This window comes from Zootermopsis nevadensis, unplaced genomic scaffold (genome assembly GCF_977971745.1).
Source record: "Zootermopsis nevadensis isolate Lab colony 2312 unplaced genomic scaffold, Znev_1.0 Znev_ptg000022l, whole genome shotgun sequence".
Taxonomy (NCBI): domain Eukaryota; kingdom Metazoa; phylum Arthropoda; class Insecta; order Blattodea; family Termopsidae; genus Zootermopsis; species Zootermopsis nevadensis.
The window spans coordinates 12,297,474-13,121,408 of record NW_028259154.1 but is presented as its reverse complement, the minus strand read 5'-3'; the positions used below and the strand labels follow the sequence as shown (position 1 = coordinate 13,121,408).

The following is an 823,935-nucleotide window of genomic DNA, read 5'->3' as shown; positions in this document are numbered from 1 at the left end:
CTGCGTGCATTGTTATGTTACCTAAGAAAATAATTGTTACGTCATCTGCTTACTCGGCATTGTTGTGTTTCATTATTGCCGTCAACAATCCGCTTTCGTTATTGCGGAAAGAGCTGAACTGTGAATCGCTTGTAGAAGAAGTGCGTCGTAGAGTAGATAATTTTGTGCTGGTAAAAACGTTTTAGAATATCTTATATAAGAATTATTAAATAAATAAATAAATTAAATCCGTAGCGTAACAGCTCCAGAGAGCCAAAGCCGACTAGCTGGCTGCTGGCCTCACGTCCACATGCCTAAGCAGAGGTGAACGATCATCCAACCAGATATAGGGTGACGTGTGGTCAGCACAAGGAACCCCCAGCCATTGCTAGTTTTCATGACCGGATTACGCTACTCATTGTAGCTCCCCAATTTCCTCACGATGCAGGGTTGACACCGGCCCCATACACTGGTCGAAAATCTCATGAGAAAATTTCTTCTCCCCCGAGACTCGAACCGGCGCGCATTCTGCATCACCAGTCCAAAGCATGATGCCTCAGACCGCGCGGTTACATTACATTACATTTCATTACATTCAGCTACCTTCCTTTCATTGTATTTATTATTTAAATATAATTTAAATACAGAAACGTATTTACGTCAAATTCTCCGGAACCGTGGTTCCATTGTCAATTTTTAATAAAGTCATTAAAATCTTTGTATTTCTTGATGAATTTAACTTCAGTTTGAACTTATTTTTGTATAGCGTCAAATGAAGATAAAATTATGAATGACGTATTGAAGAGAACTTCGAAAGAAGACGACTTTGCCTATTTAAGGCAGAACCGTAGTAACCGAAAAAGTGCTCGGCATAACCGAGGAAAATTACAGAAATCCTCAGTGTGAATAGTCTGTTGTTGAGTTTAGGATCTAACCTGGAACCTCCTGAACACGAAGCTTGAGTGCTGTCTATTATGCCTCGACATCATTGGTTTATTTGGAGCGATAGGTTCAGAGCATTGTGTGCGCTGGTCTCAATGCACGTGATTGTGTCTCGAACACAATTCTGCTGTTGGCACCACTGTCTACAACAGTAGGTGCTTGATACGCTTCACCCTTTGTGGATAAAATATTCCCTTTTCTCTAAAGTGACCAGTCTGCTCACACGGGTCGCACGTAAAACCCTCGCCGAAGGGAGAGGTCACGTCCTTGGAAATGCCAATATCGAAGTTGGAGAGACCAAGGCTTGATGGGAATTTTGGGGGTTAGTGGAATTGGGGCCGTTGAAGATTTTCTCATTTGCTTGCTTTATGTATGTATGTGTGTGTGTGTGTGTGTCTCTCTCTCTCTCTCCCCGTCCATGTGCATTTGTACGTGTACCTGTGTACGTATGAATGCTTACATGTAATTGTTGCTTTCTCTTATTGAAAGATTTCCTCGATAAACAACACAAGGTAAAAAACACATCCCTCTAAGTATTAGTGTAAGCAGGTCCTGAATTTTCACTTAATTTTCCTATGCATTTGTGTGCTTACGTAAAGGCATTTTAGTTCTTATGTTAATTAATCTTTTGTGGGGAATTTAATCATATTTCAGTTCTGTCACAAGACTTACGTAGCTTGAGATATACTTCGTCAACTCAGTGTAGCACCAGCGTCAGTGATTTCCTACGTCACTGTCAATTGAATTCTTCCTTCACTTCACCTGAAATGGGGTTTCATTGTTATATTAGTTCGGATGTTCCTAATATTGAAGTTGCTGGCACTCGCCGATAATGATTTCGCTTCAGAATATTGCGTCTAAGTTCAGCGTTCAAAGCTCTAAAGATATATGTCTTCAAATAATTTTCTCTCAACTACATGATTTCCAATGGGACCATTGAGCGAGAGAGTGGGGGGGTTAAGTATCTGTTTGGAGGGGTACAAGAAGGGTTAGTTATCAGCGTTGACAGCCCCTGGATTTAAAGGGTTGAGTAAGCTTCAGTGCTGGAGTGTGGAAAATCGCTGCGAATAGTCAGGGATCACCTAACCTATTACTTCTTTGTACTGAGTAGCTAAGCTATGAAGCACATATAAAGTATTTATGTGGATCCCTAATTTTTAAATTATAGATCAGTGAGGTGTGAAAGCAGGTTCTGGGACGGCTACAATTTTATGATGGAGTCAATCTGCAGAAACTGAATGTTATTTGGATCTTTGGTAAGGAGCGATCACGAATGCAGTATGAATACCATCAGTCAGAAACAGAAATTTTATCTGCTCCTTGAAAATATGTCTTCGTTGGAGAGGTCACAAGGTTGCTCAAACAATAAACGTAATGTGCATTACCACAATCACAAAATCCGCCATTGGATCCTGTCTTGGTCCATTTTAATCGTTGCACAAATTCTCTTTCTTTCCCTGTATAATTCATTTTAATATTATTACCCCTACCTACGCATCTATTATAGGTTAAATTTCAGGTTTTTGCTGCTGAGAGTATGAATATGTCTTTCGGGTTGATGTGTCGTGTATTCTGGTTTTAAATTTGCCCAAGTTTCAAAGGCTTTTATTGCCTCCGTCATCAGGGCTGTCAGTAGCTCGTTGAATGATACAATGATAAATGAAATTTTATTGGAATTAATATGCCAGAAAACTCTAATGGCCTAATTTAGTTACTATCACGATATTTACCAGAAGGTACTGAATAAAACCATGAGACCCTCAGTCAAAATAGCCGAATACGACATCCTGTTCCGAATTCTGATGACGAGTCACCAGAACATATTTTCACCTCAGATAAACTCCTTGCTAATGTCCAAAAATGTTTAATTAATTTTTTATTATTATACTTATCATCGTCATCAATTTCCCTAATGACCATTTCATTTCATCTTTGTGTGCGTTCGATACTCCTATTAAAGTTAGGGCCTATGCAAGACCCTAACACTCCCAAACCGTCAATATTAAGAGCTATTTAAAATCATCCTTCCATACACAGACTGGTCTTACCAGTTGCATTTCTCCTTCCAGATTTCCGTATAATTTGTTGTAGTCTTGTAGTACGAACATCACTCAACAAGTTTATTGCTGGAGAGTCATAAGACGTTTATCTCCAACAAGTAGTGCATTACTTGAAATTCTAGGAGAAATCCTTGATCCTTGTTTGAGTAATTTTATTCCTTCATCTGTAGAGCTATAAAGTGACCGTGTCGTACATTCTGGAAGATTAGCTTCATTCGAACAGAATAAAGAAGGAAACGGAATAACGATAAGGAGAGAAAGGTAAAGTAAAGTCGTATTAAAAATTTTGAGGGAGATAAAGAAATAAAATTAAGAATAATATAACAAAATTGCAAGCACAAATAGAAAGAAATAAAGAAGAAATATGAAGAAAGAAAAGGTTAGAATGAAAGTTGGGGAAATGGAAGAAGTGCAATGTCGAAAAAAATAGGGACGTTTGTGAACATCAGGACGTAGAATACAATCCTTGAACCGCGATATATACGCGAGTCACAAGTTAGAGCTATCTTAATTACGCGCCACATTTTAAAACTCAGGCGACGTGTTTGTAAACCGCAGCGTTTAAATTTGCAAGTTTATCTGACATACCTACTCTAATTTACGCGCCCTGCGTTACGTGGTCCAGTTACTCGTCCTACCCCAATAAACTGCGTGTTTTATTTACTTTCTGACAGATAAAATAAGCAAAGCAGCGAGTTACTGATAAATACGAAATGACGCACTAAACACAATTTTTAGGTCTACTACCAGCAAGAACCTCATTACGTGCATCGAATAACAAGAGATTTCAATCTCATGATTTCATTACGGTAAAGCAAAATATATTTGAGTTGTGTTCATTTATACATAAGAATGCGTGTTCTTAACATAGGGTTTTTGTTTTCAGCGGGATTTCTACATAATTCTATATCGCTTAGATCTATACTCATACTGTCTAATTTAGTTTTAAATTTGTAATTCTTTTCGTTCTTGCTACTTTCTAATTATGTCTTCCTAACTTTATTCCCCCACATACATCTTGCACCTGGCTTATATTCTAAATCACATTAATCCAACCTACAAACTCACACACTACTTATTTAAGATAAATTTTAATATGATCCTCCCACGTGGTGTAATTACTTCAAACATGGTGTCAAATTTCAGGGCAAAGTAAAGTCAATACTAAAAATGTTATTTCAAAATGACATCTTCAGTAAAATTTTAAAATTAATATAACCAAACCACCATGATATCCTGGAATTTTCCTGTCTTATTTTTGTCGTTCTGGAACATGCATGCTATTGTTATTGTAATTAGTTTAATGATAATTATTGTCCATTTACTCACAGGGGATTTGCTGTTTTAAGCAGTTGTATTGTTCGGAGTTCATTAATGTCTGTGTTCTGCTGTAATTTACATCGAGGGAAGATTAAAAGAATGTTTGTTGACCATTTAAAGCCCAGTGTTAACTATATGATCTACTTCCTTCAAAAATCAATAACTCTTTATTTTGATTTCGTATGATTCTGACTGTCAACACCGAATATTTCCCTAAACGCCATTAACCAGATGGTCTTTGTAATGTTGAATTGTTTTCTATGCGGTACGGATTGCGTACTTATATCTATATATTTTAGACGAACTTCGGCTTTAAAGGGTTTCTAGTTTACTAAACGAAAAATGGTTTGGTAGTGTTTAGAAAAAAACAGATGTAGGAAAGCATAAAGAAGTGAAGATGAAAAGGTAGAGAAGAAAATTAAGAAGAAAGGGGAAAACATAAGAAGAAAAGAAAAACAAATTAAACAGACAAAAATAAAAATGTAAAAGAAAGGAAAACAGAAAATTATTCATTGTCAGGATTTTTTCCATCTTCTATTCCTTAAAACTCCCGACGTTTCGGAGGCCGGTTCTGTCTCCGTCTTCAGGTGAGAGGTACCTACTCTGTTGGGTCCCTTAGATAGAGTTAGTCTCTGTCACTGGGCTTATCTTTAGCTTTAACTAGATGACCCAACAGAGTAGGTACCTCTTACCTGAAGACGGAGACAGAACCAGCTTCCGAAACGTCGCGGGTTTTAAAAAATAGACGATGGAAAAAGTCCTGACAGTGAATAATTTTAAGTGTAATCTACTGTCGCCAAAACCCTTTAGAACTGGGAACAGAAAATGTTGAAAAATGTAACGAATACGACAATGCGAAAGGATGAAGTGAAGAAGGAAGAAAGAAAGAGGGAAAATAAAGGAAAAGAAGATCCCTGACCTGTGGAGAACTCAAGTTTCCACATTGTTGTTTGTACAAGGACTGGTTAAACTGCAGCATTGGCAAGGGAGAGCGAGAAGTCAATTAGGTGTGAGTTATGATTCTCCCTTGCTGGCGGCCATGTTGTGCTTCAAGAAATAGTGTTTACTGTTTGTTGGTTTACGGCAGTAGTGTTGAGAATATTGTATTACCGCACCTCGTAAACTTAGTAATATCGGATCAATTCTTGTTTTCCAAGAGAATGATGTTAACCTTCTAATTCTGTTTCGAAACACATATTTAACACGGGGTTTGGGAAGGTGTAATTTGCATGCTACAATCAGACAGCCTACCTGGGAATTAAGACAACTATACCGCTGAGTATTTCTTCTTCCAGACAGGATGATGGATCGTGTTACGGGAATTTTGCTTCTGTAGTGCGTTTAATAGATGGAGGATGAGCGCAAGGAGGTAATACACGCTTTCTTGATTTAGCTGTAACTCAGTTTGTGTTTGATATAGCGAAACGCGTTTCAGTGTAATATAGGATTAGATAGAGAGTAAATAAAATGCTGATAAACTATTCATATTCACCGAGTACGTTTTAAGGAATTATTCTTTAAAGTTAAATATTAACTCCCGAACTATGGAAGGGAGTATAATATAGGCATATATTTTTATAATGAACAGTTGTGCTTTCAGGATCTGGTATGTAATTTTGTTAAACTTTAAATTTCCATACACTTGATCTACATAAGTTTAAATGATGAAGTTTGTCACAGTCGTGATGTTTCAGTGTAGTACAAATTACACCGTGCAACAAACCACGGACGGTTTGAGTGGTCGAAACAGAAATTTTTTGCATTATTTACGAGGTCATCACGCGCAATTTCACAGTCACTTGTTTGGGAAGTGCTCGGTCGACGTGACATCTTTCAGTCAATCGGAGATACTACATTATGCACCGAAATTTTCAGAGCAATCTAATCAATGATTGACATCGGCCTTCCCGAAACCAAAGGAAAAAAAGAGATCCATTATGGAAGTGATGTAAAAATTGGGTAAGTATCACTTCCTTCGATTTTCGAAAACTATGTACCTTTCAAACGAGATAATGGAAAGCATCTCTAAACGTCATGTGTCCTTACAGTCTAATAGAACTACCTCCTAGCTAACTCCACGGTTGTATGCTTTCTAGAAACATTAATAGTTGCTTAGGTTGTACAGAAGTTCCTCCTTCTTATGAAACCCGAAAGCACGTTAATGTTTAAAAGAGCCCAGCATCATATCCTTTCCTGAGCTAGCTAAATCCAATCCACATCCTCAAACCTCATTTCACTAAGTTATAGCTTTACGTTATCCTCCCATCTATTATTCCTTGATCTCTTTGGAAATCTCATCGCTTTATTTTTTCCGATTAAAAATTCGTACATTATGCATTCTACATATTCTGCTTATCCAGCCCTCGATATAATGACAATATTCGTTATCTAATTATCTCATTACTGTTGTCACATCAAATTTATTAGGTTTAAATATTTTAATTGGAATTTTAATGTCCTCTATACATTAAACTCAGAACAACGTATATAGATTTATCAAAACATGTTTCATAATACAAAAAAATATTACTTTATATAAATATAGAACTCACTGTAGTCTATACTTTGTATTTTAAACAGTTTAGACAATGTTGTTCTGGCATTTGATTCCGACGTTTCGGGGAAACATTTCCTCTATCTTTATGGCTCCATGCCCACAGTAGAACAAGTTGATTCTCTGAAACGTCGGTATCAACTTACAAATCTTCACAGTACCAGAACCCACCAGATCATCATTATCCCTACCGCCGTGGAAACCACAATCTCACATCTCTCAGTATATCGAATATTTAGTTAAACGTTTGTACAAGGAAATATATGTTATATTTGCAATGAGATACATAATAAATGAACGTCAGAACCTATGGGGTATGCATAGGAATTATTTGTAATGTTGCACGTATTGTTTTCAGAGTATCTTCCTGCTCTTTGAAAGGTCACTGCAGGTTAGATCACCGCGCTGTTGGTGATGCTACGGCTAGCGTGTTACCGCTTGCAAGTGTCAAGATATGGTTCGGGAATGAGTCAAATGGTTAAACCAATCACGACGGGGATTCATGGTACCTGGAAGGGTTAAATGTACAGGGATACTTTATATGTAGTCACATTAAAGTGGATAACATTGAACTGGCCTTTAAGTGGACATTCAGCATTTAGGTGTATGCAGTATATTTTTCACCATACCGGTGCTATGTACGAGATATCTCACTTAGTATCAGTTTATATGGAGTATTATTTATTTGTTCTTGGCAAAATTCGTCCTGAAGATGAATGTGTTCTGGGATATTACACTGTGTAGTTTTGTATAAGTCTACCTACGTTAAAGAGACGTTTATTTCTTCAGCAATCAGAGCCTGATTGTTTCAAAATACAATCATCTTTATATTTAACGCCATGAAAAAATTAAATAACGTATCCTGTTATCTCTCAGCACTTAAACGTAATTATCAGTGGCATTTGATATATTATATGATAAAAAACAAGGCTACATATATGATAAGAATTTAGTGGAAATATTAAATATAACAATGTGGTGAAAGGAATACTCAGACTTTTGTTATGAAGTTTCAGAGCTATGGCGAGAATTTCATACTGACGAGTATTAATAGTGAGCCATTTCATGGCTTGTCCTCAGGTTTCGGTTGGAGTAAACAGCCTCCAGATATGAAAGGTAGCTAACTGAGTCTTGGACAGTCATAGGTGGTCCTAGCTTCGGGGTTGTTGGCGGTCCACGTAGTTAGGTGATATCGTAATTTGTACTCTACGCTCGATACGTTTATGTTTCTTAGTATGTTTTCCTCATACGCCTTCAATATGGTTTGTTCTCTTAGGTCAGGGGCTCAAGTTCCATATCCGTGTAACAAGCAGGCAAAATTATAACGAGGTTCTATCGACCGAGTCATGTGAAAATGATTGTGATCTCGTGTGGTAGACATGGTTATTTTTATTGTTTTTTTAATGTTCGTAAAATGTTATAACTTGATATCTGCGGTCTCTAAAAACAAAAAATCAAAAACAAAAAACAATGAGTTTGTAGCAATTTAGAATTTATTAACTTTTCTGTTAATTTCAGCATTTCACTTACACTGTATTGTTCGGGCACACCTGCATTAAAGCTACCTTACTACGTAAACAGTTGGAGAAACACAGACGTTGCACATACAAAACGTTACGAACATGTGTTCAGTGAAAGTGCTCAATTCGAATATTTATACTTGTGTTTTTTTAATTGCATGCTTTAATTGAGTTTCAATTCACAAAACTGGTAAATGGTCACTTATGAGAACAGCTGGTCTGTTTATGTCACATGTCCACTACAATGAAACTCTGCTTTAAACCCAAAATGAACGTTTTGCTTTTCTCTCTACAGCTGAATTTTTTATGACTGATTAGCAACATTTGTTATCAACTAACGTTGGACACAGTTGTAATAATGATGATAATAATTTTCTCAAGGTCTGAACTTGACCCATGGACAGACAACCTGTGACATGGCGCCAAGTACAACAGCAGCAACAACAACAACAACAACAACAACAACAACAACAACAACAATAATAATGAGCACTGTGTACGAACAACTTCATTCGAATGCACGCACTCACAGTTTGCTCAAATAAAAATTATGTTAATATTCTTTTAGTCTCATTCTTTGGCCCTGCAAAAGGTTTCCACATCAAAATTACATATGCATTTCGTACTTTCCCATACTATCTACAAGCTCACATTTCACATAATCACAACTTCCGTGAGCTGTTTAGCCTAACAGTACTACGTCTGCTTTGAACTACTGTATCTCCATTACCACCCCATATTTTAGAAGCTCAGTTGACAGTAATCTAATGCCAGTAATTCAAATCAATCCAATTCAATCTAGTTGAAACCGATTATTTATTTATTAATTTACGTGCTGACTTAACAACCTAAGAGGCCAGTTGCAAAGTACGAGTTAAAAGAAAAATACAAGAGGCAGGCAAAACAAATAATCACAAGAAAACAAAATACTAAATAAGGGCTATTTATATAATTTCCATGTTGATAACTGAGTAGTTGTTTGAAAAGAAAAAAGTCACTTTAATTTACTAATAACCTGGAGAAGAAAACAAATACATTTTCAGTTTGTTACTCTCTGGCACTATATGCATAAAATTTGTCTCTATTCCTCCATATATTCTGTTATAAAACACCTGCTATTTCCTAAATGAATGTTCACTAAATGTCGGAATTTAATTATCTTTAATCACAAATGTGCATTGAATTTTATGCATTTTATTTCAAAACAATATTACACTTTCCGATATGTTTGGCAATGGTCAGAACAGCAGTGGCGATTGAGGATTTCTAACAGCGCTAGCAACCTTACTGCTATCTGGTGGTTAAGTTTATATTTAAAACTAAGAACTGGCGTGTCAGACTTCCCCCACCCCCTCCAGTTCACCTGATAGTAAACATTCTCCCTGCACCTCACCAGAACCGACTTCCCTACTCAGGGATTATCTCACGGCCGGTGGACAGTAATAACAAAGCGGACGATTTCAGGAAAGAGTGTAACTTGAAATGATGGCGAGAATTGAAAGTCATTTCTGGTGTTTATGTTTGTGTTTTGTGGTGTAGGTATACTTAATGCTGGTGAAGAAACTGTAATGCAATTTCTGTGCGACATTTTAATGACTTCAGTATTATTTGTTAATAATATGTTATCGATGAATGTGAAGACATAGCAAATGAGATTTTAGCTTCTGAACCCGTTGAAGATGTCGGTGTTGGTACACATGACCCGTGTAGGTATTTATACTTCTACGACGTCAGTTAGCAGCAACTGCTCCTTGTGTCATGGGCGTATCATCCCTGCAGTCTTCTTAAGGTAAGGCATTCTGACAATTTGTAGATAAACCGAAAATTCTTATTGTGTTCCATTCAATTATAAACCTTGTTTTGTCACCGTCATGTTAATAAAGTGAATGAAATGAACAGAGGACGATTAAAGGTATACAATTGTTGACGTTGGATTTAATCGTATAACAAAATAAAAATAACGGAAACATTTAAAATAAGGAAATTTTTAAGGAAGTCATAGTTGGAAGGTTTAGAAGCCCATAAAGGTGTGCATTAAAATATAATATCAGATGATAAAATAACTGCGTAATCGTCACACAGAATTTTTAATCCTTTCTGTGTGTTCTGATTTAGGTCGATTAATAATGTCAAATAAGTAATTCTGCCCCCTTGCCATTTCACTGTATACAGATATCATGACAGTGGAGGTTCCCATTTCTGTGGTTCCAGGTTCTAATGGCCCATAATGTAATGTCTGACATTTTGTATAACGCTGTAGAAAATCTTAAAAAAATATTTATTTTGTCGAGATGATATTCTGCAGAACGTGTGTTTGTAACTCTGCGGTCATGAGAAAGTAGCTTGTCGTGTGACGGCATTAATCAACATTTACAAGATATATAATTTCCTGCCAAAATCCTAAAGTTTCTTACATGTTTTATGAAATATAATTTTGTGTTTAAAGTTACAAACGTTACGATGGACAGATAAAAGAGATTACCGGTATTTCTAATTAGAATTATTTGTTGAACATTTGCTAATGAACATTGTGTACACAAAGACCAATTAATTACCGAGTTGTCTAAAGCAAGCATCGTAAATTATATACAATGAATGAAATAACTGTTTCATCTACCCATATTCACACGTATGGTAAATTGCCTCAGTGAATGCGTCTCATGTTTTTCAACGATTCTGAGTCAAAGAATGAGATGGCTTCACTTATTTTTATTTACTTTATTTTCTTTGTTCTATTTCTCTGTTCTTTAATTTGTTTATTTTTTGCATTTATTCTTTTTTGTGTCTTTCTTACTAACGTACTTTTATCTTACTTTCTTTGTTCCTTTTTTCTATTTATTTTGCATTTTCCACCATTCCTTCTTACTTTAATTTTTTATTTCTGAATACGCTGTGTTTGATTAATAAACTATGGATTTGACTACGAAACGTAAGACTGCTTAAAATGGCAGACTTCCAAACTACCTGTATTGCAGCCAATAACCGTGATGTAAATATTGGCATTCGCACCATTTGGTGTTCATATAATTACTTTTATAAAAAGAATGACTGGAAGGCTGGACGATTGAATGCTGGCATAATTAAAAGCCTGTCAAAATTTCCCCTTTGTTACCGCGTTGTATGTAACACAATTATGCCTGTATAAAGGTTAAAATTAAAAATAAAAGTCAAATTCAGTGGGTTCGTAACACGGCAAAAGGAATATGTAATGCTTATATATCCAGTTAACTACCTGAAATTGGTGTGTTCCATATGTTAATTGAAATAATACGGAGTCAAGTTTTATCCATCAAACACAACGATTCGTATGCTATTGACAGTTGTTTATGGAACAGGTTTTTAATGTTCTCTTTTTTTCGTTTTGAAGTGAGGGAGTGAGGGAGGCGAAATTTTACTCTGCTTAAATGTTGTGATATTTGCTTTTTGGCTGCTAGGGGTGACATGTTGAGTGGTACTGCGGGGTTCGCCTAGTGACTGTAATATAATGCAGAAACATTTTTAAACTGGCTCGCCTGTTTTTGTCAAAGTAAAACAAGTGACGGACGTCGTCGTTTTTGATACAGGCGTCAATCAACTTAGTTCGTTTTGGGACAGAGTGAGATTCAAAGTTTAACTAACAGTGACCTGTTCTACTGGTGACACCGTCGTTGTAGAATTCTGTTTGCACTCTTGAGCCAGGCATCTAACAAGAGTCCATCGGAACAGGAAGTAATTTTTGTAACAACATTTCTATGCTGCTTGTGTTTTATTTTATGACGCTGCCAGTAGCTCAGATGCATTGTCGCGTGATAGCATGAGGAGTGAATGACGAGTTAAAAAATATGTAGAATGAAACGGTCGAGAACTTATTTAACGTACTGTCACACCATTTGTATGGAGAGACTGAAGAAAACCGCGAAATATCTTAATCAGGGTTGTAGGTTTCCGGGCCGTGATTTTTCATTCTTCTTTCCTTTTTTATAATTTTTGATATTAGCTCGCTCCTTCGAGGTTTCTCTTAAAACAAATTGTATAGAAATAATGAAATTGTTTATTTTATATATCAAACATCTTTAATGAAACCTTGTTTAACAATTTGAAGCCAAATATTTTCTGATTATTTAATACTTCAGTCCATCATATAGCAAAGAATACACCACAATTAACCATTGGAAAAGAATTATGCTGTTTCAAAAATTACAGCTGTTTACAATGAGAGTTATGAATGAAACTTAAAACACAGAATGAAATATTACTGATTAATGACGTAAGAGGGACATAATGTTACCGCTCCACTTTTAAGGGCTAATCCTTACAGGTACCTTAATAACAATTATTATATTGGTTTTCTAAGTAAATTTTAATGTGCTTTATATGTAATGTAAACAATTACGGTGTGCTTAACCTCTTGACAATGACAAAGATAAAATTTTGTCCAGTTACTTCTTTTTCAAAAGGTGGTACTTTTCCTCTGTTATTTACAGGTTCTCTTACCACTGCTTTACGAAAAATACCGTGCATGGTAACTCAGAGAGATAGAAAACTAGGATAAGAGTTGACGGAATAATTTTCCAAGAAGTTCTCACACCAGAAGGTACATCACGGTGTTTAAAATATCCTGTTATTTGTCCTGTCGTTAGAAAGTTCAATCTGTCTATGATAAAGTCTTGCATGTAGTGCTTTCTAGGTATAAAGTAAAAACAATGGAAGTGCTCACTTTGACATTTTGTATTCTTCATTGTCATCGATTTAATTTATTTTAAATTAAAATCTGTTGTTGACAGACCTAATAGGCATAAAGATGTCACAATGAAAATAAATTCTGTTGATGACAAAAAACAGACAAGACATATAGTTCGCGACTGTAATCTTGAGACTTGCGGGGTGAGGAAGGGGGAAAGATAGCGTCTGCCTTTAACCCTTCGGATTTCCTGCATTCTTTGCAAGTCTCAAGATTACAGTTGCGAACAGTAAATTACATTGCATTGTGTAATAATATATTTTTCTTGTAAATTGATAAAAATAAACCACGCGGAAACAAAATATTTTTAACGGAAGTTACTCGTAATGTGCTTATTTTGTTACGGTGAAATAATTATTTAAGAAATCTGAAATTTTTAAGCCATGTGTATGGTATGTACTCCAAAGTGAATTTAATAGAGTTCAGTATATACCCGAAAAACAGAATTTCAACCTAATCAAATATTTTTCGAGTTGTAAAACGTTGAGACAAATGAGCGGACATGATCTCAGTATTGCTAGCCCCACTGCATAAAATTCCTGATGATGGGAGGGGGAGTGAGTTACAGTTGAATGTCTCCCAACAAACGGAAGACCGAAATTTTTTACAGACTCAGCGACTCATTCGAATTTCAGTGGCACGGAGAATACTCTTTCCGTTCGTTTGTTTTTATTGCACGGCTCACGACGTTTTCTTGTTTTATATCTGTTCCGTGATGAGAGTTCATTGGCTGGTTTGATGGCCAGTCTTCATGAAGCTACCTCCCTGTTCTCATTTGGTTTGATACAACATCTTGGCTATCTCCACCTGAAATCAATACTTTGTCAGCCGAGTTCTGATGTATGACATATTCCTGAAACAGTGCGCTGCAAATAATACGTGATACGGGACTGTACAACTTGAGAAAGAGAAATTATTGAAAATTTCGATAGTTTTGTGATGATTTTGTATGATAGTGAGGAGGCTATCCATGCTATTCAGTTATTTCGTCTTCAGCTTTAAATTTTAAGTACAATAAAGTTAGGTCACGTTTGCTACTGAGAGTATGTTTGTTGTTCCATCATGCAGCCTTACCACATATTATACAAACCTTAAATGGAAAGAAAGATTGTAAAGAAACACAGCATAAAATAAATTCAAATCTATGCCATAGTCGATTTTTTCAGACTCTTTTTGCGAATAAGATTCCATTTTGGAACTCGTAATTGCGAGACTATTTTATCCCAGAAGCTTTAACCTCTATTTATTATCAGTGACTCTATGATCCCATCATGACACTATTCGTGAAGGCTTGCCAACATACTAATTAGGGACTTTTACGTTGATATTCTAAACAATATTTTAATTATCCAGTTCAGCACCTACATATTTTATTACAAAATGTGTTTGTGTCTTAACAGTAACGCTGTTGCCCTAAATTATATATTTTCTTTGCCCTAACAAATTTTGTATTTGATTATGGTAGTTACATGGCTTGAGATTTTGTTTTATTTTAGTGTTCCATGCATGAGATTTTGGTGTCGGCAGGAACTTTAATAAAAGACTTGATTTATATTATTGTGGGCTTATTTTACCTCGGTAATGAACGTGCTCATAAGCTTATCCAAAAGGTCTCTGTCCTAAGGAATTATTAACCGAAGCTAAGAGAGTGTTAGTGTGATCTCGAAGTCAGTTGTTCTGAATCGATACTGCTACTCAGTTGAGAGTACAAATTCGATAAAGTGATTGATCTCCTTAGAACTTATCTCCTTCAAAACATGACGTGAGAGAGAGATATGCAAAGTTTCTAAAATATTTTTTAACTTGCATAAAACTAAGGTACAAGAATTTTCGAATGAAAAAAAGAAGCAAAAAAATCTTTGCTCCCAAGAGCCCATCATTTTATATTTTTTTTACTTATTTTTATTTAAACTTCAAGTCTCGTGTGACAATACAGAAATATTTATTATTTTTCTTTTACTTTAGTCTAAAGAAAAACTTTAACTTCTTTTCCTCCGTTACTTTTCCTCGCACATTTCTCGAGAGAACACAATATTTCCCTCTTATTCCTACCTTTTTTTTACCCTTACTGTCCACTCTTGAGGTTATTACTCTGTGAGGTCTTCCGCTGGTTTCTAATTGGATTGCCCTGTAACTTTACAATAAAGTAGGTGCGTGTATATCTTCTCCTCTGCCTTATGAAAAAGCATTGTATAAAAACAGAGCCGAAAGACAAAAAAGTTCACATGAAACTGGGGTTTGAAGGGTGATATTCAGAGACGATAAGTAGACAAAAGTCAGGAGATTTGGTTTCAGAAATGAGTATGTCGTAGAAACTAATGCAGCTACGTGATGTATGATAGGCAAATAACAAAAAATATAAATACTTTATTTGCTTTATAAATAATTATTATTTTCCAAGAACAACTGTTTAGCATAAGTTACCGTCAGACGCTGGGGTCAAAATTGTAATGACACTCATATTCTTTTGCAAGTTTATTAAATAATTTGCCCATTCTTCGTGCAGAATATCCTTAAAATACTATCAAAGTACCTAAAGAAACTATTCATTATGACTGTTATAAAATAGTAGTTTTATTATTTGTCCCTTATAATAATCGTATTAATATTTGTTTGTAAAAATTATTATAATTTCTCACATCTTGTATGTATATATCAGAATTTTATGCACACGTCTTTAATAAACCTTACGTCAATTGTAATAGGACACTAGTCTCATCTACTTCAACAATTTATTTACATTAAAAAGTTCGCTAGTATGAGTGATTTTTAACATAGATTTTATATTTTTAGAGTAGTTGAATAATTGCCGATAAAATGTATGTTGTGATTATTTAGCCTATGTTCCCTTATGACTAGGAAAAGCGGAAACCGACTTCTTCGTCCGAACTAAAACTAAGATCGTTTAGCGCTGTAAAATAAATAACAAGAATTTCCATAATTTGTATTTTCCAGGAGGTATTTATTGGATAATAAAATAAAGAAAGATGATTTCTGCAGGCATGTAGTACGCATGGGAGGGATGAAATATGATAAAATTAACCTATCTATATACATAAATAACATTTACTTTTATCAAAATTAAAGTGTTGAAATGATGCCAGTAACATTGGACAACGATGACATAAAGATAATAAGCTCTCTTACTAAATCTGATGCACTGTTCACGTAAATGACACGTTAATTAGTCGGTAATATAAACGTTATTTGATTGCGATTAAACTTATAATCGCATACGCGTTTCAAATATTATTGAAGCGCTATGAAAAATACGCAGTTGTAGAAATATGCACTTAAAAATATTCAGAAAATACATAAGTAAACAGACTTACTATTCTGACTCCAAATTCTTTACCCAGAAAGTTCTCCCCTCATATAAACAATGTTACATTTCGTTTCTCATTATATTTTTTTTTCCTAAAATGTGACGTGATATAAAATAAGTCCAGATCCTTAATGAGTGTGTCGGAATTAATGCAAAAAGGTTAGTTTTAAATTATGTTACCAAGATCTTGTTGATTAGTGTAATAGTTCCATTTGACACGTTTCATACGTATTGAAAGTTTTCGGATTGTTTAAATTCAGTCTTGTAAATATGACCTGAACATGACATATTTAATGTAGATACATGTCGCCAGGAATACCATGAACTAATTACGCTTAGTATTTGAAAATAAATAATATGGATGGTAGAAATGGATAATAGAACTCCATAAAAGAGTTCATTTTGAAGACCTAGTTGCAATTGGGATAATATAGCTGTAGAGTGAGAAATTTTGTGGTTTCTTTTCGCTGAGGTAGGGATCAGTGGCGGACTCTTGTGAACACATTTGTTAACCTTCATGTTCCATACAATATGGGCTCCTTCTTGACCACATGCATGACTTAGTTTCACAAGAAAGACTTTGTTGCTTAGAATTTAAATTTATTGTGTTTCTTCTGTTAAGGATGATGTGGTGGGTAATTTAAATGACTTAGTTAAATTTATGTAGTATTCCTTGTAGTTATAGTTTCAGTGTGATAATTGTGGTGGTTATGATATCATTGTTATTTCATGGAGTGTGTCTATATTTTACTTTGTCTTAACGAAACTGTACATTACATACCATTACGTTTTTGCGTATTTAGCTAAAAGAACGTTCTCCAAATCTTCATAACAACGTTGTATATACCAAGTCTAACTTAAAACATAAACAAAAGCTATAAAAGTTATGCTAGTGTCTATTCGAATTTAAAACGTTATTTCTTCTTTTAGTTCTAAATCTCTCTATAATTAACTGTTATAACTGGGAAGTTTTTTAAATTAAAATGAAATATGACTAGCACTCATATTACACCGTACAAGGACACGCTACTTTCTAAATCTGAATATGTTTCATTTTTTTAGACACGAATTCCTAGTTTTATTTTACCCCACACACATTGCGTAACTACTCAGTACTGTTCTAGACTAATTACACATTTATTTTCCCTAGTGATAGATATTAGCATGTAAATGCAGAATGTGCAACATTTTTGCTGACGTATACAAAGATAAAAACCTAATCCTTTTGCAAAATTAGGTTGAAAGAAGATTTACTATATGCTATTATTAACTTACACTCTAATTTTAAAATAAGCTTTCACATCATACCGTAACCCACCCACCCAAAATATCTTAACTAGATGTCGCATATATATGACCGTAATTAACATTTTACTCATTCACTCTCACTCTGTGGTGTAAATTATTCTTTGAAAAGTCGATTGATACTCGGCTTGTCACAGAACAGCCCACTTTCTTTATAGAACCCGAATGTTCAGCACCGTGCTCACAAAAGTCCCCCGCCAATATTCAGTAATCAATTATAATTCCCATAGTGTATTTACAGTGAGATACAGAGTTAATATATTTGAGAATTACAATATTATATCAAAATTAATTGATAAGAATTACTTAATTAATAGTAGACTATATTTGCAGAATTCTCGCTGTCATTTAGTATACGGAATTCTGTCTTTCGCTCACCTCTCCGATAATGTTACTTTAAGATTAAAATATGCAAAACTATTACTTGGTCCTTTGGTGTCTGTTATGAAACTGAGGTTAGAACAAAATCCCGGATGTTTTGATGAAATATTGCTGAGGAGAATATTTTGGCCCAAGAGAGTGAGAAGTGGATAATGAAGAGGTTCTTAATTTGTAATATTCAGTTGGCTTTATAATGTTATTCGGGCGATAAAACTTAGTGTGAGAGCACACGCAGAAAAGGTGAGAAAAGCGTGCAAGATTTTTGCTTGGAATTCTTAAAGTATAAACCACTTATAGGATCTAGGATTAAATGAAAATATAATATTAAAATAGAACCTACAGAACTACAAATTATTCTTGGTTCAACTCCCTCAGGTTGATTAACATTTCCTGGCTTTTGTGAAGGTGTAATTCATGATTTTACCAGATGACATGTTATAAACTGCCAGCGTGTGGTTTGCTTTTTACCCTCTGAAAGTTGCCAGACAAGAGCCCTACTGATTTGAACAGTCGACATTAATGTATTGTTTAACTTTCAAGAATATATTTTATAGAAAATGTATATATATATATTTAATACTCTGAAGACTGTCGCATTATAACAAGCCTTTGTCGGTGTTCGAGAAGTATACTATCCATCCCGAAATATAAGCCACAGAATATTATATGCAAAGCATCATATATAAAACTGTACCATTTTTTACGAAGAAATATATGAGCACTTTATTCGTGGAGATAGTGACGTGGCGTTTCTCTGCCGTGTGACTGTATTTCGGGAATTGCTATGAAAAATTGATGATACACGACAATACGCTCCGAGGGCTGGATGCATGTCTTCTATTTTCCCCTCTGTTTTAGCACAGAGCCTCATTTTTGGAGATGCGAGTTCTGCAACCCCTCGTTAATTTTGCATCGAGCTAGTGAGGTGGGGGGGCGGGGGGTTACTGAACACTTACACGGCATACGTCTCTTTTCTTCCGCAACACTTTCACTCCCACCTCAGTACTTCCGTCATTTCTACTGCAGTCACTGTCTCCGCATTTTATTTTATAAGTCCTCTTTACCCTGGATACAGTTCGGTTAATATAAAGAGATGCTATTTTGTTCTGTCTGTCGTAGGTAGTAGCCTGTTTAGTTACGTATTTAATTTCGTTTTTAATCATGTAAGTAAGTGTATTTTAAAAGATAATTAAATTAAACGTGATTCAGTACAAGTTCAATATTTGTCTAATAATTAAATATTCTGTGTGCATGGTAAAAAGTTTTAATTTCTTTATATATTTGATAATATAAAAGAGATACATATGTTAAATATTTCGATATAAGTTCTTTTAATAACATTAATACACATTTATATAAAATTACAAAGAATACATTTGGGATAATAGATTACATCTTTCGACTTCTTTACATCGAACCACATAACATGTTTGATTACACAGTTATAAGAACAAATGATAAATGTATTACATTTGGAGACGAAAGAACGTAAACCATAGAACATTTTGTGTGCCTTCCCACATAGACCTGTGTTTATAACTGATTATTAAACATTTCTCTGTGGATGAAAGAAGCGGGTAGTCGTTGAAAACGTATATTTTTACGCATAGGCCTATGTTTTATAGCACAGAATACTGTTTAGGTCTAAATCTGCTCTCGTCAGTGACACCGAAATATGTGGTCTTTCGCCCTGATGTTTGAGCCCGACACTAGCAGTGCAATAATTCGGAGCCTTGTGCTCCAGCAGTTCGCTGCTATGCCGACAGAGCTGTCTCTAAACACCGACAAAAGTCCACGACCGAGTAGTCTTAATGCATCTATACCCACAGTCACCTGCTATTTTTCGATATAATTTTGGATATGTTGGCATTTAAAATGAAAAGATAAAATATGGCCAAATCAACTTCATACTAAATTTAAAGTTAACTGAATTTGTCATAATTACATACGTTGATAAAAAATTTGATATTATCGAAAAAAATTCATGTAACTAAACTTGATAAACTGGCGGCCGTTTAGCTCTTTAAAAATTCTTCACCTTGAGAGCCAGCCTGTTAGTCAGCAGTGGAGTGATTCATATATTTGTATTTGTTTAGAGTATTTCAGTTTTCAGCCGTACATATGCTCATATTATTTAAGGTTACGAAATATGTTTACCATGACAAAAAACCCGTCACTAAATTTCATGCTTCAAGGCCACGAAATCACTCTTAATTCGCCAGTACAGCTTTCCTACCCTGCGAGGTCTGGGCTCCACTGTTCGCGTTACAACACTACTATTTTTATCTGACCTCGAAGTTTACAATTTAAAGGGGTAGCAGATAAAGTCATATACTGTCCATTTTATAAATAATATTTCTAAGCGGCGGTATTCTGTATCTTGCTGTCTCAGCTCCTCTGTTTTCTTATTGTTTTTCTGTTTACATGCTATATGCGTTTGTTTTCATTTATCCACAAGCCGGTGACGTATACCAAGCACATGGTTTTGCCCCGGCTACAGTTGATTATGTTATTATCAGCTCTTTATATTTATTTTTACATGATGCTGCACTGGAAAGTCTCTGATCCAAGGCAGTTTCTGGTGAAGGTAATAATTTATGGAGCAATCTTGGCGTTGTTGGTATGTTACACAAAATGTACGTAGCTCAGAGTTTTTATTGATTTGCCGACGTTTCAGTAGTAGTGTAACAGTGTAAGGTTGATTTTTTTATTGTATTTTCTCATTTCGAGACAACTGACGTGGCTGTGCCATTCATTGAATAGACACATGGGGTAGTTGGTCTCTGTGGCTGTCTGTTCGTAACAGTCGAGGAATGAATATTTAAATTTTGTCACCTGGAGGGCTGGCATGACCTGACCTCTACTCCCTCACCAAAACCAACCCTATTGTGACACTGAACACCGCTACCCCCCCCCCACTTGTAAAGACCGTGATCTCTCTATATATTTGGCATAATATTTACTTTAGGGACAATAGAAAATTGGTTTCGCCTACCACACAAAACATAGTACATAAATGAAAAGCACAAATAAGGGAAAATGAACATTATAAAACCAAATTTTAGATAAGATTTGCATGTAATTTATTCATAGGCGTCTATTCATATTAAATTTATAGACGCAATTTAAGTTGGTCTTCAACAAACTACTTTCAGTAACAAAAATTGTACAGAGAAAATGCCAGAGGAAATGTTACTAAATTAAAAGGAAATGTTCTTAAACATCGCTGAATTCTTTAAGGTTTCGTTTGATTACAACATGACGTCAGTACAGATTAATTCATTACATATAGGAATAACGTAGATCCATTAATATTATTGTTGTATTTATAAAAAACCTGTAAGAACGCTCGTCTTGCTTATGTCTTCTTAAAGAACTCTTATTGTTTTACATTCCTAGACCAGGGAAGTTAAGTACATAAAATGACACAAAACAAGTTTCGTTGACGAAAAGAAAATTCTATCTTTAAAGAAGAAAATTTAATATAATTTACATTCTTATTTCGTTTTAGCGCTGTGTTACTTGGTGGGCCAGGTAAGAGTTAGAAGTAGTTGAAAAGTGACGTGGAAAATACACCGTCACCACCTAAATAACAACATATCTGATTTCCCTAGAACGACATGAGTTTAAAAATTTCGCATACAAATATCGTTCTTATTCATGTCATTCATAAGGGCTATATTTGTATGAAAAGTAATCTGTACTCATACCTGTTATTTTACAACTTTATCCATTATAGTTATTATAGGCTTATTCTATTCTGCCTCTCTCTTTCTGAAGTTCTTTGCATATTTATCAGGTTATGAATGAGGTCTTCAGTGCTGCATATATAATATATTACTTTGGAATGCATTACGAGGTTAGAACTACAATTTAAATGCAATTTATTTTTTCATCTAATATGACGTTTTGCGCTGTTTATTAAATGCAAATTGAAAGAAAGCTATTTCGAAGTGTAGCTCGTCTGAATTCCATTTGCGATACCTGAACTGAAGACACCAATGGATAGTTATTTTGTCTAGATATATTTACACTTTTCTTAGTTCGTATCTCCAAACAATGCGGCTAATTTATTAGTAGTCCTAAAACTTCTTTTTGTTTGAAAGGCTCTGAGTTCGATTCCGAGAGCCGAATTTTTCTTTTCTTAAAAATTTGTCTTCGTCTTGTAATTCCAGCCAAGTGTTGGAATAATATCTTAAGTAGTTTAAATATTTAAACGTTTGTGTTTATATCCTTTCTAAAATTGCGTAGAGATTTAAGCACACTAACTTCTTATAAACAAAAGAAGTTAACAGGAAATAATTTTTGTCTTTTGGGCAGTGATCTCTCTCAATTGGTATTGCCGTTTAAATGAGAAAGCATGATCAATATTACATGAAGCCATCCGTCTGCTGTATGTGCCAGTCATAAACCTGTATGTGCCTTCTGCCTAGTCCTGGGGGGGGGGGGGGGGTTGAGATATTGGTATTCCAACATTATGCAGTGCAGAAACACGCAAACATGGTACGTGTTATGATGTTAGTTTCGTTGTTTGTAACACCATGTTGTCTGGTAGGCAAGTATAAACATATCTGAGGATTATACTGCCTCCATCTTCAGCCGTTACTACCTAGAAGACGAGAATTGATATATTTATGACCCTGAGAATCTCTTATCCCTTACCATCGTAACTTAGATTTGCATTGTTATATGGGGTTCTTTCTCTTTTCCTAAATTTGTCTAAAATTCTGTGATTGCATAAAGTAGCTCCATATACGAGACTGTACGACAAACATTAAGGTAGTAACTTTAAAACTTATTAGATTATATTTTTGAAGTACTGCGGTATTAAAGTAAAAAATAAATATTATCTTAACTGCTAACTCCACTTCCTGCCGTCAGACCAAGAGTAAACGCGAGATGGCTTTATTGCACTGCAGACAGAACGACGTTTACCAATTTCGTATTCTCATTTTCTTTTCCTTTCATAAAACGTACAATTTTTTGAACAATACCTGGCATAAAATATGACCGAGTTCATCTAGATATGGCTGGACGGCTAGGTAATTAAATCTTCCGGGGGGAAATTTATAACTGGATGTAACTCGAAAGTCCGAAAAATTAAAAATAGCATACACAAAAGGACTATGGACGTAGAGATTTTCAAGCCGCGAAGCGTAACATGCAAAGGTCTGTTGCCCAGTTTTATGTTTTTCCAGTTGGATTTGTAATTTAATTTTGCAATATGCTATTATTAACTGGATCTTCCTTATTTGCATCACAATTTTTAAAACAACTTACACGGTGACAGTTAGTACCACATAAATTTATTGTGGAATTTCTTCCGAGTTTTTATGGAAGGGAATTCCTGACTTCTAATATAGTTTTTGATATTACCTTTTCACCGTTTCATAAACGTGGCCTCCTCCACCCATTTGGCACATTCATCGCCCTGAGGCAGTATGACCTCAGAAACGTTGGTTAACATCGATCAGACTACACAGCGCAACAACCCAGAAGACAGGAATCTTCATACTTATCGCCCTGATGATGGAGGCAGTATGACCTCTGAAACGTTGGTAAACATCGACCAGACTACACAGCGCAACAACCCAGAAGACAGGAATCTTCAGACTCATCGCCCTGATGACGGAGGCAGTATGACCTCTGAAACGTTGGTTAACATCGACCAGACTACACAGCGCAACAACCCAGAAGACAGAAATCTTCATACTCAGCTCTGTGAAAACCTCAAATCTTACGAATATTCTGTTGTCTTAATTTGCTGGATTTAAATTGTTTGTCAATTTTAAATTCGACACATTTTTATAAAGTGAAGTAAGTAACAGAATATAATATAGATACGGGCTCTGTGATGAGGTTGGTGCCAGATGAACAGCACAGCTGGGCGTGGCCTTGCACTACTGGAGTTTTACTTGTAATGAAGATACCACGAGGAGATTCTTGATTCTGCTAGAACCAAGATTGGGAATGAAGAGTGAGGGTGGGGGATGCTGAACCTATTCGAGGAGAACACGATTTGCTCCAAGGTATATAAGCGTGATGGAGGGCAAGTCGAATCCCTAAATATTACACACTTTGAGTGTAAGTGCTATATAATAGCATAGGGCAGAAAGGATCTTCTTGGGTGACGGGAGAATTTTACTTTAAGGGGGGAAAAACGGACGAGAATTCTACTCACGTATAAGAATAAAAGTAGGTAGAGTGAATAGGATATTTTTTTTATATCCATGGCGCGTGGTTGGTATACGGGGAATTTCGTGCTAGAACAGAGGCCGAACCGCTAAGAGTAAACACAGATTAAACGCGTCTGGGTAAAAAATTTCAGATGGGGCTAATTTGCTTTGTCTCAGACTACAGTTATACGTATAGCTTCGTATTTGGAGGGCCTCAGATCGAATCTGCGTCTGAAGACCGGTCGACTAAGGTTTATCGAGGTTTTCTTCAGTTCTTTCAGACTGTGCCTTAAAAGAAGCCATGACTACTTCCTCCCATATCTATTCCAATTCGTCACTCGCATTCATCCTACAATTTGTTGTTGTACGTGGGCATTTTTGATAACTGATGATACGCAAGAAGTTTAATTTAATTGAATATTTACATACTTATTTTTGAATGGGGCGAGGTGTTAAAATTATAATTGAAAAAACTGTAGCTTAGGACTATTCATTTTTAAACGTTGTTTTAAACGAAACACTGCTTAAGTATTATCTGTTAATTGATTTCTAGAAACATACTTTTACTTCCAGAGTAATAACCACTCATTCTCTGTGATTGTGGTTCTTAAACTACGTAGTAGTTTTGTACTATCTAATATTACATGTTTAGATATTAAGCAGGAACTTAAAGTATCCTGCACTTTTAATTTGATTGTGAAGATAATGTCTGATCCTGACATGGGGCGTAAAAGAATTCTTACATTATTTTTTCTCTCGAATATATCATCTTCAAGGTGAATTGATATGAAAAATAGCAATGGGTGAATATGGAAAACGTATAAAATCTGTACTCATTTGAGTAGGCATAGGATATATACATTTCCACTGTTGTTAGACCCATATTTCTTTATAAGCGGCCTTCGTTAGAAACTGGCGCTGAAACCTGAATCCCTTTGTAATTTGGCTTCTCCAATGCTGGAACTGGAAGAATCTGGTCAGACAGATGGTCTCAGTCTGCTTGTGGTTTAGAAATGCCCTGGCGGTAGAGCTGAAAGTTTCGTATAAATCAAGTAGTTACAGAGTTGTTGGTTTTAGTCCAGACTACCACGAGCTACGTTATAGCTGTTCATTTCGCTGCGAACAAGATGTTTAAGTGTTTATACAGTTCACACTTCCAGAGGGATGTGTATTGTTCCAATTAACCGAATCATTTGAGCTAAGTCATTTTAAGGTGAAATTCATTTTGTTGATCAAGAAATACGCTAACTTTTATGAAACAAGAATCTTCATTTCCATGTATACAATCTTCCGTTCTGGAGATTATTTTGACATGTTTACATCCAGTTTACACTCTTATGCCATTTTCTCTTAAGAGAATCTTTTTTAAAGATCTCCCAATAGGTGATTTCCATTCAGGTTCTCCGAACAAAGTTTTTTATTTATGCTTTTCTCATTTGTTCCATACCCCCATTTAATCGCCATCAGATTTGGTAAAGATTACAAATTATGGAAATCATCACTGTTTTTTTCATCCTTCTGTTACTTCATGTCCCTTATGTTTTCATGTTTTACTCCTCTCTCTTGTCTCTGAAGAGTAAGAAAGAATAGTTTCGTACGTTATACTGGATATGACTTTCATTCTCCATCCATTCTAATATTCTTTTATGAATAAATATAAATTTAGTGCATGATGCTGTGTTATGTGACATTTATATTTACTGTACTTTAGTGCGCTGTCGGATAGAAAGGAGGAATACTCTCTTACATCCAAAAAGTACAAAATCCATATTCATTTTTCTATTTGATAAATGTGTTTCACTCTCGGCATGTAGGAATATATAATATCTGCAATTGCATAGAATAAAGAGAAATATGATTTGTAAGTTACAATTGTTATAACAATTATTTTACTGTCTAGAATTTCTATTTCTACACGTTCTTGTACTGTTCCCTCTTTATAATGGTTATATCTCAAAGATATATTGCAACCTATCGCTCGTGCGTATTTGTAAACCAGGAAGACATCAAACATATGTAAATACCACAGAGCAGGAATACTGAAAATAGCATAGGCGAAGTTCAAAACTCATACAACATCGCTTCACTATCTCAGTAATTCAGAGATCAGTTATGATACTTTAAAACCTGGATCCTCGTGACAGAAGTTATTTTATACTGACGATAAACAAATCAGAAAATCTTAAAAAATATTAAGATTCAAAGATAATTCTTTGTCAATGGGTAAGGTCATTAAAGAGGCAAAATTTCGGACTTCTACTTTGTTGGAATGTCAGTCATGTCTGAAGGCTTTCGTGGTTTTATTAAGATTTTTTAGAAAAATAACGTTCTACCATATTTAATCAGGCCACAGCCGCCTTATTCCTTATCATTTCAATCCACCAAATGAGGCCTTAATCACATATCATCAGTCACCGCCACAGTTGAAGTAGTTTGTTAAATAATGATTTTTTATAATTCATGTTTCCTTATTTATCTGATTCTCTCTCTTTCTTTCTTCCTTCCTTCCTTCCTTCCTGTTCTGTTTCTTTTCAGTTGAGTGCGGCATATTGATCTGACCAATGAGGTTTGTCCACATTTGTAGTCATCTAAGTGTACGATGTTTCCAATCTCCAAACACTCATTTGAGGATAAAATATTTATTATCTCAAAACCGTTCTTAAAATGATGGTGTCAAAAAATCCCAAGCATCCTTCCAGAAATCGAAACTTGGCCAGTATTCCTTCGGTGATAATCAAGTTCCCTTGAACGTCAGATACATTATACGCCTACGCATTCATGTACTTTTAAGAATTCACCAAGCAGAATGAGTCATAATTACGCCGCGAGAAAGAGAAATAACTGAAATAAATAACACTTCTGATATGTTAGGAAGCACATCACAATGATAGAAACCTCAACCTTGTTTGAAGTTTGTTTTCAAGTTTTGTTCTTATCATATTGGCAGGTTTATTTATTTCGGAGATATAATATATTTAATTCTGGACCTAATTTTGCCCCCCACACCAACCTTTATATTAAGTCGGAATCAAAATACAAGAAATTGAAGTTGCATAACAAATTCATGTGCTAGAGGAGACCACGAAATTTTAATAAATTCGTGATGACAGTTCGGTTGTTCCGAAGCTATAACTATGTATCACTGTGGACTAACGTTCAATCAGTTCGTTGGATATGACATCTAAATACCCATGAGCTCGCGGTAATTTTTATTATATGAATGACTGATTGGCTCATATTAGTCGGTGCCTTCAAACACCTGCTGTAGGCTTTATGTATGTTTTATCACATCGCACTGCGTATGCTTCCAGAATACTAATGTAATGATGTAGGCTCTTCTTTCAACATATGACAATTAATCAGAAGATTAAAATATCCCCCATCTTACTCAAGGTTTCGTCACTTCATTCACAGAAATCCGTCAGTGAAAATCTACTCGGTGTTTCTTCAGTTTGTGCGTAGTTTGTACTGTCAGATGTGCTATCATTTATTCATATATTTTCTTTTTTGAGTCAGGATATTTCAGTGATGTTATTAGTGGTGGGCTGGATGGCCAGAGTTTGATTCCAAAAAGTGATGTTTCTTTATTCTTTACACAATTTTCTCACTAGTTTTAAGTACACTCAGCTTTATATTATGTGACACATTTTCTACATTTGTGTACATCAAATTGCTGCATTCCATGTTTTATAATCGGCATTTCACGTGCTAAATTTTTTCCTCTTTGTCCTAAATATTCAGTCTATTTTATCCGTCTTTATTTACTCAAACCAAACGAAATTAGGCTAAGAATAAATATGTCAAGGCTATTCGTTATATAATATCCTTATTTCGAACCCAAGATACAGAATAATTGAGCCGTGTTACCATTATCTGTAATTATTATTAATTACTGGACTGAACATGCTTATGTTAATTGTTAAGCTATGGAAGTTCAAAAGCATTGCGTTCTCTTTATGCTGTGGAAGCACTAGAATCAAATAATTATTTTCATTAGTTTCGAGGGAGATCAGACTGCTCTGAAACATGCTAACGATCCTGTCTGCTATTACGTGGGGGTGTGAGTGGGGGTCACAAAACCACATTCCCTCTTTTTAATTCAGAATACAGGATATTTGCAATCTAATCAAAGAGAAGCCGATGCTACCAGAGGTACGTGCATTACTTTACCAATTTAATCAGTTCCAATTATATTTTTATCTCTGGCAGGAAGTTTAAGCTCTACTGATTATAATGTTCAACGGTAAATTGGTATTAGATTTTTACGTTTACTTCAACTGATGATTTATGAACCTCTGTTCTTTTGTACTCTAACAAAGTCAAAGGCTTTTACTTTATATTTAAAATATCTGAATTCAAAGAATAGGGCTTAAAAAGTGCAATATATTTTCCACAGTATCCAGATAATAACAATATATACCGAGTGTTCTATAAATTATTTTCCTACAAATGTAAAGGTTTTCGGTAATCAGAAGCCAGTCATTACGGTACAGATGATGTGACATTTACTTACGAACTTTTAGTAGATTCATTCAGCATGTTCCATATAAAAATCAAACCTAATTACGAAAGTATACGTAATCTTTGGTGACATCAAATTTACAAGACAAACTAGTTGATTTTTACTTTTTATTTGTTAGGAAGAACTTGATAGTCCAGCGTTACACCAGACACTAAAAATGTCTACTTACACAAAGACAAGCATCCACCGTAAATTTTACTATTCAAGGTAATATCTTATTTGTCATTTCTTGTCGATATGCTAAATGAATCACGAACAGCAGCAAACGATTCCGGTGTAATGTTTACGAACCTTCTGCTCACGAATACACAATGTTAGCTAATGCAAACTTGCGCGGAATTGGCGAGAATCGGCCTAGCAAAAAGTGTGACCTTGAATGGTCACGAGGGAGGTTGGGAGATTCTTAGACGAGGTTGAAACTGCTTCTGATTTCATTTTTGTACTGCAGTATTGGCAGTTGTTGGGTTGCGTTTTAAATAGTACGCCGTTTATAAAAGCTGAAAATCACAACTCGTTGTTATATAGAAATCTACGAATATTTGTGTGTTTAACAAATTTTAAACTGTTATAAAACACGGAATTTGACTTTAAAACGTAATAATATTTTGGCGATATTGTTTGTAGGTTCATTTTTCTATATTCAGCGACAGTCGCATAACACATTTACAACAAAATTCGAACCAAACTATCAACTATATTTATGATAATGTTTCCTCCATATCAGATACATATTCATGTCTCCTGGGGTTATGTTGTTATTTATGTAGTGATTTTTACCGTCATTTCTCGGTACTGTGCAATTTCATACCGGGAATTCTTCCTCTGGTTCTGACCCTCGCGCTTCGAAAGTACATCATTAGACTTATTTCACATGCACCTAATATCCATCACGCTTGACTGTATAAAATCCCCGTTTCTGCGATGCTGAAATAATTGAAATTACGTTCTGACGGTGGTGATTGTGTCAATAAAAAATGCAAATGAGGCTGTGACCGAGTCTGTGATAGGATCTGGTGAAATCTGCGTATCGCGAGAGTCTGCAATCAGATGGCCAGTTTTATTTTGGTGCGTTTGGCCGTGATGATGTTTTCACATTTAATTTATCTTATAAAGATACTACATAAATTTGGTACTTTCAATTCGATTTAAAAATATATCAATATATTGAAAGTCATTCAACATAAGGAGATTCATTTCCATCAACTTTCACGGGTCATTCTACGCTATTTAGAAATACGAGGTGCGATCGGAAAGTTTAAAGACTGTGTCAATAGAGGGCGAACCGGATGTAGCACGAGCTTCCGCCGCTAGGGGGTGCGGAATACATTCATAGTGAATCAGTGTGCCAGCCGACATCATCGAATTAGCATTTGTTTCTTAGTTACGGGCGTTTTGGTAGTGCATTACACCGACCCTCCTGCGATTTCGGAAAGGCGTGTGCATCAAATTTTGCCAAAGACTCGCCAAAACGGCTACGGAAACCTATTAAATGCTAAAGCAAGCATTTGGGGAGTCCGCAATGGGTCGTGCACAAACGTTTGTGTGGAATTCACGTTTTAAAAATGGCCGAACCTCTGTCGATGATGACGAGCGTTCTGGACGACCATCTTCAAGCACAACGCCCGAAAATGTTACGAAGATTCGGCAGGCCATTCACGAAGATCGACGTCGTACCATCAACGACTTGTGCGACATTGTTGGAATAGGCTATGGGACCTGTCAGCTGATTCTAAAGGAAGAACTCCACATGCGACGCATCCTGTCTGAGGACCAGAAGCAGAATCGACTTCTCGTTTGTCAGGAGCTCAAAGATCTTGCAAGAACCGACCCCAACTTCCTTTCTAAGCTCCGTGTGACTTCTTCCTCTTTCCAAAGATGAAAATTCAGCTAAAGGGAATGAGATTTGAGACGATAGAAGAGATTCAGGCAGAATCGCAGATGGTGCTTGACAGGCTGACAAAGAAAGATTTCCAGGGATGCTTCCAGGCTTGGCAGCGGCGCTGGGATCGTTGTGTTCACTCCCAGGGGAACTACTTCGAGGGTGATGGATGAATTTAATACCTGAGATAAGTGTACGGGTTTTTATACGCGCAGTCTAGAAACCTTTCGATCGCACCTCGTATAATGGCTTTGTCGTCAAAACCTCGTTCACGCGATTGTACGATTCACATATAAGTTAGATTGCCATGAAGATAGCAAGAGGATATTGATACATCCTATTCCTTACAACACACATTTACACAAAATTAATACTAATGTATATTTATAGTTAATTTAACGACGCTGCGATTTGTTCAGACTACATAGGTTTGAATGATACAAAGATTAATATAAGTAGTTGTAAAAGATATGGAATGAGTAGGTCGTAACTTAATTTAAGATATTGCCCCGAAATTTATTTACCTGAAGGGAGGGATAATGAGAAATGCCACAAAAGTTTTCACTCAGGATAGTCGATCTACGTGTCAAGGTTTTAACCCGGGACATTCCAAATACGAAGGAGTACTGACCACTCAGCTATGTTAGGTAACAGCAAAAATAATAATTTAATTGCAATGACAAGGGGATTTTTTCGTTGCCGATTCTTAAACGCAAAGAAAATTTAGAAAGTTTTGCTGAGGATGTATTTGTTGATATATGTACTGCTCAATTCGATGAGATCAACAAAATTTTCCTGTTTTAGGCTCAATCACATGGCTACCGGCATTAACAGAATTACACACGTCTCATAAATTAATTGTGTGTGAATTTAAAGAATCTTAGTGTTCTAAGTAGAATTTATGTTGGAATAACACCATGAAAAGGTTTAAGCGTATTATTGTTAGTTTGTTTTTGACAGCAATAACCGAAATTGTGAGGTTTTGAACGTCAGTACAGAAGGATATTAGGTCTAAAAAGTCTAACGTAAAATATATGTCGTAATTATTAATGATAAGCGCGGAAATTCATACGTACCTTGTCGCAAAAACGAACACAATTCTGTCACTTATTACAAGGACACAGAAGTTTAGCCCTAACTTATATCCGGATGTGAGATTCGAATGTCATTTGTAATTCTGGCTTGGAATTATTTAGCTGCTATTTGACGACAGAAATCCCCGCACTAAAAATTCATGTCTAAAACCCTAGTCTGAATACAGATAACGAGTGACAAATATTACTTTTATTAATTCCGGAAGAGACACTTTACATTCGTAGTAAAAGATATTTAAATGTTTCACAATAAACCATTTTTTATGTAATACAAATTATTTTACTACTCTGTATCTATATTTAACAGCGGTTTTGCGTCTAATTTTAAACAAAACCAGCACCTACATTTTTCGAGCGTATGTATCCTGTTTGCGTCAATGAAAAACGCCACTGAAAAAAAATCCGTATTATACGATCCGAACACTTTATGGCCGGAACAGCGTGCAGTATTTAAGTCCTGTCCAACCGAGTGCTTAATTTTGTATTCAAGGGAAAATACAAGCTACAATGGAGAACACATTTTATTGAAACAAATCGATCGCTCGATCTCAATAATTTAGTTTTATCTCTGAGACTTTTCTGCTATCACATACCAAATCACATTCCATTAAATTATCATTTCACAGGTTTGTGACTGTGATGTACTCATGTTTCAACTTAAATTGAAACAGATGTCGTGTACTGCTAGTTTTTATCCCGTGTTTCGATAAGTTATGTGTCTATGTTGGGTGCATGCACTTAATATTTCAATGCGCAAGCTTAACCAGATTTTTCATACAGAGTTCATACCATAAATATATAATCCTATGTACAGAAAAATTATTTGACGATGTGGACTGGGTTCTTTTTACTAATGGTAGGGTCCATCGGCGACCTCTTGTGAACACAGTAATGACAATTGTTCCATAAGATTTTGTAAATTTCTTGGCTAGCTGAGAAACTAATGGATTTTAATAAGGACTATGCTTCGAGGAGTTTGGCATTTTTTTCTATACAATATTATCTAATACCTATATAACATATAATAAACTTAAAAATATCTTACACTTCCAAAAAAATACGTTTAGGTCTGGTTATTTTATCTTTTGCTCTAATATTTTGGTTACTGTTCAACAATGTTTCACAGCCATGAAAGCAAAGGTAAAGTTACTTGACTGGGCACACGTTTCAAGTTGTCAATATATGTCAATAGGTAAATTACTGTATTATCAAGAAGTGTAATGCATGTATATTTAATGACATGTTTCCAAATATATAAGTTACATTACGTTAAATGTATAATCTGGTTACGATTAAGAGTAGAGTAGCTTGTTACAGCAATTTTGTTTTATGAAAAATCTATTTATCTCTCACTTTTTACCCAGGTGTTTTCGACAGTTATATCGTAACCACTCGTAAAAGGTTAACGTTTCACTGGAATTAATTTATGTGTAGAAACTGAGTAAATCCACGATAAACGTCCGTACAAAAATAATTATCTTTCCGATATTTGAACCTGGTTTCTCTCGAAGACGAATTTTGAGTGTTAGCTTTATATGAACTTGCTAACTTATTGGTGTTTTATTTAACAACACTTATTCAACTGTAGAGATTTTATACATCTAATGAAATTGGAAGAGTAACATGAATAATGAACAAGTAAGGGTTTGGATTAAGTTCGTTATGCCTTTTTTTAACGAAAGTTTTTAGATTTAAATGAGAGACTGAGGAAAACTGTGAAAATTGCCAGTCATTACAGCCGGTGACACCAGAGTACCTCTGTCATAAAATGAACAGGGTTATAACTATACTTACATGCAATGTGTATACGAAATAAATTGTGCTGTGCTTAAATATGGAGGCGCTAGGTGGAAAAATGTTGTTCCGGCTTACTATTGTGTGAGCCGTTTCTGAAGTTCACCATTACCTTGTGTTTTAAAAACACTGAATTTCACACTAACCCATGAGATGACTGCCTGTTCGCGTTTCCCTCGACTGGATTGACGTCCCAGCTCTTCTGTTACACTGTTCTCATTGTAATGTTGCCAGACACACAGAAGTCCATATCTTTCTGCTTTACAGCGTTGAGGAAACCGGAGTGACAAGTTGGTAATTAGCTGACAAAAAGTGTTAAACAAGTCGAAACAAAAGTTACCCGTTCTCTTTCATCTTTAATCCAAATTCTGCTTTTTCTAATTTGGTTCAGATTTTTTAGTCTTGTTATAGAGTCTGTTCTCTGTTCGTTTTAAATATAAATCTCACGTTAAATTCACTCTACTAGTTTTTTTGCATTTGAATTCACAGAAAATGTATGTACACAATCGTATGGAAATGTGTGTAAAACTGTTTTGTTACATAGCACAGAAAATTATTTCGCACTGAAAATTATTTTAAAGGAAATTCTTTTTTTTAAATAAAATGCTCAAAGAGTTTTAATTTTTAGGGGGGTTAGCAATTATGCGAGTGTCTATTAAATTTTATCGCCATTTTCCAAGTTAGATTGTAATGTGACGACAACAACAACAACAAACGCTCACTTCAGATGCAGAATTATGAGCGTTCCAAGGCACGCAAATGACGAAGTTAGTGTGGAATCTTCAGCCGGGAAGATCTGATGTAGGGAATCCCTTTCCGTGAATATCCTTCGTGATAAATTCGCAGCCAGCTGCGCAGTTACAAGGGGTATTTCTCCATGATGACACCATCACAAAGTCAAGCAGTCGCCAAACCCCCAGCCCACACATTTACCTGAGAAATACCTGACGTCACTGGTGTTATTAACGAACGCCAAAGCTAAATTATGGCGAACGCGGTAGAACTGAAAAGCTATGCTTACATTTTGTAACTTATATTTTCTGCACGACGCTCATATATAGATGTTAACTCTGTTATAAATAAAACGTAATAGGGTATATATTACAATTAAAGTATGCTTGTTGAAATTTCGGTTACAGATGTACGAATTGTTAAAGTGTACTCATATTCTTGTATTAAATTCACCTTGAATTTGCCCAATGTACATTATCGCCGCAGAAATGCTTTATGATTCTTGTAGGCCAGTTTCTGGTGTACAGTTTACAACTTTATTGCTTTCCCTTTATCCTATATTGAATATAGCCTATAAGACGGGATATGAGATCTTGGTTAGACGATGAACGTTATATTAAATTCAGCGCCAGGGTTTGGACTGGATCGTTATAACTAAGATAGGTTCTAATGGACCGGGTTTTATGGCGGGAATGTTGAACTTCAGATTTGACCAATAAACTTGTATGAAAGTTGAACGTATATGATCTATTGCATAGAAAAAGTAGGAGGAAATTTCTTGAATTTTATACATTTTTTTCTATATGACATTGTAACGATGAGTATTTACTTTGTCCATTAGCCATTCCTATCCAGACTCTGAGATATTTCTCTATCCACTAGGTATCGTATGAAAGTGTTATTTGCTGTCTTAGTTTGTCTTATTTGTTCCGCTCTTTCCCTTTCTCTCTTTGAAATCCAAAATACGAGAGTAAAATGTACTTTACTAAGTTCTTTATTATGTAATTTATCCTTTAATTTTGCTTTCATAATTTTTTTATTTTTTCGTCTTGTCTCTATTTTATTTTTCTTCGTTATTTTGTTTATATTTCTGTCACCCCCTTTCTTTCTTTTCTCTGCTTTTATTTCATTTTCTGTTTATTCTTTCTATATCTTTAAACGTGTGTTTCTTGCCTTCCTTTTTGTATGTATTTATTTACATTTTTCATAAAATTAGATGTTATAAATTTCAACTTGTTTCAACACGTAAGACCATTTTCTTTAGAAACCCCGGGAGTTCGCTTCTCACTGTTTACTGACGGAACATGAGGCTTTCCTAGCGGTAAGCATTTCAATCGTAAACGAGGACCAGTTCCGTGTTATTACTTCAAGTAACAGTGTTTTGTGATTAGCAAACGAAGCTATTAGCAGGTCATGAATATTTCAGTATACGATTAAGACTGATTACATTCGTACATGCTGTTGAATATTTTAATGAACACAGATGTACTTAGGGAAGTCTGCAGAGATTTTACACGGTATTTTGAAACCCAAACCCCACTTTTAATGCTGAATTCATGCAAATACGTTACATTTTGGATGTCTTATATAAATCAGTAGAAAGATATATTTATATATATTGGAAACAAACAAACAAACAAACACACACACACACACACACACACACACACACACACATATATATATATATATATATATTCGTTTGCTCGTTTCATAGGTTTGTTTGTTGTATGTTCATGTTGCTGGTGAATGTTTTTGTTGTAAAGAAATTCATCTAAACTAAAATCAGGGCAATATAAATATACATAATACTAAAAGTATAACTAAAATATTGTTTTACTCAAGGTAAATGGAAAAAAATTAATATTATATAATAACAGCAAAATATAAAATTTGAATTCACGAATATATTAAGAGAAGACAAAGTACTTTGAATGTTTCGTACCGTTTATTTCAAAATCATTGGTCTTCCCAACTTTCATAATTGCTATGTAGGTAAATTTGTAGAAAAGGATGTACTGTGCTACCATTAGGCTGATGGGAACAAAGACTATCACTAAAAACGTAGAAAGAATAGTTGGTATCTGAACTGTGTACCGCGATATAGCTGCAAACTTCTCCAGTTATGGTGGATTGGATGGGTGCTGTTTATCAGCATCATGTATATACACAATACCGTTAATATGTAGGCGTTTAACTTGAGAAAATTGTTACGCCAAAATTCTGTCAGGATAACCGGTTTAAGGGCAGAGATTTAACCATGATATCACGCGAATATGAAGATATAACTTCATGCGAATCTCAACGTACGGTGATGTGACATTTTTATATAGAAATACATACGTCGTATGTCGATATTATATACTAGATATAATGATACGATGACACTTTGTAGAGTTAATTACTGAGTCATTATAGCAATTGCCTACGGCCTGGACGACAGGCTTTCGATTCAAAACAGGGATTTTTCTTTACGCCATCTAGTCCACACCGATTCTGGGTCACATGCTACTTTTATACCAAAGTTCTTTATCTTGGAGTGAAATTAATAGCAGGATTGGCTTGAACATTTACCAACTTCTATTGCCAAATTTAATGTGTGGAACTTTACCCCATCGGTTTCATCCTTCTTCATGTTGTGATTTTTAAGCCCATAAACAATTTTGTATTTTAGGTCCGTTTGAAACCATACGGAGTGCTCATTAAAATGGTCACATTCATCTGCCATATGATTATAACAACTCTAGGTCGGCTAGAATGATTTCCATTAAATTTGATGTAGAGTGCCACTAGATTATGGTTGCTATCCAATGAAAGTTATAGGGGACATTCCACACAAAAAAACTACTTGCGTTTTCTCCCTTTGAAGTGACTGGGTGGGGAATCGAAACCCGGATAGTTATCGAGGAAGAAAACCTCTTTCTTTCACAAGTATCATAAGTATAATTCTGAAGAACGCGCTAAAATTGTTACGCTATAACTATATTTTTAATCTTTTTACTTCTGATTTACGTTTAGTATATTTAATTCATATTTAGTGTTTTTATAAATGTTAGTATCAAGAATTTTATAAAGTGTAAAAGTTGATGCCTTTGACTTGATTCTCTTTCACATGAAAAATTGTCAGTTAAATTTCAATTTTTTTTTTCCTACTCACATCTTGATTTCCTTTTAATACTCCTCAGTTATTTATTTAATCCTAGTCATGTTCCATCCGCTCATGATGTTATAAAGCATCGTCTGGTTCGGATTAATTTTCAAACTCTCATTTTAGTTCTCCCTCGTACTCTTCAGAAAATCCTCGGCGTTGAAGAATCAAATATAATCAAGCCTGCCGTTGTTTGAAGGGGTCGTATCTTATGCCTACGAAGAGCTGATTCCATTTCTATACCAGCCACGTCCCTGCGATACCTCCACTTTTCCCTCTCACTTCACCCTTTTTTATCGGGCTTCAGCCAACTGCGTAAACCATTCCTTCGATTCCGTATATTTAAAGTTAGTAGTGGGTCCAACAGCAAAGATATTCGCGCCTACTTGCATAAATTACTTTCCTATAGCTAAGCGTTTGAGATTTGTCACCGAATTTGTTGATTTCTTTATTTGCGGTTCCTTTACAGAAGCTCTCAGTAACTCAGTATAGTATGGAATAATAGCATGATTAATGATATTAATAGTATGGCAAACGTTTAAAGCCAAAGCGTGTTTAAACCGTATCTAAGAATTAGTCCATTCCTCGAAGGAAACACAGAACTTTACCTTTAGAAAGATCAGCTGGTTAATGCTGTTCAAGGAAATAATCGCTGTTTATTATAAGAATCATACGAAATCCATAAATTAAAAATTCAACTTTATTGATTTTAAACAGATGGCACATATAGTTATCACTCAGCTTTAAAGGGTTATACTTTCTTTGCGTCTTTTCAATTTTGTTTTGCCAATTCCCACGGGATGTCAGTATTATTTAGTTCGTAAGTTATGCATTAAGTTTTCTGAACAGAGATTAATTTTACCTGGTAGCCTTTCGTGAGATCCCTAATAGAATATTTAATGAGGACACGTTTCAGTAATTTTGAAGATTAACATGCTGAAGGACAGACTATCTCGAAATTGTGCGTTCAGTATAAGCACTTCGCACATAAAACATATGAACTCTGTATCGTACTAAATTTCACATTCTTAGCTAGGAAAGTGATAAACATCAAATGCGTACAGAGTTTTGGTTAATCTCTATAATATTATTTGTTAAAATAAATGGAAAACGGAAGGTAATATTAAAAACATTATTTTTCTTCCACTTTAAAAGTATCTTTTCACAACTAACCTTCCTCAGCTGTCCTTTGTCTTCACACACCTCCTTGTCAGTTATTTTTCCATGGAATTTCTTCCCTCTGAGTGACAATTTACTAACATGAAGTTCCCAACTTGATCTCGGTTTTCCTTTGTACATTTTTTTAGGTTCACTTTTAAAGCTTTCTCTTTGTTCATTCTTAAAACGTGTCCATATGTTCGATTATGCTATTTGTTCGTTTGTTTTCAAAATCGTTTATATTCTCTCTAATTGTAATGTTTTCATTCTATCTCCTCTAGTTTTTCCTTGTGCACATTTTAAAAATAGCATCAGTATTCCTCTTAGTATGTTAATATCTGCCTTTATCCATGCCCAAGTTTCTACATTCAGGAACTTAAAAATAAGGTTAAAATGACTGATGGTTTAGAAGAGAAATGCTGTTTGGCAATGAATTGTAGTGTATTGTTACGTAAACTTCTCATCTAATATTGTTTGTGTGTTGACGTAAAAAACCAGTGCATATAGCATTTACTTAGTAAATGAATATAAATTAATTGGACTTGGACAACTATTTACATCTGTGAGGATAACAGTAAAGTTGAACCAAATTACAGAGACATGCCGTGAAGGAGTTAAATATTTTCACCTGTTGTTTTAAAACGGCGATGAATCTTAGGATTTTATAAAATCACTAATTTTTTACGATATGTGTAACCCTAAACTGTTCCATAAATTTTGTATCATAGGATTATTATCTATATAGACAACATGGAATTTAATTTTCCCCACTACAGTCAATAACTGCACCTTTCTATTTGAAACTGTCTTAATATATAGTCGCGACATAATTTCTTATAGGACGGACAAAATAAATTAATATCAGAAGAAATGAAGTAAGGAAATATTATTGTAACCAGAGAAGTTTTAGTTTAAATCATCAAAATTCTTGTTAAGTCAGTGAACAAGTTTGCTCGTAAACATTTTGCATAGAAATAAATAAAAATAACCAATTTAACATCTCCTTCTTCCTTTTCTATGCCTTTCTTCCTTTTAACACACGACGTAATATAAGGACGAAGTAAAAGCACGGAAATCCAGATGAATTTCATTGGGATGCTTCATTATTCTTCGTTCAAACTCATTAACGTACTTTCCTTCGTCTCCTTTCGCTCATTCTAACACATTCAGTTATTTAAATATCGAATTAAAGCTAACTTGGTGGTGGTACAATGGAGTAAGGGGAGTGGGGAGTTGAAACCCGGGCGGTGGACCATAGAAACAGCGAAGTCGGTGTGTGAGAGAGAGAAATTTTGTGGATTAACAAAGTTATTTAAGATTCTTTGTTGCTTTGAGTAGTGTTGGTCTGTCTCTGTAGTTGTCATTTTGCATTCAGATTCGTCAGTTATAGCTAGAGGATGTTCAGCAATAATTAACTTGAAGGAAACTGTTTTATGGATGTTAACCATCGTCCAAGTCTAAATAAAATCAATAAAAAAACCTCGACGTTTCGGAGATGGGACTCTATCTCCGGTCCGGAGATAGGGATTAGCTCTGTATTAACCGGTAGTAAAGCCAGTGAAATCTTCTCGGACGATAGTTTATGGTGAATTCTAATTACGTGTCTAGATAAAGAGAGATGAGCAGAGATAGAAAATAAGACAGTTTAGAATATGTCAGTAACTGCAAGTAACTATATCATAAAGTGAGTTCTATTGAATACCAGACACCCTTTTGTTTGTCAACGGTTACTGATTCATCAGCTAGACAACTTTTAATCAGACAAATTACTAGTAACTAAGTGATTTTCTACCGTTCACTAAGTTTTACTTCCACAGAACAGGATTAAAGACCGTAATCACTTGATACTCTCCATTTGGCCCAAAACTGCACCAGGCCTGTCCATTTCAGTCCATGTCACATCCTCTAAATCTACTGCATTTGTCTGTAATCAACGTTAATCTTATTCCCCGGTCTCCAAAGTGGTATATTTGAATGAGGATTTTCTTGTTTTCTCATGCCTACCATCCATCCAACCTATCACACCGTCTGCTGTTTAATCTTTGGGTAACTATCTTTTCCTTTAATGCCCAAGGGCATTTAGCTTCTGTTTACCCAGTTCCATCCTCGGAGTTCCTAGTAGAAAAATACTAATTTTTGTAAAGGAACGAACCTAATAACACCTTGTGCATATGATTTATGATTCATCGCGGATCTTCAATGCAGGGAAGGCATAAAGTTCTGGGTTTAATATTTTAATCATTGTAGTAAAAATTATGTTTGATTATAAATTGGCTTGATAAAATGTATATATTTTATTATACCTTTATCTATTTATGTCTTAGTGGTAAAATGTTTTGATGTTCAAAAATATTATTCTTCTAAAGCCTTCGTGTGGTATGCCCCTCAATATTGTTGTAATGCTGTTTTGACACTCGAATCTCTCAGCGATTCGAGTGATGGTACATATTGCAAATTTGTGATTGTTGAGATCGGTCCTCGAAGGTTGAAGTGTCATGTAAATATTATTATGAGTTTTGTGTTTAAATGTATTTTAAAATGGAAAAATTTGCTAAGTTTACATAACACTGTTTAGATATACTTCATGTCACTGTTTCTGAATCAAACCGGATATGTCACTAAAATATTTTAAGGCAGTAAACACTGTCATATTTTGATTTATATATTTACCATTTAAAACTACGAAAATATGACGAAATAATAATCCTATAGTGGACCATAGAAGCACTACCACCGTCTATGTTATTAAAAATAAAATAAAATATGCCGAGCTTTATATTTGTTTCTGAGTTATGAGAAAGGGGAACCTAATGGCCCTTCCGAGCATGTGTTTTAAGTATAATGTAAATAATTAACAGATCCATTATACGTTTCGGAACAAATTGGTAATAATAAAATGCATTTGTGTATGTGCTTTCAAAATTAAGAAAATTTATCTTTCGAACATATTTTTTAGGAATCCTGTCGTTAATATTGCGTGATGCATGCATGATTGCGTGATGAACTTTGTACGCTTAACTTGATAAATGGGATTTCGTCTATGATTGTCGTGATCTCGCTTAAATATTGTATGGTACGGTATCTAGCATTTATAACTCTTTATCCAGTACATTCATAGCTTCTGGAGGATGTTTTATTTGTGGACGTACGGTGCCTTGGTGACGAGGGACAGTGAACTCTGAAGTCACTCTACTAAAAACTAAACAAATGTAAAAACAAACTTCCTTGACGGTACCTGAATTTTCTTCCACGCTGTGATTATGTTGAATGTAAGAGTGAATCGGATTTTGTAACATTACACCTTAGTTTTCTTATATTTTCTTATAGAAAGTAAAAGTTGAATGGTTTAAGTTGGAAGGAATAACAAATATAAATTTCCATATTTCTGTTTAACCCAGAAAGATTAAAGTCACAAAGCTGAGAAGTTATAACGAAAAGTAAACTAATGAAAATAAAACAGCTTATCATAGAAGTTCTTTCATGTAAATGAACTGGCTATCCGAGTTGGGACTTGGGATTTCAGGGGCTTATTAACTCATTTAAAGTTAATTAAAGAACCGTAATGCGGTTTAACGAGGCATTATGATTCATAATAGGCTACTCTTAGCTAATAAACCGTAATTTACTCATTGCGTTACAGAACAATTATTTTTATTGTTAGCCTATGAAGGCTGATAATAAATACTGTAACCATTCCTACTGATCGAAAAATTATGTAATAATTTTTTTGTTATCGAATTTTTCCGTGAAACAGTTGTTTCATTATGTACTCATCAAGGTATAAAATTAATTCTTATTTATGTAATGCATTTAAGGTTTATTTGTACACATTACTTGCCTGTTTATTTATTAATGTACTATTTATTTTACTTATCAATCTTATTGCTTCCTTAATTATTTTATTGCATCGATACACACAACTTGTACACAAACTTACGCACATTCCTGACTTTTATACTCCTAAATTTGTCCTTTACTTTGGTTAAAATACGTCTGATTGGATTACATTTTAATGTATTGCTTGTTACAAAACAAAATGTACGATAGGATTAATGCAGTTTTACTGCACGAGGTGATTTTATAATACCTGTTATTAATCGTTGGAATTTGGAGATGAATGAAAAGTCCCTCTGCTTCAGACGCCCTTGGGGGATCACTTTTATGTGTGACACAAATCACATGAGCCACTTTGCGCGTATGCGTTTTGTAATTTTGAATATCCATAAGAAGTTTTCATTTGAAATTCCTTCTCTTTCTCTTTCTTGTCTTCTGTTTCAAACAATAAATTATTACATTTTACTGCCTCGCCAATATTAAATTGAACTATGGCCACACTTTAAAGACATGTTAGGCTGTAATTCTCATGTTAAAAGTTGGTTCATAAACATGGAAAGAATATGGATCTTGACAATAAAACTCACATCTACAGGAGGTTATCAGCCAACGGATTAACGTCAACATTGAACAGCAGTTAAATCCTTAAATTTTATATTGAACTTGGAGATCCAAAGTATCGCCAGGGTTTTCTTCATTCTTCAGCATTCTTCAGAGGAATTCCAGTAGCAGAATAGACACGTTAAGAAAGCTACCTCCAGGATTTCATGGTATTTATTTGATTTACTATCCTTGATGTAGTGCCATAACTACAGGTACCGAGTTAAATTCACGCGTTAGAAGTGTCGATGGTTGTACACTAAAGGATCCAATTAGAAATACAGGGATCAGGAAATAATTAAATGTATTCAATTTAAAGTAAAGAATTTGGAGTAATGAATTTAATTGTATGTCATGTTGAAGGAATTGAATCAAAACGTGTTTCTGAACAGTTAATAGATGATGGACCAAGAGGGATAAGATCGTTTGGACTACCGAAATTTCGTAGGATAAAGCAACTTACTAAATATAGGAACGGAATGAATTCTAAAGTCAGATCCTAATATTAATGTCCTCTTACTTGGCATATTCTAATCATATTCAGTTGTGAACACTTTAGCGTTACATATTTTGCTAGCACTGAAAATTGTTCTTACCCAGATGTTTTTAATTATAGATATTGACATGAATATATGAGATAAAATAACACTAAATCTACCTTCATTCAGAAATACCAATTAAAAAAAACTCTTGACTTTGCAACTGAAGATTCTTAAATGTGGACTAGATTTGAAACGTTCAGACATAATTTTGTTCTTTTGGTTAGTCATATGAATATACTAACAGCTAGTGTAATTTTTTTAAATTAAGAAATTGAAAATGTTTCTCATTTGCTCATCATACAGGATATAAACGTAACTAATATAACCGTGCTTCGTAGTTAAACGGTTAAATTCTAGGTTATGCTTTCTGTGGATTAGGGGCGGCAGTGCATATTATCACTAACTTTAAGCAAAACAAGCTGATTATTCCTGCATACGATTACAACTTGTTGCAGCTCTTCGTGAAGCATCATAAACTTTCTACTGAAGTTTCTACTTCTGTCGGTAATTAATCTTCTCACATCTACCGCATTCTCATTACCCAAAGTAGAACTACGTCCCACCAACAGATGTTAAATGTTGATCATTATTAACAGACAACATCCTCCTCGGATATGAAAGAAAGCTAAGATAACAAAACGTTATCAAAATCACACATTCAATATTGACAGCGAAAATTTAATTTACTCTTCATTAAATAATAGATATGAACGATACTCCGTAGCCATTCGCTTTACCGACTAAGTTGTTTGTCAGCAAGTCTATATATCCACGTGAAATTATGTCATGAAGTTACGGTAGATGAAACCTATTACGTGTGAGAATGTTACAATTACACATTTGTCCCATAAATATGCTAAATATGCCATGCAATTAATTTGCTTTGCTTATTGGTGTAATTACAAAATGTCATTTGTGGTTTAATTTTAATCAACTGTGTATTAAATATGAAATGGTTGCGGTGACTACACGTACGTCACTCTGGCTACTAGGTTTACTTTTGGTATCCCATATGGATTAATATCGCTCAATGTATTAACCCTTCAACTGGGTGAATAAGCCGATTTGAGTTTGTCGCTATGCCATCGAAATAACTGACGTAGACCCCGTACAGATCTGAAAAGCTACATCGGGTTGAGAAAGGCTGCCTTCTGGTTTGCTGTGCTGTAGAGCCCGATAGAAGTTTACAGACGTTTCAGAGGTGATTACTACGTCCATCATTAAAACAATGGCTATACCGCGTGCGAGGAAGGGGTTTGAAATATATTTCAATTTATTTGCAGTTATAGACTGTTTCATAAATTAATATGTATTTGACCGAGCCGAAAGTCAGATGTACAGCCACAATCTGACAGTAAATGAATCATTGCTGTAAGGTTAAATTATGTTAGTCCCTGATTTAACACTTTTGTGTTATATTATTTTAAACGAGCCGTGCCAATTTCTGACAATGACTTCGTTGGAATAAGGAAAGATTTTGATAGTTTGGAGTTGTTAGTTTTTGAATAATAATATAAATTATTTTTAGCAATGAGCTTTATAAAATAAGATTTTATTTAAAAATGTATTTGAGAATGTAAATCGAAGTAACATAATTGTGTACAATAAACTGTATTGTGTTTATAAATTACGATAACTGGTAGTTCGTCTTTCCTGTCACTTTCGTAAATTAATATATAAATATAATATATAATCCCATATACTACATATTCCTCTTCCACAGTCAATAAATCGTCATTTTATTTTTATGGGTATCATATGATTCTCGTAAACTGTTATTATTTCCTCAAACAAATTTAACAAGTTGATTTTTCCAACAGTGAAAAGTTGTGCGTTCTTTTCTTTAAGGACTGGAAAATTAAGCATTATTTAAACGATCTTCGGCACATCTGCAGGTTTCTTTATGATATATCTATTTCGTTTATTATACACATTCTACTTAGAGACAATCAAAATGCTTAACACTTTGAAACCGAAGATCATCTAAATAATGTTTAAGAATAAAGGTAAACTGTTTAATGTATTTTATTAAATAACCACTCCTTACCCTGAGAATCAAACAGATAGCATAAATACAACATGCAGAGTTATTGATTGTAAACTGAGGTGACAACTGTAACTGTCTGTTCGTCAATTGACATAATACGTTGTTCTCCAGTGGATAGAAGATAGTATATTGAAGGCCTTTATATCTGCAATTAATGAACGTCATGGCAAATGGATGATTCCGAACAGAAAAAAATTCATTCTAGGACAAAACATATATTTTTAATTTGATTTCTATAATGTTTCCATTTCTTGAATTAGTAAATTAAAATTTCTGTTCATGCGAACCGTTAATTCCGTTGTATCTATTCAGAGGTAGTCCTTTCCTCTTGATGGCATGTTCTTCCAGTCTCAGTGGAACGTTTGAAAGACGCCCCCATGTACACGGGACCCCTGGAATTCTCCCTCGTTACTTATGCAAATGTCATTCACAGTGGGTGCAAATTATTTCGCGGAATTGCTCCAGATTAAGTCACGCTGCCTGTCTCTGTGGATGGATGGAAACTGCTCGAAGAGCGAGACTTGCCTGGAGGCAACCAAGAAAGTATAGTCGAAGCGTAGTCACATATGCAATTGCTGTTGTGACTTCTCCTGAGAGACAGTGAATCTTAGGGCAGTTCTCTTAGCATAACACTGATCGATTTAACCTTAAACTGAACTAATTTTCTGAGACAGAATCCGAATATTGAACACCACTAATAGGATAGCATGTAATTCTGCACGATTAGTACCAGTTCCATTTAACTTGTATCCTTACCATAACTTATCAACTTATCACAATAATAGCCAGATTGTTATATTAATTGTATAAAAATTGACTAAGGAATACCTTGGTATTCAAGTGGTTGTTGTCTAAGAGGTTTCTCCAACAAAATTCTGTGTCTTCGCCAGTCTAGCTATATTTCCAGCCTGTCTTGGCCTGATAGGATTCACTACCCTAGCAGCTGGTAATGCTGAACTGTAAAAATCACAAAAATACTTGTTATATTATATCTTAAATTATTCATTTCACTCTTTATAGGACAAACATGTTTTCATACTTAAAATACGGTGTTTTTGCTGATAAGCTGCAACACAACAGCCACTTCTCGGCAGCCATAAGTCTCAGTGCTTTGTGCAGCAAATTTTTCCGATACCCTTGTCTGTCTATAAAAGCAATAAAGTGAAATGACATTTGTTTCTGAAGAGCCGAAAATGATGTCCCTGTGAAAGGGTTAAATTTCAATTTTTACGAAAAACTTTGGTTTGTATAAACTTCATGAGCAACCGATAGTCTCTTAGCTGTTCAAGAAATATTTATAAACCCCGAAGTTTCATATCAGGTTGACAAGAGCCTGTCACTATTTTAATTCCACATCCTGACACACACATTTCCATAATATAATTTTAATACTATACCTACTTCTGTGCAAAGCTTTTATATGCGGTCTTCAGGATATTCATTTGAAGTTTTGAGAATAATTTATCACTTCCCGTATTTGTACCACGTGCCCAGACCATCTAGTCTTATTCGATTTGACCACCTTCATAATAATTGTGAAGAACAGGCTTACAAAATTTGAAGCTCCTCAAAATTCACTCAAATAATTATTTTCTAACTTCTGCCAATTCAGATGATGAGATGACTTAGTATCGTTCACTTCATAACATTTTGCACCCAAACAAAACAGACGTACTAAGGAAGGCCCATACGAGGTCAAACGACCTCAGGTTGATGTTTCGCTGACTTAGTTTTCGGGAAGGATTGTGTACGAAACTTCTCCGTAGACGTGCCTTGTTTTCAGGAGGTGTCAGATTCAATTCTCGGCCCAGATACAGGATATCCTGACTGAAAAATATCGTGATTTTCCTCATTATCTCCAGGCGAGTGTCGGGGTAATAGGCCATCCTTAGAGTAGTCAATAATCGCTTGATTCCGTAGCTTTGAACATTGATTATCCTATTATTCGTCACTCTATAGTCTGAGCTACTTACAGTCGTTAAATGAACAATAAATTAAATAAATAAATGCAGAAATCATAATGATATTGCTATATTTTTTGAGGATGTCTAATCAGCAGCGAAGAAATAATGTTTAACTTAAAATTATCATCAGAAACCATCCTTTTTAAGTCTTTTCCCATATGGATCATTTGTTATAGACCCAAAAATTGTTTTAACTGGCTGACTAATTATACCATATTTATTTATAAATTTCCTAGTTTCTAATAATTTTAATAAAACCAGATTATCCATCACAAGGCATTGGGTAAAGGTCATAGTTACGTAATTATCTCCAGTCTCCTGTAACTTGATCTGTTTTAGACATAAATATTATAGTTAACATTTTGTTCTCACAAATTCTCTGCTTATTTAATTTTAATTATGATGCTTGTCAGCATGTTCATTAGCCCTTTAGCTGCGCAGAAATCTTGGCGAGGACATAAATGTATTGAAGTTATGAATATTTACATTTTATTGGATTTTCAACAAGCTTCTGAATACATTCCCCATCCCATTAGTAAGCTAATTCTTCTGTGTGTGTTGGAAGCGCGACAAGTGAAATATGAATGAAGCTATGAATATTTAGAATGGCCTGACCACAGGTTATAGTTCACTGGGCTATAGAGATCTGAGAGCAAGTAGATGCAAATGGAACTCGGTTCGGAGGGGGGGGGGGGGGCGACCAGAGCTGCAGTCATTCCAGCCCGTGTGTCTCTAACCAAGAAAGGTCAGACTCTTATTTCTGTCCCTGCCCTTTCAGTTCTGGTGGTAAGTTTGTCCAACCAACCCTGTCTACATAACATACTAATCCAGTGTTTGCCATCTAAAACACAGTGCAAGATATAAATATTTTTCAAATGCGTCCGGTGTACAATTTTCGAAATTCTTATATTCATATTAGCCAGGCTGAGAGATGCCAGGATTGTTGTCAAAACCCTACCTGGAATTTTATCCGAAATCTCACAGACAGTATTAGGATTTTATTTTTGTAAAGCTGAGTCTTCCTGTATATACCCCTCAGAAATTAGACTTTTATTCTCGTATGAAGTTTGAAGGAAATATTTTTTTGTAAAAGGCTTAAACAGCACACCACTTTTTCATTAAACTGTAGACGATGAAACATTGCTGGCACGTGCGTTTGTATGTATGATACCTGCTGTAGTGTATATATTCATACGCAACTGACTATCGCCCGGTTTGTCATGTAAGTGAATTTAGTTTCGTGCTCACCTGAGGTAATCCATCACATGGCCGGAGAAGTAATCTTAATTTTTTTTTTCTAACAATCAACATAGTTATTACCTCCTTGCTCACGGAGAGTCTGAAGCGGAGCTAAGCATAGTTCATTTTCCCTCTTCTTCTTTCGTTGTTATTCTTTACTTGATTTGTTTCCTTTTACTTTCTACCAAACGTCGCGATCGAGTGGTTAGAACTCTTGTCGTTTATTCAGGGATACCGAGCTCGAATCTCGGTCCAAAGACCGGCTATTCTGACAAATGATTTCTGTGCATTCTTTGAGTCCCTGCTGGTAAATGGTGAGATAGTACTTTAAATTACAATACGCCCACTTTTAATTCAAATTCTTTCTAGAGCACAATTCATAAACCACCTTCCATTCAGCGCCACATAGTACAGTTTAGATAAGCGTCGTTAGAAAAAAGGAAAACTCACTTTCCATTTCTTCCTTCTTTCGTTTATTTCTTTGCTTTTTTGGGTTTCTTATTCTTTATATCTTCAATTACTTTTATGTCTTACTTTTAGTTTTGTTCTTTTAAATTAACCATAAATAATATTTGGAATTTTAGGGTTACATGGTACCACCACACAGTGTTTCAGAACTCACCTTGATTACATATAGTGCTATTTATAAATCCAGTATTCTTACTATCACCATGTTGGTAATATTTGAGGTAAGGACGTAAAAGCTTACGTTGGGTTTGCTCCAAAGGCATTATTACTTTCCAAAAATATTTCATGGAAAGAGTATGACTGGTTCAAAACTTGTATCTGGCTAATTGAAGCAGATTAAGGATTTCTTCTGTAAAACTATTTTGACCGTAAGGAACATTTTACAGTTTCTGTTTTGGTTTAAAACACAATAACTATACTTTCACACCCGTTAGTTGAAAAAGTATTGCGATTTCTGATGGGCGGAGCTGAAATGAGATTTATTTCGAAATCTATGGTCTGAATGAGAATAGAATGGAGAGCAGTATCTTTGTTGGAGTACTGAAGGGTTAGTGTGAGGATCAATCAAGCCATGCGCCAGAGATGGCAAGGACAACTGTAGATGACTCAGCCATTGAGCCGTTTCCACTGTAATGGGAACAGTTACCAGGAAGTGACCGCGAATCTGCTAATATTCAATTTACATAACGTGTGCTAAAGCGGTCTATGTCACAGCGCATAGAACTTTTACAGTGTAGTATGGTTGTCGGATTACAGTTTCCGAATTCTATAAATTCTTAGGTTACAGCTGAACTAATCTTGACTGATACAGACTTTTCTTGTCTGCTTGGTTACCTATGAAATGAAAACCTTTTATAAATCATAAGTTACGAAATAACTTCGGAGATTTATGCGTAGAACGTAGGATGATATTAAAATATTTTACGAAGAAATAACTTGTGGTGGGCAATGGATTCTTCTGGATTATAATAGGGGCAGTCGTTAGTCTCTTTTGAACACAGTAATAAACATTCTGTTAAGGACGCTATTTTGTAGACCAGATAAGAGATTATTGCTGCGTTATAAGCATTTTCCTCCATTACAAACACAGAGTAAATGTCAGGGCTTGATGTCATCGAATACGAATATTATTCAAATACGTATTACTTTACGATTTGGCACACTAAAGTGGTTTCTTCACAGTTTATTTATTAATGATCCAAATGTTTCCCTTCCGAGGTGGCAATTACAGAAATTTCCTGGTGAACAGTGCACTCAAAATCTGCAGAGACTATTAACAAAATTAAACGTATAATTTATTTTCAGAGTTTGATAACTCGGTGTTATGTGCTTGCAGTCTGTTCACACTATATTTGTACTGCGATTTATAATATGTTATTGAAAAGGATGTGTTATTAAAGGTATAAATCTGTTTTCCACTTAGATGGCCTCTTTGATATCAGTTGTGAATAATGCAGAAAAGTATGATAGAAATTACACGTGGAATTCAGTTTAGATTTTGCCAGTGATGTGATGTGTTGTAAATCCGTTCACACTATGTGGCCATAAATTATTTCTGTTGCAATTCTGTACACATCATTCGCCTTGATGTTCATTTATTGCTGCCAAAGTCCATTATTGAAGTTACAGTTTGAATTTCATAGCCAAATATTAACCGTGTGTGCCATTGTTTGGGTCGGAATTTAATTCTTTAACTACTGTGAATGTAACTAAGATCACCCCTCTCAGAATGGTTCTCATCTGGCAAAAATAAGTTTTGACTTTTGCCTTCCATCTTTTGTTATACAGCATTTTTCCAGGGTAGAAAACTTATGAGTGGCAGCTACATAACGATATTGTAACCAGACAGAAAATCTGAAATGTATCCTAAAACAATGTTATACAGAAATATATCCAGTTCAAAATTCGGGAAGAATTTTTTTACAGAAAATTTGCATGAAGTCATAAGGCATTATTTGAGGGAGGCTTAAATCTGTAACATAACTCAAATTACATTTTTTGTAATAAATAACAATATGGTGCCCACCTTAGTCTACGCCTTATATAACTAAAACAGATTTTTATGTGCTAAAAATATTTTAATTAAATGTTATAATATTTTAGATTTTAATTATACCTCAACTTGTTTGTGTTAAATTTTTTACGATCAACTTTTTAGATTAACGCATGCGACCTAAATATCGATTCAAGGTTTATGATAAATTCGAAATATTTACATTGTGTTAATTTGGGAGGGATTTTTTATCGTATAAGTGTTAATGGAACCACAACTTTTAGAATGTTGGTTCTACTTCCGTCTTCAGGTGAAAGGAGGAAAAGAGCCGAATATGTTGGCCAGATTTGTGACTAACTCAACGGGGATCCAGACTAAGATTTTATCTTCCTTTTAGATGGAGATAGAACTAACTTCCAAAAACATTACCTCAGTGTTTCGCACCGTTGACAGAAACCTTCGACTATGAATTATTTAGTTATTACAAACCCAAATTAAATTCACCCGGCCAATTTTAGTGAAGGCTTTGCAATATTAAATTTATCCGAAATCTATTCACTGCTTTCGTAAAGAAAATGTAGAGACGGATAAGTGGATCCACGCAACCTTAACGTTATGAATTCATTTAATTTATTTTGAGAAAAAACATTTTGCAGAAACAATTCCTTAACAATGTTTCGTATTTTACACTACTCTTTAAATTAAACCACAAATGTAGTCTTTAGAAGTAACGAGTGTGAACCTATTGACTTTTCAATAATGAAGCATAAGTTACGACAAAGACATTTTATTCTTCTTAAATAATTTCTGTTAACTAACGATATATCTGGAATATATTTGTGTCACAATATTTATTACGTAACAGTTACAATCACAAAGCAACTTTGATTCAGCCAGTGCGTTTATAATACACATTACATTTTCCGCCAGTTTCATTACTGTGAGGTTATGTCGGATTATTGAATGTCGCTTGCGGGACATGACGTAACTGTCACACGCCAGAAGCCACATGACTCTACCGCCTAGTGTGATTGTTTAGAGCAACCTCATGATAAATCGTTATTGTAATATTTGTATGGCGTTTGAAACTTCTGAAATATACTACTACTAAATCCTGTGTAGCAGTAATGTTCAAACAGGTAATATAAAAAGGGGGTTGTAACTAAAAAGAAAACTGGATCAATATGCATTCGCGACATCTACGAACAGCGAAGTGAAGTTATATGAACACAGTTTACACTTATCCCTAAAGATATCGCTAGTCGCGAAGACCCTCACTCGTCGGAACCAATCAAGACGAAGATGCGTATTTGTTTCTCAGCGTCGGCTGTTAAACTATGTTAGAAACACGCCTATGGTGGTATATAACCTTCTGTGGGTATAGCACTCGCCCACAAGTCAGAGAAATTATATTTTTTTCGGGCGGAATTACGTAGATCGACGAGTCCTCTTGGTCGAACGATACACAGAGTAGTGAAGCAGGTAAAATTTCTGCCTGGCTTTGTGCAGAGCATATCATTCGTTAGTGGTTAAACTATATAGACGAAGATTATTTCTGCTGGCCCTCATGTCTTTGAGCAGACATGTGCCATGCTTCGTGGCTATGAGTTTAATTATAAATAGTTAGTCTGAGATTTTGGCACTAATTAAACATGATATGGGAATTGAGACATTTGCAAGCCAACTGGAAAGGTTATTTTTCTGTGTATTTTCTTTTAATTTATTGTTTCAAAATGTTGAACCAAATTATCTAGTATTATTGATATTAAAATATGTAGTATAAAGGTACCGTTTCCTACATTTACCTGTCTTTAATTATGTGTGAAAACATTTTCTTGATAATTTTCCTCGTAGACCTCCTGAACATTATTAATTTATAGGATCTCCACGTCAGTCAGGTACTACGCTCTTTTTATTTGTTTATTTGTTCTGCCATCACAGACGACATTAACAAAGGTTAGAGGTAAAATGCCGGAGAATGTGCCAGAATTAATACGCTATTTTGGCCGCATTTGCGTCATTCCTTCCCGTAGAAGTAAAAAGCTTTTCTTAATATCTATTTCTTGGTATGTTTGTGGCATATTGTTTTTTCGTGCAAACATTTCAAACAGCTTTTATTACTTTGTCTTGAGTGTTATGTCTTTTCTTGTTATGATTTATCCTATAAGGAATTATTTCACTATTCCAGTAAAGTAGTTCTGTTATTGTTGTTCTTATTATAATGATGACGTAGTTTCTCTGTCTGTGGGTACAAATGCACCCAGTATTTACTCCTGGACGTGATGACAGGCTTTCCTCTCTCGCAATACAGACGTGACAGAACTCAGAGTACGGTTGAAATTAACACGAGAACATTCCCAGTGGGGGATCACAGGCATTTACATACTACTCAGGCTTGTTTCGTAAACAGCAAAGCTTATCACAACTAGCAGTATCGTTTTCTCAAGCCTTGCCTTTGGAGTTTCGCTGGCCACGGGAATTACACAGCCCTCGTGATATTTGAGACGTGATAACAAAGAGAGAGGAAATAACGATGTATAATTTCCTGGGAAACCGAAATGCCCGAAGACGGCAACAGAAATGGAGGTTTTATCCTCATGTAAAATGTATGCGTTACCAACACCGCGAATGAGTTTTGGAATTGGACGGAATGCAGAAGATGTATGAGGATTATATACCGTGTCAATAAATTGATGCATTATTTGGGTTCAGCTAATGGTGAGGACAGCGATTTGTTTTGTTTATCCGTGATTACGTCCAGAAAGGTTTTGGGGTCTACCGAGTCCAGTATCAATCAGTGGCGAATCCTGATCGAGAAGTCATATCATGTGAATGAATGAATATATTTGTTTGAGTGCTCAATACAGCCATCTTTCTTTTTGTTTCTTATTCCCAGCTTATGACAACATGTGCTGTGACTACATCCGACCTCTGAGCTAATATCTGAAGTTCCTAGGTAGGATACTTAATCAAATGCACTCTGTACCGCTCCCACCAGGGCCCTCCAGGGACCACTTTAACTATTTGTCAATAGGGACGATACGTACCTTTGACTCTTGTTACGTCATCAGTAGCTTTGAGTGTCAGGAGGTCAACAGTAGTAGCGACTATTAGCAATGTGAATTAAGCGGAGGTAGTGGACATTTGATACATCACATCATGTTGTCCCAACGGGGCACAAAAGATTGCTTAACATCCTCCATAATCAAGTACATTATAAACCACTCAGCACTTGCGCTGGGATCCGATTACGACGTTTCACGACAGTGATGAATATTTGAGATACACGACAGGACATTTCCTGAAGATCCAAGTGCATTTCTCAAGGACGACATTTCTTCCTTTTTTCTGTCGTTATTCCTCCATCTTCTCTTCTTTTTGTTCCCTTTCTTTCCGTCCTTCCTGTATTTCTTTCTTCCACCTTTGATTCATATTTTAATTTTATTTTCTCTCTCGTTTATTCTATTTTACGCTTCGGATGTTATGCAATAAATCTAAAGATTACTGTTGATGCTGCACAATGTAAGACACATCGGGAACTGACCCTCGGAAAAGAAACAATTGTTTTATCCGCACAGTAAATCAGAAGAGTTTAATAATATCTGCTGTAAGCGAATGAATTTAAATCTCTGCCATGCCAAGATGTCCGGCGTGGTTTTCTGAATCAAATGTTAATGATAAAAATATTTGAAGATCTTGGTGGAATTAATTTAATTTCCTTTTGCATCAGTCATCAACAAAATTGTTGACTGAAATTTTTAACCCTACCAACATATGTTACAGATTGATTGACTATAGAATGCATGTAGGAACTAATTATTTGTTGCCAGGCAAGATAACCTATCACCCATCTCTCTTAGGAGTCCAATAGCCGATAAAATACAAACACCAGTATCCTCAAGAAAAGTGCACTCTAAACTCGTAGAGGTAATATTACCTGTTGATATTTTAGTGTTTGATGACGCCATGTTCACACGAATGGAAGTATGTTTTAACAGCCAACAGAAAAAGCTTTTTTCATATGACCAATCTGCCTCGCGTGTTTCCATAGTGAAAGTGTCTCTACTTTTGTCCCTACGCATTTTTTCCCCGGTGCTGCTACTGGATTTAAGATTTCTGCGTATGCGCAATATTGGTGACAATGTCAGTTCAAGGACGCCTACACTAACGTCGACCCCGCAGCCTTGAGCCTTGATGAGGAAGATCGCCCTGATGATGGGGGTAGCAAGGACATCTGAAACGTTGGTAAACATCTAACACACTACACGGCGTTACAAACAAGAAGACTGCCATCTCCGGACTCACCGCCGTGAAAACCTCATATCCTATTTAGTACGAATACTTTTTTGAAGAGCAGTTTTATCGTGCTAGGTCTCCTCCTACGCACATGACTTCCATAGCAGTGAGACTCCAGATTTAAATACATTTAGAGTTGAGAATTGTTACTCGATACCTGTATGCAAAGGGTAACACACCAATGCAGATACATAACGTGTCCATAGCCGTGTGTGCGTAACACGTTACGAGCAAGGCACAAGTTTCTGTGTGGCGTAGTGCATTCAAATCTGAACTCGACATTGGTTCTAGCGGTATGTGTGGGACGTGTTGAAGCAACACGCACAAAGTTCCAACTTGGCACCCTCAGCGTTTGATCTCATGCACCATAAATAGCATTCATCGGTCAGAACTTTGTAATTGGCGATATTTCTGCCGTGTCGGCCTAGTTACAGGCGCATGCCAAAGATTTCTTTACGAAAAACCTTAGTTGATATGGTTTCCTGCAGGAATAACCACCTCAACAGTTGTAGAAAGATAATGTTACGATGTTTTCATGTGTGCAAACATTTGAGTTTCCGTGGTGATGAATATTGTATCGCGTTGTCGTCTTGGAAAATGACTCGTATGTGCTATGAAGCAATACTAAAGCTTGTGAAATGTTAACAGGCCTGCATCTTACATAGCTAAGAGTCTGACGTATAAAAGAGAATTGCCTTTTTGAACTCTGACATAAAAAGCTAGATTCGATAAATCGATACAGTACAAGCTATTTGCCTCTACCCTCTTGAAAACTTATGTAGCACCGCCTACACTTTGTGTTTGTATCGACTACTACACTTTTCGATAATCGATAGCTGATATTATCTACATCGTTTCTATGCACGGTAGTAATATAAGAAGGAACTTCGAATGCAATGTAAAATACTAAAACAAATGTTTGTGAAATTCTATAGAACCAGGGTTGTGGAAAGAAGAAAAGAAAACACTAAATTTCAAGAGACGAGAATTGAATATCGAATCGATAAATGAAAGTACGGAATCCGCCATGTGGTTTACTGCTTAGAAACACCCACCTTATCTCAACCACGTTTCCTTGTTTCATTAAATTTTCTTAGCATCTCGTACACTACGAACAAGATAATTTATGAAGTTGAGAAAATTTGCTACATGCTCCAATCAATTTTTATTTTTAACAAGGTCTCGAAATTAGTATATACTTTCCTTGCAGAATATTTGTCTTAAAATTACAACCATAGTTTATGAGAAGCTTGTATATGTTTGTTTGGTGTGCAGAAGAAACCAGTGTTTGGGTATGTGACAAAATTCTTTGCCCTGTGACACCACTTAATTTATTAATAGCTCTCGATAATAAACGACAGTTCAAGAAAGAGTTTATAGAATGAGCTATTAATATTAAGACAGGTGTAAACCGAGCCTTTCCTAATGTTGAACATGGCTCTCCTTTCTATTTTAAGTTACCTCGACAAACTGTTCACCATTAAGAAGAGAAATACGACAAAAAGTCATTCATAATACTCGATTCTTAGTGTGGTCTGTATATGTGGACATACGTAGAAAAACTTGTAAGATATGAGGTTTTCACAGCGCTAAGCATGAAGATTTCATCGCCCTGTTGACGGAGGCAGTATGACCTCTGAAACGTTGGTAAACATCGACCAGACTACACAGCGCAACAACCAAGAAGACAGGATTCTTCATACTCATCGCCCTGATGATGGAGGCAGTATTACCTCTGAAACGTTGGTAAACATCGACCAGACTACACAGCGCAACAACCCAGAAGACAGGAATCTTCATACTCATCGCCCTGATGATGGAGGCAGTATGACCTCTGAAACGTTGGTTAACATCGACCAGACTACACAGCGCAACAACCCAGAAGACAGAAATCTTCTTAGAGAAACTTTACAGTAAAATTGTTTATTTTTTGGTTATCTTTATGCATATAAAGTATTGCCAAGCAGATTTCACCATTTTACACCTTAACGCTGGGAAAAGCTGCGATCTTTTAGCTGTTCTTGGATGGCAGAAGAGTTTAAAGTCGATGGGAGAAGTCAAAATGACAGTGGTTAAGGTAGGGATGCAATGTAGGCAGCCAGCACATCAATTAAGTTTTTGTTAAGAAAATGGCGTCGTCTTCCTCTTCCCATTTTCGTGCACCGTACATTTGTCAGTCTTTAACAGTAATGTGACGGAAATTAATGCAATTCAGCCTTCCAAGATTATACACAGTCCAACTATTATCAATTATCTTGATCTCAGTAAAGCGGAACACAACCTAGTCCTCCTGTCCCCCCCCCCTCCCTCAGGAACCCATGCTCAACACCAACAAATATCTTACTGAGTGTATCCACAGACATGCCTGCCCTCTACAAGTTGCAACTTCCACAAAGTAGTGAAGATTAAATACAAACCTTGTATATGGATTGAACTTTAAGGACTGAGCTACATGTTCTGCAGATTAATTGCCTGTAGCCGTGTGTTATTTGTACAAACCGCTTTCACGTTTAATAACTCTGAATTTTTCCCATGAATACATATATGGGTTCTGTTTGGTTCACATATTAAACAAATACTATGAGAGCGAAAGAAATTAATGAAACTTAAAACATACCAACACTGGTTATTCAAATAAAGAGAAAGTGACACGTTAACTCTAAAGGTACGAATACAACTTACAGAGTGAAATCATAGTCTATAGAATTTTTTAACGGTGTGAACGACCCTCACTTTGTCAGAATTACTCTGTTCCATGGATTTGGTTAGTTACTGAATAATAACATCAACGTGTGCCTCTGTACAGCTATTATTTTACATTTTACTTTGATTTATCTTCTCAAAGTCCGAATAACGGTATACAAAGGCCAATAAAACAAAATATATCTTACCTAGCACGAAAAGGCTTAATTAAAGATAAAACTTTGGGTTTGTAATTTTTATTGAACGTTACTTTCCGGACAGCATTCTTAATTAAATCCGTCATTAGGAAATTTAACCGCGGAAGCCATTTCTTTGTTTCTGTCTTCATCTGTTTCTTTCGCTTCTTATTCCCTACTCTTTATCTCTGTTTCAGTCTGTCTGTCACTCGTTATTTCTTTATTCTCTCTCCCTCTCCATCTCTCTTGGAGTGTCAGGAAATATTTTGCGATCCGCTGTTTTATTGCATCAATCAGTGCCATGAACAGCGAAGTTCGTTCAGCTACAAACAGGAGACGTGGAACTGAAGACACACAGATATGTAATGGTCGATCCACAACAGTGCCCACAATTCAGTCTCTAATGAGCAACATGGCGAAAATAATTTCGTTTCTCTAAGCTCAGCATAACTGACAACAAGAAATAATGATGTCATTCGCCCGAGCACACCGAACACCTGATTATCATGCTCTCATTAATTACCGGCCAAAGTATCAAGGGAATTCTGCATTCATTGAACGGGTTATAGACAGTAAACTCGACAAAAATCGATTATCACAGTGACTCGAACACTTGTGCTTATATCTGTTAATAAAAAATCTATATTAAACACAAAAGCGAATTTAGCGATGTTTCCGATCGGCTCTGCTTCAAAGACCTGTCGTTTGCGAAGCCATGAATCAAAACTTTTGACTGCCTACGTGACTAATTTATCGTTTTGTTTCCATTTCGTAGTCTGCTTCACACTTGCAATATTTACTGAGATTTTATATGGTTTTACTCAGTCTCCACAGAATAATTCCGTCATAGTACCTTCAAACATACCACAATCGTTTCTTTCTGACGACACTTTTGTAAGAAGTAAGGACGACCGAAGCGTTAAGGCCACTTACACAAAAATGTATTCTTCACTGACCCAAAGGATTGATGCTAATTTTGGCTTTTCGTGAACCTGTGTTCTACTTTGATTCCTTGCAGTAATGCTATAAACAAAAAAAATGCTAGCATTGTTTTTGACTAATTATCATTATGTTTCCTTAAATAATTTCGTAGGGAAGGCAATTAAACGCACTTTCTTACCAATGCGAATTTTTTAATTCGTGCATAAATTTGACCAGGTATATTTTGAAAATATATGAAAAGTTTATTTATATGAAACTGTTATTAAATTAAATTATTATTATAATATTAAATACTTATTCATAGCTTCCATCTAATTTTCTGTACTTAAACAAAAAGCTGAACAATTAAAAGTGAACGAACGAATCCCATGTGGTTATAAACTTCACTAGAAATATACGAATGGAAATGTAAAAGTTTTAGTAAGTCTTAAAACCCCCTATTTACATTGAAGCACAACTTATTGAAATTTCCGCCGTTTCAATTGCACGTTCTACATACTATTGAGGCATTCTGTATTTTTTATCCATCTTAAGAAATCAGATTCGTATTAAACGCAAAATAACGCAAGTGTATTTTCATATATTTTAATTCTGGAAAAACCTCGTTTCACGTAATATGTCCAACACGGCCTTCTTTTGAATAACATGGATGTTCATTGTTATTACCTACACCTTAGTGAGTTTAATGTTCATGTACTACGTACTCAATCGTTGAAAGCTTGTCACTGTGCATAATAGGAACTCACTTCTTTGTTTATTAAGTTAATGTACGCCGTGTCCTGGGATGTTCCAAATAAAATTAACAAATGTAATCTGTATATTATTTTGTTTTCTGTACCAATTAATATAAATGAGTAACTTATAAAGCGTTAAAATGAATTTAGAACTAAACATCATGTCATTTAGAATATACACGATAACTTCATTGCCTTTATTGCATCTCTTGCTTTTTAATGACGCATTTTATCCGCATAATATGTAGTAAAATGGTAGGTGATTAATTGGAAAGAAAGTGGTTGTGGCCTTTTTTAACATGAAATCCATTTGCTTTCCTGGAATTTTCGAATCAAGTTCTTCCCGTACACAAAGCAGGAATGCTAACCATTTATCTATATTTGACACCACTTAACGTTATATAAACTCTGCTGTTCAAACAGCGTAGTAAAACGACTGAATAATTTATCAATGTATATTGAAAATTTTAACTATTAATGGTCATTAGAATCTTATTAATGTGTCACATTATATCGGCACATATTCCACTCTCGCACTAGTGTAACGGTTGTCCGTGACGTAATCTTCTCTCGGGGACTCCACGACACATCAAAGTTAGGGGCTCATCAGGCTTTGTTCCCTCTCCGGTCGGTGCATGTACAAGAACGACTTAGCATATGATGAATAAATGGTGGTACAATTCCTCAGAAATCAGTCACTGTGCCGTGACTTGGTCGTCGCCCGCTTTCCGACAATAAACCGAACAACTCCACTGCCCTTCCTATAAGACAGGAGGATCCAACTCCAACAGGAAATATTTGTAGTTGCTCTCAACTTGATGGCTTGCTGGGTCGAACGTGTGTCGTAGTCAAGTGGAAAGGAAGAAAAGAAAGAAATAGTTAACCAGAGTAGTAAAGAAAGAGTTCAAAAGCGAACGGAAAGATTAGGAAGATATGTAGGCCCACGCTCTTAATACGTCTCTTACAGATCCATACGAATGTATTTTTTATATAAAACAATGCGTTTTAAAATATAGAACTTACATCTTAATTGTTTTTTTAGGACTGCATGTCGCAAAGTGTTGGTACATATCTCAAGGTAGTGTTCATGACAACGCTTGGGCACAAAATCAAAAAGTATATGAACAATTTAAATTGTTATAGGCTTACGTATAACAAGAAATACGTAATGGAAAAAGTCGTCTTGTATTGTCATTACAGGAATATAAGGAGTTCTTATATCGGCTAGAATTTTTTGTCGAATGGGAGAATAAAATAAATTAATACCAGACAGAATTTTATTATTTGAAACCATTTGGGTTTCCTTCGTAGCTGATTAGACCAAGAAGGAGGTGGTTGCATAATATTCATATATAATTATAGAGAATCGTTTGCAAGGTGGTAGGAACGGTTTCAGCACCGTATCCGATTCATGGCTTTTGTTTCAGCTATACTGAACATCTAATGGTGAGTTAATTGGTTGCTGATATTATATAGAATTTCACGTTTATGTATAATTAATTTCTGTCGTACGTAATCGGTTGAAACCGATTTCGTAGCGTCTCTTGTACTCTGCATGGAATTTGGATTTTCGTTATGAATCAACTTGGCATTAGCTTACTAATTCAGCGGAGAAGAGTCCTGGGAAAACAGGAGGTGGCCAAGTAATTAATGTATTCTGAGTAACTCGAATTTACATTACATTGTTTACAATTATCATTTATCTGTGTACTAAGCTCACAAGTTTACTTTTAATATTATACTTCTGTATACGGCAAGGTGTTGGAAGTGGTATATACCTTCGGGTTATCTGATTTCAATTTTGTAGCTGTTAACAAAAATTCAGCTCCTTAAATTTAGATTAAATATAACTGAAACTAAACTGTCTACCCAGACCCTGAAGTTTGAGGATCTCTGATACCAGTGTCAGCAACTGAACAACGTCCTAAAGATATTCCATACGCATCTAAGTTTTGTTATCCCTTCTCCCTTCTTCACCTTTTTTACTGGCTCTCTAAAAGGGGGGTTCTCACCAAAATTATACTTTTCTTGTCCTCATACGTGTCCAATCCATCCTAGTGTCTTAAACTTTATTCACTAGATACAGTCTCGTTAAATAACCTATGAACACCTAATCCAACTGAACTGTGTCCCTAGTACACGTTCTTTCTGCCCTAAACTATCTAAAGATCCTGATATTTATAATTAAAATGTAGTATTTCTTACAAATCCATAGGTCAATCACTGTTTATATAATGAGTATAACATAAGGTTCATTGGCCTCCCTTTGTTGAGAGGAGTGAGGACAGGGAATATTCAGCGCCACTCTCGTCACGGGAAGGTCAAGAGGTCAGTAGTTAATGTTACGTTTAAACAACTACACCCATCCCTCCATTTACGAACATAATTTGTTTCACGAAAACTGTTCGTAAAGTAAAAATTAATGGGGCGAATATAAAATTCCCGTTAATTTCGATGCAAAAGAAAAACTTTTGATTGGTTAATGACTCCAACAAAAGTCGCGAAATATTTTTCCACATATGTTACAATAGTATATAGTTATGAAAATAAGAACATGTTAATTTTATGATATTTATTACTTATTTAATCATGTGAAAGACTACTTAAATGTCAAATTAAACGTTTATATTGTACAACAGTTATTGTAGTTGCATTATAAACACTAGAACTTACGTGTAAATAAAAGAAAGCATCAGTATTTATTAAAACCTTAATTTCTGCACGTACGATAATTATAAGGAATCACTTGTAATAAATTAATACAATCATTAACCGAACACAACAAAACACGCAAAACAAACTAAAATGGCGTAAGTTGAAAACGTAGTACTGACGGGTAATTAGTAACTTAGCAGTTATTTGTGAATAAAAACACGAAAAACCGGAGTCAGAATAGACGGTATCATATTTGAGATTTGAGATTTAAACCTAAATTGCAAACCCTGAAATAAGGTATCTTCTTGGGTAATATTGTAGATTATTTCAGTTTAACTTAGATTTTGATATACTACACTCAGAAGTACGAATGACGAAAATGTGGGAATCGATATCTTTGCTTTAAATTTATTGATCATGGTTATTTATGGTCTCTAAATTCAGTTTAAAAATGATGCATTACTTCTAATTTGGAGCATTATATCAACGTCTGCTTTATAAACGAAGAGCTATGCGTAAATTCAAAGGGTTTAACCATAACGGTCGATTCCCGATGAACACATGTACGTGCATAGGTATACGTACTGGATTTGAAGGGGCAAGAAGGTTAAGCCTGAAAGCATTAGGACCCTGAAGGCAAGACACGAGTTTCCACTTCTAGGCGAAACATGTCTGAGGGCAAGCAGACCACAAGCTTGATCAGTGGCGGCTCTTCAGTAACAGAGAATAGTGCCAACTTAAGTCCATAGCAGTCTTCGTAAGAAGTTGTTTGTTACTCAGCTAGAGACGAAAATTCCGTGCCTTTAATGGAACAAAACTTTATTACTGTGTTCACAGTAGCCTGCTGAGATCGTGCAATCCATTTCACACCTTCACAACCTACAAATGTATATTCGCTTATTTCAGTATTACCCTCAAAACCACTCTTAAAACGGCATTTAGTAGCCTTCTTTCAGGCGTTCAAACTGAAGTATTCTTATTTCTCTTTACTGCATACGTTCTTAATTTCTCGCCAATTTCTTTCCTTTTATTTAATCACTCAAATATTTAGTGAACAGTACAAATTATAAAGTTACTCATACTTTCACAGACTGTAGACATAAATCAGTACCATTTGGTCACAAACATCAACAATTTTGTGTTTAGCATGGCAGTCTCCAACTGCGCGGCGCTGGGTGTTGTCAGGCGTCATTTACGTGTCAGGAGACCACAAGAGGCATCGTGCATCTAACTTTCAGAAGACAAATAATGTGTCATTAATCTTAATAAACAGTAAATATATTAATTTTCTTGGAACTGAATCGAAAGGGAAATGACGGTACTTTTGTACAGAGTAGGCTAATTGGATATTATGTCATTTCGTTGTCAGATCACATTTTGGCAGAGATAAGAAAATATACCATGTGCAGTTTATATGACCAGTGTTATTGGTTTCAGCAGTTGCACAAATCATAAGAGCATGAATCCTAAAAGTAAAACCGATTCATTGTGAAGTATTACTTTGATAAACTCAGAAAATTATTATGCAGTTAGATATAATGGGCAAACCTTAACGGATTTTAAATGCTGACTTAAAGTATTGCAAACTTTTTCGTTGTTTTTAAGTTAGAAACCTAAAATAAGTCTTCATAATATTTTAAAACTCTATATGTCTTGACTCTATACATTTATGTTTTAATTTACGTATTATCTTAGAAGGAAAACTTTGGTTGGCCATATTATATGCATAAAGCAGAAAATGATGCAGTTACTCTAATTATTGAAATTACAAAGTTCTCAAGCAATCCACAGCGTGGACAAACGTGGTCTGTCATTCTATTTCAAGGTCGGGAATCGCAACATCTGTACTGGCCCCATAATCCTCTTTCTAGTGTCTTTTTCATAGTCCTGTAGATTTATAATCCTATTTTATTCTCTGCCACCTGTCTTCATCTATGCTATTAACATTGACCATTCAGCTATCTAAACAGAATTTGCGAATATAAAAAGATGGCTGTTGTAGCGCCGTGTAGTCTGGTAGATTATGTTATCGCCCTGATGATGGACGCAGCAAGGACCTCCGAAACGCTGGCAAACTTCTACCTTACTACATGGTGCTACAACCTAGAAGATAGCCATCTTCCTACTCCACGCCTTGATAATCGCAAATTATATTTACGATCATACGTTCCTTATATATATATATATATATATCAGATCGAGGATGTTAGATAACTGGCTCCGAGGACACAGTTAAAGTCTAAGAAAGGGAAATAAATAAGGCATGGAAGAATTTGCATAATGAAGTTTATAATTTATATCTTTCAATTTTTATTACTTTTACATTAAGCAAGATGAAATGGTCGAAATAAGAATAACATACTGAACTAACTCAACGAAGCACATTCCTCCTTAAATAGCTGATAGTCGCTCAGCTCTTTAGTAATTCCCGTCTTTTATGAAGTTCGAAGTTCAAAAGTCAGTCACGTGTCTTACCACATACATAAACCCATTTAATTGAGATCCTTTTTAATACTCTTTCTCCATTTATGCCTCGGTGTTCTATGTGTTGCCTAACCTTCAGGTTTTCCGAATAAACTTTTGTTGTATATTTCTCATCTTTCCCATGCGTGCTGTATGTTCTGTCCATTTCATACTCTGCAGGGAAACAAGACTAATATTGATATTCCGTTTTGAATGTCTTAATGCGAGGGACTGCTTAGGAGACCCAGGCCTAGAGAGGGAAATAATATTCTATTGGTTTGTAGAGAACTAGCCTGTGTGTGGACAACTAAACTGGCTTACGCTGGGGTTCAATACCTGGCCGTTATAAATTCGATTGTACAATTTCTGGATTTCTTGCCAAGCTGAATAACAATCAGTATTTAATTGAAGTCCCTGAATCAAATGTATTTGTTAATTAATTATTATTCTTCAATCGCGTATGTGCAGAGAATAATATTTAAATTTTACCTTCTACACCTCTGCCTTTTTCGCCCATGTCTTCGACTACTAAAGTTTTTAAGACTGTTTAAAAATGAATTAACTTAAACTGCTTTAACTTCCCGATTGATTAAATTTTTATGAAATACCGTGTTCAGTGTGTAGGAAACAAAGACTTCCCTTAAACTTCAGTGGACCGTGGAGTTCCGTGTTGCAGCTACCGCTGTAACTAGACATTTCTTGTTAATCTTTTCTTTGCCTGCGGGCACCTAAACTCATATGCAATTTTACATATAACAAGAGAAGTTTTCCAACCGAATACATAAATGAAAACTATATCGCATTTTCGAAATCATTAAAAACCCAACTCTGGTTTCCTTTTCTGTTCTTTTCTCTTGGTGTACGTTCTCTAAGAACGGGCCGTCTTATGATCATTCGCCTGCAAGATGCGTTGGTATAGTCCGTGCAAATTCATAATAGTTCCTTTGAGAGAATATTCTCGGTCGAGATCAATTTTAATTCTCTTTCCACATGTTCCAAGTTCTTCTACAGTACAACAAAAGAAACGCCCAAATCATGACGTTGTAGTTGGTAAATCCCCCCCCCCCCCCCCCCCGCCAATCCCGGTCAGCGACTTTTGTTTCAAATTCCGACCGTGTAAATTTGGAGTTTACGGCCCACGTTTCTCGTTAGCTCAAAAAAGTGGTTAGCAATTAAATTAAAATCAACTACAACCCTCTCCTGCCACATGTTCAAATAGAGATACTTTTAAATATCTAATAATTTCTAATTCATCGTTGAAAACTGGAATGGAATGGATTAGCACAGCAATAACCTAACCTACATTGAGACACCAAATAATGAATGTCAGCTAGGTATTATACTGGAATACTGGGAACGACCCGTTCTTCAAGTGCCTGAGCACTCCGGGTCCCAACTTTTCGTTGGCTTGAGCTATAGACATTTTGGTGGGACTCCTTGGACAAGGGATCGGCCCGTCGCAAGGCCTCTACCTGTACACATGACAGCACGACACAGAAAAACGAGGACAAACATCCATGGCTTGAATGGGATTCGAACCCACGGTCCTAGTGACCAAGCGGCACAAGGCCCACGCCTCAGACCGCGCGGACCCAGGTATCACACTGTATGGGAATTTGAATGGTTTAGTCACTCTCTCTAGGAAAACTCCAAAGAAACATTTTAAAACATAGGATCTCTCTCGTTTCACCATTCAGTGTAATCCAAACATATTTTTATTTGACACTCATGATGCCTACAGTTGATAAAGAATCGGAAAATAAAAGAAGCAGTAACTATAAATAATCGTATTTAATAAAATAAACAGTATTTTATATCAGCGTAACTTATTTTTGTCTTATACGGTGTTAAGTCTCACAATAAAAAGTAATTTAAAGTGAACCAACTCAACTCGAACAAATTAAATTTGAAATTCATGCCCCAGCTGGTAACACACGGAACTTTTTAGTGCTTAGTTGTTAGACCAGTCACAGTTGTTCTGCTACATGTGGTTCTGTTACTACTGCAATTTCTAAATGTGTAGACGTCTATGAAAAGCTGCTGTAATAGTCGTTACCAAATTGTACAATTTGAGGCCACAGCAACATCGTACAACGTTGGAATACGAACAGCTGAGTCCATTTGAGTAAAGACAACACAGAACTCGCAGTGTAAAAAAGGCTAGCAACGCTGTGCCGGACCGTAATAAAAGTGGGCGTAGGTTTTCCGTGACCTTAAAGGATGCAAATTTGTGACAGCTCCTGTAGGCATGATTCTGTTCATACTAACTTTGTAAATGGCCACATGACGAATGAATCCGAACGTAGATAAACGAGATATAGCATTATAAATATTTTTGTCCCCTGATTCGTTCACGATTACTCAAATGATAGCGAAATTTGTTATTAAGCTTGTTATGGAAAACAAAATTACATCAAAGTCATACGAAAGTTAGCCTTCAGTGCTTGTGTTGTTTATTATTATTCTTATTACCGGGCCTAGTGTAGTTTTAGGAACATTTTGACAGATCTCGTTAATGAATTGAAATGTTAATATAGTATTACCAGAATTATTTCAAATCTCCGTAATCAAGAAACTAAAGTCTCTAGAAACTCTAAATATTCAACGCCATTAATAACATTGACCATCAATCAACACAACCCTGAGCTACTTTCATCCACCTCACATCCTCACAACACATCTCCCTAACATACATCTTAACATTATTGTCTTTCATGCCGGAAAATATGTAACAAAGATTTGAACTAAGGACCCGCTTGGCTGAATTTCATTCCTACAGCAACCTGAGCATGATTAAACATTTTCTTTGAACTAACCTCAATAAGGACGCTTATTTCTGAGAGATTGTTTCCAGTTGAGGTGCATCACAAAGTGGATGAGATTCAACGGGAACCCCAAGTCTCTTCCATATCACAGCCCCCCCACCCCCAAATACCCCCTAACCATCATGTTTCCTTTCTGTGCACGCACGCACACACACGCACAAACACACAAGCAGCAAGGTACGTGTTTTATAATACAAGCTGTGTTTAGAAGAATAGCTACATTGCTGTCAAAGTTATGAAAGCAGCCAACATTTGTTTATCATGTTTCAAAATACGAAGATATTGCAGGACCGCAATATACTTTACAAAGTGCTCCGAATCCATATAGCGGCACCAGAGTCAAAAATGCAATATTTTATCTTTCTTAATGAGAGTTTGCAATATACACACACAGACACACATACTGCTTCATCAGAAATATTTTTATTCAACCTTTGTTATATAGGTAAGATTTCTTCCATAGAAGTATACTGATTTTGATTTCCCTTATGATGGAGGCAGTAAGGACCTCTTAAACGCTGATAAACGTCTACCAGACTACATGAACAGAAGACAGTAATATTCGTAACGTGTGTTATGTTTATTTTATCTGCCTGCAGACATATAGGACAAAGATTGCTTGTCTAAGTACGTACCAATGGACATGTAAGATATAAATTCGTATAATTTATTCGTGAGGTGAAATGTTGTGGTATGACGTCATGTGTCTTTGACAAATTAGACTGCACCGCGGGTGAAGAAATTTTGCAGAACACTGTTTAATACGTATCTTATTATTCTTCGTAATCTCTCTGCTCTTTTAATCCATGTCGGTTAGGCCTTGCATTATTCTCACGCTGCATTTATCCATGACTGATGATCAGGTTAGATATATTTTCATAAATGTTGAATCCTCAGTTGTCATGACCATGTTGATCGGTCTACTACTTAACTGTGGCTAGAATGTGTATTTTAGTACGATGTTAGATCATAGACATTGAAAATCTATATGTTTCTGTTAAGTAAAGCAGAATTTACTTAAGATCGGTATAATACACAATGGTATACACGCGGAAACTTCTGTTGCTGATCGTAACTTATTCAGAAGATCAGACATGAGATGAGTTCACAAATAAATAAATTGATCTCAATAAACGAGTTTATTTAATCAACACTTGATGTAACGAAATAATTACTTTTCCCAAAGCAAAGGATTATTTTTGTTCCCCTGCAATAATTAGTAGAATTCTTCTGAACGTTAACTACAGACAAATAAATTTAACTAATGCTACACACCGCTTAAGGCAACTCGGCTGCTTGGCTCAAGAAAACATTGAGTCTTTGTAATACCATCATGAGCATTGATATGGACGTATCTAGGTTACAGCGGTCCATTTTAACGATAGCAATAAAACACGAATGAAAAGGCTATGTTACGAGAATTGCTTTTATTCTGCTGCGTTTTCTTCATTTTATTACCCTCTGTTCATTTAAACTACATCAGAACGTGAAGGTTTAACACCAGTGATACAAACTCCAGCATTTGGCCCTCTGTTACGTCAGTTAACTGTAATCCATACCACTACAATGCATTCATTTCCTTAAGATTCTTAGAGCAACTAATCTAATGTATCCTTAACGCTCAAGACGAGCTCAGTTTCAGAGGTTCAAATGTCGAAGGACCTACTCTCAATCCTAAAGAATGTTTGATTTCTCAATCTCCAAGTGTCTGTAACGGTCTAACGCTTGTGTATCTTGAAGTCACATCTTGTGCATTTGAAATAGTAATTTTAAATAACTTACGAATTTATCAATACTGTAGTTCTCGATATGAGAATATGATACGAAAATATTTAATTATGTATCAAAATGACCATTCTTTCCGGTAATATCTTATAATTGAGCAATTTGGAGCAAACAAATATAAATATTTAGACAAGTTTAATAATACATATAGCCAAAGTATAGAATTGAATTCTATGAAAATAATATTTTTACTGAAGAAACTTTAAATAATCTACTTCTTGAAAAAATAATTCACAGTTGGTTGGATTCTAACCTCCATTTCAGTGACAAATTCCTTGTAGCAGCGAATATTAGCTTTCGCATTTATATCTATTTTAAATTTAGTTTTAAAAGTCGCGATGGAATAGTCGAACGCCGAAAGAATATTAGAACCCGAAACATTCAGTATAAAAAGGATCGCTGTTTATCCACTGATCGCCTTGTTAGGAGTCCATATTCACCTTCATTGAATGGTCTTCCTCATGATTTTGACCGACATTGTTTTACACCAGAGGTGAAATTTTTTATATTAATTTTCTTCTTCTCTAACATCTGCGATTTCTTCAAGTGATCTTGCCCTGTACTCTTCTCCCCTTTTTCAACATTTGTTCTCTTCTGTTCATCATCCAATTCCCAATTTTCAAAAGCGATCCACCCCTGCTCGTTCAGTCAACAAATTCTGATGTCTTCCATCCCACAGCAGTTCGCTTTTCGACCAACCACTTTGATTTGTCCTCCCTCTCTTCTGCTTCATCTCTCCTGATTCTAATTTAAAATTCTGTTTATCCATCAATCATCTTCCGAATTTCAATACGCTTTGAACTCACTAAACCTGTCTCTTTCTTTTGAATTTTCCACATCCATTTTAGGCCTGTTGGCAACTAAAACTGAAAATCTCGCCTATTAACTTCAACATGTCTGCCTGTACTGATTTCTATAAAATTTATTTTTGGGATATATTTAAACAGATCGGTCCAATTTTGGTTAATTTCAGATAATAACATGAATTTCAACAGGGGTTTTGTACGCGGAACTACCTGGATGAGGAATCCTTACGTGGGAAATCTTCCCTAGTCGTTCAACCACATGTAATCCCGCGAGATAAAAATTATCACCAAACAGATTATTGGCCGCTGGTAATTCTCACGTCACTGGCGTTATTCACATAAATTTAACTCAAAGTATATCGAAAGTGTTAGAATTATCAAGCTACGCGTATAATCTTAACTCCTCCTGAGCGTTGTATTTTTAAGCCAATGTAAATATGTGAATACGAAAAATCACAAAACGACACTTCACATGACGATGGCTGTATTGTTGGTTGCTGCACTGTGTAGTCTGGTAGAAGTTTACGGATTCTTCACACCTCGACCATTGCTCTGATGAAGGAGGTAGCTACACACCTCTGAAACGTCAGTAAACATCTTCATACTCGCCGCCGTGAGACCCTGAAATCCTACGACACATTAAACATTTTTTAATTGTTTAATATTTTTTAAGTATTTGTCTGCATAGACCTAATCACATTTCAACCCGCTGGGATATTTTATTAGCTGTTGAAGGATCGCCCGTTTAGGTGACATTTAACTACTTTATCGAGAGTGAAAACTGACTGAACGGAAGTAGAAACGCTTTAGTGGACAGTAGATGTAATCTCTCTCTACAAATGTTTGTCATAATTTTTGGGCATTTATTCCAAAATATTAAAATCGATTTTTGGTGAATTATTTCTTGTAAATGTATGTCAAAGAAACACGGGATAATATTTGATCCCATTGGGACGCTTAGCGACTAATATTTCCGCACAGACTGCTCTCCAAGGGACACAGGTTTTCTTTCTGCGGTGTAAATAAACCCTGAGTGCGAGGCTAAAAATACACTTATTTCTGCTGTTAAGAACGTGTGTCTCATCTCTTGTTTATTCATGTGTCTAATGAAGTGGTATTCCTGTCTTTAACTGATGTTAGTAGGCTACTTTCTGTTCACCTGTTGACAATACGAAGAAATTAGTTTGAATTAAACAGGATGGCTGCCTGCATCATATTCTTCATCCATATCACTCCTTCGCGTCCAATTGCATCTCCAACTTTGGTCTCAACTTTTTTTAAGCTTTAATTACATCTGGGTATTGTGCTAATTGGCTAGCGCTGTAGTAAAATACAAACTTCAGAAAAGTTTACATCAGTATCAATTTGTAAGTTTTACTTGTATCTCTCCCTTTCCTCCTCCTGTACTTTCTCCGATTGTAACTCATGAACCGGAGAGAAACCCATCAAGTGTCATTTGGGAATTACGCTCCTCGAAACAGAAATCTTTCTTCAGTCAGTCGGAATCCGGTGTCATCACAACATTTGTGTTGAAATATTCCAGCCCCTCCACGTTGAAACTTTAGAGTTTTGTGTCCTCTTGTGTTTAACGTCCTACTTTATCTCAGTCGAACGAATGGATTTCAATTGAGTTTCATCAGTTTACATTTTATCTCATTACCTCAGCAGTTGCTAATAATTAGCCAGATGATACCTTTCCACTTGAGAAACTCTCCATAGTATGTGCCTAAGTATAAATGCCAATTCTAACACAGCCTATACTTTTGGTAGTTTCTTCTTAGCTTAGAGTCAACTTGGGTAAGAAACATGATGTGCTAAATACGGTATGCACATGATACGGAATGGTCAAATAAAATAGACCGTTAAGGTTTACGTGAAAGACATTATTTAAGAAAGAATTGTAACTTACAAAATTATAAGACTGGGAAAGATGTATACCAAAATTTGTCACCAGACTCAGCAATGTGCCCCCCAAAAAGTACCTATGTTTACATTGTTGCTGAAAACGTTTGACAGACAGACAGACATGGACGAGCCCGTAGAATGTTCCTCGCACACTGGAGCGTGAACAAGACTTGAAAACGACACTCTGTGGGCGGATTGATACATTCGAATCTTGCACTAAACTTTCACCACAAACTTCACTGTATGAATGTGTATGCAGTCGTGTATTAAATTAAAAATTACTTCAGAAACCAATTTGAACTTCTGTTCTACAGATACGTAGACTTTTCTTGTTATAACACGCAATACATAAATTAACATTCCACAGACTCATACTTCATTATTTACTATAATATATTACCATTTTCCAATAGGAGTCGGGTTAAAAATTTCATAAATTAAACCTGTGCCTACTTAGTACTGTCTCTATTGAACTTTAATAAAATGTAAAAAGGTAAAACCCAGATGACATGATTAATAACAGGATGTCGTCTTCTGGGTTGTTACTTCATGCAGCACGCATAGTGTAAACATAACTAACATTTTAGAGGGATCTTCTGACTCCATAAAGTTGGTAAGAATCTACAAGAATTCTTGGATTCAAGTTATATACCACGAGCTAAATACAATGTAAATAAAAGAAGTTTCCTTGGCGTTATGTCACTCATGCAATGTAAAATATTATTAGGCCCAGATGTTAAGATCACTGTCTTCTGAGATGTTCTCCCTGATGATAGAAGCAGCGAGTACCTCTGAAATGTCGCTAAACGTCTGCCGATGTAGCATCTAAGATGAGTAATCAAAATGCTCTCGCCGTGAGAATCTAACACCATCAAAGTTCAAAGAAACATTATATGGTTTAAATTGTCTCTCAGTTCCAGTGGTTGAAGGCGAGAGTTCAGAAGACTGCAGGTTTTTTGTAAGGGACTGTTCTGGTGCCGCGTTTAGCAGAATAGGATATCTAGGTTCCACCAGGGCCCAGCAATTTCTGCCTGCTTTAGATTCAGAGAACGTCTACAGGGTTAGAGTGCGTGAAAGCGCTGTAACAGAAACGCTGTGTCGAGTCTCGCCAACAAATCTTGTGGTTTTATTACAAGATGTCCGGCTTGATGGTGACCGACTGGAAATGAGTTTTAGGATGCAGTCTGGGAAGTCAGAGGATCTTCACATTCAAACGTATACGATTAATAATAACAACTAATTAAAGTATTTGGAACTTAGATAAATTAAGTAAAAAAAACTTCAGAAACTTCGAAATGGGGAAGGAGGATTATCTCGCCTCATAATACTCGTATGATTAATCAGGATGAATGATGCGATCTTTAGATTATGGTGGAAATGAGAAATACATATAACATTTTGATATGGAAACCTTAACGCGAGAGATCACGTGGGGATCTTCCCAGCGAAATGGAGCTTAATTTCACGACTCTTGGTGAGAAGTTGGATGTGATGTATAAATAGGATTCAGCTGGCTTAAAATAAGAGACAATAGCATTCGTTTGTGTACAAGTAACATGATTGACTGGAAGGAAATAAAGTGAGATGGACAAAGGGGAGAAACGGATTGCGTGTCAGACGTAAGCTAAGAAAATTTAATAAAATGAGAGAGAAAGAAATAACTGAAGAAAGAAAATAGTAAGAACGAGAAATAAAACTATGTTAATGAATAGGGTAAAATGTTGGAAGCTAGATATAAGAGAGTAAAAGAAAGGAAGAAACAAAGGGAACAAATTAAGAAAGGAAAGTAAAGAGGAAGAAAAATTGAAGAAAATAATAAAGGAAGGAAGCCTGTGGATGGATAGGAAGGAAGGTATTGATGGATTCGAGAGTGGAAAAGGAAATTCCATAATAAGGCCTATTTGAATTTCAGTACCGCGCTAGAAATCCGTCATGGCATTGATTGCTTCACTGACACTAGCTTCACGGGCCTTTTTTATGAAACATATCTAACCACGAGATAACACAGCTCTGCCATGCTTTCATTCCCAGTCAAAGCAAATGATCGGGATGTTTTTGTGAAACGCGCTCGTATATAGTCTGCACTCGCTCCAGAATTGTCGCTGCGATAGCTGCAACGGGTCTGTCAAATGAGAATGACTGTGTCCAGCCGAGCTTTGCGAAGATACGTGGAAAGTTGAAAGGTTGTAGCGGGGAGAACGGAATGTTTGGCCTTCGTAACAGATGACTGAGTCTTCCACTTGTGACTATTTGACTGCTTAAGCGCAACAAAAGTTTTCCAAGCCAAAAATTAATTAGAGAATTTTACATTTTTGTAGATAGAAAATTCGTCATTCTTTCATACATCCATTTGCATGTACCTCTTTTATTTATTCATCCGTCTCCTTCTTCCAATCTTTCCATCTCCTGTCCTCCAGCCATCCGATAATTTCACAAGATGACAATAGTACTCACTTTTAGACAATAAATTCGTGAATGCTTTGCACAAACTCTCACGACGTCTTATTTACTTTTAATTTCTTTACCAGTCAAAGGGAATGATAAGCAAGTGAGTTTTAAATTATGTGATAAATGATCTAAAAATGTTAACAGGAGTGAGTCTGTTTACGGTCTGTGTTTATTAAGAGTCGCTGAACTGGAGTCATTAGACACAAATGTTGCAAGGAAAATATTTATGTTGGCTCAGTGACTTTTATACAAAAAAGTACCCTCGTTTGTAGCAACGCTTTGTTTGTCGTGAAGGGCCTCGGTGTTTTCATTTGCGAGCTACAGCCTTGCTTTTACACAAGTCCTCTTTAAAAGAAGCATCTGTACAAGAAGCTGGGTTTCGCAAAGCAACTGACTTAAATCTATAAGAATTTTGGACAATCCTATTAAGATTTTTCTTTAGAAATTTTTAATATATGTAAATTAGAAGTTTAGGGATTTTTATGTTCCTTCTTAATGTATATTATATGTATATTTTATTTATTATTTGAATATTACAAGACGGTTAAGTTAATTGAATAAATTATGTGAATCACTATCCGGTAAATTCTATGCTCTTATCCGCAATATACAATGGAAATAACGGGCAAAGAACCTTATTATAACCAGCACGTCTAAATTTGTTTCGAGTCGCCACCTACTGCCTGTTTTATATGCTTCCAAAATCGTACAATAACCATACATTCTCCCTGAAGATGACAACTACATTTATTTTCGAAACTTTAGACAATTTTCAACGTTCGATGCAGCTTATCCTGAAAAGCAGAATACACGTATAATTATAAAAAAATATTTCTCTTTTATAAGTTTAAAGTAATTCTTCATAGTTCCAAAAATACATTCATGACAATATTCACGGAACGTAGCTGTGCGTCTCGCAAGTAATAATCCCTTTTGAATTCAATTTCTGCTTCTGCTGCATAACCCCACTTCTCCGGTACAATTTATGTCTTACTTAATACATTTCTCCTCCCATCTTCCTCCTTAATATCTCCTTCTCCTGTCTCCCTCCCACACTCTGAAATCTCTCTCTCTCTCACACGCATTATACTTCCTCTCTCGTTTGCTCCCTTCAGGAATAATTCTGTCTCCTTCTCCCGAGCCTCTCATGAGAGGATAATTCAAATGCAGGTCATGTATCCACTGTGGCATGCATGATAGCAACGAGAACAACTTTACCGTGAAAAGACAGGCAAGCCTTCTTGTGGGCCGTGTGAAGATGGAAATTCTGTAGGCTTACGTTCCGTCAGGTAAGACGCAGCAATGGAAATTCTTAGCAAAAACACTGTGTTCCGTGTCGACCTATGAACTAACATGCTCGATGTATTAACCTGCTCGGGCACAGTTAAGAGTAACAGAAGTTTAGGAAAGTGATGATGTCCCAAACAACAAATGTCCGGAATTCACACGTAAAATATTATATTCTGTTTTTAGCCCTTCTCACCCGTCGTCTTAGTGATATCCTTTATTTCATCTTAGTTTTCCTTTCTTCTCTTTCGAAGGAACATAATGCCTCCTTCTTCGGCCCTGTTATACTGAAACGTTTGTATCTGCCTACAAGTCCACTCGCATATACTTCGGACAGGAAAATTAAATCGATTCAACTTGTCAGATTATTCACTCAAAAACAAAGTGAACTCTTTACTCCGTGTTCCGTTTTAATCGTGGTACCGGCAAGAAAGTTATTTAACAATGTTGTATAAAGTGATGGACTTTGTAGTTCAATGGCGATTAAGACATCGTAGCTGTCGGATGTAAGAGGAAATGTTGTATTACATATTCACGCTGCAGGCCACAGTCTGAGCTTCGGACAACTCCGTTGAATAAGCGTTAAAGCTATACACAGTTAATGACATATTTTATGGTCTTGCTTAATTATTTATGGAAAGAGAGGAAGAAGCATGAATGATTTTTAAGATAAAGTGTTTTCCCGAATTTTAAAATAAGTCTTTCCGAAAGATTGGTAAAAACTGTTTCATGAAGTTGTCTTTTTAATTCATCTTTCCGTACAGTCTTTATTTATTTATTTATTTATTTATTTATTCTTTCTTTATCATTCCTTCCTTTCCTATTTCCCTTTTTGATTATTTGCTTATTTCTGTATTCATTCCTTTTTTCGTATTCCTATTTTTCTTTCTCGCTTTCTTCCTTTGTTTAATTTTACTTTGTGTCTTTGTTTCTTTCATACATGCTTCCTTGTCTGTTTCTTTGTCCCTTCTTTTCAGTCGCCTTACCTTTTTTGTTCTCTCTCTTTAATGAAACTTAAAATACAAAGGTCACACACACACACACACTATTTTTAGACTTGAAGCACGGTTGACAATATTTCACCACCACCCGTGCGTTTATCCAGACTTTACGTAAAAGACTGAAAGTTAATTTGTGTCACAGTGGCTCTAGCCCCCAGGGACATGCTAAATTATTTACCTTAAAAGTTCTCATTGTGTGAATAGAAAGCCGCTGTAAATAAATGAAAATGTTCAAGCCTTGAGGAGATTGTTTTTAACTCAATTGATAAAACATCCTCATGTTCTTTAAGACTACGCCATCATGTACTAAAATTAAGTGATGTTTTGCTATTCGATAGACTTGAGGTCTTCACAGTGCTGTGAAAATCGATTATCTCCTGGGTTATTGCGTTGTGTGCTAACTATTTTCAAAGGACCGTATTGCCTCCATCATCAGAACTGAAGCGAAGAGAGTTGCGAAGTGGATAGTTTACATGGATTAGGAGATTGATCTAACCACGGATATCGAACAAGATATAAGATCAGGGGTGAAATATTATAGTGATTTGCTTGCTTCTCAGGCTACAAACATGGTTTTCGTATATATACGACAGGATTCTATCAGAATATAGATCATATTAATTTAATTTAATTCGATAAATTCTATCACAGAACCTGAGTAGTTAATTCAGCCTGTATTAACGTAATGTTTGGGTGGATAAATCAATGTCGGTCTTTAAGTATAAGCAGTGATTTAAGTTTTCCATAACTTTTGTCAGTCAATGCAAACATAGGAAATATTGTCACTTAATAAGCCAATGCATCACTTACTTTAGCGGCTATGGTTTGTGAAGGCATGACGAATTATTTTGTTTAATCCTGGGACGGAATTGACAACAGACTAAAGAGATTATTGAAGACATTTATGTAGTTAAAATAATTTTAAGTAAAATAACATATCAGTTGTTTTTACTGCATGTTTTGTATATAAAATATTAAAATAACATTATTAGTAAAAGAAGTGCAACACAATAACCTAAATTTTTAATATTATCATAGGCATTAAATCGTAATCTGTAATGTCTGTAACTCGAATATCTCATACCCACTTGTAGATAAAGTAAGTGTACTGGGGACCAGAAAAAGACTATTTACGTAAGCGTTTAAGTGTGTGGGGAGTATGTTACGTTGAAGAAAAAGATATAAGCAGGTTCTTGTTGTCAACAACACAGAACGTACCGTTTAGAACGCATCTGGAAAAAAGTTACTCACTACGTTGCAAAATTGAAAACATAATCAGGTTAATCCCTCCGCCATGACACTCGAGTAAAAGTAATTCTGGTTATTAGGCCACTTCCCTCTCCAGTAGCGCAGAATCTGTACAGATGCGAACACCATGTATTCACGAGCATTCTAGAACATTACTTATAATAGAAATCGTTTGTTGTTGTTGACAGTTGAGACGCTCCGCAACGTTGAATAAACATTGAAAAACAGCTTATTTGTCTTGTCATCGGAGATTACAGTTGCTTTTACAGTTAAAGTTGCGTTTTAAGTGTATAAATTAATGCTTGTTGTATTTTCTTTCCCCTGAGACTGAAACAATATTTAATTTACTCAAGTCATGCTGGAGCGGCCACATACGAGGTGCGATCGGAAAGTTTCTAGACTGCGCCTATAAAAACCCGTACACTTATCTCAGGTATTAAATTCATCCATCACCCTCGAAGTAGTTCCCCTGGGAGTGAACACAACGATCCCAGCGCCGCTGCCAAGCCTGGAAGCGTCTCTGGAAATCTTTTTTTGTCAGCCTGTCAAGCACCATCTGCGATTCTGCCTGAATCTCTTCTATCGTCTCAAATCTCCTTCCCTTTAGCTGAATTTTCATCTTTGGGAAGAGAAAGAAGTCACACGGAGCTAAATCCGGCGAATAAGGAGGGTGCGGGATGACGGCCATGGTGTTTGAGGCCAACAACTGCCGAACTTTGAGGGCGGTGTGCGCTGGCGCGTTGTCATGATGCGTCGCATGTGGAGTTCTTCCTTTAGAATCAGCTGACAGGTCCCATAGCCTATCCCAACAATGTTGCACAAGTCGTTGATGGTACGACGTCGATCTTCGTGAATGGCCTGCCGAATCTTCGTAACATTTTCGGACGTTGTGCTCGAAGATGGTCGTCCAGAACGCTCGTCATCAACGACAGAGGTTCGGCCATTTTTAAAACGTGAATGCCACACAAAAGTTTGTGCACGATCCATTGCGGACTCCCCAAATGCTTGCTTTAAGATTTCATACGTTTCCGTAGCCGTTTTGGCGAGTCTTTGGAAAAATTTGACTTGTTCATGAAAATCCGCTATTCCGAAATCGCAGGAGGGTCGGTGTAATGCACTACCAAAACGCCCGTAACTAAGAAACAAATGCTAATTCGATGATGCCGGCTGGCACACTGATTCACTATAAATGTAGGCCGCACCCCCTAAAGGCAGAAGCTCGTACTACATCCGGTTCGCACGCTATTGACACAGTCTTGAAACTTTCCGATCGCACCTCGTACATCTACTGTAAAAGTATTTTTTTTCAGTATTGAAACACCCTTATCCAGATTGGTTTGGTTTTCTAGCTAACTCATGTGGGCTACCACCATTACAAAGAGAACTATAAATTAAATATTGTAGGTATAAGCATTTGTAAGAAGAAAAACTGAACAAAATCATTGTGGAAATGCAATAAGATTATAATATGCTTGTGTACACTCTGTTGCTAGTGGCTTGAATTAATACTTAACCAGTCGTGGTAGTCTAGTCGGTAAAGAAGTCACATGCAGTGCCAACTTCTGAGTTGGAGTTTTCGTTGACAATTACGTTAACAGTTTATTCATCTGATAAGAGATACCCAGTTACCGATTAACAGGAAGGTTTCTTATCTTTCAGTGTCGGAAAACGAACGATATTCAGAACGAGTTCAATTTAGTTTATATCTTCAAAACACGTGTCTCTGTACACGTGTAATTCTAATCTCATACAAGATCTAAGGTTCTCACGGCAGTGAGCAAGTCGACATTCGTCTTCTCGGTTGTAAACCCGTGTGGATTTGTAGGTAGGCACCAGCGTTAAGGATAAACACACTGCCTCCATCTTCAGCTCTGAATACTGTAGACTTCTTAGATGATCAGACGCAGATGCAATATATCCTTCCAAAGCTTTGGTATCCGCCGACAAATCCACAAGGCGTTACCACCCTGAAGACCAACATCGATGTCTTTACCGCCTCTTAGCTGTATCGTAGGACCATAAAGAAAACTAATGCAGTACGAAGACGACCGACAGTCGATAGTAATAGTTTGTCGCCCAGCATGCTTTATGATTTTCATACAGACGTGATCTGAAGTAATTTTAAACCTGAATGTTTCCGAACGTATGACATGTTCCTTTTTCTAACGTCATTGGCTTCAAGTAGAACTCCTTAACACGACTTTTCTGAAATCACGTGTGTGGACAGATCTAAGTGTTTTTTAAGTGTTCAAAGTCTTCAAAATAACAAGAACTAACTTCTCATATTCAGATTCAGTTGAATTATAAACGTCAGTAGAAATAAAATAACATGTTTAAATAAAATACATTTCGCTCTTTCGTTTCGGTAAGACATCGACTGGCCTTTCTAGCAATTTTTCTAGTTATAACATGCATTGAAATAGGCAATTATTATTATTGTTGTTGTTGATCTTGCTGCCATCTTAATTAAATCCATCCTTATAAATATTTCCTTGAGAAATGAAAACCTGACAGACAGAAAACGAGGTAGGTCGACAGCATTAACATGAATTTTAGGAATGCAGGTTTTAAGATTTAGAGGTGGATGAAGGTAGTTCAGAACTAAGTCCCGTGGCTGTGTATGGTATTAGTGGTAATATTAAATGTCAGTTATTTATTCAAATTGTGGGATTACAGATTGGTCTAATGTGATGAAGTGAGAGAAGGCAAGGCGAAATACATACATTATAGCATGATACGTGTCAGATAAATAAGCTGAACGGTTACATACAAACTCAATTTTCAGAACTCTATGAACTGCATCAGACAGTCAAAAACCTAATTTATAACGTATAACATTTAGACGTCAATCTCTTTCCCCTTTTAGTAACAAGTGTAAAGCATTTTATTATGTTGTGCTACGTTTCCGCAAAGTAAGATGGCGTGCTATTGTGCAACTTTTCATGGTACAAGAGAAAACAAGCGCCCACCTTCCCCTGCCCTTTCTCTCCCTCTCTCTGCATTTACCGTATTTTTAATGCACGTATGATTTACACAAGCAATTCATTATGGCTGGATACCTCCCTCCCCCATTCTTAATGTTCAACACGTAAAGTGTGCAGCGGTCACTGAAATAAAGGTCATGTCAGTTGAGTGCCGTAATTTCAGAACAATAAACACATAACAGACACGTCCTTCCATAAAGCTCTTTGTTACTAAAATACTGAACTCTTTAAAATTAAATATTACACTGACCTTAAAATTTGAAAGGTTATGTGACCTAAATTGTATAAGGAGAGACGTAATTCTTATTCTTTTGTCCTTTTTATTTATTTTAGTTGTTGCTTGTTATTTATCACTCTTTATCTTTATTTTGATTCTTTCAATTTTTCAATTTCCACTTGTTGTTTGTCCTTGCTTACGTCTAATCCTCTTACATTTCACATGTTTCGGTGTCATGTATTTGTTTCCTACTTTGTTCTTACTTTCAGTTCCATCTCCACTCCGCAGTGCGTTGCTTCCTAAAATCGAAATATCCTTCACTTTTTTCCCAGAACGTGTCTTTGTTTTGCAAGCATTATACTGTATAACCCTTGAAGCTATGGACCTATTTCCTTATTATGTCATATTTTGTCTTCCTCACTTTAAGTCTGTTCCAATTTTATCTTGCTCTATATTAATTTCCTATTTCCTGTTGCTTTTCATATTATCTCACACTCTCTCCTCTTCAAATTCTATTTACTTCCTCATATTTTCCTTCCGGTATACACCGTTGAACAATATTACCCAAGACCATCTCGTAAACCCGATCTGCACTTGTTTGATTGTTCTTATTTACAAATTGTGTTGGACAATTTTTTTATTCTTTAACTACTGCAAATCCTCGTTATTTTCATTTGCTACATATCTACGCTTACCTAATCACTTTTCACAATATTTAATTGTAACATTTACTCAAAATATGGAAACCTGTCATACTTGAGATAACAATTATTAAACGTTCTTTTTACATTTTTGACATTTATAGGCTTATTTTAAAAAAAATACGATTATAGTTGAATAGATCTCCATGTTGAAAACCATATTACACTTCTTGGATACGTGTGTCTATCATTTGTCAACATGCCTCGTCACAAAGGACATGCGTGATATTTGCTACAAACAGCATGCCAGCATCTTTAACTTTTTCCATGCTACTCACGAGAAATATCGCTTAGAAACGTTGGCAATTTTGATAAGATCATAAAAGAAACTTGTACCGTTAGCTTTCAGCAATTTAAATTATCTATTATCATTGAATACAGTAAGACAAAATGGTTTCTTTAATAGAAAGCTCAAGTAGATTGTCAATAGAACATGAGAAAATACGTAGTTCTACACAGTACGTATTCTCAGAAACTGAGAACATTTAGTGAAGTTTCGAATAATAAAGCAAATTTTCAATCTTATGAATAAGAGTAAAAATTTGCACTCTGTACATTTGAGCATCTTAATGACTTAATTTCTTACGTCAGGATGCTGAAATGTAATAAAATGTTCGAGCTTGATGCAGATATTTGAAATAATTACTTCATTACAACTGCTACCTTTCTGTTTCAGGATGGGCCGTTCGAATGCGCGAGGTTGCTCCGAGTCTCAACTGCCACAAAACAGCATTAGTCACTGCCATATATTCAAGGTAAGGCAATCTGTCTCTCTTAGATGGATTATCGTATTTAGTGCAGTAGCTGGTTGTGACGTCTCGTGTCGGCCCTAGAGGTCATTGCGATCTTAAACAAGTTCATACCTCGGCGTAAAAATGGATTATCTGCTAAGTTTGCAATCAGTATAGGAACTTAATTTTCTTCAGACCACAGTGAAGCAAATTTTGAAAATGAGGTTTTTTCGTAGTTTTAGTTAGTTCGTAGAGGCAAATTCTGGGATAGCGCCTTAAATAGCCACAAATATCTCCTTCCTTATCCTTTTCCAATTTATCATCGTATAATTTGATTCTATGTAGTCTGAGCTACTGACTACTTCTTTAAATAAACCACAAATAAACACGAAATGTTCATTAGTTTATAGGGACCTGTATATAATGTCTATTTAATTGTTCAGTATTAACTGCTCAGATTGTAGGATTTGAGGTCTTCAAGGCAGTGAGTCTGAAGATAGCTGTCTTCTGGGTTGTTGCGCCGTGTAGTCTGGTAGATGTTAACCAACGTTTCAGAGGTCCATACTGCTTCCATCCTCTGAAACGTTGGTGGACATCTACCAGACTACACGGCGCAACAACCCAGAAGACAGCAATCTTTAACTGCTAAGATTATTTAACGTCGAATCATATGTGGCATATAAATTATTTAATGTGAATTAATAATTGTAAGGCCAGTTTCAGCCTTGTGTTCCTGTAGTATTCACGAAACTTGTTTAAATCTGTGTACTTATCGCTATTTTAACCGGGTATCTGCCAAATAAAAATAAAATAGCTATTTATTTACTTTTGGAACTTAGTGCAGTATAGTCAAACTGATGAAATAATAATAATTCAAAATAATAAATAATAATTTAATAATTAAAATAATAATTCAGTTCTTTAACATTTATTATTAGTGTGCTGTATGAACAACCAGAAGAACAATAATAATTCAATTAAATTCAATTATCTTCTTGATATTTTAATTCTTTTTAATTGTGTTAATTTCGTGTTTCAAGGGTAAAGAACCTTACGTACTTGCCGTCTCTCCATGGGCATTGTTATTTCTACAAGGGCTCTTTATTGAACCATTACCCTGGGAAACTATTTTTTTAAGATCCATTCTAATGTGGAAGTAACTATCTAACTGAATTACGGATTCTGATATAACATTTATATGCTACTACCATAATTGAAGTCACTTTAAGTATGTTTACGTTTTGGTTTAATTTATTTCTCATGTTAACAGACGCAGTTTAAAATAACGTTAAGAAATTGGACTTTGAATTTTAAGTGTTTCGATAGATCAGGTTTATTGGTCTTTCTAGCGAGAGAATAAGCGAATTCTAAGTCAGACTTCATGAGAGTACATGAAGAGATGAAATGGGTGTACACTGGTTTCGTCTTTCAGAGGTTGGGGAACAGAGACATGCTTATGAATTCTTCTCGGGCTACCAACTGTGTAAGGTGACTTAATTGATAAAACACCAACGTTTCAAGAACCATATTCGTCCTCGTCCTCAAGGTAAAGACGGGCTTCTGCGAAACATGTTCTTTTCTTGTTCTATAAAGGATAGGGGAATCTCTTGACCTACTCGCATCGCATTACCGTTAAACCATAACGAAACTGTCACTTCCCGGCTCCTTGCTAGAACTACATTACTAAGCTAAGCGCTACAAGGATTTTTCTCGACACGAGTCGAGAATCGATTCATGAAAACAATGCAATCAACTGGGAAAAAAGGGATCTGGTAGTGACAGTTGCGTTCTGGTTTGTCATTGAACGCACTGCTTTAATGTATGTTTTGATGCGGAAGAGGGAGCTTTGAAATTTAAATCCGCGAATAACGCAAGAAGACCGGAGAAAGGTTAATTCCAGGATTGTAGCAGGGTTGCCTGAGAAGCAGGGAAATTTCGGCTTCGGTAGGTAGCATCAACATTACTGTATGTGTTGCAGAGCTAAATGAGGACCGTGTAAATTAAGGACCTTGTACTCTGAGAGCAGGGTCGTGTGAAAGTTGGTTGGGGGGGGGGGGCATTCTCATGCTTGCCCCAAATCCCGTGCCTTAAAGCTGTCCTGTCTTTTTGCATCTCTAATTAAATGTACAGCGTAATGCTACACCAGTGGCAGGGCGAACATATTTTCAAAAACATGTTATAACTTGCGGGGAAAGTATTTTATAGACGCTGTGTCCTGAATTTATGGACCTATGTGCCGCTCTGGATTGAAGTTAACTAGCATCATGTAACAGAGTTATTATTGAGAATCTTTTAGTCTCTGATCTGGTACAGACATTATTACACTTTTTATAGAAAACTAGTAAACCATTGAATCTTATTATGAGAATAGAATAAACAAGTCTACATCCTTTTACCCTGTTTCTTAAATATCTACCTTACCATCTATATCTAGGTCTACCGAGTGGCCTATTTTCTTCATATTTTTCGATCTAAATTTTATATATATTTCTCATCCTTTCTATACTACATACTGCGTCCATTACACTCTTCTTAAAGAAATCCGTTTGATAGTATATTGTGAAGGATATAAAATACAAACCTCTTTATTTTTATCAATTATAATATATCTCCTCTCTCTCTCTCTTAGGTTCAAACATATTCCTCAGCACCGTGTTTTCGGACACCCACTACGTTTTTCCCACAAAGTGAGAGTAAGATTCATACTGAATCAGAATAGCAGTTAAAATTAGTCTTGTATATCTTAATCTTCATATTTTGTAGACCCAAAGATCCTGTGCTCACTAGTAGCAAGAAATACTCAAATTTAAATTTCTCTTAATTTCATCGTACACACACACATGTAGGCCATGAACATTTCTTAGGCCTATGCGGTTTCTTCATAATCGTACCGATTAAGAATTACTACGTTCAGAATTTTGTTATGCGGTCAGATTGTATGTCTTTAAATAAGTTTTACAGTGAAAGTTATAAAGTGCTTTCATGATGATTTCCTCTGTACTGGGTGCACCTCCATAAGTTATAAGAGAACTTTATTACAAGATATTAAGTAACAGTAGCAATTTCCAAACGATTTGATACGGACCGTGTTCGTTCTCTTTTCTTTAAGCTTTGACTGGAATGGAATTGTCTGTGGAATTGTATTTGAACATTCTTGTGTGAAAGTTCTTATATACCTTACTTCTGCTTCTGTTCACACAATAAGATAAAATGCTTTATTGTGTTGGACACTTCAGAAAACTGCTGTCTTCAACGTTCGAAATTTTCTAAAATTGCAGCAAGGCTGGTTATATCATTCCTGTGAGTAAAAGTAGATTACATTTTATCGTAAATCTGTATGAGAAGGTAAAACATACAAAAAGAAAGAAATAATAGCAGAAATAAAAAATAAATTAATAGTATATTCAAAACGTTATCAAAATGTGGTAAATGACTTAAATGAGAAAATGAAATATATTTTTAAGCTGTAACAGGTTAAAAGTTGTACCCAAGTCAGGTAGGTCTAATTTAAAATACTTTAAGCGGGACTAATCATAAAATTTTATTTCCTTATTTTATAAAGAAAAATACTAGTCGGTCTTCCCACGGCGGAGAGAAGGAATAACCACTTTGAGACGCCCTGTGAAAGCAGAAACAGTCGCTGTGCCCTGATATTTGTGTCAGTACAAACTAAAACTTTGACGTGCCGTAATAAAAGCTTTGTGCTTTAGATTCAGTTGTTTGTTTCGTTCATGTCCGCCGCACGTCTGGAGTTGAATTTATTTGCCAGCAGACATGTTACAAATTTAAGTGAGTAAACAAGTTTGAGATAAAACTCAGTTTTCGGAGGCGAGCGTCGATACAAGCATAGAAGACAAGCCAGGACGCTAAAATCAAAACAGCCTTCAGACTTCAATTCACAACAAACAGTATGAGAACTTTGAACATACAATTATGAAGTTTTCTATAAACAAGGGTCTTCCATATACTGTCCACCCGCCCCGAGAAAAACCCCGCCACGGCAGTCGGTTCTGGTGAGGTGCAGGGGGAATATTTACTATCAGGTGGACTAGAGCATTGGTATTCAACCTCGGGTACGCGTACCCCCGGGGGGGAGAAATGAAAAAAATATTATTTTATGATAAACACTGAATAATCAGTAATGTAATTTATTTAATTTATTTTAGATGTAGATTATATACTATGTATAACTTGAATTATACACCAACAACTTTGGGGGTACAAAGTTGAAGAGAAATTATATCTGGGGAGTACGCGAACAGAAAAGTTTGAATACCACTGGACTAGGGGCTACTATTGGTGGAAAGTATGACACGCCAGAGAGTTACACTACTACACACAGATTGAAAACATCAAGCAGTTACGAGTAGCGTGTAGTGAGCGCACCTCTAATGTGTTCTGTGGGTGTTGTGATAATATTCTAGATTAAATCACTGTGCCACTGTGAGGTAATCTTAAAGCTATACCGATTTGAAAGCCGGTGTGCGATATCCCCTGAAGCGCGAAGCCCTGCCCACGACCCTCTGTTTTCAGATTTCTTCCTTTTGTGTATGCACTACTAACTGAAGTGACAAGTGAAATGAAACACGGTTCATAGGCTGAATATTATTAACAAAGAAAACATTAACGCATTGTGATTTATAGGCATAATGCGTAACATAGTTAAGACAAGGGTAGAATTTAATATTATTTATTCTCTCTGTATTTTACAGTCTCTTTCGTTCACTTTCTCTCACTTCTTGCTTTTGTACCACAAACCAAGCCCATAAATCTCTCGAACTTTCTTACACGAAGTCTTAGGTATAATTTTACGTCAGTTCTTCCATTTTACAGTGGATCATAATGCCAACTGTCATATAACAGAATAAAATTTATATATCAAGAATATAAATTATTAGAGGCGTCAAATTCATAACTTCAATCAATAAATTCAAAATTTCTGTAGCCACCGCATTCTACGAACTCAATTCCGGCTTATATTTCCAGTTAGAATCATAAATTTGAATTTGAATTCCCTCTTTCTTGTAGCCGCGAGGTGTGTGTGTGTGTAAGGAGATGCATCTGAGCATCTCTTTCTGTTCCAGTCAATCATATATTTTTGAGAAGGCATCTTTTAAAGTGAGGGGTAAGAAATTGGAGTAAAGGAAATAAGAAAGGGTGTGTTAGTATGAGAACGGGGTGGAAATCGAACTTAATCATTGCGATTTAAAGTAGGTTGAACAAAAGAGACCATTCTCTAACCTCCTGCCTACCATTCGATTATTGGCGGGATGCGAAACGTAAAATTGGAAATTGAAAGCCACGTGAAGTCATGTAAGAAAAAGCCCAAACGTCTCTGTTAAAAAAAAAAGGAGATGTAAGGGCGGGGGGGTATTAAAGTTGGGCTAATGGACTTTGGATTGGTGGAAGCACAAGAGGGTAGAATTCTTTACCTGTAAGGGTTGGGGTGGTAAAGAGTGATGAGTGTGGAGGAGGGGTTGGTGTGGCAGTCTCCTTTTGCGGATGCACCAAAGTACAGTCTCACTGAATGAAATAGAGTTTCTTTTACTCTCTTCTATGGCTCAGAAACTATTCACACTCTACTCACTACCGCCATTTTCCTGTCTTATTTATGGCATGAATTTATATCGTAGCCCATGCTTCGAAAACCATTTTGTTTCTAGATTAAATTAAATGTACATTAACTGGTGTTGCTAACAATGAAACTAAATTTGCGCCTGATACTTACGAACCTCGCCATATAGGGCTGTAGGAGACGTGAATGTGTAGGCTGCACCCTTATGGAAACTAATTTTGGCTCCAAAAGCTGGGTAGTCTGTACACGCTCTAGTCTAAATACCCTTCGTGCATTTATCAGGTGCCTATTGAGCTGAAGACTAAGTTAGCTCTAAGTATGGGCGTGATGCAGAATTGTAAACATCTGTTCTTGATGAGAATTGAACCCTGGTAGTCCAAGGTCTCTATTCAATCAGTCTTATAGGCCAACTCGTTTCTTAACGAATTATGGTAAGAACTATCAGGTTTATCACTGCCTGTCACGTGTTCGAATTACAAATATGTATATAAAGAATTGGATTTTCATATATCTTTCAAGCGTTTCTCATTTTAAGATGGCGTATTTTTAAGCGATAAAGTCACCAGAATTCTGTACGTTTCTTTAATAGCCCCATCCGAGATACGTGAGAATTTGGGCGTGGCTTAATTTTTAATACTAGTTAATTGCTCATCAAGAATGATGGGAATCAAATACGTAAAATGAACCTATTTAAAACTGAAAGTGAAGAATTTGAACAGAAATGTGTGATAACGCAGGAAATTAAATATGACAACGACTTTGTTTAAACGTTCTTATGAAAAGCACCATCTGGTGATCAGTTTCAATATCAAGGAAGAGTGGCGAAACAAATGTTTTATTGCATATTTACGTTGGAACCAATTCTTGTGTGAAAAGTGCATATTTTAATTTTCTTATTGTTACCAGTAAACAATATTTTTGCTGTCTTCTTTATTACAATTAAACGTCTGAAATTAACTTCCTTCGGATCTTAATACAAGTAACGTAAATTTTAAAATCCGCTTTCATTAAATTCTCAGATCGAATGCACACCCATATTTCGATGGAAACGAGTCACATATATCTTTTTCGAAGAAAGTATGGTTCTGGATATGATACGGGGTGGACGACCGGGGTTCGATCCCGAGCAGGGTCGGAGTGTCTATCTTTTAGCCTCCGCATCCAAATCGGCATGGTGGCTCACCTAGCGGGAACCACGTGAGTAAGGCGATGCCCGGGTATGAACCTGATCACTCTCCCCATCTAGTGCCGAGGTTAAGAACTAGTAGGAGCTACACCATCGTTCTCACATGCGCCGTTATGACGCCATCTTAATTAAGATTCTGTCCTGAAATTTTGTTTGGAGGGACTGATGGCAACTACAGAAAGTGATACCGTATCTTTAAAGAAGTGTCGGAGGGCAAAAAAATATTGAAGCTTTGTAATTGGAACATTAGAAGGGCGCCGGGATTGGAAGGCTGTTCGTAGTCGCATTTCTAATGGTGTTTATACTTCCTGAGTGTTCTATTGTATTGTTCTGCTCGTTGCATCTGTCCGTGTGTTACAACGCAAGAACGGTCGAAGGACTCCGAAAATTTGAGGTTCTCACGATGGCTAATACGAAAATGGCCGTCCTTTAGCTTCTGCCGACGTTTCAGACGAACTTTATGCCTTCATCATCAAGGCATTTCTCTTCGCCCTTGAACTTAGTTTTCCTAACTCCATTGTCCCATATTCTTTTATTATTTCTTTCTTTTATCCGTGCTACATACTACGTTATTTCACAGACTGCAACGGCTTGAAGTTCTGAGTGCGTGTTGTATTTTCTGCTCTTGTAAGCTGTCTCTGTACGTCGTCTTCTGTATTTTTAGTGTACACTAGGAGTGAGTGTGAACAACCATCAAACTATCAAACTGGCTCTCATAAAATACAGATGTAATATGTTTTTTGAGACAGTTAGTAATCTCATGTAAATAGGACATTATATTATAAATATAGAGCACCGCTTGGCAGCTCATACCGTACATCTCTGCCACCAAATTTAATAGAAATCGTTTCACAGAAGATGTAACTTACCATCATCTCCATTATGTATTAATTTAAGCACTTTATGGTGTTTATATTAAATTTCATCAGTTAAACACGTGTCCTTTCAAACGCTGATTGTCTGCATTCGAAACAAAGAAACAGATGAACAGAGACAGCCGTGTCTGTGCAGTTTCTGTGACACGAAGGGGTCATCAATAGATTTACAAATTTCAGTACGGATTGTCCCATGTTTGTGGTCTGCATGACCGGTATAATGCCTCTGCCTACACCAAATATTTTTACAGTTTGTGTCATGCAGCTAATTTGTTTTACAGACAAAATATACGTCGCTGGTGGATGCAGTCGTGGTAATATCCTAAACTCTGTGGAAGTTTATGACCCGGACACCAACCAATGGACGTTCGTTGCACCAATGATTTCTGGACGTAGTCATTTTGGTTGCGTCGCGTTCCACGGCTGCCTGTACGCCCTAGGTGAGAACTCTGGGCATTCTGAGTGATGCAACTCTATCTTTCTTACAGAACTTGCTATTGTGAAATGTTTTCCTGGTTTTCTTTGAGTCTCTGAGATTTTATCAACAACAATTTTCTCCTATTATTACAGAGTTAATTTGTCAGTATTTTTAAACCCCGATTCGTAGTTTTGATTACATTCTCCACAAAGAACACTAACTAACTAACTAACAACGCATAATCTCTTGTGGTATCTCAAGTAACGTATGATCCATTTTTCACACAGTCCTAGTGTTGAAGGTAAATATTTTTTTCATGTAACAAGGAAATTTCAGTTTGCCGTGCTGTTATCCCCAAACGCCGGTGGTTTAAAGCAGTCCCCTCGCAGTCTTTGCTTTCCGTCACTTGTTTGTGTAACGCCGTTTTGTACAGTGCGCCTTGTGCTGTTGTTGAACGTTGGTTTTGCACGCAGTTTCATGAAGCAGAAAACAGAAGTCAGGCGTAATTTCCTGATGCTAAAATTACGAAAATAATATTTTAGCCATTTCATCCTTAATTTCCTTCCTGGAACTAATATTAACACTGCAAAAGGGATTGAATTTTCTTCGTTGTATTTCATTCTTTCGTTCCTTTTAGGAATTACAAATTTTAAGATCGTAACGTCCGTTGGGTAAGACGGACGGTGCGTGAGGTATCGAAGTTACGAGAAATACAAACATCTAGAAAGTTATAACTGGTAATGTTGAAGATAAGATACCAGTTGTGATACATAGGCGTGAAAAGAAGGATGATATTAAAATGTTTTATGGAACTAAAGAATGTGGGAAGGGTTCAACTACAGGCGTTTGTGAATGAGGTAACGAATCTTGTGCATCCATAAAGGCCAAATATTTCGTGTCCAGGTGACACAGTAATAAATATCAAGACGGGCCCCACTTATGGGGGTAGAATAAGTTCCCTTTGGAAGATTTTTATATACTGTGACCTGTTACGGAATGTGTGTGTGTGTGCGAGCAGGAGGACACAATGAGACATCTCACGAGCTCAGTACGGAAAAGTACGACCCTACAGAAGACACGTGGACCGAGATCCCTGACATGAACATCTATTCATATGAACTCAAAGCAGAAGTGATCGACGACACGATCTTTGCCATCGGTGGATGTCTTAACAAGTGCGCCGCATATTTCGATGCCAAGGAATATCGATGGTTTGTTTCTTTGTTTGTTTGTTTCTTACCTTCATTGTATAATCACAAACTGTTACTTCCGAAAAGCACTAGGAAGTGAATCATTTCCGGTCAAAATAACCGCGATATTGTGGATGCAGCGCCGTGTAAAGTCGTAGGAACTGACCGACGTTTCAGAGGTTCTTACTGCTTACTCAGGGCCTTGAATACAACGCGCGAAAAGCGGTTGAGAGGAAGGGGGTTGAATGAACGCAGGCAGGGCGATGTTGCGGTCAAGCTGAATCGTTAAAGCAGAGGACAAATGACTATGTAATGCTAATCAGACGTAAGCTGTAACTACATTAATGAGAAGCTCTTAGAGTAAGTTTCTTTGATCAGTGGCACTCTCTTGGGCTGGAAGTTTCTGGCGATCAGCATCGCCATAATCTTCGGCTTTCATGAAAGTGTTAGGCCAGTTTCAGGTTTAACGACGCCTCTCTGTCTCATGTTCCCATTTCTGAAGGAAGTTTGTTTTAAAATGGCTGTCTCCTGCCATCTGTTAATGGAGTGAGTAAGCAGGTCCAAAAACATCCCAGAGGACAGATTTCTTCATACTTGTTTTTGCAAGTGCCAGATATCCAACAAATATTCATTCGATTTTGGTTTGTGTCTGTTTTACGTCCATCAGAACCTCTCCAGAACTGCTTTTGGTGGGACAAATTTTTTCTTTGAAAATATATTGCTAAAAGAGGGAAATATTGTCATGGGCGCATGTCTCAAACAAGACACGCTTATCTCTCCAAAGAAAGTGCGGGATTAAATTTATTATTCTGACCGAAGGTAATGGCTTAGTGAAGTGTACCAAACGTAGCTTTGCGCAGAACCTAGTCATTTGACAGCGCCCTAAAATAGATGTAATCTCTCCCTCCACTTTTATGTAATAAAATGTATAACGTTGTAATAGAACGTTTGCCGGGGATGTGTGTGCATGAGTGAGAGAAAGATCACGTGGGAACTGTTGAGTGTAGATAATACTGATGGATGATGAAAGAGGGTTTGTTTTCACTTTTAACATTTGAAATTGCAGGCACCAGGTGACAGACATGAATGTTTGGAAACCCACTCAGTCGATTTGTGTCATCAAGAACTTACCGAATGCAAGCGATTACGAGTACAAACACAGAGAAAATCAGTAGTTTGCAGTTGATTACAACCACGACGAACACATTAATTTTAATTACGTTACCTACGAAAATTATGTAGAAAACTAGGAATTGTTGTAGGAGCTACAAAAAAAACAAACTTGTAAAGGATGCGGAGGGGAGTGGTAGTGGCCTAACTTTAATAACAGTCCCCTGATTATCTTAAGTAACTGAGGGAAACGAGGAAAATGTCATCATAATTGCTGCTCTCTGAGCCACGTTTCTTGCCCATAACCTCCGGAATGAAAAGAAATGAATGCTAATCAACTGATCACGATATTTGGTATAATCAGGCTCTGGCTTGTTTTGGACACATTGCCCGTTTCATTAAATTGTGAAGCAAGTATTTTAATCTTTGTTTCGTGCATATATATAATAGCTTTAACATAAGAAATTTGAATAGTAGCCTTCTCGTGACAAATGAGAAGATATTTCGCTTTTATAAATAACAATAACTTATTAAAGAAAGAGTTTACACATTTATTTTGAACTTAAGTAAATAATGCTGTGGGATAAAGTCACATGTGAGAACTTCTAGTGGCTGAATTGGTCGAGAGCATTCTGCATGCCGTGAAACATTAAGACCCATTTTGTTTTTATAAGAGGAAATAAAGTGTTGCAAATTTTCTCTCTTTATCAGCCTTCCGACTGGTTTGGTGCGGTCATCCATTTTCGCCTATCTTGCGCCAATCTCTTCATTTCCACATATTTTTTACAGCCCACATCCTCAAAAATCTGCGTCACATATTCCAATCTTTGTCTCCCGCTACTATTCTTCTCTTCAACTGTTCCTTCCAATACCAAATTAAGCAATCCTGGGTGCCTCACAATATGTCCCACCATCCTATCTCTTCTTCTGGTAAGATTTTTCCATAGACTTCTTCCTTTGCCTATCCTGGCTTCCTTGGACACCTGTAAGAATAAGACGACTTAGCTCTCCTGCCTCCTTTCACTGTTATCAGATACAGAAAGTCTTACCAGGAAAACTAGGATAGAACTTGTGCAAAGAAGAAGGCTTAAATGATATGCTGACGCTGTTTGCCAGCCTCAGTTTGACTCCAGATCACGTAAAAATTTCGTAAAATACGTGGCGGACTCAGTCCGACATCGGGCCGCAAAGGGTTAAAGATAATGGCCATGCAAAATTAGTGACAGGAGGGCTTTCATGGCCCTTGGGTTCAACTGGAAAACCATTCTTTCCCAAGCGAGGGAAAAAATTGGACCGCCCTGATTTAGTTAATTACCTAGAAGTGCTTATTGTGCCTGTAACAAAAATCACGCAAACTTTTACTTCTGCCTGTAGAATTGTAAGCGAAATTATAATCTGAAAGTACGAAAATCGTATAACGACTCTACCTTTCATGCCCTAAGAAGTGACTTCAGCAAAATCCTCAAACTCTTTTTTTAAAAAAAGTATCAGTAAATAGTTCTAGGTCCTGGAGGATAATCTTGACATTACCAAAACAATTGATTCGGTGTGCTCTGATACTTCACTTTCTTACTTGTGTTTTCTGGTAATTTAGTATTGTGTCTGGTCCAATACGAAAGGCGAAAGCCATAAGTGGTCACTATCAGCATTTCGTTTACTGTTTTGTGCCCGGTTCAAAATTCCATGGTATCTAAAACGCAATGTTATTTTAAAGTTGTGTGTTCCTGTATGCAGAACAATGTCCGTTTCTTTCATACGTCATTAATTTTTTTTATTTTTTGTAGCCTTCTGTATAAATATTTGCGAAAACCATGGGGATTAAACAGTATGATAATTTTTTAGTTCACATGAAATAACTTTATGTGGAAATAATAATTATTTAATAAATATGGACAACAATTAAAATACGAAAGCATTTGCAATTAACACAGTTTTACCTGACCATCTTAACTCATGAAACAAAACGTAAGATAAGACGTTACGTATAGATCCATATCAACAATGTGTAAATATAGACCGTCAACAATGGTCAGCTGTTATATGAACTGCGTGCATTGTTATGTTACCTAAGAAAATAATTGTTACGTCATCTGTTTACTCGACATTGTTGTGTTACATTACTGCCGTCAACAACAATGGTCAGCTTTTATATGGACTCCTGCGTGCATTGTTATGTTACCTAAGAAAATAATTGTTACGTCATCTGTTTACTCGACATTGTTGTGTTACATTACTGCCGTCAACAGTCCACTTTCTTTATTGCGGAAAGAGCTGAGCTGTGAATCGGTTGTAGAAGAAGTGCGTCGTAGAGTAGATAATTTTGTGCTGGTAAAACGTTTTAGAATATCACAAGTACTTATATAAGAATTATTAAGAAATCTATTACTGCGTTTGTGTGTTGCGTTGTGCTACGTAGAGATAACAAGATGGATGACTATGAAGCTAGAAGAGTCCATAAAGTAAAATTTATAAGAGAGTACAGAAACAGCAAAAATATAGAAGCATTAAATGAAAAACCTGAAGTTCCCAAAAAAATACCGAAAACCAATGTTGAACGTATAAGGGAATATAGAAATCGCGAGTACCAATTATTGCAAGTTAATGCTTCAACATCATTGACAAGTACACGCGTTCCTACAAGAATCGCACAACCAAGGTATGACAATGCAACAGAGTATTTTCATAAGCATTTTAAGAAAAATAGATTTGGATACGCTTGCAATGTATGTGATCGGTTATGGTTTGAAAAATATTTGAAACAAGTTACTGATAGCCATTTAGATATATTGGGTACGGTGTTTGTAAGTGAAAATGTATCCCAATTTAAGGTATGCACAACATGCTGGCTATCTTTAAATAAACAGCAAATACCTGTATTGTCTAGGAGTAAAGGATTTGTAAATCCACCATACCCCACTGTTTTGCCTCCTCTAGATTGCATAATCGAAAGATTAATATCTCCTAGAATTCCATTAATGCAAATTAGGAGGTTTGGACATCAATTGGGTGCAATTGCAATATTCCAGTAGATGTTAATAATATGGTAACGCTACTACCTAGAGAATTGGAAGATTATTACAGTTTCAAAGTCCATATAAAGAGGAATTTGATTCACGAATCTATCTGGTAGGAATTGTGAAGAAAGAAACGATAGAACTTTGGCTTACTTATATGTTTAATACTCCATTGTACAAACACTACAAGATTACAGTTAACCATGCATTTTGACGTAAATACATTTATACGGAAGGGTCATTGGGCAAAATAGTGAAAGGAAAACGTGTAAGATCCATATCAACAATGTGTAAATATGGACCGACAACAATGGTCAACTTGCGTGCATTGTTGTTATCTAGGAAACTTGACCAATTGGTTGACCAAGTGCTTTAACCACCCCGAAGGAGGGGTTAGTTTAGTTTCTTCCTCAAGATTGTAAAAAGCAACCAACCCCTTCCTTTAATTGTGTTTATTGCCTAAATATAATTTAAATACGAAATCCTATATTCTCCCGAACTTTCATGAGGAATTTCTGTGGGTGTAGCAATTCTTTGTGTATACCGAATCTAAGAATTTACTTTACTATTTTTATATGTTTTAAGAGATGACCTTTGGTTCAAATAAGTGAGAAAACGATCAATTTTATATTCAACCCGCGTTAGCCTTGCATGCCTAGTGTGATAATCGAAAATGACGACCTAGTGTATGTTTTGATGTTACAGCCCAGGTCCCAGTCAGTTGCAGGACGTTACCTGGGATCCAGATGCGAATACAAAAGCAACCACTCAAGGTAAGTACATCATTTTGAGGTAAATACATCTATACGGAAGGGTGGTTAAAACACTTGACAAACCCTCCCTTCGTGGGAGTTGGTTGTGTTTTAATATATTGAGAAAGAAACTAAACTAACCCCCCCCAAGAGGGGTTATTTTATTGTCTTACACAAGTGTTTTAACCGACCATTCCTTGGGGGGGGGGGCGGTTAAAACACATAACCAACCACTTGATCTATATTCCAGTAGATGTTAGTATTATGGTAACGCTACTACCTAGAGAATTGGACAATGATTACAGTTTCAACGTCCATATAAAGAGGAATTTGATTCACAAATTTACCTATCTGGTAGAAATTGTGAATATAGATACAATAAAACATTGGTTTAATTATTTGATTAATACTCTATTGTACAAACATTACAAGATTACAGTTAACGATGCATTTTGACGTAAATACGTCTATACGGAAGGGTCATTGGGCAAAAAAGTGAAATGAAAACGTGTAAGATTCCCGAAGGGGTTAGTTTAGTTTCTTACTCAAGATTTTAAAATCTTGACCAACCCCCCGAAGTCAAGTTCAGCTACCACAAACCCAACTCAAGCGTAACTAATTCAAGTTAAATAAGCAAAGTCTTAATCAAACTTTACTCAATTGTAAAGCATGTATAAAGGAAATATTGAGAATAAAGCCAATATATAAACTTCCTTTCCGTATAGACGTATTTACGTCAGATTCTCCGGAACCGTGGTTCCACTGTCAATTGGTTTGTCTTCCTGTCTCTCCTATATTTCGTGTCATATTGGAATGGATTCACTCTTGGTTGACAGGCAGGAAGTCCCCTTTAACTGTACAGCCACATTTAATTTTAGTAAAAATAACTCAAGGCAGTGGTGTCCAAATTGTTTGGCTCATTTGGCCAGAAGGGCTATTTTGTTTCCAATTTTATATAAAAGCTGTCCCGCTACACGCCATGTTGTCACTTGGGGGAGAAGCTGTAGCTCCTACTCATTCTTAACCTCGGCAGTTGTTCGGAGTGCGACTGGTCTTTCTTACATTGGTCCATGGTTGGGACCTGCTTTCACGTACTTATCACACAGATGCTGTAACGAACAACTATTTCATGAGCAACCCATTGTTTGCAGTTTTAGTCGTTAATGTTGTTTCGCTCGGCATGAAAAAGACGGTTGTATTAACAGTAGACGCGGAAAAGTTATTGGAAATTGAAATTCCTGAGCTTGTGCATGGTATCCAACGCAGAAAATGATCAAACCTTGCATCCCTATCGGGTTCAGTTGTTCTACAAGTGCATGTGTGTAACCATTCCGTGTAAACTTCCTTCAAACACTCTTGTTTAATGCAGTTTTATCTTCACTGCCGAAACAACCTTCTGGTTTGAGACATTTCGATTGCTCCCATGATAAACGTTTTAAATGGGCTGTATAACTAGTCTGCTCGCCATTTGGGTTTCATATTGCGTGTTACTTTTTTTTCTATGTTAACACGGAATCCTATATTCTCTCGAACTTTCATGAAGAAATCCTGTGGGTGTAGCAGTTCTCTGTATATACCGAATCTAAGGATGACCTTTGGTTCAAATAAGCGAGAAAACGATCAGTTTTATATTTAACCCGCGATAGCCTTGCATGCCTAGTGTGATAATAGGTAATGACAACTTTTGATGGTGCCTCTACGTTAATTGCTATTAGCATAAGTTAAATGTGTATTTACCTAATGTATGTTTTGTTGTTACAGCCCAGGTCCCTTTCAGGTTTTTGGAGCGGCAACCGCCGAAGGTAAGAACATCATTTTTACATTCAGATCTTTTTGAAATTCTTTTGTTTCGCCTTTAGAGTCCAGCGGCTGGCGGCTGTTAATGCTATAATGCCCTTCAATTTCCGTAAAAGATGTGGAATTTCTTGTCTAGTTGAGGTGCTGTTGGTTTTGGAGTTTAAATATTGTGGATTTTAATCATCCCAATTACTTTGATAAAGCACTTTACCGGGTGATATTTTTTTAGTCTACTGCCCGGACATGGATACAGAAACAACGAAGAATAAGAAGAAGAAGAAGAAGAAGAAGAAGAAAAGACAACCGTTAACCTGTTTCCTAAATAATTTCCCAGTATCAGACAATGCGTCTTGTTTACTCAGCCACTGTTCTGCAGTGTTTGTCGCTACGAGCAAATGTTCAGCTTAATGAAAACTAATCCATCTTATCGGTTCACTTTTGGAAGGGAACGTGCGTTTCTGAGCAGCAGAAGTTAAATCGTGTGTTGGAAGATCACTCGAGCAGAAACCAGCATCTCATGTCTCACCAAATGACTGATTTTGTAAAAGATAGTTGTTGAGTGATGTGTTTATGAACCTATTGATAATAGTAAGTTAGTAATATTACTAATAAATTGCCATGGAGATTCAGTAAACTATCCTCCCAACTTGCGGGCCTCGAGTCGTGTTTCAGTTCGGGTTGCCTTTGGAGGGATTCCCCTCCTAAGACAGCTGTTTCAGGAGCGAAGTGGGCTCGAATGTTAAGCCCCCTTCACATTTAAATGCCATTGTTGAAACACGTGTTGCTAGGGATATTGTTAACAAAAGTCCCAAGATTGTATTAACAAACATGTTTTAGAAATTTCAACATTGGTGAAAGAATGTTATTAAGATTATCAGTTGACATGCCATCATTAAACAAGTTACGACATAGAAACAAGCGTAGCTATAGTACATGAAAGAGCTCCAGTTTGTTTGCCACCGTTTTAGAAACCTGCGCACTAGTTTTAATAGTTGCAAAGGTCTTGCAGTATCAGCAGAGAGATGTGAAGCCACAGTACCGTCTTAATAATATTTGTTTCGTAGCCCAGAATCTTAATAAAAATATATGGATGCTAAGAAGTGGGGTATATATTCTGAATAATAATTCTAACACTTTAATTCTCTTGAAACATCGACATTATTAAAGCATTTCAGGGAACTATGAAGAATTTTTATTTCGGTTTTAGAAGCCTAATTATCGACGAATCTCCCTCTTATTATCTCCCTTAAATAGCAGATTAAACCCGGCGAATGCTTGCTATTATTGAGTGCAAAATATTTTATCCTCCCGTCTCATACCAAAAGAAAATTAAGATTAAAATGAACCAAAGCGTAATTTTGCCAGTTGTGCCATATGAGTGCCAAACGTGGTCTTACACTTTGAGGGAGGAACATAGACTGGGGCCTCTGACAACAGAGTGTTGAGGAAGATCCATTTTAATATTATCCCAGGAACACATAGGACTCTCAATTGACCTTTTCATTTCAGGTCTTCCGATTAAAATGTCGTATTTCTTGTCACTGCCATGTGTACTACATGCCCTGCCCATCTCATCAACCTTGATCTGACAACCTACAATTTAATAATTAGTGAAGAGACATATAAAGCTTCGTATTATGCAGTTTTCGCCATTCCCTTTGCAGTAACTCTCTCTCAGGACCAGATATTACCTCTCAGTCACTCTCAGTTTATGTGCACACGCGTCAGTATAAAGGAAAACCTGTAACAGCGATGGACTGTTTTTCAGGAGATGGAGTCAAACCAAAGTGGCAGCCGTTCTCAAGATGGCGACAGGTGCACGTGCACCAAACCATTGATCCTTCTGAATGAGCTGAGAGAGAAGAACGTCTTGTGTGACGCGGTGTTGAGGTTGGACGACGGTGGCTTCTTTCGAGTCCACAGAGTGATTCTGTCGATGCGCAGCGAATATTTCAGGTTTGTTCATTTACTGACGTGGTTGAATAAAACGTGAAATAAGGACACAAGAGACGTCAATTCGTATGTGAAATGTTTTATCCTCTTTGCTGCAGAAACCTGTGTTTTTATATGGCTATTTGTCTTTTGTTATTTGTTCACTGTCATGAAATCTCACGGCGGTGAGGAAGAAGAAGAATGTCTTCTGGACGTTGCGCCGTAGAAACTGAGTGGCGTTTCAGATCTATTTACTGCCTTCTTTCCTTGATGATGGAGGCAGTAAGCACCTCTGAAACGTCCGATAATTTATACGAGACAACACGACTCAATATCCTAGAAGACATACGTGGTTTGTGTACTAATTTTTAAGTCCCGTTGTACCAAGGTGACGGTCAATAGATCTGGAGGGAGAAATAGAATCCATTTAAAAAAAGTCTTGGTTTTAATACATAAAGACGACCGACAAAGTCAAGAAGCAAGTTGGTAATGCATCACGCGTCACGCCATTGTCCAGAACATTTAAGGCTGCTGTGTGCTGCTCTGTCTGAAATATAATAAATTGTAACAAAGAACCTCGCGAGAAATATTTCATTGGTAGGAGAAAATCCTTCGAGAATTTGTGCATACGTTAATTTGCTTGTGTTTTAAATAAAGATGCGGTGCCTTCCTGAAATAAGAAATGAATTATAAACGTGAACCATTGCTTTCGTTTTCCAACAGACGTTTCTCACGTCATGTTACAAACTGTGTTCCTCTTCCAGTTTTCCGTCAATCAATCCTTTCTATTTGTCTTGCAATGAAAGCCCTTAATTTGTAATATAAAATTGTTTGCTGACTGGTGATCACATCTTAAAGGCCGCGTAGAAACATCGGCTTTTCTTTTAAATTTATTGTCGGGAAAATGTTTTCACAGAACAAATAGATTTCATAATACGAAACTGATCAATCAGTGGAATGTACAGCCTGCGATGCGTATTGAAATATTTGTGTTAATTTGCTGGTTTTCTTTAAAATTTCTGTAGTAGTTGTTATATCCTCAGATATCTCTTGAAGGAGTCAAGGGTATGTAGGAAACGAGGTGACCATTCTTTATTGTAATATGTTCGCTGCTTGCTATCCGGTTTGTAAGTTACATTCTGTTAAGCCTACGCGCACTTTTCACCCTCTCGCAGTTAATCTGGTCCCATTAGTACACATTCTGGGAGTTTTTGAAGTCTTCGTATAACAAAAATTCATCCACCACATTGACGAAAGGATATTTCATTTGGCTACGTGAGTTATAAAAACTTAAAGTTTAGAGCATGACTTGTAATTTTCTGCTCGTCGTTTCTCCAAATCGACGCCTGCTTCGTGACGTTTCAGGACCCTGTTCACGACAACACTGCACACTGGAGAGAAGACTGATATTCTCCTCCACGGAATTAGTTCGGACGTGATGACTCGGATACTGGATTATGTTTATTTTTGCGAGGTGGACATCCGCTCCGACAATGCGTGTCAGCTGCTCGTGGCGGCTGACTTCTTCTGTATTCCGGACGTTGCTGAACTCTGCCGCGACTTCCTCAAGGTCAAGATGGACGCCGACAACTGTATCGGAATCATGCAGTTGGCAAGGTAGTTGATGTTCATATGTAATTTGCTGTGACGCCAGCGAATCACCTTTACTCAAGAGAGCAGCCGAGTGCCGGGTCGGAGATTAAAACCTCTAACTAAAGACTGGGCAAATTATAATGCGTGGGCAGGTTGTTATTAATGTCTCTGTAATTTAAACGTTTCTGCACAAAGTAAAACCTCTGTTAATCGACCCTCGATTATCCGATTGCCGAATTAAGAGACCGAATTTCTACCAGATCGGTTGCGATAGGTTTCCACCGGCGAGAGTGTTTAAAGCGATGTCCACGCGGTACAGTTCATTGATCTGAACTCACACCCATATTTTCCTAATTGTTATGATCACTTCTGGACATTTAGAGAATTGGTTAGTATCGGGCTGGTTCCCATATAAGATGAACCACTACCCCTTCTTGTTCAGGACAACATAGCAAGGAAATCAACTGACGTCGGCAGAATCACACCAGAACCTCGACTTCATGCGATGGACAGAATGATTGATAAATTCACTATTTTAGTACAGGGACTCCCTCGAACAGCGCCCACGAGTAATTTTTGCCGTCCGCTTGTGCGTACGAAACGAACGCATCATCCGCCGTCGAGGAAAATCTGTATTGGGAATCTACTTATTTGTTCATATCCATGACCACGTTCCCCTTTCCCTCGCTAATTCGACCCGTGGTCCCCCCCCCCCCCCAATAGTCCGGTTAAAAGAAGTTTCATTGGATTAACACACACAGTTAACACAACGTCGTTTCGCCAAGGTTAATGCCAGAATTCAAAATTCTACACTTCTGATTTCACTGTCTTCTTCACTTGCGTAAGCCATATCCTTGTTTCAACCTATAACCTTATCACGAGGACGAGCGGGCATTGCCTGTGATTCTTCATAGCCGAAAACTTTCTATTTTGCCACGGTTAAACGGAGTGTCTCTCATCGTTGCCTCTCCACGTGTCTGCTCCCAGTCTCACTCATTCAGACTTCGAAGGGCTAAGGTGAAAGCTGAAGGCGAAATACTGTGGTGTGCAAATAGTTGAGAATCTTGTTCTTCCTGCAGTGTTTCTATATGTCAGAGTCCGAAGGAGATCGATTCTGAGTGGCTCTTACCCTCGCTGTCGCAGGTTAAACTTATGCGCCGAACTTGAGACTCCCGCTCGTCGCTTCGTTTTGCGCCACTTCGTGGAAGTGTCTCAGCAGAGCAAAGAACTGCTGGAACTGCCTGTAGAGGAGCTGCAAGCGATAATCGAGTCCGAGGAACTGGTCGTGGAGGACGAGAAAGTTGTGTGGGAGTGCATTCTCCGGTGGATCAACCACGACTCGGACAACAGGAAAGGTCACATCGCGGACCTTTTGAAGGGCGTCAGACTGGGACTACTTGACGCAAAGTTTTTCGAGGAGAAGGTCAGTATTCCCCTGGATGTTTATGGGAAGTGAAGCCCGCATTTTCAGTTCCATTTTCACACGTGTTCATTACCAATTAATGCACGTGTCAGCCCGTCTGTCTGTCCGCAGTTAAAGTTCGAGAACGTCTAAACGGATGTTGGTTGGATTTAATTCTTGTGGGCTTTATCAGAATCTGTTGATACATATCGATTCTGGCTAAAATCTTAAAATATCAACGTGAAAAATACACAGTTATTTGAATGCCGTTTTCCACGCAAAATTTGCTGCATAAGATATCTCCAGATTGCCTTAATTTCCATGACTGAAATAACTACCTGTGAAATGCCGCTGGTAACACGCTCGCATATGTGTGTGTGTATGTGTAAAACAATTATTCCATTCGTCCTTTTAGTCAGATATGTGGGTTGAGTTAATAATCGAACTTTCTTCATCGTCTGTAAGTTTGACAGTCCGTCTGTGCTACAAACTTTTATTCGAGTCTCAGCGTTTATTAAGATCCGTTGCGTGTTTCAGTTCAACTACATCATTCCACATACAAACGCCATTCAGCTTGAATAGGAAAATCCTCAACAGATAAATCACGTCTTCTGGAGCAGCGTTCTGCTTAACCAAAGATCCTACTGCCATAAGAAGCGTATCTTAGCTGCTATAACAATTTCACGCATCTCAGACAATCTATAGAGTCAACCCGAGAACACTTAGCATGATAATCTTCATCTGATTGACCACATAGGGACAACAGATATTGGAAAAGTGCAGCAAGAAAGCTTCGTTCTATCTCCGAGAACAAATTACTCCAGGGGCTTCAAACTCATAGACTGCTTTAACATTCTGATATTTTAACCGTCATCTCACATAGCAGGAATACAACTTATGATATTCTATCTTCCATTTCAGCACGTGTTTTTACCCGAGAGAAATGTTTCTGTTCTAGATCAAATGCCCTGAGATTTCAGCCACTCACCTCTTACGAATACGTGTGAAACAATCGCACGGATTCATGAAAATGTTAACTGCGTCAAATGTCTTTACAATTTAGCATTCCTATCTACTAGTTTCGAACACTTAAAAAGGACCAATTGAGGTCGAACATGCAATGGCTCTTAATAGACACTCTGTTGTGTTGACTGGCCTTCAAACCAACCATCAACATGCAGCAGGTTGCCTCCTTGGAACTCGAAGCAACTAATTGTCATAATTTTCTTTCGATGCTACTTAATTTTGACGATTAATTAAAGTTATCGATTCAAAAAGAATGTGGTGATCGCAGAGTGCATCTCGCACGGGAGAGACGAGATAGAAATTACATTTTTGAATGTGACTGAAAATGCAACCCCATACTGAAGTATTTAACTTTCGGTTGAAACGCATTTCAATAGATTTCTCTAAGATCGATTTAATCTTGATTTCGCATCTCTCCACAACCTGTGCATTTGTTAAGGGCGTCGTTACATAAACCAAAATACATATTATCCTGTATTCGTCATTGTCTATTTCGGTGATTTCCCTACCAAATTATGTGTAAATTTCTTGTCTCCTCTGCAATGAAATATGCCATCTCTTCCTTAAAAGTTTATAAGGTCCACTTTGAACTGTTCAACAGGTATCAGTACATCCGTACGTGACGGAAAATTCGGCGTGCAGACCCGTGATCAAGGAGACGCTCACATTCCTGGACGACGAGAAAAGTTTGACGAGGAAAGAGAAGGATTTCGTGACACCAAGGATTGCCCGCCCTCGATATCGACCGGACATTCTGTTTGCTATTGGTAGGGGTTGGAAAGTAAGATATAGAGATGTGATCGAAGCGTACGACGCACGAGCTGACCGGTGGACTGTGGTGAGTTCCACGCATTTCTACTCTTACCGTGTCTTGTTATATGACGCTTCAGAGAAAAACTACTTTTCCTGTTTTTTGCTTATTTTTTCTAAGTAATTGCTTATTTAAGCTTAATCACAAGCACCTCGTTGCCTCTTTATTTCGTGATCGTTTATTTCCATTACAGTGAACCCTTTTTTAAGTTAAGCTTTAAAGACATGAATTAAAAAGAATAAATAAATAAATTACACAGGTGCTGAGTCTCGTGTATACAATGTAAGTTTCAATAGGAATCGACGAAGGATATAAAGTTTGCCTTAAATACCATTTGCAATAAGCGTCGTACATCAACTGACATATCAACGTGTCTGCAGATTTTAGACATGAAACGAAGTCATCGTTGATCGTCAGTGGCTTTCAACATAATAAATGAAGCACTGATCAATGTCGATGCTGGTCATCTGCGTGGTAATGCCTCTTGAATTAGAAGGCTTTGGGGTGAGGTGGGGGACGTACTGCCTCCAGCTTTGCGTCGATGAAACCCAAAACACCAACATCTGTCTAAAGAACCTGAAATGTCAGCTGTTGTTCAGAAATTAATTCTACATTTGTCTGTCGTACTTGACGAGAGGTTCTCTTTGTGTCTTCCTGTTTCCTCCGTGTCTCATAATTCCACCATTGCTCCAAGTTAATTTCTCACGGTCTTTGTCGAGTGCGGTATGCGCGGCCACCCACCACGGTGTAAAAATTTCGGTCTTCTTTTGGAGGTTGCATCTGTGCTCCGGTGGTTGGTCGCTTGGACTCTAAAGTAAGGACTTCACATCAGCAGGCTAAGTGACCCAAAGAAACATAAAGCCATAACCTGTCGTTCCTGCAGGTGGAGGAAGTCGACTCGGTCGGTCCGTATTTGTTCCAATGCGCGGCAGTAGTCGGTTTCGACATTTACGTCATCGGTGGTACTGGTAGGTGCCTTGCAGATTTGAACACATGCCGCTGCTTAAACGCTGTTACGAAGACGTGGCGCGAGGTGGCGCCTATGCATGAACACAGGTAAGATGCAGCTTGGTAACTAAGGAACTCGTTTGAACAGAGTCCATTAATATAAGCTAGTGGTCGCTATGTTAGTCAAGATAGAAACGTGGGCAGAGGCTGTAAAATTGTACCATTCACAAACAGGAGTATCGTACAAAGTGTGAATAGGTAGGAGGACTTTTGAGACAATGTTGGTTTTAAGAATACGATTTGCTTGTTAATTCATTTGAATTATGATTTAACAATGACGAGGGAACAATTGCGTTCTGCGAGAGGAAATGCATCTGAATCAGCAATAAATGAGCATAGCAGAGCGTGTACTTTTTATCGTTTCAGATCCAATTTAATGGTGGCAGTTCTGCGAGGTGCAGTGTACGCCATGGGCGGTTTCTATGATTGTCTGCGTCTCAGTACGGCGGAAAGATACGACTGCGAGACAAATCAGTGGTCTTTGATCGCTCCCATGAAGACAGCGCGAAGTGATGCAAGTGCGGCTGTGCTGAATGGTACGTAAAAGCTGTGAAACAGTAGTGTATGGATTAGTACAGAAGGCGAGGCGTTTGTCTGTACGTGTGTAACAACGCAAGAACGGTCGAAGGAATCGCAGGATTTGAGGTTCTCACGATGGCTAATACGAAAATGGCCGTCCTTTAGCTTCTGCCGACGTTTCAGACGAACTTTATGCCTTCATCATCAAGGCATTTCTCTTCGCCCTTGAACTTAGTTTTCCTAACTCCATTGTCCCATATTCTTTTATTATTTCTTTCTTTTATCCGTGCTACATACTACGTTATTTCACAGACTGCAACGGCTTGAAGTTCTGAGTGCGTGTTGTATTTTCTGCTCTTGTAAGCTGTCTCTGTACGTCGTCTTCTGTATTTTTAGTGTACACTAGGAGTGAGTGTGAACAACCATCAAACTATCAAACTGGCTCTCATAAAATACAGATGTAATATTTGTAGTTTAAATGCGTCATGTTTGTGCTTAATTCAGTAATATATTTTTATTTATTTCCGTCAGTACACAAACTTAGTTGTTAAAATTGGTGTTATTAAAGCTAAAACTTTAAAATTTGGCGCTTATCATCGCTATTACGATGTTACAATTTTAGCGCTCATTATTTTATTTCACAACATGTTTCAATGCAACTGCATCATCTTCAGCGATGATAAGCCCCAAATTTTAAAGTTTTAGCTTTAATAACACCAATTTTAACAACTAAGTTTGTGTACTGACGGAAATAAATAAAAATATATTACTAGATGTAATATGTTTTTGAGATAGTTAGTAATCTCATGTAAATAGCACATTATATTATAAATGTAGAGCACCGCTTGGCAGCTCATACCGTACATCTCTGGAACCAAATTTAACAAAATTCGTTTCACAAAGGTTGTAACTTACCATCATCTCCATTATGTATTAATTTAAGCACTTTATGGTGTTTATATTAAATTTCATCAGTTAAACTCGTGTCCTTTGAAACGCTGATTGCATTCGAAACAAAGAAACAGATGAACAGAGACAGCCGTGTCTGTGCAGTTTCTGTGACACGAAGGGGGACATTAATAGATTTACAAATTTATGTGGGGAGTGTCCCATGTTTGTGCTCTGCATGACCCGGTAGAATGCCTCTGGATACACCAAATATTTTTACAGTTTGTGTCATGCAGCTAATTTGTTTTACAGACAAAATATACGTCGCTGGTGGATGCAGTCGTGGTAATATCCTAAACTCTGTGGAAGTTTATGACCCGGACACCAACCGATGGACGTTCGTTACACCAATGATTTCTGGACGTAGTCATTTTGGTTGCGTCGCGTTCCACGGCTGCCTGTACGCCCTAGGTGAGAACTCTGGGCATTCTGAGTGATGCAGCTCTATCTTTCTTACAGAACTTGCTATTGTGAAATGTTTACCTGGTTTTCTTTGAGTCACTGCGATTTTATCAACAACAATTTTCTCCTATCATTACAGAGTTAATTTGTCAGTATTTTTAAACCCCGATTCGTAGTTTTGATTACATTCTCCACAAAGAACACTAACTAACTAACTAACAACGCATAATCTCTTGTAGTATCTCAAGTAACGAATGCCCCATTTTTCACACAGTCCCAGTTTTAAAGGTAAATATTTTGTTCTAGTAACAAGGAAATTTCAGTTTGCCGTGCTGTTATCCCCAAAAGCAGTCCCTTCGCAGTCTTTGCTTTCTGTCACTTGTTTGTGTAACGCCGTTTTGAACATTGCGCCTTGTGCTGTTGTTGAACGTTAGTTTTGCACGCAGTTTCATGAAGCAGAAAACAGAAGTCAGGCGCAATTTCCTGATGCTAAAATTACGAAAATAATATTTTAGCCATTTCATCCTTAATTTCCTTCCTGGAACTAATATTAACACTGCAAAAGGGAGTGAATTTTCATCGTTGTATTTCATTCTTTCGTTCCTTTTAGGAATTACAAATTTTAAGATCTTAACGTCCGTTGGGTAAGACGGACGGAGCGTGAGGTATCGAAGTTACGAGAAATACAAACATCTAGAAAGTTATAACTGGTAATGTTGAAGATAAGTTACCAGTTGTGATACATAGGCGTGAAAAGAAGGATGATATTAAAATGTTTTATGGAACTAGAGAATGTAGGAAGGGTTCAACTACAGGCGTTTGTGAATGAGGTAACGAATCTTGTGCATCCATAAAGGCCAAATATTTCGTGTCCAGGTGACACAGTAATAAATATCAAGACGGGCCCCACTTATGGGGGTAGAATAAGTTCCCTTTGGCAGATTTTTATATACTGTGACCTGTTACGGAATGTGTGTGTGTGTGTGTGCGAGCAGGAGGATACAAAGGGATATCATCCGAGCTCAGTACCGAAAAGTACGACCCTACAGAAGACACGTGGACCGAGATCCCTGACATGAACATCTATTCATATGAACTCAAAGCAGAAGTGATCGACGACAAGATTTTTGCCATCGGTGGACCTTTGAACAAGTGCTCCGCATATTTCGATGCCAAGGAATTTCGATGGTTTGTTTCTTTGTTTGTTTGTTTCCTTGATTTTATAATCACAAACTGTTACTACCGAAAAGCACTAGGAAGTGAATCATTTCCGGTCAAAATAACCGCGATATTGTGGATGCTGCGCCGTGTAAAGTCGTAGGAACTGACCGACGTTTCAGAGGTTCTTACTGCTTACTCAGGGCCTTGAATACAACGCGCGAAAAGCGGTTGAGAGAAAGGGGGTAGAATGAAAGAAGGCAGGGCGATGTTGCGGTCAAGCTGAATCGTTAAAGCAGAGGACAAATGACTATGTAATGCTAATCAGACGTAAGCTGTAACTACATTAATGAGAAGCTCTTAGAGTAAGTTTCTTTGATCAGTGGTACTTTCTTAGGCAGGAAGTTTCTGGCGTTCAGCGCTTAGATTGTCCGGAAACAATTTATAAGCAACGACATTTCGGTGGAAGCTGTGCTCATAGCTTCTAGCAGTTTTCAAATCTACCCAAAGACAGAGACCCAAAAGTAAATATATATATATTTTTAAGAAAATGGATAGTTTTTTTACATAAATGCACCGACATTCAAATTAAGTTTCTGTTAAACTTATATTAAAAAAATTATTTATGGTAGAATACACATTCCTTCGAGAGTTATATCATCTCCTGTTGAGCTACATATTTTCTATAACTGTGTCAGTGAAATGTGATAAAATTGTCTTGAGTGTAGATAATACTGATGAACGATGAAGGAGGGTTTGTTTTCACTTTTAATATTTCAAATTGCAGGCACCAGGTGACAGACTTGAATGATTATAGATACTCTCTGTCGACTTGTGTCATCAAGAACCTACCGAATGCAAGCGATTACGAGTACAAACACAGAGAAAATCAGTAGTTTGCAGTTGTTTACAACCACGACGAACACATTAATTTTAATTACGTTAATTTCGAAAATTATGTAGAAAACTAGGAATTGTTGTAGGAGCTACAAAAAAAATAAAAGAGAAATATTGTTTGCAACAAACAAGGGAAATTATTTTTTCTCGTTATTTTCTGCACAAGAAGTCTTGTTGAAATTAGTTACTTTACAGACGTTTAATTTTAACATCCATCAACACATAGCAGTTTCACCTTGCGTCTTGTATTAAATAAATCCACTTATGGCGACATCTTTCGAGTTACGAAACCGTATTCATGGGATTAGGGGAAGAGTAAATATACTTGCTACATTAACATCGTTAAAAAAACGTCATTACGAAGGCAGCACACTGAGAATTTTGTATCGATTTCTGATCTACGTGTGATATTTTAAAGAAATTGCACTTGCAAATTTGGCCGAGTTTCCAGCCTCCTCTACAATGGCTACCGGGGTCCTTTCCCGGAGGTAAAGACGGCCGGGGAGTGATGCTGACCACTCACCCCCATCTAGTGCCGAGGTCAATGAAGAGATGAGCTATACCCCCACTCACCCCAAACGCCTACATGGCGTGTAGTGGGACAAACTTTACTTTACTTTACTTTACTTCCCCAATATACCGGGTAATTGTGCCATGTGCCTGGGGAAGTACCAACCTTTTCAAATTCCATGAAGAAACAGACTAAGCTTTCAATTAACAGATGTATTTATTTATTCACGGTATTTTCTACGGTACTTTTAAGTATTTTAATGAATAGGCACAAAATATTACTACAAAATACACAAAAATAGGACTTAAATTTAGTTAAGGTACCTACGGGTTAATAGAAAAATGTGACAATTCTAATCAAAGGGTGAACTGGAAGCATGTTTCCGAGATAAAATCAAATACAGAATCAGCTTAACAGATCATAAGGCGGGGCTGAAAGAAGACTTTGCGCCGTCTAACTGCCTGGTACCTGGGCAATACCGCACCAGAAAGTGCCATTAATCGAGACGTGGTTAACATAAAACATTATTTATTCCCGCGCGAGCCCATTGTGTTACAAGACTGCAGACTCAGAAGAACAGAGTTTCAAATTAAGGAACAAGAACACAAGGTACACTTTCCGTGCAATCTATTAACTTTAAAACATAGAAGAGAGAAATGAGATATTTCTTTGCCACAAGTAAACGACGACAACTCCAACAGCCATAACAGCTCGAGACTTTTTCAACGATGGCACCAGAGATGTCAGTGCGAACATAGAGCGCTCATTTCATTCGTTTGAAAGGTAATTTGAGTGGCGGCATCCCCTTAAATGCCGTGACCCCCCCCCCCCCAACTTTCTGTGTTGTTAGACATTGAGATTCTGATCGTTTACAACGGATATTAGAAGTAGTTTTAAGCATTTGTCTCACCGTTTCCCTTTGGTTGAATGTAAAAGTACACACTATATTCATAATACTTGAAAAAGAACAAAACAATGCGAAGCAGTTTTACATATACTTAAAGCGACTTAATATCGATTTTGGATTATCTGAACCCCAGTGTTCTTGGACAGAGACTTCAGAAGAAATTAAGGCCCTTAGAATGTTTGATAGAAGAATGATTAGAAAAATCTGTGGTCCCATAAATGAAGGAGAAAGCTGTGAAACGAAACTAATAAGGAGACAGAGGATGTATTATATTGTAACATTTATAAAATCTCTGAAAGATGGCGTTGACATAAAGGAAGAAGGAAGAGCGATAGACCAAGAAAGAGACGGAGAGATGAGACTGAAGAAGATATGAAAATCATGGGAATACGAAATTGGTATAAAGGGTCTATGGGCCATGGGGAATGCAGGGAAAAATCACCAAGTTAAGAAATCCCGGGTGCTTCAAAATGTGTCCCGCCATCCTATCTCTTCTTCCGGTAAGATTTTTCCATTGACTTCTTCCTTTGCCTATCCTGGCTTCCTTCTGGCCGCGGTAAGCGGGTCGAAATGATATTTAGCTGAAGATGATTGTCTTCTTGCGCCATGTAGTGTGGTAGAAGTTTGCAGAAGTTTTGGAAGTCCTTGCTGTCTCCAACATCAGAGACCAGAATTACATTTGACTAGCAAACATCGACTTTGGCGTAGTTATTTATTTTCCTTTGGATTTTCAGTATTATGCGTACTTTTATCTGTTTATCTGTTAATTCATCATAATTAGCAGCACCAACTTACGTCTTTATTCATTATATTTAATAATGTAGTTTACGATAATTTCACTGATATTTTAAGAATATTGTTTTATTGTTTACCTGCAATTAATAATTTATGCCTAGTAAGATGCCATTGATGATTTCTCATTCTGTGCTGCATTCTTGTTACTTTTCATTGCATCTCGAAGGGAAAAATGTCTTCGAATAAGCCCGGCTCCTTGCTAGAACTACATTACTAAGCTAAGCGCTACAAGGATTTTTCTCGACACGAGTCGAGAATCGATTCATGAAAACAATGCAATCAACTGGGAAAAAAGGGATCTGGTAGTGACAGTTGCGATCTGGTTTGTCAGTGAACACAGTGCTTTAATGTATGTTTTGATGCGGAAGAGGGAGCTTTGAAATTTAAATCCGCGAATAACGCAAGAAGACCGGAGAAAGGTTAATTCCAGGATTGTAGCAGGGTTGCCTGAGAAGCAGGGAAATTTCGGCTTCGGTAGGTAGCATCAACATTACTGTATGTGTTGCAGAGCTAAATGAGGACCGTGTAAATTAAGGACCTTGTACTCTGAGAGCAGGGTCGTGTGAAAGTTGGTTGGGGGGGGGGGGCATTATCATGCTTGCCCCAAATCCCGTGCCTTAAAGCTGTCCTGTCTTTTCGCATCTGTAATTAAATGTACAGCGTAATGCTACACCAGTGGCAGGGCGAACATATTTTCAAAAACATGTTATAACTTGCGGGGAAAGTATTTTATAGACGCTGTATCCTGAATTTATGGACCTATGTGCCGCTCTGGATTGAAGTTAACTAACATCATGTAACCGGGTTATTATTGAGAATCTTTTAGTCGCTGATCTGGTACAGACATTATTACACTTTTTATAGAAAACTAGTAAACCATTGAATCTTATTATGAGAATAGAATAAACAAGTCTACATCCTTTTACCCTGTTTCTTAAATATCTACCTTACCATCTATATCTAGGTCTACCGAGTGGCCTATTTTCTTCATATTTTTCGATCTAAATTTTATATATATTTCTCATCCTTTCCATGCTACATACTGCGTCCATTACACTCTTCTTAAAGAAATCCATTTGATAGTATACTGTGAAGGATATAAAATACAAACCTCTTTATTTTTATCAATTATCGTATATCTCCTCTCTCTCTCTTAGGTTCAAACATGTTCCTCAGCACCGTGTTTTCGGACACCACTACGTTCTTCCTACAAAGTGAGAGTAAAATTCATACTGAAACAGAACAGCAGTTAAAATTATATTCTTGTGTATCTTAATCTTCATATTTTGTAGACCCAAAGATCCTGTGCTCACTAGTAGCAAGAAATACTCAAATTTAAATTTCTCTTAATTTCATCGTACACACACACATGTAGGCCATGAACATTTCTTAGGCCTATGCGGTTTCTTCAGAATCGTACCGATTAAGAATTACTACGTTCAGAATTTTGTTATGCGGTCAGATTGTATGTCTTTAAATAAGTTTTGCAGTGAAAGATATAAAGTGCTATTATGATCTTAAAGCTTTGCATACCGTGTAGTGTATTAGAATATAGAGTAAGTAAACCAACAACTATTAACACTATAATAAGACTCTATTGACATACGCGTTTCGAACTCAAGAGGTCATCTTCAGTGGCATCAGGGAAATTAATACATATAGTCAAATGGTTCGAACTAGATTCAGAATTAAAATTAAAAGGTATTTGACAAGATTTTTGAAGTGACACCGCACTAGATCTTGTTATTCACATGAGTAGAACATGCACTTAGCTATTGATCCCGTGTTCGTTGGCCGTAGCTGAGCTGTAGTTGCGCCGTCTGTACCTGTGAACTCCAGAACCGTGGGTGAGAGACTTTCAGTTGGAAATGCATGGGCATACCTATATAAGCTTGAAATCAGGGTGGCCAACTACTGAATTTCTTTTACATTCTCCTGTTTAATGCTAGGTCAAATAATACGTTAGAATCTTTGGTGTTTTGTTCGTTGATGATGGCTTTTTGTTGACTATTTTTGTATATATGGAATTTTTCTAAGATATCTAGCATTTTACCCTTTGGAGCTACTCATAATATGTCCATGATATCATCTATGGGGCCGTATTCATGTCCGTGTTCGAGGATGTGTTCTGCATATTTCGATTTTGTTAAATTGAATCTGATGTCGTGGACGTGTTCTTTAAATCTAATTTTAAATTCCCGACCGGTTTGGCCAATATAGACCTGCTCGCAGCTTCGGCATTTTAATTGGTACACACCACTATTATTGTATTTGTTATCTTGTTTTCTTGAACTGCATTTGAATTTTATGGTGTTGTTAACTTTGTATGCTACTTTTACGTTTGTGTTTTTGAATATCTTAGTGAGAGTTCTAATGCTATTATTAAAGAATGTAAAGCTCGATCATAATTTTTTAGTGCGTTGGGGTAATTTGACATTGGGATTGGGTGCTTTTATTAGGTTATACGATCTTGTGATTTCATTTAAGTTGTAACCGTTGTTGTATTTCTTGTATGAGTTTGGTTTCTTTATCAAATTCTTCTTTGGAGACTGGTATTTTGTGGAATATGTTTAAAAGGAAATTGAATGCAGCTTGTTTGTGAGAATTGGGATGGTTAGATGTTTTGTGGATTACTATGTCTGAGAACGTGGGTTACCTGTACATGCCCAATTGGAATTCTTTCAGGTGTCTGTGAATGGTGAGATCTAAAAAATTAATTTTATTATTATTTTCTGTTTCTAGATTGTATTTTAACTTTTAGTGCATGTTGTTATGGTCATCTATAATGTTTTCGGCTGTGTAGAAGGATTCGTCAAAAATAATTATAATATCATCAACGTATCTAGCGATATATTTTATATGTCGTTGTTTTATTATGTTTGGGTAAAACTTCTTTTCAATTTCTTGCAAAAAGATCTCAGACAAAATACTAGAAATAGCATTAGAACTCTCACTAAGATATTCAAAAACACAAACGTAAAAGTAGCATACAAAGTTAACAACACCATAAAATTCAAATGCAGTTCAAGAAAACAAGATAACAAATACAATAATAGTGGTGTGTACCAATTAAAATGCCGAAGCTGCGAGCAGGTCTATATTGGCCAAACCGGTAGGGATTTTAAAACTAGATTTAAAGAACATGTCCACGACATCAGATTCAATTTAAAAAAATCGAAATATGCAGAACACATCCTCGAACACGGACATGAATACGGCCCCATAGATGATATCATGGACATATTAAGAATAGCTCCAAAGGGTAAAATGCTAGATAGCTTAGAAAAATTCCATATATACAAAAATAGTCAACAAAAAGCCATCATCAACGAACAAAACACCAAAGATTCTAACGTATTATTTGACCTAGCATTAAACAGGAGAATGTAAAAGAAATTCAGTAGTTGGCCACCCTGATTTCAAGCTTATATAGGTATGCCCATGCATTTCCAACTGACAGTCTCTCACCCACGGTTCTGGAGTTCACAGGTACAGACGGCGCAACTACAGCTCAGCTACGGCCAACGAACACGGGATCAATAGCTAAGTACATGTTCTACTCATGTGAATAACAAGATCTAGTGCGGTGTCACTTCAAAAATGTTGTCAAATACCTTTTCATTTTTAATTCTGAATCTAGTTCGAACCATTTGACTATATGTATTAATTTCCCTGATGCCACTGAAGATGACCTCTTGAGGTCGAAACGCGTATGTCAATAGTGTCTTTTTATAGTGTTAATAGTTGTTGGTTTACTTACTCTATAGTCTGAAATTAACTTCCTTCGGATCTTGATACAAGTAACGTAAATTTTAAAATCCGTTTTCATTAAATTCTCAGATCGAATGCACACCGATATTTCGATGGAAACGAGTCACATATATATTTTTCGAAAAAAAGTATGTTTCCGGATATGATACGGGGTGGACGACCGGGGTTCGATCCCGAGCAGGGCCAGAGTATCTATCATTTAGCCTCCGCATCCAAATCGGCATGGTGGCTCACCTAGCGGGAACCACGTGAGTAAGGCGATGCCCTTGTATGAACCTGATCACTCACCCCATCTAGTGCCGAGGTTAAGAACTAGTAGGAGCTACACTATCGTTCTCACATGCGCCGTTATGACGCCATTTTAATTATGATTCTGTCCTGAAATTTTGTTTGGAGGGACTGATGGCAACTACAGAAAGTGATACCGTATCTTTAAAGAAGTGTCGGAGGGCAAAAAAATATTGAAGCTTTGTAATTGGAACATTAGAAGGGCGCCGGGATTGGAAGGCTGTTCGTAATCGCATTTCTAGTGGTGTTTATACTTCCTGATTGTTCTATTGTATTGTTCTGCTCGTAGCATCTCGGCTGCTCCTGACATCTGACGCTGAAAGTTTAAACCTCTACCATTAGTAGTACCATTTAGTTCGGATTATTGATGTAAAGAGTGCACGGACATGTCAATACCGGAATCTGTGCTGAAAACGTAAATTGTGTTAAAGCTTCCAAGTTTTACCGCAGACACATGTCCAATCGACAAGATAATAACGCATGTAATTTATTCGGAAAATCGTAACTAATAAACTGAATGTTTAGCAAATATGAATTTTCGTTGTAGCTAAGTATTGTCTAGCAGCGAAACAATCAATGGCATAAAGAGATTATATGTGATTTATTATGTGTTTATGAAAACAATTCCGCTCTTATAGTGACGGTAGTGTAAGGTGCCAGATCGCATCTGTGATAATGCTGCATGGTTGTGATAAATGATTTATAAATCAGATTAGACACCACCAAAGGCGGTTTGGGGCCCCAGGACAAATTATCGAGGCTTCATAAAAACATGTATGCCTTCGATTTAACGTGCTGCCACGCACTGCGATGGTTAGCTGTTACCCTGACAGGTTTATAATGTTCTCTCTACGATAAAATGTATAGATAGTATATTAATATTAGGCCATCACTTCCTTCATGCAATAACCTGACTTTTTCAATACAATCGCTTTCCTACATTAGTAGATCCAATATAATTTTTGCAGTCAAATGGCGTCGTTAAACAATATCAGAATCAGTTTTCGCTTTGCAGATATAAGTTGTAGTTAAAACTCAAAGAACAATAATTTGTTTAGCCTTGAGATGTTTCATGCGTGGGTTTGGCATGTTAAGGAACGTAACGTCAAATTTTGTATTTTGTGTTAAAAGACTCCAAAGAAAACTTTGGCTACGTTATGTAATAACGTTTCTGTGTCATGTCTTGGGTTGAAACGTGTAGTTCAACAAAAAGAAACTATCAACATCGAGTGTGTGTAAAAGTGACAACAATCATCAAGAATGTTCTTCTTCTAGATAATTTATCACACATCAGCCCTGGTCATCTCATTATTCGGTTGCAAAAAGTATTTACGTAACCAAGGAATTCATCATTTTGTGTTTAACATGTTTGGTTTCCTATGTACAAGAATTTCAAACCCATGTCATACGTCCTTCGATATTAATTGCCAGCTTATGAAACAAGATAGGGTAGACTTGACAATGGAGAGGTTATCAATGACCAACAGTGCAAAATTATTGTTGTGGAGAAGACAAACAATGGGCCGGAACCGACATAATCAGTGTTAGGGAATCCAATTAGCTGCAGTGAATGCACTACACATCATTGTGTTCGCGTCTTTATATCTGGCGTTACTACAATACTTCGATTCACTCTTCTTGTTTGTGTTTCGTCATTGTTAAAGGCAAATGTTTTATTAGTCAACATTTGTTTTATTAATTTCAAATTGACGTTTAAGCGAAGACTATCACAAAAAAATTCTGTTAGAACATTCGTACATTCTGTTATGTGCTCGTGGCTTATCGTGTTACAATCTGTACGCAATCAAATACAAAAACAATTAAAATCTGCATTTTTGTTTGAAATATTTTTATATTATTTGTTTATGTATCGATCTGTAAAACGTGAATAACATATAATAGTGTTTGTCAGTATTAAATCCTAAATTGAGTTCCGTAAATAATTTTCTTTGTTGTGTCTTAACATTTAAAGTAAATAATTATCTAATTAAAGATGATTATTATTTTGGTCTTGATACATCGTTTTAGGTTTCGTTTGTGACCGAAGAAACCCAAGACAATATATAATATAAGTAACATGAATCGATTTCGATATGCAGTGTTACACACGTTTATTATAAAAATAAAATATGAAAATTATTCTGTTTTGCATAAATTCGAAAAAACTTTCGACATACTTTATCAAAGCGCAATAAATAACACTAAATTTTGAACACTACTATTCTTCATAATATATTGTTCCGCTCAATGGAATAACCGGTAATTCTTTGCAAGACGGTTGTAAATTTTCCTAAATCAGAAGGTCATTGCTCGTAAATTCTTTCAGCAACGTAGATCCGTCGTACGTGTAATTAATCTTTATACTGTTTTTTATAGGTTCAGATGTTACTGAAATTTACATAGTTTTGATAGTTTTATCTTTAAATTTATTTACTTTAGGTCGGTGGTGGTATTTACACAACATTTTGAAAGATGTAAGCTTTCCACGCTAATCTGAGTAAAAGTGGAAAGGAAAGCTGTCCCGCTATAGGCCATGTAGACGCTTGAGGGGAGAGCTCTTATAGCTTTCACTCATTCTTAACCTCGACAGTAGATAGGAGTAAGCAAAAATATTTAAGGCACTACAACATTTTAGAATCTCAGTTATTACTCTATATATTATGACATTCTTGTTTATTTTGTAGCTTAAGTGCGTCATGTTTGTGTTGAAACCAAATATATATTTATTATCACAGTCTATACACAAACGTATTTAAAATGTTGTTGTTAAAATTTATATAACAACGTTAATTTCACAGAAAATGAACGTCTAACTACAGACATACAGAGCATTATGAAGACAGAAATATCTACAAATATACCTATAAATCAATAAATGTATTGCATCGAAATATATAATAGTTTTAAAATGATACAAAATGACGATATAAAGCCTGAAGATGATGTCATAAAACATCGAAACATGTCGTACAATTAATAATAAGCGCCATAATAAATGTAACATCATACTACGATAAAAGCGCCATAATATAACATAATATAACTTATTGTGATATTTTATACTACAGATGTTATAGTGTTATATAAATTTTAACAACAACATTTTAAATACGTTTGTGTATAGACTGTGATAATAAATATATATTCTTGTTTATGTTCAGCGATTTGAAAGATGTTATAAAAGTCGTGGTTATAAAAGTGCAAAGAATAACAGAGGTTGAACCTTGTACCAAGGATATTGTTTGCTAATTGGCCTAATTTTGCTGCACAATGACTACCAATCTGCCTTGCGATTTCCTAAGAATAGCAACGGTTGGGACCCAGCACACGAAGTGCCACATTATAACTCGAGAATGTGATGCAAGTCATCAGACTAGTCCCGACGTATCCCGGTCACATCCTTAACTAGTTTATGTATGTCGCTCACTGTTATACCATGTCCTCTGCAGAAATGTGTTCGCGTGAGTGGGAACAAGTACTTAGCAGTTCTGCAGGAAATTGATTTAAGCCACTGACCGTTCAGCTGACTGGCAGATTGTATGACTGTTCAAGTTTCTTACTGCCCAGCTGACTGAGTACCAGACTGTGTCAGTTATCGATTGACTGCCTGACTCATCGATAATCGACTGATCGATTTTACTTGAGTCATTCATCGACCAACCATTAATTGACTCTGACTTTCACATATAAAATAATGTCCAGAAAGCTAATCCCTAAAAAAACAGTGCATCCAAGACACATATTTGATTACGATGTATTCGTATTTGTATATGGGTTATAACCAATGTATCAGTGAGGCACTTGACAACATATCAAACACCAAACACCAAATATCATATTTTTAGAAGTTTATAAGACCTGAATAATGTTCCGTATTTCTGTTGACTTGGTTGAGGAACTTTGTAGTTTTCTGTCAGACTAGGCGAACCCCAATTAAATACTTTAAATTAGGGTATCGTGGCCACTTCTTTCCACGTCCTCTGTAATGAATAATTTATTAATAATCCAATCACTCAACATTGTATAAGCCTGATATGAATTATTGTCAGCGTCATAGAAAAATCTATAAATTCATATTGATTCTGTAGTCTTAACAGCGGGAGTAATGAATATTTTATGCTATATAATCCGTAAAACTGAAACAAACTCTTAAACGTGTTACACCAAGAAACATGATTTGGTGATGATCTATTAAGCCTATTTGATGATCAACTATGGTAGTAGCTGTCATGTTATACTGGGATACTAGGACAACCCGTTCTTCAAGTGCCTGAGCACTGCGAGTCCCAACTTTTCATTGTCTTGATCTATAGACATTCGATAGGACTCCTTGGACAAGGGGTCGGCTCGTCGCAAGGCCTCTACCTGTACACAGGACAGCACAACAAACATCCATGGCTTGAGTGGGATTCGAACCCACGGTCTCAGCGACCGCGCGGCCCCTGCGGACCTCTAGCTGTTATGTTTTCCGTCATCAAACTTCATAGCTCAGGGTCACAGAAAAATCATACAGTGATGCAACGCGAAAATTGGAGCCCGGTACAGTGAAGGTAGTTCTCGACTCTCAGCATAGCAAAGATGGCAACGATGTACTGTCGATTTAGAGCCTTGCGGTACGGAAGCGGCTACTATAGTACTATAATACTGCAGAACTATAGTATTATGGTACTATAGTACGAGGCGCACCCAGGGGCCAAGTTATACCGCCACACCTGTTCCCTTTCCCACACACACGCATACAGACACTCGCTGCTACGATATTGCAAAGAATTGTGGGAATAGGAGGGGTGGTTAAAGGGGTAGATTCCTTATTGCTCCTCCAGATGTTGCAAAATTTAATATGGCTGCTTGCCGCACTTAATAACCTGGGGTTCTCGTTTTTAAAAGGATCAGTACAGAGCTGTGCATTGTGCAAGCGATGTGAGCAAACTGCTCATTAGTAACTACGCGTAAATATACAGACATTTCGCGAAAGAACGGTATCTGCCCATCAGATCTCTAAATTAATGCGTCATGCCAGCAGACAAACGTCGGTAAATTGTCGAAATAATGAGACAGTAAATTGTGACGTAATTTGCCGTCTTTTTATCATAAATTCCTCGATAAATATTTTTCTGCTGTGTACTTTGGTGTAGTGTCATTGCTATTGATTTATATTCCAAGGTAATCAATTCGAATATTGACTTGTTTCCTCTCTATGAATGACGTTTTCATCGTATTCCTCAGTCCTTCCAGATAAACGTTGGGGAAGAGTCTTAAAATAGGTCACTGAATTTTATTCCACATGCAACTGAATTAATCGTTTACTATAACCCTCCAATTCAGTTTTTAAACTCTCGTTAATTCAAGAAATAAATTAAGATGACTTGAATCCACAGTATTCAACTATAGATGAGTGGAAATTTGTTAGATAAAACCAGAGAATACTTTTTCTTCAGTTAACACTTTCAAATAATGCGGTTGAGCGATTAGAATTCTTGTTTCGTGTTCAGGAGAGATCTTTTTTCCGGCCTAAGTACTGGCATTCCTCAAGATGTTCGACATTCCCAACAGTTAATTCTGAAACATTATATCTTTCTAAAATAGACCACAACATTTTCCTTCAAAGCCCTTCTGAATTCATCATTCATCGTCATGTATAAATGGATTCATTTTACTTTCTTTTTAATTCTGTTGAGAAACCTAGAAACAAGTTTGGTTTCAATTGTTATGACTGCATTACTCTGTAAGCGTATGTGGTTCTAAAAACCATACTCATATTTGGTATATAAATTCCTCCGACCTGTGAAGCATCTAGAGAATGTTGTTTGCTTATCTCTGTGGGGGTTTGCATTTATAGCACCACCAGTAAAATTACAGAAATACAGACCTGGGATTTACATTTATCCCGTGCACACGTAACAATCCCTCTACGACCAAACAAAAAGGCCTGTTTTAAGTTGTTTTTGGTGTTTGTAGGTGTGATTGGTGGCTTTCTGCGTTACATTTACGGTTTATGTTTGTTTGTTTGTTAAGGAGCTGTGGAACGTTTGGAGACGCTAGAGTAAGAAGTGAGGTTCTAGTTACTTAAAGGTGTGTTGCCTGTATGCGCTAGTGTGGTGAAAACCTGAAATAGGAATTAATGCTATCAGCAGTATAATTTGCATGTTGGTAAAGTCTCTTGGAAGCTCCTTTTCCCCACAAACCCCAGTGATAAACTATGCACCTTATCTGTCTCACTGCATTTTCGTCCATCTTCCTTCTTTATCTAATTCATCTTTGTACTTTATGCGGTTTACATTCACTGGCTGAATTTTTTATTTTGATAGAAATGATAATTCTGTTCTTTGTGGTTAATAGTGTTTGCATGTAATGAAAACGTTGATTTATAAACCCTGGATGTAAGAAGAACCAAATGAACTAACAAGTATTCTTCTTTTTACTTACTTATTTGACGTTGAATAATTTAGATTACATCTGGAGATCACGAAAGTGGCCGGATGTTTTATGGGCCAAATGCACTTCACAAACTCTGAACACAGTTTTTTCCAATATGACGTATTTGGATGTTAAAAGCTGTAACAAGAAGTCTCAGCACTTTGAATTTAAAAGCTTTCCAAGGGTCATATCCTCACCATATTAAATCCAGTTAAAGCCTTAACATTCTGCTTCTTCAAGACTAAGCGTAGATGGGAGGATAATATTAAAATGAATTTTAGGAATACAGGATTTCGGGGTGTGGATTATGTTTGTTTTGGGGGTGGTGGCAGGCTCACGTAATCACGACAATAAACGTAATATTTGAGGTTTTTACGACTCTGAAACGAAGATGGATGTCAAAAGAACCATCTATTGGACTGCCTGAGAGTATTATTAGATCCTCGAGGAGGACTCTGCTATCCTCTCACTTATGACTGGACCTCCCTTAAGTGATCGCCTTCTTTCAGGTTTTTCGAACCAGAAATTACATTAATTCATAATTTTAAAAATAGGTTTTTTGCTACATGTGCTCATCTTATCTTCATGAATGTGATAATTATAATAATATTGACAAAGACTGCAGATTGTAAAGTGTTTTATTATGCATTTATCTTAAGCCCTTTTGTATTTATCTCTTTGTACTTTTAAAGATCTTCCTCGGCGTTGTATTACGTACCTTAAGTTCTTTGTGGAGCCGGGATAGCTCAGTCAGTATAGTGACTAGCTACGGGCTGGACGACCGGGGTTTGATCCCCGACGGGAGCAGAGGATTTTTTCTCTAGCCTTTGCGTCCAGACCGGATCTGGGGCCCACCCAGCCTCCTCTACAATGGGTACCGGGGTCCTTTCCCGGAGGTAAAGCCGGCCGGGGCGTGATGCTGACCACTCACCCCCATCTAGTGCCGAGGTCAAGGAAGAGAGGAGCTGTACCTCCACTCAGCCCAAGCGCCTACATGGCGTATAGTGGGACAAACTTTACTTTTACTTTACTTTAAGTTCTTTGTGGTAACGGGTAAAATTACAGGTGACTGCAGCCGAAATGGTTTAACAAATATATAATTCTTATCAAATATCTATCCAAATCTACATCTTTAGGAGAGCTTTAATACAAATTGGGGTCCGCAGTGGCCGCGCGATCTGAGGCGTGGGCCTTCTGCCGCTTGGTCGCTGGGACCTTGGGTTCGAATCCCACTGAAGCCATGGATGTTTGTCCGCGTTGTTCTGTGTTGTGCTGTCCTGTGTACAGGGAAAGGCCTTGCGACTGGCCGATCCCTCGTCCAAGGAGTCCTATCAAAATGTCTATAGATCAAGCCAATGAAAAAAGTTGGGACCCGCAGTGCTCAGGCACTTGAAGAACGGGTCATTCCCAGTATACTAGTTATTACAAATTGCCTTCTTGTTCATTATCGATATCACAATAGCTTGTTGTTGGACCCTACATTTTACTCATCCATTCTGTAATACATATGCTCAGAGTCGAAATTATTTTCATTATCTTCCCATATTATCCTGCCTCCTTACGAGACATTCAAATCAGATTTGTTCAGCCATTACAAGTTCTCCTCATGGGTTCTGTATGGGCTTCCCACTTTATTCTCCTCGACTTAATCACACTAAATATTATGAAGCAGCTTTTTTAAACATTATCATTTACGGTTAACTCAATTTTAAAAAATATTAGAATTTATGTATAAGAAATTTTAGGAAATTTGGTAAGGAATATATTTGTAGGATTTAGAATATTGTCTAGCCATATGGGAAACCCGAATACAAAAGTACATAGGTTACATGCCATTAACACCACTGGGAAGATTCGAGTGCTTACCGAGGAGCAAAGCTCCTATCACTGAGCGGCTATAGGTTTAGGTGTGATATGTTATTACACTGTTTGTTGGCAATACAGACAGTAAATTAATTGTCTCAACTGAGTCGTTTTCAGTCGCGGCTGTTTGCAAAAACCTTCAGAAATTCCTTGATCATGTCAGCTGCTTACGTAGACTGCTCTGTGGAGTTAGTTGTTGTACAATGTATATTTTAATACCGACAGAGCAGACCTTTGGTACACTCCATTAAAATTGCTAATGATAATCAGCCACGGAGTTAAATACATTTTCTGTTTATGTGAAGTAACCAGACTGTGGGTTTCAGACAAAACATTTGTTTCTGCTGCATCCCGGGTTGAGTGGCTTCATGTTACGAGTTACAAAGCAAAGCAAATCCATTTTGTACTTCAGAAGCGCTAGGTAGTGCTTGCTTATATTATCCTTAGTGCTGTGCTTAGCTTTAATATTTGCTAATGTAAAGGCACTGTACGTTGGTATGGAAAAATGTGTTGCTACAATGCTCAATGGGCCCGCCAAAATACTAAATAAATTAACAAACAGCCTCTCCGCCTACCGGAAATTACTAATCGTATAATAATAATAATAATAATAGCGGAAACAAAGATAACAAAAAAAATATTTTCATTTAGTTCTACCTTCAAAGGTAATAATCACCTAACAAATCAAGTATTACCAGCATTTTATGGAATCGAAAAGTTTATTACTGAATTCACAAGGAATCTCTACGGGAACCTGTACGGAAAGAGATTAATCCAGTCAATATCCTCATAATATATTTAATATCATTTTAATATTATCCTCCCACCTATAACCATTTATGCAAAATAATCCCTTCCTTCTGATAAAGTTTTTTATGCGTTCTTCATGTCCCACGTGCGATGCATGTTTAACAAAGTTCATTCTACTTATCTTCTTATTCTTCCTGACAAACAGCAAGTTTATTGGAAAAATATGAAATTCCTGCATTGAATTAGCTACATGTGTACATGCATAAAATAATCAGCAATTTACTCAGAACAATTAACTTGTAAACGCGCTGCTCGTGTGGCAGGCTGCCTACACGTCACGGCGCGTGCATTCCATCTATACTCGCTCGCATATTTGATGTACTTAAAGCATAACGTGCGCGTTTTCTTTAACCATAGCAGCAATACTAATTTCCATCAACTTACTCCGTGTTCTAGGCTATTTATATATCGTCAGATAATAATTTAGTTGAATTCGTAACATGTTATAGTTTATGAGGAGACGAGAAACGCATATGGAATTGAACAGAGGTTGGAAGAACGTGAGGTGGATGGAACAGGCTCAGGAATGTGTTCAGCGGCTGCAGTGGTATTAACGGTGTTGAACCATCTGGTTTTGCCACCACGGAGATGATTTTATGTGTACGTGCGCGCGCATCGTCGTAACCATAAAGGGTTCTTAAAGATGAAGTTCCACGCATCCATTAATATTAGTTAAGAGAGAAAGCAGGTGTTGGCATCTCTATTATTGTAACTTTACCCGAGATATATTCTCGCACTTGAAACGAGACTGGGTGGGCCTCAGAATTTTATTGGCTAGGTGTGTGTAACGAAAAGAACTTACCATTTTCACGAGATAATATATTTCTATATAGTTTATTTGACCGGGAGATTGTTTTGGATTTCCCCCCAAAAATGATGAGCAAACTTCAATGTGAAATGTCATCAATCTGATTGTACTGTACGTTAATTATTCTGTGGCCTTTATATTTTGTGTATATTTTGGGCAGATGGCAAATAAGTAGAGCATATATAACTTCTTTTAGTTCATCTCGTTGGTAAGCGTTAGTCGACTCTCCGAAATAATGGTTTATAAAGAAATTCTGTAACTTCATTCTATTCTACTCAATTCCAGTGTGATATATTTTCAGGTTTACTTTTCTGCCCTGATCCAAATTTTGCCTATTTTATTTCATTGTATTACGTTGTGTTATGTGCTTTCCATTGGTGGCTGATTAAATAATCGTCTTTATCGGCAGGAGTTTGCTCAGTAAATTCAGTTATGTTCCTATTCGATTATCGTTTCTTCTATTCCAGCTCATTTAAATCAGTCTTTGTGTTCTGACCTTTCCTGATCATTTTCGGTCCTATTGTTATTTATTACATTCCGCTCCCTTCTATTTTGCCATCTTTTATTTTACCAGTTTCATGTATATTCTAATGTTATTTATTCCATTCTCTTCTGTTCTTTCCTAGCCACTGTGTTTAGTTTTGCTTTATTTTATTCCTGTTCCATTCTCTTCTATTCTATCCCTGTTGTAATCTATTCTGTTCTATTCTATTCAATTCTATTTCATTTCATTCTGTTGTATTCTACCCTATTCTATACTCTTCTAGACTCTATTATGCTCCATTCTGTTATGTTCTATTCTCTTCTCTCCTTTCCTCTCTTTCATGGTTCTTTTCCGCTTCTGTTCGATTACGTCCTGTTCTAATCTATTCTGTTTTATTTTATTTTTGTATTAACACAAATTCGTGTTCTTTTGCATATGCTGTAGTTCAGAATGCGAACATTTTTCTTCGCTGTTTTACGAGTCACGTGAGGGCTGTACGTTTAGCGTGTGTTTTGTTTCGTTTTTCTCTAAAGAGATACGACGTTGTTGCAAACGGTACTTTGTTTATCAGTGGTATTCGAACACTGTCCTTTACTTTGTAGGCTATCCATATCTGAGCCTTAAATGTTCCTCCTAGGTGTGCTTACTCTGCCTGTGTTCCACTGTTTTGTCTGCACTGACGTGGGTTAATGAGTTCTCCCAGTCTGAACTTCCCTAATTGAGTTTAGGGACCAAGTTCCGTTCTTTGACCTGCTGTTTTCATTTAATCGCAGCAGTTGGACCGCGGTGGCCCTGCTACAAGACAAGGGGGTAGTACGGAGCTACGGGCAAGAAGGGCATAACGGATAAACTCTGAGGAGATACTACGCTGGAAACTGGGGATCCTGGAAACTGCCTGAGCACTGCGGGTCCCAACTTTTCGTTGGCTTGATCTATAGACATTCGGTAGGACTCCTTGGACGAGGGATCGGCCCGTCGCACGGACTCTGCCTATAGACAGGACAGCACAACACAGAAAAACGCGGACAAACATCCATGGCTTAAGTGGGATTCGAACCCACGGTCCCAGCGGCACAAGGCCCAGGCCTCAGACCGCGCGGCCACTGCGGACCCCACTATGCTGGAAACTGAACATTCAATTAGAGAATAAATTCCCAACCTTTTATAAAACTTTAAGGTTTATTACCGTGTTCATAAGCCCCAGTCCCTGGACAGTATCGTGTGCCAGTTGAACTAAATCCACACGTTCTGTTTATATATGTCTCATTTAAATATTATGATCGCATCTACGAAGCGATCTCCTAGTTCGAGGGTTTCGACGGGAAGTTTTTTTTCCTCCCGATGTTCGTCATGTTTATTCCATTTGACCCCACTTGATTTGTGTTATTGTGTAGGTATTATGAAGTTCGAAACTGTTTCGTGTTTTTCTTTCCTGTTGCTTTGTCTTTGATAAAACCAAAACTTCTCCCCAGAACTTTGACTTCAAACACATAAACCTATGTTTATTCTATAGAGTGAGAGACCACATATATCAACAGTTAAGTCATAAATTTGTGTATTTAAATATTTAGGTTTTGTGCAGGAGACAGAAGATAATAAACTTTAAACTTAATAGTAGACAGTATTTAACGAATTGAATATGTTATTAATTGTATCGTGGTTAAAACTTTTATAACCTGTAGTCGCTCCCTAGATCTAATTAAACTTTGCCTCATCGTCTGATTATTAAATGCGGACTGTGTCGTAACAGTAAGTCAACTCTAAAAGGTGTTGAAAGTTCAGACGTGTTAAATACGTTGTGGATTTTTGTTTCAAAAAATGGAATACAAAATTCGTTTTTCTTTCTTTTATTGAGTATGACTTATTTCCTGTTAAAATTTGTAAATATTTTTGAAATTGTTAATACGTTTAGGCATTTGGTACTTCTTGGACTAATCAACCGATCGCAAAACTTCTGCCTGCACGGGGAACAATAGCACAAAAAGACAGGGACTTATTTACATATAGATGCTTCGAGTCAACACACGCCATACACCGCGCTTCGAAGCACAAGTTTATTTGCATACAAATATTTAGAATTATACAACAAGAAATCTATAACTGTTTTATATAAAATGATCTGAAAAACTGTGAAGATAAGAAAATCTCCGTACAGATACTATTTAATGGTTCATAATAATAGTATCATATAACTGACTGCTTTCCAGGATAAACGATTTTTATAAAGGTCTAAAAAGAATTTGACCTACGATTGAACAACACGTTTCAGTGTTTAGCTTAAGGAAAATCCGAATTAAAATCTTGGTCCGTTCCGTGGCTGAAATTCTAATCAGTACCTTCATGCATGTATTTTGATATTAACTCAAAATAAGTCACTATTATTTTATTTCATATTTCTTTACAATTTTCCTTAATCGCCCTTACATTCGATGTTAATAATCTGTGAAGTTGAGAAATCGTCTTTAAGTACTCACCAAAACAATAAAGTTGACCTAGGGCCGAAAGGAAGAAGAATTGTGTTCGTGCTTTCAATAATTAACCACAGAGACGCCTTCGAGCTGAATAACCTTTCGTGTGACTTACATGCCCGAAATTAGTTCACGCTTAATTTTGTACGCCATGGGCCTGTCTTGCAGTTCCATGCGACTGTTCAAAATCTGTGGCACAATGCCTGGAATACCAAGTTCACTACTCGTGTGTCCTAATGGTACATTCCCTGGTCTGCTCTGTTTTATTAGTCTCTGAATCTCTATGTTTTACAACAGGGATTTGTATCTAATCTCAATACGAATTACGCCGACGTGAATTATATTGGAAATGTGGCCGTAAGTGTAACCATGAAAGAAGCATAGTTGGTTTATATCTTCACTTTATTTTCAGTTAATTGATTCATGCTATTTTTAATGTAATTACTCATTCTTGTCCTGGTTTATCTTCAATTTTCTTTGTGAATCCATCCTTACTTGTTATTTACTTCCTTTTATCTTCTACGTCCAGTATCACATAAACAGTGTTATGCTTCCTGCATGCTTCTCCATTGTTTCTTTTCATTTTCGATTTCTAGTAATTTTATTTTATAATATTTTATGCTTGCTGTTTATTTACCTGGGTAGACTGGGGTTAGGTACCCTAACTTCGTACGATACCCAGTAATCCGACTGATGTTTGGTACAAAGTGAAAACAAAATTTGTACACCTGTACAGAAAGCAAAATATTCGGTCGTTAAAATATGTCCTTAACTCTGAATATTTAGCTTACTGACAGGTTTACCTGTTAATGGTGAAACGTATTTATCAAAATGTTTGTTGGTTACTCTAAGGAGTGCCCCGACATTAAGAAACCAACGTCTTGTTTACCATTTCATGTTATTATTTTAAGTACTATATTTATAAGAACGTGATATATCGTTTTATATTTCTGTTATCGTGTAGCATGCGTGCTTTGTGCAAACCTTTCGTAATTGGAAAACTTCTCTTTCTTGGATCCAGGTATATAAACGAAATGAAGATGCATTGCTGTTATATATTGTGTTAACAATCTAGTCCATCCAGGTATTTTTTTCACTGTCTCAACTACAACTACGTCTCCAAAGCGGTCTCATCCTTTGAGGTTTCCCAACCAAAATTTTATATTACCTTTTGATTTACCCTGATCTACCTCTCATCCCATTTTGTTGATTAAATTACACTATCAATATTATGTGAATAGTACAAATTACGACATTCTTCGCTGTGTAATTGTTTCCACCCACCTCCCCCCCTTACGTCTGCTATCTCAGTTCCAAACTACACCTCTCGCATTTCTATTGATTTCTTGCTGGAGCAGACCGTGTGACAAACCCTCGGCTTTGAAGTAGTCAGAACTTTGTAGATGTGGGGGAATACCTAGCCTTCTATTTTGGTTGGCTGCCTGTTTTAAAATTCATGTCCTTCCTAGCAGCCATCAAACTGATTAGTCGCTTTATTACTAATCGAGTGAAATCGGGGTAACCCGTGAGTGGATTTTTTGCTACTCAATCCTAGTACACGGTCTTCGTGTTCACGTAAACAAGAAATTTCTTACTGTTGTGGATTCCGGATAGAATTTTATCGTTATCACAGAAACTCACCTTTGGACCTTATTTTCAGTCAGTTCTATAAAATACACATCCTCACATATTTCTCTGATATCCAGTTGTAGCTATATAATTTTACTATCTGTCCTTGGGTCTTCGAATTGATCTCTTGTTATGCAGGTTTTTGAAATTATGCTATTTTATTTTTATTTAGTGTTCTGTCTGACGACAGGTCCATATGAACAGGATCCTTCCATCCTTTTCTCGGACTGGGATCTGTTCATGTATGTTTTTAGGCTGGTGATACAGAAGTGGTTTGCCATTGCCTTCTTCTGTGTGTGAATGGAGTAATTGTTGGGATGCCACGGAGAAACCGGGGAAGCCCCCGGAGGAAAACTCCGTGTTGCCTAGACCACGGCCTTGCCCAACACAAGTTATAAATTCGGCACTACAGTGTACTAAATAGTAAGTGCGTTTATTTTCGCTGTAAATACATCACATCATTTCTTTAAATTATGGAAATTGTATGACAAAAACGAAGTAATGGACGAGAGAAAGGGAGTGGAAATTGAAATGAAAGGAAAGTTGAAGATTTCTGTCTTCTGGGTTGTTGCGCTGTGTAGTCTGGTCGCCCTGATGACGGAGGCAGTATGACCTCTGAAAAGTTGGTTAACATCGGCCAGACTACACAGCGCAATAACCCAGAAGACAGAAATCTTCATACTCACCGCTGTGAAAACCTCAAATCTTAGAAAGGAAAGTTGTCTTCGAAATTTGCTATTCTTGTTTGTAACTAACTAACCGTTGTATATGATAATGGTTTACCTGAATATATACAAACGAACCAACTCCTCCTCGAATTGAGTTAGCAACACGATGCTTAATTTTCTCCTGCTGCCATACGAGACATTGATGTGCTTCCTGGTTGGCTGACGTGACATGAAGAAGTGACTTAGTCAGTAACCAGAGTCTGTAAGCTGATCAGCTGCAGGAAAAGCTCAGAAGAATCGCCCCCTCTTAATTTTGTGCCTATTCTGGCATTTCTTAAAAGGATTATGCGAGGTGTTTAATACCTGCTGTCAAGGAGCCGGGCAGAAATACTCTTATTCTGATAAAGAATATATGATTTGAAGCTTTCGCTGCGACATAATGTAATAAAATTTTCTCGGGTGATCATCCGCGTCAGATGGTTAAACAATGAAACCGACGTTTCGGGGACCATCTCTGTCCCCATCATCAGGGTTATGATGTGAGAATATTTCATTTTCCAATAAATTAAAGCAACATTTACGAAAAAATTAAATCCAGAATAAATTCGTCGAAAGAACGCAATTTTTCAGCCTAGAATCTTGTATCTTACGTCTCATATCTATCGCTTCAAGATTAAAATGAACCATTCTATATATTTTTTGTCTTGTTTCTGTAAGCACGGTTATGTTTCTATGAATGAAGGGTGCAGATTACGAGAGTGTGAGAATGTGTTAAAGGGGTATTTGAACATATGAGACAGGACAATTTACAAATTTATTAAATATTTTCAACTTTTATGACAGGCCTAAGCTTTCAAATGTAATTACATTTAACATACATTTAGGATTAATTTATCTACTATATTTACATTTAAATGTTTATTTTGGTCACATTACATTAATTTACTTTTAGATTTGCAACCGGATACATTTATGCGACAATTAACCTAGTTAGCTTATCCGCATACGATTTTAAACAAAATATTAGAACGAAATTCTTTATATGTAGTTACTTCAATATACATGAACCTGATAAAATAAGATCTTTGTTATTTGGTTATCACACTTGACTTTGTGACAATCTTTATTAGAGAATTCTATCTCTGATATGTGTTGTTTAGTGGCAACTGCTAAATGGTGTTTAGCCTACTAGTAAGTCTGGCTGTGATTTGCATGTTGCATATTCATGGGCTGTTTTATAAGAGATCGGTACCGAGTTGTAAATGGAAGTGAAGTTGTGGGCTTTACAGTCAGAACGCTGGTCAGTACTTGACAAACTTTGTACACGTAGACTCATAGGTTGTAAGTGAAATGTCGTGTATCCCCATAAAAGCATTCATATTCGTATTTGAATTAGTAATTTCTATATACTGTCTCTCGCGTTTTGTTACTTAGTTATTTAGTGCAGATATCGTACTTCACTTTTCTATCTAATTTTATTTTCTGCTTAAAAAATAAAAATATATAATGGAATTAATTTCTTAGAAAAAGTGTGAGGGGAATTGATTTTATAACATGTTAAATATTAAATTATTTTTGAGAAAATATATCAGCAGAAATACGAGTAGAAGTATCTGTCGGAACCACTTTATAAGTTCTTGATTTCAAGTATAATGTTTTTTGTATTATTGAACATTCATCTTACAAATTCCCCAAAACAAAGCAAGAGACAAATTTTTATTTGCGCACAAGAACTAGAGTTCTATGTATTAGAAATTTTAAGTTTGAGCAGAGACGACAAGAAGATAATGAGTTCTGAAGTGACTAAAGCTAATCATTTACTAAGTGTTTAATTTCAGCTTCAATTTAAAATACTAAACGCAATGCAGGGTATTTTAGAGTCCTGAGCTTACAAGCTGTTTTACATATATTACAGCATCATGCCATTACTATTGTTTTCCTTTCCCAGCCATAAATTCCATTAATTTAGCAGATGCAATAATTCGTCTCTCTGCGTGGGGCAAATCACTTATTGTAATCTGACCTCTCACATAGTGACCTGACATGCTTTATAGGATGCATAACCATAACAATGCAGCAGTGCTCTTGATGGCTTGACAATCATTACTACATATAAATTGGGTTAAATAACATTAAAGTAGTTTATTCTGATCTGGTTTAATGAAGTTATCAGGGACCAATGTTCCTGATTACAAAATAGCCCTCATAAAATTTAGGTCAGGTGTTCGTAAAGATGGCCTCCAGAAACTTTTAGTTGTGCAACGTAAATTTCTAATATTGACTCCACTCTAAAATCAGTTTTGTGTTAACATTAAAATAATTTATTAAGTTTGATGACAAAACTATGGGTCCATTCGATGCGACTAATCTCAGTTCGTAACCAACAAATTGTGTTTATATTTTCTTCTTATGACAGAAATGAATGAGATTAAGAAGTTTTGTGTGTTTGACTAACGAAGGAACATACGAAGATTTGCATCAGTTTAACGAGACATGTCTGTCCAGAAACTTCAGGCTAATTTTAAGTGAGAGTTTATTAAATATGTGTAATGTAGATTGTTAATAGAGTTTATAAGCTCGTCTGAACATTCAGCTAACATTTACGAGTCTACACGATGCATTACCCCAGAAACAATGGTTTTCATACTCGCCGCCTTGAGGACCTGAATATAACCATGTATTTATTCCACATTTTAATTTTAAGTATGGTACTTTGTCTGATAAACCTCATAACTTAACAGCTATAAAGCCATGATAATGAGAAACAGTTCGCTAATACTTGTATAAACCTCTTTATCTTTGGTTTCAGTAACTGGATTTTTTTTAACTGAAGCGACTGTACACGCAACTACTTGTGTAACGTTAAACGATCGCTTCTGAGTGAGTGGGACTGATATATTACAAGTGTGCATTTACGGAGGAAAGACGTTTTTCTGTATGAAACATTAAAAATAGATGAATCGATTCCGCTCCATAGATGAGACACGGCATACCGTTTGGCCATGTATAAATGTAGACCTATCGGGTTCTTATTTCTTAGAAACACGTAACATCTTCGAAAAGAGAACTTCAGCCAGAGGCGAACTTAATTTTAAATATACAGAGCAGACCTATCACACGGGTTACATTTTCTCTGCCATTTTATCTCTTATTTCAGTTCTTTCTTCCTTTTCGTTTATATTAACTTATTCACGTATTCTCTTCTTCTTTTTCTCGTTTTCCTCATCCTCCTTGTTTCTTGTCTATTCTTTATTTCTCTCTACACAGACGGATCAGGCACCACAGTGTAGTGGTAAGCACTAGGCTTTTGGAGTCACCTGTTCGAATCTCAGCTCGGAAATTTTCTCTCCTGCTTTGTTGTTTTCTTTGGTGTCTAAGATAAATACCAACACAGATCCTTCTGGTAGGCCACGTTAATTTTCTCCCATATACGCTTTACGCGAAATTCTCAGTTAATATTTCATTATAAAATCAAAGAACAATCTACACTAAATTTATTAAATAATATGTGATTAATATGTAATGTGAAACAGCTTCCTGGTGATTTACATTGCAGTGTTTCTTAGTCGGGGGTCCGTAAGTTGCATCCAATAATCCAAGATTAATTTAATCTTTTATTTTGAATCTACATTCCTATATATTTTGAGTTTTTCTCATCACATTGTTATTTCAACATTGGGGTTACGTTGTGTAGTCTAGTAAAAGATTACCAACGTTTCAAAGATACTTGGTGTTCCGTTGATGGAGGCAGCAAGTAACTATGAAATGTCTGCAGACTTATGTCAGACTACACGGCTCAACAACCCAGAATATAGCCATCTCGATAATTGTTGTAGCGAGAACCTCAAACATCAGTTACAGTTAGTCGAAACTGCAGGTAACAAGGAGAGGAATTTTGACCTCTATGTTTTCACGACTCTTAGATGCCACATTCACGACATATAGTGTTTATTTTAATTTACACTGGTGGTATTGAATGGGAAGTTCGATAACTATGGGTTGCTAGTGACACCTGCTGGGAGTTTCATAAACACATGAAAAGTAAGTTCTGCTACTGTGGAAACATCCCTTTTAATAATAATAAAAAATTAGGTGCATGTCGTATATGGTATGATCATGGGCTCTGTATCCTTAGCACATGCCTGACTTTGGATAATTCACAGTCAGAATCTGAGATTATTATCAGGCACGAAGTGTTATGTCAAAAACTGTTATTGAATTTAAAACGTTTCTTTCGTGTTTACCAGCAATGGCTGTAACATTATCACGCTACCATTGCCCCTAGGTTCGACAACCCTGGCTTCGCGAGGTATTAACATAAGAGGACAGAGAAAGCAGATGAGGAAAGGTTTCATAGTATAAGTATATTCATTGTGTGTATTTAAGCTGGCGCCACATTCTGCCTAATCTTATAAACGCCCCTCAGATTGAAAACACGCAGTTAAAGGTAATTGTTTTGCAATTAAGACAATTTATCCTTTTTTCAGATAACCAGAATCTGTATGTGAGGTTAACAGAGGAGGAGATTCCGTCAACAGAATGTGGTTACTTATTTTTCGTTGTTTCTTTATTCTTTCTATAATTCATTGCCTTAATTTATCTCCTTTACTGTATATCTTTTCATTTCCTGATTTATCTGAACTTATTTAATTCGCTTTATACCTTCCTCTCGTTTTTATTAGTTTATTTAATATTTTTGCCTGCTTTCTTGCCTCTATACTATCTCGTTAGCATTCATAGTACAGTTACGTTAATTAAAATTCTAAAACATTTATGTTGAGCTTGCATTTGAAGATACTTCACGGTTATGGACTGAGTCGTTAAGTTTGTTTAATTCCACGCTATTTTTACCTCTTTATCATCATTCTTAGCCTATTCGCTTGGGGTTTGGTAACGTGAATACAAGACATTAAATCACTCATTCATATTTTAAAACGCCAATGAAACTTGCATAAAATTCATTGTACACTGGTTATTTAATCGGAAAAATTTCCAAATGCTATGTAATTGAATGTTTAATTTGAACCCTCTTCCGCTCCAGTTACGTTCTGTATTGTCTGGTATCAGCAGACCACGTAATTCAAATGCGGTACCATTTAAATATTGGTACGTTAACCGCGGTAGAGGGCGTTTAGTTTTATTACGTTCTGGTGCTTTACGCACATTTTTAAAGCTCATTGTATGTTATACAAACGTTAATATTCACTAAATCTGTACTTCGCCCTAGAATTTCTAATGGTTATTAAAATAGACAACAATAATTAGATTGTTTTAATGGAAACGTGTTGTGTTTTCTGTAGGCTAGGAACCGGCTTTGTAAATATTACGCGCATCTAGACGATTCTAGGGCTTCAACCAGATAAAACAATAGTTAATATGTGCAATTTAACATTCCGAAAAAGTGTCTTTAACGCCTTCCATGTTTCTTTCTGGTAATTTTTTTTATGTAAACAAAATATCAAGTAACTACAGTATTTAAGAGACTATGAATTATAAACGAGATAAGTGTTGGTAGCTCAGAAAGAATTAACCCACACAAAGAAGTACAGGCATACCTCGGAGATATTGCGTGTTCTGTTCCAGACCACGGCAATAAAGCGAGTCACACAAATGTTTTGGTTTCCCAGTAAATGTAAAAGTTATGTTTACGCTATACTGTAGTCTATTAGTGTGCAATAGCATTATGTCTAAAATACAATGCTAGAATATTGCGAGAATTATCAAAATGTGACACAGAAACACGAAGTGAACACATGCTGTTGGAAAAATGTCTCCCACAGACTTGCTCGACGCAGGGTTACCACAAACCGTCAAGTTGTAAAAAAACGCAATATCTGCGAAGCGCAATAAAACGAGGTATGCCTGTACTATGGACAAAGACTTCCAATACTAATGCCTAAGAAAATCTTCTTCTAAGAAGAAAAAGAGTAAAAAAACAATGTAAATATTCAAAAGATGGGTGTCAGGAAGCTGCAATGAAACATCTTCAGTAACTTATAATCTTTGATCTTAATCACGTAATTTTCAGTGCATAATAACAGGGTATTATATCCGATAGAACTTTCTTGTCCAATTCGTGTTGAAATATGCAAACAGCTTATAATTCAGTTGTATTGTGTAATAGGCTGTTTGCAATTAAAACAGCTCTATTAATGGAATCCTCCTTCAGCATGCCTGGAAATTATGTTTTCCTATTACAGTTCCATCTCGTTTTCAAAATTGTAATTTTTTGCAGTGTTCCGACCGGAATGGAACAGTGTTTGAGCATGTCTGAGTGTAGAAGCGGGTGATTACTTTTCACGAAACCATTAATCTTCATACCGACTTCTTCTCTCTCACTCTAACGGGATAGGGGGTGGGGTGGGGTGGGTATGGGAAATGGCAGTAACAACGATAAAGACACGTGTATTTTGAGTGTGGTATAATTTCCAGGTACAGCCAGGTAAAGTATCTTTGTAAGAAATGTAATCTGATTTGTGTTATGTACATAGATATTTTCATGGGAAATGCATACAAAATTTTGGTCGAAAAATCTTAAGGAAAGAGCCACTTATGAAACTAAAATGTAGGTGAGAGTATAACAATAAAATTAATATTAAAAGAATAGAATATGAGATTGTGAAATTAATTTACCAGACTCAGGATAGGATGTAGTGATGTGGGGTATAAGCACGAGTGTAGACCTTCAGGTTCCATAAAATACCAGAATTTTGTTGATTAGATGAGATTTAAGATTTACACGACGGAGAGTATGAAGATGGCGGTCTTCTGCGAAGTTGCGCCGTGTAGCCTGGCAAATAAATCAGACATCATCAGAGCAGTCATAATCGCCCTGATGATGGTGGCAGCAATAACCTCTAAGACGTCTGTAAACATCTACCAGACTACGTAGAACAACAATTCAGAAGACAGCCATCTTTATTTGTTGATTATTTGACCTCCAACATCGTGTCAGCTAGCATCAATAAAGTTATTTAGACCATGGATCCACATGTTTCAACTACGAAACTGTCAAACAAATTTTATTACATTATAATTTTTAAATTTGCAACGTAAACTTGTCTACAAAGTTAAAATTTAATTTGTGTCTGTTGTATATAACTTTCTCGTTACGTGAATCCCGAATAGAGACTTATATATTTTTTTATAAAATTCTCCATCTTGCAACAGAAATCTTGTTAAGAATTAAAACTTTTTGGCGCAAAGCGAATATAAGAAAAAAAATTTTTCGGACTCTGTACAATTTTACAGATGTCTGTAGTCTTGATGTAGTTAGGTTTGGGACACTAGCTTTTTATCCACGCGGTAGATTCATTTTTAAAGCATCTTTACTTCATTGTAGTACATGTTTCCACTGTACATGCATTATTGTTACCTAAGAGACTGAAGCACAGCATTCTGTCAGCGAGTGTACGTTCTTGAGTACAAAACTGGATAACGTCAGAACGCGAAGTAACAAATCCAGACTGTATGCAGTGTCAGTGTATAAAGACGTTCATATTCTCGTCGCCGGTTTACTTTCAGAATATCTGGTAATACACGGCAACTCCTCACGCAAAGAATGTAACAGAGACATATTAGAGCTTCAGAGCGTCCTAGTACACACGCTTTAATAGGAAGGGGAGTATAATTATCATTGATCTATTAATACAGTCGCAGTAATGGCCCAACTTCAACGAATATGTAACGCCTCCAGATAAATAAAGGCAGACTAATTAACAACTTGTGGAAGCTAACATCAGAATCATACAATAAGTAACTCGTGTTCAGTGTCATAAATGCGGTTCGAGTCCTTGCATAGGAAGAAGTTCCAGTTATTATTAACGGGAACTTCTTACAGGGCGACTGGAGATAAAGTTTTCTACATACAGAACCGTCGTGTTTGACGGAAGTTCAGGTTGTCATCTTCAACGTTTAAGAAGTCCTTGCTGTCTCCATCATAATGATAGCCCTGATAATGGATGAAGCAAGGGTCTCTGAAACGCAGGTAAACTTCTACCAGATCGCGCAACGCTAAAACCGACAAGACGGCTATCAAAAGAAAATTGGATGGGGAAGTATCAAGTAACATGATGTTTGAAAAGCGTTTCACAAAATTCAGTCCATGAATGAATTTTTGGCATTGATGTTTGTATTTGAATCTGTGGACAGATGGACTGACGGAAACACGCAGATTTAATGGCGTACTGAAAACAGTATCTGAATTAGCCTTTATCATATTGAGGTCTATTTATTAATGTCTTTTCTTCGGTTTCTGCAAGGAGATGCCCATGGAACTTTGTCTTGGCGTATGGATGAAACGTCACACACACACACACACACACTCACACACACACACACACACACACACAAAAGGGAAATCCTTCAGGTTAGAAATGGTTAATGTTGTTCTGTGATAATTATAACTGGTAGGATAAATTTCATTAAATTATTATTTAATCTACTGGCGATTCTTCACAGTTAAGTAATCATATTTAATTATTAATATCACAAAATGAAATATCACTGCATTTTATTTCATAAATTAAGCAAATTAATTAAAATTAGTGTTTTGATGCAATTCTGTCCATGGCTGTTTCTAAGTTAAAGACATTTTAATTTATTCCCTAACAAATTAACTAACTTCCTGGTAACAGAACAAGCAGTTTCAACTCCAACGAAACAAAATTCCCTACCTACAATAATTTTTTCCCTTTCCATTCGATTCTGGAACATATGAATGTTGTGTTTTTTATTTGTGCCCTTTTATTTCATTAATTAACTTTACATAATATCGCTTTTTATTTAAATTTCATTTCTCAGAATTCTTTGTATGTCATACAAAGCCAAACTGTCTCTGTAGCATTACATCACTTTTTCGCAAGGAAATATTGCAAACTAAATTTACGTCGGGGATTAGATCTAATTTATTAATGTACACCAGCTTAAACAAACAACAATTTTTTTCCAGCAAAATCTGCCTGTGTTGTTGATCTGTATATATAACACTGCGACTAACTAAGCACATTTAAAATTAAGAGTTAAGGTGCATTTCGTTGTGTATAAACTAAATCTCTGGTACAGAATCATAAATAATCTCATTCTCTTTCAGCTGGTGGAAAAATTGTATCCTTCCTCCCCTATTATGGAACTTGAATGTTCATTACGGTGTTAACAAGAGCCCATCACTGGAACCGTTTCTGAGCCACTTGAATGCATTCCACACCCTCATGTTTTTATTCCTTTGAGATACTGCCCGCTCACTTACGCTTTGGTATCTAAAACAGACCCTTTTGTCATGTTCTTCTAATGTTCTCCATTAGTACATATTTTCCACCTCCATAAGTGTTATGAAGATGAAAAGAATGCAAAAAGCAATACTCTGACACTGATTTTACGAGAAAGGACGTAGTTTTGCATAGGAGCAGGGGAAAATGGGCGTGGATTAGTTGAAGAGAACTTTCTCTTTCTGGGACCATGTTATTTCATATTTAAATTGTGATAATTTCGTATTTTTATTTTCTTTTTAATAGAGTATGATCGTGCTTATGCTGTGGTATATCATTAGTACACATTATTAATCATTTAATTAAATTCAGTTCCTTAATTAGGGATTATGCCAATAGAAAATTGCATATAACAGCCAAACACTAATAAAAATTGTAACTAGACTATAATAAAAATATTAATAATTTTCGGTGTTAATAAAAAGCAAGTACGCATGTTTTAAGTCAACAAAATTTAACTATTTTCATGTCGATTTTATAAGAAGCATTTTTGAATAATAGCCTTGTATACTGTGTCATAATAACAGAAAAGATTATCGTAAGATTATCTGCCTGAGGTTTCTTTCTGTTGGAAGAAAAGTGGGTGGGAAGTTGGCTTTTAATTTGTTCCGGGCACATAGAAAATTTCTAGTTTCGCTTTTAATTTCATGAAACACAAATCCAGAAAATATGGACCTTTGATAAAATGCCTCAAAAACTACGTAAATAATTTTATTGACAGGGAAATAAATATAATAATCTTCAATTTAGTTGAACCAATTAAACAGGGAATGATGTTTCTTAAGTGACCTTTTACATGTAACTTCTACACTGAGTTCTCTGATAAAGATGGGAGCAACTGTCCACTTAATGACTCCAGTCTGGAACTGCATTACTCACCGCCAAGCGCAACAGCATTTCTCGATACGAGTCAAGAATCTCTCCACAAAACAATAAAATCAACTTAACTTCGTGCCGGGATCCGTAAAGTGAATTTATCAGGGAACGCTCTGTATTTTCACATTTAAAATTAAAATTTACAGAGATGCAGTCTTCATATTTACAACTGCAACAGTGCTGCTAATTATGACATAACCTGCGCTGATGTGACTGGGCTTATACCTTCCTACCAAACCTCCAACTTGATCCTAACCTTCCTAAAGGAAAATCCACCCCCTCCTATCTCTCTCTCTCTCTCTCGCCAGTAGCAAAAGTAGAAAAGAAAGGCAGGTAGCAGTGTTTGTGGTTTTCGAGTCGGGGGGCACGGGGGTAGGAGGTTATAATGGTGCGAAACCTGGTCTAGCATGAGGCGTGAAGAACGCCACCTTAACATGCGAACCTTCCTTCCTCTAGTTACACCCTCTTCCCACCAGGGGGCGGCGCTATAAATCACCTTTAACACGGGGCCCGTCCCCCCTTCCATTTCACTCGGATCGTGATACCACCATAACACGTCAATATGGTGGAATCATGCATTGTTGGTAAGTTTTCGCACGTACGTTTAGTTGGAAGGAGGTGCACTTGAACTTCTCAATCCAGCACTTTGCAAACCCTGGGAACACGAATATCAAGGTCTGTCTGTCTTAGTAATGCCAGTTTTCACAAATTTATGATCATATCGCTACCAGTGATTTTCTGGGCTAGAGAACACGTTCTGGAATAATGGAAATATTAAAAATGTTATTTCACGTTATGTTTTGTATGGATATGAAGATTAGCCTCAACCTATAGGAAGAAAATTAATTGAGGATGGTTGATATCAACATGATAAAGCAATACTTGTTACTAAGAAGAAGGATGTTAAACGTCGATAGGAAAAATAGGTAATTTCAAGGTTCATGATTTTTAATCGCTCTCAGACATTGTGTTAAACTAATCAAGGAGGAAGAAACAGAATGTTTCGACTTAATTGCATTTACATATTAATAAAAAATCTCTTACGGTAAAGCACGTTAAGTCTTTGAAGCAGAAGCTTGTCCAAATAATATTTAAGAATTCAATTCGTACCACAAAGAATACAATTCGCCATTAAAAACATTAACTTGTTAACTCTGTTTAATGAAGTAATCGTTTATACTAAGTCTAATAATACACCTGTAGATTCAGAATGATGAGTTATTGATTGTTAAAGCATGTCGTACATATGGTTTTTTCTGGACTTTATAGGGATAAGCTGAGAAGCGAGGTATCAATTTTTTAATATGAAATACTTTGCTTAGCGGGGCATCTGTAAATATAAGCGAATAAGAATGATGAATTAATGTTCGAAGTGACTTAAGTATAAGTTTCTTTATCAGTGGGACAAACCTGAAATAATGTTAGCTCATATGTAACATCGAGAGCATAATATCAAAATGACGTTTCAATATATTTGCATAATCGGAAATATTTGTTCAAGCAGCAGAGAACATCAGAATCTTTTGTCACGCCAGAATGTAGTAATGCAGATGCTGAAGGCAGAAAGTACTCCTGAAACGTCGGCAAGCTTCCACCAGATTACACAGAGCTAGAACCCAGAATGCATTCATTATGATAATTTCTGTCTTTCTGCATTTTATCAAACGTGAGAACAGATTTATGTATAACATAGAAGAGCATGTTCTTGTATTGAAAGTAACCTATGCTATAATAGGACTAATAGATTAAATCTTTTGCGGAGTATAAGGATAAAATAAAGTTTCCGTTTTGACAATTTGTTGTGGGAAATAAGAAATAAAAAGTATAGATTGAATTATATGAACAAGTTATACTATAAAGTCACCAGACGGGAAGAGAAGATAAAAGCCCTGGGGAATTTTGAAGAATTAGAAATGGATGTTGACATTATTCCCGACGACTTTCAGTTGACGACTCAAGCTTCTTTCTTTTTTAAACAAATTTCTGTTTTCTACTCATTAAATTGTTCTTCTGAATCTATGCCTTCATCTAAAACTTTTAAACTTGTAGTTATTAACTTATCAAGTAATTTTCTTTCGCTTTGTGTACGGTGTCACCATGTTTCTGGTTCATTGTCAGCACGAAAAGGTAACAAAACGTCGCCAGGTTAATTAAAGGATTATTTCTTATTATAACCATCATCCAGCCTTAAGAAAGGATGTATATGATTGAAAAACATAATTCATCATAACGAGATCTTTCATTATTACAGTTACCGTAATTGTTTCCAGAAATTTATCATATTCAAGGTAAATCTTACAGTGGTTTTGTTTTAACGTGAGCTTTTAATTGACATATATAAGTTCCAAAAATATGTCCGTAAACAAAGTTGGACGGATATATTTGGGTCAAATATAGATTTAATGAATATGAAATTGTACCTAATACGTGCAGAAGAAATAAGTGATTTATACAGACCGTCTAGTTTTGTTAAGATAATGACCTAAAATAGTACGATAGGCCGGGCATGTAGCTCGGATGGAGAATAAAATAAATATGTACAGAATTCTGAAACTCTGCCTCTATGGAATTTGAAGAGTGGTTACAATGTTCAAAAAATACTTCACTGCATGTGTAACTAGATTTGTTTCGCCACTTATTCCTCTAAGATACATTATAATTTTTTCTTCTAAGTAGCTTTTTCAAACAATACTTTCCATATAATTATCATTCTCCATGTGTGCTACATGTTCTGTCCGTTTTCCCTTTTCTTTCCATCACACAGTCGTTAATACGATGTGTTTACGTGTATAACTGACAGATTAAGGCGAGACAAACAAGCCTGTGGTCCTTAAACGAAGTACAGAGGTATAACCTTAGCTTCACGTCCCGGCCGCCTTATCCTCGGCGAACGAATCCTTGGTCCGAATTGCCACGCAGAACCGATTTAGACGCGTTGGTAAAGAGAAAAACATTTACTCTGCCAGGAATCGAACCCAGTCGTCAGCTTAGTAACGAATGTGAACGAGGTATCAATAAATCGTTTATTTAAATACTAATATAGTATACTAGGCTTTTGATTTTAAAAGCTTAACGTCTTCTGGTCTCGAATATGTCGCGAAGCATTTAACAGACCCCGTAGAATTTAGGTCTAACCAAGAAAATACGTAGTCTAAGATGCAGCATTGGTTGTGCAATCGTCAACAGAAGGATTCTTCTTGAATTTACTGAGACAGCGGAACCTTTTCTTTTCTTTTCTTTTAGAGCCTGCTTGAATATTCTCCTTTTGGTACTTCGTATATTCGTAAGTCCCCCCCCTCCCCTTTCATCCCCAAAGCGTCGGAAGTTTTATTGTCTCTTCCTTCATCTCTCATTCAAAGTGACAAGAATGTACTTTCACTTCCTTGTGCATATTGGATACCAGAAAGTCGAAACTTAACCACACAAAAGCTTTGCTTTCTGAAGTATCTGGTTCAAATTCTCAACACGTGTAGCCAAACCTACGTCCTTCTTGCGTTAGGTGTCACGTGCCTTTAACGTAATATCTTATGTAGATAATTTGAGGAACATAATTGCAATAAATTACAAAGATAATGATTCTGTTATTCTTGTGCTTACACACAGAGCATTGCGCGTCTCATTAATGATTATCCCACGCCCAAAAGGAATTCCTGGCGTGATATCAATTAGCTAGTATCCGTCTTGTACCCTCTGCTACAGTTCTGCTACAATATTTGACTGTCTCAGTATATACAACATTTTTCGAGATGGCCATATACATAAATAAAATAATACAGGTTTATTCAGTTACTTGCGGGCCATAACTCAATTACAGAGCTTTCAGTGACGTGTAAAATACGAGGGTCGCTCATTAAGTAATGCCCCACATTTTTTTCCTCAGAACATATTTATTCAAGATGGCTCAAATTTAGTGACAATATAAATCAATGTTTCCTTTACACATACTATTTTTCCACATAGTCCCCATCAACTTGTACGGTTTTACGCCAGCGTGGAACAAGTGCATGCATGCCTTGCCGGTACCAGCTCTTGTCCTGTGCACGTAGCCATGTCCTCACTGCTTGAATCACGCTCTCGTCATCTTCAAATCTTGTTCCGCGGATAGCATCTTTAAGTGGCCCAAAGAGATGGAAGTCGGAGGGTGCCAGATCTGGACTGTAGGGTGGATGGGGTAGCACCGTCCAACCCAATTTGGTGATTTCTTCCCGGGTTCTCAGACTTGTGTGAGGGCGTGCATTGTCGTGCAGGAGCAAAATTTCTGCTGGATGCTTGTGAGGCCGAACTCGTCGAAAACGCTTCTTGAGGGTTTCAGGGTCCTGATGTACGCGTCTGAATTGATGGTCGCACCTCTTGGCATCACATCCACAAGAATGACCCCATCACTGTCCCAAAAGACAGTCATCATGACTTTTCCGGCGGAGGGAGTTGTCTTGAATTTCTTCTTTCTCGGTGATTGAGGATGATGCCACTCCATTGACTGCCTTTTTGTCTCTGGCTCAAAGTGGTGTATCCAGGTTTCGTCACCTGTAATGATCCGGGACAGAAAGACCTCTCCCTCAGCATCAAAACGCTCCAACAATTCAGAAGAAATCGTTTTCCTTTGAATCCTGTGGTCTGCTGTGAGACTTCGTGGAACCCATCTTGCGCACACCTTCGAATATGCGAGAGCCTGGATAATTGCAATCACACTTCCATTGCTGACTGAAAGCTGTTGGGCCAATTGTCGAGTTGTGATGCGCCGATCCTCACGAATAATGGCATCCGCGCGGTTCAACATGTCTGGAGTGGTGGCTGTGGCAGGACGCCCAGAGCGCGGCAGATCACGGAGCTCGGTTTCTTCACTTCCTGAAGCTTTAACTCTCTTAGCCCAGCGACCAACGGTGCTCCTATCGACTGCACAGCTTCCATACACAGCACACAAACGTTTATGAATGTTCACCACCGTTTCTTTTTCAGCAACAAGGAATTCAATTACAGCTCGTTGCTTGTAACGAGAGTCGTTCACAGACGCCATTTTTACAGTTCACTACAGCTCCGCTATTGGTTGGAAACATTTGAAACTCCGTACACGAACGCGGGAAACATCAAATCTCAAGCATGTAAAAGTACACTTTTCTATCTTCATTATTGGCTGAGAAAAAAAATGTGGGGCATTACTTAATGAGCGACCCTCGTAGTAATTTTACATTGATTTTGTGCACAGAAAATTCTCCTAAATTATTTAAAAACACTCTGTGTATGTATATGTAGTCTACATGTAAGTTTAAAACATAATACATTTGTCTAAGTATAAAGAATGTATCGTACGCCACAATAAAGGAAAGCCTGAAAGATTATTGGCAGACTGCGTGGAAAATTTCCAGAATTAATTTCGATGGCATAATTACGGGTACCTTCCACAGTGAAAACAACTTATATTTATGTTTATGGAACTCGTGTTCCTTTTCAAGAGCTTAGTTTGTTGTAGGTTGTTAAATAGGAATTATCACAAAATGTTCCGCCCGTTGGCTGCGGACCCATAATCGATAGTCCCAAACGCACGCAAACTCGTGGACATGACGACAAGTTCTTTGTGACGACGTGCAACATCAGGGTGGAATATGTTGTAGTCCGTTCCAGGAATAGTAGAAATGTCATATTTGAAACGAGGTGTTTTACAAACAAAAATGCTTTAGGATATGAAGTGAATATATCTGTGATAATTCTAAGGGGTAATTGCAGATGGAGATAAAACTTTTCGTAAACAAGTTTGAGCATAAGCATTTTATATGGTCAATAAAATGGGGCTTTCAAAACGGAGAAAAACGGTAAACAGTTCCATTTTGGATCACTGGTCATCATTTCTGTTTTATTCTACAAGATATATATTCCAACCTATTTTATGGCTCCAATGGGCTTTAATATGAATATTTTTATTTGGTAATCATTTGTCATCTTTCTACGTCTTCTTTTCCTAGAAGTAAACAAGCGGTTCTTGCTCCATCAATCCTTAAAGAGATATTTTCAAATGCTGTTGTAATAGGACTGAAGAAAAGTATAGCTTATAATAAAGATCTTAATCCACCCAAAAGCTAGAAGAGTTAGAGTGATTATATTAAGGTGTAGCTGGGACAAGAGGCACGAATACAAAATATGTTAATAACTAAAGCAATTTGGTCGGGAGTCTAGAAAAATCGAAATGGAGATCGAAAGCAGATGGAAGGATAATATTAAAAATGACCCTTACAAAATATTTTGAGGGTGAAGGTAAGACTGAATTAACTTAGGCGTTACTAAATATTGAAGAATATCGTTGTTAATTGTATTGACAATAATTTGGCAATGAGTTCAAATCCACAATAGCATTGAGTAATTTATTTACTTAGAAAACATTTTATGTTTGTGACTCTGATAGATTTTTGTCTACACAATAATGAGCTTGCTAGCCCATAAAGAATATTATCTGATGATCAGCTTAGTAACTATTAAATTTTCAAGGAAGACACTTTACCACGGAGACGAATTTAAAATCGGCAATATTTAACTATGACATCCAGTCCAATCCGTATGATGGAGCAGAAATCCGTTCTGGGCAGCGTCTACCAACTCCGAGCCGCCTAGGAATTTATAAACGGGTAAATGAATCTAAGATACTTTTCGACTGCGTTCTCTCTGCCGGTCTTATTATGAGCTTAATCAGCTTATCTTTTTAATGAACAAATTTAGATAAAAATAATATATTTTGTATTAAAACGAGAAAGAAATAATTCTGAACTGAAGAATATAATTGTTACGTTTATTTTATTCTTTACAGTAATTTAAAATTGAATATAACACTTTTGGTCGAATGATAAAGGAGCTGCTAGTTATAAACTGGGGCGAATAAAATCCGAAGCTGTCGTGGCCAATTTAATGTTATAACCCAATATTTCTTTAAGTGTTTGTCTTTCGTGCCATTACAACACCGCAGTATGCAACACAGAGTGATAAGTCAATCTTTAGTTTAAAAAGATGTCCGGTAATTTTGTTACGGAAACTGAGCTTTGGAAAGTAAGTGTTTTCCACTAGGGGTAACTTTCTCTGACGTCGTTAAAACCAATTGACTACATCTTTACTCTGTCCCTACTTTAATACTCATCTTTTATTCTATTATCCTTCCCTGTTTCATTTATCAAATCTTCCCTTTTCTTTTTCCACCCCTTAATTTCTCGCTTCTCTTACGTCCACATTTATGTTTGCGTCTGCCTTTCATATTATTTCCCATGACGTCAAATTTTTCTACGAAATCTGCCAGGCCGCGTTTTATAGGTAGAACAACACTAAGCATGCAGTTTCTATCTGGTGGGTAATTTGTTTCACAGCGCCAGACATTTCTATGTGGAACAATCAAGAAGCTGCTTTTACATTCCCGTAGAGATTAATATCCTGCATCTGTGGATGTGAATAACCCAGAATTCCATTCATCTGGGAGCCGAACGTCGCGATGTAGGTATTACCAAACCTGATTAATAATCATGATGTCCCGGGTTTGAATTTTGGTCTCTACGTCGGATAATCTGACTAATGTCTTTGTTATTGTGTTCTCAGTCTCACGAGGTAAATATTGGAATAGTGCTTGAATTTAAAATTTACCATTACATATTATAAGTTATTTATTTGGTGCTCTGTAATTTATACTGTTACATATCACACAGTAGAACAACTTCAGTACAGGTTCTACACATGGCAACTGTAAGTACGATGCGCCACAGATTTGGGCGAGTCCAATAATAGGGGTAAGGAATTACAGTACAGCTACAATTTAACTAGTCCACTGAACCTAGAATTTCTGCTACCAATACATTTGTCCTCATGCGCTGTTCGACGGCCACGTCTAAAAAATTCAACTGTACGTTAAGTGATCGTTAGCTTTCATGTACGAAGTCTGCAAGTTTGTTTGAACTCTGATACTACTGAAGATAAACAGTTAAAGTTGTCTGGTGCTTAAGTAAGCACTATACCATGAATACGTATGAGGGAATGGAGATTTTGCTGCAGTCTTTATTGAGGTTAATTAGATGGAGGTAAGTAGTGAGCTTTAAGCTCTGGCCGCTTTACCCCAAGAAATAACACCTCGTACCCACTCGATAGGAGGCAAAAACGTGCCATAGAATCGGTCTGAAGGCGGTAACTAAGAGAAAAGTAGCCTGCTCCTACTGGGAATCGATCCAGGGCTGTAGAGAATGTAGCCTAGTCACTTTACAGACTGAGCTAATAAATAGTTTGTTAACTTTAATACGGATATGCCTTAATATTCTTTAATTTTATACAATTTTTACTATTTTGGCTAAAACGGTAATTTTCATATTGTACTGTTAAATGACGTGGTTTGAACATTATAATAATGCACCTTTAGCAGTTAATTGATTTTAATTATTTAATATTTCAGGCCTACGTATAAAACATATTATATTTGTCATTAGTCATTTTTATTATTGTTTTCAATTGCTCCTAGATTATAATATTTGTGCGTGCGAGTGTGTGATCCACACTAGCAGAAAATTGTTTCTCTTCTCGCACTGGCTAATTCACAAGTCACGTGAGGCCGCATGCGGGCCGTAGATTGCAAACCCGTGGTCTGTCAAACTTCTTGTAATTTATTGTGGATCGTGGTTGTATTCTTATCAATTAAAGTGTGAATTTTGATGAACAAGGGGTAACCGCTGCGAGATATCGGACCTAAGACATTTTCGTTCTCAGTACGAAACAGACAAAGGAGAAACAGAAACGTCTCAGCTACTGTTTGAATGTCCCTCTCTGGCCTAATGCCAAAATCAGAAACTATTATTATCACAATCGTAATGTTAGTTCATGCGGGCTGTACATTGCTTTTGAAATTACCCTCGTATTTCTGTCAACGTCATTAAATATTACATTTCAGTTAGATGTTTTTCTCTTGGTATAATTTATACGAGCATAAAGAAACAAAACAAATAAAGGATCTGAACTGCCACTAGTTGGCAGAATAAATTCTCTGTGCAACGGCCAAGTGGCTGATTTTCTCTGAGATAGGGAAAGTGTGTATCGAGGTATCTTGTTGGTAGCACTGTTTTTCGTTCTTAAAAAACTTTGTGTTTGTGAATTAGAAATTTTGTTTGTGCATGGAAACTGTTACTGGATTTCTGTTATTCTTTCTAGAATCAACCGGAGTATCTTATCGAGATATTTCGTTCGTAGTATGCCAAGTTACACCGAGTTTATTTTGTTCGTTTTTAAATATCAAAACATACAAGAATGCACCAACAAGTTACGTAAAATTTTCTCTGTATTTTGGCAATGTAGGACATTATGTAACAGTCATATATTTGGAGGAATCAAGTTTGCTGTTATGGCTTGTGTTTTGTTTCACCTTCTTCTTCTTCTTCTTCTTCTTCTTCTTCTTCTTCTTCTTCTGCTTCATGTATTCGCATGGTTTTGAAAAGAGCTGGAGGGCGAAGGGGCGAAGTTGGGGATGTGAAATTGTATAGGACGGTGGCGAGGATTATTGTACAGGATGAAATTCTCAGCTGCCGTTTACCCTCAAAGACACAATAAGGGTGAAAAAGAATTCATCCCCTGATAAAAACGTTCGCCTCTTACGTCATTTTTTGTATACTCGCACATTTTTATTTTAGTTTTTATTGAGATCGCATGTGGCCATATCTGGACTTCAGGATACTTCAAGGTTCCGTTCTTATGTAGAACAGGACGCATTTGCTATTTATGTCTTTGTCAAGGACCGCAGAAAATCTCAATAATAAAATTGATACGTCATAGTAATTGCTTGTATTTAAAGTAGAATAGTCTCCACACAAGAGGTTAAACAACGCCGAAAAATTTGTAAACTGTAGAATAAAGGGCCTTATGGAATAAAACTTAAAATGTTAAAACCTTGAGATATTCTCGTCAGTGTGAGAGACAATAAAATATCTGACAGTCAAGCTGAGCCCCAGATACTTAGATACAAGAGAACATGATATAATTATTAATCTTTCTGTAATTCGTAATTTAAATAAATACCAAGGACCCTGATGATGCAGGCGGAAATATCCCCTGAAACGTTAATAAACTTCTACCAGTTTACACGATGCTACAAATCAGAAGACAGCAATCTTTATACTCACAGCTGTGCAACCTAATATCTTATTTAAATAAATACAGCGCGTGTTATGAGTAACATATATAATTTTACTTTTACTTGTGTTGATGTTTATGTCATGTTTCAATCACAAATTTGACGCAGAATCAAAATCAGACTGCAGAATTTAGAGTTATAAACGTCGCTACTACGATAAATCTCAGCTCCCAGGTAAACAAGAGGTAATTGAATAAAATTTGTTAATTTGTCCCTGGTAGATATTAAACAGTCAGTCATAAAGACATGTGGGCTGTGAAGGTATAGGCTATCATTGAATTGTATTAATAAACCTGGGCCCTGAATTGAATCTTAGTAAAATTCAAGCCTTCGAAATGTTCGATAATGAAATATTCTACTAATATTAGTATTTCCAAAAAATTAGAGTAGCAAAATTGGCCTTTTTTCTTATTGTAATAAATGAAGACGTTTTGGGAGGAGATGGCCTGTTTTCAGTCAACTTACACCCATCTGTTTAAGGAAAGTGAAAGTTAAAAAATATCCGTCGCGCAAAGATTCAGACTTAGCGTTTCATTCATTTCGGAGCAGGAATTCTAATACGTGCGATAAGATGTATTATGATATATTCTATATTATTGTGCTTATTCTGTAATTGGCCCTTATGGCGGCAAAGTCAGAAAGTTAAAATAAAGAATTGAAACTAATTATTAGAGTAAAGAATAATTAGGTTGCCTTGTAACATTTACGTCGGAGATGAGAAGTGTTTATAAAATTTGTGTATGGAACCCTCCTGGAATACAAAGTTAAAGGCCTAGGCAAACATGGGTCGTTCATAAAATAGTTTATTTTATCTAATGTTGTGGATATGATTCAACTGGCTCAGAAAAGAATCCAGTATCTTGCTAATATAAATACGGTAATAAATCCTCGACTTCAGTAAGTTCTAATTTAAAACCCACTGAATAAGATCACAATAAAGTTATTATTCTTAATGTTTTGAAGCTCAAAATCAGTTTTTATATTTATGGTTTGTATGATTCTTACTGTATGCAGGGATAATTCTCTTAAACAACATTAACCAGTTGTTTTTTGTAATGGTGAAAACGCGTTTTCGGACTGAATTCTTAAATATTATACAGATAAGCTTCTGCTTCAAAGGGTTAATAATATTAATATATTCTGTTGACATTGTAATGATGATGCATCATTATTATTATACGTGGCATCACGTATATGACCCATGCTACATCACTGTGCTCTAAACCCATATGATGTAGTCCTAACAGTTACCAGCTCGGGCACTGTAATGTGATTTCGTAGCCTGACGTACAGCCAAGAATCCATGCAGGTATAATTGACTGTGTGACAAGACGGGAATGCTAATTATATCAATTATTTGCTGAGAACATCCTCCAGCTGGCATAACGCTTGTTATTCTTATTGTAAGCACACATAAGCCATTCAATTTATCACTAATCTCACTTTGTGCTTTGTAGGATTTCGAAAACACAAATCCGGAAATGTGGTAACCGAAGTAACATTTATGTCAGACAATATTTCAATTAATTTGATTACTGTGAGAAATGACCGTATGTGGCCTCTAATTGGCTTTATGTGTGCGGTGGAAACAATAAATTGACAAATTACTCCTATCATGTACAATATAACTTAAGGTATAGCTGTGTCTTTTATAGAAAAAAAAATACTTATTCCAAATATTGTTTTTTCAACTCTTCCTAAACACCTTCTGCTCAAACTTTGACTATTTAATTAACAATATTCATAATCACAACTATTTATGTAGTTATTAGCTACGGGCTGAAAAATCGGAGTTCGATTCGTGGCAGGGGCAAGGATTTGTCTCTTCACCACCAATTTCAAGATGGGATCTAGGGTAGACCCAGCTTCCTCTTTAATAGTTAGGCCGGCTGTTTTGAAGGATATAAGTGGCCGGAGCGTGATACTAAGCACTTCGCTTCTACAAGTGTGTTTATCTGTGTAGGATTTGAGGTTTTGACGGCGGTGAGTCTGAAGATGGCTGTCTTCTGGGTTGTTACGCCTTGTAGCCTGGTAGAACTTTACCGACGTTTCAGAGGTCCTTGCTGCCTCATCATCAGAGCGATCGCCTGATAAAATGTTGCAGATCATGCATTTGGAAAATATGTACACAATATTGAAATATACATTTCCCCATGGTTTTAATTTGACCCCTGTCAGCTACATCCATTTATCTCAACCTCAACTAATTCAGAACCACCACTTCTGATGTAGTGTGTAGCAGTCACTGTATAAACTTGCTTTGTTTACACCTCAACCCTTGTCCTCTGTTTGGAGTGCGTCAAAGTTTGGCTTAAGATGTTGATAACCTTGTTCATTCTTGTCTTGTCCTACTATTACAGTTACCTGAGATATTAATCTATCCTCCAAGAAATTATTTACTAACTTACCTGCTCTCCTTGCTTCATACAACGCTAAATATAAACATCGACTTATAGATTTGAAGTAACAATCTTTAAAAATATAAAATTATAAAGGTTAAATACGAATTACATGTTTAGGTCCAACATTACTCGTGCTGAATGTAAAAAAAAAAATAAAAATACGGCTCTGAATGTTGTTTATTTGTCGTGTTTTAATAAACAATTTAGAAATTTCACTGAATTTTTGGCGTGCAGGCATAAAACAATTAATATACACGAGAGGTATTCTTGAATATTTTCAAAAAAATCTTAATAATATCTAATATCTATCAATGTTTCACAAGTGTTCGAAATATTTACATACGTTCTTTACATCATATCATCATCTAGTTAAAATATTCAGTTGCTGAATGCTAGATTTACTTTCATAATATAAATTTAGAACGAAATACAGGAAAATGTAACCTTATGTGAAAAAAGATAAATTAATAGAAAATTTGTAATTGAAATCCTGAAGGGAATAGAGAACGTTTGAGACCCGGACGTAGATGAACGGCAAATATTAATCTATTTTATAAGATGAAAAGTCTAAAGTTGCGGACTGATTAAACTGGGTACAATGATTGAAAGAGTAATCTGTTGATAATCTGCACGTATAAGTCTTCTCAGGTAGGACTCTGTAACGCTATTTATTATTTCGGCAAGGGAATAATGTTTTCTGAACAGAGTATAAAGTTCAAGCCTCTTAAAGGTGCGAACAACGTACAGAGGAGTAGGTATGCCCGTCTGTATATTCTCACTTAGACGACGTTGCATATAAATTGGAATTAGCGTCCACTCCAACATCTTAATGACTACAAGGGTCTCAGAAATGGTTAGGAAGGAAACAGAGAGAGGGTAGGTCAACACAGACGAGTGTCTTGTAGCGTGGAGGGGATTTGACACTATTGTTACTCCTCTTCGTCCTTCGTACACAACGGACATTTGATCCGGTTCCTTAAGTTTCGTTGAACCGACTACTGTTTCACCTAATGTTCTTATGGTAAAATAAACAGTTTCTGTACGCATTGCGCCCTGATGATGGGCCAAGACTAAAGACGACCATTGGAAATACGAAGTGTTGATGCTGATGCTCATTCGTATTCATCCTAATAATTGTGGAGAAATTCGTAAGGGATTCAGAGATGTCCTCGACTATGACTATGCAGATTGTCCTTATAGGAAGTTTTATAAACCGAAGGAAATAACAAATGAAATTAGTTTAAATAAAAAATACATTGACATTTGTCATATTCGGAATTGCTACAATGTCCTGCGACGTTAGAGAGGTGGAGATATATTTTGCCACGATTGTCATAAATGTTATATAACTAAAACTTCGTACGTGCTACCAAAATGATGGAGATAGGTTGATACTTTACTTTCGTTTACATCTAACACCGTTGTGTACTTACAAGTTATATTACATATTCATCTCCCTGATGACGGAGGCAGTATGACCTCTGAAACGTTGGTTAACATCGACCAGACTACACGGCGCAACAACCCAGAAGACAGAAATCTTCATACTCATCGCCCTGATGACGGAGGCAGTATGACCTCTGAAACGTTGGTTAACATCGACCAGACTACACGGCGCAACAACCCAGGAGACAGAAATCTTTATATTACACTAACTGTACAGCCCCTAACTAGATAGTCTTAAGCATCTAGTTTTGTATAAGTCTATCTAAAACATTAGAGCAAACGTTTTTGTTAATTGAGTAGTGTTTATATAAAAATTCGTGGTTTTATTGAGATTCATGTTTCGGTTCCGAGGCTGTTTATCGCAAGGAATATACTGGGGCATTGCTTTACAGCTGATTGCGACCACTTCCAGCTATGTTCAAATCTGACGTTCAAAATCGTAATTCGACTGGAATTTGTGTTATAAACTCTGCGGTTGAGGAAGTTTTGTTACATAAATAAAGAATCAACAATGCATTTTCGTACAGTGGCCCAAACCAGTGTACTGTAAAATATTAAACCCAGATTTTCTTAATGCCCTGCTTAATTAAACATGAACAGAATTACTCAAAAATGTATAACTCTATCTGTTTAAGTAATTTGCGTATAGATAAATTATAAAAATATTTTTGTTCACATAAACGCTGTCCCACAAGAATTATTATATGGGCATGCACTACCAGTCTTTTTATTATTTGTAATTACGAGCGCCCTGTTGGCATCGGCTCTGATATTTATTTACTATCAATTTCTGTATTTTAATTTGGCTGCTATATGAGTGTCAACAACAAAAGACGGAATAAATTTGTAAAGAGGAAGAGAATTTATCCAATGTTTTAAAGTATATGCACTCATCTGTATAAACGTACTCGTTATTTGTTGCTTCATTTAAATAAAATTTCTTTGTGAAATTCGTATATCAGATATATGACCTACAAATTTATATAGAACAAATTTTTAAATATATTTTAATTGTGCCTCCAGCTTTTGTTACATCATGGTTCCTTCCTAACAGACATGCAGGAGTTTCAAATAGGCTGCCTCTATTTTGATCCGGACTGATTTAACTCACAAACAGGACTCGCTTAATTGTGTGTACACGTGTGTAATCTTGCAACCGATATCTGTATGTAGCCTATTAATTTAATAAGCGCTCAAAATTTAATCAGAATTATTTCACTGATGTGGAATAATATCTGCTGCTGCAATCTGTTATAAAACATGTCTGAAACAAATTTCTCGGAAACCGTAGATTTCATTTACCTTCGTTATTACAGCAAATAATTCGGCCTCTTCAACACGGCCGTTAAGTGAGAGTGAGCATAAATATTGCTCCCATATCCTCTTTGCCTTGGCATCTACCTGTTCAACATCCCAAAGGAACTCGAATGTCTTAGTAGTGAGGAAGAAAATTGCAGTCCTGTAATGCGTGCTGCCATCTGTGAATGGGGTCATGTAATGGTCCTCTTGTTCCAACCCGTCGGTCGATGCCAATTATTTCTGAGGGTATAAGAATGTGGAAGTTTTACAAAAAAATATCCCTCTTGTAGGAAAGAACATTCAGAGGTATAAAAGACATGTTTCTACAGGCCGTCCGGAAAAAAATTATAACCGAAAAAATTTCCCTGCTTTGTATATGCTGCGTTATTTTTTCTCTCATTACTTAACGAATCTAAGTTGGCAGCTTTGGTTAGCTTCGGAATGACTGGTTGAATGTTAGTTTTCGTTTGGAAATGACGTTGAAGCGACCTTGTCTTGTTTTAAGGACCTGTCCCGTCCTTTGTGTCGAGAGATTGAAAAGGATTTAGGAAAGGCTTACAGGAAATGACTTGCGTCACTGTTGAAACTGTAAGTATGTTGTAGAAAGAGTTCACGTTTTTATTTTGATATTTCAGTATTTGATTCTTTGATATGTTTGGAATCTGCGAAAATAAAAATAAAGGAAAAATAAAATCTTCCGTTTAAACTGTAAAGGCTGAAATAATTGAACAGTTTAGGGTACTACGTCGCGTGTAACTTTGAGATCATCTAGTACTTTTAGAACAGAAATAAGGGTGGATGCACTTCGGCAACTTATATTTTATAAATATAATAGCGTTGTTTCTTGGGAGATTTGATTGATGTTGTTACGGCTTTGTTAATAATAATATTCTAATGGCTTTTGACATATTTACACGCTTAGGAAGATGTTGATATTTCGAAGAAACTTATTGTCTATCAGGGCTGAAAAGTTTCGGAGTAACATTCTGTATCCATCTTCAGAGCTAGAAAAGTTTTGGGGAAACATATTATCTCTATTTTGAGGATTGAAGATGCCGTATATATCAACGTTTTGGAGAAAAGTAATGGCTTCCATTTCCAGCCCTGTAGATGGTGACATTATGTTTCTCCGAAATGTTGGTATCTACCTAAGAGCCTGTTCGAAGTCAAACCCCAAAAGAATATCATCATCGTGCTGTTTATTGTTTTGTAAAGTACGAGAGATTTAAATATGATATTTATTATACTTAACGAGCAGTTCCTAAATTCTGTTTACCAGGCCTTACTGCATACCTCATTTTTTCGTCTAGTTTTTTCCAGATATGGAATTTAACATTGTTTTCGTGACATACCAATTTGTTTAGTTAAGAAGTATAGTTGAACTTTTATATGTTTTATTACGCACTGTCTTGCAGCGACATACATAATTTCGATCCCTTCCTGGCTTCTGTCTTCCAATAACCTGATATGGCATTGTCTTGTGTGTGCCCCATTTGATGGACAGGGGAGCTTGTTATACGGTGTCCCAGGGCTGTAGCCTTCGGAGGTTTAAAAATGAGACACTTAATGAACCCTTTTCTGAACTCCCGCTTTTCTTTTCGTAAAACTGAAGAAATTTAACTGGCAACGATATGAAGGGACCACAGTGTAAGTTCTGAGACTTTGTCCTTGTTCACAAATTTTATGTGGTAGCAGGATCCGTGTAATTTGGCTACAACGAAGTCTTCATCTTGCAAAAAGGAAAATAAACTTTAACATTCGTTGTTAAGATAATTTTATACTTTAAAAGCTTTAGCCTAATTCTGTCTCTTACGAAAAGAAAGTTTATTGCATCGGTATGGCCGTGTGTACGTGACCTTATGTTCATTGTAATATGTTTTAAATAAAGTGGATGATTTTCGTGAACCATATGTGGATGCCATTGGATTGGAGGCTACCCGTTCTTTTTTCTATAATTTATTAATAACAACGTGACAATAGATATTTCTTCATTTCGAAGCGGAAACTGAACTAATGCACAAAATATAAAGTTCTAAATGTTTGTGCTGTAAAATATATTACTAACTGCTCAGATATTTTTCCTGCTGTAGTTTGTACAATGTTCTTAAACCGGAAAAAATCAAATGTATTTGTATGTTTCCATTGGTAGTGATGGCTAATCAGTTATTATTTTTTTTAAAAAAACATTGTTTAGTGATACTTCATGAAAGTTTCTACATAAATTTTATACACATTTTCTTTTTGTGTTACAAATTACAACGATTAACGTCGAGCATATTTCAGAACTTGTGTTTGAAATAAATGTATAGGGACCTATGTTGGCGGAATTTGTCTAGAAATAAATATCTGGCGTATTTGTTCCATAAATGGGAAAAATATTTAGAACGTATGAGTGACAAATTAGCTCCAGAAATTAGTGTTAATCGTATCTTATTGTGCGTTTGTATACAACACGTAACTAAATCTAGCAAAATATAAACAGAATAGTAACTAACACATTCTTCTCCACAGCACGAGTGAAGTCAAAAGAAATGAAAGGTTTATTTACACGTAAGCAGTATTATAAAATGTTAACACCATTGTCTTTATTATAACGATAATTTAAAATACACTGTTAATGGTTACAATTTGTTGCGTTTCTCCCAATAGTTCTACATATTGTAGTCTGCTGATATTTTTATCGTTTTATCTGCTCCTTTTTGTAATAATAAATCTAATTTAATGGATATAACAGAATAGGCACTTTTGTATTTAATATGATAGGGATATAGAACCATCCTCCAATAAGCCTAATGTATTTTTATCCAGACAATAAACAGTTCTGATAAAAATAGTTCCGTTTCTGTATTGTTTGTCTAAGACAAATCAGCCCTACAAAGTTTTTTTAAAAGAATGTGGGTGTTCTGCTGGCTTCAGTCTTTGGTATTCAAACTACCATTCAGTCATTTTATAAAGCCGAAACATTTCTGATTACTCTGGTTTGTTTAACTTAATAAAATATAATTACATGTAAGTAAACTAATTAAAATCAAATTTTCACGAAACTGTGAACTGATATAATGGTAAATATTTGTGGTAGTATGTTTAGCAACGAAGTCAAAATTCTTTTTACTACGTTCATGTTTGAAATTTTTGTGAAGTTATACTTCATCTCTGTCCCAACGAATTCACATTGAGCATTCCCTCTACAGAAATTTCATCAGACTTAACTAAGAAGATAAACATTTGCAACATTGAAGAAAAAAAATATATGTTGGTGACCCAATATGTTATACCATTCCAATGCAATGATATGTGGTAGCTTTTATTGACAGTCCTAGTATGAAGACAGTAATCGTACTGAAGGTACGTGCCACCATATTGGATCACGTGTTTAATAGCACATTTCCTTCCTCTGTCAAATGTACCCCTAGAGCGTTCTGTCCAATGGCCAGTTTTCTAGCCTCGTTCCAGTCTTCCGTTTATCTCTTCGTATTCTACCATAAAGAACGGAGAGGGATCAAGTGGATATGGAAACAAGTCGGAGGAAGGGAAGTCTGTCTTGGATAGCTTCTCTTTGGAATTGACTTTTGAGCTGAATTTCGTAACGACATAAAAGTAACCGAACTGTCAAAGTCTAAATAAATACACGTACACGGAATTAGCTCGTATATTAATACTGTTTACAATAATGTGTACACAACTGACTGCTTTATTTGTTGTATTTGGGGTAGTGAAATCAATGAAATAGCGATAGGTTGAGATTTTTATATGTGAAGAAAATATTGAGATAAATCAAATTATTCGTTTAGAAACTAAATGAATTGGTTCAGTGGAAATTAGGGGACAGTGATATTAAAAAAAATTGTGCTTTACTATCACTAATTTGTTATTTTTAGTATTTTTGGTTTTGTTTACTGTTATCCAAGTCGGCCTTGATTATTCAATTATATTTCAATTTACGTTGCATTTTTAAGTTGTTCCAAAGACATTATATCAATTTTGCATCAATTTATTTATATATTTAATCATATTTCGTCATTTTATTTTAACATCTTACTTGCCTAATGTTAGTTTCTATTTTTTGTTCAAACTTCAGAAAAAGTAATGATTTTATGGGATCCGAAAGTTTATCTGTGTTCAAAACCAATCAAATACACACTATGATATTATGATGGCTGTTGTGCTGTGTAGTCTGGCAGAAAAATCTCTGAAACGTAGGTCATCTACCAAATTACATCGTATAACAACCCAGAAGACAACCATCTCCATAATCGCCACCACGAGAAACTGAAATATCTCTTATAATTACATGTTTAGCATAGGTTCTTTTATTAAGACTGTAACGAATATTCTGGTTTTAGATTTTCAATGTCAAGCACCAGCTATTTTCGTTGGAATCACATAACGTTATCCGCTTAGGAGCAATAACATAGCATACGCTCTACTTGAAACTAACGTTTGAGAACTTGCACTCGTGAGCTATTTTGTTAGCATCTGGGTGAGGGCTGGTCTGGGGGAGTAAGCAGATTGAGAATCAATGTCGGCAGCAACCCTCCGCCTGTCCTCTTTACAAGAAGTGAACAAGATACGCAGTTATACTTTGTAATGCGAGAAGTTTGCTTGCATGTCTCCTGGACGTTTGTTTTATAAGGAACAGCTCATAACATAACCTCTAGGGGTATAGTTATCCGATACAGTTGCTTTCTCTCCGACGTGTTGAAGGATATCAAGTAGATGTCTGTTCATTCAGTTATCCACTACAGTGTGGCTAGCATCAAGGCTTTTGTTCGGTACCTGAGATTTACAATCGTTCTGTATAATACCACGAGGATCAGAAGTTCATATTATCATCTTCATTGGAGATTATGAAATGTGTGCACCAGAAGACCAGCTAACAACTGAATTGGCTGTGTCATTACTCTGGCTACTCGCTGAGAAAGCCCGGGTTGGCACCCAGGTCAGTTCATGTGGGATTGTGGTGGACAGAGTACAGGGGCAGTTATTCCTTTGGCCCAGTTTCACAGAGACATAGTCTCACCCCATAACAGAACAATAAGAAAACAGGGCCGAATCGATATCTCTAGCTACCAACAGTATCGACCGCCAACTGTCACTCTGGTAAGACAACCGAGTTGACACAATTATTATTAAGAGATGCCTTTCATTTGGACATGATCCAGAGCCAGTTTTATCCACATCTCAGCCTCACACATCAGTTTATAAAAGATTCCGAACACTATTTTCTCAACATTAACCGTTCATTATATCTTCCTTCGTTCTACGTCTTTGTCCACACACTCCGTTAGTGTTTTTCAAAGGCTGTACGCTATCAAACCAGCAAGAAGTATATTAAGAAGCTAAAGTAACGAAATGATTAATAAAGAATATTTCCTAAATTAACACTGATAAAATCACTGTGAGGCAATTTTATTTTTTGTTAAGAAGTAAAGATAAAGTTGATCCTATGCACAAGCACCCAGAAATTAAGGCATATAACAGACGTGGAGGTAGAACTATATGCAATCCTACGGTTGGTATTAGATATGGAGAGGAGTTAGGCCTGACGCTCCGGGCGCTTAACCCTCTGGGAAAAGAGTTCCCGCGAAGTAAGAGACTAGGTTTGCTTCAGAGCCGGTCTGGATGTGGCTATGAAAAGGGAAATTTCTTTCACCAACCGGGAAACGAAACCTGCCAGCAGCCAGTCAGTATTTATACAATTTACACATTTTTCAATCAACATAAAATTAGTTTTCTTCCTTCACTTATTAATACAAAAGCGAATTACGTTGTAATAAAATAAGTTGCTCGCTACAAATCAAGTTAGGATAGAATCCAACACAGTATGGAAGTTGCACGATCACCTGCTACTAGCGTCGTCTCGTCGGATGACCGGAAATTCAATTTAATCCAAAGATTCCCACTGAGACCTACAAAGCGCCTTTTGCTTTATTTTCTTCTCGTTACAAACCGCACGGCAAACATGTCCGCGCCGCGATACACACTGTAAATCACCTGTTTTAACGTGGCGTGGGGACACAACATTCACAATGTAAATCGTTTGATGCTAGGATTAATAATTATAATGACGATTATTGTAAAGGTGGGGGATATAGAAATATATATATAGGAATTTGATATAGAAGTATAATTATATAGACAAATGGGCATAATTATATAGAATTAGGAGCTGAATTGCGTAGAAATAGCAGCATAATGATACAGGAATTAAATAATAATTCTATAGAAACAATTATGATTATATAGAAATATAATCATAAAGATATAGAAACAGAGAATTATAATTTAGCGTATCTTAATTTTTACGTTATTTCATGTACGCCATTATATATTTTTGTCCCATTACAGCAGGCAAATTTCCTTCATATACTCAGATAAATATATGAGAGAGATTATGAAAACAAACATTTTATTCATGAAACCTGAAGGAGAAAGAACAACATCTGGGGAAATTGGCGTGATTGGAGCGTAAGAAGGCCTGTACTCCATGGATTTACTTATCTCTTTTTGTGTTTGTGTATGAATTACATTTTGCTTTCATTGAAAACAGTCGTAGGCTATGTACTCACAACATGTGCGTGAAAACAGGCATTTGTTTTGCGGTGTTTGCATTTAGCTTGGATACGCACTGCGTCTTCTATTAATTTTCATACGTCCACACGACCTGTGCTCTGTTCTGTGTAATTTAATGCATAATAATTCTGAGTTCGCTTTCAACACAAAGGTAATTCCGATGTTAAATTGTACACTCCCTACATTATCTAAATGGACTTCTATTTACTTCAACAATTAAACTAACGTGGTTTACATATGTTTGAAATTAAATTCTGCTCATTGTTAAAATGGTTTATGTTTCATGCTGTCCACATTTCTGCTTATTGTTCCAATGGTTTGTCAACAGTGTCAACGGAACTACTATTTCTGTACTCAGGATCGTTTGCAATTAATTTAATAACAAAATGACAAATTATGATTGTTAGGATATTATTAACATTTATACGGGTAACTAGGAAAGTGATAGGTGAAGTAAATAAAGCTGCTAGTGGTATATTTATGCAAATGATGAAATGAAGGTAGCTGAATTAATGATATATATATATATATATATATATATATATATATATATACTGACACGCATAGTAAAGAAACATGTTAACATAAGAAACAATTTATAATTATTAGGTTGACTGAAGGAATCTTATCCGATACCTAACTAACAAGTTAACATATTCGGTAATTAAACACGCAAAAAAAGACGGAACTTTCCCTCATTGCGTTCGGGCAAATTATCATATATTTCTCTGTAGAAACTGAAATCCCCAGGATTGGAAACCAAGATGTATCTATGTCTGCAGCTGCAGGCATTTTCTTCTGATTCAGCACTTTGCATGAGAAATTGCCCCTTCAGTAATTTGTAATTGTGAGGGTCGAAATCTTCTGCTAATAAGAGAAGAATACGGGTGGAAAAGTTGTAGATGATGGAACAGAACAAGGGAATTGTGAAGTTCTGTAATCTCTTGCTAGTAGGGAAAAGAGTCCTTAGGCCGTGACTTCGAAACATTTTAATTCCAAATTTGTGAATTTTCAGAAAATAATGTAAGAGAATACAACGTGCTATGACTAATCTAATTTATTCTGTTATTAGACAAATATTAGACTATTATTGTACTATTATTATAATCACTATATCTGTTGTTATCACACTGTTCTCAGTCCAGAGTCCTACTACCCTCATATTAATTCAACACAAAATTAGTGAGTGGGTAACACTTAATTTTGGAAAATTACTATTGCAATCTTTACTCGTTTCACGATCACCATTAAGTATGAAGATGGCTGTCTTATGTGTTGTAGTAACATATGATCTTATAGAAGTATACCAACGTTTCAGGTGTCCTCTGATCGCCCTGACGATGGAGGCAGCAAGGATCTATAAAACGTTGGTAAAGTTCTACCAGAGAACACGGCGCTAAAACCCAGAAGACAGCCATCATCGGACTCACGGTAATAAGAACCTCAAATCCTGTCATTAATTTTTATTACGAAATATATTTTACGTTCCCTGCACAGTAAACATCTAGGAATTCCTTTTCGCTGTGTTCTGTTTTCATTACGACATAGACTACATATTTTCTTAAGGTTTAAGTTTTGTTGGGGTTTTATTGCATACAATACATCGCTGTTGGAATTCTCGAACATACCGAAACCTGATATACACAAAAATGTTGAGATCTTTCAATCAATAACAAGTGCATCCAATGTATTGCCCATGTAATCGGTTATATACAGAGTGATTCAAAAGGTTAGGGCCAAACTGAAGGAGCGTATAGGGGGACTCAGAGAGAACAACTTTCGAATAGGAATCCATGGCCTCCGAAGTTATCCTGAGTCAGTCGAGGCCATTGAAGGTAGGGAAGTCTGATAACATACCGCCGAAATAATCGTACTTTGCTATTCTCCTACTAGCTTAAATTTTTTTATTAATGTACAAGGATTACGTTAGCAATCTTACAAACTAAATTTACAACAGGTGTTCAAAGTGGCGTCCTCCACATTCAATGCAGGCATTGCATCGGCGAACGAAACTCTGGCGCACCCTTCCAAATACCCCAGGAGTCTCACGGACCACGTCAGATGCAACAAATATTCTGGCCAAAAGTTGTTCTGGGTCGTCCACCGGTGTCTCGTAAACGAGGCTCTTGAAATGCTCCAAAAGTAGTAATCGAGAGGTGTCAAGTCTGGGGAGTGTTATGGCCATTCAACCGACCCTCCTCTCCCTATCCAACGCCCGGGATACGTGTGATTCAAAATTAAGCTAGTAGGAGAATAGCAAAGTACGATTATTTCAGCGGTATGTCATCAGACTTCCCTACCTTCAATGACCTCGACTGACTCAGGATAACTTCGGAGGACATGGATTCCTATTCGAAAGTTGTTCTCTCTGAGCCCCTCTATACGATCCTTCAGTTTGGTCCTAACCTTTTGAATCATCCTGTATATATATATATATATATATATATATATATATATATATATATATATATATACACACATACACATGCTCTCACACACAATGAGGTTTCTGAACCACTGTGTTGTTACTTGTGGAACAGCTGTACAGGAAGTGGTATGGAACGTTCTTAAATTAGATCTTGTATTTTTCTGCAGGAGAAATGATTTTGCGACTTATTCTTATTTGATGTACTGTAATCCAAACAAGGCTTTAAAGAATTCGATATAATCCCACTGTTAACCAGTTTGAGTGTTGATGAAAACCCCTAGTCTAATAAGAAAATGGAGTAGGTAGCAAACAAGATGGCGCAGGGACTTATCACGTGTATTCAGGCGCGGGGGCCGGGGGGGAGCTTCTAGCGTTGGATCCTCCTGGCGAAGAATTATTTGAGGGAGAAGACCCAAAGGAGATGCAAGCACGTCCTGGTCCTCTTTCCTTTACATATAAAGGGGCGGGGGGGTAGGAGGTAAAAAGAAGGCATGAAGAAGACTTGGACAAAGCTGTGGGTAGAGGCTGGTCGCACCCAGAATGAAGTCTTTAGTGCTACTGTTGTTGGTGTCTATTTGGCACAACGATGAGCGGATTACTCGATATTTTCATTTCTATATGTGTCTCCTTTTGATACTGTTTCGTAATCGAGAGGTTCAGGCTTGGAATTTCAACTCAGAGCCCGGATAATTTGACTACTGTCTTTCTCGAAATTTTTCAGTCAATTTTTACAAACATTTTGACAAAAACACTAAAATATATCACGATACTTCCATTAAAACTTATAGTTTTTAGCCATATTCCTATTCCACGTTATAAACATATGGTATTCAGAACAGTCGTTAAATCTATTTATTTACCCCTAATACAATAGCCGATGTCCGTCACACTTGTGCTTATAAAATTATAACCGTTGCCATGGTATTGCTGTTGAGGTGTTCTCGGTCCTATAGTTTAAATTACCGACTAAGAATAGTAAGATAACTCCAGGGTCGAGTATCAATGAAGAATGTTTCTGCAGTTCGAACAATAAACACATTAGAAGACCGGCGCTAAACATTTGTAATCATGTTTGTATTTCTGATTAGCTATACAGAATATGACATGAGTTTAATCCAATTTGATGAAAGTATCTGTTTGTCTGTTCGATTATTACTGACGATTTTTCTACCGATGATATAATTAAGCGAAGAGTAATAAGTTGAGAGAAGGTTTAGAATGTCAACATGCACAAATAAAGTTGAGGTGATATCCATGTCTATAGGAAATAATTCAATTCTTTATTATTTGTGTGCTGTATCAACAGCCTGGTGGCCAATTACAGATACAGCACAGAGATAAACTCACAAACGCAGTAAAACATAAAAGGTAAAACAAGCAATATATAAAATACATTGATACGGAAAGTACACAAAAAATTACTACTAACTACATTAGGATATTTGTAAAAATAACATGAATCAATTAAGTAAATTATACTATTATAAAATGTGAAGAAGTGTGACAATTTTCGTCTCGAATATGTCCAAATCCCTGCAGACAACATTAGCAGCTGATGCGCATCTAGCAGCTGCTAATGTTGTCTGCCGGGATTTGGACATATTCGAGACGAAAATTGTCACACTTAATCATATTCTATAATAGCATAATTTACTTAATTGATTCATGTTATTTTTACAAATATCCTAATGTAGTTAGTAGTAATTTTTTGTGTACTTTCCGTATCAATGTATTTTATATATTGCTTGTTTTACCTTTTATGTTTTACTGCGTTTGTGAGTTTATCTCTGTGCTGTATCTGTAATTGGCCACCAGGCTGTACCACAGAAAGTAATCTTATAGAAGATTCCCCCAAATATTAAACAGAAATATTAAACACAATATCTTGTCTTAGGGTTAGGAATTTTTTTAGCAGGTATTGAGAATTCTAGGATAAGCGTAAACTTTGTTAGTTCGTATGGATTTTTCTTAAAGCAAAACGTAATTTTAATAAAACTATTTACACATTATGACAATTATCACATTGTGAATTAGACAGCTGTCAAGTAACGAATCAGCAGTGGACTCTGACAACTTTTGCGCTGTTGAGACCAATTACTACCACTTTTCAACCAGACAAAGTCCTAGTGGAATTAAGGGGAGAAACGGAGAATACTGTAAGCCTTCTAAAGGACTTTTATATAAGATAATAGGCTTACAGTATATTTACCTTGCTGTATATACAAATGTGCCCCAGTGAAATTCTTGCAGTGCGAGTGTCCAAGGAGCAGTTTCGACCTTCCTCCCTATCTGTTCTTCCAAGTAGTCTTAATATAATTGCCCCCTCTCTTGTAATTTACATGTAAATTGTGGTGGATGGATATACAGTGGTACGGGGGGGGGGGGGGGTCCACAATCGGGCCGTAGACCCAGCTTGAAAATGAGTGAATTTGAAGCCTGCCTTACTGACGTTACCAGCAGAATATTGACCCAATGTTGGTAAGACGAGACTTCAGCAAAGGAATTTATATGAGAAGATTCATAAGTGATGAAAGTGGAAAGATATGTTTTCATAATTTTATATTCCAAAATATTTGTCTTTTCGAAGTTTAGGTTTAAAATTTACTCGTACCAGAATCTAGGTGTATATGATTATACCCAAGAACTTAAGGCAGTAATTACCGTTCCAGCTTCATAATAGAAAAATAATCATTTCGAACCTCTACCTAGATATTTTTATATTTTCTTTTTATTTCTGTTTTTGTGCCTGAACGTGTTTCTTATAATTTTTATCGATCTCTTTAATTTCTGTGTGAGATTTGAAGCTCTCGCGGCTGTGAAAATGTGGTTGTTGGTATTTGGGTAATAACAGAGTGTATTTGGGTACCACCGGGGTTTAGAAAAAAGACTGTCAGTATCTTGAAGGGTCTCATTCCGGAAGGTGGAGACAGTATGTTCCTAGAAAATGCTGATATTCGCCTGTACGTCTAGACGACGTCACTGCTAAAAGAACAACAAAACAGTCGCTTTTAATTACTGCTTTCTTTTACAAATATGAATATGCTCTTAGGCAGGTATATCATTGCGATATGAGGATGTGAATTTGATTGAGGAGGCACATGATAAGGTTCATGGCATGCCTTTTTTTTAGCAGGGATTCTATGAGAGGCGTGAAATGTATTGATCAGGTCTCCTGATTTAAGGTTTTGAGCTTCACGCCATTCACCATTCACTTATCGAGGTTGTACTTGAAATGTCATTATCGACTTCTCTTTCAAATCTTATGTACATACCATTTGCTTTTATCTTCCCATCTTAGATGATGTTAAATAAAATCTACAGTTAAAACAGTGTCGTATAATAAGATGAAACTAATTTAACCAATATGGATAATGTTTTATGATAGTGGTTTTAAATTTTTGGTGCTCCCGGCTTACTTGGGGTATATATTTGGTACACTCGACTCGAATCATAATAGGGAACTAATGTTTATAATAAGGGTACATATATTTTTAAGTAATGCCATTTATTATGTAAACTTATAAATTATCGTAAAATGGAAAGATGAAGTTTTTATGCAAATATCAATTTAAAGAGCTGAAGAAAATGCAGTAGTCTCCAAAATTCATATGATCGTTTTTAACAAAGAGCACTGCACTCAACACAACTTGTGTAAGAACAGAGCGACAAAGAACAGGTATTTACTATTTTTAGCAGATTTCGTCAACAAACACAGTTCGTACGATTTAATTGGTGAGAAGGAGCGGAATAAGTTACCTTCAAAGTCATTTATTGTCAGCACGAACAGTAACTGTTACTACCGTTGCCACTAAATCCAGCTTTAAACTTTCAAATACAAGTTTAATGTTATGCTTTAACTAATTACCAAATATACTCAAGATGTTAATGTGATATTAACAATTAATTGATATTTTAATTTACATTCTTAATTTTATGTAATCATTCTTCTATTCGAAGCCTCGCGGCGCAGTTGCCAAAGGCTCGCGTCATACCGTTTGAGAACTACTGTTTTGAAACCACCACTGTCAAAATGTATGCAGTAGGCTGTATTTACAATGCCTGTGCCTGAGATGGATGAAGGTTTACATTCGTTCTATTAGTTAATTGGATGACGTAGATTGAACGCTAATATAAATACGTCTTAAAATGAATTTAATAACGTGGGCTCTAGTCCCAGGAAGTTACACACTAGTACTGTTATAGCAGAAACCAAGTTTCTGCACCAGTAACGTCACAACCAATCACAGTCGGTCATTGAACGCGACCGTAAATCAGTTTCATCTACACACAATCGTCACAGTTTCATTATACAGTGAAGATCCATCTTAATGTTATCCTTCCATTTCTTCTCGGTCTTGCAGGTTTTCCAAGCTTTAAAATCACTCTAAAGAAGAACATATTTGATGAAAAGACGAAAATAAAATACGTAAATAGTGCAAGATATTCATTAAAGGAAAGCAAATGAAAATAAGTAACTTATGACTAAAACGTTTATTATTATTATTATTATTGTTGTTGTTTTTGTTGTTATGGCTGAAGAAATATATGGAATAAAGACGATTACACTGGATATGCTGTTAACTATATGTATCAATGACTTAAACAGTCAATAACTGCATTTTAAATTTGTGGGTTTCTAATGATTCTCAGATTTAACTTTGATTATTTCCGTGAACAGTATCAACAAGTTGATCTTTATAATGGTAAAGAGCTATCCTTTCTTTGTGATACGTACTGAATTCTTAAATATTATGTAGACGAGCTTCGGCTCCCAAGGGTTATCTTTGTTGTTCGGGCTTTACTTCAGGGTTACCTTATGCCACAACATTGTCATTAATACAGTGAATTGCGCTTAACCAAAGCCTTGAATTGATCTCTTGCTATGTAGACCATGCAACGACATGATTTGTGTTTGATTCCCCGATGGGATATTTACAATTTGTACTGGACAGGTGTTACTTGTGTTTCCCCTGCTAATTAGGTGACAAACCTGTCCATCAGTCGCTCATTATTACCGCAGTAAATATCTTTGATGATGGACAGACTGTCACAATATTACCTATCAATCAGTTTATGTTAGACTGCTAAACAGTTTAATTACAGTATTTGCATTTAACGCGGGTTGCTGTGATCACGGTTTTGACTTCCTGATTCTATAAAAGGCTGCGAGTTTCTTGAACAGGTGAGCTACTATCAACGTTTGAAGGAACTTTATACTCCATGGAGTTAATTAATTTATATTTAATATACTAATATTGATACCAACAGGAACATTTAGAAAGTAGCGTTCGTAAATTTCTAGCCTATTTTTCCAGTTCTGTGCTAGTAACCGTCATCTCTATAAGACACGGCCGTAATTTATAAGTTATATGTTAGTCCTTAGCTACAATGTGGAACGTATTCAATAACTGTACGTCCTCAGCGATAATCACATAAAATTTTCATCCCCAGAATCTGTTTAAATTTTTGTACTGGTAATATCCTGACAGATTTATACGCGACTATTATGTGTAATTTCTTCCGTAATAGGAACATGTCTGCTGTTTGACATAACGTTATCCCTTCCATAGCAGCCGTCACAAAAACGTATGCTTTAAGATTACAACCAAATCGTACAACGCAGAAACAAATAGCGAAGCCCGAGCGATAAAGACAGTTCAGAACTCGTAGGGTAGCAAAGCCAGCGACTCTTAATTCGTCGTTTAGAGTGACGTATTTTGTTCATAAAATCCTTCCGGGCCTTTGAAACTTGAAATTTAATGTGAGCTAATGTTTCTTCCAGATTATTTTTGGTACATTTAACATAACTCTTCTGACGATATAAAAATAATTAAGCTTTTATGTAAGACCTTTAATGTTAACTCCTTGGAGCAGAGTTTTTTTATAAGTTTTAGTAAATCATCTAATCAAGAAATTACCCACATTCTATGACACCAGAGATTTCATTAATCTGTTCAGATCGAGTGCCGTTGGACATGTCCTGAGTCCAATAAACCTGATGCATACCCAATCAGCATATTTATATTTTTTGAAGATGCATTTGAATATTATACTTCTACCTACTCCTACTTTAATGACTAAGCACTGCAAAATGTAACATTTTTTGATGTTGCAGAGTGGTGTATAATTTGTGAATTTGTTTTCAAAATATTTTATCGTCCCAAATCTTTTTGGATTTTAAATCCAGGTACTACTTACTAAGGGCGCAATCGTGGCTTAAGAGGGCATCGTGTACTAAATTCAATGTAGCAGGAAGAAATAGACTTTGGGGATTTTTGTGGTCACTTCTGGTACATATATAACATCAAGGTTTCCCATTCAATTTCATTGAAAGCCCTTTGTATGTAAATATGCAGTGGGGTCTTGCATCGTCTCAGCACAATTCAGTTCTATATAAACTCCATTTCTCACCCCTAAAGACAGAGAAAGTTAGCAAATTAATTGCGTAGTGGATGTTCTGTTATATCATCTTTTACCCATCTTCAACTTAAGTGTGTTTATTTATTTGTTCCACATAATCAAAGTAAGGAGGGAGAATAGAAAGAATTGTTAACAAACGAAGCAACGCCTATTAAGAAGCCAGTCAGTTCAGTTCTTTAAGGAGCACAATTACGAAAAGAAACTCAATCGTTTCGAGGATTTTTTCTGTATTCAGCGACTGATATGAAAAGTGGCATAAATGTTCCGATATGAGTTAGATACAAATATGAAAATACAATAGAGTGAGAAACAAATCGGAGATGGAGCAGTGGACTAAGTCAAGTGATCACTTGTTTCACAAACGACCAATCTCTGTGTTTCTTAATTGGTATAATACTGTCAACTTTGTTGTATATGACGTAGTTAAACGTTGCTTAAATTGAAATGCAGAAGGAATGCACAATATTTTGGTTGGTAAGCCTGGAGGGAAGAGACCACAAACAAGACACAGATATAAATGGGACGTTAATAGCTCTTAGGAAAGTAAAACTGGAGATTTTGGATTGGATTAATTTGGCTCAGGATGGGATCTCTTGGTGGGAACTTTTAAGCACGATAATGAACCTTCTGTCCCGATAAACGACGAAGAAGTTCATGACTTTCTTGACTTTCTGAGCCTTTCAAGGACGCTGTTCCATGCAGATCTACACGCACAGACACACATACACAGACACTGCAGTGTTTGTAAGTATTCACAATGCCAAAGTGCACAGGGCGCCTTTCGAAACTATGTGTACTCAGGTATGTACTACACCTATTCAGATTAGATTTGAGTTTCTCATACAGGCGAGTGTGAAAATTGTCTTATGAGATTTTGCGCCGCGTAGTCTGATAGAAGTTTACCGATGTTTCAGAGGTAATTACTGTCCACTCTTGCCAGGACGTTCGACGCAATATCCCAGAAGATAGTCACCTATTTACACCATTTCTTCTCAAGTATCATGCAAGTCCACGTGAGAAGGGTCAGTGCTTCTAATGAAAATATTTCTACACCAACCTTATTTAGTGGCTTTTCCATACAAGGACATATAAATTCTGTCTCGTTATTGGCTTTATTGACTTGATAAGTTTCAGCCAATAAGAAACACACTGCTTTAGCAATAATGGTAGCATACAAACGAATCTTCATGGAGAAGCAATTGACTCGTATTTCCTGTGCACTATATTTCCCGCTCCTTTATTATTTCCCTGGAGTGATGCAACAGGATACATTTCTTCTTTCATGAAGCTTCTGTCTGCTGCCTAACTCCCAACTCTTCAAAACAAAGTCAACCTCCAGACCCTACTTTAATAACTTAATTCAGCTTGGGGCAAGTTGAGATGTGTACCCTGTAACGCATTTCTTAACGACTTTGCTTACTGTAGAGTCGAGTTCAGACGACGTTGCAGGATATTTCGGAAGCTAACATCATACACATCTACGCCCACGAGTTAATTCCTCCGAAATCAAGCTGTCTTATTTGAGACCTATCAGAATACCAAACACATATTTCTTTCTGGGTCTTTCTTCCACATTGTACTATCTTCCTCTCTTTCTTTACTTCATTCTTTTTGTGTCTTTCTGATTCCAGCGTCTTTTCCCATAATTAAATCTGTTCCAAACTTTCTGAATATATTATACCGGTCTTCGGCACAGCTTTATCGTAGCCTATCATATATGAGACTTTGAACTATCATCATACTATGGATTAATTAATTTCTATGCAGTTTAAAGACGCAATTTCAAAACAGGAACTTACACAGCGTCAATTAAACAGGAAAAATGACAAAGATATGAGTAGTAAACAAATGAATATGAGAGAGGAGCTATACCTCCACTCACCCCAAGCGCCTGTATGGCACGTAGCGGGGCAAACTTTACTTTAGGCAAATGAATGTATTCGCACTAAGCATATTGAAAGGTTGCATTTTGTCATTTGTTTGAAGGCAATAAAATCTGCAGTGAGCAGCTAATAGCATGGCTGAAATGTGAACTTGTCTCTCTCGTATGTGACGTGAGCGTCAGGCCATACCATTACGTTAACCTGCTCGACTTCGCTGATGCATTCCTGTAAAATGTACAAAATTGTTATAATTTCAGAAGTATTTCCAAAACGGATGAGTTGAGAGGGCCCAGACCACAAAAACACTAATCATATTGAATACCGCTTGAATAAACTTACTGACTGATTAAATCTGTGCCGCAGGATATTTGTTAAAAAGGGAATAATTATTGTCAAGGAAATTACAGCTTATATGTGACCAGAAGTTTAATTATAAAGATCACAAATGTCTTACAGTGTAATTTACACCGGGGCAGTTAAACCAGTCAGATAGCCAATTAACTTAATACCCTATCTATTCTGATTATGAAGATTTCTGTCTTCTGTCCGCTGTGTAGTCTGGTCGATATTAACTAACGTTTCAGAACATCGCCCTGATGACGGAGGCAGTATGACCTCTGAAACGTTGGTAAACATCGACCAGTCTACACAGCGCAACAACCCAAAAGACAGAAATCTTCATACTCACCGCTGTGAAAACCTCAAATCTTACATATTCTGATTATCTTCACATCTACGTATCAGAATACCGAGTGATATATTCTCTTAAAATTTACCGAATAAAAGAGCATATGCATTTCACATCTCCACGCATGCTACATGTTTAATCCATTATATCATTCTTGTTCAAATGTCTCAAAATATTTGAAAGATAAGTTGCTAAGTGTATCATTATGCAATTCTCTCGACCTACCTCTTACATTTTGTTTATTAGGCCCAAATCTTGTACTCAGAACTTTTATTCTGAATGTATGTTCTTCCGTTAGAAGGCGATTTTAAGTTTTATACCAATGCAAAACATATTAAAATAGTATTTTATACTTATAAATCATTCTGATTGTAGGAGGTAGTTACTTAACTGAAGAGTAGGAATTTTTTCCGAATAGTTTCCTGTCATTGTCAGTTTATGATTTAACTTACGTAATTTAATCTCGTATTAGGCCAAGTTATCATCTGAAGTTTCTAAATTATTTGTAACATTTTCCGAAACCCAATTCATGTCCACACTTTTTCCTTCTTTGTGTTAAGTAAAACAACAGTTTTCTTGCCTGTTTAGTCAATCTATCCACTAAATTGACTATTACAGGTGCTTGAACATTCCATTTTTCTCTGAGAGATGCTCTTTTATCTTAAATCCAGTTACTGATGACATGTAACGAAGAATTGACATGGGGAGAAAGAAATCATTAAACGTCTTATTTGTTAGACTTCTTTCGTGCAATTGTTCCATTTAAGATCTATTTGTTTGTTAATTTTCCCACGGCTTCTGCGGGCGGAGTGAGTATATTAAGCATATGAATATTCGGGTTCCAATCTCATCATCTGCCGTGCAAACAGATGATGCAGATCAAGAGAGCCAGACCCAGGCGGAATCAATTACCTGGGCAGTAATTAGCGCCGGCTGCAACATTGTCACAGACCTTGTTATTATCAGCTAAATATTCGCACATTCTTGTTAAACTTTGTGCCCTGGAAACTGAGCGGTAAACATGATCTCTAATCTTGTAATCTATTGGGGACTTTTCCTGGCAGAGGACTTGTCTACATCACCTTTAACGTTGTAATTATTTCTGAGACATTATACCATACGCACAAGCTTTTTGATATTAGCTCTAATCTTCTGGTAATATATGAGAAATTGTTATCTATGGATATGGGTACTGGTGGTCCTTACGAAGGGAGTAAAACGCCCCCGTGCAAGACGCTAATCACTCACCGCTATCTAGTGCTGAGGTTGGGAATGAGTAGAAGCTATATCCTCTCTCCTCATGAGCGCCTACATGGCGCGTAGTGGAATAGCATTTCAACATCACATCTAATGTAGTCGACTGTCGATGTGACTTATCCCCGAAAACAAGCGTTACACATTGAAATACAGCCGAGAACACCGAAGGAGAACAAAATTTAAGTCTTGCTGAAATGTCACATTAACTTTACCGTCAAGATTGGACGAGTTGTTACCCCTAGTTATCTAAAACTCATTGGCATCCTACGAAACATTTATATTTTTACTGTTTCTTAAAGTAGAAGAAAGAAACTGTGCATATTGCTCTACAAATGACGTGAGAGTTTTAATTTGCTTTGTCCTTCCTAAACGATAGCCAATGAAGTGTAATACGGGTTAAAAGAATAAAAGGACTTGATGTCCCATTAAACAGCATGTGAAGAAATGGGGTCATTGTTCGAGAAGAAAGGAGATAAAAGGCAAAAATAGAGGTCGTTCTTGAATTTCGAAAGTTCTTTCAAGTAATTGAATATTTTTCTTATACCAATTTATTACAGCGCTATCAATTATAGCGGTGCAGTTAATACAGGGAACACGGTCTCTTTTCTTTCATTCACCCCATCCCATTTATCCATTACTTTTACCCTGTCTTCTTTTCTTCCTATTTCCCTTCAGTACTGTTCATTTATCACCGCCTCTACTCTCTTCCTGCTATTTCTCCTTTTACAATTCATCTTCTTCCTCACACATTATCCATTTCTGTTCCTTTTTGTTACGTACTTTGTATTTCAAGTTGTTTCTTTGCATTTATTTATGAGAAGCTTAAATAACGATATTTGAAAGAGTTATGATATTGGTATTCTTATGAAACTAATAGAGGTTGACTATCTTGTTACATAAGTAACATAACGTGGCCACAATACAAGACACGTTCATAGTCTTAGCACGTAAATACTACGCTCTAAATAGACATAGACACAAAGCTGTTTGGTACATTTCCTTGGTAGTAAAGCAATATATAAACGTAGGCCTACTTGTATGTCGTGTAGAGTAAACAGCAATTGGCGTAGTAACACAAGAAATCAGGTTATCTATGAGAAGGTGATAATTACTTATTTAAAGGGTCAGTTAGTTCCTTGCTAGTCAATTGTTCCCATGAAAGTCGAGGGTTTATCGCCATATACGTTACTGCCACTGATTTTGGCTTATCAACATCCAATTAAACTCAGTCTACTACTTCACACATTATGATTCCAACAGACATTTTAGTATTATCCCCAACGCCTAGATTTAGCAGGTAGGTTTACTCGAGATTTACTGAATAAAACTGTGTGTGAATTTCTAATTTTCATAATGCATGCTACATGTTCCGCTCATTCCGCTCTTTTGTTTTAAGCCATCATAACTGTATTAGATAAGGGGTCTCACTTACATGGTACTTGAGGGGTACTTCTGTCATTAACTTAATCGCCCATAAATTCTTGATTATTTAAAATTATTCTCCAATTTACACCTGTGTCACCTATGTGAAATCTTCTCTCGAGACTTTCGGACGATTAATATTTATTCTTCATTAACTATACTAAAAATAACTGGGGTAAATATCACAAAGTGTAACAGGTAAAACATTCAAATTATAAACCTCGCCATTGTGCACGGTTGTCTGTTCTTATTTGGTCTCCTAGATAGGAAGGTGTTGTCATATAATAAAGAAATATATTCGTAAATAAATTCGTATTAAAGTATTAACGAAACTAAGGACATATTACAGAGTCCTTCAGTAAGCAGTGATCGAAGAAATTACCTGTTATTATGAAACCACCATCATTATAAAATTCCGAAATTAAAATCAGTCCTGAAGCAACTCAGTTCTCGTCGGCACGACGTAAGATTATCGGGAAGATCCTTATATAGCCAATGCGTTTCTGTCGGATAGGCGTAGATGTGTGAGGTGAGTCCAGCTAAGTCGGCCTGGCGTCTTGCGGGAAAGGATACCAGCCTCTGTACTTTAATATTCCAGCCAGCCTAATGTCATAAATTGAATCGCCGTGTTCTTAAAAGCAGCCGTATCCTCCCTCCCCCTGTAAAAGTTACTTGAAGTTCTGGTCCGTCGAATAGGAATGATCGGTGGTCGAGTTCGTAAACGCCAGACGTAAGCTCACTGACTCAAGAAAAATATCACCCAGTTCTCAATAGTTCGTACCGAAAAATTAGGGCTAAAATAAATGTGAACTTTTAGCCTAAGGGCTTCAAAATTTTAGAATAATTTAATTACATCTGAGCTTTGAAATACTAATCTTGTTGGTGTCAGCTGTTTATTTGTTTTTTCATATTAGAAAAGCTAAATACTATTCAGACCAGCTTCGGCTTAAAAAGGCCAATTTTATAGAAAATGTCTTTCATCAAAGAAGTTGACGATATTACAAAGCATTAGGCCTGCGATTGGGAGGTTCCTGGTTTAAAGCTTTGGTTGTCTATTGACTTTGTACACGTTTGCCACATTTCAAACCCTCATTTTTCTTTGCGTTCATAACTATATTCCAATTTCTTATCTGAACAATTAATATTATTGTTAAACTTGGATTTTAAAAATGATTTATTTGCCGCCCTCTGTTAAATACTACTAATAATGACACTAGTGCTAGTAACAATATTGGATAGGTGTAATCAGTGCCGAAATAAATAAATATCTATAAATATATATATATATATATATATAATGTTTCTTTTCTGAAAATTCCGGATTATTTGTAAAATATTGCGTCAGTTACCTCAATTAACCATCTTAGTGTACAACTATATAAATTCTGCTATCTTAATATATTTTATTAAGGGCTGTAAATCAATACCGGTAAGTCATAAGGATTGTCTGTGGTAGTGTATTGAACTTTTACGCTTGGGGTCTTGAGATCCTGGTCAAATCGAAACACTTTTTTTCTTTCTACCCCATCATAATATCCCTCATTAACGTGACAGCAATTATCTCTGAAATGTTGTTAAAAATCTTTCAGAATATACGGCCCTATAACCCAGAAGACAGCCATCTTCGACCTCACCGGCGTAAGAACTTAAAATCCTACTTAATTGTATTTGAAAATGTGAAGAAAGAATTACTTAGACATAGAAAGAAGAATTTAGGTCTAACTTAATACGTATTACGTAAATTAAACAGAATGAATATGCAAGCGAGATGAAATTTACTGTGAACGAGGACAAATACTGTCGTTTGGCAGGTGACGAAATTTGGGGTCACCACCCTGAACTAATACCCAAGGATTCCAGAATACGTTTAAAGTTCTCCATATTCAGCACAGGAACAATGAAGAATCAAAAATTTGCCTACAAAAGAATGATAAGTAATGATGTATTCTGAAGGAAGTGGTCTTATTCTTAAAGATGTTGTTCCAACTACTGTCTGGAGAAAAAACAACAACAAAAAAAAACTCCGTTAGTGTAACCGGTATCTTAGTCGAAATTTGAACCCGGTTTATACTTATTGCACAGTAAGAATTATTGGTACTAAATTCGTATTCTCGCGTTTGGTAATGAGGTGGAAGCTGTGTGTGTGAGAGTGTTTATATTCATAAATCGCTTTTGCATCGAATCTTTGTTAGCAGGTGGAGAGGGTGAGTTATTATGACAGTGGAAGAGATAACTAGTATGTGTTTAAATGCTAGCCTAATTATGGTAATCATTGATTGGCAATTAAATTATAACGTAAATTACGTTCATAAAGAGACGCTATCAAAATATTGTCCCACAAGTAAAGCGAGATAGATAGAAAATAGGTAACAGTTAAGCAGAAACAAGCGTTTCCACTCTGCTATTATATTATGGGCACTAGGTTTACTAAATCCTAGTTAAATATAACATATATCAGATTTTGCTTTCGTTGGTGATATAATAGGCATAAGCATATTTGGGAAAAATGTATTTTTAAAGCAAATATTGGTATCGACAGGTTGATGAGTGATCTGGTCGCTAACAAAGAATTGGGAAAGTGTCAATTAAAGTCAATAAATCAAATTATCATAAAGATATGATATACTCTGCTGATAGGCCTAATGTGATTACAAATTTTTCCGCCAGTTGATATACGGTTACAATGTGAGGCTGAAGACCGATTACTGACACTGAGAACTTTCATGGTTTTCCTCAGTACGACCAGGCAAGTTCTTGGATAGCAATAAATTCACTTTAAAGTAGTCCATGAGCACTTCTACATATTTTCCACTTCATTAATAAAAATATTGAAACTGTTTAGCCTGAGTTGCTGGAAGTGCTGCCAAATAACTCTTAAATATTAAAAACAAAAAAATTATATATTTTCAGTTACATATGTTATGTAACTTTGGTCTTCATCCGTAGGTATAGATCTTTCAATCTTACTCCCAGTATCTTCTGAGAATAGAACTACATTCCAACGTTTACGTAAACAGGCTCCCACCTCTAGCTCAACCTAGAACACGGATGGCCAAGGCTTCTCTACTAGGATTCTTATCCCTTAAGAAGTTTGACATCACTACGACTATGGAGTCTTGTCTCCCCCTGATTTTCATTTTTCCTAGATTAATTGTGACCTAGACGTAGATGGGAGGATAATCTCAGACGGGATCTATGGGAGAGAGGAGTTTAAGGAGACTGGATTTTGTTGGCCCAGGACAGGGTCCGGTGTAGGGATTTGGTTAATTCGATGATAAAACTTCGATTTGCCTAAGCCATCTAGTTAGTTGTTAGTTAGTTAGTTTAGATTAATAATATTTCGTAATTGAGCGCCTCAATCTACTATCTCATGAGCCCAGTTTTTATTCAGATGCTGACACCTCTAGATCAGTACCAATAACATTATCAAAAGATCCCAATCATCCGAAATGAATTGCGAACTACGAGTAATTTTGTCCCATTTTGTTTCTATTTTGAAAATTATATGTAATCTAGTTAGTTGACTGAATACGTAACTGGAATTGAGGAAACCAGAAATACGTACAATATTTCGACAAGGAAACATTCGAGGTCGGTCATATTTAAAAATAAGAGACAAATAACATTGACCTAAATTATATTATGCATTTAGTACCACATTTTATTCACATTTGATTATAATAATTCTTTATTTTACCGTACTGATTCAATAGCTACGAGAACAAATAATAACAACAATAACTATAACAAGAAGAACAACGACAAAAACAACGTAAAAAAGTTAAAGACTCTTGTCTGGACTTACAGACGTTGCTGTACAGTCTGTGTTGCTTTCCACCACATATTTGTTTTGACTGTACACGCGATAATGTATTGATGAAGACAAACTAACCATACCCATAATTTTAAAGAAATGTAATAACGCGAATCTCTGTAAGTTGTAAGGAAGATGTTAGCTTCTTTATGGGAGGATAAAATTATATTACCTAAAATATGGTTTGTGGGATCTAAGAAACCTCAAACAAATTTAGGTAGCAGCCACGCATATCCACCTGTCTCGATCATGTGCTTAATTCATCTGACAGAGACGAATTGGAAATCAATACTCTGCACTAAAGCAGCGGAAATCCAACCCAAGACGTGCACCGAGGAAGATGAGAAGCAGATGGATAGTAGCCGGGGCATGTGCTGGGAGCCATTGAGAGCAGCCCCTTCCCTTGCCGTCGGGACCATTCTGCGGAATATCACCTGATCCTGCCTGATCCCTCCCCATTGTTGCTCAACTTTTCCACTGTTATTCTGCAGCCTACTTTTTCACTGACACATCCAGATAATGTGTGCGATAGTCAAGCATTTATTCAGTCAACCGGTTAATCAATCATTCAATTAGTCCATCAGTTTATCAGTTTGACATTATATTATTCAGTCAAGTTCTCAATACACAGATAAGTTCATTTGTCATTCACTTAATTAGTTAGTCAAGACTTAATCAGTTAGACTGTATTTTGAATAAACATTTTCTTGGATATTATCCATCGTCTAGTAAATAAAACATAAAACGTAAAACGACGTTTCGGAGGTGTGGCTCTATCTCCGTCTTCAGGTTCCTACTCAGTTGGGCCCATTAGATAGAGCTAATCCCTATCTCCGGAGATAGAGACGGAGATAGAGCCCCATCTCCGAAACGTCGTTTTACGTTTTATATTTTATTTACTAGACGATTGATAATATCCAAGAAAACTTTTATTGAAATGACTCATCACCAACGTCAAGAACTTTTAGATTTGCGTTAGAGTGCCATTTAATAAACATCCAGTTACTGGATTACGCAATTAATCGTTTCTTCTATTACTCCGCCTGTCAGTTAACGGAAAATTTATATGTAATATTTATGTCTAGAATATAATGACCAGCATATAATGATTTAAGCCTTTAGTTGTCACTTAATAAGACTGTCGAAAATTTAGTTAGTTAGCAACTTAGTCAAACAGCGAAATAATTATCTATTCGTGGCGCAATCAGTCAGCTAGACCGCTGATCGATCAATTTCATCAGTAAGCCAATAAGACACAGTCGATTACTTAGTAAATCGATTGTTGATTCATTATTTACTTAGTGACGACTGGTCTGGGTAAGTCATTGATGATTTTGTTACAGGTAGACGGAGATTTACGGACCGCGAACTTCATTTGCATTCGCGTATCTATGTTATTGTTACGATGGGGTGAGACCACGTGTCCTTAGAACTTGGTCTCTAACGAGTTGTTTGTCTACCCTGAATGATATGAAAGAATATGAGGCAGCGGTGGAATTTTATTGAAAAAGAAAAATCGATGGACTCGGAGAAAAACATTTCCCAGTTCCACTTTCTCTAACACAAACCGTACATAAAAATGGCTGTCTTCTGGGTTGTAGCACCGTGTAATCTGACAGAATTTTACCAGCGTTGCAGAGGTCCTAGATGCCTCCATTATCAGGACTCATCGCCCTGATTTAGACTATACGGCACTATAACACACCGTCGTGAAAACCTGAAATCCTACTACGTCCTGCATGGACTGACCTGGGTTCGCATCGGGGCCTCTGTGATGAGAAGCCGGCCAAACCGCCTGAGCTATGGCACTCTTCTTATTCGTGTTAGCTTGTACTACGTACTAAGAGGGTTGCGAAAGTTCAAAGGAAGGATTTAAGGAACCTTACGTTTTGAAATATTTATCAGGTTATGAGTGCATTATCTCACGGGATGGCCGTTATGTTAGGCTGAATCGCGTAGAGTGGTCCAGTACATTATTTAATGGCTAATTTATATAGGGCTTTGTTATAATCAGTTAAGAAAATAAATGAAGGCAATTTTGGGAATTATTTCTTACATTTAGTTTGCGAGAATGAAGCTTCTTAAGGATAGTTTGAAGAAGGTTGTGCATACATCGATATTAATAGTCTGTGTATTCACCCGCCAGTGTATTAAAACAGCCATAGATCCATAAAAGAAGACGATAGTAACTTACGGACGGAAGTTATATTTCCATTATGTGTTAACACTTTGTACTTCGAAGAAACTATGTTGGTCAAACTTTTTTCTTCACTCGGGTCTTCAACAGATTTCCCGCTGTACCCAAGGACCAAGAAATCCTTACTGTCACAATTTTTGAAAACTTATAGTTAATTTTTGTTATGTTTAACAAAAATAACAAATGAAAATATTACGTTACAGTCTCAAATACACATTTTATTTAAATGTGCACCAATTATTGTAGATTTAAATTTGCTCCTGGATCAGCTTGTGTCTAACACAGTTTTTACCTGGATAATTTACATTTTACTGCAAGATAACATGTGTGGCACTTGTACGTAAAGAAACAAACGAGATGAACACATTTTTTATTAAAAGTTTTATTAGTAAAGAAAATAAAGGGCGTAGTAGTAACAAGTAACTAATCAACAAATAGTTTCGCGGGCCTGGTTACAAGTGTTATAGGGCCGGATGTGGTCTGCGGTCCGCCAATTTTACCATACTGGTATAAACAGTGCATAATAATTTCTGCGGTCAGCCAGTTTTACCATACTGGTATAAATAATGCATAATAATTTCTGCGGTCCTCCAATTTTACCATACTGGTATAAACAGTGCATAATAATTTTGCAAGGAACTCTAAAGAGCTTCGTTGGCTGGGCTGGAGTATCAGTGACTACAGAAGAACAAAAAACTGTGAAGAAGAACCCAACGATTCAACGCCGTTAATATCAAAACTCGCTGTTGAACATGATTCTGACCCAGATTATCTGTTCCCTATATTTAAGAATTATTCCGTTAAGAGGCATCATAATATGTTCCTATTTTTTTCGTTTCTTCCAAATTTACGTTTTCAATTACGTTACATCACCAAAATTCTTTCAGTATTTCTGGTCTCGCCCCTCCTAGCAGCTTGCACGTTCGATAACTTAGAATCAATAGGTTCTTTACCATATCCACAAAAACCCGCCAAGTACGTTTAATCAGAGGCAAATTAATTTGGTTCACACTTTGTTTATTTTAAAGCTATTTTGTTGTAGACTTCCTGTCTATGCCAAGAACTAACAAGACCTATCTTTCTTCAGAAATGTTGACTAAAATTGCTTATGCATTCCTTTCTTTTTTATTCTAATTAGAATAATTAATTTTTCTCTTCAGTTACAGAAAAAATATTTTAGAGTGTTATATCGTCGACTGATACGGCATGTGATGTTGGCTCTAAATGTAATTACTGTAAAACAAGTACAATAAAACGAACACGATAGTTTCATAAGCGCAAGATTTTGAAACAAGCTAAGTAAAATGGAAAACTTTAAAATATTTTCCATAAAAGTGGGTTTTGATGAAGTAGAGTGAGTTTTACAGGGGTTTAAATCCGAGTGGGTATAAAACTGATGGAGCAGTGTAGTAGCGATCTGGGAGTACTTATGTAAACACCGATCCACTTTTCGTTAATATTACCCCCTCGTATTCTGAAAGCTCCTCGTTCTCTAGCAGCGATGTGGAGACCTACTGTAAACAAACCCACACAGCCACTTGGCGGTCTCTTTAAATATCTCATGGACTAACTTGAAGAGGTCAACATTTCCACTACGTTACTGAAATCTGTTAGAAGGCGGTGGAAGTTTCTAAAGCCTAAATTGACGGAAGAGGCGTTTAATTCTGTTTCATTAGTCCAGGATGTACCCATGAAATTTTACAAACACATAATATATCCTAATCGCTTATTCATTTGAACTAACTTCATGTAAAATAATAATCCTTTGTCTTGTTATGGACCTAAATTATTGATTCATTTTTTACAAGACTCAGCCACCGGGTCGTATCTTGAGTCACTTGAATCCAGAGTTGACATTTACGTCGCATAAATAAATCTTGAATTACCACCAAGCTCCTATTGTCACGTAAAGAAAAAATAATTAGATTCCTTTGAATTAGAACGAATAAGAACACTGTGTTCATTCTCGTTAAATTTTTTTCAAACCACACAAATATCTAATTACGGATTCATGTAATAGCCACTGTACGAAGAGGGGAAGCGGACGAGATTTGATTATTTTAAATTTTACTGCAGTAGGTGATTATTAAGTTATTAAAACTCATTTACTATAAATATTGCAACCAGATGAAATGAAAGGACTAAGAAGTTAAAGAACAGAAGAAATTACAAATGCATTAAAACTGGTGGAAAAAGCCTTGGAAAGCCACTGCTTATAAGATCGAGAAACAGATAGAATGACAACATTAATATGAGAATGGGTTGAAAATTTCAACTGAATTGAAGTGACTCTGAATATAGATTAATAGGGCTACTATTTTAGATGTATTTCACACCGCGATTATATTATGTGAAAAGCAAATTAATAAGTACATGGCATCTCACTGTGAAACCCTTCAGATTTCAGTTATGGGTTGCTCCAGTGTTTCTAATAAATTGTGGAATGGCTGTATTAACTATTACTGGTTTACAAACCGTATCCCATTTCATGTAATATCTCCAAATACATTCCTTGTTAATTTTCATGTATCTTAATAGTGAATGTATATATATATATATGGTCTATAGATCTGAAGTTTAACTTTGCACAGTCGTATGATTTGCCCTTGTTTTTCCTGAAATATACATTGCGTACGTCATGATCCAAATATGAAATATAATCTAACCTACTTTTATAAGCGTTTCTCGCTAATTGAACTTTTGAGTGAAGTATACGAACTCGTAGAACCTATAAGATGTAACCTATCTACGATTACGACCATTCATTTAAAAGCTAACGTCGCCCTGATTCTAAAACATAAAAATAAATAAAAGTTATGGGTTCAGACTTACTAACTTTACGAAATTACGCAATAATTTAAACCTTGCAATCACAACTAAAGAGCTTGACCATGATTCAGCGTAATTTTAGTGCGTCCATGAACATTTAACGTTGGTTACGATCCCGTCGTTGAAAACATCATTAAAAAAGTTCGTTACAATTTACACCACAGAGGTTCACGTGGACTGTCTTCATATGCTACCTTTCAACTACTGGTGAGATATATAGGCTTATTTTATATTTTATACTGATACTTGAGATTAAACATCAAACATCGAAGTTGGGTGGTTGCTATACGTGATCCGTATTCGAGAGGCCTCGAGTTCAAATCTCGGCCCGAGATTAGCTTTCCTGAGACTTTTCGTGGAAAATCGCAGTTTTTCTAGGAAAATAAAGGGTAGAGAGTGCAATAAATAGGCCACGGCCTTTCTCTTCCATATTACTTCCAACTCATCGTTTATTAGTCAACATTATTATTCAGTATCAGACATTATGATCTGCTGAAAGCAATAAAAATAAATAAATAAATTCATATAAAATAGCGTTTCGCATTTTGGACAGACAGGTCAGACCAACAACTTCTAGTATAAAAATGGCTATCTTCTGCGATGTAGTCTCATAAAAGTTTGCCACACTTTCAGAGTTTCTTGATTTCTCCATATTTAAGACAGTGTCATCGAAGCAAGAACCTGTAAAACGTTGGTAAACTTATACCAGACGACAGAAGACAGCCATCTTCAGACTCGCTGCCGTGAAAACCTCAAACCCATCGTTATACAAAAGAACCTTTAGTAGCAAATTAAACCTATGCAAAGTGAAACTGCCTCATAATTACGCGTTCTGTTTAATAATTTTGGCTAATGAATATTAACTCTAAGGTGTGTAAAGACGGGTACAGAAGTCGACAAACGAAACACATTCTGTAATGATTCAGGAATGTTGGAGCTTTACCTCCAGTGGATGTAAGTGCTTCTGCGAGTAGAGTTGCAGAATGTCTTATTCATAACAGCCACGTGTAATATGATGTCTTCTTGTGAACATCTTGGGAACTCATAAATATTGAAATACAGTCTTCTTATCTGTCTGGCTTACCAAGACTCAATATTCTGGCCCTTATATCACTGCCTTTCAGTGTTATGACAGGTTGCTCTACCCCAAATTTAAAGAAAACTTGGGAACGGATTTTAATTTGATCACGTTATTCATCTTATGTGTTTCAAATACAATCTCGTAACATGTATTGGCGAATAATTTGGTCGTAAATCTTCATTCAAGAATAAAATATGTTGAACGGTAGACCAAAAAAAGGGGATTGGATCCGACAAGCTTAAAAAAATATTGACCAAACCGCGAGTCTTTTCTGGAAAGGACGATGGAAATAAATTCTAACATAAACAAATCTGTGATTTCAATTGAAGCAAAGTCGTTCTTTAGATGCTAATAGTTAATTCGGCTAGTCAAAAAATTCTTCATCTTAAGGAACCTAAAGGTCCTTTGCCATGTTTCTAAGAACATTTTCTGAGTCTGAGGAATTCAGTCTAAGAGAATTTAATATTAATATCCCATCTGTTGCTAGATAATTCAAGTTCTCTCTTTCTTCAGGTTATTTTACTAAAGCGTTGTAAGCATTTCTAATCTCTGTCGCAATATTTGTTTCGGTTTCACATATGTGAGCAAATATGGTTTAAACAGTGGGTTAGTACTGATATGAATATATTTTTTTTCTCTTTCATTATTAGGAAAGCGGAAATGTTTGTCTTTTATACAGATATGAATGCAGTAAGAACATTTCATGCCTGCGCTGTTAATGTCCGGAAAAATACACAACGAACTACAACGAGCAGTCCTTACCACTACAATTAAATGCAAGGATTTCTTTTATCTAATGGCCGCACATTGTTGGTAGTATTCAGTGTAGATTATATTGGATTGTAACGTTTTTTATTAAAGTAGAATATATTATTATAAGCAGTCTTCACATAACACAGTATTATATGTAAACATTATGCGCTTATTTTCATATCTAGGGATTTTTTTCATACTAAGCGACATATGTCGGACATATGTAACCCAGGCATCAGGCAATTGTCTAATTTAACAGTGATATAAGGAAATAAAATATGCATTGAAATCTTGTGTGGACATAAAACTTTAATCATCTTTGCTGTTCGGCACCGAATGCAAATTGTGTTTGATTTGTTGACTAAGATTGGAAATTAAAATTACAAATAGCTAGGTGTAAAATGAGTGTACAATAAATAATTTAATTTACAAATCTGAACACTTAAAATATGATATCCTTGAGTATATTCTAGTTATTTTGTATTCAATTTGTCATTCTTGAATTACATTGTTATTTTATTTTATTTATTAATTATGTTTCTTCACATATATACATATTTTATTTCCTTTATACTTTATTCAGCACCAGCTTTTTTATATGTTGTATGTGCATTCAATTATTCAATTGTACTTTTATGTTTTTTCTTCCTTCAATTTTGTATTTTCTTCTTTTTATTTCAGTTTTCATTCTTTGTATTTTTTTCCGCTTTTTGATTTTCTTTCTCATTTCTTTCTTTTATTCTTTCCCCCTGGTATCTCTGTCTTTGCTTCCTGTACACCATTGTTTGTGTGCTAATAAAAGTACGGTTTTCGAAACTTAAAATATAACTGAATCCTCTTAAAGAAGCAGCATCTGACGTAGTCGGTGTTGGGTACGAGCATCACAGACTGAGACACACTGCCGTGACAAGGAATGATTGCTAGTCACAGGGGCGCATCATCAACTGGAAAAAAGAACCCACTTAACTCGTGCTATTACGATAATCAAATTTTATGTGTGTCCACTCTATCTGTGTCTTGCCAATGAGGTTACTGCCAATCACATTATTTCCTCGCACCGCTACTACTATTTCTACAAACATCCGTCACACCTCTGAAATCCAATAAAAATTAATGGAATTAGTACTGCTCGTAATGTTTACAATACAAATTTTATGTACATGAAAAGAAGTGTACAATATAAGAATATATCAAGAGTCAAGCATATAAAAGTTCTGGGGTTTGTAACTTTTAGAAACCAATAACTGCTTAATGAAGTTTTCAAGTAAGTAAGTAAGTAAGTAACTAGTCAGGTAAATACCTTCGTAAATGTAAAATTAGCTAATCAACCTATAACGTAATTGTGATTGTTTCTAAATAACGACCTGCCTAGAATATGAACTTACTAAAAGGCTAATCTCCCACATAAAGAAACACGTTGAATGTCTACATAAAAACCTCTCAGATAATAGAATTCGAAGATTCATTACCACCAACGTAACATTTTGCCATAGGATCCTATCCTGAGGCACTTCGGTATAGTTCACAATTCAAAAATTGCTACGTTTAAAACGCGTATAGTTCACGTGCTGTAAAGTCATTTGTAAATATCAATCTCACTAAGGAGATTCGATCCGAGGACCCTCATGTTATAAACCGAGAATATGAACGAGTGAAGATATAGAATTGGGGATAGATAAAAGGATACGCATACACGCACAACGCTTCGTGCTTGAGTTGATTTGTGGCAGAAAGAAAAATGTAGCTTTATGAAATGACGGGGCTACAGACAGATGGCACTCGAGGGAATTTACTGTCGACCACCTCACAAGCACTCATGACTCCATAAGGTGCCTATGAAGTAGCTATACTGTTATGAATAAGTTCACAGAAACATTGTGTTTGCATTTTCAACAAGTAACGTAAATTCCTCCTTTCCCATTCACGATGCATAATAATTTCCCATCTCGTTGTTCTTGGTTAGAAAACTTCGTAATGGCGTAATTACATAACTAGAAAATTAATAAATTAATCAATCAATAATTCGAGACATTTTGGTAGTGCTTTCTACCAATAACGCAGGATAACAATTTTGATATCTTTGTACTTATAAATTTGAAAATAGATCTGCAAGTAATAATTACTAGAATAAATTCTTAGTTTCATAATTTCGTCTTTTATTGATATCAAACATATTCGGATTTACACTCTCGAATTTCATAATTCAGCCATTAATTTAAAAACATTTATATTAATGAATTATGTATAATTTATATTGAATTACATGTAGATGTTTATTGAGAGACTTGTTTTTATGTAGAACTCATGAAAGAATATTTATATAGGCGTGAATTATATTTGAATATTTGGGAATTACATATATATATATATATATATATATATATATATGACTTCCATTAATCACTAGTCACATGTGATTCTAAAATATACAATACGGATAAGAATTTTTTAACTTATTAAACTCTAAAACTATTTGTTCTAAACAAATCGAGTTCTTGAACTGCCTACTTTCTAAGCGAGAAATATCGTTCATATAACAGAAAAGGATATGAAATATTGGTTATAATTGGGCACAAACCTAGAGATATTTATACAGAAGATGAAATACTTCCATTCAGTAGGAATAACACGAATTAAAAGACCATGTCTTGCTATACATGGACTGAAATTTCGTGGACATATTACAGTTAAGTGCAATGCTTAATTGTCCCGGCACACATTCTCGCCCTGCCTTTTGGCGTCAAAGTGTCGCAGAATCGATATTAGTCGCCACTGTGTGCATATGTACGTCATAAGCCTTTTGGAAGAATATTATATTTCAGGAAACAAAATTTTAAAACACTTTTCGTACATTTATAGAGACAGAGGCTGTTCTGACATCATTATTTCGATCTCATGATCGATTATGGAGGATCGGGGGTAATATAAAACTGATCACATATTTCCATTAAATTTCGGGGTTGAGTACATGGAGCCTTATCTCCAAACTATCCCTTCTACTACGTCATGACGTGGTATTTAAGCACATGAGAAGCTTCACAGTTACAAACGTGTGTATGGTTTGAACATAAACACATACGCGCAAGCTTACTGCCTTTTGTCAAAAGTTATGTTTCTGCTGGTCTAGAGGCAATTACAAGTGAATATGCTGTCTACCCTTCACTTCCTTTTACATTTCTCTACTTTGTTTCGAACGAAATTCGAGAACATTTCACCCACAATTTTTTTTACACTCACTGAATTTTTCATCCTAATACATGTTAGTAATCCTTTGCACTCATAGTGTTATGCCCACAGGCAATTTGAAGTAGCGTAACGTTTTTGAAAAACTGACTTTTTCCTCAAAACTGTTCTTTGTAATCTCCATTGTGGTTTCTGCCATCAAAAGACACACCCGAGTCATAATGCTAATCCTGTTTCATATGACGTTGACGTGAAATGTAGGCTAGTTCTTCTAAGTTCTGGAGACCTCTCGTCTCTCCACATCAAAGAAAATAATAAGTTAGGAAATGTAAACACAGCATAATACGTAGTGTAGATTTTCAGTTTTAAATTGTATCATATAAATAGCAATAGTAGAGGGATTTCAGCTAATATATGGTCTTTGACCCTTGTTAATTGCCCCTGTTGTGTCATAGTTGACTTCGCGTGGGCGGTGTATCTGGTAGCATGACGGTATAGTAATGATGATTTCGCACTTGGTTGCGTCACGAGGGGTGGGGGTACTTGACACCTAGCTGGCTGTGGATTACCAAGCGATTTCAGTGTTACTTTTTCGGTCAGATTGATATATAGATTTTCATTCAATTTGCTAGTTATCCGAATTAAAATAATTGAACGGAATCTTATTAAAGATCTCATTACCATATTTTATGAAAATACGTTCGTCGGTTTTCGACAGAGAGACGTTGTGAAGAAGATTGGTTATTGTTTATAACTTGTTCTTAACGTGACTTAAAATATTTAAACAGAATGGTGTAACGGTGAGATTGTACAGATAGGGAGAAATTGGATTCGAATCTTGATGGTCATCAACTATAAAGGCTAAAGGTCTTTGTGGTATTCATTAATTTCATAATTCACCTAAGCCGTATCTTCTTCTTCTTCCAGATCCTTGTCCAATCATAATTAATGATTATCTTTTCTATTATAGAGTTTTGCTTAGATCATATTAGTATAAACAGTATAATTATATAATTATGTAACCTAAGAATTAATCTACTGAAATTTGCATTTATAAATTTGAACACAATGAATTATCATTATGTTCCAAACATTGATGCATACGTTGTTGCAAAGGATTTAATTTTCGGATCTTCCCGGTCAAAAACAGGAAACTTACCTTTTAATTGACTATCACATTTCTCTGATAGTTGACCTACCACATAATGACTAAAAGTTGCTCCACTATTTTTCCTGCTCTTAATGCTTCGGGGAATTAAGTTGTCATCACATACACGGTAAATGCATCGGATTATAGCGTATGCAGACACTATTTTTGTATCGTGTCTCATCATATTTGTTTCCTGTCACCACCCCTCACACGCTGATTCTCTGGGCTTCCATTTCATCTGTGCTCTAACACACCGCCATTACAAAACATAGTCGGTGCTTTCAGTAACGCGCTTGGAAGTCTGAACTCCCATCAGGGAACAGCTTATACCCATTTCGATCAGAATATCGTATTGATGCGATTACAGGACTCCTAATTAACAAATGCATCAGCAGACTCATAGCCCGGAGGTACGGATGTACAGTTCAGGTGAAATACGAATACAAGCTATGGGACTCGTGATTTCATAATTTAATTAACACTAATTAAAGCCAGCTGTAAAGATGAAGCGCTCCTTGTCTCTAGCGTGTTAAGGATATATTGATGTTATTCTGGATTGTGATACTATGTGGAATCACAGATAATTACTATCGTGTCCAAGGAATGTGCTGTCTCCATCTTCAGACCTGAAGATAGAAAGGGTATGTTTATCCGAAACATTGTTATTGTTTAGGTCCTGAAAATGGAGACTGGTTCTCTTAAATGCTGATATCATTTCAGCCCTAAAGGTGGAAACAGTAGGTTTCACCGAAACATTATCTTCTTACGAGTCCACACGAGGCAATAACCCAAAAGAACAAATTTGCATCTTCACCACTGTGTGAACTACAAATCTCACATTGAAGATATAGTTTAGTTTGAGAGTGCCTGAAAATATGATGTTTAATATTGTTATTGTTATTTGAGAAATATAAAATTATATATTGCTTTACTGTTGTGTTATGTAACGAAATTTCTTCGAGTGCACAAGTTACATAACGTAGAAATTATTAGGACAAATATATGAATGGGTAATAGCGAAAGTAATAAAATTAAGCAATCTGTGCATATTTTAAGCTACTTCCACAAAAATGTTCTGTCTGTAATGAGAAAAACTTCGAAAACCCTCCGAGGTTTATAGTTTTCCGAGATCAGTATCCGCTTTTACCGAATACGAAGCAGAATTATCAGTTACCCTCTACTCCTGGCTGGTGCATTATCAGCTCATTTACTTTCCGTCGGTGATGTGACTAGGGAAAACCATTTCGTCAGTTTTTGACATTGAATCCTGTGCTTACCAGTAAGACGGCTATCCGCTTGCTTCTTTTAGGAAGGTGACGAAATGCTTCAGCGAAAGCTTTAAAAACCAATGGTTTGACCGTCGAGGTCTTATGGATTGGCCGGAAAGATCACCGGGCTTTACACTGGTGGACTTTTTCTTCTACTTTCTGTTGGTGGTTTAGAAATAGAGATCTATGGTCGGAAACTTACCACTGTTTAACAACTAAAAGGTTATAAAAAAAGAATTTGCATAAATCCCATTAATGAATTGTCGAAAAGCACGCAGGAATTCCCGTCAGAGGTGTAAGCTGTGTGTCCACTGTTGTCACCAGTTTGAGGAAGTTTTTAAACAGTACAGGAAACCAGGAACAGAACATCGCTTACCCATGCACTCGGCCTCTCCCACCCCCGTATCCAGAGAATTAACTAGTCCCTATGGTAAATTACCATGTTTATTAAAAGATTAATTTACTCTTGCATAAACCTGAATATACTTAATTTATTAATTAATACTCTGCACTGTGGAGTTTATTTGTTATAGAAGCGACGGATTTGTTCATGAATGTGACTATACTTGTGTGGGTTTTGCTGGGGTTTGTGTGGTCTGTCCGCCCCGTTGTAATCTGATGCCTGCAGGCACCAGTGGAGCAAGCCTCCAGTTAAATGAACGGTTTTATACATGAGTTCATGTTATCTGGACAGAAATGATTGCATTTATATTACCGATTGACGCTTTTGAACATCGTTAATTGTCTTGCTTGTAGCCTACTATTGTAAGGGTGATATGTAAAACATGGACATATGAGTATGGTAACGCTTAGAGCAGATGCAAAAAGAGTGGAAAGATGTGTTAAATATCAGAATACACAGTCCTGAAACGCTAATATATTCCTACGAGTCTCTACAGCGTCAAAACTCAAAATAAGAAGATTGTCGTCCTCAGCACCGTGAAATCTTAAGTCTCTTCAACATGAGATTTGTTACTTAACTCTTACATACTCATCTTTTTAATCACAAAATTAACGAACATTTGCTATCAACTATACACACTTTCAATTGAAATCACTGAAATGCACAAATATGTAAAACATGGTTTTATTTAATCTCTTTTAGTTTATTTACTGATCGCATGTGATTGCTGAGAGTACAGAATAGTGTCAGTGCTTTGTTTAGCGTGCTGGACTCATACGCAGTTTATTATGGGATCAAATCTAGGTCGAGTCAAAATATTTAATATTGTTTTATGCAGTCACCATGTTGTTGTTTTACGCTGTGCAAAGAATTGCTTTACCAGTATTGTGTATTTAACGAAAATCTATTCCAGTACATTACAGTGTAAAACTTTAATAATTGTCGCTAGTTTTGGTCCCACTTTACAACCCTCATCGTCTGCCATGTTGGTATTACCGAATGTAGGAAATCAGAAAGTACGAGTTAAATGTGGCAACAGATGGGATAAAGACCAAACCCAAATTTCATCCAAATTAATCCAGCGGTTTTCGATTTGAATGATGTGGGCAGACAAGACTGACAAAAATGGTCAGCCCTATTTGAGTTCATTCCCTGTACGTAATGCAAATGAACGCGTAATGATAGGATGGATAAGTCGTTATATAAAGATGATAATTTTTTTTTTGCATTGTCGCGATGCAATAGAATTCACCGTTTATTATAGGCATGATTATAAATTATAAAATGTTATGAGCTTAAATGCTAAAATTATCTTTCTAAGGTTATTTTTGTTTACACAGAAATATGTGTATTTTGTTATCGATTTGATGAATACTAGCTATTTTTAACTGTCGCATAAAATCCATTAGATTTTAAAATGTAACCTCAAACCAATTTCACGAATGAAAGCTAAAAAATTAATATTCACAAAACCATGTTTCATACATATAGTTAAGTGAAAGTCTAACAACTTTCGTTATTTAAAAACGTAATATATATATTGATTTAATATAATAATAAATGTACATTTATAGTTACAAATGGTTCTCAGTCCTTGTTCATTCTACCTTCTAATATTCGAACAGGTAAGAAATCAATGAAGACGGAACAAGAAATATCGAAGTAATTACCTGTTGTCGGCAGTCAGTCAAATGATAGTTACGTCTACATACTTACCTATTCGTCACTCACAGTACTTTTCATGTTAAACGTAACAAAACGTCTGCAGTTAATACCGCGTCGCTAAATTATCTGACATTAAATACGAAACACGATTTGTAATAAATTAGCTACAATATTTATACTGTATTGCATTTTCAGTGTGTGAATACAGATGTATGTTTGATGTAATTTGATTTAATTTTACTTATTTCACATATACGAGGTGCGATCAGAAAGTTTCAGGACTGCGCCTATAAAACCCCGTACACTTATCTCAGGTATTAAATTCATTCATCACCCTCGAAGTAGTTCCCCTGGGAGTGAACACAACGATCCCAGCGCCGCTACCAAGCCTGGAAGCATCCCTGGAAATCTTTCTTTGTCAGCCTGTCAAGCACCATCTGCGATTCTGCCTGAATCTCTTCTATCGTCTCAAATCTCCTTCCCTTTAGCTGAATTTTCATCTTTGGGAAGAGGAAGAAGTCACACGGAGCTAAATCCGGCGAATAAGGAGGGTGCGGGAAGACGGCCATGGTGTTTGAGGCCAAAAACTGCCGAACTTTGAGGGCGGTGTGCGCTGGCGCGTTGTCATGATGCGTCTCATGTGGAGTTCTTCCTTTAGAATCAGCTGACAGGTCCCATAGCCTATCCCAACAATGTCGCACAAGTCGTTGATGGTACGACGTTGATCTTCGTGAATGGCCTGCCGAATCTTCGTAACATTTTCGGGCGTTGTGCTCGAAGATGGTCGTCCAGAACGCTCGTCATCATCGACAGAGGTTCGGCTATTTTTAAAACGTGAATGCCACACAAAAGTTTGTGCACGACCCATTGCGGACTCCCCAAATGCTTTCTTTAGCATTTCATAGGTTTCCGTAGCCGTTTTGGTGAGTCTTTGGCAAAATTTGATTTGTTCATGAAAATCCGCCATTCCGAAATCGCAGGAGGGTCGGTGTAATGCACTACCAAAACGCCCGTAACTAAAACAAATGCTAATTCGATGATGCCGGCTGGCACACTGATTCACTATGAATGTAGGTCGCACCCCTTATCGGCAGAAGCTCGTACTACATCCGGTTCGCCCTCTATTGACACAGTCTTGAAACTTTCTGATCGCACCTCGTATAATATCATTACTGAAAACTACTTAACATGAAAAAGAGTTTAGATAATTTTAAATAAGCAGAAAGGTATTTTGAAACCAACTACATGCAATATATCTTTGGATATGAACATATTAACAATTTAAATTAAAATCTGAAAATTGAAACAGTACCCAAATTCATTATGTTCTTATATAAAGGGAGTTCATATTTTAGTTTGAAACCTTAATTATTAAACGAATAGATTTACAATATGTGTTATGAAGGAAATAATTATAGTTCACATCATATTGTTAATGGCATGCATTTGGGGTACTTTTTCTACTAATTGCACGCCAAAACAACATTCACATCTAATAAATTCCCAGTAAACGAAAAGGTATTCTGACTAAAAGCCATATATATTAATTAAAAATATATTTTACGTCCCAAAATAGCAGTTTGACATGAAAATTACATTACATTATACCTTTGGACTATTTCCTTTTATTATTTATTTTTTTACAGAAGGCATACGCAAATATATCTGCAGGACATCAAAACGGTAATATGTGTTATTTACGTTGGTGCGTAAAGGTATAAATGTTAATATTTTTTTCTGGTCATTTTGGATATAATATTGATGAATAATGTTACAAAAAGATATATGCCCGCATTAAATAAATTAAATAAAGCCATTTTAATAAACTAAATCATTACATACTTAGTGGATTAGCTGATATTACTTTAGATGTTTGAAATGACCGCTGTTAACTTCGCGGCGAAGTTAATAGCTGTGAACAAATGACTGACTAGCGGACACCAAATTTACTGCGGTGTATACAGCATTTTGGGACACTTTTATTTAACTAAATTAAATCTATTAAGACAGCGGTGAGCCATTAGACTTTGTCCTGATCCAAATAATCCAATGCTTTCCCGCATCTTGTCTTCCTAAAATATTATTTTACCAGAGACCGGCCTCGTTTGTGGGTTTACTTATCGCAGTTTTGCTTATTGAAGGATCATTTTGTAATATTTGTGCTTGCACAGGCTCACGGAGCAGGACATACGAGGTGCGATCGGAAAGTTTCTAGACTGCGCCTATAAAAACCCGTACACTTATCTCAGGTATTAAATTCATCCATCACCCTCGAAGTAGTTTCCCTGGGAGTGAACACAACGATCCCAGCGCCGCTGCCAAGCCTGGAAGCATCCCTGGAAATCTTTCTTTGTCAGCCTGTCAAGCACCATCTGCGATTCTGCCTGAATCTCTTCTATCGTCTCAAATCTCCTTCCCTTTAGCTGAATTTTCATCTTTGGGAAGAGGAAGAAGTCACACGGAGCTAAATCCGGCGAATAAGGAGGGTGCGGGATGACGACCATGGTGTTTGAGGCCAAAAACTGCCGAACTTTGAGGGCGGTGTGCGCTGGCGCGTTGTCATGATGCGTCTCATGTGGAGTTCTTCCTTTAGAATCAGCTGACAGGTCCCATAGCCTATCCCAACAATGTCGCACAAGTCGTTGATGGTACGACGTCGATCTTCGTGAATGGCCTGTCGAATCTTCGTAACATTTTCGGGCGTTGTGCTCGAAGATGGTCGTCCAGAACGCTCGTCATCATCGACAGAGGTTCGGCTATTTTTAAAACGTGAATGCCACACAAAAGTTTGTGCACGACCCATTGCGGACTCCCAAATGCTTCCTTTAGCATTTCGTAGGTTTCCGTAGCCGTTTTGGCGAGTCTTTGGCAAAATTTGATGCACACGCCATTCCGAAATCGCAGGAGGGTCGGTGTAATGCACTACCAAAACGCCCGTAACTAAGAAACAAATGCTAATTCGATGATGCCGGCTGGCACACTGATTCACTATGAATGTAGGCCGCACCCCCTAGCGGCAGAAGCTCGTACTACATGCGGTTCGCCCTCTATTGACACAGTCTTAACTTTCCGATCGCACCTCGTAGCTATCAGTGCTCTAAAGAAATGTCTCCACAGGGCGGATAAATTAGTCCATAATTTATTTGAGGTTGGTGCCTCATATTTAAACGCGAGGAGACTGATGTGGTTCTATATACGAGGGTCGCTCATTAAGTAATGCCCCACATTTTTTTCCTCAGAATATATTTATTCAAGATGGCTGAAATTTAGTGACAATATAAATCAATGTTTCCTTTACACATACTATTTTTCCACATAGTCCCCATCAACTTGTACGGTTTTACGCCAGCGTGGAACAAGTGTATGCATGCCTTGCCGGTACCAGCTCTTGTCCTGTGCACGTAGCCATGTCCTCACTGCTTGAATTACGCTCTCGTCATCTTCAAACCTTGTTCCGCGGATAGCATCTTTGAGTGGCCCAAAGAGATGGAAGTCGGAGGGTGGATGGGGCAGCACCGTCCAACCCAATTTGGTGATTTCTTCCCGGGTGCATTGTCGTGCAGGAGCAAAATTTCTGCTGGATGCTTGTGAGGCTGAACTCTTCAGAAACGCTTCTTGAGGGTTTTCAGGATCCTGATGTACGCGTCTGAATTGATGGTCGCACACATCCACAAGAATGACCCCATCACTGTCCCAAAAGACAGTCATCATGACTTTCCCGGCGGAGGGAGTTGTCTTGAATTTCTTCTTTCTCGGTGATTGAGGATGATGCCACTCCATTGACTGCCTTTTTGTCTCCGGCTCAAAGTGGTGTATCCAGGTTTCGTCACCTGTAATGATCCGGGACAGAAAGACCTCTCCCTCAGCATCAAAACGCTCCAACAATTCAGAAGAAATCGTTTTCCTTTGAATCCTGTGGTCTGCTGTGAGACTTCGTTGAACCCATCTTGCGCACACCTTCGAATATGCGAGAGCCTGGATAATTGCAATTACACTTCCATTACTGACTGAAAGCTGTTGGGCCAATTGTCGAGTTGTGATGCGCCGATCCTCACGAATAATGGCATCCGCGCGGTTCAACATGTCTGGAGTGGTGGCTGTGGCAGGACGCCCAGAGCGCGGCAGATCACGGAGCTCGGTTTCTTCACTTCCTGAAGCTTTAACTCTCTTAGCCCAGCGACCAACGGTGCTCCTATCGACTGCACAGCTTTCATACACAGCACACAAACGTTTATGAATGTTCACCACCGTTTCTTTTTCAGCAAAAAAGAATTCAATTACAGCTCGTTGCTTGTAACGAGAGTCGTTCACAGACGCCATTTTAACAGTTCACTACAGCTCCGCCATCGGTTGGAATCATTTGAAACTCCGTACACGAACGCGAGAAACATCAAATCTCAAGCATGTAAAAGTACACTTTTCTATCTTCATTATTGGCTGAGAAAAAAAATGTGGGGCATTATTTAATGAGCGACCCTCGTAAGTTGGTGTATGATTACCTGCAGAAGAAAGAAAAGCGACCGAAGATCAACCCCTTCTTTAATAAGTCTTCTCTCGCGTCCTCGGCCATGAATTAAGTGTCGCTCGATCACTGAAACGTTTAAGTGACGAACACCGACGCCATGGCAATAAACACTAACAATAATGATTTAATGTTTAATGATCATTAATTATACAAACTGAGCACCATGTTTCGTATGTCTTAAGTTGACCTAACCTCATTTTTTCCACTGGATTTTTGTTCATCGTAGTTTTACCCTTCGCGGGTTTTGCCAACGTGATCCCACCGGAAGGCAATGTTATTCTGTACTTCATACACAGTCTTTGTTTCCTATATTTTTCTTCAGGTATTCAGAATAAAATTTTACTTGCATTCTTACTCCCATGTGTGCTATATATCTCACTCATTCTTTATGCCTTGATCTAGCAATTCTAATAATAATTGGCAATGAGTTCAAGGTATTAAGTTCCTCTCCATGTAATTTTCTACATTCTCTTGTTACTTCATCTCGCCTGCGACCTGTTCTCAGAGACACTCAATGCGTGTAAGACGGTTTTTGTATCTTAAATTCAGTTACATCGCAAATGTTTTAGTTTTCAGCAGAACGTAAACCTAACATGAAACCACAATCTCTTTACTGTTGTAAGCTGATTAACGAAACCAACGCAGATCACGTACAATATAGCTAATTATTCCTCTCGTAGCTTCAGGTCAGTTTCCCACGCCTTCCATCAACGTAAAAGCATTGCATTTGCGACATTACCTCATGCTGACACAATGTTTCACTTTGTTTGGTTGTTTGTTTGTTTCTCTGTTTCAAGTTTATAAAATATCGTGGCATTAAATTCATATTTAAAAAGTCCTCTCGGGCAATTAACCGCGTCAGTGTTAAGTCTAAAAGCAACGTTTTGAAGACTAACTATGTCTTCTTCATCAGGGTTAAACCGAGAGGTTAGTCCGTGGGTATTTTGTAGCATTTATACACCATTAAATTCTTAAAGTTGACGTAGTTAATTTCCAAAATATTTGTGTTTGGTATTACATTTCAATGCCAAAAATATCTGAGGATATATCTCGGAATAGGTTTTAACATTTATAGTACGTTTTCTGGAGGCCCTTGGTTCAGATATCAGTCAGGATACCGACAGCCATATTCATCCTGGCTATGGTTTGTCTTAGTTCGTCTAGTCGAAAGTAGGAATATCTTGAATTAGGCAATGAGCGTTTCTTTCGTACCCCTTCCAATTCAATATTAATTATTCATTCTATCATTCGACATTATGTAACTAAAGTTGAATTACTTGCAGCGTCGTTGATTAAATATTAATTAAATAAATAAAACAGGCCTACTTTTAAAATTTTCAATATTGTAGGCTGTAATATTTTGTAGTGCCTTCTTTTCACTGCAGTGAACGTGATTTGATCCCAAATCTTCACTTATAGTGAACAGCTAATAACGAAGAATCTGTTGTTGGAAATTTTGTGTCCTGCATTTCTTTATCTTTCTCTCCTCTTTCACAAAGTGCAACACTTTAATGCCTGCAGCGGCTGGGTACATTTGTCTGTCCGCTTGTCCACACGCATATTTAACCTCTAAAACAACTGCAAAGATTTTGATGAAGTATATTACTGTGAACCTATACAAAAACTTGTCGGACCTACTTAATTTTCGCCCTGTTGATCTCTTGCTTCAGGGTCTGCATGGAATTAAAAATACATTTCGGAATGTTCTTACAATTTAATTACTCTACCAAATAATAACGGTATATTTTAAATTCGTTTGTGTTAAAATGTTGAATCCATAAAAAATCTTGCTATGTGTTGTGTATTCAACTAAATTTCCCTCTCAAAGAAAAATATATTTGATTTTGTGCAGTGTGATTGGCTTCCAAACAACAAATTAATTAATTAATTAATTGATTAATTAGCACGAGGACTAATGAGGTACGGGAAATATACCTGACAAAATGTGCGTTTGAAAAATGTGTATTCAACTCCGGCCCACTTTCCTTTATTTTTATGCTCTCGTATATTTAGTGTGGAGGAAATAACATGTATAATCGCGAAACATGACGGTTATTGAACTTATTTATTATGAGGACCATCAGATTTATTTCTTGCATTAACTTGAAATAATATCAAGGTAAAAAATATAAAAATCACAAACGTATTTGATATCAAAGAATATTATTTTTAATCTGTTCTTTTGTTTTTTCTTATGTCAAGACATCCATAAGTAATTCTGAAGAAAATTTCTTAAAATAACCTTTTTCCGCTAGATATGTTACCAAATGAACAGTGACTTTTAGGTTGAATCATGTTTTCTACTATCAGCTTCTGAACTTTGTTTCCAGTACTTTGATTACCTGCTTCAACAAACTGGTTTCAACTCGTATCGATTTCAATCTCTCCCATTCTTCTGCTTTCCCAGATGAAGTTCTGTTGTTACTACTTCGGATCTTCGCTGACACTTGATGACTAGAATCTCTGAAAATTTCATTCCACTCTTTTATGGGTAAATGTCACACGCCATGTAACGAAATTGTTCAATACCTTTGTTCATCTCCGCTGTTATGTTCTCCTTCATTTTAATACAGTACACATTAAAATATTTCCAGGATAAATTCGTTAGATATGTCTAAAGTAATGGTTTTACAATAATATTCATGGTTGTAACTCGTTGTATTTTATGAGAAAACAGACATCGTTTAGACGACGGTATCTGTCTTCGTTTTCGAGTGCAAAGGGGGGGGGGAAGTGTGGCACATATTCTATTGAAATGGTTGATATTTGCTCTTTCTAACGAACCCCAGATTATAGGTGTTATCACCCCCTTTTCTTAAACGAGAAGGAAGGCAGATTCGGTCTTCGTAACTGTGTGTTTTAGAATACTAGACGATGGACCAAGTCCAAAAACTCAGTAACAAGGTGTTTAGAAATGTTAGCAAAGATAAGATTCCTACAGCCGTTTCTGGATATTAGAATACTAGATTTCTAACAAAGTACAGAATAGGAAATTATTAAATATTTAAAATATTATTATATCCTGTGAAATATAAGTTTGGAGATTGTGAGAAACAAATATTATATGAGGGGTTTATTAGCCTTCTGCACAAATCTCAATGTCCACTTGTTTTGGAATCCAAACCTCATTGGGCACACTGCATTTGCATTTAAAGTAATTGCATGTTATGAAAAATTGCCTACTGATTTAAATTCTGTTCTTTACTTAAATATAATTGTTATTATATTATTCGAAGTGTTAAAACTGATCTGTGTACGTATAACGTAACAAATTTATTTATTTATAATATTTCTGAAGATGATTAAATACTCAAATCAACATGCTTGTTTTGTATTTATGAACTTCATATATTCGATGTAAAGTTGTACTGAATAAAAATTTCCTTGGATATTATCCATCGTCTAGTAAATATAAAACGTAAAACGACGTTTCGGAGATGGGACTCTATCTCCGTCTTCAGGTTTCTACACAGTTGGGCCCACTAGATAGAGCTAATCCCTATCTCCGGACAAGGTAAAAAAGTGAAAGTCCCGGAATAAAAAGACATCACCACACCATCCATCCGTGGGACGTAAAAGAATAGATAGTAGAAATCAAAATTCATTAAACACGATAAAGCCAAAAAAACAAAAACTCACAAAAGGTGGGAATAAATACACATGAATATTAATTCGAATCTCGATGCACAACTTGGACTTCTTCATGTGTATTTATTCCCACCTTTTGTGAGTTTTTTTTTTTTTTTTGGCTTTATCGTGTTTAATGAATTTTGATTTCTACTATCTATTCCTTTACGTCCCACGGATGGATGGTGTGGTGATGTCTTTTTATTCCGGGACTTTCACTATTTTACTTTTTTACTTTGTCTGGAGATAGGGATTAGCTCTATCCAGTGGGCCCAACTGTGTAGGAACCTGAAGACGGAGATAGAGTCCCATCTCCAAAACGTCGTTTTACGTTTTATATTTACTAGAAGATGGATAATATCCAAGGAAATTTTTATTCAATTGACTCTTCACCATCGTCAAGAAGTTTTAGATTTGATATAAAGTTGTACTATCTGAATGTACTAAGTCTACTTACAATTTGTACTTTTAAAACCATAGAATTTTTAAGTGCAGTTTCAGTATAACAATAATTTAAATACGATTCTGTAGTACAGTATCCCAGTGTGCACACAGGCACTAGATATTCTTTCTCTTGTCACTTTTACATGAATGTTTTATATGTTAAATATAAATTAGATTTAATAAAATACTGCGTGTACTTATGCCCTTTATGCATGCTAGGCCTTTTCTCACCCAACACAAGATTATGACTACATTTATGCACGAAGTAGCATACCGTGAGTTGTTTATTTCCATAAATAAGCTTTGAGATATTATTGACTGCACACATTACACGAATAAGCATTCTCATTAGCGCAGTGTGTGAGCCACGGGATAAATTAAACTAAAAATAAAATATATATTTGTCTCTTGCTTTATTATGCTGTTAGTATGAGTGCTCAGATAGAAAATGAGTGTAATAGAATTACCGTGGAAGCATGTAACTGGAACGGAGATTCAAAACTGAGCCTCTTGTGCGCTAAATAATATTTTTTCGGACTTTGCAAAACAGAAACAAGTTATTGGCAGTCCTGTCTGCATTTTTCCCGGTCCACACAACAATGCATTAATGCAAATTAAATGAATAATCTTATTTTATTTATGACTAACGGTTAAAAAAAAGAATTTTTCGCACAAATTTTCCGCCAGCCTGTGGTAGACCTTTAGAAAGTCAACCGAAAACGTGCGTTTTTTCCCTCTCAGTTGTTCCCTTAAATATGCGGTTTGGAATTTAAAAGTATGAAAACATTTGATAATCATTGACATTTGAGACAGAACTGCCTAATATTTAGTCAACCTTAATCAGTTTTTATTTAGAGATTGATTGTTTTTCAAAAGACTGAAATTTTTCATAAACAGTTCGGAAGGTAAAAGATAAAAGAAAAGACTGGCTATCACATCGCATGACAAAGACACATACAGAATTTACCGTTGTTTCACGAACCACTGATTACAATGTGATACCATAGTAATGTAACTTTTATGTGTCTATGGGGAGAAAGGTAGATTATTTGTGTACATAGAATTATTACTCCCAGATATCTGTACTATAGGGCTTGATTAAATTTAATTTCTGTAGAGGGAGCCATATTAATTGATAAATACTGACAACTCTCTTTCATTCCTTTGAAGCCTTTCTAGTTCCACCTCCTCTGCTTCAACCCTTCTCGCTGACAGTGTAAATATCCTATCGATTTTTGCCATGTGCCATACACTTTAGACTTTGCGTTGCTTCGCACTGAGTCACCAAGAATTCTCTCTCTTTGGTAGTGAAGAAGCATCATCCTTTAAATTCAAAGTTTGTATTTAACTTGATAAAGTTGAGCATGCACAAAGGTACGACTCTGTATAACCTAGGTAGTTATAGTCTTTTCTGAAACGTCAGTTCGGTTTTTTTAACTTCTGAAAACTACATTTTCTTTATTCTTCTAAGGTAATGTTATAAGCAAACTGAACTCTAGTTTGCCAGTAGCAAAGTTTGTGAAAGAGACGATTCTGTGATCTGTTAAGAGGATATCCAGGCGGTTTTATATTGGGATGTGCCAGAAATACTGCTGTAAATCTTTAAAGCTCATTGTTTGCTTTATAAGCGACGTAATTTAACATTGAATATATCTCAGGTTCGCTTACAAAGTGTATTTGTGTGTTTCGTATTATTTTCAGAATAAAAACAGTGACTAACCGAATTTTGAAATATATATATATAATTAAATTTTTGCTTAAAAGAAATGTGTTTGAAACTTTGAATTGCTGTTGTCAATCTAACTTTCTTGTCAATATATTTTAACAATTCTGTAAAGAACGTTATCAATCTAACAATTTTATTATCTGTTGTGATTTTTTTACAATAGTGGTATTAGAATACTTATGAATTAAAATTCAAAATTATAATATTTTGTTTTCTTTGCTAAAATACTAACAATCTTAACTCCATGGGTTTTAGACACTCATGGGAAGCTGAAAGTTGCCTAGTTAGCCATCTTTTCATGGAAACGTATGATTGTTATAATGTTTACAAAAGCCCATCACTGGACCATGTCCTGAGACTGATTTAGTCCAACGTTCTCTAATCTCTATCTTTCAATATCCATTTTAATATTATCATCCCCTCTACAAGGAAGGAAACAAGGAATAAATGTGGAATCGAAGGAATGAATGAATGAATGAACATAGGGAATAAAGAAATACGAAGTAAGTGAGACAGACAAAATGGAAGTAAAATGGGTACGAACAATAAAGGACAGTTCGAACACTGTCTGCTTTAGTTAGTCTGCACAGTGATGCTGTGCTCCCTGTCAAAGGCCTACAGCATTGCATTGCAGATGAGATGTATCTGTCGGTGTTCCGTTTGACGTTTCCGGAACCGAAGGAGTACGTAATCTATACGCGTGTCTGTGATGAATGTACCTGCAGCTGGGACGCCACAAGGCGCCTCTAGTCACTTGGCATTCTACCAAACTCGCAAAACATAACCGCTCATGTACAAGCACTATTTATCATAAACATAACGCACGTTATTGTCTTTAAAAATATTGTTATAATACGATTTGCTTTCAGTTATAAGACTGGTGATGATACACTTTGACTCCAAACTTAGTGGCCCTGTGGTTAGAACCGCTGCTTCGTTTTCGGGAGGTCGCGTTTAAATATGGGCCCAGAAACCGGCTCGTTTTCCGTGACGGGATAAAACCTTAAATTATGCCGCGATCAAGTCTATGTACTTAACGATTTATTTACCAATAATCCCGTCATTTACGGTTGTATGGTCTGAGTTACTAGCAGTGTCGTTAAATGAATCATAATAAACAGAACCAACTTTTACCCAAGGATTGCCCATTCTGGTCCTCTGCCTGGCACAGTCCGACATTTTCAGAAAATAAAATTGCTCCAAAAATCTGAATCAGTCTAACAATAGCACCAACCGTAAAATTAAAGGCAGTAATGAAACGTTTTCCTGGTGATATGTAATTATGTGCATATACAGACTCAAAGAGGGCCGATTCAACATGATATTCGGAAAATAACTTTCTAGTCTAACGTGTAGGCTGAGCCTAGCACTTTTCAATTAAAAAAAGCAATTGTACGTATTGGAGTGAAATAAAGAGAGAGCAATAACAATGTATTAATTTACCAGTAAAATAAACTTAACTTTATATATGAAGCCTTATACGTCACTCAAATAATACGTTTAAGTTTGAATGACAGTTCTACATACATGTTACTATTTTATTTGTAGGTTCAGATCAAGGTAATATGAGGCCCAACCAGAGAGTCCTTCAAGATGTATAGGATTCATAATCCGAGTCAGAATAGACCTCGTGGTAACTAAAGAAGGAAAATAAGGCAAATTATCTGCATATATAAGGAACAAATGCTATTTGGTTGGCGATAATTCTCGGAATAATTATTTGAACTCTATAAATTCATATTATATTGCTTTATTAGCCAAATATAAGTAATAAATTTAATTGTTATATGCTAACTTTGTTTCATTTTTAATATACATTTGTTTTAAACAATGCTTCATCATATTTTCCTGTCATTTTTGACAGGGAATTTATCGGCAATGTAAAAAATAAAGTTTGAGTGCTTTGTATAGAAGAGTGTGTTATAGTTTGTCATTCAGTAAGTAGTTCTGACCTAAAACCTATTTTTAGTTGTTTTATTGACGTATAGTCGGCAGAGATAGCACAACGGTCATTAGTTCACAAAGTATCCTTTTGGAATTTCGTGACTTATGACTTGCGTTTTCTTTCAGTGCAGTGGTAGTGGTGTATTAAAAATGTATTTGAATAATAATAATAATAATAATGTGCCGGTGTTGTGTTAAAGGTTTTTTTGTGTTCTGTAATTTTAGTTGTCTGGCGCAGACTTTCGACCAGACTGGAACATTTACCACTGGCATAAGATCACTCACCGTTTCTATTGTGGGTCATAAAATTATTTAAACTGAATTATACACTTCGTGGTAAAGTTCATTAAGAGTGCTCTATGTCACGATTCGTCAGAATATGTTAAATAAACTCGAATTATTATATAAAAGTTAATTTTTCCCTCAGTTAAAATTGTTCTTAAATTATTCGAATGAAAAAAAATACAGATAGCTTTCTACATTCGAGACAGGTCGGATGTAATTTTCTTTATGTCGAATCTCACTTAAATTTTTACGCTGTGTTTATAATTTAATTGCAGGTGTACAGGTATTTCCATACGTAATATTTAATGCAGAACCCTCATTGTAGTCACATTTTCCTTATTAACATTAATCATCACACACTCGTTCATGATTCGATACACTTCATCAATCCATTTTCGTGCCGTAAAGTCACATGATTAATTGAGAAGAATTTACCATGACAAGAAGCGAGGATGTTCGTAAGTGCTTCGAACCGAAAACATTGCTCGCTCAGCAGCTATTCTTGGACACAAAATTAAATATTCCGTTGAGAAACGTACGAAATTTTGAACGGATTTTCAGTTTATCCATTTTAAACATCCATTCTAGCTACACATAGACAAACGCTGTGAGGCAAATCGCCAAATATTTCACCAGAGTCGTAGTCCATAAGAAATAAATTGCGTATATGTCAACGTATCAGACAGGTTTGTGTGGATTTCCTTATCTTATATATCCACGATTTCTCAGGTGCATACGTCATATAGGGTAAAATTATAGGATTATTTTGTTTGGTTGATTGGGAACGGTAGGATAGAGGGCAACGGGTCAGAACCGAAAATTGGAAATCAATATCTTGACGTAGAAATACACAGAATAAATGGAAATCATACAATCACGGCGGACTGCCTTTTGTCCATGGGACTACATGTATTAACTGTAAATTAACTAATATCACATACGTTCAAAGGTACTTGCTGTTTCTATCATCAGAGTAAGTACCACTAAAAAACAGGTAAATTACTACCAAACGGCGCTACAAATCAAAAGACAGTAACCTTCATAGTCGCTGTCGTGAGAAATTATATCTTACTTGAACTGAGTTTTATAATCTCTGTATTATTACGGACAATCACAGTTAGTGCGTTATGCACTGGTACTTTACCGTGGTAAGATAACATTGACATCTGGTTAGAAAGTAAGAAAGAGGACTATAAATAAAAAGTAACAAGGGATAAAGAAGGAGAAAATTATAGATGGAGATGAGGAAGGATAAATGAATGGTACAATTTTAGGCAGAAAGAGATAAAGATAAAATAAAACGAATGAGGGAAAGAAGACGAAACCGACGAAGAAGGTGGAAATAAAGAAACAAATATATATAAGAATGAAAGGAATTATTTTATTTCAGTTGTTCTTGGATTATATGTAATATTATAGTGTGGAATGTGAGGAATACTAGTGTATAATGAATTAAAAAGAAATTTAGGTACTTAAGGTACTGTCACGGAATTTGCCTTCAAGAACCAAGAGTAGAAGTAGGATGAATAATTGAGATGTTGATTAATGTGGATGGATTTTATGTGTAAAGAAAGAAAGGGAGGGAAGAAACAGATGAAAACTAACTAGAAGGATGGTTGTGAAGATTCACTAATCGGCGAAAGTGGAATGAGTTTTCCATGGACTGGTACCCCAGTAATTCTGCACTGTAGAAGACTGTATTAGCTATACAGTACATGTAATCATTTCAGAGTGGGTCCGCTGTCCGAGGGGCAAAAATTGATATCATGGTTTCGAGTCTCACTCTAGATATAGGTGCATATCTGTGTTGTGCTGTGCTGTTTAATTAAATGTCTTTACGATTAAAATATTCCCGTCATAGGGAGTCATGCAACACATCTGAAGAGATTTGTAATTACACTCTTAATTTTAATAGACCGGAGTGCTTAATTAGTGAACGATAAATCTAATTACAACTCTTACGTTTGAAATTGTTTATCTACAATATCAAAATTAGTGGCTTTATTTGTTAATTATAATAAAAATGCGTCATAATCACCTTGATTCAACATTATGAATTACATATTATAGAGTAAGGCATAGTAAAAAATTAATGTTAGAATATATCTGTCGTTATCCAGTAGAAAAATATAGTTATAACTGACTTAAGGATATTCTTTGCAAAGAATTATGAAAACAATTGCCTGAGGTTTTAAAAATAAAAACAAAGAGTAATGCTCCTTGATGTAAAATAGCATTAGTTCTCGAAATATAGTCAAATATAATATTGTTTAATATAATTAACTAATTAGAAGTTCGAGTCAGGTATAAAGTAATATGGAAGTTTGAACAACCCGCTGATTACAATGAGTGATACTAAATTTACGTGCGTACGTATGTGTGTACATCCTGGGCTAGGTATCCGATGTCATGTCGAATAAGATTCAGAATTTCAGACGTATTTTCTGAATTTGAACAGGTTAGAAGCGTACAGTGAGGAGAACAAGCCATGTGTCTGTCATGGTAGACACAAAAAGTATTGAACTCAGACCCCTGCAGCACGAGGCAAAACGCTGTGTTTGTGGAACGTGACCTGAAATGTGCCTCAAAAAGCAATGACGTGTCGCCAGCCGCTTTCAGTGGCGTGCAGACTCTTTGACAGATAAATGTTATATTGAATAATATTTTTAAAGTGAAAATTAAACCTTATATTGATGTTTTTATAATTTTCTTTGTTTTTATTCTTGTGTTAAAGTCGAAGAAAATATAAATATGGCTGGAATGCGCCACTCTCAGATACATATTCAGGCTTGTCGTATGTTGATATATATCAGCGTGCATTTTGCACTGTGCTGATAAATATTACCTCTTATATCGAATATAGGCTTTCTGAGCATTGACAAATAAGGCTGAAATCAAAATAGCTCCAGTTACTTTTCTATTGTTTTATTTTTGTCCACAAAATTAATATAGCATTACAAGTACATAGTAATCATAACAGTATTGTAATTATATGTGCCTAAATATTTCTTAATTTTTCGATTAGAATTACGTGTGTATTTCTTTTGTCTTCATGCGTGCTATATGTCACGCGCAACTAGTCCTCTATGATCTGATCACGGTAATGTGAAGAATAAAAATTATTAATCCCCTTGTTGCGCACACTGATATTCTGAAACGTTTCTACCAGCACAAAGTTACCTAGTCCACGACACACTTCTTCTACAAGCGATTCACAGCTGAGCTCTTTCCTCAATAACGAAAGCGAATTGTTGACGGCGATAATGATACAACAATGTCTACGAACGCAACAATGTCAATAAACAGACACAACAATGCCACACACAATACGTCCAAATAGCTCGAGAAGGGAAGATACTCAATTCCCAACACACCTTATTATATAATTTTATCTCTCCCCCTGTTAACTTATCTTTTAGCATCAAATAATATTCTCGGCACACTATTCTCAAACACCATAAACTCTGTAAGAAAAATTACATTCCCTGACTAATTAAAATATGTTACAATATATCTATTACGACAAGTAAAAAAACCTGTCAGAAGTATCCCTTAAAGTGTACCAGATATGCCTAAGAAATTTTCCTATTAAGTTAATGTTTCTGTATTGTCTTATTACGATGGCCAGTATTAAATTAAACGTAGAAGTTCTGTTTATTTAACATTATTAAGAAAGAAGCAAATATTTTCAATAATCTGTTGTTACTTAGTATGTATGGACTTGTACAGTTGTTTTTCTGTTAATTTACTCTGAAATTAAATAAAGAAGGTTTGTACTTCAAATATTACGTACTGTCCTAATCCCCGCCTCCCATTCCCATCATTGTCATTAGACCCCCGCCACACGATCCACCACCACTGCCACCCCCACAACCGAACTTCAATCCGCCGTTCTCTTTCAGCTTTGAGAGGAACATCATCTTCATCATAACCATGGACATCATGCCCATAAAAAGGCCTTTCATTCCCATAAATTTCGCCATGCCCATCATCATAGGAATCATCATGCCTTTTCCGATCATTATCATCTTCATAACTGTAGTTGCCATCTGCATACCCCCCTTCTTTCCACGCCCTGAAAAAATAGAAGACAGGCTGTTTTCATCACATCGAAATATTTTCACTAACTTCAGTGCAAAATTTTTATCGATTTTAGAATTATATGTTTATATTATTGCTTTATGTATCTGGCTTCAGAATTATAACAGTTTGAAATAATTTCAAAATGCGACGCATTTAATATTTTAAGGGATTACATAACTCTGTTATTCTATGATGTATAACCGAATACAGTATGTGGTCACGAGAGATAAATTAATCACAATAGAAAGTCTCCCGAAGTTGTCTCAAAATTCATGACGCAAAATCTTCACCCATCTCGTCGTCCGTCCTTTAGACCATCCATTAAATCGTAAATCTATTGATCTACACAAATATTTATCCATCCAATCTAAGGTAAATTCATATAAGCATCAACCAAACAATCAATAATACATTTAGCATTCTAAACGTCTCTCCATATCTCCGTTACCTGTGTAACCACCCATTTTGAGTTAAAACAAATTTTTCGGCGATAATATGTTGCAATTAATACGAATATTTTATGAATACTACCCATCGTGTTGGTTTTCTCAATCATAGTGTTTTGTAAAACGAATGTTTTCATCATAAGGGAAAAAGGAGGGAGTACATTTTTATACTCAGTTGGGTCCCTTAGGACGAGCTAATCTCCGTCATTGGACCTTACTGTGATGAAGTAAATACATCCAGTTTCGGAACTATGTGTTTGAGGAAAAGCAACACCTTAAGTAATGTTCACAAAATAGTAGTTTATGACCCATCTATTTATCCATTCAACCATTCGTTAATTGGTTAATTTATCAGTCATTTATTTATTCATTAATAAGTAGCTCATTTGGTCATCCAAGACATCCAATTCTCCACTCACCTGTCCAAACCTGTCCTCATTTATAATGTTTTTTTATTAAATGTTAATCAAAATGTGGTAAGTCAATTTACCAACCTTAAAGCTCAAGTATCATAAATTATCGTATTTAAATGATGCAAGAATATGAATAATAACATTACAAAACTCAACGTTGTGTTATATTGTGCTTATAAATAGAAATATTTAATGTTTTATCACGCAATGTTTCCTTCATTTCGGCATTTGTATGTCAACACTTTTGTGTGTGTGTGTGTGTACGTACTTTCGGTTCGAACCCGGATTACATGAACTATGTATTGACTGATATTAAGTCAGCAGCAGAGCGTAGTTGCTAATTATTAAACCTCTTTTTAAATTTACATAGACCTACAACGGGAGTGCTAACTTCTGTTTTACGTCGAAAGCTATATTCGCCACAACGGAAAACGAGTTGTTCAGTGACCAGGATCGTTCGTAATTCATTTGATTGTACTTCTTTTACGAATTCGTGATTATAGACGTGTTTTAACAGTTCTAGCATAGTACATTCGTTCTGTCGTGTGGTAATCGTATATCACGAATTGCTTGTTAAGCTACTGCTATGTATATATATATGTATATATATATATATATATATATATATGTACACATACTGACTAATATACTCGGAGACTCTGTTCGTGATGCTATTTTGATCAAATATTTAATATTATTTTTAAAAATTTCACTGCTCTCATAGTAGATTGTATCACATTAAATTTGTAAAAAAGATTGATTTAAAAATTCCATACTACACAAGTACATCGTGAGTCACTTTTTGATAAATACTACACCACAGTATGTTTTATTATTAATTACATCTACAGAACTTTACTGCAATCATTTCGTGTTATAGAAAATTTCAAAGCACAATCATGATGTTTCAATATAAAACTCCACAACGCACATAATAGGTTAAACAGTGCTCAGTAAGGTCAACTCCTAAAGCTACATACATTGTGTGTGGAAATAATGCATGTGAAGATATGCGACGTAGACCCTTCTTACGTGTCGGTATGGACTGAACGTGGTGAATAACGCAGTGTGTCAACAACCGACTACCATTCTCTTTCTGTAATTAATTCACAGCCAATCAATAAATTTGTTCCTCCCTACAATACGAAGCGTTGGGTGAAACCGAGAAAAAAAATGAAATGTCTGTCACGCACGACATCTTTGGAAAAAGAAAATTTATTTCAGTACTTACACGAATAAGACACGTGCTCCTTAAGAACAACTAACTATTCAGCTGTGACTCTTTCAAATAATATTCATGAAGTTTCTTGTGCTTAGCCTATCGCTTTTAAGCCTTGTGATTTATGTCGATTCAGAATTAACTGGCGATTTGTAGATATCTGATACCCCCTTTGTACCATTTGCCAGTCTATCGTAAAACATCCGTTTGTATAGAACAACGTAAACATACATCCAAGCTCAACATGTAGGAAGAAGGATATAAAATAAAATTTATATAAATATATATATATATATATATATATATATATATATATATACTTAAAGAAGCCAATTTCTACCTACATGTATTGCGTGCCTCAACTTCAATAACTTGACTTTTTGATAAAATAATATATTTGTGGATTTAGTTTGATCCCCAGAACAGATAATAGAATTGTAGTCAAAGTATTCAAGCTGAAAATCAGAGTTCGAACTCAAGGCATCCTAAATCGAAGCGGAATGCTACCCGCCACAGCGCGGTAATCAGTGATAATACTCTGTATCAACTGAGAATGCTTATTGTTGATTAAGGATTGCGTACTGTGTGAACTTAATAAAGTCCATTTATGAATTCTTACACCGTTATGAAAATACCTATATACAATAACCGTCACTTGATTCAAGGCCACGGAAGAAATTTATACTCCCTTATCACGGGACTCTTAAGTCATGAGTACAGCATTAATATATTTGCTGTGCTGCTTGTTCTGAGCTGTCTTCAGTCGACTGGATTCCGCTGTGCGTGTCGCAAAGTAAAAAGATTTTTCTGTGACTTAGAAGCATGAAATTTGTTTACGGCTACTATTATACACAAAAGCCTCTATATTTACATGGAAATTCTCTTACCTTCCTCTATGTCTGTCGGTGATAGCCTAAACTTGATTACTCTGCCTTGCGGTGATGTCTGTTGATTTACTACCGCACTTACTGTAAACCAAGATGGTATCTTCAAACTGACGGCATGGTCGTAAAGTAAACGTTTAATTGAATAATCCAGAAGAGAATCTAACATCTTTATTGAATCACCAGTATTCATTTTTGGTGCATTAAGATTTTCCTCAGTCATAAGAGGTCTTCTTGAGGTTTCTGTAATACGCAACACCGACAAATAATCACCAAATATACCGAAATATTTCATTCTATTAAGCCTGTCTACATAAACTAACATCTTTCTTTGAATACACGGAAAAGATAAATGTAGCAAACACTGGGTATAAAATCCTGATAATGCTGATTCAGGATGTGAATTGTCTTCTTTAATACTCGATGAAGGCTCCGTTTCATTTCTTTCTATTGATGAAGCTTCTAGATTCCTCGCTTCTCCTTTTCCAGTGATGTGTGCATCGTTATTTGTCAAATACATAGAAATTTCTGAATAATCTTCTCCATTGTAATTTCTTCCGCTATTTTCTAGGAATGTTTGCGTTTCCAATTCCCGATTTGTTTGACTTTGTTTAAATTTTTCATTTGCTTCTTCCAACATCGTATCTTTCGACATATCTTTTTTATTTGGAATATTATCTCCTTTCTTGCTTGATCTTTCATTATTCGAAAATAAATGGCGTACAACTGATATGTCTGATAAAACTGGGTTTGATATGTTAACTGTGCTATGATTTGTGTAATTGTTAAACGTGTCTGATTGCGTTACGTTGGAAAATAAAATTATTCTTGTTCCTGGTTTGCTAAGGCTATATGAAATTAAAAATATCAATATAATTATAAAACACTTTAAATTTGGTGTCTGCATCAGAAAATACATTTCTTTTCAGTTTAATCACACTCGTTTATAAATCAGAATATATATATAATTTGTAATTGGAATCAATTTAAAAATACAATATGTTAACTTGTAAAACAAGATTTTGAGACTAAGGTAAAATGCAAACATTTATCTGTATTTATAAGGCAGAAACAGGATATAGTCCTATGAACTGATGGTTTATTTTCAGGTTAATTAACTTGTCATGAACGTAAACATTTTTAACCTAAGCCCTAAACAGAAAAAGAAATTTTTCTCATGCGAGACTAATGCTATATTAACTTCTTCAAACGTGACTCATGTTAATATGCAATAATACTGTAAAATTATTGCGTTAGTCTAAGGACAAACCGAGCAAACAAAAGAACGGGTTCTCTTCCAAAGTTCAAGGTCGAGAGGCTAGCACACTTGTTATGTATAAAAATGTTTTCTGTACGGTCTCAGGCCGGAAAACAGTCACACTGATTTTTCTCGTAATTTTGCTCGGTACATCTAAGAAATTTCTGAAATAATATCTTGACATAGGATACAATCTATTTCTTGTACGTCCTGTCGAATTATTTATTCACAATCATCCTTCTATCTAACGCTGAACACGATACGCAACCTTGCGCAGTTCTGCTAATAATTTTACATTCTTCGTACACATGACACGGCTGGAGAAAGGTTGAACAAATTTAAATTAAATTGATCTGACTAAAATGGTTTTGTGAGAAATGTAATGAATTCTTGTCGTATGGTTGCTATAACGGTCACGTAGATGATCAAGAAAGAAATTGGAGGATGTTAGTAAAATGGATTTTAAGAAACGTAGTTGTGATGATCGAAATTTGGTGGAATTTACTGATAATATTTTCAGATAATCTGCTTTAATAATAGCAATGTTGAACCATCTGTTTCTGCTGAGAGACAATTAGTCAATCAAGCTCTGAGTCCAAACCATCGCTCTGAAAATGTACGTAGTTGACTGACTTTGTGCTTGGCTGATATTGATATTAATATCAGCTTGAGTTTTAACCGTTTAATTTGTATGCTACTTTTGAAAAACGTACCGGAATTCCTTGCAGAATTAATGCCATGTCTGTCATATTCGCAGCGTGTCTGAGGTTTCAAACAAATTGTGATTATACAACGGAATGACAATCATAACATTGAATGTCTTTGCTTGATCGTGAGGCCATGTTTCTTAGTCACGAATCAATTCATACCGATCCTCTGTGGGAGCTAAGTGTGTTAGCGATTTAAGAGCTAGAATAAGTATGTTTACTTTGTTTTTCTTGGGTAAATTGCTTTGCAGCTATTTAGAAATGTTGAATAATTAAGGTGTTATAACTTACGATCAGAATAATAAGGAAATGATAATTTCTGTGACTGCGTTTGATCGATTTCAAACTTGGAAAACTTAATGCTTAATACATTTAATGGTGAAATGGGACTCATATTTTTCCAGCCCTTTCTGTGTCTTCAAAAGCAAAACTTTTTACATCGGAAAGATGTAGAAGGTGCCAAATTCCAGTGACATCGAACCGGTAAGAGAAAGATAGAACAAGAAGTTCGTGCTTCCTTTCTTTTGGCAAACAACAAAATTGACTATCGAAATCTTTTTTCTTCCTCTTTCTTTGGTTCGTATTTATTTTCTTCCAAAAATTCTGTCTTTGTGGGTGAGAGGAAGACCTTTGTGGATCTCGGTCTTAGTTTATTCATTCTTCTCCCTTTTCTCTATAGCATATATTATTTTCAGTAGCCATGGCTCTGTCTAAACGTACATGCTGAACAGAGAAACTCCGAACGGACAGAAAACGATGTACGGTTTTACGCAACTGATTCAATTAACACAATAAAAGGGGAAAATAAATTAAATGCCTACATTTTAAAATACCACTTATAAAATGTTTTTTTCAGATCTAAGTGACACTGTATTTTATTAACGTTAAAGCATAAATTGATTGAATTTCATAAATTCTGTGTGCAATTTATGCCCGTATATAAGAAATCTATTTTATGTTTGTTTCTTGGAGACCCAATTCGTGAACGTATTTCTAAGAGATTTTGGAGTCTTGAATTTGCATATCCCCATTGAGCTCACACATACACACTGGCTTTCATTCTTGCAATATTATTATAAATTCGAAATTTTTCTTAGGACAGCACCTAGAGAGACAGGATGTTGTTACAGCTTAACTTTTGTATGCGTGTTTCATAGATTTCGGATCTGAATTCCTTCCCAGAAAATTGCTATTCTGAATGAAGGGTTAATATATTTCTTCATTTCTACTAGGCAAATAAAAACTTGAAGTTATTGTTCTTGGAATGTTAAACTGTGTGTTGTTTTTATTCTTTTCATTTTTGCCTAGAAGGACCTTGAGACCGTTTCAAGTTTTAGAACTTAAACTTGCTATTTTAATTACTTCGAGGTCGTCCTATACCACTTTTTCTTATTGGAAGATATGTGTATATGTTATTAGAGATTATATATTCTTTAACATGTAAAAGACTATATTTAAACTTGACAATCTGTCATATAGCTTGGTATTTTCAATTATTCTGCATTTAAATTAATATAATTGGATTAATTATAAATTTTAGATGAAGACTGAAGCAAAGGATAATGAATTAGAATTATCTTATCTGGATTTTTAGTTTGAAGAAATATATGTGTGCGTGGTCTTAACTTCTGGAAATAAAAATAATTAATGCTGCCATCTGCATGCACAAATAATGAAAGAGAGTCAACTTTACAAATCCTTTCACAATAAAACCCAATGTTGTTAACTAATTCTAGGCAGCTGATACAGTGTGCACATTCTGAAAACCATTTGAGAATGTACAGTGTCATAGTAATTTTTCAGTTTAGTAGATTTGAAGTGAGCTGTTTCGCCGTTTGAAAATCAATAGGAACCAACATAATTGTGTTATTTACGCTGTACATTTTCCAAAACATGGATTTAAAAGGAAGAGCTGTTGATTTTTACATTTCGATGGAAACAAAGGTTTTGGTCAAGCTAATATTGAACGACTGAATTATACAACGACGGCAGATGTAAAATAGACGTACATAGTTGATGCTGGACATTCATGTCTGTGCGTCACGTGGTCTAAATATAACTTAAGGTCATAGAGTGTATAACCAAGCGACGCTATAATTTTATTATATAAAATAATTTTTCATAGCTTAAGGAATAATTAGCCTGCTAAGCTTATTTATGATGTATTTCGCTACGATGTCAATAACTCACACTACATAATATCCAGTAATAGACTTAGTAATAAATTTGAGTTATGGACTTAAGCAATAGTGGCCTAATTTAAGTTACTGTGCTGGTATTTGACTTTAAGTCCTGAAGAAAATCACGAAATCCCGATTAGGATAGTCGGTTTATATTCACCTCCATTGATCGAGGAGAAACATATATAAGCATGATGCCCTGTAAACACGCACAGATTTGAAATTTATAACTGCAAGTAATGTCTGTAATGCACCTCTTCGTGAGGCACATAAACAAACATTAAAGTACGTAAATTAACAGGACGGTTTACTGACTTAACTCTACAGTAACATTCATATGGCGCAGAATTATAATCTCGTTGTTGCAACGTAGTTAAATTCTCCTATAATTTTCTTCGAAATCTTTATTTACTTGCCACTCTTAATTATCTCGTACGATGCGACGCTGTAGGCATACGATCAATGCCGTGTCATTAAGTACCTTCTGAATCAATAAATAATATTTAATAAGCCTAGAACTGAAGTGGAATAAATTTCGCTTCTTAATCCTTTCTGTACAGCAATTTAACAGCACGTGTTCCTAAACTGTGTATCGTAGTTGGTAGGTCAGTAATGGGTTTAGAGGCGTTTCAACAGCGTAGCTAATTTTGCCTATTGTGGCTGTATAATTTTATTATTGTATCTTAGTATAAAATTTACACGTTTTCACTGACTTCCACAAAGTCCGTACTCGCTCAAGTTGCCAAGACATTCCCCGTCTTTTATGGACCTCGGCGGTCTGTTAGTATTTACAATATTTTACCATCTAAGTCAGATTGAGCAAATTTATTTTCATTAATGCTTAGGTCTTCCCCTTCAGGTTTTCCGACTAAATTTGTTACGCATTTATTTTATCCCCATGCGTGCTTTATGCACAACATCTCATATATATTTAATTTAATTGTCTCAATAATATCTGACGAGAAATGCAAAATTTTAGCCATTGTTAAGTGTTCTTCAGATTACTGTAACCTTATCCCAGTTGTCAGGTATAAATATTCTCCCCAGCACTTTGTTTTTAAACACCCTCAATCATTTATATTTCCTCAGATATGCGAGATATCATGTTTCATACCCATACAAATAAGAAATGGTATAATTATAGTTTTGTATACTTTGATATTTGAAAAATTTAAATAGGAGATGGGAAAATAAAACATCCTGAACTGAATGGTAGCAAGAGTTCCAGAAATCCACTTTATTTATTTTTTGGTTAATTAAGAATGTTATTAGTTATTAAATTCAACATCTGAATTATTTCTCTACAAAATCTTATCCTCACGTTTCTTTATGTTTTTACATACGACGTAGGCTTAATATGTCTTTGTAAATCCGTGTGTATATGTGTCTCTGTCTTTCTTAACAAATCGCGAAATATTTGAAGGTCTTTACAGATTATTGACAGAAGAATCAATGTCTTTGATAAAATTGTTCCTTACTTTTGCTCAGCATTTGATTACAAATAGTGAGATGGTACCTTAAATTAAACCACTCTCACTTACTTTAACATCCCTTTTATTTAACTATTTATGAACATCCTAACATTCGATGTTATGTAATATATATTTAGAAAAGCGCTATTAAATACATCAGGAATCAATTAATGAATTCAAGTGGTACACTGAAACATCGCCTCCTCCAGCTGAGAAATGTGACTTATTAAGTTTTATCATGTTAACAGTATATTCGTAATGAGTTTTAATTAAATTAAGTGCCTGTGGCAGCCATCTGTGGAATTCGATTGACTGCATTCCGTATGAACAGAACGCGTCTCTCTCCCAAACTCCTTTTCAATTATCAGCAATCTTTGTAATGGAGAGGAGGTTAGTATTTTTTGCCTTCATACACTGTACCTTATTAATTCAAAGTCTGATTGGTTATGAATGCACTTCGTACGAATTTCCACTAGGGTAACTAAATATTATAAAACAAACAGTGGTGAATCATTCTAATTCAGATATCCCTCGTTTACTTTTACGCATGTCCCTATCTTTGACAGATAAAAAATCATATGTATATTTCCAGCCCCTTCCCTGCTATTAACAACCCCCTGTTTACCTCACTTACCCTCTTCATATCAACTACACCCTACCCCAAATTCGTACTCTTCACTTCATTTTCATGTAATAAAAAGTCGTCTCATTTTACGCAATGAATCAGACTAACGCCTCTCTAAAAATTTAAACAACAAATAATAATTACCGTACGCAATTAAAAGTTACATTTCACTCCTACTATAACTTTTCATCTAAATTTACTTTAATTATATTGAATAACCTGAGCCAGTATTAAATGAAACAAAATAAGGAATAGACCTTCTGTAAGTTAATTAATGTAGACGTACGCAGTTCTTGCTGTGGCAAAACGAATTATTCTTCATTCCTGACAAGATTTAACATCGTGGCTTATGGTTGTTAGGGTCTTGTAATGGAATCCATTTTTTTTTCATTGCACTCCAATAGGGGGGTTGAATTTTGATCCCTTATTAATAATACGTATTATAGAAGTTCATTCCCAAGGGTTCTAACTTTAATATATTTAATTTTTACCCCTCTTCAGGAGATAATGTGAAAGTTATTTAGATACAGCTTCACGTCTTCTCGTTCTGCTCAATCAAGCAACATTGGAATTTGCAGAGAGAAGTTTAGAAATTTAATTGAATATTTCTATATCACTTTAAAGAATCAAATAGCGAATATTGTGGCCGACTGGATATAATTCCTACGTCGTATTCGGGAGATCTATGGTTCAGGCCATCAAACTGCCTGTACTGTCTGGGGTGTCTCATAGTCCTCCGCTGTCTCTACATACAAACACAGGAATAATAACTTTAATTAGAGCACAATTATTTCTAGCTCACCGTTTATTATTCTATAATTGAACGCTATATGATCTGAGACACGGTCAGCATCACTAAGTAAAAGGTGAAACAAATAAAGGGGTTATACGGTAATGGCATCTTTTAATAAGTTTCTGCAAGAAATCTGCCTCAGTGAAAATGAATAAACGCATGATGTACTGTGTGTAGTAGCAAAAGAATGACTGGATGACTAATTAATGTAATTGACTGACCAATGAACTCACTTCTTGGCTAAGTAAATGGCTTTCTGATTGACGTATTGTTTGATTTGCCGCCTGAATGTTTGACTGATTGGGTGCTTGGTAATCTGATTGTGTAGTTATGTACTGTTGACAGATTTTAAAGTGACTAATTGATTAATTTTCTTATTTACTAATTGACTTAATAATTGGTGGGGTGACTGGCTACTACTCAAGAAGAAGTCTATTCTATTGCACTGCGATGTTCACAAGTGTTCAAAAGATTCCGGTGTTAGATTCTAAGCCGAAAGTGACTCCCGTTTCGGAATATTTTGTGCTAATTTATAGTCACCTCATTCAGTGGATAATATTCGACATGCATTGCAGTAGTAATAAATCAATAATTGTCATAGGAGTTCAGAGACACATTGAAAGAAAACAGACCTTAGCATTGCTCGTACATTTTGTACAAGTCTTCTGCTAATTTTTGGGAGAAAACCAAATATCCTCCCCCATTGTCGTCAGTTGTTTTATATATAACGACCAGTGAATGATGAAGGCAATGTGACGTATTGGTGACGTTGGCTGAACCTGTACTACCTTTGAACATACAACAGGCGGAACCTAGTGGAAACCAGCCAGCTCAGTAAAAGCAAAACTTGGAGGCCCAGTGATTATTTACCCTCTCTCCACATGAGGTGCACTTTCAGGATTCTCTCGTACAATTATAATAAAAATAACTCAATGGAGCAGATTTCTTGAGAAGCAAGTAATCGCTCGGCTAGTCAAAATATTCACTGCCTTTCATGAGCCTAAAATTTAATTACGGTGATAATAAACGCCACCACTAATCTTCCTGTTCAAATGGGTTAAATTCACAACATATCATCCTGTTTCTTGAATTTCAATTTTTATGTTTTTCTTATAATTTAAGCCCAGGTTCAGCAAGATGCTTCGTTCCTTCACATTTTTGGATATATGCATTTTTGAACACCCCCCCCCCCCCCGCTTCTTATATGCCCCGCCAATATCACCCTTCTTAATTTGATTACCCTAATCATATTTTATGATAATACAAATGAATAAGCTTTCCATCTTAAAGTTTTATCTAGCGTACTGACACTTAATCTTCTTAGGTGTAAATATTCTCATCAGCAATCTGTTATGAAACACTAAATTTGGTTTCTTTCCCTTTTATGTAAAAGATCTAATTTAACACTCACAAAATACAAAAGGCAAAATCATAGTTCGCAAAGAATTTCAATTGACTGTTCGTAAACTTTAAACGAATCAGATTTGCTTTCATCTTCTTTCAAAACCACTTGATTTTTTATGCGGGTCTTGTCTTCTGAACATACTTAACTAGGCAAAAAATAAGAAGCTGATTTCCATGTAAATAGATATATTGGACGTACATTAAAATAACGAAAATAGACTAAAATGCCATATTTCCTTTCGGTTATTGAAAGATCTCTTTCGGTATAATAAGGTACAGACTTCAGAATCCACACAATAGATAGGGAAATTTTTGTTTGTAATCAGCAAAACGTAAAGGAATAAAGAAAACATAGAAGAATTATTTTATGTCATAATACAAGAGTTTCTTTATAATTGGAAGGCAAGGTGTTTGTAAGGGGGGAAGTAGACAAAGATTCATTTACTTACTTGAAATTGAATGTGTTGTACTTATGAAACTGAAGACACTTCAGTAAACTCTTTCTAAAGTAATGATGTGGAGGCTGCAGTGAAACACCAGTGAAGTGGAGGACGTACTATAGACGTGAATCATGTACAGTGTTCACTCACTACTGCTTTGTACTCGGGGAGAGGAGGTACCATTTTCGAATCTCGGAACACTGATCAAATATTCTAAAACTGCTCAAATTTTTCCTCTCCCTCGATGTAAATGCTGGTACAGTGCTCTGAAATATGCTACAGCCACTCATTCCACATAATGTTTAGTGTACCATCGAGTATAATGTACCTACTTATTTACTATGATAGATTGTGGTCGAATATATAAATATTAATTAAGTCTACATTAGTATAACCGCTTTGATTCTAGGTGGGGGTCTACAAGTTGCTCTTTGCCAAGACATCCAAACCGGCTCTGGAATCGACTGAACTTTCTACCAAATAAATATTCTACAAAAATGAAAACGACCGAACAATAAAGTTGACTCTTCCCCTACTTTTTATGCTGAGGTTAATATTTGGAAATTTACAACTCCCCCACACTCCATCATTTTTTGATGTTTAGGCTAAAGGAAAAATACGTAATTTATTCTATTAGACTACTTTAATAATGGCGTAAATTTACGAAAGTTTCTTAAATGACTTTAGCCAGTAAACAAGGTTTAAAATGTAGTTTCTTTATTTTACAATGGAAATTAAATTCATTGATATAAGAATTTCATACAGACATTAATTGAACACCTTCGATTTGAAGAGCATTCTGACATATTAATTTGAAAATCCCTGTATTTATTTTTACTTGCTAGAAAAATTTTGTCTTTGGCTGTACACACATATTTTAAAGTCATCTTGTTTTTCTGTACAAGAGGCATGATACATATTGTTAAATTTAAAGTTTCCGTATTACGTACAGAAGCTTACCCTTGCTTCCATCTCATTTTGAACCCCTTCGTCCGTTTCTGTACCATAGAAATTTATTTAACAACATCCAACACATAGATTATGCACGCGTAGCTACCACCGACCAAATGCTGCAGCAACGAAGGAGGCAGGATGTCTTAATCAAGGGTTACAAACTCTTGCACACCTCCCCAGCGACTCGAGAGAAAATCCTTTGTAATTGACTCTCCGCTTTCTTCATCACAGAGATGAGAATTATCAGAAACATTTTGTGTTCATGGATGCGGGGTGAATCCTCTAACATTAGGCTTGTTGTCCTACCTGCAGTTATAGGGGGCGTTTTGTAGCGGAACGGTAACAATAATGATGAGCAACAAGAGTAAAATGTTAAAAAATTTACAGATGTATTTGTTGTTATAGTCCTGTGTCCTTAAATATTTAAGCCAATGAGTAACAATAACTGAGGAAATTTACAATATATAATATAATATATTTGGTTTAGACTATATACAGAGATCTGTGGCCGCCTAACACGAGGTTTTCACGGCCACAGTCCTTACATACGTAGCACTATTCGCACTACTGCTTACTACAACTATTCACTAATGCTACTCTACATGACTATTCCTTAATCCCTAATACTATTTACATAACTCTTCCGTATTGTTCTCGTGCCATCTACCCCAGTGGCAGTTCTAAATTCCTAATTTTGACCTGTCTTTTACATCTTACTTTGTACAGAAATTTCCCTACATCCCTGACCTCCGTACAAATCACTAAAATGATACTACTATAAATCATAATAATTATAATTAAAATCAAATAATTTATTGTTAGATTATCTGTCCACAGCAAAGAGCTTGCGAACATGAAAACACTAAGAGAAATGTACAGCGAAATTAAAATTACACAAAAACAAACAAAATAAAAAACTGATACTGAAAAAAATATTAAACTGTTCCAAACAGAACATCTCGACACTTTTCCCAAAGTAAGAATTGTCCTTAAGAGTCAAGATTTTTGATAATTGTGTTTACAAATTTGCATATGGTGTGACATTTGCAGCAATGACGCACATTACTAAATGACTATGTTTCAATGTACTCGTTATGCTGAGTGTAGAATATTTTCTTGTTTATCTTGTGGAAACACGTTATATCAGCAGTGCCCATGACGTAATGGCGGTTTATTTTGACCTTGAAAGTATTTTTGAATACTAAAGCGTTCTGAAATTATACAATTTAAGATCAAGTCATAATTACGTAAAAGACATCGTACTGAGAAAATCGAGAATTGCAATAATACTAAGTAAAAATAATTTGTTACAATAAAATTACTACAATTGCGGATGCCGTCTTAGTTTCACTCATACATTTGTTTCGGAAACAGAATATTTCTTTCAACCATCTGGGTGGGGAGGAAAGTTTATGCCCCTTAGAACGAGCTTATTTCGATCACCAGTCCAGTTTAAAGTTGACCCATTTTGTGCAGCCCCACCTTAAAGATGAACAGGCCGATTCCTTCACGATCTATAAGTGCATGACGAAGGATGATATTTAACTGAATCTATGATAAAAGATTGAGTGAACATGTAGATTGCTTCAGTTAGCTTAGTAAAGGGTTCGGTGGCGTATTTTATGTCGCTTTTGCGGTCTCGCTTGAGCATTGATCAGTCTGATCATGTATGTCTATCTGTCATGGTTTTCTTCGGAATGAGGTAAACCGAACGGCCCGGGGATCTTGTTGTAATACAAAGAACCCGGGCCATTTTTGGTTTACGCAATGACCTCAGGTCACATTATCTTTACAACGACCTTGGACTCCATTGCTGCCTTTTTCATCCCTTTCGAGTAAAAGTGATCTATATCAACGATTCCTTTGACTCGTGTTTGTTAATGAAGCAATCTGCAAACATTATAGCCCATATCGTGCTATAAGGATACTTTCAGAACTCACGTACTCCAAAGAGTACATTTTTACAATCTTTTTGTGTAGAAGGAGATTAAATTTTGTATTACATAAATGTAGGGCATTTCTTGACAAGCCTTCAGTTCCTTCAGGTAAGATGCCATATCATGGAATTGGTCAAATTGTAAATTTGATTTGTTATAACGAAAGTTTTCTTGCTATATTTTTATGCAGATTACTGGTTTTCCCAAAATATAGTACTTAAGTTTTAGTAGAGTATTCCTTTGAGCTTCAGATGTGGTTTTAAGTACATCTCTAGTCAATGCATAAGGGTTATATCGTACTTATCATGCAAATTTATGCCGACTAATATATTATACAGTAGCTACCATTGCTGAAGATGCCTCGAATTTACAACGTCACGAGGACACTTGAAAATGTGTATTCCAGTAATTTGAATTCCGTGAGACGAGGGGAACGAAGAAATTATGGGAGGTTTAGATTGAAAGTTGACACGAGGAATTCCCATATAACAAGAGGATTAAAGAATTTCAGAATTGAGGGAAAACTTATAAATATAATAAATGAGAAATACTATAGAAGGAAAAACATATTTTAGGGGTGTCATCATATTATGAAACAGTGATATTAATTTATATTTTTTTCAGGCATAGACTTAATTGCTACGTTGAAACCGGGCTTACGAAACGCTACCAAGACATCTAAGAGAACAAAGGCTCCATATATTCTTATTCTCGTCTCTCAAAATCAAACCCTTACCTAGGAAAGGACGTGTTGTGTTCTTTGGACAGAAGGCTAAGTTGACCGCAAAGTCGACATCTAGAGGCAAAGAGAATAAACGTTTTCCTCTTTGGAACCGTGCCTAATTCATTAAGCCCGCAGCTCAGTTGTAATCATGTCTTGTATTCTTTTGTAAAGATTATCCACGTTTTATTTTGTACGTTTGAACATTATTTACGTGTTGTCTGTTTATTTCTGTTGTCACGCTCTCAATATATGTATTTAATTTAATTATTAGAGTTATAAGGTGAGATATTTTGGATCTGAAAAACACACTACTCTATGCCAGAATGCCTTTGATGTTAATAGATTAAATTTTTCCCACAGCTTTTGTAACTATCCTTTTCGCGGTAAAACTGTAATAATAGTATAATATTAATTTACTTTTAAATCTTGATACGGGCTGACGAAGAACTGACTGATTTACTTCTTATACAAATAATTAATAATATTTAAGAAAGTTTTTTTAATTAGCCTAAGTGAATCTTCATTTTAACATTTCATATGCCATGTTAAATCATTCTTAGTTACACACAGCAAATTATGCTGTTAAATGTGTTTTAGTGCAACATACGTAGTTTGTCGTGTTTACAGAAACATCACATTATGTTTTAATTAAAGAATAGTTAATATTCTTCAGCGCATGCGTCTGCTGAAATATCAACTGTTAACATAAAACTTCTCTCTTACTTTTGTTTTCAATCTGAGTACAGTGGGAATTCTACATTTACTGGAGTCTTAAATGTGATTCTAATGAACATTTTATTTTAAAGTTTAATCCTCTATTGAAGTGAAACTTATAAAATTAGTGCAAAAATATACTCAGAGAGGTGGCTGCACAGATAAATTCACAAAAGCGTTTATACACTAAAACGCACGTTGCTACAGAGAAAAAGAAACACGACATTTTACATGAATCGAAGTTCAATCACAATCAACAATTTTTTATATAAGAGGCAGAGACAAGCATTTCGGTTTAATGACAAAAAGAGCCAGACTAGAACATGAAACGAAGGGTGATAGAATAAGAGACAGCTGGACAAGTGATGTCGCTATTGTCCAACAAATCACTGCTTTTTTACGGTCTAATGATGATTATAATGACACTTAATTTCACATATTTTCCTCTTATTTTTGAGTCCACATCCTTCTTACACAAGAACCTCAAATTACGCAATTGTATAATACGAGTGTATGAATGAAACATTTACAGTTAAAACTTGTTATCTTTTTTATTCTATAAACGCCGCTTAGTTATTGCAAATAGCACAAGAAAGGAATTCTACAAGATTAGTTGGTATACCCCTGATTTTAATAATATGGAAATGTCTTTTTCCTCCAAAGGAAGGAGAAATACATTCCACTCCTTCTCCTCGCCTTTCCTTGCTTCCTTCAGCCCCTCTCACCGGTTTCATTCTTTTGCATTTTCTTTGTCCATCAAAGTATAATTAACGTAATTTGTGTAGCTGATTCACAATATGCATTCCATCTCACTTCTTGTTTGTGTATATTTTACTCTCGATTCGTCACTAGTTTTAAAGAGGATATTCTGTAGTAACATTTTCGGATTTTTTCTGATATGGTTATAAAGGTGGTAAAACACAATTATTAAAGTACTACTTATTAATAATTTAATCCTTAAAAGAAACTAACTCCATAAAACAGATTCCTTTTCAAAAGCTAACAGTCGCTCATCTGGTAAACAAATTACCCTCTTTTAATGAACCTGAAGGTTCATTATCGTCCTAAAGGGTTCTGACGACGATAGTTTACACTTAAAATTATTCATTATCAAGAATTTTTCCATCGTCTTTTCTTTAAATCCCACGACGTTTCGGAGGCTGGTTCTGTCTACTTCTATATCGGACACATTGTTTTATTATGCAATATTACTGTGTTAATTCCTTTATTCGGTATTTTCATCTCATACTTTTTATACTAAAGATATCGCATGGAGTTATAGAAATACTTACATGGAATTGCATATTCTTACGGCTGCAAGCATGAAAATTATTCTGTTCTAGGATTTTGCTCCGTGTAGTCTAGTACAACCAGCTACAAGACGCAACAACATTCCAAAAGACAGTCATCATCAGATTAATATATACAATCATTCACATATCTCTCAATGGGAAAATTAATTGATGTGATATCATATGTTTCATAGCTGACGTAATGAAATTCTGACACATAATTCTTCATACCCTCAACTTGCATTAAGAAGCCAAAGTATGCTACAAATTTCCTAGCACATAATATTTTCTGTAATTTTTCATCCTCTTCGTGAAGTCTTGGAACATTATATCCCCCCTTATGCATTTACCTCCATGAGTTTAAATTGTACAGCGCCAGTCAACTGTTAGAATACCTTCAGTTTAATTTATCACATAGAATTTATTTCTCTCGTCTCACCGTTCTCTTGCTTCTATTTTGAGCTGTAAATTCTCACTCGATGCAATTGGGTTCTAAGAGAGGGGGCAGAAGGGCAAGGAAGTGATGTGAGTGGTATGTAACTATAGCAAGCGTATATAAAGCTGGGACGGGTTTTGGGCGTGGGGTAAGGAGGTTTCGAAAATTAACGGAATGTTAAACTAAATTGTTGCAATGGATAGGGGACACAGACTGGGGAATAGAGGTTAGTGCGAAAGCATAAATGAGGAAGTCAATGAATTTTAAATGATGAAAAGTTAAAGAGAGTGTCTGTCAAAACGTAACTAACAAGGGCTCAACAACCCTCTCGGAAACAGTCTAGACTCTTGACTCTTGACTCTTGACTCTTGACTCTTGACTTCCTCTGAGGTGGCAGAGGTCTGTAGCACCCAAGAGGTTTTTACAGTGTAAGGTACAGGATGTTCAAACAGTTTCTGTTGAGACGGATAAAACTTCATTTTAAAGGCTTCTTGTTATATCATAGTGTCGAAGCAGTAACAAGATTTCAAAGGCGCATGCGATAGTTGTGGAAGGAAATGTAATAGGGCTGTTAAATGTGAAATAACTGTAATTTTTAAAAGTTATACCTTTAAAAACTAAAGGCTACGCATACATTTAAAATTCAACAATTAATTGTTAAGAAAAGTCAGTCACATCAACGAAATATACTTTAGTTTTAGGAGAACGAAAAAGCATTTTATTCTGATTAGAAAGAAAGTGAAGATGTTGGGGTAATCAGTGGTAAGATCTTGAGATAAAAGCAGCGGAATTTTTATTTTTGTATTAATGAATTGATAATGATGATTATTTGAAAGTTACGATCTTTAATGACCTCCAGTGTACAGGGGCAGTTTTAAAGAATTTTATACAGTCAATATGCAAAAATGAGTCATCAATGACATAATTAAATAAATATTGTTAATTTTACATACGAAATAAATAATTTCAGTTGTCTGGATGTTAAGTTCCATATCATTTTCACTACACCACTGGTGTACCGAATCAGTATCAGCCTGCAGAAATGAAGTCTCCGTCAGGAATTAAAATGTCATATAGACCTAACCCTTTGAATCCAAAGCTCGTCTAAATAGTATTTAATAATTTAAACGTACCGCAAAGAAAACACCACACATGACCAATACAGAGATCAGTTAATTAATGCTGTGTAAGAAAATAATCCTATTTGTAGTGACAATCGTGTAAAACCCATGAATACAAAATGAAGATTTATTGACCGTAAAAGCTAGGGGTGCTGATGATTACTTACGAGATTTAAAGGGTAAATACATCAATAGCAAAAAGCGGTATCCGAAATTGTTACAACAGAGATGCCGTTACACATTTGAAGTCTAATCTCGCCAAAATAATATTTAATAATTCAATCCCTGTTTACACTTACAATCACAGGGATCCCATAAACACAAAATACAGTCATACTGAGTTTGAAAACAAGTGTTACACTGAGTTTTAATTCGGTTTTAAAGGGTTAATAGACTGTTTAATAACAGAAGCCACAGTGAAGAGCCCTGTGGTACTCACGACAATGCACAAAATGGATAGGAATATTTCCTAAAATGGGAACGAAAGAAAGATTTAGGTAATACGTATCGTCCAAACCATTCAAAGACCTGGCCAAAATCAAAATGAACTATCTCTGTGAACACACAGATGGTAAAACATAATTTAAGTAAGTAACAACATTAGTTACCATAATTTTTTTTAACCAAATCGGGTGTAGCTTTGATTTATAAATTAAAGTAAAGGGATGGTCATGTGCAATATCTTAATAAACTTCCGACAAAAAATGTAAAAACAACCACAGCTATTGCCTTCTGTAAAAATAGGTACAAGATCCACCTGCTTTCATGAGGAGGGAAAATTTATAATTAATAAACAAAGATTTAAGATGTGATATTGAAGGAGTAAATTTATCAAATGTGCCGCTTGGTCACTTGGACCGTGGGTTCGAATCCCACTCAAGGTCTAGTCCTCGACTGTAATCTTGAGACTTGCAAGTCCGTAGCGTTAGACGCTATCTTACCTCTTTCCTTCTTCACTCCACTTCGTCATCTGGCAAGTCTCAAGATTACAGTCGTGGGCTCTATGGATGTCTGTCCGCGTTTTTCCTGTGTTGTGCTGTCCTGTGTACAGGTAGAGACCTTGAGACGGGCCGATCCCTCGTCCAAGGAGTCCCACCAAAATGTCTATAGATCAAGCCAACGAAAAAGTTGGGACCCGCAGTGCTCGGACACTTGAAGAACGGGTCGTCCAAGTATCAAAGTATCAAATTTATCAGAACAACGTTTTATAATAAAATTTGAAATTCAATTGTTTTCAAAGCAACTATGGGATATTGAAATATAAGTGATAATCAGAATTATTTGGACAATTAACAGAAGTGAAATAATTTAATATAAATGGAGGTGGTTGCGAAAGCTTCTACCATAAATTGCTTCTCCGGAACAATGATTTCTCTAACGTCAATGTTGTAACAGATTGACAATACCTTATAATATTAGAGATATGTTCTAAAAAGTGATTTTGATGGATCCTCAGATAATAATCAGTAGTTATTTAATATATTTAGCCCATCAGTTTTATGAAAGATATAATAGTTTTCAAAAAACAATAATTTAAAATTAATCATATGTAGAATTTCTTAAATTTATTGAAAACTGGTTTTATTTGCACAAGATATTTAGAAATTTTGTACGGAAGCAGAACTTTTATGTCTACCAGATGGAACGGCTTCGTCAGTAGCGCCCAGCAAAGTAGTAGCGAGATTATGAACTACAGATTCAATAGAATGTTTTTTAAGCACAAATAACCAATTGTTTGTTCTTCCCCACGCAAAACTATTAACTTTGATTAACATTTAGGTTAGACATGAGGTTGGGTTCTCAATTTCTACTGCCGTAGACGGGTAGGTTATTTATTAGACGACCAGATTTCTCCCTCGGGTCTTACACCTGACATTGTATTATTCTTCTCTTTACCTTTGTAAGCTTTACCTACTATATTCAAACCCAAGGGACTAAGATGCACTGATGTAAAGCCAATGTACGTTCCATTAACAAACCTGCAATAGGGTTTAAAATTCCCCCAACCATCACATTTGAGTGTAATATATCCCTTACATATACAAAATACGTCATTCCACTAGTATCTGAGAGATTAATTTTGATTTGCGGTGAAGATATCCTGCAGAGTCAACCAACCTAATTACCGGTATTATAATATAATGAGACATTGTCCTGATGATAAGGACAACAGGTAACTGTGAAACTTTGGTAAATATCCCAGAAGAATAATTTATATACTTGTCATAGGTGAGAACCTCAAATATCACCAAGCGAAAATGTTTTTTTTTTTTGCCAATTGATTTAGAAGTTTCATGAGTCTTTTGGTATAAATATAATGTGAAACAAGTACTTCGATTCAACATTTTTTATCGCAGTTCTTTATCAGTTTTTCCAGATTCTTTATTCGGTTATAAAGAAGGGTGGATCTGTTTCCTCATCATCTCCTCCTTCGTTCTTCATCATCATCATCATCTTCATCGTCCCTGGATTAGGACACAGTCCGTTCCGGCCTCTCGTTTATGTACTCTAAACTCTAATTTGGAGTAAACATGTTTATCAGATAAGTTCTTTCCTACGTTACACACATCACTGCGTTTTGTTTTAATTTCTTTCAAGTATATTATTACGAAGCTATTCGCTTTACGGATATCAAATTGCACACTCTTCTTCATTAAACATTCACAAAATCGAAAAATTCTTCAAGTAAATTTTATTATCTTAAACCAAGAGCTGTATTTTTTGTCATGTAGATATTTTGTCCCTGTTGAGATTTTTGTTGTTGAAAAAATTGATTTGTGCTACCTGTAAGCCTGTAATATATCGGTATATAAAAAAATATTTTCATCGACAAGTTTTATTGTAGACCACCGATACGACATTATATCGAAATCAATCAAATTATTTCACAGCTGAAACCTGTAGGCGGACGGACGGACGGTTTTTGATGTCTTGCACTCTGAGCAAAAAATCGCACAAGAACGTACTTGAGTAAGCTTTGAATTAAAAATGGAAATCATTAGATTTCTATAAAGAAACCAATTTAATTATTTTTATCGCTGAGAAAAAATCAGGCATTCGAAGATACAGTTCATGAACTTTGCAAATAGCAATGATATCTTGTTCATCCCTGATTTATCTCATCTGTCTGTACTGCTACTTATTTCTTATTTCGGTTTTTGATACTTTTGTACATAGAACTTACATATTACCATCTCTTCAGAATTTCCATTTTTAATCTTGATACATTTTCTTTGAATTACGTAATTTATTATATCTGCTTGTCCGTAAGGCGTTGCGTCTTGAAATTATAAACGAAGTGAAATAAACATTGTAAACATAAATCATGCAAATGAAAAGCATGTCGACATATGAAGGTAATATACATAAACACATTCAGGACATACACGCCGCACAAGTAGTTAGGAATCGTTTATTTCCGGGAGATTTGTGTTTGATTCTGAAGTAAATATCCGGTATCCTAGTTCACGTTTCTGTACGCTGCCGTGGGTTATAAATCTCTGTTTCAGTTTGATGTTACGTGGAAGTGTTTAAGTAACAACGATTTGAGCAATTACCTCTTATTAATTTACAGCGTGTCCTTTTGGGAGACATCCGCAGTTCGTAATAATTTTATTCACATATTTGTTACGACAAATCGCTATAATTATCCTGTGTTTCATAATGAGAGTTCAGGAAAGGTATTCATATTCCATGTCTGAAATTAAACTACACTCCCTCCAGAGGAAGTGCTGAGGTCAGTTCCAGATGTCGGGTCCGTTAAACCCTTGCAAGAGAGGAACAGAAGTAGAGCCAGCGAGAGAGACGGAGAGGAAGGGCGGTCGGTTAACTTAACGAGCTAAACTATCTCTATTTTTACACAAAAACTCGACGGCAATTTGTCTTCATGAGTGGGCTACTATGTAGCCATGTTAGTTCCAAATCCTCGTGGAATAGAGAATATAGCATACCCACACCTCACTGCCTTCCACCCCAAACATTTGCTGTCTCTTGTATCACGATTCAAGCGCAGGCATTGACCATACATCAATATCACCTCGTACTGTAACTGAGGATGGAGGGTTCCAGACCTTTAGGGGTGGGATGACGTCCTCAACAAGTACAAGTGCTGGTATATGCTAGTAGGTGTACAGCACTGTTTACAAGTAATGTACAATACCCTGCGAAACTTCGGTAGGGAAATCTTGTAGAAAGAGTCAAATTAGTCAATTACGAATGAGATTTTTTTATGAAAATAGTAGTAAACGAAATTATATTTATAATGAAATGAAGAAATATTATTCTTTCCATTCAGCTTAGAATTCATTTGTTTTCATGACACCTATTTAAAAACATAAGCAATTCTTAGGATAGCATTCCTTCGTGAAAAGCTAATAGTTGTTCAACTATTCAACACATTTCTCGCCATATATTGAAATTTAAGGTTTAATGTCGTGTTTACATTAGTGTCCTTGAATCTCATTCGATCCAGACTAATCTAGTCCACAAAACCTCATCCTGTTTATTTAATATTAATTTTAATAGTATCTTCCCATGTATGCAAAGGTCTCTCTAATTCAGCTTTCTCCTTCATTTTTCTAGCCAAAATTTCTTACGAATTATCTAAAACATACACAATTCTACATTTAAAACTACGTTTTTCTGTTTATTTTGCATGATACGAAACTTTAAACCCGGTCGTCGGAACAATGTGTTTAAGAAAACATTTTTAACAGACAGATAGGAAGACGTAAATAAACGATAAACGTTGACACGTGTCTTAGATATAGATGTTGTGTTGGAACAAACAGCTTCAGAATATTACCCAATGGCAAGATTTCTTGAACACAATTATACAGCTGAGATATGAGGTTATCACGGTAAAGAACGTGAACATCGCTGTCTTCTAGGATATTTCAGAGGTGCTTATTGCAATCATTATAAATACTCATGATCCTGATAATGAAATCATTTAGAACATCTGAAGCTTCTATCAGTATCTTACTAACTACACCGCGCAGCATCTCAGGAGACAAACATTTTCACTCGGCTTCGAGTTCCTGTAAAACAGAAGACAATCTTAACAAAGACAAATATAAACTTTTAAAGGAAGATTGTGTCACTGATTTTGTTATGCAAGGCGGTTCAATCTGTGCCAAGATGTTATTTGTTCTGCATATTTTATTGACGTATTTAAATTTTAACTTTAACCAAACTTCATCCCTTGAGAACAGATTTCTTACATTACTGTGGATATACAGATACTGAAAAAAGGAATGGCGTATAGCCGTTGTTTTTAAATACGCTTAAAACTGTTTACTATTCCAATCCCTGTTTACTGCTTTAATACCTCAGCAGCTTTGTATCCGTCTCCTTTCCTAGCCCCCTTCATTTCCATCTCAATCCCGTATTATGACTCAATAATGCCTCGTTGGTTGCTGAGGGAAGCATTCTACTTGGCCAATTAAAATTATTCATTTCGCTCTATAAGGAGTGCATAACAAAATTACTGTTTAAAAGCTTAAATACATTAAAAACTGAATAGATTGCTAAATACTTTGTTAATTAAAACAAAATTCTATTAACGTTACTTTTTTCGTATCAAAGCAGCAAGTTTGTGGGCGTTTTGATTTAGATTATAAAGTGATGACATTTTTGTATTTATGGTTTGGGAAAATTTTTTTCATTGCATATTTTATACGAAAACCTGCAAGTGCATCAGTGTTATTTTATAAGTGTAAAATCTGCCACGTACATACCGAAAGGAAAATGGGACATTATTAAAATTTGTCTCGTTTAAATAGCTGTACATCGGAGTGGCGTTTTAGCCTTCATTCAATAGTTAAATCTCATTCATTTATCCTTACCTGATGAAATGCATCCTGTTAATATACCTTAGATAAAGAACAACATTCGACCTATTGATCAATGACAGTGACCTGATTCAATCAACTGCAAATTTATTGAGAGGTCGGCAATGAAGAGCGCCGCATTATCTGAGGTGGTTGGTCTCGATTTATCGAAACTAGAGAATTAGACTTTTGTGTAGTATAACACCAATCTAGCTGTCGTGCGAAATCTTACTCAGCCTTTTGTTTGTTGGTGATACCGAATGGACCACTGCAACTACGCACACGAAATTTAGCGTGGATGTCGGTAATATACGTATCTGCATGATCTGTCTACAACGGAAAGTTACAAACAAGCGCGCCTTATATTTGTCATGTCTGTTTGTCCCTCGGTTCCCATGAAGCGTATCGAAAAGCAGAACAATCTCTTATGGAATGTTATAGTTGAGAGATTTGAATGAAATAGGTTGATAATTTACAATTTTAAGAAGAATCGGACAAAAATGACGGACACTTTATGTTATGATCTACTTGTTTTTCTGTGCTAGTCATGAGCGCAACTCGCAAAATATTTATCCAAGTGAAAAATGTTTCATAGGAATATGTTCAATATTACTTGGTTAGGAATTTTTATTTTTCTGATGATATTAAAGGTAATTATAACTCGAGAACCTTTGGATTCATTTTAATTATGTTTACTATATGGGAAAGCTGTACTCCGCGCCTATTCGACGCTATTTATGCGAGAACATCTAAAGTTAGAATTCGCAAACTGAAACTCTAAAGACAGAAACAGTGTGCAGGCGCCGATATAATTACGTTATGCATACATTTCTTCAATATTTTATGTTAACAAACATTAATATGATGATGGTATTAAACTTGCAGATTGTAAGTGGGAAATTTAATTAAACGGATATTGTGTTAGTGGAAATTGGACAGTAAATATAAATTGGTAATTAAATAAAATATTGAATAAATAATTATTTTTGTTACACCAGTTGAAGTAAAGATAGACATTGTAAGTTCTTGGCAAAACTGCATCTTAAATAAGGGAGTATTTTTTAAATATCAATGTAATGGACTTCGTGTGATAATTAAACTTTTACTTGAAATTTCAACAGAAAATTTGTGTTCATCCCTCTTTTTAGACAATCCCTAATTCGTAACATACTTTCTCCATCTGATTGACAGGCTTTTGATGCTTTTGACTCGATGTTCGAGTAGAGTGTAAAGTGCATTGAAACACAGAGATGACGTGGACCGACAGGCTGTTTCAGGGGAAGAATCGCAGAAAATTAATCATGACTTAAAAGTGTACTTTGGCGAAAAATATGCATATACCCAGAGTAAAAACAGTATTTTATAATATTGAAAAAACTGTTAAAATAGATCCAAATAGATGCAAAAAGAGCATATCGTTTAGAAAACTTTATCTTTATTGCTTATTAAGTTTTTATTTACTCAACTTAAGAATAAATTTTTGTTTTCGGATTTTAAAATTATTATTTGGGTTTTTAACAACGTAAACTTTTCTTTGTATACAGACACGCAAACAAAATATTTGTTTTAAGAACTTGTCACTAGGACTGTTACAACATTTTAAAATTACACTTAAAAACGTTTCCTGTACAAGATAAACACTTTCTTACTAATATATTGTTAAGTGTTTATACTGCTGCCAAATTTGGTACGATTCCGATTACTTTTTGTTTATTATTTGCTTAAGATTGGGACAAAACAAGGAAGCACACGTCACAGACTAAGTAGTGTTTTGTTGAAAGTCACATGATTGTGTGGAGAAACAAATTACGGAAATACAGAGATAGGTAAATAAATATAAGGGATGGGAAAATGAAAGATAAGGAGATATAAATGGAGGCATAAATAAATAATCAAATAAATAAATAATTGAAAAGAAGCAAATAATTAAACAAAGGGGAAGAGAACATCAGTAAGAGAGACGGGAAAATGTAGAAGAAAGGTAAATTAAAATCTATATGAATAAAGATAAATAAATTGATAAAGAGAAAGGAGGGCAACAATGAAGAATTAAAGAACAGAGGAAGAGTGAAGTAGGGGTGAATAAAGGATGGCATAAAACAGGGATGGAAGAAAACAAAGAGAAGTCGACAGAAAGAAAGAGGGAGGAGGAAGCAGAAGAAGAGAATACAAGGGAAAAAGAGAGACATATATAAACGGGAGAAAGGAAGAATGTTAGTTGGTGACAGATGTTCACTTCGGGCGCTATCCCAGCCTTACGATTTGCCTCACATCCCTATCTTGACCTGTGAAAAGTCAAATAATTATTTCCAAATTAGTGAAGATAGAAAATCGCTTTTCCTGTATGATGCAAAATAATGCAGTAATTTGTTTGGGTTACGAATGTCGGTGAAAAAGCTTTTCTGGCCATCTGTGAACAATTACGATATCAAATAATGTCAGAATTGTTTTACCATGTCAATATAACAGATTTATTTAACGTGGAAAAATATAATTTTCCCTAAATGAGCTGTCAGGTTTTAAATAAGCTGTTTGTTTCAGCGGTTATTCGTAGCTAATCATCGGTAATGGGGAGATTCGCAATTTACCAGAGTTCCAGAATAAAATCAAAAGTCGGATGATTTATGACGTTACAGATATTTTAGTTGAGGGCTCAGTTTCTGAAGCGGTTAGTCTGGAACGCAATACCATGGTTTAACGATGGAATATATGGGGGGGGATGTGTTGTGTCAGAGGCGGGCATGACCATTTTTGTTACCAGTGGTAAATAATCTCAGACAGGTTCTTTAGCAATAACGTCAGAGTGACTCTGGTAATAGAAGCAGAAAGTTAAACACCGCTAATAATAAAGCTCAAGGATAATGTTACATTGAATGGGTCTCCCAGCACGCTCTGGTACGTGAACAAACTATTTCCGAATATCCCAGAAAGATGTTTTAGAACTTTTTAAACTGTATTGTACAAAGTTTCTAATAATTACGTCGGATGCTACTAGTATGCATATTACCTTCGACGTTAGGAGCATAATCAATTAGTCGTAGATATAGTTATTCATTTTATCTCTTACTATCCTTTTAGATTTTTTAAATGAATATCAATTTTCACTGGTGCAAAATTGTAAGGTGTTTTCTTTATAAAATTAAAGGGAGACCACAATTTGCCCAGGGATGGCCAACGCCTTGAAACAGCTCTGACTGCAAAATGGATAATACAGCCGTATTGTGGTACCATATCCTGGCTCGGACCTTACGAACGGACTGTATTAAAACTTCGGGCAAGGAAGGAGAAGAAGAAAAGAATGTGAGAAAGAAATATTGAGCAAAAGAGTTACCTGTAAGTGTTATGTGTCTTTTCTTTTATTTTCTTATCTCATTTCTCTTTATCCTAATAGAACTACCGCCAACCTTCATTTCTTTCTGCTCTTACAAAACTCCCTCTTATTATATTCTCCACTCTTCTCTTTGCTGCTAACACAGAATCTTCAACTTCTTCAGTTAATGAACTCATCAAGGGAAGCCATTGCCTTATCAGTCAAGAACGCCGTGTCTTGAAATGCTGTCTGTTTTTCAATATGTTCTGTTCTTACAGTACCAACGTGTTACCGTAATCTACGTTTACTTCCAAGGTCTTTTCATATTACACTTAATGGTATACTGTAAATATGCTCCCTCAGTACACAACACTCCCACATTTATACAATGTCACAAGCAAATTAGATTTAGCTTTCTATTCAATAAATACCAGAAACTCTTTTTCTGGATTAAAGGCGATTTGAATGTGGGATCACTCACCATCTAATATTGAGTTAAAGAATTAGAGGTACTTTACTTAGGGTCCCCCATATATCTTCATTGCATTTTACTTGGGTACGAGAAAAGCCTGAACCTATTTATTTACGACGCTGGAATTAACTTGTGTGACGTATCTTCAAACAAGATTTGTTTTGCGTAATCTTATCAGGAAACATGAAGGCGCTCGGAAGGGTGAACCTACAGCTGAAAATCTGAACCACTTTATCGTACTGTCATAATTTATTTAAACGATTCTCAAATAAAGGAACTTAACGCACAAGGAGCAGCAGGCATTTTAACTAGTCTCAAACCCTTTACAGTCCTTACTAAAAGATGATAAGAATAAGGATTTGAGGTTTTCACTGCGGTGTTCGAAGATAGCTGCCTTCTGGGTTGATGTGCCTTGTAGTCTGTTAAAACTACACGGTGCATCAACCCAGAAGACAGCCATCTTATAATGAGGATTATTCATGGATACCCCTGATTTTGAATGTTCGAGACTACTTGAGAACTACTTTGCCTCATTCAAGAACTTGAGACGTCAAATTAAGTACAGTTCTAGATTCTAATGAGTCCGCAAGAGCAAGCTTCTTCTGACTGTGTCTGTAATTGGAAAACTTGGCGTCTTTTAAAGACACTGTTGTTACTTCTCTTTGGGTTTTAACTAGTGTCTGATTTCTTCTGTGGAAATCTTTCTCACCGCTTCACCAAATTAGATTTTAAGTGAGACTCGATTTTCATGTTGAATCGAGAGATAAGAATTATAAATGTTGGAAATGTATGATTAGGTTAAACAACAAACGGAATGATCACGTATTCACATTAAGTACTACTCCAGACAGACGATTTAGGTGGAAACTATCGGCTAAACAGGATATACTAAGAAATAAGATAGTTCTTTCATGAAAGATGGTAGGAAATCCACTAAAAGGAGATAAAATAAAGCGAAAATATTCCACAACAAACTGCTCATGAAATACTCAGACCCAAAAGAAGATGTAATTTATGCTTCTCACTAGATATGGCAAATATGTCAGTGAGGGTGAGATGGACAGGATATGTAGGAAGCACAGGGAAGATGAAAAACTTCATTGAAATGTGAGTCTGCAAAGCTTAAGCGGAGGATAATATTAAAATAATAATAGGAGAATAATATTAAAAAGGGTGTTTGAGTTAGAAACGGTATGAAAGTACGGAAGAATTCAGATAACTCTGGTTTTATTACTTTACAGAATTTTCTCAAACACGATACTGAATTTTAGGGTTCCACAAGATGCAGGAACTTTATGTGAGCTGAGAAATTATTACATTTTCAGGAATTGATATGCACCATAGAAATAGCCTTTCAGAGGTCCTTGCTGTTTCCATCATCAGGGAGAGTCATCGGCCTTATGATGGAAACAGTAAACTACTACCAGATTACGTGACATTAGAATCCAGAAGACGATAATCTTTGGTGAATCTAACTCAAATCCTAAACAATTTTTGATTTTTAAATCCCTTTCTGATGTTATCCTCCTAATGACAGCTGGGCTTAAAAGTTTTTTATCCCAGATCTTTCGACTGAAACGCTTATGCACTTCTCATGTACTCTGTGCGTGCTACATATCCCAGCCATGTCATACACTTTGGTTTAATCTACATATTTATACTAGGTGACGAGTACAAGTTACTAAACATCTCACTGTAATTCTTTTCTATATCCTGCTGAACTACTTCCTGGTACCCAAATATTCACTTTCTGTTGTTATTAAACAGACAAAATAAACATAACGTACAATAAGTTTTATATAAGATTCAGAATCCGCCATCTTTTTGCGTTGAAACCTATCGACAGAGAGAGAAACACAATTTCCCTATAAGGTGTTTCCTGCTTTATTAGATTTGAATATCTTATATATCCTACGGAATAACACTATATTCACGCAAGCAATTCCTCGGTACGTATATATTTTTGCTCTTAATTTATTTCGCTTTGTTTAATATATATATATGATTGTATATAAGGTGCAAGTCTGCGTCAGATTTCAAATACAGATGTTGTCAAGCTTAGGCAAAATTATGTCTGCTTGTCGAAACGTGGCTATACTCTATTGTAGATAAGGTCTCGGGTGGTCAGAATATGTATATGAACATGAGATGCGTCTGTCAGAAACAGCTGAAGGATGTAAACAAGGGGGCCGAGATTCAGGAAATATGATTTAGAACGAAGTTGTTCGGGCCTCGTCTCGCCAGAAGCTCATCTTAAAGTGGAACTGTGTATTAAACTGTTTATTGTTTGTGATTCTTAATTAAGTTTGCGTTGTGAAGAAAAGAAACGTGGTTGGTTAATTAATTCTTTCTGTTTTATGAATACAATTTCTCCCCATAAAATACTAACCATTTCTGTTCCAAGTATCATAACTTTTTACATCAATGAAGAAATAATTGTTACGTATTAAATTTATGAGTTTATAATATTTCTGGTGGTTATGTTCGAGTTACTACCGAAATTATATGAAAACCAGAATCGTGTAAAATATTTTCGGTATTAAACTTTCGGGCTGTACAGAGATTTAGTATAAATATCACTGCAATCAAAGGAGGATTCCTTTGAAGGATTTAGATTTTCAGCGCCTCGCATCACCTTAGAAGTTATAATATCCGCCATGTTTTTGGTATTGTGTGTTCGCATTGAAGACTACGAATATGCAATGTCTTTCAATGGAATCGTTCTTTTAAACTTGCAATAAAAATCCATTCACAAGTTTTATTTTCGCAGGTTTTATTCCAAAACGTTCAATTTATTCTAAAAGATTAGGATATTACGTTGTAATGAAAGTAAATTGATTAATGCCGGACGGAATCAGCAACATGTTATCTATTAAATACTTGTTATTTAAAATGTGACAAAACGTCGGGGACAAGTTTATTACTTTATAAATTTCAGAGATTATAACTTACCCAGACGTTGAACCGAAACATATTTTCTGCGAGTGATAAATTGGACACGACAGCGGGCCTGAAAGGGGACAAGGCACACGGATGGACAGAAACACGTTTATGTCATCTTAAAAATTTCCTGTTTATCTTTTGAAAGGACTTTCACACATTTACTAAACTTTTATGGGAAAATATAACATTCATATTAAGCTGAAATATATTAATGATAATAATATCTTCTTTTACGTTAACCTGAATTTTCATAATTTGTGACCTATTCCTTTAGGTGTTATTTTCTACACTTCTGAGTGTCTTCTTATAATTCTCGAACTGTTAAGTTCCCTCAGGATACTTCTTATTTCTCTACATTTGCTCTTTGTCTATAGCAAATCGTATCTGTGTTTCCCTTGTTCTTCCTTTTTGTGTTTTATTATATCCGTAGTCCCCGGTTTCTTCTAATACTATTAAAACTGCTGATACTTTGTAAGGTCTGGTGGTTACATTTCAAAAGTTCTTACTGTACCACAAGTATTATGACGTTTCCTTACTTTTCTTTCCACGTTTCCGCCTTCCGGGCATGAGACATTGCATAGCTGAAAATTACGTTTTTCTCTTCAAAAGTTGTAACATATTTTGCAGTGTATTTCTAAGTGTGGACGTTTCTTAGAGGTTTCAGTTTATATATATATATTGTATTTATGTGATTAATAATACATATAAAGTTGATCCATATACACACTATCAGAATTCTCTGCTTTCAACTTGACTTAATCTGATTTGTCTCAAACGGAGGTCTATCAAAGAACATAAAGGGCTCAAATACCCTTGTAAGTTGATTTATCTCTGAACCCACATACATAATACACACTCACACATGAAAAGAATATTACATAATATAGGAAGTGGTTAATAATATTCATTAACATATCAACTTGCTTTGAAATTTAATAGAAGCACGTGCTTCTGGTCTGTGGTCATTGGGTTAATTTATTCAATGAAAATATAAATACCATAAAGAAAAGCACGTAAGCTGTATTAATATCACGTAAAATGTTTGATCTGGAATTAGTTAAATGAAAACGAAATTTCGTGTAACTTAAAGTCCTAAGTAGCAAAATACATTTTTTATAAACACAACAATGCTCATACATTTGGAAATACGAATATGTAAACAATATTACGTATATTCACCATTAAACTTATTTTCAGAAATTTTATCTTTCCATGTGATATCTAAAACATGAAGGTTACAATACACAAAACTACTGTTTACACTTTATTTTATATGAGTGAAAAATATTCTGTCGCTGAGCGAAGAATGAAAATTTTATTGCTTTCAAGAACAAAGTACTAAAAATAATACACGAAACAAAGAAGGGAGAAGTGAGAAGATATTTGAGAGATACACTAATATTAATTTTATAATATATCCTGTTCGACTAATACTTTTAAGGTAAATATATAAAAGAGAAATAGATGCCCAGGTCATATAAGCACGGATAGAAAATACATAAAATTTTATGGGTATGAAATTATGGTCTGGAAAGTGTATGAGGTCGCTTAGAAGGCCTATGCTTACATGAAAATATGTTACGGCGTTGAATGTAATTAACTGATTCAGGGCAGTTTCAGTAATGGTCTTATGTCCTATCGGGATTAATAAAATTAGTAATAACTTGATTACTTGAGAAACTGCTAACATTTTCCAAAAGATTTTGCCTTAAACGATGAATCATTGGCGTTAAATAAACCAAGAAGTATCCGTCGGAATTCATAACAAATAGTTTCATTGTGCTGCATCATTGAAGCATAAAATTCATAGCCCACGGTAACTCAATTTTAACACAGCTGAGATTGAGCACTCGTTTTGAATCCAATCATGCAGGGTCTAAACCAGATTGAGCCTTGTTCAAGAGACTGTAAAACTAACGCGAAGTCTGTGATCAAAGCTTTTATCCAACAACTTCTTTTCTTCTGGACACTTAAAGTCTACTTCCACTTTAACCTCGGGCAGTGTAGACTATACACAATCTATTCCCTTGCCTCCTATATAAATTGAAATTCTAAATGCAATCCCTAAAGTTAGATTAGGACAAAAGGGGAATATGTATCTTGCTCTTTGTTTCTCTGTGAAAATCTAACGGAGCGAATATGTAAAAAGCATGTGAAAATTAAAAATCTGACTATTATTATACAGTTCAATAAATATTTTCTGCTACTGAAAATGTGAGTGAACTCATATTCAACGTGATTCGGAAACTGTAATATTATATATGTTATGTTTAAAGGCAAAATTATTTTCTCATCTGTTTTTGATAGAGTTAGTCTCTTCATACCCACTAGGTCTATCAGAGACTACTCTACATTTACTGTACAACGTAATTTCAAGGCCAGTCCCTCTGCCAGATGTGTTTCTGCTGCCAATTCAGTCTGTAGGAGCATCGACATCTTTAACAAGGATCTAGTTTTGCTTACTGAAGTCAGTCAGCTTTTTAAACAATAATCATCGTTTTTTGTTTATTTACTTCCTGTGCTGACTGTATTTTATTTTGTGGTATTAATTTTATAATTTTTTTGTTTTGTTTCATTTAGTATTATTAATTGAATTATATTACTTAGGTATATTTAGTTCATTTACTTATTAATTATTTTGTAATAAATTAACATTGTAGTTTATTGTTTGTTTGTTTTTGTATTGTAATGTTTGTATTGTTAGTGCTTGGCTGTTATTGGCCTTTTTGGCTGTTGTTAAGCACTTTAATAAATGAATTGAATTGAATTGAATTATGAAACGTATGAAATCTACTTTATGTAAGTTAAACAGTAAGCAAACTCAGCCTTATCTGAACGTCATCTTAGCATGTCGTCGCAAGTGAATTAAATATAAGGCAAAAAGTAAAATAACAATAACAATTTTGACAAGTTTCTTAATATGAAACTGCTTTATAATCTTATGAAATCAACACTTATTACAGTATCGACCTAGTGCGTTCAGGTTTTTTGTTAAATAGTAAAATAAACAAATTATACGTGTGGATTTTACCTTCTGAGATATTATGCTCTGTAGTCTTGTGCGTGGTTGATAATATTTCAAAGGAACCTGTCTCATACATTATAGACCTGAAGATAGAAGCAATGAGTTTCTCCGAAACGTGTGTAACTATTCCCGACTGGACCACGTGGTAACCCATAAGACTAGTATTTGAGTTTGTTAGGGCTCTGAGTACGAAGGTGACTGCCTTCTGGGTTGTAGAGCCATGTAATCTAATAGTTTACCATCGCCCTAATGATGGAGGCAGCAAGGACCTCTGAAACTTTGATACAATCCAGAAGACAACAATGTTCAGAGGACTGTAATTCAAATTTCACCTTCGTGAAATCCAAACAAGTTGTACAGTATAACGCGTTCAGCTACTTTTGAATTAACTTCCTTTATGCATACCGTGTTTATATTATACCCATATAATTGCGTATTATTTGTTATGCCTGTTAATAATAGCTTCAAGGCATATGCCAGTTATCATCTGTTGGTTTAATCTCTCTTTTGCTCTCTGGATGTTTACACATATTTCGTCATGAAATTCATGTACCTACCTTGTAAGACATTCTCGTATTGCAAAGGATGAATTGCGTAATCGACTTAGCGATTAATGTTAATTGGACAAGAATGTTTACTCTTGCTTTGTGACCTTGTATACAGAAAGGTTGCCTTTGGCAACTCATCAGCGTTTCGACGAGGCTTTGCAGAAATTTGTTTGGATTAAACAAATTACGCTCCTCAAAGGATGTGAAGAACATATAAGGCGTTGTAAAACCTTTTTCGGACAGGTGAACATGTTAATACGTTTCTAGGATCCTTTAGATTACTCGTGTCAAGCTAAAAATAGTGACATAGAGTAAGCAAACCAACAACTATTAACACTATAAAAAGACACTATTGCCATACGCGTTTCTACCTCAAGAGGTCATCATCAGTGGCATCAGGGAAATTAATACATTTAGTCAAATGGTTCTATTTGGATTCAGAATTAAAAATGAAAAGGGTATTTGACAAAATATTCGAAGTGACACTGCACTAGATGCTGTTATTCACAGGAGTAGAACTTGCACTCAGCTATTGATCCCTGATGCCACTGATGATGAGCTCTTGAGGTCGAAACGCGTATGGCAAAACTGTCTTTTTATAGTGTTAATAGTTGTTGGTTTGCTTACTGTATATTCTAATACACTACACGATATGCAAAGTTTTAAGATTAAAAATACTGACGTTTAGTGTCTTTATTTAACATAGACAAATGTGCTTAATTTTCATTTTTCTACATTTCGGCTCATAAGCGATATTGCAGTAATAACATTTTATGTGCAATGCCTTTGTTTTGTAAGATGGTGGCACCTGAACAAAATAAGTCACAGGGAAAGAATAAAGATGCCGTGGCCGAGTTAAACTAGTATGGCAAGATTTGTGTGGTGAGACTGAGGATGTGAATTTGTAATGTCGTTTGTTGCTTCGACTTTCATACGCACAAATGTTTCCGCTCAGCAGTTTTTTAATTTTTAGAGATGTTATATAACTTTCATCTAAATGAGAGGACACTTTTCATGCCTATATACGTAAAACATTACTAACATATGTTTTAAAACAAACTGCACCATTAATGTTTATCTATATGCCTTATATTATTTCCTTAAGTATGCTATGTTAATTGCAGTCAAATTTAACAGTATGAGTCGCTCTTAAGTGATGTGGTACTGCACTGATGGTCTCTGTAAGAAGGTTTATCGCCCTACTGTAACACTCTAGTTTCAGAGTCGCACTCGGGAAGGCAGACAGCAGAAATTGAGTTTCAGCTCCTGTAAGGTGCGAAATAAGACTGCAGGCAAGGAAAGGCTGGGAGAAGAGGCGACAGAAAATTTGTCTTTCCCAGTTACCTAATGAACAAAATGATTAAAATACAAGAGATGCCTTAAGCGTCGCTAGCAAAGTAATTTGGGTAACAGGAAACGGGGTGTTCTTTGCCTCTTCGTCCTGTTTTCTTTTTGACAATAAATAGTTCTTTCTTTAAAAATTATTTTCAGCATGGTTAGTAGAATGTATACGTCACTTTCATGTCTTTTGTCTGTCTGTCTGTTCCTACGTTAGCAATTTTATAACAGGACTTTGTATCATCTGACTTTCTACCATATTTAATAACATAGTTCTGTAGTGCACTGTCTCCATTTACTTTTTCCAAATGGAACAAGAATGCATAAACAATAATTTTATATATTTAAGACTATTTATTTCATAGCGTATCCATTACGTGATATTTATTTGTAAATGGAATATATGTTTATTATTTTCTGTGTCGTGTTCTTAATCTACATGAGTGATGTTTAAGCAAGGATTTGAACAGAGGAGAAACTGAGCAAAATCATAACGAGATGTAGTATTTTGATAGTTGTGGTCAATACGCTTGTTTCGATAGGTCACGTGTTAAAATAATATCCCAGAAACCGAATATTCTGAGTTTTCTTGTGATTTTCCTTAATCTTTCCAGGAAAATTCCGGGGTAGAACCTTAAAATAGGTCACGACACTTTTCTTCTACGTCATTTTCAATACACAATTCGCAGAACGCTTTATCATTGTCGTTATATAACCACTGCAGTTGATGAATCACTGTTAGATAAAAGAATAGGTAATCAGTTAGTCTCACCTTTGCCACTTAACTTCATCAACAGCCTGATAGTCCTCCTATCGAAAACTAAGTAGTCAATGTAGTTGGTATAGCGTTATTAAGTAGTCAAAGGATTAGTTCAACCAACAGTGATATTCTTCGTAAAGTGTATGAAAGTTCAGGTTTTCATTGCGACGATTATAAAGATGATTAACTCGTCTTTATGATAGAGGCAATAAGCGAGTCTGAAACACCGATAAGCGTCTACCAGACAACACAGCACAATATCCCAGGAGAAAGTCACTTAATTTTATTTTCTTTCATGCAGGCGTTAACCTTACGAATCTAAGGTTCGTTATAAATACCTATTTAATCTAAGCAGTTGCTGTGGTGTCTTAAAATAAAATAAATACAAACATACTAACCAACCATCTAGGTTTCACTGAAAATTTAGTGGTTGCGGTACTATATTTTGTAGACAGAGGACAAACTGTGTGTACTGTACACATGTGTACTAATCGCATGTTTCTGTGTTAATAAACAGCTAAGTTGTATATCCATTTACAGCAACTGCTCGAGGATAATATTAGGGTAATGTGAGTTAACTGACTGTGATGAAGGCTAAAGGTAAACAGCAGGTTAGAAATCCATGTAGTCTGTCTCTGACTAAACTGAATTTCCATAGAACTTCCAGCAGAATTTTACTTTGGACAGAAGCAAATGAAATTTCAATCTCACTGACAGCCATAAAATAACGCCATGGATGAGTCCTACTTGAGAAGCTAATAGTTGCCTATCTGGTAATGTATCTCTACAAACTACTTGAAATAATATTTATAAAAATGAATTTTTTTATTTTCTCCGTGTTTTTAAATTGATTTATTTGTGATTTATGATAATAAAAATTCTATAAAAATTAATTTTACACAAACATAAATTAACTTAACCTTTTTTAAGGTTCTAGAAATCTGTTTGGTTATTATTTGTATTATTTGTTTAAGTTATTTTCATTTTGTTGACGTATATCAATTTATTTTCATTATCATTATTATAACTTTTCCATGGTACAGATACAAAATTTGGCTTAGAATTATTAGCCATTCTATTTTCGATGATTACGGTGATTTTGTAGATCATATGACGTTTGTCTCGCTGTTTCTCAATAACTGAAGCTAATCATTCATTGCATTCAACAAGACGTCTTTCCTTCCCACAGAAACACCTGGGAAGAATTTTTATTTTCACAGATACCAGTACGGAAATTATTAAATATGTGATACCTTCCGTTAATACTAACTTTATTGTTTTCCATCTCACTGTATTGGCATCCCTTTGTAAATTATTTTTCTAACCTACTGTTCCAGTCAGCTTAGTGACTACTCTATTTACTGGACAATCTAGATTGTATTCCTATCTGGTGCAAGATACGGTAGCATATGTAGTTTCGTACCATTTTTTTTGGAAGGCGAAATTTTGTGGTGTGTTGTCTTATGTTTTTCACAAAGTAGGGTATGCCGCGGATTGAAATAATTTGCTGAGCAATGGACTAGTTCAAGGGACCACCTTGGCAGGCGAAGTTGAGATCCCTTATTTCTTTATATATATGTATATATATATATATATATATATATATATAAAAATAATTTTTAAAATTTTCACTCCTATGTGGAGCATAGTGATGTTCTGGAGGATATTTGTTATTAGCGTTACGTAATTGTTTTGACCGTACAAGTTCTGTATTCATCCGATTTCTAAAGCTTTCCAGTAAAATAAATATTCTGTGGGAATTGATTGACCCCATAAAGCTAAAGATAGAGAGAGAGATAAGAAGGATAGCAGAGGAGTAGAAGCAAAGAGAAAATTGGTGGGGTAGAAGTAAGAGACAGTTCGATTTCTGGAGGGGGGGGAGGGGGGGAACAGCATCTTGTAGTTAGAAGTTTCCCATTCAATGCCCGCTCGCCCTTGTGGTAAGGATAGTGTAAGGGTGAAGACGTTAGGGCGATAATTAGTGACAGTATGCTAGCAGAAACGACGGGAATTTTGAATTGCTTATTAGAAAACGCTGAAGCTAAAATTTGCAAAGTTAAGTAAATAATTTAGCTGCATCAGTTTGAAGTGGGGGGGGGGGATTTGACGAGTTTAAATAGGGAGGGCTGCATAAGAAGCCTGCAGTGTCAACTTGGAACTTGAGAACCATCTCAGAACTTGCTTAAAGACAGAGGAAAACCTGTGTAGAGATGGCCGGTCGCATAGCCTTCCGGACTGAGTACTAGCCAGCTCTCCAGCAGACAAAAGAGAATACAGTTTCCCTAGCTTGTCTAAATAATTTTAATTCAGTCTGTACCGCAAAGAGAACAACTTTTCACCATTGTAAAATCATTTAGTCAACGACGTTTAATGAAATAATCGCTGTTTACACTCAGATTCATACGGAAGCATAAATAAAAAATGCAGTGTTTCAGTTTTTTAAGCGGATTGTACATCTAATTACCAGTGGACTTAGAAGATTGATATTCTAATTATGAAATAGGGTAACGTGTAATTGCTTTCTAATACAGAACTTAGACCACGTACAAACTATATCCTGATATATTAAAAGAACAGTGGTTCTGTCTTCTGCGTTATAGGAAAGATACAAGTGAATGTGATTTTATTCATAATGCTCGTACGTACGCACATATTGCATTCAGCTGCCTAAAATCAGGAACCAATGACAGGTTGTGAACAGCATGAGAAGTCCAGGGCTCTACAGACCCACTCGCGACTGAGAAATCAAGGCCGTTGAGCGAGGACTTCGATTGTCCGTCAATTTTATTTTCACTTTTTCTCTCCAGATAGCGAACAATGTTACTGTCGTGGATATGTGAGTTTTGTTAACGCGGCAATGCCGTATTTTAAAGTAAGAAAAGTATAAATTGTTACCAATTGTTTGCTAAAAACAATACTGTTGATAACGCCTTTTCTCGTGGCGGAAATTTCTGGCTAAGATAATCTTTTCTGACTGATTGAACTGAATCAGCACTTGTTTCGTCCTGTCTCAGGCTACGAATTCCTACTTTTTAAGGAACTCTTATATTCCCAGAGGCACAGTTATCGCGTGATTATTCTTAAATGAATTCTGAGTGTAGTAACTTGAGTATTTAAATAACGGTTTCCAGCGCTGGAAGTGGGAAATCCCTTGTCGTGTACAAGCGCGAGCTTGACACGGTCGCCCGGGGCGTACATTCGCCTCTCCGCCTCCTTCCATCCCACCAGCCCCAGCCAGACACATTAGTGCCCATACATCTCATAGCCTTCAGCTTCACTCCCTGACTCCAGCCGTACGATTCCTTGCTTCGTGCGCAAGCGCAGCTCTTCGATTGTTTTGTATCATTCTAACGCACTTATTTCTATTACTTTATCTGTTAATGTATTTATTATTGACATCTTTGCTTCGATATCGCTTAGGAGAAGATGAAAATTTGTATATAGGGCTCGTATCAAAACGGGCCAAAAGAGAAATGTTTATAAGATGGAAGATTTGATAGACTGGCTCTAATGACGTGATTGTGATTCAATTTCTATAAAAGGGATAAGTTAACGAACTGAATATACATACAAAGGACACTGCAGGACGTCTTATCTCTGTGCCATGACTATGTAATATTTAGGCACTCAAAGAATTTCTAGTATGCCTATAAACAAGAAGAAGTATAAATGGTGATAAAATATAATGTTCTGGAAATTGACACTGAAGTGAATAAAAATAAATGAGGTATCATACTGAAATAAATACTTAATGAAGGTGTTGGAGACAAGCTTATGAAACTTTATGATAATAGGAAATTTAAACTCCACACATATATATCAAATAAAAAAGTACAGCGAGTAGTACAATAATAATGTAACTTATATAAAAAACAGTAGCTTAAAAATAAATAAGTATGTGGGCTGAGAACTCTGATGATGGGGACAGAGTTGGTTCCCGAAACGTCGGTAACCAGCTGACGCGGTTGATAGCCCGAGAAGATTTTATTGATTGTACTAGCCGCGAAAGTCTCAAATCCTATAAACTAATTGTTCTTTAAACACCAACAATCCTATATTAAGGTTTGTTGTTATGTAGGTAACGCCTTTATTAACGCATTTAATACAGATATATTACAGACGAAAGATACGGCCTAAAATTAAGCTTTGAAGCTTCTATTTTAGTTGCAGTAAAAGCTCCAGACATGACTAGCAGTTTCCTATCGCTTAAAGGCTATCACGACACGCATCCAAACTTTACATGCCAAGAAGTAAAGACGGAAATCATTATAACACGTAGAAGCCTTGTAAGTGACACGGCGAAGGCCGTGATTTATGAGCGTGTCTCCTAACAATATACCGAAATTATTTCTAATCTTTCAACGTGATGTCAGTCAACTGGCTGACACTTGGCGACAGAGGGAAGGCGATTGAACGCTGTTTCGCGTGCTCTGTACACTTTCTTTGTACACTTCTTGCTTACCCCACTTCACCACGTATTTTTCTGTCATTATTCGTCCACACATTTATATTTTAATGTAATTTATGTTGAAGATTTCTGTCTTCATACTCATAGCTGTGAAAACTTCAAATCATACGTAATTTATGTTTTCTTCAGTTTTAGTTTCTCTCTTAAATTTTACTCTTCCTTTCTTTCTTCAATTGTTGACCACTTATTTCCATGTCATTTTATCGCTCTCCTGTTTTGCTTTATACCTTATGTTCTCTTTTTTACCATTCGCTTACTGTGGAATTTTTATTTTTCCAAATGTTTGTGCTTCCCTTTTATAAGTATTCTCTTCAGTTTTCCTGCCATTGTCATTCATATATTAACACATCTTTTATATCTTGCATATGATTATTCCTAGTTCTTGTATTATAATTTTCTCTCTTTTATTATTTTATGTAAGTTCTTTCTTCTTCTTTGCTTATGTAATATTCCATTCTTTAACTTTGAACTTTCCTGATTACTCTTACACTTAAATTGAATACTTATTTGCTCTGGCGTTATTGTTATTTACTGCTATTTTATTTTCCTATAGTATTTATTTCACATAATATTTTATATTAATTTCTTTTGTCTTCAGATTTATGATGCTTTAATTAAGTTATTTGCTTTCTTAGGCGTCACTAACTCTTTCATGTCACTTTAATGAAGGCTAGAATTTCACTGAAAATGTATTTAATGAAAATGAACAAACTGTAATAGTTATCTTATATTGAAGCGGTGGTATACTTGTACCTAACTATTAGAAATGCATTGCTGTTTATATGCAAGTTACACTTGTTAAATTCTCTTATCGATGCGATTAAATTCTTGTATTATTTAAGAAATTTCACATAGCACAGTATATTTTATGTAAAAAGAAAACCGCAGACGAAATTATTATTATTCTCAGAAATATTATAATCACATCCGCTGTCAGTAGTCAAAGTGAATGTTCTGTCCATGTTTCGCTGCCTGCAATTTTTTCTGTTACCAACCTAGTCATTTTATTTAGTAAGAATTCTGATACCAAATACAAACATTTCCTGATGGCATGATATTTCCAGTATTTTTAGTTTATAATTCTTTAAATTAACCAACCGGCAACAATGTGACGTTCGATGGATCATAAAGCTCTCATCAGTAGTCCACTTGATTCACTTCAGCTTTCATACGACAATAAATGTCTTGGTCTTCGTGAAAGAAAAGGTTGGTATACAGAAAATTTGAATATTAAATGACAGCGAACATATTGTAGCATTACACTCATCAATTACTAAGCATGAAACAAGAAATCTGTGACCGTTATGAACACTCGCTACAGACATAAATCATAGTAAAATTTGTCATCTCAACTTTTCAGAGATAGATTATAATTTCCTAGGGGAAGGAAATTTCATAGCATCATCTCATATATTGGTCATCATTAGCAACATCGAATGTAATTATAATGATTAAATTCTGTGGTGTACCAAAGGCAGTTTGATAAATTACGTTTAAACAGCAAACTTTGTGGGAAACTGGGTTAGAGAGAAAGGTGGTAGGAATAGGACGGAAATACAGATGGAGAACGTCATGTGACGTCCGCCACCATAAATGGGTTAGAGTGATATCTGCTTGCAGAAAACTACCCTCAGCCACGCCTCCTTCCTCACCTGCTTCTGAATATACTGAAAAAGTTAGTCAGCACAAGTGGTAACCTCGATCCCAGGTACTTGTGCAAACTAGCAACATTGCGGCATGGTGTTGTATCGGTTTAAAAGTCTCTTAGTCAGTTAAAGACGGAGAAATCTATGACTCTTGTACAAGATATAGAGAAAATTGATTTCAGTGGAAGTGCGAGTAGGTTAACATTGTTTATTTCCCTAAACAGAAAAAATAAATTGGCATAAATCTAAAATAAAAGCTATTTTCACACATAGTATGAGAATTTTAACAACGCTCAACACATAAATTAAATTCACATATATTTTTATTTTACATTTATAATAATTTACAAGTAAATTATTTCTACCAGTTTTTTAACTTACATATCTGTCAATTTCTTGCATTACAGGTTAATGTACAATAGGCAGGTCTTTGGATTACATAAATTACCATCATGAGAACAAGTTATGTAAGAAGTCAATGGGCAATAAGTACACAGTACTTAAGAAAGAGACCATAGATGGCATCAGAACACAATAATATCCATACAATTGAAGTAAAAGTAGAAGACGATTCGAGGTTCAATACACTTCGTTCGTGTCATGGTTATAACCGATCCTGCCCCATTTTCTGACTGACTTCAACCACAAGAAACTTCATAAAAATATCTTCTGGGCTGAGACTGAAACCCCCAAGTGTGTTAGTCATTGGACCATTAGTATAAGTAACACTGTTACTAGTATTACACAGTGTCACTAAATAATCGAAATAAATTAATGTCAGTAAAAGCAAATAAATATGAAACAAGTGAATTTTACAGTCAAGTGTATATAATACCCTGCATTTTAATTCAATTCTTGTATGGGAAAACTTTATAAAACAGCTGTAGGTACTAGTTGTTCAACATGTCGATAAAGCGGAATTATGGTTGGATTCCCCTACCTTAGTACTATTTACATGTGTTATAACATACGTACGTTTACGTACATACGTCCATTCTGTCATACACCCATACATGCCCGTCTAGAGGCTTGCACCAAGGACAAGCAACATGCAACTATGCTTGTAATGGTGTCTGAAACAATTAAAATTGCAGAGATCCGCCTACAGATGGATGTCAATGTGTCACAATGAAATGTCTACGAGTGGAATAAAATGTTTAACAACAGCCAAACCAGTGTTGTTCATGGAGATAGGCAAAGACAACCATCCACATCTACAGACGAACAAAACGTGGCAAGCCAGGGTATTTATATCGCTATTAAGCGTCTAGTATAGCAACATTCTTTAAATCATAGTCACTCGACACAAGTAGACTACAAATGAACCACACTCGCAGCGTGTCACTAGCTGACATCGAGCTACAGCATCACCAGGCCTCAGCAGTGTTAGAATTTTATTATTTATTATTTATTTAGTGTTTTGTCTGACGACAGGTCCATATGAACAGGATCCTTCCATTCTTTTCTCGGACTGGGACCTGTTCATATACGTTCTTGGCAGATGATCTAAAAGTGGTTTGCCATTGCCTTCTTCTGTGTGTGAATGGAGTAATTGTTGGGATGCCATGGAGAAACCGGGGAAGCCCCCGGAGGAAAACTCCGTGTTGCCTAGACCACGGCCTTGCCCAATACAAGTTATAAATTCGGGCATCGCCGGGAATCGAACCCGAGACCTCCAGGATTACAAGGCCAGCGTTCTAACCGTGGCGGGCTGTTAGCAGTTACACAACAACAAAAATATTCCAATACTGCCTTTACTTTTTGAATTACACTCGTAACATAAAAGCTTACATATGTACAAACAGTATAGATAAATAGTTCATAAATGCATGTATATGTACGTTCATACACCAATGCTTGCATATTGCTGTCAGCTGCGTCCTGCTTGATAGAACACAAATGTGATAGAACTTACTTGGCAAATTCCCCACTCTCTCTTCTGAACTTTACCTCAACTGGCAATGAAACAAGGACGAGCGTGCGCTGGGAAATTTTGACACGACAGAAATCAATTTAGGGAGCACCAACCCTTGCTTTTTTAAACATGCAGGATAAATTAGTGTTTTAGGAGGGGATAACAGACGTCAGGTAAGGATGGAAAAAATGGAAGAAATATGGTGAAGGAGAAAGACAGTCCACAATCAGCTATCGGCTCAGTTACTAAACCGGATACTATACATACACGCCATAGCATTCTGTCATGTATACCCTGTTAAGAAATTCTATTCGTATTTTTGAACCTAAAATTACGTTCTTATCCGAAGTTGTGCCGGATAAGAATTATCTTTTAGTATAGCCTATTATTTGCAAAGTATAACATTAAAACGTGCCAAATATTATATTAGTTTGCATGGTTATTAAATGTAGTGTCTCACTATTAGAGAAAGGACGCTATTAAGAATGCCTGAGAAAAAAGCGATGCGAAGAATTTTGAACTAAGGGAGAGAAAATAACAGGAGGCTGGAGAAAAATACATAATGAGGGGCTTCATAATTTGTAATAATCACCTAATATTTTGATGGCAATTAAATTAACTGTGGTAAATGTTTTCACACTTTTCGGAGATGATAAATGTGCCTGTAAATTTTTGTTTGGAAAATATGAAAAAAATGGTGATCGCTTGATAATTCTAAGCGTAGGATGGGGAGATGTACGTTCCAGAGGTGAGAAAATCACTCAAAGCGGAAGATAAAATTTGGAAGACCAAGGCGAAGATGGTAAAATAATGTAATAAGTTACCAAAGTCACACATATCGTGACAATTCTGGTTCATTCGCCACATTTTGTCCTTTGAGAATGGTCGGAGAATTTCGTGGTTTGAGATACATCACACAATTAGTTCAGAGCACAGAAAGCATGTAGGTTTTTATGTAAAGTGTTCATTATTATCTCTCACTTTTGTGTAAAATTGGAATGTGTCGACATGTTTTTAGTAATAATTTTAATATAACATTTTATGAAAATCCTTTCAGTCGTTCTGGAGATGTTTCGTGCTTAAAACAAAATGTGCGGAAACACAGACAAATTCTAATATAGGATCCTCAGGTACTCGAAAAAGCCTAAAATTGGGATATGAGGGTGTGTACTGGGTTCATTTTGTTCAAAATAAGGATGTGTTTCGAAATATTGTGAATACGGTGATGAGCCTATGGTTTTCATAAGGAATTGGGATCTTTGTAACTACTGAGTAGATTGGTTAGAAAATATGCTTTCCCGGATAATCTCAACCTTGAAAATGTAAGAAATACTTAAATTTATTTACAGATATATACACTAAATATTAATATTACTACTAACAGAACGGATTTTATGTAGCATTTAATACGGTATAAACAAACTTATTTCATAAAACGGATTCCAATTATAATAACGTGTCATTGTCGTTAACTTTAGATTTTAGCAACAATTAATTTATGTTAATACGTTAAATAACATGTCACTTTTGTATTTCTTCCATTCTTTTAAACGTTTTAACTTTACAAAAAATTTTCCACATTATTTTTTTACTTTCGTTTAAACTAAATAGATCATGGTTAATCCACCCCGGATAAATGGGAATCTACTGCATTAACGTCACAAGAAGGACTCCACTCCACAATTTGGCTTTTGTGAATGACAAAATACCAAATTTTGCTGGAGCCATCAAGTCTCAATAATTTTTGAGAAGCTGTCAGCTGTCTCCCGTCCAAAAATCAATATGGAGGACCACCCCTTGTCGACTATACACGACTGCTCAATATAGTCACAGCTAACCTCCTTATTTGAAGTCGTTGTTCTCAATCCGTAATTTGAAGATGGACCATGCCATGATAAAAATTGAACCAATTAACACGAGTCCCTAATCATTTGTAAATACAAATTTTTCCTTTCATTTTCTGGCACTAGATCGTGGCCCACGAGTTGCTAACCATTGTGATAAACTATTGTCGAAAGTTATCAATCACGACACAACGTATCTCATAAAAGACACCCCCTTCGTTATTATAGGCGGGTATTTATCTTTCTCTTCCGCATTGTACTTGCTGACGTACTGAGAAAAGAAACTGTTGACGCCGAAATATAAGACAAAGAACAGTGTTTATTGTTTCAGTGTTCCTTTGTCAGATAAATATTCAGAACAGGAGGTAAAATTCTGATCTTCTGCCCACCAGAAAAAAAGAAATATCATGTTTTCTTCCCAACCGTATTTTCCACAGCCTGCTCCTCCCCTACCAATGGATTTTCCAATCCAAGGCATATCCATCACATGACCTGCCTTTCGTGTGTTCTGCCAAGTCCGTCCAACGTCAAGCCAATTGCCCGCTAGTGGTTAGTTTAGTGTCTCTTTCCAGTGATCCAGACGAACAGAAAAATTAAAAAAAATGAATGTGAAATTTTTCAAAAAAACTAGGTTTTGCGCGCTTTTTGGATAACTTCCAGCACTTTTTGTTTATTTGAAATTTTTCGAATTTTACAAAATTCTCCCCACCTGATACCTTGTAGAACCCGTCTCTGTCGGACTGTCTCTTTGTATTGTGTCTGTAAAGAACACGGACGTTGCCTCACACGGCCTCTGACGTGCAGTCTCTGAAAAGCCCAGGTGCAGCAGCCACCACGTAAGGCAACGAACGAGACGGGAAGAGACACCATCGGCGAAAAACCGCGGCCTGCAGAGACCGGTTGATGCAGACAGCGTGGCAGGTTGCAACCGGGTGAGACAGAGCCCGAGTTTGGCAGAGACAGGGTGAGGCATTCACCGAGGCTGTAAGCATCTCATGGGGAGAGTTTTGAAAAAGTTGAAAATTTTTGAAATAACAAAAAATGCTAGAAATTGTCTGAAAAGCGCACTAAACCAAAATTGTTTTCAAAATTTGAAAAAAAAAATCAAAGTGAATTTTTTCAAAAATATTGTTTTGTGCGATTTATATATTTTCCTGCATTTTTTGATTTTTCGAAAATTTTCGAATTTTTCAAAATTTGTTTCAAAATTATCCCTAAATGATACCTTGCAGAACCGATCTCTGTCGGACTGTCTCCTTGAACTATGTCCCTGACGAACGAGGTCGTTGCATCACACGGCTTCTGACGTGCAGTCTCCGAAGAGAACCAGGTGCGGCAGCCACCACGTAGGGCAGAGACACACCGCGCAGAGATACGTTCGGCCACACACCGAGTCCTGCAGAGGCCGGTTGTGCAGACTTCGAGGCTGTAAGCATCTCATAGGGAAAGTTTTGAAATAGTTGAAACTTTTCAAAATTTTCGTAAAATCTAAAAATGCTGGAAATTGTATGAAAGGCGAACAAAACCAACATTTTTTTAAAAATTCGAAAAAGATTTGAATGTAAAAATTTTCAAAATTTTTATGCTTTGTGCGCTTTTTGCATAATTTCCAGCATTTTTTAATTTTTCTGAAATTTTCGATTTTTTCAAAATTTTTATCGAATTCTCCCCACCTGATATCTTGCAGAGCCGGTCTCTGTCGGACTGTCTCCTTGTACTGTGTCTCTGACGAACGCCGTCGTTGCATCAAACGAACTATTGACGTGCAGTCTCTGAAAACCCCAGGAGCGGCAGACACCACGTAAGGTAGAGTCCAAGACGTGCAACCAACCAACCAAAAAAGCTAACTGAGGGCGGAGTCCTGCGCAAGCGCAAGCAACGTCCCTACCTAGGTGACACCATACCTGCGCAAAAGGCGTATTGCTGGAAATGGTACACGGTCTTAACTAGCTAACGGGGTTTCGTCGTGGCGAGAACCTCGACCATTACAACTGGGATCCGTTGCTGCTGATGGGAGGTTATCCCGTCAGGCAAGTTGTCCAAAGGAATTTGGTTGGTTGGATCTCTGAGGTTTGAACCCAGAGAGGGAGGGGTCTTTTCGGCTGAAGGCCTCCGCGGCATGGGGGAAAGATCACTTCAGCTGATGGCCTCTATGATCGGGGGGGGGGGAGGGTGGCGGGCCGTGCCCCTATTAAGTTATACCCTGGCATTCGTTTTACAACTGAGGAAAAGCACGGAAAACCTCAGTCAGGGTAGCCGAGTAGTTTAACCACTCGTTGTGCCGACTTGGCCGTCTTTTGGGGACGGCCTTGGCTGGCCTGCTGATCATCGGCCCCCGTCGGTTGCCCTCGGGTGACCTCTGACAGCCCTCGTTCGGCACGAGTGCCTCCCGAGTTGCCGAACTAAGGGGTTCCCCACACCAGCTAGCCTCGAGTCAAATCGCTTGGTCAGTGCTCTGGTGTGGTCGGCAAAGAACGGGATCCCCAAATCGTCGTGTATTTGCCTGTTACTAACGTACCAGGGCGCGTTAGTAACAATGCGAAGACACTTGGATTGCAGAACTTGCAGCTTCCGGACGTGGCTGCGGGCAGCTGACCTCCAGATCGGGCATGCGTAATCCATCATGGGACGGATGAGCTGCTTATGGAGCAGCACACCGTTCCTGATGAACAGGCCACTTCTCCTATTGATGAGCGAGCCTAGCACACCTAATCGTTGCGCCGCCTTCTTTCCCACCTGGTTGACGTACGCCGACCAGGTAAGCCCGGCGTCAAGGGTGACCCCCAGATACCGCGCTGTTTTGACCCATTCGATCGGCTGTCCGAGAAACTGCACTGCTCTGGGCTGTTGGATGCGTCTTCTCGCCGAAACGAAGAGAACCGCGGTGCTCTTCGAGACGTTGATAGCAATCCTCCAGGCCCTGAGCCAGAGCTCAAGTGTACTGAGGTAGGTCTCCAGATACGTGACGAGAAGCGTTGGGCTACGGGACGTGGCTACTAGAGCCGTGTCGTCCGCGTACTGTGCTAACTCGACGTGGCGGGACGGTGTGTGTATGTCGTTGACATACAGACTGAAGAGCACAGGGGAGAGAAGTTCGCCCTGCACAACTCCAGCCCGCATGGCACGACGTGTGGACGTGGCCGACTGGAAGGACGTCTGGAATGTCCGGTCAGCGAGGTAGGAAGAGATGGTTTTCACCAAGTACGACGGGAAGTTGAGGACGGTCAGTTTGTATAGGAGGCCTTGGACCCAGACTGTGTCGAAGGCTTTGGCCACGTCCAGGAAAACCGCGCCGGTTAGCCGCTTCTCATCAAGGTTTCTGTTGACCCTTTCGACGAGGCGAGCCAGCTGCAACGACGTGCTGTCGAAACCCAAACTGCTCGTCGCGCAGCAGCCCGCGTTCGCTGACCTCGTGTAGGACCATCGTTAGGAGGATCTTCTCGCAGAGCTTGCCGACCGTGTCGAGAAGACTGATGGGTCTATAGGAAGAAGGTAGCGTGGGGTCCTTCCCCGGTTTCAGTATGGACACCACGCGAGCATGTTTCCATGCCGAGGGGAAGTGCTGCCTGCGGAGGAGCGCGTTGAACACTTTCGTGAGAAAGGTTACCGCGCGTCGTGGGAGACGTCTCAGGACGCTGTTCGGTATACTGTTGGGGCCCGGAGCCTTGCAAATCTTGAGTTCCTTGATGGCCTGGGCGACCTCCGAGGGACTGGTTAATTTCGGTTCATTTGCGGGGGCATACTCGTATGCTCGTATCGCCTCGTTAACCATGTCAATTGCAGCCAGGTCCGACGGGTTGTCTACCGGCTGGAACTGGGCCTCAAGGCTGTCGGCCAGGGCTTCTGCCTTCTCGGGGTTCGAAAGAGCCAGTCCTCCCGGCACTATCAAGGGGGGCGACGGAGTGGGGACTCGCATCACCCGCTTGGTCATCTTCCAAAGCGACTGGTCCTCGCAGTCCAAGGATTCGAGCGTGTCGCTCCACTGTTCGTTCCGCCACTCGTTGAGACGATAGGTCACCGACCTCTGGAGTCGATTGACCTGGGTCTTAAGAGCGGGGTACCTCGTGACCTGCCAACGCCTCCTTAGCCGGTTCTTCATGTGTATTTCATCCCGAATACTAGCAGACAGAAGCGGTCGCCTGTCAACGCGGGGTCGAAGCTTGTGAGCGGACGCTGCTGTGGCTTCCACGATAGCATAAGCCTGGTCTCGCCTTGCCTGTCCTTGCCTGGCCTTGCCTCCCTTGCCACGCCTTGCCTCGCCTTTTCAAGCCTTGCATATCCTTGCCTCAACTTGCCTCGGCTTGCCTCTCAACGCATAGTTTTGCATGGCCTTCCCTCGACTTGAATCGCCTTGCATGGCCTTACCTCGCTTTGCCTGACCTCGGCTTTCCTCGCTTGCCACGCCTTGCCTCGCCTTGAATCGCCTTGCCTCGCTTTGCCTGGCCTCGCCTTACATCGCTTTGCCTCGCCTTGTATAGCCTTGCATATCCTTGCCTCGCCTCGATTCACCTTGCCTCGCCTCGCATCAACTTGCCTCGCCTTGCCTAGCCTTCCATAGCCTGGCCTCGCTCTGCCTGGCCTAGCCTTGCCTCGCTCTGCCTGGCCTCGCCTTGCCTGGCTTGCCACGCCTTGCATCGCCTTGTCTCGCATTACCTCGCCTTGCCTCGATTTGCAACGCCTTGCCTCGCCTTGTCTAAACTTACATATCCTTGCCTCGCCTCGTCTAGCCTGGCTTGCCTCGATTTGACACGCATTGCATCGCCTTGTCTCGCATTGCCTCGCTTCGAATCGCGTCTCGCCTTGCATCGACTTGCATCGCCTCGCCTAGCTTTGCATGGCCTTGCCTCTCCTTCCCTCGCCTTGCCTGCCTTCGCCTTTCCTCGACTTGCCTAGCCTTGCCTCGCCTTGTCCTTGCATATCCTTGCCTCGCCTTACCTCACCTTGCCTCGCCTGGCTCCGTTTTCTCTCGCATTGCATCAACTTGCCTCGCATTGCATCGCCTTTCCTCGCCTTTCCTCGCCTTGTCTAACCTTGCATATCCTTCCCTTGCCTCGCCTTGCCTCGCCTTTACTCGCATTGGTTCGCTTTGGTTCGCCTTGCCTACCATCGCCTGGTTTCGCCTGGCACCTCGTGGAGTCGCCTGGCCTTGCCTTGTCTCGCGTTGCTTGTCCTCGCCTTAAATCGCCTTGAATATTCTTGCATAGCCTTGGCTCGCCTTCCCTTGTCTTGCCTGGCCGCGTTTGGCATCTCGTGACGTCGCTTGGCCTTGCCTATCCTGGCTTTGCCTTTCTTAACTTGGCCTTGCCTTGCCTCGCCTTGCCTAGACTTGCATAACACTGCCTCGCCTTGCATCGATTGCCTCGCCTTACCGGGCTTAGACTGCACTTGCTCGCTGTGCCAGGAATTGCCATCCCTCGCCTTGCCTAGAATTGCATCGCCTTGCCTCGTCTTACCTTGCCTTCCTCGCCTTATATCGCCAAGCATCGCTTTGTCTAGACTTGCATAACATTGCCTAGCCTCGCATCGAGTATATTCGACATCCATCGACTTGACTCGCCTCGCCACGCCTAGCCTTACATGGCCTTGCCTCGCCTTGAATCGCCTTGCCTTGAGAAGTCACTCGTCCCAAGTGTTGAGAAGTCACACATAAAACTCTTGAGAATTCACTCGTCCCAAGCCTTGAGAAGTCAACTTCTCCCAAATTTTGAGAAGTCACTTGTCACAAGTCTTGAGAAGTCGCTTGTCCCAAGTCTTGAGAAGCCACTTGTTACAAGTCTTGAGAAGTCACTTGTCCCAAGTCTTGAGAAGACACTTGTCCCAAGCATTGAGAAGTCACTTGTGCCAAGTCTTCAGACGTCATTTGTCCCAAGTGTTAAGAAGTCACTTGTAGCAAGAATTAAGAAGTCAGTTGTCCCAAGTCTTGATAAGTCACTTGTCCTAAGTCTTGAGAAGTCAATTGTCCCAAGTCTTGAGAAGTCACTTGTTCCAAGTCGTGAAAATTCATTTATCCCAAGTCTTGAGAAGTCACTTTTGCCAAATTTTGACATATCACCTGTCCCAAGTCTTGAGAATCACTTTTCCCAAGCCTTGAGAAGTCACATGTCCCAAGTCGTGAGAAGTCTCTTGTCCCAAGTCTTGAAAAGTCCTTGTCTCAAGTCTTGAGAAGTTCTTGTCCCAAGTCTTGAGAAGTTCAATTCCCAAGTCTTGAGAAGTCACTTGTCCCAAGGCTTGAGAAGTCACTTGTCCCAAGTTTTGAGAAGTTCGTGTCCCAAGTCTTGAGAAGTTCGTGTCCCAAGTCTTGAGAAGTCACTTGTCCCAAGTCTTGAGAAGTCACTTGACCCAGGTCTTCAGAAGTCACTTGTCCCAAGTCTTGAGAAGTCACTTGTCCCAAGTATTGAGAAGTTCTTGTCCCAAGTCTTGAGAAGTTCTTGTCCCATGTCTTGAGAAGTTCTTGTCCCAAGTCTCGAGAAGTTCTTGTCCCATGTCTTGAGAAGTTCTTGTCTCAAGTCTTGAGAAATTCGTGTCCCAAGACTTGAGAAGTCTCTTGTCCCAAGTCTTGAGAAGTCACTTGACCCAGGTCTTCAGAAGTCACTTGTCCCAAGTCTTGAGAAGTTCTTGTATCAAGTCTTGAGAAGTCAATTAGCCCTAGTCTTGAGAAGTCACTTATCCCAAGTCTTGAGAAGTCACTTGTCCCAAGTATTGAGAAGTCACTTGTCCCAAGTCTTGAGATGTCACTTGTTCCAAGTCTTGAGAAGTTCTTGTCCCAAGTCTTGAGAAGTTCTTGTCCCATGTCTTGAGAAGTTCTTGTCTCAAGTCTTGAGAATTTCGTGTCCCAAGTCTTGAGAAATTCGTGTCCCAAGTCTTGAGAAGTCTCTTTTCCCAAGTCTTGAGAAGTTCTTGTCCCAAGTCTTGAGAAGTTCTTGTCCTAAGACTTGAGATGTCACTTGTCCCAAGTCTTGAGAAGTTCTTGTCCTTAGTCTTGAGAAGTTCTTCTCCCAAGTCTTGAGAAGTCACACGTCCCAAGTCTTGAGAAGTCACTCGTCCCAAGCCTTGAGAAGTTCTTGTCTCAAGTCTTGAGAAGTCCCTTGTCCCAAGTCCTGAGAAGTTCTTTTCCCAAGTCTTGAGAAGTCACTTGTCCCAAGTCTTGAGAAGTCACTCGTCCCAAGCCTTGAAAAGTCACTCGTCCCAAGTCTTGAGATGTTCTTGTCCCAAGTCTTGAGAAGTCACTTGTCCCAAGTCTTGAGAAGTTCTTGTCCCAAGTCTTGAGAAGTTCTTGTCCCAAGTCTTGAAGAGTCACTTGTCCTAAGTGTTGAGAAGTTCAATTCCCAAGTCTTGAGAAGTCCTTGTCTGAAGTCTTGAGAAGTTCTTGTCCCAAGTCTTGAAGAGTCACTTGTCCTAAGTCTTGAGAAGTTCAATTCCCAAGTCTTGAGAAGTCACTTGTCCCAAGTCTTGAGAAGTTCTTGTCTAAAGTCATGAGAATTTTTGTCCCAAGTCTTGAAAAGTCACTTATCCCAAGTCTTGAGAAGTTCTTGTCTCAAGTTTTCAGAAGTTCTTGTCCCAAGTCTTGATAAGTCACTTGTCCCAAGTCTTGAGAAGTTTATGTCCCAAGTCCTGAGAAGTCAATTGTCCCAAGTATTGAGAAGTCACTTGTCCCAAGTATTGAGAAGTCACTTGTCCCAAGCCTTGAGAAGTATCTTGTCCCAAGTCTTGAGAAGTTCGTGTCCCAATTCTTGAGAAGTCACTTGTCCTAAGTCTTGAGAAGTTCTTGTCCCAAGTCTTGAGAAGTTCTTGTCCCAAGTCTTGAGAAGTTCTTGTCCCAAGTCTTGAGAAGTCACTCGTCCCAAGTCTTGAGAAGTCACTCGTCCCAAGACTTGAGAAGTTCTTGTCCCATCTATTCATAAGTCACTTGTCCCAAGTCTTGAGAAGTTATTGTCCCAAGTCTTGTCTGTTTGTTTAGGGCCGTGCCTCACCCGTCTTAGCTGAATTCAAATTTTTTTCGAACATTTCGAAAATTCTTAGTTTTCTTCGCGTTTCACGCCATTTGCAGTCGTTTTCAATTTTTTTTACTATCGAAAATTTTTGAAAAATATCCCGTTTGAGAAATTTCAATTTTTTCGAAAAATTTCGAAAAATCGAATAACGTGGGAAATTGTCCAAAAAGCGCACAAAACTAAGAATTTTTAAAAATTTTCAACTTTTAATTTTTTCCGAATTTGCCGAAAGTTTTTGGTTTTGTGCGCATTTCAGAAGGTTTGCAGCGTTTTTTGATTTTTCGAAAAATTTTAAAAAATTTCCTTCTAAATTTGACCTGTCCCTTCCCTATCAGGACTAGACTCCCAAGTCTTGAGAAGTCACTTGTTGCAAGTCTTGAGAAGTTCTTGTCCCAAGTCTTGAGAAGTCACTTGTCCCAAGTCTTGAGAAGTTCTTGTCCTTAGTCTTGAGAAGTTCTTCTCCCAAGTCTTGAGAAGTCACACGTCCCAAGTCTTGAGAAGTCACTCGTCCCAAGCCTTGAGAAGTTCTTGTCTCAAGTCTTGAGAAGTCCCTTGTCCCAAGTCCTGAGAAGTTATTTCCCAAGTCTTGAGAAGTCACTTGTCCCAAGTCTTGAGAAGTCACTCGTCCCAAGCCTTGAAAAGTCACTCGTCCCAAGTCTTGAGATGTTCTTGTCCCAAGTCTTGAGAAGTCACTTGTCCCAAGTCTTGAGAAGTTCTTGTCCCAAGTCTTGAGAAGTTCTTGTCCCAAGTCTTGAGAAGTTCTTGTCCCAAGTCTTGAGAAGTCACTTGTCCTAAGTGTTGAGAAGTTCAATTCCCAAGTCTTAAGAAGTCCTTGTCTCAAGTCTTGAGAAGTTCTTTTCCCAAGTCTTGAAGAGTCACTTGTCCTAAGTCTTGAGAAGTTCTTTTCCCAAGTCTTGAGAAGTCACTTGTCCCAAGTCTTGAGAAGTCACTCGTCCCAAGACTTGAAAAGTCACTCGTCCCAAGTCTTGAGATGTTCTTGTCCCAAGTCTTGAGAAGTCACTTGTCCCAAGTCTTGAGAAGTTCTTGTCCCAAGTCTTGAGAAGTTCTTGTCCCAAGTCTTGAGAAGTCACTCGTCCCAAGTCTTGAGAAGTCACTCGTCCCAAGTCTTGAGAAGTCACTCGTCCCAAGTCTTGAGAAGTTCTTGTCCCAAGTCTTGAGAAGTCACTCGTCCCAAGTCTTGAGAAGTCACTCGTCCCAAGTCTTGAGAAGTCACTCGTCCCAAGTCTTGAGAAGTTCTTGTCCCAAGTCTTGAGAAGTTCTTGTCCCAAGTCTTGAGAAGTCACTCGTCCCAAGTCTTGAGGACTTCTTGTCCCAAGTCTTCAGAAGTCACTCGTCCCAAGTCTTGAGAAGTCACTCGTCCCAAGTCTTGAGAAGTCACTCGTCCCAGGTCTTGAGAAGTTCTTGTCCCAAGACTTGAAAAGTCACTTGTCCCAAGTCTTGAGAAGTTCTTGTCTCAAGTCTTGAAAAGTTCTTGTCCCAAGTCCTGAGAAATCAGTCGTCCCAAGTCTTGAGAAGTCACTCGTCCCAAGTCTTGAGAAGTTCTTGTTCCAAGTCTTGAGAAGTCACTTGTCCCAAGTTTTGAGAATTTCTTGTCCCAAGTCTTGAGAAGTTCTTGTCCCAAGTCTTGATAAGTCACTCGTCTCAAGTCTTGAGAAGTCACTCGTCCCAAGTCTTGAGATGTTCTTTTCCCATCTCTTCAGAAGTCACTTGTCCCAAGTCTTGAGAAGTTATTGTCCCAACTCTTGTCTGCTTGTTTAAGGCCGTGACTCACCCGTCTTAGCTGAATTCAATTTTTTTTCGAAAATTTCGAAAATTCTTAGTTTTCTTCGCGTTTCACGCCATTTGCAGTCTTTTTCAATTTTTTCGAAAAATTTCGAAAAATCGAAAAACGTGGCAAATCGTCCAAAAAGCGCTCAAAACTAATGATTTTTGAAAATTTTCAACTTTTAATTTTTTCCGAATTTGCCGAAATTTTTTGATTTTGTGCGCATTTCAGAAGGTTTGCAGCGTTTTTTGATTTTTCGAAAAATTTGAAAAAATTTCCTTCTAAATCTGACCTGTCCCTTCCCTATCGGACTAGACTCCCAAGTCTTGAGAAGTCACTCGTCCTAAGTCTTGAGAAGTCACTCGTCCCAAGTCTTCAGAAGTCACTCGTCCCAAGTCTTGAGAAGTTCTTGTCCCAAGTCTTGAGAAGTTCTTGTCCCAAGTCTTGAGAAGTTCTTGTCCCAAGTCTTGAGAAGTCACTTGTCCCAAGTCTTGAGAAGTTCTTGTCCCAAGTCTTGAGAAGTCACTTGTCCCAAGTCTTGAGATCTTCTTGTCCTTAGTCTTGAGAAGTTCTTCTCCCAAGTCTTGAGAAGTCACTCGTCCCAAGTCTTGAGAAGTCACTCGTTCCAAGTCTTGAGAAGTCACTCGTCCCAAGTCTTCAGAAGTTCTTGTCCCAAGTCTTGAGAAGTTCTTGTCCCAAGTCTTGAGAAGTCACTTGTCCCAAGTCTTGAGAAGTCACTCGTCCCAAGCCTTGAGAAGTCACTCGTCCCAAGTCTTGAGATGTTCTTGTCTCAAGTCTTGAGAAGTTCTTTTCCCAAGTCTTGAGAAGTCACTTGTCCCAAGTCTTGAGAAGTCACTCGTCCCAAGCCTTGAAAAGTCACTCGTCCCAAGTCTTGAGATGTTCTTGTCCCAAGTCTTGAGAAGTCACTTGTCCCAAGTCTTGAGAAGTTCTTGTCCCAAGTCTTGAGAAGTTCTTGTCCCAAGTCTTGAGAAGTCACTCGTCCCAAGTCTTGAGAAGTCACTCGTCCCAAGACTTGAGAAGTCACTCGTCCCAAGTCTTGAGAAGTTCTTGTCCCAAGTCTTGAGAAGTCACTCGTCCCAAGTCTTGAGAAGTCACTCGTCCCAAGTCTTGAGAAGTCACTCGTCCCAAGTCTTGAGAAGTTCTTGTCCCAAGTCTTGAGAAGTTCTTGTCCCAAGTCTTGAGAAGTCACTCGTCCCAAGTCTTGAGGACTTCTTGACCCAAGTCTTCAGAAGTCACTCATCCCAAGTCTTGAGAAGTCACTCGTCCCAAGTCTTGAGAAGTCACTCGTCCCAGGTCTTGAGAAGTTCTTGTCCCAAGACTTGAAAAGTCACTTGTCCCAAGTCTTGAGAAGTTCTTGTCTCAAGTCTTGAAAAGTTCTTGTCCCAAGTCCTGAGAAATCAGTCGTCCCATGTCTTGAGAAGTCACTCGTCCCAAGTCTTAAGAAGTTCTTGTTCCAAGTCTTGAGAAGTCACTTGTCCCAAGTCTTGAGAATTTCTTGTCCCAAGTCTTGAGAAGTTCTTGTCCCAAGTCTTGATAAGTCACTCGTCTCAAGTCTTGAGAAGTCACTCGTCCCAAGTCTTGAGATGTTCTTGTCCCATCTCTTCAGAAGTCACTTGTCCCAAGTCTTGAGAAGTTATTGTCCCAACTCTTGTCTGCTTGTTTAGGGCCGTGACTCACCCGTCTTAGCTGAATTCAATTTTTTTTCGAAAATTTCGAAAATTCTTAGTTTTCTTCGCGTTTCACGCCATTTGCAGTCTTTTTCAATTTTTTCGAAAAATTTCGAAAAATCGAAAAACGTGGCAAATCGTCCAAAAAGCGCTCAAAACTAAGAATTTTTGAAAATTTTCAACTTTTAATTTTTTCCGAATTTGCCGAAATTTTTTGATTTTGTGTGCATTTCAGAAGGTTTGCAGCGTTTTTTGATTTTTCGAAAAATTTGAAAAAATTTCCTTCTAAATCTGACCTGTCCCTTCCCTATCGGACTATACTCCCAAGTCTTGAGAAGTCACTCGTCCTAAGTCTTGAGAAGTCACTCGTCCCAAGTCTTCAGAAGTCACTCGTCCCAAGTCTTGAGAAGTTCTTGTCCCAAGTCTTGAGAAGTTCTTGTCCCAAGTCTTGAGAAGTTCTTGTCCCAAGTCTTGAGAAGTCACTTGTCCCAAGTCTTGAGAAGTTCTTGTCCCAAGTCTTGAGAAGTCACTTGTCCCAAGTCTTGAGATCTTCTTGTCCTTAGTCTTGAGAAGTTCTTCTCCCAAGTCTTGAGAAGTCACTCGTCCCAAGTCTTGAGAAGTCACTCGTTCCAAGTCTTGAGAAGTCACTCGTCCCAAGTCTTCAGAAGTTCTTGTCCCAAGTCTTGAGAAGTTCTTGTCCCATGTCTTGAGAAGTCACTTGTCCCAAGTCTTGAGAAGTCACTCGTCCCAAGCCTTGAGAAGTCACTCGTCCCAAGTCTTGAGATGTTCTTGTCCCAAGTCTTGAGAAGTCACTTGTCCCAAGTCTTGAGAAGTTCTTGTCCCAAGTCTTGAGAAGTCACTCGTCCCAAGTCTTGAGAAGTCACTCGTCCCAAGTCTTGAGAAGTCACTCGTCCCAAGTCTTGAGAAGTTCTTGTCCCAAGTCTTGAGAAGTTCTTGTCCCAATTCTTGAGAAGTTCTTGTCCCAAACCTTGAGAAGTCAGTCGTCCGAAGTCTTGAGAAGTCTCTCGTCCCAAGTCTTGAGAAGTTCTTGTCCCAAGTCTTGAGAAGTTCTTGTCCCAAGACTTGAGAAGTCACTCGTCCCAAGTCTTGAGAAGTCACTCGTCCCAAGTCTTGAGAAATTCTTGTCCCAAGTCTTGAGAAGTCACTCGTCCCAAGACTTGAGAAGTCACTCGTCCCAATTCTTGAGAAGTCACTCGTCCCAAGTCTTGAGAAGTTCTTGTCCCAAGTCTTGAAAAGTCAGTCGTCCCAAGTCTTGAGAAGTCACTCGTCCCAAGTCTTGAGAATTTCTTTTCCCAAGTCTTGAGAAGTCAGTCGTCCCAAGTCTTGAGAAGTCACTCGTCCCAAGTCTGAGAATTTCTTGTCCCAAGTCTTGAGAAGTTCTTGTCCCAAGTCTTGAGAAGTTCTTGTCCCAAGTCTTGAGAAGTCACTCGTCCCAAGTCTTGAGAAGTCACTTGTCCCAAGTCTTGAGAAGTTATTGTTCCAAGTCTTGAGAAGTCACTTGTCCCAAGTCTTGAGAAGTTCTTGTCCCAAGTCTTGAGAAGTTCTTGTCCCAAGTCTTGAGAAGTTCTTGTCCCAAGTCTTGAGAAGTCACTCGTCCCAAGTCTTGAGAAGTCACTCGTCCCAAGACTTGAGAAGTTCTTGTCCCATCTCTTCATATGTCACTTGTAGCAAATCTTGAGAAGTTATTGTCCCAAGTCTTGTCTGCTTGTTTAGGGCCGTGCCTCACCCGTCTTAGCTGAATTCAAATTTTTTCGAACATATCGAAAATTCTTAGTTTTCTTCGCGTTTCACGCCATTTGCAGTCGTTTTCATTTTTTTTTTTACTTTCGAAAATTTTTGAAAATTATCAAAGGGGTACCCCTTTGAGAAATTTCAATTTTTTCGAAAAATTTCGAAAAATCAAAGAACGTGGGAAATTGTCCAAAAAGCGCACAAAACTAAGAATTTTTAAAAATTTTCAACTTTTAATTTTTTTCCGAATTTGCCGAAAGTTTTTGGTTTTGTGCGCATTTCAGAAGGTTTGCAGCGTTTTTTGATTTTTCGAAAAATTTTAAAAAATTTCCTTCTAAATTTGACCTGTCCCTTCCCTATCAGGACTAGACTCCCAAGTCTTGAGAAGTCACTTGTTGCAAGTCTTGCGAAGTTCTTGTCCCAAGTCTTGAGAAGTCACTTGTCCCAAGTCTTTAGAAGTTCTTGTCCTTAGTCTTGAGAAGTTCTTCTCCCAAGTCTTGAGAAGTCACTCGTCCCAAGCCTTGAGAAGTTCTTGTCCCAAGTCTTGAGAAGTCACTTGTCCCAAGTCTTGAGAAGTTCTTGTCCCTAGTCTTGAGAAGTCACTTGTCCCAAGTCTTCAGAAGTCACTCGTCCCAAGACTTGAAAAGTCACTCGTCCCAAGTCTTGAGATGTTCTTGTCCCAAGTCTTGAGAAGTCACTTGTCCCAAGTCTTGAGAAGTTCTTGTCCCAAGTCTTGAGAAGTTCTTGTATCAAGTCTTGAGAAGTTACTCGTCCCAAGTCTTGAGAAGTCACTCGTCCCAAGTCTTGAGAAGTCACTCTTCCCAAGTCTTGAGAAGTCACTCGTCCCAAGTCTTGAGAAGTCACTCGTCCCAAGTCTTGAGAAGTCACTCGTCCCAAGTCTTGAGAAGTCACTCGTCCCAAGCCTTGAGAAGTCACTCGTCCCAAGTCTTGAGAAGTTCTTGTCCCAAGACTTGAGAAGTTCTTGTCCCAAGTCTTGAGAAGTCAGTCGTCCCAAGTCTTGAGAAGTCACTCGTCCCAAGTCTTGAGAATTTCTTGTCCCAAGTCTTGAGAAGTTCTTGTCCCAAGTCTTGAGAAGTTCTTGTCCCAAGTCTTGAGAAGTCACTCGTCCCAAGTCTTGAGAAATCAATAGTCCTAAGTCTTGAGAAGTTCTTGTTCCAAGTCTTGAGAAGTCACTTGTCCCAAGTCTTGAGAATTTCTTGTCCCAAGTCTTGAGAACTTCTTGTCCCAAGTCTTGAGAAGTCACTCGTCCCAAGTCTTGAGAAGTCACTCGTCCCAAGTCTTGAGAAGTTCTTGTCCCATCTCTTCAGAAGTCACTTGTCCCAAGTCTTGAGAAGTTATTGTCCCAAGTCTTGTCTGCTTCTTTAGGGCCGTGACTCACCCGTCTTAGCTGAATTCAAATTTTTTTCGAAAATTTCGAAAATTCTTAGTTTTCTTCGCGTTTCACGCCATTTGCAGTCATTTTTAATTTTTTTAAAATTTCGAAAAATTTTGAAAATTATCAAAGGGGTACCCCTTTGAGAAATTTCAATTTTTTCGAAAAATTTCGAAAAATCGAAAAACGTGGGAAATCGTCCAAAAAGCGCTCAAGACTAAGAATTTTTGAAAATTTTCAACTTTTAATTTTTTCCGAATTTGCCGAAAATTTTTGATTTTGTGCGCATTTCAGAAGGTTTGCAGCGTTTTTTGATTTTTCGAAAAATTTGAAAAAAAATCCTTATAAATTTGACCTGTCCCTTCCATATCAGGACTAGACTCCCAAGTCTTGAGAAGTTCTTGTCCCAAGTCTTGAGAAGTTCTTGTCCCAAGTCTTGAGAAGTCACTCGTCCCAAGTCTTGAGAAGTCACTAGTCCCAAGTCTTCAGAAGTCACTCGTCCCAAGTCTTGAGAAGTTCTTGTCCCAAGTCTTGAGAAGTTCTTGTCCCAAGTCCTGAGAAGTTCTTGTCCCAAGTCTTGAGAAGTCACTTGTCCCAAGTCTTGAGAAGTTCTTGTCCCAAGTCTTGAGAAGTCACTTGTCCGAAGTCTTGAGATGTTCTTGTCCTTAGTCTTGAGAAGTTCTTCTCCCAAGTCTTGAGAAGTTATTGTCCCAAGTCTTGTCTGCTTGTTTAGGGCCGTGCCTCACCCGTCTTAGTTGAATTCAAATTTTTTTCGAACATTTCGAAAATTCTTAGTTTTCTTCGCGTTTCACGCCATTTGCAGTCGTTTACAATTTTTTTTTACTTTCGAAAATTTTTGAAAATTATCAAAGGGGTACCCCTTTGAGAAATCTCAATTTTTTCGAAAAATTTCGAAAAATCGAAGAACGTGGGAAATTGTCCAAAAAGCGCACAAAACTAAGAATTTTTAAAAATTTTCAACTTTTAATTTTTTTCCGAAAATGCCGAAAGTTTTTGGTTTTGTGCGCATTTCAGAAGGTTTGCAGCGTTTTTGGATTTTTCGAAAAATTTTAAAAAATTTCCTTCTAAATTTGACCTGTCCCTTCCCTATCAGGACTAGACTCCCAAGTCTTGAGAAGTCACTTGTTGCAAGTCTTGAGAAGTTCTTGTCAAAAGTCTTGAGAAGTCACTTGTCCCAAGTCTTGAGAAGTTCTTGTCCTTAGTCTTGAGAAGTTCTTCTCAAAAAGTCTTGAGAAGTCACTCGTCCCAAGTCTTGAGAAGTCACTCGTCCCAAGCCTTGAGAAGTTCTTGTCCCAAGTCTTGAGAAGTCACTTGTCCCAAGTCTTGAGAAGTTCTTGTCCCAAGTCTTGAGAAGTCACTTGTACCAAGTCTTGAGAAGTCACTCGTCCCAAGCCTTGAAAAGTCACTCGTCCCAAGTCTTGAGATGTTCTTGTCCCAAGTCTTGAGAAGTCGCTTGTCCCAAGTTTTGAGAAGTTCTTGTCCCAAGTCTTGAGAAGTTCTTGTCCCAAGTCTTGTGAAGTCACTCGTCCCAAGTCTTGAGAAGTCACTCGTCCCAAGTCTTGAGAAGTCACTCGTCCCAAGTCTTGAGAAGTTCTTGTCCCTAGTCTTGAGAAGTTCTTGTCCTAGGTCTTGAGAAGTTCTTGTCCCAAGTCTTGAGAAGTCAGTCGTCGTAAGCCTTGAGAAGTTACTCGTCCCAAGTCTTGAGAAGTTATTGTCCCAAGTCTTGTCTGCTTGTTTAGGGCTGTGCCTCACCCGTCTTAGCTGAATTCAAATTTTTTTCGAACATTTCGAAAATTCTTAGATTTCTTCGCGTTTCACGCCATTTGCAGTCGTTTTCAATTTTTTTTTACTTTCGAAAAATTTTGAAAATTATCAAAGAGGTACCCCTTTGAGAAATCTCAATTTTTTCGAAAAATTTCGAAAAATCGAAGAACGTGGGAAATTGTCCAAAAAGCGCACAAAACTAAGAGTTTTTAAAAATTTTCAACTTTTAATTTTTTTCCGAATTTGCCGAAAGTTTTTGGTTTTGTGCGCATTTCAGAAGGTTTGCAGCGTTTTTTGATTTTTCGAAAATTTTTAAAAAATTTCCTTTAAATTTGACCTGTTCCTTCCCTATCAGGACTAGACTCCCAAGTCTTGAGAAGTCACTTGTTGCAAGTCTTGAGAAGTTCTTGTCCCAAGTCTTGAGAAGTCACTTGTCACAAGTCTTGAGAAGTTCTTGTCCTTAGTCTTGAGAAGTTCTTCTCCCAAGTCTTGAGAAGTCACACGTCCCAAGTCTTGAGAAGTCACTCGTCCCAAGCCTTGAGAAGTTCTTGTCTCAAGTCTTGAGAAGTCACTTGTCCCAAGTCTTGAGAATTTCTTTTCCCAAGTCTTGAGAAGTCACTTGTCCCAAGTCTTGAGAAGTCACTCGTCCCAAGCCTTGAAAAGTCACTCGTCCCAAGTCTTGAGATGTTCTTGTCCCAAGTCTTGAGAAGTCACTTGTCCCAAGTCTTGAGAAGTTCTTGTCCCAAGTCTTGAGAAGTTCTTATCCCAAGTCTTGAGAAGTCACTCGTCCCAAGTCTTGAGACGTTCTTGTCCCAAGTCTTGAGAAGTCACTCGTCCCAAGTCTTGAGAAGTCACTCGTCCCAAGTCTTGAGAAGTTCTTGTCCCAAGACTTGAGAAGTTCTTGTCCCAAGTCTTGAGAAGTTCTTGTCCCAAGTCTTGAGAATTCACTCGTCCCAAGTCTTGAGGAATTCTTGTCCCAAGTCTTGAGAAGTCACTCGTCCCAAGTCTTGAGAAGTCACTCGTCCCAAGTCTTGAGAAGTCACTCGTCCCAAGTCTTGAGAAGTTTTTGTCCCAAGACTTGAGAAGTCACTTGTCCCAAGTCTTGAGAAGTCACTGGTCCCAAGTCTTGAGGAATTCTTGTCCCAAGTCTTGAGAAGTCACTCGTCCCAAGTCTTGAGAAGTTACTCGTCCCAAGTCTTGAGAAGTCACTCGTCCCAAGTCTTGAGAAGTTCTTGTCCCAAGTCTTGAGAAGTTCTTGTCCCAAGTCTTGAGAAGTCACTCGTCCCAAGTCTTGAGAAGTCACTCGTCCCAAGTCTTGAGAAGTTCTTGTCCCAAGTCTTGAGAAGTCACTCGTCCCAAGCCTTGAGAAGTTCTTGTCTCAAGCCTTGAGAAGTCACTTGTCCCAAGTCTTGAGAAGTTCTTGTCCCAAGTCTTGAGAAGTCATTCGTCCCAAGCCTTGAAAAGTCACTCGACCCAAGTCTTGAGATGTTCTTGTTCCAAGTCTTGAGAAGTTACTTGTCCCAAGTCTTGAGAAGTCCTTGTCCCAAGTCTTGAGAAGTTCTTGTCCCAAGTCTTGAGAAGTCACTCGTCCCAAGTCTTGAGAAGTCACTCGTCCCAAGTCTTGAGAAGTTCTTGTCCCAAGTCTTGAGAAGTTCTTTTCCCAAGTCTTGAGAAGTCACTCGTCCCAAGTCTTGAGAAGTCACTCGTCCCAAGTCTTGAGGACTTCATGTCCCAAGTCTTGAGAAGTCACTCGTCCCAAGTCTTGAGAAGTCACTCGTCCCAAGCTTTGAGAAGTCACTCGTCCCAAGTCTTGAGAAGTTCTTGTCCCAAGTCTTGAGAAGTCACTTGTCCCAAGTCTTGAGAAGTTCTTGTCCCAAGTCTTGAGAAGTTCTTGTCCCAAGTCTTGAGAAGTCAGTCGTCCCAAGTCTTGAGGAGTCACTCGTCCCAAGTCTTGAGAATTTCTTGTCCCAAGTCTTGAGAAGTTCTTGCCTAAGTCTTGAGAAGTTCTTGTCCCAAGTCTTGAGAAGTCACTCGTCCCAAGTCTTGAGAAGTCACTAGTCCTAAGTCTTGAGAAGTTCTTGTTCCAAGTCTTGAGAAGTCACTTGTCCCAAGTCTTGAGAATTTCTTGTCCCAAGTCTTGAGAAGTTCTTGTCCCAAGTCTTGAGAAGTCACTCGTCCCAAGTCTTGAGAAGTCACTCGTCCCAAGTCTTGAGAAGTTCTTGTCCCATCTCTTCAGAAGTCACTTGTCCCAAGTCTTGAGAAGTTATTGTCCCAAGTCTTGTCTGCTTGTTTAGGGCCGTGCCTCACCCGTCTTAGCTGAATTCAAATTTTTTTTCGAAAATTTCGAAAATTCTTAGTTTTCTTCGCGTTTCACGCCATTTGCAGTCATTTTTAATTTTTTTAAAATTTCGAAAATTTTTGAAAATTATCAAAGGGGCAACCCTTTGAGAAATTTCAATTTTTTCGAAAAATTTCGAAAAATCGAAAAACGTGGCAAATCGTCCAAAAAGCACTCAAAACTAAGAATTTTTGTAAATTTTCAACTTTTAATTTTTTCCGAATTTGCCGAAAATTTTTGATTTTGTGCGCATTTCAGAAGGTTTGCAGCGTTTTTTGATTTTTCGAAAAAATTGAAAAAATTTCCTTCTAAATTTGACCTGTCCCTTCCCTATCAGGACTAGACTCCCAAGTCTTGAGAAGTCACTTGTTTCAAGTCTTGAGAAGTTCTTGCCCCAAGTCTTGAGAAGTCACTCGTCCCAAGTCTTGAGAAGTCACTCGTCCCAAGTCTTGAGAAGTCACTCGTCCCAAGTCTTGAGAAGTTGTTGTCCCAAGTCTTGAGAAGTTCTTGCCCAAGTCTTGAGAAGTTCTTGTCCCAAGTCTTGAGAAGTCACTTGTCCCAAGTCTTGAGAAGTTCTTGTCCCAAGTCTTGAGAAGTCACTTGTCCCAAGTCTTGAGAAGTCACTCGTCCCAAGTCTTGAGAAGTTCTTGTCCCAAGTCTTGAAATGTCACTTGTCCCAAGTCTTGAGAAGTTCTAGTCCCAAGACTTGAGAAGTTCTTGTCCCAAGTCTTGAGAAGTCACTCGTCCCAAGTCTTGAGAAGTCACTCGTCCCAAGTCTTGAGAAGTCACTCGTCCCAAGTTTTGAGAAGTTCTTGTCCCAAGTCTTGAGAAGTTCTTGTCCCAAGTCTTGAGAAGTTCTTGTCTCAAGTCTTTAGAAGTTCTTGTCCCAAGTCTTGAGAAGTTCTTGTCCCAAGTCTTGAGAAGATCTTGTCCGAAGTCTTGAGAAGTTCTGGTCCCAAGTCTTGAGAAGTTCTTGTCCCAAGTCTTGAGATGTAACTCGTCCCAAGACTTGAGAAGTCACTCGACCCAAGTCTTAGGAACTTCTTGTCTCAAGTCTTGAGAAGTCACTCGTCCCGAGTCATGAGAAGTCACTCTTCCCAAGACTTGAGAATTCACTCGTCCCAAGTCTTGAGAAGTTCTTGTCCCAAGTCTTGAGAAGTTCTTGTCCGAAGACTTGAGAAGTTCTTGTCCCAAGTCTTGAGATGTCAGTCGTCCCAAGTCTTGAGAAGTCACTTGTCCCAAGTCTTGACAAGTTCTTGTCCCAAGTCTTGAGAAGTTCTAGTCCCAAGTCTTGAGAAGTCAATCGTCCCAAGCCTTGAGAAGTAACATGTCCCAAGTCTTGAGAAGTTCTTGTCCCAAGTCTTGAGAAGTCCCTCGTCCGAAGTCTTGAGAAGTTCTTGTCCCAAGTCTTGAGAAGTTCTCGTACCAAATCTTGAGAAGTCACTCGTCCCAAGTCTTGAGAAGATCTTGTCCCAAGTCTCGAGAAGTTCTTGTCCCAAGTCTTGAGAATTCACTCGTTCCAAGTCTTGAGAAGTTACTCGTCCCAAGTCTTGAGAACTTCTTGTCCCAAGTCTTGAGAAGTCACTCGTCCCAAGTCTTGAGAAGTCACTCGTCCCAAGTCTTGAGAAGTTCTTGTCCCAAGTCTTGAGAAGTCACTTGTCCCAAGTCTTGAGATGTTCTTGTCCCAAGTCTTGAGAAGTTCTAGTCCCAAGTCTTGAGAAGTCAATCGTCCCAAGTCTTGAGAAGTAACATGTCCCAAGTCTTGAGAAGTTCTTGTCCCAAGTCTTCAGAAGTCACTCGTCCCAAGTCTTGAGAAGTTCTTGTCCCAAGTCTTGAGAAGTTCTTGAACCAAATCTTGAGAAGTCACTCGTCCCAAATCTTGAGAAGATCTTGTCCCAAGTCTCGAGAAGTTCTTGTCCCAAGTCTTGAGAATTCACTCGTCCCAAGTCTTGAGAAGTCACTCGTCCCAAGTCTTGAGAACTTCTTGTCCCAAGTCTTGAGAAGTCACTCGTCCCAAGTCTTGAGAAGTCACTCGTCCCAAGTCTTGAGAAGTCACTCGTCCCAAGTCTTGAGAAGTTCTTGTCCCAAGTCTTGAGAAGTCACTTGTCCCAAGTCTTGAGAAGTTCTTGTCCCAAGTCTTCAAAAGTTCTTGTCCCAAGTCTTGAGAAGTCACTCGTCCCAAGTCTTGAGAATTTCTAGTCCCAAGTCTTGAGAATTTCTAGTCCCAAGTCTTGAGAAGTTCTTGACCCAAGTCTTGAGAAGTTCTTGTCCCAAGTCTTGAGAAGTCACTCGTCCCAAGTCTTGAGAAGTCACTCGTCCCAAGTCTTGAGAAGTTCTTGTCCCAAGTCTTGAGAAGTCACTTGTCCCAAGTCTTGAGAATTTCTTGTCCCAAATCTTGAGAAGTCACTTGCCCAAGTCTTGAGAAGTTCTTGTCCCAAGTCTTGAGAAGTCGCTTGTCCCAAGTCTTGAGAAGTTCTTGTCCCGAATCTTGAGAAGTTCTTGTCCCAAGTCTTGAGTAGTCACTCGTCCGAAATCTTGAGAAGTCACTCGTCCCAAGTCTTGAGAAGTTCTTTTCCCAAGTCTTGAGAAGTCACTTTTCCCAAGTCTTTAGAAGTTCTTTTCCCAAGTCTTGAGAAGTCACTTGTCCCAAGTCTTGAGAAGTTATTGTCTGAAGTCTTGAGAAGTTCTTGTCCCAAGTCTTGAGAAAATCTTGTCCGAAGTCTTGAGAAGTTCTTGTCCCAAGTCTTCAGAAGTTCTTGTCCCAAGTCTTGAGAAGTAACTCGTCCCAAGTCTTGAGAAGTCAATCGACCGAAGTCTTAGGAAATTCTTGTCCCAAGTCTTGAGAAGTCACTCGTCCCAAGTCTTGAGAAGTCACTCGTCCCAAGTCTTGAGAAATCACTCGTCACAAGTTTTGAGAAGTTCTTGTCCCAAGTCTTGAGAAGTTCTTGTCCCAAGACTTGAGAAGTTCTTGTCCCAAGTCTTGAGAAGTCACTTGTCCCAAGTCTTGAGAAGTTCTTGTCCCAAGTCTTGAGAAGTTCTTGTCCCAAGTCTTGAGAAGTCAATCGTCCCAAGTCTTGAGAAGTCACTTGTTCCAAGTCTTGAGAAGTTCTTGTCCCAAGTCTTGAGAAGTCACTTGTCCCAAGTCTTGAGTAGTTCTTGTCCCAAGTCTTGAGAAGTTCTTGTACCAAATCTTGAGAAGTCAATCGTCCCAAGTCTTGAGAAGATCTTGTCCCAAGTCTCGAGAAGTTCTTGTCCCAAGTCTTGAGAATTCACTCGTCCCAAGTCTTGAGAAGTCACTCGTCCCAAGTCTTGAAAACTTCTTGTCCCAAGTCTTGAGAAGTCACTCGTCCCAAGTCTTGAGAAGTCACTCGTCCCAAGTCTTGAGAATTTCTTGTCCCAAGTCTTGAGAAGTTCTTGCCTAAGTCTTGAGAATTTCTTGTCCCAAGTCTTGAGAAGTCACTCGTCCCAAGTCTTGAGAAGTCACTAGTCCTAAGTCTTGAGAAGTTCTTGTTCCAAGTCTTGAGAAGTCACTTGTCCCAAGTCTTGAGAATTTCTTGTCCCAAGTCTTGAGAAGTTCTTGTCCCAAGTCTTGAGAAGTCACTCGTCCCAAGTCTTGAGAAGTCACTCGTCCCAAGTCTTGAGAAGTTCTTGTCCCATCTCTTCAGAAGTCACTTGTCCCAAGTCTTGAGAAGTCACTTGTCCCAAGTCTTGAGAAGTTCTTGTCCCAAGTCTTGAGAAGTTCTCGTACCAAATCTTGAGAAGTCACTCGTCCCAAGTCTTGAGAAGATCTTGTCCCAAGTCTCGAGAAGTTCTTGTCCCAAGTCTTGAGAATTCACTCGTTCCAAGTCTTGAGAAGTTACTCGTCCCAAGTCTTGAGAACTTCTTGTCCCAAGTCTTGAGAAGTCACTCGTCCCAAGTCTTGAGAAGTCACTCGTCCCAAGTCTTGAGAAGTTCTTGTCCCAAGTCTTGAGAAGTCACTTGTCCCAAGTCTTGAGAAGTTCTTGTCCCAAGTCTTGAGAAGTTCTAGTCCCAAGTCTTGAGAAGTCAATCGTCCCAAGTCTTGAGAAGTAACATGTCCCAAGTCTTGAGAAGTTCTTGTCCCAAGTCTTCAGAAGTCACTCGTCCCAAGTCTTGAGAAGTTCTTGTCCCAAGTCTTGAGAAGTTCTTGAACCAAATCTTGAGAAGTCACTCGTCCCAAATCTTGAGAAGATCTTGTCCCAAGTCTCGAGAAGTTCTTGTCCCAAGTCTTGAGAATTCACTCGTCCCAAGTCTTGAGAAGTCACTCGTCCCAAGTCTTGAGAACTTCTTGTCCCAAGTCTTGAGAAGTCACTCGTCCCAAGTCTTGAGAAGTCACTCGTCCCAAGTCTTGAGAAGTCACTCGTCCCAAGTCTTGAGAAGTTCTTGTCCCAAGTCTTGAGAAGTCACTTGTCCCAAGTCTTGAGAAGTTCTTGTCCCAAGTCTTCAAAAGTTCTTGTCCCAAGTCTTGAGAAGTCACTCGTCCCAAGTCTTGAGAATTTCTAGTCCCAAGTCTTGAGAATTTCTAGTCCCAAGTCTTGAGAAGTTCTTGACCCAAGTCTTGAGAAGTTCTTGTCCCAAGTCTTGAGAAGTCACTCGTCCCAAGTCTTGAGAAGTCACTCGTCCCAAGTCTTGAGAAGTTCTTGTCCCAAGTCTTGAGAAGTCACTTGTCCCAAGTCTTGAGAATTTCTTGTCCCAAATCTTGAGAAGTCACTTGCCCAAGTCTTGAGAAGTTCTTGTCCCAAGTCTTGAGAAGTCGCTTGTCCCAAGTCTTGAGAAGTTCTTGTCCCGAATCTTGAGAAGTTCTTGTCCCAAGTCTTGAGTAGTCACTCGTCCGAAATCTTGAGAAGTCACTCGTCCCAAGTCTTGAGAAGTTCTTTTCCCAAGTCTTGAGAAGTCACTTTTCCCAAGTCTTTAGAAGTTCTTTTCCCAAGTCTTGAGAAGTCACTTGTCCCAAGTCTTGAGAAGTTATTGTCTGAAGTCTTGAGAAGTTCTTGTCCCAAGTCTTGAGAAAATCTTGTCCGAAGTCTTGAGAAGTTCTTGTCCCAAGTCTTCAGAAGTTCTTGTCCCAAGTCTTGAGAAGTAACTCGTCCCAAGTCTTGAGAAGTCAATCGACCGAAGTCTTAGGAAATTCTTGTCCCAAGTCTTGAGAAGTCACTCGTCCCAAGTCTTGAGAAGTCACTCGTCCCAAGTCTTGAGAAATCACTCGTCACAAGTTTTGAGAAGTTCTTGTCCCAAGTCTTGAGAAGTTCTTGTCCCAAGACTTGAGAAGTTCTTGTCCCAAGTCTTGAGAAGTCACTTGTCCCAAGTCTTGAGAAGTTCTTGTCCCAAGTCTTGAGAAGTTCTTGTCCCAAGTCTTGAGAAGTCAATCGTCCCAAGTCTTGAGAAGTCACTTGTTCCAAGTCTTGAGAAGTTCTTGTCCCAAGTCTTGAGAAGTCACTTGTCCCAAGTCTTGAGTAGTTCTTGTCCCAAGTCTTGAGAAGTTCTTGTACCAAATCTTGAGAAGTCAATCGTCCCAAGTCTTGAGAAGATCTTGTCCCAAGTCTCGAGAAGTTCTTGTCCCAAGTCTTGAGAATTCACTCGTCCCAAGTCTTGAGAAGTCACTCGTCCCAAGTCTTGAAAACTTCTTGTCCCAAGTCTTGAGAAGTCACTCGTCCCAAGTCTTGAGAAGTCACTCGTCCCAAGTCTTGAGAATTTCTTGTCCCAAGTCTTGAGAAGTTCTTGCCTAAGTCTTGAGAATTTCTTGTCCCAAGTCTTGAGAAGTCACTCGTCCCAAGTCTTGAGAAGTCACTAGTCCTAAGTCTTGAGAAGTTCTTGTTCCAAGTCTTGAGAAGTCACTTGTCCCAAGTCTTGAGAATTTCTTGTCCCAAGTCTTGAGAAGTTCTTGTCCCAAGTCTTGAGAAGTCACTCGTCCCAAGTCTTGAGAAGTCACTCGTCCCAAGTCTTGAGAAGTTCTTGTCCCATCTCTTCAGAAGTCACTTGTCCCAAGTCTTGTGAAGTTATTGTCCCAAGTCTTGTCTGCTTGTTTAGGGCCGTGCCTCACCCGTCTTAGCTGAATTCAAATTTTTTTTCGAAAATTTCGAAAATTCTTAGTTTTCTTCGCGTTTCACGCCATTTGCAGTCATTTTTATTTTTTTTAAAATTTCGAAAATTTTTGAAAATTATCAAAAGGTCAACCCTTTGAGAAACTTCAATTTTTTCGAAAAATTTCGAAAAATCGAAAAACGTGGCAAATCGTCCAAAAAGCGCACAAAACTAAGAATTTTTGAAGATTTTCAACTTTTAATTTTTTCCGAATTTGCCGAAAATTTTTGGTTTTGTACGCATTTCAGAAGGTTTGCACCGTTTTTTGATTTTTCGAAAAATTTGAAAAAATTTCCTACTAAATTTGACCTGTCAAATCCCTATCAGGACTAGACACCCAAGTCTTCAGAAGTCACTTGTCGCAAGTCTTGAGAAGTTCTTCTCCGAAGTCTTGAGAAGTCACTTGTCCCAAGTCTTGAGAAGTTCTTGTCCCAAGTCTTGAAAAGTCACTTTTCACAATTCTTGAGAAGTTCTTGTCCCAAGTCTTTTGAAGTTCTTGTCCCAAGTCTTGAGAAGTCACTCGTCCCAAGTCTTGAGAAGTCACTCGTCCCAAGACTTGAGAAGTCACTCGTCGCAAGTCTTGAGAAGTTCTTGTCCCAAGTCTTGAGAAGTTCTTGTCCCAAGTCTTGAGAAGTTCTTGCCCCAAGTCTTGAGAGTTCTTGTCCCAAGTCTTGAGAATTTCTTGTCCCAAGTCTCGAGAAGTTCTTGTCCCAAGTCTTGAGAAGTCACTCGTCCCAAGTCTTGAGAAGTCACTGGTCCCAAGACTTGAGAAGTCACTCGTCCCAAGTCTTGAGAAGTTCTTGTCCCAAGACTTGAGAAGTCACTTGTCCCAAGTCTTGAGAAGTTCTTGTCCCAAGTCTTGAGAAGTTCTTGTCCCAAGTCTTAAGAAGTTCTTGTCCCAAGTCTTGAGAAGTCAGTCGTCCCAAGTCTTGAGAAGTCACTCGTCCCAAGTCTTGAGAATTTCTTGTCCCAAGTCATGAGAAGTTCTTGTCTCAAGTCTTGAGAAGTTCTTGTCCCAAGTCTTGAGAAGTCACTCGTCCCAAGTCTTGAGAAGTCACTTGTCCCAAGTCTTGAGAAGTTCTTGTCCCAAGTCTTGAGAAGTTACTTGTCCAAAGTCTTGAGAAGTTCTTGACCCAAGTCTTGAGAAGTTCTTGTCCCAAGTCTTGAGAATTCACACGTCCCAAGTCTTGAGAAGTCACTCGTCCCAAGTCTTGAGAAGTTCTTGTCCCAACTCTTCAGAAGTCACTTGTCCCTAGTCTTGAGAAGTTTTTGTCCCAAGTCTTGTCTTCTTGTTTAGGGCCGTGCCTCACCCGTCTTAGCTGAATTCAATTTTTTTTCGAAAATTTCGTAAATTCTTAGTTTTCTTCGCGTTTCACGCCATTTGCAGTCATTTTTAATTTTTTTAAAATTTCGAAAAAATTCGAAAATTATCAAAGGGCTACCCCTTTGAGAAATTTCAATTTTTTCGAAAAATTTCGAAAAATCGAAAAACTTGGCAAATCGTCCAAAAAGCGCACAAAACTAAGAATTTTTTAAAATTTCCAACTTTCAATTTTTTCCGAATTTGCCGAAAATTTTTGTTTTTGTGCGCATTTCAGAAGGTTTGCAGCGTTTTTTGATATTTCAAAAAATTTGAAATAATTTCCTTCTAAATTTGACCTGTCCCATCCCCATCAGGACTAGACTCCCAAGTCTTGAGAAGTCACTTGTCGCAAGTCTTGAGAAGTTCTTGTCCTAAGTCTTGAGAAGTCACTTGTCCCAAGTCTTGAGAATTAACTCGTCCCAAGTCTTCAGAAGTTCTTGTCCCAAGTCTTGAGAAGTTCTTATCCCAAGTCTTGAGAAGTCACTCGTCCCAAGCCTTGAGAAGTCACTCGTCCCAAGACTTGAGAACTTCTTGTCCCAAGTCTTGAGAAGTCACTCGTCCCAAGTCTTGAGAAGTCAGTCGTCCCAAGTCTTGAGTAGTCACTCGTCCCTAGTCTTGAGAATTTCTTGTCCCAAGTCTTGAGAAGTTCTTGTCTCAAGTCTTGAGAAGTTCTTTTCCCAAGTATTGAGAAATCAGTCGTCCCAAGTCTTGAGAGTCACTCGTCCCAAGTCTAGAGAAGTTCTTGTCCCAGATCTTGAAAAGTTCTTGTCCCAATTCTTGAGAAGTCAGTCGTCATAAGCCTTGAGAAGTCACTCGTCCCAAGCCTTGAGAAGTTCTTGCCTCAAGTCTTGAGAAGTCACTTGTCCAAAGTCTTGAGAAGTTCTTGTCCCAAGTCTTGAGAAGTTCTTGTCCCAAGTCTTGAGAAGTTCTTGTCCCAAGTCTTGAAAAGTTCTTGTCCCAAGTCTGGAGAAGTTCTTGTCCCAAATTTTGAGAAGTCACTTGTCCCAAGACTTGAGAAGTCACTCTTCCCAAGTCTTGAGAAGTTCTTGTCCCAAGTCTTGAGAAGTCACTCGTTCCAAGTCTTGAGAAGTCACTCGTCCCAAGTCTTGTAAACTTCTTGTCCCAAGTCTTGAGAAGTCACTTGTCCCAAGTCTTAAGAAATTCTTGTCCCAAGTCTTGAGAAGTTCTTGTCCCAAGACTTGAGATGTCAGTCGTCCGAAGTCTTGAGAAGTCACTCGTCCCAAGTCTTGAGAAGTTCTTGTCTCAAGTCTTAGGAAGTTCTTGTCCCAAGTCTTTAGAAGTTCTTTTCCGAAGTCTTGAGAAGTCACTTGTCCCAAGTCTTGAGAAGTTCTTGTCCCAAGTATTGAGAAGTTCTTGTCCCAAGTCTTGAGAATTTCTTGTCCCAAGTCTTGAGAAGTTCTTGTTCCAAGTCTTGAGAAGTTCTTGTCCCAAGTCTTGAGAAGTCACTCGTCCCAAGTCTTGAGAAGTCACTCGTCCCAAGTCTTGAGAATTCACTTGTCCCATGTCTTGAGAAGTTCTTGTCCCAAGCCTTGAGAAGTTCTTGTCCCAAGTCTTGAGAAATCAGCCGTCCCAAGTCTTGAGAGTCACTCGTCCCAAGTCTAGAGAAGTTCTTGTCCCAAGTCTTGAGAAGTTCTTGTCCCAAGTCTTGAGAAGTCAGGCGTCATAAGCCTTGAGAATTCACTCGTCCCAAGACTTGAGAAGTTCTTGTCCCAAGACTTGAGAAGTTATTGTCCCAAGTCTTGTCTGCTTGTTTAGGGCTGTGCCTCACCCGTCTTAACTGAATTCAATTTTTTTTTAACATTTCGAAAATTCTTAGTTTTCTTCGCGTTTCACGCCATTTGCAGTCGTTTTCAATTTTTTTTACTTTCGAAAAAATTCGAAAATTATCAAAGGGCTACCCCTTTGAGAAATTTCAATTTTTTCGAAAAATTTCGAAAAATCGAAAAACTTGGCAAATCGTCCAAAAAGCGCACAAAACTAAGAATTTTTTAAAATTTCCAACTTTCAATTTTTTCCGAATTTGCCGAAAATTTTTGTTTTTGTGCGCATTTCAGAAGGTTTGCAGCGTTTTTTGATATTTCAAAAAATTTGAAATAATTTCCTTCTAAATTTGACCTGTCCCATCCCCATCAGGACTAGACTCCCAAGTCTTGAGAAGTCACTTGTCGCAAGTCTTGAGAAGTTCTTGTCCTAAGTCTTGAGAAGTCACTTGTCCCAAGTCTTGAGAATTAACTCGTCCCAAGTCTTCAGAAGTTCTTGTCCCAAGTCTTGAGAAGTTCTTATCCCAAGTCTTGAGAAGTCACTCGTCCCAAGCCTTGAGAAGTCACTCGTCCCAAGACTTGAGAACTTCTTGTCCCAAGTCTTGAGAAGTCACTCGTCCCAAGTCTTGAGAAGTCAGTCGTCCCAAGTCTTGAGTAGTCACTCGTCCCTAGTCTTGAGAATTTCTTGTCCCAAGTCTTGAGAAGTTCTTGTCTCAAGTCTTGAGAAGTTCTTTTCCCAAGTATTGAGAAATCAGTCGTCCCAAGTCTTGAGAGTCACTCGTCCCAAGTCTAGAGAAGTTCTTGTCCCAGATCTTGAAAAGTTCTTGTCCCAATTCTTGAGAAGTCAGTCGTCATAAGCCTTGAGAAGTCACTCGTCCCAAGCCTTGAGAAGTTCTTGCCTCAAGTCTTGAGAAGTCACTTGTCCAAAGTCTTGAGAAGTTCTTGTCCCAAGTCTTGAGAAGTTCTTGTCCCAAGTCTTGAGAAGTTCTTGTCCCAAGTCTTGAAAAGTTCTTGTCCCAAGTCTGGAGAAGTTCTTGTCCCAAATTTTGAGAAGTCACTTGTCCCAAGACTTGAGAAGTCACTCTTCCCAAGTCTTGAGAAGTTCTTGTCCCAAGTCTTGAGAAGTCACTCGTTCCAAGTCTTGAGAAGTCACTCGTCCCAAGTCTTGTAAACTTCTTGTCCCAAGTCTTGAGAAGTCACTTGTCCCAAGTCTTAAGAAATTCTTGTCCCAAGTCTTGAGAAGTTCTTGTCCCAAGACTTGAGATGTCAGTCGTCCGAAGTCTTGAGAAGTCACTCGTCCCAAGTCTTGAGAAGTTCTTGTCTCAAGTCTTAGGAAGTTCTTGTCCCAAGTCTTTAGAAGTTCTTTTCCGAAGTCTTGAGAAGTCACTTGTCCCAAGTCTTGAGAAGTTCTTGTCCCAAGTATTGAGAAGTTCTTGTCCCAAGTCTTGAGAATTTCTTGTCCCAAGTCTTGAGAAGTTCTTGTTCCAAGTCTTGAGAAGTTCTTGTCCCAAGTCTTGAGAAGTCACTCGTCCCAAGTCTTGAGAAGTCACTCGTCCCAAGTCTTGAGAATTCACTTGTCCCATGTCTTGAGAAGTTCTTGTCCCAAGCCTTGAGAAGTTCTTGTCCCAAGTCTTGAGAAATCAGCCGTCCCAAGTCTTGAGAGTCACTCGTCCCAAGTCTAGAGAAGTTCTTGTCCCAAGTCTTGAGAAGTTCTTGTCCCAAGTCTTGAGAAGTCAGGCGTCATAAGCCTTGAGAATTCACTCGTCCCAAGACTTGAGAAGTTCTTGTCCCAAGACTTGAGAAGTTATTGTCCCAAGTCTTGTCTGCTTGTTTAGGGCTGTGCCTCACCCGTCTTAACTGAATTCAATTTTTTTTTAACATTTCGAAAATTCTTAGTTTTCTTCGCGTTTCACGCCATTTGCAGTCGTTTTCAATTTTTTTTACTTTCGAAAATTTTTGAAAATTATCAAAGGGGTACCCCTTTGAGAAATTTCAATTTTTTCGAAAAATTTCGAAAAATCGAAGAACGTGGCAAATCGTCCAAAAAGCGCACAAAACTAAGAATTTTTGAAAATTTCCAACTTTCAATTTTTTCCGAATTTGCCGAAAATTTTTGGTTTTGTGCGCATTTCAGAAGGTTTGCAGCGTTTTTTGATTTTTCGAAAAATTTGAAATAATTTCCTTCTAAGTTTGACCTGTCCCATCCCCATCAGGTCTAGACTCCCAAGTCTTGAGAAGTCACTTGTCGCAAGTCTTGAGAAGTTCTTGTCCCAAGTCTTGAGAAGTCACTTGTCAAAAGTCTTGAGAATTAACTCGTCCCAAGTCTTGAGAAGTTCTTGTCCCAAGTCTTGAGAAGTTCTTGTCCCAAGTCTTGAGAAGATCTTGTCCCAAGTCTTGAGAAGTCACTTGTCCCAAGTCTTGAGAAGTCACTAGTCCCAAGACTTGAGAACTTCTTGTCCCAAGTCTTGAGAAGTCACTCGTCCCAAGTCTTGAGAAGTCACTCGTCCCAAGTCTTCAGAAGTCACTCGTCCCAAGTCTTGAGAAGTTCTTGTCCCAAGTCTTGAGAAGTCACTTGTCCCAAGTCTTGAGAAGTTCTTGTCCCAAGTCTTGAGAAGTTCTTGTCCCAAGTCTTGAGAAGTCAGTCGTCCCAAGTCTTGAGAAGTCACTCGTCCCAAGTCTTGAGAATTTCTTGTCCCAAGTCTTGAGAAGTCACTCGTCCCAAGCCTTGAAAAGTTCTTGCCTCAAGTCTTGAGAAGTCATTTGTCCAAAGTCTTGAGAAGTTCTTGTCCCAAGTCTTGCGAAGTTCTTGTCCCAAGTCTTGAGAAGTTCTTGTCCCAAGTCTTGAAAAGTTCTTGTCCCAAGTCTTCAGAAGTTCTTGTCCCAAGTCTTGAGATGTCACTTGTCCCAAGACTGAGAAGTCACTCTTCCCAAGTCTTGAGAAGTTCTTGTCCCAAGTCTTGAGATGTCAGTCGTCCCAAGACTTGAGAAGTCACTCTTCCCAAGTCTTGAGAATTTCTTGTCCCAAGTCTTCAGAAGTTCTTGTCCCAAGTCTTGAGAAGTCACTTGTCCCAAGACTTGAGAAGTCACTCTTCCCAAGTCTTGAGAAGTTCTTGTCCCAAGTCTTGAGAAGTCACTCGTTCCAAGTCTTGAGAAGTTCTTGTCCCAAGTCTTGAGAAGTTCTTGTCCCAAGTCTTGAGAAGTCACTCGTCCCAAATCTTGAGAAGTCACTCATCCCAAGTCTTGAGAAGTTCTTGTCCCAAGTCTTGAGATGTCAGTCGTCCCAAGACTTGAGAAGTCACTCGTCCCAAGTCTTGAGAATTTCTTGTCCCAAGTCTTGAGAAGTCAGTCGTCCCAAGTCTTCAGAAGTCACTCGTCCCAAGTCTTGAGAATTTCTTGTCCCAAGCCTTGAGAATTTCTTGTCCCAAATCTTGAGAAGTTCTTGTCCCAAGTCTTGAGAAGTCACTCGTCCCAAGTCTTGAGAAGTCACTTGTCCCAAGTCTTGAGAAGTTCTTGTTCCAAGTCTTGAGAAGTCACTTGTCCCAAGTCTTGAGAAGTTCTTGTCCCAAGTCTTGAGAAGTTCTTGTCCCAAGTCTTGAGAAGTTCTTCTCCCAAGTCTTGAGAAGTCACTCGTCCCAAGTCTTGAGAAGTCACTCGTCCCAAGTCTTGAGAAGTTCTTGTCCCATCTCTTCAGAAGTCACTTGTCCCAAGTCTTGAGAAGTTATTGTCCCAAGTCTTGTCTGCTTGTTTAGGGCCGTGCCTCACCCGTCTTAGCTGAATTCAAATTTTTTTCGAACATTTCGAAAATTCTTAGTTTTCTTCGCGTTTCACGCCATTTGCAGTAGTTTTCAATTTTTTTTACTTTCGAAAATTTTTGAAAATTATCAAAGGGGTACCCCTTTGAGAAATTTCAATTTTTTCGAAAAATTTCGAAGAATCGAAGAACGTGGGAAATTGTCCAAAAAGCGCACAAAACTAAGAATTTTTAAAAATTTTCAACTTTTAATTTTTTTCCGAATTTGCCGAAAGTTTTTGGTTTTGTTCGCATTTCAGAAGGTTTGCAGATTTTTTTGATTTTTCAAAAAATTTGAAAAAATTTCCTTCTAAATTTGACCTGTCCCTTCCCTATCAGGAATAGACTCCCAAGTCTTGAAAAGTCCTTGTCGCAAGACTTGAGAAGTTCTTGTCCCAAGTCTTGAGAAGTCACTTGTCCCAAGTCTTGAGAAGACGAATGATTTTTCAAGACTTGGGACAAGATCTTCTCAAGTCTTGAGAAGTCACTCGTCCCAAGTCTTGAGAAGTCACTCGTCCAAAGTCTTGAGAAGTCACTTGTCCCAAGTCTTGAGAAGTTCTTGTTTTAAATCTTGAGAAGTCACTCGTCCCAAGTCTTGAGAAGTCACTCGTCCCAAGTCTTGAGAAGTCACTCGTCCCAAGTCTAGAGAAGTTCTTGTCCCAAATCTTGAGAAGTTCTTGTCCCAAGTCTTGAGAAGTTCTTGTCCCAAGTCTTGAGACGTTCTTGTCCCAAGTCTTGAGAAGTGACATGTCCCAAGTCTTGAGAAGTTCTTGTCCCAAGTCTTGAGAAGTTCTTGTCCCAAGTCTTGAGAAGTCACTCGTCCCATGTCTTGAGAAGTCACTCGTCCCAAATCTTGAGAAGTTCTTGTCCCAAATCTTGAGAAGTTCTTGTCCCAAGTCTTGAGAAGTTCTTGTCCCAAGTCTTGAGACGTTCTTGTCCCAAGTCTTGAGAAGTTCTTGTCCCAAGTCTTGAGAATTCACTTGTGCCAAGTCTTGAGAAGTTCTTGTCCAAGTCTTGAGAATTTCTTGTCCCAAGTCTTGAGAAGTCAGTCGTCCAAGGTCTTGAGAAGTCACTCGTCCCAAGTCTTGAGAATTTCTTGTCCCAAGTCTTGAGAAGTTCTTGTCCCAAGTCTTGAGAAGTACTTGTCCGAAGTCTTGAGAAGTCACTCGTCCCAAGTCTTGAGAAGTCACTTGTCCCAAGTCTGGAGAAGTTCTTATCCCAAGTCTTGAGAAGTCACTTGTCCCAAGTCTTGAGAAGTTCTTGTCCCAAGTCTTGAGAAGTCACTCGTCCCAAGTCTTGAGAAGTCACTCGTCCCAAGTCTTGAGAAGTCACTCGTCCCAAGTCTTGAGAAGTTCTTGTCCCAAGTCTTGAGAAGTTCTTGTCCCAAGTCTTGAGAATTCACTCGTCCCAAGTCTTGAGATGTTCTTGTCCCAAGTCTTGAGAAATCACTTGTCCCAAGTCTTGAGAAGTTCTTGTCCCAAGTCTTGAGAAGTTCTTGTTCCAAATCTTGAGAAGTCACTCGTCCCAAGTCTTGAGAAGTCACTCGTCCCAAGTCTTGAGAAGTCACTCGTCCCAAATCTTGAGAATTTCTTGTCCCAAGTCTTGAGAAGTTCTTGTCCCAAGTCTTGAGAAGTTCTTGTCTCAAGTCTTGAGAAGTTCTTGTCCCAAGTCTTGAGAAGTTCTTGTCCCAAGTCTTGAGAATTTCTTGTCCCAAGTCTTGAGAAGTTCTTGTCCCAAGTCTTGAGAAGTCACTCGTCTCAAGTCTTGAGAAGTCACTCGTCCCAAGTCTTGAGAACATCTTGTCCCAAGTCTTGAGAAGTCACTCGTCCCAAGTCTTGAGAAGTCAGTCGTCCCAAGTCTTGAGAAGTCACTCGTCCCAAGACTTGAGAAGTTCTTGTCCCAAGTCTTGAGAAGTCACTTGTCCCAAGTCTTGAGAAGTTCTTGTCCCAAGTCTTGAGAAGTTCTTGTCCCAAGTCTTGAGAATTCACTTGTGCCAAGTCTTGAGAAGTTCTTGTCCAAGTCTTGAGAATTTCTTGTCCCAAGTCTTGAGAAGTCAGTCGTCCAAGGTCTTGAGAAGTCACTCGTCCCAAGTCTTGAGAATTTCTTGTCCCAAGTCTTGAGAAGTTCTTGTCCCAAGTCTTGAGAAGTACTTGTCCGAAGTCTTGAGAAGTCACTCGTCCCAAGTCTTGAGAAGTCACTTGTCCCAAGTCTGGAGAAGTTCTTATCCCAAGTCTTGAGAAGTCACTTGTCCCAAGTCTTGAGAAGTTCTTGTCCCAAGTCTTGAGAAGTCACTCGTCCCAAGTCTTGAGAAGTCACTCGTCCCAAGTCTTGAGAAGTCACTCGTCCCAAGTCTTGAGAAGTTCTTGTCCCAAGTCTTGAGTAGTTCTTGTCCCAAGTCTTGAGAATTCACTCGTCCCAAGTCTTGAGATGTTCTTGTCCCAAGTCTTGAGAAATCACTTGTCCCAAGTCTTGAGAAGTCACTTGTCCCAAGTCTTGAGAAGTTCTTGTCCCAAGTCTTGAGAAGTTCTTGTCCCAAGTCTTGAGAATTTCTTGTCCCAAGTCTTGAGAAGTTCTTGTCCCAAGTCTTGAGAAGTTCTTGTCCCTAGTCTTGAGAAGTCACTCGTCCCAAGTCTTGAGAAGTCACTCGTCCCAAGTCTTGAGAAGTTCTTGTTCCAAGTCTTGAGAAGTCACTAGTCCCAAGTCTTGAGAAGTCACTCGTCCCAAGTCTTGAGAAGTCACTCGTCCCAAGACATGAGAAGTTCTTGAACCAAGTCTTGAGAAGTCACTTGTCTCAAGTCTTGAGATGTTCTTGTCCCAAGCCTTGAGAAGTTCTTGTCCCAAGTCTTGAGAAGTCACTCGTCCCAAGTCTTGAAAGTTCTTGTCCCAAGTCTTGAGAAGTCAGTCGTCATAAGCCTTGAGAAGTCACTCTTCCCAAGTCTTGAGAAGTTCTTGTCCGAAGTCTTGAGAAGTTCTTGTCCCAAGTCTTGAGAAGTTCTTGTCCCAAGTCTTGAGAAGTCACTCGTCCCATGTCTTCAGAAGTTCTTGTCCCAAGTCTTGAGAAGTCACTTGTCCCAAGACTTGAGAAGTCAATTGTCCCAAGACTTGAGAAGTCACTCTTCCCAAGTCTTCAGAAGTTCTTGTCCCAAGTCTTGAGAAGTCACTCGTCCCAAGTCTTGAGAAGTCACTCGTCCCAAGTCTTGAGTAGTTACTCGTCCCAAGTCTTGAGAAGTTGTCCCAAGTCTTGAGAAGTCACTTGTCCCAAGTCTTGAGAAGTTCTTGTCCCAAGACTTGAGATGTCAGTCGTCCGAAGTCTTGAGAAGTCACTCGTCCGAAGTCTTGAGAAGTTCTTGTCTCAAGTCTTGAGAAGTTCTTGTCCCAAGTCTTGAGAAGTGCTTGTCCCAAGTCTTGAGAAGTCACTTGTCCCAAGTCTTGAGAAGTCACTTGTCCCAAGTCTTGAGAATTTCTTGTCCCGAGTCTTGAGAAGTCACTTGTCGCAAGTCTTGAGAAGTTCTTGTCCAAAGTCTTGAGAAGTTCTTGTCCCAAGTCTTGAGATATCACTGGTCCCAAGTCTTGAGAAGTCACTCGTCCCAAGACTTGAGAAGTCACTTGTCCCAAGTCTTGAGAATTTCTTGTCCCAAGTCTTGAGAAAGCACTTGTCCCAAGTCTTGAAAAGTTCTTGTCCCAAGTCTTGAGAAGTTCTTGTCCCAAGTCTTGAGAAGTCACTCGTCCCAAGTCTTGAGAAGTTCTTTTCCCAAATCTTGAGAAGTTCTTGTCCGAAGTCTTGAGAAGTTCTTGTCCCAAGTCTTGAGAATTTCTTGTCCCAAGTCTTGAGAAGTTCTTGTCCCAAGTCTTGAGAAGTTCTTGTCCCAAGTCTTGAGAATTTCTTGTCCCAGACTTGAGAAGTCACTCGACCCAAGCCTTGAGAAGTCACTCGTCCCAAGTCTTGATAAGTTCTTGTCCCAAATCCCGAGAAGTCACTTGTCCCAAGTATTGAAAAGTCACTTGTCCCAAGCCTTGAGAAGTCACTTGTCCCAAGTCTTGAAAACTTCGTGTACCAAGTCTTGAGAATTTCGTGTTCCAAGTCTTGAGAAGTCACTTGTCCCAAGTCTTGAGAAGTCTCTTGACCCAAGTCTTGAGAAGTCACTTGTCCAAAGTCTTGAGAAGTCACTTGTCCCAAGTCTTGAGAATTTCTTGTCCCAAGTCTTGAGAAGTTCATGTCCCAAGTCTTGAGAAGTCACTTGTCCCAAGTGTTTAGAAGTTCTTGTCCCAAGTCTTGAGAAGTCACTAGTCCCAGTTCTTGAGAAGTAACTTGTCCGAAGTCTTCAGAAGTTCTTGTACCAAGTCTTGACAAGTCACTTATCCCAAGTCTTGGAAAGTTCTTGTCTCAAGTCTTGAGAAGTTCTTGTCCCAAGTCTTGAGATGTCACTTGTCCTAAGTCTTGAGAAGTTCATGTCCCAAGTCTTGAGAAGTCACTTGTCCCAAGTATTGAGAAGTCACTTGTCCCAATACTTGAGAAGTCACTTGTCCAAAGTCTTGAGAAGTTCGTGTCCCAAGTCTTGAGAAGTTCGTGTTCCAAATCTTCAGAAGTCACTTGTCCCAAGTCTTGAGAAGTCACTTGACCCAAGCCTTGAGAAGTCACATGTCCCAAGTTTTGAGAAGTTCTTGTCCCAAGTCTTGGGAATTCACTTGTCCCAAGTCTTGAGAAGTCACTTGTCCCAAGTCTTGAGATGTCACTTGTCCTAAGTCTTGAGAAGTTCATGTCCCAAGTCTTGAGAAGTCACTTGTCCCAAGTATTGAGAAGTCACTTGTCCCAGCCTTGATAAGTCACTTGTCCAAAGTCTTGAGAAGTTCGTGTCCCAAGTCTTGAGAAGTTTGTGTTCCAAATCTTGAGAAGTCACTTGTCCCAAGTCTTGGGTAGTCACTCGTCCCAAGTCTTTTGAAGTCACTTATACAAAGTCTTGAGAAGTAATTTTTCCCAAGTCTTGAGAAGTCACATGTCCCACGTGTTGAGAAGTTCGGGTCCCAAGTCTTGAGGAGTTCGTGTCCCAAGTCTTGAGAAGTCACTTGTCCCAGGTCTTGAGATGCCACTTGTCCCAAGCCTTCAGAAGTTACTAGTCCCAAGTCTTGAGAAGTTCTTGTCCCAAGTCTCGAGACGTTATCTTCCCAAGTCTTGAGATAATACTTGTCCCAAGTCTTGAGAAGTTCTTGTCCCAAGTTTTGAGAAGTCACTTGTCCCAAGTCTTGTGAAGTCTCTTGACCCAAGTCTTGAGAATTCACTTGTCCCAAGTCTTGAGAGATCACTTGTCCCAAGTCTTGAGAAGTTCTTGTCCCAAGTCTTGAGAAGTTCATGTCCCAGTCTTGAGAAGTCACTTGTCCCAAGTCTTGAGAAGTTCTTGTCCCAAGTCTTGAGAAGTCACTTGTCCCAAGTCTTAAGAAGTCCCTCGTCCCAAGTCTTGAGAAGTTCTTTTCCCAAGTCTTGAGAAGTCACTTGTCCCAAGTCTTGAGTAGTCCTTGTCCAAAGTCTTGAAAAGTTACTCGTCCCAATTCTTGAGAAGTTCTTGTCCCAAGTCTTGAGAAGTTACTTGTCCCAAGTCTTGAGAAGTTCTTTTCCCAAGTCTTGAGAAGTTCTTGTCCCAAGTCTTGAGAAGTCATCGTCCCAAGTTTTCAGAAGTCACTTGTTCCAAATCTTGAGAAATTCTTGTCCCAAGTCTTGAGAAGTTCTTGTACCAAATCTTGAGAAGTTCTTGTCCCAAGTCTTGAGAATTCACTTGTCCCAAGTCTTGAGAAGTTCTTGTCCCAAGTCTTGAGAAGGTACTTGTCCGAAGTCTTGAGAAGTCACTTGTCCCAAGTATTGAAAAGTCACTTGTCCCAAGCCTTGAGAAGTCACTTGTCCCAAGTCTTGAGAACTTCGTGTCCCAAGTCTTGAGAATTTCGTGTTTCAAGTCTTGAGAAGTCACTTGTCCCAAGTCTTGAGAAGTCTCTTGACCCAAGTCTTGAGAAGTCACTTGTCCCAAGACTTCTGAGGTCACTTGTCCCAAGTCTTGAGAAGTTCATGTCCCAAGTCTTGAGAAGTCACTTGTCCCAAGTCTTGAGAAGTTCTTGTCCCAAGTCTTGAGTAGTCACTTGTCCCAATTCTTGAGAAGTAACTTGTCCGAAGTCTTCAGAAGTTCTTGTACCAATTCTTGACAAGTCACTTATCCCAAGTCTTGAGAAGTTCTTGTCTCAAGTCTTGAGAAGTTCTTGTCCCAAGTCTTGAGAAGTCACTTGTCCTAAGTCTTGAGAATTTCATGTCCCAATTCTTGAGAAGTCACTTGTCCCAAGTATTGAGAAGACACTTGTCCCAAGCCTTGAGAAGTCACTTGTCCAAAGTCTTGAGAAGTTCGTGTCCCAAGTCTTGAGAAGTTCGTATTCCAAATCTTGAGAAGTCACTTGTCCCAAGACTTTATTAGTCACTTGACCCAAGCCTTGAGAAGTCACATGTCCCAAGTCTTGAGAAGTTCTTGTCTTAAGTTTTGGGAAGTCACTTGTCCCAAGTCTTGAGAAGTCAATTGTCCCAAGTCTTGAAAAGTCATTTTTCCCAAGTCTTGGGAAGTCACATGTCCCAAGTCTTGAGAAGTTCGTGTCCCAAGTCTTGAGGAGTTCGTGTCCCAAGTCTTGAGAAGTCACTTGTCCCAGGTCTTGAGATGTCACTTGTCCCAAGCCTTGAGAAGTTACTAGTCCCAAGTCTTGAGAAGTTCTTGTGGCAAGTCTTGAGAAGTTCTCGCCCCAATACTTGAGAATTTCTCGTCCCAAGTCTCGAGACGTTCTCGTCCCAAGTCTCGTAATGATACTTGTCCCAAGTCTTGAGAAGTTCTTTTCCTAAGTCTTGAGAAGTTCTTGTCCCAAGTCTTGAAAAGTTCTTGTCCCAAGCCTTGAGAAGTCACTTGTCCCAAGTCTTGAGAAGTCAAGACTTGGGACCAGAACTTCTCAAGTCTTAGGGTAAGAACTTCTCAAGACTTGGGACAATTGACTTCTCAAGACTGGGGACAAGATCTTTTAAACACTTGGGACAATTGACTTCTCAAGACTTGGGAAACGAACTTCTCAATACTTGGGACAAGACCTTCTCAAATCTTGGGACAAGTGACTTCTCAAGGCTTGGGACAAGTGACTTCTTAAGACTTCGGATAAGTGACTTCTCAAGACTTGTCACAAGAACTTCTCAAGACTTGGGACAAGTGACTTCTCAAGTCTTGGGACAAGAACTTCTCAAGGCTTTGGTTCAAGTGAATTCTCACGACTTGGGACGAGATCTTCTCAAGACTTGGGACGAGAACTTTTCAAGTCTTGGGACAAGAACTTCTCAAGACTTGGGGCAAGTGACTTCTTAAGACTTGGGACAAGAACTTCTCAAGACTTGGGACAAGTGACTTCTCAGGTTTTGGGACACGAACTTCTCAAGACTTCGTACAAGAACTTCTCAACACTTGGGACAAGTGACATGTCAAGACCTGGGACAAGTGACTTCTCAAGACTTGGGACAAGTGTCTTCTCAAGACTTGGGACAAGAACTTTTCAAGACTTGGGAAACGAACTTCTTAAGTCTTGGGACACGAACTTCTCAAGACTTGGGAGAAGTGACTTCTCAAGACTTGTAACAAGAACTTCTCAAGACTTGGTACAAGAACTTGTGAAGACTTGGGACAAGAACTTCTCAAGACTTTTGACAAGAACTTCTCAAGACTTGGGACAAGAACTTCTCAATTCTTTTGACAAGAACTTCTCAATACTTAGGACAAGACGTTCTCAAGACTTGGGACAAGAACTTCTCAAGACTGTGGACAAGTGTCTTCTTAAGACTTTTGACACGAACTTCTCAATACCTGGGACACGAACTTCGCAAGACTTGGGACAAGAACTTCTCAAGATTTCGGACAAAAACTTCTCAATACTTGGGACAAGTGACTTCTCAAGACTTGGGACAAGAACTTCTCAAGACTTGGGTTATGTGATCTCTCAAGACTTGTTACAAGAACTTCTCAAGATTTGGGACAAAAACTTCTTAATACTTGGGACAAGTGACTTCTCAAGACTTGGGACAAGAACTTCTCAAGACTTGGGACAAGTGACTTCTCAAGACTTGGGACAAGAACTTCTCATGACTTGGGACAAGTGACTTCTCAAGACTTTGGACAAGAACTTCTCAAGACTTGGGACAAGGGACTTCTCAAGTCTTGGGACAAGAACTTCTCAAGACTTGGGACAAGTGACTTCTCAAGACTTGGGACAAGAACTTCTCAAGACTTGGGACATGTGACTTCTCAAGTCTTGGGACAAGTGACTTCTCAAGACTTTGGACAAGAACTTCTCAAGACTTGGGACAAGGGACTTCTCAAGTCTTGGGACAAGAACTTCTCAAGACCTGGGACAAGTGACTTCTCAAGACTTGGGGCAAGTTACTTTCTGCCTGTATATTCGCTTCTATGCGTTTCTTCACCTATTGTTTTCGGACGCTTTTATGTTCACTTACTTTACTTGCTAGATATTCGCCATAGTCATTTGCTATAGCATTGCTTCTTAAGGCGTCCATCATTGAGAAGATGCTATGTCTGTATTTGTAACTGAGGTACACATTGAGTGGCTGAGTTCAGAGGTAACGTCTATTGAGAGTTATGAGTTCTAAGACTCAGTAATCTATTTTACGTTATGTTAAACGTGTGAAGTGAGATAAATGGTGTTCTAGGGTAAGTGGCTAAAGTTCTTTTTTTAAATGTCATACGGTGTGTGAAGTGTAATGCGATTTGAGTTGCGACGAGTGAATTTTTGGTTGTTAGGTTTGATGGTGATTTTTGATCAGTGCAGATGCGTGTCATATGGACGAGTTTGTAAAAGAAAGGGAGATGTGTCAGAAATTTTAAAGAGAGGGTTAATCGCAGATCGATCGACGGCGGAGCGCGTTGTGATGATTGTGGTGTGCGTGGATGTGTGCCAATTGAGCGTTAGGAATAAATGTGTCTGTTATTGTTGTGCGGATTTTTTTTGTAGTTGATTTTGTTTTAAATGTTAGGTTAGTTTAATTTATGCCAACAAAATTTATGTTATATGAGCTGAGTTTATATGGATAGTGGTAGTTAAGTTAGGTTAGGTGAGTTCCTCTGAAAAGTGATGTTTATTGAGATAAGTTGAGGCGATATAATGTTCAGTTAGCTAATGTTAGTTGAGGTTTGAGTTATTTGGAGAGATCTATTCATTTGAGATGAGATTATGTTGCAGTAGGTTAGTTGTGTTAGATGGGAAGATAATTTTATGTGACGTAAGGTGACCTGAAGTACCAACGGTTTATGTAAAGTGAGGTTAGGTAATACGAGTTTAAATGTTAGTTGTGGTGAGGATGAGTTGAAGATAACAGATGTAATTGAGATATCAGTTAAACATGGGTAAGGTGATGACAGGAGAGGTGAGAATGGTAGCGATGTAAAAAGAGATGAAGAATTTTGAGTTGTAATTTATCTTATGAGAGGAGCGTTGAGGAGATGGCTAGTGATGTATTTGGCATGTGGTGACATGTGATGTACGAGTGGATATGTGAAGTGAGATGTGACATGCGGGTTTCAGTGTGAGTTTGTGTGACAGGTGCGTGATGTGGAGAGAGGTGTGAGGAATCTTTAAAGTTTTGTCACAGTGTTTTATTCATAATTGGAACACTGTTGGACATGGTTAATACTGTGATTTACATTTGATATACCCGCTTAGATCAGTATTAGGATTGGTATATTCTGTCCGTCTGTCGCGTCTTTAGGCCGAGAAAATAGTTCTGGAAATTAATCATTGACCATAGGAACTATTCGTAAGGAGTGATATTGTAATTTAAATACATTAATAATACCAATTACTTATACGAAATGGATTTTATTTAATTTATGTTACAATTGAAATTAATCGTATTTATATTTACATAAGAACTTACACCCCATTCACAAAAAATATAATAGCAGAAAATATTATTATACTGATTAGGAAATAATAACCGTTTAATATTTCACATTTGTAGACTAACATAAATGTGGTATTTGGAATTTGATGTTTTTACATCCTTCGTTAAAAGTGTACGAAAAATGATTTTATTGATTGTGTACTTCTAATGCATAAACAAAGGTACAATTATCTGAATTTAATCTGTGTAGGTAACATTACAAAAAATAAAACTAAAATTTGTAATTTTAATTAAAGAAATTTCCTTTATCTACCATTTAAAAACTAAGAAACTTTGGATACAAAATTGAAGCTGTAGTTAACGTTTCAGTTTTATGCATTGTATGATGGACATAGACTCTAGTAAGGAGACAATTGTCTTAACAGTAAGACATTTGTTTGCAAGAAATTGGTAACATGTACGCAGTCAAAACTAAAGTTAAAAGTTGAACAATGATAAAAATATATAAAAAAATTTACAATAAAATCAAAGGCCTGGAAGTAAACATATTTCAGATAACCTGTACCCAAATAAACACAGACATTGGCTATTACAAATGATCTGTTTTACGGAATATATTACACACTGTATAAGCATTCCATTAGCACTTTTCACTTTAGCATCAATATTGAGCTGTGATGTTAAAACCACAAAATGTTCCTTATTTAATTTATACACAACTTCTGTTCACGCATCTATGAAGAAAACTGTTTTGAAATAAATATGTCTACCTGTAATTATATTACTCTGCCTTTTGCCTTATTATGGAGCTACTTAAATATTAAGCTCTGTCTATTTAAAAATTAATTTTTCACAGAATATTACCTTTTTGAATTTTGGCTTTAGAAACTAGCATCACAGTATAAAATCAAGACTGCGTAATCTTAAACTCAAAAATTACTTGGTCACTCAGTTTCAAATACATTTCAGTAATGCAATTAAAACCTACTTGTAAATTAATTACATTGAAAAGTAAATTAAAATATATTACATTAACTAAACCTGTCACACTTGTTTGCAAGAAATAACGAAAAATTATACTCCGTTACGATTAATCAGTGGTGATATAACAGTGAGCTTAATAGAGAAGAAAGTTGACAAAATAATACAATATTAGCGGATAATGCACCTTTTAATCCATATTACCAGGATAGGTCAGAAATTCGGAACATTAAATCATCGTTAAATTTTATAGTTTAAGAACATTTACGGAAAATAGAAAATAATTTCACCTTCCAATCGGAAGTAGACAGCAGAATACACTGAAAATGAAGGATTCCAAATAATTCAATTCTTCTAAAAGACATCAGAGCACCTCCTCCAAGTCTAGTATAGATGAATGTAGCAAGAAATCTGATACTACTGCGTAACGGGCGAGTCTCTGAGATTCTTCACGTCAGAACATCTATGAAAAAAGTGCATTGCGCAAATATTTTCCAGGTATCTCGCTTTCTGGAAATGCGAAAGTTATTTATTTCTTCATAAATCAGACTCAGAGAAAATCAAAAATTAAAATCTTGATGGAAGTGTGTCTCTAAAGAAGGAAATCATTAACAAATTTGTAATCAAAACTAACTCACCAATACGCCAACAATAATGCCCTTGCTGTAGAAGAATAGGGAAACTCCACGTTTTAGCAGAAGATAGCTTAACAAGAAACACTGTATTAAAACGTAATCTGCGATGTTTGGTGCAGGAAATACTCTTGCAAAGAGTCTCATGAACTTATACAGCAGAACACATTTATAACGAGCACGGTTATAACGATATCTCCGCTATTGCGAGCAAACAGAGAAGAGATGGTTGGAAATGATGCACATGATATACATCTTTTTTTGAAATTGGAGCATGGAGATACAAATCCGAAGATATCCCTCCTGGTGCTTTACACGAATATCTAAAATTTGATATTATCTATGATGAACGACAAAAATAAACAATGAAGAGTCCAATGTAACCAACAATGACGAGAATGAGACGAATGATTGCATTTGCAAATTCTGACCTGTAACTATTCTGACTCAACTGGTTAGGTTATAGTGGCCTGGGATGAATAAATGTGCGTGGGTGGGGTGTCTGGTACCCTTTCAGTTGGGTAGTGTACTTTGGAGAAAATTTTAAATAACGTCATATTACTTGAAAAGATGTTTGTTTACTTTCTGTAGTACGTAAAAATTGCAATAAGAACAGTCCAGCTTTCTGACCTCCTGTATTTGATTTGCCTTATTCAATACATCTAACACAAGGTGCATATTAGAAAATTTACGTACACCAGGGTGTGTGAATTACACTTGAAAGTATTCATTGCCATGACGGTGGTTTTCTGCAGGTACACTGACCTGATAATTCATCACTACACACATACTGTGATTTCGTAAGAACTAAAATAAATACGAATAACATTCCATTAAGAGTATGATATTGTGGGCAACTTCCATAGCAGACGAAACATGAATTAAACCATTCACATGAATCTTGAACCGAGGGCTAAACTGCAAAAAAATTAATTTCTTGGACAAAGTTTCATTTTACCTATGTACACTTTTCAGGCAACTTTCAGCACGATTTTAAAATTCTTTACGAATGGAGAAAAATTCTTAAAACTATTAATATTTTTTGTCATGAATTAAATATTATATTATTGAAACCATTATTTAATAATATATTTCCCAACAAAACTGTTTACAATTCAATATTTAAATTTTCATATACATTTCTTTTACATCTAGTAACGTTATGTAACTGACGAAATCACTTTTTCTCTGCAGACTTTATACTTACGAAACAATGATCAAAAAGAAAGCAAGGAGTTGTGTCCTGATATTACTTCCTCTCAATACGTTTGTTTTTCTCTGTGTAAATCTTTAAATTCAGCAGCAGAGAAATAAACAGTCTGAGAATCTTTTAGCCTACGTCTTTGTCTTCCAGTCTTAACATCAGAATTAAGTTCATACGATGCATCTGCGTTCTCGGAAATTTTCCTAACAGATCGTTGTAGCTGACATTAGGTGACATTTCACGGATGTGGGAAGCAAATTATTAAATAATGTTATGCACTTTATTCCCTTTAAAAATTAACATTAAATGCTAATTTGTTAGCAGTGGAAAACATTTTCGTAAAATCAACTATAGGAAAAAAGCTAACACTGAAACTGAAAAAAAACCGAATGAGATATGTTAGAGAATCTTTCTTCACTAAAGAATGGAACATTTCGGGTTCCCAAAGTGAGGACACTTTACTTTTGACGCTATTAAAATAAATTAAGATTTTATAAATTTACAGAATAATTCAAATTTATAGCAATCTTAATAAAAATGGGCATCAAAATAATCATTTACAGTTATGTATCAATATTAAAAAAGATATTTATAATTTAAATGTTCTGTAAATAAAATATTAAATATCAGTTGTAAATCGAAAAGAAAAATACCACAGAATTTTAACATACTTGCACCAAAATTTAATTCACTTTCCACACAAGCTGTTACGCAATATAATTATCTGAGGGGAAACCTACATTATAAGAACTATTTATTTATTTTACATGCTGAGTGGGGAGGGGACATGCATTTTTGGAGTGAGTACATTAATAGCAGATTTGAACATAACGTGTAGGTCATACGAAAAATACAACTTTTTGTTATTACTTTACCATAATACAGTGAAAAATTATTATATATCGTTGCAACATTATTCAGATGGTGGTGTCAATAAAAGATACTGTTTATATCCAAACACTTCCAGGGATTTGAAAGAGGGGTTATATATCACTTTTGAGAACACCGACGCTATTATTAATTAAATTGATTTCTCTTATCACCTTAGTCTTCATTGTCCTTTATCACTTTGTCTACCACACAAAAAGATAGGTTTAAACATTTTGCTCTATTAAAAACATTTGGTTTTTAATAAGTAATTGCATTCCTTCGTCTGTTATTCTGGAAGTGGGAGAGAAATAGATCCTCCTAATACGTCACACTTTATTAAAAATTTGTCAGATTCACTTCGCACTGTCACTTCTAAAAAGTTGGTATATTACATCCACGTAATTGAATCAGTTCAATAATTCCATTTAAATCTTCATGTTTTTTTGTAGATAAGTTGGCTGGTTAAAGGATGGACACAATCTTTAATGTTGAAAAAAATATCTTTACTGCACTTCCTAATTTGTCCACGTGTTCAACGGTATTATATTCTGACTGGACTGCTTTAGTTGCCTCGAATGTCGCTTCCAACCAGTGTTTCATGTCACAGGTTATTTCTCATAAAAGTTCCATCACAGAGACACATCTGAAATCAATAACGTATTATTGAAGAGCCAGCGTGAGCATTTGAGGGTGTGGACTGAATTCCACTGCTCTCTGAACATATGAACATCATTATGAACGTTCGTGTTCCGTAAAATGAGTGGCCATGCGAAGACGCAGAAGAATTCTGCTTAATGCAATTACTTCATATTCGTTATTGGAGAAGAGAAATTGTAAGGGTTAATTATCTATAGAATGGTGATTAGCGAATACAGGACGTGAAACGAATTTTGTCCCCAAAACAGGAGGGACAAAATGTCTTCAAAATTTCAAAGTCACAAAAAAAATTAAGCTAATAATCATAGGAACGCAGGTCAACATTCTGATTGCTACAGATGCTCCAAAGCATTCAAAGTCAAATTTATGAAAGCAAGTCTCACAAATATCCTTTGAACCACAACTTCAAAATCTAAATAACTTCCCGCAACTTAATATTAATATAAATTATACATGCAGCGACTTAAATTAATATATCACCTGTACTGAAGGCACATGAGATGCTGAGAAAATAATTCGAGCATCACACTATCTCAAGATATAATGCGTATTACGATTTTTAAAGCAACAATTTATATGTAATGTGACGTTACGCTAAGTTCATTGTGAACCAATTTTAAAAAGCTCATATGTTAGTTACGTTGCAATCTGCAGCGACTGAATAATTTGTACTTACGTTCTATAAGTGACAGAACACAGTAGACACTATGATCCACAGTGTTGCCAACATTGTCCGACACGGAGACAAGGAGAACGAATCTGAACTTCCGATGAGTTCCATGTCTTCCATTTTGGGTTCTGAAACAAGCGACAGATGGCAAAATATACATCAGGATGGGAGCTTGGACGTTCTGATGTGTGAATGGAAGATGGATTTACTGATGTAGGTTAGCTGAAAAGAATGGATATATGGAAGAATGGGTGGATGATAAAGGGGTGGAGAAAACTGACGGATAGTTGGAAAGGATGGATTGAAGGGTGGGTGGACACATTGATATGCGGAGTGGGGGTCTGACGTGTGATGAAATTGATACCTACACTAAAGGCTGAATGTGTGAGTGGATAGACGGGAAAAAAATTGTGGGCGAATGAACAAATGGTTAGTCCTGGACATGTTTTACATTAGGATAATTTATTTTTTTGTTATAACTGAAATCCATATATAATTTCTTATGTTAGTAGTACTCAGTACTCTACCTGCACCGCTAGTGTAGAACTGATAGAGGTCCGACACCTCGTTCCAGCCGTACTTATTCTTGGCTTGGACAATCGCTTCGAAAACGGAACCATGATCAAGTCCTTTTATGTTGTAGGACATGACGTGCGTGAAAGTCTCGTCATGAGGGGCCGGTAGTATGACGTCATGCCACTTACCGGGATGTTGGTACGTCTCGTTCATCTGCAAACACACGTGACAAGGTGTGCCAACGGAACAACAAAACTACAGAATGCAGCAACACTGTAAGAATATCATATGTATGTGAATTCAGGTCCCTTGTAACCACAACAGATGGAGGCGTATTTCATGCATGTAAGGTAGCTACAAATATACACGAAATATGCAGCCGTAGACAGCTGACAACGGTGGCCAGAGACCAGTAGCTTCTCGCAGAAGAACGTCAGAATGTTACTAAGTGCTGCACAGAAAGTCTCTAAGGAGGATTAAGAAGAAGTAAATGCAAAAATGTGTAGGTAGGTATATACGTTCATGTCTTGTCACAGAGCTGCATAAATTTGAAATATTCACTCAATGCTTAATATTAGGGAACTTAAATTTGTGAGAATAAGATAGATGGGGCATGTAACACACATAGGACAGGTAAGAAATTCACAGAAATTAGTTTAAAACATAAAATTAACAGACTTCTTGGAGGACCTAGAAATAGACGGTATGATATTGAAGAAATTAGGTGGAAAACTATCGTCTGGATTCATCTAAGAACGGTGTCTAGCGTCTTATGCATAACACACCAATGAGCATTCGGATAAAAAAACAAATAAAATACGGGAAATTCATTGACCACTAGGTTCTCAAGGTCCATGCTCCATGTAAAAGTAAAGTAAAGTTTGTCCCGCTATGTGCCATGTAGGCGCTTGGGGGTGAGAGGTAGTATAGCTCCTCCCTTCCTTGACCTCGGCACTAGATGGGGGTGAGTGATCAGCATCACGCCCCGGCCGGCTTTACCCCCGAGAAAGGACCCCGGTACCCATTAGATTGGAGGCTGAGTGGGCCCCAGAGACGGTCTGGACGCAGAGGCTAGAGGAAAATCCTCTGCCCCCATCGGGGATCGAACCCCGGTCGTCCAGCACGTAGCTAGTCACTATACTGACTGAGCTATCCCGTCTCATCCATGCTCCATGTAGTTACACAAATATATATTAGGCACTACGTAAAAGACTTCTCTTCGTGCCATGACTTCAGTTTTCCTCTTGGGCAGGTTTATTTTAAGTTGGCCCCTCAGCTCCGAGGCACGGAGGAAGCAGACGGTCTATTTGTTCGGCAGATCTCTAGAATACACAGAGACACGGACTGCTCTGGTCGATATGTCCAATGGAAGGTCCTGTGGGATACAATGTGATCGATACAGGACTGATTGTACGCTGTGAATACTAACAGCGTGTCCTCGCTAGTAAGGACAGCAGCGACTAACGTCAGCTTTCAGAATTCTTTATTCGTTCTGGAAAGACCGATCGGTTTCAGTTCAACGTTGCAGAAAGTCGTACAATCAAGTCGAATGTTACTTTCAACATTGTCCATAGTCTTGATTATTTGATAAAAGCCACAACGTTTAGGAGACTTTTTCTACCTCCGTCATGAGGTTAAGGTAAGGAGAAATGGGTTCCTACGCTATTGGGGATATTTTAGACGGGACTAGGTCCAGTGATGCTGACTGTGATGGGCGTTTCAATCCCACCATTTTAAATTATCTAAAAATAATCAAATGTTGTTTCACAGGTCTCTGAATTTTTGTGGAAGCAATTCCTCTTGAATAATAATCGAACACATTTTTAACTCCACATTGCCGCTATAGAATGCCCATTTTTATCGCTCAAATTCGTACTTGTTGTATTGAGAAACTAGCCTAATCTGGGTAAATCTTGGGACACTCGGTATAAAACGTCTTATAATTTCTGTGTAGCCCACTTACGTATTAGCGCAAATTAGTTTAAACTTAGAAATTCTTGGGACAATCAAAAAAATAAAATCTTACCATTAGTTTCCTGTACAGCAGACGGACTTCTTCCAGTAGCGGGTAGCTCTCGACGACCCACGTAAGGTTGTAACTGTCCAATGAGCGGCTGAAAGGCGCACTGCGAAATTCTGCTGGGCTGGGCCGCCCTGCAGAACAGGATCACGCTACGTCAGCGTCGTCCATATAAGCTACACATCTCATCCCACATTTGTTTGTGTTATATTTCAAATCCGGTATCACCTCGACAGATAAAAGTCGACAAACGCAGGACCGTCTTCTATACTATCCTGTCACCCCATCTCCTTTAAAGATGGTGACTGTCTTCTGGGTTGTAGCGCCGTGTATTCTTGTAGAAGGTTACCATCGTCAGAGGTCCTTGTTGCTTCCATAATCAGGGCGATGATTCATTGCTCTGATAAAGGAGGCAATAAGGACCTCTGAAACGCTACGGCGTTACAACCGAGAAGACAGCCATCTTTGGACTCACCGTCGTTAAAATCTCAAATCATATTTGTTTTAAAGATACTCTCATATAACATACGAGGTGCGATCGGAAAGTTTCTAGACTGCGCCTATAAAAACCCGTACACTTATCTCAGGTATTAAATTCATCTATTACCCTCGAAGTAGTTCCCCTGGCAGTGAACACAACGATCCCAGCGCCGCTGCCAAGCCTGGAAGCATCCCTGGAAATCTTTCTTTGTCAGCCTGTCAAGCACCATCTGCGATTCTGCCTGAATCTCTTCTATCGTCTCAAATCTCCTTCCCTTTAGCTGAATTTTCATCTTTGGGAAGAGGAAGAAGTCACACGGAGCTTAGAAAGAAAGTTGGGGTCGGTTCTTGCAAGATCTTTGAGCTCCTGACAAACGAGAAGTCGATTCTGCTTCTGGTCCTCAGACAGGATGCGTCGCATGTGGAGTTCTTCCTTTAGAATCAGCTGACAGGTCCCATAGCCTATCCCAACAATGTCGCACAAGTCGTTGATGGTACGACGTCGATCTTCGTGAATGGCCTGCCGAATCTTCGTAACATTTTCGGGCGTTGTGCTCGAAGATGGTCGTCCAGAACACTCGTCATCATCGACAGAGGTTCGGCCATTTTTAAAACGTGAATGCCACACAAAAGTTTGTGCACGACCCATTGCGGACTCCCCAAATGCTTGCTTTAGCATTTCATAGGTTTCCGTAGCCGTTTTGGCGAGTCTTTGGCAAAATTTGATGCACAAGCCATTCCGAAATCGCAGGAGGGTCGGTGTAATGCACTACCAAAACGCCCGTAACTAAGAAACAAATGCTAATTCGATGATGCCGGCTGGCACACTGATTCACTATGAATGTAGGCCGCACCCCCTAGCGGCAGAAGCTCGTACTACATCCGGTTCGCCCGCTATTGACACAGTCTAGAAACCTTTCGATCGCACCTCGTACACAGTATATGCAGTTATGCAACATTAAAAAAAGATAAATTAAAAGATGTGTAATTGAGCAAAAAGTTATTTAATTAATATATAATGCGTTTGTGGCAAAAGTGTGAAGAAATTTTATGTAGAAAGGAATAATAAATTACTTGAGTTTAATGTTTCGCATATATAACTGTATTAGAAAGTTTCCTTCGTGACACAAACTGTATTGAAATCTACGAAACGTAAATTAGTATAATCACTGCCATAATTCACAAGATAATAACCCACTAGTAGCGTGCCAGTATGAAAATGTAATGCTGATTTCAATTCATATTTTGTGAAGTCATGTATAAGCCACACAGAACAATTTATATTCAAACGTCAAATAAAATAATATAAAAAGGGCCTACATTATGATTCCGAACATGAATTTTTTTAACTGGATGTGACAAATCGAAATCTTTCATACAAGCGTTATTAAGTGGATAAATGGCGTCTCTGAATTACTATCCTTTGAAGGTAGAACCCAAAGTTTCATCACCGCCATAAACAAGTCCGTGTAGTTCATGGTTATACAATATCATAAATTAACGAAAATTCAAGACCTTCACGGCTACACAAGAGAAACGAAAAAACTTTAAACAGAGACTATACAACTTTCCATCTTAATGTTAATATTTTATATTACTTTAGACTCAAGTTTAAGTCAGGCATTTCCCATCTTTTCATATCCACGAGTATTTCTCCACCTGTCAGAATGTTTTTCCTCTGCAGACAGTGAGTGTTATTATTTCTGCATATCAAACCGAATGCTTGATTTCAAACGCCTTAAACTCCAAGCTTTAAACATACATTAAAAGATCCTTTATATTTTCCGACAGAAGGCTCTTCAAAATTTTCTAGTCTCTGACACATCTTCCCTAATTTATCATAATGCTAAGTTGGAACAAACGGGAAATGTAATTTAAACATTATACCATATTATAATAAAGACATACGTCAATACTTTCAGGTTGGTGAACCTTTGAGACTGTATGAACGTTCAAGATTTTATAGACAAATGGTAGAACAAGTATCTATGTTAAAAGAAAAAAAGCTACTAACACCGTGACCCCACAATCATTTTAGAAGTTGATAGTCGCGCTATTGCCAAGAAAGTTCCTGCCACTTTATTACACTCAAAGGTTAATTTTATTGTTCATAACAACTCTCCTATACACCTTCTTTTAGCCCGCTTAAGCAATGTTCACCAATGTCCTGCCACCAGATGTCTTCTCGATCAATTTTAATATCATTCTTCAATATACTTCTGTATCTCCGAAGTTGTCTGTTGCCTCCAAGTTTTCCAGTTACAGTTTTATTCTAATTTGTCTTGTCCCCGTGCGTATTATATGTTCCACCCTTTGCATCTTTATTCAAATAAATAAACAGCCAGCTTACAAATGGTGAACGAATTCATCCTCTGCAGATAAAAACCCACCTATAAATTCTTTAACTCTAAGTAATATTTAATAATTTAGTTCCTACCGCAAAGTAAACACTGCATTTAACGATTACAAAGATCAATCTGTTACAGCTATTTAAGGATTAAACCGTGTTTTTACTGAGATTCATACGAAACAAAAATTGGAGACTTACTAACGTTAAAACAGGTTGGACATATATTTACCAGTAGGCTTGAAACGGTTAAAAACAAAATGTAAAAATCAAAATTTGTTTTTTTGAGGTGTGAGGGCCTGGGGATTCATAAGAGATCGCAAACGGACATGCGACTAAAAAAAATCGAAATCCTTATCACGTTTTCGACAACAACAACGCTTTTAGGCACAGTAGGCAATGTTCTAATACAAACTGTTTTGATATTTTCGTTAAAACATCAAGAATTATCTCTGGCACGTCAACATTTGAAATCATACAGATAGTTTGGACACTGAGGTTTATATATATCGATATTTATCAGCACTGAGATATACACTCAGAGGAAAACACTGTAGTGTATTCGTTACACTTTAAGCCACAATTATCTGTGTGTTTGTCCACCGACATTTATGACTACGATAATAATTATAATTGAATCACTTGACGTGCTTACAGGCGCCAGTTACAGGCTCCAAACGACAAGATAAAATAAGTACAGAGTACATAAAACAATAAAAAAATTAAAACAACATTAAATATACATAATCAAACTAAACACTTTCTTGCATCGAAAAGGTGTCCTCAAAGGATACTTATATGGAATGGCAATTTATTTTGTACTTGAGGATGTTAAAAAAAATGTCACCGTCTTAAATAGTGTTCTATAATTTATATAACATAAAAGCAGATGGCTGTCTTCAGGCCTTAATGATGGAGGCAGCAAGTACCTCTGAAACGTCGGTAAACTTCTACCAGACTATACGGCGCAACAACCCAGAAGACAGCCATCTTCAGACTCACCGCCGTGAAACACCCAAATCCTACAACTTAAAATTAAATCATAAATACGTAAAACACTAAATTAAAAATTAAGATAGCACAAATTGTAATATTTTCATTGTATGTCCCTGTACCATTGAAATCAGTGAATGCAACATTATTTCACATTATTCAATTCAATCCATTTATTTAAGTGCTTGATAACAGCCAAATAAGGCCAAAAACTGTCAAGCACTGAACAACAGAACAGGATAAAGTATAATAATTAAATTAATTTCAATAATAATGAAAGGAAAACATTACAAATACAAAAACAAACAACTGAAATTAAATATTTAAATGTACCATATTAATAATAATAATAATAATTCAATGAAATTCATTTATTGAATAATAATTCACAAGTAAATTGGCTAAATAACATGCCTAAATAATATAATAATTAAATTATAATCAGTTCAATTATAAACAATACAAGATAACATACAAACATTAATAACACAATAAAAATAATTAGGACACACGGTGATTACGGTTGATATTTATATTATTTGTGTTCTCGGTATGTAGTTACGCCCTGTACTTCAATGCATATTTACAGGTTCGAATTTATGAACAATTATTAATATTGATTATTTAACCTGAGGGTTCATGTCTAGGCGAACACAGTACTGGACCGGCATAAGAAGTGGTTCTTGACCACTCTAACACTGGAATCGTGGGTACAAAGCCTTTCGTTTTTTTTCTGTGTTGTTCCGTCCTGTGTAGGCAAACGCCTTACAACAAGCTGATCAGCCATCTGAATCCTTCTTTCATCACCCACAAAGAGCTTCTATCCACAATGATACGAGTCCAGGGGTATTATATACCAGGTTTAGAACTTTGACGTAAATATTTTTAAACTAGCTACTGAGAATCGAAACCCAGCCTTATGGACCGTGGTCCATTAATTTACAGAATTATAATATTAGTTTAAAAATCTCAATGTTTACCGAGACTGAAGTTTTAAAGAACTTCAAAAGGAACCGTGGTAATTACCTTCTCTATATTTTACTTTTATACACGTCGTGAAGGAGGTAGTTAATTGCACTCCAGAGACTGGCATGTAAACACACGAGATTTATCGAAAAGCAACGCACTAATGTTTCCCAAGGCATTACTACAGTTTAAGAGTAAAGTTGATCTAACTCTGATACTCGAAAATAAAATTGTTGGAAACAGTTTAGAAGACTTTATTCCCATCACGGAGAGTTTTATCAGCTAAGGCAGTTAACGGCATAAGAAGCTCATATTCCCAGACTCATCAGCAGGCGTTCGAACCCCTGCACCCCAAACATCTACTGAGTGCTACCCTTTGTCTAATACAGATACGTTAAGTTGTACACGTGCCTAAGCACCCAGGTAAGGTAAATGTCTCTCTCTCTGCTTAAATACCAGGATACTGAGGTATATTGGGGGAGTTTCATCCTCCGGTCGCTTTGTTATGTAGGAAAATACACCTATTATCTTTTGGGTATAAGGTTGGGTGGGATCTAGAACTGGTAGCAGCAAGGAAGTTTGAACTAGGTAAGAATAGATTTTATGTCACGGTAATCAATTACCTAATTACTTAAAACCATCGACTTACTCACTGCAGTTTTTTAAAAGAAGTAGGAAGAGCATATTGGACTGAACAGTGTCAAGACGGAAACTTTATCAAGAAAATATTTGTGGTTTTCTGATACAATGGAGGCTGATAAATGATTATGAAGCTAATGGTCTCTTGTTACCTGACAGTTCCATATACTTCTTAGCACGTCCCAGCGAGTTATCTGCCACACAGCTATAGTTTCCAAAATCGGAACCCTGTACGTTGCGAATGTTGAGCGTATGTTTGTTTCCGCGTGACTCCATCTTACGTCGATCTGTTGGATCCAACAAGATGGTGTCTTGGTACCACATCAACTGAAAAACAAAAAATGTCTTTATGTTAGACACGTCTTATATTCGAAAAATAGATGATGAAAACGTGCAATAATTTTCAATGAAAATGTTAATATCCATCAGAAACAAAAGCACAGTTCTAATATTTCCATGTTTTTACCCCCTGCAGAACAGTTAGAACCACAGCAACCGTCACAAAATTTCGTGTTTCAAGGACACGCCGCAGCGCTGCCATTAATACAGCGTTGCTGGTTTTCAATGCTGCGATTTCTGAGCTGACCTTGCTCGACTGGGCTCACCTCTACGTATTGCAACGTCGTAAGATTCTTCTGTGACCTTGAAGCATGCAGTTTGGTGACGGCTACTATTAAACATAATAAACATGGCAGATAAATTGCCCGTAAATAACTTGCTCGAAGCAACGACGAAAATAAAATAGACCGAACCACTAAAGCAAAACTTTCCTTCCGCTTACTGTTTCGAGTAGTTCGTTAGTCTGTGACGAACGCAGAAGTTTATCGATTTCTTTGACATTTGTAGTTTATTTTATTTCCTGCGTAGCTCTGCGTATTTCGACCTAATAACTTTTAAACTGATTATAAGAAATTCACATTTGTTATGCACGACATGGCACTGGGGGATATCACACTTTCGTCATTTTTAATACACTGTTGTCAGTAATATCAACATGTCGACTGTGACAACGACTATGGTACTATAGTTAATATAGTATATATGGTGAGCCCTGATGACTGAGGAAGCAAAAACCTCTGAAACGTCGGTGAACTTTTACGAGATTAAACGGCGCAACAACCCAGAAGAAAGCCATCTTTTGAATCTGATAACTTTTCCTGAACAGATAATTCTCATAAGCAGTGAATGAATAGAAGGGAAATGGTATCAGAATAAGACAAAAAATAAGAAGAAGAACTGGAGTGTTTCATGGGGCATAAAACAATTGAAGGCGGACAGGTAAGTGCTGTCAGTGACAGCATTGCGCTTTCACTTCGAAACGAAATTTCTTCCTTTTTGTCTCCTGCCGCTTCTCTAAAATGCGTTTCATTTTATTCGACAATAACCTAAGGGACCATTATATTAGCACAGCATCACCTTAAAATAAAGAACTGTGTTTAAAATAAGAGGGGTTTCAACGCCCTAAACCAATGAATTTGCTATATTATATGACTGTCTAATTACAGTTACATTTCCCAGTCGATGCAAGAATTAAAATGTAAATATTTACTTGTATTTTTGTTTGACATTGTAAAAACGTATAACTTCGTGATGCAAGTATTTTATTTAAATTTGACAGTCAATCAACCGAACAAGAAATTATCTATGTTTAGGAAAAGGGGAGGTTAATTACAGTGTTAGAAAACACTGGACACACCAGTTGAAACGACGACACTCATAAACCATGAGATTAGAAAAGTGACGTTTAGTAAATCGATATTTTTCCCATTTCCTCCATTCGTGTCACACATCCAACTCATCTGATTTATCTGTACTTATTTACTTGATTTATATATTTATTTTTATGTGCGAAGGTACATTATACATGATTTGATACTATGTAGACCTATCAGATCGCATACTTCCGGGTCTTCCAAGTGTAAGAACCAGTTATTCGTATGGTAATGAGTATCTTATACGTTGTTTTGTATGATGTGAGACTTGGGCTCTTATTTTATGGGAGGGATAGATTTAGGGTGTTCGAGAACAGGGTGCTGGTGGAAGTATCGTGACCTGTGAAATAAGAGGAAGAATAAAATAATTGTTTAATTGAAATCTTAATAATTTTTGTTCTGCACTCGTGTTTGGTGACGATTTATTAGTTAAAGCGCTATCCAGTTTTCGAAGATGGTATAATATTAAAGCGTATCGTACAGAACACCGGCTATCTAATTACGTGTGTATATATTTAAATAAATCTTGACTTATTTTTGACCAATGAATAACTATTAGTTTCTAAAGAAAGACTTTGTTCCTTTGGCTATCTATATTAAATGGCTATGCAGTCTACTTCTCCATCAAATACTTTTATAGCCTGTAAAATAATGTTATACTTTGTTTCATTTATACTCTCACCTAAACGAGTCACGATATTATACTAAATGCCATCCAATACTAAATGTATTCTCTGTCTATAACACTTAAGTTGAGATATAACAGTGTTCTGAGATGTGGGGTACAAAAATACAAGTATTCTTCCAAGGAATTTTTCTAATTCCCAGTGTTTCGTTTTGAATACAACATATTACATCATAAAGCCATACAGGATTAAACGAGAAATCATTTACATATTTTCTTGGGTTTTTTTCATAAATAGTTACTTTATCCACAATACGTATTAAGGGATTCTAGCAAAGGACATATTATACTTGAATTAGTTTTTAAATTCTAATACTGAATTATTTTTTCGAATCATTCCCACGCCTGCGACACAGAAACAAAATTAGTTTTTCATAAACAGGCTAACGCTGAGACAAAGTATCTCATTTCTGAACCAACTAGGCTCGTGATTTTTAACTTCATTGCTACAGATTAAAATTTGATTACGCACAGAACTGAAAACAACGAGGCCAAATAGCTTTTAGAACTTTTCGGTATTCGACTGTGAAGGAAGTAAGGATTTTAGCAACAAAAACAATAATTACTTTCTCTCTGAGGTTTGCTAAGCTGTAGGAGGATTGTCCACGAGCTTTCCTAAGGATAACATTTGCACGTGCGGATAGTCGCAAGGACGTCGCAACATATCGATTTTAGTGGGTGGTAGTAAAAACAGCTTGCAGAGTAGTCGGTGTTCAGAGGAGCAGCTGACAAAGCTCTAGGGAGCTACGTGAATTCTATAGGGAGCGACTTGCTATTTGAAACCACAAGATGGGCCTTTCTTAGTTACAATCTTTATTAATTTCTCCAACAACTTTGATTTATTAAATCATAAGAGAGCTATGGTAAAGGAAGAACTTTCATATTTCATTCAGATTCTGAAGAAACCATTCTGCAGGTCAGGACATAACTGTTTCTCATCACATTAATCCAAGCTCTGAACATCGCGGTTAAACGGTTAACACTCTGGTTTCGTGTTCAAACAGTCCCGAATTCATTTTTCGGTCTGTAACATACAGAATGGGTGGGAAGTAGGCAGGCATTGAGAAATGGTTATAATATAGAAATATAGAGGTTATATCCATTTCTCAATGCGTACTTACTTCCCACCCATCCTGTAGACTATCCTAAGATATTTTTTCTTTCATTGAACTCCTTAAAACACAGGGAAAGTTAAAATAGGTCTCGACCACTTCCTTTCTGTATTCCTCACTCACAATCATACTAAATTAATATTTGTTGTTAAAAAGAGTCTTTAAATAAGCTAACAATAAGTCATTTACCGGAAATTAAAAGTTTATGATAATGTAGTCTTCTCCATCCTTATGCTGTACTCTGTTAAGTCCAAATATTCTTCATAGTACCTCCATCTCTCAAACACCCTCAGTCAAACTGGGATTTTGAATTCTCCTGGTGATGAAGATAATTATTGTGGTATTCTGGGTCGTGATGTCGTTTGATCTTCTCTTTAAAAATAGAGGCGATGCGTTCCTCTAAAACGTTGTTAACTAACTTCAAGGCCACACAGGGTCTCAACCTATAAAACCCCAATAGACACCCTCAGTCTTAGTCCTCAACAGTGTTCAACATATAATAAAATATCATTCGCCATAATCAACAGTTCGTGTTCATTTAGACGACAGAACTAATTAATTCCTCCAGTTATAATTTTATACGCTAAGAATTTTGACACTGACGAGATCACAAAAGGTTTGTTTAAGGAGAAAAAACTTTATGTGTCGGTGATTCATCTCTCCAGGCACGTGTCGTTAGTCACCTAACTGAGCCTTAGGCTCTCGGTAAACGCAACAATGTTAACAACTGACTGGTTAAAGTTGACCAACGATGTATTTTATCTGATCTGTCATGCCTTGTTCTAGGGTATCGAGTATCACTGAACCAAAAAAAGAAGGTACTAGACTTTATTTTTCAAAGTGTTCTCCGAGTTAATACAATCAACACGAACGCTACGCCCCTGCTGTACCTCCTTTAAAATTACTTCCAAAAGCTGCCCGATAGTAGCACCACTTGTAAAAATATTTTGGCATCCAGGGCGATTACTGAAATACTGGCAGTCTTGCATAACACACAAACAAAGCCACAAACAATCCTAATAAATACTGATGGATACCGCGATAGGGAACTTTAATCATGCTTAAAATGCAGTGCCTCTTACCACCAAGAGAGACAACTGTTTATGCAGATTGGATAAATTTCTTTTTAGCAATGTTGTGGCGGTAGAGATATCTAATCAATACTCCGTCCTCGGAGTATATAGTGTCATATTGATACGATGTTAGGGAAACACGATATTGGGAAAGTTTATGTGTTAGGGTAGGAGACGGACGTGCCCTTGTCTGTCTGAAAGCAAGGGACCAGCAAAGTACAGGAGAAGGGCGAAACGTGTCAGTAATCCTAGGTTTGTGTTCACTGTATGGCGACTACACACCCCTTCAACATGGGAAGAAAGGGGAAGTATGGGGTTCGTTGCTGGTAGCAGTTTGTAATAATATTTTCTGGGGGATGCAAGTGACTATCTGTGGACACACACGTTAAGAATTAGTCCAGTTCCAAGCATGATTTAGCCTGGAGCTTATGAATTGTTCAAGTATTTTTCTGGATACTAATACACGTGATGCTCTTGTCATATGAATTTCAGGTTAGATTTGTTTTCTAAGAAGTTACATAACTTTTAACGATCAATAACGGAAATACATATTGTTGCACATTCGTTTAATTTACATTTTTTGTAGTCATTTTATGTAGAAATGTAGCTTTATTACGGGGACCATTTAATTTGTTTTCATTAAACCCATACCACCATTTCTATTGTGAAACAATAACGTGTAGTAAAATCCTATTTACGACGGAGTTTCGAACGTGTTGTATCTCTGGAAACATTCTGAATGTGCAATCCGACAATATCCTTTTTGTTTTTATTTCAAATACAGTCTCTCAGGTTTACGAATTGGTTGATGAACATACATGCTTCTATCACACTGCTAAATTCACCTTCACCAAATAACGATATTAAAATTGTAAGCAGTCAAAAGTGAAGAGTTAAACATTCCTGACACACCGAGTAGCTGTTCCCCTGCATGTAGAAGGAAAGAGAGCTTCGTGTCGGACGCCAGAGGGCACAGATGTCTCCTCACTTATTAGTGAGTGTGGGGGAATCATTTATGAAGACACAGTAATTCCATTATGAGATCAGAATTGCCCTATCCCTGAGTAACCACGCAAAAATCTACCTCTGCTTTTTCGTATGTTACGATCGATGACATCGTTAAGAAATAAAACATTTTTCTGATCAAATTATATGAAAAATCTTTTAAATAATTAAAACACATTTATAACGCCGTGCATTCATATGTGATTACCAACGTTTCGGAAGAACTTACCATTCCATATTACACTCTGAATCTAACGCGCAATTAAGATTTCAAGCAGTGTTGATATCGTAAACAAGACAATAATTTAAGCAGCAGCTCGGCAGCGCTTCGCGGACTACTGGCTGAGAAGTATGGGACTAAACAACTCATTTTTCTGACTGAGGTACCCCAGCCTAACAGGTAATATTACACAACACACAAAATATAAATATTATTTACAATTAAATAAATTAACAAGTTAATATTCTTTAAATTAAAATTAATTTGGTATCTTAAGTGCAGATTTTGGCAGGGATCCCCTTAAGCTGACTAAAACAAGATAACACGGGCAAATTAAGTTATCCGAACGACTAAATCTCAGCAAAAACACGTCTCCATCCGGAATACAAAACGAGTATCTCATAGTTACGAGGGATAAATAATATTCTGTGTACTCTGAGCCTGACGTTCTTGTAACGTATCAAGGTTAGGAAAATTAAATTTTAATTAGAGACTTATAACATTGATATCGCCTCCAGCATAGCAAGTCATGACAAAAACGCAATAAAATTTATCTGGACAAATTTTTGTGCTTGTGACTATTTTCCGAACAAATATATTTACTTCTGATTAAAAATAATGCGCGGTATATACTGGATGCAACTTCCTGTTTAGGGTGCAAAGTAAAAACCAGAAAATCATGCTATGTAGGCCTATCAACAACACACTTACTGAGATTATAAATATCCTGTTCTTTATTCCATTTTTATGGCATTCCCTTTTCCTTCATTCGTTTCTTCGTGTTTGCTTTCCCCAATAATTCATAAGAATAGTCTACGTATTTTAATCCGAATCTTAGAAATTATTTTGCACATATGAAGGTCGGTCAACAAGTTCCAAAGAAATAAAATTATAAATATTAAAGATCATTTTTATCCGCATTAAAGAGTTTCCTTTCAATGTTAGTAATACTACGTTTTTGATAAAGGGATGCTTCAGTCTAACACAAATCCCTTTTGTTCTCATCTTTCGGTACAAAGTTACAGAGAGACAGAAGAGAAGTATTTTGAGGACATAAAGTAAATAACACCCTTTTCCAACCTTGAAAACAGAAACCCTGAAAACATCTCTAGTTACTTACAATTCATGAAGCATCCAAATAAAATCGTTTAAATAGCCCAAGTTATGGAGTAGTAGTGGAAGAAGGATTCCACAGAAGCAAATACAATTTACGAGAAAAAACACAAAAATAAATAAACGGAAAACGAAAAATGACGTAAAAGGAAATTCCAGATTAAAAGGTCCTGGACACTTTGTGGACTTGAAAGAAGTTAGGGGAAGGTTTAGGATAGGGTGGTAAAATTCCATTATATATTAGGGTTGTCTCAGTAGCTGTATATTGCCCTTGGAGGGCGATCTTAAGAGGGGAGGGTAATGTTGGCGCGTTGAAGAAATTGAATGAATACGTAGAAACGGACAAACTAGGGACTCTGTTCCCTTACAGAGTTTATATGCCACTCTCTGTCCCCTATACTTCCATCAGCTCCACCCAATGTCACCCCCATCCACGCTCATTTGATCCCTTAACCATCCCTTCAAGGGAATGAAATAAAACCTAGCGCAACCATTACGAGTTTTATTTATCTCCTTCTCACCCTCTGAAAAAAAACTCCGCACATCTTACCCTCCCTCATCCCCTCCACAAATAGCATACACCCTCAACTTCCCACGCCGACCAATAAGAGCGTAGAATAAAATTCGTTTTATATCCGTAGGATCACTCTAATAAAATTACAAACGGTGAGGAAATCATACCAAATGCAGACATTTCTCTCTTTTTTTGGGGTCTATTTGTAAAAAAGTTTCTATAAAATATAGGGACAAACGCCAATTTTCTATCCCCTGTGGTAAGCACACAAAGTACTTTAACCTTTCACTCATTCCAGTTAAAATATATGAACATTGCTTCCATTTTGATTCATTTTTAAAACGAATTCAATCAAGTGGAAATTCCGTAAAGGAAATATAAAGGCATCACATACGTAACATTAGCGAAATTAAATTTATTTAATTACGTTGACACATTTAAAGATAATGAAAGATATATCGTTAGCAATGATAAGATTTGGGTTGGCAGACACTTTAGTAACATGCAATTGATTGAAGGTTTGTCCCGCGATGTTTTTCAGTTCTTTGCCAGAAGGGAAGAAGACACTATTACCATTAAAGATACTGTGTCAATGATTCATCGACATTATAAAATTCAGTAATGTGCAAACACTTTTGTGCCTGTTCTTGGGAAAGGTTTTCAGCAGCTGAATTTGAGTTTAAGTAACTTTTTCATGAATGGTCCACGATATATGTATAGAAAAGAATTAATCCAAAACGTTTAATATGTTTTAATTAAGAACCATTTCGGACTGAACGTTTAACTACACGCGGTCTTGACTCCATTATATAGAGGTGAAGATTTGCTAAATGCTAGGGCCGCTTTACCCCCGCGGAAGGAGCCTCAAACACCATTTGCCAGAAAAATGGAAAAGTCCCCTTCACCTTCCACTAAACTGTGATCCACCTCAACTGCCTAATCAAATTTTTTTTCCAGAGAAATATAACTTCGTACTTATGAAAATGAAACAAAGGAAAACAATAAGGGATATATTTAAGCCTTAATGAAGACGTTACGGGGGTGTTAGGTTCTTTATCGTAGCTTGACCATTAATGGTGATTAAGCAAGCACATAGAAGTAGGCAGTGGTGGTCTGATTCATGATAGTATCCATCCATTCAGTCTGATTGTGTACAAGTGTGGAAACCGAATTACGAAAATTACCAATTACCCATTACACAAATACCCATTACGAAATCCCAAGGATTGTTTGCATTCAGGACTTACATTCTAGTAAACATAGCAAACGAGTTCTGCAGTAAATACAGTACAATCCGGTTAAATGGGACATCGGTTAATCTGGGCAGCCGTTTATTTGGGGCAAATCTTAAAGAACAAACCTTTTTAACTCTTTAATTGAAACTTCGCGTAATTGGGGCAGCCGCTTAATTAGGCCAAAGTGTTCTAGCCCCGATGTGTCCCAATCAACCGGAATCCACTGCATATACGTATATAAGAGATCGTGGTTCCATGTGATATTTTAAACGCTGTAGGTTTCTGTTCAGTAAAGTTGTCTGATCCATGTAAATTAATGGTACACTGAACCTTACGGACACTTTATGGTCAGGGATACACGTCTGTGAATTGGATTGACAGGCGTTGTAAATTACAACCAGTCGCATGAGCACTTGGCGCTAAATTTGCTTCCATTAACGGGTTTTCTTTGAGCCGCTAGGTATACATCGTAACCGGGATCAATTTTCACAAAAAGAGGGAAAATATTCTGCAAGAATGGAATAAGGAAAAATATGTTAGAGTCTGTTTTTTCATCTTAAATCTGAGATTGCTACTAAACTGTGGTTCTTAAATCACGTGAAGAAACGCATCAATGGGGAATGTAAATTCATACAAAACAGTAACAGTTAAGTAACGAGAAGTAAACAGACCAGTTGGAAGACCTAGGGTTAGATGAAAGGAAGATATTTAAAATGCGTCTAAAGGAAACATGGTGAGAGAATTCATCGCCCTGATGACGAAGGCAGTATGACCTCTGAAACGTTGGTAAACATCTACCATACTACACGGCGCAAGAAACCAGAAGACAGAAATCTTCATACTAAGAATCGCCCTGATGACGGAGGCAGTATGACCTCTGAAACGTCGGTTAACATCTACCATACTACACGGCGCAACAACCCAGAAGACAGAAATCTTCATACTCATCGCCCTGATGACGGAGGCAGTATGACCTCTGAAGCGTTGGTAAACACCTACCAGACTACACAGCGCAACAACCCAGAAAACAGAAATCTTCATACTCATCGCCCTGATGATGGAGGCAGTATGACCTCAGAAACGTTGGTAAACATCGACCAGACTACACAGCGCAACAACCCAGAGGACAGAAATCTTCATACTCATCGCCCTGATGATGGAGGCAGTATGACCTCAGAAACGTTGGTAAACATCGACCAGACTACACAGCGCAACAACCCAGAAGACAGGAATCTTCATACTCATCGCCCTGATAACGGAGGCAGTATGACCTCTGAAACGTTGGTAAACATCGACCAGACTACACAGCGCAACAACCCAGAAGACAGGAATCTTCATACTCATCGCCCTGATAACGGAGGCAGTATGACCTCTGAAACGTTGGTAAACATCGACCAGACTACACAGCGCAACAACCCAGAAGACAGGAATCTTCATACTCATCGCCCTGATAACGGAGGCAGTATGACCTCTGAAACGTTGGTAAACATCGACCAGACTACACAGCGCAACAACCCAGAAGACAGGAATCTTCATACTCATCGCCCTGATAACGGAGGCAGTATGACCTCTGAAACGTTGGTAAACATCGACCAGACTACACAGCGCAACAACCCAGAAGACAGGAATCTTCATACTCATCGCCCTGATAACGGAGGCAGTATGACCTCTGAAACGTTGGTAAACATCGACCAGACTACACAGCGCAACAACCCAGAAGACAGAAATCTTCTTGTTCCATCGAAGTTTCAAAAACAAAATCTAGCAAACTTCTTGCACAATAATAGTACGTCAACAAATCTTACTAAGACTCAAAGACAGATGCGTGGCGTAAGGAAGATGACCAGAGTTTTGGACAACGTTTGAACGAGGTGACGAACTGAAAGCTATGCAGCAAGGTTAAAAAATTTCACAGATACGTCACTGATCACTCAGCTCACTTTTGCGCGGATTGTTTATGAATACCGTACCCCGCATTCACGTAATGCCTATTCATTCTTGAGGGTAAAACTTAAGTTGTTTAGATGGAAGACGCTGAGCAGCAGATGGCGCTGTATTATCCATTACTGTTTGTACCTTAGTCTTTGTTATAGTGAAGGAAAAGTTTCCTTTAGAGGTAAACTGCTTCCAGATGGTAACAGATTTAAAACAAGAAATTGAAAATCGTGTCAGGCTAACATCCCACACTCTCTACAGTTTATGTTTAAATCCTTGGCTGTAACTTTCCGAAGTTGACAGTACTGGGATTACTTGCTTCCAAGCGTTTCCTGTAGGTGGAATCACTGTTTTGTTAGATAACCAAAATATTAAGATTCACAGTAAAACGTATAATGATTACTGGTACTTACAGTTTTTATCCTTTATATATTATAGATGGGATTTTTTTTAAAAAACAAAAGATTATAGTCGCTCATATGATTAAGAAACACTCCAACTTTATGGAAAAAGAGCACCCCACAGTACTCTATTCAGAGATACATGAATACAGTTCCCTCTAATTGTTCAAGATCCATTTTAAAATTGTTGAGTATTGTGTCACCATAAAAACAAATTATCATACCATCTCTCGACACTTAAACCAGACCACAAATCGTGATGCACTGGTCAGTATTCTTCTACGCTTTACGCAGGTAACGGGTTGGAATAAGCAACCCCGGACCGGCTATCCTAAAAGCGGTCATCCTATTTTTGTTCAGTTCATCAAGCAAAGTCGTCTTCAACATTCAGAATTGTTGCATAACTTAAGAATCAACGGGGTAGCTCAAACAGTAGTGAAAAAACTAGCAAGTACTACCTCCATGGGCTATTCAGAGAACGAATACGATAATTATAGAAACAAACATTTTTCCGAAATGTAAAAAAATAATTTCAATATTACACTTGCACGGTATCAGAACGTAGAACCACAAATAATAAGTAAAAGTGATATGATGGACTTCGTACGTCGTTTATAATATAATAATATTACAACGTTTCGGAAGCTAGATCTTGTTCCATCTTCAGGAAAAGGAAAATTAAAGAAACCCTAAATGTAGGGCTTCCCGGTTGAGATAGCAAAAGACCTCTTGTCTTAAAACGGAGGAAGATCTAATTTCCGAAAATTTTATTAAAATACAGGAGATGGACAAAGTTCAAAGACACCTCTTTTACAGATTATAATGCATCGTCGTCCAAAAACTTGAGACTTCAAAGTGCCGAAAATTTCAGTAGCAGGACAACGACCTAACATCTTCGACTGTCTTCGTCCTTGAATATAAATGTGTTAGTAGGGAAATGTAGGAACTTTCTGTGTCCGTTACAGACGAAAGTCTGTGACAGCCCTAGATATTTTATCAGAGCAGAGGAAGGCTAGGGGATTTCGTCGATGTACAAGTGCGGTGCGGAACCGATGAATCTTTCATCCGCGCTAAGAAGTTTTCCGGGTGCCACTGAATTAAACAGTAAGATTACCATTTCTCTCTCATCACTCTGAATCCATCCCCCCCCCCCCCACATTTCTTATTGTGTGAAATTCTAAGAAAGAACAATTAACTCAGTTTTTAATCGCACCTTTTTTAACTTTTCTCTCTTCCATCTTGAATTTACACAGAATTGGGGTTCTCTTTCTGTAGGTGTTAAATGGGTTATTCAAGTCATAAGGGAAGAACGAATTATGACGAAAGAAAGATTTAGTACTCTTTTATGCGAGGAAACAGAATTGGTGTCCTTAATATCTAGCAAGATAAAGTAAGATGTTATTAAAAACTCTCTCACATTCGCCAAAAATGTCTTTAATGGAAGAAACACAACGGAAAGAAAAATGACATCGTTTTAAAAAAAGAAAATTATATACAGAAAATCGCTGAAAAGTTGTATTGTGTTTCAAACTGGATTGTTGCAAAACGTGAAATAGAATTTCAGACCTGTCACTACCTTCCTATTTCTTTATTTTAAGAGAAAAATATTAAACTTAAGTTTGGAACAGTAGATTCTACGCCACGATGAGAGATGTAAGTTCTGAGACACGATTCTACTGAATATAAAGATCTAATTAAATGACTGACCCTCTCATTATGAGATTAAATTAATTTCCTTCGGTTTTAAGCTTCAGATTTCGCAATCCTTGTTGCTTTTAAAACGAGTCTTTTCTTAAATAATTGCAGATTCCACAAAACTTCTATTAAAAGCAAGACTTTATATTCTTCAACAATTTGTATTAAAAAAATAAAACTGTATCAGTTTTTAAAGAATATTCCGATATATTTCAGAATCTTTCTATATCTTTCTTCGTTCAATTCTATTTCCCTCGTCCTTTCTTTCTTTAACTCCTGTCTATTTTATTTATGGTGTGTTTTTGCGCTCAGACAGTATAATATAGAATGGATGACAAATCCGAACGATGTATTAGGTCTTCGATAATTCAGAACCCTTCTCTACCTTCTTTTATCCTAAGGCATATTCATTATTCCCTTTCCTTTCTTACTTTCATTTTTATTTCAAATCTAATTTATTTGCTGATTATTACAGAAATAATTGATTCAAGTCACCAACAGGACCACTTCACCTGCTACACACAATCATTGTTCATTAACTCACATAACCCAATTGTCTTCTCCAGGCTTCCAGCCCGCTTAAGTGATTTGTCTTTGAGTTACTACTCAACCGTAACGTCGTGGCGCTGACAACTAAGCCTTCCGCCCTCCTCGCACCTCTAACCTCAATCTTGTGGTCGAACGGAGATGTGGCACTAGTCCTTCCCGCAAGATTTTAAACCTTTATCTCGTATTCTTTGAAGAACTTGTGGAATAATGTAATCTATAAGCCTTTTCCGCTAACTGAAATTTTGAGTAAATGTTAGTTCCCACAAAGGTAGATAAACATTAATTTGAAAATTAAAGTGGTCCTAATGCTCAATAAGATAAAATATATTAAAATAAGTAAAGGTTTTGTGATCAGACGACCGATATCTACGAGATTACGTATATTTTTTTCGAACTTTGCAAAGTGCATACTGTTTCGTCGCATTTTATAAAAGAGGAACATTAGGCCACGAAGGCAAACTTTTTTTGTTTCAATGTATTTTTCCATTCCACGACTGTTAATAATATATTGATACTTATATTTGTAGTGTGGATGGTAATTACTTTAAAAGTTTTAAACATTCATACATACAGGCACACATAATGTAGGCACATATTTGTAAATTCTGAATTAAATTTCCACGTAATAATTACAATCTTATTTCACAGTTTCTTCCATCTTACTCTTATGTTACGTGTGGCGTACTGACCTCAGGGGCTGGTTCACCATGAACGATGCAAACCAGCTGGGCTTCGTAGCCCTCGCCTGTGTGAACCCAGCTTCGCTCCACTTCGATCTCTGGCGGATCTGAAACAAAAGAAAACCGCAAACAAATATGAAAATTTAAACATCTCGATAAATAATTAAACAGATGGAATTCACATATATAAATGATGCAGTTAGTTAGAATACAAAAAAACAAGACCAGATCTTACTATTAGAGGAAACTTGGGTAACAGAGAGTTAAATTAAAACACGAGAAACGGGTAATCACAGATTTTAAGAATGAAACCACTTCCTGAAATAAACTGATTCAAATTTGCCGCCTTTAATTTCGGTGCAAATGCTCCAAGGGCTTTTTTGGTAAAATGTAAATCGTGTCCTGTATTCTTTTTAATGTGAAAGCCGCCATGCCTACGGACGAAATTGAGCCGTCGACAAAGATCAAGAAATATGGTAGGCTAAGACATGACTATCTAACAGTCAAACTATTATTACAATTCAGAAAATCTCTAAACACGCTTTATTAATGTAAAAAAGTAAAATATAAAATAAGGAAAAATTAAGTTTCGAAATACATTAAAGAGATCTGTTCTGAAAATATACAACAGGAAATTTCAATTTAATGTACAAAATATACAGAAATGAAGCTTCTGTGATTTAAAATGGGATTTAATCAAAGATAAGCTAAAAGATTCGAATTAGCACTGACAAAAATTAAAACCGTGTTATGTTGAAATCAAATATAAGAAATATCTTTGGATTTGTACTGCTGACAAAATAATATATAATTTTCACGTGAAGATAAAACTTAAATGCTGAGTCAGTATTTGAAATAAAACAAAATTCCAATATCTTAAACTGAAACTAATTAAATTTTATGGTATCAGTAATGTCAACAAAGTACAAGATAAATTTGATGATCTCAAATCAGAGTTAAAAATATACTGTTGATTTAGGATTGCGAATTAGTAAACCAAACTTTGTCTTATATCAAAGGTAAACCATGTATGTTGAATACGCATTGCCATTGAAATCATAAGTCATGATGTCATTTCAAATGTAAAACAATTATGTTGAATTATAAAACCCAACAAAGCGAAATTTAAAAATGTTGTACCTACGTTCAATTAAGCGCCATAACACAAAGACGTTTTGAGAAGTGGAGTTGTAGCTCCACGTATTATTGACCTCTTCACTTTAAGGAGGTTAATAGTAGTACCGACACACTAAAATACATAATTTGACTGCAGTACAAAGTCTCTGAGTACGAGTTTCTTTATGTTTCAAACATTTCCCTACGTTCAACAGCATCACTAACGCGGCCATGTTGAATACGAAAACAGTCCTGTAAATAACAATGCTTTTCTTGCAACTTGAAAACTACATGGTACAAGCAACCTGTGGGGGGGGGGGGGGCCTTAGAGTCTGTCGCCATGGAAACCAGCTTCGCAAGAACACTACTGCCATGTTATATAATAGCAGGCTTTGGTTTGAAAGCCTAGACACAGTTCTTATTAGTGATATAGTCAAGTCATACTTAACTTTTACACAAAAGACGCAATGTTTTTGTTATCGATTGATTCTTGTGTTAGTTAACGACAACTTTTCTTCCGCTGCGTACGTTATGTATAATCGAGGCCTATTTCAAAATACTGTTTCACAATTTGTCTCAAGGTACTGAGGGAAATGTAGAAAACCTGTGAGGATATACAGTATCGAAATAAATGCTAGCCATTACACCATGACGTTCGCTTAGTGTCATAAATATTATTACTCTTATTATATTATTATTAAAACTAAGGTGTTTGATTTCTATACCATGTTTACATTAGCAACCGTATTTACTGAATCACTAAAACCTGCCTGAATAACTTATATATTTAGCATACAATATTTGTCTTAAATCGTACTTTGTATTTGTGACGACAGATGCTGACGTAAATCAAATACAATTTGTTGTAATGGAGGGATATTTACAATTTCCAAGGTACCTCAGGGCATTAAACGAAGATTCGACATGGAATTTATTTATGAACATGTATGAATTAAAATAAATAATATTGGTAATTTAAATTTACTTTCAGGGGATCATTAATTCTCTCCAGATTGTGAACTCAACATTATTAAATGTTATTTTAATTCTCAAAACAACAGTCAGAGCCGTTTAAAATCACATTCTTATTCATTCTGAAACTTTAAATTTAGCTAAGTATTGGCATTTTTCTCTCCCACACAGTTTCTCATATTTTAAAAATAGTATATTTAAGGATATTTTAGTACACATAAGAAACAAATCTGCTTAACATTGCAATATTAATCTTACTATCTTAAAGTGGTTAACTCTACCCTTAAGAGAGACAGTTTATGTTGGCTAAATCCTGTGGATGACGAAACGGAACTATCCTTGAAATATATTGCCAAATTTAAAAATAACGAACACACAGTCACCTAAATATAACCGGCCATAGTTTTATCGCGGAACCACAACTTATTTCAGAACCCTTAACACATTATTTTAGTTCTGTCATTAAATTTCCGTCCTGTCAAAAAAGGAGCCCCGCCCTAGATACAAGCCTAATACCTTCGAAATAAAATTCAGACGCGTTATAAAGTAAGAAAGAAAGAGGAAAAGAAAACGTGAAGAAAGTAAGAATCGAACAGTCCCCAATGACACTCTATCCTATTCTCCTTTTACTAATCTGATTGATATTATCATCTTTAATGTGACTTTTTATAAATTAAATTAATAACTCGTCAAATCGAGTAAGTCAGTAATGCCTTTATACTGAGTTTCAAATATTAACTTCATCTGACGGAAGGACTGAATGGATTAAAGACACAGAATTGCATATATTTCGTGATTCTGCACAAATTCGATGCAACTACAATATAGAAGTAGGAGATAGCTAACTTGTTGACAATAAGAAAGAACGGAGAAGTTTACCTCAAACAAGAAATAAAAATTGAGGAAGCGAGAAAAGTTTACATTGCTGGAGGCGGATTGTAGTATAACAAGAGAACGTTTGGAAATGCCTACATTATTTACCCAGAAAAATTACAAGTGGTACGTCGTTTCTCGCCTGTATCCGCGTTCCTTCGCGTTCCCTTCGTGACAATGCTACGTGGAGTATCGTAATGCCAACCGAAAGCGAGGTGGAAGAAGTCTAAGATAGCTCCAGGGCTATTCCTACTATCTGTCTATCTCGCCTCTTAAAGATCTGGCAGATTAATTCAGCAGCATCTGACTTGTATTCACCCGTGTTTAATCCTCTATTTACAATAAACTATGTACAGTGTCAACAAACCCGAATTATTTTCAGTTAATTTAATTAACTATGCTTTATTAATTACATTGATTAGCCTAATTAGCGTCAAAGATGTTTAATGACGCTTTCAGTAACTCAGAAGCATCGGATCAGGAAATGTAAGTAAATAGCTAACCGGAGAGGATGTGGAAGGAAGCGGTCGATGCCTAATTTTCTAGGAGAGACTGAGGAAAACCACGAACATCATATTACGATAGACGGTCTTCGGGCGGACATTTGAACCCGGAACCTCCCAAACACGAAACTGGATTATTAAACACTCGACCACGTCAGGTAGAAGTGATGTTTTGGTGATACAGGATTTGAGACTTTCGCGGCGAGTACAATCAATAAAACCTTCTCGGGCAAACAGCCGCGTTAACTGGTTACCGTAGTAAACCGACGTTTCGGGAACAAACTCTGTCGGTTTACTACGGTAACCAGTTAACGCTGCTGTTTGCCCGAGAAGATTTTATTGATGTTTTGATGATTTGGAAGGTAACTGTCATGGTCTATTTCAAAACACTCTGGATATAAACCAGAAGAGACTGTGGAAAAATATGAAAATTTCACTGAAGAAAGTGGGTAATGTGGTCGTGGTTCGAAATGCGTACCTCCTGAATAGGCCTACAAGTCTAGAGCTAAAATGTCTGACAGACAATCTCGGAATGAAGAAGAGGTATAGCACAGAACGGGACATGAGGATCTGGAAGGAAGCGGTTGATTCATTCTTCCTTCGTGCTATTCCGAATGTTGCCAGGGGAAACCAGTACCAAGAAAATTACCAGACAAAACTCTAAATCACTGTCGAGATTCGAACAGAATACCATTGAAATAGAAATGACAGGGACCAGTGGTGGGCTGTTGTTAACACGGAAAAGAACATCTGGTCTCTGATCTGAGACCTTTCACTGTGACCGACGTTTTCTGATTCTCGTAATTCTTTCTGCAATAATACCTTTAATAGGTGGCGATGTTCTACGTAGTTTCTGGTTCGTCATTTACAAATAATGTCGCCATTAAATGTATACAGTACAAATAAATTTGTTAAATTAATCAAGATTAATTTTATATGACGAAAGGCTTCCCTTGAGAGTTTACAGTCGTTAACTTAATCAAGAAATTAAATGCCACTTTAAAACCCGTGTTCATAAAAACTCGTCATGGTACAACCTTCAACCAGTTTTAACGAATTACACGGTGCTATACCTTATATCTTTAAGATAAATATCCTATTTTTGTCTAGGTCTCCCAAGTATGTGTCTTCCATTAAATTATTCAGATCAACATTTTGTATCAATCCTAAACTCTGACGATAATAACTAAGATTGCAATAATGACATAAATATATAGAATGGAAATGTTATTTTTGAACACGGTATGAAAAGTTAATATTTACTTCAGACTTGAAATATGCATGTCGCGTAATTAGCAGTTTGATTTCGAAATCTACTGAAATATGAATTTTCACATTTATAATTTTATCTGTGTGTACAGCACCACGTGACAAATCTATGATTTGTGGTGTATTATAGACGGAGGAGAGAACGCGTTAGGCATCGAATAATAAGAATGATTATTTGCTACACACACCCCGTATCAAGCGATCGCAAGTCGGGGAACGTGGGAATTGGTCCATTAACGTATGTTCTGAACTAGCTCTACTCTAAAACCCCTAAAGCTCTTGACTAGAAGCGCTCCATTAAAAGTGCAGGACACATCATTACCCAAACCTCAGGGTGTAGTGTGTTTCAAAACGTTTGTTTCAATTATCACAACGGTCTGAACATAACTTCAAAAGGGATTCTCATATTAACCTTAATATAACATTTATATAAACATACAAATTTCAAATGGTAGAAAAAATTCATACTTCTGAAAAGAGGACGTTTCAAAATACTTGTTTTAATTGCGTTGCATCGTTAAACATTTGTTTCGGAACAAGAGGGACGCGTAGCAAAGCACAGGAAACCATTTTAACAAATTGTTTCGGTTAATTACTTCTACGTAAGAAGACCAAGTTTAATATCAAGGCAGACATGAAAGAATAACATTACAATCTTAGAAAAATAAATTGTGCACATATGAACTGGAATGAGCCAAAGATGGCTGTCTTCTGAGTTGTTGCGCCGTGTAGTCTCATAGAAGTCTTTGCTGCCTTCATCATCAGGGCGCCTGTAAGCTTCTGCCAGACTACACGGCGCAACAACCCAGAAGACAGTCATCTTCAGACTCTACATGGAATGAGCTGGCTCATAGTGTGTTCCAATGACAAGGTTTTGTTAACATGAACATAAACCTTTGTATCTTAGAAATCGCAGAATTTGTCAGGCTGAATAACTATAAAATGTTGTAAAAAGAGTCTGTAGTGTCTACCTCGGATATGTATTCCCACGGAGGTCAGACACTAACTACTGCGTACTACAAATAAAGTAGGTACTGTATTTTCTGCCAGTCTGTATTACATGCATAAATGCCGACATTTTTGACGTAAATACGTCTATATTTTCGGGTCAGTGTCATTCGCAAAAAGGGGAACGAAAAAGTGAAACGAAAAAGTGTAACTGCATTGTTATGTTACCTTGGAAACGTCAATTGTTTACTCGGCATTATTGCTATCTAGCAAACGTCAATTGTTTACTTAGCATTGTTGTTACCTATAAAACATTTCATTACATTACCTTACCTTACCTTACATTACATTACCTTACCTTACATTACATTTCATTACATTACATTACTTTACATTCAGCTACCACAGACCCATCTTAAGCGTAACTAATTCAAATTAAATAAGCAATGTCTTAATCAAACTTTACTCAATTGTAAAGCGGGTATAAAGGAAATATTTAGAATAAAGCCAATATATAAACTTCCTTTCCGTATAGACGTATTTACGTCTAATTCTCCGGAACCGTGGTTCCACTATCACTTTTAAATGCGTGTAGCTGTACGTAAGACCGGTGCAAGTAGGACGCCCATGAGAACTGTTACATTCATGAACACTGCTTTCAGGGTCTCTGACATTAATAATCGAAAACAATTGAAGGTGTGAATAAGAGATCCAGTCAATTACGTACTAGAATTTGTTTCAGGAGGGGAAGGAAGCAACTCAAAATATTACAAGGCTTCATAACACAATATTTTTTTACGTATTATTCATTTGCCTCCTCTGAAATTTGTAAAGATATTTTCTTAAACTTTGTTTTAATAACAACAAATTTAAGCAAATAATTCGATGATGGAAGGGTATTTTTTAGAAATGTGCATATTTTTAAACTTTTCAAGTAATTCACATCTTGTAATGAACCCAAATATTCATTACTGTGTCCAGAAAATCCAATCATTTAACCCGATCTGAGTTACTATGTTCCTAGTTCATATTATCTCAGATATCCACTACAGTAGTTGGTCTACTCGACAAGTAACATAAAAATTATAAATATTAGATGAGAAGACAGGAAAACATAGCGGTAATTAGAACAAATATTTTAAATAATATAGACGTGTGTATTAAAGTAAAAAGTAAGGTTATGTATGAACAAAACAAAGTTATTACGCTTTATGCAAGATGCGAATATGTGTATATCATTAGTGTTACATGTAGGTGACACGCAGAACAGTAACTTGTAACAAAATGAAAGGAGTTTCAATGTAAAAATAACAACACTATGAGATATGTTGTTTATATTATGCTAAAATAAAAACATACTCAAGGGACAAGACAGATTTTTTTAAAGTTAAAATGTAGATGTCTAAACCATAATGACTTAGTTTTTCAGTTGTAATCTTTCCTGAATTTGTATAGGCTTATAACTGTTACACGGCCGTATCTCGGGTTCCACATCCTCGTTTCTTACAGCAAAGTGCATTACCAGCAAATGTTCTTATCATTAACGTATAAGCGGCTTTTACAGCCGCATTTCAATTCTTTACACCAGAAATGTATAAATGAAATTTCTTTGTAATGAAAATCACAAAATATTTTGTTCCTCAATAATTCCTTATACTTCAAAATTTCCACGAAACTATGACAAAAGCGATGCTACTTAACACATACACCAACTTGAATTACCCATCACTGAATTCGTATTAAAACAATGGTTGTTATTTGTTACGACAAAGTGTTTTTCAGTTCTTTTTCACTTTGCTTTCAGTCTAATGCTTTCCGTGGGCGGGTCACATCTTTAAGAAGCTTAGAGCTTAAAGCAAAGAACCACCCACTTTCAATACACTGCACTCAAGAGGGGGTTGGAAACAGGGCGAGAGTTCAATGTTACATCTACTGGGTGAATACAGTAAGCTCAGGAGTCCCTAGGGACATGCCTCCAAGCGCAGTCAAGGGAGTAAACAATATGGGCCTTATATACCAGTACAGAACCGAGAAGCAAGTACATGACAGTGGTTTAAAATAGAAGCACTATAGTGTACAGCACTGCAGCCTACGGTAGTGATAGCGAAGTTGAATGCGCCAATATTATATTCTCCAATTATATTTAAAAATCAGTAAATAGTTACTTAAAGTATAAATTTGCGGTATAGGATTATAGATTGCATTGCATAATAATAACAATTTACGATTTGAATAACACGTTTCTTTAATCGTGTTACAGAAATATAAGGTCTAATTTTCGGACGTTTGAAAATACAAGTTCTGATAGGCGTGAAATATTAAATATTGATACATAATTAAAATTAAATGATTAAAATTTTTAAATAATGTAAAATATTCATAATTTCGAAATATCAATACATAGCATGTAACTTCTTCACATACGTACATTGGATATACAGAAGATGTTAAATTCTTCTCATGAATAACCTTCTAATCCCATGATCATAATAAAAAGAACCAAAACACATCAAGCACATAAGTAATGGTATTAGACCAATCCATCAATCAAGTACCTGACAACCAAAGATAAAATAACCATTTATTTAAATGTCCAAGAGAATGGTTTACCAATTAACCAAGAATTTATTGAATAAGAGATTAACTGTAGCCTAAAAACAAGCAAAAAAGTACCACCTAATGAATCAACAGACAATCAAAGCAAGTGAGTCAACAACAAATAAAGCAAAAAATTCAATCAATAACTAGCTAATTATGTAACCAACAATCACGGAAACTAAACAACTTATCAACTTACGAAGAAACCAACCCATCTCACTAAGCGACAATCAACTTTACCAACCAAGAAAATAATTAAACAATAATAAAAAGTCATATTTTTAAAATATGTAACAAATCAGCTTACCAAGCAAATAATTTTGTAACCAATTACCCACTTAACAGCCTACTAAAAAACTCAACTACAAAACCACACAAACAATTAACTACCTATTTAAAATTAAGGAATTCAATTCAGCAATAAAACACATAACCAAGCAGCTACCATAATATCCGGCAAGTAATCGACCAAAATTGGAAACCAAGTAAGAATTCAGATAGCCCAAATAACCAAATAAATAATATATTTAATAAATTAATGTAGATGAAAAATCACGTTAAAATTACAGAGAAGATCTTTAATGTCAAAAAATATCTTTCTTCGTAAATTCCTTGTTTTATGGAAATTAAAATTTTACTACAAAAACCCACCAAAGGGACCTACGCATGTAATTCACATCAACACAGCACCGTAATTACTTTTGCCCACCTACGTGGTAAATCCATGGCAAAAAACTTTTACATACCTTTGTAATCCATGTTCTATCACATTTAACTAACATAACTATGTTTACTTTTCCTACATTAATGTACTCAGTACACTGTATGCTTTCCAGTTGCAGACAACTTTTCCTTCTTAACTACCCCTTAAGAAGCCAAGGATAGCCGCTGAAAATTTCTCTTAATTCCACCTTTTGCAGTGAACGATGGGAATATAACAGTCTGTCAAGTGGATACAGTGTATAAGTTTGTACGTATATTAAATTAGGAAGACGCTAATATCCTTATGCACCAAATTATGCGAACTGATAAACAAAATAATTATCATCTTTCTTATACTTAATTAATCGTAAGATGGAAATGCAATTAACCTTGTACAACCGCCTGATTTCGCTGAGCAGTTTCTCAGTACACTTTCACAGTTACTACTTGTCCGACCAGTAGTACCAACATAATACAAATAAAAGGGTGCGTTCTGTATACCTACATATTGTTAATTGAGAATGGGAAATTTCTGTTTATTCTATTTTATCGAATCGATTTCTCTTGGTCATATCTTTGATTTATGATCGAATACATTTTTAATATGTGCTGATTTTCATCTTCAGGCATATGGGATCCAGAATAAATGACTTTAAGTTTTACTGAAGTAATTCGGTATCTAATTCTTCAGTTGTGTGTACTTTTAAACATTCCTCTAAATCTGGCGATTGATGCCATGACGTATACGAAGCAAATATGATAAATTTAATGAAAAATATAAATTACTGTTTATATACTAAGAACAAATAACATATCATTTTTACTTTATTTTATTAGTATTGTGAGGTGTTTAGGCAATAATCCATGTGTTCAAATAACATAACATTTTAACTTTATTATGTTTGTAATGTGGGATGTTTTGATAGTAATCCGTTTGTTCAAAGACATACGTGCATTTGCATGATTATTATTTTCCGGAATTAATTCATAATATTTATTATTACTATTATTTTCTAACTTTTAATGTCTATCTAATGTAACGTTCCCTTGTCCAGATTCTTTACATGGCACTTTTACACATATGTAAACTGTTCTCGCGTTAAACATACTTATTATTTAATTTGTATTATTCACATCTGTCTATCTTCATTTCAATTCTAACTAATGCCAAAAACTAGTAAAAGTATTTAATTTAATTATTATTACAAGACATTTTCTTGGATAACAATATCTACAGACCTGATATTATAACTTCTGTTTTATAATCAGGAAGTCATGAATGCAAATATCGGCCGCATAAGTGGCTATTTTAACTTAGGTTTTTGTGGTTTCCTTCGATCTCTTCATGCAAATATCAGGGTAGTGCCTTAAATTAGACATTAATCGCTTCATTTCACATTCTTTAAATTTATTATTTACCAACTGTTATACCATTCGACGACAACCCAATACTTTGACAGCGTCGTAAAATTGGCCTATAATAAAAGAAATAAGATTATCTAATTATCTACACTGACGATTCTACATTAACATCTTTTATCATTCTCATGACGTAACAGCTGAAAATTAATCATTACATTCTTACAATGTTTATTTTATTTACTGTTCACTTCAAACAGAATATTAAACAAACTAAACCCCATTCTTCACTTTTGAAATCAAACTAAAGTTGGTTTACTTTCCATAATTCCATTCTTCCATCTTCTCTCTCTTAAAATGCTTACTGATACGATCCCTAGGGTACCTATGCACACAATGCCATCCGTTGATCTGTCCCTAGTGATTACAAACCAGAGTTGCCTGAAGCAATCCATCTACGCCATTGCCGCTTTTAAGTAAATTAAAAAAGCCGAGTATTGCAGACTTACATGTTCACAATATAATGACAAACATTGGATAATTCATATAGTCTTTCATATTGTCACGCAACGGAAACCCATTACGTGGCCAAACATTCGCAATTGTAATTCGTAAATAAAAATATTTTGAGAGATAGCTTGAGCTTTTATGAAAATAAACATAAAAATAAAGTGCATTTGCTTGTGTTTTCATTTATTATATTATTTTGTGTGGGAGATAAATCTGTGTTACGAGATTACGATGTTTATAAAAAAGAAATTTATAACTTGACGAATGGTCAGTACACGTTTTAAGCTACACATTTATTTCTTTAAAAACAATATTAAAGACACTTCCTAAGGCGGGACACAAATTTAAAATAGAACGGATCATTATAGAGAGCAAATGTTTAAATAAAGAATTCTCAATATGCAATCATCCGATGTTTTGTATGGAGAACGAAGAATTTTCTAAGATCTGCTCAATTAACCCCTGTGAAGAAAAGCATTTAACTGACATAAAGCATATTTAGTTAATATAATCTGTATGTAACAGTACCCGTCGCTATGAGCAATTGATCAGCTCCATGAAGAACGTCACGCATTACAACGCGTCTAAGTAATGAACATTTGGAGGGATGAATGTGAATCTCAGCAACGGAAATTAAACCAGATATTGAAAGATTACGCAAGCAAACTCAGTGTAATATGTTTTACCGATAACTGATTTTGTTAAAGAAAATTACTGACCTTAACCGATATATATTCTTGGACATTTTGCTTCGTCTGTTAATTTTTTTCAATATAACATTCTTCGGAATTTGTCTCTCCTGCCATTATTAGGGAGAAACCATAAAATCCAGTCAAATTCTCCGTCGCAAAGAAATTAATCTCAGTCCCCGCAGCCCGTAGAAGGTTCTCGGTTATTATTTCATAGACTAATACGCTAGAAACTAGTTCATATTAGTAACAACACTTTCAATCGAACATGGAACCTATTGAACAGCATGTTAGTACACTGATCATCATAAATACATGGATAAAATATCATATTACTCGCACAAAATGGTATCGAACTCGAGACACCTTGAATAATAATCTAGTACGCTAACCATCTGACAAACCGGACGGGCTTATTATATTAGTGTAAATGGATTGAATCGAACATAGCAAATTTGTTTCTTGTGTGTCACTTATCATTTAATTATGAGTTTAAATCTATCGTTAAGCAAGGAGAATAACCTCATATTATGATTAAAGTATATTTAATTTAAGCTGAAACTTCGTGACAGCTTGCCCTGTCAGTTTTATTCGTAATACCTCGCCTCTAGTTTTTACTCTGAGATTGTTCAGTTATATTACGAAGCTGTACAACTGCTGAGATTATGTACTACCGAATGTGATGCAGTGCGATTATTCCGAACGACAGATCAATTGGGAATGAGAATGGAAGCTCTCGTAACCTACGTGAACTTTAACAAGTTAATTAATAAAGTGGGTAACTAATTAAAATCCACCTCGATGTCCATAAAATGTAGTTGTTAAGCTGATCAAGAAACGTATCGCTATTATATAACCAGAATATTTTATTGCCACATTCAAGAAGCATACCATATGAACCTACGCTTAGGCCTAATTTAAAATTAACAATAAAATTAAACAATATACACAGTGAATGGGGGATTATAAGAGTTAACACTGAATATCTCTTCAGATATAACCTTCTTTGAACTGAAGAGGAATATGTTGACGTAAATTCGGCAACAGAACCAATTTCTTTCTTCCCTTTTCAATAGCAACGATAAGACATGTGCTTTGTGGTTTAGATGCACCCTGATTTCTCTTGGTACTGCTGATTCTATTGACTGAGTAAGGAACTGACAGCGCCCACAGGAGTTAAATTGAAATAGGAATAGTTTCTTAGGAGCTGAGAACAAGATATCTTTGTATCTCTTGAAACCCTGTGTTATTCTTGCCAGAGAGATTGTAAGATAATTTTTCAGAACTCCAATCACTTTTGTTATAATTTAAGTACCAACAATACGCACACGTTCATATCAATCTTTTCCCACATTTCAGAGAGTGTATGAAGCCAAACAGACTTTGTCTTATCGTTCACACACCAAATTAAGATACTAAATTACTGACAGATGGACAATGCCGATCAGATTGTGTAGTGAAAACAGTTGATGTTAGAAGGTTAGTGGTTCGAATCTAGACTAAACTTCACCGGTTGTAACTCAAGTTTGTAGATTCTAGTCCTTCCAGATAAATGATGGAAAACAGCCCACTTAAATCTTCAAATTCTTCATAATTTTCCTACATGTTTCCATGCTGTTTATCTACTGTATTTAAAATAGAGTCGTTAACAGCCAAGAATTAAATATGTGACTTGGTGTTTCCACAGTGGTGAAACTGTCGATGTTTGGCTTCTGGATTTTACCGCCATGTGGACTTATAGGTAGATATTTCGGAGGAACGTAGTGCCTCCATCTGCAGGAATGATAGCAGAGGCAGTTTACATCGCTTTACAACCCAGAAGCAAAACATCGACAATTGTCTAATCAAACTGTCAATATTATATAACCAAATATGTAAGCAATCAATTAAAAAGTTGACACTTTTATGACCGCCTACAAGAATTAGAGTTACAACCCAAAAGACCACAGTCAATTTATCTGTGGCTAAGGAGTCTGTCTCAAACCAGTTATATCCAATCACATAATGGTGTCTCCAACATCCATTAAAATTAAGAGAAATATTTAAATAAAATTATATGCATACAGAATCAATTAAAATGAAGAACATTTACAGCGAGAACTTCGTTACTCTCTTCACAAAGTGTACGTTATACAAAATGTTATTATGGAAAATAACAAATATACGTAGAACGTTGTGAAGGTGATAATTGGTAAGACGATAATGAAGATGAGAGGGTGATATATTTTAGTAATCTGAGATTTCAGGTTCTCACAGATTTTTGTCTCTGTTGTGAACAAAGAATCAGAAACTTACAAAGACGACAAGAAACAGCACATTTCAAAGATATGTATATTCATTACGTGGTGCTTGAATACTGATCATCAAAAAGACAAAAGCTTACAACCAATATGATGCAACTTCATTACAATGCAGCCTACAGCAGCATAATCGATTTTAGACTTTGTCACTCACTCACTAACCGTATTTATTTCACAGTGAAATAAAGAATGTTGGGATGAAGAGTAATCTGTGCCAGCCTGCAGAATATCAATTAGACCACACGTACTACAGACATGGCGGAGACGTTGCCGCTAGTGTAAGGGGACAGTCAGACACACTAAAAATGTAAGATTTCAGGTTTTCACAGTGGTGAGTATGAAGATTTCTGTCTTCTGGGTTGTTGCGCTGTGTAGTCTGGCCGATGTTAACCAACATTTCAGAGGTCATACTGCCTCCGTCATCATTCATCGCCCTGATGACGGAGGCAGTATGACCTCAGAAACGTTGGTAAACATCGGCCAGACTACACAGCGCAACATCCCAGAAGACAGAAATCTTCACACTGGAAATGATTTTAGAATATTTACATCACATTACAAAACTAAGTCACAAATGAGTAAAAACAACAAATAAACGTTCCATACGAATATTATTAGAAATAAAAATGGCATTAGCAAAATCTCGACTTTGGAGTTCTAGAGTTTAATCGCATAATAATATTATAATGGATCGTAATTAGAGTAATTATCATATAACTGGCATAGGAATTGGCATCCTCTGAAGAAGACAATGAGGATTCGGGTTACTTAAAAGGTAGAGAATTTATTTAATAGCGACACTTTATCACTTTTTAAAGAACAACATTACACAATCCATTTAGTTCCAAATATCATCAAAACTACGGTGAATAAAATGAACAGAATACGACTGATGAGCGGCAAGTATAAATACAAAGAGAATACCAAATCGGGCCCCGAAGCATTTGAACGAAGAGACCCGGAGAGGTCGTACATCTATCAATACAACTACAGCCAGACCCACTACACTTAACAACATGCCCTCAAAGGTGGAATTAGTGGGCATCATTTCAATGCCACATGCAAGCTTACAACTGTTCCTCTATATTTCTACAACATTATCTTTGCAGTTTAGTTGCCCTCACATATCAGGATCATCCGCCACAAATGCTTTCCATGAATTTTTAGCGTCTCTGTTATTTCTACATGCCCATCCTACCCTTTACTTCATACCTACCTCATACTACCTCATCAATAGCACATGGGAAGACATAAATTCTGTTATCATACCTCCGTGAAACATACGAAAATTGAGATACGTACGTAATTTTCCTTCTTAGTCAGTCATTTTTAGACTTTATTTTATAATACATTACTGACTTTAAAGCATAGCGGTAAGTTATAAGCACCTCCTAATTTAATTTTAATTCTTAATTTTGTTCACGGAATGTATGACTGATTTTCAAACCATTCTCAGAATAAAAAATGTTAACGATTTAATCTTTGTAATTGAAGTACAAAGTAAAATTTTAAAATTTTATTTATATAAATTTATTGTGTCAAAGAGTAGATACATTCGGCCATCTATCTGGCTAGAAAATGAATCCACGGCAAAGAATTCTGACGACACAAATCATAAAATAAAATAGCGTATATACACAAATGTCACAACAGAGAAACGAACAAACGACCACAGGAGATTTAAGCAGTTAAAGAAAACTCATGCATGTATGTAATATAACAGACTCTTCCTCTCTGTTTTGAGACAGATTTATCGCTTACTCATAAACTAAATTTGAAATCTGAGCTTAAACATAAAATTCCCTTTCCATTTAAAATGCGAATGAAAATGATGTCTTGTGCCCTGAACATCCATCAATCACACTTCCTGTGAATCCGGCCACCTGGGAAAACAGAATAAAATATTGAACTTACTGGTACAACTTCAACTCTACTTATTGCTTCCCGGCTCCTTCCGATTTGAAGGACGCTGTACTTACAACGCTCCGATGATATTTTATTTAAAGGGTTTCTCTATGTGCGCGACAGTGAATCTAAGAGGGTATATTATACATTTATACATACATATGAAGGTAAAAGAGTAGTAAGATATGGAACAAAATTTCATTAAGAATAAATACTGGGGACGTTTGGTGAATATTAAGAACATAACTTTATTTACTCATAGAAACGAATGTAAAAGGTAATATCTCGCCTGTACAGAACTTCTCATTACATGTACAGAAGTTTGAAGCTACTGGGAAAGATAGTTCGATCATACAAAATTTCTCTCACGTATTCGTATGCAGATTTTAGACAGGTGGGAAGTTGCATTACTTTTATTGATGACTCGGTAAAACGTGATCTTCTTTTAAGGTTCTTGTGTATATTGAGTTACAAACCGACAGAATCTATCCCAATTATTTGCGAATACAGAGCAGCCTTTAATTTTAATGTAGCATACTAAATTTCATCGCTTTGCAGTGATATATCACGAGGCAACGTTACAGACAGTTTCCACCTCATGCAAACTTTTAAAAGCAGCGCTTTACATTTAAACACAAAGAAAAATATTTTCTAAATTACGAATATAACTGTTTCACATATGAAATGGAGGCACGCAATTGAAAAGTAAAATAAGTTAGTGGCTTGGAAATAAGTCTTAGAGAGTTTGTATTTAAAATATCATTCAAACATGCCGCTACAGGAAAAGAACTTTAACAAATATCATGCATGCTACCTACTATATAATATCAGTGTTTTCCTCGAAGTCTGCGCCCACTTAAATATATCTGCTGTGAACGCAGACAAGCATACGAACATAAAACGTCCTTTTACATAGATTAGTACACATATGAATATTCCGTAAAGTAAAATTAGATTGTATATGCCTTTGCAGAAATACAACATTGCTCCAAGAGATAACAAATCAAATAAGTTTATAAAGTTTTATGGCACTTGGTGATAAAACATAAATCGCCATGTGGAGTAAGAAAACATACACATTTATAGTATAATGTACGTATTTATTTGTAGTCTGTTAACGTCGCTGGCGTCTCCCGTTTCAAATTCTTCGTTCTTCTAATCCATCCACTGTCCCGTTAACCTCTCTGGCAGTGCACCCTTCGCCCATCAGCTATCCGTCTAGCAACAACTCCAGCACTTCTTCGGGTCATCTGTTATGTTATTATTTCGACGCGTCCATACCATATTAATTGTCTCTTTCTCATGTCATGTAAAACACAACTGATAACCAAAATTCCTCTAATTATATAGTTCGGGATTTTATCTTTCCTGAATCCTATTACTTTTCGTCTAAAAATCCATTTATAATTTTTGTTTCCATTTCTCCAAAAAAATTAGAATAAAAATGTGTTTCAGTCTTCATTTATATCCAAATAAGATTTTACAATTACTTTATTAAGCAGACTATACATAAAAGCACACCACATTTATGAACATTTTAAGTACTTACATACGTACGCACATTCGAACATAAACATAATCACAAACACATAAACATAAAATTTCCCTTTGTTTTTTTAAATAAATAAAATGTGGCAACGTTACATTATGTATTACTAAACCAATAAGTATGTGTTATGTATCTACTTTGTACGATAAGAAGTTACAAGGGATTTTATTAAATACTATTTCCAAACATGCAACTTCTAGAAGAACAATAAACATTCTTCATACAATTGCTTTATTGCATTTGCCTGACAAAGATGTTCATAATTCTAAAACAGGTGCAATTCATATAAGGCTGAACCCACGAGCATTAAGACTATATAAAATCTGTTAAATATGGCAGACATAATTACGCTTTACGAACAGAAAATCGTAATTAAATAAGCCTGAAACATGTCTGTGCAAATTCCAGCGTGTGAGAACGTAGACACGTGCGAATATAGAACGTGCATATTTTGAAAATAAGCTCCGTATCACATTTCAGTTATACACCTATATAAAACCAGTTACCCGTACTCAATCACTCAACCATCCAATCAATCGATATCTTTTAGTATCGTTACACCAGGAATTTTATAAGGTTTTAGAACATGAAATAAGTACTGGAAGTTAATCAAGCCGCACATTTTAATAAATCTCTCGGATTTTCATAACTTCCAAAAGGGCGTAACGTGAAACTGTAAAATCTTTAAATTGCAGATAAAGTATTCTAATTTTAATGTGTCGTAATTAAGCGTTTGTTTAGTTGGTTTGCATATCAGTGCCACGGCTGTTAATAATCTGAATATCAATCAAACTGGTGGCTGTATTTGAATCAACTTTATTGTTAGTACGGTAGAGAACGGAAAAATATGTTAATTGTACATGTATTTGTAGGCCTTAATTTCTTTGTGCCCGAACTTCTGTCAACAGAACCAATCACCTTCTGTTTTTTAACACAGATACAATACAACACACCTCAGTTAAAAGTGTGGAAGGTACTGTGATCACATTTATAACAATTCTTTTAAATTCCTTACGAACTATATTCAACAGTGTTCGAATCTTGTCTGGGAAAGTATTTACCATCAAGGAAGCGTTTGGAATCTTATTTTGTATTTTCACGCTCATTGTAACAACAGGAATATAATTTTAAAGGTAATCCTGCTTCGATATCACGACTGTCAATTTATGATGCCATATAATCGCTACATCACTACTGCAATTATTACTGGAATTCTAATAATTTCCGACACTGATACATTGTCTAGGTTAGATTCTGTTCGTACATTATTACAAATATTGTTGTCAATGAATTTAAAGTTGTTAGTACACACATAATAAAAAGGCATACGAATATAATAAACATAAAATAAGGACTGAGAGATATGGAAGTTTTGGGTATCCTGATACAAGTGTTTACTATTTTTATCTAGTGCACCTGTTACGGGATAAGAAAGTGGAGTACGCCCCATTTTAATTTGGGCTTATTGAATATTTCAGAACCCTGCGAACAGACAGTTTAGGATCTGTACAAAGTAATTATTTTATATTTGTTTTATGTATTTTGTTATATCTATAAAGTACATTTTAGCAGCGAAAATAATTTATGGCAATTTGATAACAACTTTGAAAAGTAGAAAACTTTTTTCCGAAGTTATTCTGTCCATGAACAATTTTAAACAGTCTTGTAAGACTTGAGGTTCTCACAGCGGTGAGTATGAAGATTTCCGTCTTCTGGGTTGTTGCGCTGTGTAGTCTGGTCGATGTTTACCAACGTTTCAGAGGTCATACTGCCTCCGTCATCATCGCCCTGATGACGGAGGCAGTATGACCTCTGAAACGTTGGTTAATATCGACCAGACTACACAGCGCAACAACCCAGAAGACGGAAATCTTAAAGAGTCTTGTTCTGTCCCCAGGTTAAAACATTTTCCAATTCCTCATCAAACCAAGAACTTCACGTACTTTACTAAGTTATGTCTTAATCATTCATCACTTTCTATTGGTAGCAATGCCAACAATCAAGCATCAAACCAAGTTCCGTCACTTTTAATACTCTGTCATACAGTCAGAGGGGAATATTATGGACAGGCATATCTCCAGAACGTAATTGAGTAAGCATTGGAAATTGAAGAAACGTGGAATAAAGCAGAGAATGGAAGATAGTTTAAGTTACGTGGAATTAGTGATTCACAAAGTTATTGAATAATGTAATGTAAGTTACATTAAGGGGGTTACGACTATTTAGAAACATAACTCACACATGAGTTATAATTTTATAATACTGCTTCACTGACACAAGTTTTGCATTAACACATTAAATTGGAAGATACGAATATTGTGCAGAAAGCAGGTGATCTTGGCCTGTTTAAAATTACTATTCCTGAATTCGCCAAGAATATCTAAATAAAATCATAAAACGTCGATTTAAGTAGGAACATGTTAGAATATGGCCATACGAGAAACAGACGGAATGATAATATTAAAATATGTTTAATGGAAACATGTTTGTATCTAAACAGATCTATGACACAATGTGGTCAAGGAAATCGCTGAGTGTTATGGACAGCAATAATTCTTTAACTTACTAAAAAAATAAAATGCGATTTTAATCTCTGTTTTAGTAGTTTAATTCAGTTAAAACCTCCAATCATTATTTCCACAGTTTCTATACTTAATATCATCCTCACACCTACGCATGGCTCTCGTAAGTAATATTTGCGCTTAATGTTTTACAGATTAAGCTTTTCTACGCACTTTAAGCTTCCCACGTGTGTTACATATGCCGCCCATCCCATCACTTAATTTAATTACTCTAATACAAGTTTAGATATTAGCTGTCTTAATCTACATTGTATACTAATAGATGGTTAACGTACTTTCCCTCTTGTAAAAAATCTCTTATTGATAGTCTTTCGAAGCTCTCAAGAGATATATTCGAAATAATTTTTATTCTAATGAAATTAAGAAGCACACGTTTAAAATTCTTTAAACAGTTTAAATAGAATAATGAACATTTGATTTTCGAGTTACTATAAAGAGGTAAAAGCGAACCGTTCCCTTCTCTCAACATATCACGATAAGAATATGGGCAGATTTTTTAATGAACAAGCACATCCATTTCCAGTTATTATTCCCCAACCCTTCTTTGCTTCTGTTACCCTTATGAAACATTCATGAGGGGGTTGGAAAGATAAATGTACGACCCCTGTGATATGACGTGTCGAGTGGACTTTCCCCTGCGTTGAATTTGTCTCTAACTGCTGGATACTATTTAGCTTCAACCCCATCCAACATCCATCTACTCCTACAGGCGTATCTATAGAACATTAAATGGGTGGTATAGAGTTGAAAAATGTCAAACGTCAACATGATTGGCAGAGGTTATGTTGTTACCCCATATATAAAGTAAGCTTGGTACTGAGATATTTTCTGGTTGTACATTCAATTACGAATTGTTTTTTGGCATACAAAAGATTTTATTTCACGGATGGAAATAAAGTGTTCACATTTTATCGGCTATTAAAATAATTGAGAAATAATTGTTGGTCTCGGAGAATATAAATGTTAGAAACACTTCATAGTGTCAATAAAGGAATTAAGAAATATGTTTTAAGTCGGTTTGAAGGTTAATAACTATGGTGCGTTACATAGTGTAAAACAGTTCTTTCGCACTTTATCCTTACTCTAAGTATTATAAAGTTACAACGTTTCATATACTGAATTCTGCTTCCATCATCAGGGACGAAAGTAAAGAGAACATATATCTGTTGGACCCCTGGTGCTTTATTGTTGTTGCTGTCCGAATTTAAGACTAGCTCAGCCAGGAGGTCCAAAGATTTTTTCCTTCTTCTTCTTCTAGATGATGAAAGCAGAATCCAGATTCCGGAGCGTTTTCATTTTATAATAATCAGATTATGAATAAAGTCCTAAAGAACAATTTAACAATTCGTATGTCGTATAAAATTTGGTAGCCAGAAAACTTAGAATTTGCAAAGAAAAAATTTTCTCTTCGTCGAATGAAAGAGGTCTTTTCTGACTTCATGAAGCATAGCACTTCCTAAGAAGCTAATGCAGTCAGATATTAGTCGCGTATTTTCCCGTCTTTTATGGAACAAAATGTTCATTTCCGTTTAACAAAAGCCCGCCATTAGGCAAAACCCTGAACCAGATTAATCATGTATAAAACCTAACCTTTCATTTGTTTAAGATCTATTTTAATATTATCCACTCATCTATGATCATACTTCCAAAGTTGCATCTTCCCTACATTTTTTCGACTCTCATGCGTACTATTTGTCCTGCCCATCTCGTCCGCCTTGACTTGATCGCCCTAATAATGTGATGAATACAATTATTATCATCGTTATGCTGTTTTAATAAAATATTTTCGGGTTGAAAGCTATGTTCGTGTAAAAGTCACTGTGATAAAACTTGAGTGAAGGATCAAAAGTACCATCAATAACGCGCAGAAGTGGGTTACGTGTTAAATTACTGCGGATATTTCTTACAGCTTCCCTTTCTGACACTGTATTCTCCATCAGAGTGATATTTTTATTCCTGTCAGTCCATGAACCCAAAAGAGCTTTGCTATATTCAGACCATAAATATTAAAATGAGCAGAAAGGTACGTTAATACTTTTATATTATAACCACGTCACTGCCAAATTAAAAATGATATTCAATAATGATCTTTTTACGGAAGTCTTCTATAACAAAGTATTTTATAATACGCCTGCCTTATAGGGATATTATGGGGAGTCAGAACGTCCCTATAGGGCTACGGAAATATGCAGTGTATTTTTAATGATGGCTACGCTAAGAAGGGAAAAATCTATAAAACTTGTGAGTACATAATTATGACGACACCTGTACTTCTCGTCTTCGTTCCGACTGAAATTCGTGTAAGGAAATATTTCTATGATTCGTTTCCCACTAAGTATGTCTTTATATGAGATGAATGTTTATTAACATAACTTTTAAAATTCGCTTTGGAGTCATACAAATCAAGTGGAATTGAAGTCGATGGAATATTTCAGGTAAAGATCTGTTATGGTGTCATGATAAGTTTGTTCATCTATTAGACGAAAGATAAATACGACACCACAAATTAAAATGCAAAAATATACTAGAAACTGAACAGAAGATAGAAAGAAACGCTATGAAACTAAGTATTTATTCAAGTCTCATTAGCAGAATGCAAGAAATGTTATCATACAATGGCAAATTTGAAAATTTGAAGCTAAAGTTGCCCATTTGGTAAAGACAATAAAAACAGAAATTATATTCTTGATGCTGAGGAAGAGCATAGAATTTTAAAAAAAGCTTCCTAAAATTCATTTCAGAATCTTGTATTTTACTGTGACCTACCAAAAAATCTCACGAATATAAATTTCAACTATTTTTATAGGTACGTAGTCTGCCTAAGAAAAGAACATTGCTCTAGAACAAGTTTCTAATAAAACCTGCACCTAAAATTGATACAGTAACAAAAGACTGGGGAAATATGAAGAGCTTCAAAATTTTCAATTCAATTAATTTATTTAAGTGCTTGACAACGGCCAGATAAGGCCAATAACAGTCAAGCACTGTTTTAACATTCAATTTAACATTACCAGGGTGACGAATCCAAGGAGAATTAGATGAACAGGGTGTGTATCATGAAAACAAATTTTCGGTCGTAAAACTCAGGGAGAAGTGTCATTTTCGAGACATGCGTATATTCGAGTATAATATTAAAAAGTTGTCTGAGAAAAGCAAGGTACGGCTATTGTAAACCTGATTAATCTGACGGTAGGACGAAAGGTAATTTTTCGACACCTAAATAATTATCAAGTGTTGAAAACACTGTATAATCTGTACAAGCCTAATTTATGAATATAGGCAACGAATTATTAAACATAATGAGTAAAGAAATATACGCACACCTTAATAGTTCTGGAGAATTCAACAGAATTTGTCGTTTGATTGTTGACAATAACGCCACAGACGTCAGATTTGTCTACGTGGCTGGAGATTCCCCAGGTAACCTTCGGAACCAAGGAGCCACAGGATACCCGGCGACGTCACTGCGTACGGAGACGCTTTTACGTATTCATTTGAAGTGTCCGTTATAGCTGGCCGATTTTAATTAAAATGAAACGCGTTGATAAATTTTAGAACATATCCCCCATATAAAATTACACGAAAAAGTTTTATTATCCTGGATTTAATATATAATGACAGAGAAACGCGAAAAGACGCAGATAGGAAGAAGTGAAGAAGGACCATTTTCTATACTTGCGCCGAAGAACGAAATAAATTATTCAAGGCCATGCAAGAGGTCCCACGTACGAATTTCTGGACGTATGATATTATTCAATTTTCAATATTTTCCAATAAATTATATAAATGTTGTACAGTGTTTTTGGTTAGTATAAATATGATTGTTCTGAAAGTTTTCATATTGATGATTGATAATGCCTGAACAACAAGGTTACAAAGTAGGGAAATATTCGATTTTTTCAAGCAGAATTAAAATCGTCTCGGGACATGAACACTGCGCTGGTGGCACCCACACAGATCCAATCTGTCTCCATATATCAGGAAAGCGAAACGACCATTATTATATGTGTACTATGTTCTAGTTTATCTGACCATATCACGGTCGTAATATTGAGGTTATATAGATTACACACGAAAGACGCGTAGCGGCCATATTTGTGACAGGAAATGTTTTTTTTAAATTGAAATTAATCACATTTTTAACAGCACTGAAAAACACTACGCTTTCGGGATCACATATGTGCAAGTGTTATCAGTGGTAATGTATGCGGTAGGCTGTTAGTAATCAAATATTCATTATCTTTTTAGTTAAAAAGTTTTAGTCGTTAAATTAATGTTTCGTAGACCGTTGCAATCAAATATTTAAAAAATCCCTTGTAGACGAAGAATATACTCGTATTACGTTTTGAAGAATTTTCAAACATGTATACAACAGCTTTTGAAGTTTGTGGTAAAGTGCAGTGTATAATGGACGGTCAATATATATATATATATATATATATATATATATATATATATATATATCCTAATGAGAGGGTTAGGGCGGGTGTAACAAATTCTTTCGCAGTACCGAGAAGGTAATTCTTTATGACAAAAATAATCATTGTTTTATTTTTTCATGAAAGGTGACCAACTCTTATATCACCATAGTTCATGTTACAGTGATCAATACGTTCTATCTGGTAGACAAAGTCGGGACATACAACAGAATTGTTTTAAAGGTTTATAATTAAAATGGACGGAGAACTCTTAGAGGGAAGCCAGACAGCTCTGTCAGTAAAGTGAATGGCTTTAAGAAATAGGAAGGATTTTTCTTTCAGTCGCCAAAATCATAACTGTTACGAAACTCAACCAACCTTCTATTAAACAAATAAAAGGGTTTTTTTCTCCGCGAGTAAGACGACCGGAGCATGACTCTACAAAGTTTAACGTCTGCACTTAAGTTTATATGCCAGTGAACAAAGTATGAGATCAGAGTATCTAAAATGATCTAACTTAATTGTAAAAGAGTTGAATAAAGAATATCTTTATATTAATTTCAGTTGGGTAATTATATTAAGGTAATTAATTAAATATAAATAAATTGGTAAATTATGTAGCACATACAAGGAAGATGAGAAACGATTAACAATTTTGGTCGGGTATTATAAAATAAATATGCATGCGGATGTCCTAAAGCGTAAATGGAATAAAATAATCGGAAGTATCATGCAAGAAGGGCGTATAAACAAAATATCTTCAAGAGACCAAATTCTTACGTGTTCGGTTTGACAAATGTGTATTTTTTGTGTTCGTACGCCCAATGTAAGTGTCTGTATCTTTGTGTATAGCAGCATGAGCATTATGTCCTTCTAACATCACATACATCTCAATTTTTCGTGTTGTTAAACCAAATAGCTCCCAATACGCAAACAAGCCGACACGCCATACTTGTCCTCGATATGTACATAAAATGGATATTTGATAGAGTGTAAAGATCTGTAATGAATTCAAGTGACTCAGAACTGAGTAAATTGGCAGAATTATGAGGATATATTATTGAACCTCCGGGTTCCTAAAAGGCATTTAACTGCTTGGCCGTCTGATTATCACCGATTTAAGGAAGTCACTGTACAACGTTACTTCTTTCTTATACTCTTTATGCTACGATGGGGTATTTGTTAAGTTGCGGGGGCAAATTCAACTTTAACTTTCATCTACACCTTATCTGTCATAGCGCAGTACCTGAATAAAAAAAAAATGTTACATATAATTTACACATGGAACTCTGCGGCAATACAGTTCAAAGTTACATACATACACGTTGTATTGTTAACGCTCTGCAACGACATACATTATACAGCGTCCAATGTTAAAAGTTAAATCGTGGTTATGGAAAACTAGAAGTTTGTGGAAAAAGTATTACAAGACGGAAATCTCATCTATTTACATAGCTGACCCCTGTGGGTCAGAAGGCGAGACACGAACTTAGGAGTACTAGAAATCGTATCAGAAGTACTATACTTTACACAGCTATACAAGACTGCTCTTTGATTTTGACTCTTGCACAACAGAGTTCACACGCCTGTATTGGCAAACTAAGGTTCTGTATATATCATAACGCGAAATGATAATGCACTATTGTGTGTTTAATACAGAGACCTTTCCTGAAAATTATTAAACACTGAATGACTCCCACTTTCAACTACATGCCTTATAAAGACACAACACAGCTATTAAGTCCGTATTATGTTCTGTCCATCAGCTCATATAATGGTTTCCATGGTCATAAAAGAACAATGTATAAGCTAGTTCACCTTTTGTTTAGAGTAAGAAGTAGTTTGATGGGAAAGAGAAGGCGGGTAAAGGAAACGGACGTAGCACGCAGAAAAGGGGCAGAAATGGATGGGATAAAGTACAGTCATACTTATTAATTAATAACACTGAGCCGTATATGCTTATTACATAAACACGCAAGGATAAATTATTGTTAAACATGAAACTGCGTGTAAGTACGAATATCTCTGAGAATAGACGGAGGCATACAAAGCAGGCAAATCGATTTAGAACACCGTGAACAGGGAAACAGGTTTACAATTATGAGATTATTGTTGCTTCTGGAATACAAAACAAAGCACAGTCGAATAGAGGTGCATGCAACCACGTCATTTCCAAAAACAGATTACTGATTTCAGTTGGAACTCTCCAACTGGGAAATAGAGTTACGACCCACTTTCATAAAATAATCAGCTGAATGCCAAAATGGCGTATCGAAAAGAGACGGTTGGAGAAGTACACATTCTGAATTAGTTTTGGATTTATTTAAATTAAAAAATTAATAAACATATACCGCGAGCTTTAAGTAGGCTTAGACCGTTTACTGCTTCTACCAGATTTACATTAGTTCAATTTGGATGTGCGTTATATCCAAGGTCGGAGCGTCCACCTTAACCGCATGGGCCGTATTAACCCGGTTAACACTTTTATAAACGAAATATAAATCGTCTTCTGTCTTAATTTCATAATTCAGTGATGCTCGATACACTGAAACACAGCAGAACCGACAAGATAAAATGCGCTCCAGGCAGTCAGCTGTTGTCAGTCAGCTAGTTGAGGCTTACGCACGCGGTAAGCGCCTGGCTGGCTAAAGACACTTTATTTATTGTTCTTTAGAGCGTTAACCGGGCTAAAATGGCAAAAACGTTTAATATCTTAAAGGCGCAGAGCACTCCACGAAATATCAACTGATAGCGACAGTGTTTGAGTTTTGTTTCTTCTGGCTTGTAATAAATGTCAACACATGTACCGCCCTGGTAGTGGAAAACTGCGAAATTGCGACGTTTACTGGTACACAGCGTGTTTTGATTCCATGAAATGAAGTCTGCTATAAACGATCAAAGAAAATTTGGTACACTGTACGGCAAGATACCTCGTAATAGGCTGTAGATTTATGAGTGGCACAGAAGTCACTGAGGAATCTGTTGATCGAATGAGGAGATGTTTTGTTGAAAGCCCTTAGAAATCAACACGGCTTGCGAGACGTGAGCTTATATTCTGTAGAACAGTGTGATATGTGTGTACAAAAAGCAAATCCTACAAGCTATCACAGCTATCAAGATTTTGCACCAGATGATGAAGGGTTCCTGGAATGTGAAGTTCTCAGTGACGTGTGCATATTTAATCAGTATGGGGTAGTTAATAAATAGAATGTAAATATTTGAGAAGTGGAATTGTCTGTTCATATGGAACACGTTCCTAAGAATTCTAAGGTGAATGTCTTATTCTGCCATTGGTAACAACGAAAGCGTATGACCCGTTGTTATTCATGGAGGGGGCTATCAATGGAAATACTGTCTTGGACATGCTTTAAAATGTTCTGATTCCTCGGACACAGAAAGATGATTCACAAGAATGTAGTTTTCAGTAAAATGCCACATCTCCTTATATCGCATTGATGTGCTAGAATTTCACAATGCTCATTATCCAGACCCGTGGGTTGATCGACGCGGAACAATTGCATGGCCACTATCCTCTCCAGACGTAGAGCCTATGAATTTCCTTGGATATATAAAAAGGTAAATTGTATCACTCGCGTTTGCTAGCAACTGTATAATATCTAAGGAAAAGGTACAGAGACTCCATAGAAAATGTCACACCTGATGTCCTGCGACGCATGTGGGAAGATATTGAGTATTGGTGAGAAATTTGTCACCCAGCAGTTGGTAGCCGTATTGAAACCTATAGCTCCTAAAATGAATACGTCTGGCTATATTATTATGGTGTACAGTTTGATAAAAATCGTGCCAGTAGACTTCTAGATCATTTGAAATTTTTGAAGGTATTGTGTCTCACCCTCTGTTTATAGAACTGTCAAATCAATGCCCATCTGGATAACTAACTAATAAGTAGTGTATGTTTATAACTAACCGGATTAGTAACATAATAAAATATTGTCTAAAAAATCGGTTAAGTGACGAATGTAGTTTACTAAGAGACAAATTATCTAATCACCAAAATGTCAATAGTCTCCTGTGTCTATAAAAATAATGGACTATTTTATGGACTTCGGTACGGACTATTAACTACAATAATGACAGAAAATCTGAGGAATGTTTGAGCGTTATGAATATTTAAAATGCTACCTTGCGTGCTTACTGGTTCTACCGCGTTATGTAAAAGCAAATGTGCTCGATGAACTGAATGCGTCACACGCGTAAGTTCCAGGACAATTTTACTGCGGAATACAAAAGTTAAAATGACATTTATTTGCTTACATGCAGGGATAAATGATGCATTCAAGGATACAATGTGTACTGAAGAATAAAATGTTGATTCTAAAATGTTGTTTAGTTGGTTGGTTTATGGTATTTGAGGTTTTCACGGTGGCGAAGATAGGTTTGTAACTCCATGTGGACTGAAGATGGAAGCAGTATGTTCCTCCAAATTGTTGGTATCTACTTACAATTTCATAGGTCGTGACAACATAAACGATTGCCATTGACATGAATGAATACTCATCTGATAGTTACGCGTAAATATATTTAGAAAAAATTAAAAATAAACCATTAAACAGCCAAGGCAATGAACTTTAAATTCGGAGCAAAAAAGGCAAATTGAAACAGTCTGGATAATAATACAAACGCATTAATTCTTAGCTACATCTAGTGCAGAAGTAAGAACTTATTAAAACGTTTCTGTGAAGAGAATTTGGAAGGAAGTAGAAAAAAAGATAAAAACAAAACACGTGGGCAGATATACAGGGCAGAGAAAAATAAATAAAGACTGAGTAGTGTGACAGCGTGAGATAAAGGGAATTCAAATGGCGCCACATCGGATGAAATGCAAAATATTTTCATCAGTCTAAAAAGGCCTATTATGCAGCAAAGAACTTCGTACATACTTTTCAAAACACTGACGGCTATCAAAAGCTAGCCACGTAAATTATTTTAACTCATAGGTTCTTACAGTTGTGAAAAAATCATGCGTTTTCTTGATATGACAGAAGCACTTTCAGTATATTTGAAGAGAAAGTTTCCAGTATTCGGATACGAGAAAGAGGAAATATCTGAGCAAGCGAAAACCGGAAAAATAGACTAACTTCGTAATTAAAACAATTTTCCTACTACTGTTAATTTACTTAACTCAGATTGAGGAAAATAAAGGATAAGGAGAATTGGCGAGAAAATCTCTTCGAAAGCGGGCACTTGAAACAATTCGGATAAAAATTAACTTTAAAATTGAAACTCAAGACAGATAAAACTGAAAAAAATTTCCCACAGTGGACAACGGGTTCAGTCCCAAGGAGAGTTATGTAGGACTTATGGCCAGACAAAGAAATAGAACAGGTTTTTCTTAGAAAATTTCAGTTTTATCCGGTCAATCATCATTCACCAATGCTCCATACTTATAACATCCCCTTAAATGTGCGACAGGCAAGGCCCGCCCGTAAACAATCATCTTTGTTTTCAATTGGAGCTTAGTTCCTTAGTCGCTAAATAAGAGTTTGTAGAAATTAATGCTATCATATATAAAAGCAAATAACTGATACAAATTGCGTATGTCTAGTGATAAGGTTTTTCTCTGTAGGTGATGAAATTCTGTCTCGTAATAATAGACGCTTGAATGAAATGCCAATTTCTGGCATCCAAAACTGTTACGTGTATTAAATAATGTCTTTATGTCTGCGAGTAATGTTTGATACCCGTACAAATAAATTCAGCACATCGCTCCTCATAACAGCCTCGTTGATGAACACATGTTCTTATGTATCTCTTGTGCAACATTATATAATCTACAGTCATATATGCACCTAGCAATGAAGTAACTAAACTGCAAAGTGTAACAAAGGAATAAGATGATTCATTCGTTCATTCCTCAAACACAAGCTAAGCACCGTACACTTCATATATGAAATTCCGTGACTTGCATATGAACTTCAAATCAAGATCTTACAGAGCTAAAACAGTTCTACATTTTCATCTGACAGTTGAGAAAGCACCGTAGCTACTTGATATATGTGATATAATGTCTGCGTGTGCACAGTAGATACTTCGTAGCAGGCTACTACGTAAAATGAGAAAGACGACATGGACATTTGTTTCAAAGGGACGTAGTTTTATATCAATTTCACCGTACTAATTAAATCTTGTATTAATGTAATATGAGACATGCAAATGCTATTAATTCTGTTACGTAAAAATTCTAGATCACACGCACATATATACATGAGCATAAATACAATATTATGTTCGATTCTAATGTTATTTCTCATTTTCTTAATTCTGTTCTCATTTATAGTCTTAATTTTCTTAATTTCAAACGTGTATTTTCCTGAAGATTTCTGTCTTCTGGGTTATTGCGCTGTGTAGTCTGGTCGATGTTAACCAACGTTTCAGAGGTCATACTGCCTCCGTCATCAGGGCGATGAATATATTCATCGCCCTGATGACGGAGGCAGTATGACCTCTGAAACGTTGGTTAACATCGACCAGACTACACAGCGCAATAACCCAGAAGACAGAAATCTTCATATTCACCGCTGTGAGAACCTCAAGTCTTACGTGTATTTTCCTCTTTATAAATATATAATATGACGGACATATTTCTTAAGCTGTGTGATTAACGTCACTTGCACATAAACTACATATAAAATTAAATAAAATGAATTTTAGCCGAATGAAATGTTTTCTCAAATATCTGCTGCATTTCAGCCGGCTGTGTTCTAGATTGCTGCTACACGTGATCGCTCTGATGATTGACGAAGCAAGAACATCTGAAACGTCGGTGAACTTCTACCGGACTACACGGTGCAATAATCCAGACGACAGCCTTCTTCATTTTCGCCGCTGTGAGATCCTCAAATCCCACATCTCCCGCATTGTTTTACCTCTGTTTAGATACTTAATTTCTGTAACTGCACATTCTAGTTACTAATAATTTACATAAGTTGGCAATACTCACAGAGGACGTCGAGTTGCATGTCCACCGTGACGGGATCTCCGACACCGTTGGATGCGGTGCACTGGTACACGCCCGCCTGATGCCTGTCCACTTTGTTCAGTGTAATGGAGAAACCTTCCATAGCCTTTTCTCCCGTCGGCAGAATATTGTCCTGGAAACATGTGAAAATCGTCAGGCGCGTACACAATGAAGCATCAAAATAACATTTACACTGCATGAGATCTCAGGTTAACACAACAGTATAAATGTTGACGTAAAGATATAACGTTTACACGGTAGCGAATATAAATACGAAAACTTTCTCTGATATTTCACCCTGATGATGGAGGTAGTAAGCACCTCCGAAACGACGATCAACGTCTGTAATACTATAAGGTTATCCCAGAAGGCTAATGTCTTCATGTCGATGTTGGTCTTCTGTTTTGCAGTGCAGGGTGAACTTGTAGGTAAATACCAACATTTCGTAGGAACCTACTGCCTCTAGTGGCAGCGTTCATTCCTACCTACTGCCAAACACGACGTTACAACCCAGACCACCATCAACATTTCCACTGACTGTTATAAAATATATTTCAATCAAAGGCAAAAAATAACAATTTTGACTACATAAATAATGATGGGATAGATGGACATGTAGCACACATGGAAAAGTTAGAAATGCAGTCAGGAAAATTGAAGGGAAAAATACCACTTTGGAGGCACTGGCGTAGATGAAAGGTAAACGTTCAAGTGAAAATTACCGTATTTTGGGCTTTAACGCCGTTAAGTATGGCAGAAGTTTACCAACGTTTCAGATGTCCACTCATCGCCCTGATGATGGAGGCATCTAGGACCTCTGAAACGGTGGTAAACTTTTAGCAGATTACACGGCGTTAGAGCCTATAAGACAGCCATCTTCATACTCGCCGCTGTGAAAACTTGAAATCCTACGATGCTGAACTAAATCAGAAATAGGGTGTGAGGATGTAAACTGATTTCATGAGCCATAAGTAGAGTCCAGTGGCGGGCTCTGGTGAACACGGCAATAAAACTTCGTATAGCATGAAGGAGGGAATTTCTTCATTATGTGAGAGAGTATTTGCTCATGAAGAATTCTACTTCAGAGAAGGAATAATAATAAAGAAAGAACAAAATAAATGAAGTATAAAAAAAGCAAAGGAAAAACCTGAGCAAGAGATACAAGAGCAGAAGTTAGTACAGTATGTACAGTAAGCTCAACTGCAAACACCCATTGCTTTCCTCCTCAGAGTAATTTTTATTTTAAACACCCTGCTCTAGCCGATCGACTTTCAATTATTTAACTCTCTCAACTAAGTTTGTTACACGTCAGAAGCTGGTGGATAAACAGTCGAATTAATACATGAAGGGAAGAGATTTTAATATGAATTCCGAGGCATCACCTGTGTGTTTTCACAAGCATTCTTAGGCCATGAATGAAGAGCTGTGTAATGTTCAGTACGTCAGGGTCATCGGGGATGTCCGGTTCATAAATCAGAAAGACTTTCTATGATGAACTGTGATATACAATTCCCACACAACAGAAGAACTCAGCGTGATGCTGACAGGAAGAAGAAGCAGAAAAGTATATTTTATCTTCAAACCATTTCTTTTCATTCTACATCTAGAAATATAACAGTTGAAAATTACATTTACGTCTTATGAAAAATGTTGATTCATTTTACAAAATCACAAATTTATAACAAAGATTTATGATGCTTATTTTTCTAAAAATCATCAATATAAATAACGATGCAAGCAGAACTGTACATTAACAACTACAAAACATTTTAAGCATCCATTTATGTACACAATTTACAATAGTATATATTTCCACCACGTAACATTTTCAAGATGTAACAACCTTCTTATGTTTAACACTGAAATTGTAAATGATATTTGTAGGTGCATTTATGATACCAACATACAAAATATAATTCCCCTTAGGATAAGAGACCTCGTTTCGCAACAGTGTAAAATTCACTCACTAAATTGTGCAGGATATTCTTTGTAATGTAAAACAAATGGTACAAACCAATGTTTAATAAACTTTGCATGACAGCCAATTTGGAAGTAATCCGGAAAATAAACAGATTATGCAGGTACGTTAATCCCAATATTCACTAGGTCTTCTGCAAAAGATGCCGGTCACAGTGGGACACTGGGACTGTGGGTTCGAATCCCATTCAATATATAAATGTTTGTCCGCTTCCTTGTGTTGTGGTATTCCGTGTACAGGTAGAGTCCTTCCGACGGGCTGATTACTGGTCTAAGGAGTCCCACCATATATCCAAATATATCAATAAACCTGCCACGTGGGAGGTGGCCTGGTCCGTCAATGACTGTAGAGCGACAAACTATTGTTATTGTTGTTGTTGTTATTGTTTTGGTTTTGTTGTTTTTATTGTTATTATCATTGATGCACTGTTCCTTGTGCAGGTTTACCGCGGTTTTAAACACTGTCCTTTCCTTCTGAAAGCTGTCGGTTTCCGCATCCCTGCTCGGAATCTGAGAGATTTTTCTATGTTCAGTTTTAGCCCTTTGATCAAAAACAGTCCTTCTGCTAGATGCGCATCAGCTGCTAATGTCGTCTGCAGGGACTCGGACATATTCGAGACGAAAATTGTCACACTTCTTCACATTATATAATAGTATAATTTACTTAATTGATTTAAATTATTTTTACAAATAAGCTAATATATTTAGTTGCAATTTTCTTGTGTATTAATGTCCTCCGTACTAATGTATTTTTATATCCTGCTTGTTTTACCTTTTGTGTTTTATTGTGTTCGTGTGCTCATCTCTGTGCTGTATCTGTAATTGGCCTTCTGGCTGTTGATACAGCACACTAATAATAAAGAATTGAATTGAATTCCACCTATTCACCACTTTATAGGGTATTTACTCCTATGTACCCGAGAAAAACTTTGCCCCTGACGTACACGGTGCAGCAGCTATTTCCGAAATGAATTTTGTTTTTAATATGTGTAACACGTATTATATAGTTTTATTGTGAGAGATGATTATATATTTTACGACAGCGTCTTTCGAATCATATATAAATATCCTAAAATGGCAGTTTTCTGAAGTTCCCTGATGCTTTGTTCGTCCGGAATGTTGGCAAAATATTTTCTGAGTGACTTGGAGACAGTTCCGGTTTCTCCTATAATTATTGGGATTACTTTTGCTTTCACTTTCCACATTCTCTGTGTTTCAAGATCTTTTAAGCTTCCTTCTTAATTACTTTTCTGTCAGTTGGTATTGCTATATCAATTAAGAGAAAAGTCCCATTTTTGTTTCGGATTATAATATCTGGTTTGTTATTTGGAATGGTTCTACCTGGTTTGACTTGTTGGCTCCACAAAATAATTATTTGGTTATCCTGACTTGTCTCAACTGCCTTCGGGATGTGTTCATAATAATGTTTTTTTTCTAGCTTTACCCCATCTTTTATTTAATATTATTATTATTATAGCAACTGGAAATAGTGCATGTGCAGCTTTTAAACAATTGAGTCATAAGACAATAAAGAGAATAAAACGGAGAATGCAGAACAGAAACATGAATGGGTTGCTTGTTCAATAAGGCCATTCTCACACAATCTAGTGGTGCCACGAGAGGGTTCAGAACGGGGTAGCATAACAAGCAATTCAAACTATCCGCACAACCATCACCCCATACCGATAATTACCTGTAGCAAGCTATTGATTGTGTGGTAGCTAACGGCACACATTTCGGATACCCACACAGTCGGACAACATGGCCTCAAGTTAACTGCTTACGTTAGGAGTGTCCGAATAAATATTTTAGTAACAAACGTCATTGATTATAAATGAACGACATTTTTTTGTCTAAATTAATACACCTGGGATGAACGCAGGACAAATGGTGGATGTTTTATAAAGCTTGTGGCAATTAATTTCAATTGACAGAAAGGAATCGAGAGACAAAGAGATATTTATATTCAAATATCCGAATGACGTTGAAAACACTACGGCACGAACCTCTTTAAAGGACAAAGAGGGAGAGAAGAGAGACGCGACACAGGAGGAGATAATAACTTTTTTCCCGGCTGCGGGGATCCCCAGTCTCCACTCGTTCATGTGACAAACGTAAGTTCTGGAGAAGTCCAGGGGCTAAGTACTGATTGTGGTCATTCAGTAACAGCCCCTTCAATTGCCATTAAAAATTAATGAATTGTAAAATTTAGGCAAGAGTCTTGGGGAATATTTAATGCAATGACGTGTAATTTCATTACTTACATTGATAACGCTGGTTGAGACACATGAGAGAACAGAAATTTTCGAAGGACATAACTCGTCTAAATAACACTTACATCCAAGAAAACATAAAGCATACACGTTATAAATGCAGGTATATTAATGTTAAGAATAATTTTCTTCTTAATTCTTATCACCACACAAAAGGAATAAATAGACCCTGTGAAATAAATTCAGACATAGTTTACGTTGAAGCAGATAGTATACACAGTTACCATTATCGATGTTTATTTTTACATATAACTTTGTTTATTTAATGGTAATATTTCGAATGCATTTGTTGGAGGCCTGTAAATTCAAATGACAAGAGTGTTCCGCGTAAATTTTTGACATTAAAATAAGGCACACGAACATATAATAATACTCCTACAATACAGAAAGAAATGAATTATAACTTTGAATTATGTGGCACTCAGATTAAGCTGAAGTGAATAGAAATTACACACAATATAAATGGCATATAAGCAATATATATGCTTGTACAGTTTCATCAAAATCTGTCAAAATAGTTATATAACTAACAAACATATGAATGAGAAGACGTAAGGTAAAAGCCCACAATTTTTACAAACCGGAATTTGCCATTTTGTATATCCCATTAGGGTTAATCTATAATCTTATATATTTTATTACTTTGTTAATTACACTACAGATATCACAATAAATTTAATCAAAAATATTTTTATTTTGATAAATATTCACCACATATAAATGTTTAACATTACGGCCAACACCATTTTCCATCACGTAATTTTGTCACCTTTGAAAAGTTTAATCCCCCCCCCCCCCAAAAAAAATGCATTATGTCAGAAACTTCAGCTACGATATTGAGAAAGGACAATGGTGTCATACAGTGTCATAATCCATCATACTAAAGTATATAGAAGGTCAGTCCGGTCTGCTAAGTGATCGATTGGACGTGATAAGCTTAAAACCTTGTTCTGAATTTTATTTTAGAAGAACCCCAAGGACAGAGTTTCTGAAAAGTTTTAACATCTCGTCCGTTTTAAATCTCAGTGGACACTAAGAGCCGATAGTTCGGTCAAGTTTAAATCCCCCCTCGTTCCTCTTCGATCATGAATACAATAAAAATTCTTCATTAGTTAGAAGATGAATTCTCAGCTTTTATCAACTTCGCTTCTGTTACTTCAAAATTCAATCTTCCTTGAATTAAGTTATTTGAATGAACGGATTTAACTAATTTTCCAAACTTATATGTAAAGTACTGGGTAAAAGCAAGTGGATATTCGAACATGATTTCTCGACTTCACACTGAAAGAAAGAGTGCTGGAAATTTGATTTTGCATGTTTTACTGATACTAATTAATTTAAGTTTAAACTCAGTGCGCTAATAATATCTAGTGAAAAATACACATTATGGAACGCTTCAAAATTCGTTTTCTCCGTCATCCCTTCTTCTGGGCCCATGTATTATCCCTACCACCGTGCTCATACACCCTTAAATCACGTGAATCCCTTATGGGCAGAGACCAAGTTTGACACCAATTCTGAAAATAAGTACAATTATAGTTTTGCACATTCTAATATTTGCATTTTTAAATGAAAGAGGGGAAGACAAGAGTTTCCAAAATGCAAAACAGGGGGCATCCCCCTAATTTAATTTGCTCTTAAGTTTTGCGAATGTAATTTTCATTTGTTACTGTCATTCCCAAATCTTTTAACTCTGAATAATTTTCGAAAAATAAGTTATCTATATGTATCTAACATGATTTTTGGTTTTCATTCTGGTTAATATATATGAACACATCCTAACATTGTTCCGCTGGGTTTATTTCTAAGCCAACGTACTTCTACCAGTGCCTGATAAAGTTTCTGCTCTTTCATGACATCTATTTTTTTGCTCAATACAATAAGTTCATCAAAAACTCACACTGTGTTGTGAGTAAAGTGCGTATTTTAGATGTTCCGTATTAAAATCGCAACCCAAAGACCTGCTATCTATATTGATATTTATTATGCTTTTCCTCAGTCCCTCCAAGCATCATTGTATAATACCCTAATATGGGAGAGGATTTTACTTTTCTGCATCGATTCCAATTAATCATTCACTAATCATTGTACCCTTCAGCGCTATAGCCTATAATCTGAGTTATTAATCAGAAAATAAAGCAGTAATAAATGAATAAATAAAAATTAAATACATAAACTGAACACGCGCTGCAAAGAAAAACACGTAAATGTAGGGATATTTTATCAATTCTAAAACTATCGCCCTGTTACTGCGTATACATTTTATTTGCTTTGGTAACGTACTGTTAGAAGTTCAAGAAGTGACCTTGACCTTTGAAAGCATTACAAGTATAGTTAGAGTTGTCTGGGGAAATGGCTTTCGCGTGGGCAGGGCGTCTGGCTGAGTTATTACGTCATCATGGGGATTTCCCTACGTTATTGACTGAACATGCTGCACCCTGTCGGAGGATCCCATAAGGAGGTGTCTAGATCATTTGCAAGCAAAGCAACGCATGTGACCCATCATGAAACAAGTGGAAAAAGTATAAACGTTTTAATGAAATGCCCCAATATCAAATTTGAAGAGAATCCGAGGTGTTACATGCAGACAAAGAGACATGCAAACACGGCAAAGCTAATAGGCACATATTCAACGAAGTTTTATATACGCATCTAAAAATGTGAAGAATGCAGATGGAATAATTATTATATTGCATGTGTTGCTGACAAAGTTAAATACAAGAGTTGCCTTTAGACAACCACACAGCAATGTACTAATGAAGAAAAACAATGTAGAATAAATTAAACATGAATGACAGAAGACGATTTTTGCACAAACACATTCATCCCTGAAATGTTTTCAAATCGACATATAATAATGTTACTTTATATAAATGTACGAACGAATATCTATCCAGCAGAGTGAACTGAACCTAGGATATTCAAGGTTCTTTTACAACCCAATACTTCTACGTATACTTCCGTATACCATACAGGAAATTTATGTTTCTTAGACATTGATTGGAAAGAGTCTGTATCGGTAAGCTTGAGGGACAAGCAATCATTCTGTCAAACTTCCTTCCTGCATCCAATATAAAATAAAATGTATGTTGTGCACCGCTTCGTGTTTCCAGCGTATTTTTTGAATTGAACACTACAATCTCACTTCGTAGATGATTAGGCCCAGTACACGAATACAGCCTTTAGAAGACTGACTGTCATTCCAGTTATATAAATATTTTAAGCTGAGAAACGCAATAAATCATGCATGGTTCAACTTGGATGCTAGCAGAAATCAAGGTCGAAAAAACAAAGGATTTTTGTGTTGAAGAAATATCTAATAGGTTTCGAATTAACGAACAAGAGATATAAATACAGAATGTCACAAAAGATGTATATACAAAACGTTAATATTATATATTGTAATTTGTATACATCTTTTTGGAACACCTGTACACACATAAATGTCAGAAACAGACAGATGGAAGAATAGACAAACATATCGGTAAATAAATATGTATCTGTGAGGTAGGTGGATTGGCAGTAGACAGACGGACGGACAGGATGGGTGGATGGACAGACAGATAACGTGAGTACATGGTTGGGTAGGTGGATTCATAGGCAGATATATAGCAGAAATACGGGTAAATACACAAACGTATAAACAGAGAGATATTGGATGACTAGATGGAATTGTGTACGGAGAGACAGATGACGCACATAGGACATTTGGATAAATAAAAGGAAAAGTGAAAGGTTGATTTTATATAGCTCCAATAACTCGATATTTATCCAGTTATGTGCCGAAACACTTAAGAGTACTTCTAACACCCAAACATCCCAAGTCCTGTACATTAATTCCTTCCTACATAACTTTTTTAATCTACTATAGATCGGCCGAAAAAGCTAATGTTCCAGATTACGACAGGATGGCGGTTTGATCACATGAAGGTGATGAATTACGTCACCATTATCCTTAACTCCCAACTGCACTCACTCATTTAACTGAAGCAGCCGCAACTACAGAATGCTTCATAATATTGTCTCCCTACAGCGCCAGGCCCTTACAGAGTTGTATCTATTGTTACCGCCCGATTGTTCAGAATAGCTTAGGGAAGGCCCTCTGACCTATACCAGTGTCCATTTACGAAACACAATGCCCACGAGAAGCACGTGGAAACAAGACAATCAAATTGTTACGCAGTGCCCAATGGAAGTCGCCACTGCCCAGTGGTGCAGGTCGAAGTAACAGGGGCCAGTTCACCCAATATCATCGCTAGTGTTCATCGGTAGTGATTCATATTCGAGAAGGTTAAACATTTTCATTCATCGCCGTGTATCGATGATAAAATTGAGGATTTGGTGATGGATTGTGGCATGTAAAAGACACTGGAACTATATAAAAGCAACAAAATCCAGTTAAAAATCCTCGTGCGAATAGACTATTCCAGAGATATATCAGTAAATGTGAGGATAATATTAAAGTGAACCATAAAATAATTATATGAGGGTATGGAATTAATTCACCTACTGGCAGGGTGTTGGGTCTTAGGTAATGATTCATCAGTTTTCTTTGTGAGGCTGGAACGTCTTTGATCTGTTTTAGATGAGATGCATGTGTCAATACTATTAAAAGTGAGATTTGAGATTGTCCCAGGCTAAAAAACATGTCGATGTTCGTCTTTTGTTGTAACGCCATGTGGACTTGTAGGTAGTTTGCAATGTTTCTGAAAAAGTCTGCATCTTCAGGGTTAAAGAAGGGGAATATGTTGGTATCTGAGTACACATCCACACGACGTTAAAACCCAGAAAACCAACATACACAAGAGTATAAAGAATTATGCATGATGATTAATAATTAGAAAATCTAGTTACACAGTTAATTTACTGTTTGATTTCCATTTCCCCAATTCTTAAGTGAATACGGGTAACAATTCTTGAGTTCTACAAAGACGGTATTTCTTGGTCGGTGTAACTATCAGAGTTCCAAGTAAGACTGCAACATGGGTTTAGTTAATGTAGCGAATCGTAATTAAATATATAATTAGCAAATGTACACGAGTCAACAGTTTCAGCAAACCGAGCTGTTGTTATTACGACAATCACCAAGGGTAAATGTATTGTTTACAACAAGAATCACATCAGTCCATGACTTTACTATGCTTGGGCAGGCTTATCTATTGTGTTCCTGTAAAAACGTCACAGTCCTAGACTCAGGTTATTTTGAAACTAAACCAAATTGGTTGACTCACCATGAAGATACCACTGAAACACACAGCGACTTTAATGGGTCACCTTAGCAGTGACACAAGGCACATAACCGTAAGTCACGCAATGTTCATTCAAAATTATGTGAGTGCATGTAAACATGTGAGCAGAAATAACTTTAGCTGAAAACTGTACACGCAAATGACGTTAGTGAACAATAACTGTAACAAAAAATTAGATGCTTTCCAATTATTCTTCGGGAAAATAAATCAAGTGGAAAACAGTGTTGCTAGTAAATTTTAGTTGTTAGGTTTAGTTGATAGCTTTCTCGAAAGTGTCTATTTGTAGACTTATATTTTACAAATGAACGATTCAATTGACCTCAGTTGTTTGTACGTGAAAGGGGGGTGACACGACGCGCTCTGCTGGCAACTCGAGGCTTAACTCTCTGTTGAAAATGGCTCCAATTTGTACGTCCAACCGGGCAGTCCACTCCCCCCCCCCCCCCCCCCGGGATACTTTCATAAAAATAGTAGCACAAATGGCCTTTCTGTTAATGGACCTTACCAACGCATCTGTAACTTAAATTGCTACTCATTTTCTTTTGTGAGACACACAATTATTACTGATTTTTAAAGATGGCTTTAGTGTACTTCCTGATCTACGTCAGGATGACTTCTCATCGTCCAGACGAAGATAAATAATCCCAGAAGAAGAACATCTTCAGATTATATCCTATTTTACAATATGAGTGAAACCTTGAGAGTGGACATTGATACTACTGGTTCCGCTAACCCTAATCAAATCGTACAAATAAATACGTGTGTATATTGAAGGTTATTAATGTTTCTCACTTTCCTTGATTGCACATTACTATACGATATAATACAGCTGACGAGCAGATATACGTAAATACAGAAAGAAGGGAACCGATTAAGGTCATAAATTGGTTAACGATTTTGGAACAGGTATAATATTATCTCAGTCTAATCACGTCTAATATAGTTACTTTGAATTTGTAATCTTTAACATTGAGGGTTTTGACCGCGCAGTATTTTCTGTTTACATAATTTAAAAAAGAAACATACATAAAGTAAAATCCGATTATTATAGAATATAAAGGGACCTAAATATTGTTTTTTTCCCCAGACAGGTTTTCGCTTACACAGTTATTTACTTATAGCTGATATATTATAAATTTTAAGGGGGAAATATACGCCTATTTATGATCCATGTTATAAATAATGATATACTAACATGTTACTGAATAGCAGAATATATTTTTTTAGTTTCTCTTCACTTTAAATATTCCTTTCTATTTTTTTACTTCTTGTAATAATGCGTTACGGTATTTATCAATAAATAGTCAAATATATTATTTTCTCTTAAACTCTTATTTCTATGTCTCTTTCCGCATTTAACTGTTTTCGTTTTCAATAGTGTACATTTTTATTAGTTTACATTTTACATTATTGGATTGATCAATTTTCCGATAAAGGCAGACTCCCACTTAATCCAGTTTCCAACACTGTCTGCATTTTTTGACGGATAAATCAGATGACAGACGGACGGACAGATAACGGGCAGACATACAGAAACATTTGACCAATAAAGTGGCATCCTTTTAAATTTTCATTTTTTCAAAAGCATTTATAAATTAGATATTTCCAAGCATAAACTCTTCAATGAAGCGAAAAACAAAAAGGCCTATTCGAACACGATTATTTGCCTGTTTGACAAGGCTGTGGAATTAACACCGCCAATTAAACAGTTTTCATTCTAAACTGGGTCGTACAAAGACGTTACTTTGTCTCATATTTTCAGAGTAACTTTAAACGTCACTCTGAGCTATAAACATAACCTTAGATTGTCAAGAGATAATTAAATAGTATGCGACATTATTACAAAACCTGAAAGTAACGTCTCGTTAACATGGAAAGTATTGATTAAAAGAGATAAATATATTTGTACACGGATGGCTGTCTTTTTGGGCTGTAGCGCCGTGTAGTCTGGTACACGTTTACCAGACTCTACGGTGCTACAACCTATAATATTCATACTCGTCGCCTTGAGAATATGAAATCTCAAATATGTTCCTAATATTTAATAAAAGACTAGAAAATAATTACGTATTTTCAGTTTTGTAATTCTGTGCTTTTATTTTCCTTTGCTAAAGTTATGCAACTTTTTATGTTGTAATAATAACAACATTTGTGCATTGAAAATCGTCTAAAAAGGCAAAAAATATGGTGATGAATATATTGACAATGTCAAAGAGAAAAGGACTTTATTCCTTAGGCTGCAAATAAGTTTAATTACAAATGTCAACAGCAAGACATTTCACGGATATTTTTAAATAAACTTCACGAAACTGAAAGTACAGAAGAATGCATGAGTGGGAAGTGTTTCGTCGGCCATTTTATTGCTTCATAATACAGTCCGCAAGAGTTAAAGAAAATGTCAAGCAGATTTCTTAAACGAACCCCTGGATAAAAATAGTAACCCCACAAAAAATAAATACAAGCCCTAACATAACATGTTCCCATCATTTTAAAAACAGAGCTACTCCTGATCTGTGGCGTAAAGCATCCAAGACATTTTTACCTGACGACAAAAGAAGATTCATCTTTCAAAACGCAGAGAGTTTAAAGTTTTTGGGATTTTTAAGATTTAAGACAGACGATGTATAAAGAATAAAGTAGTAATATAATACATCGCCAAGACATTCCCAGATAAAGGAAACGTAATAAGCAATCTGCTGGAATTTTACGCTACTCATATAAATTCATGTAATATCCAGTTTCTGGGAATCAGGATTTCAAACTCAGCCATGAAATCTAAGACCCGTGACGTAGACTCAGAGTATCATAATAGATACTTTGTAATTTAAAAAGTTATTAAGTAAGATAGACAGCCTACTTGTTTATACACAATTCTCGCATTACCTTGCGTGTCCAGTGAATACTGGGAACGGGATTCCCCGACGCCTTGCATTCTAGAGTGATAGATCCACCCTTGCGAGCCTTCAGCTGGCCGTTGGACGGCGACATGCGGATGCTAGGTGGCACTGAAACAAAACAACAGAGAAAAGCGCTTAATATGCTTCGTGAAACGCCGAGACGAATTGTGTGATGAAACAAAAATGCAGTAAAGGATGAATATTTTAGCAAGTTATATTCTCATATGCACCAGAATCAATATAACAATAATAATAATGCAATTAACTTAATAATAATAATAATTTGCTACATAACGATCAAGATAATTACGTGACATAATCAAAACAATATTTTCTTTCTCTACTTATCCTTACTCCCGAGAATAACCGGTTTATTAAAAACATTTAAAATATATTGAAATAATAAGTCAAAAAGGAGCGCGCACAAGAATTCCTCCAATGCGTTGCTTAAAAATTAGATTCCTGACTGATATTATTTTCGTTTATAAACCATGCGACAGATCTAACAAGATATATTTCCACCAGGAAAGATTAATTTGTTGCTATAACATTAATATTGGTACCGCCAAAATGTCTGTAATATTTACAAAACAGAATCTGTAGGTAGGTTTATGTTTATGATTATCTTTACACAAAGTTTTATCTGTTTATGACAAGTAATCCGGTTAATACCGCAAAATAAACAGCGATTGAAATGCTACAAAAATATCCTATATAGAGTACCCTCTTGCCTTTCGGGGAAGGGGAGTTACGTTCCTGAACACCCCCGCGAACGACAAAACTGTGACGCGGAGTTCAGGCCTTATGAAAACAGCAGAATTAGTGGAACTAAGCGCACACGAAATATGATACTTAATAAGTATAATAAATGATTAATAAACATGAAAACCTTAATTGTAGCGTTCACTGGCACTGCGTAGGCGTTACTGGCTGAACGTTAACAGGGTGACTAAACACAAGGGTAACTATGGGTTATAAAACTTTCGGAAAGTACAATCGAATTAAATCTGGTGTGGAACCATATCTACGTACCTACCGAGAAAAGGATGTAGGTAGGTTTGTACGTGAGCCCTCAGTGCGTCTGCGCGGAACATACGCCGCGATGCATGAATATTACCAAAATAGTTTTTCCATGAATAAACAACTCACAAACGAGGAGGAGTCTGCTGTAACCCATACTTTTTAGAGTCTTATTACTAAATTCTAAATATTAAATTTCAGTGTCTAACTTTAGTAACAGCTGCAGTTTTACTCTCAAGTCTTTGAGTTTGAAATGTTGATATTCAGGTTACAAGTAGTAATAAACTGGAAGATGCCCAATTGGGATAGCTTCTAATATCAAAATTCTGTAAGAAGTTTCATATAAATCCATCAAATACCACGTTATTGGGGGAAAACACACGGATAGACAAGCATGACACCGTGAACATAAATTTTGTTTAAAAATGTATAAATCTGTCCGTGAACTGAAATTGATGGCATAAGAAACGTAAAAGAGTCAGAAGACATATTTCAATTTCTTGCCTAGTTCAACTAAGGCAGAGCCCCCTAGTGTGCATTAGTTGCACCCATCAGTAAGTGTACAATGCCTTGTCATTCTCTGCCTGTCCGTTGTTAAAACAAATTTCCCACACATTGTGATTTGTATGGGATGCACTACAGGAATTGACCGCATTCATTCCTTCAGTGGGAACACATTAATCCCATCTGTCCATTATAATACAGCAACGTTTTCAAAAGCAAACTTTTGTATCTGGCACGCAATTAATTTTTTGTAAAATAACCCAGAAAGGGGAAAAAAGCAACAGAAGTTTTATTATAAAATGGAGCGTTTTAAATGGGACAAATTCATTTAGTTTGTAACAATTACACTTTTGAAGTCTAGACACTATGGCTAGTGGTATAGATCCTGAGACCCGAAATCATAACACCGTCAACTAACTGCCTAATATTTGAAATCAAAAATTCAACACAATAATGACGTTCATTAACCCAGAAAAAATGTAAAGCAAGTCATAACTAACTAACTAAATGGCTTACCCAACCCGAAGGTTCATCACCGAATTAACCAAAGCCCTCCATCGGACTCTGTCCTGGGCCAACAAAATCCAGTCTACTTCAGCTCCTATCTCTGATAAATCCCATGTAAAGTAACTCGTAAAAATATTAACTGCGTATTTATTTTGAAACACGAAAAGCTGATTAAATACATCCACTACACGCGATTGAAATGCCAGTCTAATCCGGTGGGACAATGTCATGGCTAACCACAATAAAAAGTCGGTTCAGATCTTTTATAACAAAATTACTATATGTCAGATATTGAAATATGTTTTTCCGTTTCTCAAACTATGTAATGTTAAGGCAAACACAAATGTTTTGAAGACTACACATGACGTCAGAATCGTCATTTGACATAAACATATTAACAGGTGAGAAAAGGCTGAGCTGTCATTTAAATGTTATTATTTCAAAAAATTATTAGTTGTAATAATAACTTTTTCAAATGTTACTGTTCGATTCTACGAAAATATTCTAGAATAAATTATGTTTTCATGCATGCAGTATTTACATACCTTTAAAAATTTCGACCGAAAGACTTCGAAAGAGACATACTAGACCTTTAATTCCCGCAGAGTGAAATATTACCCACTTCCATTTCCATATTACACACGCACTCTCCTGCACTACAATCACTTGCTCAAGAGTCCATGCGTCATTAAACAGCAGAATCATATTTCAGAACGTTCCATCGACTGGGGACAGAAATCCTGACGTTGCAATAGAAATCTTACGGGATAAGATATAGTTCTATACGCATTACGCTACTACAACTGATCTCTGCGTAACGGTACGTTTCAAATACCACCGTGATGGAAGTAATTTTGCTATCATTTTACTGTATTAAATGAAGTTGAGGGCTACATTCATTACCATAACCACCGCAATAGCACGTATATTGTAACATCCCTCTTTAATTCTCCATTCATTATGAGATGAGAGTCAAAATCTAAGGGTAATATCCCTTTTCGCCAATCAATGCGCTGTTGAATCCTTTTCTATAAACATCGATAAACAAAAAAGAGTCGACTTAAATAAAAATGGAATTACATCGTAATTCATTAGCTTACAGACATAAAATTGACAGATCTGACAAAACAACTCGCTATAAAAAAGAAGAGGCCCCTATCTAATAAAACGTTCAATAAACCTTGTCACATAACTGTCCACATCGTACCAATTAGTGTTATCAAATTCCACTGAATTCAGTTCTGGTGTTTTGTTTTTCGTCCGCTTTAGCGCGGCCTACATTGAATCCTCGTATGAGTTTGTATCAGGTTTTCTGTTTATATCGGCAAGTTTGATGTATTACTACATATCCACAGGCTACGGTCGCCTAAAGCGACACAAATCTACAACTGCTCTGTATGCCTCTGAAGCAGAATTGTGAGGTTTAATGATATGTGCCAACAAAGAATGTGATTCTTTGTCCACATATCAGATTCTGAAGTCGATACAAGGGCCTTCAGGCATTGAAAGCCGGATATTTGGAATTAGGAACCCAAAGTCAAACCAGCCAAATTTTATTTAAAGCTACAGTAGCAGAAACATAAATATCAATAGGCCTACCCTTCATATCCAAACCATACATAGGAACACAATTTACGGAATGTATTCATCTGCCTTAAAATTTCTACATCAATGTTAAGTCATACCCATCTCCGCTACATTCCACATAGAATCTTTCAAAAACTATTCCTTACATAAACTCTGTGTGTATTTAACTTCCCTAACCTAAATACTTCCCCAGTCCACTTCAACCTTCCTTTTACTGTTATAATAATAATCATTTTTAAATACAAGGACCTTCTCATTGAAATACAATGAATGTGTAAAGTAAAAGCGAAAGTAATTCCAATACTTATAGGAGCAACTGGAACTGTCTCCAAGTCACTAAAAAAAATATTTGGCCAGCATCTCGGGGGAACATGACATTAGGGAACTATAGGAAACCGCCATTCTAGGAACATCATACATAATTCGAAAGACGCTGATGTAAAATATATAATGCCTGACACAAAATTTGTATAATTCATGTAAAACATACTTAAATAAAATGTATTTCAGAAATAACTACTGCTCTATACACCTCAGGGGCAAGGTTTATCTCATGTACATAGACGTAAATAACCTGTAAAATGGTGAGTATATAGAATAATAATAATAATAATAACACAAAACAAATTGTATAATTTTTAAAATTTCTTCTTACATACAATTATAAATTTCCAGCTTAATTCATACCTCATAGATACTAATATTTAACTGTGTACTTTGCTTAGAAATACTTGTAAACTACATTCTTCCATCAGAGCAACAGATCGCGTTTCATAACCTTGAAAACACGACATACGCCAACCTCGATCATCAGTGGTCTGAAGAGTGAAACGGATGTTAAAGTTATAAACTGAAAAGAAGAAGGAAATCAAATAAAGAATAAAGAACGGAGAAAAAATAAGAAAATGAGGACAAGGAAAGAGAAGAAATAAGATTGAAAGAGGGAAGCAAAACATTACAATTTTTATTTCTTTGTCACTAGGATTAAGATTTGATGTTTTCGGTTGACCTAAAATTCAAACATAAAATAAGAAATAACAACCACAATTCGCAATTCTTCTACGAATGCGAGTAACAAATACAAGTTGATTTATGGAAGGCTGACACATAGCAGCAGTTCAGAATACACACACTTATACAAATTATACACATACATAACACATCCGTCATATTTCTTCGCTCCAGAGGCGCAGGCGATGCTTTAAACAGCACAAAGGGAAGAAGACGACTGGGAGGGTGAGAAGGGGGAGATAAAACAAGCAGGCCTTCCGAGAAGAAGCGACTTAAGATTCGCACAGAAATACAGACGTTTGGCACAAATGCAAGAAATAAAAAATAATAACGAACATTTCGGGAAGTAAAATGACCCAAGGTTCGAATCTCCGCAGGGACAGAAACTTTTTCTTCTCTTCCATTCTCAGACTAGCCACGGAACCAATATCCTGCCCAATTCCTCACTGGTATGGCGGAGCGCCAAACCCAAAATATTCTGAGCTTTAATTACACACCCCATATACATTTTCGTAGAGTGGTACTTCATCACATAAGACACATATTTTAATAATACGATACACAGTTGTTCTGTGCTTAATCAAGCACCACGCCACGAAGATATTCAGGGGAGTGCAGGTATAATTTTTCTTAACCTTGGTACTGGTTGGTGTTAGTGTTCTGTTCCATTTACAGATCGTGTTTTCTCCATCCGCACACACAGTTCATCGCCGAGAAAGAAATAATTATTTTTTACTTAATTATCGACATATATCGATCCCACCACGGCCGTTATCACAGGACATAAACATTATTACTTAATGTAGTAATGCAAACATAATAAGGTACAGCTCATCAAAATTACATACACGTATATACGTAATTAAGGTTAAAGTGAAATTATAACTGCACGCTGTTGTTTGAACCACGCTTAAAATTTTCCCAGATAAATGTTTACGAAGTGGGAGCCTTCTAGGTGTAAAATGATCGTGGCTTTGTTGTGTTAATTGCCCAGCCATATTTGTTTAATGACCACAACCCATACAATGTCCAGAGAGTTACGCTTGCACAAAGCTTTTGATATTTCAGATACAAGTGACGGATGTCACGTGACCATGAGGGGAGTTACAGAAGATAAATGACACAACTCACATTTCATGGCCATGAACTCAAAAATGGCCCACGAAAATAGTAAAAAAACTATAACACTGACATACTGGATACTGGGATACTGGGAACGACCCGTTCTTCAGGTTCCTGAGCACTGCGGGTCCCAACTTTTTAGTTTGCTTGATCTATAGACATTTGGTAGGACTCTTTGGACGAGGGATCGGCCAGTCACAGGACAGCACAACACAGAAAAACGCGGACAAACACCCATGGCTTGAGTGGGATTCGAACCCACGGTCCCAGCGACCGCGCGGACACAGCGTACCCCATAACACTGACATAAGTGACAAATATTGTTAACGAGATCAATGCACACACGAAACCATTGTACGACAAATGTACTTAAGACTGATACATAATAATAAAACTAGGATAAACACTGTAGGTCTGGAAAGATAAATTTAATATTGGTAGATAATAAAGAAAATTAAGAGGGGGGAATTTTATTCTCTTTGGTACATATGACACTTTTAACACAGAGGCGTCTCTGGAAACAGAAGAACTAAACCGTTTCAGGATAGAACTTTTCCTTGAATGGAAAATGTGAGAAGCACTACGGACAAAAAAACTAATTTGAATAGCCATCGTAGTGATGTAAAGTGTGAATTTATTTATAATATGTAAAGTAGGTTTGCTCAAAACTCGACTAGAAGCGGTCCTCTAGGGCCGATTACGCTCAGCGACCGACGGGGCCGACCACTCTGTAAGCGGTTTAACGGACTGGAAGGAAAAGGCAGGCGATCGACTGTCGTTAAGGTCAAAATTTGCCCTGCACATCACAACGCACGACCTGATTGCGACACACAAACAAGAACACCCGTTTCCGAGACTGGTTGCATCGGCGTAGTTAGTATTGTTCACAGGGGTTAAAGAATGTGCGCCTTGGACTTCGTCCGTAAGATTAACGCTTGCAAGATACACGAGCATTAGCAATTAGTAATTAGTACTAGCGGCACAACTGAAAATTATACGAGTGTAAACATTCAAAAACTTAAATAGAGAATAAATAATAAAATCAATTCAAACGAAATAAGTTTAGGATAAACTGGATTTGTATGGAACTTTACTTCAATAACATTAAAATATCGTAAGACTTGAGGTTCTCACAGCGGTGAGTATGAAGATATCCGTCTTCTGGGTTATTGCGCAATAACCCAGAAGACGGATATCTTAATTAAAATATCGTATTTATAATATAGAAAGGAAGAGATAATTAAGAGACTGAAGTGTCCCGACAAAGGAAAACATGAAAGACAGAATATACTTACAGTAGTTTCCTTAAAAATATCTTCCTGTATTTTTCGCTGTCATATGTACTCCTGGTTGCAGCGAGTTCGATTCTCAGCTAGTGTGTTTGTAATTAAGCATGTAAGTTAACATAACCTTGATGCATGTTTCATTGTGTAATCTCTTCCTGCTACCATTAATCTCTCTGAAGTTTACCAATAGCCAAACTGATCACTCAGCATTCGATTAAAAGTTGTTAAACAATTTTCAGATTACGATAACTGCAAAAATAATATGTAATTATAAGTTTTATTACACACACTGTTTAAATAAGTAGCTTCGCTTATCCTTTATCCTCTATAACGTTCTGTGCCAAATCTCCTTCCTAATTATATGTTTCCTTCTTGGCATTAAATTTACAATAAACTGCCTGAAATATGACCAATAGTCATATTCGTGTTCGCATATAGTGGAGGTCCTTTCGTATCTGCCTCTGATATAGGACGCTAGAGGGTTTTCAGTCCCTGGAAATATGACGAATCTTTTTGATTTCACTGCGAATTTCAGATGAGTATGATAAAAAGTGCTAAAATACACCGACCTTGAGCGGAGACGATGCTAGGATTTTATCTCTGCACTCACTACGACAGTTGTGACAACCTAGGACATATAAATAGCCAGCCAAAGACGGCCATGGGGTAAGGCAACATGTCACGTCCTGAAAATTAACGTTTCAATTACATATATATATATATATATATATATATATATTTATAACCGATTACCGCTGTGTGTGCCGTAGTTTAAATGTAATAAAAATGTGTGTGTGCACGATAAGCTTCATGAAATTCCTAAAAAGAAAAAGACATTTAAGCCACAACACACTGAATATAAATATGTATAATCATAAACTGAGAAGAGAATGGATTTCTGGACCTTGTCTCGTAGTCGGTTCTTTGTAAGACATTAACTAATCCTACCTCGTCACTTAGCAGAATCAAATATACTTACAATAAGACAGGCCATGAAAGTTTAAGAAATTTTAAGAATGCTTATATGCCGCCAAGTTAATACATTATATTCAAAGAATCTGATATACCAAAAATGAACGAAGCCAGCGAAAGAATTATTTGAGAAATTGTCTTCTCACTAACAAACTAAGACTTTAATTTGACGAAGGATTCAGCCACCAAACAAATTAAGAAAAGTGTGTAAGTGAGGAAAAATTAAATCAAATAGCGAAGCATCGTTTGTCTAATCAAAACTGCGTCAAAATTTTCCTGCAGGTTGTAAGGAAAACCACGTCAGACTTCAATTACGAGATCAGGCTACTGTATTATATCTCAAAACCTTCAAAGTCCACGTCAGAGCGCTCTGTACTTTAGTAGTGTATGCGGCTTGAATGCAATAATTTTAAAATTATTCTTCAATAATTATATTCTGAGGTCTGTTTCGGGACAGTGTAAATCTAAGAAAATGATTTTTCAGGCGCGTTAGTATTCACTGTACAAAACAGCTGATAGCATTATACCATATAAATCCGGACAGCTAACGAGTTCAAACAAAGTCCCGGAAACCGGCAAAAGAAATGATTTTTGCCTTGTACGTGAATCAAACCCGTATTTACAGCTTGCATGCCAACCAAGAAAATAACTTAATCGTTTTCTGAATCATTTGCGTGCAAAATATACAAATGGTATAATGCAAGTTCTTTAATTTTACACTTCTGTCATTAAAATCACCTTAATGTAACTTACAGTTTTAGTAAGTTACACTCTGTAGAAGACATTAACTTTAAGACGTTACATGTGGAAAATACTTAAACGTCCAGGCCAAAGGATAGACTAAGTTGTTTTTTTAATACGATATAAGTTGCAGGAAGATCTGTAAAATCGCGTACGACGGCAGGTCCATATGAACGGGATCCTTCATCCTTTTCTCGGACTGGGACATGTTCATATACGTTCTTGGCAGATGATCCAGAAGTAGTTTGCCATTGCCTTCTTCTGTGTGTGAATGGAGTAATTGTTGGGACGCCACGGAGAAACCGGGGAAGCCCCCGGAGGAAAACTCCGTGTTGCCTAGACCACGGCCTTGCCTTACCAACTATTATTATGGCGATAACAGATAAAAGATGATAAAATATGAAGGATATAGCATGCAATGAACAGACGACAAATAACATTAAAATATATCTCAATATAATGTGGAATGGATTCACTGGAGGGAAAACAGTAACTTATTTTTGAATTTCGTAATATTCGGTAAATTTACTAGCTGACCGACTGTTACATTCTCAAGGATATGTTATGAAGTTATATCTTATGTTATCGTGGGGGGAATCTGGAATCAGATGCCTTAAACACGGAAGACACTTGAAACATTTTGGAGGTTTTTCTACTAATTGACTGTTTATGGGTAAACCCTACGAATAACTGGAAAGGGCCCAAAGGATCATTTCAATAGCTCATAACTAGAGTTATGCCAACTTTTAACGCCTGTTAAATTAAGAATTCCTAGTGTACTTAGTCTTCTTCGTTTTCCCTTAGGGCCACAAGCCACTGTAACAGCAACGAGTCCAATAAAGTTGGGACATTATGCAACTCAATGCCTTATGGATTGCTACAACAAGCATTTGCTGCACAAATGTTATGAAGCTTGTTCCAAATCCTTCAACTGCAGAGGTTACTAACCTAGTGACCTCTTCGTAAACATTCTACTTTTTCATTCGTGATTTTTGCTGGCTTTCTTGAATATCCAAACTGAAATTACTCGTATTATCCACTGCCCGTTCAGAGAAGCTCTGTATAAAAGTACCTTAAAACACATTTTCCTTCTAACACCTTTTAATTAACAAATAATAATCATGCAACAGTATGTCATTCTGCATTTATGTAGACAAGCAGAACTGGTTTTTAAAGTGGAAGAGACAGGATCTAAATATTGAGATCCCCTTCACAAAGTATACAAAATAGAAAAAGTTAAATGTTACTAATAACTAACTAGCCAACTAGTTTAATAAAGAACTAGCTAGATAAAACAATGAAAATTACGTAATAATTTTAATAACATAACAAGCTACATTCCGGTGCGTCTAAGTGACTAACTAACGTAAAATGTTTAATGAAATGAGTTCTGTTCTCTTCATTTGTTACATTAACAAACAGCGGCGTCGGTAGCCATGACGGTATGAGGTGATAATGTCAATTCTAAATATTCTGTCCTGCGTAAATTAAATCGAGAAATAACTTCCTGACACTCAGAACTGGAAACGGGACAAATTACGATGAAACAAGTAAGACATTTAGATATATTCCTGCAGCGGTTAGATGCCGGTCTTTCTCTGCTGATCCTCACTTCAACCTCAGGTATAGTCGGCGCAGTTGTTTTTGGCCGGTAGCGAAGCTAGCGGACTGGCCTACTCTGTGTACCTGAGGTGGCACGGTCAGTGTATTTCTTTTGTTTGGGCTTTCAGTCTGATAAGATCCTCCGTGCAGTCAGTGACTCGCTCCTAGCCTTCCCCTTGAAAATTCCACCGGCCAAAAACTATTGCGCCGACTATAGTTCAAATTGGAAATTTGATCAGAGGTGCCCGGTGTTAACACCCCACCACAGATTCCTGCTCTCTCGAACTGCCAGTAACGACAGTAATATTTAATTTTCATTTATTATTACACTTTACTATAGAGACAGAACAGGTCATTTGGGTACCTCTGAAAAGAAATTGTTTCTTCACAAGTCAATAGTCAGTTAGCTAGCCAACGAATTATACGTCATTATTATAAACTGAATTTTCATTAAAATTCTATTGTGCTATTTTCAATCCTTCAGTAATCTAAAACGAGAACGCTTGGAGTTTCAAATCATTCTAATATTCATTATTAGTGTGCTCACAAGAGCCTAACGCTGCTTCCTGTATCATGCTAGATGAATGAATATTATTAATCTAGCATCTGACATGTTAAGTTTTGTGTGCTGAGAATATGATTACTATTTTCTGGATTGTTGTGCTTTGTAGTCTGTTGGAAGTCTACTGAGGTTTCGGAGGTGAAAGATGATGAGTGATTTGTCGCCTTGATGATGGAGGCGGAAATCACATCTGAAACTTCGGAAAACGTCTACGAGACTACAAGGCGCAACAACCCAAAAGACAGTGCCCCTTTTAATTTATGAAAGGATTTGATCTTAGTTTACGTGAAATGTCTAAGATAATGATTAAAAACTTCGTTTTTCTTTTTACAGCTTTTAGCAAAGACTGAGAATAGTGCCATAACATGTATTGTAGACTATTTTAGATAACATGGGCATAAGGGAAACATTTGTTTTAACGTTTGTATGTAATGCGTTGTTTCGCACTTTTAAGACACGCTGTTTTCACATTTATACAATGAACGAAACATAACATAACATAACTTAATCTAACCTAACCTAACCTTACACAGACTGTGGACGAAGTTAATCCATGGCTACATCTGAAATTCGAATAGGAAGAGACAAGTACCGAAGAATAGAGGGAGATTCAGAGAGGAAAAGAGAGAGACGCAAGGATAAAAGAATACATATAGAGAGGGGTACAGAGAATTGGAGAGACTCTGAGGAAGTAACAGAAAAAGGCAAAGGAAAGATGTGAGTGAAAGGAGACTCAGGAAGAATACTTTAATTGAAAGTACGAATAAGCAACGAAAGTAGGAAAAGAGATAGAAAACAAAAGAGACCCCAAGGAAAATTGCGGGTATCCAAACAGATGCAAACAGAGAAAGGCTTTAAGAGACGAATAGAGAACAGCAAGAGAGAATGAGGAAGGTCATTCTTTTTGTCCTAGAAGTGTGGGTTCATAATGAGTGGAAGATAGTAAAAACATGGAAGGAATTGCTCAACTTCATCCTTAAAGTTTATAAACGTTAACTGCGTTTAAAACAGGACAGTAGGACAATGTAACCAGCACGAATTTATGAGTGTCGTTAGTTTGCTTTACGCTAAACTACAAACTATTTCTTAAGTAGGCCTGCACAGAATGTCTATGAAATATTATGGAGGCTTCTTACGGCTGAATTTACTACTCCAATGAATAAATCCATAAGACACCATACGGAATGTGGACTATAGAATTGCTCACTTACTACTTACTAATGGTCGCTGTCATGTTCACAAAATATTATATTAATCTTATATTTTATAACTTTATGATTTCAGATAAGATATTATTGATAAACTAACAAACGTTAACTAACACGAAGAATTGTAGTAATCAAGGTTTATGAATAACTAACACACTACTTATCAGATGTCACTCAAGATTTTCCAGAGTTGGTGAACATCTACCTCACTACACGGCGCATAACAAACCAGAATACATCCATCTTCATTATAACTACTAGACAGAATAAAATAAATTTAGCAGTTAAAAACTTTTTCGGATTTTGTAAAATCCGAATGTCCATTAACAGCCATCACTAGGCCTTATCCGAGCTACAAGAATCCAGTCCACATTCTCAGATACTGTTTCATTTAGATCATTTTTAATATTATCTCCTCATCTACGCATATATCGCCCATGGAAAATTCTACTTCCTGTTTTCCCCATTAAAATTCTGTTTATTTTTTTCATCATTCCATCCGTGCTACTTGCCTCAATAGTAAGAAGAATAATAAAATAATAATACAGTTCATAAGTGACATCTAGTTTATGACTCTAAAATAATTCGTAGCTCATTTTACGCCCTTCCCCTACAAGCGTTTACATACTTGAATACCAAAAGCCAGTCTTGGATAGCAATCACTTAACTGCGACTCTCCCTAAGGAAGGCAATTATTAGATTAGTTGTTTCCCGACCAAATTCCCTTCACCGCTTTCTCTAACCTAATTTTCTGTTAGCATCGTCACTCGCTTTCCTTGCGCTCAAGATGTGAAACACGACTTCCAACCAAATCCCACGTACTTCATTACACAGTCATAAAGGCAAGATGCAGCTAATGTCTTAATGGATATTCTTTAAACAACATACCCTTTGCGCAGTCAACTCCATGCAATAAAGAGTCACTTTCAAAGGTAAACCTCATTCCAGTGTAAATATGAAAACACAGTGTAAGCATTGGTACATGGGCGACACCGTTTGAAGTGTTTGAACTTCTACAATAAACACAGTTCTAGGTGGAGGAACTGCATCCAAATACGAGAAGTTACTGTAAATATATTTAATAATCATCAGTGGAGAACCGACAAGAGCGATCTCTTACTTTGGGGAATTGGTATGTGTTGCAACTCTACACGGTAAAAAGCGCCCTAACCTAACCTAATAACTAGGTATATCTGCTATTACCAGGGCTATGGAGTCGGAGTCGGTAAAAATGTACCGACTCCGACCTCGATATAAAATCTTAAGAACAATTTCTATACCGTGTGAGCGGCCGGCGGCCTCTCTCTTAGGAAGATTCAACGACGCGTTGAGCCACATGGTGTGGGAATAATGCTTTGTAACTTTGACTCCGGTACCTTACGAATACAAACTGTCTACAAATCAACCGATTTCTGCAATAACCATTAGACGTATATTTAAATATAGGTTATAAGTCTAAAAAGTAGGCTGATGACTCACGTGGTGATTGTGAAATCTCTTATGGTACCATTTACCATTTTAGTAGGTTTACCCTTTTTAATACATATTGAGCTTTTATGAAGGATTCGGGGTTGGAGTCGGAGATTTTAATATCGACTCCACAGCCCTGGTTATTACAACTCGAAGCTTCAACTCAGATTCAGCAAATTCAGGCAACGTTTATTCCAACTTTGGAAAGGTTCAATGTTGGTCTACCACTCTCCAGTTATTATACGTTTATGTTACTTATTCCTTAGGTTTGTACTTTTAAATACAATGGTTTTAATTTATGTTTTATCTTTGAAAGTGACATCATATTTCAGAAACGTAAATATAAAACAGCTTTATGACTACAAGTATATCTTAAATGTAATATTTGAAGCTTTCAAGACGACTAAGAATTATGAATTCTTCTCGGGCTGTTAGCCGCGTCAGGTGGTTAAATGGGGAAATACCAACGTTTCAAGAACCATCTTCGTCGTCGTCCTCAGGGTACTAAAGTTGTTGGAGAAACAAATTGTATACTACAGGAGTGTTATCAATTTTAATAATAATGAAATGGTATGTTGAGAGAAAAATGGAGGAATCTTGTAAGCTATTATGTATCTTGAAATTCTAACAAATTAACTAATTACGAAATGCGTAACAATTCTGGCGTGTCTACCAGAACTTGAACTTTGACTTTTGGATTAGCGACAAATACGTCAGAGATATCAGATGTCAATGAACTTCGTTTGGACGGGTGTCTGTCTGGCGTATGTCTGTCTCACTGGCGGTTGTGCAGTTAGCTGTAATTTCACGGCTTATAATTCATATATGCGGAAATTCTCTACCAAGTTACTTCCGCAAACATGTAGGCTTTCATGCAAAATGCTCATTTTTGTCTGATTCTGGCCAAAATTGGAATTTATTGACAAATGTGACGGAAATTATTCAAGATGAAATCCCATTAAAATACGTTAGGCTGTTCTGGATTTGTTATATACTTATGGACAGACAGAAAAAAACTATTTTCATAGACGCTCCGCACACGTTCAAATAAGCCTAGAAAACATGGATCGCATCGTGTTCTTAGAAACTCTTAAAACCTCAAAATACTTGGGATACATGAGGCAATATGTAAGCATATTATTTGAAAAATCTTAGAAAATTGTGCTCAGAAGTGAACGATTTAATGTCTTAAGATAAACTTCAAATGCGAGGTTTCGTGTATATGGCGATGAACGTACTGATTACACAAAATATGGAATACCTTGGTCCGCTCAGTACTCATAGATTTTTTACAGGGACGATCATGCAACGTGTAGACGTGCTAGTAATTTGTTAGATAACAGTGTTATAGAACACACATTGAAGTTGATGTTCTAGCTATAAATACAAATTGAATATAAGTTGCGTGCAGTTTTACGACAAAATAATTCTGCACCGATGACAGTAGACCAAAACTAAAAGCTGACATATTGACCGCCTTTCCCCTAACAAATCAAACCTACTCTCTCTCTCTCTCTCTGTGGCAGCTTTGTTGTGCAAACTTTGGTGGTAGAGGCAACATGAAAACTGGTAGTGTGTCGGGGGTGTGATTGGAGTAAACTTTGAAATGTTCATGTCAGGAGACAGTATACCTACAAGGTGTGTGGTGATGTTCGCTTGTCTCCAGGAAGTTTGTTCACTTCGCTACAGTTCGAGACACGAGATTCGAGTTTTCTGGTACCGCGACACTACGTGCGACTAATCGCACATAATTGTCATGACGACGAGTGGGGAAACGTGTAGGGTACAGTACGTACAAAGCAATTGGAGGAAACTCAGTAGAATTTAAAATTATAAGTGTGGCAACGGTGGAAACTTAAGTACGATTATAAAATGAAAAATGTGTTAAGGGTACCATTTAATTTAGTGGGAAAAGTATAGCGGGCTCTGCTCACAGTAAATAAACTAGAAACATACGTGTTCTCATTCCTATAAATAAATTTGCAATCTCAAAAGAATGTTTTATGCAATAACGGTTTATTACTTAAATATACAGATGCACAGACGAGTGTCAAAAATCCGTAAACATTTTCGTGATATGTACAAGATGTACAGAACATTTTTTTTACACCAGACTTTTTCTAATATGACAGCTATTTCTTATTTTCGTTTAATTAAGTACAATTTTATATTGAGTTATTGGGACATGTAGTCTTGTCGTTGTATACTAAGCTCAAAGCTGATAACAAGGACAGCATGTTCCTTTGACATTTTGGGATACAACTACAAATATATACAACTACAAAACTGAGAAAATCAAAGTCTAAACTCGCACTGTCTGATAAACCTAAAATAGTAAACACACCTAATTTCTTACGAAATATACTATTATATTATAATAAAAAAACAGTTCCTATCAGTCTATAGTCAGGCACTATACTGAATGAGATATTCCGACTCATATTACATGTGGTGAGAAGAAAATAATACTAATGAATTTAGATTACCAATCTTTTATTAAATGTGTGATAACAAAAACATCACTGGTTAATTCTGTAAGACAGAAAATTTGGCGTTATTAACATTTAATCTGTACCGAAAATATTCCGTATTTATGATGACTTCGAGGTATCATTAGATATTAGTATGGATGACACAGCAAAAATCACTGAACACGTTGGTTTACTTTAAAGGCTGACAATAATATACCCATTAATTAAATTACAGGCCAACAAAACAGTACTTCAAAATTTGTTAGATGATAACTAATTATATTTTTGGCCTTCGTTATTTCAACCTCTACGTCTCAGGTAGATGACTGTGTGGTTGGATGTTAAAGAAACATTACTTGAAGGGACTTGCACATAGAGACATGCAAACACGTGGGAATTGTTGAGGATCTGGTGTTTGTGGTTGAAGAGAGAATGTGCGTTGTACTCTAGAGTCCCTTGAGCACCGTTAGTTAGCTTCCCTTCCGTTACCAGCCCCAGACTCTGAAGCGCTGCACAACACTTACAATACCTTGCCTCGCACCATACCGTTAAAGTCTGACAGATCACAGACTAATTTATAGACAAATGAGCGACATCTGCGAAAATAAATGTTTTCTTTTGTTGCAGTTCTACGCCTGACACATAACGAAAAGTTAATTTCAGATTTGAGGTTCTCACGGAAATAAATATGTCGATGACAGAAGCACTGTGCCCCATAGAAGTTGAGTATCTTCACGCGTTTCTTCGAAAATGAAGTGGCCTTCGGGAATCCCCGGCTATGGAACTATTTGGGAGAATCCCCGTAATTATATCATGACAAACACTGACTCCACCGCCCACGCTGAAGTTATTAATCCCTGTCAACTCTAACGTATATGACAAACATTTTCCGAGGTCAAAGGTCATATTTTGACGGAGAAAATTCTTCAGTAACTATTTTCGCTATAAATAAGGTGACATTCATAAGTTGTAAGACTAGAGGCAATAAGAGTAACGCGGTACAATTTTAACGACGTTCGTACAGTTCCAAATTTGCTTAACAAAAAAAAAGATTCTTAACATATTTTGTTCTAGTTTCATTGTTGAAGTGGGATTGGTAATGTGAGTTTGAGATATGACGCAGAAACAAGGTTAACGTATGAGATAAATTAAATGTGGTTTAATACAGCATACCAAATACCTATCACAAGTTGACAGTTTAGTTTAATAGCGAAGCCACAAACGCCAACGAAGTTAGATAACAAAGCAGTGAGTTCCAAGGGACTTGTCTATGTTAAATAAAAGACTCACCTTCCAAAACCTGATGCTTGCAACGCAGTTATTATGTTTTACGACGATTTGGTACGTTCGAATTTGGGAGGGTGGATAATAAATATTCAGCATAGATTAAGTAGCACTGTAATTGTACAGAACAGTGATAAACAAAGTGAGGTATGTAATTCACCAATGGTCTGTAAATAACATCACAGATTATTAAAAATATGCGATATCTGAAAAAAAAAATTGAAATGTGTAAGAGATGGTCAAACGGTTTTAGCGAGTTGCTCTTGGAAACGTATAATCCATATCAAAGCACGTAACTACTTCATTTCATTTATTTGTTAGGTAAAAATTACAAGTTAACGATTGCGTCGTGGATTTTTATCAATTCTCCTGTGAAATTATCTCTTTTAGGTAAAAATATTCAAATATTTTGTGTGGGTTTACAAGAACTACAAACTTTCATTACAAAATTCCTTCAAAATATGTTTATTTATTAGCTGAATAAATTTCCATGTGATTTTAACTAAATAGCAAGTAAATATATGCTTTCTAGTGGGATACAAGAAAACTAAAGAAAATATAGAAACCTTCTGCAGAAATGTTCAAAATACCAAAGTAACTTGTAACATTTATTTATACTGAACGTCGTAGCGGAGTGATTCGCACTCCTGCTTCGTATCCGGAAGATTCTCAGTTCCAACCTCGACCCTCAGACTGACTATCATAACTAAGGTTACAGTCTGAGCTAGACAAAGAGTATCGTTAAATAAAATATAAATAAAAAAGGTTTTCGAATCCCCAAAAACTTTTGGTTCCTTGATCAAGAGGACAGTCGCACATTTTATTTTCACTTAATATTACCAAATTTTGTTCTTCAGAGACGAAATTACAGTATGAAGATGGTTGTCTTCTGTAGCGTAGAGCACGGCGCTACACAAGAAGACAGCCATCTTCTTTTTGAACACCATGAAAACCTAAAGTCATATAACATACAGTATACCTGAACGATATATTTAATTCATAAGATCGAAATGTTTAATCTCGTTGAAGTCAATATGTTCTCTTCAGAGCTTTGTAATCAAATAATTTCGATCTTTGCTTTCCTCTCAAAGTGCAATTCAGTGTTGCTGTCTGTTATAAATGTTTAACACACAACATCTAAGCAAGTACACGTTAAGGATATTCCGGACTTCGACACCTGAACTGTTCACGAAGCATGCGACATGTAGCTGAATTAGTAAACATGTTACGATGTTTGAGTTACACTAACTGACGACAGATGTCTTAAGGAATTGGGTGGAACAATGACTACAGCGAGATTACACTATACAAGTTTCAAAAAGGATTAATATTTTACTGATAACTACATAATAATCCAAATAACTGGCACTTAACCATTCACCATTTCTGATTTGAAGTCACCGTATTATTATTATTATTATTATATTTATTATTTATTTAGTATAATATTTTATTGTGTATGTTTTTTGTCCAATATTAAACTGTTTTTAGTATAATTATTATTTTACTTATCTATAACATTTAGTTTTTTACTTATGAGTTATTTTGCAATAAATCAATATTGTACAGTTATGTTTTCAGTTCTTTGTTTGTTTGCTTTTGTATTGTAATGTTTGTATTGTTGTTAGTGCTTGGCTGTTATTGGCCTTTTTGGCTGTTGTCAAGCACTTTAATAAATGAATTGAATTGAATTATAATAACCCGTCATCAGGTCCGATATAATGTAATTCAAAATTTGTTTACATTTCAACACTATTATCCCATCTCCCCAATACGGGATATTAATGGCCACTTATAAAATATTTCTAATAAAATCTATTCATCCACGTACACGCTCAGTTCCTGTAACCGCACTTGACCTTGAAAAATCGTGCTTCTTAAATGAACATCCTCAAGAGACCTAAATTGTATCATCTTAACATTGGATACCTTCATATTCCACGCCAAGAATTACTATTTTATGAACAGTTCGTTGAGAAATATACTAAGATTACCAAATAGAAAATCTATAATGTTTTGAGACATCCAATTAAAATGCACAAACTTTAAGAATGAAGGTATAAGAAACACAATAAAAAGGTAAATAGGAAGAATGAAAAGAAAAGATGGCAGTAATGTAAGTTAAGTTTAAGGGGATGTGATTGTGTTTTAGAACACATGGAGTTCCTTTAAAAAACTTTTCAGTCAAGAGTTTTACGGAATCTTATCCAACTACTTTCATTCAACCCCATGCTGTCATCCTTTACGACTTTAAAAGCTCATTTTTCACGCATTCTCAACCTCTGAAAGACGTCAATTATTTGAAAAAGCGAAGCCTAGAAGACGAAGAACAAGAAAGGAAAGCCTAGTTGAATGCGAACTAGCGGCTTTATTGGGACGAGGGAGGTGATGCTGACGTCAATTATTTGTTGGTCTTAAGATTTTATGACTTTTACTCTACTACCTCACACAAAGACATTAGAAACAAACAGCACATCTGTCGAGAGAGAAAATTAATATAATCTGCTGAGAGAAATGAAAAATTGAGCATTGAATCTTTTGTGAAGTTGAACAAACATTAATGCATATAGATCAGACGGGGTTATTTCGGGACCGTCCACTGGCCGAAGAATCTCACAATGAAATTTTTTTGGGGGTAAATAGCATCATGTTAAACATGTTGTCATGCTCGATGAGTATATATCAATTAGACATTAGCAGTGAGGGTAAATATTTATAAATGCACTAAACACATCGTAGCGCCTAAAATGCCTAAGAAAATGCGACCATGATAATGGGATAAGAAGTTACGAAATATGTGAACCAAGATATTGGCATATGATGTTGTCTGTTTCAAAACAAAGAGTTGTATCTGAAGGATAGTAGAATACCTAGTTCAGCTAAATACAACATTATGTTACAAGCAAATATGATTTAATTACATTACTATCAATTTAATTTTCATCAACAAGAATTAAACCTAAGTCTTCATTGATTTATATAACAGTAAACAAAGAAAAACATATCAAGTTGAATTAGATACAATGTTGACAAAAGATAATTATTCGTGGCTTTGTACATAACCATGGATAATTAGATGTGAAACAGAGTATAATAGTGTCCAAATGAGTTTCATTTGTAGCTGGCCGAAACAGAGAAACGGAAGATATTACATGGGACAAACATTAACAAACAAGGATGCAATTTACTGCAATACACCGGTTAGTTACCCATAATACACAGAATATTTTATACGTACCATGACCATAACAGAATCCTCTGTTTTGCTATAGGGGATTATAGTTGCAGATACGCCTAAAGGCTTTGACTTGCATAGTAACGCTAATCTAATAACAGTTCTAACCTAATTTCGTGATAAACTGACTATATTCGATTCAGTGTCACGAGAAGTGACGTTAGAGATTACAATACTTCAAAAAGAACTATTAAAATATTAAAACGATGAAAGTAAAATGATCTGGAGGTGCAATGCCACATATTTTATTGTTTTATACCACGTACAAAGGACTAGTCAAAGGCATGCAGTACAACAGCATGTGGCAACATGTTAAGTCGCAAATCTTATAAGTTTTATCAGATTCGTTACAGTAACAGAGATTCTTCAATGACAGTTTTATCTCGCATTAAATTTTACATCACACTGTATTATGTAAGTTAAAATTACACATTGTCCACTGAAATAATTACTTATAATTTATACTGCATGAAAGATCCTAAGAACGTTTCAAATGTTGATTAATAGAATAATGTTTTATATCTCCGTGTAAAAATTATTATTACATTGAATCGTAAATAGACTTAAATTTGAATAACGAGATATTATGTTATACATTTTATTAATACTTACCTGTAATACGGTCCATTGTTAGAGAACATTCTCATAAAGAAATTGAAGTCAAGTGTATTATTATTTATTTTGTGCTGCATCTGTAACTGTCTATATGGTTTATGATGCAGCATGCTCAAATAGAAAACTGAGCTGTGAAAAATCTAGATTACTGGCGTGTATTGCCAAGGGAAGAGACAAAGTATAAGGTCTTTGAGAAAAAAGAATGTAGGAAATTAATAATCGTTCATTAACAGCACAAGAGAGGAAATTATGTTTTATGAGATATCATAATGTGATCATCAAGGCACAAAATAAATTAGGGGGAAATGGGATGGGCATGCAACATGAATAAATATGTAAGAAATGCATACAAAATTTTCGTCGAAAACTTTAAGAAAACTGGCCACTTGGGAGATATATGTTTATATGAGAGAGTAATATTTAAACGGGTCTTGGACTGCAAACTGAATTTCAGGCTCACGATAAGAGTCCAAAAACGGGTTTTAGTGAGTTTCTTAATGAATCGTCCAGTTCTATAAAAGCAAGGGAATTGTTGAATAGTTGAGTAACTATCAGTTTTTTAAGGAAGACTGGAAATTATCATTATTAAGTTACACTGTTAGTGTGGATCGGATTTAAGAGGCTTAGAATTGACTGTGACACTGGGACTTTACGTTAACGTTGTTGGAAATTTGTTCTCATTTAAACTAAAGAAGTTTTCTAATAAGTAGTAACATACCAACTGCTTAAAACTTGCATATACAAATCCGCATTTGTGGTTCGGTGAACAATTATCAAAGTTGCAGTGACCGTTTTGAATACGCTCGCCTTCTCTTGTTCAGACAACAGAAATTCATAAAACCACGTGACAGGAGAACGCATTCTGATGCCAGAGACAGGTTTACTGGAGAAACTTGATTAGTTTATGAGCAGTAGTACATGAAATGAGTAAAGATATCTCGTCCTTTGCGAGAAGTGAGTGAAGAGATCTCGTCCTTTGCGAATACTGCCCTGTGTTCCTGACTGGCTTAACACTGACGGTACAGAGAAAATATTTTTATAGTCTCTGAAACTGGAGTACAACATACGGCCCGCAAAATGATTCCAGGAACAAAAACCTGCATCTCCTGGAGGACACACTCTCGACAGAAGAAAATATTTAGATTGTTATGTATTATAATAATCTTAAACTTTTTTTTCGCTTTTTTGTTTAGTGAACATATTTATTATTGTTAGCCTGCTACAGGCTTTCTACTTTTGGCAAACATTCTAATAAGGTAATGGAACTGAATTATTATTGTTATTCATTCTTATTATAATTGAATTTTACTGACTATAAAGATAATCATGGACCAGGAGCTGTTCCATGCAGTAGCAGATTTTCCGCAAATTTCACATACAATGTGCACAAACAAGGTGGTACTATTACTGCAAAGTGCTCGAAGTGAATTACGTTTTCTCTGGGTCCACCACTGACATGACAAAAGGGAGCCCTATGGTTGGATGAAGACAACAAAGAGTTTGGGATTGTTGAGTAATGGCCGCGGGGAACAGTGGAAGGAAGAAAAGTCCTATACCCTTTATACTTCAAAAGAAAAGCGAATAACTTGCATCTCTTTGAGAAAGGCAGCTAGACAGTAGACAGGACGTCCCTACATATTGACCTGCCCACTATTATACTCCATGTTTTATTCCTTTATTTCTTTTTAAACTCCTATTCTCTACTGTTCCCCCACTCCAATTTATTCCCAGTACTTATTTCCAAAATTCGTTCCCTTTATTCGCTGTTTTAGTCACATTCTTATAAAATAAAGAAGAAAATAAGAAATAAAATGTGGTTCTAGGTTACAAAGTTCGTTCTAGTGATTGAGGTTAGGTTTTTGTTTGATGAAGCCATTTAATATTCTATCTATCCGGAGGCTCAACGAGCTAGTATGCCATATTTTGCCACTTATCATTCACTTCTTTGCTTACTCTTTTCAAGAATATTTTTCTATGTTCAGTCCTTTCATTTAGATTTTAATTCATCAGTGTCCCTGTTCCTTAGACATATCATAGGTCTACTCTATTTGTTTTATAAGAGACCCGTTAAACAGGTGGAACGCGAAGCTGGGTCAAAGGACCGGCTTAAAAATTGGTAAAAATCGCTCAATGCTGCCCTATGGAAAGATTATTGTTAAAGGCTCTGAGGAATATCAGAGGATATTCAGGAAAATGTTTCCAATGTCATAATCACCATGAATAATTTAGGGTTAGGTCTTACGGTCTTTTCTTATAAATCCCAAGACAGATATTCATGGTCCTTTCATTTAAATCTTCGATACTCTACCGTTAAATCCTTCTTTCTTCAATTAGTAATGTCCCTAAGATTAAACAGTGAGATAATACATCTTACTGAGTAACCACATCCGATTTACTGTGTATTGTAATATTTATATTTGATATTCACCAAGGTAGTAAATAATATAAAATATATATGATGTCAGATCCATTCATTTTTAGAATCTGAATGTGTGTGTACCTAATAATAATTCACTATTTGTTTTTATAACGCGTTTTCGTGACCAAGTCAACAAGCTAAAGTATCCTGTATACTGCTTGTGATGTGTCTTAAAGAAGCAGGATTAATCTAAAATATTTAGTTAAAACGAGTAAATAGATACGTGGTATGAAAAATAATCCATTTTATGAGCTGAATAAGCAGAGATGAAGTAAGTAAAGCCCAGGCGAAGAACGAATAGTTTAGCTACTACAAAACAAGTTTTACATATAATTTCCGGAAAAGATTATGTGTTAGAATGCACGGTGGAGTGAATCCCTTAAATCTGAAAACGAACTGTAATTGGAATTTTATAAACGCTTAAGGAGCATCTTTAAGAGCGAAATACAGCGCACGTAGAAACTGAAGTTCACAGAAGTTAGTCCTTTTTGATTACGAAATGAATATGCACTGAATAAAAGGATTTTATAAACAGACGATTGAAATTATGTCCAACCCATTTTAACGAGGACGAGAGACCCTTCATTGCATGAGCCTCGACCCTCTACGTATTGACATCTCAGCTTGGACACGCTCATTTAAACCCAGTCCTCTTCATTTCAAAAATAATTTCGTTAGTTGCAGCACTTAAAAGTTACATAAACTCAACCACAAATTTTTAATTAATTTAAAAACGAAAACTCATTAAAATATATTTTATTTTAAAAGAAAGAGAGAAGAGAGTGTGGACTTTTCGCATACTTAATCCGTTGCAATAATAATTTAAGATCATAGATCATTCGAAAGATGCTCATGTAAAATATATAATGTCTCACGCGAAATCTGTTTAAGGCACGTAACACTTATTAAATAAACAAAATGTATTTCGGAAATAGCTGCTGTATTATGTACCTTATAGGCGAGGTTTGTCTCGGGTACAAAGAAGTAAATACCCCTTAAAATGATGGATAGATGGAATAATAATAATAATAATAATAAATCCTCCCCCATACGCACTAAATATTTCATAAGACGTGAGTGACAACAATTCTCACATTAAATTAATTTTCTTCACATCACATACATATTTCACATATTTATAAATTCTAGTACTTGTCAATGTAACAAACCACGAACAAAAATCACCTGTAACATATAATAAGTAACATGTTTCATATAATTATGACTGTTTCCGTAAGCTATAAAGACGGCTTTGTTAACTCGTTAGCCTTAAGAAATTTACAATATACAGAGATGAAAAATTTTTTTGCTAAATAATCTGTAAATGTAGGATTTTTATTCAAATTATCTGATATGAAATTTCCTGTACTTTAACCGAACAAAATAAAACTCTTAATTGATTTTCCTCTTCATTTCTTGAAGTTAATTATAATTATAATTTTTACTCCCAAGTATTTAAATGTTATAATACATTCTTTTAACCACAGTTATAATAAGATATTCTAGAGTTACATTCCTTATTACCCTCTGGTGGCTTAACATGAATCTTCAACATCACTACAACCCTGAGTATGTTCCACCAAAATCCTATCTTCAAAACGTATTTCCCCAAAATTCATCTTATCCTGTCATCGTCTTTTATGTAATCGTTTTACAAAACATCCATCAAACCTTAGATTTAAGAACGCAATAATATTAAGAGACGTGTATAAATAACGAAGTTCCTCGTTATGTTACATCCCGAATTGTAGCATCACCCCTCTTAGGTCTAAATATTCTCCTGAGTACGTTGCTTTAAATTATTTTTAATATTATTGATCCCTCAATGTAAGATACTATGTTTTAATATCATACAAGACAACAGAGAATATTTTATTTTCTATTTACACATATCTCAAAATTATCATTGAAGAAAGTCTTGACAAGGCGAATGTTATCTGTATGGCTCCGTAATTTACCTTTGAAAATCTGTGCGTGTCGATGCACGTGTGTAAATGCTGATTGTCCATGTTTGTGCAATAGTGGTGTAGGCTCATTAGGGGCTAAGGCTGAACATAATAGGACACGTAGTTGCGCTGTGGCTTACAATTAACAGCAGACGTTTGTATACTCGGGGTTTTACACAGTGTTTGTACGCAAACCACCAATCATTATGATAAGACAGTGGGCACACTTTAATGTAATAACCCTTAATAATACAGAGGCTGATCAACGTTCCTCTGTATTAAAATTAAGCCATTTTAAGTACAGCATACCTTCATATGGAAGACGTCCAGCGTTTGATTTCACACCAAAATATGAACTTAAAACATCAACACCACATATTGAGAACTGGGTGTGGTTTTCATGTTAGAATTAGTCGCTTAAAATGAAAAAGTAAATATCAGGATATCATGCAGTTGTGGTAAAAAATATTCCATATTAAACACAGCTCACCGCTTTGGCATGCGGATACCTTTAAAACTTCCACATTACTGGTCGCACAATACGTCACCAGTCCGCTGCACATTGCCACACCCCTCTGCCCACATTTAGTTAGTCCAACCTCGATGTTTGACACAGCCTATGCCAGCAACGCATCTGTTCTGTTTGTCTAGAACGTACGATAGCCGCTGAAGAAACAAAATACGTTATATGGACACTGGTCTGAAGACGAATGACGAGAATAGATTTGTATGCAGTGTCTTGTATAAAAGACTTCCACCTTCATGTAACGTTTTATGTCAAAGCTACAATGACTCACACTGAAGAGTAACTTAGTTCGAATGAGCAACATCTTTAAACAGATTTCTCCATTTCTCTATTTCGTCTCTTTTCGTAGGTTCACATGTACTCTTCAACACACTGATCACCCTCAGTTTCTGACTCTCACAGTGAGAAACCCGTTATTATCAACGCTCCATTTAAAAGGAATAAGTGTAAGTAACAAAAGAAACATCCAAATGCGCAGACAGAACGAAATAATAGACGACAAAATGAGCAAAGGATAAAAGTAAATACTGAACCAACATTTCATAATGAGAAGGGGTTGTTAAAGAGACAAAGAGAGAGAAAATTACCAAAGAATTCTGGCTAATTAACTTAATTATTAGTCCCTTTTGTAAGGCTTTGCTGGGGATTTGTAACAGCATCAAGTTATCAGCATTGCAGCACTATGACACGCAATTGTTTTTAAGCTGCGTTGTATTTTAACAGCAATTAACCTAATTGACAGCGTTTAAAGCTCAGTTTCAACAAAGCAGAACAACTAAATCTTTCACACTACATTCATTTTGCCTACTGTTTGTTCACTACATAATATTTTATACTATTTTCAGAATTACTGCGTAAAATATATGAAAAAAAACGCTGTTTGGGAAAAAATATAAAGTGGGCCTTTGTACGACTAAGTCACTAATCGAGTGAAACAACAGAAAAGTAGCGTATTAATTTGACTGATACATTTATCTTACATGTATATTAAAGTATAATCGACAAATGTCACATATGTTTTCACATGGATGTGTATTAAAAATTCCAGCTGCTTAATACATTACTCTATTACATATTGAATTTGGTAACACACGACGATGATACTTGTCTGTATTAAAAAAAATAAAACAAATATCTATCACTGCATGGCCGATGGTCATATGTAATTAAAACGCATATGTAATAAGAAATGAAATATGTATGCCATTTTACAATAATTTGTTAAAGACAATACACTTTAAAGGCTGGAACTGATGTGTCAGAATGATTATGAAAGGTTAAATGGAATACATTTGTGACAGATTAAGTATTTGAAACACTACATAAACGTTGTAAGACTTGAGGTTTTCACAGCGGTGGGTTTGAAGATTTCTGTCTTCTGGGTTGTTGCGCTGTGTAGTCTGGTCGATGTTAACCAACGTTTCTGAGGTCATACTGCCTCCGTCATCAGAGTATGAAGATTTATGTCTTCTGGATTGTTGCGCTGTGTACTCTGGTCGATGTTTACCAACGTTTCGGAAGTCATACTGCCTCCGTCATCAGGGCGATGAATATTCCAATAGTATGCAGTATGACCTCTGAAACGTTGGTTAACATCGACCAGACTACACAGAGCAACAACACAGAAGACAGAAATCTACATGAACGTTCATTTTAAATAGCTAAGAAAATTATGACAACGACGAGGAAAGCTGGGCATCCAATCAACAGACGATCTGCCTATGTAGGGTATAATAACTACTTTGTTGGCATCATCCATTGCCAAAGTGTCCCAATCAGAAATACAATGTTTTGCAAGTTGGTTCTATTTCCGTATTCATATGAAAAATGAAACCACTGTTGAGACTAGATCCATTATGGTGTAAACAGAGGAGGGTTTTGTCTTCCCTTCGGTCACTTGAAGATGGAATTAAAAGTAGCATCCGAAACATTGTTGTTTCAATCACAAAACAGACGATCGATGCAATTCATGATATTTCACAAAAAAAGAACCTTTTTCAGGAGGTTTATCATATGGGTTTAAATAAGGAAAAATTTTAATATACTTATTAGGACAGGACGATTTCTTATTTGGTTGTTTTTTAGGCTAAATCAACTTTGTAGGTTTTTGAGCAGATTATCAAGAAGGAATTTGAAAGGATATCAAAGGTTACCTGTTTTATGACACTCCCTCAGAAGTTTCCTGTAGGAACAGAGGACAACGTGTGACATGTATCATGGGTTTACTCAAGCAGTGCATCTAGCATACTCCGTTCAGTTGAATCTAAAGCAAGGCTTGCTATATAGGAACTTAAAAAGTACTTCGTCAAAACAAGATTATCCTTAGAGTCATAATTAGCTAAGCCACGACCAGTAAAGACAAAACGGAAAATTGAAAAAGGAAACGTGATTTTAAAACGCGTTGTTATAAGTTAAGAAAGAGGATACCTTGTTATTTCGTGCCAACAATTTTTTTTTTCGAGAAATAAACTTACAAGATTGGTTTAAGCAAATTCATAAAAAGATTTTACCTCATCAGCCAATGGTAATCCTATATTTTTCCTAATTAAAGCTTCAAGAAGAGTAAGACAAAAGCGAAACAGCGAAACACATCGAGATGTTGACTGCGGGTAGAATTTCATAAGCAGAAACACATTTCTTTTTCTCTGTTTGTGTTTCTTTTAGAAGTCAGTTGTTGGATTCTTTCAATCTGTAACGAAAGCACTTCGGCTTCTGGTAGTCTTTTGTTTGTGAAACCTTAAAAAAAGTTACGAAAATTTCTCTTGTCTACTTATTCCATTTCCTCTACAGCAAAAGTATAAAAACTTCGTAATTATTAAACCTTCCATAAGGTAATTAGCTATAGTAATTAAGTTGCTGATTTTATGTTCCTTTTCTACCAAAAGTAATTCTTTGTCTTTCGTTTTCATTGTTTTATCTCTTTGGTGCTTTTCCCATTGAAACAAAGAGTAAAAATCATAATAATGTGCAATTAATTAAAAATGTGCTAAAATAGTGAACCAGATGGATCGCTTCTTCAACAAAAGTATAAAATGACTGGGAAGATAATAGGGGAAAACATTTTAAACTGCACTCTTTCTGCCTTTAACAATAAAACAATCACTTCTCTTAGGCTGTACACTTAGGCCTTATCGGCGACGAATAGTAGAGAATATTCTCTCATCAACTGTAACTTTCATAATAAAGTTTTACGATTATCATATAGACCATAAGTTTAAGTGCAGTGTTTTAGTTATACAAAGTCTACGATGTCCATTACTTAAGCAGTAACTTCCTTAATCTGCTGACAGCTTTAGCAGCTAAGTAACTATCTAAGCCACCTGCGGCTCCATGCTAATGAAAGGCATAATCAATTGTACAGGATGGTCATGAAAATGAGACCTATATGTATATTTTCCTTGTATATTCGTACCCAGAATTAATGATTTTCTTATTCTCTGCATTAAACATCGCCCTGTTTCAATACGAGCGTAGAATTAAGATCCGACAAAATATTTTCTATTGGGTATGTTCTTCGTGGGTTAAGAGTGCATTTCCGGCACGTTCTTGATAATTACCTAAACAAATATTGATAGCTCGGCAATAAACGACATGTTACGGTGGTTGGCACTTTGATTCGTGTTGGAATCTCACGCTGTAAAATGGTTTCTCTGACTAAGGTTCTTAATGGTTCTATTCAGTCTCTAAACAAATGACGAACTACTGATTCAAAATGAGGTTATGACGACTTCCTTTTGTATCCTTTCCAACTTATTATTATAATTAATTTCCTCAACAATCAATTCTGTGTAGTTGATAATACTGATATTATTTGAAAATTACAGCGGACAGTTTTATCAATAATATATTCCTTTCACTAATCTTGAAATTCTTATATTTCACGGCATAAATAATAATTTTGCGTATCTCAGAATGAAATGTATCAACGATTCCAGAATGTAACCGATATATCTGGTGATTTATAACCACAAGAATAGTTCACTGTTAAAATTCATAATTTTCCCACTAGATGTCAGATGCACGCAGAATGCAAGCCTAGTGCGTCACATCCTATTTTAATACAAGTGCCTGATATAAAACCAGTCCTGTAATCTGGAACACAAACCTTAACTTCCGTTACTTGGTTAACTTCCCCCCCAAAATAAGACCTTTTTGAAAATGTGTACAAAAACAAAATCTTATAAAACATCAATATATACAACTAAATGTGTTGTGGAAGTTCAGTTCTGAACAGAATAAAACGAGACAAGCGTGAAGGTTTTGTATAGTTCCTATACTGAATTAATTTACGTTGTATCACATGTTTAAATGAAAACGTGTACTGGTCCACTATCTAGCAGCGACTGTCAGGCGTCCTGAATGCGTGAGATGTGAAGCACTGACGAGAGTACCTAATCGGCCGTTTAAATTGGAAATTAGAAAGGTAGAGAAAGCCGTACATCCATTTGGGTTTGCACAGTGAATATATATCCTGAACTTAAATTGGAAATTATAAACAACTAAAAACTGTGCATGTAATCGGATTGCACAGTGCTGAAGGCCCCACGTGTGTGCATGACATTCTGTTGTTTACTAATTGACTTTTCTGTAATATATTTAAGCGGCTTTAAAGGCTTATTTTCTTATTTATTTAGTTATATATGGTCTTTTTAACGATGCTATAAGTGGTGCATATAAAACAGTCTAATTGTGGAATTATTAATGGACTGGAGAAGAAATGACAGGAAGTGGTCGTGGCCTGTTATAAAGTGCTATACAATCATTATCCAGGTGGAACCGAATGTGAGCAAATCTATAGACAACCGCAGAAAAGCCTTTCTCCTGGCCGAGATTTGAATATAGAGTCTTTCGAACACAATAAAAATTGTTATTTACTTTAATTATTTTAATTTATTCTGTATTGCAATAACGTAAAACATACACAGACTTATAGTGGCGATTAGAATGCTGTGTTAATTTTAATTCCTCAGATTAAAATCACGTAGTCTATCTTTAAATATCGTTTAAAGACAAGTGGTTTTCTTATGGCGAAAAAGGTGATTAATTATAAAACTGACAGATGTAGTTTTTAATATAAGACTTATGTATAAAATTTAAGTTTTAAAAGTGTACCGTGAGTTATATTCTGAGTTACTTTAAATTCAGGTAAATTACGTAAGTAGATAATAAGACGAGACAAAACCTTGGAAGACTCCTTTCATACTGAGAGATATGTTAAGTCTCGGTGATACGATAGCAGTGACGTTGAATGTACATGAGTCTGTCGGAGCTTCACTTTCAAGGTACCGTTTGTTTCCGCTAGATTTCACTCAGATCCTCCGTATTTCACCTTAAGACTCAATTACACCATATTGCATAGCCTGGAGCCTGGGGTGTGTTGACACACAAAGAGACTCAGTGCCTGACATTCCATGTGCCTGTGAAGACTAACATCAGAAGCGCAGTAATGAGGTAGACACTTACACGAAATCAAGAGTCTGTAGAATGAGAACACACTTCGAACGCAGTGACTAAAATGTAAATGTACAACGTAAGATAGTAAGAAATTTCCTGGAAATGGAAACATTTCTGTGTAAATAATCTCAAATTCCAAATTTTTTAAAGTAGAAAGTACTATTTAAATTTAAGGCGCCATTTCGTAGAACACACAACGTGATCATACTAAACCCATAATACACTCTGTTAAAATTACTGAATGTTAAATAGGTGGTAGCAGACTACACACTGTGCTTATATTATGGAAATTTAGCACATGTTAATGTTACAGAAACCGTTTACCGTTGGTAAATTTCCACGATAAGTATTGTTTTATCGTTTAACTCATTGAATCATGTGGCAATTTTCCGTACCACCTTCTTTAAAAAACAGTAAATCTAAATTTTGTTCACATAATGTATTCATGGGTTACGTGTGATTCTCAGAGTAAACAACGATTAATTTCCTAAACAGTATTAGCCAATTAATCTTTTAATGGATACGCGTTGTGTTTTCATTAAGGTAGAAACTGAATTTTTAAGTTTTTTTACGATCTTATGTTTAAAAGAGTCAAAGCAATACATTTGAAGTTCTGTTTGTAGATGGCAAGAAAGTTTCACAAATCTTCAGAGGCACTAAATAAATCAGTACAAGAAATTCAAGTGATTTCAAAAGATTTGGCTTATACAAGGAATATTCTAGGTTAATCGCATATTAAAATGCCTGCAAGTAAATTAACAAGTAATTCCCTAATTCCATGAACCTGCATTTTCCTTGAGAAACTAATAATCTCATTGGCAGCAAGAAACTTTTGGTCCTTCACGAAACTCGTAGTTTAATTACTCTTCTTGCAAGAGATCACCACTAAACCCAATTCCGAACCAGATGAATCTAGTTTATATCCCTTTAACACCCTGTTTATTTCAGATAATTATTTATGTTATTGTCTTTTCTACTACAATGTTTCGCAAGTAGGCTCTTTCCTTCTGTTTTTAAGACCAATGATCTATACATTTTAATATCTCCAATTCTTTCTACATGCCCTGTCCATCTCACGATCCTTTATATTATCACCCTAATAAAACCAGATGCAGGACACAAATCAAAAAGCTTCTTACTTGCAAATGTACCATTTTGTATGCCCTTCCTACTTCTTCCCTCTTAGGACTGAATGCCTTAGAACAACGTGTCTTGTGTTTAAATTTGGCTATGATACAATTTGGAGTCTCTCCGTATAATTGTTCATGGACATTGCTGAGTAAGACTAGAATATGATAATATTAAACATTCGTTCTATTTGCGAGATCTTAAGTTCCCATTACAGCGAAAACAATTTGAATGTCTTCTGGGATGTAGCACAGTATAGTCTGATAGGTACCGTCCAACGATTCAGAGGAGCTAACTGCCTTCATTATAAGGCGAAGTTTGAGGCTGTAAGCTCTTCTGAAACGTCGGTCAATATCTACCAGACTATACTGTGGTCTAACCCAGAAGACTGGCATCATAATCGTTTTCCAGTTTCCGTTAAATAAAAAGACGAATAAATGTTTTAGAATCTGAAATTTCTTCGTGAAACTTTGAATTACGACGCATCTAAAGTAAGTAATATGTCGCACTCTGCAAACTTCATTTCAGTGAAGAAAATGGATAGTCATATCCAGAAGGTTAAGACCTTCGTTGGCAAAGATTGTCTTTATGGACAATTTAGGCAGAAGAGCCAAAAATTGGATAGAGGACCGGTGGTTAAAAAGGTAATAAGATGTAGTTTAGGTGACATAAAGGATTCAGCGATTTCCAATAGACAAACCGAAATTGGAAAAGAAGCGAGCGACGGGGCAGATATATAACACCGCGTAATGTACCTTATGTTGTACTTTCTGATGCCAAAACTGAATAACAGAACATCTGTTACAATAATAAAGAACAATTCTGAAAGATTCTCAGAAGACATGATAAGTGATTTAGAGTTAAAATATTTCTAGATGCACAGAAACATTCATTTCACATTTATACAGCAGAGACATCTTTTTAACTATTTAAATGTCGACGAGAAAAGGGAGAAATACATCGATTCTTAGTTGAGAATTTATTATGTCGTGTTTAAGAAAACGTGGAGGCAAATTTACCTTTCATTTCTTCTCCCAATACAGAGCAAAAAGAAGATGTTTCGCGAATCAAAATGTTCAAGTGGGGTCGCAGAATCGCTGCAGATATTCGTGTATTATGCACAGAACGCCAAAGGCCACATCTTTGGTTCATGCGACATCGTCCATTCTCACCTCGAGGCCATCATTACGTGCGGCGCAAACAGACAAGACTAAGCATCTATACTACGATTCAAACAATAAGGCTGCTTCTGTCAGCTGCGCAGTAGCAATGACGTCACGTAGTAATTATTAAATGAATCGGCATCAGTCTCCGATATTCGAACCGTGGCTTTTCTCTCGTGGCTTTCACAATTTCATACAATATTGTTCTGTGGAAAGGAAACCCTAAGACGGTTTTAGTGACGTCATACGGCAAGGATCTGAACCTGTGGGTCATGCTTCGTATTCAGAATGGCCCGGCTTCAAATCTCGAATTTCGTGAAATTAAGTTTTTCTTCTGGGTATATTTTAGGAGAGTGCCTTAAATTTGGTCACAACCACTTCCTTCCGCATCGTAGATAATTCATTATTCAATATTCATCTTACAATCTAAGTTCTGTAATACCTCCTCTTTATCACCCTTTATTCATTTCATTGTTTTCATTACACATTCTTTCTTTCGTTCTGCCTGCAATTATACTTGCTTCTTTCAATCTTATTCCCATTTCAATGTTCTTTCTTTCTCTGTCTTTTCTTTTTAATGTATATCCCTTATTCTTTCTGTATCATCCTTGTTTTCGTTCTTATCTTTCTCTTTCTGCTGTTCCTTTACACTTTTAATTCCTCTTTCGCTCTTCTTCAATGTCTCTATTTCTTCTTCTTCCTCGTTTCCTAGTAGATTGCACAAACTGTAACACGTACAAGCGGTTCACTCCATTTCAGCACCCGCTGTTCTACGCGTGTTAGCAATCACACACAGCTCGCGAGCTGATGCATATTCATTCCGACGCCCGGAACAAAGACGGGTCCTGCTCAAACACGCGCACAGAAACACAGACAGCGGTAGCAACATTCAAACGTGTTCAAGTCGATTTCAAAGAATACATGCATGTGACACTACAGAATGTGCTGAGTATTGATAACTGGTATCAGAAAACGTGTATTATCACGATATCTCAGTGTAAAACACTGATTTTAAGCACTTCAATGGCGTGTATGTCAATAAACATCAGTCTGTTACTGACATCAATCATTTGCATTTACGTCGACTACAAAGACAATTTAACAATTTTAATAATAAAAAGACAATACTAATATATAAGCACAACGGCAAAAGAGTTTACGGGGGCATAAAGTGTCAACATCCACGTATTTTTAAGATGGAAGAGAGTAGAAACTTCAAGCTCTGGCTGACATAACCACAATGTTTTCTGGCAGAGTTAGATCAACTGCGTTTCATATGCAGTGATAACACAACTCCGAGCCCTTGTAGATGATTACACCAGCCACTCGAACCGCAGTCTGTCCAGTTGTCGTACCTCTCCTCTACAGAGTGTTCCAAAAGTCCCGCAAACCGAAAAAGGTAAATATTTTATTGTGATAGGGACATTTAAATTCGCCATGCCCGGTGGTAACACTGGACTCCAGTCACTCCAATAAGTCGGTTATTTGACGCAGTTTCATCAGTATTCATTTCACTTTAGTCAACTTTGGTCAATTGTTTGTGTAACACGCATCATGCCGTTTTATACAGTGTATCTATTATTGTTGTGTGTTTATTGTTGAACACGTGTTCTTACGCGGTCGTACGAAGCAGTTAGACATATTAAACGCACTTTATGATGCTGCTGTACAAAATAAATAATATAATTTACCAGCTATTAATATTTTTTGTGAAACGAAGTCTATTAATGATAAACGATGCACCGGGTGACCATCTTTATTACATAATGAAAGACTTAACAAGACAGCTACTGAATTTGCGTAAAAGTCAATGAGAAAACTTGCTTCGCAAGCTGTTTTGTCTAAGTCTACGGCTCTGGTTTGCGTGACATTTGGATAAACAGTAGCCTACAACAAATATTAAATTAAATATTAATTTACAGACATATGAGAGGTGCTTGCTGCCTCAGTCATCAGGGTAATAAGTGCACATAGCCCTTAAGGACGAAGATGGTTCTTCAAACGTTGGTGTTTCCTCCATTCAACCACCTGACACGGTTGGTAGAAGCAGAAGAACTCATTATACTCAGTCGCCGTGAAAGTTTAAGATTATTCATTGCCAAGAGCCGAATTTCATTCCACGGAATGTCACAAGAAACTGGTCTTTCAGCATCACGTGACACAATGCCTTTTCGACTTCTGCGTAGTCATGGTCCGCGTTTTCTTGCAGCTCTACTCAAATCACGAAATGCCACTATTCAATTCAATTAACCAAGTCAGAGTTGTGAAATAATTCCGTCCTACATCTGCTGTGGCGGAAATGTCGCTGTCTAATGTCAGAAAATCCAGTTGTGACAGAAGACCTAGAACCATCACATCTTATGCAGAGAAACGCAAATAAATGCAATTTTGTACCTACATTAACATTTCCTTACGTACGGAATGAAAAATTGCCACTAGCATTTGAATCCATCGTCACTGGCTCTTGCCCGCTTAAATTTTTATTATACTACTCCGTCTTAAGAGATGCTGATTACACCAAGAGGAAGGTACTACAGTAAAATATGACCGTACGGAAAGAAGTATACTTTGACGCCCGAGACGTGAAAAACAGTGGTAAGAGCTAAAGAAATATATCATCAGTAAAATTAGATACTTTTTCCGCAAAAACTTCCAAGTCCCAATATGAATTACCATCCACTTAAATGTATTCATGTTCATTTTGAACTTACACAAATGAATTATATACACACAGAAACAGTATTTCCATGTAAAGGATTTCAATATACGCAAACATTCAACAAAGGCATTAGACAGAGGACATAATATTTATTTCGCGTCTGAAGTTCTCTCTTTACACATTAATTAAGTTCATGACTGAAACCAAAACACAAAGTGTTTTCCTGATAGGATCTGACCAGTTGATTCAAATATTCATAAGGATTTACAATAAGTAATAGTAACTTACTAGAATTAAATTACAGCTGAAGTTTAACAATAATAAACTTGCAAAGACCTTCACTTTAGTGATTGTTGGACATAGCTTCGTGTCAAAATGATGAACTTTATAGACGTAGAGGAGGAAATTTGTGGTTCTCTAAAGCTTTGTGATGATATCTGATTCATTACAGGAAAACGACATTGGATTCTGTCCATGGTCTGAGGTACACATGACGTACGCGATGGTTCAAGAGTTGGCTCCGTTCCCGCCTGAAGGTGATTGGTTATCATTATACCGACAGTCTCATATCTTTTATTTTCAATCGTTCACTTAGCCAATCAAGTAAAGCGTCCCCATGTTTCGGAAGAATATTCTGCCTCCTTGTCCTGGGTTATGGTATCAGACCGAACTGAAACGAGAAACATTACGACGTTTCGGAGGAAAATTCAGCCATCTTGTCAAGTAGTACCGCGAAGTTGATTGGCTTTGGTAGCAGTGGCTTTGCATGTAATTAGGTACATCTCCGCTCAGATGGAGTACTAAAAAAAACTTAGAGCTGAAAGCTCTCGACTTGTGCTGTTAATACCGGAAAAACGGGAACCGATGGCCGGTATCTAGCACGTGGGTTGTGCAATGTTGTTACAAGGGCGATGACTTGTTAACATAAGATCAGTTAGTACTGGTAAATATTCGACAGAATTAAGACGGAATAATGTCCAATAACAGAGAGAACATATATCTGCATTTTGCATGTGATAAATTATTAATTTGTTGTTTTATTGGAAAACAAGAGATCTTTGTTTAGGGATTTAATTGAGGAATCGACATTCTGAGTTGTAACTTTAACCACATTACTAATACAGAGAGTTTAGAATCATGCGACTCAGTTTATAATCAAGAACTTTGAATGAAGTCTTTCGGCAAGAACAAAATAATGAAAATTCGGGGGGTTTTAAATGGCAGAAAATGCATTTACCATGTGAGCTACTATTTTCTTCTAAATGTTTTTATTTCACGGAGTTAGTTTATATTTTTATATAAATAATTTAGCGAGTTGATTATGAAACACTGTGGAACACAAGATGACACAATGTAGCATTCAGTCTTTTATAAACGACACTACATTTATGGATATAGATCATTGAAAGCAGTGGATACCTGAATTAACTACTAGGGCACTAACACAACAAACACTTACAGGATTCATAAATTATTGTGATTGACCTAAGTATAAGACCGAGAACATCTGGTGATGGGTTGCAAACAATCAAACATACATTTGTATACTACCGCAAAATATCTTCGAGCTTCTTTGACCGTTGCATTTATACACACACAAGGCGTCTTGCCCCTCCCCCCCTTGTCCATTCAATCATCCCTTCAATTCATACTGTAACGTAGCTCAGGATCGCAAATATTTTGTTTGACATAACCACGCGACACAAACCACTGTATCTCCATACATCAAACATTACACTTATATGAATTACGTAATGTATTTTTTTAAACGTCGACTAGATCCATCCAAAGAATCCAATATTCCTAGGCCATTTTAAAGGTTTTGTAAAACTGAAACTGTTAGAAAATTGTAGTGCAGATTATTGACAAGGTGGCATAAATATAATATCACGACGTACTTTTGGAAACAGGTTGTGATGATTAGTTGGCGGGAACTGGCCCCCGACTACGTCCAACAGTGGGCTTTGGTATTAGTGATGGCGAAACTTCGGCTTCTATTACCAGAGGGTAATTTAATTATTTAATTAATTAATTAGTGCTTTTCTTTATTAAAGCGTGTATACATATTACTGCAATACGTTGCACTTTGTGGTGATGCGAAAGCGCGTATCCTCGGGCCAGCTGATCTTTCTATTAATACTCTGGAAGCCAGGGGAATTAGAGGATTATTAAAAGTACAGCATAAAGAGTAAAACATCAACGGGCATGGAAGGGGAATCATACCTAGCTGGGTTACATGCTGATAGCGTTTTGTGTTGCTCTGAATATAGCTAGCGACATTCGTTCAAAGTTGTTCTTCACTGGACTAAAACACGTGTAACGTTTGGACCGCCATATGTACTCCGACATTGCTAAGGTCATTAAATAAAGGAAGATTAGACCTGCACTACGATTATCAAGCACAACGACTTGAAAAGTGCACACAAATTTTAGATATAGACCTCAAGGTATTATTAAATGTGGGTGATTTTTATATTCGTCGTTAGATAATATTAAAATGTATCTCAGGTAAATAGTACGTAGTGAGATCTGTTGTAATACGGGGTGTTTAAAAAGTACAGACAATATACTCTAGCTATATTTAGAGTCTAATACATCAGTCGGGTAAGAGAGTCTATAATGCCGAAGAGAATTACGATTTAAATCTCCGTACGCACATAGAGAACAATAGCTAATGGCAGAAAATACCTATTACCATTCCAAGACTTTATTCCGGAACATTATTGGAGTTTTTAAGGAAAACTACGAGATTTATATACTTACATCGCGTAGCTTTCTTGTGCAAAATTCGCTACTCAAGGTAAACAGTTTCTTCATTGCCTCTTAGCTTTAACAAATAAATAAAATAATTTATTATCCGTCAAATTAGTCACTATGTACAAAGGCTTAAGCGCCGAAGCAAAATGTGGTGGTCTTTAAACTATACAGAAAATTGAGTTTTCATATTCCCAAAGCGGCAAATAAGAAGATGACGTGTCTTCCAGGATGGTATGCCATGTAGTGTGGTAGAATTTTTACCGACGTTTCAGAGGTGCTTACTGCCGCCATCATCAAAATCTACCAGACTACACGGCGCAACATACCAGAATAATCAAAAAACAAAAATTTCCTAAATGTAATTTTAACCATTCACTTTGTTCAAAAGCTTTAATTATTGAAATTCGGGAATAAATTCCTAAATTTAGAAAGAATCTGATAATATCTCAACTTTATTTTTAACCTTTTCATACACGTCATTTTATGTGTAGTTTTGGGTAATTTTCACTTATAGGAGTTCAGAACACTGCCATTCTAACCTTTCTGTCACCACCAAAACATCGAAATCAACTGGTCGCTCGTTCTCTACACATTATTTTCTTTTTCAATCTACTCAAGTCCACGAACAAATGCTGCCAACATGTTTTTAGTTATTTTACTGACACCATGTTGTACATTTAAAAGAATTGACTGGGCCAGAGAGGTGCGGAGAGATACGAATTTTAACCAAAATATATACAGTCAGTTATTTTGCCTCCCTTAAAACCATTCTTTCTCTTTATATTCGAATACATTGGGGGGGGGGTGACATTATCCCTTCTAGCCCATTTAAGAGGGTAGTGGGGCCGTAAACGGAAATTGAATATGTTAAAGTATACATTTTTATTTCTCACCCCCATCCCCTATTCCTGTACCTAGCATCGCCTTTGCACATTACAACCTAATTCTTTCTATCCTTTATTGTCGTAGCGTTTGCCATCATTATCATGCCCTTGTCACTCCCATATTTTATTACCCCGTTTATATGCGTTATAGCGGTACACGTTTCCACGTGGTTGCCTGTAACAGTTCACTTCCTGTATGCTAATCGCCAGATTCTGTGTAACAATGCTAAATATCAGAGACCTTTATTATTTATTGCAATGTATGAAGAGATTCATCAATCAAATGAAATGACGTGTAGGTTGAAACCGTATCAGATTATTTTTGTAAGAATTACACGTCATACTCATATGCTGCACGCATATTATTGTGGGTCTGAAGAGCTGAATATAATTGGTTCGCAGAATTATCATCTTAATGACAACTTGCCTGCTCTTTGTCATGACGGTAAATGACAGCGAAGGTCGCCAAGGAGACAAAACTGTTACCTTTATACACCATTAAAGCAACATGAAAGGATTTTTAATGGTACGTAAATGTTTACGTTATAAATTAAAATGAATGTATAACATTTGTTTTGACAAATTTTCCAAGGATTTTTTGTTTCAAAAACTTGCGAGTTATATGAACTGACAAGAAAATATTGTAACGAAATAATTTTAAAATTTTCTCTGAATCTTTAGGTACGTTTCGTCCACAGACTTAATGTATAGCACGTTATATAATTGTTTTATAATTCATAATTTTAATATTAACATCATAAGCTGCTCACAGTTCAATGAAAACATTACGTGCAACCTGAAGATGAACCAGGTTAGACCGAAACATATACTGGTGTTGTGAGAAACAATAAGACATTGAAGGAAAAGCTATGTAGACAGATAGTATTTATATAATCATTTTATTACAGCTATTACATAGCAGGATGCCTATGTTTACATTACCTCCATAACCAATCATGAAGTTATGGACCTTATGAAATTAAATGTATATTGTTTAAATCTTGTCCGTCTAATCACAATAAATTCTTATTAAATATTAAAATATTACATTAATTAACATTTAAATATTTAAAATATTAAATGATGTTCTTTATCGAAATATTCGATTTACATTAGACAATCATTTTTCACGACATGTTTCAGTTCCTAAAAGAACTATCTTTAGGTGTATATAATTATATAAAGATTCAAATCAATATTAACTTAAATACAATTTCTTAAATACAATTTTCTATATATTAAAATAATATATAGAAATTGTCGTGAAAAATGATGGTCTAATGTAAATCGAATATTTCGATAAAGAACATCATTTAATATTTTAAATATTTTAAATGTTAATTAATGTAATATTTTAATATTAAATAAGAATTTATTGTGATTAGACGGACAAGATTTAAACAATATATATTTATTATATCACAATATGACGCAACTTTACCATCTCATGAAATTAAATGTGTTCAGAATATGCACTTTCCAGAAGAGAAATTATAAATAGGCTACAGTTTGGAAACATTATGGTTCACACACTGATATCATGATTTGTTAAGATCAATTTTAATATTATCTTTCTACATACCTCTGCTACCTTAATGTTTTCTTCCGAATAAAGTTCTGTAAGCCTTTCTCAAGTCCAAGATGCATGGTTTTCCCCCGTCCGTACCATCCTCCTTGATTCGATTACTCTATCAATATCTGGAGTAGAGAATAAATCATACGTATACCTCCTCATCACGTAATTTTTTCCACAATTCTTTCCTCCCCCTTTCATAAGTTCAAATTTTCTCATCACTTGGTTCTCAAATACCTTCTATCTATATTTTCCCGTTCAGCTAACAGACCAAGTTCAGACCCACACAAACAACGGGTACGAACTAGTATTGTATTTTAGAGAGGAGACGGAAGAAATATTTTATAGGTGACAGTAGTGAAAACAAATTCGTGTATCTGACGTCACTTCCTTCCATTAGTTGTGTAAGCAAATCTACTAATAGGCCTACATCGAAAGACTTGGTTGCCTTATCAGCTTGAAAAGTTTTAAATAAAGAAACACCCAACTGTGGACATGAATACACAGTAAACAGGGCGTAGCAAGTACAGCTGAGTGACACTGTAGCGGGAGTCCCCGTTTCTAAGCACAGCGCATAAAATATTAACGCTTCAAATAGTGTAAACCTACGGTTATTTCGGTCGGTGGATAAATATTGAATCACGGTCAGGAAGATGATGCCAATTGTATTGAATTAAACAATGACGAGAAAGCAATTTATAACATTTGGAGTTTAAATTTATCTTTATGGAATCACGTTGACAATTCAATAACGAATCAAACTGCTGTAGTTTTATTACGGAACAAGACATCAACACACACAAAAATTCCGGAGAGAATCGAACAATTGTGTTACTAAAATGAAATAGTGTATACTTAATTATCGGCCGCGACATAACACTTCGTCGGATAAGTCACATAACTAAGTCATATCAATTGGAGAGGTTATTTAATTTTATTTTGATGAGTGGACGGCCATGTTATCATGGAATTAACGTTTGGGAACGCTGAAAAACACGAAAATATCGATAAGGATCGATATTTGAAATAGAAAACCCACGAGTATTCAGATCTTCATGAACATGTCTGTCTTCTGTAACGTTGCACCGTGCAGTTTGGTAAATACTGATCGATGTCACAGACGTACTTACTGCCTGCATCATCAATGCGATCGCTCAGAGTATACAAAGGCATCAATGATGTGGTGTTTAAGCACTGGAACACACTGTTTCCTAAATTAGCATCTGATAGTGGTGTTGGCAGTAGGAGAAGTAGCAGCCCTAGTGATTTCTTTTATTTGATTTCTTACTGTGTATTAATTTAAATCATTTAATGATCGTGGTCATAGACCTATATTCTTACATGTGGTAGCCATTAATTCCGATTACTGTTAGTCCATTAAAGTGTCTTTAAAAACATTATTGTACTTTTTAAGACTAAAGGATATAAAGACATAAAAAGGAAAGTTGAAAAAGAGCATGACATTACAGGGAGAAAGGAAAATGAGAAACAAAGAGTGAATGTAGAAAAGAGAAAAGGATACATAAACAAAGGAAAGGAGAAAGAGGTACAAAGAAAAGACAAAGAAGGGCTGGAGGGACGAAGGTAGTTAGAAGAGAGTACACAATAATTCCCTGCAAGGTCCGGACCCCGCCCTGATAACGGCATACAGAGTCAAGAGTTGAATTCGCTACTAGCATGTCTATTGTTTAAATGGAGTCGCTTCATGCGGAATAATAATTACGCCAAGCCTCGTTTTGTTTCCCTTTCTGCCCTGTGCGACAGCTTTATCTGCACTTGCTGTGCGAGACTGATTACACGGTCACGTGGCCAGCAAAAAAACAGTGTTTGTTGATTTTGTGGTTTAAAATACAGCTTTTTACAGTTTTGACTTCTCAAGCATTTTATTCAACGACGTAAAGAGATCAACAGCTTTTACGTAGAATTAATTACTGGATTTAAAATTATCACAACTCTGAATTTTAGTTTGTCAATTTATTGTAAATTCATCTTTAGAACATAACACGAAAGATGTTTCAACAAAACACAATCAAACCACAACCTCATCCAAAACCCTGCTTAATAAATATTATAAATCGTTCTAATTCGATTCTTTATAAGACATGCAGCTGATCAAACGGCGTTAGTGTAGATCTTATTCAATCAGTAAATAATATTCATGATATAATCAGGCATTTATTAATCAACATATGTGTATACTAATTACTGTTTGACATTTATTCATAAAATCGGTGACGAAACTGTGCTTCTCTGTACAGCAGAGTGCTTCTGAAAATTTAATAGTCGATCGTCTCTTCGAAAGATTACCAACTTCTATGAAATCCCAAGGGTTCGCGAACATTTTTCTGCAAATGTGCCAGCTACTGAGAGACAGAACTTAACGAACGTATCTTAAAATATGTTCAGTCTTTTCATAACTGAATGTTCCGGTAGAAAATACAACCAATATCAAAATTAATGTCAATATTCTCTGCTGATATTGCGTTTATTGCCAAGAAACTGAGGAATGTATGACATTTTGTTAATGTCGCTAGTAGAAATACAACAAACTTCACTCAAATGTCACAGTTCTTCATAACTTAAAAACGAATTTTAAAAAGTTTACTTCAAATATCACGTTTCCCCTTATGAACGCCTGAGTTGTGCACTTCAATGTCAAATCCACTGAGTCGAGTATTGAACATACATAAAGAATAATCTTTTGTCGTACATATATACGGCAAAATGTTATTCCATGTGTCACACGGTACACTTGTATGAACATGGTAGTAACTTACAACTTTTGCCATCACTCACTTTACTAATATCTTATCTGCTCATAATAACCATATAATACAGGGTTATTCATATTTCCCTGACACATTACAAATCATCGCCGGACTTGAATGGTGAAAAGGATTGTGACATGCGACATGTCTATATAAAGAGAATCTCTCCAAGTTTATTTTACATACCTCATAAATGCTCAATAACCATGAGCTACTTCATTGGCCACCCCGATCACATGAGCTTACGCCAAAAGATTTATTTTTATAGGGGTACATTAAAGACCAGGTCTTTGTACCGCCTCTGCCATGGGATCTGCCTGAACTGCGAAGAAGAATCATCGCTGCCATCTCACAAATCGATCGTGGAATGCTGCAGAGGGTGTGAGCGGAAATGGATTATCGGCTTAACGTCTGCCGCGTCACAAAGGGCGGACACATAAAGCATTTATGGGGTATGTAAAATAAACTTGGAGAGTTTCTCTTTCTATCGGCATGTCCTATGTTACCATTCATTGCACCATTCAAGTCTAGCGATTTTTTGTAATGTGTTAGGGAGTTATGAATAACCCTGTATTTTACATAAAACTAAAATTAACATGCGAAAATAGGTGCGTATCTTAGATAATTGAAATTTTGGGTACCTAAGTAAATTTCAAAACTCCTAAGACTGACATTGGTTAAAATCGTCGAAAGAATAATTTTTTTAGCCCGGAAACTAAACACGATAGAAGAACGGGACAAGACTAAAGTTCTTTCTATCGACAAGGATACTACAGGAACGAAGGACATAACAACAAAGAAACTTTCCTGAGTTCGAGTCTCGGTAAAGATTTATATAGCTAGAAAAATAGGCATAACAGAAAAAAAGCATAAGGCAACAGATGTTTGTTTTGGCGACGAGATTAAATAAACGAATGACACAAACCCGTTATCTGGCTTATATTTGAGTCCCAGTGAAAATGGCTTCTGTAACTCGAGAACTGAGCACGATAAAAGAATAATACCAAGACAATTAGCCATGGCGATTGCGCTGATGATGGAGGCAGAAGTATGTATGAAACTTCCGTAAACTTCTACCAGACTACATGGCGTAACAATCCAAAGCAGAGCAGACAGCCACCTTCATAGTAGCCGCCGTGTGAGCCTCAAATCTCGCTACCTCTATTGTATTTATTTATAAGAAATTCTTCGCTTTATTAAAATCGAAGATTAATTTCAGTGGTAACAATATATCGAAAATAAATTACATCTCGAGTAAGTTAAATATGATCCACATACTGGCACCCAGTTTCTTTCGGGTCAATTTTAATAATATTCTCAAACGTTTCTAGGTTCCGAAGTGCTCGTCTGGCTTCCGCCAGTAAGATGTCCCTTAATTTAATATTTAGAAGAGTATTAGGTTAACAGTGCAAACTAAGAAGCTTCGAATTATGTCATTTTATAATTTTTCGCTTATTTCCCATATTTTAGTTCCAAGAAGTTTTCTCGGCATGTTGTTCTCAATATCCTCAAATCACGTTTTTGACATAAGGAAATGAATAAAATAATTTATTATATTCTAATTTTTCTACTAATTCTCTTTATATTCTAATGCTTATCTCATTACATTATGATCATTATTTAACAAAGATTGTAACGCGAAATAAATCCATGGGACTGGCTTAAAATTCATTAATATGAAAGTAAGGTCAATTAGGAATTCTTCTCAAAGACACGGCTGAATTACTGTCTACTTTATTTTTTAATGAAAGTTTAAAACAAAACACCAGATATGATGTCTGATTCTGTTCATGTCAGATTATTTTGTGTGTTAAAATTCGATGTATCTCCCTCTCTGAATTATGAAAAACATTATTTTTTTAAACACACATCATAGTCTACATACGAACTTCGATTCTCAGAAGCGAAAATTTTACTATTGAATACACTTCATGATCTCGAAACTATAGTCATCAGCTGCAAATGATTAGCGTTAACATAAAAATAGCTGCTATATTTATAAAAAAGTTAGACCATGTAGTAAAAAATTAAACTCAGTAACATGAATTTAAAATTTTCAATCTGTTAATTGTTCGGAATAAAACAATGTTTAACAGCCAGGACCCACAATAAATTATATTATTTAAAATAAAAATTCTCGCTCACAAATAATACCGAATGACAATATGTTAACAGCAACCTAACGTTATCGATTCGAAGCTTAACATTTCGATGTATAAAACGATCCTTGATATTTACGAAATGTAAAATTATGACGAATTGTATAAAAAGCTGCAAATACAACACAGGAAGCAAAAGATGCCAATATGAATTTTGTTACGAAATCTTCTGGAAGGCAGATTATACAGATTGATATTGGAAAATAATATTAAAATTGATCAGAGGTAAATAAGCTATAATAATAGACGACTGGATTCAACAGGCTCAAATCTGATCAAATAATGGCGTTGAACTATCAAGTTAATACATCAGAGTTACTAAACCGGCGATAGTGTCCAAGAAGACAAGTCATGTTCATGCTTGTCACCGTGAGAACCTCAAACTTCACCAGACCGGAATGCATTTATCATAATCGTATTACTGTAATAACCGCATTATGTTCTACTAGGATAAATGACAACAATGACTGCAGTTTCAACTGGTAAATCTCTATTCTCAGCTGTACGTTATGGAATTTCTACGGATGATTTTGCTTTTCAAATTAAATTCCTCTAATGGAAACCGAAATTTCAGTACCGTTCACACTAAAATCCTCCCCCCAAAAGCGATGCTGCGAGAGTTGCTACATCATAATTTGTCTGTGATCTGTCTTAATGACACCGTCCCATCACATTCTTGGTCTTCAATTGACCGCTCTTAAAGGGGTTTACCAACCGCATTTTGAGGTCGTTTTAAATTTTACGATCAGTAAAACAAAACATCTAAGTGTACATGAAAGATAATTTCGTTTTCTGTTCACATACTAATTCCTATCCTTACTAAATGTTTTCATATTCTAACAATAATTATAACTTTTTCTTTCTTTCTTTCTCTTTTACCATCTTTTTACCCGTAGGTGTCGAGTTTTTTATTTATTCATTTTGATCTATTTGGACAATGGTAGGATTCCTTGGATGAGTGATCAGCCCAACGCAAGGCCTCTACCTATACAAACACAGAAAGACGCGGACAAACATCCATGCCTTTAGTGGGACTCGAACCCACGGACCCAGCGGCCAGGCGCACGAGGTCCATGCCTCAGGCCGCGTGGCCACTGCGGCCGTTAATAATTATAACTAGTTTTTGATAACTTTAAAACTTTTTCCGATTCTGCCGAGACAACATCGCATTAGCATACAAAACCAGATGTTTCCTTCATTCATAACAGCAGTAATTGTAGTAGAATGAGGCACACAATTCTGTAGTCTGCTTTCTTGTATTTCGCTCTTGCGACATGTTTTTCTATTACAAATGGACACAGATGAAATAATTATGTAATGCAGTTGATAATTATGGTGCTATAATATGCCTATATGAACTCCACAAAGTCAAATTTTATTATAAAGATTTCTGTCTCTACTGGGTTGTTGCACTGTGTAGTCTGGTCAATGTTAACCAACATTCCACAGGTCATACTGCCTCCGTCATCAGGGCTCCCTGAAACATTTGAAAACATCTACCAGACTACACAGCGCAACAACCCAGAAGACAGAAATCTTCAGACTCACCGCTGTGAAAACCTCAAATCTTACAAAGTTTATTATGTTTGCTCACTAACCTATTTTGTTCTGTAGACTTCAAAAATATAATTCTGATTCAACAAGGAAACGCAAGTGTAGCACACGATCAAGGGCGAAGGGCTAGAAAGTTACTAACTTTGTTGATTAAGATATTGCAACCCAGATTAATCTTAATTCTGCTGTGGAATCAAAGTTAAACCAGACCATTCTATTTAATCCAGTGTAACTTCTATCTAAATCCATGGAGCAGAGAATGTAGTTATCGTTAAGTCAATCAAGAAATTTCGACCTTTTGTGGAACCATTTTTTTATCGTGCTCACAATAGACCACCACCACCACCACCACTGGTCCCTACTTAAGCCACATGAGTCCAATCCAAATCCTCTAACCCTGTTACCTTAAGATTCATTTTAACACGGTCCTCCACCTATGCCTCGACCTTTTGAGTGGTCACTTTTTCCTTTCGGATTTTCCGATCAAAACTGTACACGAATTTCCCTTTCCTCCCATGCATGCCACGTGATGTCTGGATACTGGCTTCAGTCGCCGCGAAGATGTTACATTATATTTATTTTATAAAGGCATTTTATAAATTGTGCTCTGTTAACGCGATTAGCAAAGATGATTCTGCAATAAATTGTATTCCTATTAAACACAAATAATTTAATTCCAATCAGAGGTCAGAGTTCATTGCTTACCCAGAATCTCAACAGTGTGTATCTGGTCGCGGTTATCGCCGTCGCTTATCTGACACACGTAGTCGCCAGCGTCTTGCGGCATCACATTGTTGATCTCCAAGTTGTATCCGTCCACAAGACGGAAGCGGGAGTCCCTGGTCACCATCAGCGTCGCGGCAGTCAGTACAGAGCTTCCACGTCGCCATAGTAACACGTATGACCCTACACAGACAACAAGAGATGCACGTAAGTGTTAAGAATGACCAAACACAGCGTTCATCAGGAGTCATTTAGTAGCCGCCACCAAATTGCATGTTTCAAGGCCATTGCTGCGCGGCTGTTAGTGAACAGTACAGCTTTGATACGCTGTAAGTTGTGAGTTGTCTTCACTTGCCTGAGCTACGATGTTCTTGTTGCAATTTTGTACGATTTTGCAGTGACATCGAAGCATGCATTTTGGTGACGGTTACATTTGTTCTTGATTCGGCGAATAAACTTGTACGGAAATGTTTATGAACATTCTTGGTTAAAGTGTAATTGACGTTTAGTAATTCATTGTGACTGAATAGGATTTAAGAATGTGTAGCCTGGGAATATTTTATAAACACGAGCTTTGATAAACAGTCCCCAATTTTCAATGCGTGCATTACTCTTTAAAAATGTCTTAAGTCCAAACACTCGCCTTGCTAGCTCATTTCAGAACACCTTCAATCCATAGTTTCGTGTCTGATTCTTGAACCAAGTTACACACCCGCATTAAACACAAAAAATGTAGACTTTGAGTTTTTCACGGCGGTGAGTACGAATATGGCTGTCTCCTGAGTTGTAGGGCAGTATAGTCTTTTAGAAGTTTACCAACGTTTCAGAGTTCCTTGCTGCCTTCATCATCAGGGCTATAAGTGACCACTCACCTGATGACTGATTATGGAAGAAGCAAGGACCTCTGAAACGTTGATAAACTTCTACCAGACTACACGACGGTACAACCCAGAAGACAGCCAATTTCCTACAAAACAAACAGTTGTAATAACATTGTTAAAGAAATGTATACTGAATCCATTATGTCTGTTCACTGCATTCATTATTTCTAGAACAAAGTCGTGTTTCTCTGCATTACTTTAACCTCTAAAACTGAAACGTCCCTTAATCTGTACTAAGCAACGCGTACGACATTTAAAGTCTCTTCCGTACGTGTCGAGATTCCATTACACAGGGCTTTGTTCTTCGTATTCCAACAAGCAATCTTGGGAGATACACAAATATATTCCGTACGCATAAATCAACATCAACAAGATTCCTTACACGATGTGTTTCTAAAGTCTAGAAACTGAATACAGTTTGCATCCGTACTTCAAGAAACAGAAAAATTTATTTAAAACTTTAATTACGTACATCATAACCAGTTAGTGTATTACGCGTAAATAAATTTATGACCTATATATTACATGTTTTGTACTGGTTCATTCAATAATCTGAAATCCAGAAATATATATTTGTAGTGTTCTCAGAAGTAGGATAATTAGATTCGTATTGGGAGTCAAACTTTAATTATAAACGTAACATTCAGTATAAAGAACGTTATGACATTTAAGTTTCGACAATGTATCCGTCACATCACGGAGTATTTCACACTGAAACTAAAAGGCAAATATCGTTGTCCTAAACAGGGGCTTCATTCCAATTTCAGCCAGTAGTTATGGGCATTTTAGCACTTCAAAATTTCATTTTTATGAATTATTATTTTCTTGCGTAAAACCGGTGCTCGAATACGGGATGATTTTACATAGTTACATAATGAAGACAGTTCTAAGGCGAGTGCAGAAATTATGTAAGTTGCCTAATTCGTAGAAATTTCATGTTGCAGCGGTGAATCAAAAGCCACAGGCTGTGAACCACTGGTCTGGTTCGCTCTCGATATTGTTTTTTAATCGCAAATACAGAATAATAATGAACAGCAAAGAACTCATTTGCACAGGAAGTTTCATTACATCGTCATTTCTGCCGTTTTATAATTTCGGCGCTCTGATTGGCTCAACTGAGTCAATAGTACATAAAACTTTAACTTTATACATACCCTGAAACAATTCCGGCATATTAAAAGCAAAACAAGTCGTAAATTAAAAAGGATGTTGTGTGCGTGCGTATGTGTGTTGGTGGAGTATTTTCAACAATACGGACGCCCTAAATTACAAACATTTGCAACTCAGGAATTCGTAACTGATTTGTTCATAAAAACCCAATAAAGTTATCGTTTACTCAAAAATCAAATATTAGAGCTCCGTTATTGTTATTATTGTAAGGGCAGTCAGAACTAGTAGAAATGAATCATTGTTGTAGAATTTACGGGAGGCGTATTTCGCAGCGTTCAGACCTCCAGAGGTATTACAAACCTTTTTCCAGTGAATGTGTGTTGGATGGATATTACCAGTTGGCCGCAAGGGAAATTAAATTAGAAGTTCAACTCGTACCACGAACTGATTGGCCCCTTTAGTTTACTACAAGATTCATAATGCAATGTCTACACAGCACAGCTAGCATTCGTACAGTTTTGTATCAAAGGCTCAATTGTATGTTACCTGTAAATGTTATTCCATGTATGCTTATTTATTTAATTATTTATTATCCATAATTTGTGTTACCATGTATACCTCCACATTAAAACTAATTTTTACTCTTGAGAGTCGGTTTCATATCAGCATATAATCATCAGTCTTTTATATAAACTCGAATTCTGGAATATACGCCTTCGTGGAATTGTAGTCGTCCATAACATCGACCGCTCTTCGATATGTGTTGGTCTACGAAAACAGGAGTCATGGTTTCGACCCCCAATCTTTGCACGGATGTATGTCAGCGTCTTACTGTGTCGTGTTTACATAAACCAATAGCTGTTTCTTTTAAACACGGTAATTAACATTCGGGTTCTATAACATACAGGGAATATCTTCACTAGGTGAGCGTTCTTCTCAAGGACTGCGGTCCATATAGATTGTTGTCTTTTGTAGGCAGAGGTCTTACGATGGCCTGACTACAGTATATGCAGTTCTTGCTAGATGTTGAAGAAAATTTCAGAAAGATCATGGCTTATAATTGACTACAACGTCTATGTAGTAGCAGCAATTATGCATACTCACAAGGTTACCATTACGTTAATCTCGCCTGTTTATCCACATGTAATGGTAGACAAGACAAATTTGGATTTGGTGTATGGTAATTTTATCGTGTTTAATATTATACTTCTGCTAGCCTAATACATCATCTGTACACCAGGAAGCGTGTTTCGTATACAGTAACCATGGCATAAATTTCAATAGGATCTTCCTCCACCCTTTAAATCCCTCCAGCTGTGAAACAGTACTACCAGCATTGAAAGCCAATGTTTCCTCAGGATTACACAAGCAAAAAAAAAAAGTCTTTTGACAATAAAATAACATTAATCCCGATTCAAATGTAATCGTTTGTTCTTGTTTGTTGTGTGGACAATGGCACAGGGAACTAGGGATCCGTGCCCAATTCCATGCGATGAATCAGCAACTTCAACAAACACCCCCCCCCCCCCCCCCCCCCCCCCCCCCAGGCATCAAGTTCATGCAGTACCCTACGGTGCTGCGTACTGCTCAGCTATGTTTGCATACAAAGTTGTTCAGTGGCGGCTGCAGCTAAGTAACTCTTATGTCCATACAAAGTGAAAGAATTGAAGTCATAATCATTCCTAAGTATGTTGTTAGTTCGAAATTACTAAATGGATTCTGATTAAATTTAGCACGGATGTATACACTAGACTCTGAGTGGCTAATTTAATTTTAGTTGATATCGGTCAGGTAATACAAATATAAATATTTCACAAAATAAAGTATTGTAAAATGTGTCATAAATGGTTCAGGATACGCAGAATATATAGAATATAACATAAAATTAAAAACTATTAACTACGAACTTTTTCAGTAGAGTAAACATTTTAATAAATAAAACTTAAATAATTCCTTAATTTTGCTGTTATTTTATTAACTGAATTTAGCTAAAACAAAATAACATTTTTACCCACAGTATACATTGAGATAAGAAATGACTAAATTGAAATCAACAAATAAACTTTATATCATGTCAATTAATAATGTAAGTTGGCAGCCCTGCGGAGGACCATAGAATATAAAGCTAATAAAACACGATGGAAACTTCGTACACAGCTTCTCGCTAGAAGCCGCAAAATCCCCGCTGTTTCGAAACAAGAATTAAAGTAGATTACACGCTGACTGGATTCACGATAGTGAATCGTTCACCGCCAAAATGAATCCACGAGGCACAAGCTGCCTTAAGCTCAACAGCACACTGCATTTCATCTCCCACGTATGGTTTTCAGTTTCACTATTACGCCTAAATAATTTTAAACTTGTAGCTTAATGGTTAGCATTTGTATCTAAATATATCACGCAAATGATTATCAACTGAAGCAACAAAACCATTTCACTCCGAAACGTCGTCGTGTCTTTCTTATGCGGAAAATCCACAAGAAATATTCCTGCGATGACAGAAAAAAAAGATATAAAATCGACGAAACTTAAAATGACTTATTATTTTATGAGATCTTAATAAATGTAGGCATATTTAAGCTTTACTTATTGACTATATACAGTTGTTAAGGAATTGTCCGTGAATTATTTATCTGAAGCTCAAATTGAGCTTACTCGTTATCTTACGATTTCCTTTACCATAAAATTTGTAACGTTTAATTACAAGTGAAAATTATCTTTGCAGACACAACTGGAAAATATTTCTTATATGACTTTCACTTTAACACCTTTCTTCACTTTCTGTATCCCTTTCACAAATTTATCTCCTGTATACATAAAAGTTCCAAATGGTAGTAGCACTTATAAAATAGAAAGTTTTCTCATCTAACATAATTACTGAGAACTTGGTCCGTCATTCATAACACATACATATTCAAACACAAATCGTATCCTCAAATAAATAATTTAGTTACTTTATCAATCTGTACTTCTGACAACCACTGACAAATCTTAGTTATCAAGCATTCTTTGAGCTACGGAGCTGACACCATCTTATGACCTGTCCATTTCTGCCTGTCCGTCGCGTTTTTCATCAACAATCGGCCTTTGTTGAAACACATCGCTGAGCAAAAGGAACATCGATCAGATAAGTACAACAATGCTGTAAGGTACCATTGTTGTACCAGTGACGTTTCATGAAAAATCACTGGAACGTCAGTATATACTTAACCCAAAGAATGCACCTGTCAAATCTTGACTCTTTTGTATTCAGGACGTTACAAGAATCTGTACAAAATTACATAATGACAGGGTTCAGAAGGTATAAACATCAACTAAATAATACTACTATGGTAATGAGACCAAAGAGGATAGTTAGGGCGAAATATGTAGCACATGTGACGTAATTAAGTAACTACAATACGTTAACATTCGCTCAGCCAGTCAAACAATTTCCCGTCTGTTACGAAATACTTAAGGTTAATTACGACGTAGCCAAAGAGAGTGTCAATTCCGAGGCCCTAATTTCGTAACATACTGTTTTCTTACTGTCACGCCACCCAACAGTCAAGTTGAAGGGCACCCCTTGTCGGCTGTCCGCTACTTACTCATTATATATCCACACTTACCCTCCATATCCAAAGGCCGTCTTCGTCATCCGCAACCCAAAGGCACCCCATGCCATCGCGACAAGGGACAAACGTAACATGATGACCACTCGGTAGAGCTAAACTGACACCAATGCTGGCTACATACAATTTAACTAGCCGCAACTGCACTCACGAGGCGAACCCAAGACCAGCCAGTCTTTTCGTACATAAACTTCCTTTTTTATTTTATAAAACAAGGAATTACATACGTCACGTTTTTAGTTCGGACAATGATTTAGAACCCACCACTTGATTTACATCTGTTCATAGTTAATCTCGAGTGAATGAAAACAGAACAAAAGAGCATCACGAAGCAGATTTAAGCGTGATTTACTTCCCTGCATGTTGAACTGAAATCATTAACATCAGTTCTCTAGATACACTGCTGCTTCGGTTAAGATAATATGAATTGTCATTTACTGTACCGATTAATGTAAAGTTGAAACATACGAATATCACATTATGATGTATAAAATAAAAAATAGAAGATGTAACGTACAACATATGACTAGTCATAGGAATAGATTCACTGGTACATATTTAGTTAAAAATTCTTAAATCGTTTTTGAGTTAAATGCTCCAAATTACACCCTTCTTAATCATCTCCCTCACATTTCTCATTTGATCGAAATCAAATAATAAATACGGAAAATATTCTAAATTCATATAATTTGAAGCTTCGAGACCCATACACACTTTTAATTTTCCTGATATATTTATTTGCTTATTTTTATGCTAGTAACTCTAGAATTTTATGCAGATTTCACAAATAACCTACGGTAATAATGAGCAAATTACACGCATTTCGAACGCAGGCCTCAATATCCCTAGATACGGGAAAAAACAACAATTTTCCGTTTACTCATAGAACACTGTATTGTGTGTGTGCGCCAAACAGAAAAATCATCTGTTTTGATTTTAACAGATAAAAGAATATAGAAGCTTGAAAGAGCGAATGTCAATGCACGAAATGATTTTGTGTCGCATAACCAAATTGTGTGTTGATACAGAGGGTGGAGAAAGGTTATAACCGAATTTCATAGTTCAAAGGCCAACGTTCAATATCACTAGACAGGTACAAAATGTAATAAATTTCAGTGACGTTGCAGTCAGGGGCAAAGGAAGAAGAAGAAGAAGAAAGATAGGGACAGAAAAGAAGAGGTTTAAAGAGAAAGAGATGTGACAGACAGGGGCAAGAAGGGAGACAGAATGTACGGGAAAAATGGAACAATCACCATTCTCAAATTTCGTGATACATTTTTTTTAAACTTATGTTCCGAAGCTGTCAAAGCATAATTATATAGTGTCGAATGAAGATTACTGAATTGGAAAGGACGTGGAAGGAAACGTTCGTAGCCTAATTTAAGGTACTATGCCGGCATTTTCCTGGATGTAGAGAAGTAATCCACAAAACGGTTATCATGATAGTCGGTCTCCGGACAGATGACCTCCCGAATACGATGCACGAGACCTAACAACTCGGCCGCGACATCCAACTTCCAGGTAGAGGTCAGAGAAACTGCGAAAGGCAAGACTTTAACTGTCAAGAAATTGTTCTCTTTGCATGGAATTAAAATTCAGTACTGCGTTAAGAAGAGGCTTTCGCCGGTCCTATCCTGTGGCATTCCACAACCTCTCAGCGTTTTCCTTTAAAAGATACTTTTTAATATTTTACTTCCAAGTGGGTGTTCCCTTCAAGTTATCCGATTAGAATTCAGAATGAGTTTCTCGTATACCTCATGCATACTATGTGCCCCGTCCACCTCTTGATAGATATATGACACGTTTTAATCGCATTGCTTTCCTCGTCGGACCATTCTGGCTTACAGTTTTATCCCACACTCGAGTAAAGCTTCGCTGACATACTTTACATTCGCGTCCGGATGTCTGATCACTGTTATAATATTTAATTCTAAAATATATTATAAATATTACAATTTACATAAATCCGGGTCAGTGCCTTCTGGTTTGATTCAGTGACCGTTCCGTTTAAAAATCGCCGAAAACTATATTTACACACAGACACACACAGCACGGACACGAACATAACCTCAATAGTGTCATCCCGATAACATCTTGTAATCGTCCTGTGTAATGCACATTCATTGGGCCTACTGCTGTTATAATGTTGGTGACTATACAACAGCATGTTATAACTAGTATCTTGCTGTTAATTTGTTACTAGATACATGTCCAATTATTTTATTTGATCCGAAAGCCTTAAAATGTATCTTATTCATCTGCTGCTTTTCGTACACGTTCAACACATCCAATTGACTTTAAAACCTTGCAGTAAAGTGTCAATTTTCAAGGTATAAATTACATCAAATACAAGCTGTTTCAGGAGACATTTTAAAATAATATGTGGCTATAATAATTTGTGCACATTTCGTTAAATTTAATTTTGAGCACATACTATGATAAATTGTTGTTTATGAATAGGTAACGGTATTGCCAAATATAACAAAAATTAGTTATTAATTTTCAAAAGGAATGCCAGGAGGGGTTCCTTGTCTCGATAGAAGGGAATAGTTGGACCACCTTGGTATACTATATGTACGGAAAAATACTTAAACCATCCTCGAGGTTATGTACAAAAAGCATTAAATAAATTATAAGATAATCTCAAATATTTATGAAATGCAGTCCCATCATCTTAAAATTAAAAAAATAATCAGTGCATTCGCCCTCTATCTTTCATTTTTTCCGTATTTCACAAAGCAATTTGCTTTAGCGAGTATTAACACCCGTAATTCATCTAGAAGTGAAGTAATCATAGACAATTTTTCAAGCACACGCAAGCTATAGCAGAACGTGTTAACTCGTTAACAACAGTTAAAGACAGCTACACGGCCCTGATAGTTATTCGTCATCTTGTCTGGAGGCTGCAAAGGCAAACTGTACACGGATCGTGTAAATGAACCAACAAATATACCAACAATTTGTCCTTAAAAAAATAAAGCCACACACAGTACACAGGCTTTATAGACTATGAAAGAAATCCCACATTCCCTGGAGAAAATCGAACATATGTCATTTAGTACTAAGCCAGTCTTTTAATTGTCGACCTATTACGGATTTCAAATAAAAATTTAAAACCCTGGATATGAAATTTCAGTACTTCAAACACTTGGGTATATTTCACTGAGTGAACAATGTCTAGTGTTACTAATGTCACTATTACATTAAATCAAAGACATATTCAATAGTGGTCTGCGTTGTACAGACGCAAATACGATATCTTCCGGTTGGGCTTCAAGAGAATGGACCTGCCTGTGTCAGGACAGCCGTCCAGTTCCTACCTAAACCTCAGGCCCAATACGCCAGCCAAGATTCTTGGAAATACCAGGTTGCCTATTAAGTTAGCCCCTACTCGTAGGAGATGTTGATATCAATTGATTTTCAACATGCTTCAGAACACATCAGAATAAAAAAACTGACAGGAACTAAATGGTGTATAATAATGTAATAATAGCACTATGAAGTTTGTATTACGACAGGCTATGCCCATTCACAACTCGAAGACGATGATTCATGATCCCTGGTCAGACGCAGAGCTCATGCTAGCCTTTGAAAACGTTTCATTGAGCTTATACAAACACAGGTGCTATTGTTCCGGTGGTAATATTCTTGGTTGCACTGCAGATGGTATTTTCATTCTGTCTCGTCTTCCGAGTCACACAACGCATTACTTTAACACTTTTTACCGATCATTTTTCAAATCAACAAACACTTCCTGACAGGAAGTATTTCTGTTCGGTACAAGAAAGTCTGCGACAATGAGAAATAACAGTTTAGAATTTTCAACGTATAGAATTTATCCATACACTTTATGAAACGATTCCAGCAAATGCAATTACCATGTATGATCATGGAATAGAAGAAGAAACAATCAAATACGGCCTGAAAATGGCTTCTGGCGAAGAGAGAAGCAATTATCGGTGTATAGAAAAGTTTGAAAATAATTCAGTACATCTTCCGAGGATATCAATGATACTCTTTTATTTATTTATTTTTTGGTTATTAATCCTAGGATTGGTTTGCAAACCCCATTTCGGGGTTATTTCTTGCGAAGATATCACGGTGGTTTCGCCTTGCCTTCCGTGGCCGGTATTTATCCATCAGACTGGAGGTTAAGGGACGCCTTGAGTGGGTCTCGAACCAGCGGCCAGGCGCACGAGGTCCATGCCTCAGACCGCGTGGCCACTGCGGGCGGCACACTTTTAGTTAACAAGTCGAAAATCACTAGACCCACGGAGAGGCAGAAGTACTTAGGGTTTTACAAGTTTTTCTAACACACGAAACGCGGAAAGCAAGAATTATGATAATGGTGATGCTATAAATAAAGCTAATTTCTATTTAAAATGTGTAACTGTAACTTAGCTATGAAACTATAATCCCACAGCCTTTAATTCAGACTAAAAGTGTTCTTAAATCGAACTGTATTTATGGATTAATAATTACTTTGTCAATATACAGAGATCCTTCCTCCGTGGCTCTACGGTCCTCTAAGGACCTTGGCCTCCGTAATATATAAAGATACAAACTCAAAATACAAATTATCTGAGTTCTAGCTACCCAGTTTCCTTATTTCCTGCGACAAACAACTTGAGATTTTCTCCCGCCACTTCGTCAGTATTAAATAACTTAATCATCCTCTTTGAGACTGCCTCCAGTCATCTTCCCTCTCCATCTTCATGACACGAAAATGATTGATGATAGTTCGAAAGATTGTGTCGCAACCGTAACACGATTCTTAATACCATGTAATCACGGCAAGGAAAAAGTTAATGGGTTGGGCGTCCAACACTTTGATAATATTTTAAAGTATTATCAAACCCGATAAAAATTTCATCGGCTTTGCTTAGGGGTTTACGAGAAGGAAATGGATCTTGATGAATAGCCTTACATATTTTAACAAACGGTCTTTTCAAAAAGTGAAGACAAGTATTTGTTTTTGAAAATTAAATAGGTGACAAGATGATAATGACGAAATTTTTTTCACGTGTTTTTACAAATTTCTGATGATGTTAAGTCTACACTACCATCACCATGGAATGAAGGTGACAGTGACAATCGACTTTCGTGTTGCGACCAAACACAATTATACAGTTCTACAGAAACTTTGAACGAATTTTTGTTAGGAAACCTGTTACATAGGAAACAATTGGACGACCGGGTAGGAGATTCAAAGTTATCATTAAGGCAGATTCTAGAAAAGTATGCTGTTATTGTACCCAGCGACGGGTTGCGACATTAACGATGTTTTGGGTTCTTCTATTAGAGTTAGTATTTCAGTAATTCATTCAGCCAACCATTACTTGGCTAGTCATTCAGTTAGACAGCAGATCAATTTGTTTGTGCGAATGGCCTCGAGAGACAAAATCTTTAGTTAGATACTGAAATATGTTATTCCATTGTATCAGTTACTGAAGCCACGGTGGTCTAGAGGTTAGAACGCTGGCTTTGTAATCCTGGGGTTCTCGGGTTCGATTCCCGGCGGTGCCCGAATTTATAACTTGTGTTGGGCAAGGCCGTGGTCTAGGCTTCGGGCTTCCCCGGTTTCTCCGTGGTATCCCAACAATTACTCCATTCACACACAGAAGAAGGCAATGGCAAACCACTTCTGGATCACCTGCCTAAAAACATACATGAACAGGTCCCAGTCCGAGAAAAGGATGGAATGATCCTGTTCATATGGACCTGTCGTCAGACAGAACACTAAATAAATAAATAAATCAGTTACTGAGATCATGTGGCATGAAATTATATATCGACGGAACGAATCAGAAGGACAGCAGAAGAAAATGGCTGTGGTTAATTTTAATGCATTATTTAAATATTTTCGTGGACAGGCTGAGTAATACCACGAGCCACCTAAGGTATGTCCTATAGCAGACTGTCTCTAGCTCATATAAACCCACAGACATTAAATAAAACTAAGAAGAAACTTTAGTCATTAGAGCCGGCACTGTAGCCGGGCTTCGAACTACATGTCTCTCGAATACAAATCCCGACGTTACAGCTTCATACGTGTTTTCACTGTCATAAAATGGGGTTCGAAAATTCATGGTCGTTCTACCGCAAACCTACAACCACGACCAGTGGGTTTTTTTAAACAAACAGCGTGACATCTCAATGAAGTGAGGCATCATTTATCTTCTGTTCATTGCTAGTCCAATTTGATGGATGGATTTTAAAGACTTCAAATTAATTTTGTAAATCAAATTATTAAATCTTACAAACGTCACGCATTGTTATGTTAACAAGTGTCCACTGCTTTATGAATGTTATGTCGGTGGGTACCAGAGTTATAACAGTTTCCACATGACAGACCCTTTCAGAAAGAATTCATGCTATTGAAGACCTTCAACGAACCATTCATATAGGCTGAAATAGAGTACTTCAATATTCTGTTGCAAACTACATGCCAAGTGCTTCCAGGACTCATGAAGCATAACAAAATGTTAAATAAAACTACACGCACATGTAGATTTGTGTACAAACGACATGGGCATTATAATAATTCAAAGTGCTTCATTTATAAAATTGTGTACTTATAGGTCGATTTCTCTGAGCATGACAGATATTTGTGGGGGTAACACAAGAGACATAGGGACGCATGTAATCTTCCCTTCTCTACTGTGTATATCCGTGTTGTCAGAAGATACAATATATTAAATGGAATCAGTAACTATCACCATAGGTGCTTCAGCTGTAACTGTGTGATTTGTAGCACGTGTGACGAATCGGTGATATAGGAGAGGAATTATGTACACAGATGCGGGTCTATGTATAATAAAGACATCTGATCCAGAACGAACTGTTACTTATACACGTCATTTAACCATTTCAATGTTGAGAGTTTAAGGAAAAAGCGTTTCTTTTATTAAACATTTCATGGCAATTATAACTTTACTTTGTGATATGATGCAAAAAGTTAGCTTAAGCTGTTAGAAGATGGCGGGATAATGTTACGCATGAAGATATACAAGGTAAAGCGTCGATTTCAAATCGATATATCGCAATTCTTACACGGAAAATGTTAAAACTTATAGAAAAGAAGTATATTTAAAATAAAATAAAATCTAATATTAATAACGTACACCAAATAAAAGTACCGTAACTCTGACTTAAAACAGATGAATTAAATGTAAAATGCAGTAATTTACATTCTTCTCGTAAAGTTGTTAGAGAGGTTAAATCATAAATTATAAGAAGTAAGTGGGCGTGTCGATTAGATGTGAGAAAAGAGAAATTAAGTTCAGTGAAGAAGAAATATTTTAAAATAACCGCTCTGTCAATCAAGTACTAATAATAGTAATTTACTTAATGCTATTTAATTTCTTAACAACAGCCAAACAAGTAAAATTATAGTCAAAAACAGAAAACGATAACAAAAACAAAAGACGTTCTAAAAATCAAATTACACAGAAAAATAAAATGTACAGATGCCGTATAATATCAACATGTATCACATAAAACAGGGCCCAAGTGTACAATATAAAACATAATTCAATTCAATTCATTTATTATTATTATTATTATTATTATTTATATATTTAGTTTCATTTGCCTGATTTTGTATTTGTAATGTTTTACTTTTATTATTATCGAAATGAATGTAATTATTGTATTATATTTCATACTGTACTGTTGTTCAGTGCTTGACTGTTATTGGCCTTATCTGGCTGTTGTCAAGCACTTAAATAAATTAATTGAATTGAATTATTATTATTATTATTATTATTATTATAAAGTAGGCTTTAGAGTAAAAGACTAAAAGGCGTGAACTTGATTAAACTGTTTCGATTTATAATGAAATGACGAACGTCAGTGTTTATGGAGATAAACTTACAGCTTGCTTAAAAACCACATAGACTTCTCAAAATCATTAATGTTTTGTACAGAGAGCTGTTTTTCCAACACGTATTACATGTGTCTAAAAAAGTTTGAGATTTAGAACGTGTTTATACACAGAACGACGGGGCACATAGCATCTTCTTTCGCCACAAGAATTTTCTGGTTTAAATCCCGATACAAAGCTCACGAATTTCAATATTAATCCTGCAACCTACTTATAGGTATTTCCACATCACTTCTTCAGGAAAAACAACAACATTAATTTAGGGAGCTTATCTTTTGCATACTGCCTTTTGTACAATATATGCTCCAGGATATACTCTAGGAATAGATGATAAGACGATACCAAATTAATTTCATAGGGCTTCAAAAATATTGAAACTTTTAGGATCAAAGAAAATGGCATAACCTTTTAGTAACTGTTTACAGATACTGAGAACTTTACGTAACCATCATTAAGAATATCAAGTGGAAATTTTGACTGGGGAGACTCCAAAACAGAATAATACTAAGAGCTAAACCGACACGTTCTGTACTAATATTCAGCGTTGTGTTTGTCCATGACGTTTATTGCCGAAGTAGCAAAGCCGGTTTGAGTCAGTCTCTGCCAATTAACAAGACTGGAATATACTTAAAAACTTTTGCATCTAACAATTGGTTTTTATGATAGCAATGTTGCATAAGTAGATTGGGGTATAAGAAATAAGCAGACTTAACCATATTACTCAGCTTCCCAACACAGTGAACACGTGTAGGGTTTAATAAGGCTGAACCCCCGCGCCCAAACTCACCCCTCTACGTTCACAGCCAATAATCACGTACCCCATAATCCCAACTTTTTATGGTATAGTTGTTTATTGAAGTGGATTTGTGAAACACACAATGGGAACCATAATACAGAATGTACCATTTAAAAAGCAGCCCGAGAACAGTGACGTACTGCGGTACAGATATTAAATACGAAGTGGGTCCACCCCATATAACAGACGTTCCTATCCTCCCCGTGACACTAGATTCAAGGTCATCCAGTTGCTAGGCCGCTGCTTACGCAACTTTTACAAAAGCCGTTCAGGCGCAAACGCCGAGTGTTCACGAGTAGAACTTGTGGCCATTCTTGAAAATTAATTTCGCATAGAAGTCACTTGTTTGCTGTGAAGCATTTAGAAATGCTTTTCCTGACAAGAAAGCACCGAATATAGTAACAAAATTTCGTGACACAGGAAGTATATGTGTCTTCCAGATATGGTGGTGGGCATCTGCTGCAAAGTTGTTCTCTAAGTTCTCCCAAACAAATAAAAAATAAAAAAGTACTTCTTTGTGTTACTACCCCATTGTTGTCACCAGAGCTGACAAATAGTATTGTAGTTAGGGTTGTATTTTAAATGGAACACCTTTTATATTGCGGGTGGGGAAAAGGGTTCATTATCAATTTGGTGAATGGGGTTATGAGAATTATAAATATATTCACATACAAGAGATTTAAATCATAATATTTTAGCCTATACCTACCTGGGTATAGCTCATATTCTTTTGTCCAATATCAATACAAATTTGGTTCCGACATGTACGGATTCCTGATCACTCTTTTATCCTGCAACTTCTAATTCTTCTTTACATTCATTCCTTTCATGTCTTTATTAGCAGACACATTTCTGTCTGCTTTTTACTCTGTTCTGTACTTAACATCTTTACAAAACGTGGTCCTGCTAACTATGGCTTATATCCTAATAACAGAGGACTGCTAACGGCTCAATAACCATTGAAACATTCCTGGCTGAATCATCGTCATTGTATACTAACCTTGTCCGCTTTAAACCCGGCCGCTATGATAATTGTAAAACTTATATTTACTATTTTCCAGTGAAATATGACAACCTCTGTTAATATTAAATTATACTTTCCAATGACCTGAAAGTTTTATAAATCACTTTAAAATTACTGTCTTTCCTAGATTAATTAAGAATGACAAGATGTAAAATTTAAGGTTAGGTTTACCTTTTATTTGAACATTTCGATATCCAACAAAAATTCATCCGATAACAGGAAAACTTACTGTAACAATTTCTGGTAAGAATAAAATAAACAAAAGAAGGGATAGAGTATAGAAGAAGATAAATAAAAAGGAATTAATAACAGAACGGAGAACATGCTTAAGTTCTCCCTACGTTTTAAAAAAAGTCTTTAAATCCCTTCCTTTTGCCTTTGTTTTTTCTGTTGCTTCAAATAATTATATCATTTATTTATTTATTTACTTTAACAGACTTTCCACAATCATCGTACTAATGTATGCAATAAATATTGCATTAAAGAATTTCATCGTGTTTAACATAAGTTATTCTTCTTCTTCCTGTCTGTACAAAAATGTTCTTCAGAGCTATAGTACGTTCAACTACTCAAGAAATTCTCTGCATTTTATGGAAACCGCAAGTTAATTACTGTGCTCACAAGAGCCTGATACACATGTTAAAATTAAGTCTTGAACAACGAAATGACTCTTTATCTGTATGTGTGTACCGCAAATACCAAACTAAACTAATTTATGTCGAGCTTTGCATCACTAATAAACCACTCGTACTTCCTTTAGAACTGTTCGATTATATCAACACAAAATAATTCTATTAAAATGTTAAGACAGTCATCTGTTTTCCTAATATGTCAAAGACGCACTTGAGTCAAGATTAAAAAATTTGTTTAAAGAACGTAATATTAAAGTTTTGAATGTGAAAATGCGTTGAATTATACTTATTATTGCCAAAGGTATTTTTATAAACTACCAATACACAGAAGTGCTCCTAAAATCATATTACTGCTAATTAGTTGTAATATTGAAGATTTTACACAAATATTTGCTGTCCTGGTTGTACATAGCCTATAGTGTGTTAGCGATGTTAACCTATACGGAACACTTCTGTTGTATTGTGTTCGGCTGCTGTATGACGTTGCTATCTAACGTTACCAAACTTCACTCTGGACAATTAGTGATTGTGTTTTGTAAAGTTTTGTTGAAGGAGAGAAGTAAAAGTTATATTGTACAGATTCACTCCAAACTTTATTCCCCACAAAGTTTGTCCATGCCACATTCAGATTATGTATAAAGGATTTCAGCAGTGCTGAACCGCTTGACAATAGTATGCAGGCTATTAGATTCTTTAACAACGCTGAACCAACAGCAGGTTTGTAAATTCGAGTGACTTGAGATGATACGTGGTACGTAGAACTGCCATAAACTGAAGGTGGTGGTTTATGAGAAGTCACGAAATAAGAGTGGAAGGAATGAAAATCAACTTCATACACCAGTTGCCAACCTCTCATGCTTTCAGAAGAGTGCATATTATACGGGAATCAAAATTTTCAATAGTCTACCATCAAGTCTCACAAGTCTTGTAAATAGGAAGGAGCAATTTAAGGTAGCATAAAAAGATACTTAATTACACACTCCTTTTACTCTGTCAATGAATTTATGTTGTTTACAAATAAGTGATAAATTTTTCTTTTGTGTTATTGGTAGATCTATTTGTAGCTTATCATTTCTTTAGGTGAATACTTTGTTTTGTATTATTTGAAATTTATATAATAGTATGAATTGTACTTCATAATATGTATTGTATTATTATTATTATTATTATTATTATTATTATGACTTTTTCCACATTCTATTGTCATCTGACTGTCTTATGGATCCATGGAATGTAAATAAATTATTATTATTATTATTAAATAGCGTCATTAAAGAATTCGTAAATCAATATAGTATTCACCTCTTGGTGTAGATTAGACAATAGTGCGAATATGGATGATAAAATAATTAAAGAAAAGTAAAAAAAAAAATAAGGCGGTATTTAAAATCCATTCAGAACATTAAAACACGATTTTTCACACTCGGTATTTGGGCTTTGTGGTAAAATGACTTATTTCCACAATAAAATTCTCTTGAGAGGAATATAAGTATACAACCTAACAAATACAAAACTCTCTGTTCTGAACATTGAGAGTTCGTTACTGCCATTAAAAATTCGGATATAGAAGAATAACATGAGGCGCAAACCTGCATCATATCCATATAACAAATATCAGTGTCATCCATTTTAATATCATTTTGTAACTTTCGTCATATCCCAATTACCGTTTTTATCATATTCTGTTCCAACTAACTATAAATAAATTATAATACTTAACAGACACTCTACAGCATGAGAATGTTTAAGTTCACTTTTTAGTAGCAATATGACGAGAATGACTTAGGATATTATTTTGAGGTACTGTAATTTCATGCAGCTTACTATACATTTCTACAACACGTGAATGTTAACTATGTGTAATTTCAGAAAATATTCATTATTTTCCTTTTCACTCTGAAAATATCCCTTGGCGCAAAATGCCTTTACCTAAATATTGTGGAAAAAGACACAGGGCCTTTCAGCTTTATATGTGTTGATGTTTAGAACAAATATTTTAAAAAGAATTTAGCAAACTCTGCTATCATATGTGTATTGTGTAGCATATTTTTATTTCCGCCTTTATATTCCATTCTGTTGCAAATTCTTACAAAAAATGTGCTACCTACTGCAGTTTTTTTAATTACTGTGTCTCGGTATCGCTAATGATAAGGCAGTTTAAGAGAAAAATGTTTCAGGGTTTCAGGTTTATTCTATAAAGATAATGTTCATTTCACAGCTAATTCCGTCGGCAATTAAAAAATAAGTACCTCAGACCTGGTTTTACGAGGTTTAGAAACATTTATCACAGTCGTTCTCTTTTTGTATGGAATAAGAAATGGGCTATGGTTGTGAAACTTGGTTTTGTACTTTGAAGAAAGACTGTAAATTACAAACGTTTACACTCGGCCTCGACGTTCCAACGTCTTCTTTCTCAGGGTTCTTGAAGCACGTTAGTGTCTGAGTGACTAGCCGTATGGCGTCTTCCTCAGTGGGTTTTAACGGCTGGTGACAACAGGGCAAGACTTACAGAGGCTGACTGATAGAAATTCAGACAACAATATATTCTAGAAGGTCACTCGTCCTGATGTGTAACAATGCCAGGCACTGATATTACAGTTCTAAAGTCTAGGTCCATTCAGTACATTTGTGGCAAAAGTTATTTTGACCAATATGGTCGGTTAAGCAGGTGATGTTTTACTCAAGGATGTCCACCAAATCACCATTCACACATGCGGAAATATTCACCATAATCTATCAAAGGCTTTTCATTTGTCTATTATATTTATGTTCATATCAGGTTCCCTTTAAAACTACCTCCATCTACTATTAGGTCTCCCAAGTGATCTCTTACCTTATTGTTTTCGGACTAAAATATTGTGGCAGCTTTTCATTTTTCGAATGCTTGCTCTGTGTTCCACCGATCTTATACTTTTATTTAATGACGATAATATTTCTTGAAGAATTGTTGAGATCCTCATGTAGCAATTTTATACATTTTCTTACATCATTATTAGGTCCAGAAATGTCGTTCGCGCTTTGCTTTCAAGCACAATCTATGTTCTTCAGTAAGTAGAGGAAAACAAATTTCATAAATTAAAATAGAAATTAGTTACACTTTTGATTATAAAATCAATTTTTTTAAATCTCGTAGCTTTCAAATATGTGGAATTTTAAGAAACTATTGCCGCTGTACCAAACCTTCCCGCACATTTGCAATGGAATGGTTGATGTTAGTCCCCCTACTTTGCAACATTCTCAGAACGAACTTTGTCATGAAACACGGCTCATCGCAAAAGAATGGGCTGAGTAAAATAAACATAGACCAGAATGAAGTGCAGCTTACAGCTTTTATTCGCGAAAAGGTTTGGTCATTTATGCATTTCTATTGAAAAGTGATTACAATATATTTACGCTCATATACTATAGTGTAGCACTTCTGTTGTTCACAAAGGCTGTGGACAACAGATTTGTATTAATAATAAATTAACACCAAGAGCAATGATGGATCCTATAAAACAGCACAGGCTTAATTTGGAAATTATGTGTATTCCAAATTGACATAATTACGCCACAGATGGGTAAGTTGATATATGTACAACGGATTCATTGTGACGTCATTAATCTTTCGAAATTCCCTCTTTTTCTTATTAGAAACATTTCAAAGCTCATTGTGAAATGACTGAATGCATTGGTAACATATTTATCACCAGCACCAACCAAAAATTACATGGAAAATTTTGTATGAATTTAAAATTAGTAATTTATGAAACACTGCACAACATGGTTTGAGTATTTTGTATCCTTCTCAAAGGCATTATCACATGTTAAATATGTAACTGTTATTACAACACTGTTAAATATGGATACATTGAGCTTATTTTCCGTCATATAATCCCCCCTTTAAGCACAGGTAATTCTACGGGTGTACAAAAACATATACACTAATGCATATGGCATAATCGTATTAAGTTCCACAGTGGCACAAAGACACATCAGAATCTTCAGTCAGGGATTTAAAATGTAAAACTACTGCACGTAAAAAATCATTCACAAACAGTTCATAAACATGTGCACGTGAACAAAACTACTGACCCTTGGTTCGATGCCGCTTACATAACAGCAATATTTGCCCCTGAGTAAAAGTAAAGTAAAGTTTGTCCCATTATACGCCATATATGCGTTTGGGATGAGTGGAGGTATAGCTCCTCTCTCTCTTGACCTCGGCACTAGATGGGGGTGAGTGGTCAGCATCACGCCCCGGCCGGCTTTACCCCCGGGAAAGGACCCCGGTACCCATTGTAGAGGAGGCTGGGTGGGCCCCGGAGCCGGTCTGGACGCAGAGGCTAGAGGAAAAATCCTCTGCCCCCGTCGGGGATCGAACCCCGGTCGTTCAGCCCGTAGCTAGTCATTATACTGACTGAGCTATCCCGGCTCATTTTGCCCCTGAGTATTGTAGAAAAATACGCAGAATTTGTGAAGGTAATGTTCAGAGTATATGAAATAACAGTATATTCGTCCATATTTTCGCAATGATTCAATGCACTGGTCACAGTTTCAGAACAGACACGATGCACCAGGAAGGATTCTCCCGGAGGTAAGACGACTATAGCGTGAAGCAGGCCATTAATTTCAATCTGTGACTATGGTTTACCCTAGCACTATCAGCGCACAAGGGTCACGACTTACAGATTCAAAATGCGTGGACCTGTATATCTCACATTCGTCTTCATAGTACAAAGATTTTCCCCCCTGAAATATATCATTAAATTTGGCAATATAATTGTGACAGAAGCACGTTACAAAAATAAAATTTACAATCATCTCAGATCTGATAATTCATCATCAAATACCTCATCTGCGGGCTTCTGAACTGGAGAAACATGTTAAATTGAAGAGAAATAACATTCCTGAAATGAAATATAAGCAGTGTGCAGAAGGAAAACGTCGTGTTTGATGTCCTCTTGTGTTGCAAGAAAACTCAGTTTCAGGAGCGGCTTGGATCTGATCAGCTTCTGTTCCATTACTGGTTTCAAAACAACGTCATACAGCAGAGAGAACGAAATGTTATTTCGACTCTGAATGACTTCTTCTTGCATGGCAAGGCTCCTATTGAATTGAGACAGGGAGAAACGACCAGATGCATACAGAGAACCGGTAGAGAGAGTGAGAGAGAGAAAGACAAAGTACATAGAGAAGCGATGAAAGAAACAGAACTAGCTGCATAAAGAGAAACTGCAAGAAACACAGAAACAGTCAGCTGCGTAAAGACAAGCACAGTCAGCTGCGTACGGAGACACGATTAAAGAAACACGAACAGCTGCGGACGTAGAAAAGGTAGGAGACACTTAAACACGACCATCTGCATACAGTAAAGCGGCGAAGGAAACACGCCAAGCTGCAAAGAAGAACCCGCGAGAGACACTAGCAAGATCGGCTGCATACAGAGAGACGGTGAAAGCGAGGGAGACAGAAACACGACAGAAAAACGTGAAAATAGGGTAAGCCTCAAACTGATCGATGCTACACACGCACAAATATTCAAAATCATTTAGGTTTGGCTTCTAACCAGTTCAAGCTGCAATATTCTTAACCTCAGCAAAATATAACTAACAGTCAGCTTTATTTCGATGATGTGCAACATAACTCGAGAGAGCGTTGTAATTAAGACAGATAATGCATGAAGAAGAATGTCTTCTGGGTTGTTGCAAAGTGTAATCTTCTAAAATTTTGTTGGCGTTTCAGAGGTACTTCATGCCTCTATCATGCATAAGTGGCAGTATAAGTCGATAAGACTTGGTTACAATATTAATGCAAATTTCGCTAAAATCCTTTGAGTAGCATGTAACCAAAACAATATAACGTTCCACCTTCCAACGAACAGACCGCTACTGTGTCTAAGAGGCTGGGTCTGAGACTCTTGCCCAGTAACTTCCTGGGTGCATTCGGACAGATGAATGCCGACTGGATTGGGACCTGACAACTCACCTCCATCCACAGCAGCGCCACGATTTAATGGTCCCCGCCCGTTCCTCTGCATGTGACGTAAGAGGAAGCCCCAGATTGGACGGACACATATTACACTGCTGTCAGCTCTTCATTGGAACTCCAAACGTTTGATGATAATGAATTCAAGGCGGTACTTAAGTGCCAAGATTAAAAATTGGTGGAGCTTTACCTCCATTTCCACACACGCTTTCAGGATGTAGTATTTAATCAAGCAAAAGTATAACTTTACTTTTAACTTTTACTATACAATGGGTAACAAAGAGTCCTTCTGTGGGGAGTAAGGCGACCGAGGCGTCAATCGAACCATATTTCATCTGTGCTTTGGTCTAAAATGGCGGTAGAATATTATACCCTCTTATCCCTGTTATGCCTTCATGGCTTGGCCGTTACGTACTGACTGGGACACTTGTATTTTATAACTTTACAAGGTTTGGCTCGTACTTAACGTGACACGACTTCCTTGTGTTAAATCTAAGAGCAATTTTGCGCGCCTGTATGTCTAGTCAAGGTTTTCGCGTATAAGGCAAAACTGGTTGCATAATGTTTATGGGGATACTGTAGTAAGAGGGTGGTAGTGGTGGTGGAACAAATGGCACTGACAACTTTAAACCCTAACTAATGACCAGGGCTAATATAACACAACCACTACGCCTGTAACACTGCAAGGCTACTCAACTGAACTGCCTCAAGGACCGACCATGTTTCATGTCAAAAAAAATATCAATACTCTAAAAATATCCCCCGAGTATGTAAGAATGTATATATATATATATATATATATATATATATATATATATATGAAGTAAGGGCTAGCTCAAAATTAAATAAATCTTGTGCCATATGGTCGCACTGTATACAGTACTCCAAATGTCACAAGCCTTTACCGTCCGTCTTCCATTTTCATATAATTTAATGTCCGAAGGGATCTTGTGTTCATGTATTCTGAAAAAAATGTCATAACTTAGAAAATACATCTTTTGAAATGTGACAGTGCTTAATTGTAGAACAAGAAATAATATATACGCAAACACCTGTGACAAGCGTATATCCCTTCACCGTGTAGCCTGTGTAACTCAGGCGACTTCCGAGGTATCCAGTCGTATCAGAACCCTGATGATAGGGACAAAGTTGATTCCCGAAACGTCGGTTTACTATGGTAACCAGTTAACGCCGCTGATTGCCCGAGAATATTTTATTGACTATACAAGCAAACATACAAACATATGTTTTTATAAGTTGATATAGAAAAATTTTCTATTACTTTTCTATTAAAATATTGATGGTTTTAAAATGAAGATATATACAAACACACTGATGTTGGTGTCATAAAGACTGAAACACCTATATTTATACAAGGCAGTAATTAAAAGTAGTTGATATAAGAAGAATTTTTCAGCCTTGATAAGCAAAATCCTGCCTGAAACGGAAAATTATTAAGGTCCTTTGGGCTTCCATTATAAGCGGGTTATACTGTACATTTCATTCGGCCCTCTTATTACAGATTTCTCCATGCCACTAGGCTGGTGAGATATTAGTGAGTGCGGCAGGAAATTTGTTAAGATCTTCCTTTACTTCGGTATCTCTCGGCAGACCTATTTCCAATAAAGCACCGTGCACCATTGTAGGTATGGAGGCCCTAAGGGGAGGTTAAGGTTTTCTAAAGACTGAGAGAGAACAGAAAAAAAGGGAGTGTAAAATGCGAGGGGGATGATAAATTTATTGAAAGAAATGTTTGCTTAAAGGATTTCTTTTGTGATCCCAAGCATCCCTTATCTTTGTTTCTCAACGAATTCTTCTATTTTTTTTATTTTTTTTCATACTTCATAAATGGTATGATGTCCTGAAGGAAACAAAATTAAGGCAACTGGTAAAATTTGGTTCAAATTTGGTATCACATATTCTAAAGAACTGGATAAGACTAGCGATTATTTGTTATTAACTTCACGTTCTGTAACAAATAGTAAATCACTTTTAACAAATTCTCTTCTACGATTTAATCACAAGTAAAGGGTTTCATTTCATTCTACGTAATACATATTCAGAAGCAGCTACTCATTCCATAACAAACGGGTTTGTACGAAAGCCTCTAACTTCATTCTACTACGCATTAAAATGAGGACATCAATTCCAGGACTGAAATTCGAACCAAAGTTTTATCGTTTGCTCACATAACACACGCATTATAAAACGCGCGGTCAGACCTTAGATTATAGTATCAACTAGTGTGAATTTCTGAAAAAAATATTTAGAAAAATACACATAGGAGGGAGGAGTCGTGACCTAATTTGAAGACTAATTATAGGAAAGCCGGTTTCTGAGCAGAGATATGAACCAGAGATATCCCAAATACGAAACAGAACTTTTAACCAGAAGACAGCAATCTTGAAACTCACTGTCGTGATAACCTGAAATCCTACATAACTTTTAACCACTTTAACACAAATTAAAATTGACTGTAACAATAACAACTGTTAACCTGCAAAGTGAAGGGATATGGAATGGATAGCCTTCACAATATTTCTGGATCTGATAAAAAAAAGCACGGATTTCAATACAGGGGGTAATAATTGGTACTGAGCCCGATCTCATTTTCCTTTTCACAAGGCGGCGAATATGAAGATGGCTGTCCTCTGCCGTGTAGTCTGGTAGAAGTTGACGGAAGTTTCAGAGGCACGTATTGTCTCCGTAATCAGAACGATTACTGGGTGTTGGAGAACAGCAAGCACTTCAAAAACGTCGGAAAACTTTACCAGACTACACGGCGCAACATCCCAAAAGACAGTTATAGGCAGTAATCATGAAATTAAATCTGGAACGGATGAGAAGATACGTTAAGACACTCCCTCCCCCTTCAAAAAAATTCCTGCAATCTGTGAGAGATAAAGAAATGTAAACACTGTAGGGATATGAGAGAAGAAAAGAAAGTCGGGCGAAACAAGCTGTTAATCTGTAAAGATGACAATGCAAAGTGACGTCAAACAAATGAACGTCAACTTGAACCCAGGTGCCGTGGCAAAGATAACAAGAACAATAAATTTTAAAATGGCTGTACAGGAAGTTTGTATGCTTATTCTGTGTTATGTCTGGCATGCTAATGTCTTGATGGAGGGTCGCTTTTAGGTAAATCCATTAACACATTCGTTTCTGTACGTTCTTTCTTCCTGATTTAATGGGGTGATTAAGTCAAGGAGAATCAAAATTCAGGCGATCATGGATCACTCATGGGAAGATACGAGACACATTAAATAAAATTTTAGTTGAATCTGAAGGGTATAGATCATTTGAAATATCAAGGTGATGACGGAAAAATATTATTGAAATCGATATTAAGGTACAGAATGTGTGGTTTTAAAGCGTATTTAGCTGGCGAAGAAGAACTAAGTGATGTGGTCTTGTGAACACGAAAATCCATCTCGATTTCCCTAAAAGTAAGAAATTGTCTGAACAGCTAAATATCCGTCAACCTTTCAAACATAACTCATTCGACAATGTAGTAAGCTTTCCTGTCCTAATTTTAAACTGCCAATGAACACGGACACTTTTTGTAAACATGTAGCCTTATATGTTTTGAAACACAGACACTTGTTTGTAGTGAAAATATTCATATCCTGTGTTCACATATTCAACGATTTGTTCCGCATAACTTAGCAGCGCTGTATCAACTACGGAATCTGAACCAGTTGAGATATGGGGCCGATCATAAATTATAATTACGTTAGCTTACTCTGCATATTTACATTACAGGTTATACGGTTCGGTCAACTAAATTCGCTGGACGAATTGGTGCAGGGTACAAGTGTGGCCTATTTTAAGGTTAAATCACTGCATTTCTTCGTGGTGTTAAAGAAAAACTTCGGACACTTGCATCTCTCGAATGTGGATCACACGCGGTAAAAGTCCCGGTTCAGATATGAGGTAAAAGAAATTGACCAATTCTCCAAATCCCAGGCCATGAAGGTGTGGAGGGACATGGAGGTACTGGCTGGGTAAACATCACAGGCTATCTGAATGTGACGTCTTCCTTATCAAGCATCGAGTGTGCTTGTTCAGTCGGTAACGAAAACTGACTAACATGAGACACAAACTACAAAGTTACTAATCGTATACCATGGTGCAGAATTGGTTTAAAATTTCCGAAATAAACTATAAACCACACCATCTAACGAAATATTCACTGTGATAAATCCACATTATTTTATCTAATCCCAAAAGAATTGAATACAGCTCAAAGCCTTACTTATTTACGATACATTTTATTAATGTCCTTCCACTATTGAAAAATCCAGTAAAGTCTAGGGAACTTTAGAATACTTCATAACGTGAAATTCTTCATGAAACTAAAGTGTTGTTACGCCCACCTTCTGTTGAGTAGTCGCAACTTACAGTTCCCTCTACATTGAGGCTGCCTCCTACATTCGAAATCTGAGTAAATTACAATAAAAAGGAGCATCAGATACAAAAACAGCTACAGAGTGGGTGAATTTACTCTCCCGTAATGTGAGAAATAGTATAACCTCTTCCCTTGGCGTAACTCTATTCACATTAACTCAGTCTCCACCCCGAGAAATCATCGACACAGAATTACCTTTTGTTAGTCCCGTATGACATGTTCTTATCTGTTTTAAAGACATTCAAATGCGAATTTAATGACCCACAAGCACCTCAGATGCTACGTTCAATAAAGAATTCTCCCCCAAAAAATTTTACGTTCATTTTTATTAGACATCTTTTCCCTTAACAAAAGAGTTACAAGGAAAAACACGTATTTCCCAACACAAAATAGAAGAGATGTATATACAGTGTGTTTCATAATTAGCCACTCGAAATTCACTGTGGTATGGGAGTAGGCCTGTAATGAAAAGGCTTAAATATGTTTCTTAGCGTACGTGCGTTATACCTTCCATTTTTAACTTGATCTCAACGAGGCATCATTACTCCACAAAGACGAAAGTGGGCGAGTTTTGAAAGTTCACTTCTACGACGTCAGGATTTTAGTAATGAAATGTCTACCTTATTTTCATAGGATTGTTAACTATTTAACTACGTCGTATTGATTTAAATTAATAAGAGGTAGTTAAACACTTACTGAAGTTATCTGGGAATTTGTCCTCAAAAACAAAAATTATGTTTTGTCAACTTGTGGCGCATCGTGTGAACTGACACAATTTCAAGACAGACAATCTTTGTGAAGTGTACAAATTAAAACCTACATGACAACTAGTGTAAACATTTAATGTAAGCGTTTAATTTTACTTGTAACGTTTTAGTTGCGCCGCTTAAAATGCGACTGTGAGCACTCAGAGAATGTAATCGGTCCTAATTAGCTGTACTGAAACTTATCTGAAAAAGTTGAACTTAAAACGCTCCTGCCAGATCAAACAACAATTCCATAATTATTCCAATTATCATTTAAGAGCTTTAAGGTTCTCACGTAAACGTGACGGTATCATTTTGGGTTGCGACATTTGTAGGAACCAACATCTGGAAGGTACACACTGCCTTCATCTCAACGGTATACAAACACTTAATTCAGAAGAGAAAACCCTACAGGCATAAAGTAAGTTCTGTATTATAAATTCAGCAAATTTTTGCGAGGTTTATATTTGCAACAAGCTATATAACTTAATTCAATTCTAAAGGGTTTTGACGACGGTACTTTACACTTAAAATTATTTATTGTTGGGACTTTTCCATCTTCTGTTCCCTTAGATAGAGCCAGTCTCTATCTAATGGGCTCAATGGAGTAGGTATCTCTCGCCTGAAGATGGAGACAGAACCAGCCTCTGAAACGTCGTGGTTTCAAAGAACAGACGATGGAAAAAGTCCTGACAATAAATAATTTTAAATATATAACTTAATACTATCTAGAATAGAAAGCCGCTTTATCAATTTGTGTACCATAACACTGAAGTAAGTAAAGTTACTGCAAAGACTCGATCTATTAGCATTTAGCTTACCCTGATGATGGAGACATAAAGAGTCTCTGAAACGTCTGTAAACATCTGCAAAATTACTCAGGTGCAACATACCAAAAGACTCGTAGCCATGGGAACGTCAAATCTCACCATGCCCCGTAATGCTTGTGTATGTAATGTTTATGTAGTTAGAGAACATAAATGTATGTTTCCGTTTATATTTCCAGTAAGAAATTACCTCTGGCATTTGTACGATTCTCTTTACAGCAAAGAGGAAAGGAATCTCATATAAGAACACACGTGTTCTTCTTCTATATGGAAGTGAAAGAGATGGCTTTTGGAATGAAAAATTCTATCCAGTACCTATGAACGACGTTGAATACTATCTTGGAACTATTTTGAGCGTTATAGGAACATGAATCACGTGGTTTCGTGGCCCGTATGGGGAAAGAGGTCAGAAAAGAACATAAGGGTTGCGACCCTTTTATTGCATATGACTCTCTGACTCTAAGTACTTATTTCAAACTACCGAGCTTTAGCGGATAGCCTAGAGACTTTTACATAAATTTTCTTCCGGTGATTTTTACAGTTTCTTCTTCTTTTTATTTCATATTCCTTTCAGACTGAAAGGAAAAATGGAAAAGAATTATATTGTTCCTTGTCCATAAATGTCAATTGCGTCATCTGCCGAGACAAAAGAATTTTTTTACCCTATCGCCAGTGACAATGTTTCACAGGCGAATTCCATCTTTGCTTTAGTGAATATTTCTGATCATAAGATTTTTCCAACACTTTCTTTATTTAGTAAAACATATCAAAATAATAGAGCAAGTAACTAACATGTCGTAAATCTACAAAGCTATATAACAACCTCGATGATAAGATTTTCGGAAAGACAACGGTTTGTGACATTCTGCAGATAATTTAATCGTCAGGATATAGCGCATATATTTATTCATTTTTATTTAAAATTCCATGCATCGAAACCACTGAGAAGCAGAAAATAAACACTGGTTTCAAAATGATATCTTTCGTTTGTAGCATGAAAAGTGTAAAAATATGTAGGATTTGGGATTTCCACGGCGGTGAGTCTGAAGATGGCTATCTTCTGGGTTGTTGCATCCTGTAGTCTGGTAGAAGTTTACCAACGTTTCAGAAGTCCTTGCTGCCTCTATTAACAGGGCGAAGTATACCTCTGAAACGTCTGTAAACTCCTACCAGAATACAAGGCGCAACAACCCAGAAGATATATTTTTATGCTAGCATTTACCGGTCTTGCTATGTTTTAGAATGAGCCTGCGTATTTTTCCAGAGCTCCGTAAAGAGCTGAATGTGTCTGAAAATATATGTTACATTGTTCATTCATTATACTTTAAACAACTTGGTGAATATTTACATTTATTGCAGTATTCCATTAATTTGTTTGCATCACCCATTTACATTTCAGTATTGCACACATTTATTTTATTCATTAAGTAAATCTATTTATTTTAACATTTGTCTGTTAATTAAGAGTAATTATAACGAACACGAGACTGACAAAGCGGATTAATTTCGTCTACATAGTAGTATTTTTTTACGAACTGGGTACACGTGCAGTTTCAGTTATACTTTTGAAATTTAAATGCAGATCATGAGATAGGTACCAATTTGTGTTGCAATGATACATATAAATCAATATTTAAGGCAATGTATGTAGTTCGTTTACATATTTAATAATATAATGTACTGACCTAAAATCTGCAAACATTTTGAGCATTTTGAGTAAAAGTAGTTTATAGTGGTTATCTTTTTATATTATGTGTCTCCGTATGTGGATATATTCATATATTAATTTACACAAACATACATATTTAACAGAAAGACACCAACATATTAATACGAATACGAATATGTACATACATATGCACGTACATCCATGCATATATATATATATATATATATATATATATATATATATATATACACACATCTATTACACTGCTAGTTGTTTGTACCTGAAAATTTGAAGACCAGACAGGTCGCCCACCCTTCCACCCCTCACGTACGTATTCCAGGGAGGATTTTCTTGCCCTTCGAATGTCTGCAAGGATTATCCTATAGCCACAAGAGAAGGGACGCGTATGTGGGGTGTAAATGTGAGGGGAGGATGATGGTAAAACATTGTCATGTTGCTAACATGGCGGGTCTTACCCCCAGATGGTGGTTGTGTTAGGGGATCTTAGATCCCCGTGAGTCTTATAGGTTGTATCGGACTCAGTGATGGAAAATTTAAGCTGCCTGCCGGGGCCCAAGATGTAGGGGGTTGATCGGGGACGTAGGGATGCATTGATATACGCAGGACATTGAGAAAAAAGGGGCATTAACATGAGGTTTTACAGGACATTACGGTCATGTATTTTCTTCTTTTCGCGTTGTTTCTTTTTCGAGAAACAGAATAAATATGTCTTCCTGTCATTCGAAAAAACTGTTCACATTGGAGTGTGATGATACCTGTAGATTTGAAGCTGCTAGGGACTGTCCACCATCCATTATCTTGTTCTTACGTAAATGTTAAACACAAAATGGTACCAATAAATAATGCAGCAAAGCGATCAGACATTTAGCCTCGCAAACAGAAGTGACATTTTATTTTTCTTGGTTGTAAAACGTACTGGTGTCCAACAAGCCATACGAGTACACATAGATTCTGGGTACAAATAACTAACATAGTTCTTAATAGGCTTACTTTGAACCCTTTTAAGCCGAAGATAATCTAAGTAACATTTAAGAATTCAGTCCCTATCAACTTGTTAATGGTGTTTGGGGAAATAATAGCTGTTTTCATGATAATCATGAATGATACATGTTTAGTTACTGATTGTTAAATCAGGTGGTGCATGTAGTTACCACCAAGCTTTAAATTGTTAAGCTGTTTTAAATTTAAATTCTGAAATGTGCCTGAAAGGGTTAAGGGAAACCACTAAAAACTTCACTCACGATAACCAATCATCGGACTGAGATTCGAATCCGTGGCCTCTGTAATATAAAGCAGAATATTAATCACTCAAATACGACGTTCCTCTAATGACAATATAAACACATACGGTTAAGACGAGAGTAGCTGCTAAAAACTGGCATCTATCCTCAAAATATTGTAGATTTGCGAGTGAATAGAAATGTTTGACTTTTCAAATTGTCTATGGTTTTCTATTAGGTCACATCAATGGAATAAGAAGCTTTTAAATTGTCAGTTTCTACGACATGAGATAGAAATACATTACAGAATAAAACTCCGATTTCACGACTGAAGAAATCTCCCAGAAAATCGACTACGTAATAAGAACTGTTCCAGGTTTATACACTCTGAATGATGGCAGCATTGTTCAAAGCCAGGATCATCTTTCCTGCAAGTTCAAGGCTATAACAGTAACACTGAACACACTACAACGTACTCAAAAGTCCGGAAAGGAAATACCGGAAGCAGAATATGGCACGCGGAGCCATTTTGTGAGATTTATTCCCCTTACTCAACGTCTGCAGAAGGGTAGAGAAGAAACCAAGAACAGGCTTTAAAGAAACTGCAGCGAAACAGAACATGAGTGGCTCTACGATAATATCAGGATGTAATTCACATGACGTCATGCATCGAATTGTTACTGTATGAGATATTGGGCAGTTCTGTCTGAAGGTTTCGCCCTTCTACAAGAGCCACTAATATTGATCACAAATATCGTACTGATGGTCCTGCCAATCAACAGATGTCCGAGTCACAATCTTCAGTACAGTTTCCCTCAAAGAGATGGCATCAAGTCATTCTGCTCAAGGAATTGTCAACTGTTTCCTCTCCATCGGATCATACAATCTATGAACTTATACTGACTGTGATGAATCTGTTGCTGGTACTAAGAATTTCGAAGTGTCTACAGGTTTGATTTTATTCACAGCTACATTAATACGGTAGCAACAATTTATTCAAGATAAATTTGCATATTATTAAAACTGATCTGCAATGTGGAAAAAATGTTCGCGACTATTTGTCTCAACCAATCTGACTGCGTGTCAATTTTGATTTCTGTAATTTAATCATCTAAAAATACTATATAGAAAATATGTTACAGAATTTCTCGTTATGAAACATTTCTCATTTCTTATCCCTCCCTTTCTATCTCAGGTAAAATACTCTCTCATGAAATTTGTTTTCATATTTCTTAAAAATTTCAGTTCTGTTAGTGCAGTCCCTATATGCTACTTATATGAAAAAATATTTTTTATTATTTCTCGTGGAGAATTCAAAGCTCCCAATACAATACGAAAGTAATAGGTTTTCTCTCTTTCTTTCTCTTTTCTTTGAAGTGTCGCTGCTTTGTAACTTCAATTGCATTTTCGCAAGACATTGAAATAACCCTGAATACAAAACCTAAGACCATTCAAGCAACATACATTATGAACAATGCGAGAAGACAGTGTTATAATGACAGCAATGCTGTTTCTCTGACTTCACATCCCTTCGCTCAGACAACACTGAATATAGTAACTGTTCAGTTGAAATTACTTTTCATTATTTCTTCAGTATTTCCCGGTGAATGTAAGGGATAAATAAAAACTACCTACAAATTGCCATTACCGTTTGCAGAAACGATCCTTTATACAAATTTTCTAGAGGTACAGAGATTATATTAGAGTCTGCTAGAGTAAATCATCTATATTTTATTGAAGTTTTAAAAATGACTATAGAATATGTTTCGACAAACACTGAAATAATCAAAATGTCTTCCTTCTAATTCTATATTGTTGCAAAGAAGAAGTTTTGGAAAGAACCTATAGAATAACTTGAAATTCTTTTGTATGTATACATCTATACCCAGCAGACAATTATAAAGTTATGATTAATTATACAAAAATTATTAATAGAGCTTTGAAGAATCTTGCTTTCGAGTAGGTGTGGGCTATTCTGTTCACGTTTCAGGGCGCACAGACCAAACATGTTCGAACGGTCAACAATAAGAACCAGATCTACACGGCAGAAAAACAGAAAAAAAACAGCACTGAATAGACGTGCAGGCCTTAAAATCATCATCCACTTATCTCGTTCCAGTTTTCACTATACCATACATAAGTTAATAGTTATCAGATAAAATGGTATTTAGTGCTGTCCCTGTGTTTGTACCTCTTAACATAAAAAAGAACAGTTTTACAAAAAATCTGAAGCCACGTTTATGATACAATTCTAAACAAAAATGCACAGATCTAATTTCAGACGCTCATTAGATACCACTTTTATCACACTGACAGCAAATATACATTTTATTCGGTGGTCATGTTATTTTTCATTTCATAAAAATTCACTTTTGTTTGTTCTTAGGTCTATAACAACATAACATTTCAAAATTTAGCGCCACCATCTCAGAAGTTCATCTGGTTGTGTTGTCAGTATTATCGATTACAGTAATTCAGATAATATGAATATCAAATGGCCTCAGACGATATGACTTCCTCAGGGGGATAAATAAACACAGGGACATCATAATACCGAGGCGTATCATTCCGTGTAAAATGAAGTCTCATGCAGTAACGTAGAAGGTAAATTCAGTAATTTTAATATAACATTCCGAGAGGTGGTTTGGCAAAATCAGTCAACAAAATCTGGATAAATATATTACAGGAAACGGACCGTACCCCAATCATGAGTATCTTAACAAAAATTTTCCTTTCCTAACTAAACTTTCATCAGATAAAATGAATCTTCTTTCACGTCAGCTGAGACATGTAAGAGAGATGGGTTCGAACCCATAACACATCCCAAATATGACCCTGAAAAAATTGCTTTCTTGACAATGTCTTCTAACCTCTGTGGAAACTGGTACTGAATTAAAATCCAAAAACTAAACATTAAAATAATTACTACACTGGATCCGACAAAGGAAAATTAAATACAACAGTTCTGCCGCAGGCTATTTCATGCCAGATGTTTTGGTATTCCTAAAATTTTGACGCAAGACAAATACAGACGCTGCAGACTCATTAAGAATTTTCACATTATATCATATCGAAAAAATTGGATATCATCTCTGGCTACATTTAATGCATTTTCCATAACAAAGAACAAGCTAATATTTCTTAAAATGACTGCATATTAACTTCTAAGGGGTACGACGCAAAGATAAGTTATGGTGTGTGTGTTTTAGTACACATGCCGTATTTCCAAGTTAAATAATGTAGAAGGTACAACAGCAAAGTCCATACGAATACGAACATGCCAAAGAGAAAAGGCAGAAGTAAAATACAAAAAGAATAAATGAGTTCGTTGTCAAGTAACGTAGGCAAAGTGAACATATATGCGTACGAAAAGCAGCAATTTCAGCTTTGGAGAGGGTTTGCTAATGGCAAAGCAAACTTCATATGTTTCAAAGTAGGAGAAAGATTTATATAGCAGGGTTACTGGAATATCAGGGGCGTAGGAAGGAGAGAGGATAGCCTAGATTCCGAAGGCTTCGACTGTAAAAGCAGTAAAATAACGAAGAAAGGATGAGGTTTTCGAGTAGATGGAGGGACAATATTAAAAATTATGTCAAGTAAACAGAATGGGATGGTATGAACTGGATTAATCTGGCTGAGGGTAGGGACCACTGTAGGGCTGTTGTGAATTCGGAGATGAACATTCGGATTCCATCAAATGCGGGGAATTTCTTGAGTAGCTCACTCACTATAAGCTTCTCAACAAGGCTCCTACACCATGACAACAGTTTAGTTAAAACAAAATTTCAAGTGTATATTTAATCAGTTCAGCCACAGGGATTCCGTACATGAAAAATGAGTCACTGCCATCAATTCAACATCAAATTATTCTATATAGAGCAGGTCTATACGGTAAGTGTTTCATGCTGATTTTATCTGAAACTTTTGTGATTTACATCGAATGGGAATAAAAGTTACAGAATGTAAAAATTTCAGGCTCTGACAGCTACGATTGTGAAGATGATAACCTTCTGGAACATTGTGCCGTGTCGCCCTGATAATGAAGGCAGTATGCATCTCTGAAACGTCGGTCAACGAGACTGCACGGCGCAATATTTTAGAATACTGTCACAGTTACGATATGCTTCAATGAAATTAAAATGACGGTACTTTCTTGACGAAGAACAGACAGCGTGAATACAAAGTATCTATAAAAGTAATGGATACTCTGATGATGGTGGATTTTTGAAAATGAAGTATATAAATACAAAACAAAAAAACTGCAATAAATTCTCACACCAATCCCTTGGATTCACTTTGTATCACCGCTGGGAAATGTATTTATAAATAAAATAAATGTATGGAGATTATTTTAGTCTTTGAGCATAACAACTGAAGTAACAGACTTGTAACAAACTAATCAATTTTTGTTGAAGAAATTCAATTACATACACATAATTCCGAACATTGTTACCCCATCGCCAATGATATATATCACTTTCGCTTGTCCATCAGAGTGTAGAATGTGGCACTTAGCAACTCCGTGCACTTGCGAGGGGCACAAAATCAAACCGAAAGCAAACAGTAATTGACACAAATTGTATCAGCTATAACACGTAACAGTACAACTGTTTCTACGTCAGTCACAAGGTTACATGTCTCTTGCAGTGTCTAAATGCATTACATCGACCGAAAATGATTTACGTACAGTATTTTCATATTTATAAATATGACATGGTCCCAGTTTAAGTACTCACGTGAATGTTAAAACAGTTACTTTTAGGCGAAAATGAAGCATTAAACCAACCTAATTTTTAATATACCAGGTGATTCAAAAAGGACTTTACAACTTTGAGAGTGTATAGAAATTTAATCAGAAAGCTTACAGAATCGATTGAGGTGTCATTTTGTAGCAAAATAAATCAAGTTTGACTCATGTTGTGCTGTAGTACCGAATTCCGTCACCGCGAGCGCAAGCGGCAGTGCATTTGAAAATGGCTACTTTCACAGGTGCGGAGCGCGCTCGCTGTGTGCTGTGGTTTGAAGAAACGAAATCAATAGTTCAACGAAATTTTCGCACCCAGTACGGCAAGGATCCTCCCAGTAGACCTACAATTTACTCTTGGCACAAGAATTTTGTTGAGACTGGTTGTTCTGTTCGCCATGAAAAATCTCCAGGTCGCCCGCGTGTTTCTAGTGCTGTTGTGGAACACGTTCGTGACAGCCCAAAGGTGAATGTGTTTTGTGCCCTTAGCAAAGTTAAAGTGTACGGCCCGTTCTTTTTCCATGAGAGAACCATCAACGGTATCGTGTATCTGGATATGCTCGAAAATTTTCTCATACCACAGTTAGACGAAGATGACCAAAAAGGACGCATTCACTTCCAGCAAGACGGCGCACCACCTCACTACCTCACAGAAGTCCGGGATTTCCTCAATAACCGTTTCCCAGGTCGGTGGATTGGTCGAACAGGGTCGATAGCATGGCCACCTCGTTCTCCAGATTTGACACCTCTCGATTTTTTCTTATGGGGTTTCATTAAAGATCGTGTGTTTGTTCCACCCTTACCTGCCAATCTCACCGAGCTCAAAGCTCGAATCACCGCCGCAGTTGCAGAAGTGACACCGGATATGCTGGATCGTGTTCGGCAAGAAATTGATTTCAGGTGGGATGTCTGCAGTATCACCAATGGCAATCACATAGAACCAAAATGACTATTTGACGTAAAACTTGATTTGGTTTACTACAAAATGACACCTCAACTGATTTTGTAAGCCTTTTTAATAAATTTCTATACACTTTCAAAGTTGTAAAGTCCTTTTTGAATCACCCAGTAAAAATGAACGCAAAAATTCGTATCATGAAAATCATAGTATAAATCTGACAGTTCCATCTGCTGTAACATCCATGGATAAAAAACGTCCAACTTACCAAAATATAAAGCAAGGTTTTCTATTATGCAAAAGGTCTAAAATCATCCTTCCTTTGTAACACATCTAATACAATGGACCACACGTGAATTTAATTATTAATATATCTAAAGTACAGGCGAGCACACGCCATTATATAGTCTTAACAAAGGATGTCCTTCGTACAGAAAAGTAGACAAAGTCTATGACTAGAACTTATTTCACACCAACATACATAATTTCTTCAGCATAATTGTTATACGATACGGAATAACTCAGTTAGTAAAGTGACTGACTGCGGAGGCTGGATGATCTGGCTTCGATTTCCGGTAGAAGCAACAATTACTTTTACCCTCATGTCCGAGGACATATTTTTTTTATCCTTAAAGTAAAAGAATATTTATGTATGTGCTTATAAAAACATCTGTATGGGCATACATGAAAACCAGTTAAATTAAATGCAAAATGCGTTTAAATTTCAAGTATGTCCTGACTTTTGCACAAGCTCCCCTCGGTAAAAGTTCGTTTTTCCACCAAGGGAATCTCCACTAAGACAAACTTACATTTTGTTACTGCTGTAATATTGCTTTATCTTATGTATCGAATGATATATAAAAGTATCTAACAACAGTGGAAAGACGTATTCGTGTGAGCGCACATAGAATATACACTAAAGCTTTCTTCTTTTGTTGTCATAAATTTGCATACAAAAGTGACTGTGATAATCACTTAATGAGGATACAAACGTATTACTGTTCAATGTTTGTTACAAATTAACAAATGGCGAATTTTCTAGAATATACATCAAATCCAAAATATTTACAATAAAGACACAAACCTTACAGAGATCTGCAGTCATTCATTTGTACGATTAGCAATTATTTTATCAACTTAACAAATTTTAAATAAAATTTTATGTGTAGTAAACGCTGCATTAATACAAACTGAAATTGAATTGAAAATTTTACATCGCCGGAACTAGATTCAATCGAATTCCTTCCAGTAATTTTGAATATAAAACATCATGAAGCAGAGCGAGACAGTAACTATATTACCATTATACTTCAAGCAAATATTGCAAATAAATACGAGGAGGGGAGATCTTGTATTCGAGATTGGTCGGGCGATAAATAATTAGGTTTAATCCATGACGATTAGGTAATAAAGCGACGTTAAATATCAGAGATAAACACATACGTTTTTCCAAACGGTAGCTGCAAACAATTGCCAAGAAATGTTCGTGCCTGTACAGCGGGTAGAGTTCACTGTCTACTTTACAGCACGGGTCGATAGTAAATCAAGGTCGATAGTGAATCGAGACATACCCGACAAACAGCAATTCTGCTTCACGCTAAACATCCGGCATTGTGATGTAAACATTAATTTCTAAAGCCTAATGATATGTGGAAGCACGAACACATCTTCTGCAAAGACAACCTCCCATAGATTTAAGGACTCTTTCGTTTCAGTAAAAAATTATAATCCAGTTAGGTGATTAAACTTCTAGTCTTTTGCTTACAGAGAAAGCTCGCCTCTGATACTCAGACTGGGTTAGTTTATTCTTGTATGAACCCAGACATGGACACAACTCAAATTGACTTTTTGGGATATTTGGGTTCCCTTCCGATCTCTGTAGATAGCCCATCTCTTGTACTATGTACGAGGTGCGATCGGAAAGTTTCAAGACTGTGTCAATAGAAGGGCGAACCGGATGTAGTACGAGCTTCTGCCGCTAAGGGGGTGCGGCCTACATTCATAGTGAATCAGTGTGCCAGCCGGCATCATCAAATTAGCATTTGTTTCTTAGTTACGGGCGTTTTGGTAGTGCATTACACCGACCCTCCTACGATTTCGGAATGGCGGATTTTCATGAACAAATTAAATTTTGCCAAAGACTCGCCAAAACGGCTACGGAAACCTATGAAATGCTAACGCAAGCATTTGGGGAGTCCGCAATGGGTCGTGCACAAACTTTTGTGTGGCATTCACGTTTTAAACATGGCTGAACCTCTGTCGATGATGACGAGCGTTCTGGACGACCATCTTCGAGCACAACGCCCGAAAATGTTACGAAGATTCGGCAAGCCATTCACGAAGATCGACGTCGTACCATCAACGACTTGTGCGACATTGTTGGGATAGGCTATGGGACCTGTCAGCTGATTCTAAAGGAAGAACTCCACATGCGACGCATCATGACAACGCGCCAGCGCACACCGCCCTCAAAGTTCGGCAGTTTTTGGCCTCAAACACCATGGCCGTCATCCCGCACCCTCCTTAGCTCCGTGTGACTTCTTCCTCTTCCCAAAGTTGAAAATTCAGCTAAAGGGAAGGAGATTTGAGACGATAGAAGAGATTCAGGCAGAATCGCAGATGGTGCTTGACAGGCTGACAAAGAAAGATTTCCAGGGATGCTTCCAGGCTTGGCAGCGGCGCTGGGATCGTTGTGTTCACTCCCAGGGGAACTACGTCGAGGGTGATGGATGAATTTAATACCTGAGATAAGTGTACGGGTTTTATAGGCGCAGTCTAGAAACTTTCCGATCGCACCTCGTATGCCAAGGCAGATATCAAACTAAAGTGGCTAAAATGTGTGTAATATTAGGTAGCTTAAAATATAATTCGTACCTAAAGTATCAAAATGTAACAAATAACATGGTGGTCGTGCGAAAAGATACCAGTAATAATCTAGACATAACTGTGACCACCGGTACAAAACACATATAATTATTTATATAGTACTCTAAAGGCGATTAAATATATAAAGATCAGATGGGTGCTCATGATGCATTCTTTAGGCATAAGACATTTCTTCGAAAATTCCCAGACAATGATTTGAAAATAAATTTACAATTATATTTCGTCTTCCTTACAAGATTCAGCCCTACTGGACCCTTTCCCAGCTTACACAGACTGTTGATATTAATTTTTGGAAAGTATAAAGTCAACTGGCTCATAACACAGCACAATAGTGGAGTTTACAAACACATCGACAAAACTTAGGAGTTCTATGAAATTTGTAACATTCCTTGAGTGGTTATAGTAGCCGTCGCCAAAGGCCGTGGAAGGACTTCAACTCCCTTTAACGCGCCGCTCTAGATATCCAGTACAGCTTTGTTCGCTTTACTACGCTGCGAGTTTTGAGTTTAGGAAAAACATACTGTCTCTTCAGCCCTTCAAGGCTAAAGTTGAAGATGGTATGTTTCCTATAAAAGCTGGTATCTACCTACAAGTCTACACGAAGTTACAACTAAGAAGACCAACATTCGACATCTTTAGCTTCGTGTAAACCTAAACTCTCATATTACGTGCATAATTAGTCAATTGTATGTATATTTGTGATTTATTGTTTTTTTTCCATTATAAGTTAATTTAATCACCACTATTATGTTACGTATTAATTCAAAAAATGTTATATTGTCTCATAACGGTATCTCAGCTTTAACGTATCTCACTCAACTGACCTGCTAGACTGAGTGTACTTGGCCTCAACATCTGGTAGCTGAGTTGTATTCCTCCACAGTTTAATAAAACTGTAGCTGTTTTCAACGTCGATTACAGATGAAGAATGATGCATTATGGAAGTGGATATATCCTAGCAGAGATGGATGGTGAAACGTGTTGGAAAAATCATGAAAATATGTTGATACCTCGGCCCGACAGCTTCATTCACAGAATGTTACTTCCTATGTTACTGTATTTGCAATTTAACATAACTGACACACTGACTAACTAAACGACATGATAAATGGTCTCCCTTTGCTGTAAAGTAATCAATAAATTCTCTGTTCTTTTAAAGCCAAAAGTTTTCATCACTGTGATGACAAAATCACACACACAAAGGTACAACATGCTATGATTCTATATATTGCTACAGTGCCTCAACCATTGTGTTTCAAAAATTGACTTAGTTTTGTGTTTAATTCGTGACAAATTAAAACTAATCATAAATAATTCCTGTTTCCATCAGTCCTGTGTCCCGCCAATTTATAATGTCCCAATGCAATTTCCGTAACAGTACTAGCTGATGAGCGTAAGCAAAAATCAAATAAACACGCAAATTGTTCTATTCCCTTGTGAAGAAATTTACCAACAGAAATAAATTCATAAAAATAAACTGGATTTTAAACAATATTTTACGAGTTAGTTTTTGTTAAAATGCGTGTCAGCGTCTCAGACATTTTAAGCCAAAGCTGCAGAATATTTTAAGCCAGTTACAACACTGTTTGTCATTCTTTCACAGCACATTCCGTCTTTCTCTTCCTTCTCGTATGACTTTTCTTCACCATTTCTCCCGGACAAATGTCAGAACTTTTCTGCCCCATTCGCAAAAAAAAAAGGTCACCAAAATGAAATGTGGTCCACATTTTTGTAACACTTTGTTTCTACAAAAATGTATCCATTCAACTGTTGCAACGAAGAGAAAAGGTTCTTCACTCACATACAAATTGAGTTAAAACACAGTACAGTTCTTAACAAACTGGATAAGTCAAGTTCAGGTTTACTGAGGCAGAAAATGTGATATTATTCAGCTTAGAAAAGTGCACACGTGACACGATCAAAGCAGACCAGTAAAATAATACGTGATTAATGACAGAAGCTTTGCATTTCACGTTCTGACTAATTTCCATTTTATGTCATTTTTTAATCTTAACTGATGAAAACCACAAATAGTCAGCATAAACAGTCAGTAGATTCATAACAGATTAATACATAAATGAAAATAATAGCTACGTATTTGTAAAATTATGACTCATTGCTTGACACTAGTACTCTACATTTTATAACTATGTATCTCATTAATTAGTACTGTGTTTGCAGTTCTCAGTGACTCACACTTTAGCCAGCATACATGGTGTGTGCAGAATATATTTATAATGGGATATGGAGATGTATTACTAATGTGTCGAAGGCGAATATAAAGGAATATTTTACGTAAGCAAAGTTGAAATGAATGACAAGTTACATAAACCATCCACTGACAAACCTAAAAAGTAGATATAATGATACCTCTACTGCTGGATCGATAGGGCAGGTAAGCTATTAAAGAACCTGCAGAATACGGTTGTAATTTCATCCATTACTTTTAAAAGAGAAAGGAGACTATTGTGTAATAAAATACTCTATTTACAGTGCTTTGAGAAGTCCAGAGAAACGGAAACAAATTACAAAATTATATCCTCGAATATTAAAACACAAAGACGGAAAAGGCAGCTAATAAATGTTAAAAAAGTATCGAGTTTTCATCAACTGTTGGCTCACCGTCAGTACTAAAGCACAGTAAATCATGCTAATGACCTAAGAAATATCCGTTTGTCCAAATGGAAATATTTCAAGTGTCGCAACCATAATAAAGTAAATCGAATAACTTATATTATTAACGGAATAATATATTCTATCATATGTAATACACATTATTCAACGGAGCAAAGTCATTCTTAAGAAGCAAACAGTCACTCAGCTGGTGAAGATGGCTCATTTCCGTGTTTTATATTTTTATATTGTCTTCTACGCAAACTTTTGCCTTAGATTTTACAATTAAAGCTTATAAGGCCTATGCTTCATTCACTATGTCACCATACCTGCCAATACCCTGCCTAGCTTATACCCTTGATAGACCACGCTCATAACTTTTGGTGAGGATTACCAATTGTAAATCTCTTCATTATACAATTTTCTTAAAGTCTCTGCTACTTCTTCTTTCTAGTTTGAGAAACATTCTCTTCAGTACCTCGGTACAATATCTCAAATCTCCGTTATTCCCTTAGTGTGAGAGACCGTTTTACACTCATGGTTCTCCAACATGGCGTAGTTTTAAGACAGACACGCTGAGCGTTACGCTTAACTAGAACCATGTGCGTGACTGGAGTACCAAGGTGGAGCTTACGTAAGAAGATGGAACAAGGAGAAAGAAATCTGTCTGCTGTATATTTTTAGTGCACCACTTCGCAACCCAAGTTTGGTTCCTATCAGTAGTCCTCCAACTATCGACCTTTCACTACAGGTGTCTCTTCGATTTGGGTTAAAACTGTAGACATGTTTGTTATCATTCTTTTTAACTGCCTTTCTTCTCGGTCAAATCTTCAGGATGAACATTTAATATTATTCCTATTCTTCATAACATGACTGAGCTTAAATATATTTGAAGATACTATTTCCATATTAGTAGCACACTGTACATATGTAAATTAACTGTGAGCTGGAGTCGGTCTGGATGCGGTAATTGAAAGAAATGTCTTCACCCTTTCTAGAATCGAGTTCCGGTAGCCCATTGACATCGAAGATACTTTCCAAGGGAAAAAGCTATCAGAATAGAAATATCATCATGGTATAGTCGTACTGTTTCAATATAAATGAAACAGCCGTACATTTAACGAAGAATTCACTTTAAATTAACGATATTCAGAAGCGTGTGTTGACGGAATTTGTGCACTTCAAATATTGTTTTCAGCTTCATACTGAAGCAAAATTCCTATCCAACAACCCATAAACTCTGACAGAGCCTTTAAAATTTCACCTTGGCATTAGTTTCAAGCAATGTAAACCTAAGAAGCCCCTAAAGCAAAGCAATTTTAAACAGTGAATATAATTGAATTAGTATCGAAGGAGTTGAACAATATTTTCAACTCAAAGCAAAAGGAATTCCATGATGAAAGCACGTACAAGACAGAAAGAGAACTTAGGGCTTTAAAGCTTTAAAGCAGCAAGTGGAGTGCGCATTGACATAAGATAGGGTACGGAAGAAGATCAATGTCGAGTGAGAAACGGGTGGGAGAAAGGAGTTTAAGATGATCAGGGTAAATTTGTAAGAGTCACCCTCTCGTCTCCTTTACGAGATCAAAGGGATAGTTTGGCTTCTAGTCAAGCAGTACGCAGGACTTACTATTTCATAGTTTGTTGGATTTTCACAGGCTTTTGGCATTCAAAGACTCAGACACGACGAAGTAGGAGTTGTTAGAGACAGATAGAAACACAAACAGCAACGTAGAACAATTTTTGCATTCCAATACTTCGCTCCAATATTATAGAGATGAATGATAACCGTTAAAATGCTTTTAAATATTTATGTAGATTTAGATTGTTTGCTAACAGGCCGAGAATATTTTAACATAAAAGGGGAGAAGTCACAGGACTCTGGATAAATTGCATAACGAGGAGTTTGATGATTTATACTCTTCACCAAATGTTGTTAGGAATATCAAATCAAAGAGGATGAGATGGAATGTGGCAAGCACTGTTGGATGATGCGTACAAATTTCTGATTGCAAAGCCTGAACGAAAGGGACCACTCGGAAGACCCAGAAGCAGAGGAAAGGACAATATAATAGTAGAAATTAGGAAACTGTGGTTGAAGGTATAAATGAAATTATTCTGGCTTAGGATAATCATGGTTAGAAAACTCTTATGGATATGCTAATGAACTTACGGGTTTCCTAAAAGGTGGATAATGGCTTAATTTCGCTAAACTTTTCAAGGACTCTGACCCATGGAGTTACCTTAAAACAAATAATGCTGACATATTTGATCCGCCCTTTTGTGTTGTATTACTTACTTCTGAGTATGAAACATTGCCAAATGGAAATAAAAGTATTTTATTTGTTGGACAAATCATCCAGTCTCAGGCCACTTCATTTGTCATACCTAATACTAAAACGTTCCAGTCTTGTAATTTTATCTATTCTTGCGAATATTTCACAGCTTCTGGGTTTAAATGTTATCAGCGCTTTGGTTTAAACTGTCTTCGTTAAGTAGTTTGACCTATTTTCATTTTTAGAGTTTTCAAAGAAAATTAGATGAAAACGTGTAACCTGAATGTCAGTGCAGTATGACTTCAACGCAAATAGATTTCAATCCTTACGCTGCATGCCATGTTAGCCAGGCTTACAATTCTACCGTTTCAAACTAATCCATTAAAATCTTCATACCAAACGAGCCAATCTACGTGGTATATCAAACATAAAACATATTGAGAAAAATAGCTTTAAAAGACTAAAAGCAGATGATGCTGATTTATAAAGTTCTGTATTTTACTTTACGGAAGATAAGACGCTCCTGTGAAATAAATATTTTGTTTCATTTTTATGTAAAGTGAAGTTTGTATTGGTTCCATTCTTACCGAAATTAAATGTTCTCCCCAAATTTCTAGAACATATTATAATAAAATTCATTAAATAATTTAGGATATAAGAGGTACCAACAAACGGATAAATAAATAAATAAATAAAAACACAAGTGTTCCATTTTTAGTACTTCGTTAAAATAAACCATAAAATAATCTTAAATGCATTTATTAATAAATATTATGTTATTTTTAAAATGGTTAGTTCCAGTTTGAACACGTTCATAACAAGCGAAATGCAGCCTTATACAACTCCTCTCTGGGTTTGCTAATTTGGCTGTTCAAATACTGGACAGAAGCGTCAGCTTACAGATGTCCTGGAAGGGTGATGGGCACCTACTGAAATGCAGCGTATCATTAGTTCACTGTCAACATTTCGACGTCAAAACATGTGACATGCGTCGCCATTCAATCGGCAGCTAAAATAGCACCATGATGCCCTCATGTATTGGATGATGGAAGCTTTGCGTTCACTCTTCGTTAACGAAGGAAACAGATCAGTCGTGTTGAAACGCGTCTTATTCCATTAACAATCTCACACCCTTGCAATAATACAACGCGTTAACTTCAATTTCTGGATGCCCCATACAACAAAAGTATAAATTTCAAATTACCTGTAATTTGTAACATTTTCTCACTTTTTTTAAACCACATCAACTTCTATTCCTCCTTCCACATCACTTCCTCATCCTAGTCTTTCATCTTCACGGCCTTGTACTTCACATTCTTCTTCTACTCCTTCGTCTGTTTCTTTATCGTTTCTACTACTTTTGCTTCTTCTTATTCTTCAACCCCTTCTATTTCTCCAGCTCAGCACTTTTCAGTTTGGGACGTGATGCAGTGGAATAAATGAACAGTGTTAACTGCATATTCATTCATTATTCATAGTCATTATGGCCGCGGGACGTAATTTTATATATGAAATAAATTATTACAAGCAGCTGAAAAAATTAAGCCCGGTATCGGTAACGTTTAACTAAAAATATTGATATTCCAGTGTAAAAAAATATAAAACACATTGACACATTACACATAAATTATATTAAAGTCGTGAATTAAATAAAGCTATAAAAATTGTTAAACTTTCCACGATCATGATAAGAAGCAACGGTGTGCCGGATTCGACCCGCGGGTAACGTGTTGCATGTGCCAACTTTACACTCTGAAGTCGGTTGCACATGTCGGCTCTTACACTCTCAAGTCGTGTTTCTGTAGCATAAGTTATTCAGGAACATCAAATTGCAATTCTCTTCACTTCCATGTAGGAACTAATTGCGTTTCACCATGATATTTCTCACAGGTTGTGACACACACACAAATCCGTCAAAATTCAAACATGCCACGTGTCTGCTACTCGCTATGCTTACAATTAAATCAATAAAAGCACATGTTTAGCTACACACAACAATATTTAAAAAGTTTTCATGACTAAGACTTCGAATGGGTTTATGTATTTGATATAATCGATATTGTAAATGCATGGAATATTATTTAAACTAAGTTTATTTCTTATTTTTATTCTTATTCCTTTATTTCTCTTTCTAGTCCTCTTGCTTTTTCCATATTCTTCACATCTGAGAGCAAAAAGATGCAAAAACGAAATGCGGACTTTGCAGAATTTAAATAAAAACGTACTTGAAAACAATCCATATTGAGGACGTTTATACATTTTATCTTCAACGTGTATGATTTTGGTGATCAAATCTATGCAACCGACTAATGCGTAGGGAAGGGGGAGGGAGAGAAATCCATGCACACTTTTGTTTCGAAAATCTGAACAAGTAAGATATATTGAGTGACCTTGATGTAGAAATATCACGACTAATCAGTAGCATTAAAACGAATCCCTGATAAATATGTGAAGATGTTAACACGATTCAAAACACTCCGGATGGCCTCCTATGATGAGGTTCCCTGAACAAGCTGATGATCATAAAAGCAGGTAGTTTCTCGACCTACTGAGTATCAACAATTCAAAGAAGACTCTACCTCGGAGTTATTTAATTACGTAATTAGTGAGTGCTGCATAGAGGGCCAATGGCCAATGGCTAGCACGCAATAACCCGTGTATTCTTGTAAAGTTGAAAGAAGGAACAAGGGAAAGAACATGTGAACATAAATAAATGTTATAAAAAATTCAAAATAAAATTCTACTGGGACGATTGGCCTCTACTTCTCATCAGACAAGCAGCCTAATAAACGAGCGTGGGCTGGTTCAGTGGCCAGAATAACTAAAACAGAAATATAGGAATGCGGAACGTATTACAGAGGTTTCTACGTAAAAGTACGCTTAAAAGCGCGATATTGATCCAAATTTACCTGTTAAATAAAATATAAAACGTACATGAAAGCTTAACAATAATTTAATACCATGATATTCGGGGAAGGAAAATTTATACTTTCGTTGCTACATACAATATTTAAACACTAGTTTCGTGAAGAATAATGTAAGTCTGTATTCGTTACGGTACACTAATTTGAGAAAATCTAAGGCGAGTTACAATTGAATTAACAACATTTTAAAATCTAAAAATGTTTGGAAGTTATTTCAATGCGATAAATGTCACAAAATGTTTATTTATTTTTAGAGTTTCTATTAGATAATGCATTTATCTTCTTTTTCTTTATGTTCTTTGTATAAAGTGCACAGAATTAACTCTTGATGTTTCTCCTAATAGTTCACGTATAAGACTTCAACAGAATTTGATATTCATGACCCACATAAATTGTCAGACCGAGTTGGACATAGGACCGCAGATCTTGAGATACCATCAAGTGATTCGGCATCAAAGGCTTAAAAATACTACAACTAATCTGACTAACAAAATTTTTCCGGTGGGAATTCTAAACACGGAGCACACAAATTTCAATTATGCATTTTATCGGTGTGCTAAGCCACTCAGTCATTTACACACTAACATCTTGAGGTTTGTGTTCTATGCAACGCTGACCTGATTTCTGATAATGGTGTAGTTTATAGAACTTTCTGAATTTCACTGAATGTTTCCACAAGTTTGGATTTCTATCAACTATCGGAATTTAATTCTCAAGTACGAAGTTCCTTTAAATACGAGAGCCTGCCGTCAGAGAGTACAGTTCTGTTTTTCACATATAGTCGGCGCAAGCGGAGTGTACAGTGAATATGGTCGAGTCCATTGCCACAGACTAAAGGGGTGTGTTGGTTAGTCCAGCAGACGCTGCGCGCGACTAACGTTCCTTGGACTCTTCTCCCTTGTAAGTACTTTGTTCTAACACATTATGCACACCAGGTGTTCCCAACCTGCGGTCGCGTGCACTCTTTATTATCAACACGCGGACCACAGTGATATTTGAGAAAAAATTATTTTAATATAATGAAAATGTATAATTTCTTCTAAAATAAGAGAATTTTTATTGCAAAGAGATTAAACTAATTCCAATAATTTTATTTAACAAAGTCAGTGATTAAGTGAGATATTTTACACCGCTTTTGTTTCATTCGAGTTTCGATATTAGGTTTAACGTCTGTTTCGACTCGCATGCATCCTTCAAAGTGATTGTCAGAAAATTTTTGATTTGATGTTTTTCATTAAAATGAGCATTTGTTCAGAGCGACAGATACGGTTAATTACTGATGACATTAACAAGGCATGTTCTCTGATATAAGAATACTTGTTCATGATAAAATGACACAATATAGCACAGTGTAAGAATATTTACTGAAATAGGAAAGTGATTCTTCCGTGTGCACAAAGAATGGTTGGATAAAATTTAAAGTAAACAATGCTGTATGTTCGTCATTAACTTTAGATTCACATCAGCACCTTACACCTCAATTTCGACTTCCTTAGCACATTGTCTGTGCAACGGATTTTCTTAAAACTTATTTGAAATTTCATGACTAAATTTTGCTCCGTGTGCAAGGGCAACGAAGGTGTTTAACATATGCTGTTGAGCTGCCCAGAAAAAAAGGTGAATAAAATTTATGAATGATGTATTTGAATTAGTAACGAGCGTAAAAATAATAAACTGTACAAATAAAACGTATATAGTACATTTTGGAGAATATATGGACACACGTAAATATTAATGGGATACCAGGGTGAGAAAGAGTAATAAGTAGTAATATTTATCTCTCATTAACTGTAAAATAACATTAGAAGAGAGAATACACCGAATAGAGAGGTGTTAAACGGTGCGATGTCCAAAAATAAATTGTAAACACACGCAACTCAGATAAATATTTCATATCACTTTATAACTGACCTTGTCGACATTACATAACATCACAATTCCTTGTTGAACACCTTATGTGTGTTCCGGGGCTGCCTGTGTTTACTACACGCGTTCTGAAGTCCAAGCCCGTACCAAGTAGCAGACAGCATCCCCCCCTCCTCCGACGCCCACTGCTTCACCCTGTCTGTCTTCTCAGCATGAAGTTTTTTAAGCTGAACCGGAGTTTCCGGAAGGCGTTCGCCTCACAGCTACGTGCCCACGGTTCAAGAGAAGTTTCACCGTGTCCTTCCAACATTCTTTGTTACATTCTTAACAGTTCGTTACCTTCAAACGTGGGGCTTGGTCCTCTTCTTTAAACCACTGATTGTTACTCGAGCCAAATGCCTTATCTCCAGCTTGGTCCTCAAGACAAGCATGACTGTAAAATATATAGTGCGTCCAATGAAACACCGGAACACAACTGTCACTTCTCGGCTTCCAGTAAGAGTTGCATGATTCACGGCCAAGCGCGATAAGATTTTTCCAGATATGAGTATCGCTCCATAAACAAAAGAAGCTGATGTGTTGCAAATTGCTTTCGTGTGACAGTCGCGTTCCGATCTATGATAGAATGCACTATATAAAATAAATGTGTAGCACAGAACAAATCCTATTGTCAGGCTAACTGGGTTATATAGTGCAACAGCGCCATTGATATTTGCGCGGTGGCTTTCTGAGACATTTTCATGGCACGATAAAGGCACGGAGTTGTGGAAAGTTCGTTTGTCAACGGTTCGAAGAAGTGAGGGGACTCCATCTTGTAAAGTGAAGCTTGAGAGCAGAAAGGGAATGTGAGACCATCCCAGCAGTCCACCGAACGAAATAAATAAAGATAAGGAGAAAGAAAGGATGCAGAAACAAAATAATGCAGACAAAGAAGGAAAGAAAGAAACACAGAGAAAGAAGGAAAACGTGAGCAGACTTTCTGTATTTTCGTGAAACGTGGTCTATTAATATCAAGAAAGTTTATTCAAGAATATATCTGGAATCAAGAAAGATTATATCTGTTTAGAATTGGTATATGATAAAAAATATCGACTTCACTAACAATTCGATATATAAGTTAGCCACTATTTAAAACTTATTTTTCGATTTGCTAAGGAAATACAGGAAAAAATATTTATTATTATCTCTAGTAAGATTTACTTTGCGATAATAGATTTGTGTGAATGAATAACAATGAAAATAAATGTGCACAATAACAAAGAACACATTTGTAAAACACACACTTGATATTATATTAATTTATAGTTGTGTTATACGTTAGTCTTTACGCCTAATACGAGCATTAGGCCCTCGTATATAAATGAAGCCGTAGGTCCATGTGGTGGAAAGACCTGCTTCTACGCCTTGTAACATTCCACCATAAGATGGTTTGAATTTGATACGGATATTCTAAAACAATCATAAATGAATATTACTTACAAAGAACCAAACACTGAAGTTAGCGTTATAATTAGAGCGCCCATCCCATGGTAACGCAAATGTACCTGATCCAATAACTCAACATCTGCAGCACAATGAGGCTGCTTCTGAAATCATTAAGACAAATATCTCCCTCTATGACGTTATGTTACAACTGACATTATTCCATAAAAACAGATTAAATTACAATTCGAATTGCAAATACCGAGAAATAAGCAGACGCCCGAAACTTGCCGTCCGATAAGGCTTGAACGTTCAGAATATGAAATCAAACGACATACATTTTGTACTTAAACATTACAGACTACGTTAATAAAGATGGTTCTATAACTATGTTTGATTTATTATACCAATATTAAATTAACTGTCCACTATTTTCAGTATAACCGATAGAGACAGAATTATTCTACGGTTCTATACTCCCTTGTTTAAGTGATTTTGTTCATAATAATAACATACTTTATCATTTGTTTTCATTTCACGATTCGTAGCAAAATAGGAATTTATCGCATACTAATCTAGTATCAAAACTATTAAACTACCCTAATTATCCCACTGTTTTAGAGAAGAACAGAAAATTCGCAATTGATATTGTCAACTTTCGACCCGAGGTTCGATCTAAGAATCTGCAAATGTGAAGCAGGAGTGGCAACCTTCACACAGCAGTTATTGTTGGTACCAAAACAGAATCCTTAAAACATTAATAACTTAATGTAATAAATCAATAATCTACATGTACAAAGTTACAGAAGAAAGTTATAAAAAGTCGAATTTTGAACAAGAATAAATTGGTGTACAAGGAACAGTGTGGATAGACTAATAAAATATTAACTTGGAAAAGAAAATTAACACCCTAGAGGACTACATTTTCTGAGCACAAGACTAATATGTACTCTAAATTTTACCCAAGCACGCAAGATGAAAGTAGCTTCCAGCCCAATTTGCGTCGGAATCAAACAAACCTTATACTATCAGTTAACATTTATTCTAGCTGTTGTAACTCAGAGAAAATAAAATAAGAACAAAATAAATGTACAGCTACAAAGCGAAATAAAAAAGAGAGTGAATTTCGACAGTGTAACGGTAGGAGCAGAAATTTAAGTCCGGAAGAATCACGCAAGAGAGATATATATGTACATATTTACTTTGAAGAATGGTAAATTTTCATGTGGAGGCAGCAAATTTCTGCTCTAGTTCCAAAATTATGTCGTCTAAATGTGTTTAGAACATTACAGAGGGAACTACAAAGTTGAATTTAAACCAGAGTGGCAGCGGATGTATTTCAGTGATGTACCCATCATCTCCAAGGGCAGTCATTAATAATTCGTGTTCTGATATGTTCATGACAAGCCGGGGTAGCTCAGTCAGTAGTTTGACTACGGACTTGACGACCGGGGATGGTTCCTCGGTAGAGCACCAATTTTTATTTTATCCTCTGCGACCATACCAGTTCTGCGTTCCATCCAGCTTCCCATCCAATGGTACAGGCCAGAACAATAACAATTTTTAATAGCCTGCTCTCGGAGAATTAAACCATGGTTTTCCGCAGATATGTATGATCAAATACAGCAAAAAATTACTCAGTCTATCGTCTTGCAGGATAAAGCCAGCACATAAGTCTCAGATCTATATTATTCTCTTACATACAGATAAATTCCCCGAGAAAAAACATCTCAGAAAGATATGAAAACAAAATTATTTGTGACTGTTCTTTATTGTTGCATACTACATGTCCAGCCGGCATTATTATTTAAAACCAAGCTAACACAGCGTGTTTAAAAAGGCTAAGAAATAAACTTTTCTCACGCCCAGTAGGAAGGGTTTTTGATCTAAGTATGTCAAACTTACAACTGAGTCCACCAATCTGTTTCCGATACTATGCCAATCCTGCGGGATTTATAGCTGTGAAGTCTGAGACCCAAACTCTTTTCCTCAAAGTTTCTTCTACCCTTGTAACCATCTTTGTCATTCCACCAACAGAATAAGTGCAAACCAACGCATGCCAACAAATAAATAGTCAAATACAGAAAATGTATTTATTCAGACTCGTTTTGCCACACAGCAATCACTAATTAATATCACGTTGCCCATATATTTGTTTGTTTATTCCTTGATGTATTTTATTTTTTATTAAAATGAAAGATATATATTGACCACGTATGAGAACAAATTGTTGAAGAGAACATTTGGTCCTAAGAGGAGCGTGTACCAGATTTCATATGAACGGTTATGAGATGGTTTGGATAAATAATGCAAATGGGAAAAATGATAAACTAGTACAAGACGGACACCGAAAACTCTCAATGGTAAATATTATAAGGTAGAAGTGGGCATAATTGCTACGATAATATTTAAATGGATCTTAGACGAATAGGATTTTAGGAACTGGAATGGGTTAATGTGACCCAGAATAAGGATAAGTGGCTGGCCTTTGTATTCGCGGTAACCACCATTCGGGTTTCATAAACGGTAAGCAATTTCTCACCACCAGAGTGACTATTAATTTTTCTGAAAATCTCATGCATTATGGAGTACGTGAACTATTCCTTTATTTTGCTATGTTTCAAGATAAATGCGAATGACATATCCGGATGGATTTTTTCGTGACACAATTTAAGATACTCTTGTGGTATATTCTTTAAAAAAACTGAGCAAAACCACGAAATACATGTCACTCAAGACCTGACAACATTGTTAACGGTATTGAATTTACTAAAAGCTGCGACTGCTCAAAGTGGCTGGAAAAGGGTCATTACAAATGCGCACGTGATGAATTTATAATACTATGTAACTTTATCTAGTATCTCAGTTTAGGCCTCTATATGACTTTTCTTAACTGCGTAGTTTAAATTGGGGGCCGTAATAATTGTGGAAAATAAGTCGGGAAGTTTTTGGAAACGAGGGGCAATGACCTAGTTCAGAAATCTCTCGGAGAGACTGATGTGAACTGTGAAAAATCTCATTTAGGATATTAGACCTACGGGCCGTGAAATGTATACGGGGTACCCTGAATAAAAGATCAAAATTTCTACACATTAATTACACCGCCCTGACGTTCGGCAAAGCGATTTGGCAAATCTGTATGTTTGGAGCATAGAGAAAAGTATGACTATGGACGCCATAAACGACAATACTCATATTGGCACTCATATAACGGCGATTTAAATATTTTCTTTCAGGGCTTTCTGGAAGCCCGCTAATCTATGGTTGAAGCCTTTGTGTCTTAAGAATGAGTACTGATCTATTATGATATCAATTTTAAAATCATTTCGAATTCGAAAAAGACTCTATACACAAAAGAAATACTCCCATTTCGATTTGAAATCCTGTGTGTAAAGAGAGAATTTCTTTTTCATTCTTTGTTTACTTTTTTCTCCGTCTTACAGACGAGCAACTTAAGTTATCGAAGCAATGGACCCTCTATTCTGTTCCAAACACTTGCTCTGTCCTACCCATACAAATCTTCTTTCGACGGAGAAATACAACACATAAAAGAAGTTGATATAATATTGACATCACAAGTTAAGAAACGTAAAAGAATTTTAACATTTGAAAACATTATGAACGCTTCCTAACTTTCGTTATCCGGATCTCCATTTGCTTTAACCCCAATAAATCCTTAACCCTTCACTGATTTCTTCTTCCACCCTTCGCAGTTCAAAAGGACTTCCATCTATATAATTTTCCTCTGTTGTTCTAGAGCCGTAATATATATATATATATATATATATATATATATATATACACACACATACATACACACATACATTTCCGAAAATAAATCTGGACATACCATTTGAACCATGTTCAAAGTAATGAATTCTTGAGATACTATACGACATAAAACAAATTAAGATAATTCACTTAAATCCATTATATATACCTATTTGGAGGCATGTGACATCACATCACATGACACTAAAAATACAGAGTGTCTTGTAATAAAAATTTTTGCTAACAATAACAAAACAAAATATCCTATTTTATTGTAAACTGAAAATGATAGGTACTACACATTGATGGCACAAAAACTTAATTTAATGACGACCGGAATGTAGCTATTGATATTTCGATTGCAAATATACGCTATAAATACATTAATTGTGATCATAGTTTCCCATTATGTTCCATATTTGTGCTTTCGATAATAATATATACTGAAAATAATAGATGAGAGATTTATGATCGCCATTTAAACCTACCGAATCTAGGTACGGGTAATGCAATAAACAAATCTCACTAAACGTAATTAATCTAATAATTAGCTCAACGTAATTGGAGCGAACAACACGTAGAATGAACTGATATGCGGACATGATACCATACACTAATATTTAGTTATAAATAAGAAAATCAAAATAAAACGAAATGTGAACTAATTTCGTCAATTCATTTACAACGAGTATTACTTGGCCTATATTTTAATGTAGTAGGAAGCATTTTAATTTATTAAACACAAATATTTTCCGTAGCTCGTTTCTGTTATAGTAGCGGAAATATGAGTGGGCAGATATTGACAACCGGTGTCAGTTAAATATTTTCCACGTGACAACAAGCAAAACATTTCTATTGCTTTATCTATGGGATAGGCACACCTGTGTTACTTGTTTATCCAAACAGAGTCTTTATATCCCTCGATAAAAGCAACATTTCTTCTTTAGCCGGATATTAACTCCATCCACCAGCAAAAAACAACCTCATTTACCCTGTGTTATTCAGGTCACGAGGTGCTAAGCATATTTCGAAAAGACATAACAAATAGTCTATAGGAAACATTTGCTCCAAGCTGTCTTTTGCAGAAATATGACCTTGAAATAGAAAACATCTGTGAGGGCTAAGTAATACCATTCCTGAAGCGTATTTAAAGCAAAATTTAAATTTTTGGCTCCAAGATTTAACACGTTTCACGTACAACTCGTAACACAGATGCAATTATCACTTCCAAATATTCAAATACAAAAGTTTGTGTGTAACAGAAACAAAGAAATTCGGGTCTCTCAATCAAAATCTTCTGTTATATTGGTGTAATATATTCTCAAGACTTGACATGAGATGAACACAGTGTCAGAGTCACGTTATCTCTGTTCAGACAAACGAGATCCACACCTTAAATAATTCAACACCAGAAAGATTTACTTTAATTATTTTGTGACTCCAACTCCACAATCCAGAGTCGTTCTTGAGAAACTGATAACCTCTCAGCTGGTCAAAAGACCGCAGCGTTTATAATCGTATTAACAAAATACACCACTAGATAAATTCTCAGCAATTAATTTTATTTTTTCATGCCGTAATAATCTAAGATCGATTTTAATCCTCCCATCAACGCCTACGTTCACCAAGAAGTCTCTCTGTTTTAGATTCTCAGACTAAAGCTTTGTAATATATCAAGATTGCTGTCTTCTGGGTTGTAGCGCGGTGTAGTCTTCTAGAAGCTTGCCAACGTTTTAGAGGCACTCACTGCCATCTTCTTCGTACTCATCGCAGTCAGGACCGGTTTACTCCCGAGAAAAGATTCCCCGGTTCAATTGGATAGAAGGCTGGGTGGGCCTCAGAGACGATCTTAGGACTTTAGCCAGAAGAAAAATATTTTGCCCCTATCGAAAATTGAGCCCAGGTTTCCCAGCCCGCAGCAAGGTCACTACCCTAACTAAGCTATATTTTCGGGGTAATAACTAATATCTACTGCTGAATACAATAACTATTTGATTTAATAGGTGAAACATGGTGGAAAACTTTTCGTTTAACCATCTTCTCAAATAACAAATTCATACGAAGAAAGAAAATGTTTCAACGTAGCCTTATAGCGCGTTACGGAAATAGTTAATCGGACAAAAGTTAAGCTACCTCAGTATATTTTGGATGAAAATGTCGTAAGAAATAGCCTTGAACGGAGACATAAAGTCAGATGAAGGTAAACAATTATTTCATTATCTGATCACCTAACAATGAAAGGGAACCGTAACTCTGATCATGGCTTCCTTTTATTACACTCCAGCAATCTAGGAATATGAGACCGAAGAACCAAAATCAAGGCTAACTCTATCACAGCCCGAATAAAAGGCTCTGTACCTCGGTACAAAGACTCGTAATCTGTATGAGGGAAATAAAACAGGAAATAAAGAGAGAGGAGGATTAAAGATACTGAAAGAGAAGGAAATAGGTAAGGGGCATGCAGACAGACAGACGGGATCACAACGTCCGATGACGTGATGAAACCCCCTTACAACCCACCCTCTTCCACACCCATCGTCTAACTTGAGCACCGTCTTTGATTTCTTAAGTGGATTTCTTTTTGGTAAAAGGGGAAAAAATAAGGTTGTTTCCATGGAATAACTACGGTAGTCAAAAGCCTCTTTCAGGAGTCTTTCTTTTGTAAAAGGTTTTGATTTAATGACCAGCGGTCAAATAAAACACCGACTACAGTAGGAGTTTTTATTTACCGTAATAGAGCGGTGTTTACACTGCAAAGCTCCGTTAACTTGCATCCCGTCCCCGCCACTTGTGATCATATCACTGCCATAAAGTTCCGGACATGGATCCCTTTTTAAGAAAATATTCCATCTTTTGTGATCAAAATCGTGCTTTAGCTTCATTAAATTCCATGGTTTTGTTAACTCTAATTGAATTTTATTCTGCTAAATTCTTAGTCGATGGCGATCTTTGGTAGTAAAATGTTCAGTCATTAAACAAAAATCCATTACTTTTGTCAGTAGTTAATTCTTTTAATTGCGTAAGAGTCTGTTTCATTTATGGAAACAGACAATACAGATTTAGCAATGTCTAAGAGTAGCAACATTTGAATTAAGTATGTGGTTGTATAAATATGATACTTATGTTATAAACACACATTATAGGAAAATTATTACAAGTATTTCATGGCTTTATTAAAGAATTATGGTCATAGAGGTGTTCGACGTTTCCGCGCGGTCTGAGGCGTGGGTCTTGTGCCGCTTGGTCACTAGGACCGTGGGTTCGAGTCCCACTAAAGCCATGGATGTTTGTCCGCGATTTCTATGTTGTGCTGTCCTGTGTACAGATAGAGGCCTTGCGACGGGCCGATACCTCGTCCAAGGAGTCCTACCGAATGTCTATAGCTCAAACCAACGAAAAGTTTGGACCCGTAGTGCTCAGGCACTTGAAGAACGGGTCGTTCCCAGTATCCCAGTATGGTCATAGATCTCGCAAGCCTACTACTAATTAGAAAGTAGAAGGGAAAATTTCGGAAAATGACATAGAGGGCTGTACCAACCACCACATTTTTCACAAACTAAAGACTTGCTTTCGAATTAAATCAGTAATAGTAAAAAGTAAAACATAACACGAAAAAATAATATATTTTTGCCACATTGCAACAAAGAAATTATATTCAGGTAGGTCTATTTTAATACAACACATGATAACGCAATGAATTATAAGCAGCAGAAGAAAAACAGCACAGTGTATGAAACACGGAGGTGGCCACAATTATTTTAACACAAAGACAATTCATGAGAAATTGATATAAATAACACTGCTGGAACAGCAACTTTCTATGTGGCGGCATATCTGATATGCGCGCGTATCATTAGCTGCTACCGTCACGCGACTCGACTGCTGCTTTCACCATACAGCACTGACCTCTGTTTAACATCTCCACATCAACTAAAACATCATGAGGCATTTATTCATTTGGCAGAAAATTATCTCCGTCTGTTTTCATCCTTTCTATTCTGACTTTTATTTAAATGAATCTTTAAAGTCGACTGTGATCAAAATTTCATTTTTCAAGGTCACAGTAAAACAATGTTACAACACACGGAGCCCTGACGAGTGAAGACCGCTCAAAACTAGCAGTGTAGCAAAGCTAACAACGCTCTGTTAATGACATAGAGCCGCGCGGTAAGGGGTGGGGGGATTTCTTTCCGTGGCCTTGAAGCATGCAATTTGGCGACGAAAACTGTAGCCTGTCAAACAGGACACTTCTTCGTGCAATTAGTTTTCCAGTCTGATCTTCCTCATATTCATGAAATCTGGATAGAGTCCAGTGGTGAATTTTTGTGAACACATTAATGAAGTGTTGTGGTGCATAATAGATGGATAATTTCTTAACAAGCCGTGATATTGCCACTCAAGAGGAACTTACTCTATTGTCGTCAGTTAATAATCAAATATATATATATATATATATATATATATATATATCATTGTCTGTAGAATACGACTGTTTAAATTCATATTACATAACGAATCCGACTCTACCAAACAAAATAATTCTTTATAAGCTTCCAGTACACTCACCTGGTCGAGAAACATTCAGCCTTTTATAAAACTCGAAAGTTCACAACCGTGTTCGTGGAAGCCTACTACATTTTCCCGTCCTGAGCCAGATGAATCCAATCCACGCCCCCAAACCCATTTCCTTCAGATTCGTTTCAATATTATCCTCGCATCTCTTCCCTTTAGACTTCTCAACGAAAATGCACGTATTTTTCATATCCTATATCTGCGCTACATGCCAGTCATATGTCACCTTTTTTGACACGATCATCTTAATGTTTTCTGAAGATTATAATTATGAACCCCCTCATTATGAAATTTTCCCCTACGTCTTGTCATTTCATCACATATATCACTAAAACCAAATTCATGTGTTCATGTAAACTCCACTTTGGTATAAAGCTGCAATATCACTGCGTGTCAGACGAGTGACGAAAAAGAAACACGGTAGTTCAGCGTATTAACAACACATCGATAAGGACAATGTTTGTACACAAGTCATTTATATAGCAAAGTTCAAATAAAATGACGAAGACACTCGCCACAAGTTGAACGAACTTGTCGACTGCAAAGTAATCATGTACACAGACAACTTAGTTAAAACGCGGACACATTCAGTGACAACACTTGAGGTGACAAGCGAAATCGATACCCGTCACGATTAAGTTTCATATAACAAGAACGAAAAAGCAGGCACTAATGCGAAGTACAACGCACATGTTCTACGCTCGTTATTTGCTATTTTATACACATTACCGTCGACATTGATGCTTGTTTACCCTGATACAAACTTTGTGGTTGTACAAATAAATGCAACGTATTTAACCTCAATATAATTAAATGTTTCACGTCAGTGACTCAAATCGTGTAGAGTAGTAAGTAAATTGAACTCCTTCAGATCAGAAATCTTTTTTGTTTATATCCTAATTGAAAAATAATCGGCATTCATAGAACTTGGACTAGCATCCTTCATGTATTGATCCATAATACTTGTCAGTCCACTCTTATTATAATAGTCGATATCCGCCAAGCTTTCCTGGACGGGTGCCATGATAAACAAAACTGAATTTAGGTCCTGACTGACGAATCTGGTTATAAGAAATTCAAAATAAATTATGTTGGCGCCTATGGCGAGGTCTGCATTTGGAAAGAAGCTTCTAGTCAAACCTGTGTTTGAGAGGAATACGACTTATCGTCGTGAACATCTTTCCACAGTCAATTTACTGAATAATGTACTTTCAATTCAGTTTCCAAAGTAGGTGTTGCAGTAGTTCAACTGTTCAACATAGAGAAGGCTATAGTTTATAGTTTAAATGCGTCATGTTTGTGTTTTAAAATTCAAATATATAATATAATTCAAGTCTATACACATAGACTTGAATTATATTATATATTTGAATAGAGAAGGCTCATTGTCGTCAATTTTGACTTGGCTACTAAAATTCAAAAGAAATTACTCCAAATATCAATATCAACTAACATTTAATCTCGCCAAAACCAGAACGTCTTTTTCTAACGATCCTAATATTTTTTAAAACATGAGGCAATTCAAGAAGACATCAATATTATATCTCTGGAATTTAAATCATTGACGGTTCTTTGTTCTTCAAGGTCTACAATATCTAAATGAAAACCAACCTTATAAAATCAATCCCATTTATTTAACACCATGTAGAAGGCATTGTTTGGTATTAAAAATGTACCACTGAGCAGTAAAATTAAAAAAAAAACGCCACAATACCTAAAGCTGAAAATAAACGCGATTTTACATCTTAATTTCGAAATTAACTATAGCGTAATTTATAAATCAATAACGGGTTTAGTGTTAAAAGTCAACACCAGGTGACCGAAAGCAGTGTTAGCAAAACACGTAACTAAGCACAAATTAGCAGCACAGTCGTTTCCGCTGCAAACTGTTTATCATGACCTTGGCATCACGTGATTGACGTATTACTCGAAAGCAGGCAAGGTGTAAGTTCCATGTGTCTCCTCTGTGGGTGAGAGGGGTGGGGGGAGGGGAGAGTACCGTTTCCGCAGGTTGCATGCGTCTTGATGACAAAGCACTAAAGGTTATTTGAGAACTGCACGCCATCAGAGTATATGGGTTATGCGCCTGAAAGCAAAATCATTCTCTTCTAATGAGGATTATTCTTACATTGTTATTGTCATTGCTTCAAACAACTTCTATCGTCATCAGGAGCAGTGCGACACACGAAGTATATCAATAGTCACTCTCGGAACAGTTATAAATTAGAAAATGGTGTGATGCTGCAGATAAAAGTATAAAAAAAACAAGCAAATAAAATAAATTGAAAGAAAGGGTCAAAACGTAAGATGGCAAGAAGATAAAAAGAAGAAAACGGAAGGAAAAGAAAGGAATAAAGGAAAAAAAGACACATTTTTTACCCAGTTACACGAAATTATATACACATATTTTTCTTTCGGAAAGCAGTCTACAGAACGGAAAATACCATCCGAGTTATTAGACAGGTAACGTGTATGTCTCTCATTCCACTAGCACCCGGTTAGAATTTCCACTGAACGATCTTCAGTGTTGCCAACAAACACTGAAACTGTACCATATCACTTTACGCTTCCATATATCACTCCATACCTAAGCAGACAAAACATAACCTAACCTAACCTGTTTTTTCGGTGGATGAAGAACACTGTTTCTTATTGATGTGTAAGAAACAGTGACAATCACGGGTAATTCCATTTCAGACTGACCCAAGTGTCTTCTCCTAGCTCTTTGTATTCTCTTCCATCGCTCGTTTTAATTTTGTCGTGTCTTGACTTCATAAGTTAATTTCGTACAGCCTTAAAAATATAAGTGGAACAGTGCGCCTGTCCAATTTGTTAAGGCGTAGCACTAAACGAGGCTTCACATTATCATCAGCAGCCCGGCGCGAATGTCACCTGGGAGAACGGACACGTGACACTCATTTGTTCCATTCTTCTTCTCCTCCCCACCGTTACAGGGGTACCACAACATACAGGTCACGTCTGTAAGACCCTAACAAATTTATTATCTCCCTGCAGAAATGGGAGATACCACGTAACAAATGTGACAAAGTTGGTATTAAGAACTATCAACTGGATTTTTCTTCCACTTTCATTCTCTCGTACCTCAACCTTTTTCTTTACATACTTCTTCCTTCCTTTCTTGTATCTTCTTCGCTCCAATTTTTATTTGTTCTTTCCTTCATCTCTTTGTTCTTTTATTCTTTATTTTGTCTGTTTCCTATGGGAACTTTTCAATCTTTTCCTTGATCAGGTAATAGTCAGCGTAAGTGCCCCAAAATTATCCAATAGCACAGATGAGAACAACATCAAATTTGACGTCACAGGGAGTCAGTTCATTAAACGTCTACAGAGTGCAGATGCCAAAAAATGTAAATAAATCGAAAGTAAGAGGGGTCCACAATCTGGCAAAAACAAAGTTTGTGTCTCAAACAGGATAAAATTCTCAAAATTAAATAAAAATATAATTATTTAACTTTAATAGATATCTCAATTTACACAACGTTCATTATCGGCTCACAAATTTATAAGAACTACCACCGTTCATTGGATGTTAAAATGCTTTGAAATCAGTCAAAAAGCAAAGAATAGATCAGTTAATCTGATGGCATTACTTTTATCTCACGTTTAAGAAGACTCGACCAAATTATCTAGAAGACAAAATCTTTGCGGCATTACAATCAGAAACAATACTAAAATAGGAAAACACCAGATACATTTGTGTCTTCCATAAATAGACGCGGAACAGTCCGAGATATAAAACCCTCTGCCCGCATATCCATATTGATGGCATACTCGGTGGAATACACTACGTATTAAGAAATTGACGGCCGCTTAACTGATCAATAAGTTCCCCGCCTTTGGTGGAACAGGCGGTTTATTTTATTACCGTGTTCACAACAGTCCACACATAGACTCTACACTCAATGCTAAATAGATTTTCACACAAACGCTAGGAGCAAATTCATTGTTGATGAGCGTTCCGGACCTGAACTGACAACATCCTGCAGTCATTGCAGGCCCTAGTCTGCCATCTACAGTGTCTATGACGAGCAACGTTATTCATTATCGTTTCATTTTGTGACGCCTTTGGAGTGACCTATTTATATCTGCCTGACGCACGTGTATTTGAGCGTTGTGTCCTTGTAATCACACGTGTAAGATACTATATGAGATTAACATAAATTATCCCTTTAAATTCCCTTTTCGATAATGCCCTTGTCCAGACAGGAGTTAAATCTGCACGAAGTGGACTCAACCCCAAAATTCATTGCACGTAGGCAGTAAAAATAAGTTAGTTCTATTTTATTTTAATTTGCATGTATATGTGAATTTGTTGGATGTTACTAGGGGTTGTAATTGTTAATTTTACTATCCACAAGCTACCCTAACGCGCACCTGAGCGCGTGTAGTTTAATTGAACAACTTATGTACTTAAAACAATCTCAAAACATGGGATTCTTTATGACTAGGTGCCATATGGGTCTGTTATGAAGGTGCACTTCTTCCTAATATTATGTTAAACGTACAAGTTGCAGTTCTTAATTGTCTATGTACAAAATATTACCTGCTTTTAGGGTACAGTGGAGTATCATAAAGTAAATCATGAAACAAATTTAATTTAGTGAAAATTGTTCCTGTAAAACTTAATTACATATTAATTTCCTATAATAATAGAAATTCAACAACAATAAAACCAACAAAATAATTAAATCCTTAAAGTTCAACACCACCATACGAATGCCTCCCACTGAACTTCTAACCCATTTATGTAACATCAACATTAATATTATCCTTCCATCTACTTTTAGACCTGCAAAAGTGATCGCATTCCCAGACACTTCCCCACCGAAAATCTATATGCAATTCTTGACCCTGTCAAACTAGTTAATTGTCTAGCCAATATCAATTTTATTGATTCCACTGTCCTCACAAAACAAGGTGATTTGTACAAATAACTAAATTACTCGATTTGTAATCCCATGTCCCGCATTACACAGTTCATCATTAATTCTCTTTAACTCCAACTATTCTCTTGAGCACTAAAACACGTACAATCTGTTCTGCTCCCACAAAGAGACCATGTTTTACAGTCTTTCAAAACAAGTGGTAAAATTACTGCTGTATAAACAGACCTCCATACAGAGTCTTTGTCAAAAGACGCTCTGGATTTAATTGTGCTCACTTATCTCACTACATAGCAAACATCACTGTATTTGGTGTCTCTAAATTTTGTTGTATTTCTTCTATTGTGTGAGGACTCTACTTGTCAAATGCAACAGCTGTAGGTGAACCACGCAGATCTCGGAATGCTAACACTGCAGACGATTTATTTAAGAACTGCATATTTCATTAATATCTTCCTTCCAATCTCTCTACACCACCTTTCTTCCATTCCTTCTTTGATATTATTTATTAAGCATTCGTTAATTATATATTTTATGTTTTCTCTTATTTATTTTATTCTCCCATAGCTTCTTACTTTTTCATACTACGCTCCTAGCTCTCTTATTTGCGTTATGTACTCGTACTTTTCCCTTTACTTTGTTCTCTTACTGAATAACGGGACATAAAACACGGGCGAAGCATCCGAAATTTTATAGTCGAACGCTGTCATAATTCCAATAAACAAATACATTAAATAAAAGATTATGCACATATATTCGTATCTCATTGTGTTGAGCAGGGTTTATATTTTGAATCATCACATTTCTCATACATTTGCCTTCAAAACAAAAACAAACTAGCGTGTACATATACACAATATGACTCCTGTATCAGGTTTTTATTTGAAACGAGTAAACAGATCAACAACTTCACTTAAAAATGAAAGCAATAAGTTACGTTCATTTTCAATTTGTAACATATGTTAAAATTCAGGGGGTCTGACATGACTCCACTAGAGTGAAAATTTCAATCTGTAGGTCACGCGGAATGTCTGGCTATAAGCTCTTTGTTCCAATCGTTAAGTAGAGCATTTAGAGAGAAATCAAAGATTACAAAATCCTGATGGTTTCAGGAACAGGAGTTCTACGAAGATTTCCTTTTATTGACCGATTTCTTAAAGTAAAAGATAAAGGTAAGGAATTAAAGAGAATAGAACAGAATATGTATGCATAATATCCCGTTCAATGAGATGATTCGCTACGCGCTGACGGCGACCGAGGTTCGATTCCTGGCAAAGGAACTGAGCCCTCTTCACTATCAAATACAGACCGGATCAAGAACCTACACATAATACAGAATGATATACAAAGTGTTCGGAGACAAGAAGACTGCATCATAAAGCTGACCGTTTGCTTCTACGTACTGAAGGAAATTTTTCTACCAAACTTTTTTGGCAAGTGATATGACCAATTTTTAAACTCTGTTACATATAAAAGGAAATGGATTCAATGTTCTTAAGCATTCAAAGTATAAAAGATGGTAGAGGTAAAGATAGATTCCTACACAAATTTTCGACAGTATCGAGAATTGGCTTGCTATATAAGGGGCAGAGAGAGTTATTTTCTACCGGGAGAGTTGCAAATTATCAGGCAATTCACAAGACATCTCTGTCTCTTTTCACTACTCCAAAACTTTGCACAGTTAAAGTTGACCAATAGAGAAGCCCCATACACGTGGCGTCGATAAAGAGATGTGCCACCAGAGGCCACCAGTGTCGCTTCCCTTCAAAGTGCCGTGGTTTGAATTAAGTGCAGCAATTTGCCATTTCATGCAAGTTTACTACAACGTGCCAGAATCGTAGTTGGCTCAGAATACCTACCGTTTTATCTCGTATTTAATGCAACTCACAAACTTGAGAGCTTCCTAAATTTGAAGCTCCAGTTCGTAGAGTTACGATTTATTTGTAGGTTGTAGACTTTCGCTAAACTAACGTAGTACAATTGCAAACACGAAAGTCACATAAGTAGCAGCACTATATTCATATTTATTGGGCATGTAACAAAAACCTGAATAGATTTGAGGCTGAATCAACGTTCAGAAAAACTGAACATTTATTATTTTATAATTCAGACGATGGACAGAGTCCAGATAAAGAATTTTACATATTACAACAATTTTCAGTTTTGTTTACTTAATATTTAGTTATTAAAAATGTCGGAATATATAAAATATCAATTTATATTAGGAATGATATACAGGATTTCGGTTCATTTATTTATCTCATTTCTTACATACATCTTTATTAATCATTAATACTTTGAATACCACATGAAGCAAATGATAGAGTATCACCACGTTCCATCTTTTGAGACTTCTTTCATAACCATACAAATGTCATTGCGCAAATGCAACAGGACCTGTGCTGCGGGTTACGTTCCTCTAAGGGGAGACATAAAAATATTTTATGGAATGCTGCTAACTGCAGACTGTTACATCCGCATAATAATGAATCATAAATTACGTAGGCATCTTTCCAAGATACACAAATGCCAACAGTCCTACAAGATGATGTTGGATTCGACTCCAAAAACAAACTAAAGGAATATAAGGAATTTTATGACGAATTCTAATGTTTTTGACGAAAACATGCACTTATTTAAATGACTATAACGGAACCGTAAAACCTTACTAAATGCTAATGATATGATATATCTTGTATACGTCCGGACATAAGGTAAACAAAAAAATGTCTTTATAGGATAGTTTCTTACGTCCCGCAATCTCAATGGAAAATTATGTGTCACTAAACGGATATTGGTTTACAGCGAAAATGGTGAGGAAATTCATGTAATTAACGTAAATTAATACTGTAGAATATTTTTTGTTCATATTCCATACAGGTTTGCTTTGCAGGCTACTGTTCGTTCCGTAATAATATGAGAGCAACTTTCACTTCTTAAATATAAAATTATTAAAATCCACTGTCGACGAAATACACAGGAAACTTTTAAAATGTTACTCAATGAGGAAATAAAAAAGAGAAGTAAAAATAAAAGGATGAAGAATGGAGAAAGCAGAGAATCCAATAGAAACGCCTCTCAGAAAATGAAGAGGGAGATAAGTGTACTTCACGTCCAAAATAATCTTCCAATCAGAAAGCGCACAGAACAAAAGTCTTTCAAGATGAGACAAATTGCTTTCGTGCATGAAGTTGTCCGGTGCTGTAGCCTTCGGCAAGAAACCTGTCACAGGCACCAAACATGAGGCAAACATTTCTTCCGGTCATTTTGCATGTTTTACTACATCACTTTAAAATGATATGCCACAATAACACAGTTTCTCAAAAAACATATTTTTCTCAAATCCTAATCACGTTAAAGAAGGATGATTTCAAAAACAGATAAATGTAGAAGCAAATTTGAAATTTTGTTTCACACTCACGGCCTGCTTAGGGAAAGACAATTAGCTTGTTATAGCAGGGGAGCTTATCTACCAACCTTGTTTAGTATTCAAACTACCAGCATTTAATTTTGCTCCACGTAGCAACAACATGAAATGAGATATATGTAGTCGGTGCTGAATCGACGTGCCTTGACATTATCAAAACTCTTTAGTATCACCTGATATCATTTCTCAGGCATAAATCTCACGCAAAAAAACATAAACATATCCACCTGATCTGACAGCAAACATTTCAAACAGCATTTTGTTATGAGAGGCAGTAGATCAATTTTTTTGTTTTAGTATAAATCCGATTTATATCTAGAATAACGTAGCCAACTAAAAATAGGAAAAGAAATGACATCGATTATATACTGCGTATTTCATATGGAAGGCGTTTTATCAACCATATTAATTCACTGTAGTAATATCTATGTTGTACGTATGACGTTAGTATATGTGAGCACACAAATTTGACTATGGCATATCATATCGAGGTCTCAACGGATGAACTCTGAGTTTGAAGGGCACATTTCCAAACCACAGTTTTCTGAAATAAAAAGTTATACACGAATAAGGAATAAGAAGGAAAACATATATATATATATATATAAAAGGAAGAAAAAGGCAAAGGAAAAATAAGCTGCCAAATAATAACAGGGACTTACTTCCGGATCCTTTTTCGCTTATTTTATTCGTGGGTCCGTACGTGTTAATTACGCGATTTCTTCAACCATCAGTCTTAGTGCTGTCCGCGCGTCATTTCTATCTCTCGTTTCATGCACAAATCATGTTACGGTGTTCATTATACTTTTTAATCAAGTATTTGGTTCCATATCTGTGCATGCAGCTAAGAGTCTTGTAATTATCATTCGGCCGCATCTGATCCACGTTAGCATAACGTAAATGTATATATTTTAAGACCCCGAACTGAGTACATAACAAAAACTAATCTGGTGTTTTACTGCTGAGACAGTTGGTTATCTGAGGCCATCAGCATCTGATTGGCTGTTATGCAATTCAAAAAAGCATAAAAAGTGCTAATTAAGGCAATATACAGAAGAATTTAATCAACAATTCTCATTTTGGAGCTTCATGAATTAATTAGCTATTACGCCATTAACCTAAAAGCAAAGTGGAACGCCATCAGGGAAACAAAAAACGCCATCTTATCGGTATAAAACTTGTCACATCAAAGTAAAGTGTGTAAAAATGTGTGACGATATATAACACAGGCAAGTTTATACCACAGCAAAAGAGAACTGTAGAGACTATAAGTAGCTGGCGTCACAGTTACTTACATTTCACTTATAGTAACGTAAAGTAAATATATAAATATGCACTGGCAAAGTTAATTGGAGTGAGTTTTCCCAGAAGCAAAAGTTCAGTTGCCCAGAAAGTCACTACATCAACGGATATAATTTATTTACATTATGAATACCAATTGTATTATATGGCAGTAGAAAGAGTGAACACTCTCATGACACTCCATTATGACTTGTGTCGTTTCAGACAATTCTGCTCGTTCCGTTTGTACACAGTTCAGTTTGTTTTGTTAAATTCTTCTTTCTTTCTTTCCTTCCTTCCTTCCTTAATTCATGAATATTCCTTCCAATATTTTTCCATTATTTTTGTCTCGTTCTTGTCTATCTTCTTTTCTCTTTCTTCCAGCCCTTTATATATCGTATTATTTCTTTCTCTTCTTCTTGCAACCAACATTTATTTCCTTGTTTATTTCCACCATTCTCCAATTTATTCATTTTGTTTTCCATTCTCCATTTATACTTTCATTACAATTATCGTTTGATCTTCTCCTTTCGTCCATTAGGGCTCATTCCTTTTCTTTCGTTTGTCTGTTTGCATTTTCCTCACTTCACGCTTTCCTCTTTTTCCGTCCTCTGTCCTTCCATGCTCTTTTCCTTCACAAATAAAAAAGAGTCGAAATACAAAATTAAAATAGCGGAGTTGTGTTCTATCTAGCGAAAACTAACACAAATTATTTACGAAAAACAATAAATTATTGCTTATCGCTTCAACTAACCATAAAGAAGTAACAAACCAAAAAAATAGTCGCAGAGATAAAAACTTAAACCAACTGAAGCAGCTGATCACCGACTTTAAGAACAAAACATAAACTAACTAAAAATGATTCCGCTAACCCAAAAATCAAAAAGGAGCCCATTTGTCTGTACCAACGCACACTTAAGAATTCTCCTACTTCGATCACAAATAAGGGTCATACCCACACTTTCTTAACAGGATGATTTGTGTCAATTAGATTCGCTGGATGTAATTAAGACACAGACAAATGCCTATGCTTTAAGGCAGAGAAGTGAGTGGCCTCTTTCAAGGCGCGGCCTATAAAAACGTAAAATGGGGAGACCTCTTCAAAGGACAGAAACACAACGAGAAACCTGTCAGGAGAGCCAGTATACAGACCTAGATTCGAACTGGGTACTTCCACGGTAAGAGTCTACAGTGTTATCACTACACTACCCTGCTCTTAATGGCATTTGTTACCACATACAAATAAACATATATAATTATATAAACAATACGATCCCATCTCAAGAGTATAATCAAGATCGGACCATCGAAAGGGAAAGCTAATTACAATTTGCCTCGCCTGTATAGTCGTTTTACTGGCATATAAACATTTACTTTTTTTAATAAAACAAACTGCAACACCATTTATTTGACTAACCCACAAATGCAGCTTAGTTACGTTACGTTATGTAAAGATACAAACTGTATTTGGCAGGAGCAGCCTTCATGTAGCGGGATAAAGTAGACTTAATATCTCATTTGCTGCAGCAGTACCAGATAACACTGCCTACCTTTACGTGTGTATACTTTAAAACGGCTTTATATTTTCAAATTTCACGCAGCTTGTAAAACGTCAGCTGTAACAGTGCCATAAGAGACTATTCGTAACAGATTTCAAACATTATGGTGTAATTTATTATTCCACGTGGACGCCAATGATTAAAGATAGAAACTACAGTTAAAATGAAGGATAAACTCAATTTTTATCACATGTTTTGTAGCTACAGACTGTGCTTACAAGAATATTTCTATTTATATGAAATAGGAAGAGAAGTTATAGAAAACACTAAGTAAACGATAGCCATAATTTGTGCACATGAATGTTTACGTGCGTGATCACTACTGTCTCAGAATTCCGCTACCTAGTTCCCACTTTATTCAGTCATGACGTAATAAAACAAATAACGGAAGAAAAAATTAGCAGAACCAGAACACATGGAGAGATGAAAAATGCGTACAAAATTTTAATCAGAATCCCTGAGGGAAGAACCAGCTTAGCAGAAGCAGACGTCATGGAGTAGTCACAATGTTAATATGGGGCCTTGAGAAATTGGATCCAAATTTGTTGTCTGCACTAAAATTCAGTTCCATGGCGAACATTTCTGAATATGTATATAAACCTAGTCCTATAAAGGACTGGAATAGCTCATCAATAACTACATAAAATCATGCATACAAACAAAAACTGTTTGTACTTTGAAAAGACACTTAGTGTCAAACGCGTTTCGCCACTGACGATGACCACTTGTGGTCGAAACGCGTTTGGAATGATTTTATATATCAATACACTGCACGGTATGCAAGGTTTAGAGATCATCAATAACTGGCACATTTAAACAAACCTGCAATAATTAATTCGGCACTTTTTTTGTAGAAAAAATTATAAGTTAAAGACGGCTGTATTCTGGGTTGTAACGCCATATAATCTGGCAGACGTTTCGGAGGTATTTACTGCCTCAATCAATAGGGCTCATCTCTCAGGACTCAGGGCCAGGGTTCAACAAACGAAGAAACAGACACATTCATATCTGCGGCCATGAGAACCTCAAATCTTACAATTCTACGTTCCTTTTATGTTAGTAATAATATCGTTTTAGAATTCAATTTTAATTAGATCACATCACTCTAAAATATGTCTCAGGTTTCTTACGCTAGGAAACGATACTTATTTATTTTCGCAGTCAGAGCAAAAAAGCGGGTTATTTTATTATCTTCACCTGAATTATATTTTTTAAAATGTTTCTTAGTCCCCAAACGCCGTCAGTAATCCTACTAACAGTCAGCATTTTCGAGTACAAACCATGGTCCTGAAACTAACAATTGAATTAAGTCGATCCATATCTGGGACATGTAAAAACAAATAATCAGCAACACCCGATTATTCTCAATTCTTCACCACTACCACGCTCAATGTACACTGTCATTTGATCTGCATGAACTTTTCATTTGAGAAAAGTTGTTAAAATAACCAAGAAATAAAGGCTTTATGCCATAACCTATATGGTATTTGTTTTAAGTACAAATCCTTTCTAGAATCAACGAAATGAAAGCTTAACATTAAAAGTAACTAAAGTTTCGACAACAGTGTATGCCAGTATATTTGAACGTTAGTGTAAACACGAATCGCAAAGCATTCTACACCAACAGATTAGGCCCAACGGCCTATTTTCGAAATGTGTTGCATCCAGTTCTCCATCACCTCAATGAACCTTACATTCACTTATTGCAGACATAAAGCCAGCCACTATACACTTGATGTGGCAAGCAAAAAATGTGTCTAATTACGTATTCCACACATCGTAAAATATGTTTAAAACATTAGAAGATTTCGATATTTTATGTAATGTGTCAATGTTTTTGTAGACGGGCCGTGTTTTTTGAAAGGTCGTATTAATATTTATGTACTTCCAGAGTCGACTACCGCACAATTAATTAATTTCATGTACCTCGTACAAAGAACGCTGTCTCCGGTTTTAAAAAAACGTGTCAACTATGCTTAAAAATCTAAGCAACAATTAATTGTCTCCATGGACATAAGAATAAATTTAGACACGTTGTAGCTCAAAAACGTGAGACAAATAATAAGGAAAAAAACATCAGAGACCTGTACAGAGGCATTAATAACTTTAAGAAAGGATATCAACCCCAGACCAATTTGGTAAAGGATGATAGTGGCAATTTGCTTGCAGATCCAATAAAAATTGTGAATAGGTGGAAAAATTTCTTTAGCGAGCTCTTAAATGTTCATGAGACTGGTGATATTAGACAGATTAAAATGCATACAGCTGAACCGTTGGTGCCAGAACCTAGCTTAGATGAAGTGGAACTAGCCACTGGGAAGTTGAAAAGTTACAAATCTCCAGGAATTGATCAGATTCCAGCCGAATTAATTAAAGCAGGTGGCAAAGGGTTGCATATGAGGATCCATAAGTTTATTCAGTTAATTTGGGATACGGAAGAGATGCCACAGCAATGGAAGGAATCCATAATTATTCCTATTCATAAGAAGGGGGACAAGACTGAGTGTGGTAATTACCGAGGAATTTTGCTGCTATCAAACTCATACAAAATTCTATCCAACATTCTTTTGGCAAGATTAACCCCATATGCGAATGCAATTATTGGGTATCATCAGTGTGGGTTCAGACGAAACAGATCAACGATTGATCAGATATTTTGCATTCGTCAGATACTAGAAAAAAAATGGGAGTTCGGTAGGACCGTACATCAATTATTTATAGATTTAAAAAAGCCTATGACTCTGTGAAGAGAGAAGTGTTATATAATATTCTTATTGAATTTGGTACACCAAAGAAGCTAGTGAGTCTAATAAGAATGTGCTTAAATGAAACCTGTAGCAAAATTCGAGTAGGTAAATATGTATCTGAGACATTCTTCATCAAGAATAGTCTAAAACAAGGAGATGCTTTGTCTCCCTTGCTCTTTAACTTTGCGCTAGAATATGCTATCAGGAAAGTCCAAGATAGACCGGAGGGTTTGCAATTGAACGGGACACAACAGCTATTGGCATATGCTGATGATGTTAATTTATTGGGGGACGATATAAATACAATAAAGAGGAACGCAGAAGTTTTACTAGAGGTTAGTAGACAAGTGGGGCTGGAAGTAAATTCAGAAAAAACTAAGTACATGTTAGTATCTCGTCATCAGAAGACAGGCGGGCAAAATTATCTTAGGGTGGCTAAGAAATCCTTTGAAAGGGTTACAAAGTTCAAATATTTGGTAACAACAATAACAAATCAGTTAGTTAGGAGGAGACTAAATTCCGGAAATGCTTGCTACTTCTCAGTTCAAATTATTTTGTCTTCCCGTCTGATTTCTAGGAACCTAAAAATTAAAGTATACAAAACAATAATCTTACCTGTTGTTTTGTATGGGTGCGAAACATGGTCTCTCACTCAGAGGGAGGAACACAGATTGCAGGTGTTTGAGAACAGGGTGTTGAGGAGGATATTTGGGCCTAAGAGGGAAGACGATGGGGCGTGGAGAAAACTGCATAATGATGAGCTTAGAAATATGTACTCCTCCCCCAGTATTGTCAGGGTGATTAAGTCAAGAAGAATGAGATGCGCGGGGCATGTAGCGCGCATGGATGGGACAAGAGGTGTGCACCGGGTACTGGTTGGGAAACCTGAGGGGAAGAGGCAGCTGGGGAGACCTAGACGTAGATGGGAGGATAATCTCAGGCGGGATCTATGGGAGATAGGAGTTGAAGGAAGCTGGATTTTGTTGGCCCAGGACAGGGTCCGGTGGAGGGCTTTGGTTAATTAGGTGATGAACCTTCGGGTTCGGTAAGCCATCTAGTTAGTTGTAGCTCAAAAATGACCTCCGATTACATTAACGCAACAAAAGTGTATGTGAGGTAACATAAATACAACGTATGCAATATAAGTATACTCCAAACAGTACACCTTTCAAATCTTGCATAAGTCTATTTTTAACATCAACTTTAATATTATCTTGGCATTTAGCCTACACCTACATCCTCCAAGTTAGTACCTTCCTGTCAGATTCTTCGACTAAAATTTTGTAAGCATTTATCACCTTCCACGTACGCTAGGCCATCTCATCCTTGTTGATCTGACCGACCTGATAAAGTTTGGTTACAGGTGAAAATTACGAAACTCCTCTTTACATGTCCTCGTCTTTCATTGCCATCAGTTTCTTCCAAGTTTGGTGGAAATCACAACAAACTACATTGAACATTTTTGACTGCAGGCGTTATGAGATTCTTACCACATTTTACTGTACGGAACTTTCACTTCAAGGGAAATGTGAAACTGAAAGAAAACCTAAGATAAAGTACGGCGAGAGAGAGACAGGTAGATGGCTCGGAGAAAGGTGACTGTACTTTGCATGCGCAATGGCGTTTGCGTCCAGAAGTAGAAGCCTCACGTTGAAAAAGACGCAGATCAACAACAAAGAATTGAAGGAAATGAATTATACAGCATATTACGTGGCAGTGGGAGAACCGAGAATTAACGTAGTAGAAGATGAAACAGACAGAAAATGAGAACTAAAGAACGGAAAGAAGTTCAAGAAGTTGAGAAGATTCAACAACTACTTCGAGAGTTCTGAGTTTCTCCATTTACTTCCTGTTGTGTTGTCTCTTTACGTTTCCCGGATCAGTAAACTGATTCGTTTGTAGACGTTTCCAAAAAGCTTTTCCTTCAAGCGGTAAGATTCTTACGATGAAGGATCATGCAATTAGAATGTCAATACCATCCAAAGAGGACATGCGGAACGAGTGGGATTCGAACACGAAATGCCCGGGTTTATACACCTTAGCACGGAAACCATGATGATCCAAATATAATTCTACGAAATATAAATAATACGTTTCAAGATTTATAGAACACAAAACTACGACGGGTAGAACAGAGAACGTACTTACAAGTAAAACTTTTCGTAAAATATTTGGTTTTGGGAACACTGAACCTACGCATAGACCAACTTCATTACATGTTATTTACACAGTGTTATTAGGACAACTGCATATAATTCGTACTCAGCACTCCAGAGGTCCTGGTTTAAAATCTAGCCAAGGGGCAACATACCTGATCGAATTTTTTTTAAGTTTCCCTTAATCCCTCCAGACAAATGCGAGATAGTACATCGAATTAAGCAACGACGCCTTCCAGATCCTTCTATATCCTAAATAATTATTCATTAATAATCCTGTCATTCATCGTTATTTTGAGAAATTGACGATACCGCTGAATAAACCACATAGCAAACAGAAAAAACATAGAAAATTATCTCGGGTTAATTACTTAGAATATCTGTCGTAAAAATACATAAAATTATATACTGAAATTCCTTGCAAAGGAAGCCACGTGGGAGACAAAAAGTTGAATGGGACAGTGCCGTAGCTAAAACGGCTAGTCACACGGCTGCTTACAGCTTAGGCGAAGTCAGTCAATTTTCGATTTGTGGTGGGAAATGTAACAGTGTGACAGTTTTATCTCGGAGTGTTTTGGTTTTACCCGTTAGTATAATTCTACCATTGAGTCTTGTATCATCTGAGGAATAGACAATGGGCCCATTAGCGGTCACTTACTCATGAACATGGTCTCACCTCATATCAGCAGTAAAAGAGAAAAATAAGAAAACTGTTCACTTACATTTGCATCAACAGCATAATCTATTCAACCTTTCTAATACTTCAATAATTTTTGTAGTCAAAGAGACAAATCCTGTACAATACATCGAATGTCTCGATTCACTTCCATTCACCTATAACTTGGTGGTGTAGAAGCAACATCGATACATCACTATTACCGAATATCGATCCTTTATCGAAATATTATTTCAAGTATACTAGAAGTTTAGCGAAACTTGTGGGAGGGGGAAATTGGGAATATCAAGTAGAGAAAGCCATGAATATATTATGGGATTCCTATGAATAACTTGTAACAAGAAGGAGAATCCAAATATCTGCTAGATACGAGCAATGTACAGAAAGATATACAGGAATAGTAATAATCTATACATTTTCACGGTTCTTGCAAATTGAAATTGGGCGACTTCAAAAAGATAGAATCCTCTCCATTTCATGTGTCACAGACCATAAACATTGCAACAACACTTAAGGCTAGCTGTGTTTACCAAAATTCGTTCTGGTACAGTGTCCAAACATCATATTATTGAGCATAAACATCAACTGAAAATAAAGACTAATCCCTTCACAAATAAAACAGTAATTAAAAACAATAACTTTACATTGTTTTGACATAATAATAAATTTAGGTAATGAAAAACGTCTTACAAATATTTGCTAATATTCACGTACTTGAAATTAAATATTAATTGAAAATGGGCAAATCTATAAGCTACTTGGGCCTCAAAATTGTTCGTGTCTTTTAAGATAACTTTGTCCAAATAAAAATCCATGAAATCGTACGGTGGAGTGGAGGAAAATGTCGACAAAATCTTAACCTCAGTAATATTCTGGTTGGTTCAGAGGTTCACGTTCCGGCCGATTTAAGTGGCGAAGACAAGATTATGGGAATCGAAATCCGATAGTCTGGTCCGCAGACTGTTACACTGTTTGAGTTATTTCGACCGTAGACCTTGAATCCAAAGCGCCGGCAGCATGACCCTCATTCGAATTAGATGCTTTTTAGTCAAAATCTATTGAAAGTCACTGCCCTCTCCAACTTATGCATTTAGTTCGATACGAAATTAAACAACAGACGTAATTTACGTACATTGATCCTCAATAAGTACTTAGTTCCTTTGTTTGTTATTTATTTATTATTACAAGACATTCTCAATTAACTTATTACGCAAACGGGAGAAATTACAAATGCATATAGAATTATTTTAAACGAAAATAACTGAAAATAATCTTGACAATAATTTAATTATAATATTAAAACGAATGTTATAGAAATAAGTTGTAAAGCTGTGGGTGACATATATCTTACTTATGATAGGGATCACTGGACAGCTGTTGTGTACACTGTAATATGCAATCGGGTTCCATGAAAGAAGTTCTTGACTAGAGAAGTGACTCTCAGCTTCTCAAGAAAGAATATGGAGCGTTTTATTAATATTCCAAATTTCTTTGAATCCGAAGTATCGCATTGAGTGACAAGGTGCACTATAAAATTCTAAAAACGCCTATGTAACAGTACTGGATTATTTTAAGATTCTTTCATAGAATCCCAGAGATAACCATTGTTAAACGTAAGAAAAGCCAACTTAAGACCCAGAGTTCGAATCTGGAGCAGGACTGTTAATATTCTGTTAAAGGTATACAGACTTAATCTTTCAGGTGGTAACAGTGTCAAGGGGTGGGGGTGTAAAATTGGGATACATGTGATGACGTGGATCATTGCTTCCTATTCATGGGAATATTCATTATGATGACACCTACACATTGCCTGCTATTAAATGTAGATGGAAGCCACAGACAATGCACTGTTCTATGAATATATTACAGGCTAATTAGCAGTAATTAGTATCTTCTGGGAATCAACACTATGACCCGCTCTGTTAACAAGTTGCAACATTACACTGAGGTTTGAATTTCACGTGTGAGGGTCACCCAGAACTACTCTGCTATAATTATTTCTCCTCCTTAAAATTGTAATGAAGAAAACTGAAAAAATGTCACCATATAACTAGACGACTTTGGTTGTATACGCAATATGCCCTCCCATATCCCCTTTGGCTTTATACACTAATGATAAATTATTTCGTGTATGTATTACAAGCAAATAATTGTAATTGAATATCTTTTAACGGAGAACTAGCGGAAACCATTCACAAAGGACTGAAAGGCATGTATTCAGACGGCAGTGTGAATATAGTCACTGTTTAATGCTGAGTAGTAGGAAGTTGGAGGTGAGGTGAACATAAAAGCATCGAGGAGCATTAGAAGGCTTTTACTGACATTTTTAGCTGCCATTTTGATGACATTCCTACAGCGATATCTGTCGGAATATTTCGAAACCTCGTACAGCGTACACAGGAAACTTTAAATCTATCATAAATGTTTTATGGTTTCTCTGTAGGAGTTTCTTTAAAAATCCTGGTGTGGGTATTGCTTTCTTCCCAATGGACATATATTTCTGTACTATCGTTTTATATTATAAGAATCTGACGAACTTCAGATAGCACTGCCAGTAACGGTAGATATTCAGACACTATTTCAGGAGTTCTCCGTACTACGACAAGCGTAACGAAATATATTTTCCATCGGACGTATTTAATTAACGTGACAAATGATTTTTAAATAAATGGCCATCCACGTGAATGTCGCTCCGTTCTTATAACCACACAATTCACGACTCACTCGTTCGCGACTTTGGCGTATAGAGGTTGAAGGACATTAGAAATGATAACCTTATTCTCAAGATTACTCTGTTTTGGACGTTGTGCCGTGTAGTCTCGTAAAAATTCATCAACATTTCAGAAGTACTTATTTCATCCACCATCAGGACGATGTCGGAAGCAGCACATACCTATAAACATCGGTCTATTTCAATGTAACTACGCAGCGCAAAATCCAGCCATCTTCATACTCACCAGCGTGAAAACCTAAGTCTTATAAATACTATATATAAAACGAAGCATGAGTTGGAAAAATACTGATGAATAGTGAGGACAGAAATATTTTGAAGAAGGTGGTGACATATTTGAAGATAACATTGCGACGTACAAAAAAAAACTGAAGAAAAACCAGGAAAGTATCTTAGTTAGTACAGCCGAAAGCAGTCGGTTCCAAAAGAATATAAGTCTAGTGAGCTTGGTTACAGTAACCTGATGATTGCCAATCACTACCATTGGGCAGTCTATGATTCTCTTTACATATATCACGTAATCATAATCCGCCTAGCAGAAAAGAAACATTGTTTCAAGAGTAACACAGTGTACAAAGTACGCTTATGGTTTAATAGCATTACCAAGTCGAGCGAAAAAACGAACTAATTTTACGTGTTGATAAGCTTCTTAATGTACAAGAAAAATAGCCCCATAAAAACTTCACCCACAGCCATCTGCACACAGAACTCTATTCTAACGTACTTTAAAATTAATTCCCCTTAAATACAAAGTAATTTATTGCTGGTACGCCTAAGCAAATGGAAAACTGGTGTCTCACTTTGTTTCCCTTCTTCATTTCCCAAACCTTCCATAAAAATAATTAAAATTCTAAACTTTAAGAGTACCCATACCTTATTCGTGGTACTTACTACAACCCTACTCCAGACTTTGTCTCTTCTACCCTTCAAAGCCCAGTTGTAACTAGTATCGTATGTCACAACAACGCTTTCAGCATGTATGTATGCGTTTCGTGCACTTTTGAGTCTAAAAAGCTATTATTTTCTTAAACAACATTAATCACTAAAACTTTATAACGGCTGTGTGATGTTTTCTTTGTGACACGGGCTTAATTCTTAAGTATTATTTAGACGATCTTCAGCTTAAACTTAACGTCTTCATTCTTGCTTTATCCTTACCAGAAGGACAAGCGGGTAATACCTGGGAACCTTCTAACTATAAAATACTCTCTTATTTATCCCCCTTCAATTTTCTCTTTGTTTTTACTCTCTTGTTATCCTTCGTAACTCTCCCTCGCTTCAGCTTCAGTTTGAATATTTCTGCAACTTTAGTTTTGTCGTCCGCATAGTTTACACACAGCCGAATGCTATGCGATCATGATCGTTGGTGTGGCAAAGAATACAGAAGTGGCCACGGTAAACTGAAGAGATTAGAAAAAAGCCATAAGATAGCTCAGTTAGACTAGCAGACATCTAAACTTGAACCGAGGACATCAAGTAAAATAGTAAAAAATTTCTGAAGTCAAATGCACACAGGTTTACACAGACAGGAATAAATCCTCCAAGGATTTACACTTCAGAGGACGTCCATGACGTCAGTAGGATTTGAAACCGTTGTCACAGGAGCTGGGCGGGCAGAACCATGAGAGTATCAAGACAGCTCTGACACCTCTCCAAAGAACTGTGATGAAAATAGAGTACCGATTTAACTACGTATCTTCTATCATAACAAAACAAGTTTCATTCATATACTAATCAAATACATAATACATCTTCTTCGAATTCTGAATGTACATGATTGAAATATCTGCATATTTATTGATTAGGATTTGAGGTTTTCACGGCGTTGAGTCCAAAGATGGCTGTCTTCCGGGTTGTAGCGCCGTGTAGTCTGGTAGAAGTTTATCAACGTTTCAAAGGTCCTTGCTTCTTCCATCATCAGGGCGATTCACTGATGTTCCTTACGAATTTTTCCTCAGTCATTCGAGGAAAATTTCGGTATATTACCTTAAATTAGGCAATTGACGCTTCCATCCATATTATTTCTGCTTCTTTATTCATTAATTATTCTACCATTCTGCGTTATATAGTTCTGAACTACTAGAAGCATCCTTAAGAAAATTGAAATAAATAAAAAGATCATAGTCGAACATTTAATTCAACACTCTGGTAAAGGTGATTAGAACGGGTTGTTACTAGAACCACTGCAACTCTCTTAAGAAGCAGAAGGAACTTATGGTCACTGGATGATTCTGGACGGTTAGAGGCTACAAGAAAAGTCTGACATCAACACAAAACTCACGTGCTCTGTATATAAACAGATATCCCAGAAATGGTCGCATGGTGTAAGAACTTACAGCAAGATATTTTTCAAAAAGTTTGAAGCGAATACGGTGGTAAGAATTAATCAAACTTAATTATTTTGATAATAGCATCAACTTCATTCCCTGATAATGACGATAACAGTGAATCTCCGAAACGTTGGACTTCGCTCCAAACTAAAGTACTTTATTAAAATTTAGTCGCCGAGAAAGCTTTTACAGTCTTATAACATTCATTTCTTAGAATCCAAGTACACAGATCAAATGAGAATATAAAAATACTTCAGCGGGCCAAGGCCTTAACCGTTAATTACAGTGTTCATAAAACCCTACCACTGAATCCTATCTTGAACATCCGAGTATGTTATATTTAATAAAGCTACTACACGCAGGTTTGATCCGGTTTGGCAGCATCACATGTCACTTTAATAATATATAAATAATTACAGTGTGCCAAGTGCCTGGGAAATTTTATAATAATTTTGCATATACCGTCAGCATAAACCTTCGACAGTCACTGGCGTTCTATAAACAAAGTCGTAGAAATTCGATTCCCATAAAAATATATTACACTAAAATAATCACGTAATAAATTTTGTAGGTTAAAAAAATACGCAAACAATCAAACTGATTCACTGATTCATATTATAGGAGTCTACATCCATGGTAACTTAAATTAGGTAATTCCAATATACCCTTTACAAAGAGCAATCAGGTTGCAGTAGACATATAAACAGTAATTAGACCTGGTAATAAACCAACTTTCCCCCTTAATCCCTTACATTTTCCTCTATCCCATCACATTATTCCCAGTTAACAACTTTCTTTTGTCAGAAACGCCAGTGGATTAAACATGTCTATCGATTTCCCAGGCAGGTATACTATATATGTGACAATATTAATATTGTATACGGTTAAAGAAGGCCACGAACTGCTACTGCTTCCATGGCACTAGTAAACAAAGGGCTAACTCGCCACGTCACTTATATCACAGCTCTATTATTAAGCCACAAAGTTCGAATAGCCTGTTGTGTTTCTCTTCGTACTGTCTTCTTAGTTAGATTTCCTATCCTTAATTTAATTATGACTCTGGTCTTAAGTATTACTATGGAATACAATGAAAAGCCGTGCATATGACAACTTTGTTCGCGAACAACAGAATCATTTATTACTGCTAAAGCGAAGACAAACAATATGATGTTACAGTGAAGACTGGCTTAGAGCGCCAGCAACTTTAAGAATATGGTTTCAGTATTATATACCTTAAACTAACCTGACCTAACTTGACATAAACCTAGTTAGATGTCACATTCTCACAGTGGCGTGTAAGGTAACTGTATTTTAAGATGTGTTGCCTTTGTCTGCAAATTTAACGACGTTTCAGGAGTCCTTACTGCCACCAACATCAACAACCCATTCCCTAATTATGGGACAGTACGCTTCTCTGAAACGTCAGTCAATTTCAACGAGACTACATGGCGTAACACACCAGAAGACATTAATCTTATAAGCTTCCAAACTAAACTTATTTACACTTGTCGAAATTTTACAGCAACGTTTATGCCTTTATGCAGTCAGATCTTATCTTACAAAAATGCATTATATATTTTACGTGTTCTAAAATTATACCTTTATATTATTGGATATCTCGTATATTTATTCGTTCTATTAATGGAAAGGAGAAAATCTGTTGTCAGTATTCTTTCATTTAGGTAAGTACGTGAACATTTTTAATTATTTCACTGTAAGAACAAAATGCGATTTCTATTACAATAATTTATCAGAATAAAACGAGCAGATAAACGATTTATATCCAATATTTAAATAGTATATTTCCCTTTTATTATACAGATTTCGGTAGTTTGTATGGCGACAGTGTATCCGATAAGTCAATCACACCGTAATCAATTTCCATTAGACCTAAGTAACTAATCAATGTCCGCGACGGGCCACCTTAACTTCTGGTTCACAGATCTCCTGAAATTCAAGGAGCAGCGTAAGGCAACATAAAGGTTTCTTAACGTCAAAATCAACCTCACCTTCAAGCGGTGAACTCCATTTCCAGAAATAAGTCTCCGACGAACACACAATGAAAATTATCTACATTACGAAAATAAAAAAGAAACATAACAAAGGAAGGCCTTCAATGAAGAAAGTTAATCATTTATGGTCACGTACGTCTTTAAGAAAACATGGAAAATACTGTTTCGGTACTAGGCAACTGAAGGGATAAACATACCATCAAAACCATCTAAATTTTCAGCTGCATTTAAATGAAAAGCGATTTTAACTTTTCTCTTCATATTGTAACTAATCTGTAGATTTAGTCTATTTACCTTAAAATATTCATACGTAATTTTAGCAATGGAAACTCCTCAATGTCAATAAAGGGATATCATGCCAACTTTTAATTTTCAGGCCGTCTAATGAAAATGTTTGATAATTTTTAGAAATGAATTATTGTACAGAGATCGCATGTATAAATGTCAGTATTTAGATTACGAAAAGAAAATTTTACAAATATTTATTATGGACGCTTTTAGGTTAGGTTCTTTCTGTGTGTTGTATAAAAATGAAATAAAATATGAAACATTCATTTGGAACGTGTAATGAACGAATGAACTGTTTGTTTAGGACTCTGCTTCCTTCTAAATGTTAGCGAGAATTTACATGGGAAGTTGAAACAAGAAGCCATCTCGTATAATTGTGCCCAATGCCAACTGCTTGCTGGAAACCGTACGGGCATCGTAATCCAAGCCGTTCGGGGCAGAGGGCTGGGTATTACAGATGTTTTCAGAGCGTAGTTTCTTAAGTAGATGGCACGCTGGACATTACCGTCTTTCGTAAAATTTTCAGCATTTAAATATTTCATTTAAAAGTTTGGAATAACGTACTGTTCAGATATCTGGAACTTTACTTCGACACTTTTTTCGGCTCTATGAGCCTTTAGAATATGCACGAGTCTTGTGATGACTTATTTTAACTGACGGAAAATAAAAGAATAAGAACCACGAATTAATTTAAAGTGAAACTTCACAAACACGCCCGTGCTCTTATGCTTCTGGGGTTTTGTTGGATCTACAATTGTTGTACTTGCGTGTAACAAAAAATAAACTGTGTTTCAAATTGGTAACCATAAACATATAAAACTGCTTATTGAGTATCTGACAATCGGTATTCCCTTGCTACTATGGTTTATCTCTTATTTGTTGCTTTATGTTGATCGGTGTGTAAAGGTAATGCTCATACCCACAGAGGCATTCCCATTAATAAAACATGATGCCTCTTCCAAACATTACCAAAACCTGTCATTAGATTCGAACATCATAACAGGAATGTCTTCTCCAAAACAGACAACGTTCACACATAATTTATTAAACCTCTTTCAATAGAGACATTTGATTCTCTGTGGAAAACCATACTTATTAATACGTGCGTGGTTAACTAGTAATCGAAACAGCTATAAATCAACTCATCCTCTTTCAGTTCCATAATGCAATAATTCTGAAAATCGCCTATAAGTTTGTAAATTGTTAGCAGAAACAATCAAAAGAGCGTGTGGGTGAGGTTGCAGAAATTTAATTTTCCTACAAAAAAGTACAAGCGATTTTGAAACCAAAATTCACAGTAACTGAATTCATAGACAAGAAAATGTTGCTGTTTCCATTTTAAATACAGACAACATTTTCAAATTTTAATATAATTCCGTACCAAAACTCTGTATATATTAAATGTGTTACATACAAGCCACGTAACTAATCTAAAACATATTCAACTTCACTGTCTTCAGTATTTTGAACGAAGTACGTCTCTTCTCGTAAAACATAATTATAATCGATAATAATTACTCACTTGGAAAACAAATGGATTCCATTTCGGTAGCATATATGAAGAAAGATAAACATTATTTTGCATATTCCAACATTTCCACCATTATCTATCTTTTGTGGCAAACATGTCACTGCTAGCAACGTAATAATACGAGAATAGTGAGCAATTAATGCATATGAGTCAATTTGGAACTCTATTAGTAAGTACTAGGAAAATCAGATTTATAAACCTTTTAAATACACTACACTGTTATGTTTATTTGCGTCTATTCTTCATGCCGGGCGTAGATGTGATCAAATGGCCATGCCCCTCCATTATAACAGCAAACTGTGATTAAACAAACCACCACCAGAAACCTTTCTGTTCGATGCAATGGAAACAAAGAGACCTCAGATGTGCGAACAGACACGCCCATTTCTGTGATGGGAAAATTAATTTTACTGACATGCTGACTCATAAAAGTCTTACTTTGTAAGCTATTATTTCAAGCATTTACAACACATACAACTACTTGATAATTCTGATAAGAATCTGTATTTTCAATAGGTAACATCAAGGCACGCAATTTTATTACACTTCGATTAAACTACCGAGTATTATAATTAAAGAACAGTTCAGAAGCCATAGGATTTTAGACTTTCGCGGCGAGTACAATCAATAAAATCTTCTCGGGCAATCAGCCGCGTTAACTGGTTACCGTAGAAAACCGAGGATTCAGTCACATCAGAAGCCTGAAGATGGGGACAGAGTTTGTTCCCGAAACGTCAGTTTACTAAGGTAACCAGTTAACGCGGCTGATTGCCCGAGATTTTATTGTTCAGAGGCCATGCTTACAGAACAAGAAATAGTATAAAATGGCATTTGAAATGTTAACGTTCTCGTCAGTAATAAACACTCAAATAAACGTTTAGATGTACTATGAAAGTAAAGATTCATACATCCTTAACCTTGGAACTATTTCAGACGACTAGTAGCATCACGCTCAAGCGGCTTTACACCTGATGTTGACTGTGTTGATACTGTTCGGCTCCCAGAACCGGTCATGGCCGCAGCGCGAATCAAATGTATACAATATTATATTGACTTGTTCATTTATTTATTGTTTAAAAATGGAAGGATTGTATTAAAGTAGCTACGCAGTGGAAAACAATAAATTTAACCGACAATTCTGAAACTTGGCATTTATCAACGTAAAAATTCTCGGAAGGTCAACTCCATGTAAACTACTAAACATTATTGGACGAATCAGTGTATATTTTGACGTAATAGATAATGTATTCTGCATTCGTCATATCCTACCATAAAATAGGACAGTAGACAGTATAAATTATGATCGAACGAATCCTTGGATACTCTCACCTATTCACGATAAACACTATTCTCACATCAGCAAAATGTACGTAAAATGTTAGTAGATTATTCTTCTCCTGGTGAGCCAGATTTGTGGGGAGAAGATCACAAATTAAGAATCGGTTTTTCAAATGATAAAGCAGAAATTTTGAACGATAAATTTTCGGACAGACCAATCACTTCGGTGAGTGAGTTAACATAATTCATAAAATGGATCTACAAGTATATTTTAAACTAAATGTAATCTGGGTGAAGATATTTAAACAAAGGAAGCTATTAAATTACACATGTTGTAAAACAACTGAGTAATCAGATATTTTAATGTTACTGGTTATTGTTAAAAATATTCGTACGAAAGGGTTCTTTGAATTTTAACTCTTTCAAAATTCTGATCTCAGTGATTTTATGTGACGCAGGCAACGTTTTTAATGGCTTGTGTTACGACTGGATTCAGAATTGTTTACAAAGTGAAGGCTGATGTTTGGAGTGACAAACGGACCAGAATACAATGACATAAATAGAAGTACGGAATATATTTAACATGCTTAAAAAGAAACGTAAAATCTTAACATAATTTCTTAGTTCTGTGGTAATTTTTAGTACACAGCCTGATTCCCTTCGTTGTTATTCCTCTAAACCAGTGTCGGTTATACCACGGCCGAAGGCCCTTTATTAACTACAATTTCTTATGACCACACGGTGTACAGACTTCACCGCAACAGCAAAATGTAAGAAAATGAGAAATTTTAATCGATGAAAATTCTATTTTGGACTCCAAAAAAACACTTATAACATGTATTTAATGACGATTGCTGTCTTCTCGGTTGTTGCACCGTGTAGTCTGGTAGAAGTATACCGACTTTTCAGAGGTCCTTGCTACCTCCATCATCAGGGCGATGATGCCCTGATGATGGAGACAGCAATCTTCAGATTCACCGTCGTGAAAACATGAAATTTTACATATTATGACTTCGACGACAACGACTACCACTATTTGGGCTCTATGTCAATTGTGATTTGTTTAGAAGAAATCAACTTACAGAATCTCCACACACAGGTAAATTGGCCAGTTCTTCTACTACCAGTACGCAACACACACACTATTCACGCGTGCTGTCCGACGAGCCGTTGAGGTCCCCAACCTTGGAGTTTTCCACACATACAGCCCTCGGCTCTCAGCACCCCACTGGACAGGTCGCTGGCTCCTCAGCCAGCCACTACGGTCCCGAAACCTGGCGCTCTTCATACATACTAGCCTACCATCTCGCTGTCTCTGTACTCTACGTCTCACTAACTCACTGTTTCGCTGTCCAATCTTTCAATACGGTTCACTTTTGATCTAAGATACCCTTTCTGCACTCGGGGAGTTGACTTTTTATATTTGTCGGCCCAGTAGTAGAAATACAAAATACATACGGTCCGATACATAAAGGGGCCTCTACTGCTTACAACCTGAAATGTTAACCTTGCAAACTTTGAAAAAAAAAGTCAGAGTGCGGTCGTATCCTCACAATTTTGGAGAGTCTTGTTGTATCTGTCTTCAGGACGAAAATAAGGACAGTGTCCACAGAACGTTGATAACCTCACCTGTAACTAAACGATATCAAAACTCAATGACAGAATCCAAACAAAACCCTATTATGTGCGTGTGTCAAGCTAAAAGTTCGTCAGTTCCGCTACAAAGATCATCTGAGTTCCATAGCACAAATGCAACTCAAGTATAGTTTACGAACAAGTATCAACACTCTTCATTCCCGAAGAGATAAAGACGAAGTCTGTTATAAAATATAAAGACAGATGTCACATCTACATTTTGGTCGTGTGACTTACGTGCGTATGAATCCCTCCAACCCGAAAAAAATACAGAGCTGTCATTATACCATACATTTCATTAATTTTCGCACCCCCTGACCATTGAAATCAAATCCCAGAGTGTAGTTCTTCGGTGTGTTTTGCAAATGCACCCACCAGGTTACATTTATCACATTACTATCGTTATTCAAAAGAAAACGAATACCAATTAGAAATAAATGGGCTACCATAATATTCCCGCCATGGATTTTAAGTTAAAATAAAGTTGCTTTCACTTTTAAACTGTCCTTACCAAAAATTTTGTACAAATTCCTCCAAGAATAGAAAGCTAGAACTACGAGATATTGTCTTACAGTCAACTGTTTCTTGTATACCTACTGAGATATACAACCACAGCCAAATTCTGAGAGGTCAAGCACATCACGGAAACCTCTTTCTACCCACTACTATTTTCATTATACCCTCACAAAAGAATCCAGAAAGTCAAAATCTATTCTAAAATCCTTCTTTAAAAGAACCAGCCTTCTAGTTAAATTAACATCGTACCAGAATATACATGCAATGGCAAAAAAAAAAGACAGAAGAGGACGGAAGAAGGAAAAAATACGAAATTCTCAAGGGAGGCTAGTCCGTGAATGAGATTCAGTGTAAAGCAGAAAATAGGGAATGAGGGATTTGCAAGGTAAATTGGTCTTTATGTGGAACTAGTAACACTAATGTCCGCCTGGTTTCCCTGACACAATGGGGCGGGTGTGGCAATATCAACAGTTCTCTCGTAGTTTTGATTAGGCCGATATTCAAACTAGACCACTCTTCCTACGTCACACTTTACAGAAAGTATCGGTACCATGCAAAAGTGGTGTAACTTACTATCATTTTCCAATCAAATACGAGGTGCGATCGGAAGGTTTACAGACTGCGCCTATAAAAACCCGTACACTTATCTCAGGTATTAGATTCATCCATCACCGTCGAAGTAGTTCCCCTGGGAGTGAACACAACGATCCCAGCGCCGCTGCCAAGCCTGGAAGCATCCCTGGAAATCTTTCTTTGTCAGCCTGTCAAGCACCATCTGCGATTCTGCCTGAATCTCTTGCCAAAGACTCGCCAAAAGGGCTACGGAAACCTATGAAATGCTAAAACAAGCATTTGGGGAGTCCGCAATGGGTCGTGCACAAACGTTTGTGTGGCATTCACGTTTTAAAAATGGCCGAACCTCTGTCGATGAAGACGAGCGTTCTGGACGACCATCTTCGAGCACAACGCCAGAAAATGTTACGAAGATTCGGCAGGCCATTCACGAAGATCGACGTCGTACCATCAACGACCTGTCAGCTGATTCTAGAGGACGGAAGCGGCCGTCAAAGTGGAGCAACCACAACTGGCTGCTGCATCATGACAACGCGCCAGCGCACACCGCCCTCAAAGTTCGGCAGTTTTTGGCCTCAAACACCATGGCCGTCACCCCGCACCCTCCTTATTCGCCGTGTAACTTCTTCCTCTTCCCAAAGATGAAAATTCAGCTAAAGGGAAGGAGATTTGAGACGATAGAAGAGATTCAGGCAGAATCGCAGATGGTGCTTGACAGGCTGACAAAGAAAGATTTCCAGGGATGCTTCCAGGCTTGGTAGCGGCGCTGGGATCGTTGTGTTCACTCCCAGGGGAACTACTTCGAGGGTGATGGATGAATTTAATACCTGAGATAAGTGTACGGTTTTTATATATATATATATATATATATATATATATATATATATATATATATATATACGCGCAGTCTTGAAACTTTCCGATCGCACCTCGTAATACCTCGAACCTATCTTATCCGGTGAATTTGCACCTGTTTCTCGCAATTGTCACAAAACGTGATTTAAATTGTCGTAAAAGTAAAGAATAACACAGATTACACTTGAAATGCCTGTTATTTCTTCCCTGGAGCTGAAAGTACATTTATATATACTTATATTCAGCCATTACTTGCATTTTAACGATCAGATCTGTCTGTCCCAGTAGCTGGTTCTGGTAAACACGGTAATGCACATTAGGTGACTATAAAATACAGGGAATTTATAATAGCTGAGATGTTAGTTTCTTAAGTGAGACTCACTGTTGTTTGTTCGATAAATAAATCCATCGTGGCAGGAGATGAAATTAAAAATGTTAAAAAGTAAGTGAAATGGATTTCAATGCAACTGAGGTATTTGTAAATTTGACATCGTAATCAGGTGGCCACAGAACAGAAAAAAATCTGTATAATAAATATAACAAATGTTACTCACGATATTTCAGGTTCTTACTTAGACGAATGTGAAGGCAATTACCGTCTGAGACGTTGTGTCTAGTAGAAACTGATCGACGTTACGCTTAGGCCACTATTACACAGACCACTAGGAGCATTCACTACACAAAGATTGGTTCAGTAATTTAATTTGCGTCACTCATTCAGTACTCCCTCTTTACGTGTTTTAAGTAGAGAAAAGTTGTCTTTATCTTGACACCGAACGCTGAATAACTTGCTCCAAGTCTATTTACGTCTACCCATTTAACCATAAAACATCCTGACAAGAGAAGGAGACAATTGATTTTCTGAAAACGTTCAAATAAATTACCACCGGTCTGTACATTTTCTACAATCGTTTTGTAAATTTATAACTTATCCCACTGCATCCAGTTTATAATTTCAAAATAAAACGGCAAGTTAATATTATCGTCGAATGTCAATCACTTTTATATTTCCACACAGATCAATCCAGTAGAAAAGTAAAAAGAGCTCTCTAATCTGAAGCCAATGAGATACCCCAAATCAACACCTGATGTTTACGTATTACGACAGGAAATATATGGGCCTAAAGCTGCTTGAGTGCATGTATCCACGAATACCCTGAGATGTAGATGACCAAACTCAACTAGCGTGTGCCTCCAGTCAATTCCAAACGAGTTTTTCTAGAAAATAAGCTTCATTATCGTGTGCATGTATGTAGAACCGAACACACACATGCGATATTTAAGGTGACAAAGCCCAGTCTGATGTCCAAAAAAGATATTAACAAATTTGGAATAATAGCTTGCCATGATCTAAAAAAAAAAAAGAAACTGAACTTATGTACTTATTTGTGACATTATCACTAGCATTGTTATCTCAGTAAGACCAAATAAATTTCATAAGAAACATTTGGGCACTTTCTACGAAAGTCCTTGCGTTACTTCCCTTAATTTCTTTCTTTCCACTTTTTCTTCCTTCGTCTTCGTTCTTGTTTGATCTATCTCACTCCCTTGAATCTTTCATTCATTTACCGATGTCTTTATTTCTGTAACCACAGAATTATTCTCACCAGTCCACGAAATTTGGAGTTTTCTGCAATATTTAACGTTAATAATTTACAGAGATTTTTTAAAAATACAAACACATCTGTCCCCCTCAACCTGTCCCATCAAACCTCGAGCAGTGGATTATAATTTATTATTAAAATACACAACTACCTTCGAGCCTGCTTTTGTAAAAACCTATTTTTAATTAACCTAGTTGAATGCAAAACTGTGAACATGACGTCTTTTCCTTGCAATCCCGTTAAAATTTCAACTAATTCTCCTATATAAATGCATGCAATTTCATAGGACCGCATTTCTGTCATTGTTATTAAATGTGTAGTACATAAACCCCTATCTAGAGAGCACTGTATGCAATCTGCTTACGTTATGTTCTTGTATAATTAACAGGATGTTTCCCCATGGAAATAAAAGCCTCATTAGGTGAATAATAATCGAACAATATAATACAAGCAAAATCCCCCCGACAACAAAAAATCATTTAATACGGTTGTACAACTCTCCCCTTGCATATTCTTGGGCATATTCTGCTCAATGATCTTCATTCCAAATCACATCGTCTTCGGAATTTATCTCTGAGCGGTAACTTATTGACAAGTTATGTATAAAAATTTGAATAATTTGAATTTCTTCCTCCTTCGTTACCAATAAAATATTCGCAATTTTCAGTAGACAGTTCTGGTTATTTGCTCCATTAAACCACATTCTGAGTAAAAAATTTGACGGTCTACATCATAGCACAGGTTACATTTCGTATTCCTTCTTTGCAACATTTTAACTTACCCACAAAATTCTTCTACTTATATTGTCTTGATGTCAACACGAGTGGAAACATTCAAACCTACTCTAATTCACTGAACACTGTCTTGAAAGTACGTCCTCTGCAATGTGACATGCCTCAATAGCCTTGATGTTCAATCGTTACAGACATAAATCAATAGTTGCACAGCTGCGTGGATCAGAACATATATCGAAAACACAAAAGGACCTTCACTAAATTGATATTTACATGATAGTTGCATCTTAATGATAATTATTATGTATACCTACATCACAAGCTGAGGACAGCAGAGAAATGACGATAATGATGATGATATCAGTTAATTCAGTTAATCTTAGTTCTTACTTAGCTAGATAATTTGAGAATTCTGTTTTGACGTTGTCCACTTTGTGGATAAAATATAAACACATTCCAGAGTTCTTAAGTACGTACACACGCACAATTACACAAAACACACCTGGTCCTGAGTTTATACCTGTTATGGCGTAGGGTTATAAAGGTTTGTAAGAACAAAATAGAAGGTTTCTAGACCTTAAACATTTCAAACAAATTATTTACTTATTCCATTACTCCCCTGAATAAACTGTCGATAATCTTTAATTAGGCACAAAGTTGGTCAGTTAATTATTTAGTTGGTTAGAAAGTCACTCTATTAAGTAGTTACTTAAGTCCGTTAGTACCAGCGAGACGGTAATTAAATCTATGCTTCCTAAAAACAGAATAAATTTGATAAATCTCGTTGTTAGGCTTACATTCGATCAGTGGCTCTTCTTAGTTGCTCTCACATGTCTTACTGCATATAAATTCAGACAAAATATATGCATGATTCTGCCCTGTTTGTTTTTCACTTAAAACAACACCACCTGCGCACAAAATTTGTGTTAGCGTCGGTAACTTTTTATTCAGCGTAGAGTCACTTAAAACTTTGCACGGGAACCGTAAAGTTAAGTTCCTCTTGCCAAGTTCTAATGGAATAGGAGTGGGGCAACAGGTTTCTTTAAGGGACTATATAACCTGTAGATTGCTTACAAATGAGTTTTTATGCCTCCCCATAAGCATCATCACAGCAAGAACGCTACTTCAGACTAAAGCAAAGACGTACGGAACCCGTCCTTCGTGATACATACACACGTTTGTTCGTCAACATCGTGTTCGCAAGCCAACGTAACCTATATTTTACCGACGCGATTTGTTGCTAGTATAATTATCCAATCCCACTTAAAGTAACACAATTTTTTTCAATTAATTACTATTTATTTTTCAGAAATAAAGTAGAGACTCTGGAAATTATTATGAACCGCTATACGGCCTCGCAGCGTGAAGCATTTGTTGAGTTTTACTGCTGAATTTCATTGACGTAGAAATAATTTACGGAAATTTTATCCCCCGAACGACAGCAGCGAATCTTAACGTAGAGGTTACATTTTCTTTCAGTACATGACTCAGATGGTGCAAGAATTGCATACAAGACAACATTAAAAGCACCTAAAATATTCCCGCGCTTTCCCGCACATGATTAATTACTCGCCACTCTGTATAAAGTGGAATCAGAGGACTCAAAGTCACTACATAAAAATTCTGTAGCAGGCTTTTTAGTAACACAGACCCAAGAAGACCACGAAAAGTTTCACTCGATATCGACCATAGTCAAGATCTGTTTCGGATGGGTTAACCTCCCGTGTAGGCCTACGTCACTGTAGTCCTGCCATTACACTACCCAGCTCTAAATGAAGGCTTTTCCCGTCGGTCACATTAAATCATAATGAGTAAAGTGAATGCTGGTGTTTGTGCGTCAACGGAAACCACAGAGTCATCGCACAGCGTACAGACTACCTAAAACATGTACAACGCTCTACTGGATTGGCATAAAGAACTTGAAATTTGAACCTGTCTACACGTCACCATACAATCATTCGAGCGATCTCTAGCGGGATTCTGACAGAGATTGGCAGGTTACAACTTCAGTGACAGAATTAAATAAACTACTATTACTAACATATGCAGGTTTCTGGGCAGATTTAAGGAATTTGTGAAATGCTGTAAGACTGGCATACTTTTTTCTTGTTAACTTGTACGATAAATAATAGACATTACTGTCGACAGAGAGTGATAGGTAACATAACTTACATACGTCGAGTGTGGATTTGAACCGATTTGCCCGTGTAATGTCCACACCAACTTGTGTTCTGTAAATCCATGCTTCCGTCGCATTTCTAATACAAACTGGCTGATTGAATCTGAAGTCGCTTATCTTATTTTGAAGTGCGAACAGACTTTTTCCAAGTAAAATTTACCGGCGTGTTAAAAACGTTTAATGATTTTCATCTTATAATATTCCTAGCACATTCTTAGAATAATTTACATAAGAGTTTATATTTTCAGAAATTCTTTGCGCTACTCCGACTGTGGAGCAAAGTGGCCCCATGGTTTCCTTCAGCAGTTTCTTTAGCGGTCTGACATTCTAGGAACTTTTCTATGCTTCACAGATGGTCTAAATTTACAAACTAAAGCTTTCTTTTAAGTTTTGATAAACATTTTGTAAATGTTTGCTGTGATATAAAAATGTTTCCTTAAAACTTGTTATTTTTGGAAGTTTTCGCATCTCCGCGGAGCACCTATTGAAACCCATTTGTGCGTTCATCCATACGCATATACCACGAGAACGGCTGAATGGATTTTCATTAAATTTGATATCGACGTTATACAATATTAGGCTACGCCGAACTCATACTGTCTGATTTCCCTTTAATACCAACGTGATTGACGCTTGAACTTTTGAGGTGAGAGTATTACCCTCCTCGATGACGTATCACAAAATATGCAAAAAATAAAACAAATAAAAAAATCACCACTCACCTAAGTCGTCCACTTCACACGGCAGTACGAGGGTGTCGCCTATCACTGCCCGAAACGTCTGGCCGTGCGACAAGAAACGTGGAGCCATCGTCACATCAATTGATACTCCTGCAAGAGAAAGGATCGACATATTAATACAGGGACATAAGCTATCAAATTTCAAAAGAAGTAAAACTCGCCGGGTTGTCAACGTACAGTGAGGTTATTTGACGTCTGTGCCGGCTGCTGTTCCTTTACTACTTGCGCGATTAGTGTCTGCTGCTGCTCTTCCTAGACCTAGTGGCATAGCCGCCAATTATCCCCACTGTCTTGACCCTTCTGAGGTTTTAATTGAAGGTCATACTATATTTCAGTATCTTCATTGTAATGTCTTGTCTTGTCCATAGATGACGCCAACGAAAAGTTGAGACCCGCAGTGCACAGGCACTCGAAGAACGGGTCGTTCCCAGTATCCCATTGTAATGTACAATCTCTACTCATAATTAACATTGTTTTCCTACACTGTATTGTCAACATATGACAAACGAGTTAATTTTCACATATAATATCAGATTGATAAGTTGTTTAGAGATTAATAGGCAGGTATTTGTATAACAAGATACCTCGATTGTAGCACGGAATGTGTTAAATTTAAATACATAGTAAAACAGAAATAATTTCGATAAAAATATATATTAAGTTCTTCTAAACAACTCTAAAACTTTCACATATATTTACATATAAATGAGCCTAATTAATCTAGTCTTCTAATGGGAAAGTGGAAAATAAGAAGACAGTTTAATTTATTGTATTAATATTAAGTAATTTATATTACTGAAAATATGTAGGCCCATAGAAAGGCAATTTTAGAGGAAATTTATGTGATTAGATAATTTTTTTTAGTTGAAAACGCGTAGTTCATTGTAAAAGTTAAAATCACTATTTAGAATTGGAATAATTTATTTTCGTTGTTCGGTTGATAGGTTATGATAGGTTAGATAACTTTTCCAGGACACACATAATTTTTATTTTTATTATTAATCAAATACTTTTGTTATTTTAATATTGGGTAATGTAAATACTGAGTATTTGCACTGTCTTCGTTCTATGCAGATCGTCTATATTCGACTGTTTACAGTGCAGTCCGTCATCCTTAATAAAATAATGAAGCAACGAAACAAGCAACCAACCACCAATCAGAATCACTGTAATATCAGTCCAGAACACATGGGTTTATTTTCGCTACCCTAAGAAATACATAATTACATTACTTATGTAACTATGTAGTTGGCAATCCTGTGGTTCATCCATGAGCTGACATACATCATTAATGCTTCTGAGTCAGAGTAAAGCAACTTAATATTCTTGACAAATAAGCAAGACTATAACTTGGTTAACAAATGCGCTAACACTTCTTTAGTATAGCAACATTACTCTGTTCATTAGACTTCAAAACATATTCTGACTTCTGAACCAGTTTCTCTGACTTTGCGTCAGATCATGTTATATAGGAAGGACTGAAATTCTGGTCTAGAATATTCCAGAAGCAACAGTAATTTCATCTGCAACAGAAACGTAACTTCTGAAGCAGTTTGAACCTTCTACTGCAGATGAAGCTATGTAGAAAACATAATTACTACGTTTGCAAACAATTTGACAGCTATAAAATACCTAAATGCTCTGAAGTTTGGCTCGGATTTAATTAAATCAATTAAATTATGCTTACGTGTATGAAGTGGACTACACGCATATTTGTAAAACGTTTTTTCGTCCACAATTTAGGAATATACAAACTAACAATTCAAAAATTCAATTCAGAATTAAAACCCTACATTTAAAACAACATAAACACTTCTTGTTTTAAACCATATTAACCCTTTGAACCTAAGATCGTCTAAATAATATTTTTGAATTCAGCTCTACTGCAAAGAAAACACTTCATTCCAAATATCAATTTGTTAAATTTTTAGAAAATAATCGCTCTTCAGAGACAGAATCACTGGGCTTCAATGGATTAAAAGTAAAATTAAATTAAGTGTCGATGTAGGTCTTCAGGGTTTCAACACTGAAGACGGAAGAAGTATGTTCCTCCGAAATGTTACCTTCCGACACGTCCACACGGCGTTACGACCCAGAACACCAATATCACCATCTTCACTGCCATGAGAACACCAAATCTCTCATTTATATTTATTATAAATATTATTCAGTAGTCTAAAGCGCACTTAAATACAGAATGTCACAAAATATGTATACACACTATAATACACAGTATTAAACTTTAATCATCTTTACAACGAAGCTAACGGTGGTCATTTTGAACCCCTACACTAGATTCACTAGTTCAGTTAGTGTCATTGCTGACGTATGTAATGGTTTAATTTATTAAAATGTCCCTTCATTCAATGAATGTGTGTGCACAACCTTTTTGGGAAATTCTGTAAAATGGTAATTTTTTATGAATTTATAGACGGTTGTATCCTTAATGTTGAAAACATTTTTCAACAACAGATCTCATTCTGTAATAAATGAATTTGAAGACAAATGAGGGCAGCGAAATCGCTATAAATTAAATCAACAACTCTGCGTTTTCCAAACTAGATTACATAATACAATACTGCTACTTCATCTGTTCTTGTGCAATTGTTTAACAACAATTAGTTTATTTCATTTGTCCTTTATTCAATCATTCTTTTCATGCTTTATTACCCGGGACTGCGTTTTCACACTTTATAAACCACGGTATGAAATATGTTCGTGCTCCATCCAATGACATAAAGTCACAAATTTGTACCAAGTTAACCCCTAGCCGCGCCATTTTAATTTACTCTATGACTCTTTCTTAATTTCCTCCCGTTCTCTTTGTATCAGCCACTTTGTCTGTCTGTCCGTCTGTGTGCATGTTTTATTCCATTACTACTCAAAATTAATTAAAATGTGATGCTACATTAAAGCTTGTTTGGTTAGTTTTTGTCTGAGTCAAGCCTGCATTATTTGCGATTTCATATCCAACGTTGTTTTAATTTAAAATATTAGCCAGCGTCCAAAGAACGTATATGACATAAAATTAGACGTCATGCATTTCGTTAAAATATTTTTCATGAGGTGAATATTTGATTAAATACAAGGGGAAATAATTCATGTGTATATGAACTGTCATGTGTGTATATTATTGATTTGTTATCGCATCAACAGAAATTATGACAACGCAATGTATACGTCTATCCGCTCTGTCTATTACTTCCATAAAAATTTTGTATCTGCAATAAATTAAGATAAAAATAAATGTAGAATATATTCTCGAAAAACAACTCTTTCAGAAGAAGCGTATATTTTATTTCAAAATGCAACACCAAACTTCTAGGTGTAGTGGGTGGTACTATTGCTTCAAACTGGTTCAAATATTGGTCGAAAATCTGCTATCCTAACGATATCGAGTCTTACCTCAGTCACTTTATAAATTTCGGTATAGAGGTCATACCTTAAACCAAAACATAATTAAATAAGAGCTTGATTTTCGTTACTTGTTAATATCCCTTACCATTTTATTGCGTATCATAGGTTACCTTGTATTTAAATGCTAGTCCTCTTTAAAGTGGTTTATTTTAGGGTTTTCGACCTTTCTAATACCGAGGGCCCAATTCCCAAAATTACTCCATATATTTTAATACATAAATAAATAAATAAATACTAATAAATATATATAAGATTTTGAAAACCAATGTGTAAGTAAAACATATGATGAAAAAACCTTAAACTTGCAGTAATATAGCATAAATGTAAAAGGCAGAATGTACTCAACTCGCAGACCGCTTTAGGTTCAACTTTCGGTCTCCCAGTGGTTCGCGGATCCCTGCTTGAGAAACAGTGGTTTATTTGATGTCTGACCATCTCTCAACGTTGGTGTAGTTGAAATTACAGGCTCACGCTACTATGGAATTATACTAATAGAATAAGGTTTCTTTGAATAAAAACCATAATGTAAAGGGATAGATGAGAAGACTTGATGGTAATGGAAGCTCTTGTCTGCTAATTTTCACTTGCTGTTGTGCGGTGCGCTGATGGAGGCAAAACCTACAGAAACCCTGCAGAACGTAGGTTTTACAGCTGTCTCTGCTTTGCCCCTCATCAACCCCAAAATTGCCGTAAGGGAAAATGTGTTTTGTACATATGACACGATGCCGACATGTTAGCCGCGGGACAGCACTAAGCTGGGTCTGCTGCAGAAAAAAGCGACGTCATTAACATCTCAACACTAGGAGGGCATTATTAAATTCCAGTGATGTGACGATCTCTTAAGATATTTATAATCTTAGTTAAAGTTTCAGTTAATGGAAGCGATTCTTACTTTGATATAAATGATTTAACCGTGTGTTGACGGAAGCGGAATCTGAGAGAAATAGCAGTTGTAGCCAGTACTAGTAATAGTAGTAGTGGTAATAATATAATTACTGGTGTATACAAAATGCCAGCTAATACATGTCTCCGCTCCACGAACTTTGATACGTACATAGCACGTTAAGGATTCAAGACAAACATATTTGTAATTCCCAACGTATAGAAAAATTTCATACAGAATTTCCTTTACGAAACGTTGAACCTCATTTAATAAATCAAGAAGTGACTAAAGTCATTTATGTATTTCAGTAATTAATCCCTAATTCCATAAATTGTTTCTCATTACATATTCTAAAAAAAATTTAAATAGTTCTTTTTAATTTCATCCAGTGATGCTACCATTTTTGTTAAATTATCTTAGGAAATCTGCATATAACACACAGTATTAGCATGAAATTATTGGCAAACATGTAGCGTGCATGATAGAGAGAGATACCAACATTTTAATCGGAAATTCTAATGGAATCAGACGACTCGAAATACCTGAACGTAGATAGGATGATAATACTAAAATAGTTCGTAAAGAATTAGGGTGTGGCTGGTTTCAAACAGTCTCAGGATATTGACCAATGTTTTGAATAGAATGCGCACGTAGACACCAGAATGTACGGGAAATTTCTTTAGTAGATGAACGACTATTAGTTTCTCAAAAATGATTTTGCTGCTAAAATTCAGTTCAGGTAATCATTCTCAGCAAACTTTGCTATAAAATAGATAATTTACTAAGCTGTAGACTACCTGTTTCCACGACTACAGCTATAATTCCTCTTTTTAACCATGTTAGATTGCCGAGATTCGAAACATAGTCTCCGTTTACATAAATGTGTTTCTGATTATACTCCGTTGTAACAATGCGCGTAAACAGTCTTGAGTTCAGCGACACACAGCGGCGGTCCGATGTTACACGCCTCTTGAAAGTGAAGCGTGGGAAAAGCGAAATGAAATATAATCCAGCTCTTAAATGCAGAAACAGCACTATGAAGCGACAAGCTTCACTGGAAAGCTTCATGTAATCCAAGAGCTTGCATACTCGCCTCCTACAGAATGCGCACATAAACTTGAAACACGTCTGAGGTTGAATTTACTGTTCAAGCAGTTTATCAAGTGTACTGGCTATAGCGCAAATGCTTAATGCTTTGTAGAATTAATGGGTTGCAACTAACTACACAAAATAAAGTCATTTTTTTAGAAGCTGATAGTTGCTCCACTAGTCGATATTCCCCTACTCAGATAGAAGACTCATTACCATGTTCACATGGTCCCGCCACTGGCTCGAGCCGAAACCATAATAATCCATTGCACATCCCCACACCTTATTTTCGTAAGATCCATTTTAATATTTTAGTGTTATCTATGTCTAGAGCTTCTGAGTAGTATCTTCTTTCTCTTCAGGTTTTCCGACTAAAATTTTCCATGCATTTTTCATTTCTCCCATACGTGATACATTTTCACCAATATCATTCTCATTGATTTTCAATGACTGTTATCATATAGCGAAGATTGTAAATTATGACGTTAAAATTACGCAATTTTCTCAATTATCCTGTTCATTCCTTCCTTCCTCTTTGGTCCAAATATTCGTTCAGCTCCCTGTTAACATTCTTCCATTAGACTGAGAGACAAATTTTCATGTCCATACAAAACGATCAGAATTATATTTAGGCCTCAATATGTTTTTCCTGTTGAGAGAAGATAGTGAAATACAACAAAATAACAATAAAAAATATTATGAAACGACAATAACAAATAAGAATTGCATTCACGAATAAATTAAGAACTAATTCAATTCTCGAATTCCTCACTAGCCTCAAAAGAATTCCGAGGAGAACATTGAACATGGCAGATAAGTTTCAAAATGTGTTAAATCTACAGCAAAAATTACCAGAACGACAAAATTGGAAAATCTGAGAATAAGAAACTACTTAGATGACACATGCATGAAGTTGAGGATAATATTAAAATCGGCCTTAAACATCATTTGAGTGTCTGACTGTATTAAACTGTCTCAGGTTTGGATGCAGTGATGGGCTCTTTATGATCACTGTAATGAATCTCTGGGTTCCATGAAAGGTGGAGAAGTTCTTGACTAGTTGGGCCACTATTAACATCTAAAAAAAATACTACTCCAGGGATAAGGTTGCGAACCATTTTGGAGAAGTGCTCCTGAGTTTAAAACAATGGATAAAGTATTTTATTGACGATATTTCTTATCCGACGCAAGTGTTATAAGATCGAGTGAATTTGATGCATTCATCTCTTTTCGGAGAAGGCAATCAGAGGTCCATCCACTTTAGGGATCAACATCCTTAACCCCGCGACAATAACGAAGGGCGAGAGAGACACTTAATGACATTCACATGATTAATCACGTGATATAATCTCGATCAAGAGACTGCTTTGCCACCCTTACTCCTCCTGTAGACCATTATTATCGGAGACATGCCACTTTCGGCGTACAGAACTCAACAAATAACATTCATTTCCGGACAAAGATCAATATATAAAGTGCGTAGACGTTTAACCATTCGTCGATATTTACAACAAGAATGATATAACTCCCGTTCAATAAACCGGGTGTCTTAGAAAATATATCACAGAGAAATTTCTGTAAATCCGAAAGAGCCCGTTCAAAAACACTAGGAGACTGCAACCAGTAGACACGGAGTACAGCGTTAACACCGCTAACATCGAGAGTTTAAGTTTCTCACCTTGGTAAATATGAAGACGTATGTCTTCTGGGTTGTTGAACCATGTAGTCTGATAGAAATTTACTGACGATTCAGAGGTCCTTGCTGCCTCCATCGTTGGAGTGAATGTTTAGACACAGAGGCAACGTTACCTTTTACACAATACACGTAAATCATTTTATCGCTTCAGCTGTTCTGCTCAGAGACATTGCTTACCGATCACTGTTAAGCACTGAATAAGATTCCGAGGGGCCAGATATCTTAAAGTGATTTAGAAGGATTCCTTCAAAGTGTTCTTAATAAGATTCCATCTTCTAATAATAACAGCAGGTTTTTGTACTTAATTTTATAAAATCAGCAAGGAATCTGTGAAAGCCAAATGCGCTATACAGAAGCAGCGATTCTGAAATGGGCGGATTTTTCCAGAATTATGTTTCGTGGCTGAAATTCAACCATTCGGAAGTTGTACACTGTGCAAAATCAGTGGGCGAAAGGTCAAATTTGATTCTACATTTCCTCTTCTGTTTACACCCCCAACATTATCTACTTTCTAGTCCACTCTTTCTTACTTCCATCCTTCCTTTCTTTCTTCCAGTATTTCTATTTCTTTCCTTTTTATTCCTCAACTTAATTACTTTTTTGCTCTTTGTCTCACTCCTCGCTTTTACTCATTTTGTTTGTCAGTTTTAGGCCATGATATTTCATATAATTCTCGTTTTAGAAAATGCATTCTATTCTCTTGCGTCATTTTCACAAATTCCAGAACTAAAAAGCCACTAAGCTTGACGGCTTATATGGTTATGTGAGACAGTGCATGCCCTTGCACAAATTCTATTGCATTTTCAAAAAATACGAATCTAAAACACAACAGCTGTGGCAATAAAGACGCGGAATGAACCGGTATACGAAGCAACGTAAAATTTTCACATAAACCCATTCTCTCACTGACTATGTGGAAACCAGTGTACATACGTAGTGAATGGTTATTAACTGGTAATGACTGCTGTAAATGTATTTTGGAGTGCAACTGTTGGCAGGCCTGTATACTGAGCCATTGTCGCAAATATACACAAGGTTCAACTAGAATAAAATTACCCGTCCTGAATATGTTTGCTCCTATACGTTTACAACATACAATTCTGTTGGAGGCTAGTAAACACGGACACAATAATGCAGCAGGTATGGCCGGTTATTAGGTTATAGCATGCTGTATCAAAAGCTGAGGTTATATAGCATCAGGTAAGTAAAGTTGGATGACTGTTAATTATGACATTATAGAGATATTGTCAGTTGTAAAGTCTTCTCGCTGCAAGGATGAGGAATTTTATTGGAATTATCAGACGGTATAAGAGAAAACATATTGGAATTTTGAAACAAATATCTTGTGCTCATTTCAAATTTATATTAAAGAATAGGAAATATAGGCTATTTAATCTTTAAGTTTTAGGACATGATGAGGGGAGATATAGTGATTCATAACCGAATGGCACCCACAATTTAATATATTAATATTATGACATAATTAGCCTTGAAATTTTTTGTGATCACAAAGAAATTGTGAAATATGTGCCAGTCTTACACTAATATCTCAGGGGCCATAATGTCTTGTGCAAAATAAGTCGTAGCTGTTCGTTCTATTATCTCCCCTGCTGCAGGCGTATTTATCGGCTCTAGCAGACAAAAACAAGCCCCAATAACGGTGATGCTATAGCATCAGAGCATCTAGCCACTACCATACATGTATTTCTTTCTTGTAATACGTCGATAGTTGAATGCTGTACTCCTACATCCGGGTCGAAATGTGGAGAGAGGGGATTTCCCCCTTTACTGAAACCGGAAATCACCACTTTGTCTCCGTGGTGACGTGTCTCTTGAGTGTGTGAAAGAGAGAGTATTACGTCACATCACATTCACAGTCACAAGCTAGGCCAAAGATACATTTTATATGATCGATTCTATTGCGCTCCAGTGTATGGAGCACTACTGAACCAAGAAAGTGTGACAGAATTCTTTATTTTCCTTTTTTAGTGTTAAAACTGCTAAAATGAAAGCCCCAACTCTGGCTGCGGCAATTAAAAGCAGTCACAATACGTTTATGTTATTTCTTCACCATTCAGAACACGACAGAGCTTTTGGCTACGCAAATCTTCCCTCCACGAACGTCATTTATCAAGAGCCTTTGACCCACGTAGCAAACGGATGAAGTTAGAGGAGGGTGCATTTCGATAATACTAATGTCTGTGACACCTCTATTTCCTGGTACGAGGCAGACAAGGAACAAGTAATTACAGCAACCAGCTTTTGTCCTATTGGCAACACCGCGGGCTAGTTGTCGGAAGTACATGTGCACCTGACAGCCATGGGTAAGCAAACCAGCAAAATGGACAAAAGATTTTCATTATTAACTTGTCTTGACACACAGTACTGAGCATACAGCAGATCCTCAGTTGGCATTACACACACAGGACACGCCTCTTTTATGCCCGTCTTTATGAAGTTGTTATTTAATTACGTTACTTAAAGTTGTAGATGGCCTATAAATGTTAACTAACTCGCATGATGCATGTTATTCATTAAAGAGTTAATAATTCATCTACTGATTAAATCCCCTGTTTTGTTAATCTGGAAGGTCCAATACAGTGCCAACAAAATCCTTTAATTGGACTTTAACTAGATCCATTTCATTAAAGTCCACGCCTTCACAATATTCTTTCTAAGACCGACTGTAACCCGTCTCCATCTTTGTTAATAAGCGTATTCTACGTGTGAAAAAGTGTTAAAACAATTGGCCTTAACAGTCAAGAGACGTCACGAGATGGTGGAGGCAGCAAGGATCTCTAAAACGTCGGCAAACTTCTACCACACTACATGGAGTAACAACCCAGAATACAGCCGTCTTAAGAATTTCTAAACTCTCTGGTACTCATGGAAAAGAGAAATCCCACTTGAGACTAGAAGTTCTGGCAGTGAAGATGTCAATGTTAGCCTTCTGGATTGGCCTTCAGCCCTAAAGATGGATCCAGCGTTTCTCCAAAAGGCTAGTACTGCCTCAAATTCACACAACGTTACATCCCAGAAGACCAACATCGACATGAAAATGCATTTCTTTTATCACTGACCACACTGGTTATTATATCCAAAACTTACAATTTAAAACTTTATCAAAGTAAAATTTCAAACAATTTATTAAGTGATTCGTCAAATGACAAAATCGAAGTTATTGGACGCTTCAGAACTGTCCCACAGGTCAGGTGAAATGTTGTATCATTTACAAATCAATTTTTAACGTTTCCTGGAAACGTATTAACGTGAAAATAGTAAATAAATCCATTTCAGTTTTTTACTGATGCATAAAAACTTGTATTCTGTCTAAGGTCGACGAAATCACATTTGATGTAACACTTCTAAGAGAACTGCTGACGCAGTAGTTCTTATAACAATCACAGCGGCGTCCTGGTCGATTAACCCCACTTTCTAGTGTGGGGGAGACTTTAGACTGGCGAGGGTGAGGCAATTATCTCCAGGCTCCCCTTCTTCATTTACTTGGAGCTAATCGCAGAGTGCCTGGAGAGGAAACCCGTCTCTCCTCGTATTATGGAAAAGATTCAGTCAAAATTGGTGCAGACATGACAGGAAGGAAAGAGGGCTGTAGATGATCTGACGGGAATATTATGCATTATAAGCATTTAGCAACAAATTCACAGTGAAAAAGATGTCAAAACATAAAACTAATTAAATACATGTTGACAGAATGCAACGAGACATATTCTCCATACGAATTGAAAGTTATAAACCACAAGGATAAAGAATCCGAGGAAGGACTTTAAAGAAGATTTTAGGTAGGGATGGAACCAAAGACGTTTAGCATGCGAAAGACAAGTCAAAATAGAACTCCGGACGTCCAGCCTATAGGCCTACTGAGCTATACTAACACTGATAAGTAGTGTTATTAATTTATCATCCATGTAAACCTCATTAGCATTTAACATGAAAAGTGAATTAATTCCTGCTCTGACCTCGTTGTTTCTTCAGGGTCTCCAGTTTAATGAACTCCACACAACAAATGTAAGAGCAACGTATTAAAACATCCCAGAAGTGGACTCGCTGACGCAGTATCCACAGCATCCCCTGTACATTATGTTTCTCCTCCAGGCTCTATGTGTATTGTGTGATGCGACTTCGCTGTATGGAATTTAATAAGGACGCCCCATATTGTGGCTTACAACGCCATGGAGCCGAGTCGCGCGGGGTTGATCTACTGAACATTGGCTTCATTTCAGCTTTCCATCTTTCAACACGTTATACCGGGTACTCCAATATCCCACGCGGTTAATGAGTTTGTAATAGACTACAAAAACCCACGCACATTGACTTATTGACTTATAAAGTAGCATTCTTACTTTTAGTTAACTCTTCCATCCAGTTCACTCAGTTTGTATCGGATGTTCAAACGCAGCGTACCGCTTGAACCAAAAGTTTTTATGACAGACAAGAATGGTCCAGGTATGTGGAACTATAGCCTATTTGAAAACTTTCGTTTTTCTCTGGATGATGGAATATTACAGGAGACAAGGGAAAATTGCATTGATTAAAAAATATATTAACCCGTTTTTCCCACAACGTGTAACAATCCGTATTCTTACATATAGCCCTGATCCTCTAGAATTGTAATCGAATGTTCTTTATTCTGTGATTTCTGTTTGTATTTTTATTGTTTAATTATTTACATATATTTAACTGAATTAATTAATTAGGACATCAAATCTTTCCTAAATTGTTCATATCATCTATAATATCTATTTCGTCTAGTCAATAACCTAGAAAACTAATTTCTCTGTGGACACAAACTAGTTACCGGATTGGTATTAAATCCAAATACATACTTAAGTCTAATTCAAATTAATTTGCATATGCACTGCCTAGTTAAATAGTGCAATAATATTAAAAGTTCCTGCTCGCATTCACTCAGACTTTGGTTCAAATCCTTGTACGAAAGGAAACTTTTTCCGTGTTCCTTTCTACAACCAAAAGTAGACTGAGAACTCCCTGCTTGTTACATTTCTGCTGCTGGCATTAATACACTGCAGCTCTCCCGAATATACGTACATTCAGAGCAGTTTCTATCGCATTTAACTAAAGATTGCGTCCAGTTGCTTATCACTCGTGATTCGTAATAGGAGGGGGGGGGGGTCTCCGGAGGAAATCTCGGCTCCCGGAGGCTGGTTATCCTGACTCGGACTTTTCGTGGTTTACCTCAACCCCTATATGTAAATTCAGGGATGCAGACTTAAATTATGCCATGTCCATTGCTTTTAATATCCTTTCTAATCCGTTATTTTATACAGTCTCGGGTGCTGAGAGGGTCGCTAAATAAACCACAAAATAAATAAATAAATACTATGGTAATCATGCTATGATTTTTTTCTTAACTTCGTTTTACACTTTGCTCATTTGTCTGATTCTTAATTTCTTTCCCTGAATTAAATCGATCATGCCCAGGTCGAGAAGTGAAAATATTACGATATTTTCATCTACATCTCTTATATAAATGTTAGTTTGAACACGAATGACATCGCATGCAACTGTTTACCATTAGAAGATTTCTGTTTTCTGGGTTGTTGCTTATCGCCCTGATGACCTCTGAAACGTTGGTTAACATCGACCAGACTACACAGCGCAACAACCAAGAAGACAAATCTTCATACTCACCGCTGTAAAAACCTGAAATCATACATGTATACCATTGGGTGTTCCGGTGTTTAATGACGACAGTCATAACGCGGTGGATATTTCTAACACTTTTTTCTGACTTCAATGTATTTTACTTTTTGACAAACACAACATGTGTCAAGTACTGATTGCGTGACTTTTGAATCACCCTGTACATTAACCGCTGACATATTCTGACAAATGGAAAACGTTTACCCATTCGACGACGTTACATGAATGAATGACTGTGAGACTTGAACTGACTAATAAAATTAAATTTTGTTGGTGTTTGAAGTTGAAGAAATCATATATATGCCAGTGGGTTATGAGTAACCAAACAATGAGGAGAGTATCCCAAATTATGACCAACTGTGTACTATCATACTTGTCAGTAACCTGTCTAAATTTGTATAGCCTTGTGCGATAGCCCATTTTCACTTTTTACAAGTCTATACGCACGTAATCCACTCTTGCAGAGGCACAAAAGCAGTCACTACATTACGTTCTTAAGGAACGCGCTAAGATTTCCACAATTCAGCACCGTCACTCCTGCGGATTTTTAAGACGATGTTTCTCTTTGTAACCATGCGTGCAACGCCGACGTATTGTTGATTGATGAGCCAATGTGAAGCTTTCAGAGAGGGGATACACATTACACACATCTGCGACGCATCCCAACTTCTCGAATTAATTATTTCCACCCCTAACTCAGGTCCTTCGTGCAACAACGGTGTGCAGGTATTCGGCACAGTATTCCCAAGAAATATATATCCAATTTTCAGCAACAACTTTTCCTTTAGGAATAATTGGTACAGATCAGTTTATATTTTAAAGATAATTAAGTACAGCAGATTTAGATGAGCCGGAAATGTACCATACGTGGGTTTACTATGATACTTCCATTCAATATTTTAATAAGGAAATCTCAACATAAGATAACGATTCAAAAAAGGGTACAATGGATAAGATTTTGTAAAACCGCTTGTAGTTACTTGAGATACTGGATACTGGGAACGATCCGTTCTTCAAGTGCCTGAGCACTCCGGGTCCCAACTTTTCGTTTGCCTGATCTATAGACATTCGGTAGGAATCCTTGGACGAGGGATCGGCCCGTCGCAAGGCCTCTACCTGTACACAGGACAGCACAACAAACATCCATGGCTTGAGTGGGATTCGAACCCACGGTCCCAGCGACCAAGCGGCACAAGGCCCACGACTCAGACCGCGCAGCCACTACGGACCCCTGCTTATACTTACGGATTCAGTAAATGTCGGAGAGATATTTGACTAGGTGAAAAAGTAACAATTTTCAACAAGGATTTTATACCATCGAATAACATCGACTTTTACTGAAAAGGAGCATTCAATAAAGATCGCACGAACTTACGAAATGTGGAATTACACCAAATTTCTGAAAGGTCACATTAGAAAAATTTTCTTGCGTGTTCAAATACACATTGATAAACTGTTGGCTGATTTACCCGAGAATAAAACCAGAACTATAAAGTCTGTATTCGTGAATGCGCACCATATATTCACGTTTTACAATTCCAGATATGAAGAATTTTGTTTCGCCAGAAAAGAATATTTTTCTCAGATATTTTCAGTTATAGAATTTTAAGCTTACTTACAAATTTTACGGTATATTGAGCTGCAGGATGAGTTTATTTCAAACTTATTTGTCTAAAGTTGAAAATAAAATTAAAAAAATTAACAATGCCGTTTGTGACATTTTATTCTGTTATATTATTGCATCCAACTAATAACCTATTTACCTAAATGTTGTTTACAAATACAATGCCTATCACAAAATAGGAATAATTCTTCATTACAAAAATGAACTGGTTAACGCTGTTTAAGGACACAAACGCTGTTAACTGGTTATTAAAGCAGGTGATATATCTACTACGGGGCTTTAATGGGTTAAATACGAACCTTCATTAACTTATAAAACTCCATATATTTAAATCATTCTATAAATCCATAAAAATAGTCAATGCAACCAAATTCATACAAACATTAGGCAGACCTATTCATCACAAGTTTTCGAGGCTGATATAGAAATTTATCGAGCATCGTGTGGAAGCGACCTCTCACGCGTTCTGGTAGACAGTCGAATGGTAGGATTCCACCCACATAGCTCCCTTACTGACAACATTTCAAAGCATTAACACCCGAACGTACCACATTCTGGCACTCTGTTATGTGAGAAATTTCAGTTGCTAAACATTTGACTACTCGTCATTTCAATCTCTTTCCACCAACCCTCACGTAAGTCATAACCACGATTTTTACGTCATCATCCCTCCTACTGGTCTTCGTTTTTCCAGCCCCAGTTCTATACATTCGTTTGCCTCTCATAAGTTTCATATTTACAACGACGTTTATAGACACTTTACGAGATGAAGAAGGAATAATAAAAGATTATAAAAAGAACGAACGCCCAAAATAGCAACCTTAACCTCTCTTCTTATCCTCCTCCTGCGGCAATCATCATCATAATCATATCTTTTTTACCCCTCCACAATCTCGCCTTTTTCCCCATCTCCCGATTCTTCTCCTTTTCCTTCATTATCTCCCATTACTCTTCCGCCCGTCACATTTTCCTTTTTCATCAGGAGTTAAATTTCATAAAACGTTTTATATCACTGTATCACCAAACCGTCCTTTTCCATGAATCAGAGCTACGTTTTTATCTTTTACAGCTAGTTATGACAATATAGCCAAAACAGTTCGGAATCTACTGTTCTAATTGAAATGTCAATAAGCTTCCACCAGACTACACGGAGCTGCCATGAAACCTAGTCTCACTTACTGTTCTATATACATCTCCGAAAGTGTAGGGGCATTCGGTCGACAGACATTTTCGCCGAAATGTATGACACACGTCACACACAGACGCGGATATGTTTCGTCAACGATATTCGTCACTGAACATGAAGTGAATGATACGTAAATCAGGTATTAAGTCTGGAATATTTCTTCTTTTATGCTGGGTCTCAAAGTGAGAGCAGACACACGCAGGCTTTAGAGTAGTTTGCAATAAACACGCGAGTGGCAGTTGTCACACGCCAGGATTCAATTACATGTCCGCCATCTTCCTGTGGCATGTCTTCCAAAACACCCCCACCCTCGAGGGGGAGTAATGGCACAGAATGGTTTGAGGTAATAACAATGCAGCATAAGAATCGGGTCAGATCAGGCGCTCAAGAAACAAATCGAAACCCACAAGTTATAACCGACTGCCTTTAATAACAACTTTGAGTAAAATCGAACATTACAAGCGACTATTGAGTATTTATCGACATTGTATCATCTATTCACCCTCAAACCCTACTTGTCTTTAGATTTATTTCAATATTATTCTCCCACCTATGCACACAAAGTGGTCTCTTCCCTACAGGTTTTTCAGCTGAAATTTCTCATCTCCGACATGCATGCTGCATGTCCCAGTTCCAACCTTCTGTTACTTATTCCTTCTTAAACCCAAATACTCTTGCCAACACCCTGTTGTAAAAAAAATTAATTTGTGTTCATCCCTTACGGTGATACACATGCACAAACGAAGATTACAAACATCCTGTAATTTTATATATTAGTTCTTCGTAAGTAAGCATTTATATTTAGATTCGTCACAAATGAATTTATCACAGAATACTTTGGTAAACTCTGTAATATGAACAGTCTTCAAAATACAGATTGATTCGTAAGGTAATGTTTGTCGATGACAAAGAAAATTAGCTATGCCAACATATAAAAGATAAATAAATGAACATGGTAAAACGGATTGATTGTTTCAGACTGTTATTCGCAAACAAACAGGTACGGCCTGCAAAAACTAATACAAACACTAGTAGACAAATGTGTAGTTTGCTATTAGAAATTATAAAGTTAATACGACTTTTGTTTGCAAAACGGATAGCCTTTTCAATCAATATAGCAGAAATGTTGATCAACACGCTTTTTGGTTGATCTATTTGCTTTTCAACTGTTCTGATTATTTTCAGTTTGAATAAAAGACGATTTTGAATTAAAATTAGCAACATGCGTTTACAAAAGTTAAAATCGGGATACGAATGTCAGCACCTCGGCTGGGCATGTAGCACACACATCGGAACTAAGATATTCATAAAAATTTCAGTCTCTTTGGAGACCTATAAGAAGACGGGATAATAATATTAAATGAACTAGGGAGTGGGTGTGTGGACTGGGTTTTACGTGGCTTAGGATAAAGTCCAACTTCGGGTTCCTGCGAAAACAGAATTGAACCTTCGGGTTTAATGTCAGCGAATCTTATACGCCATCTTCGCGTGTCACTTAGAAACATAACCAACTTTACATTTTACTTTTGTGTAGTCATAGAATAAACACAATGAAATATCTATTAAACTTTATAAAAGTGTCATAGCTTGTAGATGAAACAATACAGAACAGTCATAAGTAACACCACAATTTTACTTCAATTTAAATTTTTCCACTGTAGTATGTATTATGAGCCGGGATAGCTCAGTCAGTACAGTGACTAGCTACGGGCTGGACGACGGGAGCAGAGGATTTTTCCTCTAGCCTCTGCGTCCAGACCGGCTCTGGGGCCCACCCAGCCTCCTCTACAATGGGTACCGGGGTCCTTTCCCGGGAGTAAAGCCGGCCGGGGCGTGATGCTGACCACTCACACCCATCTAGTGCCGAGGTCAAGGAAGGGAGGAGTTATATCTCCTCTCACCCCAAACGCCTACATGGAGTATAGAGGGACAAACTTTACTTTACTTTACTGTAGTATATACGAGGTGCGATCGGAAAGTTATAAGATTGCGCGTATAAAAACCCGTACACTTATCTCAGGTATTAAATTCATCCATCACCCTCGAAGTAGTTCCCCTGGGAGTGAACACAACGATCCCAGCGCCGCTGCCAAGCCTGGAAGCATCCCTGGAAATCTTTCTTTGTCAGCCTGTCAAGCACCATCTACGATTCTGCCTGAATCTCTTCTATCGTCTCAAATCTCCTTCCCTTTAACTGAATTTTCATCTTTGGGAAGAGGAAGAAGTCACACGGAGCTAAATCCGGCGAATAAGGAGGGTGCGGGATGACGGCCATGGTGTTTGAGGCCAAAAATCGCCGAACTTTGAGGGCGGTGTGCGCTGGCGCGTTGTCATGATGCAGCAGCCAGTTGTCGTTGCGCCACTTTGACGGCCGCTTCCGTCCTTTAGAATCAGCTGACAGGTCCCATAGCCTATCCCAACAATGTCGCATAAGTCGTTGATGGTACGACGTCGATCTTCGTGAATGGCCTGCCGAATCTTCGTAACATTTTCGGGCGTTGTGCTCGAAGATGGTCGTCCAGAACGCTCGTCATCATCGACAGAGATTCGGCCATTTTTAAAACGTGAATGCCACACAAAAGATTGTGCACGACCCATTGCGGACTCCCCAAATGCTTGCTTTAGCATTTCATAGGTTTCCGTAGCCGTTTTGGCGAGACTTTGGCAAGAGATTCAGGCAGAATCGCAGATGGTGCTTGATAGGCTGACAAAGAAAGATTTCCAGGGATGCTTCCAGGCTTGGCAGCGGCGCTGGGATCGTTGTGTTCACTCCCAGGGGAACTACTTCGAGGGTGATGGATGAATTTAATACCTGAGATAAGTTTACGGGTTTTTATACGCGCAGTCTTGAAACTTTCCGATCGCACCTCGTATATCCTCATTTTATTTATGTTATTTGCGGCATGGTCACTTACTTCTAAACACACACCTTCTATGGAACACAAATACATAGCGCTTCATAATGACGGTATGATCAAAGAACAAAAAGTTGGAAATTATATGGAAAAAACGCGACCGTGATATTATGGAAGTACTTCTGGAGAGGCTGAGGAAAATCACGAAAAACCTACGTCAGCCGCTCTCCGCAACACGTGGGGCCTTAGATAGCCGTTTCACTAGTAAACGACTCTTGTGAAGGGGGGGGATACCTTTCCCCAGTCACTCCCTCATCCACCTGGGTTACGACATTGAAAAGTATTCACCATTACAAAAAGTATAAAAATAAATAAAACAGTAGTGTAACTTTTGAAAAAGGATGTCCAAATTAATGAAGGCGTGAGATCGATTTGGTGGAGACGGTGAATTAGCAGCCATCAATTACATTTACAACTGATAGGAAGTGTTGCGCTACTGAGGTACATGACGCTGATTCACTGCATATTTATTAGGGACAACAAACCCTGGTTGGTTTTCAGGACACGAGAGATGCAGCTGACAATCTTCGTTACAGGAGCAGACTGTAAAGCTGCCATGACAATCAGCTTGCACAGATAGACTTTCAATTAGCAATAAAGGACTTCGATCCTCGCTGAGATTGTTCGTTCATAGACCCAACTGACAACTGGGATCCATTTTGAACAGCCCTATTCAGACAGGAGTCAGCAAGAATAATGTCTGCCATGTTGATTTCAATTACCTATGTGGTAATGTTTTCGTAACCAGTACATTAGTTTGAACACTGCAGATATGTAGGTGTGAGAAACTGCTGATTAAGTCACACAACACTGTATGATTTATAAACCTGTTTTACACTGGTGTTATAACAGGTCAGTAATGTTCCAATACGACGACTGAGCTACTGTAAGAACAGGTTATGGTGGTGAGAGTTCCTGCCAATAGTGAAATTTTAGTTATGTATTTTAATCAGTGATAGTATTAAATACATAATCTCACAAATCTCACTGTATGAATATGTTTGTTATATATTCGCTGCAAAAAATGTATAAAATCAATGTACAGAGGTATGTCTGTCAGTGTTTCATCTCCAAACATATTTAATATTTTATACTTAATTATTCATGCGTAAATGCATACTAAAACCTGTTGGATTAACTAGTTTTTGGTACATAGCCGTCAGTGCTAATTCATAATTTAAAAGGACGAAAAATTTGTAATATTTCTCAAAGCCGAGTAATCGTACAAAAAATAACACAAAATACAGATCACACAAAGACGCACTTTTTATTTGGAACACTTTAGACGTTGTGAATATTTAACTTAATACAAAACAGTGACTTACTCGCTTTGTGTAGTGTACCTTCTTAAACAACAGACTTGTGTACCCAATAAGGTCACAAATGAATGCATAAGCAGTTAAGAACACTAGAAAAATATGAGTACTCAAAAGAAACGCCCATTTTCAAACTAACAAACAAATGTCGCGGAACAAAACTACAAGCCAACCAACATCTTACAGAAATAAAAGAAACTAGTAATCGCCTAATTTAAGGTATTGTCTCTGCAACTTCTTGTAAGGACTGGGAAAAATCTAGGATATCTTTGAAAACACACGGCCACCGGACAGAGATTTGAAACCAAGACCTCCAGAATATGAAGCACTTGGACATGACGTTGTATACAATTTAAGCTGACAAACAGCATGAAATGATAAGGTTATTTATGATAAGTTAAGGCATTAAGAGACTGTCGTGGTTCATTTCAACGTACGATTCTGTAATTTCTCTGAAATGTCAAAGAGAGTAAAAATGCCTAAATCGAGATTGCTGGTCACCGTGTGGAAATCAGAACGTGGAAACTCTGGAAATATGAATCGGTAGTTTCAAAACTGGACGCTTCGAGTGCTGCAGCGGACCAATGGCGACCGGAAACCAATGCTGTCTCCGATTTCACGCGTTCTGTAGCGTGTGCTCAGAGGGCGGTTGCGTGCTGTTACGGATCACTGACCTACCTGATATTGGAATGCGATTACACTGCAATATTGGTGCCTCGCGTCCCGTATTAAGTCGACAGACAGCTGAGCCATGTGTGCTTTATTATGAATCTTGCAGGCACCGAGCCCATAAACAGGTTGAAATAAATTAATATTAGATTCTTATTAACCTCTACATCTACTGTAATATTCCATTCAGCGTACTGCCTCCCCAACGAGTGTCTGAACAGAGACTAATATCTGGGGAAAACACACGTTCTGTAGGAGAATGTATTACATAGGCTAAATTTGCATCTGAATTTATTCTTGTACCGCGGTGCAGTATTCCTGTTGGGTTGCTTTCTAAATTGTACAGTCATATATTAATATATAAGTGGAATTAAATTATAACAAAAATTATTTTTAAGTGTTCCTATTCACCTTTTCAATGAATTTTCTACTGTTATGGACTCTATTAGTAAATACAATTACCAAAAATTCCATCTGTACTGCATCTACTTGTCATTCGAAAGCCATTTTTTCTTTTATTTATTTCTATGTTTTGTTTACAACATCCATTTTAATGTTAACCTTCCAACAGACCTAGAGTATAAAACATAGTGGGCCCAATCAATAACACGAAAATAATCGTAATTTATTGTTATTGGACAGTCAGAGACAGACAGGAACTATTTTATGGATACATTTTCCCGTTTATCAGATTATGTCACTTTGATTCGCCTTCCCTTAGAAAGTGAAATCACTGTATGGACTCATTTTGATGGCAACACACGAATGTCATCTCCTTCATAATCCTGGAATAACTAACTTACTTACTTACTCCATAAATCAGATAGAGAGAGAGGAGGAGAATGAGAAGGAGAAGAAGAAGAAGAAGAAGAAGAAGAAGAAGAAGAAGAAGAAGAAGAAGATGCTGAGACTGGAATAACTGAAAAAATATACGATCTTTCGTTAATGCAGGGAATAAGGATAATTATCTGAAATACACTTCAATAAATCTGTTTCGATGATACAAACTGATAATTCTACTACTCAAGGTTTGAGGTTAGATGTTTCATAACGAACCTAAACAAAAGCGCATCTCGTGTATCCCTTGCTGTCTATTTTCATTCACTGAAACGGAGATTTAGAAACCTAATCTTTCTCCGATATAAGAGTGGAGATAGTATAAGCTACTTTTTTCATTTTCTGATGCAGACCCTGGAAGTATGAACTATGTGGAGTGGGAAAGTCAATTTCCTCACCATATATATACCGTTGCAAAAATATCGACTACAAAGCAGTAAGAACGTTCTTCCAACAGACTGAAAGTCTGAAATAATGGTTAATTGTTACACCCTGATTTCTTTATTAATATCCTTTGTTTTCCTTTAAGTTAAGTGACTTCAGATATTCACCTCAAATTCTTTACTATCTGTTCCTCCCATAGCAAAGGACCAAACTTCAAAACCACTCGAAATGACTGATATAATTAGTTTCAATTAATTTTATCTTCTTCTGTGGCGCTGGATTCCTTTGAAGAAGCTATCAGTTGCTCAGGTGATAAAACGAATTCTGGCTAATTATAGGAAAGGGTCGCTACATCGCTGTCATTTTTATTTTAGTTTTGATAATGTAAAGATTGTACGCCGTAACCGCTCATCTCACAAAATCATAAACATGTGATTTGCAACAAATTTTCTCTTTACATTTTTTCCTGCTTTGCCGAACAAAAGAGACCTCCTATGGTCCTCCTACGTACGAAGCTTCTCATTATATAATATTTACATAATCCTGTTCCTTCTCCCACTTAGAACGTACAAAATATCAACATTTTTTTTTCCCTTAAAAGCTTTCAGAGACAATTACAGTTCCAAAATCGTTATTCTATATATGAATGTAAATTTCAAAGAGCACAGGTTGTGACTGTCAGAAAACAAAGCCCGAAATAAAATATTTGTACTTAAGAAAAATAGCGTAACTAGAAAATATTACGTAATAAAGATTCATGATTCTTTCTTCTTGCTTAATAACACTATGGTAATTAATTAAAAAAGAAATTCGTATATGACACACAACAATCATGGGAGGTACAAGAAATCGTTACAAAAGTTTAATAAAAATATCTCAGATGAATAAGACACTGGTACCTTTAAGTACATTTGAAATTTAATTGGTTCCGGATATTATCAAACGGGGGACTTTTTGAAGGCTGTGATTAGGTTCAACATAAATAGGGCATTTCTAGACTATCTGTATAACTACCAGATGTTACCATGAAATCTTGTGTAGTGTAATTAGTTATATTTTAATATACAGTTTTTATTGTAAAGCAAATATTAACATGAAATATTGCGAGTAGAGAATAGGAAGTTATATTCCTAAGAGACGGTTAGGCTAGACTGGGACAGAACCTGAACGAGGAAGGTCATTATTTCTCATATACGTCTGTGTCTTGCCCCAGCGCATTAACACTACTGGCTACCAATTCTTAGTATCTATTCCCCCATTTACCTGCTACTTCTCTCGTAAATCTGAAGTAACAAAGGTATATTGTGCTATTCTCGTCTTTACAAATTCCTCCCTAAGAACCATTCTCTCTTATAGGCTTTGAAACGTGTAGGAGTTCTATTACTGTTTATGCTTCTAAATGGGTCGTTTGTTTTAATTTGTGTTGTTCAATAAATTTCACAACTGGATCAATTCTTTCGGTATTTCCTTATGAACACTGCTGGTATTCATTCTACTCGACGTCGTATTAGGATTTTTTTCATTTTACAAAAACACTCACACTTCTAACTCGCCTAGAAATTGTGTCATCAAGTTTACATAGTGGAAGAGACAATGTCAAAATGAATTTGCTCAGAATAATCGATCAGTCACAAGAGGGGGGAAAACTTGCATATAGCCACAAACGGACGAGACAAAAATCAACTTACAAAAACAAGGAACGTGCCTCGTGTAAGATAAAATTAAAAACAATTATTTTAACATGTAAAATTATGCCACATGACGAAAGAGATAAAACAGATGCATGAAATAACGTATTAAAGGTGGCTAATATGTAAATATACAGTTTCAGGTGTGTTAATACCAATTCAGTATAAACTTTCTGGTAATTAACGAGGCTTTGGCGTTCGAGATATGGTGGTATTACTATTACATCTGTACTGGAATAAATATAATTTCCACTAGGAATGCTTTATGATAGAACCCTAATATCCACATTGGGAAAAACACACTACCCAGTTCTACAATACCGCATCCTGGTGACGCAGGATTTAGACCTGTAACGTTTGTAAAAAGAATTATTCTTTACTTTACAATGTTTTCTTCGCCACTTAACCCAGCCCACTTTGCCTTCTATCTAACTGGAACACGTGGCTCTTTCCCCGGAAATTAGTAGCCGGAGCGCAAAGTTAACCTCTTACCTCCATATTGTGTCGAGGTAAAAACACGTGAAGCGTTCGTTCAAATTCCCCACACGTTTTCCTGGCGTAGTTAAGTGTAAGGAAAAATTTATATTTGTTATTTTCGTTGGGGTCATTAACGAGGAAATTTTCACATATAGCCATGGGCAAAACCATCAATCAACGAAGGCGAAAACAAAGAAATTTCCTACTGAATTGTTTGCTTTTGCTGGACAGAATTCGTTGTTTCCTCGTCCAGCCACTCAAACTTCATGTCACCTCGACTGCTATGGCTAATAACAGCTGAAGGGAACACAAAAAAGCTTTCAAAGGACTCCCTCATGCTAGGTTTTTAATTACGGAATAAAATATGCCTTTGTAATTAAAACTTTCCTTTCCTTCATAAATAATATAGGACTATAAATTATCTGACCATGTACTGAATAAATCGTGAATCATAAATTCCTGTGACAATTTTGAGGAATGTCTGGGTTTTACGAACACAAAAGAGGTGATTATGTTGCATTAATTTATGTTTAGTATAACTAATTATGTTCTTACAGCAAAGAGTTATCGGTATTCACACAAGTCTTTTAAAATTTGTGTTGAATTTCTTTTAACCACAATTCCGTCTCAAGATGGCTGTCTTCTGTGTTGTTACGCCGTGAAGTCTGGTAGAAGTTATCAACATTTCAAAAGTCCTTGCTGCCTCCATCTTCAGGGCAATGATGGAGGCAGCAAAGACCTCTGAAACATTGGTAAACGTCTACCAGAATACAAGACGCAACAACCCAGAAGACAGCAATCTTCAGACTGATATCCGCGGGAACCTCAAATCCTACACAACTACGTCTTCTGCAAGAATACGTGAGAGCCCTTAAATCATGACTTGCAAATGGTTCAAATAAAAATTCAAGGTTTAAAATTCTTTATTAATAATTATATCACAAATTTTGACTGTCATAAATCTTAACGAATTTAGGTTCAGTAACTGTGCATTTCCGTCACTACGTCAGACAGAACATCATTAACATTAACATTTCGTCATTTATAGTAGTAGTGGTACAAATTCTTCATCAAAAAAAAATTGTGTTTAGAATTAATCCAAAGATTTACACATTAATTTGGTATTTATACTTACTATTTGGCCTGTTCGCATCTTTTCTCTCCTCTCGGAGCACATATAATTTTAATAATCGTGTCATCCTACAGCCTGAGTCCGTGATAAATACCATTTGACTGACAATTGTTACGGAGACTTCAATTCTGTAGTTCACAACATCACACACATTCAGCTACACCCCATGAAAAACTACAAACGACTAACACAACATAATTCATACACATCCTAGGACTCCAGGAGAAACACAACAAATCACAGTCCCAGAGGAAACCTTCGGTTCTATATGACATTCTTGAGTGTTTGTATTACATTTTTAAAATATGTTACATTTTAAATGTCAACAAAATTTATTTGCTGATCCACCTAACACCAATACAGCACTGACACTGGGATCGATATGGTTCGATGTTAAAAGTTTTTACAACAATTTCATTTTGAAGACGATGAGCTAAATATTTTCAAGCTGGCTCGTACCTACGCTCACACCCTGAAGTCTCCTAGATTCATTCATCAGCTACCAATCCTCGTCTTGACTCATCCATCCAAGGCTTCGAAGCCTAACTCAGAATATACGTATAACGGCTTTGAGCAGATTCAATTCGCCATGGTAGCAAAGCCCACAAAATTCAATCCTTTGATCGCCTGCTCTTTTATTTCGCTCTGGAGTATAAGTCATTACATTGCTCTACTAGGCTGAGGAAACCTTTAGCACAGACCTTCAGCGCACAATTGAAGCGTATTCTACGTTGTCAGTCCGTGTAACTGACAAACAAATTGGTTAGTATACAACACTGAGCTACTATTTTATAATAGCCTTTGAACGGTGCAAGAGGTTCACGGAGGGTAAGATAGATACGAGTCTGGAAACTTTCCGATCACGAATGGGTATGGTTAGTAAAATAACGAACTCCAATGTCAGGAGCAACGTGAGAGGCAGTGGCAAAGTTGTTAAAAATCTTATAGGAAATTTAATATTTAATTACCATAAGACAGGCTATTATTATACAGAACATATCTAACTTTTATTGCTGATTCATTAACTGAAATATTTCTATTTGAAATGTATTTACTTTAACAATACATTGTAACCGGTATATTAAGAACTTATGTTTTTATGCTTGCTAATATATAAAGTCTACAAACTCGACACAGATATCAGCAAACTGACTCACATACCCCTTGAGTTGAGCCTTTCTTTGGATAGACTCGACCAAGTTCGCAGCGCAGCCGAAACCCAAGGACCACCATAAAGTAACATAAGTCCTGACCCAATTCAATCTCCTTCCAATCTCAAAAAATATTTTTCTGACTATCACTTTGAAGTTACCCTCAGTCTGCCTCTCAAAATTTCGAGTGGTTGCGTTCTGAATGTGCATCTTGTTTTCTCCATCACAGTTGGGTGTCTAACCACCTCCATTGCTAACAGTCGCAATACTTATCAAGAAATTCCTCGCCTTATCGGAAACGTAAGAGTCATTATCGTGTTCACATAAGCTGACACCGATCCCTGTCCTCAGCCACATACTTGGATCCTATTACCTTCAGACATACGTAATCACCCATCTGCGCCAGATCTCCTCATTTTAGGTATCCCGGGCGAACACGACATTGAGGGACTTCAGAAAACCGCCATTCTAGGAACATCATACATCATTCGAAAGACGCTGATGTAAAATATATAATAAAGCCTCACACAAAATCTATACAGGGTGATTCAAAAGGTTAGGGCCAAACTGAAGGAGCGTATAGAGGGACTCGGAGAGAACAACTTTCAAATAGGAATCCATGGCCTCCGAAGTTATCCTGAGTCAGTCGAGGTCATTGAAGGTAGGGAAGGCTGATAACATACCGCTGAAATAATCGTACTTTCCCATTCTCCTACTGGCTTAATTTTGAATCACACGTATCACGTCAGATTCTACAGAGGCCCCTGGGCTGTTTACATTGTGTGTGTGAGTTGATAGTGACTGGTGTACCCCTAACTTCAATGGCCTTGACTGACTCAGGATAACTTCGGAGGACATGGATTCCTATTCGAAAGTTGTTCTCTCTGAGTCCCTCTATACGCTCCTTCAGTTTGGCCCTAACCTTTTGAATCATCTTGTATAATGCATGTAACACATATTAAGAAACAAAATGTATTTCAGAAATAGCTGCTGCACTATGTACCTCAAGAGCAAGGTTTGTCTCAGGTACATAGAAGTAAATACCCTGTAAAATGGCGAATAAATGGAATAATAAATCACGCAGTTCCTTGTTTCTTCTCCTTAATACCTAACAGTACAAGTCTTCTTTATATACCCGAATTATTTTATCAATTTAAACCTTTAGAAAGAAAATAACTCTATATTTATCCAGTACAACGTAAGAAGATGGAAATGTCTGTCTTCTGGCTTGTTGCGCGGTGTAGCCTGTTGAAAGTTTACCGACGTTTCAGAGGTGAAGCAGGGTCTTTCTTAAAAGTTCATAATTCCTCACCAGATCAATAAATTTTGATCTTACACAGGCAACGAAGTCCAGTACAGTTTTCGCAAAGTCCTATCCAAAGCACTCTAACTCCCAAGTTGGGTTTATTTAAGGCTAATTTGAATATTATTTTCCTTCTTCATATAGGTCTTCCTTGGGATTTTCCCTAAAATTTAGTACGAGTTTTTTTAAGTCATTAATACGTGTTACACGTCAGTGCCTTTCTGTAATCCTAAACATCCTTTCATTAAGTGAAGAGTACAAACAACATAATAAATACGCTCATTAAATTATTTTCCTTATTTATCTTGCTTCCAATAACTTTACCACTGCTCCTCGAAATTACGGGTTTCCTCATGGCAGTGGTGGTTGGTAAAAACTTCAATAATGATTTTGTTGGTTTCACGTTTATCATGACACTTTGTTTTCAACTTCCAATTTACATTTATCTTCAAACGAGGACAAAGAGAATGGATCGTATTCCAGCAGAAACGAGTGCACCCACCAATATTTTGTGCACTCACAACTGTGTTGTCTGTGACCTCATCTTTATTTTGATACCAATTTTTACCATGATGTTAATCGACTTTAACTGTATCATATTAAATTATAAAAGAAAATTGTGTTATATGTACATTGTATGACGTTCACATAATCTAAAGCGATTTTAAATGACACTAGATCCCATTCTTCCACCACTACAATTTTTATTACTCAACTTCGGGGATCATATTTCCCGATCGTACTTCATTTGGCCCAAACAATATTATGCATCACTTAAACGTCAAGGAGCCCAGGATAAATTAATGCACTTTCTGTTCTTCAATTTAAATTTTCCCCATCTATCTTGAAAGCTTTTAAATATAAATCGCATATTTGGACGGGGAGAAGGCAGCTGAAATCACTGCAGCTTTCAATTAACAAGCAGAAGCAGGGGTCTCCGGGTGTAGGCTTTGAAAACTCGGTCATTCGGTTTTGTTCGTGTTTACACTGTAAAACTCAACGTCCCATTAAGCATATAAGGTTAATATTATGGCACTGGTTAGACTTTACCTATTGCAAATATAAAGTCTACTACGTGTCCAAGATCGACATTGTTCCCGTCTTCAGGTAAGAATATGCATACTTTGCGGGACCCGTTATGTAAAGTTGGTATCCATTATTTGGCACATACTTACCTCAAGTATATTACGTAATTTTATATTTCTAATAAATAAACAGACAGTGGGCAATGTCATAACAAAGTATCATAACAAAGTCGGTGTATAATCGTGAAAATACTTTGTAATGGTATCCAAGAAACTTTTACGAGAATCATGAGAGAAATGTACAAATGTTACGACACATTGTATGTCAAATAATAACATATACATGTACGCAAATTAAAGTATGATATTTTAATCGAAGTCTTTGAAAACGGTCGATAGGTAGGGAAACAAATTAATATGAAGTCACAGTAATTATAAATAATATAAATTAATCAAAACGCCACCTTAAAATCAAATCTCTTTTTTTAAAAATCTAAAAGTAAAGTTGCAGCCAGAATAACAGGACGAAATTTCTTTTTATAATTGTTCAATAGTAAATCCTAAAGTTTGCGTTGTTGTACGTACAAAAGTACAAAATTTTTGTAAGAAGAGAAGCTCTGTAACACTTACGAATACTGAACAAGAAGCAGTCCACGGAAGCTACCGCTAAAAAATTCGCTATCGAATTATAAAAATTCATTACGAAAGAAACTAGAAAGTACAGAACGGAGATTTTTCTCCGTTGATTTACAGTACCAGCAGCTACACACATCGCGTGAAGTATAAACAGCTGTTAAAACATTGGAGTCTGTTTGTAGGTCTCGCGAATTATATCGCACCATTCAGCGAGTACCTTAGACACTATCACCACCTGTCGTCTAGCACGTAACACACGTTCGCACAGACAAATTGCCGTTGTTGAAAACGTGGCGTTATTGTCTGCACCTACCTTATACCTGTTTTTCTCCTGTCCCACTCCCTCAATTTCTCCGCAACAATTCAAAACTTTCCCTTCTCATTCCTCTTTCTCCCTTTCTTGTGCCATTTGCTTCTTGGTATCTTTATTTCTCTTTTCATTAATTTTTTTTATGTTCTGCAGAACTAGAGTATCAGATTGACGAAAAAATAAATTAATTCTGAATGAGACAAGTTACAAAAGCCATCCTTTCCGTCAAATGTGTTATATTCTAACGATAGTATCTTCAATATTGACACGGATTAATCGTGGAAAAATATTTGAACTCGTAATGTTGTACTAAACTGATATATGTCTTTGTTTAATACGGTCTTTATTTTACATATTTTTTTTTATTTTACTTTATACTGATACAAATGTACACGTTTCAACGTAATATATTTTCAAATGTTACACAACATTATAAGGTTTTAAATCATCTCGAAGTGTTCTAGTCCAGATGTCCCGCCCAGATGTTTTCGTTCCGTGCCTGTTACATGAAAGAATAACCGCAGAAGTTGTTCTGAAAAAGTCTCTTTATTCCTACACAAACTGCAATTTATCAAACGAGCATATTATAACGATCTGAAAGTTGTACTGGAGGCACACGATGTGACGCTACAACTGTGAAAATCTGGTAGCCTATAATTTTCAGGACAGCAGAATTTTGGTAGTCTTTAGACGCGATAATATGAAAGACTGAAAAGTAAATGAATTGACATTATTACGTATTTTAAAGAAATGGGTTAGATGATTAGGATAGGAGAAAGATTAGAATGGCGTACAATCGTGTTCAAACTTTAGGTATTGTTTTAGAAGGCTAGTAAGCATTCTTAATTCAATATTATTAGGTTTATTATGCAAATTAGGATAAGACGGAGACACATACAGTACGAATTATGTCAATGATAAATGAATCCAGAATTTTATTGAATTTAAGGTTTTCGTAATAGCGATTATGAATATGTCTTATGGGTTGTTTTGCTGTGTAATCTGGTACAAATTTAACGACGTTTCCGATATTCTCACAGCCTTGACGATGGAGACATTAAGAATCTCTGAGGCGTCATTAAATTTCTATAAAAATCTGTGGCACATCTTCTCAGAAGATTGTAATTTTCATACAGAATTTTGATTGGAATAATTCAGAGGAAAATAAAGATTGGTGGGAGACTTAAGCGAACTTAGGATTATATTAAAATGAATATTATTTAAACAGGGTATTTTTAAACGGGGCCTAGATGTATAGGTTTTTGAGGTGTACAGTGGTTTAAACTGGCCCACTATAGGGGTACAATTATAAGATTTTGTGAAAACTTTATCTATTCTTCAGGATCAATAATATTATACATCGCGTGACCAACTGAGCAACCATCATCTTTGAAAGAAAGGCCTGTAACACGTAGTTAATTAGTTCGTCTCTAAGTTAGTTAGCTAGTTAGGAGACCCCAAACGACAAAGGTATAGCCCAGTTCCTTCCTACAGGCTTTATGTTTTACTTGCTTAACCCACTCATCGCCAAGACCTTGTCTCGAAATCAGAATCAGCCCATCTGTTCTTATTTTGATTCTCTTCACCCCCCACCACCACCCACAATACACACACACACTCAAGGGAAACAACTCGCCTTCCCCTGCGCTGAATTTCACTCCCTCAAACATCAAAACGCATTTAGATCGGCGATATTAGAAGATAAAATTTTCCCCGCTCCCCAAACTCTATTCCCTCACAGCCCCCCTCCCAAAAAAAATTGCTCATTCTTTTCGCAGCATCGGCAACAGATATTCAATTAACTCATCGCAAATGAAACTCTATCTTTCAACGCACTGTCACAATATATCAGGTCTAACACACAATACACCTGCCTCTATGAAACTGCTGTGGAAATAATCGGACGAAGATAAAGCAAAATGAGGTAACCGTTGGCCTCGTATGTGGTAAACACGGTTCTGTTACTGTAACAATGTTTTGTCAAATTGTCCACTGTCAACGTATAATGCATAAACGTATAAACTGACAATTTTATTAGTTCGGTTTATCCCCATCTGGAGAATATCTGTAATTTCTGTAATTACATATTATAGCTATTTTCTTATTTATTAACTTTAAGAATACTCGCCAGAGTTTTGACCTAAAATTTGGCTTTTTCAATATTAGGTCTGTTTACTATCGACTAGACTTTCGGGAGTCCTCTGATTTCACTATCTTACCACAAATACGTGACCGTTATAAATTACAGTTTCCACAATCGCTCACTTTAATAACAATAATAATATAATAAATGTATTTCAGGAATAGCTGCTGCACTATGCACCTCAGTGGCAAGGTTTTTCTCAGGTACACAGAAGTAAATACTCTATAAAATGGTGAATAGTTGGAATAATAATGTACAGCAAAGATTTAGGGAATATAACAAGGCTATATACGCTGGAATTTCAGGAAAATAAGTCTGAAAGGTAAAGCAGTTACTGAGCATGGCATACGCAGTCTTTTGAGTGTTGTAACGATGCAATACGAGTTGTTATGAAAGATTATGTAACGATCCAAACGCTAGCAAAACATAGGCAATACATCGTTAAGATTGGATGAAATGTTGAGTTTCAGAATTAGCTTTTAAAACCCCAGATAAACGAAACAAGGAGGAGGCAGGCATGGAAGAGTCACATGCACAGAGACAGAGAGACATATGAAGACAAACTCTGATAGTCACAAAGATACAAATTAAAATGTACTGAGGCGTCTCAGTTATCAGCATAATCTTAAATACTGTCTCAGGTGCGTGGTAACTGTTAAGTGAATCTCAAGCTGTGCTCGGATAATAATTTCACAATGATTCTGGACTAGATAATCAGGTTAAAAAGTAATAACTAGGGGAAAAGTGAGAGATGATAATTTAACGTTGGACGTAAGGTAGTACATAATGTCATATAGTGAACTTCTTAATATATTTTATACATGTTTGTGTACATAGTCGAGCAATGTGTTTGACCAAGAAGATAATTCCCTACTCCTGGATAATTCCTGCCCGTCTGATGAACACTTAATGGAATGTATGTGAATCGCAAGAAGGAATAAAATTAAACTTAAAATTAAAAGTTACAAAAAACTGAGTAATATGCGAATGTACTACCAATAATAATCCCTAATTTAATATCATTTTAACAAAATCCCATGGGGTTTTATATAAATAAACTCTCCTTATGTATAAGTATAATCTTGCTGTTCGCAGGCCGATAAGAGAGGACTGATGTGGCCCCAGGATTAGAAATGGTTGATAACCTCTGGGACAAAAGTATTAGTACCGCAGAAAAGAGACATGTTGATATTTGTTTGAAGAAGTGCAGTGTAGTTAAACTTTGTTCAGTGCAGTCAATTTTACCACAGAAATCAATTACTCACTAGTTGTCAGAAGAGTTGGATCAACATGAGAATGTGGAACCAACGGATCTGGGGGGAGAAAGAGCCTTTCAGCTCCAACTACCCCTATGTAAATATTAAACAACGAATCTGTGCCATGCGTGAGTTGCTTCTGAAATTAGTCCAATTCCTGAGCTTGCGCACTGCTCGTACATCAAAACAACACGCGGTTTAGGTAACCATGCCAACCAACCATTTCTAACGCTATGGAATATTAAATGTTAAATATAAATAACATGATCGAAACACGGAGGATGAGACGAGTGGAGGATGTAGCACGAAATCGAGCGAGGAGAGAGAATTTTATTTGGAATACCTGAAAGTTGAGAACCACTTTGGACAAACAGGAGATGTAAATACTGAAAATCATCTTAACACTGACAGGAAGTTGACTGGATTGATCTGGCACATGACAGGGTTCAGTATGTGCTCCTGTGATATGATAATTAAACTTTGTGTTCCGTAAAAGGCGGAGAATGTATTGACCACTGCCGCGGCTGTTTCATAACAAGGATTTTGTTTGGAAGAATTATTTGAGGATAAAATGTGGAACTTACTTGAAAAATAAATGAAACTTCTGGTTCCACAAATAAACTAAGGCAATTTCTTGACCAGGTGAGTAATGAAATTTCAAGGAAGTCCAGCGGAAGGAGCTTATGCACTCGATAATGAGTCTCAAGGCTGCAGGATTATTTTTGACCATCTTAAGAACTGCCAGTTTTCAACAACTTTTCTCCATGAAGATAATTTCTATTGTACACAATTGTTTCAAAATTTAATTTTAATGTTCAATTACATTATATTAAATCTGAAATTAAAATTAAATACAACTGCAATAGTTGTTAAATTTTACGGTGTCTGTTTATGTAAAATGATAAAAACTTCATCAAAATGTATCGGTTGTGGGATATTTCCTTACATTTAAAATGTTACTTGAATGCATGAACGTATTTTTAACCATCTAGGTAGTTTGCTTTGTTCCATGTACCACTAACGTTTATAATGTTCTGCTTCAAAACAAGGAGCACAGACGTTTAATGAACCACTTTATTTAATAAACTTTTAAATATTAAGGATCACCTGCCTTTTGAATAATTGCACAAGGTAGAGATATTATCTCAACTAAAACAACTTACATTAAAAAGGACAACTATGCCAAGAATGAGTTGAAATGAGAACAGAGAGAGGCAAAGACAATTATAAAAGTAAAACGAAGACATTCACTAAGGAACAGAAACGCTTCAAAGTGAGTCAATAGAGGTACTAAATAACAGACATGTACGCTATTTGTTTCAAAGTCAATTATTACTATATAAAAGTGTCATTGATGACGTCATTAAACTACTGTGGCTCTTTGACGGAAGGGAAGACCTCGTGTGATCATCCACTAACATCATTCACTTCAATGATAATTAAAATCCAAGTTTAAGAAAACAGGAAATGGAACGAGTCATATTGGGAGATAAAAATACCATAAATATGAGACAAGAAATATAGGAGAGATGCAGTACCCACAACATAATATATATAATGTGTATAATGGCAAAGATTAATGTGAAAAAACAAATGAACAAATTAAAGAAGTCAGAATGAACAAAAATAAATAGAAAGGAAATGGAGTCTGCCTGAAACTGATCTAACACTGTACGTACAAACATTGTCGTCTTCTTACAAATTGCAATTTACTACAGCGACGTCTTCTGTCACAGACTGTCAACAATCTTAATCCCAGTCCATAATTTATGTACGTGCTGCAGACTCGATGCCTTATAATTTATGCGGTCATCAGCTTGTTGCATCTTTCAAATAGCATGTTACCTCCACAGTTCGCACATCAATTCCCTGAACTGTCAAAACCAAATGACATTTCTCGTTACATGAAGCGAAGGAGAGAAAGCAAAGCCGACCTTCTTGGGTGACATTAAAGTTCTGCGCATGTGCAATAAATATTATCCTAATGGAAAAACATCACGTTCTACTTGTTTTCCTTCTTCGTTATTTGTACGTATGTGGAAGACTGTCGTCAGCGTATTATTGCTGGCTGTAGTGCGACCGTGCCCTAGCGTTCTGTAGACTGTCCCCAACATGTGCTGGAATAGGACAGATGTTTTCAGTTCCACAGTATCATTAACTCTGTACGCTCTCGTGTCCCTCATACCATGCTTAGCTATTTCTTTTCTGGACATAACAGCTACCTTTTTTATCGGCCAAAATAGCTTGGCCATATTGTCGGTATTGTTACACTCTAACACGTCCATATTTTGCATAGAGGGTCCGAATTATAATCTTAGGAATTTATAAGATATTGTAGATGCGTCATATTGTGATTTATAAGTATTAAAAATATATTAAAATTGGCCGTCAATCACAATATAAGATAATTAAAAGATTAAAACATCATTTTACGTTCCTTATCGAGTACTCGATTTACATGTGGAACATTTACGACATGTTTCGGCTATATATAGCCGTCATCAGGTGTTATATTATAAACTTTTTATCAGTAAAAATCAGTAATTCAGTTAAAAAGTTTATTATAACACCTGATGACGGCTATATATAGCCGAAACATGTCGTAAATGTTCCACATGTAAATCAAGTACTCGATAAGGAACGTAAAATGATGTTTTAATCTTTTAATTATCTTATATTGTGATTGACGGCCAATTTTAATATATTTTTAATACTTAGGAATTTATATAATTTCCTTATACCTTAAAGCGATACTATAATGGAGATATGTCTGCTAAAGGTCCGAAACTATTGAACGAAACGACGAAACTTAAGTCCACACTAGATGTTGAGGGACAGGTTTAATTTTGGTTCGTATCGGTCAGGAAAAGCTACTTCAGAAAGAAACCATGCTGAGCTTAAATTTCTCAAAAATTGCGTATCACAAAAATATGTTTATATAATATAAAAATAAATAAAATCTCGTTGTTTTTATGTGATTATTAATGAAGAAACAAAAGAACACGTAAATTCGGGTTGTGTAATCTTGATAATCTGTAGTGTTATCAATGCTGGAACGATGGATGTGGACAAAAGACGCAAAATGTCATGTTTCTAAAATGTCTCTTGTTAATTCTTGTCACGGCAAAAGGAACTATTTTGTCTAGGATATTAAATACGTTCAGTACTTGTCTGATTGCTTGGCTTCTCATACTGTCTGCTTTCCTTGCAACACGAAACCAACCTTAGAAGCATCAATCCGGCTGTTTTTTAATACGGAATACCACTCTCGTACGTATGGCTCTGTGGAAACAGCCATTAATTTACAAATCTGTGCCTCTATTCTTCTGGATCTTGTGAATACGATAATGAACACTGCTGGTTCCAAAAAAGGTAGGAAATTTCTTTATGATCTGAGAGTACTAACAGCTCATTACGGACTCTGCTCCATGTAGTTAGTTAGTTAGTTAATCAGTTAGTCTCTGTACTTGCAGTACCTCATAGTGCTTTTTAATTTTCGTATTTTATGGCTTATTTAACGACGTTATCGGTAGCACATACTATACTATATAGTGTCGAATGATAGAATGATTAATTAATGATGAATTGAAAAGGACATGAAGAGGAAGCTTTCGTCGCCTAATATAAGTAAATCTCCCAGCATTTTCCTGGGAGGACTGTTAAAAATCACAAAAACCTTCTGTCAGGATAGTCAGTCTCTCGGCAGAGATATGAACCGGGGACCTCTAGAATACAACGAAAACGTTCAGTAGGTAAGCAGGCATCTGCAAACTTGATTTTAGCTAATTAGTTAAGAGTTTCATTAGTTAATCAAATGCACAGTTAGTTAATGATGACTTTTTATTCAGTAAGAGTCAGACAGCTTATCTGACTTGAAGTTAATCGGTTGGTTAGTTATTGTAAATGACAGAAAATATTATTTTCCTTCGTGTGTACGTAGTCTTTACTTTTTGCCCAAATAACATTTCATTTCCACATCACTTCCCCTTATGACATGTGGTAATTCCAGCCCAAAGCCATTGCACCACTGACCTCCTACTTGGAACAAAAAAGCTGGGAGATTCCGCCCATGGGCGTCATTCCAGCACTGACTGCAACAAACGGCGACGACAAAAAGACTTGAATAACAAGACGCCTGACTACAAACAGCGTTACAAAATATGGATAGAGTTTCAGTTCAGATTTCAAATAAAGCAGGATTATTTTAAAACAAAACGAAACGGCTGCAATTCTATTAAATTTCCTACCTCCCAGCTTCCCCCCCCCCCCTAAAAATCGATCTTCCTTGTGCATAAAACTCATGAAATGAACGCACAATGGAGAGATGCATATAATGTGATATAATACAGCCTTGTCCCTCCTACAGCTATGCAGAAAATACAAAGGTGCCATTAAAATTACTGAATGTACTTTTCTCCTCCTGTTGCATCTTTATTAATCTCCTCAAATTCCTCCTCCTCCTCCGCGTCTCCTTCTGTTCTTCATCTTCTCCTCATATCCTTCTCCCACTCTCTAGCTTCATTCCACTTATTGAAGTTACACTCTACCCTATTCTACTTTTTCTTAATCTCTATTTTATTATACTCTTGCTCACGTAATCTGCCCTCTTATTCTCCACTTCCTATTCCAGTTCTTCCTCTTCTCCAATCTGTTTCTGCTACTTTATTTTCCCCGTTCCTTTCCACTTATTTAATGTCCATTACATTATATATGTGCGCCAGAAATAAAGACCAAATCTCTCCTGACCTGTATACGAACAGTATGGAATTCAGAAGCCAGGATGTAACGATGTGACGAAAAACGAACATAATTAAGCTACGCCCCATTTCTGAAGGATTTTAACTGACACCACCTAAGAAATAAATTAAATTTCGTTGCTACTAACACTAAACCATTCCGTGTAAAGATGGCAACTACTTCTATTAAATAATTATTTAATAGAAGTAGTTAATTATAATTTTCATTAACCCTTCAACTACCCATAAAATCGAACAGAAGTGTAACATTTTCTTTTTCGTTCTTTGGAACGACAGAAAGTAAAGAAAAGCTGAAATAACATTTTATAAACGGCGTCAAAACTAACCAAATAACCGAGTCAAAACTCGACTTTAGAAGCACTACTAGAATTCTGATGAGTTCAACCAAGCTCAAAATTATAACTTCATATTGTAAGAAGAATGTTGGAACTGACAGTGACCTTCGTTAGATCTAAAGATCTGAGAAAAAGAAGAGAAATATAGATTCAAATCACACGCTGCTTCAATTTTACTCTGGTGAAAACCAAACAAATCACTCAACCAGTCTTTCATCAGTTTCGTATCAAAGAACAAGAAAGATGGCCTATCAGCAAATGAAAGAAGTTTCTCCTCCTCCGTGTACTAAAAAAAGCAGATATCCGCCATTTCAATATTCTACAAGCATGTCTTTTTCCTCTGCGCAAGATAAATCTCAACGGCACATTTCAATATTGCTTTATTTAATATTTAACAATATTGGGTGAAAGTAAATAAATGTGAAAAACATTACGTAACTTGCTACATACTTCAAAATTATATCTGATGATTATGATTAAAGAGATGTCTACAATGTGTGTTATTTATTTTCAATTCAATTCATTTATTAAAGTGCTTGACAACAGCCAAAAAGGCCAATAACAGCCAAGCACTAACAACAATACAAACATTACAATACAAAAGCAAACAAACAATGAACTGAATACATAAATTTATTGCAAAATAATTAATAAGTAAATGAGCTAAATGATATGAATAAGTAAAATAATAATTAAATTACAATCAGTTCAAATTTGGACAAACAACATACAAAATAAAATGTTACACTAAATAAACAATAAAAACAATGATTATTGTTTAAAAATCTGACTGACATCAGTAAGCAAAATACGATCTTTGTTAAAGATGTCGATGCTCCTATAGACTGCATCTGGCATCAGAAACACATCTGGCAGTGGGACTAGCCTTGAAATTACGTTGTACAGTAAAGGTAGAGTAGTCTCTGATAGACCTAGTAGGTACGCGGAGACTAACTCTATCAAAAACAGATGAGCAACTAATTTTGCCTTTAAAACATTAACGAGAAAAAGCGCATCCAAAAGTCTCCTCCTTAAATGTAACGATAAAAAATTAATCTGACTAATATATCATCATAATTATATGCACAAACGCCATTAAAGAATCTAGTGTAACATAGAGTTACAAATTTCCTTTGAATCCTTTCAGTTTAAAGGAGCCAGTATTAGTAATAGAGTTCCAAATAACGGATGCATACTCAATTTTAGAACGGACTAAAGTACTGTACAAAACCAAAAGAACATATAATAAAATTGTTTTTAAATTTTACTTGAATTAATAAAGGTAAGAAATTTTGATATACGGAATATATAAGTGAGTATAGAGTACTGAACATTTATTTATAAAATAGTACTCTGCGTAAATAGAATCTTCAGAGAACAGCAGAAGCATTCGAGATATAAACAGTAAACAATATGGAGACAGAAGAAGAATAAACATCTCAGACAGAGCTAAAGACTCAGGAAAGAGACAGAATAAAAATTTCAAAGAGAAAGTGTAGAGAAGACATAGATGGAAGACATTTGATGAGAAATGGCGTACAAAGGAAAACGCGATCTATCACAGGAGGGGATGCGTCTCAGAGACTGCTTCCTGATCAGGGAATTCCATTATCCCGTTCAAATATTGCAAAGACGTCGTCTTCCCCTCAGTCACTCCTTTTCATTGGCTCAACGCACATGAAAAACGTAGCAAAAGTTTCGGTTTAATGTAAAACGCGATTTTAAAAAATAAACATAATAATATAAATAAATAGTAGATCTGTACTGAAGTTGAACATAATCCTCAGGGCTACAAAGTCTACATCTCCTACCCAATGGAAGAATACTATTTAGCAACTTGTGTGTCGATTCACTTGTCTGTCTGTCCCATGGTTAAATTATAGACCCTACTCTCTCGTACCAAAAAACTGTAGTTCAACACAGCGAATTCCAGATTTGTAACATGTCACGATCCAGAGCCAGTTCCATCTATTTACCAAACCTCGCTACTTCTTTCTTCGAGATCACATTAAATCTATCATTTTTAAATTTTCAAAATGGATGCTCTTCAAATGGTTTTTCACAACAAAATTATGTAGCCATGAGATTTTTCTGCCCGTGTTATCTTCGTGCCTAGCTTATTGCAACCGTCGTTACGTCACCATACTAACGAAGTCAAGCGAGCTGCATAAATCAGAATCTCACATGATTGCCCTTAGGTCGAAACATTTTTGTGAACTCGTTTTTCAAAACAGCTATAATCTAGATATGGCACGTGTTGGAGAAAAAACAAATTCGTAACAAGTCAAGGCTTAAAATGCATGATAATATTAAAAAAGGTTCTTATAGAAATCTGGAACGAGGATGCGGACTGTTTTACTTTGATACGTGACTGTGGCGGTTTCTTCTGAACACGGAAAAGAACCTACGAGTTCCACGAAATATGGTAAATGTCTTTATTAATGAAGCAACTGTCAGCTCCTCAAAAACTGCTACGCTCCACGGAGTTCGATATTTTTACTCTATGTTCTACCTTCAGTATACAAGACTGTGTCTAAATGAACTGAAAAAAAATGTATTTTATATATTCTCATCCTTAGTGTTTTTAAATTATCTTGTTTATTTTATAGATTAAATTGCCATATAAAACACAGTTAACTGCATACCGGTCTGTATCGAATTAAAATGTCACACCAGATGCAAATCTCTCAATGATTTCACCACTTTCACGGTAATGCGGTTTAATAGTTAAAAGCCATTATAAAATGATGGTTTACATTAATGTCAGTGTCTGACTGAATTTGAGGTCCTGAAATAATCCGACTTTTAACCTCGATAACCCCGTTATACCAATAATTAACCGCACAAAATAAATCGCCACACTTTGCTACTGTTTTGTTCAATTACACAAACCCTGAATTCGGGTACATTAAGTCCCCGAACACATTCGACAGTTCGACAGAGTCCGGCTATATATAATTATCCACAAAACGTTAACTAATTCTACCAAGCTACATATAAAGAATAATAATAATAATACATTAGAAGAAATATATAATATGGATGATGAAATAAATATGTGTACAAAATGGTACCGGGGGGGGGGGATAGGGCGTACACGGGAGGATAATATTAAAGTATATTTTAAGGACGTAAGATGTGAGGTTTTGGATTGGATTCAACAATAGCGTAAAGTTGTGAACTTTTTATCAGTAAGGTAATGTAGGCCTGTTATCGGTTTATGAAAAGTTCTTAAACAGCCGAACGGATATCAACTGCTCACGAATAATTTTGAGCAACGTAATTCATAAGTAGATGATAATAATATACATGGCTAGTAAGTTAATTATAACAATTAATTATAATTATTATTTTAATGTATCAGCTTTCACATTTGCAGGAAAGAGTCACATGATTTTCTTTAATTAAAGCTACGTATTTAGTTTTTCAATAATTTTTTAAATATTAGTTAACAAGTCGCAAGAATCATGGCCTTCAGTTCGGTTTTTGTGTAGTGTGAGCGTATGACAAGAAGACGCATTTCATCTGCCCACGTTACGGCTTTCTTGACTGCCCTGCTTTGGAGATCAGCGAGCTCGTCTAAAATATTAACAGGTGCCACCGTTTGTGAATCCTTTTCATTTTTTAAAACAGGCAAAGTGTTCTATTCTAGAAGTCCCTTCTGTAACGAAAGGAATTAAGTGTTTTAAGCGGCTACACATGTCATAATCAGATCTGACCGATACTTAGAATCTGATTTTATGCTGTGCAATATTCATATGATAAGAGATCTCACTGCAGTACAAATTATTCTATATTTAAAAATTCTGCTTCTTATATATGACAGAGTTCTTAGTTATAAATGTTATTACTTTTTATAAGAAATGTCCTGACTGTCTTTACACAGTATTTTGTTGCAAAGATTTAAAATTTAATAACTTAAAATCTACCATGTCATAATCTTGAACATGATATTTAAGTTTATAAAAGTAAATACTTAGTAATAGAATTCACGACGGGAAACATTAATTGAATATTTTGTGCGGTTAAGTTATTCGTTTATTTATTTTCAATAACATTTAACACAGCCACGAAATAAATTAGAGATAGGCCTAATTATTACATTGGAAATTCTTCAACAAAGGAAGGCTAAACTCGATAAAATACCGGGTCTACAATTTATGTCTTTCGGGGCGTGGCTTTCGTTGCGTGGTCAGCCGACGATCTGTTGACGTCGGCCGGACTGGTGCGTGTTCTTCTCGTGAGTCACAGGCGAATCAGTTTCAGTGCCGCTAGTAACAGGTAACTGCGAGTTTTTCTCGTCACTGATACATGTTATTACCTTAAATCACAAAAGATGTTCAAAGTGACTTCCTTGTGCTTGCCGGCAAGCTACACATCTCGTTAACACATTTCTAAATACTCGACGAAGCTCTTCTTGGGAAATTGCCGAAATGAATTGTCGTTTCCTGTTCCTCTTTTTATCCAAAACTGATCCCGTACTGCGATTTTTTTTTACTAAGCTCTCTATCATGGGCCTGATAGAAACACTTACACCGGGAAAATGTCTGTGATATTTACGGCGGCATCTTCCGTAGGATGAATATTTGGCATATGTTTCGACTAAGAACACACGTTGCTTAATACTATACACCATATTATCAAAAACACTTAAGAAATCCTCTTGATGTGCTCGTGACTACAGCGTGTTCTAAACGTCTTTGTGCACTACATAATTAGTTGTAAGTCTACAACGTGCAAAGACTGGCAAACATGGTTATTTTACATAGGTTGGTAGCACTGATTTATGGCAGATGCTTACTGCTAACATAACTTTGAATAGAAAAAGGTGTTTTATCTGAAGGGAATAACGTTTTTAGTGTAAATGTAAGTAAATGTTTTGTTTTGTACTCTACATAAAATTTTAAACATCCTGTACCTACTCAGCTCTTGAAGTAAACTTCCACAGATTAAGCCACGAGAATTGTACTTCATAGGTGGGCAATTTTGTACGCCTTTATAAAGCTTAAAACAGGATAATAACAAAGTTCAGTTGCCTTGCGTGTACATACTAAGGTCGTTCGCCAAAATCATAACAACACTGGTCCCATCTGGGTGTCTTTTACGACTAAGCGTAACGAGGAATCATATTCAAACTGAGCTACACTTAATGAGCAACGTGTAAGCTTATCGCAATTGGTGATTACGATTCTCAGTAACATCTTACGCTGTGATTACAATGCCATTCACACATCTGCGGTTCACTCTTATGAATCGTGCTATTGGACCCTATCCAGCATCATCTCTACCATTACGCAATAATCTTATTAATTTAGCGTGAGGATAGCTTGTCATTGCCATAAACGGTCTGATAAACGTATTCGAAGTTCATTTACATGAGCTAATATTATTTAAACCTTTAAAGTCGAAGTTCCTCTAAATCATATTTAATAATCCAGTCCGAACCGCAAAGAAAACACCACACATCACCATTACAAATACCAACTGACAAACGCTGCTTAAATAATAGTTATTTACACTGATAATCATACGAAACACAAAATACAAAATACAGAATCCTTGAAGCAGGTGTGACATAATTACCATCCGGTTTATGACCAACAGTAGGGACCAGATTACTTGCTAGCTGAGCTCTCTTTTGCTGTGAATAGTTGCACTCGGCACGGGCTGGTCGGTGCTCGGAACGGCCGGGTAGAAAAAGCGTGGAGGTGCGCGCGCAGTGCTTATCACCTTGCTCCTCACCCTCGCGCCAGGAAACTCGTGAGTAATCTGGTCCTTACTGTACCCCAACGAAGTCCACAAGACTGTAAAGTATGATGGTACACTCATTTCATTCAAACGCCATTTAAAGCTTCAAATCGTATCTAACAACTAATTGAATGAAGCAAAGTTTTTCTTAAGAAACTAATGGTTGCTACGAGTACACTGAACAAGGAGTCACAAACAGCCGACAAAAGATGTTCTTTCAGGTCAGAGAACTAACACCTGCCACAGTAAAAAAAGTATGTTATGACTTATTACAAAGAACGTTCAGTCAGTATTAGGTTTGATTATAAAATAAACGTTGTTTATATCCTACATTTTAATTAACCAGAATGCATCGGCTAGGGTACTGCATTATATGCTTCCGTCTCATGGTAGTTATAAAGATGATTTATGGAAAATACTGACATGTGAGACGCTTGGCATGCTGCTGAAGATGTTCATGTTCGCCTGTGCGTTCCGATCTTGAGAGACCCTCGTATAAAGTAAGTCCAATAAAACAACCCATGCATTGGTGGAAAAACGGGATATGTACAACGCATTTTGTGAAACACGTTGAACACTCTGGTCTCTTAATATATTTAACGGCTTTATAAGACACATAGGGTAGATATACAGCAAAAACTATGAGAATGAATTACCATCACTAACAAACACCCAGTAGCACAGTCCTTGAACAGCTGACAGTCGCTCAGTCAAAATTCATTATTGTGCTCACAACAGCCCGCTACTGATCCACGTAAATCCAGACCACAAAATCAAATCACTACAAAACTATTTTAATATTATACTTCGATCTTCTATACAGGACCTTCCCCTCAAACATTCAGATCAAAATTTTGTAATTTTTATCATCACCTCCGTGCCTCTTTCTGCCCATATTACGTCTCTTGGTTTTATCATTAATAATACTAGAGTAATATGACCCGTCACAGTTCACGGGAATAAATCTTACGTGTTCAACAGCAAAATAGTTTAGCTGACCATTATATTTGCAAATCACATTGAAAGTATAACTTCACTGAGGACATAACTGTGAAAAAATCTTCGCAGTGACTGAAACCACATTCCTGCCAATTCGCCAGCACAAAAAGCGACTGCATGATTCCAGACTCCGTCTTCGTCTGCATTTATTGTCACCGAAGTTTCCATTGTGAGAATTTAATATCAATATTTTCCGCATCGCACGAATGGCGCGCTCTGGTTCAGTCAGGCTTAACGGGCACTGCTTAGGCTATCATATTAGGGAGAACTTTGTCTATAAATAGTAAAGATTGTCATTAATGTCGAGTACGGCTTAACGTAAGTGTTTGAAAGTGGGTAATTTTGACTTATTTCAAGGTTCTACTACGGCATTCTTCAAGAGAAGCTGATGATGTTAAGGTGCTCTAGCAAGAACAAGCTATTATACTTCTATAAGTCTACTTCAAGATTAACGTTTCATGCGATTACGCCGTGTAGTCTGATCAATGTTCTGATGATGGAGGCAGTAAGCCCCTCTGAAACGTCGGTCAATACTTAAACCCGCTTCACGCAACATCCCAGAAGACAGTTGCCTATTTTAAATCAATGCTGTGATATTAGTGGAATGACTAAAGAAACCTGTCACAAACGGCAGTAGGAATAGTACGATCTCACTGATTTATAAGAAGTTTATTTACGTTTTATTGAGTAAGTTTAAAAATGTGTGTTAACCCCTTTTTATTCTTTACCTACGATGTAGTGTCTATAAAAAATGCGCCAGACGCTTGTATAGGACATGGCACGTGAAGTGGGCCAGATAAGTGAAGACCCTTCCGAACCTTTTGCTATCGTCTGTCAGAACAGTAAAGACATTGCCAAAATATCTCTATTGCTTTCCACACGCTTTACAGGAAAGAAAATCCATAACGGAATGAAAGTTAAAAGTACAATACATGATGTCATAACTCATCTCCAACCTTGACAAATATTTAACACGCGTCATTTCTACGAAACAGAGTAACAGAGCGGAAATAGCTGAGCAATTGTTGTTTGAACCTCACAGGTTTCCATGAGAATATATCAAACATATAATAAATATCTTTAACCTACTTTTCCTATTCCACAAAAAGGAAGATTTATGGTCTCAGTAAGACCACATGTCAGCTCCATATGTCAGCTCCCTAATAATTTTTAACCAACTGTAAGAGAATGACCATTACGCCTCCAGTAAGGCCAACTGACCTCTGAACACTGCAGTTTTCCACATTTAGTAATATTAACATCGCTAATGTACGAACTTCTGAAGTGGGAGAGAGACTAGTCTGGCTTGAAACGTTCGCGTGGCATTTTACGTTCGATGTACAATTCTAATGAAAGATTCTACTTAAAATCTCTGTAGAATATAAAATGACATTATGGTATCCCGAAATACATAGTTAAATCACATGTAAATAACTTAGCGAGATATGCCGTGCATTTCATGTAAATGGCTAAAATCATCCGAAAGGAAAATCGTCTTAAAATGTCCCCACAAAACTTAACTACATTTAAATGTTCCATGATTTGTACAGATGAAGCCTTTTCAGGATATAAGATAACACTGGACTCATATCCTCTCTCCTGCGTAACAAGCTGTTCCCCCAGACATTGTACGTCCAAACCTCACACTTGTGCTAATAACAGATGAATGAATATTCATTACTCAAAGCCGCAAAGTTCCCTTTATGTATTTCCCATGTCCTCTTTCGGAGCATTTAATTAATGTGGAAAGCCAGAAGAGACGGCGTCGGGAGAATTCGTAGGCCGCCAGAGGGAACCATCAGTGGAGTTTGAGGGAAATGAACGTCGAAGGCTTTGTTGTAAAGTCGTTGTTATTGGTACCCTGAAAGGAAGAAGCTATTTTCCATACCTAAGTACAGACAGGAACATAATGTTAGATAAATCTTAAAAAAAATAGGGTGTGAGGCCAAAGACTGGATTTACGTAACTTACAACCGAAAATAACAATAACGGCATATTCAATCCCGTAATAACCTCAAACCTACTTTTACTTCACAATTTCTTACCATGAGCATAAATATGGCGGTTGTGCGAACTTATCAGGTAGAGACGTTACGCAACGCTACTGGCACGCTAGTACAGACTCCAGTAAATTAGTACGGAAAATTAATAGATATTTGGAATAAAAGCAATATTTGCCATGGAAATTACGAAAAACGTCACGATACACGACCCCTGGAACGAAAATCAAATTCTATGGCACTAAAATACAACGTAGAAATACTCCTCTCGACAACAGGGTTCGGTATTTTCTTGTTAGTTTATCCATAATGAATACAGAACAGGCCCCAGTAAGTTGCAGGCAGCAGTATATCTGGCTATGAATTACTGTAGTCATCTGAGCGAGGGAATTTGGGAGAGCGGTCTGTTGTCGCAAGCACATGTCCCCATGTTCAGAACCAATTAGCTCCGTCCGTCCACTCATACATGTGCGTAACATATGGTCCACAGTGCTCGCTCCCTTTTAAATATGGAACTAGCAGACGGAGACTGGAAAAAGAATTCTACATGACAACCAGCAAACACACACTCGTAACTAATTATGGTATCCAATGCAACAAGCTTGTTTCTTTTGACTGACGTTAAAGGGATGACAGTTTGAGGAAGTTATTTAAACTAAGGTCCATGGACCAACGAAGATCCACACACTTCCTCCATATGGTACAAAACTGTATTTGACTCTCTACATGATAAATAATTTTTAACAGTTACGAAGCATTTTGTGGCATTTTGTAGCTTTATGTTTACGGCAAAACGTTGGAAATATGGAGCACGCGGTTCAAGGAGAAGGCATAAACCTAATTTTCCGGAAAAAGACGTTCTATAATTTGTGTACGCTAATCAATATTATTCACTAACTCCATGGAACACGTCATTTTTGAGGCCAACAGTCAGCTAGGTAGTAAAAATATATCTGTAATTTACAAAAACCGAGCATCATTACCATGTTCACAAGGACCAGAAACTGGAACCTACCCTGTGTTATATGAATTATCCAGTCCACTTCAACACACCCGCTTTTTTATGATCCTTTTTAATATTATCTCCAATTTATTCTTAGGTTTTCCAATGATCACATTTTTTGACTAAAATGTATGAATTTGTCATCTCTCTCATGCATGCAATATATATGGTTGTTTATAAGTTGCCAAAATAGTATATTACTATTATTATTATTTATTTTACTTCTACGCTATATCACAGAGTAACTGTAGGTGACCCAATCCCTGCGAAGCATTATAATATTAGCTTCTGGAAAAAACAAATTAATGAAGTGGTACGTTTTATGTTATTCATGATATGTGTTTTTTTCAAAATGGCCGTAGTTTGTAGGTTTAGGCTGGAATATTTACCTAAGGTTTCATATAAATGTTTTTTTAAATAACCGCGATAAACTTATAATTGTACTAATAATTTGTTTTATTTTAACTTAATTATCGACATCACCTTCGCCTTCATATTTCAATCTGCAGACCTTCGTGTTTTCGTATTTCTGTATTTCTTCGTTATATCTTCATAATATGGTATATAAACGTCTTGTGTAAGAGAATTCTCTATGTTGATTATGCGCAGTGCGCTAAGAGAGACATCTAGCTACGTTAGTCAGTGATACAAATGGCACATGAGGAGGACTCTTGGACACTATCTCCACAGAAGAATGTGTCCAGATTGATTATTTTTTTATTTTAATTTGTTTGTCTTTAATGTACATTGACTTTACTTGTCACAGACCATTTTTGATGATAATGTTACTAAATAAGTTCAATTAACTTCAGTTCCTGTCGTCATGACCATAGGTCAATCATATTGTTACTTGCGTTTTTCTTCTAAAATTTAAAGACTGTTACTTATTTCCTGTTTGTTCTTATTTAAAAGTTGCTGCCAGAATCGGTCAGAAATACCGCAAACATTCGGTTATAATTAGTCATAATTTAACTCACATTTTTGTTTAAGTAGTCTTTTGTGTATAATTTACCTTTGTTCAGCATAATTATATAATTATTATTACAATGCGTTTAATGTTATTGTTTTTCTCTTTTTTCTAATTTGTATTTGTGCTGTATCTGCAAATGATAATTTGTCTGTCGATAAAACACGCTAAAATAAATAATTTAATTAAACTGTTAGAATAATTATCCTTACCAACATTTGTCGATCACATATTGAGAGGCTCTGTGTATTTCTTCTACACTTCTTGACATATGGAATGAACACAACAAGTTGATTCATTTACTGACTCCCTTACTAACGCATTGCACTGTGTATCACCAGCTGTATAAGGTGACCTCCCCCTCAGGGAACTTTGGGTAGTATTGTACACACATTTTCAATTATCCCCATTCGGATTTAAATGTAAAATGAGCTCTCTGAGGCGTGAGGGTGGGTTCAGAGGCACTGTGGCAACCAATGAATGTAGTCTGTGTTGTGGTAAACCAAATGGAATATCATGATGCCTGTATAAAGGTGCGTAAGGACTTGTGGCCGATACTGGAGTAGGATTTACAAAGCTGCGGTTGCATTAGCAAAGACGAGAGAGTTGACTTGGTTTCTGCTTGGAAGTATTTGCATTTCGGTACCAAAATGCAAACATGAAGTACAAATTAGCATTCCTGTAAATTAAACAAATATATTGGGTGATAACAACACAAAAGAACATATCTTTCAATTAATACATATCTTGTAAAGTAAAGTAAAGTAAAGTACTCCCACTACACGCCATGTGGGTCATTTGGGGGGAGAGGTGGTATAGCTCCTACTCATTCTTGACCTCGGCACTAGATGGGGTTCAGTGGTCAGCATCACGCTCCGGCCTCGCTTTACCCCCGGGAAAGGACCCCAGTACCCATTGCAGAGGAGGCTGGGTAGGCTCCAGACCCGGTATCAACGCAGAGGCTAGAGGAAAAATCCTCTACTCCCGTCCGGGGATCGAACCTCAGTCCAGCCCGTAGCTAGTCACTATACTGACTTAGCTATCCTGGCTCATATATGTATATATATATATATATATATATATATATATATATATATATATAACTTGTAACCATGTTTAATTTTAAAATTAACAAGCGTCTTTAGCATTCGAGTTGGGGTTGTTAAGATGTCGGCAAGGAAAGAGTCATTTCTGTCTAAGACTAAACGTCATTTTCCTTAAAACTTAAAAAAATAAAATACAGAAACAGTAACCTGAAATTAGCCACAACTGCCTTCTTCGTCATCCTTTACAAGTTGACTTTCAGAAATATCCAGCACAATATGCAGCTGAAATAAACGTCGTTGAGTAACCAAAAAATCGATCTAGTAACTTTCGTGAAAACGTTGTGTTGGCAACCCTGTTTTGCATTAGATGGCTGCGACAAGAATTAGGACAAGATGAAATGGATACACTGACTGAGGAATTTTGTTACTTTCTCTTAAACATCCGCTAAGATGCATAGTACAAAAAAGACGCAGTTGATTTCACATTCTTCTTAATTCATTATTCGTAATCATTCAACCATTTAACACCATAAAACTAGATACTTGACAAGGCGTCGTAACAAGAATGTTAGAAGAGTTTCTAGATACTGAGATTTTCATGAGCACTTTTGTAGTTGTTCAGAAGATGTAAAATTCTTTTATGGCCACACTCTTCATATACAGCCCCTGCTCTGAGCCAACTGAATCTCATACATAACCGTATTTGTCTGAAATCAGCTTATATATTACCATCCCACCTACATAGGTTATATATTTCCCAAATGATCCTTTTAAACTAAAGGCATTAATGTGCAATAAATTCTCGTAAAAAATACATTTTTTATTAGAAGGAAGAATTTACACGACAGGATACAAAATTTGTACAGTAATAAGTAGGCCTACTATCTATAATTAATATTCACTGGATATTTTAAAAATGATGTCGGTATTAATTCATTCCATACTTACAAGAAACCTTAGAATTGATCAATGTTCACAAGAACCTATAGATCCCTATAGTAGACCGGTTGAATATATCAACAACATTAAAAATTGTCTCTAACATATAAATTTTAGTACCAACATCCAAAATATGTCTCGCTTTTCCGTTTGTGTTGTGTTCTCTGCCTACTTCATCACATTTCATTTAATGATATTAGTAACTTTCTAAGTTCACTGCGTAAAGAGTACAAATTATTGAACTTCTCATTATGCAATTTTATCCATCTATTTCATTCTGTATTTTAGACTCAAATATATTTTTCAGACAACCCAAATCTGTTTTCTTTGAATAACAGACTAACCTCACAGAATTCTAGTGCTCTACATTGTTTCTCTTTAAATTAGACTCAATTTCACACAACTTGGAGAAAAATTATAAATTTCCTTTTCATCTTAGCTCATACCAGAATGTGATTCTTTGAAATTCATCACTGTGACATACATTACTAGAAATCATGATAGGTGCGTACCGTCATGAATGAAGAATTGACTTCATCTTGAAGCCGTGACGTAATGCTGAATTCATCCCAAAACATTAGACCTTACTAAAAATGTTCCTATTGAACAGAATTGAATTGAATTGAATTGTTTGATCAATCTGCATGATATTTGATCCCATGGGCGCGCTACCAGTGACCCGACTAATATATTGAATTCTACATAAACTATAAAACAAAAAATACAACAACGAGACGAAATACAATAAACCTAGCGAACGAATGGAGAACTGAACGCGAGTCCGTTTCTATTCCGCGTACCAGAATGGCTCTGCGCTTGGCAGATGAGTACTTTTGTTTGAAGACTGAGTCAATTCTCCTCTTAGACAGACAGTGTTACGGCTACTAATACCATTGCAACATCAACAGTCCTTCTACTCCCCACGCGTTAATATTAAAGAGGACCAGTGAAGTCAATTGAGCCAACACCAGAGCTCAGAAAAAAGGACGAAGCGGAAGAACGGATAGGCAGCTCTGAAGCTAAGATTTTATATCGCTCAAGTGTTGCCAAGTGTTACTATTTAAAGAGTAAAGGGGAAAGGGTGACTAGCACGACTACTGACATTTTCTATTGCATAATCTACATCTACACTATATAGAACTTATATTTTGAGACATCTTACAAAACACAAAACAGAATTTCTGTACAGCTTTCAAAAAATTCCAGAAATAAAAATCGAAGCTATATATCCCTATTAAATGTAAAATATGAAACGATTTTAACATACAACAGAATCGTAATCCAAATAACGGTTTTTGAAAATCACGTCTTAATTACCAAAACGAAACAGTTTCGTTACAAATTACTGTAATTTCAATCGACTGTGCTAATATCAGGTTTGATTTCGAATGAAAGAAAGTAAATCCAATCATTAATAATCCAGAAGATTATAATGGAATCCAAGTGGATTCCAATTAAGTGAAATATAAAAAGAAAACTAAAGACACAAAAACGTGTTAGTTTTGAATGATTTATGCACAGAAAATTATTTTAGCCTAACTGTACGAACGAATGGGTAAATGAATGTACTAATGACCTAGTGGGTGAATGGATGGACGAATATAAAAAAACTAATTGCTTAGTGAATAAATGGAAACAATTTCTTGAAGCGAAAACTCAGATTCCTTGGAAAATATATTAGGACTTAGCATTTTAAGAAAGTATTTGTGTAAGTAACGAGTGTGGGGATAAATGAGAACATGCATACAATATTTTAATCGGAAAACCTTGAAGAAAGGTCACCTGGAGATACCTGTGCATAATGGAGTTATATAAATCTTAAATGAATGCGAAATGTGGATTGGACTTAAGTGACTGAGAAAAGAAACTAGTGGCCGACCTTTGTAAAATCAATAATGAATGATCCTCGTTTATATTTGGACAAACCCTGGCTCGAATTTCGTTTATTTGTCTCCCTAAATTTCTTCACGGCCTTTCTAAGTTTCTTCAGGATAAATATGAGACAACGCTTTAAAATAATAATGACTGTTTTATCAACATTTTATCAAATCGCATTACATTTTTTTATATTCTGTTAAATTTGGAGTTAAAGCCAATAGCCTCTGCAGTAGAAACACTGCCGTTGAGGAACTCAAAACGTAAACTAAATAAAGTCTTGATCATCAGATCCCTGTTGATGGAAAAGGACTTTGTTCCCGAAAAACCGGTTTATTCTGACCACTTGATGCTTTTGATGGTCCGACAGCATTTTATTCAGTTAGGTCACTGTGAAATCTTGAAATCATGTAAAAATTAAATGTTTCCCTGTCCCTGTATATCACAACACGAAGAATTACACGAGCGTGGAGGTTTATCTGCACTCATTCGAGGCTAGGCGATAGATTAAAGTGAACGGTCACCTTCAAGCCCCAACCCTTTACTTCTAAATAGATATCTAGTACCCTTATACAAGAAGAGCCCCAGAGCAAGTCTGGTGTCAGTAGCAAACATAAAAATACCTATTTCTGCCAAAATTTAATCTGATCAAATCACCCACTTCACTTTTTTAAAGAATTCCGACAACAACAATTTAAAAACAAGTGGTAACTATATGTACCATCTACTTAAACAGTCAATAACTCTGTACTTTTTATACATAGATTTCATATTATTATCACAGGAAATAGGGATTATTTCTTAAAATAACCTTTTTTTTCCAATTGATCTTTGTAATGGATACGCGTTGTTTTCTTTGCGGTGCGGACTGAATTCTTAATATTTAGATTAGCTTTCGCGTAAGGGGGTTAAGTAAGCCAGTGATCGAATCGGTCCTGTGCCCTCAATACACTCTAATTGGCATGCCAAAGCCACTCTTCAAGGGATCTAAATCAGTATTTCCAACTTATCTCATTTCGTGTGGTCATTCTTGTAATTATAAAGCACAGTGAAATAAAGCCAAGATTTAATGGATCTTGGCTAAATACCTCCACGAAACAGAGTCCTCCATGAAAAGATAATAGTCACTCAGCTAATCTCTAAATTCCTCGCCTTTTTTTTAAACCCGAAGATTCATTGCCGTGTCCAGGAGAGGCCGCCACCAGCGACTCTCAAGCAGAGCGTCTCTTTCTCTTTGTATAATTACACGAGGCAAGAACAAATTACCTCAGCATGCTACACATTAATCATATTAAACTATTTATGTTCCTTCATTTTTGTCACTTGGTCCTTTTAATACTTGTAATGGTCAGATGTAGATTAGAACGGGTGACATCATGACGCCTGCTGCCTAGGTGATAAATTGTGTTTACACATAAAAAATTAACAGCGGTGTATGGGATCGTGTCCGGTGACTGGTCACGTGATTAGGTTCTTTCAGGGCCTTAATGGATAATAAAAATTTATTAGATTTCGATTATGTAGCTAAGTTAACGCACTTACAAAATAAAATAATTACCTCCAATTCTTATAATTGCTCCAGCATCTAAAGTAATTATTTGATAATGTCACACATCTGTCAACGAATATAAGCTTTTAGTAAATTAAACATGCAGACCTATAATTAATTCAGTAATTGGTAAATTAATTAGTTAATATAAACAAATAGTTTAAATAAAATATTGGCTAATGCATTACTAATTTAATTAAAAGGCGCTTTGAAATCTGAACCTATAAAGCACAGATCAAAGGTATGTTACAAATAGACAAAACAAGAGCCCAACAGATAAACTGACTTACTAACAAAGATTTTGTGGGTCAAATTTAACAGTAGGGAAGTTCTACGAGAAAAGTTTGGCTGGATCCTTAGGCGAACAAGAAACTTTAGTTAAATCAATTATTATACAATCAAGGATATATTTATTTTCAATTAATGTCATTTGTTGGATTCTCATTTCGTTGAATATTTTAAGATAAAACCTCAACGTTATGCCACGCACTTCAGAATCACTTGCCTTCCCCTCTGACGATGGAGACAGCAAGTGCTTATGAAATGTCAGTAAACGTTTGCCAGACTATTCGGCACTACAACCCAGAAGATACTACAAAAATCTAAGACTTTTACAGAGGTATTTATAGCGGAGAAAACTTACTTTATGTACATTAAACAATTAATATTAAAATCGCTACGCAATAACATATCCGTTTGAAGATCACTGATTCGTTCTGTGGTTACTTAACAATGTATTTAAAACTACAGAACATAATATTTTAGAGCGTCGATCGTAAGTACTATGGGGAATTGAAAAGGAAGTGTACCGATCCTACTTTTTGGTACCATTGCAGCATGTAAGGAATTCTAGAAAACAATGAAAACTTTCAGTAATTTTGCAAATTGAAGTCCGTTAATGAATTTTTGGAAAGCTCACATTTTCCAATATACCACTTATGCACGGAAAGCATTTCAATTAATGACAGCTGAAATTTACGTCGCCTCATAATGTAAATGTAATGGAATAAATTAATTAATTTTGTGTTATAAATCGTTGATATTCCGGATTACACGAGGGTCTATAGACGCCAAAGCCATTGTTTAATACAGAACTGGGAATTGTATTGGAACACAAATGAAGGTAAAGAATATACTGTGTGCAGATCATGCTAATAAGAAGGGTGCAGACAAAAACCCCGTAACGTTAGCAAGTAAGGAAGGCCCGCTTTCCGGTAGAACCTGACCACTGTAGTACAATCATATTCAAAGAGATATAAACAAAGGTGCATATATCATGTGCAAATACCACATCTTCCACTCGCACCGAAACTTCGCGTGTCTGGAAGCCATTTGAAGTTGTAATGCTGGATAAAGGCGAGAACAATAAGTCTCTTCATCTTCAACTCGATAATGACGTCACACGCCATCTGTTCTTGTCTCAAGCTCCTAGCACGCAGGTGGGGTAACAGAAATTATGTTTAGTGTCGGTAATTATTTTTGGGTGACAAAAACTGAACTGGATTGAATCGATTATCCCCAAGATTGTTAGATTTTGATGAAAGATTCTCGGGTTACAAGCCGCGTCATGTGACTAAACGGTGAATAAACCATATCTTCTGCCAACGCTTCGAGAAAAACCTCTGCTCTCATCCTCAGGGCTGCTTGGTAACAAATCTGATACTTTGTTGCGCTCTCGTGCAGAGAATGTTTTCGAAACGTTGGCAGAAGATATGGTTTATTCATCGTTCAACCAACTGACGCGGCTTGTAACCCGAGAGTCCTTCATCAACTTCAGTCGCCGCGAAAGTGTCACTTTATACATTGTCAGGTTTATTTAAAGTAACCTACTTATGTCGCCATGGTAACAAATATTTCAAAATTCCTAAAATGACGAGTAAAAGCATTATGATCAATATGTCCGGTATGGAGACAATTTTAGTCCTAAGAATTATTCTTGTGTTAGCTTCAAGTTTGTTTTAACTTCCTCGCGTTGAGGGAAGATCAGAGATTGAGTTTTTGTTTCAGAACAGGGTTCTTACGAGAATATACTGAACTAAGATGGTTTAAATGTCAGGAGTTACGAGAATCCTGCTTATGAAGAGTTCCATAACTTGTTTCCTCTTCAGAAAATATTAGGACCACCAAATCACGGAATATGAGATGGGTGTGGCATGAAACGCATACAAAATTTTGTTTGGAAAGCCTCAAAGTAAGAAACCACTCGAAATATCGAGGAGTATATTGTAGGATATTATTAAAATGTATCTTAGGGAAAGAGGGTTTTAGGTGTAGAATTGACTGACGTGGCTCGGGATTGGAGTTTGTTACAGTGTCTTCTGAAAACGGCAATAAATCTTCGTGTCCCATAAAAAGCGGGAAATTTATTAACTAACTGAAAGTACTATTAGCCACCCAAGAAAGCTCAACTCTGGCTTTAGTTAAGTTTCGAATTGTCTTACATGTCAGAATGTCAACTATATAACCATCTCAAACATGCCGTGAAACCTATCAAATATTCCATTCTGAAACGAGTGTTAGACACGGGGTACTGATGTGGTATGGAAACGATCATACCCGTACAAGAGGTGGGTGCTGTTTCTGAGTCTCTGCTTCTACGAACACACATCCTAGATCCATGTAGTCGAGTCTCACAGGGGAGAACAAGACGACCCTATCGGACAAGACGAATAACCATCTCAGTAACCTAGGGCAGTTTGAAAGACTTTCTCTCAATCTGGTCAGATGTGTTAGCTTGTACTGATGATGACAGCCGGAAGGGATGGGGTAGAAAGGCCGATGAATGGGGAACCCAGCACATGGATGGATGTTGGGGATGAGCAAAGAGCAGAAGGCACACAGGAAGTCAGGATTAGGGGATAGGCTGGGAAAATAAAAGAAACGAAATGGTATAGAGTACAAGAGGAGGTTAAATATACGGACTTAAGGGTGAGTAAATTTCAGTAGTACAAATAGAATCGCCCCTCATCCTCCTTCCATACGACAATAAATACACAAAATACCAATAGCCGTGACGTCACTTCGGGTGTGTTCAGGAAGAGAATAGAATGTATCACCGTCCATTTACATGCTGTTGTAGTAGATATATTTGGTTATTTAATGCACATAAAATATAGGTCTATAACAGACCAAACGGCATATCCATTAGAAGCAAAGCCAACATCTAAAGTCTAAATCTGTGGGAATGTGAAAGCATTAGATGTGTCCATTCCTAAATGTTCTGTTAACCGACGCTGTATCACTAACACAAGTTACGTGAAACGGCTGATGTTATCTGCAAAACGTACTAAGAATTAATGGAAAATCATAATTATCTATTCGGTATTACACCGTGGCATTAATATTCTATCCAGCGACTACCAAATTTATAACAAAATTGCATGGATAAAAGCACATATTACGTCTTCAGTTAGCATCCGGTCAAATTATAAATCACTATTATATTGCAAAGATTTTTTTTTCAATTCTATATAATATTAAAAATCAGTGACAAAATCTAAATAGATAGACATGGAACAGTGTAAATGGTATCTATATTAGACATAACTGGATGAGCAAATTGTATATCCGAGTTGTTCTTCCTTATGCAATTTCTTCAATTATCCACTTCAAGCCTATTCTTTATAAAGGGAAGCGAAATAAATCAACTATTATTTATGTGATATTAAAATCAAGTGTTATATATACTGGACATGTAATTCGCATGGAGAAAGAAAAAATACGAACAGAACTCTGGGAAGGAAACCTCTTAGAAAGCTGTCACTTGAAACACCATTGAGCTTAGAGAGAATAATATTACAATTTGTCTTTTAGAAATATTTCTTCAGGACGCAAATGGATTAATGCTACAGGTTTTGGTGTTGCAGTTAGCCATGTTCAAATATCGGGTAATCTGCTTTCTGAACTTTACTTTAGAATACACCACAATAAAATACAAAGAGACAACACAGACGACCTGGTGTAGATTGAAGAATGATATTGAAGTAGATGCAAAGTGGGGATGGCGTAGGCTGATTCATATGGCTCAAGATGGGGATCAGTGGCGGACTCTTGCGGACACTGAAATAAGCTTCCAAGTTCTTTAAAAGGCAAAGAAATGCTTGAATAGCTTTGAAGCTACCAGCTTGTCAACAAAGACTCTCCTATATAGAGTTAGTTGCACATTTCACTTATATTACTATAGGTTCCATTATATACGGCTTCATTCTTGAGCATAATATATAATCTTATTTATGACCATCTTGCATTCAGTTAGTCTGTCTGAAAGCACCTGTTTCCTGACATGGGCTGGAATACCATCAGGATGCAATTACCCCCTCTCTCAATCGACACATGTTCACCGTGCAACTAACTAATCTGTGCATCGCAGCGAGAAACATCCATCAGACTCCGTGTTTACGCGATATAAATTAGCTCTCAAGATACCACGCGGTAATGAGAACACTTGCCTATTTATCACTGTCGCATTCGTTTACTTACGAACTAGGAACATTTTTGTTTCTAATCCAGCCGAAATTCCTTTGAAAATGTGACAAACTTCAAATATTTGGGAAAAAACAGCAAACGAAAATAACATTCACGAGGAAATTAAGAGGAGAATAAATTCTGGAAATGCTTGTTACTTCTCACTTCAAAATATTCTGTTTCCCGTTTGATTTCTAAGAACCTAATGATTAAAATATACAAAACAATAATTTTGCCTGTTGTTTTGTATGCGTGCGAAACATGGTCTCTCACTCAGAGGGAGGAACATAGTTAGCAGGTGTTTGAGAATAGGGTGTTGAGGAGGACATTTGGGCCTAGGAGAGAAGACGATGGGGCGTGGAGAAAACTGCATAATGATGAGCTTAAAAATTTGAACTTTTCTCCCAGTATTGTCAGGGTGATTAAGACAAGAAGAATGAGATAGGCTGGACATGTGGCGCACATGGATGGGGCAAGAGGTGTGCACCAGGAACTGGTTGGGAAGTCTGAGGGGAAGAGACCGCTGGGGAGATCTAGACGTAGATGGGAGGATAATCTCAGGCGGGATATATGGGAGATAGGAGTCGAAGGAGACTGGATTTTGTTGGCCCAGGACAGGGTTTGGCGGAGGGCTCTTGTTAGTTCGGTGATGAACCTTCGGGTTCGGTAAGCCATTTAGTTAGTTGGTTAATCCAGTCGAAATTCGAAAAGCAAGAACAGTTTCAGTTTAACTCAAACGAGATGTTGGAAGAACTCAAAACATGGGTGAAGAAGAAAGCAAAAGAAATAAAGACACAAAGCGAGAACGGAGAAAACTGACGGAAAACAGCATTAACTGCATATAGAAGACTGTCCACGGCCCTTGGCACGACTGAGTCAGCTGGATCCACGTTGAAATATGAGACTAGTTCATGGCTATTCCGAGACAAAAGACGGTTTCTAGCAACAGTGATGGCAAATGAAAAGAGAGACGTAAATGCTGCTGGGTGTATATAAATTGGTCATTGCTTTCATGCACACTCACTTTTGGGGAAACAGTCCTCAGTGGTTAACGCATTTCTCCCCTCTCCCCAGCCTAAATCACACCAAAGCACTGACATGTCCAAAGCCTCCATCGCAGAAAATGGGTGTAATTATTTTAATCCATTACCATAGGTGGAGGTGTTTAACATATTTTTACCTTACTTCTACCTACATACAATCGACCCTTCAATACACAGATCTATATTCACACTTGCTTGTCGACTGGCGGGCCGTCGACTTATATATAAATCAAGACAATTAATCAAAATTTCATGGAAACATTAAAAATACTACAAACTTTCAAGTTTACAAATTACTTGATAATTTTCTTTAGGAAAACCAATCTTTAGTGATATATTTGGCTTTACGTTTGCTTGGTTAATCTTTGAATATCAGATTTAATTTCTGTTCTGATTCACATGCATATTTACAAGTGCTAATCAGAAAGATGTAACATAGATCTTTACTTGGCTTTCGACATCAACTTGCAGTTGATCTTAGCAGAAAGTACTTCCGGATCATGAAGATAAAAACGAGACGCTTTTTTTCTGATATCAGGTAAGTATTATTGATCACACAGACTGACACAGTATTACAAAAAAAATGTACACTTGCCGCTTGTAACATATCGATGTTAGCAGTGCTGCTAGATGTTTGCGACTCACTGGATTAACTCAACAAGATCTGGGAACCAATTCTACGTGACTATCCCTAATATGACAGCGCCGATTTCCTTCGGTGGAAATTTATTTACTTTGCACTTACAGGAATTAGGTAGTAGTAGTTCAGCCCGATCTCCATCTACTTATTTTACCCACCCGCTTTCTCCATCGTTTACCAAAACTCTGGTAACCGTCTTGGCTTATAATTTAAGGCAATTGAACGTGTTCTCTTACGTCACCAGCACTAGACGTTCTGTTTTATTTTACGTTTAACTGATTCATCATTTCTAACAACCTCAGCAGAGCAGAGACCTTGCTGATAAGACAACAAACTACGAAGATGAGCTACGCTCTGTTCCACAGTGATGTTAAACGAGGTTCTTAATCATATCCGCCATTTTTCGACGTTATTAAAGATATGAAAAACAGTAGACAATCCTGGGCTGCCTAAAGTGATCCTTACTTCACAACCAGATAACATGAAAACGTCCTGCAATGGTGTTCTAAAATTCAATTTAAAACACATAGATACTGCATGGCTACCTGAGAAATTAGTATAACATGTTCCTAACCACAAAAAATATACATACTGATTTGTGTGAATTGTAATGACTATATATATTTACACATACACAACACTCTCAATATTAATGAAATTGAAAATGAAATTCGCCAGAATACACAAGAGAGAATATATATCGTTCGGTTATAAAATATATCACTTAACATCAATTCTAATTTCTTCATTAATTTGAGGGGAAATTTCTGTTTCATGTAACATACGTTATAAATTTAGTTGTAAATATTAAAATAGTATTTAAAATATTCTCACAACAGGAAATAAAATGTAATCATACATATTAATTAGGAAGTTGAATTCTATTCGCTAGAGTTATTTCGTAAAGCAGGTAAAATACGCGCGAAATGACAAAATAGATCAGTACGACTGCACGCCACAGAATAGTTTTTACAAGGTTATACACTGTGGCATATAAATGGGGCTAGTGTTTAAAGTATAACAGTGCGTTCACTGATAAATTTTAAAGCAACTGTCACTTCCCGGCTTCCGGCTGGAATTGCATCGCCACACGTTAGTAGATTTTCCCTATACGAGTGTATCAAGTCTTCATAAAAACAATAATCAAATAACCTGTACGAAAGCAGTTCCAGTCATGAGCTGGGGATTGGCAGTTGCGTTAAACTTTATCTGTGGACACACCCGGCCACTATTTGCTCTTGTTAACTCAGTGATGAAACTTCGAGTTCCGTAAAAGATGGAAAATTTTAGAATGAGCTAAGCGACTATTAGCTTCTCTAAAATGCCTCTGTTGCATTGAGTTAGTACGTTTCTGCTATTTCATACTCGGTCACCATTTCAACTTCTGTGTCAGTGGGTGCAATAAAGGTGCAAGTTAAGTTTCATAACCGATATTTACTTTCTCGGGATCACGATAAAGGGACAAGTCGTAGAATTTCATAAAACGAAAAACAGAGTTTATAAAGTACTTTTGTCCTTAGGCTATATCCATTTAAATCGGTACTTGAATTTCTTGTTAACTCACCTCATGACCCAGCGTTCTTTTTGAGAAAATAAGTCATTCAGCAAGTCAAGAAATTCTCTGCCTTCTACTTAACCCAAACCTTCATTACCGTGTTCCCAAGATACCCAAGCTAGAAAACGTTACTTCTAATTACTGACAGATCCGTTTAAGTTCAACTACTTCCATTTAGAAATATAAACAAATTCAAACACTTGGTGAGATTACATAAGCAATATAAATACATAAGGATGTGAAACCAATGACAGTAAACTGTCTTAGTTGTGGGCAAGTTTCTTGCTGTCTGCCTTTCTAACATGGCATTCCACTCAAAATAATCAGCAAACTTACAGCAAGCTAGTTTCTCAATTGTTTCTACTGAAGAGAAGTTTTCGTTCCTCTGCCAACCACCCACTCACATATAAAATACGTTACCAAGGCAACAAAAGGCCGCCTGTTTTGTACTGTGCTAGGCAGACAAATGCGGCACACAAGTAGATATCTACGTGACTACAGAGACCTCTAGGAAGGGTTCATAAAAGCTCTTGTGTAAGGGGGTGGGGGGGATGAGGCAACTCCTGGGGCAGATTCTGAACTTGGCCTCAAGTGTGAAAGGGAATATGATGCTTGCTGTTCAATTCTGTTCGGAGCTGAGGAAATGTTGGTTCTAGCACTATAAGCCTGTGGTCCTTGTGATATTAAAAGCAGCTACCTAACCTTGGAAGGTGCCTCCAGTCTCTTTTAACTTTGAAGCGCATAGCCAGTATGTTGCTGTACACGCAACAGTCACTACCCTGCTGGAACTGCACAACTCATCCACAAGTGCCACAATCTTTTCCCGGTAAGATTCAAGTATCATCCTATAAGCAATAAAATCATCTTACCTTTTCCTGCCGGGAAGAGATGGTTTCGTTCAACTTTAACAGTGTACGCACTATGTTTCAGGAGCTATATTGGCAGTTCGTACTCACTAAATTGAAATAAAATATGTGTTTTATCAGAGAGAAATGAAAACAGGGAAAAATCAGATGATTTTTAAAGCGTTAAAGAATAATAACTACCAATGTTTGGGGAAGACTGTGTACCACGGTATTAGTAAATAATTCGTTTGTACGTCAATTAAAATGCTTTATTATACCAGCTAGCCAGTCGTTCAACCATCAGTAATAGGTAGATTAGTCATCGGATTATTTAACTGCATAATTAATTAGCGGTTTAGTTTGCTAGTTACTTGGTTAAGCTAACGGAAACCAGTTGGTCCTGCTAAATTAAACAATGTAAACAAATGATAAATCGGGCGTATAGCTCACACATTCTTAACCCCGGCACTAGACAGAGGCGAGTGGTTATCAACATGTCATAGCCGCTTTACCTCCGACAAAACAAACCCAGTACTCCTACATGGAAGAGTGAGGAACAACGCTGTGGCGAAGAAAAATATCTTGTCTTCCCGAAAATCAAACCCCGGTCGTTGGGCTCGTACCCTAGTCGGTGCACTGACCGAGCTATTTCTCTTCCTAGTTACACAATCACTGGACTTAGTTGGTCAGTCACCGGGTTAGTTATTTACATCAATACTCTGTGGAATGGTGTTAACTGATCGGTTAGTACATTTTCTTACTCTGATTGTCCTGAAGCCAATTATTATAAAGTATTAGCGCAGGGTTATTGAATATGCGCGCACTAAATGATATTATAAGTTCAATTCTCGAAGTTACTTGGAAGTTATTCGGCTCTTTAAGCAGATGAATGTTGCGTGTCCAAACATTTCGCGTGCTTAACTGCACTCTGCTAAGTATATACATCCATAGAGGAGAGTCAGTCTTTCCTGAGAAGTTAATAGCCGCCCAGGTTGTCAAGAAATTCTTCTCCTTTTATGGAATGCGAAAATTCATTTACAATGTTAACAGCTCTCCATTTGACTCTATCTTGCTGCGCATAAATCAAGCTCATTTTAAAATCAATTTTAATATTATCCTTCTATCTACACTTACGTCTATCAAGTGATCATTTATCTTCACAGCTGTCGACTGAATATGTAAACGCATTTCTCATTATTCATGCCCTGAGCACCGGGTTTTCATACATTTGATCACGGTAATAATATTTCGCTAAGATTACAAACTACACTCCCTTGTTTCTTCTGTATCCTGCTACGGAACCTTTGTACTCTGGAAATGCTCTGTAGAGCCTTCTGAGGGATGTTGAAAGCCGCATATTTTCTTATGACGTAGACAAGGCGGATTAGCACACGTTACAGACGCTATAAAATAAATAATTCTGTATGTGCAGCATGAATTAGAAATAAGAATAGCAGTATAATGTTACAAATGTGTCGTAGCAAACTCTTGCGGCGATGTGTGAACATTCATGAGTATTCTGCTGTTTCATGACTGCAATAATTTGCGCAGTTGAACATTGTGATGGCACTAATGATACTGATGCTGGAACTACGTTTTAAATAAATTACATGCAAGCAAAGAGAAACGTTCCATTTTGTGCCTGTATGGTCATAAATCCGAAGAAAAAGAACAATTTGTACACGTCTCTCGCTCTAAAGGAAAACGAAACACGAAGTGCCGATAAAGATGGCTGTATTCTGGTTTGTAACTCTACAATCCAGAAGACACCCATGCTCATATTCGCCACCTTGAGAACCTCAAATCCTACACAGATTTCTGATGTTTCTGAATGGGGTGCTTAAGAGAATATTTGTACCTAAGAGGAAATAAGAGGAGGCTGGAGAAATTTACATAATGAAAAACTTTATAATTCTTATTCTTTGTAGGATGATCAAATCAAGGAGGATTAAACTGGTAGGACATGTAGGAACATTGGAGACATAGTATTCACTGGTATTAGAATTTTACAACAACGCTTATTCAACTGTATAGACCATAAATCGTCGAAATAGTATGATTTTGAATGAACCATTGGAAGGAACGTGGAATATTTTAAGTTAGGCTACTAATCCAGAATTTTTATGTAGGTACTGAGTAAAACTGATATCTCGGTAATTACAGCCGGTGTCTGGGCTGACAGCCAATCACTGTACCTCCAAAGTGAGAAGCAGAAATGCCATTCAGTCAACCGCTACGGTAATTTCGAATTAATCGGATCGAAGAGTCGGTTAATCAAGACCGATTCAGTGTGAATCAGAGACGGGTCGTTGCTTTTATACAAGTTTCTCTGATACAAAGTTAGCTGAGTCTGGAGATGATAACTCGCGAAAGATCGCGGAAGTATGGTGGCTTTGAAAGCAGGAAGTAAAGGGAACGAGAAGGGATATTTCAGGACTTGAGAACGCCCTTCAGCACTTCAGAGGAAAAGAAAATCTCTCCCCTTTCTGAACCTCGAGCGCTGGCATCTATAAGATCAACTACCCCCAGTTACACAAGCACGCCTATAGCAAACCTCCAAGTATGATACTGCACACTACGAGGAAATCTGACTTTACGCATATGTCAACACGTTATCCTCTGACTTTATAGCCTGGGGGACGGAATTACATAGCAGATTACAGACAAAATTGGTTTTACTAAATGCTAGAGACTTTTCTATTGTCTTACACAGTAAAATATCTGATATATCTGGGTTTGATTTCGTCATTATCTCTTGGTTAAGGTTCCATTTCAGAACTCTTATTTTAACGTTGATATCATTATCATCACCCCACTCAATGGTACCTGCACCTTGTCCTGGTGGTGAGGCTTGAGTACCTCAGTGATCCCAAGAGCTATGCTGGCGGTAGCATAGCTGCTGGTAGGGCCTCCCTAGCCAGATTGGTCGAGGGGGAGAAGTCAGACTAAGACAGGTACCCTGGTCCTCCAGGTTGGGGGTTGGTCGCAGGGCTAACAACCTTGCACCGTAAAAAGGAAGATGTTTCGAACCCTCAATCAAAGTCTCGGACAAACGGACCTAACAGAGGACCGAATGGAAGAGGAGAATCGAGGAGGCCATGGACCGAATACGGACCGGAGAGCCATAGAATAAGATCATTATCATCAAATCAGAATTAGGAATAAAAATTAGGAGAGAAACAAAATGCGCTTGAAATTCCTATAAACTACGCGTAACTACGAAATTTATCAGAGTGACTAATTCCAAATACACCAAATATACAACTTTTTTGGTCAGTTTATAACTTATCAGCTTATCATTACATTCAGAACGTTAAAGCTGTTTCCGAAAGACCGACACTGGGACTCATCATGAGACACTTCAATCACACCCTATTTGTCTGAGACAAGTCTAAATATTATTTTCCATCTGTATAAACAATTTATTTCCTTAATTTCATGGTTTGAAGAACTGGTTAATACTCAGAATGCAACTTCCAGATCTTCCTTTTCTTCCTTCATGAGAATAATGCTTTGAAATGTGTCACAAATTCAGAAGTAAAATTTATCTAACATATTCACATTTTAAAATACTTAGTGTATCCACCAACATTAACACTTTAAAGCCGAAGTTCGTTTAAATAAAATTTAATACTTATTCCGTACCTTACAGAAAACATTTCTCCATCATGCTTAAGAAAGTAATCGTTTATTCTGCGAATCTTACAAACCCTAAAAAACAAATATGCAATTACTGATAATTAAATCAGGTGGTACATAAAATTACCCGTGGGCTTTGACGCGTGGGATGGTCATTCAAAATAAGACTATGAAATCCGAAGTATTCACGAAGGAAAGAAGACATCATTTACTCTGATCTTGTTTGTTAAATATAAGAGAGATCCCCCTCCCCTCAAGCCGACAAAATATCCTACACACTGCATCTCGCTGTTACAAGAAGTAATGGACATCGATTAACATAGATAACTGTGCTTGTGAAAGTGCAAGATCTGAGGAACAAATTGTATATTTTAAGCTAAACAATGGGGAAGGTTGTATAAGGAGAGGAGCTTGTACTAAATTAGTATAATCTGTTCACAAAGTACGCTCTTGACTGAGAACCACCTGAACATAACTAAATCAATTTGTAATGATGAAGCATACAACCCACAGATTATACTGATAAAACGTAAAGGCAAAAAGAAAACTTTTTTCTACTTGCTAAAGCAGAACAGACGTTAAACTTCACTCTCTGTACATGCTACGTAGTGTAATCCAGAACCCATGAAACGTGATCTTTTATACAGTGCTACTTTTTATACGTGGCCGGTGTCAACCGAATAAGCAGTGGACGTCAGCGGAGAGTAGAATTAAAAGGGCTGTTAGTGTGTCCAGTTCTATAGTCGCAATACATTATTCTTCTCCTTATCAATGCTAACATTAGTAGTTTTCACTGCACAGTCCCCACCATCTTCTATTACTCTCCTACCATAACCTAGCGGGCATCACTAAAAAACTGTACAGTACAAATACACGCATCGTTTATGGCAAGGACTTCTAAAACTATTGGAGGATCCTTGGAATGTACAGGATTAAGTTTAAGTTCAGTAATTACACACCGAATACCAAGACCGCGAAGTGAGCATTTCTGCCTCGAAAGCGGGAAATACCCTGTTCGAATCTCGGCCTGGAGACTGGCTATCCTGACCGAGGTTTTTCGTAGTTTTCCTCCGTCCCTCTAGACAAATTGAAGGGCAGTGCGGTGTAAATTATACCACGATCGTTTCCTTCCAGAGCATTTCCGAGTCAGTGATCCCTCTATCATTCAATGCAATAAAATCTGAGATACTGACAACGTGATTAATACTGAAAAGAGAATTTGTATGGAACTAAAGAAAATATTACAATTTTGGCTCAGACATGACAAAACAGCAGACAAACTCCGTGCACACACATCCGCCGGCAATAGGTCATATGGACGTTGCATCATCTTCCGATAGCCCGAAAATTATATACGTTTTGTCTCATATTTTAACGCAGAAGCACAGACAGTCAAATTTCACGATAATTTGCTTAGCTTAAAACAATTAAATCTGTATGTATGTAAAATATCAATTACCTGTTTTCTATAAATGTTTTTTAAATTCGAATAAAAGATTTATAAATCAGTTGTGACGAACAAATTCGTTTCACGATTAGTGCCATCGTCTGAAGTGTGATGCTTAACATCGTATTTTCGTCAAGGGTTCTTCTCGAATAAACTTAAGGACGAATCGAACACTTGTGTTATTCAGGCTTACAGAGGACGCGTCAGAAGTGGTAGGTGAAAGAAAGAATGAGATTACAGAAGGAGAAAAAAGAGCAAATACGAAAACTGCGGTGACTAGAAAGTGGATCAAAATGAAGTCGCAGTACTTCAAACAAGATAAATGCAATAACATGAAGCTACTTACTGAACTTGATACGTACAATTTGATAATGATGAACTACGAGATTTATATTCTTCACCTATTAAAGTAAATTGTCTGAAGACATCATTGAACAGAATAATAATATTAACAGCAATCTATTGCTTCAGTAAATAGAAACTAAAATTAGATACATTAAACAAACGAGAAACACGATATATGATTTTAGTTAAATATCTGACAGCAAATCCCTTATTCAAGAAACCTGTTAATTATATCGAACCCAAGGGATCATTCAGTTTCAAAAAAGCCCTGTCATTTGAACCTACTGAACCATGTGAAATCAGTTCATATTATCATACTTAGAGATATTCTGCCAATCAAATCTCTTAAACTAAAGACGTGGAAGACATAGAAAAATTATAAAAAAGTAAATAACCTGATGATGTGCCGTGGATATGTGTCATTGCGATTCAAATTTTCTAAAATAAGAATAGATTTGAGCCACCAAGTATCTAAATTTGGATTTCTCTCCAACTAAATAAAACAAGTGCTCCTTGAATACGTTTTCTCTCATCTGTGGACTAAGAGGAAGAATATGACACGAGTAAAATTGAATAACGCGAAACTTTATAATTAGCACTTTTCAAAACATAGTTATGATGAAGAAATTAAGAAAGATGAGTTGGATGTAAAACTTATGGAAAAGGTGAAAATCGTGCATTTTATTTGGAAATACCGAAGGGGAGAAACCACTCCGAGGAGGCTTTGATGGTAGGATAACATTAAAATGAATCTTAAATAAATCGAGTGTGAGGACATGAAATGTTTTTTCTTGTTTAGGGTAGGATTCAATGACGGGCTTTCTTGACTAATTAAAGCAATTGCTCATGGCTTTATATATAGCTAAGAGTGTCATGTCGAGAAGGTAATTCAGATACGCGAATCACATAATTCAGCGTTCACTTCTTATTGACTGCATAAAACTCGGTGCAAATTACAGTCAAAAGCAAGAACAAAAGATAAGGTTTATTGTGGAGGCTAAAACAGTGTATCACTAGGAATATATTTCGTTCGGATGATATACTGTATTGTTAATTAATACATATCTCTCTCTCTCTTCTACTCTCTTAGAAAAATACAAACATATTCAATTTTCTAGAGAGAGCCCAAATACATAAATCTCAAATCACGGAGATAGAAGCAGCATTGACCTCCAAATTGTCGGTAAAAAAAACAAAAGGTAACTACACTGCACAAAACCTAAATAACGTCACAGTGAAAGCCTAAAATCTCTATATAACAGTTTTAAGGAGACATTCCTTTTAATGCAAAAATAGAATTCTTAAAAGAAATCTGTACAGGCATACTAAAGCTAAAATATCGCTAAAAGTTTACAGTTTCAGTACTTCAAACGAAATTTAACATTTATTCCTCCGAAATATTTAATCGCGTTCAAAGCGATTATTAATTAGTGTATACGTCCATTTGCCTAACCACCAGCTGTGTCATTTTAAGGGACGTCTGCATTTTTCTTATATATTTAATGTCTTCTAAATGGAATCCAGGGCAAAAATAACAATAAAATCACGGAGATAATACAAAGTATTTTTTTTAAATATACTGGAATGCGTCATACTGTTCTATCCTTTGATTACAGAACTGCAGAAAAAAGCAATGGGAAAATGTTTGTCTTTTCCAGTATATTCTACAAATATAAACAAAACGGTTGAATTTCCAGTGTGACACACAGAGGGACCTAAACATGAAATAGTTTTATCCTCTAAAAACATCAGTTGGAGAAAGAGTCAATAATATAAACCTGATTGTTTTAAAATAGCCTGAATCAAAGCAATAGAAAATAATTTACCATATAAACCATCCCGAGTGAAAGTTACTTTTTATATCTTCAAAAAGAAATATATCATGTACAAAAATACGACTGTTGTATAAACGTTTGTTGATGTAAAACGAGGTTTTACATGTTACACGCATGCAAAGGTCAGGCGTAGCCTGTTTTATCATTTGGTCACATAAAACATTTCTAAAGCGAGAAAGAAAAATCGTTCGATCTGTAAAACAGAGAAACGTAAACAATAGAAATATCTATGTCCAAAGCAAAAATAATTTTTCAATAATTCTATAATTTGTTCCGTAGAAGTAAGAAAAAATGGTGACTGATAACATCAGTAAACCAGTTGCCTAAAAATAACTTTAAAAGGAATCTATCCACCAAAAAGTTATTCGGAGATAAAACAGAACAACAAAGAAATATTTTTGTAAAATGTGAGTTCTTGATATTAATTGCAGGCTATTTTGTCCATAATAAATTTACCATCTCATAAAATATGTGGCAATAATAATACAAAGGCATCGTTGTTTTCATTCATGATTTCCTTATTTATCGTTAAGTTCTTGATTTTAGGTGTTAAAGTCACTATTTCAACTAATTAACATATTAACTACATTAAACAAAGTCCTTCTTGAGAACATAATTACTACAAACACAAAATCAATCGCCTTTTTTTATGGAACCCGAAAGTTCATTACCGTTTTCGTGATTAATATTTGTGCGTTATATTCGAAAAGTCCCGGGTTCAAATCAAGACTCGGAGACAAGCTATACCCTGACAGTAGTTATTTGTGACTTTGTAACTTTCCTCAGTCCCTCTAGGCAAATAAACAAATATTACCTTAAATTAGACTACGAACGCTTCCTTCCACATCCTTTCCAATTCATTAATCATAATATTATCAGGAAGTCTGACAAAAGAATTCACAAGGAAATAAAGAAATTAAAAACGGACCACCATCAGTCCCTGTCTTACCAAATTGTGGATATTCTGAAAGACAGGCACAGACAATATTTTTGAACGTTCCCTCCACGTCAGCTTGTTAGGACAGAAGGGGGAAAAAGGCTTCTACAACAGCAGGCTCTATCGTGCTGCTGTATCTTAGCTTGTTAACTTTAACGATCATGACCATTTAAGGAGCTGCTCCATGTAGGCTACTGCAGGAAGCAGCCAACACATCCATTGTGGAAAACAAGCACGACCCATAATAAAGGCGTACAGTTTTGGTCTTACCCAATTCAGTTCCTCCCTTTATACACAGGTTCCATGCCAGTTAAGAAACCCGAATGACGAGTAGCAGGGATTTTTCTATCGTTATCTTCCAACAGGATGACAGCTGAAGAATGAAGTAAAGTTCCTGAACCTTGCTGTTTCGCTGACCGACAGCCCCAGCTCCTGGGGTTCTTTTTAAGTTCAAGCTCTGACAGCCAAGTGGCGGATTTAACAAGAGTTGAAAGGAGCACTCAAGAAATAACGATATAAGGAAATAGGGGAGTAAAGACGCAAACAGAAAGAGAAGACAGAACGAGACAAACACAATAGAATGGGAAAGAAACAAAGGAGTATGTCTAAATATAATTCCCAATTATATATTATATTTGATTTTCATATGGTATTGGCATCTGTGTTCTTTTATTGAAGATTCGTAAACTATTTATCCTTTTTTCTTTCGTAATTCACCACAAAATGAAGTTTAGAATAATCTAAAATTTAGAGAAATTACAGGATGATCCGAAAATAGCGAAACCCATTCATGACACATGTTCTAATTGTAAAAAAAAAGGAAATTAAACTGAAATCAGGAAAGAGAAAATAATTTTATATGAAGTGTTGAAAATGTTTACTCGAATTCACTATTTTCTTCGTGTTTGGTTCAACCTGGTGAACAGGTTACACAGTGAGCAGGAAACGATTACATGACTTCACCTGCTTGGGCTATTGTACAGTCACAACGATATAATGTTCTTATTAATCCAGTCGAATTGTATTGAATTGAAATCATCAATAAATGTTTTAATATGGGTAGCGTGACTTTTCATTCACTCTGTATTGTGTTATGTACAAAAACCCTTTTTATTACGAGCAATTTTTTTAGAAAAAATTATGTACTTAAATATGACCATAAAGTAAAATTACACTGGTTCCAAAACAATGGTATCGATTCATCAATTGCGGACTATGAAAATACTGTGAACAGACGCGTTGAGGATAAATAGGTACATACAACCTCCAAATTATGCGTTAATTTCTCAGTCTTTGTGTTAAGAATTAAATGCAAATATTCGATCGTTCCTGAAAATTCTCTTTTAAAAATAAAGCCTTGCATATATACATGCAAGTAACATTTACAACAGTTGTGTTGGACTCTGAGGTATCCGCTGCAAATAACAAAGCCATTCAGGCCGCTCTCTCTTGTAGAACGAACACTCCGGTCGTCCTCACAAGCGAGGCATTGGAAACCAAGCCATGGTAATGTGTACGAAATCCCACTATGCCTACCTACACACGACCGGAGTCATTGTGGTACAACCATTATACCAGGTTTGAATAGAATACGACTAGCTCAGTCATTGACATGACACACTGGAGCTGGGGATCGATCCCGGTAGAGGCAGAGATCTTTCTGTTTGTCAACAGGTACAGACCGACTCGGACAAGACAGATGATAAAGGCTCTTTCCCCTTGGTACAGCGGGTGGATTATAACACCCAACGCCAAACGCCCTTGCATTTTAGTCTAGGGCAGAGGTTCCCAAACTTTTACACCTTGCGCTCCCCTTAAAACATTTAATAAATTTCACGCCCCCCTTCCGGAACAAGTGTAAGCAAACAGATTTGACATAAAACTTAGCTTTGAGTATACATCATTGTAAGAGAACTAAACTGCATCAACCAAGCAAAGTATGTTAAAAATGTTTCTCCATATTTCGTTAAAAAAAGTTTTTCATACAAACAACACCCCCCCCCCCCCGAAAACCACTCGCGCCCCCTCCAGGGGGGCGCGCCCCACAGTTTGGTAACCTCTGGTCTAGAGATATATTATCGTAAAGAAAAGAATATTTTGCTTTTGAAGCTGCCAACATTTAGATTAAAGCATGGGTATAATTCCTAATCCCTCAATGTCCACACTGGATTTCAATCCGTCCCTGGGTTCTTGAATGCTTGTTGTGAAATTTTGACGTGAAGTGAAGTGTATTATCGTGTTGGCGCCTGACTCTGCATTTCAGGAGCAATCTTTTGCCTTGTCAGATCTGAAGTCTGTTGACGTACCAAGAGAGAGGGAAAGGGGATGTAAGCATAGAGGAAATAAATACAGAGAAGAGAAATTAACAAAGAAAGTAAAATTAAGAAAAAAGGGAAAGTAAATAAAACATGACAAAACATTCTAGACCTTCTTTCCCAATTAACCGATCGCTCAGTGAAAAGGTATGTGGCGTTAAGAAATAGAGGGTTAAGTTATTGAACATTACTTTTTTAGGGAAAAAGTCAGCCCGGAGATAACAAAAATACCAATCTTATTAAAAGTTTAAAAATATTTTTAATATATATTTACTAATGTATATCTTCAAGCCAGTTGTTAGAATCTGAAGAAAATAACACAGAAATAAGTCACATATTCCAGAATTAATTGTCATATTTTTGGTATTCGATTTCTTGAGCAATCATTGCATCTCCAGAAAACAAGCACTAGACATGAAGATGACTGTCTTCTGGGTTGTTGCGCTGTGTAGTCTGGTCGATGTTTACCAACGTTTCAGAAGTCATACTGCCTCCGTCATCAGGGCGACCAGACTTCACAGCGCAACAACCCAGAAGACAGAAATCTTTAGACTGGTAGAAATTTACCGACGCTTTAGAGGTGTTTGAGACCTCTATCATCAGATCCACTTTTATGGCTGTACGCACTTCATAAACATAGCTAAAACATCTACCAGGCTATATAACGCAACATCCTCTGCGGCAATTTAAACCATATTCGAACCTGGTACTTACAGAATTCAAGCCTTAGAATCAGTGAATGGTATAGAAATAATAATTCAATTCACTTATTTAAGTGCTTGACAACAGCCAGATAAAGCCAATAACAGCCATGCACTGAACAACAGTACAGGATAAAATATGATATAATAATTAAAATAATTTCAATAATAATAAAAGCAAATCATTACAAAAACAAAAACGAACAAATGAAACTAAATATACATATATACCATATTAATAACAAAAATAATTCAATTAAATCCATTTATTAAAGAATAATACACAAGTAAATGGCCTAAATAATATGCCTAAGTAATATAATAATTCAATTCATTAACACTAAGTAAAAACAATAAACAATAATAAAACTTAAAAAACCTTACAAAATTAAATACCACAAAATACGGACAAAATTAAATATTTTAAATATTATAATTTCCTTGATTCCACTGTTCCCTTATTAAGTTGTTAACCACCAGCAAATAATAATATAAATTGCAGGGCAACAGGCTATGAAGATACTGAATTCACTTCGGAACTTGATGTCAGGAATGCTGAGCATACGGGCTTATTACCAACTTTACCTTCAAACTCCGGTGAGATACAGGCTACACGTTAGTCTACGTGATAGACTATTCAGCGTCTCTGGCCACAGCAGTGAGGTTACGCTTCAAGCGTAAAAATACAATAGCTTTAAAGAGCGCCTTTGCACTTGTAACCCAGAGTTGACAAAGCCGCCTCTGATGTGGAGAAAGCTCCTGGTTTTATCATCTTTCATCTCCGTGTACGACTAAGGCCGCCTTATTCTACTAAGTGCTCTATCTGCACCAGTCCACTCACGAACACTTTAATTACCCTCAGTGTTTTTACTTTCCACTTAATACGCTTCTGATTAAACTCATGTGCAAAGTAGTAAAAACAGCACGTTTCAAGCTATATTTCAAAATTTAATTTTGAAAATATATTATTCACTTTACATAAAACTTTTGGAATTACTACCGAGCTGAGTGTTTCTGCATTTTGGGCCTGGCAAGGTGTAGTTTTATTGGCAAATTCCCTTCGAATTTAGGATAAAGATGTATATGAAAGACCGGGTAACATTTTAATATTGTTTTCCACAATAGTTAAGACAATTATGACGGCCAGCAGATACAAACCACAGCGAAGATTATAACGAAATGCATTGGTATAAAATCAGACGCACTATTAAATTCCAGACCATCAATTAATAAATTTTCGGCTAATAAGAATAATGGCAACCAACTGTAATCATATTTTGCAAAAACGTGCAGCAGGAATGTCAGTGTCCTTTCTCTATCATAAATATAAAACTTATTTTTTCGTGAAAATTGTGGGAATCTTTGAAGAATCCACTCGTGAGACCTAATAGTAGATGGATCATATATTTAAAGTGAACTAAATTGTAATAATAGTGATCACCATAGCGAGCGTTTCTCGACAGTGATAATTCATATCATTCCATGGAGTTTGTTATGTCGTAACCCTAACTGTCACGCGCTGAGAGCTATACCATCCAGGGTCAGTCAGGCTTTGTTTATTTGCTGTGTTCTTCCTATCACAAGTGTAACTTTTTAATGTGCGATGTAAATCTAACTGAACGGCGTAGAAACTAAATACGATTATAGTAATAAAGATGCCTAAAATTAATGTTCGCCAACACGAAATCACTGGAGTAAAATGACAGACAAACTCGGGTGGGGATATTCTCAAAAATATCGAAATCTTATCTTTCTCTCTGCTCGACACGCCATTTTGTATGATTTCGATATTATTCACTATATTCACTGTCACGAAACTATCACTTCCTAAAATGTATTTATTCCCGAATCCCCGCATCTGACAAGTTACTCCAGTCTTTTGGGACCAGAAATTCTGTAAATGTTGAGCATTATAGAGAACGGATTGTACCCATGAAATTTTTGGGCGGTCGAGATGTGAACTGCAGACACTCGCTCTGTTTTCTAACAAAAGTTGAGAAATAAATAAATAAAACAAGTAGATGGAAACATCTGAAGTATTACATTTGACAGATGCAAAGTAGCCAATCTCTTTAGGGAGGTGGTGGGAGGAATATTTGGGTTGACTTATGATAGTAACAGACATCCACACACAGACAACCACACACCGATCTCGTATTTTTTATTTTGGTTTCAACAAGTAACGCGAACGTCTGCAAACCTTCCACTGATCTCCGAACTGGTGTCTAATTTATAGTCAAATACAGCTTCAATACTCGATGTTCTAAAATCATATTTCATATAAGTTTGTATTTCTCAGACATCAGCAGTGATTCAAAGATCTATAATAAATTTTCTAACTTAGGTTACTATTTGCACAAAAAAATCGTGAAAACAAAAGTCTTACGCCCTTTCTTCAAAATCCCAAATTGCTTTGCTCTGCTGCAAAGCGAAGAAAGATTAAATCAAATTTAAGAACAGTAAAAGTATTTGTAAGCATCGGTGACATCAAATGTACCAAAATAAACGAACTATTTTTCAGCGTCTCGTCAACGTAGCGATTTTCCAAATACAATGTTGTGTGCGTTTATAATATGCACATGCGTGCTATATCTCCAGACAATATTCTTGAGCTGATAATATAGACTTGTATTTGCTGATGAGTACAAATTATGAAGCTACCTATTATGAGTTTTGTATCTCAAATAACCTAGGTCTGTACTACAATATCTTTCAATGTGATGTTTGTCAGGAGAAACAGTGAATTGATAGAAATTGTTCACCGAAATATTGTTACTATTGCAATTTATACATCAAGAGCAAATGGGTAATTTATGATACTAGGCTGCACTATTTCTGTTCCTTATTATAGAGGTCTTACTTTCAAATCTTTGTCAGGATGATTAGTACATACTGAGGAGTCTATAAATTTTATATTTTAAAATAGGGCGAAATAAATTCCTTCCATATCCTTTTAATTTAAAACTCTTAACAATAATGTCATTACATTTTGTAATAGAAAAAACTAGTTAAAAAACCCAGAAATTAACAACAAAACAGTACTACGACCTCCGATGAAAAAGCTAAGAACTAACTTCGGGACATGTGCTTGTTTTGACGTAAATGTCACAATTCACTGAACGCCCGTTACCACGACAAAGAGTCCAGTGACCGTAATAAACAGCCAGTGCATTTTACATAGAGTCGACATGCATACGGCTGCCACGGCCACACAAGTTGGCTACGGACTGATTGACAGTTGCCGTAACACACACGACGTCACTTACATCAAGCAAAGCAAGCGAACAAAACGGACACGCAGATGCTGGAATTGTGAAAACAGTTCGCTACACGAGAAGATATGCAACAAAACTGATTTGCTGTGTCCGATTGAGTGAATCTCGAAACGACAATGACGCCTACACTACGAGCCTGGCAAATCAGCCGTGTCTCGTTTCATTTGCGTTTCGTGGCAAACGAAGTAGAACACCGTTCCGTGTTATTTCCACTCGAGAAATCAAGAAAGTATCTAATTTAATGATACCTTCATATTGCAGTTATTCTTAAATTAATACTTTGTATCATAATACCGAAAATGTGCATAATTACCCAATGATTTTTTTTTGCGATATTGCAAACCTAATTAGTCCTCATGTCCATCCAATGCAGACAAAAAACTATTTTTACAAAGTTAACACTACAGTTATTAATAATTCATTTAATAATATTCAATAATTTTTATGTATTTAGCTAAATATTCATCATACAGAAAATATTCCATATAAAGGTTCCACATTCTGAAAAAAAATTAATATTTAATTTCGCAGTATGCCAATATTTTGTACGTTAGGCAGGTAATATACAGATTACAACCAAACCAAATTTGATCGGAAATTTTTAAAGCACGCCTATACCAAATTTTATCAAAATCACTTGAGGAGATGGAGATAAAACGTGTACAGGCCGAAGGACACAACCTGAACTTTATACATTCAGTTCGTCTCCTTTGTGAAAATATCTGCTCCTTTGCGTACAAGTACAACACGTGCTACTTACTTTAAAACCCTGTGATAAAACGTAAGTTTTCAGGTTAAAATCTGTCTCATATGCAATCCATTTCAGGCGCAGATTTAAAATAACATGTAACTATATAATAATCAGTGCAGCTTTATTCAAATTTATATTTTAACATGTAGGTCTTCTATAATAATTCACCATGTCTGAATAAGTATTGTTAAAGACAATTAGTTTTCATAAATAGACAGTAGAGATTTCTTGGTCTTTGGGTACAACTAGAAAACCATTCTGTCGTCGCAGAATATATAATAGCAGGTCAGAACAGGCTCTGGACTACCACTGTTCACGCAAAGCTGTAGACAGAAGCAGATCGTGTGTTCTTGTGTCGAAATTTGAAATCTGATCCCTTCCAGTCATCTGCTTCCTTGGTAACAGTTAGAACTCTTTTAATTAAATAAATAAATATTAATAACATCAGTAACTGATAGACAGTTATTTTAATATTATTAAATATGTTCAATTACATTACCAATATCACAGATATGAATCAAATTAAAAATTTTCGGAGCTAAGTGACAATGTTTGCACCCTATGATTAAACGTAAATTAACGCGGTGGTGTGTTAATTCAGACCCGCACAGCCTGATACTGGCTTGTTTGCAGTGATGTGACAGTAAAATGGATCTGTGACAGTAGAAGGGTACTTTATATAAAAAGGGGGCGAGAATTGTAACAAATTGCCTGTAATGATTATGTACATGTCTGTAATTAACATAGCTTTAACGCTCGTTTCTAACAAAGCTTTTTCGCTTGTTCATAGCAGCGGATAATGTTTTGTATTATGTCCAGCGATGTACCACTGTCCACATAAGATCGCCTCTCTAATTTGACACCTTTTTATATTGAATTTCAACCATGAACAAATGTTTTGATGTGTTACAATAGTTTTCGATTAGCCTGTATTGTTAATTAATTCGATTCACATTTTCATGACACTTAAAGGCAAGTTTCCTTATAGCGAATGGTCTCTTGCCAAATCTTTTAATTCTTGCATCTGTTTTCTCCCATAAACACACACGTACACACACAAACACAAATAGGTAATAATCTATCTTTTTTCGCGGAAGTATAAAATGCCACAAAGCATATATTCAATATTTTGTTGCGGTGATTACGTTGCAATCTGGCTCTAAAAATGCAAACGCAAAGACAATATCACCCATTAATCACATTTTATATGTTATCTGTATGAAATGTAAAAAAGCATGGCTTCATAACGTCTCTTGTTTTCTCGTTGTCAGACATGTTTAATTTTCGAAAATAATTGAGTGGATTTCATATTTAGGCATAAAGTTGTTGAACCTGTGTAACTGCTGGTTTCGTGCAGTGTAACACGCACTTTATAGTAAGGACCAGATTACTTACGTCTTTCATGGCGCGGGGGTGAGGAGTAAGCTGATACGCACTGCGCGCGCACCTCCATGTTTTTTCTATCCGTTCCACCCGGCCGTTCCGTGCACCGACCAGGCCGTGCCGAGTGCAACCATCCACAGCACTAGGGAGCTCAGCTGGCAAGTAATCTGGACCCAACTGTACATGAATCTCATATAGAAATTTGTAATTTTTCTTTCAAACGCCTAATCGTACAAAATATGGTTCATGTCATAAAATTTCGATGGCATTATGCCAGAAGCGCGTATCAACATATTTGCATAATTGTAGATATGTGTTCTAACAAAGTAAATCAGTGGACTTAAAACATGCCAGAAGGGCGTAATGCTAAAACTACTCTGCGCAGAAATACACAGACAGTTAAATTTGTGCGTATGAACACTAATAATGCACATCTGTCAAACCAAATATGCGTGAATAATTTGGTATCCTGTAAGTGACTCATTTTATTGATAAACCTTTCTGGCATATGCCCTTGGTTTGGATCATTTACTGTTTACAATTCTTATCTGCGCTGTTTTAATATGGTGTGCGTTTAATAAAGTATACTTAAAGTAACGTAGCACCTAAGTACTACAATATCTTATTGTGCTTAGTTCTCAACAACATATGTAGGAGTTGAGGTTTTTACGGCGATGATCGCCCTGATGATGGAGACAGTATGGACCTCTGAAACGTTGGTGGACACCTACCAGACTACACGGCGCAACAACCCAGAAGACAGCAATCTTCAACAATATATATGTAGACCATCGACAATACACGGCAAAATTTAAGTGGGAATTGCACATGCACAAAAAATGCGTTTTCAAAATATGTGACTACTACAGTGGAATATACATTTCTGAGTAATCAAACCTATAGAGCAAGATGAATCCACTCCGCTCCCTATTAATTTAATATCAACATCAATACTGTTCTTCCATATACCCCTAGGTCTTCCAAGTAGTTCTACCCTTCCGATTTTCCAGTCTCGTTAATTTCCCGGTAAGGACAAGCTTCCCATGCAAACATAACCTAGTACCGGGTATCTGGTCTCCCTTGTATAGTTGAAATGTCGGTTTTCGATTCATGAATCATCAGCCTCTGTACACCAGAGCATCAGATTCAGTCCCGCGTGAACACAAAGCAGTGCACTTCTGTTTACATTTCGCCCCTTGACCTCAGCATTTAATTCGTATTATCCATCAGTTTGGACCCCGCACGACGGTACATATATGTTTGATGCTTACAAACACTCTGAAGCTGTGGCTGAGTTCGGCAACAAATGGGAATCCTGTGCCCTAGATTATGTCTGATTAGACTAGAAGATATGACACGTCAGCATATTACCTGCTGCTGGCACATTACAGATTTAAATTAAGGTCTAAACTGAGTGAGATGGACATATCGTTAAATGAATAAATGGACTACAGGTCGTTCAATTATTACAACATAAATAAATGGACAGTTAAAATATCCATACGTTCCTGGAGAAGAAATCACACAAAATATAAAATACGAGGTATTTACTAATATACATAACATCCCAAAAAAGATATATACACAAAGATGACGTATGTAATGGTTGTTTGTACATGTCTTTTTGAGACATTCTGTATTTGAAGACCAATACACTAAATCTTTTGGAAACATGATAACATTCGATTAGCACTCTCTGTATCTAGCAGCCTCGATGCTGTGCAAATTCATTCTGAGACAAAACGCTCCTAAAAAGATTTTCTTCCTGATACAAGTGAACGGCAGACACCACAAAAGGTCTGAACTATGTAGACTCAACGGGTTTTTTTCGGGAACAAGGATTTTGTCAACAGAAACTCAACATCTGGCGGGTAACTTATTTCAGATTTCCATATTATATCTTCTTCAATGAGACTGTAAGACCAAGACTTGATCACGAACGCAGGCACTATATGTTCCGAATAAAACAATTGCCTATTTTAATATATAAATAATATTATCATTTTTAATCTACCTTATATCTTTCTTCTATCAAGAAGAATCTGACATTTAAATATAACGAATTAATAGACTTAACTCCATAAAACAAATTCTTCCTTCATATTTACTTCGCCAATAAATTCCCTGTTGGCATGATTTCACAAAACCCCATCATTGAATCCCACACTAAGTCAACTCACTCAGTTTCACATTCTCAAAACCTGTTCTGAAATCGTTTTAGTTCCATCATCACATGACATCACATGTATATCTTCCATCTGGACTTTTAGTTCCAGATTTTAATATAAATATGCCGCATACAAATTTAGTTGATTCTGCGTTCTCCAAATGCTGTGGCTTTTGCTTCTGTCCAGACTCCAATAAGAAGTACTGGACCTGCAAATTGATAAGTCGACAAATTCCGTAACTTTCCTTTCTCTCTCTTCGTATCTCACTCCGACTCGAAGGAACAAATGCCTTCCTAAACACCCTGCTTTCAGACACCCTAAACGCAGTTCCTTCAACTAGCACAAAAGACCAAAATCCTTATAAATAAAACACAGCAAGTAAAATTACATTCAATTTTAATCTTGAACATTCCTTAAATATTCCAAGGCTAACCGTATCTCACATTATTCTATCTCTTCTCTTTGATAATTAATTTCAAAACATGGAATATATTCAGCAAACATAAACTAAACTATAACCAGTATTTAAATGTTATCAACCACAAATGCCACTTCTTTGTAACATAACTTCTGCAGTGAAACACCACAAACCATCTATATTATGTTGTACATACTACACTAAGCAAAAATAGAGTAGCACTATTAAGTTGTTGCAAATGACCAGAGCGGCGTTAAAATTTTAACAGACAATATACAAGAGAAGAAAACTCCGTGTATGGTTAATTTTTCGTTCACATAGCAGGCCTACTAAGTGTATAAGCAAATTCGATTAAAATACCCCTAAAGCAAAAATGGATACACGTCTTTAAAATCGAAAAGGAAAAAGAAACTAATTTTCATATAAAGAACCAAAGTTACAACACAATAACATAACCTCACTTAAGAAATTACATAACCTCTCTGAGTTACAGCTGCTGGAGCTCTTAATTGTATTTGCTATGCAGAAGGGAACTGTAAACCAAAACTCATAAGGGGAGGGCTTGTTATTCCCAGGGTTTTTGTAATTTTAGGTTACTGAGAAAGGGGTGAAAGGAGAAACTGTGTCTGCCAAAGGCATATCCAAAGCCGGAAACTAAAACGATTCTTACCACAGCAACTCATCTCTTTCTTCAGTCACACAAATAGCAAAACCGAACGCATCTCTCCTCCGTACATTACCTCCCTCTCAAATCCAAAACCCCAAACCCGTACAATGTTAGCAACCCTTAACATAACCCCTTTTACCCACCCTGAACCCTTTAACCGCACACCTCCCCATTACTACAGAGCCTCCTAAAACTGGCATAAAACAAGATATTAATGAAATTCCACTGGTTGAACTCAGCGGACCGAGAGGAGACGATCTAAGCTACAGGTTCACAGCCTGTGAGTCGGCGGTGACGAATGCGAGACGAGACGCACTTGGTGTTGAAGATGGCTGTCTTCTTGGTCTTCACGCCATGTAGTCTGGTAGAAGTTTACCGACGTTTCAGAGGTGTTTACCTCTTTAAGAAGACAACCCAGAAGACAACCATATTCATAAACTGTTTCCATACACTAAATGCAGTTTTCAACAGAATAAGAGAATATTTGACAAACAATTAGCATTAGCACATGTTTTACATTCATAAACAATTCGTGGATTATGTTTAAAAGCTAATGCCATTATATGAAATTTGAATTAATGGACCCTGTTTGTTCTACGGACAATCCTCGTTTAATGGTACATAAAATAAATATTCATTAATTATCTCTACCATCCGACGCTATGCAGACTCAACAAATTACGGCATCGTTAAATACACCAGAAACATTCACTGACTCAACAGACGTAATCATTAGATAAACAGCCTTTAACGTACACTTATTTTTCATTGTTAGTGTTAAGATAAGGATCTGAACATTAGGCCTCAATCGTTTATTTTATAAAACATATTATTCCTGACTGACTCTTGTAAACTGGAAAGGATTCAAAGGAAATTTGTAGCTCTATGTTACACTAGATTTTTAATGGTGTTTGTGCCTATAATTATGATAAAATATTAGTTAGATTAAATTTCTTATCGTTACATTTAAGGAGGAGGCTTTTGGATGCGCTTTTCCTCGTGAATGTTTTTAAAGGTAAAATTAGTTGTTCATCTGTTTTTGATACAGTTAGTCTCTTCATATACAAAAGGTCTATCAGAGACTAGTCTACCTTTGCTGTACAACGTAATTTCAAGGCCAGTCCCTCTGCCAGATGTGTTTCTGGTGCCAATGCAGTCTGCAGGAGCATCGACATCTTTAACAAAGATCGTATTTTGCTTACTGATGTCAGTCAGCTATTCAAATAATTATAATTGTGTACAGTCAAATCAAGGAACATATAATATTCAAAATATTTCATTTTGTCCATATTTTATGGTATTCAATCTTGTGAGATTTTCTAGTTTTCTATTGCTCTTTGTTTTTTTTGTATTAATGAATTGAATTATTATGTTACTTAGGCATATTATTTAGCCCATTTACTTGAGAATTATCACTCAATAAAGGAACTGAATTTAATTATTATTATTATTATTATTATGGTACATTTATATATATTTAGATTCATTTGTTTGATTTTGTATTTGTAATGTTTTACTTTTATTATTATCGAAAAAAATGTAATTATTGTATTATATTTCATCCTGTACTGTTGTTCAGTGCTTGACTGTTATTGGCCTTACCTGGCTATTCTCAAGCATTTAAATAAATGAATTTAATTATTAAATTTTAACACTTTCAATTTTAGTATTATTCCCACATCCAGAGTTTATACGATTGCATGCTAGCATAAATGGCAATAAGATTTAATGAAGTTGAACACGTAAACTTTTTGTCAACCTACTGATTAATTCCAGCAATTTCTCCAATTCCTTTGCATCACTTGGCATAACTTACTCTATTTCTGACGCTGGAAGCAACAGTTGCTTTCATTGCGTCCTATAGTTCAAACAGCGTTTACATATGAAATTTCTGAGTTTAATCTTTAAATTCGTCGTTAAATATAGGATTGATATCGAAAAGACTTCTATACATTAATGAGACATATACGTACATTGTCTTGTATATATTTGTTTACACTATTAGCTGTTTTACACAAAATTAACATTCAGTTCGATTTTTACGTTTATGAAGGGTTACACTGCTTCGGCATAAACCAAAACCGAATTTCTGCGGTAAGTTTCGTTGTAAGCACACAGTAATAAAGCTTGCCGAAAACAGTTCTGTGTCTGAACTGTAATATATGGATAAACGGACGGGCAGACCTACACGACCTCTATGCATAATAAACATAAATCATCCCAACAAAGCAATGTAAAATACGTTACCAGTTTGTAGATATTTCAATGTCTAAACAATTATCTGCCTTCAATGAGTCTTCTTCTCCCATCTACTCATTTCTTACTGACAATAATTATACCTATCTTAGATTTTTAATTCTCTGAGATTACAAATCCTATCAAATCTATGTGAGAAATAATTTCCTTTTCGCCCTACCCTCAGCTGAGCGTCAGGTTCCTCGAAGTAAACGGAGTTCCTTACAAAATACCCGTTTTTAACCGACTTCTTGTAATATTCAGCTGAAATCAGTGTTACTTTTTACTGGAATACTTGGTTTAGTTACCTGGTGTTCTAATTATATAATTAATTTCCAGTTTGCAGCGCAGCAACAGGTTTAATAACTGCTTTTTATGAGTTACAGTTATTTAATAATCACTATCTTCATAATACATTGTCAAAACTGTGTTACAATCACACTAAAGTATAGGGGATGTCATACAGACTATCAAGAAGTTCCTAGCTGTGCAATTTTCTTCATCCTCCAGTCTCAGAGTTAAACATGTTTAGCGCCTTGTTCTTAAAAACCAATATTGTGCAATAAAACTTACACTATGACAAATCATAAGCATCATAAAATAGGTATCGTTACTACACGGATCATTTCTATGGTCCCGATAAGAAAAAGTCAATGTAGGTTGTAGTGCTATGTGGACTTTTAAGTGATAGATTCCTGATGATGGAGACAGTGTGTTAATCCGAAAGATCTGTGTGTACCTAAAAGTCTACAAAGGATTACATCGATATCATTACCGCCGTAGAACCTCAAATCTCACAAAGAGAAATACTTAGAATGATATGTTAAGAACAGGAAACTGTGTAACATGAAATCAAAAGGAAAAAAAGTGTGTGAACTGTAATGTCGATAAAATTGTCACTTAACTGTGTTACACACTACCGTTTCGGAAATTTACTGAAAGAGACTGAAAATTATTTAATATTTGCGATGTACTTCTCAGAATCTGCCTTTATCTGTCCTTTGTTTGGAAGTGTTCAAGTTGGAGCCAGCTGCAAATCCCAGCTTCCTTTTAAGCAGATAAGATCCTGGTAAATTGTGGGATAAAGAGTATTTTGTGATACTGTCGATTCTTATAAATTGGTCCAAAAAAGAAACATATGTCAGGTTAAACACGAAATTGGTCGAAGCGAACGAAAACCACAATATTAGCCTGAAAACGATAACTATAAAGTTAAAATGTCCTTGGAACTGAAGTTTATAAAAAGAAATGTTGAAATCAATAAACAAATGACAAAATATCAAAGCATAATTGCTAAGCCTTGAAAAATGTTCATTCGGGGAATTGTATTAGAGAGGTGAGTACGTTAGCAAAGATGACTGTAATTTCAAGAATAATGCACCGCTCAAAGAAAGAGGAAAATATGTGGAAAATTTTTGTTTAAGATTATTTTGAGTACTCAAGCAGATATCTGCAAAGTTATACAATTAAACATAATGTAGTAGCCCGATATTTGTTTAGAGAACAATTAAATAAATTAATAAATTGTTATAAGTTAGTTACATTTTTATAAATTATTTGTTAATGTCACTTCAAATTCAATGCATTTACTTTTTAACACGCTAAATGAACAGCTAAAGAGACCAATTATATAATTAGCATAACAAAATAAACAATAATTATGTAATACTTTCAAAGGCTTTTGGGTGGCAAATGAATAGTTGGTTCGATTTTTTGTTACATTCAACTTTAATTTAAAAACCTGTCTTCCTAGGATTTTTAAAAAAGCTCTGAGGGTTTTTCCTTCCTTAATCACAATTAATTCCATTCTCCTCTTCAGTAAAATTATTTATTTCCATTCAGGTCTAATTTATTCTCTGTTTTTCGTAACAAGAAGCTTCTTGCAGAAATTAAAAGTAGGAATTAATTAAACAATCATCACGCTTGAATTTCTCTCTAGCAGAGCTGTGTGTAGTTCGCAATAAAACCACTAGAGCCAGTATCAGCGCCACCGCTGCGACCGTGATCAAAATCCGGATTTCCGACAAGAGTTTTACAGAGAGTCGTAGGCATTAAATTCTATTAATGTTGCTTTACCGGATACAATGGAGGCTCATATTAATTTTTATCTGAAAAGAAACATTACAGACTTCAAGAGCAATTTAAATTGCATTTACTAAATGAAATGTTTAAATCCTCACTTTCATTACACAAAGAGATTTTTATTGAATTTAATACGTTTAAAAAACTTCAAAATGTGACATTCTCTTTCATGTATTAACGTATTACATCATAATTGTGTGTCGTGTTCTAAATTATGTTTTAGTAAAATAGCTTCCATCTGTATCCAAGTTTCATTTCATCACCTAGCTTCTTTAAAAAATCATTTTGATTTCAAAATGCCTGTGCTTGTATTTCAGTCCTGTGGTTGTCCTTGAACAGATGAATCGGTAATCATGTACGTAAAAATTGCTAGAGAAATTCCGTTCCTTTAAATGAGAGATGAAACTGAAGTGGCTGTAGAAAATTTAGACTCGAGAAATGGACAATACCAACAACGAAATTCTCTTGCTTTTATCATGAGAAGAAAGTAACGTTTTATTACCATCTGTGTTCCCTTTGGCAAGAGTGAGGTTTCAACTGCACATAAAAGCCACGATAGGTGGCAGTTACAGTTACCATTATGGATACAGCCGGCGAAGAAGAGTGCTTGACCACAGCTTTGTTGACATATGAAACTGCCTTTAGGATAAAAGATAAAACGAGTTCTTGAAGTCAATGGCTAAAACTAAAGCGAATATCAGCTACAATATTAACAAAACAATAGTTAAAGTAATACAGCCATATCGTCTTACAGAACGCAAATCTATTAAAAGTTTTACTTTCCATATATTAACACTTTTTATGTTTAACAATTTTTTTCTCAAAATATTTTAGTTCCTCTTTCAGCCGTTATCACCTGACAAGGACAGAAATATTCAAACTTCCATGAAACCCGAAAGCTCATTACTGCGTTCAGGACAACCCACCACTGAACCTTATCGTGCACCAGGTGAATCCTGTCCAGCCTTTGAAAATCCAGTTTAATATTATCTTCTTGTATATGTGTGGGCATTTCAAGTTATCTCTTTCCATCGGGTTTTCTGACTAATATTTTGTACAAATTTCTCTATTTGTGCTACATACCTTACCCACCTGATCCAACTTAATTTTATCGCCCAGATCGGGCTACTGTTCTGGGCATATTACTCTATTTTCCTTCTATGTTCTGTCTAAAATTTCATTTTGTAATATAATTCCGATAAACCGTTTATCTGACTGGTGTATATTTTTCAGGAAAGACTAGAAAATTAATACATTCCTAACAAGGGCAAAGCTTCAATTCATTCTGTACGAGACACCAACCTGAGCTCTTTCAGGTGGCTTAGTCATTAGTCTAAATGTCGTATTTGGCTAAATCACAAAGCCTAATTACTCGAAGATTAACGTTTAAAGCTAACTAACTAATTCGAGTACAGGCTATGGCAGGAGTTTAAGACTAGATTAGACGTCGTTATGTGGTGCTTAGGAATCACGCAGTACAAACGAGGAACCACGTTTCGCATAGTCTCGAGTGGTCTGTTTCCGCCGACAAAGAAACTGTCTGTTATGTCCCCTGGATTCATATAATTAAGAATCTCTCTTTGGTCAAAAATGAAATAGATAGCTGATTTCCTAATATGATTAAAAGTGGTCATTATAAGAGAATTAAACGTATTTCGAGAGAGAAAAAATTACTCCTTTCCTCATATTTCCTTTACTTTTCCTACATCAACAATTGTACTGAAATTTGAATATCAAAACCCAAGTTCAATATAGTTTCTTAAAATATCTATTACCAATCATTTAATTAAATAACCATTTATATTAACTATAAAATTATATCTAATAAACAACACAGTACAGTATTATGTAAGATTATTCTGAAATATACTACGTGTTGGGAAATACAAAGATCATGTAATTGAACAATTTAGGATATTAATGTCCTACACAAAATTTCGCGACACATCTGAATTTTCTAGCGGCACATCAGTTTTGAAATTCTCTGCCACCAAAATTTATAGCGGATGAGAGTGGAGAATTATTAACTGGCTGACTGACTAGCCAAGTGACTGGCACACTGACTACATACCCGAGTGAATTACTAACTACGTGAATGGCATAGTGAATCCGTTCATGAATGGCTGACTAAATAGATGTCTAATAAACCGAATAAATGACAGATAAATTAGCCTACTAACTGGCATACTAAATGCCTGAGTGGCTAATTAGCTGAATAGCACACTGTTTAAATTATGAATGACTTACGAGAGACTAATTATTTAATTAACATACTAAGTGACTTAGCGACCGAATAATTAACTGAATGGGTGACTACTATTAGTTTGATGTCTTACACTGATCCAGAACATCAAGTTCTTTCTTTTACTGTCTGTAATAAATTCTGAAATAAAAGTCTGAAGTAGAGTAAAGGAGAAGAATATAGAATGAAAGATAGGAAGAGAAATGAGAGAAACAAAGAGAAATAAGTTTTTTAGACTGTCAAGTCTTCTTATAACTAAGCAGAGACAGTCCAAGTCAGTGGCTTGACTTTTACAAAAAGGAAAGAGGAGAAAAAGTTGCAAGAAAATAAAGTTTGTCGTATGAGGTGGTCACATGGTTCGTCTGATGAGACGGAGCGTTTGCAGCTGACCAAGGGCCTTAAGCTCCAACTTATTACTTTGACAACAAAGAAGTAATTGCCTGGAAACTTACTGTTGCTGTATATGCCCTTGCTTCATATCTCACTTGCAGCTCCTGGAACAAATTATTGCTCAAGAAACCTTGCATTTGGAACTGCGGACTCGTTTTAAGAACACCCGTCTTATTATATTTTCGTTTATTCTTCACCATCATCTTGATCAAGAAAATTTAGTAAAATAATGTTATGGAATGTATAAGCCCTATTTCAAGTCGTTCAAAATATTGAATAAATTAGTGTTAAAATAAGACAGTGAGGAATATAGACAGGCGACGGGCCAAATACGAACAGAAGACACAAAACTGAAAACTTCCGGTGAAGGAAGTATCGATGCAACTATGTATATATGAACATGCCAAGAAAAAAAGTCGGGGACAGATTACAATGTGACTATAAGAGTAATAACTTAAACCGTTTTGACAACGTATCAAAATGTGGGTTCAAGGTATGCCTCTGAAGAACAATAACATTACCAGTAAACACAGCGAAGAACATATTTTACATGTGTTCTTGCAACTATTGGGATCTGACAATAAACAATAAACTTCGTGATTTATAGATTTCTTAGTGCCCCCACCCCCACTATTACAACATTTAAATCTGGGAGAATTCGGTGGCCACGGAATTTACATAAGATAGCAGAGACGAGAAATGCACACATAATTTCTATTAGGAAAAAATCGTGGGCAAACTTCACTTTGAAAACGAAGGAAAAATGTATGAAAACATTAAGATGGATCATAAATATAGTATATGCTGAGAACAGGAGATATATTAAAATAGACAATAATTAATTTGTTATTTCAGTTATTTTAACAATTGTTCTAAAAGTATTTGTGTAGTAAAATATCTCATACGTCTTCCATGGTGCACGATTTTATGTTAAATGTTCAAATATATTGTACGTACTGGAAGAGAAATCAAATGGCCTGATACTAAAAAGTAGCTATGTGTCACATTCAGATCATCCACGTATTTCTGCACACGATTTCTGGTCAATTGGAAGTTCCAAAAGCGCATTTCGTGTCTCTATGGTACGCACATTTATTGCGATGCAAAATGTTGTTCACAACCAGCCTGCGGTTGTGGTCATGAAATCGATGGACCATCACCAAATTGATAGATCGACTCCTGGTCGCGATACATTCTCAAAAACGTACGCAATTTTGACTACACTGTAAATGCAACAATTTACATTAAATATTGTCGATTATAATTTATTATTTCAGAACATCGTAGCTATTATTTACGTAGATAAAGTTACTTAACACAGCTTCTTACTTTCACAACAAACTGATTAAGTGAAACCATACAAAATGAGAATTACTGTTTTACTGAATATTTAAAACTAATATCGTGGCAGAACACAAATGTTTAACACTGCCAGTCGACACATTCATAAACTAGTTACATTCCGTCACATTCAAATAACCATCCTCTCTACGATATATCCCGATTTTCATCATTTGTTTTCTAAGTCGATATTTTAAGAACTTGCCCCATTTAAATTTCGCAAACATTCCTCGTCTCCCGGCCCATCTGAACCTTCTAGGGTTCTCTGATCAAAAATAGTTTTCGTATGTACTTAGATACACAGACAATACATATTTATGGCCATTTTTAGTTTCGTGCCGTGTTCGTGTTACGTAGTTCTGTGGTGTGCCGTCATGTGTCTTTGAGATACCGTGAGTGAAACAAGGTTGCGGAACACTGGACTAATAGGACAATAAAATTCATAACCTTTCTTCCAAGTTTATTTTCCTCCTTTAGATTTTACAATCAATACTTATCCACGCTTTATTTTATATTTTTTCTTTATTCTAATTTTATTTGCATAGTTTACCGCTTCTAATTGTTCTGCACTGATGCGTAAAGCATTTTCGTTGTCTTATTAGTAAAGAAGCTTAAACATGACGTAAAGTTAATTACCCTCTTGCGTCCGGCAATATGGTTTCGCCTTGTTACGATGCGGATTAAAATCAGCCGCTTTCCAATCCAGTGGAACAGTGAAACATGTCTCCACAAGACACTTAAATGTGTTCACATATTATCTTATAAATAATGAAGTATTTTTTTTTAAATTTAAGAACTTTCTTCATTTCCATTGAAACCGAAAATAATGGCTGAATGATTTGCACTCCTGATTCGCATTTGGAAGGTCTCGGTTTTATAACTCGGCCTGACGAGCGACTATCATGACACGTTTATTCGTCGTTTTCTCAGTCCCTCCAGGTACATGCAGTGATAATTTAAATTAGGCCACGACCGCTTTTCATAACTTTTCCTAATAATGTATCACAATTATTCTTTCGTCTCCACATACTTGACAAAATCAAATTACATCACTAACTCATTCAACATTTATTGTAAGCATTTCTCAAGTATATTATAAAATTAAGATATTCTCATTTCCCATCAACATTTCAACACGTGAAGTCTTATAAAAGAAATGAACTATTATCAATGCTGCATCAAACTACACCAGGAGAAGGTTTCATCATTATCAGCATAATTACAACATTCTATTTCGTGTCTTATCATAGTAATAGTATACATAAACACAAATAATTTTTAAAACATTAAAATACGTAGAATATTCGTCTGTCTGTCTATATACACAGCTTTCTGTTAAATGTAATTAGGACACGAATATTTGTCATGCAAACTATTATTCGTTTTGTCGTTATTCCGACACATTCACTCATTAATTAATTAATTAATTTAATTTCGCCTTCTCAGATCGCAAATATATTTTCTTAACAATCTGTTGATGTCAGTAAAACTCTATAAACCAACCAGAACGTCAATGTTTATACAATGGCGCCATTTTCTGAGATAAATAAAACATGTTTTCTGCTGAAGACTGCAAAACCTTACGTTTGTAATAGTCAGAAGTGTAACTAATTTCCACTTTTCTGCCTTTGGCACCACTGTGCGACAACAAAAACAAAAGAAAATAGAATCCATTAATTAAAAACAGTGGCTAGTAAAAGGGAAATATCCTCAGGCCAAATGCATCTCTTTCAAAAAAACTATATAGTATATCTTCTTTTTAAACAGCATACGGTAAACGTACATTGAGCAATAGAAGATAAAAAAAAAGTTTTGGTGTGGGTGTAAATATCCCCTTTTCTTACATCAGACGTATTCACCAAGTGTGCCTTGGGGCAGTGACGCAGAATCCAATCCAACATGCCAGCGACCTTTGCCTTAGTTGCCCCGGGGAGACAGGGTCGAAAGGAGAAGGAAAACTTGAATCAAAGTGAAAGCAATTTAACGGAACTGTTTTATCCCGTATGTGTACCAAAAGGAAAGGGGTTTGGGGGTGGATCTGAGAGCTTCAGACGATTGGGTTGTCTAATGGCAGAAGAGTTTAAAAATGCTCATATGGGGTTACAACGCCGTTGATAATGAGCTATTTGAATTCAAATGCCCTTAGAGTTAAAAATGTTGCTTGCATTGTGACGCGGATGATAGGGGTGAAAAGCGAAACTCACAATAATTATAATTCGTCCCGATTAAGTAAAGTAAAGTAAAGTTTGTCCCTCTATACTCCATGTAGGCGTTTCGGGTGAGTGGGGCTATAGCTCATCTCTTCCTTGACCTCGGTACTAGATGGGGGTGAGTGGTCAGCATCACGCCCCGGCCGGCTTTACCCCCGGGAAAGGACCCCGGTACCCATTGTAGAGGAGGCTGGGTGGGCCCCAGAGCCGGTCTGGACGCAGAGGCTAGAAGAAAAATCCTCTGCCCCCGTCGGGGATCGAACCCCGGTCGTCCAGCCCGTAGCTAGTCACTATACTGACTGAGCTATCGATTAACGTAATTATATTTAGAAACAAACATTTACATATAAACATAAATATTTATACTTGTTTCTCTTCCCATGACTATCATGCATAAGACAGAATCCTGATAAATTAAGACGTCAGGTCTTTAGTTAAAAAAGATCATGGTTCCGAATATTGAGTTAAAATTAGAAATCAATAGAACAAAGGAGAGAAGGTCGATTATTTTTCGAAAATCAGATTAAAAATATCTTACTTTATATTAGGAACCCGTGGTCCTTTTCATACGTTTACAATTGTGCACGAAATACATAGAACCACGTTTTTAAAACTTAATTCCAAAATTAAACTACGAATTCCATGTTGAGTAAATGTATCTAAGCAGAGGCAACACTTAGATTCTAATCTCATAACCACTGGAAACCTGAAAATATTTTGGAATACATGACGGAACGAACCAAAGAAATAAGAAACTCAATAGGAGATGGTAACACTTGTGATGTGTGGAAAATTGGTTGATTGCATTTCGTTTCTCTTTTGTCTTGTGATGTGATAGCTTTTACTCTCCTAACCGCTTCGGGGCTAAATTCTTTGTTACTGAAAGCTCTTTGATTAGATCTGTGGTCACTATGGCTTATAAGAAGGAGAATCCCCGGCCCTCATACACTTCGCACATACAGCAAACGTTAGCTAAAGGAACGCATAGCAGAGTTCTGTTTGTCCGACCTTCAGTTATCCGACAACCGTTTCATCCGACGTGCCCGATTTATCATAAAGTGGTGATTTTTTCTCTTACATGACAGGCGAAAACAGAAAGAAAGTGTTTAATTCCATGGGGGAAAAAACTTGAAGCCTGACAAAGCCTAGAGAAAGAAGAAACTACAAAGAGTTGCAGAATAATTATCTTCGCAGTGGCATTCAAAGGAGCCCAGGAGACCACTAAGCCTTCTGCACGAGTAGTGAGAGCTCTTCTTCAGGGAGTAAAACGGCCGAAGCATTAAACTGACCGCTCAATACTCACTGTCCAAGATAAATATTGGAAATTTATTTTGTCTTCGTGACAGCATCCAGACTGGCTCCGAGACCCAAGTAGCCTCCTATCCAAAATACACTATGCGATCTTTATCCGGAAATAAAACGGCCGGAGCGTGAAGCTGAACACTTACCACTCTATTTTCAAGGTAAAAAAATACATATAGCTTTGTTTTAATTCACCCGTAAGTTTTCGTGGTGTGACGTTTCAGCAATGGGACACTTGAAATTTTAACTAAGCAAAATAATTAGTTTTATACACGAAATAAAAGACAATTTTTGGTAAGGCCAGAAAGTAGAACACCATCTTCTGATGCGGAACAAGGCACGATTAAAATGTCTGACACTTGTGGTTATGCATTCACAAAGAGAAACTTTGAGAAAAATGAGCTATTAAATGAACGCAAACAATTTGAGTCAAGTTTTGGGAAACAGCCGAAACATTTTACAAAAAAAAACATCAATTCAGCCCATTCTTTCATTTCCACCTCACTTATTTTTCTCCCACGCCTTTCATTTCTTTTCTGCTTTTAACAAGACGGAGGTGGGAAAGAAATGATATTTCTTTCACGATATTTCCTTTCCCCTCCCTTTATATTTTCTTTAGATATTTCTCCCACGACTAAACGGCTCTCTTGCAACACGCCTTTCAATGTTCCTGCCTTCTGCCATAATCTGGTCTCCACTTTGCGTACAAATAGCCTTCAGTATCTCATTCCTCACCGAAGGCTAATACCACACGTCACGATTACCACACATCCCATCCCTACATATTTCATAATCACCCCTCTCCAACAGAGTTAACGATGGAATCTGCTGACAGTAGTTTCAAGCTAGTGAGGCTAATAATTGGCCACTGCAATAAACGGAAAGGTCGAGTCCCTGCAAACAGCTGTAGCCCCAGCAACCATACGAAAAGATAATGAAACGTCATCTGGTGTAAGAGCGGATTCTAATTTAACAAAAGTTGGAAAATGTGCTTAAGTGAAGGACACTTATTTTTCTTATGCGTCCTTTCTTACTTAGTATACGTCTAATGGCCTTGATATGTATATGTATAGACGCTTACTGTTGCTAGCGAATCACGCTGCACAATGTCAAAGCCGTAAGTTATTTCTTTAACTGTTCCACATATAAAAAAATGTTTTATTACGTCTGAATGATAAATATATCCTTATGTTGTAATCATTTTTCGTGTGACAAAACGTCTTGAGAAATTTAAAGAAACTTATAACCTGAAGATTTCTGTCTTCTGGGTTATTGCGCTGTGTAGTCTGGTCGATGTTAACCAACGTTTCAGAGGTCATACTGCCTCCGTCATCAGGCTTCATATTCACCGCTGTGAGAACCTCAAGTCTTACAAACTTATAACCTACCAACAAACTTTATTTTAGGACCCGAAATCCAAATTTTGATGAAATCCGGAAAGTTGTTCCTGAGAATAAACACGTGGAAACGTTAACATTACTCCCCATTAAGAGTTAATTTAATCTACTTTGTACAAAGAGCACACATAAAATGACGTACAAAATACCATTCTGAGTGAATTTTAAAGAAATTCCATCCTTGTCTTTCACAATTTTAGCAAAACGAGAGACCGAACATCTCACGGACGTGGATAGAATTCCTGTGTTGTATTTGCGATATTCCTGGTTCAAATCTCGGCCCTGAGGCCAGCTACACCGAGAGGTTTCCCGTGGTTTTTCTCAGCCCCTAACTAAATACAGGAAGCGCCTTTAAATAAGGCATCGATTGCCGTCTTCTATCCTTCCAATTCATTATTCCGGAACGTGATCGCCCTGATGACGGAGACAGTAAGCACCTCCGAAACGTCGGTAAATCTTTACCACACTACACGGAGCAATAACCCTGAAGACAGTCATCTCCAACATTCAAGTGCATCTTAGCAACCTTGGTACAACTTCTCCTTTAAAACTGACAGTTGGCAAGTAATCCTCCGGTATTATTGTACACAAAGGCTCATCATAATATTCACAAAGCCCCATCAACAGAACCTGTCTTGAGCCAACTGAATCTACAACTCATCTTCATTTCTTATTTATGTATTATTAATTATAATATCCTACCATCTATGCCAAGATTATGCAAGTGGATCTTTGTTTCCGTTGCGGCATTCTAACCAAAATTGTACTTAAGTACGCAACTGATTCCTTGCATTCTACATGTCCTGAACATCTAATCACCATTAATTTAATCGTCCTAGCAATATTAGTCATAGCGTACGGATTGCGAAGCTCCTCATTATGAATTTTCTTTATCTTTGTGATGACTCTCTTCCTTAGGACCAAGAAGAACAAATTATCGCAGATTATAACAGTAGAAATCAACCTTTGTTAAAAGTGTCCTTGTCTTCTCTCTCTCTTGTTTGCTTAATCAATAGAAACAGCTTTCAACTTATACAAGATATCTCAAGATCTTTCTTTCCCCTTCTTTTGTTTCTTTTTCTCGTTTCTTCTTTTATTTTGTCCTTCTTCATCCCCAGCATCTTTCTCTCTCTTGGCTACCCCATCTCCTGCGTCCAGTCCACACCCCTCCATACATCAGAAATATACCCCATTCGCCATAGAACCTCACAAAACCAGAAACTAGCCTAGAGAAATATAACTCGTAATGGAAAAACTGATAAAGTATTAAGAAAAGATGAATAAAACAGAATTATAATTCACGCTCTGGGAATCGCATTCTTTCTTTTGGCGTCAAATTGTATAATTCATTGTCCCGCATCTAGTACCACCTTGCTTATTATTTTATATACGGAAATATGATTAATATTGAAGCAAAAGGTAAGAAGATACAGCCCAAAACAAGTTTCGAAATGTTTTGTACTAGAAACAGAATTAGTGTGCATTGCCAGAACCGAAAAGCGAAACAGTGTTTAAGGACACAAGAAACTGACGAGAAGAAGAAAAGAATAAGTAAAATTAGAAACAAGATTAACGAGGAGGAAGAAACTGATAAAGCAAGAGACTGAGAAAAAATGAAAATGAGAATAAGAGAATGGCATCAATAAACAAAATTATGTAACTATCATAAAATGGTCGTTCTGAAATTATCTTCTTCCCAATTACTAGTAAATTAATTGCACATCATCCATACTGAGATTGACTAAGAATAGTTTAAAATAGTTTAATTCCAAGTAATTATAATAACTGTACCAAAAACATCACTCATCTCGTGGATTACGCCTCCTGGTCCCTGTCTCTCTGGATTAAGGAGATTATGACGAGATATATTTAGGCGTAAATGGGAGAGCATAAATGACAGTCATCTCTATTTCTTCCGAGATGAGCAAGCATGTTATTGTAGAGGTTACACACTATAATTTTATTCAGGAAACACTCGGTTCAAATCTGGGCCAGATTACAGAGAATTACGAGTTGATTTTCTCATGAATTTCCTTTGTCTGTCCAGGAGAATTTTAGGATACATATTCATTTGTTGTATGGATAACCTAACTATAATACCCGTTCTCTGTTCGGGTATTTACTAAAATTATACTGACATAATTAATTATAAAAAGCTGTAGTATTATACATTTTAATACACAATTAATTAAAATATGCATCAATGTACATTTGAGATTACATGTTCTATGTGAATCTTCAATAAACGTCATAAAAAATGTTACACGTAAAAGGGTATTATAACCTCAGTAGTAGAAAAAACATAATTATTCGCATCGTCCAGTAAATACAGATCAGAAAACTAAACAATGTGACATCAAAATGCTTTTGTTTTCTTGTTTATCACTATGGCACCGCGTAGTGATAAACATTGTCAGTACCAAGTACTTCATTTTGCGCATTAAACAATACATGGCTAGCTAGTGACGATAGAGTTTGGCATGCATCCAGCCACGTACTGAACCTCATTATGTCTCCCAGCACCCACGAGGCAGTGACGATAAAAGAAAACGAGGAGACAGATGGATTTCATGGTTCACAAGCCAATGTGTAAGTTAGGACCACTGATTTATTTTCCGTTTGTGTTAGAGTAATTCATGGTGCAGGAAAAAATGTTCAAAAGAGATTCAGGGTAACTCAGTAGTTGTTGGGGAGGAAAGTGCAAGAATTCGACAACAGACATTACCTGCCTTTCTCATAAAACATTTCTTGACAAGTTCAATGAGAAGTGGCAGCGCGATTTACGGCGTTGGTCTCATTTGTTAGAATATCAAAATCGATGTGTGTTCGCATCTTTCTTTTCTGTGCTGGAAGAGGCCTTGCGACGGGCTAATCTCCTCGCAAGGAGTCCTACCAAATGTCTGAACGGATTCATAATTCCACAAGTATTAAAGAACGGTAATATCTTCATGTTTCACTGCATTCGTTTAACTAAAATATATAAAATCAAGCACACAAACAAAACTGTTTACACTTTGAAAAACACGTAGTGCCAAACGCGTTTCGACCTCAAGGGGTCATCATCAGTGGCAAAAACAATAATTGATTAGTCTGTCTATTAAACCATACAATTCATAAGACGATGGTTTGTTATAACAATGTTTGTGCCACTGATGATGCCCTCTTGAGATCGAAACGCGCTAGCACGAAGTGTTTTTTAAAGTGTAAACAGTTATGTTTGTATGTATAATTGTATATAGTTTGGATAAATATTCAACACTTGCACGGTATGAAAGGTTTCAACATTCTTTTAAGTTTGCACACATATTATCCGAGCTATATTAATTCGCCTAGACTCCGCTGTTCGTGGGCAGTGTCGTATGATTTTGTAGTGACCTTGAAGGAAACAGTTTGGTGATGACTACTATAACAGGGCAATATGACACAGAAAGACAAACATCGACGACTTGAGTGGGACTCGAACCCAAGTTTCCAGAATCAGTAAATGCGGATGAAGTCTTCTAATCAATCCATTTATTATAAAATAATTTTTTTATGTATCAATATATTTAGTTTCTTCCTTTCAAATTATGCGAGAGTAACTTTGAAAGTTTGCAACCCTCACCTTTATAAAACTGTGTTTCCTTAGGGGGTCGTCTTTAGATGAGAAAAATGCGTGTAGCAAATAGGGCAGAGCTCCCTGGAGATAAGAAAAGGTGGTATGATATCCTCTGTACATTACATACGATTAGGTTAACACCGATACTTGTCGCCCCAATATGAAGCATCCCAGTTATTTCTCTTCCACACCAACCCCAGCATCTCCGTTCCACAATATCCCCCCTAATGACCCCGACTGTGGGAACGCAATTAGCGAAGAACGTTGTTGCCAGGAGCAAGGAAGATTGTGGTAGTTGCAAAGGATGCGGGCAAAGAAAGAGAAGGTTCAATATTTCAGGGTTTAGCGAGGGAGGTTATCCATAATAAACAGACCTGGCGTGTATATACATTATAGTAACTTAGGTTAACGAGGTTGCGCATGCTAACCCCTCATTGGCACAGGTAAAAGGCCAAAGGGAGGGGGAAGGCAGTTGAGACAATATATGTAAAAAGTGACCAGTATTAAGATCAATTTTTCTCTTGTACACTGAAAAATATACAGTGTGTTCCCGAATGATGCTTCTACCTGTATGAACTACCATGGAGACGCAAGCAGGATTTTGGTCATTCTATGTCAGAAGAAGCAACTTTTCGAAGCTACAGCAAATACATTTTTTTATTATTTCACTTAGACGGAATAACAAATACCGAATTGATATTCATTACAAATATTGCAATATGATTTCAATATGAGATTAATAAAACTGAGATGGAGGTTCTTTAGCAGTGCTGACAACTTTGTTGCCTGATTCACATAAACGCGGGAAAAACAACACATCATAATTATGCATTTTCCATCTGAAGAAAAATTATTTCTACCAAATCAACAAAGAGCATGGAGCTGAATGCAGAAAGTTGGGATTGAGGAATATATAAGTCGCACTAGTGACTTAAGTGTGACCTGATGGAGGAAACTGTGCTAATTAACTACACACTTCCCGGTAACATGACTCTCCAGAAGACAAAAATTATAATTACATTTCTAAAAATCTCCTTTGTTTTGACATCCCAATGTTCATTTCTCTGCTCGCCGGATTTTAAGATTCTAATTATACTAGAAATATCAAAGAAAAGACTGATCTATTCTTATATACTATTCTGCATTTCTATCCACTAATTCTCTTTAGTCTACATATTATTAATATCTCGTGTTCAAACATATGTAATATGTCTCCTATAACTGTTAAAATTCACACACAAAGTCACTAGGATTTGCATTAGTTATTATGTAAAATGGCAATCTTATATTTTTTTTTTAAGATATTGAGATCGCTTTAGCTTCGCAATGAGTCGTCTCCAGAGTTGCAAAGACATTTCGACTGGCTTTGACACACACATTTAAAACCATGAAATATAAAGATAAATAAATTAAATACACCTTATGCATTCATTCTGAACTGCCCTGTACAATGCTTCTGACTGTAGCTGCGACAAGCAGCATTTACCTGTGTTGAATAAGTACTCTCCACTCATATTCCATCGTTATGAGACGCCCTATACGTATACTTAAATGTTAAACTTAATCTTAAAATTCGTGGTGCCGTATTTGATGCATGACCCATCATTCTCATCGTTAATATGCATCAGGGGAAATTGCTCATACATCACGTCTGATTCATTCTACTGAATTACATGATTGGAGGGAACACACGGTAATAACAAGTAAAATCAAGAGTCTAGAACAATTGGTACTTCATCTCCCTGTAATTATTTGTAATTGCTTCCTCTAAGGCAAAAAAAGGTGATTATGCTAGTGCCTTTGTTATACCATTACCATTGTAGTCGATACTAATAAAACGAGGTAAGAACATTATGAGACCACCCAATTGCCAAGTCCTACAGCAAAATGTTACGGATAAGACGGCCATGCGTCTCAACGCGGAATCCCTGTTTCTCGCCCAGGACTACGTGGGATCTGAGACGGACAAAACGACACCAGGACGGGTTTCTCTCCGGGTCCTTTGGTTTACTAATGCTCCATATTCACTCATGTATCATCTGGTGAATGGACAACGGGCCCATCAGCGGTTCCACACAGACAGTCTCACTCCATCGCAAAAACAACAGCAATAATAGTGTGCATAAGGCATGTGGCTATATTTATATGTTCAGTGCAGACTTTTCGGATTTATGGTCAGGATTTTCTTAATACAAGTCTACATAACAAGTGACAGGATAAAGTCAGAATGACACGCGTTAGATTACAAGCACTTTAAAATAGTTAGTTTTCGCAGCTCCATTTTTAAAATGGAAATGCAGAACACCAAGGGTGCAAAGGCTCCAGTTCTTGGGTACACCAGTTGAGGTAGAAAAGAAACAGACATATCTATGTAGTGTCGAATAGAATGAGTGGAGTTTTAGTTCCAGTCAATGTTTAGGTACAGGAAAATATTATCTTAAATATACTCTACTCATTTGTAGACTAATGCGGAAAAGTCTGTTAATTAAATCACGTCACTCAAAACTGTAGTTATTGTAAAAGTAATATAAAATTTTAAAACCTGAATAGTTTCAGGCTGTTTTGTAATTCAAGAAAAGAAATGACTAAATTAGAAACACCTAAATCATAATTAAAATATGAAATACATTTACAGTAGCCTATTATAAGTAAAAGAAAGTCAGAAACAGCGTTGGGCAAGTTGTCGTTAAACAATTGATGCATTCGAAAGTTTAAAAGTGCAATACCGCTAGTAGTTTGAAATTAAACCCAAGGAAATATTTAAAGAGTAAAAGTAATCGATTAGTCGTTCAAATCACAAGCAAAATCGGGAATGAATGAACATACGTATGCTATTCTAACACATCGCTCCATTATCATATATATTACGCAATTAGTACATTATATCACCCAAGAATGAGAGAAACCAAATTCTGGCTTATTGGTCATGGCTGCTGTGTCGCGCAGTAAGGAAGGTATGGCATGGGCAGTATAAACTGTGTTGGAAGCTTGCTAATACATTCCCGAATAACACATTGCCCCCTTAATAATACGATAGATAACCAAAGCTAGGAATTAAAATTTTGCAGCTCCTGCTTGATTAACCCACACGATTTATTATCTCAAACGTTCAATCTGTATATTTTGTTAAATCTACGACATGCTCAGTTGACATCTTCTTCCAGTACGTGACCACGGGAACTGGGGTATTTCGTCCAAGAGAGCTATAAGTGCCGAGTAAACTTACTCTACATCCAACCAGTCAAGTCTCCTAGATGTCCTTAGCCGAGGCTCTGTTGAGTGGGAACCTCTTTATTGAGAGACTGGAGGGTCACGTGGGCAATGGATTCACATCGCAAGCGACCCCGCACCAACACGAGGTGGGCAACCCGCCCACTTTTCATCAGAGTCCACAATATTGTCGCAAAGTCGCCCTTACTACAAACTACTCTACGCGGAAGCAATTCTGCCTTTTAACCAGCTAATGTGCTATAAGAGGACGACTCTCAGCCCGCACCAATCGCAGCACAGTTCTATTTGGCGCTGCTGTTTCAGTTCAGTTCCATGTTAAGCTTCGTTCACACTAGACGAGTTGTTTAAATGCAAGTCGCTTGAAAAAGAAACTTGAAAGGACTTGACTAATGTGAACTGTGTTTGAAAGATGTTTCAAGTCTACTGTAAGGAATGTTTAAAGTTTCAAATAAAGTAGAAACCAATTCAACTTTTTACTTCTCTTCAACTGGCTTCAATAACAACTTTAAAAATGTCAACTACTTGGCTATCCAGTTTATTGGAGCGTAAAAACCAATCGTGTTTCTTCTGTTGGTATTATTGAGAAGAAGTCTGAAAAGCTATATATAGTTTCTTTTTGGCAAAATTTTTCACTGCGAACGTTCACAAAATGGGAGATAAGCGGGGTTAATCCAGCACATTTTTGGAGTATATGAAAACAAATGTGAGAGACGAATGAAAAATAATAATTGAGGAACTCGGTATTTAATGGTTAACTGCAGATGGTTTTCGAGGAAACAATTAAGATGATCGAAACAGGAAACATCCAGGAACTGATCAAGATTATAAACTGGAAGACTAGTGGCTCAAGAATTAATCACTTTTACAAACCACAATCAGTGAGGTACTTTTATTGAATTCTCCATCTTCTGACGCCAACTGCTCCATAATTGGGGGCATAATACATGCACCGAGCTGACCCTTATTCTTAATTGACTGTCTACAAAAACAGATTATATTTTTCTTCTCATTTCCAAATAAAGGTGACATTTCACGCAAAAGGAAAGCCATCAACACGCATTACTTCTGTTGACGCCATTTTATTCTTTAAATACAACCAGTGATCGACCTGTATTCAAGCAACTTGACTAGTGTGAACGAGCCTTTAGGGAGATCGAACCGTTGCCTGTCGAGACACTCCAAGCACGTGAACTGCTAACAATGAGGTCATACATGTAGAACCTCATATCCAGAAGACAAAAACGAAGAAATAACTAGAAAGAGACAGCGAGAGAATGAGTTGCCAGTTTATCTTCGGCATCACCTCCATTTATCAGTCTGTTTGAAGTAACTGGCTACGGGCGGACAGGTTTTATCAGAATTTTGTACGGAATATTATCGTTAAAAGTCGAATAAAGTATTTTGTTTCGATTTAATGGGTTTATAAGTGATGTCAGTAATCAAGTATGAAAACTGCAATTTATTTTAAACCCGTAAAACTTTCTCCCGAGTCTGATTAAATTCTATACATCAACCGTACATAAAACAACGAACTGAATTTATAACTTCAGACGAAACAGTATGTCATATTTTGAAGACAGAGATGAATATCGCCAGCAAAGACCTCTGAAACGTTGCTAAACGTCTACCATACTACAAGGCGCTGCAACCCAGAAATGAAAACATCAAATTCATTTTAAAAGTGTAACTATATTTCGGCACGAAACAGTTAATCAATTTTGAAGTACAAAGACGAATATGCTATGGCGTTGTTCCAAATAGTTTCTCGAATGATTTGGCTGACTGATCGATTCTACTATTTTTAACGATGCTTTTTCAGCCAAGGCCTGCATTTAGCTAGCTTTCAATGCTGGAATGATTGTGAATTATATTTTAAAGTCCTGTTTGCTAGGCGACACTGAGGGAAAACCACGAAGACTCTCAGTCAGCCTCGGCTCGTTCCGGGCCAGAGAATTCGGTGCTTTGACCTTCGAATACAAACTAGGGCGATCATCACTCAACAGCGACTTCCGGTCCAAACTGTATTACACATAGCTCTGTTTCGAATTCAGCTGAGTATATGGGAAGATAACGAATATCCCATCCTTTAAAACACTCTGAGGTGTGAATGTTTCCTCCACGCCTGAAGGGAAAACCAGATTCCAGCCTCGAATAACATTACGTGACACAAGACCGAATGGTTAGTATTCCAAACAACAATTTAAACGCTTCCTCTAATTACTGCAGAATAATTGACTGCGTAGGTGGGGCGAGGAAAGGAGCCTGTATTCGTGATCAGACTCCGTTCCGAAATATCAGGAATGGACTGCAATTGAAGGATAAATGGTAGAGGGTATCCACGGCAACATTACTTTCACACAAACTTCTGAAGACGATAAAGAACTCTCAATACATACTAAATATTTTACAAACTAATAATTTTGAATTCATAATGATCTTCTATAATGTTACAGTTTCGGGTTTCTTTACGTTCTAGTTTCGTCAGATACGGTCTACCCACAAACCTTTCCGCACGCCTAGAATAAATCTACGATATCTGTATGTGGTACTTTAGACGCCTGAATATGCTTTATTTACAGGTATCTTTTACAAATACGACGGCAATAATGAAAGGACAACTGTTCGTAAAGATATAGTTATAGAAACCAAACAATAGTACGACGCACTTGTAATAAAATATCTTGGAAGAGAGTGAGAGTCTTAAACATAGATATAAAGTCTAAACTCAGTGCCATGAATTTAATGCATTTCAAAACGATACATTAATTGTCAATGTATATACAAGTGGACCACTAAATTAATCTATTTAAATTTTTGATTCAAATAAATTACGTATCTCTCGTCGTGTATAGTCATACGAAATGAACATACGTAATAAAATGTATTACCTAATGGGATGTTGAGGTGTGTAGTGTGGTAGATACTGACAGACGTTTCAGAGGTGTTCAAAACCTTTGTCATCAGGTCACTCATCAGCCTGATGATGGAAGCAAGAAGCATCTCTGAATCGTCGGTCAATATCTACCAGACTACACGACGCAGAATTTAGAAGAAAATCATTTTCGTACTGGTCGTTTGTAAGAAGTGGAAATCTCACCGAATATTCATATTGTTCAGAGCCAAATACTATGTGAAATTACGTTTTGATGCCATCAATTTGAATCATTAAAATTATTTCAAAATATAATGGGATATAACTTTTAAATTCAGCACTTAATCTAATATAAATGACAAAAAACTGATTAAAACGTGTAAAGATCATGACAGAATTATATAATTTCACATTTATTTTGTGTCTTACCTGTACACATTTCAGTATTATAATTACATTTTGACATTCGTTTCTGTTATATTTCCTTTAAAATTTTTGGACGTATTTAGCGTAAACATTGTCTCCCTTGAGCGAACGTTCTCAACAAAGGAAATGATCTAGATAGGTTGTCTTGTAGATGAACTAGCTTCGTTATCTTTTTTTTTATATTCGTTAAAGTTTTACAATTATATTAGTGTTCCCTAGGTGGATTATTTGTTTTTATTTATATTTCTTCATTTTTTGCTCTGTGTTAATATTGTTTCTATTTTGGGTTTGCCTGTACTTGGCAGTTACATTTAATACTGTACATGTATAAGTTTAGTTAATCCGTTTGTTTACTATTATCCATTATTATTTCATTTTTATTGTATGTATTATCTGTGTTTGCCTGTTATTGGCTTCTTGCTGTTGGCAAACACGTAAATAAATTAATTGAATTGAATTGAATTGAAAATTTAGAAGCTGCGTACATTTAACCTGAACACGTGATAAATGGGAAACATGTATTTCTTGGGAAGTTTATTTTACCGAAAGTTGCAGCCGAGTGTTTTAACAGTCCTTCTTCGTATTTAGGTGGTCCTGGGTTGAAATTTCGGTCTGGAGACAGGCACTTGTGTCTGAGTTTCTTCGTGTTCGTTTCAGTCACCCCACGCAAATTCAGAAATAGCGTACTACATTAAGCTACGACCGCTTCCTTACATTTGCTACTACCTGGGTAATTAAATAAAACAGAAGATTGTTTTTTTAACGCCATACAAATTCACAATAATTGTTTCCGTGACGACGTATCCATCCAGCGAAATAAATGAGATAAAGATCTGTTCTGTTAACAGCTAACTATCTAGTGTGTAAATACGGGAATTAGTGTTTTGTGTTAATTCGTACTTTATATTTTGACTAAAATCAATATGAGCTAAGATTCAAAATCCAAAATTTTCCTCTTTATTCAGACTTCACGAAATTTCTGTGTAAACCTAATAATCGGGATCAAAGCTATACAAAATAAAGGCGAACAATCTAAACAAGTCAGTCATGAATATTCATTTAACAGTACAGGAATAAAAGGTAACGAAGGAAAAAACCCGTCGTGGTACCAAAATGAATTGAGAGAACTAAGTTATAAAAGATTATATTCTTTAACCCAACGGAGCTATAAAAATATACACTAGTTAGCTAATATTGTTCGCCGTCATAAACTTGGGTATCATAATGTACAACTAAGAACCAAGAATAACCCCAGGGAACTATGAAAAGTACGAGTATAAAACCATGTTTTAATTTAAGAAGGAAAGAAAAATCACTATTTGCATGCGTTGCTTACCGTCTTCTCTATACACAGCGACACTACAAATTGCAAGTCCACTGCATTTACCTACAAATACTATATTTTAAAACAAACTGAGCTGTGACAAAACTTTCAGGTAAACAACGTCACTTATTTTGCAGTTTAATGTATATATACTTGGGTCCACACTTTGTAACGTGTAGGCCTACAAACAATACAAATCTACAAAGCAGGATATTATCCTTGAGAAACTAACAGTTGCTCTACTGGTCGTTATATTCCCCGCCTTTTATGGAACCCAAAGGACCATTGCTCTATTCTCACGAACAACCCCCCACCCTCCCGTGGTTACCATTATAAACCAGATTAACTAGTCCACACCGTCACATCCCACGTATATGAGATCCATTAATTTACAGTATGTCTACTTTAATTTAAATGTATAATCTGAATAGAAAGGCCACAAGAAGAGTGGAAAGACGTATGAAAACAAATTGCGCAAAAGTGCTTATTGTTATGTGTAATCTCACTGTTAGTTCGTCTGCATTTTTTCCATGCCAAAGTATTTAGCGGATTGAATGAGATTTGATATTTGATGACTACATAAAATCGTGCAACAGATTTCAGTCTGATCCGTATCACAGTTCCTTACTTTAGATAACACAGAAATCTATCTGAATTTCTAAGAAAAAAAGTATCCCAACCGAACATAACTCGATGTGTGTAGCATACATACATATCATAGGTATATGAGCCCTTTGAAGTCGAACGTCTGAGTAACACACAAACATTCATTTCTTACCTAAGAAAAATCATTTATATTACAAAGGTCAATGGTTGATGCTTGTTAAGAAAATTATTTATTCTGAGAACCACATAAACTCGTAAATACACCTTTTGGGCAAAACTGAAATAACAATTATTAATGCAGGTGGTGTATATAAATACCACTAGGTTTAAGATTGTTAGGTTAAATAACGTTTTGTAGAAACTAATTTCGAGATAATGAAGGCCTATATTGTATTGCATTTCAGTCTGTTTACTGATAAAATGCTTTATTTATAAAACATGAGCATTAATACAGCTTCAAAGCCAATAAAAGATTCGGAAACAGAAAAAGGAATTTTCAGACTTTACGTAAGATAATTATATAAAATGATAAGTTATCTGACTTGTATTAGGGAGGTATCCCCTTCAAATTCCGACCACTTCTTTTGCTACACTGCCTAGTAATCTACCACGGCCATTAATTGAGGATACATTGGAATTTATTGCGTATAATTATTGTATGATTTAATTCAATACCTAATAACATATTCAATCAATAAGCCTAAACCGTTGTTATTATTTCGTGCCAGTCAACTGAATGAGTCAATTATGTGCACTCCGGTATGTATTGACTGATGAGATTTTAGGTTCTCACGGAGTCGAATATGCCCTGTAATCTGATAGAATTTTTTCGACTGAGACAGCAATGCAGCATAAAATATTCTATTGTTAACATTTCTTCTTACTTAATTTGAGAACTTGTTTCGTCTGCCAAGTATTATGATAATGTTACTATCACTAAAATTCGTTCTAGATTCTCGTACTGTGGGAGGCCTACTCTGTCAGAGTTTGAAATGATTACTTCACCGCTTATAGGAGAAAGCAGTAGGATAAACTAGTGATGTTACTTCCTTGTTTCTGAACTTAAAGTAGACGCGGAGAACGTTGAAGGGGTGTAGGCCTACATTTGTTGCTAATTGAAAACGTGCTCCTCATGTAACGCAACCCTGTCTTCCAGACTCTCAGTAAGAAGTTCTGAAACCATTCCGCTGCCTGATTACCTATACACTGAGGACGAAGCTTCCAGCGAACTCCACGTCATTTCCACGTCTATCAAATTCTCTATAGGGAGGGGCATGCTTCAAATTGGCATCGGGAGAGAAGAGTTGGAGCCATGAAGCTTGATGGTTTCCATAAGAAAGCGTAGAAAATGATAACTACTTCAGACGGTACTCTACTACCAATGCGATGAACATCTGCCGTCTGCATGGCGTACATATAGAACAAGCAGACTTTGACCTACTGAAGTATTACGTGTAATATGAAAAAGTTTTGTTAACGGTGATTTTGTTCTGGCTTCTGCGCCGTGTAGACTCGGCAGATGTTAACGTTTCGGAGAAAAATACTGTATCCGTCGTCAGGGCTGAAATGGGGATGTTGAGAAGTGTAGGGATTTGAATCTTATGTGAGATGTCTGTGAATTTAAGGACACTATAACAATAGTTGCATAAACCTTTACACAATCTGTCCCTTTCAAACGAAATCATTGAGGAATATTAAATTGTTAGGGGGTCGATTGTTAAAAAAGTAACTAACATAAATCTTTATCTGTTCCTTAAATTCTTCACTTTATCTATTACCTCACTACGCTCTTTCTTTCTTCTTGAAATTACTGTGGAACAGACACAGAAACAAACATTTTATACTAAATATACATGAAAATGTTTGCAGTACTGATGACAGATTCAAACTCCTGGTTGTTACGATTTGACGACAAATAAACAATGAGATTACCAGTGAAACTGTCGCCACGTATTGCACACAATGCAATTTTACAAAACTACACGTGTCACACAAAACACAACGGCGGACCGTGGGTTAAAGAACCTGATTTAAGCAATGGAAAATGATACGATTTTGGACTTCGAATGTCAGGAGCCACGTTTACTGAAAATTTTTAACACCTGGATGAAGATGGGACAGTAATATTAACATCGACATTAAGAAAATACGGTGACCGCTTAAGAACTGGATTATTTTGACCTAGGATACGGACAGTCAATAAGAGTCTTTGACTCTGTAATAAACCTCCGGGTGCCATGAAGGATAGTGAAATTGATTCGCTGAACGACTTATAGCAGCTCAAGAAGGCATCTACTTACTTATTTGGAAAATTTCAAGAAAATAGACTATTTAGAAGAACTAGGCGTAGAGGTATAATATTAAATAGTATATTAAAATGTAGACCGGATTCATTTGGATGACGAGAAACAGATGGGGGGCTTTTGTATATAAGATAATAAACCTTCATGTTGCATGCAAGACTAGAAATTTCTTGAATTACAGACTATTATGGACTCACGAAAGAATCACTTTCCTAAATTTACTTCAAAATAACGGATCGTATGTTTAAAAGTGCTACTCAAGGTATTCTATGTTTTTGTGTTGTGTAGTATATAGGTTATTGGTGCACCTGAATTATTGGGTCGTAAAAACACCAAAGAGACCAGAGTGCTTATTTCCTGCTCCGCTATAAGGGTGGGTCTTGAGATGGATATAAACTCAAATAGCGCAGCAGTTCATTTGTTGAGCGGGGGTGTGGTGGTGGGTGAAGTTAAGGGTTGCAGCTCTATGCTTTAAAGGGATGAGATCGTAACTACCACTTCTCTGACACCTTCAGAAAGACAGACCAAGATTTCTTACCGTATGCCGAGAACACATCTTAGTTTATCCTTCAGATTTACGACCGCTAGTTTTCAGAAAGTCTAATGTGAATAACGGAATATTTCCTGGACATTTAGCGTTCTGTACGCTTCTATTTGATCGTGAAATTATCTCGATTCTTCCCAGATACATAACAGCAACAAATATTATGTACGTTATTGAGTTCCCAAATGAAATGTACCTATTAGCTTCGTCGTGTCTCTCTTTGTCCACATGTAACTACTCAAAAGTCGCTTAACGCTGAGGAATTGCATAAAAATTTGTTGGCATATACCAAATTTGGTAAAAATCAGGCCAGTTTACAGCGGGCACTGCACCCTATGCGCGCCGAAGTAACTGGGTGGGGAATCCCCAGATATAGACGCTCCCATCTAGGAAAATCAGCTATGAATCTGCCATGTTGACGTTATCACCCAGTCAGTTTATCTACTCCTTGGTAACCGTAACTTTACAAGGTGCAAGGAAAAACTGGAACCACGAATCTCTCTTTTTCAACTTAAGCAGATGGAGCAGATGGTACTCACTAACAAATGAATTTGGAAATAAAATTAATATATGAAGCAACACTTTTTAAATGGCGGCGGACACCATATGGTGCGTAATCGACTTTAGCATCATGTTTAATGCTAACATTCAGCCCTGAAGAAGGAGGCAGCATTTCCTTCGAAAATTAGGTATATACCTGCAATACTACACGGTGTTACAACCCAGAAGATAAATATCAACAACACCACAAATCTGATGTGGTATTTTGTTCGATATCTTCGTAATGATTTTGCTACAAGTGAGTTTGGGCAGCCCTGATGATGTAGTCAGTGAAGCTCGCTTTTCTGCAAACAGTCACTGTTGCCGTTACCAAAAGTGGCAGAAAATGAAGAATAAAGGGTGAGAATGACCGTTGTACTTAAGTAGTCTTGGCCACGTGGTTCTGAGAAGTTTCTAACTCCAACTCCAACTATAAGTCCAATAAAGTAATTAGCTTACAGGGTGGGGTGACCAATGCAACTGGCATAAAGCTTGAGTGATGGCTCCTCATCTGCTATAAACAGAAGTAGAGAACATGAAACAGAGACCCAAAAGAATAAAACGACAGAACGAAAGAAAGACAAGAGTAGGATAAATCAAAAATAGAAATACAGAAAGAAAGAAGAAAAATAGACAGACACATATAAGAATAAACAGCATGGAACAAGTTCTAGTTTAGAATCTAACATTTATTTATCTATATTTATTTATAGAACGTCAAGGTCTACAATAGTATTAATAATAATTACCACTGAATCTTCTCCTAAGCCACTTTAATCCAGTCCACACTTTCAGAAACAATTTGTCCAAGATCAGTTTAATATTACCCTCCCATGTGTAGCCTAGATCTCCCAGTCAGTAGCTCAGTTTCATGTTTGCCGATTAAAATGTTAAACGGATTTCTCACACCTCACCAGCGTACTCTGTATTCCATCTACCTCTCGCCTCACTGCTTTGATCACATTAATATAAGGCAAAGTTTACTATCAGAAAACTATAAATCAGTTTAACAACAAATTATAGAGTTCCTCATCATATCAGTGTTTCCACTCGCCTGTCACTTTATCTCTCTTTGGTACAAATATTCTCCTCAGCATCCCTGTTTTGAAACACAATCAATCCACCCTCCCCAGTGTAAGAAACAAGGTACTTGCGATCATATAGAAGACAGGTCAAATCAGCCCTATAGGGCTAATACTAATTTCCGTATTTTAATCTTTTCATTCTTAGAAAAGACAAAGGTAAAATTTTCTGAACTGAAACACAGCAAGCATATCGACATTTCATTTCTTCGTTATCGTAATTTTGATTTGTTATTATCGTACAGTAGGCGTGTATATACATGTAGGACTTGTAACACTGTCCCTTTCTTAAGCACTATGCTGTACAGCGTAAGGCAAAATAAAGGTATAGGTCCACATATTCATAATCTCGGAACGAGATGTAGTTGGTGGTTTATCTCACTTTCGGCCACTTTAACCCTGGAGACAGAATCTTGGTACCCATTGGACTGTAACCTAGCTCGGCTCAGAGCCCGTCTGTACGTGTACGGGTTGTGGAAAATAAATACCATTATCCATTGCGAGAATCGAACCCCGGTCATCAGACTCCAAGGTAATTACTAGTGACCAATCAGTCTATATCGCAACTAACTAAACTCCATAGAGCAGAGTTCAGATAGTCAAGAAATTCTACTACGTTTATGAAACCATTAGTTTCATTACCGTGTACACAATAACCCGCAACAGGTCCATTATCCAAATTAATCCAATTCACACCTTCAAATCCAATTTCTCTGGCCATTTTAACACTACTCAATTTTGTGCACATTTCTCATCTCCCCATGCGCGCTACATGCCCCGCCCACCTTGATTTCACATCCAAACATTTATGGAGCACTTCACTTTGAAGCCTATAAGGACTATTAACATTGTACAAATTTCTGAAATACATCTGTTAGCTACGTGTTCATAGAAGATGGTGTGGTATTTTAATTTTCTTGCCTTAATATCAATTTTGTTATTCTTTATATTAATTTTAATGCTGTATAAGATTATTCAATTAAACCTGTTTGTTAGTTTTGTAGATTGCGATCTGTAAGTTTGTGTTATTCTTCAGTGACATGAAATTCATAACAGAGTTTATGAAAAACACCCAGTTCAAACGTTACTAGAAGTGTAGAGATATATAAAAACTGAAAATAATGATATTAAAAACCTCACTTTCCTTATGAAACGAGAAAGCTGGAATTAATAGGCGTATTCGTTCGTTATATTCTTTCTGGAAATGGCGGTATAATGCTGGTTATTATCAGGATGAGATGCGGGAAATGTAAGAAGAAGGGTTTTGGGATTATGGGGAGAAAATTACTGCGCAAAAGTTGTAACGGACTTCCATAAAACGATCTGCTTCACGCGCAGTGCATTTTGTGTTACTGATCACACAAACATTGCTTGTAAAACTGAAATAATGGTGCCATTCTAAATAAAATGCACGCCCACAGAACAATGCAAGCAGAGAGAGATTTTCAAGCCCCGTTTGGCAAGAACAGTTTCTGGGTCATTATTATTATTTTTAAAGCAACACCACACTATTATATATTGTTTCTTTTGTATTTCCTGTGGTTTCCATTGGTGGTTGTATTACAAACTGAATGTGGCTTTCAGAGAAATATTTTTAAGGCTGTAAAATGTGCAATAACTTGCAAAGAGTCACTATTGCGTCTGAAAACTCTGGTCTACCAGTAAAAGTTTTGTATCTCTTTATGGTTGTAATATTTCGAGTCCAGATGCAAACATTGTACTAAACTTACATCATCACGGATTTTTATTTAAAGAATTAATTGTACAGTTGAACACCCCAGAAACCCTACTTGGTAAATGCTGATGACCTCTTGGCGCAAAGTGTTATTTAATGTGTAAACAGTCACAGCTGAACGAAAACAAAATAATTTTAATAACCCCTTGACAGTACTGTATAAAGGGATGAAGTAAAACATGAAAGGGATTAATGGCAAAACAAAATAATTTACCATTGTTTTTCAACGAAACTTTTCTAGCAATTACACTATATTGGAGGTGCAACAAAATGTAAATTTCTCGAGCAGTAAACAATTCCTTCCACGAGAATGCGTGGTTTGACTTTCAACAGAACGATTCTGCCACGTAGGTCAGGGCGACGCAACGCGCGTCCTGCCCAGGCCTTCAAGTGCCCATAAACGCGCGACGCATGGGCGCCAACAGCAGAAGGTGGGGTGGGGGTACAAGCGACTAATCTGCAGCGCCTACCCCCAGAATTTATGTAAAAATATTAGAATTTAAAGAAAATATAAACATGAAAGAATCACACCAAATACGAATTCCAAACTTCTAATCATTTAAAAAATTCGTTAATTTACATTGAACACAAAGGCTTAAACCTGTGTTTGTAACAAAATGTTCTGGATGCACTCTGAGAAAAAATCCTTGAGGCTACCATGATTGTAAGGTTGATATTGTGATTATCTTAAAATATTTCAATAATAAGCCATCTTACAGAATTTTGTTAAATTACTGCGTTAACAGAGTGTGTATTAATGGCGTGTAGAATCACAGAATGTAATTTTACACACAGAATATAAAATTGTGTTTCATGAGAATATCTCATTCAATGTCCTCTACAAAAACTAAGTAAACTTCGTACATTTCTTTACAAAAGATGCCTTAGAGGCCGGGACACAAGGAGACAGAAACGCAAACGCATAAAAAAGGAACACAGAAAGATAAAATTAAAGAAAAGGAAGACTCGGCTTGTAGCGCCGTCTAGTCCTGTGGAATGTTACCGACGTTTCATAGGTACTTTCTACTTCAATCTTTGAGGGCAATGATTGAGGCACTAAGTACCCCTAAAACGTCAGCAAACTACTGTCAGACTACACGACGCTACAATCAAGAAGGCAGCCATCTTCAAACCCAAAATGCTATAAAAGGAACGGAATTAATAAAGATAGAGAAAAAGAGTGCAAGAAGAAGAGAGAGACAACGAAACTAAGAAATACAGAAAATCAGGGAATGAGCAGATGCTAGTAACATTTTTTTTGTAACTTACTACTTCAAAGAAGTACTCCGATTTTAATAGCAGAGATAACGTATAAAGCTGTTACTCTTCATCAATAACCGATAATAAAAATGAACGTCATGAATTTAGTATCGGAATCCGATACTCGGTTGTCTGTATCGTATCTTTACACGGCTCAAAAACGGTTTCTCCTTCTACGAAATGCGAATAAATTAGACAAATTTTTCATAAAAGTTTTCCGCTTTTAAAAAAATATAAATTAAGTAGGAAATATTTAATTTAAAACATTTCTATCAATAATCAGTAAACGAAAATCTGGTAACTCAATTGAGCAACGTTCTTCAAAGGATTTTAGTTCGTTCTAGTAACCAAGATTCGAGCTATTGAGATTCCCCGTGTTAAAGATTCGATCCTCGCTTTCGTCATTTGTTTCAAGTTATTCTATATATAACGTATTTATAAACAATACTTAAGACAGCAGTATGCGACGTTTGTGAGGTGTCAAGGACGTTGGAGGAATAGAAAAGAAAACTTTCAGACACTTGGTTGAAAATAACCGACCACAAAAAAGAAGTACTTGAGAAACTAAAGGTCGATAATGCAGTTCAACGAGACTATAGAAAAATGTAGAAAGACCAAGCAGAGGAAGTAGGATCTCATTTTTGTGGTTGATTTAACGAAGTTTTCATCAGCTCAGACAATATAAGGACAAATGATACGATGGTTAATGTAATTGGAATGGATATGGTACGAGTCGGTCGTGATCTAATTTAACGTAAAATCCCTTAGCGTCTATTAATGGATTGAGTAAAACCATGAAATACTTCGGTCCAGATAGCAGGTCTCCGGTCCGAGATATACGTACAAAGGTAAGAGATTAGCAGAAGATAGCAAAGAATTTTAATATACATGACGAAAGGAGAAGTCAAGAAATGCAGTAATTTTGAGGCCGGTACAGGCATTAAATTGATCATCCCCTGATAGCCTAAAATGTTTATCAGTAAACAGCGTGAATAAGTTTATGTTTGTGTTGCTGAAGTGTTTTCTTTGCGGTGCGGACTGAATTATTAAATATTCTTTCGTCCAGCTTAGGCTTTAATCGGATGGCGAGAGGGCAATGCCTGGGAACCTTCACAGCTGTAAATTTATGTTCTCCCCACTCTCCCCGTTAAATTCAGTATTTATCGCTATTCCTCGACTTTCTTTTCTTTCTCATTCATTAATTAATTCGGCTGTCAAGTATTAATCAGTGAAGACAGATGATCGCAAGGAGGCCTATGCACTAACCCTACTTTTGCATTCAGTCCTAACAAAATGGCGTGTGGGTAACATGGGTCAAGAAGCACCAGCACTGTTTCAGCCTCCACCCTTGCTATCATCACTGTGCTGACCGCATTCGTGTAGCACCAGAGTGCTTCTATTGTTTGTTTGTATTCCACGAACAATGAGCCGCGGACTATCTGGATTTATACAGTGTATAAGCACCTTGTGCCTTGAAATCATTGTTTGCATCATCCAGTGTAAGTTTATCAACAAACAAAAAGCCAGCCAAGTACCGTATTTAATTACAATATCGTTTCAGCTAATATCTAATGTATGTAAGATTTAAAGTTTTCATGGCGGTGAGTCTGAAGATGGCTATCTTCTGGTGTTTTGCGCCGTGTAGTCTGCTAGAAGTTTACCGACGTTTCAGAGGTCCTTGCTGCTTCATCATCAGGTTTATGACTCATCGCCCTGATGATGGAGGCAGCAAGGACCTCTTAAAATTCTGTAAACGTCTACCACACTACACGGCGTAAGAGCCCAGAAGATAGCCCATCTTCAACAAATGCATGGTTCCAGAGAATAGTCAGGAATCGTGTCATTTCTACCTCACACACTTGACGCAGTCTGAATGACTTAAATTTCTGTATTATCCATTCGGTCAGTGAGTTTATCAGTATTATAAAACATAAATGTGTAATTTCTTGTTTGGGGGGGGGGTGGGGAACAAGCCGCGTAGAAAGATAAAAATTTTCCAACGTTTAAGTAAACACCGAAGTTACTATCTTCAGAGCCAATCGCCCCACCGATATGCATCCCCGGTAACTTACGGACATGTAAAATAAACTAAAATAAAGTAAAGTTTGTCCCACTATACGCCATGTAGGCGTTTGGGGTGAGTGGAGGTATAGCTCCTCTCTTCCTTTACCTCTGCACTAGATGGGGGTGAGTGGTCAGCATCACGCCCCGGCCGGCTTTACCCCCGGGAAAGGACCCCTGTACCCATTGTAGAGGAGGCTGGGTGGGCCCCAGAGCCGGTCTGGACGCAGAGGCCAGAGGAAAAATCCTCTGCCCCGTCGTGCCTGTAATTAATCTAAGGCCACGACATAAAGGTGTGTTACTATCTACACGTTCTTTTTCTCGATATTAGATAAAGGTGAGTGGTTACCTTCACGCTCCAGCAGCTTTTACTTCGATAAAAGAATGACTTGATATTTTACGTGATAGAAGGCTGGGTTGATGCCTCTATTTTTATTTTTGTGAACACACATTGGTTCAACAATTGCCTAAGAATAAATTTGTATTTTAATTAGTTTATGTATGTAGTATTCATTAAAATAATCAGGTACGTAATTTTACGTTTAATTAATTTTTTAACTTTTAAATTTAATATTTCAGCAGATGTTTCTGAACTCTTTGATTAAAAAGTTAAAAAAATTGAACTGTAATTAATGAGGAAGTATTTTATTTAAAATTAGGCAATACATACAATGTGAATAAGGATTTAATTCATAATTCAAGCAATCTTTCAAAACAAATACACATACATGCCTACAATTCATTTATAGCTTATATTTACATGCAGAAAGTATTTCTAAACATTTCAGTGCGTGATAATAATTATCAGTTACCTGTACTTGTCCATCCACGTCAGTGAATTGTTTTACACTAATATGTTTTTCGAGGTCATCTTCACTAGTGTAAGTAACGTGTAAACGATTTATTGTGTTTCACGTACTTTCCCACACCACCCTTTCTCACACTTCATTTACATAAATACAGTTTTGACTAATCGGTAATTTACTAATATCTTCGTACAATTCTGCTTTCAGTAATTAATAGCTAACAGCATGCCCTTCGGTGTAATTTCAAAAACGAGCCTCTTTTGAGAATAAACAAATAACCTGCTTGGGTTTGTTGAATGGTTAAAATGGTAAGGCATTCGTCGTGGCCTAGTTGATATAATTCTCCTAAAATTTGTGGAAAACTGCGAGAAATTTAAATACCAGCAGAATTGGTGCACCTTAGAAGGAAGTGATGGAGACAAAAGGAAACATTTATCCGTAACAAATTAAACCTCCCACTCAGATGCATTTTCTTTCTTTCTGTCCGGTGAATGTGTGCAAGTTCTGTGATTCATATGGCTTATAAACGTCTCCATTATACCACTGTACTATCAAAACTTGATATCAGTTTACTGAAGACTGGTAAAATAAAGTCTTCACCCATCCTATATAATTCCTTCAAAGTCTGCTCGTTGTTAATCTGAAGTAGTTGAAAAAGGTATAAAGAAATCATGCAACTGTGATGCTACTCTAATAAAGTTGAAAAATATCGCATGCTCTTTCATTTCCTTGTCCGCGTCCTTCATTCTATTTTCGCCCCATTTCTAACGAATTTTGCCCTATTTTGAAATTCAAATATTGAAGATACCAGAATTATTATGATGTAACTACATTAACTGCCCCTTCGTTTCAAATAATATAATAGTAAAAAAACTTGTAAATTAACATATAACGAGTCTCTACTTTCTTTGTATTGTTAAGGGCATAACTGAATTTAAACCCTACTTCAACATACCAGCCAGCGCTTCTCCGTTGCTCAATTTCCGTCAAACACTGTCACGTCCAGGGAAAGATGACAAGGAATTACAACTGCATCTTTTGTTGTGAAAATAAAGCAAAGTCTAAAAGAATATACTTTAACCTTGTAATTTCTAGTTTTTGAGGTGTTGAGAAACTTAATACGGTTGCTAACTTTAAAGGGAATATATCCAGTTAACCTACTGTTAAAACAGGAGTTAATAAACCAAGTACTAAAGTTATAGCTTTTAAACTAATGGATCAACCGTTTAAATTAGTCATTAACCCTTTAAAGCCCAATGGCAACAATGTGCCCACCAACTTCAACAAACAATAACTTCGTATTGTATCCACGGGTTTCATATAATTCTCAGTATAAACAGCGATTATTTACTTAAACTGCATTAACCGGTTCATCTTCGTAATGGTAAATTGTTGTGGTTTCTTCGCGGTACGAACAGAATTTTTAAGTATTTAGTCGAACTTCGGCTTCAAAGGGTTAATTAAAACAAGAAAATTACTGACTTACAAACTAACTTATTGATTCCCTCGTGAAGTTACCAATTAGCTTATTGGCTGTCTAACTGACTGACCGCTGAACTAAGTTATAGCTGATTACCTCAATGTCCACGGAGACCCATCGATGAAAAACTGAACAGTGGACTCGAACCCTGGTCCAGATACGAACATGTATGTGAGTTTATTATCATATAATAGCACATCCGATAATTCCCAACTCTCATCCAAAGACTCTCTCCCTGTACCTAAGAAGCCAGTCAGAAATTAGTATTTTTTCTCCTACAGGTCAATGTTCATTAACTTGATATAGGTGAGATATCAGGTTCTCGTTATGGCGAGTATAAAGATGGCTGTATTCTGGGATGTTGCACCACGCAGTCTTGTAGCAGTTTACTGAAGTTCATCGGTGATTGCTGGCTCCATCAGGGCGATGACGGAGGCAGCACGCTCTTCTGAAACGTCGTAGAGACATCCCAAAAGGCAAACATCTTCATTCTTATTATTGTGTACATGGTTTAAGAATTTCACTAAAGAGTCATTCATAAGATTAAAATAAATTTTAAACGTATTATAATATAGGTCATCATTTATGTTCACGGATTAGAACTTTAGAACTATTTTCAGCTACAGTTACATCTTTGCATTGGTCTGCGGATGTCAGAAGGAAACAACTTAATTAAGTCCAGATTCAAAAAATCCGCTGGCGAAGACAATATAATCTTAGGTCCTATAAAACAATTCGGACAATAAAATATGTTAATACACAATAAAATGCTTCTCAATCCTGTATTTTTTCCGTTGCATGTCCAACAGGATATGCGGAATTACTGAAGCATGTGCCTGCCATGTTACGTAGGCCACTGCATGTGATTTTGTGTTAGAGACCCGCTGTTATTCGGTTTCGGGAAAACCCAAGCACGGCCGACACACAGTTAACTATAAATTTCCTTGAAATAAGCCAGACGCTCACTCTTACGAACTGTTACAAACTGAATTCATGCAGAATTTTGCAGGCGGTTGTGAAATTTTATTTTCTAACATCTGGTTCAGTTCCGTTCCTTCTGAAATATAAGTACGTCACTTCTTGAGCGTAACACAGCATCCACAACAGTATCTGCAAGAAGGGTGTAAGTGCCGTCGACATTCGGTACGTTACACATCCTTTCAGGCTTTCCCTGACATTTGTAGTAGCCTACATGATATTTCTGTTCTTTGCATTGTTGACACTGTCGTTAGGGTGGACTGTGTATTTTCATCTTCAACACCAGAAATATTTTATAACCAATCCCACTACATTTATTCCGAAGACCGTATTTATTCCTTGTATCCTAGAAATCAAACTAGTTCAGATAACATAGCAGAGACTGTATCTTATTGTATCGCTTCCACTGCATCAAGACAGCAACATTTTCTTATTTATGTTGTTACTGGGCACCCCGAAATCCGACAGCGTTGAATCCTGTGTCCCATCCCCCCAAAAGGACTAGCCATGTAGCCACTAATTCTGTAACATGTCGAAAGTCATTGGAGGCAGTACTGTTTTCTCTTCAGAACATCGGATGGTATAACAATGTTAATAATGAAGATAGCTGTCTTCTAAGTTTCTACGCCACGTAGTGTGGTGTAGTTTCCGACACTTCAGAACTGCTAGTACTTCATCATCAGGGCAAATTATGATGTATGCGGTAAACACCTCTGAAACGTCGGTAAACTTCTACAAGACTACACAGCACAGCAAGCCATGTTCATACTCGTTGTCGTGAGAACATGAAATCTCACATATTAATAGTGTTGATGACAACTAATTAAATAAATATAAATACTAAGTCTCCCAATGAGATGCTGTCCATGACTAGTTCCACACAAATTGAGCATTACCGTCTATACCACCGACATTTTTAGTCATAGATAAACAGACACTTGCAGCCCGTTAATAGGATCCCGACGAGTGGACCATAAAATATTCACGTTAAGGTTCAGAAGTAAATAATTGATACATTTCCTTACTATTTTGAACTTCTATCGATATACGTACACCTGACAGACCTGTATAAAAATCGTCGAAACTCATTTACTATCAATCATGATGTGTTCTGAGCTGTGAGCACCAATGCAAGCTTTTAATTACCAATAAACCTATTTTTAAAATTCTACCATTAACAGTATAAAATCCGATTAAGAGATGAAAAGCGACAATTTCCTCCATTAAATGACGTTAGGACTAAGAGACGCTGATGAATGTGTATACGTCACAGAATCAGAGTGTAAAAGAAATAATGAGACTAGGTTCGAGAAAGGTCCTGTATCAAAATGTATTAAGGCCAATTATCTCAATTGGCAAGCTGGTTTATTTAAGCTTGTTAGTTTCTACGCGGCTTATACGGCTGAAAATGAAACCCGTAGTTTGAACAAACCCCCGTACTACCGCTGCGAGAATTCGAGCGGAATTAATAAAACCTACGAAATGGCCAAAATTTATTTTCTGTATTACACCCATATCATATTATTACTTCTCGACACAATTCACATTATTACAAATCATTCGCTGTAACGTACATCTTTACGCAAGTTTTTAAATTCTTGTATGGCCAATTTCTCTCTAAAATGTTGAAAGGTGTATGGTGAGGTTAGCCAAGATCAACAAATTAAACGATATATTAAACATTGTACAACTTAAAATATAGCTGCCTTCTGAGGTACTCTGAGGTCCTCTGAAACGTTTGTAAACTTCTAACAGACAACACGGCGCTACAACCCAGAAGACAGCCATTTTTGGATTCACCACAATGAAAACTTCAAATTCTAATTATACACCTTAATGTTCCAGCTCTGACATGATGTCGAGTAGTTCATATACCCATTACATAACTTGGTTAAACATAACCTCAAAGTTTCACACAAGGAACATGAGCATTGTTACTGCAGTGTAAACTGTATTTTAGAGAGACTTTCTAGGCATGCCTGTGATCTGATGCCATATAAAATAATAAATGGTAAAGAGTACAAATTATGGTGCTCCTCATTATGTAGTTCTCTCTACCCTTCTGCCACTTTAACCCTCTCACGTCCAATTATTCTCCTGTGCACCACATTCTCAGACATCCTGAGCCTGAGTTCTTCCATTAACCTGACAGACAAGGATTCACATCCATATGAAACAAAGGGTAAAATTAGTCCCGACTAGCATGAGCATACACATGGATAATATGTGCATATAAAACAAATGTGTGTTCAAAATCTAAAATTTTTAGGTGATATATCTATATTATTAACACTTAACATGCTTAATTTATAATTCATATCCACCTCTATATTCTATCGCCATAAGGAAGTTCCCACAGTTATTGTAAATCACTAATGTTTATAAATATACACTTTAGTATGACCGCTGTGTTTACATTCATTAAAATTAATATAATTTCACAAGACAGTGGCGAAGCAGTTCCGCCAATTTTAGATAATTCCCCCGGATAAGAAACCGGATAAAACGTGCCCTGTCTGTTAATCAAGCCGGGCACCTCACAAACGCCCGGAAAATTCATGTTCATGGAAAGGGAAAACCTGAAATTAATTTCTTGTATGTGTTTTAATTGATTTTGTAAGGCATTCAAGGTATAAATCTTTGGAGGTGAAGATGACTGCATAAAATGTCGAATGAAAATGTTTTAGTTCCGTGTGCGTGAATGAGATGGAGGATTCCTCTGTGTAAATAACCTCAAATTAATCTTGGAGTGTAAACATCTTTTCCGAATATAAACCTTCGAAAGCCTAAGAGATAAAGAGAAAGAACGAGAAAGGGAGAGTGGAAAATGTTCTAAGATTAAGAATGTGTTCACTCTATAAGTTTTCATCCCTAAAGGAAAAGTAGACATGAAACAGACCGCAAAATCCAAACCGAACAAGACGGAGAAATGGAATTCAATTCCTTCAAAGAGGATTTAACAGCTTTTAATTAAAATTACTTAAACGCACACAAATTCTAATCAACAAGGCACAGCTGAAAGCCCTGCCGCTGTGTTAAACCGATTGACACGCTTAGCGGTTAAACGGGGTAAAATATTAAATGAATTATCTAACAATTGGTGTGAAATATTCCAATTTATGCAATCCAATTAGTGCAGGACTGGCGTAAGAGTGAAATCTTAAAATATTTTATATAAATATACGAATAAGAGGGCAACATAAAAGTCTGTAACATTTAGGGAGTTTAGAAGAGCCCCATTTCGTAAAGGTAGAACTGGCACATCCATCAATACAATGCAGATACTGGTTTAAACACTTTCATCATAATCAGATCTTACAAATTCCAAAATTTAACATTTGCACGTCTCAAAATAGTGAAGACGGAGTTTTCGAAGACCTGGGCGTGTATACAAGAATTCTATTAAAATATATCTCAAAGAAATACGTTACCATATTTCGGGCCGAATTCATATGCATAAGGTAGTATCCAGTGGCAAATTTTCTATGAACATGGTAATAAAACTAAAGGTTACACAAAGTTGAGAAACGGCTTGGGCAGCTGGGTCACTATTAACTCATCCAGAAGGATTCCTACTGACTGCAGTTAGGCACTAAGATTAAATCTTAAAAATTGCATTTCTAGGCGAAATAGTCTACAGGGTGAGTCAGAAGTATGTTCACAAACTTCGTGTGCGTATTCCAGGATCAAAAATAATGAAAAAATGTTCCTATGAACTTGGGGTCGCAAATGTTTCATTTTCCAAATAATAGCCAAAAATAATTTTCAATGTATGCCTTTATTGCCAAGTATAAGGACAGGGATGTTTCTTTATAACAGATGCTCAAAAGTTGTTCCTCCATTCTCCACACATGCCCGAGCACGACGTACACAAGACCGACGAATTCGTTCGTACACACCAGGGTTTCCTCGAATCATCTGACATGCTTTCTGCACACGTTCCCATAGGTCGTCATTGTTTGTGGGTGTTGCATAAACGACGGACTTTAAGGGACCCCACAGATAAAAGTCCAATGGAGTCAGGTCCGGTGACCTCGGTGGCCATGATACTGGGCCACCACGCCCAATCTATCGCTGAGGGTACTGTTCATTGAGATAATCTCCGACGCGACAGGAGAAGTGTGCTGGGGCTCCGTCGTGCATAAACCACATTCGTCTTCTTGTATTCAGTGGTACATCTTCAAGGAGACGTGGCAAGTGTCTTCTTAAGAATCGCTGATATGAAGGTCCTCTTAGATGTGGAGGAAGCATGTGTGGACCAATAATCATGTCGCCAATAATTCCTGCCCAAACGTTAATTGAAAATCTTTGCCGGAAGCTGGATTCACTTTGATATAAAGTAAATTCATTGAAACTTATTTTTGGCTATTATTTCGAAAATGAAACATTTGCGACCTCATGTTCATAGGAACATTTTTTCTTATTTTTGATCCTGGAACACGCACACGAAGTTTGTAAACATACATCTGACTCACCCTGTATACAGCCCAGTTATGGTGGTGTTAATGATAATGAATCAACAGGAACATTTGCTTGGCTGACTCACCAACATATCGGTTGGTTAACTGCCTAAGCAAATTATTAGGTATCTAATACCCTGTTAACAGGATCCATTTACGTCATCCATAATGGGCCTATATAAGCCAGCAATTGCACACCACTCTGGCCAACTTCAATTTAGTTTAGATCCTCAACACCTAGGTCTCGCACATACATTTTTAAAAAAATTTCCCATGACGTCCTTCATCCTCCAAACGACTCGCTTTTAATAGGTTTTTCAAAAAATCTACATCTGCGATACTTTTTATCCCATCCCAACTACATGTTTATCTGATCGTAACTTTCTTTATTTGACTATGATAATATCTTAAGCAAAAAAAAAGAACCTCGACACCTGTGGGTAAAAGAGGATAAAGATTAAATAAGAAAGTAATATCTTATGCTAATTACGTAGTAATAACTGAAAATAAGCCGCAAACAAACCCTCGCATATCTTTCAAGGTCATCGTCGTCGTAGGTAAATAACTTTATTTTACAAAACCTGAATAGTTAATACAGCGTTGTAGAATTTTCAACAGCTAAAAAAACGAGTTACAGTGATATAAAATATGATTTTTCCCGCAGAATTCTAAAAGTATTTTGTGTTGTTTTAAACATCTGAGGGATGTCACCATTATGTCCGTTGCATCGCTTAACTACCACACCATACCGTGGAACCAATCCGATGTACATAATTGCGTTGTATGCAGAGTAAAAAATGAAAATATAAATACAAAACGAAATTGAAATTAAATGTCTCTGTTCTTTCGGCCACAAAGCCACTTCCAATTTGAGGCCAGAACGCAATATATACTGTTCAACGCTAACATACCAGAACAGAGGAATTGCTGGAATGCTTAGTGTTTCATTTTAGTCTGAAAATGTTTCAAATACTGCAAAATAAGGTTTTCTTTGATTTGTGCACCCTGTTGTATGTTCGTGTGAATAATGTTGAACTGATAGCAGTCAACGCAACATATGTGTACAGAGATGTATTATCTGCGTTTCAATACACAGAGAAAGCCACATGATTAGAACCTAAGTGTCGAAACATGTAGCTGGTACTCAATAATATAGTCACATTTACACTATATGTTAAAAGCTCTCTAATTCCTGCTAATAATATCAGGTTTTATAAAACTATTAAAATAAATTAAACTAATGCAATGCCAATACAGGCTACATTAATCAATCAATTTTATCAGTAGACTGAGTTATTTGCTGATAATAATTAAGTTATAAAAACAGCAAAACGTAGCAAATAAAGCAAGTAAATAACAGAATGGTGCGTGGACGTTTTTGGGTACCTAACAGTTACTCAGCTGGTCAGAAGCCGAACATTTTGTTAAATGTACACAGGTGTCCGCTATTCTATTCCGTAGTAAACTACTCACATACCCCACTACATTACGATATATTTTAAAAATACACTCCCATCTACACCCAGGTATCTCAGGTAATACTCTTTCAGATTTTGGACAGAAAGTCTGTATGTTTTTCTCATCACCACCATGCTGTATGCTCCTCCATCTCAGCCTCCATTATGAATAATCCTAATGACTATAAAAAACAGAAACAGTTCAATCTCGCAAATTGCTTTAGCTTCTTGTCACTTCGTCCTCGTAAATCCAAATATTCTCCTCAAAATTTTCCTTTCGGTCATCCTAAACTTGTTTTATCACTCTGGATGCGAACCAAGTTTCACGCTAATACAAACCAATAGGTAAGATTATACTTATCTAGATTACTGAGCTTATGAACTTTGTCAATCGTCTGGTATTCTAAAGGACACAAGTTTCGAAAACCGGACGTCTTTGTCCTTACGTGTAAGATTACATTAGCGTATAATTTCAAATTTGCGGTTTAGAAGTGAATTAAGAAAATAAAAAATTCGGCACTGTATTGACAATAATCGTGCCTAGTTAATCTGCTCCTTTATTCTTCATATTCGTATACCTACTGCATATTCCGCCCTGCTCATTCTTACTGATTTAATTAGTCTAATAATAAATAAAATTTTAGTCCCTCAGAAAACACTTTGTTTAATCTGAGATAAAGCTATGGGAATTGTTGAAACAGTCTGCATGAATACTATTGACTGACAACACAAACAGATCTGAAACTAACAACTCCATTGTGAGTTTCATTAAACTCTTCAAAACGCCTCGTATGTTTTATTTTTACATTCGTTAACTTCATACCAGGAACATGTTCAGGGGCAAAAAGGTTGGATATGACTTCGCTCATGCAACTAAAAATTACTCCAAAATAAAACTACAGTAACGTAGGTTAGGTTCCAACAAACGACCACATATCGCACGAAATTACAAAATTAAAAGCATTGCATTAAAAGCAAAGTTAATCTGTATTAAAGTTTCCTCGATTTTAAAACTGACGTCAGTTGCCTCTAATAAAATATAAAATTGTACATCAAATCCTCATCACACGCTTCTTACTTAACGAAATAATAGTTCGAGTTTTTAGCGAGAACATAAGAATCAAATATAAAAATAACTCTATACCTATCTAAACCCAACGAATCACAAAATGGGAACGTTAAAAACCTGCTCGAGGCTAAAATCTCAAAACTGCGTAGTTTTACACGTCTTATAACGCACTTGTCTTCATCTTTATAAAAGTAAAGGCGATATCTTCCTTCGAAACGTCGGTGACCACGGCGTCAAAGCCTTGAAGATGACATTCGACAAACCAATGAGATAACTGCTTCTTGCCCGCAACATGATAGGTAAAATCTCGCTGACAGAGAAAAATACACGAATCTTGGGACAGGACCACTCTTGCGCGTTCTGCCGCTACGTAACAGCTGTAACATTCGCTTCTGTTCATTTAGTGGCGTGGCCGATGCGCGCTGATGTCGGTTTTTCAGCCAACGTAAAAGGACGTAACGTTACGCTACTGGAGCTAATGTGGTCTTTCGTCAGAATAAGCGCCGTCTCGTCGATATATGAACCTCGATATCTCTCGTTGCGTTACGCTGTTACCTACGGCAGAATGCGCGGTTCTCGAATCGTTTTAAGGACGTTGAAACAGATGAGCGATTCGGGAAAAAAAACTTTTCCTCACACGAACGATATGTACGCAGGTCACATAATATTGTTACAAAATCAAATTATAGGAATTTACGTTGTGTTGGGTGTGCGGCCAGGATGGCTTAAACGAGAAATGTATACAGAATTTTGGTGGGGAAAATTCATTACAATAGTCCACCTGAAAAAACGTGGATTATTTAAAAGGATATCTTGAAGATGCAATTGACAAAATGAAGTGAAGACGGATAATTGATCGAACTAGTCCAAGATACTAAGCAACGGCAAGATTTGGTATAAGTGGCGTCGAATTTTCAAGTTCTACGACTACAATGTTCGTTTCCCATAGTAAAAGGATAAGAGAGGATATTTTTATGAGATGTTTAATCTTGTAATTCTCGAGATATGGTAATGGGAATAGGCTACTACAGTTTGAATAAGTCTCGTAATCTTTTGTGAAACGAAATTACCGACTTTAAAAGAATCAAATCCAGATGTCGCGCAAGTTTTAATCAGAAATCTGAATCAACTTCTTCCAAGAGCTTTACGTTCTCAAAGTGAAGTTTTGTTGAATGGAACAAGATACGTTCCCTATTTCGGTCGACATGAATCTGTCATATTCAGATGTGAGATTTCTAGGACAGAATGCGTCTTTGAGAACATCTAAAAATAACTTACAAGTTATATAAACTGGCACAGAGAAACTGGAAATATTTTCAAAACTCCAATCTCTTCCATATTTGTTCTCTAACATATATAAAATTAAATGTATTACTTTCAATTCGCCTTAAAAAACAGGATCACTTTTACACGCACTAGACTTCAACAGATTTTAGTCTTCGCTTTTATTCCCAGCTGTTAATTTGTTTCCAAAACCGTGCCCGGTAGAACCTGGGGTCAAGACACAGGTTATTTACAATTTAAGACAGACGTCTCTTGTGGCGAATTTCAGTAAGACGTCCAAAATAAGACAAGAAGGGTATAGTTATCCCTGTACCAATAACCACTCATTTATAGCCTATGGGAATTAAGGTAAAGATCAACTCATTCTTTAACTTTGGCACTAAGTTAGAGGTAAGAGTTCAGCTTCATGATAAGACCGCAGTGTCCTTGTGGGGTGGGGGAGAGTGAACTCAGTACCTTGTCTCCGCATCTGTCTGGAAATGGCAACGTACCAACCTCCAAACCGGGAATAGAAACTAGTCCACCAGCCCATACCCAGTCATCTCACTGTCTAGACTAAACTTTAATAAGGTCCGAAAGATGTAATTCTTAATGGAAATACATTCAATTTCCACGTGCATGTTTGTAAGTTTTCATTTTGAATACTCCAGCTAAAATATAAGACTAGTAAGTTAATTATAAGTTAAAGTCGCAATTTAACCGAATTCCGATTCAACGGACAGCGTCTGGTATTGCCAATTTCTTTGTTTCTGGACGTGCAGCATTAGCGGACATTTTTATAATCCTCCAATAGAAAGTCCTTTATGTTCAACAGACTTTTAAAGCAATTTCAATGGTGCACTCTTCTCATTACAATTTTTTTAAATGACGATATTTCACAGCTATGAACCAACAAAGGGTATGCATTTTCCAAGTTCGTTTCCTAAAAGACTTACTTTAGAAGCACAGATATTTAATGAAAATATGCCTACTAAAATAGACTATTATTTTATTACAACCAACAACACATTTTTGTCCTTCCACCCTAAAAGTGGGTGGATACGAGGCATTGTAATGCAGGAATTTTAGTTCCATTAAGAGACTAAGAAGTTTATTACTTAAGACACGGACACACAAATTATGTTGTACAAAAGCAGTAATATAAAAAAGGGTAAAATGTCAAATGATTTCACATTGTAAATGGCTCAAAATTGTTAACTGCTAAGAAAAACAGACGGCACATGAAATATAGACTAGACATTAAGAACGAAAGACCTTAAAAAGACGGTAATAGTTTTAGAATATAAGAAGCAAGTACATTTTTATTGCCAACACAAATGCCGCAAGTCCTGAAGATGGTATGAAATGGGTCGAAGCATGTGGGATAAAAGTGCGAAAGTAAGTAACAGTAGTATTAATAACTAATAAAATAACACACGAAGTACTTAATATAATGCAACAGGAATGGGTGCAATATTAATATATCAGAAATCTCTCTTCATAATAAGTTATAAGCGACTCGACATCGAATGGTGTCGTCTACCGATTGCTTAGCAACACTGCTTCGTATACAGGAAATCCTGAGGTCAAACACTGGCCCTGAAATCGACTATCATGATTGAGGTCTTCCGTGGTCTTTATCAGTTCCTCCGAACAAATGTCGGGATAAAATGTTAAATTACTCTACGATCGCTTCTTTCAATATCTTTTCAAATTCACTGCCCATTCATCCTCTTATCATTCAAAGCTATATATTTGGTGCTTACGTCAATGAAATTTGTTTTGAGCTAAGCCCTTCTTGTGGAGCATAAAAAAATCATAGCAATCAAACCGTCGTTAATTTAACCAAGAGTGGAAATTCGCAAGGTAGACACTTCTGTAGTGAACAAAGATGGCTGTCTTTTACGACGTTCAGCCGTGTCATTTGGTAGAAGTACACCGACGTTTCGGAGGTCCTTGCTGCCTCTATCATCAGGACATTGACTCATCATAGGAAGCGCCTTTTAAACGTCGGTAAACATCCACCAGGCTAAATGGCACCACAACACAGAAGACAGCCATCTTCAGACTCAACGCCGGGAGAAACACAAATCCTACTTAAATTTTATTACGTTACACAAAGTAGTAGCAAGGCCTTCTTCGTTGGAGACATTGGCATTGAATATTTTAAGATGATGTTTGAGATTAACACATTTAAACAGAATTCTATATGAAGACACTAAGAAAAGCCGACATAAAAAGAGTAACACTAAAAACATTCTAAGATGGCACACCGAATACAGGAACACATGTTCGTGTACTGAATAATAAACTGGCGACCACCAGTAAAGACGAATAAAAGGACGCCACAAAAAGAAATGGTCGTAAGAATTAAAGAAAGCCTGGAAAGAGTGTTTACAAAAGCCGGAGATGAATGATACATAAGTTTGATGAAAGAGAATTACAAAATAAAAAATCTAAAACTTTCACGGCAAACCAAATTAATAAAATCCTCGCACGCTATCAGCCGTGCCAAATGATAAAAACTCGCCGACGTTTCAGGGACCATCTCTGTTCCCATCATCCGAGCGTCCTAATAATAAAGACAAAGATGGCCATAATATATGAACTTATATTTGGCCCTAGCTTGTTATTTAATTGGTCGTGGAGCCCTTTGCTTTGATGAACGCTAAATTTTCCTACGAAATTAAGAAAATGTCACTATTGGACTTCATATTAAGCCACATAAATCAAAGATATATATCCATGCGCTACAAGATCTATTATTATAGCATCTTCCCTTCAACGCTAGAAGTAATTAACTCCACGGAGCAAACTCCGTTCTCAGAAGCTAATATTAGCTCAGCTGGTCAAGAAACCCCTCCCCCCCATTAAACCGGGTGGTTTATTATCAAGATCTGAAGGACCCGCCACTGTTGAGTCTCTGTCCTGATCCCAATTAAACCAGTCTACACACTAACACGCTACTTCTTTGGAATCGATGTCATTACTAATACTCGTCCTTGCAGGTTTCGTAACGAAATTCTTGTACGCATTCTTCATATAATGTGTATTTCTGGGAGGTTGGTTGTGGGGGAAAGCGGGTAAATGGCGGGCACCTAAGATAAACATAAGAAAAAACAAAAAAATATACGCTAAGTTAAAAATACACATAGAACGTTTATTTGGTCTGAAGAAAAAATTCCGTAATAATGCAATATAAAATGAGTTCAATGTAACAAAATATTCAAAGAAGTGATTACAGCGAGAATCTTTGATCGATACTGTCCACCCCTGTGTAAAGACGGTCACTGAACTTCAGAATGTCACGACGGTTGAATAAAACATTTCGCACAAGTAAATAATAGGCACATGTCCCGTCTTACAAATTTTGTACACATTTTATATTGTCTTCACATATTAGTAGACGCAAAATATCTGCAAGCCTGCGCCACGACACTATAAGAGGTAATAAAAATAAGGAAAAGGGAAGGTATGATCAAGACGCTTTATGCGCTGTCACTTTCCACCCCTCCCCTTTCCACAACTTGGTTGAACGACAACTAAAGTATGTATTTGTATCAGTCAACAGTTCGGAAATATCTTGCGGCAAGAAAAGAAATTACAAGTGCACGTTCGTCAAAATCATTTCACTGTAGGAACACAAAACAGGTACAACTATCTCGGAAACTACACCAGAACTCATGGCATAATATGCTCATACACTTCACTTAAAGAAGTACTAGGTGGCAGCACCAATCTGCTGTCTTTTGTTACAAAAATGCTTGTCTGACCGCTATTCCCCCGCCCTACCCTAACCTTTGCTCTGTGAGTGACTTTACTTAACATTTGTCTAAGAGAACGTGCAATAAGGTATTTCGACCAATACTATTTGAAAGAAATCCTATTTATTTCATGTTTGAAAACATATATGATATAGAGTACGCATTTCTTTGACGAGGATTGTCATATTCGTTGTGCCCTGGTTCAAAACTTACACTACAAGAGTTATAATTAAAGTATCGTCCCGTTCAAGTCCAAAGCTTCCAGTGGCCTTTCTACTTGAGGCGACTCGACCAAAGATTTCTTATTTTCATCACGTGTAAATTACTAATTTCCAGTTCGTACTTTTCTACTTAATTTAATCACCTCAACAGTATTAATTAAATTTCTGTGCCAGTGTAATTAAAATAAATAAAACGGATATTACAGATGAAAAGTGACTGCACACAGCCCTCAGAATTCGTAGCGCGTTCCTCATAAGTTTCTGGCAGTTTTGCCTTTAATAAGCCTCCAAACCCTCGAGACAGCTATGACGAGAAGTCAGTCAGCTTTCCAACAGAAACTCAGCAAATACATATAACAACAACTTTTCCCCCTCCTGTCTCTCTCCTTCTATCTGTTTCCTCCGGAAATGTAAAAAGAAATAAAGTTTAATGCCCAAAAGAGCCCATCCTCACTACAAGGCTAGTCTGTAGGTTTCCCAGTAACCTTACAATTCGGTTCTAACAAACTGGTTTCTGACTGAAGAACCATCCATACACCTATATCGGCGTCTATTTATTAATTTACCAATTTGCAAATCTACCATTCAGTACAGCAGTGTATCTCACCAGCTGATCATCCGCCTATACGCTCATCCAAGTTTCTATTGGTTAAGGACATCTTATTACTGCAGTTATCCTACCTAATGACCTACATTCATCCATCCTACTGCTTATAAATGTCGAGTTTAATACCAGAGTAAATCATTCTTTGGTTTAAAAAACATAAATTAGTAGATATTCGTTATTGGCTATCGTTTGTGTCATAACGATCTTCGACCTATGTGGTTCAAGCGGAGATCGGAGGCCAGCATAAAAAATTTCTACGAAAAAATGCTACGGTATTTGGAAGCTGAGAGGGATGAGGGGGGGGGGGCATGGATGGGAAAATATGCCCTTTATGTGGGGCGACAGAAAGCGAGATTCACATACTATTAAAGTGTACGGAAACCGGGAGGTGGAGGGAACAGCTCCTGAGGAACAAGTGGTTCACCGTTGGTGAAGAGTTGGCCTTCAAGAAAATTTTAAGCACTACGAATGACACGGAGGTCAGGGATGTAGGGAAATTTCTGTACAAAGTAAGATGTAAAAGACAGGTCAAATTTAGGAATTTAGAACTGCCACTGGGGTAGAAGGCACGAGAACAATACGAAAGAGTTATGTAAATAGTATTAGGGATTAAGGAATAGTCGTGTGGAGTAGCATTAGTGAATAGTTGTAGTAAGCAGTAGTGCGAATAGTGCTACGTATGTAAGGACTGTGGCCGTGAAAACCTGGTGTTAGGCGGCCACAGATCTCTGTATATAGTTCTAAACCAAATATATTATTATTATTATTATTATATCCCTAATGGAATATGACAAAGTAAATAATTATTAGGTGTCCAGTGGATATAATGCATATGGGTGCAGCTCTGAGAAACAATAATCCTTACTAGAGACTAACGAAATCAATCTTACCTGTCTGGTAATTAGAATACAAGTCGCCGAAACCAACCGTGGAAGGCCCATGAATAAATTCATCACCCGAAAATCTTTGTAAAATAATGCTCTTGTGTTGGTTTACCTTCAGTATGGTCGAAATGTCAGCATTTATTTGCACCGCTCGCTCTAAACTCACCTGTAACAAAAGGGAACATCAATTCAGGTCACGTTCCTTAAAAGCAATTTGGCATATCTGAAATAATTTATACCCAGTACAATTGTTTAATTGTTTCTTAATGTTACTAGAGTCAATTTCGTGTTAAATACTGCTACTACTTTGTTTGGCGTTAAAAAGTAAAAAGCTGGTGAGGCTGTTATTTTTCCACTTCTCTGTTGCATTTATAAACATAACCTCAAAAATTCGCCTCGCTACTTTATTTTAAAATAAATAAATAGGCCATACTTATAATCATATTCCATTACACTTTCATGTTCGTAACTGTACCTATTTATTAGTTATCGCATTAAATCGGATGGTAAATATCCCTTTAGCAACCCTGACCACACAACTTGAGTTAAATTTCTCGTATTTATTGTATTCTGAAAATGCATGTCTAAGCTTAAAAGCTGAAGTGAAAATTTCTGCTACAAGACGACACTACAAGCTGAAGGTGGAGGAAAAATAAATACTGTATTGTTTTTAAGTCATCATCAGTTATTTATTGTCCAGAAAACAATAATTCCAACTGAGACTCTATGTTTTTAGAGGGATTAAATTATCTAGTGTGATTTCTTGCAAGTGGTTACCGACGTTTCGAGCATTAATGTTATTGTAGTACGTTCCTTAAAAACGTTAATAACCACCTACAAGTCTATATGGGATCAAAACAAAATATTGTAATCGGAATTATATATCCCTTCCATAAAGTAAATAAACAAAGAAGAGGCAGGAAAGAAATACAGAAGCAAACTAACAGACAAATGAAAGAAATAGAAAAAACAAGGAACAGATAAGAAACCTAGTCTCTGACGTTAACGATGGACACAGACTGAGAACGTATGAGTGCAGGGTCCTTGGGAGAAGATTTGAACCTACGAGGTATAAAGTGACAGGAGCTGAAGAAAACTGCGGAGAGGATCTCCATAATTTTTACTCTTCACCAAATATTTTGTGGTGATTAAAGGAAAGTGGATGCGATTGGAGGGGCATGTAAAGAGCATGGGGGAAATTAAATGTATAAAATCATTTTGGCTGGCAAGAATATTGTGGTTTTCCTTAGATCTTTCATGCAAATATATTAAACTTGGCAATGACCACTTCTTCCCACATCGTTTCCAATTCATTATTCACTGATCATCCTATCATTCGTCGCTACATAATATCAGTAACTCAATGTGTCGTGAAAATAAAATAAAATAAGGCAGTCGTAAAATTCTGATGTCACCCATTAGCCTAGTTGTCTGTAAATGTATTTACCAAGACAAAAAACACTTAAAATGTGGACAATATTCATGTCTGAAATAAAATTCAAAACGACAATCAGTGATCGAGTAACGTATGATGGTGAGTGGATGTAATAATCATAAAAGGAAATGTTGAGATTACAGAATTTCGCAAAACAGTTGTATTTTTAATTTCTATCCTCGGTATCGTTTGAAAAAAACAAGAAAAAATTATCAGCACAGAACATAACTGAATACATTTATTAATCTGTTATCAGTGTTACAACATAATTACTATCAGAATTGTTTCATAAAGTCTGCAGAGACAACGAAATGGATATAAAGTGGAAAACGAATAATGCAAATCCCTTTGTGGAACACACAATTGTTTTTTGTCTTGATTGAGTAATTGACCAGTATTATTTCTGTGCTGTTTCTCGCCTCATACAACTGTAATTTTCCAATGACGTGTTATAAAACTGTGACGTACATATTTGTTCTGAAAACAACTTTGAACTTCACTTGTACGTCCAAACTTTCCACTAGACGGATTGTGTACCACACCAGAACTGTTCCAACTAAAACGCATAAAACTATTTTATAAGGTAATTACCGCATGTAGTAATTCATATTAAAGTTATAAAATTAATGTGTCGTTAGGGCATTTTACTTTTTAATTATAATTCGGTTATAAGCGCCTCATCCAAATTAGTGTTGTTATCGCATCTGTACCCAGGTCTATAAAATATTCTTCTCCTTTCGGTTTTCCGGCAAAAATTTTCAATATATTTATATCATGCGTGCTAAATGCCTCGCCAATCTCATAATCCTTCACATTAATAATTTTTATCGATATCTGTCGGAAACATTCCTCAACGCATGCGTGTGGTCTTAAGAACGTCGATTGTCAATATGAAGTATAAAACAAGAAATGAGGAAGAATTAGACGATCAGATTTGACCTTACGTAAATCTCACCATTCTTCTTTAATTTTGCCACTATCTCTTTTCCTTCCTTTCCTCTCGTCCTATCTGCTCGTTCTGCGCCCGTGATAAATAAGCTAAAACCTCTGGCGATTTCTGTTTCTCTTTCTTCACAGTTTCCCGTTAAGTTTCGCGTCCGGATGACATACTGCTGTATGTCGCGATGGCTCTATCGGATCTCCGTGGGTTACAAGAGAAGTCTTCACTCTCCGTGAAACGGAAGGAAAAAGAATGAGGTTTCGGACAATCTTGTCTTAGCCTTGTTCTCCGTGTGTTAGACGAGGGTTCGTAGCTATTTGTGGAAAAATGCAAAAGAAATTGTGTTTCGTATTATCCGGTATTAGTTTTGTGGCCTGTCCACTCCCGATGGCCTTAATTCACGATGAAGTACTGTCTTTCGCCTTTCCTTAATAATGCTTGTTAGTTAAACAACAAGGAACAGTTAATAAAAATCTACATTTACAAAATGCAATAAAATGAATTAAACATTCTACACACATTGAAAACTAACTATAAGAGGCTTTATTATCAAAATAATGAATCTCCAAATGAGGTTTCAGGTTTATATTAAATTCAATATTTGATCTGTGCTCTGGGTTACTTACCAGAACAAATATAAGTTGTAGATAGAGGGTATGAGTTCCTGGTATTTTTCCACACCTACTGCATTACATTCCTTAGTGTAGGCGAGCGAATACGACACGATATTATTGAACGTATTTCAGAGTTATACATCAGTTACTGTTCTATAAAGACGGACTGAAGTAGGGTTTAGAAGCCTCGAAATTGTAGCAGTTGTCACCAAATCGCGTGCTTCAAGGTCACAGATAAAACGCACAACGTTGAAACTTGAACAGCGGAGCCCCAGGAGAGTGCAGACAGCTGATGCCTCGTAAACAAATCGGAGGTCACCGCAGTCCTTCCGTGGCCTTGAACATGCAATTTGGTGACAGCCAATGTTGAATTAAATGCTTCGGTCTGGCTAATAGTAAAATTGTGATGAGATATTAAGGGGTTTAACAATACTGCGTTTCCTCGAGACGTGATTTAGAAACTAGGACTTACCATTGCTATCAAAGTGCAGTATCTATAGGATGTTGTGTTTTATGTGCTTGCATTTTATAATGGAAAGAAAGAAATTTCAACACGGCCAGGTTTTTCTTTAAACCAAGGAATCGCTCAAGTGCATTCGGACTGGACGACACAGTGTACGACAACGTAAATGTTATCGACAAACAAGACAAGCTGAGTTAGACAAGACATTTATATTGCCAGGCTGAGTGATGTAACCGCACTGAGAACCGATTAAACATTTGGACTGGACTTCGCTTTCCTCCCAAGGTTAATGACGTCAAAAGAGAGCTTTTATTATTCGGAGGGGTTGTTTAGTTTCTTACTCAAGGGTTAAAACACTTGAATGAGACACTAAACTAACCCTTCCGAAAGGGGGTTAGTTTAGTGTCTTACTCAAGATTTTGAAACGCAACCAACCTCCCAAAGGGGAGTTGGTCAAGTGTTTAAACCCCCCCATTCGGGGGGTTAGTTTAGTTTCTTACCCAGGGGTTAAAACACTTGAATGAGACTAAACTAACCCCTCGAAGGGGAGTTAGTTTAGCGTGTTACTTAAGATTTCAAAACGCAACCAACCCCCCAGAAGGGGGGTTGGTCAATTGTTTTAACCCTTAATTCGGGGCGGTTAGTTTAGTTTCTTACACAAGGTTGGTTGCGTTTTACAAACTTGACCAACCCCCTAGGAGCTCCGAAAGGAGCGCCCTGCTCTAGTTTGATCAAAAACACTGGCACAGCAGTAACAAAAGACTTTAAATAGAAGTCACCGTAAACGAATTACATTTTTATAACAATGTAGTTCTTCGGAGGACTAGCAGGTTTTAATATGTGATACATAATAGAAATAAGAATATTTATATTTGATATAACCCATTAAATGAGGGAAATGACACAAGGTAAATGACAAATTGTGAAATTCGTAGACCCCTTTATCTTGCTTCGATATACAAATCACAAAGAAAATAAACTGGTAGACCAAAGGAAAGATGACGTAACTAAATAAATTGTGTCTGAACATGCTGAACTAATGGCTAAACTGTAGGCATCAAGTATGTCACAGGGCTCGATTAAACACACTGAATTTTATATAATATTCCTAAATATGAATTTACTGTTTCTGTTTTCAATTCAACATACGAGCTCTTAATGTCTGGAAATAATACAGCCCACGCACTAAAATATCCGTTCTGTGTGTGTTTGATAAATCAATCAAATATTCTCATTCACAATGTAACTATTTACGTATGGCAAATGTACACAGATAATTTACGAAGTAGTCAGAGCCCTACATCACAGAATTATCTATATTTATAATAAACTTCTATCATTCTACTCGGTACTAAAACCCATGGTCGTGAAAACCTAAAATTCAAAACAATCAAAAGCCAAGATACTGAAATTATCAGTTACTTTTTACGTTCCTTGAGCACGGTACATAAGATGAATAACTAATTTGGCGTTTACCTTGAATATATTATTGCTAAATTGAAGAATTTCAATTGCATTTATTATTGTGAGAGTTCTACTAAAAACCTTCTTGAAAAAATAAATTTCGGTTTTAGTGGGTAAATATTACCCTTCTTTTACATGAATTTCTAAATAAGCCTTGAAGACGAAGAGATAATATTGGACACAGAATAAGTTGGATCCCATATGCGAAACAATATTTTTCGGGGGGGGGGGGGGGGGGGGGGGCTAATACCTAAACACAAATAACGGTTTTAGTAATTTTATTCAATGCTAGAATAATTCAAACTAGTCCTGCTTTAAGATCGTGTTCTAACTCCCAAATATTTGTTTCTTATTTCTTTAACGACTCCGGATAACTCAGATCATATAGCAGTGGACAATAGGATGATTCATGAATAATAAATAGTGAAGAACATGGAGGGAAGCCTCTGTGGTCTCATTTAATGAACTATTCGGGAAACTGACTGCAAAGCCTGAGGAAAACATAAATATCTTTGAGGATACTCGATATCTGGATCGAGATTTGAAATCGAATCTCCTAAAACTAATCCGGAGTACTGATCACTCGGTCCTTCGTTTAGAGGAGGAAAGGCATAAGCCGTGTAATTTTATTGGCTTAAGCCCTTCGTACTAGTACCAAAGAAACAAACGTAATAAATATTGATAAAAGGATTAAATTCACAAATATATTTTCGCTCAGGACTGGTTGTTGTTAAATTTGTTAGTTTAACTGCATTCATCAGCATGCTTCTACAAAAGCTGAAACCAGTCCACACCCTATTTAAAATAATCTTTAATATTATCTTCCCCATCTACGTCATTATATTCAAAGTGGCAACTTTCCTTCATAATTTCCAATTAAAATGATGCATACAAATGTTTGTGCCTCCCCCATGTGTTGTACGTGGACTAAACATCCTCCCGGATTTTAGCTTCCTAATAACATTTTGTGTGTATACAAATTATGAAGTTTAGTATTATGTATTTTTATAGTTTCTGTTAATTCATGACCTAAACCAGCATATTATACCGAACATCATATTCCTGACATTCACAATTTTGTTAACAGAACACTTCGACTGGTAATAGGTTTTAATATAAATATACAAATCCTTAACCACATATTACAATTCCTTATACGAGATAGCTTTCTGTTATCTTCCCACTCTATTTGAACATTCTGTACCAGACACAGCAAACTTAAGTCTTGAGTTTCATTACACTAAGCACTCACTCTGTTTCCACAGCAAACTAAAACTAGTTTAGCGAAAAGACAATCCTCTTCTCCGAATGTGTGAATATTTACGTTCTTTGTTAACACACACCAACATCTACAGTTCCATTTATAATATTCTAATTTTACCATTCCTTTAAGCATTATCATCTAAACACCAAAACTCAAGTCTAAAATATTCCAAATCAAAACTTAATGCAATAAAAGTGTGTGGTAGTACTAAGACGTAACAGACTACATTTAATTCGATTCAGGTGACAGGGTCCGGTTATAAGGGCTACAGAACAGTATTCTTCATTTATTCGACGAGAAGATTTGGTGGTATCTGTACCAGAAAAAATCCAGGGTGCTGGTGTTTATTCTGTCAAACAGAATTTTTCAAACTACATGCACGAATTAACAGATATGCTTTCGTACAGTTCACCAGATTTCACGCTCTCTGACCACAAAATGCGAAGCACGTGTCATTGTTCATCTCTGGTGCAGCGCATCAATAGAACAGCCATGTTAAACGTAACATACTGATATCATTACTACAAACAATGAAAATGTCCTAGGTGCAAATGAGGTTATGTCCATATTATCTACACGTCATCTTTTTCGGTTCTGTCAACATCGCGTTTGGGGAAATGATTTTTTTATTATTTTTTAGGTAAACCAGCCACCGATAATAAATTACGAGGTGCGATCGGAAAGTTTCAAGACTGTGTCAATAGAGGGCGAACCGGATGTATTACGAGCTTCTGCCGCTAGGGGGTGCGGCCTACATTCATAGTGAATCTGTGTGCCAGCCGGAATCATCGAATTAGCATTTGTTTCTTAGTTACGGGCGTTTTGGTAGTGCATTACACCGACCCTCCTGCGATTTCGGAATTGCGTGTGCATCAAATTTTGCCAAAGACTCGCCAAAACGGCTACGGAAACCTATGAAATGCTAAAGCAAGCATTTGGGGAGTCCGCAATGGGTCGTGCACAAACTTTTGTGTGGCATTCACGTTTTAAAATGGCCGAACCTCTGTCGATGATGACGAGCGTTCTGGACGACCATCTTCGAGAACATTGCCCGAAAATGTTACGAAGATTCGGCAGGCCATTCACGAAGATCGACGTCGTACCATCAACGACTTGTGCGACATTGTTGGGATAGGCTATGGGACCTGTCAGCTGATTCTAAAGGAAAAACTCCACATGCGACGCATCATGACAACGCGCCAGCGCACACCGCCCTCAAAGTTCGGCAGTTGTTGGCCTCAAACACCATGGCCGTCATCCCGCACCCTCCTTATTCGCCGGATTTAGCTCCGTGTGACTTCTTCCTCTTCCCAAAGATGAAAATTCAGCTAAAGGGAAGGAGATTTGAGACGATAGAAGATATTCAGGCAGAATCGCAGATGGTGCTTGACAGGCTGACAAAGAAAGATTTCCAGGGATGCTTCCAGGCTTGGCAGCGGCGCTGGGATCGTTGTGTTCACTCCCAGGGGAACTACTTCGAGGGTGATGGATGAATTTAATACCTGAGATAAGTGTACGGGTTTTTATAGGCGCAGTCTAGAAACTTTCCGATCGCACCTCGTACATTCCTTAAATTTTTTTAAAAATTAACGGCTCTACCGATATGAATGAAATATATTTAAACAGTGTAATATACACAAGTAAGTGAGAAAAACGTTCATTCTGTTCCGTTGGCTCGTTACGCATACAAATATTTCACATTACGATTGTTAAAAATGAATAGATTAATTTTATTTATCACTCAGACCCATTTTTATCGGAATTAATTTGAATAGGTTTGGAATTCTTCTCTTCAGATGGTCGATGGCTGTTCGGATGTTATCTTGTGATACAAGAATCCACCCATCTGCAATTCTTCTTTGCAAAAAGTCGAGTTCTCTCTTGATTTATACACTAAACTTTTGTGTGGCCTCTTTTATAGCAATACAACGACCGATCATCCATCCACCAAAAGAATCAGGGATTCGAGCCGTAATCCAATTGAATTTGGGTCTGTACAACAGCGATTCACGTATAAAAATGTCACTGATTGACGAAGAAATTATCTAATTTTAAGGTTTAATTTCTGAAATATTTGTCTGTGTAAAGAATCAACCAAAGTAAATAATTTTTGATCACGCTTACTTATGTTCTAAGGTCACGCCACAGCTCAAGCGAACATTCTCTGGTTTCTCACCGCGGAGGCGCGGGTTGCCGCCTACCGTCTACATGGGATCTGTCGTGGACAATGTGACATGGAGAAAGTTTTCTCTCGAAGTCCTCCGGATTTCTCCTGTCAATATCGGTTCATCACTGCCCCATATTCACTCATACTCTATATAATCTGGGGGATGAATAAAGGGTCAATTAGATCATTATAATAATAATCTATAGTCATTAATGTTAAACACTTTTTCAAAAAAGGAGTAATTTTCGTGCTCCGAGCATGACATCATTATTAAAGGTTTAGTTACATTTATAAATCATTTTATAAACTGCAAAGTATTTCAAAACCTGTGTAACTTTCTATTAACTCCATAAGACCAATTTTAAACTGTTCGTTTATGCACCAGATCACTAACCGACCTATTAATATTGCAAGAATAGCTACAGAGTGCACGAGGCGGAGGTTACCACTAGAGGATTGAGATATTTTTAACAAGAGTTTAATTATACTTAGTTAATTAATTCCTATACCCGAAGCTTCAGACTTCTTAACCAGACCTCCACTTCAGTCTATGAAAATACCTCTTGTACGTTTGTAGCTAACACCCAGCTCTTTGTTGTTCTATTATTTCTTCATTCTATTGTTTTATTTGTATCTTTGTTACTTAAAGTTATCTTTACTCTTCCTTTCTACCTTCATCCTCCCACGTTTTCGTATTGCCTTCAGGTTTCTCTGCCCCTCCCACCAGCGATGAACTCTAATTAGAAACTGTGCGATGGATCAAATTAAAGCTTGTTAGAATAATTAAATCTGAGAGTGACAAAAAACTATTGGTTACATAATACCACGATGATTTAGGTGGAGAGGATGCCTTATGATGGCGGAGAGTTTAAAGAGTGGACTAGGGGGGGGGGGGGTGATATCGAACAGTCTTCGATGTGTGTCATGCCTCATAAGGAAGTTGAGAAGTTGAGAAGAAACTTGCTCAGAGGGGTGTAAGTAACACTTAAATTTAATTTTCTCTCATTTAGTTAAAGCACTCAAATTTTCAATATGTGATTATAATAAAATTACCAGTGAGTGTAGTGTCTTCTTTGGGTATGCTCAAATCGTCCTAAATAAGAATTTTATTTCAAATCCTCTCTTGTGTTTCCTGGTTTATTTAATGGCTGTTTATTTTGATTATTTAAATCCCAGTGGAAATTATAAATACCACCTGCTAAACATTCAATGACTCGCCATTTTGTATTTATAGATTTCGTACGATTCTCACTACAAAAACGTATTACTTACTTAAACAACAAAGATGTCTGTCTTCTGCGTTGTTGCGCCGTGTATTCTGGTAGAAGTTTATCGACGTTTCAGAGGTCCTAGCTGCCTCTATCATCAGGGCGATGAGTAACTCATTGTCCTAATAATTGAGGCTGCAACGACCTCTAAAAAACTCATTAACCTGATGATGGAGGCAGCAAGGATCTCTGAAACGTCGGTAAATTTGTACCAGACTACACGACGCAAGAACCCAGAAGACAGACATCCTCCGACTCACCGCCGTGAAAACCTCAAACCCTACTAAGTTAAACAACATTCACAAATTGATCTTTGTAAAGGATCAGATTTATGTTTCCTTTGAGATACGGACTGAATATTTAAGTACGATTATTATTCAGTATTATTCAGATGAGCTTCGGCTTCAAAAGGTTAATCTAACAGCTTAACAACTTCATGACAACTCTGAACAAGGAGAATGGGAAAGGAAATGGTTGTGATTAATTCTATGGTATTATTCTATTATCTGACTTGCCAGGCTGAGGTAAACAAAGAATAATTAGGATAGTCTGTCTCCGGAATAAGATTCGAACCCAAGATATTCAGATTACGAAGCAAAAGTACTAATCACTACATCATGACCTCCGTATATATAAGCAGTTGCGTTCATATGGAGCTTATAAATGGGAGACTTTTTACTTATGCCAGTTTGAAAAAATAATTTGTATTTTCCTACCTACTTTTTTATGTTCAGTTTACATTTCTCACAGTGGTCATAAACGAACATTAGCAAGCCCATTTACATACAGAATATTCTATATAATTATAAAAGAAGCAGATTGTCGGTGAGCTTGTTACTATTACGTTCCGATCATTGCTATATATTATTCAGTTTTTTGTAAATTGAAAGATATGTTTTTTTCCAAATTCGTACTTTCCCCACTAGTAAATCTCATTGGTCGCTACGTTCATTCATTAAGACACGTTTGTACATTGAAACAAATCACACCTCCCCTTACACATCACACTTCAGAACTTGTTTTGTTTCGTACGTCGAGAAAAATTACAAATAAAAGTTTAGATAATGTACTGATAGAGTGTACTTCTTAACTTATATACTTTCTTCCGTACAAAAAACAAATTTTTATAAAATCCAAGAAAATCGAACAATTCGATTTGTTTTTCGTGTATATGTACAGGTTTGATATAAACAAAAAAATATATATTGGCCTTGGAATTCATAACTTACATCGACAGCACGAAGTCTCTTAACACTTTCAAATATGTCATATGTCGAAAAACAGATAAACGAAAATATGTATGCTTTTAATTTTTATCTTTGTGCAAAAAACGTATAAATTTACAATTTTTTACAGTTTTTATCCACTACTCAAAGATGGAAATGTAGTAAACATAAACTTCTTTTATTGGACATAAGTAACTTTTCAAACGTTAATTGTTCTATATATGCAAGTCTTTTACAAGTTTATGGGATGTTAATATTATTAATAAATTCTAAAAAAGAGAATATCCCTTCTCTTCTTAAATTCAAGCTGCAGAATATTTTCAATGCAAACATTAATATAAGCGCAGAATATAAAAGATAAACACGATATCAGGAAGTTGAAGACAGTTCCTCCGAAAAGTCACTATTCTTCTTTCCCTGTGTAAATTAACTTTAAAATTATTTCAAATCTTTAGCAGTTATATCAAAAACAAGAAAGTTTCTTAGCGACGCTAACTAAAATCAGTTTCTAAAATTCGTGAGTAGGAATCTAACATTTTTTGCATAACATATCGGAATATTAACAGGTTTATAAGCAATTTATTCTAATTCACTCCATATATTATGTAAAATAATTTTCTCGTCGATCCTAAGTAAAATTAAGAAGATATTTGACTGTGTACGACTATAGCAAAGAATTATTTCATACTGGGGAGACATATCGAAGCGATGACATGACGCGGATCACAGGAAAAAAATTATAATTCAACAAATTATTATACAGCTATAAATCATTTATACTAATCATTATCACCATTACCCGCAACTTTGATGCCCTGTGAACTGTTCCGATCTCCGAGTTAGGCGAACTGGCCCCTCCATCTCTTCGGTGGTCCACCTTATCTATTATTTCTTTAATGTGTTACTTAAAAAGCTTCCGAAAAAACTCGATACGTTGGCATTTTTAAAATGTGTTCTAAATAGTATTATTTGCACTATTTTACTTTCTTGCTTGGAATGGATACGCTTAGTTTTTTGTCTAATATTTATTACTCTTTCTATCCATTGTTCTGTAATTCACAATTAAATCTAATTAATTAGACCTTGAGGGACACTAATTATAGGGAATTATCTTGCGGGAGACAGTTCTGTCCGTTATTTGTGTTCCATCAGTTTTATTTTACACAATTAAATTTTCACTGGTCTCTACATTACTACGTAGGGTTTTAACTATAAAACGTGGCCAGGTGATTAAACCTATCAAAGTATTAAACCGCCGTGTGCCAGAGAGTGTACTTAATTAGTATCAACTTCACTCAATTACGTTTTGCTCTCATTTGTTAATTAGGAAAAAAAATAATTTTTAACAGTGAATATAAATTATCTTATTTGACGAACTTCTGTAACATCTAAGTGTAATAATATTATTGTACTTTGTGACCAACAATCATTTAATATCTCCTGATGCCCATTACAAATCTTCATAATTTTATTTTGAACACAGCTTAAACTACGTATAATATTAAGTTAAGGTCATCATTCTTTAGCACAAATAACTGACGATACATGCATAAACATCTGCTTGGAAAGAAAAAGGTAAGTTTCTAGTACCAATACAATGAGGAATACGATTATACATACAGCTTCAAGGGTAGAAATAACAGGATTCTGGATAAAATTACATAATCAGGAGATTCATAATATTCATTCTTCACAAATTTGTAAGAATCATCAAATTAAATAGGACTGGGCATGTAGCACTCATGGAAGCTAAGAATTTTACTGTTAGTCTTGAAATCTGAAGGAATTAGGTCACTCTGGGGACCTAGAAGCAGATTGGAGTAAAAATCGATTTTCAGAAATCATATACGGTGATATGGACTAGTTTCATATGATTCCATAAGAAGCAGTTACGGACTGTGTGCACGGCAATACGTATTCGGGTTCCATAAAAGGTAGGAATGTTCTTAATCAGCTGAGCGGCTGTACCCCAGTAGTCAAGATACTGTGAATTCGTATTTTATTAAATTTCGTACCGTGCTTGCTTCTTACCTCAGATATTACATTTTCGGTAAACTTTATTTAAGAAAGCACTCAATTCGTTCTAAATTTTTGAAACAACAACGGATGTATGGCATTTTCAACATGTTTCGCAAGTAAGCTGCTAGGAGTCTCAAGTCTAGACTCTTAGTTTCTACCATACGTCCTATCTTACAGTTCATGACATGTTTGTTCTTATATTCTCGATGGAATATAAAACCTGTTACGCGTGTCTTTTAATACACACAACAAAAATGAGGTTTTTCTTTCACCATAAATAAAGTTTAAAATCTACAATTTAGATTTTTAAAAGAAAGGGTTGTTAGAATGACATACTTTGGTGTCGGAACGCAGGTGTGTAAAGAGAGGAATTTTTCATGCTTTTTTCAGGAGGTTACAAGTGCAACATCGCCTATTATAAATTTTTCATCGTGTCCCTAACAGGAACCGGAAATCCATGACTTATCAAACAGAGTTTGACGGCTGCAAGAAGAGTGAGGAAATGTGAAGGCTCCTTCAATAATCTAACCCAACAAGTTACTCAGGTGCTACATTTACTCGTATGACGTAACACAGTCAGAGATGACATGACAACTCAGACTGGACCGAATAGACGATTAAAAATGTATTTACCAGTCAAAGAGGATGATGCAGGCCCAACAAGGTCAGATATTTTCGGGTGTTCGTTGCACTCTCTGTAAAGAGGGGAATCATAATGGAAAAGTTCTGTCGATCTGATTTCTCCATATATAAAAGTGGAAACCTAACTGACTCACTCAATCCACACTGCCTTGAAAATTCGACAGTGACATTTATCTGGTTAAGACATTTCCTGCTTTTTGGGGATATATCCACAGAAGTCGGTCATTAGCCTAACCAACTCACTCAATTTTTTTATTTTCGATACATATTATAATTTCCCCTCAGCGACGCCAAGGTGTCTCAAGTGGTCTCTTGTCTTCATGTTTCCAGACAACTTCCTTCACACGTGCTACATGACTCAGCTATCAGTTGAAATAAATAAGCCTAATACATGTTTCTTATGTCTCTCTCACGTGTATGTTCAGCTGACTTTCACTTTCACATACCACACCCCGATTTCAAAGACGAGTCTGTGACGACCGAGCCCATGCAGGCATAACAAAAGTGCAGTAGAGAAAATACTACCAATTAATTCAAGTAAACAAAATTATTGTGGCATAACAACTTCATCAAGTGCTGAGAAAATACAATTGCCAAAATTCATATCAAGTTAAAACTTATAATTTTGGCTTCCGGTTTAATTAATTTCATGTATCGACTGTCGCGAATAATCTATGGATTTCAATAACAGTATCAAACATAAATAATTTGAAGTTTTTTCAAAACGTTTTGTAGCGCCGTTTGGGTTCTCTGCGACAGTTGGAGACAGTAGTTACGAAATCCTTGCCCGGAAGCAGATGGCAGCTCAGTTCGCGCCTCTGGCCAATTAACATTTCTTACTCTATTACTTCTGTACTTAGGAAGGAAAGCGTTAATAAGAAAACCTTTGTGTTGGGAACATGGTAACCTTGTTTGCAGATTGTTAGTGCAGTTTTTCCACAAAACCACAACCACCCAACCCTTTTCGAAATTAGTCGACTTGCCTGCTCATCCCTTCGCTGAAAGGACCTGCTTCCGCGAACATCAGCAACGCCCACTTCAGAATTTTGCGATCCCTCTGAGATCGATATGACGTCTCATGCAGGTAAAGCAAAGGGCCAACACTTAACTGAAGTAAGGACGCTCCCAGGTAATCAACTGAATGGTCTGAAATAAGAGGGAAGGTAGGGAGGCGAGCATAAATAAGATAAGAATGTAGAAGGATGGGATGGGATGGGAGAAGGAACGATAAGGAACAGGAAAAACATAATAAAACAGGGTTCCGAGAGGAGATAATGACAATGAGTAGAAAAATAATTGAAGAGAGGGACAACAAATTAAAGAACATAAAGCGAAGTAAAGATCGGGAATGAAAGCATAGGAGAAGAGAAGCAATGAGAGAGAAGAATGAATGAACAGGAGATGGGATGAAATGAGACAGAGAACAGTTGGGAGTAGAAGAAACATATAGTAAGAAGATTTCTGTCTTCTGAGTTGTTGCGCCGTGTAATCTGGTCGATGTTTACCAACGTTTCAGAGGTCATACTGCCTCCGTCATCAGGGCGACACAGCGGTGAGTATGAAGATTTCCGTCTTCTGGGTTGTTGCGCTGTGTAGTCTGGTCGATGTTTACCAACGTTTCTGAGGCCATACTGCCTCCGTCATCAGGGCGATGAGGATAAGAAGAAACAGAAATTGCTAGATGCATAAGAATATCAAGAAGTCGAAGGCAATGCCTGATTTTAGATACGGTTACATCCATTTTAATATACACCTAATATCTGCTGCTATGTCTCCCAAGTATGTCTCTCTGGGTTCCAAATAAAAATTCGGTGTGAATTATTTCCATTGCAGTACCTTCGTATACACTACAAAAATCTCTGAGCGTCACAGGACCGTGCATCGTAAAATGTGTATTTTGTAGCATAAACAGCTATAAACACGTGATTAATTAAGTCACAGTATTCTTAAATTTCATGGGACGTGATTTAAATTTAATTACATAGCAGAAAAGAATTACACTAATTAAATTTAAACAATTAAGCTGTATAAAGTAGCTCCTAGACAATAAACAATATTTACTCTCTGTCATGGGGAATTTCAACCTATGACCACACTACTTACTTCTTTCATATGATGAACCAAGAAATTTCAACATAATTCTACATTTCAATACTAAACTCACATCTGAAGTTACATTTACCATCTAAAGAGGGGATGGTTTCTGGTTTTAAAAGAGGCAATCTAACAGGACAGCTTTATCTTTAGGTTATATTATGAACCCATTTCTACAGCAAAGGTATTAAAGTGTCCAATAAGAAGGAAAATTTAGCACAAAAGGTACGTTAAGTAGTGCTTTGGAAGGAGGCGAACGTAGCCCATTTAAAGGTCATTATTCGTTCTTCCTCAGTCACTCAGGAAGATGAGCAATGTTTTTGAAATATAACATCGTGACAAGTCTGAATGAATTTTTTCGCAGGCCGTATTTTGTATTCCGTCTAGCTCTGCCGCTACTGCAGCATGTCCCGTTTACAGAGGGCAGTCTGTGCTTCTAGCGCACACCACGCAGACCCTCGAAATAAGTGCTCATAGGTTCCAGCACATGTTTTATTAGAAACGTCAAAGAGCTTGGAGCCTGAACCCAGTGATAGCTAATCTAATAATAAACACAATGAAGTGTTATGACAGACGGAAGGACAGGATTACTAATCGAGAAGGTTTCGACAGGTTCGCACGAAAGAGTGACGACCATTCTTCATCACTTACATAATTGAAGGCGACAAGTGACCCTTGTCACTCGTGACATCAAGTATATGGCTAAACATTCACACGTCCGAAACCACCCCATACGACAGGATAGTTAATGGAGCGTCTAACTTTAAGTACCACCCTAAAACTTCGCGTGTTCTAAAACATAAAATGATGCGCTTGCCGCCATCTTGCGTGACTGGTCATGCTACTGATGTATGATGACCTATCGCTTGATGGGATGGGATGATATGGACAGCATAAAACTCAGTTTGTGTTAACCGGAGTTTTTAAATGGTTCATCGCACAGACGCGGATGTGTTGGGATGAGAGAGATACTTTCCTGAAACTACAAACTATATTACATCAGGGGTTATGTACTTCCTTCATCTCTTTTATTGCTCTAGATGTGAAGCACAACCATTATACAGGTACACAAAACTTTGTTTTTGAAACTACAGTAACAGTTAGACGGATGGCTGTACTTTGTTACACCTTCCGTAAATCTAGCCTCTGCTTGTCTGACAAGTCTGAAGCAGAAACCTACGTTTTAGATGAAAGAACTCATGGATGAGACCACTTTTGGCTGAGACGTTTTTAAAACTCTAAGCTTCGTATCAGAGAAGTACCGATTTCTAATCCCTGTACGGAAACCTATTGTACTAACTTCATTACCTTTGTTGTTCTCCTCAGTCCCTGCACGCAAATGCCGAGAACATCTTAAAACAGGCCACGATTATTTTTCAGTATAGTTTCTAATTCATTGTTTATAATTGTAACACAGTTTAGCTCTGTGTGACTTATGAAGTTGAAACGTCCTGAAGATGGTTATCTTCTGGGTTATTGCGCCGTGTAGTCTGGTAGAAGTTTACCGACGTTTTAGAGGTCTTTGTTTTCTGACATGTCTCCCTTTTTGTCTGAAGATTAAAGCAAAATCGAGGTTTCGAAACGTTCTAGTTTAAATGTTTTATAATTTAGACGATCGACAAAGTAAAAAATAACAATTTACATATAACAACGCACCATGTCAGAATACTTCAATCTTCAACTGTACATTTCATAACCAGAAACTTGCTGAAAGTGTAAAGGCACACACTGATTGTGACCTAGCTGAATACTGGAGGTCTTTGGAAGAAAGGGCGCTACCCACTCTTAAACCATTCGATTGGGTTCTAATTGTACGTTATAAAGTAAGTTCTATGCACGATGGGATTTAATGATCAGGCTGTTAGACGACGGAGTGTTCCTAAATTAAACCCGGGTTCGATTACTGTTGGTGTTCACTGGGATTTCCTTGGAACAGGTCTACCTTGTATTTCAAACTAAATCCCTCACCCAAATATCACTCCTCCTGACATACACACATCAGTGTTGCTGTTTATTTATATAAATGTTTAGACCTGTGAAATCTCAGCTCACTAAAGCATTCCATATTTATGGAAAACAAATATTCATCGTCGTCACAAAACACAGAGACACTGCATAAAATTCTGAACCAGCCGAAGACACCCAACACTGCTAAGACACAATCTCTCAAGATTCACGTCAATATCAACTCATCCGAACTTCGGTAATCCAAGAAGTTTCTTTCTTTGACGTTTTCAAACAAACTTTTTTTATGTATTTGTCATATCCACTACGTTTTGCTATCTGTAGCAACCTTTAATATGATCGTACATGAAATTACTCTAATCTTTTGTGGCGAGCTACATTTTTTAGAACCATAACAGGGCAGGGACCGTTAATAAACGGAATGAAAACGTAGAGTTTGTTGGCAAACCAGTAGGAGTGAGGATGCAGTCGGTCTCATTCTAACGCGTTAATAATTCGCGCGCCGCTGCGCTGTTTTGTATACGAGCTCCAGGGTATGAAGGGTCAGTGATATGGAATGGATGTTCCATGCATTCAATATAACCAGGTTACACGAGTTTCAGAGCCAATAAACCGGTGCAAATATTTTTAGTTATTGTACTTTACATTCCACTACTAGAAATATGCATTTATTTTCACATCTTTGTATGTTTGCGTTGTTCTGTGGGTTTAGAAGCCGTCCAAGAAATATACCGATCACGCGTACAAGAAGTCGTACAAAATACCTAGGGGTTCACACTAATCCCATGGAGTAGAACCCTTACTCAGCTAATCAATATATTCCCTGCCCTTTATGTAGCCCAGAGGTTAATCACCGCTTTCACAAAAGTCGTTAATGGACCCTACACTGACACGTGATTTCAAATCAACCAAGAATTGGCATCAGCATTCAATCGCCGCAGATAATACGTTCAAAATCACAAATCTTCTTTAAACGATTACACATTTTGCATGACAAATTCGACAATTCATGGCATTTAAGATCTTGATTGTCATCATCCGAGTTGTTACTGAGTGTAGTTTGCAGAAATGTATCAGACACTACCCTGAATCTTTGCGGCGATACGTTCTTCGGAAATGTTTTAGACCACCTATAAGATTATATGACTCCGAAGACCACAACACAGATCTGACAGAAACATCAGTTCTGAATATTAACCACCTGTAACACAGACAAGAGGTGAAATACAACAAAGCAGATTTCTACTTCCCTAACAGAAGTAGAGGAAAAAAACGTGAAATGAAGTATAGGAATACATGGTTCCGATATGTCGGTTTTACACTGAAGATATACGAAAGAATTTCCATAACAGCATTAGATATCTAGTTTCTAAATTATAGACCTGCCAAAGAATATCTAGCTGTACCTTAAAAAGATCGAGATAATATAGACTATCTCGTTAGATCTTGCATTTCAAAACAAAATTGTTCATTAAAATGAAGACGCTTCCGTTCTACATAAAGCCACATCAACACAATTAGTGGGAAACTATTATAAATTTTACTAGTAGAAACTTTGTGTAAGGCACTTGGCACATCCTGTAACCACCGATCAAACACAACTGTGACAGAAAACGAAGGAAGAAGATGTTGATAATGTTTCATTAAAATCAAACCGGAAACATGTTTACGTTCCTTTTTTCTTTGTAATCCAGTTACTGCCCAATTATGAATCAGACTAATTTGCCTCTAACTAACGATATTCCCCACAGTTCGCTTTGTTAACAGTTTTTAATTTTCGTTTACAAATAACATATGAGTGACGCCAATCTATCGTTAATTATAAACGGAAAACTTTCACATATTTTATAATTTTCCCGCGCGTAACACTCGACACTCAATAGCCAATTAGACCTTTTTCATTAATGCCAATATGGTTTTAATTGGGGGCATGTTCACGCAAGAGTAAATTAGATTATTTGCCCAATTCAATTAAGTGTAATTGGCACAGGGTTTACAGCCTGGTGCTGGAGTAACGAATTGCGTTCGCTTTATGTGGCTATTCCTCGTGAGAGAATATCAAATCTGATAATCATTTAATAATAAAATTAGTTGAGATAAGAATCCAAATATGTAAATTCGGAGAAGTGTTAGCGGTATTTGTTTATTACAATTTATCACTAAAAATCACTTAATAATATGCCAGCTTTATTATTTTTAAATACTAATATGAGTTGAATAACGCCTGGTAAAATATTTCAAGGCCAGTTACTTAGGTAAATGATAATTGTCGTGTAAAGGAGTAGAGAGAGACATGTAGCCCAAACTACATACATAATTCTCGAATGCATTCATTGCTAAGTTGTATACGTCAACTAAATGTTTGTTTTCGAGGTTTTCACGTTGGTGAAGATGTTTATGTTCTTTCTGGTTTTAGCACCGTGTGGACTCGTAGGCAGACGAATCATTTCGGAGAAAAATACTGTTTCCATATTCAGCCCTGAAAATGGGAGCATTATGTCTCTCCAAAACATTGACATCTACCTACAAATCTACATAAGGCTAACACCTACCACATAAAAGCACCGACATTAGTGTTAATTTATTTCAGATATTTACTGTAACAAAAAATAACATTAGGCTTCAAATATAAAAGTTCAGCAAATATTTGTATTTCACTATTCATCGCATTCACCGTAAAAAGTTTGAAATAAAAATGTTTCTTACTGACGCCCATATTTTAAATAGTGCGTTAATTGTTATTGTATAATAAACAGTTTTGTATGAAACTTACAAAGCTCGGCTTATCTGCACACAAATTATGCTTCATATTTGACAGACATCTAACAAATTGGGAATCACTGTTTTTAGTATAAACCACAATTATAACATATAAATCCAATAAATAGTTCCGGAGATGAAATATACGGACGGACGGATGAAACATCACCATTGTACAAAGAACGCGTAAAATCGTGTGTATGCCCCTGTGCTTAATTAAGTACAGCACCATGAAGATGTACTGGGAGGCTACACGCATTTTTAACCTCGGAACTAACTGAAGGTGTGAGACCATCAGATTACTTTCCGCTTCGCCTTGCCCCTAGAAGAGAGACTCCGTTGACCAATGCCTAAGTGGGCCCAGAGCCGGTCTGGATATCGTGACAAAGAGAAAAATAACCTACACCCATCGAAAATCTGACCATCTATACCGTAACATAATCATCTTACCAACTTCACGATTGCAGGATTTGAGATTGCTGTCTTCTGGGTTGCGCCGTGTGGTGCATGACCTCTGAAACGTTGGTAAACTTCTATACCAGACTACACAGCGCAACAACCCACATTCGCCGATGTGATAACCTAAAATCTCAATTGTGCTACTAACTTAAGTATATCTGCTTAAGATGTTATATATAAAATGTTATAACACCTGTTTCGACGTGGGATACAGATTTGTTCACTTAATTTAATCCGGATTTTATCAAAGAGCCTTGTAATGCCTGATGAGAGATAAAACAATGTAGCAGCGAATTTAATTAGACGCTAACGGAAATTGAGAAGGGAAAGAAGTACCACTTCCAACGACGAGAAAACGGACGGGGTAAGGGTGAGACGATGGCTAAAATATAATTGCTTTACTTAACTAGACACAGTGGCTTAATGGCAGCTATATAATAGACTGTTATTTCGCAATAAACCGTTAATGAAAGTGTTTACCACTGCCTCCATAATTTAACTACGCAGCATAAAGTACAGCAAAATGTCCATTCCAATAATATCATGTTTCCCTGTACAAAATAAAACGCTATTAATAACTGTCGAGAATGTTTGACATAGATTTATAAGATCAAGGAAATATGGAGGTGACTAAATAGGTTAATATAGCAGTAACTTGTATTCACGAGGTGTCCGGCCGCGTTACTTGCATGGTTTACGTTCTAAAGCTGACAGATCACTAAGTTGCCTCGTCCTTCGAAGTTTCCAAGTAAATAGTTTCTCCTTTTTGTATTGCCCCACGCATTATACAATCATAGCATTCCACACGATAAATTATCAAACCGGCTGAGGAAAAATCACGGAATATTAGAGTTTCCTTCGAACTCGGAATGAAATTTCTTAATTGATCTTACGTAACTTAAAAATCAATATTATCAACACCTGAACTTATATATCAACAGAATACTATGAACAGAGTAGGAGAGGGGTACTGCAGAATGCGGTCAAAGCCTATTGTAATAAACAAAGTTGCAGCTTAAGAAAACCTTTATTCAATACTGCTGATGTATTATCAGGGATTTGAAGATGCCGGTTAACTAAAACCTAATGTCTTACTGAGAAAACACATATAAGTCACAAATGTAATTACGCTGCAAACATATTGCGCTGATCTTTATAAATAACATTCTTTAAGTATGGACCATTTAATATATCCATTAAATATAGAACTGATGTCAAATATACCAAATGAATGGAAGGAAGTTGAATGCGTGTGTAATCGCGTGACAGCGTGGGTAAGGGACTGTGTCTGTATGAAGACGCGCCCCTGTAGGTATGACGAAGCACTGAAACAGACGGGGATATCGCCCTAAAATAGGTGGTGTGTACATGGGCCGAAGTATCTGGACGGGGGAAATACTGGACTATTTGAAGGAAACAATCTCGGTTAGAGGGACTGAGAAACATGACAAACATCATAGTCAGGACAGTCGATCCGACTATCTTAGGAAACCGCCTAAAATATGCACGTAGAAACTGAGGAAAATCACAAAACAGAGGGAACTTGATAAAGAGAATAGAAGATCTTTGGTAGGATTTCGCACGGAGACGTGATGTGACAGTGCTGTACTAATCAACGAGTGTCTATTTGACATTTTGGGAAAGCACTGTTGTGTGAAGTTCCTGAGTTCCTGTATGTTCTCCAACATTCGAGGGCACGATTCAGGAAACTAAAATACTGCAGTTTAAGCCTTTAAGCTATCAGACTTTAAGCTTGTGTGAAGTTTAGCTCGCAAACACGGTAACTTCAGTGCGTAAGTTATTACGGAGAATCTGAAACTTACTTTCAATTTCGTTGACTTAAAGATATTTAACTAAGAATAAGAATAGGTTCCGAAATTTAAAATATTATTTTCAGGAAATTATTGTCAGCATTTTTATCGGAATTTATCCGTTTGACTTCTTTACAGCCAAGTTGAGTTCGCACGATGTTAGATCACTACATATCGGAGTACCAGGTTCGATCATAACTCAGTAATCCGAAACCAATTAAACTTAAGTAGACGTAACACGTGCCTTTGTACCAAGTTTGAATCTCAATCAGGTTACCAGTTACCCTCAGCATATTTAGAGGCTTCCTAAGTCACTTAGTTGAGACCTGCAAAATCTTGTTTATTTATTGGCATTAAATTATGAATCAATAAGCAAATAAATACATTGAAACCCAGCGATTGTTGCTTACACATCTTATAATAAATGTTTCTATATCGAGTATACAGTTATAAGAACATAAAACCAGTGAGATACAAAAGTCCTTGTTCAATTCGAATTATGTCCTTATAGTTTCTTATGAAAAATGAAATGAAATCCGTGGCGTAAAAGCTCCAGAGAGCCAAAGCCGACTGGCTGGCTGCTGGCCTCACGTTTACATGCCTAAGCAGAGGAGAACGATCATCCAACCAGATATAGAGTGACGTGTGGTCAGCACGACTAACCCCCAGCCATTGCTAGCTTTCCTGACCGGATTACGCTACCCATTGTAGCTCCCCAATTTCCTCACGATGTTGGGTTGGCACCGGTCCCATACACTGGTCGAAAGCTCACGAGAAATTTCTTTTCCCGAGACTCGAACCAGCACGCGTTCCATATCGCCGGTCCGAAGCATGATGTCTCAGACCGCGGGGCTACGGCGCGGGACTATAGTTTCTTATGTAAGTTTGTTGAATTCACGGGTTAATACGATATTTGACCAGAAATCGGTTTCACGTAAAAATGTATACATATATTCATTAATTATTATACATTTTCAAATAACTTTCGTACTAAATAGTACAAAAACTACTATCCATGCAGATTTTCCTCTAAAAAATTAACACGAAACATAAAGAATAATCCAGACACATTCATACAGAAATTACTAATTGGTTAGGCATGACAGCAAAATAACGGAAAATTAATTTTAGATTTAATAATTTAGTTTGGATTTTCATGAAACAATTATTCAACGTTTCAACGTAATAAAAGAATTCTATAACATTTGTATCGATTTTTTACACAAGTGAGAACTGCGTAGGGTAAAACTGTTTTAACGTAATTTGTTTTACAAGCATTTGTTTCAGGTTTGTGTAAATATAAACGTGGAATTACATTTATACCAACAAAAGTCACTTCAAAATTAATCGATCAACCATACATATTCACGGATGATTAAAAAGAAGAAGGCTGTTCATTACCAATATTTCCCTATTACACTGATTAATCATTGCATGACAGAATACATTAATAACGACGAGTCTATTAGAGCCACTTAAAAAGCACAAGTTAAAAACATTTATCATGAAATGACGGCTAAAACCATGAAATGTTCCTCCGTACTGCTGTACATTTATTTCTGGTGTAATACGTTCCTGAATCAATGAATGTATTAATTTCAATATCGATGTCTGTTCAAAAGTAAACAAAAAGTTTTTTATATCGGCATAGCAACGCCAAATAGGGACATTATTAAAAATGTAGTACAGTGGTATACGCGTAGTTGACGTGGAGAAGAGTTCAATAAGATTGACAGACTCGCATATACACATATGAACACACAATGGACACAGGCAGAGAATTATTGTAATAATAGAATAAAACAATCAACAAGCATTTTTTAATTGCTTGTATCCAGAAGGTCCACTGCCACATTTTCTCTTACGAAACTTGATTTCTTAAACGACAGTTTCAGTTACAAAACAAAAAGAGAATAAAATGTATAGACAATAAGAGAAACGACATGATTTGGTGTTTAGTCAAGATGGACAAGTAACTGAGAAGACAGTAACAATATAACTAATGGGACAAAGAAAAATACAATAAAACCCGCAGAACATTTGTAAGAGGACACGTCTGATAAAAGAGGAGAAGCGGATGAAGCTAAATTAGGCGGAAGGAAAGATAAAGGATGAAAAGACGAACGAGATGAAGAAGAGGAAGAGAAAAGAGACGTTTATATAACAAAAGACAAACGAATTTAAGGTGCTTTGTCAAAGACAACAACAAATATAAAACAGAAGTGTCCCAGTCAACAGGCTGACGGGCGAACAGTATTTGAATAAGTGACTGAATCAGATGACAGCATTTACTTCGCGAAACAATGGTGATGCTGGTGATAACAACAACAATAATCTCATTATGTAATTTGTATTCTTCACTGAATGTTATTAGCGTGACCAACCCGAGGAGGATGGGACAGTTTACTCATGTAGCACGCACGGTGTAAACACAAATACACAAGAAGTTTAGTCGGAAGACTGAAGCAAAGAAACCATTTTAGGAATAGGAAGGATTGTGATATTAAAATGCTTCTGAGGATGTGGACTCAATTCACGGAACTCAGGACAAGGTCCCCTGGCGACCTCTTGTGAACACGGAAATAAACCTTTGCGTTCTTTACAGCAGAGGCGTTTCTTGACTAGCGGAGCGAGTAATAGCTTCTCAGAGAAGATTCTGTTCTGTGCAGTTAATTAGTTCATTTGCTAGACGCTTTTAAAGGTACTGGTGAGACTCATTCTTACCCGTTGAGAAAAACTGTAAAGCGCTAGTATGAAATAAAGAAAAAGTTTCAAATTCGCTTGAATCAATTCAATTTGGACACACGTTTTTCATATTAACATAGACGCTCATTATTGTGTCTCATAACAAAGAGGAATCCGTTTCATATATGTTTTGTCGAATAACAATTGCATCAAAACATTAAATTTTATGTGACAAGAAATTGTTTTTATGAGGGAGGAGAGGAGAACAGACAAAAAGCAGGCTGAAAAATAAATACACATTCAAAAGATATACGTTCCATTACGCTTGAATATTACTATGGACTGGAATTTCGTAATATACTTTATAGAAATACAAGAATAAAGATGGATGAATAGTTGTGTGTAACCAACGGAATTCCCAGCTGATCGGAATTTCAAAGACTTCGATGGATTTTTTACCTCCATCTCCTTCAGACAGTGCCGACTGGCTTTAATTATATTTGTCATGGAGTTGCAATGACAAGCAATTTCATATCATGTATGAAAAGGAACGTCTGATTTTATTGTAAACTGATGAAATAACATATAGACCGAACACTATTAAAACCGCCCCCTGCGAACAATAAGCTGTGATCGTATTAGCACTAAGTTATTTAGAGACAAGAATACCAGTTTTTGTTTTACTGGTAATTAAAGATTTCATTTCAGACACGGTACTGAGATTAATTTAAAGGTAAATATTTTTAAGTATTACCCAGGCCCTTATATCAAGTAACACGCATGGGGGAGACAAAAAAGTAAACCCATAAAGTATTTTAGGTGGGACATATAACGAAATCACTTGTGACATTTCGGCGTGAATGGGGAGGATACTATTAATAAATAATTATTGGCTTGATATGGTTCATTACCTGAAGTGTATTTAACACGAATATTGCTTCTTCCAGACTATAGCGCCGTGTAATATGGAAAACGTTTACTGCCCTCATCTTCAAAGCCATTGATAACAAAATTCATTACGCGAACTTAGTTTTTATAAGTATCGATCCATTATGATCCTTTCTCTATACAACGATCAATTCGAACCATATACGTTTCTTCAACACCCATTGCAGGAACGTTTGTGGTTGAAAGCGATAAAAATATACGTCTCATTAGAAGTTACAAGTTTAGTTGACACACTTTTCTAGCAACGAAATACAACCTAAATGGAGGGTTGCATCTTTAGTTTCCATTAGACACAATTCATGACTGTATGGTATGGTATCAGTTTTGTGTATTTTTATGTCAATGAGGATAATAATGCAACCCTGATACTTGAGGCAGTAAACTCCTCTGAAACGTCGCTTAATTGATGCACGGTGCTATCTCCCACAAAACAGAAACCAATTTTTTTTTTGATCCTGTAAAAACCTCAGGTCTCAGATATGAATCCAGACCATGACGTCTGTTAGTACTGAAATCGGAAAACGTCTTTCCACACAGACGTTGTCCCTTTACGTGTTTGTAATAAAGGCGGGTTTAGTTCGTTCTCTAGAGACATTATTCTCGGTGAGTACTGTCAGTTCTTTGTGTAACGAATGACAATTACAAGTGGAAGAGGACGGCAAGAAAGGTTGGTGAGAAAGTGAACAACGAACGGTCAACGATCCTCCTCTGCAATTTCCGGACGGCAGCTAATATCCGCCGCTAACAACGTAAAGGCACGAAACGCAACCAGTTTACAAAGGTTATATTACATTTCATTTTACTTTCTTCACTGTCGTTTTCTGCTGAGAGCCATTTCTTTGTTTAGAAACATTATACTTCATTCAAATGTCATGAGTTCGATAATGAAGTTCTCCTCGTTACCTACATCAGGGACATCAAATGAAACGGTCATTACTAGAACCACATGAGTCCAATTTTTGACAAAATTAAAATACTGCCACCATGACGATCACCAGGGGGCAAATGCATCGTTTTTCACAAGAATTACATCGGCCGGAGCCTTTATTGCACGTGTCATATTGTTTACCGCCAAGAGTCCTGGGCTTACTTTATTTTATGCTACGTTTGGTTTAGGTTTTGACCGTAAGAAACAACTGAGATCCATAGTGACTGTAATAGGTAACCCCAGTATTAACAAAAGACAACCGAATGAGTTATGCAGTTTTTCTTCCATATGATGCGGATACTTGTAAAAAAAAAAGACGGATCCAAAAATAACTGTTGCCTATAACTTTGGATTCAAAATATTTTACCAAATTATATATAGTATGTTTTTCTTATTTTCCTGTAAATTTTATACTACTGAGTCAATAAATATCCATATCGATCTGGCACATTTACTGTCAACGTTTTCAAATTTTCACAACGATTAATTCTTCCTGACAAAGGTATTTAAATACATTGGGTACTCACACTGATCCACGTTAAGTGAGCCCCTTGTCCGCACGGCACGTTATGCCCTGAGGTTAAGAATGGAGGAAAAGGTTTCAAAATATGTAGAGTAGATTCGAATATACGTACGTTGTATAAGCTGTCTAGCACAGTCGACAAGAGGTGGGCCATCAGCTAATGGGTCTGGCGAGAGGCTAACAACTCCAGATCGTAAAATACAGCATATTACGAAATTTTAAACAGAGCCTCGAAACGATGGTGGAATGTTGTGAACAATTTAATGAACCTCTGAGTTCAGTAAGAGGCGAGGAATTTTTTGACTAGCTGAGCGACTGTAAGCTTATAAAGGACTCTGCTTCATAGAGTTAATTAACGACACCGTGGAATAAAGTCCGTCTTCAGAAGTCAACAGTCCTTGTGACATTCAATAAATTCCTCGCCTGTAATAGAACACGAAGGATTATTAGCCTGTTCATTACAGCCCGGCATTGGATCCAGTGCTGAGTCAGGTAACTCCATTCCACATTTCCCAATTCTACTTCTTTACAATATTTTACACTAATTCTGCACAGAGAACTATGGGAGCAGAGGTCAGGACGAAGGATCTCCAGAAAAAAGTGTCATACATTGTTATCGGAGGAGATGGCTCAATTGTTGGCATTTGTTTTTGAATGAGTAATAAATCCGCGTTGGACAAGGGTTTTAAGAAGTTTACTTCTGTACCCAAATTTATGCTTCTTCTTTCTTCTTCCTTACCGCCAAGGAAGAAGGAAGAAGAAACAGTTGATGAAAATGAGTATAGAGACATGAGAGAGATTCATGTACTCTAGGTAAAAGTGAAGTACTTTGACATGAATCATGGCGGAAATCCAATTACATGCGCCACCAACTTTCCATTTTCCATGCTCCTACGTCTCTTACATACATCTGTCTCATTTCTTCTCGACTTCTGGAGACACGAGCTTTCGCCCCAACAAGACCTGCAGACTGTCATCGAGACTTGGCTGACCGTGCATTGCTTACTGGACTGTTAAAGTGGACTCCACTGAGCTAACAGTCTGTTGACCAGGGAACGTGTCAGTGTCAACTGCCATTAACTGACTACTTACTGACTAAATAATTAAGTACACTAAACAAATTAATTACCTAATATCTACCCACTATGTACTACGTCATCTCATTAGTAATAAACTTAAATACTGCACTTCATTGATTACTTAATATACAGATTACCTTTCTGATTGGTTTATTAATTAACTGACTTGTCTAATAAAATATTAGTACAATAGCCGACTAATTTACTACTTAATTTACAGATAAACGACTAATAAACTAACGTAATAAGCGACAAGAAAACAAAGCTACTTAACTGTGTGACTGCAGAAAACCTAACAAATTACTTTAACTGTCTTATGAGAGACTAGTGAACTGACTGACAACTAAAAAACTAACACAGTAATTCCTTAGAGCTGCCCTCTGTAACTATTTGCCTAATTCGACTGTATTCTTGTTATAAATACTGAATCGGTGCCGCTACACGCCACATGGTGCGTGGAGGGGGGGATAAAGTTACTATTCATCCTTGACCACGGCACTTGATGGGGAGAATGGTCAAGGTCATTTCCCGGCCGCGGGGAAAGGGCCATCGTTACTTATCGGACAGGAGGCTGGGTGGACCCCAGATCCCATCTGAATGCAGAGGCTAGAAGGAAAATCCTTCCCTCCTAACGGGGATCGAACCCCGGTCGTTCAGTCCAAGCCAAACACAAAACTTACAATTATAATGGCTCCGAAATGGTTCCTTACTGTCGCCACAAATGTATTCCAGCAGAACACACACACAGCCAATCAAACAGAGTTCATATTCTTACACTCTGCATAAAGAAGTCAAATTTTAAATCATCGCAATGTCTGTGTTTCGTTCTTCCAACCCGTGTATCTCCAATTAAGCTTGTAGTTCCTTATCAGAATTTTGTAAGAATTCAGTGTTTGTTCCGTATTATGAGATCTTCTGCACACAAGACTTTCTTCTTCCCCTTAATTCGATGTAGACCAATGTTTCACAACCTGTGCGACGCCACGAGATCAGAGGTGTGCCGTGAATTTTTGAAAGAAATTACACATTCGCACGTGACAGTTATAAAACGGCAATATCTTATATTTCATCATTGAAAGTTTTATTGAAGATGTTGAAAGTTTTATTTTCATATTCCTGCATTCTTACATGGAAAGTTTTGGTATGTAAGAGGCGCGCATGAGTCTTTAACAAAGCAGAGCGCGCCGCGTGAGAAAATATTGCTGAATACTCATCTAGACTCAGATTTTACTGTTGATCCATTTTAATATTATCTTCCCAAATGCGCACGGGTCACTAAAATACACTCCTCCCTTCAGAGCTTTTTATTAGAATTTTGTTTTCATTTGACACCCATCTAAGTGTTACATGTCCAGCCCATTTCATACTCCATTTTATTGGTCTAATTATAAGAATTGATATTAAATTATGACGCATTGTAACACCTAACTATAAAAATGCATCAACAACCACACAGAATCATTTCCCTCAATAATTTGAGTTCTGGATTCCATTCTACATATTTATGTATTTATTTGTACCTTATTTAACGACACTTCCAGCAGCTCATTGTCAAATAAAAGGATGATCGTAAATAATGAATTTAAAATATGCCGTCGTGGCCTAATTTAAGGTACTATCCCGATATTTACTTGGACGGACTGAGAAAAACAACGAAATACCTCAGTGGCGATAGGTAGTCTCCGGGTCGAGATTTAAATCCGGGATCTCCCGAATACGAAGCAGGAATGATAGCCATTCCACCACGAAGTTAATGTCAGGCAAAGTAAGCTCAACACACCACAGAAAAGTAAAGTAGGTCCCATGGGTAGGACATGAAGGTTGGGAGCGGACAGTAACACCGTAACTCCGGGGGTTGTAAGAGAGGCAAATTATACTTCCTGTATTTCATTCCCTTATTGAGGGTTGCCATACCACAAAACTGACTTTATAACTACCTTAACTGCTAAATTCATACATGCAGATTTGGGGTTATAACACACTACGATTCATTCTCAGAGGAAAGATGATTTTTCTCGTATTACAGCGTCCGTGTACTTGTTCCAACTAATAACATTTGAGTCAAAAGACCTATTTGCATTTCACTCGGTTTGAATGTCATTCGCTTTTACGTAATTTTTAATCTCTTTCTGCAAAGAATACGGACATGACAAAATTTCTAATTTTCATGACAGAAATCAGTGAAGAATTTTCAGTTTTATTACGTCATAATGATAGGTCTTGTTAATAACACTTGAATTTGAGCACATCGTATCCGATAATTTTCCAGCCTACTCTACGTTCCCCTTGGTCTCTGTGCCAGGCTTTAAGCACAACTTTTGATGGGAGACTTTATTTTTAGCTCAGAGTACAAGTAATCGTGTTTTATAAAGACATAAAGATGCTCATATAAAGACAGTTAATGTATACGATGTTTCAAAACATATGAAAATATAGACAAATTTTAAGTACACCATTATGAGGCTTCAAGTGACCCATGGAGTTTCATTAGCAAAGATACGCATGCAAAGACATTAAATTAAATAACTGACTTTGTAATTTCTTCAACTAATTATACTAATTACTTTCTCGTTATGAAAGTACATAATTCGCTATCATACATCCCAGCACCGCAGTTGTTTTTATAAAAACTCTGACTTGTTAACTTTAATTAGTCAGCCAATAGTTTTGTCTAGTGTAAATATCAAGCCTGAACATAAACAGAATGTATGAAGTTAAAACAAAAACTCGTGACGTCGACAAAAAAAGATGTATTTAAAATAAAAATATCCTTCACAGAATTTATGCAGACATGAGAATAATTTGTGAAATAAGAGTTAGGATTATTTTTAAATTCAAAATAACAAAACATTAGTGGTAGATGTGTGTATACAAGGATATGGGATAATTAAAATATCGCGCATATTGTAGGGATGAGGTAAAGTGGGGAAGAGTCATTATTTCTCTGCGTGTTATAAACTCTAGAGCAATGCGCTTCATGTGTGTACAGAAACATGGCGACTACGAAAATAAACAAACAGGATATAACATGCGTCACACAAACGTTACACAGGTAGGTAACTAATACGGCTACTGAGAGAAATATTTCTGTGTTTAAATATTTGCATTTATTTCTATTCAGGATATTATATAGTCTGAAAACAATTGTTTTAAATACCTAGCTTTCAGACTTCATATACTCTTGTTTGTACGTATATAAAATATTTTGTGTTAGTATATGTTAAAATTAAAATATTAGTCAAGCAAGACTTGTGCATATGTCATCGTTATTTTAAATGATGACCGGGCTGTGTATTTAAACATGCTGACTCTTTAATTCCTTGCTGCGAACCTCTTCCTTGGACATTTTTCTGTGTCCTGATAGAAAAACGTCAGTTTGAGATTTCAAGGCGAAGAAAATTTAAATCAAAATTTTACAGGTTGCTACACTCTGCAGTGTGTTTGTGTCGCTACTAGTATTTCAGAGCCACATATTGTCATCATTTTCAGGGTTGAATTGACCGGATATGAGACGTAGGTGTTTTATGTAAAACAGGAAAGGGATTTTGACGAAAGAACGAGATTCTCCAGTCAGCTCCAAATTCGGAGACAGACCTCAGAACATTATAACATAAATAAACACGTTTTTACGTTAATTATAACTCAGTTCTTGTTAATATAAACCTACACTTTCGGGCCTATTAGATAAAATTATTTTACATCAATAGGGACATGCAAAATTTCGAAAATTACATCAGCAAGAGTAGATATGTAACACCAGTGCAGGGTGTGCAGTAAACTCTTTCAGAAGTGAACAGTTTATAAGAAATAACAAAATGAAAAATACAATTATTTCAACCTAAGACTAATACAGATTTTAAGAGCTGAAGAACATTCAGCACATTGAAGCCTCAGAAGCAGAAAAAGTGAGAGAGAGAGGGATAGATTATGAGGGAAGAAACGAAATTTATTGTTAGAAGGTTCCAATACAACCCCAGCTCGTCCTTGTGATAAGTACAGAATGGAAGCGAAGACATTAGGGTGGCAGGTAGCAGAAGCTTCAGACAGAGACAAAGAAACTTTAACTTTTATTAATGTATGTTGAAATGATAATTAGGAAAATAATGAAGTTGCCAAAGCTTGCCTAAATAATATTTAAGATTTCAGATTGCACTTCAAAGAAAATACGACACCATTACAAAGCTCAATTGCTTAATACTGTTAAAAAACGTACTTTATTTATTCTCGGAATCGTCGAAGCATATGAATACAAAAAGCAGTAATTGACTGCCAGATCAGGTGGTACATACAGTTACCACTGGACTTTAAAGAGATAATAAATATTGTTAAAATGTTAGTGCCTGGAATCACTTCGTCTAATTCTGTTGGTTGTATCTAAGAATCAAAGTGTTAAGAATACTTGAATCTGGACACTGCATAGAAGGGTGGACTATAGTGCCTGCTTTTCACGTGTTAATTCTGCTTGGGTGACTAAATATGTCTTCAGATGAGCGAAGTATGTTACTCTCAAAAGGAAATGAGAAACACATTCAAGGTATTGGGCTGAAAATCTTGGAACAGGCCGCTTGGAGAACCCACATTAAAAGAAGATATTAGAGGAGACCCTAATTAAGTACGTTATGAAGTTTAAAACTAGACTAAGCTAGTTTATAATGAAGAGAAATTGTGAAAAATGGTAACGATCCTTCGGATTCCGTAAAAACAGTTAATTTCTTGAATGGCTGAAAAATGGATGCCCCTATATAATGGACTTCGTATCATGCAGCTATAAACGTTTTTCGTTGCAACAGATAATAGATGAATCATTCTAGTTACTATGAGTTGTCTTCGCTTAGATAAATTCTATAGTCCACCCAGCCTCTTGTCCACATCCCCATCTTCTGGAGATGTTTAGAATCTATAAAATTACCTCCAGGACCCTATACGCCTTCAAGACATGGTACTTAAGCACAAGAGAATAAAGTTTCCTGAACGACACAGACTTTTATTCCCAACTTAAAAACAATTTAACGTAAAATAAAACAAAAGAGTATCGAATCGCGAATACACAATTTCCTTGTTTACTAAACACAGTACACAATAGAGCTTCGTTCTCCTGTCTGGGAGATTTAACAGCAGAACCATTTCATTCAAAACGAACGGACCAAGGTGGGGTGGGTGAGGGGTGAAGGGTGATGGGAGGGTGACGTTGAGGGGTGACGCTCGTCCATAGAAAGAGACACACTGCGTTGCTATGTAGCTCCATCTGTCATGGAACTATATGGGTTAAAAGTTATCTCAATTGAATACTCTGACAACATTTGTCAAACACAAATCGGGACTGTCAATCAGAGTAGGCCATGCACTGCCACGCTCGCTATCGAAACTCGAAACCAAAACCACCAACAGACGCGCCGATTCGAATGATTTATTCGAATTTAATTCAGATATTTCTTTATTTTCTCTGGAACCATCTCGTAAATGCACGCGTATATACGCAAACAAACAAGCCCCCCCCCCCCACTTTCCCCAACACGTTTGTGAAACCCTCTATCGAAAACGTATATCAAAATGATTTATTGGAAAATTGTTAATTTATGGTTTTGATTTTACATACTTTAACTAACTTAAAATTGGGAAGGGAGGAAGATACTTCCGATTGAAGGCATAAGTTTGGGGGTTGGTGGGGGGGGGGGGGGTTAGGTCTCGAAACACGAATAAGTTAAATGGATAGTCACCACAAAAGGATGAGTTGTATTTCACGCACGTGCTCTTTAACCCAATCGATCCTTACCTTTTCAGCATACATATAATCCTTTTTATGCCTTCTATGCACTAAGTTTATACAGAGAATGTATGAAAGATCAGGAAATTACTAAACCGACTTCAATGAATTTTTTTATAAAATATTTACCAAATTTAATCTTGTTACGTACTGGATCAACATAAGCCCCATTTCATACGAATACAAAACAGAAATATTATTATTATTGTACTTTACTTTACGTTTGAATATGCATCCGTTGTTTGGGATACTTTTAACTTATATTGACGCCTGCAAACTTCATCACATTCAACAGAAATTATTAATCCTGTTTTACGAAGATGATAAAATAAGCTTGTCAGTCCTTTTGAAACACGTATAATACTTTTAAAATGTGTAATTAAATTCTGACAAAAATGAAGACAAAATTATATGAATTACGGTCCCTTTATGAACAATTATGGAATAATTACTTTCTTAATTTTCTACAGAAATAAGACAGGGCGACCTAATTTAACATTTTAGACGACAAAACGATTTCATAACTGGTAATTTTACTTCAAAGATTTAAATGGCAATTTTATGAATATTAATTTTACTTCGCAGTTTCCTCCCATTTTCTTCACCGGATATTCTCGAAACAACGGACCACAAGGTAATGTTTGGAACAGTAGCAGAGATAAATACGCCTTTGAGACTCTGACTTCGCCCAAAATATCTTTTATTGTAGACGATTACTATCGGAAACGTGTTAAAATCAAAATTTTCATTGTATAGTTTTGCATGCACAAAAAGTTAATGGCTGACAGAGTATAATGCGTTTCTCAAGACATTTCATAAACTAATAAAAACGTTTGCTTTCATGTAATGCACCCTATCCTCACAGACGTGTTTCAGACCACTAAGTCATATGAATAGAAAAGTTATTTAAAACAGCACAGCTAAGTACAGGAGAGGAACTGCCAATGCTCAAGTTCGGAAGTCCTAGTGACGATGGTAAAACCAGTTTATCATTTACATTAGCACCATAGTATATATTCCATTACCAAAAATAGTTTAAATTTACTTCATTTAGTTATTACGACTGCTTGATATATCTTTTAAAAACCGCGAACAGCCAGCTCACTTGAATCAACATGGAACATGTATGAAATGAAAATGTCAAACAATAACAGATCAAAATTTAAAGTTTTATAAATCATGATTAAACCTAAGAACTATTGATAACACGCGATAAATTTATTATATCGCATGAAATCCAAAGAATATGTGGATTCAGCTGAATCAGGAAAGGATCAAAAGGAAAACTTCTGCGGCGATGGACTTTCAAATTCAATAAAACCAGGGAATTTATTGACCAGGTATGTAATCATCAGAATTTGAAAGAAAACACGAAGCTAACAATATATTCAGTCAGTAAGAACAAGGAAACGTATAACAATTCTGACGTTCGACTACACTTTACATGTTCCTTTGTTTGCTACTGCAACAATCAAGTACACAAGTTTACGGAAAGTACAGAATATTGATGAGTAACAAATTTACATATCTAGCAAAAAATATACTAAGTAATGACAATTCTAAGCTTTATATGTAAGACTTGAGGTTTTCACAGCGGTGAGTATGAAGATTTCCGTCTTCTGGGTTATTGCGCTGTGTAGTCTGGTCGATATTAACCAACGTTTCAGAGGACATACTGCCTCCGTCATCAGGGCGATGAGTCTGAAGATTTCTGTCTTCTGGGTTGTTGCGCTGTGTAGTATGGTCGACGTTTACCAACGTTTCAGAGGTCATACTGCCTCCATCATCAGGGCGATAAATATGAATACCCTGATCGCCCTGATGACGGAAGCAGTATGACCTCTGAAACGTTGGTTACTATCGACCAGACTACACAGCGCAACAACCCAGAAGACGGAAATCCTTAAGCTTTATACTTAACATTGTAAAGTCCCTTTTTAGAAGCTAATAGTCGTTCAGACGGTCAAGAAATTTCCCTCATTTACGAAATCATAAAGCTTAATGTCATGTTCGTAAGAGTCTACCACCGGTCTCTACCCTCTACCACATAGACGGAGGTCGTAACTCTATTCATGATCCAATTTAATATTATACTCATATCCAATCTCACGCTCCGCTCTCTAGTCTGAATTACTGATACAATCGTTAAAAACATAAAGTACAATTAAAATGTTTGTATTCCAAATACTACCTGCGCTACACGTGGGTCTATTCCAATTAAAAATATGTACGCAACTGTAACTTAATCTCTTTAAACTAGTTTAAGAAACCGCAGGATCATTGAATGTTACCACATAAAACATCACAAGATCCACAAAAGGCAAACTGAAACGATAATGTTATTAAAATATATCGTTCTTTCCTTAGTAAGATCTTTGCATAGATACTTCCAACTAAGAGTAATTAGATTTTTAAAGAAGTGTCCATTTCTGTTATCTCCAGCTGACAAATTCCAGTTATCTACATCTGTATTTGATTATGTCTCTTTCGAATTTGCATCAGTTTTGCAGTTCGTCTCATCCCTGCCAAATCATGCTATATAATACAGAAGTATCATACATTAATCATGTGACAGCAGTGAATAACTGCCAATCACATTCAGACATAACTACCCGTCATTTTATTCCATTACATCGCTCATTTGTTCACAGATCCCCATCCCAAAAGCCCTACGGCGTCGAGACTTACAAACAGTAACAAAATTAAATTCCTCTGTCTCTTTTCTTCCTAGCGCTGTGGGGTGATTCTGCAAACGTCCACTAGGAGCACACCGGCGAAAAGTGTACATTCATTCACACGCAACAGCAGAGCGTGGGAAAGGCTCAACGGATGACCGCGGTGTCTGGAGATCACAACACTTCAGCCGTTCTCACGCGTTCCTTCCAGAAGCAGGCCTGGATACACAAATGTACTGCAACAACGAACTTGTTGGGCATTATCCACCGCCCTAATATTAATTAAAAACTGCGTTTCGGATGTTGGAATCTGTCCGCATTTTCAGAAAAAATCTACTTTATTAGACCCAATCGACATTACCAGTCTTTGCCTCCTGATAACATTAGTAGAGATATGGACTAGCTTTATCGATTGGACCCAAACGAGTGGGTTTTACCTGAAAGGGGACTGTTTCCAATTTCCGAACCGTCGTTTTAATTAAAATATGGGTGGTGGCAATGTCCAACAAATTTGTTATTGTTCGAAGACACTTTCTTTCTTTCTCTTTATCCTCTTTTACCCGTAGGTGTGGAGGTTTTTATTTATTCATTTTTGATCTATTTGGACAATGGTAGGACTCCTTGGATGAGTGATCAGCCCGACGCAAGGCCTCTACCTATACATACACAGAAAGACGCGGACAAACGTCCATGCCTTGAGTTGGACTTAAACCCACGGTCCCAGCGGCCAGTAAGTAAATAAGTTCTAATTCTGTGGATTGGATCGATATATTTTAGAACAGGATCCATTTTAGTCTGCCAATCTTGAGGAAAAGCTTGAATTAACAGTACAGGTTACAAAATGCAACTATTTTAATAGACTTCCTCTTTAAAATTCTTTAACGTATTTCTTTTCCTAGAATCACGTCATAAGTTCATAAAATTAATTACTCGTGACGTAACGAAAAACAAAGAAATTAAAGGAAGGACCCAACAAACAATTTCCGAGAATGCGTAACTTGTAACGAAACTCTTACTCAAAGACATGCCTGAAACAGACTCCGTCGCTAAGAACAAAATCAGTTTGATTTAGACTATTATGCGTCGGAATCACTGCCACTAAATTAAAAGTCCTTTTCAGCTATTTTTTCTGCATTGACAATCAATCAGTAAGGGACGTCAGGCCTGAAATAAATTCCATCTGTACACAAACGATCCTCAGGGGGGAATGAAATCATAAATTTATGGTTTGTGTTCTGAAATTAATTTTTTCAGAATTCTTTTCTGTTGCCTTGATGTATTGCTTATTATGTCCCCTTCGGCAATTACAATTCTACTAACAAATTTTCGCCATAAACAATAAAAAGCATTAAATGTGATTTGGGTGTATGTAAAAACAATAATAAATGTGATTCACGTCAGACATTTAAATGAGTAATGCAATTTGCCAGGGGGGGGGCGAGGGTTAGTAAACCGTTAATCCTCGTTTTTGCATCATTTCGAGATATAAATCTAATTAATCTTAATACGGTTGCCGAAAGCATGAATGGGAACATTTCATTTTTATAAAGAAATCATACTCTTTGAGAAGCGAAAAGTTGTGAGGATATTTCATAACCTTTAAATAATAATAACTGCATTATATAAAACATAAAATAATCACGTTCGTTTATTAAACATCTTAAAAACTGTAATAATGTAAATTACATGTACTGAAAAGGAACATAATAAGAACAGCACAAGCACATAAGACATAAATAACACATTAACACATTCTAAATACGAATATCATTACAAAGAGCAGTAGAAGTTTCCAAGGTCTAGAGGGTATGGACACTAATATAAGTTAAATACTTTGTCAACAGGGCGATGACTCGTCGCCCTGACGATGGAGGCATCGAGGCCCACTGAAAAGTCGGTCGGCGCAACAACCCAGAAGACAGCCATCTTCGGACTCACCGTCGTGAAATCCTCACTTTGTCATTAAGAATGAACAAAGCCAATGAGCCAAGTACAAACCCTGTTAAAAATGCCAGGGTTCCTGAGCAGCAGAACGACATCTGACAAGACTGTTCTTGTAGTGGCAGTGATATTTAAATTTAATATGGAAAATTTTCTGCGCAAAATAACAGTACCTGGAATATATATAGATGATCAACTGTTTTTTAAACATTAATGAGGTTGCCAGTACTTGGAATGGTGAGACGAATAAATATTTCTTATTTATATCTTCATATTTATTGTCTAGCACGACATAAAAAACATTTCTTATAGCGTAAGGTAGCAAAGTATTTCATCATTCTTTCATGATTCCATGAAACCGTCTAAGTACTCTTTTAAATTATTTATTTTAACGTGCTAACTCAATAGCTAAAAGAGCCAATCACAGAGTCAACAGAAGAAGACCATATATTTATAAAATACATGACTTTTCTATCATTTTATATAATCAAGTATTTCAATATATTGATCTATAAGTTATCGATATAATACACAAAGAGTAAAATAAAATTATTTACTGAAACGAATAAAATAATTCAAGTTACAAAAAACAATAAGAATGTTCCATTTCAGACCACAATATTTCCGTCCAAACAGTTTAACTGAAACAGTTCTGGCGGCGATTAAGGAGAAATGTTTTCAGGTGATATTGATTTCCTTTCTAGATTGCTTCTGTTTCGGCTATGAACAATGAAAAGTGTTGGAAAATCTGTACCTCATTAGGAAGCAATCAATCTTGCAAACTTCATTTATTATTTGGGGAGGGGGCGGACTGTAGCTTACAAAGAGTAATGGGCATCAATTGTACCGGTGAAATGACTCCTAGTGAACGCCAATCATATTCTGCAAGACAAATGACGGAAACACGAGAACCTAACCTCAATGCGTCCTGTGGAGAGGTTCAGAGAGGGCAACACGACAAAGATTAGTGTTGTGACATTTTGCTTTCGGACAAATTCTGGACGATAAAAAGTTAAACTTCATTTGAATATTAATTAGAATTACATAAGCGCATTACAACTAATATTAGCGAGAAAGTTCTAATTACCATGCAATAATATCGTAACATACAGTCATGAGATTACGTAAGAATTTTAAGGCCGATAATTTTCAATATGATCTGTAATTTCCTATAAAATACAATAATTCTTTTCCCCTATTTCCTTCAGCCCTATCTGTCTGTCGGTTGCTAAACATCACATTCAGTCTAATGCGTAAAGCAAGCTTACGGTCACTACCATTTTGTTCCTATGAAACTCTATACTGCTTAATGCAAAACAATCTATTTGGTTTACAAGACTTATCTCCATGAAAACGGCAAACAATATAAAAGGTGCGGTATGTCAGATCTCCTTTATTTATAACCAGAATTTAACGATTAAGTTATATTAATTCAATTTATGTTTATAACATTGCAATAACTCTCACGTAAGAATCAAAATAATTTGTATTTTTTATGTTTATTAAAGGCGTATGTAGAAGGCAGATCTAGTATAAGAATTCACTGAAGATGTGTGGTAATAAATATAAGCAAATTAAGTACAGTTCATTTTTAAGATTAAATCAGGGATAGGACTGGTTTACTAATAAAACATATACAGAAATAAGATATACACGTGGAGTTCTGATGGTAAACATTTTTGGGGAGGAGGGTTTGGTGAGTGTGATATCATAAAGTCGTGTTATGTTAATATCCGACATCGGTTAAAGTGAGTAGTTAGCTTCACGCTCCGGTCGACATAACCCTGCGAATATTCATATTGCTAATCGTTGAATATGTGATTGGATGAACCTTAGAATCGGTCCGAAAAAAATTCACTATTTTCGTCCGGAATAGAGCTGTTACATCACGGCTCGTTAATAATTAAATGCAAATTATAAAATAAATGCTATGGCCAGGTAGCTTCAGCTTGTTAAGAAAGCAATTCCGGTAGGTGTCATTTGTGATTGTTGCAATGAATTACCATATCAGGAAGACTTTAGGCGTCAATTTCTTCATCTATAGCAACGCATTGTAATAGTGAGTTAAGACGTCGGGTAGTCTGAATGAAAGCTGTTTCGACTACCTGAAAAACAGCCAAATGAGAAAGAAGAGAGTGACAAAAAAAGCAGACAACACTACCTATAAATGACCGGAAGAAAGATACAAAGCAGTTAAGAACAGTGTCCTTTTCTTTACAGAGGAAAACAAAGACGTAAGACGAATACAGATTAATGGACCTAGGACTGCACTGTTGGTACGAGGTTCTTTCTTGGAAACATAAACCAAGTGAAATGAATACAGACGCCATTACTGGTTTCCTTACGGCCGTCACAGTAACTTCCTGCAATAAATTAAACTCATGAAGATTTCTGTCTTCTGGGTTGTTGCGCCGTGTAGTCTGGTAGGTGTCCAGCAACGTTTCAGAGGTCTTTGCTGCCTCCGTCATCAGGACGATCATCGCCCTGATGACAGAGGCAGTATGACCTCTGAAACGTTGGTAAACATCTACGAGACTACACGGCGCAACAACCCAGAAGACAGAAATCTCCATATTGACCGCTATGAAAACCTCAAATCCTACAATTAAACTCATATAGGTCCACAGTCAGAGTGATGGAGTACACAGTCCCTTTCATTAAATAAACTATGCAAAACAGTATGATATTCACAGTAATCATTAAATTATATATTATTATGACTTATTACAAATTTATTCACACAAGTAGAAGAAAATTTATTATTCTTTCTCTGTTAAAATAAAACATTCCTTCTTTCACCAAAGTTTTTAGACAATATTTATCATCTTCTATATAATAAAAAAGGTTAATTTGTGATCATTTGTAGTCGTCAAGAGGTTTTGAGCCTTATATGACAATATTTACAATTATGTGAATTGTTTAACACTTGCAATGATTTCGTTATCATTTCCTGTTAAGTGATTTTGGATTTTATGGAATAACATAATCACGGTTGCCATGATAACACTGTTAAAGGGACATAATATTTGCAGTTCTTACAACCTTGATGTGAGAACATATGTAAGATTTTAGGACATGAAATCTCACTAAATTCTTTAATTAGGCAAAGATAAGTATTGATATTAATTTTCGTTGCACAACATCGCTTAGTTTCATTTTTATTTGCTGCTTCTTGAAAGCAATTCTCTGAAACAAAAGACAGTTCACTCCTCCACGGCCTGCTACGTGCATTTACAACGCTTGAAATTCGATGTATACGTGTTAACACTTCGCAGCTATCGTAATTAATAAAAGATAAATAATGATTTTTAATTGTTATATACTGATTTCTTACAGTATGGGATAAACATGTTTTACGTTCTGCTTTAGATTTTTCTATCATTCTTGACAGGCAATTCTCTAGTCGCTACAATTTAAGAGATAACTTACAATATTCAGACAAATATAAAAAGAACAAGACACATGGTATGTTGCCAGATTAGCTGGCTAGTTGGTTAGTTAGTTCATTGATTTATTAGTTAATTAATTTGTTGTTAACTATGTTAATTACTTACACGTAGCAGAAACACTGTTGCTTAAGATTGCAAAATAATGAAAATCAAAAGACGAAACAAAGTAAATAAATCATTGAAGTATGAAAATTGTTGTTTTCATTAACATTCATTAAAAAATCGTAACAGAAATGTTTACTATTTTAAACAAGATAATTGACAGACTGTAATCACATGTTATGAGTAATTTTACCCATTTAGAAGTTTATAAAAAGACGAATCTAATGCTCGACATTGTAAACCTCAAGAAACAACCATATCACCCCACATCAAAACATCATTCTTACGAAGCTGTACCTACTTCTTTTACCAATTTCACTATGAACGATGAAAGAGAGCGATTTGGCAAAGGTTCAAATTCCAGAGTGCAAAATATTGTTCCCTAAAGTGTGCATGTCTAGGAACAAAATCATTTGTCATGTGTGCACTATAAGGGCCCCGATATAGCCAGTTATGTTTTTGCGCTGGTAACAGCCAATTCCTCAGATTATACTGAATACAACACCACTAGTCGAACTCGAATCTCCGATTGCATTAGCACACCCATTATCTGCCACACGTCATTTTGACTTTTATCGGTTAAATGTTATGAAATCGAATAAATACCCACTGTTCAGTCCCCAAGTACTAGTTCATACACATCAAACAACCAATAGAAAATTGGTTATCAAGTTGTGTCGCAATGTCATGTAACATTTGGGATTTATAATAACATCATTATAATCCTTTTGACCTAAATTGATAGAATTACCACACCGATTTCTGCACCTTGCTTTACGTTTGCGTGAAATAGCATGCAGAATTAGTAGTGATTTGGATTTGTATGTTGGAATGTTGTATGTAATTATAAATTAAAGCAGGATTTGATATTACAAACAGCAAACAGGGATTTAATACTAAATAACACAACAGGTAACTCTGATAATAGAACGAAAAGATTAAACGGAACTAACACGAAACTTTACCACTGGACACTGTCGTGAGCCAACTCAATCCAGTTCTTGTCGACCCACTGTTTTTATTAAAACTTTCTATGTTACTGACAAGATAACACGATCAGATGCAGCGCGGATACTCTTCATTTAAACATCTAAGATCACCAATAATTTCAGTAACAATATCCGTCCTACACTTCAAAGTTCACTATTTTCATCCAAGAAATCAAATCGTGTTATTTTCCACACTAAAGTCAGCACCGAAAGAATTAATAACCGTCCCATTTCTGTCCTCACCTGTTAATCAGTTGTCAATTACAAAGAAAAGTGAGGTTTGAGGGCGGGTTAACGGGGATTATGCATTAATAATTTATAAACCATAACAACATAATTGTACAATACCGTAAGGGCTTATCCACTACGCATATTGTTAACGTAATTTAAAATTTAAACAACTGTTTGCTAAACAATACAGTGCAGTTAATGATAATTGCTCAATCTTGTTCTTAAATAATATAATCAGAAATTTATCTCTTTGAAATAAATTATTCTGATACATGTTTCGGCACAGCATAAAGTGTAAAGTATTTTTTTCATAAAACACTTTTATCTTGAATGTATGGACTTTAAATATAGTTTCCACGTTATTCGAAAAGTAACATAACTTCTGAAAGCAGGGTTTAATAACTAAAAAAAAATAATTGGACGGAAAAAAGAGTACGCATGAGTACAGAAAATACATTCATATAAAATGTTGGTTGTGTCACCTTATGCAAGGAGTCAATTCAGAGACCCGGGTATACACTGTAGGGTCTTCATACAAATAGCTCATTTCAGAATGTGTTCACACTTTCGACTTCAGAAATGACGCAAACGAACCTGATTCCATTAACTGGGATACTGGAATACTGTGAAGGACCCGTTCTTTAAGTGCCTGAGCACTGCGGGTCCCAACTTTTCGTTGGCTTCATCTATAGATATTCGGTAGGACTCCTTGGGCGAGGGATCGGCCCGTCGCATGGCCTCTACCTGTACAGCACAGAAAAACGCGGACAAACATCCATGGCTTGAGTGAGATTCGAACCCACGGTCCTAGTGACCAAGCGGCACAAGGCCTCAGACCGCGCGGCCACTGCGGACCCGATTCCATTAACAGTACAGTGTGTCCACAAAGTCCCTTCGGGTTTCGAAAAAATGTGGCGCGCAAACAAATTGAGCTTGGCACATGCGGTTTGCGGCAGATTACAGTGAAACTCTGGAAGTTGTTTACTGACCTCAGTAGACCTCGATGTGGGCTTCCCTGGTAGCACGGAGAACGTCCAGACGATATGTCCTGTCTATGTACGCGCGTACCTGCAGACCCCAATGAGGTGGAGCACCATCTTGTTGCAGAATGATGTGTGGCTGTAAGTGGTACTGCGTACAGTTCCAGCATGTCCAGGTAGGTATTCATGTTGATCGTCTGTTCTTGAAATAAGAGACATTTCCAGGAAGATGGATCGGCAGAGACGGTCCAATGCCTTGGCCTCCACGTTCACCAGACATAACACCACTGGATTCTTTCCTGTGGGTTCATGTCAAGAGCAATGTGTTCCGAACAGCAGTTAACGGACTTGAAGACCTGAAGACCCGTATCAGGAATGCGATCTCGGCTATTCCAGCGGACATGCTCCACAGAACATGGCAAGAGCTCGAATATCGTCTGGACGTTCTCCGTGCTACCAAGGGAGCCCACATCGAGGTCTACTGAATTCAGTAAAAACCTTCCAGAGTTTCACTGTAATCTGCTGCAAACCGCATGTGGCTAACTCAATTTGTTTGGGCGCCACATTTTTTCAAAATCCCGAAGGGACTTTGTGAACACACTGTACATCAATTCAGGGTCAGCTAGAACATATTTCATCATGTCAAAAAATAGTTGCTATATATAGTTATGGACAAACTCCGTGTCAGACGGATCGCAGGAAAATGGTGTACAAACCTACATATTCCATGCGTTTAAATTCTTCAATCCTCAAAGGAAGTGAAAGGATAAAGTATTAATTAAATTAAAATTCCTTTGAAACCACAGAATTTTCAAAACACATTCCTTGTTTTGCTTGGTGCATGCGTCATTTAAAGACGATCAAACACACACTAATGTTACAATAGTTTGTCACAAAACCACGTGACCCGAGCATTAACGAAATACCAACGTTGTTCAACTGAAGTGTTTCTCTCTTTCCTTCTGATACGTAATCGAAAATAACAGAGAAAGAGACGGAAACAGGTTAATGAGTGCCACTTGAAAATTGTAAAGGGATTGTAGAATCAATTACATGACTTCAGCGAAGGAATTTCGACAACATTGGAATCATGATCACAACGTTGAAGCAGAAATCAAACAGCCACTGATAATTCAACCAAACGTTTGATTGTGCTCAGATGTTACACTGCAACAAAACAGATTTAGACTTGATTATGTTATTTCATCAACTACTTCTGGCTCTTAAGTTTCCATATTCCATATCAAAAATTTTGCCTAAGTTTAATTAATATGCTGGAATAAAATATACAAAAATTACCCAAATCACTCCTCTACCCATTCAACTACTCACTTATTAACTCATTCATCAGTAAACGATTCGTGTATAGAGAAGCTTAATAAAAATTCGACTCGCCTCTCCAAACACTTATCTCGTCTTTGAATAAATAAGATTAATATTGCGGTAAGACAGAACACTAGAACGACCTTCTTAGTATGCTTTCATTTGATATGTTTCATGGAAAAAAACATATAAAACACTCGTTCGTTTTAAATACTGTTTAACGGGATATTTACATGAAGATTTCTGTCTTCTGGGTTATTGCGCTGTGTAGTCTGGTCGATGTTAACCAACGTTTCAGAGGTCATACTGCCTCCGTCATCAGGGCGATGAATATGCCAACAGGGTGTGAGGAGTTGGATTTTATAGGCAGGGACGTGAAAGGTGTAGCCTGCCCCGAGCCAATGGGAGCAGGTATGGGAGTGGACCAATGGTAGCACGTGGGCGAGGGTGGGAGAGGGAGAGAAAGTAGAGAGAGAAAGGTGAGTGTAGTTGTATGGATAAAGGCCCTGAAAGGGGCCGAGTTACTGGTCTGGTTGGTTCTGGCGGCGCACTCTTGCTCGTTCTCGGAGTCCTCGGAGTGTGTGGATCAGAGGCTTCCAGGACCGGCTCAGGTGAAGTCCATCTTCCCTGTTAAAGTTATCAGGATGAAGTTCGATCTCGATGGCTTCCCTGATTAACCGGTCCATGTAGCCGGTTTTTGAGGAGAGGATAGAAGTGTCCTCTAGCTGTATCTTGTGCTCCAAGTTGAAGCGGTGTTCAGCAACCGCAGATTTCTCGGGCTGCCCGAGCCGGATGTGGCGTTCGTGCTCCTTGATCCTGGCCTCAACGGAACGGCCTGTCTGGCCGATGTAGACTTTTCCGCACTCGCAGGGAACTCTGTATACGCCAGGCGTCTTCAGTCCTAGGTCGTCCTTTACCGGCCGGAGAAAACTGGGAATTTTCTTTGGCGGAAGACCAACAGACTTGATGTCGTGCCTGGCCAGCAACCTGCTTATGCGGTTGAAGGACGTCCCGACGTAGGGCAGGAAGGCAACCGAGGCTGGTTTTTCAGTAGGCGGTGGCAGCCTCGCAGGCGGATTGAGAGCTTTCTGAATCTGACGGTTGCTGTACCCGTTTTTCCTGAAGGTGGTGGTGAGTGCCTCCAGTTCACTCTGTAGGCTGTCGTGGTCGCAAAGGGCTTTAGCCCTGTGTACCAGGGTCGAGAGCACGGCCTGTTTGTTGGACGGGTGGTGATGGGAATTGGAGTTGAGGTAAAGGTCGGTATGGGTTGGTTTCCGGTACACCTTGTGGCCTAATGAGCCGTCAGGTTTCCGGTGAATGTCTATGTCGAGGAATGGGAGATGGCCGTCCTTTTCAGTCTCCATGGTGAACTGGATGCTCTCGTGAATGCTGTTGAGGTGGCTGAGGAACTCCGCGAGCTTGTCAGGGCCGTGGGGCCAGATGACAAACGTGTCGTGGACCGGTTAATCAGGGAAGCCATCGAGATCGAACTTCATCCTGATAACTTTAACAGGGAAGATGGACTTCACCTGAGCCGGTCCTGGAAGCCTCTGATCCACACACTCCGAGGACTCCGAGAACGAGCAAGAGTGCGCCGCCAGAACCAACCAGACCAGTAACTCGGCCCCTTTCAGGGCCTTTATCCATACAACTACACTCACCTTTCTCTCTCTACTTTCTCTCCCTCTCCCACCCTCGCCCACGTGCTACCATTGGTCCACTCCCATACCTGCTCCCATTGGCTCGGGGCAGGCTACACCTTTCACGTCCCTGCCTATAAAATCCAACTCCTCACACCCTATTGGCATATTCATCGCCCTGATGACGGAGGCAGTATGACCTCTGAAACGTTGGTTAACATCGACCAGACTACACAGCGCAATAACCCAGAAGACAGAAATCTTCATATTCACCGCTGTGAGAACCTCAAGGATATTTACATGTTCTGTGTTTTCCTTCAAAAATTAAAACATATTTTAATAGTTATTTTTATCCACTGACTACCTGTACAACAAAACAGTTACATCGCGTAATAAATCAATCAAAGTCATAGTGTATCCATCCCCCCGCTATGACGTAATACATCAGCTTTTGAAAGCCCAATAAAACTTGTCGTCGTATTGTATCATTGGATTTGTCAATTTTTTTTGTAACCTTAAAAAATTGTGTAGAATACATTACAACGACAATAACACAACGGACAATGCATGAATAATGAGGGTATTTTCAACACAAAACAAGTTGAGCCTCTACCCACATGCCGCAAGTTATGGGTGTCTATTTTAAATCCTAATAATTTGGAGTAAACAAAGTCTACAGAGAGGTTTCCTTTTACACAAATTCAATACCTCTACATATAATAGGCTCAAATATCACGCCTTTTAATATCACCGTTGCACATTTTTTAGACACATTAAGTTACGTTTAAAAGTTTTAATTCTTCCGTACGCAAATATTTGTAAAGGAATAACGCTTAATGGGATATTTGTCATAGGCCTAGCGACAAAAGCATAGAATTGAATAGCGAAATATTGTTACGCATTTGACTCTACAATACAGAGGAGGACGCACTTAACAAGCATGGTATATACAAAGGCCATGCATAAAAATTCCTGCCGGAAAAACTGAATGGAAGAGACTACGTTTGGAGATCACCAAAAGATGGGAGAATAATATTAAAATCGGTGTTACAGACGCTGGATGTATGTGGGGAGGCTCTGTATTAGAACGATTTGTTAGATATTTATAAACACTAATAAATCATCAGGATTTCATAAAATAAGGTTAATGTATTGTTTAGCTCAACGACTATTAGATTCTGAAGTAAAACGTTGCTCCTTGGAGTTAGTCAAATATAAGTTAATATACAAATACTTGCTTAGTCACTTAGTTTAGTCGGTGTGTCAGACACGTCGTATACAAATACTAATAACGTATCAGGGTACAAAATTAATATAATTTTGGTCCATTTCAAAAGATCTCCGATAAAGAGGATAAATAATGTGTAACATTCTCTACGTAAATTTATAGCACATCTTCTTTGCAATTCTGAACATACACATGGAACTGACCTGTCAGGAGAGGCTGTAAGAATGAGTACAGTAAAAGTGAAATATATGGGAAAAAATGCTTATCTATTAGCTGTCGTTAGATTGCACCAAACCAAAAATAACCTCTGGTTAAGTGCACGGCCGTATACAAACTACAGAATACTGCTTCTATCACAACCTGTACATAAAACAAAAAATGCATGTATTCTGAAGTCAATATTATTACTTAGGGGAAGAGATGATAATGTCAGTATAGTTTATCGGTAGCCAGTGGCAGGAAGTGGATGTTAATCGGCGTTGGTAAAATACCGCGATCAAGAGCACAAGAAACATTCTGTTTAAGTGCACGATGCAGATGAATCGAATAGCACCGTGTTTAAAGTCGCGTTAGATGGCAAGGTAAAAAGAAACAAGACATGTAAGAAAGATGAGAAAAGGATAAAGCAATCGGGAAGAAATAGAAAGAGAAGGATGACTGAAGAAAAATATCGCAAGGAGAAACAAGCAATGAATAATAAATAATAACGAAATAACGAAAGAAGCAAAGAAACAAAGGAAGGAAGGAATGAATACGGTTAAGTAAAACACAAAGAGAAAACAGACAATAAAATATGACGGGAAGTACAAAAAGATTAACAAGCTACTCAAATACATTTCCGTATCGTCGTGCTTCAATAAACTGAAACAACATGTCCCATGGTGCACTACAAATAAGACCCACCGGAACTGTTTCTTTTCAGCGCCAATTTCCTGTCGGAACTCAGTTTGGCCTCTTAGACGTCCATCCACTTACCCTCCAATACACACCTGCCAACCCACAGCTGGAATAAAGGGCCAAAAAATGTCAAAATTCTTTATTTAAAAGCTGGTCACGTAGCAATTCCTTCCCCAACTTGTCCACGGCTTCACTTCAGGTCAGAGATGAAAAGCTAACCAGGTGAAAGGTTAGTGGCGTTATTGATTCCGCTACTAACCGCTAGGGGGTGAAGTGGCGACAGGGGCGCCACCTAACAAGTTTGGTAACAAAACCACACATGCTTCAACACCTCGCTGCAAGGAATGGAACCTCAAGCTAAAAGGACGGCTCACCACAACAACGGGAACCATGCCAATAGGGCGTTCTTTCAACACGCTCAGCGCTGATTACGAAAATTATCGTTTTCTAACATTTAATCAGCAGAAATTCATTAAGATGGTATCTGCTTTATGTCACTATGTTACAGAATACTCTAGCTAAGAATGAGTTTTTACTCGTAATGACAACAGTTTGGTATTATTCTTCTTAGAAGTTGGGTCCTGTTCTTGAAAAAAATATCCAGTATTTGATGTATAAATATATATTTTGTTACAAACAACACCATCGTAACTCATTTATTTATTACAATGCTGAAGAGGGAACATGAAAACTTCCCTGTTCTGCCATTAGCATCATACAACTACCCGAACCAACGGCACACAACCTTTCTTAAAATGTTAATATTTCAACAGATGGTTAATAAAAGCCTCTGCTCCTTCCCAACGAAACCGAACTTTCATTTACATGTTCACAAGAGTACGCCAATGGCCACAATTGAACGAAATCCGCACTTCCACACTCTCTAACTTCAGATAAGTTTTAATATCATAGCTTATGCCCCTAGGTCTCCCAAATGGTCTCTTATATTAAGATTTACGAGACATAACACGCTAGTAATTTCGCTGTTATAAGAGTGCCCCGTGTGGAAAAAATTAAAATCAGACCTGACAAAGTTGGCTTTGGCAGCAAGAAATTCAAGCAAGGCTACGGTGGCTCCTACTGTGGCACCTGGCGGAGTCTACGTTTGGCGAGACTGCAGTCTAGAGTCAGGCTGACAAATCTTTGTTGGTGCGCTTGGAAGGAATCTATCTTCGGTCACTCCTGAGGGAACACAGCTATTAAATTAAGGAAAAATTAACGCTCCATGCATTGTTAATCTCGATACTTGACGGAGATCGGCAGACAGTTTGACATAAACCCCAGTCAAACACTGGATAACAGGCTGTTTCGAAGAAATTCATGGTCCTGTCTGAGAACGAACCAAGATCTTCCAACTCATGGCTAGTCACTTCACTGACTAAACTAAACACGCTTCAGTGCTTCAGTGGCAAACAAACACGTAAGACAAGAGTCATCAAAGTCCATTTACGTACAGAGATTTAACTTCGTAAGAAGCTGACACTTCTGTAGTCACTGCCTATTTACTGCGAGTCTTTGGCTCATGCATAAGCGTGTGCGCACTGCGACAAAAACCTTGCTGGTAATTGCATTTATCTCTCACCCCAAACTCCAACGTGCAAAGTATTACTGACACAAGGTGCGGGTTGGGAATAGGGGGGGGGGGGGGGGGTAATGGTACAAAAACAGCAGAAGGAATTTCAAAGTTAGACAGTGGCTTACAGGCAGACGCAGTTGTGCAATCTTGTGTGGGTATGCGAGCCCTTAATGAAACAGACACCACGTAACGGTTACAAAATGTCAGTGCCTATAAATGTCCTTGCAGTCGCTATAGAACAATTTATAAAGTCTATCGGTTGTTCAACTATAATAGATTCCTACATGACATATCCCGATTCGCAATTAAGTTACAAAATAATTAATTCCTTTATTGGATGGAGATCATAAGTTAGTCTTCCACGGCCGGAGCGTAACCCTGTTATCAGTTGTATTAGTAAAGAAATTACCTAAATCCATTTTCTTTAACATGTGCAGCCTTCAATAAAGGGAATACGAACTATAATAGCCGTCACCAAATTGTATGCTTCAAGGTCACAGCTATCTCGTACACCCTCTTAACACCAACAGCATGGCCCAGGCGAGTGAAGACAGCTTAAAAATAACAGCGTAGCAAAGCTAACAGCACTGTACTGTCGACTTCGCGGTATGAGGTGAGAGAGGGGAGTTTTCCATGACCTTGAGAATTTCAATTTGGTTACAAATACCGAAGGCGTGTAAAACAAAGAACATTTCAGCCTTTATGGATTTATCACATTTTGATAAAATTTTGTCCGAGAGATAAACACTGAAGAGGCGTTTCTTTCATATCAAGCCCTGCATAAGTGTTTATATCACCAAGGCTCAGTTTCCACTGACTCGTTTATAAAAAATGAAGCGCATACAGGCGTGGCTGACTTTAAAATAGGCCAGGGTTTATGAAACTCAACTTACTTTCCAAACTTTAGTGATGTGCGTATCTACACAGGAAGTGAAGGCGTTTTAGATGGATCCTATGTCAAAGATAAAGGGGCGTAAGAGTAAGCGATTTTCCTGTCCCTCTACGTAACTGCGTCACAATTTCTGGTAAGTAATTCCAATTTCCGTTCCAATGTACACGAGCTACTGCACCACACTTAAGTGTAAAACAGGCTTATCTCATTAGCATCACGATGAAAGGGTAATCTGAAAGAACTGAAAACGTAGTTAACAAATATATGCTCGGAAGCAAGTAGAGGTTTAAATAAAGGCATAAAATGGCATCCTCGACACATTTCACAAACATAAGAACAAGGTAACATGAAAAACTTGCACATAGAGAGAAAGAAGACAGCCCATAGACAATACAGAACATTGCAAACAGAAAATTAAGAATTGGAGCTAAACCGAAATGTTACTAACAGCATAAAAGTACGAAAAATAATTATATAAAGGTTGTTTCACTCGTTTCCACATATACCTATACGCCTTACTCAAAGAACATGAAAGACCAAGATACAGGACGACAGAATAAATAAATAAATAAATATTTTAAAATATTTAATTCTATGGCAACACACCTACGTACATAAAAGGTCAGTTTAAAAAGAAGGCAAATATCAATTATCGAGTAGAAACAGGAGTTTGTGAAAACCTGCTAGATCAGGGGTTCTCATCCTTTTTCGCTGACGTACCACTAATTCTAATTTAACACATCAAATGTACCACTAACCAAATGCGTTCGGGGAAAACTATATTCATGTTAATATTATCTTTTGATATTCTTACTTAGTTCGCGTACCAATCGACATAGGATCGTGTACCATAGGTTAAGAAAAACTGTGCTAGATCAAGGCACCAGGAGGAATGTTATTTAAAACATACTGATATTATAAAACATTCTTGTTTATAAGAGCTTCATTATACAAAATCAGGATATGCTAAAACAATGTTATACTTTCAAATTCTATTATAGGAGTGAATAAGAAAATACAACATAAACTCACAAATGACTAGAAATGAAAGGGAACCTGGGAAACAAGAAGTAAAGAAACAAAGAAATTCAGAAGTAAGAAACAAGAAATAGAATAGACTATACTAGAGGTTCCCAAACTTTTATACCTTACGCCCCCCTTAAAACATTTCACAAATTTACGCTCTTCTTCCACATCGAGTGTAAGCAAACAGATCTGACATAAGATTTAGCTATAAGTATACATTTTTTTATAATTTAGTATATATTATTCAATACATTTAATTTAAAAAAACTGTAATAAAATATACGCTTCATACCTGACTTAGCGGGATGGATGTGGTTGCTTCTGTGAACATAACTTATCATACCGAGGTTGGAGTTTTGAAATGGCCGCTCTAAGGTCGTTTTCCAGGTTCATCGTAGAACGATACTTTGTTTTGATGGCTGCCACTGCTGAATTGCCTCAACCAAGCGAAGGATGTTAAAGAAGTTCCTCCATATTTCGTCAAAAAAAGTTTTTCATACAAACAACACACCCCCCCCCCCCCCCAGAAAACCACTCCCCCCGGGGGGCCCCACTCTTTGGGAACCTGTGGACTATACAGATTATAAATTTCCTTCATTCCTGGGTGGTCAGTTGCCTGACTGGACATAGTATGACAAAGCTGTAACAAAAACCAAAATATCTCTTTAAAATCGTTTTTATATAATTTCATCCGATCACTGTATTCTTCCTGTCATTTTTGTCAAACAAGTTCAGCCGGCGAGACATGAACTCTAACCATCACACTCGGCAACTTATATGCCATTATTACACAGCGTGTAACCACATCCAATCTTCTTAATGGATGCACTGATAAAATGAAATCATAACGCAATAACATCTGTGTTTAAAAAAGAACAAAGAAATGACGTACTTACGAGGTGCGAACGGAAAGTTTCCAGACTGCGCCTATAAAAACCCGTACACTTATCTCATTTATCCATCACCCTCGAAGTAGTTCCCCTGGGAGTGAACACAACGATTCCAGCGCGGCTGTCAAGCCTGGAAGCATCCCTGGAAATCTTTCTCTGTCAGCCTGTCAAGCACCATCTGCGATTCTGCCTGAATCTCTTCTATCGTCTCAAATCTCCTTCCCTTTAGCTGAATTTTCATCTTTGGGAAGAGGAAGAAGTCACACGGAGCTTAGAAAGGAAGTTGGGGTCGGTTCTTGCAAGATCTTTGACCTCCTGACAAACGAGAAGTCGATTCTGCTTCTGGTCCTCAGACAGGATGCGTCGAATGTGGAGTTCTTCCTTTAGAATCAGCTGACAGGTCCCATAGCCTATCTCAACAATGTCGCACAAGTCGTTGATGGTACGACGTCGATCTTCGTGAATGGCCTGCCGAATATTCGTAACATTTTCGGGCGTTGTGCTCGAAGATGGTCGTCCAGAACGCTCGTCATCATCGACAGAGGTTCGGCCATTTTTAAAACGTGAATGTCACACAAAAGTTTGTGCACGACCCATTGCGGACTCCTCAAATGCTTGCTTTAGCATTTCATAGGTTTCCGTAGCCGTTTTGGCGAGTCTTTGGCAAAATTTGATGCACACGCCATTCCGAAATCGCAGGAGGGTCGGTGTAATGCACTACCAAAACGCCCGTAACTAAGAAACAAATGCTAATTCGATGATGCCGGCTGGCACACTGATTCACTATGAATGTAGGCTACACCCCCTAGCGGCAGAAGCTCGTACTACATCCGGTTCGCCCTCTATTGACACAGTCTTGAAACTTTCCGATCGCACCTCGTATATTTAACTTGGTTTACAAATATTTCACGTTTCAGCCTTAGTTTCATTACAATTACTTATGCCAGATGTCTCTTAAGCAAAAACTCCAATATGTCTGTCCAATTAAAAAGAGAAGAAAAATTGTGAATGGACAAGGAAGTATTCGGATTGTGATATTCGAAAAATAATATCAAACTGTCATTAGTGTTTCTGTAAAGCAGAGGCAGAACTCCATTCTGCCAGAAAGTAAACCTTGTACAGAAGAAACAGGCTAGTATAGCTAAATATCCTGTAGTCTGATGTGGTTCGACCAGCTTGCAGATCATGATACAAACCAGAGTATTCAATTTCAAGCCCATCTTTCCATCTGTTCATTTCCTCCAATTTGTCTCTTTACGTCGTAAATCTTTTCTCTAAAGACTTCGTTCCTCCACCGGCCTTTCGATACTGTTCTTTTTTCTAGTGTGTTTTATTTTGTTCTACGCCTTTCTTCTCCTCTTCACCCCCCTGAAGCCTTATCGACAATTTTCTTAATTTCCCTTCGTTTCTCATTTCTTTCTTGCCATCATTCGACATCTGCTACTTAATGTTTTATTTCTTCCCTTTCCTAGTCTTTGTGTTGTGTTCTGTTCTATTTCGTATCGGAATTTATTCGAGAGATCGATTCGCATTGGCACGTTGATTACCTTCTTTCAACAAGAGATCCTAAAGACAGGTAAATGTGTTTCCTATGTAACCAGGACTACCCTAAAGAAGAGTTACGAATCCTTAACAAATATAATAGGGCCAACAATCAATACGGACGACGAACGTCAGGGTTTTCCCCTCTAGCCCTGTAATAAAGTCAGAAGTAAGATCGTATGGTGAACACTACGAAAATAAATCATTAAATGTACAGTTCAATGCCTTCCTTAAATAGTTTAAGCGTATATTTACACAACCAGTTAAAGTATTAGCAGTTTTTATGGAACACCAACGTTCACTAAATTGTTTACAAAAGCCTACTGTAATCCTATTCTGAGGCACTTGAATACTTCTATTAACTTACACCTATTTCTTTAAGATACAGTTAAATATTACTCTTACATTCAAGAGTCTGATTGGTGTGTTTCTCCTTTAAGAAAATTGTGTTGTCATATCTCATACATACATTTTATACATACCATATTTATAACTTACCTAACATACCCCTCACTTAATCGTTTTAATAATAAGGTAGATAATACTAATTATGAAGCTCAATTTCCAGTCACTATTTTCCTGAAAGACCGAAATATATGAAAATATTGTATATCACGTTTCATTCATTGAAACGAAATAAATCAACTTTAAACATAACAGGTTATTAAATGCGCTATAAAAATACAAAAAAACAATTAACGGAAATACATCCTGTAACCAAGAATGGGAAAACAAAACTTTTACCAGTCTTCATCTTTTCTTCTTCTTTTCCTTTTACTTCTTATTCTTCTTCTTTTTCTTCTACTTGCTTCGAGTGATTGAAACGCATTGGCTTTCCTTAGGACATGTTCAGTTTTGTTCGAAATATTTTAAATGAGTTCGCGTTCGGATGACTAACCAAGCAATGGGAATCCATCTAATTACAAAACTTGATATGACCAAAATTTCGTAATTATATTTTTCGTAAAATTACGGTGACAGCAAGGACCTCTGAAGCGTCAGAAAACTTCTACCAAGCTATACGACGAAATAATTCAGAAGACAGCCATCTTCATATTCGACGATGCGAGAACCTGCAAATCTCACATTGTAGCCTCCTTGTTCAGTGCAACATTCTCAAAACATGTTTTCCATGACATTTACATAAATGATTGCCCATATTCACCACAGCAGACACGTGACTTTCTGTAATTTACTAAAAAATACAGAAAACTATTACCCAACCAATGTGTGGTGTATTCTGTGCTTATCACACAGCGTTATACATAAAATAAATATATAAACACAAGTTTTCTAATATATAAATAAAACTATTTGGCGCCCACCGCATGGTGAACTATAAGCCGTAATGTTTGCTGATAAGGATCAAATCAATCTTCTATAAAAACCCACATACTGGCTAGTATATACAAATAAAATTGATTTCCTGACTCAGCGTTAGTAGTAAAAATACGAAGTATGTCAAACAAGTATAATCCATTTGCTGTAATGTGCTCATGAACTAGAAGGGTATTCATTGTGTTCAATTCGTTAAGAGTTGCATGACGCAGAACTTTGTTATAAAAAACACACGCAGAACTACATATGAATCGATCCCCAGGACAGTGGAGTAAATACTACGACTTTGCCTATAATTGAATAGCGGGAAATCGTTATTAAGGCCGTTCAAGACGTTTAATCTAACTAATGTACATAAGGAAACATTATAGTACAAAATATCATGACGAAGAAACAAATTACGTTCAATATAAAACATCTGTCAAGAAGTGCAAAGCTATCTGAATTTGTACATGAAGATATTTTTTTACGTAATTTTCACTTCGAGAAATTTAAGAGAGGAATACTGAGTTTCTTTTCACAAATCCGCGTATTAAAATAGTACCAGGCATACATATCACTGTCAACATTTTCAAACTGTGAACAGTGCTAATGAGTGACAGATAAGGATGAGCAGAGTTTTTGATGAAAAAACTGCTTTCTCAATAATATTTATACGAAAAGTTGTTAACAAATACATTCATCAATATTTGTGACTTTATTCTTGATCACTCGACTGGACAGAGCTCCTAACGGATCAAGATCTCGAACAAAATGTGCCTTATCCAAAACTAATCTTGCACTAACCTAACCTAATATAATATAACATAACCTAACTTAACCTATGTTATGAAGCTAATTTTCTTTAGACCCTTTGCTCAATGTGTCTTGCCCTGCACTTAACTTTGAAGTTATCTTCCCTCAGAATTAGGTCAAAAACATGTGCCAAACTATATATGATATACAAGAAACGGAAAGCAGCGTGCATTATTAAAGCTGCCTAAAACATTAAACACTCAGTATAAAAATATAAATGCACACAATGCAGACGAGAGATGATAAGCATTCGTTGTCTTTTTTGGGTACAATCAATTATTTACTATAAACTAACTTAAATAAGTGTTTGTAACACTTAAAGTCCTTCCCCCAACATTTCCACAGTAAGTCAAAAAGAATGAGATGGGTAAGCCATGTGGCGCGCATGGATGGGACAAGAGGTGTGCACCGTGTATTTGGTCGGGAAGCCTGAAAGGAAAAGACCGCTGAGGAGACCTAGACGTAGATGGGAGGGTAATCTCAGGCGGAATATGTGGAAGATAGGAGTTGAAGGAGACTGGACTCTGTTGGCCCAGAGCAAGGATCGGAGGAAGGCTTTGGTTAATTCGGTGATGAACCTTCGGGCACCATAAGCCATCTAGTTAATTAGTTAGTTAGTTATTTAACAATTAAACTAAACAGTGAAACAATACTTAAATCTGGTATTGTAAGCTGCGGCTTCAGAGAAATAAATGCAGATATATAAAAACGACCATGATGAACAAAGATGTACAAAACCGACGGGCAGCAGCTACTATATAATAGGAGTAGATTTTTATATATGGTAAATATTTAAATAAATACAAAAAATATGATCTCCGAGTCTCGCATAGATGATCCGTGTAACAATACATCTGTAGTCTATATCTGTGGTTAAGGCCAGTAGGATCAGTAAAAATACAAAATAATTTATTTGTAAAATACATGCACTCGTGTTCTTTGAAGCATACGTACAGCTTTCTGATAATTGTAGAGTTGGTAATGAGGTAATTAAACAGATATCCACTCAGATGGTTTTTACCTAATCCTTCTTCATTGACCTAATAATTATAATGCATAGAGCGGAAAAGTAAATCGCGTTCCTAATAAAGGGATCGTAATATTCTCTTAGAGAAGATCGTCTTATGCCCAGAAGACAGAAATGTTAAAATGATTCAAATATCCGGAGTTCTTATATTGACAGAGTGCTAATAAAATATATCCTGTTATACAGAGTGTCCCAAAAATGTATACATATTATAATACGGAATATTAACCTTGTTATCAATCTCTGTATGTTGTGCATACGAGGAGAACTTTCTGGTCTATAATTAACAGGAAGCATCGCAATATCTTTTCCCATGATTCAGACACTCTAAACGGAGAACGGTCGATCGAGGTTAGAGCAATACAAATACATTGAATGTATTTAACACATTTCTGGGACACTCTGTATATATGTTTCTGCTTTTATACTTCAAAATACATAGTGGTTGCGGGGGTGAGAGGAAGGGGCAGTAGATAAATGACAGCTGTAGCCACAAGAAGACGGGGTGCAGGAGGGCAGTATTCCTCTACTTCAACACTGAGGGCTACTGATGAGCGAATATTACGCTACGACGAACAGAAAAATTGGTGCGAAAAAACTGATACTCTGCAGATAGCAAGGCTTCAGAGAAGTAAAGAGCTGGAAGAAAAGTGAAATGGCGTGTATCAGAAAAAGAAAAGAATTGCTTGCAGAAACAGAGACGAAATTTTGAATATAAAAATACTACTGTCAAAATACGGGAATATTAATTGTTCTCAAAACGTATTTACTTTGAGGAGACGTTATGATATAGCGGTTAGCAGACTAACGTACCATTTACTTTCGGACGACAGTTACAAACATTCTATTAACGTCACAAATCAGAAATTCAGGAATTATTACACAAAATTATAATATTATATTTTTGTACAGGTATACAACTTTCTGCAGCCCAAAGGAACACAGATTCAGTGTTTTTGGAAACAGGGTGTTGGTGAGAGGAATATTTGGGCCTTAAAGAGGAAGTAACAGGAGGCTATAAATATTACATAATGAGAACCGTCAATATTTACACTGTTCGCTCTACTGCTACGATTAATTACAATTACGTCGTATTCAGCAATGAAACTGGCTGTAGAGAAAATCACATAACGAGGAACTTACATGACAGCACTACAATGTGTTTTATATTACATTGTAATTACGGTCTCCGACACATTTAACTGTGTTGAAGATCCTTATTATACTATATAACATTCAAAATTTGTACTGTATGAAATACAAATCCAATAGATTGATAAAATCAATTAGAATGAACAAAAAGGAAAAAAAATCACACAGGCCTTACAACTTTGGTCGAAAATCAACACGAGAAGAAACCACAAGATCTAAACGTACATGAAAGGATAATACCTATATGAGTTTTGAAAATTATAGTAAGAGAATTAAATCGTTTCGGGATATGATACAGTGTAAATACGATGACGAGCCTACATATTATATGGCAGTGGTGAATGTTTCAATTTAATAAACGCAAAGAAATTAAGTATTATAGTGCCAGAGACACTGCACTTTTACAAGAATTATCCCGCTCAGCTTGACTTACTTAATTCAATCAGGCAACTTGTCTACATAAGGAACTATGACACAGAGTAAAAAAGTCTAAAAAAATATTCAAAGACTTCAAAACTTTTACAAATTAAATTACGTCCTATTAGTTGTCTATTTCCTTCATTATACCTTTCTTTATTTTCTCGGTATATCTGCGTAGGAATAAATTGAATATAAACTTTTCGTTCTTTTTAAATGACACCAAGTCAGAACTTCACGCAGTACTATGTTGCAACTAATTTAATAAACACAAAGAGAAAAAAAAAAGGGAAAGGAGAAACAAACATTTTAAACCCTCAACGTTCAAAACCTGTCGCACTGTGGGCAGTAATTCGAGTTCACTTGCTCAACTTTTAAAATAGGTACCTTTTCCGACGTGCCTTATGATATATAGTATAATGGCTCATGCAGTAGCAACGTCCATCTGTACTCCATTGTCTCATTACGTAATAAAAAAATGTATTTCTACAGTCCAGACGGTAAAAATTGCCGAGATGTAGCGGAAATTGCTGATACATTCTTCAGAGTCAAAGTCCCTTGATAAGTCTGTAGTTCTTATCTTTGATCCTGAAGCAAGAGCTAACAAAATTCCCTCGAAACATAAATTTTACTTTCAATTTCTAAATATGATAATCTTTAATATATACAGCCACAGTGGTCTAGCGGTTAGAACGCTGGCCTTGTAATCCTGGGGTCCCGGGTTCGATTCCCGGCGGTGCCCGAATTTATAACTTGTGTTGGGCAAGGCCGTGGTCTAGGCAACACGGAGTTTTCCTCCGGGCATCCCAACAATTACTCCATTCTCACACAGAAGAAGGCAATGGCAAACCACTTCTGGATCATCTGCCAAGAACGTATATGAACAGGTCACAGTAAGAGAAAAGGATGGAAGGATCCTGTTCATATGGACCTGTCGTCAGACAGAACACTAAATAATAAATAAATGTTAATAAAGTTGCCACCAATGCGATGGAACTCTCGAAGATCCGCTTTGATAAAGCATAAGTCAACTGAGTAATCATAACGTTTTTAGGAATAAACATTACAGGGTATGTTACAACTTAAGCGGCGTTCACATTTGAAATTATCTCTTCACGAGTAGCACGAGGCTTGACAGATTTCCAAATGTGACTTGCGTTTTATTATAAATAACAACACACATTTAAGAATAAACACACATTCCGGACTCTCTCGCAATGTCTTCATTTAAAATCTTCCAGCAATAAAATTACAAACGGCGAATAATAAAATAGTAATAAATCTTATTACTCATTTTTTTCATACTATGCCTGTTAATCCTTTCAATGCTAGTTTTCAGTTTGAACAACCTTCTTCTGTTAGTAACATTTGAAAAGTGCAGATCCCAAGGGTCAGTGATACTAAGAGACGTAACTCCTGAATACCATAGAAAGTGTTAACAAAAATATGAATATTTCTTGAATCAAATATAAGAAATCTTATTATCTTCTTTCAAGCAGAATAATGTTCTGAACATCTTCTTCGTGCTGACAAAGCATTCTCGCCAGTGGCGAAGACCGAGACAATGATATTCAAATCATACCCTTAAATTATATTCGCAAGAATATCTGTATATTTTGCAAGATATTTGGCGAATTTTATGCACAAACAGCACAGATTCCCGTAATGACGATTCTCATGGATAAGAATACAAAAGAGAGAATTCTCCTGAAATCACGTACATTTGTAGCCCTAGGGTAGCTCCGGTCGAAGGGCGTAGGAGCTCTATTTAACAAGGAGCCTTTCCTATCTCGGTTGTGATTTATGCTACATTATCTTCATCGTTGTCATCTCTCTTCCTTTATCGAACGTTTATCCGGATCAGGGATGCCCAAATCTGAACCAATGACATTATGACAATGTTCTCCAACTTGTTGTCAAAGTTGACAGAAATAAACCATTTTTGTGTTGAGAAGTAACAGAATTTATTAGAGCATTATTTTAGCAAACAGCAAAATTAATAACATTTAATAACATATTCGCGGCAACAAGCCAGACTAATCCTGAACACGCCAAAACAAAATTGGCCGCCTGACTCCAGACTCCAGGCTTAAGACAAAAGCATACATATTTCTTACTACCGGTGTCGCCACCGTCAGAACTTGTTTTCAAATTGTTCAGCATCGCACGAACGGCGCATTTGTATTCAAGCATGACGGACATTGGTCATTATAATAGGAGCATACTATTTATCATTTTACTGTCACATTGCTTACCATTTAATTACGACATTGTTCCAACCTGTATTATATCAATTCCCACTTATTGTGTGTTTCTTTCTTTCTTCACTATCAACTGCTTCTCCCATTTTTAGATAAAAGTTCAAATTTGTATTAGTGATTGTTTCTCTTGTGTTATGTGTTCTTTTATATTGAATTATTAGATTGCTTTCTCGCATATTACGAGATCGGTTCTCATTTTGTTATAGGATATTTTCGTCTTGTATTGTGAGATTTCTTTCACTTATGTTATGATTTCTTTCCCTCGCGTTGTGGAATGGCTAACCCCTACATTGTGAGATTGTTTACTATTGCATTGAGAATTTCTTCGTCTACTATTACATTGCTTCATATTGCAGCCCATTATGGAATTATTTTTTCTCCAGAACTCTTGTTACAACAACAAATATAATGCAGAGACAAGCAAAATATTACTCTAGAAAAAAACACTGTTTACACACGCAATACCTTTTATTTTTATCATGCATTTAGCATGGATTTCCGTCCTTAGAAATTGGTGTTTCTTTTGGATTCAGTTGAAACATCTGTATGCGCACTGTTACAAACTGTACTTCCGTAATTTGAGTTTTACACCTGACCCAAGTAATTTCACTGATTCGAATCAAGACGTTTGTACAGATGCAAATGTACTAGACAGTTATTTATACTACTTTCACATCATACAGAAAATCTCCGTGTGATTTATAGACGGGTTAATTTTATTGTATTCAATGTCCTTTAATAACTATATTTATTGATGATTGTACCATAATATTGTTTTCAGAAAATTTATGACAATCTCCAAAATAAATATAATTGGAGACTTATCCTGTCCACCTGCAGTATTGTCTCCATTACAATCAGATACCTATTAAATTCAACTGTTAAAAATATCAGATTAATTTGTAAATGGTATGACATAATTATGTTATTGTAACTGGATGTATGTTGACAGATTAAAAATGTCCTAAACCACAACTGTAAAACGGAAATTAAAAATATTTTCCATCTGTGTGTATATATAATGTCTGTAAAACCAGATAATTTTATGTTCCTTGCACTACGTGTTTAAATGAGAGGCATAATGGAAAAGTTGTGACGTCATGATTTAGACAAAATTTAGTTTTAAAGCGTTAGATTAAACGTCACAAATGTTACTCCGCGCAGTATGGGAACAAATTTCCTCAGCCCGGACTTTATAAAATTGGTTTAACACACAGACTATGTCGATAAAGAAGAGTCCTTGCTGAGAAATTGTTACTCGTTCGGCTTGATATGAAATTCTTTTCTAATTACGAAAACGATTATCGTGTTTAAGAAACTGCCCCCAGATCCGATCTTGTGCCAGATAAATCCTATCTACGCATTAACATTCCATTTATTGAAGATAATTTTTAAAATGTTGATTCTCAATATGAACAGCAATTATTTCATTAAACAGCATTAATCAATTTATAGTATTTATAATGAAAATTAATTAATTAATTGAATTGAAAATGCTTTGTTTTATGTGAGTAGTAACAATTTCTAAATAGATTTTAGATAAGGTGAGATAATTCCAAAGCCTCGGACAGACGGACCTAACAGAGGACCGAATGGAAGAGGAGAATTGAGGAGGCCATGGACCGAATACGGACCGGAGAGCTATAGAAGAATAAGAGTAAGAGGAGGAGGAAGAAGAAGAAGAAGATGAAGAAGAAAAAGAATTCCAAAGATTAAAGATTCTACAACAGGCTTCTCATACATCCTTCTTCGTTTAAATTCATCAAAATTACCTTCTTACTGTGGATGTCACTAAATTAATTTTCAAAATTATTATCATCTCAATATTCATACGAAAATCAAAATTCCGCTGTCTCTGCCTCAAATCTTCACTACGTACAACCTAACGTCTTTCCTTTCATTCTCTCCTTATCAGAAAAACGATCGAGCATTGTCTGGGAAATTTCTAATAATAAAAATTCCCTCCATCCAAAAATAATATACCACTTCTTGTCCATAGATTTTTACCTTTGCTTCCACTATTCTGCTATCTTCCTTTATCCTGTCTCGGGATTCTGATACAATGGATTAAACACACCTCAGACTAAACACAAAATTTCTGATATAAAAAGGGCGGATGGAGAGATACGAAACCTCTATTATGTACAAAAAGATATACCTTATGAACTGTGGTACCGGTTTCTAGTTTGGAGATGGGCATCCCCTGCTCTTGCCCCTTCCCCAAAACAGACAATAATGGCAGCTTTCCACTAACGATACTGTCTGTAACGTGTGCTCGTTATTCGTTTCTCCAAGAACCAATTACACGTTCCGTTACCTCACAGCACCTCGGGTTTCAGTTGTCACCAGCCCACTAGAAGCCCCAAGTCTTCCTCAAGCGTTACAGAACACGAGGTCCTCTTAAGAGCGCGGGTTTCTAATATGTAACACGCCAAATTAAATGATCTACTCGTACGTTATTTAATGGCGTTTCCTTGCCAGCATAGACTATATAACCCCAAATGGTACAAAAGAAATTAATGATAAACCGGGTGTAATGTTGAAAGAAGATATAATGATGTATTGAGGTACTCTCAAAGTATTTACCTGGAGGGACAGAAAAATCAATATAAAGTTGTCAAGGGCTATATAAAGTTGACGACTAAGTAATAAACAAACAACTTATCGTTATGAGCATACAAATCAACCCCATCCATCACGACCAGTTTATACAATCACGATTTCGGTAATAATACTGAGTCAATGAATCTGGACTGTGTCTAAACAGAATTTCGAAAAGTGTAATTTAATATTCACACGGAATATTCCAGCTCTTGTCTGGTGGGACTGAGTAAAATCATGAGAATTCTCAGAAAAACGGCTCTCCAGCCGAATCGAACCTTGGACTTCCAAAATGAGATTAAATAGGATCATCAACCACTCGATAGACAAAGTATTTGGTACAGATAAAGGATTTCAGAATATCCAGAACATCTAAAGATCCCCAAAAGCATAATCGGCGTCGTCATCATGTTCCTTAGCTTCTAGTTATCTTTTCGACCACCATGAATTACGTGGCGTGTCCGGTACCAGTTTCGTTGTAAAGCGTCCAGATTTGTGCACTTCTTCGATACAAACTGCGAGCAGTCTTTCTGAACGCTGTCTCGATGACAGGCTATTTGTAATTCGAGTAGACCTACACCTATCTCTTTCGACAGTTAGTGAGAATTCATAAAGACAGAACTGAACTGAGAAATACTAGAAGGACGAAGACCCATGGCCTGCGAGGGGAGACGAAGTAACGACTGGAAAGTCTTAAGAGTCTCAAACCTTCAAAGAACGTTAGTGTTAAAATCGCTTTCAGATTCAAAATGTTGCAACTGTTACTGAGTTTCATCGAGATGGAGGTACTGGAGAAGATGCAGAAGGAAATAAAGGGACCCTCAAACGTCCAGAGGAGAAACGACTTGAAAACTAAGATAACATAACATACCCGAAGAATATTTTGAAGAAACAGGAGTCTTGAATCATTCTTCAGCAGACCAACAAAGTTGATCTTCGCTTCTGAGTTCACACGAATAGCCAGTATTTACCCGCCACGTCCTCCACACGCCCCTTTGAATTTCTGGAGAGTGAAAGACAGATAGCAGCACGGAGAATCACGAACACTCAGTCACTTAACTCTTCCTAAGATATTGCGCCCTGCGTAAATCCTTTTCCCCTTGGAGAATGACAGTGGATTTCTCTAACCGTACTTTCTCTCTATTTTATTTCTAAAAAAGTGAAACTCCTGCTATATACTATTCTTGTTCAAGTGTTGTAAAACCTTAAACTTCACCTAAAACTTTTATAAGTTACATTCTATCCTGTGATCATGTAGATTTACAACAATTTGTTACTTCGCACGGCAGATGTGCTAAAGTAAGAAGGAAACCACTGGTTATTTGGTTGAATACAAGCAGCGAATTTTTCTTCCAACCGACGAAAGTTTCGAATGAAAGGTGGAGGAGTTCAGTTCTAAACCTTCGCCTCGAAATTCTTGGCAGTATTCGGACGCAAATTATATTAAAATGAGATAGTTTGTAAGCAATCACAAAAAAATTATAATTTTGTAACCGTAAGTTACATTAATTTGTAAATAACTTATTTTGGCTACCACCTTTTCGCCCCAAAAAATGCGAAGACTAGGAAAGTGTTTTCGAGCTGTCCTGTTCATTTAAGTTGTCAGAGATTTTTCTTCCGTTGCCACGTCAAAACAGGTTTTGAGATCCATTTATCCTCCTATCCGATATTGGAATTTCGCTCCTTGCTAGTAAAACGGTCTGGCATGACACCTCTACCAAGTGCCGAGATTTATAATGTGTGGGTTTTACCTCCACTCTATACCATGGCTTCATTATCCGATCATTAACTTTACCCAGACGATTAAGGCGCTTAGAATTACATTAATTAGACTACACCAATGAATAGATTAGTCTTGACAGTTTATCTAAGACATGTTCTTGTATATCTTCTTTGGTTCTTCCACCCTTCCTTTCATACTTTCCTTCCTCCCTCTGTAACATTCATCTCTTCACCCTGAAGCCAAGGATAAACTACGCTTAAGATCCTGAGATCCTGTGTAACGAAGAATCAGAATGTATGCTACCGCCCGTCTCGTCAATTTGTCTAGTTCTCAGCAAACCCACTCATGCTGTATGCTGCATCCAGTGACTAACAAATAGACGACGGTCTGAATGCGAACGGCACTACTATGTCAACTTCGCATCTAATGATCAAATATACGTGTGAACCATGCTTAGGCTTTGTATTCGTAATACATCAAGATCATACTGAAAGGCGACAAATGTCTTAAGGCACCTGATCAAACATCTGCGATACCGGATGTCGCAAACGACAGAAAACAAGATGCAAGGATAAAATTAAAATCGATATTAAAGAAATAAACTCTGATATTGTGGAGTTTATTGTGATGGCTAAGAGTCGGTTAAATGATGTGTATTAGAGTTAGAAGTGTTCACAAAATCAGAAATATTCTTTTCGCTGAGTCTGAATTTAAGAATCTCAGGGTTGAATTAGAGTTCATTACAAATACGGGAATACGGCATCAATAACTAAACCACAGGCGTGACATGGGGTCTAATTCTAAATATATACTAGATTAATAACACATTAATACTATCCATAAAATACAGAATAAAATACAATTACAATAAAGTCAAAAGTTGAAAATAACATTCAAAATACTTCTAATAACACAGCTCGCGTCGTTTTATGACTTACGCGCATCTAGCAAACCAAAAAGCAAAATTCCACAATTTAAATTGGACCACGGGGTGGAATTTCTGTTTTGTTCCCAATTGTAAAAATGAAAATCCGTAGAGGGAATTTCAAGCGAGATCCAAAAGCCGACGTGGAACAGTTCTAAATCTTCCACCAAAACCCATTCGTATGGTCCATTAAATTTCCACAGATGTTTACTTACCTAATCCAACGGGAATCGTATAACTCAAAAAAATTCTTTATAATAAGAACAGGAACATTTTAGACACATCTTATACTCGAGTTTACTGTAACATTCTGTAGTCACAAATGCTGTTACCATGGACACGTCTGTCTCCACGTCAATAAATCACTAGATGGGGACAGTTTTCTCTAAAGAACCAAGCCAGACGAGTTTCAAGATGACTGACCGCCAGTCATAACAAACTCATCCTGTATCACACTGCTGTCATCAAACAACCAAACACGCGGGGTGTCCAACGTGGCCACAAAATTTATTTATTTATTTCGTAACCAAATACACACCATTCAAAGTAGAAATCATCAAATAGAATAATATTAATAACATAGAGATAAAAAAGGAGGTGGGGGAGAATTTAGTATAGAATAAATATAAAAGTAAATTTACAACATATATATAGAACTATATTTGAATCCAATATCGGGCATGAAGAATGGCAGTGTCTGTACATGTAGCCAAATCTTCGCTTATGCAGGGAGAATCTAAGCCAGGAGGCGATCCAAGTCACAAAATTAGAGAATGGTTTACTCTACATCAGAAACTTTGTCTCCAATAACAAAAATTTACAACAGAGTTGTTATAATGGAGGAATGTAGCTAGAGAGGAAGACAAAGGGACCCACATAAAATGTATTGGTAATCTCAGAAATTTATTCGATAAAATTCCAAGAATGTAGTAGAATAGCATAACATGTATCTTAGAAACAGATGTGAGGATAACAGGTGGATAAAAATAATTAGGATTGGTGTGATTTCAAATTCTCACAGCGGACAGTATAAAGATAACTGTCTTCTGTTAGACGTCTACATACTTATCACAGTGCTTGCTGCCTCCATCATCAGGGCGATGGGGTCAGCCCTAATGATAGAAACACCTTTGAAATGTCTATAAACTTCTATAAGATTAAACGGCACATCATTCCAGGAGACAATGAACTTCATGATCTGGACTATATCCAAATTGTGGGATTCGCACCATCACTGCAAACCATTCGGGTTCTCACACCACAGTATAACAGTGATAATTAATTATTTAACTGTCATACAAAGTTTAATACAAATTATTAAATTAACTGAATAGTTCTTAAACACAAACACACAACGAATACACAAAAGGGAAGTCATTTAATAAAAATAACTTAGAAATAATCAAATCCGGAAAAAAGTTTCTAAGAAAAATCTGGAACATAATTTAAACAATCAATGACATCACAACAAAGTGCGAAACGATTTCAAATGATCGATTTTTGGTCCATTAAAAAAAATTAGCTGCAATTAATAAAGCAGCTTCCAGTGGATGGAACAGTCGTGGCATATTTTAATGTACTATGCCACAATTTTCACTATGAAACCCGTTAATCAGACCGCATGATAACCGGTCAGCATTAGAACCTGGGACCTGTATAATGCTTTGGTACCAAGTCCACTGACTTCATATATTATTATTATTATTATAAATTGTTTAATTGGTCCACAAGCAGCCAAAAACTTCAGGCGTGTTGCCGTCATAACTCGGATGCTTGCAGGCCAGATGAAACTGTAGTCACGGCTCGAACCACGAGATAGGCGGCTACAGTGAGTTGGGGTCGTGCGCACGCAGTAGTCGGAGCGACCCAAGAAGCACGGCCTTTTGCATCCGGCTGAGTAATGCTTCAGCGTTACGCTGGCATGCCGGAATGAGCTTGATGTCAGCCAGCAGTGACGACTTGACTCCTCCAAGAACTCCGATTATAAGGACGACTAATTTGACAGTGAATCCTGGGTACAGCTGTCTTAGCTCAAACACAAGGTCTTGATACTTGGTCAGTTTTTCAGCCTCCTTCACAACTATGTTGGTTTCAGCCGGGGCCGAAAACTCGATGACATACATGGTGCATCCAGAGGTATCGATGAGAACGATGTCAGGTTTAGTGGCTGTTAACTGCCTGGTAGTAAGTAAAGTTTGTCCCACTATACGCCATGTAGGCGTTTGGGGTGAGTGGAGGTATAGCTCCTCTCTTCCTTGACCTCAGCACTAGATGGGGTGAGTGGTCAGCATCACGCCCCGGCCGGCTTTACCCCCGGTACCCATTGTAGAGGAGGTTGGGTGGGCCCCAGAGCCGGTCTGGACGCAGAGGCTAGAGGAAAAATCCTCTGCCCCCGTCGGGGATCGAACCCCGGCCGTCCAGCCCGTAGCTAGTCACTATACGGACTGAGCTATCCCGGCTCAACTGCCTGGTAGTGGGGAACGAATAGTTCCAATAAATTTTACATTTGTCGTTCTCAACGACGGACTCAATGTCCCCAGGAGCGTACGGCAAAACGGGTGGCTTATCTATGCCGTAAAAGTGCCTCATATTATTATTATTATTATTATTCAGTGTTCTGTCTGACGACAGGTTCATTGCTCTGCCTAAAAAGAGATCTCCAGTTTACCCTATTCTCAGCTTCTCGTTTTAATTCCTGAAACTTTATCTTCTTTCCTTGTTTCAGATCGTCGGTTAGCTGTATCGACTTCATATGTCGCCAGTTGTTTTCAAAGTAGTTCTGTGACATACAGATATAAGGACGAGTAAAAAAATACAAGTAGATTTTGGGTGGCGGTCTGTTATGCGTTATCACAAACCAGCTGGCCATATGAAGTATAAGCTTTGCTTCCTCTTCAAGAATAACAAGACCTGTAATATAATGGAAAGCAAACATAACTTGACCCTACACAAACAGTTACTGCCAGTGTAAAATTCTTTGTGCTTTTTCAAGAGATAGGTGCATATTTCAGATGGAGTCAGAATACAGAAAAAGTGAAAGTAAACTGTCATACATTATTCAGCTAGTCCACGTTCAAAATTACCTTCATACAGCATATCTTTCGAAAGAGAACTCTAGGGTAACTAATAGTGAACGTACAACAGAAAAATAAAACATGAGAAAGGATGAAGAAGTCACGGGAAGATTGCCGAAGCTTAAAACAAAATTATAAACGTGAAAAGAAAATTACAAAAGGGACAGATATGAAAAGAATTATATATAAGCAGTTTTATTCAGTGGAGCACCGTCCCTACATCAGGACACACATAATTCGATTCCGGGACATTAATAGAAAATGTGACTAGTAATTTCGGCAATTTTCCCATGTCACAGGTACTTAAATGCCAGCATGGTTCTTATCAAATGTTGTTACCACCCGTTTACCAACATTTCCATTCCCATTACCTATCAGCATAGGATATTACCACTTTTCAATTGCCCACGATATTAAAATTCTTCTAAGTCTCTGATGAGTGAAGCAATACTGCTTTGTATTCTGGAGGTACTGGGCTCAAATCTCAGCCCAGAGACGGACCATCCCATAATCGTTCATACAAGTCGTAACTACGCATAATAAAAAAATATGTATTTTCCTCATCCACCTGTCTGCTTTATTGATGAAACGCACCGTGAAATCTAATAGAACCTTGAATTAATAGGTTATTATGGCAGACACAGGTTAGACAGCTGAGAGGCAGTAAGAAATAAGGAGAAAGCGGAGAAAGGAGAGATATCGAAAGAAATTTCTAGTAAATTAACTGCAGAAATACGACGCTTATGTAAGAAAATCCCATTGGGAAAACGGTGGATAAAATAAAAAGTTCTTAAAAGGAGCTTAGTTGTATGAAGTAGAAGTATTCTTTCCCACATTCCAGTGTTAGTTTAACAGAAATGCACACGAAAGGAAGTAAGCCTATATATTAAAAACAGGTGAAGAAGGAATTCTTTTTTAATATAATGAATTCTTCTCGGGCTACCAGTCGTATTAGGTATTTGGAAGGTGAAAAACACCTACGTTTCGAGAACCAACTTCGTCCCCGTTATCAGGGTATTAACGTTCTTGACGATTATTATAGAATGATTGTAAATAATGGCTTTGGAAGGCAATAGCAGCATATTTTAAAATATAATTCGACCTATTTTCTGGAAAGGCTGAAGAAAACCACGAGAGAAATCGTGTCACTATAGTATGTTTTCGGGTCGAAATTTGAATACCGGTCCTTCTTTGTACGATATTTCATCGAAGCAACTGCCTACTTGTACTCGAAATGTCTTAGATGTACGCTTCTCATATCGATAAAGAAAAAAACTTATTGCATTCTGATACACAATTTAAAATAAATCTTGATTTTTGGTGTCTTTCATCTTTCCTGGAAGGAAGTTCTATCATGGAAATATACACGGATCAAGGAAACAGCCTCCAGAAAAATTAACTGAAGGTTACTTCTGTCCAGTGGAAGAGTAAACCGCGCACAAGTTGTGGTCCACCTGCTTTAAGGCTGATCAAGGAACTAGCAATTCTTAAGAAAAAGCGATGGATGTTATCAAATATAACAAACGGTCATTGATTTGCTCTTGAATTGACTTACCTGGTTAAGAATATGGGCCGCAGGTGGGTTCTTGTGAGTACATTACTGAACCTTCAGGTTCCTTAGAAGATGATGAAATTTCTCAAGGACATTGCTCCGTCAAGTCAGATACTGACAAGTTTCAAACAAAACAGTTTTTTTATTGAATTATACTGACTTCTACACAAAATTAAAAATCCATATATATTTCATTCAAGCAGAGAAACGGAAATGTCATACTTTATATTAGCTACGAAATTTTTTTTAAACCATCGTAAAAATGGATAATTTGTCATGTGAAACGAAGGGCACGGTTTTTACAACAAATTTGATACACAGACTGCAAGTAATTAGCACGTAAATAAAATGTCCCGATGTTTAACAAGATGGAGTCGGTCCAGAAGGATTTATCTTGGCAACACAACCAGTTCCTTTGGCGTTATGAATTATTACTGCAGAGCGCACCACTGTGCCGCATGTTACTGCAACAAGCAGTTCCATGTGGGGTCCGACCTGACCACCCATTGCTGATAAAACAATGCAACAAGCAGACGCGCCTCACTTTTAATCGGCAGGAACATAGTCCTTCTTGAGAAACTAGTAGTAGGCTTAACTAGCCAAGATATACTCAGTCTTCTAAAGAATCCAAAAGTTCATTACCGTTTTCACAAAAGACAGCCACCGGTCACTACCCCGAGCTACAGCTGAGAAATCCAATCCACACCCTTAAACCTCATTTTTTTTAGATTGACTTTAATATTATCCTATTAACTGTGCCTACACCATTCGTATCTTGCCCTCACACATTCCAACTAAACTTTTATAGGCATTCCTCATATCTCCATGTCCGCTACAGATATAATCTATGGAGAAAACACATATGCACATAACAGACTATTTTGGCCGATAAATGTCAGACAGAAAAAATAAATGCCTGTATACAGTATTTTCGTCGACAAGTGTCTAGATAACAGATAAACGCACAAGATATTTTGTTCGGAAAACCTCAAGGAAGACACACATAAATTCGTGACATAAGTTCGTCATTTTCCATGTGGCGGGTTCTATAGAAAGTTGTCGAGAACAGCATGCGGCCCGCAGGCCACAGTATACGAACTCTGCTCTAAGTAAAAGCGGACTAGATAGTAAGCTACACTAGGAGATCTTCCTTCTACTTAATTCCCAATTAATCACTCAAAATCATCCTTAAAATCGATGCCATGTCCCTCTTCATTTAGAAATGCGTAAAGAATTTCGTCAAATTGGCATAAACAAAACACCAAAAAGGCCTCAGTACGTATTAATATACATCAATCAAATGTTAATCCGTGTTTAGAATGTCAAGGTTCATCACAGTCAGAACATAATTCCACTGTACAACACTGCTAAAGACAATTTACACGCTCACAATGACCTGTTATATATTTTTAATATTATACTCCTATCTGTTCAATGGTTTACTAGTACAACTACATAAAAAATTGTTACGCGTCACTTATTTGATCTGACGTTTTTTACTAAATTCCATTTGCATCTTGTTCGCGAAAATTTTGTAATTAGCTTACAATTGTCCCACATTTTGAATGTTAGGTTTCGTAATATCATGTTAAAGACATAAAGGCCAATAATGAAACAACGGAAATTATAAATGTCTCTCCTTTCGCGTATAGCTTGAGGACATAAATAAAATGTTATATAAATGTTGGTAGGATCTGAAATTCGGATGTAAGAGTACTTCACATTTAACTTTAATATTCCTGTTTCGTTCAACGCAATGAAGACGGCTGTGGGGTTGAGATTGCGAATTCCCTCGGAATTCTTTTCGTACCACAGAAGAATAAAGAATAAAGAGTATAAGCAAAAGACGTATCTTACGTTTGTGAGTTCTTGTTTTGAAATATTTATTCCGGTTTTCATGACGGCTTTATCGGTTGGCAGTAATCTCGCCACCTTCACATTCATGCGGTCTCCTCCCCCGGCCCCAAACCCGCACAGCCTTAAATGACGCTACAAAGCGTTAAGGGATTACTCTAGTCTGTTGTTTGTATTATCTCTTTCAAAGGCATTAATTTTATTGTATTTTGAGTCAAAGATAAAGTTTAAATACGAAATATTTTCAACAGCCAAGAATTCTGGCAATGTCTTCGTATTAATTCATGTAAATAAATGTTTCGGAATGTCATAGTCATCAGTCTTCAGTATCCCCCTCAAAAAATATCGAACACAATATGCATTACGGGTCTCTTTTTAAGTCCTGTCCAATTCCTCGTCTCTTTTTTAACCAACGTAACAAAAAGTCGCATAAAAATGCCAAAGCTAACCGAAGGTTCAGTTTTCACTATGCGTAGGAACAAAAATAAGTTCAATGTAATTCAAACTCAATTTCTTTATTAAAATGTTTGACGACAGAAAACAATCTGTGAGAGGCAATAATAATGTAGACTATGATGGCGATTGGTGGGGTACGTGGAGCCCTATATTGAGCAAGATAAATTTTGTTTACATTTCCATAACCTATTTATTTATAGGCATACCAATATTAATTGTATCCTCCCAGTTTCCTATATTTTGCCCCACCCCCCACCGCCATAAAACTTTCCGGCTAAGCACAAGAGAAAAAATTATAAATATAATAATAATAAACTTGGAAACGAACTGTATGTTAACATCAACTCCAAGCTCACACATCACTACAACCTGACACCCCGAGATACATTTTAATATTATCCTATTTCCACGCTCCTTTCCGCAAGAATCCCTTTGACAAAACAACAGTAGATGGCTGTCTTCTGGATTGTTGCGCCGTGTAGTCTGGTCGATGTTTACCGACGTTTCAGTGGTCCTTGTTGCCTCCATCATCATGGTGATGAGTGGCTCATCTGAAACGTCGGTAAACTTCTACCAGACTACACAGCGCAACAACCCAGAATACAGCCATCTTGAGACTCACCGCTGTGAAAACTTAAAATCCTGCAAAAACAACTGTAATCTTTTTGACTTGACTATCAAAATAAACTACACTTCCTGGTCTGCAGGAATAACTAGGATAAACTTTGTAACGTAACATCATCAAGTTTACACGTAGAATAAATAATATTATTGTTAAAGACAAAAGGCCTGTAATCGGTAAGTTACTTTTATAAACCACTGAATGGCCTATGAATTTAGGAAGTTGTCAATACAACAGTATTCTTTTACATAATCTACTACCACATTCTATTTGTAATAACCATTCCAACAGGAAACTCAATTTTCGTAATTACTGCCAGCACATATTAAAATACAGCAAAGGAATCTCATTGCAATTTTTTAAATATTAGAGGCGAGAGATAAAAATTAACTTCAAAGTGTGTGAAATATCGTATAATTAAACGACATGGAGCAATCAGAGCGAGACAGGGATCCAACTGAAAAGAGCTCATTAATTTGTTACAACTCGAGGGGGCTGCAAAGAAATTAAAGTCTTAAGCTCTCTTTTTTCTGTCTAAAATGGTAAAACAGATTACGAAGCCTGGGGACAGGAACAGAACAGGGTATATAAACATTTCAGTTTAATTTTTAACTATATTGCTGTTCGGAATTTGCCTAAAGCTGGAGTCTAGCTAGAAAAAAATTCACGTAGAGTGCAGTAAATTGCAAAAGGCGATATGATCTGGTTTCTGTCTTTATACAGTAGAACATCAACCGTAAAGATTCTGTTAATTGTAACAGTGTGTGGAATAAATTCATCTTTTGCTGTGAAGAGTCCATGTTTCATCACCAATCCTATTACAATAACAAAGTTTATATATCCCTCGTTAGAAACCAACGCGACATGTCACTTAGATGTATCAGAAGTAAGGGCCCACACTTATATGTGGCCTGTGAACAACATAAATTAGGCAGAAACGTAAATTAAGTACACAGCAACAAGATAAAGTTTCCTAAAATACTAAAAAATCAGCACTAAAAGGATAATTATTGTATTATTTTATACTTTGTTTTTCCTTATTATCACACGCACGGTTTTATTTAAAATTTCACTCCATCGTACATTTTTGCATAAACATCTCTTTTATCCTTCTATCATAACTTTTTGTCTTTCATCAACTTTCGACACTCCATTCTCTTCTGTTTCTTTATTTGTATTTTCTCTTCATTTCTTTCCCCTTTTCTATTTGTCATTTTTCTCTTTTCCTTCCTCTACCTAACATCATGTCTTTCACGGTATATTTCTATTTCATCCTACTGTCGCTTCCCTCAATTTTCAGCTACTCTTTCCCTCCCTCTTCCAACTCTCTCTCTCTCTCTCTCTCTCTCTCTCTCTCTTTCTCGTACTTTTTTTGCGTTTTACCACGATCTGAACCCTTTTTCGTTCTTCTTTAACCCAAATTAATTTTATTTTTTAACCTTAATTCTTTTTCTCATTGTAATTATTTGAATATATTCGTCTCTTTCATTTCACTGTCAGTATTATCTCTTTATATCCTTATTTTTGATTTCATCTGCATCCTGTTACACTTTCATCTTCGCCATTTCCTCACCGTTGTTCTGTACCTTCTCACTAAGACGTTCATAATTGATTCTGTGTTTCCTTTTATTAAATTCTCTTTTCTTCTTCATGTAAGCTTTCCTTCAGGGTCTGATTTCTTAACTCAACGTTTGTTCCCCTCTTCGAACTTGCATTCATATTTATTCTCCACATTTTAATTTCCATTATAGTTCAATAATTTTTAAGTTAATTCCCTTATGCCCTTTCATAATCTACATAACAAATTTTTACATATCTTAAAATGTTAACTGCTTTTCTTTTTATTTATAAATTATCATTTCCACACTGTTTCATCTTCCATGAATATTCGTCCCTTCTTCCAGCCTCCGTAATTATTACAGAGCCAGTTAAACTTAAGTTGTATTTCCAGCTGGAGAAAACTACATCAGTGTCTACACCCGGCACAAGATGGCGTTGTCGTACAACCCATTTCTTATTCATACGATAACAAATGACAAATGTTCTTAGGTGTTACTCTGTGACAAAAATATAGCGACTCCTCTCACGTAGCTAATTTATCATTTAAGCCTACAACAGTAATTAAAATGGAAACACAACCAGCTCTATCGGGCGGGAACAGAAATTAATCCTACATTCTAATATCCCCAACACTGAAATTACTACAAGCTAATTAAACCTCATAACCAGTCCAAGCATAGTAATTAACGATCTAAAAATTATGTGTTTGTTCTTTAATTTAGGACGCGTTTGGAATTCCATACGTAATACAGTAAAGCACAGAAGGTAAATGCTGAATTATAAACGACACGGAGAGAAGTTTCCATAATAACTCTGAGGTCTAAATACCAACCGGATAGTAGCAGATAAATTTTCAATCGGGGGCCTGGATAGTGTCTGAAGGAATTCCCCGCATTTTATAAAACTCGAAAGAACTTTATCGTGTTCGCAAGAATTTAGTTTTCTGCTCTTAATTTCCTCGTTCATGCAATTGCGATTCGTTACAGACGTTTCGAAATATTTTAAATCTGTCTCATTTTCGAATGCACTCTCATCTTCCTGAATACATTAAACAAATTCGAATAAGAGTTGTATCAGTCAGTTTCGGTGTCGTGATGCTTCTGTCGTCCGTTATTGTCGTTTGAACGCTGCGGCCAAGCGAAATCACAATTCTGGACTGCTCGAAAGAGAGAAGCAGAGAACAAACCGAGGCAGACGAAGTTCCACGCTAACGGGACGCATGAATGAGCAGCCACAACATTTCATTCCGTTTGAATAATGAACTGGCTTTCTGTTAAAGCACAGAATTTGTCTCTATCACAGAACAAATTTGTCCAACTCGGGTTTGAAACCAGTCACTCGGAGACATTTATACAACCAGAAATATCCCGCTTCCATTACCATGGATTCGGATTGTTAAAGTAAAGCCAGTAAGTAAATAGTGGACATTTGATTGCGCGTTCGACGGACGTGGGTGACCGAGAGTGTAACAGCGCATGCGTGGGTGGGCGACTAACACACGAATGTCTGAGTGGGTTATCGAATGTATGATAACACTGGTCAACACGTAAAATGTTATGAAAACGAAACTAACCGATCTTGACTAATTTTATTCTGCTGAAAACAAAAATCACATTAAAAGTTGTCGATTGGCTCCTGTTTTCGAATTACGGTTGGGGTCTCATATTAGCGAGTTACTCTACATTATAATCAGTTATAATACCACCACGCTCTTAAAACGTGATCAGAAACAGTCACCCCGTTCTGCATTTTAAGTTGTTGCCGCCTCAAATGCATCTTCAACTCTTGCAGTATTCCCCGAATCCGGCCAGGTACTGAGTAATTTGTTCTCAGTTAACGGTTCTCTGTGAGATTCCTACTTCTTGTGCTGTATTTATAAGATTAATATGCCCCGTAATTGTGTGATTAGTCCGGATAACTTCTGTACGTATGTGGAGAAGTTACGTTTGCTTCAAGAAAATGCACGTTAACTAAGCCATAAAAAAGGCTTACGAATTGTACTTTGGGTGTAAAGTAGGCGATCAGGACAAGAACTGGGCTCCACACATAAGCTGCACTACCTGTTCATCAAAACTCAATGCATGGGTGAATCACAAGGGACGTTCTGTGCCTTTCGCAGTGCCAATAGTATGGAGGGAGTCAACATATCACATCACAGACTGTTACTTCTGTATGGTGCCTCCTATTCGAAAAGGGGTGACCATGAATAAAAAGTGGACAGTGACGTACCCAAATATACCATTTTCAATTTGGCCCGTGCATCATGTGTACTACTACCTATTCCTGAACCACCCGAAAGTTCTTTCTGTAGACTCTGATGAAGATGAAGACACTGATGATGTTCATGTTGAGCTTGATATACACGAAGAAGTGCAGAAGCCGTCTACGTCAAGGGATCCGCCATTTTGTACAAGCCTTTATCCTTCTGAACCACATAAGATCACAGAAAAGTGAGCTTAATGACCTCATCAGGGATCTCGAACTGCCGAAGAATAAGGCAGAGCTTTTGGCCTCGAGGCTAGAACAGTGAAATCTTCTAGATCATTCTGTGAAAGTGACAACATTTCGTACTCGAAATAAAGACTGCGATAAATTCTATCGAACAGAAGATGAACTCACTGACTTCTTATGGAAAACTGGGGTACAACATGTCATTTAAGATGTATTTCTTGCACCCACACCTGGATTTCTTCCCGTCAAACTGTGGTGCCGTCAGCGACGAACATGTTGAGCGCTTCCATCAAGACATCTCAGCTATTTAGCAAAGATACGAAAGCAAATGGAGTGCCGCCATGTTAGCCTATTATTGTTGGAAGGTGAAAAGGGATGATCCAGTAGCTAAATCGAGTGGGGAGAAGCGAGAGCGAAAGGCGAAAAAGCGCAGTGTTTGATAAAGGTGTGTTCGTAGCCATATCTTACTGCCATATAAATAAAAAATACCTTTATAAATATAACAAACTAGTTTTTTTAGAAAACAGGAGCCAATCCGCTAATTTAAGAACTATTTCCGTGTTTAGCACTCCAAAATCTATAAAGTAAACTTACTTTCATGCCCATAACAAGAAGTAACCAATGTAATTAATATGTGGATGTATGTGTGCCTTGGTGCGTGAAAGTGGGTTGAATGCGTAGGTAAAAGTTAATGTTTGAGGTTAATAGACGAGTTTGGAGGTGATCAGGTGAGTCAGTAGTTGAGTGAATGCGAAAGTCGATGTGGATTGTGAGTCAGTGAGTGTGAGGGGTGGAGTTACTGGGTGAGTCGGTATGTGATTGAGTGGGTAAGCAGGTGGAGAAGTGAGCAAGTTAGTGGTTCCTTCCTGCAACAGCTCCGTTTGTTTAATGGCTGTTTCTCCGTGGAGTGCCGGACGCTACTCTTCGCAGGACGTGCTATGGAGCAGTGGGATAGGATTTAAATAAGGATTTATTACTACGGCTATATATCTCGTAAGCCGCCGTTTTTCCGCTGACTTTATTCCAAAAGAAGAAGAAACTCTAAATTACTTGTATAACGCACAGTATTGAACCCTTACATACAACTCTAGAGAGCCAAAGCCGACTAGCTGACTGCTGGCCTCACGTTCACATGCCTAAGCAGAGGTGAACGATCATCCAACCAGATATAGGGTGACGTGTGGTCAGCACGACGAACCCCCAGTCAGTGCTAGTTTTCCTGACCGGATTACGCTACTCATTGTAGCTCCCCAATTTCCTTACGATGCTGGGTTGGCACCGGTCTTATACACCGGTCGAAATCTTATGAGAAAATTTCTTCTCCCCCGAGACTCGAACCAGCACGCGTTTCATATCGCCGGTCTGAAGCATGATGCCTCAGACCGCGCGGCTACGGCGCGGGACCCTTAACATATATACCTAAGTAATTTAATGTTTAAGTTTGGTAAACTGGACTGTGAGGAAGAAAATCGATATGAATCGAAATGAGGTCAACAACAAAACAAAGTTTAGTTTAGGCCTGATGAACCTAATTTAATCTAAAACATATTGAGGGATAAATATAACTCATGTTAATGTAGCGTTCTGAAAGCATCTGATTCTTAATAAAGCTACACTAAATATGTATCAAAACTAGTTTTAACAAGCCAATAAATTCAGTGGCAATAGCAAAACCACAAAACTTGAATCCAATACCAATTTTACACACGTCATCGTGAAGAAATCACCTTTGTGAACTAATGTTTATCTGAATAATACACGTGAGGAGATGACATAAAATTTACTTTATTTTCTAATCTTCTCTTTCTCATTTCCATCGTCTACCTGTTTTTTTATTATCCTCTTCCTCTTTCTTCCTTTTCTCTTATTCTCCTCATCCTCATACAGAAAGAATATCCCTTACTCCGACTTACAAATAGGGTGACGGTAGAAAACACTTGCAGGTAAAGGAAAGGAAGAAATACACAAAGCGGATTTGCAATTTATCTGTACAGTACTGAAGTTGCCCTCATCTCTTGGCAAAAATGCTATACATTCAGGTCACGTGTACGGGACGAGTGTTTACAGTGAAACTCCATTACGTTCACATTTAAATGCATCATTCTAGCACTACAGCAGATCAACAACTGAACTGTCTCTCAGTTCGACAATCGAGCGGATTAACAATAAAGAGAATCTAAATTGCATCTGGTAAGTAACAGATTCTACTCCCAGAATTGAACGCAGGAGTGGAATGGCCATCTAAAAAGTTACAGGACATTTTTAATGTTCATCACAGCAGGTATCCTACGTAAGGAAATATTTGTAATAGAATCATTTTAGTGAGCAGATATTTTATTCTTCCTTAAACACTAATTTCGAAACATGAAGAATAACTATCGTGTTTAACCTCAATCCAACCAGGAAAGAAAACTGTTCAAAATTAAAACATAGTTTTACTGGTTTTCCTCAATTCCTGTAAAATATGGTGGACAGTATGCCAAAACAGATTGCGGTTTCAAGCAGGAATCCACTGCTGGAAGAATAATAGCACTACAGATATTACAATGCTGAAAGTCATACATTTATCGCCTTTTTCTCTCGTGCTTCGATATTTACAATATCGAAACAATGTTACATACAAAAGTAATACATCTTATAGTGGTCTAGGTATAAATGTAATGTAAATCAGCAGCATATTTTCGAAATTTAAGCGGAGTGTTCGTAAGTTAAGAGGATTAAGTGACCTCTTGTTGTTAATGAAGATTTAAAGATGCGTGTAGTTACAAATGTAATCAAAAATATGCCCAAATGTAGTAACGAGCATTAAACGGGGGTTTTATATAAGCAACAAGCAACGTTAATAATTCAGTAAGGTGTAAACAAATCCTGAGCAATGTTGCTTACTCCTGGTTACCTAATTCTTTCTGCAGGATGTCACAAAAAGATGTACACACATTACAGTACGGAATATTAACCTTGTTATCGATGTCCGTTGTGTTGCACGTACGAGGGGAATGTAATAGTACATTAGATTTGTTAATTCACTAAATACCAGTGCTGACGTATATATTGGCTTAGTTTGTTAAATATATTTATTCATTCAATGGATATGTATACAACTCTTCGGGACATTCGGTATTTGTTACATACTTCTCTTTCCAGAATTGTGAACATTTCAAAATAACGGTTATAACTGAGAAAGTGGCACTATAAATACACTCAAGCACTTACCACACATACCCAATATCAAAAAGAAATGTGAAGCTTTAGTCAGTAGGGCCTATAGTGATTAAACTACGCGTTGGACTAACGGGTTCCGATTCTCGGAAAAATCACATTTTTCTCTTCTCCAAAACACCCAAACCGGCTCTGAGCCCGCCCAGCCTCCTAACTGGTGCAGGATTTATTTTTTCGGGGTAAAAGTGGCCGGAGAGTAAAGCTGACCACTCGCCTCCTAATGCCCAGATTAAGAATGTGTAGAGCCATATCTCCACTCCGTACAGTCTACATAACGTGATGCTTGGTTGAGCAGAAAGATCAACTTCATCTTCACTCTACCTTAATATCAAATCCTAATTTGTTAAGCATTTTCTGAGATAAATGATGAAAACTAAAAACCGCATATGATCTCTTGATTTTCCTTTCATTTTACTAACTTGAAGTTATGAAAATTCAACTGTAGATATAGGAATCTGTATTTTTTGTAATAACAATCGATTTATTGACATGTGAAAGTTTGTGCAATTTGTGGTTGACCCTTCTGTTTAAACAACTATGACTCTGGTCCAGAACTATGTATGCCCTATCGCTCTGATGACGCTCATGAAACCCTATCCAAACAGATGAAGGAGTCAAACAAAGGGAAGAACATGAATAGTAGCTTCTGGCCTGATTAAGCATGAGGACTTCAGAGACTCGGAAAATGTCCTGTCCCTAATAAATTAGAGAAATATTCTACGATATCTAACAATAAAAATAAAGTTTGAAAGACGTTAAAAACAGTTCTTCCTTCAAAGCAAAATATAAATACTTTTCTCTCAGATACAGTTGAAATAAAAATACTAAAATTTTAGAGAACAATATTGTTCCTTATACGTTCCGTTAACGTTTAGAAGTAACAAAAAATGTAAAATTATCAATCTAAAGGAAGTGAAATGTTTTATTTTTATGGACTTCAATATCAAGGGACTTCCCTTGGGATTCCCATCAGTTAGTCACACAGAGCTGAAAGTTTCCGTACAGAGACATTTTAAACATGTAACAACAGATCAAAAAGTGTGGCAAAAGTGATGATATTTGTTCGATCTATGCTACTGTTCTATTTCTTAAAATTCTAGCATAGGTATTTATCACAGTTTCTACCTGTACAATCCCTCTGACTACCAAGATTCCTTCCTGTCTGTTTGTTACTAGATCATATGAGGCATTAATAATGTATGAAGTAAACTATTCCCACTGCTAGGCAATCATATGATGTTTAATGCATAAAGCGATGCAGTCATATTTACACGACTTTTAATCAGGGGAAGGGAATAAATAATTGCATTGATTATCATAAACACCACATGCAAAATTAAAAAATTGAAGTAAAATCAAAACCACGAGTCCATAAAACTATGTTTAATAAAACTGAAACAATGTGCTACCAAACACACTACGCATTTAATCTTGATTTTCCTAAAAAATAATTAGCAATAATCTAATTTTTATACAGTTATAGTTCACTAATATCTTTTGCATCTAAAGTTACAAGCTAAAATAATCTTTGGACTTTCGTTTTACAAGTACCGAATGTGGTTATGTGCCTTTTATCACTGCTGGGGTGACCCATTCAAGTCGCTGTTTTTCACTAGTTTCTTCATGAGTCAACGAAGTTTGTTAGTAAAATGACATGAGTTCAGGACTCGTGTCGTTTTGACGGGAACACATTAGACAAGACTGCCCATGTGCAATAGAGATTTTGACAGATGTGAATATTTTGCTAAAGGATGCATTTTCCCCTAAATAGCTCAATTATCTAAAAGCGTTGTCTCGTGTGGATTATTAAATGACCGATTCAAGTTAAAATATGTGTTATGCCACACAATTTCGTTTCCAAGATGTGAATTTATTAAAATCAAAGAATAAATCAATGTATGTTTCTTGCAGCACACTAAATTTTATGTTAGTTAAGAAGTCAAAGTGATCAGGTATAATTTACATATTTTATGAAGTTCGTTAGGTTTCTGTCTATAAATAAACTTTATTGAAATTTTTAAAATGTTCTAACAGAAAAGTCATGAGAGAAAATTCATTCAAGGCAAATGTTTAATCACCGTCTCTGCTTAGATCTTATATTTTCCGGTCCAAAATTCACAGTCAATCTAAAATTCTTTTTTATCTTGTACACTTCAGTTTGTTTCAAATATCCTTCATCCTCTCTTCTTTCTATGTGTCCAATCCAATTAGAGATGCAACTGAGTAATTAATGTAACCGTCAAATGGGAAGATGCACTAAGAAGAATTTCTCCCACGATTTCCTAAAGACGCTGAAAAAAATCTCATTCTACACAACATAATCACCGTAGTTGGTATAGCATCGTCCAATGTCCACTAACCAAGGAAGTGGTCGTCACGAAACTTTTTTAATGTGATCTGTCCACCTTCATGAGCAAATAATGTCTCTGGTGGAAGAAAATGTATGTGGTGTGGCATGCCACATTTGGCTTCTAACATACAGGCGAGTTTTATCATCCTTGTGAGTATACCGTTTTCTCAGTGACGTATGGCTTGAACATGGTGCGTTCTGAAATGCTGTTAATGAAAGTCCGCCGTTGTTTTCAAAACTCTGCCGGATAGAAAGGAAACAAAACACAGTTCGTCCCTCAAGCTTTCTGCCAGCATCATTCAGTTTTGAATTACACAAATGAATTTTTTAGAGCCACAGAACACAGACAACTTTAATTTTTTTTTTGTTTTGTTTCGATTTTCGTTTTGGTTTTGGTTTCCCTATATACAAAAGACTGCCTTCGTCTTTTGTTTTCAATACATCAATTTGAAATTAATTCTCTCAGAAAAATATTTCGAACCAAAAAGACAAAGTAGGGTAAATGTAAAATTGAGTTTTTTCACAGATGGGAACTTCGCTGGTTTATATGTCTGAACTGCTGAGTGGACAGTAAAACTGAAGAGGCTGTATATATATTAATGTAATGAACGAAACAACAAATTCATACAAAATTTTAATAGAAAACCTACTTAAAAAGCGATCGTTAGGAAGGCAGCATAAAATTAGAGTGGACCTATAAAATTGGATTTTCAAGGTATGTTATAAATCCTACTGATTCGAGATTTTACCTAATGAGGCGCTTTGATATTAGCTGTGCTGAATACATTTCTGCTAATAGCAAATTAGTTATCTGTCGACTAGACAGCCCGTTGTCAGATACTTTCACAAAGAGTTTAACACTAAAGAGCAAGGTATTTCTCCAGACTGGAATGCTTACTGTTGCTAAGCCGGTCAACAACTCTTTTATAGTATATAACCCAAAATTTCATGCCCTTGTACACAAAAGAATTTAACTGAACCTACACTAAGCCAGTTAAACACAGTCAACACACACTTATATCTCTATGACCAATTTCAATATTATCAATCCATCACTGCCTTAGTCACTGTACCTCTAACCAGAAGTAAACGAATATTCGCTAACGGGAAGACGAAGCCAGAGATCATCAGAATAAATTCTGGAACCGGAATGAGTTTATACCTAATCCACGAGAATGACAATAAAAATTTTATAATTAATAATAAATTTGTTTCATAAAGTTTATGGAAATTACGGGTAAAGTAAGGAATATTTCGAAAATGAAGAAATATATTACTTAGTTTCAGTATGCCAGTCACGTATTGATCCGGACATTAATGACAAAGAAAACATAACTTCGCTTATGACGTTATTACGTTCGTGGATTGTATTAAGTATAATATCGCTTAATGAGCGCCTGCTTCTTGTCCTGCAAATAATGGATTAATGTCAAATAATCGAAAGAAAATCAATAGGCCTAGTATCCACCGCTACACGTCATGATCTGCTTTAGCAGTTAGAAATTTTCATTTCAAAATTAAGCAATTCCTATCCAACTTAAAATTCTAGTCCAGTATGATACAATATGATTGCATTAAGAGCATTTTTAAACAAAAATCAAAGTATTTTAAAACAATAAAGCTACATAAATGTCTCCGCAAAGTGTCAAGTATCGGTCGCAACTACTCGAACAATCACATGATGGGTTCGAATCTCAGTCGAAGCACTGATGTATGTCGTCGATTTTCTGTACTGCTCTGTCTTGTCTAAGTAAAGGCCTTGCGGAGCCCCTCTCTTCCTACGAAAAACCCCATCTAGAAGGGTTTGGAAACTGTAAATTGCAAGTGCATTGAAAGAGGACACAATAATTCATCTTAAAAGGTTTGTGAAATAGCTGAGAGATGGTTGTGGACGATTTCATGATATGATAGAATGTTTAGAAGAAACCGTTTTACCATTATTTTACACTACGTTACGTTATTTGAGAACACGAACCTACTTTAAGCTGGGTCATACGAGAGTGACTGTTCCCTGTTCAGTCTCACTGTGCTTCGTGTGAATTTGTAGTAGTAGAGTAAATTTATCATAAAACTACCCAGTAGTTCTGCAGCGGGTTGCAACATCACACATATTGCTTAATACGGCCTTTAATGATTTCATCGTAACATAAACACTGAAGTTTGTACGGGGGGCGGTTAGAAAGCAAGTGATTATCTGATCACAAGAATCGATACTAAGTTACATCATCATTCTCACCGAGACAGAGACAGAAAGACGAAGTGTTCTGTTTCCTGTCCCCAGATGTCATGTCCTGTTCTTTCAACAATTGGTTCCACATCATTATCATCATCATCACGTCTTGGGCTCCAGATGTTGCTTCAGCGCTGGGAGCAAATGAAAATTTATGAGGGAGCACAGATTAAAAACTGCCACTAAAGTTGGAGTATCCAGTGAAACAATGGTTGAAAGAACAAGGCACTGCCATCTACGGACAAGGAATGTATTATAGAAATTTATCCCACAGTACGAGTGTCCAAATCTCGATGCGTACTATACAGAAAAATAATTTACAAAAACTAAAATTTATTTTCATATCAAATCGTATTAACGACACTTCAAGCATTCACGTTGGAAGCTCTGAAAAATTGCAGTTGATATAACGTCCTCACATAACCTATCGTAGAGTGAAACTAATTCTTTCTTCGCGTTTCAGACAACGAAGAAACGAAATAACTAATAACTAATTCATTATCTCAAATCACAAAATCTCGCGTTAGAACTGTAACATCATAACAACACAATCTGTTTCTACCAGAGCGTCTCGTATTATGACAAACGCTTCTCTGTTTTTCTACGTCCTTTTGCAAGCACACCTCTGTGTCCTCTCTTTTCCTAATCTATTCCGCATGTCTCTTTATGTTCTCTTTAACATCTACTTCCTGGTCTTCCAAGTCTCAGTTCAACCTGCTTATTCATTTCTGTAATATTGAGAAGCAAACCAGCAAGTAACATACACATACCAACGTCACATTAATTGATCGTTCAACAAGGCCAAAATGAAATTCTGGCAAACTTTTTAGAATTGTTACGATACGTTTGCACCTCCTAACTTTTTCTGTAGTGTTACTGGTTCCAGATTTTTCAAATTTCACTTCTTCTACATGGTTTCTTTACACTCCGTGTAAACTTCGTATGTATCGTACTTTAGTATCTTACCAAATTTTACCGAAATCCATTGCCCACTTATGAAGATTAACTTCCTGGGATAGGTACTGACCCAGCTTCTTCTTATGGGTTAAATCTGTATACGCTTTGCGAACAACTTATGATAACGTCGGTGTTACTCTTGTGGCCTATAACGCTGTGTAGACTTACCAATGTTTAGGAGGAACCTGGTACATCCGTCTTCAAGGTTTCGAAACAGGATGCTCCGTCCGAATAGTAATTATCTACCAAATGGCATTATAACCCAGAAGACCAACATCAATATCTTTATCAATGTGAGGAACATAACCGAAGCAAAACATCTACCTACTACACAAAAATTTCTATCAACATTAAAGCCAACCCGCAACATAATATACCTCAAAATTACAAAAGATCCACTGCAAAGTATACAGCAACTCAGCGTCCTGAGGGAAAAAAATTAATATGTGGTCAAGAGCAAGGAACGTATGAGGAAAATCAAGAGTATCACTTTGGTATTTTAGTGACAATGTATCTTAATGGTGTAAGAACAATGTCAGTATCAAATTATAGTGATACAATACAGCAAGTGAGGATTTAAACAATTTTTTAAATAATCCATTAAAAAAATAAGTGAAACGTTATTCATTTGAACACCTAAACACGTTAGAAGCAGGGAGCAGTGCTGGGGCGCTGAGGGTAGCCAATAAAATCTTTATTGAAATTAAGTGACTTACAGCGTGTTCAGACTACGACACTTTCTTGTGGTATCATGAAGGAACCAAAGCAGTTTCAACTCACCTGCAAGTAAAAGAAATGTTAAAAATTAGAGTGATATAATCTTTATGGCGTAATTTAAAGGCTAATACATGACTGATTTATCCCCAACTTGATGTATTTACAAACTATGAAAATGTAAACGTTCGTTTCCATTTTGATTTCATAAGGCAAATACGAAACAAAATTAAATTCACTTCAAAGTTGTTTTCTTCTTTTTCGAAATTAGTGTGGTAGTTTCCGGTGCTAAAACATGAGAACGGAAAAATCTCCCTATTATGCGTTTATTTTATGCAGTTTGTGGAGATATAAAATCACAATCTTCATGTATCAATTGGGGAGATAAAAATTCACGTTACTCCTTTATATATCAACATTACCGTAAATGTAATCCGGTTTAATTAAACAGTAATGTAGTGTATAACGCAGCAAGTACCAAATGTCGATTCCTTCAATTTCTCTCAGCACAATTCTCCTACCCCCAACCCTCTCTTCATCAAGAAATCTGATCTGCAGCACTCCCACAAACATCTAAGAGCACACAAAACTTTCGTCTAAAGAAAGGAAAACGGGGGAAAATAAACTTTGGACTCCATTTTATCGAAGTTTCGGTATTGTATTTCGTTTACTTATATCGATAGAAGCAATCTAATATTGGTCAAGAACAGACATCAACACGATGACTTTGTGTGTGTGTGTGTGTGTGTGTCTTACTTCAGCTCCTTTATAATATGATCCAGTGACGTAATTAAGTATTATCGGCTTTCAATACCCGTGACTGAATGAAAGAATGACTTAGCCATTTGCGTAGGTATAGTAGTTGGTTAGTTATTCAGTTAAGAAATGAATTAGTTTCTAAATTAATTGTTAAAATAATTAGTTACACTCTTATTTAAAAGCTAGTTTAGTAGTTATAAAGTTGGGAATACAGAATTGCTTAATGTACTAAGTAGTAATGTAAAATGGCGGACTTAGGTGTTGGCTGTGTACAACCTTCAGATTCTCCTGAATCACTGTTACGTCAGTTACTTAGCAAGATTTAACTTTTTTATTTAGAAATTTCAATTTGTGGCTCTTTCAAGAAACTGCTCACTGTAAAGCTGAATTTTCTTCGCAAACGTTTGTACATCGTGCATGAGAAGATTCGAAATTACGTTCACAAATCAAACTATATTGGACTTCATCCAAGTGCCTATATATTTTACTCTAACTGTGAAAATTGTATGTACTAAACTACGAGACTCGGTTGCCACTGTATGGCGTCAAAATTTTATACAATGTACCAAAATATTTATACATACATTCAATGAATGAAATAAACACATTTTCATAAACTAATCCATTACATACATCAGCTTTGAAAATTAGTGAATTAGCATTTCTAGCGTAGGTGTTCAAAATCAACACAGTCCATATCTTCCGTAAACACAACACACGGAATTCGGTAACAAGGTTAGTATTCCATATTATAATGTGTATACATTTTTATGGGACATTCTGTATGTAGCCTTGCATTGCATCCTGGAACATGGATTTTAGAGTATAAAACGGGGCTGCTGCTTCACCAAACATGTGAAAAACTTGCCTCTGCGTTTCCAGCTCTTGCCTCATGTTTATTATTTCTTACACAAAATAGTAGAAAGAAATAATGATAAATGTTTTTCTTCAAAATTGACGGTAGATAGAATAAAATCGATCCTATGCTTGTAATTATATAGCAAAGCATGTCTGTTCAATTTAAACTACTCATTCAACTTGAAAGCTAACAAAAATATCTACAGTTTAATTTTTCAGACGTGACCGCTGAACAGCGCGTGTGGGGAAGTGAGGGGAAGAGGAGTGGGAGATCAAATTCCAGGTGCGGTGGGTTATATAAGTTGTTAAGTTGTAGGTTAACTAGCCCACACGCTCCTTTAATCCCATGCCCTGTTACTGGACTCGTCCAAATTTATGCGCATCGTGTTTACAGCGGCCACGTCTAAGAAACTGTACTGTAGTTCTAATGTGGTCCACTTAGTTAAATGAGGATGAGCATGGTTTTGAATCTGTAGGAAATCAAAAAAAATGAAGAGAAAGGAAACAGATATAAAAGCGTAGAAATACAAACATTCCCGTTTCCGTAAACAGACGAGCTCAGTCTCGTAACTTGTTTTTCGTTTTATGTACGCATTTAAGTAAACGTTTTGCCAGTTTCGTTATCGGTAATTGACGCAACTCCTTCCTTTTATTTCTCTTTTTAACCTTCTCACAGCTTTTTTAAAACAATATATATCTTCATCAAAACTTGTACATTAAAGTAGCAAATACTTAGACTGAAATTTATAAATAAGGCAACACAATTTCTCACAGACATCATCAAATCACAGCATGAAGTACATTACAGGCCATATTAAAATTTCTGCTGATAGAGATACGTGGTCTTTGCACTTAACTCTTTAAAGAACATTGGTAACTAATTCTAAAAGTACTATCGTTTTTTAAATCTGAACCTATTCATCATTCACGATCACCGTCACATCATTTTACCTATATATAAGACCTGCAGTTGATAGAGTCTTCTTGGTACATAGAAGAGATGACGAAAGTTCTGAAACTGACAAAAATATAAACATTTCCTGAATTTTAAACCTTCTTAGCAGGAGGAAAAAAATAGAAGAAGGTAAGTCCCCGGTTACCACAATGATTTAAATAACGACTACTGAGTGAGGCTGCATTTGAGCCCCTGACCGCATATTTGCAGCTCAATGGACTTCTTGTCTGTGTGCGGAGCCCGGCGAGGCCTCGTCCTGAAGATGAATGGTTCCTTATGGAAATGAATGCCCCTGATTGTGTCTACACTAACCCATTTACCAGACCCACCCATCCGCCCATCCGTCTCCTTGATGCGCGTCTTTGAAGGAGACGCCGCCGTCAAAAAGCGCATTCTTTATAAACAGAAATAACAAGACCTTGTCCGGGAAGTTGTCCTACATCTCTTTATCTTGTGAGTATTAAAAATCACTCAAACGAATGAAAGAAGAGTAAGGAAACGAGACATAAATAGAAAAAATCCAAATTCTGACTACCCTTTCCACCATCGTATTCGACAAAACGTTTCAAAAACACATCAGTTATTATTACCAGTTCTTATACAGCCTTATAGACTACAATCAAATTACATCTCGGACCACATAAAGCTATTTCGAAGTGCCCGTAAGGAAAGCCTCCTATTCGGGAGGTCTCGTGTTCGATTCTTGGCCCGGAGATCTACTAGTTTTACACAGTTTTAGGCCAAATACTATAAACTGATTACGGTTACTTCAAAGTCCTTCCATTTCATAATTTACACTCAGTCAAATCTGATACAAAATAACCAATCAGATTAAAAATTCGTCGTTAAATAAACTAATCCCCCTGCATGGGAAATATGTCTTAATGTGAAGGCAATCGGATAAACTATGCAGTCAGTTCCGACAAAATATTCTACTACAATTCTGATTAGATGAATAGATAATGTTTTGAGGAGGGGGAAGGTAATCATAATCTTACATAATATTATTTATTCGGGAAAATTCTACGTTCCAAATTCTCCTCGATAAGCGAATGGTCGGTAGACCAGTCAAGAAATTTTCCACGTTTTACAGAACCCAAAAATTCTTTATCACGTTCAAGTAAACCCTCCGCTCCTTAAATAATTCTTATCCTTGAAACAGGCCACATAAAGCAAGTTTCAACTTTTTCATCCTGTTACATGAAGATCCGTTTCAATATCATTTTCCCATCTATGCTTCGATCTTCAGCTCTTCCAACCAGAATGCTGTATGCACTTTTCACCTCTTCTATGCGTGTTACTTGCTCCACTCAAATCACGCTGCTTTGATTTTGTCACCTTAGAATCATTTCTTGAAAATAAATCTACAATACGTTAAATTGTTAAAATAACAAATCAATTCTTTAATACTAATAATAATACATTCCAATTGATTAGTTGTGCCATTTTACATAGAAACCAGTAGTAAGGTTGTATCCATGGGGTCCCTAAAATGGATCATATCAAAGACGAATAATTCTAGTCGTGTGAAATTCATTATTCTTGTCTTGACAGCAGGTTTAAACACTCAGCTGTGTAGATACAATTGTATGTAAATTCACCTTTAGGCTGCGATGTTATGATAAAAAATTTCTGTCAATATTTGTGCATATCACAAGATTCTATTATCATTGTTATTACGTCTAAGATTCTGCAATGTTCTGTTTCTGACATAACCTCCCAGGGAAAAAGAATAAATACATTCATGTCTTTGAAATAATAAACCTGTTTTATTTATTTGTATTTAATCATGATTTATTTAAAGACAATGTCAGTAGCTCATACTATAGTATGGAATGATAGGATGAATAATGGTTTGGAGAAACACTATGAAAGGAAGCGGTCGTGGCTTACTTAAAACATTGCCCCGTAATTTTGTTGAATGGACTGAGAAAAGCCACGATAAATCTCAGTATGAATAGTCGGTTTCCGGGCAGAGATTTGATACTGAGACCTCCAGAATACGAGGCGGGGTTGCCAAGCACTTGGTCGTGGCGTTAAATTTTTAATTTAAAAATAGCTACATTTACCAAATTTCACTTCTGAAACTGTAAAGCAGTGTTTTTTTCCCTTCCACTCATTTCTCTACTTTCCGATACCTATGTTTTGGAACGCTGTATTTTTGAATTAAATAAAGATTTTAACGCCTTCTGTCTGCTGTGGAATGTTCAATAATTGAAGGTGGATATACAATTCTCATACTTTAGCCCGTTGCTCTGGATACGCGGAGAAGCATCAACCGTGGCTATTGTATTTAGTTACACGTATACCTTACATAATTCATCGGATTCTGCCAGCGAACGAGGCCACAAAACAGCGGGTAGGCGGCGTTACAGTACATTACAAATCAGAATTATATTCACCCTCAAAGCCAATATTAACAAGGATGTGATTCCAGATCATGATAATGATAAACTGCATAGGTTTTCGTGTACACCAGTGATAAGATATGGGCAGATTTTTTCATTTTTATATAAATTCTGTAATTATCGTGAGTAAAATGTAACTTCGTAGTGTTTCTGTGTTAGCATTGCCACAATAGTTTACCGTCTTACACAAATACAGAGAAAATTCCATCTGCGAAATTAAAATACAGCCCACGGCAATTTTTATATGTTATTAACAATAACTTGTATTACTTTTTCTTTTTCTTACACAGTATATGAAAAGCATTCTAATTGCAACAATAACAGTAATAATATATTATATTAGCAATATTATTATCATTACGAAAATATAATTTTGGTCGGGTCTACCACTGCAAATAAATAACAGGCGATACAAATGACAATTTTGTGCCCACAGAATTTTCTATAAAATTTCTATAGTCCGCATCACTTCAAAACATATACACTTCATAACGAACGGCTACTCCCCTATATTCTAGCGCTGGGGGAGGGGGGTGTTCCCCGCCACAGTCCCATGCTAGCCGCTTTGTTCGTTACATATTCCTGGTTATTTAACACACATATTAAACCACAAAATTATTTCAATAACACACACAAGGTAGCCGATGGAGATTCTGGAAGCACTATCTGGTATTTCAGCTGAGGGCATTACATAAAGGAATTTCTAATCATCAAGTCTGCAGAAATTCTTGCTGTAATATTAGGAGTCATTTCCAATGATATTCGTAGCCACGATGCAAGAACCGATATGGGTAAACAGACTCCATTTGGTTATCGGTTATTGCACTACCCTTGCACATTGGGCAACTGTTCAATTGCAGAAATTTCAGATATAACTGTAATGTCAGTGTGTATAAAACATTCACGCCCACTCCCTTGCATTTTACGTATATTTAGTATATTGGGACAAAAGAAAATTGTATGATAGACCTATGTACACCAGAAACCGGAGTGAACAACACCATCTCCCCCCCCCCCAAAAAAAAATAATCAGGTTTTGGCTTCAGCAGCGACATAAAATAACAGTATTGCAACGCGGGAACAAAATTCATACTAACCCTTCACACGTTTTCTGGATAACATTTTCAAACCCATTGTACATTTACAGCCACTATGCTCTCTCACGCCTTTTCTTGGAAACACAATCCTTCTATAACCTCTCCATAAAAAATAACACTAGGCGAGACTAACCCTCATACACAGGACAAACGAAATGGTAAGTATGTATAACGCTTGAACTAGCCACGCTCTTGAAACCATTTGGTTCGAACAGAAGTACAAGAAAATTCAATTACGCTGCGCTACGCCTGATGAAACTGAAGGGATGGAAGGAGATGATAAGGGCAGGAAAAAAGAGAGGAAAAGTTCAACGTATGAGCAATGGAAATTATTAGTATCGCGATGGACAATGCGGCTCTCTAGCTTTGAGGCGAGTTTACACACGTTTACGCACCTTATATATGAAAACAGCACGTACGTGAAGAAACAGATAAATAGGTGAGATGTCGCGTAGAAAATAAATGAGGATAAAGAAAACAAAACGTTAGAACTTAAAATTATTCATTGTCAGGACTTTTTTCCATCGTCTGTTCTTTAAGATCATGACGTTTCGGAGGTTGGTTCTGTCTCCGTCTTCAAGTTTTTAGCAGAGATTTTATGTCAGTTTTTTGCGGTTTCAGAAGTGGTCGCTTACAGAGCTGTATGAGCGGTCTTATAATTTGTATTTTTTTATTTAAGTACTATAATCTACTGACAGACCCCGTATTTCGGTCGATAAGTTGAAATAATTTCACGATTTATATTGTCCAGTGACAGAGACTAGCTCTATCTAAGGGACCCAACAGAGTAGGTACCTCTCACCTGAAGACGGAGACAGAACTAGCCTCTAAAACGTCGTGATTTTAAAGTACAGACGATGGAAAAAGTCCTGACAATGAATAATTTTAAGTGTAAACTACCGTCGTCAAAAACCTTTAAAAGTTAAAAACGTTAGAAACTTATCCATAGTGGCCGAAGTATTAATCTCATTACCAGAAGTTAAGGAAAACAGTGCGAATAGTACTACGTATGTAAGGACTGTGGCCGTGAAAACCTGGTGTTAGGCGGCCACAGATCTCTGTATATAGTTCTAAACCAAATATATTATATTATTATTATTATGTAAGGACAAAAAAATCGCGGCGAGTATGAATATTGCTGTCTTCTAGGTTGTTACGCCATGTAGTCTGGTAGAAGGTTACCGCCTCTGAAACGTCGGTAACTTATTTTGCCAAGATTAGTCTCCTAAGTCTGAGTTGTAAAATAGCAGATATTTATACCAGGAATCAAATAGAATCCATAAATACATTCCGTGGGAGAAATTTATAGGTAATGAGCGTTAGAGGTGGTTGTAAATATAGATAACGGTTCTCATTAAAGACTGTATATATGGGTAAAAGTTTTGTTTGCTCAGAAAGCTAACCCTTAATAATAGCAGCTCTAAAAACATTGATTACACTATCCATTTCAGAATAAAGCGTGATATATATGAGGTCTATAAGTCTAATTCCTCCGTTCGCACATTTCTGATGTTAACACTATACGGTGTAATAAAAATAGAAAAAAATTGCGTTGTGTAAAGAAACAGGGATACAAAAAATAATGTTTTATTGCAGGCTTCAAAAACAGCTATTCGTTTGTACTGAAGAGGGTTTGGGTGTGAGGGAGTACGTGGATGGGAGGAAATATATTGTATAAATGGCTCCCCAAACATGTTTCTACTGATTGATGAAAATTACGCATTCTGGCTCCATCGAGTTCCGAGCGCAGACAAAGGAAGAATCGGAACTTAATCAATGCACGTCGAAGAACATCAAAATCTAAGAGAATATCTGAATACAATATCTAAATAAATTCACAATAGATTTATCGAACCTAACCAAATGTCAGATCATACTTAATATCGACATTCATTTACTAACCCTTTGTATACAAATTATTCATTTAACAAAAATGAATTTTACACAGCGATCGAAAAGTCATGCAACCCATATTAAAATATCGATGGTTGCAAATGAATACAATTCGATTGGATTAATATATACACAATATGATTGGGGCATATAAGAGTCCATTCAGCTCAGGTCATATCATGTTGTAACCTGCTCGCGTCAGTCCGTCAGTTGTCTTTCAATAGGTTAACTGCAACGATATATTTTTCACAAAAGCAAATTCATTATAGTGTCCTTGCTTTTATGGATTAATCACCTAGTTCACAAAAGTAATTCTACACCTCACATCATAGATCTCCTTGTTTCAAAAAATTAATTCAACTTTATTGGTACGTATCGAAATTTTTTACCGTCTGGACAGATATCTGGACTTATATTTGCATGAATTCAATGCACTAAGCCAAAAATGCTAACTTTCCTCTTCAATGTTTCTGTCTGTTTGTGTATTTTTGTCTTTAGTAAGCTTTAAACTTCATAATATCTTCAAATTCTCCCTAAATATCACATACCTACATTCGTATAACAAGGCGTTTCAATCTCTGGTAACAGAACACTACGGCTAACACCGTTAATGCCAAAGTTAGCCATAAGACGATGCTGAGACAATTTCACGCGCCAACTATCCTTATAACCTGTTTCTTTACAATCCATCTTAATGGTATCCTCTTGTCCCCGTCTCACCATTTCGACTGGCTGTTTTCCAAGGGAGTTCCCATTAATATTCTGTCTACAATTCTGGTACCGCCATCCGAGTTACATCTTAACTTAGCAAATGTTACTGTCCCAACAATATTAGATGACCTTCATAAATCAATAGTTTCCCGTTACCCTCCATTTTATCAGCCTTACTTTCAGATGCTTTCCGGAGTACTTTGTTTTTCAAGCATTGAAATTTAGTATTTCCTCAGAATAACAAATAACTTAAAAAAATGTCTTGAAAGTAAACACAAGATTTATCTTCAGTGTTTGAAACGAAGACAAACTAACTGCAAATTCTGAAATGAAATGAAATTCTTTGGACGGATTCTTCTCTTTCAATTTCACCATAGAATCGTTCTTGTTCTTTACTGTTTCAAATTTTAAGTATTTCAAGTAATTTATTATTTGTAATTACACGTCGGGATTCCCCAGTGTAGACTGGGGATCCTTAATAAAGTCACTTCAGCTCTCAGAAACGCAGTTCATACTCAAGTCCTACTGTTCGAGATTGTTATCAGATTTCAACCAAAATTGGAATAGGCTAACGAACTCCCCAATAAAATCTGTTCAGCTGTAAATACTTGTTTATTGTGGGAAGACGGACATACAGACATCGCATTTTTTTGCAAATTTTACTTGCAAATGCGCCAGAAAAGTAAAGACTATAATAAAAATAACCATAATTTTGCTTGTTTTTATGAATGAAAATGATAAAGATTTTAAAAATTTTACCCTTTATAAGGTATTATGAAGATGGTAACATCAAATAAAATAGGTGAGGCATGTAATGCGCACGTCACAATGAGAAATACGTATAATATTGACTAACCTAGTAACTACTAGCTTCTCAAAGAGAACGCCACTAATATTGTATTTTACAGTCATTTGTGAGCATTTCTAAACCATTGGTACTGACGACTATAATGACGTAAAATCGAACCTGACCGTGAACTGTGAACTGGAGCTGAGGAACGCAGTATCGGTACTTGTAGCAGGAAATAATCACTTAAGAGCGCAGCCTCAGCGTACATGCGTTACCACCCTTCCCACGCAAAAGATAAAAAGACGTAATGGCACTGTGTAGGCTATATTGAAACACGGCCAATTTATGTTACAGAAGCTGTAGACTGAGATGCAGACAATAACACCCATCCGAATATTTTTATATATACCACAACTGTACGTCTGAATTCAAACTTTTTTTTTGTAAGTTCTCACGAAAAGTACGAAGCTGTACTCTGGTCCACTGCCTTCACCATCAGGGTTGTGATAAAGGCAATAAGTTCAATGTCATGGACCACGTTAACAACGCTAAAGTACGTTACGGTTAAACGTTCCATATTCAAAAGCATCAGGATGTGCCTCCAAGCTCAAAGTAATCATTTTGAACAACTATTGACTATATAAACTATGCAATATAACCTTTTTCCTGGTATGTTCAAAGTGTTGTGTTGTAAATAAAATATTTTCTCCCCGTTTCTTCAATGTCTGTGCTATACAGTGGAAAAACTTTTCCCCACAAATTACTTAATCAATTCTACCAACATTTAAAATATTCATACCACCCATACCCATGTTTACAAGACATTTCTGACTGATAACGACCAAACTACGCCTTGATTTAAAGTCGCCAGACACATTGTATAATATTAGCTACTGACAACGTCATCAAATAAACGACAAATTACAAGCTAATAATAACACCTTTCCCGAGTGGCAACCCATAATCAGGAAAGAACAGTATCGATTTTTATTTACACTATATTCTCTTACCACCGTAACAAAAAGGTAGAGGCGTTAAATAAATTATATTTGTTTAGGTGTAAGAGCCTGGACTGCATTGAACTTTCCGCCATACATATTTAGTCATTCATAGTTTATTACTCATTCACAGGAGAAACATATTTGAAATCTAAACCAATGACCTGTAAACTAAATATAAAGGATTGTGAGGTTGGCTTATCATTACAATTAAAATTTCTTAGAAATTACCTATGGTTCTAATTCATAACTGAGAAAGACATTTTATAATCGTGTCCTTCCTGAGATACGGACTAAGTCCATCGATTTAACCCAACAGAGAAGGTTTTTCTTGGAACGGAGAGAGATTCCACTTACCGAAAAGTCGTTTCCTCAATTAAAAATTGTGACTATTCGTAATGTCCAAGAAGATTTGCATTACACTTGCGTAAGTTAAATTCTCAGATGGGTGCAGTTAGAACTGATTCAGTTACACGCCACAAGAAGTAACGTTACACTAAGAAAAATGTTATGTTCGTATTCACGTGATTTAAATTTTAAACTACATGCGAGAAATACAGCGGTTGAAACATTCATCAGCAAGGGGAGAATAGAACGTTAATGTAATACAGGCTATATGGCCTGCGTTGTTTCTTGTTCTGTTCAAAGTATGTGCATAAAACAGAGGCACAAGAAGTCGTCAGCAAAACAAGAAATACGGACAGACATGTAAACCTAACAATACCCGATAGGAAAAGACGAAAAGAAAAAAAGGGAAATGAGCTGTGTGAACGAGGCAAGGGAACTTGGAAAATAAAAACGAGTATAGAAAGGAAAGCAGGAACAGAAATAAGAATACAAATGGAGAGAAATAGAAACATATGAAAGGATGAATAACGGGTGAGAAATGGAGGGCATTATGAAGGAAACAACTTTCCATTTTCTGTTTTCTTTCTAACTATTTTTATCCCTTACGTCCATCTATGTGCGTCTTTTTTTGCTTGTAGCCGTCGCATTTGAAATGGGACTAAGCAACAAAAGACACGACTAGCCACAGGGAAGACGGCGCATTGAAGGGGAAGTGCGGCTACCAGAGCGACACAACAATGTCCCTAACCTAGAATACGAAATTTCCCTTCTCTACTTAACTCTAGAAGTTTCTTTCCTATGTTGGAGTGTATATTCACAATGAGACACTACTTCTGATTTCTACGGTAAGTTATTTTACGATCGTCATTTGTTTCCCGTGGTCTAAGGAGATACAAAACCAACGATATTGGAAAAATAAGGTCTGAAAAGGAATGTTTCAATTCGGCATGAGGCCATATTCAGATAACATAAATAATGGGATCATTTTATAAACTTTTTACTTTCTTCGGACACAGTTAAATACATTACAATATTGTAACTTAAATTTTAAAGCAAACAAAATTCCAGGAAACAAGTATTTATCACAACTGGGTAAGAAACGTCAGCTGTTTTATTTGAAGACTGAAAACAAAATCAGTATTAGTGTCAAAATTAATTAACAATAATTTTATATAATTTAGGTCTATCAATTATGTTAAATTTATGCAAATAATGATAAGTATTCAACAATTGTTTCCATAAAACGTTTTTCGCGAGGTTCTCCGAATGTGGCCACTCATAAATGCCTTCATACGGCGCCCGAATATAAATAATAATTATAATTATCCACCCTTCTTACAAGACCTCTAAGTAGATATGTCAAATGCCGATCAAATACAATGGGAAATGTTACAAAGTGGATGCACAATGCAGTATAACATGATTCATAAGACCACCATGCAGTCTCTTAGTACATGTATTTAACAACTGCCCTGAAATGTCTCGTTCAATTTTTCCTTCTACCTACGCATAGACTAATAGTCTACCAGCCAGATATAAAGGTCTGTGGAAAGACGAAACACAATCAGCAATTGGGTAAATCTATGCAACCCCCTTCTGAGATCAAATTTTAGTAAACAAAAAGTTATTCCGAAATGTAACTCAATATACCAAAATTCCTTTTTCAGAAGCTAATGTCATCTCAGCTGGCTAAGAACCTCCCCACATTTTAAGGAAACCCAAAACCCCAAGATTCGTTCGTGTGTACGCAAGAGACAGCCACTGGCGCTAAACTCTTAAAGAAGCATCCAGTCTACACCATAACACTATTCATTTAAGACTAATTTTAATATCATCCTTCCATCTATGTCTAAGTCTCCTACGTGTCCTCTTCCCTTCACAATTTCCGACATTAGGCACGTATTAGCGCTGCGTGTGCTGAATGCTTCACACATTTCGTCCACAATAATCTGATTTATTCGGTTTAGAGTACAAATAAAATTATTTTATCCACAAAGATAAAATCTATTGACAGTTAAAATTAACATATGAAATTCTTTTCGGTTTTTTAAAAAAATTAAACGGTAATGTAATTTCATATTTCCATAATGGTACATTCATCATTTGAAGGCCTGTTATCGCCCTTCGTTATTGAATCTTGGGCCGGCGAGTTACAAATTAAAATTTCATGAAAGGCCTCATGGCAATTTTTTAAAAATTGTCCTAACTTACTCTCGGAAACAGGTTAACATCATTCTAAATTTTAACATATTTGATTGTACTTCCTCTATTTATTCACTTTAAATTAAATACCTAATTTTGGAAAGACGTTGCAATACAATATTACATAATATATATATATATATATATATATATATATATATATGCGAGCCGCTTAAAAAAACACGGCCGGGCCACAGGCTGAAAATCCCTGCCGTAAGGTGCCGAACATATTAGAGAAATACCTTAAAAGTTCTTACGTAGATTAAGAGGGAAAAATCATTTGGCTCTGATCACTGGCCCTTCAACAACATTTGAAGTGCTTCATTTTAAGTAGTCGCAGACTGTACAATATTCAGCAGCAATTACTAGATGGACACAGTTAATTACAGGCTTTTACAGTGTTGCTAGTTTTACTGATGAAGACCGATGAAATATTCTCCTCCCAAACACTTTGTACGAACCGCTTATATCAGCTCTCATCACACATCGCTATTTAATCCCCTGTTATCAGTAATTATCTGCTCCTCATTTTATGAGACGTTCCATTAAACACGTTTAACTTCAATTGGTCCTGTCAACTCTCTTACCAATCTAACGCAGTAGAACGTAGTAAAATTAAATGCGTGCTGTGATGCATATTGCACTAAACCAATGTGTATAAAGGGAATTTGGACAAAGAAGAAGGAATAGAAGGCAGAAAGGTAGTAAATAATGATGAAATTAAGTAACAAAGACAAATAAGTTAAGTATGTCGATGTTCTTTTGGGTTGTAATATCATGTGGACTTACAAGTTTCTTCCAACGTTTTGGAAGAACATACTACATCCATCTTGAGCCCTGACAACATACTTAATCAGTTAAGAAACGAGTCCTTGTAGAAATCTTAAAAGAAGTACACGCGTCTATACCCTTCAGTACTAAGACTTTGCATGCTTAGCCCTCAACTTCTTGCAGCTTTATTCACTCCATTAAACTTAAGACATGCTTAACAGTTGTCTACTATAGCAACATATTCTAAACCTTCGTCAATAACATTATATTGTGTTATAAAATTAAAAAATAAATAGTAATATGCGATGTCTTTGTAGTCATTTTTATATAGAGTAACGCAACAAAATGGCGGTAATGCAAAGAGTATTTTCTTTTTGGTAAAAAGTGTGAGGTACTACCTTAAGTACATGAAGAATTGTTATAAATTACAAATATGCGAAACTTTGGGATTATGACAGAAAAATTTAATAAAAATTGAATCAGTAGGCATTGCGGTGAAAATTATAAATATAAATGGATAATTATATTGCATAATTATGAATTTGTTATTGCTGCTCGCTGAATTGTTGACAAATTTCAAGGTAGCTACACGACATAACGTATTGCTAACAAGCTTGAAAATGTACAAGAGTGGTTCTCTTTTTATTGGCGTTAGGGAACAGATTTGCTTTATGATGCTAATTCATAGACCACTGTAAAATCGAATTTGGCATGTTTATGGGTTTGCTCATACGTTTGTATGTATTATTCATGAATCAGACCTCCGGTGTATTAAGACCAGGTACTGAATGGTCTATCAAATTAGCGTTTGTTAATCCCGTGCCTATAAAACGATAAACCACTGCGGCAGCAACTGGCATCCTGATTAATTATAAATACTTACAAATGATATGAAGTATATACAGTCTTCCATATTAAATTATGGCGACCATGCGAATATTCATGGTTTCCAGCAGAATCATAAGTGTATTTTCTCAATTACCATTAAATCTGCGGTATCCTAACATGATTCCGTTTTATTTATTTAGAATAATTTCGTAACAAATTTCGACATCTAAGTTTCCAACAAGAATGGCTGCTAATAATATGTTTAAAAATAACGGTGAGAAAAATGTTTGTCGTCCAGAAGTTGACAAAAGACTTGTACTAAGAAAACCCACGTAAAATCTATTTGAAGTCAGCCGTCTTTAGACCGGGATCTAACCCAGGACCTATGAAGCAGAGTACCAACCACTAAACCAAACCAATCGGTGGTAGAACTTAATAGGCTTATCAAGAAATCGCTTTGCACTGTCGTCATGGAAACAACTCCTGAAACGAGATGCAAATTTGTTGCTACACTAATTTTGTACACATTTAACATGCCATTTAAAAGAATGGTAATTAATATTTTGGCCCATTATTCATTAAACAGACTCAGTTCAAATTGTGTACCTCCTCTCACTTCCCTTCTCCTCCTTCCTCTTCCTCTTTCTCCCTTCTTTCTTCAAGGAAGGAAGAACAACTAAAAAATAAATTAAAAAGCAAGAAAGAATTGATGAAAGGAAACAGTCACCGAAATAAAGATAAAAGTAACTAGACTTTTTTATAAATAATCAGGACCATGAATAAGGATCATAACAGTTCTACCAACAAAATAATCATTACAATACAATAACGTGTCTTAGGGAATTTACAGCTCAACTTTAAAGTATCGAAACAAAAATATGTTACCATAAAAAAGCTTTACAGTAGATTCCGGTTAATTGGGACACATCGGGACTAGAACACTTTGGCCCAATTAAGCGGCTGTCTCAATTATGCGAAGTTCCACGTAAAGAGTTAAAAAGGTTTGTTCTTTAAGATTTGTCCCAAATAAAAGGCTGCCCCGATTAGCCGATGGCCCAATTAACCGTAAACTACTGTATTCTGTATTTGTTGGTGTGCAATTTCATTCTTGAATTTTAATTCTAAAGTAAATATGAATCAGTCTGGTCAACCATTTGATATTTCAGTCTTCAACTATTAATTCAGTTCTGCAAATCTGATTCTACTATTTCAAACATTTTACCAACTTTTAAACTGCATTTCGCATTCGTAACTTCATGTATAATTTAAAATATTAGTTAAATTAATATTTCGAAGGAATTTTTGTACAGTTTCTCTCCTAAATTACGTTCAAACTTCCTTCACCCATTTAAAAACTTGTAACAAAAAATTACAATAATATCCAGATAAAAAATCCATATTTTACGACAAAGTGTATGTTTTATCTATAAGCTACACAGTCAAGTAAGAATTTGAACAAAAAGTATTAAAAACAATTGGAATTCAGAAAGGAGACAATATCTAGTGTTCCTTCTATAGAAACTGAATATGGAATCAAGTTGCATGACGAAACAAAAAGAATAAAACAATACTATGTTTCTTACTTTTCGCGGTGGAACAAGAAAAGTTATTCTTCTCATTTAAATTGCAGGACATGGACTCTGTTCGTTATCGGGTGGATGCCCATAAAACTTCCCTCGGAAATAAATTACCCCCAACATTTCCTCCGGCCCACACCCTTCCCTTCAAACACTACGTCACAAGAAGTAAGAAGCTGCCTATGATTCGGTTCCGGTCGGGATTTTTCAGGACGTATGTTTCTTAAAGTGACAAGAGGCCAACGCTAGTAAATGCTGAAAACCTGGTATCCATGCACAAGTCTAGAACTGCTTTTCAGCCTACTTTCACTCCTAAGTATGTGCGCGCGTAAACACTATTACATTTCGAAATGGCAGTTTTATTTTTCAAACGTGTTATGGGCATTATAGCATTCTATATCCATGAGTTATCTACCATTAATAATAACAAAGTGGATATCGTACGATTGTCTGAAGTGGAAACTAAAATATTTCTATTTAACCTATGCATACGTCAAATCGTCAGCTTTGTATAACCATCGATTCTAATTTCTAGCATGTTGAAATGAAAAAAGAATTGATAGGCAGTGTCGGACACTGCCGCAGTTATTTTCGTGAAAACGTCAATCGTGTATAGTATATTGAAATTAAAAATCGGGAAATTTTCAAACTTTTTCAAATTCACAGCCTCGTATTTTTTTGAGTTTTTGAGATACAAACTTGGAGCCCAGGATGAGTTGTAACATATACACTCCTCTTCAAAACAACACTTGGTTCACTCGAATCGGATAATTAGTCTCTGAGATATGATCCCGTTTATGGACACGTGTCGAATCCGGAAAGTCGAAAATCGTGGGTTCAATTTGCGCGTGCGCAGTTCGCGACGTCCGGCCGCCACGAATGTCGGAGCGGTACTGACATACACTTTCATCCTTCCTCTTTAAAACGAGACTAAGATGGCGGCGCTATGTCTATTTTTAGCCGAGTTATTGAAGTTTGAAATTACTTCGACAGAAACTGTCGCTCATTTGGGCGCGATTGCCTCCCCACACCCGGCATCGATTTTAAAGACGTTTTCACGTCAAAAGGTTACTATAAGCCAGTACGTTATGTAGAAGTGAAACAATTTTTATTTATGCTCACATGGAAGACAGGCTTAGTTATAACAAACTTTAAAAGAAATTGTAGTTTCGGTGTGGAAACACGGAAGAAAATCATGTTAGTGGATTAATGTCCTATCTTACAACTGTCAAACATATGCAACATTTTAGAATGAAACACAATAAAATAACAATGCCAAATCTAGATGTCTATTTAACTTTCAGTCTGATGAAGACATCTATTTAATCATTTCAATCAGGTAAAATTATTTTCTGGTGTGACAAGCGTTAGAAACAAAGCGACAATTTAAAACTTTAAGCTTATAAATGAAAACATAAAGATAGAAGGAATTAACATAGCAGTAAATTTTATATATAAGTTATTATCTCCGACAAGTCTTAAATTTACAATTCTTTAACGATATACAGAGTGTCTACAATGAAACGCCCGAATTTTATCGTATTCTCAGGAAGTAAGGAATAGAGATATGACCTATTTATTGACAAATATCAGTCACACAACACATCAAGTTTAATTAAAAAAATCAATAAACTTGTACGTGAGCACCGTTGGTGACACGTAGGATATCTAACCTATAATCGAGTTCCGCCCAGGTCCGCAGCAACATGTCCTGAGTGGTGGTACCGACAGCTTCCACAATCTGGGCCCTTAGGTCTCGCACTTCAGTGGCGTAAATTCTGTCCTTCACGTAGCCCCACAAAAAGAAATCCAACAGCTTGATGTCAGGAGAACGTGGAGGCCAATCCGTTGGTCCATCTCGTCCTTTCCAACGGCCTGGAAATGTTGCATTCAGAGCTCGCTGCATAGAGACGCAACCGCTTTCGGAGAACCTTATGCACAGTTTGCTCGTGGCATCTGTAGTTCCCGTGAAGCCCGACGAATTGACTTCCTTGGACTTTGGATGAACGTTTGACGGACGTTCTCTACTTTCTCATCGGAGACACGTTGCCGGCCTCCTTCGTGCCCTTTCAAGACGCGCCCAGTCTCTAGAAACTTGTGCCATGCTTTAATCCTCTTCGCTTCTGGTGCTGCTTTCTGATAAACACGACGAAACTCCCTTTGCACCCTCACAATAGACTTAAACTCAGAAAACCACACAACAAGTCGCTCGTTCTCCTGAGTTGACGCCATCTTTGCGTGAAATGACAACAGTGGCCCAACGGTGGCCCATGAGGTAGCCTAAAAATTTAGGCGGAAATTAGAACTCTTGTAGTACGCAGGAGACCCTTAAGACTTGAAAAAAACCATTTGCCTATTTTTAAAAACTCTCCAAAATCAGGGCGTTTCATTGTAGACACTCTGTAGTTAATTTATACCCCTCGTCAGATAGTAGTAGGACGGTGAAGCCAAATTAAAATGGATTGGGCCGGACGTGTAGTACACATGGGAGAAATAAGAGATTTTAATTGGAAGTTCTGTAGCGAAGATGTTGCTTACGATAATTACGCGTAGATGACAAAATAATAATAATCCAAACAACAGGGTGTACGGAAGTCGATTGAACTTATTTGATTCAGTAGAGAATCGCGGCAGGGGCTAATTACAACGGTAAAAAAACACTCTGGTTATATAAAAAGCACGAAATTTCTTGCCCGGCTAAACGTTTGACAGCTTACAAAAAAATCTGCGCTATGAAATTACTCATCTCCCAAATTTAACCGTTCCAAGATAAGTGGGTGTCAGAATTTCCCAGATGATTCTTGTTATCCAAATTCCGTTGTCATTATTCCTGGTCTATTAAGACAATTTTAGATTTAAACTGTACGGGCCAGAATAGTTCAATGAAGTCAATAAACATACTGACTAGTATCTGGACAGTCTTGGTTCTATTCCCGATAGAGGCAGAAATTTACTCCTCGCGACAACTTCCAGTCTCCTTTATAGCCGACGTAGGCTTAAACGTAACGTGAAGATGGATTAGGTAACCGAAGCGTAATGCAGACCTTTATTCAGTTATCGTATGTTTGTACATTCTAATCGATTTGCAAAGATGTAACATCAGATACACTCAGCTTATTGCATATGTTCGCTGCTTGGCTAACTCAAGAAAAACTGTCATCTGCATAAGCTACTTATCTTCAGCTGACAAACGACAAGCTGGACGGGGGAGAGCCTTGGTAAGAATATCTAAAGGAAGCAGTTTTTACCAACCAGACCCGCTATTTCCGTATTTTACTGGAAGAACATGAGAAAACCACGATAAATCTCAGTCATGACAGCTGACTTTAAATTGTAGTTCTCCGAATAAGAGATTGGTAGCGCTGTTCGCATGGTAGTACACCACAGCATGTGTTTTAAAATCTGTTAGTAGTCATGGAATAAGAGTAACAGGCACAAAACCAGAACATTTTAAATGCAATGCGGTGAGAAGTGTTTTCAGTCTTTACCCTACGTGTTACAGTGTTATATAACACATGGTATAATATGTTTCATTATATTTTATTACACTGCATTACTTCATATTGCATGCATGTAGAATTATAGTCTTATCAGGTGTTCTTTACGGTCTATCATAAGCTAAGAACACCTTATGGAGCGGTATATGTATGCCTGTTTGTCTTTCGGTCGCCTATTTTCCTGGGGAGTAGGCAACCTGCAAGAGATGGTGTCATTATTTTAATAAAAGTACGGATATATTGTAACTATTAGTATTCTTAATTCTACAATTTCTCTTGTTACCACACATTTCTAATGTTATTGTCATTCTTACTGGCATTAATATTCCTACTGTCAATGTTTCTATTTTTATTGTTATTCATTTGCCTTGCCTTCGGGCTGGACGCCCGTTACTGCCTCAAATTTCTCAGGTTATATCATAAAGCCCTCAGAAGGTCCAGAACTACCTCTAGGGGCTTTGCCACCCATGGGGCCATGCCACGTCTAAGAACTGAACCCATCAGGTAATGCCCCCACGCCTAGTCCCACCCGGGATATTTTATTTTACACGCCTGCTCTACCACCCAGGTGTTCCCTAGGAACTAGCTTCTATGGGGCCTGACCCCCAGCGACTTTTGTTCCAAGAGCTTTGTCCCGTAGGTCACTTATCCCCTGCTTTGGCCGCCACGCCCTGATACCCCTGTGCTTCAACCATCGTGATTGCGGCATTACTGCATGAACGACCTCAGATCTTTGTCAGGACACACATTTGCGCAATAGTTACCCTGGCGTGCATAAGTGTAACAATAATTATCGTGATGTAGCGTGAGGAACAGTTTTGGAATGTCAGTGTACTCCAAAGATCACACCTTTTCAATCTTTTTAAGTTACTATGCATTATATTTCAGTAATCTGTCATACACTTATTTTTAATGTTTTTATATTATACCTTTCTAAGTTGTATTTCGTTCTATCCGTTCTATTACACTATATTAAGCATTATAAAATATATTTATTTTGTATTCTACATATTTTATCATTCTATTTTATATCAAAAATGGTGCAATTCTTGTCCTTTTTCCAACATACACCACAGGCACTGGCTATATTCGATAAAATCGATTATACGTAGTATCAAAAATTTTACCCCGGTAACTGGGAAATATTTTTATAAACGCGTGGAATATGATAGATAACAAGTACCTCAGAAAAACACAATGGATATTTTCATGTAAATAATGATTCAGAAACAATGAAAGACATGTTTTTCCATTCAGGGAATATGGCCAAATCATATGCTGCACAGATAAAAATCAACGTCAGTCATTAAATTCGTTAAATATAACAAAGCTATTTGTGTGAAAAATTCCGTCTACGCTTTATCATCATGTCAGCTCTATTGACGTTTCTGACAGCTCATCCATTATTTCGCGACGTATTTTGACATCGTCATGGTACGTAATAGTGTAGCCGGTGAAATGACGTGTGAAATGTCAGGAGCCCGCGATATTTTCAGAAAACAAGAAAGTCCCTCAGAGACCACCACGTTTCAATTAAAAAATTAAGTCCTTCTAGCGCGATACGAAGTGCTTATATTTTCTAACGCATCATATGCCTGAATGACATCACCAGCTCTTTACATCGATAATATTGTAAACAATAACATTACCATTCAACTACTCCGCTGAGATGTTAACATAGTACATAACCTCTATCAAACGCAAGCCGGTACGAGATTTCTTTTGCGATTCTGTTAGCACCACGTGATGTCTAGGAACCAACCATTAAACATCCGGTTAGCGAATTCCGCTCTGCGCGGTATTCGTTAAAAAGCTAATGGTTATTAAGCTGCGTCGAATCTCCTTATTTTGTGAAATCCTAAAGGGTTATCGCTTTATGTACAAAAAAGAACAATTACACCGTAAACAGAGAAAAATAATCATCTAAATCTATTATGTCCAATCCCATTTCCCTATTGTAAAATAAAATATTATCCACTCGTCTCCCACGTGATAACCTGCCTTAATGTTTATCTGCTATATTTTTGTATATATTACAACAGACATTACTTCGGCCAAATACAGTAACCATTTTTCCTATGACGCATGTTTTCATAACGCAAATTGGCTAAAACACGTTTGATTTATAAGAGAAAGCTGTTTCCATAACGCGGTGCATATGGGATATAACGCGATCGAAATAAAACACATGAATAAACTAACAGAAATAAACCATAAACGAATGAATGAAAATTTAGAATGCAAATTATTACAGTCAAATATATATTATAATAAACTAATGCAGAAAAATTACATTTTGTGGTAGTGGATTTGAAATATTTATCCCTAAACCCTCGATTCCAATTAGATCAACGGTTTAAATAACGCGATTATTCCATAACGCGGTGTTTTTCAGAAATGCAACTATCGCGTTATAGAAGAAACAGTTAGAATTGTAGAAAATATTTCCTGTCAAAATACGGACTTTAATAATTTAAAAGTAAACTAACTGTTGTGCTGTAGTGTTAAGAAAATTCAAAATACATGTATCTGAAAAGTGGGTGTAGAACCGAGAAGTAACAGCAGCAGCACACACAAGTAGTTCGTATTTTCCGCATTTATTATTTCCGTAAATGGAAAGAAAAGCAATAGGAAAATGTATCCTTTTATAAATGCTGAATGACTGCTCGAGATTCTATTATGTAACCTACAATTGTGAATCGTCCTCACTCCATACGCCTGTTGTGTAGGCCGTCCCGCTCCACACCACCACCTGGCTCTGTAATGTCCCACGCCATTCTACAATTTAGATACAATTCCCCTCAGTGCTAAAGACAGCCACGTCACGGAGCAGAGATCCAGTACTGCAGTGCCATACGATGTTGGCGCTCTTCCAGCGAATCTGCCTAAGCTTTCAAGAGTTACAACTTATTAAACCGAAATATCACTAGATTTTTTACGGATATTTGCGTGGCAGCAACAATCGAATTTCATTGTTTTGTCTCGGCGACAATTAAAATATATTTGTGTCAGATATGGTACCTCAATTACGAGCAAAATGAACCAGAAACAAAATTGTCCATGTCGATTTAATATCCATTAGTCGTTAAAATAGTAATAGTAAATAGTAATCGCACAATCGTCCATAAGCATCAAGCTGCTTAATTCATTCATTATTAAATCCATTCTTCTTAGTACGTTTCTTTCATATACCTTCCATCCACGTGAGATTTACTATTCTCGCGGAGGTGAGTATGAAGATGGCCAAAGTTTTTGGGACGTTGCGTCCTGTAGTTTGGTAGTTCAGCGACGATTCAGAGAACAAACACATTCACTATTACGCTGATAATGAAGGCAGCAAGCACCTCAACAATGTCGGTAAACTTCTACCAGACCACACATCTCAACATTCAAGAACACACGTTCACCTACAGTCTAAGTTCTTCCTGTGTAGTCGAAGACAAATTTTCATGCCCAGAAAGATCATGTAACAGCGTATGGGATATGGGACTCGATTTTTAGAAACATAAATAAAAATCAAAAGTATAAAAAAATTAATGCATGCAGGTATACATACAGAATACAAACGGAATGATGGATGGAGTAGAGAAACGTGAAAAATCCTTAATAATTCTCAATCTCATTCTCTATCTCAATCTCTCTCTCTCTCTCTCTACCCCCCCCCCCCCACCTATCTCCACAGAACCATGGAATGGGCGCTTCACAGGACTTGTTTACATACTTTCGGTCACGGATGTAACACTGCAAGACGTTGCCATTAAACGGTGGATTTGGCCACTTTATCTACAGAACCTTGGCTTGACATGCACATCCCAAGCGACCCGTTGCGTCGTCTTCACTTTCCCAGTTGGAAACTAGAAGCGACGTTAGCTAAAGCACTAACGACACCGCCAGCGTATGAAGCACGAAGGATAAAAACTCTTTAACGGTGATGCTGAGAGACATCAAGCCTCTGAAGAACATTGTCCTTCAGACAGCTCGTCACAGTCTCCACAAGATAAGCGTTCTTATATCAACGAATAAAGATTTAACAGAATGTGATGCTGACATGTTCCAATCCAACACTTACCTGAATATTTTTCTCACTTAAATTTTATAATGCAAATTTTGATAGTGAATATTTTATTGTGAAATGAAGCGCTTGTGTGTTAAGGAAGAATACGTAGTTCGTTGTACAGATAATGATTGAAAAATGATAGTCTCGGACTGGTATTTGGAAACACAGACGGATGATAAGAGGATCTGAGAAACGAACATACCCCCTGAACTTACATACAGAAAAGTAAACTTAACACATTTTTAGTAATAGCAAATGGCAATATTAATTAATATATATCTTACAGTCGTATAATAATTCGTACTAATGTTGCGTATTTAAGAAATATAAGAAAATACATACACTAATTTACTTATAAATGGTATAATAAAATTAGTAACTTATATCTGGAAGGATAAAAATGGAGTAGAAATATAGTAATAAGCATAGGTATTTCATATATGGTGAGTAGCAGTATCGGAAATAGATGTCTCAAAGCTGTGGACCGCAACATTTGTCATGTAAACGTAGATTTTGTATCAAAGAATTAGATTTTAAAATTCGCGAACGCTCATTCATTTAAAGTTACAAAGCACGAGCGGTATGACGTATATTTGATTTCCAATAGGACTACAGGTTTCTTCCCATGTCCAGACCGTCTTTAGGGCCAATCTATTCACTCAGTTACTGGTGGCTGTTCCCCTGGGCGGGGAGAGCATTGTCCGAAGCGTCAAATTGGCTCTCACCTCTGTTTCGTGATTAGATTAAGAATGTAATGATCTTTACCGCCACACCTACACGCTTTCTTGGAATTGTAATTAACTTGGTAACTAAGTATCTTCGTGGTGTAGAATCCTTCTTGACAAGCTATCAGTACACTCAACTAGTATTTTACATAGCCCAAAAGATCATTACTGTGCTCACAAACGCCCTCCATCGGCTCCTATGCTGAACCAGAATCAACCACTCACCCAAAACAACGTTTGTCTAAGATCAATTTCAATACAGTGGATTCCGATTAATTGAGACACATCGGGACTAGAACACTTTGGCCTAATTATGCGAAGTTCCACGTAAAGAGTTAAAAAGGTTTGTTCTTTAAGATTTTGCCAAGATAAACGGCAGCCACGATTAACCGATGGCCCAATTAACCGGAATCTACTGTATTATCTTCCAATATATGCGGTGCCCGAATTTATAACTTGTGTTGGGCAAGGCCGTGGTCTAGGCAACACGGAGTTTTCCTCCGTGGCATCCCAACAATTACTCCATTCACACACAGAAGAAGGCAATGGCAAACCACTTCTGGATCATCTGTCAAGAACGTATATGAACAGGTCCCAGTCCGAGAAAAGGATGGAAGGATCCTGTTCATATGGACCTGTCGTCAGACAGAACACTAAAAAAAATATGCATAGGTACATAGAGTAGCCTCGAACCATCAACAATTCCATGCAAAATGTCTCAACTCCAGATACGTGGTGCATGTCCCCGTAATTTCATCCTCCTCCATCTGATTACGCTAATAAAATTTCACGATCAGCAAAAATTATGGAGTTCTTCATTGTGCAATTTTCTCAATCCTGCCGTCACTTCATGCCTATTAGATCCAAATCTCCTCAGCATATTATATCACCCTCAGACTGTGTTCTTTCTCAAAAATTAGAGATCAGTTTTCTCACCCATTTCAATAACTTATAGAATTATATAGTTTTGTATATTTTAAGTTGGAATAGCACTTAGGTACTATGAGACAGACAGAGAACATAGCAAAGAAGAAATACCGTGCCCTCTCGATGTACTTCAGCTTTCGTGGGTGACGGGTGATTCAGCGGTATGATCAGTGTATGTAATGCGATAAGTTATGTAGTAAATGGAAGATATCCTCTGTCACAGGAGAATAATATTGCCAAGTTTACTTTGTTACCTTTGGTTATCTTCTGTCACCTTATACCACTTTATTCAGTTACAATTTCAAGCAGAACACAGTTCCACAGTTATACAAGGGATTTATTTATGAACCACTACAGATAAATTATTTGTCCTAATAATTAACACCTATTTCAACTTTGCGATAGATTTAAATAATTTTATTACATTCTAACTGAGTACTTTCAGGACAAATGTAAAAGCTGTGCTCCTTTAGAGATGCGAAACTTGGAAAGTAACCGCTGAGATCACCAAGCGTCTCCAAGTATTCATCAACCGCTGCCTCCGAAGGATCCTTCGCGTGTTTTGGCCCAACATCATAACAAATTAAGACCTTTTGAAACAAACAAATGAGGAGCCAATAGCCACACAAATTAAGAGCAGAAAATGGAGGTGGATTGGACATACCCTGCGGAAGGACCAAAACGCTGTCGTAAAGCAAGCACTCTCTTGGAATCCCCAGGGACGGAGGAAGAGGGGAAGGCTAAAAACAACCTGGAGGAGAACCATTGAAGAGGAGACAAAGAAGGAAGGACCTGGAGGGAGCTGAAAGTTCTGGCTCGTAATAGAACTCGTTGGCGCTGCTTTGTCGAGGCCCTATGCTCTGGCTAAGAGCGACAGAACATCGATCAACTGAGTACTATAAAATTCTGATTTCAAGTTTAGAAGAAATTTATAACAACAACCAAAATTTAACTAATTTAATTTGTGATAATAAGTAAGACTTGAGGTTCTCACAGCGGTGAGTATGAAGATATCCGTCTTCTGGGTTATTGCGCTGTGTAGTCTGGTCGATGTTAACCAACGTTTCAGAGGTCATACTGCCTCCGTCATCAGGGCGATGAATATGCCAATAGGGTGTGAGGTGCTGGGTTTATGGGCCGGGAAGTGAAAGGTGTAGCCTGCCCCGAGCCAATGGGAGCAGGCATGGGAGTGGACCAATGGTAGCACGTGGGCGAGAGTGGGAGAGGGAGAGAAAGTAGAGAAAGGCATATTCATCGCCCTGATGACGGAGGCAGTATGACCTCTGAAACGTTGGTTAACATCGACCAGACTACACAGCGCAATAACCCAGAAGACGGATATCTTGTGATAATAAATTGGCTTTAATATTTTATTTCTCATCTTCAGGGAAGTTGTGATAGAACTAACAACCTAAGATACCGCTGGACCAAATTCAGAGAATCGTTGATTGACACCCTACATGAACTTTTCAAACTATTCTATCTTAGCGTTCTACGAATGTTTTTTGTCCACAACACAATCTGTCAAATACCCACATTTAAATTTTGTGGTGTGTCATTATACGAATTTAACTGGGAAAGATGTATAATTAGTGGCACAAAGTATTTTTTAAGGTAAGGGTATTGGTGCAAAATTTCCCGGCAAGGTCTACGGAAAAATAAGACAGGCCTCAGTCAGGGTAGTCGGGCTCTTAAGATACCAGAAAGCTTAAGGATAGGTTTGTCAGTAACTTAACAACACCAAATGTTATTTACTGTTAGAGAAATACGTAATGTGAAATTAAAATAATTACGAAAGACTCAACTATAACTGCCGAACATTACATGATTCATGTTGGTGTTTAGATTATTTAATGATGCTTCATTAAATATGGAGACTTTAAATGTTAAATGACAAACAATTCTTAGGCTCTAAAGCTCAATGCCATACCGTTACATCTGATAAAACATTACATGTATAAACCGACAAAATATACTAAATATATTCGTCGATGTTTCGTTTCAAACCCGACGTGTTTCCGTTTTCAGTGGCCATCGGCAGAGGTATCGGTGTATAAAACATTTACAACACTTACGTGCTTTGAGCTTATATATCGCCCTTTAAATAATGACGCACAACTAATGGCTTAATTTTAGCATACAATTTTATAAGGTACATAAAGTTTTCAAATATTTAACGTATTAATACCCATAATAATGGTTAGTGAAGGCTGAAATATACGAGCAACTATAATTTGAGTGTTTATACACGAGGTAATGATTCTTGAGTTATTTAAGGGCGCTACTTTAACTATAGTGAAGAGGCCGAGAATCGAATTACGTAAGGCAATTATCAGGCATGGCAAATAGCAAGACTTTAAAAGTATATTGCCGCGATCTGTTTCATTGTACTGTCCCATAATGTCTCAACAAATATTGAAGTTCCAAGGCTTAAACTATGAAAATTCTCCGAGCCAATGCATGATTTTTAATTAACTCTTGATAAACTGAAAAATGGCCAAATCGCCCGATTTAGAGAACGCCATTGTTCAAAGCCGTGTTCACAAAACCTCCCTACTAGACAGTATTCATTTATCTATAGTAAGACAACAGGGAGGGTCAGTCTATTCAGTTTTCCAACCTGAATTTGCAATTAAATGAAAAATAAAATTATGACGCTAGTCATTTTGTAATTTTCTCAGTTCTGCCTTAAGTGAGGGAACTGCTTCAGAAGCAGCATAATATTCTTATGAATTATGAATTAATGACAAGCGACGTAGAACTGGCGATCAGAACAAAAGAAAGATGAGCAGATTCATTCCCTGTGAGCACCTGTGTTTGCGTTCCATTTACTTTCAGTTTACATTCTACTTCTGGTTGCCTGGATACTACAGTAGATCAGATCACTGTTTGAACTGCACAATCGACTTCGATTATTCTCGCTTCGCGTTACGTCTTTCTTACATACACCTTGTATCGACGTGGCCGAAACAAAGCACTGCTATCTCATAGGGGAAAGAACCTTTTTGTGTTTAGACTGTTTTAAATGTTTATGTTAACATCTTTTATTGGTTTGAGATTTTTCTAAAATGCAAAAATTAAATAGAAAATTTTATGATTGATCTATTTTTTGGACATTGGTAGGACTGCTTGGATGAGTGATCAGCCCGACGCAAGGCCACTACCTATACAAACACAGAACGACGTGGACAAACATCTATGCCTTGAGTGGGACTCGAACCCACGGTCCCAGCGGCCAGGCGCACGAGGTCCATGCCTCAGACCGTATGACCACTGCGCCGGCTCCTGTGCAAACAGATATTCGAAAAAAAACAGAACAATTTTCTTTATGATTTTTCGATTTGTAGCAGATTAAATATTATGTTGATCACTTCAAATTTACATTTCGTATATGCCTAATTGAACTAATTGACATATTTCTAACGTTACTTTGCGTATTTTTAACACCGGATTTTCTGTAAGATCGTGTGACAATACGAAATATGTGTTAATAAAAGTAGAAGGTCCTCATTTTATAACGGAAGTTCAGTTCGTGGCCTACTTTACTGGCATTCTAGAGGTACTGAATTCTGATCGTGTGTCGGTATATTAAATTATATAAGTCCACCAAACCTTCAGCATAACTTAGCCACGACAGTAGCAGAAGGGTAAAAGGAGGATGATAAATGAAGGAAGGATGAAGAAGCAGGGAAGGCTGGCGAGCTGTCAGAGCCTTCGCTGACGTTACACGCAGCAAGATCTCTCTCTTAAATTCCTCAGAAGCAAGTTCTTACTTGCAAAGTTGTGAATGCAGAGAACATGTAATATGGAACAAAATCAAAGTTCTTGCCCACAATCACCCGTTTGAAGCCAAATAGATTGTGATATTCCGTATGGAGACCGTCCTTTCAGATATTTAATAATTCAGCCTGCACCTCAAAGAAAACACAACACTTTACCGTTATAGAGAAACAGATGGTAAACTGCTAATGCCTGTTAACAGTGAGAAACATACGTTACAGAAATAATGAACTTTTATAACAGCAAAGGTTTACATTGAAAATTCTTAATATCCTTCATGTAAACGTCATACTCCTTGTGATGGCATATTAAGTGTATTATGTACGTCAAACGTGACGGGCTTTAGAAATTAAACAGTCGCGTCTGATGGTCATGTAAAAATAACTTACTTATTCCAAAAGTCTCCTTGTGAGACGTTTGAGGTTCTTGCGGTGTTGAGGATTACGATGTTATTTTTTTGGGTTTTAATGACTTGTGAACTCGTAAATAGGTACCAACGTTTCGGAGAAATGTAACACAGCCCTGAAGATGGAGGCAGTATGTTTCTCCGAAACGTTGGTTTCTGCCTACATGGCGTTAGAACCCTCAAGAAAGACATCGTAAATTTTCCTTCTTTCCGTAGAGACTTAATAATTTTAAAAGTTCTAGGAAGACTTACTTTTGCATAAATACTTCATTCAGAATTACAAGTTAACATAACTCATAAGTTCATAATTATTCGTAACTCATTCAAAAAAACTCTTGTTCATTGAATGCTTTATTTTAAATTCTTAGTCGGTATTTTTGGTGCTTTTGTTTATAGATCTCACGTACAATTTAATGCCAAAACGTATACCAACATATGAAGATAATTCCTTCAAACTCGACGTCACTTATAACACATTTAACATTTCCATTTCATCTCTTTTTTTCACAGGAAATCGTTCAATCTTCCCTTCTGTCATACACACGAACCCAGGAAACCTAGCGAAACAGGCTTATTGGGGCCATAACCATTTGAGGGTCTGGATGTTGTACTTCTCCTTGAAACACGAGGCTGCGCTACCGAACTTTAAGCGGCAGTTTCGTACATCAATGTGTCTAACCTAACCTTCGGCAAGGAAGAAGAAATAAGAATGAGTCAACACACAACGACAAAACACGCAACGTGGCCTCTTACAGGAAGAGAACGCCCTAGCTATCCATTATTAATACCATGGAGCACAGTGCCCTACTGCAGAAGTTAATACGTATTTGGTAAATAAATTCTACCACTCTTATAGAGCTCAACGCTCCATTACCGTGGTCGCAAAAGCCAGCCACTGGTCCAAATACCGAGTCATATAAATCCGTCCATCTATGCCTGCTTTTTACAGGTGGTTTATATCCTTCAAGTTTCCTGACCAGCAATTTCCATGCATTTCTGATCTTTGCCAGGCGCACTGAATGTCCTCATCTAATCTTAACCTCATTTGATTTCCCTAATAAAATTTGGTTGATCAGTACAAATTAGAAAAACCTTCATCAAGAAATTTTTATCATTCTTAACTAGATCAATCTGTATTTACGCATAACTAACTGCTCGTGCCCATTAGCTGCCCTGCAAGGGTAAACCTAGATGCATTCTTTACATCGGGACTAGATGCTGAAAGGCGATCTTCATATCTCGGCTGCTTTTCCCTTGGAAAATAGCAGCGTCCGATGCCCACTGAACAGGACGCTTGGAGGGACCCATAAATGTTTAGATGTATGGCAAAGAAATATTCTGCATCTGCTAGGAAATTAACCTGCTTTGTCCAACCCACATAGAAATGCTCTGTGCAATGAACTACATCACTTCATCAGTTTTTAATAATCAACATTCTCATTCAATTTTATAAATTGGGTCCTTTGATCTTTATCAGGTTTAGATTTTATAATTGAATTTTCCGTTTCTTTGGTTGTTATCCTAAATAATTTCATTGTTTTGGCTTGTATTTACAAGAGACAGAACTGTTTTTGAAAACACAGACCAAACATAAAATAAAATGAAATTTAACCTAATTGATCAACTGACAATTTTTTAAAATTATTTCTTCTCAAGTCAGATAAACTTCAAGTCCTAACCACCCCAGTGTAGTGGTTTATAACGCCGGGATCTCCACCGCGGAGACTCTTAGCAATTTATCGACGTTTCAGAGGTGCTACCACCGTCACCACCAGGGTGAAATAAGCATCGACCTAATGATAAAGCGATAACTCATCTCAATAAATTAAAGAACAAATTCTTCTAGGTATCCGAAAACGCCACTTTCCTTGATGTATTCCCACCAAAATTATGTATCCGTCTCATGTTTCTCCCATACCAACTAATACCGTAATTGATGACAATGATGATAAACAACCAACACGATTATGTGCGGGCGATGTTTACCCAAAAAAGGATTCTCCGAAAGGAAATAAAGCAAAAAAAGGATAACGCTTCTTGCAGTTTTATGACGTCAAAAACTGATAACGAAGTTGGACAGCACGTACCCCCCTCCCAAAAACATCTGAAGCCTCCGAGAGCAAGGACTGTTCGGAATTTAATAACTGTATTATGAATCCCTAAATGCAGAAAGGGTATAAGTCCAAAATTCAAAACGTTTCAGGAAACTTAAAAAAATTGTCTATAATCAGTACAACACAAGACAGAGACTTGAACTTTGGAACAGAGTTAGTTGCAATGAATTTACATCTTTATGCCAAATTTCAGATTTTTTGATGCCATAGTTTAAGCTCCACGTGGGTCAATATTTATTGAAGTTATGCCCTTTCTGCAATTAAGGGTGTTTTAACAGGGTAAATGAGCGAAAAACAAAGGAAAACTCACTGATACATCATGGGAATTTATTTCTTTACAATATAAATATAAAACGTAGAATACTTCAAAACATAGAAATACAAATTGACGTTTTGCATTGATTTGTCTTTAATTAAATTAAATTTATTTTGTTAGTAATAGTAATTTCAGTATTAATCTTCATCACTTTTGGTTTTCTCACAGATGGGCCAAGACACAATTTCATTGTTTCTGCAATTAACAATAAGTTTCAGAGAGTTGTTTGGCTGGTTCCTATCAGTGCAGATATATCATTCATGCACCAGGTGGTGTATTTAGGCTTCAAAATACGAAAACAGCAAAAAAGTTAAATTCAAAAAAAATGGAGTTATACCCTTTCTGCATTTAGGGATTCATATGCTTAAAGAAAAAGTTCCATAGCAAGTATGTAGGCATTTTAAGCTAGTAACAGAGAAGCAGACAAAAATGAAATATAACAAAAGTTGATGTGTATGAATGTACAACGTAATGTAAATGATACCGAGAGGAAATTAAACTCGTGTCATGTTTAAACACAAACAGTACACAAAATTAAATACTCTTAAAACAGAATTCCATGTTTTGACTATGAACATTTATTTCCTATTGAGAAAATAACTGTGCGTGTACATTTTATAATAATATGCAGGCTTAATACACTGAATTTTTCTGATATCGGACCGTATTCCAGACATAAATTTTATTATCGGCTGACAGTTAACGCTTTGAAACCGAATGTGAATAAGACAGAAGAGAGAATGTGGGAACAGCAAAAGACACTACATTTGACGGGTGGAACAGAGATAAGCTACCGACTATGAATGTTCCTAGATAGTGCCCGATCGTCCTTCTGGTGTATGTAAATTTAAGAGAAGGTAAGTCTTTTGGAAGTAAAGAAAGTCTGCCCTAGAAGCTGAACCTCATCTCATAATATTTAAAGGTTTAGTTCCTACCGTAAACAAAATAACGGGTCTCCATCAGAAGGATTAATTTGTTAACTTCGATTAGGGACGCATTCGCTGTTTATTGAATGAAGATAAAAACCCACACAATCTGTGAGAAAAATGCTGAATTGACGAATTTTAAAACAGGTGCTATATATAGTTACCTCTGGGCATAAGGAGGTTACGAGAGAATAACCACTTAGATTGTGTATTCATCTGAAATCGAAGAGTGCAGGAAATTAGTTGTGAAGTTTCTCATTACCTTGCAAGCCACATCCAGACCCATCTCAAGAGCAGCGGAAGACAATTTTATCTACGCTTTTATAACAGCGAACGAAAAACCGTTCATCGACCTGGTTCTTCGTAAATTAAACCGAAATAGTGACATTTCTTCAAAATAATGTAAAATCACACATCTTTAAAAAACATTAAACCAAATTACTTTTACTTTGGGTCTTCGAAACTTTTCTTGCATGTAGGAAACTCCTAAACCATATTTAGTGTGTACGATGCTATCGAACGCTGTTCTCAGCTACTTCGACACATTCCAAACCGTGTTTATCTATGAACTATTTTCATATGAACCTGCCATCTACGTCTAGATTTCCCAGGTTGTTTCTTTACTTCATGTATTCCGAGTAAAATTGTCTGCGAGAATCAATACGCGTGCTGCATGTCCCATTCGTATTTTCTTCTGTAATTAATCATTTTAATTGCATTAAACAAAGAATACTGATAACGAAACACTGTTATTAGCATTATATATTGGACCCTGCTTCCAACGTGCTGCAGACAACAGATATACGTCTTTACAAATCACTAGATGTGATGCAGAAAACTAAGTTTTGGTCCATAAAATCAGCCAGTCGATGCATTGTTTCGCTGTAACGTATTACTGTGAAAATGTCATGTTTCTGGTACGCGTACGAGTGCTTAACACTGACAGCTCGTTTAACATTCGAGTGACGACAAAATTATTCGCACGTCGAGTAACAAACTAAATTCATGTAACGCACTGCGGGACAGTCCCTAGATACCACACACCTCGTACACGTACAGTCGCTTTCAATCAACCACTAATCCGTTAACACCAGCTCGTTAAGACGTTGGTACGTCATGAGACGACGAGATCACATCTGGTAGGCGCATTGAAGTCATACAATCAGCCGGGAAGTGGGCGGGACTGTCTCAAAACCGTTTACAAATGCGGGTTTTCGTATTTACCGTGTTCATTACTTGAGGTTCCATCACCTCATAGTTTGTTAATTATTCAGAAACAAACAAAACTCGGACAGCAAGGAAGAAATAAAGAATGGAATCAAATACATTAATTTGTTATTCTCTAATCTTACGAATCCTTCAGCGTTTCTCCTTCCAAAATCCATGTTAATTCCATACTTCTGAAAAAGACAAAGCAACAGAACCTGTTATCTGTCGTCGTCAATGACTGATAACTTGTTTGATCATAAACGGTTTGGCATCTTCAGCAGCCCGTTGTCCCGAGATACCACCTCTGGGCTTATCTGATATGCATACACCACAACGCCATGACGTCATAACTTAGACTGTTGGCGGGGAGGGGAGAGGTGTAGGAAGAACCCGTTGAAGGCCAGCGAGATTAAACGAAGGCTTGAGGCATACAATCTGATAAAACTGCATAAGCGAATCCAACATTACTCATTTCCGGTGTAGGGAAAGATTTTCCTCCATTTAGAACACGGAACCAAGAATTAATTTTTGAATCTCCTCTAATCTTCATTCCTGCCACCTCTCTTCTTCTATTCTCGTTCTCCGTTCCAGGAAGACTGTAAAATGTAAAAAGTCTGGGTTTTATGATACATTGGTGTCTCTTGGTTGTGTCATTTGCAATTGTTGAGGCATAAGTAGAATTATTTTTGTATGAACGCGCAAAGAGGCTTTATAATTGTCCGTGTCTGGAATCTCAACCATTACAAGTTTTTCACATAAACACAACAGATGATTTACAACACCTTCGATGAATAAAGTTTGCTGACAATTGGAGCATTCAACGCGCAGCGTACTGACAGTAAAGAAAGACATTTCAAGTCAGGAAGAGGAAGATACGAGGAAGTGAAAGTTGAAGCGAACAAGAGAAAGAAGGTGGAAGAGTAAGGAAAGATAAAGGAAGAGGACAGAATACATTAAAAGATTCATTAAATGAGAAAGTATAATATAAAAACAATAAAAGAAATATTCTTGTTCCGACTGACAACACACTTCTTTCGCACACCAGTATCAAATCAGCACCATCAAGCTGAACTATTTCTCACAGCGAAATACTGATTATATTGACAAGACGTGTTATCTTATATCAGATAACCATTTCTCGTCAAGGGGGTGAAATCTTTAAAAAACATATACGCGGGCCGTACAATGCACTCAATGGGGCTCATTCGACCCGCTGGTTGGAACCCCTCATTCTTAGTCTCAATTAAGTGGCGTTACTCCATAATTATTATACTGATTATTATTATTATTATTATCCCATCTCTTCACCACTTTATGGGGTATGTACTTCTATGTACCCGAGACAGACCTTGTCCCTAAGGTACATAGGGCAGCAGCTATTTCCGGGATACATTTTGTTTTTAATATGTATTACATGTATTATATTATTTTATTTTACGACAGCGTCTTTCGAATGATGTATGAAGTTCCGAAAATGGCAGTTTTCTGAAGTTCCCTGACGTCGTGTTCGCCCGGAATGTTGGCCAAATATTTCCTGAGCGACCTGGAGACAGTTCCTGTTGCCCCTTTAACTATTGGAATTATTTTTGCTTGAACCTTCCACATTCTCTGTATTTCTATGAGAAGGTCCTTGTATTTCAATATCTTCTCTGCTAATGATTATCATTATTAACTGCAAATGGGTTTATACCCGGTGGCAGTGGTGCTACAATAAGATACAAACAAAACAACACACATCACACAAAATAACACATCACACTCAAAATAAAACAACTCATAAAATTATAAAACCATAAGGCACACAAATTATACAAATTAAAAACACAAATATTTAAACACAACGGAAAACCTAAAGTAGATAACTTAAAAATTAATGCCAACTAGACATAAGACAGTAACAGTAATGAATTACATACGTCATGAACTGAAGCCTTGTCACATAATTGAACAGATACCAGAACTTAATTTGTATCTGAACTAAAAACGGGTTCACTGGCGGATTTTAAAGCTCGGGTAGTAAAAACAATTAATCTAATACTACTGCGAATAAAGTTCAGGTATCTTACATGCCCAAAGAGGAATTCTGACCCGCTACGAGGTAAATCAAAATACTGTAGCAAGTCCCGTGTTTTAAAAAGCACTTCATCACAATTCAACGAATAAATTCCCTGAGACTGTTTACGTCCTGACGATAGATTCACATTATTTTACGTGACCTGGGTGAAGAGACAAAATGTGAAACTGTTGTGCATGAATCATTAAAAGAGCATAGGAAATACATAAAATGAAGTGGTAAAATCAGAAAGTTCAACTCCAATCTGGCTTAACAAACATCTACATCATAAAAGATCTTCAGTGCGGCGTCCAATTACCTGATTGAACAGTGTCCTCTAAACTTTGCATTTTAAAACTGCAAATATTTGACGTTAACAAACGGTTAACTCCTCTCCTGTCACTGAAAATATGACAAACCAAACAAAAGTATCGCTAACAAGTTTTTTAAAACTTACTTTTGGACGGTTAAGTATTTATATTTTCACAAATTGAAACGCCACATTTATGGTTCTAAATGAAGCCAAAAACATTGATTTCACATACATAATGGAAATATACAAACTTTTGTAATCAGGCTTGATGGTCAGTTACACTACCAGACCGCTCAGTTGTTGGCTCGGAATATGTAGCCGATAAACTATCCTTTTATTTTATGCATTCATGCCGTCTGACAGCATTCAGTGTAAACAACTGAAAGACAAATACAAAAATTTCTAAAAAAAAACCTGCAAAGTTTAATACAATTCTATCACACTGGCGTGCCATTTTACGATAAGGAGGCAATTTAAGCAGCAGTTAAAATTTTTGACAAGTTATTTTAAACACTATTAATTATTAATTTCGCGTTGCTTCTAGCTATTTATTAGTTTTAACATCAGATATTTAGTTGTATCACTACGCAGAACTTAACTTAGCTGTCCAAACTTCGGAGGACCACAGATAAATGGTCCATGTCTCCGCGTGTTACTGTCCCAAAGAGATTTTAACGTTAGTCTTCAAATTTATCTCAAAAATTCGATAATGTTTTCGTTCTACTAACCCGTAACACAATAAAATCTTCTAGGGGCGATCAGCCGCGTAAAATGGTTAAACAATAAAACCGACGTTTCAAGGACCGTCTCTGACATCAGAACCCTGATGATGGGGACAGATACGGTCCCTGAAACGTCGGTTTTATTGTTTAACCATTTTACGCGGATGATAGCCCGAGAAAAGTTTATTGTGTTACGTATGTCGCCGGGAAAGCTTCAAATCATGTAACCCGTAACACATTATTTATTTTTATACATCAAGGAGCATTCCCTCTGTCTTCTTATATCTCCTTGCCACCGTTTCCATTCATATTTCTTATTTGTCTGTAGTTCTTTCATTCGTAACTTGACAACAGACCATTCTGGGTATCTCTTTTCACCAATTATTTACAGTAGTCCTATTATGATACCAATTTTTCTTCTGCCTTTCTATTTTTTCATTCAGGTTATATATTTGACTTTGGTCAAAGAGAGTAAATCCAGTTTCCGATCCTTGAAGTCTCATAGTCGATTATATCTTTCTTACTGGATCCATCATTGTTTATCTTCGCAGTTATAGTTTAACGTATCCACTTTTATTAATTTCCAGCATTAAAACGTAAGCTTGTTAATGTTTCTGTGCACATCTGTGCATATGTATACGCAATTTATTACGATTAATATCTAGGCAATTTTCTTAATTATAGCAATGAGTTATATTAACGACTAAGTAACAATATTTATTAACTATTCTTATTCGATACTACCAAATTGTTTGTCAGTATTTTAAATGAGCAGAAGTCCCATCTCGGAACACCATTATTTTGGTTTCCCTAGCTTATATTTCCAAATTTTCCTGCTGGCTAAAAACATACGGCATTACGTCATCCTTCAATAAACCTGCTAGTTATTTCTCCCAGAAGGTCTTACCTAAGAAATTCTTACAAATTGCAACTTTCCGGATTAATAAACTACGTACGAACTCACCCTACAGCCGCATTCAACTGTTAAATTATTCCTCCAAAGCCGGAGAACATGACATGGGGACTACATTGACAGATGACATGAAAGTGGAGTTAAGTATTTAATAACACCTGCAAAATACTAACATCTAACTAACACGCAGCTGGTCCCGTCCATTATGGAGCCAGAATTTTTAACGACAGTCACAAGTGTCCACCACCAAACTCAAAAACAAACCACATGATCCAGTCCACATTCTCCATTGTTAAGATACATTTTAATATTATCCTCCAATCTACGGCGAAGTTTTAAACTTTAATGTGTATATTTCATCTTGACACAAACGGCCCCAACAACTTCCGTCTGTTTGTTTAAACTTTTTATGTTAAAACAAAAACAACTTTTAACTTTGAAAAACTCTTACGCCAGACCTAGGACTACCTACATCTCACACAGACGATGCTAGTCTCTGACGTTTTGATGGTCCTTGGACGGGTATGTACGTAGCGACGAAGTGACTATTCCTATCTCTCCCGGAGATTGATCCCAGGTCGCTTTATCTCGTATTAGGTCAGGTATTTTTCTTCTATTTCAATGTAGACTAAAAGTCCAGCACTAATTTGTAAAACCCTTTCCTATGTCGCTTTGCGTACTCATCCGATGCCAATTAATCGGATCAAATAAATAAAACAAGCGGAAACGTCATCTCGGTGCAGTTGCACGTGGATATTTGAATCGCTCCTCTACTTCCGTTACGAACGGTCATGTTACATTACGTCGAGGGTGGCACTCGAAAGCTACTGCACAGCTCGGAAGACATATCAGCTAGAGGGGCTACGCCAAGCACACGCTCCATGTGAAGAGTCTGATAGAATAGGGGCTGATGGCACCATCCGTCACGGCTGTCCGCGGGGAAGCTGGGATCTCAATTTATCTGGGTGCGCCACACTGCGAGTCAATCACAGCACGCAACTCACTCCCGGTCCCGTCACGATGCAAAGTACCGATTGTACTTACGCTGACCAGAACGTTAAAATGAGCAGCACTGTTGTGAAGGGTCCGCATGTCGAACCCTTTGCAGTGAGAAACTAATCAAGGAAGAAAGAGTGAAGGAGAATAGAGGGACAGAAACATAGAAACAGCGTCAGAAGGAATGGGATAAAGTTAATAAACATTGAAGAAAGAACAAAAAACGAGTTAGGTCTAAGAAACAAATCAAGTAAATAATCATCATAACAAGAAATAAAAAAAGAAAGAATGAATGATATCCATTAATAAGAAGAAACTGAGAGCTAGACAAAGAGGGGGAGAGAAAGAGTAAGAAACAAACAAAACAAGAAATAAATAGTGTAAAATTGAGAAAAAGGAGAAATGAAAAATAGTTAAAAAATACAATTTTTCCCCGGTAAGCGAAATATGTAGACATTAACAAATAAATGCCAGCGTTGGTTCTCTGAGTTACAGGCAACCGATTTAAAGCAGGAAGACCCACGTTTATCGCTGATATTTTAACAGCATCATTAATTAAGTCCTTTCCCGGTTTTTAGCATTCCGTTACTTAAAAATCTGCTCATCCCAGAGGATAATCAGTTGACGATAGTGTCAGCATATAAATTAAAATATAATCCTGAACAAACATCACTATCTCTTGCCTCGGTTATCGTCCATTGATATGTTAAAACACGATCCCCCAAAGACAAACTAGACCGACTAACTAGTCTCCATTATCAGGGCTGAAGGCAACATGTTTCTCCTAAAAGTTGGCCTCTACCTATGAGTCTATACGGCGCCAAAACCCAGAAGAATTCCATCGTCATGGTTGGTAAATGTTTATTAATTTAATAAAACGTAAGTTTTAAGTTTCTGTGTTAATGTACGTCTTTCTTCATGCATCAATAAAACACTGAGTTATATTTCATTATATGGCTGACTTCTGTGTTGTTTCGCCGTGTAGTCTGGTAGACGGCGCAACAACCCAGAAGACTTCTTCGGACTCATCGCCGTGAAAACCTCAAATATCATATATCATTACATTTTAATTAAGCGTACTTACGCCCAGCACATGAATCTATAACAGCGATAAGTTAAAAGGGCAAATAAAAAAATTGATAACATTTCTGACGGCGCAAGGAGAATTTATCTTTATCCTTGACATAATTTTCCACGTACTTCCATCTGGACGTCCGAGAAGTCGGCAGACAGAACAGATAGACGTAATTAGGAAAGCAGCGCTTGACCGATAACTGTGAATATATAACATAAGAGACACACAGTAGATGATATCGGATAGACGTCGACCTGTAAACGAATTGTCGAGTAGGAAACTACCATGCTGGGAGCCCCCCCCCCCCCCCCCCCCCCCCCCGTTACCCTGCTATACTCGTGTATTCAAGTACGTATCAACCTCACTAGCATAGTATACCACTCATTAATCCTGAAACAGAAATAAAACTATAAGAAGCAAGAGGAATTTTTTTAATAACAAGCGATAGCTACTTTGTTTCTGTTGGTTTATTTTCAGCCACAGTCCAGTTGGGATCTGGAAATGTAACGACGGGACTTTTAAACTTCCCTTAATTTATTCACCACCCATGCAATAAACCTCAATGGTGGAACAGTAGATAACAGCATAATAGATAATCAAAATTAGAAAAAAAGATATGTATTTCGCCTTTAAACACAGTTTTAATGCGTCTCTCTTTTATTTTAGTGGTAGAAAGTGCAAAATTAGTCTATGGCATGGGACTTGACGGCTTGGATACTCGAGTCGTGTGTTCAAATCCCGCTCATTGCTTGGTTGTTTGTCGTAATATTTCTGCGTTGAACTGTCCCGTATGGGTACAGGTCTTGTGATGGGCTGCCTCTTGTCCAAGTAGCGCTGCCAGCTGTCGAAAAACCTTTCCAAACATCACCTACGTGAGGCGACCTAGGTTCTCCGAGAACTCATAAGCTACATAAGAGAAACGTTAATGACATGTTCCTTGCGCGCTACGTATCCAACCCATCTGTCTCTCCTTGATTTCATCGTAATATTTTTAAACAGTACATATTATGCAATTCCTGGTTATGAAATGTTTCTACTCTACCACGATATCCTTTTTATATTAAAATATTTTCTAAAGCAACGTGGTTTCAAACACGCTCAAATCAGGTTTGTTCCAGGTTTTAAACCCAACTGACCTTAATGTTATATATATCCATTTCCCTTACATGTGCCCTAAATGCACCGCCCATTATCACCAGCCTTAATTTAATCACTCTAATAATACTATGTGAACAATACAACTTATGATGCTCCACGCTGCATCAGAAGCAAGTTTTTATACATCGTAACATGCTACGTTCTTAGAGCGAGAAGTATTTTAACCCACTTCGAAGCTCAGAGTTGGACTGTCCGTGAATGGTTACATAGCATATTCACAGCTACCCTCGACGTCTAAAAATCAGTAACTTGAGAATCAGTCGCAACATAGGGCCAAAGATCATCGGAAACATGGCAGTACACTTACAACAAGCAACCTCCTCTGCACTGCCTTGACCAAAAATGTTACATTATCAACTTTAGTCATGTATTGGTAGTGTGGAGTCAGAACCTCGAAAGTCAGATCCTTCGAAAATATAAACCCTACTCTGTGAGTGTATTAATAGCACAGAGCTCTCAAGTGTCTTTCAGAAATTCCAGCCACGCAGAACTTGGCATTACTTTCAGCAACCAACAAGGCTCCAGCCCTGGTAAAATTATAATGTAAGGTAATTAGTGACGTTAAGAGGCGTTAATGGTAGCTCAGAACGAATCAGATGGATTCCAAAGATGGCTGTCTTCTGGGTTGTTGCAGAAGTTTACCGACGTTTCAGAGGTCCCTGCTGCCTCCATCACCAGGGTCGTGATGATGCAGGTAGGAAGGACCTCTGAAAAGTTGGTAAACTTCTGCCAGACAACACGGCGCAACAATCCAGAAGACAGCCATCTTCAGACTCACAGTCGTCAAAACCTCAAATCCTACAGAGGATTCCACATCAGCTCCTCTAATTCTTGCGACAGGGGAAAAAAGCGAGTTTCGATGAAGGTGGATGCAAACTGATATTCAAGAAATTACTCAAAGTTTTATAAGTAAGTTCTGAAGTTCAGCATCGTATAATCATGGAATCTGGTATTCTAGCCAACAAACATCAAAAAGCATCAAATCTAAAAGTTTGTGACGATGGTGCGTTTTTAAAATAAACAGTTTTCTTTATTTTTTTCATCGTCCAATAAAATCATAAATTTACACGACGTTTCGGAGATTGGACTCTATATCCTTCTTCAGGTCTACCTGAGTCCCATCTCCGAAACTTCGTGTAATTTTATGATTTTATTAGACGATGGAAAACATCCAGAAAACTTTTTATATCAAAAACCATATTTTATCTAAGGTTCTCACGGTGATACAGACCTCGATGTTAGTTCCTGTGTTATGAAGCCATGTGAAGTTGTACACAGATATCGTTTCGAAGAAACATACTGTTATGACGATGGAAGCAGCATGTTCCTCCTAACGTTGGTATGTACCACATGCTGTTACAATACAGGGCATTAATATAGACAAAATAAACGCGATTAAAGTTTTAAACGTAATTTCATGTAACTGAGAATTTATGAAAGATATGATCTTAAAATAAATTATATAAATAATTCCTGTAGAATCTAAAAATGGAAGCAGTATGCTCATCCAAAACGTTGGTATCTACCACACAGTGTTAAAAACCAGAAGACCTTTATCGACAAAACCGAACCTACTGATGACCACTTGACAGGTTGATTGTATTTCACATCCCGTCATTTTGAGACTAGCAGAAAAATATCATACGGCAGGAGATCAAATGGCTCACTTATTACTTAGCAATTTATTTTTAGTAATATCGTCACTACTACTACCACTACTACTACTATTACAAATCCTATCAGTGAGGACGAAACACGTCCTGCTGTGTTCTCTTCCTAGCCGAATCCTTGTGCTGAGTGCTGCCTGTTCGAAAAAAGTAGCAGAATATTAAATTAAAAAGTTGAAAGTGTTTAACTTAAGCTCGGCGCAATATTAACATGTTCTTAAAACAAGGGGAGAATTCGAGTTTGTTTTCCGAAGCACGCAAAACAAGTAACCATAAACTTCAAGAAAATAAGTACACTCGCACTGGAGAAAAAGAAAGCTATTCCTTAATTTTCATTCACGGTCTGCAAAATTTTAGAACGGTTTACAAAACAAGAGAAAAGTTTCAATGTTGAGACCCGTATTGCCGCTTTCGTATTAACTTTTCGATTAACAGAAAAGCTCTGTGATACTTCAGCATTCAGGCTCGTCTTTTTAGGAAAGTGGACCAACATAATTGTATGCATACAGTGCAACATTAAATAAAATTTACGCGTGTAACAGAGCATTGATTCAAGAGCAAACGGATAGAAAATTAACAATTCCATGCTCGAAGGCCTCTTAAACTAATATTTGTACTGAATTCAATTAATGTGCCATCAAAATTTACACGTTCTACATGTTTATCTTCCATTTTATTTAAAAAAACAGTGATTGAGTTTATATTTGCTATGACTAACACTTGACGTTGTAGTTATGGAAAATTTGGCTACTTTTTGCCATTACGCATTTCGTTCCAAAGAAACAGACCGGTTTTAACATACTTTTGTACGATGGCATTTTCATTTCTTGACTTATAAAGTCATCAGCCTGATGATGAGGGCAACAAGTTAGTCTGAAAATTTGTTCAACTTGTGCGAGAGTACACAGCGCAAAATCCCAGAATTCTGCTCGCCACGCATCTACAACTGGGTTGTACAGAGGTGAATCGTTATCAGCAGCTCCTAGTATTCTGCATATAATGAAACAACCAGAATCAAACCGACGGATCATTCAAACACTGATGAATGAACACATCCAACTCCAATCTCTTTCGTACATCACGACGTTCAAACACGTCAGTCTCGCGTTAACAAAGGTTAACGTGACATATTCCGGGTTTGGTGTCGTGTAGACTCGTCTGTAGAAGCCAAACTTTCTCTGAAACGTAGGTCTTTAACTCGCTCGAAATTTCTAATATTACAGCATTCATTCAACGTAAAATTGTATAATCTTAATAAAACTTTGGTCAGATATCCCGGGCTTAAGGTTCAGGATCGTATGTTATACCTCAATATTACGAAGCATTATGAGTCGTATGAGAACAAGCTCCCGGCACAGCCATGATGATCCCACTACACGGCCAGTTTTTATGGGAGAGGTTTTTAGTAAAAAATAAAGGAACGTTGTTTTCGGAAAATACGATACTAGTTTAGTAAATCAGCATAATGAAGAAGTGTTGAAATACATAAAACACATACAGATACAGTACGGCTGGAATCGAAATTCCCGCAACATGGACGGAACTTTGCGGTAGCATAGTGGAGACTGGCATTAACAGCTGACACACTCAGTTCATAACTCAACCAATACATCGATGTTCATTTGTCATCGCGGACTTGAACTTGTGTAATAACACATGCCGACTAAATTACTACCTACGTAGTCTGCTCCGAAGGTCAGACTCCAAGTACATGTGATCCAAATGTTTCAACTACAAGTTAAATCTAATGTAGAAGTTTGATTACAATTCCTGTTCGTTGTTTTAAGGGATTTTTTCCATAGCTTCGCAAGAAGTGAGATCAGTCCCACAAACATACAGATTACTCGCCTAAACTAGTCACTATTTTAAGGTGAACAAACGTTTTGCTGTCTGATAGGAATACCATGTAAGTTATTGTATGTGATATACGACGTTTCGAGAGCTGAATCTACACCCATATTATCGACACTGGATATCATTCTGACAGTATGAAGACAGTCATCTTCAGACTCACCGCCGTGAAAGCCTCAAATCCTACATTCTGACAGTTTATTTAACCATTTTATGGTAACCGTTGGAATCTACATCGGGACTTCTGAATACGAGGTTATTACTCTAACCGATCCATTACCGGGGTGGAAAACTAGCCCTGGATTCCACCCCGGCCGTTGTGATTAATAACATAAAAATTACAGAAACTCAGAATAACGACAAACAGTCACCAAAACAGGGGAGTAGAGCACAACTTCCATAAGTACCTGAACAATGGACAATGTCCAAAATAGTATTGGTATAGTGAAATAACCACTGCCAAAAACCTTAAGATAATTACTACTGCAACCTTGCAGGCAGAAATACAGGGGAAATCTGAAAACTACTTTGAGCTCTACAAATAAAAATCTGTCTTAAGAAATCTGGATGTGTTTCGTAAACGAAACTTGTCCCTTTTTCTGTCAACAGTTAAAGCTAATCATTAGTGACCTTCCAACAAGGACTACACGTAATCTTTACATTTTATTATACGAGACGAAAGTTTAAAAGAAATTCCAACATATAAATGGTTGTAAAATGTCATCAAACGCGTAGGTAGCATAAAATACTTCATCATCAGTTATTCACTTTGTAAACCAGTTTCTTTTTTATTTGCTGATAGTCTATACTAAAGAGACACACAAATTAAATTTATTTTAAATATTTCTAAAATATTTAATAAGACAAAATTATACGTGTTATACAATAATTGCCACATTAGCTGGATATAAACCTGGTTCACAGACGTTGAAAAAAAAACTTTTTTCACATTGTAATCAACTCAGTTGTTTCATCGCTAACTAACATGTTTACTTTATTCTGGATTTATGGATTGCCATAATATTTTTTTCTTCTTGTAAACTGTAAATAACTCCAAAACTGAATATTTAACTATTGTTGATTGAATACGCTAGTCTGTACGAGAGAGAGAGAGAGAATAAATCAGATTTTCATTTGAACATCTACACAAAGAACACAGGGAACAAAAGTTTCACTGGCTTGTTATTTTAGGATAGAAATCGGTTTTATGCTTCATTATTTGAAGAATAGCTTAGGACGAACGCGTTTCTATTATATTATAATAGAAGCAAGGTCAGAAAGTTCTCAACGCGTAACAATTAGCGTCTTATACTTTTCTGTTAAAAAATTAAACCAAATGCGTTTTCAAGCGAAAGTAAATGTTATATGATTAACTTATTAAACAGTAGGAAAAGTGTATAAATTCAAATAGGATACTCTGCATTAAGACCAGAAGGTGAGAGAGATTTACAGAATAAATACAAACCTTCATACACAGCCTTCTAAGCATGTCCCAGACTGAGTCTGTAATATCATAAAATGCTATTAATAACGTTGCATATATGCGTTGTATGCAGTAGAATTACTACGTTTCATAATAATTATTTTATCGGACTATTTTTATTGCTTTGATACGTTTTTTTCTTTTATTTTATTTAACGATGTCAACTGTAGCTCAAACTATATTAACTATATTAATTATATATTATTATATATAATATTATATATCCGATCTGTTGGATTAAAAGAATTCTGTGTTCTTTAAAGCGTTACTAAGAAGCCTTTATTTAGTAAGAGCCAAAAACATGATCATGAGTACTGAAATCTGACGTCGCTCAAACGGTAAATCGACGAAAGGTTGAAACCGTGATGCAGAAGAAAATTAACATTCCACTCGCAGTGAGACTATGGCCTGTCCATTGAAACAGCCTTCCAATCTGAACAGAAACACCACTGCAGACTGTAGCAGCAACAATAAAATTGGGTCTCGTTGATGTCAGCGAATCCAGAAAATTCTATAGATTTAACTTTGAGGAGGAGGAAAGGTTTCACATTAAAGGAGAAACGCAGAGAAAAAGTTGCTTAAGAGAAAACTCAGACTTAAGAAGGATGGCGCGACGGGATGCTGTATGACCATAGTTTGCAGTATTCACCGAATATTTAGGTGATCAAGCCAAGGAAGATTAGATGTGTGGGGCATAAAGCGCGCATCGGAAATATGAAATAATTACAAAATTTTGGTTGGGAATCCTGAAGGAATGAGACCACTCGGAGGACCTATTCATACATGAAAATATAATATTATAATATATCTCAGAATAATCGGTTTTAAGAATGTGGGTTAGATTCTTATGACGTAGGGTAGGGACCAGTGGTTGGCTCTTTTGGACACGGTAATGAACCTGGTTTCATAAAACAAGGGACATTTCTGGACTCTTTTTGCTGAGCGTACTATTAACGTCTTAAAAACTATTCTCTGTGGTCTTGACGAGAGAAACATTATTTCCAATATTATTGCCAAATTATCAATTTTATATAACACACAATTGGTTAGTTGTAAAGAAAATGGATACAGCGTATGAGTGAAGTTTGTATTCACAGCACAGAAAATTAAACTAACCACTACTCCAAGACCAGCCAAGTGCCAGGTCAGATATGAAGTCCACAACTTAGAACCAAATGGACTTTAAAATTTCTAAAGAACGAATCAAATCTGCCCTAAGAAAATGTGAGAATTCAAAAGCCAAGCAACAAACAGTTGTGAAATTGAAAGCAGGAACACGAAAGTGGCTCTAATTGTGAAGTGACGCTGAATATTATGTCACTGTCAAAAAGCACAGAAAACCCCACGTAATCAAAAACCATAAATTGGTTCTTAGTCGCTTAATGCACTGCACACATTCCGGTAGAGTTATATTTTTATATCAAGCGTTTGAAATAAGAACAGCACAAGATACTTTAATGGGTTGTGCGGGACTGCAGAACAAAATTTTCAAACGTATTAAACATTCAACCTGCACAAAATGTACAAACATCACAATGACTAGGCCGTTCAGTTTGTAGCTCGTCCTTATGTCGAAGTCTCACTATCGAAAGTGTTACTTAAAAATATAAATAATCTTTCGCAAACGACTGCTTCCAGTAATGTCCCTCACACAGTACCAAGCAACAGAAGAACAATAATGAGCGAAGGATTTTCACAAATACAAAGCGAGTAATAATTTTTGCTCTAGTTTCTGCTTAACATAGAAGTAATAGCTTCAGTCTTCCAATCAACAAATTGGCAAGCAATCCTGTTTCTCTTGTGCCCCCCCCCCCCCCCCCGTTATCTTTCTATCCCACTGACAAGTGTCCACGTTCTAGCGGTCCATATTTTCAGCGTCATCATTTGTGACAATATCACGGAGAAGGAAGCCATTATGAATTCATATTACCGTCTGGCATAACACGGAATATTATCCAAGTCGAGGACATTCATACCGTACATACAACAAATTATACATATACAACGATATATATTTAAATTGTATTTTCCATTTGGCAACATATTTTTTTAAATGGAGGTCACACATCTAACTAAAATAAATATTTTTCATCCTAATATAAATTAAACGCTCTTCCTAATGAAGAGTAAAACTCAGTAATATTTGTTACGATGGTAAGCAGTATGGCTTGAAGTATGCAGGCGCGTGCGCACATACGTTGGTGTTCAGTCAACCGACATACGGGGAGGGAGGGAGGAAAACGATAGCTCATAAGGTGTCTTGCCCCCTCCCTGGACTTCCCCTCTTAATGTGAAGCAGTGCGGATCGCAGATGTTTTGTGTCCTGTATAAGAAAACGTGTAGAACTCGCTTCTATCTGTCGGTATGACACCTTTTGAATCCATATGGAGGAATGCAGATATGTTTATTCTTTGTCCACACAAATTGTCCATTTAGTTTATATGTCCTGTTTGCCGCAAAACAAACACAAATATTCCAGTATGGCTACATAAAATTCCAGATTACGCTTTTATTTATTAGCATTACGCAGTGCTTTTAAGTGATTTTAATACATGAGTATTTTTATATATATTTTAGCGGTCATAATGCAGACCATTACCCTGTGTCAGGCTGAAGGGTAGTTGTGACAGCATGATTAAAGACTGGATACACTTAGGACCTCAGTCCTTCTAATATTTGTATATAATGCATGAGAATTGATGTGTTCTATAACGATTTCTTTTCCTGAATAGACTGTTTGTTCGGGTTCTGTGTAACTGGATGTTCCCTTGTGATTTGGGTTCACTTTTCGTTCCTTCCTTTTCTTTCCTTACATCACACTTTCGTTTCTGTCTTCGTGATTATTACTTTTAATTTTTAAACAAAAAATATAATTTTTATTTCTCTATAATCTAGAAACAACTTATGGCCTACTTTGCTTATGCACGTAAACGCCACAAGAAAGTATTAATTACACACATTACTTATCTATATTATAAATTACAAAAAAAGCAATAATAAACAAACACTATTCCAATTTTTCACGTGGTCGGCACGTCTATAAATTCCAAAATAACACAAGGAATCTAAGTCTCTGGTGTACCGTTATTCAAGAATACTACAGAGTATAATTTGTTAACGTAACGAAGGAAAAACTGCAGAGAAACCATCCAAAAGCTGGGTCATAAACACACTCCTCAATGTTTTATGTCTATACATGATTAAACAATCTCAGAATACTGTTTCAGAAGTTTTTTAACGTTTCCACAGTAACCGTTTCCCTTTGAATTTTAAGAGTCAAGAAGTTCTTGAGAGAGTTTATGACACCTACGTCTCCCTCTCTCTCTCTCTCTATAGATATATATATATATATATATACATACATATATATAAGTTTACATAGTGTTTAGAAGGAACTAAGAATGAATTCGTTTGCAGCAGCAGATATTCTGTGATATTATTTTTCACTTTTAATTAAATTTTAATTTGGCAAGACTCTAAAGACTTAAAAAATTAACGTACAGAAGACTTCCAAACAACAGAGTTTAAGCAAAAAAAAATCAATCGAATTGTGTAATAATATTATCTCCACAACAAAATTATCCAAAGATAACTGTAACAAACTCCAAGGAACAGAGTTCGTTTTCTAAGCCTTACAGTCGCTCAGCAAGCAAAGAAACTCCTTTAATGGAAGTATTCTTCGTGTGTGTATTACCGTGCTAACGACAATCAGCCATCAGATCAAACCTTGGGCCAGATGAATCCAATCCACGTCTTTGCATCCCATTTATATCATTTTTATATTATCCTCCCACCTAAACCGATGTCTCCTAACAGAGCGCTTTTTCTTTGGTTTTCCATTTGCACTGTCTGTGTGTACGTGCGTGCGTGCGTGCATATAAGAAGAGCAATACAGATTCATGAAGCAACGACACGAAGTGCACGGATATTTGCTCGCCGGCCATTGAGACGTTACGACTGCTCCTGTAAATGTGACCTTTGTTCTCTGGTTTGATGGCTTCGAAACCATCTTACAACGCATTTTCCCAAAGATTTGGTGTAGGTTCAGCAAACGAAGTGAAAACGATTGTTCAAAGGCGAAAGGGGTGCAGTAGATTACTAAAAGCAGTAAAAATGGAGTTCGTCATATTTCTGTCGCCGTAAGTGAATGATAATTTTCACGTATTTCAACTGGTAAAACGTCCTAATATTTCAACTTTCAAGCATATGATATCAACATTATGCACTTACGCCATTTCTTTAATTTTTAACAAATGTATAAAAACGTGTAACATTTAAGAAATGTATAAAAACGATCATAAATACTTTCTAACCTGTTGATTCACACATTCTTGTCGCAATCAAACCGAAAACGTAATACAGATTTCGCGCTTACCACTACAAAGATTGCACAAATTTCGAAAATATTATCGCTAATAATTCCTGTATCATACAGTAGTACACTAGTGGCGCTAGTGTTCCTCCCAACTGAAAATCGCGAACAACCATTAAGTAACATAACATAGTATGTGGTCTGTACTGGCACAATCATACAAAACTTTATGTAATTTCCTTAACTGGGTCAAAAGTTATGCGTATTTTACTCTAATGAATACACAACCATGATACCAGAACGCTATAGGTCCGTCCAAATGAAGACCAGAGGGGTGTGACACTTAACCATCTGAATCTAAAGTCAGAACACAATGGGAATGTGTGCAGACTGGCTGCAAAGTCAGTAAATTTTTCTCAAGAGGTATAAGAACTCAGCCCATCATAAATAGCATCTTCTTTTGGCGTTTTGCCATAAAGACGATGCAAAAAATATATGTACTCTGTGTCTTATTTCATCTTTTGCGTCAAAAGTAAGCCTACATCTCGCGGTTTCTTATACATATTAACAGATTTTCCATCAACTGAGAGAGCTGCCTTATAATCCCGTTAGAACGAATTCTTTTGTTTTCCTTATGTGTAAGAAATTAACGCATATAAAGCTCGTCACATCTGTCTGTTTACCTGGCGCTCCATATGATTCAACTCGAAAACCGCTGAATGAATTTTGGATAAATTTCCTACAATCGGTAATACTGACATGGCGGACGAACAAACCTGAAGCTCATAAAATGATAATTAAATATTCTGTTCCTACCGCAAAGAAAACACAAAGCATATCCATTGCTGAGATAAAATGGTTCATTCTGTTAAGGAAATAATTGTTGTTCACTCGTAGAATCGTACAAAACCGGCAAACACGCTTTGTTGTTAAAATTCAAAGTTAGGGATTGTTAAAGGATGTGGTACATATTGTTGCCAAAGACATTCGTAGATTTAATAAAAGCCTTATAGGTCCACATATTCTAAACTGATGTGGCTATTTCTTGAGGAGAACGTTTTGCAGTCTTCACTTACTATATTATTTTGTGTTTAGAAAGAAAAGTCAGGCAGCAATCAATGATAGAAGAAATGAACTTTATTTATACTTATCCAATAGCTCAGCAGATGGTGCTGACAGTGAAAACATCAAGCGAAAATTTAATTAATAAATTAATGGTCGTATAGAAAACTTTTAGGGACTTCAGAACAACAGGATAACCATTAAACAAACGTGAACAGGAAGGATCCTCATCTCTCCAACGTCAACTAAAATTGTGTTTGCTTGAAGCAGCATTCCAACACTCCAGCAATGGCTGTATCCATTTCAACTCCTGTCAGGAATGGGTTATGAAATAAGGTTATGATTTCTATAACTTTTATCAAAACTTTGCGTTATAGTGTGCTTGCAACAGGAAGACGGAAAAAATCACATATACTCCTAATGAATAACCATGATAATCTGTACTCTTCACCTAACATGTTTAAAGCATGTAAGTCCCAAAAACCTTTGCTTCAAAACAATAAATTTAGGTCACAACCAGGCTGCTTTTAAGATATAATAAATGGGTAAACATATCATAAATCATGAAAAGTAACCCCATCTCGCCTCCAAAGAATAAAAATAATATATTTCAAGTGCATGTTTGTTAATATTTTAACATGATTCATTTTAATTCTCTTAATGTCCGAGGTTTAATTTCATTCGTATATATTACTTGCCCGACGTATGTTTATGACCTTTCCACTAGGTAGCATTGGGTGTCCATTTGGTCACTGAACTACTTAAGAAACAGCAGTTGGGAAATATTTCAGATGTAGAAGAAATTTGTCTTCCAATGCCGATCGATCGTAACAGCAGAGCGTAACAATATTGAAACAATTTTTCAGGTCTGAGCATAACTGAATGATGATCATATCAAGGAATATGACGCACGGGACATATATCACGCATGGGGATGACAAAATATTTCATAAAGACTTCGCTTTTATCTGCATACGGAGACTGACATTTTGAACAAGTCTCAGAAATGCCCTACGACCCAGACGAGATTCGAATATAAGACTCCCGACATAAATCTATTGCGTTGCCGGTACATCTCACATGCACGTTAAATTTAATACTGTACGTCTTAGTGCGATTACATATAAAGTCTATGAAGAGAAGCTGATTGTTGTTGACACAATTATTGAAAGTGTAAGTGTATAAACATCATAGCTAGTCCAAATACAATGGACAACCTTCATATTTCTTAGTAATATGCGTAATGTGTTTAGTCCAGACATCAAAAGATAAACAAATTACTAATACCTCAAATGTATTTCAGATCAAACATTAGAGAGTAATTATCAAAAGTAACAACCTCAATTGCAAATTTTAATGCATTCATTTCATGCAAGTCCACCCATTCCCAAGGGCTTGTGTTAAAAGAGTTTTTAATCTATCAAAATATTTCATCATTTTGTTCTTCAATTATATTAATGAAATAAAGTCATAATTATAATGCATCGTGCATGTGTCCACCAAAAAAAAAATTCGACATTTCAAGCAGAGGTATGGACTTTCAACTCTTTTGATTTGCTGTATTGATCACACTGCTAATGTTCGATTTGTCTTGATAGTTTTTTCAATTCTCCTGCATACAATTGCATTCAATGCACTACTCACTATTCAAATCATTCATTTCCATTTGACAGCTGTCGGTTGTATAGAACCGCAAAACCCATCCAATTGGAGTGACTGCAATAGAGTTTAAACGACCAAATAACTTACTGGCCGCGTGTTACTGAATGAGTAAAAATGTGCTCTCCAATTTAAATACATAAATTTTCATAAACGTTCTATGCATTCTTTGTGAGTTTACTTACCTCATTGACCTTGGTGTGCATGTATTGCAGATACATATCCATTACATCAGAGCTATTAAAAGCACACACAGAATACTACAAGGTTAGAAACAGTTTTTCTTTTATTTATGTTAAATATTTATTATATCTAAAACTAACATAAACTTTGCAGATCGTAATAATACCTTACGACATCTATAAATTTATGCAAGATGAATAATATTTTATAAAATCTAGTGAGTTTTATCATGTAAAATAGGGTTATATCAGACGAATAAAAACTAAAATTCGATCAACTTATTTTAACCCACTGTATCAAATTGCATCAAAATTCCTTGAAGAGATTTGCTTGCGAACAAAGGTAATGATCCTCCCTACATGCGTTCACTTTGTGAAAAGTTTACAAAGAACGCGTAAGAATAGGAATCAAACCTTCATTGTACCGAATTCGTCTAAAAGAACGCAGAATTCCATTAGCCCACTGTAGGATAATGTGCATTCAATATTGAATTTCACTATATATTTTTTACTAAACCACAAGGAGTAGGGCTAATTTTATAATTGTAAATAATAAAGTTAAATGCAGAAATTTGAGTGTAAAGCTTAAAGGAAGGCAAATACTGAGACCACGACGTAATTTAATTAAATAACTTGTGAAAGTTATTGAACAGGTCAGATGAAAAATATCAAAAATTTAAGGATCTAAATACAGGTTACTGTGGAGTCAATGGATTTCTTAGTAACGTAATGATGACTGTGAGATTTGAGAATCTCATGACGGTGAAGATGTCGAAATTATTGTTTTGGACTGTGACGCCGTATGAATTTACAGGTAGATAGTAACGTTTCGGATTAACATGCTGTTTCCTTCTTCAGTAAAGTTTCTTTTCTTAAACGTTAGCCAGAAGTACAACTTTGACGCTTTAAGATTCTTCCCTAAATAAATACCTAAGATGACGACAAAGAACTGAACTGTGACTAAAACCGCTGCTGATAGCATACAGAACGTGTTTCAGCTAAATTCACCCTATCGTATCGACTTGAGAATAACATGATTATAAATGCAGACAATTTATTGCAACGCCATGACTTAAAAATGTTATTAAATTAGCATTACTACTACAAAACACTGCCGATTCGTATTTTGGACGTCACGGGTTCAAATCTAGGCTGGTAAATCAGTTATCCTGACATGTTTTGTGGTTTTCCTTCGTCCCAACAGGAATATTTGGACAGCACCTTAAATTATGCCACGGTCGCTTTCTTCCATATAATTTCCAATTCATAATTCTTTAATCATCCAACGTTATACAGTCTACGTTACTTACAGCGCCTTTAAATAAACAAATAAATAAATAAACTTCGATGTGTAGAATTCGGCTTGATAACTCCGGGTGTGCAGGAAGCTCTGGATTAGAAACACAAATTATTACTCGTTTCGAGATGAAGATAACAGGTGTCATTTCTTTACTTCGATGTAAATATAACCGAGTAGATTAGTATAGCAGTAAAGGTATAGACTTCTGTTTGGGAGGTACCTGGTTCGAACCTCGGCTAAATTGCCGTCTATTTCGGCTGAGAATGTTCGTACTTTCCTTCAGTCTCACCAAAGGAATGTAGAGATACCACCTTGGAATATTACACCACTCACGAACTCGCCATTCGTTATCAGCTTCCAGTCTCACCCGACACTACAAAAGCCGAACCTTTGCAGTAAATGCAGTGTCATAAAAACCTAGCAATAACTCAAACAGTACCTGAAGACTGTATTTTAAAATAAACCACAACACATTATTTCCGTATTCCATCAAATTATTCGCTCATAAACACCCTTAAGTTTAAATCGACGGCACAAAATCACTGACAAAGCGTCGTTATATGATATCCTGAATCATTATTCAAAATGAGCAGAACCGAGGTATTTTTGTATTAATTCATAATTATAGGTATTGCAGAACATCGAAAAAACTAATACAGATTTAATTTCTTTAAATTTAAAAATTATTTTAATCAACACATCATTATGTTAACGAACAGCAGAAATTATTATTAAGAGCAGTTATTAACTCTCTGCAATAAAATATTCATTATGCCGCAGGCCTTTTTGTACTTTCCAATTGTACACCGTTAATTATAAGCGGTGTAATTTTACGTATCTCCAATGTTTTGGAATAAAAATGAGTTCTCATACCAATATTACGCTGGGCATAGCCTGCTGTCTAATGTGCCTTTCTCTTACACCACATTTCTGAAGTTGAAGAGGGCTTCGGGTTCCATAAAAGCCGAAGAATTTCTTGACTAGCTGAGTGTACTATTTATTATCTTCTCTATGATTCTACTTCCATGGAGACAGGTATTAGCGAGTTAGGGACTTATTTAGGTCCGTACCAAAACATAGTGGGTCAAAAGTACAATATCCCCTAAAACTATAATATTTCCCTTCTGAACGAATAAAATTTCCTTACGTTAAAACCACAGAAATATTCTGAAGTGACGCTAATGGTGATGGAAACGTTCAGTGTCTGTTTAATCGATGGTCAATTAAATATCGTTTAGTAACACGAGCAAATGTCCCACTTCCCAGCCTATGATTTTAGTTCCAAGTAAATAAACGACATTCTGTTTACCTTTTACACTCCGTGAAGTCCAATTGATATGTTTCTATAGTACCAAAGGCTTTAAACGCGCGTATAGAATCTTGTTGTTAATGGTACAAACCGAACGTGTGTATGAGAGTGTGAATACAGGATAAGTCGGATTAAATGAATGAGCGAGTTTCTGATTGATTGTTAATTTTCAACAACGATTTCTTAGATGCATATGACATTCAGCGTCGAATATTGTACGGACTCTGTAAGTAATGAATGGGGTGGGGCCTGTTGTTAATTAAGTGCCTTTTTTTGAGAGAAAGAATAAATTAAAATCAGTGAAATTTTTTGAATAGAAAAGGACCTCGAGTCGGTAAAATTGAGGACCCACAGAATAAAAACCGAATACTAAACACGTTACTTTTTCACTTCATTGAGTGACTAAACAGGAAATGGCTTTGTCTAAACTTCATTTCCATTTCCTTTTCCATCTTTAGGTGTACTGAAATGCTACCGTTTCGGAAGTCTATTCTCTTTCCGTGTTAAGGTGACACGCGGACAAAAACCTAGCGTTTGGGGCCAACCTCAAACTAGGTCACATGTGAAACGTTGTGGGATTTTTAAAACACCTAGACAATGGATAAAATAAAACAAACACAAATTTTACTCGATGTGTCCCGCCACTGTAAGAATCCTTCAAATTTCGATAAAGTAAATGGTTATATATCAGAGTGAAAACCAAGCAGACTCACACGCCGACTTATGGACGAATTAACAAATCGTAGGCAGACCATTTGATGCTGGTTGAAACCAGTCACCTTCATTCTAGAAGTTTAGGTAGCAATACTAATGATCCAAATATTCAGAAGTTTCAAACCAACTTATAATAACTACTTCATCGAAGTTGGTAATTCCAAATGTACTTTGCATGCAGCATACCTGAAGAACTCTGATAATTGGACTAATCTTAAAACTCCTTTAAATATTTTAAAAAAACTTATCTTGCATGATATCCACAGAAATGGAGAGAATCAGAAATCCTAAGCCATTATCTCAGTAAAGATTTTATTCGATCCGTATTAAATATGCAAACGTTTCTGGCTCCCTTCTTAACAAACGTCAATGGAAATTTTCAAATCACCAGGTTAGAATGGATTAATAGTAAGTGACTCGCTCTGAAGCTCATTCACTCAGTCAATGGGAGGAAAGACCACGGGTATAGCCAGCAACGACCTGCATTTCTGTTCCCACGCCTCACCCCTGCCTGAGATAACTACATTCGCTGGGAAACAAAGCAAAACTTGGGTCTGGCAGTTAATCCTCATAATCTGTTGTATCTAACAAGAACACTAGCAGATTGTTATCTTATAATCTACTTACTATACTGACAGATAATGGTGTGCGTAAGAAACAAACTGGAAAAAAAACTGCTACTTACAAGTCTTTTGGATGGAATCCACTTCGGATGTAATTCTTAAAGCTGAAGGCCCAAACTAACTGATCTGTTAGCTTGATGAGTTATCCTGGATGGCTTTTATAGCCTTTAGGAGCCCAATCTATTATTTTTGGCCTTGTATCTTGGTGTGAAGTTATGTAAGAGGCGGGGCATTATACTGCAGCGATTCCTAACCTCGCCTCCAGATAAGTCGATCGTCACCTCTCTGGAAACTTTATGCCCTTTACCCATCGTACAGATAAGGAATGTGGCTGTTATGACCTATTTTGATGCTTCGACACTTCATAATGCAGCGCTGCTTCGCGGACGAATAACTAATATTTAGCAATGAATATATGAAATTCACTCTGAGACACTATAGGATCGCATTCTAGTTCGTGCTTTCGGAAACAATTACTCTGATATTACTTTTTCAAATTAAAAATACAGAGTAAATTTTAACATGGAGATACAGAAATTTCAATACAGAGACTGCTGTGCAACTTTCTCGTACGAATAGTTATTCTGATACGGTCGATGCATTACTGTTTGTCAGATAAAAAGCTAATATTTAATACCGGCCAGGATATGTGTGCTTTAAATTAAAGTAATAAAGGCACATGCCAAGCTGGGATTATTATTAAAACTGATTAGTGCAATAAATTACTTTAGGTCGGTAACAATAAAACACCAGAGTTGCGCAGTGTACGATGGACCGACAGATACTGCAGTGTACACTCTTGACCCAATGCTTGGTGTTCACATCGATGTATCACGTAAAGTCCAAATAATGGTAGGAAGAATATGACTATCTCGGTCACTAGTCACTTAAAGACCAACTCACTAAGTGATCGGTAGAGACCCACGCACTAACAGGCTGACTACAGCAAACGTAATTACTAACAGACCAACTGAGTGACTGGCATACTAAGTAACTAAATGAACTGTTGATAATGAAACTCACTAAATAACTGCCTATTTATGTGATGTTAAAATCCACTGAACATTCAAGATCGTGTGCCACAGTATTTTAAGTTTTAGCACGAAGAGATAATTACTTTTATTTCGTAAAATTCTCGTAATGACATTTTTAAATAACATATTCTATTAAATGTTAAAAACGGATTACGGCTTCTTATATATAATGCCCTGAACGCATCGGAATAATTAAATAATGAATGAACTATTTTCATTGAACACTGAAAGCAAACTTTACTGCTTCGCGATTTTGTTATTGCATGGGGTATTCGAAGTCACTATTCATACAGAAGCATTTGAATCGTTTACCTTCCGGACCTCCATTTCGTATTATAAACTTTCCTTTATAATGCAGATTTTAGTTATTATGACAATAGGGATTTTGAATAGAACTTATCTCGACGGTAACAGCTAACTTGTCAATACACAGAGTTACGGAATTGGTAAATCTATGATGCTCTTCTAAGAGAAATGCGGGAAAGATTAATTCATATTAAAATTATTCCCATTTTGACTTACTTAACTATTCTTTATCAGGATAAAGGATAATGTACCACGCATGGAAAAGACGAGAATACACATAAATTTAAATGAAAACACCTCAAGAGAAGAGATAACCTGGCATAAATGGGAGGATAATATTAAAGTAGACTAGAGAGGAACAGTGTGGTCATCATAATAGATCTGTATCCATGCAAGGAATCAATTGCCCATAGAGTGCAAAAGTTGAAAATGCGTAGCATTTGTGTGCAAGAAGCTAAAGGTCAAGGCGATTGACCTACATATGAAACTGCGTCTCATAAATATACCATAACTTTGAAAATAAAGCAGCCTCAATTAAAGGTTTGAAGCACAAAATCCGTCTAAATAGCATTTTAAAATTCAGTTCGTACCTCAAAGAAAACAACGCTACTCCATTACAAATATCACTTTGGTAATGATGTTTTAATTAAATAATTGTTGTTTATTCTCTGTGGGGAAGATACAGAGATAATGAATGTTAAAATAGATAGTAAATATAATTATCACTGGACTTTAAAGGGTTCAGCTTTTATAGTGTACTGCAACAACATTCCGGACTGGCTGAAACAAGGGGTCGGTTGTGTTTCGCAAGCTGAGCTGATCTTTCTCTGCCTACTTACGTCAAAAGCTTATAAAGAAGAATAAGAGGAGAAGAAGACAGGAGAAAGAGAGAGGAAGGGATTCAAAAGCCAGAACTTGTTCCTGGTAAATTGCCATGCTCTGTACTACAATTGGAAATGAATTATTTGTTCCCATAACAAGGGAAAGTTTTTGAAGACAAGAACCATTGACCTAAAACTAATTTCATTCCGGCTAATTACTTGTAACATACAAAGAGAGTCTTGTTTTATCATGCTTTCACTTCGGACTGCACTGTAAAATTAAAGAGCGATAGACAGTAACGACCTTAAAGATTATAAACTGAGAATAGGTTATTTAATTTTAATGCACTGCGTCTGTCAAATCTGTTTCTCAAATTCATATAGGCCTAAGAAAATCAAATCGCATGTCTGCTTTGACATACAATCTTATTTACTATTAAACTAATAATTTATTTATTCTAAAAAACTATAATATTAACATTTACACTACCTTAATTCCATGACTAAGAAAGTAACTAAATAAGCAAACCGGATATAAAATACACCGAACCTTAAACACAAATAACACCGAAGTCTGTCACTGTACACGATCATACGTCAGTTCCATAATCAAAACATTATTAACTATTATAGTGTTCTCGTCATCGTCTTCTTGGTCTTGCAACGTGTCTCTTTCAAGAATATCAACAACATTCTGACACGCGTTTTTGTCTCCAATTTGAGTTAGATTTCTGATACATTTAAACCTCCTTGATTTCATTACCTTAACACATAGATGGCATCCATAAATTAATTCCAAACCTTTCCTAATTGAAACAGATGCACTCATACCGAGACCAGAGCTCGATATCTTTCTCCTAGTCATCATCTTGTCATTATCGACCGTGTGCTCCTATATAATAAATCATTAAGATGACTGTATTCTGTCACGTTGCACAGTGAAGTCTCGTAGAAGTTAGCCGTCTGTTCAATGGTGCTTCTGCTTCCATTATCAACCACCTCCGAAACGTCGGTCAATTTAGGAAATTTGGAATTCTTAATAAATGCCGGGATGTCATCACCGTATTCACATAATCCCGTCATTAGATTCGATTCTCAGCTAATTCAGATGTAAGTAAGAAACCGAGTTTTGGAAAATTTAGTAACATGGAAAATACTTGAGGTGAGTTTATTCTTATCCTCGAGCCGAATATTCAAACTCGATTATCTCCCTATATCGATTCTCCTTAACGCCTCTAACTATTACCGGATGTTGGGAGGACTCTCCTTTACGATACTGGATAAAGCTGAAACACTTCGTGTGTAGTCGAACATCGGTAGCAAGTACATTTTTACCCTTGATATAATTATATGAGCCACATAAAAGGATTTTGTGGAGTAGTATATGGATTTAAGTAGTTGCTCTAAAGCCCTGGTTTTATCCGCTGTTTTTTGTTAATTGCAAAAGATGGTGGTTTACCACAGCCTGTATTTAGCTGACTTCGCTAGATTTATAAGCTAATATGAGTCTATCTTTCTATGTGCGTATCTTTCTCTAATTTTTTTAATAAATTGAAGGATTTTCGTTAAAAACTGATATGAACATCATCATGTCATTTATTTGTATATGTTATATATATATACACATATAATGTGTGCGGGGCTCTCAGATTCGATTGTCTCACAGCAGTGAAGATGTCGATGTTTGTCTTCTGTGTAGGAACACCGTGTTGACTTCCAGGTATAGCAGGCCCATTAGTTTTTGGCCGGTGGAGGAGCTGGCGGGCGGACCTACTCTGTGTACTTTAGGTGGCAAGGTCAGCGTATTTGTTTTGTTTTTGCCTTCAGTCCGATAAGCTCCTCGTCCTTTCAGGAGGCAGACGAAACATTATACTTTCGTATAATACAAGTGACCCGGTACTAGCCTTCACCAAAACTACTGCGACCACTAGACACTAACGTCTTTGAGTATAATAATGATACTATTCTGGGGACTAGACTTCAGTCCTGAGAGTGGATGCAGGATGTTGACTGAGTACCTACGAATTTTATAGCCTCTCCTATGGAGTTCGTTAATTGCTGCTATGAGAATTCAAGATGACAAAAGCATTGGTAGTGAAGTAAACGAGTATGCATATTTAGCAAAACGTTCAACGAAGTATGGAATCCTTCATAGTTGATGACGACAACAGATCCTTAAGCTGCAATACAGATGCAACTTGGTTTGCCTGTAAGGTTAGGTTATGTGATGCACTGTACGTCTTCGGTAAACTTATTTCGGCCTAAGATTAAATACCGAACAAACATAACAGCTGCAGAACACGTGTTACACAGGAAACTACACGTAGTAATTGATTGTCATACTCTTTCTTCTATGCGTACGGGGATTAAGGTAACACCAGGGTAATATTTAGGGCTTAGAGTTTGAATTAAAACAGAGGAAACCCCATTTTGCAATCAAGAAATAATTTTACATTCCAGTTTTTGAGTTCCCGTTTCCTTTCCTGTCTCTTCCTCGCCCGTTCATTCTTTCTTCCCTCTCCCCTACTTCGCTCTATCTTTGACGGGTTTTCTCTTCCTTTCGCTTTGTTCCTGCATTTCCTTCGATTTTATATTTGTCTTCCTTTTCTCTCCCTTTTCCTTCTACCTTTATCTTTCTTTCTGCTTCTGCCTTAACTTTTCTAACTCCCTCCTTGTCTTCGTGTTTATCTTTTTTCCTACGTATTATTTCTTCTTTCTTCATGTATTCATCTTTAATATTTCTCTTCCTTCTTTCTATCTTCCCATACTTTTGAAGGTCATTTTACACTGAGCATACAAAAGAGAGACCTTTAATAGGAGCCCCACATTCTTGGACAGTCCGACTTAATAAGACGTCACATGTTCAGATCCTACAACGAACGTTGTCAATTTCACCTCAAAAACTTTTAAAACGTATTATTCCTTAACATGCTTCATGCAAAACAAGAAGAGAACATTCCCTCACTTAAAAATATGTGTACTACGACTTGGAGTGGGAACTCAAGGTTTTATTAGCTGGGATAAGACTATCCGATAATATAGTTTCTTTAATGTCTCATTATACGATTACCACAGACAGAGGACAATATTCTGAAGACTGGTATGAGAACATAACTTGGATAAATTAATATTGTAGCATGTTTAAGAAATAATACATTTAGAACAAAACACATAGCTCAACTAGAACCATAATGAGATTTGCACAAACTTCTATGACTTCTTCATGGCACAAGCTTGTCGTTAATGTAAATTTTATCGACCTCTCCCACAATGACACCTATTGGGTATAATAGAGCTGGACAGCGGATGACAGTAATTACAAATCGATAGTGTGGTTGTGGTCTATTTGAAACTGATATCATTTCAATTAAGTGTTGTAATATGACAGACGTGCGTGCATATGCATATGCTACGTAGTGAAATTTATTAAAATATACCTCAAAAATGTTTTTCAATCCTTTCTAAATTTCCTTTTGCTTCTCTTTAATTTGTAGTTCATTTGTCTCTTAATTTACTTAATTTAATAGATTATGAGAAAAAGAGTAAATAAAAGAATAAGGGGAAAACACACATAGAAGACGAAGAAAAACATGATACAGCGTACGAATATTAACGCAAAAAAGTGTTAGAATAAATCTGGAAGAATGAATGAGAAGATAGATTAAGAAAATATATAAGGTAGATAAAATAACTACTATAAATGCCAAAACAGAACGCTGACGTTATTTAATGAATGCGGGCGAAACATAGTGAGGATAAACGAACATGGATGACACAAGCAGTTAAAGATTAAAAAGACGTTGTTAGTGATATACATAAAATTAATATGCAGCAATTCATCTGGCGATACTGAGGAAAACAACGACAGACGTCAAAGTATTCAGTAATGAAATTCATTGGTATAAAGTAAGACGTTTAAAAAGGACGTTGTGACATTACCAAGTTTAAAGGAAATCCGTCGGTCGATTCAAACATGACTGGAAGAATACATGCGGATGGATACACAATCAACAGAAGTGTGAGAGCAAATGATTTTTAAAACCTCTGTAAGAACACTGAAAATTCAAATAAGCCAGTGATTTAAGGCTATTAAATGAAAGCTGTAAATTTAAAAAAGTTAAAGTGTCTTACAAACCACTAAAAAAACTGCAGGAAGTTATTTTCGTAACGCAGGTTAGGTCACTTTTTCTATTATATTTATTCCCTTAGGCATGTTTAAAAGGTTTACCTGTTCTACTGTGTCATATAATGGGTGTTTCTGAAATACTTGGCTTTACTATTGGAGTGCATTCTTACAACTATAAAAAAAACTTCTACGCCATCTTTAAACACGTCGTTTTCGATGTATGTCTCGCAGATCACTTAAACTCGACAAACTGTTGTTTATAAAACCATTTTTAAAGTAATGTGTATGCTACGGCAGTGAATGATAATGGCGGAACTGCGACAGAGGGTATAAGTCGTGTTCGATTTAATTGGCAACATTCCTCGAATTTTTAGCGAGTACGACAATAGGACAACATTGGGTATTTCTTGTAATATTTTTCAAAATATTAATATGTAACACTGAAATCAGCTATCTGTAAACACTTTCCTGTGGACGGCTTCAGATTTTACAAATACAAATTAGGATTAGGTTTTGAGTTTAGATATTATTCTTATCCTTCTTCACCCAAATTAAAATGGACCATAACTTAGAAACGTCGAAAGATGTGTATAAAATACATCCCTCGAGTGGAGTAGTCTATTCCAGAAACATTCTGAATGTCCTACTTCATTTTTGTTAACATTTATTTTGTGCTTTGGAAGAAACGATTAGATCTCATGTAATATGTATTAACCTAAATCCATCTTAGAGATCATTAAAGATCCTTTATCATTAAAGAATTAACAAGAATTTGACTATGCCCTGCGTCTGTATTATCAAAGCATTGGGAAGCCATCAGAACGCCTGTCGGAATGATAAATATCTACCCACGTCGTCAAACAAGGACTTTCTAACAGAATTAAATTAAAATCGATAACGCCTATAAATTGTAACAACGGAATGAAATTGATGATCATGTTGGCCTTAACACTACAATCAATATGTTGAGTCTAATTATGGAGAAAGACTGTTGATTTCTTCGCACTTTAACTTTAAGTTTCCATGACAAGACAACCCCCTCCCCCCAACCCCAACCCCAACCCGTCAATATGTAAGGCAGTGGATTTCAGTCGACTACATACAAGAGCGCATTTTCTCGAATAAATAAAAAGTAAAATAATACAAATTCTTGCTACTACTGAGTTCAGAATCTTTTATCTTCCAATGTCCTGTCTAAAACATCTCTATTATATAACAGAAAGATTGATATTTATTTGCGGGGGGGGGGGGGGAGTCCAAATTACGCAGTACAGCTAGTATAACAAACAATTGAGACGTGCGTCACAAAACAAGATTTCATAATAAGTTATTTTATGGTGCAGACGCTTTCTTGAAAAAATGACATTTGATCAGATGGCCAGAAAATTAACCGCTCATAAGAAAGAATAAAATTCAATACCTTGTTTAAAAAATCTACGTCTGTTCTCTATTCAAAATATATTACATTTACCTCAAAAAATTTATCTACAATATACATTTTAATATTATCCCCAGTATTACTGTCACACATCCTCAATTAACAAATGAAGAGACCTAAGTTTCACACCCGTAAAGGCAAGCCGTTAAATTATCTGTCGTTATCTTCAGGTTTTTAGGCAAGAGAAAAGAAGATAAAACAATTCTTGGCGATGAAAAGCTGCAAGCATTACTGGAACTTGTTCTAAAACGTGATACAGAAATATCTGAAGCAAAACGACGGAACAAGACGCTGCTAACAGAGAACTAAATAAGCTATAAGCCTATGTGGAGCATTGGACAATTCCACTGTCGTGAAAATTTACACAGAGGATTTCCCGCATTTCAGAGAATGTTACGTGCACTATTGTGCCCACTTCTCTTCCCCTTTTGTTTCAAGAAGCTTCTATTTCTCCATTCATACAGAATGCGTTAGTGATGTGAATAATCATACGATTCTTTCCCCCCTTGATAATGAAAGCGGGATTTGTAGAGTGACAAAGTACTGTTCGTTCCTCTGTATTTGTCACTGGTTAAATCGCATTTTATTGTCATTTCTGTTCTTTGTAACAAAAAATAAATACATTAAATCCATACGTAAAGACAAAAGAGCACATAAATAATTTTAAGAAATTAATTCGATTACGTCATTGACAAATTTCATAAACGTCCCAACAACTATATGGGTCTTACAATATCGTTATATGCACAATACATTTCAGGTTATAATTTAATAATATTATCAATCATATGTTAATTATTCTTAATTCAATCGTTTATTCTTTATTATTAGTCTGCTGTATCAACAGCCAGAAGGCCAATTACGAATACAGCACAGAGATTAAATATCAATAATAATGAGCACCAGATCTGTTTAATTTCTCGTGGCAAATAATGTATTGAAATTTCTGTGATAAACGCAGCAAACAACATATTACGTTCAAGTGTCGGGCCTAATGCTTGTATTCATTGCTGTTACATTTTCAATCAACACTTAACACATTAAATCCATCAAACACGGCGTAATTTATTATTTATTCCCTACATGTGCTGGTCATCGTCAGCGGATTAAAATATTTAGCTATTAAAATCGATTTTCATCAAAGTTTTCTGTCTACCGTTGGAATCATCCCACGTAATCCATGTTTTTTTGTAATTTATTTATTTACATGTGATTTATTCAATAACGTTGTGAGTAATTTAGACTATACAGCGACAAATGTTAGAATGATTAACAAAATTTTGAAATTATGTGATAGTAAAACGGTCGTAGGCTAGTTCAAGGTACCATCCCGGTATTTGCCTGCAGGGAGTAAGTAAAACCACGAAAAAGCTCTGTCAGGACAGCTAGTCAAATTTTTAATTCAGTACTCGGCAAAACTTGGAAGCATCCGAGAGCCCTTACATTCTTCTCGAAACGAAAACCATCTGTTCGGGATTTTACATTTCCCCTTCAGCTTCAGTAGAATGACATATCTGCATATTCTTTTATCAACATACCAGACAAATGCCACCAGGGGGGCAATTAGGTTTGTTCCGAAAACTTGATAAACACCAAGTTACTGGACGCTAGGTTACGAGAATTTCATTGCTAAACTAAGTTCCCCCTACCACCACCAGTCAACGCTGAAGTCCACCACTGGACAGTCCAGAGGCAGTTTCACGAAACACCCGTCGCGGTGAGACGTTGAGATTACAAGCCTTAACGATAGAATGGTCGCCGTCAAGCAAATTTAAAACGGTATTCGAACTGGGAAGTTACTAAGGAAAGACAGTGCAACACTTAAAACCATTGTTATTTATATAATAAATAAGGCAGAGCTTAAAAATCACATCACTACGTTTACGGAAAACTTCCACTACTGCACAAATTATCAAAATGACATTACTTCTTCACTGGCTAATCATACACAGATATTCATAAATCTGTCAATAACACAGTAAAAATATTATTTTACTCGTATATACAAAATACACATTCAGTGGCTTTCGTTATACACAGGGGGTTTATTTCCTGAGAATCTAGAAACGGGAAAACGTACGATAACAAGCAACTTTAATACTGAAACACTATCAGAGTCATTTACTGGTACTCGTATCATACGCATCTAATTTCCTAATAAGCATGGAGAAGGTTCGAAGCCGGTAATATGCTTTAAAATTTGCCCGCAGATATGATACTGATGTTCCTCACATTAATTAAATAAATCAGATGATATGCGAAAAAGCAAACAGCGAAACCGCGTGTAATGATAGTCAACTGTACACGCACAACAGCTGTATAGAAAACAATCAAGATATCTGATATCACGAACACTTCAGCCCAGAGTGATTCAACTATGACTCGGATTATAATGGTTGGTCAATAAATCGTCTTACCTGTTTCATATTACGTAGCATTCTCAAGGTAATCCCCCTCCCCCACTCAATATGTACGCATGGAGGACAGAAACATGATAGGTCTATTTCTGTGGGAAAACGACAATCGATATACATCACTGTTCGCGAGAAACAAATATCCACGCCAAATTTGTAGACTAACTCTTTAAAGCCTAACGGTATAGTCGGCGAAGTAGTTTTTGGCCGGTGGAGAAGCTAGCGGACGGGCCTAGTCTGTGTACCTGAGGTGGCACGGTCAGTGCATTTCTTTTGTTTTGGTGTTCAGTCAGACAAGCTCCTCTGTGCAGTCAGTGACTCGCTCCTAGCCTTCCCCTTGAAAATTCCACCGGCCAAAAACTATTGTTTCGACTATAACTGCATTTTGTGTTTCTGTGTTTGTATAATTATGACTGTAAACAGCGACTGTTTTATTAAAAATCATTAATTAACCACTGAATCATTGTAATGATAAAGTGTCTTGTTTTCTTTTCGGTAAGAAATGAATTCTTAAATAATATTTAGGCGATCATCTATTCCAAAAGGTTAAAGCAGGTACAGTGAATTCTTGTGACTTTTTGATGACGTGCACTTCAGTTTCAATGATTAATGACATTGACAATTTATGTTCCTTGTGATAATACATCGGCTACGCTGCACAACACGTTTCAAGGCAGTTTCTCGACATTATTCAGGATGCGCTACAAAACGTGCCAGGTCAGACAGCCGGATTTGTAGACACTAACAGGATAAAGTGAGAGCTGGAGACCAAAAACATACATCTACTTAACAACAACAACAAAGAAAAATCTTCAAACCGTTCGCTGGCGGATTTGTTGATTACATAATTCATTCGTTTATCAATTAAAACTGACTACTACTAAGTACTACTACGTCAAGAAATTATTCGTCTTTTAAGGAAACTGAAGGTATGTCATCGTATTCACGACAGCTCACCACCGTTTCATACCCTGAGGCAGATAAATCCAATCCACATCCTTTGCCTTTATTTCTCTAAGATCTGTTATAATAAAATCCAGCCATACGCTCCTAGCTTTTGGGGTCGTCTCTTCATCTCAACATTTCCAACCAAACTTCTGTAGGCATTTATCGTCGTTTGATGGATTGAGCCAATTAATAGACTGCTCAATTTCATTGTCAATGCAGGTGGTAAATAAAGTTACCACTAGTCTTTAAAGGGTTAATATTAAATAACGTTTCATAATTTACAGCTGCAACACCGTCTATATAACATATTGATTAAGAGTACAAAGACCAGTGGTAAATAATGGTTTAGAGGTGCTAATTACATGACATTCTTCAGCGGGCCGACGGTGGTAGTTGAAGAAGTGATTAATGGTACAAAGAGCGCGTACTACAAGTGACATCCTTCAATTTTAAGGCGGTGTGTAGTTCATACGATAACGGGGAAAGTCTGAGTGGTGAGCCCTACGAGGTCAGTTAGTCTTGTCGGAAATTAGAGTACTTCAGTGTACTTGAGATGTTTTCTAAATTATATATTTGTACTATTAATAAACACAGACTGATAAGGATAACATTTAGACATGACAAACGACGTGATGATGTGGGTTTTAATAATATGGTTCAGTAAACGACCCAGCGGCGGTGACTTGTAAATATGGTGATAAACCTCAAGCTTCCATACGGGTAATTTCTTGTCTAGCGCAACTGTTAGCTTCTCAAGGGATATTTCAGATTATACTCACATAATAAAACATGTTAATAAATGTAAGGAATAAACCAACTTAAAGGCTGTTTTTTTTAACATAAATATCTTCGGCTTAAGTAACAAATTCTAACAAAATTGTAATAACCTAACTAAACGTTGTCACGGCGATAAGAGAGATAAATACAATTCGTGGTTTATCCGTATACATTTATAAAATAAGAGTTTATTTTCCCCCTTTTTTCAATGCAAAATGTAAACACAGAAAATTTTAATAAACGTGAACGCCAGCGACAAATACGAATCTCATTAAAGTGATAAAAATATTTTTAAAAGAAACGAACTAAATATCACTCACACCATAAACCACTCGAGTTTTTTCAGCAAACTAAAATTTAAGTAAAACAAATATCAAACGTACATAAACCCAGTACATAAAAGTAATTCTTGTAAATTTGCAATCACTGTAACCAATTTTTCAAACAGATCCCCGTTTACTGGACTCTCCATTTACCGTCGTCATACAAACAATCAATGAATACAACAAGTCTCGAAACCGTTTCTAAATTAAAGAAAGCTTTAGCCCATTTTAACTTTCGAACCAGTCACTAAACTCAGACGTTACGTAAGATTACTAGATACAACACAAATGTCATACGATCTATGTAACGCAGAAAATTTAATGTCGCCCTTCAATGAAGAACTAATGCTTTGAAGTCAAACCTCACCTAAATAACTTAAAAACTTCAGTCCGTGCCGCAAAGAAAACATCGCATTTCCATTACGAAGATCAACTGGTTAATGCTGTTTACGGAAATAATCGCTGTTTAATATGAAAATCACATACCCCAAAAGAGATCTGTCTGCAAAATGCAGAGTTACGTTTCTGATCGTCAAATCCGTGCTAAAAGAAGTTACAGCTAGAGTTTGATGTTTACCACTCCTACATATACAGAAAGAATGTGTGCCTTTGATTCTGCGATTACAAACTATACTGACATCTGCAGGTCTACGCGGTTTTCCTCAGTTTCGACAAGATATATAATGCCTTATAGTTGACCACGATGGTTTCATTTCACATTATTAGTTAAACAAATTCATGATCAACCTACGATTTTACGCTACATGAAATGAGCAGCTGAGAAAGGTTGTTAAAAATAAACGAATAAATTATAGTTCTTATTTAAAAATGTATTTTATAAACAGCCAACTATTATGGCAATACTTTCATAGTGCCTTATGTTCACACATTACAAGCGTCAATGTTGACGGACATTAACTTTTGTGTTGAAGAGAAACAACCAATTAATTCCTGCGTTATCTTTGAAAACCACATATAAAGTAGATAAAATACGAAAACATCTTCACTGAAACTAAAGAGGGATTTCTACCAAACGCACCCCTCCGACTCCAGACTCCATCCAATTAACCACATGGGAAAAATAAGTGACCATACAAACAGGTAAATAAACAAAGATATATGTTCGCCGAAATAATGTCAACACATAAATATTTAAACCCACAAAAATTTCTGAAATATGTAATAATAATTCTACGATGGGAAACTATTATTTCGGGGGATAAATTCAGATAAATTGTAAATTTAAAGGGGTACGGCTGTACTCACCCCTGCCAAACACAGTGTGGCCCGTCCAGATGAGGAGAACAAGGACGAACTGAATCCCCATGGTTGTCTGAGCAACACGAAAATTCGGCGAAGATGACAGGCGTCAATTCTGTCAAAGGTCACAACTTAAAATAGTCACAATTCGTATTTTACAAAAAAAATTTAGTTTGTTTGGCAAAACAGCACGTCACAAAACTAAATATATAGAAATCACACGAAAATGTTCTTCTTTAAATTTATTTCACTTTTCTTTTCATAAACAGAAACTGAATAAATCAGACATAAGTTAGTTTTAATTTAACCACAGTGTTTTGCTTGAAATCTAATTGTAAAATTATTATACTGACTGAGAATGCAAATAATTCCACACGCTGCAAAACGTTCTACTATTTATATCTTACGCTTCATACAATGAGAGAATACCTAATTGTTTTGCAAAGTGTCACTTGTACAATAGTTTAGAGCACATCTGATATAAGACGAATTTATCTGTGGGAGGATAAGTTAAATAATGAAAATAATTTAACGCATAGTTGACATGCGGATAAGGGTCATCAAAGCTTCTTGCCTTCCGCCTATGTTCAGTTAGTACGAGACGCCGTCTGCTTGCTTATTGCAGCACGCCGCGCGTTCTACCTCACTACCGCGAGACTACTGATCGGGTTAGTCAGAGCTCAGTCTTTCGCGGGCTAAACTCTGTATTGCAGCCGCGCCTGCGCAGTGAGGTGCCTAGAAGCCTGCCCTTGTGAGAGCAACTGCGCAGAGCGAATGGAGATGCAAAGTGGGAAAACTGGGAAGCGAAAGGAAGTAAACGTTAGTGAAATGGGAAGACCAGAGATTGAGGGAGTCAGAAACATGATTTTGGGCAAAGGAAAAAGGAACAAACAAAACGAAATCCGAAGAAGTAACAGGAGAATGGAGAAAATTACAAAAAATCAGAACTTGTATATTCGATTGATGTTGACTGTCTTGGGTTACGTACAAACATGTCAGTATTATTTCGTCTAAATGTGGGTTCTGCAGGATTTTCTATAAGATTTTAGAGAAGGCAACAGAAGTAAATCATGAATGGCATGGGGCATGTAGCACGCATTAAAAGACAAAAAAATACACATTAAATTTTTATAATAAAATCTTAAGTAATGATATTGTTTCGAATAACAAAATAATATTAAAATAAATCTTAAAGACATAAAATGTAAAATTGTAAACTGAATTCAATTGGCTCAATACAGCGACCAGTGACCGACTGTTATAAACATTCCAATGAACTTTCAGATTCCATAAAATACGGAGATTGTTTTGACTACTTAAGTAGTGACTAACTTCGTTACACGAAGTTGGCTACAGCAGAACTGCTTAGTACTTATTACCTACGAATCTCGAATTATCAATTCAAATATTTAAACATTTAAATTCATATATTTATTTTATTGGTTAGTTATTAGTGACTCATTATTACATTTTAACCAACATCACGAATTGGAAATCATCTTAAAAAAATTGACAATCGTTCAGCTTACTAAGATATCCAGTGCCTTTAATATTCCGCCATTTTACCATATCTTGAGTCAGATGAATGCGTCATATACCATCACATCCCTTCTTCAAGATATATGTTAATGTTGACCTTCCAATTATAACTTGATATCCCAGTGATGTATTTGTTTCTGACCTTACGACCTGAGTACTATTATAATCGCCGACTTTGTATCAAAACTCTTAAACAGTACCCTCATTCAAATCATAGATGAAAATGTAAATGTCTGCTGCTGTCTACCAGACAGAAATCTCACGATTCTGAGTTGATCCGTTCTTTTTTTTATTCCCCTGAGAGAAATCTGAAAACCGAGAACAAACGTCATTACAGTCCACATCCCCTCGTTTGCTATATATTTATATTACGTCAGTGTCATTTTAACCAATTAGGCCAGACATCAGAGCAAAATTTTTACGCTTCTAACAGGCATTGTAACGCAAGCTATAGAAATCCCGCAAATTTGTCACCCTCCTCCTAATGTTATCATCCCCTAACACTGTACAGGGGGTAATAAGAGGGAAGCTGTTTCAGGATAAAGAAAATAGTTAGCAATAGACATACGGAGGGTCAGTGAGAATAATATGTGCCCCCTGAGACTTATATAAGTCCGTAGAAGGAAGTATCGTTTGCGTTAAGAACCCCCCCCCCCCACTCTTTGAAACTATGAAGAAACATAACCTCATAACAACTATAACTCAACTGAACATTTATGGCTGTCTGAAGAGGTATGCAAAAAGCGGGGTATTATGAAAATAAAAGCAATAATGTATAATAAACCAGGAATAATCCCTTCAACAAGTCCGTTAAGAGATTCAACAAAGTAACTGAGGTAAAATTAACCTGGATCGAGGTCATTCTTCTAGACGCAAAGAAGGTCTGAGATTCCTTGTAACTTCAAAATGGCACAGATGGTCTGAACGTGAAAGTGAGTTAAATAATAATAAATAAGGAGGATGTTGCCATTCACTTTAGAACAATTTACCTTGCCATTAGGGGACTGATTTAGACGTACTGGTGGCCTATGCTATATCCAAGTTAAGGGACGTTGTAACAAATAAAAATAGGCCTAAATTATAAAGAAAATTTTTAATATTTTAAACTTGCTTTAAACACAGAAAATTTTAAATGAGAATTTATTACTAAAGCAGAAATGCATGACAAGTTTTGTAATTTGTTGAAGATAAATTCGGTGTTTTAAAATAATAATAATAATAATAAATATTCTACTATTAGGCAGCTAATAATATGAGGCTCTAAGCTGTATATTATTTAGTTTTCAGATAAATCTGTCAGCCACATATCCTATCGAAAATATATTAACATTAAATATATAGAAATATAAATTTACTTGTTGGCCATTGTGTTTAAAGAAAGGACGTGCAGCTATAATACCTGGTGGAAAATATACGATAATTCGGACATAAACAGTCCAAGCAACAAACATCAAATAATCGCTGATCACGAAGTTCATAATTATATCCTTTAGACTATTTTGGTTCTCATATCAAGAAAGGGAAAATGTGCGAAGCAAGTAGCACGTATACCTGATATATCAACCAAGTTGAAAAACTGTTGCGGTAGGAAACTTTGAAGATACAACTAGAGAGACTCAGATATAGATGGGATGATAATATTAAAACTGATTTTTTAGAAGAGAGTCTGAAGAAGTACAATGGACGAACTGAACTGGTTCAGGTTAGGTCCAACAGTGACCTGACAATCATCTGGTTTCCATAAGAGCCTGGAGTTTCTGGGTTAGGTCAGTAACTACCAACATTTTTCTTCCTTTCCTGACAGCAAAATCTGTGTGTGCATAGTTTGAGAGTCCGTGCTAGTTAGTCGTACAAAGTAGATTCCAGAAATCAGTATAAACTATGTTGGAGGATTTTCAGAAGCTCTGAGCCTGGCACTTGTGCCCAATTAAACGGGACGACGTACGAGCCCACACGCAGTACTTCGACACACCGGCACGGAAGGGGGAGGGGAGCTTTTACGAAGCCAAAGTAGCTCTCCATTTGGCTCAAGTGAACGGGACAGAAATACTAAACTACCTTCATCTTTGATATATTTAATTACTCTCATTTCGTCTATGATTATTTTATGTTTAGCCATTATGCCCTTGTTGCTCTTTAGTGTCTTTATTTCCCTTTGACTTTTATTTATTCACATATTTAACAATTTTTGTCTTTCGCCCTTTCTTTCTTTCTTTCTTTCTTTCTTTCTTTATCTTCTATTCCTTCATTTTGTCTACCTTTCCTTCCCGCTTTTCAGCAGTTCTTTCCTAAATTCCTTCTTGCTTGAATTTACTTAATTTTTAAATTCATTTTGTCCAACAATCCAGCAGTCTACACATTTTTAGTCTTTTTCCTCTTCCTTTTTTCATTTTTGATCTTAATTTCATCATTTAATTTTAGCTGCTTTCCTTTATGTAGGGTTGCCACAATGGAATTGATACCTTGGAGGTAGGATAAGAACATAAATATTTATTCTCGCCTTCAATAAACATAAATATTATACGATATTAACTTTTATAAATACCACCTCGCGAGGTTCCTTGGAAACATTTCGACAACTTTCCAAGCATTCTTTACTTCGGCACGAGGTGGATGTCATAGTTAATCCAAATCTCCGGGCAATTTAGCCTCGAGAAAGAGCCCTCATTTTTAACCTACATGATACGAGGCTGGATGAGCCTTGGAGTTGGTCTGGACGTGGTAGTGGAGAGAAGGCTTATTTATTCCTGCCGAGAACCGAACTCTGAATGTGTTAGTGTAGAGGCCGAGCGAGAAGTGCTGGCACTTGCGCAAAAGTCTGATTTTGGTCGTATGAGATAGACTCGTCCGAAGCACTCGCTAGAGGGGTGTCAGCTTCAGTTGGTTTGTAACTCTAGCTGTGTTTAGATCGGTGTGTCACCGCAGCGGAGGCTGTGCGACCCCCCCCCCCCCCTACTACTGAACTCCCCTCTCTCGGCTTACACATCGCGCATTTAGGTGCCACGACTACTCGCGCGACCTCTACTATAAGCGTGTTGTCATATAAGGAATGTTGAAAACCACAAATGGGTAAATGTTAGGTTGTTAAGTTCCTGGTTCATGGATACTGCAGTGCGGAAGACATACACAAATTCAGGGAACAGGCTACAATTGTTGTATATTCTAAAAATAAATGGCGGAAGCAGATACATAAGTGAAGTTTCATGCAATGAAAACATGAAGTAAAGCTTCCCCTGTTCCCAAGCACCATCACGTAAGGCGTAAAGGGAGCGTGTAAGTAAAACTCCACATACCCTACACCCCGTCAGACGCGTTGCAGATGAGCTAACCTGCTTGATGCATTGTTAGGATATAAACAGAATTCTCTCCACAACTTTTAATTAGCAGGAACAATAATCAAAGTACTAGGAACACACACAGAGCAAGGCTGTCAGCGAATCCGCTGCAGCAGCAAGGGGAATTGTATATTTATTAAGTTAAAAGCTCGTTCCACATTTGAATTACAACGGATATGAGATTCCAACATAAAAGAATACTATTGTTATCTAAATGAATTAATTTTTTGTTAGTATAAAAATTTCATCGTAGTACACACACATAAGACATCTGTGGCTAAAATTACAGCGATGAAAAAATAGGCCCCGAATATTTATTACAAAAGTTTTTATAATAAAAAATTCCGCATTTGCCGAAAATACAACTAAATATGCTTCAAGGTAAAAGTTTAAAACAATGTTTACTCTGTCCATATGAACTACGACATAAAGGTTTTTCGAGAGTTTAGTAGCAAAACTTTACTTCGCGGAGGAGTTGAGAGGTCATCTACAAGTGTCGGCCGCTTTACTCCCAACTAAAGAGCAACTGGTAACCATAGGACTCGATTATTCACCCCACAGCCCGTTAAAGAGACCCACCCAGTTCGTGGAATCAGACTCAGTCATGGAAAGCCCCCTATCTGGCCTAACCACGGCGGAAAAACTACACTAAAATCCAGACAATATGACATGTAATTCTTGCGCGTATTACAGCAAAACCAATCAGCGTCAGTTAGAATTAGCTATCGGTACTGTACGCTTCGTCTCGCGAAAGAACTGATTTTCTAAATCGTACTGCTGATGCGTGCAGTGTTCAGCGTATGACAGTGAAGGTAATTTACCTGGAATAAATGCGCGCCAATTAATAAGTTAACAAATGTGAGTACTGATAAGTAATAATACACGTTTAGCATCACAATGCATGTAAAGTTGAGTGAAATCAATCTGGCAACATCGCAGTCTATGTGCAATAAGCCACTATTTACTCGCCGTCTTATTTCATTCCTACTTTAGGTTTAGAGCACAAATAATATTGTTTGAATGAAGAAAACTAACTGTGGGTACAAGTTGTCTATTCCCCACTTCGTCTTCCTGTGATAAAATAGTCGAAAGAAATGGAGAAACAGTCAACTACGGGTCCTAACCATCAACGAATTTCGATGGCAATGCTTCGTCACTGAAGGGGCCTTCCGCTTCGATACTTCCCCTCTCCCTAGGGGGTTAACACCGCCTGAGTAGCGTCAGACACAGGACCAGCTACGCGCACCACAGGACAAGGTGAAACCTACCTTGCTGTCTGCCCGACTGTGTCCAGCCAAAAGATAAAAATAAAGCAAGTCTAGTGTTTAGTCACTTCAAGAAGATCAAACTACAGATTTGTCTTTTTCTTATATTATTTAATATGACTGGTAGTCTGGAAAAGACAGGGGAGGAAACGTTCAAGGCCACTTCCGTCTTTTTCCGGTTTTTTCCTTCCGTCGTCCTTTCTTCACTTCTTCCTCCTTTATCCTGCGTCTCTTATCTTCTACCATTCTATTTATATTTTCATTCGTGTTGTAACAGTTAAAACTACACAGTCATGAAAATCACTTTTTTTAAAAAAAACTAAAACTGTGGTGCTTCAGAAAAACACAAGAGAACTAAATCTCCGGTTAGTTAAATCTGACGTTTCTTGGCTGCCTTTGTTTCCAGCACAAGATAATCATTTGCTTGGTGTAAAGAACTGTCACTCGCCATCATGTTTCCAGTTTTGTTAAGTCTAGATTAGAAAAGATAACGGACTCTATAAAATTCAGTTCTTCTTGGAAAGCAATGTTTCTCAACCACAAATTAGTGTCAGTATCACAATCAAACCCTCGAATGATATGAGATTAGAACAGCAATTTCGATTCCATTTTTATTCTAACCAACCAGTTCTTACGTAATGAATCTCGAAGATTCACACCCGCCGTTGAACCAACGTGAATCAGAGAGCTACCTAACAAACAAACTAAAGAAAGTAACCAACCAACTATCCTCTCAACCTACCAAACAACTAACTTTTCCAGCAATATTATTCGAAAATTAAACATTGCTAGTATCATTAATAAAATAGTGAGCTACACCATGACAATTAGATTCTTTTGATGTAATAAAACCCCATTATCATTCTTGGTTTCGTATGAACTGTCACTCCCAATTGGCCGTTGATTAAAAAAGATTCTAACAAAATTTGTATCCTAAGGCGAACATTTCATATTGTCTACATTTTCTTCACACGCCCTATTGTCCTCTATATAAAAGAGAACGTTCTCACACAAACATTTTAATGTCATGCTGAAATATGAAACTGATGTTGAGTTCTGCTCCTGAAACTTGCCGGAGGCATGACACAAACCTATCCCTTTGCTTTTCTTCTTTCCATCTGCAATCCCTTTGTTTGATTATTACGAACACATCTCTGTCTGTATTACTACACGTATATGCAAAAATATATCCATCTGTTGGTCTCTGAGACTGGCAGTCAAATTCAAAAAATGTAAACGGTGTTGCAAAATTTAGGTCATAAAATTTGCATTTCTTCGTGTAGACATTCGAAGAAATTTCTTAATAATTACTTCTTCTTATTACATCCGTTTATAAGAGAGACAGTGAACCCCCAGATATAATTTCTCTTCAACTTTGTACCCCCGAAGTTGTTGGTATATAATTCAAGTTATACATAGTATATAATCTACATCAAAAATAAATTAAATAAATTACATTACTTATTATTCAGTGTTTATCATAATTTTTTTTTAAATTTCACGTACCCCCTAAGATATCTTCGCGTACCCCCGGGTTTACGCGTACCCCAGGTTGTATACCACTGCTCTAAACGACTAATATTAAGACACATGTAAAATTCCGGGACTAATTTATTCTTGTACTGTTCAGCTTGCATTTATGAATATTAAGAATATAAAACAGACCAGAAGAACACATTCAATATTGCATACATGTATCATCTAGTGATAGAAGTATAAATTTTAGCATTGAATAAAATTTAACAAATTAAATAGTTATTTTAAATCACCTAAGTGCCCATTCTTCACACGTTCATTGTTTATATAAACTGTACTGAGATAATCACTTTCCTCTTTTATTATAATAATCTTATTAATATATATTTGCACTGACCAGAGGAAAAAAAGTTCTTATAGTAATCTTTTAGAACGCCTTGCACAAAGAGTAACAGCGCACATGAATCTCTTAAATGACACAAATGCCACTGCAGTGCACGGAATAGATAATAAAGTATGTACATTTATCGTGAATAGAAACAAAACCCGATATTACTCACATTCTATGCCATTTATCGCCGTAGCACCGCACGATATCGATTTATGCATTAAATCGTGTACCGTTATCGGACTATGAAACATTGATGGGAACAGATCGCTTTATGCATTAAAACGGCATCAACTTCAGTGAAAGAACAACATAGAAGAGACGTAGAAAGAAAAGGTTATGCTGAAGAAATTTATCAGTTTTTGAAAAACATACACGCCATCAGACCGGACGTGATTTCTACTTATGTCGGGCTGAGTTTGACAGAAATCCCGAAAAAGTTCATACATTTTATTTGTATTATGAACACGTTTCATAAAACTGTAACAAACATATAAGCCTATGACTACTGTAACAAGTGTGCATCTGACTTCGATGGCCTAATTATACCCCTGGCATTCCCACCAGCCACGCCCTTCGTCAACAAAACGCCTCTGGCTGTTCAAAATCATCTCGCATTGGCACAGTCAATAGCGTAACGACACTTCAACACCATGAATCAGTGTTATCGGACTCCTTGTGACACCCTTTTGATTCTCTAATGAAAGGGTAGGCAGTCAGTGAGGGGTCGCGGTTGCAGTTGATCACACCCACCCTGGTGTTACCGTTCAGCTTAACCTACTCGACCCTAAAGAACCATCCTCCAATCAACATTTCTCGATGTCTTTCTTTTTTCGTCGGTTTTTTCATCTCTTATAAGACTCTAGCATCTCAAGGACGTAAAGATACCGACGTTAGTCCCCTCGGCTGAAATGCCATGTGAACTTGTACGTTTCTGAGTAACATACCGTATCCATCTTCAAGGATGAATCACTTCAGCAAGTCAACAAGGCTTTATAACCCAGAAGACCAACATCGACAATCCATCTCTTGATCCGGGTGGATAGACAGATACATAATGTAAAAGTATAACCAAAACGTAATAGATAAAAGAGGAAACGAGAGAAAGACTGATGATGAGAAAGAAAAGAAGAAATACAAATGTGTTTTAAGTCACGTTAAATTTACCGAAGAGCAGAACGATAAGTCATTCTGAATACAGTGGACGGATAAAATTTATTTCTTCAGGAAGACAGTCTCATGACCAAAAGCTGTAGGCCAACGTAACAGGACAACTGAGGAAGGAGAATGCATAACTTTCTTCAGTTCTAGGACACAACTGTGAATTTTGCGGAATGTAGCTGAAGCCGATGACTTGTACTGCAGATTTATGTTGGTCACTGTTTTATAAATGACGGCACGCTGAAGGTTTCGACCTCAAATACGCATTGTTGTGAAGTTGTGTGCGTTCGTGTGCATAATTTATTTTCATGTTATTCTTCGTACTTGCTTAACATCTTAAGAAAATAAAGCAACAGATAAACAAGGCTGCAAGAACAATTAAAATGACGAGCCATACACAAATACTCTATGGCGCAGAATCCTTTCCGAGAAGCTAATAGTCGCTCGAGTTGTAAACAGAATTTCCTGCCTCTTATAAAATATAAAAATTAATGATGTGCACCGGGTATTGGTTGCGAAGCCTGAGGGGAAGAGACCTCTGGGGAGACCTAGACGTAGATGGGAGGATCTATGGGAGATAGGAGTCGAAGGAGACTAGATTTCGTTGGCCCAGGACAGGGTCCGGTGGAGGGCTTCGGTTAAGTCGGTGATGAACCTTTGGGTTCCCTAAGCCGGCTAGTTAGTTATTAATTTCCGTGTTCACATGAGCCCGCCACTAGTCTATATCATCTAACCCTGTTTGTCTAACCAACATTTTAAAACTATTCTCCCATCTGTTCTTAGGTCTCCGAAGTGATATCTTTCCTTCAGGTCTTCCATATAAAATTCTGTAAGCATTTCTTATTCCAAAAATATATTACTTCTAAAATATTATCAGCGAAATATGGAATTAAAAGAAAAATAACAGGTGTATATATTTTGTGATAGGCAACAAATAAAACTCAGTTATTGACCCTAAAACCTAGAAGGAACGTTACAAAGAAACAGTAGTACAGTCGGAAAAGATGAAACATATGCAAATAAGACTTTATTGCTGTTATTACATTTCATGTGCTTTTATTAGACTGTAGAAACCAGTCTGAATACGAAATGTCGCGGTAAGCTTCAACACACGTCACGACACACAGACTGAGAAACACTGATTTATGTTACTGTCCGGGGCGTAAGAAACGCTTGACACGTAATCAGCAGGTGTGGGTTAGGTTCCTGGCTACGTCACTTAAACTAATCGGCGGGGGTTCCTCAAGAAAATCACTCGAAATCCGACCCCTCTGAGAAAGCACAGCGGGAGACGTCAACATTGTGGGATCTCAGATTTATTCAAAGCAAGCAAAGAACACCGTGTCTCTATTTATTACAGTCCCTCCGAAGAATTAATGGTTTATTTGAACACACAAATTTCGCTTTCAAGTCTATTTTGTCATCAGGCAAGGTATATTGGATGTCTGAACTCTACGTAGCCTGTGCCAGTACAGGCAACCTCACAATGCTCTTATTTATACCGGTGACCAACGATTAAATATAAACACATGTGGCACAGTTAGACAAAGTGGGCAGACAGATGAAACACTGCCCACTGACACTGTTCGGACACTGTCAATGTTTCTTATAACAGTAGAACAATCAGTTAGTAAATATGTACATTAATACAGTGCGTTTACTGTAAGAAGTAAAAATGTAATTGTGTTTAATTATTCTTTGTCTGGACTTTTTCCATAGTCCTTGTTTAAAAGAAGAAACAACGACGTTTCGGAAACTGGCACTGTTTCCATCTTCAGGCGAGTGGTACCTACTCAGTTGGGTTCGTAAGATAGAGCTAAATGTTCAGCACTACTAAAACAAAAGCTCTCCGTGACTAAAGCCCAACTTGTGTGCGATGAATGCAAGCCAACTCATCAGACATTTCCTTAAAATCATTATCAATGTTACTTCCGTCACAGCTGAGCACGCGTTAGTTGTAGAAGTTGGCAAAACTGACTGTGGTCTGTTGTGATTTATGTCAGTCCTGACGATAAATTCTGAGACACTCCCTTAAAATAGGTCACGACCGATTTGTTCCATAGCACAGAACGTATTTACTTGCAAATGCGTCGTCAAATATATTAATAAAGTGCTCCTCAGGCACTACCCTACAAATGTAGGATTTTAACATAGCAATTAAAAAGAGAAATGGGAAATAAGAAAAAAGAGAAAAAGGTGATAAAGAAAGGTAATAGGCCTATATGAAGAACAGAAGAACCAAGAAATAATTATAGTGTAAAGTAGGAGGATGAGCAAGGAGGAAAAGAATAAGAGGAGAATTAGAGAAAAATGCGGCTAGAACGCTGTTCGTACTCGCTGACGTAAAGTTTCAAAAACAAATCGTGTGAAGTGGACGTCAGTGTTGCAAAGTCAAGTGAAAATGGCGGACAGCAGACACTCAAGTGTCATTATCACCTGTGTGAACCACAAAAGAAATCTCACATCTACAGCTTGCTACATCTTAACAAAGTGGAATGTTGTCAGGTTCTCTCGGCCAATTTCTGGACTTGGTTCGATGATACGGAATATAACGTGATTGGCCACGTATCAGGGTTGCGTTTATGAGAAAAATAGAAATGTAATCTCATAGAATTTGCAACAAACATATGTTATTTGATAATATAAATGTATTATTCACTTGGTTACATTCACACACTACAGCAACTGCCGATATTTATAAATCTGCGAAAGATAACAATTATGATAGAATAATCAGTAAATAATGAACATTGGGGGGGGGGGGGGTATGGAGGGAAGTGGACCTGGTTTAGTAACAAGAACTGACACATATTTTGAACAGTGATAGACAGACTTAGGTAAGTAGTGAGCCTCGAACTTTAACTAAATTATTCCTAGAAAAAAGCTCCTAATACCTGTTAAACAGAAGTATGGAAAAAATTTCGAAAACTTCTATGATTTGCCATTCCAAGAAACCCCGTTTTTTAACCTATTATGTCGTCATAAATAAATTTATTTGTATGTTTCTTTGTATTTCACTGATTTATAATTCATGCAACGGCGAAAATAACTATTATTTCAGAGAACCGGTATATTTTCGTTTTTGTATCGCATTTTCGGAAATTTAATACAGATCTAATTATTTTTAAGTCCAAACATCTTTATTACGATATAAGTATTAAAGCCTTTTTTGTTATTGAAGTCTAATACGCTTTAAGGTTATTTAAATTGACCACAATTATAAATACATTTTAATGAAAGGGCATAAATTTGTTGACAGACATAATTTCTGTGGTTGTAACATGTCTCGGCTTCCCCATCTCTGTAGGGTGTAACAACTGACTCTAAACCCCCTATTATTTTTTATTTCTCCTGAACTCAGCAGGATACACCACAAGACGTACCAGGATGCAGAGGGAAGAAGAAACAGAAATATCTTACATACGTTATTTAGACCGAGAAAGGAAAAGAGAAATTACAAAAATGGCTAGTTGTAAGACAGGAATTCCTCAAGTTGTGTTGAAATATAATATAGTATCATCTAGAACTTCAGATTGACATACAAAAAGCAATGGACCGGCGGTATTCTGAGGACCACATGCTGAAAACAATTATTGTTTTCTCACAAAATTTTGTTTCGTTCCCTAATTCTTGATATTATACGCAGGTAGTATGAGGTCATATATTTATTCTTTTACAGAAAATGTTTCGAAATATAACACACACAATCATAATTTTGAACGGCAACGACCTGAGGCAGTATGCATAAGTCCCGAGAGATATCAGTTGGGAGCTGTGTTAGTCGATCTGGCTTCCATATTATCTTGAGAATTAATTGGATCACTGATTTCCTTACAGAAATATAAATCAAAAGACTCGATCCTCATCATCCTAATAAACGGTCTGAAATAGTTGTTTAAGAAATGTTCAACATTTTCATATAGGAGTTTATTTAAATACATTTTATTTATATACTTCCATGGTAACATATAAACTCTATTGAGATTTGTGATTTTACAGCAGTGACCAGACTGTAATCTTTTGGATTATGACAGTCTGCAATCTTGTAGCTACAAGAATACGTCATAACCCAAGCCACAATCTAAATGTACCTATTCTAATTTATATTGTTGAAAACCTATGAAGAGATAGGACACTATATACAAAGACAAATTCAAACCAGAAAGACCAATGGTTGTAAGCAAGAGATTCCGGTTATATCATGGAAGCGATTACTAAAATATTCTCTCTTAATTTAGGTTAGGTTGTATTGACCA

General features: G+C 36.6%; 2 protein-coding genes and 1 long non-coding RNA gene across 13 annotated transcripts; 2 read left to right on the top strand and 1 right to left on the bottom strand.

The window, feature by feature from the left end:
* The first annotated feature begins 9,735 nt into the window (after window positions 1–9,735).
* LOC110835906 (kelch-like protein 10) lies at window positions 9,736–110,947 on the top strand. 3 transcript variants are annotated; one of them, XM_087353885.1, is made up of 13 exons: window positions 9,736–10,164; window positions 83,149–83,227; window positions 97,277–97,344; window positions 99,085–99,125; window positions 100,889–101,076; window positions 102,418–102,669; window positions 103,789–104,068; window positions 105,675–105,911; window positions 106,768–106,940; window positions 107,259–107,428; window positions 108,612–108,770; window positions 109,757–109,949; window positions 110,707–110,947. In XM_087353885.1, the coding sequence occupies exons 2-13, from the start codon at window positions 83,163–83,165 to the stop codon at window positions 110,813–110,815; spliced, it is 1,935 nt and encodes a 644-aa protein (XP_087210011.1). In that variant the 5' UTR covers window positions 9,736–10,164; window positions 83,149–83,162; the 3' UTR covers window positions 110,816–110,947. The 3 variants fall into 3 exon arrangements, with proteins under 3 accessions (XP_087210011.1, XP_087210010.1, XP_087210012.1); XM_087353884.1 differs by lacking the exons at window positions 9,736–10,164; window positions 83,149–83,227 and adding an exon at window positions 95,814–96,213; XM_087353886.1 differs by lacking the exons at window positions 9,736–10,164; window positions 83,149–83,227; window positions 109,757–109,949 and adding an exon at window positions 95,814–96,213.
* A 47,170-nt stretch (window positions 110,948–158,117) lies between these two features.
* Window positions 158,118–257,474, top strand: LOC110835910 (uncharacterized). 7 transcript variants are annotated; one of them, XR_015536466.1, is made up of 4 exons: window positions 158,118–158,244; window positions 165,548–165,660; window positions 241,300–241,487; window positions 257,072–257,474. It is a non-coding gene; the product is annotated as an uncharacterized LOC110835910 (long non-coding RNA). The 7 variants fall into 7 exon arrangements; XR_015536469.1 differs by lacking the exons at window positions 241,300–241,487; window positions 257,072–257,474 and adding exons at window positions 225,555–225,694; window positions 228,661–229,204; XR_015536468.1 differs by lacking the exon at window positions 241,300–241,487.
* Window positions 257,475–302,057: 44,583 nt separating this feature from the next.
* LOC110832657 (lachesin) lies at window positions 302,058–811,193 on the bottom strand. Of its 3 annotated transcripts, XM_087353324.1 has the most exons (11): window positions 810,522–811,193; window positions 516,095–516,202; window positions 421,567–421,767; window positions 372,661–372,782; window positions 360,261–360,411; window positions 329,016–329,113; window positions 315,230–315,404; window positions 309,659–309,786; window positions 307,644–307,845; window positions 307,123–307,244; window positions 302,058–306,432 (listed from the first exon to the last, which is right to left on the bottom strand). In XM_087353324.1, exons 1-10 carry the CDS (start codon window positions 810,580–810,582, stop codon window positions 307,126–307,128), a joined length of 1,365 nt encoding a protein of 454 aa, XP_087209450.1. In that variant the 5' UTR covers window positions 810,583–811,193; the 3' UTR covers window positions 302,058–306,432; window positions 307,123–307,125. The 3 variants fall into 3 exon arrangements, with proteins under 3 accessions (XP_087209450.1, XP_021925525.1, XP_021925524.1); XM_022069833.2 differs by lacking the exons at window positions 516,095–516,202; window positions 810,522–811,193 and adding an exon at window positions 508,359–508,507; XM_022069832.2 differs by lacking the exons at window positions 516,095–516,202; window positions 810,522–811,193 and adding an exon at window positions 452,406–452,438.
* Window positions 811,194–823,935: the final 12,742 nt, after the last annotated feature.

What these genes read in the sequence shown, in the direction of transcription:
- LOC110835906 (XM_087353884.1), top strand. Translation starts at nt 95,984, where the DNA reads ATGGATGACTATGAAGCTAGAAGAGTCCATAAAGTAAAATTTATAAGA. An exon ending in TACAAAAGCAACCACTCAAG is followed by an intron (nt 97,345 to 99,084) that starts GTAAGTACATCA and finishes TTGTTGTTACAG; the next exon opens with CCCAGGTCCCTTTCAGGTTT. An exon ending in ATGCGCAGCGAATATTTCAG is followed by an intron (nt 101,077 to 102,417) that starts GTTTGTTCATTT and finishes GTGACGTTTCAG; the next exon opens with GACCCTGTTCACGACAACAC.
- LOC110832657 (XM_087353324.1), bottom strand. Translation starts at nt 810,582, where the DNA reads ATGGGGATTCAGTTCGTCCTTGTTCTCCTCATCTGGACGGGCCACACT. An exon ending in CCACACTGTGTTTGGCAGGG is followed by an intron (nt 516,203 to 810,521) that starts GTGAGTACAGCC and finishes TTTCTCTTGCAG; the next exon opens with GAGTATCAATTGATGTGACG. An exon ending in ATGGTGAACCAGCCCCTGAG is followed by an intron (nt 315,405 to 329,015) that starts GTCAGTACGCCA and finishes TTTGTTTTTCAG; the next exon opens with TTGATGTGGTACCAAGACAC.